This window comes from Miniopterus natalensis, chromosome 1, assembly GCF_054644295.1.
Source record: "Miniopterus natalensis isolate mMinNat1 chromosome 1, mMinNat1.hap1, whole genome shotgun sequence".
Taxonomy (NCBI): Eukaryota; Metazoa; Chordata; class Mammalia; order Chiroptera; family Miniopteridae; genus Miniopterus; species Miniopterus natalensis.
Window position 1 is genome coordinate 119292287 of NC_142081.1, and position 1153433 is coordinate 120445719.

Consider the following 1153433-nt stretch of genomic DNA (forward strand, 5'->3'; position numbering starts at 1 on the left):
ATCCTCTGTGCTCTACATATTCATTACTTCCTGTCCCCCATGATCTCTTTTTTAATTCCCTAACATATTTAACTGAATGCCTTGTATGGAAAAATAGCAATAACGGAACAACAGCAGTAACACCAATAATAATATAAATTACTTAAATATAGTTAGATATCTGCTACTTCCTACTCTAGGGTTTTATACATATGAATTCATTTAATTCATACAACAACTCAGTGAATTGGGTACTATCATTATCCTTATTTAACTGATGAAGAGACTAAGGCACAAGTTAGTTAAATAACTTGCTCAAACTCACATAGCTAATAATGCAGAGTCCAGAGCTGGATACCGTAGGTAGTCAGTAAATATATATTGAAGACAAAATGAGTTAATATTAAGTAGCTATTTAAAGAAAAACTAAACACAAAAGTCTTGGAAATTCTACATCTAACACTGATGCATTTTCCTTTGTTTTGGGGCTGTATAATTTGTGGAGACTGTAAAACTATATGTGCATTAAAGGATTTCATTCATGTCTGATGAGAAGCCCCTTAGTTTCTTTGCCCTAAGACATAAAATACTGACATATTTTACCTGTAGCAATTCTTTTGTTTTGTTGTCCTGTTTTTGAAGTTGGATTGTCCTCAAAAGATAGAAACTTCATTGTCATGCTAAACATTTCTTGTGTGTTACATGGAAACTTCCCCAATGCTCTGAATATAAATAAGCCTTACCTGCAATGCATAACAGCTGACTTTATAACTTGCATATTAATGTAATACACTAAACTGAAAGTCATTTGGAAACCTGGACCCTTTTTGCCTTCCTTGTCTTTTTCCTTCAGGCCTTCAGATTGCTTCCTGGAGTTAGAAGGGGCTTTGTGATCATGTAGTCCAACTATCCCCTTTTATAGACAAGCAAGCTGCAGTTCAGAGAAGCTGTGCCTCACCCAAGGCCACACCATAAATTAAGGGAGAACATAAATGAGAATAGGCTTGCTTAGAGATAAGACTGACATGCATGGAACAGCCAGAGTCATGATTAGAGGATAGTGTGGGCCATTACCATAAAAAAATTATATGCACCATTCTTTGTATTCAAGCAATATATAGTTAAGAGAACAATACAGGAGTATAAGGTATTACACTATAAAGCGGTCTGATAGGGTGCCTACAGGTGATAGAAGCTTAATTATATGAAACTGGAGAGGAATAAAGGTGCATTCTAGCTGTTGTACTCAGGAAAGCTGCTCATTCATTTATTCATTTGACACATTTTTATGTTCCAAGTGTTACTGTAGGCGATCTGAGCGTGGGCAACCAGTGGCAGGGTGAGTGTAGGCTACCTGGCCACTTTGGAGGGGTAAACTGTGCAGTAGTTGAGCAGAGGACACGGGTGCCCTGGGATCCAGGGGTGTCCCCTGGACTTTGACCTGCTCCGTGGATGTGCGGGCACATTGTCCAGTGTGGGGAGACAGGCTGCAGTGTTAGCACCTCCACACTTCCTGATGGCCAGTCCTGTAGCCCCCACCCATTGACCCTGATACCGTAGACAGTCAGAGAGCCCTGGGAATCTCCCCTACTGGCCAAAATGGTGCAGGGAGAGGTTCTTACAACGAAAACTCCAAAAGCTAGAAAGGTGAAAAAACGGTGCTCTAGTGAGCCAAAAGTTAGCAAGATATTGGCTAGAAAAATAGCCCTCTGCTCTGCCCTGGGCTTGAGCAGAAATGGGGGTGGTCTTTGAGATGGGAGTTTACCATTCTCCCAGGTTGAGACACCTGAATTAACCTCTTTCCTTTTTGCACCAGCACCTGTCTCACGAGTTTGGCTTTAGTTGCACAGGCAGTCGAATCTGTGTTTTGGTTACACAGTACCATAACACATGTTGGAGAGTCAGTGGTGAACAAGATCGACACACTTTGTCCTCATGGAATTTATATCGTGACTGAGATATATTTTTAACAATGCAGAAATAAATGAAGACTAGTGACAATAAAGAGAATAAGCAAAGATGATTTATTCAGAGCTGGCTATGGCAAGGGAGTCAGCTACCATCATCACTTGCATTTGGTAAAGACTCAAAGACAGGCAGAGGAGAGGAAAGCGTTATAATAAAGAAAAACAGAAATGCTTCAGATATGCATTGATTGGAATCTGTTGATATGGGGAAGCTGTAGGTGGGCTAATAAAAGTGGATACTTTATATAATTGGTTAGGGGTACATATGTGGCTTTTTCCAGGTGGGGCCCTAAATTAGAAGCAGGCTGAAAATTATGGAAGCTGTCAATTATTCATCAAGTTCTGGCCATTTAGAGCCAATTTGTTACAGGAGCTATTATTTGGCTTCCTGGAATGGTGGTTAGAGATAGTAGTCTGATTTCTTGCAAGTTTGATTTGTAGCTAATAAGTTGGTTTCCTGGGCTGTTTTCTACAGACTGTGGGTGAGAATTCTATTTTTATATATGAGCTACCACTGTCTATTTGTATATCTAGTCTCTCAACAAGAAACGAATACTCTAAATAGTATAAATAAATAGTGTAGAAGTAAAAAAAATCAGGGAAAGGAATAACGTATAGTAAAGAGGTGGGAAGGACTTCATTTTAGACAGGGTAGTTAGAAAAGTCTTCTATGAAAAAAAGTACCACTTGAGTAGAAAATTGAATTATGTGAAGAAAAAAGTCATAAGAAGTTTGGGAAGTGGAGGAGAGAGAAGAATCTGGTGGAGGAAAAAGCAAGTGTGATGGCTCAGAGATAGAAATGAGCTTGAAGTGCATGAGGGACAGCAGAAGTTCCAGGGTAGGGAATGGGCATGGAGAGTGTTGGGGACAGTGAGGATAGTTCAGAGAGAGATGTGCGCTGGAACTGAGTAGTTGGTGTTTTCCATGTCCTTTAAATCCTATTTTGAGGTCATCGAAAGTTGTTGGCAGTGGGATGAGCTAATTGCTGAAAGTCAGTTTGGCTACCTTGTGGAGAAGGGTAGGTATGCAGTCAAATGCAGAAGCAGGGAGAACAGGTAGCAAGTGGACTGTGAGTAGAGTAGAGCATTTAAGTTTAGCAGAGTATTTAAGACTTAGAGGAAATACGGAAGGGATGTGTGTGTTTTTTTGTGTTTTTTAAAAAATATATCTTTATTGATTTCAGAGAGAGGAAAGGAGAGGGGGAGAGAGAGAGATAGAAACATCAATGATGACTAAGTCATTGATTGACTGCCACCTGCACGCCCCCGACTGGGGATCGAACCGGGGCATGTGCCCTGACCGGGAATTGAACCCTGATTGCCTGGATCCTAGGGTGACGCTCAACCGCTGAGCCACGCCCGGCCGGGCCAGAAGGGATGTTTTAACGTGAAGGAATTGTGTCAGCAAATTAGGGGCAGTAAAAAGGTATTTATGACAGAATGGAGAAAAATTCAGGTTGACCTGAGATTTTGTGTTCCAGGCAAAGGGTGGCAGATAAATTGAGACTGTAATTGAAGGCAAAATTGCACAAAGTAGGTTTTGTTAATTAGGAAATAAGCATCTGTTGAGAGAATAATAGCAGTAAAACATTGATTTAGAACATTTTATTTCTTTGTGGTTTGCATAGTAGGTGAGGGAAATGGAGCTTGTTAGCAGGAACACTGGTGCTGACTGAAGTTATCGCAGTAATCTGTGTATTAGACATTACTGAAATAGTATAAACAGAAGGAATCAGGGAAGCAATGGATTTTGTTGTTTCAAAAATTCCAAAGAATAAAGAGAAAAATTCTACTGCATGGGATAGATGCAACTTCATATGTTACAAAGCATTATTGTAGCAGCAACACAGTTTTTAATTTCAGCTCTTAGAGCTGGGCCATGTGTAGTTCCAAATGATAGGAAACAGTCATAAAGCAATGAGATTTTGAATAATGCAAGAGTCTTTCAAGCAACAGTGGGCCAGAAGATATAATACCTCTGCCTAAAGCTAGGAAGGTCTAAAACTCTTCACTTCACACATTAGAAAGCCTATGGTGGGAGGCACTGTACAGAAGGCAGAGGTCAGTTTCAAAGCACATTTTGTTTTCATCCTGTCTTTTTCCACCTCTATGCATTTTAAAGCACCTGAGTTGGGACTGCAGATAAAATTTCTAGCTTTATTCCTCCCAGGCAATATTAGAATTTTCCTCTGGCATAAAACTCCTGGCAAGCATAATTTTTAAGCCTATTTATGACTTTATACATATACCTTTGCTAATATTTTAAGTTATTCCCCTAGGAAATACTACTAGAAGAGAAATGAGTGGATCACTTCTAGTTACTTTTGTTCCTAATGGCTCTTGCATTGTTCTTGAGAATGTAGGAAATTCAAGAGGTGGTGAGTCTGTATTATTCTTTTTAAATGCAAATGTGAGAAATTCAACATGAATTATAGAGGCACATCAATGTCTGACACAGAATGAAATAATAGTGATCATTTGAGTGACTACTGATTTGTACTTGGGTTTTCATACATTATCATTTTTAATTTTCAAAGTAGATCCATGAGACAGATATATAGAGGAAAGGAGGGAGGGGAGGGAAGGGAGAGAGAAAGAGGGAGAGAGAGAGAAGAGAGAGAAACATTGATGTGAGATAGAAACATTGATTGGTTGCCTCCTGTACATGCCCTGACCAGGGATTGAACCAGCAACCTAGGTATGTGCCCCAACTGGGAATTGAACCCACAATCTTTTTGGTGTACAGAACAACCCTTCAACCGTCTGAGCCACCTAGCTGGGTTTCTGAGACAGATATATATTTTTTAATCTTCACCATGGGATATGTTTATTTTATTGATTTTAGAGAGAGGAAAGGAAAGGGGAGAGAGAGAGAGAGAAACATGAATGTGAGGATGTGACAGAGAAACATCAATCAGTTGCCTCCTGCATCCACCCCAACTGGGGATTGAACCCGCAACCTGGATAAGTGCCCTGACTGGGATTCAGACCCCCGACCCTTCGGTGCATGGGATGCCACTCTAACCCACTGAGCCACCCAGCTGGCGCTATGAAAGAGATATTTTTATTCCCACATTGCAAGTGTGGAAACTGAAGCTGTGAGAGTTAGCCTAAGGCATTCAAACCTCTATATTTGACTCCAGAGACTATGCTCTTAATCTGACCATGCAGACAAACTAAATGAACTAAGCAATAACCTGAATGGGTACACGCTAGTCATTCCTGGTTAAGGGCTTCAGTGTTGACCTCCTGAAGAAGCTAGTCTCTCACCTTACAGCACTCCTCTCATCTTCTCCCTGGTCTGCTGAAACTGTTTCCCTCACAATTTGTTTCCTATCTGTTCTCTCTCCTTCCACCTTTTTTGGCATTAGCCCTAATAACTATAACTACAGTGTAGTTAGATTTCACTGCAGCATATTTAAGGTTTCATTAACTTTGCTTAGTGTAAATTCAGTAGTTACGCAGTAATGACTTTGCTGTCATCACAAAATTATATGTAGAAAAGACCCTGAAGTACTAAACATTCTTCATTGTGACCTTTACAAGACTTTCACCCCCAGACATCTTCCCCTCCCCTCTTGCCAAGCCCGAATTATCCACTCAGCAACTGCTGAGCTGTCATCTTACTTCTGACACCCTTTCCTGCCCCATGGCTAACCCAGCCTGTTTCCCAGAACCTTCTGAGAATGTGAACAGAAAAAAAATTCAAAATAATATTGGTTGGGACTTTTCCTTTCAGAAAAGATTTTCTTTATATATTTTAAGGACATATTTTTTAACTCAACTGACCTGATTGACGTTTGATGTCACTTATTTTAGCCGGTTTGAGAAAACCATGTGATCTTACAAACTTATCCCTCAGTAACAGTATAAAACAATAGTAAAATCATTTACTAGGTAATTACTCAGTACCAGACTCTAAGCAGTTTTTGTACACTAATGTCATTTACTTCTTAGAAGAAATGTATGAGATGTAATTTGGTTCTATTTTAAAAATAATGAAACTGAAGCTTAGTTTAAGTAACTTCCCAGTGTCACATACATAGAAGTGACAGAGTTCAGTTTGTAATCCAGCCTTACTTGATCCCAAAACCTGGATTCCTAACTTCTACAGAGCCCATACCTGACTAGATGAGACACCCCTTAAAACAACTACAATTTCAAACCAAAGGCATAATTCAATTATGCTTAATTTTTTTGTTATATAACCACCTCCTTAAATGCATACTAAAATTTTCTCTTTAATTAACAATGTATATTTCAAATGGGTCTTTCATTGGCTCTTCTTACTCTCAGAATACTTTTCTTTTTGTAAAAGCAAATGTGACTGCAATATCTTTTCATAAATAAAAGGAAATAAAGCATTTTACTGGGCTTAAAAGCCCATTAATTTGTGCTTCAATTATACCTTTGGAGACCACAGGGCGATGCTCAAACACATATTTATTATAGTCTGAAAGCACGAAATTATCATATTTATTTAAATTTTAAGAAAATCTTTGCCAGTGCTTTACAGTGAGTTTGTGTAAATGAAATTTTTTTCTGGACAATTTTTATTTTAAAAAATCATTTCATTGATGGTTTTTGTAAATGTCATTATTTAAAAATATATGAGCCGCTTGTTTAGCCATTTGTGCTTTTACTGTGGTTGAGCCAATTGACAAGCCAATGCTTAGCGAGTAGAGAACCCCCACACCTGTGGGTGGGTTCTTGCTATCTACCTAGTCTTAAAGATCTGAAGGGGAGCTTTAAATGAGTCCGTTGCTAGTTTCCAAAGATGATTATACAACTTTGTGTCATGTGCCAATGATGCAGTTAATGATGCAGTTAATTATGCTTCAGGTTACAAAGTCTTCAACTAAGTCTATGTCTCAGTTTTCCTGCAAGTGATATTGCCATCACTAAAATCCAATGAAATGGCCACAGTCTTGATCACTTGCTATGCCATCATTCTGAGGATGGGTTTGCATCAAAACTAATTAAGCTTTTAAAAAACCTCAAATTATGTTTGAGAGATTCAGTATGATTAACTCATGTTATTGAGTAGGTTAGATTTTTCATGGCTATAAAATATTTTTTGTATTAATATTCCATAATTTTCTGTTTTCTGTTGTTGGACATTTGTATTAACTGCAGTTAGCATTTTTTAAAAAAAATATTACTAACAAAGTTGTTTGGTTCAATATACCAATATCTGGATGCACATGTGAAAATTTTTGAGTCATATAGAATTGCTTGATGATATGATGTGCACATTTTCAACTGTGTAGAAAATTGCTTTCTAAAGTGATTGTATCAATATGCATTCCATCAGCAATGTATAAGGACCCCCAAGATTCCACATTATTGTCAAAACAATATTGCTATACTTCTTATTTTTTGCCCATTTAGTGAGTATAAAATGGTATCTTTATTTGGTGTTAATTTACATTTTTATGAGTACTGATTAAGCCCCTTTCACTGGCCTCTTATTTATTTCCTATGAAATTCCTGTATTTGTTTTTGTTTATATTTCTATTAACCTGTATCTTTTCCTAATTGATTTGCAGAAATTCTTTATATAGTTTGGATACTAATTCTTTATTGATTAAAATAATAATACAAGGATTTGCCTTATATAGATTTCTCTTAATTGGTTTTAGTAAGGTTTATAAATCTACAAATTGAGTCTTACTTTTTTGTTGGATTTAGTGCCCCCAAACCTTTATTTTTGTAGTCTGAGGAAATGTAAATTATTAAAAACATTCTGTTTGCTGGTAACAAACTAGCTTATAATATTAAAGCACTGAAGTTCTTTAGAAAAACAGAATACAAATGAAAAGTAAGAAGTGCATAATTGCTAAAGACCTCTATTGAACTTATAATTCAGAAATTATAGAATACTTCATAAATGCAACCAATATGTTTTTATGTGTGTAGGAGAATGGTTAGGAGAGAAGAAAGATTCTAAAGTTAAAATGTCTTGTTTTTATATTAACCTTTAAAAGACGGCATTTAAAAGACAGCATCATACAAACTCCATATATTTTCCAGGATCAACTGTACAAATAATGGTTTCTTTCCTTTTGCCTGTAAAAAAGAACGTATATGCTTAGATTTCTGAGTATTTAAGGTTGCAACCATAATCTGTGCCTTTAATGCTAATAAATGTTTCACCTTTATTAGCTATGGTATATTTATATAATTGGAATCATATGTTTGTCATGTATTATGTGGGTTGTTTTCTGTTGATTAATATTATGCTGATGTGATTCATCCAAAGTTTGTGACTGGCTGTAGGTAATTCATCTCATATATTCTATCATATGAATATATCACAATCTATCCTACTTTGGGGGGATATTTGGGTTGGTCCCAGGATTTTGTTATCATGAGCAATGCAGTATGAACATTTTCGTACATGTCTCTTGGTGCACATGCATATGCCGTTCTGCTGGCTGTATACCAGGAATTGAATTGCTGGGTCAGAGGAAGAGTATATGTTGAGCTTTGGTGGATATGCCGAATCATTTTTCATAGTGGCTTTATCAATTTACACTTTCCAGCTCTGTATGAGAGTTCCCATTTGTCCACATCATCAACAAAATCTGGTGATGTCAGACGTTTTAAAATTTAGCCATTCTGGGGGGTGGTTAGTGGTATTTCATGAAAGTTTTAATTTTAATGTCCCTGATGATTAATGGTGGCAAGAATGATGTTAAGTACTTTTTTGCATATTTGTCCCTCATTTGGATATTTACTTTTTAAAGTGCCTGTTGTGGTTTTCACCCATTTTTAAATTGGGTAAAAATGGCTTTCTATCTGTATTTGAGCCATTGTCTTATTGCAAAAGTGTTCTCTCCTGCTGTGACTTGGCTTTTCATTCCTCTAGGGCTGTCTTTTGCTGTAAAGATGTTCTAAATTTTAATGTAGTTCTATTAAGCAATCTTTTTCATTATAGTTAGTGCTCTTTTTGTCTTGTTTAAGAAATATTTTTACATTTTAAGGTCATGAATTTATTCTCTTTATTATTTTCTAGAAATTCTTTATGGTTTACATTTAGATCTCTAATCCACTTGAAACATTTTTGTATGTAGGGTTTTATTTTCTTTCCCAAAGGGGTATCTGCTTGCCTTGCACCAGTTATTGAAAGGACAGTCCTTTCCTCACTAATGTATAGTGCTGTCTTTGTCATTTCTCAAGTGCCTGTTTAAACGTGAGTCTGCTTTAGGGGTCATTCTTTTAATACATTAATATATTTGTGTGTCCTAGTGCCAACAGCACAGTGCTTTCATTGCTTTAAGTTGGCTTTGTGAATCCTCTCAACTAGTTTTTTCCCCCTCTAAGAGCATACTGGCTATCCCTGGGCTGTTGCTTTGATTTCAATAAGTATCAGATTTTTTTTTTTTTTTGGTGATTGCATTTGTTCTATAGATTTATTTAGGAGAAACTGACATCTTTTAATATTGAGTCTCTGCAACCTAAGTGCCTATCAGTAGATGATTGGATAAAGAGGTAGTACATAGACACCATGGAATATTATTTGGACATAAAACAGAATGAAGTCTTACCATTTGTGACAACATGTACTGACCTAGAGCAGCGATTTTCTACTCATGTGTCGTGGCACACAGGTGTGCCACAAGAATTTTTAAAACACGCAGTACTCGACTATTTGTTCACGAGCACTGACCTCTTTTCCCTTAGACTGTCAAATAGAAAAATGACAACAGCCAACACAACAATAGCCATTCGGTGTAAATGAATCAAAATTATGCCTATTTTTTGGTCAGACAGGCAAAAAATACATTTTTTGAGGAGTGCCACAGAATTTTAGTAATTAGTTTATGTGTGCCATGAGATGGAAAAGGTGGAAAATTGCTGACCTAGAGGGTATTATAATAAGTGAAATAATAAGTCAGACAGAGAAAGACTGATACCATATGATTTCACTTATATGTGGAATACGAAGAACAAAATAAACAAATCAACAAAAAGGAAACAGAGTTACAGATACAGAGAACAAACGATGGTTTCCAGATGCGAGGGATGTTTAGGGGCCTGGGTAAAAAAAGGTGAAGGGATTAAGCAGTACAAATTGGTAGTTACAAACTAGTACTGGGGATGTAAAGTACAGCACAGGGCATATAGTCAGTAATATTGCAACAACTCGGTAGAGTGCCAAGTGTGTACTAGACTCCTTGGGGAAATCACTTTGTAAATTATTTAAATGTCTAACCACTGTGCTGTACACTTGAAACTAATATAAAATAATATTGAATGTCAACTGTAATGGAAAAGTAAAAATAAATAAATAAATATTGAGTCTTCCGGTCTATGAGCACAATAACTTTTTTCATTGACTTTGGTCTTGTACAATTTCTCTTACTATTGTTTTATAGTTTTCTATGTAGATGTCATACATCCTTTGCTGGTTTTATTTATTAATTTCTAATTTTTTGTTGCTATTGCAAATGATCCTGTTATTAAAACTATCAATTGAGTTCTTTATTTTATATATTCTATTTAATTTTAAGTTATAGAATGTTCCTTTGATTCTTTTTTATAGATTCCAATTTTCTATTAAATGTCTTCATTTTTTTATCTATGCGATCCATATTTTCTTTATTTCTTTAGCATATTACAGTACTTTTAAAGTTTTTGCTGTCTATTTTGATTATCTTTGTAGTCATTTCTATTGCCTGCCCTTTCTTTTTTAAACTGGTAACATTTTCTTGCTTCTTCACAGCTGCAGCAACTTTTTATTATATGTTGAACATTCATGTAGGTTAGACACAGAAAGACTTATGGATGTTCCTGATCTTACAAACTTCTACCAAAGAGAGCTCCGTTTCTCTGAGGAGCAGACAGAGTGAGAGTCTTGTTATCTCAGCCCAGCTCAAAACTGAACTAGATTGAAGCTGAGCGTGAGCTGTAGTTATAGAGACTACCTCTGCCTCTTTATTTCTAAGATATGTCTCTCCCAAACCTCGGGCTTAGAGCCTGGATGTTCTTATTTTTCTCAGGTGTAAAACGTTGTAACAGTTTCAGTTCTATGCTTAAGAGCCAAATCTCTAGGCCCATATGCTGCATATTTTCAAATTTTGGCAAATATTGAAGGAGAAATTTGACAGTGTGCTTGGAGTAAGTTTTTATTTCCTAAGCATTGAGAAACAGAGAGTTTCAGCCTGCCAGTAGAATATTTTGAACTATGTCCCCTTATACCTTTATAGCCTCAGAATTCAGAAAATGCCCTGTGAATATATTAGCTATTGTTTTAGGTCCCTCCAGTTTTTAATTTGCCAGACTGTTTTGACTATGACTACTTAAAGCTTTCCAGTTTACATTTCCCCAGTTAGAGGCTCTGTGCTTATGCAAACCTGAAGCTTGGACAAACTAGATCTTTAGTCTACAACTGAGATTACCTCATGCTCCATGGGAAAAATAATTGGATGTTATTAGCTCCCCTGAGAAAATGTTTCCTCTTAGATACTTTTTAGAATTCTCCTTAGAATTTTATTTGTCTAACTTCTTGCTTCTACAGATTCTTAGTACTTTTAAACATATGATTTTAATAATGAATTTTTCCTAATTACTGCAGTAGCATTGGCCTGCTGTGAAATAGCTGTAAACTCGAGTTTGTTTGGATTGGTTATTACTATCTTCCCCTCTTTATTGGCTTTTTAATTATATAGCCATTTCTCTATTCTTTTAGTTGTTACCTTGGATGTTATAGAATACATTCTTATTCTTATTCTTATTGCCTAGATAATGGAAAGGTATTTCTACTATTTAATTTTGCATAGCAAACCATTACAAAACTCAATGCCCTAAACAAGTAATTATCATTTCTTGTGTTTCTGTGGTGGCTGGGCTGACTTGGGGGATTCTCACTTGGGTTTTCTTATATGGTTCTAGTCAGACAATGACTAGGACTGGAATTGTCTTAAGGCTCAACTGAGCTGGATGTTCTTGATGGCTCAGTTATGTGGTTGGCAGTTGATGCTGGTTGTTGGTTGATAGCTCAGCTGGGATTGTCAATCAATTAAGTACTTTCCCATGACCTCAATTCCTTCCATAGTAAGTAGTTTTCAAAGATGCCCTCCACACTGAATCATGTCCCCAGTATTCACAGCATTGTGTATTCCCCTGCCCTTGAATCTGAGCTGATGCTGTGACTCAATTTTTACCAGTAGAATACAGCAAAGAGAATGCCACTGACGACTAAGGCAATGTCACAAGAAGCCTTGCTACTTGCACCACGGGCTCTTGGAATGTTTATCCACGAGGTGCTTCCTCATGGAATTCAGTTAACATGATGTTCAGGCTCAAATCAGGTGGAAGACCGTGGAAAGGCACACAGGTTTACAGTCCCTCCTCCAGGGTCTTGAACTCTATTCAAGACCTGGTGCTATGAATCTTTATAAAGCCCTTCTCAGCTACTCTGTCTCTTATCTGACACTTGTGGAATTAGAAAATATTCCAGGGGGAAAATAGTTTGAAATACTGGATTCCTCTCTTGGGATATCTCTATCAAGTCTTGGCTATGCATTTTTTTCATCGCCTCATTAGCCACTTGTTGCCAATTGTGGATCTTTAATAAACTTCTCTGCAGCCTTCTAGTTTTTCTCTGCATGGAAGATTGGATTGCCACTACAGGAAGGAGAACTTCCATATATCTTTTTAACAACTTATAATATTGAACTTCTAATGAATCAAATTAGGACAATCTGAAGGCTTTTCCCCTATCTAATTTTTAGTATCATTAACCATTCAGACGAATGGATCTTTTATGTTGAGTAGAGATTGGATTCTGTGAGGATGGTGATAAAAGAAAAATTGCACTGATTTTTCCCCTTGAATTTGTTCTCAGATGCCCTTAACTTATATTTATACATTTTGATTTTGGGCTTATACTGGTAGGATGACATATTTTTAATGCCAAAATCATGTGAAGATATTTCTGAGAAAAGCAGAGGCGAAAAAGATCTATCCACATAGCCGCTTGTCTACTATGTAAGCTTTAAGTCCTTGAGGTTGTACCTTATTTCTATCTCATTGTACTTTAATACATTGCATTGGAATCATGTAGTTATGCTTCTAAGTCTTTAGTGCAAATAAAATGTCCTCAATGACAAGGACCATCTTCTGTTCCCAGCACCTAAACATGACTGTCATAGAGCCAGCACTCAATAGATGTATATTGATCCGACCTGATGGGAAGCACAAGCTCTGGTTTTGAGATCAGTTAGCTTTCTAATGATTTCTAACAATTTAGGTCCTGTAGCTTTTAGGTATAAAGAACTAAATATAAATAAGAGTGAGTTTAAATATTTTGTGCTTATTACAGACAAATCACCTAGCATTTTCTGGTATAAAACAGGGCTTTATTAATGATCACAATGGTCATTAAGTAAAAGGAAAAAATTAGCTTGTCTGGAGTGCCTCAGTGGCTCAGCACTGACCTATGATCCAGGAGATTGAGGTTCAATTCCCGGTCAGGGCACATACCTGGGTTGCGGGCTCGATCCCCAGTAGGGGATGTGCAGGAGGCAACCGATCAGTGACTCTCTCATCACTGATGTTCTCTCTCTCTCCCTCTCCCTTCCTCTCTCTGAAATCAGTAAACACATATTTAAAAAGATAATAACATTAAGTTGTCAGGAAAAAAAAGCTGTCGCTGCATTTCTTCAAAAATCCTATTCTTTTCTTTTGCTAGATCTCTTCCTTCTCTAATTTTAAAAAATTACTAATTATCATCATATACAACTGACACTGATCTTCACCTACCACTAGTGTTATAAATACAAAAGAAGGTTATATTTTGGAAGGCAAATATTTACTGATCACTTATCATTTGCCAGGCGTTGCCCTTATGATTTTATGATACACTAGTGGCCAGAAGCAGACATGGTCTCTGCTTTCATAGAAGAATCGGTAAGGTAATCACTGTACTTAACTGTATACGTGAAGTACAAATGGAAAATAAAGCCAATTAAAAAAAATAATTCAAAAATGTGGGTCCTGGTTGGATCTTAACTATCATTTCAGCAGCAAGTGAGATATTAAACAAAACTGTAAGAATAATTATGGTAATATTAATAATACCAGTAATAACATTTATCATTTATCGAGTACCTACTGTGTGTCCATCACTGTAACAGGGACTTTACAGCAGTTACTTCTTTAATTCTCACACACGCCATGAGTTTGGAACTACTACCTTATTTTTAGTGTACAGTCAAGGAAACTGATGGTCAGATAAGTTAGGGAAGCAATGGAGCCAGTCTGGGCCTATAAGACTTAAGTGGTTTGACTCTTGATACAGTACTCTGTCCTTTTGAAGAAAGAAGTGATGCCTCAAAGCAAGGGGCCACTTGAGAGATGGGTTGCTCTCTGCAGACCTTCCCTTCCAAGTGACAGTCACTACTAGGGAGTGACATTTTAATTTTAATGCCTGTTTTATACATTCCCCTCCCAATCACTGTGATTACTTTGTCCTCATGGCCATATAATAGTGAGAGTTAGCAGCTGTTTTAAAATATACTCTATTAACAGAAAATTTAAGGAATAGTAAGGCTAACAGATCAGGTAACAATTTTTTAAAACTATGTTTTTATTGATTTCAAAGAGAGGAAGGGAGAGGGAGAGAGAGATAGAAACATCAAAGATGAAAGAAAATCATCGATTGGCTGCCTCTTGCACCCCCCCTACTGGGGATCAAACCTGCAACCTGGACGTGTTCCCTGACTGGGAATCGAACCGTGACCTCCAGGTTCATGGGTTGATGCTCAACCACTGAGCAACACCAACTGGGAAGGCAAGAGTTTTTATTAAAAAGATAGTTTATTACTCAAAGTTCCTAAGAGGAGAGGGCATACCATGCCATGGTGGGGAGTAGGGTCCCATGGGAAAACATTGGTCCCGAGGTAGAGGGATGAGGGAAATTGTGAGCAAGAGTTTATATTGTCGTTTCTGTAAGAAAGAATGGGTGAGGCAGAGTAAGCAGGTTTAGGATTAGCTAGTATGAATAATTTCAGTGGGATCTGGAACATAGGGGATGTCCCTAGTGTCTGGTACCTGGCCCTGGGGTGATTAAGGCAGGTGTACAGTGGCTTGCAATATGAGAGCCCAAAAAGGAAGGTATTTGGGGGTGTGCACTCTGGGTTAGTTGGTTTATATTTGAAAAGGACACCCCCTGGGAGGAGGACTCTTTCCAAGGAGAGGGGATGCTGAGGGAGGCAGGAGGCCAAGAGAAGGGGGCTCAGGCATATTATTGGGTTGTCCGAACAAGGCATGTCCAGCTTATGTATGCAGAGCAGATGTTAAAGCATCAAGTTTACAATGCTGAAAACATGGTTAATAGCAATAGCCCAACTTACTCCCTTCTATTAAAGAAAGAATTTCATGAGGCTTAAGTTTTTCATTAGCCCTATAATTTACGTGTTTTAGTAGAATGGTGCAGAAGTTTTCTTACAGTGTCCATTCATTCTCGGGTAGTCTATAGACTCCCATCTGCAGTGGTGAAGCCCTTTGTTTGCAGAGAGAAACAGCTCATGAATGTTTGATACTCAGCAGTGAGAGTTGTTAACATGGGCAAGCATCCTCCATTATAAGGTATAAATGGAAATACCAAAGGGGAAGGTGATTAAAGCCCCAGGAAACCTTGAGGTTTGTGAGAAGAGGCTGTGATTGGACCAATACGCACCACTATTGGTAATTCCCCAGGAATAATGACTTGTGCCAGGGCCCTCAATCTTTGTCCCCATCTCTGCCTGATTAAAAAAATATATTATTATGCAGTGAAACTAGTCTCTCTTCTGAGTTCTTCCAATCTTCTTTCTGCCTCTTTCCCTGTCATTCTCTACATTCTTTAGGGTGTTGCAACCCTAACCAATACTACCACTAATAATAAAGTTTGAAAAAGAGAGAATATCTTCACTGACAAGGAAGGAAAGTAAGCTGAGTGAACAACTGGTCACAGGACATAGAAACATCCTTTTAACAGAGAATGGAAGAAAGAGAAAAATTGGAAATATGTAGTTTAAAATGAGGGACTGTCAGGTTTGTAAGAAGCAGATAGGTTGAGCCAAATAGGGTGATGTATGGATTTCAGTGTGGCATGGACATACAGTGAAAAATTGGTCTACATGTCTGTGCAGACCCAAATATTGTAGTATGTGAGCAATCAGAAGACCTTCTTGGCATGTTATGGATCCTTCCTTCTTTCCATTCTATTATTAAGTGCATGGTAAAGGTGCCATTTTTCTGGGTGACCTTGAGGAATGGGATGGAGGTCTTCTTTGGTTGTTAAAGTTCTGGCGGGACAGGTTGAATAGTGTGGACAACACATTGCAGCTGGACTCTGGAAAGCAATAGATGGCTTACCTGAAGGAAAGAATTGTCCTGAGCAGCCTTCTAGAATCCATAAAGGATTGATGAATTTATGTGAAGAATCAATTAGAGGAAGACTTTTTTCTTTTTCTGAATCAACTTTACTTTCCTGCCACTTTGATGTTCAAGGCATAGAAATGTATTTAAAAATGGAACAGTAACAGGAAAAGTATGGATTTGGTGACCGTCCACAGATATTTCTCAAAGCCTAGGCCCATTGGGCCTTGAGCGATTCTTCCTCAAACAGATTGTGCAACTGGCTTTGGGTCCTAAATGAAATGGAAGGTAGAAAGATACTAGAAAGTGAAAATAACATGTGTGATCAAATGCATAGCTTCCAACCAGTGGTTGCAGGGTTGGTTGCCAGACTGGACATTTTCTTTAGTATTCCTTGTGCACACACCATGTTACATGTATACCATGATGGTAAAATGGTTGGAAAGTACTAATCTAAGTAACTGGTTTGCAAGAATAATGCTGTTTTTTATATTCATACCTTACCTTGCCTCTTTAACATGATGACCAGATTTTTTCCTTGTTATAAGTGCACTTGCAAGAGCAAAGCATAGGTATTATTCAAAAGGAGAACCAACAAGATTTGGGGTGTGTACAAGAATGTGAATCATGCACCGGAAATGGTTTTCCCTTGGTTACGTTGTTAGTGAGGAGGTCTCTACATCAAATAAATTGGAGTTATGGAGCTCTGTTCTGCAGGTGAGCAAAGGAATAGAAAAAAAAAAAATCACCTTTCCTTAGTTCTAATATAAAATCCTCTGATTTAGATGAATGCATTTTGTAATGCTACTCTCCATATTTAGAGAGCACTAAGCTGAAAACTAAGCATTCTTTCTGGGTCAAGATGTCACCTAAGATACATAAATCAAGATTACTTTGTGTTTTACTTCTATAAATGGTGCTGAATTGCAATTTATTTACTCTTGTAAGGTTAACACAACTTTTGGCAGCATTCTTTACTCCATATTTTTATTTAAGTGACCGAAGTCCCTAAATTATTAATCATGTAAGTCAGAAATGTGGGAGTTATCTTTGACCTATGTCCCTTTTTCGTCGCTCATATTGAATTAGTCAGGTCCTTTCAATTTTCTCCCTATTATTTCTGCCTTAGTTTATAATCGGATGGATTTTTGCAACAGCACCTTTATTGGCTTCTCAAAATTTAAGCCTCCGCTTCCTCTTTGGCCCATCCTCCACATTGCTACCAGAATATTGTTCCTAAAATGCAGGTTTACTTTTATTGATGAAGACCAAGTCAAGGATTAACAAAACTCTTTTCTACATGAGACATTTATCTTTTTTTAAAAAAAATATATCTTCATTGATTTCAGAGAGAGGAAGGAAGAGGGAGAGAAGGAGACAGAAACATCAGGGAGAGAGAGAATCATTGATCGGCTGCCCCCTGCACGTCCCCTACTGGGGATCGAGCCTGCAACCCGGGTATGTGCCCTGACCGGGAATAGAACCGCAATCTCTTGGATCCTAGGTCAATGCTCAACTGCTGAGCCAAGCTGGCCAGGCATGAGACATTTATCTTGAATTAAGTGCAGCTTTCCCCCTGAAAACCAGATATTGCCCAGCTGTATTACTGGGCAATATTTCTAATGGTAAAGGGCTGTCATGGTATACTGCATCTACCCTAGCTGAATTATGAGTCAAAACCACAGCTTTGGGCTCCTTGAGTGGGTCCCTGGAAGCTATGTCTAGAGGACTCTTACAAGAGATATTGGTTTCTACGTAGGCCGTGGGCTACTAAACTGATGCGGCCCCTACACCCACCAGCAAGATCTCATTCTTTAGTGCCTGAGTGTTGGTTGGGGTGGGACAAAAGGAGACTAAGCTCTGTACTCTGTGAGGACTTGTTCTGAGGAAACAAGCTTGACACCACCTTGCTAACATGTCCATGTCCTTCTAAGTTAATTTATGCCAAGTGTAACCTATTATAGTCTTGTGGGCTTGACTGTTTAGCTAAATTCAAAGATCAACAGAGGGGACATTACAAATATACCAGTTCCTGTTTTTGCTTCCCACGTTTACTTCCAGGCACTCTCAAACTCATGTCTTATATACTGTTTTATTTGTAGTTCTTGAATGTGATATATATACTCCCTCATTGCTCAGATCTCTCTGTGTCTCCTCTCTTCCTCTTTCTTTTCCTTCCCTTTGCCTTCTTCCTATCTTTGTCTTTTTTCTCCAGAACATTATTATCCTGGTGAATGTTAGTATTTCAAGTTTCAACTAGATAAAACTCTCTGGAATGCATTCCTTGACTATCTTAGAGTAGGGATTAGATGACCTGTGGGACAGATTACTGTCTGTTTTCTCTATGACCTGATGCTACAAATGACTTTTCATTCTTTTTGAATGATTGCAATAAGAAATTTAAAGAAGAAAAACATTGAGACATTTAAACATTATATACAATTGAATTTCAGTGTTTCCAAATAAGTTTTATTGAAATGTGGCTACACTTATTTATTTATTTATTGTTTGCATTGTCTACGACTGCTTTTGAACTATAGTGGCAGAGTTGGGTCATTGTGCTAGAAGCTGTATGACTCACAAAACCTAAAATATTTACTGTCAGGAATATTTTCAGATAAACTTTGCTAGCCCCTCATTTAGAGCAACACTGTTCAACAGAAATTTCTGTAGTGATGGACATGTTTAAATTTCAGCCCTTCAGTATGGGAGCTACTAACCTCATGTGGTTATTTACATTTAAATTAATAAAAATGAAATAAAATTAAAAATTCAGTCCTTTACTCACATTAGCTGCATGTGTCTGGTCACTACCATATTATATAGAACTGGTCTAGAGATCTGGCTTTGTTGTATTGGCTAATTGCATAGCCCCCTGGACACAACTGCCTTATGGAGTTTAATACATTGTTTAATGACTTCTTATTTTTTAAAAACTTTTTTTTCTGACCTAGATAGTGAATTTTGGGGAGAAGTTTATTTTAATTTTATTTGACCTTTGATTATGAGGGCCTATTATAGTACATGGTAGATGGCAAGACCTCAATAAAAGTTTCTCTAACAGCTCCATCTGGTAGCAATGTTTTAGATACATATGGCTTATTGAGCTACTTTTTTCAGAGTTGTTATAAAGACTTTAGGAATGACCCTGGCAGGTACGGTTTAGTTGCTTGGTCCTCCTCCTGTGCACTGAAAGGTCGCCGGTTCGATTCTCGGTCCAGGCAAATGCCCAGGTTGCGGCTTTGGTCCCCATTTGGGATGTGTGTGGGAGGCAACTGATTGATGTTTCTCTTTCTCTCTGCCTCTCTCTCTAAAAGTATCAATAAAAACATTAAAAAAAAAAAAGACTTTAGACAGCCAGGCTTTGTGTTAGGCATTACCAGATTCAGTAGCTTAATTTGATTCCCACAAATCTGCAAAGTAAGTTGTTTATTGCAGTCATCATTACATAGTTGGTAAAGGACAGATTCTCTATTCTTATGTTAAGGTTTCAGTGACCCTACTTGGGAATTTTAGATTTATTAAAGGAAGATTCTTTAAACCAATTAAGTGATTCTCTAATACAAAACTTTAATGTCCAGAATAAGTGAGAAGGCATAATATTTAGGGACAGAAAAATAATCTCTGATTTTTTTGAAATCTTAGCACATGGGTTATTGTCTACCTGTGTTTCTTCCTTTCTTGTTAAATTTAAAATAAATTTTAAATTACCATTGATGTTCAGTATTAGTTTTAGGTGTACAGCACAGTGGTTAGGCATTTATATTACTTATGAAGAGATTCTCCTGATAAGCCTAGTACCCACCTGACACCATGCTTGTGTTTCTTTCTTTTTTAAAAAAATCTGTTTTTGATTTCCAAGAGAGGAAGGAAGAAGGAGAGCTGGAAACACCAATTATGAGAGAGAGTCATTGATCCCCTGCCTCCTGCACAGCCCTTACTGGGGATTGAGCCTGAAACTCGGGCATGTGCCCTGACCTCCTGGTTCTGAGCCCCGCAGGCTGGGCATGCTTGTGTTTCTTATTAGTGGATTCCAAAGGTGTTTTAATAATATAATTTTATTTATTTATATGGTGGGGGAAGGTAGCTGAGGGTTCAGGACACACTACCCCCAACTATGGCACCCTGGCATTTTGAATCTTTTACACTGAAGGAGTTTGAGAAAATAGCAGAAACTGACCTTCCTCTCTTCCTTCTCCCCTGAAACAGGTCATAAAACCCTCACGTGAGAGGTGTCCTTCCTATGCTCAGAGGAAAGGGGCAGGGGCATCCTTTTCTCGGAAGCCAAAGGGACACCTGGAAGAATCTGAACACACAGGGCTTGCTCAGTTTTCCCCAATTTACTACACATACCTCATACTCTTTTATTTATATCTTTCATGACTGTCCACTCTTCATCAAACCTCGCATACACTCTGATTGGCTCCTTCCTCTTTATTCCCTTATGAAGGCTCCCATGTCATGTACAACTTATATTCAGTAAATTTGTATGCTTTCCTTCTGTTAATCCATCTTTGTCAGTTTAATTTTCAGGCCTAGTGAGGGACTCTAAGGGGGTCAAGGAAAACTTACTTCCCCCCTACATATCACTCTAACTTATCCTTTATATTCAATTTACTACTCTCTCTGGAGGTAAATATTATAAATATTAATGTATATCCTTCTAGACTAGATATTATTTTTCAAGATATTGATCAGATTTAGTTTTTACATAATGCAGTCATTCTAAATCATTTTTCTGTGACTTGTTTTTATGACTCATTCATATATCTTTGAGATAATTACATGTTAGTACATGTCTGATTATCAGTTGGCACAGTGATGCTGTGTAACAAAAACCTCCAAAACTTAATGACTTAAGACAACAGTCATTTATTACTTCTAATCAGTCTATCATTTAATTTGTTCATTTAATTCAAGCTTATCTCATTTAGGTTTTTTCATGCATCTGCTGACAAGTGGGCTAGGAGCTGGCTGGTCCATAATAACCTGAGCTGGAAAACTTGGCTTTTCTCCATGGATCTCTCACGTCTTTCAAGAAGTTAGCTCATGTATGTTGTAATGATGGAGGCAAAGATCCAAGAGTTGATAAGAAGCATACAAGAGGTGTGCCAAGCTTCTGTTTGCATCAAATTTGACACTGTCCTATTGACCAAAGCATATCACAAGGTCAAGCCCACACTCGGTGTGGGAATATACTAATAAGGATGTCAGTACAGGGAGTTGTGAGAAACTGAGGCTATTAATGCAACCTATCACAATAGGAATGCAGCATGATTTTCGTTCTGCAGAGTAGTTTATAATATTGTTATACCAAAATTTATTAATATGACCCCCATGATGGACACTGAGGGTGCTTATAGTTTCCAGTGTTATAAACATTGCTGCAAGGAATATCTGTACACACATTTAATTTTTTAGTAGGAATATATTTCAAGAAGAGCTAGAATTTTATTTTTCATTGAAAGGAAAATAAAGTGTATATTGTAAACTAACCTTTTTATGTAAACCCAAGAAGGCTGCTTCCCTCAGTTTACTGTTCTCTGCCTTTGAAAGCAACATTTTGTGCCCATAACTTGAGATTGACTTACTATTGAATCAGGAAAGAGCAAAAAGTATGCTTCTCTCAATTTCCTTTTGTATGTCTTAGTGGTTTGAAACAGGGTCCAATAAGGAGAAACAGAAGCTAGGGAAGTGAACAGCACATAATGTCAGGTGAAACTCTATTTTGTATTTATTTTTTCTTTATAGAGTTTTGTTGATGTCATAACAACTAGGCCCTGGTGTCATTTAATGTTTTAAAAAATTAGTATATGTGGTTATTTCCTTCTGGGATCTACAAATAAAAAAATAGAATCAATTAAAAGTGACATTGAATAGCATCAAAGACTTTATCCAAAGAGAAAGTTAGTAAGCCATTCAAATTGCATTTGAATTTCTTTGGCTTATTGTTTTCATGAGAGGATGAAGCATGGAATCTCTACATATGATGAGTTCACATGCTTAAGCAACTTTCAATTATAAAATACCCTTCTGCCACTTCTGTATTGCATCTCATCTTTGAAAAGTGTGCTAAAATAAAAATAAATTTATTTCTGGAATAATAGGGAATGCATAGTGATAAATTACAAAATGATCTATTTACATGACTCAATTCTGCACAAAATATTTATAGCAGTTAGATGTGAAGAAAATTTAAGAAAACAGCTTTGTTGCAATAATGTACTTCAAGTGTTTTTTTAAAAATGACAAATTTAGTAACATTAGAAAATACCTGATAGTTGAATGTAAGTCTACCAGAGAGATTAGTACATTGCTGATAAACCGGCAAGTTTATAAACAAACGGTTATTTAGCAAAGTCTCTTAGTCCCTTTAATCCTTGGCTCTCTTATTTGTAAAATAGAATAACACTTGCTTTGTAGAATTGTTAATTGGGGCTCAACAAACAATGTATATAAAACACCTGGAACAATAAATGCTATTTAACTATTAAAAAAAAAGTGCCACTGAGACATTAACAATTCCATGTAGCTTATTGCTGTTCTGACCCTATACACGGGTTAGTGCTTAGCACACGGTAGGTGTTTAAAAAACTTTTGTTGAATAAAAGTCAAAAATTTGTTTACAACTCTCACTATACATCCCTTGTAAATGAGATTATGTGATAGCAGGAACTGGGCTGATACTTGCAACCTGGGACATCTTCTGTTTTAACTCCTCAGGGACAGTTTTGCACAGCATGAAGATTCTGCTGTGCTTCACTATTCATTTGGTGTCTAAAATGCTGGGAATAATAATTTTCTACCATTATGCACTTCCCCTTAGTCTTAGATATAAGAGTCCTTAAGGTGCAGCATAAAGATCAACCATTAGAAATGGATTTGTAAAGAGCCCAGGGCCTTGTTTGGGGTCATGTAATTGAAGTCAATTTTCCTAAATATAATGAGAGCAGCCAAGGCCTAAAAGCTGAGTTTAAAAGGAACAGATTTATGCAAGGATGAGAAATACCAAATCATTACATAAAGAAAGTAATTTTTATTTTCTCAGATTGCATTTCCTAATAAGTCAGGGTTCAATTTATTTTACGTATAAATGAATATTCACTTTTGCCCTGCCTCCTCCCTGTTCGATTGAAGTTTAGTTCAGAGAGTGAGGGGAAAAATATAGTGCCCTTGGTCTTCTTTAGAGGGGGTGATTCTATATAGTCACCAAATTCAATTAAGAATATGAAAACCTTCTCCATATTAAAAAAACACACACATTTTTATTGTCACTGACAAGAAAAAGTGTAGTCTAAAGCAAGATAACATATTAGCAGTCATTTTTTTTGTCATCCTGGAAAAATGAAAGCAGATCCTTTCATTAACGATAAATATTACCGCTAACACTATGTAAGTCAGTCTACTGTATTTGTGCTTCCAGGTAGAAAGAAACCTTGAATACTGAGAAACTCTTTTGTCCTAAAAATTTAGAAGTCTCTAAGAACAATGGCTTACCCACATTTAAGTTGGGTCTTAGAAGAAAGCTTGTAGTAATATTGCATAATGTAACCTGTATTTCTCCGAGTCACAGGAGGGTACAGGAGGTTGCAGCAGGGTCCAAATGGGATTAGATCAAAAACAATCGTCCTGTGTTTGCTGACTCTAAATTCACACCACCTGCTCACACAGAGCCCCAGCCCTGCCCCCATTAGCAAGTCCTGGGAGGTGTCTCCAGGGCAAGGCTTTCCCCATCATCTGCAGTGCTCATCTTCGCTGCTACCCAGCCCTACCCCCCTGCTGCTGGCTGTCCTGATGTTGCTGGGAGATGATCAGCCTGGCCGCTGATACTTAGTTGAGTGTGCCTTTCACTGGGAAAACTTGTGCTGAGGTGTGCCGCCTCTCTTCCCAGTGATTGCCTTTGAGGTACAGTAATGCCTAATCAGAGAAGTCGTCTGTTAAATATTTCATTTTCTTGAACAAGGTCAAATGCAAATTGTGCGTGACCAACAATTTTGAAGGAAGAAATTCAGGCTGCCCTACATTTAACCTAAAATTTTGGAGGATAAGTGGTGATGGCCATGGTAGTGGTCAGGTACAATACTGTCTGCTTATTTGTTTATAATTATTATCATTATTTTCCATTTGGGTGACATCATTACCTTTCTTTGGAAATAAAAGGCTGGATAATTTCTGTTTAGTGATAACTTTAGTGGCTTATGAAAATGTCAGAATGAAATTTATAATTTCTATAATTCTAACACAATAATACAGTTATGCAGTGCAAATTTTAAAATTTATTAAAATTATATGTATGTTATTGAATTAAGCCTTCATAACAGCACTCAAAGTAGATAATGGATCCTGTTTCTAATTAGATTTTACAAATTAAGAAACAGGCTCTTGGAGACTAACTTGCCCAAAGTGGCGTGGCTAGTAACTGGCAAAGACAAAATTTGAAGCCAGGTCATTAAATAGAAATGAATAGATTTCCTCCTTTTCTACAATGATATAATCCATTGTTTCCTTATAATTTACTCAGGCAGCCCTCTGTCATTTTATGGTTAAATGTTTTACATATGTGTGCATACAGATACACACATGTTCCATAAATTCATGTTACCATATTTGATACCCCCTCTATTTTTTCTTCTCTTTCCCCTTTTCTTCCCTTTTCCATCAAATCACCCTGACCCTCCACCTCCACCACAGGTATCCAATGCTAACATGTTCTTACTATTCTCTTCATGTTTAAATAGAAATTATAGGTATACATGGGTATGAATGTTAATTATATAATAGTATACACAGTTTTCTGCATTTTGCTTTTCTCACTTAACAATGCAGTATGAAAACTTCTCCAGACGTAAAGTTTTCATTCATTCTTTTTACTGGCTGCTTTTTATATCATGGTTGGGCATACTATAAGTTGTTCAGGATTCCTTTCACTGTGGGCACTTTAGTTTATTTGCAATTTTAGCCACTATCAGCACTTTTTTCCCCATTGACCCCTTCCACCCTACTCCCACTCCCCTCCCCAGGCCTTCACCACACTATTGTCTGTGTCCATGGGTTATGTATATATGCATATAAATTCTTTGGTTAGTCTCTCCCCACCCACCCCCCTCCTTCCCTCTGAGATTTGTCAGTCTGATCCATGCTTCCATGTCACTGAATCTATTTTATTCATTAGTTGTGTTCTTTAGACTCCACATATAAGTGAGATCATGTGATATTTAATTTTAATTGATAGCTTTGGCGAGTAATTTTGGTAGGTCCTTGCTTTTCATCACTTTGAATATTTCATGCTAATCCCTTTTGGCCTGCAAAGTTTCTGTTGAGAAATCAGCTGACAGTCTTATGGAAGCTTCCTTGTAGGTAACTGATTGCTTTACTCTTGCTGTTTTTAAGACTTTCTCTTTGTTTTTAATCTTTGGAATTTTAATTATGATGTGTCTTAAGGTGGGCCTCTTTGGGTTCCTCTTGTTTGGGACTCTCTGTACCTACTGAACTTGTATGTCTTTTTTCTTTATCCGCCTCAGGAAGTGTTTAGCCATTATTTCTTTAAATAGGTTCTCAATTCCTTGCTCTCTCTTTCTCCTTCTTGTACCCCTATCATGCGGATGTTGTTATTCTTGATGTTGTCCTAGAGGTCCCTTAAACTACCTTCATTAAATGTTTTTTCTCTTTTTGCTGCTTTGATGGGTGTTTTCTGCTACTTTGTCTTTCAAACCACTGATTCATTCCTCTGCTTCATCTAATCTGCTGTTGATTTCTTCAATGTATTTGAGTTATTTCATTTGAGTTACTGTATTCTTTCTTCCTGACTGGTTTTTTTTATATGTTTCTATATCCTTATTTATGCTGTTGAAGTTCTAAGTCCCATGAGCATTCTTATAACCATTGTTTTGAACTCTGTATCTCATAGTCTGCTTGTCTCCATTTCATTTGTTTCTTTTTCTGGAGTTTTATCTTGTGGGGTTTTTTTTTTCCATTTGAGATGTGTTTCTTTGGCTCCCCGTTTTGACTGCCTCTCTGTCTTTATTTCTATGCATTAGGTAGATCTGCTATTATCTTCCAGTCTCGGTAGGGTAGCCTTATGTGATAGGTGTCCTGTAGGCCCAGTGGCTCAGCCTCCCCGCTCATCTAAGCTGGATGCTCCGGGTGTGCCCCCATGTGGGCCCTATGTACTCTCCTGTTGAAGTTGAGATTTGATTGCTCTTAGCACCTCAGTTGCAGAAATTAACCCCCAAGCGGATTGGCTAAAAGGACCAGCTGCTACTACAGTGGAAGAGCTGCTATGCAGCAGCTGACTCCACAGAGCAGATCTCGTGTCAGCAGAGCTCTAGTGCCCACTGAGCATGCCCCTTGAATGTTGCTTGTAGAGGTAGTTGGGTAGTGCTCAGGTGTGGTCTGAAGGTGGCCATCAAGTGTGCTGGCTCTGGGGCCTCCTGGAGGCGCAGGCCAAGATCAGCTGCTGCCTGTGAACTGCCTGAAGCTACCAGACATGAGTGACAGCATGATCTTCAGATTGCTGCACCTGTGCTGGGCTTAGAGGTGCCTGAGAGAGGCCAAACTCTAAATTGAGTCCAGCTGCCAATAATTCTGGGCCTGAGGCCACTTAGCAAGAGCTATGTGGCACACCGAGGCCAGGTGCTGCTTATTTGGAGTTTGTGATCTTTTGAGAGAATTTAGGAAAGTCTGCAACATAAGCCAAGACAGGCCATTTGTATAAAAAAGCCACTGGAAGCAGATTGGGTGGGTCCATGAACTTGGTGAAACAGGGTCTCAGAAAATCAGCAGGTGGGCTGAACAGTGTTAGGTTGGTGGAGGCTCAGATATGTTGCCCACCTGCAAGCTCTGTGGGGGAAGGGCTCAGCAAAGGAGCAATGACTTTTACCAGCACTTCTGTCTGAGAGAAAGCTGTCCCTTCAGCCCTCATCCTAAAGCCAGAGAATTTGGTCCCTCCCCATATGCTCCTGGGGCCTTCAAACTGCTGCCCCAGACCTGGAGCTCAGAGTGAGTTAGTATGAGTAAGACCATGCACTGGTCCTTTAAAAGGAATGCCTGGGATTCTAGCAGCCCTCTGTCTAACTCAGCTGAAATCTCCCCTGTTTTTGACAGCAGGAAGTTAGGGGGATTTCTCTTCCCAATACTGGAATCCTGGGCTGGGGAGCCTGGTATGGGGCTGGGATTCCTTGGTCCTCAGAAAGGATCTCAGATATCTCTCTCAATTTTTAACCACCTCACGTAGATGTGAAACGAGCCTATTCCACCCCTCCTACCAGTCTCCACATGGCTTCTTCTTTATATCCTTAGATACAGGACTTCTGTTCAACTAGATTTCTGGCATTTCTCAATGATGGCTGTTTCACAGTTTAGTTGTAATTTTGGTCTTGTCATGGGAGGATGCCAGTCTGCATTTACCAACTCCACCATCTTGACTGGAAGCTGAAACACTTACATTATTTAAATACTTTAAGAATTATTGACACTTTCTCTTTTGGATGGTTTTTACATCCTTTTTCTTGCCTAATTGCTCTGGCTAGGACTTCCAGTAATATGTTGAATAAAAGCAGCAAGAGTGCGTAGCCTTGTCTTATTCTTGATCTTCGAGCAGCAATTTTCAACATTTTTCATCTCCTGACACACATAAACTAATTACTAAAATTCTACACCATGCCAAAAAAGATACTTTTTTGCTGATCTGAGAAAAAAAATAGATATAATTTTGATTCATTCACACCAAACGGCTATTGTTGTGTTGGCTGTTGCCATTTTATTATTTGACAATCTAAGGGAAAAGAGGTCAAGTGTCCCTGACTAAATAGTCAGGTATTACATGTTTTAAAAATTCTTGCACAGTGTTTAAAAATCACTGTCTTAGAGAAAAAGCATTCAGCTTGTCTGCATTGAGTATGATGATATTTGTTGTGGCTTTGTCATATATGGCATTTATTATATTGAGGTACATTTCTTCTATATCTAATTTGTTGAGAGGTTTTATCATGAAAGAATGTTGAATTTTGTCAAATGCTCTTTCTGTACCTAATGAAATGAGCATATGATTCTTATCCTTCATTCTTTTAATGTGGTGTATCATTTTATTGATTTTTGTATGTTGAACCATCTTTGCATTTCAGGGACGAATCCCATTTGATCATGGTATGTGATTCTTTTAATGTACTCTAGAATTGTGCTAGCTTTTTGTTGAGAGTTTGAAGAAAAGGGAATCTTTGTACACTTTGGGAATTGAAATAGTTATTGTCATTGTGCAAAACACTATGTTGATTTCTCAAAAAATTAAAAATAGAACTACAATATTATTTAGCAATCCCACTTCTAGGTATTTATTTGAAGGAAATGAAAACATAACATAAAAAGATGCTTGCACTCTCAAGTTCACTACAGCATTATTTACAAACACCAAAACATGGAAACATGTCTTCAAAGTTTTATTTTTCACCAATGAATTCAACTGAATCCTGAATTTATCTAGTTTTCTTAAATATTTGGCTACAACTCTCTAAGCTAATGTTTCATTTTTCACCCACCCTTTGACTTGGAATTTTTAAGAACTAAAACATTTTCCTTCCACCAGACCATTTGTCATAATTCTTGTTGTTCTAACTTTTGCTCCAATGATACTAAAATTTATGACAGAATTTGTCTCCAGGTGACAAGCCCTACTTGCTTTCAAGGAATACCACCTCCTTCTGTGCCCAGGCTCATTATCCCCGACAGAAAGCAAGCATCTCTTGGCTCTGAAGGAAAATATTGCCCCCTTTCAGCAGGAAGCAGCTGTAGAAGAGATCTTGTACCCCTTTTCTCTGTAAGAATTCAGAGCCAAGGTCTTTGAAGGGGGCAAGTGACAGACATGAGCAGAGAAAGGATGATGGATCAGGTACAGAAGGTCATCAGGGTGGAAAGCCCCAGATGCCTAGCAAAGGACAATTTTAGGGTTGGGACCATGCCCCCTAGGGTGGCCTTTCCTCCCCTAGCATATCACTGGTGATCCCCTGTCCTTTCCTCCCTAGCGATAACATCTAGGCTTCAGTTGTATTTCATCTCAGGGCCCAGAAGAACAACAAAACCACCCACAGCTGACCTCAGGACTAGCTGCATTAGATAATGACCTCCACCTGGTGCCAATCAATCAGAGGAGGCCACAACCCTGAAAGGACACATCTGAAAAGCTGCTGAGTATTATAATGAGTCCTTCCCCCTGGACTTCTCCAAAGATCTCCAACTGAAAACCCTTAGGACAGAGGACTCAGTGTGATCTCCCTCCAGGAAGCATGTGCATACTGTGCCTTTCCCTTTCCCTTTCCCTTTCCCTTTCCCTTTCCCTTTCCCTTTCCCTTTCTCTTTCCCTTTCCCTCCCTTCCCCCATCCCAGGTTCATTAGCATCAGCTTCTTCACTCCCAAGCTCCAGGGCCCCTTTCTTTGCCTTTATAACTTGTTTCCTAATCCCATTTCTTCTATAAATTGCTTCTTCTACCTCTGTGATTTACCAAATTAATGTTCTCTTATAAAAAAAGAGAACATAGATAGATAAATGGATAAAGAAATGTGATTATATATATAGAGAGAGAACAATTGTTCAGCTTTAAAAAAGAAAAAAAATACTGCCAAATGTGACAACATGGATGAACATAGAGGACATTATGCTAAGTGTAATAAGCCAGACACAGAGAGATAAATACTGCAAAAGGGTTCCTTGTTCTCCACATCCTTGCCTTTCCTTGCTATTTCTTGTCTTTTTGATAAGAACTATTTTAACAGATGTTAAGTGGTATCTCATGGTTTTGATTTGCATTTCCCTGATGATAACTGATGTTGAGTACATTTTCATGTACCTGTTGGCCATCTCTATGTATTCTTTGGAAAAATATCTATTCTAATTCTCTTTCCATCTTTTAATTGGATGTTTTTACTACTGAGTTATATGAGTTCTTTATATATTTTAATATTAACCCTTCATCAGCTGTATGATTTGCAAATATCTTCTCCCATTCAGAAAGTTGCCTTTTCATTTTATTTTTTTTTAATATTTTCAAATTTTATTTTTGTTTAAAATATTACAGATGTCCCTTTTTCTCCCCAATGACCTGTTCCACCCCGTCACATCCCCCTCCCCAGTCCCTCTCCCCACCATTGTCCTGTCCTTGGGTTGTGTATATGTGCATATAAATTCTTTGGTTACTCTCTCCCCCTCCACCCACGCACCCTCCTCCATCCCTCTGACATTCATCTGTCCCATCTATACTTCCATGTCATTGAATCTATTCTGTTCATCAATTTATTAACTTCTTTAGATGCCACGTATAAGCGAGATCATGTGATGTTTGTGTTTCTCTGCCTGGCTTATTTTACTTGGCATAATTTTCTCCAGGTCCATCCATACTGTCCCAAAGGGTATGAGACTCTTCTTCTTTACAGCTGCGTAGTACTCCATGGTGTAAATGTCTCACAGCTTTTTTATCCACTCATCTACTGATAGGCACTTGGGCTGTTTCCAGATCTTAGCTATTGTAAACTGTGCTGCTATGAACATCAGGGTACATATATTCTTTCTGATTGTTTCAGGAATCGTAGGATATATTCCTAGAAGTGGAATCACTGGGTCAAAAGGCAGCTCCATTTTTAATTTTATGAGGAACCTCCATACTGTTTTCCATAGTGGCTACACCAGTTTGCATTCCCACCAGCAGTGGACTAGGGTTCCCCTTTCTCTACACCCTCGCCAGCACATGTTGTTTGTTGACTTGTTGATGGCAGCCATTCTGACAGGTGTGAAGTGATACTTCATTGTGGTTTTAATTTGCATTTCTCTGATGATTATTGACGTTGAGCATTTTCTCATATATCTCTTGGCCATCTGTATGTCCTCTTTAGAGAAGTGTCTATTCAGGTCCTTTGCCCATTTCTTAATTGGGTTGTCAACCTCTTGCTGTAATATGAGTTCTTTGTACACTTTGGAAATTAGCCCCTTATCAGGTTCATCCTTGGCAAATATGTTTTCCCAGACCGTGGGATTCCTTTGTATTCTGAGGCTGTTTTCTTTTGCTGTGCAGAAGCTTTTTAGTTTGATGTAGTCCCATATGTTTATTTTTTCTTTTGTTTCTCTTGCCCTAGGAGATGTATCAGTGAAAAGTCCACTATGTGGGATGTCTGTGACTTTACTGCCTATGTTTTCTTCCAGGATTTTTATGGTTTTATGACTTACATTTAAGTCTTTTTTATCCATTTTGAGTTTATTTTTGTGTATGGTGAAAGTTGGTGGTCTAGTTTCATTTTTTTGCATGTAGCTGTCCGATTTTCCCAGCACCACTTATTGAAGAGACTGTCTTTACTCCATTGGATACTCTTGCCTCCTTTGTCAAATATTAACTGACCATAGTGGCGTGGGTCTATTTCTGGGGTCTGTGTCCTGTTCCATTGATCTATAAGCCTGTTGTTGTACAAATACAAGGCCGTTTTGATTACAGTGGCTTTGTAATACAGTTTGAAGTCTGGTAATGTGATCCCTCCCACTCTGTTCTTTTTTTGCAAGATGGCTGCAGCTATTTGGGGTTGTTTTTGGTTCCATATAAATTTTCAAAATGTTTGTTCTAGGTCTGTGAACTATACTGTTGGTATTTTAATAGGAATTGCATTGAATTTATAAATTGCTTTTGGTAGTATGGACATTTTAATGATATTAATTCTTCTAGTCCATGAGCATGGTATATTCTTCCACTTGTTTAAATCTTCCTCTATTTCTTTTTTCAGTGTCATGTAGTTTTCCCAGTACAGGTCTTTTACATCCTTGGTTAAGTTTATTCCTAGGTATCTTATTTTTTTAGTTGCAATGGTAAATGGTATTGCTTTTTTAGTTTCTCTCTCTGAAAGTTCATTGTTGGTGTATAAGAATGCCATTGATTTCCGGATGTTGATTTTGTATTCAGCTATCTTGCCAGATTTGTTTATCAAATCTAGTAGTACTTCGGTGGAGTCTTTAGGGTTTTCTATGTACAGTATCATGTCATCTGCAAATGATGACAGTTTTACTTCCTCTTTTCCAATTTGGATACCTTATGTTTTCTTCCTGTCTGATGGCTATGGCGAGTACTTCCAGAACTAAGCTGAATAAGAGTGGTGAAAGTGGACATCCCTGTCTTGTTCCTGTTTTTAGTGGAAATGGTTTTAGTTTTTGCCCATTGAGTATGATGTTGGCTGTAGGTCAGTCATATATGGCCTTTATTATGTTGAGGTATGATCTCTCTATTCCCACTTTGCTGAGAGTTTTTATCAGAAATGGGTGCTGGATTTTGTCAAATGCTTTTTCTGCATCTATTGATATGATCATATGATTTTTGTCCTTCATTTCGTTTATGTGATGTATCACATTTATTGATTTGCAGATGTTGTACCAGCCTTGCATCCCCAGAATAAATCCCACTTGGTCATGATGTATGATCTTTTTAATGTATTGCCGGATCCGGTTTGCTAGTATTTTAGTGAGGATTTTAGCATCCATGTTCATCAGGGATATTGGCCTATAATTTTCTTTCTTTGTAGTATCTTTATCTGGTTTTGCGATTAGGAAGATGCTGGCCTCACGAAAAGAGTTTGGGAGTTTTCCCTCCTCTTGAATTTCCTGGAATAGTTTGAATAGAATAGGTGTTAATTCTTCTTTGAATGTTTGGTAAAATTCACCTGTAAATCCATCTAGTCCAGGATTTTTGTTTGCTGGGAGTTTTTTGATTACTGCTTCAATTTCATTAGTTGTTATTGGCCTATTCAGGCTTTCTGCCTCTTCTTGATTCAGCTTTGGAAGGTTGTATGCTTCTAGGAATTTGTCCATTTCCCCATGTTGTCCAATTTGTTGGCAAATAGTTGGTCATAATATTTTCTTACAATCTTTTGTATTTCTGTTGGATCAGTTGTTATATCGCCTCTTTCATTTTTGATTTTCTTTATCTGGGTACTCTTTCTTTGTTTCTTAGTGAGTCTGGCTAAAGGCGCATCAGTCTTATTTACCTTTTCACAGAACCAGCTCTTGGTTTCATTGATTTTTGGTATTGTCTTTTTAGTATCTATGTCATTAATTTCTGTTCTGATTTTTATTATTTCCTTTCTTCTACATCCTCAGGGCTTTTCTTGCTGTTCTTGTTGTAGTTCTTTTAGTTGTTGTGTTAGATGGTTCATTAGATCTTTTTCTTGTTTCTTGAGATAGGCCTGTAACGATATGAATTTTCCTCTCAAGACTGTTTTGCCGTGTCCCATAGATTTTGGGTTGTTATCTGTTCATTTTTGTTACTTTCCATGAAGTGTTCGATTTCTTTCTTGATCTCATTCATTGTTTAAAAACATGCTATTTAGCCTCTATGTGTTTGAATATTTTTGAGTTTTTTTATAGTGGTATAGCTTAATGGCATTGTGATCCGAAAAGATGCTTGATATGATTTCAATCTTCTTACATTTGTAGAGACTTGCCTTGTGCCCTAACATGTGGTCTATTTTTGAGAATGTTCCATGTGCACTTGAGAGGAATGTGTATTCTGCTGCTTTGGGGTGAAATGTTCTATAAATGTCAATTAAATCCACTAAGTCTAGTGAGTCATTTAAGGTCTGTGTTTCCCTGTTGATTTTTTGTCTTGATGATTTGTCCAGTGCTCACAGTGGGGTGTTAAAGTCCCCCACTATGATTGTGTTGCTGTCAATCTCCCGTTTGAAGTCCCCCCAAAATTTTTCATATATTTAGGTGCTCCTCTATTGGGTGCATAAATGTTTATAAGGCTTATTTCCTCCTGTTGGATTGATCCCTTTAGTATTGAGTAGTGACCATCTTTGTCTCTGGTTATGGTCTTTGTTTTGAAGTCTGGTTTGTCAGAAACAAGAATTGCTACTCCAGCTTTCTTTTCCTTTCCATTTGCATGGAATATTTTACTCCATCTCATCACTTTTAGCCTGTGTGAGACTTTTGCTCTCAGGTGGGTCTCTTGTAGACAGCATATATTTGGATCCTGTTTTCTTTTCCATTCAGCTACCCTATGTCTTTTGATTTGACCACTTATTCTGTTTACATTTAAGGTTACTATTGATATCAACTTATTTAATGTTATTTTTCCCCTTTTTGCTGATGTACCTTTCTCTCACTATTCCTTCTTTTTCTTAAAGCAGTCCTTTTAGCATTTCTTGCAATGCTGGTTTAGTGGTACTGAATTCCTTTAGCCTTTTTTTGTCTGGGAAGCTCTTTATTTCACCTTCAGTTTTAAATGATAGCCTTGATGGATAAAGCAATCTTGGTTGCATGTTCTTGCTTTTCATTACTTGGAGAACTTCATGCCACTCCCTTCTGGCCTGAAGAGTTTCTGTTGAGAAATCAGCTGTCAGCCTTATGGGGGTTCCCTTGTAGGTCACTGCTTGTCTCTTTCTTGCAGCCCTTAATATTTTCTCTTTGTTTGACATTTGCCATTTTAATTATGATGTGTCTTGGAGTGGGTCTCTTTGGGTCCCTCTTGTTTGGAACCCTCTGTGCTTCCTGAACTTGTGTGGCTTTCTCCTTTGCCAGCCTAGGGAAGTTTCCTATCATTATTTCTTCCACCAAGTTCTCTATCCCTTGCTCTCCTGCCTCTCCCTCTGGCAATCCTATAATGCGAATGTTTTTTTGCCTCATGTTGTCCCCAAGCTCCCTTAGACTGTCCTTATGCTTTTTAAGTGTTTTTTCTTTTTGCTGTTCTGATTGTATGATTTTTTTGTACCTTGTCTTCTAAGTCACTTATTCTATCCTCTGCTTCATTGAGCCTGCTTTTAATTCCTTCCAGCACATCCTTGATATCAGTTACAGCATTCTTTATCTCTGTCTGAGTTTTGTTTGTGGTATATATCTCTTTTTTCATGTTTTCACTAAGGTCCTCGATTTTATCATCTAGTGTCTTCTTAAGTTCCTTGAACATCATAATGTTAATACTCTGAACTCCGTTTCTGATAACTTGCTTAACTCCATCTCTTCAAAGTCTTTTTCTGGTGATTTTTCCTTTTCTTTTATTTGGGGGTTGTTTCTTTGTCTCCCCATTTTGGTAGGTCTTAGTGTTTGTATGTATATATTAGATATATTTGCTGTCTTCCTGTCTTGTGGGATGAGATTTTGTCTTGTGGGTCCAGTGGAGCCCAGAGGTGGTGTGTTTTCCTTATACTTGTGAGCTCTTTGCTCTAGATGTGTCCCTCTTGTGGGTGTCCCTTTTGTGGTTTCTTTATGTTCTCCTGTTGTGTTTTGGCCTAGATTGTTGCTGATCAGTCCTTGGAGGACCCTCCTCTCAGGTTGGCTAACTGTGTTTCTGCCCCAACCTCATCATCTAAGCTGTTGTACAGGTGCTGGCAAGGTAGGACAATACACAAGTAAACTTCCAGGAAAAAAGAGGTATCCTACAAAATATGTTAATAGTACCAATGAAAACAAGCCACGTGAAAATAGAACTGGGAGAGTGAAGGGCGAACACACACACACACAAATGCTGAAAAAAAAAGAGAAAGAACAGTAACGCTTAGAGAGAGAGATTATATTCTTGTTAATATTGGTGAAAATGTAGAAAATAATAATAAACGAAAATGTAAAAAATAGAGAAGCTACTGGGAGATCACATATGCAGAGAAAAGATTCTGAAAGAAGGGCTAGCAAAAAATTAAGGAAGAGAATAGGAATAGGATAATAGTTGAAAATGAGAAAACAAAAATACAATAAAGAGAATAAGAAACTAGCAATGGAACAAAAAGACAGGAAGACAGAAGGGAGGATAACAAAACAACAAAAGAAAAGTAGAAAAAGGAAAAAGAAAAGGAAAAAAAAGTTATGCTAATGGATTGAGAGGAGAGAGATAGATATAGCCCAGGCTGGGAGGGAGTCTGGTAAAAGATTTGGTGGGAAACTATAGAGGAAAGCAGTACACCTGGTTATAATGATAAAGTCCCAGTCATTAAGCAGGGAATATCTAGAAAGTCTCGATTCGAAGCAAGGATAAAACAAAACAAAGAAAATAACCAAAACAAAACTAAAAACAAGCTAAGCAAGACAAAATTCTTTTATAAAATGTTTAAAAAAAATTTTTTTTTAATTATTATAAAATTTAAAAAAGTAGAAAAAACAAATTTTCTCCCCTTTCTCTTCTTTCTAAGGAAAACAGAGAAAAAAACAAACACACAAACAAAAAAACAAAGACAAACCCCAACCAAAACAAAACAAAAAACAGAAAAAGATAGTCAATGAGGTGTGTTTCTTCTGGGCAACTTGTGTTGTCTGAGGGTCACTGTGTGGTGATTTCCGTTCTCCTGGGAGGTACTTGTGTATCAGCCAATGTGAGGAGCTGTCTAGGTTTGGCTCTGGTATCCTTAGGTAGATGGTTGATCTGAGGCTCTCCGTGGGCCACCTCCTCTTCTCCAGAGTCTTCTGTAGAGTATTTAGGGTGCAGGGTGGCGAGTGTAGCCTAGGGTATCACTCCCCTTAGAGGTGTCACTGTCAGGCGCTCACTCTGCAGGGGTTAGTCTCTGCTCCACCCCCATCTCCTCTGTCCCTACCCTGTCCTCTGACTCTAGTTCCCCAGGCTCGGACTGTCCTGCTGTAGCTTCAGATTGACTTTAGCCTGTTGCCTTTTCTGTATGGGCCGTTTCAGCAGCCTGGGCTCAGTGGGTTCAATTAAAAACATTCTGGTGAGCCCTTTGCCTGCCCAGCCCCCAGCAGGGGTTTTCAGTGTTTCCTCCAGTTCCCAAACAATAGTACCCGAGAGTCTTAATCTTGTAAAGTCCTCCTGTGAGCTGCTCTCCCTCCCCCCTCAGGACTGTGCCCTGCGGGGGTGTCTGGGGCCTCAGTGAGTGGGACCCGCCCCTTTCCTGTTGGGGGCGGGGCTCCCGGCTGCAGGAGAGGCCCACGGGCTCCGCCCCTCCCTGCTCAGCTCTGGTTGGCTGGTGGCATCAGGCCCGCCCCTGAGACGTCTACTGTGCAGACCCCAGTCCCAGGAAGGTGGGAGCCAGTTCCGGGATCAGATGCACAAAGCAACACACAGGCAGAGAGTCCGCCCTGCAAGGTCTCGCTGTCTGTGCACCAACGCCCCCAGCGGAGGGGACCCAAAGTCAACTCCACGGAGCTCCCCCACCACTGGTCTCAGCAAAGCTGGGGCGGCTTCACGGGCCACCAGGGCTCCCCTCAGGGCTGGTCAGAGATCCCAGCTTCTCCCATCGGGAGCTCAGGGCCGGAGGGCTCCTCCCCTCCCCCCGCGCCACGCAGATTCAGCGCTTTCTGGGGCTCAACACAATGCCCCACAGGGAGGCAGAGGGTCCCCATGTGCGGCTGTTCAGCGTAGTCCTCTGGTCCCTCACCACTCGGGTGACACAGACTTTGGGACAGCCTTCCCTATGTTGGGCACCCTGAGCATTGGGCACAGGCCGCAGCCGCCACTAGAAGCTTTGTTTCCTAGGAAGGCGCCGGCCCCTCCTCCTGGACTCACCGCTTCCCGGGGTCCCTCTGTGCTGTGCGCAGGGTGCTCCTTCCCCTCTTCTCCGCCCTGGGTGTGGGATCTCCGCTTTTGGAGGCCGCACTCCCGAGGGGAGGGAGCTTTGCAGCCTCCAGGCCTCAGGGCTTGGAGCCCCCAGCACAGACTTCAGGATGACTCCCCCTTTCAATGCCCCCCTCTTACCGGACTCCGTGATGTGTCTTCAGTGCTCCCCACTCGCGCTCCGTCCACTCAGGTATGTGTCTCTGGTTTTTCCAAGCTGGCTCCGTAGGATTTTGGGAGCAAATCGAGTCCGTGGCTGGGAGCGGGGGCGCTGCTGCTGGTCACAGGGCTGCCATCTTCCCTCTCATCTTTTCGTTTTCTAATGGTTTCCTACGCTGTGCTGAAGCTTTTTAGTTCGATGTATTCCCACTTGTTTATTTTTGCTTTTGTTGCCCTTGCTTTTGGTGTGAAATAAAAAAAAAACACCATTTCCAAGTCTGATGTTAAGTAGATTGCTACCTATATTTCCTTCTAAGGGTTTCACGGTTTCAGGTTTTGCATTTAAGTCTTTATTTCATTTTAAGTAGATTTTTATGTGTGGTATAAAGTAGTGGCCCAGTTTCATTCTTTCCCATTTGGCTGTTCAGTTTTCCTAGCACCATTTATTGAAGAGACTATCCTTTTCTCATTGTGTATTCTGGGCTTCTTTGTCATAAAGTAATTGACCATTGGAAATCAGGAAGTATGATGTCTGTATGTTTGTTCCTCTTTTTCAAGATTGCTTTGACTTCTCAGGATCTTTTGTGGTCCCATACAAATTTTAGGATTTTTTATTCTATTCTGTGAAAAATGCCATTGAAATTTTGATAGAAATGTTTTTAATAACTTAAAAGTATTTTTCTTTATTCATTATATTGGGATCTTTTAGTTAATCTCTCTAAGTTTGTTGTGCCTTCTATTTCAAATTTGTTATTAAAACTATTCAGCAGAAGTTTAATTTTATATACTGTAATTTTCAGTTCTATAATTTCCATTTGGTTCACTATTATAGCTTCCAAATTTCTGATAATATTTTCCATCTCTTCATTTATTTGAAAATATTTTCCTTTATGTTTTTGAACACGTTTATCATAGCTACTCTGAAGTCACAGCTACATAAGTAACTCTAATATTTTTGGTAATCATAGAGTTGGTCTCTGTGGATCCCTTTTTCTCTTGACTGTGGGACAATTTTTGGTTTTGTTTTGATTTTTTAAAATATAAAGTAATTTTGTTCTATAATGAACTCTATGTTTCACATATTATAGGGGCTCTGGATTTTGTTGTCTTTCAATGTAGAATCTTAGCGTTTGCTTTAGCAGGCAGTTAAGTTAGCTGAACTGCAGCACCTTGCTCTGTCACCTCTCTGGTGGGCAAGCAGCTGAAATTTCCCCTTAGTTCTTGCAGCCTCCCAATATTTCTTTTCCCTCATACCCTGGAGTCTCAGCAGTTCAGGGATCAATGAAGGATTTGGGTGAAATCTATAAATGGATTTAGTTCCTCTCCTTTATAGCTCTCATTATTGGAGGTTTTTTTCTTTCAAATCTGAACTCCATCTTCTGAGTTCACAATGCACCTAGCTGCTCAGACTTGGAAGTGACCTCATGGAAAAAGCTGCATGAACATAAATTTCACCCAGTGCATTACTCTCTTGAAAGCATTTTCTTCTTAAGTTTTGAAAGTTTTGCTCACTCTCTTGTACCTCAACTTAGAATGATTGTGTTTATTCATAATTTGTCTTGAGGTTGTTATTGTTATCTATAAGGTAGTCATCTACTATGCTATTAATGGAAGAAAAATCTGTACAGATACTTCATACACTTAACTAATCACAAATTATGAAATCTGCCGTAAGGTATCTTGGGAAGGAAAAGTCAAAAAGCATTTTAGAAATCAGATTTTTTTTTTTTGGTTGAACAATCAATCAAACAATAAATATTTTCTATTTGTCACTCATCTATTTTGTATTGTGAAATAAATCAATTAAAGATACTCTAGTCTGTTACCTAACGCAATTTTTTTCTAAACACATAGTAACTACCATGTGTTTACAAGATATCAGCAAAGGCTGATCAACAAATTCATAGCAAAGCTCTGATTAGCACTTGTTTATCAATGGCTAGATTTATATGTAAACTTGAAAGGTCATTGGGCAACAAAAACATGAATAAAAAGTGTCAATGGCAACATGGACTGTGGAGATTCAGGACTAGGTGTGTGGAAAATGATAGTGCAGTGAAAGCCTGGAGGGAAGGGGGATGGAATGGGGGTTGGGGGGTGGAGGGGGTCAGTGGGGGAAAGAAAGGGGAGAGTGGTAATACTTTCAACAATAAAGATATATATAAAAAGAAACTTTGGAAACTGGCAATGCATATGGATAAAATTATTCAAAACACCTGGTTAACATGACCAGGTATTTCCTCTTTCATGTCACTGAAGCCAGTTACAGTTTGGCAACAGTGAATGACTGGGATGGGTCAAAGGTGATCTTTTGTTTTCTTTTAAATCACATTTTCTTCTTTATTTTTCTGCCAAACAGGCTGCAATTTTTATTAAATGAGTTTTATAATATGTATTTGCTTAAAAGCAAGGTAACCAGAGTTGGGAGTCATTACATATTTATTCTTACACTGAAAATACGCTTTTGTAAGATGTTGAAGAGAAGCAAAACTAGAAAATTTCAATGTTTTGTGCATAAGTGGTAAATCTGTATGGGAAATAGTCAATTATTATCATACTTAATAAGAATTTTGCATTTTTCCTTCTAAGTTGTGTCCTAAGGTGACTAAGCTTACATGTAAGATATTTTGATTAGATTAGAGAGTAAATAGCTTGGGGTAGAACTGCATCATACTCCTTTATACTCTAGTACCTGGCACATACTAAAAAGATAAGAAATGTCTGTTTGACAAATAGTGTTTTCTACTATAAACACCTTTTTAAAGAAATGAGGAATAATTTGTATCATTGGATTTTTTTATCATTTCAGTCACTTTATACGTTATTTTAATGGCATATAGTTTTACTATAAACACTTCAATCTTAGATAAATTTTCTCTTTATTGTAAAGTATAATTTGGTAAATCAAAACTTTATTCTTCAAGTAAAGTTTTGAATTTTGAAAACAATCTAAGCTCTCTTATTACAAAACTGTCACACTTCCAAAAGTTAAAATTCAAACATGGCTATGGAGACCGTTATTTAAAGGGAAAAAATAATGAGGCTCTGAGATTCTTAAGGTGATGGGTATACTATTCTGATTGTTTCTAGCCTGTAGTGGAAAAATCAATAAATTTTGCATTAAATCAATGAAGAGTGAATGCTAAGGTTATTAACACAGGGTGTCCCACCAAAAATGTATACATACTTTAACAGCTCATAGCTCAATTTTGAAAATGAAATGTTTTAATAAACAGTGCCTTTATAGTTATTCACAGTGTGTGTATACATTTTTTGGGATAATCTATATATTATTACGATAATAAACGTGGCCTTAATATTTATTAGCTAATAAAATGTCAATTGGAAAAATTTATATAATAACAGAAATCCATTACATGTTTGTATACTTCATTAGAATTTTCAAATATAACATTAACTTTCAGTGACCTACCTAAAAACAGGATGTGGCAAAAGTAGGTTTACAGTTGTGAGTATGTGAAACAAAGAGTTCCAGCACTGCAAGAAATGTTAAAGGGACTGCTGTAATAGGAAGTTGAAATAGAGAGCATGAGAAACATAGGCATAAGGAAATAAAATGGCAATAGTTAAGTGCCTATCAATAATAACCTTAAATATAAGTGGATTAAATGCTCCAAAAGGCATAGGGTAGCTGAGTGGGTGAGAAAACAAGACCCAAATATATGCTGTCTATAAGAGACCCACCTCAGAACAAAAGACTCACACAGGCTGGAAAAAACAAAAAACACAAAAAACTCCTGGAAGACTTTAAGGGAGAGATCAACAGCAATATAGTCATAATAGAAGACTTTAACACCCCACTGACATCACTGGATAGATCTTTCAGACAAAAAAATCAACAAGGAAACAGTGACTCTAAATGACACACTAGATCAGATGGATTTAACTGACATTTACAGAACATTTTACCCCAAAGCTGCAGAATATACCTTCTCCTCAAGTGCATGTGGAATATTCTCAAAGACAGACCACATGTTAGGACACAAAACAAGTCTCTACAAGTTCAAGAAGATTGAAATCATATCAAGCATCTTCTCAGACATTTACACCATGGAATACTATGCAGCTATAAAAAGGAAGGATCCTTTACCCTTTGAGACAGCATGGACGGACCTGGAGAGTATTATGCTAAGTGAAAGAAGCCAGTCAGAGAAAGACAAGTGTCACATGATCTTACTCATATATGTAATCTAATGAACAAAATAAACTGATGAACAAAATAGATCCAGAGACATAGAAGCATGGAATAGACTGAATTATTTCAGAGGGAAGGCAGGGGTGGGTGGGTGGGGAGAGATTGACTTAAGAACTTATATGCATATATTCATAACCCATGGACGCAGACAATAGTGCGGTGAAGGCCTGGGGGAGGTGCAGAGTGGAGGGCATCAATGGGGGGAAAAAGGGGACATTTGTAATACTTTCAACAATAAAGATAAATTAAAATATAAAGAGGAGTTTATTTTTGTATTATTATTACTTATTGTATTATTTTTCATGCACAACTGTAAACCTACTTTTGCCCCACCCTGCATATTGGTTTCCCCTCTTATATTTATTATAGAATTTTATTACACATAAAATCTATCTTGTTTAGATTTGAGATTTGCTTACTGCTCCTGGCAGTTATTTTGTAGTGTGTTGAAGAGCTGAGTGTTTTGCAGTTATTCTGATTGACTAGGATTTTGGTTGAAGGGGTGCTTGTCAAGGCTGATTTTAGAAAAAGAGTCCCCCATAGTGCTCACTGTCTTCACTTCACCAAATAGATGCTGGACTGTGGTTCTGACTATGAAGATGAAGTGTTTAGAATATAGCATATTGCGCAGTTGCCCTTTATTCCTGGCTTTACTCTTTTTTTGATGTCTCATTTTTCTATTCATATACATGCAGCTTCTGTGAGATAATGACAATAAGAATAATCTGGGATTGTAATGCAGTTGGTATTTTTCTACGTTCTTTCGCATACACCAGCTACTCAGCTAAACTGAAAATAAAACCAGTGAATCTATTACATATTAGTATTTTTAGTCAGCAGTGTCTAGACAGAGGGAAAAACCCCCACTCTGGGTATTTTGAGTGGAGAGGAATTCATATAGAGGCCATTATAGTAGTGCTGATGGGGCTGGAAAAGAGAGTGTGGTTCCTGTCCCTTTGCTGGAGCCCAAGATCCCATCCCCTTGGCAGATTCTGCTGTGGAGAACCCCGAAGCTGCTGGGGTAACACTTTCCTCCTTATTTGGAATTTGGGGATGGACATTTTTCTTTTAAATTTTTTTTAGAGTACATAGGTGAGTAAAAGTGAACTCTATTTAATATGTTATTGGTTGTAAAATCTAGGTAATGGGAACACTTCCATGAGTATCTGCTGGTATAACACTATGGTGGCCTGACTAGCTTTTGAGTTCTTAGAGGGAAGTTCCCTATCTTTATTCAGTGTTTTTTGTTGAATTAAATTAAGGAATTTATGTTTTGCGATTTCATAAAGTTTTGAAAAGGAAGGAAAAACTAGATGACTAAATTTTAAGAGACTTTTCATGCAATAACCTTAGAAAACAGATTTTTATACTTCTTATTTGCTTTTAAGAATTGTATGGAGAAACTGGTACAATTGATGGGATTAGAATGTGTCTGCTAGTGTAGTACTGTACTAGACATAATATACTGTCACCTGCAATTTATATTTGCATTTTTTATTAAATATTTGAATGTGAAGGTATAATGATTAATAAAATTCTAAGTTTCAGAGATTTTTTTTTGGTACTTATGGAATAAAAATTTAAAATGTATTTTTTAATTATTTGTATATAATGAAAGATTTCAAGTGTACAGAAAAGTATAGAGGGTAATATGGTGAACATCATGTCCCTACACACTTTGCTTCAGAATTTGGAAAAGATTTAAAACATAAGAATAAGGCAAAATAAGGGTACAAGTTTAGTGTATAATTACATTACATTTATGAAATCTTTACAAATTTGAGTTGATTCTTTCAAGTTAATTGTCTCCAGGAGTTAAAAATCCTATTTCTAAGTGAGATATTCTAGGAATGGTACAATTTAGTTATTTTAAATTTTTCAGAGGTTTATTAAGTATTGACTGTTCAGTCTCTTCTTTGACACTCAGTTTTGTATTAAAAACTTTCATCCCGTTTTTGGATAATTATTTCCTTATATTCCTATAGTTTATAGTATATGAGAAATGAAAAGCTATAAAAATGACTAGATCAGAATTGAAACATGTGAGCACTTTGCACATAATATTAATATAGAAGAATCAAGTATGTTTTCAGCATTGTCAAGCACATTAATGTTTCACAGAATAGTGTAGTTGAAATAAAATTATGAATCTATTATTTAAATGAGGTAAAGGATTATACGGTTCTTTATGCAGAAAATGGATTTCGTTTCTCTTTATTATCTCATTTGGTTTTAGATGAAAGATTTCAGATTGTGTAATGAGGAAACCAGTTCTTATTTTCACCAAGACTGCACAAATATAATACATGTGCTTTAGGCTTCAGTATCCTTCTAAGTAATAATCTGCTATGTGTCTTACTTTTTTGTTTGTCAAATGTGGGCAAGAGCATTGTGAAGTTTATAGTTTTGTTCTGCTCAACTTCCTGTAACAATATTAATTGAAATTATTATAGTTTTCTATAATATCAAAAGTTATAATTTTCTACTGTTTTTAATATGCTTCTTCAAAATTTTCAGTTATTGAAATTATTAGAGGTAACACCCAAAGATATTTGGGTAGCACTCAAAATATTTCTCATAAACTTACAAATTCTTTATTCATAATCAAGAGATAACATAATAAATAATATATTTAGTTCTAGGCCCCTAAAGGGCTTTTTCCTCCAATAAAATCAATTAAAAGTAAATCATTCAATGCCTATATTATAAATGACTTCGTAGACATTTAGAAAATAAAAGGGCCAGCTTTATATAAATGTCTCTTGTATTTTGTATCTACATGGAATTTACTCAAGTAAGAAAGGATTACTTAAAGCTGAAGTAGAATTACATTTTACTTATTCTGTTCTCAAATAGCCCATGTGTGTACTTCCCCCCAGTCACCCCCCCCCCCCATAAACACACACGCACATCATTTGAGCGGTGTTGTCAGCCAGCCCATACTTACACAAAGGAGAAACGGAGCAATAATAGTGGTAACGTGAAGGGGGGAAATAAAGGCCCAGCTTTATCAGACTTGTTCCTTCTGGGACTAAAAATAGCAGCGGGTTTAAAATAGTTGGGAAGAGAAGTAGAATGGCAATTTATTTAATACCATGTTAAGACAAAGATTTAACATTTATATTTGTTATAACAAAGGACATCATTTGATTCTCCATGTTTAACAAACTCTTCTGGGTCTGCATGCCAGAAGCACAGTGGCTACAGTGAAGGATTCCCTGGAGATCAAATCCATCAAATACTATTTCTTAATTGTTTGCTGCCACGCTAGGCACTCAGAAATGCAAAGTAAGATGCATCATTTAATTTTGAGAATAAGAAATTATAATGAGTTACAAAATAATGTGTATCTAGGGAGCATGGGGCAGAAATAGCTGGGAATCACGGTGTTCAGTTGCAGGTAAGGCCTGTTAGGCTAAGTGGTAGATGGAGTTCCAGAAGACGCAGCTGAAGAGAAGTCATACGTGTGGAAACAAGTGTTAGTTGTGTATGTAGGACTTGGGGAAAAGGGCCTAATGACCCCCAAGCTTTTATCATTGACTTTTAACCTAATTTAGCTGAAAAGTTCAGCTCCAGAGATAAAGGTTGAATAATGGGGCTGGGCTTGATTTACCTGCTGATAAGGGAGACAAGTTATCCGGAAAACTGATAATGAAAAATGATCCGAACCTTGGTCTTGGTAAGGCAAGGAAAAAATGTTGAATCTGCAGTGGGACTGGTGACATTTGTAAAGACATGTTTATGCAATGAGAAAACATTCACAGGTTTATAAAGGCCCCTTTTTTAATTGACGGATCCGTCTATATGCTGTAGCAAATCCTGAAGAAAACATACAAAATAGCTTAAAACCTGTGAAAAGATATTTTCTGGTTTGTTGGTGGTAGTGCTTGACAAGACAAGAGGAAAATCCACAACTCTTTCCTCCTGCTAGAAGTTAGTGAAGACCTGCTCCTTATATGTGGTGCTGTGACATTTCCCCACTGTTTCCTCTTCCTGAGCCCAGATTTTCTTTAATATAAGAGCAGAAGTAATTCTACATAACAGACCCCAGTTCTTTGTTTTCTTGTGATAAGTCTTTATTTTAAAATGACTGTAATGCAATGGATTTTATTCATTCTATATCTTGTGTACTTTTGACCCCTTTCTTTTGAAGTCACAACTAGTTATTTTACTTTTTCCTTTTGACTATGCCTGATGCAAAAAAAAAAAAAAAAATTCAAAAGCCCAAATTCAACAGTCTTAAGGTGGGGGTTGGGTAGGTGGAGGCAAATTATTTGAAGTCAACAGGAAATTTTTTGTTCCTAATGTTCCCCAATGTTCACATTTGTTAAATAGAGAACAAGTCTTAGGCAAAGAAACTCTGAGGCCATTGTTTCCACTTAAGAAGGTAGAACAACATGACTTTTAAAATGACTTTACATTTCAGTCGTCCATTAGGATATAACATGTCCTATTTAAAAGCCATACTAGCTTTTTATCAGTCTTTGCACATGAATTACTGACACCTGGCATAGTGATTTTTCTGGTGTTATTGACTCCCACTGGAAAGTGATATAGTGCCTGTTGCCATCTTTAACATCAGTGGTACCTCTCTTTATACCTGATGTATTTTCATTACCTTCTCTATTTGCTTTCTTCCTCAAACTATCTATATCTCCTTTTATTTTATTATCGAAGAAGGTAGAATCACTATGAAAAGCCAAAACCCAACAAATATACAGTACAAAATCTGTGTTTGGAAAATCATAATAGTTTTATAGCTTTTAAACTTCCTTCTGAATTGGGATTTTGGCAGTATAGATAGGTTTCAGAGTTCCCTAATATTATTGATTAAGATTACATGCTTTTGCATGTTTTTCCACTTTTGCACATTTGGAAGTGTTCACAATAATTGAGTTTAGGTGGGTGTAGTTGATATAAGAATAATTTTAAAGAGTTATATGGTATTTAATGCTTAGAATCAAATATTTTTAGGATGTATTTATATAAAATGATAAATTATTTTAAGGTAAATTTTTAGAGTTTTATACCTTTCTTAGAAATAATACAGCTCTATCTTATAGTAATTCAGAAGGTCTTCCTTTTGATGGTACAAGAAAATGTGATCAGAAAAATTATTATAGATTAATAAATTCATTGAAGAAGCCTAGAAAAAAGGTAGAAAATATATCTGCTGATAGTCACTTATCAAAAGAATACAAAGAAATGATAGGGTCATTTCCTATACAAAAAAAAATAATTTTTAAAAAATAGAGTGGGAAAGAAGATGTGGTACATATATGCAATGGAATACTACTCAGCCATAGGAAAAAATGAAATATTGCCATTTGTAACAACATAAGTGGGTCTTGAGAGTACCATGCTAAGCAGAAGAAGTCGGATGGAAGAAGTGAAGAATAGTATGATTTCACTGTAAAAGTGAAGGCAACAAATGAACAAAAAAGACAAATAAACACTCATAGACACAGATGACAGTATAGAGGTTACCAGAGGGAAAGGGGGTGGGGAGGAAGAAGTAAAGGGTAAAAAAGGTTAAATATATGGTGAAGAAAGAAGATTTGCCTGGCCAGGTGTGGCTCAGTGGTTGAGTGTTGACCTAGGATCCAGGCGATCAGGGTTTGATTCCCGGTCAGGGCACATGCCTGGGTTACGGGTTCAATCCACAGTCAGGGGCGTGCAGGAGGCAGCCGATCAATGGCTCTCTCATCATTGATGTTTCTACCTCTCTCTCCTTCTCCTTTCCTCTCTCTGAAATCAATAAAGATAGATTTGAAAAAAAAGAAAGAAGATTTGACTTTGGGTGGTAAACACACAATGTAATATACAGATGATGTATCATAGAATTAAATACCTATATAATTGAAACCTATATAATTTTATTAAGCAATGTCACTCCAATACATTTAATAAAATATTAAAAAAAATAGAATGATATATGCAACATTCAAATACTTTTGCTATTCAAAGTTATTAACATGTTTAATCAACAAATACACTAAATAATAACACATGGTTATAAATTAGAGTTACAAAGTTGTAAGATAGGGATATAGAAATAAAGCAGAAATAACAAACCAAAGGAAAGACAAATGTACACCCCCTCAAACCTTATTAACAGGCAACAGTAGCTTCAACTTATTCCTCTGTTCCCAAATCTCTATGACATGCTTTCACCCTCTCATTGCCCCCACATCTGAATAAAACATTCTTGGTCTTGGAAGTTATCTCATCCTATCAACAAAACCACTCATGGACAATTTACTTGTGAATTATCTTCCACTTGACTTGTAAGGTTGTCATTATCAATCAATTTATTAAATATTAAGTTAAGAATGAAGTTTCAAGGTCTAGCCCCCAGAGTCCCACTCCACAATTTCCCAATATATACTGACCTCCAACAGATTTTTTATGAAGGCTGCAAACTAGTTAATTTTATTTCATTCTATTTAAAAATTCTTGTAATTAATTGAACTAAGACCTAGATCTTCCTAGCCTTGAGCAAGGACTCCCATTTCTCTCTTAAGCCAGTTACCCTTTGGGTAGGGACAGAGGCAAGGGTTAAGAGATTAGATCTACAATTGAAAAGGGAGATGCAATCTGCTCTGAACTGCTCATGGCTGTACTGAAATGAAAAATGGTACAAACTTTCAGACCGAATCCTTCCCTTTAGGTATCACAAGAATAACTACCACAAGTGTGAAATGGACATTATTTGGTATACATTTAAACACATTCTACTGAGAAGTACAGTTTGATGTAAAAATCTAAAACTTAATGTGATACTTATTTAAATAATGATAAATTAAACTGGAATCTAAATAGTCTTAGGACAAGGCAATTGGGGGAAATCCTCAATTCTAGTGATGTGATCTAGTGATGTGATCTAGTGATGTGATTAGCCACATATATCTCCTGGTTTAGGAAACTTTGCGAAAACACATTGAGCAAATTTTCTTCGAAGTAATTTACTACATTTCTAACTTACCTTAAGAGCTCTATGCTTAATTTGTGAGATCCACTTCTTAGGATTTGAATTGTTATTTCTCTGATTTTTGGATATTGTTTTCTCTCCTGAGATACCTCCTTTATAAAGTATAAAATACTGAGATCAGAATTATTTGGTTTTATTTTCTAGTTTTGTGTCTGGTCCATTTCTGTCACAGGAGTCATGACTTCATTTTTATAATCTACACTGGACCAGAACACTGGATTCTGTTGGGAGTGTTTGCCCTTCATGATCCTTTGTTTTTGAGCCAAAGATACTGTGTCGGTAACTATAGGATCTGGTTAAATTTGCAAAATTTCTCAGTTGGTAGTGTTACCTGATTCTGTATCTCTTTTTTTCCTTTCCTCCCCTCCCCCGCCACACACTGTGTGCAGTGGCTATTGTATTGGAATTTGTGTGTCAAATGCCCAAACTTCAGATCCCAATGCTTTCAGGCTACTTCTGTCCCTCCCTCTCCTTCCCCCTCTTTTCCTTCCCTACTTCCACAATTATCTGTGGACCATATAACTTGTGTCAGGCTACATGCTCATGTATGGCGGGAGCAATATAGAAAACTCCCTTCCATTAAGACCTCATTATTTAATGAGAAACCTACAAATTTTTCAAAAAGCAAGTCAATGTATAGTAACAGACTGTAATTAAAGAAAAACTGTTAAGTGCTTAGAAGATAAATGACCATCTACACAGTGGTCATTTTGGGGTATTTAAATAGGCCAAGCCCCTGTGGTTCTCGGAGTCTTCACACAGGCTGTTTGATCTAGTTTCCTGCAGAACTCAGATTAAAATCTTTGTCATCCAGAACGTGAAGGCATCTGGAACAGAGAAGTCCCCACGTTGATAAGCTTTCACACTACTCTGGTTCTCCTTAGCATTTACCTGGATGGCATAGTCATTTACAGGTATAATTATGTTTAATGTCTTATTCTGCACTGTGTCCGCCTTGTTTACTGCCTAGAAACAGAACATGGTAGTTATTTGATGAATGTTTTTGGTAAAGCAGGTATATGGGCCACAGTGACGGTGTTCTTTCTCCAAGATATGCAATGAAGAGTTTCATGTGCCCTTGTGGTTGTTTCTCAGCCTTTATATTTATATACCCTTCTCCCGATACAGTCAGGTGATGTGAGGGTGGCCCCTTGAGCAAGGGCTCCAGCTTCAAGAAGGGGGACACTCGCTGCTCCCTGTAATTAAAGAAAAACTGTTAAGTGCTTAGAAGATAAATTGTGGGTGGATTTTCCCTCACCATCTACACAGTGGTCATTTTTGGGTATTTAAATAGGCCAAGCTCCTGCGGTTCTCCCCAGAGGGCACACTGATCTCTTGGCGCTGTGACAGGTTCAGAACTGGGAAGCTCCCGTTGCTTAGTTTATGACACTCACTTGGCCAGAGATTAGGGTGCATGTGTTCTTTTTTTTTTTCTTCCTTTTTTTAAGGCTACTACACATCTTAATGAATGTGAAGTGGCACCTTATTGCTCACTGTGGTGATTTTATTTTATGAATAGCTTTAACCCATAGCTGTGAAGAGGTTTACTCTGTAGCATTTAAGAGGGTGGTCTTTCCAGCCAAAGTGCCAGGGTACAGATCCCAGCTCTGAAAACCTCTAGTTCCATTCTAAGTCATATTGGGATATTTACTCAACTTTTCTGTGCCTCAGTTTATTTATATATAAATGGGGATGATAGTAACTGATCTCATAAGATAGCGGTGTAAATTAAATGAATTTATTGATATAGTCTTGGGAGTGTCTTTCTATATTTTGAGCTTTACTAGTATTTTTTGTTGTTGTTAGTCCTTTTAAAAAAAATCATTCTTGTAATTTATCTGGTATTTCTAGTTGCATGGTTATCCATGTCCCTTAACAGTATTTCAATGAAGAGCTCTTTCCTCGCCAAGCTCTGAGTCATCACCCACCCATCACCCAGTGCCAACACTATTAACATTTTGTATACTTCCCTGACAGTATATTTTTTAAAAACAAAGTTTTTATCTCCTTGGTATTTACCCAGAGGAGTTGAGAACTTATGTTCACACAAAAACCTGCACACAGTTTATAGTTGCTTTATTCATTACTGTCAAAACTTGGAAGCAACCAAGATGTCCTGTAGTAAGTGAATGGATAAATAAACCGTGGTACATCCAGACAATGGACTATTATTCAACAGTAGAAAGAAGTGGACTATCAAGCCATGAAAAGGAAACTTAAATGCACATTGCTAGGTAAGAAGGCAATCTGAGAACACTACGGATTGTATGATCTCAGCTCTACAACATTCTGGAAATGGCAAAACTACAGAGACGGTAAAAAGATCAGGCTGAGGTGCGGCATGAGTAGGTACAGAGGATTCTTAGAAAAGTGAAAATACTCTGTGTGATACTATGAAGATGGATACATAGCATTATATGCTTCTCCAAACTCACAGAATGTACAGCACCGAGTGCGAAGTATAATGTAAATTATGGACTCTGGGTGACTATGAGGTGACAGTGTAGGTTCACCAATTGTAACAAATGTCCCCTTGTGGTGGAGGTCATAGATAGTGAGGAAGGTGATAGATGTGTGTGGATGGGGGTATATGGAAAATCTCTGTACCCTCTCATCAATTTTGCTGTGAGGCTAAAACTACTAAAAAAATAAGAGTCCTTAAAAAAAAAAGAAAACAAATAAAGAAACAAAGCTACAGCTTTTATAATACAGTTGATATGTACTACACAGATAAATGGTGTTTCTAAACAACATGATTTCATAAGTTTTTGCATGTGATCGTGTGGACATTGCACATATTTTTAATTAATGCTTAATATTTTATTTGATGTATGGTTTAAAATATTTATATATAGCTCCTACTGTGTGACAGATGCTTTTCTAAGCTCTTTATGTTTCCTAGCTTTATTATTTTTTATTTAAAAAATTATATATTAAAAGTGATTTTTCGTGTCCATTTCTTTTTCTTTCTTTCTTTTAAAAAAATATGTCTTTATTGATTTCAAAGAGAAGAAGGGAGAGGGAGAGAGAGATAGAAACATCAGTGATGAGAGAGTCATTGATCAGCTGCCTCCTGCACGCCCCCTACTGGGGATGGACCCGGAAACCCAAGCATGTGCCCTGACCGGGAATCGAACCGAGATCTCCTGGATCATAGGTTGATGCTCAACCATTGAGCCATGCTGGCCCGGCTTGTGTCCATTTCTGTAATTTTTTTACTTTATTTTTATTGTTGACACTATCACTATTACAGATAATTCATGTAACTACCAACACTCTCAGGGTATAGAACAGTTTCATTTTCCTGCCAAAACCTCTCTTGTGCCACCCCTTTCCCATCAAACCTATTTCCTACCCTTCACTCCTGGCAACCATTGATCTGCTCTCTATCACTGTAGGTTTGTCTTTTTTATATCATTGTATATAAGGTACCGTACAGTACATAAATTCTTGAGACTGGTTTCTTTCCCTCACTCTAATGCCTTTGATAGTCATGCAATTTGTTGCATGTATTAATAGTTTGTTTCTTTTTAATGCTGGGTAGTATTCCATTGTATGGCTGTACCATAATTTTATTTTTCCCATTCACCAGTTGAAGTTCTTTTGGGTTATTTCAAATTTGGGTGGGGGTATTATAAATAAGTTTCTGTAAACAGTTACAGTTTTTTGCAACATAATTTTACATTTCTCCAGGAGTGGGATTGCTGGATCATATAACAACTGAATGTTTATATTATGAGAAATTACCAAACTTTTTCAGAGTATCTGTACCATTTTACATTCTCACCAGCAAAGCATCATAGTTCCAGTTGCTCTCATCCTTGCCAGCGTTTAGTATCAAATATAATTTTAGCTACTCTAATAGGTATGGAGTAGTAGCTCCTCATGATTTCAACTTGTATTTACTTAATGACTAATAAACATCAATCTGTGGTCTTATCTGCCATCTTTATAACCTCTTCACATTGCACTTTTATTAGCTCATATAATTCTCAACAATTCTATGAGGTGTGAGGTAGGTAATCTAAATATTTCCATTTTACAGATAGGGAAACTGAGACACAGGAGAAGTTAAGCAATTTGTCTGCCATCTACAGTTACACAGCTAGAAAGTGGCAGAACCAAGATTCATAGCCAGGTCCCTATAAATGGAGATTTAAGCTGTTTATAGTTATTATTCTCATTATAAATATTTCCAAGAGGGATGAAATTTTTATGTTATGAGATTATTTACTTAGAATTTTTCTTAGAGGTAAAGTTAGTGAATCAAAGAATAATAAAATGTTTTGAACGTTTTTGATAGCTGTTGTCAAGTTGTTTTTCCAAAGGACTGTGCACCTTTGTACCACTCAGCCATCTATAAGGTGACTTGCTCTGTTTTCCTCAGGTGTCCGTTTCAAGTGCCCCAGTCTAGGTAGTTTCTTATTCTGACTTTATAATCTGCTTGTACATACAATAACTATGATAAAGGGTAAACATTTTTCTCTTTTTCTTTCATGCCATTATTTTAGAATTGCTTATGAGATACTAAATAAACTCTAAATAAAAATAGGGGCTTTTTACATGATTGCATGTGTGCCATACAATCATCTATAAGTCATATTTGGAACATTTCATGAAGGAAGTCCTACTTACCTGTCAAAATGTATTTTTCCTATTGTACAAGACATAATTAAAATGTTATTAAATTAGTTTATCTTGTTGGCTAATTCTTCTTGAAATGGGGAAGATGAGAATAGAGGGAACTTCCTCTGAAAGGATGAGATTTAATTGTATCTGAGTGCCGGTTCTCAGCCACTAATCCTGAAACTCTGGGGAGCAAACCAGGAGGTGGAGCCCCCTGAGTGCTGGTCAAGGATGACTGTGTAGAGGACCATCATCTGCTGAGCAGTAGTTTCCAGGCCCAGATGACACTATATTTATTGCTTTGTAAAAACAACTGTAAGGATTTGGTCTTTAGATTCTCAAACTAATTTACTTTTTTGCTCATTTTATTAAATTACTATACATTCTTCCTCCTGGTAATGCAAAATATTTATTTTTATCAATGGGTTTGGTTAATAGGCTTTGTAAGATCCTTATGGTCCCACTCCAGCCTTTTAGGGGTTAGCTTTCCTGATAAGTGGATCCCTGTAGATTCTTAACCAATTTCATGGTTCTTCCTTGAGAATTTCCAACTTTGTGTTTTACATTTATCATGTGCTTATTGTGTACAAAGAAGTTCCAGGCTCTGTTTCTGGTTTAGAACATGTATCCCACTTCAGAAATGTATGCTATGGATATAGTATTAAATAAAATCTACTCATATGGGGAGGTCAGCTGCAAAATTATTTGTAATTTTAAAATTTTGAGAATAATTAGGGACAAAGAGGAAATGGTTATATAAACTGTTAAATCAACTTGATAGAATATGTCTTGAAGGCACTATAGCAACCTATCAACATACAATTATATGTAAGCTATTGTGTTCGCTATGAAACTATGTAAATATGATGAGACTATCTAAAGGGAGATAGAAAAAATGTGCATAATATTAGACTGGTTGCACTAAGGATAATCATGGTATATTCTTAATCATTTTTAACATTGACATGGTTATACAGATTAAACAAATGAAAGGTATCATCTGTTGATATATGGCCTTAATCCTCATGAGCTTTGTTCATAGTTTGCACTTTAATTGCAGGAATATAATACACTTGTGCATGGAAAGATAACTGATACTCTAAGGATCCATATGATATGACTTAAATAAATACCAGGGACAATACAAATTTTATTTCTAGCATTTTTCTTCCATGCTGGCATTTCTATCTCATGAGATATTGGAGAGGTGGTCAATTCAGATTCCATCAGACACAAGAAATGTATTAGATGAAGAAGAGCAACCCTGCCCTGGCCAGTGTGGCCCAGTTGGTTGAGCATTGCCCCATGCACCGAGGGGTCACTGGTTCAATCCTCGGTCAGGGCACATGCCCGGGTTGCAAGCTCAATCTCCAGTAGGAGGTGTGGAGGAGGCAGCCAATCCTTGTTTGTCTCTCATTGATGTTTCTCTCTCTCTTCTTCTCTCTTTGAAAAAGATGAAGAGCATCCCAATGCATTACTCCTTTATTTCTAGCTCAGTTAGCTCTCATCTAAAAATCCATGTAGTGCCTATGTTATAGTGAATGATTTTCCAGTTTAAGCCACATTGACTGATATTTTTACTTAGTTCTGTTTTATCATAAAAAGGAATACTTTTTGGAATAAGACATTCCATCACTAATTAAATTTTTAAAAAATTCCCTTAATTCTTGTGAAGTTTACATTTGCATAGGGAATTGGGGACATTGTAATTCAGTTCATTCTACTTCTGAGTAACCATATGTAAACTATTCTTGAGGAACTAATGTTAGAGAGGGCAAATCTTCAAGTCTGCCTCTGATGCAAAGGTTGGTATCTTATGACTATATATATGGTTTGACCAGAAGGCTAATGGATCAAGATCATAGCCTGTTCTCATGTTGCCAAGTTAGGTTTGGAAATATACTTGGAGATTGCGCCCTGCCCATGTTTTGAAGGCCTTATCAATGCTATAGATTGAATAGTGTCCCCTCTCCAAATTCCTGTGTTGAAGCCAAAATGTGATGGTGTTTAGAAATAAGGCCTTAGGGAAGGAGATAATTAGGCTTAGGTGAGTTCACAAGGGTAGGGCCCTTATGATGGGATTAGTGCCATTATAAGAATATCTCTCTTTCTCCCTCCCACCCTTCTTCCTTCCCTCCTTCAATTCCTTCCTCCCTCTCTTTTTTTCTCTCTCTCCCAAAGACATAAGGACACATGAAAAGTTGGCCATCAACAAGCCAGGAAGAGAGCCTTCACCAGAACCCAACCATGCTGGCACCCTGACCTTGGACTTGTAGCTTCCAGAGCTGTGAGGGGAAAAAAACCAAAAAACTTCCATTGTTTAAGCTACTCAGTTTACACTATTTTGTTATAGCAGCCTGAGCTCAAGCATCGCTTCCTTGCCTAAAGGTTGTGTTGCTGTTGTCGTTATCTGTGACTCATCTGAGGGGTTTCTCTGAAGCATCCCAGGGCAGCTCAATCTGCAGTCTGGAGAACACCAAGAAATTAACTAATGCTCTCTCCACCATCAGCAACTCTCGACCACTGGCGGATGGTGTCTGACTCCTGGCCTCTAAAAGATAACTGAGGGAGCGTTCTAAATCATTTGTCACCGCAGTGGTAGCTGGCTTGGTGACTGGTGCAGCTTTTTTTGGCCGCTTTCCCTTTGCTGTCATTATTCCTGCTCCCTGACGGGAATTTCCTGTGCCTCTCCAACTACTGGTACTCGAATCCTTCCTCAGGGTCTGCTCCTGCTGGAACCCAAGACATGCTGATCCTCCCCCCGCTTTTTATGTGCTGTTTTGTGGAGGTATACAGCTGGTTGCCATGGGGGAAATTTCATGAGTCTGGAAACACACACTTGCACATCATCAACTGTTGGAAAAAGATCTAAGCACAAGCTCTAATCCTGGTGGTTTAACAGTATATTTTTTCTCCCCCCTCCACAACACCCAGGCAGCACATGCATGTTTGTGTTGAGTATGTATGCATTTACGGTGAATATTTTATTGTTTTTCTGCTGGCTCACATAACAGGCTCTCTTATATAATATAATTCACCCAAACAAGGGCAGGCCTGATTCAGTCACCATGCTGTGAGGGATACTGCTTATTTAGTTGGTTTCTTCTGGGTGCTGTGCTCTTCACTACAGTTGTTCACTAAAGATGCATATAAAGTACATACTGGCTCAGTCATACTAGTTGATGGATATTCAAATACTTCTAAACTGGTTGCAAAAAGGCTGCTTTCCTGATACTTCTAAGTATCCTTTCTTCCCCTCCCTTCTCTCTCCAAGCTATCTAGACCCTCCTGACCAGTGTCTCCATCTAGATCTGACAACTGAAGGGTTGATGCAGACACACTAAATTTCAGGGCTACATATAGAACAAATCAAGAAAAAAATATATAGGTGCTCTTTAATGATAGGAATTTTAAAGACACCCTTATAATTAATTTGAATGAATGAGTCCACTCAATGAAGTAAGTTCTATTTATTTTCACTTGTTAAGTTGCTTACTTATTGTTATCAGCTAGCTAAATCGTGAAAATATATGAATGTGTGTATATATGCATGCACACTTATGTAGATCAATTTTATGTGTATGTGCATGTACTCATATGTCTAGCAGATACCTAATGTATTCATAACCAATGGGAGTCACAGTGCGGCCTTGCTCCTGTCCCACTCCTGCAGCCTCGATCCTGTACCATTACCCCTGAGCCCTCTTCTATATTGCCCTTTATGTTTGTCAACTCTTAATGCATGTGCTGGAAAGCCCAGTTTTAGTTTAACGTGTCTGGGCACCTACAGCAGAATAGTGGGGTGGCCCCACCAGGGAACACAGTGCTGATCTGAGCAAGGGGACTTCATAGGTTGCTAAGAGTCAGCTAAACACGTTTCCTTCCTTCTGATGATGTGTGAGTAAGATTCTTTCTCCTTTGTCAAAGTCCCCGGGAAGTACCTGTAGCCTGTTGTCCCAGAAGTGGGCTTCCATCCCTTATGGATTTCTGCTCTGTGCACTCGCTGATTTTTGTGCCAGCGACAGGAGTTTATAGAATTTGGAGAAAGGAAGAGGAGCTTCAGGATTGACAATAACCTGAAAAAGTTTTGTTTGGCACACAGAACTATGACATTTTTTTGTTTTGTTTTAATAGAAAATATTTCTCTTGATGTAGTGACCTCTAAGTTTTTAGTCATTAAATGCATCAAGTCCGCTATGTGTACAGTGTACTTGCAAATGAATAATTTTATCTAATTTCCCCAACATCAATATGAGTCAGGATGTTGGAAATTCTGCATCTTACATTTAAAGATGAGGACAATGAAATTCAATATTTTGTGGGCTATGTTTCACTTCACCAGTATAAATGGCCAAATTAATAATGGCAATAATAAGAACAGCTTGAATGCTGTGTAAGAAAATTGCTTTCTTGAGTCTCTGGCATAAACACAGGCTCCTCTAGCTATAGCCAAATATAAGCAATTTGTATGAAAAATGATGCTCATAGATTAATATTTTAGAAATGATTGGAAGTTTGTAAAATGTGATTTTAAAAATGGTGCTGGTAATTCAGCACGTGCTTTAGTTCCAATTACATGTTTCTGGCTGTCTTCATTTCTCTTTATTTTTACCTCTTCAACATATTACACTTTTCCTTGATATTGTGCTTCCTTTTTACTTTTGCACTGTCTTGATCAAGATCATATACCTACAGCTCTTTACTACTTGGGTTACTAGAAAGCCATCTGGTAACCAGTTCTCTTCCCCACTTGTACTTTGTTTCTACGAGGTGCAGAGAAGACATTTGGAATTCATGGGGGCGATCATAGGATGATTTCTGTATGTAGTGGCTATACTTACTCAATTTGATTGTCCTGGGGTATCTCACAGGGAGTCATATGGGCATAGAGTACATGCCTGTTGAATGAAAGCTTGAAGTAAGAGAGAACAAGACCAGTAATAGAGTTTATACCCTTCAAATAAAAGGAAAAGTACAGGAGTCACAATAATAAAATGATAGAAAAATATTCATAAAAATCTATTCTTTATAATTATTTGGTTGTGCTTAAAGATTAAGTTGTCAAAGTTAAGTTAGATTGATGTGACAAAATATGTCATTTCATATTCTATAAGCAAAATCAATACAATGTTTGCATACTTATTTAGTCTAGTCCTCAATGCACTCACAAATGAACTTCCTACTTTGTGCCATTGTGATGGGTACTATGGATACAGTGGTGAGCAGAAATAGATATGGCTTTTGTTTTCACAGTTCAAGGTCTACTGGGATATAAACAATAACTGTTTGATATTTATAGTTCTTTTGATTATAAGCCAAAGTGGAATATCAACCCAGCAGAGATACAAGTGGTAGATGTGGGTAGGAGTTTTTTTGCACATATAGCTGAAATGTGGAGGTTATTATTTATGTGTTGTTGGACCAGGGAACTGTTGCTCACCATTTCCCAGCTTTACTTTCCTCTTGGGTAGCTTATTATCAAGCAGGCTCTCTCCACACCTTAGCCAAGGTGACTCCTTGTGCTCCAGGTTTACATGGGCCTTAGCATCTATGATCTCAAAAGGAAGTAAATGTTCTTTTCTCTGTTGTGCCATCTAAGATGTTTTCATATTTGACAGGTGTTACTATGGAAGACTGTTCCGGTCTGTGGGTGGAGTAGGTGAAACTCCACCCTCATATAAACCAATTAAAATGTGTTCTACATAAAAAAAAGAGTGCTTGTGTTTCAGAAGAAGGAAGGAGCAATAATAAACAGGCAAAAATAATTATAAATTTTATACAGTATTGACTATACTATAAACACTAGTATATAAATATTATATTTCCTATAAGCAATAGTGAATATACACAAATTATTAATTTGAAGGAGTGGAATGTAATACTATAAAATAAAATAAAAAGCAGTAAAAGTAGCTCACAATAAAATGACAGTAAATATCCCTAATACCTTTAAAGCACGTATATGGATACTACAATCACCCTTTTAAGTGAGGAACCAGTAGCAGCATTCCTTTAAAAATCAGCAAAAAGCCATATATACTCTTACCATTATATATATTCACCAACTTACTGGAGATTTTGGCTATGCTGTAAGTCAAGAGAAAGAAGTTAAGGGCATAAAGATTAGAAAGGAGGAAATACAACTATGGTTAATTTTGCTTGATATAGTTGTCTAAAAATTTAAAATAATTACTGACAAATTATTATGTTATTAGATCTAAAAAAAGATTAGCAAGGTCACTGGATACAAAATTAACATAAATCAATGGCAACCTCCTATACCAGCAAAAGGCTTTTTAAGGCACCATTTATAATAGCAAAAAAAACCAAACAAACAAACTCACAACAACCCCAAACTATATAAATCTGAAAAAAGGTGAATAAGATATATAATTATAAAACTTTATTAAAGGCATTGAAGACGACTCAGTGAATGAAGAGTTGTGTCATATTCATGCTGTGGATGTCGCCACCCTGGACTGTAAAACTGGGGTAATCTATTACAATCAACAAGATAAAGGAACCCGAGTTTCTAGTTCAGATGCTGGAGCAGTCTGTGTCCAGCATTTTTTATTTATTTATTTATTTATTTATTTATTTATTTATTTATTTATTTATTTATTATTTTTTTATCATAGAAGACTAAATAATTATTCGATAGCTTGTGGGGAAATTTGTGAATTTTACATTGTATAGGCCAAAGGGGAAAAGGAGGGGAAATAACACCCAAGAAATGAATCTAATGATTTATTTAGTAGGGCTTTGCTCCCTTCTGAAGCCATTTACTCTGAAAGATGGACATTTCCTCCCTTTACAAATGCTAGAATAAGTTACATCAATGACTTGTTGATAAACATCTAACAAATGAATTTCCAAGAAAACAGCAACCATGATTTGTAGGATTTTCTGCTTTCTGAATTGTAAATCCTGCCACCATTGCCAATTTCAAGCTACCATTAAAAAAAATTTTTTTTTTAAAATATATTTTTATTGATTTCACAGAGAGAGGAAGGGAAAGGGAGAGAGAGAGATAGAAACATCAATGATGAGAGAGAGTCATTGGTCAGCTACCTCCTGCACGCCCGCTACTGGGCATGTGCCCTGACTGGGAATTGAACTGCCATCTCCTGGATCCCAGGTCCATGCTCCACCGCTGAGCCATGCCCGGCCTGGCTCAAGCTACCATTTGAACTTACGGAAGATGGATTTGGGAAGAGATGCATACCTTTGAACTCTTGTGAGCTAGTCCCAGCTCACCACTGCCTGTGTTAGCATCTGCCTGTGGTGGTAGATTGACAGATGTGAAACTTGAAAAATGCATGGGATGACCTCCCCTGATTTCTTGTCCTTAGGATACTATATCTTCAACATTGAGGTCCCTTATATAATAGAGAATATAGACAGACACTCTTATTTCAAATTTCTTGACTTCCTTACCTACACTACTGAAATCTAAAAGTAATAATTTCCTTAATAATTCCTAGATTGGATTTTTAACAGCAAACAAAGAGAAGAGTTCATTCCCCAAACAGTGAGACATGTAAAAACAGAACTTCAAGTTTAATAACTGATCAACTGCAACTCAGACAGAACCACCTAACCACTGATAACTTTAAAATGAAAGTCGGTATCCATGTTGTGTTTGATTCTTTTATCTGTTACTAGGTAGCTCACCCCTTATCCCTGTCTTAATCTCCCCTGTGGTTGCAGTTAGTGCTGGGGACTATTAGGCCAAGGTTCAGACACAAGGAACAAAGATAGAGCAACATAAATGTGAACTTTGATCTGCTGCTGCTTCTAGGTGACAGAAGTTTAGTTTCATAAGTGGCAAATGAAATGGCAACAGGTAAAAAAATGGCATGTGTCAGTAGAAGGGAGAAAGGATGAAAGAAGGCTATTAAGAAACAGTCAGGGACTATGAAGAAAATTCAAGAAAGTCTGTTAACACCCCTTCGACCAAAAGATTCTTTCTTCACTTCTCTTAAGGCTTATGTTTCAAAATATAATCTAGACTATATACGGAGTAACTATTTTAATCCTTTACGAATAATTAGTTTGGTAAAAAGAAAAGATAGGATGTTTGAAACTCTAGGTAATTTTCTTACTGAAAACTAAGATATTAAAAACATTCCCCCCCCCCCATACCTAATTAGCACAGGCAATTGGGAAATAGTTATAGTAGGTGTTAACATGGGTTTTGAGACCCAACTTAAAGGTTCTAATAGTTTGGTGACTCTTCTTATTCCTAAGATACACAGTTAAGAAAAAAACATTTTTATTATGGAGAGGGTCGAAGAACTTTAAATTTGGAACTTGGCCTCAGATTTCCAGTTTCAGGGATCTGTTTATTCCCTGTTCAGTCTGATTTAGAAGAGAGAAAGCACTGCAGAAACTCCTCACAAATAAGACTTCGATTTCAGCTCAGCTCCCAATCTCTAAGCCAGCGATTTTCAACTCGTGAGCTGCAACCACAAAAAATTTTAAAACATGCAGTACCTCACTATTTAGTAAGGGGCACTGACCTCTTTTCTCTTAAATTGTCAAATAAAAAAAATGATAACAGCCAACACAAGATAGCTGTCTGGTGTGAATAAAAATTATACCTATTTTTTTTATCAGATTAGCAAAAATATATTTTTGGCTGTGCTGCAGAATTTTAGTAATTAATTTATGTGTGCCATGAAATGGAAAAGGTTGAAAATCGCTACTGTAAATGCAATATCATGTAAATCTCATTTGGACCTCAAGCAGCCAGAAGCTGCCACTTTAGAGAAGCCTAAAAATTTCATCCAATGTCTAATTTGCCGAACGAAATGAACTTTTAATACAGCAACATAACAAATGGTACCTAAAAGGCTAGGGCAAGATGGTATGTCATGCATTAACAAATATGGTAATATACATTGTTCTAGTTTCCTCAAAATGGAATTGGAATATGAGACAATGAAAAATAAAACATGATTTGTTCAAATCTTTAAAAAATAGCAGAGAGGAATAACTAAAAGATGATTATAAAAGTTTTGAGAGAAGTAAATTTAGAGCCGATAAAATAGAGGTTTACATAATGGGTACTAAAACAAGGACATTATAAAATGTTACCAAGGATTCAAAAAAGTCATGGATAGGGGTTACAGTCAATCCCTGTCATTCACAGGTACTATATTTGCAAATTTACTGTCATACAAAAATTCATTTGTAATATCAAAATCAATACTCAGCATGATTTTGCAGACATTCGTGGACCCATGCAGACTGGCAAATATTTTGAGTCCCTTGAAGTTCATGTTCCCAATTGAGGTTGAAGAAGGTTATGGTCTACCTTCTTGTTTTAGTTCCTATTGTTTAGTCAGTAAACAAGTATCCTTTTCATGATACATTAGTGCCATGTTTTTCACTCAGTGTCACTAATCAGAGAAATGCAAAACACACACACACACACACACACACACGCACACTTGTTGGTATTGCTATTATAAAACAATCTCAAAAGACAACAAATGTTGCAAGGATGTAGAAAAATGAATATCCTGTACACTGCTGGAAATGCAAAATGGAACAGCTGTTATGGAAAATAGTAGGTTCCATATTTCTATGCTTTTTGTTGATCTGTTGTTAAAATGGCCCCCAAGCTTAGTGCTGAAGCGCTATCTAGTGTACCTAAGGGCAAGAGGCAGTGATGTGTCTTAAGGAGAAAGTATATGTTAGGTAAGCTTTATCAGGCATGAGTCCTGGTGATGTTGGCTGCTAGTTCAATGTTAAATGATCAACATTATATGTAAAAGTAACATATATAATGGAGGATCTTTAAACAGAAACACAATAGAACATGGCTATCTAATGACTGGTTGAATGAAATGTTGTGACGAGAGACCACAGGGAATCCAATCTTGAATTTTCCTTAGGAGCAGTGATTCGGTATTCATTAATTCACTGTTCACAGCGACTGGATAGAACATAACCACAAGGAATAATGAGAATTAACTGTATGCAATATGCTATGATAGAAAGCTTAGTGTGTTGAAAGATGCATCCAAAACATTTTAAGGTGATTGTTTCAGAGGAACATGTCACATGAAATCACTTGGAATCGGACACAAAAAATAGACTGAGTAGACCAGTCTGATGCAGTAGGCAAGGTCTTTCGTTTTCAAAAAAGTATTTCAAAAGAGGTGATCAGAAAAAGCTTAAAGTCTTAGTTGAATAATACTAATACATGGAAGAGGGTGTGGGTCATGAAATTAGAAAGGGCTCCAGAAATTCCTTCTTTGTCTAGAGAAGTGACAACAATTTATGGGGTACCATACATCCCCTAGATTACCACTGACTAAATGAAGATAAAGGTTTTTTCTTTTCCTGAACACTGGTCCTATGTTTTAATTACTTCATAATCTTATGAACACGCCTCATTGTAAAACTTGAATTAATATTTGTGATTACTTTTTCAAATACAATAAAAAAAATAGAGATATAATATAAAGTACTTTGATGCATTGGAAGAGAAAACTGTTGGTTAACTTTTTTTTTAAAAAAGTGGAAACATGCTCTTAAACCAGTGAGTCATTAATATTTGATCTGAAAATGAATTTACTATATACCTTTAAAGCTGACATACTGTAACATTTTTAATTTTAAGAATTAGGGCTTCAAAACACATCTGCTTGTTTGAAGAATTCTAGTTCACTAGAATATTTCATATTATTGCTATTTTATTTCATAACAAAGAACTTCATCTATGCCTTTTCAACTTAGGATAGCATGGGGAGGCCAGTTGTGCAGAGAAATTATGTTTTAGATGAAACTGAATGAAGGGGATGATTAGCCCTCTCTGGCATGGTGCTGGCATGGTGTGTAACAGTAATCAAAATCTTTCTTGACTTATGGAGCAAATTGGAAGCTATAGTTAGGGAGAAAATGAGTGAAAGAGCAGATAAGGACTTTAATAGATTGTTTTTGGTTTTGCCCTTTAGTATCCATTTGTTTTCCTCTGGGAAGAGCACTCCATTTTTTTCTGGAGAATCACATTTGTTCCTGTCTAGAAAAAAAACTCACTGTTTTTGCCTTTACACTCAATAACTTCTGGTCACCAAATGTGTGTGTTTTTTTCCTCAAACTCACCAATTTTCCAAAACCACCTGGGTGTTCTCCAATTTGATTCAGTTCTGACATTATCTACTGGGGTTACTGTCAGATCCTGCAAGTTAAGGGCTTAGTCTCAAAAGACTACCCCCACTTTCAATGCAAATTGTTAAGTCTCAGGCCATCATCCACACTTTTGACCAAATGGCTGTAAATTGGCAGCCTTGGGACCATCCAGTCTCATTATATGCTACAGTGGTTCACAGAACTCAGGGAAATACTTATAGTTCACCAGTTTATTTTAAAGGACGTAACGAAGGACACAGGTGAACAGCCAGGTAAAGGCAGTCATAGGCTGAGGTCTGAAAGGGGCTGAGCACAGGAACATCTGTACTTGTAGAGTTGGGGTGCACCTCCCTCCTGGCACATGGATTTATTTACTAACCTGGCAGCCTTCTAAATTCCATACATTTGAGATTTTTATGGAGTTTCATCAGGTAGGCATGATTAATTATTAGCTCAATTTTTTGCCCCTCTCCCCTCTCTGGCAAAGAAAAGTAGGGCTGAAAGTCTCAAGCTTCTAACTATGGCTTGATCTTTCTGGTGACTGGCCGCCATCCAAGAGCCCACTGAGCGTCACCTCATTAGAACAAAGGATACTTCTAACACCAAAGAAATTACAAGAGATTTAGGAATGCTCTGTCAGGCACTCCTATCACTCAGGAAATTACAGAGTTTTAGGAGCTCTGTGTCAGGAAACAGGATCAAAGACAAAATATTAGCAGGAACTTGGGGCAGCTATAAATTTTATATATTTATTTTTTTTAGTAGTCTTAGTATTAGTATTAGCATTATTTCACAATCCCATTCTTATTCTATGTGGTGAATCCTTACACCTTTAACCCAGTCTTGATTCCTCCCAGCACCACATTTCTTGGGGCACAGGGATTGGTTTAATGATGAACTTGGAACCAATCAGAGCCAAGGACATATCTGCTGGGACTTCGGGGTGAGTGAAGCATGTGCTTTCATTGCCTATTTGGCCCGACATCAAGAAGGAGGCATAACTGGCTTCCTTAAGAACCAATGATAAAATCTGAGAATGAATCCAGCAAGGGGGAAAGCAGAGCTGAGAGAAGGAAACTGAATTTTGTGACAGCTCTTTACACTCTGGACTCGACTTTTCAGCTTTAAAAAAAATGCTACTTTTATTCAGGCTTTTCGCTCTTACAACTAAAAATGTCTTCATAGCCACAGATATCCAACTATTGCAAGTCCCAAATTTTAAAGCTGATGAAGGAATATACCAGGAATCTTTCCTGACCTTACAGAGCTTCACCTTGGCCCTACAGAGGCTCACTAAACATAGAATATCATGAAGGAGATGCTTAAATACTACAATATTAGCTTTAACATTTTTTTCTGGTTTAAATGTCTGTTAAAGGCTGAAAATATTTTAAGTAACATACAGTACTTCTCACTGCATGCATCTTAGACTATTTTGACTAAAAATGTATATCAGATGCACTTCCATTGTGCTATTAAAAATTCTTTTCTATCTTGAAGGAAAAAATGTTGACATCTCCATTTATTAAGTTAAAATAGGATGACTGACTCAGCTATAAAAAAAGGGCAGAATTCAAATGATCATGTCTATAATATTACATTAATCGTCTCAATGGAAAGGCTCAGATACTATTGATTTTAGTTTCTAAGATGCTTTGTATAAGTTGAAGCTTGTGTACCTAAAATTTTCCAAGTACAACCATGCCCAATTGGTTTTGCTTTTTCAGGTTTCATATCTGTTAGAAGAATGTAATATATAGCATTAGAAAATCTTCCTGGTAGGGCATATACTATATAGTTGGGTTTCCAATCAAAATGATTGAATCAGTATACCTAGATCTTATTTGATAAAGTCCACAGCTGACTTGTACCTTTGAGAAACGTTTTGTAAATTTGACCTTTAATGTGGAAAAGAAAATTGTGTTTATTTGATTTTGGAATTTACCTTGTCATAAACGAGTCAGAGATTTTTCTATATAATTAGTTTTAGTACAAAATTCCTTTTCAAAAAATATAACTCTGTACATTCAGAATAAGAAAATATGTCATGTAAGTTATTTGGAGAGCATGTGGGCAAGTCGAGGAAATGGGATCTTCTTGGTATCCCAGGGAGCCATCTCCTTTTTAAAAGATCATTCGATCATGAAATTCACTGGACATTCATCAGCTTTTAAGGGTATGCTGTTGCTTAAAGTTTGGAGTGTAGAGATGAAGGTTAGTTACATTATACCAATAATAGTCTAAGAATGATGCCTAGGTGGGTCTTGGAAATAATATATTAATTCAGCAAATGTGATCTCTGGAAAATAGCTCAAAAATTAATTTAATGGTTTACTTCTGTACACATTCATACTTCAGTGGAATGAAATAAATCATATCTATGGACACATAGACTCATAGAATAAAAAACAGAAGTGGGAGATAACATAGAAATAATTTCGCTTAGCTCCTCATTTTAGAAGCTTGAAATTAAACTATTTGAAATAAAATGAGAAACTTGGAAATAACGTTAAGCATTTAAATTGTCCTCCTTACTTTCTTTTACTTAAATTTAATTTTTTAATCAAGGAAATAGCTCGAGAAATTTAAAAGTTAAATAGTACCGTGAAGATTATAATTTTCAAAATCAGTTCTCTGTCCCAGCCCTCTGATAATATTGTTAACATTATAATATTGATAACATGTCATATTCATATTGATAATATGACAAGTAAACTACATTGCATTCAATGATAATATTTGATGTACAGCCTTGTTTTCTTGGAAGATACTTGTCTTTTTGTGTTGTTTTTCACCTAGTTTTTGATAGAACTATAAAACCTCTCTCAAGATAATCAGACATACTAGGTCCCCCAACACACATCAATTTCCCCTTGGGAACATAAGTCCTAGAGATTAGAGACTTCCACCTGTGTCCTCTAAGGCAGCTGCTGCTACCTACGTCTGCTCTATAGTTGTCATCATGTATGATCCAGAAATTTTGCTGCTTTCTTGTGCAGATTAATGGTTCCTGGATTCCATGTCTTCTTTCTTCTTGGTTTTCCTCTTGCTTTTGGTAAAGCATATCTTTCATTTGCTTCTTTAGAAGGTTTGCTTCAAAACAAAGTTCCTGTGAACCTCGTTTGTTTGAAAATATCCTTATTTTCTCCTTAATGTTGCTTATGGATTGTTACATAGAATTCTAATCTAAAATTTTCACTTCATAATCTCAAAACAATAATATAATTGCTTATGTACATATGTATAAGTGTTACATATATATGTGTTCTTCTGAAGACTTGGACACTTTTATATCCATGGCGTTCTGAAAATTTTCTTCCTTTTTTTAGTTACCTCCTCATATAATTACCTTTTTTCATGGTGAGAACTTAACCAGATTTACTCTCAACTTTCAAGTATACAACACAGCATTGTTAACTGTGGTCACCATGCTGTACAATATATACTCAGAAATCATTCACTTTATAACGGGAAGTTTGTACATTTTGACGACCTCCACACCCACACCCTTCTCACCCTCACCTCAGGCCCCACCTTGGGAAAGAATTTACTCTGTTTCTATGATTTCTGGGGTTTTGTTTGTTTGTTTGTTTGTTTTAGATTCTATGTATAATTGAGATTACAGAGTGTCTGTCTTTCTCTGTCTGACATATTTCACTTAGTGTGATGCCCTCAGGTTTCATCTATATTAATGCAAACGGCAAGATTTCCCTTCTTGTGGCTGAATATTCCATTATATATATATATAAGCCATAGTTTCTTTATCTATTATTTATCTGGACACCTCAGTTGTTTCCATGTCTTGACTATTGTAAATAATGCTGTAGGTATCTTTTTGAGACAGCAATTTCATTTCTTTCAGATAAACACCCAGAAGTGGGATTGCTAGATCATTAAGTAGTTTTTTTCTTTTAAGGTTTTGAATACATCTTCCCACTCTCTCCTGGCCTGCAAAGTTACACTGAGAAACCATTGATAGTCCTATGGGGGCTCCCTTGTATAAGTCACTTTTTTCTTGCTGCTTTCAAAAAATTCTTTCTTTGACTTTGATTTTTAACAATTTAATTATAATGTGTCTCTGTGTAGTACTCTTTGGGTTCAGTTTATTTGGATTTCTTTGAGCCTCATGAGTCTAGATCTTAATTTCTCTCCCCAAATTTGGGAAATTTTTATCCATTATTTATTTAAATAAACATTGTATCATTTTCTTTCTCTTCTCCTTTCAGGATTCTATAAAGCATATATTGTTTGTTTATTTATGGTGAAGAAATTCTATAGGCTTTTTTCATTTTTCTTCATTTTGTTTTTTCTTTTGCTCTTGGACTGTATAATTTCAAATTATCTGTCTTCAAGTTAATTGAGTTTCCTTCATTTTTAAGTCTGTTGTTAAAGCTCTCTAGTGAAGTCTTTTTTATTGAATAAATTTAACATGTAATGTATAAACTTAAGGTGTACAGCATGTTATTTTGATACATTTATATATTGTAATTTGGTTGCTATTTTACCCTCTATTGAATTCTTCAGTTCAACCTTTGTATTCTTCATCTCTAGGATTTGTTGTTGATGATTTCTATTTCTTTGCTGAACTTCTCATTCTGTTCATGCATTGTTTTACTACTTTTGTTTAGTTGTCTGTCTGTGTGCTCTTATAGTTTGCTGAATTCTTTTTTTTTAATTTTTTTTTTTTTTATGACCATTCATAGATCTTTATTTCTTCAGGGTCACTCATTGGAGCTTTATTAGTTACCTTTGGTGGTGTTATGTTTAACCCAATTCTTCATGATCCTTGTATCTTTGCATTGGTATCTACACATTTGAGTAAGTGGTCTCCTCTTCCAGACTTTATAGGTTCATTTAAGCAGAGAAAGACCTTTATCATTAGCTCAACTTCTGGTACTGGATGAGTCATCTGGCAGCATTTGCAGGCAGGTGAGTCTTGTTATCAGGGTGTCTAGTTGGGTGAGGCCACTACTTACACTCTGAATTTGGGGGTGGGGGTGCTGCTAGGTGGACTCTGTGTTTGAGTGGGCCAGCTGACCAAGCTTTGTTTTCAAGTGATCCTGATGGATGGGCTCCCTAGTTGGGCAAGGCTGTGGGTTGTGCTCCACAATCACTCCTGGGTATGTTGAGCGTTAGGTTGTGCTACCTGAATGGATGTTTCCACTGGCTGGACTTCATATTCAGGCTCCACTGAACTTTATGGTTGGACTTTATGGTCAGATGGGGCCTCACACTGTTCCTTAAAGTTGTGCAAGGATACGACCTGGGCTTTGCAATCAGGTAGGCTTTTGGCTGCACTCTGCCTTTGGTCAAGGTCACTGGTGAGGCCCTCTGTTTGGGGAGGGCCTTCAGTTGTACCCCACAGTTAGGTAGGGCTGGAGACTGAGTTCAGCAATTGGACAGGGAAGTATTCTGGGCCCCATGGCTTGGTGGGATTGTTAGCTGGAATCTGCATCTGAGTGGTACCATTGCCACCATGGCAACATGTGCTCAGAATAAAGGCAACATGAGGGAGATACACAATGGACATGTAACAGAAGCAATCTTGTATTGTAAGCCATAGAGATCTTGGGATAGGTTATTACCATGATGTAACTTAATAAAAGTTGAGTGAGGCAGAGTTCTCCTGTTTTATTGACTGGAAATATGACCCTTTTAATTTTCATAGGCGTTAGTTCCTTTTTAAAAGAGGGAAGCAAGGTACATATTTTTGACTGAATTAGCACATTGTAAAGTAATTATGTTATTTTTAATGAGTTTGGTTCCAAGTAAGAGAAAATCCACTCAGCTTGTCCTAAACAGTGAGGATAGTTCACTGGTTCACATATAAGGAAAGGACAAAGGTGAAAGGGTCTTTGAATGTGGTTTGATATAGTGACTCATTCAGTTCATCAAGCACCGAATTTATCTATGTCTCTCCAATCTGCCTTTGACAGATATTTTTCCTTATTTAAGTAGTGATGCTGCCAACCATTGTCAGGGATATGGGTTTTCTTATAAACACTAAGAAGAGAGAAGGATTCTATTAATGTAATGCACCGGTTTATGGTCAACCAACAGAGCCACACCAGCCAAGGCAAGAGAAGGGCTCTTCTAGGAACTCTCTCATAGAGCAGATAAACATCTGTCTTGAAAGCCACAATAAACCTCTTGCATTTTAGTGATGGGAAGAGAGTCACTTGTACATTTCTGAACTAAGAACTATAACCTATTAACCTTAGTTTCAGACACAGATTGAACCCCTTGAGCAAGGTATGGTTAGGCTTCCCTTGAAGGCCATGGGAAATGAGTTTGCCCAAAGCAATAAATACTTACTAGATGTGCTGGATAAAATTGCAAAGAACACTTTACATTAGTGCAGCTTTTGAAATCCATCCTTGTACATGAATATGTTATGCATTGTGTCAGATGATTTGCATTTTTTATTTTTGCTGAATATTCCTGTGCATTTAGCATAACCCAAGAGAAGTAGTAACTTTAGAAGTTATGATCTGGCAAGCACACAACCCGTTTTACATGGTCACTAGATTCATCCAAACCAGTTTTGCAAATAATTATCTGACCAGTTCCCTACCACATAAACATGGTCAAATATGCCAAATCTTTTATGTGTTTCCAGATTTTATGCTGTCATGTTCTCCCTCTCCCTGCCTTTCTTTCTCCCTTCTTCCCTCCCCCATCTCTCTTTCTCACTGATATATAAATATATCTATATAATCTATTTGTATCTATCTAATCTACTTATATATTTATTACTTATTTATTTCAAAGAGTTAAATGCTTACAATATATTAAGCTTTATATGTCTGCTTTCTTTTCTTTTTAAAATAAGCACTAAATTCATCTTGTTGTTTTCTTGAAAATATCTTCAAGCTTATCAAGATTTATTTTACAGCAAATTAGATTCCTGGAAAGGCTGTTGTTCTAACATACAATCTCAAAGTGAATACTCTTTATAATTTTAATGGAACATTCTTGATTTTATCTTCTTCAGTTGAATATAGCCAAAGTAATATAAATCCTTGGGCTTGTTTTATATTAGTTTCTTGTAACTCTTAATAGGTGTTTGAAGCATAATACCAGTTTGACCAGGAAAATCTATTTAAACTTTTGATTTTTTTCTTCTTATTTAACTAATTGTCAAATAGAGATGGTCTAAAGATTTTGCTGACACACCATTTCACTTTGAATAATTTATAATCAATGTGATTTTTCTGGTTGTGTTAGGTGACTAACTGATCACTTATTTATTACATGTCTCAGTGTTTTATATTTCAAAATAGAAATTTAATAGGCATTAAATCAATTAGAATATATTTGACAATCATTGCAGATTTACTGAATGTGGAGACCTAAACTTTTTTTTTTTTTTTTTAATTCTCACCTGAGGATATTTTTTCCATTGCTTTTCAGACAGAGTGGAGGGGGAGGAGAGAGAGAGAGAGGGAAACATCAGTGTGAGAGAGACACATCGATTGGTTGCCTCCCACAGGTGCCCCAACCGGGGCCAGAGATGGAGCCTGCAATCAAGGTACATGCCCTTAGCCGGACTCCCAACTTGAGAACATTCAGTCTGAAGGCCACAAGACGCTCTAACCACTGAGCCAAACCAGCTAGGGCAAGCGTTTTTATTTTGATAAATGTGCACTGCTAAATACAACACTGAGAACTACTGAGAATCTCATTAAAATGAGAGAAAATATTAGAATGAAAATTTTCCTACTCTGTTATATAAAGTAGTCCTTTTAATGCATCCTAGATTTTGAAGTCTGTGTTTTGTAAGTGCGTGAGTGGAATACAAACCAGAAGTTCTTAGTGAAAATGCCTATGCAATATTTAAAGTAATCTGTAATTAATATTTGCATTTTAAATAAAGTGTTTGTGTTGAAGGCAGTTGCATTTAATTTTCCAATCACAATACTGTAAACTTCTTCAGTTGGTGGCTTTCCTCTTTACAACCCTTAGTTATTTCACTGTGAATCCATCAGAGAGATGCTCAGGGGAAATCAACGATGATGAAACCCAACTACAGAGCTCAGCAGCAAAGAGACAGAGGAAGGATAGCAGTTCAAGTGCTTGACTAAAAATCAAGTTTTTGAGGTATGCAGTCATATCATTTTTGGTATTAATTGGAACCAAAACCAGGGTTGCCAAAGGAGTCATTTGTCTAATGTGGGGAATAGGGTTCTTTCCCTGTTGCCTGAAATTCTGTTATATTAGAGTTTTATTCCAAGAAGAGAGAGAGGAGGGAGTATATATATCTCAAAGGTGTAATGGGAAAAGCAATTACTTTTGATCATGCAGAAGTAAATTTTAATCCCAGTAGCACCTCTGGGTTGTCTTGGACTCTCTGAAACAATTTATCTCACCAGTTTAAGATTAGGATTCACCATTGGGTAGTGAGGAGGGTAATGTAAAGTGACTTATTGTGAGCAAAATTATCAGACATCATGGCTACCACATGGTAAGGATGGGGTGAGTGCGTGGCTTCTTGCCTGCCCTCTTTCTTTACCCACCCTTTCTCTACCTTATTTTCCCCAAAATGAAGTGGGGGGGGGGTCCCAGAGATTAATGTGTAATCACTTATGTTTTAGTTGTGAACTATCTCACAGGGGGGCAACTCTTTCTGAAATTTGGAGTGAAGTGGGGATGATGTTTGATTTTTTACATGTTAGGATGTAGGCTTTTCATGTTACAAAATGGCTTTAAGAATTAGGCAAATCATTATACGCAAAATCCTAACATGCTATACAGGAAGAAGCACTCTGGACTCGGAGACACCTGCTTTCAAGAACACTGGTCCTAGCGTCTTGGTAAAACTCTTTCTTTCCTCTGAGTCTAAATTCCTCTTCTTTAAGTTGTGGTTAAAAATATGTGAGTTGATATGTGTGAATTTATGCAGCACAGAGCCTGGCACTTAGTAGGTTCTTCGCGGATTTTGCATATCGGGGCTCCATTATCACAAATAAAGTGAAGCTGGTTGAACTGTGTCAAATATTAATCCAGTAACTGTCGGCTGAAGGAATTAAAAAGTTAGCTGCGTGCAGGTCTTGCTTGGGCTGTCCTTGAGCTGCAGTTGTCACTGATAATTGCTTAACAGCTCAGTTAGCACGGTGGCAAGTTGTTGCTTTCAGACAACTTAAATATTGGGTAAGAGACTTCAAATGATTTCAGAGAATGTGTCTGAATTTCAATTAAGTCTAAAAGGTGTCTCAAGCACTTTGATGGCCTTAGGTTTAAACTTTTTTCCAAGTTTTTTGACATAACCTGCTCTATCTTTTTAAAAAAGTTGATATAGGACATAACGAATTATTTTGACAGTCAAAACACACAGTGGCAACGGTGTTACATGTGGCATCAGTCAGGAGAGCAATATGAGTTTATTGCTCTACTTAAAATCTCTAATGCTGGACATAACCACTAAATTACTTTTAAATTCAGAATGCACGGAACATGATTAGCCGTGCTTAAAAACTTAGCTACTGCCACTAACTGATATATAAATTTAACAGTGGGAACCGGGTTCAGGGATTATAGGTGAAGTGGTTAAAATATGCATATAGAAAGGGTATTAGCAATGGCTGTGAAATTAGCTTTAGCCATGATGTGGTTTGTTGGGGGGTAGGGCCATTCTTGAGACTGCAGCAGGCCTTTTTGGACAAAAAGGGGGCCACATACTAAACCTGACAAGCTCAGGGGAGGCCTGGATGGCAGCCTTGCAAACTCAGAGACTGAAAGTAAGAATGGTCTGAAAGTAAAACTTTCTAACTAAAAGGGAGTCATGGAGATTAGTCATGTCCTAGGTGGGTATCTTCCCCGACAAAGGTCAATTTTACCTTAACTGAGCCTGTCTGTTGTCTTTTTGCATCTATGATAACATACCTTTGGATTGTCTGGGTAATTTTCTTTTCCAGATCCTCAGGGTACAATCACTGCGCCAGAACAGAGACCACAGAACCCTTCATTGTTATTGTTATCCTATTAATTGTTAACTGTTAACTGTCCTGCACCCTGCAATGTAAAAGAAGTATGTGTCTATTTGTTTCACTTTTCATCCAATTCCAGAGATTTCCCCTCTTTGCTTTGTCCAGCCTCCCTAATCTATCACCAGTGGGTTTTATGTAAACCCCTTAAGTCTTCTCCTTTGATTCTGATCTAGAAAATAAATGGCAAAACTTTCATTTCCTGGATCATTTTCTCAATTCATTGAGATTTTGCTTCCTGGTCATTGTCCTCAGTTTGGCTTAGATAAACTCATAAAAAGTCTCTACAGGTTTGGGCATTTCTTATGTCGACACCTTAATACCTTCCTCTCCTCCCAGTAGCTGTTTTCAATATCTCTCATGTATAATTATACTTATGAGGATAAACCTGTGGAGACAGTTCCTTCAAACTTGTTGTGATTATGCCCATAAATTTACTGTCTGCAGTTTCCAAGACATAGTACAGATTGTTCACTTGAAGTAGATTCTCAGTCTTACTCTGATGGAATCAGCATTAGAGAGGCAGAGTTTAGGGGAATCTAATGAAACTTTTCTTATAATCTACTCCTAGTCATTAAAGTAGACCAGGGATTCTCAACCTGTAAGTGTATCAACAATTCCTGGAGGTTTTGTTAAACTAGATTCCTGGGCCTCATCTTCAGAGATGGGGGTAGGGCTTAGGAATTTGTGTTTCTGTCAAGTTTCCAGGTGGGACTAATGCTGCTAGTATTGGGATCACACTTTGAGAACCTCTGGTACAGAGGAAGTGCTTCAGGTGGGATGCTTTACTTTACAAATAATAGAACTCATGACTAAAGTGGCTTAGGCAATAAAAATTGTTATTTTGCATAATAAGAAATCCAGAAATAGAAAGTTCCTAGGTTGGCTCAGTGTCACAGGGGTCATCAGGGCCTATCCTCTTTCCACCCTTCTGTGACATCCTCAATGTTGGTTATGTCTTCCTCAAAATCAGTGGATATCACTGGATAGCTCCAAGCAGTAGGTACTGACACAGCTGCATTTGGAAACAGATAAATGGAGGGGATGAAAGATATTTTCAGTATCTACTGTGGGAACACTCTTAGCGAGCACCCCGAAATCTACGTGGCCTGCAGTCTTTCCCATTTCCACAAAAGGTAATTTCATCTTTACAGTTGTCAGGGCAATATCTGAGGTAGTCTTGATTTCAGAAATAATTCTTTAGCATAACTTGGCAGCTTTAAATTTACAAAACAGTAATGGGGATGTAAAGCATAGCATAGGAAATATAGTCGATAATACTGTAATAACTATGTATAGTGTCAGATGGATACTAGATTTATTGAGGTGATCTCTTTGTAAGTTATGTAAACATCTAATCATTATATTGTATACCTGAAACTAATAAAATATTGTATGTCAACTGTTAAAAAAAAAAGAATATGCCCCAAACTTACCATTTCTCTGTTTTCTATTATCTGGTCCTTCTCACTGCTCCCACCTTGGCTTTCTTAAATTTATTCCTAGCACAATAGCCAGAATGTTCCTATTAAAATGTAAATAAGATCTTGTCACCACTGTTTAAAACTCTTAAATGGCTTCACATCTTGTTACAATAAGAACTAAATTGTTACACTGGCCTGCTAGGTTCCTTAATGATCTACTTCCTTCCCCACCTTGCTGCCCCTAGGACATGCCAGGTATGCTGGTACTTTGGGACATGGCTTTTCCTGTTCCCTTTCATGATCTATTTCTTACTTTCTTCAGGCCTTCCTCAATGTCCCCTTCAGTGAGTCCTTTATCACTCTATTTAAAATTGCATCACTGGCCCTTATTACTCACTATTTCCCCTCCCTGTCTACTTTTCCTTTAGAGCACTTATGACCACCTGTTATACATTATCTTTTACTTATTTATTGTATATTTATTTACCATGTTATTCATTTATTTTTATCTTTCTCCACTAGAATGTGACCTCCACAACAGTAGTGATATTTGCTATTTTAATTGCTCTATCCTCAGAGCTTAGAAGAGTAACTGGTACATAGAAATCACTAAAAGATATCTGTTGAATAAATGAGTGCATTATTACACAGTCATTTAAAATTAATATCATAATAAATATCAATGATACACAAAGTAAAGACAAAAGCATAATGAACCCCTTATACCAATCACCCAGCCTCCGCAGTGATCACCTTTCCGCTCTTCTTATTTCATCTAGCTTATCTATTCCTTACTCAATATTCACTCAGTGGCCACTCAATTCTTATATTTTTTCAGGTAAAATTACATATATTGAGATGCATAAATCTTTACAATTTTTGACAAATGTATATAACTAAGGAAACCTTACCTTTATCATAACATGAAACGTATTCATCTGCCCAGAAAGTTCGCTATGTCCATTCCAAGGCAAACCACTGCCACCAATACCCACCTCCCAAACCAGGTAAGGACTGTTCCGATTTTTCTCACCTTAACTTGTTATCACCTATTCTAGAGCTTCACATATACATTGAACCACACAACAGGGACTCTTCATTTTATTTGGCTCTTTTCACTCAGAACAACATCTGTGAGAGTTATTCATGTTTTTGCATGCATTAGTAAGTGGTTCCTCTTTATGCTGAGTTAAGTAGTCCATTGTATAAATGTATGGTAATTTGTTGTTCCATTCTCACAATGGTGGACATTTGCCTCTGTTTTATAGCTCAGTAAGTGGTCTATTTAGCTAAACGTTTCATGTGCAATTGAAAAGAATTTGTTTTTTGGCTATTGTTCAAATTCTTCTATGAGCCTTTTTTTTTGACGTATGTTTTTACTGTTCTTGGATAAATGATTAGAAATGGAATTCTTAGGTCAAAGGGCTGGTGTAAGTTTAACTATATAACAAGGGCCAAACATATCTACAAAGCAGTTGTATCACTTTATATTTCCATGAGTTCTTTATGGTTCTAATTTGCATTTCCCAGATGGCAAATGATATTGTGCTTACTAGGTATTCATTTGTCAAGTGCAAGGAAGCAGGAGAGAAGCAAGGGGAGCGAGAACATGAGAACCCTGTCTTGGGGTTATAACTAGGAGTTTAACCAAGTAAGCCTTCAGGATTTCACATGCTTGCAAGTGGCTCCACCCCTTTGCCAATTATCTTTTTCCCAGGATAGACTGACAAACAAGCATCTTCCCTACGGCACCCTGACTTCATTGCACATGTGTCCATTTCCCTTTCCCCAGTGATTTGTAGGGAATGGACCGGTGGTTCCCTGGGGAGTGTAAAGTTGCAGCTTCCTGGTGAAGCTGCCCAGATGACCATGCTTATAATGTCTGGCCTTCCCTTTGCTTCTTTCCTATTATTATTAACTAGCTAGCAACAATCTCAGAATCATTTTGAATATAGTATATAATATAGGTGAAAGTTATTTACTTATTTTTTCACTTGGATATACAGTTGTCCCAGCGCTGTTTGTTGAAAATATTTTCCGTTTCCCACTGGATCACTTTGAGATCTTTGTCAAATATCAATTAACCACGTAAATGGGGTCTGTTCCTGGATCTCTGTTGTGTTTCTATACTCTATTTGCCTATTTCCATTCCAAGCCCAAACTGGTGACTATAGCTTTATAGTACATCTTTGAGACTTATGGCTTAGGATTTCCAACTTTGTTTTTCTTTTGCAATATTGTTTTGAGTGTTCTAGGTCCTTTGTATTTCCATATGGATTTTCATAAATAGCTGCTCAGTTCCTATAGAAATAGTTTGCTGGGATTATGATTGGTATTGCTTTCTGGCTCAACATACGGTCTATTTAAGTGAATGTTTGCATATATTTGAAAAGAAATATATTCTACAGTTTGAGGATATAATGTCTGTAAATGTCAAAGATCAAGTTGGTTGATAGTCTAATGGTTCTATCAATTACTGAGGAGGGCTACAAAAATATCCAGCTTTGATGTTACATTTACCTAGTTTGCCTTTTAATTTCATTAGTTTTTACTTCATGTAATTTGAAGCTTTGTATTTGGGTGCACACATTAACAAGCATTATGTCTTCATGATGTGTCAACTCTTTTTCATGATGAAGAGTCTCCTTTTATTTTTGGTAACACTTCTTGTCTGAATGTCTATTTTGTCCTACGTTACTGTCGCCACCCCAGTTTTTTATGATTAATTTTTTCATGGTTTATAGGTATCCCATGCTTTTCGAAAGTTTGCATTATGCTACCTCGCTTTTCCAAAAGACATTGGTACCTGTTTTTGCTAACTGAAAGAAATTTGAAGAGGATTTTCACTTTTATGAGTAAAGCCATCGCCATACTAACATAGGTCTTTTCATAACAATAAAGTGGTGTAACACTGACTTGGGGAAAGTGGGAGATGCTTTTTGCTTTTATCATTTAGGCTTACAAAAATTTTCATAAAAATGCTCTACTTTTGGATAGCAGGGGAAACCTTTTTTCATCCCTTTTTAAAAAATATTAATTGGGTCTTTATATTAAAGTATTGTACATCTTTTAAAGACATTATATTATAGGTCTCTGCTTTTTTATATAGGCTGACAGTCTTTGCCTTCTTGGGGGAAAGTTTAGATCATTTAAAATTAATGTAATTGTTCATGTAAAACTGAATCAGGAAGAATCAGAAAACCTGAATAGCCTAATAACAAATGATGAAATTGAAGCAGTAGTAAAAAAACTCCCAGCAAACAAAAGCCCTGGTTCAGACGGCTTCACAGGGGAGCTTTCTAATTCGTTAAGTTGTAGAATTAGATAAGTTTATTAAAATTTTTTTCTTGCTTTTTGAGGTAGTGCTATGAACTTCCCTATCAGGACTGCTTTTACTGTGTCCCATAGATTTTAGGTGGTTGTGTGTTCGTTTTTGTTTGTTTCCAGGAAGTTTACATGATCTCACTCACACGTGGAACCTAATAAACAAAATAGACTGAGGAACAAAATAGATCCAGAGACATAGAAGTATGGAACAGACTGGTGAATCTCAGTGGGAAGGCGGGGGTGGGGGAGAGGATGGGGAGAGATTAATCAAAGAACTTATATGTATATATGCATGACCCATGGACACAGACAATAGTGTGGTAAAGGCCTGGAGGGTGCAGCAGATGGGGGGTGGAGGGAATCAATGGGGGAAAAAAGGGGGACATCTGTAATACTTTCAATAAAGATAAATTTTAAAAATAAAATTAATGTAATTGTTGGTATGGTGGGATTTAAATCTACCATTTTATTAATTGTTTTCAATTAGTCTCATCTCTTTTTTTTTTTTGCTTCCCTTTTCTTTCTTTAGAGCAAACCAAATATTTCAAAAATATTTTATTTTGATGCTTATATTAACATTTTCATTCTGCTGTGAAAATCTTTTAGTGGTACTCTAGGAATTTTCATTTTCATCTTGAACTAATAAAAACTTAGAGTTAATATTGCACTAATCCATTAAAAACATAGGAATCTTTTACCAGCATAATACTATTTGCTCCTCTCTTCCTTGTGACATTGTGTTATACATTACAACTACATACATTATAACCTATATAATATATTATAATTTTTGTTTTAAACTATTATAGGACATAAATAAATTAACGTACTTTGTAATAGGTTATATTTTATATTTTTGTGATGGATTAAACATGGCCACAAATACCTATTTTTTGCTACTACTTCTATTAAAATGTAGAGTCTACTTTCTAATCCTCATGATGTGGGACTGATATTAACACTTGATCAACAAAATGCAGTGAAAATAATGTTCTTAGTCTTCCAATGCTAGCACGTAAAAAACCTTGCAGCTTCCACCTGAGTTTCTTGGGCCACTTGTAACTCAGTCACCATGCTGTGAGATGCCCAAGCCATATGGAGAAGTCTTAAGTAAGCTCCTAGCTAGCAGCCACAAAGTGAGCCATCTTAACAATCCTGCTAGTTGTGTCTTTAGATGACTCCATCCTCCACTTTCATCTGACTACAACCACATCTTGAAAGATTCCAAGTAAATATTGCCCAGAAGATCCCAGTTAACCTACAAGACCTTGAGAAAGAATAGTACATCTTTATATCAAGCACTACGTTTTGGGGGGTTTGTTAGGCTATTATAGATAATGGACTCATTCTTAATCATTTTCCCACCAATTATCACTTGGTGTCGTTTGCCTTCAGCTTGAGGAATTTTATTAGCATTTCTTATGATGCAGTTTGTTAGTGCTGACTTTTTACATTTTGTTAATAATCTGAAATGTCTCTTTCACCTTTATTTTTGAGAAATAGTTTTACTGGATATAGAATGCCAAGTTGACAGTTCTTTTTTTCTCAAAACACTTAATATTTTCCATTGTCTTTTAGCTTCTGCTGTTATTAATGGGAAGTAAGCAATAAATTTTTAAATAATTTTTGTCATGCTGTTTCAAGAATTTCTCTTTTCTTTTGACTTTAGCAGTTTGATTATGATGGGTCTGATTGTGCTTTCTTTATGTTTATCCTACTTGGGCTTGATGAGCTTCTTAAATGTATACGTTGACATCTCCTATCAAATTTGGGAAGTTGTTGGCCATTGTTTTTCCGTTTTGGCTGTTCCTATTGACATATCCTCAAGCTCAGACATTTTTTCCCACGAACATGTCCAGTCTACTAATAAGCCTATTAAAAGCATTTTTTATTTGTTACAGTGTTTTTGATCTCTAGCATTTTTTAATTCTTAGAATCTCCATCTCTCTGCTTACATTTTCTATCTGTTTTTGCGTGTTGTTTATTTTTTCCATTAGAGTCCTTAGCACATTAATCGTAATTGTTTTAAATCCACAGTTCGATAATTCTGACATTCTGGTTCTGATACTTGCTGAGTCTCTTCAAGCTATGATTGCTTGGTTTTGCCTTTTAGTATGCTTTTTAATTCTTCTCTGATAGCTAGAGATGATGTACTGAGTAAAAGGAACTTCAGCATTTAAGCTGTTAGTAATGTGGTGGTAAGGAAGGGGAAGGGGAAGCATCTTCTAGTCCTATAATTAGGTCTCAGTCATTTAGTGAGCCTGTGCCCTGGCCTGTGGACTTTATAAGTGCTTTTTAAAAAAAATCTATTTATGTATCTATATATCTATCTAACTGTTATTTTCTTCTCATAAGGCACAAAATGGCTAGAGGGGACTGGAATTTGGTATTCCCCTTCCCCAGGTTGGTTCAGCTCTGATAAAACCACAAGAAATTAGGCTCTGATAAAATAGTTTATCTTGAGGGCTGCCCCTGTTAAGAACAGAATGACCTGGCATATTTCACATGATTATTTTCCCCACCCCTACCAAAAGCACAAGGGGATTTTTCTCTCATCTTCAATGTGAGACCCTGGTAGAGCTCCTGGAGGTAAAGCTCATAAAAGTATGAGTCCTTCCCTCATGACTGGGTCTCCTTAGAGTTTTTAACTCTTATACTGTCCACATTGTGCCTTCAGCAATTTCAGAATGATTGAGGGAGGTAACAAAACTAGATTGGTGGGAGTTTAGATTTTATTCCAAGTATGATTGGAAGTCCTTGGAAGGTCAAATAAGGAGTGATTGGATCTGATTTACAATTTTAAATGATTTTTCTGACCAATTTGTGAAGACAGGAATGTGCCGTGGTGGGTAGGACAAACATAGCAGTTAGGAAGCCAGTGAGGAGGCTGTTTCAGTTGTCCAAATACATGTTGATGTGAACTGAGAATCAGTTTTGCAACTGGCCTCTATCTTGGAGCCAGCCTAGAATATTTCCAAAAGCAAATGGGAAAATTTTATGTGTTCAGTGGCCTCTGAGAGCCATAGATAATTTATTCTCCAGTCTCAGGTCCTGGAATAAATATTGCGTGCCCAAAAGCAATGGCTTTCTATTTAGCTTTATTTTCATCAACTTTGTAGTTCACCCCAAAGAATTGTCACTTCTTGAAATTATATCATATTTCCCAATTCTGTACTTCTACACATGACATTTCTTCCTGCTTGAAATATATTCCTTATACATTTAAACATTTGTTATTTAGGTTTTATTCAAATGCTACTGAGGACATTTTTTTTTTCTCACCTCTGACGCAATTATATTTTTCAAGGTGCTAGTTTATACCGCAGTTGTTCTTTTGTAATGTCAAGAACTATGAATAGTTTGAGGAGTTATCCTAATGGCATGGTAAATGAGCAATGCACAATATCATGGGTACTGGCAGAAGAAATGAACTCCTGAGTCAGAGACAAAGGACTTTCATACTTAAGCCATAACAGGCAGCATGAGCTTCATGTTTTGTTAGTTCTTCTTGCTCCCCAAGTCCCATGGGAATAACACAGAGAAGCCTAGGAGGATTCTGTGTAGTCACACCTGAGGAATGAAAAACTTAGGAAATCTGAAGATTTTATAATGGGCTGCAAATAGTCTTTTAGATGTTTCCTCTAGAGGGAGACATTATATTTTTATACTGGACAATCAACAAACCTGCTCTCTATTCTGTCTTCCAAGACTGTTCATTCTATCAACATCCTTCAAAAGATAGCCTGGAATATAAAGGCAGTTAGTGCTTCTGCTCACAAGATGAGCAAAATCATGGGAGACCAATGGAGAATTGCCTCCCAATGTCGATAGTGCAAGGATCCAGTGCCATATGTGTTATTATGGACTTAATGTGTCCCCAAAAATTCATATGTGGAAATCCTATCCCCCAATGTGATACTATTAGGAGGTGGGGTGTTTGGGAGAAAATTAAGACATGAGGTGAAGGCCTCATGAATGGGTTTAGTGCCCTTATAAAAAGAGACAGGATAGAGCTTGCTGCTTCTCTCGGCTCTCTGCCATTTGAGGGTACAGCAAGAAGATTGCCACCTGCAAACCTGAAAGAGGGTCTTCACCAAGAATCTGACCATGCTAGCACCCTGATCCCTGATTTCCAGACTGTGAGAAATAAATCTTTTGTTTATGCACCTAGTTTATGATACTTTTGTTATAGCAGCCCAAACTTACTAAGGCATATGCTTATGTTACCTATTCCTAGCCCAGTGTCTCTACACCTAGAACTCAAGAAATTTGTATTGAGTAAATGAAGTACCTGATTAATTGCCTCTTTCTACTGATTGCATCTACTCAAATCCTACTGATTAATATGTATTAATACCAACTTAGTATGTTTACTTAAAAAAACTCACTAAAATTTTATGTTTTAAGCTATAATGCTGTTAGTTCAATTCCTTTTGAGACTTCAGATTTGGGGAAAATTAATTTGGCAGATATTTACTAAAATGTTGCAAATTTAAAGGCATGAGATATACAACTGGGAGGTTTACCTTAATGAGAAGTGAGGAAATCTTGGAAGAGGCAGTCCAGGGAATCTTGCCTGGCTAAGCATGAACATATCAGCATAGGGAAGAGAATTCTTTAGCCAGACAGCGAGCAGGCACAATGGTTCCAAAAGGGAAACCCCAAATTTGCAGGTTCTCAGCCACAGCAGCCAAGGAAGCTATGATGCTTAGTCCCGCAATACTTCTAAGGGGAGCACTATTGCTGTTTTCTTCAGGGTAATTCTTCATGGTGAGAGATTGCCCATGCACTTCAGGACATCTAGCATCCCTCACTCTCAGGTCTTACATGCCAGCAAAATGATCCAGGTTCTATTCATTGTAAACATTTGTCAAAAAATATCCCACAGCCAAAACAAAACAAAACAAAACAATATGCCCTAAAGGAATGGTATTGTCCATTTTCAAGAACTGCTGGGTGAGATGTAAAGGTCTCACACTAATATAATGTGCGTCAGGGTCTAGATAAATTCCAGTGCTCTTTGGGGACAGTGACTGAAATTGTGGACACTGGCTTCCTGGAGAGAATATCTCTTTGAGGTGAACCCCACAGATATTAAGATTCTACATAGATGCCATCTTCCCCATAAAAAGATTGGATTCTCTATATCTTATTTATATTTTCTTTATCCAGCAACCTTAATTTATTTGTCTAAAATATTTGTTGAGCTGTCACTAGTGCCAGATACTGTTTTTGGTGTTGGGATAGGGCACTGGATATGAAAATACTCTGGTTTCATAGAGTTTACATTCTATTAAGAGGAGATAGTAAAGGTATGTGGTTAAAACGGGTAATTTCATATGGTATCAAATCCTTAAAGAATACTGGGCTGAGATAGTGCCATGAGGAGGGGTAAGGAGAGGTTTCCTGGGACTCAGGGCAGTTCAGGGAAGTTCTCGGAGGATAATTAAATGGAGATCTCAGGGATAAGTGGAGGTTGCACATGGGAAGAGCTGGTGGGAGTTTGTTCCAAAGGGAAGGACGAGCAAAGATGTTGAAGAGAAAAATTAGTGTATGTGTTTTATACTAACTAGTCACTGGATATTGTATCACGACATCTTTCATTATAATAGTAATGTTATCATTTCTCCTGTCCTTCTCAGGGACTTCACAGTCATTAGCTCATGTAATCCTCACAACAGCTCTATAAGGTATACATGGTCACTAATTTAGAGGCATGACAATTCTGTCTTGGAGAGATTCAGTCACTCAAAGAATTTGGATTCAAATCCAGGTCACATTATCTAGTTCTGCCTGCCTCTGACTTTTATTTGTTTTGTTTCTATTCTGCCTTCCTAGGTAAATTTTGTTTCATTTTTTAAAAAAGGTATATTAGTCAGCTTGGGCTATCATAACAAAATACCATAGACTGAGTGGCTTAGATGACAGAAACTTATGGCTGGAAGTCCAAGCTCAAGAAGGTGATAGCTGATTTGGTTACCGGTGGGAACCCTCTTCTTGGCTGACTGTCTTTTCACTGTGTCCTCACATGGTGGGGAGACAGAGAGAGCTCTGGTCTCTGTTCTTCTTCTTATAAAGGCACTAATCCCAACATGGGACCCCACCCTAATAATCTCATCTAGACCTAATGACTTCTCCAAGGACCTGCCTCCAAATACTGTCACATTGGAGGTCAGGGCTTCACCACTTGAATTTTGGAGCAATGCGTTCAGTTCGTACCAGATGGGAACTATGCATTGTATATATTGGGCACCGTCTAAAATGCTTATCAACACAGACTAAAGCAATATTAGCAGAATGAAAGCTAATTTATTTTGCATAGCTAATTCCAACTTGTGTTACAGGTTTCAGTTTAGCTGCTAGCTTTCCAGGAAGCACTGGGTTAGCTGCCTCTCCCAAATGCTTTCCTAGTATCCTACTTATACTTTAGTGCTTTCTTATCTGTTCTCCCCTACTTTGTAAGGTCCTTGAAAACCATCACCATTGTCTTCCTAATGTGGCAGTGCTGCACCTATACACAGCAGCTGAATAATTATTCAATTAAGTTGATCTAAAATCCTTGGCATCGTAAAAGCTTTCTGTACCTTAGTAAAGTGCAGATGATCTCTTTAATTTAGTTAAGAGAGTTCTGTGAACAGATGGTATGAAACCACTGTTGTTTCTTTTTTACCCCCCTTGCCTCATCACTCACCATTTATTTATCCTCTTTTCAAGTTCTTCACTTTACTCGTAACACACCTTAGGATTTAGCTGTCTGTAAAGGTTAAACAAACTGTGGCAGGGGATTTCAAAATTGATCTATATTTCTAGAATGGTAGCTGTCATTCTTTAAATGCCAAGGCTAAAACAGCGTGATGATTGTTTTGTCTGAAGGTGACCTTTAGCACCCTGAAGATATTGGCGATGGATTTTTCTGGTTCTCCTGTGAAAGATTCACAATAGCATAGCATTAAGTTCCTTGATATGCCTAAGTTAAATTAGTGAGAGGTTAAAAATATAGTCAGAGTAACAACTCTCAATCAGAAAAGGAGACCACATTATCTGACAAGCCTAAGCATATTTATCAGGATAGTGGGATAAAATATTTGAAATTATGACTATTCTGGAAAAATCTAAGGAGGTATGAGCATAGGTCTAGGTAATTTTAAGGTACGTTATTTCCACTCACAAGTTATTTGTTTCACAAAGTTCCTTGAAGATAATGAAGTTTATCTATAAATATATGTATACAAATAATATAGATATAAATCTATTTTACTATAAATGATAAAATATGTAAGGAGTACTTCATCATTATACTTTCATTTTTAATTAATTTTCTTTTTATTAATGTAATATATGCACTTAATATTAAAATGCCAAGTTCACCCTAAATACAGGGGCCTGCCACCCTAACCCTTCTCTGGCTTTAATCTCTTTCTACAAAGGCAATAACTCTCTACAGAGTTTCTTGCTGTTCTAACATTTATATCCATATTGTTATACCACAAGTAAATGTTATTTCTTGATTGCCAATTTTAGACTTTATCTGTTTCCTGTTATGATGATTGACAATGTGCCTCTCTTAGACCACTTCACTCATTTGCCACCACGCCCATCTTGGTGTAATTGTATTACAGCTTTTGTTTACACCAATAATCAGTGTTCACATTATCATTATTATGTGAGTACTGTTGTTAGTTTTCTTTCTGGTGCAACCTTTTTTTTCTGGAATTAACAGCAGCCTCATTTTTCCCCCCATTTGCTTAGTTTTTCCTTTACCCATCTCCGTTTTCCACCAAATACTCAATAGACCAATAATTTTCCAAGTATTCAAACACATCACTTAACCCACAATTTCCTCTTTTCCCCCTGGAAACCTCCTGCTGTGGCCTCAGCCCCAGCTCCTGCTGGGATTGACTGCCTTCTAGGTGAGCTGCAGGGATCCCGTCCTGGGACTTCACAGGAACTAGCCCCAATGCTAGAAAGACTATCTCTTGAATCCCATGTTTTCCTCTCTTGATTTTTTACCTTGTTATTTTAGAGCACATTTTTATTGGAGTTCCTAAGGAAAAGAACATTGATGATATATGTTTAGTAGTTATAAGTTTTGAAATATCGTTTTTTGTAAACTTAAAAGTCGATTCACAGTTCGACTGGGTTTACAATTCTCGGTTGAAAGTAATTTCCCTTCAAAATTTTAACTTTATCGATTCATTGCTTTCACATCCCCATTATAGCTGTTTGAGAAGTCCAGTGCCATTTTGATCTTTTGTATGTAATATGTTTTCCTTACTTAGATATATATCACCAAATATAATTTAATATATGCTATGTACATACATACGTAAACTTTTCATTTTGGAATGATTTTAAAATTACAAAATGTTGCAAAAATAATACATGCAAATCTTATATATTTCTCATCCAGATTTCCTGATTTCTTAAGTTATTTTCTTGATAATTTACTCCCTTTATTTTCTCTGCTCTCTCTTTCTGGAATACTTATTAGTGGGATCTTGGATGTCCTGGGTCAATGCTCAGATTTTCTTATATTTTTCTGTTTTGGGCTTTGATCTACTTTCTGGTAGATTTTCTTTGTTCTGGCTGGTACCTCCCATTCACCTAATCCACGTGGGTGACAGGACTTGGAGCCTGAATGACGTGGTCTCCAGGGCTTGGCCTCCTGGGTCACACTGCAGGGTGAAGGAAGGAGGGTGGTCTGGAGAAACAAATAGAGAATATTTAGCACTTTGCCATGTACGCTTTAAAAATGATACAATTAAAAGCTATTTGGAGAGTCTGGTGTTCTCTTTTTCCTTTTTTCTGCAAAATGCTTTTTGTTTCCATTTGGTCCAAGGCATGGGAGAGGGCTCCAGGGTGGTTAAAAGGATGCCTAGTGGTTTCAGGGAGAGGCTCAGGCAAAACCCAGATACCAGGGAGATGCAGATGGCCCCTCAAAGGCCTCTGGGCTCCAAAGGCTCCTGGTCATGCTTGAGAGTGAACCATTCGAAGAGATACTCACCCAGCCCAGCCTGGGGAGGTGAGTCAGGTGTCCCCCATCTTCTTGATGAGTTTCACCTCCTCTAGGAAGTGGCTCTGCAGGAAATCACAGAGATGAGGGTCTGTGGGGTAGAACCCTGGGCATGCAGATCCAAAAGGGCCTGGGTCAATTCTCCAAGGCCTTGGTGGCTTCCATGGCATCCTGAGTTTCACCCCACTCATTTTGGGGAGGCATCAGCACGTCCTGGAGGAGGGCACTGCTACAGTGCCGGTTTTGCATCTTTAAGAGATGCTTGGCACCTTCTGGCTTTTTCTCCCCCAACTCGAGGAAGTGGCCCACGCCCTCTAGAGTCACATCATCAGGTGGAAATAGAAGCCCAGAGGGAGGGATGTGCAGAAGGCCTGCAGAGGCAGGTTGACCAGGCGGTTGATGGCAGCCTCCACCTCGGTGGAATAATTCTGACGAATTTGGGAGCTCATGGTTGTTCAACACTAAGGAGCTGAGGTCCAAAAATGGTGTTGGCTGGTCTTGGAGGCTGAGGATGGCTGAATTGGTTCCAAAGGTGGTGACAGGAAAGGAGGTTTGACAGTGCTCTGAGGCTGGGTCTGTTCCGTCCAAACACTGTTGAAGCAAAAGATCAGATCCAGGGGGGCCCCGAGGGCACAGCCAGAGTATAGGGTTTTGTAGAGGCCAAGCTTTGATCTTCTACAGAGTCAACCTTTGGTGTGATGATGAGTGGAGGGGAAAAGATTAGAGTCAAGGCCAGGGGCCTGGCTGTGCTGGGTTAGAGATCTGAAAGTCTAAGACTTGTAAAACAGATTTTAATAAAGCCCTGAATTGTATTCCTGTAGCTTAACTCTGCTTTCCAAGCAGTCAGTTCTCGGATGGCTGGAATTCTCAGGGTTCCTGCGAGGCGCTAACTTTTACCCTCCAGCTCTCTGCTAAGTCTCTTGCAATCTCTCTATCTACTTTCCGGCTCTCAAAATGTTGCCCAAACCTCATTTCAGCTGTTATCTCCTTTCCTAATCTCTTTGTACTTTTGTATTTATATCTTTTGGTCTTTTATCTCTATTAGTTAGCTTAGAAATCAAAGTGACTATCTGCTATGTTTAACTAAAATTCTTACACATTTTCATAAACTGACTCAATAAATTCCACAAATGGACTCAGAGAGAACTGAGTAAATTAAGAAGCAGTGAATAATAGCAATTTCATCTACTAAATAGGTCTGTAAGTCTAGAAATTCTTTAATCTGAAAACTATATGTCCAATAAAAAATACTGTTTTATATTTAGCACATTTATCACTGCCTAGGGTTTTGGTCATTTTTTGGTCATTAAAAATAAGGCCAAGCAATGTGTGATATTGCTGTTTCTAATGTGGGGCCATACACCTGGCAGGGATGAACGGATATCCATCACTTCTTCTGTCTGTTCTCTGGCAAAAGTGCTCACACACTGAAACCGCAAAGCATGAGAAAGAAAGAAGGAAAGAAGGTGAATTATCCGCCCTTAAATGACTGCGAGCTGGCTGCAGCAGATGCTACCGAAAGAAATCTGCCCAAGGTCCATTTTAAACAAACATATTTATAACTCAGTCCTTTACATTTGTAATTTAACAATTGAATTATTTCCATTTAACTGGCAGCAGATGGTGTGTGATTATTGCCTTCCTGATAAAAAAGAGCCTGTCAATACTTGTTAAATATAAATTAAGCCAAGGGTTACTGCAACTGCATGAGTTTCATTAATATAGCTTATTCAGTTTGGATTTGGGGATTAAAATGCATAGAAATCTCATAATTTACCTATGCATTATGCATCTTGGCACCTCGACTTTAAAATGAAGTAGTTTGGTAGTGAATTCTTCTGGAAATATAACTTACTTTTGCTATTTTAAGTTAGAAAATAAAGTTGTTCCTGTGTAAACACAGGCGGAAGCTTGCATATTTTAAAATTGATTATGCGTGTGAAATGCTGTCCTCAAGCCCAGGGACTTTGCAACCTGTGCGCCCGCCTGCTGTCCTCTCGGGGTAAAAGGAAGGCAGCCCTCGGGACAGCGAACACCGCCTCCCTTACAGTCCAAGCAGCAGATTGCATTTAAATGCGGTTTTCCCTCTTCAGAAAGCAACCGCATTTAAAAAAATGTACTATTATCCAGCAAGTATATAAACCTGTTCAGAGGTGTTTCTGTTCCTTTCTGATGCACTGCTTTGGCTGAAACTAGAGCAGCTGCAATATCACTTGGAAGTTTTCAGGATGGAACTTCCCATGTTTGACTTAGTGGAACCCGCTGTAGTATGTAGCGCAGGAAAAACAACAAGGCGTTTTGTCTTGGACTTGAGGTGTATGTGTGTTTGTGTGTGTGCTTTATGGGAGTAGACTTTTTTGAGGGTTATTTTTATCATTGTTTTTGTGGTTCTGCCTCTCCTGCAATTCATCATCACCTTCATGATATTTTTCAGGGATATCTCTGTTTCAGGCAATGGCCCAGGGGTGGTCCCTGCTGAAGTTGCCTTTTCTTCCTCCAGGGCTCAATTGATCACGCTACCCAGTGAATCCATCACCTTCCCCTCCGTTTCTGAGAGCTCATCACTCATTTGTCTCCTGGCTGACTTAGATGCCTCTTTCTTCTCTTTAGAAAAATATGTTTTTGCCAGTGATTTTTTTAAAGAAAGCTTTTAGGAGATTTTTTTGGTGTGTATGTGTATGAATGTCATGAGGTTCTAGAATAAAATACAGATAGTTATATACAAAGATAGGAAAGGCTTCAAAATCAGATATATTTTGTTGTTTAAAGAAACTTGCCAATACAGCACTATGCAAGTCCCACAGTCTATTAGGGCTTGGGTCCCTCATCTAAAGTTGTCTGACACAAATTAGGAGATATATAAGTCAAACTGTATATAGTTTTTGTAGAAAGTCACCAATTTTACATATCAGAAATTTTATATGATGCAATGTGATATTTAAAAAAAAATTAAGTTAGAATTAACAGGACTTGATAACCTATTGTATTAGGTGCTGAGGGAGAAAGGAGTTTAATGACTGATAAGTGTTGATCTTTGGTGTTTATCTTGAATTTTAATTCATCATTAGTATCAATGTAGATAATAGCTGTCACATATAAAACTGTTTCAGACAAAATTCTATGATATGTATTTTATATATATGTGAATGATCATCTAATTCTCTATTCTTTGAGGGCAGTATTACTGTTATTCTGAATTTTTAACTAACTTGCACAGATCACATAGGTAAAAGGTGGTGAAAGCTGAGTTCTCAATCTTGCTCCCTGGCTCCAGAGTCTGTGCCGTAGGTGTCAGGTCACTCCCCAGAGGGCTTTGAATGTGTCCCTTGTGATACCATTGTCCCTAGTGCATTTACTTCCCCTCATCTCCTGTAGGACTGTCCTCATACATCTCCTTTCTCCTCGGGCCTCTTGTACTATCTGTCCTATACTCATTTTCAGCTCATCACTTTGTGTTCTACATCTCTAAGAAAATTGAGGCAATCCAAAGAGAACTCCCTTATACTCCACCTCTGTGGACACCCACCCACCTGCACCCGTGATTGTATGTACTCGGCCTCATGTCCAGTGAACATGGACCAACTGCCCTGCCACTCCTCCCCGGTGCCAGAGTACATCCCCCCTCAGCCCCTCAAGGGCAACCCTGCATTATTCGCCTTTGCCTTTCTTCTGGATTATTCTCATGAATCTACAAATATGTTGTCATTTGCTTTCTTCTTAAAAAAAGAAGCTCCTTTAATTCCACATCTACTTTTAGCTACTCTCTCACTTTCCCCCCATGATGATAAAACTCTTGAAAAATCTTACCTATAATCACTTTCCCAAATTCCTCTCCCATTTGGTCCTGACCTCCCAGTAGGCTCTTGCCTGCTGTTCTTGACAAAGTCACCAATAACCTTCGCATTGTTGCCGTACCGATCAGTTAGCTCTTTTCTTAGTTGATCTCTCAGTTGCATGTGACATTATTGATCATTGTGTCCTCTTTAGTTTCTCTTTTTCTTATCATTCCCCCTCCCTCCCTCCCTCCCTCCCTCCCTCCCTCCCTCCCTCCCTCCCTCCCTCCCTCCCTCCCTCCCTCCCTCTCTTCCTTCCTTCTTCCTATTAAGGTACAGGGTGATGCAAAAGCAGGTTTACAGTTCTTCATATGGAAAATAATACAATTAATAAAAAATAATACAAAAATAAGCTCTGTGTTTTTCATACTCACACCTATAAACTTACTTTTGCCCCACCCTGTATAGTAGACATACAATCACTTTCTTTTTTTTCCAGTTTTAATTCTAATTTTTTCCAGTTACAGTTGACAATATAATATTAATTTCAGGTGTACAGCATATTATTTCACTTATATGTGGAATCTAAAAAACAAAAATAAATGAGCAAACAAAACAGAAACAACCTCATAGAGGCAGGGAACAGACTGATGGTTGCCAGGTGGGAGGAGGGTTGGGAGGCTGCGTTAAGAGGTGAAGGGCTGAAGGAGTACAAATTGGTAGTTTCAGAACAGCCATGGCGATGTAAAGTGCAGCGCAGGGCATGCAGTCAGTTCCTTTCTTCACTTCGTTTGTGGAACTTACTCCACATGGTCCTGGCTTTCATCCTACCTCCTTGCTCCTTGCCTCTCTTCCTTGGAGCTCTGGACCCTGCCTGTATCAGATTTTCTTGGGTACATTTCAGATCCCCTTAGACTCAATTTTCTTTGGTTCTAGCTCTGCATTGCGTTCAACCCGCACACTTGCACCTTTTGTTTTTTGCCTTGTGCGTGCCTAGACTAAGTGTCTGTGTCCCCTCTCCCCTCAAAATTCATAGGTTGAAGCCTAATCCCCAAGATGATGGTATTTGGAGGTGGGGCCTTTGGGAAGTCATTAGGTCATGATAAATAAAATTCATGCTCTTATAAAAGAGACCTCAGAGAGCTCTCTGATCCCTTCTCCCATGTGAGGACGCAGAGAGAAGGTGCCATCTGTGAACCAGGAAATGGACCCTCACCAGACACCCAATCTGTGGTGCCTTCATCTTGGACGTTCCAGTCTCCTGAACAGTGAGACATCAACTTTTGTTTTTTATAAGCCGCCCAGTCCATGGTATTCTGTTAAAACAGCCCCAGTGGACTAAGACACTGTTAGAGGCTTCTCTATTAATGTCACCTGCTTGTGCCACCCATCAACAGAGTAAATAGACACAGAATCTCCAACCCAAAATAAAATTGTGGAATGTGATTGTTGTGGACAATTCTGGAATCTAATAAAAAGATATATAATATTTTTGTGCAACCCAGCAGGGGGGAAACACCACCTGGAGGTGAGATCCAGTGGATAAATCCTCTCTTCTTTTCCACTTTTTGGCTGTCCTGTTATAGCTAAATTTGCTATCCCTTCCCTGGTGCTTTAGGTTTCCTCGCTCCTTCACAATTCTAAGAATGAGAGCAAGCAAAGAATACCATTTACATATTCTGTAAAATACTCCGAACATAGCCTTAACAAAATATTATATATCTTTTTATTAGATTCCAGAATTGTCCACAACAATCACATTCCACAATTTTATTTTGGGTTGGAGATTCTGTGTCTATTTACTCTGTTAAATTATACTCACTTTATACCTTTGGATTGTTTCATAAGCAATTTCTCTGTTTCTGTAAGATACCACAGTAAATAAATGGTTGCTTTTTTTTCTTTCCTAATTTACTTTCTAGTTTCTACTTAAACAATTATAGGTATCCTGCCTTCAGATAGGTGCTATTCCAACTTCTTATTGGTGATTTGATCTTATCTTATGGTTTTTCTCCTGGTCTTGGTTGCTTTTGTTAATCATCTGCCTTACACTTATCTTTCAGTGTCTTGCTGCAAGTGTGTCTCACACATACTTTCTCACCTCCAACCCATACCATTCACATTTTATAGTCTCTGACTTTAGATTTTATTCAACTATAATTCTAAGAGCTCAGAACATATCTGGGCCTTTAAAAGGCTGAAGCAAAAGTAGTTCAAGAGAAAATAGGATGGTGAATAGAGTGAGAAATACCAGACGTGTCTTTGTTTACCACTGAGAAGCGAAAAAAGAAAAAATATTCTTCATTACTCACTTGGATATCTTTCCTTTCTCTTTCAAGCTTTGGGAGCTCCACTCTATAAAGTTTTATAATAATAACAAGCAGCCTGTCCTATGGCTTCCTCCCTCTCACTCCTACCTCGGCACTCTTGCCAAAGAACAAAGGGGAAAGGGCAAGTACAAAAGCAAATGTCAAGGAACCACGATTTAATCACAACATTTGGCATATTCCATGTCTGTTTTATTTGTCCTGCTCTGCCTTTAAGCCGACTACGCCAGCTCTTACATATGTCACATGGAGGGATAAGAGTTTTAGTCATTTGTTAGATAACAAAAGTAGCATAATCCAAGTTCCACTTTTTTTAAACATAATCACACATGGGCACACAATTGTTTTCTTTATTTATAATCATTGATCACTTGCACTGATCGCCTTAACTTCAGATGTCTATCATCATTGTGATCTTTCCAAGTTGTCTGTGCCTTACTACTTTAATTTACCTTATATATGTAGTGATTTCTAACTTCTCTCTGTAATAATTTTATTCAGTGCCGCTGTTTCCTAGCTGCCATATCACACATTAATTGCATAAAAGTTAATATAAAAAAGATCCAGAAGTTTTTCCTGAGTGTTTGGTGGCCACATCTGATCCATGTTTTTGTGGGGCAGTGCAGTTGAATGATTAGACACTTAGTCTTAAGAACAGCACTATTGCGATTTTAACCACAGCTCACCGATTACTAGTCAGGCAAACTTGGGCAACTCTCTCACTCTTAGTTTTGGAATTGCAAATAGGATTAGAAAGGTATGCATTTCATTGGATATTGTGAGGCTCTATGTGAGTGAATGACGTCAAGTCCTAAGAACAGTGCCTGACATACAATAGATGGCTGGTAAATACTAGCGTTTACTATATTTTAGGTAGCTCTATTATTCAAAATGAAAAGTCTTTTACTATAAAAATGATACATGTACATTGCTTTAAAAATCAATCTGTAAATGAAAATTAGAGAGAAAAATGTAACTTCAGAATCCAGAGATTACCACTGTCAGAATTTTACTCATTGCCTTCTACATATTTCTGTATGTACACATACATTTCCAAAATTTTATAAACTGAAATTCTACACATGGGGTCTTATATACTATTCATTGATTATATGAACATCTTTCCATGTCAGTTTTTATAGCTCTATCTAAGGGGTCAAAAAACATTTTTTGAAATGGGCCAGATAGTAAATATTTTATTTAGCCTGTGAGTCACATATAGCCCCTGGTACATAATATTCTTTGTTTTCTTTTGTTGTTGTTTGTTTTACAGCACTCTAAACATACACAAACCATTTCTTAGCATGCAGGCTGTACAAAAACAGACCATGGCTAAATTTGGCCTACAGTCCAGTTTGTCAACCCTTGATCTATGGAATGATTTTCAATAAATAAATTGTACAAAGGATCACATTTATTAAGTTTTTCCACTAACATTTTTCCCTATTTTGAGAAACTGGGATGCATTTTGTACAAAATTTTATACAAAAGTTTTTGAACAATTTTGCTCTCTCCTCAGAGAAAATTTTAGAACTGGAATTGCTGGTTACATTTTTTTGGGATACATATTGAAAATGTTATCTTTTAAGCTATGCATAAGACATTAAATTAGAAACCAGATTCTGTCATCTAAATTGTTGGGTGTTCCCCATGGCTTCTGATTATTGGAGAATGTCCTCAGAAGTCCCTCATCTAGGTCATTGCTGCAGTCAAAGCAGAGTAGAGCAACTTGCGATTACCTACCTACTTTTACTTTGGCATCACGTATGTTGAAATTACTTGGAACTTTTAAAAAATAAGAACTGAATTCTACATAACTGTAATTACATCAAACATATGTTTTTCTCAGCTAAATCTCAATAATATCAGAGGTTATCAAAAGACTAGCAGAAATCAAGATTGTTTTCTTTCTTAATAGTTCACACGCTTTCTTTGAACTAGTCTCAAATATTTTTCTGGATTGGTGTCAGATCTTAGCCTGCAGTTTGCAGGGTCCGTTGTTCATTTGTCATGAGTGCTTTTCTGTGGGGTTCCCCTGTCATGGGCTGGGGATATATTGATGAAGATCTCATCACCCCTGTTCTCAATTCTAGTGGGGAGCCGACAGGTGGGGCATTAGACTGCACTCTGAAAACTAGCATGACATTCCCACAAGCCTGGGCTTCCTTTGTGTAGCTGCCATATTCAAGAATCTACCAGCCTCAAGGCTCTTCACAGATGACTGGCTGGAATGTTTTCCCTGAGTCATCCCAATACCCTGGGAGATCCAAACTGCATGACAGGCACTAATTATGTCACTTGCATCTACCCAATGGGTGCAGAGCTAACCTTATAATGAATGGAAGTCTTAGACATGCGGATTGAGCAGAAAACTAAAAATATAGATTGATCCATTTTAATTAAATAAGCTCACAGTGATAGTGGTTCTGGAATCTAAGACCAGAGTTTAGATATTCTGTTTAAGACTTAAACAAATGGAAAAGATAAAGAAAATTAGAACATTTTGGTATGAAGAGAGCTGTTCAAAAGTCAAGTTTCAAGAAGATTTTGAAAGCATCACTATTTTAGGAAACTCTATATTCTTTTCATTTGGTTGGGTGAATTCCTGGTCTCAATAGCTGGCCGGGTTTTGTGTACAGAATGCCATTTATGTCCCTCGGTGGAGCTAAATCATTCAAAAGGTTTTGAGATTGAAAGTACTGCTGTGGGCATGTTGTTATAACTGAATATATCAGTTTTTATACCAAAGAGACAAGTGAGTCCTAGACTTCAAAGATGGGTTATGCATGAGTCTTGATGGAGATAAAGTCAGGCTTCCCTTCCTGTGATCTATTTCAGTGTTTGAGACTATATTTCATCCCTTGAAAAGAAACCTGAGGGCATAGGAATGTCTCCCTCCTGCCAGAACCCAGGTTCTCTGTACTCAGACTTTCCTTGTTGCAATGATTGACATTTATATTGTGCTTTTAAATGCATCATATAAGGTAAAGTGTAAATTTATTTTTTACTTTAAAGTATATTTATTAATCATTGGTAAATTTTAAGAAACCACACAAGTTAAGTGAAAATTATCCATAATGTATAATTTGGAGGAAATTTTGAAAGATAGAAATGAGTCTCTGATCTGCCCCCACAATACCACCTGCAGAGGTGCAGGTATTTATAGTGTCATTGATATCCTTCTAAATGAAGTATTCTTTGTATCTTCAGTGGAGTTCCAGGTACATTTTGAATGTAGATTGAATCCATTAAATATATTCCTTACAAAGTAAGTTGGTATGCAGTTCTAGAGTATTTACTGTTATTTCCATGAAGTTGGCAGAATGCTGTAGTTAGCTCTGCATGCTTCGTGCCATCCAGGGTGCTTCACAAATGGTAAATATTGAATGATCATTAAGTGGAACAATGAGGCTGTACTGGGTACTGCATATGTGATTTACGTGCAAAATGAAATATTTGAGAGAAGACTAGAGTGAGGTTCCTCTAAATTGTATAGAATATCTTTGTGAAGATTCTGTAAACTTATGCAAATTTTATTTTAAATAAGATTCCTTTTCCTAAACAGGGTTTGAGTATTGCCAAGTTTAAGGAACTTATACACCCACCAGCTTTCTTTGATATATATTTTACCTGGGAACACTCTAAAACAGAGTGTTCTCTTCCTATGTATCATTCACAGTCTGATACCAAATTAAATAAGTGAGGTAAACTCAGATAAAATCATGTTGCAGATAGCTACCTTCTCCAATTTTCCCACCTTACCGAATCCTAGCCCATATGTCAATGACCTTTTAAAATGTAGATTAGATGATGAACTGCTTCTGCAAACACCCCCTCTCCAATGGCTTTTCTTTGCTTATACACTAAAAGCAAAACTCCACATGTCGCTAGGCTCCTTCCCACCTCTCTGACCTCTCTGGCCCTTCTTCCCCTCCTTCCATGTGCTCAGCTGAGCTGACAAGCTGCCTGTTCCTCAAACATGTCACACCTTTCCTTCTATATGTCCTAGGGAACTCACATCTGTTCCTGCATCAGGGCCTTTGCACTTGCCATTCTATTTGCTTGGAATGTACTTCCTCCAGATCTTCCTATGAGTGACTTGCTATTTAAGCCTCAGCTTAAATGGCACCTTCTCAAAAGATCACCTCACCACCTACTTTCTATCATCATTTCTTGTTTTTTCTTTCTCAATAGAGTATTTGAAGTTTTTCTTCCCTCCCTCCCTCCCTCCCTCCCTCCCTCCCTCCCTCCCTCCCTCCCTCCCTCCCTCCCTTCCTTTCCTTCCTTCCCCCCTTTTCACTCCTTTATTCTATTCTCTCTTCTCTCTTCTTTCTATATTATTAACTGTTGTTGTTTTTTTTCCATTGGATGATTCCTCTATTAGAATATAAGCACACACACATGAAATGTGTCTGAATTGTTTACCATTATGTCCTTAATACTTAGAAAACTGCTTGGCAATCAATTGAAAACTAATTGATTGAGTAACTGCAGTCTTAATGTATATTTCCAACAAATCTCCTCCCTCACCCATCTGTGCGGGTAACTTGAATAAAGTTATTATGAGCAACCAAAAGAACTGAGACTAAAATAACTCCTGTGTTATTGATATTGATGTTGTGAAGAGTTTCTTATCTATGCTGCATCATTAGCAGAGTCTGGTTTTATGAGTAATCTCTCTTGTGGGAAATTGTTTCCCACAAACAGCCAGAAATCCTGACCCTTTTCAATACTGTTTGATTCAGCACATTTAAATATATTATTTTATTATTAAGCTCCATTAAATAATGCAAAATCCTTGTGGTCATTTTTGGTTATTTTTCCAAAGTGAATTAATCAGAGGGTGAATATCTGAGAGTCCAGGAGATATAGGGAAGATATTTTGATGGTGAGGTAAAGAAATTTAGGTAGCTGAGTACTGAGAGGGTGGAAGTTGAGGTGTGGCACTGCGGTGACATAAGATTATGTAACTAGGGGACAGAATGGAGGAGGGGAAAGGGGGAGAGACCGCCTTTTCAGTTCTGAGCAGGGCCGACCTTACACTTGTTCTGTCCCTGGGTGCTGTTAGAGGTGGGGGGTGTGGGGTAAGGGGTTTCTGGGAGAGAGGGAGATAAGGGGACCACAGAAACTTAGGGACTGAATTAACATTCAAACCAATTTTGCGTCTCTTCTTTCTTTTCTGCTTATTCACAGGTTGACATAAGCTATGAAATAACTTTTTCTTGGGCTTTAGCCTTGTGTGGTACACGCCCCCAACCCTGAGACCCGATGGGAGGGCTGGTGCCACCCACACCAGCTTCGGGTTGTCTGGGGAGGAGCTCAGGTCAGGAGTATTGTGTTGGTCCAAGTTGTCTCCTTTACTGGAGAGGAAAACGTCAAGATGCAAAGTGGCAATCTGACTTCTCTTTCACTCCCTTCACTTATGCAGTCAGCTTGCTATAGAGTTGTATTTTTTTTTTTTTAACTTTTTATAATTTTTATTTTTGTTTAAAGTATTACAAATGTCCCTTTTTCTCCCCAATGGCCCATTCCCCCCCGTTCCTTCCCCCTCCCCAGTCCCTCTCCCCACCATTGTCGGTGTCCTTGGGTTGTGTATATATGCACATAAATTCTTTGGTTACTCTCTCCCCCTCCACCTCCCCGAGTTGTATTTATTTTATGGCAGAAGCCCACAGCGACAAACAGCCACCCCGCCGAGGAGGACAGCAATAGAACCCGCAGCTGGGGGACCATACACGTGTGATTCCTCTAGAGCCTCTGGACGGCTTTTCTTCAAGGAGGCCTGTGACCATCGCACTATTGCCAAGTCCTGGGGGAACACAATTTGCAACAAAACATTTGCAAGTCCTAAAGGCAAAAATTATCTGTTTTCCTGTTGTTTTTATTAGCTTGGTTATAACATCTAAATGGTTCAGGAATGGCTTCTGGAAAATTCTCTGTGTTATAGTCCTGGGTTCTTGTGATCCAACCCCTTTTCCCTCTTTTCTGCAAGGTGTTAGAAAACGCTTCCCTCTTCTCTAGCTCCCAGCCCTTTATTCGTCTTGAGGGGTCCCCGCAGGTTAATCTCTTGTCCTCTGTTTCCGCATCTGCTCTGAAGGGGAATGAGTCACATTGAGGTGGTGGTGAGAGTGGTCTCAGAAAGAAGGTGGTGGGATGAGGTTTGGGGCTGGTGCAAGTATCACCTTGTGGGTAAAGGGGACACCACCCTCCTGTATGGTGTGTGGGGCAAAATAGTGCCTGGCACAAGGTGACAGTCCAGTTGCTAAAGATTTTACCAGTAGTGACCTGGGAAATGAATGCCGTCGAGGATGCTAGGATTAAGGTATTTGGGAGGTAGAAGAAAACAGCGCTTTCAAAGACAGTGGAGTGGCCGCTTACTGCTCCGTGGTCCCGGTGCCCTGCAGGGGGGTAATGAGGAACTACTTGCTGAGGTCTTCAGCAAGCAGTTCAAGGTTTAGGGAGCAATGGCATGGAAGAGTGCATGAGTGTGCCCGGGCAGGAGACTGGTGCCCGGTAGTTAGAGCTGCAGAGCTCCAGTGACATTTAAATGTTCAGGCAGGACATGCCTGCTATTCCAAGGTCAGGGCCCTGGCTGGGAAAACCTTAGACCCTGAAACTTGAGACAAAAACATCTGCATGGAGGCCCCGAAGGATTCTTGCTGAGCAGAAGGTCCCAAACCATCAGAGCTCATAGATGGTGTGGTATCTTCAAGGGATGGGGGGATGTTGATCTTCTGCATTGCTCCTCTCCACTCTGGGGCCATGGGTATGTGAGGGGATCCAGGTTGAGGGCATGGGTGGGCTGGGGTCTGCCATGAGCTGCTTTTGGCAGGTGCACTGGCTGTCCCTAGGCAAGCTGGAGGTCCCCTCCCTAAGTTGGCAGTGCTATGGTGTTGATGACAAGTGCAGCTAGCTGCTAGAATTCACGTAATGGCGGAACACACTGAATATCTATACTTTAAACACATCTGATGCGCTTTCTTCACAAAGTTTCTGAGCTGATGGGTCCTCTCTCCCAGGGTGGGCAGGACAACCAGAGTGAAGTGGTGGGCAGGCCTGTTAACACCCTTACCAGTGTGGAAATAAAGTCCACCAAAATGAGAATAAACAGAGGCTATTTACACAGAGTTTTCTATAATAAGAGTCAGCCTCTGTCACTTCCACAGAGACTCAAAGTCAGGCAGAGAAGTAGGGAAGCTTTCTAATGAACAAAAGGAAGAGCTGCGGGCATGCCCTCGTTGGACATTGTTGGCATGGCGAAGCTGGAGATAGTCCCACTAACTAAAAGCGAGGCATATTATGTGACTGGTTTGAAAGCATATTTGACTTTCTCTGGTTGATGCTGAGTTGAAGGAGAAGAGAAAAAGGAGAGAAGCTGGTGAAAACTGAGCAAGTCTCTGGACGAGATGGTAGATAATTGGAATCATTTCTTCCTTGGATCTTTGGTATTGGTCACCAATGTTATCATCTGGGCCCAGTGCTTTCAGTTTCAAAGATTATTAATTATCAATTGATTTTCCTTAATAGATATAGGCCCGGCTTGAGCCAGTTTTCATGCCTGGAACCCACTGATTGAAAGGTGACCAGGTCCATAGGAAGACGAATCACGCAGCACCGTAACAATTATAGACTATAATTATTCTCTAAGCCCTTTCCCAAGGTTCCTGTGGACATTTACTTGGGTGTCCCCTACACTGGGTGTGTTAATCCAAGTCCTTGGAGAAGTAAACACCGAGACAGAATAGTAATTTTGGAATCTGTGAGCTATCCTCAGAAATGCTCCTAAAGTTTACTCTTCAGCACTTACACAGTATTTTGAAAACAGCTGAAAGTTGATAATAAATGGAATACTTTTTGTTGTGTGTTACTGATCCTTACCTGACTTGTTCACAAGGATGGTTGCTAACTGTAGCTTCCCAAAGACACTGGTATCTAGGATGGGTTAGCTTGACTTGATTGCAGTTGAAATCCTGTTAGCATGAAAAGATTTGGCACTGTGTTTTGTGGCAAAAGTGGTAAAATTTCATCTGTGTTAATATGAGTAAGGGATATATTGGAGGTGAGGACTTGGCAGAGCAAGTCGCTGCTGTTAAAACCACGATGGTTGAGAATGAGGGATACATGGATCTTACTAGTGGCTGGGTGCAACTCTTAAAGAAAGGAAATGACAGACTTGGGCCATTAAATCTTTGGCCAAGCCACTGTCAAAAGACCAGGACATTTATGCTTCCTTAAATTAACCCTTTTTTGGGTTTGTTTGTAGACTAAGTCTATTTTTGCAATTTGTTGATTTTAGAATGTAGTTTGAATCCATAGACTCACTAAGGCTCTTATGTAAATATTGGGGCAGTGATTATGAAAGTGTGGCACCCTAAGAACTGGAAGGGGGAATGGGGAGGGTGTGGATGGCTGCAAGTAACTAATTCCTTCCCAGCACTCCACCACCACCCCAGTGCCCCTTGGTGAAAAAAGCAGTCCTTCCTCTATCTGATAAGCCTGGTCCTCCCTTGCTTGGAGATTTGCAGCCACCTCACTTGGACACATTGCCTCCCATGAGCGTGCACGCTTTCCTCATGTCTCGTTCCCACCATCCCCACTCTTTCCAGAACTATGCACAGACCTGTGAGGAGTAGACTGACCCACCAAAAGGATTACAGTTTTATGTGAAATCACATCAGTAGAAAATGGGAAATACCTATGGGGATAAAGGGGTTGGTTTAGGTAAGGAGAAACATAATTTTGCATTGGGTTGAAGATTTCTTTATTTTTAAGCGTCTAGAACAGGTTATAGCTAATTGCTCAGATCCACTGCTTGAGACTCAGTCTCTAAGGAGGCCATGTTCAATGAATTTGAGGTGCCAGTAATGAAGAGGCAGGGATTAGAGACAGGAAAATAGGAATGCTGGAGTCGATTGTTTGGTAACCAATAACAGGTGGTCACCAACAGGATTTTGGTGTGTTTTGTTTATTTATCTGCTACTCTGTGAACTGAGGCCTAGAAGACTGTAATAAAACATTTAGAAGTACTCAGGCTACCAGTATTCATACAAAATATTGTAGTGCTTCACCTATTCAGATTCCAGATGAAGTGGAGATGCTGGTATCTCAGAACAATGCTGGCCAGTAATATAACTACATTGTGAGAGGCAAGGTTAGCATGATTATTATAATATTCCCATAATAGTCAGCAAAGCCAGGCACCCCAGGGATCATCGGTGGTGGCTAATGGAGCTAGCTCTCCATAGGAATAAAAGAGGTGGGCCACTTATTAAAATCCTACACAGTTTTATTACTTATATACAGGGCTGGGCAAAAGTGGGTTTATAGTTGCGAGTACACAAAACATAGTTTATTCTCATATTATTATTTATTTGTTATATTAATTTTCCATACGAACAACTGTAAACCTACCTTTGCCCACCCCTATATATATGTATCTTTTGGGTCTGGTGCCTGAGCTATTCAGTGGTAGTGGTTCACTGGGAAATGGGAAATAGATGCTGGTTCTATGCTTATGTTAATTCCTAGATATCCAGAAAGGTGCCATGGTCCCATCATTTAGAGATATCAGGTGGAGAGGGGACAAATGGAGGTTAGGTGGTGAATGGCATTTATCTACCACTGCTCTGCTCGGTGGCTCATGGGTCTGTAAACCCATGCCGCAGATATTTTTCATGGCTGAATGAGTAACCGAAATACAGGAACTCAGTGGTAGTATTTTCATAGTGATTCCTGGTCCACGGAATGAGGGCTATTGTGGTGGTGGTTCAGGAGGTCCCCAAGGCCATGCTAGGTTTAATGATTTTCTAGGGGTACTCACAGGATTAAGTATATAATCACACTCATGGTGACGATTTATTACGGGGGAAAAATACGATCAAGGTCATAAAGGAAAATGGTCCATGGGGCAATGTATGGGGAAACCAGGGGCAGACATTCCAGAATCCTCACCCGGTGGTCGCACCGGACACACTTAATTCCAGCAACAGGTTGTGGCAACACAGGTGAAATGGTGCGAACCCACAGAGCTCTTGAGATACTCAGTGCCCGGAGTTTTACACTGGGGGTTAGTTAAGTGGGCAGCTTCTGCCTGGCCCATACCAACAACCCAGACTCCCAGAGGAAAGCAAGTGTCAGCATCAACTTCACTTCTGTTTGTCCAAATAGCTCAGGCACAGTGAGCCACTCATCACTGAGAGTGTTGGGAACCTTCCTAATATAGAAGTTCCCAGACAGCAACCAAGGGCCAGCATTGCAAGCACCCTTCTAAGGCCAGCAGTCAGTGCTGCTGTGTCACTCTTCTGCACAGGTGGGAATACACAAAAGAGCTCCACCTCCGGGGAACTGCAGGCATCGGGACGACCACTGCCGCGAACTCCTGTTACCCCTGAACGTGACCTACCCTTGTGTCCTCTGCAGGGGTGGATGGGTCTCAGAAATAATGGAGGATTATTGAAAGTATAAGCAGATCTTAACTGGGTAACAGCTACTCTTCCAGATGTAGGTTCTTTACTGAAACAAATTAGTAAAGCCCTGGATAGCTGTCAGTGTGGTAAATGTACCAATTTTCTTTATCCCCAAAGCAGAGAACGCTAGGAATATTTTGTTTTCAATGAAGAGGGACAGCAATATGCCTTCACTATCATACTTCAGAACACAGTCAGCTCAGTTGCTCTGAGTCATAATGTGGTCTGAAGCCGCCTTGATTTTCTCACATTGCACAGGGCGTCATGCTCATCCACATCAATATGACATTCTTCTGACAGGATCTGGTGAGCATGGAGTGGCAGGTTCCCTAAGTACTTTAATGAAACCCATAGGTGATAAACCCAGTGGATATGTAGGGTTCTGATGCCTTCATGGGGTTCTGGGAATGAAGATGACTCTCAAAGTGAGAGACAATTTACTGCATTTGCCCCTTCCACCTCTAAGAAAGACAGAAAATTTGGTTGGCCTATTCGAATTTTGGAAGCAAATTGTGAACCAAAGAAAACATAAGGCTGTGTGGTACCTAAAACAAGGTAAAGTTCCTGAGTTGTTAGGACTGCAGTGCCAGGATCCATGGAAGATTAGTCCTCTTGGTAAGACTGTGTCCAACTCCGTAAGAGAATCACATTGTAGGTTTCTATAATTTTGGAGGTAAGCCAGCAAATAGCTATTCTTTTGAGAAATAGTTAGCGGGCCCAGATTGAGACTAAATTCCTGACCATGAGACACCAGTGACCCTGCAACCTGAGCTGATCAAAAGAAATTGAGTAATAATATAATCCACCAAGGCATAAATCTGAGTGTGCAAACAGCACTCAGTCATCCATGGAGGCAGCCTACACAAGCCCAGAACTGAGCAGGGCCTGAAGTCTCAAGTCAATTCTAGAAACACATGGCTCATACGCTTGGGGTGTCTCTTCACAATGAATTATCATTTAGATGTGTATTTTTAAAAATTCTCTCTTTTTTAAAAATATAATTGTTTATTTTTTTGATTTTGCACTGAATGCCATTGCCATCAGAGCAAGTCACCTGTGTAACACTGTTTTTGAAAAATATTGAAACTAGTTTTTTGAACTTGTACTTTATTTCCATGTATTCTTATTGCATACAGAATTTAAAATGTATCCATTAGCTAGGGTCTGTTGTAAATAAGCTCACTCAGTCATTAATCATCTCAACAGTTTTTTATTTTGTCTCTCACCCTGAATAAACATTTAGGTCGTTACTAAGTTTAAGTTCAACTGTAATTTTTTCTCATCAGGACAAAAACTTTATTCATTATTTAGCATTTGCTACATTGCCACTCTCTTATTTGCTGACATTGTTGTTGAAAAGTTAACTGCCAGTCTAAATATTTCTTTGTAGATAATTTATTTTATTTCTCTAATTAATTTCAATAACCACTTTTTTTTTTGGAGTTCTTCAATTTAACTACGATGTATCCAGCTGAATCTTTTTACTTATCCTGCACCTTTACTTTTAGGGTTCATGATTTTCTTCATTGCTGGAAAATGCGTACTTCAAGTATTGCCTCACCCTATATTCTCTCTTATCTCCCCTATAAGTTACCTTTAGTCACACATTGGACAATATCATTCTGTGTTCCAGGATCTTAAACTATATTTCTTTCATATTTTTATACATCTGTATGTTGTATTTTGTGTAAGTTTTTCATCTCTCTTCCAATTCACTAAATTCTGTATTCATTCCCCCACCGATTTTTAAGATCTTTGTTTTCATTTCCAGTGATTACATTTTTCATGGTCACTTTTACAAAATCATGCCTAGCCTTTTCTTCCGTGTGCTAATTTTAAAATTTTAATCTTTTAGCCTGGCCGGGCGTGGCTCAGCAGTTGAGCATCGACCTAGGATCCAGGCGATCAGGGTTCGATTCCTGGTCAGGGCACATGCCCGGGTTGCGGGCTCGATCAATGACTCTGTCATCATTGATGTTTCTATCTCTCTCTCTCCCTCTCCTTTCCTCTCTCTGAAAATCAATAAAGATATATTTTTAAAAAATTTAATCTTTTAAAGATTTGATACATAATTATTCAATATCATTTAATGCCAATGTATGAAATCTTTGGGTATCTTATTGTGCCTTTGTTTATGTGATTATTTGAGCTGGCTGTGAGTCACAGAGGCTAATTGATCGCTTTCCGGTGAATTTTTCACTGTTAGCCCTTATTCAGATAATTGTATTCTATGAGAATCCTGAAGTACCTTATGAAAGGTGCTAGGAATTCTTTTTTCTTAGCAAATTCTCCCTCTGGCTTTATGCAAGGCTATCAGTTCTAATTTCTTATTTTATGTAGACCCAGCTCCTTTTATTAGTTTTCCCACTTCATCTTTCAAGATTAGACTTCTGGGTTCCTTTTATCTGTAATGTAGCTTCAGTCTTTACTCACCACTTCTTGGACTTCATACTTTCTTTCGATGATTATTTTGCATAAATTCTGGAATTTTTCTTAAAGCAATTTTTAGGATGGTCATTTAGTCATAAACTCTGCTGTGTTTTCTCTATCTTCTGCTATCTCCTTGTCAACTCTTGGGATTTGCTTTACATTTTTCAGGCTCAGGACTCTGTTATGTATTTAAAAGCCTTTTATATTCCACTCCATCCAACATTTAACTTTTTTGTAGTTTGAGAGTTGGCTTATTTTTTAAAAAGATAATATCATCCACTTGTGTGTCCAGTTTCAATAAAAGTCCCAGATTGTAAATCCTTTTAAGTCAGGGACTTTGTCTTGCTCTTCATTTCATCTCTCCTATCTTCCTGCCCCCACCTCAATGTCTAACATAGAGTAGGTGATCAATTTTTAAAAAAAGATGAAACAATGCGCTTACCTTAAGTAAGTTTGCTCTGTCAGTTTCGAATGTTTTGCCTTTTGGAATTCTCAGCCAGGGGCTCCCATTGGAAGTCATTGACAATACACAGTTGGTACTTTAGGTTTGAACTGTGTGGGACCACTCATATGCAGATTTTTTTCAATAAATATTGTAAATGTATTCTCTCTTCCTTATGATTTTCTTAATGACCTTCTATTCTCTAGCTTACTTTATTGTAAGAATACAGTATATAATACATATAACATATAAAATATATGTAATCAGTTGCTTATGTTATCAGTATGGCTTCTGGTAAAGAGTAGGCTATTAGTAGTTAAGTTTTGGGGAGTCAAAAGTTATACGTGGATTTTCAATAGCAAGGGCTGTCAGTGCCTTAACCTCTGTGTTCAAGGGTCAACTGTAATTCAATTAAACATTATATGGATCATTATTTTTTATCTTGGGTTTTCATCTTAGCTCCATCATTTAATGATCATGTGATCTTGGAAAACTGAGTAATAATTTTTAAAGTGAAAGTAGGAAACAATGCAAGAAGGAGTTTGGGGCACAATGATACAAGGTGTTTGATGACTTGGCACACTATGAAAGCACTGGAACCGTTAAGACTTTCCCTCCTTCCTTAATAAACTGGACAAGCACAGCCCTGGTTGCTATCAGTATGTTGCCCCTTTTGGTACAAGTAGAGAAAAAGTGATAAGGCAATAATCAGCTGAAAATAATTTTACCTTTTGGCAGCAAAATATAAATTTGCTTAATAAAATATTATGTGACTGAATTACTCTGATTTACTTTGGGTGCCATCATTCCAGTTCATTCTTTATCTAAATGATGAATGGCAGTTGAAACAGTGTAGGGTAATGTTATTTTTACTAGACAATAACAGTTGATAAAGGAGTTTCCCTGCTGAAACTAGGCAATAAACAACTATGACAGCAGAAAATATGTGATTTTTAAAAAATGGAAAATAGGGAATATATAAAATGTTATGGGACCTGAATTCAGAATCAGGATGTAAAATTGAAATGTTTCGGTTTGTATGCTTCCTTACTCTTTTTTTATTTCCCTTCCCTCTTCCCTGCTGAGGAAAGCCTGAAATGGGCTTGACATGATACGATCGCTTACTTTAGTGTGGGAGGATGGTGGAGTGTATTGCTAATATAACACAAAACTGCAATTCCAAAATCTAAAAGGCCTTTTAAAATAGCACACAATTTAGAAATGGAAAAGCAACATTGACCACAGAATTATATATCTATTATGTAGCAGCATTTTAAAATTTAACTTATTCATAGTGTTTATTTTCACGTGCCTATCAAAAGTTGAAATGATTATAAGCCCTTGTTAACTTCAGTCAATTAGCAGTTCCCTATTGAGCAGCGCCTATCTGCCAGGAACAATTCCTATCTGCCGGGAACTCGGCTAGTAACTGGGGATACGACAGTGAGAAGGCCTGGAGCCTGCTTCATCGTCACAGACTAGTGGAGGGATCACAGGAGTAGACAGACGGAGACCACGCCAGACCTGTGGGTGCCAGGATGAATGACAGCAGAAGGCCGTGAGGGAGCCCAGGAGTGAAATTGAACTCAGTCTGGGAAAATCAGCCAAGATACCTTACCGAAAGTCCTCTAAGCTGGGAAATGAAGGATAGTTAGTATTAACCTGATGATTGGGCTGAGAAGAGATGGGAGAGCTGGAGCCTGGCATGTTCCGAGCTCTGCCACTGAGCTAGTTTTGTAAAATTGTGACTGAGACGATAAGGGAGGGCATCATAAGCGGTGAACCTCAAAAGGTAAGCTGTGCTTGTGAGCCATGCTAAGGGGTGTGACATTTATACTGATTTCAGATGGAGTTCTGTCGGAGTGGATTTGTGCCTTGGAATGGTTGCTCTGCCTGAAGAATGGAAAATGCATTGTGGGTAAGAGAAACATCTGGTTCGGGGTGTTCCTGAGATGAGAGCTGATGGAGTCTCCAGCTCATATGTAGAAGGCACGAGACTTGATGGCTGATAGTGGAGCAGGTGAGAGTGGGCCAGGACCAGCATACAGGTTCCTGGCTTGGAAGCTGGACCAGAAGAAGGTGCCATTCATTGAACTATAACATATGGGCGTCATAGATGATCGGTTGGGAGGAGGAAAGGAAGATGGGTTTAGTTTTTGATTCAAGGAGACATGTCAATCGGGCTGTCTGTCCATGTGTTATATGAGCATGTGCAGGTGTACCCAGGAAGAAGACAAGCTATACGTTTGAGCAACATATCATATCAGGACTTCAGAGGTAAATTTATGAGATGACAATTTATAGATAATACTTAAAATTGTAAGTGTGGAGAGAAAGTCTAGGAAAAAGTGAAAAAAATGTATAACCTGAACAGAGAGGAGGACTGCTGTGGAACTATAAGGGTAACCAGCATTTAAGAGACACACAAAGAGGAGTGGCAAGGTATCACTCAATATCATTTACAAAACAGAGAAATAAGGAGAACAGATATTTCTGAAGTTGGAATAAAGTGCAGAGCAGTGAAATGCTGGATAACGGGGAATGCTCAGTGACAGGGAAAAATTATGAATTTTCCTCCCAGAGTCCTGAATGCTCATATCTTAGAACTTTATATTTTCATTGGGTCTTTTCTTTGTAGAATGTGGGAGAAATCTTACTTTTCTCAAACTTCCTTTAAATGTGCAGATGCATTCTCTGCCCATGGGCTATGGTCCCTTCCGCAGAACATTCTCCACTTGCTTCTCACAATCTCCTGAGCTGTCTTTGTCTCCTGTTATATTGCAGAAATTAAAAGAAAGCACTTGAAAAAGAACTTTAACATACCTTTAAGAAGTATAAAAGAATGGTTTGGGTAGTCATCTTCATATAACTTCTATAATTATTCAGCTCCGCAGAATTTTATTATTAGTAGGTCAGTGTACTCTGAACTTCAGCACACACTGTGCATTCTGAAGATGCATCTGAAACCACGTGTTTCACTTGTAAAAGCAAATGAAGATGAATTGAGCATAGAAGGAAGAGCGCTGTACTGGGCAGTAGGATGATTGAATTCTAGTTTCTAACACCAAGTTATTATATTTCCTCACATATGTCTCAGCATTCTTGGGCCCGAGTTATGTGATTTGTAAAATAATGATCTCCAATGTCTCTTTAACAATTAGTGTCGTATTGTTCTGAATTCATCTAAACAAGCAATGTAAGGTTTCTATTCGATAATGAAGGATAAGCATTTCATTCCCATGGAGCAATTCTAATATTTGGGACTGAAATATGTGAGTACGTTTTAGTAACCACAGTAACGTTCTAAATTACATGAATGTGATTAAATAAGCATAGGAAGCAATACAGAACATTTCTGCATCACTTAAAATTTCATTGTGATTCTGCCTCCATTTATGAGCTTGCCCCCCTTTTGTATTTTAAATCTTCTTTCAGGAGATAGCATGAACATAAAGGCTTGGATTGTTAAACATGGCATACATAGGGCAATAAACATGCATGTTTATCTAGATATAGAAACGGTGCGATTACTCAAGTTAAATATTTTCTAAAGACACTCCTGTGAAAGACTAAAGGCACTGCCTTGGGAGTCACTTGCTAGAATTGCAGACAGTTGCCATTAGTATCCAGTTATAAGAGGCAAATCTGAAAAAGAAAGAACAGAGAAGAGAAAAAGAATGTTTCCAGTTATGGACTCACCTATTACAACTGCCTGATCTCAACAGACATGCCAAGTAATGCTCTCCTGCCTAGCCAGAATGTTAGCATTCCCAAAGAATGAAGCTTTTTGTGTCCCTTGGATCGTCTGTGTCTTCCTCTCTACACTGGTTCAGCAAGGAACAGAGGCCTTTCAGTGTGGCAATGGGGTCTCAGTGCCTCCTGACAATGTGTGTGACTTCACAGATCACTGTGGGGACAAGAGCGATGAACAGCAATGTAAGTGCCATTCCTCTCTTTTCTCCAGTTTCTGTGTACGTTTCCACCAGGCGCCAATGAGCAGTCAGGGAGATTCAGCTAGATATCTGGCCCTGCATGGATTTAATTTATAAGCCTATAGTGTAAGAGAGAAACTAAAATAGTTTTTTCATTAAAGAGACAGGCCCATAAATAAAAATTACTCTAATTAAACAATATCAAATTGCAAAGATTCTAACTGGCTGGCATGTATTTTAAATTAGTTTTTACTGATTCCACGGAAAGAGTGATAGGCAGGAATGCAGCTTTTGATGTTATATTAGTAGAGCAAAATTCAAAAGATGTACATTACTGCAGATTTGAGATTCTGTGATGGAAATTATGAGCATAAGTTTGAATTCAGTATGAAAACATTTTAAATACATTCTAAATTAAATGAGTAGATTTTATTTTTGCTGATAGGTCCGCACCACCGAGTGAAATGATTACGCACTGAGCACGACTCCCTGGCTTGTGTCATTTGATTTCAGGTTGAGGAAAGAGCACAGGCTCCACAGAGTGCAGGACCATCCGCTAATTGTGTGATCTTGAACCTCCGCTTTATTACACAAGGTGATAAAGTGAAATAAACCAGCTCTCACAAGAGGGAAAATGCTCCACTGCCTACTGGTGCGATATTAATAAAAAGGAACCACTTACCACAGGGAGACATGGGTAAAGACTTGTACGTGTCTGTAGTTTTTCTGCCAATATGACATCCTGAAGGAATGACTGCTTTTCACTAATGGAACAGTGTCCTTCTTACATGTAATCAATCGCCTTTCATAGGCAACATTTTCATACAGTTAAACGGATTCATTGTTGGTTCATAGTATTATCCACTCAATTGTCTGAAGGCACTAATTCTAGTTAGAGCACTTTAGTCAAACATATTTTCTATTTTTATTCAGATATTATATTAATTAGTGTTTACAGAATTATTTTGTTCAGATAACTATATTAATTACTATTTGCAGAATTTCTTCTGCTCGAATAGGCTCTGCAGGTTCGATTGTGCTGTTGTTGGCCTTCTGTTTACAAATTCAGTTGTTACATTAAAACAAAAGAGTTTACTGAAAAATTTCTCTGTAGAAGAAAACAGCCTAATGAGTTTTGTCCCATAGTTTGGGAGAGCTAGCTTGCAGTTAGTAACTATTAAATGCAAAGCACAGGCAAAGACAAGGATTCATTAATATTTGCCCAGTTTCCCCAGGAAGGCTCCATGTGGGCGAACTGCTCTGGGGCCTGTGTGGGAAAGCCCTTGCTGGCTTCTCTGATGAGCAGCAAGGAGGAATCACACCGCTGGCTTGACAAGAAGTGCCGAGTCCCTTCCATTGTTAATCTCTATGAATCTCCGCTTAGCACGCTTGCCGTGATAACACGATGGCCCTGCTTCAGGGAAAAGGCTAACGCGAAAGACGGGGAAGCCGCGGGTGGGAAAGGTCTCGGCTGCTTGAGCGATTCTAGTAACGTGCAGCGTGGAGCAAAGCGAAGGCACGCATCTGTCAAAGAAGCAGGTTTCGTTTTAAATGTTACATTGGGAGATCACCTTTTGGCTTTTTCATTTTCATTTCTGAGACGTTTTCCCTTTGGTATTTTATTTAAAGTGTAGACCAGAACCTGTAGATAAAATTGAGAATCACTTTAAAGTGTGAGTTTCTTTTCTGTACCACACTAGGGGGGAAATATTGTCAAGGCATCATAATGGCTGAGCAGTTTCTCTCAGGAAAGCTAAATTTACAGGTGAGGTTTTTAAAGCGACTTTAATGGTGTTAAAGTGGCCACATTTTGAAAAAAATCAACCCGTGCCTCCCTTTAATGTCCAAATGATGTGGCCTTTAAGAAACAGGTTAATGGGTTGACTTTTCTTAATGAAGGTGACATAGTTGAAGTTGAATTTCAGATGCAACCGATTCTATTCATAGGTTTTTGAAAATGTTCTCACTTTACATGATGGGACTCTTTTTAAGAATACTCACGCTGTTTATTTTAGCTCAGTGCTTTTTAAGATATTAGGTTTAGAAAGACTGAATCTTCCCAATGGAATAAATTCTATTTATGCACGCTATTGAGCACTTAATATGTAGTGAGCAAGGGAAATGATTTTTAAGTGTAACAACTATTGGGTTCCAGTCCTGACAAGAATCCCTTTTTATTAGACTTTATTGATATCCTGAGCCAGGGAAATAAATGCGGTACTGGTCTGGATTTTTTAAACAAAATCACATTCCAACTGTTGCATTGTCTGCTTCCAAGCAGATTCCCTCTTCCTGGTCTTCATTCTCTTGTATGTTCATTTGTTATTTATTTTAATAGAGTCCGTACTAAGTATAGAGATAGTCTAGCTCGTCTTCTAGCATTTGCTCCAAATTTTTTGATGTACAAAGGCTTTATTCTGCTTTATTCTTTTAACAATAAAGGTAGATGTGTTACTTATATTGCTACCATTCAAATATAAATCAATCAAAATTACAAAGGGTACTGTTGATACAATGTCGAGATATATCCCATGCAATGGATCCCTACCAGTGGAGTGTTTCCAGAAAGTATATTTAAAAAATTACTTTTGCATACCTGAAGGGAGTATTAAAATTAGTTGTTATATATTCACTTTCAGAGCTAAATTTACTCTAAATTCACTGTGATTCAAAGGAGAAAATAATATTCAGTTAATCAAGTACTTTTCTCCTTACCTACATGTCATGCGTAAGAACTCTTTTATTTGTCCTACCTAGTATTTTTATAAGGAGATAGAAATCTATTTTATACCTTGGTTTGATGGAATATATCATAAAGATTTGAGGTTTTACCTATTTTCTTTTACAAACATTTTAAATTTAAGAACAAGAATTTTTTTCACTTCATATAAATCTAAATTTATATACAAAATATGTAAAAACTACCTTAGAGTTGCATTCTCAGAATCTGAGAGGTGATAGTGTTTTACCTAAGTAAAACATTATTTCTTCACTAGAATGACATAAATAGCAAGTGCCTTTAAAATAATTGGTTCATTGAAGTAGTTGAAAATAAAGCATTGATAGAGTGAAATGTGGCATTTCAATACTTATTTTGTTACATTGGATGCAAAATTTTTATGCACATTGTCATGAAACAACTAATAACAATCCTTTAAAAGTCCTATTTACCATGGCAACATATCTTAGTTTGGGCTACAATCACAAACATCATAGACTGGGTGGCTTAAACAACAATTATTTCTCACAGACCTAGGGGCTGGGAAGTCTAGGATCAGGGTGCTGGCAGAACTGATGTCTGATGCGGGCCCTTTTCCTGGTTTGCAGACAGCTGTCTTCTTGCCACGTCCTCACGTGGAAGAGAGAGGTCATCTCTAGTGTCTCTTCTTGTAAAGGCACTGGTCCGATCTTGAGGGTTTCATCCTCATGACTCAGTCACACCCCTGAGACCTCACCTCCAAATACCATCGCACTGGGGATTAGGGCTTAAACATACACATTCTGGAGGCAAACGGACATTCACACCATAACACAACAGAATTATATATGTAAGAGATCTAATAATAGATATGTACAGCTTAGTTAAAGAAAATTAGAAAATTTTCACAGACTTCAGTCTTGGCCTAAATGGGTGCTATAGTTTTGAGTCCTATGACATTTACCTTAATTTTATGTAACAATTTAAGCGCACTGAATTGGGTGCTCAATGAAAAATAGCAAAATATCTTTTTTTTTTAAATTTTTTTTATTGCATTAGGCAGACTCTTTAGACCATTTTTCTTTACTATCTCTGCAGATCTTTAGGTCTTTCCTGGTGTGTAGCCACAACTGTAGAACCATTATCACAGAGGAAGAAAGCCTTCAAGTTCTTCTAGGTCAAAAGTCTCATTTTGTAAATGAGAATGAGGAGAGACCTTAAGCCAAGAGGCTAATATGTGCTAATTAAAGGTGCCTCAAGACTCCAAGTGGGGTTCCTGTCCACCTTACGTTTGAAATATGAGTTACTCGAGGTCTTAGAAGAGTGGTTATAAAATCTGTTTTTCGTACATTGGACAACTTTAGAGGACATTATAAAATATATTAAGTTTCTAAATAAAACTGCTGCCCAGCCGGGCGTGGCTCAGCGGTTGAGCATCGACCTAGGATCCAGGCGATCGGGGTTCAATTCCCGGTCAGGGCACATGTCTGGGTTGCGGGCTCGATCAATGACTCTCTCATCATTGATGTTTCTGTCTCTCTCTCTCCCTCTCCTTTCCTCTCTCTGAAATCAATAAAGATATATTTAAAATAAATAAATATAAACAAACAAATAATAAATAAATACAACTGCCCATTAGTTACTGATGTCAGAATATGGGCATAGCTCTTTCAAATTGTTTCCTTTCAGTAACATTTGGATATGGACAGTTTTACTCATCTATACCACACTGTCAACCTAAATACTTTCAGATCTCTTATGTATGATTTGTGCCAGTTGCAGGATACTTCTGTTGAGGTGAACTGGAAGAGGAGGTACCTGTGAGAATATAAATTATTGCATAGAGTGGAATGAATGGAAAAGTGAGATAAAATGGATAGCAGTGCAGATTTTAACAAGAGAAAGATACAGCAAAACCCGAGCCCACAGAACTGCACACTGGCTTCAGTGTTTATCATGAAAGGCCTATGGGATTTGCCTAAGAATGGCTGGTGGAGGCAAAACCAGAGGAGATAGAAGATAAGACTTAGGGAGAGGGGCATCAAGAATGCTGAAATCACAAACTCAAGAAGACTTGGAGTATTTTTAACAAAGGCTGTAAACCTTTTTGTGCAAAGGAAATGAACTTACAAACTCCTTGTTATAACACTTGCCAATGGAGAGTCTGAAAATTTTCCAATGAGCAAGGGATAGCAAATGGAAATAAGACGTATCCACTTGGACTAATAATAAAATAGCTTGAATGTCTGTTTAGAGTTTTATCATTTTATTTTAGTAAAATAAACATTCACAAGGGCTTTTATTATTTTTATACCAGCTTTTTCTTTCCTCAGACAATATTTTTCTTGTAAGAGAGCTCATCTTAATCTTGCTCCAAAGGATAGGCTTCGGAAAGACCTTGAACTGGGCATTTTTTTTTTTTTGTATGTGTGCCTATTAGAGGCCTTCTGTTATTTTTGAAAACAATCTTCATAAAGTACTTTCATGTCAAATAGCACTCTCAGGAGCTCTTCCCCCTTGGCAGTGTTGGGTGCTTTGGAGGCTGCTGTGCACAGCTGTGTAACATAAATCATTTTCCTTAATAGATTTTGATGTCTAAAATTGCTTCACAGTGTGGACTATTTTTGTTCATAATGGGCAATGGAAATGTGAAAGAAAAGATGAACCACATGCAATATGGATTGTACTTTCATCTTTGACTATGTAAAAACATGAAAGCAACAACCTGGAGAAGCATTTTTGGTGCATTCTGAAAACTGGCCGGACAGTGAATCTTTCTCCCAAGAAAGAAGTTAAAACATTACTAGAATTTTATCTTGATCCATCCTGCAGGGTTTCTATTACAATTCTAACAAAAGATACCTTATAACTAACAGGGCGAACTTGATGGAGCATGTATCTTGATGATACCTTAAGAAAAGAAAGCATGTCTTTATGAAAAGATGTATCTTTCTAGAGCTACAGATAGTTTACGGAGGAGGCCCTGTAAAAGCAAAATATTAGCTCCATTAAGGCAGGAAGTTTATCAAGTTGTCCCCATTTTCTAAAAGACTGATTAGCACTGTCAATAAATTGTAGATAGACTAATGGATTACTGGTTGGCTGACTGGCTGCGAGAATAATTGGAGGAATCATCAGCTGTACTCTTTTCTTTCACCTGGAATTAGATAAGACTGCTGTCTTGCCCTAACCGCTTGCTCAGTGGTTAGAGCTTCGGCAGGCTGGCTGCAGGGTTGCAGGCTTGATCTCTAGGCCCCTGGGTGTGGGTGTGGGGGGCAACCAATCGTGTCTCTCTCACATCGATGTCTCTCTCTCTCTCTGTCTCTCCCACTCCCTTCCGCTCTCTCTAAAATATCAATGGAAAGAATATCCTTGGCTGAGGGTTAACAAAAAACAAAAAAACAAACAAAAGAAAAACTGCCCAGTCTTGCAATGCAGTTTGCTCTTGTTCTGTGATTCAAGTGTGCAAGTTGATATCATCCAAGGACATTTAGTTTGGGAGTCCTTGGATGATATCAACTTGCACACTTTGAAAATTTCAGACACTTCAATGACATCAAATGGTAAACTGTTTCTTTCACAAACGAAATGTTTTCTGAAGCCAGTATCTATATATAGATAGAACTCTTACCGAGCTTGTCATTCCATGTAACTTTTCTGTTTGTCAGTAACCATCATTTCTGCATGTGCATGTTGACGCTAAAGGCTTGACTAGGAATTCTGTGAGAAGGTTTGCATTCTGTTGTCAAAATGGTCAATTTTATGAAAGCAAGGACCTTGAATCACAGCTTTTAAATAAGTTTCCACCAAAAAATAAGAATAGAATACAATGTTCTCTATTATCCAGAAATAACTGTGACTTTCCAGTGAGTAAGCCCTGAAATGCTTGATTGGATTTGGAAGAGAAATTTTAATTATTTTGAGAGAAATTGAAAACCTATTTAGGAAAAGAAAAATGACAACAGTTCATTTATTACTGAATTAGTTTACTTGATGGAAAAGTTTGTCCATGCAAGAGATATAATTTTCTAATCAGGTCTCTGCATTCACCATTATAGAAATTACTAAAAAGCCATAAGATCTTCTGTCCAAAGTGCTACTCTGGAATAGAGAATATATGCAACATTTATAGTATTTGAGTTTATACTGCTGTGGATGGGAGTGAGTGCCTTGCCTTGTCCATACTTCTGCAGAAATTACCAGACACTTAGAAACCTTGAATCTTCAAAGGCCTCCTTTGAAGGTTACTAACCTTAAACAATGGGACAGGGAAAACATGGTTTGATAACCCTTTTTCATAGATCTCCTTTCTCAGGTGTCTCATAGATACCATCAATGGCACAACTACTGCCAAAGATGTCCTCAATAATTTGAGAATAAGGCCGATTACATGACAAGATTCCAATGTGTAATACTGGATAACTCTGGTGTGGGCTGTGGAAGTGCTGATTCCATTTGCTATAACATACTTTTGTGAGTTGGGGTTTTTTTCTGTTTCTGTCCCAATGAAAATTAATTCATTGCAAAAGATAACAAACATTTCCTGATAAAAACGAATTACTATTTTCAAATTGCTGGGCCAAATAATAGCAAACTTCAACTGAAATTTACTTTTGAGGATAATTAATTTTTACTTTCATTTACTTAGAATATTTGGATCATTTCATCCTTTGCAGGAACTGGCCTTTTTTTTTTTTTTTTTTTTTTTTTTTTTTTTTTACAGTTAATGAGAGTAAAGGAGATAATTCTTTGTGAAAATGTTTTTCTGTGTTATCTACATGAAGGAAATAGTTTTCTAAATAGTAAAATGAATTATATGTAAATTTTTGTGACTATGCAATTCATCGTTTTCCTTAAATAGAAAAACACTTAATAAACTAGGAATAGAGGGAACTACTTCAACACAGTAAAGGCTATGTCTGAAAGACCCACAGCTAACTTCTTAGTGGTGAAAGACTGAAAGCTTTTCCTCTAAAATCAGGAACAAGACAAGGGTGTCTGTCCTCTTTCATTACTTCTATCAACACGGTATTGGAAGTCCCAGCCAGAGTAATTAGGTGAGACAAAGTAATAAAAGGCATTCAAATTGGAAATGAACAAGTAAAAATATCTCTGTTCATTGAAAATGTGATCCTTAAACATAGAAAACCTTAAAAATTCTACCAAAAAACCTCCATTAGAACAAATAAGCAAATTCAGCAAAGTTGCAGGATATATAATCAACACATAAAAATTATTTGCATTTCTATACACTAACAATGAACAATCTGAAAAGGAAATTAAGAAAAACAGTTCTATTTGCAATAGCATCTAACAGAATAAAATACTTAGTAATAAACATAACCAAGGAGACGAAGACATATTTATGGAAAATTAGAAATTGTTGCTGAAAGAAATTAAGACATGAATAAATGGAAAGACATCTTTCATGTTCATGAATTGGAAGAATTAATATTGTTTACACATCAGTACAACTGAAAGCAATCTACAGATTCAATGTAATTCCTATCAAAGTCCCAAGAATGCTTTCTTGCAGAAATAATACAATCCATCATAAAATGTATATGGAATATCAAGGGGACCCAAGTAACAAAAACAATCTTGAAAAAGAACCATGTTATAATTCTCACACTCCCTGATTTCAAACTTATTACAAAGCTACAGTAATTAAAAGAGTGTGGAATTTGCATAAAGATAGATATATAGGCCAATGGAATAAAATAGAGTGCCTAAAAATAAGCTCTCTCAGATAGGGTCAAATGGTTTTCAACAAGTGCACCAAGGCTATTCAATGGAGAAAGACCAGTCTTTTCAACAAATACCATTGTAAAAATTGGATATTCACACAAAATGATTACAGTTGGATCCTTACCTTACATCATACACAAAATTAACTCAAAATGGATTGAGGACCTAAATGTAAGAGCTAATACTATACAATTCTTAGAAGAAAACATCGGGGGAAAACTTTACAATATTGGATTTGGGAATGATTTTTTAGATATGACACCAACGTCATAGGCAAAAAAAAAAAAAAAGAGGAAAACTAAATTAAACTCTAATATCATCTACCTCTCCCCTTCTAGATTTTTCCTAATTCTTATATTTTATATTGAAAGAGTGGGATTTATTGGTAGGGAAAGACTACAGCTGTGCCTCATTGAACCTTTAGGAGGAAAGTAGAAGTACATTATTAATATGGGTCCATGTGAAATAAGTGGTTTGCTTTTAATACCTTCTACCTCTCCCTTTCTAGATTTTTCCTAATTCTTATATTTTCTCTGTATTCTAAGAACTTTACATTGCGGTAATCTATCCATATCATTCTTTCCAGAATTAATCCTGAGTTCTGCACCAATTTCTCCACTATTACTGCTACTAAAACTTGATTCTATTTCCTCCCATTTTCTCAGAAGCATGCTCTAAGTTAACTATCTCTTGGGGACATAGTTTTATATATTTTTTCCTATTATGGTGTTAATGATTGACTATATGAGAGACTCTTCAGTGAATTTCAATGAGAGAATCTGGCACCATGGAAGCCAATTCAGGAGAGAATTGCAACAGAGAGAGATCCTCCTTCCTGAACTACACTGCGCCTGACCTTTGGGATCATAAAATTGAAAATGAAATGATAAGATCCACAAGTTCAAAAAGCCCAGGAACATGGAGTCTACTGATAAGTTCCCTCATACCATTCCTCGTTGTTGCTTACACTGTTCAATTGTCACAATGTAGGGATGGCTGTGGCAGCAGAAATAGACGTGGAGGCAGATGTTCAGATAGCAAGTAGTTTCAGATTTGAATGTTGACATGTGGCATATGGAATTAAAAGGTAAATCAGCCACAATTCAAGAAAAATTGTTTAAATGGTTTAAAATATATAATCCTCTCTTGGGGGAAATGAATACTTAGAAAATTTTATGATACATTTTTGAACAATCCAGCAGTTACTATAAGTTCATGATTGCCTTTTTAAAATTTTTTATTAAGAATTAGCTGAAAATATATGCTTATTAGATTCATTTTATAACAAAAAGAACCCCTGTTGAGACTAAAGGGAAAAATGTTTTATTTAGCTATTTTTCTAGTTCTACTACTTCCAGAAATCATCATCATTACTCTTGTGTATTAAAAAGAGCAAATAACATTGCAAACAGATGTCAACTAGTAATTGTACTGCAAGGTAGCTTCTTGGTATTAAAAAACGTTTGGCACCTATAGTAAATGTGTGTACATGTCATACACATAATTGCTAGAAAATGGTGATAAAAATATTTTGAATATTTTATAATCAGAAATCGATCATTGTAAAAATTGCTGGGAACTAGAGGGAACATGATACATGTTTATGCAGCTACATGCATAGCTAGTTGAACAGCATGCACACACATATACACTGTATGACTAACTAATTTGTTTTATTTTTTTGTTCAGCCAATGTCCCTGAACCACTAGGGGTCCATGAGGTAATAATTGGGATATTCTTGCTATTTCAGATATTTCAAAGGCCTGGAGATTATAAATTTAACCATGCTTTGATTCATAGACTAACCAAATTTCTTTGCTTTCGGATAGGATGACATCAATTCTGCCTGGAAATACAAATGTCCTTAGGCTGGCTGGAAACTCTGATAGGCTTCTAATTCTAGGTATTTGATAAAAATGGGACAGTGGATTCACAATTAGGCCTCAGAACGGAGCTTTAAGAGCTCATGTTCTGGGGTTCCAAAAAGACCTGGTTCCAGTCTCGACCCTAGCACTCACGAGCAGTTCTAGCTTGGGCGAGTTATTTCATGTCTCTAACACAGAGCCTACATTTTTTCATTTAAAACAGAAGAAAATGCCTGCTTCATAAGGAAGAAATAAGCTACTGCAAGTAGAATATCTAACACAGAACAAACTACCTCCATAAATTGTGGCCATTAAAATTCCTGTTATTATTACAGAATATAGCTGGGTTGTAAAATCTTTCAAAATAAGGGATCAAGAAGTAAAATTAATAAAGTAGACCATTAGTAGTAAAGCAGGTTTAGTTAATGTTGTTTAAAGGTGACATTTCTAAATCAGCTTTCAATTTTCATGTAGATGACCTCAAGAACAGGCACCAAATATATTATTATTAAATAATATTTTGTCCAAAAAATGATTAAACAAAAATTCACCCCTTGTGGGAATATAAACTGATGCAGCCACTATGGAAAACAGTATAAAGACTCCTAAAAAATTAAGAATAGAGCTACCATGTGACCCAGCAACCCCTCTTCTGGGTATCTACACCCAAAATTTGAAAACGTTTATTTATAAAGATATATGCACCCCTATGTTCACTACATCATTATTCACAGTGGTCAAGACATAGGAGCAACTGAAGTGTCCTTTGAAAGAGGATTGGATAAAGAAGTTGTGGTATATATATACAATGGAATACTACTCAGCCAGGAGAAAAGATGAAATGCTGCCCCTTGTGGCAACAAATGGATGGATTTTGAAAATATGCTAAGCAAAATAAGTCAGGGAGAAAGTGTCAAAAGCAATATGACTTCACTCATATGTGAGATATAAAATTGAAAGCAACAAATGAACAAACAAGACAACTGAACAAACGAAAACTCCTAGACACAAGCAACAGTATCATGCTCACTAGAGGGAAGGGGAGGTGAGGTGGGAAGGTAGTAAAGGATAAAAGGAATCAAATTTTGGTGACAAAAGATTTGACATAGGGTGGTAAACACACAATGCAATATACAGACGAAGTATTATAAAATTGTAACTTGAAACCTATATAATTTTTTAACCTAAATAAAAAAGTTTTTGTGACTGAGTTGCCATGCACTAACAACCAGCATATTTCCTCCTGCTATGGCTAATGCAACCAGTCAGGGCAAGAACAATCTTGTCCAAGGGAAATCTCCACAGAGGCTAAGAACACAACTCAGGGAGGGGCAATTTGCGATTGAGATAACCTTTTTTATTTTTTATTTTAGGTTGAGCATCTTTTAATATATTCAGGAATTTCTTGGATAATGGAATAAAGCCTTACTTGGGTGGTTATTGTGACTAACCAAGTATCCAAATCTTGCTTCTCCCTAGCCTCTTGGATCATTTATACCCAAAAGAAAAAAAAAAGGCAGAAAAATGCCTTTGCTCTCTCTGGTAAAAGCATTCAGAGTTTCAAGAACATTGAGATCAACAGGGAGGTGCTATGCTTAATTCCAGGCGTCCATCACAGACACTGTGGAATTCTGATATGCCTGCATGGCAGGAATATTGAGATTTTATTGAAGATGTAACCCGAAAAATAATTCCTCATATTTTACAGTGCCTATGAGTTGTAAAGTACATTATGTACATTATGTCATTAGATCCTCACAACAGTTTTTTTAGGGAGACAGGGCAGGATATCATTATTTTAATCTTACAAGTGAAGGAAAAGTTTCGCTGTGGTTAAGTGGTTTAGCAAAGGCACCCAGTCTCTTAGACAAAACCAGGATTAGGTCCTCAGCCTTCTGATCTCCAGTGGCATTCTTTCTGACTACACTGGTTTTTGGCTGTGCGGTGATTTATGAGAATGTCGTATGCAAAGAAGCTTTGCATTAATAAACGTAAATGTGAAAAATAATCCTTATGTTAATCTACATTTGTCATTTGTTGCTAAGCTTTCTTGTTTCTATTATTTTCTTATTTCTTAAGAAGGCAAATGGGTTGGGAAAGCTAATTTCTTCTTTCTCTCCTTAGGCTTGAATTACGAAAGATGTGATTTTGAGGATGGGCTCTGTAATATGACACAAGATCAGAGTCTGCAACTTGGTTGGACAAAGAGAAATGGGATGACTGGTCTATCACCTCCATTTTATGATCACAATGGTGCTGTAGCTGGTAAGTGCTTTGAGTTTCTTTCTTTCCTTCTTTTTCTTTCTTTTCTTTTTTGTCAAGTGTTTGATTATGGTAGTAGAATCTTGGCTGATATTTAGATATAAATAATTAAACCATTTTTAGGATATTTATTATTCTAAAATATCACATTGGATCCTTATCATTGAGGTCATGGGATCCCGAAGGTCTATCTAGACAATAGGGAATTTTCTGTATATTTTGACTCTTTATGGAAATTGTGAAATTTAAACATGATAATGCTACATAGATTAATTCATCAATTTATATTTTGCTTTTGGCTAGACTGATTTCAGCTCTGTCCGGTAACATTTGTTTCCTCAGGCTCACTAGAACACTCTGATGGGCTGCTGACTAGCCTTTGAAGTTGCTCCCAAGCCAGACACTTATTAATTTCTTTATTTGTTAGCTAATGAACTTCATTCATTCACCGTTTTGTATCAGGTGATTATGATATTTTAGTGAGCAAATATTGACTCCATGCCTGCCCTCATCTGATGGGCTTACATGTCATATTAAAACAGGTAATATATTGTCTGGCATAACTAATTGAACGCTGGTGATTTTTTTATAAAAGTGATGCGCCACTCAAATAAGTACAATGAGAAGTTAAATGTAAGTATGTACTTAGAGATAATTTAAAGCAAGCTAATGTTTGAGCATTAGATGTTAATTGTTAGGAAATGTTTACATATTACACATGTGGATTGGAACCCTGGCTCCATCACTCGCTAGCTGTATGATCTTGAGCAATTTACTTTTTAAAGCCTTGGTTTTCTCAATTTTACAAGGGGGAAAAATTATATTTAGTTCATAAAATAGTTGATTTAAGAGCTACATGAGATGTTATTGGTAAAATTTGTCATAAAATATCTGATATTTAAAAAAGCTGATAGTATGTTTCTGAATATTTTTGGTATTTCTGGCTTTAACTTCTATATAACTAAAATGGAGTTTGTTCTTTTGCTTGACTTTGATGTCAAAAATACTTTTCTAAAAATGAAATACTGCCATTTGTGGCAACACGGATGGATTTTGAGAATATCATGCTAAGCAAAGTAAGAGAAAAAGTCAAGAACTATATTTTTTCACTCGTGTAAAATACAAAACTGAAATCAACAAGTGAACAAAAAATACAAACACACACTCAAACACAGACAACAATTACCAGAAGGAAAGAAGGTGTGGGTGTCAGTGAAGGGTAGAGGGAGTCGGTGTATGGTGACGAAAGGTAGTCAGACTTTGCATAGTGGGCAAGTAATACAATATACAAATAATGTATCATGGAACTGACACCTGAAACCTATATAGCTTTATTAAACAATGTCACCCCAATATAGTTAATAGGAATAATATATATTAAAAATACTTTTCTAAAAACAATTGTTAGGAATAAGCCAACTTTATCACAGAAAAGGGGACCAGCTCCACAAACAAGATGAATGACTCCCTGCAATAGATAACCCTTTTATTATGGATCCAGTTATATTAGATGGTGACATTGAATCTGGTTCCCAACTTTTAGCCATTGCAATGCCTTATGAATTGCTTCATCCCTCATGTGTCTCCTTTAGAACCTTCCCATGGCTTGTTCCCTTTCCTTAGAAGATTTTCCGCAGCATACAGTTACTTAGCCTCGCCTCCTTCATGGGCAGAATACCTGATATTTTCTCTTTTTGTTGCATGAGGCTCCTCTTCTATTCACATTGCCCCCCTGCCTTGGACTTAGACAACATCAGGATCTCCATCACTGTGCTTCTCTCTTTTCTTCCCTGCTTTTCTTCCTTACCGCTTCCCCCATTGCTTATTTTTAGATAGTTTATTCAAGAGGTAAAATAGGGGCAAGTCACATCAAAACTGAGATGTCAGATGTATAGGCAGACATCATTTTATCCATACCTCTTGGTTTGATTTAAGATATCTGGAATCAGACTAAATGGGTTTGAACCTGTTAGCTGTGCAGTTTCAGTTTCCTCATCCGTAAAATGGGAAAAATAATACAAGCCTTGGGGAAAATGGAACAAACATTGCCTGGCATAATTATTGAAGTCTAGCGATATTAATAATAGTGACATCTCTTGCAACTACAATTAAATGTTAAAATATCAGTATTTCCCTAGAGATAATTTTAAATAAACAAATTTCTGCCTTTATATTTTAGCCATTTGAAATGTCTATGGAAAAATAGTCATGTTGGAATATTGTCTCTATTCAAAAATTCTCATTTCATGAGTATGAATAAATTTTTTATTAACTTATTCTTGAAATAATTTGCCAGTGCTCCAAAGAATATTTTTCATCAGGTAATCAATGCTTTGAGAAGTTTTCAGGGCTAAATTTTAAAATCTATTAGAACATTAAAAACATCCTTATGCCAATATTTGAAGTCTGTGAAAGCTCAGGGCAAAGTGATTACAATGTAGTACTGATTTTTAAGAGATAATTTTTCTTATGGGTATTTAAAATCAGGTTTAAATGGTAATATTGGAACTTTTGTTACTTTGACCAACTGTTAAATTGGAGCTGAAATCCATATATTATGAAACACACACTATTAAACAGCATCCAATCTTTTAATTTTGTTCTAGAAAGGTGTGATGATCCTGGCCTTGGACTTGAGGCTCTTTGCCTTTCTCCACAGCCACACCTACAGTGACCCATTGCTGGGCATGTTTTGGTCATGTGGGGCAGCTTTGAACGTCTCACTTATGCTGTGTTAACTCATGGCCATATTAACCTTGTTTTCCCTAGTCAGCTATAAGCAGGCTCTATGTGCACACATTTTTTATTTGTTTAGTATTTCCCCCTGACAGTTTATTATAAAAATTTTCAAGCATGGGCAAAAATTGAAAAAATTTGCTAGGAGTAGCCATATTCCCATCACTTAGGTTATATAATTCAAATAATGATATTTGTTTTATCAAATAGCTATTCATCTACCCATCCCGTTCTCCATTCATCAATCCATCATATTTGCAATGCATTCAAAGAAAGTCGCCCAATCACTTTACCCCAAATGTTAGCATGGTATCCCTAACTACGTGCAAGAGTCAGCAAACCTTGGCCTGGGTCATTTTCTGGTTTCTGTAAATAAAGTTGCTGTTTTGTTTTTTTTAACAAGCCATGCCCATTCATTCACAAATTGTCCCTGGCTGTTTTGGGGGCTGCAACCTTGGTGTTTACTGGTTGGGACAGAGACCATATGGTCCACAAAATCTAAATGATTTGGCCCTTTAAGAAAAGTTTGTCTGCTCCCACACTAGAGTTCAACATTCATTAGAGTTCTTTTTCTTTTGAGGTAAAACTTAAATTATATACAAACACCAATATTCAGTGTATACTTCAATAAATTTGGACAAATGCGTTCACCTGTGCAACCAATCCTTAGCAATATGTGAAACATTACTGTCCTGCTGAACAGTTCCCTCATGTACCCTCCTAGTCAATCCTTGCTCTTACACTTCACTCTCAGGACCATCACTATTTTGATTCCTGTGACACCCACAGATTAGTTTTGCTTGTTCTAGAACTTTGTGTAAGTGAACTCTTACAGTCTATACAATACAGTGCATACACTATTGCCTAAGGCTTTCTACACTTAGCAGAATGCTTTCGGATTCCTCCACGTTGTAGTGTGTATCTAGCTCTTTCCTTTTTATTGCTGGCTAGTATGCAATTGTATGGTTTAGTTATTCACTACCCTACTGATCGATACCTTTGTTTTTTTCCTATTTTGAGCTATTATGATAAAACTGCTATGAATATTTTATTATTATTATTATTATTATTATTATTATTATTATTGTTAATCCTCATCTGAGGATATTTTTTCCATTGATTTTTAGAGAGAGTGGGAGGGAAGGTGCAAGGGGGGGAGGGAGAGAGAGAGAAAGAGAGAGAATTTGTTGCCTTCTGCATCACCTTGACCAGAGCCAAGGATGGAATCTGCAACCCAGGTACGTGTCCTTGACCGGAAATTGAACCCACGATCCTTCAGTGCGCAGGCCGAGGCTCTGACCATTGGGCACACTGGCCAGGGCTGCCTTGTTTTGACTTCCATTCCCATAACAATATGCCCCTTTTGTTTATCTTTAAAGCCTCTGAAGTCTCCAATGCTAGGTTTTCCTTGTTTTTTAATACAAGCATTGTATTAATCACAGGGTTTTCCAAAGCCAGCCCGTCCTAAACTGCTCTATGCTGCCCTTTCTGAGGGTTGCTGGGAACCCTAATCTATTCCTTAATACTTGTCAAGCTGCATTATATAGACAGTAAATCAGATTGTTTTATTAAGGAAAAAAACAGCAGAAGACAGAAAATGGAAAGAAGAATCTTAAATTCTCACTCTCTAGATCAAGTTTTTGCAGCCTTTTTAGTCTTAACATCTTTTTATTTTGGAATCAATGAAACATTAATGTCCATTTATTCTTTTATGTGTTTATTATGTCAAAAACTTTTTATTGAGCATTTCTACTACTCCACAGTCTATTGTAGGTCTGTAGATATCATTGTGAACAAGAACACAATTCTTGTCCCCAGTGAATTTGTAATCTAGGGATAGAGGCATAAATCTAATACCCGTTCTATTCCAGAGATCTGCATTTTTTTTCTTTAAAGGGCCAAACAATAAATAATTTTGCTTTTTTAGGCCATACAGTCTACGTCCCAAGACTCCCCTCTGCCATTGTATTGTGAAAGTAGCATAGGGATTAAGCATGGCTGTGTTATAATAAAACTTTATTGATAAACCCTCAAATTTATAATTCATATAAACTTCACATGTCACAAAATACTCTTTGGAAAAATTTCAACCATTTAGACGTGTAAAAAACACTTAGCTCTTACACCATGCAAAATCAGGTGGCAGGTGTGATTTGTCTGGGGGCTGTAGTTTGCTGTCCTCCTAGTATGTTTAATAAACATTGAGTGTTTTTGCATCTGATAATAATGCAGTTTTGGTGATACATGAGTAAAGGATACAATTTCTCTAAAAACTGACAGATGAATTATAATCTTAATTTTGGTGGTCAGTGTTCATTTTTGTAGCAAAGTAGGTGAAGCCTACCTTCATGTATACCCTATATACAAAATAGTGTTATTATTGCTGTTATTTAAAAATTTATTTGAATTTTCAGTTAAGAAGGTGTTTTTTTTTTTATAGCAGTTAAGTCTGTTTTTTTACAATAAAAATACAAATAAGATTTGTGTTCATGAAGTAGAATTACAGTGTATTATTCTATTTGTCCTGTTTTAAATGTTGTAGTTAACTAATTAAAAGTAAAAAATAATTAACAATGAAAAATTTATTTTATATGTTCATGTACACATATTTACATACAGTGGTGACAATTGTTCATTTTAATTCAAAAGCATTTATTAACCCCAATGTGTAAGGCATCATGATAAATTCTGTGAATATTATAATTACTATTAAAATATTTGTTGCATATCAGGGTGTTTATGATCTCTTTGGAAAGCTTTTTTTTTTTTTTTTACACAGTGTAAGGTTTATATAGGAAGAAGGGTGGGGAAAGGGAGTTATTGACAAAAGAAAAGAAAAGATTATATTTGGGCCCAGACATCTTTTTTTGAAGGGAAGAGAAGGGTGTCAATGTAAGAAATGTCCAAATGTGTACAGAATTTTTGTAAGAGTTTATTTGAACCAAACTGAGGACATATGCCAGGGAGCAATATTTCAGAATACATTTTGCAGTTGTTTCTTTTTCTTGATCAACTTTTTAATTTTTAATTTCTTTATTCTTTTAAACCATTTAAAAATTACTATTGAAATACATTTTTATATTATTTTCAGGTATACACCCCAGTGATTAGACATTAAATAACTTACTTAGTGATCATCCCAATAAATCTCATACTTACTGGACACCATACATAGTAATTAGAATATTATTGATCATGTTCCTTATACTGTACTTTATATCCCCATGACTATTCTGTAACTACCAGTTTATACTTCTTAATGCCTTCACCTTTTTCACTCATCCCCCTAACCCTCCTCCCATCTAGCAACTGTCAAAATGTTCTCTGTATCTGTGAGTCTGTTTCTGTTTTGCTTGTTCATTTATTTTTTTTTTTCAGATTCAATTGTTGATATATGTGTATTTATTGCTATTTTTATTTATTTATATATTTTTTCTTTTTCATAAAGAAGACCCTTTGACATTTTATGTGACACTGATTTGATAGTGATGAACTCCTTTAGCTTTTTCTTGTCTGAGAAGCTCTTTATAGGTCCTTTGATTCAAAATTATAACTATACTGGGTAGCATATCTTGGTTGTAGGTCCTTGACTTTCATCACTTTGAATATTTCTTGTCAATCCCTTCCGGCCTGTAAAGTTCCTGTTGAGAAATTAGCTGCCAGTCTTATGGGAGCTCCCTTGTAGGTAACTAACACTTTTCTCTTGTTGCTTTGATGATTCTCTTTGTCTTTAACCTTTTGTATTTTAATTATGATGTGTCTTGTTGTGGGCCTCTTTGGGTTCATCTTGTTTGGAATTCTCTGTGCTTCCTGAACTTGTATGTCGATATCCTTCACCAAGTTAGAGAAGTTTTCTGTTATTATTTTTTCAAATAGGTTTTTAATTTCTTGATCTGTCTCTTTTCATCCCAGCACCCCCACGATGTGAATGTTGGTACACTTGAAATTGCCCCAGAGGCTCCATATACTATCTTCAGTTTTGGATTCTTTTTCCTTTTTCTCTTCTGGTTGGGTGTTTTTTGCTTCCTTATATTCCAAACCACTGATTTGATTCTCAGCTTCATCTACTCTACTGTTGTTTCCTTGTAAATGATCCTTCATTTCAGTTAGCTTGGGTGTGCCTGAAAGTTGGGTGGGGGAAGGCCTCAGGAATCACCAGGGAAGGGCAAACAGTGTGAGCCAGGTTGATGGAGTCAGATATGGCACCTATCTGCTGGTTCTGTGGGTGGTGGGTTCATCAAAGGAACAATGGCCTCTGCCAGCATTTCCATCTGGGAGAAAGCTGCCCCTTCAGCTCTCACCCTGATGCTGGACAAATCAGTTCCTCCTCATATGTCTCTGGTGCCGTTCAAGTTGCTGCCCCAGCATTGGAGCTCTGAGGGAGTGAGTCTTAGTAAGTCTGTGTGTGAGCCCTTTAGTAGGAACTGCCTGGGACTCCAGCAGCCCTTCGTCTGGTTTTTACAGCCCGAAGTTATGGGAACTTCTCTTCCTGGCACTAGAACCATGGTTTGGGGGGCCTGGTGTGGGGCTGGGACCCCCTCCTCCTCAGGGGGATCTCTGCAGCCTTGATATGCCTCCTGATTTGTATCTTCCACATCTGGGTATGGGACCAGCCCATTCCACTTCTCTTCCTCTCCTACCAGTCTTAATGTAGTTTCTTCTTTAATTCCCTAGTTGTAAGACTTCCATTCAGTCAGATCTCAGGAGATTCTGAATAATGGCTGTTCTGTAGTTTAGTTATAATATTGATGCAGTTGTGGGAGGGGACAAGTACCACATTTACCTATGCCACCATCTTGATGATGGCATAGGTCTTGCAGGTTTTTTAAAAATATGTTTTTATTGATTTTTAGAGAGAGAGGAAGGAATAGGGAGAGAGAGAAAGAGAGAGAGAGAGAGAGAGAGAGAGAAACATTGATGAAAAACATTGATCAGCTGCCTCTTGCATGTCCCCTACTGGGATCAAGCCCAGGCACATGCCCTGACCAGGAATCAAACCAGCAACCTTTTGGTGCATGGGACAATGCCCAAGCAACTAAGCCACAGTGGCCAGGGCTTGCAGTGTTTTTGTGCATTTGATATTAAGGAGGGGACTAAGGAAGATCTGGAAAGCATTTTTTAGAATAACACAATTACTTATAATACAGGTAGAAATTTTAAAAGTGCTATGATGTTAGTCTGAGCAAATTCCGACACTGAAAAGGAGTGGGGCATTTGAGAAAAGGCTTGAAAGCTGAATGGTATTTCAATGTACAGTGAAGTGAAAGAAAATACATTTCTAATGGAAAGGATGGCATAAGGAGCATACAGAGATACTTAGTTCTCAGGTAATTATATTGTAGTCTGCTATGATTAGAGATACTGTCTTGGGAAGTGAGGATAAGGCAGAAAGTGTATTCAGGAATGTCAAGAACTATGCTGCCCTGGTAGTTCAATTGGTTAAAATGCCATTCTGATATGCCAACGTTGTGTTTTCAATTCCCGGTCAGGGCACATACAGCAATCTACCAATGAATGCGTAAGTAAGTGGAACAACAAATTGATCTCTCCTCCTGTCTCTCTCTCTCTCTCAAAAAAAGAAAAAAAAATATTACCAAAAGGATATTGATGTTAGTCATCAGTACCATGTCTTTTCCTTCCCGCCCCCCTACCCAAACTCCTTCACAGTTGACAATTCTAATTCTGCTACTGTCCAACCAGGCAGCAGAAATGAGAGACATTGATGGATGTGGCAGTGGCTGAGGAGTTGCATAAAGAATTTCAAGGGCACACACATTTGGCACTTAATGATTCATTCTGCCTGAAGTAGAATTTTGCAGAAAGCTTTAGTTTCTTCCACAAACTCTTTGATTGTCAAGCTAGTAATATCAAGGTCCTTGATATGTGCCTGCGTGAGTGCACATTTTAAATGAGTAAGCTACATGAGTTTTTCATAATTCCTCAACAACCTCTATGCCTATTTTTGATTGTATAATATAATATGTTTATTTTCCAATTTCTTTTATTTCAGATTCAGAGAAATACATCAGTCAGGGAATCAGAGTTGACAACTTAGATATTATTTGAATTAACTGATATGACATCAATGAAATTTCTCTACATAATATAACTAGTCAAGCTGTCAAATACCTTAAAGTAAATAATAAATATTATTTATTTGACTAGAGCTAAACTATATTCTATAATTTCTTTGTAGAAATGTTTTCCTATGTACAGTTTGCTTTCCTTTTGGCAGGAATTTTATCTTTACAGGCAGATGGCTTATTTATTTGTTAAATTTTTATGGGTACATATTTTTTAAATTAATCCAGCCACAAGTGAAAAAATTCAGACTCAACAGAAATACACAAAATCAAATATTAGTATCCTGAAGTAAATACAATACAAATTTCAAGGAATCTATCTTTTGAACCATAACCATATTGTCAGTAGACTGCGATTCTGTTGAATGAAAGTGGGTGGAAAATGTTACCAATTAAAGTGACAGAGTAGGTTTCCATTCTCTGCATACCAATGTTCTCTGCCATCTGTAATTAGCAGTCACTTTGATTCAATATGTCCTACAACTGAATTTGTCAAGGAAGAACTTACAGGCGCTCAACTACTTCAGGCTTTATAGACTTTGGTTAACACCTTAAAACACAGCAAATGGAACAAGAGAACCACATTCGTGCCTACCTAATTGTGGTAGGGAAAATTTTAAAGATGTGTCCCCTCCCCCAAGATTCCCATTCCCAGGTTATTCAATCAAACACTAATCTGTGTAAGAACTTCGTATATGTAATTAAAGTTATTAATGAGGTAACCTTAAAATAGGAAGGTTATCCTGAATAGTTTGAGTGGCCCCAATGCAATCACATGGCTCCTTGGGATCTTATATATACAAGATCATGTCATTTGTAAATAGAGATAGTTTTACTTTCTGTTTCCATTCTGGATGCTTTTTATTTAGTTTCCTTGTATAACTGCCTGCCTAGAAACTCCAATGCAATGTTGAGTAGAAATGGCAGTAGCACATGTCCTTATTTTATTCCTGTTAGGAGATTATTCAATCTTTTATGTTAGTTATGATGTGAGCTGAGGGCTTTTGGTAGATGTCATTTATCAGGTAAGTATGTTGGCTTCTGTTGCTATTATGTTGAGGGTTTTTATTATGAGAGAGTGTTAGACTTTGTCAGATGTGTTTTCTGTAGCTGTCAAGATGATCAGGTGGTTTTTGGCCTTTACTTGCTCAGGTTACAGTGATTGGTTTTCAATGTTGAACCAACTTTGCATTCTCAGTATAAATTCTACGTGGTCATGGAGACTAATCCTTTTTATATCTTGCTTAATGAGGCTTTCTAGTATTTTGTTTAGAATTTTCACATTTATATTTATCATGGACATTGATTTGTCCCTTTCTTTTCTGGTGATGTGTTTGGTTTTGGAATCAAGGCAATAGAGGCCTCAGAGAATGAGTTGGGAAGTGTCCACTCCTAATTTGTGAGTGTTGGTGTTAATTCTTCTTTAAATATTTTGTAGCATTGACTAGTTATCCTTTGAGAATTTCTTGTTGAAAGCTTTTCTATTACTGATTCATTCCTTTTACTTGTTATAGTTTATTCAGATTTGTATCTATTCTTTTTTAAAACATTTTTTTAAATTTTTTATTCACAGTTGACACACAATATTATATTAGTTTCAGGTTTACCACATAATGATTGGACATCTATATAACTTATAAAGTAATTACCCCCAATAAATCCAGTACATCTGACATCATAGTTATTACAATATTATTGACTATATTCCCTATGCTATACTTTACATCCCCATGACTATTTTATAACTATCAATTTGTACTTTCTTTTTAATCCTCACCTGATGTTATGTTTTATTTATTTTTAGAGAAAGAAGAAGGGAGAGAGAGATTGATGTGAAAGAAACAATTGGTTGCCTCTGGTATGCATCCCAACTGGGGATTGAACCTCCAACCTGAGTATGTGCTCTGACTGGAAATTGAACCAGCAACCTTTTGGTGTATGGGAGGACACTCCAACTCAGTTACTTGGCCAATGCCCAATTTGTACTTCTTAATTCCTTCCCCTTTTTCACCCAGTCCCCCAACCTCCCACCCATCTGGCAACCTTCAAAATGTCCTCTGTATCTATGAGTTTCTTTCTGTTTTGTTTGTTGATTTGTTTTCTTTTTTAGATTCCACATATAAGTAAAATCATCTGGCATTTGTGTTTTTCTGCCTGACTTACTTCACTCAGCACAATGTCCTCTAGGTCTACCCATATTGTTGCTGAAAGCAAGATGCTATTCTTTTTTAAGGCTGAGGCATATTTTATTGTATATATGTACCATTTCTTCTTTATCCATTTAGCTATTGATGGACACTTAGGTTACTTTTATATCTTTGCTATTGTAAATAATGCTGTAATGAACATATAGATACATATGTCTTTTTTAATTAGTGTTTTGAGTTTCTTTGGATAAGTAATCAGAAAAAGAATTTTTTGTCTCTTGTTATAGGCTTTGATTTAAAGTCTGTTCTTTCTGTATAAATATTGCCACCTTGGCGTTTTTGTTTGGTTGCTTCCATTTTCATGAAATATCTTTTTCCATCCCTTTACTTTCAGTCTGTGTATATCTTTTGATCTGAAGTGAGTCTCTTGTAGACAGGATATGCAAGGTTCCTGTTTTGTTATCCATTCAGTCACCGTATGTCTTTTGATTGGAGCATTTAATCCATTTACACATAAAGTAATTATTGCTAGATATGTAGTTATTGACATTTTATTATTCATATATATTCTTCTTCTTTTTAAAGAAGTCCCATTAACATTTCTTGTGATACTGACTTGATGGTGATGAACTTCTTTAACTTTTTCTTGTCTGGAAAACTCTTTATCTGTTCTTTGAGTCTAAATGATAGCTTTGCTGTGTAGCATAATCTTGGTTGTAGGCACTTGCTTTCCATCACTTTAAATATTTCATGCCACTCCCTTCTGGCCTGCAAGGTTCCTGTTGAGAAGTCAGCTGACAGTCTTATGGGAGCTCCCTTGAAAAGAGAACTGCTTTTCTCTTGCTGCTTTTAAGACTCTCTCTTTGTCTTTAAGAGTTTACATTTTAATTATGATGTGTCTTGGTGTGGCCCCCTTTAGGTTCATCTTTGGGACTTTCTGGACTTCCTGGACTTGTATGTAGATTAGGGAAGTTTTTCATCATTATTTCTTCAAATAGGTTTTAATCCCTTGCTCTCTCTCTCCTCCTTCTGGTATCCTTATAATGCAAATGTTGGTATGCTTGATGTTTTCCCAGTGGCTTCTTAAAATATCCTAATTTTTTGGATACCTTTTTCTTTTTGCTGTTTTGATTGAGCATTTTCTGCTACCTTATCTTGAAATCGCTTATCCAGTCCTCTGCTTCATCTAATCTACTGTTGATTTCTTCTAATGTAGTCTTTATTTCAGCTTTTGTATACTTTATTTCCTACAGGTTCTTTTTATGGTTTCTATGTCTGTTTTTATGCAGTTGAAATTGTCACTAAGTTCCCTGAGCATCTTTATAATCATTGTCTTGAATTCTTTATCAGGGGGATTGCTTACCTTCATTTCATTTAGTTATTTTTCTAGAGATTTCTCCTGTTCTTTCACTTGGGGCATATTTCTTTGTCTTTCCATTTTGGCTGACTCTCTGTATTTGGCTCTATGTATTAGGTAGAGCTGTTACATCTCCCTGTATTGGTAGAGTGGCCTTATGTAGTAGGTATCCTGTGGGGCCCAATGGTGCAGTCTCTCTAGTCACCTGAGTTATATGCTCCAGATGTTCTCCTTGTGTGGGTTGTGTGTACTCTTCTGTTGTAGTTGAGCCTTGATTGTTCTTGGCATTTCAATGGGAGGCATTCACCCTCAGGATGATTGGTTGTGGGTTCTGGTCATGACTATAGTGGAGGAGCTGCTATGCAGGGGCAGACCCTACGAGCAAGATTCACTTTAGTAGGGCTCTGGTACCTGCTGAGTCTGTCCTTTGAGTGTGTCATTTGTAGAGGTGGTTGGATGGTTCTCTGGTATTATCTGAAGTTGACCACTGAGTTTGTTGGTTCTGGGGACTCTTTGGAGGTGCAGGCCAACGTCAGCTGCTGTGTGTGTCCTTTGTGGGGCCACCTGAGCTATAAAGTGAACTGCAGGTAGTTGCCACCTGTTTTTGGCTTGGAGGTGCCTGGGGGTGTGGGTAGCTGCAAACTGAGACTGGCTGCAACTAGTGCTGGGCGTAGGGTCACTTAGCATAAGATATGGAGTATGCTGAGGCCAGATGCTGCTTTTGGGGTTTGTCAACCTGTGAGAGATTTTAAGAAAGTCAACAGCATAAGCCAAGACAAGTCATTTGTATGGAACTATTACTGAGGGCAAAAATGTTACTGGGAACAGCTTGGGTGAACCTGCAAGTTGGCTGGGACAGGTATTAAGGAATCACCAGGGCAAGGCAAACAGTGTTAGCCAGGTTGATGGAGACTCAGATGAGATGCCTGCTTGCACCTGCAAGAGAAGGGCTCAGCAAAGGAACAATGACCTCTGCCAGCATTTTTTCCTGGGAAAAGGCTGCCCCTTTAGCTCTCACCCTGAAGCCAGAGGAATCAGTTCCTTCCTATATGTCACTGGCACCAATCAAGCTGCTGCATCAGCACTAGAGGTCACAATGAGTAGCCTGAGTAATTATGTGCAGGACTTTTAAGAGGAATACCTGGGACTCCAGCACCCCTTGATCTCACTCAGCCACAATTTCCACTGGTTTTCACAGCCAGAAATTATGGGGACTTTTCTTTCTGGCACTGGAACCCTGTGCTGGGGATCCTGGTGTGCTGCTGGGACTCCTCAATCCTCATGGGGGACCTCCATAACTGAGGTAGTCTTCCTGATTATTAACCAGGTCTCACATGTGGTGTGAGACCAGCCCATTCTGCAAATTCCCCCCTCCTACTAGTTTTAATGTGACTTCTGTATATCTTCTGTTATAGGACTTCAGATCATTCTCAGTGATGGTTGTTCTGTAGGTTAGTTGTAATTTTGAAGTAGTCATGAGAGGAGGTAATTACGGCATTTACCTACTCTGTTATCTTCACCAGAAGCCCTCTATCTCTTTTGATTAGCTTGGTCCCGAGTCAATTTTTTTAAAATTTACTGGGGTGACATTGCTTAATAAGACCTGAATCAATTTTTGTGTCTTTTGAGTAATTTTTTCATATTAAGGTTATCTGATTTGTTAGCTTGCAATAGTTGATAATTATTTTCTTATACTCCTTGCTGTTAGTTGGCTTTTCTTCTAGCTTTGTAAAGTGTAAAGTAAGATTGTAAATTTTATTTTTTTAATGAATTAATGAGGTGATATTGGTTAATAAAATTATGTAGGTTTAAGGTGTACAATTCTATAATATATCATCTGTATATTGTACTGTGTGTTCATCACCCCAAGTCAAATCTCCTTTGATCACCATTTATCCCACTTTTACCCTCTACTACCTTCCCCAACCTGCCTTTCCCTCTGATATTCACCATACCGTTGTCTGTCTATGAGGAATTTTTCTGTTGTTGTTGGTTTAATCCCTTCACCTTTTTCAACCAGTCCCCCAAATCCTCCCTTCTGATAGCTGTCAGTTTGTTCTCTGTATCTATGAGTCTGTTCCTATTTTGTTCGTGAGTTTCTTTTGTTTATTAGATTCTATGTATAAGTGAAATCATATGGTACTTGTCTTTCTCTGAATGGCTTATTTCACTTAGCATAATACTTTCCAGGTACATCCATGCTGTCACAAAAGGTAATATTTTCTTCTTTTTTTGTGGTTGAGTAGTATTCCATTTTGTATGTGTACCACAGCTTTTTTATCTACTCATCTACTGATGGGCACTTGGGATGCTTCCAGATCTTGGCTATTGTAAATAATGCTGCAATAAACATAGGGATGCATGGTGTCCCTTTTTTGATTCATGCTAAGAGCCATCATTGTTTTTGCATCATCAGTGCAAGTGTCAACATAGTAAAAAAGGCAAACAACATATTAGTATTATTGGTTATTTAGGAATGTGTTATTTAATTTCAACATATTTACCAATTTCCCATACTTCTTCCTGCTAGTAACTCAAAACACTCTATTGTGGCTGTAGAATATACTTTTAAGATTCACATTCACTTAAACGTATTGAGATTTATTTTAGGGTCTAAAATGTGGTATTTCCTGGAGAATATTCTGTGTGTACTATAGAAGCATATATATTTTACTGTTGTTGGATGGAGTGTTTTAAATATGTCTATTAGTTGTAAATGGTTTATAGTGGTTTGTTTTTAGTTTCCTTATTGATCTTCTAATTGCTCTATCCATTCTTGTAAGTGGGGTATTTAAGATTCCAACTATTATTGTTGAATTGTGTATTTTCAGTTTGATTCTATTAGCTTTTGTTTCATATATTTTGGGGCTCTGTTTTTAGGTGCATATATGTTTATAATTGTTATATTTTCTTGATGGGTTGATTCTTTTTTCATTATAAGTGTCCTTATTTGTCTCTAAAACAATTATTTTGTGTTAAAATATTTTTTCCCCCTTGGATTTCTAGCTCTCTTTTTTATTATTTATTGTATGTTATGTTTTTTATCTTTTTATTTTCTATGAGATTTCTACAAGAGACATACTTTATGAGTGGATCATATTTTTATATAATATGCCAGCCTCAAACTTTTGATTGAAGACATTATACATTTACACACAACAAAATTACAAATGAGATAGGATTTGCACCTGCTATCTGCTATATGTTTTGTTTGTCTTACGTCTTTCTTGTTTTCTTTTATTTAAATCCTCACTTGGGGATGTTTTTCATTGATTTATTTTTTAATTTTACTTTTTATTTTTTAGAGAGAAAAAAGGAGAGAGAGATAAAGAAACATCAATTGAGAGAGAAATATCAATCAGTTGCCTCCTGTATGCTCCCTGACTGGGAATCGAACTCATAAACCCTTTGGAGTACAGGACTACATTTCAACTGAGCCACCTTGCCAGGGCAATTTTTGATTTGTTTTGTGCTACATAGATATTTTCTAGTGTATCATAGTAATTCACTTTTTCCACTAAATATTTTTGAACTATTTTTTAGTGGCTGCCTTGGGGATTAAAACAATCTAGGTTGGATTAATACCATTTATTAATAGTTGCCTTTTGTGGTACTTGTCTTTCTCTGACTGGCTTATTTCACTTAGCATAATATTCTCCAGTTCCCTCCATCCTGTCCCAAAAGATAAGAGATCCTTCTTTTTTACAGCTGCATAATATTCCATGGTGTAAATGTACCATAGCTTTTTATCCGCTTAGTTCTCTAGAAGTATTTTTGTAAATTTAGGTGCTCCTATATTGGGTGCATATATGTTTATCAGAGTTATATGCTCTTGTTGGATTGATCCTTTTAGTATTATGTAATGACCTTTCTTGTCTCTCATAATGGTCTTCATTTTGAAGTTTATTTTGTCCGATGTGAATATTGTTACCCAAGCTTTTTTTTTTTCATTTCCATTTGCATGGAAAATTTTTTCCCATTCCTTCACTCTCATCCTGTGTATGTCTTTTGTAGACAGCATATATTTGGGTCATGTTTTCTTATCCATTTAGACACCCTATGTTTTTTTATTGGAGCATTTAATCCATTTACATTTAAAGTTATTATTTAAAGATACTTATCTATTGCCATTTTAATTCTTCATGCCTAGGTCTCTATTTCTACTTCTAATTACAGCAGTCCCTTTAACATTTCCTGCAATGCTGGTTTGGTGGTGATAAACTCCTTTAGCCCCCCCTTTTTTTTTTGTCTGGGAAGCTCTTTATTTCGCCACCTATCTTGAATGATAGTCTTGCTGGATGGATTAGTCTTGGTTTCAGATCCTTGTTTTGCATTACCTTGAATACTTCATGCCATTCCCTTCTGGCCTGTAAAGTTTCTGATGAGAAGTCAGCTGACAGCCTTATGGGAGCTCCTTTGTAAGACATAGATTGCTTTTCGCTTGCTGCCTTTAAGATTCTCTCTTTGTCTTGAATTCTTGACATTTTATTTATGATGTGTCCAGGCATGGGCCTCTTTGGATTCTTCTTGCTTGGAACTTTGCACCTCCTGAACTTGTGTGACGTTTTTCTTCACCAGGTTAGGGAAGTTTTCTGCCATCATTTCTTCAAACAAGTTCTCTAACCCTTGCTTACTTTCAACCTCTTCTGTCACTCCTATAATGAGAATATTGTTACATTTCATGTTGTCCCACAGCTCCCTTAAACTGTCCTGTTTTTTAATTGTTTTTTCTTTTTGGGTCTTTGATTAAGTGATAGTTTTCTACCCTGTCTTCTGATTTGCTGCTCTGACCCTCACCTTCCTTTAATCTGCTATTTATTCCTTCCAATGTATTCTTTATTTCTGCTATGTCATTCTTCATTTCTTTAATAGTTTCCATATCTTTTTTCATGCTGTTGAGCATCCTCACAATCAGTATTCTGAACTCTATATCTGATAGATTGCTTATCTCCATTTCATTTAGCTTTTTCTGGAGACTTCTATTGTTCTTTCATTTGGGGGTTGTTGGTTTTTTGTCTCCCCATTTTGGCTGCCTGTTTGGGTTTGTTTCTATGTATTCCATAGGCCTGCTACAACTCTTGGTCTTTTTGGAGGGTCTCTGGTGCTGGCCAATGTCATATGCAGTTTGTGATTGGCCTTCAGTACCCTCTTTGGAGCTATCAACACCCCTCAGCTTGGGGTCCCCTCTGCTGGGTCTGGGTACAGTTGGACAGAGTCAAGATGCACACCAAAGTCTGCTTTTCCAGAAGCAAATCAGGCAAAGACTCAAAGCACTCTGAAGTCTGCTTCTGCCTGAAGGCTGATTAATCTGATTCTCTTAATGAGCCTCAGGCTGTAGAACATCTCCAGGTAGGGTGAGAGATTTTCTAGCAGGGTGGGGCAATTGCTTCCCTGTCCCCAGGCAAAAGCAGCAAATTGCCTGTAAAAGATGTCCTCTGCAGTATGAGGGAATGACTCAGGACAGGAATCCAGAGGGGTGTCTTCTGATCTCAATCTCCAGAGCCCACAACCCTAGATTCTCCTCACATAGCTTCAGTCCACTCTGCCCTCCCTCTGCTGGAGCCCAAGGTGAGTGGCTGCACATGAAACTTTGCGGGTTAGCTCTTTAAGAGGGTGCCTGCAGTTCTAGCCTTCTCTCCCTGGCAGACAGAAACCCTGCAGCTTTACCCAGCCAGTTGTTATGTGGGCACCTTTCTCAGCTCTAGTGCTCTTGGCTGGGAAGCCCAGCCTGAGGTTTAGACCCCGGAGTCCTCAGTGGGAATCCCCAACAGCTTAGATATCCCTCTGGGCCTTCAGCTGTGGCCTGTGGGAGCTCAGTCAGTCCTCTTGCACCTCCGCACTTCCTTCCAGTCTCCATGTGGTCTCTTCTTTAGGTCTTTGCTTATGAGGGTGCTCTCCAGCTTGTCTTCAGTTGCAGTTGATTATTGAGGATCTTTTTTCTATATTTTAGTTGTAATTCCAGTTTAGTCCTAGGAGAGTGTCAGTGTTGCTTCCACTCAGTCTGCTACCAGGTTAATCTCTCCATATTAATACCAACTTAATTGCAATAGCATATGAACATATTTGTCCAATCAAGCTCCATTCTCCCCACCTTTATGCTGTTACTGCCAGAAACTATATCTTTATATATTGAGTACTTATTAATACTGAATTAGAATTTTGATTTTTATCAATCATCATAACCAACGATGATTAGTTGTTAACATTTATAATTTCTCTTTGCTGACATTCTCTATATGAATAGAGAAAAGGAGTTTGTATCTAAGACTATTATTTCTTCTCTGTTATCAGAACTGAGGCATATTTCTGTCGTAGATGAACACCTTTCCCATTCCAAAAGTTTTGACATCTTAACCTTTGTTTCAGGCCTTGGACTTTGTCATGGCGATCCATTCCCGCAGCCTGATTTTTTGGAAAATGTTCTTAAGAACTGATATTTTTTCACTGCTAAAATACTCAATTTTTTGAGTTTCTTTGAGCCAGTCTGTTACTCTGTAGCATGCAATAGGATTTATGTTTCTCCTGCTCACAATCATTCCCATTAATCACTTAGAACTTGGGAAATGGAGGAAACACAAGGTTGCCAATTAATAGTTGAAGAAAGCAAGACTGAAAATTCTACCTTCTCTTTCTTGAGGATCAAAGTTGGTGGAATTCACTACTATAGTTATTGGATTTGGCCTCAAGACTTGATTCATGGTTTTTGTTGCTTTTATATTTTATATACTTTCTTTTTTGGTCATTAATCTTGGTTATGTTGGATTTTACTCCAACAGCTACCCAGCAACTAAGAAAAAATATTTTTGAACTCCCTTTAACATAAACATTTATGATTATAAGCAAAATCATTTATGTTTCTTGTAATTTTAATATTTAACACTTTGTCACAAGTTTATTTAAAGTATGTTTTGAAGATATTCTATGCAATTGCTTTTATGGAGGTAGGGTTAAAATGGGAATTTATGTATCATATAAACAAACAATGGGTATATTAGAGATTAATAGTAGACATATGATGATGACAATGATACACGTGTGATATGATATTACTAAGCTCCTTCAAAGAGTAAGAGGGGTGTGTTGAGAGAACATTGGGTACAGTTTTTTGTTATCAGCTTCACAGTCTCTTCTTGATGGTTAGAGCCAGTAATAGGAAGGGTGTCAAATGAAGAAATGGGCATGTGGGAAAAGTTTATGCTGCCAAGGATCTGCTTCTTTTTTTTATATTTATAGAAGTGATGACTAAAGCTTTAGTCATCTATAAGATGGTATTTTTCTCTAAAGAACATCTCCATCTGCAATTAAAGAAATTCTACACTCATACTATATGGAATAAGATAAAATTGTGAGTGCATTTAAAAATATGTCTGTTATTATCACTAAGTTGGAATTAAAGGTGGAAAACAGATACTGCTATTGGGTGCATTTTGAACACTTTTTTTTTTTTTTGACAAAATACAGAATAATTTAGTGTCATAACACATAACAAATGTCATAGTTTATATTTATAAAACACCCTACTTATTTACAGAACTTATTATTTATTGCAAATTCTACTCTATTATTTATTATCATAACGCGGAAAATCTGATTTTTGACCAAACTTTTTAAATTAAATATGATTAATTTAAGTAATTTTCTTGACAAATGAAAGTAATTTTTCCTGTATATTCATGAATGCTTTTTAGTAGCTGAATATTTATAAACAATAATTTAGGGCCTGTTGAATACTATTATCATTTGCATTGCTAATAATATTATTTAAACCTAAAACAATATATTCATATGGCTCTTTATGCTTATTTAATTAATCACTTGCTTAACATTTGCTTTACCTGCTGAATATGAAGTAGGAGCAAACTAATGATAGCCCACTTGTATCACCATGATACCATATCTTCATCTAAATTATATTTATATAATAATTCCAGGGAGTGCATTCTCAGAACAATTTTCTGTTATTGCTGGGATTTCAATTATGCATCTGATTGTATCTATAAGTAATCATTAATGCCATTGCTTTCTACTTAATTAGGGTACAATTTTGGAATAAGTCTAGGGAAACAAGTTTTTAAAGTTTCATAATTTAACTATTCTTTCAATGATGTGACTATTAAATTTGATTTCCAGCTCAGCTTTAAAATACCACTGAATAACTTGGGTAGATGTATCATCATGATCATCATCAACATCATTTCTTCATTCTTTTTGACAAATAGTGGCACATCAAATAGAGTAGCAATAAATAATGGCTCCCAGATTACATACTATAACCTTGTCAAGCATTGCAGGAAACCTTTGAAAGCCCAGGAAATGTTCTACATTTATTGTATAGGCTTTTAAACAGTAACTGGCATAGTCTATACTGCAGCATACAGGACAGTATCAGGGCTCAGTAGTGTTTTCCATAATCCTGGGAAAAACTGGGACTGTTTAATTCAATTCTTTCTGGAGAAAATCACAGCAAACAATGATCTCCTTTGAATTCATCACTGAATTGCTTATTTTGGTGGGCAGACCTAAGATGATGTTTTCTCTGGATACCATCTCTGCAGAGTTATAACTTTCTACGTTATATAAGATAAATCAGGTTGCGGACTGTAGCCCATAATTGTGCTAAAGGGAATATAATCACAAGTAGTTATTTCAATGGGGAATATAATGAAGTAAAAATATCAGTCAGACCATTTTCAAAAGCAAATGGTGTGGTTAAATGTTTCATTCTTGGGAGAAAAATATATTGATCCAATGTGGATATAAGCCTGAATTACTGCCTGGTGTGTTAGCTAGGTTTTCCAGTGATTACCCTGAATCTAAATGCTGACTCCTGTTTCTAATAGCTCACTTTCTCTCATTGGCCTCCAAAGTGGACTCTCCTTCAAACTTAAGAAGCCGAGTTTTTCTCCCGACAAATAACCTGCATGCTTGTCAGGTATTTGAAAGCACACAGCATTTTCAAAACTTTTCATATTTAGGAACTTCTTTGTTATAATTGTTTGTATGTTAATTATTTTTCACAGGTTACATTTTATTACTTCTCCAGCCATGTTAGTGGCAAATTAACAGCTGGCCTTCAGACTATGTGTGGTGGGCCTGTCCAATCTTTATGGCAAAACACAGCTGGGCCCCAAAATCGGTGGGAGAGAAACATCCTCAAAATCCAGTGCTCCCAGAAATTTCAGGTATGGGTGTTATATTTTCTAACTATGTTTTTGAAGGGAAGATGATAGGATACAGATTTTAATACCAGGAGAATTAAACGTGGGATGGCTAACTGTCCCTGTTGGCAGGACTGAGTGATTTGCCAGGGCTTGCAAGAGTTGAAACCAAATAGTCCCAGGAAATTGGGTTGTCTCCTATCCCCAAAATACACGTAAAAAAGGCTTTGGATTTATGTATCAAAACTGAGGTTGAGTGAAGGAAACAAGATGGTGGTGTAGGTAATAGCTCCACCCGCCGCCTCCCGCAGCCACATCAAAATTACAACTGAAATACAGAACTACCATCACTCAGAGCCTCCTGAAATCTGGCTGAACAGAAGCCCTACAACTAGGGAGCTGATGAAGCACTGAAACCGGTAGGAGGGGGGGAGATGCGGGCGGATCCGGGCTGAATCACAGAGATGCGCCCAGGGGCCCATACCTGGTGCTGCAGTTGTAACCTGGGAGGGAATCTCGGCGGTGGGGGTTTCCGGGAGGAGTGAGGGGTCGCAACCCCACAGCAGGCCCCCAGCCTAGGGCTCCAGGGCCGGGAAGAAATGTCCCTACAGCTTTGGGCTGTGAAACCAGCGGGGACTATGGCTGAGGGTTGCGGAGGCTGTGCGAGCCCCAGCAGCTCCTCTCAAAGGGACCCCGCACGGACTCAGATGCACTCCCTCTGAGCCCCAGTGCCGGGCAGCAGCTTGAAAGGAACCTGGGACACTTGGGGAGGAACTAACCTGCCTGAAATCTGGGTGAGAGCTGGAGGGGCAGCTTTCTCCCAGGCAGAAGAGCTGGCAGAGGCCATTGCTCCTTGGAGAGTCCTCCCCGCACAGAGCTGGCAGGCAGGTGCCATGTTTGAATCGCCAGCACCTGACTCACCCCTCTGGCCCCGCCCATGATTCCCGGAGGCCCTGCCCCTCCCCACCTGCAGCTCATCCAGGCCATTTCCAGGGGCTTTTCTGTACAAGTGTCCTCTTGAGCCTCATGCTTAGGACTTTCCTAAAAATCTCTCAAACAAGCAGCAGCATGTCCCATATGGCTTGATAAGTGGTCTCAGGCCTGGCATTAGTGGCAGCCTGCATTAGCTCATAGCTTGGCCTCTCCTGGACATCTCTAAGCCAGCACAAGAAGCAGCCAACTGCGGTTTGCTGTGTAGCTCATGCTGGGTGGCCCTGGGCAAGGCACTGGCAAAGGCTGACTTTGAACCTCCTGAGAGGCCCCAGAGACAGTGCACCTGGTGGTCAGACTCGACCACACTGGGTTACAACCCTACCACATCCACAAATGACACACTCAAGGGGCACACTTGGTGAACACCAAAGCCCCACTGAAGTAAATCCTGCTCCATAGGGGTGTCTCCAGCACAGCAGCTCTTTGGCTATAGCTGCAGCTGGTCCTCACAGTTGATTGGTCTGGGGGTCAGTTCCTCCCAGTGATGCCAACAGCAACCAAGGCTCAACTACAACAGGACAGTACACACAGCCCACACAGGGGAGCACCTAGAAGGCCCATCTCAGGTGACTGGGGAGGCTGAGCCACTGGACCCTACAGGACACCTACTACACAAAGCCACTCTACAAATTCCAAGAGACATAGCAGCTCTACCTAATACATAGAAACAAACACCAGGAAGCAGGCAAAGAAACATGTCACAAAGGAAAGAACAGAAGAAATCTCTAGAAAAGGAACTAAATGAAATAGATCCAAGCAGACTAACATATACAGAGTTCAGAATAATGGTTATAAGGATGCCCAAGGGTATTAGTAAGAGTATGACAAAAATAATTGAAAAAATTGATACTACACAAACGGAAATGAAGAATAATTTACAGGGAATCAGCAGTAGAGTAGAGGATGCTGAGAATCAGATCAGCAATTTGGAACATGAAGAAACAAAAAACACCCAACCAGAAGAGCAAAAAGCAAAAAGAATCCAGAAATATGAAGATAGCATAAGCAGTTTCTGGGACAACTTCAAGAGGCCCAACATTCGTATTATTGGGGTGCCAGAAGGGGAAGAAAGAGACCAAGGAATTGAAAACCTATTTGAAAAAATAATGACAGAAAACTTCCCCTTCCTGGGGAAAGAAATCGACTTACAAGTCCAGGAAGCACAGAGGGTCCCAAACAAGAGGACCCCAAAGAGGCCCACAGCAAGACACATCATAATTAAAATGCCAAAAGTTAAAGACAAAAAGAGAAGCTTAAAAGCAGCAAGAGAAAAGCGGTTAGTTACCTACAAGGGAGCACCCATACACTGTCAGCTGATTTCTCAATCGAAACTTTGCAAGCCAGAAGGGAGTGGCAAGAAATATTCAAAGTGATGAAAAGCATGGAACTACAACCAAGACTACCAGCAAAGCTATCATTTAGAATTGAAGGTCAGTAAAGAGCTTCTCAGACAAGGAAAAGCTAAAAGAGTTCATCACCACCGGACCACCACTACAGGAAATGTTGAAGGGTCTTCTTTAACAAGAAGCTAATGAACAAAAGAATCTGATGAACTAAATAGATCCTGAGACACTGACACATGTAACAGACGATCATATTTCAGAGGGAAGAGGGAAGGAGGGTGGAGGGTGGGAAGAGATTAACCAAAGAAGTTTATGCATATATGCATAACCCATGGACACAAACAACCATGGGGTGAAGGCCTGGGTAGGGGCTGGGAGCGAGGTGGAGGGGGTCAATTGGGGGGAAAAATGGGACACCTGTAATACTTTCAACAGTCAAGATAAATTAAAAAACAAAACATAACAAAACACTGAAGTTGATATGTATTGATATATTGATATATTAATAAAATATGACCACCTAATTCTCTTAACTTCTTGAATTCCTCTCATTTTCTTTTTTATTTCTCTTACTATTCCATTGTCCTCTTTCTTTTCATTTCTATTCTTTAGAGTCACTTCCCCTTCAGACTTTTCTCATGCTTTTGAGTGAACAGGGTTGTGTTGAGTAATGAGGAAATAGACTGATTTAAATATTAATTCCAAGTGAAATGAAATAATTGTCATATTCATTTCATGGTTAAACTCGTTATACAATGCAGCCTTTATTTTCCAAAATAATTTTGATAATTAAAGCCAAAGCAAGCCTATGAAAGATAAACATATTTATGTAGTCTAATAAAACTTATGTATGCTGGAAATTATAATCTAATGATTATTACAGGGGTTCTTGAAAAAGTATTGCATATTTTAACATTCGGGACAGTCAAGCAAAATTTTCCAGTTAAAAGAGGATCTTAAAGCATTTTATTCTGAATGAATTTGCTTTTTAAACCTGATTTGTGAGACAATTTAGCCCAAGTAGGTTTCCTTTATCATTTTTATTAGAATAGTGTAATATAATCAATTTTATAATTTTGATAAGGAGTACAAAATCATCTGACACGTGGTGAATTTAGCACTTACTTAAATATAGGACTTGGATTAAATTTTAAATTCAGCTATTTTGAATGGCTAAGAGGAAAGACAGGAGAATGAGGAGTATCTCTATTATAAAAATTGATTTATCAGATATAAGAATGACATGTTTTCTTAATTGAGCTGTCATAAAATCACAGTAGTTTGGAGTTTTCAGGCTTTTGTAAGCTAAAGGGAGATTCGAAGAAAATAAAAGAAAAACACTTAGTAGATGGTTAAATGACACCTGGACAGATAGAACTTAAGTTAAGTGGTATGGCTGGAAACATAATTCTTTCCTTTTGAGCCTTTGCACTCTATTGAAATCAAATATCAGTGTGTGTTGGGAGGGTATCTTAAGGTATCAGGCATTTAAGTCCTTCTATGAATGACTGATTCATTTATTTATCAAAGACTTATTTAGGGTACTTGGGATGCTCTAGGTGGTATTTAGGGAATATTCCCAGCTCCATATTAATGGAAAAATATTTTCCCCCCCAGGTCTATTGAGGTAGAATTGACATATAACATTATGTACATTTAAGGGTACAAGGTGGTGATTTGATACACGTGTATACTGTGGAATGATTACCAAAACAAAGTTAGTTAACACATCCATCATTTCACATAATTATGGTTTTTGGGTTTTTGTTGTTGTTGTTGTGTGGTGAAGACATTTAAGATCTACTCTCTCAGCAACTTTCAAGTATATATTACAGTTTTATTAGCTATATTACCATGTCTGCATATTCGATCCCAGAACTTATTCACTGTGTAACTGGAAGTTAGTTTCCTTTGGCCAACATTTCCCTGTTTCCTTCACACCACAGCCCTTGGCAACTACCATTCTACTCTTTTTAAAAAATATATTATTTTTTTAAATTGAATTTATTGGAGTGACACTAGTTCACAAAACCATCGGCACACAGCATTGTGCACCCATTGCCCAAAGCAAAGTCTCTTTCCATCCCCACTTGCTCTACTCTTTTTTTTCTATGAGTTTGGCTTTTTTAGATTATACATATAAGTGAGATTATATAGTATTTGCCTTTCTTTGTATGACTTATTTCACGTAGTATAGTACCATCTAGGTCCATCCACATTGTTGTAAATGGTGGGATTTCCTCTTTTTTTCTGAATTATTTCTTTGAATGTATACACAACATCTTCTTTATTCACTTACCCATCCACAGACACTTGAGTTGTTTCCATGTCCTAGCTATTGTGAATATTGCTGCAGATATGGGAGTACAGATATCTCTTTGAGATAGTGATTTCATTTCATTTGAGTATATACTCAAAAGTGGGATTGCTGGATCATATAGCAGCTCTATTTTTCATTTTTTAAAGAACCTCCATACTGTTTTCCATAGTGACTGCACCAATTTACGTTCTCACCAACACTGCATAAGGGTTTCCCATTCTCCACATCCTCGCCAACACGTTCTCTCTTGTTTTTTTGATAACAGCCATTCTAACATGTGAGAAGTGTATTTCATTTTGGTTTTGATTTGCATTTTCCTAATGATCGGTGATGCTGATTACCTTTTCACGTACCTCCGGGCAATGTGTACAAATGTCTATTCAGTTCCTCTGACCATATTATTTGTTTCTTTTTCTGTTGAATTGTATGAGTTCCTGACATATTTTGGATATTAATCCCTTACTGATATATGGTTAACAAAGAGAAGATTTTTGACAGGCATGGGAATGAAACACAATGTGTTCCCTGATCTGGTGTGCAGAATGAGGACCCAGACACCAATAATGTATTTAATTTGTTGTGGATGTTCAAGTGTCATTAACTGCTAGAAGTTTCTAGTTTATTTCTTACACCTCTCTTCGTAATCTCCTGGGCCTCTCTGTCTTTTCTCTATAACAACAAAAGCAGTAATACAGAGCCAAGAGTGCTTTTGAGGGGATTGAGTCACATTGACTAGATGCTGCAGGGTGAGCCTGCTGAAGTCTCTCTGTCTGCATGCTTGTATAAATTTTAATGACTGAGATGGGAATCTTGTCTATGTACAAACTTTATGTGTTTACACATCTTTTTCAACTTTAAAACAGAATTTATAGTAAAAAAGCCTTAAACTATCTTTTTATGTAAAACTATTTTTAGGTCAGGGTCTTTACTAGTAGAGCAACAGATCTGATGTTGGGCAGAGTAAGAACCTGCTGGATTTTGTAGGTTAAACCTTTTTTAAAAAATATGTTTTTTATTGCTTTCATAGAGAGGAAGTGAGAGGGAGAGAGAGAAACATCAATGATGAGAGAGAGTCATTGATCAGCTGCCTCCTTCACACCACCTACTGGGGATGGAGCCTAAAACCCAGGGAATGTGCCCTGACTTGGAATCGAACCGTTACCTCCTGGTTCATAGGTTGACACTCAGCCACTGAGCCACACCAGCGGGGCATGTAGGGTAAATCTTCTAAAATAGCTTTCTTGTTTTTCTCAGCTGTCCATTCCCAAAGGGCACATTGTGTGGGTAGATGATAAAATATGTGTAGTAGCTAAATATAAAACTTGGAACTCCCAATTATATCATCCCAGTGCAGTTCAGCTGTATCCGAGGCAGGGGGATTATTCATCCGAGTGCTTTAAAATGCAGCAGTAGCTTCATCCAAAGCAGACACACAGGTGCAGTGTATTAATTTGTTTCCCAATATACTTTGTTGCTGATATGAAAACAGTGCTTCTACCTTATAGGCTTTGTAAAAATTAAGAAACTATAGGACTCTGTTGGGATCTTTGGCTACATCAATCTTTAAGGTTGCCGGTATGCCTTAGCTCTCTCCTGTCAGCAAGTGAGCAGATGTTGGTTTACTTCTGCTCAGCTGGACCGCAGTGCTGTGCTTGTGACAGGCCTGCCACCATCCAGTAGCTCAGTCCTGAATTGCTTTAGTGAGAGGCTTGTTTGAGGGCATTTTGTAATCAGCGTCTCCAGACAATATATGCTGCCTCATCAATTTACAAACCTCTGAGAATTATTCTGTTTTCACAGTTGCCTCTCCATGCAGCCTTTTGACAGTTTTAAAGCCATCCGTGCTTCCTTAGAAATATCTAAATAGGAGATTTTAGTCCCATCTGGACCCTGGCTTAGCATACGTTTCTAAGAAACCCGCAGGATTATGGGGACTTTATCACCTTCTTCTGTGAAGTATTGGGCCCAACCCTTAAGAAAACTGAAGCATGTTCAATCTGAGGGATACTGCTGCATAAACAAAGAATGGTGTCCCTGCGTTTAGTCAACAAGGATGGCTGCATTTCAGTAAGTTCATGAAGATGTTTAAGGAGTAATGACAGCCACGGTTTATTGAGCATTTACTATGTATAAGGCGCTGCATTTAGTCCTTTGCGTATATTATCTTTTCAACCCTTCACAGCAACTCTCTGCAGTAAAACTATAATTTACTCTGTTGTCCATGTGAAGATGAGGAGCTTCAGCGAGTGGAATAGCCTGCTAAATTCCAACCAGTGTAGAAAGTAGGACAATTTGATTTCAGATCTCAGTCACTTAGTCACTGAGCCATGATGATTTTTTTGTCATGTTAAAGCATTATAAGGATTTATCAGGTGTAGAAAAAAACTTCCAATCCCCAGATTTGGTCAAATCTGTTGCATGAGACTCATTAGATATTCTTTTGTTTGCGGTGTTGGGTGAAACAGCATTATTATGCATTGCATGGTGCGGATTAACCACAGTCGCATTTTTCAAAATTGCAGACATAAGCAATTAATTGTACTACTGTCCTAACGTGTTCATGGAAGCAAAGAATAGAACAGTCACAACATAAAAGAGAAATTTAATCCCCAATTCAAGTGAAACCTTCCTTCATTCCCCACCCCCTTTTTTGTTCTTGGCTTTATGGGTAGAAAGGAATGAATACTATATTACTAAGTGTATCACTGACAATGGTTTTCGGGTTGAATGTTTGAATTCTTAAGCTAAATGAGCAGTCAGTGACTGAATTTTAAAAAGATATGGAAGCATTTTTAATATGCTATTATTTACTTGTCATTTATTTGATATTCCATTTAGAAATGCCACAGAATTTTCAGCAGCCTCCTATTCTGAAACAATAGATTTTACTAATACAGACAAAAGATAAGTTATTCATACAAATCAATATAAATTATCTTAATTTTTAAAATTCTACTCACAAAATTTTCAAAATTACAATCTAAGACATTTTACAATTTAATTCAAAAACATTTACTATGTGAACACATGATGGGGAAAAGATTAGTCATCTTTTTATGTTTCACATGTTTACTTGGGAAATAATGTTGAATGTATACTACTACTTAAGAAAACTCTAATACAATAAATATCATTATAAGATTTTCTGTTCATGGAGTTACTACTATAATCCAAGTGGGTTCATGTCCATTAGTAACCTACTGTCAAAGCTCCATCTAAGATTTGAATCAAGTAGCTGTAGTGCTGACCCCTTTACTCCCTTCACAGGCCATTTTCTCTTAAACTGTTTGGGGTGGAAGGAGTTTGTCTCATGTTCACTCTTGGCTCAGAGCAGGTCATACCTGACTTCTGTGATATTGCCAACTTCTAAATCCATTATCTATGTTGGGATCTGCTTTGATTTTGCCACTTCTTTTACTTTTTTTATTTCTCTTACAGTTAAAATGAGGTGGATGTTTGGGGGAAAAAATATCCTTTGCCCAAATTTTGGAGAAAGCAAGGAATGACAGACATCACATTCCAAAGAAATACAACTACTATACACCAATGCAGCCTCTGATCACAGGACCCGGCTTTTAAAAATCACCATGGGTCCCACTTTCTTACGTGATTCAACCCATCCCTCTTTTCAGGATCCCAGCCAAAATCTCTAGAAAATCTTTTTGTTGCAATATATTTAGCTAGATGATCTAGTTATGCCTGATGGATCTTGTGTTTCATAGCTACAAAGACCCATTAGTAAATTTCCCCACACTTAAAGAAATAGTTCTTTCCTTAAAAAAAATGTTTCCTCTTGCTGGATCAGTGGCTCAAATGGCAACCAATTTTCACACTAACTTTTCTTCAGTTATACCAAGTTAACAATAATTTAGTTACATCAATAAATATGTTATATGTATTACAAACTCTGATGAGGAGAGGGTTGAAGATAAGAAGGTCGTTTAAATGTAATTTACTTTATTAGATCATGTGTGAAGATAGAGGATTGGAAATAGGCATAAAAAGAAGAGAGGGCTTACTCGGTCTTGACTGACTGGGCACAAAGTGGTTCCAAAGGTCAGTTTGAAGTTTTGAGCATTGAAGAGTGTCAGTCTTCTGGTACCATCACAGGATAGGAGAGGGGCTCATCTCCCCCAGTTGCTAGTGGAAGTGGGGTTCTTGGGGCACCACTGGAATAAGTATTTCTGGAGGCCCCCACAGGAAGGTGAGATATGGTAGGAAGCTTTATTTCCATGGAATTACTGGGTTTCCAAAGTCCCATTTCCCTTTGTCCAGTCATAGAAGAAATGTAGCTGGGGTTTCAGTAAAGCTAAAATCTGAGCCAGTGTCCAGTTTCCTTTCCATGTTGGAGCTGGGTCCAGTCCAGCATCAGGCTAGCTTAGCTTGTGTTTCCCACTGCAGACCATTAGTGCATTGCGTGTGGGGTCCGTGTGGCTGTGGGCCACACAGATGAAAGCAAGGAAGCAGGAGCAAAAGAGCCCGAGTCATGAGCCAGAAGCAACAAGAGAGAGAATTCATTTGTTTAGGGGATTCTGTATTCCCAGATTTTTGTGGGCTTGCAGCGGCCACGCCCATTTTGGCTAACCATCTCTGTCCCCAGGTGTGATTGACCAGCAAGTACCTTCCCTATGTCACCCTGACTTTACTGGTCATGTGTCTATCTTCCCTGTGTGGTTCCCTGGGGAGTGCAAAGTTGCAGCTTCCTGGTGAAGCTGTCCAAATGACATGCTTATAATTTCTGGCCTTCCCTTTGTTCCTTTCCTATTATTAATAACTAGCTAATTACAATGATATCAGTACCATTGTCAGAGAATGAAGGTCAGGTGACAGGTCCAGTTTGAGGGGAAAGAACACTATGAATCAGAAGTGACTTCACATCTGAGTGAAAATGCCCAGCAGGCAGTGGAGATCGAGAGGGGAGCCCAGGAAAGAAGTTGACATTTGTGATGTAAATTTGTGTTTTATCAACCTAGGTGACAGTTGAAATCCTTAGGATGAATGGGTTTGGGGAAAGAGTGTGGAGAAAATTAAAGAGCTTGATGATTAGTTAATACCTATTTTTACTTATCTTTTGTTACCATAGGGGTGTGTAAGCTCAGCTCAGCAACAACTGGGGAATGTTTATGGAAAGGCTTTCAAGAAGAATAAAATATTAATCTGTAGAGAAGAGATTTTTTTCTGTAAACACACTATTCATATAATAGCTTAAATATTTTAATAAACCTATGTTATAATAGCTAACACATTTAAATACCAACTATGTACATGTGATAACTCACTTATCCTTGTATAAGCCTTATCACATAGGTAATAACTTATTTTTGTCAGTACCCTTTTACACAGAAGAAAACTGAGATACAGATATCTTGAGTAACTTCTCCAAGGTCATACCACTATTCAGTGGTATAGCTGGGACCTGAACCCATGTAGTCTGGTTCCAAATACACACTTTAATCACTCTGCTACACTGCCCTCATATAAAACCATCACTACACAACTACCTTTGACAGGCCTTTTCCAACATGGGCCTGCTTTGTTAGTAGTCACACGGTTATTCTGTTTCATGTGAAGAAAAGATGACTTTCTTGGGCTACTTACTGGCAAGTTGCTCAGTAGGGTATGGGAATTTCTCTTCATATTTTTAACAGACTTGCAGAGAGTGTCTGGTTTGATAGGAAATGTGTCAGTGCTTGGTGTTGTGCAGAAGCAAATGCATGCAGCACAGCAAAATGCTCTGCTGGTGTTGAAAGCATGCAGACCAGTTGTTAAGCTAAAAAGCAGTGCTGACTCTTTAAAATAATAAAATGTTTATATTATAAACAAGGCCAAACAATGAACACAAATTTAATGTATCCATGAATTAGGCCTCAAATGTCGGTGGTACTTTTAGTAAGGGTGGGATAATATACTTTACCAACACACCTATTTTCTATTGATTTAAGTAATTAGAAGACTGGAAAGTAGTTTCTTTCTCAATTTCTCAGATTTATTATACCTACGTATTTTCACTTGGTGCGGACTTGGGTGACTGCACATCACAGTATCACATTCAGTCATTTAAAAAATAAGTCACTGAACAACCATTTCTGGTCAATGTCCCAAGCTATGCTTAGCCCATGGCAGAAAATGTGCAGGAGGATAGCACAAGGACATCCAAGGCAAGACTGTGAGTAAAATTTAGAAAACCAGAAGTGGAAATGGGGCAAAGTTGCAAAATGCCAAGAACCAGAGTTCACGATGGAGCCTGGGTACAAAAGCTGGTAAATACTAAATAGCATGAACACATGGGAACCAAACACAGGAGATGAATATAGGGCAGAAGCCAGGTGAATATTGTATCATTTCACAAACATGTCACCCAGCCTATGCTGGACATCTGAGATACAGAAATGACTACATTTTCCCGTCCTTGAGCGTTTATACTTTGATCTCTTTCTACTTGGAATTCTCATGGTCACCCAAGTGCTTCTAGGAAGTGACATGTTTCTTATTTGTAGGCTCTGTACTTTAAGAATTTGAGATAGTGATGTTCTTTGCTTTGTATTTTTGTTTTGTTTTGTTTTTCTCGTGTACGTTGTTTCCCCCTCCCCAGTTCTTTTAAAACTTTGCAAATCACTTTATTTCATTTCATGTAGGTTGTTTTTCAAGGTCAAATGATTTCAACTCATGAGCGGGATGAAGTCATAGCTATTGATGATATATCTTTCAGTTCAGGCTGCCTGCCTGCAAATGGTAAGAACTTTCTCTCATTTTGATCCTCACTGTGTATAATCAATTCAGTGCAATTTAAATTTTATAATGACTTTGATCCACTCTTTATTTTTGCCTGATGTTTTAGAGTGTCCTGTTTTCCATTGTGCTAACACACTGCACCACAAGGACTAGATCTATGCTAGAAGCGAATAAAGGCTGTTCTTCGCTGACTCTGATGCTATAAAGAGTTGAAGGGGATAATTTAGTTTCATACTTGAAACCTTGTAGCAATGTTTACAGTGGCTAGTTAAATCTTACCAAGAGAACTCTGTGCCTTCTAGCAGAGAAAGCTGGCCCCCACAGACTTGAAACTGAGTTCTTGCAGAGTTGATGTGATCATTCCAGTCAGAGACAGAAATGTAGAGAGAGATCAGTTATTACCTATTTTCTATTTAAGAAACAACTACATTGATAAACCACATATATCAGATCTAAAAAAATGATCCATATTGGCCCCTTAATTATATAACTGAATAATATTCAATTCCCCATTCACATAGTTATCAATAGAAAGGTTCAATGTTAAAATTTAATTTGGTAATATAGTCTAGTAATCGAAGGAAGTGGTCTTCTTATGGAGAAAGTGAGTGTTCAGATAAGGTCACACAGTGTGTTCTTTAAAGGTGAGTGTGCAGGGAGTTTTGTATTTTGTTTTTCAAACATAGCATTGAGGGATTGTCTTAACTTTTGGGAAGAAAACATGAGCAGGTGGATGAATAATGGACAGAAATGCTAAAGCATGATGGGATAGGATTGACGTTTGGATGGAGTTGCATTTTGCAAATGGTAGAATGTGAATGATGCTAAAATTATATAACATTAGATTTCCAAATGAGGCTCTTCCATCCAATTCAGGCACTATCATGATAGACTAAACCTAGGTAATCATCAGAATTACATGGAGGAGTGATTGGTTCTGGGCTTCGCTCCAGACCTGCTAGAGGGGAATCACTGAGGATGGGCCTGCGTTTTAGGTAATGTTCTCAGGACATTTTTTGTGCAGCCTGCCAATTGCAGGTTTCAGAACAGAACTGGTATTTGGGATGCCGTTCTCATGTTGGTTACTGAACTTGGCAATGACTGCCCTGGGTCAGAGTACATCTGTCTGGTATCAGAGGTTTCAGTCTCATGCAGTCCTGGCGATGATGGCAGGGAGGGGAGCATCAGAGACACTAGGCAGAGCCAATGCAGCATGTTCTGTTTATCTCCATCAGAACATCCTACTCCAGTGGAGGGGAGAGTTAGAAATGTGGTTGGATGCAAGAAAACAGAGATGTTTTCTTAGGTGACTTAAGAAAATAGAGGAGATAGACAGTTGAGGCATAGTTTCTTCAATACATAGTTTCTAACACTGTTAATGCCAAAGAATGAAGGGATTTCTTTGGTGTTCACCTAATGTTTGTCATTTGATGGTCATCAAATGACTGTTGAAGCTCTGTACATCTCACAGGACAGGAAGAAGGAAGAAATGGGAAAAGGCAATGTTTTTGGCCATGCATTCTCTAGATGATTGTCACAGACTTCCAGAACTGTGAGAAAATACATTTCTGTTATTTAAGCCACCTGTTTGAACCATCCAGTATATGGTACTTTTTGTGGCAGCCAAAGTAAACTAATATGTCTACTAATCAAGATAAATAATATTTTATGCAATATATTAGAAATCAAAATTAATGAAAAAAATCAATGATGAACAAAATATAAAATTCTTGAATAAAGACAGGATTAGTATTATTGAATTTTTCAGGCTCTAGTTTGGATTGATCAGGCACTACTGGGACCACAAAATAAACCTTAAGAATTTTAAAACAACTGGAATCATAGAAAATATATCCTTTGACCAAAATAACATTAAGCTATAAATCTGAGAAATCCACAATTATTTGGAGACTAAATTATATACATCTAAATAAACCATACTTCAAAATAGCCAAGTATTTTACACTAAAATGAAAATATAACACTAAAATTTGTGTAATACAGCTAATACAGCACTTAGAAGGAAATTAATAGGTATAAAGTTTTTATGAGGAAAGAAGAAAGATCCCAAACCCGTAATTTAACTATCCATCTAAAGCAAGAAGAAAAAGAACATGTTAAAGCTAAGTCACTTAATAATGGAATTAAAGATGGAAAAATAATAGAGAGAATTATTAAAACCAAAAGCTGATTCTCTGAAAAGGTAAATAAAATTGACAAAATTCTTGATCTGATTGATCAAGAAAAAAAGAGAGCAGACACACATTAACAATATCAGGAATGAAATAAGAGCCAACACTAAGGACTCTGCAGATATTAAAAAGATACTAAAAATGAAGGAATACCATAAATGACTCTTTGCACATAAATTCAACAGTTTATATGAAATGGACAAATTCTTTGAAAGTCGCAAACAACCAAAGCCGCCGAAGAAGAAATTCATAACCTGAATAATTTTATGTTTATTAAAGAAATAGGATTTCATAGTGAAAATCTTCTATTAAAGAGAACTCTAGGAATACATGCTTTTAGCAGAAAATTGTACCAAATATTTAGAGGAGAAATGGCACCTGTTTTACCCTTTATATTCTAGAGAATAGGAGTGAAGAGAACATGTCTCACCTTATTCTGTAAGAGTGGCTCTACCCTAATCCCAAAACCAGACAAAAATATTATAAGAAAACTAAACACCAACATTTTTATCACAAAAAAAAAATCTTTAACAAAATATTATCAAATGGATTCAAGTAATATATAAAAAAGATAATACATCACAATCATTGAGGAAATGGAAGGCTGGTTCAATGTTTGTAAAGCAATCACTGTACTTTACCATGCTGACAGACAAAAGAAAAAAAAAAGCACATAATGATCTCTATAGATGCAGAAAAGCATTTGACAACATTCAACCTACTGACATGATTAAAACTGTCATCAAAGTACAAACATATAAAAAATATATATATATAATTTTAATTGATTTCAGGGAGAGGAAGGGAAAGGGAGAGAGAGATAGAAACATCAATGATGAGTCATTGATCGGCTGCCTCCTGCACGCCCCCCACTGGGATTGAGCCCATAACCTGGGCATGTGCCTGACTGGGAATCGAACCAAGATCTCCTGGTTCATGGATCGATGCTCAACCACTGAGCCACGCCCAGCCGGGCAAAGTATGAACATCTTTAACAGGATAAAGCGCATGTGCGAAAACTCAACAGCTAACATCGTACCTGATGACGAAAGGATGGATGCTTTATCCCTAACATTGAGAACCAGGCAATGATGTCCATTCCTAACACTTCTTTACAGCAGGAAGTCCTAGCCAATGCAATAAGGCAAAACATATGAGTAAAGGCATGCAAGTGGAACAGAAGGAATAAATATATTCATATCTGCAAATAACACAATTGTCCATAATAAAATACCATAGAATTTAGTTTTTAAAAAGCTTCTGGAACTAGTAAATGAGTTTATCAGAGTAGTAGGATTCAAGGTAGGTATGAAATCAATATTATATGTCTATAGCATGGCAATGAATAATTAGAAATCAGATTTAGAAAAATGGTGCTATTTGTAATACAATCAAAATAAATTCTTACATAGGAATCTAACAGAATATATGGTGGATCATTATTCTGAAGACTTCAAAACACTGATGATTGACATCAAAGAAGATTTGACTGCATAAGTGGAATGTTGATGAATTTCCAGATCATGGCTATACTTGTTAAAACTCATAGAAGTAAATACCAAAAAGTATGAATATTACCATATGTAACTTTAAAAAAAAAATTTTAAAACTGCAACTTTTTAAAGTTGAAAAAATTCTGATGGTGAGATTGTATTACATAAATTAAATGCATTATCTTTAGAGAAAAAAACATAACTTTATTGTTTTACTATATATATATTTCTCTTTACTATTGAAATCTCAATAACTTTCTTCATAAAAGTGTCAGATAGGGGTATTTTAATGGCCTTTGAACATTTTGCAAGTTGAGCAATAAAACTAAATTCTTTTTTAATATTAATGATCTTTTAGACTATTCCACACCTTCAAACAGTATCATTATAATCACTGTCCTTCTCCAGACATAAGCATTCACTGTACATTTATTGAATAAATAGTTCTCTGTAAACTTTGCCGAAGTAGCAAGTATTAGACAAAATGAATCAAGGCTTGTGACTGTGACTAAGAATGTGCTTAATCACTGCTTCTTGAGTAACATTAATTTGTGAATAAATGCTTATTATAATTTTGATAAAGATTGCATGCTGTGGCTCATACTCAGAATATTTTTAATATTCTGTGAATGTTTTCAGGTTAGTCTGCCAGGACTTTGCCTTGGTCAAATTTATAAATGCTTCAAATATACAAATTATCTCTTAATGGGGATCTGATTGATGCATACGTTTTATCCAGTACAGTTAAACAACTAAGAACCCAGTTACTTTTTTCATCTTATTAACTTCTAGCTACACTGTACAATCTAATAACTGTTCACTGAAATCTATTACTAATTTCTAATTTAAGAAAATTGACAGAGATAGCCTAAAGCCCCTGAAGTCAAAAGTGGATGTTGCCTAAAATTTTTACTGCAGTAGCCTTGAGAATTGGACTTCCTTTTCTACCATCTGAGTCTGGCCAATTTCACATAACCTGCTGAAGCAGATACTATTTGAAGGATGTCAGGCTCTAGACATGACGCCTCATTGGTATAGAGGCCTTGAAATGCTTGGCAAAACTTCATCCTGCTGATCATGTATCATTAATGGAGAATTTAAAAAGAACAACCCAAAATAATTTTCTACAATTAGATTGTGGTGCATGTTAGAATGAAACAGAAAGTGTGTAAGGAGGGAGAGAAAATGAATGTAAATGTAAATGTAAATAATTGACATCTTTAAGTAGCTCTGAGCTCTGGGATAAAGGCACTATAATAAAAAGTGCTATCCAGGATATTAATTGAGTGACAACTTATACTTCCACGCCATTGTTTTTATGGTTGTAAATTCTAGTTTTGAAGCCCAAAGTAACAAAAGTAGTTGGCATCGGTGAAAGATATTTAATACCAATATATGCAAGCTACATTTTTAATTCCATGCAATTTATACTTGACTGTTTTGCTATTTTTGTTTGCAGTACTTTTGTAGGTTGTTTTTGTCTTGTATAAACAGTGAAAAACTAGAGATAATATAGAAAATTTAATTAAACTATAGCCAGTATTTAATTATGCGGCTCTAAGGGGGAGAAGATTTGTAGCTGTTTTATGAATCTACAGAAATTACAGTTTTGTTTCATGGTAATTGTTATTGTGCTATGTTAACTTCATTTATTGCCCACACTCCCTTAATTGCACATGCAGTTTTATTTTCAGTGGATCGTTCATTCAGGAGGCTTTGCACATTAATCATTAGTAAGCTTCCATTATGAAATGCCAGATTATGGATGTTATTCACAAATCATTTTCCTAAACAATTGCTTCAATTTTATTTCAAGTAAAAATACAACCAATTTATGTAGAGTATATGATATTTAAATTTTTCATCAAATTGCTCATAAGTTATTTATTTACCTATCCACTCATTAAATAAGTATACATTGAACACATATGTTTTACCAAGAATTTTTCTAGACACTGGGGAGACAGCAACAAACAAACAAACAAACAAACAAACAAACAAACAAACAGAGAAACAGTAATCCCTGCATTCATGGGACTTACATTTTAGTCAGAAAGAGAAAGACACTAAGCAAATAAATCATATGTATATTTTATGTCAAATGGTGATATGTGCTATGGGAAACAATAAAACAGAAAACCAAGATAAGTGCTACAGGTGAGGGTGAGGTGAAGTTTTACAGTAGCCAGGCATGGTCATGTGGAGATCACAGTTTCTGCAAAAAAGCCAAGTTGTTGAGTGAGCAAACGACGTGCATGTTGGAAGACACTGTAAATTCAGGGTTCCTGAGGGAAGAGGAAGCCTGGTTTATATGAGGATGATCATGGTAAAGACTTTTGTGTTGACTTCATGAAGGCTGGAAAGTCACAGAAGGGTTTTGAGCAGAGGAGACATGATCTGACTCCCATATTGGGACAAAGGCAGCAATAAGGAGGCAAAATAGGGAGCTAGTCTCATAATCCAGGAAGATAGTAGTTCCCTTGAACAGTAGTAGTAGAGGTGGTAGGATATAGTCAGATCCTTGATGTGTCTTCTAGATAAAGCCAAGGTACACTGATGGATGGCATATTTCAGTGAGAGTCAGAGATGACTCCAAATTTCTTGCCTGAACTAGAGGGATGAAGTTGTCATGAACTACTGTGGGAAAGAATGTGGGAGGAGATGGTTTGGGCAGAGAAAATCAGAACTTTAGTTTTGGAAGTATTTCTCTTGAGATTCTTGTTAGTTAGCCAGGTGAAGGGGCCAAGTGAGAAGCAGGATATCTATATTGGAGTCCAGTAAAAGGTCTGGGCAGAAGATATAATTTTATGAGTCCCTGGTACTTGGGAAAAGTTTTAAAGGTGTGAGACTAGGTGATGTTATTAAGATCATGACTGTAGAGGAGAGATCAAGGACTGAGCTCTGGGAGACTCTAATGTTACTTTGTGTAGCCTTGAAGAGATAAGGGAAAACCAGCAAAGGAGACTGAGAATGAACAGCTAGTAATTTAAGAGGAAAACCAGGAGAAAATTATGTACTAGAATCTAGGAAAGAAGGGGGGTGATCAACTAGGTCCAAGACTACTGATAAGCCAGGTATGTTGGGGGGGTGGATTAAATACTAGATTTAGCAATACAGAGGTCAAACTTTATATATGCAGTTCCAGCCCGGCCGGCATGGCTCAGTGGTTGAGCATCGACCTATGATCCAGGAAATCATAGTTTGATTCCCAGTCAGGCCACATGCCCAAGTTGCGGGCTCGATCCCCAGTAGGGGACATGCAAGAGGAAGCCGATCAATGCTTCTCTCATCATTGATGTTTCTATCTCTCTCTTCCTCTCTCTGAAATCAATAAAGATATTTTATACATATATGTGTGTATATATATACACACACACATATATATACACACATATATATACGTGTGTATGTATATATATATATATACATACACACGCACATATATATATGCAGTTCCAGTGGAGTAGTAGGGTAAAAAAAGAAGGAATAAAGTTCTGATACATGCTACAACATGAACGAACCTTGAAAACATTATGCTAAATGAAAGAAGTCAAACACAAAAGGCCACACATTGTATGATTCCATTTGTGTGGAATGAGCTGAGCAAATCCATGTAGACAGAAAGCAGATTAGTGATTGCTAGAGGCATGTGGGATGAGGAAGGAGAGAATGGGGGTGACTGTCAGTGGTTAGGGGTTTTATTTTGGTATGATGGAAGTGTTTTGGAATTAGCTACTGATGATGATTATAGAACATTGTGAATGTACTAAAAGTCATTGAACCGTATACTTACAAATGATTAAAATGAATTTAATGTTATATGACTCTTACCTCAATAGATTTTTGACAAAAACCTTATTGGAACAGGTTCAAGAGAAAATGGGATGGGGGAGAATTGGTGTGGGGTCAGTGAGAATATGAAAAACTTAGAAAAGTTAGTTGTAGGGGGTTGTAGGGTAAGGAGTTTTCCTTAAGATGGGTGAAATTTTGGCCACCTTGTGTACTGAAGCTTTTTCCATGAGAACATACTGGTGTAAAGGGGAGGAAGAAATTGCTGGAATGCTTTCTTAGGCAAGAGGAGATGCATTTCTTATATAAGTGAAAGGAGTGGGCTTAGAGTGGGGCATGGCTAGTTGCCCCACAGTACAGGAGGAAAGGCATGTGGACAGCTGTGTAGGGAGATTGGTGGCAGGGTTTGTGAAGTTTTTTTCTGATTTTTCCTATGAAATGTGAAGCAAGATGATTAGCTCAGATGAGGTGGCATGAAGGATGATTAGCTGAAAGGAAGAAGGAGGTAGGAATTTAAGGAGGGCATAAAGGGCTTTGAGTATTGTCTAGGAGCAGAGGGAGAGGAAAGAATATGGAAAATGTAGTATGGGGTTGCATGATGCAATGAAGTGAGTAGTCATGATACGTCATTTTCATCATCATCATCGCAGGCTCCTCTTCACTCAGGTTCTGCTGCACAGATGCAGGATGGAGTAGGTGGTGGGATTTGTGTCAGTCTGGGCCTATGCATAGTGATGCTATCAGCTAGGAATGCCTGGGGCACTCACCTGGGCCCTTACTACTTATGGCAGCCCCCACAGACACTTCCCTTCCTGGAGCCAAAGTTGTGGCTGGACCAGCTCTTGTGACGGTTCTTATTATGATTTCAAGATGTGTGTCAGCAACAACCATCAAGGAAGTTTGAAATAACAAGGTTCATTACACACAGGTCCTGGAGGGTCACCTGAGGCCACCCATTTAGGTCATGGTGGGAGAGAGAAAGAGAGGGCCAGGGTTTCTGCCTTTATTGGAATCAAAGGTGGGGGACCTAGGGCTTTGTGGGTTCACTCTTTACTGGTGAATTTATAAAATAACAGCAGGGAAGGGAAAAGCAGGGTCATTGAAACAGTCAGCTATCTAGGTCAACCAAGTCTTTCTTAAAGGGGAACTTCATGGGTTAGGGCTGTGTGGTTCTTTATCCAGTTGTGTAGCTGGCCACACATTTATTCGAGAGGGATGTTTTTGCAATGGGTGCCTCAGTAATCAAAAACTTAATGTTAGGCACTTACATGACAATCAGAACAGCTAACTATCCAGCACTTGCACTGTGTGGAGAGTTGTCCTTCCCAGTTTTTGCTCCAAGAGTATGGGGAAGCATAAGAAGAGCTAAGGATGACTGGCTGTCTAATATATGTAAGAAAGGAAAAGAGAACATGAGGAAGGCTGAAGGGAATTAATAAGATTGTAGGACCATTAGCTGGTACAAAATCATTGCAGTTTAGATACTAAAAGGAGTGAACTGGAACAATGGGGCTGAAAGTTTCGGAGTGGGCCACTCATAATTGAGATCAAGGAAGTGTTATTAGTAATGATAATACTCAGAGGAATGATGACAGAGGTTGTTCTTCATCAGTGTTCTTCACGATCACCAATAAGAAATCAAGAAATTAAGAAGCAAGGTGAAAATGAATATTGAAATGACAAAGAATGACAGTGAGACAAGGGCTAAAATGATCAAGAAGTGAGGGGCAGTGCCCCACTGTCTGTAGATGACTGAAACAGCTCGCACAGACTGCGATACTCTTTGATGTCAAGAGATTCAAAGCTTGGGTATTTAGGAAAGTGAGAGTGAGAATTATCTGGAAGTGGCTACTGGTGCAGGAAGGACACCTATCTACTTTTAAGTTCTGTGTTGGGAGGGCTGTGGGAGGAAAACAGGCACCATTTGAGAGGGCTGCAGGGAAAACAGTTCCAGGGCAGATCCAGGTTCCAGTTGAAGAGGGTGCCATATGTTACATCGGGTGCATGTACTATTATCCTTTTGATAATAGGCTCTTAGTTTTTCTGTTAGGGTAGGTTACTTGTGTGGAGATAAAAGATTTGATTCTGGCATTCACCACAGAGATCTGATTAAAATCCAGAAGGATTGGCTTGGCTTGTATATTCCCTCTCTCAGTTTCTCTCTCTCTGTAAGGGGTTTACCTAAAAGGTGATGCTGCGCTAAAGAGGAGTTGGATGGAGAATGCTTTGTAGAACATGTGTTGATGTTTCAAGAAATGCATAAGGTTCCTTAGTTGCACCTGCATCTCACTCTTGCCAATCTTTAAATTTAACAGATGAAACTTTACCATGTCAAGAAGCATTGGGTACCAAGCAGGAACTATGCCATCCAGATACAAGTCTCTGCAGATTTGACTCTACAGATGGATTAAGGTGTAAGTGATAAGTTGACATGCCCAGATTGCTGGTGTGTGGTCCATTCATAAGACTCAGATCACTAATAGGAATATCAGATACTCACTTGCCGTTTGTTGACATCTATGGAGTGTTATTAGGGTTTTAGCTGAAATGTTACTGGAAGACTGATTTATTCAACAAGTGAAAGATACTAAATATGTCAATTTGAGGTGATGTTGTTTTGTAAAATAGTTCCATTAAAGACCATCTTGGAATTATACACAATGATTCTTCTTTAAAATCTCAGTGTGATTATGAATAGTCAATGATATAAACTAACTTTTTTTCATAGAGTAGCTAAGGTCAGATATATGCTATTTGAAAAATCAAAATCAAAGCAATTGTCCAAGGAAAGATAAAAATATCATTTTTTTATGGCAATGGTTCTCATTTTGAAGGATCACGTCTGAGTCAGCTGAAGAACTTGAAAAATAGACTTGCAGGTCCACTCTAAGGTTTACTGATCCAGAATTTCCAGACACCAATTTGTGTGGGTGTGTGTTTAAGCAACACCGGCCATGGCAGTAGGCACTCTCACAGACTGTGGGAGCCCACCCAGCTCTTTCTCTCCTCTCTAGTGTGTCAGCCCTGTGGATTTGACTTCGACACGTGTGACTGGGCATCAGAAGCACCTGCTGGGCACATTTCCTGGATGCGCACAAATGCCAGAGGAGTTCCTGCGTTAGAACCAGCACCTCAGCAGGATCAAAGTAGTGATGATGAAGGTAGGAAATAGAAAATAGTATCTTTTATGTACTATTTTTAGAATTGTACTTTATTGTGACTAGTGTGCAGACAATTTGATCATGGTTCTTGGTGAACATACTGAGTATATTTTATTGAAACTATATTATGCCATAGATATTGAAAAAAATCATTTCCAACAGTGTAAAGGAAGAATTACATTAGGCTAATTAACTATTTTAATTTTGATAATTTTATTATTTTTTTTATCACCAGGAGATGATAGATTTTGTATGAACAACAAAACAATGTTTTATCAAGTCTATTAGCTCTCCTTATCACTGCAATATTGTCAAAAAGTTTCTTCCTCTTATTCTAACACTAAATTTGCTATTTCTGTGTATTTTTCTCTTTTTTAGGAGGGGTATTTTTTATGATTTAAAAAATTTATAATTTAAAATTTTGTTCCAGCAGAAACTAGTCTACTTCCATGTAGAATTTACTGTTTCTACAGTTTCGCTTTTTCCAGAGTATCATATAGTTAGAGTCATATAGTATATAGCCTTTTCAGATTGGCTCCTGATAATATGTGCTTTAGTTTTCTCCATGTCTTCCAATGGGCTTGATAGCTCATGTCTTTTTAATGCTGAGTAATATTCCAATGTCTGGATGTTCCACAGTTTATCCATTCACCTACTGAGGACATCTTGGTTGCTTTCAAGTTTAGCAGCTATGAATAAAGCTGCTCTGCACATCCATGTGCAGGTTTTTATGTGGATCTAAGCTTTCAGCTCCTTTGAATAATACCATGGAGCATGACTGCTGAATCATATGGTAAAAGCATGTTTAGTTTTGTAAAAGACGACCAAGCTGTCTTCAAAAGTGTCTGTACATACTGTGCTCCCACCAGAAATGAGTGAAATTTCTGTTGCTCCGCATCCTCTCCAGAATTGGGTGTTCTGGATTTTGGCCATTTTAAGAGGTGTGCAATGAAATCCTTATTGTTTAATTTTCATTCCCCTGATGACATATTGTATGGAGCATTTTCTTATATGCATATTTGTCATCTGTATCTCTTCTAAGGTTAGATGTCTGTTAAGATCTTTGGTTGTTAGTCCTTTAATTTTTTCCCACTGGCTGAGAAGCTTTGATTTATACATATTATATTTTTATGGCTATTTAAAATTTTTGACATATATCTTCAATATTAAATTTCTTTGACAAAACCTAAAGGGTTTCAGTATATTTGTCCCTTTCTGGAACAGAAGGAATTTGTCATAATTCAGTTACCATTTAACTCTCCCCTATTTTATTTTATTTATTTTATTTTATTTTAATTTAATTTTTTTATTTTACTTTATATTATTTCTTTCCCATCACTATTTATCCCTCCTCTCCCCCCTTCCATCTCCACTCACTCCCTTTTTAGTTCTTGAATTATATTTTAATATTTTCAAAAATATTTTTAAGTAAATATCTTTTGAATCTATTATATTTTCAACTATTACAATAATATATTTAATCACTTTCTTTGCTCACCATTGGTTCTTTTATCTTATCCTCTCCCTTTTAGTTTATTTTCCTTCTTACAAAGGTTCACTTTTTAAATTAATTGTTTTTTATTTATATAAGATTTGTGGTGGTGAACTTGCTTAGTGTTTATAAACTTCAAACATTTTCAAATTGGCCTCACACCTAAATAATAAGCCATGTGGTGTCACAGTTTTAGAATGAAAGTCTGTTTATTTCATTCCCAGCTACACGGCGACAGTCCTTTCTCCGGTACCTGCTGCAGATTTGCTCTTTCTCAATCCTTCCTCCACAATTCCCCGAGGTTTTTCGTTGCACCCTCTTCCTGGTTCAGTGACTTTGTTGTAGCATTGCTTAGCTCCCCACTACCTCACCCGAGTAATAATACTGGTTTAGGGTTTCATAGTCCATGGCAAAGCTTGGAGTTTGCACGTCCTGTCTTACAGCCCGAGGCAGTGACGGTAAGTGTGCTCCCCACCTAAGTTTATGAGCAGGCTCCGGGCCCTAGTCTTTGGCTTCACTGAGAGAGCTTGACTCCTCGCCTTCAGCTTTTGCAAAATTCAAGTTAGTCTAAATTCAAGCGGCTGCAGCCTGCTTTTTACCCTCAAGCCCCAGTTCTGTGGTTTCAGCCCTGCTCATCACTTGGCATATTTGTTCTTTCCTTACTGTTGAGGTGGCAGGTGATTGGTCTTTCCTTTCGTAAAAATGTGTTTTCTATTTATCATTTGCTTGTGTATAGATCAGAGGCAACGTATTAACTTACTGTGCTATTTTGATTAAAGTCTAACTAACATTTCTAGTAAATAGGAGTTTCATTTAATTTAAACTCATAGTTTTTAGAAGCTGCAGGAATATTTAATAACTTATAAAAATAATTTGAAAAGCATTACTTTTGAAAATTGAAATTATGAAATTATAGAAATATCTTTGTATCTCCCTATTGTCTATATTATTGAGTTAAAGAACAACCTAAATTGGTTTTAAGAATCAGATGCTATAACGACTGAGCCAAACTCGCTAGGGCTATATCAGTAGGTTTTTTATAAGACTATTGCGTGTTCATATTGGGTGCATATCAAACTTTTATTTCAGAAATAAAGGGCACATTTTGATGCATTTTAGGAAGCATATGTGGAAACAAAAACCTATTATTTGTAGCTGTAATCATTCCATACCATCATATCCTTTTAACTAAAATATTTCTGATTCAAGTCTGATTTTGAAAGCTCTAGAAATACAATAATTTTATTTAAACAGAAAGCAGCTATTTTTTCTAAATTGCTTCATTATCTTTTATTTTTCAGGTTACTACATGTGGGTAGGAGCTAACCATGCTTCTACTCTTAGCCTTTTAGACAGCAGGGCTTATCTAAACAGCTCTGTGTGTTACTGCTGGGGCAAGAGCTGCCATCTTCAATTTCATTACACTATGGAAAACAGTGTTCTGAGAGTTGGTCTATATAACAATAAGGTAAGAAGAAACTTGCATTTATTTCAAACCCATTGAATAAATGAAATTTCTATTCTTGGCAACTTCTGTTTCTACTTCTCAGCTGTATAGGCTTTAGGTATTATTTAATATGATTTTATTTAGTATGCCTTTAAAATGAAATATTAAGCAGGTGTTTTAGGAAATACTCTCATGTACAAAAGCCAGTTGAGATAATTTGCACAATACATTTCATAAAACTGTTAAAATTCATATTAAAGAAACTATAGGTCTAATAAAATAAGTTATTTGGGAATCTTTTGTTATCTCTGTATTGAAGCTCTATGATCTGTTTTGGATTTTAGATCTATATGCCATTAAAGCTATCAATATGATGGAAGCAAATTACATGTTCTGGTACCAGTAGATAGAATTTTAAAGGCTGGCAATTGCTGATTAAATACAGACAAATAAGTCATTTGAATGAAAAAAAAAAAAAAAAAAAGGCATTGTAGGCAGAGTGAATGTTGTGGTGGTAATGCTAGTGAGTAAAAACAAAAATCTAAGACTTTATTTTTTAACCTAAACTTAACTGAAAACCACTCTCTACAAGTGGGAAAATACCCGAGACACTGCAAATTTCTATTGTGAGGAACAATTTACTTATAAATAGGAACAAAGAAATCATAAGGATAAACAGCAATCATTCTAGAAATGGGGGATATTTGAAAATAATTGCAGGAATTCTGAGATTGGAAAAATGAAGACAGGAAAAGCATCCAAATTTGTTTCCTTGGGCTCAGGATCTTTTGGGTAAATCCAGTTGAAAGTTGCAAATGACATCAGCTAGATTCATTTTTTAAAAAAAGTTTATCACCTGCACTTATCAAGTGCCACTAACCATCTGTCAGTAGCATTTTCTTCTGCGGTTTGAAGTACTATCATAATTAATCCTCACGTATCAGAATGCTTATTAGCAAGATATTGGAGAATTCTAGAGGAATTCTTTTTATTTCTAGTTCTGTTACATCACCTCCCCCTTTCCCTTTTGTATCATTTTCATCATGTCCAGTCTTCTTTCTTCTTGTTTTGTTTTCCAAGACATTCACAGAGTTCCAAAGCAAAGAGTTGGATGAGTAGTCTCATTAGATGGCCTAACAAGTTTCCCTTTGTCATGAAAATGAGACACAATTTCTAGTGTTCTGTAACTCTGTTATGTATTTGTAGTAGCATATATTTTGCAGTCGTATTTGGCAGCCTAATGCCCTGGAATCTATTTGATATATTTCATTCAATTTGGTTAGGTGTGGGGTAGGTGGAGGGGCAAAAACATCTCCCTGCCCTTTCTGTAGTTCTCCAAACTTTCCAGAGACATGGGGAAAATTTTACAGAACAAACCAACCAAGGTTAAACTTACGTTGTGGCATTTATGTGTCAGCATCTTTCAGTTATTGTTACCTGTACCATGCAAACCAAGCCCAGGGAGCCTCCATTCAATTTGCAACCTTCTATAATTTCCAATTTCCTTCTTCAAAGAAGAAATTCTAGAATAATTTTGTTATGTTTATATTATAGTTCAAGATGCTTTAAAAATATATGGTTCCATGATAGTGCTTTTATATGGCAAGTAATTAACATTCAATAAATATTGAATGAGTTATCCTATATTTAAGTAGAAATTTGTACCATATATCTTCTAATCCTGGGGATTATTTTCATCTGCCCTGAACACCACTGATGGACTTTTAAAGTTTCAATATATGCAGAATGGAGTTCTGAATGACTCAAAATGAGAGATATCATTCCTCTGGTGGCTTTGGGATGCTACAAGAAAATAGTGGAACAAATTGGCTTCAGATACCACTTCATATAATAAGAACACAGTTAACAATGTTCCACTTTCCTGCATTATAACAAAAGAAGTTAATCATGGAGAACTGATCTGGTGTATTAATCAGAGCCAAAGAACTGTACATCATAGAGAGTATTATATTGACTGATGTTAGATTCGTTAGTTTACCCAGTATTTGGCAAGACAGTGGTCTATCTTTTCCGACACTCAATTTGCTATTTTTTATACATGTAACATGTTGGTCATCAATGAAAATCTGCATAAAGTACATTTAGGTCACAAGTTAATGTTTCAGCACACACTTAAGAATGTCTCAAAATCTGTCATTTACAAAATTAGCTCTTGATGGAAATTATCATTTACATCTTCCATGAATACAGTAGAGGAAAAACCCTTAAGATATGTGCAGCTAAATCAACAAATATCTAGTAAGAATGCTGCGTCAGTTTCTTTAGATTCAGAGGATATGGAACTTGAGAAATAAAAAACAGGTGAGAGGCAAGTTGTTAAATAAAAAGTTGACCCAGAGTCAGCTTATGTGTGTAACAGTTCCGCTGTGTGTCCTCTAAGTATTCTTGGGGCGAGGTCTCTGTTCATCATCTTTAAGGCAGTAATCATAGCAACAGCCTATATCCTGAGGAGAGTTTCCTTGTCAGTGAGCCAAGGATAGTGCCCAGCTTGTGGCGCTTCTACATATTTTCTAAATTCCCACTGGCAAACAGGGAGGAAACAGTTGGGGCAGGAGAGACAATACCTTAGAAAGTATCTTTCTTGTATGATACCATACATAAGGTTTTCTTGAGGGAAGGTCTTTACCACAGTACATGATTCTATCCCCACATGCAATAAAAAGTAGTTAAAAATAAAATAATAAAATAAAATAATAATAAAATAAAATAAAACCTTGAGATTGGTATGTTTGATTTTCTTCACTAGAATAGGGGAAGGATAAGCTGAGATCACAGAGATCTAGTAATAAATATTTTCTTGAAAGGTAAAATGGCATTATCAATGCTGATCTGGGGGAATAAGGAGACATTTTTAAAATTTTTATTTATTGATTAAGATAATAAAAAATTAGAACATCTTTTGAAAGGTTTTTCTGAGCTGAGGGTCTCTTTCACATTGACACCTGTTGAAAGTAACTAGATAAGAACCTGTGAGGACAGAAATAAGATAAAAGCTGATTTTGTTTAGTTGGGGTAATTATTTTTCTTTTTCATTGTTGTGTCGTGAGACAGGAAAATGTGGTAATAAAATATGGATTTTTTTACACATATCATTAACTTAGTGTTTGAAACGTCATTTAAGTTTAGAAAGAGTTCTGCTCACTTTTCAAAAAAATGTAAATGCATCCCTCCAGTAGAACAGGGGCATCAATTAGTCACTGAGAAAAAAGAGCATGATTGCTCTCATTTATTCTCATAAAATGAAAGTGAGGGGAGGTGATGAATGCAACTTGCCAACCAGTGTCACTAAAAGCATCTGTAGAGGACACGAGTGTCTTGATGCTGAATAACAGAAGTTGCAGAGGCAATAATTGGGAAAAAAATGTTGTGTCTCACCTTTTTATAACTTCAATTCACTCTGATTGATCTGGGAGCTACCAGCTGAAAGCACGTCTACCATGTATGTTTCACTGTTTCGTGGGAGTCTTAAGAGTTGATATACGTAAGTAATGAAATGAAGTACATTTTAGTAGGTTTAGGCTATTTCTGAAATATATAAGACTTGGAAATTGGAGTAGACATCAGAGGGTAAAGGAGTAAGCTGAAAATAGATTTGCTTTTACTTTAAAAATTGTGGGTATGAATTAAATAAGTGAAGCCAAGTAAGAAGATAAATGCTTACAAGAGTTTGAAAAAGCATGAGAGTTATGTGTCATTACAACTAGATATCTGTCATCTTCCAGTGTCGTTGCCTATCTCACAGTAAAAGGAGGGCACAGAGGCAGTCTCAAAGCTCAACCCAAGACATAATTATGCCACTGTTTGCATTTTCGCTATGTTGATATATGAAAAATTAATGCACCCTGTAGGTGAATATAGGGTGTCCCAAAAAATGTATACTCACACTTTGAATAATTACAAAGGCAGGGTTTATTAAAATACATTTCATTTTCAAAGTTGAGCTAGCAGCTGTTAAAGTGTGTATACATATTTTGGGGACACCCTTTATGATGAACAATCTGGTCTACCTTAATTATGAAAATGTCAAATTAATTTGACTGATAAAATCCCAAGAAAAATAGGATTACTTCAGAGCATAAACACATAGTCATGAATTATAAAGCCAATACCAGGGGCAAAATTTTGGAATACATTATAGACTTTTATTGATTGAGTGTTTTACCTCATAATGTATACTAACATAATTTTGCATACACTTTTCAACCTGTGAAATGATCATTATACAGATGCATGATATAACTTGTAGTACGTTCTATAGGTTTGGACAAATGATAATGACATATATGCACCATCATATTGTCGTACAGTGTATTTTCACTGCCCTAAACATCTTCGCTGTTCCACTTACTCATGTCCCCTCATTTCCTTATTTTCCACTAAAAAATGTTATACATCTTTTCCACCAGTACTTTAGATTTCTTAGCACTTAATATCATACAGGTAGGGTTAAACTCTATTAAAACATAATTAAGAGAGTATGTATGTAAATATGAGAGTAGAATTTGAGGAATGAGCAATGTCTTTTTCTTCTAATCATAGGAAGAAGAAATATTTTGGACATACAACACATCAACTCACAAAAAATGGGTGAAAACAGATGTGTTAATACCAGAAGGGCTGAAGACATTTAAGGTATAAAAGGGAAAAACAAGTATTTTTTTTTTTTTTATCATGTGTTATTATTAGCTGTGCAGTAGTGAATGTACCACCCATTGCTAAATTTAAATTAGGGATGTATGTTTGGGGAGAGTGATTACCTACTGCTTTTCATTCTACCTAGGCCTTCTCAGGGCAAATTTCTCCCATGGGAAGGACCCAGAGTGGGACTACTTCTGTTTAAAGCTTCCTCATGCCCATGAGCATCCCCAACACCATGCATTACAAGTAGGGAAGCAAATTCCATTATGAAGCAGATAAATAATAGGCTGGTATCGAAATGCAGTAATTCACATCTTTATAACACATGAATAACTCTACCTATACAAAGATATATCTTAAATATATATATGCTCAATGGGAAGGCTGTCTCTTAAAAAATTTACTTGGCATTTTGTTGAGATTGTGCAGAAGAATACACTTGATAATATTTTCTTAAATTTTCACATGAAATGTTTGCCTGACATTTCTTTCTTTTCTAATATTATGGCAATATCACAAAATATAGTAAGTTAGTGGGATAACATTTAAATATCTGGTATTACTATTAATCCTCATTTGAGGATATTTTTTCCATTGCTTTTCAGAGAGAGTGGAAGGAAGGGGGAGAGAGAAAAAGACAGACACACACACACACACACACACACACACACACACACACACAGATATCCATGTGAGAGAGACACATCAATCGGTTGCCTCCTGCACCCACCCCAACCAGGGGTTGAGGATTGAGCCTGAAACTTAGGTACATGCCCTAGGCCGGAATCAAACCCAGGACCCTTCAGTCTCTGGGCAGATGCTCTAACCACTAAGCCAACCCAGCAAGGGCTAAATAGCTGGTATTATTAATTGCTACTTAGAATTTTATTTTTAAAGTGCAGTACTTTATTTAAAATCCCATTCCTTTTGTGTTGTATGTAGGGTTTATAAACATATTAATACTGGAGCGTCAGTATATGTGTGGCTTATGAAATCAGTTTCACTCCTTATGTTAATGCTATATTTATACATGTTTCTAGGTGTTAAAAGAGAATTCATATGATAGTAACCTGTAATCATGAGATTTTTAGGATCCTCTTTACTGCTGAAGTTGGAATTTCTGAACCATAGCATTTTTGTAGCAATCTCAGTAAAGTTGGGGTGCATATCATAGCCTACTGAGTTAACATTTTGATACTATTTTAACTTTTCTAAGCTGGTATCTGTCTTTATAACTTCTAAAATGAGTATTAAATAATGGGAGTTTCATTCTTTTAACATAGATTGAATATTAACTTTTTTTTATTTAACTCAAAGATAAAACAAAGTAAGACATAAAGAAAATAATTTGGAAGTTATTCTAGGTTTCCAAGTGCATGTTAAATATAAGTAGATTTTCAATAGTGGCAGCTTTTTAAGACTTAAGTTTAAAAATTTAAATTTTGAGACTTAAGTGTAAATTTTTCAGTATTGGAACTTCAAACTGATATTTATGCATGATCTCTTACTGCTATGAAAATACATAGCTTTAGATCCAATAATTTTTATAAATTTTTAGTATGATACTCATTATGGGGAAAATGTACAGTAGCATACAAAGTTTCCTTAATATTAGGTGTGATTTAAATTTAATATTATTTTATAGACTAAATCATTAAATATATTTGTAAACTGGACTTGACCTTAAGTAATTATTAACACACAAATAATATTAGTTCTTTATGTTTCTGCAAAGAAGAAAATTAATTCAAAAATTTTAAGAAGGAAAAGACAAAAGAAATCAGCTTTTATTCCTGGTATCTTATTTATATGTTAACAACATCTAGTTCAGCACTGTTCAATAGAACTTTCTGTGGTAAAAAAAAATTTTCTATATCTGCACTTCCCAATATGGTAGCCACAAACTATGTCTGGCTAATTGAACACTTGAAATGGGACTAGGACCACTGAGGGACTGAATTTTAATTAATTTAAATAGAAATATCCCAAAGTAGGTAGTGGCTACCATATTAGACTGCAGATAATTAGTTATTTGCTATACAGTCAACTCTTTCTATCTCTCCTTCACTCTTGGTGTTAACTAACCATTACTCTTGGTAGAACCTTAAGGGATATTAATACTTTGACATTACTCTGGCCAGTGTGGCTCAGTTGGCTGGAGCGTCATCCTATACACCAACAAGGTGGTAGGTTCGATTCCTGGTCAGGGCACATACCTAGGTCGCAGATTTGATCCTCCGTTGGGACACGTGTGGGAGGCAACCGATTGATGTTTCTCTCTCTCTCTTCCTCTCTCTAAAATCAATTCAAAAAACAGTCATGATCAATTCCTATATAAAATACTTTGACATCTTACACTGGACTTACATATGGTTGTTTCACTTGCTAGTATTGTATGCCTTCAGAAAAAAGTGATTTGATTGGAGAAAATGAGATTTATTTCCTTTAATTTACATTTGTTTGATTATTAAAGATATTCTTGGATAAAAATTAATGGATTTTTATATTCTTTAAATTTCCTGTTCTTCTGTTGCATCCCTTACTATTTGGTGACATTTCTCTTCATGCATTCCAATATTTCTTTCAGTGGTTAAAAAAACATAGATGCATAGCTCTTGCTGTGTACATAGTGACAATACTTACTCTTTTCCTTGAATATTAAAGAAACAGAGCTACAAACATGATGACTAAGTAAAAAGTTTGCAGTCAGGGACATTCGTCTGATCATAAACATGGGTGGTTTCTCAGAAGCCTCAGTGGATCTAATGTGTCTGTCAATCTTGTGTGTGTGAGTGAGTTAAGCTTCTCAAATAAGAACTTTGTTGTCAATTTTATTTGCCTGCTCTTTAAAAGGGCATTTTCTTAATGGTTTAATCTCTATTATTATAATTAGTCTTTTTAAGAGATTATGAACTCATAAATTTTTCATTTTTCCCACTAAAGATTATTTTTGAAGGGGCTCTTATGGACCAGAAAAGTTTTATTGGGCTGGATCAGCTCTGGGTCTACGCGTGCGCACAGGCCCCATCCAGAAAGCTTTGCTCTGCAGATGAATTCACTTGTGCCAGTGGCCAGTGCATTGCCCAGGAATCAGTCTGTGACTCTCGGGAAGACTGCTCTGATAAGAGTGATGAAGACCCAGTGACTTGCTGTAAGTGAATCAATAGTTTACTTGTTAACATGCTCAAAATCATGACTGTGGTTGGATTTAAAATACTAATCTTTGTTTTAAGTGAGGTAAAGCTAATATGAAATAAGATGACTGTACATGCTCATTCTGAAGCTATCAGCACTGTTCCTTGTGGGGGTCTTTATGCTAATTTAATGTTTTGGTGGTTATTGCTAGCACTGCAAAATCTCTCTGTTCAACACATGGATAGTTGTGATTTGTGGTTAGTGGTGTGTGTGTGTGTGTTTTCATTAAAGAGAGAAATGGGTGGGAGAGGGAACTTCTTTCTAGTTTTCCCCTTGGAAACATGTATTATAGGTTGCTAACTTTTACAAATGTAGGACTTTTCCCATTCTGACCAATTATGTAGGAAGCTGTGGGGAGGGTGTAAGAGGAGAAGGGCTGCCATGGCCTTCCAGGCAGCCATAAGGTGTGTAGAAATCATGTCAGCCACAGATGGTATGTATGTCTAGGCAAAAAAGGCCCAACACCTTTCTTTCAGGCATTTTACACATGATGGTTCTCCTATGATGTAACTTAGCAACTAAGATACTGTGTCTCTGTAGAAACAATGTGTTCCAACTAAATGAATCCAATTCCTGTATCTCAAACAAACGGGTTTTAAAAAGCTATTAAAATTTGACATTTATTTTGATGCAGTGTTTTATTTTAGTGAGGTATTTTGTTGAGCAATAGAAAAACACTGCAACAAGGTAAATACTGCCTTTTTCCTAAGAAGCTCTTTGTACAATATGCTTCTGCTGGGTAAGGATTTTATTAAGAACCATGAAGAAAGATGCAGGAAATGGGCTAGGGAAGCGAGGAAGAAATACTCTGCTTATTTATCAGCAGGAATTAATTTCTCAGACACTAGCTTTTAAACGCTAGTTTTAAACAAAATAATCCACTTACCAATATGATTGCAGTGTAATTTTTGGGTGGCTCTCTTTTTTTCATTCCAAAATAAATAAATAATAACCGATGTCAGAACAATTCATTTTCTCTAAAGCGTCAAATTCCTTTCTGTGCTTTATTTCAAGTTTTTGCAATTTGACTTATTTTTTTTGCATAAGTTCACCTTTCTAATGGTTTGCATTATTATAAATTTCAATAACTGAAAATAAACATATTTCCTGACTTTTCAATTGTATATTTCGAAGCTTTGCATCTTCTCTCCCTTTTATTTTCCCCTATGCTCTTCTTTTAATTGATTTTTCTTATTCCAGTTCCACCTGGGATATAAGTAGATATTTTAACATTTGATTTGGGATATCTTTCCCCATTTCTCTTCCTATATTGAGGTTTTTTAAATTACACATCTGGCATTTTTCCAGTAGAGAATTTTTTTGATATCATTCTGCTATGTCCTTGGTATGAATGCAGGGACAGGTGTCTGTGTTCATTATCAAATAGTGTTACTTCTTAGCCTAAGTTTCCCAAATAATGTTACCTCATTTCACCAAAGAAAGCCTGGCATGTTTGCTTGATTGAGATAACTTGATATAAGGGGTAGGATATAAAAATTTAGGCATATTATATATTATAAAATATTTACATATTTTGATGCATATATCCATATATTTTTGTGTAAACATGAATATTTCATGTAAATATTTGTACAATAAATTTTCTTCTGAGGAAATTATATAGCAATTGAATTATTAGAAGTGATATCTTACACTATTTTCTGCACTATTTAATATATTTGTGCATATATACACATGCATATATGTATCATTGCATAGCAAGGCTGGCTTCTCTTTGAAATGTAAAGCCACTTTGACACATTTTACATATACTTTTATGTTTGTATTTCATCAGTTTGAATTTGTAATACACAGTGTTCTTAAAATAGAACATCCAAATTCATGAAGCATAAGAAACATGCCTTTCTATCTTCTTTTTATCCCTCTTTTGTCCTAAGAATGAATCTTTGGGACTGTGTAGCTTATATCTGCAGTTTGAATAGCACCAGGAGTACTAACCACATGCTGGAGACTTAGTAGATATTAACTTGTGAATATTGTGAGTCCACTGTACTCAGTATAGTCAGGAGAGTCAGTGTGTTTTCCCAGAGGGCACACTCATTCAGGGTTTTTCCATTACCAAGTTCCCCTACTTTTAGATACCACTTTAACAAATATAGTTGACTGAGCCTCTAGCCTAGTGCCTTTTCAACAGCAGGTGATTTTTAACGTGAAAATGGGTTTTCCTCGAGTTTTGCTGCTATAGTGTACTTGGTGGGCCAGTAGGATCAGCATTAGCATCACCTGTCTTACTAAATGCAGAACCTCAGGCCCCATCCCAGTCTTGCATTTTAATAATGTCTCAGATGATGAGACATTATTAAAATGTATGTACATTAAAGTTTGAGAACCACTGTGCCAAATAGGCTTCAGAAATAAAGAGACAGCTGGGGCAGAAAAAGGGTGGCAGATAGAAAAAAGTAGGCTTAAGAAAAGGCAAATTAGAGACCTTTCACAAAAGAAGCAAAAATCCCCAGCTCTTCACTTGCTCCCACGAGCACCGCTATACCATAAACAGATTTTTAAAAAGGTTTTATTAAGGTGTAATTGCTATACAGAAAGCCTGTATACAGTTCGCTGAGTTTGGACATGTGCATGCACCTGTGAAGACATCTCTGTCCCCTTCACCTTCAATAGCTTTCCTTGTGGCCCCCCCTTTATTTGGGAGTAAGAACACTAATGAGATCTGCCGCAAGTTGGCGGGGCGTCCCCGCGCCCGCCTGGGGCTGGGGTGCGGGACTGGGACAGGTGCCCGGCCCTGGCCCCGACTCAGTGCCCGGGACCAGGGCGCGGAGGCGCAGGGCTGGTGGCACCGGGTGGCGGCCACCCTGCGCTCCCCCGCCTCGTGCCCCGGGCTGGCAGCGGGCGGCTGCCCAGGACTTGACAGCCGCAGCCGGCGCAGCCCGGGGCCCGGTCGCGGGGGAGCCCCGCCCGGCCCGGCGCGGGGGAGGCCGCCGCAGGTCTGCGCGCAGCGCTCACGGCCCGGAGCCGGCGCCCCGCAGCTTCCCGCCCACCCGCGGCCCTCGGCGCGCTCGCCCGGCTCCCGCCCTGGGCCACCTTCTGGTTGGGCGAGCAGGGACGCGCGGCGCGGGAGGGCCGGCGGGGAAGGCGCCCCCGGGCGGCAGTCCCGGGAGGAGGCGGCCCCGTGCGGCGCGGTGAGCCCGGAGCCCCAAGAGGGGAAGGATCGGGGACAGCCCGGGGCGCGGCCTCGGACCTGCGACCCCGGGCAGCCGTCGCCGCGGGGCGACCCTGGCCCCGAGCGCCGGCCCCCACTTGTCGGAGCAGAAATGCGGCTCAGCGGCGGGGGGCGCGACAGGCCTCGGAGCGCGGTGCCCGGTGCGCGGCCGGGGCGGGGCCCCGCGGCCGGTTCGGGAACTCGCCAGCAGCCCGACAGCCTTCCCCCGCCCCGGTCCCGTCCCGGCTAGTCAGACGGGACGCTCCGCCCGTTCAAACGCTTCGCCACGCGGGCCCTAGAAGGCCCATCGCCAAGGTCTGTGCGGGAGACGCCACGGCAGAGGCCGGTCCTGGGACAGCAGTTCAGCTTCAAGTAGATCATGGAAATGATGGAAGAGGAAACCTGCCAGCGGCGCTGCTGGGCCTGTGCGAGTGGAGCAGATTAATGCGCTATTTTCTATGCCCATTTTCCATTCTTCACCTCTCTGCTCGAAGGACTCCGGGAAAGGCTGTGTTTTGACAAAGGCTTTAGATAAAAGCCTTGCAAGACTACTGAAAAAGAGAGCGCGCCATATAGCATTGCTGACAGTAGGCACCGTGCTCCACAGCAGATCTCTGCGGCCCACTCGTCCTGCATGACTAAAGCGTCACACCCGCCGAACCACCGCCCGTTTCCCTGCCCCCCAGCCCCTGGAAACCACTGTTCTACTCTCTGCTTCCATGAGTTTGAGTATTTTAGAGGCTTCCTGTATGTGCAATCATTTATTAAGTGAAATAAACCAGTCACAGAGGGACAGATACTGCAGGATGCCAAACAACAGATTTTTGATGGTGATTAATATGATCCTGTATAAAATAGAGACATTTAATAAAATACGGTATGCAATAATTTAAGATGTTTCTCATAAAATAAAAATATAACGTGTACCAAACATATCTAAAGGTACACATTAGCCAGCTGAACAATTTACATATAAATAAAACATACCTGATATTTAGACATACCACAACATGGATGAACCCTGAAGACATGCCAAGTGACAAAAGCTAATCACAAAGGGCAAATATTATATGATTCTACTTATATCAGTTCCGTAGAGGAATCACATGTATAGGAATAGAAAGCAGAATGGTAGTTGCTAGGGGTGAGGGGGAGGGAAAAATGGGGAGTTAGCGTTTAATGGGTATGGTGTTTCACTGTGGGAAGGTGAAAACGCTCTGGAGGTGCCTGACGGTGATGGCTGAACAACAGTGTCAATGTACTTAATGCCGCTGAGCTGTACACTTAAAGATGGTTAAAAGTAAATTTTATGTTATGCATATTTTACCACAATAAAATTTTGATAAAATATTTATCTAATCTTCAACCATTATATATATACATATACATATACACATACATGTATACATATATATGTATATACCATGTGTGTATGTTCCAAAAAGTATGGAAGGACATGTAGAAAATAATCTGGGAAAAAATTCTTTTACTTGTAGAGCTATTTAAAATGCTAATATAAGTTTTGACTCTTTAAAGGAAAAGCTGGTACAGTAGTCAAGTGAAAGAAGCATAAACCAAGACTCCAACTCAATGTATCTAATTTTTATTGTGATACTGTCTCTGGGTATCTTTCATATTTTTAAAAGATATTATTGAATGCTAAAATACTTCCCAAGGGCCAAGGGAAATATATGTATGTTTAGTGGAGAAAAGATTCCTGTGGTGTCTTAATAAATATTAACAAAATGTTTATGCAATATAATCATACTAAAACCTAGTATCTGCTTATTGAATGGAACATTCCCCATTCATTTCCGTGTGTACTTTTTTCCTTATGTGACAGAGAACTGGCTTACTTCTGAGCTAGAGAATTCATAAATATTTTAATTTTTATGATCCAGAAGAATTTTCCTCGGGTCCCACAATGAAATTCTTTTTCTTTGCCAATATGCTTCAGTGGTTAAATATGCAAGGGAAACCTCTGTCATAAATTTAAAATATTACTCTAAGAGATGAACTCAGTGAAATTTCACTGAAATTATGAACAATGGCATATCTCATGCTCTGATTAGAGATGGTGAAGTATCTTCCATAACCACAGAAATTTAAATGAAAGCAACCAAATAAACAAAATCATTTTTTATAATGAATACATTTTGTTTATAATATAAATTGATGATCTTTGAGATTTTATAAATATTTAGTATTTATCATACAAGGTATCATAAGGCATTTATTCATTTCCAGAATGTTTGGCCCTCCTGGTTTTCTTCATCTAGTTATATAACTTTAGGGTAAACTTTTTGAATTATATATAGGAAATATTAATGGAATGCCTTCAGCTTTGGTGACTGGAATTTGATTTATATTTTATAGTGCAGTTAAATTCTAGAATATTAGCTTTAAAAAAAGTCCTTTGAAGTGTACTGGAACAAATGCCAGTGCTAAAAACAACTGAACAATGTGCCATGATTTTTACAGAAGTGATTGTACCATTTTGCTTTTATATATATATATATGGTGATGGCTTTTAAAAATTAATTTTCATTTTTCCAAGGACAGTGGTTTTTAGTGTTCCATGGAAAGTGCAATAGCTGGCATTTTAACTGATAAAACATCCAAGCAATGAAAGAAAAATGGTTTGAATTGTTTCTTCTAAAGCCAAATTTCAATATTTCTACAACCCAAAGTTATTGTGTTTTGAAATCCTCTTTACTACTTTGTAGTTGATGACACAGGCACAGTTGTGAAGAGTCTGTGGAAGGTTTGGTGATGCTTGGATTGTGCTGCACTTTCCATTTCCACACTCAGTGATCTTATAGCCCTTTCACAACATTACCTAGCTGGGGAGTAGGATGGTTACTAGCATGATAGATTACTACAGTGGCTACCTGCAGTGAGTAAGATTGCTATTTGCATGGACTTGCTTCCTTTGTGTATTGAGATAGGATTTATTTCCCTGTTGGGACAATATTGAATTTATTGCTCAAACAGGGTCACTTGAGAGGAAAAAGGAGAGGTATTAATTATTCTAGTTCAACAGGCATTAACTGAGGCAATGCTGAGCCAACACAGATGTGTAGTCACCTTACCAATGAAGATTTTTCATGCCAGGGAAGGGTGTCTCTTAGGAATTGGGGGTATCCTTGCAGGGGGGTGGGGTAGAAAGATCTCTTAGGAATTGGGGGTATCCTTGCAGGGGTGGGGTAGAAAGGTCCCTTGACCAAGTTTATAACCAAGAATTTGGAACTTGTAAGCACATTTAAGAGGTCGAGTATATATTTTGAATTGTGCATATTTCTGCACCCTACCCACTGACTTAGAAGAGCTGGGAGGTGGCCTAGTAGGTGGCAAAGTTCTTAGAGGACCAAGAAAGTAGACCAGAGGATTTTCTGGATGTTCAGGGAGACAGTCACAGGTAGGTCATAGGTACTTAAGATTAAAACAAAAAACAGAAGGTACCCTCCTTTGAGAAATGTTCTTTTTGTTTTTGTTTTTTATCAATAGAAGTATCCTATAAACTCTTGTAGCCTCAGCTGAGGAAAGAAAAACATATCCAGAAGCAATAAATTTCCACTTAAATACGTGGGTAAATGGCCTTTCCTTGTCATATTGATTCAACATTAAGTAATGTGCACCATTTTTCATTATTATACTATAGTTAACTCACTTGTTTTTATTTTTGTGTGAAATACATTTGAGGAAGAATATAATATTTGCTTGTGAAGAAAAAATATTTTACATTATATATCCATTATATGATTATTTAAACAAGCATATCTCTGAGGTCTAAACATTTGATTTACCTGTAGAGGAAATTCAGTGGCATTGTTATTTGCATAGTGCACTTTAGTGTTTTAGAGTTGACATGTTAGTGATGAAATATCTGGTCATGAAGCCAGGCATTCTTGTTTATAGAAATTTGAAAATCCTTTGATTAAGATATAGTGAGCTTATTCGATATACTTGTCAAATGGTCATATTACTGAAAATTGAAAAAAAATGTTTAGGAGCAAGCATATAGTAATGGAGTCTTTTTAATTAAGAGACAGAGTGCCTGGTTTAGGCAGATTTCGAAGTATAAGCTTTCGCATCAGACAATTCAAAGCCTGGATATTCCATTTAGTAAAACTTACCACAGGCAAGTGACTTACTGCTAAGGTTCCATTTTTCTTTTCGGGGAGTAATTACACCTACTGTGTAGGATATGTGTGAAGACTAATCATATATGCAGCATGCCTTGCACGCACTTGGAGCTCAGTGGTAACATGTCTATTGTTATTAAAATAATAGCATTATGATCTTAGAGAAAGTGTGAAAACTAGGTGTTTTCTAAGATTTATTTTTTGCTCCTTTCTGCTATTATAAAAAATGCATCTGCATAAAGAGAAACATAGAAATATTTTAAAATTAATTGTATTAATTTATTCCCCAATCTACTATGATTCTTATTTTAGGAAATAAGCACATAACTAATTTCTCAAAAGCACAAGTCAACTTGTTAGAATTTCTAGCCTACTACCCAGCCCTCTAAAACTTATTTTTCTCTCTCTCATTTGTTGGCAAAACTAGGAAAAATGCTTAGGAAGCTTATCCCAAGTCCTGACTTACTCTAGCACTAGTTCTGTTGTGATAAATGTAGGAACTCAAAGTATTTTCAAACAGCAGAGTTCAGAATATCTAATTTACCTGAAATTCCAAAATGGTCAGCATTTTTTTTTTTTTAGAAACTGTTAAATAGCATAACAGAAAGAATGCCAAGGTGCTGAACTCAGCCTCTTTAGGTGTCCAGGATGAATTTAAATTCCCTCTGTTTCAATGAATTTTGTTTTTACTACCATCTCAGCAGGCAAATCTTGTTCATCTTGGCAGGTTATTAGTTATTCCCTGGAAAGCCGTAGCGTTTCACCTTGCATCATTAAATTCAATGGAGATGGCCAACCAGGATAAAGTGTGCCAGACTTGCAGACAGGAGAATATAGAAGGGCGATGGCTCACGTAGCACATGGAAAACCTTGTGAAGCTGGAAAAGTAAAACTATCTTGAGAATCAGAAAACGTTCATTGCAGAGTAGAACGATTATTCTGACCTTCTAAGTTGATTGGCTAGTATAGGTCAATGCGTCACTGCCTGCTCCCACTTCATGTCTCCTTACCTCTTTTCTTTTCCATGCATAACAGCCAATCATCTCCTGTGCGACTTTGAGTCTGGTTTCTGCGGCTGGGAGCCATTTCTCACAGAAGATTCACACTGGGAATTTGTGAAAGGGTTGCCCAGTGGAGAGAACCATCTTCCTGAGGCTGATCACCCAGCAAACACAAATCATGGTAAGACATTAAAAAAACAACAACTTGTCTTTCTTTCATGTTGTGGAGTGATGATACTGTATATTTTCATTTCTACCTATAGATTATGAACATGGAACTTTGGTTCGTCTTGCTTTAAACATCCCAGTCAACTTAATAGTTTGCAGTTAATTGGGTTTCTTGAAAGAAGCATTATTTTAATAATTAACATTTTGTTGCATTTTTTAAAAGGCTGGCGTGAAGGCATGGAGAGGGGGCTAAAGTTCTCTGATAATTTTTCTACTTGCCAGGAATTATGTATAGTAGGCTTGCCTTCCTTTTAGGAGCAATCCAGTTTTTGCAAAACAGAAAGAAAAATAACTTAATCTTCCTTCTGGGAGCTGAGAAAAGAGATTTAGCACTATCTATAAAATAAATCTACAAACACTTGAATGCAATTTAATCACTGGTTTCTTTGTAAAAGACAGCCTTCTTCCTCAGATATATTTCTAACCACCATTAAAATTTTTACATATTCCCTTGAAATAGAGCAACTATGACTACACATAGCATTCCAATAAATATTTGTGAAACTCCTAGGAACACAGAAGAGGTTTACTCTATTTTTTTTCTTTTGTTTTGTTTAGATGTCATTGCCCAGATACATTAGTATACCATTAAATTTAAAAAAAACACAACTGAGCTGTAGGTCCTCTTTAAGCTCATATAACCCCACTGGACATTATTTATTTGTTTCTCTTTTAAGATCTCCAAAGAAGTATTCCAAAACTAATAGTGTTACCATATTTTTAAATTATAGCCATTGGAAATTGGGGTTGGTGGGGGAGGATATTCGAGTATGGGAAGGAGACTTTGGCCATCCATCTGTTATCCAAAACTGTAAAACCAGCCCATTATTTGACAGTGAAGTAAGGTCCTAATTTTTGCTTTTGTGCCAGAGAATTTTATTTTTCGTAAGGATTTTTTTGGCAGAGTGGGTTAAACTTAAAGTTTAAAATAGAAAGGAGACTTAATTATTAGCACTATATATTCATAGGACATTTTATCCAAGCTCATGTAATTTTTTTTTTCTTTTCTTTTCTCAAATCAGTGATGGAACACATACCATATACTAGACTTAGGTGTGTGCAGATGGAGCCACAGTCCCTACCTAGAGGAGGTCAGACTCTAGTAACTGAAGTAGATAAGTAATGATTTGCAATAAGATATGATAAATGTTTTATAAGGGATGGATGGTGACTCAAGTGGATTTGAGATGCCTTACTGTAGGAGATGACTCCTGAAGTGAGCACTGAAGATAAGTGAAAAGTACCAGGAAGGCAGAAGTAAGGAATCTAGGAGAGATGGCAGAAGCAAGAAGAGAGGGCAGGGAATGTACTTTAATTAGAGGAAATGTCCTGAAAGAGGGTAGGAGATAGGTAGGTAGTTCTGGTTGAGAGATGTGCCTATTTGGACAAGGGCTTTAGACAAGATAAAACAGGAGAGGAAGTAAGGGGACTACAGAGAGTGCTTATAAATTTAAAATTTATCTGGAGGGTAATGGTGACTCAGTTAGTCATATTTTATCATGCAGGCAATCAGATTTGTTCTAAAAGTCTGTTCTTACTGAGATGAGGGTAATGGAGAGTGGGAAAGACTGGGGTTAAAAAAAAAGGACTGAAGTAACATCAATGAGAGGTGATGCAGGCCTAAACTGAGGTGTGATTCATAACGGCAGCTTCTCACACCGCGTGTGTAGTGGCCTTACCTGACATCTACCATAGCAGGGCAGTGGACACACTAGCTGCCTGGGGTTAAGTCAGGATGTTGATGCTGCACACTTTTGCTTATAACTCTGTGCTTCAGGATTTTTAGCTGGAAAGAACGGAAAATAAAAGTATCTTCCATGTAAAATTATTACAGGAATTAAATGAAATAATACCAGTTAAGGTTTTTCATCTGGTAAGAGCTCAATAAACAATAGATATCTGTTGTCCATTCTAACAGAAATACTGGAAATACCACCAGGACTATGACAACTAGAAAACACATTTATAAGTCACCTTCAGAGTCTTGCCATCTTATAATTACCTCAATTATGATTTATGCTAAAAAAGATTACAGAAGTAAGCATTTTCAGAGGGCAGATGGTGGCACTCTGACAAGAAGCAGAACACCCTTGCTCCCAGCCATGGACTGGATTTACAGTTAAAATACTGCATAGTCAGCTTGGAAAAACAAGAGAAATATACCTGAGTGGACATATTTTGAGTAAGGAGCACTGAAGAAACATCATAGAGACTGGTAAGGGGGGGTTAGAAAGGGCGAGTACTCCCTGAAGCCATTGCTGGCCTGTGAGGCCCAAGAGTGAGAAGCTGCAAAGCTCTCTTCCCTTGGGATTGTGGACTGGTACCCAAAAGCTGGGATCTCAAACCCAGAGAGGAGGAGAGGGGAAGGAGAGACCGTGCAAGGCAGGCAGAGGGAGCCAGGGCAACAGTGTGCCTGCGAGGAGGGGACCGCGCCTTCTCAGTGAAACAATGCACCTAATGGAGGCAGCTGGGACAAGAGACTTTCATCCCGGGTGTTGACCCCAGGAAAGGTTGTCCTTCAGTGTGTGGCTTCTGAATAGAAAGGGGCCAGAGGACTGCACTCAGCAGCGACTTACAGGGACCCTCTGCTTTCCTGTAAGGCATTGTGTAGAACTCCAGAAAGCATTTGAATTGTGTGGCATGGGGAAGGGGAAGAGAGCCCTCCTACCACCAGAGAGGGACTGGAGCCACCAGTGGGGCAGATTGGGACTCCAGCCGCCAGAGCTGCCAGTGGGGTGAATTGGAGGTTTTTGACTTGCTCTGAAGGCAGCCAGGATAGCATACAAGGAGCTACCCCAGCCTTACTGAGATCAGCTGTGCAGGAGACCTGTGCGGGGCTGACTTTGTGACCCTCCTGCTTGGTTCTGAGGCGCGGGAGCCCTGGGACCTCTCAGGGTGGGTTGTCTGCCTGTTAGTTGCTTTATGCGTTTTTGATAGCTGAACAGGCATCTACCTTCCTAGCTTGCATTGGGGAGACAGAGGAGTGAAAGCCAGGATTTGTGTCTGCATAGTGGAGGGTTTGAACTGAGCACCTGGTGAGATCAGCCAATCCGACTTGGGAAAGGAGGGGCAGAGCATGCCTACCTCTCTCTCAAGCTAAGAGTGCCACCCCCTACAGGAAAGGGGCTGGTTCAGCTCACTGAAGCTCCAGGTACCCCCACAGGGCACGGTCCTGAGGGGTAAGATAGAACAGCTCACAGGACGACATTAAAAGAATAAGACTCTCAGGGACTATTGTTTGGGAACTGGAGGAAAAACTTAAAGCCCCTTCTGGGGGCTGGGAAGGCAAAATGCTTACAGGACTCTTTTCTTAATCGAACCCACTGAGCCCAGGCCTATGAAACCGCCCATACAGAAAAGGCAACAGACTGAAATCAGTCTGAACCTGCAGCAGGCCAGTGTATGGGGAATGAGAATCAGAGGACAGGATAGGGACTGAAGAGCTGGCTGTGAAGCAGAGACTAAGTTCTGCACAGTGAGTGCCTGACAGGGAAACCTCTAAGTAAGGGGATCAATATCCTGAGCTACACTAGTTGGACCCTAAAGACTCTTCGGAAGACTCTGGAATAAGACCAGGCAACCACAAGGGGGAGGCAAAATAGCTGACAGGTGGAGGTGGTCCACAGAGAGTCTCAGACCAGCCAACTAAGTAAGGACACCAGAGCCAAACCTAGACAGCTCCTGACATTGGCTGGCACACAAGTACCTCCCAGGAGACCCAAAATCAGCATACAAAACAGTGAGCCTCAGACAACATAAACTGCCCAGAGAAACTCACCTGGTTAACTTTTTTATTTTTAGAAAAAAGAGGAAAAATAAAAAAATTAAAAAAAATTTTTTTAATTGTTTTTAATTTTTTAAGTTATTTTTTAGGATTTGTTTTGTCTTTTTTTAAAAATATATCTTTATTGATTTCATAGAGAGGAAAGGAGAGGGAGAGAGAGAGATAGAAACATCAATGATGAGAGAGTCATTGATCGGCTGCCTCCTGCACGTCCCCGACTGGGGATCGAGCCCGCAACCCAGGCATGTGCCCTGACTGGGAATCGAACCCCAATCACCTGGATCCTGGGTTGACATTCAACCGCTGAGCCACACCTGGCCGGGCGGATTTGTTTTGTCTTGCTTTGCTTGTGTTTTTGTTTTGTTTTGTCTTTTCTCCTATTATCAAAATTTTCTTTATATTCTCTTCTTTATTGCTGGGATATTATCATTATAACAAATCAGTTTATTGCTTTCCTCTATTTTTTTCTCTATATCTCTTATTGGCTTCCTTCCCTGCCCTTGCTTTAACTCTCACTCTCTTTTTGTTCCATTGGCATAACTTTCTTTTTGTTTCTTTTCTTTTTCTCCCGTTTTATTCTCTGTAATCCTGTCTTTTTTTCTTTGTGTTTGTCTTTTTATTTTATTTTTATTTTGCCATCATTTTCCCATTCCTACTCTCTACCCTTATTTTTTTTTTTCTCGCCCTTTATTCTTTTCAAATTCTTTGCCCTTTTATCTCCCAATAGCCTCTCTATTTTTTACTTTTCATTTTATTATTATTATTATTACTATTAGCAATAATATCCTTTTCTCTCTTTCTTTTTTTGCTTTAGCATTTGTGTTCTTACTTTACTCTCCCACTTCTGCTTTCTCTTGGGTTATTTTCATTGTGATTGTTGCGATATTTTGTAAGTTCCTCTTTGTTCCCTGGCAGTGTGGTTGTGTTTTGTTTTGCCCTGTCAGCACCTGTACAGCAGCTCACACAGTGTGGCTGTGGCTGAGCCTCACAATTAGCCAACCTGAATGGAGAGTCCTCCCATGAAAGGGTCAACAATAACCTAGACCCAATCACAACAAGAGAGCCCAAAGGACCCACAAAAGGAACAAATGTAGAGCAAATAGCTCAGAAGTATAAGGAAAACACACCTCTCGGTCTCACTGGACATACACCAAAATCCCACCTCACAAGACTAGGAGACAGCAAATATATATAATATACAGACACAAACACTAAGAGTCACTAAAATGAGACAAAGAACCTTCAAACTAAAGAAAATGAAAAATCACCAGAAAAAGACCTTGATGAGATGGAGTTAAGAAAGTTATCAGAAATAGAGTTCAGAGTAATGGTTATAAAGATGCTCAAGGACATTAATGAGAACCATAGACACTTAATGGAAAGGTCCAGGAACTTAGTGAAAGCATGAAAAAAGATATAGATATGATATATAAGAACTAGGCAGAAATGAAGAATACTATATCTGATATCAAGAATACACAGGAAGGAATTAAAAGCAGGCTCAATGAAGCAGAAGATAGAATAAGTGAATTAGAAGATAAGGTAGAAAAAAACAATCAGAACAGCAAAAAACAAACCAAAAAACACAGACTTAAAAAGCATGAGGAGAGTCTAAGGGAGCTTTGGGACAACATGAAGCAAAACAACATTTGCACAAGAAACAAGAAAAAGCTCTATTAAACCATCTAACACAACAACTAAAAGAATTAGAAAGAGAAGAGCAAAAAAAGCCCTGAAAAAGTAGAAAGAAGGAAATAATAAAGATCAGAGCAGAAATTAATGACATAGAAACTAATAAAACAAAACAAAATATCAATGAAACCAAGAGCTGATTCTTTGAAAAGATAAATAAGATTGATGAACCTTTAGCCAGACTTGCCAAAAAATGAGTAGAGAGGACCCAAATAAAATCAGAAATGAAAGAGACAATATAACAACTGACACCACAGACATACAAAGGATCACAAGAAAATACTATGAGCAACTATATGCCAACAAACTGGACAATATGGGTTAAATGGACAAATTCCTAGAAACATAGTTGTCTGAAGCTGAATCAGGAAGAATCAGAAAACCTGAATAGGCCAATAACAACTAATGAAATTGAAGCAGTAATAAAAATACACCCAGAAAACAAAAGTCCTGGACCAGATGTATTTACATGTGAGTTTTACCAAACATTCAAAAAAGCATTAACACCTATTTTCCTCAAATTATTCCAGAAAATTCAAGAGGAGGGAAAACTCCCAAGCTATTTTTATGAGGCCAGCATCATCCTAATCCCCAAACCAGATAAAGACACTACAAAGAAAGAAAATTACAGGCCAATATCCCTGATGAACATAGATGTTAAAATTCTCAACAAAATACTACAAACCGGATCTAGCAGTACATTAAAAGAATCATACACCATGACTAAGTGAGATATATTCCAGGGATGCAAGGCTGGTACAATATTCGCAAATCAATAAATGTGATACATCACATAAACAAAATGAAGGACAAAAATCATATGATCATATCAATAGATGCAGAAAAAGCATTGGACAAAATCCAGCACCCATTTCTGATAAAAACTCTCAGCAAAGTGGGAATAGAGGGACCTACTTCAACATAATAAAGGCCATATACGACAGACCTACAGCCAACATCATACTCAATGGGCAAAAACTAAAACCATTTTCCTTAAAAACAGGAACAAATCAGGGTTGTCTGCTTTTACCACTCTTATTCAACATAGTACTGGAAATCCTTGCCATAGCCATCTGACAGGAAGAAAATAATAAACTTTATCCAAATTGGAAAGGAAGTAAAACTCATTTGCAGATGACATGATACTGTACATAGAAAGCCCTAAAGGCTCCACCAAAGTACTACTAGATTTGATAAATGAATTAGGCAAGATAGTTGGATACAAAATTAACATCCGGAAAACAACAGCATGTTTATACACCAACAATGAATTCTCAGAAAGAGAAACTAAAAAAAAAAAAAAAATACCATTTACCATCATAACTGCAAAAATAAAATACCTAGGAATAAACTTAACCAAGGATATTAAATATCTGCACTCAGAAAACTACAAGATACTGAAAAAAAAAAAAAAAAATAGAGGTAGACATAAACAAGTGGAAGAATATACCATGTTCATGTATTGGAAAATGTCCATACTACCCAAAGGGGTCTATAGATTCAATGGAATTCCTATTAAAATACTAACAGCATATGTCACAGAGCTAGAACAAATATTTCAAAGATTTATATGGAACCAAAAAAGACCACAAGTAGCTGCAGCAATCTTGAGGAAGAAAAGCAAAGCTGAAGGGATCACTTTACCGGATATCAAACTATACTACAAAGCCACTGTAATCAAAACAACCTGGTATTGGTACAATAACTGTCATATGGATCAACAGAACAGAACAGAGACCCCAGAAATATACCCACGCCATTATGGTCAGTTAAATATTTGACAAAGGAGGCAAGAGCATACAATGGAGTAAAGACAGTCTCTTCAATAAATGGTGTTGGGAGAATTAGACAGGTACATGCAAAAAAATGAAACTAGATCACCAACTTACTCCATACACAGAATGAATTCAAAATGGATAAAAGACTTAAATGTAAATCACAAAACCATAAAAATCCTGGAAGAAAACAGACAGTAAAGTCACAGACATTTCACATAGTGGAATTTCCACTGATACATCTCCTAGGACAAGAGAAACAGAAGAAAAAATAAACAAATGGGATTACATCAAACTAAAAAGCTTCAGCACAGCAAAAGGAATCAGCCTCAAAATACAAAGAAACCCCACTGATTGGGAGAACATATTTGCCAAGGATGCACCTGATAAGGGGCTAATTTACAGTGTACACAAAGAACTCATACAACTCAACAAGAGGAAGACAGACAATCCAATTAAAAAAATGGGCAAAGGACCTGAATAGAGACTTCTCCAAAGTGGACATACAGATGGCCAAGAGACACATGAAAAGCTGCTCAACGTCACTAATCATCAGAGAGACGCAAATTAAAACCACAATGAGGTATCACTTCACACCTGCCAGCATGGCTACCATCAAGAAATCAACAAACAACCCATGCTGGCGAAGGTTCGGAGAAAGGGGAGCCCTAGTACACTGCTGGTGGGAATGCAGAATGGGGCAGCCACTATGGAAAACAGTATGGAGGTTCCTCAAAAAATTAAAAATGGGGCTGCCTTTTGAACCAGTGATCCTACTTAGGAATGTATCCTAAGAATCCTGAAACACTAATCAGAAAGAATATATGCACCCCTATGTTCACAGCAGCACAATTTACAATAGCTAAGATCTGGAAACAGCCCAAGTGCCCATCAGGAGATGAGTGGATAAAAAAGCTGTGGGACATTTACACCATGGAATCCTATGCAGCTATAAAGAAGGTCATACCCTTTGGGACAGTATGGGTGGACCTGTAGAATATTATGCTATGTAAAATAAGTCAGGAAGAGAAAGACAAATATCACATGATCTCACTTATATGTGGAATCTAAGACCATAATAAAGTGATGAACAAAATAGATTCACTGACATAGAAGCCTGGGGCAGACTGATGAATCTCAGAGGGAAGGGGAGGGTGGATGGGTGGGTGGGGAGAGATTAACCAAAGAATTTATATGTGTATATGTGTAAGCCATGGACAAAGACAATAGTGTGGTGGAAGCCTGGGGTGGGGTGTGGGTGAAGGGCTGGAGGGGTCAATGGGGAAAAAGGGACATCTGTAATATTTTGAACAATAAAAGAAAAATAAAACAATATAAAAGGGCCCCTTTGTTAAATATTGAAAAAACCCACTTTTGTTTTCCTATGATATAAACCATGTTGAAAAATAACAATAAACTGATAAAACTGGAGGCAGCTGTTCTAATTCAACCTGTGAGGGACAAATAAATTGTAGCCTTTCTCTTTTTAGTAAGGACAAATCAAAGAAATATCTCAGTCATTGAGTCAACACTTCTTCCCCTAAGATTGTGATTATCCAACCTTAAGATAATCACTAGTAGTCTTAAATTACCAGGAGGAGGGAAACAAACCAGTACTCAGAGGAGAAAGGAGAATGAAATGGAAGTTTCCTGGGAAATGCAGCAGAGTCAGTCTTACAGTTTCTGAAGCTAAGACTACAGACTTCCAGTTCATTTTGTTCTTAGAGCTTTGTGTTTATGGATTAGAGCTTTTAAAAAACTGTTTAATATCCAGTAGTTCCCTCATACGCACACACTCCCATATGTCGTTTTACATAAAAGATGACTGGGTTGACATGATGTAGCTAATCTTTTTTCAGTGAAGCCTTGATTTCCCTACCCTCCTTTTTGGGTTGGCTTCTACTTTCTCATTCCTAGCTATTCTGTTAAACATCCAAACAGCCTGCATACATAGTAGATATGTATAAGTCCTTTTATGATTATTTTACCAAAAATGAGATCATATTGCAACTATTGTCCTTGTCTTATTTTCTTCACTATAGATAGCTCTAAGTCATCGTCTCATGTTAAAGTATAATCTAAATGCAGTAAAATCCAACCTTTGCGGTATACAGGTCACTGAGTCTGAATAAACATATACAATTGTGTAACCATCAGAAGATATAAAATAGCTCCATTACCCCTTCCAAAATTCTGCTATGCCACTTTGTAGTCAACACCTCACTCACCTCCAGCCACTGGCGTCTGCTGGTGTGATTGCTGTGCCTATAATTTTGCCTTAGTCAGAATGTAAATGGAATCATACCGCATGTAGCTTTTTAAGTCTGGCTTCTTTCATTCGAAGAATACTGGATTTGAGATGCATCCATGTTGTTGATTGCATTAGGTAGTTCCTTTCTTTTTCACTGCTGAGCAGTCTTTCATTGTATGGATCAACCACCACTTGTTTTGATACCAGTTAAAGGACGTTTGGGCTATTTCTAAATGTTTGGTGATTATGAATATATTATAAAATTTGTGTATAGTTTTTTTGCCTGAAGATAAGTTTTCATTTGATTTGAGCGCTCTGTCCAATGCCTATGTATAATTAATTTTTTTCTCTCTGGTTGGTGAGAAAAGCCTACTATTCCTGGCTGTTTGTGGGCATCAGGATGGGCTTCAGCTGCTCCTGTGTAATGTTTCTCCCCAGCCTCCCGCAGTTTCCTCGCATTCTCGCACTGGTCAGTGCTCACCTGGGATCTGACGGGGCGTAGTGGGGACCTTTCTGCAGATCTATGGAGCTGTCTGTCTTTGTAACCCTCTCCTTCTGGCACTCTGCCTTATGAACTCCAATCACTTGGGTGTCCCCAAGTTACCAACACCATCTTTTCAACTTGATGAGACCACCGTACCTCTCCCAGTTTCCTGCTTTCTACATGGCAGCTGGGAACTGTCTAGGTGGTAATCTGGGGTAATTGTATGACTTAGCTCATTTGTTACTCTGCTCTCAGAGATCATCTAGTGATCCTGCATTCCCATTGTCCTACATTTGAAAACCATTGTTTAATTTTTTTTTTTTTTTTGATTTTTCCCCCCTGCTGGTTTTGGACAGAAGACTAAACCTGGAAGCAGAAGAAGCCTAATTCATATTGTTTGTTTTTTCATTTCTTTGAACTGGGTATGCCATTCCCCCTATTGATTGACGGTATCATAACAATGCTTTTAAAATTCATTCTTCTACATGTTTTCTTACATAGAGTATTTTTAGTACTATGTGATAGTTAACTGGGATTGAGACTTGCATATTTTCACAAAAAGATATGTACTTATATTTTAATAAATATTGATAGATTACTTCCCCTACAAATTTTAATACTTAAATTTTCACTAGCAAAATAGGAGTGAATATTTCTGTTTGCCTACTGTACATAGGCATTTTTATTCTCTTAAAATTTTTCAGCTTTTGAGTGTAAAGTAATTTCTTATAGGTGTAAAATGTGTGTTTTTTGTTTTTTTTTATATGAAACCTTTATTTGTATTTCTTAGAAAAAGGATCTTTTCAAATATGTCCAAATTCTCTATTTATATCTTCTTTAGTTTCTCTAAATAATATTGAATAGCTTTCAATGTATAAGTTTTAAAAGCCTTTTGCTAATGTTTTCCTAGGTTTTTGATATTTTTATTTCACCATTGCTGGTATTGGTATTGCTATCTCTCCATCTAAAAATATATTCTATTTATTGGAGGATTTATAGTCTTCTTCAAGGTTTTATGATGTTCTTGTAAGTTCTGTCCCTTATTAAATTTATTTCTATGTATTTTGTATTAATGTTATTGTGAAGAGAATATTTCTCATCATTTCTATATCTATACCTTATTGCTATAGTTAATAAAAATAACTTAAAAATATTTGCTTTCATTTGCCTTACCAAATTCTGTTATTAATACTTGTCATTATTCAAAAAATAGAATTCCTGGGAACTTCTACTTTTACAATTATATTATTGGCAAAACATGAGAACTCTATTTTTTTATTATGTTTACTAAATATATTATTTCCTTGACTTCTATGTTCACTAGATCTAGAAGATAATATTAGCCTAAGATAATTAATATTACCCAATATTATCTCTAATTAATAACAGAAATCTCTACTTATTTTCTCACTTTAATTAAACTAATCCTGTTGTTTGCCATATAGGATATAGTTTATTTTGGGTTTGATTATTAGTCTTTATTTAATTATTTAACTTTAATATTTTATTAAGTTTTTTTATTTGGAATGGCTTGTTTATCACAGTGTTTTCAATATTTGTTGATATAAATCTATGATTTCACTTTTTAATTTGTTGATCTATTTGGCTATGTTGACAGAACTGCTAAATTAAATAAAACCTCATTCTTGGAAAGCTCTGATTGATCAGGACATATAATAATAATAACAACAATAGTAATTATTATTTTATACTCACCCAAGGATATGTTTATTGATTTTAAAGAGAGAGAAGCATCAATGTGAGAGAGAAACATCGATCAGTTGCCTCCCATACGTACACCGACTGGGGGTTGAACCTATAACCTAGTTATGTGCCCTGACCAGGAATTGAACACACAACTTTTTTGGCGCTTGGGATGATTCTCCAACTAACTGAGCCACCTGGCCAGGGTCATATAAATATTTGATAAAGATTTCAAATGTAATTGATAACATTTTTATTAGACTTTTACATCTCTGATCATGAATGATATTGCTTGATCGTTTTTTTTAATTCTTCTGTTTTCTTCCTTTCTTAAAGATGTCTGCATGCATCCTAAAATGAGTCAGTGGGCTCTCCTTATTTTTCTAAGACTGAGATCCCTTAAATAATGTTGAAAATACTTGTTCTTTAAAAATTAAATAAAACTTTGTCTTGGGGTTGTACATTTCTAGTAGATTTTTTTTATTAACCGATTTATTCAAACCCTTTTCATCTTTGGATCTTGGAGTTTTTTGTGTTTTTATGCTCCATTCTTTATTAAGTGTTTGTTTGAAATTGCATATATTGTTTTAAATGTCTAAAGGAGTAAGATCTTTGAATATTTGTTATTTTTTAGTATTTTGATTAGACTTTTGAAAATTTTTAATGGCCTTTTACTTGAACTTGAGGATTTTAAATTTGGAATACTTTTTTAATATTATCTTTTCCCACCCTATTCTTTTATAGGTGAAACGTAGAGAATTTAATGAGCTACAAAATGCACCGCTTCCTTTAGTATTGGGTTGGAATTTGGGAAGAGTAGTCTTCACCTTTCCCAGTTAGCTTTGAGATTTAAACACCATAGAAACCAGGTTCTATTTTTCCTCACTCCAAGACGACATTGCTGACTTGCAACCATGGTTATTTTGTTATACATGTGGAGGTATCTATAAACTAATACATTTTAATACTGAAATCCTTTCATTTCTGTGCAGTCAGCATTGATTTGTATCTAGAAAAATCACCTTCTGAATGCGATATTTTCTAGTAAAAATGGTTGGCTTTCCAAGTTACCCTTCATTTTGTGATTATCAAAGGGCAGGATCAGACCTTGACATGGTCGGGGCATAGCCTTCCTTGTAAATTTTCAGTATTCAATGACAGCTCCCCCCGACAGCAGTTCAGATGTGTGATCTTTTGAGCTGCTAAGAGATGTTATCCCCCTGAACACTTGCCATGAGCACATCCACTGTAGTTAAAATCTAAAAGCAGTTATTTTGTTAACGTTCAGATTAGATCTTTAATTAAGCTTTCATCCCCACTAGCACAGACTACAGTGTCAAACACATAAGCCCCAGGAGAAACCAAACTCATCCCACAGGCTCCTTTCCTTCAGTACTTTGTGAAAAAACTTAAAAATAAAGCTCTCATGGAAATTTCTTAAGGGCATATTGAGTATCTAATTGTAAGCTTAGAAGCTTCATTTAATTTGATTTCACACTTTATGACGTGAGTTAAGCCAATAAAATATTTGTTTAGAGGATTAGTTCAAGAGCTTGTTTTTAATCAATTGGATTTTATTTTAGGTGTTTAATGTTATCCATCTGAGAGTGTTTTTGGTTATCTACAGAGCTTAATGGTAAATTGGTAAAAAATATAATTTTCTTTATTTAATTGACACTTGAATGTGTGCCAGGATAAGATACGAGGGCAAGGAACAGCTAAATGTACAAGAGTAGAACCTGTATCTATATGACTTTATGTTTGTTTTTGTAGGATCCTTTATTTATTTTCGAGCACATCAATTGCCTGGAGTGGCCAAGCTTGGAAGTCCTGTTCTTACAAAATCACTTACTGCCTCTAACCCATGTCAGGTAATTTACTATTGGAATTTCCATTGACCATTCTCTGGTTGTAAACTGTTAGGCTTGGGCTGTTCATGCTAGTAAATGTCTGCTATGTTTTACCACTGTTTTCATGATGAATCGAGAGAGCTAGATGAGTGATTTTGGCATGCAATGTCATGTCCTTCCAAAAGACCACTTGCGACATATAATTCACACCATTCTTTTTTGGGGGTGCTTCTGGGAGGTATTAAGGAATATTTCTATCATTTTATATTCTTTCACATAATTCTTTCAATAATCTAAAAGCTGTGGATACATGTTGTGAAAACTGCTTTTTATTTTGACCAATAATGTTACTTGAGTAAAATAAATTCAGTTAAGTAAATTCTTGTTGAGAGAAAGATGAAAGGATGAATATGTGCAGAAAATTTTCTGAAATTTTATTTTTCAATTAGTCCTCCTGGTGCCAGATCAACACAGACCAAGGGATTAGGATACTCTCAATTCATTTCAAATGCACAATAAAGAAAAAAGCTGAGATTTGGAGTCAGACTGACCTGGTACAAATCTCAGCTTTGCCACTTTTTTTTTTTTTAATTCTCACATGAGGACATGCTTAGAGAGAGGAAAGGAGAGACACACAGAGAGAGACAGAGAGATAGAAAGAAAAAGAGAAAGAGAGAAATAGCGATCAGTTGCCTTCCATACATGCCCCGACTGGGGATTGAACCTGCACCCCAGGGATGTGTCCTGACTGGGAATCAAACTGGCAACCTTTCGGTGCACAGGACCACGCTCAGCCCGCTGAGCCACTCCAGCCAGTCTCTGTTGCTTTTTCTTTTTTTTAAATTTTATTTTTGTTTAAAATATTACAGATGTCCCTTTTTCTCCCCAATGACCCGTTCCACCCCATTCCTTCCCCCTCCCCAGTCCCTCTCCCCACCATTGTCCGTGTCCCTGGGTTGTGCATATATGCACATAAGTTCTTTGGTTACTCTCTCTCCCTCCACCGCCCCCCTCCTCCATCCCTCTGACATTCGTCAGTCTCATCTATGCTTCCATGTCATTGAATCTGTTCTGTTCATCAGTTTAAGTTCTTTAGATTCCATGTATAAGCGAGATCACGTCACTTTTTGAATCTCAGTTCTCCCACAGGTTCAGTGCTTTCTTTGAGACTCAGGGTCTACACTGCAAACATTCGTATTAGCAAACCTTCTCCACACTGTTGTGAAGATTAAAATGTGATTAAATAAATCACCTGGCAAAGTATTTGGCACAAAATAGGTGTTCGCTAAACATTATTTCTTTTCCTTTCTATAAAACTGAAAACTAACTTAGATGTTTCTGTTCAGCTTGTCTTGTTTTAGTTCCTTTTGGGATTTTGGCCATGGCTTTAGAGCCCTTAGGATTTCAGCTCAATTTTTTTTCTTTAGTTATCAAAAAATAATGAAGAGATCAGTACCACCACACACTAAATTCATCACTTGTAAATACAGGTTACAGCACTTTTCTAATAAATAAATTAATTACATATAATTTAGAGGTATAAATATAATTATGTTTTCCGCTTGAGAGGAGTCTGAGAGTACTCAGAACTCTTAATAGGTGTTCTTCCTCCTTTTATCTCCTTTTTTTGGTTTTGCCCCCCCCGCCCCCCTGGCCTATTCCTCTGTGGGAATTAGGGTTAAAACAACTGACTGGACTTGACTTCCACTTTGCTCAGATGCACTCCACACTCTCCCACCTTTGCTTTATTTTAATTAAAACTCTGATAAATACAGTTGTTTCTCTCTTTCTTTGTTTTGTTTTGTTTTATTTTGTTTGAGAACTCCTGGAGATTTTCCTTGTGCTTTCAAGGTCATGTACCAAAGTAATTTGATCCCTATTGTTAATTACATTAGAGACACTGGATACAAAAATATAGAATGTATTAATTCTATCTCTTTTACAAAAATTTGAACACAAACCTTAAGAGCTTTATTAGAAATTTCTGAGACTCAGTGAGAAATCAGGTTTTGTTTTTCGTTTTCTTTTTAAAGATAATCTGCATTTCCCGTTGTTGCCTGCTGATACCCATTCATTTTGGTCACTGGGGTTGTGTTTCATTTTACGATTGTTTCCACTTGAGGACATTTTCTCTACTGTTACTTAAATTTGAAGCTTAGCGGTGGGAAGTTTTTAGGTGAGGACTCAGTGAAAGCAGTGGCCAGTTTAGATGCTTGACAGTTTATCTCTCAGAACCAAGTCCTCAGCCTCCCAAGGCCTCAGACACTGAATTAATGTTTGCCTTTACTTTTGGAAAAATTAGAGTGCTTCAAGAACCCGTTGTAGACTGCCAGAAGGAGTATTTGTTTTTTTACATTTTGTCTGCATCTGCTTTGATCTTAGTAATCTTTGAGTTAGAGGGAAGAATATTTGGATTACTTTATAATATTTTCCAGCTTAAGAAGTAGTATTAGACTGCTAGAGGATGTTATTTATAATCTAAGATACACATAGCTAATGTTATCTCTTAAAGGAGTGTTCTAAGAATATAATATTACTGTTTTTTATGTTTGTGGCAATGTTTGATTCTTTCATAAAAGTTACAGAACAAGGGAACAAACCAAATTCTTATCTTCTTGAGTAATCAGAAAATCCAGCTGATCTTTCTAATTGGAACACATTGACTATAGTTGTCTTCATGGATTAGGAAATGTTTTGCCTTATACCATGAGAAAGTGAGCAGCGAGATAACCGGGCACTTTTTCTGATCAAAGCCTTCATTTTGTAACATTAGATGATCTTTTTATTTACATAATCATGTCAGGCTAACACAGTGAAGAGCGTATTTTTTGAAGGACTTTCAAAGAACATGAAGCTTTCTTTTGGGTGTCCGTTTCTAACAACAGACTTGAAATTTTGTGTTATTACATTGTACTTTATGTACAATGTACAACACATGGCATCAACATGCTCACTTGTTTTTAGTTTATTCTTGTTCAAGAGGTGGATTTTAATTTAAAAGTCAAACCTTCCTTTAGTCACTGGTGTAAACTGGGCGTTTTTCTCTCTAATAGCTAGGAGATGGGACAACGTGTGGGAGCCAGAAGCCACTATTTCTTATTGGTATTGAAATGCTGTTACTCTTTTCAGTTAACTAGGAAATATCAAATGAAGGGGATTTATGTGAATTAATATTTTATGACTTATCATATTTGATTACTGTACAAAAGACATAATATCTCACTTTTAGGATTTCACAATTAAATACAGGAAGATTGGTAACATAAAGCTTCTGCTTCATATACATTTTGTATATTTAAAAAAATTCCTAAATGAAGACAGTGAATGAAGATATCAGGGCAAACATATATGAAGCAAGGATGGGTTGGCTCCAAAACAAAGTCAGTCAGGCTGGACTACACAGTAGCATCTAAGTTTTTCAGCAGCCAGTGCAGAGAAGACACATGAGTCATTGCTGAGTTCAGACTATAGAATGTAAAAAGAAAAAACAAAACAAAAATAGTTCAGAGACTTCTCCCCTGAGCTCTCACAATACCAAAATAAACATTTTTTATCTGATTCAATACAAATGTAGTGCTTACCTACTCTGCCCTGATCACAGTCCTCAATGCTGGGAAAACAACAGGCCAACCTAACCACATGCTCGCCCTAAAGTAGAGTTCAGTGAGACATCCTGACAGCAGTTCAGGGTTAATAACCCACTTATAATGACTCTCTCAATGAGTTTCAAAAGGCCATGTCTTATAATGTTCCTCAAGTAGAGTGATGAACTCACATCAAAGACAAATTAAGGAAAAAAGTGATTATTGAGTGGAGCTTGAAATGGTACAATCACAGTTTGTTCCGTGCTTGTTTTGTTTAATACAAGGATAGATATTAGAGTATGCGATGCACTCAAGAGGAATCAACAGTTATGGGGGAAGCATCGAGCAGGTATTCTCTCTATTTGTATGTGAGCAAAACACATGGAGATTATCAGTAAATGAGAAAAACAGGTTAGGCTTTACTGAGGATTCCAAACTTCCATTTAAGCTTGTTCAGGGGAGGACTATACAGGCAAAAACATAATGGTGACTAGGAGTCATAAAACTCTCTGTGGTCACAGTGAGTTGTGTGTGATAAATAATCTCTCTTCTCAGTATGGACTTATTGCCAGATGAGTTTTGAGGAGCTAACTTCTTCCCTTTTCCCCCTTCCCTCTTCCCTTCCCTCCCCTCCCCCCTCCCCTCCCCTCCCCTCCCCTCCCCTCCCCTCCCCTCCCCTCCCCTCCCCTTCCCCCTCCCCTTCCCCCTTCCCCCTTCCCCCTCCCCCTCCCCCTCCCCCTCCCCCCTCCCCCTCCCCTTCCCTTCCCCCTCCCCTTCCCTTCCCTTCCCTTCTCCCTTCCCTTCCCCCTTCCCCCTTCCCTTCCCCCTTCCCTTCCCCCTTCCCTTCCCCCTTCCCCCTTCCCCCTTCCCTTCCCCCTTCCCCCTTCCCTTCCCCCTTCCCCCTTCCCTTCCCCCTTCCCCCTTCCCTTCCCCCTTCCCCCTTCCCTTCCCCCTTCCCCCTTCCCTTCCCCCTTCCCCCTTCCCTTCCCCCTTCCCCCTTCCCTTCCCCCTTCCCCCTTCCCTTCCCTTCCCTTCCCTTCCCTTCCCTTCCCTTCCCTTCCCTTCCCTTCCCTTCCCTTCCCTTCCCTTCCCTTCCCTTCCCTTCCCTTCCCTTCCCTTCCCTTCCCTTCCCCTCTTCCCTCCCTTTCCCTCCCCTCCCCTCCCCCTCCCCTCCCCTCCTCTCCTTTCCTTTTTTTTTACTTTTTAAAATTGCTGTTTTTATTATTCTAGATCTTGAAGATATAGCAGGTGTAGCAATACCAGAGAGGGCCCAATTTAAGGGAGAGATGGCAGAGGTGGCTGACCAATGGAATAGAACTGAGAAAGGGCGAGAAGAGAAGACACGCAGCTCTGAGATAGGGAAGCAGCAGGAACAAAGACCACAGGAAAGCTGGGGAAAGAAGCAGAAAATTTGAAGAGCAGAGTTTCAATTGGAGACAGACCAAAGGCAAATGATACAGAAAACATAGAAATAAGGAAGACATCATTTTGAACTTCTAAATAATGCCCTGATATCCTTCACAGAATTAAGTATCCGAGAGCCCAGTTACTCCTTTGTAGAACTGACCACTCCTCCGGGGAACATCACAGGGCACCTTAGTGAACCAAAGAGCAAGTGGCTCCCCTGAGATCATCAGCTCTCCAGCTTAGTTAGTCACCTGTCCTCCTAACTAGTAGATAAGTCACCTGATGATAAGATGCCCTTTCATTTTGAGGTAAAATTGATGATTTGATATTTTTAAACATATAGATAATATAAAATCAGAGAATACAATGAAAGACGACAACATCATTTGAGCTTTATTTTTTTCTCTCCAATTTGCAATTAAAGGAACTGCTTTGTTGCGACGTTTTTAACTACAGGAAACTCTTGAATACAGTGATTCATGTTTTGCAGTCACACTATATGTAAAACTTGCCTTCGTGAAAACCCAAGAGAAATAAAACCAAGCCTTTAATGTGAATGTTGTATTTAACTGCTCCTTACTGAATCAGGCAGGAATCAAGAAAATAATCACCTTTAACAATGATAAGCAGTAAATAAATGTTAAATGATTGATGTAATTTTACATGCTTTGCAGCTCTGTTTAGAACTTTCTGTGTTGATGGAAATTTTCCTCTGCTACTCCCAGTATGGGAGCCACTAGCTGCATACAGCTACTGAGCACTTAAAATCTGATGAGTATAACTAAGGAAAGGATTTTAAAATTTTGTTTAATGCTAATTAATTTGTATGTAAATAGCCACACTATTTTTCTACCTTAGTCATTACATGCATTATACTTATTCATTCCTTTTCCTTCCACTCTCCCCCATAAAACTCTGAGGTCTGTAAGGACATCTAATGCCTTGTACATTTTCTGACACAGAGCAGTTTCTCTCTTCTCTCTCTCCCCCTCTTCTTCTCTCTCTCCCTCCCACCCTAAGTTTATACATATTTACTTAAACACTGATGGGAATAGTCCACCCATCCCTGCCTTCTTCTTTTCCATTCTTATTAACTGAATGCAAGCTGCCATTATAGGTTCTGTGAGGAACTCACAACAGGCATCGTCATGATTCTGAATTCATGTCTTGATGTGCTACTCCTGGTGTGCATTAGATTGAGAGCCACAAACCTTGCACGCTGGATGAGTGCCTATCTGACACCACAGCTGCATTAAAAACCTTGCACGCTGGATGAGTGCCTGTCTGACACCACAGCTGCATTGAAAACCTTGCACGCTGGATGAGTGCCTGTCTGACACCACAGCTGCATTAAAACTTTTGTTCCATGCTTTTACCCTTACCAATTTTAAATGCAAAAAGGCTATAGAAGTTTTTCTTGGTCTATAATAAATTCAAGAATGCTCCTTAAGTTTCAACAGTGCCAATTATGTTAAAATAATAAATTAAATATAAGTTCTAAGCCCTTATCCTATTGAATGTGGATACTGTTGCTTCCTACTCTTGATACACTATTAAAATAACTTCACACTGGCGATGTACTGAGTGGCAGTCTGACAGCTTGAAATTCTGATGGGGCATGCACATCTCTTGTACAACAGGTTTAAAAACTCTGTTGTGCATATTTACAAGCTTGGAACATGCTGAAATTACAGCAGGGATCTGAAATTTAATTGTAAGTGAGGAACATAAATCCTTGCTTTCCATAGAATTTAATTAAACATTTCCACTTGACTTTATATATCTGCCTACCTGTCAAGGTCTGAGTTTATGTGAACCTGGGAGTAAAATCTAAGATGAGTTTAAATGATCAGGTAGTGTCAGTATACATTGGGGGAAAAATGTGAACTACATTAGAACAGAAAATGCTTGATATTTTATAATGAACATTTTTTAAAAAGAGAATTTAATGAAATTTTATCATCTTTCATCTCCACTAAAATTGGTACCAACAGTGAAATAAACAGGTATCTTATATATATATGCATGAATATCTGCTTATGTAACAAAATAAAAGCACAGTGATAGAGGAAAAAAGCAAGAATTTAAAAGATAATTAAATTAAAATGGAATCACTTTGAATCCAAAGAGAAGGATTTTGTTTCTGTGGGGCCTCATCTCTGAATGTTCTGTTTCTCCTTGAAAAATGCAGCCTTAAGACTTTCTATGTCATAATGCAAAAGAAAAAAAAAGACTGCTGTGTGTCTGAGACTGTTTTTATGGGGTTTAGTTGACATATTTTATAGCGTGGATTATCCAACCATTGAGGGAATTAATTTTTGCCTCCCACAGTGCCCAGTACTTATTAAATTGTCAGTAAATATTGGCTGAATAAATAACTTTGATGAATTCTATGTTATAGCTACTGATAGCACCTAAAATAATCCTCTCCCTCTATTTTCTTCACTACATGGTTTACCGGTCAAACGTTTAGATTATGTCGTCTTTGATGATGAGTAGGAAGAAAAATGACCGGGCCCCTTAGCTGCCAAAAAAACAATATCTTACTTGGATTAAATTATTAATGAGTAGCATCATATGAGCTCCCAAATTCTTTGATAATGTTACAACAGAGAAGGGATTAATGATGAATATTAATTATAGTTTCCTAAGGAGAATGAATACTTGGTTTTGTAACTTTGAGAAGAAAGTGTGCCCCCCCAGATTTATAAGAGCAATAGGGAAGGCTCCTGGGAAACTTCCATGATGCTGTGTGCAAATGTGTGCCCTCAAACTTGTTTGGTAGGATTGGTAGTGTGCCGGTGCCCCATTTCTTTAGACAGCTCCACGGTGTGCATTAAATACACTAGTTGGTAAAGCCGCCTTGAGCCTTTTGTTTTGTTTTGCTTTTTTGTTCACCCTCACCTAACGATATTTTTTTCATTCATTTTTAGAGAGAATGAAAGGGAGGGAGGGGGAGAGAGAGAGGGAGAAAGAGAGAGAAAGATGTGAGACACATCCATTGGTTGCCTCCCACGCACCCTGATTGAAGTTGGAGATCAGGGATTTGACCTACAACCCAGGTATGTGACCTTGATTGGGAATGGAACCAGAGACCTTTCATTGGGAGGGCCAACGCTCTAAGTACTGAGCCACACTGGCCAGGGCTTTGAGCTTTTTCTTAAGTAGAGAATACAAAGTCTGGCAAAGGACTACTTACTATTTTCTGAGCTTTACACAAGAAAAGAGAATTATATTTCCCCCGGAGAAGATTATATTTAACACCAAATTAGTTTGGGATATTTTTAATTATGGAAAAGCTACTTGAGCCAGTTAAATGGAATATTCAAAAATATTTTTCAACAGGTGCAGTTTTGGTATCAGTTGTCTCAGCATTCACATCTCTCAGTTTTTACAAGAACATCGCTGGATGGAAATTTGCAAAAGCAAGGTGATCTAATTGGAATCTCCAAATCTCAGTGGAGACAAGCAAAAATCAATCTTTATGCAAAGGCTGGAGAATCTAGTTTGCCTTTTCAGGTAAGCACATAAGAAATCAGTAAAACTCAGTAGAAGATACCTATTTAATGCTAATCTTCTCAGACAACAATTAACACATACATCCTTTTGACATCAATAAAGCAAGCCAATCAGGGATGAGTAGAGAGGTTATCTTAACTAAGTACTCAAGAATTATCTAGAAGCATAGCAAAAGTGGAGTTAAGAATTTAATAGGATGGCACAGATTAGAGTAATTTATTAGGAAATTGTTGTTTTAAGTGTGGATGGTAGATTATTTGAGAGAGTGAAAAATACCTTACTTGGGCTGCACTCACGTTTTAATTCTATTGCCTTATTTTCTGCAGCCCATGATATTGAGGATTTTTATCAAACTTTGATGTCATTTTCTTGGTTAGTAATAAAATAAGGCAACTGTAGCTTATCAAATGAGTGCCCCAACTTCCACCTCCTGAACATGGCTCCCTTCTGGATGATGTTTGCAATGAGTTATTTTTGAAACTAGATTTAGAAACTAGGTAGACTACAGTGGAGAATGGAGTGCCTTTGGAGTCTGGTGGCCTGAGTGCTGACATCTGCTCAGCTCATTGTTTGCTAAGTGACTATGCATGTTACATCTTTGAGCTTCAAATTTCCCAGTCTGTGAAACCACAGTGGTGGTCAAAACAATACTTTAGGTGACTCTGGGTATTAAAGAGAAAGTTGCTACAATGGTGGCTGTGAAATGGGCTCTGGTTCAAATCCAGGTGTAAGATCATAAGGATGTTGCTTAATCCCTCTGCTTTTCTTCCTCTGTAAATGTGTGTGTGTGTGTGAAGGTCATTGTTAGGGTGTTAGGGGTCCCTGATAAATAACATACCTCATCTGTTCCTCATTTTTGAACCAATTGAGATAAATATAGATAAAGATAGAGAGCAGAATATTTTAGAGAAGATGACTTTAGGATCTGCAGCCATATGTTTAAAATAATCACCTCAGAATGAACAGATTCACCCAGAGAACAACCGACTCTGCCAGGGAAATACAGGACTCACACTTTGGGGGGCACCTTTTTGCCATTAACCAGGGATAATTTCAGAGTGCATGCCTCCTGCAGACAGTTTGGCTCACAGAAGGGGGCATGAATGAGAGACAAAGAGGATGAGCTGAGAACACCCAGCTGATTCTTTTAACATCACCAATCATTTAAATCTTCCTCCTCCCAGGGGAAAAGTAAAGGGTGGGTGACAGCAGTGCCACTTCAGGGAAGTCCCTGCCCGTGGGAGCAGGAGGGATAGGAAACAGCACAGACTCCAGTTAGTATTATCTCCATTACCGTTCTGTGAGGATTAAGTGACTTACACATGTCACGCACAAGGGAGAAATCTCGCATCGAGTAAACAGACCAAGTTAGCTATTATTGTTGCTGTGGTTATTACCTGGACAATGTCTGGAAATACAGACACTCAATAAATGTTAGTGCTCTTTATTTTGAGAAAGACTCTCCTATTGGCTAGAACTCTAGGCTCAATGGTTAGAGGCTTCTTCACTCTATGAAAGTCTTCAAACTCCCTTGATTCTCAATGAATATATATGTGTGTGTGTGTGTGTGTGTGTGTATATACACACATACATGATTCCACTCCCATATTTAATGGATGAAAACACCATGAATTATTTAACTCTAAATTGGAAAACATTTTATAAAGGCAGGTCATGGAATCATTTTCATGTCCATGTCCATTACATGTGACAGGGCAAACAAAATCAGGACAATTTGAAATCTTGCCTCATTTATTTATATTCCATATAAGCTTTTAAAATTAGGTTTGCTTTGAGTTATAATGAAACCATTATAATCTTTCAGAGCCTATTATTAATTGACATCAGGAAGAGAACAGAATGTTCTTTTCTACACACAAAAAACCTTCACATAAATGTTTATAGCAGCTTTATTCATAATTGTCAAAAGGTGGAAGCAACCAAGATGCCTTTGAATAGGTGAACGGATAAATAAACTGTGCTACATCCAGACAATGAAATATTATTTAACGTTAAGTACAAATGAGCTATGGAGTCATGATTCACATGGAGGAACCCTAAAATGGATATTACTAAGCAAAAGAAGCCAATGCGAAAAGGCTACATCCTGTATGATTCCAAATATATGACAACCTGGGAAAGGAAAAACTATGAAGACAATAAAAAGATCAGTGGTTGTCGGGTTGGGGAAGGCAGGTGGAGACAAGCAATGAAAAGAGGGTTTTTAGGACAGAGAAAACATTCTGATAGTATAATGATAGATGCGGGTCATATATGCATTGGTTCAAACCCATAAAACGTACAACAGTAAGAATTACCTGTAATGTAAACCATGGAGTTTGTGTGATTATATGTAACTGTAAGTTTATCAGTTGTGACAAAGGCCCCACTCTGGGGGGGGCGATAGTAATGGGGGAGACCACGCATGAGTGGGGGCAGGGGGCATGTGGAAAACTCTATACCTTCCCCTCAGTTCTTCAGTGAACCTAAACTGCTCTAAAAGTCTTAATAATAAACAAAACAAAAGCCAGAATGTCCTGTTAGTACGAGTTGAGGAATATTATGAGTTGAGACACATGCCGTTCCTGCGAAGCCTGGAGGCATCATTAACCTATCGCTATTATTGAGGACTTTCAGCATTGTGTAGTTTCCTTCTCTTTAATATTTCTTTGGGATTTTAGTTTTTCTTTTGCTCTGCTTTGCAGTGCAAATTGAGACACTTTATTATCTGGGGAATATTAACTAGTTTGTAGGTTCACCAGTGCTGTGGTAGGATTTTATAATTTGGCAGCAAGAGATTATAAAATCTTGTGATGCTTTCTAAAGCAGCCTTACTCTCCTCTCTCCTTTTATTTCCCTCCATGGGGGCCCAACACCACGTGTCGGCTACTCTCTCCCCATTTGGGGGCTCCCATTCATCACCGATCACCCTCAGCTTAACTGGGATGCCCTTCGAAGGGAGTGAATGGTCCTGGTTCTTGCTAAACCTCAGCCATGTTGAATTCATCCCTGAGAAGGAAAGGGTTTTGTCTGTTCCTTCTTTACCCTCTTACTTGGCTATAAGAAAAGTTAATTTTAGAGACAACAGGTGAGTAAAAGGAAAAACAAGAAAAATTGCATCAGATTTCACCATTAAGAAGCCCATTACAGGACCACAATCTCTAATCAGCAACTTGGAAAATTAAAATTTGGAAAGCAGTTAAGCACGTGAAAAATGAATTTAGAGGCAACACTTAACCTGACCTGAACCAAGGGAAGTATTGAGGCAGTTCATTCAGTGATGGGTTTGCCTTGCAGCGTTGCCTTTAAGCTTCCTGAGGAAATCATGTGATACATGCCATATGTTTTAGATTAATGGTCTCAATTCTGAACTATTCAAATTTCAAAACCCAGCTTTCCCCAAAGACTTTAGATAAGGTATCCTGGGCCTGTGTTAACATTCTGGTGTGAATCAGTCGAGATTTGATACACAAACACATACACAGACATAAACACAAATTACACAAATATGCAGTCACACACATATATACATACAGTATTATTTAATACAAAATAACATATATATCATTAAATATATCAAACAAATAGAAAACACAGAGTGAGGCAAATACCCATGTACTCACACCTCAGAATTAACTAATGTAAACATTTTGTTTGCTTATAATGTTAATGTTTGTTTACCTGTTAAGATGCAGCTTTGTCCTCTGTGTACCTCTTTTTATAACCATTTCTAATCCTCAGCAGGAAAAAGAAATGCTAATATTATGTTGGTTTTAATCTGATTTCTCTAAGCGTATATTTGAAAAATATGGAAGTATACATGAGGATTCTAGCTAGGCTCTACTTCATTCTTTTATCAACAACACATGGAAAAGATATTATACCTACAAATAGTTAATGTAGCTTCTAAATATTTAACTATTTCAAGTTTATCTTCTTGGAAACAGTCTTCTTGGGTACTTTAAATTTAGTGGACTGAATTGTTTAAGGGTGACCTTAGTCATTGCCTGGCCATCAGTTCAGTGTGACTAAACTCTGAACATATTTATACATCATAATCCAGCCCAATCCAAATATTGGAAAGGAGAAAGGCATCGGGCTCTATGACCTTCTGTATTCCCTCGTAGCCGTGAAATTCTAATTCGCTCTGGTCCTTTTGACGTCTCATGTAGACATCACAACAGAGAACAAACTCCTTTGATTTCCTTAGGAAATAAGCACCCTAGTCAGGTAGGGCTTTCATGGTTCCTGCAGGAGCAGGATTAGGTTTACTGTTCATTCTGTAGGAACAGCAAATTAACATCTGTTCAATATTCTCTCCATTTCTTGTACAGTTTTTACAGGAAGAATGTAAATCAAATAGTTAATAGTATTCTTTCCAATCTGTTTTAACTTAGCCTGTTTACCTGATGTGTTCAGCTTTTTACACAAACATATTCATTTAACTTACAATTTCTCCCCTAACTGCTGTTCTTAGTTTTAATATCTAAAGGTGGCACTTTATCTGAGTTACTGTCCATTGATTTCCAGTTGATCTGTTTTCTTTGAGTTTCCTATTAAAATATAACTGTGTCCTATTTTAGATTTTATTTTACAATGACCCTTCTGTGAAATTTTCTACAATGATTGATACCATGCTCACTCTTTATCAGTCAATGATATAAATCAATAACAATTTCCTGACACTATTTGAAGATCCAGTAAGATTTATAATACAGAAGAGAAAGCTGAACTGGCCTCTGTAAAGTTGCTATGTCCTTAGCCTTCTTAATCTAGGGATTCATTAAATCTGTTTTGCCAGGTCGTTTTTTGTTCTGCAGTATCTGCTGAAGACAGATTATCTCCTTATTTCATTATAGTGATGCAATATAGCATAATCATTAAGTGGCTCAGGTAACATATTTTTCTTACCAGATCCCTGACCTCCAATCAATTACTTCAACTCTCTTAAGCTTCTGTTTCCATTGCTTTAAAAGGAAGAGAAAAATAGCACTATCTTCACAGCATTAAAACAAGTGAACATGCCTGGTTTGTAGTCAGCTCTAAAGAAAAGTTAGCTCTTGCTCTTATTATTCATACCACTATCATTCAAAAGTTACTATATTCCCATTTTTCCTCTTAATATCTTTCTACTTTCTTCTTTGCCTCTTAGATTTATATTTATTGTCCTTGTTATTCTTTTTTAAAACAAGATACCAAAGAACCAAAATCTAAATATTTAGATTTAGTATTTTTCTGGAAAAGCTCCCTTCGTTTTGCAGGTGTAAAAAGTAATCACTTGATTACAAACAGCATTTACAAGTTGTGGTTCCTGAAAGCAAAAACAAGAAATGATTTTGTTCTTTCAGGGAGTAATATAATTAATTAAAACAAATTTCAACTGAGAAATAGTTTAAAAAGGGAAAGACATCTACATATAATTTGAAGTTTAAAGTTTTTAAATGGCCTTAAAAATCTTACGAAATGAGGTTTTCAACCTTCTTTCATCCATGGTTGCAACATCTCTCTGAGCAACTTCCTTCTTGCTTACTGATTATTAATTGATACTATCTTTCCCAAAGGGAGTTGCCTAGGCTTACAAATCAAAATATCTATTTGGTTAAAATAAGCAATAAGAAATAGGAATAGGCAAGATGATTTTGAAATCAGAGGAGAAGCTGCCTTAGATTATAATTTTTTATTTCATAGTCCTAAATTTAATTATTTAGAAGTTAACAAGAAAAGGTGTAGATGACTTAATACCATTTTTATTTGTTTTGGAAGTTGTTTTATGATTACATTTTAACATGACTATCTAAAAGAGTCTAGTGGTTCCCTTCAGGCAAAATGATATAACCATATTTTAAAGACCTACCCCATAGTTCCACTTCAACTCATCCTAGGGCCCACTCACTCCATTCAAAGAACAGGATCAGGTACCTCTGTAAGAGAACAGAGGTCTGCCCGACCATCCTGCATTTCCTCCAGCTTTTCTTTGAGTAGTGCAGGCCTTCAAATATGGTCATCAACAAATGCTTATCTAATGAGTCTGAAGAATTAAGCATCTACGTTTTAATTGTCTTCAACCAGAATGTATTATGATAACAAATAAAAAGAAAATTCTTTCAAAATTAAATCTTTCCAAAATAAATTATAATAACTTAATGGTGTTAAGCATAAAGTATTTCACAATTACAATGCCTGTATTTTGTTATTTAAAATCCTTTTTTAAAACCTGTTATTATTTTGTACCTCTTGCGTGAAGGCCAAATTTCTGTTGGCCAAGACTGTATAAGAAACCAGTTCTAATCAGAATTATTAAAATTATTAAAATTATACACATGTTAATATAAAGTATCAAAAATTATAAATAAAACAATAGTTACTCCTGACCACTATCACCTCCTATCATAGTCTTTATCTTGAGGTAACTATAGACACTAGTTTATTTTTACTTCTAGATCCTTTCTATTTGTGTAATATGATGTATGTTCCAAATATATCTAGAAACCTAAGCCATTATATATTTTTAGCTTAATAGTATTGTTACCGGCAATATGGGCTCTTAGTTCCTGACTGTGCAGGAAAGATTACACAATATAAGTCCAGGTGATTTTGAGAGTATGTTTATTAAAGCTGGGGATAGTGAAACAAAGGAAGGGCTTACCCTAGAAGAAGAAATACTGTATCAATAGGGGTGAGCCTAGGCGGAGCTGCCTTGGTCTTTTGGAAATGTGAGGAAGAGGTGAGCCTAGGCATGGTTGCCTTGGCTGTTTAGAAAGAAAGTCAAAGAAGTAGAAGAAGTGAGCCAACTGGGCTGCGTGGACTTAGGAAACAAGTTACCAAGGCAAAATAAGGGCCCCTGGGGAAAGAAAGCAAAGACATGCACCTTAGGAAAGAAGAGGGGAAAGGCACAGGCATGGGAGAGAATGAAAGAGAAGAGAGAGAGAACAGGGTCCTTGGCTTTAAGGGTTTTTATCTGTTTTCTGAAGGCAGGAATTTTAGGGGAGTTCTCAGGGGAGGATATCAATAGAATATTCATCGGATTTCCAGGTGTGTTCTTTCAGGGTTGTGGTCTCTACTGATTGGCTGGCAGTAGGGTAGGGGGTCACTAGTCATTGCATCTGGTCCTGATGTCAACCGTGGCGTCAACCGTGGCACTGATTCATCTGGTTCTGCTGCTTTTCTGGGCCTGGAGCTGAAACACAACTGAGGCCTAGATGTTATCTCTAGTTTGACAAAAACTCTGTCTCTGTGGTCAATAGACAGGAGACCTTGTTCCTAAGATTATTTGATGCTGATCAGAACCTTATTGCCCTGAGTGCTTAATGCTTTAAGCAGTGGTTCTGCAAGGGAGAAGGCCGCAGGTGAGTCAGATGCTGGATGGGGCCAGTTTGAGTCAGCCATCTGACTCAGTTTTTCCATTCTCCTTGCCAAGGAATTTTTCTAACTTCTTACTATCTTGCCTCAGTATCATACTCTAACTTTTTTTCTGTAATTTAATCTCTTTCTCAGAAACACATATTGAAGGTCTTTCTTTATTATCACATAGAGATAGATATTATATTTAACTGGCATAATAATCCATGGTTTATATCACCAGTTATTTATTGACTCACGTTTGAGTTCTATTCATTTATTATCAAAACCAGCATTGAAATAGACATTCCTGCCCAGACCTTCATGTGTCTGCCTATGAGTGTCTCTCCAGTGTAAAGGCTGAAAAGTAGGCTTAATTTTTGTAGTCTGTGCTATTTTTCTTTAAATTGATGCCATTGACTTGCTCTTCAATTAGGCTGCACCAATTTCTGCAATCAGTCCTTTCCATTAATTACTCAATTAATTTTTTGTTCTCTTAAAAGCCCATTCTCCTATGTACAGGAGGAAAAAGTTTTCTTTAACCCTTAGACCTCTTCAGATATGACCTGGTCTGAAAATTAAATTGACAAAGCAGAGTAACTGGGGAAAAGCATGCAAAATTGTTTAATGAAAGTTTTACGTAACACATGAGCCTTCATAAGGACATGAAGACCCAATAATGAAACAGTTAACCCTGAGTATTTTTATGTGAGTTTCCATGAATATAATAGGGCAAGGAGTATGAGGGAAGTGTAGTAATCTAGGGGACATTCAACAAGGCCTGTTCATTCAGATTCTCCTCTGTGTCCTATTGCCTTCAGAGAGAAGGATACTCCTTTCTTTCTTTCAGGTATAGGGAGGGCACCTATTATGATCTGCCTCAAGCCAGCACAGGACATTTCTCCAGTTCCTTCAGGTTGAAATATCCAGTACTCCAAGTTGTCATATTTGGGGGTAGAGTCTTGAACCCCAGAATCCTATAACACCCAGAGTTTTCCAAATATACCATACATATTCACGTGTCCCTGCTTTTGCTTGTAATGTTATTAGTTGCTCAATGTAATAAAATATTAGGCAGCAATTATAACTGAGGCTTAACGTACTACTTCTGTACCAAATCTTTTTCAACTTCTGCCTCACATTCTTGGCACAGAAATAATGAAGTACTTTTCTTAGACTCTCCTAGTAAATCATACACATCTCTGGTATAGCACTTCTGGGGTAGTTTAGTTGTTAATGTATCATATGAAGTAAATGGTAAGATCTTTGAGATCAGAGACCCTCCCTGATAAGAGGGAGACACACCTATTAGCTATGTCCTTGACTGATGGTCCCACTGTGTTTCCTTAAGACTCCAGACATAATTTCTTTCTTTCATTTTTTTTTATTAAGATGGTAGAATAACAACATAATAAAGTGAGTGATTAACAAGATGAAAAGAAATTATATCAGTCATTATTCAGAGTGTTAGAATAAATTAAACTTAAATAGATGCCTCTGAGTGCTTTAGCATATGAATATTACCAACCATTGTATAGGGTTACAGATTGTGTGCTTTACCTCACTAAGTAAATTATGTATATGTATACATAATACAATAAGTATGTAAATATTCTGATATGAAAATGAATAATTGTTTCCAATGGACCCATTACAAAGGGATTCATATCTCAATGAAATTGAGTTGTAAACCACACAGTTGATTACCCCAAAGAGCTCATTTTAAATGCATATGACTCTTAATGGCTCCAATGGGAAGACAACCCTTCAGTACTGATGAATGTTACAACTTTTAATTGAAACAAGGTTACCTAAAGTAACAAGGTTACATAAGATGGTACCAAAACAGTTATGACTATAAAATTATAATTTGAATGTTCCGGTCAAAACAATTTTGTAAAATTAGATTGGGAGATGTGACAGATGCAAATGAGCTTCTCTCTACACAAAGACATTTACTTTTATGATGTATTTTTAATAATTTGTTTTTCTATAATTATAGTTAATTTTAGAAGCTACTGTTTTATCATCAAATGCTACCATTGCTCTAGATGACATCAGTATATCACAGGGATGTGAAATTTCATATACGTCACTTCCAAGTACCAGCACAGTAAACAAAGGTAAGTTTCTTCTTCTGGTCATTGCAATTTTAAACTTTGAAATAATTCGTTCTTCTTGACATCAAAATAGAAAATACATTAGAGTCCTTCAATCATATAACTCACTAATACCTAATACTGGATGTGGTTAAATCAAATGTCCTTGAATTCAGTTGCCTCCCACATCTCCCTACCGGGGATGGAGCCCACAATCTGGGTGTGTGTCTGGATGGGAATTTGAACCCGCAACCTTTTGGTGCATGGATGATGCTCAACCAACTGAGCCACGTGCAAGAGCTATTTATTTTTATTTCTTAAATCTTTTTTTTTTTTTAAATGTTTTTATTGACTTTAGAGAGAGAAGAAGGGAGAGGGAGAGAGAGATGGAAACATCCATGAGAGAGAAACATCAACATCAATCGGCTGCCTCCTGCAGGCACCCTGCTGGGGATCAAGCCTGCAACCTGGGCATGAGCCCTGACCTGGAATCCAACTGGTGACCTCTTGGTTACTGCGTCGATGCTCAACCACTGAGCCAAACCAACCAGGCTATTTTTTTAAATTAAATTCATTGGGGTGACATTGATTATATAATAGCATTATCTAAGTTTCAAGTGTATAATTCTATCATATATCATCTGTATATTGCACTGTGTGTTCACCCCCCCAAAGTCTAGTCTTCTTCCATCTCCACATATTTGATCCACTTTACTCTTTTTAAACTCCTCCGACCTTCCTTCCCCTCTGGTAACCACCATACTGTTGTCTGTGTCTGTAAGTTTTTTGTTTGTTTATTTGTTTTATGTGTTCATTTGTTGCTTTCTGTTTTATATCCCACATATGAGTGAAATCATATGGTTCTTGTCCTCCATCTGACTCAAGATCCATCCATATTGGCACAAGTGGCAGTGTTTCATCCTTTGTCGTGGCTGAGTAGTATTCCATTGTCTATATGTACCACATCTTCTTTATCCCATCATTCACTGAATGACACTTAGGTTGTTTCCCTGTCTTGGCTATTGTGAAAAATGCTGCAATGAATATAGGGGTAGATCTATCTTTAAGAATAAATGTTTTCCAACTTTTTGGGTAGATACCCAGCAGTGGGATTGATGAGTCATATGGTAGTTCTATTATTAATTTTTTGAGGAACCTCCATTCTGTTTTTCATAGTGGCTGTACCAATTTACATTCCCACCAGCAGCACATGAGAGTTCCCTTTTCTCCACATCATTTCCAACAGTTGTTATTTCTTGTCTTATTGATAATAGCTACACTAATAGGTATGAGGGGTATCTCCTTGTGGTTTTGATTTGCATTTGCTTTATAGCTGGTGAAGCTGAGCATCCTTTCATATCTCTGTTGGCCATGCGTATGTCTTCGGAAAAGTGTCTGTTTTCGATCTTCTGCCCATTTTTAATTGGACAGTTTGGAATTTTGTTGTTGTTGAGTGTATGAGTTCTTTATATATTTTGGATATTAGCCCCTTATTGAAGGTATTGTTTGCAAATATCTTGTCCTTTTCAGTTGGTTGCTTGTTTTATTGATGGCTTTTTTTGTTGTGCAGAAGTCTTTTAATGTTATATAGCATATATATTTTTAAAAAGGCAAAAATATGATATGTCACAGTCTAGACCTTAGTCTGTCTTCCAATAATATTCTAAATTTGTGGCTAAAGTTGTCACATACAGATATTTTAATTTTTAAAATTATGAAAGAATTTTAATTATTTTATGTGTTTAAACCTTTGCGGTCGTTTGTCTACTCTCAGCCACCAAAGCTTTTTTACCGTTCCAGTAGTATGTCTGCTCTCAGCCACCACAGCAAGGAACCCTACGAATCTTAACTCTATTCATTCATGTATCAGTTCATAAATCTTGTTTATCCTTCATAATCTTGCGTGTTATGTATCACTGCTCTTTTAATGGAAATTAATTCCGACCAGTATGACACCCATGTCCAAATTTAATACGATCTCAAAGGGTTAAAGCATTTCTATAAAAATTAATTTCTATTTTAATCTTGTTTGGCACTTCAAATGAATATATAATGAAATTCATGTTTCAGAGTCACCTAGGATCTTAAAAAAATTATTGTGTTTGGAAAAGTGACTCAAGGCTAGGCAAAAAGTTAAATCTTGACCCTAAAATTCTCTGTTTAAATGCAAAACATATTTTACATAATAGATGGAGTTTGGCTAATTCTTTGACTAAATACTTTATTGAGTGTTTAAATTAAGGAAAGATCATCATAAAAATGGATTTCAAATAGTCAATAGGCATTTTTGAAAGTCAAATAGGCATTTTTGAATGTCTAACCATTATTTAAGTCCTGAAAGTGCGTTGAAACAGCATATATCCTGCCCGCAGTTGCTTTGTCATTCTAATACTGATTGATGTTTCCCTCTGGCCACTCCTACTCCTGGGTCTCAATTAATAAAGACAGTATGAAAAATGTTCCCTGAATATTGCCACACTTCATTTTTCTTTATCTGTATACATGAAAAATATTTGCATGTGGAAATCAGGCACATCATATATTCTGAAGTTATGTTTCCTCAAACAACATAGTAAGTAAGAAACTTGCATTCTTATAGGACATTAATGTACTAAACAAGGATGACATAGGAGAAACAACTGAGACCTGAACTGAGACCTGGATTTGAGAACTTTTAGTTGAAAGATCTCTACTAAATACATCTTTCATTGGAGAGATTGTATAATTCTATGTATTAAGTTCATATTGTGTTAACATGTAATTACTCAGAATGTGTGTCCTGGGCTTATAATAAACCTTTCTAAGCTCTGTGTGGATTAGTAGAAAGGCATTAAAGTTGGCATTGAAGGAAATGAATTGGAGGCAAAAGTGTGGCTGAACTTTTAAAATTATCACTAAAGTTAACCTCACCAGAAGTCTCAAAGGATTTGATCTCACTTACAGAGAATTCTTTTTGTAAATGAACTCAAAACTCACTCATGTGTGCCTCAATCCAAATACCAGCTCAGTTGGTTAAAGCATAATTCTAATTAGACCAAAATTATATGAGTTATTCCTAAAAGGCCAATGGTTTTACACAAAGAAAGAAAAACTTTCTTACTGTTTTTGCAATTTTTTTCAATAAATAATTATAGGAACTCCTGTATGGAATTTAGTATTACTACCAGAAGTTTAGGGACAGGACTGGAAGGGGAGTTAAAAAAGATGCCAAGTCCCACTGGTACTGGATTGTGTTATATTATATTTGTGGGGCAGAATGGCCAGAGATTTGCCTCGACCCTGTATTTTAATTAAAGCCTTTGAAAGCTTCAGTCAGCATTGCAAATGGCTACAACCCTTTGGAGCAATTCTTAGAATTAGCCTTATGTTTACATTGGAAGCACCAGACACATGATGGAAATAGCAATTGTACTTTGATTTGGCCTTTTATACAGCTTCTTTATCGTAAGCATATTTAAAAACTAGTGTTCACGAAACAATTATGTATTCTGTTTACCCGTTGAAGGAGAAGAGGTTGTTTTACCTTCTTCATCTCTTAATTTTAAAGGTGGATTTGTGCCATGTGAGGATGCAGGCTGTATTTCATCCAGCAAGGTCTGTGATTTTACATCTGACCGCCCAAACGGAGCAGATGAAGCCAATTGTGGTGAGTCGGCGCTTTAGTCACTTTTAGTGACTTTTCATCATTCCAGGAGTCACTTGGCTAAGATTCATGTGTACACGTTCACTCTCTGAATATAAAGTGCACACTAGTCAGGTGGGGGGTAGACGTTTAATGAGGACAGAACCGAGACCTCTCACAACTAAAATGACTTGCAGTTGAAAGCAGACCTGATTATCTTTAAAGCAATAGCAACGAATGAAGACCCCTTACTTTCAGTTTTGCTGTGTTGGAATATAAAATTTGAAATAAATGCAAGAAAGAATTCAAAAGATAAGAACAAGAGTCAATTATAAATATTCCTTTATTAGGCTCTTTTTGTGTGATAAGAATGCTTCCTCTTAGTCTAAACAGTTGCCACTCCAGTACTATGTAATGCAGAGGACTACATGATGTTTAAGTATGTTCTTTCAGACTATACTTAAGTATAGTCTTTCAGACTATAGTCCATCAATAAATAAATTGGTCTTAAAACTATAGCTCATGGCCAGTTCTATATATTTTTAAATCTTTGAGGATCTCTTTTAAGTTTCTCCTTTTTAAAGCCTTGTATCCATTCTTTCTGCATTATACCGATACTTATCTAAAGTTATCCTACTATCCCTGGAAAATTAGGGGGGTGTTTGTGGATAAGCTTTTGCAAAAGTATTTATATAACTGCTATTGAAGATACTGAGGTCAGATAAGAGAGAAGGTTATAGGAATATCACATTTTATTGATCCCCATACCTGAAATGAAAAGGTAGTTTTTAGTCAAGAAAATGGGGGGCATGGCCATATTCATGAGGCATGATGGAGCACAGAATTGGAGAGACATAGATAAGAATGATGAGAAAAGTTAAGGCCATCGATGTGTTTTGATCCATTGGCAAGGGAATCATGCTTTTATTGAGTGTTTACTCTGGACTAAAAGATTAATTTAAAAATAAAGTGTGATCATTTCCCTCAAGAAATTTAGTTTATTAAGAAAGACTTTAGCAGTGTTTAATAGTGTCTCTTTATAATTATAACTACAACAAAAGTGTAAACAAAGTGCTATCTTAACTCTAAGGAATTGGAGAATTGTATTCATGGAAGGTAAACGATTTCTCAGCAGGAATTTCTTAAAATGTTTTCTGGTTGTCTTGCAATGTCAGAAAAGTCATCTGTTGACAGGTCAGCCAGGGGTTAATAGTTCTAAGCCTGTCTCTGACATACATCAAGACTGTTACCAAATATACATGGTATAGAAATTTTATCTATATAAACGTTTTTAATAATCAAAACAAATCTAAGAAGTACACACTATTACTATCCTTTTTACAGACTTTTTTTTTTTTATCAGTTAATGTCCATTCAAGAGACAGAAACCATATGAGAAATTTGAACAGTGAAGATTTAATGTAAAGAATTATCATGTAGTAAAAAGTAGTTAACTACAAAAAAGATAAAAGAGAACAATAAAGAGGAAAGGGGGAAGAAATGTGGGAGCAGCTTTTACATCTGGGACTGAGATGGTGAATCCAAGGAAAGAATACATTTGGATAAGTCCACCCTACTTACACCCCAACACTGGGATTTAGACTTTGTTAGAGAAGGTATGACTGGGAACCATGCAATGTGGGGAAGTCTGCTGGGATGCTGTGGGCTAGATTTGGTTCACAGCTGATGGGCCAAGGGAGAAGTTATCCACTAGGATGCCTGAAAAACTCCCTGAAGGGTCTCTTTACATTTCTGGCAGGGGGAAAAATGTACCTTGGATCAAAAAATAACTTCCTTCTTCTATTATGCCTTGAGGTACTCATCCTGTGTACTCATTTGAAATGTACTGAATTGCCTTCAATTCCTGTAGGATGTTTCATGGAATTAAAAGATTGTTCTCTAGACAGGAAAAGAAGATGAAGATCACTATTTGACAATGGACCCATAACCATAGTGAACTGTACTGTAAAGCCTGATGTGTGAGCTAGTCAAAAAAGAAATGTTTATAGAGTCCAACTCCAGTATCTCAAAGCAGGGCAAAGAAGGGTACATTGGGAGCTGAGCCACACTAAATTTATAACCAGCACTCTTGCCTACTGTTGTCCAGTCAGTAATTGGTGGAATCCCATTTTCAATGCAGGCTATGTGCCTCGAGAACCCATATTCTTACGTGTTATTAGCCTTTCTGTCCTTTCAAGGTCATCATTAAATTGAGAATGATACTTGCCAGAAATGAAGAGTTGCCCCTTTTTAAATTAAATTTATTGGGGTGACAATGGTTAATATGAACATATAGGTTTCTGGTATAGGTTTCTATATTACAAGATCTGTATATTGTACTGTGTGCCCACCACCCAAAGTCATATCTTCTCCTGTCACCATATATTAGAACCCCCTTCACTCGCAAGAGTTGCCCTTATGATCAGTTTGACCAACAGGAAGTTTGAAGCCAGAGATAAAGGTTTCACTATTAGAGGTAAAATCATGCTCTTACTTAGGTCCCTAGGAAGTCAAATAATAACTTAGTAAATTCTGTATAGAAGTTTAAACAATTAATGGCCTTAAAAATAACAACAAAACTGAATCCTTTCTCTTTAGTAATTATTTCTTTAATCACATCACATTTCATAAATCTGAAATGTACTGAATTGCCTTCAATTCCTGTAGGATGTTTCATGGAATTAAAAGATTGTTTTCTGGACAGGAAAAGAAGATGAAGATCACTATTTGACAATGGACCCATAACCATAGTGAACTGAGTTAAAAATTAGCAAATGAACTTCAGTTCTCTAGAGTCTTTATTTTCATTTCTTTGCCTGCTGTTTTTGCAGAGCTAATTTTATACAGGGGATCTGTTTATTCGTAGAAATGCCAATTCTTCATTTCATTTTTATGAATCTATGCATTAAAGATTCTGGCAGTGAGTTGAAATGAGATAAAAGCACAGCAAAGAATTTAGAGGAGTAAGGGTAGGAGTCCTTTGTCTTCTTTGCAGCAAAAAGGAGAGAAGGAAATGCGTGGATTTTAAGCTGAGCATCTAACATTGAACTAACCAGCATATCAGTTTCCCCATAGAGAACTTAATTGCTTGAAAAAAACAGATGTTTTCTGTAAGCAGAAAAAGACAATACCACCCTCAGGATTTCTATTCATAAATTATAAATCCTCCTTAAAAAGAACATTAATATTCTAGAATTTTAAATATTTAATATTTTGATGCAATTTATTCTTGTTTTCTCATTTCCATGAACATTGCTAATGCAACTTGATTTCATTTTCTTTTAAATAAGAGGATTGTTGCCTACTGCAAAACAGTTATTAAACCTAGTAAGAATTAGGTTTTCTGTGCCTCTGAAATACCTTTGAACCTTTTAGAAAAAAGAAACACTAATACAAGTTTTAACCAATTTTGGTAAAAGAAATTTGAAAAAGTTATTGATTAAAAAAAAGTTTGAGATACCTGAAGGTTTTGGCATTTTGTAGAATTTTGATAACCTTGGACGATTTTGTGGTAGACAGGCAGACATGAGCAGAGCAAGGACGATAGGCCAGGTACAGAAAGTCACCAGGGAGGAAAGCCCTGGGTGCCTAGCAAAAGGCAAAGCTGGGAAAACAAGGCCCTCGCCCCAGGGTAACCTTTCCTCTATCAGCGTATTGCTGGTCATGCAGTTTAGACCCCTGACCTTTCATATCGATGGTCAGGCAGTTCAGACATGCCTCTGATCTTTCCTCCCCTGGCATTTTGCTAGTCATATGGGTTAGACCACCTTAGTGAGGAATGAACAAGGGGGCCAGAGGTTAGCCCTTAAGCATTAAGTCTCCAGGACAAGGAGTTCTGACCCACATCACATACATCAGTTGTGATTCAGCTCTGGGCCCAGAAAAGCAGCAAGGCCAGGTGGGATGATGCCATGGCTGACATCAGGACCAACATCATGGACTAATGATCCTTTACTCTTGCACTGACGGATCAGTAGGGACCAGGACCCTGAAAGGACACACCTGGAGGGCTGATAAATATGCTATTGAGATCTTCCCCTGGGACCTCCCCTGAAATTCTGGCCCTTAAAAGCCCTTAGGACTTCGAACCCAGTTGTTACTCTCTTAATGCCATTTCCCTTGTCTCTCTCTCTTTTCTAAGCTCCAAGGGTCCTTCTTTTGTCTCTATAACTTGTTTCCTAAGCCTATTTCTTCTACCCCTCACTTCTATTTCTGTGACTGTCTAAATAAATATTTTCTTACAGTTTGAGTCTTGACTCTGAATTCTTTCTTAGCCAGAACTCAGTTGCTGAATGGAGGTTTGGCCTGACTCCACCGACCTAACACCCAGTGCCATTTTTGCTGCTGCCAACAATTTACGTGAATGTTTTATATTAATTTATATTGTAATATAAAACTACAGTTATTTAGATTGCAACTTAGGTATACAGATTTTCAAGGAGCCTCCCTTCCTCCCTTCCTCCCTTCCTCCCTTCCTCCCTTCCTCCCTTCCTCCCTTCCTCCCTTCCTCCCTTCCTCCCTTCCTCCCTTCCTCCCTTCCTCCCTTCCTCCCTTCCTCCCTTCGCTTCCTCGCTTCCCCCCTTCCCCCTTCCCCCCTTCCCCCTTCCTCTCTTCTTTCCTCCCTCCCTCTTTTCTTTTATTCATTTTTGGACAGTTAAAAATACTATACACTGACTATGGTGTTAAATTAAGTGTCTCCAATATTTATTTATGGTAGCTGAAGAACTGAAGTACTTACATTAGCAGGGCAGATATAATATCTCTTAGCAGAACTTCCCTTGGCTTTCAGACCCTAATAGGGTGGGCTGCAGGGTAAAGCACTGACTTTGTTTGGGCATGGTAAAAATATATTAGGAAAGCTCATGCCAGAGTGATTTCATACTGGGTTTATGCTGTTATGTATAAAGAACTTTGGCAAATAATCTGTATGTTTTCATTTAAGAGAGTGTTTAAAATTATTTGGGTATGTGAGCTCTCAAACCCAACTTGGCATCAGTAAGAAAGTTTGGGGGCCCAAGTGGGAGACAGAGAGCAAAGTCAGTGTCCAGGTATGTCCATACAATGTCACTGTTCTAAAAAGTCCGTTTTCCCTGCACAGGTTATTTGAAATCAGTGTGCCACTGTCATCATTTTTAAGGACATCTCTTAATTTTTTTAGATTCAGATTGTTAATTTGAACTATTGCTTTAGGATAGGCACTAAAATTTAATTTTTGCTTTAAATGGTTATCTAATGACAGTGAATTTTGCCCTTTTTCGTTTTTGTTTTTGGCCAAAGGGTTATTATGTTAGTAAACAGTCATGCCAGCAAAGTAGAAGATTCCAGCTACACTGTGCTCGAAGTGCATTTAGAAATTTGCTTTCATTTCTCTCATGGTCATGAAGATACTGTTCAGAAGTTTTCATTTTTGTGAACAAATATTTCATTTCCTCAGAGACCAAAATAAGTAATACTACTTTATATAGTGTTTGCTTTAGTTTTTGAAAGTAACTTATATCTTGGGGAATTAAAACTTCATGTGTCAAATAGTATCAGTGATACATTTTGTTATGTCACATTGGATGAACAGGACATATATATATATATATGTATATATATATGTATATGTATATATATGTGTCTATGTGTGTCTATGTGGACACACATAGACACATAGACACATATATATATACATATATATATACACACACACACACACATAGACACATATATATATAATTTTGTTTTAGTCCACACTATGTAATGCAGATGGGAAAGCCAAATCTGTACTTTGTAAGGATATTTTGATGTTCTCAAACAACATTTTCTGAGCTCTATGATTTATTTCTATCTAAAAACTGTTTAGTCTGAAATACATGTACTTTTTCTAAAAATAAGTCTGAACAATTTCTTGTTTTCTATTTTTCTCTTTGCTCATGGGAAAAACCACAAAAGTCAATACTTAGTATTTGAATTCAGTAAAACCTAAGAAAAGGCAGGTCACACAGTATAGGAAAAAGGAATGTTTTATTACTTTTCTAATTTACTTTTTTCAAACTTAGATACTGGTTGTATATTTTTCCAAAATGACTGTATCTGCTAGAATCTTTAATGCATAGCTCATTAAAATGGGATGAAAAATAGCATTTCTATGACTAAACAGATCCCCAGTATAAAATTAGCTTTGCAAAAGAAGCAGGCAAAAAGTGAAAATAAAGACTCAGAGATGTGGAGTTGATTTGTTAATTTTTTAAAACTCATTTCACTGTGGTCATGGGTCCATTGCCAACATGATCTCCATCTTCTTTTCAAGTCTATAAAACAATATTTTAAGTCCTTGAAACATACTATTGTATTTTATTGCAGGTAATTCAATACATTTCAGATTTATGAAATGTAATGTGATTAAAGAAATAATGTGTGGTTAAGAATGTGGGTTCTGGAGACAGATTGCCTGGATTTAAAGCAGGGTTCCACCAGTTACAAATTAGACAACATTAGGCAAGTATGCCATTTATAAATTGATTGTGTCTCAGCTCTAAATCCATCCCCCCCCCCCCCCCCCCCCGCTTTGAGTGAGATACTGAGCTGGACTTTGTAAACATTTCTCTTTTGACTAGCTCATACAATGTTAGGTTTTGTAAGTAGGGAGCACAGGATGGATACCAGAAAGCATAGGAGAGTAAGGAGCACCTCTGTTTGGTTCCAATGTACCCTTTTTATTTTTTTGGATGCATCCTGGTGGATAATTTCTTCCTTAGTCTGCTGGCTGTAAACCAGTGTGTGTGTGTGTGTGTGTGTGTTCTAACTAGGCCTGTGTTTTTTCACGTATTTTCTGAAAAAACATATATTTGAGAAGGTATTCTTAGGTGAGATTGGACATATTTAAACTCGATTATAAAATTAAAGGCTTCTTAAAATAATGCATCTCTCTTAATTACCACAAATTACTTTTTACTTTATAAAGAAGTGAAAATAAGCTGCTGATTTCTATTTTTATATCTTATGTTCTTTTCTATAGGCCTGACTACAAGGAAAAATGTATCTCAAAATAAACCTATATTTGCTAGTGATTGAACACCTTACATTTGTATTAAATGAACATTGGTAAAAATAAGTTCTTGTGGTAAAAAAAATGTTATTTCTTCTTAGTAAACTGGATTCTCATTTTCTTTTTCATATTGTTCTGAAATTACAATCTAGACATTGTTTTCCAGTCCAAAAAACAGAAAAAGCAAACAAACCTCCCTCTCGACAGAGGTAATTGTAAAATATTGGAATGGGAAGTTGTTTCTGGTGATGGCTCATCATTTTTGTGACATAAAACCAAGAAGTGGAGAAAAACGTCCATTCATTCTCATTGATGGAGCCATTGATCACTGAGGGAAAAAGAGAAAAATATTTCTGTAGACAAGTAAAATCTGGTAAATAACCCATAATATTTTGATCAATCTTTGTTGCAGACATTTATGTTGCTGGATTGGAAAAATTCAGGGTAGTAGAGATAAAATAATAGATAAGAGAGTAGAGATTAGAAAAATAAAGGATTGTTTTTTACAGTTGACAATTCTATTGAGAATATCATCTGTGTATTTAATAAGAAAGTCTTTTTAAGATTAAATTTCAATAAATTATATTACTATTGTATCTATGGAGAGAGTGGATTTTTTCTGGGCATTACTTTGAGCACATTTGGCTTTTATTCTTCAGCAAGACCATTGTTCTTCTTTACTCTGAAATCATAAATTAGAGTCTAAGTGCCTTTCTTGGGGTGGTGTGTAAGCTCATGCTCCATCAGTCCTTCTCTTTTCTCTCCTATTTGCTACTCTTGTTCATTTTGTTTCTGTTTTCAGTTTAGCAGAGTATGTGATGAGAAGTATAAGGAGAGAAAGTGATTCTCCCCTTTTCGATTCTCCCCTTTTCAACACCAAGTTTTCGTAGAAAACAGTGTGTTGTTGGTTGCAGAACTTTACCTCTGTGGATACTGAAATTTACCTTTTCTTCCAACGTTGATATAAACCTCTCTCTTTGGAGTATAGATTTAAAGATACTTGAAAGACCATATGATAATAATATAAATACTAGCACACACTTATAAAACACTTATTTGGCATCTAACATTGTCTGAAATGTATTTATACATATTTACTAATTTATAGTTAAGAAAAGTGAGGCACAAAAAGAATGAAATTCACGGCCCTTCCTATGGTCACACAGTTTGTTCAGGATAGAGGTGAGAGTGCAAAGTGAATCTCAGGGTTGATTTTAATGTTGCCAAGTTTTCCAGGGTGATTAAATTGGTAAGATTGTCAAGTAACATAAACCTCTTCACGCCTATGGGCTTTCAGAAGAAAGGTTTTTAAAAATAACTTTAATATCTGCTAAAAGAATAATGTATAGTGTGTACAAAGCTGTTTAGTATATTTGCCCAGATGTGGAGTAGTTTACAATTTAGATGAGAAGACAGAAAATATACGTAAAATATATATCTAACAGAAAAAGCTAGTTTTGCTCCACTGCCAATAAGGAGGGTCTAGGATAGGTAAGTATAAGACTCTGAGATAAGAACCATAAAGAGGCTTAATGAAAAGTTTGGGAATAAAGACATTTCTTGGTTTGAACTGGAAATTCCATGAGGCACAGGGTTTGAATTGCAGAATTGAATTGTTGATGAAAGTTAGAGTGAGGCAACTAGCTAGAAAAGTTTTTACCTGGGGAGTTAATTTTGTACCACTGGGGTAAAGGAGTGGGTATTTGGGAGGGTATCTGGAGAGAGAGAATAATAACTTCAGGGTTAGTTAGTTCATTCATTCAGTAAATATTTAACAAGCATTATACTTGGCTCTAGAGGTGTTACAGAGCGAACAAGGCATATATGGTTCCTGAATTCATAGAAATTCCAGTATTGTGGGGGGAACTACAATACACTAGTACATACATAACTCCAAATCTGATGAGAGGTACATAAGAGTTACAGGATGGCCTGTGATAGTTATAGATTCCTTCTATGATTGGCCCTAGTATGGAGATATCAGGATTTTAAAAAATGTATATTTTTAAAATTAAGACATAATTTTTTAGAATAGTTTTACATTCACAGAAAAATTGAGTGGAAGGTACGGAAATCTCCCATATATCCCCATCCCCACTCATGCATAGCCTTCCCCATTGTCCACATGGCCCACGACAGCGGGATATTTGTTACAATTTTCAAACCTATACTGACACATTGTAATCACCCAAAGTCCTAGTTTACCTAGTTTACCTAAGGGTTCACTCTTTTTTTTTTTTTAGTTTATCTTTTTGTTGAAAGTATTAAAGATATCTCCCTTTTTTCCCCATTGATCTCCTCCATTCCACATCCCCAACCAGCCCACCCCCCCAAGCCTTCACCACACTATTATCTGTGTTCATGAGTTATGCACATATGCATATAAGTTCTTTGATTAATCTCTCTCCACCACTCCCCCACCCCCACCTTCCCACTGACATTCATCAGTCTGTTCCATGCTTCTGTGTCTCTGGATCTATTTTGTTCCGTAGTCTATTTTGTGTATCAGATTCCACATATGAGTGAGATCACATAAAACTGAATCAGGAAGAATCAGAAAAGCTCAATAGGCTAATACCAACTGATGAAATCGAAGCAGTAATAAAAACACTTCCAGCAAACAAAAGACATGGTCCAGGTGGCTTCACAGGGGAGCTTTCTAATTCTTTAAGTTGTAGGGTTAGATAGTTCACTAAAATTTTTTCTTGCCTTTTGAGGTAGGCCTATGTGCTATGAACTTCCCTCTTAGGACTACTTTCACTGTGTCCCATAGAGTTTGGGTTGTTGTGTGTTCATTTTCATTTGTTTCCAGGAAGTTTTTGATTTCTTTCTTGATCTTATTGGTAACCCATTCATTGTTTAATTACATGCTATTTAGCCTCCATGTGTTTGAATGTTTTTGAGTGTTTTTACTGTAGTTGATTTCTAATTTCATGCCATTGTGATCTGAGCTGCTTGATATGATTTCAATCTTTTTGAACTTGTAGAGACTTGTTTTGTGTCCTAACATGTGGTCTATCTTTGAGCATGACTCATGTGCACTTGAGAGGAATGTATATTCTTCAGCTTTGGGGTGAAATGTTCTGTAAATATCAATTAAATCCATCTGATCTAGTGTGCTATTTAGAGTCACTGTTTCTGTTTTGACCTTTTTTTTTTTTTTTTTTTAAATGTATCTTTATTGATTTCAGAGAGAGGAAAGGAGAGGGAGAGAGAGAAACATCAATGATGAGAGAGTCATTGATCAAGCCCGCAACCCAGGCATATGCCCTGACTGGGAATCGAACCTCGATCGCCTGGATCTTAGGTTGACGCTCAACCGCTGAGCCATGCCCAGCCGGGCATCTGTTTTGACTTTTTGTCTGGAAGATCTAACCAGTGAAGTCAGTGGGGTATTAAAGTCCACCACTATGACTGTATAGCTGCTGATCTCTTCCTTAAAGTCCTTAGGGTTATTATTGATAAGTCCTTTTTTATTGTCATTTTAATTCTTTATGCCTATGTTTCTCTATTACTTATTATTACAGCAGTGTCTTTAACATTTCTTGCAATGCTTCTACTTCTACTTCTGATTATAGCAGTCCCTTTAACCCTTCCTGCAATGCTGGTTTGGTGGTGATAAATTCCTTTAGCCTTTTTTTTTGTCTGGGAAGCTCTTTATTTCACCATCTATCTGGAATGATAGCTTTGCTGGATAGAGTATTCTTGGTTTCAGATCCTTTTTTTGCATTGCCTTGAATACTTCATGCCATTCCCTTCTGGCCTGTATTGTTTCTGATGAGAAGACAGCTGACAACCTTATGGGAACTCCTTTGTAGGTAACAGATTACTTTTTTCTTGCTGCCTTTAATATTCTTTGTCTTGAATTTTTGGCAATTTAATTATGATGTGTCTGGGCATGGACCTCTTTGGATTCTTTTTGCTTGGGACTCTCTGCACCTCCTGAACTTGTATGACTTTTTCTCCATTAAGTTAGGGAAGTTTTCTGCCATTATTTCTTCAAGCAGATTCTCTAACTCTTGCTTATTTTCAATCTCTCCTGGCACTCCTATGAGGAGAATATTGTTACGTTTCATGTTGTCCCTCAGCTCCCTTAAACTGTCCTCCTGTTTTTTAATTGTTTTTTCTTTTTGGATCTCTGATTGAGTGATTTTTTTTCTACCCTGTCTTCTGATTCACTGATCTGATCCTCAGCTTCCTCTACTCTGCTCTTTATTCCTTCCAATGTATTCTTTGTTTCTGCTATGTCATTCTTAAGTTCCTTTATAATTTCCATATCTTTTTTCATGCTGTTGAGCATCCTTACAATCACTATCGTGAACTCCATATCTGATAGATTGCTTATCTCCATTTCATTTAGCTCTTTTTCTGCAGATTTCTCTTGTTCTTTCACTGGGCCTTGTTTTTTGTCTCCACATTTTGTTTGCCTATTTGGGTTTGCTTCTATGTATAAAGTAGGCCTTCTAGGACTCTCAGTCTTTTTGGAAGGTCTTTGGTGGAGGCCAATGGCAGACACTGTTGGTGACTGGCCTTGAGTACCCTACTTGGGGCTATCAACAACCCACGGCTTGAGGTCCCCTCTGTTGTGGCTAGGTGTGTTTGGACAGGACCAAGATGCACACCAAAGTGTGCTTTTCCAAGGCCCAGGTCCAGAAGCAGACCAGGCAATGACTCAAAGCATTCTGAGGTCTGCCTCTGCTTGTAGGCTGATTAATCTGATTCTCTTAATGAGCCTCAGGCTGTAGAAACTCCAAGGGGTATGGCAAGAGATTTTCCAGCATGGTGGGGCAATTGCTTCCCCCTCAGGCAAAAACTACTTGGAAGGTAAATGTCTGCCTGTGAAAGATGTCTTCTGAAGTATGAGAGAATGACTCGGCCCAGGAATCCAGAGGGGTGCTCTCTGAGCTCTATCTCCAGAGCCCACAAGTCTAGATTCTCCTCACACAGCTCTAGTCCACTCTGCCCTCCCTCTGCTGGAGCCCAAGTTGATTGACTGCCCACAAAACTTTGTGTATTGGCTCTTTAAGAGGATGCCTGCATTTCCAGCCATCTCTCTCTGGCATACAGAAACTCCACTGCTTTTCACAGCGAGATGTTATGTGGGTACCTTTCTCAGTTCTGGTGCTCTGAGCAGGGAAGCCTAGCTTAGGGTTTAGACCCCCGAGTTCCCAGTGGGAACCCCCCATAGCTTAGCTACATCTCCAGACCTTCAGCTGCTGCCTGTGGGAGCCCAGCCTGCCCTCTCACACCTCTGTACTTTCTACCAGCCTCTATGCAGTCACCACTTTTCCTCCTTGGATATGAGGGTGCTCTCCAGCTTGTTTTCAGTTGCAGTTGGTTATTTGGGATAGTTTTTCTATATTTTAGTTGTAATTCCAGTTTGGTCCTGGGAGAGTGTCAGTGTAGCTTCCACTCAATCCGCTGTCATCTTTCAGGGTTCACTCTTGATGTACATTCTATGGGTTTGGAAAAATTTATCCATTATTATGGTATCATACAGAGTATTTTCATGGCCCTAAAAACCCTCTCTGTTCAGCTGCCTATTCATCACTACCCCCCAACCCAACCACAGACAATCACTGACCTTTTTATTGTCTCTCTAGTTTTGCCTTTTCCAGAACATCATGTCATTGAAATCATAAAGTATATAGCTTTTCCCAATTGGCTTCTTTTGCTTACTAATGTGAATTTATGGTTCCTACATGTCTTTTCATGGCTCAATAGATCATTTTTTAGAGCTGAATAATATTCCATTGTTCAATATTCCATATGAATAAAGCTTCTATGACATCCATGTGCAGATTTTTGTGTTGATATAAGTTTTCAACTGTTTTTGGATAAATACCAAGGAACACAATTGCTATATCATGTAGTAAGAGCATGTTTAGTTTTGTGAGAAACTGCCAAATTCTCTCCCAGAGTAGCTGTACCATTTTGAATTCTCATAAGTGATGACTGAGAGTTCCTGTGGATTCACATCCTCACAGCATTTGGTGTTGTCAGTGTTCTCTATTTTGACCATTCTAATAGGGTGTGGTGGTATCTTATTCTTGTTTTAATTTGTATTTCTTTGATGAAATACAAATTTAAAATATCAAACCCATATGATATGGAGCATCTTTTCACATACAGTATGTAGCCTTTTCAGACTGACTCCTTTCACTTAATAATATGCATTTAAGTTTCATCTGTGTCTTTTCATGGCTTAATAGCCTATCTTTTAACCCTGAATAATATTCCATTGTATGGATGTGCCACCATTTTATTTATCCATTCATCTACTGAGGGGCATCTTGGTTGCTTCCAAGTTTTGGCAATTATGAATTAAGCTGCTATAAACATTCAGGAACAGCTTTTTATGTGGACATAGTTTTCAGTAAGTTTGGGTAAATGTTAAGAGGCATCCTTCTATAAATTTAGAAGTCTTTTTGAGAGGTTCAAATGATCAATCCAGACTTCCCCTTTGTCAACTTTGTGTTTATTTCTTACAAATGAACCTCTGTAGGGTTCATCTGAAATCATCAGAAAAGTTCTAAGATAATGAATAGGAAATGAGACAGGGCCTGATTCTGGGTTTTATTTTTATCTCACAAGATTCCTTGTCTTCTCCATGCATTAATCTTCTTTTGCCTGAGTGAAAAAGCTCTAAAAATGACAATGATAGTGTAGGGTGATGGACCTATTTTTCATCTACCAAATATCCCCTAACATATTTTCCCCAGAGGTAACTACTGTAATTATATTTACATAACTAATTGAGGTCACAAGGGTAATTTGACATAAAATAATTAAAAGCTGCTATAGAGTCACTTGCTTTTCTACCCATAGCTATAAAATAGACATGCATAATCTTTAGAAATTCTGTGTTGGCATCCTGTTATGAATGTAACAGCCTCTAGCTCAAAGCTTGGTACACAATAATCTCTGAGTAAATGGTAACTGTAATTGTTATTGCAAATTATGGTAATTCTGATGATGACGATAATTGAGATAGTCAGTAATGATGCCCCTGAAACAGTGAAAAATCCTTGAATCTCAGTTATTAAAACACACCCAGGATATTGTATTTCTGTCAGAAAAAGATATACATAATTTTCAAAAGCTGTTCGAATGAGGTCTGTTTGATTAACAGCTAACCAGAGGTTCATCTGATTACTACATATATGATCACTTGAGGTAGGTTTTTAAATGTGTATAGAAATCTAAATATGTGGGAACAAAGTATACTATAGCATATTTGAAATTTAACAGCATAATCATCTGTTAAAATTACTATTTTTGAAGAGCCTTATATAAGAGAACTATAAAATTGTTTCTGTAGTTTCTAAATTTTACTACCATTTGAATATTCATTTACTTCCACAGCAATATCTCCCTGAATAGCAGATGATAAGATCCCCTTTCCAAGTAGCTATGGGGGTAGATATTATACAATAGCAATACTTAGTTTTCTTTCTACATTTGTATAACAAGAACTGAGTAAACAAAAATATTTGCTTCCTCAGGGATTGAAATGGCATTACATACTTTGAAACTTCTGGAATTTATGTACATTTATGGGTTATTGGTATATTACATTTTTACAAATGGAGATGGCCTTTAAAATTCTGAAGTTGACCTGGAAAATGTTATGCTAAGCGAAATAAGCCAGGCAGAGAAAGACAAATATCACATGATCTCAGTTATATGTGGAATCTAAAGAACATAATAAAGTGATGAACAGAAATGATTCAGTGACATGGAAGCATGGATCAGGCTGACGAATCTCAGAGGGAAGGTGAGGGTGGATGGGTAGGTGGGAGAGATTAACCTAAGAATTTTTATGCAAAGATGAGTAACCCATGGGCACAGACAATAGTGTGGTGAAGGCCTGGGGAGGGGGGTGGGTATGGGGTGGAAGGGGTCAATGGGGAAAAAAGACGACATCTGTAATATTTTCAACAATAAAGATAAATTTTAAAACAGCGAACTTAAATATCCTTAGCACTTATTCTTAACTTGATATATTTATCATTATTTTTCACTTCTAGTGGCACTTCATTTTGCTTCACCATAGATTTCTAAACTTTACTTGAGAAATTTGTATTCTAAAAATAGCAGTACTGTCTTCATTTTGCTGATTTCTAATTGTCTCTATATGTATATGGAAGTATCATCATCCCTTGCTTATTAAAGTTGATGCAACATTTTTAAAGTATTTATTTTTAAATGTATCCATGCATTCCCATTGACTTTCTTTTTCAGTTAAAGTTTACATTCCATATTACTTTGTATTAGTTACAGGTGTACACATAATGGTGACACAATCATAAAATTTACAAAGTACCCTCTCCCATTGACTTTTGATGAAATTTAAAAGTACCATGCTAGACATATTTTCCAGTAGGAAACTAGCCAGAAAACAAATATATTTTGGAAATCAGATATTATATAGAAACTATTACAAATAAGAAAGTATTTGTAATATTACTATTCACCTCATATTCCTCCGTGAGTAGAAGTAACATTTCCAACAATGAAAATGATTTATAATTAGGTTAAAATGCCTTTATGGTTTTAAATTTTGTAATCTCACTGAGTGATTTACTATATACTGTTATCCCCTAAACTTACTGCTTATGTCCTAAGTTCTCTCACAAGGGAAAATCTATGTAATTTATCATTATATCTTTGGATAAAAATGGCCAGTGAGCAAGGATTCCAATGTAATAATCGTTCGTGGCAGTGAGCCTCATTTTGCATTGGGATATATAGTAACAGCTGAACATCCACACTAAGCAAATTTAGATGATTCCTTTTTGGCTTATTATTATTATTTTTTTCAGTCTAATGATATTTAAGAGTTATTGTCAAGAGTTGCAGAAGGATGTTAGACTAGGAGCCAGAATATTTGGATTCCAATCCCTCTCTACAGCTCCCTGACTACATGACTTTGGTTAAGTTAAGAGCTTTCCTAAACCTCCCTTTCTTCCTTAGAATAATGATAACAACAACAACAACAACAACAACAACAATAATAATAGCACCTTCTCCTAGGGCTAATGTGAATGTTAGATCTAGATCAAGCACTCAGTGGTACAGGCACTCACTGAACATCGGCTGTAGTGCTGTACTGCTATTATTATAAACCCCCTTTCTTTCCTTTTCGCTTCTTCCTCTGCTCTTCTTCCTGGGACTTAGCTGATTTTTCTGCATATTTACCTGGAAACTGGATCAAATTATTCTGCCCTGCACAAATTAAGCAATGCATACAATGCTTTAGGAAATACTAAGTTCTATAAAAACCGGAGGTGAATGTTAATTAAATGTAATGTATCTACATTTTTCAAATACTAATTTTTTTGGAATAGCAGCTTCCATGGTTTAGTGTAAAATACTCCGTGGGGATAATTCAACCTTCCAGGTCATATAATAGAAGCAGGTAAACTAACACGAGTATCAGAATAAATTAGGCCGACCTTGGCCAACCTGTAAACAATCTGGTCGGATGCTGCTGCTTAGAATATTTGGAAAATAATTGAATTTTTAAAATTGGTAATTCTGCCATACCCATTTCTAGTATGATAAACACAACTCCAGGTTTTTTCGGATCAGAGGATACCCCCTTTCCCCCCCTCAAGTATGTTCTTTGATGTTCTTGAGCAGCCTGACAAGGTGATTTCCACTGAACTCTGCCCTTTGTGAAGCGTGTGAACGTTTTTGAGAGCCCAGCTAAAGGCAACGTTTCTGTTCTTCAGCTTCCAAATGTGACTTTGAAGCAAACAGCTGTGGTTGGTTTGAAGCAATCAGTGGGGACCATTTTGACTGGATGTGGGGCTCGAGAAGTAGCCTTTCAGCTGATTTTGAGCAACAGGCCCCGCCCCATGATCATACTCAAAATACTGCTCAAGGTAAGACATAAGCAGAGGCTCTTAGTAATTACTTCAGTTTACCTTTGGTCATGTCTGGGAAGAGAAAGAGAAACAGATAACATCCTGTGTTACCACAGCACATAGTAGGGCAGCTGAGCATTATCAGTTACACTAATGTTGTCTACATGGAATTATTCCTTTATGGATGGTGGAGATAATGGGTATAGATATATTTTTGGCTGAATAACTGAAATTACCAACTGTTTTTGTCATCATTTAGACCTTGGTATAGATCATAGTTTAATATTTATAAGGGCAAGTTTGACTAAAAATCACTTTTATTGATTTTTAATTGTTGTATGGTCTTAATTTTAGTTGGACATGGGAATTATTTAGTGTAGGGTTAAGAGAAAGATGTCTTACTTTATAATCTAATACGTTAACTTATGACTTGTTTTTGTGTACCAATAGGGCATTTCATGTTTATTCTGAAGAAAAGCAGCAGCTTGGCACAAGTTGCTAAACTCCAGAGCCCGACTATCAGCCAGACAGGAACAGGATGCACACTTTCTTTCTGGTAAATATTAAGAACAATGGTCAATTACCCTAGCAGCCCAGTGGTTGTGGGCATACACCTGCACTTAGTAGGCATTATGACTTGCCCCTGGTTTTGCTTTAAAAATCGCTATTGCGTTAGATCCACACAATTAACATTTTACTTAAGAGCTCATTATCAGTGTTTGTTGTGTTCTTTCTGAAGATGAAAGGGATTCTTTCCCTCCAGCAACAGACTGTAATTTAATTAACACTGCTTCCTCTGTTCTGGACTGAACTCCCTGAGAAATGCCCCTAGGGTCCTGAGAGTCAGAGTATGCACCTTGTAGATAAGCTTTGCAAACATGCAGCTACGGTTACCGTAAGAAATAAAAGCGCCCTTTATGATAACTAATTATTAATTATTATTACATTAAGTGAAAGAGTGTAACAGTTAAATGTGTAGTCTATCCCATAAATCATATCTATTTCTTTTGTTTACTCTTTTCCAGGTTTTATAACTATGGCCTGTCAGTTGGAGCAGCCGTGCTCCAGCTCCATGTGGAAAAATCCAATGACTCCACAGTGCTCTGGAGAGTGTTATATAACCAGGGCAACCAGTGGTCGCAGGCAACCATTCAGCTTGGGCGCCTCACTCGTCCCTTCCATTTGTCACTAGAAAAAGTCAGTCTTGGCATTTATGACGGGGTCTCAGCTATTGATGACATCAGTTTTGAAAACTGTACCCTTCCCCTCCCTGCGGAGAACTGTGAGGGGCCAGATCATTTCTGGTGTGAACACACAAAGGCTTGCATAGAAAAGCTTCAGCTGTGTGACCTGGTGGATGATTGTGGTGATCATACTGATGAGGTTGACTGTGGTAAGTATATTTTTCCTCCTCTTGCTCACTTGGTAGTGGTGATCTTACTTAAATGTACTGTTTTCTAGCCAGTCAAGCCAAAGACACTAAGCACTGTCCCAGGGTTGATCAATATTTTGTGCAATTCAATTAGTTAGTCAAGCCATCAGTATTTATTATGTAGATTTATAAACTAAATACTAGGGATACAATGTTAAATACAGCTACACAGAGTCCCTGCCTTCATGGAGCTTAAAGCTTAATTGAGGAGAGATATTATTCAAATATATAATAAATAAATATAAAATGGAAGCTTTGACAAGACTTACAAATAGGAGTGATGTTATATGACGTAATAGCGGCATTGGACTTCCTAGAGGTATTGACTTAGCTGAAATCTGAAAAATAGTAAATCCAAGCATACATGAAAAAGCCCCAGTATGTGACTGCATGGCAGATGGAAGACAGCTAATGTGTGGCTGGTGCAAGGAGAGAGGAGAGTAGGGTGCAATGGAAGGAGGGAGATGTAAAGGGAGGCCAGATTCGCGGGTCTTTTTAGTCCATATTAAGGAAGCTGTTCCTCATTTGAAGGTTTTTAAGAAGGAGGCTAATACAATAAAATTGGCATATTTGGAAATGTCACTACGGGTATGGTGTGTTATGAGTGGATTAGAGAAGACGGGATTCAGTTGACCCATTAGGAATCCATTGCAGTGGTCAGCAGGAGAGGAGTTGGCAGCTTGTCACAATGGTAAGGATGGAAATGGAGGGACTATTGGGAAAATTTGAGGAGGGACATTTGATGATGTTTTGGCTTTAGTGAGCACAGAGTAAGGTGTCAAAGATAAGTCTGAGTTTGTGGTTTAAATTACCAAAAAATGTGTATATCTGATGATTGCGTAGCTCTTGAAATTTAATAAGCTTAGCTCCAGCTAGTACCTGATGCACCTGCTCCTGAATATGAATCAGAAACTCAGAGTTGTGGTTTTATCTTTTAATTACAAAAATCTGCCAGGAAAAAGTTTGTATCTTTCCTTTTGCAGAAATAGCAACAATACTTAAAATTTAAACTATGTGTCTATTAAGTTGGGAGGCCAATTATAAACCAAAATAAAGCCATAAAATGTTAGGCACGTGGTAGGAAACATAATAGGAAATTTCCATACAAATCGCTGTAGAGAATTTTGCATATATGTAATCTTTGATATTGTCAGAAATTTCATTACACAACTAATGTGTGAGTATATGGATATAAACAAAATTGATGATTTCGACAATGGCTATTATAAGAAGTGTTGCTTGTCCTACATCTAATTTATTTTTTGCAAATTCAGAAAGTATTTTTTTAATCTTTTTCAAGCTTTCCAATTCTATTCTTTAAAAAAAGCGTTCATCTATTGTCCTGGCTGGGTGGCTCAGTTGGTTGGAGTGCTGTCTCATACACCAAAAGATTATGGGTTCAATTCCCAGTCAGGGCACATACCTAGGTTGTAGATTTGATCCCTGGTTGGGACTTATACAGAAGGCAACCAATCGATGTTTCTCTCTCTCCCTCCCTCTCTCTAAAAATCAATGAGAACATATCCTCAGGTAAGCATTAAAAAAAATCTTGATCTATTGCTAAAAATAAGCAAATTATCTTCAAACTTGTCAGTATTAACTTCATAAAATGGCATTATGGCAGTACAACTATAATATCAATATTCTTCTTGTGACTAAATATTAAGGACAGAAAATAGTGGCATTAGACTGTCCGTTGCTCATAGCTTTCCATCTAGACATATCACTTTATTACATGGAATACATTAGACATTCTAAATCCTCACTGTATTTCCTGCAGTATGTTTAGGGTCATGGTCTTTTTTAAGGGCTGAGCTACACATATTCCCTTTTGAAATGAAGACTGAGCATGTAGTCAATATGAAGACAGGCAATATACAAATCTGTTGGCATTAGGTCAAAAAACTCAGCAGCTTGACATTCTCTTGCTCTCCGGCCAAGGACTGACACCTGGAGAGCACGCCCTGGGTCCCCAGTTCCTGTCACAACTGGACTGGATTAGTCCCCAGTGAGTAAATATCAAACGGCAGAGGAGCTTTCACTTGACAGTTCCTCATTCAGTTCCCTTCATTAGGTGTAAGCTCCTGTTCTCCAGTTTTTAGGCACAGATGGTCTGTTCTTACCTGGCTGTATTTATTCACGTGCACTTTTGCTTACTGTCTGAGTATTTGTTCACTTTGATGCCAAGTACAGTTATACCAAGATGAATAAAGGACAGCTGACATTTATTTTTTAAAAGTATTGAATTGCGTAAATGAAGCTAAAATGTGGAACTAGTCATTAGTTCTAAATCCAGTCCCTTCTGCCCAAATAATGCAAATGTACGTTCTGTCTCATTTATTCTAAACTGATACTTGGTGTTGACAAAATTTTCTCATCTTGAAAAATGAATATGTTCTTAGGTTATCCTAGAGATGTAGGTAGAGCATTTCATTGATAAGGGCCTAGTGCTTTATAAGTGCTTTGAATCTTCTAGTGACTGAGGCATTAGAAGTTTAAAAGCTCCTGTTTAAAGGAGATTCAGTCCAGCCAGTAGAAAAGGTGACCACTAAGGAGACACAGCTAAGCATCAGCAAGACACACGACGTAACATTGGGTATCAATAGAGATGGGGGAGGGGTGGAATGCTAAGGGCCTGTTGGGAGGATGGGGCTTGCTAAAGGGAAGGGCAAACAGGAAGTTAATTTAATTTGGAAAATGTGAAGCTTGAAAGAGGAGTGTAGATTTAAGTTTAGGTTGAGTGAGTACACATTCACGGATTTTGAATGGAGCAGGAAAATGACAACCTGTCATTTAAGGGTGGTCATTCTGCCACAGGTATGGAAGGGACACCTGGAACTGGGGCAGGATGGAGCCCAAGAAAGGGGTTTCTCTGAGTGGGGTCTGGAAAATATCTTCTTTATAGTCATCTTGGGTACGTGTTAAAAATGTGGATTCCTGGGCTTCATCCCGAATCTAACAGAATAGTACTTGGGTAGGCTTCACCATGTAAGCAATTTTACCATGTGCCCCAAATGATTCCAAAAGACTGGCACCTGTTAGAAGATGACTCTTCTCAGCTCCGCATGTTAGAGTCACCAAGAGAGCTGATAAGATATCCTGATGATTGGCTATATCATTTGGACCATTATGTCAACATTCTTAGAGATGAATTCTGGGCTTTGGTGTTTTTGTGTGTATATATATTAATGGTCACTGGATTGGAACATTCAGCTAAGTTTAAAGTCCATTGAGCCAGAAGTTTGTTGCAGTGAGCCAGCTGTTGGGTTGTGATCATTTGCCGAGATTTGGTAATAGAAATGGAGAAGGGATGGGCATAGAGGGCATTTGGAAACAATGGCCAAAATAATTCTACTTCCAGTCCATACAATATTATTACTTGATGTATTATATAGGATTTTTCACTCTTCTTAAAACTTTACTGTTGCAATTTTTTTTTAGATTAAAATTGCTTACTTTGGCAGGAGTGACATATCAACTAGTATTCTTCATCAGAGTTGTTTTTGTCTTTAATATTCTTTTGCTGTTATTTAATGCCAATTTCAGCACCTGAACTACAATGTAACTTTGAAAATGGAATTTGTAACTGGGAACAAGATACAGAAGATGATTTCGATTGGACCAGGAACCAGGGTCCAACTTCAACACTTAATACAGGGCCAATGAAGGATCATACTTTGGGCACAGCTAAAGGACACTATCTCTACATCGAATCTTCGGAGCCACAGGTTTTCCAAAACACAGCTGCTTTGCTCAGCCCGATCCTCAGGGCCACTGGCACAGAAAGCTGCACCTTCCGCTTCCATTTCCACATGTTCGGAAAGCACATTTACAGGCTGGCCGTCTACCAGCGAGTCTGGAGTAACGCAAGGGGCAAGCTGCTGTGGCAGATATTTGGGAACCAAGGCAACAGATGGATAAAGAAACACCTGGACATTTCCAGCAGGCAGCCTTTTCAGGTATGGATAATGGGCTGCATAATGTGTATTGGAAATGCATCATAATGTTTAAGGAGTAGGAAAATTTTTAAATTTTATTTATTTTTAATATATCTTTTATTGATTTCAGAGAGAGGAAGGGAGAGGGAGAGAGACAGAAACATCAATGATGAGAGAGTCATTGATCGGCTGCCTCCCGCACGCCCCCGACTGGGGATGGAGCCCGCAACCCAGGCATGTGCCCTGACCGGGAATCGAACCCCGATCTCCTGGATCCTAGGTCAACGATCAACCGCTGAGCCACGCCCGGCTGGGCAGAAAATTTTTAAATTTAAAGCAAGTAGAACTTATCCAAGTTACTTTGATACACATTTATCATTTAATTAAGGCTGTCCCCAAGCTTGTTAAGTTGCTTTTCTCCTTGACTACTCCCAATAACGTGTGATTAAAATCTTTAAAGATGGACACATGGCATTGGAAGCAGGTGCAGGGTCCTTCGACTTTAAGTTCTTGTTCTACTAAAAACTTCTGGAGGGAAAAAAGAGTTGGGCACCATCTCTGGTATACTGAAAAAAGCTCAGACTCTTAATTGTGATATTTTGAATAGTTCATCTGAATACTTCACGTTTTATAGGGAAGCGCTGGCAATCCGGGAAGAGCGCATCTTTGTTGGAAAATCACGCAGCTGCTCTGGGCAGAGCTAAAGCTTGAGTCTAGGTCTCCTTACTCCAGGTGGAATGTTGTTTACACGAAATCTCCCCTGCCTTCTCCTAAAAGTCAAATTTACAACAAGCAAGTTCAAATACTTATGTGGCTTTCACATATGACATTTGTAAATGACTTTTACATATACTCTCTGTGTGATCTCTCAGCAATTCCCTGAAGTGAATAAGTCAGAGATCTCTTTTGTCAACTTTATAGATATGAGGAAAAAACTCAGAAAAATATGTGGCTAATTTTCAAAATATAAGAATTCTGTAAGATTGTATCTATTTTCCCCCACACTTTTTCTAGATATATTTTTAGAGGGCATTTCCAGATTTTCATGGTGTAGAAGAAAGTATAGCATAGCAACCTTTGAAGGAAAGGGATGGCATTTAGATATCATTTCTGGAGATCGCAACACTTCTTGGAATGTGTTTGGTGGCTGCAGTGCTGTTCATGTATACTAATTATAGCATTATTTACTATTTTATTACCAATAATATTCTATACTGTATTATTAAATGGTACACTGGCCTTAATGAAATCATATAGGATACTGCAGAGAAATGGTTTATATATGGACATGATATAGTATGTCAAAATCATGTTTTCTTTCCCCAAAGATATTTTCTTGGATATTTTGCATTTTAACTGGTATATTATTGTAAGTGTGGATCTGAGGGTGAGATGGTATCTAAGTCAGTGATCCTACATACTAATAATGTGGAATGTATTCCTATATGACAAGCAGTGTTCCGTTTATCCCAGGACAATACCCCAGTGTGGTGCTCTATCTAACTCTATCCTTAAAATCTCGATCTAATACAGATTACTACGCTTGCCATCCTAGATTGCTCTTGGGTTGGCATGCTCAAAAGTTTAAATCCTAGACAGTCTATTTATCTCTTCCTTTTGAAGATTTCTTATTGCTTTATCTAAGCTGGTTTATCTAACATGCTTAATAAGACTTGCTTCATTTTTTAAAAAGTTATTTATAATTTCTGAGAACTCACTGCTGATTCCTTTTTCCAGCATGCTTTTTGGATAGGAGGCACCTCTCTTTCTCCTAAGTCAGCACAAAATTTCCATGAAAAATCAATACAGCAAAACAAGTCTTTATAGAACAATCTTGGTGGAGGGGCACATTGACATGTCCACAGGGAAGGTCTGTGACCCATGTTCAATTCTGGAGGCTATTGAATGAATATAAGAGAAGAGTCACTTTGTCACATCTATTTTGAAGAAAACGTTGAATCATAGCTTTTAAAGAGGTTTCAACTCATAATACTGAGCATACTCTTGACCTTCTGAAAGGGCAATTTCTAACAAAGGAGAACACAAATGAGATTATCATATCTGGTTTTACCTACTTGTCACATTTTTACTTATACTTAAAACGAGGGTGTAGCTACGTAATGAACAAGAACCATTTTACATAAGTACCTGTTACCTGGTGTTTTCGGCTGCCTGTTTTATTGGTGATGCACCACAAATATGGTATCAGGATTATGACATTTGAATAGAATTAAAATTATTTAACATTAAAATTAGTTCAAGCAGTTCCTCACCAAGTTTTGGGAGCCAGGTATACTCTCAAACCTCCAGTGTTAAGATTTTATTACTTCATGGGGTTTCCCATCCTACCTCTGGACATACTGGCAGAAATGGTTTCTTATCCAAAATTGAAATCTCTCTCTCTTCTGCTTTTTCCCTTGGAGGACCGAGTTTCTTGGCATGTACTTGTATGGACCGTAGGCACTGATAGAAGTGCTACAGAAGCCTAGTTTGATGCAAGTCGTTAATTTTTGGGCATTACAGGAACCAGGCCTTACAATCTTCAGCTCACTTTTTTCCAACATGACTGCATTTTCTAAAATATATATTTTTAAGGATGAGGTAGGCGTGGGGAGGGGACATGTGCTTTCAAAGAAAATCTTGTTTAGCTAGGCCTTTTAGTACCATATAACTTTCTGACTCCCTCTGAAAGAACTCTGTTGTGTTAGGGTACTATCCTTGGGTATAAAGAAAAGGAGATTTTTTTCCCCGTTGAACTTTGTGGTGAAAGACTTAAAAATCTTATTCAGGATCATAATTGGCATCCTAAATGGTGCGTCGTATTTCAGTTCTCCTAGGGAAAAATGTTTCTCAAGTTATGTTGTCAATAAAACAGGGCCATATTTAATAATGTTAAGTTGAGCCCATTTTCCATTAAATTATGTACAGAAATGCTAAAAGTCGAAATTACATGTGCAGCCTCATAAAACATTTTTCTCCAGCGTGTGTATAGTTGCTAGAGTTTGCGCTGAAAAGGTCTGGGTGACTGGCTTGCAGCCTGCTAGCGGCACTTACAGGTTTGTTGCTTGCTGAACAGCACAATAAATCTTTCACAATCTTAAGTTTCTCAACACTATCTTCTTCAGCCAAATTCAAATATAGGCACAGCTCATTGTGTCCACACTTCATCCAATCCTGATACAAAGAGATGAAGTTGGTTTCCAGGCTGGAGAAAGGGTGACTAGAGAAGGGGGGAGTAAAGGTTAGGTGCTTATTACTAGAGTGTATGTAACAGCAACCAGTTTAAGTTTTAATGAATCTATTATTTAAATTCTACTTTGCTTGTTAATACTAAATTTAGTATTACAGAAGTCTGTAATACTAAATTTTCTGTAATACTAAATTTTATCTAATATTTTGACCTTCCAAAATTACAGTAACATATAATTATGGACCATTAAGCATTGGAAATATTCTTTATATACACAAGGGTAGGCAAAAGTAGGTTTACATTTGTGAGTACATGAACCAGAGTTTATTCTTGTAATATTATTTATTAATTATTGTATTATTTGTATTATAACTGTAAATCTACTTCTGCGCACCCCTGGATTATTATTAATAATAGAAATTTAATACATGTTTTATGGGTCATTGAACATTACAAAATCATAAAAAGTAATATATACTATGGTAATATTCAAATATCTCTATAATCCATGTGGGGAAAAAACAACAAAAAATGAAGGACAAAGAAAGAAAGATTAGGATTGTGGTCATGGATTTTTAAAAACTGCCAATTGGGTGTTTAAAAAAAGGGTTAGGAAATTATTAAGTGTAAACGAATGCTTTAATTCCAGTATGCCCCTCATCTCTTCATAGTTTATGCCCTGTTTTGAAACTTTGTGTAATTATGTTTCTGTTTGTTTGTTTCTTTTTTTCCCTGGTACTGCTTATACAAGCCATTTGGACCTTCTCGTAGATATTTCCAAATCACTGGACCCTGCCCTCTGGCTAGCTCTGGGAGAATGGGGTGGGAACATGTAGTGAGGGGGTTTCCATGCCTGATTTTGCAGATTTGCCACAGTGAGGCTGTCAGCCGAGGGGCTCTGAGTGGGGGTGAGGTCTCAGGTGTGGGATTTATTTGCCATTTTGGAATTCACATGGAAATGCTGGGTATGCTAACAGCTCCCTGCTGGCCTCTTCTTTATAAGGAAGATTTTAACTATACTTCTGTGAAACTACCGTATGAAGTGTATTAGATTACCCATGCTGGATTATTTTGTTAAACACTATACTTTTTTTTTTTTTTTTAAGTGTTTTTATTGATTTCAGAGAGAGGAGGGGACAGAGAGAGAGAGATAGAAACATCAATGATGAGAGAGAATCATGGATGGGCTGCCTCCTGCATGTCCTCTGCTGGGGATCAGCCTGCATGTGCCCTGACCGGGAATTGAACCTTGACCTCCTGGTTCATAGGTCAATGCTTTACCACTGAGCCACGCCAGTTGAGCAAAACTCTACTTTTAAGTAGCACCCAGATAATCTTCTTATCCAGACAGTAGCTCTATATCTGGCTGGACAAACAAAAGTAACAGTTTATTCCCTTCTGATATATTGTTTAGTCTCTAGAAATAAACTCTATGAAATGTCTTTCAAATGTGTTTTCCTCTGCTGATCCAAACTTGTTTTGATCATGTGAAACACTTCAGATTTGCCTTTTCTCCGTAATTTTTTTTTTTAACAGTATAAAACATTGAACCAAATAGTTTTGCTAGCTGATATTGATGACGCATGATTTTGGCTTTCATCTTCAGTAGAAAATCAATGTGTCACAGCATTCACTAAGAAAAAGGTATGGGACCTCTTTGTAACTCTTTGTCAGATGATTGCTTTATCTTGATTTATGCCTTTAAACATTTTCTCATTCAGCAGAAAATATTGTAACACTGTCTGTGAGAGCAAAGAGATCTATATCAATTTATCCTCTGGTGCAGCCTCCTTCCAGGATTGTTTATGGGACATAGTAACTCACAATAAATTAGAGACACATAGTTGTTGTTTTTTTTTTTTTTCTTAAACATGTCATATTGATGATTTGAGTTCATATCCAAATTTTTACATTAACATTTTTAGTAAAAATGTTTCTTCATAAGATAAAAGGGAATTGTAGGTGATTTTTATTCTAGTGCTTCCCAGAATTTCAGGGTCTAAAGAGAAATTCAATGTTCTTGGTCTTAATAGAATTGTCCTTATAGCAGAATTGCCATTTGGAACTGCTTTAGGAGCTATTCTGAAATTGTTTTCAAAACAGCATTGTGAACTATTGCCAAAGTGAAATCTGGTTATAAACTTTTGAAAACTAATTTCTTGAAATGGAATTCATGATATTATCTTCCAAGTATTTTTTTTTTTTTTTTTTTTTACCTAAACACACATTCTAGTTTGCTTTATTATGTCATTATTTATGTTGGAAACAATATTTATTGTTGCCATTTGAGCCTTTTTAGGTCTACCTCAAACTCATATAGAAAATGTTCTTTACATCTCATGATATAAAGCCAAGGGAAAAAACCAAAAATATGAATAAATGCAATTCTGAAATGTTTAAGGTTAAAGATGTTTATTGATCCTTGAGCTAGTGTCCAGGAGGGTTAAGAGTAGAGGGCGAAGATGAATAAAGGTCCTAAAAAATGATAAAAATAGAAATCAATCCACATAACCCTAAACTTACGATCTATTGTGAAATTCCATCATGTATCTTAAGCCTCAATTTATACTGAATAGCTGACAAAAATTTTCCTCCCAATTTCTGTGAGAGTTGCTGCCAATGGAAATTTTATTTACATTTGGAATGACTGAAATCTCCAGGAAATTTGGAAGGTTTATAAAAACTACTTAGGTGATTTGAAATGAGGACTATTGTAGAAAATCTGGAATGGATGTCCTTGTGTATAAGCATGTCATCACATATAGGCTGTTTCTATATTTCTTTGTCTCTAAATTCATGATTTTATTTACATATGTGTATGTGCAAATACATTACTATGATTTTTATTTGTACGTGATATTCTTTTAACTGAGTATTCTTATTGCTTCAATCACTACAGAGCAGACCTTTGCCCACAGTGTTCTTGTAATTCTATCTAAATTAAAACACAGCCAAAAGCAATCAACACCCACTATAGAACACCCAGCTCTGTCTTAGGGTAAGATTTATTTTTCTTTATCAAATGCAATGTGTAACTACTTGTTTTGACCTCCAAGACTCTATTGTTTCTCCTGTGTTGTTGTCCCTGACTTTCTAATCTTTGATTTGATTACATTTTAAGATTTTTTTTCTTGCTTCTTTCTGTTTCTCTGATATCTCTGCTCCCATAGGTAATGGCAGCATGCTCTCTAACTCTTGGCATTATTGCTGTTCAGATAGCTGCTAATGACAGAGGAGGGTGTTTCTTCTGTCATTCGACCCAAGTAAACTCTGTGCATCCTGGGACTGCAATTTGTACTGACATTACACTGACATTACAAATCTAATGTTGCACTACTAATGTTGCATAATTTATGCAATGTTATAACTTTATATCAACCTGGAACTACTATTTGGTGTAAAATGTGAGTTCATTTTATTTTACATCTTAAGTAGCTCAAATTGAAGTTGTATTTTCGGTATAATAAATTTAACTTTTCACTGTATTGTAGAGTGTATCCAAGCTTTTGAACAAAATACAATATAGACTTCAGAGTAAAACTGCTTAAGTTCAAATCTTGGCTCTGTCATTTATTAGCTGTGTAGCTTTAGGAAAAATGTAACTTCTGTGTGGCTCAGTTTTTTAATCTATAATTGGATATAATAATAGTACCTAGTTTGCATAGTTTTTGTAAAGATTATAGAAAAGATCAAGACATATAGTTCTAAAATGTTAGCAATAACAACAATAATAAATATGTAATCATCATCATAATAATAAGTATTGCTATTAAGTTGAAAAATAAAAACTGAAAGCTGTCTTTGAACTAGAATAAGCATTATAGGACAACAGAGGCCAGTATTATCCTGATACCAAAACCAGAGATGTCACAAGAGAAAAAAATGAGAGGCCAATATTTGTTATGAATTTAGATGTGAAATTACTCAAAGCAATATTAAAAAATAATAATATATTATGACCAAATGGAGTTTATCTCAGTAATGTAAGTTTGGATTAACATCTGAAAATCTTCCATATTAATGGAAGGAGGAGGCAAATTATGTGATCATCTCAATAGAGGTATAGAAAGAATTTATAAAATCTAACACTTTTATAATAAGAACTCTCAGCAAGCTAAGAATAGAAGGGAACGTTTTCAAATGGATTAAATCTGTTTACAAAAAACAACAACCTACAGCTACCATCATACTTAAGGGTGAAATGCTTACTACTCTTTATATAGGATTGGGAAGAATGCCAGGATGTTCGCTCTCCCCACTTTTAAATATTGCACTAGAGGTCCAAGCTAGTGAATGCAAAAGGGAGAAAGAAAAGAGGGAAGGGAGGGAGAGAGAAAGGAAGGGAAGGAAAAAAAAGAAAAGAGAGAACAGAAAAGAAAAGAGAAGAAAAGAAAGAGAAAGATTAGGCATATATTTTAGAAAGGAAGAAAAACACTGTATTTGTTCTCAGGTGACATGAATGTATACATAGAGAATCCTTGGGAACATCTGAAAAGTGCTAAAACTAATAAGTGGGTTTAAGCCAAGTCATAGTGTAAAAGGTCAATAAATTATATTAATTGTATTTCTATATACAATTAACAAGCAATTAGAAAATTACATTACAAACAACTCCATTTACAATAGCATTAAATATAATAAAATACTTAGGAATAAATTTAATGAAAAACTGTAGAGATCTGAAATTTATAAAACATTAATGTGTGAAATGAAAGAAAACCTAAATAAATGGAAATATATATATATATATATATATATATATATATATATATGAAATTCACACTTAAAGGCTTAAACTTATTGATGATAATTACTCCCAAATTGATCTTTCCATTCAGTGTAATCCCAAACAACCTTAAGGGCCTTTTTGGATCAATTACAAAACTGATTCTAAAATTTTTATGGAAACGCAGAAGGCTTTTTTTTAAAAAAGGAGAAGGAAATTGGATGACTTAATGTTCTAGATTTCAAGAGATATTATAAAGCTGCTTTAATAAAATAAAAAGTTTAGAAAGAGACCCACTCTTATATTGCCAGTTGTAATTCAATGGAGAAATAAGTCTCATTAAAAATGTTGCCGTTAAAACTGGATATGAAATGGAAAATAGGAACTTCAGCACTTACCTCACACTGTGCCCTCAAAGTAAATCATGATATATATCATATACATAACATAAAGGTAAAATTATAAAATTTGTTGAAGAAAACATAGGAAAACTTTTAATGAACTCAATTACTGCAGGACGTTTGGTCCTGTCCAAAATGTCCATGGAGACATTTGGTCCCTGCCAAAAGATCCTTGCCATTTGGTCCTGTCTAAAACATATATTACTAATTTTTGCTTAGAAGTTCTTAAATAACAAAAGCAAAGCAAAACATAGCAAAAGACAGAATGTTTTGACAGACTTTGAGGATCAATATATAGATTTTAATTTTCCTTTTAATTTGTGTCACCTAACAATAGATTATGTAGTTTGCTTCACTGGCCGTGAATCGGTTGTGTCCACACAGTTCCTCCTGAATAGTTTGTTGCGGATACTTGTGTATGACCCCAGTGCGCCCTCCGAACTGGAATATTCATCCCCCAGCTGCTGGGAGTGTTGGCAGGTATGCCTCCCAGCTGATTCTCTCTCTTTAGAAATTGCTCTCAAGAGAGTTGACTTGCCAGGTATGATGCCCCCCTTTGGAGACAGCTCATAATCAGAACAGTTGATGGGGGGGTACAAAAGTTCAGTATTCTTCCTGCAATTTGGGGCAACTCTGAAGGACCATCCCAGTTCCCTGATGCTTTGTTGTGACTGCATTTTAGCTCAACTGCTTCCTCCACTCAGTCCTGCTTCTTTCAGGATTTTGTGCAATTTCTTGGTTCCAAGGGAGTTGCCCGGTAGAAGTTCTGCACCCAAATCCATCTCAAACCTGTTTCATAGGGAATGTGGCCTGAGATATATTTGTTAGGTTCTGGCCCTAATGCTAATTAGTCATGGAGACCCAAAGCCAGATCATGGAGCTTTACCTCCTGTTTTCCCTTGTAGCCTCCATTTCTACCAAAGCTTCACTAGTGTAGACATAAAACAAAATTAACAACTGCAGCTAATATTTATTTAATACTTTCTATGTGCCAGGTGCTATGTTCCCTACATTATCTTTTCATAATCTCCCAAAACACTAAGAGGAGGGTTCTGCTCTTTTATGGAGAAAAATGAGGATTATTTTATAAAATGTTAACATTAGAGGAATTAGGCTGAAGGACATGAAGATAACTTGTTTTATTTTTGCATCTTTTATATAAGTCTAAAATCAGGTCAAAATAGAACATTTTAAAAGCACTGAGTAGTAGTACTAGGTTTTTAAAATTTTCAGTGTCAGTCCAGAGTTCAAGTTCTTAAATATTAACCTAAATTGCCTTTAATACAGAACTTCTCTTGGATTCCACCCAGGGCAAAGTGATACCAGTGTGTGCCTTTTTTGCACAGTTTAAAATGGGGTGTTTATCTTCTCAACAGTCACTTGAAACCTTCTGTTATGTATATACACTTTATATAAATTATCAGTCTATTATTAGGACTTTGATTATAATTACTTAAAAAACAGAGACCAATTTCTTATAATTGTCACTGTTATCAGCTAAAATCAAAAGCCCATATGCAAGCATGCAGATAAATTTCAGCGAATCTAGTGGTGACAATGCCCAAATAAATGAGTATGTGACTCTCACCTCTTGCTGCGTGCTTTTTTAGTGTTCCAAGGGTAGAACATAATGGTTACGACAGTCAGCTTGTCCCCCCCAACACTTTAGCATCTTGCTTTTAACACTTTGTCATCTTTAAGATACTTATCTTTCCTCACAGACCCATTCTTGCCATATAGAATAATCATTGTATTTGAATAAGACTGTTCAATTAAAAAAGCTTTCCAAGAAGCTTTAAAAAATATAATTGGAAACAAGTATTCTTCCTACTGGTTTTCGACATGGCGACCCTGTGTATTTCCAGCATGTGTTAAGATGAAAAATTGATTTTATATTTAGTATGAAGCATAGTGTAATGTAATGAAAAACAAGATTGTAATGAAAAATGAGAATAATTCTAAAGTCAATTTGCTTCAGTTTGAAGCATTGGATTAAAATGAATTAGCTTATATTCCATCATGTTTACAAATAATTTATCTCTTTTCAATTTACTCTCTTGGGGGGGGTATAACTTTGTTAAAGATTTTCCTGTTAGACTAACCTATTAGCTATATTAAATTATTTTAACATACCTTTATTATGTAATTTTCTTGTTTTGTTTTGATAGATACATGTTATTTACACTACTACACTGTTTGATATTTGGTGCTGTACATGTAAAGAAAATACTATTTCCCAACTTTTATCTTTAAAAGTACTAGGGAAACAACATAATAAAGTGGAAATAACATCAAGCGAGGATAGCATACCTGGATTCTAAAGTTTAAATTTTCTAGTAAGGAACCTAGTCACCTTATAGATGTTACTTAATCTCCTAATGACTAAATTCTTCATCAGAATAATGAAATGAATTGTTTCTAATTATAAAATTATACAAATTCCATTTTTTAATTCACAATTAATTGAACTCCACAATTCTTTTTGTATATTATGTCATATAAATTCTTATTAAGAAACTAAAATTTAGCTTTATCATGTCTTAACAAAAGTGTACCTTAAATTTTAGTATAAGCTATCATGAATTCTTATTTATTTTTGAGCCCCTAAATGCATTTACGATCACAGTTCATGTTTTTAATTTCCTTTCCAATAATTCACATTTTACAGGTAGTATCAACAGTCCTACTGTTATACATTGTAGAGATTGCCATTAATTCCTCTATCTTTTTTATATCAGCCCAAAGTATTGATATACTGAAGATAACGAATGAATTAATTGCCCAAAAGAAATGGAACATAAACAGCAAAATTTAATATTTGAGTATAATCTCCCCATGTAAATATTAACTTAGGCCAAAGGGAACCTTTTTACTTAAGTGCTAATTAATGTCTATTGATATATTCATTTGCTCATTGATATTAGTTCTACAATTCCCTACGCATTATGCCTCTTGGTGGGGATACAAACACAAATAGTAGATGATCATTGCCTCATGGAGCACATATTCTAAAGGGGAGAAAGTGAGACAGAGACGCAAAGGCAAATAATTACAGTGAAAAGGGAGGGACATCCGGCTCAGTACAGTGGTATCTAGGAGGGTGTTGTATGACTTACATCTTAAACTATCGGTAAGAGATAGACTTTGTTGGGGTTGGGGTCAGAAATTAAGGACACAAGGAGGTTTGTGCAAATATATACAGATGATGATATGAAGAACCACTAAGCAGCTTTGGAATTCATGACATAAAGTTTGAGCAAGGGAGAGATAGGCAAAAACCAGATTAGGGAATGTCTCAGATGTCATGGTCCAGAATGAGTGCTTTGGCCTGCAGGAGATGGGGAGCCTTTGAAGGTTTTAATCAGTTAATTGAGTCAATCAGAAGGGACTATTAGACAGACTAGTCTGTTGGCTTTGAGGAGGACATGTTGAAGCAGAGCTACCATTATCATGTGTGTGTGTATAATCAATCAAGGATAATTCAGGATTCTGGTGGGAACAATCGGAACCAACACAGTAGGAGCCATCAATTGAAATGTAGAATAGATGGGGGAAGGAAGATAGAAAAGAGAGTTTTAGGGAGAAAAATGAGTTGATTTGAGACTTTTTAAAACTTTGAGGTTTCTTTGGGACATTAAAGTGGAAATGTCCAGCCAGTGGTTGGGAAAAATAAAAAACAATCTGAAGATTAGGGCAGCAGAAGTGTAGAACGATGAGAGATTTGGGATTGGATCATGTAGGGAGAATGTTTAAAGTGTGAAGAACAAAGAGCAGATATGAGAAATAGATGTCTCTTGAAGATGGGTTTTGATCTCAGGTTTTGACCCATTGGTGCAGGTGTAATAAGACAACACCTGCCTGGCCTGAACCCCAGCTCATGGCTTAAGCAGGTGGAATATCCTGCAGGTGTCACTTCAGGAGTGGGGTATTCCTGCAGGTGCAAGCCAGGAGTCTGGGAAGGTTGATGCCCATGGGGCCACCCATGATCAGTAAAGGATGGAGCCCTGTTCTCCTTCCAAGTTGACAATTATTAGATTGTTTTATAGGATGCCTTAGAAGGTCTATTAGGTTCCAGCACAGGGATAGCCAAGTTGATAAACCATCCTTACAATGAGCCTGCCTTCCTTTCCTGTATCACTCCACCCCCCACTCTTTCTTCATGAGTGAACTCTCAAAATAAGGCCTGCTTTCAGAATTTTCTCTCACATTAGGAAAAATATTTTGGTAATCCATTTCATATCCTATTTGATAAACATATTTGATGTTCCATACCTCCAAAACCTAGAAGTTTACCTATAAAACCACCAAAACCACATAAAAAGGAAGGTTATTATGTAGAAAACTTGGCTTTACAGATGAAGATGTAATTTTCCAAAATACTTTAAAATTTTATCGTAGATATGTCTTTCTTTAGTAGAGTAAATTTAAGAGTATAACTAATAGTATATTATGTAAAATATATTTTGCATTTCAAAAGTTTAGTTAGGACTCTCTTAAAATTGAGAGGATCTATAAATATCCCTAACACATTTTTTTCCTCTCCAGTTTTAGAACTGCAGTGAATACAAAGCTCTTAAACTTTACTTTGGTAGAAAAGAAATATTGTTTCTAAAAAGTCAGCTTTAAACAGTTTTGCCTTAGTTATTCAATATTAAGTGATTTGTTAAGATAATTTTATATTTGTAAATTATTTACTTAAAAATTAAAGATTGTGAAAGGACCTCTTAATTATGTTATTGATTCTAACACTCACAACAGTTTTAATCTATACCAGGCATTTGTAAACTTCTCCTGTCAAGAGCTAGGTAGTAAATATTTTAGGCTCCACAGGATATAGGGTCATTGTTGTGGCTACTCAATAGATGCTTTGTAGTATGAAAACAACTTAGAGAATAAAATCAAATTGGTATGGCTCTGTTCCAATTAAAAACAAAACACAACCTTTCCTTTTCATAAGCTCCAGTTAAATAAAAAAACAAAAACTTTATTTACAAATTTGCTGACTAGCCACTTGTTTAGTATGACCAGCCACTATGGAGTCCACAAAGAATTACATTCTTTCAATATTGTAATGGAAGCAGAATTTTGTTGTTGTTGTTGATCTCAGAAATCATAAGTCATCCTTAGATATAATCCTTCATTATTGTTTTTTCCCTCGTGTTGCGACATTACCAATCTAAACAGAACTGTTAAATATCCCCAAGCATTATAATTTGGTTAGATTTGTTCAAATGACTGCATAATTAAACAACCAACACTAACTGGCCTTTTCTCTCTTACCATGGTGACAGAACGCATTGATTATTAAATGAAAGGTGTTTTGGGAATCGATCACCTATTTTTAGGAATATATACTAAAAATAAGCTTCAGGTAGAACCTGTCTTCTGGCACCCCAGAAGGCCAGGACTGAAAGTAAGGGTTCTCTGATGAGGCTCGAAACAAACTATGTTTTCAGAAAACTTAATAGAATAATTTGGAAAGAGGTCACTAATGCAAGGATGAAGGAGGTGCAAAGGAGTGTAAAAGTGAGGATTTGGGAAGGACAACCTTACTTCTAACGCTAAGATTTTTATGAAATCTATGGAAGTGAGTGGCCTACCCTTAAATGACGCTGGAAGAATCACTTTTAACAATCTGTATATTATGACTGTTCATTCTCTTATCTAAAAATGTATCTTAAATGACTATCTAGTTTTTTAAGAATAGTTCTTTACTCACTCACTCTTTAAAACATGCCAGATGGCATTCTCTTTTATCAGCACATCACATCAGGCTGTTCATAGTATATATGATTTACTACATTTAATCCCCCACTGACTTTTTCCTTTCCTTGCTTGCTTAGATAATTTCATGTAAAATTAATTTTGAAGAGATTAGTGAGATGTGAAGCTTTGATTTCCATGTGATTCAAAGTTAGAAGATCTCCAGGGCCAGTGCTTTTTTAAAAAAGACCACCACTTACCTGCATTTTCAGTAGAACCAGCAGATATATCAACATGCAACTCAGAAACCTTGCTGTTTTATATATATGTACTTAGATTTTAGATTTACATTGAGACTTGGTTATTGCCAAGTTCACCTGCCAGACAAAATATTCTGTGGCGTGGTCTCTAATATATATGAAAATGATGTGGCCTTGGGTGTGAGTTAAGAGCAAGAACAGCCTCCCCTGTCATGTGGACGCCTGTCTGTACGTCCTACAGGAGGACAGTGAACTGGACAATCAGGACAGGAGCAGTGAGAACTGTATTTCAACTGATTTTAAATTGCATTATGATGCCTCACAATTTCTGTCGGTGAGCTTGCAACATAGCACAAGCATGCCTTTTAAAATCTTAGGGATGAACTCCTGTCCGGTGTTGCTCAGTTGGCTGAGCATCACCCCATGTATCAAGGGGTCCCTGAGTTGATTCCACACCAGGGCACATGCCTGGGCTTCAGGCTTGATCCCCAGTGGGGTGCATTCAGGAGGCAGCCGATCAATGTTTCACTCTCACATCAATGTTTCTCTCTCTCTCCCTCTCCCTTCCTCTCTCTCTAAAAATCAATAAAAATATTTTAAAAATAAAATAAAATTCTAGCGATGAAGAGAAAATTTAAATATATTCCATACAATGTGGTGGTGGCTTCCATATCATTCTAGTTCTAATTTTGTTTCCTCTTTGGAATGTCACTGAAGGATATTCATGTTCCACACAAGCTTAAATACTGAGAGCTCACTATGAAATGCAGTGTTATTTTAAGTGTAGCATAGATAATGGTGGAGAACAGAGAAAACAAAATAGATTTTTAGGGAATAGAAATTTATAAGGAGCTCATCAAAATTAGAAGTAATTTTCTCTCTCGTCTTTAATTGGTATACAAAAGGCTACAAGACACAACCAGATACCCTCCAGAGTTTAGGAAAAAGGCAGCAAAAATTATTTTTAGCAGTAAAATAAATAAATGTGTGGGTAATGTATATTCTCTCAGTAACATGGGTAAATAAACAGAAATCTGGTTTAAGAGGCATTCATATTCTGTATTTTTTCATTTTTATTGAATTTATTGGGATGACATTGGTTAATAGAATTATCAGTTTCAGGTGTACGGTTCTATAATTCATCATCTGTATATTGTGTTGTGTGTTCACCACCCCAAGTCAAGCCTCCTCTGTCACCATCCATCCCCCCTTCACCCTCTTCTGCCTCCCCCAACCCCGTTTCCCTCTGGAGTCACCTTACTGTTGTCTGCGTCTATGAGGTTTGTTGGTTTGCTTGTTTGTTTTCTTAATCCCTTCACCTTTTTTTCGCCCCCCCCCCTTTGACAGCCATCAGTCAGTTCTATACTGTGTCTTGTCTTAGTTATCAGGCAGAATGCTTTACACGTCTAAGGCACGTGTGTGTGTGTGTGTGTGTGTGTGTGTGTGTGTGTGTAAAATATCTCAGTTATCAAGCAAAGAACTGGACTTCTTTAGGAATTCAACTTGTTCTTTTAAACACAGGAGTAGAATTAGATTAGTAGTTCTCAAATTTTCCTAATTATCAGAACCACCTGGAGTATTTTCTAAAAAATATAGATTTTCATACATTATATTAGAAGCTCTGGAAGAGAATCCTAAGAACCTTAGCTTAAAACACACATACGCACACATAAACTTGGGTGATTCTAGTGGTAAGACAAGTTTAGGAAACATTAGATTAAATGATATCTACATTAGGTTTTACAGTTATTTAATGCCTGAATTTTAAAAATACCTGGCTGTGATTTGTAAATGTTACTATTCATTCTAGCTTATCTCCAAAATAACTTCAAGGGGGCCCATATTCTCTCTTTTATTGCCTTAAAAAGACACCAACTAAATGTAGTTAATGGGAGATAGCTGAATTATAGTAGATTGTGATGTTTTATAGTCTCAATACAAGCTTTTGTTACGGGTGAAGATTGTATCTGTGTTTTTAGTTCTGTGAAATAATGCTATCCCTTTCTATCTAACCAACACCTGGCTTTATTTTCTTGCTGACACTCTCTCTAGAATATCCCACACGGCCTTCCCTCTATCTGCTCACCAAGTATGCTGCTTATCTTGTTCAGGAAGATTTCCTTTCCTAAGCACCTTAATTTGATGACCATCTGACATAGGTGTTCAGACACGTTTCCAGTTATGTTTTTATTTCATATTAATAAACTGACATTTTTGGTTTATATTCAGTTTTGGGGGAAACTGCTTGGGTCACCGAAGACCAGGTGTAAGATGACTGCAGGGAAGGGCAGACATGCAGACGCTAGATAGAGCCCGAGCCACTGGTGCTCCTTCTGCGGCAAAGGGCTGGGTGGCAAGGAGAAAACCCTGGGTGCGAAGTGATAAGAGACCTCTGGCCCCGTGCTCTAGTACTCCTTTTTTAAGAATATTTTATTGATTTCAGAGAGAGGAAGGGAGAGGGAGAGAGAGAGAGAAACATCAATGATGAGAGTCATTGATCGGCTGCCTCCTGCACGCCCCTCACTGGGGATCGAGCCCGCAACCCGGGCATGTGCCCTGACCGGGAATCGCACCCCGATCGCCTGGATCCTAGGTCAGTGCTCAACTGCCGAGCCACTCTGGCCGGGCTGACTCAGTTCTCTTAAGTGAGCTCTCCTTTGAGTCACATTGTTTGAGCTCTTGTTTGACTAACATTCTCCTGACCAGAAGCCCTCTGAGCAGAGACTTGACAGCAGAAAGTAGGGATGGAAAAGAGAAGGCAGCTTTTCCTCCTGTCAGGTGGCGCTGAGGGGGCTGTGCTTGGATATTTTCCTCAGAACTGAGTCAAAAACGGCCCTGCTGAGCCTGCAGAGAGTGAATGAGAGAAGTTCTGATCCTTGATTTTTTTGTTTTTAAAGGGAAGTGATATATTAATTTATTAGAAGTTGATATTTGATTTTTATTTTTGTTTGTACAAAAATGAAATGCTTGACAAGCTTGGGAAAAAATAAGAGAGAAAATCATCAATTAAAATAAAGGGTTGTTCCCTACCATATTGTGTAGCATAAAGATGCATTTCTTTCTTTTCTTTTTTTTATCCATTTGCTGTGGACCAACATCAGGAATCCTATTATATAAATATTTGTGGCTAGTAGTGCTGTCACCTGGTTTGATGAAAGTTTTATAAATGACTTCTGGCAAAACTTTGATCAAATCTATATCTATATCATCTATCTCTGTCTCTATCTCTAGCTTTCTCTATCTCTATCATCTCATCTATATATCTATATCTATATATCTATCTATATCTAATCTATATCTACATATGTGCAAGAAAATTGAAGTTGCTCAGCCAGCCTAGAAAATGCATCTAATCTCACAGACTCAAGATCTAGAAAATTCTTACTGCAAATGGATTGATGAATAAATGTAGAAAAGCCAAAGAGCTTTCATATAAAACAGTAGTTGGTCATACTAGCTGCCACATCTTCACAAACTGAGAAAAAAATAAACAAAAACCCTTCAGAAGTTAATGATCCCTACCACGATAAAATATTTAACACCTTCATTAAAATATGTTCTTAATATTTTTATAGTAAGAAATAATATAACAAATAATAATATCCCTTAAATATTTGAGCATAGCGATTGCAAGAACTTCCCATTCTATAAAATACTGTGCAGATTTTACTCTAGATATTTATAATTAAAATTGTCCACCTTTCCAAGCAATTAGGCAGAGTTATTTAGCTACTATGTTAAAACGTTTGTAACGTTTATGGATTTTTCTGTGTGTTGTTCTTGCAATTCTGTGGTTTAGTGAGGACTATTACATAATTTAGCCTTACCCTAAGCATGGTTGTATGAGAAATCATAGATTTTGATGAGATCGAACTTTCCAGATTGAAAGTGGTGCTTGAGAAATAGCTGAAGATTGAGGGAAGGATCTGGAAATGCAGACATCATAAATTTAGGAGTGGGAAAAGGGGCAGAGGGCAGCAAAGCCATATAAATACAGGTAGACACTGAGTTGGAATCCAGGAACAAGGCTGTGTAAGGAAGAGACACAGACAGTTGTAAAAGAAAAAAGAAACAGGATTTGTGAACAGTTTAGATGTGCAGTATGAAATACCGGGCAGATCAACATATTTTACATCTTTTGTTTACTCGATAATCTTATGCCATGTAAAACATGTGGATGATACGATATGACACCAAGAGTAACATCAGACATTTTAGTTGAAATTGCAAGTTTTATTTTCCCCTAAAGTCTGCAAGTCCTCACCTGTGCCCGTCACTGCTCTGAGTGCTGTGTGCCCAGTGTCGTGTCCCTCAGTGAGCCTCATGGAGCTTGTCCTTAAAGTCTCCTAGAGGAGGCAGACAAACACTGAGTGAGTTACACAGATACTGATATAATTAAAAATTATGAAAAGTTTGTAAAGGACAGTAGCTTCCGCTTGAGTGATCAAGGACAGCTCTGAAGAGGTAACATCTTGCACTGAGCTGAAATGGAATTTTTCACTCACAATATTCACTGTGTGGATATTATAGGATATCGAAGTGGAGCAAAGGACACATGTAGGTTATTGTTTGGATTTGAATCTGTGACCTGGTTTTTCTCGCTTTTGTTCTGGGTCAGTTTTAAGTTGCCACATAGAAGCAGGGGTAGATTTGGAGGCTCCTTTCATAAGGAGAAGGAGGGGCATGTGATCATTCTTGTAAAAAGACTTGTATTTAAATGACACACTATAGTTCCACTCATTTTCCTTTAAATATTACCTTTAATAGTGTGGAGAATAAAAATGTCTGTTGATTTAAAAAAGAATCTAAGAATTTTAGAACTATGTCTCTTAAATGAGAATTTAATTTGGGCATGTGTGAACCAATCATTTGTACAGTCATTATATTCTATTAAAATCTTATTACTTTGTGCCTTAGGTAATCATTTAAAATAATAAATACACAATTTTCTGAACTTTTTAATCAATAGTTCTAAATCTTCCTTCCTCTTCTTTCTGTAATATCGACCAGGCTATTTTCAATTAAATACTTCTTTGTAACCTCCAATCAAATAGGTTCCATAATTTTTAGGACTGGAGAACTACTTGTCCCCATTTAAATCATAGACGAGATGTAAGTGGGTTCCATGGTAGATGAGTCCCCAGAGGATGCTTTAAAATAGCATGTGAGTTTGCAGCATTTCAAGTAACAAATTAGTTACAAATTGATCAATACTTATTTCTTTTAAAATCCATTTCGGCTAGTTCCAGAGAGGCACTGTTATTTGTTGGAGGGGAAAGAAAAGTCACTCAGATATTGGCCCTTCTTGTACATCGAAAGTGATACATAAATGTAGTTGAAATAACCATGCTTTCCCATTGCATCCCTTTGAAGACCATGGAAAGCAAATCAACCTCATATGGCCTGAATACTTGAGATGAGTTTTTTATGTTTCTGTCTCTTTCACTCAAGAAGAATAACAGAAAGAATTCTAAATAAAGAAACATGAATAAAATTTTGAATGACCTTACTTTCTCCACCACATTCCTCACTCCTCGATTTAAAAAAAGTCTGATGGGAAAAAATTGTGTGGGTGGGAAAGGAGTTGGGCCAGTGGTAGGTGGGTGGCTTTCTCTGGAAGACTAACAAATTAGACTCATTCAGTTGAGAGTATTATGAAATGAAGTATTATGTAAGAGGAAAGAAGGTGAAGATGTAAACATTTCAGTTTACACATACATTAAGGCTCACGGCTCTTCCACAAATTAAATATATCAGCGATATAGCACCATTCATCTGCACTGTTGGCAGGCAATTTTTATTTTATTTTATATACTTTTTTATTTTTCCACTTTTTTTACACTTAATATCATTTTCTATTAGTTTAAGGAGACAATTCTTTATGGATTTCTTGTGTTCTTCACAGTTCAACCTCTGAGAAAAGGGTGTTTTTGAATAGCCTTTACCCTGAGATATTTGTTTATGTTCCAGACTAAGCACATTCCCTCTCTCCACCCCTCCCCTCCCCTCCCCTCCCCTCCCCTCCCCTCCCCTCCCCTCCCCTCCCCTCCCCTCCCCTCCCCTCCCCTCCCCTCCCCTCCCCTCCCCTCCCCTCCCCTCCCCTCCCCTCCCCTCCCCTCCCCTCCCCTTCCCTTCCCTTCCCTTCCCTTCCCTTCCCTTCCTCCCCCTTCCCTTCCCTGAAGATCTATTATACTAAATATTGATGTATTATGCTGAAATTTTGTATTCTTTTCCAAATACATGATGGCTAAAGTAGAAGACAAGTTGAATTAATTCCATTTTTTCTATCTTATGAGTTAATAGAGCCTATAAAACACACACACATATACACATACACACATATGACATATAAAGATAGGAAACTGAGGACAGTTTGGTAAAAATTATGATTAGATTGTGTTAAATGTATAATATGACAATAGTTTTCATGTTATTTAAAAATTTGGTCAATAATTCAGAGTTTCTTTAAAGAATGACTTCAGGTGAGCCTCTAGAGCCTTATTAATATTTGAGTCTTTAGAACTAAAAGTTTCAATGTAGTTGACAAGGCCGCTCCATCTTTATTTGAGCATGCAGCAGCCCATGAAAAAAATGTCCAAGCCAACAATAGTTCTAATGTAAATAGAATTGGCCTTTACAGACAATGCAGGTCATTTAGACAAAACTGGGATTTTCAATTGCCCTTTAAGTCGTTCAGTAAGGTACTAGTGAAATTTAGGAGTAAAATTTGACTTCCCTAGTTTTCAGGATGGCAATACCGTCTTAGGTCCAACTATGTTTATATTTGAATATCTTTTCATCTATTCTGGGAAATTACCAGAAGTGAAAGTAAATTTTCCAGAAGAGAAACACTTGATTTCCTCATTTTGTGTGTGATTATTTTCTTAGGACTAGTTTCTTAGGATACTTTGCAAAACTTTTTGCAAGACTAAATTAAATATAGGACAAAAATAGAATTAAACCTCAACATTCATAACTTTTTCTCAAGATGTGATTTGTTTTCAGGGAGGCTTTTTAATATTCAAAAAAGGCTGCAACTATATCTACAAATTGATATTTTTAGTATCTCAGCTTGAAACTATTGTTCATTATTTTTATATGCATATATGCATAACCCATGGACACTGGCAATAGTGTGGTGAAGACCCAGAGGGGGTGAATGCTGGGTGTAGGGGGGGTCAATGGGGGAAAAGAGGAGGAACACCTATAACACTTTCAGCAGTAAAGATAAATTTAAAAAAAGAGAATGCTTAACATTTGGAGGGTTTCCGGGAGTTGAAGATATTCTGGTAAACATTATGATTAAATTGTGTCTTAGAGCAAGAGCCAACTGTCCTCTGCTTTGGACTATTTCTGTGGTCCCATTGGCATTGAATGCTGATAGAAGCAATACAAAATGCTTCTCATAGAATACGAAGTAGCCTCCAATACAAATAAGCCTGTGTAGACAGTGTCTACTCAGAAATGCTGCTTACTTGTAATTTTTACAAATGACCATTTTTTTTTAACAAAAAGGAATATTTTGGAACAGTTGAGCCCACACACTTGAATGGAACTAAATATGTCTATATATCCTAAAATTATCTTACAGATATTTATATATCCAAGTGTGTTTTTTATAAACTTTGGGACAAATGAACAAACAAGAAAATCAAAGAAACAAAAAAATTATAGACACAGACAGCAGTATGGTGGTTACCAGAGGGAAGGGGTATGGGGGGGCAGTTAAGAGTAAAGGGGGTCAAGTATATGGTGACAGAAGAAGACATGACTTTGGGTGGTGAACGCATAATGCGATATACAGATGGATGTATCATGGAATTGTACACTTGAAACCTATATAATTGTATTAACCAATGTCACCCCAATAAATTTTAATTAAAAATTTAATTTTGAGATCCTGATGTAAATTTTTTCTCTTGTCGCTAATTAACTAAGATACTCATGATCAGTGCAGTCGTCAATAGTGTTTATTTTTATATATCTTAATTTTTTCCTTTCTCTTGCATCTTGTGAGCTTTCTGTTAGCATATTCTATGTGGTACTGCAGTGGGATAGATACATAACTATCCAAGAAATTTAAGGGGATTTTTGTTTGTTTTTTTGTTTTATATCTTTATTGATTTCAGAGAGTGGAAGGGAGAGAGAGAGAGAGAGACAGAAACATCAATGATGAGAGAGTCATTAATCGGCTGCCTCCTGCACGCCCCCAACTGGGGGTCAAGCCTGTAACCCCAGGCATGTGCCCTGACCGGGAATCGAACCATAGTCTCTTGGATCCTAGGTTGATGCTCAATCACTGAGCCAGGCCCTGCTGGGCAAGAAATTTCAGTTATTAATTGGTCTTTTCTTAGGACTTTTTCCTATTGTTCACTCAACTACAGTCTTATTTTTTGAAAAAGCAAAAGACATTTTTAACAGTACATTCTGCCAAATTCTTTTTATTAGAATAATTGTATGGTTTTGTACAAAGAATTCCTCCTGCATTTTTGTTTTCTCTGCCTATGGTATTTCTTTGACTCCTGCTGATGGTAAAAAGAACAGTGCGTTTTGTATTTGGAGTGATCCTTTGTAAAGCAGTGGCACACTTCCCGTATACTGCTGTTAAATGTTCCTCCAGCAACATTAGGTGAACTATACTTGCCCATTGGTTAGATGCATAAACCTTTCCCATGCTGATTAATTCCCTTCGTGACAAATTAGGGAGGAAGTCTGGCAGTTCTCAAGAAAGGCTGGAAAGTTGGAGGAAGATGTCAAGAGGTTTGAGGTCATTCATTTGACCTTTTAAAGCTTTCCTTTAACTAAGACATCAATAAATAATATATGAGACGACTCTTAATGGAAGATAGAATTTTAAAAAAATGAAATAAAATTTCAACTCCCACATGTATCATTTATGAGGAAAAAATGAAACAGAAACATATATTCATCTAGTAGTGGAAGGAGAATGTGTTTTTAAAGTTTGAGCTTGCTTCAAGTTCATTATTAAATTATAGCAGAATTCCTAGTAAGTCTGCAACATATTTGCATAAGTATTAAAATAATTCATCATGATTAATTCTATTATAGTAAACCTCACCCTTAATCACAATCTGCCATACACTGCACTGGTTTGTCAGCAGTTCATATTTTCCTAGAGTTTTGGTGGAACTGCAGCCCCTCTAACAGCACGGGTGTCATCTGAGTTCACCTTGATTAATGCGCTTTGGAAGGAGATCTAATAACAATTAGCCAGTTCCATAAAGTGCTACCGAATCAGGTTGGTGGGAGAAAAATTTTAAAGCTCTTCAATAGGTACATTCTAGCAAGTACCTCTGGTGGCAAGTTGGATTTCTCGGAGAGGAAGGGGTTTAACCTTGGAAACAGCTGAACTACTAGGGCAAAGTTGGGAAAAGGGGACAATAATTTACCTTCAAATAGTTAATGGGTCAGAAGAAAGCAGGGCAAGTCTAGAAATAACGGTTGAAAGTTATGGGGAAGTGGATATCAATCTGGGCTTCTTGGCTTCAATAGGCCCAATGAGGGGTGAAGCGTCCTGTGACTAGGAGTATTCAGGTAGAGACAAGATGCAGACTTATGAACAGTATTGCAAAATATTTTTTTAGTGATTCAGGAGAGAGTTCTCTTTAGGTAATTCTGAATTCCCTTTCAGCTATGAGATTCCATAAATTAGTTTCCTTAGTATGACAATACATTTCTTATATTTTTCTTAGATTTTGGTGGAGGCTTCAGTGGGAGATGGCTTCACGGGAGACATTGCAATTGATGATTTGTCATTTATGGACTGTATCCTCTATCCTGGTAAGAAATAATATTTCAATATATGATTATTTTCAAACCTGTTTACTTAAAAAAACCTGCCAAGGAAATCAACATTTAATTTCAACAAATATTCCAAAATACTCTCAATTCTATTATTTCAAATATATTAACCCTGGAAGAGATTAGTGTAAATCTTTGTTAGTAATTAATCTTAAATTCTTTGTAAAGATGGTAAAAAGGTTTGACTCAGTTGTGTTAATATCACATGCAAAATTTTAGGATATCATATCTGAAGTTAAACTGTAATTTCCTTATATTTGAGGGGTTTTAATAACCATATTGATTGTTTTGTAATTACATTGTTTTGGAGACTTTATTAACCTCTCAGATACCTTCAGAGATGTTTTATTCTCAGACTACACTTATATATTCCTAAGCATTGTTGTCAATAATTTTCTCTCCATGTTATAGATTTTCCATTAAAAAACTCATACATGTTTCCCAGATATATCCAGGATGGGCAAAAGTAGGTTTACAGTTGTTTGTATGGAAAATAATACAATGATTAATAAATAATAATACAAGAATAAACTGTATTTCACGTATGTACAACTGTAAACCTCTTTTTGCCCCGCTCTATATATCTCTATTCTCAACATTTTCCTTGAACTGCAGATTTATATATTACCCACCTACTCAAAATCTCAATTTAGATTTTTAATAGGAATCTCAAAGGTAACTAGGGAAACTAACCTAAAACAAACACACCCCATTGGAAACTCATTCCAGTCTGTGCTTCCTGATCCAGCAGGACTAGATATCAAGCTCTTGGAGGATGATGCTGGCAGTGAGGCAGGAGGCTCTTAAAACACATGACAAGGGAGAGCATAGTCGTTATTTTGGAGTGATCAGAGGCTGGGTATTTAAAAATCAATTGCAGTAATCCATGTAGAAAGCACTGCCAGGTGCTGAAAGCTCGAGCTCAGCCCAGGTCTGTCAGCATAGGACGTTACTGGTTAGAGGGGCACAGGGCCCTCCCCAGACACAATCAGAGGGCTGGATTCCAATTAGTTCCCTTGTAGCGACGTGACCTGGCTTTGATCTGTCACCTCATTGTCCTGGCAGGATTAATGACCATAACCACTCTGTGCAGGTGCCCACAGGACTTGGCAGAAAGCCAAGTCCCTCTCTGGAAGGCCAGCAAGAAGGAAATCAGCTCTGACTAAATTTACCCTAACTCTCAGTGTCTAAAAGTAAATACTTTTTTAAAAAAATATATCTTTATTGATTTCAGAGAGAGGAAGGGAGAGGGAGAGAGAGAGATAGAAACATCAATGATGAGAGTCATTGATCCGCTGCCTCCTACACGCCCCCCACTGGGGATCGAGCCCACAACCCCGGCATGTGCCCTGACTGGGAATAGAACCCCGATCTCCTGGGTCCTAGGTCGAGGCTCAACTGCTGAGCCGCGCCCGGCCAGGCTAAAAGTAAATTCTTGATCCCCACCTGCCCTTCAATTTTGCCATTCCTCCATGGCTCCCTATCTCAGTAAATGAGTTTATTTCTAGTTACTTATCCTTCATTAACAAATCTGGTCCGCTGCTGGCTTCAGATATATCAGGAGTTCACTCCTTCCCTTCGCTCTCACTATTCCCCCCTTGGTCCAGGCCCCCACTGGCTCTGAATAGATTATTACAATTGCTTTTTAAGTGATCGGCCTGCTTTGACCCTTGAACCATATAAACTGTCCTCAAAACAGCAGCCAGAATGATTTTTTAAACTTAGATAAGATCATGTCACCCTGTCATTAAAGTTTTCCTATGACTATCCTATGTCATTTAGAGCACAAAAAGCTGAACTTCTTCCAGTAGCTTCCAAGGAATAAATGACTGGCTCCCCTCTACATCTCTGACTTCACTTCTCACTAGAGTGCCTCTAATTGACGTCTCTCAGCTATAAGGGCTCTTAACCAATCCTTGACCACCCCCACTCTTTACACCCGCTTTTCCCTCTTCCTGGAATGTGCTTCCCCCAGATATCCACCCATCTTCCTCCTTTACTTCTTTTTAACCTCTAATCAAAGGTTTCTCCCTTAGTAAAACCTCTGAGCACTACGCAATCACAGACACACAGACACACAGACATACACAAACACAGACATAGGCACAGAGTCTCTTCCTTATTTGATATTTTCTATCTCCTCTCCCTGTTACTGTTTTACACCACATCTCCCCTCTTATAGTTAAATTTCTATCTCCCCCCCCAATAACGTGAACTGCATGAGAGCATGAACTCCACCTGTTCCCTGTCTTATCTCCAGCACCTTCAACAGTATCTGGCACATATACATGGAGCCCTCAATAAATATTTGTTGGTTAGATGGTGTATAGAGATATGTCTATATCTTCTTAAGTATTTATATACTTTTGTTATATATTTTAGTTTATTATTATTATTATTGCTAAAATATTAAATACTTCTACATTCAAGAAACTATGTCATGTATCAGTCAGTTTTTCTTGAAAGCCAAACTCAGCTACTTACAACCACAAGCATTTATTTCTTGTTCTTAAGTGTTGATTAGTATAAAAAAATAAGAGCAAAAATATATATTTTTTGTATATAGCTCTGCATATTCTATGTAGCTCTAAGCTATGTGTCTCTGTTCGTGTGTCTTATGTATCGGGATCCAAGGCTGAAGGACCAAGTCCCTATGTGACACCTTCTGTTGTCAAAGTAGAGGGTGGGAGAAAGAGAGCATACTTAAAGCTTCTACAGGGGCATGGTGTGCATCGTGCCTGCTCATGTCCACTGGTCAGAGCAAGTCATGGTGTCGAGTCTAAAAATGGGACAGGGAAGTAGTCTCCAGTGACAGGGAGCTTGGCACGGGTAGGGAATATAAAATGGGCACAGTTATGCAACCTACCACTCATATGTATCATCTCACATAACTCCATAACCTTTTAAGAGTCTAGAATAGTGCCTGGTTCATAGTTGCTGAGTAGATGTTGAATGTTGAGTAGGATTGATGGCTTTTTTAAATCTCAATTTTATGGAGCAAACTGAGGAGATACCCTGCTATGATAAAGTGGCAGAATATGAAGTCTGCTTCCTTGGACCATAATGTTAACCACTGTTATTATTATAATGCTCATTACATCTACTGACCTAGAAAAGAAAAGAATACAATTTCCATTTTACAGCTGTGAAAAATTAAACTTAAGATGCTTAAGTGACCTGGAGGAGAATATGTAATTGAGGGCAGGAATGAGATTTTCACCTTAGCTTGTCTGATGTCAGTGGCAGGGATTCTCGCAAACCTTCTCCCATTCTGAGCTTAGGGGGAATCACCGAGACCTTGACCAGAGCAGCAGAGAACAAAGAATGCAGAAAGAAACACAGGCACCATTGACACTGTTGTTCCAATTATCCTGTTAAATACATTCTGTGGCTGATGGTTCCAAGACAGAGAAAGAAGAGCTACCAGAAACAAAGGCAGAGATGTGAAATATCAGTTACAGACCATTAGTCCTGATATTCTGGTTCATGTTTCAGAAGAATGGAATTCTTAAAACCATCTGAACTGTGTGGTTTTAATGTTGGCTTCATAACAAAAGAAACTTTGGGTTGAAACCACAAACCCTGTGATAGCCATAGGTTTCATAAAGGAATTTGATATAATCTTACCATAAGATAAAAATAAAAATTAGGCTCTTAATAAAAATATTATTCTTGATGAAAAATTTTATCCGTGAGATCATGTTGGCTGAAGTGGGATCAGTGCATGTAGGTTATGTGCAGACATTGATTTGCTTTCAATACAAACTGATTGTCTCCTTGGTTAATAAAACAAATAAAAACTGAAAAACATACACACAAAATATTGACCTAATCTCCAAAGTATGGATTTCTACATTACCTATAACTTTTATTTTATACTAAAACTTAAGAAGTGATTAAAAGAAGTAGATAATTTTATTTTTACCTATTTGCTTAAAATCAACCTCTGTCTCCCTTGCCTTCTTTGTTTCTTTTAACACCATCATTGTTCTCTAGCAGCTGGGGACTGAGGACTGGAATTCCACTGTATCCTTTGACTCTCCCCTTAAACTGGCCCACTTGCAAATCTAGCTGACTCCAACTCCAAAATATTTCTCACATTTGTTCTGTTTTTTCCATTAGCTCTGCCGTGATCATGATTCAAAAGTGTTGACTCGAATAGTAGGCTTTTTAACTGCAAACTTCTATTAATTTTCCCCTGTAGTGTTTATGTCATAAACAGTTTCGTCTCACTTTGTACTAGAACATCATTATTTGCTCTTCCAGGTCAACTCTCTTATTTTCTAACTTCTGGTTGTTTCTACTTTAATTTTCAAATCCATTCCCAATTATGGGTCATATTTCTTTTGTTTCAGTACTTTGATGATGTAGATTCTTATTTAAAAACTGATCCAGGAATATTCTGGAGAAATGAGTTTTAGGCAAGATAAATTACATTTCTAGGGAAAGTGGGTAAACTTAGCCATGTAATAGAGCCCTCTTATCCTGTGCATCAGTGTATGGTGATGTTGGCCATTCCCAGAGTAGGGAGTGATGGGGTATGATGTCAAAGTTAACTAGCTTTCCCCTCACCTTGGACCAGACCTTCAGAGTGCATTACTAAGTAAGATTGTTGCCAGACATTCAGATTTAAATATCAGTATCCCAAAGGAAGTATCTGTTTCACATTATTTTCTTTCCAACACAAGAAAAGCAAAAAGTATGTTCCCTTCAGCAGAATATATACAACAGTTTACTTGCAAACATCAAGGATTATTGGTGACTTAGCTGGGTTATTTGGAAAAATAAAGCCACGACTATATTGTATCATGACACACGGCTTGCAAGTTGAAAGAAGCAATTAATTGCTTATGCATTTTTCACTTAATTTAAAATTTCAGAATTCAGTATGTATGTTAGAATTTAGTTACTAGAAGAATTAATTGATAGAAAGAATTTCACTCTTCAAGATATCTAGTGTTTTCTTTTCCTCAGGAAAGTTGTTGCTAAGTCAGTGGCATATCTTCCAACTGATGATGCCTTAAAATTGAGAAAGTATGGAAACATTTATAGGATGCTTAACAACAACTTTTATGATGCCCTTCCCTAACTGCGGAATGTCTTTTTGTTGTTGAATTGTCTGAGTTTATTGGAATTTTAGCATCCCTCCTCATTAGCCATACTATCTCACCAGTTTTATTTTTAAACACCTGTTCAAGTTTCCCTCCTTTCTACAAAGAGCTGGTTGCCTCAGTGTGAATAAAGGGCAAGGAAGAGGTGAGTGCTTTTGCCTTCACTTGTAAGATATCACCTGCAGCTTTTCACTTTATGCTAAATGATAATACTAAGCTTTTGGTGTGTCCATTATATTTGTCTCAGAACAATAAAAGGAAAGCACTTGATTTTGAGGTTCTCTTCTGTTCCATAGTTTCTAAAGGAAATATAGACTTTGAAAAAAGTTCAAAATAATTGAAAATATTTGCAGTTTAATAAAAGACTTCAAGGCAAAAATCAAGAAATTTGAGATTCAGTAATTGCAATCAACTATTCTGGTTTTAACATCTTTGGAGTAGTCTTATAAAGTGATTTGTATATACCAAGGGAGAAAATTGTCCAAAGCCAAAGGTCCATCCAACTTAGTATTGTTATTGTTTCTAGAAAATGAAAATGGAGAAATAACTAACATAACAATTTAAATTTAAAACTTTAAAATGTCAACTTTTAATGGAGGGAATTGTTAAATGCCAAAACTGAAGAAGGCTGATAAAATATTTAGATTTTAGCTTAAAAAGTGTCCAACTGATACTTGAACTTTTAGTCACTTTTAAATTAGTTCAATGTCTGTAAAAATGGAAAATACCTTCTGCTACCTGGAAAACTGCATTGGATCCATGTATCAAAGCAAAAATATTTTCAGGAAAAGCTGATTTTCTATTAGAAACAGAAGAAAGTCACTACAAATGGCTGAATTAAAGTTATTATAAATCATAGTCAGAGAATAGCTATATTTTAGTAAAACATACTCTCCCAGAAAGTAGACTTTACACAGACACTTCCGTATAATCCCACTAAGTGTGGTTGTTTCAGCCAGTGGGTATAACTCTAAGTTATGGTATTAAGTGCAATAAGAAAAAATGTTCTTCATCCTGGAGCTATACATATTTCAAACCTTTCAATCTTTCAGACTGATTATGTTTGAAGCTCAAGTAGACTTTAGATTTTTAAATTACATATTTTTCTTTACATCAGAAGCCACAGGAAAAACATGTGCATTGTCACCTAGAGATAGATAAAGAACAACTATGCATATCAGTCAAGTCATTCACACAGTTATGATATGCCTAAAGCTGGTAATAATTTATCAAGAACTAGGGGTGTTCAAATATCAATTATATTGCTTAATTACCATTGTGGGAATGACTGTAAGGAGGGTAGTCTAAAATAAAACAAGTTGGAAAGTCTGTTCTATCAGAAAGATTGTATTAATGTAGCATGAAGTATATCACATTTGTTACAAGGCAGCCACAGAGCAAGGAGTTAGAACATTGAGTCCATCTGGAGCCTGAGTCATTTACTTAAAATGACAGGGGTGCAGGTGGGTTGATTTGCCTGTGGCTTGGGGATGGAGAGAAAGATCACATCAGCCAGACTAATCCCTGCTTCTCAGTGAGTGCAGGCTTCAGGCATTTGCATTTCAGTTTTGCAATTTTGTTTCATCTGCAAAGCTTTTAGTGTTTTTTATTTGGAGATTTAACTATCACTGCTACCAACTTTAGCCTTTCTATGCAATTCTAGGCAAAATAATAATAATAATAATAATAATAATAATAATAATAATAATAATAAACAGTCTTTGCTATGTACTGAATGTTTGTGTCACCCCAATATTCATATATTGAAGCCTTAATCTCCAGTGTGATGGCATTGGGAGGTGGGGTCTCTGGGAGGTAATTAGGGTTCAGTTAGGTTATAAAAGGTGCCTCTCTCATGATGAAATTAGTGTCCTAATGAGAAGTAAAAAAGACAAGAGGTATCTGTGTGTGCTTGTGCCAAAGAAGGCTATGTGAAGACACCCTAGGAATAGAGCCCCCACCAAGAACCCAACCACGCGGGCAACCTGACCTTGCACTTCCAGCCCCTAGAACTGTGAGAAAGAGGCGACTGCTGTTTCAGCTTATCCAGTACGTGGTATCACGAAGGGTCAGGAACCTTGCAGTGCTCGCCATGCCTTATCTTCAAATGATGTCTCGTCTGCACCATGTTTCTGGGCTCTGTTTCACTCCTACATGACAGATCCCAAGGAAACAGCTACAGCTCCACATTCCCATTTCCAAAGTGTGGCTCCAGAGGAAGAAACGCTTTTCTCAGTTTGCTCTTTTTGTTACTCTCAAATCCAAATATATTGGGCTTATTTGTGTTTTAAGATGTGCTCATTCTACTGGAATAACAAAAAGTAACAAGGACAGGAAAAAATAATTTCAGAATCTTACAATTTCTTTTTTAGAGTCGTGGTCTTTTTACCGATCATTCTGGATCACGTTTGAGATGGAAAATGAATTATACCTGCTTTTTATGAGTTTCGTCTCATCAGCCTCCATTTCCCAAGACATGAGTGATGACTCATGTCCACGATTTCTTCCTAAGGGGAACTGTTTGCTACTTTACACTGAAATCGGCCCAAAGATGCAGTTAGGCTACTAGTTTTAATAAGGTGGAAGATCAGATGATCTGAAAACTATGGCACTATATATACCAAGATATGTCAAATATAACATCCATTTATTTAAATGTTAAGCTGAGCTTAGAAAAGAGAACTCCCCAGGTGAGAGAAACAAAGAGAGCATTTAAAAATAGAACAGATGGCATAAGTAGGCTGCCAGAGTTAGAGAGTAACAGAATATGGGATGGGTGAGAGGGAGGAGGAGGGAAAGGGGGGCCAGAAGGGATGTAACACCCTTGGGCTGGGGTGCCAGTGGGGTCCCCAAAGAAACAACTCAAAGTTTATCTAGAAGGACTCTTCTGAAAACTAGGTGATGGAGGAACCTTGCAGAACAATCACGCATGGTAAATTAGGGAAGCTGGCTTCCAAACTAGCCCCCCTGATCCCCAGTCTTGGAATTCATGCCCTGCTTACCACTCCCTTCTCAACTGAGTAGGATTGGCCTGCGTAAGCAGTGTCCCGCATAGCAATGCCCGTGTGTGGTTTCCAAAGGTAGGCTTCTAGTGTGTTGTCTTGGATCATTCACTCTGAGGGAAGCCAGGTACCAAGTGAAAATGATATTCAAGAAGCCCTGTGGAGAAAGTCCAAGAAATAATACTTCCTGCCAACAGCAGCACTAACTCCCTAGGCCTGTGAACAAGCCCCACTGGAAGCAGATCCTCAGGGTGTCAAGCCTTCAGAGGACTGCAGTCGTGGCTGACATTGTAAGGACACCTTGTGGGACTCTCAGTCAGCCTCACCAAGCTAAACCCCTTCTGCATTTCAGGCTCATAGAAATTGTGTGAGATACTAAGTGTTTACTAGTTTAAACTTTTAAGGTTTGTAGAAATCTGTTAATGAAAAAGAAAAGTAATAAACAAATAATTAAAAATATTAAATCCAAGCCTTAAGAAAAATAAATGACATTGTTAAAAAATAAAAACAGAAACAAAAACCCCAGAAAATTTTGGAAAAAGAAAAATCAAATTGGCCTTCTTGATATGAGAAATAAAATCAATGAAATAAAAATATCAGTGGATGAATTAAATAGCTGTAGGACAACATCAATATTGTAATTAGTCAAATGGAAAATAGCTATGAGGAAATTTCAGGGTGCAGCATATAGACATAGAGGAGGGAAATGAGAAAGGTAGATTTATTTGAAGGATAGATCATAAAAACTAATGGAATTCCAGAGAGTGACAACGACAATTGATGAGAAGCAATTTTCAAGGTATAATTGCTTAGAATTAATGTAGCAGATGGATTTAAGAATCTTAGAGGGATGATGACATTGTAACGTATAAACACGTAGAATCACTATATATTACATTTGAAACTAATATGACCAATATAAGATTATATACCAACCAAACTTAAATAAAAAATAAATTTAAAAAGAATCCTAGTGAACCTCATGCAAATATTATAATAAGAATAAATCCAGGTCTGGGCTCATGGAAATGAGTTAGTAAAACAACAAAGAAAAGAGATTATGTTAGGGAGTGGGAACAGGAGGGAGAGGTCAATAGGGGGAAAAGGGGGACATCTGTAATACTTTCAACAATAAAGAGAAATTAAAAAATAAATTAAATAAATACAGTCAGAGATTAAAATACAATTATAAAAGAACCACAATTAGACTGACTGATAGCTGACTTCACAAGAGCAAGAGTGGAGTCAGAAGACATCTGAATGTTATATTCAAAGTTCTGAGAAATTATAACTTAGTTTAGAGCAAAACAAAACAGGAATGAGGTGAAAAAAGGCTTTCAGAGAACAACATCCAAAATTAAACAAACAATGACTTTTCTGTACCAGACTATTTGGTTCTACCAAATGGACTATATAAATGTGAACATCAGAAAGAGACAAAATGAACTCAACAAGGGCAGATGGCAAACACATGGGTATACCTAGATATGCCAATGGATGTTGAGCATGGGATACAACCAGAATATACACTTCTGAGAAACATAGAAATTGGTGCAATTATTTTGGAAACAGTTTGGCGTTATCTGGTTGGCGCTGTGCGTACTCTGTGACCAAGGAGCTCCACTCCTAGATACGGCAAGAGAAATGTACAAATCAAATAAACAAAACCTCAAACTAAGTCAGTTCAAAAACCATTCATGGCTAAACATGTAATATATTCATACAGTGAAATATTATACAACAGTCAAAATAACTGAAACACACATGATCATGGATGAGTTAACACACAATGTTGGGTAAAAGATCAAGTTGCAGAAGATTAAGCACAGAATGAGTCCACTCATTTAAAATTCACATCTAAACAACAGTATATTTATTTAGAAAGGACCTACATGGCTCTGGTCGGTGTGGCTCAGTGGGCTGGAGCATCATCCTTATAACAAAAGGTTGAGGGTTTGATTCCTGGTCAGGGCACATACCTAGGTTGTGGGATCGATCCCCAGTTGGGGCACATATGGAAAGTAACCAATAGATGTTCTCTCTCATATCGATTTCTCTCTCTCTTTCCCCCCCCACCCTTTGCTCTAAAATCAATAAGCATATCTTCAGGTGAGGAATAAAAAAATAAAAAAAATAAGACCTACATGTTGCTCATGGTATCATGGTATACAATCTCCATTCTAAGTGTTTCACAATGTTAACACATTTAATCACATAATGAGTAATAAATAAGAGTTATAAAAATTGTTTAGTATCTATGCAAATGAGCTGAGTGATCATCTCTATCATAAGCTTATGCTATGGAACTGCAATGAAGGACTTTCCTCACTGCCTTGTCCACTAGTCTATAAACTATTTTATGGTAGTGATTGCATATTTGGCTTTAAATCCATTGCACTTACTATGTGCATGACATAGGGACGCTATTAACTGTTTTTATAATAATTTATTCTACAAATTAAATTTTCTAAGTTTCTTCTAAATTCTTTAATTTCAGAAACTACTTCTTTAATTGTTTAAATACTTCTAGATGAACACTTCTGGTGTGGGTCTCCTCGCAACTTGAATCTTGAATATGCAAGGATGTGTGAAACAAAGATGAGGAGACAGTAGATTTTTTGTAGCAGTGGAAGAACAAAGTCCATTTACCTGGTGGACTAGAAGGTTTAATCAGACCTGGACTCTAGTTCCTTATGCCAGCATCTGGACCTCCCTTGGTCCCTACTGATGTTCTAAGCCCTGTTCTTAGGCCTCCTATATATTCAGTGAGCTCTGAATAGTTTTTCAATAATTTTCATCTGTACCTTCACCTGTTTTTGTAATCAAAGATATCCAGAGTTATTTGCCATTGCTAAGACCAAGAACCCCAACTTATTTGCTTATATAAGGAAGTTCAGGAGATTAGCAAATACTATCAAATACTTTATTATGTTGAATGTGAAGCATCTTAGAAAAGCTTATTGTGTAAAATCTGTAAAGAAATGAAATATCTGCTGACACCTACATATTCTTTCTTATCAAGGTAATTTGCCAGTGGACCTTCCAACTCCACCAGAAACTTCAATTCCAGTAACATTACCTCCACACAACTGTACAGACAATGAATTTGTCTGCAGGTCCAATGGTCACTGTGTTGAAAAAATCCAGAAATGTGATTTTAGATATGACTGCCCTGACAAATCAGATGAGTCATTTTGTGGTAAGTAAATTCTTAATTTTTTATTAAATATAGCCATCAAGCAGATAAGAAAATACCAGTATAATCTCTAGGTAGCATGGAGTAGTGTCCTAGTTAGAAATTTTCAACCTGGCTTATAGCCATTTCTTTCTATGAATGTTAATTGTATAGAAAATTATGATAGAATAATCAGCATGCATTCTTCCATGATGCCCAAAAAGAGGTGAGTGTCTTTAAATTTATGTTTTGGATTCAAAACACTTGTTTTCATGGAATTGACTTGACTGCAGGACTATTGTACTATCTCTTTTCTATCTATCCCCCTGTTGGTCTCTATTCTACTTACACTCATGAAATAGTAATGTTTAAGGAGGAAGCATTATAAAACCCTTAAGTCAGATGAATTTGTTCCAATTCTCCCATTGCCAAAGTGCACGTATAACATGATGCCTATGTCAAATATTCAGAGTTCATAAGAAACTCATTCTAATAAAGATTGGCCCTCCAACACCTGCGTCCTGTTGAAAGATTATTTTCATTTACTGCTACCTGTCAATCCACAGATTTTCCAGAATGGGTCAGAGGAAAATTATTACTTTAAAAGTGAACTTCTCAGCCAAAGATATGGTCTGAGGAAAAAAGTTAATCTATGTCTGAATGGGCAAAGCACAAAATCAAGAGGGGTGAACACTGATATTTTCCTTTCCCTGCTCTTTATTTAGTAGCATGTGAATTTACTGTACTATAGTAGTTCTCAAGGGTCCTGATAATATTAAGAGATCAGAACATATAGATAATATGAAGTCTAGTGAAACCCTAATCTGTTGTTTTACGTCGGCCTTGTTAAGAAATTCTAGGACTTAAAAAAAATTAAAAATGGTCATATTTATTCTTTTAACCTAGAAAAAAGTCTCTTAGTGAATTAATTAATTAATTAACTAATTAATCCAAAATAAAAAACTCATAAAATCATAGCTGACTTATTCTGTGAACGAGATAGGACAGTAATTAACTCACGGGGCTAGAGATACATACTGTTCATCACAAATGGAAGATAATATAATGGAAGACCTTATGGTATTCACACTTGTTCATGGGAAGACACTAAAATCCTCTTATGATCATACATAAGTTGTGGTGTTTGTAAAATTTACACAAAATCTAATTAATCACACCTAATGAATGTCTTTTGTGCATACTGACTTTCCTCTTAGTTCAATTTAACAATTTTAGTGATGTCATTTATGGTTGAATGGAAAGTTTTGATAAGTTTTTTAAATGTCCTAAGTCAATATTTACTATTAAATTATTACTTTTAAATCACAGGGATATTTATTTACTTTGAATAAATGTGCATTGAATTATTACCATTTCATTTCTAAGTGCATTGTGTGATCTTGCCTCTTCCATCTCTTTATAAGATGAAATATGATAAATATATCTGTTACCTACAGTCTTACATTTTCTAATGTTTTTTATTGTGATAAGAATATAACATGAGATCTACCATCTTAACAATTGATTGATTGATTGATTGATTGATTGATTGTAGAGAGAGAGAGGGAGAGAGAGTGCATATTTTCATACACAACCTATGTATTTTAAAAAAATGAACTTGTAATTTTGTGTAATGTTAGAATATAGTCATTACAAAAACAGTGAAAACTTTCAAGCACAGAGGTCCAATATAAAAGTTATTGTAAACCTTATTGCTTTCAACTTAAGTAGTTCGGAATTTGGAAACACCCCTTTAAAGACTGGACTAAAGTTTAGGTTTGTTAATGTTACTGTGAAAAAAGAACAGACTCATCAGAACTTGGAGGTCATGCAAGCAATGCACGTGTTATGTTAGAAGAGGCTGTCAATGCTTAAGTTGCTGCTTTAGGAGCTAATTAAAATCTCACTACCTTATGAAAGCAGATTCTTTTTCCCAATATTTCAGTTACTATAGGTATTTTATTCAAATAAACTAGATTTCTTCAAAACTCTTCTAGTAATTATACAAATCATTTGCCTAATTATATTATGTTAAAGCTAGACTATAATTTTTAAAAAGCCCAAGAGTAAGAAAGTGTTGATGCAGATAGAAATCACCATTTATTGACACATTTATTTTGAGTTGCTGATCTTGTCTTTGTTCCATCCTATACAAGTGATGGAACTTTGCAGTTTTGAAAAAGGAAGCCTGTGTAAATGGTACCAGCCGATCCCTGAAAATTTAATTCAAGACGCAAACACATTCAGGTGGGGACTTGGTAATGGAACCAGTATTCATCATGGGGAAGAGAACCACAGGCCATCGGTGGATCATACAAAGTAAGTGACTACAGACTGTATTTTGAACATGTCTCTTAGGAACTGCTCACTAAGCGGTTCCCAAATTCCCACCCCGCCACTTTACCCTAGGCCGGTGCTATCGTAAAGATGAAGTTTAATTTAGAGTGGGAGGGCGTAAGTATATTCTTTCATATAAAATTTTAAAAAGTAGTTAAAAAGGAGCGAATGCTCTTGTGAAAGTCATAGGAACTAGAGAAAAACATAAGAAAAACAATTTGTAACATCGCCACTGATTAAAAAGCACAATTAATATGTGTTTTAAAATGATCTCTCCGTTCCTCGCCTCTTCCCCATCTCCCCCTTTCCACCCCTCCTTCACCTCCTTGCCACTTTCCCTTGTCCTCCAGTCTTTGCTCTTCAGCATCATGTATTTTGGTCTTTTCTTGGTCTTAATTCACACCTTTCCCCTATTTTGTTGTCTACAAATATATCCAATGCTCACTGTTCTACAAGATCCCGGCCTTCTTTCCTTTTAATGATTTCAAGGAAATGTTACTGAAGACAGCAAAGGAATCCCCATTTTTATCACAGAGAATCTTTTCAAAACCTTTGTGCCCCCAACTTCTCCACTGTTAAAGCTTCGTTACCCCCAGCTTCTACAGCTATTGCTTCAGAGAAAACGGAGGGCGTGCCCGCTGCCCAGCCCGCTGCCTTGTCCTCAGGAGAGCCAGGATACCTTTCGTGCACGATGATTTTTCTTTCCCTGGGCCGAATTTCTCACCCTAGTTTTCTGAGCTCTCTTTTGTTGTTGTTTTTGTTCTAGTAAAGTGGTTCCAGTTTTACCAACATTTGATTCAGCATTAGCGGTCAAGCTGCCCAAAATATATAGAGTAGCAGATATCAGTACTTTGCTTTGATCACATATGACAGTTTGACAAGTAATTTTCAAAATTTCAACATACAGATTTTTCTTGGGCTGCTTCTGATTCATAAAAAAAGCAATGGTTAATTTCAGAAACTTTCTCTGCCTCATGCAAATAAATCATGCCTCATTAATACTCTGTATTTCCATGAAGAAAGGCAGACTAGAATCTCACTTTTACGTGGTAATGTTATAGATAGAAATATGGTAACATATTATAAACTCAGTAATATTATTAATTTTTAATGTTTGTCTCTCACCCTCCCACCCCTAAGAAACTGCATGTTCCCTGAATAATCTGATTTCCCACTGTATTGCATTATTTCTAAGTGACTACTATGCAATAGGTCCCCATGATTATTTGTTGAATGAGTTAGTTGATGATTAGGATCTATATATTTATGCTTTATAATTATAAACTACAAAGCACAACATTAAACATATTTTAAATAGGAATGTTTAATAGTCAGAAAATGTTTAACAGATGTGCTTTACATGACGATTGCTACTGGCCTTAACCGGATCCAAAGTTGCCAGCCAAAAGACAACTTTGAGGTGATTTTATGAGGAGAAACTTTATCATTTGCCAGCTCGCAAGGAACTTGCTGGGGTTGCTCCCAGAGCACTGTGTCCCTGAACTTGGATTCGTCACCCTTCAGGGAAATCATGTATAAACATCACAGTGAACTTGTCATCACATGTATAGGTGGGAACATCCCTGTGCTTGCGCAGTTAGCAAACATGCCTATACATACATCGCATGTTCAAAAATGGTGGAAAATCTCCACTCCTGGGATGCGATTTTAGCATTGAGAAACATCTGTTATATCCATGATGATATAATGAGAAGAGTTCATGAGGAGGTCAGTAAGGGTCCTCAAGGCCACTTTGGCAGCCCCGGGTTGTTTGAGCCAGATTAACCCCCTGATTCTGCAAAACATCCCCCAGGTTTCCCTCAAAAGACTGGTCTGGCAATTGTCAAAATTAGGGATGAAATAGGTATGTAATAAATTTTAATTTAGTTTCAACCCTTCTGGAAACTTTTAGCAAATTACAGGAAGATCTAAGTGGGTTTACAGGATAATTTGAGCAAAGTTATGAATTCTAAATACATTTGTCTCTGCCAGGTGACCCGCGAGGTTGTAAACATATATTAGGTTACACAGTGAATCGTGGAGGAGCAGTCCCTAAGGTTACATCTCCTCTAGCCTTCCTCTCCCCTTCCCTCTAGGCTTCAAGGAAGGTTTGACATTTTTTACTTGTGGTAAGAAATAGTTCTATGCATCATATACCATATTCTATATGGCTTATAGTAAAACTCCAAGTTCCGTTTTGCAAATTTTGTTCTTTATATTTAAAGGAAAGCTATTCTAATTTAGAAAATGGTTTTCTCTCTCAGGTATCTGGCTCTTGAAATCTAAAGCCAGGTTTTAAAGACCATTGTGTCTGAATAGTTTTAAAGGCCAGTTTTACAAATAATAAAGCTTGCCCGGGTGGCATGGCCCAGACGTTGAGCATCAACCTATGATGGGGGAGATCCAGGTTTGATTCCAGGTCAGGGCACATGCCCAGGTTGCGACCCGATCCCCAGTCGGGCAGGAGGCAGCCGAAAACTGAGTCTCTCATCACTGATGTTTCTATCTCCCTCTCTCCCTCTCCCTTCCTCTCTTTGAAATAGATAAAGGTGTATTAAAACAAAACAAGACAAAACAAAAAACAAACAAAAAGGCTGTGTACCAAGTCTTTCTTGCTCTTCACATTCCATGATCCCAGTTCCCCCTAAGGCAAAGATTGCTTCTGGCACAGGTTGGTGATGGTCATTCATAAGCAAGTACAAAAGAAAACAAGTGCATGAACATATTTTAAAATATTCTCTCACTTTATACACTTAATGAAGCAATAAAAAGCCTAGAAAAGTTATGGTGGTGTAAGAATATGGAGAGAAGTTCTCATTGTGTAGTCCAGTCTTAGATAAGGTCTTACAATGTGTTTTTCATCATGAAAATGAAGTGGTAAGAGCTAAATAAAGTGCCATTCCAAGGGATATTCCACTGTTTTCTGTGTGTGCACACTTTAATGGACTAGTCTTTTTTCCTGAAGATCTAGAGTTAATTCCATACAGCTAGTTTATTCAACACTTTTATAAGACGTAGAAAAAGTCATCTCTTTTTTCTTGGGCTGGGCATCTGCAGCCATGGCCTTGGCACAGGTCTTGGTGAATGGATTCTCCCTTCACCCTGCTCAGTAGGAACGAACTAAAGGTACCTGGCATAATTTTTTTCTAGGCTTGAACTCAAGGCATATAGAAATAAATATTGCTCTCAATTATAATCCAGTGAAATAATAAAGTGCATTCAGCATAAATATATTAGTAGCAATTTGCATGTACTTTTGAGATGGAGGCTGGATGAAATTTGCATTTTCTTTAACTTATGCAGTGAAAAAGAACATTTAGTAGAAAAGTTCTTTTCTTAGTGTTTTGGAAAAAGAACCACGCTTGTAAAAATGGATTTAAAAAAAAGGAAGAAAAATGAGTCATATTATTCATTCTGCAAGAAATACTAGAGAACTTGGGAAATACATTAATCGTACTCAGCTGAGAACATTAAAAAATTATTTGCTTATCATTGAGTCAAGATATTTGAATGATCGAGCATCCAAGCTTTCTAGATAATTCCAATTGAAATGTTAAGAATATTGTAGATTTGGAAAATTGTGTAATGATTCTTCTCAGTTTGTAATTTCATGTGATCTCAGAATCTTCTACTCTGACCTCAACAGTCAATTTATTTGGCCAAGTCTATTAGCCCAGGAGATTTTATCATAGTACATAAATTGGTTCATAGCTAAGTAACATAAATTTTATGATCATTTTATCTCAGAGAAAGTGCTTTTGGCCCAATTTATTCATTTTGTGCTGCAAGAAGGCAAGGAGAGCAAAGTTCTGAGTCCTTGATCTCTAAATCCATTTTATTTCACTAAATGCTCATTTGTTGGTTAAATAAAGTTTAATATTAAGATTTATTCAGAATATGAAACACTTCCCTTGGACAACATTATGATCTCCACACTGTTTGTTCATATGGAATGATGTGTAGTAGAGCATGTGTTCATGTGCTGGGTCAGATGTTTCTAACAGTACTCAGAGAAGTCTCAGGGAAATTTCTTCAAGATGTGGATTGAGGCCCACTGAAAATTTATACATACATAAAATATATTTAAATGCAGATAAACTCAAGGAATAAAGCTGGGAATCTGTATTTTAGTATAGTTTCTAAATGGTCCTAGAACTTCATGTTTAGGGTCCTCCAGAGCAGGAAATGGGGAAGATATGGCCGAAAGACAGAAAGTAGCTTTCTTAGCCCCTAATTCCAATGTTGATGAGAGTAGATTAATTTTTCTCTAAATCTAGTGACTAAGTAAAAAAAATGTACAAAATGTTCCAGGACAAACAAAGAAAAAAAAGTCTTCTAGGTAATTGCATTTAAAAATAAAATATAATTTGTGTGCTGTAAAATAACTGTTATAACTGAGAAATAGTTTGGGAGAAAACTCTACTCTGAGTAATTCTAAAAGTAATTTCAAGGCACCCTCTACATTGCTTCGTTCATTGTATAATACCCAACATCTTTTCTCAAACCTTTTTCCTACCTGTTCTCTTCTCTAATTCCAATCAAAATGACCCCTGTCTCTGTTGGATCAAATGTACTACCAATCTCATGATTATTTGGAAAAAACAGATATTTTAAAATATTTTTGAATTTAAGACTTGATTACAGATTGTTGTTAAACTATTTGAATATGAGGCATCTCATTAAAAATACGAATTAGATGAACACAATTTTCTTAAGTATTATGCTTATTTGTAAAGTAGAGGTATTTTTTTCTTAGATTTTTCTTTTTTATGTGTAACACCTATCATTATCTTTGAGGTATAAATGAGTTATAGTACTCATTGTGGCAAATGCACCTATATTCCTATATATATTATGCATTTGTATAGTCTTGACATCATAAACTAAAAGTTACATAGATAATGCAAATCGCCTCTTTGACATAACTGTGCATATCATAATCTACCTAAGTGTTGGATATAAATGTGGATGAAAAATTCAGTAAACCTGAAAATATTTTAATGTGTTCTTCTCTGCAAGAGTAACAATTTTCAAAGCTCTAGTTCTTAGACATTAAATATCAGAATTATTGCTTTCTGAGAGACTTTTCTGGTAAGAAGGTAAGTTAATATTTTATAGGCCAATTTAGATGCATAATTTCTAAAGATTCAGTTTTATAAATCTTGAATAATGGTTAAATACCAGCCTTTAGAAACAATTTTGCTGAAATAAAAATAAAAGAGCAAACAGTCAAAATCTAAATTAACTGTTGTAATTTTCTCGTAACTGTTGTAATACCTGTGGGAAGTGGAGGTTAGGCAGTGTTGCCGCAGGACTGCTTAGAACACATAATTGTACCTCTAAAACACAAGAAAAATTGCTGTTATTTTAGGTTGTCCTTGAGTTAAGCACCTTTGCTTTATATTTGCATATATACTAATACTTTGTTTTGATTTAGTGAATTAAATCTCTTTAATTTTTATTTTATTTCAGTGTATTTTGGCTTGATAAGTAATTTAAAAAATTAACTACAGTGGCTTGAAAACATGAAAGTTAAGATAAATCAGTGCTGGAAATAATGCTTGTAAACCATACCTAAAATAACGTGCTTAAGTGGAATATTTGCTATTCAGGGTAAGGCTTTGAGAATATATTTATAATATGGTATATGATTTTATATTACCAAAAATCACTGTTTAACAATAAAATAATAACTTTCACATCATGGTTATAATTACATTCAAAAATTAAAAATTTATTTTCATTATCTAGTTTTTAAATATGCTTTTTCTGTAACTGCATTAAAATAAATATATTTGTATTCCATTTCCTACACAGAATGGTAGTTTTTTGGAAGAGCCTTTACACTGTTTTCATATGACTGTACCAAGTTACATTCCCACCAAAAGTGTACAAAGGTTTTCTTTTCTCACTTCCTCCCCAACTTTTATCTCTTACCATCTTGATAATAGCCATTCTTATAGCTGTGAGGTGTTATCTCACTGTGGTTTTGATTTTTATTTGCCTGTTGATTAGTGATATTAAACACAATTTCATGTATGTGATGGCCATTTCAGTATCTTCTTTGGAAAAATGTCTATTCAATTTCTCTGTCCATTTATTACTTAGATTATTTTTTATATTGAGTTATAGGATTTCCTTATATAGTTTGGATATTAACCCCTTTTCAAAAATATAGTCTGAAAATATTTTTTCCCTTTCTGTAGGTTGCCCTTTAATTTTGTTGATACTGTCCATTGTTGCAAAGAAAGTATTTTAATTGTTGTAGACTCACTTTATTATTTTTTATTTCGTTCCTTGTGCTTTTGGTGTCACATCCAAATAATCATTACCAAGATCAATATCAAGGATATTTGTCCCTATGTTTTCTTCTAGGAGTTTTATAGAATCAGTCCTCATGTTCGTGTCTTTAATTCATTTTGAGTTAATTTTTGTGAATCCTGGAAGACAAGGATCTGACTTCATTCTTTTGAATGTGAATATTCTTTTTTCAACACCATGTATTGAAGAGACTGTTCTTTCCCCATAGAGTATACTTGGCCCTCTTATCAAATATTAGTTGACCATATACACATGGGTTTATTTCTGAGCTCTCTACTCTGTTCCATTGACCTCTGTGTCTGTTTCTATGCCAGTACCATACAGTTTTGGTTGCTATAGCTTTGTAGTGTGGTTGGAAATCAGAAGTATGGTGCCTCCAGCTTCATTCTTCTTTCTCAAGATTGCTTTGCCTATTTGGGGTCTTTTGTTTTCTATAGAATTTTAGGATTGTTTTTCCTATTTCTGTTAATGCCTTTGGAATTTTGATAGGAGTTGCATCAAATCTGTAAGTTCCTTTGGGTAGTATGGACATTTTAACAGTACTCAGTCTTCCAGTGTGAATCCGTGTGACTATATTCACCAAACCTACCTTACTAGCTTGTGGTTACTTGGGCATTTCTCCCTTCAGGCACAATCACCTATCTCCATCTTGTGGGACTAACCCTGCCATGTTCAAGAGCCCATTTTTCTTTAACTATATGAAAACTAAGGGGAGCTAAAATAAGTATTTAGTGTTACTTTTGGCCTAAATCTTCTTTGATGCTTCTCCAACTCTTATTTTGTGCCTTGTTTTCTAAGAGTATTCCCAGCCTCTGAGCCCCTCATTTTCTTTAGGTTTGGGTTGTTCGATTTTTCTATTCAGGCCACTACAGATTGCAAAGAAATGTCCTTGATCCCAGACCTTTGGCCATCACTCTAATTCTTTCTCAAATTGGTTCTGATTTGGGAACCAAGGGGTTGATCTAAAGGCTTCAGTGTGGAGCAGGATTCAGTGCCTGTATTAGTTTGTTATGTCTACTGTAAAAAACTATCATAAAGTCGATGGCTTTAAACAACAGAAATAAACTTTCTCCCAGTTCTGGAAGCCAAAAGCCTGAAATCAGTACCACTGTGCCAAAATCAAGATACTGGCAGGGCTATTCCCCCGCTGAAGACTTAGAGGAGAATCTGTTTCTTGCCTCTTCAAGTTTCTAGTGATTATCTCATTCCTTAGTTTGTGGTTATATCAGTCTCCTGTCTGCCTTCATGGTCACATTGCCTCTTCCATCTGGGTCAAATCTCCCTCTGCCTTACTCTTATAAAAACATTTGTGAGTCTGTTTAGCATTCTTCTAGATCATTCAGGTTTATCACTAAATCTCAGATTTTCAATTTAATCGCACCTGTATAAGCTTTGCCATATAAGGTAACAGGTTTTACAAGGTTCTAGGGGTTAGAATCTGGTACCTAGGGGTCCATTATTGAGCCTACTATAGTGAACAAACCCTGGAATCAAATAATACTAGATTTACCCACATCCAGCATTCATTAGCTATGTGGACCTAGGTGATGGAGTAAACTGTCCGCATTTTAATTTCATCATCTGAAAAAATGGACATGAGTATATATGTTATTGTCAGCCACAAGTACAAAAATGCAAGCAAAACAATCATCAAAGTACATGTCTCATAATACAACTTTAAATGTGTAGTTTTTACAGTGTGGGTAAGATTGGGAAGAAATGTTGCATCAAATTGCAGAGAGCAAGAAATACTGTGCTGAGGAGTTTAATATTGGCAGTCGGAGGGGAGGACGGTTGGCACACACAGGAATCATTTCAGGTTTTTTAATACAAATGAATCAGAAGATAATAGAAGTGAATTAAAATTAAATCTGGTATATGAGTGTAGAAAAGATTGAGAAAGAAAGAAAGCTGGAAGAAAATTTGTTGAAATAGTTGAGGGGGTTTTATTGACATGAACTAGAAAGAAATAGTATCTCTGAAAAGCAAAGACCTTATATGTCTTCCCTGGACCATAAGCTCGAGGTCAACAGAGGCAATACCTTTATATTTTACCATTTATCATGAATGATTGCTTCTCTAGAGTACTGAAGAAGAATTTTCTGCTCTGTTTGTAACATACACTCACCCCAATACACTGTGAATTATTATCTGGCATAAAGAGGAAAGGGTGGGACTCTAAAAAGGAATAGAGAAATTCACAAAATTAAAGGGTGCCACTTAGAAAAGATGAAAAGTTGTCACTTTAGGAAAGAAGTAAACAACTTTTGTTTCTGAGGTTGGCATCATATCTTTGATGGTACTGAAAGATAGTGTAACAAAATATTATGTGTCTAGAAAATAACCTTACAGATCCCCCCAAAGCAATGTCATTATATTAAAGTTTAAGGGCACTGAGTATTTATATCAGAATTAAATCTTATGAAACCTTAACTAGAAATTGCTAGGGATGGTAGAGAAAGTACTTGGCTGTGATCAAGATGCCAGTAAGGAAATGATATCATTTACGCTTTAGGATGTTTGTCAAGTGAAGGGTGGGAGAGGTTGAGATGTAAATAATTTTTTTTTTTTGTTTTTACTTTAATAATATCCTTTAAGGCTCTTCTTTTCAGATATTTAGCATTAATTCTATCTTTTTTTTTTTTTTTTTGTATATATCCATCCTGGTTTATTTTCTTTCTCCTACTAGGTTATACATCTCATAGAATCCAATGGCCTGCATTTTTTTTCATGTCTTTCCTAAATTCCAGCACTAAGAAAAGTGCTTTAAAAATGTTCTGGTTTTTTTTTCCTTTTGAGATTGCTTTTTAAAGTGTCTTCCTGGTTAGCTAAATGCATCCCTTACTGTAATCTGCTTTCAAACTTCTTAATTTTATTTTAATGGAAACATTTCTCCACCTGTACTGCTTGATTTACTTTTATTTTCAATTTGACATTTTAATCTTCATTATAAACATTATTAATTTAGTTTAATGTTTTCAGTCACCAAGGATTACCATCAAAGTGAGTTTTTAAACTTCTATTTAAAAGGAATTCACTAACTTGCACTTAAACTTTTCTGTGAATTTTGAGATACTAAAATAAGTTGAACAAAATTAATAAGGTCTACATGAGGTTCAGCATAAAAGTATAGTGAGCTTTAATAGAGCAGAAAAGAAGGCGCTGTTATCTTCTACATTTGCTATCTGTTCCTTGAGTAGGCATAGAAATGTGCAAAAGGGAAGACAGCTGTTTCTTTGTGGTGTGAAGCTTTTTGTTTAAATGTGATGCTCCTATTTTGAACTTTAAGAAGATATTAATTTACAGAATGATAGGACTTTAATGCAGCTATCCAAATGCCTCTGACTTGAAAAACATAAATTATTCCTAAGAGTTTATATGATTTTCAAATTAACCATAAAGTGGGAGCAGAGGTAGTTCTTAGTAATAATGCTGTCTAGCACAGACCTTTTCTCCTAAGTGCTATTTACACTGATCTTAGAAAGTCTACATTTAGGACTCAGTCATAATGAAATTCAAAATATAGTTCCTTAATCTCGTGGGGTTTTTTTCAGTAAGGTTGCTCTTTAGAACTAATATTCTTCAAGTTCTTCCTGACATTATTATCCAAGAAGAGTAATTTTGCCTTAGGTGATAGGCACGGTGATAGGCAGTTCAGAATAAAACTGTTTTTTTAAAAGGTTTGTTTATATTTTTGTTCTGATTTAAGGACATATAATTCAAGGATGGAAGATTGTGGTCAGGGTTTTACATAATGAACATCATAGAATAAATGTTATCTTTTCATGCATGAATGGATACATATCTTTCGCTATAGTGTTTATTTTTAAGTATTTATAAAAATACATGAAATGTATTTATTTAAAAACCATGCATAGACTTGCATATAATAGGCACTAACACAAATTATGTGCTTACCAATTCATAATTTAAATGTATGAGCCAAAGAAATATATTATGTTAATTCATTTATGCTTTCTAAAAATCATTTTTTCTGGAGACTTTAGGTGATTTATTTATTAGTAGTAAAGTTTAAGTAGAATAAAAATAGAATAAGAGAATTCTTCAGAAGAAGAGATAAATGAAATGGAGATAAGCAATCTATAGGATCTCAGAGGGAAGGCAGGGGTGGGGAGAGATTAACCAAGAAACTTATATGCATGTATGTGTGACCCATGGACACAGACAATTGTGTGGTGAAAGCCTTGGACTGGGGGCAGGGAAGGTGGGCAGAAAGAAGGGGTCAATGGGGAAAAAAGAGGACATCTGTAATACTTTCAACAATAAAGATACAATTTTAAAAAATAAAAACATAAAACAACAAAAAAATTAAAACTAATCTATTTTAGCTCAATAAATAAATAAATAGAATAAAAATAAATTGTATCTATTTTTATACTTAAAACCTACCTTTAATTTGCCTATTTCAAAGAACAATACTGAAACAGTTAAGTGATTGCTGTTAATGAAAATTGAGGGAGCCCTACCGGGCGTGACTCAGCGGTTGAGCGTCGACCTGGGATCCAGGCGATCAGGGTTCGATTCCCCGTCAGGGCACATGCCCGGGTTGTGGGCTCGATCAATGGCTCTCTCATCATTGATGTTTCTATCTCTCTCTCTCCCTCTCCTTTCCTCTCTCTGAAATCAATAAAGATATATTTAAAAAAGAAAAAAAAAGAAATTGAGGGAAATGCCAAGTTTATAAGTAAATTCTGATATTTAAGTAGGTATGTGTTCTCCTGCATGTCCTCTTTGATGACACAAAACTATCGGGAGGTCGGATAGAGGAACAGTGGTGGCTTTCATATAATGAAGCATTCTAGAAGTGAAAGCAGCCCTAATGGAGTGTTTATTTTGTCATAAGCTGGGTGTGAATGCCTTTCATACATAATCATGTCAGGTCCTCCCAGTGAACTTTTGGGGGTGGTATCCTTATCCCTGTTTTACCAGTGAGCAAACCAAGGCTTAGAGATGCTGCCCTTAAGCACCCTCCTTAGTAAGCTTGAGATGCCAACTGTAAACACAGATCTCAATGCTAATGCCTGTGCTCTTTACCACTATCCTCCATCTCCCTGTGAATCTCTCTTGCTTAAAAGCCAAGCATTTGAGAGAACTGACATGATTTGACTGCAGGTTTATGTCACAGGAGATGGAGAGAGAGAAAACTGAAACTGGTACTCTATAAAGAATCCTGAAAATAAGGAAGGAAAGAGAGGTGATGCTGGTGATGGCAACTGGGAGAGAAAACAATAGCAAAGAAACGTTCATAGCCCCAAACCATTCTTGTCTTCCTTCCTTCCTTCCTTCCTTCCTTCCTTCCTTCCTTCCTTCCTTCCTTCCTTCCTTCCTTCCTTCCTTCCTTCCTTCCTTCTTTCTTTTTCTTTTTTTTTTTCCTTCCTTCCTTCTTAATGGCGAAAATCCAGATTTTGTTGATATAAGCCAATCAAGGTGAACTCATATTGTTTTGCTGAGGATCGTTTTAGTTTAGTGGCTCCCAAAGATGCATCAGAATCACCTGGGGCGCTTGTTAAGGCACAGAAATCTTAGGCTCACTCCAGAATTTCTAACTAGGTTAAGCCTGGGGAGACCTTAGAATTTACATTTTTAACAAGTTCCCAGGTGATCCTGATGCTGCCTATTTGGGAACAACACATTAAGGTCTCGTTTGTTTAGTCAAGATCTGGTTCTCAAAATTGGCAGCACATTGGAGTTACTTGGAGACATTGATAAAGGATACTGAAATCCAGGCCTGTGTGAATAGCCCTAAAGCATGAGCTCCAGGCACTATTTTTTTTTTTTTTAATATATCTTTATTGATTTCAGAGAGAGGAAAGGAGAGGGAGAAAGAGAGACAGAAACACATCAATGATGAGAGTTATTGATCAAGCCCGTAACCCGGGCATGTGCCCTGACCGGGAATCGAACCCTGATCGCCTGGATCCTAGGTCGACAATCAACCGCTGAGCTATGCCCAGCTGGGCTCCAGGCACTATTTCTTGCCCTGACTCATACAGGAGTGCCTCAGAGAAACAGTCTTTTATCTTTAGTAACTTTTACCCCTTTATCAACTTCTTGGGTATGTCTTCACATGACCGAACTTTTTTATACCTTTCCCCCAAAGGTAACTATTTCCTCTCCTAGAATCATGGTTCTTTTTATTTTACAGTTATTTGTTGTTCTGAAATGCTTTCGAGTTTGTAACTGGGCAAACTGGCGGTATGACTTTCCCAGTTAAATGTTTTCTGTGACGAACAAGCAGGCTTGGGCATGATTTTTTTTCAGTAGAGATAAATACAGATGCCTTCATCATCCTGTGGACAAATCTTTCAGGAATAATTTAAGATTATTTGGAGCTTTTATTGATTTCCCCCTTAAGATTTTAGTATTAACAAGAATTGGCTTTAAACATATGCTCAAATATAAAGACCTGGCTGATATTTGAAAAGACCCAGCATTATGATGTCACAATAAATTACAATAGGTTTATAAAGGATGCTCTTAATTATCTTATTGGTTACTCATGTATTGATTTATTGAATTGGTATATATATCAGTATTTGATAAATAGAATAACCCTTTTAAAGTGACTAAATAAATAATTAGTTAAATTATGCCTTGTTTATTCTTTATGAAGATATTTGTGAAAAATTAGTTTTTAGTCTGTTATGAGCACGTAATATAATTTTATTGAAGTATTGGTTTAGTTTTGTGTTTTCTTTGGCTCTGAATTATATTACTATTTATGCTTTTCTGTTCATAATCTATTGTCAGTGATCCTGTGGAACTTATAGAATGCATTTTTGATCTGTGCTTTATCCATGGCCCCATTTAGTGTCTCCACTTTTTTTTATCTTCTTATTATCATACATATGTATGTGTGTGTGTGTATCTTTTAGTTTATGATGTGATACTGTATCATATGTGTTTTTGTAAATAGCATTGCATTTTGAGAAGCAGTTGAGATTTAAATAATAAAAATTATTTTAAGGAAGTGCAAGCAATCTTAATGATCTCATTAGAAATGTACTAGTTCTGTGAACTTTGTTTTAATTAGACTAATTTATTATTTATTTATAATTGTTTTCATTTTTATGAAGTAATTCAATTTTCTTTATTATTATTCAGCATAAAATAATTAAAAAGAGTTCTTAAATTTCTACAATCATAAGATTATTATTTAGATATTTTATTTGTGGCATAACACCACAAGTAATGCAGTTTCTGGGATAATAAAGTTTGGGATACATTGCAGGTTTTAAAAACTGTCATCATTGCTATTTTTTTGAAATTGTCTCCATATATGTAATCAAATTTTTATGAGATTGTAGTGACTACATACACAGCTTCATAAATATACTAACTATATTCATAAGATCATTTATAGTCTCTAAGAAATGTTACTTTTGAAGGCATGTTAAATAGCAGTTTAAGAGATATTTTTGCACAAATACCATATAATTTCACTTATATCTGGGTTATAAAAAATAAATGAACATACAAAACAGAAATAAACTCACAGATATGGAGAACTAATTGATGGTTGCCAAGTGGGAGAGGGGTTGGGGTAAAAATAGGAAAGGGATTAAGATATACAAATTTCCAGTTATAAAAACATTCACAGTGATGTAAAGTTCAGAATAGGGAATATAGTTAATAATATTGTAATAATATGGTGTCAGATGGGTATTAGACTTATGGGGTTGATCTTTTCATAAGTTACATAAATGTTTAATCACTGTGCTATATACCTGAAACTAATATAATATTGTGTGTCAACTGTAATTGAAAATATGTATATTTTAAAAGAACACATTTGGTTGTTTTTTGATCAGCAGCCCCTATGTTAAATTAAAATTTAAATGGGAAAAGAGATATTTGCATAGCTGTTATAAAAAGTATTTTAAGCAAGTAACAGGAGGAGATACAAGAATTTTAAAATTTAGGAATACAGACAAGACAGATTTTAAAAAATGAGGTATCATTTAAAACAGAAAGAAGGACTATAACAAAGGTACAGTGTTATCTGGGCACCAAGTTGGGAGGTTTGATAGTGCACACAATAAAAATAAAAATATACATTATGATAAAAATAATTTTGAGCTGGCTTTAGATAGCTACACAGAAATTCACCAAGCAATGATAAAGTGGTGGTTATACCCACTGGGGAGGAATGATAAACCTTAGTTTTATAATATAAAAACTTAATCAGAGCAAGTGGTTGGCAGGGAAATATTTGGATCCCAGGTTTGGTGCCTTGGTGACTGGAAGAGTAGTAGTACCTTAAACAGAAATGAAGAGCTCTTGAGAAGGGGATGTTTTACAAAACAGCAGATAAGAAATAAAAGAAAGAAAAATTATATCTGAGGGAACATTCTATTGTATTGAGTAAAGTTGATTATCAAAAGAGTGTGTTCCCTGTGACCATTGGAAATCTCTGATGCCAAAGAAGTACTGCAATCACTCAATTATAAGAGAGGAACATGACTGTAGAGTCTGGAAGGATATCTCCTTTTAGTCTAGCAGGACTAGAAAAGGGAAAGAAGGACCCCCTTTATAATACAATAAAAAAAAAATACCCAAGAATAAATTTAACCAAGGATGTAAAAGACCTGTACTCAGAAAATTATAAGACACTGAAGAAAGAAATTGAAGAAGATGCAAATAAGTGGAAGCATATACCATGTTCATGGACAGGAAGAATTAACATCATTAAAATGTCCAGACTACCCAAAACAATCTATAGATTCAATGCAATTCCTATCAAGATACCAATAACATGTTTCACAGAACTAGAACAAATATTCCAAAAATGTAAATGGAACCACAAAAAACACCCAAAAAACCCTGAATAGCTACAGCAATCCTGAGAAAGAAAAACAAAGTTGAAGGAATCACTCTAACTGATTTCAAACTATACAACAAGGCCATAGTAACCAAAACAGCATGGTACCAACACAAAAATACACATATAGATCAATGGAACAGAATAGAAAGCCTAGAAATAAACCCATGCCTTTATGGTCAATTAATATTTGACAAAGGAGGCAAGAACATACAATGGGGTAAAGATTGTCTATTCAATAGATTGTGTTGGGAAAATTGGACAGATACATGCAAAAAAGTGAAATTAGACCACTTTCTTACACCATGCACAATAATAAACTCTCATCAAGGATATCCCATCAAGGTGAAGGTATAGGTAAATGTGGTACTCAAATCTTCCCACAACCACATCAAAAATATAACTAAACTATAGAACCATCACTCAGAACCACCTGAAATCTAGCTGAACAGAAGTCCTACAACTATGGATCTAGAGAAAAAGTCTCATCAAGACTGGTAGGAGGGGCAGAGACATGGAATGGGTTGGCCCTACACTCATGTGTGGCAGTTTAAAATCAGGAGGGATATCTTGGCTGCAGAGATCCCCTCTGAGAAACAAGGGGACCAACCCCACACCAGACTCCCCAGCCCAGGGTTCCAGTGCCAGAAAGAGAGGTCCCATAACTTCTGACTATAAAAACCAGTGGGGATTGTGGCTGAGGGAGACAGAGGGCTGCTGGAGTCCCAGGCAGATCCTCTTGAAGGGCCAGCACACAGACTGATTCAGACTCCCTCTGAGCTCCAGCATGGGGGCAGTAGCTTGAAAGGCACCAAAAACATATGGGGAGGAACTTAATTGTCTGGCATCAGGGGGAGAGTTAGGATGGCAGCTTTTTCCCAAACATATGTGCTCCTCTTCTGAGAGCCCCCCCCCTACCCTGAGCTGACAGGTGGATGCCATATCTGAGTCTCCATCAACCTGGCCCACACTGTTCACCCCACCCTGGTGATTCCCTGAGACCCTACCCTACCCAAATTGTGGGCCCATCCAAGCCTTTTCCAGTAGCTTTTCCATATAACTGGCCTCTCTTGCCTCATACTTCACACTTTCCTAAAATCTCTTAAAGCAGCATCATCTGGCCTCTGTGAACCCTCTACCTCTTGCTAAGTAGCCCCAGGCACAGAACTAGTGGCAGCCCACCTCGGTTCACAGCTTGGTTTCTTCTGTGCATCTCCAAGTCCAACACAAGTAGCAGCCATCTGCAGATCACTTTGTAGCTTGTGCTAGGTATTCTCTGTATTACATCAGTACCATCAATATTAATTTACTTGTCTAATTTTTTCATGACATTATAACCATCTCAATGGAAAGCAACATCTAGCATAGTGCTGCCCACATGGCAGGTGACTATAAGAAAAAAAATGATGAAAAGATAAGACGACAAAGCTGAAACATTTAATATTTGGACCAAAGGAGGGGAGTCCTTAAAAGATAAAGCTAAGTTGAAGACAAAGCCAAAGTAGATTGGTGATAATGATAAAATTTTGAGAATAAAATTAGGTCTTTTTTCCTAAACTTCTATTGATAGAATTTTAATGCTTTTGTAGATTATTCCCTTATATGTTATATTAATGCATATGCACAGATATAATATCTATATTAACTTTGGATATATTTTAAATGAGATGTATGAAATTTCTGGTAAAAAAAAAAAAAGACATGAAAATATTTTGATCTAGAATTTCTTTGGGGAAATCACTAAATTTAAAATGAAAATTTCTCATGTTCTCCCTAAAGTGGAGATCTAAATTTCTTGCCAGGCATTACTTTGTAGTCTCTTTTAAATTAAACACAAAGTATTCTAACTAAACACAGTCAAACTGTTAACTAGGATGTCATGAACTCATAACATCTGGGAATGCTTTTAGCAAGTTATTTAGAAAATGTAGATTTTAAAAATTGAATGGGTTTATTTATTGTATTTATTACATTATTTCAAAATTAAATTCTTAAATTCAAAAATTTAATTTTTTATCAGTAAAATTTCTAAGACATGTAAATATGAACACCCAATAATTCCAGGTAATAGAATCAGCATATTTCAAAGCCTGGTATAAAATGAAGACATGATAGACTTTTTATGAAATGGAAAGCTCTGCTGTTAAATTATCCTGGGCCAGGCCCTTTTACTGCTCATGTTGAAATCAAAAAAGAGTTTCCTTTTAACAGTACTTAACTGCTGTAGCTTGTACCATTTCCATTTCATTACTAGGACTGCCTTAGTATAGATTCCAGTTCTGACATTCTGTACTCATATTATTAGAAAAACAGACAGTTGGCTACAAAACACTGTGGTGGTGTCTGTTTACCTTTTAAAATACTTCTAACATGATCTACCATTTTTATACATTCAGAATTCAGATTGACCTTTTCATCACAGACCAGTGATACTATAAATAACCAATCACTGCTGATGAGCAAAGCTGTAGAATAGTGTAAAGGTCAAAGAATGATAATTCATGATCCTCCCTAACAAAGTATACAGGGCATTAAAATACTGATATTGAACTCTGGTGACAAGCACAGGGAAGTAATGGCACAACCTGAACCTCCTCATTTACATATGATTGCCAGGAGGTTAAGAACTGAACCGATTCATCTGATCTCTCAAGTGCATAAATCCGTGTGTCAGTTTATAGACAGGTTTAGGCATCGTAGCCGGCACTTACTGATGCTCTATTACTAATTTATTTTCTAGTTCAGTACAGAGAGGCTTTTCTTTAAAAAAAAAAAATTGGTACAAAGGTGGAAGTATTTAAAATCTCAAGGCAGCATAGCCTGTAACATCTGGAAAGGTATTTCCAGATGTGAATATTCAAATACAGGAAGCATTTAAATTTTGAGACTAGGACACGTTTTCAAACTTTGTTCAGATCCTGATAATATTGAAGCAGTAAGAATCTGCTTGGACAACCTTGACTCATTTGCATATTTGAAATTGTCATTTACACCTGACAATGTATTTTCCATTTACGTTGACTGCTTCCTTGTATACTTGTGTTACCTCCTACAGTAGCAGTTTTATACTGATTTTAGATTACGAAATAAGCAAAACTGCTTTTCAAAGGAAGGTCAGAGAAGTTGTCTCTCCATTACAGATATTCCGTTTCTGAGACAGTGATTTACTTCTGCTCTCTCCCTTCTTTCAGTCCCTATATTCCTACAGCTAAATTTATTGGCCAATAAATGGGGAAGGAGGCTTGAATATATCTGTGCTTCTCAGTCTTCTTCATGTTAGGGAACCTACAGAAAGTGATAATACTGGTAGGACACATCGGGCAAATTAGAGGGATATCAGGGTGTATTTATGTAAATTATGTTTAAGATAAAAAGTCTTAATAAATAAATGCATTCACTACAGACATGGCTGGCTAATATTGTTTCAGGATATATTAAGAATTCTCTTTTAATTTATTTTTGCCTGACGCTGAAATCAATAAAGTAATGACAATATCGTTTGGGTAACAGATTTAAATGTATTAAGCATTTTTGTGTCTTTCACCTCACTTGTATTCACAATGTGTATCCGCCTCTCTGTCTGCAGACCCTTCCCTTACGTGCTAGGTGAGCCCTGCTTCATTCTCTAGAATGAATCCTGGTGCGTTTCTTACAATTGATGAACCTACTACAATGATACATCAAAACACTCCAAATCCATATTTTACGTTGTAGCTCCCTGTTGGTGTGATACATTGAATGGGTTTGGATAAATGTATAATGACATCTATGCCGCATGTGGTCATATACAGAGCATTTTCATTGCTATAAAAGTCTTGTGCGCTTTACCTATTCATCCCTCCCCCCACCCATGACTGCTGACAACCACAGATCCTTTCACTGTCTCCGTAGGTTTTGCCTTTTCCAGAATGTCATAATTGGAATTATACAATATGTAGGCTTTTTAAATTGGCTTATTTGACTTAGTAATGTGCATTTAAGGTTCCCACAGGTCTTTTCATGGCTTGATAGCTCATTTATTTTTAGCTCTGAATAATATCACATTGTCGAATGTACTGAAGTTTATTTACCCATTCACCTGCTAAAGGATGTCTTGGTTTCTTCCAAGTTTTGGAAATTATGAATAAAGTTGCTATAAACATTCATGTGCAGGTTGTTGTGTGGATATAAATTTTCAGCTCTTTTGGGTAAATATCAAGGAGCGTAATGTCTAGATCATATGGTAAGAACATGTTTAGCTTTGTAAGAAACCACTAAACTGTCTTCCAAAACAGCTGTGGCATTTTGCATTCCCACCAGCAATGAGGGAGGCTTATTGGTCCCCCACATTCTCTCCAGAGTTTGGTGGTGGTAGTGTTCTAGTTTTTGACCCATTCTGATAGGTGTGTAGTGGTATCTCGTTGTTTGCATTTGCATTTCCCTGCTGACATATCCTTATTTGCCATTTTTATATATTCTTTGGTGAGGTATCCAGGTCTTTGGTACGTTTTTTTAATTGAGTTGAGTTATTTGATTTTTAATTGTTGGTTTTAAGGATTATTTATGTATTTTGGTTAACAGTCCTCATTAGATGTGACTGTTTTATGTAAGCTTGAGACAAATGTGTAATCTTTTGTCACTGAATGAAGTAGTCTCCAGATGTCAATTTTATGCAGTTGATTAATGATGTTGTTTTGTTCAACTGCATCCTTATTGATCTTTTGCCTGCTGAATGTGTCCATTTCTGGTAGAGGGGTGTTGAAGTTTCTAACTAAGGTAGTGAATTCATCTATTTATTTATTTGTTTTTGCCTCACATAGTTTAACACTTTGTTGTTAGGCTCATGTACATTAAGGAATGTTATGTCTTCTTCTTGTACTATTTACTTGTATAAAATTTTATAGTAACTTTATATCTGATAACTTTTTCTAATATGTTTTGAAAGCTAGGTCAGAAAATTTCTATTAGGTATTACTTATCTAGGGATTCTCACAAACAAGTCACTAGTTTTGTTTGATTCACTCACTTAACAAATATTTTTTGAGTGCTTACCATGAGGCAGACTATTATTTTTATTGGGTCAAATGTGTTAGGAATGTAGGATTTAAAAAACAAAAACAAAAAAGCAAGAACAGTATAATAGACAATTGGTTATACAACTTCCAACTCCTGAAGAGCTATTTACATTAAAAGAAATTGTGTGTGTGTGTAAATGTTATGCATTGTTTCTCAAATATATTTGACTAAGAATTCCAACCTATACCCTTCCCAACTAGCTTTTTTGTCTTCCTTTTTTCTTTTTTTGCTAGAACATCAGACCTATTTTATATACAATATGTAATGGAAAGTGAATTGTTTTAAAATCAAATATCACAATTTTGTTTTAATCTTACAGTTATTTGTTTTCCCCTGAGCATTCATTTGAGAAGAACAAAGCTAGAATATCTATTTTTCTTGGTATTTGTTTTGGATTGACATTTTGATTTAGCAACTTGGAACTGTAAATACCATTTTAACTGTTACTGTAAGTGGTTTTAGGCAGAGTCTCAAAATTTAGCATGTACCAGAATAACCTGGAGAACTTGTTAAACAGATTGCTGAGCCTCTCCCCAGAGTTTTATTCAGTATGTCTGACTGAGATAGGGCCCGAGAATTTCCATTTTAAACAAGTTTCCATGCGATGCTGGTGGTTCAGACACCACTCAGAGGAGAACTCATTATAATATAAAACATGGAGAGATGGATCAAAGTCCAGTCCTGGCTTCAACACTCATCTAGGGAATTAACACTGGCAAATTTTTAAATTTTAGTTATCTCGTCTATGAAGTAGTAATGATTATAATCCTGCTTTCTTAGGTTTGTTGTGAGTGTCCAGTGACAAACTATTATTTCAGATTCCCTAATTTAAAGGCTTACGAATTTAAAGACTGATAGAAAAACCTTCAATATTTTACTGTATACATCTCAAAACCTAGTGTTCTTTTGGCTTAAAATCTATTTTATAAAAATATACTTACATGAGTGAGGCTTTTAAAATCTTGTTTTGGAATTAGAAGATAAATAAAGATGACCAAATGTGTAATTTCTTAGACTTTTAAAATTTTCAGTTATTTTTTTAATGTTTTTCTACTTGCTTCACAAAAAACTGTACCCCAGTGAGTGTCATATAATATTGAAACAGGAACTGTGGGTGCTCCTAATTAAAATAGTTGGCTTTGGTACCTTTGTTATTGAATTTTGAGCTGGTAAACCCCCTAGGTGGCTATATAACATTTCAACAAATGTTCATTACTTCATTTTTATTTCATGAGGCTAGGAAAGAGAAATCCAAAAGAACTCTGCTAAAATTTTAAGTCCTTTTTTTAAAATTGAGATGCCTTGTGTTTGCAAAGGGGGGTTTTGGTATAAAAAAGCAGAAATTTTGGACTGCTTTTATTTAGCAACAGATGTAGGAAATATTATCAGTTGAGTTTAAATCACTTTACTAGGTGTTCTAGACTCTATAATAAATTAGTTAAAATATGTGCCTTGATGTGTTTACGATCTAGTGGGGCACATAGTTTCATATCCAATGAATTAAAATCTAATATGAAAATGCATTTAAAAAGTTATATATAAAATGCTATGAAATTTTTAGGTCAGGAAGTAAGTTTGAAGTAGGAATTTTGAGTCTAGGAATCTAAGAAGGCTTGGAAATGAGAGTATCTTTGAGATACGTTATGAAGAATAAATTAAAATAGTACAGAGGAAAGACTAAGGACAGGGTTATTAGTATGCCCAGAAGAAAGATTGGTACAAGGGAGACAGGAATAAGAAAGTACATGATGTATTTGAGTAATTGCATGAACGTATACAATGACTATAAATCTGGGTGTCTGAGTTAAGTAATATATTACAGCTGAAGCCAGATATTTGTATAGAAAGTTGTTCCTTGGATCCCGGTTAGGTGAGACTTTATCCATGGTGAGCAGACTATGGCCTGTGTGCCAATTCTGGACTGATGCCTGTTTTTGTAAATACATGATTTTCATGGAATATGCCTGTGACCATTCACTTAAACAGTCCACAGATGCTTTTAAGGACAGAATTGAATCAGCTTTCAAAGCCTAAAATATTTACTGTATGGCCTTTATAGAAAACATCCCTGACCACAGTTATACACTAATGTAGTGTGAAATGCCCACCTGTGAATTGTTAGTTACAAATACATGACTAGATAAAGAGTTTGCACTGGGATGCAAATTAATTCACTGTTTTCTTTATCAAGGAAGTCTTGCTTTGAAAAGAAGGAACTCAACACAAAACAATGTCATTTGATCTAGACAGTGCCTGTAGTGGATTATGTATGTTTTACTGATTTTTCTTATTTACCAACATACAGTTTAGCTCAAGAATCTCACTTTGAGTCAGTAAAGATGTACTGAAGATTTCTCAGCAGGATGGTAGAATCAGATGTGCATTTTAGAAACGATCAATGAGATCAAATAGAATATTATGTTTTGGTCTCCTCTATAGCATAGTACAGAGGGGTATGTGTAGGGTTTGGAGTCAAACAGAACTGGTTTCAAACCTTGGAGAGTGAGCTAGTAAGGAGATCTGACACTCAAGAAAGAATGTTTAGTTCCCCTTGATTTACATTCTAAAAACACCACTCAAGAACTTTGATTGGTCGGGATCGAGAAGCCTACTCCAGCAGTTGGTGGATCGGAAACTTTGTTCCTCATACACAGTGGGGTGCATGGGGAGGGCCAGGAAGCCATTCTGCGCGAGAAGGCTTCGCTGCCTCACTGCATATACTGGGGGGAGACTGCGGAGACCAGGGTCAGAGCTGCTATGGAACGCTGTGTTTCTGCTACTGGGGAAGCGATTCAAGCTCATGACAACTCTTAGTAAATGATATCTATCAGTTCTGTTAAAACAGCCTACAACATTGTAATGAATCAAAAGGTATATCTCGCCCAGCCGGGCGTGGCTCAGTGGTTGAGTGTGGACCTAGGATCCAGGAGATCGGGGTTCGATTCCCGGTCAGGGCACATGCCCGGGTTGGGGGCCCGATCCCCAGTTGGGGGCGTGCAGGAGGCAGCTGATCAATGACTCTTATCATTGATGTTTCTCTCTCTCTCCCTCTCCCTTCCTCACTCTGAAATCAATAAAGGTATATATATATATATATATATATATATATATATATATAAAGAAGTTATCTTTAAAAAAAAAAGTTATACTCAACGTAAAGAATAAGCTTGGAGAATTTGTCCCTCATCTAGTATATTTATAAAATCAGAGGTCCAATTGACCTAAATCAAAAATATTGCAATTTGTCCATGCAAGAGTATTTTAAATTAATTTAATTAGGGTAAATACTCAGGAGATTCTCAAATAAGGGGGCGGGGGGCAGAAATAATATTTTAATTGCTTAATTTGTGTAATGGTAAGCCTTTAGAAACCGATTACCTAGGAGGCCTAGGAGTCTGTCCCAAGGACTGTCTCAGATAGCATGGACTGTATATCAGATCTCTTTTTATAATGACTTTTTAAAATAACTTGTACATCATCACCTAGGATCTTTGCATTTGCAACACCTGAGTGTATAACACTACTTTCTTTAAACTTGTACTACTATGTGGTTTATGATGTTTTATTAGAAAAGATGTGTTTCTATAAAACATCCTACTTCATGCCTTGTATGAGAAAAGACCATTTGAAGGGTGGTTGAGAGATGCTGATATTTTATGGGCGACAGCACAGTTAGGTGTGATCATTACTGCCGAACTCACTTTAGGAGGGGAGTTGGTTTCCTTTGCAAGTACATGGTTGAATAATCTCATCCCAGACCCAGGCAAGCGTTTGTGTGATTCTTCACTTGCCCATTACGAATTGTACATACATCATGTGCCCCGAGTTAATGCATATAAGATATACGGCTGCACTGGTAACTGTGTTCACAGTGCGATATAAACACACAAATACAAATCTGTTGTTTGAAATTTTCAAATTGATCTCCGGTCCTGTCTCCCTTTTCCTTGCAGGCAAGGGAATATTTCAGGGATAGGTAATTATAAAGACTTGTTACAATATGTATTTTATATTTATTCTTGGGATTGAATTTTCTTAAATTATATTGGATTGGGAAAATTAAAAATTACTATTATTTTTATTGTATACTTTATAGGAAACCAACACAGGGACCTCCAGTTCAACCATAGACTAGATGCTTTTATGATTGCCAGAATTGTGACTTTTAGTCACTTAACTCCTCCATGGTCTCCAGATCTATTAGCTTTGTTCTGTCTTTTCTAAGGGTTGTTTGTTGTTGTTGTTTTGTGTATTTTTTTTAACCCATCCTAGAACATACTATTAACTTTTCATGTATAATTTCATCTGAATCCACAGTTCTGTCACTCCCTTCATCTTTTATTTCCACATGCATTCTATCAATTTCAAACTCACTTTTTAAATTTTCTTTATCAAGTGTTTTTGAGGGTCTCTTATGAGCCATGCACTGTATAGGAAACAAAATATACATGGTCCCAAACACAGATATAAACATTTTAATATTTTGGAATATTTTATCCAGTTCTTGCTTGCATGTATGCAGTTACATAATGTGTGTGTATAACAACACATACACATACACACATATATACTGCTGAACATGTGGGTAGTGCATGTATGTAGTAGGCCATCAATAAATATTACATTTATGAAATCTGGTACGCATGTTTTCTCCCATTCACCAGCTTTTTGATCATCATATTGGTATTTTTTTGATCATCAGAAATCCTTAATTTGAATACAGCCTCGTTTTTCAGTATTTCCCCTTATGGTTAGTAATTTTTATATATTGTTTAAAGAAACTTTCTAATTCTTACATTATAAAGATATTATTATATTATCTTAGATAAACTTCATTGTTTTACCTTCCATGGTTCCTGGTACGATCTACCTGGAATTTATTATTTTTAAATGCTGTGAAATAGATATTATTTTTTTTTTTTTATTTTCACACATGGCTACCTAATTCATTTTGTCCACACTGAAAATATTGTCCTTTCCTTCACTGCTCTGAAGAGCCAAACTTTTCATAAATCATGTGCACAAATATATGTGGATTTGTATTAAGCACTATTCTATCCATTTATTTGGCCCATTTGTCTGTCTTTACTCCAATCCCACCCTGCCTTTATTATTCTACCTTTATAATGGATCTTGATATCTGATAGAGTAAATTCTCCATATTGGCTATGCTCACTCCTTGGCATTTCTTTCTTTCTTAAAAATTAAAAATATTTAATTACAGTTGACATTCAATATTATATTAATTTCAGGTATAGAGCATAGTGGTTAGACATATAACTTATGAGGTGGTCCCCTCAATAACTCTAGTACCCACCTGATACCATAATAGTTATTCTATTTGAAGCTAAGAATCAGTTTGTCAATTTCTGCAAAAAATATCTATTAAAATTGTGCTGGATCTCAGTGAATCTATAAATCAATTAATCATTCATGTGTTTTCTTTGTTCTTGGTATCCCTGGGAATCTGGGCTATTGAGCACATGAGGAACAAAGCTGGAAGAGCTTACTCACTGAGACACAATTCAGGAAAATTAATATAAAGTTTATCACTTAAAAGTGATCTTAATTTGTATCCTCTGAGGTTTGCAGGACTCCAAACTCTTTAATAAATTAGTAGCAACTAATAACATAAACATAACCAGAAACCACAGCTACCATTTATTAAATATATAAGATATGCCAGGTACTGTGTCAGATGTTCCACTTATTTTATTTCTAATTTCTATTAAGACCATACATGGAACTATCCCATTTTTACAAATGAAGAAATGAATATCTTCTGAGAGGTTCAATAACCTACCTAAAGTTTGTCCACCTAGTAAATGATGAGGCCGGAGGCCAAACCTTGTGTGTTTTTTGCTCACAGTCATATTCACAGTGCCTTGGACAGGCAAGACTGGAAGGGTTAACTCAATAAATATGTGGTGATTGAATGAATACTCCCATCTCTGTCCATTTATTTGCTATTAATGATTCACATTTTGTTGCTCCAATTAGAGAACTTTCAAAACAAAAAAGGCATTAATAACTAGAAAGTTTAAATTCTATACTATCTAGCATCATGTTTAGGTGAGAAAGTGGTAAGAAATCTAATTAATCAAAGGAAGAGCGCCAAAATGCCCAAATTGTGAAGACTGTATCATAGAAATGTACACCTGAAAACTGTATAATCTTATTAACCAGCATCACCCCAATAAATTTTAATTTTTAAAAAAAGCTGTATGTTACCTAGGGTATCTTTAAATTTTTTTCCTTTTTTGTAAATTGATGATTAAAGCGGGGTCATAAACTCTGTACTGTATGGCAAGATTTCATTGATATCTAATTGTTTCCATAAGTATTTTCCTCTTTTATTTGGAACCAAGAAAGAAAAGACACACTAAAATGACCTAACAGCTTATTAAATTATATTTAAGTGAAACTGACCTAAATTAATAGAGAGTAAATGTGAACATGGTAGCCTTTTAAACCTATGAGTAAAACCCCAGGCCAGTTTGTATGCTGTTTTTTATGCTTTATTTATTTATATATATATTTTCTTTTATTCAGTGCTACAGGGTCTCATTTTACCCACTTGAAAATAAGCTCTATAAAGCTAATCAGATTATGGGCAGTATCGTTGTAAAAAAAACCAACCAACCAAGTTATTACAGATTAGACCTGGTGATTTCAGCCTTTACCATAATTTGCACACAATGTACCAACTGATACATGGACTCAAAATCTAAATAGAAGAAATATTTCTGCTGAAGGTTATGAGTCATCATTATGCTATAAAACATTGTTATCCTTTTAGAAAAAACCATAGAATGGTAAAATATGATCAATGACAGACTATATTTTGTGATATTTTTTTTCTTTTTATCTTATAAACACATCATACTTTCCCTAGAAATACCACAGATGGCTGGTACCTGTATGCCGATAGCTCAAATGGAAAATTTGGTGACACGGCTGACATCCTCACTCCTGTCATTTCACGCACGGGACCAAAGTGCACCCTGGTGTTCTGGACTTACATGAATGGCGCCACCGTTGGCTCTCTCCAGGTACTGCTCAGAACATTGCATTTTCTGAATTTGTTATATCAAAATTCATAATGTATAATTTAGTGTTGTTAAAATATAGTCTCCTTATAAATGAAAATGGACAGTTGTCAACACTCCTAGCTTCAAAATGGTATGACTGGAAAAATGCTTTAGCAGAATTCGACCTGAATGGCTAGTAAGATATATTTTTTTTATTATGAAATTTATGATTTTTGTCCTTATTCTGAGGTTACAGCTTCTGTGGTTACAGTTTTATACTTGAAATGTTTCATGTAGATTTCATTATAAATGTTCAGAGAACAGCACCAACAATTGTACACACTTTCATAAAAGCGAATGAGCATTCTTTCTTCATATTGTTTTTGGTGGGAGTGGTGCTCCTGCTTCAGGGCTCTTTTTCAAATTGTTTCTTGGTAAAACAACAATTTGTTTCAAACTCACAAAAGGTTGTAAGAATCTCACAGACGACAATGTACTCTTACTCAGATCTTTATTGTTTGCTCACTGTCCCAGGAGCATCTTTTATAGGAAAAAATCAGTTTAATACAGAATCACATATCACACTTGTTACTTCTTTTTAGTTTCTTTTAAACTGGAATGATTCCTTAATCTTCCCTAGAATTTTATGACACTGATGTTTTAAAAATTGTAATTCAATATTTTGTAATGTTTCTCAATTTGAATTTGTTGAATGTTAAGCTTTTTTCCCCCTGTAACATTACCAATGTTACTTCTTTTTATTGTATCCTATTGGTTAGTACATGATGTCAATCAGTCTCAGTACTTTTGTTCTCTTTGTTATCAATAAATATTTTGTGAAGGGTTATTTTGAGAGTATGTAAAACCCTGATCTCAACTTAATTTTACCCACTAGTTTTTGCCTCCTTTAGTATTTTTCGATGGAATTAATTTTACTATGATGATTGCCTGTGATTTTCCCAACTCTATTATTTTGTCTATATTTGTAGGTTGGTTTTATTTTGTACAAATCAAAAAAACAAAAAACAAAAAACCCAACATTTTCTCTCCATTTATTGAAACATTTTTAATCCATTTTTTGATGTACATCAGTGTGGACTCATGGATTCCTATTGCATTCAATTTCTTATTTATTGCTTTATTTATTTATTGTTTTTTTTAAATTATCCCAGATTTGGTCATAGGAATCCCTTTAAGCTGACTTTTAAAAAATATTTACCTTTACTGTTGAAAATACTACAGATGTCCCCTTTTTACCCCCATTAACCCTTTCCACCCCCCACCCACTCCCCACCCCAGGCCTTCGCCACACTATGTATATATGCATGTAAGTTCTTTGGTTGGGTGGGGAGAGATTAACTAAGCTGGCTTTTATGTTTCCTTGACAAACCCCTCAGTGTTTGAGTATTTCCTTTCATTATGGCCAAAAAGATATTCTAGATTCATCTTATATTTATCCAGTTCCACCCTTGGCATTAGCTTTTTCTCCATGGGGTCCTGGTTTCTTTTAGGAGACTGAGTTGTGCAGGCAAACCAGAGAGGGGTTCTGGGGTCTGAATGCACATCCTTAGGTCCTGTCTTACCATATTGGAAACGCCTTATATAATAACAGCTTGTATGTTGTCTGTTTAGATACAGCATTTACACAGAAGAAGACAACTCAGTTTTTTGAAATACCTCCGTTAATACTCAGTTTCATAGCTTATATAACATTTTCCAGGAAGCCATGTTTGAAAAAGTAGGTTCTAACATTTCAGAATTGTTTATCATGAGCAGTTTTAGGCCAGAGATATCTTGATAATAGCAGCCATAGATAAAATCTCTCCCCATGTCAAATACCACTAATTTATTTACAAAGAAGTTTATGTTTAGCATATTTTCAAGGAAATTACACTTGGCTTACCTGCTTTCTGTTTCCCCAATAAAGAGAGAGAAATAGAATGCAGATCAGCTGTTTAACTATTTCTTTCCCAGTAGCTTGATTGTAATTTTAATATTAGGTGTTCCCCCACCCCCCAATTTTATGTATGTTCCTGGCCATGTTAAATACTTATTTTTCTAAATAAATTTTTAAATAAACTATATTATTTCACAACTTCTGTTTTTATTGAAACATGATAAATTTGTAGATGGATTTTGAAAGAATTGTCTTCTTTATTACAGATGAGACTTCTTATCAAAAACAATTTAAAAGTGAACTTGTTCGTATATAAGTATGTGTACCTGTTTAGTAAACTGAAAGCATTCAAATAGTCTTGTGGATTGAGGTTGCAATTTATCATTTGTTTTACTTTGATTTAAAAAGAATATCTTTCGGCAAAACAATCAATACAATTTACTGCAAGGTTTTCATTAGAAAAATGAGAATTACTTACCTAGTATATTTTGTAGTTGAGATTAATCACCTAAACTGTGTTTTTGTTTTTTTAGATAAAATTTGTATTAGTAGATGAAAACTTATAAAACAATTTAAATTTCATACACAATAATCAAATAGTTAAAATAGTAAAATAGTAATACATATGATCCTTATTTTTGTGCATGACTGAATAACACTAAATGTTGCATTACTATGTTGCATTAACACATTTTTCATTAGCAATTTGTATATAGAGTAGTACTCATACATAGATCCACTCCTCACATTCTTTCTAGTATCCCTCAAAAATTATTTTTATTTTTTTTAAGAAATTATGTTTTCTTGACTTTGATAACATGCTAAATTTTATAGACCAAGAATTTGGTGATATTTTTTCTAGCCACATATTAGTAAGTCAAAACTTTAGAAACTCTACTACTATAAAGGCAGCTATTTGAACTTAATTTTTTTAAAAAGATAATGAAACCACTAAAAATTACTTTCATTTTAAAAAGAAAACCATCACAAACCCTTCACCTGAATAATTTTTTGATTTGTGCACATTGTATTTTGTAAAAGTATTGTTATGAAATGATTAAACTAAGTCTGTTATTTTAGAATGTGGAATTGCTCTGCTTTTCCAGAGTCCCTTCAGTTATTCTCTTGATGGCTCCCGTATTGTATCATTCTACAAGAAAAGTTGTGATAATTTGTCTGCTGGGGCTAATCTGACTTTTCCCTTAGAATGAAGATACAGCACTGATGGGAACGTAGTTTCAAGGCTGTGGGTAGGGGGATCTTACTAGCACCGCATGAGTGGGTGCCTGCTCCTATCACCCACGTGTTAAAATTGAATGAGCTCCCACTGTAATACCATCGCTGTCCCCACTGAACACAAGAAGATGAAGATCATTCTCAAAAGTGTTTTGGTTATTTTAACTTTTATTTTATTTAATTTATCTTTATTGTTGAAGGTATTACAGATGTCCCCTTTTTTCCCACATTGATCCCCTCCACCCTGCATCCAGCCCACCCCCAGGCCATCCCCATACCTATGTCTGTGTCCATGGATTATGCATGTAAACATATAAGTTCTTTAATCAATCTCTCCCACCCTCAACCCCACCCCCACTTTCCCTCTGAGATCCCTCTGAGAAAGACAAGTACCACGTGATCTCACTCATATGTGCAATGTAACAAACAAAATAAACTGATGAACAAAATAGATCCAAAGACACAGAAGCATGGAACACACTGAGAGATCAAAAGAGTGTTTTAATAATTTGTGCTTTTTTTCAACTACATGGATATTATTTAATCCATAAAATTCCAACTTTTATTGCTGTCAGATTTTTAGAAAGCTAGTGTAGGCCCTGGCCAGGTAGCTCAGTTTGTTAGAGCGTCATCCTTGTCTGCCTAGGTTGTAGGTTCGATCCCCGATTAGTGCACATACAAAATGCAATCAATGAATGCATAAATAAGTGGAACAACAAATCGGTGTTTCTCTCTCTCTCTCCTTCCACCCCTCCCTCTCTTTTTCTCTCTCTCTCCCTCTTATTCTCTAAAATCGATGACTACATTTAAAAAATTTTTTTTGTAAAGCTAACGTAGAGTTCTTAATTAAATGATGCTCAGATTCCTTCGGACTTGACTGACAGATATTCATGCTTGCTTTTATTGCACAAAGCTGTGAGATACCTTGGAGACACAGTGCTGTATAAAAAACAAAGACATCTAATGAAAAGTGTCTCAGCTTTTCTCTCGGGGACTTCATGTTGATATTAAAATTTTAAAAAATGGAAAATTCTGCATGTTTAAAATTTATCAAGACAAAATATTTCAGCACTTCCTACTTGATTTCTCTCTGCAGGTACTCAGCAAGAAAGACAATGTTACTTCTAAATTGTGGGCTCAAAGTGGACAGCAAGGTGCACAGTGGAGAAAAGTAGAAGTGTTTTTAGGCATTCAATCACAAATACAGGTTTGTAACCCAAGTACTTGGGTGATAAGGAGTTTTGATGATTTTTTCTTTAATTCTAACTTATTTTTTTTCATACAGCATTAGCCCCAATTTCTTCTTCTCATTCCACTTCTGATGTGTTGTATGAATACATATAGCATTTTCCATAGGAATTTACAATTTCAGAATGTTCTTGTTTCTCCCAATTAGACAAACATGCTCCTAAGAACATTTAATTTTCATGACAACTATCCTCCATTCCACAATGAGTCTCCCATATATAAAGAACACCTCCCTCTATTTTATAAGTATGTATATTCTAAGAGACTGGAGAAACTGCATTAATTTATTTAAAATTTGACCAAAAGTACAGATTTTTTTAAAGCAGGTTATATTGTTGAACCTTATTAAAGATAATAGATTTACTTAATTCTAAAATATTTTGGGGAGAAACAAAATTGTGCGATATATTTGCGTTTACATAGACTATACTACTATTAGCAGGACATGACCTACATATAGCTTAAAGAAAAGAACACAAATTAAAATGTTTAAAGTGAAAATAATTTTGTGCCAAGATATTTGGCATGGATTTTACTTTTTATGAATTATCAAGAAAACAAGAGCTCCATGAATGTGTGTGTATGGTTTAAAATTTTATTTTTTGGCAGAATGGGGGTTTTCTTAGAAGTTGAGGCAACTATTAGTTTTAAGCGCACAGGGCTTAATTCTATGAGTTTAGAATCACTTCTCTCTAGATAGAAGATGTAATTTCTAATTGTTACATTTCCAGTCTCCTGTATATGCAGTAGAAGCAGAAATTCTGCTGTGAATATTCAGTGACTGTCTCTACAATTATGCCTGTGTCTGATAGATCAGCCCCTCTCAACTCAAGTGGAAGCACAGGCTAGATACAGCTGTGTAAAAGCCTTGGGACAGCATTAGCCCCAATTTCTTAGAATGATAGGTGTAATAAATCCCGTGCGTGTTTGGCCTCTCACTGGAATCCAGTTTCCTCAGAGGTCATTTGTAGATAATTTAGGAAGTGAGTAGGAAATAAGTTCAACCTGAAGACGTAAATATTAGAAAGCAATTTAATGGTCTTGTACATTATGAAAATTATTATTAAAATGATTCTTGTTTAACCTCCAAGATCTTTTAACTGAGGCAAGAAGAATCCTCAGCAACAAAATGTAGAAGGTTTTATTGCTGCCAGACCTAGGCTTCCACCTGAGGGAATGAAGTCTTAACTAGTTTTGTGTAAGTAGAATATTTGTATGGTAATAGCATGTACAAAATAACAATAGAAGGGATTTAAGCAAGATGAATCATATATTATTTTAGCCTTTCTAAAATTTAATTTTGCATGTACTGAAATGTGTTGTTTAAATCTTTTTTTATGTGACCCAATCATTCTTTCAGTAAAAACTTATTAAGCACCTACTATGTGCAAGGCAAAGTACTATGGAGTGGGGTTAGAGTATGAGCTGGCATATTGCCCGGGATTCTTTTATTTCTACAATATCATTTCCTTTAGTTTCAGAAAGATGAGTGGCTCTAACCCATGAGGAAAAGTGTAAGAAATTACACTTTTTAGAAATTACATGCTGAATCAACACTGGGTAGTTTTCAGAGTTTTGTTTGTTAACCTGCTAATTTAAAGAGAATCTTTAAAATAATTTTTATAACTAGAGCAATCACATACATAACATTTACTAAGTGTTAAGTACTATTTTATGAATTTAAAAATACTTCTTTAGTTTTCACAATAACTGTGTGAGGTACATACTATTATTATCACCATTTTATAGACTAGAATACGGAAATACAGTACCTAGAAGGTAGGTAACTGCTCTAGTTATGTAACCACAAAACAGCAGAAGCAAGCTTTAAACACAGGCAGGTCATCTACAAGTCCATAATCCAACTGCTATGCAAATTTTACAAAGTCATCGACCCTGATTTTATTCTACCAGAAAAAATATATATCATAATTTCTCTTTTTTAAAAAGTTTAATCACATTTATTAATAAAGCTTATGGAATCTTAACCAACATTTTATGGAGCATTGATGATCTGATCATTTGGACATGACAGGCAACTGAGATTGTGTCTAAAGGGTAGTAGATAAACAAGTTAATGTAATATTCATTGAGTTATCTGATTTCTTTTTCACAGAGCATTTATCACGTATTTAAATGTTTAAATGTATTAAGATAATGGAGTGCCTTTTTAAGTTTGTGTATTAGTGTGTTTGTAGGGTTCAATTTACCTTATAAAAAAAGTTGTAGTCCTTATAATTTTTTCCAGTTTCACCTCTTTTTAATCACTTTCAAGCTCTTAATGAATCTTATAAATTTTATAAATTTATTTTTTTCATAGCACATTTGCTATGAAGAACAATTTTTTCCTTTTATGTAAATTTGATATAGAAATTTACATACAAATTGTGTTTTTATTTTACCTTATTTTTTATAATGGGAGGCACCTGGTTTTCAACTATTCTATCTACTCTTTTTTTTTTTAATATCTACTCATCTTAAGAGGAAAGCACCTAGCTTTTCACATAGCAGTACGGAAGCATAACATATCTAAAAAAATCTGTAATTATTTCTTTCAAGGAAAATAATTGTATAGATTTGGTCAAAAGGTGTTTGGGAGTTTGATCACAATAAATGTTTTGTGTAAAATCACTGAGATAACTGTATTTATTGTTGACTAATTTTTAATTATTCTAAATTTGCTTTAAAATATATTACTATTTCTTTATATGTCTTTATAAAGATATATATATATCTTTATTGATTTCAGAGAGAGGAAAGGAGAGGGAGAGAGAGAGAGAGAGAGAAACATCAATGACGAGAGAGTCATTGATCGGCTGCCTCCTGCAGGCCCCTGACTGGGGATCGAGCCCGCAACCCGGGCATGTGCCCTGACCGGGAATCGAACCCTGATCGCCTGGATCCTAGGTCGACGCTCAACCACAGAGCCATGCCCAAACCGGGCAATATATGAGTATTTCTTAAGCTAACACACAAACCCATATTTGGCCTGTAGAAAAACTCTGAATTAGTTTCACTTAGAAATTTGACACTAAACAATATGTGACTTTTTATGTTCTATGAAACTGTGTTCATTACCATTCCAAGCCGTGGTGATGTCACAAACTGAAGATAGCCTTTCTGAAAACTATAGTGACTCCTGTTATTTTTCATTACCTCTAATTCTGTTGGAGTCCGCATAAGTGGGAGCTCACTGCCAAACAGTGACACATGAGAATTGTGTTCATCACATACATTAATCAAAGGCAAATCGAAATGTCAGTGCCAAAGATGTGGCCAATTAAAAAATAAACTCGTGGTATTGAAGTTTGATATCTTTTTGCTTTCAAATATTTGGGGTGGATAGATCTGAGGAATGGCAAAATAGAGTAAAGGATGTGTTCGCATCTTCTTTCCCTTGGCACACTCCGTCATTGGACGGGCCTCCGGCTCGCCCGTGTGAAGAGGCTCTAAGAAGCGCACAGGGCTTGTTGGGATGTGAGAGCGGCGGAGGCGGCAGTGGTGGGCTGGTGACTCCTGACGGTTTTCTAGGCCGCCTACCCCCAAAGTCCACACAGGTTGCCACTCCCACATTCTTAGGTGTTGAGGATGGTGCAGAGCTAGGTGACCCTCCAGCTTCCTGGGTCAGTTTCATTATGGGGCATTTTTATCAGAGTCAAATCTGGTGCCCTGTATTTAGTGGTTGCTCTAAATTTTGAATTCTTAACGGGCAGGTCAACTGAAAGTGGTTTTCTTCCTCCCTCCCTCCCTCCCTCCCTCCCTCCCTTAGATTGTCTTCAGGGCCAAACGCAGTGTCAGTTACATGGGAGATGTAGCAGTGGATGACATTTCCTTTCAAGATTGTGCCCCCCTCCTCGGCCCAGACAGGAATTGCACTGCTCAAGAATTCACATGCGCTAACAAGCACTGCATCGCACAGGACAAGCTGTGTGACTTTGTGAATGACTGCGCTGATAATTCAGATGAGACTACCTTCATTTGCAGTAAGTAAAAGTGTTCTATTTCCTTACTTTTGACTTTATCTCCCACAACCTTACTCAATGAGGTGCATTAATTGCTGAAACATACAGAGTATGTATGTAGCTCAGCAGCTGAGGCCGAGTTATATGACTATTTAAATACATTACTTTTTCCTTCTCAATACTTAATTTATAACCAGAATTCACTTAAAACTAGATGATGGATTGGGGTGTGTGTGTGTGTGTGTGTGTGTGTGTGTGAAGTAATTGGAGACACATTGGAAAACGTAGAATGGAAGCAAGTATTTTCCATGTAAATGAAAGTTTTGGAAAAAAGACAAGTAAAACATCCATCGAAACCAATTCATGAAGGATTCACAAGCCTCTATGCTTTGATGCATTTCAGAGAGTTGTCATTCCTTCGTCTGAATTATGAGATGTGGTCAGTTGTTTAAAAACCAAACATCAATATCCAGACATTACATAAAATAGGCAAAGTGATCTCCTAAAGGAGGTATATCTCAGCTATGTAATATGGTTGTAGGAGATTGACTCATAATGAACAGCACCTATTAAAATATCCTTAGCTAAATGGGCCATATGTGCTCATTCGGGTAAATCTGTAAAATTGTGCAATATAGTCCAGTTGTTGCCTCATTTTAATGCATAGGAGGTGAACAGAAATCGTCAAAACGAAGGCTGACAAAGTAATCGACTCTGCTAGTAGTAATTTCTGTGCTACCGTATTACAGTTTGCTCCTTTTTATATCTTGAAACCAAACCTGGACTATCAAGAACAACTTCCGTGTAAGAAGAGCTCACATTTATATAAAACTTTTAACCTTCAAAGCCCTATCTGCGAATCTCCACAGAGGCCCTGAGGGGTAAGTGGGGCAGATACTCTTAGTGCATTCCACAGGCGAAGTCCCGAACAGCAGTGCTTAAGATTTTGTCAAAGTTCATCAAACTGGTATCCACAGAGGTGAGCCTAGAACCCAAGTACTTAAGTTTATGAACCACTCCTTTGCCCAAGCTACCGAACTATGTCTGTGTAACACTGGATCTTAACAAAAAAGTTATAGATGTTCAAATCCTATCTTTATCTTATAACTATCTGTTCCTTCAGTTGTGGACTCTTTCTTACAATATCCATTATTATCATATATGAACCGAGCAAAAATGTTTGGCTAATTTCAAATTCTGTATTAATTAATATTTATCTTTCCCTTATGAATATTTTCTGATGTAGTTATAGTTATTTTCTGCATCAAATGTTTTCACATATTTTTCATTACCATTCTCGTGTGAATGTCACACAAGCCTATTAGGTTATCAGTCAAACAGAACAGATACTATGCTTTTGTTGGTAATGTTACTAATGTATCTCTTTTCCAAGATATGATTTAATGCAGTCTTTTCAGTTCTTAAATTATCAAGTAATTTCTGGCTAAAATTTTCTTCAACTCTTTGTGTTTCGGTTCGGACATTGTGAAAATTTCTAGGATTCCTCTGTCTGTGTTTGTAAAAGGGTGCAGATTTACTAGGAGTGTCAGAAATGTATTGACATTTGCTGTCTCGGTAGTTCTTTTGTATGGGAAAAAAAGGCAAAAGTTATCATAAGCCTTTGACAGGAAGGTTGCACAAGAGGTGCCTTTTTGGTGAACTGAGTGCTGAATCACTTTAAATTTTGTGTGGGCCTGCTTGCATCACTAACGCTGGAGCAAGAAAGCTGGCAGTTCCAGTTATTATGTAGAAGGAAGAAAACCTTTTCAGCGTCCTAGAACAAATAACCAAACTAACAGAAAACTTTCAAGAAACTCTAAAAGTAACCCGCATTTTTATATTGGTTCTCATTACATGATTATGAGTTCTTTTTATATAGCATTTATTTTTATTATGTATTTAAAAATTTTAACTCTATCTCTTTCTACTGGTCTTAAGTGTTATGTTTTAATGAAAATCTACTCTGACTTCTGAGCACTGTTATTTAGCCTGTGTATACATAAACTTTGGCGCTATAATTAGACCCAGAAGAACAAGAAGAAAAAAAATTAAAATCACCATAGCAACTGATTTCAGAAGTTTGGCTGACAACCAACCAAGAATTTAGGTTTAAGTTCCATAATCTCTGAGTTTTTTGTTTTTTTGTTTGTTTGTTTGTTTGTTTTTAAAAATCTAAGTGAAGACTGAACATTTATCACAATTCTAAGAAAACCTCTTAAATATCATTAGGTATAAAAATGCCACATAGGAACAGCAGAAAGAATTTAAAAACACATCTATTTTTAAAGGCATAGACTACCTCTGATGAAGAAGAAAATAGTCCTTTATAAAGAGAAGTAACTGCTGCTTTAAGTTTCTATATATCAACATAGACCCTGAAAGCAAAATCTAGCAGAAAATTAGAATGTTATTTATTACTGTATAGTATAAATACCATGTCCAAAATATATGACATAGTCAAAGAAGAAAGTGATTTCTGTACCTGAGAACTCTACAGTCTAATTTGAACATACCTTTGTCACTGATGTATAGGCTCCTTTTGTTTATCTATATATGCTAATGAGCATATTTATTACTGATATACAATTAAGAGTATGTCAGGCATACTCAAAGTAATTTAATTCACTGTGATTAGGAAGGATGCTGGATATTTGATCAACATAATTGGTAAGTAGCCTGAACCTCATGGGCAAATGTAATATTATATTACCAACAGCAGATATCCATTCTTCTCAAGCACACACAGAACATTTAGAAAAAAGAAAGTATATCATTAAACATGGAGCAAATTTAAATAATTTCAATGGATTAAAGTAACATAGATTGTCTCTCATTAATTACACTGGAAATCAGTTATGAAAGAGAAGTTAGAAAATCACTATTGGTAAGAAAACAGACAGACACAGTTAATAATTAATGCTTCTGCCCCCCCAAAAAAATCACAATAAAATTAGAATACATTTTAAACAAATACTAATGCATAATGTATAAAATCCTGTGGAGGTTAGGTAAGTGAATAGCTAGAGAAAAATTCATAGACTAAATTTTTATATTAGAAACTAGCTAATATGGCAAACCAGTGGCACAGAGCACACATGTAAGATGGAGAGGCTTTGAAAAGACGGATAAAATTTTCAAAACCCTGTCAGGAATGATCAAGAGAAATAAAGAAGACAGAAATATCAAATTAGCTTACACATATTCACTGAGAAGTTATGTGTCAAGCAGTGTTTGTGTAATATGCGTCAGTAAGTGAACACACAGAAGCCCTGTTCCTCATACTCTTGAGTTAAACAGAAAATGTAGTCTCTGCCCCTACACACACACAAATATATATATATGTGTAAAGTAAATTATGGCTTTTATTAAAAGGTGACAATTGCTATGAGAAAATATAGAGTAAGCTAATGAAAATCATAACTAGAGAAAGGACGAATAGCAGTATTAAGGATTATAATAAGGATAGGCCTAGATGAAATATGGCCAAGCAAATTCTTTTAATTTTATTAATTTACTTTCCCATTTTATTGAGATATAATAAACATACAGCACTGTATAAGTTTCAGGCACACTGCCTAATGATTTGACTTGCCTATATTGTGAAATAATTACCACATAAGTTTAGTTTGTGGTTTCCATAGATGCTCAACTATAATTTTCCTACACACAGTTAGTTTTCAGAACTTTCTTATTTATTTATTTATTTATTTTTGAGATGACTTATTTACATTCTGACTGCCGTCTCTCACTTGTTAGAGCAGAATTCTCTCGTTTTCAAGTAAATATGATTTTGGGGGTAAGAGGGCTATCGTTTGATGCTGTGATATATATGTTACTTTTTACTCACTACAAGATTATATTATATATATTACTTTTCTACCATCTCCAGTTCAGTGCCCCATCTGAAAAGTTTTACCATGTCAGATTTGTGCTCAGTGTAGTAGAAATGAACTTAAAAGTGCAGAGTGCCCTGTGGGATGACCACCGTGCACTAGGCAGAGTACATCATCCTGGGCACTGGAAACTGCTGACCTGGGCAGCTACTTTGTTCTTAGTCAATAATCATATAAAATCTAAGCAAATAATAATAATAAAATAAATAAATAAATAAAATCTAAGCAAACATTCTGTAATTAATGCTGAATATCGAATATCTGCCATTGTCCTTCATTTATTCATTTGGTAAACACTGGGCACCTCCAATATAAGGAGCCCTGGAGCAAAAACAAAGAAAAACTGGACCTTATCTGAATAATGGTGGAGCTCCTTGTCTAGTAAATATGGTAGGTACATAAACATTCACATTAAAAATGATTAACCTAAGAACTTATATGTATATATACATAACCCATGGACACAGACAATAGTGTGGTGAAGGCCTGGGGTGGGGTGGATGCAGGGTAGAGGGTGTCAATGAGAAAAAAAAGGGACATATATAGTACTTTCAACAATAAAGATAAATTTTAAAAAAATAAAGAAAAAAATGAGAGTTAGATAAATGCAAAGCATTTTTGGAGGGGTGAAGAGGAGATAATTTAGTCATACATTTATACCAGCCCCAGCATGGGCTTTCATAAAAACGGCAACTCACCTTGAAAACTAGTGTTTTTTTCCCAATACATACTTTATTAATAGTGGACTATAAATAGCTTTTGTTTTCTTTGGCAGTTTACACTAGAAAGTAGGTCAGGTATCATGCTAATAAACCTGGAAGGACCAGCTGTGCTAAGCTTTGGGATTTCATTATTGCAGACTCTAGCTGAGTGCTTGAGGGCTCAGAAAGTTTCACTGTCTTTCCAACATTACCACACTGGTCAGGAAGCAGTGTTTTAGGTGACATGTGTTAGGATGATATTTTCCAGATTATAAAATCAGGTAGTCATCAAGGAAGACAAAATTATGCATGAGGGGCTTCCCTGGATCAATTCCTGCATTGCGAATTTTCAACATAGTTGATATTATTAATAGGATTTTTCCAAATTTCTTACCCCTAACCCTTTTTTTTTTTTTTTTTGTATAAAAACAAATATACTTTTTACAGAAAAATTGCTCTTTGAAATAGTTTGGAAATGTTTACTGGATTTTTTATTACTTCATAGAATAATGAAATATAAAAGAAATCCCTATATCACAAATTCCTAATGATGTCACCCAATAGTAATTGGCACATGGCATTAAGTTTTTGAACTTTGAATTTTGAAATAATAGTGGATTCATAGGTAGTTACAAAGATAGTACAGAGAAATCCTATGTAACCTTTATGCAGTGGTTACATCTCACATAACTACAGTATAATATCAAAATCAGGACGCTGACATTGGTTTAATATGCAGGCATGGTTCTGTGGTGTTTTGTAACATATATAAATTTCTCCAATAATCACTGCAATCAAGATATTCCATCTCCACAAAGATCTCCTTTGAACTGTTCTGTTAGAATTTTGTCTATTCCCACCATCCTTAACCTTGGGAAACCATTATTTCTTTCTTCATTTCTATAGTTTGTCAGTCGGAGAAAGTTACATAAATGTAACCATGTAGTATGTGACCTTTTGAGGCTGTTGTTTTTTCATTCATCATAATTCCCTTGTGATCTATTCAAGTTGTTTTGTGTATAAATTATTTGTTCTTTTTATTGCTGACTCTTCCTTGATTCTCTGGATGTAACACACCATAGTGCTTTTTTTCCAGAGTGGCTGTGCCACTTTATATTGTTCCTGACAGTGTAATATTTTAAAATTTGGTTTCTCTGTGTTCATTGCTAGTATATATGAATACAATTAATTTTGCATGTCAATCTTGTGTCCTTTGATCTTGCTGACTCATTTATTAATTGTCAGAGTTTCATAATATATTCCTTAGATTTTTCTGTGTAGGCAATCCAGGTCATCTGAAAATTGGGACAGTTTTCCCCTCCGATTTATATGCCTTAAAGATTTGGTAGAATTCTCCACTTTGACTACCAGAACCTGGAGATTTTCCAGTCTATTTAAAACTTTGAGATCAATTTCCTAATAGTTATAAAGCTACTCAAATTATTCTGTATTGTGTAAGCTTAGCTTTGCAATGAATAGGTCCATTTCATCTAAGTGGTGGAATTTATGCATGTGGAGTTGTGCATAGTATTCTTGTGTCATCCTTTTGAAATCCACAGGATCTATGATATTTCCTGTTTCATTTCTGCTGTAGATCATTTGTCTTTTCTCAATCTTTTACTTGATATTCATACTTATTGAAAATACCAATTAATTAAGTAAAAAGAAACAATATAGCCCTAACCCTTTTATAAATATAAACAAATTGTCAAAATATGATGTAAAGTTCAAGTCATTGAATCATGTAATCAAAGAATTATAGAGTTGCTAAGATTAATAGAAGCTAATATATGCTTTTTTGAAACAGTGATTTAAACTAAGACTTCTGTGAAGGATTTGCTTTTACTCAATTATAATTAATCATACTTTTTAAAAAAAATTTTCATTCTAGCACTTATCACATTCTATTAAAAGGTGAGAGAAATCCACTAGGAGATGTTTATTGATGAATCAACCCCAACAGATACTAAATTTCTATTGAATGGAGAAATAAATTACCAACCAATAAAGGGATGATTTCTATAACTTCCCTGAACTGGCAGACATGGAGGTGGCAATGGAAAATCGCCTAATCCCTGCTTGAAAACTTTCCTAAGAGATAATACACTGCCTCACATAAAAAGCCTTTTCAACTGTCAGTCACTTCTTGATATAATAATGTTTTATTCTAATATTGAATCAGCGTGTTTCCCTATTTGCCCAGTATGGGTTTTTGATGACAGTATTTCTTTCTACTTGTACTTCTTTATGATAAAACTTTAGGTATTAGAATCAGGTACTATTAATTCTGTATATCTTTTCACATTCCCTGTTCGCATGTTTGTAATTGTGATATCAGAATAAATATTCTTGAATCCTCTAATAGCATCTTATTAGGCTGCTGTTATCTAGTCTTTCTCTCATTGAATGGTTTCAATTCTCAGAATTTCCCCTAGCCATGGGAATTATATGTTTCAAAAATACTACAGTACTCTAATTCTAATTAGACCCTCACAGTATTCAGTGCCATTTTCTCTTTCTGCTTCCCATAACAGAGCCATAGAGCCTAAGAACTTTAGTAGTTTCATTTATATTCTTTCTATTCTTTTGTTGGTCAGGACTAAAACAAGTGAATAGGGAGATTGTTGAATAAATAATAAAGAAGGTTCCAGATGGCGGAGGTCCTATATCATATTCTTTTTTAACAATTAATTCCACTACTCACTGTGTAATAGCAAGCAAAGCACTTTAACTCTGACTTTCAGCTTTCTCATCAACCAAAAATAAGAGAAATAAGTATTATACAGAGATGTGAGACTTAAATAAAATAACATACGTAAAGAGAATGCCCAGGTTCTGACACACATTTATTTAGTACACAGTAGCCCTCTTTACTTTCAGTTTCCCATTTCCTACATGTGCTTTATTTAAAGCACATGCTCAATAAGTTTATATTGAATGAATCAGTAAGTAGAGCAGTGGGATCTTACGTTTAGGAATTTGATGGTAGGATTTTAAAAGGAATTATGTAATTTTCTTTAGAAATGTTCTTTTTTTTAAAAAATGAAAGTCATTTCATGCTTGTAAAGGTAATGATCAATGGAAAAAGTATAGCATTTAGAAAGGTAGAAACTGGTTTGATTGATGACACAGCTGCAGACAAAGGTGACCATTTTCTTACTGATGACACACCTGCTTGGCACTGGCATTAATTGTTCCATGAAGTGCCAGGAATTGGCATCTGCACAGGAGGCTATTGGCTGTTTTCTCACCTGGCACCCGTGGGAAATAGTAAAATATGAAATTGTAATTTGTCTCTCACCACAGTGATGTGAAATAAAAGAACTTATACCTGCTTGTCCTATTTTCCCCAGTGATGTTAGAATTAAATATTCTGAGGAAACATATCTTCCAAAACTTTAGTAGGTTTCAAAAGAAAAAATACGATTTACATCATAGAGATTGATGTAGCAGCATTTGTATGATTTTTGAAACCAAATGAAATCTGTTGTTTAGCAGCACACATCATTCTTTATACAAATGTCCTTTCTAGATGCTGGTCTGAATGGCAGTCTCGTCCTTGTGGGCTGCTGGGTTCTCCAACACACAGGCAGCTGAATTAGTTTTATAATTCTTAACCAAGTGAGCAGTTCACATTACAAACAAGCTGCTGAGTTGGGGTTCGGTATTATTTTAATGAGATTTACCTCCCAGTCCTCTGAAATTATACTTAGGAGAACTTTAGTATTCTCAGCTCAAGGAAGCTGAAAGAATTACAGTCTAATCTAGGAAAGAGTAAATTGCCAAAATAAGCTTCAAGTGTAATTTTAAAACTGAATTGGCCATTGGCTAGAAAACACCAGCCTGTTCATTTGGTGACAGAAATTATGACAGAAAAATTTTCTCTATCCTTGAAAATATATCAGTGTTGGCCTGACTGTTTAAAATTAGACCATTTAAAAAAGCTTATTAGTCCTGATGCTTTCTTACATTTATCAATGCTTAGTTCTTTCAAAAGCTAGAGATGATCATTTTAAACCATTCTTTATTGTTGAACAAATTCCTTGCTGGGAGGTATGCTTAAGTTCCTCTTCATCTCAGCAGTGTTATATGCTTTAAAATGGTATAGAAGCAATGGTAAAACCCATATGTTCTCATATTCTCCACTTTATTAACGACAAAGAAGATAGAGATTATTTTGCATATTTAAACATATTTATCTGATCTGTGCTGACTGTAAGAGTGTAACCATAAAGAAAAACATGGTTTTAATGCCTAGCACAATTTGGAAATGCTTAAAGAATCCTATGGAGTAGAATAGAGTTGATTCTTTGTCTAGGAATTGCCATGGCTTCAGCTAGGACAAAGCTCTATCTGCTTTTGGTCTATGCATTGGAGAGCAGGTCCCTGAGAATTTTGGTGGCAAAATCAGTCCTATTCTCATTTAGATAAGATTGCCTAAAATACATGAGCAGTTGTTCAAATGAGCTTTCTTTAACAGAAAAATCTTTATCTAATTATAGATTGACAAGTTGCAACTTGAGTTCTCAAGTATTCTTAGTTCTGGAACACCACCTCATATATAATTATGATTGTACAGATTTCCATTTTCAGTTGTAAGTTTCAAACAAAACTTAATACAGAATTACCGTTATCCAAGAATTCTAAGGAGCACATTTTATTATTTATAGTCAAATTAATCAAACATTGATTTTATGCTATATCATGCATATTTATGTCAAAATAAAGACTATAAAAAGTAGCCTAAACATAAAATTTTATAAGATATGTTCTCTCAGTTACACAATGCTTGGTTTTATGATATCTCAGCTTTCATTGTTAGCTTTATAATTTACTAAGCAGAATTATAAAAAGATATTTGTCTAATCCCAACTATCTACTTCTGTATACAAGGAGCTTGGAAGTTGTAATTCTGTCCCAAAAAATAAAAAGCTGAACAGACTGAAAAATCAGTAACTCTCCTGGGATCCATAAGAAAAGGAAGGACACAGGGCAAACTGCTGCCCCCAAGATAGGAGAGACATACAAGTGAACACAGGGAGTACCACCTTATCAGAGCAGAGACTCCAGAGCAGAAACCACTATGGGAAACAGCATCAGGGGAGGAAAACCTGACCTGTTATTGCTGAATTGCTAGAGGCTCAGTGTGGATAAGCTCGAGAGTTGAAAACTCCAGGACACCCATTTACAGGGACATCCCCACAATATTGTGAAATTTACCTCCCTGAGTTCAACCAGGTTCCATAGTAAATATTGGAGAAAATCCCCTCATGCTTCTGACAGAACACTCTGCATTGTTTTTCCTAACGAGTCTTGCCCTCAAGGGAAGCTAGTAACAAAAGCCTGACCTGATGGGGTATTATCAGAGCCTAACTGACCTGGTGGAAGGGAAATACCAATGCTATCCCCCTCTAGCCACCTTGTTCCTCCTAATGGGGAGGAAAAAAACCTGAGATGTTCACATTCCAGTGGCATAGGCCCATTAAAGACTGTGACCTAATCATTAAACTGTAGAATATTTTCCCTCTCCCCACATTAGAAGGGCCTATTTACAGTGATTCTTTTTACTCATAATATCATGCCTGGCTATCCAGAAAAAGTTACAAGGCATACTGAAAGGCAAAAAAAAAAAATTTGTTTTAAGAGACAGAGCAAACATCAGAATCAGACATGGAAGGAATGTTGTTATTATCAGATGAGGAATGTAAAACAACTATGATTAATCTGTTAAGGCTTCTAATGGATAAAATAACATGCAGGAACAGATGGGCATCATAAGTAGAGAGATGGCCATCCTACGAAAGAACCAAACAAAAATACTTTGATCGAAAGCACTGTAACAGAAATGAAGAATACTTTTGATGAGCTTATTTGTAGCCTGCATACAACTAGAAAAGATATCTGAGCTAGAAGATATAACAATTGAAGCCTCTAAAACAGAAAAACAAAAAGACCTAGAAATACACAAAAGAACACAACACAGTATCCAAGGACTTTAGAATAAACAGTGTAACATATGAATAATGTCACTATCAAAAGACAAAGGAGAAAAGGAACAGAAGAAATATTTGACACAATAACAACTGAGAATTTTCCTAAGTTAATGCCAGACACAAAACAACAGATTCAGGAAGCTCAGAGAACATGAAGCAGGATAAAGGCGCCCTTTCCCCCTAAATGCACTGCACCTAGGCACATCATTTTCAAACTAAAGACAAATCAAAGATAAGATAAAATCCTGAAAAAAGTCATTGGAAAAAAGCACCTTACCTATAGAGGAACAAAAGTAAGGATTATATCTGACTTCTCAGACACAATGAAAGCAAGAAGAGAGTGGGATGAAGTCTTTAAAGGGCTGAGGGGAAAATAAAAATTCACCAATATAGAATTTATACCCTGAAAAATTATCCTTCAAAAGTGAAGGAGAGCCCTAGCTGGTCTGGATCAGTGTTTAAAACATCAGCCTGAGGACCGGAAGGTCGCAGGTTGGATTCCCAGTCAAGGGCATGTGCCTTGGTTGCAGGCCCGATCCCTGCCCCAGTCAATGTGTCTCTCTCACATCATTGTTTCTCTCTCTCCCCCCCTTCCACTCCCTCTAAAAAAATCAATGGAAAAATATCCTCAGGTGAGGATTAAAAATAAATAAATACTAATTTTAAAAAGTGAAGGAGAAATATTTTTTCAAACAAGGAAAAAAAAGGGTATATTTTGCCACTAGAGTTACCTTGCAAGAAATGTTAAAATAAGTTTTTTAGAGTGAAGGAAAATGATATAGATCAGAAAATGATATATATCAGACCTACATAAATGAAGGTAAGGAATGAAGAAGGGATAAATGAAGATAAAATAAAAACTTTAATTTTTCTTATTCTTAATCGATTTATCAGATAACACTGTTTAAAATAAATAACAATGCATTCAAGTATGTATTCTTATATATGTTATATATGTATACATATATGTTCATGTATGCTTATATACAAGTAAAATGAATGATAACAATGGTACAAGGGGCAGGGAGGAATGAAGATTATATTGTTATTATAAGCTACTCACACTATGCACAAAGGGATATAATGCTCTTTTAAAGTAAAGTTAGATTATTTATAAGGATATAATGTAAAACTCTAGGGCAATCAGTAAAAAAGTTTAAAAAAGTATAACCAATATGCTAAGAGAGGAGAGAAAATGCAATCATATAAAATATTCAATTAAAAGCACAAAAAGCAGAAAAACTATAGAAGACAAAAATAGGAACAAAGAATGAGGGTAACAGATAGAAAATAGTAACAGTATGGTAGACACTAATCTAGTGCTCTCAGTGATCACTTTGAATATCAGTGGTCTAAATGCACCAATTAAAAAACAGAAAGTTTTAGAGTGAGTCAAAAAACAAGACTCAACTATATGTTGTCTACAAGAAATCCATTTAAAATATAAAGACATTGTATAGATTAAAATTAACAATATGGAGGAATATATACATGTTCACATTAAACAAAAGGAAGCAGGAGTAGCTATATTAATTTCAGAGAGAGCTGACATCAAAGAAGGACAGTTATCAAAGCTAAATAAGGGCATTAAATAACAATAGAGGGGTCAATTCTTCAAGAAGATATGACAGTCTATAATGTGTAAGTGCCTAACAACAGAATGTCAAGCCATGTGTGACAAAAACTAATTGACTTGCAAAGAGAATTGATGAACCCACTATCATAGTTGGGGATTTCCATACTCGATAACTCGATCAGAAGTACATAGATCCCTCAGGCAGAAATTCAATAAAGATTGAATGTGATGATTCTTTGTATTCTGGAAATGGAAGAAAAAACTTAAGCAATGTTAGCAACAAAATATTTTTAAAATACTAGAGAGACTGTTAACATTTAATTTCTACAATTTATTATAATAAATTAATTCAAGTTATTACACTTTTTACCTTACTTTTATGTTTCCCAACTTTCTCACCTCTAAAACAAGGATATATTTACAAAATAATTACAATGATTAATAACTTTTGCTTTAGGCCGCATTTCTTAAGCCAAACTGTACTGCAGAATAATAAACTTTGTAAATTCCCTACCAAGCCCTGAGAGGCAAAGATGAAGGAGAGGAGATGTAATTACATTGATCAAATAGGTGCTTGGAGGAGAATTGTGTGTAATGCTAAAACATTTTCTCATTGACTTTGAGACTGAGGACCAGATTTGTGAAGAAATAAACTTACACAAGCCATATAAATAGCTGTGTATATAAATAGCTGTGTATATTTTAGTAGCAAAGTAAAATATTCTGTTTGAATGTTGCTGTCAGGATAATATTGTAAAGTTTTGTATATTACATGATGTGGCAAGATCACTGTAATTTTGGATTGCATGCCTTAAAGTCAGCTAATTTCCTTTCTCCCATAAATTGGAAAATGTTTTCCAGGTGCCTCCAGGGGGCGCTGTGATTTTGAATTTGATCTTTGTTCCTGGGAGCAGGAGCAGGAGGATGACTTGGACTGGAACCTGAAAGCCAGCAGCATCCCTGCTGCAGGCACCGAGCCAGCTGCTGATCACACCTTGCGAAATTCGTCTGGTCATTACATCTTCATAAAGAGCTTGTTCCCTCAGCAGCCCATGAGAGCAGCCAGAATTTCAAGCCCAGTCATAAGCAGAAGAAGCCAAAACTGTAAGGTATGGAAAAAAGAAATACAAGTATTATGGTCAACTTCTGATAGAGTCAATATGGAAAATGTAATGGTCAGGACCAAGCCAAAAATATGTTTGAATTTATTCAACTTGGGGTATGTGAGGGAGAAAAAAGGGGAAGTAAGGATGAGAGGGAAGGATTGTTGGAACTGTAGGAAGGATTTAATTTGTGGTTATATTCCATAAATGCTGGAATTTTGGAAGCCAGTGGGAAATTTCATGGTTCTTACTCATGGATAATACAAAAGGAGTAAAATACCAGTTGTGTTCACTCAGGAAGTTTAGTACCTATTAGGATTATGGGAATTTTATCATCAGAAAAAAAGTAAACAACAAGAAATATATATTTAAATACGTCCAAGAATTAATATTAGAGATAGTTGGAGCTACAATAAAATATTTGAAGATGTCCTCAGGGGAAAAGAAAGACTGAATTTGGCCCTCCAAAAAGTAGACTAATTTCTATAGGTTGGAAGAAAAAATGCCTTGCCATCATCCTGTGGAAATTGGAAGAAAATGTTTATAGAGTGTTAAAAGTACAAATAAGTTTGCACGGCTCTTAGAGCCAAACAGCCTCATGAAATGACCATGTGTTTTCAGGATCCTCCATTTTCCTTTACTTATTGTTTGCTTGATTGTTTTTGCTCCGCAAAACAATTTGAGTCAGCTACATTAGGAGCTAAACTTAGCTTTACATATAATATAAATTAAGACCTCAGAGATGACTTCACAAGAATCTTGCTTTTGAGAGCATGAGAAGTAAATAATTGTGCCTTTATTTATATTTACAATGAAAGCACAGTCTTCGTAAGATCTGAACACATGTATTCAGACTGGTATGTTTCCCAAAGTCTGAGCACTGAAAGAAAAGCCAAGTACATCCAGAAAGTTGCTAGCTGACCACAGAATCAGGCTGGGAGGCAATGGCATGATTTAATTCTTCAGTGTCTTCAAATTCTAATATTCTCCTGTCCCTGTCTCCACAATAGAGAGACCTAACCCTGGGGGGGAGACGTATTAAATCAACCGCTCAAAGGCCCCCATTGTACCCGCCCCTCCTACAGAAGCTTATTCCTCTGTTTCATACTGACTAACCTTCACATCCCAGCGCTGTCACAATCTTAACACATGTTAAATCTTTGCTTATCTTAGGAGTTTTTCTGTCTGGCCTTAAGGTGATTTCATAGGTAAATTCTATAGCAATCTCATCTCTTTTATGTCTTCGGGCACATTTGATAGGAGTTATGCCATCCTGGTTTCACAGGTTTTTCTGCAAGAAAGTGAAATGTTCGGATCAGAGTTTTAGAAACATAACTCAGTCAGCAATCCAGAACAAACGTAACATATCATACAGAATCACATTAAACTTTAATTAGTCTGGCCAAAAAAAATTGAGTTTTAATTAAATATATTTTGTTTGTTTTTTCTGCCTTTCAAATTACTTGAAACTTTCTCAAAAATAAAACCCAAAGACACCGGATTTTATATATTCTGAGTACCTATAGATCTATACATCTGAAAATTACAAATAAGTTCTAGTCTTAGAGAGCAAGTCAAAAATTAAACATGAAATATATGTAAAATTCCAGTTTGACTTCTCAGCTTTTCAATTTAGACAGTTCCTCTGAAATTGTTTAACAGGTTTTTCCTTTTCATACTGGAGCAACCAAGGGTTTCATCCATCTCTGTTTTCCCTGTTCCCAGAGCTGCAGTCCCTACTGTTTTAAACATCGGTGTAAGAATAATGAAGCATGCCTAGAAGAAATGTCAAAAATTAATGATGAATGGCTTACTTCATGAATATTTATGGTATAGATTGAACACAAAGAAGTAAGGAAAGGTCATGCTGTAAATGATCGGGTCTCTCATATTTAAAAAAAAAAAAAAAAGTGCATTAGATAAGCAGAGTGACCTCCCAAATTTTCACAAAAATCCTCTGTCACTTGACCTTGTGGAATACCTTCAAACTGGAGGTTTTTCTTCCTTTTGAGAATTCGGTGGTGGGAGGGATACAGACAGAAACTGATGAGGAAAGAGATCAACCCCCTGAGTAACTAACATTTTCAGTGAAAGTGCCTCTTTAGAATTCAGTACTTAGCAGACTTTTAGTCCCTCGGGTTGCCCTGTGATAAGGCTGTGTTGGCATCATGTTCTCTGTAGAAATGGAGGTGTTTAGATGTTTGTTTGCATGACAACCTGGTGGCATCATTCAGAAAATGGCCTCAAGAAGATAGAGAAGTATTTGCTGTGATGTAAAACATCTGGCTCATGTTTCTTGTACAAATGAGAAGAGAAAACAGACCACGTCTGGGACTAGAAGGGGTCCGGGTAGACATACGCTGTGCCCAGCAGATAGTTTCTCTCATGCCTGTTGGTGCTGCCTGAGAGTCTGGCCCTGGCCCCTTTTTTTTCTCACTCTAATGAGTTATGTCACCCCGGTTTCACCAGTCCTCCCTGGACAAGGCACAGTGGCCATAGAGCTCATGTTTTCCAACATTAGTTGGTTAACAATGAGAAGAAACCTGTTTGGATCTTAGCATAATACCTGAAAGTTTCATCATCTGGGTGAGCTGAGTCGAGGCCTGTACATGGCTCGCCCATTCTTGGTGCTTTTTGAAGTACGTGCTGCACATGTTTGTTTAATCTCATTCTTTACCCTTTAAACACATCCATTTTCCTTTCTCTAGAGTGTGCTATCCATTTCTACTATTGTTTCAATAATGTCTTTCCCTGTGTGAACATCAGCCCCCATTACAGTTTTCCTTCATTCATATAAATGACAAGAAAAAAAGCTTAAAAACCTTCTGAGTTCTTACTGTTTCTAACCTGTACTGTTCTTTCTCTCAGAATTTTTTCTAATTCTCCCCTTCAATGTAACAATCACTAAAAATCTAGCCATATTTATCTTTGAAACGTTAAAGTGTTTATTAATTTTTACTCAGGGAAAAACTCCCAAAGCTGCTCTTCTAAAGCATGTTTCTAGCGTTTTGAGTAAAATTTGGATAATTGCTGTCCTGGTGGTTTTGCCTGGACGACCTTGTAGAACTGAAAATGTGTTTCAAGTGCAAGAATGTGGTGGAATAAGCAATAGAATGCTCTGCTATTTTGGAGAAAATGATTTAAGTTTCACGAGATTGAAAATGATTGCCTTTTGTCCCTGCTATTTCTTAATCATGAAAAATCCTTTTCTATAACGCCTCGCTTTTTAATCATATTTTATTTCTTTGATAGAGGATGTTAAGAGTTTATCAAGGAATCCTACATTTAGAAATCACAGAAAGTAAACTCTGCTCATTTTTTAACTAAATTTCTATTCGATCCTTGTACCGTTTTCCATATTTAGCAGCATATGATTTAAGGCTGGCCTAGCTACTCAGTGTTCGAGAAGTCACAGAGCAACAGGACATACAGGTTTAGTTTTCTTCTTGGAATCTGTTAATAAAGAAAAGGGCAATATGCTATAACTGAAGATAAAATGGAATTAATTGTACTAAATATATATATAATACTTATTCTTGGTTACAGATAATTTTTCATTATCACATGTATGGAAACGGCATTGGGGCACTCACCTTGGTCCAGGTATCAGTCTCAAACCAAACGAAGCTCCTAGTAAATTTCACAATAGAACAAGGCAACTTCTGGCAGCGGAAAGAACTAGTCCTGTCTGGCGATGAGGACTTCCGACTCCGCTTTGAAGGTAGAGTTGGGAAAGGACACCGTGGTGACATTGCGCTGGATGACATCGTGCTGACCAAGAGCTGTCTACTGTCTCCTCAGTCTGCGAAGGAAGAGCCAGCAGTGCCTCCTCCATCAGGTACAGTCTAGCTTGTGTTTGTTTGGTGTTTTTACAGGCTAGGAAGTGGGAATGAAGAAAGGAAATGAAAGGGAATAGCGTCCACCCGTAGTAATTTACTGCTTTCATAATGAAAAACATCTTTGTACTCTAAAAAATTACCTTTCAAGCCTTTTCTTATAAAATTGTCTTCCGAGTTTTCTCTAAGCTTCAGGATATTTACCTTTTCTTCAGTCCTCTGTTTTGTCAGAGTCTTCTTAGACCAATAAAATAAGGGAAGACTCCTTTGCTTGCAGTCTGATACAGAATTTAATCTTAAAAAAATATCATTTCACTCAATAAAATATATGAGCGTTGAGGGCAGAGTTATTCGATTTAGCTAGATATTACTGTGGTTATTCTGTGTACTTACTCTTTTTGGACGGACAAAAATCTAATTTGAGCAGCTGGGTTTATATATTTAAATAGTTTAGATGATCGAATATGTCCATATACTCTTTTAACTTAAAATATCTTTTGGTAATTTGTCTATAGAATTACATTTAAATTTTGAGTTGGTAGATATTCAATATAAAACATACCGTGACAATGTGGTAAGAAGTGGAAATAGCAAGCACCATGAATGCATATAATATACCAGAGGTATGAGATGAAAATAAATGCAATATATATTATTAAAATGACAAAAGAGCCAATGTTGTCAGTTGATAATATGACATATTAATATTTAAACCATGACTTTAGGGTCAAAAACAAAAGTTCTCTGGTAGTTAACTTATTTTTCTTATAATTAATGAAAACAAAAGTGGTTTAAAAAGAATTTCTTTTTTTTGCTTTGGCTTTTAAGTTGGTGTATGGAATGAGGAATGTTGCCATTTTTACCTTTACCTTCCCAATCATTTCAAAGGGTGTATTTTAAATTGGTTAAGAGATAATGTATAAGTAATTGTTTTACAGTTGGCAACTAGTTAAACCGGCCCTTTGCCTGCCATGGTTTTAGCACTATCTGGAACAGCACAGAGGAGAGCAAACAAACATTCCAAGGCTTATCCATTAACTGTATGGATAAGAATATAATGTAAACGCACTTGAGAGACTTCAGACTAATCCACTTTCTTGGGGAAAACTTTGCTTTCCAGTCCATCCTGTATGACTATTGGGATGATAGGTATATTTGCTCTGGCACAGGTCTGGTCTTTTTAATAGTAATTTTTATCCTAATAAAAAATAATCTCACAGCATCTAAGTAGTGAGGGAATAAAATTTTATGTTGAATCACTTCAAACTTTAATGAGCACCTACTAAGTGGGATGCAAGAGGAAAACACCAATCTTGTTGGAAATATTAAATTCCTAAATCTGTGGAATCTTGAATAAAGTTATTTTAAATATACTTCCAAAAGGAAAATTAAAAAGTGGTGAAAAATATATATTATTATCAAATTAAAGGCACATATTAATAATGCTAGAGTTCTTTACATATTCTTATGATACATGAGATATTATATTAAAATTCTTGAATGGAAAATAAAAGGATCTCTGTTCTTAAGAATAACTCAGAGGTAAGCAGGACAAGAAAATACCCCACATGACACTGATATTAAGTAGAATATAATTGTCAAGAGAAATATACAAAATATTATAAGGATGCAGAGAAGATCAAGAAAGCAGCCAGCTGAAGACATCTAATCTCAGACTTTTTACATGATGCCCAGAAGTTTGGAACCAAACATACTTGGAGCTCATAGGAAGGAAAGATTTTTGGTTTTGCAGGACAGGGAGGCCGAGTATGAGGCCTGTGGACCAGGTAATGAGTGTGATAGGCAGAGCACAGCGGGCAGGTCCAAGGGTGTGCGACAGAGCAGAGATGGTGTCATGCGGACCGTGGAGGTGAACTGTGTGGGGGCGATTTGGCCAAAGCAGGCACCTCGTGTAGCTGAGTATCTGAAATAAAATATTACAAAGGAAACAGGGAACTAAGCTGAATTTTAATTTGTTTTAATTTTTTTCCAAAATGAACATACATTGAAAGGTTTTATAAACCAAACAAGAAAGGAAGAAAAGAAGAAAGGGAGGGAGGGAGGGAGGGAGGGAGGAAAGGGAAGGAAGGGAGGAAGGAAGGAAGGAAGGAAGGAAGGAAGGAAGGAAGGAAGGAAGGAAGGAAGGAAGGAAGGAAGGAAGGAAGGAAAAGGGCCAAAAAGCTGATAATGTATTTATTAAAGTATGGTAACTGGTAGGAATGACTATAGTAGAAAGAGCTGCCCTCCCCCAAATCACCAAATGTCTTTATTTATGTTATTTGGAAAGTTCTGAAAATTGAGGTGGAATAATTTAATGTTTCCGTAGCGATCTCAGCTGTGGTGCCTACATTCAACCACAGCAGATGAAAAATAAACACGTATGGAGTTTACATTCCTATACCATTTGCCATACCTTAAACTTGCCTCCAGAAACAGGAAGCATATGCCTTTCTCTTGGTAAAAGTGAAAAGCTTAACTTTGTTGAGACTTGAAATGTGAAATATTTCTGAATAACTATGATTTCATCATGAGTTCACAGGATTCTGTTGGAATCTCTGATATTTTAAAGGATGGCTATATAAATATTTTTTTTGGGGGGTAACCTAAACAAATAAAATGCCAAACTGCTTACTTTGATCACCATGAAAGTTGGTGCAGACTTCACTGATATCATGGATATCCAACTGAAGGTGTAATGAGAGTCACATGTGTAAGCCACATATGTAATTTTACATTTTCTAGTAGTTATATTTAAGAAAGTAAAATTAATTTTAATAATATATTTTCATTAACTCAACATATTAAAATATTATTCAACATAAAAGCAATATAAAATATTAATATTTTCCATTCTTGATTTCACATTAAGCCTTTAAATCCAGTATGTATTTTTCCTGACAGCATACTCACTTTGGATCAGCCACATTTCCGTTGCTCAATAGCTGCTCACAGCTGATGGCCACCCTGCTGGGCAGCACAGGAGATGGAGCACTAGGCACTGTCAGGTCTGTCCTTGACAGTGGGGTTCCATTTGTCAGGGTAAAATTTGTGAATTCCCAAGAACTGCAGTTATATTCTTATTTAAAAAGAAGCACAGAAATGTACCCCAAGGCCAAATGTGAAAGCACAAATACCATGTTCTAGTGGACAAGATTCTAGTCTCAGACTCCCTTCTCACTATGGGCCGCACATCTCTGAGACTCAATTTTCTCATCTCTAAAGCAAAGAGATTATCACCTATTAGCTTCTTGGGGTCTTATGAATAAAAAGAAGTAATTGCTTATGTAGTTTGTCTAGTCTCATGGCTGGTATAAAGTAGGCCATTTATTCAATAAAATCATCTCATTTTATATTATGCTATATTTTGGGGCACCTTTATCAGTATTCCTCAGGCAATGTAGCCATCTAAGAGTAAGTTTCCATTATTTGCATTTTTATTAAAACATGTTTCTACCATTTATTTTGACAAAATTATTTTTCTTGCAGAGATCACAAGCATACAATTATTTTATATTATATTATAATCATTCAATCTTATCATTTATTGATAACCTCTCTAATTATTTTTAATAAATCATGAATAATGTGTAGATGTGTATCTTTGAAATGTTTAATAATTATTAATTTCTTACTACCGCATAAACACTTAACTAGAACTTTCACAGATTGGAGAAGGGTAAATGGCATTATGTTCCACAGGCAGTGCCCACATTTATTAAAGTTTTGGAAGTGACTCCAATTCATGCAGACTTTTCATCTATATTTGTGTCTATAGGCTAACAGCTCCCTCCAGGATAACTTAAAATAGAAAACACAAGAGGAGACAAAGCGTATATATTTATGAAGTTGCAGTTGAACTTAATCTCAGATCAGTTATTCTGATTTAGTCAAATAAGACCCAAGACTTTATTAGCAAAATTAGGATTAAATTATTGTTTCCAGAAGTTATATTTAAGAGCTTATTTATTTTTATTTTTAGGAAGGAAACTTCAATGTTTTTCCACTATTAAGTATATTGGATGATATGCACATAAGTAAGAGTGAAAAAAATGCATATCATAAAAATGCCTCTCTCTAAAATTTTTATTGAATGTATTGGGGTGACATTGGTTAATAAAATTATATAGGTTTCAAGTGTACAGTTCTACAATATGTATATTGTATTGTGCGCTCAGCACCCCAAGTTAAGTCTCCTCCCATCACCATGTATCCCCCCTATACCCTCTTCTACCTCCCCCAGCCTCCCTTTCTCTCTGGTAATCTCCAGCCTGTTGTCTGTGTCTAGGAGATTTTTGTTTTGTTTTGTTTCGTTTCCTTAATCCCTTCACCCTTTCACCCAGCCCCTAACCCCTCCCCACTAACAGCTTATTTTGATAGCAATTCTGTTAATTACTTAGTGATGATGGATAAAAGTTATCATTTAACAATTTTTAATATGAAAAATTCAACCAAGTTTCCTCTTCTAAATGTCCATATGAAAATTCAGCCACTATTACATTCTCTGTATTATTGGCAGATATTGAATAACATCTCCCAGTCTAATGAGGTCAGGGAATCAGTCCTGTGTGTGTATGTGTGTTGTGTGTGCTTTATTTCCAAATGTGAGTTATACAAGAAGAATATTTGGGAATATAACATGGTAATCAACTTTTGCTTTAAAAATATATGTAAGGCAATGAGGGCTGAATGGATTAGCTCCTCTTTAAGGTCATTCATTTCCCTGAAATATTTGGCAGTAGTTTAAAAGGCTGCTACGTGCTGATGAGAATGCTGGCAGAGCAAATCAATCAGAGTCCTGAGTTAGGGAAATCTGGCTGATTGTACTCGGCTCTGTAATTTAGTGAATCCTATACACAATGTGAATGTTTTCCAAGTAGAACACCTCTTGATTTTAATACTCAAATTCATAGAATGCATGTATCTCTTCTTACCCTGTTTTTTTTTTTTTTTTTTTTTTGGCGGGGGTAGAGCTAATAATTATATTGGAAAATATATTTACATCATCCCCAAATCAGTAGGATACTGTTTAAACAATATATTATACAGGAAAAAATCTCAAGTTTATTGTAAATACAACTGAAGACAAAAGAGGTTTTGAAAATTTTATGCAGTGGTGATAAAGAGGCTGTTCATCGTGGATGTTGCTATGGTTAGAAGCGTCACAGCAGCAAATGTACTGTGAACCGTTATTTCATTGTGCATTTGGCCTGAGTATGTTTCTCCCGTGGTTTCTATATGTACCTATGATTTTGTTTAATGTGAGCGATGAAAGCCCCTAGAAATTGAGACACTACCAGGGAAAATTGTGGAGAGGAAAACAACACAAGTGAAAAAGAGATTAGGGTGTAAGAGAAGATAAAAGCATGCAACATTTTGACCAAGGATATCTGGCTTTGAAGAAGAGGCAGATTTAAAAAAAAAATAGTTGAAGTGCCCTTAGAATATGTCATCAAAGGATTCACTGCTGAGTTTGTTTGTGTAAACATGTGATGGTGGTCTAAGGAAGATAACCAGCAAAATCAGCCTGATAGATATCACTGACTTCTAAGGCTTTGACTTTAAAAAAAAAAATGTTTTTATTGATTTCAGAGAGAGGGAAGGAGAGGGAGAGAGACAGAAACATCAATGATGAGAGAGTCATTGATCAGCCGCCTCCTGCACGCCCCCGACTGGGGATCCAGCCAGCAACCTGGGCATGTGCCCTGACCGGGAATCTAACAGTGATCTCCTGGTTCATGGGTCAGTGCTCAACCACTGAGCCACGCCGGCCGGGCTAAGGCTTTGACTTTAATGGGTATTTCTTTCTAGGTGACTGCAGGTAATATTTAAATTTTTACTGAATGCTGTGAACTATAAGTAGCTTCTAATGATAACAGATCTTCACTTTTTCTAAATCTAATCAGATCATATAAATAATAGAGATGAACTCAGACAATGAAAAATTAATATGAGGTTTATTGAGCAAAGACTTGAAGGAGGCTTGGAAATTAGCCAATGAGATATCAAAAAGCATCAAAGCATATGAAGGTGGATGCATCCCTTGGATGCTCTATGATATCTGATTAGCTAATTCCTAAGCCTCCCTCAGTTCTTTGCTTAATAAACCATATTATGTTAATTTTTCATTGTCTGTGTTTATCTCCATTGAGAACAGTAAAAACACTACATTTTAACATCTTAAATAATACGTGTTTGTGTTTTTCGTAAACTTGATCCTCACTGAAATATTTATATTATAAGCAAAGTTAGAAATTACAATATTACCCCATTATCTTGGTTATCAAGCTAAAATTAAATTATTTTTAGTGTTGAAACCCCAAAATACATTCTGATTAAATAAAAACCAAAAAAGCTATTTCAAATGGTTTAGCATAAGTGCAACAACACAGATTACATTTCTCTTGGAAGGAAAATATGATTGTGTGAAACCAAATATATTTCATGTCCCAATGAACTTAATATGTCAGAAAATTTTAGCTTTACTTGAAATGCCAATTGGCTGTACCCTACTTATATAGTAGGGGAGAGATATGCAGTTATGGAGGTTCCTCGAAAAATTAAAAATGGAGCTGCTTTTTGACCCAGTGATTCCACTTCTAGGACTATATCCTAAGACTCCTGAAACACTAATCAGAAAGAATATATGCACCCCGATGTTCATAGCAGCTCAATTTACAAGAGCTAAGACCTGGAAACAGCCCACGTGCCCATCAGTGGATGAGTGGATAAAAAGGCTCTGGGACATTTACCCCATGGTATACTACGCAGCTGTAAAGAAGAAGGATCTTGTACCCTTTGGGACACTATGGAGGGACCTGGAGAGTATTTTGCTAAGCAAAATAAGCCAGGCAGAGAAAGACAAATATCACATGACCTCACTTATATGTGGAATCTAAAGAACTTAATAAACTGATGAACAAAATAAATTCAGTGACATGGAAGCATGAATCAGATTGATGAATCTCAGAGGGAAGGTGGGGGTGGGTGGGTAGGTAGGGAGAGATTAACCTAAGAATTTTTATGTATATATGCATAACCCAAGGACACAGACAATAGTGTGGTGAAGGCCTGGGGTGGGGAGCAGGTCAGGGGTGGAAGGGGTTAATGGGGGAAAAAGGGGACATCTGTAATATTTTCAACAATAAAGATAAATTAAAAAATAAATAAAAGTAAAAAATAAAATATTTTAATTTTTAACTCTATCATTGTTCCAAGAAAGTGACTTTCAATTCAAGAATTTTTCCATCTGAGCCATTTCTTTCATTTTGGGGTAAGAATATGGAGAATTAGGATATTCATGTGCTATATTTTTAAGTGATATTTGGACTTTCCAGTGCACGTTGTTTGACTTTGAAGAAGAGGCAGTTTTTAAAAAAATAGTCTGCTTTAACAAACATATGGATAATCAAAATAAAATAATCTAATCAGAATATAATTTATAATTCCAAATGGAAGATATAGAATTTTGTGACAAAATGCGCATGATCTCTTTTTGAAATATTTTATCTCAAACAATTTTAATACAGGAAAAAGTCTTAAAATTTTAGATTCAATTTTATTTTAATTTGTTTTCACTTGTATTTCCAATCTTTCTAAGATTATTTTCTTGCTTTCTGAAATATATCTATAAGAATTTTCTCTAATGATGATCTTTAATTTCTAATCAGAATAAATGCTTTAATCTCAATATAATGTTTGAAAGACAGTTGCCCTAGATGTACAAGTTTAGCTTGGCAATTATTTTCTGTTAGATATTTTTGAGAGAGATTTTCCCACTGTCTCGGCTTCTCTTCATTGTTATGATCAAGAAATCAGCCCCTGCCCGGCCGGGCATGGCTCAGCAGTTGAGCATCAGCCTGGGATCCAGGCGATCGGGGTTCGATTCGCCCGGTCAGGGCACATGCCCGGGTTGTGGGCTCGATCAATGACTCTCTCCTCATTGATGTTTCTATCTCTCTCTCTCCCTCTCCTGTCCTCTCTCTGAAATCAATAAAGATATATTAAAAAAAAAAAAAAAAGAAAGAAATCAGCCCTTAATCTAATTGCCCTTCTTTTGTAAGTAATGTCCTTTCCCCCTCTGCTCTTTTTCTCTGGTATTCTACTAAATTATGTGAATTTGGGTAGGCTTCTTTTTTATTTATCTTGCTTGAAATTCAGTGAACTTTCTGAGTCTGGGATTGATGTGCTTTATGGATTCTGAAACATTCTAAGCAATTATGACTTTGAATATTGCTTTTCCTGCATTCAATCTTTGCTCTCCTCTGGATCCCTTATGTTTGATGTTCTCATCTTATCTTTTCTTTTCCTTTTAAAAAATAAATTATAATTTACATATAGCAGAATGTGCAGATATTCAGTACGAACTACAATGAATTTTAATAAATGTATACACCAGTGAAATCCAAGCCATAATCAAAATATGGAACATGGAACAGTGAACAATATTTGGTTGTATGGAGGGAGGGCTCTGCTCAGGAACTCTGGCCCTGGTCGGTGCACACTGGGAAAGATGTCTTTCTCCCCAAGTCACACAACTCAGTCTCTCCCCTGAGCTGGCCTGGATCTCCTTGTAAGTCCCTAAAAAGAGACTGCGGTGGGCCCAGGGTGGGCGCAGCTAGCTGACTCCTCTGCTGGGCATGAGCTCGGCTGGGCAGAGCCACAGGGAGTCAGGAGAGCGGGGTGGGTGCATCTCCCGGGCTGATGCCATATACAGGGGAGCGCTCGACCCAGAACAGATGGCATCTGTGGGAGGTGTGAGAGAGGGACTCAACACAGGGACATTGTGGCTGTTTCCCTAGCCCTCTCCCTAAACCCATAGGACCCAATGACTCTCTAAGTGAGTTCAGTGCAATCTGAACTGCCAGCCCTCGGCCAGAGCTCAGGGTAAGTGCCCATGAAAGATATTTTCTGCATCAGCAGTTTAATGGGCACTTAGGTTTCCAGCAGTCTCCAGGCTCACCCTGGTGGACAGATTCCCTGCTGATTTTCACACCCAGGTGTTATGTGGGGACTTCTTCCTGGCACTGGTGCTCCAGGCTGGGAAGCCAGGCGTGAGGGTGAGACCCCTTGCTCCTCAGGAGGGGACCTTTGTTGCTGAGATATCCCTTTGCATGTGGGTGCAGAGGCCAGAACTTTCCACATCTCCAACCTTCCTATCAGTCTGGATGTGTTCTTTTTCTGTATATCTTAGTTAGAGACTTCTGTTCAGCTAGTCTTCAGGTGGTTATTCATGTTGATTGTTCTAGAATGTAGTTGTAAGTTTGATTTGGTCCTGAAAGTTTAGTGTAAAGCCTACCTTCTCTTCTGCCATCTTGGATCTTAGTTTTTGACCATTTAAAAAAAATTATCTCCAAATTTTTATTGTTTAGTGCTATTGTTAGTAGTACTGTGTTATTTTATCTTATTTTACAAAGGTTCATTGCTAGGATGTAAAACTACAATTGTTTTTTTGATAATTTATATCTTATGGCTGTACAAAATTACATGTATAGTTCTTATAGTTACCTTTTCATAAATTCTTTGGGACTTAAAATTTTGAAATGTGTGATAAAAATAGTATTATTTATTTCCAGATTCAAGCCTTTATTTTTCTTGCTGGCTTAGATATCCAGAACAATATCAAAAATAAGTGGTGGGCAGATACATTTTGCCTGTTTCTGATTTTAGGGGGTAACATTCTGTCTTTCTCCATTAAGAATGATGTTAGCTATTTGTTTTTTAAAATTTATCTTTATTGTTGAAAGAATTGCAGATGTCCCCCTTTTTCCCCCATTGACCCCTTCTACCCTGCACTCTCCCCCAGCCCCAGGCCTTTACCACACTATTGTCTGTGTCCATGGGTTATGCATATGTGCGTGTGGAATCTAAAAAAAAAATTAAACTGATGAACAAAATAAATCCAGAGACACAGAAACATGGATTAGCTATTCATTTTTAATGTAGTCACTTTTATTAATAAAAGCATTGTTCCATAACTTTCTTTTCTTGTAAATTTTCTTATAATTACTTTGTTTCATATTATATTTATCATATGTATTTATATATTTATTTTGTCCCTAACACAGAAATTTAAGTTGCATGGAGGCAAGCATTTTAAAAATTGCTTTGTTTGCTACCTCTCACATAATTGGAGCTCAATGTGAATTATTTCCTACATTAATTAATTAGAAAAGCAAAGTGAATTCTCACAGATATGGGTATGCAGGAGATTCATGAGGCAATCAACTGGGATTGGGCCAGGAGGCACAAACTGAAGAAACAATATCTTTAAGAAAACACACAAGTGTACAATTACATCATAGATTTGACTATACTTAGAGGAGTTCATATCTTAATTATGCAGTCAAGTGAATAAAAACAGGAAATAATTAAATACAGGAAAATAATTTTATAAGAATTTAAATCTAATAAACTTAAATATATGTGGTTAAGTCAAAGATAATATTTAAATAGTTATAATAATATCAACACTGACTAAGAATTTAACCAAAAATTATAACAACTCTTGGCTCTGTGAGGGGAGAGAAATACATGTGTTGGAGAAGGGAGTTGCATAAGGCTTATGTCTTTATCCCTCATAGGACAAAGGCAATAGATCATACATAAACTTGAAAAATCATGAACTAGCTTTATAAATATCTTATTTAGACATATGTAGAAAGTGCCAGACAAACTAGAAAGAGTTAAAAATAAATTTACGCAAAGTATGGCAATAGACTTAGTGTCCAATGAGACATGGGCTATTTGAAGTAGTATTTGCCTTTTAAAATTCCACACATGTATCATTTCAGTAAATATGAACATTTTAAGTAAAATGTATTGTGATAAGAGAGGTTATGTGTAACAAATAGATACGACTGGTCTAGTTTTTAAAAAATTGTCAGATTTATCAAGACTAGGAATACCAGTCAGAACATATATTGTCATTATAGTACTCATAAACTATCTTCAGTAAGATCATAAATAGTGAAAAAATGAATATTCCTGTGAATTAAAGTCCTAGCTAAATGGTTATTTTCAAGTAGACTTCTAAAGATTAAAATTCTTAGAAAATGTGAATTTACATATTTTTTGGGGGAAAATAAGCCATTGCTAAAATTTATGCTAGTTCAATACACAGAACAGAAAGATAAAAGTTGATCTCATTTTTTTCAGAAGTCTTCCTATTTGCATTTTAGCAAATATTAAAAGAATGTCAAGGTAAAGCCTGAAGGAAAACTTTTCTGTAAAATTTTTAAGGAAATGCCCCCTTGTAAGTTCCTCACCCTTTTGTAAGTACTGTTTCTCCCCTTGACTTGCCCTTGGGTCTGTAGGCTGGGCCTTGTTCACAGCACTTTCCTAAAAACGATAAAGGTCAATTAGCCAAGTGGCTTTGACAGTTTTCACAGGGTTCATGGCTGTGACCCTGACATCAAAGTGAAACTGTAAGTCAGCATGGAAATTGAAAAGTTGGAATTTTCTATCAGTTAGATTTGCACTGAATATATAAAAATACACAATTATTAATTCAAAACAACTTGTGACTGGCCTGTTTCTCCCTCAAGTTGGATAGTACAGCAGTAATTGAACTGAATGAAATGCAGCTTTTTACTGCTCACTTAGCATAAATTATCCTTTGTATTGGGAAATTATTTGAGAAGCTATTTGGGAAGGGTCTTTAATTTTGCATCTTTATTGCTTTTCCAAAGAATGTTTGTTTAAATATATGCCAGTGTTAGCTGCTTTTTAAATGCTTTCAATGACTTAGACTGGATATATAAACACACACAACTATTTTTTAAATGCTTAGTTATTTGGCTACGTGCAAAGTACAATAAAGTGATGGTGCAGAAATCCATTTTTTTGTAATACACAGAACATTTTAATATTCTAGAAATTATACTGCATAACCTTATCAGCATACACAGCTTAGATTTCAATTTATATTAATATTATAGCCTATACAGATAAATTTAAAATTTCAATGTAATATTCTTCATGATAAATGTTTCTATTAAAGATTTAATGATCGGTATAAAGCCTAGTAGCACAAATGCTACAGGGCTTTCTGCAAACTATCATGAACCGAGTTAATGTATTTCCTGAAACTCTATGCAAAATTTTTGAGGCAGTTACATGCTTTTATTAGTATCACATCTTATTTCATAAGTGATATGAGGAAGCATTTAAATAACATACATATTTAAGTGTATATGCACCTACATATATACATACATATGCATAAATACGTACATGACCCTCAACTAAGTGTTTATGGAAACAAGATTCTTCCAATTCACTGCCCCACATTTAAATCAACCCTCCAGAGACCTCAGTCTTCATGGTCCAAGGTGGTGGTAATGAAGTGGGTGGAGAGGTAAAGAAAATGATGGGTGAAGAGGTAAAGGAAATGGTTAACAGGCCTGTGCCAGCTCTCCATTAAGGAACATTTTTGGAGGTTGCCACAGGACACTCAGGGTTACATGATATTAGCATGGAACTAGTCACATGATCACACTAAGTGTTTCTGGGAAATGGTCTCTTTTCTGGGCAGCCATGCATCCATCTAAAAACTGTAAAACAGAAACAGAGGACAGACACGGGACACGCAGTAGGACCTGCCATTTTAAGAAAATAATATATTGTGGAGTGAGAGTCACAAAGAGAAATTCATGCCCTATAGCCCATTGCCATGGTAAGATAAATAAAACATTATATTCCACAATTATTAGAACATGATTTTGTATTAATTCAAAATAATTAATTGCAAACTGGAACATATTGGTGTCAAATATGTTGATGCATAAACAAAACTATGTAAAATGTTTGGATTCAAAACAGTTGTTCAAGCACTTTAATTTTTATGCCATTTCTATATAGCTTGTTCATTAACATTTATAAAATAGAGAGAAAGCTTAGATCATTTTAAAAATAAAAAGATGGTTTGATATTTTATTGTGTTTACAAAAAATAAGGGAAAACAGATTAGTGATTTTTATATATTAAGTAAAAAACACACGAGTATATGTTTCATAAATTCAAAATGTCTTAACTAAAACACATTTCATGACCATAAGCAAGTAGCAATATGCATAGTGGCTAAGAATATGGATTTTGGAACCAAATTACCTGGATTCAGATCTCAGCTTTGCTCCTTACTAGCTGTGTCACATTGAGCAAGGTAATTTTTACCCTTTCAGCAGTTTTCTCAACTGTAAAATGGGGTTAATAACCAGATCTACCCCAGCAGTGTTGTTGTGAACCTTGAATAACATATGTAGAACACTTATAAGGGTGACTGCTAGCAATGGTAAATTCTTTATAGGTGTTAATCATAATTATTGTTTTGTTATTGTTATTGTTGCTATGAAAGTGATGAGTTACAATTTAGTATTTGACTATTGAAGAAATAGAGACAAGCTTGTTACAATGACTATACATAGTAAAGGAAAATATCAGGTATGATTTGACTGTGGTGATTCCAGCAAATAGTAGGTTATGATTTCTGAGTATTTCTGGTGTATCCAGAAATCTATAAAAAAAATAATAAACCTGAAGTGGTTAAAATTGACAATTAATTTTCTATAAATGGGTTTTTAAATACCCTGTGAACAATGATTTTCCAAGCTCTATGATACTATGATAATTGCCAACAACAAAAATCCCAGTACAAATTAATTCACTGTTTTCTCCATTTTGCCAACCTAAAAATCAACAGGGATCTCATGATAAAAGTTAACTTGATATATAGATTTTATTTATTTATTTATTTATTTATTTATTTATTTATTTATTTATTTATTTATTTTGGAGGAAGACTCCATAAAGTATGTTTTATTTTTTCAACTCAAGTGAGAAGGACTGAATTCTCAAGAATGAAATTGCCATCTGTGCTCCCCGTCCCCACCCCCCACATTTTAAATAATTATATATATAGAGAGATAAGATTTTAAATTTAAAATGATTGATACTTTCTATCCCTACCACACACTACATACTATATTAGTAAATATTAGCTATTTAGCTTTTTGAATGTACTTTTTTTTACCCTAAATTTGAGATTCTTGGAGGTTAAGCACTAGAGTTTATACTTTCCTGAAGCTATCTCTGTATTTTGAACTAGAAGCATACTGAAGTTTAAATAATATGTATTGAATTAATGGAGAAATGAATTAATTAGTTTTAATTTCTCAGAGATTTCTCCGCTATGGGTTATCAGATGCACTTTATGATGATTACAATGATGATGATGATGATGATGATGAAATGGAATCCACAGTAAAAAGTGGATTTGCTTGACTGAATGCTTTCTAAACTCCCCCTTTATCACTATCAGCAGATAATTAGCATATTCAAATAGCTGCCTTGGAAAAGGCAAAGGGTTAGAAGTGAGCCCATAGTGCTCTGGTGTAGCTGAAAGAACACAGAGCTTATCAGAGGCGTGCAGTCCAGCTCTTGCTATGCTGTGTGCCAGCTATTTGACATGGTTATATTTTCCCCCTCATTAGTGAAAACACCTTGTGTTTTTTCTCTTTTTAAATTTATAAGGTTATTTATATTGATTAATAATCAAACAAATTCCTTACATCCTAACATAAATGTTTCATTAAATTTTTGTCTTTTATACCACTGGGTTTTATTTGCAAATTTATTAAAGAACATTGTGCCCATGTTCATAAGTAATATTGATCTATAATTTTCTTGTAATATCTTTTTTTGTTTTTGGTATTAGAGTAACATTAACTTTAGAAAATTCACGTGAAAGTGCTCTCTCTTACACTATTTGATGGAAGAATGCATGTTGGATTAATAGTAGTTATTTTTTTCCTTAAAAGTATGGTAGAATATACCAGCTAAATTTTGTTCCAGACTATTTTAGTAGGGAGTCTAATTATGGTTTTTATAGCACAGATGTAGAGCTATTCACCTTTTTTTTGTTACTTCTTGAGTTGGATTTGGTAGTTTGCTTATTTGAAGAACTTTATTTCACCAAAATTGTCAAATTCATTGTTACAAACTTGTTTGTATATTTCTTTTTATGCCTATGCAACATGTAGTGATGTTGCTTCTTTCATTTGTCATATTGATAATCAATGTCTTGTTTTTATTTTTTTAATCAGTGTAAATGGAGTTTTATCAAATTTACTGATATTTTCAAAGAAATAGCTTTTCATTTCACCGATTTTTTTCACTGTTGTTTTGTCTTTCACTGATATTTCCTCTTACTCTTATTATTTTCTTCTTTTTATTTCATTTGGGTTAAATTTCCTTTTTTGTAGCTTCTTAAGGCGTAAGCTGATTTAAGGCATTTTAAACTATTTCTAAATTAAGCATTTAAAGGTATGTACCTACTTATTCTATTCAGCTGCATTCCACCAATTTTAAATATGCTGTTTTCATTTTATTTTAGTTTAAAATACATCATAATTACCCTTGTGCTTCTTCTTCAACTCATGACTTACACACAATAGTGTTGTTTGGTTTCAAATATTTGGTGAATTTTCCAGATATCTATTTGTTATTGATTTCTAACTTAATTCTGTTGTGCTAAGAGAACAAACTTGGCATGAGTTCATTCCTTTACAATTTTTATGGCCCTGCATCTGGTGCATCTTGGTGACAGTTCCATATGACCTAGAAAATAATGTGTTTTCTGCTCTTGTTTGATGTAGTCTGCTGTGACTGTGAATTAGGGCAATTTGCTTCATAATAAGCTAAAGTCTTCCATATCCTTAAACTTATTCTATCAAGGCTGGAAGAGAAGTGGTAACACAACTAAAATTGTGAATTTGCCTTTGGTTTTGCTAGTTTTGCTTTCTGTAATTAGATTCATCTATACTTAGGACTGTTATGTTTTCTTGCTTAAATGGCCTTTTATCCCCTTGAGTTTTACTTATTATTTCTAATTTCATGGGATGGAATTTAAATGTTTCCAGGGCCTATGGGAATTATAGAAATTGTTTTGCTTTTTGCCTAGATTTTATTTCTTTAAGAAATGACTTGTCTTATTTTACACATTTTTTTATCCCTCTCCCCTTTGGAAAATATACACTTTTAAAAAATATATATATATATATATATCTTTATTGATTTCAGAGAGAGGAAGGGAGAGGGAGAGAGAGAGAGAAACATCAATGATGAGAGAGTCATTGATCGGCTGCCTCCTGCACGCCCCTCACTGGGGACAGAGCCCGCAACCCGGGCATGTGCCCTGACAGGGAATCGAACTGCGATCTGCTGGATCCTAGGTCGATGCTCAACAGCTGAGCCACACCCAGCCGAGCTAGAAAATATCTACTTTTATTTAGACTTTACCCTAGAATTTTAATGTGCAGATGTAATATAATGAGGTTTAAAGTAATTTGATATCTCTATCTTCCTTAATATTACATAGAGTTTAAAATATTTTAACTCTAGTTTCCTTTCTATCTGCTTACATGTAGTTGTTTTCCAGTGCTTTATTTCTATTTTGATTTTTTACATCAAATTTTGACATTACTCTTGTCATTGTTTTCTAGCAATTTCGGTACCAATTATTTTTGCTCTGTATTTCTTCTAACATCTCAGATTTTACTTCTATGATCATTTGACCTCTTGGAAAAATATTCTTTAGCAATTCCTTAGCAGGGATCTTTTGGTGATAAACTTACAATTTTTATTTACCTGAAAATGTCTTTAATACGCCCTTATATTTGAAGGCAGTTTCATGGGCATGCAATTCTAGGCTGACAATTATTTTCTCTCAGTTTGGAACATGGTATTCCACTCTGTTTAGAATTCTGTAGTTACTGTTGAGAATTTATTATTATTACTATTTAAGAAATCTATATTTTTCTCAGTGTTTTAAAGATCTCTTTCTCTGAGTGTTCTGAAGTTTTATGAGGATGTGCTTAACACTGAATATCTTTATTTTTATTTAGCTCTTCTTTCCTTCTGGAATTTTGATTAAATACTGCTAAGCTTTTTCAAGCTATTATTTCTATCTCTTAAACTTCATTACAGATACTTTCAGATTTATATTCCTAATTCTAATTTTTATTTTAGCAATGTCTATTTTTCTACTTAGTCTTTTTATTGAATTTTAAATTCAGATTTTATAAATTTTATTTAATTTTTTTTCACCCGGACATTTTGGAAAGCATCATGTTTCCAATCTCTTTTATTGTATATATATTAGATGAATTTCTTGTATTCTGTTTTCTGTAACATCTGTTTTGAAGTCTGAGTGAGCCTGTGTCAGATGGTTGGTGATTGTTTCTGCTCATATTGGCTTACTATAGGTTTTGTGAATTTGATTGTGAACTAATGTTTGTTAAAATGTCACTTGTGTGATCTCTTTGAGGCTTAGATTATGTGTGTGTTTCTTGAAGCAAATATGATTTTGCTCCAGCCTGACATCTGGTATCAGCACAGGGACAGGTGTGGTTTCAAATATAGTTCTCAGCTTGTTCTGAAGGACTTACCAAATAATATAGATAGTCAAATATACTTACATATTATATAGCTAATTAGCAAATACTTATATAACAGATAGCTGATATCAATGAATTTTTAAGAAATTTTACTTTTACTCCCACCTAGATCAAAAACCAAACCACATAATGATATTCTATGCTGACTTTTTAAACATTTGTATTTTATTCTTCTTTTGGGGTAGAGCTCTTCTTTGCCCCAGCTTTATGTGCTTTGTCTCTTTCATAGCTCCCTGAAACTTCAAAAGTTCAAGGCTGATTCTTTTCTCCTTCACTAAAGCTTTCCAACTGGTCCTTCATGAGACCTGAGAGCATTTTGATTGAGTGAGAGCCTGTGCTGAGCCATCCATCCCCACAACTCACAAGTCAGCCAGAATGGGACTGGGTGCCTTAATCAATTGTGGCTACTGTAACAAAATACTATAAACAACAAACATTTATTTCTCATTTATCTGAAAATTGGAAGTCCCAGATCATGGTCAGGCTTTTGTAAGAGCCTTCTTCCTAATTTACAGAAAGCCATCATCTCTAGTCCAACAGGTTTCAAATTCATATAGAATAAAGTAGTGAGTCTCCAATTTGTTTAGAGAAGAATGCTGAGATGAGATTATAACTGATCATTTGTCTCCTGATTTAAGAGGTGGAATAAAATAATATTTTGATTGAGGCACAAATGACTTGAGAAATTATGTTCCATAACAAAAATCTTGTATTTTAGGGGATAATAAAACCGAGTTCTACAGCACTTAAAATGACTTTTGTAAGATTGCGCATCTAGTGAGCCATAAATCTATGACTGAATTCCAGGGCACTTGAATTTCTCTTCAATGCTAAACCACTGTTCATTCATTTCCTCTTTTAGTCATTTGTTTATTTGAAGGCATTTTAATGCATATTCTATGTTAGAGACTGTTAGATAATTAAAATAATTAATTTAAATTCAATGTGTTTAGTGAAGCAGTGGTTGTGTGGTCAGTATGCCGTGGGGCTACAAAGAATGTAGAAGCACTTTTTGAGTGGTCAGTAAAGTGTCATTGAAGAAATGACATTTGAACCGGAACTTGAAGAATGGGCAGGAGAAACGTGAGGGAGGCCATGCCACAATAGAAGAAAGGGATGCTCTGAGGTATGGATGCAGAAAGAGAACGTGTTTGGGTAATGGCAAGTCTCCCTGAGTTTGTTCTTAGGCCTAGGAATGAAGGTTTGGGTACAAGTGTGACAGGCTTTCAATGACATGTCAAAGAGTGTGAACATTTATCATCTTTGGGCTCAGTGGAGCTTTTTAACATTCGAATACAAAAAAACATTTTAGGAAGTTGAGGGTGTTGTAATTTATTTGTTAATTAGAAAAATGATAGGGGCTGACAACATGTAGGATGAATTAGAGGGAAGAAAAAAGCTAGCTAAGTATTCCAGATGAAAGATAATGAATATCTGAACTGAGGCAGTGTGACAAGATGAAGGGAAATATTTGAGAAGTGTTGAGTAGAAGTAACGCAGATAGTGGCTATTGCCAAAGGAGAATTAGCCATAATGAACCAATGCTTTCTCTTTGCCCCCTTGTAGAATTTAATGAGTACCTACTGAGGTCAGGGACACAGGGAGTTCCAGACATGTTAAGTTTTAGATATCTAAGGGACATTCAAGTGGAGAAATATGTTAAGCAGTTAGATATAGAGAGTCTGGAGTTCAGGCAAGACAAGGTCTGCAGATCTTGATTAAGAAGTCAGCTGCATATCAATGGTACTTGAAACCCTGAGTAAGAAAATGAGTTTATTTATGATAAAAGTTTAGATTAAAGAAGAGAAGTAAAGACAGGTCATCAGAGATTGGCTTTCATATGGTTAAGAATCCTTTCTCCACCCCAGAGAGATTGTTTGAGGTTTCAAAATGTTATAGGAAGTATCAAGCCATGTGATACTTCTGTTTTGCTTTATTTTAATAATCTTATATAGCCAGCAGCATCCCTTCAAACTTTCACCCTAAATTTCCATAGGTGAAACTTATTTTCTATGACTAATGGTTATACAGTTGACCATTAAACAGTGTGGGTTTGAACTGCACGTGTCCAATTATATGCAGATTTTTTATAGATATGTATAATACTATAGACGTAATTTCTCTTCTTTATGATTTTCTTAATACCATTTTTTCTCTTCTTTACTTTTTTTAAATTCTTACCCGAGAATATGTTCTTATTGATTTTTAGAGAGAGAGGAATGGAGAGAGAGAGAGAGAAAGGGAGAGAAAGGGAATGTGAGAGAGAAACATCAATCGTCTGCCTCCTGTATGCACCCTGACCGTGGATCAACCTAAAATATAGATATGTGCCCTGACTGGGAATCAAACCCACAAACTTTTGGTGTATGGGATGATGCTCCAACCAACTGAACCACCTGGCCAGGGCTCTAGTTTATTTTATTTTTTATAAGAATATAGTATATAATACATATAACATAAAATATGTGTTAATCAACTGTTTATGTTTTAGGCAAGGCTTTTGGTCAACAGTAGGCTAATCAGTAGTTTGTTTTTTGGGGAGCCAAAAGTTATAGGTGGTTTTTCAACTGCATGGGGATAGGCACTCTTACCTTCTCATTGTTTAAGGATCTTCTGTACCCTACTGCAGCATTAGTGTTTTCCAGTCAATTTGCTTACCAAGCACTAGGCCAATTCCCTCTTGCCAGAACTCCTTGCACAGCACCTCAAGGATGGTCTTACCCACACATACGGTCAGCACCCAGCAGTGTTTTCGTAAAGAGAAAGGTCATTACCTTGCCCCTTGCCTTGTGAGTTTCTTGCTTTGTGAATCCTCTAGACCTTTGAAAAAGATTATGACGAGTATCTAACATTATTCAATTCTGATTCAGCTGCCATCAAATTATCTGGCTCTCTTGCCACACCTTGCCACTCTACCCTTGTGTCTTTCATTGCCCAAGCCATGTATGATTTAGTTTACTTAAAATATCATATCAATATTGTGCAGTATATTGCACCAAGATTTTTACAACCTAACAACAACTCATTATTTCTTAATCTCCATATGTCCATGCACTGCAAAAGTGGTTTTTTATTTTGTTCCTCCACATTTTTTCCTCATAAAATTATCTATTAGTTTGGTCATGATCTCCCCAAAGCCTTCCACATCACATTTTTTGTGAAACAAACCCACATTACATGATTTCTGTTTGAGAGATGGGGATTATTCAATAGTGATGCTTACCTCATATTAGTAACGTGGGAATAATTGTATTTTATTCTTTTGCTGTCCACTGTGAATAGGCCTTTGTTATTTGCTAATAACAAAAATACACCCAGAAATTTATAATACAGTGACATAAAAAATACACCCATAAATTTATAATACAGTGGCAAAATAGAAAATATGGCAGTTATGCTATAAATAATTAAATTTATTTGTTATTATATAAATTGTTTGGTTATATAACTTGTAATATTATAATTTATTGTGTTGTAAAATACCTTCTAATACTCAAACTGGATATTATCCAGTGTTTTTCTACAGTCTTCTATTTGAAAAAAAACTAGAGAACAGAGAGTATAAGATCAAAGAAAAAAGGAAATGATTTTATCTCCACTTTTTATTTGGTTTACTTTTTCTTTATAAAATTTATTTTATTTTTATCTCAAGTACTAATTTCTGTGAAATTAGAGTTAATGAAAGAAATAATATCATATTCATATTAGGAATTGTGCCATTTTATCTTAGTAAAATATTCATAAAAATACAATATAGACTGTACCATGGCTGTGTTACTTTCATACTATTGCATTAACTATTGAACATATGTAAGTATCATTTACATTTTTCCCCCAGAAGATGAATGCACCTAGTCTAAAGTAGAGAATGCTGAGCATATTCTTGCAATAAATTTCATTTCACAGGAGTCAATTAAGTTACCAAATCTGTTGCAAGCACATTAGTCAAATGTCTTACCTCTAAGTAGCTCTCCTTATGGATATATAATATTTTTCATTTTCTATAATTTTCATGATTACCTCACTTAAAAATAAAGTTATTGCTAATGTTATGGAACAAAAAGCAATATGAGAATTCAGTGGGGGCAGGATATTTCCAATTGAGTGAAGTTTTAAACTGAATTTTGTGATATTTGTTAAGATATTATCACTATAGCTATAAAACTTGTACATATATGTATTCAGGTGTGTGTATGTACATCTTGAGAAATTTCATATAGATGATTTAATTTAAAAACACTACTCATAATGTCAAGAATTTATATATCCTTTTAAATGCCTTATGACTTTAATAATTAAGGAAAATTACAAGAGTTTCAGACATCACTGCATTTAAAAAGTCCAAATAACTTGACAGTTTTCACAATGCATTCTTTAGGCTTCTTTTCCTAAGTACCAATAAAAATAAATCAAAGTTTTGATGTTCAAAATAGGCCTGATCAACTTGTGTATATAAGACATTTGATATTATTTCACAGATTGAAGCATGAGGGTGTGCCTGTGTCTGTCTGTCAGAGAGAGAGAGAGAGAGAGAGAGAAAGGGAGTGTAAAAGGAGATTTGGCAGAAATTCAGAATAGCTGAATGGTTTTGTTCCTCACTTACTTAGTAAGGTTTATATGATGACAACCTAGGTGACATATTCTCTTATTTATCACTTTTAATTTTAACAACTTTCTAATTGTTAAAGTTTCAGTTGTCATGTTTGAATTTATATAACACAGGACTGAGGAAGTAATAGCTTGGGATTTTCACCTGCTGTTTAATTTGGATAACGGCCCTGATTCTGGCTTTATTCTCTTTATATACTTTGTGCTTTCCGTAGACCTTTCTGGTCTGCTCTGGGAGTCATACATTCAGGGAATCCTCAACCTCAGTTGACCAGAAGACTCAGGGACTAGGAGCCTCTGGTACACTCATAGGACCTAGTACATGTTATTAAATCTTTGGACAACAACTACTAATGTCAGAAATGAAAGAGGGAACATCACTACAGATCCCATGGACATTAAAAGGCTAACAAAATAATATTATGAGCAACTGCATTCCCATAAAATGATGTTACTTGAACTAGTTTCTTAAAAGACAGATCTTCCAAAATATGCACAAAAAGATGTAGACTATTTGAATCGCCTTGTATCTATTAAAGAAATTGAATCAATTATTAATAACTTTCCCAAACAGCACCAGAAACAGAAGAACTCCCTGTGAATTATGCCAGTCATTTAAATAATAAATTATACCAATTTTCTAAAATCTCTTCCAGAATGTATAAGTAGACAGAATACTTACCAACTCATTCTATGAAGCCAGCATTACCATAATATCAACAGAAAACAAACACATTACAAGAAAACTAATGATCAATATCTCTTGTGAACATAGATGTAAAAGTCTTTAACAAAATATTAGCAAATATTAGAATCCATCCATGTTTAAAAATAATTATATACCATGACCAGGTGGAATTTATTGCAGGTATACAAGGTTGGTTAAACATTCAAAAATCAAAATAATCCATTACAAAGACAGGCTAAAAAAAGAAAAAAATATTACGATATCAATAGATGCAGGAAAAAAATTGATAAAATTCAATTCATAATAAAAACTCATTCATGATAAAAACTCTCAGTAAACTGGGAATAGAACGGACCTTCCTCAGCTTGATAAAGAATATCTAAAAAATCTTATAGCTAATATCATAATTAATGATGAGAAAATGAAAGTTTTCCTGCTAAGATCAGGAGCAAGGCAAGGATGATCCCTCTCATGTCTTCTTTTCAAGATTGTCCTGGAAATCCTAACTAACACAATAAGACAAAAGCACAAAAAACAAAAAATGGTAAACAAAAGCCAAACTGTAAGTCATATTATAAGGTCTACAGAAGACCATTGAAATGTCTTAAGGAACTGTTGTCATGATGACATTTTCATCTTGGATGGATCACTCAAGCAACAGTGTGGAAACCAGATTAAAATGATCTGCAAAAATCATTACAGTCATCACACTATAATTTTCAAAAGTTAAAAACAAAACTCATGCAAATATAGAAGAAATAATGTCAAAATTATTTAACCAGTTAATTAATGAGCAATTCAGCAAGATCTTAAAATGGATTCAAACAGCATTAGAGGAACTGAATAGTCTTTTTTTATTGTTAGAAACAAATATGGTTTATGTCCTATAGGACAAAAAAACTGTAACCTTTGGAACTAGAGTCTTGTCCCTTAATAGTAAATAGCAAAGCCAAAATGGTACATTCTCCTAGAAAATAAAATAATCTTTGGATGAGTCTATTAATACCCCTATATGATATTGAAACTCCATACAATCCTCTTTTGTTTTTTATTCCAAAGTATTGGATAATTTTCCTTAACAGAATAGGCTAGAAAGTAGTTGATCATTGCCTGGTATGGTGGTAAATGATTTAAAGAGATATTTAGGTTGTAGAAGCAACTGGACATAGAAATTGGTAGAAAATAGGGTATAATCAAGATAAATCTTGAGTTTCTGGCTTAAGAAACAAAGTAGTTAGAACTGTAATTTTACTAGTAGGAAAAATAAGTAGAATTTATGTCTTTGGATATTTCACTAATTACATGTTTATAATCCAGAGAAAGGCTCTGGATTTTCCATAGTATATGGGATGAATGTTTAGTCTCTTTTCTAAACACTAGAGGAAATAGTTACTCAAAAATTTGGAAACCTAGTAGACAATTAGATTAGAGCAACTTGGGTTACATCATAAAAGATATGAAACCTCTTCAACAGAATGGTGTGAGGCCTAAAGGAGGAGAAAAAATATTACTAACTCACCTCTAACATTGCTACAAAAATTTCCCTTTACAGAAGTAGTCCTTACAAACACCCTGGTAGGTTTTAGTTTTACCGAAGACATTTTACTGAGTGTTAAATAGATTAAATGAGGTAAAAACAATTGCAAAAGTACAATTCTACTGCAAGCATAGCCTACAAAAAACCTTGGACACTACTGCCTTCATGAGGGCCATGTGTGCGCAGCTCTTTGCTGACGGGCTTGCTTTGTGTATAAGGCACATGGATGTAATAAGAAGTTGCACAGATTAAAAAGTAAAAGATTGAGCAGTTTGGTAAACATTGACCTTTAACAGATGACAGAAGTATAAACACACAAAACAATGTTTTTGTGTGGGTTATTTGACTAATGAAGGCACGCCAAGCTGAAAGCACACAAAACAATTGACTGAAGGTCAGCAATGAAAGCCACAAAAATAAACCGAAAACAGCCAGCCCTCCATACAAAACATATGCACGAGAATTTAATTATCAGACTCAAGAGAGAGCCAACTTTCATTGCTATTTTCTTTCATTTTTTACAGCGAGCTGAGCCTTTCAGTGAGGCCATTAAGTTAATATTTTGCATCCATGGAGGGCTGTGTAGCAGGATCATTCAGATGTAGTTATATACTTCAATCCCATAACAGACATGACCGATTTAAACAAAACTGTCAGAAATATTTATGTCTGAATGGAAATCAGATGCTGCAGACTAAAATAATTCTTGTTGTAATTCTCATGTGAGAAATCCAGTTTTACAATAGAAAGTTCTGCATTTTTAACCAATGTGCTCGATACTGTGCTGGAGGAACAGGAGACCTAAATCAATGTTTTTTGCAGAGACAATAGAATGTGTTCAATAGCATAAAGTTACTCTTACTGCCTCGCTCCTCTTCTCACTAAGTTCAAATAAACATAGGCATATTGTCACAATTTAAAGTTAAGAATTCCTTTGCCAGAAAGCTGTGTGTAAATATAAAAATATAGCATAATCTGAAAATGGAAAGTAAGAAAATGGGCACAGAATAATGCTGGGGCATTGATGTAAAGATGAAAATTTTGCTATAGGTGCAAAAACAAGAACTAACTCATGTCCCGAACTCCTAAAGCCATCAGTACAAAGTTGGTGAGACACAGGGAATAAAAAACAACAACAGGGCACATCATTAATATATAGTTAGGTGTTTTTTTTTTGGGGGGGGGGTCTTTACCAGAAATCATTGTGCTGAGTAGAAGTAGTTATTTCTAATTCTTGTAAGTTCATCTTATTGGGAAGTGAAGTAATTGGCACATGGGCTATATCATTTGATCTGGCCCTGCCAAGAAAACCCCAGGAGGGACTCAAAATTCAATAAATCTAGGAGCTTTTTTCATAGATAATTTTTAACTTGATAATTTTGTACGGCCCTTGAATGATGTTATAAATATCCAAAAAGCCCTTGGCAGAAAAAGGTTCCCCACTCCTGGTCTAGAGAATCTTAAGCAAAGTTATTTTACTTCTTTTAAGATGACTTCCAGTGTGTTTGTACAGTAGTTTGACATGGCATTTGTAAGATGTTGAAATTAAATAACAGTGATATTCAGTCTATTAACTATCAGGAGTACCAGAGTAACAAACCGATTTAGACAGGTATTTATTGCTAGGCCCATACAGATTTCCAGCGTTGTAGTTAAAGTGGACTCTATGGGGACCATCGTATTAATGGTAAATAAGACCCACATTAATCATAGTTTCTCGAGGAACAAAGAGGGCATATTGTATCTCAGGTAGAACGTAGCTGATCGTGCTCAATGACAAAAAGAATATACAATACTGAGAATGAAATATTCATGGGCAACTATATTTCAGACACTTCTATGCTTGACTTTGATAAAAAGAAAATAACTTTATTTCCTGGTTTTCAAAGAACTTCCAGAAGTGGTGAAAAGGCACGTCCTAAATATGAAAATAAGTAGAGAAGACTGAGGCACAAAACCGTGTAGCACTGATTAATGTGTTTTAAATTAATAAGTTTAAAAATGACAAAGGAAGACTTATTCAGGTGTTTTTGCATGCTTTCTATGATATGAATGGGAGGAAGGGGGGTAGGAGTCTGCACTAGCACTGGAAAGGGGGTCCAGGTGGCGCACCCGTAGCCGACTTGCTGGGAATTTCTCCTAGATGTACTTCAGAGAGGAACAGCTGAAGAAGACGATAGCTCATCCCATGCTTTCCACACATGAACAAAAACACCTCCTCTAAGAGATAAGTGGAAGACACAGAGAAGAAAGCTGCTAACAGCTGCTAATTCCTACAGGCAGGTGCTGGACCAGAGTAGACAATGTGGGTATAGGGGGGGCACATGTGAATGGAGACATGAGAGGCTATGCAATGGTGCTTATGATTAATTTGGACAATCATGCCAGGTTAAAATATAGGGCCACAAATAATTGCTGTTACCATGTCAAACAGGGTGTAGTGGGAGACCCAAAAACAGCAAAAATGAAACCTCTTAAGGTGACCACCTCAAAAAACAGCTCTCTCCCTTTTCCCAGTTCTCCCAGCCCTGCTCATGTCCTGCCATTAGCCAAGGCTACTGGATCATTCATTAAAAAATCAAACAGGGACCCAAGCAGTTTTTGACAGAACCTATCACAGTACCCAATCTGAATATCCTTATACTTCCTCTGGCTGTTGGGCCGAATTGCTGCTGGTTTTGAGAATGAAGGAGGCCATTGGAGGAGTGTGGGTGGCTTGTAGAAGCAGAAGAGCAGACCCTGTCTGACACCTCAGGCCTACAGTTACAAGTTAACTGGACTCTGCCAACAACCTGACTGGGCTTTCAAGATATGTTTTTCCCAAAGTCTGCAGATGAAAGCCCAGCCAGACCAAAGCCTTGATTTCAGCCTTGGGAGACCTTAAGCAGTGAACCCAGTATAGTCTTGGCCAGACTTCTAAGAACCCGAACTTTGAGATAATAAATGGATATTGTGTAAGCTGCCAAGTTTGTGAGGATCTATAACATAACAATAGAAAACTTATATGCAGTTGTAGCCAAAACACTTACTTCAAGTATACATAGAACATTCAACAAGATGCTGAACTCCAAAACTAGTCTCAATAGATTTAAATGAATGGAAGTCATACAGAGTATGTTTTCTAAGCACGATGGAATTTAATTAAGCATTAATATGATCACATATGGAATATTCCAAGCACACAAAATTAACTTACATTCTTCTAAAGAAACCAATCATCAAAGAAGAAATCATAAGGGAAATCAAAAACATTTTAAAGTGAATCGAAATGAAAATAAAGCTAATTAAAGCTAATTTTGTGATGTCAAATTATCATAATAGAGCTACTCTCATATACCACTCAATCCATTTTAAATAAGTGTTAGTTTTACCTCAGTTCTCTTAATTCCAATCTCTTCCGAAAACAAATTGTTCTGTGACTCCTTTCTGCAATTTGCTGTTGGGAGTAAGAGCACTTTCCTTTGCTGTCCTGTTAACAGCCCAGACACATTAACACTGGCGGAATACGAATGGAAGTGTCACATAAATGAATTGCTCCACTGTGACTTTATGCAGCATGGAGAGCTCTCAGGAGCTCTGTTTTGCAAACTAGCCACAGAGTAGTTTGTCTTATACACTACAGTCAGTCAGTAGGCTTCTAGATAAATACCTGGCTGAAGCTAGGCTGCCATTCATTTCCTTCTCTGAAAGAACCCTTAAATGATGGACATGTTTATAGAGGAGAAATATTTCTCTTTAGTGAGTACATAACAGAAAATAGCATTAAGCCTTATGTGCCTGGAAAACTAGGAACCATAAAACACACCAAACACCAAAACCTTAACTGCAAAATCTACCAAAATAAGGGGATTGGAAGACTGCAGTTAATGAGTGATCGGTTGTCTTTGCTGATTGAGTGAAAAGCACAGCTCTCAGAGTGGATTCCTAGGTGCCGTGAACATGAACAAGAGGCTTAGATGATGGTATATTTAAGTTGTTGTCTTATGAAGTAAATGTAGAAAGGGATGAAGGAGGTTCCTTTTGTTTTTTGTTTATTTTTCATGTTTTTTAAGGGGCGAGAAAGGTGTTGGGTTGGACTGCATGTGAGAAAAGTGTTAAAGAAGCACACCCCACATATGCAGTAATTATTTATCCTCTTGGGCAAAGGAGCAAATTCATACATTCTTAAGTTAAAATTTGTGTTAACTTTTTATCATTTACCAAAAGGCATGGCCATTAAAGCAACTTATTATTAACTAAAATATTAGGATCTTTTTTTCAAATTTGCATATGTCTATTTGTATTGGCTTTACTTTAATATCTCAATCTTTACCAACTTTATTACAATATATAGTATTAAAATCCAGAAAACTAGACTTTATCATAGCATGTATCACATGTCAGTTGGCTTCCTTTCTTATTCATTATTTCTATGAATAATTCAACCATTATTCTTTGGTTTTAACCAGTTGTTGGGAAAGACTCTCATCATCCGTACTCATGTCCTGGATGAGTGTGTCAAACTGTCCCTTGAGATTGAGCAGTTTCTGTAGCTACTCTCAAAAGCAATTAAGTAGGACAAGGTCACCATAGGGTTTATCAAATGATTGGTTTCTCCTTGGGGGAGAGGAACTGGCTTGTTTGCTGCTTGTTACAAATGAAATGGAGCCCTAGGTCTTGAGTGCCTCACATATGGCACATGTAGAGCCATCACTGTATGCCACAACGCCTCTCTACTTCTGAGATACTGACTTATAATTAGAGAAAGAGAAGGGACATCTAGGATCATGTTAGAGAGTAGACTGCAGAGCTCTTGGCTGGTGCCTCTGTGAGAGAAGTAAGTGAGAAAGGTTATATTTTTAGAGAGCAAATGGCAGCACTGAGACGATCTTACACATGACTTTGTGCTTCAGGCCACTGGGATTCGCGTGGGACAGAGTCTGCCTCACAACAAAGCTTGCTGCTATGGGTTTCTGTTTCAGTGACTCTATTATAACTAACATGGGGACACTTCTTCAAGGTCAGTGAAATTTTGTGCAATCCCATGGAGGATGCTAGCCAAAGCAGCTTCTTTCTGGCTGGATAATTTTATATAATGGCAGCCCTGATCATGAGTCCCTCACACAGAGAATGACTGGTAAGTTTTAAGATCCACTCCACCCACCCTATGCCCCAATATGGAGAGTACCACTAGATTTGTTGTTAGTAACAGGAGGCTCTGCATTGGAGGCTGTGATCATTTTGTGCTAAATTATGCTCAGGATAAAGATAGACTCTCCCCTACACTAGGCAAAGTTTGCAATTCAAGCCAATCAGGCAGTTATGCAACTGGTTGCAACAGAAGCTACTCTTATAGAATCAAATTCCTTTATAGAGAGAAATCTATCTTTACTGCAGAAATTAAGTCAAGATTGTGGCTCTTAGAACAAATTAGTCCTTCAGCTCCTCCACTATCTGACCCTGGGCCTCCATATCCCAAGGGTGGGCCTCAGGTTTTCCATCTCCAGGTTAAACAGAGGCCTTGCAACACAGTGAAAGTACTATGGGGTAGGGACAAAAAGTGATAGATACAAATGTTTATGCTCTTTGGATATCAGGTTCTCTTGAGTAGTGAGAACCAGGCATTCAACCAGCTGGAGTTGGAAATGGAGTGGAATCGAAGGGAAAATCAGTAACTGCAACTGTGGGTAAGATTGTTCAGACCCTTGTTGTCTTCCCCTGTGGATGCTGCTGACTATATAATTGGCACTGATGTTTTACCTGATTGTTCTGTGAATGCTTATCAAGCCCAACTGGGACTTAGCTGATTGTAATGACCATCTTGTAGGGAGGGCTATACTAGTAGACTTGTTGACTAGTAGATCTGTTGATTGCACTAGTCCATCTTATAGTTGCACTAATTCTCTACAGAACACCAGATAGGCTTCCCATATTATATAAAAACCAACATAGCATTCCAGAAGGAGAAAAGAAGAGCACAGATTTAATTAATGACTTCAAGATATCAGAGCTATTTTGCTTTATGGTGCAATATCTCCATATATCAACCCTGTGTGGCTACTTAAAAGTGAACTGCTGACTATAACTAAATTTTGCACAGCCCCTGTAGCCCCAGGTATTTGACACATTGTCACTGTAACTGAACAAATGTACAACTGACAGTACCTGTTATGCCATCACGGCCATTGCTAATGCCTTTGTCTTGATCGCTTTGGTACCAGATCAAGATCAATTTATCATCATCTGGTTGAGCCTCCAAAGCACAATTACTATCTCATCACAGGAGTGTTTGAACTCTCCTAAGTGCCACCAGTGGGTGGATTGAGATGTAGAAAAAACACCCTTAAGGCTAATTGGCCTTACTACTTTGATGATATAATGTTGATATCATTAAAGCCGTCCTCAGAGAATGTGACAATGGCTTTAGAGCTGATACGAACTCACTTGAAACCCCAGGAATGACTCATTAATCCTGGCGAGGTATTAGGGACCAAGCATCCAATGTTGGAAGAAAGTTCTCTATGCGTCTCTTGCATTTCTGCACATTTTGCAAAACAAGGCACTGACTGCTCTTTGGATGTTTGTATAATAAACAGCTTTGGAAGATAAAAACATTGTTTCCCTCCAAAGCAAAGCTCAGGTTTGTTAACAGCCCTGGAATGTAAAGATATATTCTCTCTCTGAAGCAAAGGGCAGGCATACTTACTGCCTATTACAGAATATTCAGGGTGCTTACACTCAGAGTTCCTCTCCTGCAATGCAACCCACTACTTGTGCTGACGCCATACACTCTTCTTTGCATCACCATGTGGATATTGAGATTCAGGGAACCAACACACACAAAAAGTGATGATGCTCAGATTACTTCTATTCCTTTGAATTATAAACTGTCCATCTTTGATCCAGGAGTCTTGTGTTTTATAATAGCATCCATAAAGACATGACAGGCTAATGTATAAGCTTTCAATTAGGGTAAAGTCGCAGACCCTTCACAATTCTTGAAACCCAAGTCAAATTCTGAGGAACAATATGGGCTGACACTCAAACATCGATCCCTGAGACAGGAAAGGAAAAGTTACTTGCCCTGTGGCCCCCACAACCAAAAAGGAAATCTAGTACCTAATTGGACTATTTGAGTTTTAGAGATAATATCTGCCTCATCTAAGGATTTTTTACAAGTTGAACAGAAAAATGTGCCAAATGTAGCTGTGGTCTTGAGAAGCACACAGTGCTAGAGGCAGTGCAACAGGTTGTCCCAGCAGCATTCCTCTAGGGGCCTGAATTCCTAAGGCCCCCTCTAAACTACAGGTACCTGTTACTGATAACTACACTGATTGGAGTCTCTGGCAAAAGGAGGCAGCTTTTGCTGGAGGTTCCCTTTAGGTACCAGACTCACTACCTCCCCAAAAGGTCTACCAATACATTCATTTTAGAAACAGATACTGGCCTGCTGTTGGAAGCTTTTGGAGACCAAATACCTTTTGCAGGATTTTCAAGTGACATTGTGCCCAAATATTACCATCTTGGTTGGGGGTCTTCTTGTATGGTTGGGGGTCTTCTAGATGGAAATGATATTTTCAAGAGAGAAAGCAGTCCGGTTCTGCAATTGTGTCTTCCTTACACAAAAAGGTCATAGGCATATCCTAAAACCTTTTACCTCCTCCATGACCAATAAAAGGGATACTTTTAACTACCTTGGGACCCCACTTCCAGCAGTTTCTCAAAGATGCTTGGACTTAGTTTATTGATGGCTTGGCCAAACTAAATGTGATCGTGTCCACTGGGTGGCAGCAGCCATCCAGACCCAATTACTATGAAAGATTCAACTCTTGCCTTAGAGCAGTAATGGAAAAACCAGTCTTTATTGTTTATTTTATGTTTCATGTATGAATGCTTTATTTACTAGGGATCTTTTAAGTTCATAGAAGGTAGAGATCAGATTAGATATTCCACATATTTCCATGCCAGGCCCTATGAAAATTGTCCCTCAGTTCAATTGTCTCTTTTGTCCCAATCAGATGCACTGAGAAAATGGATGCAGTGTTGGCTCCTGAGAGGTGCGTCTCTTTGATTCAAAGAATCTTATTAGGCTGAATGATTCCTATTAATATATACTCTCTCCAGTAATTATTCTTATACTTGGTTCTTCATTATTCTTAATATTATTGAGTCTTATGAGACCTAATGTAACCAGAAACTACTGTAGGCGTAGACTCATGGGAATAGCTTCACATGATTTTATGTCCAGCTTCAGCCCTCTAAAGCAGAGTTTCCTTGGAAATTAGGCTGGATCAGGGTAGCCTGTCTCTTGTTAATTTCCCATTATACTTTGAAAAGCGGAACTGTCTGGCAGGTGATACAGCTTTTAAGGATTCTCAATAAAGTTCACCACCAGGCTCTGAACCACAAGTAGCCATGCTATAGAGTGGAAAGAATATTGGACTTGATTTTTTTTTTTAATGAATTTTAGCCCTTTGTCTCCTCAGAGTTAAAAATATCACCTTAAGTAAGTCACTTCACCATTCTGTGTCAGGTTCCTAATGTATCAAATATCAAAGTAAAATAACTAACTAATTGAGCCCTAACTAGTCTCATTGCCTCCTGTAACTCCCAATTTTAATTCATTTTTCAGTTAAAAAAGGTTAAAATTCCTGGAACAACACTCTGACAGCACTCCTCTGCTGAAATTTACTGAATAGCTTTCCTACTCTAAAAGATAAATGTCAAACTTCTAAGATGGATATTCCACTTTGGTTCCATTTATATGCTTATTGAGTGGATACCATATATATATATACACACACATATATATATAGATTATCATATAGATATGTCCATATGTTAATATTCTAAGCTCTAGTGATGCAAAACTAAATACCATAATAAGCCTTTTGTTTTTCTTTAAGAACTTTACAGTTTAATAGGAGAGGCAGCCTTGTAAATGAATATTCAAAAAACATACTATGTGCTATATAATATTGTGATAAACACATTATTTGGACCTTCCCCCCAAATAAATGATAATTAAAATAATAATAATAGTGATAACAGCTGTCATTTGTTGAGAGTCTGCTATGTATGCTGTACCAGGGCACTGTTGGCACTTTGGATGCATTTTTATGTGTGTGTTCAATTATCTTCCTTTTATATGTGATATAACTGAATGAAAATGTGACTTACCCAAAATCACAGAAACAGAAGTGGTATTTACACTCATGTTTGCCTAATTACAATATCCGTATCCCACTATATTTGTTTCATATGATTCCCATAACAAATACCACAAATTTAATGGCTTTAAGAAAACATAAATTTATTATCTCACAGGTCTGTAAGTCAGAACTCTGACACGGGTCTCACTGAGCAAAACCCAGAGTGTCTTCGTGGGTGCATTCCTTCCTTTCCGGAGGCCTTAGGAGAGAATCTGTTTCTTTGTCCCTTCAGGTTGCTGGCAGAATTCAGTTCCTTGTGGTAGTAGGACTGCAGTAGTCAGTTCCTTGCTGGCTGTGAGCTGAGTGTCGTACCTAGCTTTTAAGAGACCACCCACATTTCTAAGCTAGTGGCCTTCCTGTTCCATCTTCAGAGCCAGTAAGAGGGGGTCAAGTCCGTCTCATAATTTGAATCTTTTCAGCCTCTTTTTCTTTTTGAAGTTTTTGTACTTCAATCGTCTGCCTGCTTTCACTTTTAAGGATTTACGTGATTAATTTATGCCCACTGGAAAATCCAGGATAATATTCCATTCCAAGATTATTACTTTTGGTTACATCTACCAAAAGTAGGTTACATCTACCAAAAGTAACCCTCCCCGTCCCCCATAAAGTAACATATTGACAGGTTCCAGATATTTGGGCAGGGACATCTTTGATATTTATCATTCAGGCTACAATAACCAGTTTCTTTTTTATCCTTTTGCCTAAACAATGAAGGATCTGATAAAGTTCAGTTAGTTGGATTTGATGTAATAGTAGCTTTTAATACAGAGGTAAAGATGTACAGGCACATCTTGTTTTACTGCGCTTCACAGATGTTATGACTTTTACAATTTGAAGGCAAAATTTCTCACCAGTAAAAAGATTATGACTGTCTTATTGCAATACTTACTTTCTTGTAGTGTGCCTCTGCCTAAAACTAAGAAGAACATGATCAAGGACTCAGGTGCGTAAAGGTCCATGTCTGTTTAGAGGAATAGAGACCTGGTGTGAATGAGAGCAGATGATGAAACAGTGACGCAAGAAAGATGGGCTGGAATTGGCTTGTGAATGTCCTTGAATGTTGTGCTCAGGGGTTTAGACTAAAGCCCACTGAAGATGGAAAGGGAGAAGTTTTGAACACAAGGCAGATGAGTATCCTATCCTATATGATCATATCTCTGCTAATTCCCTAGATGAATTTCGGAGTCAGAAAATATGGGTTTTGAGTTCTGGCTCCAGTATTGACTAGTTCATTCTCTACACAGTTGCTCTTAAAGTTTGATGAAGAATAAATATGATCATACACACCTGTGTACGTGTACATGTGCATACATGTGTGTACATTTCTGCACATGTACACACATATAAAAGCGCTTTTTAAATTATCAAGTGCTATAAAAATATTAGTTTGCTTATCAAACAAGATTGATTTAATATTTATCCACAAGCATGCTGTGAATACTGTCCCTGCTTATTTATGCAAATTTTCAATTGTGGGAAAGGCGCTTTCTATTCTCCATATTTCTTCCAGGAACCCTACCCTTCTTTTTAAGACAACTTAGTACCCAACTTCTATGTGGAGCCACCCCAGTGCTACTGGTGTCACCAATTTTTCTTAGCACTCACTACCTCATTCAGTTCTCCCACCATGTATTAAATTGCATTATTAGCAAGCCTTTACTATAACTGTATACATGGTTATTATTTATAAACTCCATTAAAGAAAGCTATAGACTTTTGATTCTTATCATTTCTTAGTTTTTCTGTTTTATCCTAGAATTTCATGCAATGTGTTAGAATGGAAAAGAACACCAACTTCAGTGTTTGATCCATTAGGGTCTAAATCCCAGATCTGCTTTTAATCCACATTGTGAGTTTGCACAAGTTAATTAATATTGCTGTAAAATCAAGATAATATTTATTATTAAATATTGTGAGAGAGATAATATGTATAAAATGTCTGGCATTGGTTGGCATCAAATTAATTTTAGCTATGAAAATGAAAGAAGTGACTATTAATGAATGTTATTTTTTTAACCAAAGCATATGTGTACCTAAATTTGTTTTGATATCAATTATTTAAGTAGTGATTCATTTTTCTCTAAAACATCTTATAAAACATTTATTTATATTTCAAAATGTCCTTGTGAGGTCAGTTTTAATAACTATTTTAAAAATGGAAAATTTTTTATACAGGAAGTTTAAAGGAACTGATTAAGGCTTACTTTAAATCACTGAAGGTCTGGGATTGACCTTAATGGGGTGACTTTAGGCGCTATGCTTAGTTAATTGTTCTGTTTCCTGCACGTAAACCTTCTCTCACTAAAAGTAGAATCCATGGTGCTACAATTAGCTGGCATTTGCATATATTCATCAAAATTATTTGGCCTCTTGATTACACAACATGCAATCGGAAAAAATATAGAGGTTGGCTTTTTTACATTGTTTATTTGCTATTTGCTTAAGTTTTTTTCTTGTATTTTTCAAAAACTTCAGGAGAAAACAATTTGTGTTTACTTTTGATTACCTTCATTACTTCAGTTCCTTCAGCCTTTGATCCATTTCTCAACCTTTCTATTCCCTTTCATTTTTATTGATATATGTATGGTTACTTATCAGTAAATTTCAAGGGAAATTCAGCATTATCCTTTACCAGAGAGAACAGTTGAATACAGCAGTATAGGCAATATTTGCCAATGCATGATATGCTGTGATAATATGTCTGATTTATAGAATTTGAAGCCCTTTATACTTCCCTCAAGCTCAGTTTTCTCATCTCTACAAAAAGGATCATTGTGTCTGCATCTCCCAGGAACTGAGATGAGGATACTCAATATAAGATAATATACGTTAATGTCCTATAAATATGAGGTATTTACATTTTAGTACAATATAAATTTCTTTCTCTTGCAAATAATAATAGAATAAAACTTAATTCTGCCTCAAGCTTCTCCCCACCTTCCACTTGAGGAAATAGCTACATCATTCAGCCAGTTTCTCATGGCAAGAACCAAAGCAACTCTTGGCCTCTTCCACTCTGATTATCCACCTTCTATCTCTTAGGGATTTCTATGGACTTTATCTTAAAAACAGTTTCTAATTTCAGCTCCTTTTCACCATCAGCCCTGCTACTATCATAATCATGGTAATAAGTCAGATTTGTGGAGTACTCACTATGTTCCAGTGAGTACTTATTTAATATTCTTAATCCCGCTAATGGCTAATCTGAACCTACTTCATAGTCTAAGGTGGATGCTGTAACAGCTTCCTAATTGGTCTCCTTTTTTGCATTCATATCACTCTATTGTCACTTCCCATGTGTCAGCCAAATATTTGTTTTTGTTTTTAATTCTCTCCCAAGGATATTTTTTCCATTGCTTTTCAGAGATACTGGAAGGGGGAGAGAGAGAGAGAAACATCGATGTGAGAGAAACACATCAATTGGTTGCCTCCCGCATGCACCCCAACCAGGGCCGGGGATCAAGCCTGCAACTGAGGCATGTGCCTTTGGCCAGAGTCGAACTTGGGACCCTTCAGTTCCTGGGCTGATGCTCTAACCACTGAGCAAACCGTCTAGGGCTAGATATTTCTTTAAGTGTTAACAATTATCCCATGATTCTAGGCACGAACTGCCTTGACTCCCCATCTCAGAGTAAAACCCAAGTCCTTACAATGGCCCTAGAGCCTGCCTGCTGGGCCCCTCAAATACCCCTCCTAGGGCAGAACTGTGCTCATTGGATGCAACCACATGGGCTTCTTGATACCCCTTCATCACTTCAAGCTCTTTCACCGTAGGGCCTTGACCTTGTGATTCCCTCAGCCTACTTTGTGTGGCTTTCTTCTTTATTTTATTCAGGCTCTCTCCTCAAATGTTATTTCCTTAGACATGCCTGCAAAGGACCACCACTCCTTCCACCCCCACTCGATTTCCTGTCACTCTCTCTGCAGTATATTCCATCACGGCCTTTCTCCACTGAAAGGGAAACAGCAGGAGGACAAGCTCAGCCGTCTTCACTGCTGCAGCCCCTGGGCCAGGGCGATGTGCCCGAGCACAGGAGATGGCTGTCAATTCTTTGATGCATACAGGGCAAAGGAGTCAGTGACCTGAGAACTCTTGTGATACTTTTAGTCTTATTGAAAGCTTGTCATGGAGTTTAATTCCCCTAGCTTTAGCTTACTTTAAAAAAGCATGTAATTTACAATGTTGAAGATTCATAGAAGAAATTTCTTTATAACGTAGTGTCGGGGAGTGCAGCTTCTTTTAAGCAAATAGTGTGACTTTATGTTACCGGTACTGATTTTTATACTTCCTTCTGCTTCCCCTTTATGATACTCTGAGAGTGATCTTCTGGCCTAATTCTTATAACTACAGAATAATTTTTGTGTTTTAAATTAGTATCTAGATTTCTCACACCATTTTCTCTTTACCCACTGATTGAGTCAATTTACCCATTTGTCCATTTTAATTCTTATTGGAAAGAAATAATATATAAAATATTAATCAAATGCTCCTATGGCAATCTCTGAAATTCTGTTTTTCTATTCTTTAACATGTGTAGCAGCTCATGATGCATGAAACTAAATGACAAAATGACTGGCCCTCTGTACAAGGGGCTGACAGGAGCCAGGTGAGCTAGTTGGTAATTCTAACCATATTGATGCCTTGATCTGCTTATCTTCACCTTTAGAAGATTCTCCAACAAATCTAGGCACAGAGCACTCAGGGTTCCCCTGCTCTTGACTGGTGCTGCCCCTTCTGTTTAAACGAGGAGTTTCAGATAGTCTCTCTCTCCTTCCTGCACAAATGTAGGAAACAGCCGTGCCTTTCCCATTCTTCAGAGAGTCGTAGGTGGGCACAGCAGCGAAAACAGGGGCACGGTGTGTGAATTTACAGCTCAGATGGACATATGAGATTACGGCTTTTAGCCTTTCCCTGGAGCATATTGGATTGGAGTGGGTTAATCAGATTCGATATTTGATAGTAGAAGACAAATTGTCCAGTCCTAGCACAACATCTTAATATCTGCTCAGCGTGCCCAGTGGTATTTACCTCATAGGGTGATTTCAATGATTATATGACATTATGCACAGCAAGTACTTACTGTAGAATTAAACATTTGATCATTCTATTATAACTATTAATAATACATTATTATTTTGTTTTGTACATGCTTGATAAGTTTTGATAAAGTTAAAAAACTACGTCAGACACATACTAGATAGGATAACCTTGGAAATTGTGCTTTAGCTTTCTTATCTTTAATTGCCACCTTTTAGAATGGAAATAACTAACATTTCTTGTAATGTTGTCATGAGGACTAGAGGTAATCTTTATAAATTGCCTAGCACAAATCACAGCATATAGGAGGTGATTAATAAATAGTAGTTACCATTACCACTAATTTTACCATTCAGTTTAAAATTGCTCTTCAGTCCTTTGAAACTTTATTTATACATATGTTAATTCATATATGTAACAATTTTACATATTCATGTATGTAATGCACACATGTGTATATGTTATGTGTGTCAATTATGTGACACACACATGTAGTGTGTGTGTTTACATACACATGTATGTGCACCCACAAATACTAAAAACAGTTTTACCCTAGTTAGATGATTTATACTTTAAGGAAAGGGAGCCCATATTCTAATTTTGTTTTAAAAGAATTTTTCTCTACTCATTGTGAATGGTATATACAAAGTCAAAAATACATACCCCAAAGCAAATTCAAACATAGTTTATCGCATACTTAGTGATTACAGTATTATTAACTATATTCCCTATGCTGAGCTTTACATCCCCATGACTGTTTTGTAACTTCCAATCTGTACTTTTCCACTTATTGATGCATTCATTGGTTGGTTCTTGTATGTGCCCTGACTGGGGATGGAACCCACAACCTTGGCATATGGGGACGACTCTCTAACCAACTGAGCTATCCAGCCAGTACGAGTCTGTTTAGTTTAGTTTGTTCATTTCTTTTTCAACATATAAGTGAAATCATAAGGTATTTGTCTTTGTCTGACTTATTTCACTAATCACAATTAATTTTAAAATAAAATACTGCACAAGTAGGAGTGGTGTTTAGGCATAAAAATCCTTCTTTTTAATTGAATTTAGCTTAGATGGTCTGTTTTATTTTTCTCTTTGAATTAAAAAATTGCCTGAGTTTTATTACACAAAATTTGTTTTAACCAGATCAGCATGGTATGCAAATGGAAATTGCTTTGTTATAGGATCAAATTATGCAAAAATAGTATTAACTTGTGGAGAACAGTATGGAGTTTCCTCAAAAAATTAAAAATGGATCTGTCTTTTGATCTAGTGATCCCACTTCTGGGAATATATCCTAAGAATCCCAAAACACCAATCAGAAAGAATATATGCACTCCTATGTTCATAGCAGTGTTATTTACAATAGCTAAGATCTGGAAACAGCTCATGTTCCCATCAGGAGATGAGTGGATAAAAAAGCTGTGGGACATTTTCATAATGGAATACTACATGGCCATTAAAAAAAAAAAAAAAAAAGGAACTTTTACCTTTTGCGACAGCATGGAGGGACCTGGAGATTATTATGCTAAGTAAAATAAGCCAGGCAGAGAAAGACAACAAATACCATATGATCTCACTTATATGTGGAATCTACTGAACAAAATAAACTGACAAACAAAGTAGAAACAGAGGCATGGATACATGGAACAGACTAATAGCTGTGAGTGGGGGGCAGAGGCTGGATGAAAGAAGTTGAAGGGATTAGCCAAGGAACAGGTATGTATAGCTCACAGACACAGACAATAGTGAGTGATGCCAGAGGGAAGGGGGACAGGGGCTGGGTAGAAGTGGGCAAAGGGAGGTGGAAATGGGGGCATATGTCATAGTGTCAACAAAATAAAAATAAAGTTAAAAATGAAGATTGGCAAATAGAAAAATGAGAGTCAGGGAAGAGGCTGAAGGCCAAGTTGAACTTTTAGGCTGTCCTGGCAAAATTCTCACTGAAGGGAAGAGTTAAGGCCCACCTAAGCACAATACCTTTGTTTAATTCAGTAAGTCTTAATGAAAACTCTGTAACTGTGTGTCCTTACTGTGTTTTCAAATACAGCTTTTCTACTTACATGACTACACACACACACACACACACACCCCACACACTGATAAAAAGTAAATTGGGACTGTGACTATAACATTCTGTCTATAGATATAATAGAGAAATCTTTGCTTAAAATATTGGAAATATATATTTTGAACAAATTAATTAGCTGCTGTCATTATCCAAAACAAAAAACAGAAACCCAGAAATGTTTGTCATTTTTGTCACAGCAAATAGGTCTGAGGTAGTTGACTCTCTTCTAACACCTTCTTCAGTCTTGGTATCTCAAAGGGTATCAATCAAAACACAGCCCTACCCCTTTTATCCTTGCGCACCAACCAAAATGCCAACCGATCTTCCAGTCAACTCTAGAAAGCTCTCACTCAGTGATAGATGCCCTCCTCCTTGTTTTATTCATTCATTTTTTGTTTACCCAGTGAATGTATAGTGAGCACTTTCTTTTATAAATATTTTTTATTTTTCAATTACAGTTAACTCACAATATTATATTAGTTTCAGATGTGCTACATAGTGATCAGACATTTTATAACTTACGAAGAAGTGATCACTCTGATAAATTTAGTTAGTGCCCACCTAACACCATACAAAGTTATTACAATATTATTATGTAAGTAAAGCCTGTTTCTCTCCCCAAATCTGTGGCCCCTACAGATTTGTGGTAGATAATCATTATGCAAATAATCAGGCAGGCAAGTACAACGCTGCATGTTACTAAAGATCTGTGAAAAGAGCTGCCTGGTAGGACCAGAGGCTATCATAGAGGGAACTGACCAATCAAGGATTCTTGTAGGAAGTGGAAATTAAAACAAAATCTGCAAGATCTTCAAAGAGACTTCTGGAGATAGGTGACCCAGCATTTGAGTAGTATCTGTGGTTGAAGGAACTACCGGAAGGCTAATAGGTTTGTGGTGGGGAGTTGAGGGAGCGCGTGGTAGGAGTTGAGGTTGGAACAAACTTTGAATTGATCCTATGTTATGCTAACAAATTTGGTCTTTACTCTAACTGTGATGGGAGGCCATTAAAGGCTCTCAGGCAAGGTGGTGATCCAAGCATCACTCTGCTTACTCTGTGGGATATGAATTTCAGGAGGACCAGAGTAGACACAGAGCAGTCATTAGGAAGCTATTTCATTGGTCAAGTAGAGGAGTGTCCCTTGAGAGAAGTGAGTGATTTAAGAGATATTTAGAAAGTAAAATGGAAGGTGTTCATGGTTGACTGAATATGGGAAATGAAGGAGAAACACAGATCAAGAATGATCACTGGGTTTCTCCTGAATTCTCTTTTATCACCATCACTTTCCCTTATTGCTCTATTTTTTGCAACTCATACTCTACTATAAATTTAGTATAGATCTTAGATAATTTCTCAAACAATTGTGTTCTTTATGTGTTCTAAACGGATATTTGGTTCTCCCTTAATTTCAACACCTCTTCCACAGGAGTGGAGAATGTTCTATCTTCCACTTCCCTTAAACCATGGTGTCCAGAAACTGTCAATATTTTTGTAACTCATTCCAGATCAGTCCTCATCCAAGGAGCATCAGCTTGTTTTGTAGTCTCCAACTTTAACTGTGCTACTTCAACCCTTTCTTTATCCTGGGATGAGGCTGTGGCATGTTCAGGCCTTTGATCTAGCATCATGTTACTACTTTTAAAGATAAGGCAAACATTAATTTAAATACACACACATAATATTACCAAAAATGAGCATAGATTAAAAGAAAAACATTTATTCCAAATTCTGCCTTTATGTTTCTATTTCGAGAGGAATCCTTAATTTCTTACATATTTTTTAAAGACATTCAATAAATATACGAGCATGTGTGTATGTTATGTTGTGTATATATTCCTCCTTCACTTTAAAAATCTTATTGTTCATATCATATGCCAAAGTAAATTTCAGATTCATTAAAAGTTTAAAATGAAAAAACAATGAAATCATATAATAATCCTACAGCATTAGAAAAAATATGGGACACTTTTATTTAATATTGGGTTGTCAAAAATTGTAAAAGGAAAGATTGACAAATTAGACTGCGTGAAAGTAGAAAATACAATTTTCTTGAAGTGATTTTGATCTTGAGATTTACCCCTAGGTCATACTTCTAGCTCCGTCTCTGTCTCATGGCAGCAGCTTCCTTCACGATGCCTTAGACAAAACCAATTCTCCTCAAATACTCAAAGCTCTGTCAAGTGCACTGACAGACAATGAAAGATTATTATATTCTACATTTCCTGGCAGCAAAAATAATTCAGTGGGCTGTCTTCATGTTATCCCTAGTAGTTGGACTTAAAATTTAGGGTATAGGGGCGATAAATGGTGATGGAAGGAGACTTGACTTGGGGTGGTGAACATACAATACAGTGTACAGAAGATGTGCTGTGGAATTGTGGAATTGTGCACCTGGATAATCTTGTTAACCAGCATCCCCACAGTAAATTCAATAAAAATAAATAAAACTTCAGAAAATGATGATTTTTAATGATTAGATCTCTACCTTACCTTTCTAAGTATAATAACCAGAAAATAAGGTATACAAATTGTTCAGAAATTTCTTCCAAGTCAGAATCATTAAGGAATATTTATTTTTGCAGGTTCCCTGGGTTTCTTGTTTGAATGCTTTTCCAATATAGAGGTAGGATTGGTTGGCACTCAGTGATGTTAGCATAACATTTTGAAATGTTAATATTAAAATGGGTAATTTAAAAATTGAGGAATAACCATTCTTCCTGGAAATACGTTCTGAATGAATTTGAGTGGTAAGTGTTGGTGTAAATTTTGTCACGCAGATCAAAGCTGCAGAAAGTCTCTTAGAGTATTTAAACTGTGGAAGATGGAGGCCTCGGGAACAGTATTTGGACAAAGTTGCACTGTCTCCAGTTGCAGGGTGAGACTAAGCATAGTAAGCACTGCCTAGAAACATATAAACAGAAAACTGCTGTTTCCTCTCTGAACTTGAGCCACAGCCGTACTGGATCCTGCACTACACTGAGCAGGCCAGTCGGAACCCTCCTAAGCCTTTCTCCCTAAAGCCTGGGGCTTCTTTTCTGCCCAGACTTCCATGTTTTTCTGTTTTTCTTAATGCAAATCACAATTTTTCTACCTATTTTTTGTTCAGTTCCTTGAGGCTACCATCATCTATCTTATGGAATTTCTTCCACTATCATCGCCTTCCACGCTAACATTAAAAGAGACTCCACGGCACTTTCCTAGTTTCAAGCTTTTGCTGCAAGTTACTAAGGAGAAAAATCAAGAGGCTTAAAAAAAATAACAAATCTGATGGTTTTTCAAATGTTTCAGGCTCTCCCAGAGCAAATGGTCTGCCATCTTTTGTTTTTTTAAATTTTTTTACCTATTACAAAGAAATTAACCAATTTCTATTCTCAGAAGGATTCGCTGCCCCTATGAACTCTCTTGCCACATAAGTAAAATTGCGAAGTGAGAAAATGAAAATCAGACACTGACATCCCGGAGATGGCCTGGTTCTATCAGATAGGCTTTGGTGTTGCTACAAGCTGGCGATTCTCCTGTTGGACATAAACAATTTCACAGAACATCAATATCAGACAAAGCCACTCGGGGACCATGATGGATCAAGATAAAAACCAGATCGCTTTGCAATTGTTCCTGAACACAGACAAAACATAAACATTGTTTCAGTGAAAAGAATGACCAACATTCCCCTATCTTGATTCATCTGAGTGAAAGCTGTTTTTAACCAATTATAACTCTAGTCTATTCTAGTTTTCCCTTTGTTAGATAAGAATTATTAAAGACACTCAATCATAGAATTAGCCCTGATTCCTGACCGTGCTCGATCTGGAACAAAACTCTATTTCCTGGGGCCTTCCCCAAAATAACCTAACCAAAGCCCTAACCCTATGATAAGCCCTTTATACACGTAATAAACCAAATTTGCTCAGCTGCAGATGTGTGACGGGTGGCCTTAGTCTGGAGGACAATGATAAGAGAGAGAAAATGGGAGCAAGACTGTGGGGTACCTGTTGCCCATTTTAAGGATTTAGCTTTTCCTCTGAGTGAGATAGGGAGCCATTGGAAGGTTTTCTTTTTTAACTTTTAAAATTTTATATTAAAAAAAATGTTGTAATAGTTTTCAATTCGCAGAAACAGTGCAAGACTTTCTTTGTCTTTTTTTTACATTGACATATTTGAAAAATGTAGGCCTTTTATTTTGTGGAATACCCCAATTTATGTTTGTTTCTCCTCATAAATTCAGTTTATGCATTTTTGGGAAAAATACTACATACTAACATCACCATTTTTTAGAAAAAAATATTTTTATTGATTTCAGAAAGAGGAAGGGAAAAGGAGAGAGAGAGAGAAACATCAATGATGAGAGAGAATCATTGATCAGTTGCCTCCTACACACACCCTACTGGGGATCGAGACTACAATCAGGCATAACATCATCATTTTTTAAAAATCGATTGATCATATGTTTGTGAGCCTATTTATAAACTCTGTACCCTGACCCACTGATTAGTCTGTCTATATATAGCAACCCCACATAGTTTTAATTATTATAGCTTTATATTAAGTATTAAAATCAGTTATTATAAGTCTGCCAACTATTAAGCTAATCTAGGTACTTTGTATTTCCAAATACATTTTAGGATCATTTTGTTATTTTTTACTAAATCCTAGTGAAATTTGGATTGGAATTATATTTTAATTATAGATAAAATTGAGTTCTGAATAATATTGAGGTTTATAATCATAAACCTTATATTTATTTAGGGTCTCTTTTTTAACCAATGTTTTATCATTGTCAATGTAAAGGCCAAGTGTATATTTTGTTAAATTTATCCCAAGAGTTTCCTGTTTTAGTATGCTATCTTAAAGGATTTTTTTTTAATTTCAGATTCCAGTTGTTTATTTCTAGAATACAAAAATGTAATTGATTTTTGTATATTGATGATATATAATCTTCCTAAACTTACTTGTTAGTAAAAATATCTTTCTGCAGATTTTGTAGAATTGTAGATGAACACATTAAGCATAGTTATGACAGCTGCTGTAGCTTCTTTGCCTGATAATCTCATCATCTCTGTAGTATCTATACTTGTTTCTATTTACTAATTTTTCTGATTATACATCACATTTTCCTGCTTCTTCGCATCCTAGTGATTTTTAATTTGATGCTAGACATTGTGAATTTTATGTTGCTGAGTGCTGAAGTTTCCCATATTCCTTTAAAAAGCATTGAACTTTGTTCTAGAGGCACTTAATTAAGTTGCTTAAAGTTCTGTTTGATCCTTTTGACGCTTGTTTTTAAGTTTTTGCTTAAAAATAGGTTTAAAACAAGTCAGGAGATTTTTTCTTCACTATTTTTCTTTAAACTTAAGGGAACATTTATTTAATCTTCTTTTCAAAGCCATTCTAGTTTAAAGACAGGTTTAGTTTAAGAGGAAAAGATGTTCAGAGAGTGAATATGTTTAGCTTTGTGGGCCATACGGTCTTCAAGTAACCTAATCATAGACAGTATGTAAACAAGTGAGCATGGCTAAGGCCCAAAAAAACATTATTTAGTTACGTAGGTGTCAGGCCAGATGTGGTCTTGACGCTGTAGTTTGCCAATCCACAGTCTAGAGTCTACTTCCTTCTAGAGTTGGTGTCATTACTAAAGTGTACCCCTTCTGGAGTCCCTACTGAATGCCCTGCTTATTTGGCAAGGGCTCTTCATGCTGACAGAAACTTAACGGTATCTGGCCCTATGTGAAGTCTGGTAATTTTTCTCTTAGGAATTGTCCTGTCTCTCTTTGTGGATTCTACCTTATAACTATGAAAATTAGAATTCAGCCAAAGACTTCAGCATATTCTCTGGATCTCTCTCTCTATAGCTCTCTTTCCATCACCACCCTGCCTTACAAATTCTAGCTGTTCCAGACTCTGTCTTCTCAACTCAGTAAAGCCTCATTGTCTGATGTGCTAACCTTTAGGAGCTACAGTCTAGAAAGTGCCTCAAGCAGAAATCTGGGATGATCATGGTCACTTTTCCCCCTTTCCCTAAGAGATCACAATCCTGTGCTTCCTGTTGCTCAATTATCTGAAAACACTTGTTTCATATATTTTGCCCAGGTTTCTACTTGTTTATGGCTGAAGGAAAACTTCATATCCTCTTCCTCTTGCTTACTGTGTATGTGCTAGGAGCAAAAGTCTTCTCATTAATCTTTTGATGATCAAATTGTCTCTAATTTGGCCAGTAAGTTCCCTTAAAAACGATCTCTTTAAACCTGTCATCACAATGTCATAACTTTTTTGATCACTTTATTATTTTCTGTATCAAGAAATAAAGAATCCTCAGGCTCATCTTGAACTCTCTTTTCCTCATCCCCAAATAGACCATTTCCCAAGAAGACCTGGTTCTCTGTAATGGGGAACAGCATTTAAATATAGTAGAGTTTGAGGCAGAGGAGTGACATTCAATTTATATTAAAATATCACCATGGTTCTTTACTGTTTAATGGACCATACAGGACAGGGGCAGGACACAGAGAACAGGAAAGAAAGCATTGCAATAATATCACACAAAATGATAGTTGTTAAAATCAAAATAGCAACAGTAGAAATGATAGATATATTCTAATGGTAAGATTGATAATTCATATAATTCATTAAAATATTATGAGTTATGAGATAAAAAGATTTATTATTATTACAGCTCCTAAGCTTGGGAAAATCCTGTTATAAGAGGATTTTCATGCACATACACACCAAGAGGGTTTAAAAAAGTCTGTTACTCCCTTTCTGGGAGATCAGGATAGCTAAGTACAAAAGTAGTTTTAGAGAGCAAGGAAAGGAAAGTGGCTTAGAGTTTTTTGGTGGTTAGGGGATGGGAACAGGGTGAGGGATCCTGTGCACAGATAGAGGCTTGTGTGGTTTGAACCTACTATTATGATAAGAACTTGGGCTTTTTAATCAGCTTTCCCAGATACGGAGCACAAGGGGAAGAGCTGTCAGCAATCAAGTCAAACATCAAAAAGTGGAATCAGGCTCTACTAGCTCCTTACAAGAGTTTTTTTCTTTTGCCTCTGAGTAATTGGAGTTATAAAGGGCAAAATTCAGAGACTGAATTTAAGCATGTTGAGTTTCAGAAGCCTCTAAGATTTGCACTGGAGGTTTGTAACTTTTACAATTTATTATTTTTTTGAGTTGCCTATTAAAATATTTTTCCATGTATTTGTTTTTATTAAATTTATTAAGGTAACGTCAGTTAATAACATAATATAAACTTCAGGCATACAACTTTATAATACGACCTCTGTATAGTCCTTTGTGTGCTCACCACTGAAAGTCCAGTCTCCTCCCATCACCGTATGTTCAATCCTCTTGACCCTCTGTGTCCTGCCTGTAACCCCCTTGCCCTCTGGTAACCTCCATTCCGTTGTCTGTATCTATCAGTGTGTTGGGGGGTTTTTTGTTCGTTTTGTTTGTTCGCTGCCTTTTGCTTTAAATTCCACATAATTTATTACTTTTTACAAAACTAAACTGCCCACATAGAGGGTCACTTCCCAATTTAAACAATATTTACTTTTGTAAAAATCAAAGTTGCACAATTTCATAAGAGCTTTAATATCAGAATCACTTAAAGATATGCACCCTCCTTGTAGGTAGCTGATTTCTTTGGACAAAACAACAGGCAAGGAAAATCATTTGGAAATAGGTGAATAATATTAGTTGATATTATCCCTTGATATTTGTCAAAAAATGTTGTGCTTTATTTTATGGGTAGAATGCATTATAGCAGTGAAACTTTATTAATGTAGAGGGCTTTCTATTCAGAATTAACGTTATGTAATATTTGAATTATTGTATTTTAAAATTATGCAGCTATTTATTTTAGAAATGTAAAACTTAATCACTTTGATTATTCTAAAATATTAGCTATATTGATTATGTAATATATTGCAATCTATAATGTGTTCCCAATTAGAAACATGCTCAAATTATTTTCTTGTTTCCTTTAAAAGAATTAGATTTTAGCTTGATTTAGTCACTTTGGAGAAAGTGTTTTCAGGACCAGTTTGTTTTTACTCCCCAAACAAATTGGATTTGACAGAATCAATACCAACGCCAACTTATATACAATTAAATGATCTAGTAATTTCTCAGGTTCTCCACAGTCCCATGAGAAATAATTCATCTCATAGTCAACACCACCACTTTTGTTCCTTGGTGGTGGTGTTTGTTGTGATAGTTGACCTGATATCACTGCTCTTCTTTTCAAGTCAGTGGATTTCAAAAATAATTCTTTAGACAGTAGACCTGGGTCCAAATTGCATCTCTGCTCTTGAAAACTCCGCAAGTCATTTAATATCTATAATCCTCATTTTTTTCATCTATAAGTGTGAGGGTTAACGTAAGTGATCTCCGTTTCTGTGTAGCTCAAAAAATGCTTTAATGTTATAATTTAGAATCAAGCTCTGTAAGTGAAACACTAAAGGTCTTTTGTCTTACCCCCAATTTGCTAAAACCAAACTGAGCATCTAAGTAAAAATCGTTTAAATCCACATTGCAAGAAAAGGAAAAATTAGCAGTTAACCCAGACGGAAAGTTTTGTTAGAGGCATAATGCACAGTTTAAATTTATTTTCAAAGGCTTTGTAATTATAGAGGTCATTTAATTAGGCAATCTTGAACACGCAGCTCAGGAACAATTTAGTGTACAAAATTGCTAGGACGCTTCAGAACACCAGTCTCCTCCCCAGTGGTTCCTACATGGCATTCCATTAATCTTCTCCTACTTCTTGCCTCTTAGTCATCTATAGTCTTCAATGTGAGACTGATTTAGGACATAAAAGCTTCTAGATAAGGTTTTGTTTTATTATTTCATGATTTTTATATTTCATTGAATTTATTGGGATGATGTTGGTTGATAAAATTATATAGGTTTCAGGTGTACAGTTCTATAATACATCAACTGTGTATTGTATTGTGTGTTCACCACCCCAAGTCAAGTCTCCTCCCATCACCATTTATCCCCACTATACCTTCTTCCACCTCCTCCCGCCCCGGTAATCCAGTTTCTTTCAATGTGTTCCCAGAAGTGGAACTGCTGGGTCAAACGGCAGTTCCATTTTTAATTTTGGGGGGGAACCTCCATACTGCTTTCCATAGTAGCTGCACCAGTCTGCATTCCCACCAGCAGTGCATGAGGGTTCCCCTTTCTCCACACCCTCGCCAACAAGTGTCCTTTGTTGATTTATTGATGGAGCCATTCTGACAGGTGTGAAGTGATATCTTATTGTGGTTTTAATTTGCATCTCTCTGATGATTAGTGACATTCAGCATCTTTTCATATGCCTCTTGGCCATCTGTATGTCCTCTTTGGAGAAATGTCTATTCAGGTCCTTTGCCCATTTTTTAATTGGAATGTTTCTTTTTTTGGTAGATAGGGTTTTATTAGCAGTAGTTTCCAGCTCCCAAAACATCTCTCGACAAATCCCTGAATCACCTCCTACCTCTAACCCACACAACCCTCAACCACCAAGCAACTTTCCCCAGGCAATGGAAACTATCATCTAGAAGTGGAATTATCAGCTCATCTGTGAGGCAGCTGGGGAAGATGGATAGGAAGACAATTTCCGATACTATTGTGTCACAGCAAATGGGAAGCTAACATCCCCAGTTGGATCTCTAAGTAACTTTTCCTACTGAAATTTTGTTACCATGGTTCTATTATAATATTGGAGCAGGATAATAATAATAATACCTTCGTGCATATTGAACTGTTTTATGATTTCACTTGTTCATTTTATTTGGCTAATATTTGCTGATCATTTACTAAGGGCCAGGCACTGTTCTAGGCGCTGGAGATATAGACAGTAGTCTTTTTAACTAGCTTAACTTCTCTATGTTTATTGTTATTTTTTCTCTTTTTAAATAAGGAAACTGAAAATTCATCAAGTCACATAACTGATAATTATCAGCATCATAGTTCAAACGCAGGTCTTTGAAAGTTTTGCTCTTTATCTTAAGCTTTGTGAAAACTTCTTTATGGTTGACCTTGATCCATAGGGAAATTGCTTCTAAAATTCAAAACAATTGGCAAATAATTTTGCATTGTGGAGAAAAATATATTGGATAATTCTGTTTTACTGGTATATTCTTGTCCTTGCTTTGAGAAAGTATCATATATAGGCTTGGCTTCTGATAAATATAGGAGTGCATGGATGCTGATGGAATGTACTTCCAAATGCCCCATAATACATGAGCTCCTAGCCCCCTAAAGATTTTGTTTCAGGTTTAAAAAATGGAAAGCCTCACTTTGGCTTTTAGACCTCATTTACATCCTTGAACATAGCGTATAAGAAGTGCTGTATTTGAGGAGACTTGGGGTACTTTACTAGATCAATAAGATGATATTTCTTTCTTTTTTTTTTTTCATTTGAATGATCCTTGTGAGTGATTTTTAGGCCAGAACCCTGGGGAGAATTAAGACAGAGAGATAGGGGTCAGGTAACGCAAACTCCTAAGAACATCTTATTTATTTATATATTAAAGTGAATCTACTTTTACTACCTTTTAACTTCACTAATGTGTTAGTAGTGTTTCCTCACCCTTTTGTTTCGTTTTGTTTTCTGTTTTTCAGGTTACTGCCCACATGGCTCTCTGGAATGTCAGAATGGCAAATGTTATAATCCAGAGCAAAGCTGTAATTTTGTAGATGACTGTGGAGATTCCACTGACGAAAATGAATGTGGGGGCTCCTGTACTTTTGAAAGAGGCTGGTGTGGCTGGCAAAACTCCCTGGCTGAAAACTTTGATTGGGTTTTGGGGGTTGGCTCTCATCAAAGCCTAAGACCTCACAAAGACCACACACTTGGAAATGAAAATGGTAGGTTGTTAGGTTGTTACAGCCACTCTAATCATTCACAGTGAGCATCGAGTTATCTTCCCTGACAGAAACTGGAGAGCCCTGCAGAGACCACTGTGGTGCCATGGCAAGTAAGTCAAACATTAAATGAGTGTATGTGACTCCTAGGTCTGCCATAGCCAAGTGCCACCGACCAGATAGTAGAAGCAACAAACATTTGTTGTCTCACAGTGTGGGAGGCTAAAATTGTGCAACCAAGCGTCAGTGGGACTGGATTTGAGGGCTAAGAGAGAGATTCATCTGTTCCATGCCTTTCTCCTGGCCTCTGGTAACCTCACAGTTCTTGGCTTGCAGATGATATGCTCTGGTGTCTTCACATTATATTGCCTCCATGCATGTCTGCTTCTGTGTCCAAATTTTCCCCTTCTATTAGGACACAGCCATATTGAATTAAGGCCCACTCTAATGATCTTATTTTAACTTGATCACTGGCAAAGACCCTATTTTCAAATAAGGTCATATTTATCGGGATGGGAGATTAGGACTTGAACATCTCTTAGGGAACACAAGTCAACCCATAACAGTGAGTAATCAAAATCTAATCTTCTGTTGATAACTGTCCGTAGATGATAACTTTTGCTGCCGTAAGGTACATTTCCTGAATGAGGCACCCTGAATCGGGCCACTCATTTGATCTTTTCAGACTCTCAAAATCCTCATCTCTCAAAAGGCAGTTGTAAAATTTGCCCTATGTGCCAAACGGGTTGTAGAGATCAAATGAGATGATGTGTGTGCAGGGAAAGGAGTGTGGAAGCTGTAGAGGTGCTGTGCAGATGTCACTGTAAGATTCATGTGTTAAAGGTGTTGGGATTGCTCCTTTTTGCAATGAAGAGCTGAGATCAAGTCTCAGACTCCCTGGTGAAGGGACATAGGGCATTGGTCAAATAAAGAAGGGGCCCTGAGTTCCTGGGTGCTACAAAGTAGAAAAAAGATGTCTAAATATTGAAATTCCACAGGCCTATGAAAAGACAAAGCTCTCCAAGTCAGCTTGACCAAGCCAGAAAAAGGAAGGTCTAAGTTCCACCCAAACACTCAGCTCTACATACATAAAATGTTTTGGATATTTGGATACACAAGTATAAAACTCAATATGTTTCCTATTGTGTTGCCTATTAAAATTCTCGGTGTTTTATTTATGCACTCTACTGATGACTGAATTTTTGAAAGCCTTATTTATATTTCGTAGGTCATCTTTGTTTTGTTTTTCAATAACTGGATAGTTTAGAGGGTCCATTAAATGATTTCTATAACTATCTTGTTGATACAATGTTGTAAATTTCCTGTCAGATGAGTTAATCTGAATACTGTGAAGTACCTTGCTAAAAGCACAGGGTTGGAAATTATTCCGTCAGTGAGTAGAGGCAAGGCTCTTAGATTTCCCTTTTGTTTTGCAGCTCAGATCATATGAAATATAATTAAAAACTCTAACCATTCATCCATTTATGGACATCTAGGTTGCTTCCATATCTTGGTTGTTGTAAATAATGTTTCAATGGGCATAGGAGTGCATATATCTTTATGAAATACTATTTTCACTTTCTTTAAACACCCAGGAGTGGAATTACTGGATCATATGGTAGTTCTATTTTTAATTTTTTGAGGAACCTCCATACCATTTTCCACAGTGGCTGCACCAATTTACATTTCCACCAACAGTGCATAAGGATTTTCTTTTCTCCAAATCCTCGCCAACACTTATTATTTCTTGTCTTTTTCATGATAGCCACCCTGACAGGTGTGAGGTGACATCTCATTGTGGTTTGATTTGCATTTCCCTGATGATTAGTGATATTGAACATCTTTTCATGTGTCTGTTGGCCATCCATATGTCAACTATATTTTAATTTAAAAACAACTCACAGATGCAAAAGCTAAAATAATTCCCTCGTTGTTATTTTTGTCCTATTTGAATCCTGTCCTTGTTCCTAGGGCACTTCTTGTATCTGGAGGCTACTCCAGTGGGCCTGCGGGGTGACAAGGCGCACCTCAAGAGTGCTGTGTGGCAGGAATCCAGCGCTGCTTGCACCATGAGCTTCTGGTATTTCATTTCTGCAAAAGCCACGGGATCCATTCAGATTCTCATTAAGGTAAGATCTTTGCTCATGATGCCTCTGAGTTTAGTGAAGTTTCCTACATGGCCAAAAAAGGTTTTAATTATAACTCTTCTAAGTGGGCCAGAGGAAGCCTCCTTTAGCTGTTACTGTGGTTCAGATGCTCTGTGGAGTTCAGTAAGCTGGGCCTATAAAGAAACTTGGAGCTCAACATCACCCCCTATGATTATAATTGAATCCCAGAGACACTTGATGTTCTCATTTGGTCTAAGACAGGTAAGTTTCTTCTTTCTACTTAGATATTTTCTTTGCTACCCTTCTTAGTAAAAGAAAGTAGAATATTTGTACATCTGAAAGAAGAATGACTATCCACTTAACTCCCATGTAAGTGATCGCTAAGGGAACTGATATTAGACATTCTGGTTCTAAGCGCACCATGCAAAATACTGCACCACTCAGGAGAGTGATCAAGGTGTGATTACTTTGAACTGCTTATTAACTGTGACACCGTAATGCATTTTCTTACTGAGGATTAATTGGATGTTTCTGTCAGGGCTTTAATTTAGTATAATAAAGTGACAGTATTCGGAGAGCAAAATAACAAGTATTGTATTAATATTAATGAGACTTGGTTCATATACCTTTACTCTTTGGCAAGTTCAAACAGAAGCAAAAAGGAGATGAGCGTGTGTGTGTGTGTGTGTGTGTGTGTGTGTGTGTGTTCATTTCAAGAATCTAGTTAGAATTTTAAGAAACTGACTTTAAAACCATGCTCTAGAGGCCACTGCTGCTTCATTGCACATGAGCTCTGCTGCAGCGCCCGAGCACTGATGGAAAATGCCTGGCCAGAATAGCAGGGCTCCTGTGTCTGCACAGTCCATGTTTTATCTGAAACCTGAGTTAGCTTTACAATTTAGGACTCTGCTATACTAATGCAGAAAAGCCAGCCTGATCAAATACATGCAACAAATATCACAGTGATTTATTCTTATATTTAAATTGGGAGACTTACTAAAACATAATGCTTACAGTTCTCACCAGGGTGTTTTACTAGTATCCGCTGAATGGGATATTTGCGTGGTGTGTGCCATGTGAAGGGTTTGGTTCAGCTCTGCACACTTTGCTTTTATTATTTGTTTCATTCATGTTTACATTTCAGCTCTCTTATATTATAGAAACACACATTCTATTACTATAAAATGCATAGTCAAGCTATTTTGAGATATGTCTTCCTAACAAGTCATGTTAATTTGCTCCTCTGGCCCAGCCGGGTGTGGCTCAGGGGTTGGGCGTCGACCTGGGATCCAGGCGATCGGGGTTCGATTTCCTGTCAGGACACATGCCCTGGTTGCGGCCTCGATCAATGACTCTCTCATCATTGATGTTTCTATCTCTCTCTCTCCCCCTCCTTTCGTCTCTCTAAAAATCAATAAAGATATATTTAAAATAAATAAATAAATTTGCTCCTCTAGTTCATTCCTAGGGACATTTAACCACATTTTTAAAAACCTATCTCCCTACCATATTAAAAAAAAACTTATTTAAGAAACGTATATCTATTCTTATTTAGTGACATTAATTTCCAAGGAGAAAACTTTTCATAATGTATATTGATTCTTTCTTCATGACTTTTAGGGGCATCATTTTGTTCTGCTAGTTAATCTGATACCTATTTTTAATCATTACATAGCACTCGTTAGGCTTCTCTGTTTGTGAAAGCAGGCTGGATTTACCCTGCTCATTAGCCTGAAAGCATCCCAGCCAGATGGCAAACACAATAGGGGTAGGGAATTGGCCTTTATTTTTTTCCTTTCTTTAGCTCTCATCTTTTAAACTGAGTGTCCCTCACAGTTCCAAAAGTTCTTCCTGCTCACTGGCTCTTCATTATAATTATTCTCTTTCAACAGATAGATTATAAACTCCTGGGAGCAAGGCCTTGAGGTGTTAGTCTCTGTGTCTCCCACCCCAGCTCTTCAGAAAAGGGACTGATGGATGAAGGGACAGAAGGAAAAGAGTGGGACCCTCCTAGAGCCCGCTGCCAAGCTCGAGGCAATCCTTGTTTGGGATGAGGGAAGGGCTGTTAGGCCTTACATGCACAGCATTAAAGTCTAATCTGAGAATTTGTAATCTAAATCTGAAATACAGACATGCAGTCAGATGCAAGAGTCACATAACCACTGAATAGAATTTAATAATAATACAGTTTTAAAGGTCAGTATTGATTACAGAACACAACTACAATAATACACGATAATAGATACATTTATCAAAAACCAATCATATACCATTTATTGAACATCAACACATACTATTTCATGTAATTCTTGGCACAACCTTCTGAGTTAAACAATGTGAGTCCCAGTTTTACTACAGCAGGGAATGAAGGAGTCTCATAGAAAGAGCATAACTGTCCAATGGCTACCTAGACAGTCAGTGACAGGCTGGGAGTTGGAATTCAGGTATATTTACATCCAAAACTTATTTGTTCATCCCTCAGAATCCACAAGTGTCTCTTACTGATAATAGTGTTTCACTCTCATAATGAGATGGAGATTTCATTTTACTGAGATCCAAATTCATTGCATAGAATTTTTTTTTTTTTAAGGAAAAGAAAATGAATAATAGTTCTTAGAATGGATATGTGTAACTCTTAAACTATTCCTATAATAAAGGAGTGAATTCAAGAAAACCCCAACAAAGAAAATCTATTGCTTTAGGAAATATTTAGTAAAGAGCAGTACTATTTTACATAATGTATATATTACACTTCTATATTTCTTGCCTTCAATGGCATGAGAACTACTTTGCCTTAAAGAGGTCAAATTGGAACAAATGTAATTTTGGTGTCTTAAAATGACTAATGAATTATAAGGAGATGGAAGAAGTATTTTGTTGAGAAATTAACCTTAATATTTTTCTTTCCTCTGAAGATTGCTTTAGTTATAAATGTAAAAAACAAACAAACAAAAAGATGAAATGAAGCAGCTAAACTTTTTCAAGAGATATAACAACTTTAAAAAATGTAATTAGTTTTATTATGAGTTTAAAGAGTTTGTCAAGTAGAAGGGCTGTTGCCTAACACTCACTACTTGGGCTGAGCCACTTTGAGAGTGGGATTCAGTGCACAGGAACTGTCTGTGATCTCTGCTTTCCACTGCCTTCCTTACTGAAAACTCAGATGGACTAGGTAGTAAGTCCAAGGTTATAAGTAACTAAATGAGCCTCGAGTTAAACTCAGGTATTATAAAAATTAAGATTAGAATGTTACTCAGTCTGTTTGACTTCTTTTTATGGAGCAAGATTGGGTGTTGATGACCTAAATTAAAATCCATGGGCCATGACTTTTTCCAAATTTAGTAATAATTCATTTTAAAAATAGTATATTTATTCTTGATGACATTGATCATTTTCACCTGCCTTTTAATTCATTTACATTCAGTATTAAATTTCTCATCCAATTTAAATATATTGCTTTTCAGATCATCTAAGATTTAAAACAAAAGATTAAGCAAGTGCTCAGGAGAAGAGTGAAAGTTCTGCAGTATAACAGTTAACTTGTTTTTATAAATATATTTAATTTTACTTATATTTCCAGTCACTTGTTTTCTGATGGGATGAATGATAAATAATATGTAGATTTAAATACACTAAAAGAATTTGGGGAGAATATTTTCATTTACCTGTGTCTGACAATCTGTTGTCATGGGTAAAAGCCTGTTTACTCATCAAGAAACAAAACACCTTTGCATCTCGTCAGCTGGCCATTTGAATAAAACACAGGAACACCTGCTACCTGAAGAGCACTATTGTGTTTTGGAACTACTCCATCTGTAATAAACTGTTATTTTAATCAAGATGACTGTGTGCTGTAGGGAATCTGAATCTATTTGACTGAAGGCATTCAGGGCTATCCACTATACCATCATGATAGAAAGCATAATATATTCAAGCCAGAGGTGGGAAAAATGATGTGTTTCAGGAGAGCCCTCCTGATTATAGCAGCCTAGTTATGCTGAAAGATCATAATTAAATTAGTTCATTGCTTTATCTTGCTTAGTGATTCAGAGAATTTTAGAGCTGGTGGGGTCCTTGAAATACGTTTAATCTAAACCATTCATTTTACAGATGAAGGAACTAAGACTATGAGGTTATATTTCTCGCCCCAGCTCACATGGTATTTTAAGAAAAAAGCTAGGATACGAATCCAATTCTTCTGACTTCTAATTTACAGCTCTTGTACTTGACTTTCTGGAAATTCTATGTAAAGATCATGTTGAATATGGAAATACAAATTTTGTTCAATAGGCAGTAGAAAATGTCAAATCAACAAACGAAAGGCCAGATTCCTTTGCCTTCTTAGCAGACTAAGTCATCTTTTACTCTCAGCCTTGACAACGATGAGCCTTAGTTGTCAACTGGCAAAAGCGAGCATTCCCCATCCTTCCTAACCGACCACCACCCCTTCCCGGGCACACACATCCTGCTCTGAGAGTCACATCTGCTGTAGCTGCTAAAACTCCGTGTGCCTACATATTAGAGTGTTTCACACAGATTTTCAGACTTAGGCATATTTTGATCTCTTCTGTTTACTGAATATATGTTGCTATTTTACTCTCATTGCTGGCATTTTCTAATTGTTTCAGATAAAAGGATTTAGAAAATATGGCTAGAGACAATACATAGAATCTGCATTGATATATAATCTGGGAAATTGCTTTTTTTAGATTGTCATGTGGATTTTGGACTATAAAGCAATGAAACTAAACTTTCAGGATCAGAATTTTGTTTGTTTGTTTTCAGACTTGTGTTAGCGCCTTAACAATTCAACCTGCCTGGTGTGAGCTATGCTGCATTGTGCTCCTTGACCAAATCAAGGGAGAAAAGTTGATCTTTGCATTTCAAGATGGAGCCATGCAAGATATCAACACACTCAGGATTTATTAAATTAGTTGCCACCAGATCATAATGCCCTGATTTATACATAACAAATGTTTTTTTTTTTTTTTTTTATCACCCTGGAGAACATGGAAATATTTGTTCCAGGCATATTTTCAACTAAGTAAGATTTTTTTAAAAAAACTTCTCGCTTCTTTCCCACATCTCTTACCTCTTTCAGATGCCTCTACTACTTCCCACTAAGACTCCTACCCAGCCAGTGCCCCTGGAGTCCCTTCTGTCATGAAGAAAAGATTTCTTTAGGATGCTAACATCTTAGTTTAATTGATCCCAGGAGTTTTTGCTTTACAAGAGAGGCATATGGTCAGCCCTTCACACCATTATTCTCCGAGGATAGCTGCTTTCACTTTGTTTTGACCCCCACTGCTGCTACATTCTTAGAGCTTCCAGGTATTGGCTGCTCCCTTCCTTCCATGCAATGCGTAAGTCTTTTACAGATATTAACTCAGTCTTCAAAGCAAATTGGCGAGGTGAATACTTTGTCCTAATTTTACAGACCAGGAAATTGAAACCCAGGTCACATAAATAGAAAGGATTAGAAGTCAATTCTTACTTCAAAATCCACACTCTTAACCATTGCTTTTTAAGTTCTACTATTTGAATTTAAATCATTCTAGTACTCAGGGGGCAGAGATATTACTGTCCATCAATGTTTTCCAGGGCTCCTAAATCATACAAGTTAGAGATTTCCATCTCAACATATTAATAAATCCATAGGCTTGTTCCACACACAGGTTACAGAGGGGACATGATCATGTTCAGCAGCTTCTGCTGTTTTATTTATTTTTCTAATTTAGCTTGTCAATATCTATTAACAGTAATTGTTTTTATTTAAGTCACTCTCCCTCATATCTAATATAATTTAAAAATTCCAAAATAATATTTAATAACTGCATTTTATGTTGGTAAGGAGAAATGAATTTAAAACAATGTAATTTGATTTTTATAAGAAGAAAACTACCTAGATGAGTCTCCTAATTAATTATATTAATTATTATTCAAGCATGAAATCTTTAAAACTATTGCAAACATCTGTTCTTTCAGAATCTTCCTCTCATATGATCAAACTTGGTCAATAACAATTTTGTCCTCTTTGAAAATTGAGACATTCTTAAATTAAAAGCAGAGTTCTTCAAGATCTGGGGCTTATCGTGTGTGTGGGTGTTTGTGTGTGTTATAGTCCTCTTTGGTGGTCTGGTTAATAGAATTAGTTCTCAGAATACTGTTATAAATGTAAAAAAATATTAGAATTATGCAGGAACAGTAAATTAATACTAATTATTAAAATATTTTTAAATCCAAAATTATGACTTAATAAATGTATGTTAAATGACAAGATCTCACAGAAGATAAAATAACTACTGTTCTTTAAAAAGAGTGATGAGGTAGCCACAGCACTTTAATATTATATGAAGTATTTGTTACTATCATTGATGAGAGAGTCACAGCTATGGCTTATTGCCTGTATTCACAATTGAAGAAAATACCAAGTTTTATTTGGAGTTAGCAAGAATAAAGACATATTTCCTCCATCTGTTGTGGGTGGGAAATAGGCTCTTTCAGGGATCGGGAGAAAAGCATTTCAAGGATCCACCTGTGGGAAATTGCGATGTGGCAAGGTGGCTTATTGGTGATGGATGCCCCTGTCCCTGGTCTTCCGATGTCCCATTTACCTCCATCACGCCATGGAAAAAGGCCAATCTTGTCTTCAGCAGGGCCCAGGCAAAAGTCAATGCCCAGAGTTTCTGCTTCATAGTCCTTGGGAGCCCAAACAGGCTGTCTCAGGCCCCACATGGCCACTAGACCCTTATAGTCGCTTGTTCCTGGGCAGGAGAGAACATGAATGAACAGGGCAAGTGTGGGTCCTGAGCAAGAATGAGAGAGAGAAAGAGAGAGAGAGAGAGAGAGAGAGCGCTCTTTGTCTTCTGGTGTTATATCCAGGACCTTGTTCAAAATAACTAATTAGCTTCCCAAGATTTTTCGGGCTTCTGTTGGGATCCACCCTCTGATGACTGACCCCTTTCCCAGGTTAGACCCACAGGCCTCTGTGGCCCAGAACCTCCCCCTGCACCATTTTTACTTTATTGTGTATGTCATTCTTTCTCCATGCTCTCCCATCCCACACACAACCCAGAACCTGAACCAGAAGGTTGAAGGAAGGGGTGTTGATCCCCTTGGAAGGTCAATGCTGCAATTTCTTGGGGTGTGAAGCTATAGCTTCCTGGTGAAACAAGCAGGCTTCTGCTTCCCAGCTAAATATGCTCAACAATGTCTGACTTTTCCTTTGCTCCCCTTCCCATCAATAACTAGCTAAGGGTGACAACACATCCATTTTACATTCCTCTTAAAAACCAAGCTTTTGAAAACCAAGGGCTCTTGAAAGTTTTTAATTTTATAAGGGTGTCTATCTTATATGTTTAGTGTCTACATTCATTTATTTATTAAGAAAAATCAATATGCCCTACCTGAATAGCAAGTTTTTTCATGAATCAACTCTAATTCCCTATGATTGAAACATAAAAACACTGAAGATTAAATAATATTCTATCTGAAGCAATTTCAGGCCATGCTAAATGTAAATGGGCTTCGGTTCTGCCACAGCAAAGAGCAATTTCAGTGGCTGAATAGCAGGCTTGCAGCCAGGTGGAGTCAGCAACTTCCAAACTGACTGCTTGTGGGTTAATATATTGAGAGATTTGTCACCCCAATTCAGGAGTGTCCTTTCAAATGCCTTAAGTAGTCACAGCTATTGACTTTTTATTTAATATAAGATCTAGGATAGGCAGAGAAGAAAAACAATATTGTAACTTGCCTAGTTTAAGATATAGTTGGCCAGTAGCTTCACATGGTTATTGTTAATTTTCCTACAGAAAATTCATAGGCACAATTGTTTTGTACAGAACTACCCTATTTAGGAATCCTGAGTGTCAATTCATTTCACTTTAACTTTTGGTCATTTCTGGTAATATTTGCATTTTAGTAGTTTTAAAGAAAGTTGTCATGGCAAACATTCTTTTTTTTTTGGTTTCATTTCATTTTTTTTAGGATATTGTCTGAAAAATCATAATAATCTTTGGCAAGTAATAGTAACTCTATTTGGAACTCCTAAATTCTCATCAATTAATTTTTGACACCTGCTCTGTTAATTTCCTGTGAGGTTTGCAACACATACTTCTACCAAAAGAGGTTAAAATTGCTTATCTGTGGACCCACTGTTTTAACTGACTCACATCTCTGACTCAGAGGCTGCTACAAGATTGGCAATCTATTTGTACTAATTCTAGATCACAGAGTTGGAGTAGAGAAAGCCTCTATAATTTACTGTCATGTGCATCATCAAATTAAATAATTAAAATCCTAATAATATTAGCAATATTATCTCCATAAAAGATGGGTATATAACACATTCTTATTTGTAATCTTTGGTGAATTTTAGTTAAAAGAAATGTTTAAAACCTATTTTTTAACAATGAAGACATAGGCTTAAATTGAGATCTTCCAGATGAGTGCAACTCTCCACATCTTCTAAAGAAGTCAAAAATATTTCTTTAATAACCTATGAATTGTGTCACCAAAACTCCTTGGCCACTTCTGCTATGATTCCAACTCTGTGGATAGCATTGCGTGAAAGGCATAAATAAAGAAAAGCTGGACAATTTAAGATACACTCTGCACTAACTTAGACTGTCTGTTGCTAACTCGGTTCCTTTAATTTCAGACAGCAACACGCCTTTGCAAATACGGAATTGCCAGCTCAATCCAACTCTTTCACTGCTTGATTCCATTCATGCATTCCAGCAAACCTGCAGTGAGCTTGTACTAAACACGCTCTCCCTGTCATGGAGTCTGTGAGCTTAGCGTAGACTTAAATGCTGCAAATGCGGCAGTATGGCAGTTGGTCTTTCTAAAATCAGAAACAGTCAGCTCCCTCCCATTAGAAACAGATTGTTCTTCAATATTTTATTGTCGTCTTTCTAAAATTATACCCTTTCTGAAAGGGTGACTTACGACTTCCTGTGCTGCATTCCAGAAACAGGGGCCTCTGAGTTTCATGGGATGGGAAGAATTGAGGGGCACTGCGTTCCTGTGCCACTGCGTCTCTGCGTCATGGCCCCGCTACACTGCGTGATGCTCTGTCTGTATAAAGCTCTGTCCGCTGATGTCTAGGGAGCTCTCCTGGCCGAGAGGACGCATCTGCCTCGTTTAAAGTCCTGCTTCTAGCGTGAAGCCTAGTGCTGGACATACAGTGGGCATTATAATTGAATGAGTAAAAGTACATGCCAACTATATAGAACAAACCATTTAATATGTTAGATATTTGACAGCTATTAAACTATTTATGGACTGAAAGTGTTTAGAGGAAACCTGATCTTGAAATTAAGAAGAATTTGGATAAATAGAGGAAAGAAGGGAGGCCATTTCAAATGAGAGAACACAGAGAGGTAGAGAAATATAAAATGCATTCATTGGATTCTGAATTTACCAGTTATCAGTTAGTAATTAAAAATATAATATTAATAAAATAATGAAGTAAGCAGTTACTTAACTCTTTATACTTTATATAATACATTTGTATATCAGATACTGTGAAGCTATTTTTGTTAGATAACTCAGCATCACTTTTATTGTTTTGTAATTTTCAGTTGTTTTTCATTGTAACTTATCTCTAGCTTTAATCTAACTTTATTTTTTTTAAGTTTCTTATCTTTATTGCTGAAAATATTACAAAATCTAACTTTATAACTACATTTATTAACTTGTATTTACCTTAAATAAATTGTAATGTTTCAAATTATAAATGCAAATTAGTGGTTTGTATAAAGACTGATAATAGCAGTCTACACAAATTTAAAAGTAATTTAAAACTGCTTTTTGAACAGCAAAAGAAAAACAATTGAAAATTAAATTGGTAAAATTATATTTAATGAGCTTAACTTTTTTTAACTTCTGCTTGATATGAGAAAATAAATTTCAACTTAGTTGCTAGATATTCATTCAGAAATTGTTGACATTATTCCCTTTTTGTCAACTGACACATGTTGAATAACTTTTGTAGAATTAAATTAAAAATATAAATTTTTTATTTAGTTCTCAAAGTCCAGGTTTTACAGAAAATCACTTAGGATCAAACATAAACAGCATTGACAAGATAATCAATGCCAATCAATAGGCACACAATGGTCAACTCTTGTGATAAGACTTAAAATTGAATAATCAATTAAGAGAAGGTTCTCCAGACTCATCTATTCTCAACATTTTGTAGCACTCATCTTGCATATATTTTATAAAATTTAAAGAACTTCACATCAGTGCTGCTCATGTGATACAAAAAAACAACTAGATTAATTAAATATTGAAGAATAAAATTTTTCTTGGCTTTAGAAGGCCACAAACCATTGGGATATCTAAGATTTTACTCCCTACGAGCCAATGTTTATGCCCCATTAAAAATGCATTTTATACTCTCCTATTTGCCTCCCTTCATCTGTGGTGTTCTGAAATCTCTTTTCTCTTCTGGGGGACATCATTGTTCATCTTTCCTAAGGGCAAGCTTTCCAACGTAACACCTTGGCTAAATTTAGTTTTTTCCTTAAAATATTTCTCATTAAGCAGAAATAACCATGATTTCCATACACATTTTTCTTCTATGCTCATATCCATGCTTTCTCATTGTACATAACTTTTTAAGATCTTTTTCTACATTCTTTTGGAACTTGTCACCTACTACCACTTTCCTGAAGGTTGGATACAAGTACAATTTACTTTTGTGTCCTCTATAATGAATGGCTTGCTGTAAACACATATTATATTTGTTAGAAAAAATGAGAAGTTCATAATATATCAAGCTTAAATATAAACAGGGAGTATAATATATAAACACATAATAAAAATAATTTACAAAGTTGAAGATTTGGGGTAGAAATTTTGAGTGGGAGCTGTATATGGAATTACATATGCAGTCTAGAAACAATTTTCATTCCACTTAAAGTCACTACTTTTGTGGTCCTAATTTCAAACCCTGTATCATGTTGTGGTTGATATTACTCTGTTAAGAATAGAAAAACAGAAATATATTAAAAGCAAACTTGGCTGAATTACTGTTCTTTTGATAAATTAGACCATCTATTTATGGATCTACTTTATGGATCAGACCATGGCTATGAAGGCTTTAACATTCAAATTTCCATGAATGACTCATTGAAGACTTTTGTTATGGGCTACAAGTACCTATAAATTTTATTTTCCACTCAAGATATGCCACTTATTATATACTACAGATGATCACTGTACATTGTTCTGTCTTCTTTTATGTTAACCTGCTGGTGGCAAGAGAGCTTACTGAATTCTTCAGTTTTATGAGTTGAAGGGCCATTATTCTGAGTGCTAGCAATTGAAGTGACATAGAGATGTGATGTTAAAAAGAAGGGTAAAAGAATATTTCCTGTGAATTCATGAATTTCCTTTCATCAACATTCATGAGCCCTAAGGATTTTAGGGGTCATATTTTTAATGAGTTATTTTGACTCGTTTTGACTTCTCTGGGGATCATTCAGCAAATACAATCTCACCAAAGTTAGAAGTTCATATGGCTCCTAAATGGTGACAGGCTGGTGAGAAGACTCTTTAGGTCAAGGAAGAGGACTTCTTTGGTGGGGCGGGGTCGCTTAAGTTATTTTTGAGAAAAGCTCTAAAAGATGAGGTAGAATATTGAAATTAATAACTTTCTTAGCTTCATTAGCATTGGAGCTAACTTTTCTTTGTAGTCAAAAGAACGTACACAAACACACAAGTACAGCTAATTGAGAAAGAGAAAATGATACTCCCAGTAAACAAGCTAAGCTTTTGCAAAGCAATTTTGTTTCTTTTGTGGTTTTTTTCTTTGAAAAAAAAATTTAACCAGAAGATAAATTAAGAAAAAAGTAGTCAAAATCAGAGGAATTTAAAAATTTTTCTGTCTACATTTGAACACTAAAATGATGGAAACATAGAAATGAACATTTTTCAATTTATTTTGTTTACCTAGATGTGGAGAGATTGTGAACAGTTTTATTTTTACAGATATATAGTTAGAGTGCACTTATGCTTTTTTATTACTATTCTATCCATGTAGTAATAAACATCATTTGAAAAAACTTATACAATACTTTTAAATGGATAGCTTAGTACTTGAATAAGGATTTTATATTTTGTGAAATGGTTAAAGGCACAGCATTGACATGTATCTACAGATATTTTTCCTAGATAATTTATCTTTAGATAAGATGTACTACCTTCTATTTCATGCTAGAATGTTTTGATATATCCTGCTTTCTTGAAAATCCCCCACTTTTTCCCTTGAAACTTTGTAGGCACGTATAAGAGCTTATTCTGTGTAACTTAGGCACTATTAAATTTCTAAGAAAATTTTATCAATGCAAACATAGAGACAAGTAAATGACAGTGCATGGTTCAAAAAGACTGACAGATTACTATAGATTCTCTTAGTTTTCCTAGATCTCTGGGGAAAAGGTAGCTCCATATTACATTTTATTTTGCACACAATAATATAAATTACTTAAATTCTCTCTCTTTTTTAATGTCTTTATTGATTTAAGAGAGAGGAAGGGGGAGGGAGAGAGAGACAAACATCAATGATAAGAGAGTCGTCACCAATCAGCTGCCTCCTGCACAACCCAGACATGTGCCCTGACCAGGAATTGAACCATGATCTCCTGGATCCTAGGTTGATGCTCAACCTCTGAGCCATGGCGGCCAGGCTTAAATTCTCTTTTAAGTCAGAACTTCAGAATAGTTCTGTTAAGTTTAATAACTTCAAAGTGAATTGCTAGAATCAGAATCATTACACAGGCACAATACCCAATTAGTCCATTTGTACTTTCTCCTATGTGGTAATTGCTCTGGAAATATATGAAATTATATGCACAAAGAAGAAAAGGCAAATTTACTAATTTTACCTTGTAATTTCCTATAATATATCCATGTGAATAGAAGGTCTACATATGTATTCAATATGGTAATTAGCATTTTATTCAGTAGGTATTCCATGCTGACACCAAAAAGCCAATGCTAAGAAAGGATTGTGAAAATAACTGATTTGAAATGAGGCATTAGTGGTCTTTTGCATCTATTAACATTACTGTAACTTTCAAAATATTTATGAGTTTGGTAAGAAATCTTTACACTCTTTCCTTGATATTTTTGATGAAGGAAGTGATAACTTGTAGAACATAGAAGGAGTTATATGAACAGAATCACCTTTTCTATGGAAATTACCATTCAACAAGGAGGACCATCTTCCTTCCCTCTTTGAAGGTCACAATTAGCTCATATTTTGAATTTTTTATTTATTTATTATCCACCACTGAGTTGTTTCTCAGGCAGCTGTTTCTTAGTGCCGTGTACTTTTACTTACCTATATGTCTGGCCCTTGGTTATTGTGTTCCAGTTGCTGCCTGGGGCTCTGAGATCCCTGGCTTGCTGCCCTGCTACAGTTTCCTTGCTGTTTCCAACAGAGGGAGAAAACCACATTTCCCTTTGAGACAATCCATTAAGGGAAAACAAAACTACCATCACAAGGCTTATGTGTATGTCACATTTTACAGAAGGCTTGTATCTGGTTAGAATTGTAGTACACAGGAGGAGAAACATAATTCATTCACGGTCTTATGCCTTTGCTTCACTTTTGACCTTCCTTTCAACCTTTCAAGGAATCAGGTGCCTTATTCTTCCAAAGCAGAATATGCTCCTGTTTCAGATAACCTGCCCAAACATAGCAATTTGGATCCATTTTCTTTCTTTCTTTCTTTCTTTCTTTCTTTCTTTCTTTCTTTCTTTCTTTCTTTCTTTCTTTCTTTCTTTCTTTCTTTCTTTCTTTCTTTTTTTCTTTCTTGCCAGAGCAATCAAAAGACATGGTGACTTATATCAGCTCATTTCCCAAAGTGTGAGGTGTTAGCTGATAGGATATCAGAGCAGGCTTCTGGTTATGGCAGAAGATCACTAGACAGATAGGCAGGTAGAGAGACTTAGATTTGAATCCCAGCTCTACCACTTATTATTCATGACCTTAGGTAAATCACTTAGCATCTATGACCTGCCCTCTCTCTGTGTTTTAAAAATGGTCATAATATGAGCTAAAATAGTTTTAGGATCATCAAATGCTGTAATAATGGGTGAGAGTGTTCTTCAGAAACTACAAAGCATTTAACAAGTTTTAGGTAATTTTTTTCTATTAATTGCTAATGAAAAGTAAGCCTAGAAAAAGGAGAAAAGTAATACTGAGGATATCTATTTATATTTGTTAAAAATAAATGTAACCATATTAGAATATGTATCATCCAAACATGGGTGATTCATCGCTATTCTAATTGGGAATTTTCATTTCGTTTCCGCTGAAGTGCCCTTGTCTTTGCTGCCAGAGCTCATTCTCTCGTTTGTTCTCACACACTGTCTGTTTGGATGGCGTGCGTGGAACTTCGTGTCTGTGCTCCCTGATAGCTGAGCCACGATGAGATTCTGTCCTGCATTAAGCTTAGAGCAGAAGCTGTTATTGTTTGCTTCCCATAACCTGGCTAAGGATGTCTGTCATTTAGGAGATAATGTTAGAAAAGCAGAATGCTGTCACAAGGTGGGTTATTCAGGACAAATAAATACCCAGGTAAAACTACGATGTTTGTTTTTAAAGTAAAGGAAGGGCATTGAGGTATGTCAGCATAATCCATTAGGAAAACATTATTCCCCTTTCTCTCACATGACAAATGTTCAAATAATCACCAGATCTCACAGATAGAGGAGCATTAACATGGCATAGTGCCGCAGATAACTTGTTTAGTAGCTCTGTCCTGGGAAAAAATACAATGCCCACACTGTTACCAGAGTGCCAGTTCTCCATAAAAGCACCTGAGATGAAGAGATAATCTAATGATTGCTATGATTTTTAGACTATTTTGTCAGATTTTCATGTATAACCCTTGTGTCCACTTTTCACCTCCAAACACACAGATAGCTTTGCCTCTGTCTTAAATGAGGAGGAGTTCTCATTCATCATTTCATGGGGATGGGAGTGGGGAAAAGTGGGTGTAGCTCTAAGAAGACAGTGAGAGATAGGAGTGGCCCCTGTGGTTATAGATATGTTCTGTATCACTGTCCAAGTTCTGGGGATAATATTTCCTGTAGTTTTACAAGATATTTCCACTGGGGGATCTGGGTAAAGGATATTACTATATTATTTCTTAAAACTGTATATGAATCTACAATTACCACAAAACAAGCAGTTTAAATATAATCATGTGTTAAATTCAAATCCTAATGGTGCTTTTGTTTCATCTCCTGCCCGGCTAAACTTCCTGTACAATTTATACAATCTGAAAGTATTTCATCTTCTTAAGTATAATGTTATATCTAGCTCTGTAGAATCAGTGCTTCCTGATTTTATTAGAAATGGATGCCATAATAATCTTAGTTTATGGTAATCCCTTCACCTTCTTTCATCTAGTTCCCAAACCTCCCTCCCCTCTGACAGCAGTCAGTCTGTTCCATGTATCCATGCCCCTGTTTCTCTTTGTTCATCAGTTTATTTTGTTCATTAGATTCCACATATAAATGAGATAATATGATATTTTTAAGCATAATAGTTGTTTGGAGTTTGTTGTAAGAAGTTTACTTTAATTTACATATTTATATTTAATTAGAACTATGTTAAAAACTTTTTTAAAAAGTATGAGTTTTTTGAGAGAACTGAATGTGCACAGGTTTTCTGATATCTTTATTTTCACACTGATCATTGTATGCAATGTATGTAAATTGCACAATACACAGCTGTATTAAAAAGTTTCTAACAGAATCTACCCTTTTAAGGAAGGGCAAGTGAGTTTGGGTTCACATAAATTACCCTTATAAATGGAATCAATCAAATCAATCAATAATTGATAAAATGGTACTAGAAAAACTCTATCAGCCAGCAAGGAAGACAAATAAAGAAGTTTGAGATCTTTCACGAGTTTTGTGTGGGGTTCAGAAGTCTCTGAAATAACTCAAAACCTCAGTTTCTTAAAGTGCTCCGGTGGGAAATACTGTCTGCATGTGGAGACACACTGAGCTAGGAAATTAGCATGAAAACGAAAGCAGGACAACTGCAATCTTTAGGCTGAACGTGAAGCCCTGTGGGACACATTCACAGCTGAAACACACAGTCTGCAATGATGAACTCACGGTGACAAATGGCAAACCAATGTAGGAAAGGGGCCACCAGGAAGCCGAGTGAGCCGCCATAAAGCCAAAGAACCATCACATCATTTTACTCCCAGGATTATATCTTGTCAGCTTTCTCCATGTAAATCCCACTTATCTTTTCAGGGAATTCCATGAGTTGTGTGTCACTGTTTCCTCTCATAATAGTGTTAACTGAGGACAATGCACTGAATAAACGAAATTATTACTATGTAGATCAAACATTTCATTTTACAGAGAAAGAAGAAAACTCATTTCTGTATGATGTATTTTAGACGATAATTTTATTCTTACATATTGAACTCATTTGATATACCTGGATTGAAATCTTTGAAAAGAAAGTAATGGTAAACACCATCTCTTTATGGTGTACTTTCCATGCAGGCACACCATATAACGCCATGGTGTGTTATAAGTCCCGTAAAAGCATATGAAATAGTTATTTACTCTATTTTACAAGTGAGGAACCAAGACTCAGAGATTTTAAATCTGTCTGACTTCATAGCTCTCAATAGCAATGAACTACAACTAAATAATTTTGAAATTTGGGGGCTATTTATAATTGTACAGTGGCATTTTGTACCAGGCCTTTAACTTTTTATCATTTTGCAACACTGCTTCAAATTTAGGACTGAGACACTGATAGATTTATGTTCTCAGAGAAAGCCCAGTAGTACTCCAATAATAGTATCCCATCTACTGTGCTTTCCCCTAAGTTTCTCTGGCCAGTTTCTTGTTTTCTATTGAATTGATTTTGAGAGATTTTCTTTATTCATGATTCTTGATGTGTGCTTTGAAAATTGTATACTAAATGTCTCTTTATTTATTGGACATAATTTAATTGGACTCCTTTCAATCATGAAAAAAATACAAAAATTTTAGAAAACATTAATTTACATCTCCAACCTTCCCCACCCATATACTGAATTATTATCCTCTCGTTTCAGCGCACAAACAGTAAGATTTTTGTTTAAATCATGTGTTTACCAATTTCTTTCCTCATCATTGTTTCTCATTCCTTCCCTCTTAGTTCAGTTTCCATCGTGGTTCGGAATTTAGTTTTTCCAGTAAAGGTCCGCTATTTTTTTTTTATTTTTAACCCACCTCCAAGGATATATTTATATTGGCTTTTTAATTTTTTAATTGTTTTTTTTTAATATTTTATTTATTTATTTTTTTAAATATATCTTTATTGATTTCAGAGAGAGGAAAGGAGATGGAGAGAGAGATGGAAACATCACTGATGAGAGTCATTGATCGGCTGCAGCCCGCAACCCGGGCCTGTGCCCCAACGGGAATCGAACCCCGACCGCCTGGATCCTAGGTCGACACTCAACCACTGAGCCACGCCCGGCTGGGCTATATTGGCTTTTTTAGAAAGAGAGGGAGGGGGAGAGAGACAGAGGAACATCCATGTGAGAGAGTCCTCAATCAGTCACCTGCTGCACACGGCCCAGGGGGCATCGAACCAGCAGCCTAGGGATGTGCCCCGGCCTCGTCGAATCTGCCACCTCTCAGTGTACCGATGATGGGCCAGCTGAGCCACGCGGCCAGGGCTAAAGGGCCGCTTTTTCTGGACCCCTCAGACTTTTAGAGGATAACACACTGCGTTCAGTAATTTAGCTTTTAGATAAATAATCTCCATGCCTTTTCCAGAAGGTTTTCCTTATGGCCACACTAGAATGTACTCCAGGGGGAAGAAAGAGCAAGTCCCATTCAGGAGAAATTTAAAACCATCCTAAAGTAATAATTAGTAAACCATTTTGTCACAAGTAGGATGAAAATTCTGCAATAACATGTTAGAGACACATCGTTAAGTAAGTGGTGTGCAAGTTGAAATTGGGAAAGAGAGGTGTAAACCACCTGTCTTCAGTTTGAGTGCTTGGAATATAAATTGCAAGTAGGAAGTGAGGGAAATCTCAAAGAGGATCAGTCTAATTTGGGGGAAGAAGATGAGGAATTGGTTTTAGGTTGTGTTTTATTGCTGATATGACAGGCAGCTTATAATTTGAATTGTGCAGCTATGGCTGGAAAGATGTTGGAGCTGGAGGTGGAAAAGTTCCATATTTTCTCTCAGGAAGGCTTTGAAGTTGGGGGAAAGGTTGTAACAATTGTTTCAGCGTGTAGGGGAAATGTAAGGAGATCGTTATGACAGTGATTGGAAATCGGTATTGTAATCAGCACTGTCTGAGTCACTTATTCCCCCAAGAATTTTATAGGCCAGCGATTTTCTGGGCAGTTGGGGGATACTTCTTGGAAATTTTATAAATGGCCTAGATTTCCACATAAACATAAAGAGAGCAGGAAGTATCTTGAATACATTGTAACTCTTTACTGCCAGCCAAACTGTCTCCTATTGGTCATAAGCAGCCCCAAATGTGTGAATGATTTATTTTCTAAATGATCACCTGTAAATCAGCTGTCTGGAACTTGTGACACATTCTTCAATAGAAACTATATTGTAAGTCATGGTCTGTTTCAAAAACTAGTGTACAAAACCCTTATTGAAACTATAATGTAGCTCTACCTCTGAAATTAAACTAATAGGTATAGAAAGCAGACTTTTCTTTCTTTTAAACATCAAAATTAAATTCATGGGACAGACAAAATAATCTTCAGTAGATATAATGGCTTTTAAATGTGTTCAATTAGAGATAACTAAACCAAATGGGAAACAGGCCCTGAGTAAAATGGGTCTTCAGATATACTTTTGGATGCTAGAAATTGAAAAATATTAATTTTATTTTGGGAATGATAAAAGAGATGGAGAGATGTGGAGACTAAAGAGAATCCATGGGCAATCTCAAATCCTTGAACACTGATTGCAGTTTTCTGTTCATTTAATTTTATTTTAGCACTATTATTTTTTTCTTTGTATTGGTATATTGCCCACACCACTGATTAGGTTCATATTATTTATTTATTTGCATTATAATTGAAGCAAATATTATTATTTGAAAAGCACCAAACTTTCCTGACTGCCTCCCCTAATTCTTCATGGTTAAAATTTCATTTTATTCTTCCTTGAATTCATTTTCTCTATCCTACTTAGTTACAGTTTTCTTATTTTCTTCTTGTTTTCTCCCTTAATGGAAGATCCTTTCTGACTCATCATTCTTCTCTTTTTTTCTTTTACATATTTGTTTGTTTTACTTTGTGTCCCTGGCTAAACCTCGGTCCCACCAGAAGGAATCTGAGCTCAGAGCCCCAGGTCTTCACACTGATGTCACTGCCCCTTTAACTGGCATGTGTCTCTCCCTAAGAAACTCAGATTCCTGGCACTTCTCAGTCCCATGTTTAAGTTCTTTTAGCTCAGAGATATAAACTAAACCGTAGGACTTAAGACATTATGGAGACTCTAGCAACCTGCTGGAAGGCATTGGTCAGGAAGCACTATGGACTCATCAAAATTACATCATACCTTTAAAACCAAAGACAGAGGATTGGAATGGGAAGAAGGCCTCCAAGTCAGGTACTGTGGGATCAAGGGTGGCTCGCCCAGTCCACTGAGCCAAACAGCTAAACTTAAAAGATGCCCAACAGGAGATGGGCAGGGTATACCTGACTTGGGTAGGGATGGTAAGTGCCTCAATAGCCACCCAGATAGGCTGCCAACCAGCTGAGCATACATACTAATAAGATAGAGCCATAAAAGGAGTTTTCTGTTTGGGCATTGATCATACCTCCAGATCAGTAGGAAATCCATATTTATTTAAATGAAGATTATTTATGTAAACTTAAAAAAAAATAGCTAATGATAGAGATTCCCCCTTCTGACGTATTAGACAAAATCAATAATTTAAATATATAATCCCTTTGATTTTTGAGAATCTGTTAGTTAAGATGATTTATATTTTTACAAATAATATATTATTACACTGTCTTCAGGCTAATTGAGTTAATTAGCATATTTAAACATGATGAATGGCAATCACAAGCCATTTCTACATGTAGACTAGACAGGAAAGGATAGTTTTTAAAAATAGGACATACACAAATTACCAGACAATTTTAATGGTTAGATATTTTGAAATTTATAAATGTGCCTTTTTAAGAAATACATCCTAGAGAATTGATCATTTCTACAGACTTCCACATGATATTTTTTCTCTAAAAAGGTCCTAAGATAGTTTTCATATTTGAGAATAACATTAGAATTCTAAATAGTAGAAAACCCTGGTTTTTAACACTGCCAATAGGAAAAGGAGTGCTCATGGTCATTACGCTCTCTGGATGATAAACCCTTTTTTTGAAATAGAGTTTTTTGTCTGTTTTGTTCACAGACAAATTCCAAGCATTAAGAATTGGGCTTGGTAGAGAGGCACTCAAATATTTATTTACTAAATAAAATGGGCTTTTAAGGAAAAATATAAGTTAGGGCAGTTTTATGGTTTGTTCCTGGGTGTAAACAAACTGTTCATATGTTTGTAGAAAAGCGCTGGTTGTGTGTCAACCAACTTGCCTAAGGGAGCAAAGCAGAAGCCACACTGTCATTTCCACAAATACCTATCAGTTATATAGACCAGCATTATTCAGCATGAGAAGCGGCTGCAGGAAGACGTCTCAGGCCTGAACCCAGTAAATACCAGCTGGTGGGGATTAGGGGCCATTATATGGGGACATCCTGATAACCACTACCAGCTTATCTTCTCTGATATAAATTGTAACCATTCTTGTTTGCTCATATATAGTCAGCATTTTCTCATTTCCAGCTGAAAAAAATTCAAACCTGTAATCCTTGCATATTGCTCTCAGCACAGTTTGGCCCCAATCGACTTTTGTACCCTTATCTCATGCTTCTCCAGTTACCATCCGTATATGTTCTGTCCTGTAATCCCTCTTCTTTTCTCCTATGCTTTCTTTTTTTAAATATGTTTTTTTAATTGATTTCAGAGAGAGGAAGTAAGAGGGAGAGAGAGATAGAGACATCAATGATGTGAGTCATCGATTGGCTGCCTCCCACATGCCCCCTGCTGGGGATCGAGTCCCAAACCCAGACATGTGCCCTGACCGGGACTCGAACCCCAATCGTCTGGATCCTAGGTCAGTGCTGAGCCACGCTGGCCGGCCTATGCTTGCTTTCTTAACGATACCCTTTCTCCTGTTCTTAGTCTCACTCTCTCAGTGCATCGTCAAATCACATGCAAATATATTTTTAAAATTCTGTATCTATCTCATGTTTTGCTTCAGTTACCATCTCTTTACTGGGCTTCCCTTCACTATAAAACTTCTTGAAAAGTTGCTCTGATTGCTTGCACTTCTCCAACTACATTCACTCGTCAACTAACCTGTATTCAACCCTCAACACTCCACCGAATCTTCTCTTGTAAAGGATATGTTTCATCCCACCAAAGCCAATTAACACTTTTCTGTGCCCAAATCATTTGTCTGATCAGCAGTATTCAATATACATGGCCATCCCCATATAGAAACACACTAATTTTTTCCTTGGCATATGGAATACTGTGCCTTCATGATATTCTTCTGACTTCTACATCTTTCCTTCTCATATCCTTTTTCTTTTCTTTTCTTTTTTCTTTTCTTTTCTTTTCTTTTTTTTAATTTTTAAATTTTATTTTTGTTTAAAATATTATAGATGTCCCTTTTTCTCCCCAAAGACCCATCCCATCCCTCTCCCCAGTCCCTCTTCCCCACCATTGTCCGTGTCCTTGGGTTGTGTATATACGCACATAAATTCTTTGGTTACTCTCTCCCCCTCCACCCACCCACCCTCCTCCATCCCTCTGACATTCCTCAGTCTCATCTATGCTTCCATGTCATTGAATCTATTCTGTCCATCAGTTTATTAAATTCTTTAGATTCCACATATAAGCTAGATCCTGTGATGTTTGTCTTTCTCTGCCTGGCCTATTTCACTCAGCATAATTTTCTCTAGGTCCATCCATAGTGTTCCAAAGGGCACGAGATTCCTTTTTCAGTTTTTCTGCCTCTGTAACATGCTTGATTACCTCAGGACGATCCTTGTCTCCTTACTTTTCTCTCATCTATCTCCTTAGAGTATCTTGTCTTTTCATGTAGCTTTAAATGCCCACTGTTTTCTCCCTTATCCCATATCAAACTGCCTAGTGAATTGGATATCTAATAAGTTTAACATGCGAATTAAATTTTGATTTGGGTGCATGCTCTAAGTTTCTTTATTTTTATAGCTTCATGTGTATGTGATTTCTTTCCCAGAGCGGTTGTAAATACTTAGAGTTTTGAAACATCAGTTTACACCTTTATATTTCTTATGATGCATAACACAGTGAGTAGGAAGTACTTAATGCTTAATACTCATTCAATTCAAATAATATAAATATGGCAGGACAAACATACGCTGTAAAATAAATGCAGTCTCAACTCTATTAAGTGGAACAAATTTACTTCTAAGTTGTTAATTAACCTTACTATAATAATTTACACAAGCAGAAATACTAAAACTTTACCTTAAATAAGCACATATAACATTTTTAAAGGGATAGAATGTACTTCAATAAATATGCTTAAATGAATAAAATATGTTTTTTCTAGACTGACCCCATTCATTTTTGTGTATGTCCTGTGTAGTTATTAAGTTCTATTTTTAGTCATTTCTTCTCCACAATGTCTACTGTAGAGATCACAATTCCAAGTGACTGTACAGGTGTGTGTGTATATATATCTTAGATATATACATATATCTAATATGATATATATTGCAATACATATCACATCGTGTGTGTGTGTGTGTGTGTGTGATGTAGTGGAAATATCATTTCCTTATCTTTCAACACATTTTTGCTGGAGTATTTACAGTGCCTTACACTAGGGATGCAGCAGGAAACACATGCACAGACCCTTGCCCTCTGAATTGATTGCTCTTAAGGCAAACAAATTCACCTAAGAAAGGTCTTGACAACTTTCTTTCTGTTCACGAACTCCTATGAATTTTATCATCACAAAGAATGCAACGTTTTTGGATAAATGTAGATCTCTGTAAATAACTGTGCTGATAAACCATCATTATATCTGTGCATAGGAAATAAGTATAATAAGCTACCTAGCTAGCTAGATAATATTGACAAATAAATAAAATGCACACCAACCCCCTCCACACACATACACATTACTTTCAAACATAAATGCCATGGTTTAGAAGATTCTAAACTGAAAAAATTAAAAAATTATATTTTTCAACCAAGTTTTACTATTTTTAGGTATGACTTTTGGAATTGAATGATACTTTTTTTAATTGACAAGGACATATCTCCTCTACATGACTCTGAAAAGAAGTTTTGGATTATGTTTAATGTATTGAATATGACCTCTCTTTTTTTTTGCAGTAATTTCTGTAATTGAAAACACATCTGTTACTCTCACTGCCCTATAGTAAATGGAAAGATACACATTATGATTCCTGTTGTCATCTCTTCCTGTCACCGTAGATGTTTCTGCTGCCTGTGTGTGTGTGTGTGTGTGTGTTATAAACCTAGCATTTGTTACACACCATGTTCCACAGACTCTGTTAATAAGAATTGTTATTTGAACCTTGGCTTTCTGATACATTCTGCTTCTAAGCACTGACATTATAATGCTGGCTTTGGAGATGTGCAAAGAAACCCACTAACTTAAATAGGAAAAAACAAGCAATCCCCAAATCAAATGAGGTCACTGTGGGACAAGACAAGGCATCTTAAAAGAGGGCATTTTTGATTCTTGGTTAGGGGCTGCAGTGAAATAAGTACAGTGCTTCACAGACGTCAAAGGCTTAGCATGACTGTGTCCCCGGTTAATTACTCCAGGGACAGAGAATATTCAAAAGCCTTACACATTGAAGAGTGTCCGGAAGAAACACATTTCATTATTGCAAATTTGACCAAATACAGCAATGATTAATTGCCATTCTGATAAATATTTCCTGCATATCCCACTCAAATTAATATGACTAAAAATATTTATGATTTTTTCCACTATCAGTGTCGGCTCGTCATGAGTCCATAAAGATTTTATAATTCATCATATCCCTCTCCAGTGTTCAAAGGCAGACTGTTATTGCCTTTTTTTTTTTAAACCACGACTGAGTCAAAACCCTTAACTTGAAAGACATGTTGAGAGTTTGGCTTAGGTACAGGGATTTCAAAGATCAGAGCCAAAGTTAGTGTCTTTGTGCCAGGATGAAGGATGGAAGGAGCACATGACTGTGCCCATCTGTAGCAAACTGCCTTTGATGATGCAACAGAAAAATAATTAAAGCACAACCAAGAACAGTGCATGCTTCCAGTAGTGAAAAAAACCCTCTGGAAGACTGATAAAGATACTGGTGCAGAAAAATAGCATTTCTTTCAGGAAGAAGTTTTGAAAAGGAAAATCTATTTCTTTAAACTGTAAAGAAGTCGTACTGCTCCTATTAGGGCTCTGTCCCATTTATATTCTTTCCTAACTTCATGTTGGCACTAATAGTATTTAATAAAACTGACTATGGAGCCCTGAGATGGAATGCAGCTATGCGTTCAATATTTTTGCAATTTTACAATCAATAAAATACCCTTATGCAAACATAATAATCAATGTATGAGAAATGAATTTCAAACAAAACAATAATAAAAGTTTTAGCGAGATAAACATCTTTTAGATGTTACTAGTGCTATACACAGAAAACAAACATAGCAATACATGGACTAAAACCAGAAGGCCTTCAATGTTTTGAGAAGCCACACAATAAAGACCTGAAGGCTTATGAGACAGCGTGCTGGAGAGAATTGAGAAATGTCAAAGATAATTATTACCCAATAATATTTGTACATAGAGTGAAAATTGCTTTCTGGATCCAGAGGTACAGATTTAGAGTGAAATTTAACAAATGAGAATTGCATTTTTATGCTCAATGAAAATATGTAGAATTCTCTGGATCTATGGTTTATTGGGACAATGTAAAATAATTACCACATTATATTATCTCTTATGCCAGGTTTCACTTTCTGTCTAGAATTCTTTCCTGAAGTTTATTTGTCTGAGTTTTCATTTTCCCTTCCTTGTGGGAAGTTATGAAGCCTCACTAATTGGAAATTTCTGTGAGAAATGCAAAGTGTGGAATAATGATGGCATTTTAATTCTTCCCTCTTGAGTTCCAAGTATGCCTCCAAGAAAAGTCATTTGGTCGGCACTCTCTCTCTGCCTCACTTCAGGGTAATCCCCTCATTAATCAGGCTCTGCTCTCACTTGCAGTGGTTATAACTAACCTCCTCCTAAGCTGGGAAGCCCCCAGTGAGCTTCCTTTGCCTGGGCTGTGCTCACTCTACACTCACGGCTGACTGGGCTGAGCTATCAGGTTGGAAGTTACTCCTTAAAATGGAAAAAGAGTGCTTATTCTGATTGGAAATGTTTTGTGAAGCCTAGTAATTGCTAGATGAAGTTCAGCCAAATCTGGCTTAGAAGATTTTATAAAGGTGTAATTGTTTATGTTACTACAACAAAGCACAGATCTGTTGTACACTCTCACCATTCTGTAGTAAAATGCAGCCCTATTTAATAAATTTTACTCTAAATCTGTTTCTTTGGGGACAGAAGTTTACCACTACTCCATTTACAAATATCAAAATAATTATTTCTACTATATTTAAGGTAGTTTATTTAACTCAAATGACCATAATTTAAGAATAATAGGCTTTAAATATGATATAAAAATGACCGAAACAAACTCCCTAGAGTGGAGTACTCTAAGCAGATGCTGCTGCTGAAATTTATACTAAATGCATGAGCCACCCTGTCTGCAAGAAGTGGCACCTAAGTGTTCAGGGGAGAATCTCAGAGTATTGGGGGGACCCCAGTGGCAGGTCGTCATGTGTATGAGACATGAGACAACTAATCCTGCTGCCAGTAATGAAGAGAGGAGAAATCAAGGGATTGAGGCCCTGGGAGGAAAGCCCCGTGTGTCTTCCCGACATGATGCCCAGAGCCTATTAACAGAGCTGAAAAGAGACTGCGTGACTGGCAGCTTTGTGTCACCTTGAAGCGCATCTGTCCGCTGTTCTTGAAGGCAGGGATGTACTAGGGTGTTTGATTTCATTCAGCACAAGGATGATTATTCTAACAATGAATATGATTTGACATACAAACAGATTGATAAATTAACAAGAATGAAATGAGAAAAATATGTCATATAAATAATTTTTGCTGGGTGTTAATCTAACAGGATGACATATAAAAATATGAATGAAATCAATCCCAGGAAAGATTGACCTAACATTAAAATAAAACAGACCAGCCCTGGCTGGTTCTGCTCAGTGGTTAGAGCTCCTGCCTGTGGATTGAAGGGTCTTGAGTACGATTTCCCGGTCAAGGGCATGTACTTTGGTTGCAGGTTCAGTCCCAGGTGGAGGGCAACTGATCTGTGTGTCTCTCATTTCGAAGTTTCTCTCTCTTGCTCTCTCTCTCCCCCTCCCTTCCAGTCTGTCTAAAAATCAATGGAAAAATGTCTTCAGGTGAGGATAAAAAATAATAATAATAAATAAAACAGACTCCCAAAATAAGAAAAGAAAAAGGAACAACAATTTGTTTAGAACATAAATTTAATTAAATGAATTGAACCAAGAGTTTGGGAACCTAGCTCATATTTCTGGAATTATGCTAGTTGTTCCTTAACAGAATCTTAACTCATTTCAGCGTAAACAAAACTAAAGAGAGAGGAGAGAGAGAGAGAGACATTACTGACTGCCCTACACAGGAACATACGTTATCATGAGATTTTCTTCTTTGCATTGAACATTCCGAAAATCAGACCTGAAGTCATTTTCAATGCTGCAGCTAGAATATAGAAATGTGTGTGCTGCTCTGGTAAAACAGATAATTCGCTGTTATCTGCTTTTATATTCAGAAATTCTTCCAATTGTGCCTGGTGTTAAGTATTAGCATTTGCTTTTACTTTTTTTTTTTTTTCCAATAAAAAATATTTCCCAATAAGAAATACTTGATACGATTGGGAGGATTTCCTAATATGCTTTGGTGGTTACACTGATATATAAAAAATTTTGCTTTTTAAAATCACATTAGTTCTTGTACTCTAAGTCTTGAAATGGCCTTTGTCCAAAAGCGATAAAATTCTGAGCTGAGTTTGCTTGGCAACAGGTTCAGCAGCCAGATTAACATCAGGTCCCAGAGAAGTCTGGTCCTCCCACTAACAAAAGGGTGGCTCTTTAAACCAATGTTAAGGGGTTCAAAGAAATAGAATAAAAAGAACATTGCAACAAAGGGAAAGAGGATAGGGTTGGAACAGGGGGACCGCTTTTCAAAAAACATCTTAAGGGTTGCCAGGAATTATTTCCGGATTAGTCTTTCTAAATATTATATATAATCACATGATTAAGAAATGATTGGGAGCATTTCCTGCTTACCTTTTCATCTGCCAGAGTGGCTTTCCAAGACAGTGGTGATCTGCCCATAACAGCCAGTAAACGTGAAGTCAACATCAGCCCTTTTCATTAGTCTTAAAAGTCAGTCATTTTCTTATTTTTAGCCTTAATGATACAGATGGGGCTGTTTACTTTGATTTTACCTCAGTTTGGTCTTCACCTGTTAGTTATGATTTCTCCCTTGTCCCTTCCTTAACTATTAGTGACTTCCCCCTGTGGAAAAAGAATGGCTTCTAGTGACTCCCAAGAAATAGTAGCATTGACTAGGTTATGACAGATATACATCCATGTGTGCGTGTATATATGCAGGATGTGTGTATACGTGTACATGTAGATGTATACACAAAATCTACCCATTGCTTTGTTCATTGGTTTGTTTATTAGAGTCTGGAAAGTGAAGAATTGGACAGAACAAATGCATTTAATGTGGAGACCTCTGTGGTCCAGGGAATTGTGGAGCAGGGCGATTGCGGGGTAACTATTTGTCCTTAGGGTCTCCTTTGGGCCCCAAGCTACCAGCACATTATTAGCCTCCTCATCAGCGCCACCAACCCAGGGCATTAATCTAATCCTTGAGAATGAAGACCTATGTTTTTTCCTTATTTTTATTTTTCTTCATCTCTCCCCAAAAACATCTCACTGGAAAGCAAATAGAATGTAGGATGAGATGGTTTAAACAATTATGATTTATATTATAGAAATATATTTTTAATTTGGTAGAGATTTTATTAATCCATGTTTGTTATGAACATATATTGGTAAAATGTTAATATTTTCTGTGTCAGACATCATGTTAGAAACTTTAAATGGTTGCTTTCCAATCTTCATAAATGTCTGCAAGGTAAATACTACAGTTTTCATTTTCCAGATGTGGAAGATGAGGTTCATAGTGGTTAAAAAATATGCTTAATTAGTAGAGACATGAATTATTTCCATTAGACTCCATTGAGCTCAAATTAAAAGTAATTATAGATGAGTCAAGTTTGGAAATAGTGAGAGAGTTTAGCTCATTTATCATTTACCGTAGAGCTGAAGAAATGGGAAGTACTTGCAAAAAGCAGCACTGTCTTCCCATCCAGGTCTCATGGAAGACATCACTAACTGGTCGGGGCATTGCCCTGCAATAAATGAGAGGAAAGCCTGGCATCTCAAATGAGTGTATGTATTTGCAGCTTTTTTACTAATGAATGTGGCTATGAGGAATGTCTGTGGCTGGTATCTAGGTCACGTCCTTGGAAGAAAGACGTGAATAAATAAATGCAATAATTACGCCTTCCACATAATATTCTTGTCCATAGTAAACTTGCCATTTAATGCTGAGTAATTAATTGACTACTCCTGGGCACGTGGGTCTCAGTGCTATTGCTGGAGGCTTTCTGGGACATGCATGGTTCTTTTATCATATTAAACCTTAATAAGCATGAATCTTATGTTTTTATATACATAATAAATTGAAAGGCTAAACCAATTGAAACTTTCATTCTTTAGTTCTTTCCCTGATATTTCAGCAGTTAAAATGTCCAGATAATAAACTACAGAGTGCTGTTATCACCTTTTTAAAAAAAAAATATTACATGCCTGGCCAATGTTGCTCAGTTGTTGAGCATCAACCCAGGAACCAAGAGGTCACAAGTTCGATTCCCGGTTAGGTGCCCGGGTTGCAGGCTCGATCCCCAGTAGGGGGCGTGCAGGAGGCAGCTGATCAATAATATTTTTCTCTCATCAATGTTTTCATCTCTCTATCCCTCTCCCTTCCTCTCTCCCTAAAAACCAATAAATAGCATATTTAAAGAAAAATATTACATCTGGCTTAGCAAGGACTTAATCCATGCTTTGCCGACAGCATCTTGTTAGTGTAGGCTCCCAGTTCCAGGTAGTGGGCAGAAACATGGGCATGAAATTCAGACAAATCTGGGTTCAGCCTCTGCTCTCCTGAATTTCTTGCTATGTGTTCTCAGCTTCAAGTTTCCTCACCAGTGAGCTTCAGTTTTCTTATTTATAAAATGGACTCACAGGTACTTTCAGGGTTGTTATTAGCATTAAACAAACTGTATCTAAGATCCCAGAATAATTACAAATATCAGTAGGTTAACATTACTGAATTTATATAGAGTATTACATCACGAAAGCTGAAAAAAGTTTCAATTCTTTTATAATTTAGCGTGTATCTTCTCTGTAGGACATATTGCACTAAGCATCTTTGATTGAGAAACACACACAAAAAAGACATGGAATGTCCCAAGAGGAAATGCATTCCAGTAAGATACGTACATATAGCACATACAGGGGTGGGCAAAAGTAGGTTTACTGTGCCATAGTGACATTTTTTTTGAGTTAATAAAGCTATTGTTATAATCATAGCCTGCATGTCTTTTTCCATAAGAACAACTATAAACCTCTGTTTGCCAACCGCTGTATAATACATTCACATACGCCAGCAGACCAAATATCCAACCACAGGCAATAATTTCTTAAAGAAAAAACATAAGGTGCTGTGGATACTTTGCCTCTCTCATCACCTGCCCAGGATCTCTGACCAGCGTCCAGTGTTCTAGGTCAACGTCCCCACCTTGTGGAGAGAATAAAGAACAGTTTGACCCAATATCACTGTTCCTTTCTACCTTCGTGTCCTCTTGGGGTGGGGAGAGAGGCTTTGGAAGCTGAAATGCAGGCGATGAGGAGGTGAGTGGATGGTCTCTCAAAGTCTTACCCAGCCTTTACTGCTTGTTCTGTGTTTGGTTAATTTTATTAAAGCCATTCCTTCTTTGAGAAGCACAAGCCTATGTTTACTTACTTACTCTTTTCCCTTCTTTCAAACTTCTACCTAAGAAACTGCTGAAAAAACACTTCTTTGTCTGAAATTGCTTTCATTCTAAATTATTTAACTCTGAAATTCTAATCTCTGAATACTTCCTTTTGTCATTCTATTTCTCAAATTACTAAACACTATTTTCTACCTCGTGGGAACACCAAGTCCTTGTTCCCCTGCTCTGCCTGTCTCCATCATGATCACCACCACCATCCCCCTTATAAGAACTACTGAATGCTCCCGTATGCCAGGTGATCTTCAAAATCGTTTAGAAATGTTATATTTTAAAATCAAAACCCTATGTATCAGACACTGCAGGCCCACAGATGGCCTTATATAAATTTAAAATCTAAAAAGCTCTGAAGATTGAAATTTTTTAAACTTGACATAGAAACCTAACACAAACTGACATGAGGCTTTTGTAGTCTTTATTTATTGCATTAAACAGAAATTGTCATATATTTTATTTCAGAAGTATATGTATATTTCATTATTTAATTGATAGTTCTAATTCACTGGGTATACACTTAAAATATCTTATGTGCACTTTAATATCTTTCTAAAATTTGAAAAATTCTGAATCAAAAAACACATTTAATTACAAAGGTTTGAAGTAAAGTACTGTGAATGAACATTGTTGTCATCTCCATTTTACAGCTAAGAAATAAGAGACCAAAATAAATTGTGACTTACCCCAAATCATACATTAGGAAGGTTCAAACAGAATCACCCTGGATCCGAAACCTGAGCTCCAAGCATGTGGCTTCTTCTGATAATTACTGTAGCCCTAAATTTTCTTAACTCTGCCCTATACATTTTACCTCCAAATTTTAAACAATCATTTTATGATTTCACATTCTTGATTCTAGCCTCCTGAGAAAGCCATGTGCTTTATATTGATCACTTCTGTTACGAATTTATAATATCCAATTTTAACTAGATCTGCAATGCAGCCCCTCAGTTTTTCCATTCATTCTAAAAGCAATGTTTACTCCCAGGAACCTCAGCCTTTGCTCCCAAACGTTACACCTTCTTGGTCACCCCTACCCTGTCCCAACTCATTTGTACATTGTGTCCATTTTTCCCTCTTTATAACTCTGGGATTAAGTCTTATGAATTCATCCTGCTCATTGTCTTCAGCTCTTTCTACTAAAGATCTGATCTTTCCAAAGCAGATCTGGTCAAGGTACTCCCTAACTTAACAATAGTCAGTGGCTTCCACTTGGCTATGGGAATGTCTTAAATCCTCAAAATGTAATGAAGGACACTTTCCGTAATGTGGCCTTGGTCTGTATATCTAGTCTTGACTCCTTAGTCCTTAGCTCATTTTCAATATTCTAACCAGATCAGACTATTCGGGGCTTCCAAAATATTAAAACACTTTCATATCCCAGTGCCTTTAATCATGTGGTTTTCTTTGCTTGGAATGTCATCTGCTTGATATACTTGGTGATATCCTGTTCAGGTTTTAAAGCCCAATTCTAATGCTACACTCTTACTGCACCCTCCTAATTTCACACAGGCCCTTCATTTCACTGCAACCTCACCAAAGTTCTATACCTCTTTTCTATAATATAGTGGAATTTGCTCACACTCAAATAATAATAGTTATGTGATGCTTTTGTTCCCATTTATTTGTGAGCCCCTTAAATCATAACTTCTTATTTTTCTTTTTGACAACCGGCTTAATTAATGGCATAAAAAGGCCTCTAATAATAACTGATTTAAATTAAAGTACAACATTCACATGAATCATATCTATTCTGATTTCATTGTCCTCCCCTGCATTAAGGACTATTACAACGTAATGGGCAAGTTAAACATGCCTTCTTTGAGTTTCTGTAGAACAGTCTTCATTTTAAGTTTTGTTTCTGTTTTTACAACATATTATCACCAAGTAGAAGGATGCCTGACTTTGACTTGATGCTCAATATAAGAGTAAGGAAGTATAAAAATAAATAAGTTCATTTTAATATGTTGAGTTTCTAATTTTTCATTGGTAAACCCTTGTTTATTCTACTTTATTTCTATCATGTGTGAATTGATGGCTACACTTACCTCTTTTGCTGTCGACTTAATTGTCCTTCTGGTATTGTCTTTTCATCTTTATGCTTATGTATTAGCTTTACAATGCTTTTACAATGTATTTTTTATTTCATTAATATATTGGAGAGTAAACGTTTGGGTGTTTTTTACTTGTTTTTTAAATACCAAACAGAATTTCCTTTTTGGTGAATCCAATGATTTATTCAAGCAAGAAAATCCTCCCATTCCTTATACATATATAATATATACTTCTTTGATTAGTAGCACCTTTATACGTTTTATTTTGTGTCTACCATTAAGTAGTATTGGTTTCCAGAGGATTTTGTATTGAAAATATTGCTTGCAATACTCTACCGAAACAGTTTTATTTATGTTTTATAAACAATGCACACCAGTGTCCCTTTCGGAAGAAAAATTTCTACAAGGATCTTAGTTTAAAATTTGCTGTTCATTTATACTGGTTTGCTGTTTGACTCACATATATTTGTTTTATTTTCTCTCTCATTTTTCTTCACTCCTGGAGGAAGACAGTGAGCTGAATTATGTCCAATAATTTTGTCATAAAATGTTGTTCCTCTGTTTGCATCGAATGGTTATCAACCCCCATGAATAGCAGTGTACCAAGGGACAGATACAATTGCTCATGACTGACAGTTTGCTCCAGACCTTCCTGCCTCCTCTTATCATTCTTCCTGTCAGGTGCTTCCTAAGGACTCCTCATTTGTATTTTTTTCCAACATTGTTCTTCTATGTTCAACCATATGAATGTCTTTCTCCTTCAGGAGCCAAATGTAGTGTGAAAGGCACTACATCAACCACTAAGTAGGAAATCACCTTGAATAGTGTAGATTGAGAATTTTAATTGGGTTAGTGAGCCTTTTCTGTATAGCAAAGACCTTGCAAGAATCCTTCTGAATGTAACTTTGTCAGAACTATCAGCTCCACAGCCTATTCTTTATTATACCTACTGCTTACTCCTTTTTGTATCACCTAAGATTTAGAACAATTGAAGTGTGTCTCAGAAAGTTATCTAGGTGAATGGAGTAACTCAGCATTTAGAGAACATGCCTTTTTGTGAGTTTTTAAATGTTTATTGCTAGTTATGCAATTTAAGCTCATTAAAATTAGTTTTAACCTATATCGAAGAAAGAACCTGAAATCTAGCCAAAGTTTTATAGGGAAGCTTTTAACCACTTTTCAGCAAATTTTAACAATTCTCTGTAATATCTTAATTCACAAGTTGAAGCTGAATATGCATTCACTGAATAAACAATTTTTTAGTGCCTACACCACGCCAAGCTTTGTTTTAGGCATGTGACATCCAGAGGAAAATAAGACAGAGAAAGTTCTCGTCCTCATGGACTTTAAATTGTGGTGGGAAGACGAACAATGAGCAATTATTGAAATAATGAAAATATAAGAAGAAAATGGAAAGTGAAAAGTAGAAGGTGCTATGACCATTGCAGTAGGATGATACTATGTGAGTGAGATTGGACCCCATGCTGAAAGTCCTGGGAAGGCTTCTGCAAGGTGATATTTAAAAATAAAATGATAACCACAAAATACTGCAATTCTGTAATTCTAGTCATTGCATTTGTGATATGGTCTTGTCTTTCTTCCCCCAAATCCCAATATTTTAAGCTTCTACAGAGTGAAAAATAAATTGAAATATTTCAGATGCTTTAAAATGAATATATTTTTGATGCTTTATAAATATATTTTCAGATTACAGTATTTATACTGCATACACATTTAGTATCAATTAAATAATGCACTTTTATTTTCTCTTCATATAAATACATATATGTAGACATGTGCAAATTACAAGTTACATTTTTAGTTATTTATTGAGCACCTTACTATATTCAAGGCACTGTGCTGGGTATTATTGATCAGATTTTACCCAGCATTAAATTCTGTTTATCTGATGAGAGAGCCAAATATTTATCAAATCATCACACTAATAAAGTTTACATAATTACAAGTAAGTTAAGTGCTATAAAGGAGAGGTACAGCGTGCTCTCAGAGTCTATGGTGAGAGGTATGGCTTGGTTGAGATCCATTAGGCTGGATGAGGCAGTGATGATTCCACTGAAACATGAGTGGAAATTAACTGCATTGAAAGGGTTGAAAAGAAAAGGAACATTTCATATGAATATGCTGAGAATGGAAAGAGCTGAGATGGGCCGTAAGAGGACTGCAAAAAAGTGGGTGTAGATGTAGCAGGAAAATAAAGAGATACCTGGTAGGAAAGGAGTTGGTCAGAGGGCCTCTGAGTCCCTTTAACATGAGATTGTGTTGTCTGCTAATTGAGAAGTAGCCACCTCCTGTCATAATATGTATATTGATTTTATAAGAACACTTGATAGAACCAAGTTGTGTTTAGTAGCGTGTCAGTCACACTGCTTATCAAACGTGCACAGTGCTCATTCAGACATGATTTACTCCACCGCTACAATAGATGTGTGCACGCAACAGTTATCCGCTAAGATAATGACCCAGCAACTCATGTTTTCCTGGTTAAATAATATTCTAATGACACATTAGTGGATGAGAGGATGGTCACAGATCAGCCATGCTGTGGCACTTCTGATGTCGAGACCCAGCAACTTGTGACCATTGACTTTGTGGTAGAGAAATTTTTTAACACTGCTAATACTTGAACATAGCTGTCAGGTATTGCTTTATTAAACATGGAAGAAAATGACCATGTGAACATAGAGGAAAACATTACCATCTATGAAGAAAGTGGAAAGGCTCAAATGAGAGTCATGCATGCGGACTTTGTGACCACTGTATAAACAGACAGGGGACCAGCAATGCATGAACTCTCGGGACCGTGTTAAGATGTGGCTCCTAATCCCAAAGGAAGATCCTTGAAGGGCTTTCACCAACTGTGATAGGGCAAAAACCTGTGTGCATGTGTGTGTAAATGCATAGATACATATATAGATCAGCTGTATGTATTTGTATGAATGAAAGAGAAAGTGAATTTTCTAATAGAATGTCAATGAGTTTGTGATTCTGTAGTTGGAAACTCTGGAAAAAAGAAAGATTGGTATGGTAAAAATGAATGTGTTTGTAAGAAATTAATTGTACAACTTCAGCTTCATTCATCTCTAATTTTTTTCATTAAACTATTTCACCTAAGTGGCCCATATTGGTAGCCTAGATTTTTAAAGAAAATTGCTAAGAAATAAATATTTTGGATTTAAAGGAGCATTATTCTAGCAAAAATGTGAAGATATTCTGTTTGTTTAAAATGATTTTACAAAATGTCCATCTAAAACAACACACATCTATACAATGATTATATTGATCTAACCCTCAAATTTATTCTCTCAGGGCAGAAAGCTTCCTGTAAACACATGAACTTAGAAATCTTACTCCAAGTATAAGAGCTACGTGCAAGATATTCCTGGGGAAGAGATTTTTATGCAATTTTAAATAGCCTATGCTTCATTTAATTCTTTTTAAAAATTCAAAATAGCATTAACTTCTATATAAACTATAAAATTTTAATGTTCTCAGTTTTAAAGAAATTTCTAGTATTTTTTAAGTGCTTAATATTTTAGATGATTTAAATAATTATATAAATTTATCTGCTAGATACAGATATTCTAAGTCCTAGCCACTCCTCTCCACTTGTTAAAAAGTATTTTAAAAATATTTTATTATAATCATGGAAGGTTTTAATACTAGTTAAATCATCCATGTGGCTTCAAATATTTAATGTTTTAGTCTTATTCAGAAGAAGACTTTACTAGGCTACTATGGCAGTGAGTAGGGCCAAACATATATTAAAGTATTTTTGTTGTTGTTTAGGTTCAAGATGATTTCTGTATGGCATTTCATCTTTTTTTATGTATTATTTATGTGCTCAATTTCTGATGAGCACTATGTTTATTTAAACATGTTTCACTTTTTTTAATTGATGAAAATTTTTTTAAAAGCAACAAAAAATTTTATGGACATACCAGACACAAAAACAAAGTTTTTCAAATTGGAATATTTGGAAGCTATGCATTCTCTATTATCTTACAAATGAGCAAAAGTCAAATAGTTATGATAGTTCTTTTTTTTTTCTGGCCTTCTCAGATTGGATTTAATAAATTCTAGATATTCACTGTAATTATACAAAATATAATTATGTAAATTACTTAGAGATATTATATAATATATATTAATATATAGATATAACTATATTATATTCTAGAGAGCAGAGTTTTTAAATTGCATCTATTAAACTTTTATTTTATAATAAGTTTTAGATTTATATAATTATTGCAAAGAAATTGCAGAGAGTTCCTGTATACCCCACACTCCAGCCTCCCCTGTTATTAATATCTTACATTAGTATGGCATGCTTGTCACAATTAATTCATCAATACTGTAGGAAAAGAGTAACTAAAGTCCATACTTTATTCGGATTCCCTCAGCTTTTTCCTAGTATCAGTTTTCTGCTGCAGTAGTCATGTCTTAGCCTCCTCTTGGTTGTGATAGTTTCTCAGGCTTTCCTTGTTTTTGATGACGGTGATGGTTTCGAGAAGCAGTGCTCAGGTATTTTGTAAAATATCCATCAGTCAGTATTTAGAACTTGACAGCAGCCTCCTTTCTTAGCTAGTCACCGGCGCCTGCCCAGGGATGCCTGTGTGTGTATCCTCTGCAGAGAGGTGGCTCTCCCGGGGTCCCCAGGGCCACCTGAGCTTCTGAGAACTGGGGAGGAACCATGCGAGCCATGAGCCCCTTTGGGAACCTGTCAGGAGGCAAGTGGCCCGGAGGCCTCAGGCCTCTTCAGCTGTAGGGGAGGGAGAGGTGAGCTCTGGGCAGCGGCCTGCAGCCCGAGGTGCCCGGAGCCCCGGGCCTGTCACGGTGGCCATCTGCAGCCAGCCCGAGGCGCTCCCCGACGGGTGTGCAGCTGAGTTTATCTGGTGCGGGAAGAAGATGGGGGATTACTTGTCCATCCTGGCTTACTTCACCTCCAGAGACCCCTTTCAGTGTGCACAATGCCAGGAGTCCCCTACCAACTGGTACTATGAGAAGGATGGGAAGCGCTCCCGCCACAAGGACTACTGGAGGAAATGTGGGGACTCCTGCCCTAGGTGCGCTCTGCTGATGGCAGGGCCCCGACGGTGGCTGGGGGGTTCAAGTACCGCCCAGAGTGCTTTGCCTGTAGGAGCTGCGAGGTGACCATCGAGGCTGGGGACACATATGCCCTGGTGCAGCTCGCCACCCTCTGCTGTGGGAAGTGCCACAGCGAGGTGGGGCTGGCACCCAGGTTTGAGAGGCTCTCCAGGACTCTGCCCAGGACTCTGCCCTACTCTGTCACAGGCGTCCCCATGCCAGCCACCGCCGAGGCAAGGGAGGCTTCTCTGGATCCGCAGAGAGCCTCCGCTCCAGCTAGGCCGCTGCTGTGCAAGCAAAAGAGGTCAGCCAGATGCACATCAGTCCCAGCAACTGCAATGCCATCCACCCGGGGACCGCATCTTGGGGATCAGTGGGACCCCATCTGCGCACTCCGGGTGGAGGAAGTAAAAGATGCGATTAGCCAGATGAGCCGGACACCTCAGCTCCTGATTGAGCACAACCCCGTCTCCCAACGCCTGGACCGGCTGCGGCTGGATGCACGGCTCTCTCCCCACATGCAGAATGCAGGGCACTCTCATGCCCTCAGCACCCTGGGCACCAAGGGGAATCTGGAAGGGACACTGAAGAGACGTTCCCTAAGGCGCAGTAACAGCATTTCCAAGTCCCCTGGTCCCAGCTCCCCAAAGGGACGCCTGCTGTTCAGCTGTGACATCAGCCGTTCAGAATCCCTCTCCTGTTCTAACAGCTACTCCAGGCAGATCTTCCAGCCCTGTGACCTGATCCACGGGGAGGTCCTCGGGAAGGGTTTCTTTGGGCAGGCCATCAGGTGACACACACAAAGCCACAGGCAAAGTGATGGTCACAAAGGAGTTAATTCGGTATGCCGAGGAAACATAGAAGACTTTTCTGACTGAGGTGGAGGTGATGCGCAGCCTGGACCACCCCAAAGTGCTCAAGTTCATCCGGGTGCTATACAAGGACAAGAAGCTGAACCTGCTGACAGTACATTGAGGGGGCACGCTGAAGGACTTTGTGCGCAGTGTGGATCCGTTACCCTGGCAGCAGAAGGTCAGGTTTGCCAAAGGCATTGCCTCTGGAATGGCCTATTTGCGCTCCATGTGCATCATCCACCGAGATGTGAAACACAACTGCCTCGTCAAGCTGGACAAGACCGTGGTGGTGGCAGACTTTGGGCTGTCACGGCTCATAGTAGAGGAGAGGAAAATTCCCCTAGTAGAGGAGGCCACCAACAAGAAATGTACCCTGTGCAAAAATGACCACAAGAAGCGCTGTACAGTGGTGGGAAACCCCTACTGATTGGCCCCCGAGATGCTGAACAGAAAGAGCTATGATGAGACTGTGGATGTCTTCTCTTTTGGGATCACTCTCTGCAAGATCATCTGGCAGGTGTATGCAGATCCTGATTGCCTGCCCAAACACTGGACTATGGCCTCAACATGAAGCTTTTCTGGGAGAAGTGTGTCCCTACAGACTGTCCCCCAGCCTTCTTCCCCCTGGCCACCATCTGCTGCAAACTGGAGCCCGAGAGCAGACTGGCATTCTCAAAACTGGAGGACTCGTTTGAGGCCCTCTCCCTGTACCTTGGGGAGCTGGGCATCTCACTGCCTGCAGAGCTGGAGGAGCTGGACCACACAGTGAGCATGGAGTACGGCCTGACGGGGTCTCGCTCCCCTAGCCCTGGCCCAGCCCCCTGCTGTGGGCAGGGCCATCCCAGCTTCCTGTGGATTGGCAGCTTGTTTAGAAGCAGAACAAGCCATCCCTACCACCTCCCCTGCACCAGGGTAATGCATCTCCACAAGTTTGGGGGCCTGGTTACTCTCTGTAAATCTAACACTCGCCTGAAAGCTGTGAAGAACACGAAAACGCCTAGTCCCTGGGCCAGGAGGAGTCTGTTGCTCATGACCACTCGGGAACACCCTTGGATTCCGGGCTCTTGCTGAGCAGGATTCCAGGGTGAACCTACCCCTGGGCTCTGAAGTCTCTGGTCCAGCTGGGGACAAGAGGACTTCACGGTAGTGTGGATGAGAGAAAGACTGGTGGCCAGGCTGCAATCCAAGGATGTGAAAGGCCAGTGGTGCTACCCTCCTTTCACTCCATGTCCCACCCTCCTCTGGGTGGGGGTCACGGGAATAGTTTTTGAAGAGTCTCTTAGTGTGTGGTGGCCAGGAGTCAGGGGAACGGCTGGTTTTGGTTCACCTCCCAGGCCACATCAATGGGAAGGGGAGTTTCCACCTCATGTTCTCAAACTGTACTGCTTGAGACTGGCTGAGAACTTCTGGGTTGGCATCCTTTCTGACTGCAATAAGTCACCCACAGGAAGAGGCTGGGGGCTGGGAAGAAAGAGGCCCTGCCCCTTAGAAAGCCCATATCCTGGCTGCTGTCACTCATACCCTGGTGGGCTTCTCAGTCAGAAACCTGAGACATTTTGCCTAGAGCTGGGTGGGTTCTGGAGAATAGCATGGCTTGTCATAGGCCCAGTGTACGAGGCTGGGGTGTGGATATCTCAGCAATCTCTTGGCCTTGAAGCAGCCACTGCTCACCCTTCACCATGCCTGGTTCAGGTACCAACTTGGGTGGGAAGAGGTGGTGGCAGAGTCCCAGAGCTTAGATGCTGGGGGAGACAGCTCCCTGAGCTGGGCCATCTGGCTTTCACTTCCCCTGCTGGCTAGCCCACCTCACTAGCTCCTGGCTGCAAGCCCTCAGAGCTACAGCCATGGGTGTTGAAAAGCCCTGGGGGCAGCCTCTACCTTGGCTCCCAGAGCTCCAGAGATTCAGCACAAATAGATTTGCCTCCTCCTAAGTGTCTGTGAGCTTGCGCCATATTTAAAAAATTGGGAATGGGTTTGGGATATTACTGCAATGTGTGGTGGTTGTATTGGGGGTGGGAGGGAGGAGGTGGGTAAGAGTGATTCAGGAGAATGGTTGCTGTTAATACTATCTTGTTCTGTCTGTTGGGTGAAATGTGAAATACTGTTGATAGACCTGATGAGTTGTGGGATTAGATGTCATCTCTGGTCATGTTATATAGACCATACTTATATGTGGAGTGTGCAAGCTTGTGTGGTTGAGCCCTGGGCTCCCAGCAGCAGCAAGGTCAGCACTGTGTGACTGGTTGTGCCTCAGCTGTCCCCAGTAAGCGTGGGAGTGGGGGGCCCAAGTTGGGCCATTAAGCAGACCAAATAAATTAAGCAGTTAACATGAAAAAAATGGAAAAATCAGTATTTAACCTTGTGTGGCTTTTTTCATGATTAGACTGGGGGTGATGTGTTTTGAGGAGTAAGACCACAGAGGTAAAATGCCATTCTTGTCAAGGGCACATACTATCAATATGTGATATCACTGTGATAGTAACCTTGATCACATGGCTTGAGGCCATGCTTGTCCTGTCTCTCTACTGGTAGGATTCTCTTTTACCCCCTTTCATATGGTAGCCTTTGGAAGACAGTTATGCTCCTCCTCCTTAAGGGTGGAGTATCTTTGGAATTCTTCTGTGTGTCAGACTCACCTATTCTCCTCATTTATTTATTCAACCATTATTTCAATATGGACTCATTGATATATATTTTATACTGTGGGTTATAATCCAGCTCTTTCGGTTGGCTCCATTGTCCCTTTGACATACCCCAACCGTAGTGGCTATTTGTTTTTTAAACACTTTCTCACTTTCTGGCGCTATAGGATGCCCCAGGCTCATGTTGTATATTTTCTAGGCTAGTCCTCAAATCAGCCATTTTCTCCACAGAGTCCTGATTCCTTTTGTGGAGGAATGGTATTATAAACCCCATGTGGGCACTATGTGTTCTCCTTGTTAATGTGACCTGTTGCTTGTAGGGTCTCTCAGTTGACAGACCTAGAATATATGTGTGTGTATACAAACCTGTGTATATACACATATTTATACATATTTCTGTATGTTACCATCTGTATCTATAGTAATCTAAATGCAAGCTTATATTGTCTTCTACTATAATCCATTCCCACATAGATGATTCTAGCTTTAGCCCTCATTTATCTGTAACCTCTTACTCCAAAGGTGAGAAATCTGGCTCTCACTATTCTCTGTACATTTAATTAATTTTTCAGTTGTAGAATACATGTATTGCGGTTTCAAGTTGTTTACCCATACTTTCATGGGAAACCACTTTACCAAGTAGAATACAGTGCTTATATGCAGTCCCTTTGCCTTTAGTCTTACAGACTCCATTCATTCCAAATTTACTTAGGTCAACACCTTTTCCTCCATCCCCTTAGCGAGATTGTTTCATACACTTGTTTTTTTTTGTTTTGTTTTTTGTTTGTTTTTTGTGTATTCTAACAACACTTTTTTTTTTTTTAATTTTTAAATTTTATTTTTGTTTAAAATATTACAGATGTCCCTTTTTCTCCCCAATGACCCATTCAACCCCTCCCCAGTCCCTCTCCCCACCATTGTCCGTGTCCTTGGGTTGTGCATATATGCATATAAATTCTTTGGTTACTCTCTCACCCTCCACCCACCCGCCCTCCTCCATCTCTCTGACATTCATCAGTCTCATCTATGCTTCCATGTCATTGAACCTATTCTGTCCATCAGTTTATTAAGTTCTTTAGATTCCACATATAAGCAAGATCATGTGATGTTTGTCTTTCTCTGCCTGGATTATTTCACTTAGCATAATATTCTCCAGGTCCATCCATACTGTCCCAAAGGGTACGAGATCCTTCTTCTTTACAGCTGCGTAGTATTCCATGATGTAAATGTCCCACAGCTTTCTTATCCACTCATCTACTGATGGGCACTTGGGCTATTTCCAGATCTTAGCTATTGTAAAGTATGCTGCTATGAACATAGGGGTACATATATTCTTTCTGATTAGAGTTTTAGGATTCGTAGGATACATTCCTAGGAGTGGAATCACTGGGTCAAAAGGCAGCTCCATTTCTAATTTTTTGAGGAACCTCCATACTGTTTTCCATAGTGGCTGTACCAGTCTGCATTCCCACCAGCAGTGGGCTAGGGCTCCCCTTTCTCCTAACCCTTGCTAGCACATGTTATTTGTCGACTTGTTGATGGCACCCATTCTGACAGGTGTGAAGTGATACCTCATTGTGGTTTTAATTTGTATCTGATGATTAGCAACGTTGAGCATTTTATCATATGTCTCTTAGCCATCTGTATGTTCTCTTTGGAGAAGTGTCTATTCAGGTCCTTTGCCTATTTCTTAATTGGGTTGTTTGTCTTCCTCTTGCTGAGTAATATGAGTTCTTTGTACACTTTGGAAATTAGCCCCTTATCGGATACATCCTTGGCAAATATGTTCTCCCAGACCGTGGGGTTCCTTTGTATTTTGAGGCTGTTTTCTTTGGCTGTGCAGAAGTTTTTTAGTTTGATGTAGTCCCATATGTTTATTTTTTCTTTTGTTTCTCTAGGAGATGTATCAGTGAAAATTCCACTACATGGGATGTCTGTGACTTTACTGCCTGTGTTTTCTTCCAGTATTTTTATGTTTCATGACTCACATTTAAGTCTTTTATCCATTTTGAGTTTATTTTTGTGTATGGTGAAAGTTGGTGGTCTAGTTTCATTTTTTTGCATATATCTGTCCAATTTTCCCAGCACACTTATTAAAGAGACTGTCTTTACTCCATTGGATACTCTTGCCTCCTTTGTCAAATATTAACTTAGCATAATGGCGTGGGTCTATTTCTGGGGTCTCTGTTCTGTTCCATTGATCTATATGCCTGTTGTTGTACCAATACCAGGCCGCTTTGATTACAGTGGCTTTGTAGTACAGTTTGAAGTCCTGTAACGTGATCCCTCCCACTCTGTTCTTTTTTCTCAAGATGGCTGTAGCTATTCCGGGTCTTTTTTGGTTCCATATAAATTTTCAAAATGTTTGTTTTAGGTCTGTGAAATATGCTGTTGGTATTTTAATAGGAATTGCATTGAATTTATAAATTGCTTTGGGTAGTATGGATATTTTAATTATATTAATTCTTCTAATCCATGAACATGGTATATTCTTCCACTTGTTTAAATCTTCCTCTATTTCTTTTTTCAATGTCACGTAGTTTTCCAAGTACAGGTGTTTTACATCCTTGGTTAAGTTTATTCCTAGGTATCTTATTTTTTTAGTTGCAATGGTAAATGGTATTGCTTTTTTAGTTTCTCTCTCTGAAAGTTCATTGTTGGTGTATAAGAATGCCATTGATTTCCGGATGTTGATTTTGTATCCAGCTACCTTGCCAGGATTAGGATGATGCTGACCTCATAAAAAGAGTTTGGGAGTTTTCCCTCCTCTTGAATTTTCTGGAATAGTTTGAATAAAATAGGTGTTAAATCTTCTTTGAATGTTTGGTAAAACTCGCCTGTAAATCCATCTGGTCCAGGACTTTTGTTTGCTGGGAGTTTTTTGATTACTGCTTCAATTTCATTAGTTGTTATCAGTCTATTCAGGTTTTCTGCCTCTTCTTGATTCAGCTTTGGAGGGTTGTATGCTTCTAGGAATTTGTCCATTTCCCCCATGTTGTCCAATTTGTTGGCATATAGTTGCTCATAATATTTTCTTACAATCTTTTGTATTTCTGTTGGGTTGGTTGTTATATCGCCTCTTTCATTTCTGATTTTATTTATTTGGGTCCTCTCTCTTTTTTCTTAGTGAGTCTGGCTAAAGGTGCATCAACCTTATTTACCTTTTCAAAGAACCAGCTCTTGGTTTCATTGATTTTTTGTATTGTTTTTTTAGTCTCTATGTCATTAATATCTGCTCTGATCTTTATTATTTCCTTCCTTCTACTTCCTCGGGGCTTTTCTTGCTGTTCTTGTTCTAGTTCATTTAGTTGTTGTGTTAGATGGTTCATTAGATCTTTTTCTTGTTTCTTGAGATAGGCCTGTTATGCTATGAATTTTCCTCTCAGGACTGCTTTTGCCTTGCCCCATAGATTTTTGGGTTGTCCATTTTCATTACTTTCCATGAAGTGTTTGATTCCTTCCTTGATCTCATTGGTAACCCATTCATTGTTTAATAAGATGCTATTTAGCCTCCATGTGTTTGAATATTTTTGAGTTTTTTTATAGTGGTTAATTTCTAGCTTCATGGCATTGTGATCCGAGAAGATGCTTGATATGATTTCAATCTTCTTATATTTGTAGAGACTTGCCTTGTGCCTTAACATGTGGTCTATTTTTGAGAATGTTCCATGTGCACTTGAGACGAATGTGTATTCTGCTGCTTTGGGATGAAATGTTCTGTAAATGTCAATTAAATCCATTAGGTCTAGTGATTCATTTAAGGTCTGCGTTTCCCTGTTAATTTTTTGTTCTTGATGATCTGTCCAATGCTGACAGTGGGCTGTTAAAGTCCCCCACTATGATTGTGTTGCTGTCAATCTCCCCTTTAAATTCCCCAAGAAATTTTTTATATATTTAGGTGCTCCTCTATTGGGTCCTTATAAATGTTTATAAGGGTTATTTCCTCCTGTTGGATTAATCCTGTTAGTAATATGTAGTGACCATCTTTGTCTCTTATTATGGTCTTTTTTTTGAAGTCTGTTTTGTCAGAAATAAGAATTGCTACTCCAGCTTTCTTTTCCTTTCCATTTGCATGGAATATTTTACTCCATTCCTTCACTTTTAGCCTGTGTGAATCTTTTGCTCTAAGGAGGGTCTCTTGTAGACAGCATATATTTGGGTCCTGTTTTCTTATGCATTCAGTTACCCTATGTCTTTTGATTGGACCATTTATTCCGTTTACACTTAAGGTTACTATTGATATCAACTTATTTAATGCCATTTTTCCCCTTTATGCTGTTGTAACTTTCTCTCACTATTCCTTCCTTTTCTTAAAGCAGTCCTTTTAGCATTTCTTGCAATGCTGGTTTGGTGGTACTGAACTCCTGTAGCCTTTTTTTTTTTGGTCTGGGAGGCTCTTTATTTCACCTTCAATTTTAAATGATAGCCTTGCTGGATAAAGCAATCTTGGTTGCATGTTCTTGCTTTTCATTACTTGGAGAACTTCATGCTACTCCCTTTTGGCCTGAAGAGTCTCTGTTGAATAATCAGCTGTCAACCTTATGGGGGTTCCCTTGTAGGTCACTGCTTGTCTCTCTCTTGCAGCCCTTAATATTTTCTCTTTGTCCTTGACATTTGCCATTTTAATTATGATGTGTCTTGGAGTGGGTCTCTTTGGGTCCCTCTTGTTTGGAACCCTCTGTGCTTCCTGAACTTGTGTGGCTTTCTCCTTCGCCAGCCTAGGGAAGTTTTCTATCATTATTTCCTCCACCAAGTTCTCTATACCTTGCTCTCTTTCCTCCCCCTCTGGCACTCCTATAATGCGAATGTTGTTTCGCCCCATGTTGTCCCAAAGCTCCCTTAGACTGTCCTCATCCTTTTTAAGTGTTTTTTTTTTTTCTTTTTGCTGCTCTGATTGTGTGATTTTCTTCTACTTTGTCTTCTAAGTCACTTATTCTATCCTCTGCTTCATTGATCCTGCTTTTAATTCCTTCCTGTGCATTCTTGATATCAGATACAGCATTCTTTATCTCTGTCTGAGTTTTGTTTATGGTATGTATCTCTTTTTTCATGTTTTCACTAAGGTCCTCGATCTTATCATCTAGAGTCTTCTTAAGTTCCTTGAACATTTTAATCACCAATACTCTGAACTCCATTTCTGATGACTTGCTTAACTTCATCTCATCAAATTCTTTTTCTGGCGATGTTTCCTTTTCTTTAATTTGGGGGTTGTTTCTTTGTCTCCCCATTTTGGTAGGTCTTAGTGTTTGTATCCTATATATTAGATAGATTTGCTGTCTCCCAGTCTTATGGGATGGGATTTTGTCCTTTGGGTCCAGTGGAACCCAAAGGTGTGTTTTCCTTATACTTCTGAGCTCTTTGCTCTAGAGGTGTCCCTCTTGTGGGTGTCCCTTTTGTGGTTTCTTTATGTTCTCCTGTTGTGGTTGGGTGTAGATTGTCATTGATCTGTCCTTGGGAGGACCCTCCTCTCAAGTTGGCTAACTGTGTCTCAGCCCCAACCTCATCATGTAAGCTGTTGTATGGGTGTTGGCAAGGCAGGACAATACACAACTAAGCTTCCAGGAAACAAAAGGTATCTTACAAAATATTTTGACAGTCACAATGAAAACAACCCACATGAAAATAGAAGTGGGAGAGTGAAGGGAGAACACACATACAAAAAAAAAAAAGTGCTTAAAAAAAAGATAAAGAAAAGTAATACTTAGAGAGAGAGTGAGATGTATATCAGTGTTAATAATGGTGAAAATTTAGAAAATAATAATAAATTAAAATGTAAAAAATTAAAGAAGCTACTGGGAGATAACTGAAGCAGAGAAAAGATTCTCAAAGAAGGGCCTGCAAAAAATTAAGGGAGAGAATAGAAATAGGATAATAGTTGAAAATGAGAAAACAGAAATGCAATAAAGAGAATAAGAGAAACTAACAATTGAACAAAAAGATAGGGAGACAGAAGGGAGGATAATAAAAGAATGAAAGAAAAGTAGAAAAAGAAAAAAAGTTATGCCAATGGACTGAGAGGAGAGAGAGAGATATAGCCCAGGCAGGGAGGGAGCCTTGTAAGAGATTTGATGGAAACTATAGAGGAAAGCAGTAAACTTGGTTATAATGATAAGTCCCAGTCGTTAAGCAGGGATATCAAGAAAGTCTTGATAGTAGAAGCAAGGATAAAACAAAACAAAGCAAATAACCAAAACAAAACTAAGAACAAGCTAAGCAAGACAAAATTCTTTTATAAAAAAAGAAAAAAATTTAGTTAAAAATTGTTTAAACTATATATATATATTATTATCAAATTTAAAAAAGAAGAAAAAACAAATTTTCTCCCCTTTCTCTTCTTCCTAAGGAAAAAAGAGAAAAAATAAACAAACACACAAACAAAAACAAACAAAAAAACAAAACAAAAAGAACCAAAACCAAAAAACAAAACAAAAAAACAAGAAAAAAAGATAGGTGAGTTTCTTCTGGGTAACTTATGTTGTCTGCAGCTCACTGTTTTGTATGCCAATTTCAGATCTCCTGGGAGGTGCTTGTGTATCAGCCAGTGTGAGAAGCCGTCTAGGTTTGACTCTGGTGTCCTTAGGTAGGTGGTTGATCTGAGGCTCTCCGTGGGCCACCTCCTTTTGTCAACTATTTTGCAACCTTGTAGTTGCCTGGTCTTGCTCCAGAGTCTTCTGTAGAGTCTTTAGGGTGCAGGGTGGCTAGTGTAGCCCAGGGTATCACCCCCTTAGAGGTGTCGCTGTCAGGCGCTCACTCTGCAGGGGTTAGTCTCTGCTCCACCCCGAGCTCCTCAGTCCCTACCTTGTCCTCTGACTCTAGTTCCCAAGGCTCTGTCCTGCTGCAGCTTCAGATTGATTTCAGCCTGTTGCCTTTTCTGTATGGGCCGTTTCAGCAGCCTGGGCTCAGTGGGTCTGATTAAAGAACATTCAGGTGAGCCCTTTGCCTGCCCAGCCCCCAGCAGGGTTTTCAGCGTTTCCTCCAGTTCCCAAACCGCAGTCCCTGAGAGTCTTATTCTTGTAAAGTCCTCCTGTGAGCTGCTCTCCCTTCCCCCTCAGGACTGTGCCCTGCGGGGGTGTCTGGGGCCTCAGTGAGCGGGACCGCCCCTTTCCTGTTGGGGGCGGTGCTCCCGGCTGCAGGAGAGGCCGGCGGGCTCCGCCCCTCCCTGCTCAGCTCTGGTTGGCTGGATGCACCAGGCCCGCCCCTCAGAACCTCTACTGGGCAGACCCCCAATCACAGCCTCTGCTGCTCTGTCAGCGAAGTGTACGCCGGGAAGGCAGGAGCCAGTTCCGCAATCAACTCACAAACGCACAAAGCAACACACAGGCAGAGAGTCCGCCCTGCAAGGTCCTGTCACCCGTGTACCAAGGCGCCCAGCAGGAGGGGACCCAAAGTCAGCTCCACGCACGCTGGTCTCAGGAAAACTGGGACAGCTTCACGCGCCACCACGGCACCCCTCAGGGCTGGTCACCGATCCCACCCTTCCGGCACCAGGAGCTCAGGGCGGGAGGGCTCCTCCCCTTCCCTGAGCCACGCAGCTCCAGTGCTTTCTGGGGCTCAACACAATGCTCCCGAGGGAGGCAGAGGGTCCCCGTGTGCGGCTGCTCAGCGCAGTCCTCTGGTCCCTGACCACTTGGGTGCCACAGGCCTTGGGACAGCCTTCCCTATGGTGGGCACCCTGAGCATTAGATGCCGGTCTCAGCCGCCATTAGAAGATTTGTTCCCTAGGAAGGCACCAGTCCCTCCGGGACTCACCGCTCCCCTGGGTCCCCCTGCCCTGTGGTGGGGTCCTCCTTCCCTTCTCGTCGCTCCAGGTGTGGGGTCCCCACTTTTGGAGGCCACACTCCTGAGGGGAGGGAGCTTTGCAGCCTCCAAGCCTCTGGGTTTGAAGCCCAGCACAGGCTTCACAGGGGGCTCCCCCTCTCTTACTGGACTATGATGCCTCTTCAGCGCTCCCCACTCGCGCTCCGTCCACTCAGGTATGTGTCTCTGGTTTTTCCAAGCTGGTCACGTAGGGTTTTGGGAGGAAATCGAGTCCATGGCTGGGAGCGGGGGCGCTGCTGCTTCTCGCAGGGCCGCCACCTTCCCTCTCTCCTCATGCACTTGTAATGCATTTAGATTACCTTGTCACAGTTCACATTCCTTCTTGGGATATTTCAGTTTTCTAAATGTGTTTTTTTTTTTTTAATTGCATACGTTAAGGTTTTTATCTGCCTTAATAGATCACAGATATTGCACCTTAAAATGGAATTACTGACTTTTGAAAAGTCTGGCAATCCTTACAAGCAATGAGGAAGACAGACATGACTACAGGAGCCCTCCTACAACCCACGCTCTTATTGATCTTTCCAGCTCCCATCTTCCCAGCCCGCAGCAGCCCCTCCCCACCCCAACGCACTGGTGTTCAAGAAAACCTATAGACTTCCCAAGTATTTCACAGTTTCTGCCTCTTTCTTTCTTTCTTTCTTTCTTTCTTTCTTTCTTTCTTTCTTTCTTTCTTTCTTTCTTTCTTTCTTTCTTTCTTCTCTCTCTTTCTCTTCTCTCTCTCTTTCTTTCTTGCATCCTTTTCTTTCTTCTCCATTTGCTGTTCTTCAAATCTGTCCTTCCCAATAGTTTCTATAGTATTTTAGGATTGATATTTGGTGAGGGAGCCACCAACTATTGCTAGTTTGCCATCCTGACAATGATTGCTTATATTATCAACAGTTAGCAAAGAATAACAGAGAAGTATCCTATTCAACATTGTAATACACATTGTAATATCTAGAAATAAATTTTGTAATAGGTGTGTAACTTATTAAAAAACTATAAAATTTTAGTCAATGGCATAAAAAGAGGCCTGGAAATAAAATGATATATCAGGGTATCGAAAGATAAATGATATCTTAGGATAAAATAATTCAACATTTAAATATTTCAACTATTCATTAAGTTATTCTAAAATTAATTTAGGAGAATGAATGCATGAAAAAATCAAAAGAGCAAAAAAATATTAAGGACGAAACTGTGACCTATTAAAATGGAACATTAAAGCTTAACTGACTCAAGTATAGAACCACCTCTCTTTAACATGTCTTTACTCTCCTTTCTGTTCAAAGAAGTTCCTTTAGCCACTTGTTTAGAGTAGGTCTACTGGAGACAAATTCTTTTATTTTTCTTGTTTAGAAAAAGTCCAGGAAGAAGTGATCTCGGGCCCTTGGGGCCTGATTTGGATGGAAATCTAAGTTCTCTGCTCACCTTTGCTGTCGGGAGTGGGTGGTCAGCCTGTAATTTTCTAGCTTGGCTGTTGTAAAATAATTATTATCGAAACATTTTCTTTCTTGCTAGACTTCCCCTTCCTTAGTCCATTGGCTAGAAAGAGCAATCTGCACCTGTTGAATTTCCATGTTGCCAGATTCTCATGTCCATTTTGGGATATGTGATACAAAGAAAATTTAGAAAATTCACCACCTGTGGTTCCTTGAGTCCTGAGATCTCTAGTTAGTCCACTTTCTCTCCACTCTTCAGAATCTATTATGTTAATATAAAACTAAATATAATGTCCAGGGGTTTTAGATATCATTATCAGAAGGAATACAGAAAATAAGCCCATTCAGATACTCCCAGAACAAAATATAGTGACTTAATAAGCATGATATTGAAGGAGGAATATAGATCAGACACTGATATGGAAACTCTAAAAACAGATTCAGAATATGATAAAGAGAAAACCAGTTGGAGAAAACAGTTGTTGAGCAGTTTGTTTTGGAATAATTGGCTAATAATTCGAGGAAAAGTTATATATTCACCTCAAACATATGAAACTGAAAATTCAAGGGCTAAACATACATTACTCTAGTAATATATATGTACAACTTGAAGTGGCTCTACCTTTTTAGTAGTTCTTATTGATGCACTTAATATAACCCAAAATGGAAAGACTGGAATAAAGTATGAAGACAAATACACTGCCAAAAGAAATAAGCAACGTATAAGATAAAAGGGTTAATATACATAATAAATGGGAATTCCATTAAAAGTTATGTGAAAAGTTAAATTATAAGAAGAGAGTTATTTCTGAACGTTTTATAATTTCAACATTTTGTATTAATGTGTGTTTTAATTATTATTAGTGTGGTTAATCATTCTTCATATATGTATTGCCTTGAATTCTTAACATTCACATGAATACAAGAGGTATATTCTTAGGAATAGCAAAGACATGAATTTGAATTGAGAGATTTTTATTTCTCAATTTAGAAAGAATTCAAATAAAAATATTAAGTAAATAACTAAAGCACCAATGTATGTGGAACAAACATTTGGGGATTAATATATAACCAGTTTTTAAAAATTTGCTTTTTTCTATTTCTGTAGTAATTTTATAGTGATTTACTTTTATCAGTCTCTGTCATTGAATTATTACCATCACAGGGTAGACACCTTTTCTTTTTACCTTTTTGTTCCTGGTGTATAACATAGTACTTGGAACTGTGTGAGCATCAGATCTTTGCTAAATAAATGAATGACTGGATGGATAAGTCAATAAATAAATAAGTCTCCATTGCACATTTGGATGAATGCTTTTATAATTTTGGGGATAAGATTTGATGCTATATACAGTGCAGAACAATAGCAAATCTACAATAACACATCACTAGGTTGATTCATGGTTGATTTTCAAAAGAATTCATCCTTGTTTTCTTTTCTTACCACATAAAATGACAACAAATATATTATTCAAATATATGTTTATTAAAAAGCCAGTTGTAAAATTGAAGAATGGTTCTCATTTTATTGATTAAAGTGATCACACAATCTTCTTTGATGATTTTTGTTGAAAACCCTTTGAGACATAGTTGTTGAGTGGCTGTATGAACTGCAGAAGCAGATTGAAAGGAAAAATTAGCAAAGTGAATTAAGTTGGTAACTTAAGGCAGACTTTATGAATATGAATATCCTGCCTGTTATATAGCTATGTGTTTGACAGACCCCTTCTACTTTCATCTTTAATTTAACTAATCATTCCTTTGATCCCAAGTCCCTAAGACAGCACTGAGAGTCAAAGACTAACCTTGAAAGAGGCTTCTCTTCTTTAGTCATCAGAAAGATATGACACTCCATTGATTAGGTGTGAATTTTTCATCCTCTTAATGCAGATTAATGTAAAGATTGTTGTTTTGGAAAAGATGTTGAAAGACCTACCTTAGTTGTTTTGCAGTTAATTTAGATGAGGTGATATGGAGTCCCACTTTCTCTCTTAACTCAGCAGAGGGAGAGACACTTGATTGATCTATCTCCCTCAGCAGAACAAGGGTCAGCCCTAAAAAAAGAAGCTGTGAATGCATAACTCCTTTGGATATCTTTTTCAAACATTTCTCTTTTTTCTTTAGTGTGTATATATATATATACACACACACACACACACACACACACACACACATATATACACACACACATGTAAATTATGTATTTCAGAGTTGTATGCTATAAATCTGTTGAAATATCTTTCTTGATTTTCTGGATGCCATTACACTAAATATTCCTCTTTATTCTACTATTTGATTACAAATTTCAGAGACAGTTTTTCTTGTGAGTTCATCATTAAAACATAGTATTGGACCCTGAGATATTAATTACTTGAAGCTGACCATAAACACAATGTAATCTATCTGCTATCTATCTATCATCTATCATCTATCTATCTATCTATCTATCTATCTATCTATCTATCTATCTATCTATTATCTATCTATCTATCTATCTATCTATCTATCTATCTATCTATCTATCTATCATCTATCTATCTATCATCTATCTATATCTATCTATCATCTATCATCTATCTCTATCTATCTATCATTTATCTATCTATCTATCTATCTATCTATCTATCTATCTATCTATCTATCTATCATCTATCTATCATCTATCTATCTATCATCTATCATCTACCTATCATCTATCTAATCTATCATCTATCTATCTATCTATCTATCTATCTATCTATCTATCTATCTATCATCATCTATCTATCATCTCTATCTATCTATCTATCTATCTATCTATCTATCTATCTATCTAATCATCATCATCTATCTATCTATCTATCATCTATCTTTCTTGTATTTATTGTCATGATTTATTAAACATCTAATGCCCAGAATAGGCTAGGCTCAAAATAGCAAAGAAAAATGTGGACAATTCAAGCCTTGTCCTTGGCTCAACTGGTTTATATTCTGTTTTGCTGTAGGCAGGTGTCCTTTTTATTTGATCATTAAGGTTATGTTATATGTCATGTCATATTATGTTACTCTGGTACTATTCATATACCATGATACTGTACTATTAGTAGACCAACCTGAGACATTCAGAGGAGATATTTACAGGAGTTTTTTAGAAAATTAATTTTCTTTTATAAATGAAGAATTTTCTATATAGATATAGTTATAGTTGGTGATCATATTATAATAGAATTTTATGTAGTCAAAATAATAGAATAATAGAATTCTTGAAATCTGTCTAAATTTAGAAATTATCACTTTCTGTCCGTGCTCAATTCACTCCACAAATCTTTTATCATATCTACCTGAGATAAGTGATTTTCCCCACTTATTCCTCCTTTCAGCTCTCTTTTCCTTTTCCTTCTTTAAGTTATTTCAGTTCTTAAAAAGAAGGTGCAATCTCAATAATTAAAGAATATGAATAGAAGAGTGGAGGAATATCCAAAACTATGAACCCAGGGTTTCTGTAAACTGTTCAGATTCCATCAGATATAAAGAATTTTGTGTACATGCCAGGGGAGGTAGATTGAACTGAGTAGGACATTTTTTTTTTTTTTTTTTTAATAATTGTGTCTCTGAGAATACCAAAACAAGTTTATTGTATCTTCTGCTAGTATTGCTTTTAGAAAACGCTTCAGTAGATTAATACGTCTGTTTTGATTATGTAATAAATATCATAGCTAATCAGAGTTCCAGTGTTTTTAAATCAAGATTTCACTGATGACATGCTTCTGTTCCAAATGATTGGGGTATTTTTAAACCTTTTTCTTTTGTGTTTAATTATTTCTCTAATGTCAACTTTTTTGCTTTCAGACAGAGAAAGGACTATCACAAGTATGGCAAGGAAGTAAGCAGAATTCTGGTGATCATTGGCAAAAGGCTGTCATTCTGCTAGGAAAACTGAGAAATTTTGAAGTTATATTTCAAGGTATCAGAACAAGGGATCTAGGAGGAGGAGCTGCAATTGATGACATTGAATTTAAAAACTGCACCACTGGTAAGTTTCTGGAAAGTGTGTCCTTTTAGAAGCACACTCATAATATAGCCTTTTTATCTTCCTTTCATGTTTACAAAGTGTCCTGCTGTTGTATATTCTATACATATATAAAAATCAATTGATAATTTCAAAATTGTTGAACCTACACTTACATGTTAAAAGGTAGTATTTTCACCATTCATCAATTGCTTAAGTAATGTCCCCCTTCCCCACCATCCCTTTTCGAACATGCAGAAGTGTTCTCCTTTGAATTATTTATTTTTCAACACAATTTAAAGTGTAGGCCTAATATTTATATACATTTATCTACTTTAAATTAAATTAAGATGAATCAGTAAAAGAGGGTTAGAAAGCTAGCAGTTGGTGAATATATGAGAAATAAGTTTAACCATGTGTAATTCAAGCAGAACTTGAGTTGCAGTCTATGCAACTCAAGGGGATTTAAGATGCTACTCTAGCAAGTGAACAGCAACTTGCAAAAGGTCGCTATTTAGCATGCTTCTAAATGTGAAGTCTAACTATACTTAGATTTTCTTACAAAGATACCTATAAAATGTCAAAAAAATTATAAATACATTTGTGCATTTTCACAACTGGCATAGTTCTTTCTGGGGAATTATCCCATCTGATTTCCAAAATAGTACTGTGTGATATATACTGCCAATGAAAGATAGGCCTTCTGTGATTTTCTACACTGAGTCACTTGGAGACAAGCCCCTGGGACTGAGAGCTAAAGTTGGATGCTATTTAATTTTATTGTTGCTCTCATATTAAAATATGACTTCATTGAAGCAGTTAAAAAATGTGACTTTAGTTTTTGGTGATGTTATAGCATCTGCTCTCTTTATGACCAGGGCTGCTTCAAAGGATTCTGCTTAGAAGTCAGTTCTTTAGTTTTATTTTGCCCATTATGTTTCCAGAAACATATTACATAAAGTTGGAATTCATGTGCCCTAGATGATCTGGAGCACAGAACTCCAGGTATCTATATCAAGCAGGAGACTGGATCTGGGCTTAGAGAAGGTTGGGAGAGGAGGCCAGACAACAGAAAGGGTGCCAGAAAATCTCAAAAGCAACTCACCATATTTTTATAGGTCTATTCAGGTTCTATAGATGTAAAACCTTTTTCAGGGTTTTGACATTAATCGCCTAACATTGGTCACATCATTTTACAGCCTTAGTGTTTTCATTTGCAGGATGACAGGATCATAATAGACCATCTCTGAGATTTTCATAAGACTATCTAGAACCTAGCATAGTTTTTATTACACCACTTTACTAAAAATATAGGGTTTGACACAGTGAGAATTCAATTTATTATTATTATTTTTTATTTTTTAAAATAAATTTATTTGGGTGACATTGGTTAATAAAGTTATATAGGTTTCAAGTGTACAATTCTACGATACATGATCTGTATATTCATTATGTGTTTACCACCCAAAGTAAAATCTTACTGTCACCCTTAATTTGGCCCCTGTTAGCTTTACAACCCTCCCTTCCCTCTGGTAACGACCATGCTGTCATCTGCGTCTGTAAATTTTTGTGTGTCTGCTTTTCTTGTCTGTTCATTTGTTGCTTTCAGTTTCATATCCGACATATGAGTGAAGGTATATAGATGGCTCCTGACATTTTCTGTCTGACTTATTTCAGAAAAGCAAAGTTTAAATTGATTAAGAGTAAAAGTGGAAGAAGGAAAAGGATATATATATATACGATATATATTTGGTGGTTATCTACTTTACCTGCAAATAAGAAAGCTGTTTGAACTTTGTATTTATTTTTTACTTTCCATTCAAAATTTACAACTCAAGTTTTTATATAATATTTAGTACATGGCCAAAACAAGCTAGATATATTCTTTTTATTTCTTTGCATTCTGTTGCTATCTTCAATTTACTCTCAAATGTATTGTATTTTTTTAAAAATAAAAATGAAACCAAAGAATAGACATATCCTTTTATCTGCTCATGGATACATTAAAAAGGACATCTCCTTTTTGGACATGTTAACAAGGAAGCAAGTAAAATTTACAGAAAAATAGGGAAAGATTATGAAATTAATATCTCTTCTTTTTAAATTCAAATTGATTTTAAAAATGGCTTGTACAAAATAATAAAATGCAACCACCATTCTCTCGAGCTGAGAAATACAAAGATAATTTATATGAAAAGGAAAGGAATATTCCATCATTGTAACTATAAATGTGTCAATTCTAAATTTAAATAGTTAATCAATTTTCAATCAGAATATTGTTTATTAAGTACAGTAATTTACCTGATTCTTATTGAGTTTACTATTAGTACTAAATAGCATTTATGTCAGTTCTGCCACAAGACCGCTGAGCAAGTCCTAGCTCACCCACTTGCTGTCTGCTCTGTGGTTTTGGGCATAACCTTCCTTTGTCTTATTTTCTCAGCTATAAAATTGAACTGACACTGCTTCCATCTCATAGAGTTCTTGCAAGGATTAAATAATTTACTTTATATAAAGTGCTTTGAAGAATGCATGAGATATAGTAAGTACTGAAAATCTGTGGGCTAAAACTAAAAATGAGCAACGACACCGAAAGACTTGACATTGTTTTAAGCACAGTGCTTTTCATATCAGTGTTTAAGATCTGGCTCTGTTCTATTCACAGCTTCTGCAAGCAATTATTGATTGTGTAGGCTGTGGAAAGCTCTGTGCGGTGCGCTATGCACAATTCCTCAGAGCAGGAGCGAAATGCACATCTTCTGCAGTGTTTTGGCTTTATTTACTTTCTATTTCCCCTTTTAATGCTGCTTCCTTGACTCTTGGCATTTCCTCTCCTTCCCCATGTGCCCCCGGCCTCCTATCTTAGATTTCCAGGACTGCTCTGTGAACAGTCTCCAAGACACTGGTAGCTCTGGTGCCTCAGGTGGGAGCCAATAATGATATAAGATGTTGTCTTTTCCGCTGAAAAATCCAGAAGTTCCAATTGAATAATGTCCAGTTTTCAGTTCAGTGATAAAGAAATAATTTAGGGAATAGAAAATGCTTCCAGAAGTCAATAAAATCTTCTAAGTAAACAGTAGCTACTCGGTCTCTCTCTCTAAATTCATACAGATCAAAACACATCATGTCTCCGAATAGTCCTAAATGTGAAAGGAAGGAAATAACTTGGGAATAAAAGAAGAGAAGCCAGTGTCATAATTTTAGATGTCTAGTACATTGTCTTCACATGTAGCCTGAAAATATATCTTCTTTATTATAACTGCTTTCACACCTTTCATCTTTTTCCCTTAAAAGCTGTATGTATGACTCCTAAGTGTCCTTTGAACAGTAATTGATCTGGAGTGAAAAATAGTGCCTTGATGATAATGATTTCCATGCAGCCTCACTCTGGATTCAAATTGAACTTAAGAGATACGGAGACAGTGATTGCTGTGTATCAAGTTCACAAATGTACACATCTATCAACAGAGCTCTGGAGAGTCTGAGTTCGAACTTACCTTCTTCATGTATTTAGATGAAAAACTGTATTTTTGCAAAACATATGAGAGTTTTAAGTGTTGCATTTAGGTCTTTCACAATTTTCTTTTGAAATAAATGTCAGAAAGAGGGGGGGAGAGATGGTAGGCAGTAGAGCAAATAATAATTTAATATCTCACCTAAATGAAATCACTAAAAGCAACTTTTATTTTTAATAAGTTATGGCTAGATAATATGTAGGTAGCACTGTATAATTTAAGAGTTCATATATGATGGAAGAACAGGAATATGGATGGATAGAAGGATGAATGGATAAAGGGACAGGTAGACAGACAAATGAGTTAGTAGAAACCGTTTATTTAAATCTTGTTATATGTATGAAAATTCAGAACAGAGCAAGTTCCTGCCTTCCTTGGGTTACATTCTGGTGGAGAGGCAGACAATAACGTAATAGGTATTACTTATGAATGAACAAGGGTGAAAGTGATGGAGAATTATTAACCTGATTAGAGTGGTCAGTAACTGTCCTTTGGAAGATCACAGTTGAGCAAAAGCTTAAATGAAATAAGAGGCAACCATGCAAACACCTCGTGGAAGAGCACTCCAAGCCTCAGAACTAGCAGGCAGATATACTGGGAGGGGAGCACCTGGATGGGTCGGAAGGAAATAAGGGCAGGGAGAAAGCGCGGCCTCATTGTGCAGAACTTAGTCATCAGAAATGCCTGCTTTGAACGAGGCAGAGGCATCTTCCCCCAGCACAGGGGTTAAGCTAGTGGACTCTGGAGTCATTCCTCCTAGGTTTAAAGCCTCACCCTGCACCTTATTTGTTGTGACCTTGGATAAATACATATCGACTGGGTGCCTAAGTTTCATTATAACAATAACAAATAGAAGCTAGCTTACAGGGGAATCGTGAGGATTTAGCAAGTTAATATGTGTCAGGAGCTTTGAACAGTAACTCTTCATGGTAATTACTCAATAAATGATAGATATGATTATAATTATCATCATTACAACAATATTTAATTTAATCCTTAGTACAACTCTGGAAAACTGAGATACCAAGAGGTTACACTAAATAATACCAGCCAGGTTGATGGCACTGAAACTTTGGGCTATGTTTAGTCATAATAGCCTAGAACACTGCTAAAATCACGAATAGCTTCGGGGTGAAAGCAGTCATACAATACCTGCCATATCTACTTTGTCAATAATTTCAAATGCTCTTGAAAGAAACAGACATATTGCTAGTATTCCTAACAGTGGAGTGTTTTAGTAACACTAATTGAAATATTTTAAAACATTGTAAATCCTGTTTTTTTTAAATTTAATGTTCAAACAAACCTCATTTTTTACAAACTGATTTTCTTTTCAGTAAGGGGAGGGGGAAAAAAGAAAATAAACCTTATGTATAAATGTTGTACAACTTGAGCCCAATCAGGTCACAGTAGTTTCTTTATGTGATTGTACATGACTGTTTTTATTCTAGGTTTTCTTCTGCAATGCACCTTTTATACCTAAAGCTAAAATTTGCCAAGAATTGTCACAGTTTGTTAAATATAATCTTTACTTAGAGCCAAGTCATATATTTAAATCAAATGTGATACCACAAAATAAACTTTATTTATTGGCTGGGTGAATGCCCAATGTTTTCTCAAGTGAAAAAAGAGACTTATTTGACATAATTACCTTGCATTTCTACAAATCTCTTTTATTGATGAACCAAAGATGTTGTCATGTTTAAAAATATCTCTCCCCCTCTGGGTAGTAGATTTTATTTATTTATTTATTTATTTATTTATTTACTCAGTAAATTGAGGTGACATTAGATAATAAGGTCACATAGGTTTCAAGTGGACATTTCTATGATACATATTCAATAATAATAAAAAGATTTATTATAATTATTATATATCCTGATTATATTTTCTCTTCCAATGACATGTCATTAATATATGGCATATTTTTCATAAACTATGCATTTATATATGACATGTCTCGCATGTCATATATGCTATATATTAATGCAAAAAATTAGTCACTGTAACTTTTCAGTCAGAGAAAGGTAACTGATTTTTATTCAGTCAGAATTTTGGATTCTTCATCAAAAGGGGAGAATGGTGAATCAGTTCATTGATTTATATACAAATACTACACAGTTTTTTAACCTATCATTGTATGTGACAGAGACATTTAGCCTTTGCAAAATACTCATTTTTTTCTCCATGTGGCTAAGACCCTTTGAGGTAGGCAGGTGGATCTATGGGAGAAAGGTGTAGGCAATGTGCTGTAAGAAGTAACGCACCACTTCAGGCTGAAGCAATTTAAGCCTGTGAACACCCCTCCAGGTGCTTCTGCTGCTGTAGGAGCGGGGACACCTCATTTTCCAGATGGTGCGTCTGCTTCTGCCTGGTTCCCTGAATTTGTAGAGAAAAGTCCCTCTGCCAAATTGTTTTAGATGTGTATATTGAGTAATAGAAAAATGTTTTTGTGCCCGGTTGGGCGTGGCTCAGCAGTTGACCTAGGATCCAGGCGATCGGGGTTCGATTCCCGGTCAGGGCACATGCCCGGGTTGTGTACTACAGCCGATCAATGACTCTCTCATCATTGATGTTTCTATCTCTCTCTCCCTCTTCTTTCCTCTCCCTGAAGTCAATAAAGATATATTTAAAATTTTTACAAAAAGGAAAAACATTTTTGAAATTTGGCTGTTCTTTCATTGTCATATAATCTAGCTGATCTTAATTAACACAACATGTTATTTCCTCTATTACACAGAGTAATATTATTTACAATTAAGGCTATTATAGACTCATATTGCATATACGTAGAGTTGTATTTGACATTGGAACATAAGAAGCAAATATATTTGTTGTCTTTAAGGACACATTATGAGGATTGTGGTTGCTTAATTAATAAGCAAAAAGAAATCACAACAAAGATATCAATCCTTTGCAGGTTTTTTTTGTGTTTTTTTTTTTTTTCAAATTAAAGATGTAAGAGAGAAATGTACTTATCTTTCAGATTCTACTATGTTAAATAAATTAAAAGAGAGCTTCTAGCATCCCTGGCTCCAGCCTTCTGGGGAAAGATGTCAGGGAAATAAAGTTGACACTAAACAAAGCTCAGAACCAAAAGACAGAGAGAATCCTTGTGACATCAATCTTCCACTTGCAGTAATTGCCTGCTATTGCCCTCACTTTGCTTTATTGAGTGAATTGATTTGAGACAGGCCTCAGGCAACAAGACTCATTGTAATGGTCAACCAGTAACATTTTCCATTAAGACTTAGCGCCTGCCCTGGAGGGTTGGGCTCAGTGGTCAGAGCAACCAGGGACTGAAGGGTCCTGGTTGGATTCCTGCCGAGGACACCACCTCGGTTGCAGGCTCCATCCGCTCCCCTGTCCAGGCACTTGCCAGAGGCAGCCAGTTGATGTCTCTCTCACATCGATGTTTCTCTCTCTCTCTCTCCCCCTTCCACTCTCTGAAAAAACAATGGAAAAAAATATCTTCAGGTGAGGATTAAAAACACTAAATAAAAGACTTAGAGCCAAGTTATTTTCTCCTTTTTATCTGGGACTAGATTCTTAATCCTGGTCCCATGCCTGTATTTTAAACAATAGGACTAGGTAAATGAGTTTCTTATTGTATCTTTAATCAGCTATTTTTAATTAAAATATCAAAACCATGGATTAATCTAATTACTTTAACCTTGTACTTAAGTTGGCCATTTATTACACACCTAGAAAATATCAGATATTACTTTATCTTTCAATAAAATTTATAAAATTAGCATTTCTATGTCAAAATGGTCTACATTTAAAGATGTAATTGTAATTATATCATAATAATAAACTGAATATTATAATTAATGTGATTATACTTAATTATAATCAAAGCACAATGACATAACTTTGTTCATTCATAATATTAAATAAAAATAATTACTTCAGCATACATTTTAGTAAGCCTCAAATAGCCGTTGACATATCCCTAATGAAGGCTGCTTGCTGTAAATATGAATATTAACATTATCTTCAGTTTATATGATTTCTAATTAGAATTTGTTTCAATTACACCAAACATTTTCACACTTAATATCTGGGTCAGCAAGATTATTGCAGAGGGCCCAGCTTGCTGTGGCTCAGTGGTTGAGCATCGACCTAGGATCCAGGAGATCGAGGTTCGATTCCCCATCAGGGCACATGTGCAGGTTGCGGGCTCCATTCCCAATGACTCTCTCATCATTGATGTTTCTGCCTGTCTGTCTCTCCTTCTCCTTTTCTTTCTCTGAAATCAATAAAGATATATTTTAAAAAAAAGATTACTGCATAGAGAATTTGTGACAATATGACATTTTAATTTTTACTGAACTATATTTTACTAATTTTTTCTTTCAAAATTAATATTAATGTTTATCAATAAGGCTTCCACTTTATACTTATGATATATATTTATTTATTTATTATTACTCAGTTGAAAGATATGCTTCTCAGTCCTGAAACAAGTATGTAAGACATATAAGCAGCAGGTGTACTTAACATGAGTAGATGTGAAACTCAAGAAATATCCCATTGGATCAAACATAAAGAAATAGGTTTCAATAAAATATACAGGTATTTATACATGCACAAATACTAAGCCAGGGCCAGAACCCAGTTTTCCTGTCTATTGCATGTAATGGAACATGCACACGCGCACATACACAGAAAGGTATATATGAGTTTCTGAAAAGCTGTTTTTTGAATAATCGCACTAGAAGATGGCTGATGGGGAAATAGGGTTTGGACAAGCCACAATGAGCAGAGGTAACTAAGTTAGAGAGTACTAATATAAATAACAGCAACCAGAATATAAATATTGGCACAGTTTAAAACATTGTAAGATCCTAAAAATAAAGAAACTTTTCAGTAAAATAGTACTTTACCTAGAAAGGGAGGGGATAGGGTGGAAGGCAAGGAATCTTGATGGAAGGGTGCTATAAAAAAGTTAAGAGCTGTTGAATTATAGAGAACAAGGAAACGTGACCAAAGTTTGGAAAAACTGTAGAACAGATACTTCTAAAAGGGAGCATGTGGAGAAACAACAAAGACCACTGGGTGGAACACAGCCTCAACAGCCCTGCATTCTGACGTGGCTGTCTGGGCTCAGCCGTTTTCCTGTTTTCATCTGCTGTGTCGTGGTGGCCCAAGACATTGCTGTAGTGGGAAAAATCATGTAGGAATCAGCATAATTTCTGTGTTGCCTTGACCTAATTCCTTCATCTATCAGTTGCATACAAACTTCATACAATGGAAGGAAATAAATATATATTGAACACCTAGTGGGTGCCAAGATCAACTAGACCTGGCACATGCATTATCCCCTTTAAGGAGGGAATGATGTTTAATACAGAACAGGCTCTTTAAGGGTATGAGCCAAATGGGAGCAAATAAATTGTCTGGGAATTTTTCTCAGAGGAGTTGGAAAATAGAGAGTTTTAAATGGAAGGGAGGGGGGGAAGAGGAGAGCCAGAGAGAGAGAGAGAGAGAGAGAGACATCAGTTGTTCCACTTATTTCCTTATTGATGCATTCATTTGGTTGATTCTTGTATGTGCCCTGACTGGGGGTGGAACCCATAACCTTGGCATACTGGGAAAATGCTCTAACCAACTAAGCTACCCTCCAGGGTCTTTTTATATTTTTATAGAAAACATCTTTTGTAATTTATTATAATAGAGGTTTTACTTATAGGTTTGTCTTTATTGCTAGACTTAAGATACACTTAGAGGTGAAATATTCTTCATATATTTTCCATCTTTACATTTTAGTGCTAATATTTAATTGTCCTTGAGCCATACATACTTCTACATCACCATATTTTGTCTAACTTTAATAATGCTTTATACTTTTGGTTGTTCCTTCTTCCCAAGTGCTTTACCAAAATAATTCACCACAAGTTTGTTTTGTTGTTTTTTCCCTTATATGTTGACATATTTTAATATTGTAATCTATTTTCTATTTTACTCTGTTGTCCACTGCATTAAGGGAACACCCTGGATTCATTTCAGTTGTTTATTTTTTAATAGTTAATTAGAATTCTTTTAATTGTCCCACTCTGGTGGAAACTAAATGTGAAATTCAATGATTATCCTGATTATCAAGGACTCTTAGGAATTCATTTGGTAGGGGGAAGCTTTCATTTTCTTTATTGCTTTAAATATAAACTTAGTCCAAAGTATTAAAATATTCTTTTAATCTGTACTAAAGCTAATTGTGTTGGTTGAGCTAATAAAAAATAAATGAAAATATTAAGAAATTAATAATTTTATTATTTAGTAATTGATTTTTTTACATTTATATGTTTCTAGATCATCTTTAATGTGAGTTATTTTATGCCTAAATGTATTTTTATGAGTTGAGTCATTGATTGAAAGTTATCTCAATAGTTATTAACTGCTGTAAGCACATTGAAATGAAGCTGAGTGGAATTCAGCCTTCTTTGGGCTTTGGATGCAATTACCCAATAAGCTGTGGAATGTGTGCAAGAAACCATGAAAACATATGCTTTGTAAGGCATAGGAAGGCCTTCAACCAGGGGTAAACCATAGCATCCATGTTTAAATGATCTGAAAAAATTAGGTTCTCTAGTTATCCAGAATCCAAGAAAGTCTATTTCCGGAAATCATTCTATTCCTTGCCTGAATTTATACCCTTTTTTTTCTCATTGATTCTGATACTAATGCTACACAGCCTACTATGACTGTGTACAGTTCAATAGCATTAAGTACATTTACACTGTTGTGTAACCATCACCAACATCCATCCAAGAACTCTTTTCATCTTGTGAAACTAAAACTCTGTATCCATTAAAATATAACTTTTTAATTTCCCCCTACCCCCAACTCCTGTCAACCACCATTTCACTTTCCATGTCTATGAATTTGACTATTCTAGATACCTAACTTAAGTGGAATCATACAGTATTTGTCCTTTTGTGATTGGCTTACTTCACTTAGCACAATATCCTCGAAGTTCATCCATGTTGTAGCATATACAAGAATTCCTTTCCTTTTTAAGGCTAAATAATATTCCATTGTATGTATAGACCACATTCTGTTTAGTCATTCATCTGCCAAAGGTGGCTTCCAGCTTTGGCTGTTGTAAATAATGCTGCTATGAACATTAATGTACAAGTATCTATTGAGTCTATGCTGTCAATTCTTTTTGGTATATGTGCCAAATTAGAATTGCTGGATCATATAATTCTATTTTTAAGTTTTTTAGAGCATTCCAATTTCTCACATCCTCATCAAAACTTTTCTGTGTGTTTTTTTCCCCTTTGGTTTGGCTTTTGGTTTTTAGTATTGTTCTTGTTTTATAGTAGCCAACCTAATGGGTGTGAGGTGGTATCTCATTTGGGTTTGATTTGCATTTTTCCAATTTGCATTAGTGATAATGAGCATCTTTTCCTGTGCATATGGACCATTTATATGTCTTCTTTGGAGAAATATCTATTCAAGTCCTTTCCCCATTTTTAATTAGGTCATTTGCGTGTTTTTGTGCTGTTGAGTTTTAAGCCAATATTTTAAAAATAGAGATGAATATGAGCAAAAGGGCCACCCTCTGCCTTGTCGTTGTGCAGCTACATCAGGAAATATAAATATATATGTAAATATAAATATATAAATATTTACAAATATACCTCACTTCTATTGTAAGTTCAAATATACTTGTGTAAAAGTGCCCAAAGTCAGTAATCTCTTCTTTGCTTGCTATAATCTCAGTAATAACATAATTTTCTTTGATCTAAGCATAGTTTTTTTGTGTTAATCTACCATAATTTTTGATACAATCTATTGAACAATGGCTTCTATCATCATATTTATTCATCCATCATAGTGATGTCATTACAGGGAATCAGTTTTCTGAGGTGTTGGAATGAACATTTAACTTGTGGCTACTAACAGTACATCAGCTACTGCCACTTTTCTAATGACCTGTGTGCTTCCCTAGCTTTCACTATGAGCAATGCTAATTTGCATCAAGCCTCCAAAGACAACTTTGATGAGAGTTTAAAAATATCACTTATTTACATTTGTACTTATATCTTCAGCTTTCTTCATTTAAAAAATAGGCTTGTTTTTAGATGAATGTGTTGGTAGTAAATAACATTGTATGATAAATGGTTTCATGCTATTTTTTACTTCAGTCTCAGAAAGCTCTCTATCTAGGTAAATCATTTTTTGAAAACAGTCAAGTAATTAAAGGTGTGAGACTTTAAGTGACCTACTGCCACAACTTGCCCATGTATATTTTTGAATGTGGAATAGAGGGAAAGAGGCAAAGCTCTGTCTTCCAGAAAATGTGGAGTGTGGTTGTGAAACGGATTATGCAAACGAGAACAGGCTGGTCATAGATACATTCGCAGGCACATCAATTTTAGGAAGCTTCATATTTGGAAATGGAGTGCTAGAAATTGATTTCCTTAAAACTATATGCTTTCATCCTTCTTGCCAAATCTTTGTGTCCTCTCTGATGTACCCTTAACTCAGCCTAAATATTGCTGATATATGATTAATTCATTTTTCTCCTTCCAGTGTGCATGCCAAGTCTGCCAAAAATTAAATTTCTAAACATATGAGATTCAGTTCTAAGTCTTCTATTGTTGTATTAGTCTGTCTTTGCCATTCCACATCATTTTATTTTAATTTATCAAAATGTTTAGATAAGTTTTGTTATCTAAAGTAGATAGTCTCTTGAATTTGATCTTTCTCAGGAGTGTCTTGATTCTTGTTAGTCTTTTGTTATTTGGTATAAATTTTAAATTCAGGTGATATTTGTTCCATTTCCACCACTTCTGAGAGGCAGGTTTATTTCTCATTTACTTTAATGCAGCAGGTGTAAGTTTATTGATTTCAGTTTTGTCTGGGAGCCTCCAGTAAATTCTGTGTCCTGGATGGGGCCTAAGCCAATGAAGTCACCTGAAGATTTCAACAGAAATTCCTTGTTGGCTGAATTTATTTCATTTCTGGCTTTAAATAGTCTTAAATTTAAAATATATTTCAATATTTTATTACACATTGTAGATATTTCCTCTCAGATGAGACTTAAAGCTCATCCTGCCCAAAATGAAAATAATAAATTATTTTCTATCCATAATATTTAAAAATGTAGAATACATTATTAACATAGAGGTGTTTTGGGGTGTTTTATAATATGTCTTTTGGAAAATTATACCATCATTTTTTGAAAGTATAGCCACTTAAAATGTATATCTTCTCCCAAGATGTCAACCCTGCTTTATTCTTTAGGACATAATGTGCTATTAGGGAAGACTTTCTTTAAAATAATTTGTACAACTTATTAAAACCTTAAATATTATGTTGAATTTGACTGAATCCAATGAGCTTCCAAATGTGTCTAATCTAAAAATATTCCAAGACTTCTACTTTTAAATATTATAACTATTTTCAAATTTCCTTAAAAGTATAAAACACACACTTTAATTACATTCTTTCATGACCATTTTGATTGGAAAGCAATATCTTAGAGGCTTTATAAAGACAGGTTTTGAATCATTACATCAGTTTTAATTTTAGCTTCAGTATTTCTCCGTTGCGTGACCTGGGACAAGTTACCTAACCACTCTAGGCCTCTTCTATACGATTGAATTATTGTGAAAATCTATTGATTTAATCCGTACAAAGTGATTAAACAAGTATCAAATCCATTTTAAGTCAGTAATTACTATTATCTATTAATACTGATCTTTTCTAACTATATTTAGGAAATAAATGATAATATAAAATATTATCAATGTTTTCTCAAAACAGTGTTTTATTGTAGAAAGAATGCTGGTGTGAGATGAATGTAAGAAGAACCAGGAATCTCAAGTTCTATAAATCAAGTTTTACCAGCTTTATATATTTTATCTTAGCTAAATATTATAATAACCCATTTTATATATAAAGAAATAAGATTCTGAGAGGGCAAGCAGTCAAGATTCAGGAAAAATATTGGAAAAACTAATATTAATAGAACATGTGCTAAGTGTCAAGTACTGGTAACTTAGCATACATTATCTCATTTAATGTTTATACAACTGTGTTATTCATATAGGGACTTTGCTATCTCCATTTGTCAGATCAGGAATCTAAGCCTAAAAAGATTAATTAATTTAAGAAAATCACACAATATGTTACAGGTTTTACTCAAGGAGATTTTATGATTTTGTAAAAGCATATTTTAAATTTTGTTTGTTGTAGCTAAGCTATTTGCTAACAAGTATAAATTACATGTAAATATTTATCCTTAGTCTCAGTTTCCATAATAACCTTCAGTCCACAGTAAACCTTTTAAATTCTGAGTTTTGAATGAAATACTATATTGAAAATATAGTGCATATTAATATTTTATACATCTTACAAATCTGAGAGAGTTCAATGGAAAGGGCCAAAGATAATATTCTATTGTGATTAGATTATTTGTGTTTATTTTATGCAGAAAAACGTAACGATCATCAGTTGACCTTGAAATTTGCACATAAATCAAAAACTATGTAACAGTGTCTTGCAGTGACCTTACTACATAAATACTAGACAAGTTGGGCTAATTAAAAAGTCTGAATCAGATTGTTCAGCATTTCAAAATCTCTTCTTCTTCATTAAAGCCCATTAATGGGATCAACATCAGAGAGGTTTGGGAGCCTTGTACTTTTAGGAAGGCTGTATATTTCCTTGAACATAGACGGGGTTGTTTTCCTTTATTACACATATCATTGATTATTATTGCAGCCCTTCTACTTCTAGATCAGGGCCAACTTAGATCAATAATAGGTGCAGTTAATAGCTATATCCTTTTAATGCTTGTACTGGAAACCAACTTTTTCAGCCTTCAATAAATCAAGGTCATTTTTTGTTAAAGATTCTGGGATGGATCAGAGAATTGAAGAAGCAATTGTGTGAGCCATGCTGGGGAAGTATAAGCTCCAAGGACCTAAGCAACAGGGGCTCGTGGAAATTTGTTCCAGTGAAGTGCCCCTCAGACACCTGTGCCCAGCAATCCTGCCATTTGTGTGTGTGTGTTGGTACAGCATTTAGTCTCAAATGGAAAAATCCTGTTGGCCTATCTTTAGTCAGTTGTCTGTCCTGAGATCAATCAGCCATGTAAGTACCACCTTTAGATTCTTGGTGATGAGCATTAGTGAGTTCTATTTGGTCTCTCCTCAGGCTACAATCCTCCCCAGCTGGCAAGGGGTCTGTCAACAGCTGAGAGGACATGCCCACTCAGAGCCCATTGTCCCTGTTCTAAATCTGGGATCTCAGGCTTCTCTGATTATGCAGATCCAAGCTGGCTTCAGAGGCTTTTGCAGGCCTCTTCCCAAATTCTGTCCCCCATGGATGAACTGCACTGCTGATGTGCATACCTTGCGCCGCAGGGGTAGCTAAGAAATGACCATGGAGATAAGGGTGGGATTGTACTACAGACTGGGTTGTTTGCTCCAGACCCTTTGCATGTTAGAGGTGTACCTTAAACCACAGCCTGAGCAATCACCTTGAACCAGGAAACACATTCATCTTGTGTTTATTTCGAACACCAGTCCGGGCTGCACGTGACAGCACGTATTTTATATCACCCTAACTGTCGACGTTTTTTATCCATATGATTTGCTCTCCCACATTAAACAGAGAAGGTTCATGACCCACTCTTGGGTACACTTGATTAATAAGTCTCTATTTCAATCCATACTTCCACACTCTCCATGTCCTTTTCCTAAGTTTTTTGCCTTATTGTTTTTATGAATTTTGTACCAAAAAATTTCAATGATTTTGTTTTCTCCAGCTATTCCCACATCTTATTTCTATAGAATCAATGCTACTTTTTGTAACTCTTGATTTCTCCATTCTAGTGGAAATATACATGCTGGAGTGGGGATGCCTATAGCTTGAGAAGTCCATAAGAGTAATTTTTAACTCTTTAGTGCCCAACAATGTTAACAGAATTTAATATTACATATTACCTCATAGGAGAAATGTGGTTTTGGAGGTTTTGGATAGCTAAAAATGATAAGCATAGATTCCTTGTTACAGCATTTTTGCACTTGCATTTATATTTAAAGAAAAACAAAAATTTCAGTGAATTAACTAAGAAAGTCTTTTCACAGATAATATTTAATATTTTATAGAATTTTAGAGAGGAAAGGCCTTAACAATCCAGAATGTTTGAATTATTTTATTTCAAGTTACTTTTGGGTTTTACAAAAACAGAAATAGAAATAAGCTTATTGACTATCAGCTTAGTGATTAATCTATCATTCCACAGTGGTTGTAAGAGAAAAAGAAATAAACAAACACAGTAATTGCTGACTTGGTTGGTAAGATATAAAAATAGTTGTTTTCAATTTGGTCAAAATGAATAACTACTTATTACATAATATATTATGTATTAATATTTTTAACCGATCAGCAAATGCTTCAGCATAAGTTCTATGCAAAAGTTACCTGAGCAGCCTTGGCCATTGTAGCCCAGTTGGCTGGAGCATCATCCCACATACCAAAAGGTAGCAGGTTCAGTTCTCAGTCAGGGCACATAACCAGTTTGTGGGCTCCATCCCTGGTCCCGAGGGTGTGTATGGGAGGCAATTGATAAATGTTTCTCTCTTACATCAATGTTTCTCTCTCTGTATTTCTCCCTCCCTCTCTCTAAAATCAATAAGAACATCCTTGGGTATTAAAAAAAAAGTTACCTGCCCAAAGAAAAAGGCAATAGTATTCAGAGACAAAAGCTAAATGAGCAATTGAATCTGCCTCCTTTGCCACGCCCTATCAGATGTATATGACATTGGTGCTTTAGTGTATAACTCTCCTCTCATATCTCACTCCAGTGGAGTGGAGATAAACCTTGAGCAAAGTGTGTATTCCCCTTTTAATATAGCAATTAAATATCTTTACTTTGCTCTAAACACGTGACATATTCCATTCATCATGGGTCTTCTTCAAGTCTGAGCTTGAATCCTGCATGTAGAAAAACATTTTTAATGATTGGGCCACTTTTAATGATGATTACAATTTTCTTGAGTAATTTTCTTCTTTCCTTACAATTTTTTGTCTCATACCAAATCTGTCTTCCTCAAAAAGTGCCTTTATTATCTTAATATTCTATATTGCCTTAGCCCACTTCTCTTTAGATTGTCTGTACTTTCTGCCTCATGTCATCCCACACCATGAGACTCCTCGCCTGTGTGGCAACCAATAAATTACATCATTAGCTGTGTTTATATGGACTATCAAATTCACAGAGTATATCACATCTCAGAAATTATCTTAACTAGTTACAATAACTACCACACAGACCATTTAGCTCTGAACAGTTTTCAGTAGTTGACAGTTTTTAAATAATTATTTTTAAAGTTTTTGTAGGAATGATTTTGCCCAATGTATTTTAAATTTGTTAAATGCAATTCTCAGAGACACATTGATTAGTTGCCTCCTGCACGCGCCCCAACTGCTGTCAGGGGATGGAACCTGCAACCCAGGTACATACCCTTGACCAGGAATCAAGCCCAAGACCCTTCAGTTCATGGGCTCTCTAACCACTGAGCCACACTGGCCAGGGCCTTTTAATTCATTTTAATTTTAAAAGTCAACTATTCTGATTGCAGTGCTAAAGTCCAGTCAGCTTTACAAATTTTAAACACAAGTCAGCAAATATTACTTTACCACCTGAAAAGAGTCTGGGCTCTGTGCTATATTTTAGGGATATAGCAATAAATATAATATAGTTACTTCCTTTAAGGATTATTCTATATTTTTTCCAAATAAGCATGTTTAGTTTTTCCATTGTACAGTCAATAAATCCAACAGAAAGTGTATCATGGTACTGTATTTTAATACCAGCTGCTATAGTTGAGACTGTTCAGGGTACCTGAGATCCTGAATGGATAAATGGACCTTGGGGGAAAAAAAAAACAGATAACTTGTGGTTTATAGGATTGGATATTTGAGCAGGAGGAGAAGTGATTTGGGACTTACTTGTTAAAAGTAAAAACTATGTAGTCAAAACACGAATTCTGGCATTCCTGTTAGGTAGCTGTGTGAACTTAGGTAATTTAAAGAAGAAAGATTATAGTACTTACACTTGGAGCTATCTTGAGAATTTAATGAGTTGGTATTTGTAATGTGTTTAAACATAATGAGACATATAGTAAATTCTCTATAAGATTTGGAGTTACCACCACCACCACCACCATCATCGTCATCATATATTCCAGTTATATTAGCGTAGGCTATTGTTATAACAAGTTGATCTAAAAATGCTATATGACTCAAGAAGCTTCTTTCTTATTTACTTTACAGTAGTTGTCAGATGAACAAATTGGTGTGGCAGCTTTTCTCATGCATTTATTCAGGGACCCAGGCAGATCTTCAACCCCGGACTTCAAGGTACACCCTAGTTAGTGATCATCACTTTCCTGTCCAACCAGGAGAGGAGCCGAGCATGCCGAGCAGTGTGTAGACATATGTACAGTCTCACCTGGAAGTGGTGCATATCGCTTCCACTCACATCCCAGGGGTTAGAACACACCCCGAGGTCCCCACCAAGTTGCAAAAGTGTCTGGCTGTGCAGTCATTACCCAGTAGCAGCTGCACACTATAGAAATTTGAGCATATCTTGTAAATCCCAGCCATCTCCACCACATGGAAGGGGAAGGAGGAGGGCATAAAAACATGAATGAAGACACAATTAGGTGAAAAAAAATGTGCATCTGTGGACCATACATAGATGGGTGCTATGAGGTTTATTGTGAGGCGAGAAGTAGGGAAAGATAAAGCATGAGGCAAAAATAAAAGACAGTGTATACATTTTTGGTCATTTTTAGTGTGTCTAATATGTTATAGAGAAATCCAAGGGAAAATGTACCATAAGTGTATAAACTCAAGAAAAGTCACAGATTGGGATGTAACTATTGGACCATCAGCCCTCAGCTGGTAGATAAAACCATGACAGTAAATATGATGCCCAAGGAAGAGCAAAGGGAAGTGAATCAGGGTCACAGTTTGCTCCGCCAGCACTTAAAGGCCTGGATTGGACCAGGGGCCAAGAGAGGAAAAATAAAGTTAAGAGATGGCAGGGTCACAAAAAGGAAGGCATTTTTGGCATATCAGATGCAGCAGTAAAATTCAGAACGGAAACGGCTGATATGTCTTTATAAAATGGTAGTTAGGAACTGGACAGATAATTGAGCATGTATTCTTTTGGTGGCATATTAGGAATTAAAAAGAGATGAGGAGTCCATGAGGACTTCTGAAACATTAAACCACTGAAAATATTTCTTCATGCATAAAAGTATGTGCTCTTTGTCAGTTATATCCGTTCTGAGTTTTGTTGTTGTTTTATTTTTTCTTATTATTTCCTCTGCCTTCTTCCTTGGCCTTCTAAAAATGTTTTCTTTGTTTTGTGTAAACCTTTAAACTAATTACTGATATATATATACATATATATATCCTAGGATTCAGCAATCTATTGTCCCTAAAGTATATGAAAAATCATAAAGAAAACTAGATACTTAAACTATGTCCAGATTTTAAAAATTAAAAATAAAAATCTGTGTTTTATATTTGAAAAGGGAGGTTGGTATTTATAATTTTATTTCAGAAAAATACAGAAATAGTTTATAAAGTCACCTTTTTCTTTAAAAACATGAAATGTTGATCTTTAGGATATTTTCCACTTAACAGGCACCTTGCCTTTGTGTATCACAAGTGGAATCAATTTTTTTTATATTTTCCCAAACTCTTGCTGTACATAAGACATGGTCCAGTAGCTCCAATAACACTTCTGATAATGTGACACAAACTGAGCTTTGCTGTCACTGAGATCACCAAGGTTACAGTTTCAGATGTGTTGCCATCAATTGTCTGATATGTTCACTGACCTTAAAATCTAGCAATTTTTCTAACAGAAGATAGATTTAAATGCTCATGGCGAATAGAAAACATGAAACACATTATTGCTATTTTCTGAATATTTGAAAATACCTGTTGTATGATATTAAATCTTCAGCAGTGTTGAGATTTCCTTTAATTTGCAAGCTTGCCCCTGATGTTTGTAGAACAAGAGAGCACTCAAGTGAAATAAGTTCATCTGTGAAGGAAGATTTGAGGTGCATGATCTTTTCCAAAATACCTATTCTTGAGCTTATTTCTCTTTTAGTATCCAAAATGTTTCTCATCCTTCAAATAAATCTGAATCTTTCATATTTCCAATATGTTGTTGAACTTTCTTCATAAGGAAGCTAAGAAGAATGGAAGAAATGAAGGAAATTCGTATAGGAACTGCTTCCTCTCAGTTGAGTGATCTGGCCTATTTTATGAATTGGCTGAATGACTGAGGTGATAGGCACTTTAAAGGCCAAGAACTGAATAAATGTATTAAATATTTATTAACATATGTATAAACTGGAGCTACTTCTTATTGTCCTTTGACAGCAAGCCATACATATCTTCAATTCTAGCACAAAATATACAACCGTAATAATGTTTTCATCAGCAGATTATAAATTCTTTGAAGGTAAGAACTATCACAATATCCACCATGGTGTCTGACATTTGCTTACTATATGTTTCTAGGATGAATAATTAAAGATTCTAAATAGATGACATCACTAGATGTAAACATATAGTATTTTGTATGAAAGGCTAATGATCAGTGTTTTCATTTAGGGATTAATATTACTTGGCTTACCTAAGGTTGCTGCTTTTATTAGAATGGCCAGTGTGGCTCAGTTGGTTGGAGCATCATCCTGTGCACTGAATGGATGCTGGGTTTGATTCCGGGTCAGAGCACATACCTAAGTTTTGGGTTCAGTCTCCCACAGGGGTGTGTACCGGAGGCAACCAATAAATGCTTCTCTCATGCACTGATATCTCCCCCCCCCCCTCCTTGTCTCTCTCTCCCTGTCTCTGCCCCCATTCCCCTCTCTTTAAAATCAGTAAAACATCCTCGGGTAAGGATTCAAAAAAAGAATGGGGATTCAGGTCATGATATTGTGCCACATATTTGGACTGCCCATTAGCAATCAGTATCTACTGCCCAGTATTACCAGCTTTAGCTAGATAAAAACTTTTACTAAGAATGATAAAACTTCTGAGACATACCTATAATAAAAACTATCCAGCGATAATTTATCAAGTTAAAACAGACAAATGACCAAAAAAATTCATATATTAACAAGTAAAAAAACACCTTGTTTATGGGAAAGTTTCCTCTTCTAACCACTACAAATACATCCTAATGTTTCTGCTGCTTCACATCACTCAGATGCTTATATATGTTTACTTTTATATGAACACAAGATAAAGAGAGTGGTATATGCTAATTTCAGATTTTTTAAAAGCAAAGATCTATATTGGACAAAATGCAAGTATAAAGTATATATTAAATAAGGAGTATTATTTGGATAAAATTGTTTTCTGGGGCTTTCTTGGGATTATTTCTAGAATTCATAGATATTAACAGATCTTAAATATTAAATTTATATTGAAAATTAGGCTATAGAAGAATTGACAAAATTATATAATAAGAGATAATTTCCACTCATTAAAAGCATAAAAAAATGTTTAAAGCACTTATTAGTACTCTAAATTGAAATTTATAGAAGCAAAAAAAATCTAGTCCCAGAACCAAAGGAAGGGAATCAAAACATAGATTACAGGTGAACACTAACTTCCCTATGGTCTAAATGACCTGAGGACTGGATTTTCTAATCCTGTATGAGAAGAGGAGATCTAGACATGACCCTTTCATGAAGCTTAGTCTTTTTAGGGAAGGCTCAGAGAAACTTGGTTGTTTGTCCAGGGGCTTGTAAAAAATGAAAGAAAGACAAAGAAATAAAAGAGGAGCTACCAGCACAAAACCAAAACCCTAAACTTGTGCCATACCACATATAGGATAGTACATGATGCGAGAATAAGAACTGCAAAACAACAAATAAATATTGAAATTTCTAGAACCACTGAAAATTCAGGGACAATGCAGAAGCCAGTGTATATTTATGCTGTAGGACCATATGCTCCTAGAGTCATAATGCAGACAAAGGAAAGCATGATAAAAGAATAGACAGCATATTAAATAAAAAGTTAATTAATATGCTGCTAAAAATACAAAGTTAAATTTACTTCTAGCCTGACCAGTGTGGCTCAGTGGTTGAGCATTGACCCAGGAACCAGGAGATCACAGCTGGATTCCCATTCAGGGCACAGGCCCAAGCTGAGGACTCGATCCCCAGTAGGGGGGCGTGCAGGAGGCAGCCGATAGATGATATTTGCAATGTTTCCCTCTCACTGATGTTTCTATCTTTCTACCCCTCTCCCTTCCTCTCTCTCTAGACATCAATAAAAACATTTCTTAAAAAATTACTTTTAGAAATGCATAAAATTTTAATTGAAAATAAAAATCAATGGAAAATTAAACAAACAGATTAGAGGCACAACTGAAGAGTAACTCATCCAATAAATGTGAGCTCACTCCCCAGAATGCAGCACAGTAAAGAGGGAAAAAAATGAAATGGACATTAAGAGACACTGAGCATAAAAATGGGTAAACCCAACACTTTTTTAATGGAAATTCCAGAAGTAGAGAACAAAGACTTGAAAAGATGATATTGAACATTTTCCATAACTGAAAAATGGCATGACTCTTCAAGTTATCATAGCATAGAAAAAATGGCAGCTCAGTAGCCAGGAGCAACCTTGTACCGGATCTTGGTTTCTAATAGCATTCTCCAACAGAAGAAACCAGCGCTCCTTGGAGAAATGGCCGATAACTGACTCTAGGACTGGGTCAGGATATATGTAAGTTAACCCTGAGCAACCTACAGGGCTAGAAAATAAGGTAGTGTCCAAAAGAAATGCCTGAGTTGATGGGGTATGTCAGAGGGACACAGGAACTGACTTAAAGAGCTTCCCCTGGCTGAAGCTGGAACAATGGGAGCAATAAAATAAGCCAAGTAGCATGAACCCTGTGGATAAAACTACTTAAATTCAAATAGAAATTGATCATCAAGGACATCTTTACCGTAAATTCCGTTTCAAAGCAGAATAAAGCCAGCTTTCAATTGATGTCACATTCAGAGTGGTGATAGTTTGTTCAAATGCATACGAATTAGTCCTGTATATGCCTCATGCTTTCGTTGGATTACATTTTCATTTCTTATGGCTCCATTATTTTTCAGGCCTTTTCTTTTTAGAATTCTTAAATATATCATGCTTTAGTTTTTTAGGTGTTTAGGACTCTGCCAACCTTTTTTTTCCTCTCTCTCTCTAAAATAAATAATTTAGTTTTTTCATATGCCATATTGCCAGCCAGATTAACTTCAGCTCTCTATTATGAGCACCAATGTTCTTTCCATTCTTATATCATTAAATATAGAATAAGTGAGATTATCTTTTATTTCTTATATTTGCCAACTTTATAAAATCTATAGAGTTAATCATTTTGACTGAATGAAGAAACTGAAACTGGCTACACACGTACAAACCATTCTCACTCAAATAATCTAACTTTTCTATTTACCATGATGTTTTTGCTACCAGCTGTCTGATAGACTATATTCTTATCTTAAAGATCTAGTTTTCTTAGAATTTTAGGCTTTATAATATTTTTTCTTAGTATAACTCACATGCCATAGAAATTTTGGCAATTGCTTGGTTTACTGCAGCTCAAAGCACTGACTTGATTTCCCTTCATGCCTTTGCTATTCTCTACTGTTAATGAAATAAGCCTCATTTAGAGACTTAGTCTAGTTTAGTCATATTTTTAAAAAACTAAAAAACATGTTATTTAGATTATGAATTAAGACATTTCCTCTGTGGAGTAATTATATGGCTCTACTGCCTATGGTATTAAAACATGAAATAAGCTCCAATGCGTAGGTTTGCATACTAAGGTCTACTTATTGCTCTGGGTAACTGTAAATTCTCACTAGTGTTTGTTAAAATTATTTGGCAAAGATTCTAAACCACTCAATGAACATGAACCTGAATCCTTCATCCTACTGATGTCCAGAGTTGAATTATTAGCTGCTGTCTGAGATGTTTTTTTTCAGTCTTCGTATTTGAATACATACAATGTTATTGGTAAATTATTTCTGCAAATTATTCAATTTCTAGCTATTGTTTGTGGGGATTGTTTAAAGACTATAAAATGCACTTTTATCAAATCTATACTTTTTTATCAAAACTCCACCTTTATCAAATGGAGTTTTACCATTTTCCTTTATGGAAATACTACCTGACCTTGAGTAACTTACCCCACCTCAGGCACACCAGCTTGAACTTACAGTATATGTATCAAAGGAATTGCTCAGCTTTATTTAATTTGTTGAATTCGATAAAAATAGTTTTACATCTTTAATGTATATCACTTTGAAGCTGTGAAGAATTATCACTAGACTTCCTAGCAGTTCAAATGATATTCAAATATGTGACTGTCTCTGAAAATCCTGTCAATTCACTTTTCTTAGTTCCCTTCAGATGAAACCATTATACCTTCAATTATTATAACCAGCATTTATTAAGCACAAACTATGCAACGGGTGCCACGTTAAGCCCAAGAGTATACGGCGAAAACTCCTGCAAAGGGACTTGGAGCCTGGAGGGACAGATAGACATGTAAACTGCTCTTATATGAGGTGCTGAGTATTTAATATAGAAACAAAAGGGGACTTCAGTGGCATGAAACAGGGAGCGTCCAGCCCGGGACTTGAATGACAGAGAACAGCAAGACGGGTAGAGAGAGGAGTTGTTTCCTTGAGTCTTGGGGTTGAGGTATCCGCCCGGAGCACAAGAGGGGGAGTCAGTGCCGGTAAAGGAAGCAGGATGAACACATGGGAAAATGAGGAACAGATGACATATTTGTGAAGCCTTCAGTTGCAGGTGCTTCTGAGAAGAGTTGCAGAAAATGAGAACGGAAAACTAAGCCAATAGCAAAAATAAAAGACTTGTAATGCCTTGATTAGAGGTTTGGGTTTATGTAGTAGCTAATGGTCATCCTTTGACTGATGAAGAGATACTTTGAAAGTACAATCTGTAGAACTTGCTGATCAATGGAGGGAGGGCTGAGAGAAGAAGAGCTGTCTAGACATCAACCTTGGACAACTATTAGAATCACTAACATATTTAATAGTGTGAAATCTAAAAATGATTAAAAGGAGTATTCAAATTTAATGAAAACATCACAAGATAATGCTTTTATTTGTTGTTTTGGTTTTTTCCCCAGTGGGAGAGATTTCTGAAGTTTGCCCAGAAGCCACTGATTTTTTGTGCCACGACAAGAAGTGCATTGCATCCCACCTTGTCTGCGACTATAAACCAGACTGCTCGGATAGGTCTGACGAAGCTCGCTGCGGTAAGCATCTTTGTTCCATGCTGCCAATTCAGCACAGCTTTTCACTTTATTTGTAGAGAAACATATTGGCATTGATAACTGAGAAGAAATGTTCTTTTCATGCACTGGAGTAGAGTTAAAATAGCCAAAACATTTTTTCTACTTCTCTATGAAAATATCCAGATGGCAGTCCTCTCATTCTTTTTACTCCTATACTGAAAACTGCAACAAATCTATAGCAAATCATGTTACGAAAATTTCCCATCAGACCATTGTATAGAACAGTGAGTGGAGTCAGAATTAAAATTGTCAGACTCTGAACTAGCAGGCTACATTTCTCCATTGATTTTCATTACTGTTTCTATTTCTTTTTATAAAAAATGTTGATTTTTATAGATCAAGCTAAAAATTAGCACTTGAAATAAATACTAGTTTAGTGACTAATTTTTCAATTACATTATACTGGAAAAAGAGGACATGATGAGCCACATTATTTATTTTTATTCAAGCTGTAATTCAAGTGATTTTTTTAAAAGTCATGTATAAAACCAAGTATGCATTTTTAAAATATGAGCATGGATCAAAATCCAAATACATTTTTTTCATATATCTTACTGGTGAGCATTCATGTGGAACCTTGATACCGTACAGGCTACCTGTTGCAGTTAGCATTTGCTGCATAACAAACTACCTCAAATTTAGTGGCCTAAACAAGTTTCATTTTACTCACAATTTTGTGGGTCAGTCATTCAAGAAGGAATCAGGTAGGCAGTTTGTCTCTGATCACATGGTTCAAACTGGTACGACTGTAACTGGGTGATCATTTCCAAGATGTCTCCATCCCTTCTGAGTCTGGCACATTGGAATTCTTTGGTTTCTCTGTCTGACTCAACAAGGAATGTCATCTTCCAGGGCAATCTCTGTGGGTTGGGCTTTTAATAACATGGTTGTCACAGGGGAGCCAGATAACTTGAATGGGATTGGCTTTTACCAAGTGAATGCTCCAAGAGCAAGTATTGCAAGGGCCTCAAGAAAATTAGCATGAGTTTTTTTGAATTAGCCTCAGAAGTTCCAGAATGTCACACCTGGCACTCCTTATTGGTCATACAAATAATAAAGTCTAGCCTAGGTTCAAAGAGAAAATGTGAACCGACTCCACCTCTCAATGGGAAAATGTCACCCCATGCACAGGGGAGGAGTCCCATGTGTCATGTTTAAATTTTTATTTTTAGCTCAGTATCAGTTTTATTCCTTAGGATCATATTGTGGGGATGCTTCTGAGTGTTCATGTTCTCTTTTTAGCATGTTATTTTTTAAATTGTGGTAAAATATAGGTAACATAAAATTTAACATTTTAAACTGTACAGTTCAGTGTCATTAAGTACATTCACACAGTTGTGCGGCCAACATCACCAGCCATCTCTAGAACATTTTATCTTGAAATATTATATTTCTATGCCCATTAAAAAATAACCCTCTATTCTCCCCAAACCTCAGCCCACAGCAACCACTATTCTACCTTTTTTTTAAAATGCATTTGACAACTCTAAGTATCTCATATAAGTGAAATCATACAGTATTTGTCTTTTTTTGTTAATGGCTCATTTCACTTGGCATAATGTTCTCAACATTCATCCCATATTTTAGTTTTAAATCAAAGTATAAAAAGAAGTGAAAATGATTTTCATTTAAAAAATGATATTATGAATACTACACTATTATATCCTTAATTTAAAATGAATTATATATTTTCTTTGTAATATATGTATTTTCAAATGAAATTTATAATACATTGAACAATACTTTCTAATGTTATTTCTAACTTCTTTTAAGTGCAACAAAAATCCATTTTTTAAATTGATTATATAGAGAGGAAGTTTCCCTTAGATTAGAGAGAGAGAGCAAGATAGAAAGAGAGAAACATCTGTGTGACAGAGAAATATCAATCGGTGACCTCCTGCACTCTCCCAGACCAGGGATCAAACCTGCAAACTGGGCATGTGCCCTGAAGGGGAATTAAACCCATTACCTTTTGGTGTACCGATGATGCTCCAACCAACTGAGGCACACTGGCCAGGGCCAAAATACATTTTTTTTTATACTGACTGTAAGGACTTGATTTCAATGGAATTCTAAAACAGTGCTTTCAAACAGTTGTAAAATCACCATTTCCCCCAGCAAAACACCAGCAAAACAATAAAAAGTGGGCCAAACTTATAAAGTTTGTAAAGGAAAAATAATTGAAATATGATGGCATCACCATATATATCCAGTGGGAAAGGAAAACTGTCACATGCGCATAGAAAAGTTACTACAGACAGTAAAAATTATCTTCCTCTGTGTAAAGATGTATGTATATTGAAAATATTTATATAAGTATTATACTCTTTCATTTATTCCTCTCCCTAGTATGGCCTAGGAACAACTTTCTAAACATTAAATATGTAAAAACAAACAAAACACTGTTTTAGGCTTCAAAAATTTACTTTGTACTATGGAAAAAAACTATGAAGAAAAATGTATTAAAATATAATGTGGTGGGTTTTTTTTCTTTTTAAAGAAGTTGTTAGTAAATGAAAGGTTTCCTGGCTAATTTTAAAGCATAACAAGTTTATCAACAATAAGGTTATCACAGCTTATCCAGAGAGTGCACATGAAAGATAGTATGTGTATGCACACCTGTGTGTACAATATAGAAATATACTTACAAATATTGGAAAGAGTTATAGGTATTTTGGTTCTTCAGATGTGAATGCTGCCTATGTTTGTTGGTTTTTTTGCTTCATTCATTTTTCCTCTCAGGCTGTCTTATATATTTTTTTCACAGTTATTTGAGGTATTGATGTAAAAACACACAGGAGGTTTGATTTTCCGAAACTGAAGTTAATTACATATTTATATCTGTTAACGGTATCCACAATTTTGATGGACAACTGCAAGAAATAGTTGAATTTATTAATATAAAAGTAATATGTTGACAAATTAAATAGTCACATTTCTTACAACCCCTTGATAGACTTTGTTCATATCCAAAAAGAACACTACACAGCACATACAAATATACAGGGGACTTATTGGTTCTATAAGTTGACTTCATTAATATTTTATATTGATGGTCCTTTAGATATATTCTCCAAAGTAAGTGATCAGGGCTAGATTCCTGAAGCCAGATAATCTATGTGCGTAATGAAATAAATTACAACATTTTCAAAATGACCTTTGGAGAAACATAGAAAGAATTGACCTTTTGGGTTATTAAACTGAAGTCTTCATTTTTACTTTGACTCTCACTTGTTGGGCAATTATTTAAATTCTCAAAGACTCACTTTCCTCACCTGTTTAGTAGATATAATAACACCCATCTTATTGAGGATTAAATGAAATCATGTAAAGAATTAATAATGTTAGCTTCTTCCATATCATTTCTACATTCTCTTCAAATTTGTGAGTCATGTCCTATTTACATGCCCTTTATACTTCTCAGAAAATAAATGCAGTTATTTCTCATGACTAAATTTTTACTGTAGGTAAAATTTACTGTAGATAACTTTTTCTTTTGCGTCTTTACCTCCTGTTGCAAAATGGTTAATAACAAGTAAGATCTATTATTTAAAAAACAATAGTTAAGTCATAGAATGTGCTCTCTTCTTTCATGAAAGAAAATTATCACCTAAACCATGTATCAGGCGCCCCTGTGTTCTCAGTTGGGGTGCTTTCTGGACATGCTGGTGGTCGCTTTCCCTCTTGCCCCTTATAGAGGCAAACATCCTTATTCAGTCATGTCACTCTTTCCCATGCTACCCAGATTCTTAAAAGTCCTTCTCAATGCAGCAAAGAAGCCATTTCACAATGAGGAGAAACGATTTAATGTTCCTGTATTATGCATTATGGTATGGCAAAATATGGTGGACATGTGGATGTAAGGAATTAAACATAATTATGAAGCTATCTCTTAAAAAATATGTTAGTGATCAATATTTACACTGACTATACAACCATATTATGCCACTGGGAAAATGCCCATTGTTTAGAAGAGTGTTAGTAATGCTCTGACTCCTTCAAGGAATCATGCTAAAGATCACAATTTAGAAAATAGTTTTTCTAAAGCAATAGCAATTTTAAAAATATAGATGATACATATTCCTCATCAAGAAATATTAAAAAGACTTCATATTATCCATCATTCAATAATTATATATGGAAACTCTTATAATATATATAATGTGGTTCACTAGTAATTACTGACCACATGGAAACATTTAGAGTAATGCAATGGTAAACAGCAAGTAAAATGACAATATAAAATAAACAAGTAATGAATTTCCAAATTAATAGTAACAACTATAATGGCTGTTGAGTGCCATAACACACATCGCACCCTGAGAACTGACATGGTCTGCAAACGGAGAGATAGCACATAAGTTGGACAATCAAGAAAGCATATGATTTGTTAGATGCAACAGAGAAGATAAAAATACTTGTAGCAGAAATTCCAACCTTAAGCAGTTTAGATAGACAGTAAGCCCTGCTAGTTGCCTTTCATTTATTTTTGTTCCTTAAAAACAGAACTCCAGTTTTATTTGGGGCAGCATTGTGACCAGCTACAAAAAATCATCATCTCCAATCTTCCTTATAGCCACCATAGACCAATGCGATATACTTGGGAATTTGGGGAGGCGTGCCTTTCAGAAAGAAAAGGCACTTTCCTCTTTCTGTTTCCTTCAATGCCTTGAATATTTGTGACCTTGAGAAGTACAGCAATAATCTTGCAACCACACATGAGCATGAGGGTGATAAGATGACAACATGGAAAGATGGGGAATGTGCGCTTCACACTGCATGGTTGAACCACAGTGCGAACCTTAAACTGACAACTTCCCCGCTTATTGTTAATTGAGACAAATTAATTCCTGTCTGTTTGAATTACTGTTATTTGGGTTTTCAGTTTCTTGGATTCAAATGCATTTTTCACTGATACAGACGATAAAAATTTATCTCAGATAGAAGTCTAAAAACAAGAAAGCTCTAGATTTTAAGTAACTTTTTTTATCATACTTTTATTATCTCTGACTGGCTTGTTTCACTTAGCATAATACTTTCTAGTTCCCTCCATGCTGTGCCAAAGGATAAAGGATCCTTCTTTTTTATAGCTGCATAGTATTCCATGGTGTAAATGTACCACAGCTTTTTTATCCACTCATCTACTGATGGGCACTTGGGCTGTTTCCAGATCTTAGCTATTGTGAATTGCACTGCTATGAACATAGGGTTGAATAAGTTCTTTGTGATTGGTGTTTTGAGTTCCTTAGGATATATTCCTAGAAGTGGGATCACTAGGTCAAATGGCAGGTCAATTTTTAATCTTTTGAGTAAACTCCATACTGCTTTCCATAGTGGCTGCACCAGTCTGCATTCCCACCAGCAGTGCACTAGGGCACCCTTTTCTCCACACCCTCGCCAACACTTGTAGTTCCTTGACTTGTTGATGGCAGCCATTCTGACAGGTGTGAAGTGACACCTCATTGTGGTTTTAATTTGCATCTCTCTGATGATTAGAGACGTTGAGCATTTTTTCATATGTCTCTTAGCTATCTGTATGTCCTCTTTGGAGAAGTGTCTATTTAGGTCTTTTGCCCATTTTTTAATTGGATTGTTTGTCTTCCTTTTGTTAAGTTGTATGAGTTCCTTATATATTTTGGATATTAACCCTTTATACCACATGATCTCACTTGTATGTGGAATGTAATAAACAAAATAAACTGATGAACAAAATGGATCCAGAGACATAGAAGCATAGAACAGACTGAGGGATCTCAGAGGGAAGGTGGGGAGGAGAGAGTGGGTGGGGAGAGATTAATCAAAGAACTTACATGTTTATAAGCATAACCCATGGACACAGACAATAGTGTGGAGAAGGCCTGGGGGTGGGATGGATGCGGGGTGGAGGGGATCAATGGGGATAAAAAGGAAACATCTGTAATATTTTCAACAATAAAGATGAAGAAACTTAAAAAAACTACACCCAGCAATATTTTAAAACAAAACAAAGCAAAAAAGATTTTTTAAATTAAAATAATATATATATACTTTTATTATCAAAAATATACATCTTTTTTATGCTCTGCCAGCTACAGATAACTGATTTTCTTATAAAGTCAGCTCCTCCCCATATAATCTCTTCAGTCCTGATTATCTCACTTTTACAATGATATCCTGAGAAAGGGCAAATAGACTTTCTTCCTTTTGACTTATTTTTAAGAAAAAAGAAAAACTTTTCCTAGGTGCCTTTTCTCCAATAAGTCCCATTGTCTAGCATTGTATCCCAAGGCTATGCCTAAACTAATTAAGAAAATTGCCCAGCTGATGTGGCTCAATGGTTGAGTATCGGCCTAGGATCCAGGAGATCGAGGTTCCATTCTGACTCAGGGCACATGCCCAGGTTGCAGGCTCAATCCCCAGTAGGGGATGTGCAGGAGGCAGCCGATCAATGACTCTCTCATCACTGATGTTTCTATCTCTCTTTCTCCCTCTCCCTTCCTCCCTGTGAAATCAATAAAAACATATTTAAAAGAGAAAAAGAAAAGAATAGCGACCATCATATCACAATTGCTGAAATAAACCATGAGTCAGCCCTGGGATGGAGAAGGGAGCTGTTTCACCCATGAAACACATATCTGAGTGAAAGAGCTTTATATCAGAAGAAAATTGTGATTCTGTCCTGAGCAAGATAGGGAAGGAATGACTGACAAATGAGCACCCAACTGCTAGAGAAAACATTTAAAAAAGTGAGAAGTAGTCTTAAACATAAAAGTTGAAAATAGTCTATTTTTATTTAAGAGATACTTTTCTGAAAAATTTGGTTGGCAGGCAGTTTTAAACATGAGACAGATTTCAGCCTAAAAACAGTTTGCATTACAGGAAAGGTTACTGTATTCAAGGCGAGATTTTGGAGAGTATCTTCAGACAGTGTGAAAACTTGAATATTTTTAGCAAGGGAAATAAAGTTAGAACGTTCTTAAAGATGATTAATGTGGTTTGTGTTTGTAAGGTTGAAGCCTACATTACAGAAAGAGACTCAATTAAATCAGGGGGCTGAACCAGTGGAACTGGAATGGGGACTCTGGAACTGCAAGGAGGGAAATGAATTAAATAAGTTTTCAAAGGGAGAAGCTATAGGTATCGGTGATAGATTGGATATACAAATGAAGAACGTAGAATCAAAGATAACTCCAAAGTTTGAATCTTTAGAAAGAGAGAGAAGATTCATGCTATGAAATTAATCAATAATCTCAAAGAGAAGAGCCCATTTGGGGAGGTGAATAATGAATTTGTTTTAGGCTTTTTGGCTTCCAGGTGATGACTGCGTGTTACAAGTGAAATGTTCAAGGGGCATTTGAAGATAGACACCTGCCTTTCATCCTGGCGGTAGATTTGTAGGCCATTTGCATAAAAGTGTGAAGGGCCATGGGACAGGATGCTTGAAGATATGTAGAGTGAGAAATTTAAGCAAATAAATACATAGCCTTTTAAATCCAGGACACCATGACCATGTCTGCAAGTTATAGGAAAGGAATTAGTAGAGAATGGGAGATTGAAGAGCATGGAAAAGTTGTGTAACTTTGAAATAAATGAGGCTGTGGGATGCTAAATGCAGTGTTGCTAAGGAGGAGAGATCATAAACAGAGATTAGCACTAGGGAGGAAAAGGGACCTAATTTGAAGTAGAGAGACTGAAATATAAGAGAATGGATCCTGATTGTATAGATTATCCTTAGAGTCAAAGATAAAGGTCATATATTGAATAAATTGGAGCTAGAGGGAAAAGGGTGGTCACAGAGAACAGAAAAGATGTAGGATAATTATTGGAGGGCCTGTGTGTCAGGGAGTTAGCTACACAGACATAGAGCAGTGCAGAACCTGCATGTGATATTATTCTGAAGAACCCGCAATGGCTGTCTTGTTTGTACATTGGCAGATTCTGCATGTTTGCAGTTGTGTTAACTAAACACCCGGAGAACTGAATCTCTCACTTTCATCCATATTGTTTGCATAATATCAACCTATCTATACCATAGGTTTGGTACTGAAAAGCATAGAGAAAGATATACAGGGCCCATAGAGAAACACATAAAAATCAATGGATTGTAAGTTATGTAGAATGAATGAAAGAAAGGTACATAATTAAAAATGATTTTACATTTGGGCATAAGATGCCGTCATGCCTGGGATGTGAAGTGCTAATACTTTATGAAAATACTCTGAGATCCAGAATATTTTCTATAAAAATATGAAAGCTATGTTTGCTATATGTTTGGTGTCCATTTTAACAGCAAGTTTTTCCTTCTGTTGAAGTTTCTATAGGCTAACATTAGTTTTATGTTAAGAAAAAGTGTTAAGCGAGAAACCACGTGAAGAAGAAATGTTAAAAATAACACAAACTTCATCTTTCTGGGGGGGAAAAAAAAGGAAAAGTCAATGACAGTCTCAGTTGATTCATGCCGATTCAGTCACCCAATAATTCATTTTTACGGTGGTTGCTCTAATACAATAACTGCTGCGCAAAACAAGAAAAAGAAAAATGAAAGCAGATATCAGGGTGTGATGATGGCACTTTTCACAGCTGACTAGCTATTATCTCAACTAGCTATTAGCACAACAACTCAGTTATTACCTAGGACTCTCTATTGTGAATAACTTAATTTTAATGAGTTATCAATCAGCACTTTTAGTAGAGAACGTCTCTCATTATTTACTGCCTAGCGCTGAGATGCTGTACGTGGGTGATTGGTGTGGTATGCAGAAAGGGTTTGTGTCCATACAGTTCACTGTTTCTCCCAAAGGCACCTTTTCTTTAGTAAATGATTTTGTCTCTCTAATGGTCTATGCTGTTCAAACACCAGAGTACACAGGACAACTGAAGATATTGATTTATTGGAACTGAGTTATCATCAGTGTTATCATAACTTTATGTTCATTGTTTATATGTAGACAGTTTTATCTTTCATCTATATGTATTATTAGTCAATCCATGTAACTCCTTAATGGATGAATGACAATATTCTTGCACTACTTCTAGACCCTGTGATAAAAAAGCTAGTGTACAGCTGATGTTATCAATGGTTGCAAATGTCCTGGTTCTATAAATTTATTTATAAAGATTTAGGATATACAGACACTAATTAAAATCACCACTAATGTAGTGTAATATCAAGTGCGATATGGATTTTCAGAACATTCCGTTAAAATTTTTGTCTCCTTAGGCCAGTACACAACCACAGCAGGAAGCTGCAGTTTTGAAACAGCTTCAGGAAACTGGACCATGGCCTGCAGTCTTACTCAAGACTCTGGAGATGACTTGGACTGGGCTATTGGCAGCAGAATTCCTGCTGAAGCACTGAGTGCAGACTCTGATCATACACCAGGTAAATCTGCTAGAGATACACAGGCCAAGTAAACAACTCCTGGAAACTGTTTTATCTATTTGAGTGAATGCTGGAGTGCATCCCTTATGTATGGGAGGGGCATGGGAGTGGGGGTGGGGAGTAAAAATCAATAGGGCGTATGAAAAGAGAGTTTGTCCTTTCTATTTAACCCGTGAATTACTGAATAGACTCAGAACTGTCATTGCTACTCCATGACTCATATTTTAAGAGACTCACAGATTTTATTTCCTCTACCCTAAATGTATCCCTTAAATCTCCAATCAGGGCAGGGACAAGTAGGGGGCAATCCAATTAATGCATGCAATAGGCAAAGGTTTATAATTAGCAATGATAAGAGTTCTCATGATGCCACAATGGCCAGTAGCCAGCCACCAATTTTATTCTAGTCCCTCTGAAGTGCCAGGACAGAGACATAAAAGGTAAGTGGTGATGGAGGAATGAGCATCTACAAAGTCTTGACAGGTTTTGCTTTGTGCCCTGTGACTTGAGATTAATGTAATCTTTAATGGTTTTACAGTTAATAGAGTTAGAGTATAAGTAGGCTTATAACTTCATTTACTTTGACCCTGAAGTCTTGCCTACTCAGTACTTTTCTTTTCTTAGGAATTAACTTTTCCTAGGAATAAAAAGTAACTATTTTTATAAAAAGTTTTCTTAGTAATAAACAACAACTTAAGAATTTTGCGATGGTTAATTTTATGTATCAACTTAGAGGAGTTATTGGATGAGGTTAATATTTTTTAATTTTTTAAAATATATATTTATTGATTTCAGAGAGAAGAAGAGAGAGAGAGAGAGAAATGTCAGTGAGAGAGTCACTGATCAGCTGCCTCCTGCACACCCTCTGCTGAGGATCAAGCCTGAAACTCGGGCATGTGACCTAACTGGGAGTCAAACAGGGATCTCCTGGAGAGTAGATTGATGGTCAACTCCTGAACCACACTAGCCAGGCAACATTTATTTTTTTTAATCCTCACCAGATGATATGTTTTTATTGATTTTTAGAGAGAGAGGAAGAGAGAGAGAGAGAAGCATCAATGTGAGAGAGAAACATCGATCAGTTGCCTCCTGTACACTCCCCAACTGGGGACTGAACCCAAAACCTAGGTATGGGCCCTGACCAGGAATTGAATCCACAAACTTTTGGTGTACGGGAAGACACTCCAACCCCTGAGCTGCCTGTCCAGGACACCATTTTCTTTTCACATTTTACATTCAACATTATTTTGTATTAGTTTCAGGTGGACAACATAGTAGTTAGACAATCATACACTCTGCAAAGTGTTCCCCCTGATATTTCCAGCATCCAATTGGCACCATACATAGTTATTACAGCATTATTGACTGTATTCCCTATGCTGTACTTTACATCCCTGACTATTTTGTAACTACCAGTCTGTAATTCTCAATCCCTTCACCTTTTCACCCAGTACCCCAACTCTCCTTCCATCTGGCAACCATCAGTCTGTTCTCTGTATCTATGATTCTGTCTCTGTTTTGTTTGTGTATATTGTTCTTTAGATTCCACATATAAGTGAAACCATATAGTATTTGTCTTTCTCTGAATGTCGTATTTTTCTTAGCATAATACCCTGTAGGTCCATCCATGTTGTTGCAATAATAAGATTTTGTTCTTTCTTATGGGCGAGTAGTATTCCGTTGTATATATGTACCACAACTATTTTATGCACTCATCTATTGATGGCAGTTAGTTTGCCTCCATAAGCAATGAACACAGGTGCATATATTCTTTCAAATTAGTGTTTTGGGTTTCTTTTGATATATACTTAAAAGTGAAACCACTGGGTGATAATGCAGTTCCATTTTTAATTTTTTGAGGAAACTCCATACAATATTCCACAGTGGCTGCGCCGATCTGCATTCCCACCAACAGTGCACGAGGGTCCCCCTTTCCCCACATCCTCGCCATCACGTGTTGTTTGTTAATGTATTGATGGCAGCCATTCTGACAGGTGTGAGGTGATATCTCATTGTGGTTTTAAGTTGCATCTCTCTGATGATTAGTGATATTGAGCATCTTTTCATATTAGCCATTTATATGTCATGAGGTTAACATTTAAATCAGTAAACTTCAAGCAGATTGCCCTCCATTATGCGGGTGGTCTTCATCTAATCAGTTGATGACTTAAATAGAACAAAACAGATGGGCAGGTCAAGCAAAAGTTAATTTCCCCAACAGGCTGCCTTTGTACTTCATCTACACCATTGACTCTCTTGTGTGTCCAGCCTGCTGGCCCACACTGCAGATCTGAGGCTTGCTGATATCCGCTTATGAGCCATTTACTTATAATAAATATCTTTATATGCATTCTATTAGTTCTGCTTTTCTAGAGAAACCTAACAAATAAAATGTTACTCAGAAGGATAAAAGCATAGGCACAATGAGAAAGAACAAGTTTAAAAGGAATTAAAATAACTTTTTATAGAAAAAGTATATGAGGTTGGCCCAGCCATTTTATGGCTAGTGAGAAGAAAACAAGTTTTATTTATATTTCAGGCCGAGTGAAAATGATATGATGCTTAGTTATAACATGTGTGCCCATTCGTATTTAAAGTTGTTCCCTAATTCATTCTCATATTGAATATTCTTATTTCTTTTGACCTGCCAAGTTGTATTTTCTCTTCCTTTTACCAAGTTATTTTTTTCTCCTTAAAAAACATGAAGTTAGTATACACCAGGTTATATGTTAAAAGAACAGAAAAGAGAGTCAAGACACTGAGGTCAGTAATTAAGAGCATTTAATATATAACAATGTTAATTCAATGAAAAAAAAGATGTATTATTTAATACAGTGCTGGTACATCTGGTTATTCACCTGGAAAGAAACGAAATTAAACCCATTTTTCTTCTGTATATTTTATATACAGAAATATAGTCAAGATTGATTAAGGACTTACATGTAACAAATAATAACAATAAAATTCTTGCAAGAAAGCAGTGGGTAAAACAATGTGCATTTTAAAGGCAGGATCTAATTTCCAAATGTTCAGAAGCTATAAAAGAAAAGATGTACGTATTTCATTATGTGAAGTTGTAACTGTGTTCTAAAACTTCCATAAACAAAATCAACAGGCACATAATAGGTTAGAAAATTTTCTTTACAGATTATAAATAAGATTATATAAATAACTTTTACAAACTTACTAGAAACGACAATTTTAACAACCAGAAAAGTTTTGCATACCAATTCATAGACAAATTCATATAATCAACAAATATATCAAATGATGCTCAAGTTCACAAGTCATCAGAAAAATGAAGATTAAATAATAAAAAGACAGGAAAAGGTTTTCAAAGCCACCTATAAATGGCTGAGGGAAGGAGTAGGGAGGGGAACAGGAGAAAGATACTTGTACATGGTTATGGGAAATTTTCCATTTTGGAAAGTATTCTGGCCATATAGAAGAAAAAAAAGAAAAAAGAAAAAAGACCAACAGAGAAGCTCATGCGTATAGGGATATTTACTTCCGCATTATTTGTAGTTGAAAAAAAAGGGAAATAAAATGAATGCCCATTATTCATACACTTATTTATTTGTTCCTTTGCTGCTTTATTGGTTTATTGAGGCCCAGGCATTGTTGTGGGTCCTGGGAACACATTAGTGAGTAAAACAGGTAAAAATTGCTGTGGAAGTGGAGTTCACGTTTTACGAGGAGAGACAAAGTAATGAACAAACTTAGTAAGTAAATAGATGATCTGGACCGTTAGAAGGTGAGAGAAATGGAATAAGTAGGACTGAGAAGGCCAAAGGATGGGTGCGCGCATTGCATTTGATGGGGAAAGGGGTAGGGGGGGAGAGCAGTTTAAATGGGTTGGTCAAAGTAGGCTGCATTGAGAAAATGCCATTTGAGAAAAGACTTGAAAGAGGTGAAGGAGTGAGCCATGTGGACACCCAAGGAAAGTGACAGAGTGACAGCAGAGTGACAGCCAGCACCAAATGCCCTAAGATCATAGTATGCCTGGTCAGTGTCTCAACCTAGGCTCAACAATGAATATATATTTAGATGTATTGATGGTTTGGGTCATCGAAGTAACTGTTGTGGGGCCGTCCTGTGCAGTGTAGGAATTTGGCAGCATCCCTGATCTCTGCCACTACTTGCAGTAGCACTTCTCTCCTAGTCTTGACAACTTAAAATGTCTTTAGAAATTGCCAACTATTCCCTGGGGGCCAAAATCACCACCTTTCCAGCCCCCACTTCAGTTGAGAACCTGGAGGAACAACCTGGAGGCCAGTGTCACATGTTAAACACAGCATGCAACATCATGCAGTCACTAAAACAGTTTCATGTATGCATTTGATGTGTAGGGATTTCCAAAAGATATTATTAAAGGAGTGAAGGAATATGCAAAATGATTGTATAGTATGATCCAGTTTTTCTAAAGCAAAGTGACTAACACCCTTTATTTGTGCATATGAATAAATATGTAGGTAGGTATTTCTATACATAACTATATGAGCATGGATGAAAGGACAATAAAAGATACATATGTATTTATGAACATGGATTACTACTTGGATGGTAGTAGGGTTGGAGTAAAGGGGAGGGGGATATATCCCAAAATAAAGAGAAAACAAGTCAAAACAGAAATTGCACCTCATAAGAAAATCAAATACATGTGATGGTAGAACATCTATGTGTTTGTGGAATTGTGGTGAATATATTTAAATTTGACCATTTAAAAAGCCTGAACTACTACTTTTCATTTTTTAAATATATTTTTTCAATATTTATTTCCTCAATTTTACATTACTAAGGATTATATCTTTTTCTAAAAGTTTTAAAGTATAATTAAGCAGAAAAAAAGAAAAGCTTGTCTAGTAATCCCAGTAGAGAGATACAACCATCTATAAGCTTTGCATTTAGTAATTTGGAAAATACAGTGTAAATAAGTTTTTATGTTATGGAATATTTTTATATACTTTTAATTATAGCATAGTATTTTAATTTTGGATATGTCATAATTTATAAAATTATCTAATGTTAAAGTTAAATTATTTTCTAACATTTGCTATAATAAATATCAACAATGAATATATATTTAGATGTATATTTGTTGTTGTGACATTTCTTATAGTTGTGATATAAATATCACAACAATGGCCCTGGCCTGTGTTGCTCAGTCCTTAGAGCCTGAGCACAGAAGGGTCACGGGTTCGAGTTCCAGTCAAAGGCACATACCTAGGTGACAGGTTCAATCCCGGGCCCTGGTTGGGGCGTGTGCAGGAGGCACCAATTGATGTATCGATGTGTGTGTCTCACATCAATGTTTCTCTCTTTCTCTCTCCTCTCCCTACTCTCTCGACCCACTTCCTCCTCCCTCCCTTCCACTCTCTCTGAAAATCAATGGAAAAGATATCCTTGGGTGAAAATTCACAAAACAAACAAACAACAACAACAAAATATTGTAACAATGAATATACATTTTCTTAACTTTTATGATTATTCCTAGGGATAAGTATATGTTTCTTTACTTAAGAAGTTATGAGAAATAAACAAATTTTTACTTTTGCTACTAAGATCCAGACAGTGATATCTAGATGCAAATGCCTGTGAATTTTTTTTTTAATTTTCCAATTATAGTTGACACCTGGTATCATATTTAGTTTCAGGTATACAGCATAGTTTGTACTTTACAAAGTGATCCTCCCAATACGTTTAGTACTCACCTCACACCATACATAGTTATTACAATATTATTGACTCTATTTTCTATGTGGTATTTTACATCCCCATCACTGTTTTGTGCTTCTCAGTCCCTTCACCTTTTCTTACCTACCCCCAGTTCCTCCCACCTGGCAATCATCAGTTTGTTCTCTGTATCTGAATTTTTGGTTCATTTTCTTTGTGTGAGTTCTTTAGATAACATTGATAGCGTTTGCAGCATGTTTTTTAAATCTTAAGACAGTATTTGAAAATTAAAGAGCAAGTCTGCTAGTCTATTATTAATGATACAAAAAGTATTTAGGTTCAGTGTAGGAAAAGATAAAAGTATAACCAATGGACATGAGAAGGTTTCATACATGTTCAAAAAGATAGACATAGTGATCCATTGATAGCTTTTAATGGAACAATTAAGGACTATTAATGGTACTATTTATTTTTTTAAACTTTCATAGGTTATGTGAGTTCATTAAAGACCACATAAAAGTTTTGGCCTGGTTATTTATGCAATATTGTACACAAGTAAAGTTTTCCAGAGCTAAAGAGAAGTAATCATTCTGAAGAATAGTTTATTATCCTCCCTGTTAATTACTACTTGATACAGTATATTTTTACAAAGTGTTCCCTTCAAAGCAACTTGATTATATCATCCTGATACACTAACATGGCTCACTGAACTTGTTTAGGCATCTCTGAGACAATAGGCTGCTAAATAAATTGTAAGGACATTAATTAATTTTGACCCTCTGGGAAAAACAAAATTCTTTCTGAGAAGGCCAAGAGATTCAAAGAGCTTACAGCCTGTTTCTAAGCATCACAGCATTACTGTTAATTAAAACTGATCTTTTCACTTATTGTTACCACGATGAAGAATTAGATACATAAGGAGGACATTTGCAATGCCCATTGCAAGCCTAGTTATGAGTCTTGTTGGAGCCATTCCTGAAGCTGAAAAGAGAAACTACAAACATTTATCCACTCTGTAGTGTGTACATGAATAGTGTTTAGATTTAGTATATAGGGGATTTAATGGGAAGAGTGACATTTGTTTGTCATGAACTAAAGGTATAATGTACATGACTGCTGTCTCTGTTTTCCCTTCCTCCATAACTTCCTTTTATTTTAATGGTATAATTGACCATCTCCACAATTAGACTATAAACTCTAGGAGTCACATTTTTTGCTATTTTTATAATCACTCCAGCATTTTATTTTATTTTTATTTTTATTTTTTTTAAATATATCTTTATTGATTTCAGGGAGAGGAAAAGAGAGGGAGAGAGAGACAGAAACATCAATGATGAGAGAGTCATTGATCAAGCCCACAACCCGGGCATGTGCCCTGACAGGGAATCGAACCCCGATCGCCTGGATCCTAGGTCGACGCTCAACCGCTGAGCCACACCCGGCTGGGCTCAGCATTTTAGATTAAATAGCACTTGGTACATATTTGTGTAGGTCTCACGTTATTTAGATCTATCTCCTGTATTTTTAAACAGCAGTGTATTTTGAATTAATTAATGCAACAAGCATTTCTTGAATGCCTATTAAATACCACACACAATGTATTGGAACTGAGGGTATGAATTAACTAGTGTTTGTCAAGTGACCGGAATGGAATATGCTGCTTGATACAACCCACATGCTTACTATTGTGCAAGTCTATATTCACAGCTCAAGGTCAGACAATGCCCCAGTCTTCCTGATGCTAATGCTCTAATGCTCTAATGCATTAATAGCAGTTTAAAACATAAAGTGCTCAACAAATATAACTTGATCCGTTGTAGACGGAGCCCTGCAGGCTAGGCAGATGATAATTGCCCTTCCTGTTGGGCAGACTGTACAGACATTATTTCTACATTGTACATGAGGAAAAAGCTAAAGGACTTCTTTAAGCCTGAACCTCTGGTGAAAGAAGCTTAATCCAAGCCCTTCTTCAGGACATCACCGTAGCATGCGCTGTCCGTATTTACAGCTCTGCCTAAATCTTCATATTTCGGTCCAGACTTATATGACCATCTCACCCTGATCTCTGGTATTTGGCACCTGGAGATTCCCATAATCATTTGCTGACCTAATTGGAGCTAGGTCAGCGATACAGAGTTAGATATAGAAAAGTCAAATGATACTGAGACATATCAAAAAATACGATGCCTTCGCCAAGTGGCTCAGTTGGTTAGAGTGTCATCCCTCCACCAAAGGACGTGGTTCGATTCCCAGTCAGGGCACATACCTAGGTTTCCCGTTCACTCCCACTCGAGGTGCCTATGAGAGGCAATGGATTGCTGTTTCTCACATCAATGCTTGCCTCTCTTTCTCTCTTCCTCTTTTTCTAAAATCAATGAAGACATGTCCTCAGGTGAGGATTTATTATTTATTTATTTATTTTTAATTCTCACCCGAGGATACTTTTTCTATTGCTTTTCAGAGAGAGTGAGAGAGAATGAAACACCCACACATCGATTGGTTGCCTCCTACAAGCACCCCAACCAGGGCCTGGGACAAGCCTGCAACTGAGGTACATGCCCTTGGTAGGAATTGCACCCAGGACCCTTCAGTCCACGGGGCCACGCTCTAACCACTAAGAAAAACGGCTAGGGCCTCAGGTGAGGTTTTAAAAAGTATATATGATTTGTAAATCTTTCATTTGTCTTACTTGGTTCTTAAATAATACATTGGAATTTATTATGATACCAGTTCAGAGCAGATTTCTGCTTAATACATGTTTTTTAGACACTTCAAAGGGAGTTAATTACTGATGTAGTATTACTACTACTAATGAGATTAAAGTCTGAGAAAAATATGAAAGGAAAACAACTATGATTTGTATTATGCTTCAGTGACCACGTTGAAAAATACAGGGTGGGACAAAGGTAGGTTTACAGTTATTTGTATGGAACTACTGAGCCGCTGAAATGTGGCTGGGCCAAACTGAGATGTGCTAAAGTAAAATGGAAAATAAGTGTAAAATACATACTAGATTTTGAAGATGTAATACAAATTAACAAAGAAACCCATAAGAGATATCTCATTAATAAGTTGTACATTGATTATATGTTGAAATTAAATCATTAAGGATACATTAGGTTAAATAAAATACATTACTATAAATCAACCTATTTCTTTTCACTTTTTTAAATGCTTCTACTAAGAAGTCTAAAGCTACATATGTGGCTCACAGTATGTTTTGATTAAACAGCCCTATTCTGTATTTCACTGGAGACATGGGGAAGGCTTTCTTATTTATCAAGGGAATAAAACACTTGACTTGACTGAAGAAATACTGGAGTGTCCATCTCTGCATATCTTTAAAGATGGGCCGTCTCTTCATGCTGAATTCATACACTTGCAGTTAGGGACTGCAAAGATGATCTAGCTAACCTCCACTCTATTTTAAGGGAAAGATACTTTAAAAAAAGGCATATAAAAAGCAAAGTGGTGTAATTATAATCTAATCTGATATGTTATCTTCATAATAGCATACTATGTATATTACATCTTCATAGTTAAATAATATGAAGCCTTCTTATATCAAAGTTATTTTTGAATTATTAATATTAATATAATTATATAATTATTATTAATTTCTGAATTAGTCCTCAAATAATTGTCAAAGAGAAGAACCAATGTCATTAAGTCCATATTTACTTTATCTTGTACATGTCTTTCTTTTTCTAATATATAGCTAAAATTGAAGTTAATACTTTGTTTCTTTTATGAAATTAGAGTCTCTGACCTGTTGGACAATATTTAGGATTGTGTAAAAACATCCTTATGAAGGCAGGGATGTTATCACACATCCCTAATTATCTCCATAATTAAATATGTGAATCGTTTATATATATATTTATATATATATATATAAATTTTGTATTAATCCTTATAAGATCTGCATTTTCAGGTGACAGCCTTAAAAGTTTTTCATATGTACTATAATGTGATAATTCTGTTTGGCAGACTGATGCTTTCTTTAATAAAATGTTTAGTTGTTTCACTTACAGAGAATCATATCCTGAAGTTTCTTGAATAGGAAGGTCCTTGCCTTACCACATTACTGGGTTGAAGTTTAGTGGCAATCACTGCATCATGGTTCTCACACATCACCACCTCCACTTTCACCAGAATTTTGACCATCAGCATGATGGCCCCCCTGCCACCTGGGTCATTACTGGTCATTTAAGTTGATTTGCTTTGGATGCTTTGCTTTAGCAATAAATTAAACAGCGTTATCCCCATAGTCTGAACTGGTAGGATGTGGGATTTCATTTTGTAACAATGTATGAATTTATCTCAGGCTATTTTAAAAGCTTTACCTGTTTTCCTTAATTTTTAAAGCTGCTTATTTATTTGTCTTGCTCTAAATGGATGCTTAGCATAACTACAAAATGTTTATGTACTTATTCTAATTTCCTGTCATTGCCAATATTTCTTTTGATTATGCTGAAGTTATGCAAGATAGCATGTATTTGCATTATGAATATTAGTATTTTCTCTGGTCCTCCCCTCTTGTCATCAAATATCAATGTGACTATACATACTACCATTCCCTGAGTGCCGATCACCACGTACCTGGCTTTATTCAAGCTTTTTCCTCTAATCCTCATATTTACCTTGAGGCTTTTTCAGAAGAGGAAACTGATACACAGAGAGAGTAAATAATTTCCCCCCAGCCATTCAGAAGGCACTTGAATCTATCATTGGGACCCATGTCTCTCCAAAGCAAAAGCCCATACTAGTATCGATCAATCTCTACAGCTCAATATGACATTCTCAACACTTCTTGAAATATATCAATTTGATGATCGTACAAATAATGAATAATTGGTAGTTTCTCTTCTAAAACACACAAGCGTTGGAAGTGATAGTTTTGCTATATTAAATGGGTGGCATTTTGTCAATATCAAAGGGCTCAAAACAAACAAGTATGTTTGTTCTACATTTCTTATTGACTCTAGTTGCCATTTTCTTACCGCAGCTCAGTGTCATTTCTGCAATTCTTTGTCTTGTGTTACATTTTAGAAACACAAATTTTCTACTCCAAGTACATAGCAATGCCAAGGAATAGAACTAGGAAGATTTTGGCTGATAAGTCTCAGAATTTGTCTTGCAGATTTAGTTTTCTCACTGCAAAGAGGCAACAAATGATGTGAATCATTTGTTTACCTATTAGAATAAACACAGTTCTCTTCATGAAATCAGAGTGAGTGTTTAGACCATTGGCATTCTGTTTTCCATTGGTATTCAGTTTTCTCTGAGACAGAGAGTTTACTTTAGTGATGATTAGGCAGCAAGAACAAGCCCAGATCATCTATAACTCTTCTGGTTCTTCAACAGTTCTCATGATCAGACAGTGATTTCAATATTGTTACAAAAAAGCATTCTGGGCTCAGACCATGAACCCCTTCCGATCATATACATGTGCCCTATGAATCAGTACCCCATCCAATTCATAGCAAATGTTTCTGCCTCTGGGGAGAAACATAATCTTAATTCCTGTTTTTCTTTCCTTCGTCTTGGTTTATTTAACTACGTACTAGGACCCAGATGATGTTTTCTTTTTACGAAATGCCAAAGGGTATCATCTGTGAGACACAGTATTCAGAGAAAAGCATGTGAATGAACCAATTCTTTTAGAATCCTGGAGGACAAGATTAAACTCTGAATAAGTAATCTGAAATTCTTTTAGGTTAATTATTTCATCTTTCTGCAAGTAACTAAGCATCATAGTTTCTCGAAAAGGAATTTGCTAAATGCATATTTATTTGCAGACTTTCTTTTTCAGTAAAATAATGAACCATTAAACATATCTCTTTCTACCTTCTCAAACCTGCCTCTTTGTATTTCCTCTTTTTTTTGTTGTTAAAGGATCCTGGCACCACTTCTCTATCACTACAGCATATGTTTTGACTTCAAGCATCACAATTCTCAATTTCCTTGGAGGAGAAAAAAAAGAAAGAAAATGAAATATCTAAAGCTAACTTCTCTTTCATTCTGAATATTGTTGTTTTTCATGATTATATCCTAAAATACTATTTCCCGCACATTGTTTGTATCTTTTGCCTCACTACACACACCTTCTTTGGTTCTCTACACTCTGCCTTCTGCAAAAATATTACTTCATCAGCGAATAATTATTGGTCACCCACTGTTGGTCACTGGTCTAGACCTTGTACTGATCCTTGTTTACCAAATAGAGCCCTAACCCTCATAGAGCTTATATTCCAGCTCTCTCTTATTGATTCCATAATCATAATCACCTGACTCTTTTTATGATGCATTTGATACTATAGACCAATCCACACCCTCCTGAAACTTTAATCTTTGTTTTCACTGCAGCAGACTGTGCTCTTTTTTTTTTTTCTAATGCCATATCTATCATTGAAGCTATTTCTTTCTCCTTCTAAATCCTAAATGTGAGCCCTACCCAATACTCTGAGTTTACTTTTTTTAATCTCTTCCTGTATTTTTGTTTGTGCAGATTTTTATTCTTTCCTTGCTCAAAAATGTGCTAATTCTTGCATGTATTTAGTAATTATTTCCACATTCTAGTCTCACATTTTTAAGTGCCAGCTGGGTAATTTCGAGTATCTCCCAGTCACATATCCAAACTCAAACTTATCTTCCTTTCAGGAAGAGTCTCCCCACTCTGCCCTCATCCTTGTATTTGTTACTGACAATATCACTGTTAACACTTAATTTTCTCTCAGTTTCAAATTCTGTCAGCTCTTCATTCTCAACTTACATGTTTTCCTTTTTCCCTGTTTTGCATTTCCACTTCTGTCATCTTAATTCGTCATTGGGCTATTGCAGATGTCAAAGAAACATCCCCAATGCACATATTCTCCTATACCAGCCACTCTTCACGTAGGTGCAGGATTAATATTCCTGATAGGGCTAGAATATGAGCTCTATGAAAGTTGGGACTGTATTTGGTAAAAGAGGATCACTACACCAGGGACCAACAGTGGATGACCAATAACATAAGAACTAAAATCAGAAATGCAATTGCATTTCTGATTTTAGTTCTTATGTTGTTCTGTTGCAGACTCTGATCTTGCTCCTCAAAGATGCTTTGGGCCTTAGAAACGTCAACGTTAGGTCACATTGTTTTAGCATGACTTGTAATTTTTTCTTGGTAGTGGACACAATGCACTGGGTAAAAGGAACTTCGGTAAACAGTTAAGTTTTTATCTTGCCTGAGTAAGGTTGTGTTTACTGTTTGCTCTAAGTGTCAAAAGGTAACATTTCCTCTAGCAGCCTTGCTTTTGTCCCCCTTGTCTGATTTTTGTTCCCCTAGAGACTTAAATAAGGTCTGAGAGATAAAGTCCTTTCAGTTCTACTTCCTTGCTAATGTCCAGGAGCCTTATGGATGGGGTGGTGAGGTGGAAATGTGTTAGATGATAAAGTCAGGGGAAGGGAAGCATCTGCAATCCTGTGACTTTAGCAAGCCTTTTGCTGTGCCCTTCACAAGTGCTTCTCAATTCTCCTGCCCCCTTACCTGGGAAAGGATGTCTATCTAGACCTGGCTAAGAAAAATAGACATCCTTCAGAATGGCTACTTTCCCATCTCCCTGAAGAAAGCAGAGAGGATTTTTCTCCAGTTGTCACTGAGAAGTTGTTAGGGCTTCTGGAGGCAAAACTTTGAGAGTTCCCCTAAGATTTGTCCCCCTGGAATTCCCATATCTCCAGCTTGTCCACACTGAGCCCCCAGCTTGTTAATTCAGCTGACATGCTCCTCACCCAGCATGGGCTCCATGGGCGCCTCCTGCTCCCCAGGTTCCGCTCCACTAAACTGCATCTGCCCACCTGTCTCGCCAGTTTGGGGGAGGCGGTTTGTTCTGTAACCTCTACTTTAATGTCTGATGGATCTAAGAAGAGTTTTTGAGTTTTAGTTAGTTCAGCTTTTTGTTCTTGTGTCGAAGATGAGACTGATGCCTTTCAAGCTCCATACATGCTGGACTAGAAACCAGACATCGCCCACATTGTAATTTTTTTTAGAATGATCATTGTCACTCTAAACTGATTTCTTTGCCTGCTACCATCTCCACTATTTCCTTCAATGTAATGATATAATGACATATATTTTATAAAGTATTTCCTCAATCACCAAATGTAAGCCATCTTTTAATTGTTAAACAATATAGCAGTTAGGATTTACATCAATAGTTGGTATTACAGCTTCATAATAATCTCAATGAGCTGTGTTATTTATTATTATTATTATTCCCCATATGATAGATGATGAATATGAGACATAGTGGGGATTTAATGATTTTTTCCAAAGTCAAAGACAAGTATCGAAGTTTGAATTTGAACCCAGATAGTCTGATCTAGAGCTTGTCTTCTCAATAGTACATGTTGATAACTTTTATCCTTAGATTCTTCGGGTTATGTTTCATATTTTCCAAGCCATGATTTGCTTATCTCCCTAACATCCAAATGAAAAACATGCTGCTTTCTATGTAGTAGTAGTTATTCAATCAATAACTTGTTATTGATAGCCTTTTACTACTGCTAAAATAATCTTTATTATCTATTCTCTATGTTTCTTAGGAGAACAGCACTAATTTGCAACTGTGTTCTAAGCACTTTACATATAGCGTGTCATTTAATTTTTACCACAATTCCATGAAGCTAAAATATCTACTATAATTATAGTCCTAGAGAATTTAAATAGGTTTCCCAAGGTCACATACCTAGTAAGGGGTAGAGTAAAGATATGAACTGAAACCCACAGCTCCAGCGCCTGCAGGCTTAACTAATAGGCAATCATGCCCACGGTTTCTGCTCATTACATATTCATTAAAACAAATATTCTTCTGCTATTTGCTTTCCACATTCTTCCAGTTTAAATGGACCTCAAATCTAAACGAAGTCAAAGCTCTTGCTATTTATCACTTACCTAAAGAAAAAGGTTTATAATTTATTAGCTCTTTTCTTCCTACATGGCTAGGAAACAAGTTTTCTTTTTAATCTCAATTTGGCAAATGAAATGAAATCTCAGAGATGCTTTTAAGTCAATGCATGTTTCCAAAGGCATTTGGAAGGAAAGTTACACATAAAGAGGTTCTTCTGGGTTCTTCTAATATGAGAATTAAGAGGTTTGGAATTCTTTGCCTCTACTTAGACTTATAGGAGGTGCCAAACAATTCCATCCATATATAACCATCATGTGACTGAGATGTACTTGCTGCTGAGCAATTAGAAGCTTTCAAAATAAGATGCATCTACCCTGTGTTGGTAGGTCACAGTCCGAAGCTTCATTTTTATATCAGATTGATGCATAGTGAGGGGAAGAAATTAAGGCATCAAATCTGATAATAGTAAATAGTGTTAAAATGAGACATTCTGCTGAAAACTGGTTTTTAATAGATAATAATTACTCTCAAAAGAGAATAATGCCTGAAAAATAAACTGTTGGGAAAGACAGAAATAGAGAAATGCCTAATCCATTCATTATACAGCCCTTCAAAAAGCTCAAAAAAGTGATGTAATGACAGACATTTCTATCAAACACCATGAGAGAGTGTCATTTGACTTCAGCGGCACCGACTGTTGCTGCCATTTTGGCAGCTGTGAGGAAACATCTGTTCTCTCTCTGAGCACGCTCACACTTCACGGCCTTTAAAACTTTGAGGCACAAATAGCCAGCACCTTGAAAATAGGGCACGGGGTGGGAAATGAAAGTGCAAAAAGAGATTGAGGGCATTTCCACTGATGGTCATTAAGCACCTTCATTTTAGAGCAACTGACAGGCAGAAATGACGGGGTGTGGAGCCAAGCTTTAGCCAGCCTGACGCTGAGGAAGAAAGGAGTTTGCTATTTTGAAAGAGAGGCACATTGCACTGCATTTTTAAAAAGCCATTAGGCAGGTTTATTTTATGAGCAAGAGGAAAAAAAGGACTAAAATGGCCTACAATTTAAAGCAAGGAGTGAATTCAGATCACTTGAAGTGGGAAATTGTCTTTTATGATTTGACCCCAGTGCAAGGGAGTGGGATTCTGCTGAGGGCACGGGAGCTGTAAAAATACTGCTTTCTTTTAAAAGTATTAACTGTCTTTTTAAAAAAGAAATGTCCAACTTATTACCTTGCAGCATGATAATTCAAGGGAACATTTCAAAAACTCAAGATTGTAGCTAATAATATCTAAAAGACAAATTAGAATCTTCTCTCTCTGCCAACACCAAAATGAAACCAGTTCTGTGAAGCATGGGGATGGGTTGGGAATGTGGCCCGTACCCTTGGATATTTCAATGTCAAGTAACACAGTACACTTTGATGCAAATTTACACTATTGGACAGTAAGTAGAGGCCAGTTTTCAAAAATGTATGCAATTCTTTAAAGAGTTTCTAAGGTAAAAATGGAGTGTTAACGAGAAACTTCTATTAGTGCCTGATTTTGACTTAGATGTGAAATATAAGTTCTGTATCTTAAGAATATTAAAAACTTATAATCATAAAACCTATACAAGCAAAACTAAAGTATTAAACTGAAAGTGTACAGAAAATATCAGAAGAAAGAGAATGTGGGGAGAGAAAAAACTCAGGCATATTTAATGAATGCCCACATTCAGGTGTACTACATTTAGTAGTATTTAATTAATGTATCATAGATTTTACAAACTTAACTGAATGCATAAGATCTAATATATGAAAGTTAAGTAACTTTTAAAATGGCCAATAGAAAGCTGTAAAACAGTCCAAAATCAAACCAACAAAAAAATTGTGCCTGAATGTTGTTGATCATTCCAGTCACATATAAAGTGAACTGGTTTAATGATTTACCATTACATTTTAAACATGCCTTGGCAATTGAGACTTTTAAGCTTTATTATCTCCTTTAAAACATTCTGAACTTTGTGTGGGATGCTAGAGTGACCTTCTCTAAGGATTTTGCTAGGTATATAAATAGGTAATTCTCAATGAAGCAAGTGAAATTTTATAAATGTTTGAAAGTGGATCTAGTCTGAACTTGTTAGATACAGAATGAGTCTATTTCTGAAAATATAATCCATTGTAAGGTTTTATAAATTTGTGATACAGTACATAGTTCCTGGATAATTCATATATATATCTATTAATACTTTCAAAAGGTTAAGCAGCGTTTCTGGTTTTTGTGTTTAGGTGTAGGATTTTATAAGACCAAAGTTAAATAAGCAAATTAGAGGGGGTTAGGTGGGTTATATTTTGAAAACTCACCCAGAGTCCCCTAACTAATAATTGGAATTGCTAGCTTTTATTGATATAGATATGCTTCAGTGAAATTATGGGTTATTATTATACATAGTGGATTATATATATTTTAAAATTAAATTTCATCATATAGTCTTAAAATGAAAATATTAGATTATCCTACATTCCTCACAATATCATATCTTTGCTAAACTTGTTTTTAGTAGTTGCTATAATAAAAGTAAATACTGGGGAAAATAAATATGAAATAGGAAATTTGGAATAGGAAGTGAAGAAGTTTAATCCATTTCAAGATTTGAGAAACTGGTCAGTGTTTAATAGTCTTACTCTCCAGTAGAAAGTAACTGTGGCTATTTACATACAAAATAAATTTGCCAACAAATTGAACAATCTGGGAGAAATGGACAAATTGCTAGAAACATACAGTCTTCCATGACTGAGTCAAGAAGAAACAAAATGTCTGAATAGACCGATAACTACTAACTAAATAGAATCAGTAATTTAAAAACTCCCCGCCAAAAAAAGTCTTGAATTAGATGGCTTCACAGGTGAATTTTACCAAACATTCAAAGTACAATTAACAACTAACCTCAAACTACTCCAAAAAATTCAAGAGGAACCAAGGCTTCCAAGCTTATTTTACAAGGCCAGCTTTACTCTGATTTCAAAACCAGACAAAGACATTACAAAAAAAGAAAATTAGCCCTGGCCAGTATGGCTCAGTTGGTTGAGCATCCCCTGTACCGAAAGGTTGTCAGTTCAACTCCTGGTCTGGTCACATGCCCAGGTTGTGACCCTGGTCAGGGTGCATGAGGGAGGCAGACAATTGATGTTTCTCTCTTTCTCTCCCTTTTCCTTCCTCTCTCACTAAAAATCAATAAAAATATATTTTTTTTAAAAAAAGGAAAAGAAAATTATAGGCCAATATCCCTGATGAACATAGATGTAAAAATCCTCAACAAAATATTAGCAAACCTAATTCAGCAATATGTTAAAAATATCAAACACCATGATCAGGTGGGACTTATTCCCAGGATGCAAGGTTGGATTAGTACAGAAAAATCAATTAATGTGATACACCACATAAACCAAATGAATGATAAAAATCACATCATCATAACAATAGATACAGGAAAGCATTTGACAAAATCCAGCACCTATTTATAATAAAAATGCTCAGCAAAGTGGGAATGGCAGGAACATACCTCAACATAATAAAGTCCATATATGACAAATGCACAGTTTACATCAGAGTCAACAAGGAAAAATGAAGTGTTTTACTTAAAATCAGGAACAAGACAAGGTTGTTCACTTTCATCACTTTTAGTATTGCAAATCCTAACCCTAACAATTCAGCAAGAAAAAATAAAGGCATTTAAATTGGAATGGAAGAAAAAAAATTGTCATTATTTGCATATGACATGATACTATATAGAGAGAATTCTAAAGATTCCACCAAAAAAATTTATTAGAACTGATAAGTGAGTTCAGTAAAGTAACAGAATATAAAAATAATTCAGAATTCAGTTGGATTTTAATACACCAATAATGAACTATCAGAAAGAGAAATTAAGAAAACAATGCCATTTACAATTGCATCAAAAACACACACCCTAGGAATAAATTTAACCAAGGAGATAAAATAACTAACTGTACTCAGAAAATTATAACACATTTCAGAAAGAAATTGAAGAAGATACAAATAAATGTAAGACTATCTTCTGCTCATGAATAAGAAGAATTACAGCATCATTAAAATGTTTATAATATCCAAAGCAATTCAATCTAATCCCTATTAAAATACCAATGGCATTTTTCACAGAACTGGAACAAATAATCCTAAAATTTATATGGAACCTCAAAAGACCCTGAGTAGCCAAAGCAATCTTGAAAAAGAGCAAAGTTGCAGGTAGCACAATACCTGATATCAAACTACACTACAAGGCTACACTAATCAAAACAGTATGGTAGTGGCATAAAAACAGACACTTACATCAATGGAACAGAATAAAGAACCCAGAAATAAACCTACACCTATATGGTCAATTAATCTATGACAAGGAAGGCAAGAATATACAGTGAGAAAAAGATAGTCTCTTCAAAAATTGGTGTTGGAAAAACTGGACAGATACATGAAAATAAGCCGCCTTCTTACACCATACACAAGAATAAACTCTAAATGGATTAAAGACTTAAATGTTACACTCGATACCGTAAAAAAACATAGGCAGTAATATCTCGGCCATTTATTGTAGCAATATTTTTCTAATACATCTCCTAGGGCAAGGGAAACAAAAGGAAAAATAAACAAATGGGACTACATCAAACTAAAAAGGTTTTGCACAGCAGAGGAAACCATCAACAAAATGGAAAGTCAACCTATTTAATGGTGGAAGGTATTTGCCAACTATACATTCAATAAAAGGTTAATATCCAAAATTTATAAAGAACTCAGACAACTTAACATAAAAAAAAGAACCACTCCAGTTAAGAAATGAGCAAAGGACCTGAATAGATATTTCTCCAGATGGAACATATAGAATGCCAAAAGACATATGAAAGGATGCGTAATGTCACGAATCATCAGAGAAGTGCAAATTAAAACCACAATGAGATATCACCTCACACTTAGCAGAATGACTATCATCAATCAACAAACAAGTGTTGGTGAGAGTGTGGAGAAAAGGGAACTCTTGTGCACTGTTGCAGCCACCATGGAAAAGAGTATGGAGTTTCCTCAAAAAATTTAAAAAGCACTACATTATGATCCAGCAGTTCCACTTCTGGGTATTTATCTGAAAAAATCCAAAACACGAATTTGAAAAGATATACGCATCCCTGTGTTTATTGCAGCATTGTTTACAATAACCTTGATATGGAACCAACCCAAGTGTCCATCAATAGATGATTAAATAAAGACAATGTGCTCCATATACACAATGTAATATTATTCAGCCATAAAAAAGAATGAAATTTTACCATTTGCAACAGCACGGATGACCCTAGAAGGTATTACGCTAAATGAAATAAGTCAGACAGAAAGAAGCAAATACCATATGATTTCAGTTGTGTGTGGACTCTAGAAACTAAAATAAATGAACAAACAAAACAGAAACTGACTCATAGAGAACAAACTGATGGTTGCCAGATGGGAAGAGTGTTGGGGGACTGGATGTAAAAGGTGACAGGATTAAGTACAAATTGGCGGTTACAGAATAGATGCGGTGATATAAAGTACAGCATAGGGAATATAGTCAATAATATTGTAATAACTGTGTATGGTGCCAGGAGGGTACAAGACTTATGGGAAGGGTCACTTCATGAATTATATAAATGTCTAACCACTATGTATGCCTGAAACTAATATAATATTTAATGTTATCTGTAATTGAAATAAATTATCGGAAAAAAGAATACATTTTTTTCTATTTGTGTGTATTAGTTTCTTAGGTGCCTGCAATAGTATTAAAATATTAATGCATATTAAGTTGTTTGCACTTAAGTTTTTAATAAACAAAACTAAAATAGTGCCTCCCACGTGGGCTTCCATGAAAATATTACAGAGACACTAAGGACACTGTGACCTGAGTTACATTAGGAACCTAAAGGCAACGGGGAAGAATGGAGACCTTGGACTAAACTCAGGTCGCAGTACAAACTTAAAAGTTACCTTTTAAAGACAAACATATATGATGAAAGTTATTCCAAAGTGACATCTGAACTAATGTATTTTAATGTGTTTATGCAGTTAGGGGAATAAACTTACAGAAATACAAGGCTTTAAATCAGAATTCCCAACTTTGTAAAACAGATTAAATTTGTGTCAATGAACACAATTACTTTCTTTCCTACTGCTCTAGATATTTGACCTTTAACCTCAAGTTAGTGCTAAAGCATGAAAAAACCATACATTTAAAGTCTGAGTTAAACATGATCTGCTTTTGAGACAGAAGTATATTGGTTTTCATTATATATGGCATACTATTTGAATTGAGCTACAAAACATAAAATATTTCAATACAAATATACTTAACATTAATTTATCATATTTAGAACTAGATTAGGGCTGTTTATTCACATCCGGTATATAGGGTGACCCCAAAATGTATACACACACTTTGAATAATTATAAAGGCAGTGTTTATTAAAATACACTTCATTTTCAAAATTGAGCTATCGGCTGTTAAAGTGTATACACATTTTTGGGGGACACCCTGTAGAATGAATAGATTCCATACTTTCAATTAAGTCTTGGCTATATAAGGAAAGTTATTATAGCTAATTGGGTTGTACCATGTTTTCCTTATTAAGAGTGATATTTTAAAGTTTGCTCCTTAAAGTGTAGTTTAAATGCACAGTCCACTGATGCAGTGGAGAAACTTCTCAAGTTGTTTCTACTAGTGCTCTTTATATTGAGGAAAATCTTGCTGTAATCACTTACATGTCATGTTCCTTAGTTATTTTTCATGATGCAGATTTTTTTAAAAAATTTCCAGACTATAAATTTTCTAAGTGAAGAGAAATATTTTCAGTAAGTGCTATTGGACTTGTTCAACTGTATAGAAGGCAATAAGATGAAGGAAAACTTAGATATACATATTGAATCAAAGATACTATGGATTTAAAGAATGCACTTTTAAAAGAAATGAGCTGCAGATCTTAGTAGGTCTGACACACGGAGTTTAGGTGTATCTAGGTCATGCATGCCACATATATGTCTTTATTTTCCAAATATGAAAACAAACAAGGACATCCTTGCAAAGAAATGTAAAAGAAAACTTTTTCCTGGCTGAATTAAAATATTGTGTATAATTTTCCTAATCTGATATTTGCTAAACACACAATGTATTTCATAAGACAATGAAGACAGAGACAGTCCACTGATGCAGTGGAGAAACTTCTCAAGTTGTTTCTACTAGTGCTCTTTATATTGAGGAAAATCTTGCTGTAATCACTTACATGTCATGTTCCTTAGTTATTTTTCATGACGCAGATTTTTAAAAAAAATTTCCAGACTATAAATTTTCTAAGTGAAGAGAAATATTTTCAGTAAGTGCTATTTTTAAAAACTTCCAGTTTCAGTGTCTAGCAGTTAAGGGGCTTATAAGCCATCATTCCCAACCTCTTAACTAATTGTGTTTAAGTGTGTGTGTGTGTGTTTGGGGAAAAATGAAATGAGTACATGGTGTCAATATATTCTGCTTCATGCTATGAAATAAATCATTTCACTAAAAAATGTTATATTTATCTATTTCAAGGTAATGGACAACACTTTCTGTATGTCAATTCATCTGGTCCCAAAGGACACACTGCAAGAGTCACCACTTCCCAATACTTCCCAGCCAGCCTTGGAATGTGCACTCTTCGGTTCTGGTTCTACATGATCGATCCCAGGAGTATGGGAGTATTAAAGGTACTAAAGAAAGACAGATTTGTGTTTCACTAAAATCTTCATAGTACGTCTTTAAACATATTTCCCGTTTTATAGTCTTATAAAAAATTTTCTTTCTTATAATCTTTAGTTTGGATATATTAGTGCCATGTTTTACTACATTCTTTAGGACAGGGATTTTCAACAGATATGTTGCAATTCTAAGGATTGTCTTTAGTTATGACATGGGGACATTTGTGGAGAGATCATTCCTTATAAGGGGTCTGAGAACTTAAGGTTTGTGCATGCATTTTCTAAAGTAACTGAGACCGAAAGTCCAACTAATGTTATCTGGAACTGTGGAGAGGAAGAATCTCTTATTTTTAAATATTAGAGATTTTAAAAGAATAAAATGAATAATAATGTGCTCTGGTGGTGCAGGTGTGGATAAATAATTATTCTTACCCATTGCTATCAATATTAAATTATGAAGAGCCCTTTGGCAATTAACAGCTTCCTAATTTGTATATTATTTACCAAAACATTCCATATGTAGAAATAGAAGAAAATAAAGTTAGACATGCATGATGTTTTATTTATAAAGATTTTTATCTCACAATCATTTAAAATAGTAAATATTTAAAACCATCTGAATGTCAAATGTTAGGAATTTGTGAAATGCTGTACATTCACTTTTACTATTAAACATTATGCAAAAAATAATTATGTGAATTAATAATTAGTGATAAAGAGAATGATTCTGTTTCATTAATAACTAAAGCCAATATTAAGATGTGTTACAGAATTCCATTTAACCTCTATCTAATTTTGAGTGTATTACTGTGTGTGTATGTGTGTGTGTGTGTGTGTGTATATATATATATATATATATATCTTAATCTATATAAATATCTACATATATATCTATATATGTGAAAATAAATATATGGAAACATACACATAAAATGGTTAATTATCTCTAGATGGTGGAAACATTTTTTTCATTATTTTTCTTATTTATTTTATAACTTTCTACATTAAATATGTATTACCTTTCTAATAAAAAATATGTATATCTAAAGGGTCTTTATCATTGAAACTGTCGAGAGACACTGAGCTAGGGCGTGCCATAGACAGATGACTTCTTGAGTTAATAAAGGGCAGATGTGGTTCTGGAGCACATGGTAGAGTATAATTGTGCTAATCTGAAACTACTTACAGTGATTTCATAGATCCTTTAGAAAGGATATGGCAAAGAAAATACATAAGGTGAGGTTTCATAGTAGAGGATTTATGAGGCAATAAAAATAGCACAGCATTACTACAAGAGATTTAAAATTGTAGATTGTGGTAGTGTGCTTTCTTGCCAGCACAAATTTTATAAGGCTATATTAAGTACTATGTATTCCCTGTCCTTCTGTGCTCCATTCTGTGTCCCAGAGAACTACACTCCCCAGGCTCCTTTGCCCTCTGCCTTCCTGGGTAAGTTTGGCCGATTAAAGGCACTGGCCAAGACCTACAGGCAGGAAGAGGAGACCTCTCTTTTGGCTGAGTTTCTAACTGCATCTCATCTGTAACTCAATTTCCCACAGATGGGCTCTGGGTTCTTGGTTCTAATTCCTACCAAGTACACCTTCCAGCAACTCAGTTTTGGTGACTACTTCCCTTCGACCCTCTAGTTTTAGGGGTGGAAACATCTTCCTGTGCATACTAATCTATTGTCTCATAAATTCCATGGTGGTTTCTCATCTCTTCAATAAATTTTGTAAACAATTCCCTATATTAAATTTCCTCTATTTTTGAAATATGTTAGAGTAGTTTCTATTTTCTAGTTTGTCCCTGTCTGATATTTGTGCCCACTGGAAAGAAAACACAAATCTGTTTAAGATATTAACTCATAAAACAATGAAAAATTTTGAGTCAGCACCAGTCATTTTAAATTTGTCCTTCATACATTAACTTATTAAAAACTACCCTCTAGTAGGGGAAGACAGAAAACAAAATTTAAAAACCCACAAATATGAAAACTTCAATTTGTGACACAATACCCTGAAGCAAATAAAACAGTTCTTGGTAATGAATAATTACTTAGGGTCTGCTGAGAGTGTTATTTTATACTGAATGGTAAGGAATCCTCTCTGAGAATGATACTGTTTGAATTTAGATTTGAAAAACAAGAAGCAGCCAGCCTTATGAGTATCTGGAGTAAGAATGCTCTAGGCAGAGGGAGCAAGCTAATGAAAAAGTGCAAAGGTGGAAGGAATTTGAGGGCCAGTACAGCTGGAACAAAATGAGAAAGAGAGAGAGAGACCAAACAGGCAGGGGCCAGCTCATGTAGGGCCTTGTAAGGAAGGTCAGAAGATACCATTTCATTCTTAAGAACCATGCAAAGTCGTTGGAGAGTGTCTTGATCAGCTTGGGCTGCTATAACAAATTAGCATGGACTAGGTGGCTTAAACAACAGAAATTTACATCTCACAGTACTGAGGACTGAAAAGTCCAAGATCAAGGTACCCACCCATTCCGTTTCTGTTATGGACCCTCTTCCTCTTTTGCAGATGCCTGCCTTCTCTCTCTGTGTTCGCCAGGCCAAGAGAGATCATGTCTCTTGGGTCTCTCTTTATAACTACCCTAATCCCATTCATGGGGTCTTTACCTTCATGACCTAATTACCTCCCAAGGGCCCCACCTCCAAAAACTAAAATATTGGGTATTAGGGCTTCACCATATAAAGTTGGGGATACAGACACAAACATTCAATCCATAGCAGAGAGTGCTAAATTGTGGAGTAATATAACCTTACTTGAAAATTTAAAACATCTATCTGGTTGCTGTATGGAAAAGGGATGGGTGCTGGTGGGCAGGAGGAGGGCAGAAGTGGAAATGAAACAGGGAGACAAGTTAGATGATTTCTAGGAGTTTGGGCAGAGAAGTTAGGGCTTGGTCTGAAGTGGAGAAACTGCAAAGTGATTTCTACATGATGAGTGAGACTTAGATCTTCACTGGCACGTTGAGCTTATTTTCTACATAAAGCATGCTTTAATTTCATTAGCATATTAATGAAGAGCATCATATAAAGCTAACAGTTAAAGAAGACTTGTACAGTTGACAAGATCAAAGTGAAATTCAGTTATGATCTTTCTATGGCTTTTTGGGATAAAAAGCCAAACACTTCCGATTTCTCCCAGCCTGCAAAGTACAGTGTTGCGTAAGGAAAGCAAATGTTTTATAACTGGGAAGCTTAATGGTAAATGAATAATACTCAGAATAATAAAATGTTCATACAGGCATCAATATCCTTTATTCAAAGGCTCAGAAAATTATAGAACAAGGCTAATACACACTTTATTTTCTAGGTCAGTTTCTTTCTGTCTTTCAATTACCCACTTACATATAAAATTAAAAGCACTCCTTATAATGGTGCTGGCTGCTTTCTTATCCACATGCCAACAGAGCCCTAAGTGAGCCAAATTAATTTCCCATGAGATTATTAGTTCCTGTAGCTTAGCTTGTTTCGATATTTAATGCTAACTCATGTGAGTAACTCAATGTCCTATGGAAGGAGGTAAAGTTTGACACAGGACAAAAGCATTTCTGTAAAAATAACTAATGTCCTTTAATTACTCCAGGTACATTTTTTAAAGATGCAAATAGGAAGGTAGGCAATTTTAATAACTAATACTTCTATAATATTTTTTTTAATTTATAGAAATTTCTATTTCAGGGGGAAAAACTGTGTTCACTGATAACAGGGAAATCATATACCTACATGGGGTTTTTGTACCTATTTTCCATATTCAGAACAGTTACTCTGCTGTGTTGAAATGGAGTTAGGAGTTTTTAGACCTAAATGATTTCTGCTAAAACCTGTGGAATTTAGTGTGTAACTGTTCCATTCGGGAAGTCATTACTTTTGTGGTCAGGTGCTTGTGAGATTTGTTTTATTTTGTTTTGTTTTGTTTTACTTTGTTTTGTTTTAGTGTGATGTTAGGAAGATAGTAAGAGCAGAGAAAAGATAGCAGAGAATAGTATCAGCTGGTTACTATATGCCCTGCACTGTTTAAAGTGGTTTACATAAATCGATTGGTCTAATCTTCATATCATTCAATGAGGAAAGGACTAACATTATGTACATGTTAACAGATGAGAGTAGTAAGATAGAGGAAGCTTCAGGAGATTGGACAAAGTCATAGAGGTAGGAGGTGACAGGCCTGGGTATCCCTAGAGCCACTGGCCCCAGTCTGTGTTTCACTGCCTCTCAGAAGTAGATGGTTATTTTTATGGCACATTTTATTTTCTTTATTTTTATTATCCAAAATCATCCTGTATTTTCTACCAACAGTTATTGAAACCTAGTTCTCTGAAAGGTACTCTGTATATTATGCATTCTACATATGGTAGTTTTCAGAATAATTTAAGTTTGAATTGAACATTTTACCAAAAAAAAAAGGTATAATGGTAATTTCAACAGTGAGATATGGCCCCAAATATGTAGTATGTGTGATGTGGAGAGTAGGGTGCTATAGGCATTTGTTTTACGTCTAATTGCCTATGTGACATACCATTTAAACTTTTTGTTCTGCTTCTTTTAATGATTAACTATTGAATGAGCAGTTCAAGGTTAAGAGGCACCAAGACTACATCTTCTTTGTAAAACTGATTAAGGCCTCCTCTGGTCAGTTTTGGACCTCTCAAGTTTGTCATTAGACTTACTGATGTCCTATTAGAAGAGACAGGCCTTTCAGGGGGCCGCCTTCTGTATGCTAATGCAGGAGGAAATTCTATTTATTCCCTGTGATACTCCCAGACTTCTAAGCTTCGGAATGAGAAGATTGGCAGAGGAGGAAGAGTCTCACCTCATTCAGCCTTGTTTCTTAAATGCACAATGAGCGTGGGCCTGCTGGGGAATGGTGCAGAGTCACGCTGCACTAGCAATGGCCAGGGACTCTAAGGTACCCTAGAGGGGATATGTGATACACCTATCAGCACCTACCTTCACCACCCATATATAATCATAAGATCATGATGAATAATTGAATAATGAATCAATGAGGTGTGGTGAATAAACAGTTCCTAGTAATAGAGGAAATCAATTTTAGATTTATATTCCCTTAACTTACCATTTGGGGCAGTGAAGAATAGCTCACAAAACAATAACCTCTGCTAAAAAGTTGCCGAAAAGGCTCTGGCTATTACCATGAGGTGTTACCACATAGATGAGGATCTGGCCCCTTTTGTAATGATTGCTTGTGCAGCATATGTTCCTCCAGGCATATGTTGAGTAAAAATGAAAACTGATTTTAAAAAAAGTTAAGTTTCAAAAGTGAAAAAGTATTGAAAATGTTTAAGTTACATTTATAAAAATATGTATTAAAAATTAAATAGGTACTCATTTCTACTGCATATCCTTAAGGCGATTTACACATCTGGTTATCTTGTTTTATTCTTTCTTTGTATTATTAATGCTTAATTTTAAATGCATTTTTATGATGCTGTTTGTTATGAGAGTAGTTGTGAGGCACGATCAGTTTTCCATCTATAATTTATTCTTTTTAAAAGTATATTTTTACTGATGTTCCAGACTAACCGTGTCTCTTTCATTCCTGTTTATGCTGAAGTTCATGGTCATTGTTTTCACAAGTGGTAGCATACTGCTTATCAAGGGCAGCTTTTGAAAATAATAGTACATTGTGTTTAAGAGAGGAAACAATAGTACGCACAGTATCCCCAGGCATAAATGGTAGAGATATGTGTAGGAGTCCTTGAGCATACTTAGCAAATTTCTGCCCTCTAAACAGACTTTCAGAAGATCTAAGTTATGCTCTAAATTGAGCATTTTATATATTTTAAGGAGAAATATAGAAAGCAGTGTACTGGGACAATAGTTAACATGTCACGCACACTGGTGCATTGCAGTCATCTGTACGATGTAACATAAGTGACATGCAATAAAAACAGTTGAAATGAACCAAAGTATTTTTGTGATTTCCTCCCTTTTTGAGAATAGATTCAAAGTTTTTTCCATATAATATCAGTGTACCATAGTTTAACCTGATAGGTCCTATTAAATAGAAGAGAAAGGTAAGGTTGCATCTCCTGTGCCAGGCATTTTGCTGGCAGATTGCATGACAGACAGGACCCTGTGGCGGGCTTCGCCTTGGAGAGTGTGCCAAACACACAACCGTCATCTGTCACAAAGCAAGAATCAAGGGCTTCTGCTAACAGCTCAGCAAAGGTGGGTGTGTAGATCTCGCCAGCTGCCAGCAAAGAGATGCTTTGATAGTGCAGGTAAAGCAAATATGCTGAGATGTGCTGTGTATCTCCTATTGTGGAAAATAGGAAAATAAACCTTAGGATGGTAAAAAAAAAAAAAAAAAAAAAAATACTACTATGAGTTGCTATTAAATTATAAAATAAATGGGAGGGAAGGCTCCACATGAACTGTAAGGCTGACATTCAAGAGAAGGAACTAATCTAATTTGACCTTCAAAACAGACTTTTCCTTTAGAATATAATAAAAGCCCAAAAAGAAAAGTGACCTCATTGCTGCTAAAAGTTAAAATCATGTCACAGTTTTAAGACACAGACATGGGAATTTGCCAAAGAAGGTATTTCTTGCACCTGCCGACAAATGGACCAGGCGCAAAGTCACCTTGAGAAAGAACCAAAACTCAGCTTTACTTAGAAATCTGGGTTCCAAACTGATGTGATAGCTCCAAAAAAAGAAAAAGAAAAAAAAAAATGCCATGTTTAGTTAAAGCAACTTTTCTTTTACATTCTTATTTCATGAAATCTCTTAATCTATTTTCCTTATCGATTCTGGCTTTAAGGCTTTGTTGGGGAAGTGCTTTCCTGTCATAAAAATATTCTTATTTATTTTAGTTTTATACAATTTTGATTTCCATATTTAACTAATTAGTCCGCTTATAATTCATTTTGTGTATGGTGAGACGTTAGAAACTTATAACTTTTGCTATTTGCAAGCCAGTTTCTCCACCGCCATTAATTCAGTACTGTGTCCACCCCACGTTTATTTAGCATGCTTTCGTTATGATACATTAAATTCATATATGCATTTGTAAATTTTCTACAGGTGTATGGAAGAAAGATTTCTTCTTAGTTGGATACAAAACTAGATAGAGGCATAGAAAGATGATAGAAGGTGTTTTAAATTCCTCCAGTATAATTATAAAGTCTCAGTTTGTCTTTTTGTTTTGATCAGTCTCAGCCCTTTATAGTTCAAAGCTATTCTTGAATGCATAAAGATTCAAGACAGTTATATCTGCTTGGGGAATTAAAATTTTATCAATATTAAATATCCCTCTTTTTACATTCCCTGAAATATTTTTTCCTATTAATAATAACATGGCTTTTCTTACCATTTTAAAAATAATTTCCTTAATATCTTACCCATCTCTTTATTTTTATTATTCCATAATAATTGGCTTTAATTATGTCAGTTTATAACATATGGCTGGGTTACCTTTTTCCTGTAATATGAGCTTCTGTTCTTTTATAGATAAATTTAGTGTTATGAATTATTGCTTCATCCAAATGGAGACATATTTCTGTATGTTTTCTGTGTCTTTTTTCTTGTTTCATTACTTTTCCCTTTATATGTCTTTAGTTGGGTTGATTGGATATCCTTTGTTCTTGCTTATCGCCAGTATTTATAAATTTAATTGCTGTGTTTCTTTTTCTGAAGTGGACACTTAATTTTTAATAAATCCATTAAAGATACTTATCCACTATTACTGAAAGTTAATTGCATACTTCCAACCTACCCACTCCTCAGAGAAATGAAGACCTTTGGCAAGATTTTATTGACCTGGCTTATCCTCTAAACAGCTCTATGACTTATTAAAATTGGCTGGAACATAAGATTCAGAGTGTAAATAATTCATCTACTCTCTTGGCAATCACATTCTTCGAAATGCCTCACTAATATATGATTATCAAGTAAAACTTTTAGTTATCTTTGCTCTCTAGTCTATCAATTCCTATGCAATCACTATATTGAATTCTTTTTGTTTGGTGTATATATTAGTTAGCTAGGGCTGCCATAACAAAATACCATAGACTGAGTAGCTTAAAAAACAAAAGTTTATTTTCTCACAGTTCTGAATGCTGCTTGTCCAAAATCAACATGTCAACAGGTTTGATTTCTTCTGAGTTTTCTTTCTTTGGCTTAGAGATGGTAGCCTCCTCAGCAAGCCCTCATGTGCATTTTCCTCTGTAGGCGCTCTTATGAGAACACCAGCAAAATTGGAGTGGAGCCCAGCTTATTGGCCTCATTTTAATTTAATCACCTCTTTATAGACCTTGTCTTTAAATACAGTCACATTTTAAAGTACTGGGGTGTAGGGTTCAACATATGAACTCATGGGGCAGGCACCTTCAGTCCATAATAACATGTTTTTCACACTTCAGAAATAGTTTATACATGGGTGGTAAGCTTTTTGAGTTCCTGATTGATTGAAGAAAACCTATTATGTACCCACCTTGGAAAGACAGTTTGATTGGGTATGAACTTCAGGGTTCAAAATTATTTGTCCTTAAGTTATTGCAGGCATCGTTGCATTGTATTCTAATACCCATGTTCTGTCTGCCTTACAGAAGACAGATGTCTGTCTTATTATTTCTCCTCCAGGGTTTTTACATGCCCTACTTTTCTCTTTGAAAGTATGTAAATATACATTTTTATTCCTGGAGTTCATAAAGTCTCCTGGAAATTTGATGGACCCTTGTCAGTTGTCACCACCAGGAGGTTTTCACCTGTAAGTTATTTGATGATCTCCTTCTGTAAAAGTCTTTCTGACAGATATGTAAACCTCTGGGTCTGTCCTTGCTATTCTCTAACATGTTCTCAGAGTTTTTATCTCGCATCTTCCTGGCACTGTAGTCTAATCTCTTGGTTCAGTCTTCCAGTTCACTCTCTGGAATTTAACCTGTATTGATTCAGCTGTTCAGTTCATCTCTGGGGGGTTTATTTTAGCAACTATATCCTGAACTCTGAATGCTTCTTTTTCTTATTATCCTGTTTGAGAGAAATAATGGGCACCTAAATCCCTCAAGGGAATTACTTATATTTCTTTATTTATTGTCCCATTTATTCTATTAACAATCTTCCTCAAGGTATTCGACTAGCATTCTGTTCAATGGAATGTCTCTCTTAGAATTTTCCTCACTTGCTTGATTACTTCCTATTGGTCTTGCATTGCTATGTGTGGATAAGTCTAAATTGAATAATATTACTATATATATTCCATTGCCTCTGACCAAGTAGGAAGTTTCATTTCCCTAAAAGTATATACTCTTTCTGAGTCAAGATCTCTGGTTTTACATTGCTCTGGTATAAAGGAGGAACTGAATTTCTAGTGGGCTTGAGTTTGTGATGTAATGGTAGCTTGTTTATTTGTTGAGAGAGGTATGAGCACTTCCTGGCAGTCACAAGGGATGCCTTCTCATTCCTCTGGTCCCAGTGCCCACGCATGGAAACTCATGTGTCAGCTCTCCCACAGCAACAATATTTACCCAGGCTGTGTGTTCTAGGTCTGAATGCTAGATCAGCAACTCCTCCCACAAGGCATCCACCTGACTTTTTATAGAGATGAATTACTGGCCGATGACACATGCACAGCCCCTTTTTTATGCTTTCCACCTTTTTTAGTCACTCCAGGATTCTGCTGGGAACAGTCATTTTTGGTTGGTCTTTTTTTCACCTGTAGGTATTTGCAAGCTTCTCAGTTTTGTTTACATATCTGCATCAGTTTCCATTTGGTCTAAAACTTTCAAAAAATTCTTAACGTTGTATGTTGGTAGCTATGCCCTTGATTTTCCAGTGCTTCAGTCGACTTATTTCAGTATGTTTCCTGTCTTTGCAGTGGAATATTCTTGAGGAGTATAGGTAAACATATGTTTTCATTCAGCCATCAGAACCAGAAATCATTTTTGCAAATATTTACAATTTCGCAGAACGTGCTAAAACCAAAGTAAATCAACTCACTATTCCATTTTTTTCTATTGCTGTTTTGCCATCTAATTTTTTTCTTTTTGAGGGTATTTTGAAGGTGGTCTGTGCAGTGATATCATTAGCTGGGAGGAAAAAACCTGTAAGTGTCAGGCTGATACTGAATGCTACACAGGCCACTCTGCTGGTACGAAACATTTGGTTGGTGCTTTATTTCCGATTACTTCTAAATAGCCTGGCTCTTTCGAAGACTGTGAGGTCAGTGTTGTAGAGCTAAATACAAGTCAATCATTTCAATCTCCACATGCACAGTAGCTATAGTTTTCCTCAGCTCTTCCTCCTCTGATTCAGCCAGTGATATTTACTGCAAGTCGAGTGACATTCAGAGAGGCAATCAACTAAAATACAGGAAACCTTTGTCCTAGACCCAGCTTTCTAAGTTTCTAATGACTGGAAACTTTGAAGAGTTCTAAAGCTCTCTGGTCTCATTCCCCTTATTTAAAGGACTCTGACAAAACTTTTGTAAAAAAAAAAAAAAAAAAAGGAAAAAAGAAAGGAAAAAAAACAACCTGAAATTGCTCCCTGAAATTATTTTTTTAATCCCACAAAAATGTCAGCTCCTCATGATGAAATTATCCACTTATTAACATGACTAATCCTACTATATTAACTCTATTATTATTATTATTATTAAATTTATCGTGGGGACAATGGTTAATATGAACATATAGCTTTCAGGTGTGGGTTTCTATGTTACAAGATCTATATATTGCACTGTGTGCCCTCCACCCAAAGTCCTATCTTCTCCTGTCACCTTATATCAGGACCCTCTTGACCCACCCCCTTCGCTCTGGCAACCACCACACTGCTGTTTGTGTCAATGACTTTCAGTTTTATGTCCCACATATGAGCGAAATCATATGGTTCTTAGCTTTGCCTGACTGACTTATTTCACTTAGCATAATATTCTCAAGGTCTGTCCCTGTTGTTGCAAAGGGCAGTATTTCACCCTTTCTTTTGGCTGAGTAGCATTCCACTGGGTACATGTACCGCATCTTCTTTACCAGTCCTCTCTCCCAGGACACTTCAGTTGTTCCCATATAATGGAAGCACATGAATAATAATGATGTGTACTTAGTGTTGGTACTTACTTTATATGCATTATATTTATTTAAAACTAATAATAGACCTATCAGGTAAGTATTAATATGTCTTCCATTTAATAGAGGATAAATCAAGCTTTACAAAGATTAAATAATTTAGGCTAAGGTATCCAATTAGTATTGGCAGAGCCAGGATTAGAATCTGGGCCCTAGCCCCAGTGTAAGTTCAGCCTTCTTAATGCTAGGTTGGTTAAACCCTGAAGGAAAATTTCTGTATTTAAGATATGATAGAAATGACCAGAAATGCCTCACTGTACCACAAATCATCACCAGCCAACTTTGGATAGTTCTTTGTAGTTAGGATACAGATTTTATGTGAATGAACTCATTGACGATGAAAAAGAGTGATCTATTTCTTCAGTCTTTAAAGATAGAGCTACATGTATTTTGTTCTTTAATTCATATCCTGATTGTCCTAAGTATATATATGTAAAGTTATATGTTTGTACATATATATATGTGTGTATATGTATACTGTATATATATTTATATATACGAATGTATACCAGATACATAGAAAATTACCCATATCCATTCTTACCTATGGTGAATTTCTCATTTTAAGATAACACAGCTTACTTATAACTAATTGACCTGCAAACCAAGAAAGTTGAAGTGATGTTTTAGTGTGAACAACTAATTATTTGTAAACATAGTAAATAGAGCATTATTCGCTCTCACTGCAGTTCCTAAATGATTCTGATTTTTATAAGTACATACGTTGCTTTATCAAATAAAATAATAAATTCCTAAGGTAGAAATTGCACAATGAGAAACATGAGCTTCCACTTCTGCTTTCATTATTGACTCGTTAGTCAATTATTCCTTCTAGTCTTCTATAATGTCTGTGACTGGAGGTCTCCAAGATCCTTTAAAAGTACTGAAGCTCTTAAAATTTTAACTGGTCCATTATTTCATTCTTTTGCAAAGGTTTACTGAGCATCTATTATGTATCTGGCAGTGTTCTAAGCAGTTGGGACACATAATTACACAAAACAGACACACTGCCTGCCTTCATAGAATGGAGGAAGGAGACAGTAAGCAGGAAATGTGATAAATGAGTAAGGTGGGTAGTTTTTTTAAAGACAACAAGAAAAACAAAAGAAAAATAAACAAATGGGACTACATCAAACTAAAAAAATTTTGCAGAGCAAAGGAAATAATCAATAAACCAAAAAGACAACTCACCGAATGGGAGAACATATTTACCAATAATACAGCTGATAAGCAGTTCATATCTGTACTTTATAAAGAACTTATACAACAACTCAACACCAAAAGCACACATAAAACAATCTAATTAAAAAATGGGCAAAGGACCTGAATAGACACTTCTCCAAAGAGGGCATACAAATGGCCAAGAGACATATGAAAAGATGCTCAACATCACTAATCATAAATGAAAACCACAATGAGATATCACCTCACACCTGTCAGAATGGCTGCCATCAATAGATCAATGAATGATAAGTGATGGGAAAAATGTGGAGAAAAGAGAACCTTCATGCACCGCTGGTGGGAATGCAGACTGGTGCAGCCACTAGGAAAACAGTATGGAGGCTCCTCAAAAAATTAAAAATGAAACTGTGTTATCAAGTGATTCCACTTTTGAGTATTTAACAAAAGAAACACAAACACTAATTTGAAAGAATATATGCACCCTTATGTTCATTGCAGCATTATTTGGAAGCAATAGGCAAGATTTGGAAGCAGCCCATCAGTAGATGAGTGGATAAAAAAGCTGTGGGACATTTACACCAAGGAATACTATTCAACCATTAAAAAGAAGAAAATCCTACCTTTTGTGACAGCATAGATGGACCTGGAAAGTATTATGCTACGCGAATAAGCCAGTCAGAAAAAGACAAGTACCATGTGATTTCACTTATGTGTGGAATCTAAGAATTTAATGAACAAAACAAACAAACAAAACAGAAACAGACTCAGGGATACAGAAAGCAGACCGGCATGTCAGAAGGGAGGGGGTTTGGAGGGCTTGGTGGGAAAGGTGAAGGGATTAAGCAAAAAAACACACAAACCACAAAATTTTAAAAAAGTTTTTTAAAAATTGACACAGACAACAGTTTGGTGATTATCAGAGGGAAAGGAGTTTGGGGAGGTAGAAGAGGCTAAGGGAGGTATAAATGATGCCAGAAGGAGACTTGACTCGGGGTGGTGAGCACACAATACAATATACAGATGATGTATTATAGAATTATCCACTTGAAACCTATAAATTTTATTAAGCAATGTCATCCCAATAAATTCAATAAAAATTTGTAACAAAATAAAGCAGAATGAGAGGACTGTTGGAGCTGGGTATGGGTTCATTTTCAAAACCACAGTCAGAGTGGGTTGTGAAGAATACAAACTCTGAACAAACACTTGAAGGAGGTGAGGGAGTGAGCCATGCAAACTTGAACTGCAGGTGGGAGAACATTTCAGACAGAGAGAAGAAATAGTGCAAAGCCCCAAATCCTGAGTGTCCCTGGTATTTAAGAGCACTGGCAAGGGAGCCTTGTGACTGGGCACAGGGAGGGAGACAGTAATAAGACAGAGGAGAGGGGCAGGGCAGACCAGCCTTGAAGAAACTTTTATACCATCGTAAGGTTCTTCTTATCAACTGTGCTTTGGGGCCCAGTTCTAGAAAATTGTGATTATTAACTGAGTTCTTGAGTGCCTCCTTTGATGCCTTAATGTACCTGGTACTTTGATCCTTCTTGCCTCTGATCAGGCAAAGTTGCTAAGTCTCTGGAGAGGGAGCTGGGGAAAGCAGTTGACATTGGCAGAATTAGAGGTGATGTACCATCTGACTTTTTTAAATATCTAAAATTAGAAAGCATGATGGAAAGAGGGAAGGGAGGAGAGAGTGAGTAAATGTGTTTAGAGAACCAAGTGACCATTTGAATAATTGTTTAAATTGGCATTGGGATGGATGAGACATTTGTGATTTTCCAACTAATTAAGCAATTGAGTGAATCAAAGCAAATGAGGAAAATTCCATACCCGCTCTGTACTTGTATATTTTTCCTTGCTTTTTAACTAATAGACTTTATCTTTAGCAGTTTTAGATTTACAGGAAAAGTCAGCAGCATGCACAGACAGTTCCCATATATCCCCTTACATTTCCCTCCCCCACGTTTCCACCACTGTTAACATCTTGCCTTATTGTGGTACATTTGTTGCAGTTGATGAGCCAATGTTAATGCTTTACGATTAATTAAAGTCCCTAGTTTACATTGGGGTTCACCCTTTCTGTTGTACATTCCATGAATTTTCACAAATGTATAATGGCATATTTCCAGAGTACTATACCGAATAGTTCCACTGCCCTAAAATTCCCCTGTGCTCAACCTATTCATCCCTCCCTACCTCCCCATACCCAAAGATATATATTTTTAATTGATTTTAGAGAGAAAGGAAGGGGGAGAGAGAGAGAGAGAAAGAGAGAAACATCGATGGGAGAGAAAAACATCAATCAGTTGCTTCCCATATGTACCCTTACCAGGAATTGAGCCCTCAGCCTAGGTATGTGCCCTGACCAGGGATCAAACCTACAACCTTTTAGTGTATGGGACTATGCTCCAACCTCCTGATCCACCTGGCCAGGGCAACCACTGATCTTTTTTATGTCATTTATAGTTTTGCCTTTCCCAGAAATGCATATAGTTACAATCATACTTGAAATTGAATCTGTTTTACCATATTGGTGCGGCAGGCAAGGGGACGGAGGTTGCCCTGGTCACAGGGGCCCTGAGCTGTGCCCCACCCAGGTACCTGGTCCCTGACCAGATTCCCCACAGTGCTGAAACTAACCCCATACCATCCAGAGTGCCTCCAAGAACCCTGACCCTCTGTCCCTCCATCCCTAGACCAACCATTCCCTAACCCCAGAAATACCACCTGCCAAATATCTCAGCCTGTTGGTGAGGGACAGGAAAAGGAGAGGAGACCCTACAAGAACGGAGGCCTCTGCCAGTCCACTTTATCCCCCAGGTCCCCAAGACAGAGCTGGATCTGAAGCCCAGACACGGAGGCTAAGGCAAGGCCTGGGCCTGGGCCTCTTACCCACTTGACTTTGTTCCTCTCTCCCTCTGCTTGCCTATCTGGGTCACTCCTTTCGGTCTGTTGGTCTATTCCTGAGAAACTCATCACTTCAAGTCCTGGCAAACTCCCAGACTGCCCCATACTATTATCCATAAACTGATCTCTTTCTAAAAAAGAAAGCAATACCCCAAGGTCAGCTAGATTGTATCCTATGTTATCCTCTAGAAATTTTATAGTTTATAGCCTTTTCAGATTGGCTTCTTTCACTTAGAAAAATACACTTAAGTTTCTCCATCTTTATTTTGGCTTGCTGGCTCATTTGTCGTTCATCACTGAATGAGATTCCAGTGTGTGGATGTAGCAAATTGTGTTTGTCCATTACCCTACTGAAGAACCTCTTGGTTGCTTCCAAGTTTTGGCCTTGTAAGTAAAGTTGCTATAGACATTCACATGCAGGTAATATAAGTTTTCAACTCCTTTGGATAAATACCAAAGAGCACAATTGCTAGATCATATGGTAAGAGTATACTTAGTTTTGTAAGAAACTGCAAAATTGTTTTCTCAACTCTGTACCCGTTTGTATTCCCACCAGTAATGATAGAGTTCTTGCTGCTCCTCTTGAGCATATGATGTTTTCAGTATTTGAATTCTAGACTTTCTCATAGGTGTTTTAATTTGCATTTCCCTGATGACATATGATGTTGAGTATTTAATTGTATGCTTATTTTCCATCCGTATCACTTCTTTACTAAGGTTCTGTTCAGATCTTTTGGGCATTTTTAAATTGGGTAATTTGTTTTCTTATTTTTGAGCTTTAAAAGTTCTTATTTGTTTTGGATTACAACACTCTATGAGATATGTGTTTTAAAATATTTTCTACAGTCTTGTATCTGGAACCAAGTTTTTACTGCCTGCTACTATGAAAGCCGAACTTATGCTGGTGAAAAAGGAAAGATGTTTATTCAAGTGCCAGTCACCTGAGAAGATGGGGACTCTTGTCTGAAAAGCCCATCTCAATACTGCAGTGCAGGCAGAGGCTCTTATACGGAGGAGTAGGGAAAGCAGAACAAAGAAATCAAGGGGTGGGCGGTTGAAAAGCTCTCTATGTGCAGGCCAGCACAGTCCATCCCAATAAGGACCTAGAAACTGGTTAAGTGATGGTTTGTTGTGTGTCATACTGGTGTTTGTCATCCTGGTTCTACATTGTCCTGGGTCTGCAGTTGGAAGTCAGCATTTCCCCTAGAACTGGAATGAACTGGAATGACTGATGGTCAGAGTCTATATCTTCCGAAGTTAGTTCCTAGGATTCTTATATAAGTATGCTGTTTATCTACAAGCTACATATTAGTCAGAGTCAGCATTTACAGAAACAAAATCAAAAGAATGGTGAGGTGGATTACAATTCTCCACTGTTACAGTTTCCAAATTGTCTCTTCATTTTCAAATTAGTGTCTTTCACAGAGCAGAAGTTTTTAATTTCAATGAAATCCAATTTACCAATTTTTAAATTCATGGCTCATGATTTTGGTTTTGTATATAAAAAATCATTGGGAAAACGTGATTACCAAGGTTTTCTCCTACAGTACCTTCTAGAAGCTTTATAGTTTTGTGATTTAATTTTACGTCTATAAACCATTTTGAATTAATTTTGATGAAATTTGGAAGCTTTGTGTTTAGAATCATTTTTTGCATGTGGATGTCTAGTTGTTCCAGTACCATCTGTTGAAAAAAACTAACCTTCCTCAATTAATTGTCTTTTTTCCTTTGTTAAATACCATTTAACTGTATTTATGTGGTCTGTCCAGGCTCTGTATTCAGTCCCATGGATAAATTTGTCTGTTTTCACCAGCACCACACTGTGTTTATTAGTGAAACTTTTACATAATGTCCTGCAGTCAGGTAGTGTCAGTTCTCTGTTCTTATCATTCAATAGTATGTTGGTTATTCTGAGTCTTTTGCTTTACCATATAAACTTCACAATGAGTTTGTCAATAGCCTCAAAATAGCTTGTTGTGATTTTGACTGGAATTAAATGAAATCTTTACATCAAGTTGGGAAGAACTTACATCTTGACAATATTGAGTCTTCCTCATGGAATATCATCCATTTATTTGAATCTTTCCTTTTTCCCCCCATCAGTTTTGTAATGGTCTTCATATAGATCTTGTACTTTTTGGTTACATTTATATACATATTTCTTTTTTCAGTGCTAATATAAATTATACTATTTTTAATTTTAAATCCAATTGTTCATTGTTGGAATACAAGAAAATAATTGACTTTTGTGTATTAACCTCGTGCCTTGCAACCTTGCTATAAATTGTTTATTAATTTCAGGAGTTGTTGATTCTTTGGATTTTCTATGTAGATAATCATGTCACTTGCAAGCAAAGGCATTTTTACTTCTTCACAATCAGTATAATTTTTATTTCCTTTTCTTCTTTTATTGCATTAGCTAGGATTTCCAGTACAATGCTGAATAAAAACAGTGAGAGCAGACATCCTTGCTTGTTCCTGATCTTAGCAGAAAAGTATCTTTTTTCCCAACATAAAAATGAGGTTAACTGTAAGTTCTTTGTAGATGTTCTTTATCAAGTTGAGGAAGCTCCCTTCCTATTCCAAATTTCCAAATAGTTGTTATCATGATGGGTTTTGGATTTTGCCATAGGCTTTTTATGTATCTATATAATTATATAATTTTTTCTACAGCTTGCTGATATGACAGATTCCGTTAATCAATTTTATAATATTTACCAACCTAACATATCTTGGATAAATCCCTTCTGGTTGTATATAATTGTTTTCATACATTGTTGGATTCAGTTTGCTAATATTTTAAAGATTTTGGCATCTATGTTCATGGGAGATATTGATGTGTAGTTTACCTTTCTGATTATGCCTTTGTCTGCAGTTGATATTAGAGAAAAGCTGCCCTCACAGAATGAATTTGAAAAGGTTCCCTCTGCTTCTATTTTATGGTTATGATGTGGAGAATTGATATAATTTATTTCTTAAATGTTTATTAGAATTCACCAGTGAACCCATTGGGCCTGATTCTTTCTTTTTGGAAGGTTACTAATAATTGATTCATTTCTTTAATAAATATAGTCTTATTTAGATTCTCTAATTCTTCTTGTCTGAGTTTTGGTAAATGTGACTTTCAAGGAATTGGTAGTTTCATCTAGATTATCCAATTTGTGGGCCAAGAGTTGTTAATAATGGTCCTTATTATTCTTTCAGGAGATTAATCATGATGGTTTCCCTTTCATTTCTAATATTATATTAGTGTCTTCTCTCTTTTTCCCTTGGGTAACCTGGTTAGAAGTTTAGCAATTTCTCTTTCCAAAGAAACAGCTTAGCTTATTGATTTTAGATCTTTCTTACTTTTTACTATATGCATGTAATTCTATAAAACTTCTCTATAAGGACTGCCCCACAAGTTTTGATAAGATTTATTTTCATTTTCATTTAGTTTGAAATACTTTCGGTTTTCTTGTGACTTCTTTACCCGTGTGTTATTGAGAAATATGTTGTATACTCTCCAAGCAGCTGGAAGTTTTCCAGCTATCTTCCTGTTATTGTTTCTCATTAAATTATATTGTAATCTGAGAGCATATGTTGTATGATTTCCATTCTTTTAAATTTGCTACAGCCTCATTTATGACCCAGGATGTTGTCAATCTTGAGTATTTCCTGGGAGTTTGGAAAGAAGGGCTATTCTGCTGTTGCTGGGTGAAGTAGTCTATAGATGTGAATTAGATCCAGTTGATGGATGCTATTAAGTTCAGCTACTAATTTGTTGCCTCCTGATCTGTCAATTACTGATTGATAAAGAGATATTGAAGTCTCCAACTGCATGAGTAGATTCATCTATTTCTCCTGAAGTCCTACCAGTTTTTACCTCATCTGATGCTGCTGTTAGATGCATACACATTTAGGAGTGTTATGTCATCTTACAGGACTGAAGACTTTCTCATTATGTGATATCCTTTTGTCTCTAATAATTTTCCTGTTCTTGAAGTCTACTTGCTCAAAATTAATATAGCTTTTCCAGCTTTCTTTTCATCAATATTACCATGGTATATCTTTCCCTATCCCTTTACTTTTAATCTATTTATGTCTTTATATATAACTTGAGTTTCTTAGAGAAAATATATAGTTGTGTCTTGTTTTTTAATCCAGTCTAACAATCTCTGTCTTTTAAATGATGTAGTTACAAAACACAATTAAAGTGATTATTGGTAGTTGCATTAAAATGTAGCATATGTGTTATTGTTTTATATTTATTGACCTTTTTCTCTTTTTTTGTCCCTACTCATTTTTGCCTTGTTTTTTTAAAAAAATAAATATATACGTGTGTGTGTTTATTGATTTCAGAGAGAGGAAGGGAGAGGGAGAGAGAGATAGAAATATCAGTGATGAGAGAGTCACTGATTGACTGCCTCCTTCATGCCCCCTGCTGGGGATTGAGCCTGCAACCTGGGCATGTGCCCTGACAGGGAGTTGAACCGAGATCATAGGTCGGTGCTCAACCACTGAGCCACACCATCCAGCGGCCTTGTTTTAATTGAGCATTTTATATGATTTATTTTTCCCCCTCTTAGCATATCAATAATATTTATTTTAATCTTAATTTATTGTTAGCTCATGACTTTGCAATATGCACTCATAAATAATCCAAGTCCCCTTTCAAATGACACTATACCCCTTCATGGGTAGTATAAGTACCTTATAACACAGTATTCTCAGTTCCTCCCTTCCGTTTCTTATAACATGCGGCCTGCCATTCATTTCACTTACCCATAAGCTTAAAATTACTGAATAAATTCTTGCTATTATTCTTTTGAATAAACTGTTATTTATTAGAATAATTAAAATAAGTAAAAGATTTCATTTACTATCATCTATTCCTTCTCTAACACTCTTCTTTATGCAGATCTGATTTTCTGACTGCTGTAACTTTCCTTCTTTCTGAAGAACTTCTTTTAACTTTACTTTCAAGGTAGGTCCACTGGTAAAAAAATCTTCAATTTTCGTTTGTCTGAGGAAATCTTTATTTTTCTTTTATTTTGCTGGATAATTTTGCTGGATACATACTTCCAGGTTGAAGGGTTTTGGTTTTTCTTTTTCCTTTCAGCACTTTCAATATTTCATTTCACTGTTTTCTTGTTTTCATGGTTTCTGAGAAGAAGTCTGATGTAATTCTTATCATTGATCCTCTATAAGTAAAGAGTTTTATTCCTCTGGTTTCCTATCTACACCTAGGCATAGAATATTCAAACTGGTTCTCTGCAGTAAATACAAGTCTGATATTTATCCTGCTTGGTGTTCTCAGATCTTCCAGGATCTGTGGTTTATTGTCTATTATTAATTTTAGAAAAGTATCATTCATTATCACTTTAAATATTTTTTCTGTTCTTTCTTCTGCTGCTGCTATTCACAATAGGTATGTGACAACTTCGGTAACTATCCCACAGTGTTTGCATATTCTGCTTCATTTTTTCAGTCTTTTTTTTTCCTTTTGTATTTCAAATTAAGTTTCTGTGGACATATTTTTAAGATCATCGATTCTTTCCTCTACTGTGTCCAATCTATTGATATGCCCATTAAAGGCATGCTTCATTTCTGTTAGAGTGTTTTATTGTTTATAGCATTTTATTTTGATTCTTTCTTAGAGTTTACAACTGTCTGTTAATGTTATCAATCCATTCTTGCAAATTTTCCACTTTTACCATTACAGCTCTTAGCTTATTAGTCATACTTATATTAAATTCCCTGTCTGATGATCTCAATATTTCTGCCATATCTAAATCTGGTTCTGATATTTGCTCCATCTCTTCAAACAGTATTTTTTTTTTTTTTGTATTTTACTATGCCTTGTAATTTTTTGACAGCCTGACATGAAGTATTGGAGTAGAAGCAATTAGGCCTTTAGTGTGAGGTTTTGTTTATCTGGCTAGAGATTAGGCCGGGTCTACTCTTTGTTGTAACTATAGATATCAGGGCCCATATTTTCCCCTATTGTCTTTGGGTTTCCAGAAATATTTCTTCCAAAATAAGATCTGCCATTTCTGTTCCTTCAGTTGCATTTCTGTTATTACACAGAAGCTCTGCTTATGTGTTGGTCAGCTGTGGGATAAGGGAAACCTTTCCATAGGCTATGATTAGGTCCGTCTTTTATTGAATCTTTTAGTGACCCTGGGCTGTATCCTTCACAATTGCCTCTTATGTTTTGTTTTTTTTGGTGTTTTGTTTTTGTTTTCCTTCTCCTTAGGTAAGACAGAAAGGCTAAGGGTGGTTGGAATTGCTTATTTCCCTTCCCCCAAACGGAAAACTATCAGAGGCTGGAGTTGGGTATTTTTCTTTCTCCAATTTGTTAAGCTCTGATAAACTCCAGTAAATCAAGCTCTCTTTTTCATTCATTCATTCATTCATTCATTCATTCATTCATTTATTTATTTTGATTTATCTTTATTGTTGAAAGTATTACAGATGTCCTCCTTTCTCCCATTGACTCCCTCCACCCCGCCCCCCACCCCCCAGGCCTTCACCACACTATTGTCTCTGTCTATGGGTTATGCGTATATGCATATAAATTCTTAGGTTAATTCCTTCCTCCCACCCCCCACTCGCCCCCACCCCCACTTTTCCTCTGAGATCCCTCAGTCTATTCCATGCTTCTATGTCTCTGAATCTATTTTATTCATCAGTTTATTTTGTTCATTAACTTCCACATATGAATGAAGCTGTCTTTAAACAATTTGGCTTGAGGGCAGGTCTGGCTAAGAAGAATACAGTGCTGGGTATATTTCAAAATGCTTTCTTTTCCCCTTTTCCTACCAAAAGTTTGAGGGGATTTTTCTCTGTTTTTCAATGTGAGAACCTTGCAGGGCTCCTAGTGGTCAAATTCACATAAGTATGGGATTCCCCCCAAGAACGTTTTACTTTCGCCAGGTCAGCATGGCTCAGCAGTTGAGCATTGACCTAGGATCCAGGAGATCGAGGCTCAATTCCCCGTCAGGGCACATGCCTGGACTGCAGGCTGGATCCCCTGTAGGGGGCGTGCTGAAGGCAGCCGATCAATGACTCTCTCATCATTGATGTTCCTGTCTCTCTCACTCCCTCTCCCTTCCTCTCTCTGAAATCAATAAAGACACATTTTTTTAAAAAATGTTTAACTTTCAAACTTGTCCACAGTGAGCCTCCAGAAATTGATCAATTATAGTTCAGGTTTTTCTTAACCCAATACTGGTTCCTACAGGAGTTTCTATCCTGGGCTTCTGTTCTGGTAAGTTGTGACTCTCAGTATCCACTCATATCTCTTCAGTTTTGGGGGCAGTGGTCATAATTGCTCAGTGATCTCAATTGGTCTGATAGACCTAAGAAAAGTTGTTGATTTTCAGTTTTTTTCTTATCATGAGGGCCAGAATAATGGTTTCCAGGGTCCTTACATGCCTTACTGGAGACTGGAAGTCTGTGCTGTACACATGTAATGAATTGTTTAATCTCTCCATCTCTAATTTTAAATGTGTAGAGAACAATCAATAGTCTTACCATACATCCACACATGTAGTGAGGTTCATGTAAAATAATATGTGTGAATGTGCTAAATTTTCATTAATGTGAGCAACATTGTTAATATATATGTCCTTTACTAAATGAGTTTAAAGCCTCTAACCTCTTCTTTTTGAGGGAAATTTCCATGTTCATTACTTTTGATTTTTTCTGTCTTCTTATATAAAATTTGATTGTTTTCTAATGAAACTATGAGAATCTATGCACTGCTAGGGATTAGCATAGCTCAATTCATTGCTTTGCCCTATCAGTGATGATTAAAGAACAGATGCCTAGCAGAAGAGATGAGAGTACATGTGGCCAAGTTCCTTCTTGTTGATGCATTTCATATAATAATTTAATGAGCTAAATACATACGAAAGTGGATGAGTGTTTCTGATATCTAGAAATGTCCATTCAGAAACTCTAAGTTACCTACTCTAAGTTTCCACCAGTGGCGTGCCTTCAATGTTGCAAGCACCTGGAGATTCTTAATAGCCACATAGAAGAACTTCAGCAAAAGCTACTAATCAAGATTATTCAATTCTTTACCTGGACAATCTAGATACATGAGTATTATTGAAATAGCTGGTCTCTAATATCTATAATTTTCTGAATTTTATCATTAACAATCATATTTTCTATTACCTCTTTATACCTGTTTTTGGGGTTTTTTTGTTTTTTATTTTTTATTTTATTTTTTGAAACTTTATTGTATATTTATTTATTTTTTATTGTTTTAATGTTTCTTTATTCTTTTTGTTGAGACCATTACAGATGCCCCCCTTTTAACCCCACTGATCCCCTCCACCCCACATCTATCCCACCTTTAGGCCCTCCCCACACCAATGTCCAAGTCCATGGGCTAGGCCCATAAACATACAAGTTCCCTGATTAATCTCTCCCCACCCAGACCCCCATCCCCACCTTCCCTCTGAGGTCCCTCAATTTGTTCCAAGCTTCTGTGTTACTGGATCCACTTTGTTCATCAGTTTATTTTGTTTATTATATTCCACATATAAGTGAGATCATTTGGTACTTGTCCTTCTCTGACTGGCTTATTTTACTTAGCATAGTACTCTCTAGTTCCCTCCATACTGTGCCACAGGCAAAAAGGACCTTCCTCTTCACAGCTGCATAGTATTCCATGGTGTAAATGTGCCACAGCTTTTTATCCATTCATCTACTGATGGGCACTTGGGCTGTTTCCAAATCTTAGCTATTGTGAATTGTGCTGCTATGAGCATAGGGGTGCATAAGTTCTTTGCTATTGGTGTTTGAAGTTCCTTGGGATATATTCCTAGAAGTGGGATCACTAGGTCAAATGGCAGGTCAATTTTTAATCTTTTGAGGAAACTCCATACTGCTTTCCATAGTGGCTGCACCAGTCTGCATTCCCACCAGCAGTGTACTAGGGTGTCCTTGTCTCCACACCTTCACCAGCACTTGTAGTTTGTTGACTTGTTGATGGAGCCATTCTGACAGGTGTGAAGTGACACTTCATTGTGGTTTTAATTTGCATCTCTCTGATGATTAGCAATGTTGAGCATTTTTTCATATGTCTCTTAGCTATCTGTATGTCCTCTTTGGAGAAGTGTATATTTATGTCCATTGCCCATTTTTTAATTGGATTGTTTGTCTTCCTTTTGTTAAGTGGTATGAGTTCCTTACATATTTTGTATATTAACCCTTTTTCTGATATGTCATTTGCAAATATGTTCTCCCATACAGTGAGCTCCCTTTTTGTTTTGTTGATGGTTTCCTTTGTTGTACAGAAGCTTTTTATTTTGATGCAGTCCCATTTGTTTATTTTCTCCTTTGTTTCTCTTGCCCTAGGAGATGTATCAGCAAACATATTGCTATGACACATGTCTGAGATTTTACTGCCTATGTTTTCCTCTAGGATTTTTATGGTTTCATGCCTTACATTTAAGTCTTTTATTGATTTTGAATTTACTTTTGTGTATGGTGCAAGTTGTTGGTCCAGTTTTATTTTTTTGCATGTATCTGTCCAATTTTTCCAACATCATTTATTGAAAAGACTGTCTTTACTCCACTGTATGTTCTTGCCTCCTTTGTCAAATATTAATTGACCATAATGGCATGGGTCAATTTCTGGGTTCTCTGTTTTGTTCCACTGATCAATATGTCTGTTCTTGTGCCAGTAGCAAGCTGTTTTGATTTCAGTGGCTTCATAGTGTAACTTGATATCTGTATTGTGATCCCCCCAACTTTGTTCTTCTTTCTCAACATTGCCGTGGCTATTTGGGGTGTTTTTGGTTCCATATAAATTTTTGAAGTGTTTTTTCTATTTCTGTGAAATATGCTGTTGGTATTTTAATAGGGATTGCATTGAATTTATAGATTGCTTTGGGTAATATGGACATTTTAATGATATTAATTCTTCTAATCCATGAACATGGTATATTTTTCCATTTGTTTATATCTTCCTCTATTTCTTTTTTCAGTGTCCTGTAGTTTTCTGAGTAAAGGTCTCTTACATCTTTGGTTAAGTTTATTCCTAGGTATCTTATTTTTTTAGTTGCAATGGTAAATGGGATTGTTTTTTTAGTTTTTGTTTCTGAGAGTTCATTATTGGTGTATAAAAATGCCATCGATTTCTGGGTGTTAATATTATATCCTGCTACCTTGCTGAATTCATTTATTAAATCTAGTAGTTTTCTGGTGGAGTCTTTAGGATTCTCTGTGTACAATATCATGTCATCTGCAAATAATGACAGGCCAATAAATATAGACCGATAACTGCTTATGAAGTTGAAACAGTAATCAAAGGGCTCCCAGCACACAAAAGCCCTGGCCAGGATGGCTTTACAGGGGACTTTTACCAAACATCCAAAGAAGAATTAACACCTATCCTCCTCAAACTATTTCAAAAACTCCAAGAGGAAGGAACACTTACAAACTCTTTTTACAAGGCCAGCATTAGCCTAATTCCAAAACCAGATAAAGATACTACAAAGAAAGAGAATTACAGGACAATATCCCTGATGAACATAGATGCTAAAATCCTCGACAAAATATTGGCAAATTGGATCCAACAATATATTAAAAAGAACATACACCATGACCAAGTGGATTTATTCCAGGGATGCAAGGCTGGTACAATATTCACAAATCAATAAATGTGTTACATCATATAAACAAATTGAAAGATAAAAATCACATGATCATATCAATAGATGCAGAAAAAAACGATAAATTCCAATGCCCATTTTTGATAAAAACTCTCAGCAAAGTGAGAATAGAGGGGTCCTACCTCAACATAATAAAGGCCATATATGACAAACCTACAGCCAACATCATACTCAATGGGAAAAAATTAAAACCATTTCCCCTAAGAACAGGAACAAGACCAGGATATCCACTTTCACTACTGTTTTTCAACATAGTACTGGAAATCCTAGACACAACTATTAGAGCAGACGAAAACATAAAAGGCATCCAAATACGAAAGGGGTAAACAAAACTGTCATTATACCTGTTTTTGAATGTTTTTATCCAAACATATGTTCATTTAAGTGCTGAGGAGTTGCTTCCTCAAAAATTTAACTTAAACTTAATAGGATAATATGTATTTTGGTAACATTTTATTCTATCTATATTTTTTTGATTTAGCAACTTTTCCTCAAATTTTCCCTGCCATAAAGTATGAGCAGTTCCTTTGAGTATATCATCCTTGCATATAATATAAATATATTAAAACATGTAAACTTCATTTTATATATTCTTTGAACCTATATTATTTTATTAAAAATTCACAATAAACAAGTATTTTGTAATATATAATTTTGACTATTACTCTATTAATGAGTATTTGTTCAACCAAAATTTAAAATTTCAAAAACAGAAGTAGCCAAATTATTCATCTAGCAGTTGATTTTTAGAAAACTGCTTCAAACAATAAGTTATTGTTGCAGGATAAATTGTCTTCCAGTAATGTGTATAATAAAATATGAAATTAGAAACAAATAAAATTATAATTAATTACTTTTCAAGGATATTCGCCATTTTGCTTTTTCAAATAGATGTTTAAAAATTTGGTTTTTTAAAAAAAAAACAAAATACCTTTTCCTGAAAGTTATCTCTGTCACACACACACATACACAAGCATATAACTAGTAAAGACAATGAATTTTATTTCTATTGAAAGATAAGACATACATACTATAATTTTAGCCTTGGTGAGTTTCTCTTTGACCATCATTATGATGAAGGGACCATCTTAAATGACCCTCCTAATTTTTCCATTGTCCATTGTGACTGCAGAAACACTTGACATCACATACAGTTGTTCAATTTAATACATTGGTGGTATTATAAATACACGTTACCATTGAAACATACCATGATCTTGTCAGTTTCATTGCAATTACATAGTTAGTGAAGTGCAGCAGAATTTATTTGAACTATACTAGGGTGAAAAAATGAGATAAGATAGGTTGACATCTATTGGAGAGTTAATGCTCATGATGGGGTGTATGGGGAGCAGTCAGGGAATGTCATGTGAGGTTTTGGGAAGTAGAGTAAAAGGACAATGAAAGAAAATGAAATTTGGCAAGAGCATGCAGGATTGATTGAAGCTTTAAAACTCCGAAAGCAGAGAATAAAATGAAGCGTAAACAGAATAGATACACTCACACATAGCATCTAGGGAACTGATATCTATAAACATTCAGTAAGAAAGAATATAAAAAAATGTCATTTGAGCTTTACCTTTTCTGTTGTTTAAATACAGATTTTTTTTTTTTTTTTTAAGAGAGAACTATAAATGACAGTTTTTCGTCGGTGGTTTTTTGTGGGTTTTTTTTGGAATGTTTTTACTGTTTTAAAAAATGATCAGAACTTGGCACAGTGGTTGGTTTCAAAGCTAACTTATTTCTATTTCTTTTTTGTTGTTGTTGAATCTGTTAGTCCTTGAACTTTAAAACATCCTGAATATTCACATTAATTAATTCAGGAAGATTTTCTGTCAAAATGTTAAATATTTTCTGTACATTACTTTGGTTTCTAAAATTACTTCTCATGGTCATTTACAGTGAAGATTTTTTTTTTTTTTCTCCAGTGATACAACCTTAGTCAAACATGGGTGATGTTCTTTAGCAATGAGAATTCTAGTTGTATACCACCTCCAGCTCTTCAGGTGCTTTAAAAGTTATAGTGTTTACCATGTTCAATTTGATACACGGAAACTAACATGACAAAACCAAAGGTCTAATTAATGACAGAAAATATAACATCCATAGGTTCACTTTATCAGCACGGTATGCACATATAGAAAATATTATAGTCAAGGTACTGAGCTGTCACATTGCTGAGCTCCATTCTTTCATTAGCAACCTGGATGCCCATGAAAAGCAGAGTCAGGATTCAATTGCAGGCAGTCTGGCTCCAAGTTTGTCCTTTGAATCACTAAGCTATGGCTTTGAGATGATGGATTTATCATGTGGCCAATTAAAAGAAAGGACTAATCATATTTTAATATGCAGCAGCTGACAGGGTACATTATACAGAAATGAAATTAGTCCCCACATGTCAAAAACCTGAAACCATCAAGTCAGTGTAGAGTACTCTCCATGCCTCCTTTGTTCTTAAACATCATAGAAACAAGCAAAAACAATTCGAAAGTGGTTTCCATTCACATTGAGAAGATTCGACTGCCTTGGGTAAAAGATGCCCAAGTATTCTTCTAATATCCAAACCAAAAAGAGTGTTTTTTTCTCTAATATCCAAACCAAAAAGAGTGTTTTTCCCCCCACCCATTATTAGGTGTATACCATTGAGGAATCTGGACTAAACATCCCAGTGTGGTCAGTGATTGGCAATAAAAGACCTGGTTGGATATATGGATATGTACATCTCTCCAGTAACAGTCCATTTAAGGTGGCATTTGAAGCTGATTTGAGTGGAAACGAACACATCTTTATTGCCCTGGATGACATCTCCTTCACCCCAGAATGTGTATATGGAGGTAAGTGATTCCTGCAGAAAATAGGATATACAGGTATTGTTTTTAATATCTAAATACAGAAGAATTGGGAATTTCTGAGGAATTTCCAGGTTCAGTCCTAGTCATATATTGAAGAAAGAGCAGTCTGTATTGTAGGAGGTAAAGATTTTCTGCCCATGACACCTCACTATGATATTTTCATGTCATCTGGGCAACAAAATAACTTTGACTAAAGTTCATTTGAAAACATGGAAGAAATTTGGTTTCATTAATAAAGCTTTATTGTCACTTTCTTTCCTAAGCTTTGCAGTAACTGCACAAGGTAAAAGTCCCTATGGGTCATATATATTCCAGACTGTCTTTTCCATCCATATTAACTTTGTTGTTGTTTTTTTCATTTCTAATCTAAATTTTTTATTTATTTTAATATATATATATATACTTGTTGTTGATAGTATTACAGATGTCCCCTATTTCCCCCCTTTACCCCAATCTACCCAGCCCCTACCTACCCCACCGCCGGCCTTCACCACACTACTGCCTGTGTCTATCAGCTCTTAGTAGTTGAATGAATAAAAAAGCCATGGAATACTATGCAGCTGTACAAAAGGAGGATCCCTTACCCTTTGAGACAGCATGGAGGGACCTGGAGAGTATTATGCTCAGTGAAATAAGCCAGTCACAGAAAGACAAATATCACATGATCTCATTTATTTGTGGAATCAAATGAACAAAATGAATTGGCCAACAAAATAAGCCCTGAGACATGGAGGCACGGGGCAGACTGACATATCTCAGGGATGTGGGGGTGAGCGAGGGGACAAGAAGACATATTAACTTTTGCCCTTCTCTAGGCTTCTCCCCTTCTCCTGTTTCTACTCTACAATCTAAAATTTTTATTCCATTTCATAAAGAAAACAAAAGTCCTGTCACTAACTCCTTTTTTTTATCCTTTTAATTGAAATCTGAATTTCTGCTGCTTAAGATGTCTCTACTTAAGTGGTTATTTATTCTTTTAAAAATTTAGTGTTCAACATCTCAATGCTCAGCAATAGGGTTATTGTCTCTCTCTTGCTCCATGCTTCTTCCCAGATTTTGTTGTTCTAGCCACACATCTGGGTTCTTATCCTTTTCGTAATTTTTCTTTGGATCCTAAATCCCGGGCAGTCCCAACTTCCAGGCAATTCAGGCTGTGTAAAATACAGACCTTCAGTTCTAGTCACCTTCATAAATATTTTTCCTCATTAACAACCTCTCATAGTTGCATTCGGGACCTTATAATACCCTCTGAACATTTAGGATTAAAACTTTCATCTAATCCTTATGTTCTCTACTTCTTGATTACTCCTCCTAATCCTGTTTTTCAATATAATTAACAAGAAAAATAGAATTCTAGATTTTCAATGCTTCATGCTTTTTTTCATAAAACACCCTCTTTATACTTTTTCCTAAAAATCCCAGATATAATGATCTAACACCTCAATTCCATTCTAAATCAGCACTTTGAATTCTATTATGTTCTATTTTTTTTTTTTCATTTTAACAAAAATTTGGATCCTAATTAGGTGCCAGGAACTCTGCTAACTACATTGCAAGTATTTATCAGCCATCCCTGTAGAATAGACAAGTATCCAGCTCATGTTTGGTCATAATGACTTTATCAATGTTTAAAATTGAGTTACTATACAAAATACCATTTGTATTTTCCAAACTGTTGATGGTAATGCTCATTGGCATGACTAGGAATTTTGGTTTATCACTTTAGTTGGGCCTTCAAGCATCCCAGACACATGAGTTTCCCATTCCCTGGCACTGTTTTCTACAACAATTCTCTAAACCTCCAACTTCTCCCTTGAAATTTCTTCATTCCATCTATGTTTTGAATACAATATAGAGCCCTTTTGTAACAATCACCCTTAATTTTCTCTTTTCACCTCCAAATATACCTGTATCTACAACCAAACTTTTTTTGTTACTATTTGTCTCAGGAAAAAACCCTCCATTTTTCCAAGAGTAAATGTCTCTTCTTGGTCATTTCTGTTCTCAGCTTCTCCCATCCAAGTCTTCTCTGTCCTATATCCTATATCTTTAGTTTCTTTTCTTTCACTGATCATTCTTAGCTCTTGACATACACACACACACACACATTGATGCGCACACACACACGTATATGCATACACATACATATATATATATATATATACACACATATATATATAATTTCCTACTAATTTTGAGCTCCTCAAGAGCAACCAGGAGCAAGAGGAGCTTGTCTATTTCATCTCCAGAGCTTAACACAAGATCTAAGACATTTAGAATACAATTTAGTGAGACTTGAGATGAGTCACATGATTGCTGCTAGGTCCACAGGTAGGTACATGATTGGCAAGCCTGTTACCAGGGATATGGGCGGGCATAGTTCCTGCTGGATCTGCAGGTGGATGAGACTGCCTCCAGGACCATAGTCTAGCAGGGCCAGAGCCATATCATGGTATCACTTCTGGGTCTGTAATCAAGTCTGCAGATGGCAGAGCTATTACCAGGGGTGTACACATGTGTGGCCCCCACTGTATCCTGGGTAGGTCCCAGGGCATGCCTCCATGCCTGTTATAGAGCAGGGCTGTAGCTGGATCACTGGGCTGCTTCCAGATCCACTGCCTTGTCCAAGATCAACAGTTCTGTTACTGGGCGTGCTGGTGGATATGGCTCTCGCAGGTCCTTGGGTGGGCAAGTCTGCCTTCTGACCATGGTAGAGCAGGACTAAAGACAGGTGACAAGGCTGCCTCCAGAACCAGTTAGGTTGAGGTTAGCTGGCCTGTTACTAGGGGCACAGACAGGCATGTCTCTTGCTGGTTCTGTGTGAGCAGGATTTTCCCTGCACCATGGCAGAGCAGGGCTGGAACTGAATCATAGGACAGCTCCAGAGTCCACAGCCAGGACTGATGTCGACAGTCCTGCTTCCCAGGGGCACAAACCTGTGTTGCTGGTCCCTGCTTGGCAGGAATGACTCTAGACTACTGTAGAAGGGGTGGTCTAGAACTGGTGCCAGGTCTCAGAACTGCTTCCAGATCCACAGTTGAATCCAAGGCCACTGGGACTATTCCTGAGAACACCCATAGGGATGGCTCCTTCCACATCTCTTGGAAGATGGAGCTGGTATAAAACTTCAGCTAAGCAGCGCTGTACTGTATCCACTGAGGGACAGAGCTACTTTTGGTTTGTAACCAGGACTGCATTCACGAGCCTGCCACCAGGGCACGGGCCTGCATTCCAAAGTGGCTCTCCTGGCCTTGGGCTTTACAGGGGTTTCATAACCTCCTACTTGGATTTTAAAGTTCCATCAAAGACACTTTGCCCATGGATGATTGCCAGACTATTTTTTTGTGGGAAAGGGGTGGGGGATGTGAGCTAGAGACCCCCTATTCAACCATCATTCTGATGTCACGCTCCTCATAAAGAATTTTTAAAGGCTTTCAAGAAGGAAAAATATATATACATGCCTCAGTAACCTTGGATAAAAATAATCTTTAGCCCTGGCCCATGTGGTTCAGTTGGTTGGAGTGTTATTCCTTACACCAAAAGGTCAAGGGTTCAATTCCTGGTTAGGGCGCATATCCAGGTTGCGAGTACCATCCGCAGTCGGGCCACATGTGGGAGGCAACTGATGGATGTTTCACTCTCACATCGATGTCTCTCTCTCCCCCTTCCTTTCTCTCTAAAATTAATAAAAGCATGTCCTCGGGTGAGGTTCAAAAAGAAATGATCTTCAACCGTTAGTACTTAGACAGGAAAACTTCATTTTCTAGTAATGCTGCATAAAAGAAGCATTACTTTCATATAAAATTCAAATCAATCAAATTTTAATAAATTTTTCTCCAAAATTTCTAATTCTGTTGAAATGGGACACAGTTTTCCAGGGAAACATATTTTGCAAAAAAATACAAAAATTCTGATAGTACAGGATCTGCTACAATGAATGTTCACTGAACAAAGCAAGAGAAAGAAGTTTAAATAGATTTTTCCAGTATTCATATATGTGTGTTCTTCATTCAGCCCTCAGAGGCGAATCCACCTATACCATCAAAACTGCTTGCCATTTCCATCTTTCCTAGTGTAGATTCAAATGAACTAAGGTAGCTAAATTAACTTAGATAATATTTATCAGATCTTATAATAAGACACCTGATTTTTACATTTAGCATACCAGCTTTTTTCTCATGTCCAGATTAACATCGTAAGATTAAAAACAGCTCTCAACTTCATTTCAACCTCGTATTGGGATTTTCATATTTTAACTCTCCTCCTCTTTCCACTCCCAAAATATACATTTTTCTATAACACAAAGGAACATAGAACTATAGCATTTGTCACCACAAGTTACCTGTAGTTTTCTTTCCATTTAGAAGATTGCCCTATAACAGTAGCCCCTTTACCACCCTAAAGAATCTTCGATTTCTGCATTATTGCTTCTCCATTGTCCCTTTAATTACTTTCAGTTTCCCAGGATGTTTTCTAAATGGAGGCATTCTCAATGCAATAAAACATCTCCATCAATTCTGAATCAGCAGGGAAATGTATTTCTTTTCACAGGATCTATTTTCTTTAGCCATGTGAGTTTCCAAGGGTAGAAGATGTTTGCTGAGTTTTTCCTATAGTTTGAAGCAAAGAGGGTCACATTTATCACCACTATACATAAACATTTTACAGAGCTGGTAGGATACTACTGCTTTTAAAACTATAGAAAGTGTTTCAAAGTATTGGAAACAACAATGGGAGAGAAATTATAGGATGCTTGAATTATAGGATGATACGTTTCTACATAATGTCATCAGGAGTTTAATAAATGGGCAAATACCAGTAGACTCAGCTGGAGGGAAGTGACAGGAAGGAAGCAGATTATCTCAGCTCCGAGTTTGCTGGTGTCCTGGGTTGAATAGTGTGCTCCCAAAATACATGTCCTTCCCTGAACCTTACAATGGGACCTTATTTGGAAATAAGGTCTTTGCAGATATAATTAAGATGTAAGTTAGGATGAGGTCACACTGGAGTAAAGTTGGCCTTATTACAGTATGACCGGTGTCCTTATAAGAAGACGAGAAGGGACAAACAAGCACACAGGAGGAATGCCATGTGATGAAGGGGACAGAGGTTGTCTATACCTCTGTGAGTCCAGGGATGACACGAATTGCCTGCAAAACTGGAAGCTAAAAGAAAGGAATGGATTCTTCTGGGTTCTCATGTAGAGCCTTCAGAGAGAGCATAGCTGTGCCAACAGCTTGAATTCAGACTTCTGGCCTGCAGAACTGTGAGAGAATACATTTCTGCTGCTTGAAGCACCCAGTTTGAGGTACTTCTTTACAGAAGCCTTAGGAAACTAATACAAGTGGCAACATTGAGGTCTACTTTACAATCAAGAACTGGGTTCAAAACCTTCATTAAACCCCCTACTGCCCATTTGACCTGATATTTGTCATCCATGAAATGATTATTTTCAAGATTTAGGCAATGTGCCTTGTCTAAAAGAGTTTCATTAACTATTTCAGGCAATTAAATAACCATTTAGAAAAGCCTAACAATAATTCTTAAGTAATCTAAGACATCTCATCTTACACCCAGTAACGGTCCTAACTGAGAAGTGCTAAGTCTGATGCTCCATTACAGAATACACAGTAAATAACAATATGTGCTGCCGTGTGTTTAAAAGCTGAGAAGTCTTTTTGTTGAATTGAAAGAAAATAGGTCTTCAGGGAGGGATGCAAATTCCAAAGGAAAGAAATACTATCCTAGGGCACCTTTTTAAAAAATCTTAACTTGGTAAATGCAAAATGATAGCAACTAGCAAAGTGCCAAACAAAATAAAGAATAATATTCATTAGGAATTCGAGGGGAATGAGCAGCCACAAGTTCTCCTTCTTCATATCATCACTATTAAAGGACAGTTGTTCTTGCCTCATTCTTGGATAGAGATTCTTATTCTGTTTCACGTCTCTGGACTTGAACAGCAAGTGTTACTAGGGAACATTTCCAGGACAGGGGTATTCTCTTGAACACAGATTATTTAGAGGTTCAGATGTTTGTCTGTTTTCATCACCATCATCATTTATATCATCTTCGGTGATGTATCCTACAAGCCTAGAAGCGTTTCTGTTATATAGTAGAGATTCAATAAATGTACTTTGAATAGAGAAATAAATATGTTAAATGGATAGAGGAATAATTAGAAGTTGTTGCCAACTGAATTTATATGGTACCTCTCCTTACTGCCATCAATGAACTCTCTTTTCAGTCTTGTTCTCAAACCCTTGCTTGGAGAGAGAGACACAGAGAGAGAGAGAGAGCGATTAGTGAATTGTCCAACAGATTCTGTGACTGTATTGAATGCTAAAAAGATGACAACTGGACTAAACTTTTGGAGGCATGAGTCTAAATTATGACTGTGCCACAAAATATTTGTATGATTTTAAGAAAATTATTTTACTCCTAGACCATGTTTTGTCATCAATGAAATGAAATAGATAACCCTTAAGTCTCTTCCAACTCTGCCTTTTTCTGATTGTATGGACTGGATTTGTTGGAAAAGATCAAGACAGCAGAAGGGAAGCAGAGAATGACACAGAAAGGGCCAGAGTCCAGAGAGAAGGAGCGGGAAGATGAAGGGGGCCTACGGGGTAGGGCTGACAGATACAGCAGGGCTGTCATTGCAGTTAGATGCAGAAGACTTCTCAGTACTTGGTGTGTGTGTAAACTTGAGTGGCCAGCCTTTCATTGAACCAATGAATGTTGAGCATGTGTGCTGTCTAGATTGAGATTAGAAGGACAGATATGAATACAATTGTATCACCAGCTCTCCCGGAGTTCACAGTCTAAGGAGATCTTGGGATAATGATGCATACCTGGAAGCTTAAAGTGGTAAAAAATGTATTTGAAACTCTCTCAGCTCTAAGGCCTGTGTTCTAAGATGATTCCATTTGACTTGGTGGCATCATCAAATACACAGAAGTAATTTCTTGAGACATCCTTGAATATCCGTGAGAAATAGCAGTTTGCTGGTAATCTTGCTCTCATTTTTCTTTTTGTAAAGAGCCCTCCCTGATTTGTAGCATTTGCCTATTTTGTGGGTGCAAATATTCCTAGCATGGTTGATTTCAGGTGTCCTGTGTGACATCCCTGGAGGTGAGGTTGGGAAGAGATGCACACGGTTGGTACCATGGGCTGCCGCACACAGGGTCAGGGAGTGAGCCTCCGGGGCAGTGGTGCTACCTCCCTCCCAGCCAGACGGACGACTGAAAACTGAGGCTATGGTTCAGGACAAAGGGTGGGCACATTTACTTTGCACTGTGAATGAAGAACATAGCGAATGAAACTCATTCCATAATAAGGATATCTGTATCCTTTGTATGAGTTGATAAAAACTCCCAAGAAACCTCTTGGTTATGCATAACCATAAAACATGTCATTAAATTGTCAGTGCTTTTCTAACTTTTTCTAAATATCCACTTTAAAATCAGTTGTTTTTTTACTCCTTTATTTCCTTACGACATATCTCAGGCTACAAATTCTATAGTGTTTGCCTTCTTTTCCCCCACTCAGTTTCATTTTACTGCTCACACTCTAGTTCAAGGCCTTCTTTTTTTTTCTTTAATATGTTTTTTATTGATTTCAGAGAGAGGAAGGGAGAGAGGGAGAGATAGAAACATCAATGATGAGAGAGTCATTGACCTGCTGCCTCCTGCACACCCCCTACTGGGAATTGAGCCCGAATCCCAGGCCTGTGCCCTGACCGGGAATCGAACTGTGACCTCCTGGATCCTAGGTCGATGCTCAACCACTGAGCGCTGCAGGCCATGCAAGGCCTTCTTATTACTCATCAGAATCTCTGTAATGGCTACATAACTGTTTTATCTAATTTACTGACATCCATCTTATACAAGTACCAAATTAATCTCCTAGCCCCTATTATAGTGCCAGTTCCAGAAAAGTAAGCCTCGTATCTTCCTTATGCGCCTCAATAACAAAAACAATCTCTTTACAGTAAGCAACAAAATCTGGTTTAGGACAATTTAAGAAGAAAATAAATTTATTGAAAGGATACCAGATAACTCCAAGTATGAAATGTAAAACTGAGAATCTAAAAGAGAAAAGGGAGTGGAAAACAACTAAAATTGACTAAAACAGAGAGTAAAACTGGCTAATTCCATTGCCTTTAAGTAATTGTTTTGGAAGCTGGGGCATCTGCTTCCTTGCCATCACTCTTAATAACCCCTATCCATCCCTGTGTCACTCCCTCAAAATTAAAAGAGCTTCTTGGAAGTGCACCACAGACCAAGCCCAAGTCATGTGTCTATATGTCGGTGCCCTTAGCTACTCTTTCATATCTAATTTCCACACCATCCTTCTCTGGATGAGGCCATGCTCTGTCTTTTTAAATCATAATCAAGCCTGAATATTCTGCAACATATGAACCAAATTTTATGAAGCTGACCAGCAACAGTAAATTCTCTGTATATATCCTAACAGCTAAAGAGGAAATAAAAGAGAAACTAGTCAAAATCTACAAATTCATACAAGTTATAGAAAAGAAGAAAAATGCTTAGAAGCTCCCAGTTGCCTACCAAATGGGTTTCTTATTCTCTAATACAACTCCTGCCCTGTCTATATGTCTCTGCAAAATGATCCCTTAAAATAGCACCTCTTACCTCTCTCCAGCCATGCCCCATACTCTTCTCTCTCTGACTTTAGTCTTACTGCTTCCTGGCTGGGAACGCCCTGCCCTTTACCTCCTCTGTATAAAGCCTTTTCTACTTTTGAGGGCAGAGCAGAAGCCTTTTCCTTCATGAATTTATCTTTAAGCCTCCCCACAGGAAGCCAAACTCTGTTCTAGATCTGACTGAGCCTTAAGTTGCAGCTCTCCTATAATAAGCCTTACGTGGTATTTTGTGATATGCGTAGTATAGCTTGTTTCCTGACGTTTTAGTTTCTCTATCTACATTGAAAAATCCCCATTGTCATTATTTTGTTTGTTTTTTAGATTTTAGTGAGAATGAGAAGTCTTTAGCTTTTAAGGTGATTAAGAAAAAATATAAATTTCAAGTCAGCATATGACATAGAGTAGATATCCATTTTATGTCTGAAGTTATAGCAATTATAGATAAATTTTTAAAATGTGGTTTTAATGCATGGGTCATTTTTATAATTTTTATTCAGTTCATGATTCATGGACCTAATTTTTAAGTGAATAGTGATGAATGTACAAAAAGCTGAAGGAAAGTGATTATTAGTCAATTCTAATTCACTTATTAGCTTATAGAATATTATTAGGTCTTAAATCTAGTATCATGGGTCATGAGGTCCTCACAGTTTAACTCCTGGAAGGAATATTAGATTTAAAAGGAGGGCAATAACAAGAACCAGAAAATGGTATTAAAAGCTAGTACCAAGTAGGCTTATGGGAGCAAGAAGCTTGCCTGTTATACAATGAAATGGTTCATACTTGGTTTCCTGCTGAGCATCAGGCTGGAAGGAATTTTGTTGAATTAAGGAGAAAAAATCCAAATGACAACCATGAAAAAATCAGTCTCAGTGTGAACCCTTTTCTATTAGCCTGTATTTGGCAAGTGCCGTATAGTGAACCTGAACTTGAAGACAAACCACAAATCACTGTCCCAACACTCTGTCTTAAAGGTGAATGCTTTCATGTGAACAATGGTATTTTTCACACATATCAATATATGTATTTATGTACATACAGTATGTAAATATACATGTACAGCATACTTGAATATGCATGCAATATAATGTATATACGAAATAAAACATTGTATGGTGATTTAGTAATTTCCCTACTGTATGGAAACAAAAACCAATTCCTAAATTCCTAGTCATTTTTAAAAATATCATAACCTTTACTAACTTTTTTTCACTCAAATACACAGCAGTCCAAATGTTTTAGCAGGCCAACTATGTCTACGAGATTCCGGGTGCTATTCTGAGCCAAGGTCAATCTGGCGATGTTTTGTTCTTGAGCTATTAGAGTCTACTTTTATTATGGGTTTTCTGAATCCCTGAAACACATGTGTTGTTATCTGGAAAACATCTAGACTTTCTGAAAACAAGTTTGTGTGTTTTTAACCTAAGAAATAGAATAAGAAAGTGACATTGCCTTACTAAAAATCTGTTTAAGAAAATATTTTTTCAGTTGAAAAACAAATGACTTCAACAGAATGACCAGTTTTTCTGATAGCATCTTATTGGCATATGAGAACATTTTACCCAGAAAAGACTGGTTACTCTTTGGGAAAATAGTTGGAAATGGGAAAATAGAAAACAAACAAACAAAAAATCGCTTGGCTTACCGAAAGTAATGGGTTTACATGTATGAGTTATCTTCACTAATATAAACTTTCTTAAAATATGAAACCTGAGGCTAGAGAAATAACCAGATTTGGGTAAAAAAAGGGGGTCCAAAAGAATGACAGGCACATGGCTGCGTCCTTCCTGCAGGACAAGTAGATTATTGATCACGTAAGAGGTCAGTCCAGGTAGTCTTGCTTTTGGACACTTCTGCTCTTACTGACTGTAATGTAATTACTGAAAGGTTCGCTTGGCGGGCCTCCTGTAGTGTTCCATGTGGGGCAAGACAGCCCAGCACACTCTGAAATAATCACTTTTACTTATTCTATTAGAAAGGCAGGAATTAGTCTTAAAAACGATGTGGTTTTAAAAATAGTTATACATTCATATGTAGCACTCCAAACTTTAAGTTAAGCTACTCATTCATATTCCTCAAAAGTAATATTAAGTTAAACATAGAAACATGTGCTCCTGTCTTTAGTGGCAATGCCCTGTTAACTGGAAGTCATGGTACCATAGCCACTTTCTGTGTTTGGTAGGATCATAGAGATAGTCAGGACATTACAGCTGAGAGGTAGGACTGCAGTGGACTCCTGAGTGGTCTTCTCTTTTGCTCACCTCAGTAAGTCACTTGTCTCTCCTTTGAGCTTCCCGAGGCATGTAAAACAGGTGTTCCCAAAGTACGCAGAAACTGTGCAATATTCCCTCGCAGTCAGATTTCCTTTAACTTATATATTTATGGTGTGTGATGGAAAGATAGCTTCCCGCTCTCGATTCTCAAGCCTTCTACACAAAGACAAAGACCTAAGAAGTGATGGGTGCCTAAATACCCACTCATCATTTCTGTAAGGAAAAGCCTTTCCACTCGCGGGGTTGGCATGCCATTCTCTTTCCTGGCCCCGTCCCAGCCAGCGGAGAGTATAACCCTGCCACATCTGGAACAGTCATTATTTTCTCTGCAGTTTCGCAGGGAGAAAATACATGAGGCCAAGTCAGGTGTCAGGTCATTGAATACCAACAGGACAGTGATATTTAATCCTCTAGGAACAGTGGACTTAAACCTATAAGACACTGAAGAACCATTTTTGAGCAGAATTCTACCTTCGGGAATTGTATACTATAAGCAATATGGAGCATGAATTAAAAGGGAACTCTATTTCATAATATTGTCCTTAAAGTTAGAGATCAAGAGTTCAGCATTTAGGGAATTCTTTGACTATTAAATAAAGTTGCAGTTAATAAGTAATAGAGCTATCAGTGAACAATAGCATTATATTAGACCAAGCACATAACCTGGTCCAACGTTGCATATAATAGAGGCCACAACAGTAAAAATATGTCAGATGAAGAACTCTAGCACCATCTGGAAATGATAAAATGGGAATGAGTATGAAACCCACTAGGGTCTCTCTGGGTTCCAGGGCTCATGACAAGAAAGAAATGACCAGCAACCTAACATTTCATATGTTTCTCCGTTCGCATAAGTTTTAGATTATTTTGGGTTATGTGAAGGCAGAAAATTCTTCATTTATACAATTTCAGTCACTTGTAGTGAAATCACTATTTTTAGTTAAGAAGGAATTCTCTATAATCATGGCAAATATTGATGTTGAGTAAAAATGATAACTCTTTGGAGGCCTCTTAGTGCCTTCTCTGTCTTCAGCTCTGATTTTCCCTGGTATGGAAAATATTTTCTTGATTTTCTTTGAGTCTGCAATCTCTGTGTGTGCTGAGGGGGAAAAAGACCTCTGATAATAAGGTATTCACCCCTCCACCATAGTCTCATGTTTTCTCTCCCCCGTGTTGCCCAACATCACTGCCCAACCTCTCCAGTGATAGAAGACTTTCTATCACCAGTGAACACTGTTTAAAATAAAGTATGTGTATGTGCACATGCATGTGTGCATATGCAGAGATGCATACACACAAAATTTGCACACGTGCACATATATACATACATGTGTAAGTGCCTGTATGTATATCTACATACATTTTGAATCTGTTAGCTCTCTCCTATAGTTATTGTAGCTTTTTAGCCTTGGCTAGCTCTAGCTATTCACTTTGAAAATAATTATCACTTTCTCTTTGGCTTTTGTTCTCAGAAGCTTAACAGCTTCTGTATTGGATTCAACTTCCAGGAACTTTTAAATTTCCTTCGCTTAGTCTCTTCTGTCAGGCTTTTAACTCTTCTCTTTCGCATAGCCTTTCAGACGAGCTTAAAAAGCCCTCCCGACTCATATACTCCACATGTTCCCGCACTTCTCTGTATGTTCCAGACCCTTCTGTTGTTTTCAGTCCAAACAGAGGTCACATACCATCATCGTTCTAGGAATATTTAAACTAGCAGATACTGAAATTAAATAAGAAGATCAAAACGATTCTCTTAGGACTCCACCTTACAGATAACATTTTTTAAATTAAAAAATAAATGAATATGTTTTTACTTTATAAAGAAACTTAAGAAAAGATAAATATAAAATTATAATTCAAAATAACTTCAAACCAGGAATTCTTAGGAATTGCACTTAAAAATCATAATATTTTCCTTCATAGTTTTTTGTGATATTTTTCCATTTTGTGAATAAAATAACGCACCAGAGACAAACAATTACCAGCTTATAACTGATGTATTTTACAATGAGCATTTTACCATTTGTGTCATTGAGTATGGCAATATTTGGCAAGAGCTTATTTCCTCCTCTTTAAAAGTATTTTTCCTTTCAACACAGGCAATCCATTTTGCTTTCACTAAACATATTAATCATAAAGATAAAAATCCATCAGATTATCCTTGGGCAATTTAGGCTTTTATTGGATTTATATGAAATTCATGAGAACTTTTCATTGTATTTCACTGTAAATTATCAGTACAAAGAAATTTTCATGGCTCTAAGAAAGATGTTTCAGCTGCTGCCCAAACTAAATGAACAATGAAATTCAACATTCTGTAAGAGAACAAAGAAATAACCATAATGTCAGAAATTGTAACTTGCTGTGTAGCACAAAATGAAGTACAGTGTGGTAATCAGAGGAATTTCTTGGTTACAGGAAATGTAAAAGTTACTTAATAATGCCAGTTCCTACACCCTTTTGTCTCAGGTGGTTTTTTTCTGAAATATTTTCTTTTTCTCTCTCCTAACATTTATTATAAAACAAAAAGGCAGATTTATTTTTACACATTTATATATAGCCTTGCTTACAAAAGTCCTTTATGTGAAATCTCATAAAACAATTGGTAAAAACCCATAACATCTATGTAAGTGAATGATTTTTGTTACTAAATTATAGATTTATATTAAAATATATTAGAAAGTTATTTTTAAAGAGCTCTGTAGTTTCTATTTTTCGGATCTATCCTATTTTGTAGTTTATTAAATCAGTGGATACAGTCAGTCAGTGCATTCTTTCTTTTTTTTTGGTCACTTTATATTAATTAATCATAGAAAGCAAAACTCTTTTAACCATTGATTTATATTCGTCAATTTAAGAAGTATTTATTGAACACATGCCTCAAGCCATTAACTCGGTTGGGCATTAAGATGTCACTTTATTCTCAAAGGGAGTTTAACATTTTTCCAGCCCTAACTTGGAATGTCCAGACACAATGTGAAATCACACCTCTAGAATGTTAAAGGCCAGGTAAAGATGCTGTGGCCATGACACAACCGACATTTCTTGATGGAACTAGCATAGCTTTGATTGTGAGATTTTCTTCAGAATCATTGTTCTCAAAACTGTCTTGCAAAACAAACCCCCTGTACTCTAAATCAGCATTTCTTAACCTGTTTTCTGTTGAAACACATGAGAGCTAATGCTTATGTGCTTGTCATGTGACTTGTGCAATATAGGCAAGAGAACGATGACTTTAAACAACTTTTAGGTGATAGCTATAAATCCACATCTTTATTTTGCACCGGAGAAGCACATTTGGGGAGATACTAGGGAGTCAGCATAATTTTATTGTTGGTACAGCCTTGAAGTAGCTCCAGTGTGCAAAGAGTAAATCAGTTGCAGACTACAACATGAGACACTTTATTGGTGATCTCCACACACTTGAGACTTGTGGTCCATTTGAGAAACATTCCCCAAATCTGATGTAATAATTTAAAGTGTGTGTGTGTGTGTGTGTGTGCGCACATGTACTAAGCTTTCAGAACAGTCTTCTTCTTGCCCCAGCATCAGGTCTACACAATACCCTTAATCAGATATAGTCAGAGCCATTTTGAGTTAACAATAAAAAACACTTTTAAGTTAAATAATGAATTATGTTGTTAAATGAATCTGCATTTTCTTGGGGTATCTTTCTGCCCTTCTCTCTCTCCTGCGGTCATGGTCACCAAGGCTTCCTAACTCTTCTCTTCCTCTTTGGTAGTCTTTGGTATCATATGAAAATGATGCTCTCAGCACTGAATGTGCTATTTCACTTTGCTGGCCCGATGTAGGTGTTAGTTTTGTGCTGTGCTCTCCCACAGAGTAACACTCTCATGTAATGAACAACATGTATTTCCAAGGCAACTAACTAGGGTTAGGACTGATCTGGCACCATTTGCTTGTGGATTCACTGGCCTTGCGTGTCAGTGGGTGTGGTAAGAAATGGACCAATGTGCTTGACCAATCCATACTACGTTTTAGTAAAGTAGTATGTATTTTAAATGTTGGATTTTAAAAGGAGTTTAAAGAAACTAGAACATAGAAATTACAAAAAGAAAAGCAGTAAACACTCAGTACAGGCTAGAATATACGTTCTGAGGAATATTGGTTATATATACTTTATATATATGTTAAATATACTCTATTTTTTAAGAGAAGTTTTTGCTTTAAAGCAAAATTAAGTGGAAATTACAGAGTTCAAGTATACCCATCTCCCTCCACACCCACAACCTCCCTCATGATCAGCATCCCCCACCAGAACTGTACATTTATTACACTGGATGAACCAACATCGACACATCACTATCATGCAAAGCCCCTAGTTGACATTAGGCTTCACTCTTGGTGTTGTAATTTCTATGACTTTGACAAATGTGTAATGGCATGTCTAATCTGTTCAGACTTCTAAACAGAATATTATAGAATGGGTGGTTTACAAACAATAAACACTCATTTTTCACAATTTTGGAGGCTTGGAAGTCCAAGATCAAGCTGCCAACAGATCTGATGTCCAGGAAAAAACTGCTTCCTCATAGACAGTGCCTTCTTGCTGTGTCCTCACAAGGTAGAAGGCGCAAGGGAGCTGCCTCCAGCCACTTTTACGAGGCCACTAATAGGGTCATGAGGGCTCTGTGACCCAGTCACTTCCCAAGGGACCATCTCCAAATATCATGACCTTGGGGATTAGATTTCAGCACATGAAATATGGGGAGACACAAGCATTCAGTCTATTGCATGGCATGTATCCACCATTACAATGTCATACAGAATGGCACTACTCTAAAAATCCCCTGTGCTCTGTGTACTCAACTATTCCTGCCCCTCAGCTCCTGGCAACCATTGATCATTTTATTCTTTCCACAGTTTTGCCTTTTCCAGAATATCATATAGATGGAATCAGACAATGTGTAGCCTTTTCAGATTGACTTTTTTCACTTAGTAATATACATTGAAGGTAGTGCTAAGATTTTTCAGCTTAAAACAGAGAACAATTAAAACTGTACATTTTTTACAAGATTGTATGAAAAGACATTACCTATAATAATTAGGTAAATCCATGTGCAACATTAAAATATAAATACATTGATACTAAAATTTTAGGAAAAGTTCAGGAAAATTTCTTAACTTCTCAAAGAGAGACTATAGCAGGATACTTTCAATTCAAAAGATAAACACAGTACACTTTCCATAAGCAAGCAATTTATTTGAAATGAGGACTGGAGGAAGCTTTTATATTAAAAATAATCTATATGCAGAATTTTCATTAGATAAAACAAGAGACTTAAAAGAACTGTCGAGCCTACAGAGAAGGGCTTCCGGCTAAGAGTCTCCATAGACTCCCACAGGGGTGCACATTCATATTCCTCTTGCACAGAAATACTTCACTGGAAAATTTGAGAAGTGATTCAGGGGAGATTTAATTTTTAAGACAAGGTACATTTTGATGGTTGGATGTACCTTTGATCGGGTTCCTAGGGATGTGGACTCTGAGGCAAAGATTCCCATGTAGAAGGTTTATTGGAAATTCTCTCAGGAACAAGCCCTGTGAAGTGAAGGAAGCAGGACTGGTCAGTGGGGGGACTGAGCTGTGAGGCAGGTGCAATAGGGGCCGCAGTGGATGGGGAACTCTGGAGCTGTGCTGGCCCTCATAGATGTCCCACATCGAGACATAGGGGTTGGGTCATCTTATCCACAATTAACCAGTCAATGAATGGAGCTGTTCCTGTGAGGTGGTGTACTCATTTATTTTCAATTTTTAAAAAATTTTTATTTATTTTTAAAAATATGTCTTTATTGATTTTAGACAGAAGGAGAGTGAGAGAGAGAGATAGAAACACCAATGATGAGAGAGTCATTGATCAGCTGCCTCCTGCACGCCCTCCCACTGGGGACAGAGCCCGTAACCCGGTCATGTGCCCTGACCAGGAATCGAACCTCTATCTCCTGGATCGTTGGTCGATGCTCAACCACTGAGCCACTTCGGCCCAGCAAGGCGGCGCACTTTTAGAGGGAAATTCCTGGAGCTGAACTCAGCTGTGAGTTGTCATCTGGTAATTTCCCGACTGTTGAGGGAATGAACACCTTAATCTTGTTGGAAGACTGAATCCATTATAGTCAGTACAAGACAGAATGCTTTAGAGAGAGCACAAGCTCCTCAGCTTTTTTGTAAAGAAGGGCCTAGAATAAGTGAGTTGTGAGCACCTTCTTATATAAATGGCTCTGAAATTTGATGACATTGCTACCTCAAAATAAAAGAGAGAATTTTGTTTTTTCATATCTAATGTTAGGAAAAAATATAAAGGAGCACACACACACACATTTGAAATAGAGTGAGAAACATAGGAATTTGTGTTTGTCTTGGAATAGAGAAAATTAGTTCCCTCTTTTTTTTTTTTGTTCCTTTTTTTCCCTCTTTTCAGAAAAGGTCTTAACTTAGCTAAGAAATAGGAATGTAGTTACTAAAGTTCATTCTAGATTTTCAGCACATGCAAAAAGTTTATTCAACTTTTTTAACCTTTGGTGAGTTCATAAAGATAAATGTTCAGTGCATAAAATATTTTAAAACATAAAAGTAAGGATGTCTACTCTTTCTTAAATGTGAGATTAATCTAACAAAAAGAATAAAGACAAACTATTTATCTGGTCATGGTTAAATATAAAAATTATGTATATATGAAGTCCAATTTACTTTCTAAGTTTGAATTTAGAATGTTGACATTGAAACACTGCAATTTTATATGCTTCAATGATCTTAGATAGTTAGGTAAGAACATGGTACTAATGTCTCAAAGTTTTTACTCCTCCCCTGATTAAATATGTTGGTTTCCAAGAACAGGCTCCCTAAGACACTGCATGGATCTCAGATACACAGAGTTAGATCAGAGAGTTGGAGTGTAAATGCACTCTGAATATATCACCACTACTGAGTGAGTGGAGAGGGAGAGGAACTTTCATATTTCATTTTTAAAATGAATTCACATCACCTTTATATATAAAACAAATCATTCTCATAGAATTTATAAATAAAAAGTTTAAAAAGTCAAGAACCCAAAATAAACTGTTTCTGAACTGATCCCCACTACTATTTTTTTCACTTAATATACTGATGAGCCCATCAACAACTGTCATAGAGACAATATGAAGAACAGTTCCACTAATATCCCAGCAAATTGATGCAGCCCTGTATATTTATTTACTTATTTATTTATTCATTTATTTTAAGCATGTCTTTATTGATTTCAGAAAGAGGAAGGGAGAGAGGGAGAGAGAGAGATAGAAACATCAATGATGAGAGTCATTGATCGGCTGCCTCCTGCATGCCCCGACTAAGGATCGAGCCCACAACCCGGGCATGTGCCCTGACAGGGAATCGAAATGTGATCACCTAGAGCATAGGTCAATGCTCAACTGCTGAGCTATGTTGACTGGGCTGTATTTTTAGTTCCACTAATGTTCCAGAAAATAAGTACAGTGCTGTATATTCACATGTGTGAATATACAAGAGTCTGCTAATGCTTTAAGTTTTGACTTCAAGTTGACTTAAACCTTTGCTGCTGAATAGTTTCACATGATAAAAGTTTATCAACTGGCACTGAACTTTTGGGCACTCAAATTTTATAGACCTCAGTATCCTCATCTGTAAAAATGGTTGGGTTTGAACCACATTATCCTAAAAATTCCTGCTAGTGCAGTATCCTGGCTTAAACTATGATTTCACCTGCACTTTAAATATGGCAGCACATGGCCCTTGAGTTGAACTCAAGACCCAAGGCCAAAGTGCACTGCAACAAAACCAATGCAGACCTCTGCTTTTGTGACTCAACACTGACCATGTAGTAGGAGCCAAATTTCCCACATAGAGGCTACTGAGAGACAGTTAATAAACTCTATACTGATATAATAAAAATTGCCTTAAATTCTAAAATTATTAGTGCAGTTTTTGAAAGAACCTAACTTACTGTGTAAAAGTATATTTACTCTCAAGGAAAATCTGATTTACTAATCAAATTTCAAGATCATGAATCAAAATTTTTCCTTTAATTTGAAAGTAAAATTCCCATTTTTATGACAGTGATGCTCCTTATAAGAATGTTCTTGCCCTGGCGGAGTAGCTCGGTGGTTGAGCGTCAACCTAAGATCCAGGAGATCTCGGTTTGATTCCATCAGGGCACATGCCAGGGTTGTGGGCTTGCAGTAGGGGGCGTGCAGGAGGCAGCCGATCAATGCCTCTCTCTCATCACTGATGTTTCTGTCTCTCTCTCTCTCCCTCCCTTCCTCTCTCTGAAATCAATCAATAAATAAATAAATAAGAATATATATATAAAGAATGTTCTTTCTGAGATTAAGATAAGACATTTTCTCTAATCATGTTTGTATGTTTTACAGAGTTCATAGTATTCCTAATTGGAAATTAACTTAGTAATTATCAAAATGTTTCATGTTTATCCAAAAATAAATATATCTTACAATGTTTCATCACTAGACAGAGACATAACTTTCCTAATGCCAAAAATGACTTGACATGCTCTTTTTTCAGGTCCTGTCACAACACAGCCACCACCTTGTGAAGCTGATCAGTTTTCTTGTGTCTACACACTCCAGTGTATCCCTCTCTCAGGGAAATGTAATGGACAGGAGGATTGCACAGATGGATCGGATGAAATGGATTGTTCTCTCAGCCCCCCTCCACAGCTCTGTGGTATAACGGAGTTCCAGTGCTCTACCCTGGAGTGTATCCCATCCCTCCTGCTATGCGATGGAGTGCCTGACTGCCACTCTAATGAAGATGAATCCAGCTGCTGTGAGTCATTTCACTAACTTAGTGTGCCAGGGAAGAAATGCTGTTTGGAAATGATCAAGAGAGCTTGACAGATAAAACAAAATTTTCTAGAATCCTACCATGGCCGTATCATCAATAACATAGTTGTTTGTGTTGTGTTTCTAAACAAAGCATGTAGCCCTTGCTTGGCATTTCTAGAAGCATTCTGTTTGTGCAGTCACCCTAATCTCTGTTAAACTTATCTGATTTCCTTTCTTACTTACATCTGAGTCATTCCTATGGGGATGGTCTTATGTATTGGTTATCTTTTTAACATGTTTGTGGAAATTGATTGAAGACAGGTAATTATCATTTCTTCCCACTATAAATGTTCATGAAGATGATCACACAATGTGCTATGGAAAAATATTTATTTTAGTGAATATATATAGGTAGAGGCTGGACCTGGACAACTTCCAGGTTGTCCTGGAAGTTACCCAATGACATGGGTAAATATCATGTCATTAAGGATTCCTGTAAATGCTAAGGATATAGGCTTGAATCTCATCTTTGTCACTAGCTGTGCAGCCTTGGGTAAGTTATTTGAGTCAGGCTCATCAAACATATAATACCTACCTTATAGGGCTGTGAGGATTTGAGAGAATACATGTAAAACCCCCAGCCCTTTTATTTAGCACCTCTATTTTTATTATAATTAGCCTATGTCAGATAGGAAAGGAAGAGTTTTAGTTAAGTAATTACACAAAACTTTAAGGCGAGCACATAATTGTGGTGGGATCCAAGCACCATTAATATTTTACTTAATTATTTGTTTATTTGCTTGGTGTTATATTAAACTCTATTTGTGTCAAGGGCTGCAGTTATAGGGCTTCATAAACCATATGTTAATGACCACAATTTTTTAAAAAATAGTAAAAGGCTATTTGGAACATAACCATAAGGGGTGAACATTGACAGAAATATAAGGCAATATCAGTGCCCTGTTTAGTGTAGGCATCTGGAATTATGGTAACTATTGGAAAGGGAGTAAAGATGAACAAAGGAAAAGGGAGACAGCTTTTAAATGTTTTAAAGGCTTCAGCCTTAACTGTAAAATAAAAAAAATTAAAAAGCTTTCAGTCTTAAATCAGTGAACTACTTTTCCTGGCTTACACTTAGAGATTGGTTTTCTATCTCCCTGTTATTAAATACAAGTATATTCTTTCTGTAATAAAGGCAGCTTGTCAAATCTTATAATATTTTCTTAGAGGCAGGGTAAACAAATGGAAATGAATAAAGAAGAAAAAGCCTGCTTAATTACTTAGCCCTGTTCCCATCAGGGCTTTCGTGTTATTTGGCCAATAGAAATCATGTTAAGTTCAATATAGTCATGTGATATTTAACTTTAAATAACAATGCTATTTAAAGAGAAGCTTAAGGAAGTACCGTATCTTTGTAGTTTTAGACATTTGTTGGAAATTGGTGTTTGATGAGGTAGCAATATATGAAATTCTGCTCCTGAAGGGAAATAAGTCCACATTAGGAATAGACTGCTATCATGAGAGAATTGCCTCTGTTCATCTCTAAGATATTTAAGAGTTCTGACTCTGTAGGGTAAGTTGTGTGAAAACGAACATGCTAGAGCAAAATTACAGAATAAAAGCATCCAGTGATGGCTATTTACCAAAAAATTGAAGGTATAATCATGGCTTTTTCTGGGCTGCTTATCTGCTGTTTTAGAATGACATTTTGCAAACTCACATTCATTCATTCATTTGTTCACAAACTTTCAATAGGAACACAATTTATGCCACATATTGTATTGGGCATTGATGATACAGGTGGATATGGCATTGTACCAGCTCAGCTCATAGATACATTATATGTTACTGAAGGAGATTGGTGAGTGATCGTTGGGAATTCCATGTGACAGGTTCTGGGACAGAGATAGACACAGGGTTATTGAATACATAGGTCACCCTCTGACTGTGGCGGTAGGGCGTCTGTAAACTTTAAAAAGAGCCAAATTTGGAAAGACAGGTAGTCATTAGGAAAACAGAGATGCTTACTTCCAGTGAAGAATGTTCCAAGAATAGTGAAAAGGTTCTTTGAAGCATATTTCATATAACTAGAGTAGTTCATGGAGAGACATGTAGAAATAAGTCTGAGAGTCAGGTGGGGACTGGATCTTGAGGAGACCTCCCTGTCATGCAGGGCTAAGCAGCCCTGTAGGTGGTACATGGAATGGATTGGAGCAAGGAAGGAGGGCTGCTTAGGAGATATTGTAATCTAAATACAAAGGGATTGATTAAATAATGGTGTGAGGTAAAGACAGGAATAGATTTCAGAGACATTCAGGTAAAGAGGAAGAGAAAGTACTCAAGAACAGTTTCCAAGTTTCTGATCTGGGCAACGAGACGGCGAATCTGCTGTTTCCTGAGCGAGGGAAAATAGGAAGAAGAGGACCTGTTAGGGTAGGACCGGGGCTTCATTTCTAAACATGTTGCATGTGTGGCTTCTGTGGCACAAGATCTATAAAGATACATGGCCGTCAGCATATGATGGTTAAAACTGTGGTGGAGGTGAGATAATAATGAATAAAAAGAAGGTGGCAGACAGAATCCTAAAAGACAGTTAAGAAAGCCAAACATTGGAGGGCACCAAGATGTGGTCATAGACACCTCAGAGCAACAAAAGGAGACTGATAAACTTAAAGGTGGAATGCGTTATCAGACAGTGGTCAGAGGTTGGAATGTTTTGGAAAGATTAGGCTTAAAAAAATATAGGTTGGGAGAAGCAAAAGGTAGTTTCTGGTGCTCTTAGGGAGAGAACTTGCTGTGGAATTGAGGGAGGAACTCTGAAGTCAGTCTTTTGCAGAGAAAATGGGAAATGGCACAGAGAAATCAATTATAGGCAACTGTTTCAATAAGCTGACATTTACTGGGATGTAGGTCAAAACAAGAGGTTTCTTTGGTTTGTTTGTTTTGAGAGGCTTGCACGTGTTTAAATGTTGTAGGGATTGGATTCTGAGATGTTTACAGTTTTAAGCAGGAAAATCAATAACAATTGATATTTGAAGGCCTCTGTTGTTGCAAAATAAATGCTGTAGTGGTCAGAATGTTTAAACAAAATCTGTGATGAGTTCAACATTTAGAAATAGTTTGTATTTAATATTGTTTTTCCATTGGAAACATGTTGTTTTAATGAACCGAAGTGACACTTATTTTACCAAAAATATCCCTTTTCCCTTAAGAAATGAAGAAAAAACAAGTATAGTTTAGTTATGTGGGAAAATAACACAAAACTAGGAACATTCTTCACACTGACAGCAACGTGTTTACCAAGAAGATTTCATGAGATATCATATAATCAATATTCTGTCAAGAAATAGACAGCACATTGATACTGTAGAATATGAGAATATTTTAATAAAGGGCTTATTTACAAGGGATATAGTACACATAGGGAAACCAAATAGGATAGGCAGAATAGGGCTTTTATCACCAATAGACCAGAGCGCGTAAGAGGAGGAAACAGTTGTATGAACCAGGAATCAAAGAGGTTCATTTACGAAAAGTTGTGGTGTTTGGTTAAAGGGTGATCTCACAGCCTGTTCCCTTGTATTAATCTCCTGCTGGTGCTACCTATTTGCCAAACCTTAACAAAAGCCAAACCTAATCAAAATCCAAAGGGCAAAGATGCTTGTTAATGTGTCCATATAGTTTAATATCCCAGGGCCTAGAGCAGGTAAGGGAGGTAGAGAATTGCTCAGTGAGGCAAAGGAGGCCATCCATCAGTGATAGACAGCTGTGAGGAACAGGGAAGTGGATAATTTACCTACTTTGTGACTTTGATTTATCCCACTAGTAGTTGATACCTCCCTTGAAGTTGATTGAGCACCACTTACTGAACACTTGGAATGGGTCATGCTCCCAAGATTTGTAGATCAACGCTTTTTATCAGTATTGTTATTATCAACATTTAAATATGTTACTTATGATCTTAACGTCCTATGGTGCTTCTCAATAATAGTGTAAAGATCATCTTCTGCACGTGACATCTCCCCTTCTTAGAAAAGTGTTCCTTAGTTTATTCAACATTAAAATGATGCTGTGAAGTCTACTTTATAGAGGTATTGGAGAGTTAAGTGAATTAATATGCTAAAGTGCATAATACACGCATATTAAATTATTATTATCCTTTTCCCATTAAATTATTTTTATAGTTTTATTTAAAATTATTTAAACTGCCAAGATATTTCAGTAAGAGTAGTGGCTGGACTTAATTCCAGGTTATAGTAAATATCCTCCCTGCTTTGTGATAGGTTCATTTGGGCCTTGAAGGGCTGTAGCCTTCATGCTCATGGCCCGAAGACCATGGTTATTCTGCTGTTAGAAATGCTGATCAGCTGAACACTACTTTTTATTTTAATACTGAATAGGTTCACATCCATAGTCATACATGCTTTATTTGGGGTTGATTTTTTATGCAGCAATTATAATCTACAACAGGAATTTTGCTTTAGGGAAGTAACTCCAATGAAACATTCATAAATTGTTTATCTTTAATGTATCATCTACCTGAGTACCTGAGTGAATGAGCTAAAAGCCACACGATGCTCTGTGTTACTTAGCGCACTTATGTAAGAAAGAAGATCGACCTCTAGGATGGTGACAGATTGAAATAAGCATTTTTATAGACATTAAAACATAATGTTTGAAAGTGAATGTGGCAGAAGTAGATATTGTCAAGGGAAACGTGAAAATCTTAGTTTCCTATAAATTTCATATATATGCCTAACCCATAGACATAGACAACAATGTGGTGATAGCCAGAGGGAAGGGGAGGTGGGGCCAAGGGGAGTTGGACAGAGTACGGGAGGGGATGAGGACATTGCAATAATGTCAACAATAAAAATAAAGTAAAAAATAATACATTTTATATATAGCTTATTTGGACTAATTTTGGAATTTTTCTTTGTTGTATATGTATTAATAACAGAAGAGAAAAAGAGAGTAATGGTTTAATTCATTGTCCTGTATCTGGCAAAATGTCCTTTGATGTATATGTGTCAATAAATATTAATTGCATTCAATTAATATTTGCCACCTACATTTAAAAGGAAATTGATAAACACCCATTCACTTTGATGTTACACTATTTAAAATGCTCCAGAACTATGATTTTAGTTTTCAGTTTCATAAAGTAAAAGGTCAATTTTACTGTCTAAACTGAAAACTTACTATAAAAAGAAAAAAGAAAAACTTTTTATAAATTAAAACTTTTTTTTATATAGATATATTTTTATGTTTTTTTAATGCTCTTTGGGCCATAATTGAGAATTTATACCACTAATAGGTTACAGATTTTTATTGTATAGTCAACTTAAAAATAAGCTATCAGAACAAGACAGGGATGTCCACTTTCACCACTCTTATTCAATATAGTACTGCAGGTCCTTGCCACAGCCATCAGACAGGAAGAAAACATAAAAGGTTTCCAAATTGGAAAAGAGGAAATAAAGTGTCAGCCCCTTGAAATACAAAAAAAATGATAATAAAATATGTATATATTTTATACATATACACATGTGGATATAGAGATGCATTCATAATACATGCTATTTTACAAGCATCTCTTCATCTTATGAGTTCGAAATTATGCTATTTTCTAGTTTACTTGGTGCGCAATGTGACTTATCCTGTCAATGTATACCCTAAAATCTTTTAACCCTTTGGAGAAGCTTAAAGATTATCTTTTTTCTTGGGACCTTAGAAATCTGGTTTCAACCTTGTTTTGTAAGTTTCTCTGCACCACCTTCTTACACAAGTTCCCCGGTCAAAGGCAAACTGCTTTACTCACAGTTTCAATATCAAATTTTTTGATTCTCAGTCAGTCTATAGATTTATTCCCACTGTGCTAAATGGCTTTTCTCTGGAAACATTAAAATTTAAAGCACATCTCAAGACTACTCTTACTTTCAGCCTTTACAGACCTTCCTACACTAAAGAAATCTCTTGCTTTTAAAATGCTTATCTACTCCAATGCTTTGCCAACTAATTCTGGCCTTATGGCATTTCTTTTAGTATTATTTTGAACTGTTGATCACTTTAGCATTGTTATCTTGCTTTTGTTGCTTTATATGTCCTGATTTCTATTTTTAAAAATGCCTCCCCTGTGTCCTTCAGTTGAAGTGCTAAGCACAGTGTCTTACATGTAGTGACAGCTTAATAATATTTATTGGTGTTGAATGGATGTTCAAGCACTTCAGGAAGGACTGCTGAGTGAAGAGCGTCACTTTAATTGTTCAGAACCAGCATTTTAATAATGGAAATACATACTCCTAAAAACATCATTTTTTATATCCAACTTGAAAGTAAATTTTGATAGGCAATTCTAAAATTAAACTGCCGGTATCCTATGATAACTAAATAAACAATTCCTTCCAGCCCATAAATATGTTTAAAGAAAAATATATTTGTGAAATAACTGACAAAATATGTGCAAGAACCATACATGGGGATTTCTATTCTTGAGGCTTCTAAACTGTCCATTTAGCTTAAGAAGTTTGAACTAAATTGTCTTAATTCTAATAGAAGTTACTTCCCAAATCAATCCTTTTTAAATTTTTATCATTAGGTTTGGATTAAAATGTTCAAATAGGATATTGTATATGATACCATTAAGTTTATTGAAGAAAAGCAGAGCTGTTCTCATTGAACTTGGTTAAGCCCCAGAAAGCCCTGGTTGTTCACTGCCGTCTTCCACATTATATGACTCAGATGAACAGGGGTGCAGAAACAGTGTAGACCAATATCATTATTATTTATTGCTTTCTAAACCTATCTAGTATTTTTGAGAAGATGGTGCAGTGGGTTCATGCTTTGACACTTTCCCTCTATTCCAAACACATAGCAATGCTAGATAGAAGAGCTATCACATAAAAAGGCTTGGAGACATTAAACATTGGTTTGGTGCAAAATGGAGGTAGAACCAGTGAAAACAGAGATCAGGCCTGAAACCCAGATCTGCTGATTTCCAGGTTTTCAAGTCATCAGGAGAATAGAGGTACATGATGGCAGCCTGGAATGAAATGTTCTGTTTCAGCCCTAACTCGTAAAAGGAGTCTACAGCATAGTCTGCTGCTTTAGCGGAAGCCAGAATCTTAAAGAGACTAGCAAACAAGAGGGAGGAACACCAGCAATACAGTTTAAGGCCTAAGGGAGCATCCAAGGGAAGCCCAGTACATTGCAGGACTAGATTGCCATTGAACTGGCTGTACCCTTGACAGGCATCAATGAACACATTTTTCCGAAACAATCAGCCTTATGAGTAAGACTTATGCTTGTTTCTTGATGTCAGGCTAACAAGAGACTCTGGGATTTGTAAAATACCTATATCACGCACTAACACAATGCTATAAAGTCATACAGTCCTAGTACGTGGAGCTGCAGTGACCGACATCATCACCCAGATCTAACAGGTGCTTTGCCCCCACTCATGACTAATAACTCAGTTGGAAAATGAACATTCAAGGGAGCAACAGTACCTATCAGTTCAACTGCACATAATATCAGAGACATTAGGGGAGCAACAGAGATCTTCCCTGATATAAATTTGCCTCTAGTCTAAAATTAATTCGGACCACATAGTACACATGATGTGTTTTATACATTCATAATGCGGAACTGAGAAATGACTCCATCAATACACTTCTCTTTGAAGAAATTTTTAATTTATTAGATTTAATATATAATTTAAATATAGGACTAGAAAAATGAGGGATGATACAATACACTATTATTTCATTGGAAAAAATTCTTTTAAGAAAAAGATGATGATGGTTGTTCTTTCCCCAGCCAACATCCGCTGTTCTGATGGAGCTTTGATGTGCACGTCCTCTAACAGCTGCGTCCCAGTTCACCAGCGCTGTGATGGTTTTGCCAACTGCATGGACTTCCAACTTGACGAGTCCAGTTGCTCAGGTATTCCTTTACAATATAAGACAGTAACTTAATCTGCAGACCATAATAACAGTAAAACTTGAAATTCAAATAACAGAAAGCAGGGAATAATTGCATTTCTATTATTGGTTTGGGGGCAGGAAGAATGTTGACATTTAAATATTACAAATATAGCCCTGGCCTGTGTGGCTGAGTTAGTTGGGTGTTGCCCCATGAACCAAGAGTTCACCAGTTCGATTCCCAGTTGGACACATGCCCAGCGTATGCTCCATCCGCAGTAGGGGGGTGCAGGAGGCAGCCCATAGATGTATTGTTCTCACATCGACATTTCTCTCTCTCTTTCTCTCTCTCTCTCTTTCCCCTTCCTCTTTCTCTCCCTTCTTCTCTCTCTCTAAAAGTCAATTTAAGAAATCTTAAAAAATAATAAATATTACAAATATATAATATAATGAACTTGTTTATTCTATATAAATGTTTTAAAATAAAAAATCAAATACTTAATTTTAACTTGCTATAATTTAAGGTTATTAGTATTTAATAATCTGATGCAAATTGCTTGGTTTATATAATAGACGAATTTTTGTAGCCCATTGTTAACACCCATCCTGAGTAACTGAAACATTTATAAGAGTTGATATTGTGTATTTGTGGTTATGCTTTAGTCAAAACTGCTTAAAATGCTCTAATTTTTGTAGCCCATTGTTAACACCCATCCTGAGTAACTGAAATTTTATTTCATACAGGAGATATATAAAATAACAGGTCATTAGGGGGCAATTTAAATCTGTCACAACTAAAAAATAATATAAATTGGTGATAAAAGGTGTATTCAATCATATTTTCTAAATAAATTGCAGACATTTTATATCAAAACTATATTCTTTTATCTTTGTAAGACTATATTCTTTGTATCTTTCAAGAAAGAAGGATATTATAAGTGACAACAATTATAATCCAATCATAGTGTATGAAATGTTTTTTTGCACTGCTGAAAAGGAATATTCACACGACACTAAATTTTACGAATATGAAAGAAAATTAAGATGTGAAAAAAATCTAGCCTCATAAAATAGGCAAAGATAAATGTTCTTTGGCATTATTTCTCTACTATGCCTTCACATACATCCAATTAGACACCAAAAGTAAATCCTCTTGCTCTCTTTTCAGATAGTCAGGAAGATATTAATAAGGCAGTTCCATTCTTGGAAACTATTAAGACATAGCACTTATGTCCAATACTCAAATTTATTTACATAAAGGTGAGCTTTTCTTTAGGATAATTTTATATGAGAACAAATATAATATAATATGCTATAGTTGATTGTCTGCTTTAAATGTCCTACCTTTAAAAATATGTTCAGAAAAGCAGAAGACCTGCCATTCATACTAAGTGACACAGATTCTGTAGGTAATAATAGAGGATACAGTTTTGTTGCCCCATCTATTTTAATCACTCACCAATTCATTTATAGTTCATTTAAACATATAGGTCATATTGCCACAGCTTTTGGGTTAAAGTAAAATAAAGAACTAGTGAAACCATTTTCAGAAATAAAATCCATATTATGTGTTCTCTATATTTTATTTGCTTTTCAGTTTGTCAATCAAACATAATAAAGTCAAGGCTTCTGTTTTTAAGAATACCTCTGATGCTAATCCACGCTAAGATGTGTCAGTGCCCATTACACCTTCCTGTTTCTTTCAAGCATCATATTCCTTTAAGGCCAAGCATTTCATGGACTTTTATGAGCCCAGTCCTTACAGCATCCAATAATTCTCCCAGTGGTCACCCAACAGGTGGTGAGCAGCTGGTGTCCCTTCACCTGGAGGTTTAAGTCATTAACAAGAACATCAAGCTCAGGCAATGTATGGATGTTGCAGGTTAAGTATTTCCATTGAGCCTTGTTCCCAACTTTCACTAGAAAGACATATTATTTTCAAGTTTGGCTGCTTATGCAACAGGAAATCATTGAACAGAATTTGTCCATCTTAATTTAAGTTGAAAGTCCTTTTCCAGTCATTTGCAGTAGTAGAGGTTAATAAAGCTTATGCAGTGGTGATACTATAATTATGATAATCAGCTATTTGAAAGTGAATTAAGAAAAGGCACTAAAATATAAATTTATAGGATGGAATATTATGAATATAATTTAATATATGAATAATAATGATAATAATATAGCTAAATAACATTTCAGAAGGTTTTTGAAAACCAAACAAAAATTTCTTATGCAAGTCCTGTGGAGCTATTTCCAATTTCTTAGCAGCAGTTAATCTTTTTTGCAGTCCCTGTGCTGGGATTTCAAGAGACAGAGAGCAATCGCTGCCAACTGGGAACCTGGTTTGCTGTCCAAGCTTCCTGGTGGACTTTTAGAATCCAGACAGCTCCTGAAACTCCTCTGCTGTTTGTTGTGTATATGGGTATTTAATCCATGGCAATGCACAAATACCGTATGATTCAAAGGGTTCATGATCCCATAACATCACGAACTGCAAGGGGTTATAGAAATTCTGAGCTGAATAGCAAATCATTCAACATTTCTAAATTGACAGGCTTTGGAGTGAGAGCACCAGAACTTAGTTCAATATCTGCTGCTTCCTTGCTGTTAATTTGAGCATTATATTATGAGCCAGTTTCCCCCTCTGTAAGAAAGGATAAGTATGGGATGTACCACATCATATCATGAGAATTAAATGAGGTAACACTGGTAAAACTCTTAGGACAGATTATGACATAGAGCAGATCTGCAGTAAATGGCAGTGGTGCTGGTGCCCATGACAGAAGGGGGGGGGGGGGGGGAGATAGATGAGAAGTTGGAGAGTGCAGTGGTAATGAAAATTAGATTTCATGGCAAGTTCAAAGAACACCCCCAAAGGGAAGGATGGATGGGAACAATTATTTTTAAATCTATGCATACCATTGACTAGTTTAGAGATGTTAAAAATAAATTTAATTTATCCTTCAACAGCCCTATAAAGGAGGTGATATAATCCTCACTTTATTTTATTTTTTAAAAAATATATCTTTATTGATTTCAGAGAGAGGAAAGGAGAGGGAGAGAGAAACATCAATGATGAGAGTCATTGATCGAGCCCGCAACCCGGGCATGTGCCCTGACCGGGAATCGAACCTCGATCGCCTGGATCCTAGGTCGACGCTCAACCGCTGAGCCACGCCCGGCCGGGCATAATCCTCACTTTAAACATGAAGAACCTTATACCTAAAGTTCCTAGCCCAAAGTCGCACAACTTATTAAGTGAGTAGGTACCATGGAGGGAAAATCAGGACTCACATGATTATGTCTTCCCAGCAATCCACCCCATCATAGCTGGCACTTCCTTAGTCTCTATACACACTGAGAGAAACAACAGCAACAACAAAGATAGGTACCTAGTTGCAAATTATTTACATTTAAGCTTAAAAGTTAGCTGTGTTTTTACATTGATCACTTGTCCAGTTTATAGGTGTTCCTACTTTTCCAAAGTGATGCACCTCAGGGGGCCCGAACTTGAATTTTTCAAAGAATGATCTTTCTACAAAGTCAGCCATGAATTGCACTGACCTCCAGACACATGGTCATAATAACCAATGCAAATGGGTACAAGGCAGTGATATATCAATGCGGCTAAAAAGCACGGGAGCCTGTGCTAATTCTCAAATCAACCCTATAAATTTCTAGTTCCAATCTAGTGAACTACCTACTTCTCTACTGGAGATATATTTAGTCTCTTCATCACTAACTAGTCATATTCATTCTCCTTCTCCATTTCATCTACCATCTTCTTTAAATTGTTTTGAGTAAATTAAAGATGAAAATACTGTGCACTGTGCCTTTCCATTTCATGAATAAAGAACCTGGCTCGAAGGCAGAAATTTAAAAGAACTCATTAGAGCTAATCTGCAAATCTTCTTTCCTCCAAAATACCTGGATTCACTTCTCGTTCTGACCAATGCCGCTCTTCTTTCCTCGGTGCTCCATTATTCAGCTCAAGAAAGTACATACCAAAAGCTGGCCTCTGTGCCACTCACTGCAATCAAAGTAATAATTAATGACCCCAGGAAAAAATGTGCATCTGTGTGCATTTTCATACTTTACAGCATCTGGTGTTTTACTAAAAAAACCCCTCTTATTTAAGAAAGACTAAAATTATACTTAAGACCAAAAATAACCGTAAAATGTTTTATCAAACAAGGATTGTATCTATTTATGCTTTGTCATATTTTTAATCAAACCAGCTAATTCCTTGTTTATGAAGGAAATGTCACATCTGCTCTGTTTGGTTGAGCCTGCCTCCTGGTGCCTGAGGAGTAAAATTCTTAATTCTTCAGCACCTTGTTCCCTACTGTGATTAGTTCAATAGGGGGGAGTAAGGGTAGGCAAGGTGGGGAATATGCCCTTGGAAAAGCAAATCACATTTCCTAATCCAGGGGAGAAGAGAGTTGTCTTTTCTGGTCCACTTTTCTAGGGCTCAAGAAGAGAATGAACACATCCCAGGCAGCAGGGCCAGTGGATAAATTTGGGGCTACAAAGTAGCCTAGGAGACTTATTGTGCTTTTAGCAACTACAAAGCAATGTATTCTCAGTGATTAGATTTAATGCAGTGACTAACAGTGATATGACCATCTTCTTGCTAATAATATTTATAATTAACTGTGGTTTTCTCTGATGCTTCTTTTTAGAGTGTCCAATAGCTTATTGCAGAAATGGTGGGACTTGTGTAGTGGACAAAACTGGTCCTATATGTCGGTAAGTAGCATTGTCTATATTTTTTAACATTAATGGCAGTTGGCTTACTTATTTTTCTTGAAGCTGATATAATACAGCATCAATGAATATGTGGTTATTAAGGTAAAATTAGTGGATAATGGCATTATTTGTGTGTATCTGTCTGAATAAAAGAAAGGAAAATGTGAGTGCCTTTTAGAAAAATATCAATTATTTAACATGGTTTTATGCCTTTCAGAATTTTATATTATGTGGATATATAGTTTTTAGAATACTCATTACTCCTTTTTAATATTTATATTAGGTTATAAAAATTTTTTATGGGGGTATCCTATTTCAGGTTAACTCAGTGTCTGTTTCTCTTTTTATTTTTAATTTTATATTTCTTTTTTTCTAACAACAAAGGATAAAATTAATTCATAAATAAGACTTATTTCTGGTTTATGCAGTGGATGTTTATGAATAGCTAAAGTTAAAGGACAGATAAGGAATACCTTTGCATATTTAAAATATTTTTTAAAGAAAAATAAATTTAAAAAGCCTTGTGATTTCTTTGGGGAATTTTTTACATTGTTTATCAAAGATTGCTTGATTTTTTTTCTCTCATCCTTTAGAGAACTGTGCAAAAGTTTCATAAATTCCAAAGGAAATGATGCATATTCTATTATATTTGCATCTATGACTTTTTAATCTAGCAGAACAATGGACATATTACTTTGCTTATTAAAGAAATGATTGCAGGTTGAGACTCAAGTCATAGGAAACATGTAAAAGTATCTAGAAAATACTGACTAATCGTTGCTTAAGTCCTTATATCCCTCTGATAAACACTCATATTTTAGGAAATTATTTTTGTCCCTTAAAAAAGCAAAAACTTCTATTAATTAAAACAACAGCAACAAAAATTTATGATGAAATATATTTAGACACAGTTTTAGCATTTTTGAAACAATTATTAAAAGGTTTCTCAAAGTGTTTTATCTCTCAAATTCATTACATAATATATTTCACATCTCAACAAAATTATACTTTTCCTGTATCAGTTTTCATAGAAATTAATTTGTCATACTATAACATGATGGAGGGGTGAGATGCATAATATTAATTTCTAAAACCTCCTGAAAGAAACTGAGAATGGTGTCATAAATAATATATATTGAATGCCAGATGAGTGAATGCTATTTTATTTTATTTTTGAAATTTATCTTTGTTGTTGAAAATATTACAAATGCCCGCTTTTTTCCCCATTGCCCCTTCCATCCTGCACCCACCCCCCTCCCCAGGCCTTCCCCACACTGTCGTCTGTGCCCATGGGTTACGCATATATACATATAAACTCTTTGCTTAATTCCTCCCCACCCCCACCCCCCTCTGAGATTCCTCAGTCTGTTCCATACTTCTGAGTCACTGGATCTATTTTGTTCATCAGTTTATTATGTTCTTTAGATTCCACATATGCGTGAGATCATGTGACATTTGTGAATAATGTTATTTAGTATCAACTGTTTACAGTAGGAAGTTTGAAGTTTTGTGCTCTCTAACCCTTGAGGACAAGAAGACTCCCACACTGAGGCTAGTCTCAGCTGAGCAAGCAGAGTTGCAGATTCTTGGCAACATCCTCATGTACTTAACTAAACTTCAAAAACTGAAATCCAAGTGGTGATGTCTGAAACTTGTTTCACTCAAATAAGAAAACTCTGACATGAAAGATGTGAGAGAAGGATTGAGGGCGGGATGGACTAAAGAAAGGAAATCAATGCAGCAAATGTAGAAGGCAATTTACTAACTGGAAAATCCATCAAATATTTTTATATATTAATTTTGATTGTAAATAATATTTTTCAAATAACCTAAATAATTATAATTACCACTGATAATAACAGATCTTTGCAATTAGTGCTATCTACAACATAGGTGTGAAAAAGGACTTGAAAATGTTTTACATTGTAATATGGTATTTACAATTGTGAACTACAATTAATATACATATATATATATATATATATATATATATATAATTGAAGTAATTTTTTTTAAAATACCATAATGTAACAGACAAAAAGTAGAAATTCCAATATCCAAATCCCACTCAATAGTAGTATGGCCCATATTTACTAGGAGATATTTTTCCCATTTACAAACACATGTGCACATACAAGCACACACTGTTTCTTACAGAAATGTGAATTACATGAATCTCCTTTGTGCCTTGGTTTTTTTCTCTCTTTATGAAATACCATGCTGTTCTTCTACATTTCTACATCCACCACTTACTGGCTTTGTAGTTTGGGGGAAGTCCTTAACCTGCCTGACTTTCAGTTTCTTCTTCAGTAAAATGGAGAAAACACCACCACCTACCTCATCCTTTAGGCATGAGACTTACAGGGGCTCACATATGTAAAACACTCTGCACAGTGCCTGACACATACAAGATATTATAGGAATGGTAGCCATCAGTATTATTGTATCATTCTTTTTTATGCTCTATAGTATACATAATTTAATGTATGAGTTTTTCATCATTGAATTAACCTCATTTATCCTACTAATGGTTGTTTAGTTCTTAAATATTTGCTTTCACAAAAAATCTTGCAGTGTTCACCCTTTAATTTATCCTTGCACAATTCTTTATTTTAAGCATAGCATGTTTTACTGAAATGCCAAATAATCATGTAAATTATTTCTAATTGCACTTAGTGTCACATTTACTCCCAGGTAAATTTAGTGTCCAATTCATTTGTCACATACAGGTATTCATTTTTGGATTTAAGAGTATTATTTTTAATCCTTACCTGAGAATATCTTTATTGAATTTTAGAGAAAGAGGAAGGGAAAAAGAGAAACACTGATAGGTTGCCTCCCATACAAACCCGAAATCTAGGTATGTGCCCAGACTGGGAATCAAACTTGCAACCTTTTGGTGCATGGGATGACTCTCCAATCAACTGAGCCACACTGGCCAGGGCTAGAATATACAGTTTTTGAGTAACAAAAGGGCACTGTGGAAAGGTGTTGGTTTCATGTTAGGCTCTACTCTCTCATTACCAGGTAGTAATTCATTGTCTTTGTCACCAAAAGAAGTAAGAACAGCAGATCAAAGCTCACTTTTCATCCAGGTCATTGCGATTATAAGATTTTGCTTGTTTCCTGAGGAGGCCTAACCCCAAAACCTTTGGATTTCCTCTTGAGATCTAAGATATCTTGAGAAAGGACCTTCAGGTTTTACCAGTAATCTCAGAAAAAAGAGACTTGATAAGAAAGTCATTTGGGTTCCGGGGAATTTATAATTATCCACAAGAGTAAAAACTGCCAGGCTAACCATGTTTTTCTCATGTGTTTACCTGAGCAGCACCAATGCCTTGACAGGTTTGTTTCACGGCTGAGGAAACAGAGCATGAGCCAGAAGAGGGGAATTATCCCTTAGCTAAAGACGCTTGATTAATATGTTATTTTGATACATCAGTGTATTTGTTAGAAAAAATAGACTGAGCTATGAAATACAAATTGCAATTAAATATGCAGGACAGAAAAGAATTTACAAGAAAGAAAAGAAAATCAAGTCAGCAGGGCTAAAAGAGAGAAAGAGGAAACAGCATGAAATTAAAATACATATAGAATTATATATGTTATTTCCTTATATCCATGGAACAGTTGACAATGTAGTCAGGTATTTGACTAAAAAGAAAAACCTCATAAAATCAGATGTTTTTGCTCAGCCAATTTATCTACCTGTAATCTAATAAAACAAGAAATGAAAAAATATAGAGTGATGACAAAGAAAAAAAAAACTTTAGGAAATTTTAAATATCATTTCTAGGTAGCTCTTATATTAGAAAGCCACTTTAACCTGGAATTAAGGAGGCAATAAAAATGGTAATTTCTCACTTCTGACCTTCTCAAGGTGGCAGTATTTGAGGGAGGGTCATTTTCTTTCTGCCTGGCTTCTGGGGTATCCCTGGCCACCTTTTCACTCTCCTTTACTGTTTTTCTCTCTCTCCCCTGACATTCAAATGTTGTAGTGCTCCAGTCCTCAGTGTTTATAATTCTCTTTTCTGCCCCACCTTACTACAGGATCCCATCTAAGCTTGGGTTGATTTATAAACTTTGAATACAGTTTATCAGCAGCCCAAATCTATGCACTGAAATTTGCATTCTTAAATTCAATTGCTAATAAAACCCTGAATTTCCTTCAGATTTTATTTCTATATCTAATAGGCATCGCGAATTTATCATGTCCAAAAAGACCTGTCGCCTACATAGGGTACATTTCTCTTTTTCCTAACTTTGCACACACTGTTCCTTCTGCCTTGAGTTTTCTTTGTCTACTTTATTTGCCCAAAGAATGCCTTTTAATCTTTTAGATCCCATATGAATGACATTTTCTCTGAGAAGCCCTTCCCAGACCGACCAGAGAGAATGGCTCATTTTTTCTTCTGGGTTCCTCTATGCTCCTGTCACCTTGTTATTTTACAAGTATTAGTTTTATTTAAAACTACCTCAATTTTTTAAAAGTTTTATGAAAACCTGCCCTGTCTAACCTACTAAGAATTAACATTTCCAATAAACTGTATTCTTTGTGACTATCAAAATTTGTTTTGCCCAATTTTTACTAGTTTTATTTGTAAAGGTAACTTTGATAATTATGGAAATTGAAAATTTAAAAATAAATTGTTATTTTATTGCAGAATGACATAATTCAAGGCTTTAAAGTATAAAATAAATTAGGATAGAAATCTTTTGGAAAGGAAAATCAAAATATTGGTTTAAGGAATAAAAGGAACAATGAATATTTCTAACTGCTAAAGACAAACAACTTGACCTACTTTTTGTAGGAAGATGATGTGTATTCAGTCACCTAGTATTTACATTTCAGTGTCTACATTTAAAACATATAAGAGTTTTATTTGCAGTAGCCTGGAGAGTATATCCTTTGCAATTGCTTAATGTTAAAATTTTAATTTTGAGTTAATATTAAAGTAACTACAAAGTTTTTCAAAAAGTCTTTTGGAGAATGTGTGGACAAAAATTTTGAAGACAATTGCCTTAGAAAATAAAGGTCATGTTTGCCCAGCTGGCGTGGCTCAATGGTTGAGCATCGACCTATGATCTAGAAGATTTCTGTTTGATTCCCAGTCAGGGCACATGCCTGGGTTTTGGGCTCGATCCCCAGTGAGGGGACATGCAGGAGGCAGCCGATCAATGACTCCCTCAACATTGATGTTTCTGTCTTTCTCCCTCTCCCTTCCTCTCTCTGAATCAATAAAATATATTTTTAAAAAAGGTCATGTTTTCCATACCTTTCATGACTAGTACTTAATATATACCTGACCTTATAAGATCTATGTAAATAATATACTGAATAAAGAATGAATACAAATTGGAAGTCCTAAAATTTTGAGGAAAAGTATCAGTACTTTTAAATATGTTCTTAAATGTATTGAGATATGAATAAATTACCTCACCATAAACTACCCATCACAAGGAACTATTGGGCACTTTCTATGTAGGCAGCAAGAAGCATATTGAGTGAGCATATGATGTGTTCACTATACTGAAAAATAACTGCTCTACAGTTTGTAGGACAGACTAGCTACCAAAAAATTAAAATAAATAAAACATATTTTCATCCATTAAAGAAACTCAAGGTTACTACAATCACAAAAGAGAGTACTCTCAAACTGGAATCCTGTAATCTACCTCAAATCCCCAACCTTGGGCTTGAAATGAAGAGATAAGCAGTTTCCATTTATACAAATCCACTGTTTAAAATAAAACTTAGCTTATGAGCATTCTACTTCCACCCACCAAACAAACAAAGAAACGTGAAGCAAAAAAAAAAAAAATACTCCAAGACGCTAACTCCAAACTCATTTAAATATTGTTAGAAAAACATTTAGGAATAAGGAAGAAACAAAAACCCTTAACTGAGAAATTCAAAGTCTGAATACAAATAGACAACAGAACAGTAAGAATTAAATAAGAATTGATTTGAAGCAGGAAAGCTATAAGACAAAAACGAAAGACAAAATTACAATTCTCCCAAGGGAAAATGGAGTTTAATTAAATTTGTTAAGAAATTTTGAACAAAGGTGAGAAAATAACCAAGGGAATCAAAATGAGAGAAAGTAAAAAGAGTCAAAGTTGAAGTAGAAGATAAAGAACATGTGTATAATTGGAGTCTCTAAAGAGAAAAGCATAACAATGGAATATGGAATATAACTAATGCTTAAAACTATAATCCAAGAAAACATTTTGTCCAACGAAAAGATGTAAATTTATATAATAAAATAACAAATAGTTATCAAGAAAACCTGATGCAAAACTGGCAATTCCAAGACATATCCTAGTAAAGATATTAGACTTTCAAATAAAAAATATTCTCATGGCTTCTACGGAAAAGGGCCAAATAATAGGGGAAAGGGATGCGTCTAGCATTAGATATCTGAGCAAAGAAACAGGGAAACCTATTGTGATTGTCTCCAGATTTAAAAATGGCTGACAACATTCAATATTCATTCCTGATTATTTTTTTAAAAGCACTAAGGAAAATATGAATTGGTATCTATTTAATATTTCCTTAACATAATAAAATACACATTTTTATTTCTAAATTCAGCATCTTAATAGTGAATCACAAAAGGGATTTTTATTATGACCACTATTTTCATTGACAATTAATATTGTATCATGTGGGAGATAGTAGGCAATACAATTTGACATACACCCCCCCCCCAAAAAAAACATAAGAATTTGAAAAGAAGTTATCATGATAGTATACTTGGAAAACCCTAGAGAATTTAGCATAAAAATTAACTCAGTTCAGTAAGTAAGGTTGGAGGATATAAAATTACCATTCAGAAATAGTCTATACACAAACAAAACTGGAGGAGAAAATGGAAAAGAATATGCTATTCATAATAAAAACAAACAGATAAAAAACTTAGGAATAAATTTAATACAATAAAAGCAACCTATATGATAAAAAACAATCCTGAAAGACTTGATCAGGTTGAAGGAGAATTCCTTTTCTGGATAGCTGACTCAACATCATAAGGATTTGAGTTCACCCTAGGTTAACCTATAATTTTAACAGAGTCCCCTAAAAAACCCCACAAACTTTTTGTGTGGGTAAACAAATTTATCTTAAAGTTCATACGGAAAAATAATCATGGAACTAGCTAGTTAAATACTGAAAAAGGCAAACTCTGAAGGGGCCTGAGTAGCCCTACTAGTATAAATAGAATAAAGGCCTTCTTAACAAAGCAATATCATGCTGCCCTTCAAGAGTCAATATAGACTGTTCAGAACAGTGGAATAGAATAGACAGTCTAGAAATATTTCCAAGTGCACACAAAAATTGAATAAATAATAAATATAGCATCTCAAATCACTAGGCAAAACTGGACTTTTTAAAAAGGAGTGTTGGGGTAACTAGTTAGGTATTTGGGGGGGGGGAGATAAAATTTTATCTGTGCCTCATACTGTACACACGCAAAAATAAAATTCAGGTGGACCAGAATTCAAAGTAAAAACATACACATATTAGAGAAATACATAGTGAATTTCTCTAAAATCTGGATGCATGAAAATGCCTTTTTTCCCCCAATGACTTAAGTTCAAATGCAATCAAAGACACTACGAAGAAATTTAGATACATAAAATTTAGTTAAAATAATCTTTTCCTGGCACAAAAATACCATAAGCAATATCAAAAAACAAATGACAATCTGAGAGAAAATGCTCACATAGCTCAGAAGAAAACAAATATCCCTAATACTTAAAGGACTGTTTTAAAATATGGGGACAGCCCAAACATTATATCAAAAACTGGGCAATGATTGATTTCAAAATTTAAAAAATGATGCTTAAACATATGAAAACTATTCAATTTCATAAGAGAAGGCAAATTAAAACCATATTAAGATGCTACTCCCACCTCTCCAATGAGTAGCATATTCTATTTGCAAGAATGTGAAGGAACAAGCAATTTGATAGTGGAAATGCAAATTGGTATCATTCCTATGGAGGTGAATTTGTCGATATTTAACTAACCTACATATTCACTTGATTTTTGACCTAACAATTTCACTTCTAGAAATTTTACTGTTGGTATAACTCCAACATTATGACAATACATGTCCACGGAGTTACTCACTGTAACATTTTTATAATTTTAAAATATTGGAAACAACCTAAACACCCACATATAGGAGAGTGGTTGAATAAACTAGGTTACATCCACAACAGAGTACAAGTGGAACGTGGAACAGTTAAGAAGTGTCCCTCAGGCCATACGTAGGAAAGTTGTCATCTGGAGCAGGCTAAAAAAATTGAAAAAATGTTAGTCACTGGAAGTATTCTGTAGCTTTTCCTTCATTTGACTCAAATGTTAAAAATCTGAAGAGTATATTATTACCAATAATTACGTGTCAGGCAACTCTTAAATATATGACATACCTTTAGCCTTTACATAAACCTACAGGTGAAGTTAAGTAATTTTCCCAGAAATAAAGAGCAAGAAAGTTGTGGAATTCAGATTCAAACCTAAGTCCTTTGACCAGGGTCTATACTCATAGGTGATCAACTATTGCAGTATGTGGCCTCTTTGGAGATTTGAGTAAGTGGCTCATGATTCTGTGATTGCAAAATTCTATGAGCATATTTGAATCAAATGCCTGAAGAAATTCTAGAGCTAAGCTTTCATTGCACCTGGGTGCTTGCTGCTATTTAACACACTGTGCACTTTTATTCCTATGAGTGTTCATATTGTTCCATTTGCCCATTTTATACTTTTCCACCTTGAATAACCTGAAAAATCCCAGATTCGTCTTTCATGTCCCAATTTGTGTAGAACCTCCTCTCTAGAACTTTCTGGGAACCCTCATGCCTACAAATTCCATCCTCTATGCAGCGTACAAAGAGGACAGGGATATGACTCTAAAAACAGGTAAACCTGACTTTGGGTATGAACTCCATCCGCACTTACTAACTCCATGACTTTGAGAAAATCATCTAACCTTTTTCTAAGGGAGAGTAGGGAAATGGCCATCACTCAGAAAAGCACTCTCTGCCATAATGGAGCTATGAATTGAACTGACTTCTGTATTGCTGAAATGTATAATTCATAATTGTTTTGTTTACTAAAGAACATTTTTAAAATGTTACATCTAAGTGGGAAGCATTAGTAATGTGTTTGCCAGTTTCTTTTTAACATTATGGAAATCATCTCCATAGCAACCAAAAATAGTTCTTTCCTGGGTGGAACGCAGAACAAATCATTACAATTTAAGATCATGGCCTCTGTTTTTCAAACATAGTACTCACAGCAAAAAGCTAAAGAATATATTCATAATAACACTTGAAATTTTCATAACTGAAAATCATTTCAAAGTTTTAAAAAATCAATTTAAAAGGGAGGGCATTTAACTATCTTTTATGTAGTAAGGTTGAGAGGCCATATAGGTGTATTTTTTTCAAATCCAACACATGGAAGGGACAATTTTATGGGAAAATATGAATTACCAAAATTGACCCAGGAAAGAGAGATTAAGGTTGAGCAGATTGAATGGCATAGTAGAAATTTTTTGAAAAGTCAAATATATAGTCCCTCCCTTCCAAAATATTTAAATGTGGTATCTCTTTAAGAAACTGAAAGCATTTTCCCTTAAAGCCAAATTAAAAGGAAAGGTCTGCTAGCACTAGGATTATTATATTTGCTAGAGATGTTTCAGCCAAAGGATCAAGCAAAAGGAGAAAGAAGCAGCACTGATATTGTCGCAGATATTCACAGCTTGGAAATTCAAGCAAGTTAACTGTGACATTATTAGAATGATAACAAGAGTTCAGCATGGTAGATGGATACAAGATAAATATGCAAGACTAGATACGTTTCCTTTTTACCAGTAACACAGTCATTGAAGAAGATAATTGGAAAAGAGCTCTATTCCGAAACAGCAGCAATTATTATAACATAAATAGGCCTACACTTAACAGAAAATTTTAAGGCCCAGAGAAAGAAAACGAAAAAGCTCAAATGAAGGGGAGGACACTCAAAGACCTGATTAGATGGATAAGAAAATAATTGACGAACTTACTTTCTAGAAGCAGCAACATTCAACAGTGTACAAATGATAATTAACCAAAGAACATTTTTAGTGTTTTAGATTTTTGTCTGTTTTTTGAAAAAGACCAATGGATTTTAATGTTCACCTAGAAAAATAAATATAATATTTAATGACAAAAATTAAGGATTGGTATTTGCTCTACTTGGTATTGGAGCTTGCTCTAATGTCATGGTAATAAATATTGTGGAGCTGGAGATAAACAAATAGTCTATTGGAACAGAATAAAAAGCCTACAATTAAGTTAATGTAACTATGTAAAATTAGTGTTAAATAGGTGGTATTTCAAGGTGATGAGAGTGGATAGGTTGGATTATGTAATCATTGTTATTAGAAAACTTGTTAGCCATTTATTTAAAATATAAATTATTGACACTGTACATGAGGAATTGATTCCAGATTTATAAACAGAAAACATATATAAAATTTTTGAGAGAAAATATAGAATAAGGGAATATTTAAAAATATTGCAGTACAGATGTCATTTATAAGTTTATTAGCAGCCAGAAAAGAAAATTGAAATGTTGACCTTAAACAGAACTAATAGTGCACTATGGTGAAAAACACCATAAACATTTTAAAAAGCACAATAACAGGCCACAAAAAAAGATATTCGGTATATACTACAGACAAGGATTAGCTAGAATACTTACATAGTGTCCCCTCGAAGCAATAAAATTTATAGAATAGATAACTAGACAACCGTTATTCATGGAACAAGGAATATAAATGGTCAACACACTTGAAAAAACTTCAACCCATATTAATAAATAAGTGCAAAATAAATCTTTGAAATTCCAGTCTCACCTGTCAAACTGAGAAAAGCAGTTTAGTAATAAACATTAATTATAAAGATGTAGAAACTCTGGCCCTTTTATTTATAGGTTATGGGAATATAATTAGGCTACTGGCATATTAACAAGAAAGATACGGATAAATGTATTGGTTTGGGTATTTTGCAGTACTGTTATAAAAAAACTTAAAAGTTCAAAATAGTGTAATGGAATATTACATAACAATTTTTTAAATGGAAAATATAAATCTTGACATAGAAAAGTATTTATAATGTTTGGTGAAAAGTGAAAATTCCAAGATAATATGCATGTGTCAGGGGAGAAAGCATGTAAATGTGTATGTGTGAAAAACGAAAACAAGTCAAGCCGTGTGCACCTCAAAGTATCAGGACTTGTCAAGTGACCTCTGCAGAGGGAAACTGGCTTCGGGGAAAAGCGCAATTTCATATTTTCACTTTGCATTTTTATCTTAACAAGTACTGCTTTTGTAACTTAGAAATGCATTTTTAAAAAAGAGATCTTAATAAGAGAATATTTTTTTAAAAAACACACAAGAACATCTCTTACAGTAAAAGGCAGAGCCAACTGGCTGCTGTTAACAGTGGCTCGAGATGAATGTGCCTGGCCCTCGGTTTTCTTCGCCCGTTGTCAGAAAGCATTACACACTTTCTGCCCCATGTAGAGCCAAACAAGCCAGACGGACCAGGAACGTGATTGCACATGAAGCAAACGGCCTCTCTCACCAAGGCCTCCCTCCCCGCCTCACTCCCAAAGCTGGCTTTTTCTCCCATCGCATGTGCCAAAAGAGTTATGAAAATGAAAAGCACAGTGATCCCTAATTTGCCTTCTCTGCCCCTTTCCCAGAAAGAAAGCCACGTGAGGTGTTTGTACACTTGACTGTTAAATTGGTTTTAGCCTTGCCATGCCAGCCGTAAGCTTTCACAGCGGAAAGCGGCATTGCTTTGACAATTTGATGCAAGTGCCTCTTGAGTGACCTGTTGACTCATCCAGGGAGGGCATTCTCCAAGGAAGGACATGGCCCAGATTCCCTTCACTGGTCATTGCTGACAGGGATTTGTGATCCAGATATTTTCCGAAGTCCCTGGTATGACCTGACTGTTAAGTAGATAGTTCTCTCCTCCTGGAAGAAAAGTGGTGGGTTATTTCTGGGGCTGTATCTAATGCCAAAGGCCTTGCTTTAAAAGAGAGAGGAAGAGATAGCTGTCTATATTATAAGGATCGGGAACGTGTAAAAGGCCGCTTTTTCATCCACCCTAAAAAAGCTTCAAAGGAAAATGTTCCCTCTTAATCGACACAGTTTTTACTTTATCAGTTTTCCTAGCATGTGCACAGCTGAGCTTTAATGGAGTGGCGGTTGGTTGGAAATGACATCTTTTCTTTCTTGGCTATGTGTGATGTGTGTGTATGTGTCCAAAGCACCCGGGTGAATGTGAGAGAGAGATACAGCCTAGTGGAGGCGCTCAGAGACCTGAGCTTCAAAGAATGCTGACAAAAAGTCATTCCTCAGACTGAATTTTACAATTTCCCAAGCCAGGCTCCCTAGTGGCCCTGGCACTGCTGGCCATCCAGCTCTGCCTTGATCCTACATAGCTTTTCTTCCTGCTCAGCCAGCATGAGTTTAACTATGTCACAGTAGAATCTTTTGTGCTGTTGCTAGGTGGCTGAACTCTGCCTTACAGAAGCAAAATCTAGCAAATGAGGTAGAACTTTTTGAACTTATCCCCTTACTAGTGAAATGTTGACAGATCTAAGTAGTTAAATGCATTTCAATTTTGAAACCCCTGTGGGATTTTTCTAATCCTCTGACAGCCCTAGTTTATGTTTGCCATTGCCTTAATCTGCTGTCCATAGTAACTCTGAGATATAGGGCATCGTTTGTATTCCTCCTAAGAGGACAGTTATTTTCTTTATTTTCATCAGGAGGAAGAAACAGGTAATGGCAATTGTTTATGTCTCCAAGATTAAAATTTAATTATGACTATCCATTATCAGTAGCTGGAGTTTTGTATAATCTATAAGTCTATAGGTCTATATTATCCTTCTGTTTGCTATGTGTTAAAAGATAAAGAATTGTGAGAATCATATGAAAACTGTAACACACAATACAGAAAAAAATTTTCCAGAAATTATGACAGTGTTGAGAGAACTCCTACTTGCCTTTTCATTCTCTATGTGTGGGCAATGAGTGAGCACACAAACTTGTTAAATCAAATACCACATGAGGAGCAGCAAGAAAAAGGACAGAGGGGAGAGAACATGCATTTTGATATTGCGTATAGAAAAATGCATCCCTTTGAATTTATTGCCTGGGAGGCAGAATAAAAACATGTGAGATCACCTCACAGCAAATCTTTCTGTTTCAGTGGCTCCACCATCTAACAATATACAGAATTCTCATTCTAGAATGAGAATATTTTCCGATAATTATATTTTTTATATCGTAAATAAAACTGAAAACATTATTTACTTGTTAGAGTGTCAGAATGAGAGTGCATTTAGTTTGACAAAAACCTTCAAAATAGGAAACAGGTTTTACATATATCATTCTTTTCTATTTTGTTGGAATTAAAAATGATATAAGAATTTTCTTTATAGCAATGTAAATTATAAAGTATTGTCCTTTCCTATTGGTCCTAGTTTTTATAATGTTGAGAGAATATAAGTTATATACATAAAAAGGTATATACTGATAAATTATATATAATATATTATTTTTATATTATACTGTTACTAGGATAAATCACCCTACTGAACAAATATATATCCATATGGATGAGTATTTTGCCTATGTTTCTTTATTTTTATAGCAAAACATCACAATATATAAAAATTAATCATTCATTGAATATTAAGTATATGAAATACTGTGAGGTGCAAGGGAAAGAAGACTGAATATGAAATTAGAAGAGCTGCCTTGACAACACTTAATAATTGTACATCAGAATCAGTCAGGGACCCAACAGAAAAGATCATTTACCCCAGATGGCTAAAATAACAAAACTTGTAAGAATACTTACATTAGTGAAGGTATAGGCAAGGTTAAAGGAACGACAAGTGATATTGGGGCTCAAGGTACTAGTGACAGTAGAGAGTGTAAATTGAAGGTACAAGGAGTGGATCATGGATCACCAGCTGCTGGGGAGAGCTGGAACTGTGGAAAGGGCCTCACAGCAGGAGCAACAGTTGTTGAAGGATACACAGACTACCCCGGTAGAGAAGCTAGAGGAAGCAGGCAAAACATACCCAAATTATCTCTCCTCTCACCCTCCAAACTCCAGCTCCCACTGGCTAAACCCAATAGAAAGCCAACAGGGGAACGTAGAGAAGAGTGCAATCCATAGAGGTCTTTTCCCCAGGATACAGAATAGGGCATAGAAGGGAGTCTGGGCCAGCAGAGTGACCTTGATAAATCTCCTTACCTCTCTCTATGTTAGGATATGTATCAATTAGAAAGCCTTCCAGCTTCTAGTAGCAGAAATCTGGCTATAGTGACTTAAAAACCTAAGGAAAAATCATTTTTCTTATAATAAAAGTTCTAGAGATAAATGATTATTGGAGTCATTTCACTTGTTCAAGAAAAGCTGTGCTTCTCCTGACATATTCTGGGCCTGGTACTCCATCAGAACCTTTTTCCAGGCAATTCAAAATATATAGGGTTGATGGGAAAAAGAGACTTGACCAGAAGTGCCACCTAACAATTTTAAAATATACCTCAATTTCCTAAGAAATATACCATGACAAGATATTCAGTGGAAGTTTAGATTAAGAAGTAAAGATTAATAAAATTAGATTATCAGCTTATAAGAAATCGTGATTTTAGACACCTTGTGTAACATTGAAGCTATGAGAAGTGTTGAGAGGTGAATAAAGGAGTAGACTTATAATGATGCCTTGGCCATGCAGAGCCCTGCCCCATCACTAAAAGAAAGCAGTGAAGTGGACTGCAAAGAGACCTCTCAGGGAGCATGCGTATGTTCCCTACAGCTGTAAAGCTCATAGGACTGGTGTGTGTCATGTGTGAGATATCTAAAGGTGGCTGGCAGTGGCTGTTGGCCTATAATGGCAGGGCAGAATGAAATAGTGGCGGGGGCATTGGGAAACAACTGTATGCCTCCCCCTTAGAAGTACGTCAAAAGTATACAAAGTCTAAAGATGGAATGTCCTACTCATATTAATCATGTCCTCCTGGTGGTTCATAAAAGGTTTATGTAGGGTGGTTTTGCCAGAAGTTGAGGGGACCCCAGAGCAAAAGGACTCTAAAACAGCCTTCTGAAAAATCTACAGATTCTATAAACATTTGGTAGGCTCAGAGAACATAAGCACAATTCAAATAAGATTGCTCTTTGTCAGCTTTCCCCTTTCCTTCCCCAGACTGATGCCAGGTGGACCAGAAACAGTTGGTAAAGGGAGGAGGTGAAGGGAGGGGAAAAAAGCCAACTCACCTACCCTCAAAAGGTCATCAGACCTCCTAAAGCTGGACCCTACAAAAGGAAGGAAGGAAGCACAACTTTAAGTTTGGGGTTTTGATTATCACATAAGATTGAACATTTAGATCACCAAAATGAGACTGAATTTTTTCACTTCAACGACCATTACGTATTGATTTGCCTAAAGCGAGCGGGAAAGAAATTAGGCCACATGGAATTTTTATTTATATGTAGCAGATTTAAAGACCATGGAAGACAAAAATCTATTTTATTTTTATTATACTAAAATTTTATGCTCGTGTAATATACAGGTTTAATCGTTTTTCAGCCGGACATTTTTCAGGGTTCTTTCTGTAAGGAAGAAGGAGAGAATGGATATAGACTAGGTGCCCAGAAGTCTCTTCCATAGAACTCATCTGCAAATTGAACAGGATGAACTAGACCACGGTCCTCAAATAAGACAACACTACTATGAAAATGCTAAAAAAAGCAAGCTATAAAAGTTTAGTAAGAAAAGTTTGATTCCAGAGACCTTTTTGGCTAGCACCAAATAAAAAGGGTAAAATTGGCTGCACATTTGACTGTTGTAGGAGAATCAATACCAGAATTCCTTCTAGTTTGATGGAAGAATGAATGAAATGAGGTATGCAAGCAAGATTCTGCAGTCATGAAATTAGGATGAAAACAATTGCAATTGTGGCTTTTATATGCACCCTTTATAAAGCGGAATGCCTACAAAGCAAGGACCAAGACTGCCTTACAACTATTACCTTGACCCAGCTACCCACAGGAGTAAGAACTATCTATTTGAGATCCTGGCAGTTCATGGCAGTATCATGGCAGTACAGGAGCCTTGAAACAATAAAATGCTTGACTGGAGAATGGAGAACAACCTAAGAAAAATAACCTAAAACCACTACATAGGAGAATCATGAGAGAGAACTCCAACTTAACGTAAGCTCACAAAATAAAGCTCTATGGCATAAGAAAACCTAATAAGGAAGGCAGTAAACAAAATCACAATTGGGAAATATAGTCCGGGGAAAATAAAAAGGAAAAAGAAGCAATTTAAACTAAGTTCAAAATTGGTATGTTAAAGAATTGGATTTTATTTTAAATTTCCAAGACTATGATTCAAGAAAACTTAAACTGAAAACTCATCATGAAAAGTTTAAATAAAGTCAGATTTTAAGTTGAACGCAGTTGAAAAGAGAATTAATAAATTGGAAGATATTGTTAAGAAACTAACTCAGAATATAACATAAAGACAAAAAGATTTTAAAGTATGAAAGAATAGCTATGATATATGAAGGGTAGATTGATGAACTTTAATATATGCCACTATAATTTCTAGAACAGAGAAAATAAATATTTAAAGAGTAATATTTAAAGAATATAGTGGCTGAGAATATTTCTGATTTGAATAAAACCATGACTTCAAATTTAGCATGTAAAGTGTTATACATACAGGGGTGCACAAAATGAGCCAAAAAATAAGGACCTTGATGTGTCATAGAAAAACTGCAGGATATCAGGGAAAACAGAATATTTTAAAAGCATTCAGAGAAAAGACACAAGTATTTATGAAGTTTTAGAAACTTAAACTGACATTGGAATTCTCCCAAGACTTTAGGTATCAGATGACAACAGAGTTTGGAAAATGCTGAGGGAACATAATTGTTGCACTAGAATTTCTTACTCTGGTAAACTATTTAAAATAAGGTGTGAGGGACGGTGAAAAAAAGACATGGCCAGTCATACAGAGTTTAGGAATGTTTACTAGCCATAGATTTTCCAATAAAGGAAGTAATTCCTTGGTAATTACTTAAGCAAAAAGTTTATCCCAGAGAGGGAAAATGAGGATGAATAAAACAATGGTGACTAAAGAAACTATTCTATAAATTTACTGACTATTAACTCTAAAAACAATACCTACTTTTAAATTTATTTCCAAAAGTCAGAACTAAAATCTGGAAAGGAGTAATATTGAAAAGAAGAAAGAGAGTTCAGAGGGTAGTTATATGTGCTAAATTCTCTTCACATTTCAGAAGATAAACATTCCAAAGTACTTTAGGATTTGTTTGAGAAATATTACGAATATATTTCTCATTGTGGTAAAGTTTCATAACAAAATTTATCATTTTAACCATTTTTAAGTGTAGAGTTAAGTAGTATATTCACATTGTGTGCAACCATCACCATCATCCATTTCCAGAACACTTTTTATCATATAACAGACCAAAGAATTCTGGAAAAAAGGCAAAAGTTTTAGTCCTAATAAATCAACAAAGGGAGCTCTGGTTGGTGTGGTTCAGTTGGTTGAGCACCGTCCCATGCACCAACAGGTCCGGGTTCAATGCCCACTTGATCCCCAGCAGTGGGGTGCAGGAGGCAGCAATCAATGTTTCTCCTCTCTCACATCAATGTTCCTCACTCTCTCCTCCATTCCTCTCTCTCTAAAAACAATAAAAACATTAAAGAAAGAAAAAAAAGAATGCATAAGTAAATATTTAAAGTTAAAAGGGAGTGAATAAGGTCACATGACAAAGGACACTTTTTTTTTCTTTTTGGTTTCCCTCCATGGACTATGAAAACATGTCAAGTTTGTTAAAGGCACAGGACAAAATAAATAGGCGTGGAGAAGAAAATAGAGAAACTTCTTGGAGCAACTGAAATTAATCATGCATGTTATGGCACACTGTCAGACTAAAAGTAAAAAGTGATTCTGCATTAAGGGAGTAGCAGAAAATTAATTTTGGAAAATGATTTTAGAACTTAATAGTTAATTGAATATAGAGAGTGATGACAAGAAAGAAGAAAAAAGAAAGATTACCCTAAGCCTTTATAATAACTTGGAAAATGGTGGTATCACAAGGAGGAACTTGAATGTCTGGAAGAGGAGTTGTTTTCAAGAGAAGAGACCTACTATTCTATTAAACTATCCAGAAAGTGTATTTCCAGCTACTTCAGGAATGTGTCAAGCAATCCTTCACCAGAGCTAGGGTTTGTTTGCAATTATTATGGCTTTCCCCCCCCAGCCTTTGCTCTCAGATTCCAATGAAGTCACCTCCCACAAAAGACTGTGGAAGCTGAGTGTTTGGCAAGGCTCCTAGTGAAGGAAGCCCAGACTCAAATCATAAGAGACATATCAGCAAACAGTTTAACTTCCTTTTGGTCATGTGGGTAACCAGAGTAACAGGAAGGCTAGGTGTGTTTTTTTTCTTTTTAATTGAAACCTCATGAAAACTAAATTCTTAAATTTTGCTTTATATAAGGAAAAAAAAAAAAAAAAAGGAAGAGCTAAGAACTTCATTAAGACATACAACTAAACAGAAAGTAAAAGTTAGGACATAAAAGTAAGGAATGGTCCAGGAGCTCAAATATAGAGACAGATCTAGATTATATAAAACGTGCAACATTTTCTCCTTCAAAAAAATTATAGCAAAGAAAAAAATTTAGTCTTAATACTGTGCTTGCATTTCAGAAAAGGCATCCATTGCACCACCAAGTAGGGTTCAACTGTATACACAGATGGATGAAATGCATACTTATTTGTCTCTAGAACAATGTCAGCGTATATTTGCATGTTCTTCTCTAACTGGTCTTGATTAGGAACATGGCTGAAATGAAGGAGCTCAAATCCAACAGGAGCATGTAATTGATCCCTGCAAGTGTCCTGTAATATAGCTGTTGTGCACCACACATGGAGGTTCTCAACCGCTTTAAAGGAACTCTTCCCCAGCTCACACAATACATCTCGGGAAATATGCAAAATAATAATAATAACAACACTCTAAAATCAGAGTTTGACTCTCCACAGTATCCCTAAAGGAGCCCTTCAGTCTCAGAGTTCTGTTCCTTCTGTGCACAAGAAGGTCAGTGTACACCTCGAGTCTTCCATCATAAAATCCATGTGGGAAATGACAGACACAAATTATTTTATTGGCAGATGGAATTAAATAGGAGAGTATGAATGTATAACAATTGAATATTAGTAGTTCTTCTGATCATATTTGTAATATATATGCCTCTGGTCAGAAGCTAACAGCTGTATCATTTTTAGAATACAGATAATTTGAATGTTTTTAACTCAACAAGACAGAGTTGGAGTCACCAGTAACTAAACCTCAGAGTTGCCTTCCGCTAAAGAGTCAGTGTGTGGCTTTATGTCTGTATGTCACATAAATCAGAATATATGAGATTTTTTTCAAGCAATAGTAGAAATGAAGACTATTTCCACAACAAAGCTGGGCATATTAAATTGAAATGAGTTCAAGTCACCTTCCTCCCTCCCAACACATACTATGCAGTGAGTGACTCAGCATTGAACATGACATTCACGGGGGGGGGGGGGGGGGGTCTGCTTCCTTATGTTCTCCTGGGCTGCTATTCCCTGCAGTCCCCTTGTAGTATCCAAGAGTGTCTTTAATCCTAAAAAAGCAGAAGGAGGAAGAAAAGACAGTATGTTTTAATATTTTGAAGTAAATAAATGTCTACAGGGTCTTTCAGACAGTGCAGTTGAAGTTGAACACTGAACATTTTATGAATGTTCCTTTCTGCCCTAACTCTATTCTGCATCAAATATTTTATAGACTCGTAGCTCTAGACTTGGAAAACATGATATCCAATAGCATCTAATTCTAATTGGCTTCTCTCTGGATTGCTGTTAACCTGTGGTAAAAACATCCCTTTCATTTCATTTCTTGAACTTACCTAGTTTCCTCCTTTCCCCTCTCGATGCAATTTAGTAATAACTGCAACCGTGATATTAGACAGCAAAAGAGATGAGGTGTGAAAATTATATAATAAATTTTTGTTTTTCAAATGAAAAGAGAAAAAGAACAAAGAAGGAATTGTTCAAATAATGATGTTTTGTCTTTTAAAAAAATTGGTGCTACATGTTTTTAATTTTGTTTTCAAATCCAACTAGAAATCATCTAAGAATTGCTTTCTACCCGTATTATCATCATCTTAATGTCATCTGCGTTTATTTACATTGGACATTCATTTTTACTAATGGTCCTGTGGAAGAAAAAATTAGGCTTAAATAAGGGGAAAAGGCTAAAATTATCAGATTTAAACATCCCAAAGGTATGTTTATCACATATTTATCAGGTTTAAAATCCAAGAGATATTTGTCATGTGGTATAGGCTCTATACTGCAGGTGGAGAATGTTTTTAGATAATAGTATATAAAGTATAATGAATCTGATAAACAGAAAGCAATAATATGTGACATTCTAAAATTAACATTCGAAATCAATTGTTAGATAAAATGGTTAAAGTGAATTATGAGTAACACTGAAATATTATAAGAACACTATGCATATCAGAGTACTAAGCAATAATTACATGTATATTCATTGCCTGTTGATCGTTAAGCAAAGGCTTTACATGCCAAATAAAAATGTGCATTCTGAAATACAGGAAAAAAACCTTAATAAAAGAGTATGGTTATTACAAGCAAAAGACATCATCTTGAGGCAGATTAATAATTTGATTTTACTTATTTAACAAAATGTTTCCAATACAACATTATGCTTTGTTTAGAACTTTTTTTGTGTGGTGCTCTAGTTCTCCATTACAGATTATAGAATCCAACAAACAAATTATGGAAAAAGTTAGACCTTCAAGGATTAATAGAAACCATTTGTTACATTCTTGAAATGAAAAGCCTTTATTACAGAGAATGAGTGTTATAGCTATGTTCCACTATTCATAATCTAATGTGAGTTTGCCTCTTATGCAAGCTCGTTAGTTGATTTTTAGTGCCTGGAACAAGCAGCCTAAATTTAATTACAAGTGTATTTTACAAAATATTTCCCAACTACTAGCCATGATTTTCCCAGAGTTAAATTGTAAATTCAAAACTCATATATGTGAAATGACACAAGTTGTGTTACAATCCATACATCTAAAACCCGTTCTTTTATTATTGGTAATAGCAAGTAAGCTCATAATAGTAGGAACTGGAAATTATCTTTGAGTGAAATAAAAATTAATGCATAGTTTGTTTCAAAATTAAAACTAATCTTAGTAATTTACAGCATATTTTTAAAAATATATATTCTAATGACATAATTCAAACTCAACTGCAAACTAAATTTATCAAAACTTTACAACATACTTTGTTTTTATATGTTTTTATTTTTTAATTGATTTTAGAGAGAGGAAGGGAGAGGGAGAGAGAAACATCAATGATGAGAGAGTCGGTTGGCTGGCGCCTGCACACCCCCTACTGGGGATTAAGCCCACAACCTTGGCATATGCCCTGACCAGGAGTCAAACCGTGGCCTCTTGGTTCATAGGTTGATGCTCAACCACTGAGTCACACTGGCTGGGTCAACATACTTTGTTTTTAAGGGAAATGTCAGCCCAACAATTTTTGTTTGTTTATGCATCTCCCTATTTCGGCTTGAGTCATTGTGGAAATAGAATAACGGAGTATTCCAGAAAATCTATTCAACTGTCGTTGTGGTTAATCTTATCACTCTTCTGTGAGGGTGTATTGGACTCTGTGATCTCCAGAGTTTGCAATATGGATAAATTTTTAACTGTACCTTGTGCCCTTGCTTTCGAAATCCGTTTACCAATACAAAAATTGCTTGTGAAATGCTAACTGAACCAACCAAAATATTGTTTCTTAATTTAGAACTCAGCCTACCTGCATGGTTGACCCTCTTACATGGTTACTTCCAATTCCCCAGTGAAAGTGGAAGATAAAGAAAGGTCAAATAAACAATATAAAAACAAGCTAGCAATGTACTGAACAGATGGTGGGGGGATCAAAATAATCAGCACTGTACGTATATATATAATCCAACTGGACAAACCTATTTCTAAGGCTTGGAGCAATGCTCTGAATAATTTAGAAAGTTCTAAGAACCAAAAACACCCACACAACCTGCATAGAAATCCTCAGGTTCAATTTGGGTAACATTCTTATGAGGCTTTTAAAAGTTGAAGTCCTAGAGCAGATAACTCAAGTTGAAGAGTCTAGAATGAATCAAAGATTGCTCTCAACCATGTATTACTATAGAGAGTATGGGGTTGTAAGGCTAGAAGGGGCCGTGAGAGAACATGTTTCTGACAGGCTCTAGGGAGTGGTCTCAGGTAGACTCATGCAAACAAAGGCATTACCATGGGCTCCAGAAAACTCTCTCTTCTGCAGACTCTCATTGCGTTTGATTCATATTATGACCTGCAGGTGTAGTAATATTGTAATTAGTTTGAACATAGTTGCCTTATCTTCCTCTTGTGGATAATGCCAAGTCCAGTTTGCCCTTGCATTTTTTTTTTTTTAATGTACATTCTCTTTGCTGTAGGGGGAAAATATACATAACAACATGTATGTGAAATATTGGTAATCTGAGTAAAATAAAAATTGCTCTAAGTTAACATGAATAAGACTTTGCATATTAGTTATTCAGTTAGCCAGAATTGTACTTGATTAAACTGTCCAATCACATTAATTCTGACAATTGAGGGGGCAAAGTCAGCACCCATTCTTCTAATTTTAGCCCCTGACTCCACTAGCAGATCAAGTTAAATGCTTGACATTAGGATATTTTAGAAAGAGGCTTATTTATTAATATGCAGTGTCAACATCAGAAATACTGCACATTCTGTCCCCTCCTCCAGCATATATTCTTTGTACCTCACCCCCATATCTGTTCACCCTCTTTCCCACACCCCTCGGCTGGCATGCTGACCTTCCTAGACTGCATCAACAGGCTCCCTTGCCCTTTGACTTCTAACTGAATTCAGTCAGTGGGATGCACTGGTAGAGATCAGAGGGTAGAAGGAGAATGAGGGCATTTTTCCCTGGCCCCCTCCTTCTTGGGCCACTGCAGTCTCGCTGCATCCTAAGACATAGCTTCTGACAGGGAGCCCTCCTCCGCTGCTAGTATATTTTTGAACTGAGGAAAGCTCTCTCCTTTTGCTCCTTGAACTTCCTACTGTTACTTGTCTGGTATACTGCTCATTCCTTGTTGCTTTGCCTAAACCTTGCCTTCACTTTTTAAAAAATCCCTTTAATAAACCCTCCTCGAGAAACCAAATTGATTATGTCATCTGGGTTTTGTTTTGTTTTTGTGTGTTTTTTTTGACAGAACCCTCATTGAACACTTTCCCTCCAAACTCTTTTTTGTTTTTGTTTTGTTAAATATATCTTTATTGATTTCAGAGAGAGGAAAGGAGAGGGAGAGAGAGAGATAGAAACATCAATGATGAGAGAGTCATTGATCGAGCCCGCAACCCAGGCATGTGCTCTGACCAGGAATCGAACCCCGATCACCTGGATCCCAGGTCGACGCTCAACTGCTGAGCCACGCCCGGCCAGGCTCCCTCCAAACTCTTGATTTTAAGGAAGAAGACTCAAAAGTGGTGCTCTATGGGCTCTTAGATCCCCTAAGTGCAGGAACCAGGGATCCTGAGGGGGTGCCACCTTCCTGAACTCATTTAGATACCTGATCTGGTAAAGACACTTGACATCATTGTTCATTTGAAAGTCAATGAAGTTTGTATCAAGGCTCAGAAGCTGCTCACAACTGCTCTATCAGTCGGCTTTCTTGAAAGGCACTTATGCCTCCATATGCTTTGTTTGTGAGCATCAGAGATAGACAAGAAGAAGCAGTTTATTCAATTGGATTATGTGCAGTGATGGGGGGGCACTTAAGCTTATGTAGATATCTGACTCTGTGCTTACCAGCAAGGCAGCATCTGATTCTAATCATCTTAAAGATTAACATTTTCCAAGGAGATCATATCTCATGACATGATCCCATGATGAGACCAAACAGTTACATTAACAGTATATCATCTAATAATATAAATGATCATTATTTTTAATACTGTGGGTCAGGTACAACTGTCTCATTTAATTTTAAGGGAAAAAATCCATTCAGTGTTGTTTTTAGGCAATGAACCTGACTGAGGATCAAACAATTTAGTATCTTTACCAAAGTCACACATCTAATAAGCAGCACAGTTGGAATACAAACCAAATCCGTTGGACTATAAATAATATTCTCATAAATAGTAACCCTCATAATTAGCCTCTTGGTGCATATGTGAAAAAGCTATAATTCATAAAGCTATTCGTTGTAAAAGATCCTATAAAAAATAGTTATATTTTTATAGTAGTCTATAAACAATGACCTGGTACTGATTAGAACTAGGGATACAGTATGTATCAATTCTAATCGAAGGACGTATCAGATAATTTTTCTCATTTTTTCATGTTTAGTGGTGTCATTATATCTTGTAAAATTTTAGACAATCTCTGAATTCAGTATATAAGAAATGAGAAGGAATCCAATTATTTTCTTAATTTCTAAATGTACTTTAAACAACAGTGTATCTTTTTTCCTACAAAAACAAATTCTGTTTTTTCTTCATTTGCATTTTCTTTGTTGACAAAAGGCAAGGTTTGTAGCTCATGTAAATAAGAAAAAAACAAATTGTGCTGTGTGAACTACGGATCCAGTTTCCTCCCCATCCCCCATTTTCTTTTCTTTTTAAAACATGACACTGTTTTTCCTTTTGTTTATTTTCTCTGAGACATATCCAAAGGTTAGCATTTCCTTTTTCAGCAGTTCATTAGGGAGGGTATGGCATGTGGCTGCTGGCTGGAATTGTTAATAGGAAAACTCATTCCACTGTCTCATCTACTACATTGTTTCCAACTTTTGGTTAACCAATGACCCAAAATGTTTGTAAAGTATAAAATAGTTTAGGTTAAAGTAGGTTTTAAAGCTTCCTCTCTTAGTTTCTCCATTATAGGGCTGAGCGGTATTTATGGCTGTGTTCCTGGCACTCAGGACAATGTTTGGTTCATGGGTACTTTAAAAAAAAAAGAAAGCAAATAATAATACATTTTTAATGAAGTAGTTTTATGTGTTGAATGAGATAACCTATTCACAGGCTTTCACTCCTCCTGGTTCAGGAGTAAAAGGTACAGAAATACTCATTGCTTTGTTTTTTTAAGAAACAAAATGTGCTGGATATATATTTATCCCTTAACAGAAGAGTTACAACAGCTGTTCTGAGCACTGAGTGACAAACGACCTATGAGAGATGATTGAGCTGGATGAGATTTGAAAAATGTCCTCAAGTGACCAAGAAATATTCCTCAAGCTTTTTTCACCAAAAGAGCACTAGAAGCAGAAAGACACAAAGGAATATCACTAGAAAGTTTTAGGGGTGCTACTTGATGCCGTTCACTGCAAGTGTGACAGGTTCTGATAGTCCCCTGCCTTACTTTTTAGAAGTTAGCAAAATCTGCAATGTACTCCATGTCATATCTGCATTTCTCTGTATAGAATAATATTTTCCAAAATCATTTTAGTATAATTGATGCCCCCAAATTGGATACATTTCTATCATGCTTTGCATATTCTGTTGCATACCACTTTTATGCCAACCCATTCAAATAAAACCAACCTAAAGGAGTTTCATATAAACATTATGCTATCAGAAAAACGTGAAAAGAAAAACCAATTGACAAATAAAATCAACAGAACCTTAAGAACCTGTTAAATAATATGATAAATGAAATGGTTTTACATATTTATAATAAGAGCCCAAGATGAAGATAATGAGAATTGACCATATAAATAGTTAAGAACATAAGTTTAAAAAATTACGTAATTTAGTGAAAACCATCAACTTATAGATTCAACAAACTCCAACCAAGCAAGATAAAATATGAAGATAACCATATCCAAACATATCATAGTAAAATTGCTAAAAAAGAAATTTAAAGAGAAAAGAAAAAGTTTTAAAGATGCTGGAAAAAAAACACCTCATTATGTACAAAGAAGTAGCAATACATGTGAAGGCTGACTTCCTGTCAGTGGCAACAGAAGCAAATAGGCCAAGGACCAAAATCCAAAGGGATGAAAGAAAAAGAAACCCTTTATAAAATTATTCAAAGCAAAAGTGAAATACAATACATTTTTAGATAACTAACCCCCCAAATTTGTCACTAGAAACCATGAACCATAAGAAATGCAAAAGAATATCACTCAGGCTAAAGAGAAATGCTGTCATTATCGGGGTGTCCTACATATCCCCACCTGCTGATGGTGAAAGTGGGTTTCTTGTGATGTCATGAGACAAGGAATTTTCTGACACTTGCATGTGAGAATGAGTGATATTTATTTGCATGAAATTAAGCCCCTGAGTTTCCAAGGTACTATCTCCCTCAGTCTGGCAAAAAAATTGTCCCATTTTGTCTTCAGTAGAGCTAGGATTAGAGCCAGTGTCCAGGGTTTCCACTCCATGTTTACATAAGCCAGGCCAGCATCTGGCTAGCTTAGCCTGTGTTCCCAACTGCCGTCCACTGCGTGTAGGGACCACATGGGCCATGTGGCTTCTAGGGCCACATGACTATGGAGGGAACATGGGTAAGAGCAAGGAAGCAGGAGCAAAGCCAGAGGAACAAGAGAGAGAGAATTCCTTTGTCTGGGAATTTTAACTTTCCAAGACTTTGTGAGCTTGCAGTGACTCCACCCCTTCTAGCCAACTGTCTTTTTTCCAGGTGAGACTGATAGGCAAGTACCTTCCCTATGTCACCCTGACTTTACTGTATATATGTCCATATCCCCCTTTATTGGACCCCTTCCCCCAGTGATTTGCAGCGAAAGGACAGGCCGTTCTGTGGGGGTGTATAAAGTTGCAGCTTCCTGGTGAAGCTGCCCAGATGACCATGCTTAAAGCTGGCCTCCCTTTTGATTTCTTATTATTATTAATATTAATAACTGGCTAGTTAAAATGGTAACAATATGAGATGGAAACGTGAGGATATAGGGGGAAAATAAAAGCATCAAGAATGGTAAAAGTAATAAATATTAAAGACAGTGTTTTGTTTTGTTTTTTCTTGTTTTTCCTTAAAAGACAGCTGATGGTTTAACATTGTAAGGTAGAAAATAAGGAATATGAAATGTGTGTGAAGTAACAGAAAAAAAGCAAAAAGGACCAGGTGAGGTGGGTAACCAGACTTATATTGTTGTGAGTTATTATATTTGTGAAATGGGAAGCAGAAACTTTAAGTGGGAAGAAGTGGGAAGTCTCCCTAATTAGAAACTGATAATTTAAGGATGCATAATTATAGCCCTAGAGCAACAATTAAAAGTTTTAAAAGGTATAGCTAAGAAATTAGTAGAAGAACTAAAATGGACTTCCAAGAAATATTCAATTAACAAAGAATTCAAAAGCAAGAATGAAGCCTTAGAGAATCAAAATGATATACTATATAGACACTAAGGATGAGAAAGCTGTTATGGTTCTGTTAACATCAGATAAAAGTAGACTTAAAAACAAAAAGAACTATAAGAAATAAAGAGGGAAATTTATAATGATAAAAGGGGCAATTAACTAACAGTAGACCTATTGATCTAAATATGTATACAACTAATATCAGAGCTTCAGAATTCGTGAAGCAAAGAGTGGCTAAACTCAAAGGGAGAAAATAGGCAAATTCACAATCATAATTGAAGATTTTAAATGTCACTTACCTAGTCAACAATAGAACAAATAGACTAATATTTAGTAAGTTCGAACATTATCCAAACAACGCTATCAACCACCTTAACCTAAATGATATTTCTGGACCACTACACCAAACAACTGCAGCACACACATTTGGAACCCATGCTTAGTTAAAAAATGTGTGATGGACTATGTCATAACAAATGAAATATTGAACAGACTGAAAAATCAATTATTTTTGGAGCCATAAGAGAGGGGAGGACACAGGGCACACTGCTGTTCCCAAGATTGGAGCGACAGACAGGTGAACACAAAAGTCACAGCTTCCCAGAGCAGAGGCTCATGATCAGAAACCATTACAGGAATCAGCGCCAGGATAGGAAAACATGGACTTTGCTTTGACAAATTGCTGGAGTCTCAGCGTGGACAAGCCAAGAGTTGAAAACCCCACAGGGATGCAGTCATTGGTGGTCCCCCCAATATTGTGAGATTTACCTCCAAGGAGCTCAATAAGGTTCCTACAGTAAATAGAGAAAAATCCCCTCGTGCTTCCAGCATGGGGAGGGGGAAAGGGAACTATTTTGAAATACTTTAGAGCTCTGTTCTTCCTAAGAAGGCCTGCCCTCAAGAGAAACTAGTTAACCAGAACCTAACTGACCTGAAAGGGAAGAAAATACCCTACTCCACTCCTTTCTAGACATCCTGTCCCACCTGAGAAAAAAAACACAAAAAAAACCCCAAAAACTCTCTGAGGAATGCCTGTGAAGTTCCCAGCCAGAAGTGTAGGCTCAGTAAAAAACTGAGACCTAATCGCAGAGCTATAAAATGCTTCCACCCCCTCTCCACACACACCTCCCCACCACATTACTAAAGGCCTAGTTTCTGTTTCCCAGTGTGTCATGTCTGGCTACCAAGAAAAAAATTACGAGGCATACTAAAAGGTAAAAACAAGAACAATTTAAGAGAGAGTGCAAGCATCAGAACCAGTCATTACGGGGATATTACCTCTCTCACAGTGTTTGAACTTGAGAAAGACATTAGTTTTGAAAAATCAATTAAATATTTTAGATGATTGTTATATATAATAAAAACACTATCACATCTGTTAGCATTAATTAACATTTCAAGTTCACATATCTTTATTAGTTATTGTTATTAAATGTGATCATGGTACTATTTACATTTTAAACATGCTGCAGAACTAAAGTATTGTTTAGCATATTTTTAGAAGAATAAAAGAGAAACTAAAGCAATATAGAAATATTGAAATGGATGAAGTGGATATTATTGAATAGTCTCTTTAAACCATCAAATGGGTAATAGAAAAATTTGAGTTGATTTGCAAACAAGCAGCTTTTAAACTGTTTTTAAGAGGAATTGGCTTATGGACTTTATTTCATCATGACTTACTTACTTTTAAACTTGTGCCAAGTGCCCTGGCCAGTGTGGCTCAGTTGGTTGAACGTCGACCCATGTACCAAGATGTCACTAGTTCATTTCCCAGTCAGGGCACATGCCCGGGTTGTGGGTTCAGTCCCCTGTCAGGGGCACACAGGAGACAGCTGATCAGTGTTTCTCTCTCTCATCAATGTTTTTCTCTCTCTCCACCTCCCTTTCTCTCTAAAATTAATTTTAAAAAACATTAAAAATAAATAAAATTGTGCCAAGTACAGTGCTTATTGCTAGAAATATGACAATGAATGGTAAAGTCCAACAAAGTTCTTATCCTCAAGGTGGACTTATTGTGGAGATAGACAAATTTATGTTTGTGATACATGGTTGTAAGGTCAATAAAATTACATTACAGGCTCAATTAACATCTCTGTAATAGCTTTTTAGCATTTCTTAATGTTCCAGATTTCGAATTAATTCATACGCATCTCTTAAATCAGCTGAACCTCTATAAACTGCCTCCTAGATCTTCCATTAGGTTCAGCCTGCAGCAACACTTCCTACTGAGAGTGAGAACTGGTGTCAGTTCACCCTGACAGTCCACACTGACCATTGAGAGACATTACTGAGAGTTAGAGAATACTTTGGGTGTTGTTTCTAAGTGCACCGGGTAGTCAGTAGAAAGCCAATCTCCCCATCCTCTCTAGACCTATTGTTCCTATCAAAGGATAGTCTCTGTTCTCGACTCAAATACAATATGTTATATCAATAATGGAATATTTTCCAAAATACTATTTCTCTTCTTTTTTTATGTTAAAAAATGTAAATTAAATGGTAACAAGTCCAAAGAATTTAGGTGGTGTTTTAGTTACAGTAATTTTTTACTTAACTGCCATGGTTAGGAAATTGATGTGGGTTTTTTAATTAAATTTATTGAGGTGACATTGGTTAATAAAATTATATAGGTTTTTTCCTGGCTGGGTAGCTCAGTTGGTTAAAGTATCATCGCAATATACCAAGGTTGCGGGTTCAATCCCTATTCAGGTCACATACAAGATGCAACCAATGAATGCATAATTAGGTGGAACAACACATAGATGTCTCTCTCTCTCTCTCTCTTTACCCCTCTCTCTCTCTCTCTAAATATCAATAAATAAAATTTTTTAAAAAGAAATTTAAAATTATATAGGTTTCAAGTGTACAATTCTGATACATCATCTGTATATTGCATTGTGTGTTTACTACCCAAAGTCAAATCTCCTTATGTCATTATGTACTTGGCCCCTGCATTGGTGTAATGATATCTCAGAGAGAATTCCTAGAATCCCAGAGAACCTCAACCACAGTTGCCTGAACTGTCAAATGGTGAAGAGCCCAGTAAGACAGGCATGGAAAATGTCTATTTATGAACAACTAGAATACCATCAGCAAATTTAATTAGAGCAGCCTCAGTGAATTGGGAAGGTATATGGGATACACAGATATGGCAAGTGTTTCAAAAATAAAACTAATTGGGTAACTATTAGAAGCTAGTGGTGTTTCTTAAAAATTAAAAATTTCTTCCAGTTTAAAAATGAGAAGAATCTTCTAGATTGTTAGCAAGAATAAAACTAAACAATTACTAAATATTTTTTTCAGATCAAAGTTACTTTTTTATAGGTTTAAAAAGCAAATCAATCAAAGAAACAAAAAGGTAGCAGAAAGGAATTATTGTGAGAGAGTTTAAAGCTAATTTTCCCTCTTTTATTCAAGTTTCCTTTTATTCATTTCTAATACTTTCTTTGTGCTTTTAGCGAACATTGTTCTTCTTTACTTCTATGCCGATAATTCAAAGGCAACTTCTGAATGGTCTATCTGAATTTCAGAACAGTATCTTAGTGATTTTTGGGTGGTGATCCCTTTTAATATAGTTTTTCTATTAGTAATAAAAACTTTTGAGTTATGCAGCATTGTCTTTGGCTCCTAATTGTCATTACAAATGTGTATCTAAATTTATGCAAGATGAAGATCTGTTGTCTAAAGACTAGCCAGTCCATTTTGCTGTGACACTCTTTGGATACTCTACAAATTATGGACATCGTTCCTTAAACTCTTGTGAGTCCTAATTCACTAAAGCACCAACTAACCATAAGGATAAACATGACTCCTTTTTTACCATTGTAGTTGTCAAACTTAGTCCATGGTGGAGTTAATTAACTAATTAACTTAATAGTGGAACAAGATAGTAGAAGTATAAATACTTCTATAGATTATAGAAAGGAACCTTACATACCATTTTCTCTTTTCTCTTTTTTGAAACCTTAATGGAGAGATGATTTAAGCACTCCTTTGCTGCAGAGTAGTGATCTTAGATCCCAACAGTCACCCAGATAGCTAAATCGAAGTGCAACTATGATCATATGTTAACAGTTTAATTAAGCTCTTTGTTAACAGTGAGCAGGGTTATCATTGATATACTGAGTGTCTTCTTCCTGACATGCACAGCATTAAAAATAGGCAGCCATAGGCTTGATAGCATAATATTGTCTCCTGTGGGAGCAGATGAATTTGTGATTTTCTTGAAATGACAAAATGATTGATCACCTTCCATATGCACTGCCATCCACTGGGCAGGAGTAATACTTCCCCTGGCAGGCTCCCTCCTCTGGAAACAAACAATTTTGATGGATAAAAGACTAAACCAAGATTAAGAAAAGGAAAAGAAAAAATTGTATAAAAAATGTAGGTTTTTTTATACATCTTATTAACAAAATGTGTAGCATAACACATTTCACCAAACACAGTCATCATTCAAGCCTTGAAGTGAAGGCCTGTTTAATTTTATCAATGCTCTCTTGATTTATAAGTTAAGCATCAGTGAAAACAGATGTAAAGGAGGTCTTTGGTTGTGGCAAATGGCCATTATCCATATTTCTACAGAGATGGGCCCAAAAGGGGAGTCATATTAAATAGCGCAGTTTCCTGTTCTCACTCTATTTTAGAAAGGAAACTTTTGCTGTAATAAATAGCTGCATTTATTTTCTTTCACTTACTCCCAATTGTAAACAGATAACTCTCAGTTGAATCTAAAATTCACTGTTCTTAAAGTAAAAAGAGGGTAGGGAACAAAGTTCCCCAAAGAAACTACCTTTGTTGGATACAGTAGAAGAGAAAATGAAAGAGCATGAAAATTGAAGCTGAAAATATCCACACACAGAGGGGAAATCAGGAAGTGAGTACCAGGAGATTAGGCAAGAAAGAAATGTAAAAGATAGACACAGTAGTGTGTGTGTGCTGGGGTGGAGTTCTTCAATATTTATGGCCTGTTTCAGCTTCCTGCCCTACCTGCACATAGACGTCTTACAAAGAATTGAGATGTTTGGATTCAGTAGAGAGTAACAAATTCGCCTAGATTTATTTGTATTATTTAGCACTCTGGGCCTGACTTTCTTCAGTGTAACTATTGATGATGCGAAGATACTCTTGATATCAAAGAAACTGGAGATCCAAGAAGTCATGTAAATTTATACAAATAAGACAATAGTATTATCCAAAATTGTTCCCATTATTATAGCTGAGATAAAATGATTGCTATGTGAGACATATCTACCAATAAGACATACCCATGGATGGAAAAAAAGTACCAATAGAATAAAGACAATTTTTTAAAGATAGTGACTCTGGTTGGAAACCTATTACATTTCTGCTTTACCTTCTCACAGTTCCCACCTAAAGGGCCACACACTTACCTTAATTGTGTATGATCTTATTTTGAGACAGTAGAATGTCATGATTAAGTGTATAGAATTCGGGATTCAGGATGTCTGAGTTGATTTCCTGTTCCTGATGCTATCTAGCTGGATGAGCTTGGGCAAGTTGATTACACTCTTTTCACTATTCTCATATGTAAATTATGCATTGTAACAGAACCTGCCTCACAATGTGGGTGTGAAGATTAAATGGGCTAGTATCAGCTAAACACCTAAGACAGTGCGAAGTACATAGTCAGTGGTCAATTCTTATAGCTATTATAACTATTTTGGTGGATTGGCCCTAAGAAAAAGGTCTAAGATTTCACAGAGCTCATAAAAAATAGAATATCTGTTGTCTTGAACCAAATAAATTAGACCTAATACATTTTGAAGTGTCTAAGGGTTTGGGGTAATATTTATGTTTAATTATGCTAATCATTTATAATCTCGTATTTTAAAAATATCAATAAAAAATCAATTATCTTAGAAAGCTTTGTTCGATATTGTTCATGATAGCCGTTATATTGTTCTTGTAATTAATGTTTTGTGAGAACAATAATCAGACATATTTACCTAAACTTTCCAATTCATTAATTCTATAAATAAAAGTTTTCCTTATTAAATATAATTTAAAATAGTATAGTAAGGGCCAGTTACTCCTTGCTGAATTGCCATCATTCATTCTTTTATTATTACTTTTACTGTTGTGATCCAGGAAATCCTGGCAATATTTCTTACAGTGAACTTTATCTTTTCTGTCTGACCCAAACTAGCCTTCAGCCTTATGCATTTGTTTATATGTAGCCTCCATGTAATTTTATAAAAACTTCCCAAATAGATATATAATTGGCATTCTAGGAAATGTTTCTAAGCCATAAGCTTGCTTTGTGAGCACCATGATGATTTTATAGCAACAACAATTCATTCATTAGGGTTGTCCGTCAGACTGCCCAACACTGCTCTTGACCTTGTCTTCGTGAACCTTTTCCTTTGGGACTCTTCCCTTTATGACTTCCTCAGTCTCTTTCACTCAGCTTGTTTTCTCACTTTGCAAACAAACACCCTATTCTATTTTGAGCTATCTCTCCAGATGTGTTTTTTTAGTTTATGATATCTAAGAGGATAGTTTCTGGGAATAAATATATTATACCAATACAGACATGGATCAAATAATGTTGGCCCAAACGGTTAGTGATGATTTTACATACCTATTTCCTTCCTTCACCAAATTTCTCCATTTGTAGATTAAACTTGCTACCCTCATTCTCTCTCAGCTGTTTCATTTCGTTTACCCCTTATACCTTGGGGTGCTGTTGTCCCAGTTGTTCAACCACCCTCTGTCTTCTAATCCAATCCTTTTCTCTTTGACCTCCTCCAGCTTTTGCTTTGTTGACTGATTTGGGCTTTATAGTAACTGGATATTTATTTTTCATTGAATTAATTCCTTTCTCCCATATCCTAACAATGTATATACTCCCATACAATCCTTGGGCCTTTGCTTTTCTCTTTCTTAAGAGTGTAAAGTTCAGAGTGGCTTCCCAGAAGAACCCAGTGAAAGCGTATTCTAGTGTCCACAACAGGACCTCTGTATCTGGTGGTCTGTCAAACTTAACTAAGGAGGAGCCCTGCCTAGGCACCAAGAAATGACTGCAAGAACAGGAAGAATAGTTGTTTTTATATATATATTTTTTACATTAGAAATAAAGGAATTAAGAAAGATACATAAATTCTTATAGATTGTCCATATACACATTCAGTAACTGGTTAAGTATAACACTGATTTCAAAATATGCAAGTTAGAAATTATTAAAAAGCTTCATGATCCTCTCATTAAGAGCTTAGGTGACACTTCTTGTCTTCTATTATTGCTTGTGAGACTACCATAAACACTGATTTCTCTGTCTCTAAAAAGGGCTGAGGATGTTTGCCTTGGCTGCTTCATGGGGTTGTTCTGAGAACTGAATAAAATAATGTACATAGAAGTTCTTTGAAAATTCTGTTATATAAATATAGGCATCAAGTAGATGGTAAGTTTTGAAAGAGAAGAGGCTGTTATACATTTCAGCATCTGCTCTACCTCTCTCATGGTATTCAGCTAATATTTGTTGATTAAGCTCACACTAATATTGTACTATATTTTAATGCTGAGGCATAGTATAGGAAGTGATATGTTTTAGAAAAGATCAACATAGATTTGAGAATCACATGCACAATCAAAATAATAGTGCAACCTTATATTGTATGTGGTCAGTTTTCAAGGATCTTTTACATACACTACTGATATTCTTGGCTGTTCACAGCAAAACCTGGGAGTACAAACCTCCCTGACACTGACTCCTGAGAGGTGGGAGTATTATGAACCACAGTGAGTGTTAGAAGAGGTCACTGAAATTTTCTTCTCTTTGTCCATTTTCAAACAAAGGACAATTAAAACACACTGAAATTTTCTTCTCTTTGTCCATTTTCAAACAAAGGACAATTAAAACACACAACAGTTTGGAAGATTAGAGAGATTTAATATTGAAGGTCAAGAGTCACAGGCCCTGCTGGAGATATTCAGTCATAAGCTGCGTCATTTCTACCCAGTTAATTCACATCTCTGATCTTCAATTTCCTTTTATGGAAATGAGAATGGGCAACAGCTTGGACCAGAAGAGCAATAAGAACCTTTCAGTGTAAATTTCTAACACTTTCTACTGTTTACCCACCATGGAACTTGGCACGGCCTCTGATTTCATACCACTTCTTTTTCAGTGTAATGTTGGCCACAGCTGAGAAACACTCAAGGTCTCTCTTGTGGTTTACCTCTGAAAGTCATCATATGGCTCACTGATTTTGTTAGCGAGGTGCCATTAAAAACAATCATGACTTTTTTTTAAGAATAAATGAAAAATCAATTGAGCCAAATGTTTACTTTGGGAGACAAATAGTTTGATATCTTGTGTTTTAATTGGCAAAGTAGAAAACTGCCTGTTTGCCAAACTGACCATAAAAATGACTCATCTGTGTATTTTCCTACTATTTGCTCTTTTGCCATCGGTGTTATTTTAGGACAGGAAGCTCTTTTCTATCTAGTTCAGTCTTTTGGATGGTATTTACCCTGCTAGTCTTTTGAATAACTTTTGATCAATATGTCAGTGGTTTTAGCCTTTATATACCTAATAATTAACACTGTGCACTGCACATATTAGGAGCTCAATAACATATTTGTTTAAGATTATAACTAATATTCATAAAATGCTTAATATGTACCATGTACAATAAGCACTTTGACATATATTGAGTTAAGCCCTAAGAGGCAGGTATTACTATATTTATGTATTTTACAGAACAAGAAACTGAAGCACAAAGAGATTAAGTAATTATCTTTATCTTCTACACACTGGATGGGATTCTCAAGTTTATTCACTTCATCAATAAACTGTTTTTTGAAATGTCTATTTCTGTATTCATTATCTCTAAAACATATTTTGATTTTCATTTTTAACTCTTGATTTAACCTTGTGCATGATCTTTCTTACCTTACTCCTCTTGGTAGTCATGTTGTTTTCTTCCCTCTTCACTTCACTGCTGCTCTGCTTCAGGAAAGCCCCTCTTACAGCAGGCCATCCTCTGGATCCTTAGGATAATGTTCCTTTCAACTTTTCCTAACATATTTTTAAGGTGACATATTTATTTTTTCTTGGGGTATGAGGTCAGTAAACAGTATATAAGATGTCGAAGTCCCTGCTCTACTTCTGCCTGGGAGACTTAAAGTTTGTCTCAAGTCAAATGGTGACACTCCCCCATTTTCAGCTCCATGCCAAGGTGCTGTGGTGGAGAATCTCCTATTCCCTCTAATGGGCCTTGGATTCCTGGGACTGATGAGTAATGGATACTGAATTGCATAAGATACAATGCACAACCAGAACTGCTCTGAGGACGTTTCCCTACTTCATTTCCCCCTTCAGTAACCTTAGTTGTGTAGGGATTATTTTATATAACATAATGTGCCCCAGTCAATATCTTTGGGTCATGTTGCTTTGTGGGGGGACTTCCCCTCCCCCCACTGCCCACCCCTCCCACTGCCACCCCCCAGTGAAAAGACAGAGAGATAAAGTACTTGGCAGTAACAAAATGCCTCCTTGTTGTCTGCTAGTTTGGGTGTTTGTCTTAATCTGCCTCATTTGTTTTCTGAAGAAATTTATCCAGTCTCTGGCAATAGGTAGAATATCAGTCTTGGTTCTGGGTTTCTGAGTTTTCTTCTTTCTCTTGGTCATCAGAGATATCCATACAAGAAGTTATAAACCCTCAACACAGTGTAATTCAAAGCGTGTATATTGAATGCCCATGAAGTGTCATTTTCCCAGGCTGCAGATAAAGCAGTGAACAAGACACATTACTGCTGCCTTCATGGACCTTAGAGGTTAGGAGTGAAAACACACTCTTAAGAAGCTATTATCTATGCATGATGAGTGCATGAAAATGGAAGAACAGGATAGTAGGCCTATTTACAGCAGCCAGGTATCCTTTTGAAATGCCCACATTATTTAATAAGCTACTTCCATCTTTCTCCATGTGAAAAAAAACAAAACTGAGGCTATCATTCAAAATAGATGGTGAAATAAAGAGCTTTCCAGACAAAAAAAGTCTAAAGATATTTATCACCACCAAACCAGCATTGCAAAAGTAAGAAGTTGAAATAGAGGGAAAGAGAAACATAGGTATAAAGAAATAAAATGACAATAGATAACTACCTATCAGTAATAACCTTAAATATAAATGGATTAAATGCTCCAATCAAAGGACATAGGGTAGCTGAACAGAAAAGAAAACAAGACCCAAATATATGCTGTCTACAAGAGACCCACCTCAGAACAAAAGACTCACATAGGCTGGGAGAAAAAACACAAAAAAACAACTTCTAGAGGACTCTAAAGGAGAGATTGACAGGAATACAGTCATAGTAGGAGACTTTAACACCCCACTTTACTGGATAGATCTTCTAGACAAAAAATCAACAAGGAAACAGTGACTCTAAATGACACACTAGATCAGATGGATTTAATTGACATTTACAGAACATTTCACCCTAAAGCTGCAGAATATGCATTCTCCTCTAGTGCACATGGGACATTCTCAAAGATAGACCGCATGTTAGGACACAAAACAAGTCTCTACAAGTTCAAGAAGATTGAAATCATATCAAGCATCTTCTCGGACATTTATACCATGGAATACTATGCAGCTGTAAAAACGAAGGATCCTTTACCCTTTGAGAGAGCATGGTGGGACCTGGAGAGTATTATGCTAAGCGAAATAAGCCAGTCAGAGAAAGACAAGTGTCACATGATCTCCCTCATATGTGGAATCTAATAAACAAAATAGACCAATGAACAAAATAGATCCAGAGACATAGAAGCATGGAACAGGCTGAGGAACCTCAGAAGGAACACAAGGGTAAGTGGGTGGGTGGGGAGAGATCAACCTAAGAACTTATATGTATAACCCATGGACACAGACAATAGTGAGGTGAAGGCCTGGTCAAAGAGGTGCAGAGTAGAGAGGACTCAATGCAGGGAAAACAGGGACATTTATAATACTTTCAACAATAAAGATCAATTTAAAAAAACAAAAACAAAACTGTTTGGTTTTGTTTTTCTTTAGTATGCTTTGCTTTTGAGAGCCGACAGCTATTATAATCACTTGAAAGCTTTGAATATTTTCTCTCATACACATCCAATCAAAACAGCATGCTATCGAAATAGTGACATTAATTCTAGAGGGTTTTCTTACTTCATTACATTTTCATAAAAAAGAAACCTAATTGGCTACAGTGATCATAATTCTTTAAAGAACTCTTTTACAACTGGACTTTCTTGTTAAACTCTTGTTTTGTTGGAAGAGGTGGTAGAATGTTCTTTGTTTCCATGCAAGAGGAGGTGGTAGATGACACTTTAGTTTGTCTATGTCATCATTCCTAACACACTTAAGAATTTTCTTTGATAGAAAGGAAAACAAATGACAGATTACTATTAATTACAATGTAATTACAGAAAGCAAACCAAGGAAAACAAACTTACTTGCTATTTTGAGAAACTGGTGTATTTATTAAGCACATGGCTTGCACCAAAACAAACAAAATATTGGGTGCTTCAGAGAGAAAATGTGATGTTTTGAATTAACATTCCAAAATACAAATGGGTTCGTGTAACATCTATTCCTTCATTCTTTCTCTTTTAACTTCATGAATCAAAAAAAAATTAGCACCTATTAATACAATCACAGACTTCTTTAATATGAAATAGTGTAATTAGTACATACTGTTCTAAGTCCTAGAGACAAAAAATAAATTAATTGGACAAGGCTATCATATATTTTTGCTATTGATTAGGTGCTACTCAATGCCGGCACTATATTGAATTTATAATTGAATACCTGCGGATTAAGTAATTATTTGAAGCAAAGTGCATGCAGCAAAATGGAAATTAAAGGACCTTGAAGATGAAAGTGTTAATTGAGTCTCTCCCTAACCTACTCTTTGCAGGAGAGTCATAAGGCACACCATGGACATTTCAGAGTAGCAGCTTGCAGGAGCAAAAAAGCAGAGAGAAATAATCATTTAAATCATCACTTGTTATTAAACAAAATCAAACATTACTGTTGAGTTTATATAGTATCATTCTTTTTAAAGAATTCAAAATACTTTCCCAGTCTTGAAACAATTATATATTGGTAGCATTTATGAAACTCAAAGAGTATGTATACTGTGGATATTTGCAGACAAATGTATTGAGAGTTTAAATGATTTACTCAAGGTCATCATCCAGTTTTATTTTCAACTGCTGGTGTTTAACACTATTTTGTGCATTTCTATACTTAGTAAAACATGATTCCAGGTTGTGGTTCATCAATAAGGCTTTGCCTGTCACCCAAGTCACCTCCACCACAAAAGCAGTCAGGGTAAAGAAAACTCTGGATGACAGCCCTTAATTGGCAGATGAGGGGGTTTAGGAGGTAACTAGGTTGCTCTAGAAAAAGTCAAGGTGAAAACTCTCAGGAGAAGAGGCCTTTATTCATGTACCATGGGATGCTAGCCCACAGAAGAGGAGTGTGATCCTGGCTGGGCTGCATGAGCCCCAGAGCAGGACTTTTAATGGGATCTCAGAAGAGAGAGCAGAACCCAGGTTCCAGAGTAAGGATTTTATTCAGCCCCCACAGGGCTCCTTCAACCCTAAGAGAGATACACTCTCTTAAACTCTCAATATGAGAAAAAGGTGAACTGCTTTTAAACCAGCTGAAAAGAATTCACCCTTTAGGATGGGGAAATGACACTGTTTCTCCATGGGATTGATCTGGACAGCAGGTCCATGTGGTTAAAAGGTTTCTGTTCTGCTGGGCCACCAGTTTTACGCATAGAAGGTGCAGGCTTTTATTGAGGACACCTATGGGTGTTTACGGGATGTGGCCTTTTCCACTGCTAGGCAGACATATGCAAGAGGCAAGGAAGACACAAACACACAAAGCAACAGGGCTCCTCCATGGCTGAGGCCCTAGCCAGTCTGCCTGAGAAAACGTGGTGGCTGGTTGAATTTGCCTGCTTCTTCAATTATTAATTTCATGATTAATTAGATCTAATGTAATTTTTGTTTTATATTGCTTTATGACAGTGGTTCCAAATGCTGTCCAATTATCAGAAAGACACACCTCACTTCAGCGAATCTCAGTTGAAGCCAGGAGATATCCATCACTCTTTTTTATTGTCTTTTTTTAGAAAAAATAGCTTTTTTAGTGATGCTGGGGATGAGTCCAGCTTGGAAATCATTGGCTTAAAATGTTCATTCAGTTTTAGAGTAATATTGTCATGTCCTTTTTGTATCTCAGATCAAACTGATTTATTAATTTGAAGGTTTCATACAGTAATGTTTCCTTAATAAAGTAAGCCTATATCTAAGTTTAAAAAAATGTATAATACATGGTATTGTGATATATTTTTAATGATATTTGTGGTTTCTTTCTTATAAAAAATAATATTTTAATATATTTATTATTAAAACATTTTAAATTCAGAAGTGCATCAAAGAGAAAACCTCAGAGAAAAATCAAAATTAATATGTTAATGTATCTTTACTTTTAAAATTAAGATTATATGGTCTGTGTACTATCTGAATGCTTTTTGTACTTTCCATTTTATTATAAACATTTTTTTCATTAAAAAATTACTTTTAAATAATATTAATTATTCACATATCATTGAGCATTTATATTTAATCCAAAGACCATAACTAAGAGTCTTGGTAGAGCCCAGCCTGCTTGGCTCAGCAGTTAATTCCCAGTCAGGGCACATGCCCGGGTTGCGGGCTCGATCCCCAGCATGTGGCGTGCAGGAGGCAGCCGATCAATGACTCTCTCGTCATTGATGTTTCTCTCTCTCTCCCCCTTTCCCTGCCTCCCTCTCTCTGAAATTAATAAAGACATATTAAAAAAAAGAAAGAAAAAAAAAGAGTCTTGGTAGATAAATGGGCACCTATTTAGGATTGATTATATTAATTTCCTTCCCCCCGCAAGACATAATATCATCGTATACTACTGAATGAAGCAGCTGCCCTGATTGTAACAAAATTTAGACTGTTTTGTGCCTTAGCTTAAACTTTCACTTTTCTACATTTTTCTTTCTCAGACATCTATTATGACCAAGTAGTTTCAAGACTATTTTAAAAATATATATTTGCTAAGCTAAATCAATCCCTAAGCTCTCTCCATTTTCCCAGACTCTTTCCTTCTGTCCTCTGATCTGCAGATGTGTGATCAACAGACTTTTCCATAGCCCTAGCATCGTCTAGAATGATTTTTTTTTTTCTTTACCTCTTTGCAGAAAAAGAACACAGCCTGTCCCTTTGGTCCTGTGCCTTCTGGCTATACCGTTTGCTACTCCTCACTGCTCCTGGCATCTGACTTCCCACATGTATTGATTTTGGCTTTCAGCTGTATTCCACTAACTAAATTTCCACTTGGGTAATCATTCTTAGTGACCTAAGCATCTCAGAGTGTTCTTCAACAATGCTCTTGGTCTTTTCCATTCTCGGACTTCTCCCCAATTAGCTCTTCTTCTACTCTTGCAGATCTATTCATCCTTATGGTCACTTTCTGGGCATTGCCACCACTCCAGCTACATTATTTAGATTTCAAATATCACTCTTTCTGACTCGAGTGGCCCGTACTTCCAGACAATGTAATCTCTATCCAGTATAGTCACTGCAATATTCTCTGTTCTTATTCAGTCTCCCAAATTGTTGACCTCAAACTATTTTTTTTTATCCATCATCATCTTCCTCATGTCTTTACTTCCATTCTTACAGAGATGAAGTTCCATGTTTTATTATGAAACATATTATTTTGGCAATATTGTCAACTCCCTTTTCACGTTTTTCCCTGTATCATATGTATTGGGACACACTTCACTTCTGAATGAACTCAACTACCTATCCTTTCTATGAACTGCACCAGAACAACTAAATGCATATGAAAAAATTATAAAAGCTGGTAGGTTGAGTATATGCATTTACCCAATCTCCTTTCCAGACCCACCAAATATCAACAACAGGAAATAAAAGCCATGTAAATTTACAAGGGTATTTCAATGAAGAATAGACAACGAATAAGAGAAGGTGATAACATTTTAGAAGATAAGATGTAGGTGGAGGATGGCTTATCTGAGTGCAAAAGCTGAAATCTAAGCATCTGAGAAAGGGACTTCTGAAGAGGGACAGTGCGTTTGCTCTACAGACACTAGATGGCCCAATAGTTAGAGGCACTGAGTACCCCAGTGGCAGACTGGAACCCTCAGTTGGAAAAACAATTTGTTGAAAGCCTGTAAGGAGGTCTTAGATATCCAACACCCAACTATGCCCACCCACTCAGATCTATTCTTTGGAGAAATTGTGCCAAAGACTCGGACACAAGAAGACCAGGTTGAACAGAGGGTAGCCACGATGTATTGCTTGAATAATTACTTGATTTCATGTTTAATCGTGGAGACCCCATTTTTCTTGTTTCTTCCAGGTTCCCAGAACACCGGCATTTAATCTTATATCTTCCCCTTGTGAAATTCCACTCCAACACAAATTGAAATCTCTCTCAATGGGGAGATCGAATGACACCAGTACAAAGACCTGCACATTCTATAATAGGGCAGCAGCAAGAAAATAAACCTTGTTGCCTTGAAATGTAGACTGTCAGTCAACTTGTTCAGCCCATGTCAGAAACCCAGTTATAATCTTTATAGAGCTTCACTCTTAAACATACTTAGAAAGATAAGAATGAGCCGATGCAGAAGGAAGCCACTAATATGAAAAACAGATAAAACTAATAAAGTGACAGGTTCCAATGGAAAAGTAGAGCTCAGATGAAACAGAAACACTGTGGAGAGCTGAAGAAAAGTGTTTAATTATAGTTAATGTGCTCAGAAAGTTATGAAACAACTATGAAAAAGAAATCATTATAGAAAAAAAGAACTTTACGAAATTTAAAATATAACACTTAAATTGTTTAAACATTAATAAAAATATTGGAGTATAAAATCAGAGCATTCTCCCAAAAATAGAATATAAAGACAAAGTATGCAATAAAAATAAGAAAATTTAAGGACCAAGTTAGGAGGTTCAATATCCAAATAATAAGAATTCCAGAAAGAAAGAACAGAATAAATAGAGCAGGGAAAGAATTGTCAGAAGAAGTAATGCAGAAAACTTGCCTAGATTGATGAAGTGTCAGGTACAGTGAATGAAAAAAACATACAATGGACCTCCATGGGGAAATTTCAGAAAACCTGGGATGACGACACTATCTGTGAATGTAACAGTTCACTTACAAAAAATGAGGACTATAAGCAGAGAAGTACTTGGAACTACGGTATAATGGAGACATCTAGCAGCTAGAAGGGAATGGAGATATCTAGAAGGTAATAAATCTTCTGGTTTATTAGATTACATGATTTTCAAACCTGAGTTCTAAAGCCAACCAAACTAAACATTTATTTTGAGTGTAGTAATGTCAAACAAAAGATCTCAAAAATTTAACATCCTATGCACATCGTGCCCATCAAAATGACAGAGGAAACTGAGGAACAGCATGACATGGGATCCAGGAAACAGGGATGACACTGAAGAGAAGCCCTAGAGATTCTCAGAGAATAGGTCTACAGAGCAAGCAGTCCAGGTTGGCCCAAAGAAACAGGAGACCTGAGGCGTCCCCAAAAGAAGACAGAATCTACCTAATATTTTAATCAGGTGAAAATTGTATTGAGAAGATGTTGGAGAGTTTAAGAATTGGCCACAAAACCTAGAAAACATAGCAAATCAAAGCAAATTGGATAATTCACTCTAGGGGAAAAAAGAGCCAAAAAATGTAAATACATCATTAATCTTTGTATACTATGGGCTTAGCAGTGAACTGCAATATTTATGTAATAATAATATCACAAACACTGCATACTGATTTAATTATATTGAGTGGTAGAGGGAGGCCTCTAAGAGGCAGTAAGTAAGGAGTTTCTGTTTATATAATGCAGTGAAAATTTTAGCATAACAATGAAACAGACAAATAAAAACACACCACATTGTATATTATTAATAAAAATAGTTCACACTAAAACAGTTAAGGAAGCACCAAGTTCTCATCTTCGGAGCTTAAGCACAACTATAGGCATGCAATACTTTATAAAAATATAGATATAGCAAAAATCCCCCTATTGACAAACACACACACACACATACAATTTATGACCTCAAATGGGCACTCAGCACTGTGAAAATGCGGTTGCATGTGTCCAGTTTAAGTGATTTCCGAGTCAAAATTACTCCAATTTATGTCTCCTCCTCTCTGCCTCACGTCCCCCACCCACAGTACCATCACTGCCAACTTTAAAAGATTCATCATCAGAGAACTCCCAAGTCATTCCAGCAACAACTAACCCATTCTCACGCACCATATCTTCTCTCGGGAAAGACCCTGTTCCCCCATGGGCTTTGGAACCCATTCCTTCTCCTCTTGCCGAGAATTTTTCTGATGTCACCCTTCTCTCTTTATCAGATACTAGCTTTTTCTCGTCTACTGAATGAACATGCTCTTGTAGCTATTCCCTTAAAAAAAACAACCACCACAACTCCCACTTGTTCCCACTGTCTGTTTCTGCTCCCTACAAATTTATCTTCTCATTTTGTGATAAGACTTTCCAAAAGAAAGTCTCCAATTTGCACTGAAAGTCTTCTATTGGCACTGATTCCACCATAAATAGGACGACATATATTTGTTTATTGTCTCTATCCATGCCTCCCTTTCTTACACTACATGAGGTCAGACCTTCGTCTTTTTTTGTGGCTATAGCACACTTAAGACCTAGCACCTGACCCTCAATAAAAGTATTTAAACAAATGAATCAAATATAAGATCTTATTTCAAAAAGAACTCAATGATTTATTTAAAAAGATGTTCTAGGTTTAATATATGGTACACAATGTAGAACATACAGTGTGACAATTGGTTTTTTTAATCTATGCTTTAAAAAAACCTTTGAAATATGTGATGTGAAGAAAATGGAAATATGTGTTTCATGATTTTGCATCAATCTGATTTTATATTACATATAACTATAACTATAAATATAAATATAAAAATAGCTAAATATTTAGTAACATAATAAACAAAACCAGCATGTGCTACATGTCAGTCCTCATTGCCTAAAAATCTGAATTTCAGTGCATATTTATTTCCTTGCAAATGTGTTAAAGTGCTCAGAAATAATTAAAACTATATATATATATTCAATTTAGCAGGCAATGTTTTTGCTCTATATTTGAGGTGTGATAAAAACATCTAGTATTAGGATTTATTATAATAGAAACTGCTAAAACCTAAGGAGCAGATAAAGCAACATGTCTGATAAAGAAGCCTTGATATCACTGGCTGGATCTTGCCTTTTTTTTCTCCCCAATTTCTCTCTTCCCCTATGCACCTATATTATCCCGGGACAGGTGGTTAATGACCCATTGTTCTTAAAATTTATGAGATTTTTACAACATGAAATAGCCCCTAACAGAGCCATTTTTCTTCTATTGCTGGCCACACCACCCTTTTCTTATCCCAGAGCTTCCTCCTCTGTGCCAACTGCAGCCCATCACCCAAAGCGCCACCATCACTGGGTGTTACACATTAAGGACCAGCATTCTTCATTTTGTCCAAGGGTTTAAATTCACGTAACCTAACAATAGAGATATGGAAATTATATGAACAATGGAAACACATACACACATACATATATATATTAATAAGTACTACTGTCTGCTATTTAGACTCCCTAATAGAAAATGCTTTCCTGAATTTTACCTTGGGGTTTTTGCACATCTTTGAGTGAAATCGAGCTACGATTCTCTGATTGTACTCTAGTTTATTTATGTAGAAGAGATATATGACTTTATGAAACAAATTGGTTTACTTTAATCATTTTACATATTAAGAAGAATATATATATATAACCTGTGAATTATGTATTCCTTAAATATTTGAGAGAAGTCACCAGTAAACAGATCTAGGCCAGGAAATGTATTAGGGGGTTATTTGTTAGTAACAAGGTATTTTTCATTGTTATCACCCATTTTATATGTTTAGAAGAGTTTATATAACTTGAGGGTTATTTATTCATTAAGAATTGGAGAAAAGTCATCAGTACAGTGATTCAGAAGTAGAAACATTCTAGCATGGAATCTGTTTATAATTTAGAACAGTAGGTTTTCTACCGTAGTTTTCCTTCTATCCCACAAGGCTTTCTGCTCCTTATACAGATTGATTTGCCTTTTCCTTGTGGATTATGATACATACTGAGTGAATAGGCCATTTTTACTAAATCCTACAGCACAATGTAACACTCTTGTATTCAGTGTGCTGGTAATTTATTTAGGACTTTGGTATCTATAAGTGACATTGTTCCAGGGTTTCTTCTAGTACAAAATATTTTTTGAGATTTGGTTATCAGGCCAACATTAGCTCCCTGAAGTAAATTGGGTAGCTTTTTTTATTTTTTGAAATGCCAAGTTTAACATGAGAATTATTTTTTCTTGAAAATTTGAAAAACCAAAACAGCAACATAGCCTAGTCTTGAAGCACTTTTTAAAACCTTTTTCAGCCACAATGAGGTATCACTTCACACCTGTCAGAATGGCTGCCATCAACAAATCAACAAATGACTTGTGCTGGCGAGGGTGTGGAGAAAGGGGAATCCTGGTACACTGCTGGTGGGAATGCAGACTGGTGCAGCCACTATGGAAAACAGTAGGGAGGCTCCTCAAATAATTAAACAGGGAGCTGCCTTTTGACCCAGTGATTCCACTTCCAGGAATATATCCTAAGACTCCTGAAACACTAATCAGAAAGAATATATGTACCCTGATGTTCATAGCAGCACAGTTCACAAGAGCTAAGATCTGGAAACAGCCCAAGTGCCCATCATTAGATGAGCAGATAAAAAAGCTGTGGGGCATTTATACCATGGAATACTATGCAGCTGTAAAGAAGAAGAATCTTGTACCCTTAGGAACAGTATGGATGGACCTGGAGAAAATTATGCTAAGTGAAATAGGCCAGGCAGAGAAAGACAAACATCACATCATCTCACTTATATGTGGAATCTAAAGAACTTAATAAACTGATGAACAGAGTAGATTCAATGACATGGAAGCATAGATCAGACTGACGAATGTCAGAGGGATGGAGGAGGGGGAGTGGGTGGAGGGGGAGAGAGTAACTAAAGAATTTATGTGCATATATGCACAACCCAAGGACATGGACAATGGTGGGGAGAGGGACTGGGGAGGGGGATGGGACGGGGTGGAACGGGTCATTGGGGAGAAAAAGGGACATCTGTAATATTTTAAACAAAAATAAAATTTAAAAAATAATAATAAAAAGGGCTAAAAAGGCAAAAATAAAATAAATTTAAAAAATAAAACCATTTTCTATATTAACCTGTTATGGAACTACTCTGATTTTCTAGTGCTTATATTAACTTTATAATTTATATTACCATTGCAATAGCATTTCATTGAGGTTTTCACATTTCTGTTCATATAGTTTAATATGTATTTGTTGTATATGCACATAATATATAAGTATATTTATTCTGCATACATTATAGGCAATGTATATATACATTTACAAATTAACATTTATACTTAAAACATTTAAATATACATACATATATAAAATATATGCATGTGTATGCATGTGTGCATAAAATGTGAGTAGTAACAAATGCAGTGAAGAAAAACAAGATGAGCAGGCTGCTAGGCAGAAATGAGGAAGCAATGCTCACAGTGGGGTGTTTAGATGGACTTGTTGACTAAGGCCTCTCTGAGAGGGTATGATTTGAGCCAAGGTCACAATTCCATGAAAGGGAAAACTATTCCAAGGTTTGGGCAAACTGCTTAGTGTCAGAAAAGTATAAAACATAAAGTCACTGAGACAAGACAAGCTTAGAGTGTTTAGGGACAAGCATTGCTGCGCTGGAAGGGAGGGAGGTGGGATGGCCTAATGGACTGTGCTGCCCCGAGAACAAGGCCTGGTGACTACTAGGTGCCCAATAATTACTGACAGAACAAGGAGTGTGGAGTTTAGAAATTTTTCTCAGTTTGATGGAAAATCATTAGAAAATTCCTTGTTTTGTGCTGAGCAAGTAAAGGGCCCTGTTACTTCACTAAAGTTCAAAGTAGACTGTAGGATTCTCAGCCCTGTAAGTGCTGTGGTCAGTGGAAGATCCTTAGAGAGCTCAGCATGCTCACATGTTTATTTTCATGTGTATTTTAATGTGAAATAAAGAAAACATCAATAAGGTCTTGCTGGAATGAAGAGGTCAGAACCTATGAAAATTTTGTCATCCATCCCATGATAACAGAAGAAAAATGTCAAAAACTGACTTGTGGCTGGCACTATACACCACAGTAAAAAGTGTCATGCCTTTACCTTTATCTTAACACAACACTAGTTTCTATGAACTCTCACCCATTTTCAGTCATCCAATTTGTGAATTATTTTATTTCCTTGCAATTTATTTATTTTTTTTTGCAAATCCAGGGAAGTATCACTTCATAAAGGCTGAAAAACGTCAGAAAAGGAAAACTTAAAACATTAGCTTTAGGAATTGTTTTTTTCCTATTTTATCTTCACATCAGTTATAACACCACACCAACCAGTTTGAAGGAAAGAAAAACCAAAGAACACTCATATCTGTTTTATTTTTCCTCTGAAGTGAGAGTAGAAACAGTTCTTTCTTTCTATGGTACTGTAATAATTTGAAATAATGTATGAATATGCTTCCTTCCTCCTCTTGACTAACAATTCAAGTGGAAATTGCAATAAAAGCCACAAGTATATGTGATTTGCATCTTCAAATGATCATCCCCTAAAAGCAGAATCTGGTAATAAATACACTACTTTTGTGAGGCAGTGGAATGTAGTATTTCACAGATCGTGATATGATACAATAACAAGAACACAGCTGAGCAGTTCTAAGAACCTGAATTTCCCACTGACAAAGCCATTGTTCTCTGAGTTTCCATTTGCCCTCTGTAGCCTGGGAAAATAACACAACCTCTAAGGGATACTCTAACGCAGTGAGTTGTTCTCAAAGTGTGGGGCCCCCACAGTCAGTGTCACCCGAGAACTTGTTAAAAATGAAATTCTGAGGTCACCCCATGTTACAGGATAGCAGAGGTCCTCATCCCCACCAGTTGCTCTTGGGGGTGGAATTCTTGCAGTACCCCAAGAAAAAGAATTTTGCTGAGACTCTCGGAGGAGGATGAGATATGATAGAAAGTTTATTTCCATAAAATTAAATCCATGAGTGTCCAAAGTCTCAATTCCCTTTGTCTTGCCATAGAAGAAGTGTAGCTGTGGCTTTAGTAGAGCTAAAATCAGAGCTAGTGTCCAGAGTTTCCTTTCCATGTCTGCACAGTCCAATCCAGCATCAGGCTAGCTTAATTTGTGTACCTCACTGCAGTCCATCAGTCCATTGCATGTGGGGTCTGGAGGTCCACATGGCTATGGAGAAAACACTGGTGAATGCAAGGAAACCAGGGGCCAGCCACGAGCACGAGAAAGAGAACTCCTTTGTTTAAGAGTTTATGTATTCCCAAATTTGCATGTGCTTACAGTGGCCATGCCCATTCTGGTCAATAATCTATGTCCCTAGATTTGACTGAGAGGCAAGTACCTTTTCTATGTCACCCCGACTTTACTGGGCATGCATCTATCTTTCCTTTGTTGGGTCCCTTCCCCCAACGTTTTGCAGGGAATAGGCCGTTGGTTCCCTGGGGAGTGCAAAGTTGCAGCTTCCTGGTGAAGCTGCCCAAATGTCTGGCCTTCTCCCTTTGGTTCTTTCCTATTACTGTATTACTTACTAGCTAATTCCAATGGTATCAGTCCCCCTTTAGAGAACATAAGCCTTGTAATCTTACAAGGGTAAATGGATGAAGATCTCCATTTTCTTGTAATTGCTTTTGGCTGAAGACAGCTAATTGTGTTAGAGTCCAATATCCAAAATTGGGCATTGTGATTTTTATTGGCATGTGATTTTTCTTCCTATGATAATTCTCATTTTCTAAGAGACTGTATTAAGTCCAGTTTTAGTTTGGCCTGAGTATTTGCATAAACAGAACAAGAATAGCAACTGGTCAAATAGATCACACCGGTTCTCTCAAATTTGCTTTGCTGGCATCTTTCACAAGGAATCTTAAAATTGAGCTATAGTCAGCCCCTTGGGGCAGAGAAGTCACGCCACAGTTTCCATCAGCTTTGTCTGCAATACTTGTAGGTTTGTGTCATTTCCTCAAGTTCTCAAACCCCAAAATGTCTTGAGGTTTCTTTCTTGCCATCTTTCAGCAAAGCAATTTTTGTTGCTTATTTGGAAAGACTCCTATGAACCATTTGACCAAGTAAAGTATCAAGCCACTTCGGCTATGGCTTCAATTGGCTTTGGAAGCCAATCTCAATTCCTTAAAGCATTCTGGTGGCATCCAGAGTCCAGGTATGTCTCTCTTAGACATGGCATTTTAGCCAAAGTCTTGGTTAATAAGACCACATAATTTGAAACTGTTCTTATTGAATTTATGCAAAGAAATGGATTGCCATGCTGTAGTCATTAAGAATTGTCAAACTCTAGCCCAGCCGGGTGTGGCTCAGTGGTTGAGCATTGACCTAGGATTCAGGAGACCCTGGTTCAATTCCTGATCAGGGCACATGCCCGGGTTGTGGGCTCAGTCCCCAGTTTGGGGCGTGCAGGAGGCAGCCGATCAGTGATGAATCTCTCAACATTGATGTTTCTCTCTCTCTCCGTCTCCTTTCCTCTCTCTGAAATCAATAAAGATATATTTAAAAAAATAAAAGAATTGCCAAACTCTGGAGGGATTATGTAGGGAGGAAAGGCTAAAAGAAAGCAATTAACATTTTCAAGATTGGCAAATATATTCTATAACTTTTAAAAATATAGGCTTTTTTACTGGCAAACATTTATACTTTAAGAAACATATTTCCATGGAGACAGGAATCATATAGTAAAGCTCATTGATTTAGCAAATCATAGGTGAATTACGTTAAAATGATTGACTCAGATAGCTTAGGCTCAGATAAGATTTATTTTTTAATATTTGCATTTCAATAGATGGCTCAGATAAGAGTTCTTGGAGAACAGGTATTAGCACTTTAAAGGCAGACAGTCCTTTCCTTGAAAAACCCAGAATAAAATTTCTTGCCAGAGTAGGCACTCTTGAAGCACTGTGAGTGGAGATTGCATTATTTATTCACTTCCAGGAAAAAAATCTTAAAAAACAAAATTTTGTCCTTTTGAGAGGGAGACGTGTTTGCTGAGAGAGGCATGGATGTCTTCTATGGTCCTTAACTTTCTGTCACAGACCAGAATCTGTAGTGGCCTATGACACCTTAGCCACTGTGGTGTCCCATGACCACCCTACCTGAGCTGGCTAGGGGATTTGCATTCACCCACAGTACAAAATCTCTTCCCATTCCTGGGACAGTGACTCTTCCCCAAATAGTAATACAGTTGTCCAGGTGTGGCACCTTTAACTCCACACTTGAGATTCTGATGGCCTTGGACCTTATGGGAGGCTTTTTACTCTTCGTTGTCTTGGATTGAAACATTCTGGTTTTTTAAACTAGTTTCCAATAGCTGGGCTAGTGATCTGCTGTCTCTCATATTCCTAACAGCCTGGGGCCCTTAAGAGGCTTGCAGCATGAGGCAGCTTCTTCTAAGAGACAGGAGAGTATCCCTGTTAATCTGCCAAGACAGAGATTTAACACCTGGGAACTGAGGTTAAATTCTGTTTGTAGTCAATTTCCAAGGTTAGGTAACAAAAATTTTTCATTTCTTTGTGCATCTGTACATTTGAGGCTTTTCACTATTAGTTACACCTGTGAATGAAATATTAATGACACCTAGTAATGTCTGCATGAGCCGAATTGCACAGGAGTAGTGTTTGCATAAATCAAAATACACAGCAGCCCTAGCTGATTCGCTCAGTGGTTAGAGCATTGGCCCATGGACTGCAGGGTTCTGGGTTCGATTCTAGTCAAGGGCATGTACCTTGGTTGCAGGCTTGATATCCAGCACCTGGTCATGGTGCGTGTGAGAGGCAGCCAGTCAATGTGTCTCTCTCATATTAATGTCTCTCTCTCTCTCTCTCTCTCTCTCTCTCCCCCCCCTCCCTCCCTCCCTCCCTCCCTCCCTCACACTCTCTCTGGAAAGCATTGGTGAGCAGTTCCTCTGACTGGCTGCCACTGTTGTTCTTAGAGCTGCTTAGGGGTTACAATTTATAACTTCCAGTCTATAGTAACATGCCTGCCGGAGAGGTGCTCTCTGATGGTTGTAGTTTCTGCCCCGCAGTAATGAGCAGGGGAGAGGGTGGGATGAGGCAGGTAGCAGTCCCCAGCTTGCCAGGGGCAGGGCCCTGGCAGCAGCTTGTCTGGGTGGCTGTTCTCTGCATTCAGACTTTCTCTGCTGCTCCCTCCCCCCCTGGTGGCCAGGCCACTAGACCCATGAGGTCTTAGGGGTGCTTTGAAGAACTTTCAGGGTGGAGGGGGGTAGGAGGTGGAACTCTGGGTCGCTGCATGGCATAGCAGCTCCAACTGGTAGCACCCTCGCACCCCATTCCCCCTTATCACCATGGGTGTATAGTCAGGGCAGACGCTGAGGGGTGACAGGAGGCCAAGGGAAGCAAGGGCTGTGGGGGCCCTTGGCTTGGAGCCTCCTGGGCTGCTTGTTATGCCTCAAGCGCCTGGCTAGGGGCATGAGGTTGCTGGCCCGTCCCTGGGCTTATGCACGCTGAGAGTACTTGGGGTTTAGCATGCCAGGAATAAATTTCAAGGCAGTAGTGAGTGCATGCTGGCTCCCGGTGTTCTGAGTTCCCCTGGTTCTCATCTGCATATTGCCCTGCAGGGGCCATAGCCCTGGTGCCCAGCCAGCAAGAAAAGGGTGTTCCCAAGCTTCAGTCTGAGTCACCTGGGATGGGAACTGAGAGAAGATAAATCATAGAAACGCAGGCAAAATGCAGAGAGAGAGGTGGGGAGAGATGAGTTTTGTAAATGAGGAAGAGAATTTGGGTGCTAGGCACAAACTCTGTGACAATATTGGGGTTGTGAATTTTCTCAACATCTTTAGGAGCCTGTTGTGGCTTTGGTACTGGGAGCAGGGTGCTGCTTTCTCCTGGATTTGCCTCTAAAGCTGCTGAAGCAATGTAGGGCATAGGGACGGAGATAGAAATCAGACAAGCACCAATACAGGAGACAAGTGAGAAATTAATTATAAAATCCCAGGCTAGGGAGAGAGGTTTCTCATCACAGTACAGGCCAGGTTTTTTTCCATTCTGAATGCAGGCCAGATGCAGGCGGAATGGCAGGTTTGAAGGCTGTGGGCACACTTTTGCAGGGAAGTAGCAGAGAAGGGGTGCTTTCCAAGCTTTCCATAAGTCAATTCTCCCGGTAACTCCATCTGGGTCACCATCTGTTACCAGATAGGAGGATAGGAAAGGTCCTATTCCCCACCAGTTGCCCATGCGGGGGGGGAATTCTTTCAATATTCCAAGAAAAAGACTTTTCTGAGACTCTCACAAAAGGATGAGATATGATAAAAAGCTTTATTTCCATGAAATTAAATCCCTGGTTTCCAAATTCTCAATTTCCTTTGACCTGCCACAGAAGAAGTGTAGCTGGGGCTTTAGTAAAGCTAAAATCAGAACCAGTGTCCAGAGTTTCCATTCCATGTCTGCACAGTCCAATTAAGCAACAGGCTAGCTTAATTTGTGTACCCCACTGCAGTCCACCAGTTCATTGCATGTGGGGTCTGGAGGTCCACATGGCTATGGGTAAAACTCAGGTGAGTGCAAGGAAACCAAGAGTCAGCCAAGAGCATGAGAGAGAGAATTCCTTTGTTTAGGAGATTATGTATTCCCAAATTTTCATGTGTTTGCAGTGGCCACATCCATTCTGGTTGTCCAGGTTTGACTGACAGTCAAGTACCTTCCCTATGTCACCCCAACTTTACTGGGTATGCATCTATTTTTTCTTTGTTGGGTCCCTTCCCCCAGTGTTTTGCAGGAAATGAACTAGTGGTTCCCTGGGGAGTACAAAGTTGCCTGGGCCCCTGGTGAAGCTGCCCAAATGATATGCCTATAATATCTGGCCTTCTCCTTTCCTGTTATAGATAACTACTAGCTAACTACAACAATATCTTCCAGACATACTGAATCAGAACCTCTGGGGATGGGGCCAGCAATCTGTACAAACTTCCAGGTGATTCTGAGGCATACTAAAGTTGTAAATGAGTGCTACAATGATTAAATGAAATAATATAAGTACAAAATAAAAGTGCTTCAATAACTGTAACAAATTATCCATATATTAACTATAATTATCATGATGATAGTGAATATTTTCAGTAAATCTCTATGAGCAGGATTGTGGTAATTGGAGTAAAGGTGAGTATAATAGTATAATAGTTGTTACCTTCTGAAAATTAGTTGTTACCTTAGAAAGATTTATAAGGAAAAGGACAATTAAAGTAAAGCGTGCCAAGTGTTATCATCAGAATTTACAGGATACCATGAGGCCCAAGTTGGTATATTAAGTCAGGCAGGGCACAAAGGAGGGCCTCCCAGGGTAAATGTTATTTGGTCTGTGTCTTTAAGGATAAGTATAAGTTAACCAGATGGATGAGACGTGAAACCATCTCCCAGCCGATGAGAATTGATGTCCTGGAAAAACCTAGAAGTGCAAAAGAGTACATCTCCCAGGTGAAGGGCTTCCAAGAAGAATAAAGAGTTTATTAGCAAAGGGAGAATTGAGATCAACCGGGCTGTGCCATCATGAGGCCATATCAGAAAATAGCCTCTGTGTAAAGCCACTTCTGGACAGGACTGTGAGAGCTGTGAGAAAGTGGTAAAGGGTTTGAATCAGAGAAGTTAATGATGTCACATAGTCTGGAGGCAGGCAATCCAGAGAGGAGCCTATTACAGTACTAGAGATAATTCGGAAGTAAATTGATGGAACTTTGGTGACCGAGATGATGAAATGGAGGAATGGATGTGGGAATTTAGAAATTGCTTCTAACCTATACATCTTTTTAAAAAAAATTTCTCATCTCTTTCTGGTGCTCGGAGTGCTGCATTTCAAAATAGGATTAAGATTCCCTTTAGTTCCATAATTGTTAGGAAAAATGCAATCAAGTATGTTCTCCCCATTATCCTGAGTCAGTGAAAAGTATTGGATTAAGTCACCTAATTTACATTTATAATCTCTTCTAAATTTGAATATGCAAATATCAACATTTTAATGAAATAACCATGCCTCTGCATTAGCACGTAATTTGTCCTTTTATTACTTTAGCTCTATTTGAATAGTTGAAGTAGTTTAAAAAAAAACAAAACAAAAACAAACAAAAAAAACAGAGTAAACTTTCTGCCTGTTCCCACCCAATTAACCCATGAACCCATGCTCAGAAAATGTGTGGCTCTTCCTTTTTCCTGGCAATGAGACACAGGAATTAGGGCCAACAAACAAATGACAATAAGGATGGGAGGAGCTTTTGTTCCAGGTGTTAGGGAATAATGAATGGGTGTTACCAAGTGCACTCAGAAATAAGTTATTTCATAACCCCTCTGTTATAATGTACTAACAGAAGACCTGTTAGAATTTAGGAAAGATTAGAGTGTTGGCTCCAGCTGAGAGCATCTAATTATATTGTATTTCTCCCTTTCTCCTGTTTGTGTTAAGAAAACAGACTCATGCATGGATGGTGTGGGACGTTTATCTTTCTCTTTCAGGTGGGCTCTCCCTAATACTTCTAAATTTTACGAAATATGTTGGAGTTAATTAGTCAAGGAGGAAATTAGTCTAAGCAAATTAATCACTCGTACTCAATGTGGAATTTCGGTGCTTTGTGGCTCAGAGATTATTTAGTGGCTTCTCCAGCTTTGTTTTCTGTTAAGCGAATTCACCCGTGACAATAAGGATGGCTTGTTAAGGGCTCACCTCAATTGTCCAACTCCCTTCCTGCTGGCACAGGCTCAGCATGTAGCCCTGAAAACACGGCCTGAGCTGATGCTTTCATACTAAGTTGAGAAAGCACTTCCCTCGCCCCTCTTGGAGTACATATTTCTGATGCATAGAAACCCAAGGGGTAGGGGAGAGGCATGTACATTGCAGGCGCTCAGCATATTCAACAACTGCTTTTTCTTCCCCTACCTCTACAAATAGGTCAAGACCTCCAGGCATATTCATAGATTTATTTTTATTTATTTTTATTTTATTATTTCCATCACCATTTCTCCCCTCTATGCCCTCTTCCACCTGCACTCACTTCTCCTCACCCCCCTCAGTCACCACATGAAAGCAGAAGCTGTGGCAATGGCTTTGGGCTGCTTCCTAAGTCTTAAACAAGGCCCAGGAGAGGATGGGAGCAGGGCGGTTGTCAGATGCCAGTTCCCGGGAGGGACCATCTTTTAGGGCATAAGGTCAACACGAAACAGTCATGACCTTGATTTCTACCAAAAAGCAGAAGACTGAGTATGGAACAGCTTGGCATAGATAACACTTCCCAGCCTGCAGGGGACTTTCATACTCATTCAATTCTGATACACATGTGAGGGGAGTTGTAATTGTTACTGCTCATAATAGGAAACTGAAGTCATTTGACGCTCCCGTAGCTAGAAAGTGACAAAGTTTAGCCTCAAAACCAGGCACCCTGACCCTATCACTTACTCTTTTTAGCACCACATCTGCCTCCTCTGCAATTAGAGGTGTTTCCAGGGTAAAGCTTAATGTGATAAATGGACATTTTCAGGCCATTAAGACCAGAAATTTCTCCTGGTGAAGCTCTCCTAACACAAAAATTGTAAAATTAACTACCGTCATAAACAACTATATTCCTACTTTGGGAAGATATGGGAAACAAAACCATGCAGTGAACAGAGCACTGATCAGCTGAGGAGACAGAGAGACATCGTTTAAAATCTCGCTCAGAATGAACCCCAGGGTGACTTACTGCTCAGCCGCTCACTCCGTGACTTTATTTCTTCAACTCTGAAATGGGAAATCACTCCTATTCTCTAACATTATTGTATTACAAATAATATACTAAAGCATTTAGAATATTGTTGAGCACATAGCAGGTTTTCAATTGTAATTCCTATTGGGCTTTATACATTGTAGTTTCCTGAAGCATGGAATGTAAATGCAGAATGATACTGGCTCCTATAAACAGAAATGATACTCATGAATTTAATAATCACAACACGTTGTCATACAAATACTGAATGAAAAGAAAAACAAGTCTACTGCTGTAATGCTAAGTTATAAATCTAATCTAAAATATATTCAAAATGCATGCTGCTTCTGAAGGGATTTTCCTTCTACATCCTTAAAAATTGCAATATTAGAGTAAGTATGGCTGAAAAAATATAGTGTAAAAGAGAACTGGGAAATCTAGAGGTTAATTTGAGATCCCAATAACAGCTTACATTTGAATATGTTTCTCTTGATCTCATCAATTATAAATGATTCCTATATTCTTGGATGACCAATTTGTCTGAAACATTGTTTTATAATACATATGTGTATATATATATATATATATATCTCTACACTTCATTCTTTGGAATAAATATAATTTAATATATCACCTGTTCAGTAAATGTACAGTTGAGATTGCACATTTTTCACTTTCTCAGTCTGTAGAGATAATTATTCTTTCTTCCATCCTCTCCTTTAACACTTCTTTTAAATCTTTTTTATATTTCATATATTTTATTCTCTACTTTGTATCTCAGTTATTTGTATAAGGTGTTTTTGTATTTCCCTTTAAGTTTATACTCCTACAAATTTTCAAACAGTTCTTGTCCACCCTTTATGTACCTAGTAGAATTATCTTGTACATAATAGACATTCAATAAATATTTTATGAATAAGGAATCATTGATTTAATGAGGAGAGCTCAGGGATCCAATTGGAAGAGTAGAAAAACTAAAGGAGTGTGTGTGTGTGTGTGTGTTCTCATAACAGAAGAGTCAACTGAAGCGGCTCAAATGATGAAATAATGTACTGACTCGTGTAACTAGAGTCTACATGCAGAACAGCCTTGGAACATGAGCCGACGGAGAAGTTTGCAGTGCCGTCGGGCTGTTTCTCCATTTCCCAATGATTTCATAGGCTCTGTTTCATCCTCAGGCTGGGTTTTGTAGCAAGGGGGCTGCCTGAGCTTACAAGGTTCCATGTTTCCTTTCTACATCCGAGTTGGAGAGAGTATGTCTCCTGTACAAGTATCTATCAAAATGTACCCTGTGGTAACAGAATTCTTATTGGACAAACTGACGTCCACATTTCTTTATGAACCATCAGCCCCTGTTGATTAGAAATGCCATATATTGATAGATAAGATCTTGAGACAAAACACTATGCCTAGGAGAACCAGACAGCCCTCGAGGTCAGGTTGGAGTTCAATCCCAGTCAAATTATAGCCATGCTTACAATCTGGTGGAGGGAAGGGAAGGAGCAGCCATGGTTAAATAAATTGGAGGGAGTCATTCACAATATGCACTATAATTAGGTAGTAGCTGAACTTCCATAGGCAGAAAAAAGGCTTATTTTATACTCACTAGGTACATGAAATAAAGGACAAAACACACAGCCCCATATTAGCTCAAAATAAATGTTTTTCTTTATATGCATTTTGCTTATGGGAGCTGTCTGGAAAAAAAGTGATTTTCTTATTTCTGTCAAGTTTAACAGTTAATTTTATTGGTTAAACTGATTCTAATAACTCACTATGGAAATATAAGAACTCCAAAATAATTCCATCACATCTAACATTTTCTTTCTTCTGGACATTAAAACAAACAAACACAAAAAAAAAACAAGCATTCTAATTTAGGTTGAGGTCCCTTAGTGTTAGCACAGGTATTATACAATGCTTATGGCCTTCATGTCAACTTTTGGATTATACTAAAGGGTAAAACTCAATTGTATTCAACCTTGTTTAGTCATAAAATAGCTAAGAGATTACCTATAAAGGGCTATTCTAGTCCTTAATTAATTGTCACGCAAATGAGGTGAGTCTCATTGTCCCATTCTTTTAGGTAAGTTGTTCTTGGCATCAGACAGTTATGCAGCGCTCCCCACGCCCACCCCATTCTAACAACCATCCAGCTCCTCATAGCTCTGCCTAGGAAGCCCCACCACGGCTGGTCTTCCCTGGTTGGCATCCCCCTGGCCAAAGCCCACCGAAATCTTCCCAGTATCTCATCCATCTCCCTGTTTCAGTGGGATCGAGGGACCCAACTGCCACAATTACTTTGAGCACTGAATTATCCATAGAAGAGGTTGAGTATGACAAAGTTAAAATGTACGTTCAATATTCTTCCTGCTTCTTTTTGCAACCCAGCAAACGTTTCTCCTTAGTGGAGAGGGGTGAAGAGAAGAAAAAAAGCAACAACAAAAGGATTAAACGAAGAAATGTATATATGATGTGTTAATTCCTGAAAAGTGAATGTCTGTAGGGGTTGTTTGTATAGGCGCTGACCTTAAGGGTGTCCATGGGGCATTGCTGAAAGTAAAAGCCAGTTTGTTACAGGGAGATGCAGATGCTTCCGTTACAGTGAACACACACAACCCACACACAGAGGCACACATGCACGTGTGTGAGTGAGTGTGTGTGTTATATGAGAGGGTAAAAGGAGTGGAAAGAGATATTCTTGGCTGTTTATATTAGTTACATCAGGAAGGTGGAATTGTATATGGAGAGGAAGGGTTGTGTTTTAACATACACTAGTGCATAATTTCACTTATTACTTTAAGCATGTATTATTTTTAACCTGATAAACATCAAATAGGAAGGATGTGATGGTTTGGGAATCATGTTAGAGTGGAGATTACAATTTTTACTTCAAGGAACAATTTGTTGTTATTGACTAGAATTTTTTTTAAATATGTCTTTACTGATTTCAAAGAGAGGAAGGGGGAGAGAGAGATAAAAACATCAATGATGAGTGAGCCGTTGATCAGCTGCCTCCTGCATGCCCCCCACTAGGGTTAGAGCCCCAAACCCGGGCATGTGCCCTGATTGGGAATTGAACCCTGATCTACTGGATCCTAGGTCGATGTTCAACCGATGAGCCATGCCAGCCAGGCTAGAATTTTTTGAATCATAGATAATACTATACAATTTTTAAATTTCAGTCATTTCTATTCATATGTCAAAATTAATTATTATCTCTTAACATTCACAGGTAAGCCCTCTTGAAAACATATATAAAAAATACTTGGTTTAAATATGGCAGACTCATGCACAAAATATACTTACGTGGAAGCTTTTAGGGGTAGGATGCACAAAATATACTTAAGTGGAAGCTTTTAGGGGTAGTTTCCTCTAAAATAATCAACTCCTTTAAAGGATTTTGTATTATAAATATCTAAGTCAAAATTTCATTCATACTTCTTAAATTCAAAATTTCCTTGGCCAAAAGTGACAAAAATTCAGCACATTTTGTAACTAATTTTGGCCCTTAAAGAGCCAAAGTCCTTTCTATTACTTTTCCTTAATTTCCTTTCTAATTTAAGGAATTCCTTAAATTCCTTTCTATTACTTTTTTCATGTTAGTTGATATATAAGTACATATACATATATAAATATATAGACAAATGAAGATCGAAGATAGATAGATAGCACTCATACTGTTTCTCCACCTGGTTTGGATTTTTGCCATTAATTTTTTAACTGGTATTTTAAGATGTTTTCAACTGACATTTACCTTAATAGGCACATTCAGATAGCTACAATATACCTAAAGTGGAGATTAGTACAATCCTGAAGCCAGTGAAGTGGCATTTTTCAAAGTCTGAAGGTGCCCAATTAACCCAAAAGGAAAAACTGTCCCCTGTCTCTAGGCCACACCAGTTAGTGCACCTGTGAAAGACTGATGTATAAAGTCACACTATCCATTGAGGACTGACAAGAACTATAGCCTAAGGGTTGTGAGAATAAAAAATAGTATTAATGTATGCATGTTAAATAATACTACATGTTTTACAAGGACACTAATATGAAAGAACATACTTTAAGCACTTTAAAATGAATGACAATTAAGGAAGAAAGAAATTGAAGTACAGAATGAGAATAAAAGAGATAAATAAATTAAACAAATAAATGAAAGAAAAATAGATAAATGAGAAACTCGAAAAAACTTCAGTCTTCAACAATTCTAATTTATTGTAATTCTAATTTGAGAGACATCAAAGCAATCAAGTCGTCTTAAATTTCTACCTTTTAAAGAATATCTACTAAGGAAAGAAGGCATTCTTATGGACCTCCTTGAATCTCTAAGCTTTTTACATTTATAAAAGCTACCGCTTTGTGAAGAAATTGCCATTGATCATTCAAATTTTCAAATTCAAAAGAGATTGAGAGAAACTATAACAAATGCATGCTGAAGAAGCATTGTTCTGACACCCAGCTTCCAAGCAGGCAGATTCAAAAGCTAGTTTGTAGTCCTATTTTGTAGCAGGCACCGTGAACCTGGCAGGAAATTCAACTAAGCCCTTCTTCATTTGTATCCTGTTGTTTCTGGTAAACAAGAATGTGTGTGCAAGCTTTCCCACCCCTGTGCAAATGCTTGCTACCAGAAATGACCGGACACACTCACCACTTAGAAATAAACCTTCTCTCTCTTTGAGGCACAAACTAGTCTCCGTTTCTGAACTATCTGAAGACCATGCTTATCAAAGAAGATGCTCCCCATGCTGCTTTTCATCATGTGTGTCCCTAAGGAAAGCAGAGGCAATGAAATTCTAGTAGCATCCTGAACACATCTCATGAGATTACTAACCTGACTCCAAATCCATGAACTCCAAGGATCATCTGCGCTTAATGAAAAACAAATATGTTCTGTAATTTATACTCATGTTATTCTATAATTTGAATCTTCTCTATCAGTATCTGAAATAGCTTAAACCCACTCACTCTGGAAAAATGTGCCAGCTTTTAGATTTGAGACAAATAATGAGGAATGAACTATGGACACTGGTGAAGAGCAAAGTTAATTTTTGAAAACAAAAAAGGAAGCCTGTGAAGACCAAGTTCCCGCCTTACAAAGTCAAGAAGAAGACAAATCATGAAAAGCATCATCTTACACAATAGTGTGAAAGTAATAAAATGGAATTTTGTTTTGGCTTTGATTTAACATTTTTGGTTTCTTATCAAAGTTACCTGCACTCCAGGTACCTCCTTGTTTATTGACATTCAGCATTTTATTCCTTGACGATACGGGATAAAATATGTTTCTACTACTTTCTTTTTTTTTTAACTGTCATCTTTTATCTCATTTCCAGATGTGGACAAGGATGGTCAGGAAATCGATGCCACATCAAAGGCAACCATTCTACTGCAGATTTTACGTACTCTCAGAACAGTAGGTGACATTGTGATTAAACAAATCACTTGGTTTTTGAGAATCTAATACTTTTGACGGCATGTGTATCTTTCTCATTGGTTTGAAATTCTAGATATATGGACTCTCCTGGGTATTGGATTAGCTTTCCTGATGGCTCATATGACAGTCACAGTCTTGTGTTTCCTTGCGAACAGAAAAGTGCCAGCAAGGTAAGTGATGACTTTGACTGCTGAATAAAATATACTGTGGCAGAACAATTTCCTGAAACATTTCATTTGCTATATTTTCCTTTCACTCTATTTTACATACAAGTAGCTTTAATGCTTGCATACTTTATGGATTTCTTTCTCTTACTCTTTTTTTTTTTTTTTAATTGACTTTTTAGATTATGTTAGAGGCATTTTTAATCACAACAAAAAGGAGAACATGGCATTCTCCACAGATTAAAAAGATAGGAGGGGCTAGGTATCCCACTTTCTGGTAGTGCCCAGGGAAGGCAGCAGAACTGCAAAATAGATACTTTCTTGGCCTGCAGGTAGGCTGAACTCGAGGCACCAGCTTTCCAGGCCAAGACCCCCATGTCCTAAGCAATGCACAGAGCAGAGGCCAAGAGCTGCTGCACCTGGAGGAACTTTGCAGGCTGGGCTCGGGCATGTCTCAGGAGACCTGCAGTGCTGGTCAAAATACTAGGAGCTCCCTACCTAATACACATCTTCCCATCACCTGTATGGGATACAGTTCACCCCAATGAGGAAAGTGAATCACTTTTCCATGCACTGAACAAGATAAAGGCTTGGGATAAGATTTAATAAAAGCTTAAGATATTGAAGAAACACATCATGTCTTGCATGCCGAGTTTGTGGTTAGAGATTTAGATCGGCTGCAACACTGATGTGTCACAGAGCACAGGATAACTGTATTGTCCTTGGTGTCAATTGGTATGTGCCAAGTCTTGATGAATTCTCATATATCCAGCCTGGCATCTTGTTAAGTAGCAGACACCAAACTCAATATCATCAATTAAAGCAAAATTATTCTAGAATTATGGTGATCATTAGAAAAAAACACCTGACATTTTTAATCCATTACTATCAAGAAGATCTTGCTTATCTATTAATTATGTAGTTATTTATTATGTGCCTAAAATATGTCAGTGTGGATACAAACATGAATGAGAAGCAGTGTGGACCTAAAGGAGTTTGTAATCTAATAGGAAAAACAGACCCAAAGCTATTAAGTGAAACACTGGTTCTGTGCTAGAATGTACACTTGTATTAGTTAGGGTTCTGCAAAGAAAGGGGCAGTAGCTACTCAGCTAGCTAGCTAGACATATTATTGTTTCTGTCTTCATATGTACATAAATATCTTTAAATATCTTATATAATACATAACACATTATCATTTATTATATAAATATTATATCAATATATTGTATTAAAATATATAATATAGTATATAGTAATATAATATATTAAAATATCTTAAGAGTAACATGTATTAATGTATTTATATGTAAATAATAAGCTACATTATCATTTAATATAGTATATAATATTAATTATACAAATTATACTTATTGGGGTATTAATTAAATAATCATTACTTTAATTACATTAGCAATATAATTAATATAGTATATTGAGTTAGAGAAAGATTTATTTTAAGGAATTGGCACATGCAATTGAAGCTGGCAAGCTTGAAGGTTGTTGAGCAGGCTGGCACCTTGCAAATTCAAGTAAGAGTTGAGGCTTGAGTCCAAAATCTTCCAGGCATGCCCTCAGGCCTGAAACACAGGTAGGGTCTCCCTGTTGCAGCCTTGAGGCAGAAGTCCTTCTTATTTGGGAAACCTCAGTCTTTGTTGTTAAAGCCTTTAAGTGATTGAATGAGACCCACCCACATTATGGAAGGTAATCTGCTTTACTTAAAGTTGGATGATTGTAAATGTTAATCACACCTAAAAATACTTTTACAGAAACATCTAGACTAGTGTTTGAGCAAAGAACTGAACACCGTAGTCTAGCCAAGTTGACACATAAAATTAATCATCACAATATGTGAACAAGTTGTCATATTAACACAACCAACGAGAGTACTTAGGGAGAACCCTAAATTTCACACCTTTTCCAGATTCGAGTTGGCCAACTCATGCCATTGAATCTTTCAAGAAACCTCTCAGGCAGATGTTGGTGGCACTATGCCACCTGCTGACAGAGCCCGCACTCCTTTCCCTCATTCCCATCATTCTTCTTCGATATCACACTTCCAACTTCCTCATCACTCCTCACCTTCTTTCTTTGCCAAACTCTATTTCTGTTCTCTCTTTCCCTGTTTCTTTGTTCATCTTCTCCTTTTTTCTTTTCTTATCCCCACCTTAGGCTATTTTTTCCATTGATTTTTAGAGAGAGCAGAAGGGTGGGAGAGTGAGAGAGAGAGAGAGAAACATTGATGTGAGAGAGACACATCGATTACTTGCTGCAACAGGGGCCAGAGATCAAACCTGCAACCCAGGTATGTGTCCTTGACCAGGAATCGAACCAGCGACCCTTCCATGCACTGGCTGATGCTCTAACCACTGAGAACACCAGTCAGGCCTGTTCATCTCCTCTTAATCTGTCTTCTGTCTCTCTGACAGTTTGTGTTTTTTTTAATTCTTAGTCTCTTCTTCTTAACCTTTATTGATGGTCTCCAGCGCTTGCCTCTATACTTGATTCCCTTCCACTCTACCTGTTATTCTCCATGTAAGATGTCATTCATTTCCAAGGTTTCAAATGCCATCTGTACATTAATGGGCTTCAAATAATCTCTCTTTCTTACTGAAGTTCTGTTCCATCCTCCAGCTTCATATTATCCTTTCAATTATTTGCTATCTTTACCTTTGAGATCCCCAAATAAAGGGTAACTTCATTATTTGAGATAGAAAGCTTAGATATAGCTGCTTTTATCATCTTACCTGAACACACCAGGACTCTAGTCTTACAATAATAACCCCTCTTACACAAGATACGCAAAAAAATTGAGTAGAATTGGCTACATTCTACAAATATAAGGCTCCCATTACCACGCATTTTAAAATATGTGGTTGTTGTGGTTTTTTTTAATTGATTTCAGAGAAAGGAAGGGAGAGGGAGAGAGAGATAGAAACATCAATGAGAGAGTCATTTGATTGGCTGCCTCCTGCACACCCCCTCAAGAGGACTGAGCCCACAACCTGGGCATGTACCCTGACTGGGAATCCAACCTGATCTCTTGGTTCATAGGGCAACGCTCAACCGCTGAGCCACACTGGCCAGGCCCACTACCACACATTTAAAGAACTGACAAAGATTACCAGTGATTGGAGTCAGACACAACTCACTGAGTCTTGCTAATGGAAGCAGAACCATCTATATGTCCATCAACCAATCTTTCAGTTCCACGGTCTATACAAGGAGTGGACTGGAAAGAAAAGAGAAGAAATCCTTCAAGTCATTGTCTTTGGAGTAGTGCAGTGTTTGTAATGACACGTTTTACCTCTTTCCCAGTGAAGAAGGGAGGAAGATACCACCACCAACACTACTCAAAGCAACATGATGGAAGAGCCCCAAGAGCATCAATAATTAAGACTGGTGATGCCTAGAAGAAAAGATGAAAATTCTACAAAATCTGATTCCTGTGCTGCATCAGAGTGCAGTGTAGAGAAAAAGTTCTTAAGAGTACTTGACATATGTACTCTCTGCAAACAGACATAAAGACAAGTTTTGGTCCACTGTCTGAAAGCGAGTGGCCCTGGGAGCATCCTCTACTATCTAGTCTTAAAAGGACTGTGGTATAATGTACCTGGAAACAGTAGAAGAGTGGAGGAGGGTGTTATACTGTATTGTAGTTGTGCACAACCCTCCAAATGTATAGGAGAGAATCTAGAGTTTTCTTTCTCAGTCCATGTGAAGAAGCATAGAGAACAGAGATAAACTGTGGGGTTGTTCAAACAGCGGCCAGGTTAAGTGAGGTGATGCCACTCTTGAAAAGGACTTAGGGGAAAGACTGAGCTAAATGTTGACACAGCTGCCTTTCTTTTTAAAGGTATTCAGTAATAGAAGGGGCCCAGATAAAGTTGACTCACACACATACACACCCACACATGAAATCCATATGCTATTACCATGGAGGCCATGACAAGAGAAAAGTGAGAACTACCCATTGTGCAATGGCGGGCACCTTCCAGCCAATGACAGGAGGCTACTTAGTAAGAAGATTCCAGCCTTGCATTTCCCCCTCATGTCTGTGTCCCCACAATAGAGCAAAGCCTTGAAAAATGGCGGGGTGGGGGTGGGGGAGGGAGCTACTTGAAAGCCAGATCATGACCTTCACTGTCTTTCTGATTCCAAGCAGCAGCCATGGTCAGATCTCAAGTCTGAAATGGGGAAAGGGTAGGCAACAAATAGAAGTTAAAGTCTGGTATTACTCAGTAACTTTAAAGTGGATTGGACTACTTTTAAACATTAAAAACTAATTTTTAATCATTACAAGGGACAATAATGTTATGAAATTTGCCGAAATATGTGTGGACTAGATCAAGATGGAAGGATGGTTGATAAATCAGGGTAGAAAAATGGTGACTGCAAATCAGTTACTGAAATCTTAGATCTTTACTCCTCATAGTGGCGGGTGAAGTCTAAGGCTTGAGATCCGAGCCAGTATCTCCGTCTCTGACACACTGATTCACCCCCTCACCCCCTTCCCTCTCCCTAGCACCTTACCTTCTGATTTCCCAAATCTCAAACGAAAATGTTTTATTCTCTATTACTAGCCCCCCAAAAATATTACCCAAGACTGTGCTCTCAGACGTTAGTGATCTCCTGAATCATTCATTGTTCGTGTTGCCCCGGAGGCCACAGGAATGAGGTTCCCACAAGTGGGACTGAAGAGAGAGGAACTCCCTCTTGGGAACCAGACTGGCCTCAGCCCCAGCATGAGGCAGATGACAACCATGACTACTGCCATTCATAATACCGGGGTCTACAGAATGGAGGGTGCTTATCTGAGGCCTTGGAGACTATTTGAGGGTACATGACACAAATAGTTTCAAGCAAGTCATTTTGTAGATGCCCAAATTTCATGTATTTTCTTCTAGGTTGAGACAGGTTCATCTGGCCTGATGCTTCTCCTTTCTCATTTACTCATTCACTCATGTCCTCTTCTTTACCCACATCCATCCTGATTCTTACCAAAATAAATAACCTGTGGGAGAAGAGCAGGGGAATACACCCTGGGGGCCAAATAGAGAGATAATCTGAGACAGAAGCCCTCCAAAAAAGAGTAAAAGAAGGTATTTGAGAAAAGCAATATTGAAACGTGAGCAGAAGGTAAATATTTGCCAAATTTCTCCTCCCTCCCTCTCTCTCTCTTGCCTCCTCCCTTCCTTCTCTCTCCTTTCCCACTTAGGTTTTGAAATCACTGTCTACTGATATGATTGGTCTGGGACACATTTTAACATATCTATTAGACTTGAAAAGTGATATCAGCCTTTTCTGTCAAAATTATTTTGGAGAAAATGCAAGTGGCAATGGTCAAAGACCACTGAACCAAGTTTACTTTTCCACCTTTCCCACCCTTCACACCTGATCCTTGGGGAAAGTCTCACCATTCCCCCAAAGCACATGGCTTTCTGTACCCTCTGCCTGGCAGAGCTATCCAACCTCATATATTTTTGATGCCAGGCAAAAATTTCCTGGCATCCCTTCAAGGTTAGTCACTGAGCTGTCAGAACATTGTCATCAAGAAGACAGTTACAGCACTATTATGCAGTGTTATTACTTAACTATTTCCATATTAGCCTGTCCTCATCTTTATATCTCCAGTAGCTAACTATTGTATGCATAATTGATACACAATACATGACTATTGAAGACTAGCTATACTTTATTGAGTATTATCAATACTTCTGAGCATCATCAAAATCATTGTTTATGTCTACTAATTACATTTGAGTAAAAATGTTGCACATTAAATGTCTTTAAAAGTTTTTTGCATGAAATAATTTAAGCCATAAAGCAAGCTAGAATGCTTGGCCAAGAGATGGATAAGTGAAACAACAGTGAGTCCCCTTGAAAATAATATCAAAACTTTGAGATACACAGGAATTAATGTAAGCAGGAAATTCATCACCCTCTCTAAATAAGCTTTAACCTGAAGATTTTTCATTAGGTTTTGTAAAAAGAATCTGTAGCATAAGAGCCCCTTCAGTGACTTGAAAGAAACATTTTTTATTAATTTGTTTAAAAACATGGGATGGAGAACTGTGTGCTCAGACAGTGCTAAGCACAGCAACAAGCTTCTTAATGTTATTTTTAGCGATCTGGTTTCCTGGATTTTATTGTACATTCTGTGACCTTCTGTTAGCTACTTGCCAATGAGGCCACTTTGATTGCAGGTAAAGAAACTAACTCAAGCTGGCTTAATCAAAATAAAGAATTCCGTATAAAAATGCTCATGTCTCCCAGAGTTCAAGGGTAGCAATGAAAGAGGCCAGGCCTCAGAAAGGCTTGGACCCAGTGGAATTCTTCATCTGCCTCTCATTTCCACTTCTTTTTGCTTCTCTGCTTGGTGATTTTCTCTGAAGACATAGTTGCTCTACTCACTGTTTATGTAACAAAGTGGTGTCACCCAGAGGATGGATGCTAGCTTCTCATTAGGTCTTAAAATGTGGGGAGAGACTTTTTATCCCCATAGAGTATTCTAAAAAAGCCACATCTGATTCACCCACTTGTGTCAGGATCACATTTCTGGCCAAACCTGTAATGGGTGAGATAGGAGGTGAGATCAATAATACAAACATGGCTGTAGGGACCCCATATCAAGGCACTGTAGTGGTGGGAATGGGCCACAAAAGGGGTTATTCTGAAAATTCTCTGAAAGGCATCCACTACACCTGTCCCTGTGGTCCATACTCCATCAGATTTTCTTTCTGTCATGGTACTATTGAGGAAGCAACAAACACGACAGCCTTCTAGGGTTGCTTATAATAATAGAAAGTAGATCTGATAATCAAAATCTATACCTAGATCAAAATTAAAGGATACAAATAAATAAGGGACTATTCTTTTCTTACTAGCAGCCACATAATACCCACTGCTTTCCTAGTTTAGACTATGTCATCTTTTTTTAATTAAATTTAGTGGGGTAACATTGGTTAATAAGATTATAAAGGTTCCAAATATATATGTATATGATACATGATCTGTATATTGCATTGAGTGCCCAACACCCAAAGTCAAACCTCCTTCCATCACCATATACTTGACCCCCTCTATTCTCCTCTACCCCCCCACCCTCCTTTCCCTCTGGTAGCCACCATAATGTTGTCTGTGTCTACGAGTTTCACATATGAATGAAACATATGGTGGTTCTTAGCTTTTTCTGACTGACATATTTTGTTTGGCATGATATTCTCAAGGTCCATTCATGTTGTTGCAAATGGCAGTATTTCATCTTTTCTTATGACTGAGTAGTATTCCATTGTATATATGTACCACATCTTCTTTATCCAGTCCTCTATCGAAGGACACTTGGGTTGTTTCCGTGTCTTGGCCGCTGTGAATAGTGCTGGAATGAACATAGGGGTGTATATATCTTTGCAAATAAATATTTTCAAAATTTTAAGGTAGATACCCAGAAGTGGGGTTACTGGGTCATATGGTAACTCTAGTCTTAATTTTTTGAGTAGTCTCCATACTGTTTTCCATAGTGGCTATACCTGTTTACATTCCTACCAGCAGTGAATGAGGGTGACCTTTTCTCCACAACCTCTCCAACACTTATTACTTATTGTGTTGACAGTAGCCATTCTAACAGGTGTGAGGTAGTATCTCATTGTAGTTTTGTGTGGCACTTGCGTAATAGCTACTGAAGTTGAACATCTTTTCATATATCTGTTGGCCATTTGTATGTCTTTCTGGGAGAAGTTACACTATATCATCTCTGCCTGGGGGGAAATAGTGAATAAATAGCTGCATTGTCGCACTTTACTCCTGAAGGTGGATTTAATAACTACACTAACAAAACTTTAAAAAGCAAACATTTTAGTTAGTTTTTCTGATAAATAAGATACATCTGTGTGAGGAGTTTTTGGAAAAGTTTAGATCAGGAAATTTTCTAAATAATTCTATAAGATTGTAAGTAAGTGTGTGTAACAGTAGAAAGATTGCTGAATGCAGCCTTGGGAATGCCTCATGATTCAATTTCACAAACATTCATGAAGACCTCCTACGTGCTAGTCTTGAGAGACCTCAAAGATATATAAGATGATATCCCTGCTTTCTGACTCAGACTCAATTTCAATGTATGTTAGACTGTGATGAGTGTTATGGTAGAAATGTAAACCAAAATACTTTGGGGGTAAAATGGAAGGAGGGAGTGATCAAACGAATAATGTTTAAAAAATATTTCTGATAAGAAACAGAGGCAATTAGAATTTCAAAAGCTGGACATGCTTCCTTATATAACCCCATTGGAGATGCAGATGTTCTTGTTGTTTGAGATTCATGAATGAGTGGCCCTGACCTCTGAATAAAATATCTATCTCTATAACATAATCTCTCTACCAGAGCTTTCCCCACTGCTAACACCTTGCATAATAAATAATGTGGAGCTTTAGAGGCAGAAGTTTAGCTGCTCATGTAGTTTAGGATCCCTGGAGAGGCCTAACCTGGGCCCAGCAATGAATATTTATCCTTAGCAAAAATCATAACCTTCTTTCTCTATGCCTCAAGGCATTCAGCTGTTTTTGCAGCTAGAGTATCACCAGTGAGCCTGTCCCTGTCCCTGAAATGAATACTTAAGCAAACTGGAATTCCACTAGCGACAGTGACCACGGTGGTCTCATAATGCTGGCAAACTTTTGGTTCTGTCTGCATGTGTGTCTGCCCACAAAAAGTGCAACTGTTAAGATCCGTGAGCCTAACTCTCCAGTCTCAGTCCCTTGTGAGATATGTAGCGGCCATGCTCTGCTAATACTGCTAAGCATTTACTTTGAGCAAGAAAAGGGAAATTAAGGAGAGGAATTGGAAATCTTCCCCTTAAAAATGGGATCAGACCTCCGGTGATGATTCCTCCTCCTCTGTTTTAAAGAGAAGCAATAGAGCCTGTTCCCTGATACTTTTCCCTTAATCCCCACCTTTGTTTTCTTGCCCGGAAATGGTAGGAAAGGCCCATAAGAGAGGACTCAAAGGAAAAAGAGTACTTGTCCCAAGCTGATCACATTTCTGCTCCTCTCATATGAGCCCTACTTCCTACCCTGTGGCCAGGGATTTCATAAAAGTCCTAGTAGTTCCTCTTATTCCGAGTGGAATGAGTGGTGCACAGGGCAGGTCTTGATCTATTACATGGAGGTGACATATTCCAGGGAGCCAGCATCCGGATGGATGGGTGAAGATTGCTGCGAAGGGGAGGTAGCATTTGTCCTGAGAGTTGAAGGATGAAGAAACCAGGCAGAGCTGAGGAAGGGGGGGTTAAGAAAATAAAAAAGAAAATGTAGAAAATCAGGGTTTCAAAAATGCCCCACATAGCTATAGAAAATGGGAAGTGAAATAGTAAATTACACTTAGAACAGAATGTTTTGGAGAAGTGGTTAAAGAATTTTGAATGTCTACTAAGGAGATTTCAATTCATTAAAAAAAAAAAAATAGGGCTGGGTTGGCTATCTTCTGTCTGTCCTCAGATCCACTCCCTGCCTTCCTCAACCAAACAGGATGGAACAGTGTAGAAGGTAAATCTGGAGACTTGGCCTTTTGGGATTGCATTAAAAAGCTCCCTTGTCATCTGAGGTTATGTTATGTTTGGCCAAATTGGGTACATTGAGGCAGGAAAGAGAAGGGGCTGCTTAGGCCTAACCCTGGAGCCTTCCTGCGGCGGCGCTCCAGCTGGCTGCTAGAAACGACGGGGCCGCCAGGAGCCCCTGTGCTTTGGGCAGCTGCCTTCTGCCACACGTCCCCTTTTTCCCCCTTCCCACCTGGGTGGGGACAGACCTGATAGCACTGGTCCTGCTCCTGCACCATCTCCTGTTGTTTCTCTACATTCTGGCCATAGCTTTGCAAACTGCCACTTTATCAAACTCTCCTCGAGTTTTCCAACTTGAGTATTTCAGCTATTTCCTGCTAGGGTCTTAGCTGAGACAAGCCAAGAAAGGCTTTTAAGCAGAAGAATGACAAGATCGGGCTCTTCATTCAAACAAAGAATGAAGAGCGTGAGAATAGATTAAGGAAGGTTAAGAAGAGCTTGGCAGCCTAGAGGACATACGCTTGTTCAAGAGGTTTAGATGAGAGATGAGAACCTGAAACTGAATTGACTTCATATAGGAGGCGAGAAAAATGCAAGTGTCAAAGTTGATTCAAGGCTATCATTCTTAAGCGACTGCATGGGTGATAATGCCACCACCAGAGATTCAAAACCCAGGAAGAAAGATAGGTTTGGTTTGGACAATAGGGAAGAAAATTACTTTAATATTTCACATTTTCTTATGTATAAAATGAGGAAATTTAATTCAATACATTTTCCCAAATTTCTATCATTTATAGGCCACCTCACAATTTAGGACTTGACTATGTGTTATGTTTACTATTACTTTTATTTATCTTTAAATAGACTACATATTTTACTTAGCTTTCTCTTAAGAAATAATATTCATGAAATCATGGGTTTAATGTGCCATTAACATATTTTATTATATCTTTAATATAAAATGTAACTATGAAATTAAAATGTTTGTGTTGCCTACATTAGTTTCTTATAACCATTGTTTCACCTACTACATAATGAGAAATTATAATTAAATCATTTTAAAGTTATCTCCAAGCTCCAAAACGGCATGATTCAAATGGAATATTGAGCTTGGTTCTTTGGGCCCTGAGTTATAATGTAGGCTGCATTCAGCTATTAGGGTGCCTTTAATCTGAGTAGTGTCCTACCTTTATCTTCACATTACGATTCCCTGGGACAGTTAATGCTTATTTTGAAAAGTAAAAAAGTACCTAACTTGTAATTCAATATAAGACCAAACACTTGGCAAATCTATGTGTATCGTGGTCTTGACCACACACTGACTGATGGCTGAAAACAGCAATGTCTGGGACTCCGCTGTAATTCTATTCCCTGACAACTCCCTGGAAAGCAGGGACAGCATTGTTTGTTTATCTTGCATCTTGCCTAACACATGGTGTGCGTTTCATAAATAACATGTAGGGCAGATGAAAAATCAGATGGCTGGGGTTTGTAGATTTGCAATAATACATCAAAGTCTTGGAATTCAGGCTCTACGTGCTGATCATGCTCAAGCCTTAAATGAGTAATGCAAGCTGCCGCCTTTCCAGAATAAAAAAGCCAAAGGAAGGGAAAACAAACTTCCAGAAATGCTGGGCTCACTTCTTCCTTCACCGTAAAAATAAAACAAAAAGGTAAGACCCAATCAAAGGCTACCCACAAAAGTGGTGTCCTCTGCAAATCTTCCCAGGGCACTTTGGGGGAGAAGTAACCATTCCTGCCTGTGAGCCTCCAAAGCACTCAGTTCTCAGCTTGTTTTCCACTCATCACAGTCACTCCCATAACAGATTCTGAGCCTCTCGATGGCAGAATCCTTGTCCTATTCATATTTATATCCCTGAGTTCTCAACTAGTAGTGAGGAATTCATCTCAGTAAATATTTGTTAAGTTGAATTCCTCAGCGTATCTACAGGAAGATGTTGGAGCCCAAATGAACAGTTTGTATTCCAAAGCAGCCTTGTACTTGGCCTTAAGGCTCCAGAATTTATTCATATTAGAATCCTCACAGATAACTCTAAAAGTTGAGCTATCGGTATTGGGTATTCTTGAAGAATTTCCAGCCAATTGACTGAAACTCATTCCATTCTGTGAAAGCTGAGAGCAAGTCAAGGAGCACGAAATGATGCTACACGTATGACCCCTGGCAGGCTGATTATTGGGGTTCATGATGGACTAAAAGTCAGTCCATGATCAGAAGCTTAAATATTAGAATATTAACGAAGGACATTAGAGATGACCAAAATCTGCAAATATAAGTGTTCAAATTCTATGAAAGATACTTAGCATCAAAAAACCTGGGCATTTCAGGGAGGCGGGAAATTGAATTTAGTTAAAAGGGTAACTGTGTTCACCTTCCCCCAAATTGTCCTCATACCAGGGCATTTAATTTAGATGTACACATATATGACAGATTTTGCTCTGAGACTTCTGAAAACATTGTTTGGCATCTGTCAACCTATTGCAATTACCAATTTTACTTATAAAATTATTGTTCCTCTCATCCTATTTTCTTAGGGAAGTCATCTCCAAATGAGTGAATAGATGAAGTCTTTTCAAGAAAATAGCATTCATATTTATCAATGAAACAAAAGTAGAAATTTTATATGGGTTTCAAAATGACTCGTTATTTTTACTAAATATCTGGTTGTTTTTGAAATAACTTATTCCCTGATTATTTAAGGAATGTATTATTTAACTAAACAAAATTAGTTTACGTGCAATGTGTCAGGAATACGAGTCTTCACTTTATCTGGTTTGGACATCTGTGTTGTTTCAAAGCTATTGTCATTGGATAGAAACTCCAAATAGTTGTAAGAAATGAAATCTGTGTAACAAATTTAAAGAGCACTTTACTGCATAACAGCCCCATGTTCTAACTATTTGATCTGAAGATAGCCATGTTTCCATTATGAAACAGGCGACTGCTGGGCAGAGATAGTCCCCAGGTCAGGATTCAAGGCACTTTCCTATAAATCCGACATAGCAAAAAGATAGCACTTCAGGCCATGATGTATTTCTTTGTTGCATTTGTTTCCTTGTATCCAACCATCAGAGCAGGTCAAAGTGTTGCAGAAAAATCAGAGTTGCTCCTCGAAAGAGGTCACCTGTTTAAATGAGGAAGGACAAGAAGGCGGTGGAGATAGGTGAATGTGTATTGTTAGTGAAGCATATAACTCGACTGTGGCAAGCAGCAAATACAGTCAGCAGCTTTGACTGGAGAATCAGAATTCTAAATATTCTTTATCATGTTACTAAAGGATGGGAGCAGCTTCATAATTTTTCTTCAGTAACTGCTTTGCTATGCTCCTGATAGACTCCTTTCTGCTTTCAAATCATATTTCACTCAATTTTTCTTTAAAAGCATCCTCAGGGACACTCTTACAAGATCAACACTATGTTTACCGTGTCAGAATTTCTAGCTCACTAAGAATCAAAGGACAGATTAACAGCAGAACTTAAATGAACAGCTTATTTTCATCTTTCTAAAAAACCACAGGCACACATAAGTCAGAAACTGTTAGTGCTTCATTTATGTATTTGTTGGCAAACATTTATTAAGCGCCTATTATGCACTCGGTACTGTATCAGGGGCTGGGCATATAGAAAATGAATAATACTTTACACTCTCGTAGAGAAGGCACATAGAAAAGCAAATAATACCAGTTCTTCAACAAGCATATCTTAACGAGCACACACAGCTACTTCCTACAGAGCACCAGAGAAACAGGGGTCAAGGCCAGGCCGGCTGCCTTTGCTTCGGAGCTGAAAATAACGCCCTGGCGAAGCTGAAGAAGGCCTTTAGTGAGGGGGAAGAGCATCTGAGACTCAGAAGCACTTGTGCAAAGCCACAAGTTGTGGCAGAAAAAGACATGGTTAGTGCGAGTAAAACACAGGTCAGGTAAGAGAAAAGGAGGGAAATATACTGGGAATCAACAGGGAAAGGTCATTTTTTCAAAATCTACATAAAAAGCTAACTGTGTGCTCGCTCGCTTATAATTTGTCTTGCTGTTTTAAAAATAATGTTTTAAAAACGACAAGACAATAGCATTTTATTCCTTTTATTAAGTATTATAAACTGCACTTATTCATAGATCCGAGAGAGGTTTAGCTACAAGTGTTAAATTCAAACTAGGCCCCATTTAGAGGAATCTGTGAATATTTGAGAGTCATATTAAAGCAAGTTCGTTTTTCTGGACAGGTTCTCGTATTGTGTTGTCAACTTTAAAATCACTTAACAAGGTTTAGAAAGCAGCAAGTCGCTCGGTGATTGCTAGGGGAAATCAGGAAGCCTGATGATTAACTTCACACCGCAGTCTATTTCAATCAGACAGATTATGTGTCTAAGAGAATCCAATGAGGAAATTAGAGTGAGTTTTCATGTAGAGCAATTTACATGAAAAAACATTTCATTCTGATCAGAGGATATAGTACTGGGCCCTTTCCAACAATGGGGCTTTGAGGTATCACATTCATAAGGAGAAAGGAAGAAAAAAGAGTATTTTCCGAAGAGGTAGCAAAAACTTGTTGAAGGAAAGAAGTCAGCCAAGCAAATGAGTATTTACTCATGTGGACACCCCGTGTTTATAGAAAGGGGCCGTTCAAGCTATTTGCGGTGAAAGATCAGTGCTGTTTTGGTTTGTCATTTTCAATCCATCACATGCCAGTGCTTTTTGTAAGTATTATTGGGAAAATGAAACTAAAAGATATAAAATACAAGTCCAATTTTTTTAATTCTTACCCTAAACAGACATAAATTCACCCTGTCAAATTGCTACAAATGTTTCTAAACGCTGCTTCTCCATTTCTGTATTTCTCTCATCGTGTGAGAAGAAACAAACCATAAATAAGTGACACTCCGAGTGAGTGGCTCTGCCGTGGAGTCCATGACACATACTTGGGACTCAGTAGGAATGTTTCCTGAAGAAATTGTAAAAATAGGACTTTAGCTCTGCCCAGAGGAAGTTAACATTGGGGTGGGAGAGACGTGAATGTAAATAAATAAATGCAACTACGTCCATTTACTAGACAGATTCTTACCTAAGGTTTTCAATTTTGAATTGTCAAAAAGACTTCACAATGAAGCAAGTTGCTAGGTGACTGCTACTGCAGATCACAAAGACTGATCGTTAACGTCAACAGGACAATCGCTTTCAACAAAGAGATTATGTGTCTAAGAGAATTTAACAAGGCAATCGCAGTGAGTTTTCACACAGAGCCATTTACATGGGAAAACATTTCATTCCATGCACTGTATATGTCCTGAGAGTAAAATGTATGGTGCATAGTGGAGTGGAAAGAAGAGAAGTGGCCTGGCCAGTGTGGCTCAGCAGCTGAGCATTGACCTAGGATCCAGGTGATCGGGGTTCGATTCCCGGTCAGGGCACATGCCCGGGTTGTGGGCTCGATCCCCAGTGGGGGGCGTGCAGGAGGCAGCCCACCAATGACTCTCTCATCATTGATCTTTCTATCTCTCTCTCTCCCTCTCCCTCTCTCTGAAATCAATAAAGATATATTTAAAAAAATAAAAAATTTAAAAAAAGAAGAGAAGTGCTTTATCTGGCTCAAGAGCTGGAGTTATGGAAAAGCATGTCCCATCCCAAATCTGTACGTAGTGTAGCAAGACTGCAGGTGGACTTTGAGAAGAAATATTAAAAGAGGGGACTCAGGAAAGATGGGAAAGGCGAAGATCATGAGGGATGTGGATCTCCTCTTTCAGGCAAGTGATTTATAAGGAGCTGGGGCAGGTGCAGGGGAAGAGCTCATTCAGAGGCAATAATACCTCGTGACCTTTTCCCAATTGTGAGACCCCTACACTGAGATTCTGATACACAACCTCATGAAGGGAATTTGGAATATACAAGGAAGTGCTAGAAGAGAATTTAAAATTACATTTAATGTCATCACTCAAATATACATACTGTTGCCATTTTGATGTATCTTTTTTCCAAATTTTTAGCATTGTGCATACTATATACACACACACATTATTCTTATCTTGAAATCGGAATTGTCTATGAAATATTTCTCCTTATTTCCCCATGTTGATCATTCTCACATTTTTTTGTTTTCAAGATACCTTTAAAAATTATTGGCATCCCCAAAGAGCTTTTTTAAAATATTGTCATAACTCTAAAAGGTTATCATATTAAAAATTAAAACTAAGAAGTACTTAAAATTATATTTGTCAATTTATTTTTAAAATAATAAATCTACATGGTAACAAACATAACAGCTAGGCAAATATAATATTTCATATATAAAAAGGTATTATATAAATATAGGTAAAATATAATAACATTTTATGAAAAATGACCTTTACCCACCTTAGGATTTTGCAGTCAGAGAAAAGAAAACAAAGTATTTTCAGAAAAGGTAGCTGGCAAAAATTTATACTTAAAAAAGTATACCTTAACTGGAAAAATGAGTAGTGACTGATATTTGAACACCCAGTGCTCAGTAGAACAGAGATACTCAAATTTAAATGAAATTTTAGTGAAGGCTGATACTAAATAATCATATCTACTTTAGCATTACAACCTTTGCTACATTATTTTCACTAAAGTATAATAAAGAAAATTTAACTTCACACAGATATATCTTTTGCAAAGAGAGGTATATTTGCATAGATTTTCAGGTAAGCATGGATGTTTTTACACTACACTAAGCTTGACATTGTGGTTGTTTCTTAAAGTGTAGTTGTAATGTGGAATCTGAAATTATATCAATAAAATTTTGTACTGTTACATTAGACATTCATTGGTCTATCTTTCACTTTGAATGGATTATTTACTTGTGTGTGATTTTGTACCACTGTGCATTTTCCATTCCGAAAATACTGGTTTGGTGAATGATGCAGCTTGTCAAGTTTTGAAACGTTTTATTATATAATATAACAAAAATATCGGACAAGTCTTTAAAGTTTGGAAAGCTGTTGTGCTCATTGTGAACAACATAAGCTTTTTTGAAATTCTAATTTTTGTTAGAAGTACAAATTTGGTTACTGGCCAGAGATATTGTGATGTGTTTTAGTTGATGTTCATCAGCCTTGTTCCATTCATTGTTAAGAAAAGGTCTGCCAGATTCCCTAGTCTGAATAACCAGAGTTTGTCTGTAAGTCATTCTTTCAAGTAAAAATGTTCCATGGAAAAAATGGTTAGTTTAGCAAGCAACTCAATTTTATAGTGCTTTCCTACATGACAACATGCACTTCAATATAGCACAAAAGTGTTTTATACATGCTTCCAAGAATATTTAAAATACTTGCTCTGAAGATTTAAGATTTAATATAATTAATAACTTTTTCTGCTTCCTCAAGGTCATTTTGAAGGTGACACTGACTTCTTAAAAATTTTACTGCAAGTACATGATGGTGAAGAGTATAATGAATGTATAATTAATTCAGTAGCAATATCTTTTTCAAAATTTTTTTGTTAATTCTCACACTAGGATATTTTTTCCATTGAGTTTTAGTAAGAGTGGAAGGGAAGGAGAGGGAGAGGGAGAGAAACATCAATGTGAGAGAGACACATCGATTGGTTGCCTCTGCATATGCCCAGCCTGGAGCAGGGGACAAGACCTGCAACCCAGGTACCCGCCCTTGGCTGGCAATCACACCCACAATCCTTCCCTGCACGGACCTAGGCTCTAACCACTGAGTAACACTGGTTAGAGTGTAGCGATGTTTTGATTTCTGCTAAGGGACTGTCTGTTTTTTATTTTAATTTTTTATTATTTTTAAAAATGTGTCCCACCTATACCCTCTTCCATCTCCACCAACTTCCCCTTGCCCTCCTGCCACCCCTGCAATCACCACTGTTGCCTGCGTCAGTGATCTACCTCCCCAGCCCACCTCCCTTGACAGCTGTCACCCTGCTCTCTCTGTCTATGAGTCTGTCTCTATTTTGCTTAGTTCAGTTTGTTCATTAGATTCCACATATAAGTGAAATCATATGGTACTTGTTTTTTCTCTGACTGGCTTATCTCATTCAGCATAATGTGTTCCAGGTCCATCCATGTTCTTACAAAGGGTAAAATTTCCTTTTTTTTTTTTTTTTTTATGCCTGAGTAGTATTCCATTGTGTAGATGTTCCACAGCTGTCTTATCCACTCATCTACTGATGGGCACTTCCACAGTTTCCAAATCTTAGCTATTTTAAATAATGCCGCAATAAACATAAGGGTACATATATTCTTTTGAATTAGTGTTCTGGATTTCTTTGGATAAACTCCCAGAAGTGGAATCACTGGGTCAGAAGTAGTTTCATTTTTAATTTTTTGAGGTAACTCCATACTGCTTTCTACAGTGGCTACACCAAACTGCAGTTTTTACCCACCACAGAACTTGCACCAGTAATGCAAATACCAACACAGTGAAAAAATGTGTGATAATAAAATGAATTGATCTAGTTTGCCCTTTGAATGAACCTTTACCCGTGGTTCTTATTATGAAAACAGTTTTGAATGTTATAGCCCCTGGAGATGTCTTATGACTTCCAGCCGTCCACAGACCACACTTTTTGAGAAATCCTACCCTTATACCACTAAAACATTACTCGAAAGGGCTCACTATGCTCTCTCAAATACATCTCATCATTTGACTATTTTCTTGTTTTTACACATTTAGGTTTCATGACTAAGGTTTCATTACTATTAGTCATTTGTGATGAGCCTCTTTCTGTATAAATCTTTGTCTTCCTCTCTAATTGTTTCCTAAAGATTGGCTCCTAGTAATTTCACTAGGTCAAGAAATCATTTCCAAGTGTGCAATCACGTGTATTTCCAAAGGACTCTCCCGCTCTGCATCTGGTTCACGTTAGGTGGTTGTGAGTGTGCTAACACCGCCCTCAGAGGAGGGGTGCCCAGTGGAGACTGCACTCCCCTTGGCAGCGTGGGGTCTCCTTCAGGTTAAGCTACAGGAACCTGGGTCAGCTTTATTCATACTAATTGCATCCACATTCCTGGCATGTTCCCATTTAAGCACTCTGCCACAGCAAGATCGCATTAAGCAGTGACAGGTTTTGTGGTCAGCGATATTTATTTCCTGCCTTAAAAGAGTAGGAGGGAAATACAGCAGCTGCTGTAACATGTGAATGAGTTTAGCGAAATTTGGTGTCCTGGTTGTTTGGTTTTGTGACCCTGGATGATTAATCCTTTCCTCTCCCTTTTGTGGCATTTCTGGTTATGTTTGCAAACCCAATTCTTTCTGAACTTTTTCACCCAAACACTTGGTTCAGCTTGTTCCTTAAGGGCTTGGAAATGAAAACCTGAGCTCATAGACATTCCCTTCTGGTTTTTGTTTTTGTTTTTTTCAAATTGGCTTGCTTCTTTCCTATTTTTTTTATATTGTTTGTTTTCATTCTTTTTTTAAACAAGTCATCATCTTGCCAGAAGTAGAGACCATTTTATAGCTAATCCTCTGCGTTTACTACTTAGCATGACTCCTTCCCTTTTTTCTTTAGCAGTAGTAAGATAATATGTAGTATTTTACAGGCATATACATTCAATGAGAAAAGGTTGACTAATAGACTCAATTTATTCTTTCTTCTATTGCCTCATGATTTCATGCAGTTTATTCCACCTATAGATTCTTATGACAGATTTAATGTGCCAACTCTGATTATGCAGTGTAGTTACATATTGTGGTCTTGGTGACTTTTATGATAAACACAAACATGGATATGCCCCCCAAATCAAATTCTCCAAAGCCTTTCTGTGTTTCAAGGGCTCTATAAAATTCATTCCCCTTCTTGCTATCACCTCCTCCTAGATAGTTCTTACTAAGCACATGTTGGCTTAGTTTCAGTCTGATATTTTGAAAAATATGAGTGAACAACCTAGTTAAGCCCATTAGTACTTTTCCTAAAATAATGTTTTGGGGCCTTGTTACTTTCTTTGCCTAGATTACAGTAACAGGATGCACTCAAAATAAGTTAAGTCTTGCCTGGGTGGGCGTGGCTTAGCGGTTGAATGTCAACCTAAGATCCAGGAGATGGGGGTTCAGTTCCCGGTCAGGGCACATACCCGGGCTGCGGACTCGATCCCCAGTCTGGGGTGTGCAGGAGGCAGCCGATCAATGACGACTGTCTCATCACTGATGTTTCTATCTCTCGATTTCTCTCCCTCTCCCTTCCTCTCTCTGAAATCAATAAAGATATATTTAAAAATAAGTAAATAAATAAGTTAAGTCTTCTCTTCTGAGTTGTAGATACGCTTCTAAGCACCTGGTTTATTTCTTTTTGAAACTTATTGCCCTGCTTAAATTTGAATTCATGAATCGTAAAGGCAAATTTTTAATAAAAAACACACTTAATAAATATATAGACTCTCAGGACACGTATTTTGTATACTATCCATCTTCTTACCTCTGGTTCTATTCTATTTCACAGTTCTGAGTCCCTTTCTCCAACTTCCTATCTCCTTTTTATTTGTTTTACAGTCTTCTATAGTGCTTTTTTTTTGCAAACTGCCATAAATCTGTCCTTATTTTAAAAAGAACAAAATATTGTCTAAATTTTAACATTTGTGGTAACTCTCCTTAAAATCAGTCTAATCAAACAGACTAAAATCTGGATTGGAAATGATCAGAGACCAGGTGTAAAATAAAACTTGTCTAAGGTTCTGAAAAAAGAAATGTGATGCTATGTGTGAATTACATGCCACTGACAATTACATAGGAAACATGGTACACAAATCTCTTCCTATCACTGCAAGGTCAAAATGAACAACCAACCAACCAACCAACCAAATAAAAACCCTCATTTTCCTAGGCTCTAAAATCAGGAAACAAAAAGGAAAAAAAGCGTCACTTATTAATTTTTATGATGAGAAAGAGAAAAAAAACTATGAGTACCTTGGTTAAGAAACATTAAAAATAGATACAAGTAAAAGTGGAAACCCAGAAATATTTTATCTTTATTAGGATTTTGAAATATGTTTTCCTTTTATCTGAAAGATTAACACACTCAAAAGGGCTTCATACAAAGTCTTAGAACTAGAAACATTTGGAAAAAACCTAACCAAAGAGTTTATGTATTATGTAGAGCTTCTATGTCTCCCCGGCTAGGCAGAGTGGCCTAATGTAGTAGGTGTCCTGTGGGGTCCAGTTCACCCGAACTGAGCACTCCTGGTGTACCCCCTGCCCATGTGAGCTGTGTACACCCTTCTGTTGTAGTTGAGCCTTGATTGTTATTGTCATGGAAATGGGAGGGATCTATTCCCAGGCTGATTGGCTTCAAGGACTGGTTGTGATCATTTAGAACTGAAGTATATATAGAGCTTCCCAGATAAGGAGAAGCTAAAGGAGTTCATCACCACCAAACAAGTATTACATGAAATGTTAAAGGGTCTTCTTTAAGGAGGAAGAGGAGGAGGGGGAGGAGGAGGAGGAGGAGGAGGAGGAGGAGGAGGAGGAGGAGGAGGAGGAGGAGAAGAAGAAGAAGAAGAAGAAGAAGAAGAAGAAGAAGAAGAGGAAGAGGAAGAGGAAGAGGAAGAGGAAGAGGAAGAAGAGGAAGAGGAAGAGGAAGAGGAAGAGGAAGAGGAAGAAGAAGAAGAAGAAGAAGAAGAAGAAGAAGAAGAAGAAGAAGAAGAAGGGGAAGAAGAAAAATATAAACAAAAATGACAGTAAATACATATCAACAAATGAATCTAAAAAATCACAAAATAAACGAAGAAGCAGAACAGAAACAGACTCATAGATACAGAGAACATTTTGATGGTTGCCAGATGGGAGGGGAGGTGGGGAGATGGGTGAAAAGGGTGAAGGGATTAAGAAATACAAATTGGTTGTTACTGAATGGTCTTGGGGATGTAAAGTATAGTATAGGGAATAGAGTCAACAGTATTCTGATAAATATATATGGTGTTTGATGGGTACTAGATTTATCTGGATGATCACTTAGTAAGTTATATGTCTAATCACTGGGATGTACTCCTGAAACTAATATAATATAGTATGTCAACTGTAATTGAAAAATAATAAAATGATTTAAATTTTTTAAAAGTTTAAAATGATAGGTGGAAATAGGGAGAGTAGAATTGACATTTACTTTTCTGAGATACCCTACATTCACCATTAATCAGGCTAAGCAAAATCTAATATAATCGACATGACTCTCAGAATAAATGAATTCCATTTCCACCCGTGAAGTTGTTGTATTTCATAATTTAGTTGGATCCTTATTTTTGAAAAATATGTCACATGTACTTTCATGGTTAGAAAACATTTTCCTCAATAGTAACAAATCAAATACTTCATAGCCTAAAATTTATTTCAAGACTTGATATTTATACATGGACATTTCATGCCTCCCATTTTTTGGAGATACATATACTATATGAGGAACACAGACCTTTAGTTTTCAAATATTATAAAATGAGTTATTTGTACCAAATTTATTTTTCTCCAAAAATATGACATTTTTAGTTTCTATGTAACAGAAAGGGATAGAAGGGCTATTCCTATTCTATTAGATTCTGCTCATCTTCAGGGAAGCCCCCAAGCTACTCCTCTGGCTGGCACTTAACTGGCTGAAAATAGAATGGAAAGAGGTAGCGGGCAGAAGTAGGCTCCTGGCCCACTTAAAGTCTTGTGCTTAAGTGAAATAGAAAGCTGAATGCAAATGTGGCTCCATAATAACAATAGCGAAAAATGAATATCTTCTCTCTCTGGATACTGATGAAGTATATTGTTGGGAGTGGGCATGAGGGAACAGGGTAGAGAGTAGGTTAGTGAATCCTGTTCTATCATTAAGCCTTCAGATTATTCATTCATGAAATTACTCTTTCTTTAAACATTCCGTTGATTCCTACTGCACTGGGTACTTCACTAGGTGCAGAGATAGAAGAGAAAACTTGACAAAATCCTTGTAGGGTCTAGTGGGGAAGGAATCTCAGTTGCCTCACCTGTTAAAAAGCCATTAACGAGACGGTTACAAAGGTCCTTGCTAGCCTTAAATTAATAGATCTGTTTTTAAAAAAATTAATAAGTACTGCAGTGGTTATTATTACTAATTTTGACACTTCATTCTTTTTCTGTATGCTAATGTCACTTCATAAATCCCAGGCTTTCGGGCCACGTTTAAAATCAGTTGAAAAGAAGATATAAGTGACAAAAGGAGGAAAGAATAAGAAAGGAAAGTAAAGAGAATAGTACTCACCTATTCATGGGCATCTGCTTGTGGTAGGCATTTTATAGACATGTAATTTCGTCTGAGAGACAGAAATCCCATAGCCACCACCCTCCAAAAGAAGTTCTAGAGACAGGAACTGTATGTTGATCAACCTTGTAAGTCCAGAACCTAATGCAGTGTTTAGTCCAGAGTACATGTTCTAGAAATGTCAAATAAATTTAAATATGAAAGATGGTAAATAATATAATGAACATTCTGTCATTCTACCCCTTAAGGAGTGAGTCACTACATTGTAGAGCATCATTTTCCTTAACTCAGGATGATCATTTTTTTGGAACTTAGAATATTCTTTAATGTTTAGAAACAAGATGTAGAAATCATTTTATTGGTGGAAGCATGAGAGCAATTTCTTTCACACACAGATACCAAGCAAATATCTTTTGGGAAATTAATGATCATATTTAGCCCTTCAAGTCACCTTGATATCTGCATTATAATTACCTCAATTTCAGATAGTGTAATAAGAAAACTTAACTAGAGCAGTTAGAAAGGAAAAAGAAATAAAAGGAATCCAAATTGGAAATGGCCTGACTGTGTATATGTAGAAAATTCCAAAGAATCTATAAGAAAGTTACCAGAGCTAATAAGTGAATTCAGCAAAGTTGTAAGATATATGATGAACACATAAAAATCAGTTGTCCTCTTGAATACAAGCAATGAAAAATCAGAAAAAGAAATTAAGAAAGTAATCATATATGACAGTAGAATCTAAAAGAATATAATAAATTTAACTAGGGAGGTGAAATATTTCTATGCTTAAAATTACAATGTGTTACTAGAAGAAATTAAAGAAAACCTAAATAAATGAAAGGCAGTTCAGGTTTATGGATTGGAAGACTTAATATTGTCAAGCTGTCAATACTATCCAAAGTAATTGATAGGTACAACACATCCCCTATTAAAACTCCAATTGCCTTTTTGGCAGAAATGAAAAACTTATCCTCAAATTCATACGGAAGAGCAAGGACATTAAGGAGCCAAAACAATCTTGATAAAGGACAAAGTTGGAGAACTTACAATTCTTGATTTGAAAACTTACCCTAAAGCTACAGCAAACTAAACAGTGAGGTATGAGCATATAAGTGGACTAGATCAATGGACTAGAATTGATAATTCAACTACAAACCCATACATCTATGACCAATTGATTTTTGACAAGGGTACCAAGTGCATTCAATAGGAAAAGAACAGACTCTTGAACAGATAGTGCTGGGACAACTGGATTTTCACATGCAAAAGAATGAAGGTGACCCCCTACCACATAACATACACAAAAATTAATTCAAAATGGGCGAAAGATATAAATATAAGAGCTAAAATCATAAAACATTAAGAAGAAAGCATATGAGTAAATCTACATGACCTGGGATTTGGCACTGCATTCTTAGACATGACACCCAAAGCACAAGAACAAAAGAAAAACAATTAAATTGGACTTCATCAAAAACTCATGCATGAAAGGACGTTATCAAGAAAGTGAAAGGATAAACTACAAAGAGGGAGAAAATATCTCAAATTGTATATCTAATAAGAGTTTAATATCCAGAATACATAAAAACTCCTACAACTCAACAACAAAGAGGCCAACAACCCAATTAAAAAATAAGCAGACATTTCTTCAAAGAAGATTTACAAATGGCCAATACTAATGTCATTAGGGCAAATGCAAATCAAAACTACAATTCAATACCACTTCACACCTATTAGGACAGCAATAATAATAATAACAAAACAAAAGTAATAAGCATGGGGATGTGGAGAAATAGAAAACCTCATAAAATATTGGTGGAAATGTAAAATGATGCCACTGCTGTGGAAAACTGTTTGGTTCTTTCTCAAAAAGCTTAAATAGAATTACCATATGACCCAGCAATTCTACTCTTAATTATACAAGCAAAGGAATTGCAGTGGGGACTCAGATAATTACATGCCAATGTCCATAGCAGGTTATTCACAAGAGCCAAAAGGTGGAAACGACTCAAGAGTTCACCATCAGATGACTGAATAAACAAAACGTAGCATGTGAATACAGTGGAATATTATTCAGCCGTAAAAATGACTGAAGTTGCTGTACATGCTATAACATGAACTTGGAAAGCTAAGTGAAATAAGCCAGACACAAAATGATGAATATTGTATGATTCCACTCATATGAAGTATCTAGAACGGACAAATTCAAAGAGACAGAAAATAAACTAGAGTTTACTGGAGCTGGAGGAAGGGGAAAACGTGGAGTTGCTGTTTAATGGCTACAGAGTTGCTTTTTGTGGTGAGGAAAACATTTTGGAAATAGGTAGGGTTGCACAACACTGAATGTAATGAATGCCACTAATTGTACATTTAAAAACGATTAAAATGGCATGGCACACTTTAGGTTATTTTACCACAGTTCTAAAAATTAATAACTAATTAAATTAATATCAATATTACTTGTAAAACTTGAATTATATAAGCAAATTGTACGGTGTGTGAATCATAATTCAGTAAGGCTGTTAAAATACAGGGGTGGGCAAAAGTAGGCTTACAGTTGTTCATATGGAAAATAATACAATAATTAATAAATAATAATACAAGGTTAAACTCTGTGTTTCGTGTACTCAGAACTGGAAACCTACTTTTGCCCACCCCTGCATATAAAAATAAAATAAACGTTTACCTCAAAGTCGTATTTACTGTATTGAACACAGATGAGTTTTTGTTTGATTCTTTTTGTTTTTCTTCGTTGGCATTTGCAGTAATTTCAGATATCTATTATAAACCCTTCCATGTTTTTAATTAACATTAAAATACTTTGTTAGTTAATAAGCCATGAAGTGAATTCCTTTAGAGGTATAAATATGCTGACTACACTTCAATTGGGAATTCTCATCAGAATTACCCTAGTTCTGAGCTGACATTTCTCTCCTTAACCCACTCAGAATCCCAGTTATGCAGTGTCTGCATGTATGGGATATAGCAGGAGCTTAATAATAACTTAACTGGCTACATAAATTATGGGTGGAAAAACTGTTGTGATCCTGCAGGGTTTTTTCCCTCTGCGCCAAATGTCTAAGTCAGTTCCTTGCTGATTCCTAGAGGTGGCTAGATCCTTTGAAACCCGAGCTCTTTCCAGATCATCTGCCTATCCACAAAGTAAGTTAAATGTAGCATTTTTTAGCCTAATGCAGACTTACCATTGCACCACATACAGTGTTAGAACCAGCAGAAAACTCCATAATCAAACATTTTGTTTTCCTCATATAAGGATTCATCATGTTAAGGAAAATTGTTTATGTTTGAAAATCAAACTTATAAAATTGATGAAGGTAGAAAATTATACCACAGAACTTGAAATGGTAAATGTATGGAGTTCACACTAGAAATGCACTTAATGAAAGTATTTATGGTTTGCGGGTGATATTTTCCCTCATAAATTGGAAAGGCACTAAGAATTAATCCTAATCATTCAGAGGTTTCCAGTATTGGAGACATCTTTTGATCTGGAAAAAATAAAAGTTTGAGATTGCTAATTAAGATAATTTGAAGTAGGAAGGCTTAACCATTGCTCACCTTCCTCTATTCATACTGTGACCCATTCTTCTTTATTACAATTCTACATCCTTAGCCTTCAGCAGCTCTTTTCCTTCTTTGTAGTCACCAGATCCCCAAAGCATGGCCACCTACATTTGTTTTTTTCATTTATAGAAAATTGCTTAAGACAAAATCCTTTCAGAAGAAAAATAGATTCAGTAGCTGAATTAAGAGAGCTGGAAAACTGATCAATTTACCTGACTTCAGCCTGCTAATCTTGGTCTAGGTCATCTGGGGTCCCAGCAGTCCAAAGCCAAAAACAATCACCTCATATCAAGATCTTCTGTGTTGCTTGTGCCCCGCTTCTACCCAGTTGGCTGCCAAGCCTGTCCCTCAGCTCCTGGTTGCCTGCCCGGCCTTTGGACCATCTGTCCTGTCTAGTCCTATGGTTTGGGTTTCCTCCCGCTTCCTGATTTCATGCCTGATTCTGGCCAAGGTTAATTTTTCTGAGCTGTTGGTAACGGTGGCTCTCCCCTCCTTACCTACTTCCTAATTTTCATTCTGTGTTGATTCTCCCCACCTCCATGTCAGTCTCTCCTGTACCAGCTTTTGCTTTGACATTTTTACATATTTCAAAACTTCCCTTTTCTACTAAGTCTCAATTTATTTTGTTTAAAGTAATGTCATTATTATTTTTTTACCTTTATTGTTAAGAGAATTACAGATGTCCCCCAATTTTTCCCCATTACCCTCATCCACCCAGTTCCCGCCCCACCCCAGGCCTTCACCACCCTACTTTGAGAGCAGCCCCACTCATGCCCTAACTATACCATTTACTGAGCTTGCTACTCTGAGAATTTCTCATTGATTAGCCTTGGAGGCGAAAAGGCAAGCAATCGAACACAACTTGTTTGGTTTAATTGGAACAACTCATAAGTATCTAATTAATGATACTTGCCTCATCATTTAAGAGTATTCTATGATTTTTTTTTTTTTTTTCAAAATATAACCCACAAAAAGGCTGCTATTGCCCTCTTCAACAATAACCAAAACGTAGACTCAGTGAGGTGAACCGGTGAGGCTATTGAATACTTAAGTCAATTGCACAGACACAGTGGAGTTCAGGAAGCTTCGAAGACACTGACTCTACGGGGAGAATGTATCACCAGCCAAACACAATTACCCAGATTATGCTGTTGGGCTCACTTTTCAGAAGAGGACCATGTGGTTGGTTTAGCAGATGAAATAAGAGGCCATACCTGTGACGATCTATTTTCAAAAAGCAAATCAACAGGAGCTTCCTCTTTACTATCTCTTCTTTTAGGATTGAAAGGTATATTATTGAGAAATGTATTGTCATTATACTCTGATTAGGCAAAAGTATTCATGGATATATTTTTCCTCAGTTGTCCTCAAGACATTGGCAATCATTCTGGAATTGGTCTTCCATTCTCCATTATGTGTATGTGTATGTGTATGTGTATGTGTATGTGTATGTGTATGTGTATGTGTATGTGTATGTGTGTATGTGTATGTGTGAATGCATGTAATGTGATCCTTCCTCTGACTTTAACATGGTGTATTTGGTTATCTGGTTATATATTTTTCTGTTCTTGTGGTGGGTATTTTTTCTTTATCAGTTGTGAGCAACTATTCCAGGCTAGTTGTCTTGTGATAAGCCTATTGATTCTTAAGTAAGTAAAGTATAAAAAGAAAATGATGATTTAGGTGTGCAGTACATCTGAGTAAATTATGTAGAATTAGACCAATATGTGAGATGACCAAGGACATGTCTCTTTGTGATTCACAAAAGGAAACATTAACATAAAGAACTTTCAAAAACACCCATATTTAAATTTTCTGTTTAAAATATTAAAGACTCTGATGCCATAAATCCTTAAGACAGACGTTGTCGTGGAAAATAGTCCTTGGGATTTGAGGGCTTGGCACTGTTGAAGTCTCAAGAACTTCAAGGTGGCCTTCCTTATAACTAGTTCAGTTTTACATTATATTTCTCTTTCTAATATTGTACCCCTTATATTATTGGAGTAATATTTTAAGAAATCAATTTTAAGGTCAACTTATGCCATTTTTGTTTTTGCCTGGGTTTATTTGGATCTAAATATTCAAAAGATAAATAACACTTGCTTTCAAGAATGTAGATGCTTTGATGTCAGGCAAAAAGTCTTTACTTATGGTAATACATTCATAAAAATAAATACAGTGGCTAGACAATGTGTCTCTCAAAGATTTCTGCTAGACAATAACTTAAAATATATCATGGTATATTTCAATGCTTATTCTTTTTTTTTCTTTCTTTTTTTTGGGGGGCCCTGTGTATTTTAAGAAAAATGAAAGGAAGTGTTAATTGTGCATTTGTTAATCCAGTCTATGGGAGTTGGAGCAACCCAGAGAAATCAGAGGTAAGAGGTATTGGTGAACTGTATTGTTTCAGAAGCAGAAACACACACACACACAGTGTTGTTTGAACATGTTTTACTAAAAGGAATATTTTTGTGGAGTTATTTATTATTCCATTTGAGGGTGGAAAGGAATTTCAGTGTCCCTAAATGTGTTGTGAAAATTTTCCATTGCAGGATAGTTTCACTCTGCTTGTGAAATCAGTCCACTGTTAAATGGCTTTGTGGTCACTATTCATACTCAGAGAACTGACAAATTTGGAAAATACCCGTTTAACCCACAGAGTGTTAGTCAGCTACTCACAGTAACTACTCATTGGCTGTTCTTCATATTTTATTGTCAAAGACAAAACAGAGGATAGCACCCTGTGCTCTCTCTCATTGTAGGTGTGGGCAGTGAGGGCCTTAACCTGAAAATTCTGAAGATAAAAAGAGAAATAAATGCATTACATCTTTCTGGGCCCATTTTAGGCCTACTCCCTACTAGCATAAGAAGTAGGCTACAGAGAAAATGGCAAATAAAATTTCTCTCACCCTTTTCTTAAGTGGGTAATATGGGCATTTACTTGGGTATAAAATGGGGTTAGCCAAGACACAGGGCTTCCTATCTATGAAAGCTTCCTCGTATCTGATTTTAGAAATGTTATATGAAACTTAATCTCTTGTCAAAGTGAGCATATAAAAGTTTTAATTTTCTTCTCATTTTTTCTTGAAACAGTTTGTTAACTGTTATAGAAGATGGTAGCAAAGGTGTTTCTTTTAGTTTTGAGGTTTGGAGTCTAACACAACCCTTGAATTTTTTCTGTTTCCATCAATAACGATGTCATATTCTCTTTTAGTATTGTTTTGGTAGGGTTGACAACAAGAGGTAAGATATTTCCCAGAGCACAGAGAGAATTAACTTGGGTGACTTGTGAAGTCAATCAAGACATCGAATAAAAGTGAAATGTACTCCTACTTAATGGGTAATAAATAAAATGCATATTTAAGAAACCAAATGTATCTTTTTGACAAAGTAGGAAGGTATAATATAAACCTATTTTCATTTTTACTAAAGAAAATAAATTTTATTCTTTTTATCTTTAGCTTAATTTGGCTTTTAGTATCTGACGGATACAAATCATACAGGAATTAAAATGTAATGTTTTAAATTTGGCATTTTTAATTTAATATCATATCAACTTGCAAAAATTAAATATATGCTAGGAAGGTGCTATGCACCCTTTACTCTCCATTGAGAAGGTGGCTTCTCTAGTGCTCAGGAAGAAGTCCGTATCAAAGACCCACTTTTCAAGGTGCTTTCAAGATGCTTTCGACTGCGTGTACCCATGTTAGCGCGATTGACGACTCCAGGAAACCTTGGAAGAAATTTCTTTTTATTTTCTATTCTAATAAATTTTTTTTTTCTCTTTCACATTCCTTTTTCTTTCCATTAAAAATGGCTAGAGAAGAAATCCTATAATTGCTTTTGACCTTTGTTGCTATTTTGATTTCCATTGTTTCAGAAACAAATGCCTTTGTAGTAATTAAACTAAATGCTCCACTGACATTATAATAGAGAAATATACTTCTCCAAAATACTATTCTAAACACACAGAGAAAATTCTCATAGTCTGATATGGAAATTGAGATAATTGTATAATGAACCACTATCCTCAGCCAAATTCAGCAATTGTCAACCCATGGTCATTCTAGCTTCACTTCTACTGCCACCCATTTCCTCCACCCACCACAGTGGTGGTGGCATTTTTTCAAATAGGCTTCTTTTCTTTAGAGCAGTTTTAGGTTCGCAGCAAAATTGAGCACATGGCACAGAGAGCTCCCATGTATTCCCTGCCCCCACACGTGCACAGCGCCCTCCACTCTCATCCCACACCAGCGTGCGACACTCTTACAGTTGATGAACCTACATTAAGGTGTCATTATCACCCAGATTCCATAGTTTACAGTAAGGTTCACTTTTGGTGTCAGCCAGAGTGTTTTTAAGCAAATCCCAAATATCATTTCATTTTACCTGTAAAGACTTCAGTTGTACATTTAAAGGGTAAGGACGTTTTAAAAATATAACCACAGTATCTCACCTAAACATTTAACAGTAATTCCTCGATACCATCAAATATTCAGTCAGTGTTCAACCAACCCCAATTATCTCATGAATAAGTAAGGGAATTTATATTTGTTGTTGTTGCTATATTTTTAAAAAAATCAAAGTTAACATAAGATATATGTATCCAAATTGGTGGACATTCCTCTTTAAGCCTCTTTTAATCACTAGGTTCCATTTTCTCACTCTTATATTTTCCTTGCAATTTACTTGTTAAAGAAATCAGGTTGTCCTATAGAATGTCCCAAATTTTAGATTATCTAATATCCTCTGCTAAATAAAATTCTCCCAACTGAAAGCTGTTGGCTGTTTCTTTTATTTTTATTTTTTTAACATGTCTATAATCAACACAGCAGGCTCAGAGAAAAGAGCACCATAAAAAGTAGTAGTCAAGGTCCTGCCAGCTGCATTCTCCCATCTCCCCGAGGTGAGGTTGAGACGGTGGCTCCTGTGCACAGAAGACAGGCACTTGTGGAGACTGAGCTTGTGCCGGAGGTTCAGGCAGTGTAGACGGGGGGTGCTGGAGGAAGAATTGGGAATGCTCCAGTTATTGCTCCAGTGGAAATTCATTAAAAAGCTGCTGTGTTCTTCATGATATGTAAAGAAGTCTCTTATTTTAATGCCTAAAATCCTAATCTTTTCAATGTGTTTTTCCTTAGAGTTCTATGTCCTTTGCAAATCCGTTATATGGCACAACACCGGGAAGCCTTCACACCGTATCTGATCTCCTCAAACAGCACCGCCAAGATCAAGTAGCACCTACTACCTGTAGTATATAGAAAATTGCAATCTGTCAAATCTTATAGAAACTCATGCATTAGTAAGATTAAAAGGGATTCAGAATATTACTGTAATCATTACCTTTAAGAATAAAGATTCTTACTGAAATATATTGAATGTTTTTTCATGGAATCTGAATCAGAACCTTGTCATCATTGTGTATATGAATATTTTAATAAAATGTCCTACTTAAATTTCTTGTTTTTCTTTGATTTTACCATGGTTATTTCTTAAAATAATGAATCAAATTGTTTCAGATCCTGAATAATAGAAGTTTTAAAATGCTTATTTACATGCCATAAAGCTTGGAAAAAAAGTGAACTGTCTTAGTATAGAAACTATCAGGAAGGGAAAAATCAGAGTAATCCTAATCAATGCAACTATGAGTAAAATTTATTTCTGAATTTTGGGGAAAAATTCAGTGATAAAGTATTATCCTGAACTTACTTTCATTTGAATAGTCATATAACACATTTTGCAAATAATTATGTTATATATTTAAACTAATACAATGCTATATGTCAGTTACATCTCAATAAAACTAGAAAAATATAATTCTTCACTATAAAAAATAATTTGTATGATTGAATGCTAAGAAATTTGAAAATCTGGATAAAAATGAATGACTTTCTAGGGAAATGCCACAAAAATTGATTCACAGTATGACAGAAAATATGGAGAAATCAAAAAGCACAGATGGTTTCAAAGAAAATGATTTCAAATCTTCCAGGAAAATATTCCTATGCTATTGAAACCGTTTCAAATCATCATTCCTTTTTAGAGTATAAAATATGCATCATATTGCTAACAAAACTAGAAGATGAAAATGACAAAAAAATATAATTTTGACTCATTTTTCTTATAAAAATTGATTCAAAAATCCCAGATTAAATTTTACCAACTCGCAGACAGACCAAGTTCTCTCTGATGGGAATTTGCATCTTGAGCAAAGATACTTGAGAATGGAAGGTGGTTGGACTGAAGGTAATAGGAGCTGAGACATCTGATAAAAATGCCCAGAAAGATGGTAACCTTACTCCTGCTATCACAATATTCAACACAACTCTCCATTGAAACCATTCGCATGTTCCAGTTGTTCTGCTTTTTCTTTAATTTTGTGAGCTCCCTGGTATATTTCCAATATATCCTTTTGTTTTGCTTACGTTGGTCAGGGTCAGTCTCTAACAACCAAAGAAAACCAACTGAAGCATAAACTGGGGCTTGTCTTAGAGGGTGCCGCCATAACAAAAAGATCTTAGATTTGTGGCTTACACAACAGAAATTTATTTCTTACAGTCTGGAGCTGCAATGTCCGGGATCAAGATGCCAGCAATGCCAGCAATGCTCTTGTTACCTCTTCCTTGTGGGAGGGGAAAGAGCTGGGGAAGTAAGGGCTCTGGTGTGTCTTTTGATAACGGCACTAATCCCATAGTGTGGAGCCCACCCTCTTAACCTTATCTAAAGCTAGTTATTTTCTAAATGCCCATTTCCAAATACCATCACATTATGGTTAGGACTTCAACTCTTGAATTTTGGAGAATACAAACATTTCAGCTCTTAACAGAGCTGTTAAATGGTACCTGCAATGGTTTCTTGTGACATTATTAGTTTATAAATAACAATGAATATGGGGATATATTAAAAATATTAAGAATTGGCTGAAAATATAACAGAAAATGATGAAAATTTCAAGTCCTAATTTAGAAAATAACTTGTGATTGTCGACCAAGAATGGATTAGGAAATTCATCCATTCAATTGGCTGATAATTCCTAAACTCTTATTTACAGGAAGATTTTACATATTGTCCATTATTATGGATTAATTATATCAATTGAAAGTTAAGTTCTTAAAAATCACTAAAGTAGTATAAAATTATCATTATTTTTATAAAACACGGTATGAGAACAGATTGTTAGAGCAAGATGGGTAAAAGCAACAGTCATTAGAAACTTTTAATAATAAAAGCTCCTAGAAGGTTAATTAACACTGAGTTAGTCAAGTTATTACAACTGCTTTTAAAATAAAGCATGAAGAGTCACAATAAATATTTACTTGCCAAATCTTAACAGATTTGATCTAGTATAATACAATGCCACTTAATTTTGACTTTCCTAATAAACATTCTGTGATGAAAATTTGGAGATATGTTATTCCTCAGAAATCAGTTTACAGTGCTTTAGTTTTGTTTCAGATGCAAATGTGTAAGGTTTTGAACTGTATTAAACTTGGAAACAAAATAAGTAAAATAAAGCTCTCAATATTATTCATTATTAACCTGCACATGGCAACAATTTTCAAGAAATGGAGGTTATGTAATGCCAAATTAAAGCAGGCTTTTGATAGAACACGATATTAAAATTATATTAATTTCAAGAATGATAATAATTTATGTCAGTGTGCCCACAAATTAGTAATGATTTTCCAGGTGTAGTAGCAGGAAATATATTCGTTTAAATGACACTGATTCTGACTAGGTAGTAAGGAGCACAATCAAGCCCATGTGTAATTCTATCCAACGTCTATACACAGGTATCACATTATAAGAAAGGAAATGCCCTTGTGTCTAGACAGTGTGCAATTCAACAAAGAGCTTTGTAGTGATGGTGAAAACAAACTCTTGATACAAGTTGAGGGCTCTCCACCAGGAACAATATACCTATGGACACAGATGTAGATACAGGCATAGGTGTAGAGGAAGATGTGGATATATAGGTTGGTAAATAGATAGATAGGTAGGTCATAGATCCAGAGAGAGGGACAAAGATCATATCATCCTAGTTGGGATCAACTCGAGATTGAGGCCCAAATCCTTTCTTTTGATCCCCTCTCTTCAGTCTATCTAAACTGAATCAAGACAGCTTTACCATGGCCATCATAAGAGAAGCCACCTCTCCATACCTGCCCCAGTGAGCCATGGCAGGAAGTGCTCCTAGTGGTAAAATTCTTTGGTCACCTCCTCTATGGCTGCAAAGTTCTAGGATTTAAGGAGGTCTGCTGCTCAAGAAGGACCCATTGTGACAGTCTCAAGTCAGATCTTTTTCCTATAGGTAAAAACTATTAAAGATATATGGAGAAGCTTAAGAGCAATTTCTCAAAAGATTTTTTTTCTTTTAATCTAAAATTGGCTGTTTTACATTCCTAATAATGTATATATTAAAAAATTTATGTTTTGGTAGTGCCTATAAGGCTACAAAAATTGCCCCCATTTTTAATAAATTTGTATAAATCTTCCTACAAAATTAACCCCTTGGAAATTTTTTTTTTTTAAATATATCTTTATTGACTTCAGAGAGAGGGAGAGAGAGAGAGAGAGAGAGAGAGAGAGAAACATCAATGATGAGAAAGTCATTGATCGGCTGCCTAGCCCACAACCCGGGCATGTGCCCTGACCAGAGATCTAACCTCCATTGCCTGGATCCTAGGTCAATGCTCAACCACTGAGCCATGCCCGGCTGGGCCCCCTTGGAAATTTTTAATAGAAAAAGACCTTAGAAATTCACTTTCTGAGAGTATTTGATGAAGTACACTATAATCAGATATTTTGTATTATAAATTTAAATAGAATAATATGTTTAACATTTTATTTAAAATTATAAATGTTAGCAGAAGAAAACGGTGCAAAGAAACTAGTGCTCTAAGAATGGAAACAAGACAAATTATGCATGTACCAAGTAGGATTTTCATGATTTCTGAAAGCGAATTTCAAGATTCTCAAGAGCACTAACGCTTTGCTCTTAATGGGTACCCATTTGGCAGATCCCATTTGCAGTTCCCTGAAGCATTTGCATTTCTCCACACTTAAGGGGTTTGCCAGACATAAATATGAAAATAAACAATTTCTAATTCAAAGGACTGCCAATTCAGCCCTTGGTATTATACATTTCAATGCTGGATCATTTACTATTGCAACAGTAATTAAAAATAATTCTTTGAAATTGAATTACTTATTTGATGTGCCTTACATTAACTGCAGAACCACCTACTGCACTAAAAATGCACGTCCAAAAGAGGGAGGATATCTTTCCCAGGAAAGCCTGCCACAGATTGATTATTTCTATCTGATGTTACAGAAAAAGCTTCCACAATAGGCACATATCAATGCTGCACAATTCAGCTGGTCCTTCTATGATGGATGCATAATAGATACTTTTGTGGCTGTTCCAAACATTCATGTTCCTCTTCGTCACCCTCTCATACCATAACTCCAAAGACAATGAGCACTTTGCTGCTTTGGAAAAGCTTTGATCTCCTGCAGCATCTAGAGGCAGAACTGAAAAGAAAGAAAGGGAGATGGACAGAAATTTCAGAAAGCAAGCCCAGTCGCTGCTCATTCCCATGCAGAGCATAAAACCATCACCAAGCCAAAGATGAGAATGAATGTAGTTTAATTAATGCAAGAAAAATGGTCAGCGTTTGATGTATTTCTATCAATTATATTAGAGCCACAAGTAAAATTTGGAAGTTCTAGAAAATCTTACATCAGGATGAAAAGTTCAACTCTTTAATATTTTATTGGAATTGAATGTGTTTTATGACAACTGAAAAGATAAATATTCTATTCTCCTTATATTTTTTTGGATCCAAAATGTCAGTGTAAGAATGACGTAAAGAGTATAATAAATAAACACTTTTCTTCCTTCCCATTTAAAGTCCTTGTTATCGCCTGCGGCTCTTCATACTGTCTGTAGATTGTCAATGGTGTATTTGAAACACGATGTCCTGGAAGGTGGTGCTATAATGCAAGATTATTATTTTTGCTACCATAGAAAGGAATGGAAAGTAGAATCCCTCAGTTTATTGCTTGCTGTTTAAAACAAAATGCTATTAAGCTTTCAGTACTATGTTTGAGCCTGGCTGGTTGTGGCTCAGCGGTTGAGCATCGACCCAGGATCCAGGCGATCGGGGTTCGATTCCCAGTCGGGGCACATGCCCGGGTTGTGGGCTGCAGCCGATCAATGACTCTCTCATCATTGATGTTTCTATCTCTCCCTCTCCTTTCCTCTCTCTGAAATCAATAAAGATACATTTTTTTAAAAAATACTATGTTTGCTAGTGCTCAGGGTATCTATAGTAGAACAAAATATTGTCCACATTGCCCACTAGATTCTTTACCATATCAATAGTAATTATTTTATATTTGAATTTGTAGAGAGACTACAGCATCAAAAAGATAAGTTTACTGATTTTAGGGTTAAAGACTTACATTAAAATTATTTGTATTTTCAATTTATAACAAATGTTTTATAACAAGAGAACATCGTCATTATTAATTAATGTTTTTTTTAAAAAAAATAGCACTTTTTATTCTAGAGATTTCCCGTATTACATAGGCAAGTTGTTTTACAATTTCTCAGCAGTTATTGTAGAGTTTAGAATATACATCAACTTATCACAACTTCAAATATCATTTCATGCATAGTGTAAGAACCTTCTTTTTTCTTCCTCTTAATTCTACATGCTGTTTTTGTCATACATTTTAACATCTATACATGTCAAAATTAAAAAATCCATTGTTACTACTTCTGCATTGTCTTTTAAAGCAATTAAAATTGTGAAAAACATCTGCTATAATTTAGCATTATTTTTACCCTTTCCACTACACTATTTATCTAGGTTGGTCTTAGTTTCTATCACATTTGTCTAAATAACATCCTTTAACATTTTTTTTTTAGCACAGACCTTATGGTAATAAATCCTCTCAGCTTTTGTTTGCCTAAAAAAGTCTTTATTTTGCATTTATTCTTTAAGGATATTGTTGCTGAGTATCAAAGTCTGTGTTGAAAGATTTTTCTATAATTGCTTTAAAGGATTTCACTCAATTTTCTTCTGGGCTGTATAGTTTCTAATATCAAGTCTGGTGGAATAATTGCCTTTTTTCATCTCTATGTAATGTCTTTGTATTTTCTGATTTCTTTCCAGATTTTTCTTTTTATTACTGAATTTTAGTAGTTTGACTATAGTAAGTGGTTTGGATAATTTATCCTGCTTCAGGTTATTTGGGATTCATGGATCTGTGGCTTTTTTTTTTTCTTCTTCATAAATTTCAAAAATATTTCTGGCTATTACATCTCCATATTCTTATTGTCTCATTCTTTCTCTCTCCTTTTGAGACTAAAATTTTATGTCTGTTAGACCATTTGATACAGTCCTGAAGGTCTTGGGTGCTCTGTTTTCTGTTTGGGGTTATTTTTCCCTCCCATGGCTTTTTTTTTTTTTTTTTTTAATGTATCTTTATTGATTTCAGAGAGAGGAAGGGAGAGGGAGAGAGAAAGATAGAAACATCAATGATGAGAGAGACATTGATCGGCTGCCTCCTGCACACCCCGAACTGGGAATCAAGCCCACAACCCGGGCATGTGCCCTGACCGGGAATCGAACCCTGATCGCCTGGATCCCAGGTCGACGCTCAACCGCTGAGCCACGCCCGGCCAGGCCCTCCCATGGCTTTTATCTTTGAGTTTCTGTTTGAATAGTTTTCACTGGCTTCCCTGCAAATTTAGTTATATTTTTCTCAGCAGCACTTTGTCTGCTGATGAGCCCATTGGAAGAATACACCATTTCTGATATTGTTTCATTTTAATGTTCTCATTTAACATTTAAAAAATCGTTTTTTTCCTGCCTGCTCATACATGTTGCCACTTTTTCCACAAGACCTTCATTAATTATATCTATTATAAATTCTCCATCAGATCATTTGAACATCTGGGTCATTTGAAATTGGGTCTTTTGATTAATGTACCTCTTGATTACTGATTGGCTTTTCATGCTTTTTTATCTGGTAATGTTTTATCAAATGCTGGATATTATATGCAGAATAGCAGAGACTGAGGTAAATAGTATTTATTGTGAAAATGATCATACCTCTTCTTTTGTCTTCCTTCTAGTGTGTGTGTGTGGGGGGGTATTCCAATCGGGAGATTGCCTTGTTTTGGGGTTGTTGCTGCTCTCATAACCTCCTCTTTGCCAGTGACCTCAAATATCCATAGTTTGTTATTGCTACCTTGCTCTTAGAGCGAGGCCTGAGGAGCCACAGCTTTCTGTTTTTCCAGTATTCCTGCTCCACCCTCATGTTCAGCCATACAGGAATGATTTACAAATATTTTCTGCCATTCCAGGGATTGCCTTTTCACCTTCTAAATGGTTTCCTTAGAATCATACATGTTTTTAATTTTGGTGATTTCAGTTTATTATTTCTAGTTTTGTTGCTGCTGTTTTTTCTGTCATATTTAATGATCCCTTGCCAAATTCAAGGTCATGAAGACTTACCTCTGTTTTCCTCTAAGAGTTTTGTAGGTTTAGATCTTACATTTAGGCTTTTTTACTATTTTGTATAAATTATTGTATTTGGTGTGAGAAAGGGGACCAAGGCTTGCCTTTCTTTCTTTCTTTCTTTCTTTCTTTCTTTCTTTCTTTCTTTCTTTCTTTCTTTCTTTCTTTCTTTCTTTCTTTCTTTCTTTCTTTCTTTCTTTCTTTCTTTCTCTCTCTCTCTCTCTCTCTCTCTCTCTCTCTCTTTCTTTCTTTCTTTCTTTTTCTTTCTTTTTCTTTCTTCTTTCTTTCTCTCTCTCTCTCTTTCTTTCTTTTCTCTCTCTCTCTCTCTTTCTTTCATTTTTATTGATTTCAGAGAGAGGAAGGGAGAGGGAGAGGGAGAGAGAGAGAGATAGAAACATCAATGATGAGAGTCACTGATCAACTGCCTCCTGCACAGTCCCTACTGGGGATCGAGCCAGAAACTTGGGTATGTGCCCTGACCCAGAATCGAACCGTGACCTCCTGGTTCATAGGTCAATGCTCAACCACTGTGCCATGCTGGCTGGGCCAAAGTCATTTTTTTGCAGGTGGATATCTAGTTGTCTCAGACATTTTTATTGAAAAGATACTTGTTTTCCCATTGAATGGCTTTGGTACCTTTGTTAAAAAGCAGTTGACCACAGATGTGCAGATCTGTATCTGGACTTTGAATTCTATCCCTTTGATCTATATGTCTATCATGGACCAGTACTACACTTTCTTTGTTGCTCAAGCTTTGTAGTAAATTTTCAAATAAGGAAGTGTGAGTATTCTAGATTTGTTATTTATTTTTCCAAAAAAAATTGGCTAGCCTGAGTGCCTTAAAACTCCATAGGAATTTTAGAATCAGTTTGTTAAATTCAATAAAGAAGTCAACTGGGATTTTGATGGGCATTCTGTTGCATCTGTATATCAGTTTGAAGAATATTGTCATTTTAAAGATATTAAGTACTTTGATCTACGATCATGGAATTTCTCCAATTACTACATCTTCTTTAATTTCTTTCACCATTGCTTTGCTTTGTAGGTAATCTTTTATTGCCTAATTTTTCCCCCAAGCGTATTTCATAGTTTCCTGTTTCTTTGCATGTCTCAGAAATTTTTGTTGTTGGAAACAGGGCAATTTATATAATATTTTGAAGTAACTCTGAGCACTTGTTAATAACAAGTGCTTGTTAACAAGCACTCTGGGGCTTGTTATTATTATTATTTGCTTGTTTATTTGTGTAGTGACCAACTGGATTGCTTTAGTGAGGTCTATTCCCATCCCCTACCCCTGACCTTCAGTGTCAGCTTCTGATGTTGTTCCTCAGGATGGTACAATTCTGGGTATGTCCGGTCACCCTGGGATGACAGTGGTTCTGGTAGGAGTGTCTTCATAGCTTTTCCCTGACCACCTCCAGCTGTTAAACTCTAGTAATTACCAGCTGATTGCTCTATTGTTTTTAATAATGCCTTGGCCATAAATTGTTCTACAAGCTAATCCAATCAAATGTGATTCCTTTGAAGGAACAGTTTTTCAGACAACTGTTTGATTTTTGTTCTGATGTCAGGAGAACTCCCCACAGCTGTATTATTCACTAGTTCTTTCCTTCAAAGCAGCTGACCTATCCTTTATCCTGTAGCTTGAATTTCCTCCCAACTGCCTTCATCACAACCTCCATTATTCTTGGGAGTGCCTATAGGCTGGGATTTCTTCACTCTATTGTAAATGAAATCCGTTTCTTTGCGCAAAATTTGTAGTTATGTTTTTGCTTTGTGCTTGTTTCTCTTTCCAGGCGAAAATCTCTGAGCCAGTGTTCTGGAGTCAGGGGCGGGGACAGTAGCAATCTTCTGTGAATGGACCCCTGGGCAGGAACCCAGTGCTTGAGAGGTGGAGGCAGGATGCCGGGGTCCCCTTGGCTTGCTTCTCCTAGCATGGAGCCACCACCTCACCAACTGGGCCAGAGGGATCAGGGAGCCGGTATTCCAGCATCCTGCAGCAAAGGTAGAATTTCTGTTTCCTAAGCGAAGGCTGCACAGAAGCAGGGAGCCCCAGCCTCTCAATTGCATTTACCCAGGATTTATCCTCGGTAACAGGTAGCTGGGCAGCAGAAATGGGACATGCCGATGCCCTACTCCTCCTGGGCATAAAGCGCTCCCTGTGGGATCAGAGGGGAGGGAGGCCCTGTGTTCCTGGAGGCAGGAGTGTGGAATAGAGCCTCTGTCCCACAGAACTAGGAGAGGCCAGGGAGGGGCAGTCTTGATTCAAATACTAGACTCCCACACTCATGACTAAATTTTTAGAGAAGTTCTTGCATAGACTTTTTTTTTTTTTTCATTTGCTATTTGCCCTTGGGTCTGTTTTCAGAGGTTTTAAATGTTGATGTGGCTTTTTAAAAATATAGTTTTCACCAGTGTCACTGGGGAACAAGGCAGGATAGCTGTTCACGTTGTCATTTGGAAGTCTATCACCTGATTTCCTCTTCTCTGACTGTATGGGGGCTACTTTTCTCTCTTGCATTTTGTCAAGTTCAAACAGTTGTGTCCCCTTGGTCCTTTGAGAGACAACTAAGGAATTTAGTCCACTTGCTTTATCTTGTGGCCTCAGCTCTCTAATAAGCTAAAAAAAAAAAAAAAAAATCAAAATTTTGTAGGTTGTCTGGCTTTTATTAATTGTTAGGTTGGGAGTGACATATTCTTGATTTTCTACATCTTAAACTATAATTTGTTTTTATTTTTCATATTAAGTAGTAACTGTCTAACTCTCCATCTACATTGTAGATGATAAAAATGATAATATGTGGAGGCAGAATGTAAGAAAAGAAAACAACAAAATTCTCCTGAGTTTTCTATATCTAAATAATATTACTGAGTACAAATATACTCAGACATTATTGAAATAAACCATTTTAGCTTTTGATCATCCTTTGAATTTCCAGTGTATTCAGAAATAAACTATTAATTCAATCATTTATTTAGCAAAATTTACCGCATGCTTCTATATATGATGCTTTATGTTGTAGTTGAAAAGTTGTAGAGGAACAAATCTTGAGTGTTAGCTTCTAGGAGATGTTAGTCTGCTAGAAGAAACACACATATGGACAGAGCACTAAAGAAAGACTTAATAAAGGAACTAGTATAATTAAGTCTGAAGAATAAATGAGAGATTTTAAGGCAAGAAATTCTGGGAAAATCCAGTGAGGTAAAAGCCAAAACAAAAGCATGGAAGTAGAAAAACTCTGGATAATTTTTAGAAGAGTTTTATTAATGAATGTGAGGCAGGAAATATAAGATAATGGAGGGAGGAAATGGGACCAGAAACATAAGTCAAGGCATATTAATAAACAACATTGTGTCTTGATAAGAAAGTTGGATTCTAGCCTAGATTGACTGGAAAACCCATAGTAGTTATTTTAGCAAGGAAGTGGCAGGACCACACATATTTTATTATTATTTTAGGAAAATAGCTCTGTTTTCAATGTGATAGATGGTTTCTAGATATGGACAAATGATGGCAGGGAGGCCAATGTAAAGGCTGCCATCGAGACCAAGAGTTATTTGATTTGGGCTAGAAACATAGCCGTGGAGATAGAAAGGTTTTTGAGACTCACTTTTATGGTATAATTGGCATACTAATTAATGGCTACAGTGGGTTAGGGAAAAGAAGGAATCTAAAAAGATATTAGGTTTCTGGCTTAAGAAACTAAGTAGAGATTGATATAATTAACTAAGTTAAGGATGCAAGACAGAGAAACTGATCTGGGAAGAGACTTAGTGAGGTTAGATTTAAACATGTTAAACTTAAATAACCTAGATATCCAGTGAAGATTCTAATCTAATAAACAGTAGGCCACGTGGGTTGCTGCTCCAGACCAATGTGAAGGTGAAAATTAAACATTTACATCCTGCTTTTCTTAAACAAGATATTTTAATTTCATTTTTTAAATGCAGATCATATTAACCACCTCGCAGAGTTTTTAGTGGGCAAATAGATGGGATGTACACAGTGCCTCAATAAATGACAGCTCCATTTCTGTTTATTTTTGGTTATTTGAGTTAACAGAAATTAACTCGACCAGAGAGATCATGTACTATATTTGAAGTTACATCCAAAGAAGTTCTTCAAGGTACATTTTTTGTGGGTTAACAAAATACTTCAACTTCAGGTCAAGTGTGATACTTTGGGTGGCAGAACAGGAAAAAATCTAAATAGAGTGTGAGATTTGTGCAGTTTTACACTTTTCAGAGTAACCTCCCAGGTATCATTTTATCAAATCCATGAAGTCATCCTTTTAAGCAGCTATTATCATCCCAATTTTATAAGACTCATGACTTGCCTGCCAATGGTTCACAAAGTAGAGCCATAGCACTGACCTTGCAAGTCTGGCGTCTGACTCCTAGCATGCAGCTCTGTCAGAGCAAATCTGCCACTCAGGGGGCTCACCATGCACCCTCTCACTCGGGAAGTTCCACTAGACCTCACTACAACAGCTCTAGGGAATTCTGCCTTTGAAAGGCAGCCCTGGGGCACAATCTTTTTGATCTTGAAAGCACTTCAATAGTTTATCATCCCCATTAAAAAAAATCACCTCCAAGAGCGAGACAAAGGTTCAAAACCTACAACCAAATTAAGGTGTTAAGTGCACAATTCAATTAAATAATTTACAGGAATAGGTGTTATTGATTTTTTCAGAGTTCATGTTGAAATTCTGATACTATTATGATATTAAACCAATAAAAATTTTTAAAGGTTTCTGTTATCTCTAAAAATTCAGCCACATATATTCAGTGTTCTCTTCATCAATAGTCACCCCTATAGAAAAACACATACATGTTAGCTCTATGCCAACATGATCAAGTTTGAAATGAAGCAAAAAAAAAAAATGCTATATACTTTTTTTTTTTTACCTTTTTATCTCTTCAACACTAAAAGTTTTTTCTTGGGTTTAAAAGATAGGAATTCTTTTTTTATGAAGTTGAAACGTACAAACAGTATTTGGTTACCAAGTCCATGATAGAACATTTCTTGAAAACATACTCCCCTAGTGGCAGGCACCGTCCTGTGAACAGTTTCACCATCTGTAAAATGGAGCTTACATTTTACGTGACTTAATGTGGCATTTGGCAGTTTCCTGTCTTTCGGGGACTTCAAAGCATTCCCAAAGTGACACTTTTGTTATTATAATAACAATTGCTCCTCAAGCTAGTTTCTATTTCACTCTCATCTTCCATGAGATAATATCCCATGACACAGGATAATTGGAACTTAATTCTGTTCAGGCCCATAACTGCTCCAGTCCATGGAAAATAACATCAATAGATCTGGAATTCATCTAAAAGGTATAATTAAACATTAAATGATCCAGTTTATGCTGGACATCTGCAGCATATCACTGTAATTAATCAAGAATGGGTAAGTGTGAAATATTAGGCATGAGCATAAGCGCGCTCTGTCTCTATTTTGTTTCCTTTCCACTAAAAGAGAGAAGAAAAAACCCAAAAAACATTCTGGAAGTATGAATAATTTGTGAAAGGGTTTATATGAAAGAAAATCTTAAATCGTAAGAGTTTTTATATAAATAACCCTCAAGAGATTTGAGTCTTGGTCAAACCTTCATTGATAGGCCCCAAATAGAAGGAATAAAGAGAGAAACAACCCTTGTGATGATCCAGAGAAGAAATAGAAAAAGAGACTGGAGGAGAGAGGCACTTTGGGGGCATGTGAGACTGGCCATCATTCTTTGAGGAAAAAGTAAATAATCTGATTCTAATATTCTGTAACTAAGTCCTAGTTAAAACTGTAAGGTGTGCAAATATCCAAAGAAAGCACCTCAATATAAGGTCCAGCATTATGTGCATGTTATAAGCATACATAGGCCTCAAAACAAGTAGAATTTCTGATGCTCTCACATCTGCACAGAAAAGGAATTTAACTCAGTAAACAAGTGTGAGGCACACATTACCTGCTAGTTAGAAACCTAGCATTAGGGAGATAGGAACTCTGGTCCCTGCCCTTGATTAACTAAGTCCAGGCGGTACCTTAAAGCACACCAGCCAGCCAGCTAAGGCGCAAAAGCTAGAAGGAACTGTTGCAATAGTCACATGGGCACATATTTATCGAGACTCAGAGAAATAAGAGCTTCCCGCTTTAGCCAGGTGGAAGCAGAAAGGCAGGGTAATCAACAGCCTCTCAGAGGATGTGGCACTGAGCTGGCATCTGAGAGATGAACAGCTGTTTCCACGTAGACCTGGGAAGAGGTCCTTCGTAAGCTCTAAAACTCTCTCAAGTGCTTAATGTTACATCACACACGTTTAAAATGTGCCCATGCCAGGTATTAAATTATACTCTATGATTTATACACAATCGTAGGAGTTGGATTGCATTCGACAAGAAGCTATAATGTTGCCTACATTGTGTAGACAGTGAGTTAAATGTTTATCTATTCAATTTTGTGATTTTTTCCCCCGGTATTTAGTAGGACAGACTTTCTAGAGGTGGAAGGCATGATAGCAGCCCAAACCCAGTGCTTTCTATCTAGAATTTTTTAAAATCTAGCAACAGAAAGGCAAAAGTTCTTAAAATGTCTTCTTTACTAGAAAAGCGATATATAATATGAAGATGAGGACCCCTCCCTTCTTTAAAGAAACGCTGAAAGATAACTTTTTTAAAAGTAGAAAACACTTGAAAAATATTTATTTTCTTTGTCAATTATCAAGTGCAAAAATCACTGAGTGATGTATGGAGGCTCTTGACTTTCAACAAGTTATTTTTATGGCCCAGCAAAGGCTCCTTTTGCTCATTTGGGTGGTTTTTTGAAACACGGTGAAACTTATATAAAGTCTAGGGTGCCAGGAAAGCCAGCCTGCGGAGGAGTGCGAGAAGCTTGAGAAATGTCCCAGTCGATGGGGCGCCCTCCACAGGCATTTGGCCCTGGCTGCTGGCCCAGAAGGAAATCAGTAAACCTCAGAATGGGACCAGGGTGCCTGCCCCATCCCAAGTTCAGGGCCATGTCCATCTGTCTTTCTCCTGTACAACAGTGTGCAAAAATATCTGAAAAATATCTCCACACAGGATCGCAGAGTGAGTTCTGCTTGGCAGGCTTTGGCCTACGAAGCCTTGGGCAGTGCAGGAGGGTCAGGCAGTCCCCCTGCTCGCCCTGCCTTCACTCAGCGTATCCTGCACCACCCTCCTCAGGAGACAAACCATCTCTTCCTCCCTCTCCGCAGTGTTGCCTTTGGCATCAGCTGTTGAATTATGGCCTCATGCACCAACATTGATAAACATCAGAAAAACACTATTAAGCCAAACAAAGCAAGAGGCAGAAAAACGTAAAGAGGATGAATTTATTTAAATATAGATTAAAGCTTGCTGTGCTGAACAGAAGCTTGTTTGGGGTGGCAATTTTGATGAAACTGTAAAGAAAGTGAAGATAATAGCATATTAATGATGGAGTTAACTCCGAGCCGGGAAAAGAAAGAGATGTATTATAAGGGGCATGGAGGAGACTCTGGTAGGTGTTCATTTCATCATGATTGTTTTCATACATTACTAATACTTAATAAATATCACTGCATCGACTCAGTGTTTAAGAAAAAAATTTAAACAGTGATTGGCAGATTACCAGGGGTAGCTCTACACTTTTATTTTCCTCTTGTCCCCATGGTCCCTCTTTCCTCTCTTCACTGTCTACCCTTTGGGATTCTCCTTAGTTTCTTGTAGGTTATCTGTACATTTAAGAAGGTGTTTGGTATACTTTGTCCAGCATTGTTATGTTTTCTTTTGGGAGGCTTTCCAAGATATGTATTTTTCCACATTGCAGGAAACTAAAGCTTTCCCATTCCTTTCTTTTATTTCTCTCCAATCGAGGCTCCCCTCCCTACCCCCATCCCATTTAAACTGTTCTTGTTCAGAAATAAAATGTTTTCCATGCTAGTCAATCTTAACAGACACTTATTTTTTGTACTCAATTCAATTCAATTTTCTACTCAATATGTTCAATGCATTTGACAGCTCCCTGTAACTTGGCATATTTTCCTTTCTTTGCTGCTATGAAACCACAATCTTTGAATTCCCTTACTACCTCCCTTCCTCAGTTTCATTCTCTGGTTCCTCTTCTTGTGCTGATACCTAAATATTGAGGGTCCCAGGGCTCAGTGCTGGGCCCTTTTCTTTTTTCTACCTACCCTTTCTTCTTTACTCAATCTTATAAAATCTCATGGCTTAACTCTCTTAATAACTCCCAAATTTTCATATTCAACCCTAATCTCCTATTTCAGAACCAGATTTCTATATCCAATTGCTTACTTGAGACTCCCATTTGGGTGTCTAATAGGCATCTCAAATTACCACTTCAAAACCTAGTTCTTGATATTCAGTCTTCTCCTGAAGCCAGCCAGTATCATTGGAGATTCAATTCAGCTGCAAGTAACGAAAATATAAAAAAATAGTGGCTTGAAAATAGAAATTGTATTTTTCTCTTATATAAAAGAGGCCTGAAGTTCAGCACTCAGAGCTGCTATGGAGGCTCCTTGGTCATCAGGGTATTTTTACGTTTCTGATTTACCGTCTTAGCAGGTGCTTCCATCTTCTGATCGCTTCAGTATCCACGGTGGTCTTGGCATGCCACCCGTCGCATCCAGTTGCATGAAGGGGGACAGAGGGTAAAAGGCTGAAAAGGGCCTATCACTGTTCTTGAAACAACCTTTCCAGAAACCTCACAGAATATTTCCAATTATATGTTATTGGCCAGGACTCAGCCAATGGGCACATACCTAGCTTCAAGTAAGGAAACGCAAAAAAAAAAAAAGAAAAGAAAATGAATTTTAACTGGATCTGTTTCCATCTTTAATAAGATATGAACTCTGTTAACAAGAAAGGAGAGAACTGATGCTGTGTGTTGAGTAGAGGTCTGTTCCTCTTCCATAGCATTTCCCCTCTAATCCTTGACAGCTCAGTAAACAGAATTCTTGTCCACCCAGGGATTTAAATTAAAATCCTAGGGTCGTTCTTGATTCCTCCCCACATCCAATCTATCAGCAAGTCCTCTTAGTCCTATTTCCAGAATACATCTTGAATCTATCATCTTCTCTCCTCTGCTCTGCTGACCCTTTAATATGTAAAAGCTGTAGTCATCACTCAGGTATATATATTGTTTCAGTGGCTTCCTACAGGGTCTTTTTCTCTTTTTTCTAGTTTTGTTGTTGTTGCTGTTAATCCTTACCAGAGGATATTTTTTCCATTGATTTTTAGAGAGAGTGGAAGAGAGGAAAGGAGGGAGAAAAAGAGAGAGAGAGAGAGAAACATCGATTAGTTGCTTCCCATAGGTGCCCAGACTGCGGTTGGGGATTGAACCTGCAACCCAGATACATGCCCTTGACCAGAAAATGAACCCACAACCCTTCAGTGCCCGGGCCGACACTTTAACCACTGAGCCACACCTGCCAGGGCTCTTTTGTCTAGTTTTATCTCCCATTACCCTTATAGCAGCCAGTGTGGTTTGGTTTGTTTTTCCCTGCTGGTTGGGTTTTTTGTTTGTTTGTTTGTTTGTTTGGTTGGTTGGTTAATAAAACCATATCAACTCCCAACCTAAAAGCTTTCAGTAGCTTGATATTGTATATAAAGTAGAAACTCAGCTTCTTAACAGTGGCCTGCACAAGCATCTACATAAACTACTCTCGCCCTTGTTCGCCTTTTCCAGCCACGGAAGCTTCCTACACATCAGGTTCTCTCCACTCTAGGACCTTTGTGCCAGAGCACACTCCTTGCAAATGTTTTCGGTTTGTTTTGTTTGTAGCGTGTCCCCACCACTGGAACACAGGCTCCAAGAAGACAGGGGCTTGTTGGTACGCTTCGCCCAGCCCTGGAGCAGGAGGTAGTGCTCAGTATTGGTGAATGAACAGAGGCGTTTCTTGTTTGTGAAGCTATGAGAAATTGTTATTTCTAATTATGGCTTCCACTATATTCTAAATATTCCAAATATTCTATAACAAAAATGGATTGCTTTGGAAAGGTTAATTTAATCATTTTAGTTAGATGAATTAAATAATTTGTAGTGTATAATTATTAAGTCTGAAGTTAATTAATTAGTTAAAATCCACTAATATTTTGCAACAGCACTTATAATATGTAAGATATGGGCTCACAATGCTGGGTGGTGAACAAATGAGGCACATTATAACCCCAAGGAGCTTTAATTCAGAAATGGGAACTAAGAAATAAGTATAGCTCTCTGTATTCTAACCCAAACTTTGGTAAGTACTAAGAAAAATACATACATTAGATGTGAGCACTGCCCTATAATCCCCCTCCTCCTGCAACTAGTGTACTGTGCTGTGTAAGCTTGGCCGCCTGTGCAGCGTTATGTAGACAAATTCAAGTCGCCTCTTGTTCTTACAGCAAAAAGTTTCTTCTGTCCTGATTCACATTTTTGTCATTATTGACTCCAAAAACAAATCTAAACAGAAATCTAACAAAACAAACAATTAAAGATATTCCAATTAAAAAGTGATGGAGTTGAGAACAATATTTTCATTATAATCCCCAATACAGTGTTTTCTCAATGTTATAGTAAAATAAACTAAATACTTAAAATGTACTCAGCCAGAATTAGGTTTTATAAAGGATATAGGAAAAACTTTAGGTGCTTAGATTTCTCAAGAAGTAACTGAAAGCTTTCAGTGGCTTGATATTGTAAATAAAAGGTAGAGGACTCATCAAAGTGAATTTAAAATAGCGCCGTAACATTACTAAATTTTTCAGTGCTTAGTATGATATTAGTTTGGGGTCTTATAAATAAACAGCTTTCAATATCATGAAGCATTTATTCTTCAAGATAAACTAAGGCTATTAAATGTTTCCTCTTTTAATTCACTTATCTTGAGAGCCCTTTAGTGGCCTTAAAGTTTCTCTGCTTTGAAAAACCTTCAAATAATGGTGTCCTTCCCTGAGGCTGTTGTTTAATAAAAAGGCAGATTAACCAGCAAATATCCAGCATGCGGCTCACTTTCTCTGAAGTAAGCTAAGTAGCATCCCTAAGTCAGGCCAAGTGCCAAAAAGGAACTTTCCAAATACCTGGACAGGGTGGCAGGTGCTCTAGAAACTTGAGCCAAGGATCCAAAAGGTAGATAATTACAGGCAGTTTCTGTTTATTTCTATCTTCCAGAGAAGTTTCATTTTTAAAAATTATGCGTCGGTGTCCCTAAACAACCTTTATGATTCTGAATTCACATCTTTATAATCAGCTGACAAATATTTCAAGCCCTCACTTAAAGAAACTTTTCCCAGGCTATAGTTCAATTTAAGAAACATCACTTGTATATACACCAGTTTTGTAAGTACAGCTGGTCCCTGACTTGCCATGGTTCCATTTAGAATTTTTCAACTTTATGAGGCTATGAAAATGATAGGCATTCAATAGAAATGGTCTAGGCTAAGCTGGGATATTTGGTGGGTTAGGTATATTAAATGCATTTTCTACTTACAATATTTTCAACTTACAATGGGTTTTTCAGGATGTAACCCGACTGTAAGTCAAGGAGCATCTGTATTTTATTATCATATTACATCTTCTTCTTTTCCCTTTATGAAAAATATGAAAACTGGAAAACAAAACATGCTGAGCCAGCTGGCAAGGAGTATGACTCTTATAAACCTAATACATTTTAGATAACAGTAGAAAATGTTTAAAGTTTTAAAAAATCATGTTGTCACCAGATTCTCATTAGATTTAAGGAAGTCAACTATGTATTTGATTGTCAAATTAAAACAACAACAACAAAAAAACACATTTAAGAATATATGTATATGGAATGCTGGAATTTTATCATTGAGGATTAGGTTTATCAAAAAAGAGGTGGCTTTTTTCCTTTTAAACTCTCTGGGAAGAGAAACTCCTCCTATATTTCATTATTGTTTGGCTACTGTACACGAGTCTTTCACACACATTTCCAGAAATGCATTAAATATGAAAGTAGACCCACAAATGGAGGCATCTGGTAGCCAGTTGGTGGTGGTGTTCGCACTCTTTACTAAAAGCACCCCTTCCCTGCATTTCTCTCTTTCTTTTGCTTTTCTTCCATCACCTTTATTGTTCCTCTGGGCATTTTTTCTGCTTATACATTAGGCCTGCTAGTGACACCTAAAGGTACCCACGGGCATTGCACCCCTTAAGATAGAGCTACAGTGGGTTAACCTCTACTGAGAATTTTAAATATTTGGAACTTTTGGAACCTATATGCTTTTTTTTTCACTTATTTTAGAATGCTGCAGAGAATTTGAGGAGCATGTTAATCTTAGACATGCTTGACTGTAGCACAATATGGCATAGAGGAAAATGCTTATATGTTCTGGCACTGGGTTAATAATTTGACTCTGATCAGCTGCGTAACCTTGAGCTAGTTACTTATCCACTTAGAAAGTCAGTTCCCCCTTTATAAAAAAAGAAAAAAAGAAAAGAAAGTCAGTTTCCTCATTTACAAATGTGTTGCAAAACACTAATGACTTGATACTGTGAAGATTAGACATATATACAAAGCATCTGGTGTGTGCCAGACATTCAATAAATGGTATTGTCATGATGCTAATTGCATTGATTAATTTTTCCATTATATTGGAGTCCATTACTGTTATGTTTAAAACACATATACAGTTTAATGAAATTAAAGGTTCTCCCTTCAAAAAAAATCTTAAAAGTTAAAAGCAAAATTGACGGCCTCGTCATATTTTTGTTTGATTTTTAAGAAAGTGATAATCAATTTTTAAATGTTCAATACATTTGAGATTCAGTAACAAATAATAAAATAACTAAGACAGTGAATAAGTTAATTGTTAAAGCAAACCTCTTTCGTAAAATTAAGACAATGAAGATGTTTATTTATTTTCTTCTAACAGAAATGCCAAAATGGTACTGAATCACAACTGCCCTCATCTCTTAACAAAACAAGAAAATTTCCCAGAAAGAGTGGAATTTAAAAAAAACGTTGTCCGGAAATGAAGCAAAAATCAGTATTGAATGCCTGTTTCTTTCAATGTCTGTTTCTTTCAGTATTGAATGTCTGTTTCTTACTGATCTTGCTCTGTAAAGACGTTTATACTCCAGGGAGCACACAAGGTAGCCATTAAAACTAAGACAACCCAGCAGCCAAGGGAAGGGTGTGAATCATTCTGTTTCTTTCATATACTTATTACTTTCTTTAACATGTTTCCTTTTCTCCTCCCTAAGTTGTATTTTCCTCCTCTCTCCTGGATAATGACTTCTCAACATCTCAAAACACTTCTCTCTACTTTCCTTTCTACCCCCCTTCATGATTCTTTTCATTTGTAATCTATTGATTCTACACTGTAAGATACAAGGACAGTGTGAGAATGTGCTGAGCTCAGTAACAACATGAAACAGGTAAAACAGGAGCCCTGAAAAGAAAATCACGAACATGAGAACTGTTGGTCTTTTAAATAGTAGTGGACATGCAGAGGAGAGGCTCCCTTCAGCGTTAGGGCTCCTCCCATGAAGGTGATGGGTTAGGTCTTCAATAATGGATAAGATAAGAAGTGAGGAGTTAGCTGTGCAGGGTGGGACACGGTTTACTCTTGTATTTTTATTTATTTATTTATTTATTTATTATTTATTTATTATATAATTTTCCATATGAACAACTTATCCCCCCACCCTGTACATTTTTGGCATTTTTGGTAAATTTAATGTCACAAGTAAATAAACAGAGGCAAAAAACAAAACAAAACAAAATACAGGTTTTGACACAAAGAACAAGCAATGAAGTTTCAGGCCTACTGAATGAACGAGGAGCCTAGAAAGGTGGGCAGCGCTGAGGTTAGCTTTGAATGAGTGTCGGGTGAGCCCCAGGGAAGAGAAGATTTGCACAATCCTCTGAGAAATTCCTCTGGCCACAGGGTGTAGAGGAAGGATCAAGGGCAGAAGAGCAGTTTACTAATAACTGTAAACAATCCAGGCTGGAGATTTTAAGTCCCTGGAGTATAAAATTTGTAAAGTGGAGAACAGTGTTAGTGACGGAATGAAAAGAAGAGGAAGGGGAAAATATCAGATCAGAAACACAAAAACTCCTCAGACTAGGGGGCCCTGGAGAATGAAATTGGCCTTATTAGAAACAGGGAAGTCAGAAGGAGAAGCTTAGGGATGGGAAAGGAAGACGTTAAGAGCAGTGAGAAAGATGCTGAGATAGCCATAGAATAGCCAGGTGGAACTGTAGATCTTGGGAGAGTTACGGTACAAAGAATATACAAACTTATGTTTTCCTGTGTGGTGAACGTGAACTTCATAGTTAGAGTCAGTACGGTTTTCTTCATTGTGGAAATCACAATAAAGATGAGAGTGAGGCAAGAAATAGGTAGGAGCATAGATCTCCCTCTTCAAAAATCATTAAGAGTCAACATCGGTTAGGACATTCTTCACCTAACATTAGAGTTAGGATTTGTGGATACCTCTTAGAATATCTGTATTCCCCACACAGGAAAAAAGAGTCATTTGGGTTGTCCTTAAAATGAGGACAGCTTGAAATTGGCACTCAATAAATATTTGTTGAGTGGGTGCTTGTTCATGATTTTTTAAAGGTCTAATTATAGATCTAGGGAGAGAAAAAGAAATTTCATGGACCCTAATTTTTTATTGTTGACACTATTACAGATATTGCCCATTTCTTCCCTCTCTGCCCACCTCCACCCTGCCCCTGCCCTCCCTCCCTGGCCTTCACCACGCTCTTGTCTGTGTCCATGGGCTATGCTTATATTTTTTTGGCTAATCTCTTCACCTTCTTTTGTCCAGTCCCCCATGGACTCCTATCTTTTATCATTGTGGTAAAGTATATATAAAATAAAAGCTACTATTTTCACCATTTTAGAATGTTTAATTCAGTGGCAGTAATTACATTCCCAGTGTTGCACAGAACACTTTCATCACCCCAAGCAAAACTCTGTACCTGCTACTAATTCGTATGCCCCCTCCTCCCAGACCCTGGTAACCTATAATCTGCATTCTGTGTCTATAGATCTCAACAGAATCATACAATCACATAATAGAGTGGTGTTTTTTACTTTAATGTGGTAAAACACATAGCATGAGATCTGCCCTCTTAACAAATTTTAAGTGTGCAGTAGATTATTCTCGACTTTAGGTGCAATGTTGTACAGCTGAACTCTAGAGTTTATTAATCTCACTTAACTGAAACTTTATCCTTATAGATTAATAATTCCTCATTTCTCCCTTTAATACTGGTTTCGATTTTGCAAATTTGGCTATTTTGCATACCTCATATAAGAGAAATCATGTAATACTTGTCTTATGTGTCTCATGGCCCCCTATTTTCTAAGGAAATGTAATATGGAAACGGGGAGCGCATTTTAGTTACACTTAAACTGAAAATGCTTATCCAAGCACTCACTATCTCCAATAGAAAATATTGTGTCTCTAGTTTCTTTAGCATTTACAACATGCTTTTATATTATTTCATTTTTACAACCTTACTGTGAGGTAGGGCAAGAATTATTATCTGCATATCAGAGATACAGTGTTGCTCATAGGTACTGGGTGGCTTGCTCCAGAACACATAACTAATAAATTACACTTAGGTTTCAGGTATTTTGACTGAAACTAGAAACATAATAAAACAAACAAACAAAGAGTCACTAATAGTCATTTAGTGGTATTAATGATTGGGCTAAATATATGTAAATTTTAACATTTCTGTCTTTAATCATGTTACAATTTCCATGTAAAGCTATAAAATATTTCTAAGTAAAAAAATAAAAATTATCTGAACTCATCAGGTAATGCCTTAATGACTCATGTTATTAAGTTGGGAGTATAATCAGAAATTATCTATATGTGAATGTACTAAAACTGTAGTTGATGGAATGAGCCAGAATTTATCAACATTTCTAAAATATAGAAGCCTTCGCAAATCTTATTTTTAAAAAGTTCTTCAAAGAATGAAAAATTGTTAATATTGCCACAGAGCAAAAATACTTAAAATAATGAATGCCTTTTGAAATATCAAGTGTTTGATGACTATTTGAAGAGAAATTGGGACTTATATATACTTTCTACAAAATGTGAAGGGAAGAGTCTTGGGAAAGTTTTAAATGACCAAGAAGACATGGTTGGTTATAGTACCCACGTAGTTGAATTTCTTCAAATTTTGTTTTTTAATAAGTCTTTAAAACATAGTATTTTTAACACTTACACCTGATAGTTTTGATAAAATGTGCTTTGTAATAGAAAAAAGTAAAGTTGAGTGGAATAGTACATTAAATTCTTTGGTCTTTGTTACTCTCCTCTGTGGGAAGCCTGATGGCTGAGATGAGAAAGTTGAAACTGGATGTCAGCCATGTGGTGTGTTCTGGCCCTGCTCTCTCTGGTTTTATAAACAGTGGAGAATGGTGCGGCATCAATGTGTTTCTTCTAAAACTTAAGAGTACCTGACACAGAAAGGAAATGGAAAGTATAAATCAGCAAGATTAAAACTTTTGCTTAGGAACAACTGATTTCCCTGCTTTGCTTAATTTCTAAGACAGCTCTCTGTGTTTCATCCAGGAAAACAAGTGGGAAACTCCCAGCCTGTAGTCACCTGATAACTGTCAGGAGTCCATGTAACATTCTGAAGGATGGGTTTCAGACAGAGGTTTAGACTTACGCAGTTTAAAAATGATAGTCAATAAGAAAACAACTTTTGAGAAAGGCTAATTTGCTTTGTAGTCAATTCTACGTGAATAGGTGCATATTTCTTATACGTGCATGTGTAAAATGATATAATGTTTAAAGAGACATTTTCATTCCCCACTGGATTATTCGATGACCCTTACTGAGATTGCCACTGTCTTTGATGTTTCTCAGGGCACCTACAGTTAACTATGTGCATCTGAATTAATCTCCAAAACATCAGTAAAACAGTACCCTGTAATTGGGACAAAAGCATAGGAGTGGTAAGGGTGGGGTTGCTATGTAAGGAAAGCAAGGTTAATTAATATTAACCAGTCTTACGACTTCTCGTCTAGTGCTTTCTTCTATCTCAGTCACCTGGGGACTTGGGTGGAGAGGATTTGGGCAGACAGGAGAACTTGAAGTTCCAACAGAGGAGAAACTGTCGTTTATGGATGTGTCCTCCTTACCTAAGATGGAACCTGGCATATAATAGGACCTCATTCATGTGCTTGACAGCTATTTATTGAGTGCTTACTACGTGCCAGGCACTATTCAAGGAAATGCAAACATATCATTGGAAGCTAACATATAGCATTTATTGTCCTTCGGAATTTATATTTCAGCAGGGGAGGGCAAATAATAAACCTAATAACTAAAGCATTTAGAACACTGAAAGGCGATGTGCTATGGAAAAATAACAAAGCTGGGCGAGAGGATTGGGAGCACAGAAATGATGGAGCGGTTGAGATTGTAAATAATGTGGCTGGGGTAGGCCTCAGTGAGGTGAAATGTGAACAAAGACTTGAAGACATGGGTGTGTGAGCCACATAAATATTTGGAGAAGAGTTTTCTAGGCACAAGGAACCTCAAGTGAGCTGGGAACAAGGCTCATCAACAGTAAGGGGCCAGTAAAGCTGGCGCAGAACACAAGTGAAGGAGGTTTGTTGAAATAGGTCACATTGGAGGGTGCACATGATGTAGGGCTGTGGAGGCCCCCCAAAGGGTTGAGCTTTACTCTGAGTGAGATGTGTCTAAGGTTTTCAACAGGAGAAACACAATCTAATTTATGTTTTAAACAGATCACTCTGACTGCTCGGCTGAAAATATATGGGGGCAGGAGAAAAGCAGGGAGGCCTATGAGGAGACTTGGAATTAATCAGGCAAGAGATGACAGGGCTCAGATCAGGCTGTGAAAGCAGTGAGAAGTTCGCTTATCCACCTATTCATTTTACAAATCACAATCGAGGGATTTTTTGGTCAGACACTGTTCTAAATACTTTATTCACATGCCCTTATTTGCTTATACAATGTGGTAGGAGAAATAATGTCCCCCCCCCCCCCCCCCAAAGATGTCCACATCCTAGTCTCCAGAGCCTGTGAATATATTACTTTACACGGTAGAAGGGATTTGGCAGCTGTTATTAATCTAAGCATCTGGAGATGGGGAAATACCACTGGCTTGATTCTGGTAGGCACAGTGTAATCACAAGGGTCTTTTAACAGAGAGGCAGGAGGGTCAGAGTCAGTGGTAGGAGATGTGAGGATAGAGGCAAGAGTTTGGAGTGATGCGAGGAGGAAAGGGTCAAGAGCCAGTGAATGCCGTGGCCTCCTAAAGCTGAAGGCAAGAAGGGTCCTCCCAGAAGGAGCACGGCCCTACCAACACCTTGGTTTTTCCCAGTGAGACCCATCTTAGACCCCTGACCTCCAGAACTTTAAGGTAATCAATTTGTGTTGTTGTAAGCCACTGGAGCCAATGGAGCAGTTGAGATTGTAAATGAGGTGGCTGGGGTAGGCCTCAGTGAGGTGAAATGTGAACAAAGACTTGAAGACATGGGTAACGCTGGTAATTTCTTACAGCAGCAATAGAAAACTAACACAGAAACAAGATTTCCAAATAAATGCATAAGAATCATATGATTCTACTCTAATTTCCTTAACCATTCCTACATTGTTCAAGTTTTAGATTGTTTCCTTTTTTTTTCCTTAATATATACAATGCCGAGAAGACTGTCCTTATGAATAAATCTTGGCACACACGTCTGATAATTTTCTTAGGTTTGTAAATGGAATAACTGCTATAATAATTGATGTTTATACTTTAAAATACAGAGAAAGTACAGAGAATTACACAACAAACACTATTTTCACACTCCAAGGTTAACTTTTATTAACCCTAGATTTTTATATAATAAATAAAATATAAATGGTAGAGATTAAGCATCCTTTAATTTCCTTACCCACTCGGCTTCCCTACTCCCATCTCTTCCAAGACATAGACTGACGAATACAGCGGGTTCAAATGGGTGAGACATCTTTGCACATTGGCTGTGCTAATCTTCTCTGTGCTGTTCCAACTTTAGTATAGTGCATATTGACAAAGCAAGCACCAGGGATTTTTTCTAGTCTTAGGAAAAACTTGAAGAAACATAGCCAACGTCATAAATTCTAACTTGCTTATGACAATGATATGTTTAGACTAAAAAATATGAGTGTTCTTGGAAAGTAAAGGGCAAATATGAGCATTAAGAGAAAGAAGAAAAAGACAGAAAAAGCTTAAAATAAATAATGAACTGATCGTAGCTACTTTTTTCTAGATGTGCATTTCATCTGTTCTTTTTATCTCACATTCAGAGTATTAATGTAAGTTGAAAATATGAAATCTTCAAATTATGCACTTACAAGCCATTACTACTTTTGTGACAGTTCCCAAAATAGATTGGCCTATGTTCTGAACTGGGAAGAAAAGGGTGTTGTTTCCTTTACTGTAATTCTACTGTTTTATTGGGGTGTCACACAGGCTATTTTACAGTCTAGTTTGAGAATAGATCCCTTTGTCAAGCTTGGTCATAATTTTGGAAAACCCTCTACTTAAGAAGAACACAACTCAGTTATGAGGATGAAGATTCATTCCTATTACAGGATATCAAAACTAGAATTTTGACAATGCACTCACCAAATGAAAATGTCTAAAATACAAGATTTTCTCAAGATCTGTAATTTTAAAATAGAATTACAAATTATATATATGACACTTTAGTTTGTATTGAAACAATCATTTTGATTCATTTAGAAGATTGCTCTTTTTACTCTGGTCTATCTAAATATTCTAACACAAAATTTTAGATACTGTAGTTTATGTAAGAACCACAAAATGCAAATTATTACTATTGAAAAGGCACACCTTTTGAATTAATTCCTGTAAAATATCTTTAAAAAGCAAAAGCTCATAATGCTAAAAACTAGTATTTCTGTAGTACTTCAAACACAAGATATTTTATTTCTTAAATTTCACAAAAAAAACACTATTATGTACTATCTTTTCATATAAAGCTACAAACAACATGGTTTATTTATTAGTTTGAATGATAAGATTTTTTTAAAGACTGGAAATGAATAATTAAATATTATAGATGTCTGTCTGTATATCACATTATACACACAATGAGAGATTGTATCTGTATTTAAAGGGCTTGTCTTTTTCCTAGATAGAAATTATATCCCTTTTTTAAAAAAAGTATGAATAATGAGATGCCCCATATAGATATTTTTGACTTATTTTGATTAATGGAACAAGTAGGGAGAAAAGTTCCTACAAATGTCTCTAAAAAGCACAATAAGTTTCACTATTGTTTTAGAATCAGAAGGATTTAAGTGCTGACTGACAATAACTCATAACCAAGGAGGAGCTATTTAATGAGATGGGCTTGTCCTAAATTTGACTATTACTTTCCAAATTCTGAATTACAGCACCTCATTACATAAATGGATTTAATCATAGAGGAATGTGCTTTATATTTAATTTTTAATTTATGCTTACTTTCTAATCTGAGTAATAAGACTGAATGCAGAAATTTAGTTGTTAGAGAAGGTTATTTAAAAAAATATCATGTATTATTTTATAGAGGTAACTCCCTGTTTCTTTTAAGCTCTCTATAATTTACCATGAAAAAAATGAGAGTAAAAAATGCATTTAAACACACATGTATAATGAAAAGGATCTTTACTGTCATGGCTTTACTCTGGGAAAATGTTTTCCAAATGTGATGTTAGGCTGACTTGCATCACTTAATCACTTAAAGAGCTGTTAAAAAATTAGTTTCCCAAGTTTCACCCCAACTCAGACTCATTGACTCAGACTCCTCAGGCAGGGGCATGGATCAGAAATATGCATTCAAGGCGAGCACACTTGGTGATACTGATGGAGACAGTTCAAGGAGTGATTTCAAGTTGTGCTTTATGGGCTGATGTCACATCTTTCTAAGGTTTGTTTTATAGAGCTTCGGTAAAGTCACTTTAATATAATGCCAGATGTGTATCTATCATATATTTCATGAGGCTTATATTTGAACTGATTATTTATAACTTGTTGAACTGATTATGATTTTGGCAATAATTATGGATTTTTAAATATCACTAAGTTAGTCCAATTCCTGCTTTGATACTAGGCCAGTCGAAAACTACTCAGATGTTGACTGGTGCACACTTGAGTGACAACCTTGGATTAAGCATTATGCCACACTGACATTATTTTCTGTGTTATTTCATGTCCTCCTTAATAAACATAAAATCACAATCCTTTCTCATGAGGATTCTGATATGACCCCTGCCAGCATGTGCCAGCTGTGCCCCAGCCCCAGTTAAGGATCATAATCTTGTTTGCATCCCTATTAACTCAGGTGGTATTTTTTGTCGTTTGTATTTTAAAACGTAGATTTTCTTTGTTTTCCAAATACAAAAGAATAGCCATTTTTTGGTCTGTCTACACAGCCTTCTTTCCCCCCAAATACTCCCTAGCCCTGCAAAAAGTACCAACATGCTCATCCTATTGAGAATCACATTTATACAAAATACTATCATGCTTACGGTAAAAATTTAAATATCGATTCAAGTTGCCATTATTAGTCTTGGACACAGTTTTGCAGTTTTCACGACTGACTCCATTGTCACGTGGTCGGTGGATGGTGTTAGGACTCTGGGATATCACTTGGAATGGAGCTGTAACTCCATGGCTGTCTTATGATGATGTCTTCTCTGTACGTATCTCTGTCCTTTATCTGGAATCATTCTTTGGTGCTGTCTCCTGAAATTCACTCTCTTGTACACTACTCATATGTCAATTCTGGTCATCCATTTGCTAATATGCATCTCTATTTAGACCGTGCTCCATCCTCATAGCTTTTCAAACATCTTCTGAGTCTTTAAAACACTACTGCCTGAATTTTATCTTTCAACACACTTTCCTGTACTCCAGCATGGAATTCCTTTGTTCCTCCTATCTACAAGCACCCTCTATCTCCATGTTTAGATACTGCCAAGAAAACTATTGGGTAGGCCCTCCCTACTGTAATGCAAACATTTCTTGTCTGGACCTTGGTCTTGGTTAGGTAAGTTCAAAAATTAATCCTCAGTCCCTAAACGTATATCTTGTTCCTTTCCATGCCTCACAAAAGGAAAAATTTAAATGATCCTCTGAGGATTAATACAAAACACTTCATACTTCATAAAAAAGGGAAAGTGAGTAGCTAATGATCATCTAAATCCAATGCATTAGAAAACTCTTATCCCTAGGTGTCACAGGATTTAGGAATTGTAGAATATTTGCAAGTTCTATAGTGACAATTGGGGTAAGATTTCTATTTGGGGGAGCTGCCTATTTTATTGATGGTCCCAAATAGGTATGGAAATCTAAATTTTCAAAACTTAAGTTATATTTACTGATGAAAAGATTTAAAGCATGAAGGTTAAGAAATAAAAAAAGGAACTGAAACTAAAGTGAAAATTAAAATGCTATTAGAGGCAGGCCAGTGCTGCATAGTAGCTGAGCGTTACCCCATGAACCAAAAGGTCCCTGGTTCGATTCCCGGTCAGGACACATGCCCAGGTTTCGGGCTGGATCCCCAGTGAGGGGCATGCAGGAGGCAGCTGATCAATGCCTCTCTCATCATGGATGTCTCTATTTCTCTCAAATCAATAAAAAACCATATTTAAAAAAAATAAAATGCTATTAGAAAATTTACTATAAGAAAGTTATTGAAATATTTTCAAAGTGACATATCAGGAAGCGAAAGTAGTAAATAGTCAAAACCAGTGAGGCAGTACCGAAATCCAATAAGGAGAAAAATCTTCTTAAAAATGATGGATGATTTAATCAGGACAACTAGAATTTAATCAAAAGAAGAGAATACACATAGGTAGTAAAATATGTCAGACCAGATTTTGTGCAGCTAGAAAAAATATGGGTTATTGGATTCTTTAATAATAAATGGAATACTCTAAGTATTAAAAGAAACTAGCAGACTTTTCCAGTTATGTGCAAAAGACATTCATTAACAATAGCACATTAAAATTCATTAAATATTTTGATGCTGTAAGAGATTCTAAAGCTTTTGTTTGCCTTTTATTAAACAAATGATACTGTGATTTCTTTGTCATTTCAAGTAGGTCATAGAATACCCGAGTTTGAATGTTCCTTCATTTTTAGCAGAATTTCAATAAAAATTGCATATTTCAATGAATCGGTCAGAATTAAATAACACTGATGATCTATAACAAAAGTACAATGGCAACAAACTTCTATATATTTGAAAGTACCTTACTCTGATAAAGTCAACAAGAATCTGTAGGGAAGCTCAAAGTGGGCAAGAATATATTACTTGAAGATTACTTTGGTTACTCTCATGGTTTATAGTCATAGGATTACTTCTTAGATCAATAAAATATTATCCCATATGTTTCTGTGAAATATCCTTTACCCCTTTCTGTCTCTGGTTAATTAATAGGATAGTTTTAGGTATGCACTCAATATAGAATAGTATTGATTTTTCCTTTGACAATTTCCCCCCCAGAAATAAATACAATTTCAGTATTATTATGAACTAAAAAGGTATTTTAGACTGTCCTGGCAACTTATTATGATATTAACATACCTCGTAACACATATGACGATATATTTTCTATAGGAATATTTGTTTTAGTTTAAAATTTTTAAATAACAGACTTGGGCCATTGGAACACAATGTCTTCTAAGCAGGATTTTGCATCTTTCCCTCTTGAAAGGTGTCAGCTAGATCTACCTGGTTTTAAAACACTGTGAAAAGAGTCTTATATAGAACTTGACCGTACCATCTCCATCGACGTTCTTTGAAAGCTATTTTAAACTTTTTTCCAATTAAAACAGGGATTGTCCATTAGATTACTCTGAAAGAATGTCCTACATATTTGTCTACTAATCTTCTTTCAGTGTAATAGGATTTGTCTAATATTTATTTAACAGAACAAGAAGGAACAGAAATAGTCTTTAACTTTAGAAATATTAGTTCAGATCTTCTGAAGATCACATGTGAAGAGAATATGACCTACAAAATTGTGGGTTTATCTTTTCTTTCTGACCAAAAAAAAAAAAAAAAAAAAAAAATAGGCGTAGTTAAGAATCTTAGGGATGGCTGTGGCTGACAGACAGCCTGTTTATATGAGCGTATAGAGAAACTCACTGGAGCCATGGAGTTGAGTTTCAGTTGACTGAGAGCACAGCTGAAAGTTTCACCACACCCTTTCTTGACTTCTCAAGCCTTTGCATCACACTGCATGAGCAATTCTGCCTCTTGCATTTGTTGATTTTAATTCTCCACATCCCAGGAGAGGTTTGGCCTTCATTCCTTAATAAACGTTGCTGTAGTTATGATAACCTATGAACATTTCTCAACTTCAACTAGTGTAGATTTGTAACTGTGTTCATAATAATTGTCCTTCCTAGCAATAGTATAATGTTTATAATAAATCAGCTCCATGGTATTTTCTTATTGTGGAATAAAAGAAAAGACAAACTAGAAATAGAACTATAATCTCTAATAAGATAAAAATTGCAGTAATATTTAAAGAAGCAAAGCAGACTTCAGGGAGGAACCTGAAGTTTGCCAGGGAAATTCTGAAACTAGTGACAAAAAGGCCTAGGTTAGAATAAAGGATGGAACCAGACTAACTGGATACAAACAAAGCAAAACATCCTTATTGCAAAATCAGTGCCATAAAGGACATATTATCAAGTATTCATTAAGACTTTTGGTGTGTGTTGTCTTATGATTCTTAATGTTGAGAATAATTATAGATTTTTACACAGAGTATGTTAACATGAAACAAAAATCAGATGTTAAACATGAAACAAACAAAAGAAACAAAAACAGGAAAACATTAAATTTCAGCCAGCAATCAGTACTGTGTTCATATCCAGGTAAACAGATAACAAAGTTAGTTTTACCTACATACTAGCTGTTTAAATGTGGTGGCATGTGTCCCAAGGGATTTATATATATTGTGATTTTCACTTGCTGAATCAAATCAAAACCACAAAATATCTCATACTTGTTAGAATTGCTATTATCAAAAAGGTAAGTGACAACAACAAATGGTGGTGAAGATGTGGGATAAAGGGAACCCTTGTTCATTGCTGATGGGATTGTAAATTGGTGCGGCCACGACGGAAAACAGCACGGAGGTCTTCAAAAAAATTAAAAATGATCCAGCAATCTCACATCTAGGTATATATCCAGCAGAAATGAAGTCACTATCTCAAAGAGTTATCTGCACCCCCCATGTTCACTGCAGCTATATTTACAATAGCCAAGACATAGAAACAACCTAAATGTCCATCTACAGATGAGTGGATAAAACAAAATGTGATATAATGTATTAAAAAATGAACAAATATTACCTATCCACAAAAAAAGTAGTAAATCCTGCCATTTTTAACAACATGGATAAAGCTTGAGGGCATTATGGTAAGTGAAATGTCAAAGAATGGCAAATAATGTATGAAGTCACTTGTATATGGAATCTAAAACAGATGTAATTCATAGAAAATGAAAGTATATTGCATATTACCAGGGACTGAGGGTGGGGGATACGAAGAGATATTGGTCAATGGGTACAAACATCCAATTTAAGAGTAATACATTTTGGGGATCTGTGTATGCAATTTGGCTATAGCTAACAATACTATATAGTATATTAAAGTTGCTAATAGAGTAGATCTTAAATATTCTCGCCATAACAATGACAAAATGATAATTATGTGAGGTGAAGGGTATGCAAATTAACCTTATTTTGTTAAACATTTCTCAGTATATACTTGTATCAAATGATCATGTCGAATATCTTAAAGTTACATAATGTTATATGTCAATTATATCTCAATAAAGTTGGAAAAATATCTAAAAATCAATATCCTAACTTTTCACCTTAATAAATTAAAAAAAGAAAACAAGATAAATCTAAAGCAAGCAGAATGAAATAATAAAGATTAGAGGGAAATAAATGCAATGGAGAATTGCAAAAACAATAGAAAAAGTGAGCAAAACCAAAAGATGGTTCTTTGAATGATCAAAATTGAAAAACCTTTAGCTCGGTTGCTCAAGAATAAAAAAGACTCAAGTTAGTAATATCAGGAGTGAAAGAGTGGACATTACTGTTATCATTGGAATCAGCTAGTTAATACTAATAAATACAAAAAGCACAGGGAAGTCAGATATTTTAAGTATGGTCACCTGGGAAGCTTCACCAGGAAGCTACAGCTTCACACAGCATTGTCCCTCCAGGGGGTTAACACCCCTCACATCCCCCATTCAGTGGCACTAGATTATTGGGGGGAGATTGGCACATGCACAGTAAAGTCAAAATGATGCAGGAGAGGTGCCTGCCTGTTGGTCTAGCCTGGGGAACAATAGATTGGCTAGGAGCTGGACACCAACAAAAGCACAGGATACCTTAGAAAGTTAATTGGTTAGTTTGAATATGGTCCTGGTTAAAATTCCAAAGGGTTCCCTTCCCTCTCTCTTTCTCTCTTGTTCTTAGTTGTTCTGTGAACCACACTCGCCCTGAGCACTCGCCTGTTCTTGCTCCATAGCCCTGTGGCCTTTAGCAGCTACATGGCCCATGGCCATATGGACTCCACATGCAGGATGCTGGACTGGAATGTACTTTAATATGGAGCAGAAATTATGGGCCCCAGCCTTTATTCTGGCCCTTCTAAAGACAAGGTTGGACTTCTTCCGTGGCGAGATGAACAGAGATGGGAACTTGGAGGGGAATCCCCTTAATTTTACATCATCAATAAGCTTTCCATGAAGCCCCATCCTCCTGTGGGGGCCTCAGGATGTTCATTTCCTCACAGCACCCCAAGAACTCCACTTCCACTGATGACATTACTACCAACCTTACAGAAATAAAAAAAAAATGATTATAAGGGAATATTATGAACAACAGTGTGCCAACAAATTAGATAACAAATAGACAAGTTCTGAGAGGGATATGAAACAGTCTCAGAAAGAAGTAGAATATCTGAACAGACTAGTAACAAGTAAAAACACTGAGCATAATGCCTATCCTGTTAGCCAAGTTTCAATTTAGGACAGGCCCTTGGAAACACAGCAATGTGAATGTTGTGGGATGAAATGGGTAATTGTACTTATCTTTATAAAGATAATACTGCATTTGGAATATTTAAAAACCTCTCCAAAAATTAGTATAAAGGTTGGTATAAAGTTGGTATAAAGATAAAGGTTGCAAACAGGTTTGAAATCTGTATAGACATTAGCTCAGGTGCTAGTATCTGCCTAAAGTTTTACGTTGTTGAGAGTGATTCTGAGATACGATCTTAAGATCTTAAAGGAGGGAATGTTCTGTGAATTCCACATATTTGTCATGGACAAAGAACTAAAGTGGTACTGATAGCATTGTAATTAGTTAGTTATTAATAAAAAGAAAGAAGCAAAGGGGAGGCCAGACATTACAAGCATGGTCATTCGGGCAACTTCACTAGGAGGCTGCAACTTTATATTCCTGGGAGAGCCACTGGTGCATTCCCTGCACATCACTGGGGGAAGGGACTGGGCAAAGGGGAGATGGGTGCATGCAGTGAAGTGTCAGTGATGTAGGGAAGGTGCTTGCTGTCAGTCAAACCTGGGAACAGAAATCATTGGCCAGAAGGGGTGGGAGCCTCTCTCTGCAAGCCATGAAAACTTGGGAATACATACTCCCCCAGACAAAGGAATCTTTCTCTTGGCTCTTGTGTGGCTCTCTTGCATTCTCCCATGTTCCCTCCATAGCCAGGTGGCCCTGAGGACCCCACATGCAATGGACTGCAGCTGGGAAAACTAAGCAAGCTTGATGCTGGATTGGACTGTGCCCCAACATGGAGTAGAAACTCTGGACACTGGCTTTGATCTTAGCCCTGCTGAAAATGAAATGGGACTTTTCCTTAGTGGAAAAAGGGAACGGGGCCTTGGAAACTCAGGGGTTTGATTCTGCAGAAATAAAGCTTTCTGCAATACCTTATCCTCCTGTGAGAGTCTCAGAAAATTCATTTTTCTCCTAACATCACAAGAAGCCCACTTCCACCTGCAACAAAACGGGGAGCTACCCATTGATAACAGTACTCTTTTGTGTTTCCTGATTCATTTCTTCATTGAGAGGTTAGCTAAAATTTAACCAGTTGGTTAACAAACAAACAGCCCCTCAAAAACAAAATAGCAATTCAGTTCTTATAATTATAGTAAAATAGAAACAGACCTCACTTGTAACTTTTTTCACAAGTCAGATGGAAGATGAAACTTTTTCCACAAAGAAATCTTAATTTCTCTCCATGAAGTTGAAATAGACAATTCTGTGGTAAAATGTGTATGGCAAACTCACATCATTTAGGCCACAAGGTAGGTTTACCCTACTTTTAATTAGCTGGGATTATTTGAGTAATCAACTCCATTTCACTCTGAACATATTGTCTTAAATACATTTTAATTATTGGTTGTTTGTTAGGATGTACAGAAAAAAAAAAATATATATATATATATATTTTTTTTTTTACAAAAAAATTATTGGTTGGCATTTAAGGCAAAATATCAAAGTCCAAGTTTATGATGATGTTTCTTTTCTTTCTTATCATGATTGATTTTTGCTTACCTTCATCTTCTTTCATACTTATTTTCTTTGAGGTCAGCTCTTCAGAATAAGATTCAGATACAAGTAAAAGGAAATAATTGAACAGCACCAGTGAGACAGATAAAACACACAAAATCCTCTCCAGACTCACTCTGAATTGCTACTTGGTTCCTTTGCAATTTGTGGCACCAAATTTTCACTAAAGGTGTATAGTTTCAATCAGGAAGGCAACGCATTGCTGACAACAACCAACAAAAAGAAACACTGATAATATGCACACATAATAATAAAGGAAAACAGAAAGAAAACGGTACCAGGTAGAGGTGGGGACTTGTTTCTTCTCAGAGAAACAAGAAACACCCATTTTTCTACTGTGAAAGTAAATGACACCTGCTGGGCTCTCCATAATTTTGCATATAATGAGAATTGGAGTTGCACAAAATGCAGTTTTAGGAAGGTTTCCAAATAGATTCATGCCCTAGTGACCTCACTAAAGAGACAGACAGAAAAAAAATCAACATCAATTAAATGACATGCAAATTTTGACATGAACTTAATGTTAAATAGATAATGTCTAGGTACTCTAATTATATGTAATGTTACACAAAAGTTAAAAATTCTTGGTTGAGTAGAAATAAAAGAGTCAGGTTTCCTATGTATACTGAGGGGGAAGAAATGAACCTGCTGGGAGAACAAGGATCTTGACATAATAAAGTATGTATGCATGGCATGTCTCACTCTCTATATATTTACATATAATTCTGAAGAAATATGTTTATTCTGAAATAGCAAATTGAATATTGACTTGGAGAAAACATGTTACACTTCCTGTTTTCCTCTCACCAACTAAGTGACAATGAGAGAGCCATTCTTGAGGCATCAAATTAGCAGAGTAGTTTGATTATCCGGATCCACTTCCAGTGGGTATTGTGACAAAATTAAAGTACTTATTGATGGCCTCGATAAACTCCTCAGAGCATGGAACAGGGTGGACAAACAGAGACTAACAGGACCTTTTGCACTTGGAACACTGAACCAGATCTCCACTTGATCTAGGAGGACTCTCTCTCCTCTCCTCTCTCTGTCGCTCAACATAAAGTCCTGTATTTTGTGCCAGGCACTGATCTCAATTCAAGTCTGCAGTAGTAATGCATCTAATCCAATACAACATATATAAAGGCGTTACTACAATTTTCCCCATTTGATGGCTGAGGAACTGAGGCACCATGTAATTAAGGAAACTGCTCCAAGTCATATAGCTATTTCGTGGGGTAGATGGCATTCCAGCCCAGCCTGGCTGTAGAATCTATACTTTTAACCAATATGCTTTGCTTTCTTTCTTTGGATTTATCCTGTTAAAATGAGGTTAACTGCAAAATAAGATGTTAAGCTAATAAATAGGGGTGGAAAGGGTTAATGCTAAAGCACTTCCGCGAGCTGAAAAAAATAAGAAAATAAAAACAAACTAGCTGGAGGCTGCGGGTTAGAGCCCCCGCAGGCTGTTGAATGGGTCTCCTGTTTCTTTAAACTCTGCCTTTCGCTCGGGCTGCCACTTTACAAAGCAGCTGTGGCCGCGGGACCACGCCGCCGCGCTCCCGCCTCCACCCGCCCCTGGGTCTGGGGTCCGCGGGGGCTTCCCGGGGTCACCACCCACACCCGCTCCGCTTCGCTTTCCTCACACTCCAACCACCGCCACACGCGCCCCCGGGGGACCGGGGAACTGCCATTAACCCCTTAGCGGCCGGGAGGAAGCCCTCGGGCGGGCCGCGTCCCCCGCGGAGGGGCGCGCAGGCGACCCGGGGCCAGGTGGGTGCGGGCGCGGCCGGCGCGAGGGCGCGCGGGTTTCGGGGATGGCGCCCCGGCGGCTCGGAGGTGCCGCCCGCCGCTCCCCTCCCGGCTCGCCGCTCTCGCCGCCTCTCCCTGCGCGCCGGGCCCGGGCTACGCTCTCACTCCCCCTCGCCTCGCTCCCCGGGTTTAATCTCTCCGCGACTCGTCCGCCAGCGCCGGGGAAAGTGCAGCCATTGGACAGGTCGGTGCGAGCTGCGGGTTCGGGGAGGAAGGTGGGAGAAGGCTGGAGGAGCGAGGGGGAGGGAAGAGGGAGGAGGGGGAGGGTGCAGCGGCCGGTCTGGCAAATTGCGAGCTGCCTTTCCTCCCCAAAGTGTGGAGCAGGAGCGCGGGGGAGCGCGGCGGCGGCGGCGCCTCCTCCGCCACCAAACTCCGGGCTTCGGCTGGGCTTGGGGCCACCTCCTCCTTAGCCAGGAGGAACCCTCTCCCAATACGTTTCAGCCTAATTTTTTTTTTCTACCCATTTATCTCTTCTTGTCCCCCCGCCCCCGCTTTTTTTTTTTTTTGGAACAGTTTCCCCCCACCCCTGACTTCGGACCTCAGACCGCTGCAGCGCGAGCCTCCCCAGGGCTCGGCTCCTCGGGGCTGTCCATCCCTCGGCGGCGAGAAAGGACGCGCGCCCGGCGTCGGGCGGAGGAAAGAAGAAAAACTTGTCGGAGGGGTTTCGCCGGTCTTTGGTAACCCCCTTTCCGCAAACCCAAAGCTCCCGCGGCGGCCAGCCCGAGACTGGGGAAAGTTCCTTCCGACCCGACAGCCCTCTTGGATTCGGAGGCGGCACCCGCGCCGGCTGTGGAATTAGGTCTGTTTTGAGCCCGGCGGAGCGCATCGCGGGGCGCCGAGGCACCCGGGCGGCGCTGCCCGCGCCGAAGCGAGAGTTTGCGAGCCCCGGCTGCGAGCGGGCTCTCCTCCCCGCCGCTGTGGTTTTGCGTCCGGGGTGAGGGCTGCGAGTGTTGTGGCAACTTGCGAAGAGAGACGCGGAGGTCCAGCGAGGACTGCGCGCGCCCCCGGTCCTCCCTTCCTCTTCCTGGCTGCGGGGTTGAAATCCCGGCGAGATCCACCAGGGCCTCCCCGTGCCGCGGAGACCTGTCCGCCGCGCGAAGCGCCGCCGTCCCCATCCCCACCGTGAGCCGGGCGCCTGGAAGGACTGGCGAGTCGGAGGCGGGAGGTCGCGGCGGCGGCATGGCGAGGTTCCCGAGGGCCGACCTGGCCGCCGCAGGAGTTGTATTACTTTGCCACTTTCTACTGGACCGGTTTCAGTTCGCCGGAGGGGAGCCTGGACACCAAATCAGCGGTAAGATGCGCTTTCCCTTGTTGATTGTGTGGGCAGCTGGGGACCTCTCTGGCCACCCCCATTCTTACCCCCCCATCTGTCTGCCCTTGGGAAAGTTACTGCAGTTGCTTTTCGGGTAAACTTGGGCTTCCCAAGTGGGGTGGACACGGTTGGCTAGCGAAGGATGGAGGGGACTGTGGGCTTTCTTGAGGATTCGGGCTTGCCTCACCTGAGCGCCAGGGGGTGGTACTGACTCCCCCAAGTCGCTCCTAGAGGGCTCTGGTAAGGAGCGAACCTTCTGTGGCCACCTCGCCCAAGATGTGGCATCCCCGGGCTGTCTCATCTCGGGCTCCTCCTCCTCGCCTGCTGCTGGGAGAGGCTGAGCGCGCGCGCGAGGGGGACAGTGGGTGGAGGACTCGATGGCAGCCGGGACTGCAGGGCTCCTGGGAGCTGGAGAAAATCACCCGTGGCTGCACCTTTCTCCTCGAGGCGGTCCCCGCCTCGGGCCGAGCTGGTGGTGCTGGAAGCGGGGCGGAGTAGGTGTGGCGGGGCGCCGAGGGGCCTCGGAGGTGGCAGAGGTGGGACGGGCGCGCCTGGAGGCCACCCCCTGGCCCCATTGTCCTCCGCCCGCCGGCTTTGCAGACAGGCCCGGACGCGCCGGGGCTGCTCCGAGCGCCCCGTCACTGCCCCCGCGCGCAGCCCCGGCCTCCGCGACTTCCCAGGGGCAGCGCCTCCTGCTCCGGCGGCTGCGCGGGTCAGGTGCGCGCCCAGCCCAGCACGAGCCGCGCCCCCCCAGCCCCGAGCCGCGCCGCCCCCCCCTCCCCCGGGCCGGGCAGAGCCGGGGCTGCGGCCCCCGGTCCGCCCTCGCTGGCGCCTCCCGGGCCCCTGCCCACTGTCCCCCCCCTTCTACCCCTCAGAAAGAAAGTGAAGAAACGGGCAGAGAGACACCTTGGCAGAAATTTGTGAACTCGGGTGGACTTGGAGAGGAGGTGAAATGAGAAAGGAAGAAAAACAAAGCGAGACACCTGGGGGGAGAGGGGGGACGTTTCAGTTTAGGGTGATAAAGTTTTGATTTGTTTTTATTCTGAGGGCCGGGGGCCGGGGGGGGGGGGGGAGTGATTCCTCAGAAAGTACACAAGTGTCCGAAAATGTCAGACAAGAAAGTGGCCGCTGGAGGAGGCTAGGGAGGGCACCTGGGGGTCCCAGGTTTGCTGAAGCTTGAAGGAGCTCCTTGAATGAAATTTTACTAGCTGAACCCTAGAAGAAAGCCCAAACCCTGTCTGCCCCAGGGGTAAATCCTTAGGGAATGCACAGATTCATGATGGGGGGGTGGTGCTTGTATTGGGGGAGCAGGGAGACATGACCACACTCTTAAAACTGAATAAAACGCAGACCTGCTGGATATTGATTTGTCTTTGTCACATGTAATTGTCTCCATACAGACGCAGGGCGCTCTTGACTAGGTATTATTTGGATCAGTAGATCATGCCTTCGGTTTGTTTCTCTGATACATTCCATTGGTTAAAGAAAAAATAAGACTTACCCCTCCGGGAAGCAATGCATTTATTTTAAAAGGTTCGACAGTAATTCTCACGGGCAGATTCGTGGACTAAATACATGCCTTTAAACGTGTAAGCAATTTAATTCATCTCAAAGGAGGTCAGAGTGGTGTGTGCCAAAATGCATCCCAAGTTCCTTATTTGAAAACTTCTTTGGCACTGGGAATAAATAATGCATTTACAGTAAAAAATAAAAGTCAGCAAATGTTTATTTTCTTCTGAATGTTTTCATTAGTAATGTAATGCTGAGGAAAGAATATATACAATAACTTTACTAGTCTAAGTTCTTAAATTGAAGATGAAATTCATTTCACTCTAAAATTGGTCATATAATTAAAAGCCTTTTCTTTGGGAAATATAAAGTGCTCACATTGTTTGTTCAACACAAATGTGCAGGTATTGTAACCAGCCCAATATTTTCTGGTGGAAAACTACTCTAGGAACCCATATATTTATAGGATTGAGTAAAAGAGGAATAGTTTTAAATTTTTTGACAAATTTATTTGGGGGTTTATTATAAAATGAAGTAGCTTCTTTTCTGGATATCAGTCTACATATAGTTTTGTGAAATAATCCTGGAATTAAATAGTTAGCCTACTGAATATGTAAAATACAGCAATGAAATAGGAGAAAAATAGTTTCCTTTGTAAAATAGTCTAGCTAAAAGTTCAACAGAGTAAATAAAATAGTCCAACAATATTGAAACTTGGAATATAGCAACCAGGATTTTTATTACAGACATTTTGGCACGGAGGTGGGGTGGGGGGTGCAGGGATGGTGGGTGGAGGGGGGTCGGATCTGATTTCATAACGGATAATTTATTATGCATTACTTTAGCAATGCTGCAGTTGATTTTATTGCCACCAGAGGGCAGAAAAACTGCTATTTTCTATTTCCATTTCCCCCCAAATCTCTGATTAATGATCCTTAATATTTTGTTTTTACTATGTGCAATATTTTTCAGTATTTCAGCTTTTATAAACGAGTGGCAGTTTACTATAATGAGAGTTTGTTATCTTTTTTGTTTTCACTGAAATTAACTAAATATTAATTCATTCAGCCTCCTAACGTAAAAAGACCTACACATTGAATACATTCTCATGTTATAATTAGTGCAGTGGAAAAAACAAATATCCTCTTTTGCTTTATTGCTGCAGGTTATTAAAATATTACTGTGGGATTCCCAAAGATATAGCCTTAAAATACCTCTCTTTTTAAAAGTTCATTGTTATTAATTTAATTTTAGGGTTGAATATACTTTATGCACATCTGAAAAGCATTTTCTCAGACTAAATAGCATATCTCGATACCTATACTTAGAGAAAAATAAGCTTATGATTTTAAATTTTATAAATCTCAAGTCATCTATTATAATACATTCATTTTTATATACTATACTGATTAAAAACAGTTTAGTAACAGTGTCAAAGGAGAAAGATGTATTCATGCCTTGAGAAATTCTAAACTTTAAGTGAGGGAAAGAAAGGCCTAAAATATATAGTTAGATTTTGATCTGATTATTTCTCTTCAATGTGACTTAATGCAACAAGGAAATTCTATTACCACCATATATAGAGAGCAAAACTAGTTTAGGACCCAAAGGAATTTTAACTTTGAAAATTTTCTAATATTGTTATGTTCTAGGGACAAGCAGTTATTTTAGCAGCTTATTTATGTTTATTTTAGTTGTTTCTCCAGTTGGATATTTTTCTATTATTTGTCTGCTTTCATTGCAATTACAAAACTTAGTTCCAAACATTACTAATTTGTGGAATTCGTTATGAAAGTATCTCTGTTGAGACATATTGTCACTAGTATACATTTTCAAACTGCAAAAGACATGGGTCAGATAATCAACAAGTGACAGCCATTACTTGTGACTGCATACAAAAATTTTTTAAATCAAATGAGAGAGTCTTTTTCCTTTAGAGAATAGATACAAGTTGAAGCCTGGGGTTGGGCAAGTTTAGACTGTGACATCAGTGTGATCGAGAACATTTATGTCAGAGATAAGGCTTTAGTTCATGGGTGTCTGCACAGAGAATTTGAATTCTTATAGTTAGGGCAGTTTGTGCACTTGCAAAGTCTGATCTTTAGAAACAGGTTCTTATCCCGGAGAATATGCTTAAGTAAAGATAATAGAACATACTCATTTGCTCTAAACAGGTTTCTTCTCTGAAAGAATCATACTTCATATTTTTTATGCAGAGATATAGATAATAGGGATTCATTTCAATTGGTTTTGTCTCAGTTTTTTGCTTTCTAAAAGATATCGTCTGTGGTAGACACAGTATTTTTATAAAGATGACTGAACTGATCAACAACTGTGATCATGAGACCTAAAATCTTGAGCCATTTCCTTTAAATACTGTCTCTTCACTGTGGCCTTCAAGCCCATGTGGTCTCAAACTATTTTCCCACCTCTCTCTCCTTTGTTTTTTTTAACACTCTAACCAAATGTGGCTCCTTGATGTTCCCTGAGTATGTATCACGTGTTGCTATCTCTTTACCATTCCTTGAGGTCACGATCTATGGAATTCATTTCTGAATCTCCTGCGGCATCTACCACGTAGGCGTGCAATAAACAACTGTTGAACTGAGTGGAATTATGGTTTAAGCTGGATGGACTGTTGACTTGAATGTCACCTCGGGAGACGTTTTCCTACCCTTTACTCTATCACTTCAATAAGTGGAAATGAATCTGTAGACAGGCTTCATAGAATAAAGTGCGAGGATAGGACACAGAGGTCTGCCCAACTGTTAGAATGCATCTGGTGGATGATACTTACACTCACCTTTCTATAAATATATAGAACTTTCAAAAAGTTTTATTTTACCATCCTATTATACTTCTGGTTTCTGACTGAATTTTCTCTCATGTTCTTAATCCAATACCTTAAAGTACAGCGTGTGCATGTATATGAAAATGTACATGATATGCATACAAATATATCAGTGCTAGTCTAGTTTCAGTGGAGATGAACACTTAAATAATTTTAGTTCCTTGTGAGATAACTTTTGAACTGAACTGGGCCTAGGGCTCATGCCATTAACCTATACAGAAGGAGGCTGTAAAAACATAGTCTCATAAAACGTGTTTTGGGACTGTGATGGGCCGTGGTGGGCGGTGTGGTGCAATGCATAGCACAGGGTCTGCTCCCTGAGTGGCAGAGAGAGGGCGGGAGGGAGAGAAAGAGGGAGGGAGAGGACAGGGGGAGGGGGGAGGGAATCTTGTGTCTTAATAACAGAAATAACAGATATAGTTGTTCTTTTTGATAGGTTTGTTTGTGTCTTCTGGACATTAAGAATAGTGACCAGATGCATTACTTTTTAAATTTTGGTTTCTTGAAAGCTCAGAGCACAGTTAGTGGCCCATCTCTAGCGAGTATGCAAACCTTCTGGCCTACATTTTGTGTACTAGCTTCCCTGGGTTTTCATCTGATCTTTCCTTTTCACATTTATCTTTTCCCAGCTCTTCTCACTGAAAATCTTGTCTTGTATTTATACAAGAGATGGGAAATTAGTAAGATGCATTTACGGTATTTAGCAATGGGAAATAAGTAAATAAAAGGTAATGGCTATAATATATAAAGTTATATATTACTAAGTTGCTCTTTGGCTTTCTTTTAATCTGACTAATTTCAGTCCTTTGCCTTTTTTCTGAGCACATTTTCTCAAAGCTTTAATTATCTCTTTGCAGTGCTGCCCTCTGAGAGGTCTTTTTTCTTCACTAAGGTTCACACAGGATGTTTTCCCTCAGCAGCCCCAGACAATGATGCTGTTCATCTGAGGAAGTTTCTGCAGAATGACAGACTAAGTAGAGATGCTTTTGTTAAGACCATTTCTCCCACTATTTACTAAGTCACGTATTGCCTGGCCAAATTAACAGAATGATATCTGAGGGGAGAATAGAATAGAAAATATTCTACGTCATGTTGTAGCCAGACTTGGTACCCATTTTATATTCTTTGGTTTGTTTTCATTTTGCCCTTCAGTTAAAAAGGGGGTAAGATATGGAATGATGGTCCAGATTTGGGTATTTAAATAAAATTAGAAGTCTTGTCAGGCACCTGTTTGGAATTAGTATAGCCTATTAAAGATTGCAGATCTGAACATGGGGTCAGAAACTCTGTGACCTTCCTTGAAATCCAGGCTTTTACTACTTTTCTCCAGAGGCCATCCAAAGGGATCTAAGCTCTAGCAGCATTTTCCCCTGCAAATTAAAATCAGCTGACTTCACTGTTTCTGCTTCAGGCCTTATAGTAGAGAGTGGCCTGCGATTTTGTCAAGAGAGGACCATAAAAGCCAGGATGCAGAAAGATTTCCATTTGAATTTTCTGGACTCATACATTAGTTCCTCCCTCATCTCTACCTATTATTTTTCATTCCTTAATTGGAAAATTTTCCTAGAATCTATGTTGCTTAAGATCTCATCCTGCAGATAAGGCGCTTAGCTCACTGAGGCTTGGAGAATAGAGAGAAAACATGAAGAATTTGCCCAGTAGGTAAACTTCATAAAAATCAAACATTTAAATGTGAATTTTTGACATATTCTTTGCAGTGTTCAATGATAGAAGTCTAAATAAAACTAATATGTTTTCTTTACCCCTGAAGCTTGGTAAGTACCCCCTGGTTTATTTAGATTAGGATAATATATTCTTTGGTCCAGTTGGAATGTGGAACATTCAACATGCAATGATGTTTTTGTGTAGTCGTAGTTCCCACTTTTTCCTCTCCGAAACCATAATTTGACATCCAATAAAATATTTACTTCCCTAAACCCTAAAAGGGGAGTAAGATAGGCAGAATTTGTAATTTTAGACTATGAGATTCACAAACAATGATTTTCAAGATGTGAAATAGTCTTGAAGGTGTATTTCAGGTATAGCTCATGCTGAATCTATTATATATATTTGCTTAATTCTCTCTAGGATACAAACTTGAGCTGTAACTACCACTGACCCAATTAAATTGATTTTTTGACTGGTGTATATTTTTTTCATTTGGTCAAAAGAGCCACTAACCTTACTGCAGGCAGAGCTGGGAGCAAGTCCAATGTTGTATCTGACTTCTTTCAGCTGTCCCTTCTTTTTTTGCTATCCATTTACTTCCATATATTGAGAAAGGTCTATGCACATATTACATTAATATAATCTGCATTCAGAAATACTCATGAAAAGTGAGTGTGAGATGGTTTTGAGTATACCGAATCATATTCCCAGTGCATATGGGTTCTGAACCCATATGTCCTGAACTTTTGATTAAAATATAATTAGCCTCTTAATTATTTTGCTAGTCTATACTTTTATGTTTAAAATTGGTTAAAGTGTACTACATATGCATGATTACTTCAGGAATTATATTATTTGATAGTAACTATTTTAATTCTATTTAGTATTTGTTTAGGTGGTGGGAATATACACCTTTGAATATATTTTGGTAATTTAGCATTTTAGTAGACAGTGAACTTATTTTTAATCTTATGTTACTAGCTGCTAATTTATATGATATTCTGGATCTAGTTTTAGGATTTTAATTGCAAGTCACAATTTGCCTTATTCCAAGAAACAAAAACTGAACTAAAAGACATATCATTGTGTATTTGCATTTTTGTTCTTTGATTCTTGTTTGGAGTGGGAATACAAAGAGTCGTTTGAGTTTTTTGTCACACAACAAAAGTTTAAAGAATATTTTAACCTCTCTCTGAAAACCCTGAATACCCTGTAAAAATAAAGTTAACTTGTAAGGGTAAAAAAAAATCCGTTTTAAAACGATTTTAGTTTGATTGAAAGCATTCGTGCTATATTACAGAGATATCACTTGATGTTTTATTTCATATGCTCCTTTAACATCATAGGATATTACATATCTTATATAATGTGTGTGTATATCTGTTTTGATTCATAATCTGGATTTAAAAATTTTACATATTTTTAAAATGTTTATTTCTTTTAATCAAATTAAATGATTTTTATGGAAGCTTTTTATTTGACTGGAAGTATGTATAAAATTATTTCCTGTGTCAGAATATTGTGGTAACATCTGTTAATTTGCCAAGATTAGTAAAATACTGATGAGTATGTTACAAAACAGTTTTGGTTGGGGCTGAGCTGTGTAATATCCACACCACTTGCTGTTTTGTGCACGTGCATTACCTGTGCTTGTGTGGATCCCACTTTTTCCACATTGATTTACCCCACAATTGATTTATTCAGCCTTCCATCAATGAACATTAGTACTATTTTGCACACTGGCATGATGCTGATCCTTGCATATGTTTCTTCAGGTGCAGGAGTTACTCAGCTTGTATTTAGAGGTGGAATTCATAAGTTATTGGGCTTGTGAATGTTCTATAAAAGATAATTCCTGGGATAAGCCCTGCTAGTTCTTCCAAGATTAAATACTACAAAGATAAAGGGGGCAGGTTTAAAACCCTGATTCATCGCTTTACAGACATGACAGTATTAATTCCTTTGCTTCATAGTGAGTCTTTACATCTGGTGGGGCCAACCCACCCTCCTTGCACTTGATCTTCAAGAAGCGTCGTGGTTATTCTAGAAAGCTCATTGCTTTTCCATATCTATTTAAGAATAAACTTTGCAGATTTCCCTAAAAATTCTGTTGGACTTTCGATTGAAGTCACATTAAATCTCAGGGTCATTTGGTAAAGATTTCACTTTCCTAAACAACTTGGAAACAATATAAATTTTTTCTACAATAGAACAAGTTACCACAGCGCTTCCTAACACATTGTTAACAGTGGCTATTTGACAGTGACCTTTTTCCGTTGAAACATGTCCCCAGATTGGGGGTTAGTGATATTTTCCTGATCACATCATGAAACTAACCATCCATCTTATTGTTTCTTAAGAAATACAGGGAGAGATCATTGGTTAATTAAAATGCACGACTCAACTAAGGGAAGGAATGGTAATTCCTAACTTCTTAGAAACTACCACAAATGCGGGGTGGGTCCCAGGCAGATATCACATGGAAATGGTGACATTTTTAGTGTCCCTTGACTAGCATAGCAGTTCCAGCAAGACTTTAAGTGTGCTGCTTTATGAGAGGCAGCCTGGTGAGAATGGCAGAATACCCTGGACTTAGGATTCTTCTTAATGTTTAGCTAGTTAATATCAATTCCATGGGAGACTTACCTTAAAGAGAGTACACTACGAATTGCTACCATTTAAAGATGATAGATTTATGATTTTATTTAGACTGCAGGCATTTCGAAATTAGTGGTTTATAATTTGCTTGATTTGAAAATCCTAACTTCATGTCCATCTCAGCACAGCTTATCACTGGCTATTGCACTGAACTCAGGCATACTGATCTGGATATTTTAAAATCAGGAGTAAATGGACAAGCTGGACAAGTCTGTTTTATTTCTTTATTATTTAGTCTTCGTTATCTTTTTAACATCTGTTGTTCATTTCAGATATTTTTAAAAACAAGCACAATTCAAAGTCATTCTGCAGATGATAGTCTTGTTGTCTGGACATTGCAAAACAGCTTTATGTGGGATGCCAAATTTGTGCAATCTCCGTTTCATCAAGCTGTTTTAGAAGAGAGATTTGTAAAATAGGCACAGCCAACAAGCAGATGATTTTTCCAAAACCAAGCCCCAAGTATAAGATGTTTGACTTTAGACAGCTTTTCTCCACTCCCCACTTCCCTTATCCTGGCTCTGGAAGGCTTCATCCTTTCTAACCTAGTTTATTTCAGTAGCTTCCCACCTTGCCTCCAAAACTGTCCTGCTGGAATCCATTCCTCATTCCACAGCCTGAAAGATCTTTCTCAGATGCAAGCAGGAGTCTTATTCCTACTGCTCCTGGTTTACCTCTGCAAGTTCAAATTCATCACCTCATCTCTCCTGCTCTCCCAGGTTTCCCGTACACTTTCCCCCTTCTGAACCTGCAGATGCCATTCACTCTTCTTGGAGCAACCTTTCCTCTTTTTTTTTCTTTTTTTTTGGCTATTTGTCCTTTAGGTCAAAGCTTCAACTTGATTTTTGGCATATCGAATCATTTCTTAGTGTTTCTCTGCCAGCTCCAAGTCTGAGTGAGTGCCTCGCCAGAGTGCACTCTACACATACTTAATAGATCACTTATCATCAATAGTGTAATTAGCCTAATCTGCCCTAGGTTAGAGGCCATATGTGACTGATCATCATGGCAGCACTAGCTCCAAGTAGAGGAAACCCTCTTTGAAAATTCGTTGAATGAAGCAGTCTTGGTGGTGGTCTACTTGCATGATGGTTCTGTATTTGATCAGATTTGTTTGTGCCTTCTTTCTACATATTTCTTAGGGCAGAATTGCAAATCATAAGTTCTTTAGCATGATTCAGATTCACATATCAATAATGAAAATATATAAACAAGCAGACTGACTTCAGAGTGAGGGAATTTGTCATATGCTTGTGTGAAGAATTCATTTAGAAATGATGGTTTAGGAATAATGAAGTCATTTTCTAGGCTACAAAGAACAGAGAAAGGGATACTTTAATGACATAATGCAGCAACTTGAATCATCTGATAAAATATTAAAATTGCTTAATTTCTAGGGAGAATTTCATAGTTAATTAACTATTAGTTTAATTAATGAATTAAAATTGGTTAACTCACTGGAGAGAATTCCATAGTTAAAAAGAATATATGGATAAACAATCAATGAAATAGGAATTAGAGATAGAATCATGAAGTTTGTGTAAACAGATTTCTAGGTATCTCAAAGCTAAAGATGCACCCTGGGAAATACGCCCTAAGATTAGATATTTGAAAGATTTCCAGATACAAAGCATTGGGCATCCTTTTAAACATTTTTTTTTTTCAATATAAGTCTAAAAGATCTCAGTACTGCACTCAGTGATGTGAGCTGACCCTTTTCAAAGTCTTAAATGTGATCCACTTGCTAAAGTTCACATCAGTTTTGGTCAGCATCCTTTCTGACCAAACAGCTGGCATTTGCTCTTCTCCAGGCACATTTTTTTCTCACCTTTGACTATCTTTATTGCTTTTCTTGAAACATTCTCCATAGTTTTCCTATATTCCATACTAATTTTATGGTGTGAACCTCTGGTGTTTTTATCTGACCACCTTCTTCTGGTAATAGCACGTTTTCATCATTTGTGTATGTCCTGCCTTGGACTCTGTGCTTTCTCCTGGGCCTGTTATCATAGTGTGAGGCTTCCCCAGACAGTTCAACTTGTGTCGCATAGGTGGCTACTCATAATAACCCTTTGTCTTGGACCTCCGTCCAGTTAATACTTCCCTAAATGTTACATACATATTCTAGAAGAGAAAGGGGTTTTATTTAATTTTTTTAAAGTTTTTCTAGGAGTTTGCTGCATTAGGAATATGTAAATCTAAAGCCATCTCTAGGCAGTCTTAGATTTCCCAATAGCATAAACCAGAAAATCCCAGTTTTCATTTGAAATTTGTTACCTGCCACTATAAAGTCTTGGTAAGCACATGAAAGCTTTAATTATATTGCAATTTGAATAGTTTTTTGACTGAGGATGATTCCCCCCACTAAATTGTAAGCTCTGTGAGGGTAGGATTCATGTTTGTCTTATTTCCCTCTTTTTGTTTTCTTGGAGCTTTTTATAGTGCTTGGTATATAGAAAATACTCAGTAAATAATTGTTAAAAGAATTTTCTGCGTAAGTTCATTGGTGGAATGCCATCTTAGTGACCATTAACATAACTCAAATTTCAGACATCAGGTGACATTCATCAGATGAGTCAAAAGTTTTGACTGTAATAGACTCTTCCTTGTTGGTTTTCTGAAGTAATTTTCTTTCTCCTCATTTTATACATTAATTTTTTTACCTGGGTCATATTTTTATAATAAGACATAACTCTCCATACATAGTAGGTTTTCAATTTAAATTTTGTTGACTTGCTTATTGAATGAAGACCCACAAAGGTCTATTTTACTTATAATAAAGGCACTGACTCATTTTTCTATCCATTAATCTATTCAATAAGTAATCAATAGTTTAAAAAATAGGTGAACTAAATTGATGTCCTTATTTTAAGTAAAATAATAGATAGAGAACAGACTGACAGCTGTCAGAGAGGAAGAATGTTGTGGGACTGGGTGAAAATGGTGAAGGGATTAAGCAAAAAAAAAATTCATAGACACAAGACAAGAGTATGGTGATTGCCAGAGGGAAGGGGGGATAGGGGGAGGTAGAAGAGGGTATAGCGGGGATAAATGGTGATGGAAGGAGACTTGATTTGAGGTGGTGAACACACAATACAATATACAGATGACATAGAATTGTACACCTAAAACCTATATAATTTTATTAACCAATGTCACCCCAATAAATTTAATAAAAAAAGAGGGAAAAAAGAGAAGTAAAATAGGCTCTTGTAGGTTAATTGAAAACTTAGCTTTTATCTCATATTCTTTATATGTAAATTGGGGACTAACATATGCTACACATTTATGTGTGATGTGTGCTTAAAATATATGTCATTTTCATGATATGATTTGAAATCCATATATAAAGTTCAGCTCATCTAATTTTCATATTAGTTCAGCTGTTCATCCCACATGGTAAGTTCAGTTGAAAGATATTTTTATTCATCAATTTTATTTCAGAATTCACTGTTTTAGATGAAAAAAAAACCCCCAAAACACTAATTCTAATAAATGTAAGGAATGTAATCTACAGGGGAACACGAGCATGGCCATAGCATGAGTCTAGTGGTAGCGTGAGTATAACGCAGGGACAAACCAATGCCTGTGGGAGCAGCAGAGCCAGGGGAGGGCCCCACAGGGAAGGGTGGGGGCAGGCTCTCTAGGGGAGACAGGATCAGACTGCCTTGCGGTTTTAAAGGATGCTTCTGATGGTGTACAGGCTTGGGTCCAAATCTTGGCTCTGCCATTTACTAGTTGGGTGACCTTGCACAAAAATTTTTAATCCCTCAAACCTCGTTTCTTTATCCCTAATACGGGAATACAGTTATTTATCTGCCCCATATTAATAACTGTAGTAAAAATTCCCTGTTCTCTGAAGTTTTGGTAGGGTTGCCATGGGAATATAAGGAAGCGTGGAAGGGGTAAGTTGAGGGAAGAAAATAAGCACGAATAAAAAAGTAGGGCAGAGCGAGGCAAGGAGTTCTATGCAGAGCAGCGAGCAGTCTGACAGGCTCTCGTTAATAATTTTTAAATGTTAATTACTGAGGTATCCATGTTTCAAACTGCCAGAGATTAAACCATATCATTTTTGGTTTGGCAATCATGTTCAGTGGTACTGTTGCAGGTCCAGGAAAAATTAAGGCCGGTTAATGCTTCTGACGGTCATGTGAACATTCAGATGGTTTGCAGACTGCACCTCCAGCAGGCTTGGACTTGCATGACTAGGTAGTGGAATGCAAAGCGTTGTTCTTTTCCAGAATCCTCCCCCTCACTCAGCCATAGCCTAGGGCAAGACTTGGATTTGAAGAACATTGTTCCAATAGAACATGCATGAAAAGAACACTCAAAAAATTTACTTTTAACAGACCCATGTTGTGTACAATGAGACAGAGCTCCCAGAAACAGTGTTCTTATCTCTGCCTGAGCTGAGAACACAAAACAAAATTCTGCTGTGTCGTCTACTTTGAAGCAAGAAAGTAATTCTTTGACCTTATTAATACACTTGCTTCTGAGAGTGAATAAACTGCCTGAAGAGGTTACACAATTCACCTGGGTGACAAGTTAACTTTCTTGGATGATAGTGCTGTTTATAAAGTGATCCCAAATGCTGCCTGTGTTTTAGTGAATTTATCTGAAAAGGTAAGCACTATAAGTGTAAAAGCAAGGCAGCTAGTTCTAAGATTTCATCAGTGAATGAAAGAAAAGAAATGTCAAAATAAGAAATAAAAAAGTCTAAAACTCCAGAGGTTCCTGAGCATTTCACATTTAGCATTTTTCCAGAGCTATATGGAGGCCTTTGTTGAAGCCAACCCTACATTATATATATATAATGGGCACTGGAGGTGGGTGCGTTCATGGTGTTATTTGAGGGTGACGGAACAACTGTTCCGAGACTAAGAAAGGTCTCATCTACCATAGACAGATGTTGAACTCTCTCTGAAGGTGATAGCTGGCCAGTGACACATATTTGTCAGCTGAATGACACTCGGGTCTCTTAGAAAGGTCCCTCTAGTATTGGTATGGAGAGCTGATAGGAAGGGGCAGACCTGGAGATACAGCAGAGTTAGGAACTACTAAATTAATGAGAATGAAAAGTGATGAAGGCTTCCAATAAGGGAGAAAGTCAAAGATAGTTCCCAAGATCCCTGGTGCTTTAGGGAATAGAAAGCTTTAGACTTGTTGAGATGCTAATGGGACAACCCCATAGAAATATCAACTCTACCAGGTGGTCTCAGATCAGATCAAGATGTTGAATCAGTGTTTAGATAGTAAGGGAAACCAGCCAAGAGCATGAATAGATAACTGAGGGTCAAGATCAGCCCTGGAGAAATGGTTTGGGAAGGGTGAAGGGAGGAGGGCATGAGGGAGAATGAAGGGGAGCCACCTGGAGGGAGGGAGGTCTGTAGGAGGAAAACAGATCATGAGAATTGATGAGGAGAGTCATCTGGGAAGTTAGTAAGAGTGTTTTGGGTGGAGGAATGGGGGCTGGCTGTGTCAGTTTTCAGTAGGATAGGCCATGAAGGTGAGAAGAGAAAGTAGTGACACCAATGAAACTACAGTCTTTAAAAAAGCATAGCTGAGAAAGAAGTGGGAAAGGAAGCAACCACAGAGGATCATAGGGGCAAGAGGTTTTTCTAGAGCAGGAGATTTAAGTCTGCCTGTGGGTATGGGGAAAGCAGCCAGTAGAACCACAGGCAGATTGAGAATATAACTAAGATATAAATACATTAAACTATGTTAGAATTGTCTTTGGGAAGATGATCACAGCTCTCCCAAAATGCAACCTGATTTGAGGAACCTTTTATTATATCATATGTAAGAAAATTGCTGTGACACCTAATAAAAATTTAATTAGGGCTTAGATGAAATCACATTTGTGAAATCACATTTATGAACCATTAAATCCATGAAATCTCTCAAATAAAATAAAGTTTGTTGGAAAGAAAATTTTATCTTAAGAAGTAGCAGCAGGAAAAATGAATGTTTCATTTCTTTTATCATTTAAGTCTAGGCTACAAAATGGGTATAACATGATAAATAATAGCTGCATTAGAAAAAAAGTATAAAATAATTTGCTTAGTTTCAGGCATTTTTAAATTTTAAACCAATATCACACCTTGAAAGAGAAGGGAGTTGTCATTGTTCTTTTACCAACAGGGAGACCAGGAATTGAAATAATAAACTGAGGAAAAAGTGTTTTTATTTCACCATATTTAATTTTTATGACTGATTTCAAGATGAGTTTTTATAGTGATTAAAACAATGCCTGGCACTTAGTAGGTCTCAATAAATATTTGTGACCTATGAGTTTTTTAACCATTATTTGCATTTAAGCAATGGAAGTAAGGATCAAATATTTTTTTCATAAAATCATTGGAACTCTCTTCTCACTGATAAACTCTTTTGAAAGAGGTATTTCTTTCCTCCCAGTATTGCCTTCAAGGTGAATTAGAGTTTCATAAACAGTTTCTTTATAAAATTGTTAAGGCTTTAAAAGGACTGATTGTTATCTTCTGTAACATGCTACCCAGCAAGACATTCCTGACCAGCTTGAAGTTAAAAAAAAAAAAAGGTACCAGCCTTATGTAAGTTTGAAATTAAAAATGAGAACAAAAGTTAACATTAACAAACCCTTCTTATCTATAGGTTATCTTTCAGGGTAGATTACAAATTTGTTTCTCTTAGTAATTGAAAGATTGCTCCATGCCCTCAGTGTGTGTGTGTGTGTGTGTGTGTGTGGGAAGGTAATGAATGAGTGGGGTGGAGGAGGTACAAGGTGAAAAATGACACGGCTTAGGTCAAGTTCTGATGATTTAATGGTGTTTATGGATGTACCATAAGGTAGTTACTTAATTTGTGTTTTTGTAAATGATCTGTCCTATTTTAACTTTCCAGTGCATTTCAGAGACCAAAACAACAAAATGCAAAATTAATGACTTTTGTTTTATAAGACATGCAGAAATGCTAATATTGAATATAAATGTGCATCCATGTACAGTGATCGTTCAGCATGGAACTGAATTTGTTAGGTCATTTATCATTGTTTGCCTGTGTAAAATGCTTTGTCATATGCTTTCCTGAGAATCAGAAACATAGGCCTCTCCTTCTTGTTTTATATTTAGTTTATTTCTTATGCACTTAAGACACTTAATATTTAACCTGACAGAATATTAATGAAAAGTCACTGTGATAAAGCCACGAGTCTTTCAATTGCTTGCATTTTGGTGAAACAAAAAATAATAAAATAGTTATAATTTAGTGAGTTTATATAACTTTCTCTTAGTAAAATTTCCAGGCTCTAAATGTTCAGATGTCTAGAGTAGGTTATGCAATGCTTTATGTGTAAAACAATGAAAACAGCATGAATTTTTGATATTGTACATATTATTCATAATGTATTATACATATTATCTTCAACCCTGTAGGTAAAATGAAGAGGCCAGTACAAACTTACATGGCACTTTAAACTCTACAAAGCATTTTACCATTTAATGCCTTATTTAAACTTCATACCAATCCATTGACTTTTCCCCCATCTTTTAATTGTGATAAAATACACATAACATAAAATATACCATCTTAACCATTTTTAAGCATACAGGTCAGTGGTATCAAATACATTCATAATGTGCAACCATCACCACCATTCGTCTGTCCCTTATAACTCTTTTCATCTTGTTAAATTGAAACTCTGTACCATTAAACAATAAATTCCTATTTCCCACTTTCCCCAGCGCCTGGCAAACACCATTGTACTTTCTGTCTCTATGATTTTGACTACTCTAAGTCTCTCATATAAGTGGAATTATACAGCATTGTATTTGCCTTTTTGTGACTGGCTTATTTCACTTAGCCTGATGTCCTCAGGGTGCATTCCTGTTGTAACCCATGTCAGAATTTCCATTTTTGTTAAGGCTGAATAATGCTCTGTTGCCTGCATAGACCACATTTTGCTTGTCATTCATGCACCAATGGACTCTTGAGTGGCTTCCATGTTTTAGCTATTGTGAATAATGTTCCCATGAACATTGACTTTTACCCATAAGGCAAAAGAAACTCTAGGAGATAAAGAGACTTCTCTGAGATGACACAGATAGTGAGAAGAGGTAATGACTCCAGAATTCAAATTTGGTCTTCTTTCTGCTATGCCACAGACAATTATGTAGTGAACTTTCTCTAACCTTTCCAGTTATTTGTATATATGTGTGTCCTTGAGCATAATCAAGAAATTCTAATTTTGTAAATTTCATTTATACTTAGTTGAACTGTATCTAATTTATGCTGTATAAGTATTATAAAACCAGTAGCTTGTACCATTTACTTCAAAATCTTCTATTTGGGAATATGGATATTTTTGTCTCCAAGAAGCCTTTTTAAATAAAGGTGTTTATTTATGACACCAATTTAGATTATTATTCTTTAAGGACATTTACTGTCTTTGGGTTGGTTTTCAATAAAAATCAACCGGTAAAATGTATTGATTTTTCATGCACATGTTTTACTTTATAAATTTAGTGCTTTCCTTCAGTGACTTCATGTCTAGGATAGATAGCAAAAAGCAGATGGCTATAGAAAATATAAAATCCTTCAATTACTCTAAGAGGTATTTTGATGACTCCTGATGTTGAAAGTTTAAGCTACAGCTCCTCAGAATCAATGCTGAAGATCACTGCTCTCTGCCTTTAGCTTAGAAGCCAGGTAGAGAGGCCTAGACTCAGCTCATGTTGGCTGTAAAGATCCGGCCTGTGCTTGATTCCCAGTCCATGAATTTTTAATTTTGTGATTTGGGGAGGTTGCTTCATCCTCAGTTCTTTGGTTTTCTCATCTGTCAAATCACAATGACATCTGTTCACCTCACAAGACATTTGTGAGGATTAAAACGAAAATATGGAAAATCCTTAGAACTCCATCTGGGGCATAGAGAGTGAACACTAATGATAGATACGACGGCCATTCAACAAATATTCATGTATATTGATGTAGTCTTCCAAATTTACACTTTGAACATGTGTCTGTTTACTTTCCTGTCACAAGTGAAGGTTAAATATGTATTAGCATTTTATGATAACAGAGGTTGAATCTGTATTAATTTACTAAAAATAGCCATTTAGATCATCTTCAAAAAAATCTAAAATTTCATAAAGTTTGAGTAGGTTAGGCAGTAGAGGTTTCTTTTTATAGAAGAATGACTCTTGATATAGAGGAATAATGGAAAACAAAGCCAGGAGGTTTGTATGACTTTCAGAGGTCACAGGATGGGTTTTAGTGGCAGGCTCAGACCTAGAATGCTCTTTCCGTTATAGAATTATTAAGTTAAACCCAGCATTGTAACTTACCGAGTTCACAGTACCAAGATACAGTGCCCTGAGTGGTTAGCGTTGATAATGTAGAAACACATTATTAACAAATTGTACTTCATTATGCCTTGAGCAACAATATACACATTTTATTCTTTGCTATTTCATAAAGGACCTTCACATTTCTATGGCATCATGGAAATTATTGAAAACAAATCTTTATAAGTGGAGAGTAAGAGCTGGCCTATTCTCATTACTTTAGGATATAATGCATGTATAATATTCCATGGTGGAATAGAATTTAGTGAGGGGCATATATAATTGGTATATAATTTCATTTTTATTTTGGAGAAACCTTAGATATTACTGATTAGATATATGCTATTCATGTCATTGCTATTATCAAAGGACTGATTATGACAAAGAAACAAATGTCAGAAAGCAATTACACTAATAACAACATGATTACTGCCACCAATTTAATTCTCAAAACCTGCCTAGAATCCTTATGAAGCAAATAATTTTCCACAGCCGTGAAGAATAGGCACTGATCTCTTTCCCATACCCATCACAATTTAAAAGCAAAAGTGCATTCAAACATTTTTTTATTAGATCTACCTTATAACAGCAGCTTTCAAATCCTTCTCTAAATTTTAGACCTCTTTCAAATTAATTTAATTACTTTTCAAAGCTTACTTTCCTGGATAGAGGCGTCAGGTATTTGTGTTTATTTGAACATGATCATCCTTGAAATGTGTGCATTAGGATAGAAAATAAGTCCATGCTCATTCTCTTTCTTTTCTAGCTGACGTAAGCTACTCAGTGTCTCTTTTGGTTTTCTACCTATTCTCACTAAATTACAGTGTTTAATCATAATATTTTTTGCTTCCCCTTATTTTTCCAAGTCATAAATGTAATCCCTGTTAATTATAGATATTTTAGAAAATACAAAGCAGTATACAGAAGAATCTTGTCCATTGCCCATTGGTTATAAATTTTAGAATTTGATGTTTCTTTCTTTTTTGTTTATCTATCTATCTATCTATCTATCTATCTATCTATCTATCTATCTATCTATCTATCTATCTATCATCTATCTATCTATCTATCTATCTATCATCATCTATCTATCATCTATCTATCATCTATCTATCATCTATCTATCTATCTATCTATCTATCTATCTATCTATCTATCTATCTATCATCTATCATCTATCTCTATCATCTATCTATCTATCATCTATCTATCTATCTATCTATCTATCTATCTATCTATCTATCTATCATCTATCTATCATCTATCTATCTATCTATCATCTATCTATCTATCTATCATCTATCTATCTATCATCTATCTATCATCTATCTATCTATCATCTATCTATCATCTATCTATCTATCATCTATCTATCATCTATCTATCTATCATCTATCTATCATCTATCTATCATCTACCTACCTACCTACCTACCTACCTACCTACCTACCTACCTACCTATCATCTATCATCTCTATCATCTGTCATCTATATATCTATTTATCACTTATCATCTATCATCTACCATCTATCATCTATCATCTATCTATCATCTATTTCTCTGTCATCTATCATCTATCTATATCATCTCTCTACCTACCTTCCCACCTACCTACCTATTATTTACCTATCAATCATTTTTCTTCCAGCTATTCTGGCTCCACCACTTCCTGTGATGTCAGTCAGTGACGCCTCTGTGCCTTACTTTCCTTATTTATAAGATAAGTGTAGTAACCACCCTTACCTCATAGGGTAACTTTGAGTATTAAGTGGGCTAATTCATGTAAAGCAATTAGCAGAATGCCTGACACACAGTAAACTCTCAATAAAAGCTAATGATTTGTATTCAACATTTTTTATTTACATCTTAATCTGCCTGTACTACTATAGTAATGTTTAAGCTATAAAAGAAAAACAAAACAGAAATTAAAGGGAACAAAGCACCCAATGGATGGCTTGCCCTGCCCCAGGTTGGACACCACTGGGGGGAGGGAGTTGGAAATTTGCAAGGAGAATAAGTGATAGTATTTACAGATATATTTGTGCGACTATATTTATTTTTACCGTTTGGGGTAGGACTCTGAACTTATTTTAAAAACTTGGTACTCTCTGAGTCTTATCTGTGTTTTTTTTACTGAATGAAGATATGATTAAAGGGCATCTTATGATGTTTTAATTTATAATAATCACACAGGTTCAAATTCTGGGATTAATTTTTAGGGTTCAGCTCAACATTCATTTTCCACTCCTGCCGCTTCATAAAATGTTTCCTGACAGTTGCTTCCTGATTTCTCCTCATTCTGCTCACTGGAACTTTGACCATTGAGCTGCCCTTTTTGCAGATGTGTATGTCACAGCATCAGGAACGTCTTTAGTAACACTGATGCAGGCTTCAGCTCAAAAGAACCGAAACTAAAGCCTAGAGATAAGCTGCAAAGCCCAGCTTGCAAGAAGCTCGTCTTCTGCTTGGGCAAGTTGAATTTGAAGGCAGCTAAATATGTTACAAATTTTAAAGAAGGCCATAGGTGGAAAGTTGTGGATAGGCTTCTCCTCACATTTGGGCTAATGAACATCTTCCTCACTGTTCTGCATTCCCCATAACATAGGCCATAAAGAAGGCCCTTTCTTTGCTGCATGAGGGCCTTTTATTCTCTGATATGATGTTTATATTATCTGACATAATAGAAATAAATATAGTAGAAGTCGTTTATAAAAGCAGGGCAGAACTGATATAGAAGTATATTGCAGAACTGATATAGAAGTATATTAGTAGAGGGAATTTCCTCAAATAGCTTGACTTTAAAAAATGTTTTTATTGTATATGTGCTCCACCTTAGTAATGCTTTTCACTTATGTCCCTTTTTTAAATAAAACTTACTCAACTCCTAATGCCTATGCAATTATGTATTATTTCTGCCATTGTTTGTGGGTTTTAATTTCCCACCAACATTGCATTAAATTATATTTAGCAAAATTAGCTTATTTATGCATATTGTTTGATAATAAAATGTTCATGGGCAAGCATGGTTTTCTTTCCTGCCTTTTAAAGGACAGCAAATGCATTTGAGCATTTGAGTAATGATTTTTGAATGTTCTGTGTTTTTTTATTTTTCACAATTTAAAGCTAATATATTAATTTGATAGTTGTTCAATACTTTATTCTCATCTTCTGTATTTGCAAATTTTTTCTGGATTTCCAAAGAGTCAACTACTGTTTTTGTCCTGCATATCTCCATAATAACTTCATTTATGGGCACCACTGGGAAATTTTATTAAGATATTTTCTAGCGAAGAAGCTTATCAGGGAGAGAAAATGTTAGAAAACAAAAGAGGTGGGAAACGTGGGCAAGAATATATTTAAAGAATCGGTAAGACAGAATACAGTTGTACATGTAGAAGACAGTGGTCTCATCAGTTGCCTCAGTTCCTCTCTAGTCTTTTATGACATGAATGCGGAAAACAAAAGCATGATTTGTTTAGCAATAAGTCTGATCCTCAGTGATGAAACTAGGTTAACATCATAGCTTATTTCGTAAATTTGTTCTTGAACCATGTTTTCCATTCCCATGGATAGAGAATTCCAATCAGAATTACTAACAAGAAAATGCTGATTTAAACTGCATTTTCATGGGTGCTAACTGAAATCTATGAATGACTGGTTAGAATTATAGCTACTAACTGGCTTTAACTCTGTCAAATGATTAACCCACTAACTACTAACACTCACAACTAGAGTAGGATCTTGCTTCCCCAAGGGACTCTGGATTTTGTCATGCGATTTGGTCATTTATTAATCCAAAGAGTTCTGGACACTGGAACTAGGGATATAAGCCCAGTTTTGTTTTCTTTTTTCCTGTATAGTCACAATCTAATTTTGTACTCGAAAAGGTCTCACTTTGGTTTATTCTGGTGATTGCTGGCACATAACGCAAGTTCTTTCTTAGCAAGATAACTGGCCCCCAGTGGGGTTCCCGTGGTGAGCCTTCCACTCTTGATGTGTGGGGCAGGGCAGGTGACTTCAGTGCTCCACACGTCCCCTGTGGGTGGCAGAAGGCCATTGCTCCAGCCTGAATGTCTCACCAGGTGTGTAGCCACAGAGCTTTTACAGGGGCTCCAACAGATTGCAGTCAACCTGTAGGATTTACTTTTTGCTCTGCCTTCGAAGAGGCAATGATGGTGACTTCTTGTCAGATGAAATGTTAAAACAAGCTGTGGAGAGTAGGGACGATTTATCGTAAGCAGGAGGTAAAGTGTAATTCTAAGCCTGTGCCAAGAGAAGAGCAGGTGTTTGCTGGAACCCGTGGGAGCTTTTCTCCTGCCTGTCAATCACAGCAAAGCCCTGCACTAAACAGTTCTTCTTAGGAACACCATCCATGGCAAGGGTGGCCAGGTCAGTAGGGCTTTATCTATGGAGCCTATTGATTTAAATCCTTTAAGTCAATCATCTTATTATCAAAATATCCTGACTACACCAAAATCTTACCAAGCTGCACTAGATGTTATGAATCAGACCTCTCGAGTCTTGCTTGGTACCTCCATGTGTAGTCATGGCAACCACCCTAAGAAGTAAATATAAACCTGATGCTTGGGCCAAAGGTGAGTAATTTGGATCAGAGTAGTGGCAGGAAAGCTATTTTGGGGGAAGGAGGAAATGAAAGGGGAAAAAAAACATTAATGATATTTCTTCTTTATTTCCTGATGGCTCTATATTTTTACCATAGAAGATGAGAGAGAAAAGGAGAAATGTGGGCTTTATGAAGTGATTGAATCTAGAAACAGGGGAAAAAAATTAAGTCTTACAGATGGGTTATGAATCAGTTTCTTCTTGAGGCTTTTAGTTTTTGAAAGCACAGTGTTAGTGATATGATATATTCATCTTTATGTATAATAGTTATCTTCTCTTTATAGAAATAAACCTTAACTATAAATACATTTTTATCCATTAAAATATAGTTGAGGTGTTGGGTTGGGTCTCTAATAAGCCCCGAGTGTCAGACTTCCTTTGTCTCTCCAGAATTTGATGGAGGGTCTCACATCAGTTATTCCTCATGGAGCCAGTGGCAAGACATACAATGCAGGGAAGAGGGAAGAAGAGGGAAATGTCTCAGAGGCCAAGACCCCTAGGCACATAATTAACTTAGTGACGGGTAGCCATTTGAGAAATGTGACAGGCCTCCCCCCAAAAAGAATTTATTGATTGTTTTCACCCATTCTAGTTCAAGTCCTTACTGAAAATAATGTATCTTATAGCTTTGTACACCATCTATTTGAATGTACGTACTTTCTATGTTTGGCCTGAAGTAGAAAAGTCCAGATTATTTCAAATAGTAGATTTTCATGTGTGGCAAAAAAATATTCTGAGTAACCATATAAATAAGTGGAATGCACTCCCTGGAAATTAACGAGGAACCACGTTGGTGTCCCTGCAGGCCTATAGAGCACATTTGGGCAATTGCTGATGGAAGTCATTTTCTCTGGTGGGAAGCTCCTGCCTGGCTGTAAGTCTTAGCTCAGTGGTTCTCTGAGTGAGGAGCATCAGCATCAGTTGGGAATTTATTAGACCCGCAGAGTTCAGTTCCACCCCAGATCTACTGAGTGAAATGTTGGGGTGGGACCCAGGAATCTGTGATTTAACAAGCACCCAAGGTAATTTGGACACACACTGAAGTTTAAGAATCATGGCCTAAACTGATCTTTTCTTTCAAACCCCGTATTCTCATTTCCTCAAATTCCCAAACTCAGTTTACTTCAGCCCAGTGCTTAATGGAGCTGGCATTTATTGTACTCTAAGTGGTATCACAGGAGGTGCCAAGTGATGTACATTAATTAGTATGTTCTTGGAACAACCCGATAACATAGGTTCTATAATTAGCTACATTTTATTTTATTAAAAAATTTTTTTAAACATACAGCGTGTATTTATTTACAGTTTGCAAGGCCTTTTCACACATATGATCTCATTCAATCTTCACAACAACCCTCCGAGGTAGGTGGTTTCATTGTTCCTTCTTGTTTTAGAATCCAGGGGACAAAGATGGTGTGGTTTCTTTGTTTGCACAGTTGAATGAGTGGTAGAGTTTAGAAAGTTTTGCTTAGTTTGAAAAACAGGGCAACCCAAAATTAGTCAGAAAGGCCCACAACAAAGCAATTGAATGCATATGTACCTTGAAAGAGGAAATGGGAAATTCAGGTCTTCAGGCTCTAAGTTCACTTGACCACACAATCCCCCATTCCCTGGGAATGAACTTCTGCCAGATAAAACTTTTCTCAACAGCAGTAGCTAAAGCTTGTACAAAGTTAAGTAGAGAACGGAGGCATTTATCCTACCAATTCAGACCAAGAGCAACAAAATACTGGCTTTCTTCACGAAGATGTAGGAAAAAGCTAACACTTTTCCTTAGGATGGAAGCTGCAGTCCCACTTCTGCATCCTATGGATTGTCAAATGCCCTGACCACATGAGCTAACATTCTGGTCAGTGCTGCCACTAAACCTGTAGAGGACCCAGTGTCATCCTTCACAGCAGCCACTGCTAATCTGGACCCCCGTTTTACAAAGGAGGTTATAAATCTCTGTTTAGGCATGAAAAGCGATCAGTAATGTTCAATTGTATTAGTGTTCGGATGTTTTAAATTTACTGTTAATTCTATCTCTGTTAAAGAAAAAAATATGAAAACTTAGTTATAATCCCCATCCCACAACTTGTAGAGGCCCTGGCACGTACTTACAGTTAGCTTCATTCTAAAGATGGGTGATGGATGCTTCTAGTGGTACGCTTTCCCAAGGTCAGACGATTAGTAAATAGCAGGGGCTGGGGCCCAGACTGTTTAACTCCTAAATCTGTATACCGAAGCACAGAACTATGCCTCCGGTGCCCAGAAAATACTGCCTACCTTCTCCTTTAATCCAGGCCTTTGGCTGCTTTTAAAATCAAATTTGAGATGCACCTACTGCTAGAAGTGTTCCCTGATATACCCTGTGGAATGGATCATTTCTTTTCTATGTTTATGTTTTTCTTCTGTTCATCTGTCAGTCTAATTTTCAGACCCAACCAGGGACCCTAAGAGGGTCGAGGAAAACTTTGTCTTCCCTTTATCTCCCTCCACAGTTTATACCCATTTTCTACCAGAACTAAACTTTTACTCTTTGTCAATGTCGTCTGTTACCTCAAAACTGCCCATTAAATGTTAATCTATTATACAAGCCACAATAGACTATCTTGGGTAAAAAGAGGTTAAGAGTGTGTATACCACGTGTGTGGGATACACTGTACATGTCTTGGTAAATATTGTTTCTGGTCTTATTTAAGGGTAGGTACTAATTTTAGAGATGTATCCTTAGAAATACTGAAGACTTAATTTTTAAAATATAAGTATGTGTATATAAATACCAGGGTGTTCTGGTCTTATTTTATTTTTTATTTTTCATTTCCAATTACAGTTTACATTCAGTATTATTCTGTATTAATTTCAGATGTATAGTATGGTGTTCAGAAAATCATGTACTTTACAGAGTGGTCTCCTTGATATTTCAAGTACCCACCTGGCCCTATACATAGTTATTACGATATTATTGACTCTGTCCCCTAAACTGTAATCTACATCTCTGTCACTATTTTGTGACTACCAATTTGAACTTCTTACTCCCTTCTCCTTTTTCACTCAGCCTTCCAATATCCCTTCCCTTTGTCAACTGTCAATCTGTTCTGTGTATCTAAGAGCCTGTTTCTATTTTGTTTGTTTATTTTGTTTTTTAGATTCCACATATAAGTAAATCATATGTTATTTGCCTTTTCCTATCTGACTTATTTCACTTAGAATAATGCCATCTAGTTCAATCCATGCTATTGCAAAAGGTAAGATTTCATTCTTTTTTCATGGCTGAATAGTATTCCATGGTGTAAATGTACCACAGCTTTTTTATTCACTCTTCTATTACTGGGCGCTTGGCTTGCTTCCATATCTTGGCTATTGTAAATGATGTTGCAATGGATATAGAATAGGGGTGTATATATTCTTTCAAATTAGTGTTTTAGATAATTTTTTAGGCATTATCTGCCCACAGTTTTTATTATTGTCTTTTGTTCCTGCAGATAGGTGGTTTTGCACCTTTTGCATGCCTCCTACATGGAATCCTCCAAATGAAATGCAAATTCTTCCAGGAGAGGAATCCTGTCTTTTATTGTTGACCTCTCTCAGTTTCCCAGCAAGGTTCTGTACATGGTAGGTGTCTAAGCAAAGACCGTTGAATAACAAGGCTGCTTAGAAAATCTCTTTTTAATCCTTGAGTAAAATGTTAGGTATCATGGGGGAGGGGCCACCTTGGAGGGAAATGGCTAAAAGAAATTAGAAATGCTTATTAAAAGTACCAAAAGTTGAGTCAATTGCTATTTTTAACTTGGATTTCCAAATGTCTTCAGTGCAGACTAAGAGGAATTTCAAGTGTTTTCATGAAGTACCCACCAGGTTTGCTGTAGTTCTTCCTTTCACTATTGCACCCTCAAGTTGTTGTTTTGGGCTGCACTTGGATTTAATGAAATAATTCTGCTTACCTCAAATGGTTTTGAATGAGAAGATGCCACATTTTTTAAATGAACTCATCTTTGCCCCATGAAAAGCTTTCAGAAAAGGCAGTTTCATTTCATTGCTGTAGTTTTAAGTAATACTACAAAACTTCTAAACTTTAAGAGGGAATTAAGATTTTATCTTATGAAAAAGGAATCCCTACTAGTGCCTTATTAATCTCTGTTGTCACATATATTTGTGAAGTGTTTCGTTCTTTTTTATCCTTAGATACCCATGCATTTATTTAAATAAAGTGATTTGTGCAATTTATAACCAATAGATTTGCAACCCATGCACACATATTTATAGTATTTTAAATGAAAAGTAGCATATTTATTACCAAAAAAAACCCCAAGTTTACCATAGATAAGGAAAATTACACAATAAAGTAAACCAAATGCATTTTTCTTTCCAGTGTGGTGAACTTACTGATATATATTATAAATTAATTTACATGTATTTATAAACAGGTATGCTCTCTCTTTCCTTTCTCTCACACACACACAGTTGTCAAGGTTATCAATGAAAACCTAATTCTACAAAATGAAATTGGATATGTTACATGTTCTTTGTGTTATCTTCTTCCATTGGGCAGGATAAATAAATGTAAACTAAAATATGCACTTACTAGTAGGAGAAAATAAGTTCCCTAGAGGGAAGTCTGCTTTGCCTGTGCATGGGCATTGGGGACAGTCAGGCTAGGACAGTCTTTGGGGGTATCAAATGTAGTTCTCTAAGTTACATCCACTGGCTCCCTAAGTTATTTTAGAGTAATTTGACAGTCCTAGGCAGTCGTCAGGAATTGCCACCCCACTTCATCAATTTTCATCAATATATTTTGCAGCCTCTAAAGAGAGCTAGGAGGATAGGATTATGTTTTGTGCTAACCTCACCACCTATCTTTACTGAAAATAATTTCTTTCCTTGGCAGTTTTTTTTTTTTTTTTCACTGTGTAGTTAACTTAGAAACATCCCTTATCTTATGTCGAAAAAAGGACATCCAGCTTAAAAAGAGTCTTATACGAGTTTATTTGAATCAAAATGACATTTGCCGGGAAGCAAAAATCTCAACAAATTGAGAAGTGCTCCAGAGAATGGCCATTTTGCAGCTTGCTTTATACATTACAATCAAAGTAGGAGACATAAGAGGGGTTACATGAAATCCACTGGTGATAGGTTAGGGGGCAGGAGAAAGCAAAGTGGGGAAATCTCCGGGATTGGATAAAGTAAAACGGAGAAACACATACTCCTTTTGCATTGGTGGGTGCTGGAGAGTTAACAGTGAACATCTACAGCACATAGAGATGGTATTTGGGCAACTGGATAACCATGGAGGATTCTGTGGTCTCTGCTCTGATGGGAGATTGCACCCTGATGGCCTGGGAAAGGTTACTCTGACATCCAAAGGTATGTTACTGTAGATGCAAAAAGACAATAGACCGGCTCGCTTAAGGTAAATATTAACCTTTGTCATAGAAGGTACAGGCCTAGGACATGGCTACCCACCATGACCCTCTTTTAATTAGGAATTTTTATGTTTAGACCATCCTGTGCAGTTACTTTCGGTCTCTGAGTTTGTATGGCCTGTCATAGAGGCCTCCCCTGACCCTTGTCAGGTTTAGTATGTGGCCCCCTCTCCTTTTTTTAAATGTATCTTTATTGATTGCAGACAGAGGAAGGGAGAGGGAGAGAGAGATGGAAACATCAATGATGAGAGAGTCATTGATCGGCTGCCTCCTGCACGCCGCCAACTGGGGATGGAGCCTCCAACCCTGCTTGTGCCCTGATGGGGAATCGAACCTTGATCTCCTGGATCCTAGGTCGATGCTCAACATCTGAGCCATGCCCAGCTGGGCTGTGGCCCCTTTTGTGTACACAGTTACCTAGAAGAAAACTGCACCTGCCTAGCTGACAGATTTTTTTAGACATACACATGCTTTTTGGAAAAAGAAAAATTATATATTATTCCCCCACAGTAATTTGAGTACATAATACTAATTCTTCCTTTAGTAAAAGTCTCCCTACTTTAAAATTTTCTGTGAGAAGTCAGCTGAGTTGTTTATAGATGCTGTATCCTAAAACTTTTTAATCTTTACTTTTTTATGGGTCTTATAATCAAAAGGCAAAATACAAATCAAATTTGCTTAAAAGATTATTATCTCATGGATGTTTAATCATGAAAGACTCCTTTAATCGGTTTCTATGGGACCACAATTTACACACCCCATACTGAGAAGTTGATTTTAAAGCAAATCTGCGTTTGAATTACTATATGTTAAATTCTTAATAAGAACTACCAAAATGTGCATTTTAAGTCAGATATACTGCTGTTTAGGAAAGACATGGATTTCAGTATATTTTCAAGGAACTAATAAGCAGCAAATCATGGCTTGCTCAAAATTCTCAAATGACAAGTGAAGACCCTAGAGCTAAATGAAATGGATTCTGTCCTGAAACTCACAGAGCTTTGCTGTTGCGTCAGGAGGAGGGGTCTCTTATTCAACAAAGCATTCAGATACATAACCCCAGAAGAGTCAAACAATGAGACCTACTTCTTGCTTTTGAAAGTATTTGAAAATAAAGGATTTTACAATAAATGGACAAAGAGAGACATAAACAAAATATTTTATGACACCAGTAAGAGTTATAAATAACGGTATTTTCACAGTGCTATGTTTTGGGACATGGTGGGGAGCAGTTATTCCTGCCAAGGATGGTCATATTCCAGACAAACAACTGGTTTTCTTCTGCTTCCTTGTCATCATTCTTAAGAATAATGTAAGGCCTTTCCCATAGTAATAGCTCAACACATAGTTGCCCAATAGACCTGAATTAAAGCATTTATAATTTTTGGATTTTTTTTTTTAAGGAATAGACACACAAAATTGGTACTTGGTGACAAAGGTTCCACCTCCTGCAACCCGGACTTCCTAATGTGTTTTGGTGCCCCCATTGTGTCTTTCTTCAGCTACCACTTGTGATTGTGAGAAGCGGTCTTTGATGGAGCTTCTGACCAAGAGAAAGAGCTGAAATATCCCACATTTTTATTCAGCACTTTTCCCTTATTCGTGAAGAAGCCCAGTTAGTCAGACATGGGTAACATCTCAGATGGTGACTGGGAGCAATGAACTAAGGGTGGTTTAGTGAAGAATTATACTGGTACTTAAACTCAGGTAAAGAGGAAGCATTAAACCAGGCTATGAAAAGGTAATGTAGAGTCTTGCTTCTCAAAGTGTGGCCCATGAACTAGCAGCATCCGCTTTACTTGGGAGCTTTTGTGAAATCTCTCCAGATCCACTGACCAGAATCTGCGTTGTGGAAAGATTCTCACGTGGTTCCCTGGCACATTAAACTTTGAGAAGTGCTTGTTTCGATAAGCTAAAAGGAGGCTAAATCATTGAGAAAGGAGAAATACAAGTGGATTCTAGAAGCTAAAGTTTTTTGCCTGTGGTGATAGTTACCTTTCATAGCCCATCTAAAGTTAGTTGACTATAGAAAGTATAACATGCAAGTGATGGATGATGAAGTCATCAAAACACATTTTCAGTAAAATGGACAATATTTTCACTTTGTACCCTCCAGGTGATGGAAATCCGAATTTTTATAAGGCAATTTGATATTTTGTCTAGTCTATAGAATAGTACATATCACAAGACCCTTCTGAGTTCAGAAAATTAACATGAATCAATTAAGCAAAATAACCTGACTATTAAAAATATTTTTGATCTCTTTTTGTTGTTGTGATGGTTTCTAACTCAGTCACCTTCTCAGGCTGGCACAATCAAATAAGCAATAGGGTGAGGATGAAAATACTTTCTATTAATTTTACAGATGTGAGCTAATCAGAATAATTTGAATCTTGGACACAGTTCAAGAAAGCCAGTTATTTAACTGCTCTGAGATGTGTTCTTTTAAGTGCTGAGTAAGGGCTACAGATACAGAAAATACATAAAATGGAAGCTACAGTTTTAAAGGCTAAAGAAATGGACCAAGGTAGCCAACGTGGAGCCATTTGTTACCCGAACCTGCAGAGCTTAAAGTGAGCAGTGCCTTGTTTTTGTTCTTAGATTACGTGTCACAATTCATTAGAAGCAACACTGCTTACCTTACCTATATTGTTTCATACATAAGAACTGCAGAGAGTGCGGACACTGTGTAATTAGATTTTACCCCTTTACTGTCACAGTGTTACTCTCCTCCTGTTTTCCTTTCTTTTGCGCTTTTCACTTGCTCTTTTTAGTTTCTGTCTTAGCTCGGGGTCTCCAAGACACTGGACTTGAGGCAACTTTTGGTTATTGCTTTTCTGGGAGGTGTGCAATCCCTGAAAAGCAAGAGTGAGAGCAAAGGGTAAATAAGGAGTGAAGGCAGGCAGGCAAATAAAGGGTGATACTGAACTGGCCAGTTTCACAGGAAAACACAGCTGGGTGCTTGGTTTCACAAGCTGTCTCCCAAAAGGTTGTATAAAGCTACTACATCTTGGACCAGATTTTTATTCGGATTAATTTTTTCTGGCTTCTCCCATCTTGTCTCTCTGGTCAAAACGTAACCCCAAAGGGCTTTGACTCCTCTGCACTTTGTCCCTCTGGGCAGCCTCTGCAGAACTCAGCATCTCCTTGAGTCTGCTTAGGTCAGACTGTGCACTGGAGGTGTGGTGACTCCTGCATGTTAGGTGCAGAGGAATCCAAACTGGACCCTGACCCTGGGCCTCCAGGAAGGCCCAGTCCATCTGTGACCATAGGCAATAGCTGGGTGCTTTACACCACTGGACTGGCAGGAACCATGGGCCAGATTCAGGGTGCTTTAGACCACTGCTCTGGCCTGAATCCAGACAAGTGGCTGAGACCTGGGAGGCAAGTGCAAAGTGCACTGAGCACATCGGGAACATCACATAAATTGGGTCCAGTACAGTCTCTGCATAACTGACTAAAGTAATAGCAGCTTCAAAGAAAATACCTATTTATCTTTCCACAACAATGAAACCCACCCAAAACACAGTGGCCAAAAGGCTTAGATAGTTTGTTTTTAATATAAATCAGTGGCTGTCCAGTCAGGGTGATTGTGCCCCCCAAGGCATTTATGCAATGCCATAGAGACATTTTGAGTTGTCTAGCTGGTAGAGGCCAGGGATGCTGCTGAATATCCTAGAATATCCAGAACCACTCATCCACAAAAAGTTATATGGCCCAAAATGTATTGGTTGAGAAATGTTAATATAGGCAACGATTCTAGTGTTTTAAGTACAGGATTAATTTAATATTTTGTTAAATAATTGAAATAGACAAACCTCAGTTCCTGTGCCTTGAGCACTGGCTGGGAATTTGAGCCTCCCAAGAGCTTCAGGGCCTTTGAGTACAGTCTGTGCCCTAGGCGAGAGGGGCCGCAGGAGCTCCAGAGGGTGTTGCTGGAGAGTGCCAGGGACAAATTTCAGTCATTTAGGAAGATATTCTTTGCCAACTCTGAACAGCGGGCAGAGGTTAAGCTTTGATGTTTCTTTCTTCCTTCTCTGTTGTGCATTTTTATGACCACTCCGTATGAGACAAATAATTTGGACTGAATCTTTAGGTCTCTATAGTTCTGATAGTCTCTGGAGTAAATATACATCTGTGAGCCTAACCATTTATAACAGCTTTCTACTGTTAAACAGTTTTTAACATATGTACCATTGGAATACTATCCATGATGCATAAATTGGGGCCTTAGTTAGAATCAGTCTAACTAATTTAAATATTTAAAATTGTTTTTATATATCACAACTTGAAGAGTCTCCCACAGTGATTAAAATCACTTTTATTATTACTATTAATAGAGGCAACTATAATGGAGATAAAATAGAAACTATGTAAGGGCAGGGATCTTTGTTTTATTTAAGGATGTGCCCAATGAGCCTAACTTGTGCCTGGTTCATATAGTAAATATTTGTTCAATGTAATTTCCATCTAGTAGTAGAAATGACAATATTTATGGGAGGAATATACAAGTACATAAGTAATTAAAATTCAAATACCATTTTTTTCTTTCTGTTCAAGTTAATATAACAGACCCACCAGGCCCGTTAAATTGTGGTGTCATTTCAAATGATTATCAACTATTAGCCTTTGAAGTTCTTGAAACGGATGTTCTTTACTTTTTTCTCTTTAGATACTTATATTTATGGAATCAAACACACCTGGATCTGAGTCCTGGATTTGCCTCTTACAGCTATGTAACTTTAGGAAACTTACCTGGACTTTCTGTGCCTTAGTTTTCTATTTTGTAAAACACGCAGTATTAAATGAATTGATATAATGGCCTTAATTTAGGGTCTGTTACAAACGAAGTGCTCAAAGATGTTAGCTACTGTTAGTATTATGTGCTGTTGGAAAACTGGGTATGTCAGGTTTTACTATTTGAAAATATCGTGTACCATACTACTGCAGCACAGTCCTTTTTTGTGAACTGTTTTTTCACAACTATTTCATGTGCTTTGTTGATTTTTTTTTCTTTAGTGGAAATCCCTTAAACCACACTTTTTTTAGGCTCTTTAGACTTTAGCATGAGAACATTATACTAAAAAATATACGTTAGTCCATCACTGTAAGCTCAGTGAGAGCTGGAGCTCTGTGCAGAGTTGGAACAGTCATCTTATCTCTTTCCCTGCTCATCTCTCCTGCCCTGACAGCTTAATTCTGGCTTCTCACTTGCTTTGTCTACTTTCCTCCAAAAATGAACCATTTCCAGGCACGAATGAAAGGGAAAATCAAAGCAAGTTGTACTTAAATTTGACAGTTTTGAAATTTTTTTATTTTCCATTACATTTTATCTCACTATTATTCTTTAATATCTTGTTTAATTGCACCCTTCAGGATATATTACACCCTGTGATAAGAATAAAGAAAACAATAGTTGCTGAAATTACTTTCTTATTGAAAATCATCAGGAAAAAAAGACATGTACAAAATAACTAGGACTGCAAACTGAATTTTTCCTGAGGCCAACATTTTTTTTTTAACAAGAAACAAACAATAATAGTCATAATTTACTGATCATTTTACTATGTGTGAGACATTAGGGCATGAACTTGACATGGATTCTTTCATTAAACTCTCACAACACGCTCTTAATTACGTAATGTACAATCGAGGGAACTAAAGCATCCAACAATTAAGTTACTTACCTAAAGTCTGACAACTAACAAGTTACAGAGCTGGAAAGATCCTAACTAGAATAGGGAGTCATTTTATTTGCTGTTTCAGTTTTACAGTTTAACTAAAACTGTATAGTTATATTTCCATGACGGAAAACAAAGATTGACTAGATAGATCTAAATCAATCTTTGTCTCTCTCCTTGAAATCTATAAATCTACCCACTTCTTAAAACCTGTATCAACATTAAAATTACAGACTGCCCAAAATCAATTTAAGGGATCAGATAACTTAAGTGCTGCATTATGTACATTATGTTTGGGCACTTTTTTGACTAAGAATAATTCATTTACTTAAATATTCTTCTTGACGTTTTAGAAGCTATCTGGAAATGATACAGAAGGATAATATTTTTTTTTTTTTAGTGTTTAATAGAGAATTATCTTCTCTAGTGGTGATTGTCTGAAGGGTTCATTTTCAGGCCATTATTTTTCTCATTTGGAAAGATTTCATCCCTGGCTAGAGACTTTGAAGAAACATGTTACACCATGACTCAGGCTTCAGACCGGAAAACAACAAAGACATTAGAGATGATGTACTTTAAATATATGCCTGTTCTCCATTCCTTTCAGTGGTCGGGCAGGCTTAGGTTCTTCAGTATTTTTATGTAGGCCAAACAACACCCACAGGAATAGAGGGACAGAAATAGTGTTTACCTAATTAGTAATGGATTAACGAATCCATGGCCAGTGGGGTCATTATTTAAAATCACATTTTTTCTCCAAAATTCAGAGTTGGGATATTTTAAATATATTTGTTGGGAGGGGTCAGCTGTTGGGTACATTTCTCAATTGGACTTGCTTGTTGTTTGACTTACTAAAACATGGCTGGGAAATCATAAATTACTGCCCTTTCTGCCTTTATTACTCATGCCTTGGGAGCACCATCCAGACAGGCCAACCACCTGGCCTCTTGGAAGAATAGATGCAGAGATGTAGTAAGGCTAGAAGTAAGGATAGAAGATATGAATGGCAAGAACAGATTAGAGCTGCTCATTTGGGGGAGCAAACTTTCAAGCAGAAAGCCCCCTAGTGGAGGGCTCTGGTGTCCCAAATTATCTTCCTTTGCCACTCACTTCCCTTGGTACTTCATCTGACAGGAACCTACACTATGTAGGTCATCTGCTGTCTTCCACGCCTAAGGGTAGACCATGTGCTCCTTTTTCAAAGTGAAATTTACAGTGCTTGATGGAGTTTCAACCCCAAAGTAGATTCTAAATAGATATTTGTTGAACAGATGAAGGAATGAATTCTCGAAATCACTCTCATTTTTATGTTAGGATTGTAGTTACATTGCACCAGATTTGACATTTATTTAAATTAGCAACCACTACTTAGTAACATTATAAATATCTTTGGTAAGGTTACATGCTTTCAGGTTAATAGGAATGAATTCATTTAGATTGCTCTCATCTTACCACCTAATTGGAATTAGCTGCACTGAAGAAATGTGAATTTAAGTTAATGGTGAAGGGTACAGGGGAGAACTTGGGAAGAAGGAAAGTGCGTAGCCTGGGGAGAGAATGTACTTTGGATTGTAGAGTGGTCCACTGGGCGAGGGGGCCAAAAAGACATCACAATGGCAACACAAGCCATTAGGGGGAAGAGAGAATGGTAAAGGGAATTATGAAGGATGCTGAAGAGAAACTGCAAATATACCCAAGAGTTGGCATAAAATGCTCTGTATCTTTCTCTTTCTTTTATTGCTAAAATTTTTCTTATTCCCAAGATTCATATTTCTGACCATAACATTAGTATTATATTTCAGACATATTATGTGTCAAATAAGTTGTAGCAGGTTGACCTAGAGAGCTATCACCATTTGTTATAGTCTTTCTGTGGGGAAAATGCAGAGGAAAGCATTTCAGATTTTTAAAGAATCTTAGAAATCTCCAACTCAATGGATTTGTAATGTATTTTAGATTTAGAAACATTTTTTTTTTTTAAGAAAGTAAATCTTACTCAGAGGTGAAATGTGTCATACGGATAAAAGTTGGAATGGCCACCCTACGAACTCAGCACTCCTTCTCTCTCTTTGCCCCAGCATGGTTTGGCCTCTACTGAAAGCTGGTCTTTGCAGTCAGTCTGTCTGCAGTCACTGATCTAACATTTATGTTTGTTTACTGGTGAAGGAAATCTAGTGACATTTGGAAACTTGACAAAACAAGTTAAGAGCAGACCAAGTCTAGCCACCAATGCAGTGTGCTTGCCACACACTCAGATTCTTTGCAGTAAGAACACCGTGCACAGTGTTAACATAGTGTTCAGCACAGAAAAGACAATAAATAAATGTTGTGGAATAGTGAAAAAGTGAATGAATGAGCACTAGTTAGAGATTAAAAGGGTATCTAAGTATGCGGTGGTCTGGCTCTTTCTGAAAATAGGTGCCTTTGCTTGTGGAATAAACCAATGGAGAACTTATCACAAGTGCTACTTTCTCATTTTCTGGGGACATCTTTCTAGTCTAGATCTCTCTTTCCAATGGAGAAACAAACTTTCATGAAGGTAAGGAGTATACCTGCTTTGTTCACCATTAATTCCTCCTATGCCAGGGCCTGGGACAAACCAGATGCTCAATACCTATTTGTTGAATACAGTGTTTACTTGATCCCTCCATCTGTATGACTTAACTGAGCAGTTAATGTGCTTGAAATTAACTCATTTCCTTCAGTGTTTTGAATATTTAAAGGTTAAAGGCATCAATATGTACATATTCTTTAATGCCAAAATAAATCTGAAAGTCAGTTTTGTCTAATCTTTACTTTCCTCCTAAACCCAAATGATTGTCAGCCCGGCCAGCATTGCCCAGTGGTTGAGCTTTGACCTATGATTCAAGAGAGCTCGGTTCGATTCCCATTCAGGGCACATGCCTAGGTTGTGGGCTCGATCCCCAGTTGGGGGCGTGCAGGAGGCAGCCGATCAATGACTCTCATCATTGATGTTTCTATTCCCCTCCCCTTCTTCTCTCTGAAATCAGTAAAGATATATTAAAAAAAAAAAAAGATTGTCAGAGCTTGATAATTTTGCCTTCTCGATATATCTTAAATTTGTCTTTTTTTGTTGGGGGGGTTGCCCAAGATGCTTCCTAAGTGTGGGACCTTTGCAATTCATTCTTGGAGGTGTTTTTTTTTTACGATGTCTCCTTGTTTCCTTACTCTTCTTGCCTGATTGATCTTCCCAAAAGTGAAATCTCACTTTGCCACCTCCTTGCTTTAAACTTTAATGTCTCCCTCACTCCAATGAGAGTGTCTAACCCCCTTAGTGAGCACAGTATTCAAGTAACCTTTTCAGCCTAACTCCTGACACTTCATTCTCAGCTTCCCTTAAATTACCTGCCTCTGCTTAATGCACTATCCTCTCTCATATATTTCCCCTGTTGTCTATGGTGCCCTTTTGCCCCTCTTTTCTGCTTTGCAATTTCTTGCTTGTCATTTAAGCTTCATTCAAATCTCCATTGTTTTATTTGTGTGTTTTTTTTTTTTTACCTTTCCTGCAGCTCTCCTTTATCCCCAGCTCCACCTCAGTTAGAATTGGAGCACATCTTTCACATCGTTTAGAACCCTTCTGAATTCTAAGATAATTGGCTCCGTGCTAATATCTCCATTGGACTATGAACTTAATGGCAGAGACTCTTCCTTACTTACCCAGAAGCTACATCAAAACTCTGGTCTTTCACACAGAGAAGTTTCATTTGTGCATTGTTCACATTGATTAGGAAGCGGCATTTATTTCACACTCGTAGGGAAATGCTAGCCCATTTTCTTCAACTCTAAGTATAGGAGATATACTAAATGATGTTGTTTAAAGACACTCAGCTCTAATATGGGAGATGATACTCAATATGTTCCAAATATCTACTTATTTGTAGAACTTATAGTGGCAAGATGTTATTAATGGTTATAATAATTAATACATAGCATAACTTTTAAAAAAAAAATATCTTTATTGATTTCAGAGAGAGGAAGGGAGAGAGACAGAAACATCAATGATAGAGAGTCACTGATCAGCTGCCTCCTGCACGCCCACGACTGGGGATCGAGCCCGCAACCCGGGCATGTGCCCTGACTGGGAATCGAACCCCGATCACTTGGATCCTAGGTTGACACTCAACCGCTGAGCCATGCCCGGCTGGGCAAGCATAACTTGACTTAAGGAAATTCAAGCTAAAGTTTTACAATTCAACTAGTTTTAACTAATTGCTTTAGTTATTTCTCTACAAAGCTAATGGGATATTCTTTTGATGAGTATTTGCATGGTATTTATCTAGTATTTAATATATACTAATTAAACATACAAATATAGAATATGTATAAATTGATATTTGTATTTAAATATAATTATTTAGCATAGTAATGTGTAGTATTTATCTAGTGTCCAACTCAGATGTAGTACTTTTGTGTGAATTACGAGTACATATTTTATTACATTTTTACACACATATTGTGTAAGTAATCCCATTCAGTTCCGAAGAAAAGATTTTATGCAGCCAATATTTGTTGAGTCATATTTACTAAATGTTTACTGGTTTCCGGGGACGGGAAACTCAGTAGTTAACTAAAAAGTTGCAGTAAAGATAGCCAAGTGTTGCAATAAAGATAGTAATTGAATTATAGGAGAGCAGAGAGGGTTCTTTTCTCTTTATTTTGTCTTTCTTAAGTTTCAAAACATGAGTCCTGAATGAGAAAGTTTGCTTGCTTTATGTATCGCTATTAAAGGCACTTACACTACCTGTACTACCCAGCACCCACCCTACATTTTTCTTTTCTTTTTACCGTTGAGCTTCCCAGTCAGCGAAAGTGGAAGCAAATGGGCAGCGTCTGTTCCCACCCTGCCAGGAGTTAGCCAAGCTCCTTAGAGTTACTGTAGGTTTGCATCCCTTTTCTTTTCATTACCATTAGTCCTGGGGCCCTGATCCTTTAGAATCTAGATCCTTTAGAACCTTAGATCCTTTAGAATCTAGATCCTTTAGAATGTTGAAGTGAGAAATGTGAGCTCTATTTAAATCTGCTGTGAGGAATGGTAGAAGTAGGTTGTGAAGAGCCTGTTTTTCATGTAGAAGTAGGTTGTGAAGAGCCTGTTTTTCATGAACTCTCCTCTGATTCAAGTGATGTCAAGACAGTAACAAATGGGAGCCTTTCTTCTGCATTTTTGTTTTAGAGGGTATGAGGATATGATTTTGATTTTTAAGATCTGAAAATGAAGCCACCTTGCTCATATTTGAGTGTTCATGTCATTCTTTCATTTTTAGTGTCATCTGAGATGCTAAGGATGTGAATGTTGTGCTGTTATGTTTTGGACCCTCTTTTCCCTCCAAGTTTTGTTTAGATGAGTCTTAGATCTTGCGTAGATGTTTGTGAAAAAGTTGTATTGACAGAGACATCTGTGTAGATCTTAGTTCAAAACAATATTCAGTTCTGGGAATTTTGTTCAGAAACAGCTGCCAGCTGACATTACATTGTAAAAGTATTTGTAGGACTGGTATACTGCATGCAGTGTTTTGCATTTGCCTCTTATGAACTGACAGCTGGGCTGCTTAGAAATTATATTTACTGTTTTGAGGGGCAGCATATCAGGCAGGATATCCTAAGATACAGATGAGCACCACTGCCCCACCTCAAGCAGCCCTGGGGGAGAGTTAGTATTTATGTAGCAATTCCTTGTATGTAAGGTTTTTCGTTTTTCTTTTTTTATATATAGATAACTTCAAGACTGGGACTTTTGTTTTTGCTTTTTTCTTCAAAGTATGAATGAGTTAATGATTCAGTACTTGAATGGAGCAAGAAATATATCCCAGGTTTAATTCAATATCATTTTTTATAAGTTGTTATTATTTCTTTCTGCAAAGGATTGTTGTTTCAATATTTTTAAGAGAGTAGAGTCCTAAGATTTTTTAATATTAATATAGGGTTCTATGTTAATCATTAATAAGCACTTTTAAATTTTGGTTCAAGATAATAGATTATATGTTGTTGAATGAGAGAGAAAGCAAAAACTGGAAGGTGTAGACCAAACATACTTTAAAAAACATTTTTTTAATATCAGAGGAAAGACTGTTGGGCTTACTAAATATATGATTTAAATATGATAATTTATGAAATACATGGTGGATCTCTGACCAATTCAAACTAATTATCCATGAATTATATAATATATAGTTTCTTAGGAGAGGGAGGGACTAACATGAATGACTTGAAGCAAAATGCCATTTGTAATAAATTTGGACAGATTTTCACAATGATGAATAAGATGCGGATACTTCAAAGAAAACAGTTAAGTGAATCGGACAAACAAGTAAACAACAGATCTCAGAGTAAGAAAAGAGCTCAGGAAGGAATTTGCATCAGGCTGTAGTCGCATGTGAGCAACACCTAATGCAAGGCTGAAGGGTAAGTCAAGAGGGGCTTCCTGGAGAAGGCAGCTCCTCATTGCAAAGGGCAAGTGAGAGTTGGGAAAGCGAGGAGGAGAGGCGCTCCTGGCCGGGATGGTCCACGTAGTTAATACCCAGAGGAGCAGGGAGGATGCTGCCTTAGGAAAAGACCACGCAGTTCCAGGTGGTCAGAGGAGAGTGCAGGAGAGGAAATAGAGAGGTGGCACTAATTCTTCGTAGATGTTTTACCAACAAAAGAATAGTTTTTATATTGTCTCTCGATATTTTATTCCTCATTGAGGATAGAAAAGGGAGGAAAGTTGACCTAGTTGTGTAGGATTATGTATTCTCAGAAAGCTGGGACACCTCTGGAAGTCTCAGGGCTCTTCACCTGTGGTCAGAGTTAAACCTGCACAATCAAAAGTGTCCTCTCCTGGGCACTCCGTGCTATAGGGAACTTGGTTACACTTCGGGATAAAATCTTTTGCTTTCTTTTTGAGCAAGAATTCCTAAGGCTGATGGAAAAACGTGGCTCTTCTTTATGCTTGCGAAATGTATTTTTCTATTTCCCAGTGGTAGGACTGAGCTGTGCTTCACTTTGCAAATTTAGAAAAGCTTTTACATCCATTTAAGGCCCTGCCTTCTCATTATTGGAATGAATTTACCAAAAGATATCCTCTTTGGTTTGGAGTTTTTAAGGCTTTCTTACATCATTATCATTTGCTTTGCTAATTGCCTGCCATTTATTATTCTAAAATACAGTGGGGAGGAAAATGACCTCTAAAATAACTTCACATACCTGAATATTCCTGTGGGAGTTTTAATGGAAGATTGTTACTCTCTGATTCATCCTTGGTCACCTCAAGGAAGCTCTGTAAAGGATTGAAACTTTAAAAAATGGAACATTTAGGAAGAACAAACCATTATGGCAGCAGCAGAGCAGGTTCTCAGAGTTGCTTTGCACCCTACTTCTCTCAGGAAATACACAGCCTTCAGGTCCAGCTGTCACACCTATGATCAACACCACACGTCGGTGCCCTCCCACCCTCCCTCCTCTGTCCCCATCCTGCTCTACTGGTTGCTTATTTGTACTTCATTGCCAGTGAGAAAAGGAATCACTGGAATACACACATTGTGAAAATCATCTCCTGAGCTTTGTAGGTTTCTTGGCTCTTTGGGTGATTAAAATACAAAGAAATGAGGTGAAATTTCCTGGATGAAACAGGGTGAAAGATAGTCATTGATGCAGCCTCTGGCCATTCTGAAATGTGGGACTAGTAACCAGGGTAGAGGTAGAATTTCATCTAGGAAAACCCCAAGGGACAAAGAATGTAACTAGTATCTATAAATCTGTCTTTGAAAAACCAAAAGGAGTGTCCGTATGAAATTTGATTGATTATTGCCAATATCAGTAAATAGGATGCTGATAAAATCTGTAAACATCAGTTTTAAAAACTAATAGAAGGTCTCAACTAGGCTTAAGGTTGCCATCTAAATTTGCTACATTTAGACATTAAAACTGTTGTTTAGGGTTTTAGAACCTGTTCAAGTATAATTGGTGGTTTTATATATAAATTTGAAAATCTTATTTTTAAATTGTCTTCATGCGCATAAAATAAAGGGGATGCATGATCCTGAGGATTTCCTCTGAGTATGGACACATTCTCCACAATAAATACCAATGTCTTGCAGACACTGTGCCCGATCTGCATTTAATGCAATCTACCCACTGCTGACTATAAAATGTGCTTCAAAAGAAAGTTTAAAGCTACACTATTAAAAGAAAATAGACAATCATTATTATTTTATTCATATGTAGTTAAGTAATTGCCTAGTTAGAAGGTGAAAGCTACTGCTAATGTAAATTCTGTTGATTTATGGAAAAGCATCCCTTTTGCTTAATGAAACGACTTTGTTATCCTTGAAATAATTTTGTAGTGTTTTTATTTATTTTTTCAGCCCACATTTTTTTTTTTACCTTGACACTTTTTTCTCCTTTTAATATTATTTTAAATCAAAGCATTGTGTAGGAATCACCGGTATGAAGCATATTTGTGGTTAATTCAAAAATTTGAATGAGAAACTGCAAATCTTAGGTTAAAATATGAAATATATTTCTGTTTAAAATTTTTTTCCTGTTGACATTTGATTATACCCTGTTACTTTTTAATTAAACATATGCTAGCACCATCTGCCCTATCCTACAGATGACTGGAAATAGATTAGAATAGTTAACATAGGTGTTTGAATGAGAGAACTCAGGGTTCGAGATTTCGACAAGCTCCTTTCTGCCTTTAATAACTGTGAACAAGTTCATTTAATTTCCCTAAACCTATGTTCTCATTTGTTCAACGTACTCTATCATGGAATTATTGAAAGGATTAAATAAGAATAAACATAATATGGTTAGTTATTACTACATTACTTTTAAATTTTAATGTTAAGTTTAAATGTCCAATTAATTAGTGTTTCATTAACATTCAATTGAGTAGTGTTTATTTATACTTAATTATCTGTAATGTTTAATTTTATTTAATGTAATAGCAGTACATTGCAGTATATTTCAGAGCATCCTAATTATTAGAAACATATCTATATTTTTGTTCAGAAACCTAGTGACAATATATTTTGAAATTTATAGTGGAGGAATATGCAATAATGCAATAGTCATCAAAATATTTAATGAGCCATCATGAGCAGACCATTTGGTGTTAGGTTGTGTAAATTTAATGAGATACTATGGAATCTGACTAAAGTACAGAAACAATAGACAAGATTAGAAATGCACTTCATAAGGAAAAGATTGAAAGTACTAGCGTACTTCAGCAAAATGGAAAGTGGAAAACATGGGATCTGTTATTTACCTCAAAATATGATTGAAGGTGATAAATTAACTGAAATATTGTACATAAAGTGCTTAGGTCATTTCCTGGCATTAACAAGTATTAAATGAAGATTAGTTACAGTTATTACTACCACTACCACTATTTCAGCTTCTACATTTATTATTGTTAAGCTGTTAGCTCGCCAGACTGGTTTGGTGTTAGGCTCAGGTGAGGAGGGAAACGTCTGTCATGTATCACTTATTTACTGCTTACCGGGCACTAGAATCTCTGTTCAATGTTTTTTATGCATTATCTCATGTAATATACACAGCAGCCCTGTGAGGTAGGTTCTATTATTGTCTCTTGTTTGAAAGAACAGAGATTTAAGTTTGAATTGCCCAAGATTAGAGCTGGGGTTTGAATGCAGGCAGCCTTGCTACTAACCACCATTAGGATCTGATTTAATGCTTTCTCACAGTGAGTGATTTGAAATGAGACAGTAGGCAGGTGGAGATCTCTTGGAAGCTGGAACATCATAGTATTTAATATCCAAAAAAAAGGGAAGGGAGGGAGGGAAAGGAAGGGAAGGAAAGACGGCAAAGCAAGCAATCACAACATCACCATTTTTCTTTTTAAAGAATAGGAACTTATTAAGAAGATAGTTCACATATATGGCAAAAGGATTCTTGAAGAGGTCATTCTTTTAACCACATTATGTTGACATAGGGACATACCATAGCCTGAAACCCTCCGTTATTGGACAAATAAAAAGATAATCAAAAACAGAAGACAGATAATAGCATTGTGTCAATGTCAAATTGTATACCAAGTGAAATTTTTAAAAAATTTATCCTTTTTTTAGACTCTTTGAACTAAAATTCCGTGTTCAAATATAATTTTATCATAGAGGACAGTCTTGACATTTCCCATTTAATTTTGCATGCTGCACAATTAAGTGGATCCCAGGATCCATTTCTTGCTCTGCTTTCCCCATGGCACTTTTTTCCTAGCATACCATATAACTGACTCTGTATTATTTATCCTATGTCACCTGCTTTTGGTGTAAGCCCTATGAGTGCTGGGATTTCTGTTTTATTCACTCCTGTGTCTCCAGAGCCTGGACACATGCCTAACACATATTAGACATTTAATAAATATTTGTTGAATGAATATTTAAGGATAACTAAGCTGAAATGCTTGTCTAGAGCATGGGTGAGTTATTTTCCTTCAGGCGGAACTGGTGAGTTATTTTTCTTGAGGAAATCAGGAATTTGAGAAGCAGTATCTGGGACCATTAGCCTTAAAATAGTCCAGAAAGTGAATGAAGACATCTGCGAGGGCAACTCAGATGAAGTAGGGGAAAAATTGCAGAATGTAGTCAAAGCAACTTCATCCCTGAGGTGAAGTTCAGGCCCACAGTGGAGATTGCCCAGATGTGAAGAAAACACTGAAAGCAGGTTTAGGGAAGCCACAAAAATATCACTAACCCCTACAGTGATGGCAGCCCTATTAGAGGATGTAATAGGTCAGAGGAACATGTTAATCTGGCAGGAATGAAAATCGAGACCTGGAATTTGTGGCCTTCTAAAGAGAATCAGTCCAGCAGAGCTTGTGTCAGTCTGTAGTCCTTTTGTCCTAAGAAGATCCTGTGCCTATATATGTGTTTTTGCAGTTTTGCCTTGAATGCCTAGTAAAGTTCCCTGAAACATTTCACAGTTGGCTTAGCTCAACTAAGAAAACTGTCTTGGCCACACTTAGACAGATGTGGTTTGGAATGCTCCAGAGGAAGGGGCACGGCAGCTGTTGAGTTGGGAAACCGGATGGAGTAAGGGGATGCTGGGAAGACAGTTAGAGTCAAGGTAGGGGTCGTGGGGTTGGGTAACTGTTTGTGATCTCTGTCCAGGGCATTCTCCAGCAAGGAGGGTCCATGGTCATGGGACGTAGATTTTCTCTGGGGCAAGTCAGCCCAAGTGTAAAGGATTTCGCTTTGTTGCTCCCTCAGAAATGCTTTTAAAGTTTCTCTGGGTCTACTTGCAGGTCACCAGTATTGGGAAAGAGTCTGGGACTGTTTTGTTAATTCCCCCTTTCCACATGTGTAATCTTTATGCTGATTCAAATGATTGCACAAACTCCTCACAGAACATTTTGGCTGTTTATATGATACAAAGAATTGTTTTGACTAAAAACCTCCTAATACAGCAAAAGGGTCGGTACTGGTTCAAAACAAGGGTGTTCATGCAGTGTTTCTATCACGTGTGCCAAAGTCACCATATTTCAAGTGCTAACGCTTGCCCGCAGAGTTACCAGAGTTCTTTGCTCCAGTGATTTAGGGCAGGGTGAGTCTGGGGAAGTGCTGGAAACAAGGAAGGGCTGTTCTGTGGAAGGTTGCTGAGTCTGTGGTTATCCCATGGCACGCCTAGCAGAGCAGTGTGTTTGTCTTTGCTCTGTAGAAGGTCACTCTAGACTTGGAGGTATGTGGACCTAACCCTGCTTCCACTAGTGGAGACTCACTTATTTTATGTTTCCAAAGTACGATCTTTTGTACAATGGACTAATGGGTGACTTACAGTGGTTCTAGAATGGAACAAAAACATTTATAAAAAATCTCATAATATAAACAATATATAGAATGTACCCTTATAGCATTATAAGGAATTCCATTTCATTTATTTGGTATCACAAAGGTCTATTCCCATTGCAGAGTGGGAGTAGGTGGTTATGTGGGGACCATTGGGGTATTGAGTACCACCTAAAATGGTCTGGAGTCAAAAAGTTTTGAGAGTCAATTCTTGGAACTGGTATTTCAGTTCTTATGAGGACATATCATAAAAGATATGTCAGGCTTTTTAAAATTATGAATCCAGGTTTCCAAATTCTTAAAATTTCAGACCTGCCTGTGGGTAGTCAAAGAAAAGATAGAGAAGGAGAGAGACATTCCAGCAAGTGGAGCACAATGTATAAAACTTTACTTACTGAAGGTAGCTCCCAATAAACAGCTGACTAGCAGAGTTGAACATGTTATGATTGCAGTTGATTAACTCTGCTTATTCCTGCCAGTGAAATCAGTATGAAGAGTAATACAACTAATGGATTTGGAGAATGAGTGCTGGGAAATAGCATCAAATTGAAAGCACATAAAGTTTGCTCTATGTAGAACCAATTTATATTAGGCAAGCATACACGTTTCTTTTTAACCACTTAATCTTCTCTTACTGGTTAGTATGGAGGAAGGCAACTCACCTTTTGAGAAACATAAGGAGTCTTAAGCATTCAATAGGGACACATCAATCACGGTCTCTTTCCTACCCAATTTGTTTCCTCAACCTCAGACAGTCATTGACTCTTCTTTAAAAAGTTATTTTTCAATTACAGTTGACATCCAATATTAGTTTCAGGTGCACAACATAGTAATTAGACATTTATATACTTTATAAAGTGCTCACCCCAATAAGTCTAGTACTCACCTGGCACCATGTACATAACTGTGTATAGTGGAGTCATTCACTCTTGAATCTGTTCAAAATAAAAAAATAAAACCTTTGCGACATGTAGAAACTGCAGATGTAGACTCCTTGCCCTAAGGGAACTGTAGGCCTAAGGGAGGGTTAAGTAAAACACAGCACTTAGAATACAGGGTGCAAAGTGCCAAGTGCTAGAGAAGAGGAACATATTGCTAAAAGGGGCAGAGAGTCAGATGCAGAAAAGGGAGTTTTCTTTCTGGGAGCTGGGAAAAGATGACAAGGCTCCTTGAAAGAAATTTCATTTGAATTGGGCATGGAGGGATCCATGTGATGTTAGTAGGCACAGTGGAAGGCAGAAAGGATTACAAGGCTAGAAAAGCAGAATGCTTGTCTAGGGCAGCTAGGGGAAAGTTGCCTCTCCTGGGATTGAGGTAAGGGGGAGGCTGGGAATATTCATTGTCAGCTGCTCTTTGAGGTCCTTGACCAAGGATAAGGAATTTTAACTTTTTTATGATCAGGGAGAACAGCTGTCAGAAATGTGGAGGGAATCCCCTCATGGGGTAGTTGATTAGTCTCAATAATTTCTCTGATGCCTTCTAATAGTATCATAGAAGAGTCAATCATATAATTGTAATGGAACATTCTAGACTGAAAGTCCAACAATTAAGTCGTCAAGCCAGAGCAGTTCCCAGCCCTCTGTATTATACTTAGCCTTGCTGTGCTGCTTTGGGTTTCAACATGGAAATGGTACAAAAGCCAGAATTTTATGCCATTTTAGTTTTTCCATTAACTTTAGAAAATGTGGCAGTGATAGAAAATAAATAGAAAAGAAATTCTGAACCTAGTCAATGTCTCTTTTGCAGTTTTACTTATTAATTGTGCTATAAAAATAAATAATTGAAAGTTGCATGTGACAACATGGAGAAAAAAGAATATTTTTTTTCAGAAAAAAATAATCAGAGACTAAAAAATGAAAAAGAGATAATGTTAGTTTTTAGAAGTATTTTTAAATGGTGAAGTTAAATAACCAAGTTAAGTTTAACAAACTTGGTAAGTAACAGTCAAAGGTAGTAAAATGCCAAAAATTTGTCAAGGAAATGAGTAAGTACACTAGAAATCAAGGTACTGTATGGTTTTTGTGTGCACATGTGTGTGGGTGCACAAACTAATCAATGTTCAGTTTCTTTCCAGAATGCTGAGCTGAGTGCAAATAGGATTTAGAGTTCTTTCAGTATATTTGTGTTCTACAGTGCAGGTGGAAATACAAGTTAAAAGTGATTATTCCAGCTTTTCTAAAACATCAACAGCAAAATTTTTGTTTTCTTCAACTGTATGATTTTCTTTCAAGTTAAATAAAAATAGAGTCTGAGAATCAGAGAAGTGAGAGATTTTGTCATCTTTCTCTAATTCAAAGTCATATAAAATATGGGACATGTTAGTTCTGAGAGAAAAGCTCAGTGTGTTCATTTTCTTGATATATACAAAAGCATTCAATGCAAATTTACTCCTAAATTTTTGTGACCTTTTGCCTTGGGAAAAAACAAACAAAGAAAAACCTTAGCAGCATTTGCCTGTAGCATTTTTTTTTTCTCAAACCAACTCCACAAAATTGGAAAATAGTCAGTGGAGGTGATTATGAGTCCAAACACTGGTCCATAATTTATTCTTCCCAATTTCCTATTATCGAGTCCTATTTGCACCATGGTCTGGGAGTGCACTAAAATAACTAGAAGGGAAAAACATAGGTTAAGAGGGAGGATTACAGGTTAAGAGGGAGGATTACAGGCTAAGAGGTCCTTTTCCATTTATGGCAAAATGAGAGTTTTTCTAACTTGGGAAGATTATTTTAAAGGCAGCAAGAAAAACTTATACTTCAAGATTTGTAAATCTCTGTAGAAATTAAATATCTTTCCCAGCTTGACTGTAGTGCAGTGTATACAAAACTTTGATTTCTGGCTTCTCAACCAACACTGGGCTGTAGGTATACTTTTCTCTACAAAGGAAAAGATTGTACACCCACCACCCAAAGTCATACAGACTTTGTATCATAGAAATATACACTTGAAACCTATATGATCTTATTAACCAATGTCACCCCAGTAAATTTGATAAAAAATAAAAAAATAATAAAAGGAAAATATTTTTAAACCAATTCTTTAAGAGGAAGTAAAGCATCACAAAATCTGAATAGCTATGACAGAATAGCTCCTTGTGTCTGGTTATAGCAAACATGTCACATTTTACCATTTCATTTCAGTGTTTCTTAGATTCTTAATTATGACACTATCTCTTGGCAGACAAAAGCATTTCTGCTTCTGACAACTGTTAACTGTTGTTAGGTTAAATTCAGATATTTCATCAGTGATATTACATTGAAGGTACTTTTAAAAAATCTCATATGAAATCACATATGATCTTTTGATAATAAAATGAATATTAATCATAGTTACCCAAATTGAAAGAAACCCAGAAAACAGGTGATCCTACATAAAATGTCAATAACGTCAAGGATGTAAAGATGAACTCAACAAGTTGTTTGAGTCCCATTGAATGATCATTGAATTCTGTGGAGATAAAATGACACAGTGATATTCTGACTAAAACTGTTGTATGGATGGAGTGGGGGAGAGAGACATGGATAGTAAATGACTTCTCCAATGCATGCATGCAGTCAGTAGCAGAATGGACTAGACTAACACTTCCTGAGTCACCATTATTTCTATTACACTTACTCTATTCTCCATTGCTTCCAGTTGCATAATTTTTAGTTGGACACATAGCTACCTAGATAGCGGTGATTTTTTAATCCCCACCCATACATCTAGGTATAGTCACACGACTAGGTTTTTGCCAGTTATTGAGCAGAAATGAGGTTTGCGATATCTGAATAATTGCTTAGAGAATATTGCTTCCCCTCTGAGTGGGCTGGAATGGAGATCTGGTAACCCAGCATGTACCCGCAATTCAAGGTTCACACCCTAGTGCAGCACTAAAGTGGAAGGGAGCCCTGTCACTGGATGGACTCATGAAGCAAAGCCACTCACTTACACTTGACTGCTCCCTGTCTCTGGAGAGATATATAAACCCTTAACTCGACTGAGTCACTACTTCTGGGCTGTAAGTGCTTAGCCTACTCCCTAACTATGGTTACAATGGTTAAAGTATATTCTATAAAGCTTTGATATGTTTTTCTTCTTCCTTGACGTGCAACATGGGTTAGCATCAATGGAAGAATATGCCCTACCTAACATATTGCCTGCAAATATTTTGGGGGGGAGGAGCTTAATGCACCTTCAGGTAGCATTGCTGCAGCAGATCCTCCCCAAGTCGACCTTGCTTTTTTGGGAAGATACACTGGAGAAAGGAATAACAAAGGCATTTAGAGTGGGATTGAGCAAGAAGGAATTTGTCAAGTCATTAAAAATAAGTTAAAATTACTGCTTTAGGAGTTATAAATTTTGTATTTTATAGAATGATGACTATAACATATGTTGATATAAACATATCACATGGGCATCACATGTACTTTTCATTAAACTCTTGAAATTTTTTTATATCTCATAGGAAACCAGAAGACAAAGTATATTATTTTCCCACTTAAAAAATATACTTGTGATATTTAACTTTACAAATGCTCTTTTCTACCTCATATTTAAAAAAGTATGTGTTCTTTGAAAAGAGCATAAACATTGGAAAAACTTGGAGAACTGTACATGGCATTGGTAAATGCTGTCTAGAGTTAAATTTAAGTAGAATACCTTTTCTAGGAATGATAGAATTGCCAAATAAATTTTTGGATAATTATAGTGCTCAATTATAGGCCAATATCTTTAATATAAAATGTGCTCATTGGAATTTGGATAACTTAACCTGTCAGTGAGCTATCCTTACCCCCAATAGCTAATTCTAAAATGGCTTAAAGTCTTTTTGATTTATTAACTATACTGCATAGTTTTTATAGCTCAACTTGTTTTCATTGCCAAATCAAATTATTTTGTCTTTTTTTCTGTTAATATTTTTCAGCTTCAAATTACCCTGTCACCTCCCACTGTTAGAGAGGATATATAAAAATCAACTCTGGCTTTCTCTGGGTGTCATGCTATTTTGAAATGGCTCTCATTAGGCATTTTGACTTTCAGAATTGACAGCAAACTTGAATGACAGCACGGGGAAGCTAAAACAAACGTAGACGATGTTTCCTTTTTATTTTAGTGTCTAATCTTAAATTTCCTTAGTTTTTTTTGATGCCATGGCCTTAGGCATGCTGCCTGCTCTAAAGTGAGTGAGCTATTCTTACCTCTGCCAGTAGTATTAGCCAGTTAATCACTGCTGAATCTGGGGATTCAAATTCCTTAGGTACTTGTTATGAAAAATAATAAAATTCCTTCATTTAGGGATTACAGCAACGAGAGGACAGCTAAGTAGAAATCTGAGAATTACAGCTTGTAGAAGAATGTGATTAAGAACAAAATGCAAAGCGCAAGTCTGCTTACACTTGAAATACTTAGCCTCATGTTAGCAGTGATGACATATCAAGTGCTGTGTGAGGATCATAGTGCGGGCTCATAGGGTGCACTCAGTCAGGGTTTGCTGATTGTCAAATTCATATCCATCTAGAATATTTAGATGGATATTTAGCAGTTTTGTATAAATGTCTGCAATCAGTGAGTTTCATATCTCTATGTGTGACTATATATCAAATTATTCTATTATTATTAAATTTTAAATACGCATTGTGTGTATTAGGCAGAGGACTATTTTGGAATCCTCTATAAGATAAAGCATTCAGGACATATCTTCTTTCAGCTTCTTCCTCCTAAACTTTCGTTATTCTCTTTCTAGACCCAGCCAACTCATACAACATTTTTACTTTAATGCTTATCCTTATTTGATGATGTTGTTGTTACTCCTGGAATTCTTCAATTTCTGCTTCTTTAAAAACTGCTTAAAATACTATAGAAATCAACAAAACTGATTTTTAAAAATAGCCATATATTTATAGTTTTTAGGAGTTTACAAAACACTTTTCTATCACTTATGTCATTTTAATTCTAATAACACTGTAATGAGATCCAGAACATTATATTTATACAAGAGTAACTTAAAATGAACTTGTGCTCAAATGAGCCTTGAACTTGCCTAAGTCTTTGGGTAAAGTGGGTGTTTTCTTTCGCTATCCTACATACCTCCCATTTTTCCTCCCTCTGAATTTATGTGTAAGATATCAATCTAGTTTAAGAATGGAGTCTTTCACTTTCACTTTCTCCCCCAATGTCTCCTTTATATGGTGAGTCTTTTAACTGTTAATGCTGAGGTGCATTACAAAAATAATTTTACTGAATTAGTGACTATGAGGCAGCTTTACAATTTAATGTGAAATACCTACTAGATGTACTGATTGACATTAACTATTGGTGCCAGATCACAGAATTTTTAATGGAATATTTTACTTTTGACAACTTGTTTTAACATCCCATTCATAAAGTCTTACAGGGCTGCTCTGAATTGCTTGAAAGAGCAGATGTGACAACAAAAATCTTAAAGATTTGTTACATTATTGATATAACAAAAAAAGGTTAAGGAATGTTGGTAGTTGGTTAGAGTGCTAAATAAAATTGTTAATAAATTTCTCAATTATTGAAACTTCCAGTAAGTTCAGATAACTTTGCCAGTTTCATGTTATAGAAGGCATTGTAATTATTAGCAGTTTTAAGTTATTGTGTCACTACATTTCATATATTTTATGTATCTTATGCATAACCCATATTTAAATATTTGCATTCTACAAATTCTCAATGTCTTTCTCGTTGGACTAAAAGAATGTCTAGCTTAACTTAATATTCCAGGTGCTTCTTCATGCAGTCATCTTAGGCTGTCAGATATCTATTTTCGCACGGTTTTGACTGCTGGTTTCAGCTCAAGTTCATGTATTAAAATTTGACATGTTTCAGTCAAAATTGATATTGAGTGCCTACTAAGTGCCTAGTTAAGTGACTAGTGGACTTTTGATGGAGTCCTCATTTTGGAACCCTAGCTCATATTGAAACAATTTAAATGTTTATAATAGTGTTTGGGATAACGCTAATTCAGAGTGGCTTGTTTTTCCTCATTAGATCTTAAAACTTTCATTTGCATTTATTTCTGCTACAACTTCACACAAAAAATATCAATTCATTGTTCTACAGTAGGAATGTTACCCTGAATACAGTAATAAAACTAAGGGATCATGGTTTCCATCCACTAATTAAGGAAAACAAGAAGCCCAGACATCAATATCAGGAGGCCAACAAAATGTTTAGGCTCATTAGTAATGGCAAAACAGAGGAAGAAGAGGTTAGTCAGGCTTTGGAGAAATCAGATGATCAACGAGCAGATCCAGGACTTACACCTAGTTCTGTTTCACTCTAAAGTCAGGCAGTTCTTTTTCAATGCTGCTGTCCTGCTTCCATAAGTAGGTGTCACGAAGCAGTGTGGCAGAGCTAAATCAAGGAGTCAAATGTGATAGTGTGGAAGGTTTACAAGGACAAATATTAAATTCTGCACTTGAATTCAAGAAACAACTGTGAACAACAAATGGATGAGATATGGATAAACAGTGGCACATGTCAAAAAGATTTGTTTAGTATAAGTTCAATGTTAGTCAACATCCTGACAAGGTCAGCCAAGATTACACCTTGACCAGCATTGAAAGAAGCACAAAACTGAGAACAAATAAGACGAGAGCCCTGTTTTATATTGGTTGCCTGTGTTTGAGTCTTGTTTCTTTGTTAATTTACACTTCAAGGGAACTTAAATATATTTAGGAAAAAAGCAAAGGAAAGTTAAGACTGTATGCTTATAAGGAATGATGAAAAAAATGGAAGGTATTTAGTAGGCTATGAGAAAACCTTGTTGGACATGATAGATGCCATCAAACTTGACTTTCTTTTTTTTTTTAAATTAAATTTATTGGGGTGATATTGGTTAATAAGATCATATAGGTTTCAAGTGTACATTTCTATGATGCATGATCTGTATATTGTACTGTGTGCCCACCACCCAAAGTCAGATCTTCGTCTGTTACCATATATTTGGCCCCATTTACCCTTTGCTCCCTCCTACCCCCTTCCCTCTTGTAACCGCCACACTGTTGTCTGTGTCTATGAGTTTTAGTTTTATATCCCACATATGAATGAAGTCATATGGTTCTGAGCTTTTCCTGACTTATTTTGCTTAATATTCTCGAGGTTCATCCATGTTGTCACAAATGGCAATATTTCATCTTATGGCTGAGTGGTATTCCATTGTATATATGTACCACATAGTCTTTATCCAATCATCTATCAAAGACACTTTGGTTGTCTCCAAGGTTTGGCCACCGTGAATAATGCTGCAGTAAACATACAGGTGCATATATCGTTGCAAAAAAATGTTTTTGAGTTTTTTGGGTAGATGCCCAGAAGAGGGATTGCTGGGTCATATTGGAACTCTATTCTTAATTTTTTCACAAACTGCCATACTGTTTTCCATAGCGGTTGTACCAGACTATATTCCCACCAACAGTGAATTAGGGTTCCTTTGTCTCCACAACCTCTCCATCACTTGTTATTACCTGCCTTGTTGATAATAGCTATTCTAATAGGTGTGAGGTGGTATCTCATTATAGTTTTGATTTGCATTTCTCTAATACCTTGTGAAGTTGAGCATCTTTTCATTTATCTTTTTTTGATATTCTTGTTCATATATTGATGTATTTTGTTCAGATTTAAAATCAATAGCGTAAAAATCAAAACTGAAAATTATCATTACTATTCCTATTTTACTTTTGTGTAATTTACATCTCACGAGATTATATAATGGTTACTTCAAAGGGTTGATCAGTCACAGAAGGGAGAAAAAATGCTGAGAACTCATTTACGGCTCCTATTTTTTTTCTGGAATATTGCAATAGTTTAGATAATGTTTCCCAAGATCTGTATTTTGGCTTCTCTTTTTCTGCAATTAAAAAAAATCAGACTTGAAAACAATCATAGGGATCAAGAGAAGATAGTATGTTAGTGTTGCAGAAGCTATTTTTATTTAGATTAGTGATGCTCAGATGTTCCTGTTCTGTTTTAGGAGCTCTTGAAACTTTTAAAAATTACTGAGGGTCCTAGAAATTTTATTGTGAATTATCTCTTTCAATATTTACTATATTAATTAAAAATGAATTAAAATATTTACCTAATAATTTATTTTAAAATAACAAACTTAGTACATGTTTACATGTGGTATTTTTATCAAAAAATACTGTATTGATGAAAAATACTATTTGTGTGAAAACAAAAACTTAGAGGAGTAGCAATGTGTTTTCCATTTTTTGGAAATACAATAGTCAGCTTAACAGCAGATGTTTAGGTTTACACATCACATGACCTCTGGAAAATTCCACTGTAGACTCCATAGGGAATTAGGGTGAAAACAACAAAAAATGTCTCAGTTTTATCATGAAAATAGTTTTGACCTCACGCCCCCTTGAAAGGGTCTCAGAAACGCCTATGGGTCCCAGAGCACACTACTTTGAAAAGCACTAATTTAGATATTAGGTTTGTATTTTTAAATATTTTTTATTGTGTTTCTTTTTTTAAAATGTATTTTTATTGTTGAAAGAATTACAGATGTCCCCTTTTTTCCCCATTGACCCCTTCTACCCCCCACCCCCTGCCCTAGGACTTCGCCACACTATTGTCTGTGTCCTTGGGTTATGCATTTAGGCATGTAAGTTCTTTGGTTAATCTCTCCCCACCCCTACCCCCACCTTCCCTCTGAGATTCAGATAATATGTTGTATATAATCTGGATCATTGACATTCAGTGAAACTCTTCTCATTAGAGCACCTAGTGATTGAAAACTAGAAAATAATTATGTGAATAAAAGATTGTCTCAAAAATGAGGAGACCCAATAAAAAGTGAGTGTGTATACACATGTTCACATATATGTTCTATACAGGTAGAATATAAATGTGTTCCCTGTCAATCAATCAAGAATGAGGTAATAGAGACCAATAAAAAATGTCAGTGGTATCAAAGATAGTATTTGCCTCTTGAATGTAAAAGTGTTAAAACTTATTCAGGCCATTTAACACAGAACTAAAAGTAAAATAGATTATTGCTTGAAACAGGATGAAAAGCTTTTTATCATTACATAGATGACATTGGCAGGATGTAAGTCATTTAATGATGACATTAGTGCTGAGCCAGCCAAAAGAAGGAAGAAACCAAGATTTTGAATTACTTCTGCACAGGCTACATTCTGTCGTGTGTACCTGTTTAACTGCAGCTTGCGGTTTAGTCTTGTGGAGAAACTCGCATTATGGCTGTGCTTCTGACAGTGCAGGTGCTTTGGTGTCCCCTGGAGAAAGTCTTAACGGATTTGCTATAATTAAAGCATTCATCTTTCCTTTCATATCTTTATTTTCCCTTACTTTTTTAATGAACTAGAAGAATGAGTTGTTAGCTTGGCCGAGAGAATGATAAGAAAGTATTGTTTAGTAAATGTTAATTGAACTGAATTGACCGAAGGTGATGTGAATTTTTCTTGCTGAGATTCTGGGAGTATCAAAATTATTAAGAAACTCTTCACCTGCATGTAGGATTTGGCATAAATTACAGATTTTTTTTTTCAAGCCAGATCCTTTTTCTCCTGGTTATCGATCTTCAGTAAATAGTTGGGCAGCCTTTAAAATAATGATTAAAAAAATGACCAGGCCCAGGCCGGTTTTCTCAGTGGTTAGAGCGTTGGCCTGCCGACCAAAGGGTTGCAAGTTTGATTCCTCGGTTGCAGGTTTGAAGCCCGCCCCGGTCAGGGCAGCCAATCAATGTGAAGTGCCTCTCTCACATCGATGTTTCTCTCTCTCTCTTCCTCCTCCCTTCTTTCCACTCTCTCTAAAAATCACTGGAAAAAACATCCTCAGGTGAGAATTAAAAAAAAAAGAGAGCCCAGCCGGTGTGGCTCAGTGGTTGAGTGTGGACCCATGAATTCCAAGTCCAATTCCCAATTCAGTTCCCAGTCAGGGCACAGGCCTGGGTTGCTGGCTCGAACCCCAGTGGGAGGCGTGCAGAAGGCAGCCAGTCGATGACGTTTCTTTCTACCCCTCTCCCTTCCTCTCTCTCTCAAATTCAATAAAAACATAATTTAAAATTATGACCAGGAGCGGATTTCCTACAGCAGGGAGCAGTGGACTGAGGTGAGTTAGACGTATCATTAGACTGGTATCTAAGGCACTGTTGAGGAGGAGGTAGCCTGAGGAGACAGAGAAGAGCAGGCCAGGCGACACTGTTGGAACTACAGCAGGGCAGTCGGACACCCCAGCAGCCCCCATCAGAGAAGCTCAGTGCAGACTGGGGGCCATATTATATGAGGCAGAGGGAGTGGGGCACAGAGAGGGTTGGGCAGAGCATACTTGCACAGGTCCAGGGGGCCAGGAGGCTGGCATCTGAGAAGTGTGTCAGATGATGGGGTTTGGGGAAGGACTGGCCCTGCCTGGGGGAGATGGGAAGGGGTAATAAAATCCATGAAAAGCTCAGTTGCTAAGAGTGCCATCAAAGAGGGAGACCTGGTGTAAACCAGGCACGATGCTGTTTCACCTGAAGTGCAGAGCAAGAATGGCGAGCGTGGATGGTGCCAGCCAGCATTCTTTGCGAGCTATCTGCAAAGGAATTTCAGCTCTTATGCATGCTGATTAAATACTTTAGAGTAATTTGATATAAATCTTACTTTCAAGCTTAGCCTGTGACTTGATCTTCCATGCTGCAGAGGTTAGTAGAAAAAAAAATGCCATCTACCTCTGGGAGACATTTTTATAATATGATAGGGCTCAGTTTTTGACTCACTGCTTCTTTGGAAGGATGGTTCAGTGCTAGCGTTCGTCTTCCTCCTACTCTATGACTTAAAACTCTTTATAAAATGCTTAAGGACCATTTGACATTTTTTGGAATTGGTACACCCTTCCATTTTGGGTATATTCTTTAAATTTATATGAAGACAAGCTCTGTCGATTCTTTTCCTTGCCAGTTATTTTTATTTCTCTTAATGGCACTTCTGCTTTTAATCATGCGCAGAGAGGCATGCATTAACTCATTCAAGCCTCTCGGGCTCCTCAAAATATAGGGATGTGTGATTCACTAAATGATTCATTAATTGTTTTCAAACCACAAGGGTCTCATTTAATAACTTGCTTGAGCCTGCAATTAAATAGTGTCCTAGTGCCCTCAAAATGGAGCCTCATTTAATGACTCAGGCACTCTTGAAAAGGAAAATTACGTGATCACAACTGTGCCAGGGTTATAAAGTGAACTGAGGTGCTTTTGTTGGTTGGTATCTTTTCCTTTCTTTGTGGCCTCCCCAATGTCTTGCTGAGACACCAATGTATATATACAAATATATATTGTCAGTAAACCCTTGTAATTTTGCAATTTCAAGACTAATGTTTCTTGGCCTTAATTTTAGACATCTACAGGCAGGAAAATAATAGACTAACATAGATCTAATACCTTGTGCTCTAAGATGGGCTCCATAATAGTGTCAGCAGGTAGCCCATATAATTAAAATGAGTGTTGACTATGTATAGGCACTGGCTTATGCCTTTATCTCAATTTTCTCACTGAGCTCTCACAAAAATACTATGGATTGTAGTTTTCATTTTAGCCTGGATTTTATAGATGAAGCAATTGAGGCTTAGAGTTGTCCCAGGCAGAGCAAGTGGTAGAACTGGAATCCTAACAGAGCCTGTAGTCATTCCATTTCCACATTTCAGGGACCCTCTGCCATTCATTCATAGTTCCTTCATTCATTCCTCCCTTAGTCATTAATGCGAAAGTGAAGGGCAGGGAGTCATATATATATAAATCTTGGGTTAGCTCTGGTTTCCTCTAATTCCTTTAAACCTTATAGTCATGATGGAGACCTGTTTTTTCAGTCAAGAATTGCTAAGTTCCACTTTTAAAACTCAACTATACATAAGCAAATAACACACATTTATGTAATACTGTTTAGTCTTCTTGTGCTTGTAACATATAGTTATGTGCATGTGTATACAACTAGTATAAGTATTTCCGTTTTGCTGATAATCTCCAACATATATATGTCCTTCTTATGGAAGTCTAAAATACAGGAAGCCACCTGGAGGTATTTTGCTCTATGCAATTCGTTTTTCTCTCTCTTCTGCTTTACTTTGGAATTCCTTTCTTTCTGACTTTTCCACTTTTTTTTTTTTTTTGCAGCTCTAGGGTCCAACCTCTATTCTCATTTCTTTCTCAACATTCTTCCATGCATTCTTCTTATGCCATTCTCTACACATCTTTAATTATTTCTCAAATTCTTTTCTGTCTCCCAGCCACCAGAAACTATAACTACTCAGCTAAAGGACTTAGAATATAACACAACGTGCCCTGTTCTCCTTTAAAAAAATATTGGGCTATTAGTATTTACATTTTCTTTATACTAATGCAAAAATGCAATATTATAGTGTTTTTGTGTCACTCTAGGTGGATAAAAGCACATGATTTCTTGGCTTTCAGTTGTTCTTGTCTTGACTTAAAGTTATACTCACACTTCTTTTTTACCTCCTTTCCCTCTTTTCCTTTTCTCCTGTTTCCCATTCAGTCTTCCGTAATTACCATTCACATTTGTTAAATTGCCCTACAGGCTTTTGAATGGCTTAGCCACAGAGTCTAACCTGGGGATTATTATTTCCTGCGCTGTTCTCCCTGCTCCTCAAGTCCCCGCTGCAGGTGCTGTCAAATGGAAGCCACTGGGTCTCCACTCTGCCTCTTGCTTAAAAGCTCTCCGCATCTTCCCTACAAAGAAATTAGGCCAGATTTTAGACCCGCTGCCTTTGGGAGGGTAGTCACCTCTGAGGTGATTGTAAAGCTAGGCATGATTAAGGAAACCTCTCTTTTGATTCTAGACTAATTCCTGTGAACTGTTATAACTTATTTTTGAAGTAAAACTCAGGTCTAATAACACAAAGAATTGGTTTTACCTTTAAGGTCTGAACAAAGTAAGCACCAAATGATATTACATGTGAAATTTCTTCTTTGATTTAAAGAATTGGATTTTCACTTTCACAGAAACAAAGAAGGTAGCTTCATTCTCTTAATGAATTTGCTTGTTTCTGGGATAGAAAATGACTCATGTGAAAAGACCAGGAATTTTAGAAATACCGAATGTTAATACAGTACAAAGAAATTTCAGGTTACATTAATATTTACTACACAAGAGTCATATGCATCTCATACTTAGTAGGTACTTGATCAGGAGTATGGTGAGGTTATATGCTAAAGTTGTCCAAAGTCAAACAATAAATTGAGTTGGAATTCAAACCTGGACAGTCTGGTTCCCAAGTTTGCTGTTACCTCCACTATGTACACTGTCATCCCAGTGCAGGTAAAGAAGAGGCTTGCTCTTGACATTGCATGCCCAGTCTTTGTGAACGTAATTCTGCTCAAGAAAATTTCTGATGTAAACTTACAACTATTTTTGAAGTAAAACAAGTTGTATTCAATTTTTGAATCAAAATTGGCTCTAATGATATTCATATATATATATATATATGAATATTGAGTCACTCATATATAGGAATATTGATTGCTATGATTTCATAAATCAGGCTAGTTCCAGTACTTAATCTTTGGCCCTAAAAGCTCAATCCTATGGTACAAATTTGATTTAAAAGAAAGATAGCTTCTAGAAATAAGTGAGCCTTCTTACACTTTGAAATTCCTTTCACTCTTTCCCCCAAACTGTCTCCACATTTGATGGTCACTTCAAACAACAATAAGTTTTAATGTTCTCTGATGTGTCTACATAGCAGTAAGTATCAGTATGAATTTGTATATCTCTAAATAAAGCCCTTGGTGTACAGAACAAACTGAGACCCAAGCCAGACAGCAAGAGACATTCTTTCTTACTGTTGCCTTAGTTGGAAACCCTTTCCCACTGCTATGGTTCACCACTGTCATCACAAAGAGTAGGTTCATCCAAGGCAGGCCAGTTCTGTAACTATTTAGAGATTTAGGTTTATTTTACCTTATATCTTTAGGGTTTGGCCCCAGCTTTTATCAATGAGGGTAATAATCCTTCATTGATTAAATATGATTACATATGTCAAGGGGGCTGACATATGTAATCATATATCACTAATCAGCTTATGGAGCCAATCAGGGGACTCCGAAGTGTGGGGAATTGATTTGGTTGAGGACCTACAATGGTTTCAGCTATGAGTCCAGTGTGTTTGTGATAAATAATTTTGCGTATGTATCCATATAAAAATGTTGTTATGCTGAATCTTAAGTCCCTCTGCATATTTTCAAGGCGGAATATATATCAGAAGTGTCTAATATTTGTGATGTTTGTTGTAGGAAGCATTAAGTATCATTGGGAGAAAGAAAAGTACCATATTTATTATTGTATGAGTTGAAATAGTTGATGACTTATAGTTATCTGTGGGGTACTTAATTTGTATGTAGTGAATGCCTATACATGCATTTTTTAAAGAATGATTGTTTTTTTTTTGTTTTTTGTTTTTTAATATGTCTTTCTTCACTTCAGAGAGGAAGGGAGAGGCAGAGAGAGAGATGGGAACATCAGTGATGAGAGAGTCACTGATCAGCTGCCTCCTACATGCCTCCCACTGGGGATCAAGCCTGAAACCTGGGCATGCGCCCTGACTAGGAATTGAACCATGATCTCCTGGTTCATAAGCCAATGCTCAACCACTGAGCCGTACAGGCTGGGCTATCCATGCATTTTTATAATGTTCATACTCAAAGTCCTAAATGCCTTGAGAAGGACTGGACTTCTAATATAAATTACTTGAGGGAAGCGTTTCTTTATTTAAGAATGGTCATGAACTCCACTTGATGACTCTCAGGCTTGTTTTGAGTTGTGTGGAAGTGCTGTGCAAAAAGTGTCTATGCTCAACACAGTAATGGCTTCCTTTGCAGAGAAACAGCCCTTCTGAAATTAAGGGCAATGAGTTAGAAGTTTATATAATAAACAGTTGAAAATAATCTTTCAGACAAAACCAACTGTAAGTGAAAGTTTATAGTTATTAAAACAATCCCCCAAGGCCTTTTTACTTTCTCATTAGCATGTCACAAGAACAGATGTCAGCTCAGCTCTGATCAACTAATTATACAGCCCTTCTCAGAAATGTTTTCTTTCTGGAAGACTCTTAAGTGAACTTTGAAGAAGAAACCTGAATATCATGAATAAGATTTAGTAAATAGCTTGAATGTCTGGTCCCAGGTCAACCATGCTAACAGCTCAACTCCTTTGAACCCACTCCAGTGCCCAGTGGCTCGACCTGGTGGGTTTCCATTCCGGAAAGAGGGATAAAGTCAGAGAACCCCCTGGTCCCAAGAGACCAGAGGGAGTCAAAGCGCAGTTTTCAGAAGGAGAACGTAGCCTGGGCACAGCTCCACAGGGTGGGGGTGCAGCAGGAACCAGGACTGTGAGAAGCTGGGGGAAGAAAAAGGTATGTCTTAATGAGAATTCTCAAGTATCCCTGATATGTCCAAGCTCTGAGGAATCCTGTCAAGCCAAAGGACTGGTACTTTCAATTTTATAGCACAATCCTAGGAAGTTAATTTGTTCCCTAAACTTTTCCATAACATAGTGTGAAATTCTCCTATATGCAATAGTCCCATGAATCAGAGATTTATTTGAATTAACCACTTTCCAGCTTCTACAATTCTTATGTTCCTTAGAGGGCTAAGTGAGTAGGTGGGTGAGGCATTTATTCATCCATATCTCCTTGTAGATATGCTTAATTGTATTACTTTTCTTAACAACTAGGATAAATCATGAGCCAGGGGAATCACTATTGTTTTTAGGACAATGAGAGATATCCTTCCTTAGATGAATGTAAGACTTGTCTTGTTTAGAGATCCTCTTTATCCCAGGATGAAATGGTAATATTATAGCTTGTCCCAAAAATGTATACAGACGCTTTGAATAATTATAAAGGCAGTGTTTATTAAAGTACATTTCATTTTCAAAATTGAGCTATCAGCTGTTAAAGTTTGTATTTCTTTATGTCTTGTCTCTTCCATGATTCTCTACTTTAAATTTATCAAGAAAATATATAAATATATGCTTCTTATTGTATTTAAAATTTTAACATATTTATTTTTGAAAATATGTATAGAAGGAGACTTTTTAAGAGGTCATCCAGCCCATCACTGAGTACAGAGAACGGGGAAGACAATTCACACTCCACATGAATAAGTTTAGATCTCAAACTTAGCAACTGTGATTCTGGGTCTGCATATGTGACTATTTTTCTTCCTCACTTAAGAATTTTACTATTAAATTATTAGGGATCTGAAAATATTAAAAGAGGTCTTGATCTTCATTTACACATGGCTTTCAAGCACAACTGGTAGGGAATTAACAACAAAAATTAACTTTAATTAACCACAACAACTAAAGCTCGCTAGTTTAGTCTGGTAGAAAATTAACAGCAGCAACAAAAACTGATTTCAGTGTAGGGAGCAGCAGTACAATTGGCTTGTAAACCAGGGGTCCCTTTCCTCTGCCTCTGTGTTCCTGACTCTTGCCTGGGGCAGCAGAGAAAGAGGAAGCCTATTCCTCAGTGGAGGCTGAGAACTGTCCCCCAGTCAGACCACTGCCATCATCAAACCCCAGAGGATGTGTTCACTGCCCCCCGCCACCTCTGACCTAGAACAGTTCCTTGCACACAGCAGGTATTTAATAAATAAATATTACATTAAAGCCTGAGTGTTTGAGACAAACAAATATGTATTTAGACCTGCAGTGGTGTAGCCACTGTGCTAGATTCTGGGTACAAAGTTCTTGCCCCTGGGAGTTTTAGTCTCTTTTTCAGCACCTTGTCTGTGCTAAAAAACAGAAAGAAAGAAAACTCAAAAGATCCCTCATTAATCACATGCGAATTCACTCCAGCTTTGCAAAAAGGAAGTGAACTTGGATTATTTTCTTTGTCTCCTTCCACTCTTCTTTCCCTTGCTCACTTGCTTTTCCTATTCATCTCGCAGAATCACCGCCCCCCAGTCTCCTCCCATACTTCTCAGACCACTTGTCTCCCTAAAGTTTGCTCTTAAAGTTGTTTTTCATAACTTTTGCACCATGGTTGTGGAAAATTGGCACACTGCACTGTTAAATTAAATACTTACAGGCTAAGAGTAAGTTAACAGAATGTCTAATTTCTTTTCCAATCAGATAGTTTATGTAGATCAAACAACCCACCTGCCCTCCATCTGCTGCTAAAGCTGGTGAAGTCCTGGTAGTTAAACATGCTGGCCTGTGAAGTACCAACTGCTGCTTAATTAAAACATTATTTTACAAACTTAATGCAGATTTTGATTGCATATATTGTATGAGATAAATGCTCATGAGCCATAGCAAGTAGCCTCAAAAGTACCCTGTAAGGCCAGGTCACTACAGTCACCATAGACAAAGGAGCAATACCTTGCTAGTCATTGTAGATAATTAAAATATATTTGGTCTAAAAGTATTACTAAACTCTTATTGGGGAAAAAAGTCAAATTTTTACAATTTGCCAAAAATTGAAATTAAATGCGTAAAGATGGTAGGATGACAGGTTAACATTATGTAAGAACACAACGTTTGTTAAGTATTTTAGATTTCTTCAAAACCTGCATTTGTGATATTGAATATGTTAATAAAATTACAGTATTTTTATTACAATCTCTGGCTCATCTGTTCTGATTTTATTTTAATTTCCAATCTTTATATTTCTTGGGCCAAGAACTTCTGATTATTCGACTTTTTGTCATATTCTCTTAGGTTGAGCATGATTTTATTCAGCCTTCTACATACATCCCGGTGGGGAAAACATATAGACATAAACATATGAAATATGTCACGCTTCATAGATTTTTCAGTTCAGACTACAATAAAGTTGTTTTCCCATATCCCACTAAAAGGAACTTTAGTGATTGTTTCCAAGGGCACATAGAAATGAGATTTCACTTGCTGACTTCTTTACTTAAGTATTTATATCATTTCACAAGGAGCTTGAAAAGCATACAATGAGATTGACGTACAGTAGATGCAAATGAAATTTGAGAAAATATGAAGAACAAAAGATGAAGTTGGGGCTAGGAGATGTATGGTGGGAAGTGTACTTTGCAGTGATAATATATGAGCTACATATTTCTAAACAATCATTCAGTGGAGCTGAGATTTTGTTTCTGATCTTCCTGATGACTCAAGCAAAACGGGAAAATAGCAGTTATATGAATTACACTGTCTGTTTGGAAAATGCATGCTGTTTCTTTAAAAGAAAGAACACTTTTTCTTAGCCTTGGGTAAGGAAAAAGAAGTTATGTGCTATATTTTTAAGAAGAGGCTTACTGGATAAAATTCTCTGCAACATACATATAGTTTTGAAATAATGAGTGCCCCAGGGCTTCCTATGTTATGGTCTCTCAGTGTGAGCAAAGGGCATATGCCATTAGGAAAAGGATTTTAAAAATTAAGTAAATAAGTAACTATTCTAGATTTGAGGTAACGTCTTTGAAATCTACAAACCAGCTTTTGGGAAAATAGACCCTTGCAAATCGCCACTCTAGCTGGTGTCATGTGGAACAGAAACATCTGTCAGGAATAATGGCCAGTCTTCTTGTCTTTTTTTATTATTCCTTCTCAAATTTATTGAGATGTAATTGATATACAACATTGTGTAAGTTTAAGGTGTATACGAAATGTTGGTGTCATACACATATATTGCAAAATGATTATCACCATAGCATTAGCTAACACTGCCATCAAGTCACATAGTTACCATTATATATTCTATCAGCTATATCGTACAGAATTATTAACAATACTGTATATACCATGCTGTACATTAGATCCACAGAACTTACTAGTCTTCTAACTGGAAGTTAGACCAACATTGTCCCATTTCACCCATGCCCAGCTCCTGGTAACCACCATTCAACATTCTGTTTCTATGAGTTCAGACTTTTTAGATTTATAAGTAATGTCATTCAGTATTTGTCTTTCTGTTTGACTTATTTCGTTTAGCATAATGCCCTCAAGTTCCATCTATATTGTTAGAAATGTCAGGATTTCCTCTTTTGCTCATGGGTGAATAACATTTTATTATATACATATATAAAATATACATTTTATTAAATATCATATATTATATTTTATATACATATATATCATATCTTCTTACCCATTCTTCTATGTATGGACAGTTAGGTTGTTTCCACATCTTGGCTCTTATGAAAAAATGCTGCAGTGAACATAGGAGTGCAGATATGTCTTAAATCCTGATTTCAGTTCCTTTAGATATATCCCCAGAAGGAAGCTGCTGGATAATATGCAGTTCTATTTCTAATTTTTAAATTACCCTGCATACTATATCTCATAGTGGCTGCACCAATTTACATTCACACCAAAAATGCACAGGAGTTTTCTTCACATTCTCTCCGACATTTGTTATCTCCTGCTTTATGATGATGGCCATTTGACAGATATGGAGCAAAATAAAGCAGGGGTAGGGACTAATGTATGTGTGTACGTGCACATGTTCACCAGTGTGTGTATTTTAAAATGTAAGTTTTATTATTATTCGAATATAGTGAGGCCAACAGATTAGGAGACAGTTTCAGTTGAAAAGATAATTTGATATAAGAGAAGGGGGCACAGTAGGCCACACAGGGCTCCACAGGGAAGTGCAAGGTCCAGCCAAGAGGCAGAGAAAGTGAGGGGAAAATATGAGGAAGAGCCTTTATTGCAGTTTCCATGGGAAGGAAACGGCAAGTCAGGGAAAATGGGTTTAGGATTGGCTAGTTTGCATAATTTTGAGCGCTAAAAGGTATAGGGGCTGTCCCTAGTGATCTGGTAGGTGGCTCCAGGTTGATTAAGGCAGGTGCATAGTACACTGAGTGTGACAGACAGAGAAGGTGGTTGGGGGGTGTTGGTTGGATAACAGATGGAAGGTGTGTTCTTAGGAGAGTGATTTACTGTCTCTCTGCAAACCTTGGGAGGGGCAGCCCCTCTAATGTCATCAAGGCTCCAGATGTCAAAGCATCAAAAACACAGAAAATAAAAGACATGCTTAAGACATGTATGTATGCGTGTGTTGCTGCTCTTTTAAATAGGGTGGTCAGAGAAGATTCCAAACATAAAATGCCATTAGGCCAAGATCCAAAGTTGACTAGAGCATGAGCCATGTAGTTGTCTGGGCTCCAGGGAGACAGAGCAGTAAATGCAAATGTCCTGAGTGCTTTAAGGGAACAGTCTGGATCCCTGTGTGGCTGGAGCAGAGTCAGCGAATGGAGAAGTCTGAGATGACATGTGAGATCTCGGGCTAAGGAGGAGATGACATAGGCCTAGTGGGCACTGTAAGGACTTTGGCATTCACTCTGGGTAGGGTGGGCCCACTGTCATGTTTTGAGCAGAGAAGAGACATGATCTAGTTTACACGTTAGTGGGATTATCTGGCTGCCGTGTTGAGAATAAACTATGGGGAAAGTTGGCAGCAGGGGGCAAAGTTAAGGGGCAATTGCAATAATCTAGGCATGAGATGTGGCATCTTGGCCCAACTGGTTCCAGTGAAGGTTGTGAAAATTGGTCAGATTCTGGATCTGTTTTGAAGATAGAGCCAAAATTTTTTTCTGAAGATAAGATGAAGTATGAGAGGTAGGAGCCAGGGAAGAAGCAGGCTACAATTAACCTATTGTGCACTTTTATAAGAGTAATCCTCCCAGAAAATTTATCCCAACATAATGTGTTTTATGCTTAAAAATTTTTACGGATCAGTTGTTAAAATTCTGCAATAAAATATGTATGTAACTTGAAATATAGCAGTTTAAAAGCTCTCTGTGACTGTAACCCTAAATATGATTAGAATTATCATTGTAATTGTTAGAATTCACTAATTGATCAAAATGTTATAACTATATTCTATATTTTGATGAACAGTTATTAGACGTAAAAAAGCAAAATACTATTGAAATTGCATCTAAAGAGGTGTTAGGGGCCTTGACTAAAGGAGCTCTTCTAACACAGGTATTTTGAAATGTCCTTTGTTTGATGGTTAGGAGGGTTTAACATGCCTAAGAAATGTACCAGAGTAAAGGGTGCTCTTAAGGAGATTAGTTATAAGACAGTGACTATGGAAGTTTAGGATCAAGATAGCAAGCATTTGTGTACCCTCAGGAGTGCACAAAACCCAATTTGAAGAACATCAATATAGAGTAACTACTAGTTACCCGGCAATGTATCTTACATATATTCTCTCATTTATTCCTCACAACAGACTTGAAGACTCCATCAGGATATTAACCATAGGCCTTTCCACATTTCCAGGGAATGTGGAAAGGGTGTCTTCCAAAGAGAGGACACTGTAAGCTCTATTCCTACAATGGGGAAGATAGTCTTACCCTTCTTTTCTGATCATTGCTGTATTAAGATCATCTAATTTTTATTTTTTTTTTAGTTTTGATTACTAAACAATTTTTAATTACAATTTTACCACTAAGTAAAGTTCTCTTCAAGAAAAGAATACACTAGCAAAATGATCTTTATGAGTGTTTGTTAGGGTGTGTAGTGAAGATATTAGCATTCTGGTTTGTATGGCAACGCCTCGTGAATTTGCATAGTGTGGGTTACTGCTCAGTAACTCAGTTTCTATGGATGAAAACTGAAGCTTTGGAACAATGAAGAAGGTGACCAGTCTCACAAAGGTGAGAATTCCTGAACTGAGATCTCAGGAATGTCAGTAACTATTGTGTGGTAGGGTGTTACACACACACACACATGATTATGAAGCAAATCTCATTTCTTTGTTTAGATTCATGTTCATCAAGTTCAAACTAGTCTTTAGTTATGGTTCATAGAAAAACTAGAGTTTATCCCAGAGTCCTACCACCTCAGCAATATATTATCCAAACACAAATTGGCAAGAAGAAAGAGATTAATAAAGCTTGTAGAAGCTGGCATGTATTTTACTAAAGTCACAAATCAAACTTGACAACAGTTTGGCAAAAGATTAGAGGAATGACCAGATGGCCACAGCAGAATAGAACATGACTAACACATCTATTTACTGATTTATTCTCTCTTAATGATTTGATTACTCATTCATTCTTTCATTCATTTCTGTGTTCAGTTATTCATTCATAAGTAAACACTTCTGGGGTCAAGTAGTATTCAGTGTAATAGAGATATCAAGAAGTATAAACCATCAGCTCTACTTTGGGAAGCTTGCTTTTTAATGGCTGGAGGGATAGACAGGTATAAGCCGTTACCAAAATGATGATGATGATGATGACGATGACAACACCTCTTTCTATAAGACTTACTATAGGCTAGGCTCTGTCCTAAGAGCCCCTAAAGCTCAAAGGCTCTAAATGCTATAAAATGCCTATGTTCAATGTATTGCTAGTGGGCTCATTAGGATGTCATATGATGATGCCATTTGTCGTTAGGACAATGGAACTCTAACCCCACCTTTTAAAGAAAATATTTAGTGAGGGACATGAAATCAGGGTTTGTGTTGTGTTAAGCAGCCGCACACACTTACAGGCCTGAGTGGTACAGTGATGTTTCAGCCTTTGTAGGCCCCACTGTGGAATGGCCACATCTTTGACAGCCAACAACCCTAGGGTCAAGGACATCAGAGAATTAGTAAACTATATGTTTATGTGTGTATTTGTCTTCATGTTTGATGGATTTGTACTTGTAAACTTCCTTCATCTTTGGAAATTAATTATATGTTGTCCAGGGAGTGAAGAGGCTGATGATGATGATGATGATGATAAAAAAACATTTATATGTCAGGTAGTATGAATGTCCTGCCTTTTTCCAAGCCCATTTAGGGTTATCTTATTTAATTTTCACAATACAATGAAGTAGATGCTACTTGATGTCCACTGTCTCAGAGCTGGAAAATGAGTCTGATTGTGAGGTTATGGATCTAGGGACTTCATCTAAACAAAAAAGGACCAGGTCTTCCTGGCAGAGTGCTGATAACCACCCTTTACCCTTCCATCACCTGAAAGGTTGAGAGTGATCACTTTTCAAATTGCCACTTGTTTTTTTCATTGGAAGGAGTGCTTGCTTTTGGGAGAGGTGCAGGCCAGCAGACAGCAGATTCTAGCTTCTGTATTTACACACTGCCGTCATCTAATAACCTAATACATCCTACTTCACGCTTCATCTCCCCTCAAACACTTGGCCCTTCTCTGGGGTGTGGGCTCCTCTCCAGGAAATTGGCTGCAGGTATAGCCTGGTGTTAATCTTCATCAATCCAGGACCATAGTATATGAGGTCGTGTGTGCAGAATATCTAACATGCTCGCTTAAAAACAAAATAAAAAACATGACTCAGTGAGCTTTTTGATCATTTTGATATACTAGTAAAAATTTTAAAGATTTAAAGATTAAATATTTAAAGATTACCTTTCTACATATATTTCATCTGTACACATTTTAAGATAGGCATTCTCAATATCATTTTTATTTACCTTAAATACTTGATGCTTCTTTAACTCTGAACATTTTTAAATTTGCTCTGGCATAATTTTAAATAAGCTGTTTTTAGCTGTCTCATTGAAATTCTCTAAGGTTATTTTTTTGCCTACAAAGTTTTCCACATATCTTATTGTCTGTTTGAGTCAATTCGCTTTTCACAGTGAAAAACTTTAATGTCAGCCTCAGTAAAGTCTTTAGTGAAGTTCATTAAGGAACAAAGGTATTTTATCAGTAAGATATAGTACAATATATTTGGGATTACAGATCACTATTTAAAGTCATTTCATGCAAATATAGATAGTGAATAGATAGATATGTAATGTTCTGGAGCGCATGTTCTGTGTAAGCAAGTTCTGTTCTCTGGCTTTGAAATTTCTGTGTGGTGCATCTCAAAATACTTCCCTGCAGCTATTTCCTTTTTAAAAATTGTCTCCACTTTATCTTAGTTTATTACTTGTGTCATTTTCCCCAGACTTAGTTTATTTTTCTCAAACTAATTCCACATGTTACTTTCAATCACTGCATCTCAGGACTTTGGATGAATGGCCCTGAAGCTCTTTCTTCTGCATTCTGCTAGGATTTCAGACTGAGTGTACGGAGAGCCAGGCGAGCTGAAATGGGGGAGGCATTGTCTTAGTTTTGCCTGCTCTACCATAAACCAGCTGAGACCTAAACACACACAAAGACTTGTTTTATTCTTTGTCTGTAAGCTCGTCTTGAAATCAAGTTAATCAGATGTGCTGAAATGAATCTGGGTTTTCTCCCTTTGAACTTTCTGGAAAATTGTCTAACCTTATCATAGCTGGAATCTTGCTATATTATGAAGAGAATGGGAGCTTGGGAGGTGAATGAAACATTATTTATCAAATATTTTTCATGTATGTGAGCAAAGAGCTAATTCTTACCCTAATTACCTTATAATACGTATGACTTTGATATATCATTTCTTCAGAGTCAGATTCAGTGGCCATGGCCAAAGGGAGTACTGATATTAGTAATGTCTGTTGTTAACACATATTGATAACTTCTGTTTTCTTTGCTCCTCTTAAAGGTCTATATTTTACTTATTTTTAGAACGCTCATATTTAACAATATGATTAATTTGGAAAGCTGTCACAAATTGTTTTAAAAGTTAGTTGTATGTAAAGTTTAAGGATATAAAAATAGAGACATGATAGCAGTTAACTAGATAATAAGAACTGGAGCTTTGTTTACCTGGAGCTGTTCCCTAAGGCAGTTTAATTATCTAAAAGGCAGCTTTAAAAACTTTTCTTAGGCTTTGCCCTGAGAGAACCTGACCTTTAATACGCTCTGATATCCGAGGTCTCACAGCTTTCAAAGTATGGGAATATTTTCAAATAAAGTGACACACAGTGAGTTGAGTTTCTATTAAAAAAAGCAAAAACACCTATGAACATCAGTTTTATTCCTACTAATAAATTGACAACTTTAAAGTTATGGTTAGGTTACTTGAGATTTTATATTTTGATTCATTTATTATGAATTATCATTTGGAAACTTATTTGTTAACTAAGTCATTTTCTAAAATTATGTTAAAATTTAATTAGTGTAAAAATTCCTTTGTTTCACTGTATTCTTTCTATCAGTGATGATGGGTGAAAATAATAGTACCTGCTGATTCAGACCCTGTGCTATCATCAGTCAAGAGCAAATGGTAGTTTACCTTTAGGGCAGTAACATTCATTTTTTTCTCTCTTTTTCTTTTTTGTTTAAATCTTTTCTAGTGTCTTTTGGAATACTAAATTTTGTCTTGGACCATTTAGTCAGAAAATAGAAAAGTTAATTTCAAACTAAAATTTTTATTTTAATTCTACCCAAATTATATGAGTCAGAGTAGTTAAACACATGCACACACAGAGAGGTGAGAATTATGCTCAAAAAGAAAATATAAGATATTCCATTATCCACCAAAAAGGAAGACCCAGCATATACTTAGAAACTAGAAATAAAAATAGAGAAAAAGAAAATAAAAGAAAGAAAAAGGAAGGAAGAAAAAAAAATCAAATGAGATTACTTGAATAATTATTTTCTGTTCTTTGTTTTTGCAATTCTTTGTTTTATGAAATATTAAATAATAATTTCATGGTATAACTGATCTCTCTCATTCCTCACCTTTCCTTCCTATTTTGTCTGAAATGAAGCAGCAGGTAAAAACATGTGAGGATCTGGATTCTACTCCATTACCATCTTCCATCGATCGATTCACCCATCATTACACAATGGGCTCTAAAGTTAATTTGAATCTATATTTCTAAGCTCTTTATTAATTTACCAGTATATATATTTTTTCCCTTGAAAGAACTCACTTACAGCAGAAGATTATGGTCTGCAAATAATGCTCATGGCCACTCATGAGAAAGAAATGATATGTAAAGAATTAAAAAGTTGAGGTTCCTTTGAGGATTTCTTGTGTCCATTTTTAGCTTTCAGGCCAAAGTATTTATTTATTAGGGTAGGGGAGGGACAAACAAATACAAAACAAGAGCTTGGCACGTTGACGTAACAGCCTCATTTATGTCTTTGAACGACTTTATGGTGTAGACATTATCAGTCTTTTTTTTTTCAGGCCGGAACATTGAAGCTTAGAGAAACTTAACAGAAAACTGAATCCCGAGGTCAACAGTATCAAGTGCAATAGCCAGAGTCCTTCCCTGTGTCTTTGTGACTTGTAACCAAGCATATACTCTTATATTTTGACACTTTTATTATTATTCAGTGTTCTTTTTTTGCTTCTAGTAATTTTCTTTAGTCTGAAGTCTATTTTAGATGATATTACACCATGTTTTTAATTGGTATTTTCATAGTCCATCTTTATTTTTATCCTACCTATGTCATTATATTAGAAATGAGTTTCTCGTAGACACCATATCATTGGGCCATTTTTAATCCACTTTGCCAGTTTCTGTCCTTTGATTGGTCTATTTGGAGCACTTACTCTAAAGTCTGACATTTCAGTCTGACATCTTGTTTTCTTTGAGTTTTGCACCTCTGCCTCCTTTTTTCTGCTTTCCTATGGGTTACGTGAACATCTGTTTGGGTTCTGTTTTGCTTTATCTATAGTGTTTTTTAGCATATCTTTTGGTATTTTTTTTTTTTTAGTGGTTACTCTAAGAATTTTACAGTATATCTGAAACTTAGTCACAATCTAATATCAGTATTTTGTCACTTCAAGTGAACTGTAGGACCTTTACCCCCTTGTCCTTCTGCCCCCCTCATTTTATAATTTAGTTGTTATATTGAGAACCACATTAGAAAATAATATAATTTTGCTTTCAACCATTTAAAATAATTTAAAAAACTCCAGAGAACATGTGTGGTGAATTCTTTTACCCCTATATTTACCTGTTCTGCTGTGCTCTCTTGATTCTGATGTCCCCAGTTTTCTTCTGTTGTAATTTCCTCTGTTTGAAGAGCTCCTCTCAACAATTCTTTAATGCAGGTCATTGAGATGTTCTTGCATCGCAAGGGCCCTGGAAAGTCTGCCTTCTGTGCTCCACCTTTCAGAGTCTTCTGCTGCTGGCTTCATTTATTTTATCTAGGGTTTTAGGTGTAATAAGGGAGAGATGTGCTTAGTCCATGATTCCAGAACCAGAAGTCTTCCCTATACTTGTTTTAGCGCAGCATGCTAAAATAAAAAATAGAGGCTGTAGCCTCAGCAACGGATAGGATTATAGCACTCATTTTCCCCTCTACTGCAGGCAGAGTCTAGGGTCCAACAGCCAGCTGGTCCTTAAGTGTTCACTCCTCTCATCCCCTGAAAAGCACAAAGCACATCCAATTTGTAAATGCTCTGTTGGTAAGAACGTGAGCTGTATCCAAGTAGATAAAATGTTGAGGGGGAAATTATGCTTTCTTTTTAGAATACATATGGATGGTTGAGAAATCAAAGTTGGGGAAATACTCAAGTAAATATTGCAATAGTAACAGTAGCTAACAATTATTTACAGGCATTCTGCTGAACTAACTATATTAAATCTTAGAGTGGTCTCTGAAATGACTATTCATATGATCTCCATAGACTTGGAAATTGAGGCTGAGAGGGAAAGCTCAGAGCTACATGGTGTTTGTAGAGCTGCAACGAGCTCAAACTTTCCCGCAAACATCAGTGAGTTAGAAATATGTGAAGTACCTGACATACATTCATTGCTCAAAAATGGGAGTTATAGTCATAATTATTATTCTTTTGTAGTTTAAATTATCACTTGATCTAAGTATATTCCTATTTTCCTATTTTCTAGCAGCAAAGCTCAAGAACAAAATCCCTTGTGTATGCAGAACACAAGACATTTTTCTCGCAACAGTGGTTAATTATAGCCTTTCGGTCATTCAAAAACAGAGATTTGGCAACAATAAAAGTATTGCCAAAAGAGTCTGAAGCCCTTTCCTTTTATAAAAGGCTGTTGACCGAATTTCATCATTAAGTTAGAAAGCTGGTCTCGATTCTTCTCAAAAAAGTGTGGAATTTGTTCAGTCCTGGTTGACTTAATTCTGAACCCTGCTTTGTATGACTTGGAGTAGCACAGGGGCTTTGGTTCCAGCAGTGCCTGTGAGAAAGAGCCTTTCACAGAGCCAGCTGACCTGCTCTGGCCACAGAAACAGCAGGACCTGGGGGTCACATGCCTCTGTAATAGAATTAGGATATTTTATGTCCTTGGTGGGCTGCAGTTGGGTCTGAGCTCTGGCAGGCCTCCTTGCCAACTAACGTGTCTTTTCACGGTACTTCAGATCCATTCTGAGGCTGATCATCAGAAACGTAGCAGAAACATGGGTCATGCTTCATCTTCATCAAGTTCTATGAATCCTCTGTGAATTTTGGACATGAATCCTCCCAAATGATGTTCTAGTTCTGTAAAATGTCTGATTCAGTAAAGCCCCAATCCTTTTAGCAATGAAACTTGAATGCAGTTTCTAGTTGTTAAATGCACATGTTCAGTCTGAATTTCAATCACTGTCCTTTTAAGTGGAGGCTGTTTGTGTTCGCTCCCATCAGGAAGAAAGGGAATCAGACAGTTCGGGTCTCTTAGAGACCTTAAATTCTCCAAAGGCTCTGCTCTGTGTCAACAGCTGAGTAAACTTTTTAAGGGGCATTTAAAACCTACTCATCTGAACGCATTACCACAAAATAAATTAAGTGCTTATATTCTGCCGCAACTTCCTCTGAATGAGAAACCTGGATGACAACGAAAATGCACAATCCTGATCAGTTTTTCCCTCAGATTAAAGCAGGGAACCGGATTTGCAAAGTTCACAGCACACACTCCTGGTGGATATGCAAAGTGGAGCACACCATATTTCTCTTTGGGCTTGAGCGAACTCGTGACATATTTCCACCCTGTCTTTGCAGGTGCCCCACCGCTAGCCAGCCCTTTTGCATTTTGTACTGTGTTCTTTCTTACCTTCCCTTTCAGCCAGTGGTTAATTTGTTTATGGCAGCTCTACAGATACTTTTTTTTTTGCAAGAAATGTTAAGCAGGTCGATCCTGAGTTTCGGTGTGCTGCACTAGGCAATGCCACTTTCATTAGTCCATTGTATAGGAGAGGAGGTTAGGCTGTGAGATCAAGAGGGCTGTGCTTTTTGACATACAGCTGGTTCTTGGCAGAGCCAGAAAGTCCCACCCTGGTCTCTTAGAATAGAATGTAATTAACCTGAGTTGCAGTAGTTGAGAAATAGCTTTGCAGAGGAGGTGGGGCTGCCGATCAGCCTAAGTGATGAAAGGCACATGAGTAGGTAGAGTTCAAGTCCCCATAGTCTCTCTAGTCAGAATCTGTGACAGGAAGGCTGTGAAGAGGATGAGAAACATAGATGGGCTTGGAGGACCATGAACATACTGGTATTTTCTAATGTCAAGTACGTTAAACACAAGCTGAGCAAACTGATGCAGTTATTTTTGAATTAAAGGAAACTCTGAGCTAATATGTGTTTAAAAACAACAAAAATTAGAGGTTTACTTTGGCCTGAGTAGGGTTGAAAGGGCTGAAAATTGTGGGAAAGGGTACACTGAAGAAAAGTAATAAATTAACGTAGGCATCATTGCTTCTCTGTACTCTAATATCGACACTGCCAGTGGGTATTGTAAGTATGGAGTCAATTGAGCATGATAGGCTTTTCTGACCCGAAACAGCAGATACAGCTTTCTTAAAGGGCATCTGTAAGGATGAGTTCCTTTTCAATAGCAGGTAACAGACTGCTAAGAGCTTCTAAATCTTGAAGTAGTTATTGTATCATGTGTTGGTGGGTGTGGAGCTGCAGGACATCTAAGCATCGTTAAGTGAAGTGTAAACGTGCATTACTGGATCTGAGTGTCCTTGGAGTATGTCGAACAGGAAACAATCTGGACAGTTACTAAACACATTGCATATAATAGTACAGACTGTGTGCAGTACAGCGGTGATCAGATCAACTTAAACAGTACATTTGTAAATATAGACTATTTACTGCATTGCTGTAGATATAAATTACAGAGAATGTAAAGAGAAGGTCTCATTTTTTGTAAGTGGCTTCTGGTTATTCCTAATAGTGCGTTGTTTGAACACTACTTTTCAATCAATGCAATATGCAAAATTCTTATCCAAGAAATTAAAATTATAGAAGGAAAAAACAGTGAAATTACTAGCTCTCTGTAGCTGGAGAATAGTCCCTCCTCTTAAATACTCTGTTGCTAAGTATCTGATTTGTCCTTAGGTTTAGGGGTAACAGGAAGATTTTGTATTGGTTCTGGTATGATTTTTATAGTACCTTTAGTAATTATGGTTCTTCCTTAGAGAGCTTATAATTTTAAATCAGCGTTAACTATAGCAACTGCAACAAAGCAGTGGAGTTCAGTGAAAGTAGCCAGGACTGAGAGTGTGAAGGGCTGTGTCATATTTCCAGTTCTGTCAACAATGTTATGGGTGATTCACTTAAAAATTCTGGGATTGAAATTCTTTATTTAGAATTGTTTTTCTGATTGTAACATTAAGATAGTAAGTAGGCTAGATAAATTTTAAGCCCATTCTATTTTGTGATTTCTCTGGTCTTATCAATAATAATATAGAATCAAGTGTTGCTTAGTGTGGGCAGGTCAATCAGCCATTATTATAAAGCAAATGCAAAGTGTGACTCTTAAATGAGTATAAAAAATCCACCTTTTAGACACTTCAGCTTTAACTGCTATTGCATGTGCATTTACAGTGTCCTGCTGGTTTTTATTTGCACAATAACCTTTTTAAAAAGGAACATTATCTTGCATGTAGGAGCTTGCTTAAAGGAGAATAGCTTGCTGGCAGAGAATACTCTAAGCTGCCAATCTTTTTGGGAGCCTGCTGTAAAAACATCTGCAGCTTGGAAGAATTGGAGACAAGACGGCTAATAACAATGACTATAATTAATAGTTAATTGTTTGAAGGAAAGCAGTTAACAAATTGAGCTGACACTTAATCTACCCAATTAAAAAACAAGAAGCAAAAATAATTCAGAAAAAGAAGCAATGTATATTGTATCAGTGGTAGTTTCTTATGGAGATAGTTGCTTTTACATGTTTTTTTTTTTTTTTAATATGCCTGTAGTTAATAGTGGTGATTCGGGCCCATAAGAACTGGTTTATTTTACCTTTCTCTTCTGCCTTTTATTACTACAACTTGCACGTTAGCTGTTGTGTGTTCACACAGGACCTGGTAGCATATTCTATACACTACATTTTAATAGTGACATCAAACTGCAGATGGGCAACTAGGGTGGCCCATGATCAGTGGATTGTAAAAAGTAGCAATGTTTAGTCTGCATAGGAAGAGAGTAGACAAAGGCATGCTAACCAACTTCCAGTGTTTGAAAGTCTGTGTTTTAGTCAGAGATGTATTGTATTATGTAGTTCTCGAAATTTGATTTAGGACCAGTGTATTAAAAGGAGAAAATAAATCGCCACTTTTACCCACCCTCCAATCACATACTCAAATAATTTATAACAGTGACATTCCCACATAACAGTAACTAACTGGGACTGAGAGTTGCTGCCACTTTACCACTTTAGATGCTGTCTTAGTCAGTTTGGGCTGCTTTAAGAAAAAAATACAACATATACTGGTGGCCTAACTAACAAATATTTATTTATCACAGTTTTGGAGGCTGGGAGGTCCACGATCAAGGTGCTGGCAGATTCAGTGTCTGCTGAGGGCCTGCTCCCTGGTTTCATATATGGCCATCTTCTGTGTCCCCATAGGATGGAAAGAGAGCTAACTAGCTCTCTGGCCTCCTGCTATAAGGGCACTAATCCCATTTGTAAGGGCTTCACCCCCATGATTTATTTACCTCCCAAAGGTAGAATTTCCAAATACTATCTCATTGGGATTAAGGTTTCAACATATGAATTTGGGGGGAACACAAACATTCTGTCCATAACAGACAGGACAAGTATCTCACGTTCCCTCCACTCTTTGTCTTTTTCCAACATTGAGTCCCAGCGCCTATATCTTGGTTTTATTACACATGGCATCTGCACTTGTCAGTCACTGTAGGCATTTGAGTTTTGTCTGCTGACCTCGGAGGTTTCTTCTGGTACCCAGCATTATGAGGCTTAATGGTTCACAATGACTGGCTATTTTCTATTCAATTTTATTCTGTTTAAGTGAGCATTCTACTCAATTAACTTCAATTCGTATAATTTTTTAAAAAACTGAACTTTTGCGGGTTTTATAATTTGAAAAGTATAATTTGTGATATAGCCCTTTACAGTAATTTTTATGAATTAAAATTGAGAAAATGGGTTCATGCTACATGAGTAAAATGCAGTGAATCAAGTACAGAGTGTAACTATTTTGTAGATGTTTTGGAGAGGCAGTTTTGCCTCTGTTTACCATTGTCCTCATAACTAAATGCTGAGAACCTTCTGGATAGCTATGACACCGATCTAGGGATTTAGAGAGTATCCCAAGAAGACATGATTGTTGCTTTCATAGAGCATATATTCTGAAATGGTTACTTGACTTAGACAATGTATCATATATAACCAGACAAAACCAAAGCATAACATATTAATTTTAGCTCCGTTTTCCCCTGCTGAAGTCTCTATTTGTGCTTCTTATTTTCCTCTCTCCTTTAACGCTGTGGCTCTAGCTTAATGGGGTCAACAGAGAGAGATAGGATTGCTGTGCAACAGTTGTGTGGTCTGTGCTCTGCACAGAGGCACAAACCAAGGGAGGTGAGGGCTGAAACCCAGCCTGCATTCCGCACGCCAAGGCCAAGGCCAAGGCCAAGGCCAAGGCCAGCCCAGCCCAAGCCAACCGCAGCGCCCAGGAGCCAGTCAGGACTACTGTGTCTGTCCCACCCAGAGGACACCTGATTCTAATTTACAGGAAGGTACTCTCCAGGCTCGCAGAGGCCCTGGGGCTAGACTTGTGCCCCTGCCCACCCACTGTGAATTGAGGGAAAGTTTGCCAGTGTGGTTAAAACTTACCATAACTTACCCTTTACGGGGCTGCTCCTTGAGGGTAAGGTTATGTGTGTGGTGGAGTGGAGAGGTAATTAGACACACATTGGTGGTAACTGTTTGCTTGATGTTTTTTCAAGCCCTGATCTTGGGGATCAGGAAGAAAGAGCTGTTGCCAGTGGTGAGGCTTCCCTCTACAGCCAGTATTCAGGTGGACTTAAGAGTATGTACTCACTTTGAATAGGTCCTACTGCATCTACTTTATGGTTTAATTGTGTGGGCTGGGCCTTACTCAAGAGGTGGGAATAAACAATTGACACTTCGGAGAGCACATCTGAGACTTAACTTAGTGATCTGAATGGCAAAATATAGCTCAGTGATTCTAAATCTAAAACATGTTTTTAAAGCTCATGAAATTGGTCTAAAGTGCCAGAAATTCTCATTTTGGATTGGCTTCTAGGCAATGAAAGTTTAGACACTGACTCATCGAACTATTTCCTTATTAACAGACGTGGTACCAAACATTTTTGAGGGTTGTAAAAATAACTCAGCTGTTGTTCAAAGCCTTTGAGTTTCTCAAATACAGAACTCTCTTAACCTCTTCATTTCAAGACTTGGGAATTCAGAGGAAATCTGATCACTGTATTCGTAAATGTTTCTGTTGTGTTTTTATCCTTAACTCATCCAAATGTTATTTGGCCAGGGATGCTTATATTAGAGAAATCTTTTGAGTCATTTTATAATCTGTTTAGTGATTTATTTTTTAGAGCAGGAAGTTGCAGATTGCCAGCATTAAACAGAAAGTATGTAGAAGCTTTATTTAGAAAGAATGTGGTTTTATGAATTATGTGAGCAGATTTATTTCACTGACAATCCACCCTCAAATATCACATGACAGTTGAAATTTATCTTAAGGTCAGAAAAATCTCGCCTAATTAGAACAATGTGCATCCAAATTAATTTAACAAAATATAAATACATTCATATTGAATGCAATAAAAGAGAAGAGTTAAGATTCCAATAAGAGTAAAAGTCAATTAAAGCATTTATATAATCTCTCTGCATTGCAATAATGTTATTGAGAGCTTGGCATCATCATACATATTTATTAAACTGAATAATTTTCATTTGATATAGGCAGAAGAAGTGTTTTAACCAAGTGTTGCACTGAGGCAAGTAAAGATAAATTTAAAAAAAAATTGATGACAGTCAATAGAACTCAAGGGTAAAAAGGGTTGAACAAGCTTTATCTTTGCTTTCACCTGAAAAGATTGATTGCATTTTTCCCCCTAGCAAAAACTGATACATGAATGCTGCTCTATGATTGTATAAAGCTGATGATCTTCAACTTATCCCTACCACTGTTAATTATCTATTTCCCTCAAATTTCAGGTATAGTCTGGCCCTGCCCATATGTCTCAGTGGTTGACCCATGAGCCAAGAGGTCATCAATTCCCAGTCAGGGCAGTTTCTCTCTCTCTTGCTCTCCCTCTCAGTCTCTCTAAAATAAAATTTTTAAAAAATTCATGTATAGAGTAGCAATGATTTCGATATCACTGATCAATGGAGGTCCCTAATTCCTTATCAGGATTATATAATATTGGTCAATAATGCTCTGATCTCTTTATAGGAGAAAACATTGAAACAAAAATGGAAAATGATTTCCCAGAGTAGTAAAGTGATTAGTGTGGTTCCAAAGAGGACTTTTGGCTTTTGATCTCTAGACCTTTATTTAACCTTTAAGCCGTCTGTGGAAATCATATGGAGGAGATCTGTAAAGGTGATAGAAATCTGAGTCCAAGTTTCTTTTTCTCTGCCAAGGAATAGATTTTGGTAAACTTCTTGACAGTTCAGTTTCTACATTTATAGCGTAGGTATTGGTGGCCTGTGAGTTCACTTGCAATACAGGTATGAAGAGTTAGTGCTAGTAAAACCCACTGCTCTTTCCAGATGGCAGAGGTGGTTTCCTCCTGCCCATTTTACTACCATCTATAGATACCATAAGGCTTGTTCCATAGGACGATGACACTGTATTTCTTATCTATTATCTTTCTGTGCCTTTTTGTGAAGTTGACAGGAAATTGGTTCAAAATCAGGATAAAGTTAAAGGTCTGCAAACTGCTTCTGTATTGAATATAAATCTGTGGACCTGCTGTAGACACAGCACAGTTAGCGCACTTAACTTCCAGCCGTGACACCAGTGAGCTGTATTTAACATCAAAGCTCCAGAGGAGGTCACCCAGGTCCTGCAGGAAAGTCTGTCAAACTTATTGCAGCTCAGCTGGAACCATCAGGAAGCTAAAGGGGTGGAGGCTGAAGTCACCTCTGCACATCAGTGAATTTATAACCTGGTGGTACATGACAGCTTTCAAACAATTCTGTTCTGAGTGGGCCCTATCAGGGCAGTCTGATAGATATAATATCAGACTGGCAAAATAGTAAGGAAGTTGCTGTGATTATTTATTTCCATATATTCAATGAGGGAAGGGCATGTAAAGGCTTTGGTCTGTTTTGTTGTTATTTTTAAGCAATTGGTGTGTGCATCAGCATATTTGAAAGTAAGGATAATATCTGAATATTTAATCATGGAGTTTTGTGCAAAACTATTTTGTGCTTTGCAGGGATTTTTTTATCACTTGGAGTGAGAGACTGCAAGGAGGACTAGTTGAAGTCACAGACTTTTCTGTTCAGGTCTGCCCATTGCAAAGTAGGTCTTCATCAGCCTCTGTGGACTGCCTTTAGCTGAGGAATAACATTCATTGAACTGGAGTTGCCTGCTGTTTTCCACACAGTGAAATGAGGGAGCACACAGCCTGAGGAGTGGCTCAGTGACTGTTTTGTGCTAGAGTTTATCAGCTAAACAGTAAGCTCATTATGCCTGATGGCTGAAATTAGAGAGTTCCCACATATAGACATTTAAGACATCCACATGGGTCCATTTAGGAGATCCAGTGATCTGTAACATCAGGGAGGTAAAGTCGGCATTTCCCCTTATTTTTCAATATAGGGCAAATATGAGTAAAAATAGAAATTTTAGAGATCAAAAGAGGTGACCTAATGCAGTTCTTTCTGGCAGGTTTATACTAGAAGTGAATTTAGGAAAGCAGAATTGCCAGTTACTCACATAACAGTCTCCATAGATTATGTATCTGTGACTTTATACAAATCCCATGGTAGCAAAAATAAAAGCAAGAGAAATAATGATTTTTATTCATGCTCAGCCAAGGATCCAGTTGAGATTACATCCCCATTTGAATGGACAGTGTCCCCATTCCAGTTTAGTTTTATGGGAGTGACAATTCTGCACTGAGTAGGTGGCAGCAAATGAAAAAATAATGTGTATAGTTGCCTTTTTAACTGTAATTTAGTTTGCAAAGAGGAAACAGCCACATGCAGGTATTGTATTATCGGAAAATCGCCTAAAGGAGTAAAAGAGAAGGGTTGTCTGCTGAAGAGAGGCATCAGCAGGCAGAAATCTCCAAGATTGAGCACTGTGTTTATCTTGGCTGGGAAACATAATAGGCAATTATCAGAAGGACTGATGGAACCACTTTCTCAAGAATCTGAGCTGGGGGCAAAATAGACAAATGTAGAATTTCTACCCATGTCATACTGTTGCTGTTATGTAGTGGGAGATGCATTAGTAGTGTGAGTGGAATCTGAATGTCAGCCTTGCTTAACGTATGTCTTTCCCCATTCCCAACACTGCCTTTGAGCACTGCGGCCTGTGGAAGACCTTCCTCCAGAATGAGAGCATGTATTGTGTGGAGTTGTCCAGAGTTACTGAAATGAGACACGTCACGAAGCATATCAGTGAGACAGCATGATTATTTGAAGATCTATCAATACCAATGAGAAGAGCCCTTGACATTTTGATGGCTGCGCCATCTATTAAGAGAGACTGGAAAAGTGTACAGGTCGCTCCTGACCTAAACAGTTTTCCTGCAATTTGAATAATGATTGTTGTCCCAACTCTTTCCATCTCTTCCCTCATCTTCATTTCTGTTGCTTGAGCCCCAGGTACATCAGCTTTTTGTCTCTCTGCCCTTATCCATCTGCTCCCCAATTTACCATGAAGCTGATGTTCCCAACAAAATTAACTCACATTCACTCATTCAGCAGTCATTCAGTTTGTTTTGAGTGCTTAACACATTCTAGGAGCTGTGCTAGAATTCTGAGAATAAAAAAGACTGAAGAAAAGATAAACCTCACCTTGAGAAAGTAATTTACACCCTGAAACTATCACTAAACTGTAGTAAAACATGATTGGCTATGAACCACATGCATTGGGAATGAAGTGGGGGTAGGGGTGGGCTGACACCACCTGAAAGAGCAGAGAAGGCTTCCCAGAGGGAGCTGATATTTTTTTTACTGGGCTTTCAAAGAATGAGATGGTATTTATCTTATGAAGGAAGAATAACAGGCAATTCAGGTGAAGAGACAAATTTACAATAGCAGGGAATCTGCTTAATGTACCTTAGTGTAACTAAGTCTTGTAAAGAAATAGCTTATTATAATACAATCTATGCTTATTACAAAATTTAGAAAATAGATAAGTAATTAGAAGAAAATAAAGAGCACTCATATTCCATTAACAGTGTGGGGCCCTGGCTGGTGTGGCCTAGTGATTAGAGAGTCGACTCGCACACCAAAGGGTCTCAGGTTCGATTCCTGGTCAAGAGCATGTACCTGGGTTGCTGGTTTGATCCCAGCCTCTGTCAGGGCGCATGCAGGGGGCAACCAATCAATGTGTCTCTCTCACATCGATGTTTAGTTTCTCTCTCTCTCTCTCTCTCGCCCACTCTCTTCCACTCTAAAAAGCAATGGAAAAAATATCCTTGGGTGAGGATTGATAAAAAAAAAAAAAGTATGGGGACCCTTGGGGGATTGTGCTATGATGTATGTAGTGTGTCAGAACTCCTGGCCACACTTGGGTGAGGCTTGGTTTAGTTGACCTTGCTTCCAGAGGGAGAGAGGACAGCATTCTGCGGTTTGGTGGATTTTATTGTAGAGAGGACTCTTGGCCTGTCCCCCATCCTAGAGTGAGCCACCTTTGGTGGTCAGAGGGGGAAATGAAGGCTTTTTAACCTATAACCAAGGACCCACTTCTTAGAGGGTAACAGTTTTCTACCAGAAAACTCTTAACAAGGGTCTAGAGCCCTTCACTTATACCCAGTCCTCAGATTTCTATCTTGAAGGTTTAGCCATAAGCCTTCACTGGTTCCAGAATTGCCTTCTGTACACAGAATAACTTGGTTCTGTTCAGTCATGTGAAAAGTTAAGTAGGCAGTCAAAGGTATATATTTGCTTGTAGAAATTTGTTCTCACCTTTTAACAACGGATTAACAATTTTTTAAACAGTGAACTTTATAAAAACAGGTTCTCAAATTCCCCTAAACTTATTTTCATCTGAGTTGGAGACTGTACACAAATATGTAATTGAGACAGTTTTTCTTCTCTTGGGCAGAATCAGAGCATAAGCAGTGGCTAACATAAGCTCTATAGGTCAGGAATTTTAAAATAAGACCAATATTCTTTTCCATCTCAGCACTCTGAAACATAACGCTGATTACCAGAAACTGCCTGGTGGTTACATGTCCTGAGAAAAGGGAAGAGAGACTCATTTCTCTTGCAATTTTGTGTTAGTGTCTCCCAGACTCATTCCATTCTCTGAGCTTGTTCATGTCTAGTTGCTGAAAATCACTTGATTGATAGAACTGTTTTAGCAACTGGGTAATGGGGTAGTTGTCTGCTTAAAGACTCCAGAAGAAAAAGTTCTCCTGTGTCCTGGAGGATGGGTCCTTTGGACATCTGTTAGTGGTCACAAAAGAAATCCTCATTTCTTCCTATTTTTACCCCTAGGACTTCATTTCCTAGCACATTTTGTTGTTGTTGTTGTTCTTTATTTTCTTTCTTTCTTCTTCTTATTATTTGGTTAATTATAACCTCCGCAAATTCTCTTAATGTTGTTTAAATATATGAGTTATTAAACTCTTTCTAGGCCCAAGTTCTAAAATTTCATTTTGGGAGATTATTTCATTAAGAAGTTGACTGAAATCAGTTTTAAAAATAAGGATGAGATATCTCAGTTGAAAATAGTAGAACTTCAGGAGCAAACATTTACTGATTTATAGAAGGATAGAACCTTTGTTTTCTTACAAAAAACAGCTGGGATGTGTTTTCCACTCAAGCCATCTGCAAACCACTAATACGGTCTTTAGCTCTGTGATCTTACCATAATTCGTGGTTGCCAAGGGGAATGAATATTTGCTGACCTAAAAGATATGTTGACTCGTATCAATGAAATGCAATGAAGCTGATATTTGTACTCCGAAGTTTTTTATTGGACCTGTTCCAAATACACAGTAAGCTCTATGATAAGCAGAACTGTACACTGATTTTGTAAAATGTGTCTGCTACATTTGGGAAGATTGGAAAGCTAGGGAGAACAGAGGTGTTTTAGAAAGAAAAGTAAGAGGTGGTCCTTGTGTTTGCTGAAAAATGGGATATGTAGCGACAAGTGTTACCTTCTGCACGTGGCAAAAACCGTGGGAAGGCAACCTTGCTTGGTTCAGATGACCTTGTTTGTGTTGACTAAGAGAACAAATGCAGTGAAGGAAGAGGGTGTCGGTTGAACCCCGGCTCTTCAGGAGCCATGAGGATGAGCCAGCTTGGCACATTCCTCTCCTTTGGCACCCACCTTCCCTTTCACTCCCATCTCTGAATGTTGTGGGCAGCCTCTGAATTGCCGAGGCGCAGGCTGTGAGCCAAGCTGGTTTTAATGACGGTCCTTAAGCTTCAGCCTCACAACTATTTTACAGGCGCACACTGCTCAATTCACAGTTAATACGTAATTTAAAAGGTGTATGTAAATCATGTAAAAATGTGTCTTAAATGATCTTCAGTGGGCTCACCACTCATTAAAGAAACCAACAGCAAACATTTTTTTGAAAGGGGAGGAATATCTGTATTATGGCAGTAACTATCAGTACCTCCTAGGTTTGGCCTTGTATGGATTGAATAGATTTGGAGTAGGGTGGGGTAGGTTATATTTTCAGGCTGTTATCTTCTGCAGAGGTCCAGATTGAGTTTGACCAGCTCACTTACCAATTTTGTTGCTGCGTGCCCCACAGGAGGGTCAGAGGACTTGGCAGGAGGAGAAGGCAGATTGTTCACTGTACTTTCTTTTCCTGCCATGCAGGGGGCTCCTTCAGGCTTTCCTGCAAACTCCCTAGTTCTGTGAATGAACATAAATAAAATTACTGGAGCTTTAAGGATGACAAATTTGGGACTAAATATGGTTAAATTTCAAGACAGGAAATACCTTCTAATTTGGAAAATTTTGGTGCATGTGCGTGCATTAAAGTTAAAGAATGAAATCTACTAAGAAACTGACCTGCCTGAGGAACTTACATGGCTGTGCAAACAGATTTTTAATTCTGTGCATCATAGGCTGTTAAATAAGCTATGAGTCCCAGTGGATCTCGAGTCAACACCCCTTTCTGCTTCATTGCACCATGGTGACATAGCTTTTGCTATTTTGGTAAAAAAATTTTTTTTTTAAATTGATAAGTAACAGATACCAGCTCAATTGCTGGTGTTATTCTTACTTTTGATTTATTTGTTTTCCAGGTTCTTCCAAAGGATCTTTTTTTTTTCTTCTCTCTCTTCTCACTCCCTCAATTTTTGTTTTTTCCCAGTATATATGCACCTTTTCTGATCTTAAACTTATCTTACCTTCTAGCCTTTTTTTTCTATACCAATGACAAGCAATCACCCAACTGGAGTTACTAGGGTGGCTCTTCTGACAAGTTCCAAATCTCTTTTAACAAATGTTAAAATAAACACACATTTTCAGATTTGTTTTCATCTTTCTTCATTTATTTTTGGTTTAATGAACTAAATGGCATTTTGTGATTTCCTTTTATTTTTGAGTTCCTGCTTTAGGATTTTTCCTTTGCGCACAGTGAGACACCTACCACGTATTTTCAATTGGAGAGCAAAACAGAGCTTTCCACATGAAATGACTTTTAAGTAAATTCTAATCTTTTGATAGATTACCCTCATATCTCATACTGGAGGTTTTAGTTGCAAAGCCCAAAGTCAGAATGTTATGAGAATAAAAAATACATTCTTTCTGAACATTTTTGAATAACTAGTTTGGTTTCTAGACTGTTTCTTCAGGGGCTCTCAGAGTTTGTGTAAGAATATTGACCTTAAACAAATTGACAGCCAGAGATTTCTCCAACAAAATGGGTTTATTCGGGAACAACAAAGAATTGCAATTTGAGACATGCGGTCTAATGGCAAACCACTTGCAAGTCTAGAGAAACAAAGGGGAGGAATGGCCTTTTATGGACTTGAGAGGGGCTGTTGTAAAGGAAGGGTCCATGGGAGGAAACTGAAAATTATTAGTATAGTGACTTTTCATTGACTGAGGTTTTGCAGTCTCCCATTGGCTGAGCTGATACTGGGCAAGGAGGAATCTGTTCTTTCTCCAGCTGAATGAAGTCTTAATCACTCCCTGTCAAGGATACAAGGGATGCCTCTTTCTGTTGGGGTCAGTAGTGTGCATTGAGTTACACTTATGTAACGTCTGTCCTAGCTTCCTGACTCTATTTTAAATGAAGTTTCTGTTTATTAATTTTTATAAGAATCACTTAACCATCTATCATTTTGGGATCTTAATCCACCCCGAAAATGTTCTCTGCTCCTTTTGTGATTTACTTACTAAAGTGAAGTAGGCTCTTTCAATGGCTTCTTTATTTAAAAATATCTCTCATGTATGTGGGGGGAGTTGGTTGACTCTTAGAGCCAATAGTATTTCAGCATCGGTGCTGGCCCCACTCATGCCCTAGGACTGTCTCTTTTCCAGAAAGAGGAAATATATTTCTATTGAAGATTTAGTAGAAAAGTAAAAAAGTCATGGTTATGCTCAACAAATCATTGACTTTTTGTATGTGAGGACTTTTACTCACTTCTCATCTTTTACACACTTTGTGTGGTCTGGGCCCGCCTCGAAGTTCATGGTTGGTAGAAGCTGACAGTGGGAACCTCATGCCCTCTGACAAAAGTGACGGCCTCCTCACATCTTCACCAGTCCCCTGTGCTCCTGTGTATTAGCACTAGGGCACAGGCTGGCCAGCTGCAAGAGCCAGAGCATATACTGGCCTGACAGCTGACAGGTGGTGTGAGCCTGGAGCTAGAGGAGTATCTTCTCCAATCTGGAAAATTGCCAGGCTGGGACCTGGCACATGGAGTTGCCCAAGGCAGTATGAGCTCCAGCTCCTCTTATTTCATTTCAGAAACGTAGACGCAGAGCGTTTGTCGAAGGAGAGGCATGTGTTTAGGAATCACACCTGGGAGCTCAGGCTTGGCAGTGGCTGCCTCCTCTTTGGCTCCAGTGCACATACCTTGGCTGTTGCCAAGCATCTTTTTGTCTTAGCCCAGTCACCTCCTAGAATGTTAAAATTGATATGATTGACCTGCCTCCCTTTTTTTTGAGTCCTGTACATGAGAATCACAGCAGTGAAGAGTCACCTCCCCAAGGAAGTGCAGTGAGCCCATAAAGAGCCTGGTCATACAGGACGTTCAAAGGAGTTAGTATTTTGAAAGCACGTTTTAAAATAGTGGGGTTATAAGCATAAACACTCTGCCAGAGTGGTAAAGATGGGAAAAGACTAGTAAACCCATCAGAAGGAGAGTTTTGACAAGAATTGCACTCAATATACAATGACTTCGTAATTTATATACATGTTTAATCACTATGCCGAACACCTGAAACTAATATACTATTGAATGTCAACTGCAATTGAAGAATTAATAAAATTTTAAAAGGAATCACACCCAATAAATAGATCCTGTTACCGCTATTATTTTTGCATATCTGTAGAATTCATCAGCATTTATTGTAAATCAATCAGACAAATATGTCTTAGTTCTATTCTGATATAAACAATGGAAAAGTTTAAGTCACTGATGAACAGAATTTTTAAATTCGTTCTTGAAACATCTTGATTTTTTAAACAAAATTTTTATATATTGAAATATAATTTGCATATAGAAAACTGCACAATTCCTAATTGTAAACATGATATATTTTCACTGGGTAATCAGCATCCTGATAAAGAAACAATATTCTCAGTGCCTCAGAAGTTTCATGTGCTCTTCTCTGGTCATTTCCCCACCTCACCTCCCTCAGGGTCTCCACTACCCTTACTTCTAATAGCATAGATTGGTTTTGCTTATTTTACACTTTATATTGGAGTTGACATATCTTTTTTTGTAAAAGATCAGATATTTCAGTGTCAGTAAATATTTTAGTCTTTGGGGGTATTAGAATCTCTGTTGCAACTATTCAACTCTGTCATTGCAGTTCAAAAGTAGCTACAGACAATTCATAAACACAGGGGCATGACTGTGTTTCAATAAAGCTTTATTTATGCAAACAGATGCTGGCTAGATTTGGCCCAAGGCCACAGTTCGCTGACCTTTGCTTAAAATAATGCCTGAAAATATGTTTGTGAGATCCATTCAGTAGTGCGTGGGATCTGGCTCACACTGGCTAATGAAGATTGTGCATATCTCCTCCCAGCTCTGCATTCAATGACTTCTTGTTGGTAGCTTGAAATTGTCCATGGTGGAGTATTACATTATGGAAATTTGGCAAATGCTACAAATCATGCTTCTTTCTTCCCTTATTTTCTTTGGAATGTAACTGAACTGGGTCTTAGTGGCAGTTCACTTGATGTCTCCTAGCCTCTGTTTCTTCATTTGTAATGGGGACATGGAAACATCCAGAGATAACATCTATGTCATGAACTTAGCAGGGTGGCTGCTACTTAAGTATTCCATTCTAATACAGTGCTCATGTTCTAGAATATTCCAGATATTAGCAAATATCGAGAGCTCATCTTAATACTTTTTACCTTTTGATTTTGGAACTATTATATTCTTACTGACTTTGAAAATGTCTTCAACATTTTCTCCCTACTTTCCAATTATGTTAGACTTTTACACTCACTCTCAACTTTTCATACCTAGTATTATCCTAATGTCCTCTGGCCCTCTACACCTTTAGTCTATCTTCTAAAACTGTCATCAAGATGATCTTTTCCAAAGTGTGACATTTACCTGCCTTTGGGTCAAGTTAATGGTTCTCAATGCCCAGAAATTAAACATCCTCCCCTTTAGCAAGTCATGTATGGTCCTAATCCCACATCTTCATTATCATCTCCAGACCTTCCTCCTGCTCTGCCCAGCCCTCAGAACATACCAGAGCCTTTGGTCATGCTGACGCCTCTACACAGCATCTCCCCGTGTCAGCTCTACGTAAACTGTTTTGAGTGATAGATACCCCCTCACTCTTCACTCTTCTCTACTCTTTGCCTGCAGCTTCACCCACAGCAGAAGAAATTGTTCCCTCATCTATGTCCCCAGTTATTTGAGTCTAACATTCATTCTAAAACATATCACATTAAAATCAGTTTATATATCTGTCTCTCCTGTTGAAGTCATAAATGCCATGAGGACAGAGACTGTATTTTTTATACTAATATTATGCCACCATGACTCTACTTGGGATACCAATAAATTGCTGGAATGCAATCCAGAAAAAACGGGAACAAAAAGAAGGTAATGAGAGTTTATTGCCACAGTCCCCAAAAAAGACCTGCCATTTCTGGGCAAGCTCATCTAAATAGAATTTCTGTCTGCATAAAGGCTCCTGGTCAAAATGGCATATAAGAGGCAATAACCAGTCCTTGGTAGCTGTTGCATCTCCAGAACACCTTTGAAAGAGCTTTTAACCCACTTTTGTGGTATGGTATTGGCCTTGTGGGCCACCACTTGTAGTTATGACTTTCGACACAGCATAACCAGTAGCTAACACATTTTCCTTCAGCCTTGGATGCCTTTTGCATTTGACTTCTCACTGGTTATAAAAACTCAAATTTCCTATTTGCATAGTGTCATTACTAGCCTTTCTGATTTGGAAATTCCCACACCTATATCTATAACGTCAACATATATTATGTATAGTACATGCTGCTTATCTTATTTTGCCATATGTCAGTAGCACCGTGGGGAAGCTTGGTGCTCTACTTCAAGCAAAAGCATTAAGTAGTCCCCAGGGCAGGAATTTGATCTCTCACAAGCAGGAGTTTCAGTTCCCTGGTACTAAAGGAAGCTAAAGTTGGAAAGATAGTGACACTAAGTTGTGGATGGCCTTGAAAGAAAACTTCAGAGATGGGTTGCCACTGCTGGGTAAGTACAAGAAGTAACTGAAAGTTGACTATCAAGGGAGTGTTGTAAGAGTTAGCTCATGGGAAAATCAAACTGGCAGTTGTATCCAGAATAAATCTGAGTAGGAAGAAATAGAATCCAAACGTCCTGGGAGAAGCCTGTTGCAATAGTCCTGACAGGAATACACACTTTGAATAATTATTAATTCCAATAAGTTAAATCTGAAAAGAAACATCATTTGAGCTATCAGAAAAAAGTGTGTATAGATTTTTTGGGGGACACCCTGTATATTTGAGCAGATTTACTGTAGGAACTGGTTTACCTGGTTGTGGAGGGCCAGAAATCCCATGACCAGTGCTCTGCAAACTGGAGAACCAGGAAAACCAGTGATGTAATTCAGCCCAAGTCTGAAGGCCTGACTAGGCCATCAGGCTAGGAGCTCTGATGTCCAAGGGCAGGGGGAGATTAGACATCTAACTCAAGAAGAGAAAGAGGGGTTTTCCCCTTCCTTTGCCTTTTTGTTATATTTGGACCCTCAGTGGATTGGATGATGTCCATCCACCCACGTTGGGGAGGGCAATCATCTTCACTCAGTCCAATGATTCGAATGCTAATCTCTTACAGAAACACCCTCACAGACACATTAAGAAATATTGTTTTATCAGCTATCTGGGCAGCCTTTAGCCCAGTCAAAGTGATACATGTAATTAACCATCTCAGATGGGAAACAAGAGAATGGAAATGAAAAATATAAATGAGACTTTTCTGAACTTCACAGCTAGTTGCATGTAGGTGAAGGAAAAATACTCTTGGAATCAAAAAGTGGAATCAAAAAAGATTTCAAAGTTTTATACTCTAGTGGCTCAGAAAGTTCAAATGCACTAAAGATAAGTACAAGATTAGAAAGATGCAAATCTGTCAAATAATACAGATTAACCAATTAGCACATTTGAGTGTCCTCTCTAGGGTATCTGTGTTTGAAACTTTATAAATCAATGAGTTGAAACAGCCATTTCTCAACTGAGATGAAATAAGACTTTAACAGTGTTGAGCAACATTGGCAGTGACCTGGACTGGGGAGAAAGATTACCTCCCTCCAGAAATGAAGGACCATCTAGAGAAAATGTTACCATAACAGAAGAAATTCAGAGTTATATCTGTTAATAAAGGGCAACCCCAGGTCAGAGTTTTCTCAATGATAGTTACATTTCATCTGATTAGCATTTGGGGACATGGTTTTTCCAGGCTGGAAAATATATATGCTGTATATAAAACAACTTCAGGAATTATCTATTGACACTTTCGATCTTCCATTTCCTACATATATGTCAGATTTTATACTCATGAAAGCTCATGAAAAGTCAGGTTTAAAAGGGCTGAAAATTTTTTCCCCTCCATTTTTTTTTTCCTTTGGAAAAATGTCACAAGATGATACATGGGAAGGAGAGAGCAATGCAATAGCTGGAAAAAACCTAGTATTTATAGGGTTCTACTGAACCATTCTGTTGGGTAAAAGGTGACAAATGTGGCATAAATCGCAGAAAATTTGGGTGTTTTGAGCTATGAGAAGGAAATTCTCTTTTTCCAAGTACTAAAATTTGAAAGATACTTATTTGGAGTTGAGATGCCAAGGCAATGAGAAAATTATATTGGCAGGTTGACATTTTATATAATACGTATATTTATACATATATATTCAAGCTGGTTTCTTTAATAAATTCACATTTTAATAATTTTCAATAATTGAAAAGAATTTATGTGAAACCGTCATGTAAAAGAATCTCAGAGCAGAGGGTTTTATCATTAAATTAATTCATATCCTAGAAACCGAAAGTTAAAAAATAACATGGCCTAATGTCATACTAATACTACATTCTGGGAGGTTTTACTTCATCTAAAATAAAGTGAGGAACTTTGAACATTATAAGATAATTTGTACTAAGATGCCTAGAATTTGAAAATACATGTTCTAGTAAAATTTTTTAAAATGCTAGGTCATGAGTTTTAAATGCACACTAATACTCAAAAGATATAGAGAATTAAATCACTTGCATGACTTAGCCCTTTAAAATTAATCTGAATTTTGGCCTTAACTAATTGTATAGTAATAGAATAAGTATTTTTTTTATTTGAATATTTTAAGACAGGTAATTCCCTCATTGTATACATTTCTTTGCTTATAAAAACGTATTGTGAAGAAAAAGAAGATCCCAATGTTTTTTGAATTTTCAACCATTTTGAAAGTAGCTGTCTGAAAATAATTGCATTTTCATAAGTTTTAAATTCTCTTCAGTCTATAGATATGAACTTTCAGGTCTTACTAGTATTTAAACATGGATAGAAGAAGGGAAGAGCACTTGTGTTGGTTGGTTTCTTCCTTTTTGTGTCTCTTTTTTAATAATTGCCCTCTTAAGAGTTGAGAAATTAAATTGGTTCTCAAGGTTATTTGGCTTTTTTTTTTTTTTAATTCTATGATTAGCTCTTCTGTGTTTCATCATTTATAGAGACAGGATAATAATATCTGTAGCCAAGATTTATGAAGTACCTGGAGTCTTTTGTTTGAAATATAGACAAAATAAATCATTGTTGTCCGCTTGAATAATAAGAAATAAAAAATACATGCCAATCACCTATTACTCTTAAAGCTTAATAAAAGAATTTGAGACATTTGGTACTTCTGAGATTTAACAAGAACTTATGACACACAGAAGCAAAATAAAATATTTTATAGGAAAGAATTCTGACAGAAAAGTTGTTAACAATTCTTCAAATTCTCCTACTTGTAAATGATGACTATTTCTGACCTGAGATATATCTAGGATGCAGGGTATGTTTAACACATAAAAAATTATCCTGTTGTGGGTTTAGGGGCTGGTATCACACTACAAAATAGAGTATTGATATGACTTACTTTTAGACCTAAAGAATTCCAGAGCAAGAAAAGGTCAGTTCTCTAATTTTATAGATCAGTAGACCAATAAAAGCAAAAATCAAACAGGATTTATTTGGTCAAATTAACAGAGCTGTGCAGTAGTAGAGCAGGGCTTTTTATCTTTAGTAGAATCCCTTTGCCCCTGCTTTATTTTATTTCAAGAATAAATGCTACTGATTCCTAGATAAGTGAACTTCTGAAAATATTTCCCAGAGAAATATGTTTCAAAGTAAGTAGATTTATAAAAGCAGCACTAAATGTGCCTGGTCTGTATTTTAACTTTGTAGAGAAAATATGTTCCTATCAAGGTATTACCTCTGTGCTCTAATGGTCGACCAAGTGTCTGCCCCTGAACCCAGCGGTGGGCACAGATCAGACAGTTTGTCCAGGCTGGGCCTCTGTCTCTACCGCACAGTACAGCGTGGGCCCTGAAGGGAAGTGGGCCAATCAGAGCCATTCCCCCTGGAATTAATAGAAAGTTAATTTCTTACTATTACTGCAATTTTCAGCCTTCTTCATCTCATGGCACACATAAACTAGTTACTGAAATTCTGCAGAACACCAAAAATATATTTTTGCCCATCTGACAAAAAAAAAAAAGGTATAATTTTGATTGATTTACAAAAAAATATTATAATAATTACCTACCCTTTTTGCTCCAAAGTGACTTTTTAAAAAACTGGGTGCCTATACTTGTATATAAGAATTTCTGCTACCAAGAATTAACCAAACAGACGCAACCTTATTATGCACCATGACCAATAAGATGCAGCTCTATTATATGACTTATATATTTATCATTTATTTGTTAAGACAGGGCATTCACACCTGACAGCTATTGTTGTGTTGGCTGTTGTCATTTTTTTTTTTAACAGGTATTGCTTGTTTTAAAATATTCTTGCGGCACATGGTTGTATATCGTTGTATTGTTGGACTGTTCCAATGAACACAGGTGCCATTGGTGGCATTGTGTGACTCTTAGAACAGAGGAAACTGCTCTGTACACAGCAAGTAAATAATGGGCAGAGAATATTGCTAGAGACTTACTGGCTCCCCAGTTCTGGGTTCTAGTCATTCCTGAGAACCAACTGTATTGGGTTATATATAGCACACTGCTGATTCTTTATTAGAAATTCCTTTTTTATAACATTTTCTTAAGCCAGCTCAAATGGGAGTCTTATTTGAAACTAAACATAGCCTAACCCATGCTTATCCATTTAAACATCTTTATAGAAGAAAGAGTGCTTTTATGACTATGAAGATCACAGAACTTTTTCTTTCATTCACAGAAATTCACAGAGCAACCTGGGGTTCACCTTCCTTATTTTTCTTTCTTCTTTCTTTTTTCTTTTTTCCCCTGACTCCATACCTTTAGATTCCACCAAGGTTTATCGAGTTCCCATTGTGTTCCATGTGTTATATGCCACATAGTTCTTCTTATCTCATTTCAACCAAGTATATTATTTTTATCTTTTATAAGATGAGGTACACCTGTTCTTTAACCAGGCCTCTTCTGTTGTATTTGTTTCCAGGCTTTTCAATTTAGAAAAATAAGAACTTTGCTTTTAGAGTAGTTTTCTAAGTGATTGAAGAGTTAGACACAAAAAGCAGAAGGCCCTGGTGTTATTTATCTTGAACTAAGGGGAAGATTTGATAACTAACTATCCCTAGTTGCTATTCGGTAAAGATGGTAGTAATTTTGCAACCATTCCCTATCTTTTCCAAGGCCAGAGAAAGAATAAGTGGACTTAAACTGAAATATTAGAAATGTTCTTGTGAAGATATGCTGTTGAGAAGCAAAGACTGTCCAGATGGTAAAAGCTGTTGACTCTCATGTGATGTGCCGAGTAGACTTGTACAACACCTTCCAAGGCGCCTTAAAAAGAAGGACATTCATCTGTCTGTTTGTTGTAGTTGTTTCCCCTAAGACAGGGATGGGGGATCTTTTTTCTGCTAAGGGCCATTTGGATATTTATAACATCATTTGCGAACCATATGAAATTATCAACTTAAAAATTAGTTATGAAATAAGCTCTTAGATTTATTGAATTTCGAGTCCTGCCTGCAGTTAACTTGGCAGGGCCAGACCAAATGATTCTGTGGGCCATATATGCCTGTAGGCCGAATGTTCCCCACCCCTGCCCTAAGAATTCTGAGTACTATCTTATGCAGGTTGCATTAAATGATTCCATAAATTTCCCTTATGATAACCAAATTCTGTAGTTTTTATGCACTGCTTTACATGACTCAAAACATTTCTCATTACACCTAATCGGATTCTCAAAAAATATGAAGAAAAGTCTAATCTACTTGTTTTTCAGGTCCAGTTTAACGTATATAATTTCATCCTCGGTTAACTAAATATTAATTTAAATATTTATTGGGGAAAGGTCAAGGCAACCAGTGCCTATTTGTAATAATAAGGAGGTGTATATTTTGAATAACTACATCTCCAGTTCACTCAAAATCAGCATTTTAGCCATCAATTATAATCTCTCCACCTTTCAAAAGCCTCTTTTTCAGGCTATTACTTACAGAAGTTATAATGATTTAGAGTTGGGCTTCCTAGTAGAGTTGCTAAAAATCAGAGTATAGCTCAACAACTCTCAGAAAGAGGAGGCAGTTGCGGCCAAAGTATGCAGTCTCTCCACAATGATATATTTAGCCCCAGAATATTCCAGATTCAGCCCTGCTTTGCTGCTTGCTCATTTAATGGAGCATTTTTTCTTGCTTACAGGTGTTTTGAGCAATAGGATCTTTTTCAATATAAGCCTGCATATTTCACTAATGGTTGCTAAATTTAAGCATTTCCCTAGTGTTCTGTCCAATCTACTTTAGATCTTAGATGAATATTCTAAGCCTCTAATGCTAAGGAGTTCTCTGCCTTTGCCATGTTTCTCTCATAAACAAGATGACAGAGAGCTCACTTCTTCCCTCTTGCAGGGCAAGAAGTTTTTCAGTGGAAAGCCATAATACAAGCTCTGTTGTATAGAGTGGTTGAGTGAGTAAGCATTGCCATATGCTACTCGCATGGTTTTAGTTTACTGGTCAAGATCTATTAAAGCACAAAATTGCTGTGCTTGGTAAAATACTAGACCAAACAGAGTTCCCTGTGTCACTGGGCTTTCTTCCTGCTATTTGCTGAATATCCCCCCTTCTTCCTGCTATAGCACCAGCCACTGAAGAAATTCTTCAAGTAGCAAACACTTTGTCTTGTTCTTTTAGAGCTGTTCAATCCAATCAGCCCATCCTAAGAAAATGAGTTATGGCAGTGACTTGTTTACGTGAAAAACAGGTAGTAATAAAGGTGATTTGTGTTTCTTTTGGTAGGAGATAGACTTTTGCTCTGCATTGTTCATTAGGATGATCATTTGCCACATTTAATAGAATTCAGTCTTTGCACCATTACAATGGCTGGATACAACCACTTTCCTCTAAAAACTTGTGGGCTCTTTTTACCTTTCTGGTAGCTGTTTTGCAGAAGTAGCTACAAAGTAAATTTGGTAGTAATTTGGAGGATTTTAGGTTATAATTATGAGATAAATATATACAACGTTCTCATAAACCTGAAATCAGTTTGATACTCTTTCCAGTAAATGTAGAATTTCTTTTACTTATTCCAGTTAGAATTTCTTTAGAACGATTTTTTTGTAGCCTGCTGGTAATAAATGTTTTTTAGAGAAATAGAGAAATGATGCTATTATTCCACCGAGAAGCCATCACATCCAATTGTTTTATGCATTTTGAGGAGATGGGAATAAAGTCCAGATTAAGAATCTGATTTTTCTCCGTCAGACATGAAAACCTTCAAAATCTATATTACTTCATATGGTTACACCAGCTATTTTACATTTGAAACATTTATTTCTTTACCTCTTCTGTGGTTGGTAACTCTTGATTTAAAAAAAATACCTATACCCTGGCTAGTGAGGCTCAGTCGGTCGGACATTGTCCCAAACACCAAAAGGTTGCCGTTTCGATCCCCAGTCAGGGCCCATGTGTGGGTGGTGGGCTTGATCCCCAGAAGGGGGATGCGGGAGGCAGCCAATCGATGTTTGGCTGTCACGTTGATGTTTCTCTCCCTCCCTCTCCCTTCCTCTCTCTCTCGAACTCAATTTAAAAATATTTAAAATAATAAATAAATAAATGAAATACTTATGTTCAGGCTGTTGGATGTTGTAGTGAACTTCATATAAATATTGCTATTCAGACACACGAATAGCTGTGATCTGGTTCACGCTTTTAAGGCTTCCTCTGCTGACTTACTAACTTGACTCTGAGCCTCACTGTTGAGGAGCCTGTCATTTTGTCAGTGTCCCACGTGGCCAACAGGAGAACGTGGTGAAACTATAAAATCTTGCTGTGCCAGTAGCCGACCGAAGCCATGCAGTCGTGTTGGCGATTTAGGCATTCCCCCCATTCTGTAAACCTCCCATTTTTTGGAAGTGGATGCCACGTTGGCAACACTCACGGGCCATCAGCATTTCCAAGGCCATGCTGGCCTGGGTTCCATTCTCTTGGCCTTGGTCTTTCATCTTTTCCTCTGATGCAACTGGAGGATGGCTTCTAGCCTGTGGTACTAGTGAAACGCTTGGCTACACGCAGTTTGTTATGTGACCTGAATTGTCTTCGGGTTCATCTGACCTGCAAAGGCCTCCACAGTGTTTCCCTGTCGTCTTGCCCAGCCTCCAGAAGGACACTCATATGCTTAGAGTAAATTCAATTGCCTCTTTATAGAGGTGAATTAACTGTCTCGGGGAATGAGAAAAGCCCGTATCTGACCCAACAAACTGCCTTCAGTCAACGTGAAAGCCTCCAATTCATCCCAATCAGATAGGAGAGATTTATATTATGTTGTACCCTGTTGAGTTGAAAAAGGTTTCCAGAGGACTGGAAATGTATTTTCACACCAGTTTCCAAATCCCTTGTTATAATTTTGGACAAGACCATGTAAGAGAACAGTCATTCAAATTGGAACTAATACCGTTTGCCCTCACATTCACTCCCCCCTTTGATTAACGATAAGATTGGCTCAGGCAGAATGCTTTCAATTACGAAAGGACCGTCGGCATCATCATGAATTGGTTGTGGCAATTAGAGAATTTTCTCAAGGCAGCTCGGCCGAATCTGCTGATTCCTAACTGAATTCCTTGCTTCCAATCACCATGCCCTTTGATTCTATACACCACTGCCTGAGCAAGTTAACTTTTAAAATAATAATGCAAGGGAAGGGGGGAAGCTTGTCGCTTACATAAAAAAATGAATTCATTAGTAGTCAATGCCCTCCATAACCCTTCTTTCTAGCTACAACTTCTGCTCTGTCCCTTTGCTCCAGCCAAATTTAATATCCTGTTTGCAGTGGGCAGAATTAGGCCACTCCCAAGAGGTCCACATCTTGTTCCCCAGAACCAGTGACTATCTCACATTGTTAGGGAGAAGTAAATTTACAGGAGGAATTAAGTTTGCTAATCAGCAGCCTTGAGATGGCAAGATTATCCTGGATTAATTGGCTGTGCTCAGTGTAATCTCAAGGGCCTTTATAAGTGAGGGAGGGAGGCAGGAGAGTGGGAGGCGAGAGAGATTTGGAGATGCTAGCTAGACAGCTGGCTTTGAAGATGAAGATGAGGGTCATGAGCCAAGGAATGCGAGTGACCTCTAGACGTTGGAAAGAGCAAAGAAAAGAATTATCTCTTAGAGTATCCAGAAGGAATGCAGCCCTGTGGAAACCTCAATTTTAGCCCTTTTGAAACCCCTTTTGAGCTCTGACCTCCCAAATGTATGCTGATAAATTTGTGTTGTTTCAGCCACTAAATTTTTGGTAATTTGTTACAGCAGCAGTAAGAAACTAGTTATGCAAACACTCTGAACTCAGGCTATCAGGCTTGAATCTTGACCTTTGCACCAGCTCTGTGTCCCTGGGCAATTATCTTGGTTATCTAAGGCTTGGCTTTCTTTTCCTACTCACTAATGCTTCAGATAACTAGATATGTGCTTTCTCCAAAAATATCATGTGCTTTACTGCTGCCGTGCTTTGCTAATGTTATACCCATATTCTTGAAAAAAAATTACCTATCCTATTGAATCCTACACTAATGTTTTCACTTCCTCAGAAATATCTCTGATCTCCTCAGGGTAACTTTGTCTCTCTTTTTCTGGGGGGAGTGGTGTGACTCAAACGTCTTGCTTTTTATCAAGTTAAAACTTTTGCTGTAGTTAGTTGTATTTGCTTTATGATCACTCTTAATATTAGAAACCCTTGAAAAGATGGGCACATTTTGTTCATACTTGCATCTCCCATCTCCTCAGGCTCTAGAAAAGTACATTGCTTATCCTAGGTGTCCCTAAGCTTTGTGGGATCATTGAATTGAACTCTTGGCACGCGTCTTATGAAATTAAGGGCCTAATAAGGTATTTCATGTAAGAGATTGCACTGCCTATTTTGATAACTATATGAGAGCATGTCCCCAGTGGGCACATAAAAATGGTGAAGGAGGAAATGGTTAAATAAGCTAATTTAAGGACTTCCTATTAAGTGAATTTTTAAGGTCACAGCTGGTATTTCTTCATAAAATTAGTACCCAAAGGTATCCTTCACTGTGTGATAGGTAGTGAAGGGTTTAAATGTTCAGCATTATTATTATCAGGGCCTAGAATAAGGGTAAACATTAGCAAGATATATTCTCTTATTGCCCCAGTCCTTTCCTGACCACCTTTGTGAGATTCCAGTGAAGGGAAAATGGAAAAAATAAACAAGGGTCTTAAAAGCAAGCAAGTGGAAGACGGCATTGCAGGCTGTCTGTCTCTGTCTCAAGAGTGTTGGATAGAATTCAATGTCCCCAGTTACCAATGGTTTTGATATTTCATTCCACTTCAGACTCTGTGACCAACCATTGCTAGTTCCACTTTCCCATTCATGGCAGGTAGTTTCCTCTGTAAGTTATGCTTGATAGTTTCAGTGGAAAACTCTGGTTGGGATCAGAAGAATTCTGTTGTTGTGTGGTAGTTAAACTAATGCTCCGAGAACTAGACAAAGACAGACATGAATGTAGAATCCAGCTTTGTCACTTAGGACTTTTTGTGGTTTTAAGCCATGCTTAACCTCTCCAAGCTTCTCTTTTCTTATATAAAGATGTTGATGATAAAATAATTTATCTTAAAACATGGTGGTTATCATTTCATAAATTCTGTTGCCTATATCTTTAGTATTTTTTAAAGAAAAAAGCATTGCATTATTATTAATAAATTAGAATATACATACACTATATATTTATGTTATGAAGCTGTTTGTAATGTATAGAATATATGCTCTTATGTTCATTCTTGAAGAACCTGAATTTGCACAGGAGCATTCTACTTGTCAAAATACCAGTTCTTTGAGTGTTTGAAGGCTAGCTGAAAATGTGACCTTAAGTAGTCAAGTGAGAAAAGATTCTGATATGCAGAAATGAAAAAAATTAACAGCTCTTCTGACACAATCATTTTTCCAGTGCTTTTCAGAGCAGAGGTATCTGAATATCTTTTGGGAGTACATGAGGTTAGAGGCAGAGACAAACTAAAACAATTAATAGGAACAGTAGAGGGTAAGTCAGAGGTGGACCTTTCACCTCAACTGAACTGTGGTAAATGAGATTAACATTTCAAAGTACTATTCGCAGGATAAAATAATGGGAATGGTGCTTATATTAGTCTGTAAAAAGAATCTTCATTTTGTGATGTATACTGGCTTACTGTGTGACTAATAGAAAATGACAATTCAGTGATATTAAAGATTCTTCTGTAAGTGGATTTATACACACATTGGACTACTAAATAGAGACTTTATAATACATTATATTTTCTACAGTTTAGAATGCATATTAAGTGAAAGAGTAGTTTGCATATCTATATGTGTGTGTCCTGTTGGCCATGTTCTAATGATATTGAAAGAACATTGAGTCATAGAGGACACATTAGTAATTTTAACCATGTTTGATAGGTAGAAACACTATTTATATCCCAGCATTTGGTGACTAAAGTGAATAATTGAAGGAGAAACTTTTTAAAGTTATATTTCTTCCCTCCCTCCCTCCCTCCCTCCCTCCCTCCCTCCCTCCCTCCCTCCCTCCCTCCCTCCCTCCCTCCCTCCCTCCTTCTCTCCCTCCCCCCCTTTCTTCCTTCCCTTTTTTGCTAACAAATACTTGTTGAAAACCTCACATATGCTAAGCACAGGGGAAATATAGTGATCAAACAGGCAACAATTCTTACCCTCCTTCAGTTTACCTTGTAGGATAATAAAGCAGACAAAAGACAGATAATAAATAAGACAAATAAGAAAATAAATAGTATGTTAGAGAATGATCTGTCCTAAGAGTCAGGTGAGGAATAGGTAAAGCTGGCAAGAGAAATATGCCCTTGAGCAGAGCTTGGAAACTTCAATTACATGGCTAAGGAAAGTGATTTTGAAAGACTTGCAGAAGGCTCGGGTATGTGGGGAAATGCCTTCCAGGATGAGGGGATGGTAAATATAAAAGCTCCAAGGAGTGAAGTGGGCCCAGCCTGTTCAAGATCCTGCCAGAAGCCAGTGTGGCAGGAGCAGAATGAATGAGGAACACGGCGTCAGGAGTACCAAGGAGAGACTGGTGTCAGGTCTTATCAGTCAAGTCCTAGAGTCAAGACTGTGCAGTAAGGCTTTCACTGAGTGGGCCTGGAGCCTTTGGAGGAATTTGAGCAGAGGAATGACAGAAATGACTATTCTTTTTTTCGCCCCCCCACCCCCCCAGGTCATTTTGATAGTGTATCAAAAATAGATTGAGAGCCAAAGATTAAAGCAAGGAAACGAGTTAGAAGGCTTACTGCTGAAATTTCGAATTTAAGTTTAAAGATAAGAAAAAAACCACTGAGTTTAACTAAAACATTGTTAAAAGGCCAAGGTCAGATGTCTAACACCTTCTGTCTAGATATTAGTAATATCTTGAATTTACCTTCTTACACCCAGGTAACTCTACAATCCTATGCCTCCCTGTGTACGAGTTTGACCTGAACTGATGGAATTTAACTCTGTGTGTTTGGTCTTCACTTACTAAGATAACTTCAAACCGGAAAATTGAGTGTAGCACCATTGTGACATTTTTATTATGAATCTGGAAAACCAAATGGCATATCCCCTAAAGTTAACAAATATGTACTTTAGAAAATAATTGAAAACATCACATAAGTATAAGATGTTGTTGTAGCCTAAACACAGTATAAGTTCTATTAGAATAGCACACACCAGCAGTTCTTAAAAAATTTTACTATATCCAGACTATAAAATGATTGTTTCAATACTGAATATAGATGAATGTATACTGAATATACATGGATACTGAAGATGTACTGAATATGTGAGCGTAAACCTAACTTTGGTAGTTTTAGCTAAACAGACTTGACCTGCTTTAGCACATTAGCTTATAGAATAATTCAGTGACTTGGATGTGTATTCACAATTACTTGGATTCATTTACCCGGCTGAGTGTGGCTCAGCAGTTGAGCGTTGACCTAGGATCCAAGAGATCGGGGTTCAATTCCCGGTCAGGGCACATGCCCGGGTTGTGGGCTCGATCCCCAGTGGGGGGCGTGCAGGAGGCAGCCGATCAATGACTCTCTCATCATTGATGTTTCTCTCTCTCTCTCCCTCTCCCTTCCTCTCTCTGAAATCAATAAAGATATATTTAAAAAAAACAAAACAAAACCACCCCACAGTGTAAAGTTTAGTATAGGGGATATAGTCAGTAATATTGTAATCACCATGTATGGTGTCAGGTGGGTACTAAACTTATCTGAGGGATGACTTTGTAAATTATATAAATGTATAACCATAATGCTATATATCCAAAACTAATATAATATTGAATGTCAACTTTTAATTGAAAAAATAATAATAAATTTTTGCAAAAGAACAAAACACAAAAGTCTGTAACCAGTAACTTTGAAAAATGCTTTCTAGAGCAGTAGTATTAGTGCTTGGCTTATATGAGATTATCTATAAATATTTGTTGAATGAATGATTCTTTAACAAGACCTCTGACTTTTACAGCAAAATAGTAATCTTTAACTGCATACTACTCCTGTTTTAAAAGAAGCTTTCATGATTTCTCATAAAGTTATGAACTTGCAATGGTCATCTCTTGTTGTTTAGATATAAGGACTTAGTCTGCTGAATTTTCTGATGCATGGTAATTGAGGTACGATTCAACTTTACCCTGCACATGGGCTTTTTAGAGGCCACAACTCTGCCACAAATGTAGAAATTACCCATATCGGCTCATTTTAGTCAGTATGAGTGGTAATTTATGCTCCTTCTATGCTCTACTAGTGTTAAACTGAAATGAAAAAGAAACAAAAACAATTTCTTAGTTGTTCATCCAATTCAGAAAACTTTGGAGTTAGTACTGAAAGTTCATCTAACATTTTAGTTCTTTGGGTTTTGTCTCCATTAAAATACCCCTAATGGAAGAGGAGATTGAATACGACTGAGGGAGTTGAGCTCATACACTTAAGAAGTCCAAGTATATACATGACCTTCAAATTTTCTTTGAAGATTGATATATTATTTTAAAATACATGTGATTTTAGGCCTTGGCTGTGTAGCTCCGTTGGTTAGAGAGTCACCCCAATACTCCGAGGTTGAGGGTTTGATCCCAGGTCAGGGCACATACAGAGTCAACCAATGAATGCATTAATAGGTGGGATAAGTTGATGTTTCTTTCTCTCTCTCTCCCTCTCTCTCAAGTCAATAAAAAAAAAATTTAAAAATGCATGTGATTTTAGATTTTAGCTAATATTATTTTGATTAAAAATCTATTTTTTCCCCCATCTTTGATTGAAAAATCATACCGTAGGTTTCTCTTACGGCTTTAAGTAACGTTGGCCTCATAGTCACATCTCTGCCAAAGATTATAGCTCCATTTGTTTGATACTCTCTTTACTTAAAATTGCAGATGGTAATTCAAACAGAAAAATTTTTGAGTCACACATGGACATATCTAAAATCCCGAGTGTCCAGAAGATCTCTCTTGGCCTGTTTAGGTATTTAACAGCAGCTGTTGTTTGGACCATAAAAAGAGTTATTTATTAAGTCAGCCTTTTCACCAGCTGAGTGGCTGCTAATTTTCCAGGAAATGACACTGATTTCTTGTGACCATTATAAGTAATGATAATCATCCACCTAAATTCATTTAACTTTAATTGAATAAATACAGTATGGATTCTCCCACAGGATCTCAAAACCAAACCAAAACTTGTTCAGCTAAAATTGAACGATCTTTGGCTGTATGAAACTAATAGAAGTTGAAATGCAGGAAATTCCATTTAGCGGTCGAAACCTCCAGAGGATTCCAGACTTAATCAGAGAGTGCCTCCATGTTTGGTTCAGAGAATATAGAGGAAAATGTTGAATATATGACTTTCTGCTGTGATTGCTTGGGATGGAGGAACCTCTTCAGTGTGTACATATTAGAGAAGCAGCAATCTTGAAGATATATTGAGCTGTAAGTAAATTCTATAGAAGGATTGACTAATTGTCACTTGCTTCAGATTTCCCAGGAGGGGAAATTAAGCCGAGACATGAGGGCAAATTGTAAACAGGTTGCCTCATTCTTGTCTAGCCTGATAGGACTGAGCGAAGGAAATATATTTTACATTAAAAAAAAATCTTTATACTTGATTTTATGTGTGTATCTCAGAATTCTGTAGTTTCTGTACATTTGTTAGAATCAAGAATTCCAGATATTATAGCTGTCATTGTTTGACTTTATTTATACAACCAGTTGATTTTGCAGTGTTGATTTCCTATAGTATTTGGGTAAGAGCAGGTTGTTTTAATAGGAATTATTCTTAAGAAGGTGATGTGTTGAATGAATTATTCAGTAAACCAATTTAGCATATATTTATCGAGCATCTACTATATGCCAGGCACATAGTACTAGGCATTTGAGATCCAGCAGTGGAAAAGACTCGCCAGAGCTTATGCAAGGAGGATGAGAGTAGGCGTAGTTGATGCCAGAGTCAGTGACCTTGGAGGTCAATGCTAAGCCACTGAGAAATGTACAGGGTGAGTGGAAGTGAGATACTAACAGTGTCAGGTTTACTTTTATAAACATTTAGATTGCTGTGTAGAAAACGAATTTTCAGGAGATAGCCCCAAGAACTGAGTAACCATTGAGATTGTTTTGGAAGCTCAGGAGAGGGATGGTAGTGACTTGGACAAGGAAAATGTTGAATATATCCTGCTGTGATTGCATAGATGTAAGGAGCTTCTTTGGTGTGTACATATTAGAGAAGCAGCAATCTTGGAGATATATCGAGCTGTAAGTAAATTCTGTAGAATGAATTTGTAGAATTTCCTGTGGGGTGGGGAGGGAGAAAAGTGGAGCTGTTTGAGGTTATATTTTGGAGGTAGAACCAATAGAACTTGCTGAAACATTCGATGTGTGTGCAGTGTGTGTGAGTGTGCGAGTCCATGCAGCCTGGGTTGTTAAGGGTAAAGGATATGTAGAGAAATGAAGGATGAGGCAGCAGAAAAATCAAGAATAACTTCTATTTTTTGGTGTGAAAAATAAAACAGAGAGCAGGTTTATCAAAAATACTAGTCTTGTTTACAATTCAAACTTATAGCGGGTTGAAAAGTATTTACGTGGAAAGATTGAGAGGGAAAATATACTTCAGATTTCAGTTTCAGACCCGTCAGTCTTGCATCTTTCTTGAACACTAAAATTTTTGTTCTTAAAAGAGTTTATAAACACCACGCTTTGAGTGATCTCCAGGAATGATTTTAATTTTTTCATTATAAATCATAAATGATATAGAAAGGAGGGAAAGCAGCCTATTTTTTCTTTTAAATATGCCAGTGAATGTACCGTCTTGTTGACGAAATAATGTTCTTCTAAGCCTTGGTTATTGTCTTAATTTCAAAGTCCAGAAAAGAAAATGATAGCAGATAACTTTGGGAAGCATGGGGCGCGGGGGGTGATGGAAGCATGCATTTAAATCATGTTAAAAGCTTGACTTGAGGCTTTAGTTTATAGCAAGTGATGTAAATCCAGCTGGATCTGATGAAAAATAGACAGGATAGGTAGACATTGGAATAGGCAGAGATTATGAGAATAATAATAGATTTTAAAAAGCATAATTGACTTAGTTAAGCAAAATATCTGGGTTTATCTTTTAGAGCATTTTCTTTGAAGGTAGTTAATAAAAAGTACACCAAGCCTTGCATATTGACTGACTTTCTGTCAGCTTACTTAATGCTATTTCCTGAGGACAAAATTTGGTACATGCTTATCCTTTATTTTCCTTACCAACAGTTTGAATGAAAATGTCCTCTCAACTAATCTTTAGCAAAAGGCCGCTAAAATAATTGTAAATGCTCTTGGGGGAGAAAACCCAGAAACGAGCATCTACCATACATCTATTCAGATGTTTCGTATTGTTATCAGTGGAAGTGGGGTGTCTACTTTAAGAAGTGGCTTCTTAAAATATCTTGAGAAAAAGCATTTTCTAAGACTCACACGGGAAGACAGTGATTTTTATTTGTGTGGAATTATATCCTTGGTTTTAAAAGTCCCATTTCCCTTAAACCAGTCCTGGAAGAGGTGCAGCTGAGGGTTCAGCAGTGCGGGAAGCAAAGCCAGTGGAGCTGGGTCCGGCACAGCATCAGGCTAGTTCCAGTCCATCAGTCCATTGTGGGGGGTCCACAGGGCTCTGAGCCATGTGGGCAAATGCAGGGGAGTGGGCCCCCTGCAACAAGAGAGCCGAGAGCTGGCAGCCCAGCACACAAGAGAGAGAACCAAGAGAGAGAACTCCTTTGTTTAGGAGCTTAAGTATCTCAAATCATCTGACCCTTGCAGTGGCCACTCCTACTCTGGCCCATGAGCTATTCTCAGGTGTGAATGACAGACAAGTCCCTTTCCTATTTCACCCAGACTTTTCTAGGCATGCATCTAAATTGCAGCTTTCTGGCAAAGCTGCACAAATGGCATGCCTATAAAATTTGGCCTTCTCCCTTGCTTTTTTCCAGTTATTAATAACTGGCTTTATTACAAATGCTGTCAATATTTGCAGAATGGAACAATTTTTAATTTGTAACTGATGTCTGATTTTTGACAATTCATTTGTATTCTATATTCTTTATCTAGAACCTTGTTAGAACAAAAACATGGTATGAGCTCTAATTCAATTTTCACAATAGAACTTCATTTACATGGATTTATTTTCAACTGAATTTAAATAAATTAGCGTAGAATGACTGGAAAACTATTTACTGGGGATTCTGTTAGAATTTTTGATTTCTATAACTTAACATGCTGTTTAATACAGATTTCTCTCAAGAAAAGAAATGGACATTATGAAGTTGTTTCAAACTATTTATATTAAATAGGATATAAGTTTGAAAAACATGTTTCTGTCACAATTTAAGAGGTCAGAAAACCCTCAGGATTCCTTTTGGTTTCCCTAAGGGATAGGTCACTTAAGTTCTGCCTCACCTGGCTGTCCTGCCCTTCCTGCCAACTCTGCCTTATATACTTTCCCTAAAGCAAGTGTGTGATTACATTATTATTCAAAAACCTAGAACTCTTTGTTGCCAACTAAGTCAGGCCTAGATGGAGCTATAGGTGTGCTTTCTCTGTATTAATCTTTTATAAGTGCCTCTCATTCTGCCTTCCTTGATTTTGTATCAGACTGAAGTACTCTTCCAAAAAAAAAAACAACCTCCCACCCCAACTCAGGAAATCCACGAATCCTACCCATCCACTTGCTTCCTCCTATCATTGGTATTCAGGGTTAAAGAGAGAAAAAAACATGGGATTTTAAGGGTTACAGACTGTGGTCTGAGGGCTGCCTTCAGGTTGAGTGAAACATGAATTTTTTCAGCTGTACTTTCTTCACCTGCTAAAGGTAATAATTAAATCACTACACTAATAACATATGATTAAACTCTGTAAAATGTATAGATAAAATCTGTCAAACCATAGGCAATGTCTGGTATACAGTGGATGCTGCTTAATAAAAATCAGTTACCTTATTCTTTTAAAAGAATTGTTCCATCTGTTTTCTCTTACTGTGCTGGAAATAATCTCTCCTCCTCTGAGCTGTCATAGCATTCATTTAAACTTTGTTTATATTCGTACATTTCTCAACTATTACACTTATTAGGCATGTCATCTCTACTGGCTGTAAATTCCTTGAAACTATAAATGTCTTACTTGTTTCTGTAATCTTCACAGACCAAAACCAAAGCTCTTTTACATGAAAATTAGTGTTTATTGACTGGAAGATAAGTGAATGATAACTGCTGCCCTCGGGGGGGCTTTGAGCCCTTAAAGAAATTTTTTTAGAAAGAATGCAAAATATCTCATTAATCATTTTTATATTGATTACATGTTAAAATGATAACATTTTGAATATATTCTGGGTCTAATAAGTTATATTATTAAAATTAATTTACCCCTTTTATTTTCTCTTTAAATGTATCTTTAAAAAATTTTATAGTTGCATATATGGCTCACATTTTATTTCTATTGCGCAAACCAATTCACTGGAGAATACTAATTGATGAATGGTAATAGACATAGCTAGTTTATTAGCTAGATTAATAAGTAAATGGATGGACAAATGTACAGATAGACAAAAAGAGAGTTGGAAAAAAAGATCAATGAAGACACATATTGTGTCTGTCTCATACACTTATGTGTCCTCTGCATCTAGCACATTCTGTGTTAATTATGCATTATGTCCTACATACTAGGATTGCCTAAAAATTTTATTGGTTTAGTCCTAGTTTATAAAACTATCTCTGTAGTATCTGCGACTAAATTCTACCTTACATCCTTATCTTGTTTTCACATTTTTCCCCAACTTAAGATATTTAAAAAAAAGAAAAAAAATGCAAAAAACAGTGACCACATTAGAGAATGTCAGAGATGTTCTTTTCATTCACTTCTTATTTGCATGCATTAAGCATGTGATTGAAAGATTTTGCTAATGGAACATTTATTTTATATTTTAAGGTCTCGTTTTAATGCCTTTACTCTGACAAATCTTTATTTTTCATTCTTTCAAAGAATAAAAAAATACTCTGGTGGCAAAAGCATAGAATAATTTCTTATTTTCATTTTAAAGAATCAATTTGGTGATTAGAGCAGCCCATTTAATAACCACATTACTACTTACTCTATCATGATGTGTGTTTTTTCTTTAATAGCTTAGCCTTTTACAGGCAGGCTAAATCTTTGTCATTCAAATGTACATAGAATTCCAGAATTTTACTCTTTTTGGTTATCTTTAGAAGGCAGAAAAAGATTGCAGTTATTTTCTAATTGGATATGTGTGTGTTTTTTGTTATAATATTTCCATTAGCATGTTTGAATACCAGTAAATTATTATTTGAACTCTAGAAAGATCCATTTAACTATTTTATAAAAAAGATACCTTCTCAGATGTGACTCTTATAATAAAAAGGTTTTCCTGGGGTAGAGTTATTTTATTCCCTTTTCTTTCCTTTTGTTTTAATGTGTTTCCTCCTTTGTGGCTTCCTGAGATGGAAGCTCAGATCACTGATTTTCCACTCTACTTTTTTCTAAATAAGTATATAAAGCTATTCATTTCCCTCAAAAGACTGTGTTAACTGCCTTTCATCCATTTTGGCATTCTGTTTGCAGTATCATACAGTTTAAAATAGTTCAGATTCCCCTTGTGATTTCTTCTTATGCCTATATTATACTTGATTTCTAAATTAATTCCACTGTAGTCAAACAATATATACTGTATGATTTATTTTTCTGAAAAACGTAAAACTTGTTCTATAGCCAGCATATAGTATATCTTGTTGAATAGCCCATGTGCCTGTGAGTAGGATATATATTCTGCAGTTTCTAATTGTAGGTTTCTTTAAATGTCAATTAAATTAAGTTGGTTATAAAGGTTTTAACATCTTCAATAACATTGCTTATGTCTACTTGTTCTAGAAAGTTTAAAGTTTATTTTTTTGATGCATATACATGCAGGATTGTTTTGTCTTCTTGATGAATTGGCCGTATTGTCATAAAGCAGTGTCCCTGTTTATTTCTGATTATACCCCAAGTCCTGAAGTCAGTTTTGTCTGACAGTGAAATAGGTATGCCAAGTTAGTGTTTGTATAGTGTATCTTTATTCACCCTTTTACTTTTCAACTATCTGTAGCTTTATATATAGAGTGTGTTTCCTGTGGGCATCATATAATAGACTCTTGCTTTTTAAAAAAATCCAATTTAACAGTCTACCTTTTAATTTGGAAGTTAGTATATTTAAATTTAATGTAATTATTGATAGGGTTGCCTTACGTGTAATTTCTTATAATTGTCCCATCTGCTCTATATTCCCATTTATCTCCTTTCTGCCTTCTTTTGCATTAACTTTTTAAAAAATATTTTTCTATACTCTGTTGGCTTTTTAGCTATTCATCTTTATTTATTCTTGTTCTATGTATAAATAAATATTTATTCTTGTTCTATTGGATTGCAGTATGCACTTAAAACTTATCAAAAACTAGTAGAATTATTTGAATGAATATTATATCACCTTATGTATAAATAAACTACAGTAATATACTTTTATTTACCTCTCTTTCCATTCTTTGTGACATTTCTGTTATAAAACCCATAATATTATTTTGGTTTAGGTATGAGTTGTCTTTTAAAGAAATTAAGCAAGAAGAAATACATATTTTTTAATTCACTCACATTTTTATCATTTCGCACATCCTTCTAATTTTTCTTTACTCTCTGTAGATGTGTCACACCTATCTAGTGTCATTTTGCAGATCAACTTGTATCAGTTTCTCTCCGCTTTCATTTACCTGAAAATATCTTTATTTGGCTTTCATTTTTTTTAAAAAACAATCTGTTCTTTATGTATAGTGTTCTGATTGAGCATTTTCGTTGATATATTTCCCCCTTTTCATCAAAGAGGCTGCTTCATTATCTTCCCAGTTTTATTGTTTCTGATGGTGTCGGTCACCATTCTTATCACTGCTCCCATGTCAGTAAGGTGCTTGTTTTGTTCTGGCAGCTTTGAAGCTTTGTTTTTAATATTTGATATTCCACAATTTAACTATCATGCCTAGATGTGGGTTTCTTTGTATTTGGGGAGAGACAGTGATACTCTTCTCACCTTCCAGCCGCAGAACAAGTAACTTCAGAAAGAGAGTCAAGACATAGGGAAAAGCTCTCCCATCACCACCACTTTCCACTGACACCGGCAGCTGTTCACTGAGCACCCACTCTCTGCCCCCGCCTGCTCTTGGTGCCTGGAATAAGTGCACAGGCTGGAGGTTTGGGAAAACAGGCAACAAATAACAAACATGACGAGTAAAGCTGTCTATAAACTGCAAATAAATAAGGAAATATGTGCTTTAGAAAAACGGGCGAGGGATAGCAGGATGCGGGGTCTGGGGAGGGCCGCAGTGGGGACGGGGCCGGGTTGCAGTCTTATATAAAGAGTGCTTGAGCCTGGCCTTATTCAAAGGTTGGCATTTAGGTTTCATCTGAAAGAAAGGGCAGAAGCTTGACCTGTGGTTATTGAGAGACTGAGCATTCCAGGCAAAGGGAGCATCTTTACTGCCCAAATCTACAGCACCCACTACACTTTTGCAGTTTATTTACCATTTCTTATTGTTTATTCGCAGAGTGTATTCAATTTTTGTTGTGAGTCAGTTACTATGCTAGGTGGTGAAAGTCAAATACGAGGAAGACAGAGTTCCTGCTTTCAAGTTTATGGTTAATTCAAGACCCTTTAGGGTCCAAAGAGATAGTGATTGTGTGTAGGATCTTAGAATAAGACAATGGAGAGGTCAAACAAGCACTGCGTACCCCACACAAAGGCATTTAAACTCATCTCATTGAAACACTATCGACAAACAAAATGCAGCTGTAATTCTAATGCTTCCAGCTGGCTGCCAGCTTGTAACCCTTTCAAGAAATGAGCACATCAAAATCTAGGTGCAGTAGAACACAAGTGTGTGATAGAGGGGTCTGAATGCAAAGGGGGAACAGTGGATTCTGATGAAGGGAGTTGGGAAAGGCTTGCTGGGGTGTGGGGTGCATGGCCCCAAATGCACAGAGATGACTTTCTGCTATTCCTAACAGGATTCACTACATTCGCTTGTGCTTAAAATTGATTGGTGGTTGGTTGAACTGTTTTCTGGTAATTAAATTAAATTAGGTAATGGCAGCTCCTAGGTTTCTTCTCAAAGGACTTGCTATATCTTTCATAAATTATCAAAAACAAAGCACATCAAAGTAAAACTTTACTTTGCATAGTTCCCTCTTATTTCCTATGTTATATGCCATTAGGCCTTCCTAGTTTGAATATACTTCACTTCAAGTATCCTTCAACCATTTTCCGTTTGACTTTTCCATTTTCTCTCATCAGTAATGAACACTTTTCTGCTGTGGCGATGACCCCTCTCTAGTGAAGCCAAGTCACATTGCTGTGAAAGGGTGAAACATAACATTCTCCCTTCTTTCTTTACACTTGTCCAGAAGATAAATGGACTATGTAGGTCTCCTGGGTTGTCTTTCAAACCCATAATTTTATTCTGAACGTATTTTAATAATATAACTCACAGTTGACACAAGGGGAACATGTACATTTAAAAAATGCTCAAAGTCCAGTGACTCTACAGTCATGAATATGAAGAAATAATTACAATCAAATATCTAATAACAGCAGCTCTTAAATTGTGTGTGTGCTACAAGTGGTGACACTTCAGAGTAGTGGCAAAATTCTCTCATGTAGAACATTTTGAGGCTATCTAGAGTAACATATTATTTCATTAGTGTTCATATTTTTGTCATGAGCTTGCATAATTACCCCCATGTTATAGTGCAGATAGTGAAAACAAGAAATATTAGCAACTAAGAGGTGCTACTGGGCATAATTCTTTTTAAGTAAAGAACCATTTTAGATATCTACCCTATGGACCCGTGCATAATTTGTAAAATGTCAGCAAGAATGTCTCTTCTTATAGGGAAACTCAATTTATGAAATTTCAACAATTGAAATTTTACCAGTTATGGAAAAGATATGCACGCTTTATATGAAAAACAGAGCTTGAGTTCATAAGCAAACCAAAACCAATTTAGTTCTATCTCTAATTCTAGTCTTCCAACTAAGACTGTGTGGAGATTAATTTTAGAGCTGAGAGGACACTACTGATGGGTGTTACATTGTAAAAGCAATATTGATCTCTATTTTTTGTGGACTATAGAAATGGGAAATGCTCCTAATAAGAACATGTGAAATATAGAAGGTTTAATACATACAAATACAGATACTTAGTTTTTGATATCCAGAGGTAGCCACTTTTAATATTTTCATACTCATATTTCCAGATAGCTTTTCAATCCTACATACATTTAGATTATATGAATATAGTTTCATAGAAAATGGCATAAATCGTGTAAGGTTTTGAATCAATAATGTTAGAAATATCTTCATTCTATGTTGCAACATGGAATTATCACTTTTAAGGAAGCATAGAGTTGCATGAAATTATTGTATCATAATATGTAACCGGGCCCCTAATATGGACGTGCATATGGTCTTGCTGGATCAAGGGTATACACAAATATTAATACATGTTACCAAACTGTCTTCACAAAAGTTGTACCAGTTTACATTCTGTGTTCATATTCCTTAGCAATACAATATGATTTTTGAAATGAAAGTTACTGAGACAGTAAGATTTATATTTTAGAGTTTGAGTTCTGTGCAGTATTGGTTCCTGTTCTGTATATTAGGTGATACCAGAAAGGCCAGCAAATACACATACTCTTTTCTGATTTTCACCTCCAGGTGATTAAATACTTAGACTATTCCTTTGAGATTGATTGATTTATATCAGCATATTCTTGTAAGTTCAGCTCTTAACTAGAAGTCTAACTCGTTTTCCATTATATCTGATATCTTCTTGGGGTAACACATTCTTTAATGAAAATTATTGTTTCTATGCATATTTCTGGTATTTCATAAAGAAGAGCTCTTCATGGGTTAACCATCCATTTCTTTAGCATCTCAGGATAAAATGAGTTTTATGGTAATAAGGGTCCTGTTAGACATGACTTTCGAAGACAGACTCGAATGACCAATCTCAGGGTTTTTTTCACATTTATCCTATGCTATTGTGCAGAATGAGTGTTTGAAACCTCCCTGAACCAAGATAAAGCTCTTGATCACTCACTTTGTTCTTGATTCAAAAAGTAATAAAGCCTACAGACCTAAAATAAATCATTAAAACTTATTAACTATACTGTCCTTTAACATCTAAATACATAAATCAGAACTGGAAAACTGACAGCTTCTTTGGCTGTTCAGCAAGGTTCCTGATAAAACCAGTGTCTCTGTATCTAGATTTCCTCTCTTTCTAAATTTAATTGAAATTGTATGTGAAGTAGTATCACCAGAGCATGTAGGATTTAGTCCCTCTTCTTCAGGGCTGTGATATCTATAGCCCAATACTTGAAGTTCGTTTCACAACTGCCTTTTTGTTGTTCAGAATTAGTCTGCGGAGAGAGTGGTGTGTGTGTGTGTGTGTGTGTGTGTGTGTGTGTGTGTGTGTGTGTGTGTGTTAATTAGGTATAAAGAGAGAATAGATCATCTCAAAAATTGTTTTTAACTCTAGACCAGATAAGCATCATGTCAGTTTTTTGTTATTGTTGTTGCTTTCTGTCAGATTAAGCTCCAAACTGTCTTAGACCTTGTTTCCAGGGAAGTAGACAAAGCAGTTTTCCAAGTTGTCAAGACTTATCATGTTGTGGTGAACAGAGGAAATTTTGAGTCCTAAGCAGCTGCTGTGCAGAGCATTGAATCAGTGATTGTGGCCTGTTGCAGACAGGCTTCTGATGAGAAGCAGAAATGGGAAGAAATGAACCTAAATTTGGACCTTAGCTGTCACTGAACGCTCATTTTACCAGTGAAGAAATTAATCCTAAAATATTCTGTATATTAGATGATACTGGAAAGGTCAGTAATTACCCAGGATTACCATCTCTTCCCTAAAAACCATTCAGCTATCTATCTGATGAACCCTTATTTTCTTACAAAATTATAGCATGATTTTAAGAGTAGGGATAATAAAGGTAACTTGGAATGATAATGTTGGTGTTTCTGAGGAACACATTTCTAATAAAAAAGGCAAATGAAGTCAAAGCCTTTGCTATTAGAAATAATTGAATGGAACTTTAGCTTTTGATGAAAAGCTACTAAAAATGATTTATCACTGAAAGAAAAACAACTAGCATTAGAGTGATATCTTTATAGCTGTAAGTTTATTTGCTTCCTTTCTTAGCAAGAATCTTGTCCAGGTTTTCATTAAATTTATGGTTACTGTGAGTTGAGAGTTCATGTCTTAATTTAAAAATCTTGAAATACCCTGTACCCTTAATATTTATTTAAATTAAGTTGAGAAATCTTAATATCTGAAATATACCTTAATGTAGAGTGAATCACAAAGACCTTATTTAAATCAATCCTTCTAAGCCTGTCACCCATGTATCTCTTATAGAATCCACTCTGAGAGGTGCCAGATTTCTTTAGAAGTAGAACAATCAGTAAACCAAATAGAACCTTAGGGACCCAAATATCTTGAAGATCTAGGGAGAGTTTTTGTTCAGTACCTTCTCCACCAGTTCTATGACCTATAGAAATGCAGAGCTATTGCCAGGATTTCTGAAAATTTCTAGAACATTTTCTGTGCCTCTAGCTTTTGTAGTTCTGTTTTATGCATATTTTCTCTGTACCGAGCTATGTGGCATAGATGTGAAAATCAGGACCATCCTTGAAACCCCACAAAGACCATTTACACAGAGCACAGTGATTTACTACTACTTAGGGAGGGTGAATTTTGGAGAAGGGCTTTATATAGCAGAAACAAACACTGGCAAAATGGATCAGAGGCCATCTGTGTTGTTGTATCTTTTGGGCACTCCAACTCCATAGTATTTGTGGGAGTGGAGCCTCATGCACTTGCTAAGGTTTTTCTTTTTCCTCCCCATCTTATCCTCTCATCTCTTATATTTGTCTCTTCTCTATGAAGGTGGAATGCTTCTCTCCTGATACTCTGAAGTTGGATGATACCCAGCTCCTATGAACTTGCGCTCAGACCATCAAACATTTAAGATATTTTCCAAGCAAAGATAGTTCCTTTCCATCTGTTGGCCAAGGAATTGTGGTGCCAGATTACACATTCCCCACCCCCAATCTCATTACAGTAAAAATTTTATATTAAACGATGTCAGCCACACAAAGGATCTATTCGCACAGGCCTTGAACAAATTATTACTCCTCAACTGCCATTTGCATAATCATTTGGAATACAAATCATCAATGTACGTAGCTCACTGGCTCTCAAGACTGAAGACTATAAAACTGATGAAGGCTTAAGTGTTCTAGTTATTTTAGTGCCTTAGAAAGCAGAGCAACAGTAAGTTACTTATCTTGAGCTGTGATATCTCATCTTAAATTGCACATCTGTATTGCCAGGCAGTTCTGGAAGCTGCTGGTTATGACTCTACAGCATGGCTTTGTGTTAGAATGTACTTAGCTCTTGTAAGCAGGATACTTCCTGTTTGGATTTACAACAAAATTGCGCAGTGTTTATGGATAGTACCTCTGAATTTTCTTGTACACCAATGAGCGATCTCAAATTGAGTGATTACTTTGTTGGATTTATGGAGGCAGAAGTGTATACTGTGCAAATTCATTATTTTCAAGGTCTAAATATGAGCTATTAATGCACTGAGTGTATCCACAGGGATCATAGCCGTGCAAAAAATGGGCTAGTGGTGAATTGATGTTCAATGTTAGAGCACAGTTGGATTGCTATGGAGCTTTAAGCGCATTTGAATATGTCTAACTTAAAAACCTCTTGTTTTTAGCATTCTGTTAAGTTTCTGATGCATGTGCCACATTAATGAAACCTTGTGAAAGAAGAAATGTTAGCAAAATCACATATACTTTAGAAGTGGCAGAAATTTCACTGAGCACAAAAGCAAGTTCAGCAGGAATCCTTGTCCTGACATGATCAGTTCTGGAATTCATGAGATGAGCCAGGTTATGGAAGATTCAAAGCCAACTCTGTCAATGTGGGTGTCATCCAAATGAGCCAAATGGCACTGACATACAGTCAACGTGCAGAGAGGTTTGGGTGGCACATTAAACAGAGAGGTCTTGGAGGAATGTTTTCTCTGGGAAGCATTTCAGTGACCTATGGAAGAAGTCAATTTGATTGGCCTCATCAGGGTATGCCTTGATTTCTGGATCGGAGCTGAATTGCTTTGCACTGGTGATGTCTTTACCATGCTAGAGAGCCCCTCAAAATGATGTATCATTCACTTGCTGAGAAGCAGTTGCCTATAAATTTAGAAATTCCATTGTCTGGTTTGGCAATTGCTGTAAATTGAATAGAGAACTTGCTCTTATGATCCTTCCTTCTGAACCCCTTTGCTAGGCAATTTATACTGACCACACCGTCCTTTTTGTGTGTATATGAGGTTCCTTTTTGTGACTAGATACTTATTTGTATGTTTAAATGTGGAAAGAAATGAATCACATTGTTTTTTTCTGCCACAGAGCTGAAATTTAGAAAACATTTTGTACTGGAAATACTTGTTTCAGAAAGTGGAATCGTGTTGGATTTAGAGCATGCAGGTGTTTTTGTGTCTGACCATTTTCCCCTGGAGAGCTTATAGTGAAAAGGAATAGATTCTGGTTCACTTGATTGAAATGGGACTCCATCTGCAATAGTAACATGATGAAATGTGGTCAAAATCGATTTTGAAGCTGGACCCCAAACTGAATTGCATTCAAGGCAATGAAGCCTCCGGATTTCGTATGTGCTCAGTTAGTACTGTTTCTGTAACTGATAAAGACAGCAAAGGGGGGCAGTTCGTTCAGGAAATATTTACTGACTCTGACTATGGGCCAGATACTGTGGAAGATACTGATACAGCTGTAACCAGGATAGATGCCCGCACATGTGCCATGTGTCACTCCACCTTTGGCTGAATTAGCATTTACTCCAATTTGTCTTTTACCACTGAAATCAGTGGTTCTCGAACTTGATAGAGATCACCATCACCTGCAGAGCTTTTCAAATCTGAGATCACTGGACTCCACCCCCAGTCTTGTTTCTAAAGCTTTTTATTTAATTAATTTATTTTTCCAACTTTTTTATGGGATATAATTGACAAATAAGATTATAAGATATTGTACAATGTGATGACTTGATATATGTATACATTAGAAAATGGTTCCCCCATTGAGTTAATTAACACATCCATCACCTTCATATTAACATGTGGGTTTTTTTGGTGAGAACATTTATGTTCTACTCTATTAGCAGATTTCAGTTATACAATACAGTATTATCATTGATAGTCTGATTCAGTAGTCCTAAGGTGAGCCCTAGGAATTTGCATTTCAGTAGGTGTTTAGGTGATGCTGTTAGTTTGAAACCACACTTCTACAACTACGGGGTGGGCCTAACTGGTGTTGCCCAGTGGTTGACCATTGACAGATGCACCAGGAGGTCACTGGTTCAATTCCCAGCCAGGACACATCTCTGGGTTTCGGGCTTGATCCCTGGTGAGGGCTGTGCAGGAGGCAGCCAGTCGATGTTCTCTCTCATTGATGTTTCTATCTCTCTCTTCCTCTCCCTTCCTCTCTTTCTAAGAAATCAACAAAAACATATTTTAAAAAAGAAACTGCAGGGTGGGGGCAAAAGTAGGTTTACAGTTGTGAGTGCATGAAACACAGTTATTCTTGTGTTTTTATGTATTAATTATTGTATTATTTTCCATATGAAAAACAATAAACCTACTTTTGCCCCACCCTGTACTGCTCTAAATAAAAATCAGAAACTGCTTAAATGTGAGTGATAATAGGTGTTTTAGTATTAAACAATAGCCCACTTAATTCACTGAGTAAATGCCATAGCAGGAATCACTGTTCCAGTAAACTTTAGAAAGTGTGTTATATTTTTGTGTGCCCAAGTCACTGTGAAAGTAAAATAAAACACTTCTAAATTTTTAATTCTGCTTTATACTCTAACTTTTTAAAATTAAATTTTATTTTTAATTGCAGCTTACATTCAGTATGATAATATATCTAACTTTTAAAGATCTTGCCAAATTGGGCAGTTTTTGATAAAGAGATTAAAAATATTTTTTGGTGAATGAAAGGAGTGTGAGCTATAGATTATGAACTACAGGTTTAAATATTGAGAAGTGTAGCATTTACTCTATACTTGATTCTGATCTACTGTTAATGTCATTTGATTATGATTTATTCATATTTTAGGGAGACCATTTTGACTTTTCTCACTTTTACTGAAGTATTTGTAGCCATATTTACCTATGAACTGTTTATAAATTTTTCTGTCCTGATTACTTAATAGATTGGGTTTCAGAGCCCCCCCTTTCTCTGCGAGACCCCTTTGTCCTCTGTACTCTGTGCTGGTAACTCATCTTCTATAGCAGGCTTACAGTATTTCAGAAATAAACTCTAGAGTATTCCCCAGCACATCCTTTCCCCCTGAAATCAGAAGTAACATACCCCTCAAGGCAGGCTCTGATCACTTTTCATTACTGTCATTTTCTCCTGACATTTGAGGTTCTTGAACCAAGGACACAGATCTTGGGGACATGACCAGAAATGTGTGAAGAGCCCTTTTGATAATCACTGATTAGAGCCAATCTTCTGTTTCTCTAGGTTTTAGGTTTTTTTCTGAAAGTCAGAAAATGAGTTTGTTCTCTGGTTCTTTGGGAAGGTAGCAGTGGTTTTGTGCCTTCTACGAACAGTGACTCTGAAAGTAGGCATGTGTAAGTGCAAACACTGTCAATTCATTATTGAGTGATATGCAAAGACTACAGCAACTAGGAAAGCTTTACTGCCAAAGTAATATCAGTCAGATCAATGTTGTGCTGGTAAATGTTTAACAACCGGCTCTCTGAGGAAAGAAAACAGCCTTGGTTTGTAGCATTGGCCAGTTTCCTTGGTGCTAGTACTCCCAACATGACCAATTTCCAGTGGCCACCTAGACATCATTGAAAAATAGAGTTGGCAAGAGATGCACACAGTTGATTTCTGAGAGCCGGCTTCAGTGCACCACAAGAGGCTTACAGCTTTATTGTTTGTTTGCTTCCAGGTGAATGAGTATAGCAAGAAGGAAGAGAATTCTCAGATTTTCAGTATCCATCCTTTATATGAGCAAAAAGAAGTGTCAGGGTTGGGCCTTTTTCAAACTACTTAGCTTCTCACATCTACGCAATGTATTAATTCCTTCTCCATCTTTCAATCCGGTAGAAATAACTCAGAAATTCGGCCGAAGCAATATACCAGAAGCAGTTAGAACTCATCGATCATGATGAAAGGGAAAATAAAAGCCTAGCACCCCAGCAGTATCTTTGTAGTGATGCCTGTGAGCTGTGGGTTCTGTGCTAGGCAACTCCCCCGGCACAGGGTCACAGGCCATTATCAAAGCACTTGTCAGCCTACATGGTGTCATTTGTTTGCATGTCTCTCTGCCCCTCTAGACCATGACCTCCTTGAGGGCAGGCACTTTTTTTCATTATCTTTAAGCCTTAGCATAGTGTTTGGTTAAAGGAACTAGGAATGGTTTTTGTGCCTCTACAGAAGACCACTCTGAGGGGCCATCCCAGCTCCAGCTGCCCCTGTAATCAACCCAGGCCTAGGTTGTAACTGTAATACAATCAAAATTTCCCTCTGCTTAATCTCGCTTTCCTCACTCCTTAATAAGTGCTGTTCTCAAGAGAATGCTACAACACATCTCCTGGGTGCAGATCTCCAGTTCAGAGACAGTATTTAATATGGGAGATTTTGAATATTGCATACTGAAAAATTTGGAAATTTGGCATTTTTCTACAATAGTGCATGCACTTCAGAGCAATATTAAATAATTGGCATTTATTTTTTAAAATAAGAGCATCATTTTGCCTGAGGGCTCTCTTAAACTAGATTCTTTAACTTCCTAAAAATTTCTCTGCACTGTGAATTAAAATAACTTGGTTTCCCTGACTCGGTGGCTCAGTTGGTTTGAGCACTGTCCTGTACACCAAAAGGTTGCAGGTTTGATTCCTGCTCAGGGCACATACCTAGGTTGCAGGTTTCACCCCCAGTTGGGGCTCATATGGGAGGCAGCTGATTGATGTTTCTCTCACATCAATGCCTCTCTCTCTCTTTTTTTTTCTCTCTCTCCCTCCCTCCCTCCTTTCCTCTCTGTAAAAACATATCCTCAGGTGAGGATTAAAAATAATAATAATAAAAAAAATAACCTGACTTAGCTGTGATCAGTGCAACAGTTTCGAGAGTGAAGCTCTCTGAGGAGTTCTACCACAGCCATAAAGTCTCCCAAATTCGGTAAAGTTGGTATGGACTGGTGGCCAACTTGATTTTTGCACTTTCACTGAAAATGTATGTATGTGCTTTTTGTCTTATGTCATCAGGCATATTGAACTTACCTTTTTGTCATCTTACTTACTTAGGACAACACCTGGGATTCCTTAGCACAAGCAATTCCCACATGTCCTGTGTTAGCTAATGGCCAAAAGAACATGACAGCTGTGTCTTGAAGTGTCTTGAATAAGAAAGTCATGTCTGTGGTACCAGCAAATCCCCTGGCTTAGGGAAAGCAGAGACAGGGCGGAGGCCTATCATTGCATGGGCTTGGACAGATCCTCAAGAGCATAGAGTTCTCAGCAAAATATTTTTTTGTTACATAATTAAAGTGGCTAAATGTACGATTCTCAGAATTCAGGATGGTTAACTTCAGAATCTTCCGTATGCCCCAGAACAGCTATTATTAACACTGGGCTTGCATGCCCTAGTTTTAGAATGAAGCTCCTGTTTCATTATCCCAGCAGTCCTCAAATGGATTTACAATGCCGTTCGTACTAATAAGATTCCATTCTGAATTCCAGAAAGTACTTCTTGTAGAATAGGACAGTTAAATAGGACAAATAAACCTTGAATAACTTTTCTGAATTGGGGAAAACTATTTTAAGATGATCATGGTTACAAGTTAGAGAAACATATAGCTATAGAACAGCAGATACTAAAAACAGCACAAACATTAAACCAGAGCTAAGTTATAAACCAGCACATTCTCTCTCTATATACTTTGGGTTACATTTTTTAATGGTTCCACTGTAAATCAGGGAATGAAATGTCAGTAATGTTCAGCACACTCATTTTTACCTTTCTGGTAAAGGAACAGAAGAAATAATCAGACTTGTTTTGTTTTATGTTTAGATATTATATCTACACTCAAATGGGAAAAATAGGAGCTCATTTTATCCCAGCCTTTTGTCTCATGAGCTTAGCATATAGTTTTGCATCTTACTATTAGTCAACTCCCCCATTGCCATCTCTTTTCTTTTTTTAAAAAAAATATATATCTTTATTGATTTCAGAGAGAGGAAGGGAGAGAAAGATAGAAACATCAATGATGAGAGAGTCATTGATCGGCTGCCTCCTGCACCCCCCCCCCACTGGGGATCGAGCCTGAAACTTGGGCATGTGCCCTGGCTGGGTATCGAACCGCTATCTCCTTGATCCTAGGTCGATGCTCAACCACTGAGCCACGCCCGGCCGGGCCCCTCTGTCTTTTTAAAGGGTTCAGCACCCGTGTTCAGCCACACTGGGCCTGAGACTTTTTCAATCATGCCAAGGCCCATAATTAGTGAGCAGACTCCCCAGAGAAGAGAACAATTGTGTTAACATTTTGGCAGGATGGCATGCGGAGACAAGGGTAAATGTTGGGGGAAATGGCTCTGAGGACTTAACCATGGACTGTGGCAGCTGGTCTTGGGGTAGCTCTATCCACAGCCACATTTTGGATCTCTGAATTGCCAATCATGACTTAAATCCCAAACTGTCTTCATCAATGCTAACAGATGGCAACCTCGCGGCAAGACTTGTTTTACGGCGCAGGTTTTATATGCATTTGGAGCAGCTAACCTTATGTAAAATGTGACCATAATGACGCTATCATATTCCTTACCTCTAAAGGGCAAAAATTCACTTTTTACATACGTGTTTTAGTACAATTCATAGAACACCACCTTTTCTATTAACTGCTTCATTCTAAATTTTGTTGAGGTAACAAAATCACAAATGGGTTTGTTGAGCAAAAGGTAGTCAGCAACTTAGGGAACCAATATGAGTTCATCAAGGCTCCCAGGTTGGGCTGGATTTTCAAAAGATATGTCCAGAAGATGGAAAGATGGCCATAGTATCAAACACAAGTGAAAAGAAAGGATATTAACTGAATTATCTGGATGAACTCATTAAAATACAGACATCTGAAAAGAAATAACTAAATGAACAAAATGGGCTCAGAACACTATTATTTAATTACTTGAGCTTAGACCCAGGAATACCACTTAATTTATTTCCTGCTTCATTCTTTCTTGTTAAGAAGTACCATGTTCAGCCCCACTGGAGGGCTCGGTTGGTTGGAGTGTCGTCTCATACACCAAAACGTTTGCAGGTTTGATCCCCTGTAGGAGTGTGTATGGGAGGCAACTGGTTGATAGTTTCTCTCTCTCTCTCTCTCTCTCTCTCTCTCTCTCTCTCTCTCTCCCTCTCTCCGCTTCCCTCTCTCTCTAAAACCAATAAAAACATATCCTCAGATAAGAATAAAAAAAACACCATGTTCAAATTAGAAAAGGTAAAGTAAGAATATTAAAAAGAAACAACCATAATGATAATAGTAAACATATTAAGAAGAAATAAAATATGTGGAAAAATGTTAAAAGCATACCTAACTGTTTAAAATTAGTTCAAGATTCCAGACACAGCATTGATATTTCAGCACACTGAAAATAATTGCAAATACCGCCTCCCTCATGTGTGCCTAGAATCTTGAACTAATTTTAAATTTGTTAGTTGGTACAACTTTGGTGGTACAAGTTAAAGAGAAGGAAGACCTTTGCTTTCTTGTTTCAGAGGGGAAAAACAAAAACCAGAGAGTCAACAAATGGAGTGTAATGCATTAAAAGCTGGTAGACCATGTGTTAGACTTTACTTATAGGCTTTATTTAGTTTCCAGAAAAACTCACAGGCTGCATCCCAGTTAGGACTGTGATTTGGTATTGTGTTTATTTTCAGAGAAAGGTTTTACACTGGCGTTGATGGAACACATTTGATTTATATCAACTAAAACAATGAAGAAAAGGGAACAAATAGTATGTGAATTAGCCAAAAGAGCTTGGAATATTTAGCCCAGAAAAGAAACCAACTGAGGAGAAAGGTAGTTATTTCAAATATTTGAAAGGCTGTCATATGGGTGATGGTCTGGACTTTCTTCATGTCGCCACTCCAGTGGGCAGAAGAGCAATCGGCAAGTTGAAGTTATGAATAGATAGATCTCCACTCATTGTAAGGAAGGGTTCTAGGTAAGACTGATTGCTAGCTATTTAAAGGGGAAATGGACTGCTCTGTGAGATAGTAATCGGGTTCAAATGGAAGGTGAAGTTTATGGTGGAAGGAATTCCTGCAATACATGAGATATTAAATATGATGACATCGCATCTACTTTGCTTGTAAAGTTCTATGTTTGGTTTAGAGGAGAGTGTCACTTCTGACATGATCAACAACTATTGTATATAGGGTTGTAACATTTGAATAGTGCAGCTCACTGGGGGCATTTTTTTCATATATTATAAATAGCGGCAGTATGTAGGGGGAAATCTAAAATAAAATATATTTGGGTAACGTAGATGGTAACCTGTAAAAACTATTGATTAAATATCAACATCATTGCAACATATGGCACAGCCCATTGTTAGACCAGTAAGCTTTGTAAGGGAGAGACTGCCAATCCAAAAATTGAAAACAGGTGGCAAAAGTTCCCTGGGGCACTTGGCATCTGTAAGTAATCAGTTACTGTAAAAGCCCTGGTCAGACACAAATTAGCTTCATTGCTGATGACATTTTTAATAGCTGAAGGACCTCACAGCTTTATTTAATTAGAATTGTAATACTGTATATGCATGTAAGCTGATCACCTTTGACAAGTGTTTGGTTCTCTCCTGCTTCGTTAGCCTAAGTTGCAGTGTATTAGACATTTTATTTCCGTAATGCAGAAATATACATTATTTCTGTAATGTGTAATAAACACATGATGGAGACAGGATGCAGTGTCTACAATGCTCCAGTGTTCCTCTGCTGCATTTTCTCTGGTTCCTCCATTCATCCGTAACCAACCCTTAAGGAGAAATCAAATACATCTGTACTTGGTTTCTGTTCAGTGGAAATTAAATCCCACAAAAACCAAGCCGTGGTTTGAACTGAAAATGCTCATTTAAAAAATATGTTACTAGCCTTTCTGACATTATATTCCACTGCCCTCTTGCCCCTCCCCAGTGGATATGGAAGTGAATTAAAATTTATTCATAGGGGAACTAATAGATAAGAGATGGATAAAGACTTCAATTGCTAACATTGTCCAAAATCATTACTTTCCAAATCTGGTCTTGTACTTCAAAGCTTCTTTGGGAAATGTGGTGGGGAGTGAGAATTTTGTGTAAAGGCCAGACTATTCAGTTTGGAGAGAAATGAATAGCTGGGCTCCTTTAAACATGTCCTGGGAACATTTCTATAGATTCCTGTATGCCATTGACCAACATTTCAGTTAATATGATAAGATAATTTTTCTTCCTATTATACTCTGAGTAATTTGTCAGAAAAGCATTTGCTTTGTTGAAATGATAGTTACTGTATTTATCACAGTTGAGACTGGCTGTAAAACAGGATACTTATAAATATAAGAGAAAACAGCGTGATTTAAAATACACTGTTTTGACCCTGGGTGGTGTGGCTCAGTTGGCTGAGCATTGTCCCATGCACCGAGAGGTCACCTGCTCAATTCCTGGTAAGGGCACATGTCCCCGTTGCCGGCTCTGTCTTGCTAAGGGCATGCAGAGGCAGCCGACTGATGTTTCTCTCTCATCCCTCTCCCTTCCTCTCTCTCTAAAATCAATAAAAATATATTTAAAATAAAATAAAGTAAATAAAATACCCTGTTTTGAAAAAGTAAATACTATGTGAAGTCAAAGGACATGTACTGTGTGTGATCCAGAGATCTATTTCCTTGTACTTTTCCTGTTTTCTCCATAGTGATATGGAGAACTGTAAGACAGAAGTCTGCTGCATATGGTGGCTAAGTTTTTAATTTAAAAAAAAAAAAGTAGTAGTAAATGGAGTGGGTAGGATTCAAATCTTGTTCCCAGAGGTGTGCATCACCTGCCTCTGCCCTAGCCTCCCCCACTCCAGGAGAAACTGTATCTTCACACATTGCCTTTTTCTTACTAGGCATTCATCTGTTATCTAAAATGAAGAAAGCTTTTTGCATTATTGGCTTTGGTCAAGTCTTTGGCTTGTATTTTATTAATTTATTTAGGTAATGAATGGCTGATATATGGTTTGGGACCAACTTTCTGCTCATGACAGCCCTCCTACCTTTTATACATCAACTGTCTACCTAATCTGAGGCCTGGTTCTTGTTAAAATTTGGGAACATTAAGTCACTTGGCAGATTACAGTGACCTTTCCAAGACAGTTCACATGAGGAAAATAGAACCAAGAAATAAAAAATAGACAGCGAATGCCTTTGTGTTATGCGTAACTGTAATGTGACCGTAGACCTCCTGTTTATAATGAAGTTGGGGTCTCTCGCACAGTCCTTCAGATTTCATAGCAGTGGCTGACGGTGAGGCCTCCCCCACATCTAATGAAGACATCACCTTGACGTGCCCTCTTTACTGAGAAGACGGTTTGGGCCTTTTTCCGTTGGTTACATTGCATAGACATAAAGACATATTTTAGACCCTCTTGACTATGAGATTCTCCAATCCTGTTGTGCGCCTCTGCAGGGTTTCCCCAGTGGTTCAGGAAGGGGTGTCTGGGAAATAAGATGCAACTTCCAAGTGCCTTCAAGCGAACAAGCCTGTGGTCCCCTTGGTGCCCCCGAGCAGTGCTGAAGGAGCCCTGAGGAATCTACATGAAACATGTCCTATTGTGGGATTGTCGCTCTGAGCGCCACTCCACCAGCACGGAAGGATATGTCAGAGGTTGACTTGGACCTGGAAAGTATAAAATCCCTTGGGTGTGTTGGGAGTAAACCACGCAGCTGTTCCCAGGGTCTTCAAGTCCTTCACTACTTTCTTTCAGCCTTAGTAAGATTTTTCAACTTAAATGATTAAAACAAAACAAAACAGATTAATTTACAGTGTAGTCAATTTATAATTGTTTTATAGATTTTAATACACAGATTAATTGTTCTTTTTTGTATTCTGCTGCTTACCATTTATTTCTGTTTTCAAGAAGCTATTAATATGCTAATAACACACGATGAATGAGTTAAGAGATAAAAATTATTGGCTATAACAAAGTTATAACCTATATATTTGGGTGCATCATGTAAGCACAGTTCTCTCTTATCATAAATAAATGAGCAGTTCTATAGGCTAGCTAATGGTTCAACTTTGATAATCAAAGGACGGAAATGAAGGATCTGTTTTCTCCGAGGCAGGAGAGGCAAGTTGCATAACCTAGTGAATCAGCAGCCTGCTTGAGGGGCTGAAGGTGAAGGTAGATATTGGTGTGTTCAAAAGTCTAGGCCGAAGGAAAATGAACAGCCCTTGGGCAAAAGAAATAGATTTGGACTTTCCTACGTTCACCAGTTTATGAGGTAATTATGTGTCATCCTAGACTTCTGCTTGGCATGTGTTTTTCTCCTTCATCTCTCAGCAAGCATTTATTAAGCTCCCTTTAATGCAGCAGTATGTCTGATGTGGGATACTAGGGAGAAAAGATGGGATTACCTGTGATGTAAGTGAGCATATCTTATTGTGACTATACAGAGAAAGGTCTTGTGAATGTGAAATCAAGCAGAGGATCATGACCTGGGGCTTAGGGAACAGCACAGACATTCTAGGAACAGGGAGTGGCATGAGCCAGGCATAAATGTAAGAAGGTCCTAGGATCACTTGGGGGGTGGGAGAGTGGTTCATTTTAGCTCTAAGGTTTGAAGGGTGGGTTGGGACGTCATCATTTGGAATGGCCTGAGTATCAAGATGAATAGATCCAGGCTTTATCCTGTGGATAAATTAGAGCCAGTGGAAGTTTTTGATCAGGTCCTCTGACTCTGTCTCAAGATCTGCCTGGCAGAAGTGAGCAAGATAGACTGGGGTGAAAAGAGAATGGATACAGAGTTATGCCATTAGGATATGGAAAAGGTACAACAAAAGCCTGAACTATTGATGTTAAAGTTGAAATAAAAAGGAAACGGCACCCTTGATCAGTTGGAGGAAATAATTTCCTGATTTAATTTGAATGCTGAGCTAATTAATAACCTCTAGGTGCTTTTTCTGCACCGATGAAACAAAGTCATTTAAAACATCCCTACTCCCATCTACCTGGAATGGATAGTCAGGGTTAAGAAAAATATTGAAAATGGTAGAGAAAAAGGAAAGACCTCTAAGATTTTAACTTTTCTATGATCAGGGCAATGCAAGAACTATCATTTTATAGGTAAAAATGTAGATCAAATTTAATTTTGAATTTTAACTATTTCCTTTTTAAGAAACTATGCCTATGATTAATGTCTACATTTTTGTTGGAAATTTGGATGCACCACATTTGTTCCATCAGTGGCAAAATTTTGTCATTTGCAATTTATGTAGATATTTTCACTGTCGAACATCCTTCAGGATTTGAGGATTCACATGATTCTTTCTCTCTAGGGGGAACACAGTGCATTATTATTATATTGCCAATACAATAATTACCTTAATATAAAGGGATTTCATAGGCAAAGAAGGATATTACTTAAGGATACTTTGACCTTTCAAGTTCTAATTAGAAATTTCTAATTTTTACTTAGAACCTAAAATTAGTAAGTAGGAATATATGACAAAATTGCTTTGGTGGCTCCTGTGGAGTCAAAGGACATAGGTTTCAAGTTTACCTTTAGAGAAACACCAATTTTGTTGGTACAGAATAAAGTTAGAATAATGGAATTTTCCTTGCAATGATGAATTACCAGTCTGTGAGGAAGTGGTTAGGGAATGGTAGCCCATCATCTAGAAAGCCCCAGGAACAACCATTAATAAGCACTCTTTGGTTGAATACCTATCATTACGGAGGCTGAACTCCCTGGGAGAATGCCATTCTGCCTCCATCCAAGATGCAGAACAGTCAGTAAGATAATGAATGAAAGAGTATTAAAAAAAACTGTCAAAAACAGACTGAAGACGTTTTCATTTGGAATAAAGAAAAAAATAACCAAAATGAGAACATTTTATTTTTAGGGGAGTTTTTTAGGTAAAGCTGCAGAATAACTATTTGTAGTTACTTTCATTAACTTGTAGAAACAAGATATGTGACTTGCTATGTATAAAGTTTAAATATTAAAGTGTATATTTGATATTTTATAATACTTTATATGTAATATTTTTAAAATATTTTAATTTTTTAAAACCTAAAAAGGAGGAAAGCAAGATTGATAGAGGGCACCAATAGCTTGCCTTCTGAAGTTGTTTTTGAAAAGTCAGAGCATAGTTCACAATGTCCGGATTATGGAACTGGTCCTTTAAGTGGAGTTTCTTATGTCACATTTCCATCAGGAAGTAGGTATGTCGCCAATTTCCCATGTAGTTCCACAATCCTCAACAAAATGAACTTATTGCTGGATCTTCATTACACCACAAGATGTAAATTGTTAGTTACCCAACCAGCCAGTGGTTTCTGTGGCTCCCCAAGGGCTGTCAGCCAGTCTGTGGGCTGGAAAGTTGGCGACAAAGCAACGTTGACATGGGAAGCATGAAGTCGCTTAAAGGCCATCGTTCACATGCTGATAGCGGTCGGACCCTTGGCACTGAGAGAGAAGGGGGAAAAAAATGCTCTCGATGCTTTCAGTGCCAGTAAATGAAGTCAAGAGTCAGACTGCATGTGGGCAGAAAAACTTTCACAAGGAATGTAGGAAAGAAACCGATGAATGTACAATTAGGAGACTTAATTTCCGAATCTTATGGGCTTCTCATTAGCTGTAAATGTCATATTAATGTCTCTTAGCAACTTGCAGACTCCATGGGGACAGACACCGGGTCTAGCTTTGCTCATTACACCCTGGAGAACCTAGTCGGTACTCAATAGATTTTTGTTAAATGAATGAGTGAACAATTATCTTAACTTTTATGACTGTGATTATGTTTAATAACATAATTATGCTAGTTTAAAGAATGAAACAATGAAATGCTCTGGTCCTGATTCTTAAAGGCTACTTGTTGGGGGACCTGGACAAGGTTATAATTCTGAGTCTTTCAGGTTCTTCGTCATTAAAAGGAGTAAGTAGACTAACTCACTGTTATTCTTTATATTTTCATAAAAAAGTAATGTGAGCAGATTGTTTAAAGACTTGAAAAACCATCATCAGCCCACATCCACAGCCCTGTCATTTCTCACTTTAAGGAAGCAGCTGTTTTAAGTTTCTGTGGATATTTATCCACGTATATCTAAATAGTATGCTTATAGCGCTAGCTCTGGTTTATCCATTTTAATAACTATCTCTTAAGTAGAGTGGAAGATGAGATTTTAACCCTTTAAATTAACTTCACCCCCTCATGACACACTATTCCTCCAGCTTCTCAATATTAACATTATTGGGACTATGAGCACTTTTTAGAGCGAGGTCATATATTTCTATTCCCTTATCTCTCTTTTGAGTAGGATGTCGTGTTTTATGAATTCTTCATCTTACTTTCCTTGATTTACTGTCTGATTTGATACAGTATATCCTCCAGTGGTTTCTGGAAAAAAATGCTTGCGGGGGGGGGTAGCTTTTTGAGACTCTACATATCTTCAGGGTTGTACTCTCATGCAAAATTGGTTGCATATGGACTTTTGAGTTGGAATTCAGCTCCCTCACAATGTTGAATGCATTATTTTTTGCCTTCTAGTTTCCTGTGATGTTGTTGGGAAGTCCTCAGTCATCTTCACCTTCTGGTCTACGATCTGCTCTCTCTCTCACCTTTTTTGCTTGTCATAGTACAGTGTTCCAAAATGTCAAGGTGATGTGCCCAGATGTGGGTACATTCACTTGCATTTCAGGGAACCCCGTGGGTTCTATCAGTCTGGAAACTCCTCAGTTCTGAGAAATTTCCTTGACTGATTTCTTTAATATTTTTCTGCTCTTCATTTTATCTGTTCTTTGTTCTAGGGTTCCTGTTATTGAGATGTGGGGCCTTCTTCCCTCACTGTTTTAAAAATTTTGTTTCCCCTTATTTTTTCATCTTTTTAAAATTTTGCTCCTTTTTTTCCGCTCACTATTCTCTCATAAACCTTCTTTTATTCCTAATATCAAACTTCAAATTTCTGAGCTCTATTTTCTACCTGCTTTGAAAAAATAAAATATATATATATTTTTTACCAATGAAATATAATTTTTGATCATTCTGAGGATATTAACGATAGTGTTCATCTCATTGCTTAATGTCTGTTCCCTTTAAATTGCTTTTATCTGTTTGGTTTCATTCTTTTATATAGAGTCATTTCTCAGACATCTCAAAATCTTCGGCTGTTTTCTCATATTATAGAGTGGGATGCCAAAAAAGCTAGTTGGCGTTTACTCTAGGCTGATCTGGCTGGCCCTTCTTGTTGAGAAATCCCACAAATCTGTCTCTGTCAGGCTTTTGTTTTGGTCAGAGTCTAGAACTTGCTACTAAAAACATGGGCCATGACCAACATCACCTGTAAATTTGTTAGGTTTAGAGCCTCTCTGGCTTTCACTACAAAACTACTGCTTAGAATTTACTCCAAGACCCCTTGTAGAACAATTTCCCTTCATCTGCTTGGAGTGCCTAAGCCTGGGCGTCAACATTCTAGGAGGCCGGGGGGGAGGGGGCAGAGGGCAGGTATTTCCACATTCAGATTATAACCTTTTAACTAATCTTCTGCTTACAGGGCAGTGTCCCTACTTTCACCATTGCCTGAATCCTAGTTAATTCAAGCTGCCATAACGAAATACCATAGACTGGTGACTTCGACATCGAACATTTACTTCTCACAGGCCTGGATGAATCTTGCGGGGATTGGGGGACACAGATATTCAGCCCACAGCACCTGGTGTCCCCTCTGTTTTACCCTGACTAAATAATAAGCCTCCAGCTTTTTGCTAAGGTGAGCAGATCATCGGGTGGTCTAGCTGCTGCTTAATCCCCCTCAATTTTCTGTCCCCACTTCCTGATGTAAGTGGTAGATCCAATTTCTGAGCAAATCAGACTTCTATTTTTCTGACAGCTAAAATTTTGTAGTTCTTCCTTTCTCTTTCATTTTACTTGTGTTGTTGTGTGTGTGTGTGTGTGTGTGTGAGTGAGTGTTTGGTTTATGCCACATAAAGATCCCCACACTTTGATTTTAATGGGCTTTATAGTAAGAGCAGAAGCAAAGGTGAAGGTGTAATTCACCATCTTTAACCACAAGTAGAATACTCTTTAAAGTTCCTCTGACTCTCAAATTTTGTTTCAATTTCTCTCTTATCTGTATAGACTAAATATGTCTATTTTTTCATTTACTTGGTTTTTTATAGTTTATCCCACTATTTTAAAATTCTGAGCTCTTTTATTTATACTTGTTTCATATGAACAGCAAAAAGCCCTGTGTTAAAAAGGATTTATTTGTGTAGAAATCTTCCTCTAAATATATACATATATTTAATTTTTGTATCTCCAGAAGGAAGTTTTAGTGCTCAAGTTTAATTGCAACCTAGTATTGAGCTCAAAGTAAATTAGCACCAGCAGAATTGAGTGTTACTTCAGGGTGGGAGGGTTTCAGAGCCACAGCAACATTTAGGTATTTTATCTTTAGCTTTACCCTTTAGCAATTACTTGACATTTGAACAAGGATTCATAGTGCTGTCAATCAATCATAATTTCATATAAAAGTTAGCATTTTAAAAATCTTGATTACAATTGGACCTGCTATTGGGGCATTAGTAATATAAATTGGAGGCTTGGGAGACAAGTGAATTATCACAATAGCAGGTTATTGATCATTCTGCAAAGTATCAATTACAAGATAAGTTTTCATAATTATTGGTTTTTATATCTGTGGAAATGACTGAACAAGAACATGGTAATATTACAAGCATGTTCACATATGTATGTGTGTGAGTAGTAATGTACACATGCTGGTAGAACAGGAACCACATGGAATGCTTCTTGACAAAAGTTCTCCAGGCTCTCAGTCTTCCAGGTTGGAGCACTTTAATACAGAAATGAATATGAGTGGACTTTCAGTCTTTAATACTTGGTTTAAACAAACCTTCCTGAACTTTATTTGCTACAGAGAGTTCTAGCAGGAGAGATCAGGGACTCCTTTCTTTTAGCAAACTGTCCCAGATCCTGGAAGAATCTTTGCACAACCTAATAGGTTGGGGTGAGGTTTCACAGAATAACACATTCAGACTGGTGAGTGTCAATTTTATTTCTCAGTGGTGGATAATTCTGCATGGGTCTTTTGCTATTTACAGCCAAATCATTGTTACATGGTTATCTGCCTATCTAAACACAAAAATTTGAAATTATGTAAAAGGTAAAGTAATGGATTCTTTCAAATTAATATGACATTGATTTTAAGAACCCACTGCAGAATGAGAGCAAAGTTGCTCTTCAGACCTTTCTGGAGGTGAAATCCAAGCCTTGATTCATTACAGAACCTGCCTGTAATAATCAACCATCCATAAATTCCTGACCCTCCTTCTCTTTGAGCTGGGTCATGTAGGTGAGATAATGCATGTGAAAGCATCTGCAGCCTTTTGATAAAGAGCAAAACAGGAGTCTCAAATGCTGTTACCTTTAGTTCAAAGTTCACGGTCTGCTCAATTCCTGCCTCTGCAGAGTGTGCCACAGTTTCACTTTTTGATAAAAATGACAAGGACTTTTCCCCAACAGAGTAAATGCACTCATTTTTCTAAAACTGGACTTTTGTAAAATCTTAAAATCAAAGGGATCCTCTGAGGTAGTATTTCAGATTCTCTTTCCTTGAGGAAGAAATAACAACACTTCACATGACTAATTTTAATCCTGGAGTCTCGGAATGGTCATTTGTAGCTGATTTGCGATAGATACACTCAGAACCGTCACTCCATTCTTTTAGCCATTTGTAAGGCTAATATTGCAGTATTTTGATTCAATCATCTTTACAGTCATTTTCTTCTTGAGTATGTTAGGCTCCTGTGCTTATTTTAGCTCTAGGACAGACAGCTCATTGCAGCACAGTAGAGTAATACAAGCATAATACTTGTCTGATTTTCTTTCTTCAGTGAGAGCAAACTTAATCTGTATGCTTTTATACAGGATTGACAATACATTACTTACATCATTTAAAAATAAAAACCATAGTCACTAGCGAAATTATTTTTATGGACAGCAGCAAGACGTTTTTAATAGACATGAGTGTTTAGAGCATTTTTAGGATCACAGAAAAATTGATAGGAAGGTGCAAAGATTTTGCATATACCCTGCCCCCACACATGCACAACCCTAGTGGTAGATTTGTTACAATCCATGAAGCTCCACTGACATGTCATTACCATCCAAATCCCATAGTGTGTGTTAGGATTCACTCCTGGTGTTGTACATTCTATGGCCTTTAACAAATGTATAAATGACATGCATCCCTCCTTATAGTATCAAACAGAGTAGTTTCATTGCCTAAAAATCCCCTGTGCTCCACCTGTGTCTCCCTTCCCATCCCCTAGCCCTTGCCAACCACTGCTCTTTTTATTGTCTTCATAGTTCTGCCTTTTCCAGGATGTCAAATAACTGGATTCATGCAGTATGTTGCCTCTTTCAGACTGGCTTCTTTCACTTAGTAATATGCATTTAAAGTTTCTCCACATCTACTCAGGGCTGGATGGCTTACTTCTTTTTAGCACTGAATAATATTACATTGTCTGGACACACCACAAGTTATGTATTCATTCAGCTACTCAAGGACTTCTTGGTTTTGGCGGTTGGTTGAGATGCCTATTAAGCATCTAGTAGGCAAGTTTTTACATGAAAAAAAATAAAACAACCTGCGATAAAAATCAGCCTTTTTCTTAGTGTTGGTGGAATCAAAAGAGAGGATTCAAGAAAATAAACTGTGTAACCTCTGTCTACACTGATGTCATTCATATTGCTGAGGTGCATTGAATCATTATGCAGTATCATTATCGGTAATAGTATTATCAATATTATTGAACAAAGGACTGCAGATCTGCAAAGTTTATCTCTATGAACAGTGAGTTTGCTAAAATTTAAATGTATTATTATAAAAAGTTCATATCAGCACATACTTTTTAATTCTATTTATATGTGATTTAATATTTTTTTCTTGGGGATCAAAGCACTAAGATGTGCACCTGAAACCAATAGGACATTGTGTGTCAATTATATTCCAATAAAAGAATTTTAAAATAAAATTATTTATATCCTGTCTAGTTATATACTCCTCTTATAAGCAGTGTAGCTCTTCCCTGAGAGCATCACTTGATACTTGTACCACTAGTAGATTCCATAACAATCTGGCCTGCAGTGGGGAATGGCTGAATTCTGTTCCTCTTTCTAAATGAATCTACCAAACTGGGAAAGAAGACATGCTGTTTATCTTGTGAAACAAAAAGAGAGGGAAGACACAGTTTTCTTTACTTCCCTACATGTGCCTGCACATTGATATGTGTGGCTTTCTAATATTCTTGATTGCAGTTTGGCTTTTGAGGACAAGTGGCTAATTGACGTTTTTGGTGGTCAAAGTTGAGTGGAGGAATTGGCCCCTGGACTTGAACAATATCCTGCAGAGGAGACGAAGGAATTAAGTGCTTCTGGTGTAATAGCTAACCTTACTCGATCATTTTAGACCATCCCAAGGACAGCTAACACCCACTGAGAGTAGAATACTTACACACTTCATTTCCTTCTGCTTCCCACTCCTATATAAGTTCTCCTTTTATTCCTAGTGTATTCTGAAGGCCCAGGTTTACTCTAGCTCTCGTAGAGCCTCCCTGCTCAAATATGGTCCACGGACCAGCAGCAGAATCCCAAGCCCCACTTTGGACTTGCTGAGTCAAGATCTGCATTGTAATGAATCCCTCTACCTTCCCCTGGGTCAATCCAGTACCTCTTTGAGCAGTGAAAGTCTTTGGTTTCCCTGAGTACCTTGTTTATCTATCAGTTCAACAATTAACCCCAATATTAACAATATAAAAGGCAGTCATCAACCGTAGAATAAGTCAGTATAAATTTTTCATTGTGAAGGGGTCCAGCAATTTGCCATAACACTGGATATTCCTATGGCTTGTCAGGCAAGAAAGAACAGAAAGCACTACTTTGAGATTCATATATCCATCTCCAAATGGTTATGATTCAAGTTCCCGAAAACATTTAGGTCCCCATTGACCCTAATTGCCACTGTATACCCTTATCTCAAGGCTCATCATTACTGGTTGTTACGTATATGGACACCACAGTAAAACGTCTGGTGTTGAAATGGGGGTACTAGTGGAAGGAATGGTTGGCATGGGAGTGAACAGGAGAATGACCTTGAACAGCCCAGTTAACCTTAGTTTGGGAGCAGAAACTGAACCTGACTTCTGAAGACCCAGGTTCAGGTGTCAGCCAGCCTGTGACTGGCAGTGGAACTTCAATCCAGGAGCCATGCTCACTTGCAAATGAATTTCTTCACTTATAAAACTAGCACAATGATAGCACCTTACATAACTCAAGGGTTACTGTGAAAAATAAAGTAGGTAATAGGTTAGAAAGTACTTTTCAACATGGCATATGCAGATGAGCAAAGACAAGGCTCCAAGTGTTTGAACAAGTCTTCTCCATTGCAGAATAAAATCAGAGCTCATATCCACAAACCACTTTATATTTTCCTTCATATCTCCCATATAACTTTAAAAGGTGCCACCAAAGTACAAACATATGACCTTTAATTCCAGAGACACAGAAGAAATATATTTCTTGAGTGTTTTACTGACAGCAGTGTTTTTCCAAGTACAATTCTCTGACTACCTGCCTCAGAATCCCATTATCTTTGTGAAGGGAGTGGGTGTGAGGAATGCCCAGGACCGCTATGTGCACTGATGCATTCTAAAGTGTGAGAAGCTAGTTGGGTTGTTTTTACTGTTAATTTTAAGAAAAATGTAGAAGTTTTATTGAAGTTCAACTTGTAGGCCTTTTGGTTTATAATTATAACAGCTACCCTTCATTTCTCCTTTCATATTTATTCTGGTAAAAGGAAAGTGTACATCTGCCTATTTTTTTCCTGAGATGCTGTTCACTCATTCATTCCACAAAAATTTATTGAGTACCTACTAAAATTATGAAGGTCCATTTCCTGTCCCAGAAACCAACTTTATTGCTGTTTGCATTCCTATGTTAATTAGGTAATAGAAAATGACCATACATTGAAAATGATCTTTGGTTAGAATTCTGGTAGAAATACAAATTTCTACACTTAAGGACAATAAACCACCCTCAGTTTTGAAGTGTTTCCTCCCTCCTCTTGTTTTCTTATTTTAATTTAAGCCAGAATTGCTTTTTTCTCTAACTATTGGAATATTAAACGAAGAGATATGAGGACAGGACAAATCAGGTTATTTTCCTTCTCCATGCCATATCTTGATGCATTGAATTTAAATGCATATTCTACTATAGTGGGGATTATTGGAGTGGGTTATAATGGAGATTTTTTCCCCCCTGTTTTCACTTACAGAAGTTGCTAATGATGTTACATGTGTTAAGTTCAGTCAAATATTTCATGTCTTATTAAACACATGAAATGGAAAATTAACGATCCTAGACATTTAAATTGTTAGTTATCTCTCTGTCAGCCTGATTGCTTGTTTTTTCTTCTCGCATTCCACTCTTTATGCTAACTAATAGCTCATGGTAATTCTTCAACCTCTCATTGAGTGAACATGTTAGTCTTTCCATATGATAGTTGAATGTCTTCATGAAAAAATTATTCCCTTTTTTACTTTTATCAGTGGAGCCTAAGGTAATGCAAACCATGCTATATTCTTACAAACTGCTCTGCAGAGAACAGTGGAGGTGCTCTTTTGATGCCAGATCATGCTCTTTCCTGCGTAAAACCTTCCAATGGCTTTTTGATTCTCTTAGAATAAAATCCAACTTCCTTACACACTGCAGGGTCCTGTGTGATGTGCTTCCTGCTCACTCCCCAGCCTCCTCTCAGGCACCTGCCCAGGCTTCCTCTGCTCCTTCCACTTCCCCCGTGGATTGTTCATTCTTGCCTGTGCCCGTGTTCTGGCTGCTTTTCTGCATATCTCTTCTACACACTGGGGAGCCTTTAGAAAGCTTGAAACTGGCAAGTAACATGATCTAATTTATGAATAAATGAATGAATGAATTTACAATTACTTGAGCAGAAAGTATTTTATTTCCTTAAACAAGAACTTAGATAGGCATTTTGCAAAGCACCTTGAAATGTTTTAAATGTCTACTATTCTGAAATATATTATGGGCTGATATGAGATCTTTCTAATTGTACCCACAATGAGTTTAAACACGGTAAAGTTCGGATTAGCATTCTCTGAGCAGACCTGAATCTAAGCTTAGAACTGGAAATTTACATATAAATAGAAAATTAAATAAGTTTTCTAAACAGGTATTTTTAAAAATCCCATAACAGGTTAGCAAATTTAAGGTTTATACAAACACAGAATATTTTTTGACTTAATTTTAATTAAACTTCACGAAGTATTTGATTAATAAGTGAGAAAGGAAGAAAGCATTCTCTAGGCATTCTAAATAGCATTGAAGGAGATTGATGGCTTAAAAGAAAATGACCCCAGACAGCCTGTCTGTTACTCAGCCAAGTGACTCATAACAAAAGACAGGTTAAAACCCTTCGCTATAAAGCAGTGTGTTGTGAGATTCCAGACATTATGTAAAGTTAAAGGGAGGGCAAGCTGATGTGTTTTCCTCTCTTTATTCACGTGCCATTCTTTATTATAAGCAATGCACTTGGAAGTTGGTCTCAGAGCGTTTTGCTTTCCCTGTGGGGAAATGTGAAAGTAAATGATGTGTGTTAATTTACTCTAGAAGAGCTGCAGGAGAGTTACGTCTGAGTGGGAATGGACTTGTAGTCAAGTTCTGATTTCTGTGCATGGACATCGGAACTGCTCACGGCCAGTTATCACCAATTTTTGAAGCAGGAAGTAGTTAAGGGTGAAAAAAAAAAAATTATATATATATATATATAAATTGATATATCACTTTCTCAATTTTCTCTTTTCAAGTGCCATAATTTTTAACTTTATATTAATTGAACTGTAGATGGAATGAAGCCATTACCCAGGTTTCAGTATGGAGTGAAAGGACAATTAAGGTTAATACTATTTGGTTTGAGAGCATAGAAAGCTGTCCCCAGACCCAGACATGGGGGAAGTCACAGCAGGTGACACCTTCATATAAAAACCACATGTCAGTCTGGCTGGTGTTGCTCAGTGGTTGAGCATTGACCTGTGATGGAGGAGATCACGGTTCCATTCCGGGTCAGGGCACATGCCAGGGTTGCTGGCTCTGTCCCCAGCAGGGGGCATGCAGGAGGCAGCCGATCAATGACTCTCTCTTATCATTGATGTTTCTCTCTCTCCCTCTCCCTTCCTCTCTTTGAAATCAATAAAGACATATTTTAAAAACAAAACAAAACACATGTCAGACCAGCTGCTTATCTTCTAAGGGGATCTCTCAACTTTAGCCAACTCCCAAAATTATTTTTATGCAAGTTTGTGGTCATTCTTTTAGACACTTATAACTAAAGCCTCTTAACTTTCCTCTTTTCTTTTCCTAGGTTGTCAAAAGTCTTGTCTGACTTTTCAGTGTAATACGTATCCTATCTCTGGTATCATTTTTTTACTCCAATTTAATACCCTTAGTACCTTAGTTCCTTCCTTTTGGTATCCAGGGTGTCAAGACTACCCATTGGATTTAAATTGATTGAAATGAAACTATTAAAATACATGTGTCATCTTTCTTTACCTTTTATCTCTGAGTTTTGATGTTTTTGTTTTTATTTTTATTTATTTTAATTTTTTGTTAACAGAAATTAGGAGGAAGAGTTCAGAATTGTAACTTTCATGTTATATTCTGTTCCTTTTCTCCTGCTCCATTTTGTTGAAAATTTAGACTTGTATCACCAAGCAAACACACTTTTTCCCCTTGTGGCCTTTATTAATGATGAATAAATTTAGTGCTTTCATCCTTGGTTTGGAACCAGATTTATCATTTACATAACTGTAATTGTTGGGGTTATCTGACATACAAGTCTACCCTCCTTTGTTGGAATTTTGAAGACTCAGTGTATTTGAAAGGCTTTGAAAATCTAACCTATAAGTAGGGAAATGCAGAATTTGAAAGTACCTGATATGTGTAGCTTCCAGGAAAGATGAGGCCTTTCCAATAATTTATAATTATTTCCAACAATTTATAATTTATATCCAATAATTTGAACCCTCACCTTGATTAACCAACTCCCTTTTTTTAAATGAATTTTGTTCATTCATTCATCAAATATAAATGCTTACTATGTACTAGATCCTATTCTATGGAGTTAAAGTATAAAGAGTATGATGATGTATAAAATATAGCCTTTTAAGGTAAAAATATAATTATATGAAGAATTGGAATATATAGACAAGCAATTGGCCTATTTTTGGGGGGGGGCTCAGCTATTTATGTGATAAATATATATTCAACTTTACCATTTTAACCATTTTTAATCATATAATTCAGTGCAAGTAAGCACAATTCATAATTTTGCATCAGCCCCACCTATCAACAGATATTTTCATCACCCCAAAAGGAGACTGTGCTTATCGAAGAAGAATTCTCATGATTGCCTTCTTCCACTTGGCACCGACCTCCACTCTGCTCTCTGTCTCTATGACTTTGACTACCTAGGTACCTCATTTAAGTGGAATCATACAATATGTGTCCTTTTGTGTCTGGTTTACTTCACTTAGCATAGTGTCTTCAAAGTTTATCCATATCGTAGTATGTATCATATTTTTTATGGATGAATAATATTCCATTATATATACACCACATTTTGTTTATCCCTTTAAATATTTGTTTATTCAACAAATATCCACTTGCGTGTTCATCTGTTTATCCACATTTGCATTGTTTCTGCCTTTTAGCTAATGTGAATAATACCGCTATGAACATTGGTGTTAAAGTATATGTTTGAGTGGGGAGTTACTTTTTATTTGAAAATAAATTTGAATTTAAGAAAAGATGCAAGGATAACACAAATAACCCTTACCTATCTTTTAACCAGACTCGAAATGTTAACATTTTGTCCAATGTGTTTTATCATCTGTGCAATCATGCATACTTTTTTCATTGGCTATTTGTAAATTATACAAATCAAGTCTAATCTTTCCTCTCAAAATCAGATATTCCTCATATTACTATTACTGACAGTACTTGAGAATTGACTGAAGGTAATACTTAGAGTTATGTCTGAAGTATAAAAAGTGAATATTTACTTCACAGTGGATTTTTAGAACTAGCATAATTTAACTCATACCACATAGCTATTAAAAAAATAAATATTTAAGCCCGGCCAGCATGGCTCGGCAGTTGAGCATTGACCTAGGATCCAGGAGATCGTGGTTAGATTCCCAGTCAGGGCACATGCCCGGGTTGCAGGCTCCATTCCCGGTAGGGGACTTGAAGGTGGCAACTGATCAATGACTCTCTCATCATTGACGTTTCCATCTCTCTCTCTCCCTCTCTCTTCTTCTCTCTGAAATCAATAAAGATATATTTTTTAAAAAATAAATATTTAATATATGGCATCATCTCCAAATTGTATAATTTGGCAAGGATAAAATATGTTAATATTCTTACTGTTCAGTTCTAAAGTTAAACATTGTATTGTTTTCATTGTTATTTTTTTGATTCAGTATTTTTAACCTTTTTGATAAGAACTCAGATGTTTATATTGACAAATTTTCACATTAGTTTTAGTTTATCAATGCCATGTTTAGATGCCTGCCAACATAAAACCAATTTATTATGCTTTCCTCTGACTGAGAATGACTAAACAAACAACTAAACCCTAGAAGAAGGTGCTTAACAGAATGTACAATTTTTCAGAGATAAGCACATGTTTGTGGAGTATGGTTTGAAACTTACCATTCAGAGGGTTGTATGCTGTCATTTTATCTCATTGGCTAATGTAGATGATCATATGCATCAAAGAAAATATTTGATATATACTTTAATAAGGACTTTGCTTGTTAAACAAAAATCCCTGCATTAGGGACACGTAGGTGAGAAAATTCCTCCAGAAGACCCAATAGGCTGGTCCGATGTAACTGGCACAATCATCAGACAAAGGTGGATGATTCTTTTACCGCAGTAGGAGAGACCACCCATAAAATATCTTAGACGGGTTCCTCTGACCGGCAGAAGCAGTTCCCCCACTTTTATGGAGCATGTTTCCCAGTGACATATGCTGAAATAGAGCTGGGGACAGCCATGTTTGTTGAGTTTATATGCAAAGAAAAATCTTTCATCTTTCCTTAAAAGTCAGAACTGTGCAAAAGCTACTGACCAGCGTAATACTCTCATGTGCTGGGAAAAATTGTGTCAGTTTCAATAAAGTTGTTTCTGACAGATTCCTATAATAAATGATTTGCTGAATAGTGTTTATAAATGAGTTTTTACTAAACCAAACAGTTCTTTAAATTAAAAGAATAGATGCCCTTTTCCCATGGAAAGGATTTGAATAAGATATAACCAAAATGGAAATAGCATCGAAATGCTTACTCATTAGCAATCAAAACTGTAAATTATAATAGTGAGATTTCATCTAACAAATAGGCAGACACATTTTTTTGAAATACATCATTTTAAATGATTGATGAAAATATTGGATACCGTGTCCAGTGTCCTACCAGTGAGTGTGTAAACTGATACAGTATGCGATCGGGTACAGATCACTCTTTTAGAATTTGTTTCTGAAAAAAATTGAGATGCTTACAAAAATTTAGCCTCTAGAATCAACCGAAAAGTTCAACAATTGAGAATTAGTTAGATTGTGGTAGGCACTAACTATTTGTAAATATAGTGTATAGTCAATAACATTTATATTGTGGTGCTGAAATAAGCAAGTTATACAGGTGCATGTATGTACACATGCACATGCACACACATATACTTTTTGGTACACAGACATCTGCAGACATGCAGAGAAATATCCATAAAGTACATTCATTTAGGTGATAACTCTGTCCCTTGCATCTGGGAAAAAATAATAAGTATTTTTAATTTTCTCCTATTTAAAAAAAATGTTTTAATTATTAAAGTTCTGATATTAGAAGAAAAATAATGTTTTAATTAATATTTGTAAATCTCTTCAGGTTATTTACTGTATAATATGAGTAATAATTTTTTTAAATAAAATGGGGAGATGCTTACTTACTATAAGGAAACTATAAAATCCATCACTTATGAGTTTTATGAACTAGAACAAGATTTCTTACCATGTTCTTCAGATATTGAGTATTTGTGAAAAAAAGGAATGGCTTCCTGTCTTATTATTATCCTGAGCATTAATAAATATACAAAATAAAAGTTTTGGCAATACCCTGGCAAGTAGTTTTTGACCAATAGTAAAATTCTTAGGGTTTAAATTATTTTATGAATTTCAGATATTTTTTGTGATCATGTACTAAAAGTAGGCACACCCACAGAAGGGAAGCTTTTGTGATATATATACATATATATATATATATACTGTAATAAGTACTTAAAGCAGAGACTTTTCCTGTATATCTGAAATGTGTTTGTATGAGTAAAAAACTATTTACAAAAAAGTAATCAGCTAGTAAATACTCAAATTAGGAATAAAGAGAGAATGAAGCAATTGGATTTGAAAAGTTCCGGAGCGCTACTAATCTGTAAGTGGATGGAATGTCACTTTGGATTTCCATCTCACTTTGGTGTCTTAATCCTTCCTTACCTGATAGTTTGTATATTTTAGGAATAACACAGGAATTGAAATCTAATTTTAGCACAGTTTTTTCTGTCTTAATTTCTTTTTTCAATGTAATTTTGTTGATTGTGGTTTATTTATAATGTTAGTTCAGTGTGTAATCAGCATAAATAAATGCAATCATGCAACTTAATTGGGACTGTTATTTAGTAAGGTAATGACAAAATTCAGAGACATTCATGACATTTTTAAATTTTTTGAGAACTTTATTTTAAAACTGTCATTTGAATGGAGTTTAGTTAATCAAATTTAAGTATTTTCCTTTTTGAAGAAAGTGAAAAAAATCTTGTTAAATTCACTGGATTAAAATATAATATTAAAAGTATAATATAGTTTGTAAAATACCAAAAAATTTTAACTATATTTAAATGACGTTTCACTTTCTATTTCTCATAATTTTTCCAGTTTTTGGCTTGAAGTTACTTATTCTTGTGAAAAAGGCTATTTAGAATATGATTTGTATGGTGTGTTTTTTAAACTCAAAATCATAGGCTTACATCAAGAAATGTATTTTCTCTATGTCAGGATCTTTCACCTCTAATACTTGCTTGCGTTAGCCATAAGGAGAACTGGGTAAGTGGGTAATTTATGCAAGTAATCAGCTAGTAAATACTCAAATACACTTTGGAGCAAATACACTTTGTATAAAATTTTCCATATTTAAGTATAAAGAATCATATGCTTTCTGCTGTAACTAACATTATTTATGAATCCTCGATTCACAATACCTTTGCTATTCAGAAGCATAAGTCTTTCTGGTGATTTTTTTCATAGAATTTACTGTAAAGATTTTTGGGAAATATTAAAACTAAGGAGTTTTGCCTATTGCTTTGTGGTTCTGAGGTTGTTTGAATATATGTTTCATTAAATATTTGAATCAAATATGAGAAATAGAATAACTTCGGGAGAATTACTTTCTCTTACTATGGTAATCTCGATGAACATTTTAAAGGACTTTAAAGTAATCATATTTTAACACTTAACTTATATTTCATGGAACTCATATTTAAAAAAAGAGGTGAGAAAAGTATAGGACATTGCACAAAAATTGGCAGGCTTGCTTCTAAATTTTGTGAAGAAATAACCCAACATATCTAAGTATTCAAGTCTAAGAATTAAGAGGAGAGAAATAAAATTGTCTTAAGGAAGAGATGCCATGATGGAAAATGCCAGGTCACTGTCCCAGCTATGTCATGACATATCCCAGGGAAGCAGACAGACTGGACAGCCTGCGCAGTTTTGGGGAACTTTTATTAGAATAACCAAAAGCAGCACAAAGATGGATAAATGACACCTCTCCTGGCCAAGCTCATGGTAGTTTGTAGAAGAATGGCATTTAACCAATAATTACACAGCAGTAGAGCAATAGGTTTGAGTAAAGTTCTATGAGATCACATAAAAAAACTCTGCCTAACCCTGGCTGGTGTGGCTCAGTTGGTTGAGCCTCTCCAGAGGTCACTGGTTTGATTCCTGGTCAGATGCCCAGGTTGCAGGCTCAGGTCCTAGTAGGGGGTCGTGCAGGAAGCAGCCAATCAATGTTGCTCGCTCATCTATGTTTTTTTCTCTCCCTCTCTCTTCCTCTCTCTCTAAAAAATATCAATAAAAACATATTTTACAAGAATGAAAGAAAAAATCACACCTCTGCCTAGGAAAATGTATCTTGGTGATCATGAAGCCTCGCCAAGTCGAAATATTTGAGCTTGACCATCAAAAAGTAGAGATTTAGGACTTTTTTTCTCTCACTATAGAAGCAGCACATTATAGAAAATGTATAAAATAAAGTTATGCCAAAAGAGCAAACCAAAACCCAGCTGCTGCCATCTTGCATAATGCAGAGAAAAGTACTGTTAATACTATACTGTATTTCTTTCTGTCTTTTTTTGTATGTAGTCCTATATGTGTATGTGTATATGCCTATATACAAAATGTATATGCATATATATTTTTACTCAATTCAAAAACTATATACGTTTTTTATACTTTTCCATAAGTCTTTTTACACATTTAAGAATATTTCCACAGTATGAAATCCTAGAAGACTTTAGTACAGATTGTAAAATTTTCCATAGAAAATTTTGACTAAAATTATGATCCCACTACCAATATTAGATAATACAATACTTGCTTCAGAAAAAATCCTATCAAATACTGACAAGTACAATTTTACTATAAATTTCTGTGAATCTAGTAGAGAAAATAATTGTATTTTATTTCTTTGACTTCTTATAATGTTAAACATTTTATATATTTATTAGTATTTATATTTTCTTTGAATTATTTATGGCACTTGCTGTGAGTTTTCTATGGCATTTGTCATTTTTTGAAATTGAGGACTAATTAAATTTATTGGTATATTTATTGGGGTATATAGGTATATATATTATACTATATGTGACTGACATTTCATAGGTCAAAAATTAAATAGATATACATGATAAAATATAACATGCTATTGATGTTATTCTGAGTGAACTTTTAAATTCATATAAAACTGAATATACAATTTTATTTTTCTGCTTAACATTCTTTAATGGTTTTCTATTGTGCTTGTGTGTTTTATGTAATGACTGAGTCTCTAAGTAGAGCATTTTAAGACGATATTTTGTTTATCTTGTATTTTCAACACTAGTACACAGAAGGAAGTTCATAAATGTAGATTTTGTAGTGGTATTTTTCACTTTTATTCAGGAATGATATTTAATATGTAAGAACTAATATTATTTGGTCAGTTATAATGGTCACAGACCAGACCATAGGGCTGAGCCCAGGTCTAGATGCCTCAGCCCAGGTATTTATTACTTAGTTGTTGGATTATGTGGAAGGCATTGCCCATCCCTTTGTAGGGAGGTGGGGAGTTAAGGTGCAGTTAAGTTCAGGTTGAACTTTAGAATCACTTAGTCACATTTCAGAAAAGTATTGCTGGTTTTGATTCTAAGAATAGAATCAAATCTTCCATTTACTAAAGTTATCTTATAATAAAGAAACATAGTCCCAGAAGGTTGAGGACTTGCCCGACATTACACAGTTATAACTTTAGAAACATAATTTTTAAAAAAATAAACAATAGAGCTAATTTTGTGATGAGGAAATTGAAGTTGTTATTGACCTCTTGTCCAAGTCCACACGTATCTCTAGAGGACATTTAGCTTATAGAAATTTGGGGCTATTTCGATAATGGTATGATTTATGTGATTTAAATTTATAAAACATAATCTGATGGAAATACATGTGTTGGTCGTCGTCTGTGGCCATTGGCTAAGTCAGCTTGAGTTCAGCATTGGGCTGTTATAGATTCTGCCTCCACAGACTGAATATGGCCTGATGACAATATGCAATGCGATCAGACATCTGGCAGCCATAATTTAATTGAAGGCCCTCAGTGATTTGGGCCCTAGGCATTTGGACGTCATCTTTGACACTGGGCACCATTATAACAAGCGATTCCATCTGGTCTGTTCTGGCTCAGAGGACTCAAATTTTCCTTAGAGAGGCTATTGGCCATGACTGGTCCTTGTTTACAGAATTTTCCATCTCCCCTGGCTGGGACTTACCTTTTTGTGCAAAGCCCTTATTCTAAAATCAGCCATTCCCAATACATGAAACAAGGGTAGTTTAGGATGGGTAATGATAAATAGAAGTGTTAAAGTGTTTTACCAAATAAGTTTTAGTGTTTTATTGTGCTATGGAGACTCTAAACTCTCATAGTATGTGAATTTTCACAAGATAAAAAGAAAACTTGAAAATGAATATAGAATATGTAGTATGTGATCCAGAATAGCCCAAAATATGTTAAGATAATGTAGCTAGCTAGTTGATGACAGACTTTTAGAGCTGGGAGGGACTGTAAAGGCTGTAAAGCTGCCCTCTCTCATTGTACAGATAGCAGGAAGTCATGTGCCTCAAAATTCCAGGTAGGTTCTGGGTACATCATACAGTGTGTTCTACAGAAAATCCCGGGCATCTTATTAAAAGATAGATTCTTAGATTTAATTAAATGCTATCTTCTCTGTTTATTAATTATTTGTAGAGAAGGCTCATGTGAAAATGAGTTTATTCTTCAAATCTGACAGCTTTATCTGAAAAATCAGTGTATGATTTGAGTCCTTTGACAGTTGTCCTTTTTATTATGAAACAGGAAGTTATATCAAAGTAAATCAAGTGAAATCTACTTGAAGGAATTTATTTTAATTTCTCCTAAGCAGTTAATAGAAAATTCTCAATTAACATGGGGATTAATTATTTATTTTAAAGTACTTAACAACCTTTCAAGATATAATAAAAGTATAATCAATATTGATGTGCCATTACTTCCTGCTATGTTTTTACATTAACATTGTTTCATTTACTTCATTGGTACAGTCAACTTGATGGGATATTGCATTGCTTATTTGCTTTCAAATGTTAGATTATTTACATATTTTTGCTGTTTTTAATAGCCAATTTTGTCTAATTTATTTATTTTTTCTTTTAGATTGTTTCTTTTTGTCATATCAGTAGGCTTTTAACAGATTGCTAAATTGTACCCCTGAAAGATTAATCAGAGGTGGATTAGATAATAGTTAAGACTAAGCCTCTGGATAAGGCTCTGGTTACTTTCCTAGTCTATTCCTTACCCTCTCATATGCATAAATGTCCTCATATGTAAAATGGGCTAATAATAAAACATGCCACATACACTAATGTATGCAAATGTTTAGAACAGTGCCTGGAATTTAATTAATCCTAAGTGAAGATTAGTTATTTTTATTATTATTAACCCATATTAAAAGTAATGTGTAAAACTTCCATTAACTTATACAGTTTTATTCTATTCTATTCTATTCTATTCTATTTATTTATTTATTTATTTATTTATTTATTTATTTATTTATTTTTTACTATATCTTTATTGATTTCAGAGAGAGGAAAGGAGAGGGAGAGAGATAGAAACATCAGTGATGACAGAGTCATCGATCGGCTGCAGCCCGCAACCCGGGCATGTGCTCTGACTGGGAATCGAACCCTGATCGCCTGGATCCTAGGTCGATGCTCAACCACTGAGCCACGCCCGGCTGGGCTATTCTATTTATTTTTAACACTTTAATAAATATGTAGCAGTACTTTAAAATTGCCTTAAACTTTATTAGTGATTGCTTATAGGGCTGAGCATGTTTTCCATAGGATAATTTGTCATTCTTATATGTATAATTAAAATGTCTGTTTATTATTTTATGTAATAGTAAAATTAGAAAAATTATTAAACTTTAGAAGTGTAAATTGATTCTATGCACATTTTGGAGCATTTGATTAGATTTTCCCATTCTGTTTAATTTTTTGTACCTTTTTTTACATTGCCTAATGTTCCTTAGAAAAATACCCTACAGTGACCAGAACCCTACAATGACTCAGAAGTCAGAGAAGGGGACACGTGGAGAAGGTGGGGTGCGGGCGCTTACATCCTGGCCTCAGGCCTTTCTGGTTCTAATGCTTTCCTGCCTCATACACTGCGCTTTTATGCTTTAAACTTCTTGAGTAATTCTCATTTATTTTCTACTTTTAACTTAAAATTGTCCTTGTTCCATCTCCCCCATAGCTTCTCAGTTTCACTGGGCCATGCCCGCATTCTTCAAAGACGTGTTGTATTTCTTACTGAGTCCATTAGCGGAAAAGGGCCGAGATGATGAACTGCAACCCTAAGTGTTGCTGAACATCACTCAACTGGCCAGCGGCTATTTTGGAATCAAACTCATATAAGATAAATAGGAGCTGTTATAGATTTATTTTCCCACAGTTTTCTCCTCCTTCCACCCTGCTACCTGACTATTCGTAAATATGGTTAAAATCTTAAGAAGTTGGAGAAGAAATTGCATACATAACTTTTAAGACACTATGTCAAATAAGTAGCAGCCTGGCCCATCACTCACTCATTCTTTAGTATTCAGAAAACTTTAAATAGTTATTATAATATGTCAGTGTCGATGCTTGTACTAGTGGGACAAAAAATATAAGTAAGATAGAGTCCCTGTTTAAAACATCTCTGCATCAGGCAGGCATCTTCAAGGCCAGGTTTCGGGATATGCTACGAGGACTCATAAGACTCAGCATATAGTTGTGCCCACAGCTATGATTTATTACAGGAAAAAAAAAAAATAAAGCTAAATCTGCTGAGGGAAAGGCACTTGTGGAGAACCAGGGCAAGTTGCCAAAAGCCCTCTTCAGCAGGAGCACACAGGATGTTTAATTTTTCCAGCAACAGGCTGTGACAACACATGTGAAATAGTACTGTCAACCGGGAAGGATCATTAGAAACTCAGTGCCCAAGGTTTCTAATGGGAGCTGTTCCCATAACTGCCTCTGTCTAGCGTGTCCCAAAATTCCAGACTCCCAGAAGGAAGGCAGGTGTTCAGCGTAAACCATATTGTTTGCCCAAAAGGTTTAGCCACAGTGAACCACTCTTACCTGTTAGGGAATGGTAGGAAACCGCCCTAAGTCTAATTTCTCAGCCACCAGCCAAGGGCCTTGCAGACACAATTTTCTGCATAATCTCACATTCAAGTGAGGTAGACAGAAGAGTGTTTAAAAAGTTAGCTAAGTCTGACGGGGCGTGGCTCAATGGTTGAGCATCGAGCTAGGATCCAGGAGATCACAGTTTGATACCCGGTCAGGGCACATGCCCAGGGGTCAGGACACATGCCCGGGTTGCAGACTTGATCCCCAGTCGGGGGCGTGCAGGAAGCAGCCGATCAATGATGACTCTCTCGTCATTGATGTTTCTATCTCTCTCTCCCTCTCCCTTCCTCTCTCTGAAATTAATAAAGATTAAAAAAAAAAAAAAAAGGCAAGATGAGTTGGGTCATTGGGGAGAAAAAGGGACATCTGTAATATTTTGAAGAAGAAAAAAGAGGTATTGGATTATAGAAGAAAAGTCTATTAGCTCTGCCTGGGTGAGTCAAGGGAAGATTCATTTAACAAGGCAATTATTGAGCTGGATCTTGAAGAAACTGCAAGATTTCCTAAAATCTGAGGTGAGGAAAGGCTCTTCTCCATGCAAAAGTAACTATTCACAGCAGTAAAGAGATTACTGAGAAATGCCATGTGGTGGGAGCACAGGGCCTGGTGGGGAAGCCGAGACAAGGGAGAGTGTTTGGAACGAGGGCATAAAGTGGTTTATAGTTTTGTGAGTGGTAAGGAGCCATTAGAGGTTTTAATCAGAAGAAAGAAGTGAATAAATTTGAAAAGTATATCAGGTAACAGATGGAAACAAAATTGGACAGGAAGAGTTTGAAAATGGTAAGACCAGTTTGGAGGCAAAAGATGGTGATGGCATGACCTAAGACAGATGTGATGGGACCAGAACATGGAGCAGTAGTCCTCAATTGCAGAGGCACAAAGAATTACATGGGGAGCTTAAAAAGATTATGATGCCTAAGTCCCACTGAAGCCCTTTAATATCTCTCAACAAAACATTCTGTATGCTTTCTCATCAGAAGCTCTCTCACTCTAATGCTGTCAGCCAAACCTCAGAATCCACTGACTGCGAAGTCAGTTCATTATTGGACATAATCATTTGCATAAAATTTCCTCCTCACTTTGACAATAAATTGAGATGCAAAGCCATATGGCAGTCCACCTTAGCCAAATAATTTTATCTATTCTCAGATGAATCTAGCCAGTAAATCTGTTTGCAGTGAAAAATCTTAATGTTTCTGCAGAGTATTCAAAGGGGTGATTTTGTTCACTTGTGAAGTGCAGACCAAAGTGCTTATCAAAAGGTGCAGTCTCGATGGATCCTAATTACATAAGATGCACACCAATTTATGTAGTTACTTCTTGGTGGTTCCATGCATATTGTGCATATGATTTATACCCAAGACTCAAGAAATGGGTTTAAAGATGTTTTAACCCATAACTATTATAATAATTAAATGAAAGGTATTTAAATAAAATCATTTGGATAGCACTTGCATATGAACATATCCAGCCCAGCACAGCTTTTTCCCCCCATTTTTTTATATTATTTTACCTAGTTTCATTTTATTATAGTATTTGATGGCACAAAAGAGACTTGCAAGCTTTGCCAAAAATGACAGGGCGATATACATGAGTTTCTTCTTTTATTCTCATTAGCTAGACATTATTGTGTTTCATAGTGATGTTCTATCTGAAATATAATGAAGTACCTTCTTCAGCAATAGTTTATCAGCTATTTTAGTTGAATAAAGTATTTCAAGAACGTGTTAAGATCAACTTATATGTTACATACACAAAAATATGTCTTTAAGCTTTCTCTCTTTATATCCACAGGGGAGTCATTAGATACATTTAACGTTTCCTTGAGCTATGTGATTAACAACTGTAGTAAAATATGTTGGAGAAAATTATCTTCGGAGGTTTTCCATTGGTAGTTTAATTAACATACAGTGGACAGAAAACAAACAATCTGTTCAAACAGACGATTCAAAGATCCCTCCTGTTGCTTTTGTTTTCCCAGCAGCTGGGAAGGGAAACGTTATATCACGTATATCCTTTCATCTTGCTTCTAAATGATTTGCTTTGGTGGTGATTTAAAATACTTGTATGAGTTTGAAACCTCGTGAAGTGTATAGGAATAATTCACAGAGGAGGTGATGAGGCTCCCTGGTTTGGCCAGCTTTCTTCACTCTTTATTTCTGTAAAACATCCTTTTTTTTTTTTTTTTTTACGTGTTTTATCTTCTTTAAAAATGATTCTGAAATGAGATCAAAATCTAAGCCAGTTTTACACATCAGCCTTGATGGGCCACGTGCTCCTGAGGAATGAACACAGGAATGTGGAGACTGGGCCTCGCTTATCCTTGACATTGCCAGACAGAAAGAATTAGATCTAAAGTAGCAACCAAAAGAAAATCCACGGAGACCAGGCCCTAAAACTCACACATTTTCTCATTAGAAAACCTTCAGGTCCTTCTTTAGATTTTGTTTACTCTTTGTAAATACAATTACAGCCAGCCAGCGATCCACTTTGGTTAATTTACAAAGCTTAAGGTGGCAGATTTTAGAAGGGGCAAGCCCATCCGCGACGGAGACAAACCAATCGGTGATGCGGCAGTGAAGCAAAAGAGAAAAAAAATATAAATCACCGCTAAAAATGAAACAGCAGCACACCCAAACTCTACAGCTATCCTGAGACTGACCCTTGTGAGCGTTTGTTCTTGTTTCATAGGGGAGGCCTACCTTTCTGTTCAATTTACCTTCCCCAGAAATCCTGCTAATAAATTTGAATGGTCACTGCAAAAACAGGAGTTTGCCACATTAATGAAACATCCCAATCTCCAACGTAAATGGTGTTAAAAAATAAAGTTTGGCATTTAAAAAATGTTAAGTTCACCTGAGCCATAGTCCGTTCCAAGGGGACAGCACCAAACCAGAGGGGTTAGGAGCACTCCAAGGATAAGAAGGAACTAGGGGAGAGATTTTTGTGGACAAGAGGTAGAAGCAAAGTAAGAAAACAATTCGATTGGCTGTAGCTTAAGCATTTGCTTAACTCAGAAAAGCAGAGGTGACTGTGACTGTTCTTAGGTTTTGATTTCTTAACCTTGAGGTGTTTACAGGCTTAGGTTCGCGTTTGCTTCCTAGGTAGGCTGCTAAGGTATTAGTAACCACCTCAGTCTAATGGCCTCCTTGTTTAATTAACTTAACAGTGGGGAATATGAACTTTATTGTTCCTAAGTTTTGGTGCTCCCTTTTATTTCTTCTCTTGGGTAAGAAAGCAGAGAGAAAATGAGAAAGGGGGATTCAAGGAAGGTGAGAATAGAATTCCTCTGCAGAGTGCTCCTCCAGTGTGTTATTTCATCTACTCCCTGCCCTGGGCCAGGACCTCAGGAGTTAGTGTGACATTACTAGCCTAACAGGCATCATGGAAAATACTATATTTTGTCTTGTGCTATAAACATCTGAAAAGATAGTAGTCAAATGAATATTCATCAATTAATATCCAACAATAATGCTAATTTAAAAGAAACCCAGAGTTGCTTTGAAAGTCTTTTTTGAAGATTTTAATAAAGTCTAAGTCTTCGAAGATTTCAGTGTATTTCCCCTAATTTACAATATAGAGGAAAAAACTTTCTGGTTCAAGCCTTTCCTTTTGTGTGATTTTTTTTTAAAAAAAACACATTTTTTTATATCTAGGACAATTTAAGCCGTGAACTGCATTACATTTGCTACATTTCTTATCTAGATTGACAATCAAACAAGGATCCTGTATAGATTTTCAATTGTTCCTCCATGACTATTTACATTCAGATAGCTCCCCTGCCCCACCGCAGTGCAAGGCAAATGCATAACTCTAAAGTTAGCCTAAAAGTAGTGCTAGGAGGTCCTAATTTGGTTATTGTAAAACTTTTATTGCTTGCTTTCATTGTAAGATGCCTCATATATTTTTGGTAATGAAGCAGAATATATAAATAAAGCAAATAAAACTGCTATGTAGCTTTGTCTTGAATCATAGATCTTACACATCCTCAGGAAATGCTGTCTGCTGCAGGTAAGACATTTTCATTCCCATTTAAAATATAGGGTAACTGAAGCACAGGGAGTTTTGTGAATTATGCTAGGCTTCATACCCAGCAAAACTAGAATAAAAATTCTACCCAAGGTCTCCTGAATCCTTGTACAGTATTTCTTTTATTACATAATTCTGCCTGGTCCCATCATTCTTGCTTCAAAGAGACTATCAACAATTCATTCACCCATTCATTCATTCATTCATTCATTCATTCATTCATTCAACAAACATTTACTGAGCATTGTTCAAACGTTTCCTGCCCTGGCCCTGTGGCTCAGTTGTCTGGAGCATTGTCCTGTGCACCAAAGGGTTTTGGATTCAGTTTCCAGTCACGGCACATACCCAGGTTGCTGCGGGTTCGATCCCTGGTCTGAGTGCATACTGGAGACAACCGATGGATGTTTCTCTTTCACATCTGTTTCTGTATCTCTCTCTCTCCCTTCCTCTCTCTCTAAAATCAATAAAAGCATATCCTCAGGTGATGATTAAAAAAAATAAAAGAAACATTTCCTGTATTGGAGGGTGGGCGGGAACCATGATAAACACTTTATGTACATGAGTTTTTTTCAAACTTGCAATAATTCTATGAACTGAACACAGTGCTACGTTTTTGTGGCTTTTCTGGAGTTCTTGGCCATTTCCACCTCTGTGGTTCTTTTAAATCTTATCATTCTATGAACCCATGGAAAGGTCTAGATTGCTGACACTGTGGTAGTGTTTCTAAGCTGTATCCACTAAGGCATCAGGCAGTGGGAGATCTTTTAAGTTCACGATGAACCCAAAGAATAAATAGTTGCTCTGTCAAGAAGAATCATCACCTTTTTCTAGTTGAAAGGGAGATATTTTAGACTATTTGCCTGTGATGAGTGGTGGTAGCCTTACCTTACTTTTTAGAGTTCTGAATAGCTGATTCAATGTATTATAAGCCACATTAAATACATTTTGGTTTCTTGCGATGTTCTTGTATTGAGGGGAAAGTCCCAGCTATGATTAAATCACTACTCTCTTAAGCTATTTTGAACCTAGATCCTGCCAGTTACAAAGGCTGTCATTTCATATTTGTTGGTGATAGTTGTGTAGAAGAGGGCTGTTCTTCTTAGTCAGAAACTGAATTTCTCACGCTTGTGGTACACCTTCCCCTGCTGACCTACAGAAATGAAAGACTAGGAGTAATGATTAAATCTAATTTTCCCTCCTTTAATGGCAGGATGAACTGGGTCAGCAAGGCCAGTACCTGCAGATGGCTTTAAAATACCTTTGTGATCTCCTTGCCTTCCCAGCCATTTCTCTAAGTGCCTATCACTGGCAAGTTTCTGAAGTAACAACAGCACAAGTGAAGAGCATTGTGATGTGTCCTGAGAGTGTTGCTTATTAAATGTGTTAGGCAGTCAACCAAGTCTGACTTGTGAGCTACAAGGCAGGTTAGCACATTTACAGGAAGATCATTCTGTGTATTATTTAACCCATTCAAACTCATTGTTGTCTCTCTGCTGTTCAGCATAACTCATGTGAAATGAGTATTAGCCCACAGATTAATAATGTCTGACTTCTATTTTCAAATGGACTGAGAATCACTTGCTTTTCATTCCTTTGGATTGTAGCTTGTTTTCTCAGAACAACTGGGGAATGTTTTTGAAGTGTGTGTGGAAGGTGGGGAGGGAAAGGAATAAAAATGCATTGCTTTAGGGCTGCACATCTGTTTTAGAGACTCTGCTGGGTCCGTACATTAGCCATTGTCACGACTTAGGATGTGCCCTAAACTTCCGTTCTACTCAGAGATGTACCAGCTCAAAATACTACAATTAAACAGATTTCACTGGTTTGAGCTCGTTTTCTATTTTCATGACTAGCAGAATTTTTTTCCTACTCAAGTTGAGAGCGTGTGTGTGATTTGTAGCAAGTAGTAATTCATTAATTTATTTATTTTGAAACAGATTGGCAAAATCAAGTTGCTCAGGCCTTTCCACAAACAGAAGAGGAGATAGAAGTAGACACACATACGTTCAGCCACCGGTGGAAAAGGAACACGGATTCCCTCAAGGCTGTGGACACTAACCGAGCAAGCATGGGCCAGGACTCCCCAGAGCCCCGAGGCTTCACAGACCTGCTGCTGGACGATGGGCAGGACAACACCACCCAGATTGAGGTAAATCATCTGGAAAATTGAATGGATGAATGAATATATTTCTTGTAAGGCACCCAATCCCCCCCACCCCCCCCCCACCCCATATATATCCTCTCCTTTCGGCTCAGTCTAGAACTTTCAGACTTTTTGTTTGGTAAGGATCAATTTAATTCATTAATAAATAATTTATTAATATTCAGAAATTCAATAATAAGTACTTATAATTATATTAAATAAATAAATAGCTAAACCATTTAATCACCCACAAATTCACTTACTCGTGAAACAGACAAACACGAGGCTTGGTGTGGTGAAGACATGGAAGGGACACAAAGACAAAGACAATACAGGGCCTGCCTGCAGGGAATTTGCTGTGTAAGAGGGTCTACACGCCATTCAAGTCCTCCTATGCTATGCGTATATACAAAAATACATACAGGCGGTAGGTAGCATGGCAGGCGTGGAGGGGGGAGTGATTGTCTGCTTGGGATTAGGGAGGCGGGCTGTGGTCAAAGAGGTGGATTCCGGGAGTGGGCATTTAGGCAGGGTCTTGGCAGAACGAGAGGAGCCAGGTTGGTAACATGTCAGTGGTAAGAGAGAAAAAGCCTGCAGAGTGAATGACATCTGCAGTGACTGAGTCGTAGAACAGCATGGCACCTGGGTTACCAACTGTCCTGGATTGCTTAGGACTGGGGGTCTCCTGGCGTGTAGGATTCTGACTGCTAAAAATGGGGCAGCTCTGGGCAAACTGGGATGGCTGCTCACTCTCTGACTGTAATTCTTTTTTTAATTTTTTAATTTACTTTTTAAAAATATATCTTTATTGATTTCAGAGAGAGGAAGGGAGAGGGAGAGGGAGAGATAGAAACATCAATGATGAGAGAGTCATTGATCGGCTGCCTCCTGCACGGCCCCGACTGGGGATGGAGCCCGCAACCCGGGCATGTGCTCTGACTGGGAATCGAACCTCGATCTCCTGGATCCTAGGTCAACGCTCAACTGCTGAGCCACACCCGGCCAGGCTGTAAGTAATTCTTTGTTATGGGTGGGGCCATGAGGTGGAAGGGGAAGGGGTTGGAGATGGGTTTGGTGAGTCTGGAAGTTTGCTGAGGGCATATTTTAGGTAGATTTTAGAATTATCCAGAGGCCTCAAGGATGGTATTACACTGCTTAAGTTTTCATAGTCTTTAACATTGCAAATCATAAAATATGATCTTGTTAGTACACTAAATATAACAGAAACAAACAGGTAAATCTTACAGAGATAAGTAAAAAGCATCCAAATGAGAACAGAAGCTGTTTTATTCAGTTTGCCAGAGCAAGGGAATCAACCTCCATCACTAGCCTTTGGTGGAGACTCAAAAACAGTCAGGGAGTGGGAAAGGTTTTCAGTTAAAAAAAGGTCTTATTGGTGGTGGTTGGCCTGTAGAAGCTAAAGGTGGGCTATGTGAAAACAGAGCATCTCGTGTGATGGGTTGGAGGAGCATGTGTGGTTCTCTGTGGTTGGTCCTGAGTTGGACGCAGGGACAAAAAAACAGGGAAGCTGACAGTTATTAATCAAGTCCTGCCCATTGTGGGCCAGTTGCTGCCAAAATTATGTTCTGACTCCCTGGACTTCTTGCTCTCCAGGTTGGGGTCAGAGTTCTATTGTCATCCATGGTATGGCCCTTATCCATTTACATATTTTCCTTCAATCTGAAGTTTTAATTTCTACTTTCTCCCAGGTGACAAGCTTAATACTTTTTAAGAACCAGGCCCCATTCTTTTTATTGCTATGAAGGATTCACTATTTAGGAAAAAACTCAACTTCATGAAACATACTACACAGTTCTGCAAATAGTATCAAAGCACCATTTGTTGCCTCATTAGTGAGAAGACTCTTCAGAAGATCTGAAGCTCAGGCCAGTGGGATTCTGTGTATGTGAGAAGCCCAGCAATTGTCAAAACCCCTCTCCATCTCCTTAATGTGTATGTGACTGTGGTGGCCCCGGGCTGCCTCAGCCGGGCCCCTTAACAGGCAACAGAGGATGTGCCAGGAGCAGAAGGCACACAGTATCTCTAAGAGACTATTCTGACTCCTGCAGTGTGCCCGCTATTTTGGCAACTATGTTGTTATAGCAACTCAGAGTAGGCAACATTATTCTTCCCTGAGAAGCCCTTCAGCTAGGGTGCAATATAAAGAGAGCTGAACTGAAGCAGAGGTGTTTACTCTCTGCACAGAGCTGTACCCACTGAGATTGAAAGGGGGGCACAGATTCCTAGAACTCTGTGATCTCCATGCCGGATGCTGAATTTCCCTAATCACTGTAAAACAGAAAGTCCCTTTGCTCATGAATGTATTAACACTCCTCAAAACACAATCCCAGTCGTTATTATAGCTGTGATTTTCTTATTCAGCCAATTTTTTCTTTTTCTTCCTTAACAGAGGGAGACCACATAAAATCAGTGATTTTGAATCGTTAAAAAGAAAATGGTGCAAGAAGCTCTTTGCTGGGTACTCATGTGGTGCTCAGATCTGCCAGGTGTTGTATGGATATGGTTTTCCTTGGTCTTTGTATCAGCCTAGAGAGATTTGCACCCCCAGGTTCACTGAGTAATCTCAGTGACTTTTACATGAGGGTAATTTCGGATTTAGGTTTAGTTGTTGCTGTTTTTAATGTTTTTATTGATTTTAGAGAGAGGAAGGGAGAGGGAGAAAGAGAGAGAAACATTGATGTAAGAGAGAAACATTGGTCAGCTGCCCCCTGCATTCCCCCTACTAGGGATCGATGAGCCCACAACCCAAGCAATCGGGAATCGAACTGCGATCTCCTGGATCCTAGGTGGATGCTCAACCGCTGAGCCGTGCTCGGCCAGGCCAAGGTTTAGTATTTTTAATGACTCCCATTAATAAGTAAAGAAGCTGGTATTCAAGCTCAGGCCTGCCCAGCCCCTAGGGTTTTTAGCTTTTCTTCTTGACTTGGCTTCGTCTGATATAGAAGGAAAAGTAAATGGCACTTTGATTATGTAAGGATTTTGGACAGTGGCAGCACCCAGATATCAATATGAAAATAGCTTTGGGGTTTCAGTCTGACTGGACTGAAGCTAGATGTGCACAGCAAGAGGACTGCCTTTATTTTGAGTTTATTTTGATGGTGTTTGGGGGATTGATGAAGATTATTGGGGATCTAAAGTCCCATAGTCATTTCTTGGCACCATCACTAACTCTGGAAACAAAAAACTACATCTGAAACTTTTCTGCGAAGTTTATTTATCCTGGCCCTTGAAATAGTATATTTGAACACTGGTGCATCTGTTTTTGAGGGAAATACTTTTGTTGGATTGAGGTAAACAGAAATAAAAAAGAAAGGAACCAAATGGTTATAGAGTGACTACTCTGTGCTAGGCACTGGGACGACATCTTTCTTGTCTTTTAGGAATAAGCACTTTGCTTTATATTGCTAATTACAAGCAACGAGCATGAAAGACTATCTGTGCTTTTTGCTTTACATGCTTCCACAGTCGATGCCAGGAATCAGAATTATTTTGCCTGAGAGCTCTGGCTGTAGTAGTAGTTCTTAAAATAGTTTGTATCCCAGTGAGACTAAAACCACCCAGAAGGTATTCCTGTGCATGTCCTCACTTCTGCCATGTCTAGACTTTATATCCTACTAAACAAAAACAAAAGACAATAGCATATTTCCTATTTTGGCACAAATTCATTATGAAACAAGGACTGTTATTCTCTTAAATTGGTGACAGTATTTTTTCTGGCTCTGCAAGAGAAAAGATAATGGAGTGATTGTAGAAGCTGGTATTCCAGCTAAAGAATTCTTCCAGTTGAAGTTTGTCATTGTTGCCATTGTTTTCTTTTTTTAATATTTTTCCCATGAAGATATAAAGACGTTTTGAAATTAGTTGTGCTTCCTGTTGAGCAAGCAGGGTCTCAATAGTAAGCAAATGGCACTGTTGGTCTGAATGTTGATTTATGTGAGTCTTTCCTCTTATATTTTCTCTGGTCATGTAGACATGTAACTACTTAGCCAAGTAAGGAGAACAGTGCCATCTTCTGATTTGTAGGCATTAAGAGTGAGGTGTCGCAAAGCAATCACTCCTGTGCTACTTTTTCCTATTACTTTGGGAATATAAGGGCTTCCAGGACTTTTAGGGAAAGTAGAATTCCATTCACAACTTGGCCTCACTTGAGGAGCCTTCAGTGAGCCCCATGACCCCAGGGACACACGCATGGGTGACCAGTGCACGTATTGTCACCTCGCTGCTGGCTGCCCTTCCATTTTCTGGCACAGAGAACTCATAGCATCAGAGGTGCCATAATAGAACCGAGCGAGCCTGAGCGGTCAGTGTTTGGTGAGAATTACTGATTTTTATAAAGCTCAGTTTTATTACTTATTTCTTTGTAATGGTGTTGGTAACCATGGTAATGGAGTTTAATATTTCCTCTCTTGGAACGATGAAAGTGTTTCTGAACAGGACTATCAAGTATGATTTTCCCCCTTGATTGAAGAGCACCTGGATGACTTGAAGAAGGAAGATTTACCAATAGGGCTTATGGATCATATAAATGTAGCTTTAAGATCCAAACTGACTCAGAAATTGTGAGCTTGGCCAGTCCCCTCAGGTGATGCAGATGCGCCTAGGCCACACTTTGAGTTACAAGGAGTTGGAGCACCAAGTAGATTTAGCTAGTGGTTTTGGGGATATAAATGTTCTGAAAAACCTTAGATTAAGTTGAGTTGCTTACCAGCAACATGCCTGTTGGATTTCTCATTCTGGTACCAAATAGGAAACTTCCGGCATATCCAGCAATTCTTGTATCATCTATGTTTCTCTTATCTGAGGAAAGTGCAATTGAGAGTGATCACCAAATATGTGTGATAAATGTAGCTAAAAACTAGAGAGCAACCATTTTTCTCTTAAATGCATAGGGAAAAGCTCCCTTTGATCTCCTGTTGTGGTCTTTATTGTCCGTGTGTCTGCATCTTATTTTTACAACTTGCATAATATGTTCCTCTAGAAGGTTAGCAATTGCTAATGGCTGCACACATAGTTATTGTGTGTGTTCTAATATTTTATTGCACTTCCTAACTAGGTAATGTATTTGAAAGGAAAGAAGTCACTGTCAAATGCTTAATCTAAAAAAGTTTGTGGTTGCTTTGATGATTATTTTATAAAGAAAAGTCAAATTCAGTAATGTCCCATGTGGGCAGAATGTCCCTGGTATGACTTTGCAGTATAGAGAATACATCAGAATATCCTCAGATTATGAAAATCCTACTGCTTTTGCGTCTCAGAGATCTAACAGCAACAATAATGAATAAAATTGTAAGGCAGTAATAAAGCATATCATCCCATTTTACAGAAAGAGACTAAGGAAGCTTGCGGAATACTGCTGTGCTGATTGTTTGTAGGCCACTCTTCTGCTTAGTGGTCTCATAGAAGAAAATACACACGGGAAGAGTGTGATCATGCACATTTGTTACATTTTTTTAAAGGAAAAAAGTACTACCTGATACTGAACAGCTCTGTTACTATATTATGAATGTGAAAAGTAGATTTTTTAACGAAACATTTCCATTTTAGGGGACGTTAAACTCACAGAGGCTTTAATATGTGGTTGCAGAACCCGAAAGCTGTGCAAAGGGAATTCTAAGATTAGTCCTGAAAAAGCACACTTATTTTACTCAAGAGTGAATTGAAATTTCCCAAATGTGTGTTGGTGTCTGATTGGTTTCCACAAAAGATGAGAAAGAAAGCACACGAGGGCATGTGAACCAAGTCATGAAGAAATAGTTGGAAGGTAGCCTCGTGTCAGGTATTTCTAGACAGCAAGTACACACAGAAGAGACGTTACACTGCCTTTTATACTATGTGTCTTAGTCCCTTCTGGCTGTTATAACAAAAATGCCATACACGAGGTGGCTTAGACAGCAGACACTTATTTCTCACAGTTCTGCAAGCTGAGAAATCCAAGATGAGGGTGCTGGGTGATCTGGTGTCTGGTGAGAGCCTGCTTCCTGTGTCCTCACATGGCTGAAAGGGCTAGAAAGTTCTCTGGGTCTCTTTCATAAGGTCACTAATCCCATTTATGAGGGCTCCACCTTCATGATCTAATCACCTCCCACAGGTTCAACTTTCTAATATGCTCCTATTAGTGGTTAGGGTTTCAATGCAGGAATTTGGGGGGACACAAGCATTCAGTTCATAACACTATGTTAAGGTGATTTGGATTCAATAGGAAGGTGCTTGGAAGCCACTAAAAGAATTTAAATAGGAGCAGGTAAGATCGCATTGATGCTCCTAAAATATCGCTATGGGGGGCTGAGAGGGGATTGGATCAGACAGCCCACTTCTAGGGGTGAAAAGGTGAGTTAACTTTAGATGAGAGTTGTTGTGGAGTGACATGAGATAGTAGTTAGGGAAAAGGCAGTGGATGAGCATAGGAATTTGAGAAAGATTTAGATTTCTAATTATTAACTTATATTAATTGCCATGACCAAAGTCTTGCCCAACCTTCTGGTGCTTGTTGGACTCTGAGAGTTAATTACAGATCCTTGTTATTGCCTTTTCCTGCTGGGTGACCGGCCACAATTTTGACAGTCCCCATTTCATGTGGGTTGGGAACTGGCCTTATGTCTTCAACTCTGCATTGCCAGAGCTTATATGTGAACTGACAAAAAAATCTATTTTAATGTCTTCTGTTTTGGTAATTGGCAAACTCAAGTAATTTTAAACTTCTGACTTAATCCCATTCATTTTCTTATAGAATATTGATGAGGACTTTTAGTTTTCAAAGAAGAAAATGCACTGAAAATAGTCAAGGGGACAGAACTGATGTGCAATTATTGCTCACCCTCTAAAAAGATAATGAGGATTAAAATAGAATGTCATATATCTTGCCCGGTTATAGATTATTCTTAGCTTGACATGTCAGGTCTTTATTGAAACAAAAATGGAAGAAGATTCATAACTGTCCTTCAGAGTTACATAGAGAATAACTGCATTATCTCTATGATGCTTCCCTGTGAGCTAATTAAGTTAACATATAGTTACGGCATGGAAATAGTTTTCAAAATGATGTATACAGGGTGTAAAATTATTAAGTGTGTTAGTCCTATAATTTATTTGCAGAACAAGAATTATGTCTCAGAGTGAATAATATAATTGAATTCTCCATGTACAAAGAGAAATATTATATTTAACCTCCCCCACCAGGACCCTGAGATTAATTATGAGAATATTTGCACTGAGTTTTTCCTACCTCAGTTTCTTAGCCATTCATGAGAACCCCACTATCCCTGCCTCTCTTGCATTAACAGTGACAGTGATAGGGAACTTCTAATGTAGGAAACACCAGCTAACTATTAATCCTTCAAATTTCTATTCTGTCATCTTGCAATCTCATTTTTCTTCTTTGCCCAGACTAACTTTCAACAGGACATTTAAAATACACTTTTATGAAAATTATTTTCAATAAAAAAATTATAGTGCATGCTCAGCTGGTGTGGCTTAGCGGTTGAGCATCGACCTATGAACCAGGAGGTCACAGTTCAATTCCTGGTCAAGGCACATGCCCGGGTTTCGGACTCGATCCCCAGTAGGGGGCGTGCAGGAGGCAGCCCATCAGTGTCTCTCTGTCATCATTGATGTTTCTATCCCTCTCTCTCTCCTTTCCTCTCTCTGAAATCAATAAAAACATACTTTTTTAAAGAATTATAGTACAGCCCGGCTGGGCGTGGCTCAGCAGTTGAGCATCAACCTAGGATCCAGGCGATCGGGGTTCGATTCCTGGTCAGGGCACATACCCGGTTGCGGGCTCGATCAATGACTCTCTCATTATTGATGTTTCTATCTCTCTCTCCCTCTCCTTTCCTCTCTCTGAAATCAATAAAGAGATATTTAAAATAATAAATAAATAAATAATAAATAAAATAAAGAATTATAGTACAGACCAATGCCATAGGTCTAAATCTTTAATCGGTTTTAAAAACTCATGCTGAACAAAAACAGATTAATGATTTGATAATCCAGATGTGTGCAGCCTTTATACACTGAGCAAAGGGTTCAGGGTGGAGAGCAAGTGACCATTAAGTGAGGGCTGGAACTCAGGAGTAGAAAAGCCAGCAGATGCTTAGTCCCCTGTTCTCCTGACAGCCATGGAGAGGTGGCCCACAGTGGGATATTACTGCAGGGAGGGAGGTGTCCCGTTTGCTTTTCCTCTTTATTGGACAAGCATGAGCAGGGCATGGTGCAGGAGAATTAAATGCTCAAGGATGAAGCTCCAAGCAGTCCAGGCTTACCTGCCAGCAGTTTCAGAAGCACTGGAAAATGTCATCTACCAGTACCTGGGTTGGGGTTACCAGGTCCCATGCAATGTTGAGTTCAAGATCAGCCCATAGAACATAACCTATTATGGGGGCAGAAATATAATTTTCTTCTTGTGTTTAAAAGTTCTTCTGGCTTGACTAATAATAACATGAAACAGATTAACAGAAATAATTGGTCAAATTTATTCTTATGTACAGGGGTGTCATGAGAATGTGAGACCCAGGACAGATTGGGCAGTTAAGGGTTTATATGCCATCTTGAGCTAAGGAGAAGGAGTGGATAGTGGTTTGGGACCTCAAAGGAACGGGAAGACAATTCACATGGAGATGAAAACACAAATGTTTGGTAAAAAAAGTGTCTGCTGGACCATCTTAAACAATAGGACACAGAGAAGACTTTGATCAAAGGGACCTTGCTAGGTTCCTCCCTATCGCACTTAGCTTATATTAAACTATAGTTATCTGTGATGAAATCTTCTTTTCTGGAGCAGGTGTTCTATCTAAATTCCTTTTAGGCAGTTAAGAGGAAGGAAGGACAGAGGTTGTCTTTGAGTCTTTTGTTTCTTGAAAATAACCAGATTAAAATAACACTGTCCCAAAAGGAATATTTTGGGGTGGCAAACTTCCCTTCCCTTCACTATCTTCTCAACTGTATGGTTTCTGGGTTGCAAAGAGAGAGCTTCTGGGGTCATTCACTAGACAGTCCCAATCCATATTAATGCATTATGTTTTAAAGACTAGTTTTTTTTCTGCGGCTTTTTTTTTTAAAGAACTAGAAATGGGGTAATGTTGCTCAAAGACTAAATAGGCCTGAGTGGAAGTAGGCATGCTAATAGTATGTTTTTTATTACTACATCTGGAGGAATATTAAGGCTACTACTTACTCCCGTGAAGATCTGTAGTATCATAGTATCATGAGTCTGCCAGCCCCTATGACATGAGCTTACGTAATTTTTAGAAATACTAATACCAATTTGGTACCCTAAATCACACCAAATCTTTGCCTTATTTTATCTAACAAATTAATGAGCACTCTACAATTTAGCACCAATTCACTGAAAAAAAATAAGGAAGCCCGGACAGTGTGGCTCAGTGGTTGAGCGTTGTCCCATGTACCAAGATGTCACATGCCCAGCTTGCGGGCTTGATCCCCAGTAGGGGGCATGCAGGACGCAGCTAATCAATGTTTCTCATCAATGTTTCTATATCTCCCTTTCCTCTCTCTAAAAATCAATAAAAACATACATAAAAAAGGAAAAAATAAGGAATATAGGCCTGTGATAATCAATGATGTTCTGCAATTTTATGTGATACTCAGAATCTTCTATGGACCTTTGTCAAAGGCATCTCAAGTGTCTTTGCCAAATGTTATGACTTAGATGGAAAGACTATTAGGTGTACACAAAAGTGGGCAGCTACAAACAGAAGACATTTTAAATTTTCTAATTATTTAAACTTAATATATGAAAATTTGTATTTCTGTTTTAAGCAATGATATATAGTAATATACTTTGCTGAGTGTGCAGGCAACTTCTGCTGCACCTTGTTTTTCCGAAGCAATTTTAAGGTAGATAAGGGCCTCTTTAAAACAAAGCATGCACATGTGCATTCATAGTCTTTGCTTTTACATTTGTCATAAACAAATTTCTAATATGTTTTGCACTATTAAGAAAGGCTTCAAATGTCCGAAGGTCCTTTTAAGAATGGAAGAATGGGTGCTAACATTCAGAATGAAAAGAAACTGCCTTGATTTTCTTTTTGTGTGTGTATCCCTAAAAGCAAACGATTTTGTTCATGACCCAGCAATGCACAGATATCTGAGTCTGTCTAGAATCAAGAGAAGAATTAAACTTTACAACCCTTGAGAACAGTTGTTTTGAACTATTTTCTATATAGCATTTCAAGCCTGAGCTATTATTCCAAACTATTGAAATAATAGTTTGGAATCCATGGCACTGAATTGAGTGAATGAATTAAACACTGCTAATATTATTTCTCTTTTAGAAGTAATTTCTAGCTCTTTTGTAAGCTTCATATATTTACGCTATTGTAGCTTAAAGAACAAAACTACAGAACATACTAACATTCATCTTGTAGACAATACCTCTCAAACAATCATGTATCTATTCATATTATTTTGCATTCACAATGTTGATCCCACTTGGGGCCAAAGGAATTCAGAAGAAAAGCTTGCAAATCAGATTTCTATCTGTTTGAATTAGAATTTTCATTTAGCTACAGCACCTTTTATTAAGAAAGTCTTTTAGGTACTTCTAAAACTAAAATTATTTCGTCTTATGACAGGATTTCTAACAAAAAATAATGCTTCCTAAACATTAGGGTTTCATAAATTCTAGTCTGGAAAATTTTATAATTTTCAAAGATGAGTTTAATGATTTCTAATTCTCAGACTTCTTTCTCTAAGAAAATTCTGGGTTATAGTCCAGTTTTCTTAGGTTACAATGCTTTGCACAGTGTTCATATTTGAGTGCAACACTTTATATTATTTTGTCATTTAAGACTAGTGTAAAGTAAAAGATCATTTAAAATTTCATGTTTTGAAAATGTTTGCAAGCAACACTAAGAAATCTTCGAAAGGAACGTAAAACAGTTCATCTGTCCACTGTAAATAGTAATATGGAAGGATCTGTTATCTTAATGAGCGGGCATAAACAGTCACTTTCTCTTGCCTAAATACCAATTGAACAAAGAACTACTTTTCATCTTTCTCTATTCCTTGAATAATCAGATATTGCTTTATTATTTTTACAAGTCAATGGGGTTAGTTTTTACCAGAAAAGAAGAGTGTCATATTCAAATGGTAATAATGTAATTCAGAGAGTAAGAAGATAGCTTTTTGAATAAATATAAAAATGTGCTAGATCAAAATAATAAGTATCCATTAGAAGTTTTTCTCTTATTACCAATTGGACCCAGTGATAGTAAAATTATCTTTTAAAGGTAAACTAACATTTTAGATAGCTCTTTGTATGTAATAATTTTTGTCATAAGCCTAAACAAATAAAATAATCAGTACATTCAAAAGTCTCCCTTTTTCCCTCCTGCTGACATCTCGTATCCTATGTGAATCTGTTCACAGCAGAAGACATTGGTTAGCAGCTACAGTTCAGTTACTTATTGGTCCACAAAGATCTTAAGTGGAAACCAAAATCACTTTTGCCATGCTGGTCAAAACATTATTTTCCCTCAATGACTAGCTTTGCTAAGGTCTGAGCAGATTTAAAATGTATTTGACATGCTTTGTTTAGGCAGTTTTGTTGCTGAACAATCATAGCTGCCACTTCAAGGATTTAAAAAATTTTTTGCTTCGTAAATCTGTATTTCTTACTTTGTTGTTAAAAAGAGAATGTGATATGTTCTGTATATAAAGTCGTTTGCATAAAAGGACCAAAAAACCCCAAAACTTCTGCATTTTTATCTACTTAGGAAAATTTTTAAACATTTTCAAAGGAAACTATATACGTATGTATATATTTTTTTAGTTGCTGATCACTTGTGAATGCAAATGACAGTAAATGCTAAATGACTATGGGACTGTTCTTCCTGATTTTCTACTGACTTCTTCACTGTTAGTAATAAAGAATCTAGGAAGAGGAAATGATTTCCCGCTTTGCAACAGTGCCTGAAACAAAGCAAGGAGTGAGTCAGCCTGGAAGCAGAATCTGGGACCAACATTAATTATCTTTGTTCCTCTCTACTCTGGCACTAGCAGTGCTTTCTACCAGTGATCTTCCTGCTCAAGGGCCACCATATCAATGTAGCATTGTTTTCCTCTGGGCTGCAGAAGCAAAATTAAAACCGAAGAGCTTGGCATTGCAGGTAGTGGTTCTAAAAATCCTTATGTGTAGGCAGAGTTGCTAAATACTAGAGGGGTTTTTTGTTGATGTTGGATGTGTTTTTTTAAAGCCTGGAAATAGAATTTTAGTGACTTGTAAATGTGTGTTGGTGTGTGTATCTGTGTTTTGCATGTATGTATGTGCACGCACACACCTGTGTGCATCATTCCTGATCATAATAAATAAGAATTGCCTCTGGGGGGGAAAATAAATGGAGGCTTGGAGAGCCCCTTCTACCAGACATCTAGTTTACACTTGAATTAGGGCTCTTCTCTCCCTGCGCAATACAACCAGCATGTTTTATGTTGTTGTTTTTCATGAGGACAGCAATTAAAAGTATACAGCTACATGGAGCACTGACTAACACTCCCTTTTACTTCAGTGAGTGCCTTAAGCTTTAATTACATTCTTCAGATTATGGCTCTGGAAGATGAAGAGACACAATGAAAGGAATCACAGCATAATGGACATTTTATTTTATTATTTTTTAAATATATCTTTATTGATTTCAGAGAGAGGAAGGGAGAGAGAGAGAGATAGAAACATCCATGATGAGAGAGTCATTGATCAGCTGCCTCATGCCGATCAATGACCTTGGCTGGGGATCGAGCCCACAACCTGGGCGTGTGCCCTGATTGGGAATTGAACCCCAATCTCCTGGATCCTAGGTCGATGCTCAACCGCTGAGCCATGCCCAGCTGGGCTGGACATTTTAAATAATGGAAATCAGAAATTATGAAAACTGGAAAGGAGATACGACGGTGGACTCATGCCAGTGGGGCAGCTCCAATGAGGTTCTCCAGTTCCCTCTTCCTTCATGTGCCCCTTTCCACATGTGCGCACACACCCCTGTGAGGCTTGCTCACTGTGGTCCCTCTTTTTTCTTCATGGCAAATTTCTCCTCTCAACCGAGTATTTCTCTTGACTAGAAACTCACATATTACTAACAATGTGTGTACTCCGAAACCATTCTGCATGTCCCCATTACTGCAACCCCAAGGGAAAGGTATAAAGTAGACTCTCTCCTAGAATAAGTGAGAGGGCCTCTCTATTTAAAACATGGTTTGGCAATAAAACTCTGTGGATGTTGCTCCAAACCACAGAACTATGAAATGATCAGACTATTTCAGAAGACCCGATGTAGGGAAATCTAACTCTGATCACAACTTCCCAGAGGGATGAAACAAGGTCAGATATTTTGTTGATATTCATAAAACATCCATTGATTTGAAGCAAATATTATTGGACGCAGGGAGGATAGTATTTTACTGATGGTTTGACATAAACCCCAGAAAGAATAGAGAGACTTTATTTCCTTTTTGACCAAGAAAACCAAGACCTACTTGTGATTGGACTGTAAGTAAAATAGAATGTGACAAGAATTAGATTACCAACGAAAGCCTGATATTTGTGTTGGCCATTTCCACATTAAAATGAGTAGTGAAGGGGGTTATGCGAGAGGGTGTCCGCTGGGATTCTCTGTACAACAGTAAGTTTGTTTCCATCCTCACATGATCTGGGTACCATTTTCTTCTGCAAAAGACAAGATGAAGGATGAGAGAGAGTGAGCTGATTGCAGAGGTGCTGAGAGTGTTCCTACCGTGCCATGGTGTGGACACCTTTACCTCGGGCACAGGAACAGTGGTCCAGCCTCTGTGCCTGTCTGGAAACCACGCTGTGTGCCCTGGAGTCCCCCATCTACTTGTGCTGATCGAAGCTCATGCTACCTGCACACATTTTCCCCCCACCCCCCTAAACTGTATTTTTTAATTTTTTTATTTATATCTTTATTGATTTCAGAGAGAGGAAAGGAGAGGGAGAGAGAGAAACAGAAACATCAATGATGACAGAGTCATTGATCGAGCCCGCAACCCGGGCATGTGCCCCGACCGGGAATCGAACCCCGATCGCCTGGATCCCAGGTCGACGCTCAACCGCTGAGCCACGCTCGGCCAGGCCTAAATTGTATTTTTGAAGAATTACAGATTCGAGTCTGTCCACATACAAAATAGTAGTAAGAGGCGGCAGCCGCATCAGCACTGTCACTCCTTGCAGCGTTTCTGGGGCAGAGCAAAGTGAAGCCTCCAGCAGTTTGCAAAGGTGAGGGCGCACTTGCAAGACAAGTATCCCCTGGCTTCAGCAAGCTGCTGCATCTTCTGCTCTTGCTCCGGTCATTTTGCTTCTACTGTGCCTGTTTCTATCCACTTTGCTGCTTTTCTGTCTACTTCCCATTTCAGGCAACCACAGGCCGAAATGCTGCAAAAGCACACATGCCTGGAGACAGAGATGGAGAACAGAGAAGCACCTTCATCATTTCTGTTCATGCCAGTGATGACAGAAAGCCTGAAGCCACTGCTGTGAATCTTAAACTACCTGCCCTGAGTGCTAACTGGGCTCTGTCAGTTGACAGCAGGCATCATAATACTTTTAGATAGGCAGGGCCATTGGGCATTTAGGTAGAAAACCAGGGAACGAGGCTCAGGAAGACACTGGGGCCTTCCAGGCTTTTGCACCCACTTACTCCTTAGTGAATTATCCACTGCCCCAGGCTCCCTTTAATAGAGTAATCCAAGTCTTAAGCTCCCATTGGGAATCAGGTGAGACCTGGTTCCAAGTTCCCCTGGATATCATCAATCTGGAATTTCTCTTCCCATTTTTTTGATGGATTATATATCTGTCTACTTCTAACATGAAGTAATTGAATTCCATTTTTTAAAACGGCTATGTTAACCACTGTTTCTGATTGATTACTCCCTTTCATTTCAGAGAATTCCATATAGTAGATTAGGTTTCCACTCTCTGAATTACTAGCACATTCCAAATTTGTTTTCCTGAGATTTCACTAAAATTGCCTTGTTTGGGTTCTACATGTTTTGAAGCTCTTCAGTCTCAGATTTAAAGACAATCATTGGATTGATACTCAGAGTGGGTTTTTTTTTGAGGGGGGATTGAGCTTTTAGGGTCATGCTGGTAACAGTCGGGTGTTAAAAAGAGACAGAAACACCTGTGACATGATTTATTGCTAGGGAATTTCTTCCAGGATATAAGAAAATCACGGGGCAGGGGACTGTGGCAGACAGAGGAGAACGCCAAGCCCCATGAGGTAGCTGCTGCCCAGCTTCAGCAGACTGGGGCCATGGGGGATCATGGGCATAGAGTACCAAACCTAGTTTCTCAAGAGATATACACTTAAGTGTTGGCTCTTTATTCATTTGTTTTTCCTTAATTGCATGTGGACCAACACAGTGATGGCAAAATAAAATATGTCCACAGGCCCATCTACACAATGGACTACCAGATGCTATTGTTGGAATGTACTAAACAGATGACTAATCATCTTACTTGATAGAAATTTACTAAGCTATCCAGTTCCCAGGTCCTGGGAGGCACCTCACTGTTGCCTTCCTGTGTACCCCAGAGGCAGCATTATGTGTATAAAGATGAATTCAATCAAATGCAATCTGATTCTTGGACATATATTCCAGACGACTTCTGCCCTGCTTTTCTCCTATACTTACAGTGTAGGTCGACTTCTTCCTAATGCTTCCCTTGAAAACATGTTATCGAAAACAAAAAGTGGAAGATGGTTTTAGAGGTCTCACTTTAACTGGCTATTTTGAAGGAAGCTTCCAAGATTATTTTCTTGTTCCTCTGACATAGTGTAGTGCATGAAATTGCACTTATGAGAAACCTTCTGCTTGGTTGTGATTGATTTAATATCCCAACATTTCCAGAGTATTTAGACATAATGAGAATAAAGTTTGCATATTCTATTCATTACATATAAATATTGCAATTTAAACAATGAGATTTCTTCAAGCAATCATCTTTTTTTTTGAAAGACTGAAACATTGTAGACTTACCAGCAGAAAAATTTTAGAAAGTCAAAGCAGGTAAATTTTAGAAGCACTGGCAAAAAGTTCAGCTTTTAATAAGACAGAAGTGTGGTCTGGTCTGGTCTATAACCAACTTACTAAAAAAATAAAAAACAAAAACAAATTAAACTGTGTCATCATACGATCACTGTGTATTCAATGGGATTCAGTATATATAAAATAGTCATAAGCATTTCTAATTTGCATATCAACTTGGAGGGGAAAAAGATTGAAACTCAACCAAATAACTATTTCAGGGGAAAACTCTTCATCTGAGACTTTGCATTCTTTTCAATTTTATAGCAGTTTCTACAGATATAAGCCATACCATCCACAGAGCGTCTTCTTTAGAGGTGTATTGAAGCAGCTGGGTTCAGCCTAGATTATTGGCAGAGCCAGGATACGGACCCACATGCCTGTCTCTGGCTCCCGATGCCAAATGGCCATTTTCCGGGCACCACCACACTGTAACTCTTTCTCTTGATGCCTGGTAACTGACACCTGGTGCTATGAACTGAACAGTGTCACTCCCAAATCCATATGTTGAAGCCCTAACCCCCCAATGTGATTATATTTGAAGATAGGGCTTTTAGGAAGTAATTAAGGTTAAATGAGTTCATAAGGGTGGGGCCCTAAGCTGATAGGATTGAAGGCCTTATAAGAAGAGGAATAGAGAGGGAGACCTTTTACTCCATGTGTGCAATATTGAAGAAAGGCCATGTGAGGACACAGTGAAAAGGTTCCTGTTTGCAACCCAGGAAAAGGGTTCTCAGCAGAACCTGATCATTCTGGCACCCACTTTCAGACTTCCAGGCTCCAGAACTGTGAGAAAATAAATTTCTGTTGTGTAAGCCACTCAGTCTAAGGTATTTTCGCCCAAGTAGGCTAAGATACCTGGTACATGTAAAGAGATTCTGTATTACATGTCATTTTCTGAAATGGGTCCTTATGACGTTTCCAACATTTGAACACCTAACCTTCCAATCTGAATTTGGTCACACTGGTTAATGATGTTCCTCCTTCTATTCAATTATGTGACTGGCTGCATGACTGTGACAGCCTCATATTGTATCTTTTTGCCCATTTCCTCATAGTGCAATTACCAGTGAACTCGTGATAGCTTTTATCTTGAAGAAAAGTAGCTGCTTCAATTGACCAGACTAAAATTTCTTTCCTAATTCATATGAACTCTGTTTGTGGCTTTGGAGAGATTGCTTAACTTCTTTTTTGTATGAATCCCTCTATTCATGGTTGATTCTTTGTAAACAATATTTCCTTAATGATCTGACAACTTTGGCTATAGAATTTTGGAAACCGCATTGTTTAGCTAAATCCTTCACATCTACCACATTTTGTGTGTTGACAGAATCACTCACAGCTGCATACAGCCTTCAATGGACATTAATGCCTGGTGAGAAAATTAAATAGCAGTTAACACTGTTTTTCTTCTTGAACCCAGATAACTCTGTTTAGCCTGAAATATTGTTGCATAAGGTAAAATAGTGTCCTTAGAGCTCTGACCCAAATAAATGAGTACAAGGTAGAAATGGAATGTAGAAAGAAAAGATGGTGGAGAAGACAAAAATAAATAAATCTAGAGCTTTTTTGAAAAGTCAGATAGATCTCAGGTTTTTTCCTATCTGAATAGCAAATTGTTTATTTAGTTACCAAATACTTCAGGGAGTATTTTTAAATATAGCTAAACTGAACATAGTTTAAATACAGTTAAAGATAGTTAGATAATCTGATACATTATAAAATGCTTTTTAAAATTCAAATACATGAATCTTAGCTGTAACATCCCCAACAGCCTTTGCTCAGTGTCTTCTAGTGGGAATTTCAGCCTGTTTAAAAGAGGACATTTTTGCCTTTGACACCATAATTTTTTAAAATGTCTTCTCATCTTTAGCCAAATATTTTATCCCCAAACCATTCATCCAGGAATCCTTATTCTGACTCTGAGCACAGGAAGGCCAGTTCCTCTTTGTTGTTCAGTGAACTATTCACCATTCATTTTTCACATGAACTGAACTACAGACCTTCACTTAGGTCTTTCTCCCTAGCTGCATTTTAGTTATTTCATTTATTATTAAAATGCTGAACTCACAATTGTACTCAGCAAGAATTCATCATTGAACCATTGGAACTAGTAGCTAACAAGCTACTGTCCCTCAACTTACAATTGGGTAAATAGTAGAAATTTATTTATAAACTGACAATTAGGAATTCATAATACATTTTTTCACAAGATAAGACAATAGGACCCCTCAGTTTTGTTCATCCATTTATTCATTTATTCATTCCACAAATATTTAATTGCGCCAATTGCTAGTATTTTTTAGTAAATAAAGGAGAAATGAAACATGCCTTCTTGGAGCTTGCAGTCTGGTAGGCTGGACAGACATAAAGTAAATAAATCAATCTAGAATCATAAATACGAAGGAACAAAGTGAGTGCAGAGATAAGGGTTGGTACCTGGGATGCGAAGGGTCTTCTAAAGTAAGAGAGTTGTGGAAGGCATCTCCAAAGAGGTGAAATTTATGTGGAAACATTAATGGGGGAGGGTGGGGAATGTAACAGTCTAGGTAGGGAAAGCAGCATTTTGAGAAGGGGGTAAGCTGGGAGGAGTAGATTTATTCCAGGAGCTGAAGGAAGGCCAAGGTGGGTGAGAATGGCACGAGAAGAGACCGGAGAGTTAGGCTATAGTCCGAGCCTAGAGGCCTTTAGAAGCCACATAAGGGAGTTTGCATTTCTTTGGGAACTAATGTACTCCCCAGGCATTGTTGGTCCTATGCACAGCTTGGTCTCCAGAGGACCCTCAGAATCCGCTCTCTGGATTAAGGATTAGAAGATCAGAAACGTGAACAAACACCACCACCACTCCCTTGCTTGAAGATTCACTGTGGCTCTCCATGCGGCACAACAGCGCACCAGCCATTCACAGGCAGCCAGAATGGCCTTAGGAGCTCTTTAGAGCTGGATACCGTGAAGAAGAAATGTGAAGCACATGGAAATACGTATTTGCTGGATTCATTATCATCATTTTCAGGGGAAAGGAGAGTTTAACTTTGACATGGAAACCTCACAACTTTCCTAGAGACCTTGTGAATAAAATATGCTTTGTCAGCGCATGAGAAATTCTCTAGGCTCTAACTCAGCAATTTTATGGTCAATACTTTTGATTCTTTAAAGGTGTTCTAATCTACCTCAAAAGGAGAAGGCATAAAACACTGTGGCAGTGACCTCTGAAGTCTGAGTATCATCATAAAACCAAAATTGAAAAAAAAAGCAATATTTTCATTTGAAAAGTAATGACATTTAAATATATATTATCTACAATCCCTATTGTTTCTGAAAATGAAAGCAATGAAAAGAAATAGAACATGATATTAGAGTAAATGATAGGTGAGTTACTAGATGTATCTTATTAAAAAAATACTAAAGTTATCCTTTTTTTCTTTTTCCACATTTTACTCGTTGGGAATCACTGTATTCTGGATCCTTTATCATGGCTCTAAAATATTTTCCTATATCATAAATGCCTTGATAAGTATGCTAATAAGAAGTTATTTTTAGGTAGCCACTTTCCAGAATTCCTTCATTGAAAATATTAACCTGAGAATGATTTTATTGCTTAATAAGCTACTGTGAGGGAAATGACCACTTTTCGTGTTCAAGGCAATCTGTTTTGCTTCCTTGGCTTTGAAAATTATGTCTCTTACTCCTCTACATGTTTTGCAAACCACTGTTGGCATTATTTTTGCAATAAAGACCTCTAGATCATGATGAGTTACAGGGAGGGGCAAAAGTAGATTTACAGTTGTGAGTACGTGAAACACAGTTTATTCTTGTATTATTTTCCATACAAACAACTGTAAACCTATTTTTGCCTCACCTTGTATATAAAATACCTGCTACCTCAGGGAACCAAATATGTATTGGATTTGGGAAAGTCTGTTTTACATATTAGACTGATTATTTATAAATTATCAAGTCAAAATTGCCCAGTGCAAAGACCCAGATTGGACTTTGGCTTTTACAGTAGTTGTAATGGAATACTGATGAACTGTGTGTACATGCCTCTTCTCACTCGTCTGATTCCAGGGAATATTTACTACCCGCTTTCTTCTGGAGTGAATGTTGGAATTTTATTCCTAATTCTGTTCCCCACAATCTCTGCCCTCTCCACCTTTATTCCCTGGGTAATAATGTTCCTTCCAAAGCAAAATCCAAGGATAACTGACATGAGTTTTCTTTACTTTTCTCCTCAGGTTGTTTTGTGTGCTTTTTAATTCCTCACCCCAGGATAATTTTTCCATTGATTTTTTTTTTTTTTTTTTTTTACTGAGAGTGGAGGGGAGGGAGAAGGGGGGGGGAGAGAGAGAGAAACATCCATGTGAGAGAAACACATTGATTGGTTGCCTCCCACAGTCTCCCAGACTGGGGCTGGGCATCGAGCCTGCAACCGAGGTGCGTGCCCTTGACAGGAAATCAAATCCTCGGCCCTTCGGTCCGTGGGCTGATGCTCTAACCACTGTGCCAAACTGGCCGGGGCCCAGGTTGTCTTTTTAATGTTTTCACCATCAAGTAATATTCTGAATTGTATCTATAAATTAGCTGAATTCATTTTATTAACTAATGACCATTCTAAGCAACTTTTACTCACATTGTAAGTTTGGGAAGAAAACCACTTAGATATCAAAGCAGAGACAGAGTAAATCCATGAACAAATGGAAATTATCTGCTTATACAAGTATTTGAATACATATAGCATTCTAATGGGAGATCAGTAAATTAAGAGTTTCTGTCCTGGTTTCTTGAGAAATTTTCATTTGAAATATACAAGTAAATCAAATTAACTCTAACCTTATACTAAGTGCTGTTTATAATTACTATTGTACTTGGGGTAGTCACATTCAACTTACCACTGTTTAATTCTTTGCACTGTATGTTTATGAAAAGCCTGATGATTATATATATGTAGACTGACTAATGATCTTTAAAATTGTGTTAGTATCTCATAATACGGCATATCTGTTGCACTCTTGAGGGTGCTCTACCTTGAAACTTGTCTCAAAGCTAGTATACCTGGGGGGGAGGGGCACATAAATGTTACGTCAGATTAATGCAGCAAAAATCATGATATGAGGATTCCAAATTTATGCTATTTGGGACATGTAAGATGCAACTTATGAAACACTCAGAAAATATCTCAGAAATTCTCTAGATCTTACACCCAGTAAGGAAAACAAATGTGGACTCAGCCCTCTTTATTGAGATCAATTTCAGCAGGGTCACAACTCTAAGAGTCACCATTTCAAACACAAATAGATTGTTTATTACTACTACAGTTCTCTGGAATATAAACCTTGCTGCATGTAGTTTGGAAAGTAGTAAACTCAACATTTAAAAACATGAAATTCTTAAATTTTGATAATCTCTCTAAGCATAAGTTGAATTTTTTTATTTCTTACATCTTGGTTTGGACATGATCATGTAGATATAGAACATGTTCAAATTGGAAATTTCAGCTAGTAGGTGATATATTCTCTTAGTCAGTGTTTTCTAGACATTTATGCACAATTGGGGTCACAGTCTGTACCCCAAACCAGATTCTGATTTAATTGGTCTGCATATGATCTGGGCTTTGAATTTTTTAAAAAATAGCCAAGTAATTTTATTGTGCAGATAAAGGCTTTCCTTAGCTCATGGGTTTGTCCCACCTTGCACATTAATTCAAGTTCAGAGAGTAAGGTAGAAATACAGGTGTTATCTCAATATGGGAGGTCTTTTAATTATATCTAGTTATTCCCAAGTCCTTGTTTCTGTGACTCTTCGTATGCACTGTATTTGGAAACCAATGATATTTATTTCCGATATGTGTTTTGTAGCATTTAAAATGATATGTACTCTACGTTCTGCTTTATATTAACTGACACCAGTTACTCTGAACTGTCACACTGTCCAGTTGTCCTGACTAAATGCCCCAGGGTCATTTTTAGTGCTCTTTAGCCTTTCTCACAAAAGTCTCTTTCCCTGTTGTTTTCCCTGTTAGCTACCTATTTGGAGCTGTTATGATTTTATTCTTGACTTTTGCAATAACTTTAAATTAACGTCTGATTTTCATCTCCCCCGTCTTTAGTCCATCCTATTTTCTAGATTGTTCCTTCTGAGTTCACACTTAATCCATTAGGGTCTGTGCAGTCTAAATTCTACATATCTAACTGTACTCGCTTCCCATGGCTCCTCTGCATAGGCCTGTTGTTCTGCTGGTTGCCGATGGAAATGGGTTCTTGCGGTGTGGCAAGGAAAGCATCTTGGGGACCCGTGCATAGGAAGACGAGGTCTAGCGGTCAGACTCACTGAAGCTGGAACACACACAAAGGACTGTCCCCAGGTGCCTGGAGCCTGTGTCATCCCCGCCAGGCGGTTCAGCTCCATCCTGCGGTGGGAAAGGTCCAGCCTTGTTTTCATCAAACCTAGACGAAGGACCAGGGTCTAGAAAGGCTGTGCCACTGGCCCCGCATGGGCAGGGCATAGTTCAGTCCAGTGCCTGCCAAAGCCGATGGGCAGGGCATAGTTCAGTCCAGTGCCTGCCAAAGCCGAGTCCAGCTCGGCCTCTAGCCCCACGCGGCCGGCTCAGGCTCCGCTCCTGGCTGCGCTCGCCCGGGCCCGCGCCTGGAGCTGTGCTCGCTGCACACCCAGCGGACATGCTGGAGCTTCTGCACATGCCAGCACACGCATGCTATCGACAGACGCCTTTGTTCAGCTTTGGTTATAGTATCTCAGGCTTGGGAAGGAAGGTGCCCGCTGTCTTTCAAATTAACCAACCTCCTTCCCAAGCCTTCGCTGGCCTGCGCTGAGCGGTTCCCCTTCCACGGTGGCCACCTTAGCTCCTACTGCGCATGCGTCGGAGTGGAAGCCCCTCCCCCCACCGCGCCTGCTCGGCTTCTACCGCGCATGCGCCCAGCGTCGGCCGGGGGGGCCCCCCCCTCCCCCCGGCGCTGGTGTCTCTCCCTCCGGAGTCACAGCAGGTGGCGGGTAACCAGCCCTTCCCCCCACTTTGAGGATTAGGTCCCACGGGTGGAGGGCGCGCTGGTCTCCGGAGCGTGTGGACGTGCAGCTTCCACGCTCGTTAGGCTTAGCCAGTTTGGCTCCCTGGCTATGAGGCTTAGTGTCTAGTTGCCTTTGCCCCCTTCCCTTATTAACCGTGCTAGCATGGTTCCTGCAGCCTTCCTGGCTTTTTCCTCCTCTCCCCCTATGCTCAGACCAGTCTTTCTCTGTAGTTCCAAGTCGCTTTCCAATGCCCACGTTAAATACCGTGACTCTGTGAACCCGCCGTCCCTGATTTAAGTCACTAAAACTGAAGGACATTTTTCTCCTTGGAAGGCTTATGGAAGTGACTGTGTTACCTGACACTGGTTTAGAATAGAGATGTCTGAGTACCTGTTTATCTCACTCTGTTGCAGGTTTCAGGAGAGCAAGGACTGTATTGTAAATTATCTTTTGCCCTTCTCAGCACTAAGCTCAAGGCCTTCCACATGCATAATCAACGGATCATAAATACTTGTTAGCTTGAATGAGTGACACTTAAAAGAAATGGTTGTAAATAAACAGGCCATTTTATAGCATCTTCCTGCATTAGTCTGTGGTCTCTTGAAAATTTAACCTCCATATATTTTTTTTCTTGAGATCTTTCCAAGCTAGTTCCTAGGAAAGGGGGATACTAATAACACTCATTTTCCCCTGTATGATTTTTGTAAGAAAGAAGCAAAAAAGGAAAACATACCTCTCAGTCTGCACTGAAATAAAATCTTTTCTAGCTATCTTGTAATTTTATTGCAGGATATGAATGCCGGCTTTATAGATCTGAGACTCCTTCTGCAAGGTCAGCAGAACCATGTTACAAAAATATTTGTTTGAATCTGGCATTGGTAATTTTAGAACAATGCTGCTCTACTCTTACTCTCTTGGATTGTATCACCTTGTGAATAAGCCCAATCTAGCCTTCTTGAGAAGGGGATGGCACATGGAGATAGAAACCCTAAACGTGTCACCAACACCGTGTGGAACTCCGAACCCCCAGCTAACACGTGAACTGGCTGCAAACCAGCAGTGACCCAGCTGACACTGTAGGACAGTGGCAATGCTCAGCTGAACCCAGGCCACCTCAACAGAATCCTCACAGTTGTTTCAAGCCACCAAGATCTTGGGTTGTTTGTATATGATCTCCTACTTCTTCCTTAGTGTTAAAAAGAATGCACCATGGCCCTGGCCAGTGTCGCTTGGTTGGTTGGAACATCCTCCTGTACACCAGAAGGCCTCGGGTTTGATTCCCCATCAGGGAACATACCTAGGTTGCGGGTTCGATCCCCAGTTGGGGTACACACAGGAAGCAACCAATGTTTCTCTTTCTTTCTCTCTCCCTTCTTCTCTCTCTCAAATCAATAAAACCTTAAAAAATTAAAAAAGGAATCCACCAGGTTGACATCTCTTCTAGGAGGTAATAAAGCCAAAGAAAATAGCTTTGAGAAATGTGAAGAAGCTCTAACATCAATAAATAAGTACTGAATGTCTGTTATGTAGCAGACAGTGTCTAATCCCTAGAACATAGCAGTGAACCCAAGAAAGAGAGGGAGAGATACTTTAAATGGGGGTAGGGGAGTGATACATTTTTTTAAAAGTCTGGTGATAAAAAATGTTGTAAAGGAAATTGAAGCAGACTAAGAATTAAAGCATGGTGGAATAGGGGAGGATCATTCCAGATGCATAAAACAGCAGGCGCACAGTGTGATGGTGGGGCACATTGGTGTATTAATGGGCAAGCAAGAAAGCCAATATGGTTGGTGAGGTTGAAGAGATGGCTGTGTCATGCACAGTGTTTATGAGGACTCTGGGTTTTATAGTGTGATGGGAAGTCTTATTTGAGGTAGAGAGTGATGTGATCAGATTTCTGCTTAGGATTACTTTTAAAAGGATTACTCCACTCTGAGGAAAGTAAAGTGAAGAAAACCAAGAGGAGAAGCAGCGAGATCCATGAGGAAGCTATTACAGAAAACCTGATAAGTAGCCTCATGGAAACAATTTGACCAAATGTAATTTGTTTGAGGTCCTAAAAATTTTAATACCTAAAAGATATTATATAACTGGAAAGAACACAGAAGAATTTATACAGAACTGTTTTTATATTGCTGGGATTTAAGTGATGTCATGTAACATACTCTAAAGAGCTTTAGATTCTTTGTAATCATTGAGTTGTTGCTAGGATTAAATGCGTAATGTATATTATGTGTCAAGATGAGAACTTGGAATATTATATGCATTTATAAGTGATAGTTAAACTTATATACCAGTTCACATAAATATGTGTTTAATTAACTCTTTACTTAGTTTTAAAGTAAAAGATTCAAAATAAAGACCAACCACTAAAAATCCAATGGTAGATGGTAGGGACAGAGCACATGAATTCAATATGGTGAGAATGTTTGAACTTTCATTCTCTGATACTTGAGGAGAATTCATAGTTCAACACATGTTTGTACCATAAAAATATAGAATATCTGATACTGTTTTTGTGTTATCTACAATATTTATGTCAACAAAACAAAAGTAGTATCTAATAACACTTTATAGTTTCCAACATATATTCACATGTTTACCTCAAGGGCCTATCCCCAGTATTGTGATGTGACTCTCTTTATTCTAATTCTCATTTCATAGTTTTGAAAATAGAGGTTTAGAAAGTTAACTTTATTCACAAAATGTTACCTAGAAATGTAAATTAGTATTAGATTCTGATTCTAAGTGTAAGTGATGTCAAACCTCTTTGGGCAAAATTTTATTCACAGCTTGTCTATTGCTTATTAATCACTGACAGACTCAGGGGTCAAATTTTGAGGACATGAGAAGTTATAAGAAAAGAAAAAAATGACAGAAGAAAAATTTCATTCTTTGACATTAAAGGAATGGAAACAATATGAAAAAACTCTGACTAATTAAAAGTATATTAACTTTTCACTTGAGAGACCAGATTGGGTAGTTTTGGGATAGTAACAGTTACCTTAGAAATGAGAATGCTGGCCAAGTGGTTACCAGTTGGTAGGAGGAAACCATCCAACTTTTTAAAAAATGTTGGTTATGTGAAAATTCTCAACTGAGTTATAATTTTCAAAAGTTGTTTCTGAGTTAATGTTTTCCATAACCTTTTGAAATTATAAAGAGTAGTCATTTCTCATTTTTTTCCTAAGAAATAGGCCAAGTCAGAGAGCTCTGTGGATTTTCCAAAAGTCTTCCTATATTAGAAAGCTTGAATGGCAGTTTTGATTAGTACTAGAAAATGACATGAACTTTCAAAGCTAATAAATCTAGGACTTCTTTACTAATCCAAACTTAATAAAGAAACTATCTGTATGTGATATGGACTGAATCGTGTTCTCCCAAAATTCACGTTAAAGCCCTTGGAGGTAGGGCCTTTAGGAAGTAATTAAGATTAATTGAGGTCATAAAGGTGGAGCCCTAATCCAATGTGATTAGTGTCCTTATAAGAGGAGGGCAAGACACCAGAGAACTTTCTCTCTCCACCATGTGAAGACACCTCAAGAAGGTGGCCACCTGTAAGCCAGGAAGAGAGCTCTCACCCAAAACCAAATCAGCCAGAACCTTGATCTTAGACTTCCCAGCCTCCAGAACTGTGAGAAATAACTAACTAAGAGAGTATGTATATAGTACCCAAGCTTTAACCCCATTATGGATGCTAAGCCTAGAACAAAAATGTTTATCTTTTTAAATTTTGATGGTCTTTTTTCATTATTGGACCGTTTGAGTCCGCCCACACAATTGTTATTTCTTTTCAGTTGATTGGAAAAATGCACCATAATAAGAATTATATAGAAACTCAATGACACTGTAAAATTATCACACATTTACCCATCACAATGTACAACTACTATTGTGCATTTGAAAAATAGTGCATGTGTGTGCAAGTTCCATGATTTTTAGAGTTTATATGGATAGCACATAGTGTTCTCAGGCATTCTTGCACCCCTTGCAATAAGTCTGTGAAATTTTACTCCAATCTTGAGGCCAATTTATAATTTGTTAGCAATGATGATTAAGTACATATTAATATGGTACTTTAGTGTACCTGTACTATAACTAGCTATCTGTACTGGCTATTCAAACTGCACACTTTTTTTTTTTTTTTTTTAAATATATCTTTATTGATTTCAGAGAGAGGAAGAGAGAAGGAGAGAGAGAGAGATAGAAACATCAATAATGAGAGAATCATTGATCGGCTGCCTCCTGCACGCTCCCTACTGGGGACTGAGCCCTCAACTTGGACATGTACCCTATCCAAAAATTGAACCATGATCTCCTGGGTCCTAGGTTGATGCTCAACCGCTGAGCTATGCCTGGCAGGGCAACTGCTCGCTTTTATTTCTTGCGGTGAGTATCACTTAAACAAACCAAAGACTCTTCTATCCTGTGCTTAGCAATTGCTTTTTATTTGTTTTGTGGCTTTAGGATGTCAGAACCTTAGTTGAAATGCAATTTAAGATACAACCTAATTCAACTTCTTCCTATACAAAGTCCAGAATTTGCAATGAAGCAGAAACTGCATGTCAACACAAATCTCCTTTGAGCTACATTATCTTAATGCCAATTTTGTGGCTTTTAATAGAAATTTCATATATATATATACACATTTTTTTTAACTTTTCCAATTACACATTTTTTCAATTGAAAACTTTTTCAATTACAGATTTTTGGAACCTTGAAAGATCCCTTGTAAGTTGGCAATGCACCTCTTTAGTGACCATTGTTTGGGGATGACTTGCTTGTATTTATAAAAGGTAACTGAGATGTTAATAATTCACTCAAAACTGCTTCAGAATTTCTCTCTGACCTTTTCTTTCTCACCACTCTAAGCCTGGGAATAGTCTCCTAGGCTCATTCTGGCAAAGGTTAAAGGTTTCTCCCAGGGGCAGATAAAAGCATACTACATCCAGTTGGAAAATAGGTTCTGCTTCATTTAATAAATGTATCACACAAACACATACCATCCCATCTCAAAATGCCTGGAGATCTAGGCAGTCACTTAACTGAATTGTAGAGTCTTGATTTTTGTTATTATTTTGAAAAGCCACAAATAAGTGTGCTGTGCCTCTTTGGCCACACAGTTTACCTCTCTGCACAGCATGAGAGACTATATCCTCTGTGAGAGATTGTTACTGGAAAAATGAAAACTTTTATAATGGATATATTTCTGGAATCCCAAATTTTATGTGTTGCTCAGTAATCTGATCTCACAATAAACTCTTTCTCTCTCTCTCGCACACACGCTTGTGCATGCATACACACATACACTCAACTAATCTTACATTTTTGAAGGTCACTTACTTAAATTCTTGTGAAGAGTTAATAAAATAAATCCTGCCTCGTAAGACCCATAGGCAGCTATAGGGGGACAGACCAGTGTGCAAGTAGGTCAAGTAAGTAGACATTCTTAGAGAAACGACAAGTGTGTGTGTAAAAAGTGATCATAAGGAGAACTGGTGCAAAAATCTGATATAATCAACAAGACAGAAATTGATTTTAAATTTTCGATAAATTGAATTATATTTCATGTAATTGTTCTTAGTATCTGAGACGGTATTGCTGTGGTACTTGCTGATGTATACTGAAGGCTATTTGAAGGTAATATGTAATTGTTCCTGTGGTGCTGATGGATTCGTTTGATAACCCTTGATATTCTGTTCATAGGCTTTTCAGTTGCATTTAAATACATTGTCTGATTTGCTTCATTGGAAATCCAGTGAAAGAAAGCTAAACGCTATCCTTCCCTTTTGATTAATAGAGACACTCATGTAACCTAAGTATCTGCCCTCCCCGCATTCCCTGTAAGCCACCTTCTTCTTATGTAGTTGGGAAAGGTGAGGGCTCCCACCTCTTTCCATTTCATTTCATCCACCCCATGTCTCATGACACCCTCGAGGCTCCCAGCCCCGCTGAGAACCACCACTCATTCTGCCGGACTGCTCCTGCAGGTCCTGAACTGAAATACGATTTTATATGATTTTACCTCTGGCAGAAGAGGAATTATGTGCACAGGCAAGTTCACACTTTCAATCCACTGAAATGAACTGAATGTGTAATTGACTTCACTAAAGTGACGGAACTTATATGATGAACCCTGAGAGATTTGAGACCTGAAACCACAGCACTTTCCCCTTTCTGCCAGCCCTACCCTGCCTGCCATCCTTCTACCCACAACTTTGTCAGGCCATAGCTATGTCTGGAGCCTACTGCTTCTTGGTGAGATCCTTGAAAACATGTCCTAAAAATAAGCCAGCAAGTTAGACTAGGATAACAGCAAAAAAGAAAACCTGAGCAACTCGTTAAGAGTCTCTCGTATAATTAGACTGGTAGACGTTGCCAAGACCTAGCAATGATATTGAGTAATTCTCCAGTATTACCTCCCATATAGTCTATCAAATGTTCCTCACTAAAAATTGGTTTTATCTTATACACATGAAACATGATTTCTGCATAAATGAGTGAACAAAGAAGAGGTAACTTGTTGATGTGTCAATAAAATGCTTATAACATAAAAGTGTTTTATAAAGATTCAAACTCTAATCTCTTGCTCAAAATTTAGTAGAAATGAATACTTTCATATATTTTTGTTAATGCGATTTCATTTACAGTAAGTAGTGGAAAAGATTGCATTCTACATCAGTTAGGTCATTGAAGCCAGTATTTTAAAGAAATGGTTTAATGGAAATTTATATACCAGCTATTATACAGAGCAACTTTAAGTTATTGATCTTAAAGCTCTACATTAAGTATCAGTATCTGATTTATAATATGACAGGGAGCCTTCTTTAAGCACTTTTTAAAGTACTTATTATAGAAATTCTATATTAACTGTGTATAACATTATGGCCTTGTGTCTTCTGAAATATGTTGGTGGTTTGATTCCAAGAATCAACAACTGATACTTTTCAGCATCTTCACATATTTTTAATGCTTTATGTGAAGAAAAAAAAGGAAGGGATTATGCGTAATGTATGTTATAAAAAATAATACAGATTAAGGGTAAAAGTAATCTCCCCAAATCCCTCCCACCCCCTAGAAATAACCAATCAGTATAGGCCAGATATCTTTGAGACACATCTATCTATAATCAGTCTATCTATCTATCTATCTATCTATCTATCTATCTATCTATCTATCTATCTATCTATCTAATCTATCATCTATCATCTATCTATCATCTATCTATCTATCTATCTATCTATCTATCTATCTATCTATCTATCTATCTATCTATCTAATCTATCATCTATCATCTATCTATCATCTATCTATCTATCTATCTATCTATCTATCTATCTATCTATCTATCTATCTATCTATCTATCATCTATCATCTATCTATCTATCATCTATCTATCATCTATCTATCTATCTATCTATCTATCTATCTATCTATCTATCTATCTATCTATCTATCTATCTATCATCTATCTATCATCTATCTATCTATCTATCTATCTATCTATCTATCTATCTATCTATCATCTATCTATCATCTATCATCATCTGTCATCTATCTATCTACCATCTATCATCTATATCTATCTATCTGTAAATCAGAAAGATAGATAGAAGACTAAAGGCGGATATAATTCTATAACATTGGGTTGCACTACGAATATTATACATGAGGAAAATAATGAATTTAACTATGTACCTTCTGGCCTTTGGTAGCATCCATGCCCTCTGCAGGCCACTAGTTTCAGACATTTGCCTTCAAAGGTTCTCTTAAAATTAAAAATTTGAGTTTCTTACTTTTAACACTAGACTTCTATAGTACAGATTTATCTGTTGGTTACCTGCTGTGAAACATGGTAATTGACTTAGACTATTATTTTTATTTATTTTTGCGGTTGATATTTACATTGCAATTTATAACCATAATAACTGAAATGTCCTGTTCCTCTGAACATACTTTCTGTGGAGTCAGCGCTCCCATCTAATGCTGACGACAGCCTCTCCTTTCCTGAGACCATGTCTGATTCACCTCTTGATTCATTTGGTTGTATAATTAGTTATTACATTTTTAAGAAAGTCTCATTTATAGTACATTCCCTCTGCATTTGTATATATTAGAAATATATTTGTTACCTTTATACTTAAATTACACCTTGGTAGGGTAAAAATTCTTGAGTCACACTTCCTTCTCTCAGATTGGGTGGACATTATTTCCCCTGGATATAAGGAGGAAGTGTCAGACTCTCCCAAGATTTTTTCCTCCTTAGAGAACTTGATTTGTCCTTCTAGATACTTACAGACTTCTTTAAAAAAAAAAAAAAAAAATCAGTGAGAAATCTCACTAGGAAATTTCTTAGTGCTCAAAATCCAATTATAAATTTTCTTGGGACAGGTGTACAGGTTCAGATCTTTATCTCAGAAGAATTGTTCTTAAATTTTTTTAAAAATGTATAAATATATATATTTAAGAAAAAATGATATAGTTTCTATATTTTCCTATAATTTATGTAATTGTCTATCTTAGACATGTATTTCATTTTCTTTTCCGTTTCGTCTTGTGTATACCTCTCAAGGCTGTTTCTGTGTCCTGACTAGTAACTTTGTCATGTTTGTTCTCCTCTTGTTACTACTGAGTTTGTCTCCGTAAGTTTTTTCCTGACTCTTCTTTTTATTTTGTTTTTTCATGTCCTTTGGTTTCTCATATTAACAGGACTTTTTTATATCACAAAGAACTATTTTAACTCTTTGTTTCTGAGGGGTTTAATATACGCAGGTAATACTTTAAAATAGCTTTACCTTTAATTGCACTATATAGTTCTTGTGAAATGATTTATATAAGAAATTATTTATATATCTGGTATATATGAATACCTGGCAGAACAGTTGAAATTATAATCTTTTTTTATTATGGAACTGTCTTTGTGAGGTAACCAATTGATCCAGTGCTAAACAACTTTACCTAAGAACTTTGATCATGTTTTATGTATCTATATATTTCAAATGACTAGCACAGTGATGTTCATACAGTATATTCTTGATGTTTTTTAGTACTTAATGAAGTGAATTTGGAGTTCAAATGCTATTACTACATAAGGTAATGCAAGGCATTCATAAAAATTATCCATCATAAAATCACCTTAACCCCCCTGATAGAAAAGAAGGCAGTGCTTGGCGTAGGAATGTGTAATTGCATGTTGCAGAAAGGTTAGGCTACAGATATGATGCCTTTTCCTCTGTGTTTTTGGTCTATGTCCTCTGTTTATGGCTGCTCATTTCTGGGCATATTTGAGAAAAATGGACTTACAGGGTTTATAGCTACCTACTGTGCCATCTACTTTCAGTAACAGTTGGTTTCCTAAATGAATTGGCAACTAGGCTTATCTCAGTAGTGTTTTGTTTTATTTTCTATGGTGTTAGAAATGGTTTGCTTCCGAGAGAAAAAAAAATTTTTGTGCCTGAAGTGGCTTTTGACAACTCTTAGGTACCATTACTCCTATAAAGGACAAGATGCAGTCTGTTTAATTTAATAGTGCTAGATTGTCACATTTTTAAGACAGCTATTTTATGGCATTCCTGAATAACTGAGACCAATGCTTCTCCCTGGAATTTAATAACTCATGTCTCTAAATTCCTGGGTAAAAATAGTCTTCCTCTTTGAATAAAAGTTGCCATGGCAATGGGCAATTGGTCTATGGAAGTTGAACAGCAAGCTGTAGTCTTTAGCTTTTCAGTGTTTTCAAAGATGTGATATGTGTGATATTGTTTGGGGCAACTCAGATTTAAGTAAAAATAAAGATGTATTTTGCCCAGCTGGCGTGGCTCAGCGGTTGAGTCTTGGCCAATGATCCAGGAGATCATGGTTCAGTTCCTGGTCAGGGCACATGCCCGGGCTGTGGACTCGATCCTCAGTCAGGGGCTTGCAGGAGGCAGCTGATCAATGACTCTCTCATCATTGATGTTTCTCTCTGTCTCCCTCCCTCTCCCTTTCTTTCTCTGAAATCAATAAAGATATATTAAAAAAAATAAATAAAGGTGTATTTTCACATATCCATATCAGTGATTTTAATTAGGCAATGTGTATATTTTTGCAGATAATCCATTATTTAAGCATAATAATATTCTTTATGTTAACTTCAAGACTATGTCTTTGTTAATTACAGAGATTTAGGGGTGAAAGGAAATATCAAAGTCATTTAAAATATGTTGATTGATGTTGATTGCAATGATTATACTGAAGTCTATAGTGAAAGTCTGCAATTTTGAAGAGAATATCTGTTTGGTAATTATATGGGGATTTGGCAGCACCATAGAATCTGTTGCATAATTCACCTGAAGATTACATCTTTGACCTTAATATTGCTGAACTCTATAATAATTCTAGCAATAGGGAAAAATTAAAATTCTTATTTAAACTCATTGACAATTTTCTTCAAAACCAATGAATCTTCAAAATTAAATGAATCATTGTCGTTTATTATTCAGACTTGATGATTTCTGCCAGGTTAGATTTAAGTTTTCATTTCTGCTCTGATTAGCTGGAATACCCAGAATTGAATGTTATTGAAATCTATAAATCTCTGTATTAGTTTGCCTGATTCAGTGTTGCTTAAATTGAGTCTCCTTTGGTTGCAAGTTAGAGAAACTTGTTTGTCAGTTATGATTCTTTTGGTTGATAATTACCCAACTAAACATGTTTTAACAATAAAATAAGTTTAATGGTTTATCTAGGTGAACATACCCAAGTGTAGGTCACATTTATATGTGCTTGATCAGGGATCTGGCATTTTCTTTGCAGTGATTGTTGTTGTTATCTATGTTTGCTGGGTCTTCAGGCAGGGTTTCCTCATGGCCGCAAAAGTGGGCGGTAGTTCCAAGTCTCACACCTATACATTTCAACAATCAGAATAAGGAAAATTATCTCCTTTAAACTCCTAGATGTCTCACTAATTGGTCTCTCTTACCCTGGTTGTGTGCTCATGATACCCACCAGCCCTTGTGGCCGTTGGAGTGACATGTGCAGAATGGCATGTGCCCAATGGCAAGGAGGGATCCCACCTCAGATGTTTCCAGTGGTGACAACAGGGAGGACTTGAACACCTGTTGGCTACGCAATCAAAATGCTTGTTACCCCCCCAAAACCCACACAATCAATGTCTTAATCTTTTGGAAGAGACTGCTGGAATCCCTAAGACATCGAATCTCTCCTGGGCTGCATAGAATCTTATTTCTGCTTCTTTTTTCTCCTTTCTCTGTGTAAATTTTTTATCTTTCATTACACATAATTTATATGTTATCAAAGTTTAATTGGAGCTTTACTTGGGAACTTTTTTTTTAATCTTAATGTTAACATGTAATCACTGTTCTCAATATTTACATTTAGGGTCATATTTTCTCCTTTAGTCATGCAGCAAAATCTATTTAGAATATTCCTTTCCTTTATGTAGTGACTTTTCTACATATATCTAGCCTGATGGCTTGTGAAGAGATACCTGGGATTCTTGTTTTGACAGAATTTCAAGAATAATTGTACTTTATTAAATTAGCACAACTAATAAATGCATTAGACAAAATTCACATCTCAAACATTATTATTCAAATCATGGACCCTCTATTCAGTAATCATTGTTCTTACGTATACCTCAATGTTTTAAAATATATTCTATCTAGCGGACTCTTCAAATTGATATGCACAATTATATCTCATGGTCAAAAAACGTATTTGCAATTTGAATTAGTCAAGAATCATTTGATTCTCTGTGTGTTCCCCTGCAAAATTGCCTTTTAAAACATTTAAACCTCTTAGTTGAGTGAGAGACATGAAAAATAAGGTTCCGTGACAGACGCCATGGTGATATCAGTAACAAGAATCAAATAAAAGTAGAATTTAGTAACCCAAATTATAGAGAAAAAAAGTGTATTATCTCCATTTCTAAGATCTTTAACTGAAAGCAGGTGCTATTGTAACCCTAGCTTTAAAGAAGAGAAGTTTGAATGTGTTGTAGCTCAGTAGTAATTATAGTTCAGGTTTTCAGTAAATGGTGCCAAAAGTGACATTTCCTTTGGTCAGCAATTAGAGAGATCCTTAAAATTACTGTAGTAGAAAGACTATTGTACACAGTGTACCTTTTCTTCTAAGTTTTGTTTATTTAGCAATTTCTTTTTAAGAGGCTTATTAATTTTACATTCTTTTAAATCTAATTCACATCCATTAGAGATTATTTAACTCCTTGGGCTCTTTTGAAGAATACTAACATTTCTAACTTCATAGTAACATTTTGTGTTTTTATTTTAAGAATTTTAGGGACAATGTCTGTTCTTTTGTTTTGAGGACTCTTTTTTTCTTTTTAATGGATCTCTTTCTATAACTCTATAAATTATATGAGTTGGATATATAGTGACTTAAATGCTTCTTTTCTCCCCAGCTCTATTGAGATGCAATTGACGTGTAATATTGTGTAAGTTTAGCATATACAATATGTTGATTTGGTACATTAATACATTGCAGAATGATTACCACCATAGCATTAGCTAACACTGACATCCTATCACATAATTACCAGTTCTTTGTTCTGGGGAGAACATTTAAAATCTACTCTCTTAGCAACTTTCAAGTATATAATATAGCATTAGCTATAGTCACCATGCTGTACAGGAGATCCCCAGAACTTACTCATTTTATAACTGGAAGTTTGTACCCTTTGACCAACATCTCCCCATTTCCCCAAAACCCCAGCCCCTGGTAAACCACTGTTCTACCCTGTGTCTAGGGGTTCAGCTTTTTTAGATTGCATGTATAAGACATGCAGTGCTCGTTGCTCTCTGGTTATCTCACTTACCATAATGCGCTCAAGGTCCATCTCTGCTCTGTTCTTGATGTGATTTTTCTCTGTTATTACAGGAGGACACAGATCACAATTACTATATCTCTCGGATATATGGTCCGTCTGATTCTGCCAGCCGGGATTTATGGGTGAACATAGACCAAATGGAAAAAGACCAAGTGAAGATCCATGGAATACTTTCCAACACGCATCGGCAAGCTGCAGTAAGTGCTTTGACATTTGGAATTTCATTTTTCCTGCTGTGAAGAAAAAATTGTTTTAATTGGCATGTCAACATTTTTTGTTGTGATCACTTTTCAAATATATTTAGTTCTCAAGCTGCAATTTAGATTAATAATTGCATATATTATAGAAAATGAAAAATAATTATTTTTGAGAAGCCACCATTAATTAAACTATTAATTACTTAAATAAATTAACAGTTTCCCTAATGAGAGGATGAGTTGCGTATTCAAAGTTGAGATAGATCTTGGATGATTTTCAGTTTTGTTGTAATCCATGAGTTTAGAAAACTTTTTTTTTAAATTACATTAACTTGGTATCTTCCATTTTGCATGGGTTTCTTGCTCTTGGTCTGGGAAAGATTTAACCAGAAACATTTACCATTCAGATAACACATATAGACGAAGTTATGGATCTAAGTGAAGAAGTTTGATATAAAGGAAAAAAATTAAACCTAGAAGGGTCCAAACATATTTTAAGCCTGAGTTCATTATTTACCCACTATGGTGTCTTAAAAGAATATAACTATTCTGAGGCACAGTTTCCACATCTGTATGGTAGGGATGGAAGGTGAAATTATATAGGCCTCACCTTACATGGCCAGTGATACCTTGTTCTACCCATTAGACTGAATGCTTGCACAGATTAGCTTTTTGGTCTTCACAACAGTCCTATGATTTCAATATTATTACTCTCCAGGCATTGCAGATGAGAGAACGGAGTCTTGGAAAAATAAGTAACCTACCTAAGAGTTTCTCACTAGTAAGTGATGAAATTAGGATGCTATCCTAGGCAGTCAAGTGCACACTCAAAGTGTGTGTGTAAAATTCTTCACACTTAGTTCTCAGCACTTTTTGATAATCACTTTCTGATAAGTGCCTGATTTAACATTTTAGAATTTATTTAGTTTTGCTATCATAGACAACAGCGGCAATCTTACCATTGATGAGGTGATGTCTTTTTCAGTTTAGTATGATTTACAGTGAAATCAAAACAACTTCAACTTTTCAAGTACTCTGCCATTATTGATATAAACACTCAATGACTTAAGTGACTCAGAGAGGCATGGGTTTGATAAATGTAAAATATCAAAACTTTTGGCCACAGCCTTTATTGTATATATGTAGACTTTCCTATTTCAGGAGGTCAACTTCTAACAGTTAAAATGGAAATTAATTATAATTCACTATGATGATTTATTCAATTTTCAATGTAGAGCACATGTTTTCTGAGGCAGAGAAGTAAAGTAGCAGCTCAGTTGGTTAGAGCATCATCCGTACATCTAAAGGTTGTGGGTTCTATCCCCAGTCCAGGCATGTTTCTCTCTCCCTCTTTCCCTTTCCTCTCTTTCTAAAATCAATAAAAAAACATATCCTCGGGTAAGGATCAAAAACAAAAACAAAAAAACAAAAACCACAAAGTAGCTGTTACAGGGTGAAAGATGCTACTGGTGAGATGACGAGGCCTCGCTTCTTGTCTTCTTAAGGGAAAGATTTCAACCAAGAGAAGTGTAGACAAGAAAGCAAGAATTTATTGACCAGGGCAAAAATGTACTTAGAACAATGAAACAAGGAAGGGCATAGAAGAAGCAGTAGGAGAGCCCAGGCTGGGCTGCTTGGAGGGCAGGGGACATGTGCCTATGAGGGAAGGAGGGGGCAGCGAATGGCACGGGCCTGCTCCCTGGAGGGAGAGCGCCCTGGGACCTTCATTTTCAGGGATTTTAAAAGCTGGGTGCCTAGGGGAGGCCTTAGTGGCGGATCAATGGAATATTTATCAGCTTTATGCTCATGTACCAAAATGAGATTTATTCTCTTCATTTGTCTGTCCTTGGGTGTGGTTGGCAAATGGCATTCATTGGATTTCTGTTACCTGTCTCCCCCATTCCGGTGATTTAAGCTGCTTACCCTCTGGCTGGGGAGAAGTGCAAACCATTTACTCTTAAGTGTCCTTGGTTTAGGGGACAGGATTTGCTAGGTGGTTGTGAACTGCCTTAGTTTCCTTATTCCCTGTTCCACTTGCCCTGGGATTTTCCTAGCTTCTACTATTTTGTAACAATTGGATTCACGTTTCACATGCCGGAACACACTGATTTCTCTTTCCATTTATAATGTAATACGTATTCGTTAGTGTTTGCATGACACATGTATACTGTAATTCGATTACATGTTCTTTCAAACCCCTTCATTGTCCTTTTTGGTTTAAATAACATTTTTAAAAAATCATCATTGGAAAAAGAACGCAGATGTTAAAACCTACCTTTACTTTGACAATTTAAAGGAAGGATTTTATATTCCTAGATAAAGAAAGTTGAAAAACTTGCATTAAGTCCCTACTATATGGCAAGCAATGAGCCAGGCACTTTATATTCAGTTACTGGTACTTACTTGTTTTGGGTGGTTGTTGGTTTTTTTCCTTTATTGAAAGTCGCACCGTTGTCAGGTTGCAGATCTAGAAGTTTCTGACTACAAACCTAGGAACCAGTTCATATGTGTTCCTGTCCCTCTGTGTGGACCTTTAAATTTCATAATTTTGAGATTTTCTTCTATACTTCTATATCATATATTTTCATTCATTGCTGGGCACAAAATGTGATTCAGTAGCCTGTCAAATTAGAATTATTTTGCATTCTGAAACTACAGTTTATGAGATTTTACTTCACAACTTGATACCACTCTCTGGTGGAAGGAGTCCGGGGTTAGAGAAGTTACAAAACATTGGCTCCAAAACTTTTTTCTTCAGATTCTGGCCTCTCTTCATTTCACTTTTATAACCTGTCTTCCTTGACTACCCTTCACTTTTAATTTGAGACTATAAATGAAATAGATATGAAAATATCATATAAAAATGAGATTGTAAAGGCATTGTTATTTGAGAGTCCTAAATCTTTGTAACAAAAACATAATTACACCAAAATAAAAGTTAATTTCTAAATACTCTCTAAGAGTCTAGGTAGATAGACATTAATATTTATGTTATATATCCATACACTTTTTTTTTGGCCAAGAAATTGTCAGTGTGCTCTTTGCCAGACATAAGCACACCCTGAGCTTAAAAAATTTTATCTTTCTCTGTGTTGGTAAAAAGATTGATTATATAAGAAGCCCCAACAAAATGAAATGCAGGTCTTAAATACCTGTCTTAATGCAAGTAAGGTTTTGGATGAAACTTATAGTTTTTGATATGATGGTTGTTTTAAATTTTCATAATAGGACTATTTTTGGCATAGATCCTCAGACTACTTGAATATAAGCAGAAAGCTTAATTGAAAAAATTAAGTTTGCTGCAGTTTATTTTCTTTATTCAGGAAAATAGCATCATTTCAACTAGCATTGCTATCAGTCTTACATTTGCATAATGTTGATGTTGGGAGAGCTAAATTTGGATGCCAGTGGTGATTTTAGTCTGTTGTTTGCTCATATTGCACAATTTCATTTTTTTCTGTGCATTAGAAAATCTGCCGATAAGTGCTTATTTCTTTAAATGATTAACTCGAAAGGCAATTTAATTTGTTGTCTCCATTAGGCTATTATCTAGACCACACATTTCTGTCAGTGTTCAGTTCACAGTGTCTAACAAGTTGCTTTTTTATTTTTGTTTTGGTTGGATGAATAAAATTGCTGCTTTTTTCTCTTTTGAATTGTTTCGTTTCAAGTAAGACATCCACAGTTCATCAACTTGGCCTTAGTTGCCTTCGTTCAAGGGATTTTCCTCTAGTTTAATAACAAATTGAGATGAATTGTGTCTGTACATGTCTTTCTAGGTTGATTTTGGTTTAATTAATTCATTTTACTCTTACTCTTGGAGTTAAGTCACCTACCAATTTTGAGAATAATTTTCTCTCTACTGAAGAAAGTATTACTTGAGGGCCTTTGTTCCATTCAACAAACTAACATGAGATCAGAGAAACTGACTTCTGTTGTATGTGTGCCAGGGAAATGAGCTGATGCACCTGCCTCAAAGCCAGGAAATACATGGAAAGAGCTATTCTTTTTTCCACTGATGGCATTAACAACACAGATTAAACACTTGTTAGGCTTAGGCCCATGTAATTGCTGAGTTCAATAAACTCCTTTTGCTTATTTAATTATATAAATAGATATATATTACTAATCATCTAAGCTACCCTTGATACCCTTTCTGAATCTAAGGACCAGATTTTAGACATTGCAGGCCCTTTGGAGATTCTTGAAGATAATATATCAGCCTTATGAAGCCCACAGTGATCAATTCTTATGCATATAACAAGCCTTAGTTTTCCAAAGCAAGAACATACTTTCCTCTTTTTTAAAAAAAAATTTTATATGTTTTATTGGTTTTAGAGAGAGAAAGGGAGAGGGAGAGAGAGATAGAAACATCAATGATGAGAGAGTCATTGATGGGCTGCCTCCTGCACGCCCCCGACTGGGGATCGAGCCCGATACAGGAGCATGTGCCTGACCTGGAATCGAATCGCGATCTGGATCATAGGTCGAGGCTTAACCACTGAGCCACGCTAGCCAGGGACTTTCCCCTTTTTTAAAAATCATACTTGAATTCATCATATTTCAGTTCAGTTTCATCTTAATTCTCATATTGTGTGTTTAGTGGGAGATGGGCATCACTTTATGTAAAATTCGCGTAGATAAATTAGGAGGTAATTTTATACATTCTCTGTCGCCAGTGAGGGCTATAAAATAATTCTAGATAGGTAACTACCTACTCAGCTTTTTAAAGTCACATGTGAGGTGAGTACTTGAGGTTTCTGTGAAACCTTCTTAGAAGATTTCACATTAGCCTTTCATTATCATAAAGCTGCTAAAATGGGACCCCACAGCCATGTCTCAGCTGGAATAAATCAGTCCATTTATTCCTGTCTTTCATCCAAGATTCTCTTCTCCAGCCAGTTTTTATTCTTTTCTGAGATCTCTCCATGAACCCATGAAGACTCACCAGTGGTTAATTTTAGATAACATACAAGTACAAAACATTGTCATCCTGAAGCCATTCAGTGATTCAGCTTACACATGACTCTTGTAAAAGAAAACTTCGCAAAATGTAAGTGAAACATAATATTCCTTAAGAGTGACTACAACTAAAAGCAAATAGGTTTAATTCTTGTGAAATATCTTAAATTATAGAAGATAAAAGACAAGACATTTTGGGATGAAGATTTCCTTGACAAGTTAGTATTTTCATATCTTTTAAAAAATATTTAAATAGCTGTTTTCAATATCTTTTATTTTTGATTCTTTCTTCTTACCAAATTATAACCTGTATCTTAACTTGTAGATGATTACTCTAGCACAGCGATTTTCAGCCTTTTTTATCTCATGGCACACATGAACTAATTACCAAAATTCTACAGCACATCAAAATATATGTTATATTTTTTGCCGATCTGGCAAAAAAAAATAGGTATAATTTTGATTCATTCCCACTGGATGGCTTTTGTGTTGGCTGTTGTCATTTTTTTTATTTTACAATATAAGGGAAAAGAAGTCAGGGCCTCTGACTAAATAGTCAGATATTGCATGTTTTAAAAATTCTGGTGGCACGCCAGTGTGCTTCTTTTGGTACACCTGTTGAAAATTGCTGTCCTAGGGAAATAGTCAACATGTCACATGTTTTGTTTATAAATTGGCTTCCCACCAGAACTTCTGTTGTGCCTGAGTCCAGTCTCAGAAAGTGGGTGTCTCTTAGCTTCACTAAGTTGCTGTTAAAATGCCATCAGGACTGGAAGTGAAACTCCTTTAAGCTACTCTCAATTAAGATATATCACTAGGAATTTTTTATCATGCAGCAGCTATCTGAGCAGAAATACCAACTAAGATTCACTCTTGATAAATAGACCAAGGTTAGCACCTAAGTCCTGCTCCAAGAAAGGTTAACCTGTAGATATGCTAGGGTGTCAGAAGGGAGCAGCTTTCAGGAACTGTGTTGAGAGGCATCAATTTCCTTAGCTTTTGGAAAATCCAGGAGTTGGCAAATATGACCAAATGTTAAATATTGGTGATCTGCATAAAATATATAGAGGACTCTCTATTATTTTTGTAACTCTTTTAAATTTAAAAATATTTCCAAATACAAAATTAAGAAAAAGACAAGTTAGTAAAAGAGTATGAAGGATTAACATTGAACTTGGCCCGATTTCCATTTCAATCTGTAATCAAATTTTGAATTATTTGTCACTCTTCTCATGCACTTTGCCTTTATTGAATTTCAAGTCATGCAGATCTGTTGGGCAGCTTGGTAATAGTGTTTCAACAGGTGGACTTAGAAACAGGCTGCCTGGATTTGAGTCCCACCCCCCACGCCCTACTTTGCCAGCCATTGGCTGGGTGACTTTGAACATGTTATTTACTCTGTTAATCACTTTCCTCGTCTGTAAAATGGGAATGATCACAGTATCAACCTTTTAAGGTTGACATTAGCATTAAACGATTTAACATTTGTACAGTGCTTGATTCAGTGGCTGGCACAATGTTGTAGATGTCCGTTCCATTGATACTAACAATCATCATGCAAATATTTAACTTTAAAACAGTCACTTTTCACTGATAGGAAAGAAGGGAGGACAGATTCTAATCAACTAAGGCAAAGGAGGGACTTTTCCAACTGTGAAGGATAAACTAATGGTAGTATTTTTCCTGCCTACCCTGTTTGAGGATCACTAGTCAAGGAAGTAACAGGAGTGTCTTTGCCCTCAGGTGTGCTAGGGCTGCAACGAGCTTTAGCAAATTATTGCTCTAAAGATGCTTGGCAAGCAAGTACTGCTATGCTTCAGTTCCTGAAATGGAAAATTTCAGGACATGTAAGTGCTACCAGGCAAAGTGAGGTGATGTTATCCAGAATCAAATGTATTTATCCTTTTAATCTATTTCACGCTTGTCCAAGTCCTTATAGCAGTTGTTTTAGAGTTCCAAAAACCACATATGTGACATCAAGTCTTGCCATTCAAAGTGGGGTCTGTGGAAAGGATCAGCAGCCTTGGGGAGAGCATATTAGAAACAAAGAATTTCAGCGCCTTTGCACCAGACCTCCAAACTCGGAATCTATATTTTAACCAGGACTCTAATTGTTTCCTGTGCACACTCTGGCTTGAGAAGCCTGCCGGTATCCACTGCCTTGATTCTAGAGCAGGATGGAAAACCCAGAAGTGGCTTCTTCTAGTTCTCTCCCTCCCCGACCTACCCTCCAGGGGCGGCTTTATAAAATCCTGTTGCACTTTCCCTGTGCCCTTGAACTGACTGTTGCTCTGCGCCCTGGCTGAATGGAAAGTAGTTCTGTAACTAATCTGAATATATCTCAGAATGTGCAAGTACAGGCACTCGACTAAGCCAGGTGTTTGCTGGGAACCATGCAATGTGAGAGGCCAGCACACATGGTGCTAGTTCACTTACTCTGTTACACATGAGCAAACATCAGGTAACTGCAAAATGTTTACACGTTGCTTTCTTATTTATGAATAGTCCCATGCAGAGTGTCACTCAATATGCAGGGTTAATGAAGTTCTCAGTTCTGTTATGAAAAAAGCGCTGAAGCAGTTAGAATTCCTAACTCAGAAAATCAATTCAATTGATGGGCTTTATTTCTAAAAGACTGAGTAGCCAGTCCCTAGTCCATATATTTGCATATTGATTAACCAATTTTCATGAACATTTTGATCTTTTAATTAGCTTTCCAGTGTTTTCAGTCACTGGATCAGTGACCCATGTCCCTGTTCTCTCCTCCCAGGGTATGAGAGTTGGTTAAAGTCCCATCTTATAAAAATCCTAGATGATGAAAGCATTGTGAATTATTCTGCCCACTGCAGCTATTTTTTTTTCTGAAATACACTTAGCTCATTTTTGTACTAGAAGCAGGATCTTATTTTAGGGTCTATCAAAAGATGTTTACATTGGGGTTCACATGTATATGCCTATCCATGGTCCATTTTCTCTCTTTAATAGCTGCTTGTTGTGGAAAACTGTCAATTAAATGTTTATCTATATCTATACCTAAAAACATACATGCGTATATACTTATATTTATATTCCTCTGCTGTCCTTCAGTTTATAATACTTTTAGAAATGAATTGGTTTCGGTTAAATAGATGAATAACCCAGTGAAGTGCAGTTACCATTGAGAACTGTAAAAAGAAAAAGTGTTCTGGAAGTTTAGAACATAGGCCCCTGGATCTATCCTTGGAAGGTAAGAAATGGAAGCATCTGATCCCCAGTGTGAAAAATGAAAGTGGTTTAGGCTGTGCCCATCACCTGGTAGGAAGGAACCTGCTGTGTTGCCACCAGGCCTCCATGGGGTGTAGCTCACTGTGGCTCCACCCAGCATAGTGCTCTGTTAGTCCAGTCCCTGTCATTCGTGCATTTCATCTGAGAAGACTGTTCTGTACCTTTTTCAGATTTTGTCTTTTTTTATTTTGGCCTCATGCATTGCTATTACATTTTAAAGAAAATTGTTACTTCTAGTGAGAACAAAAACATGAATGGCTGACAATATTAAGGGTTCCAGGTAGAAAACACAGTTGTGGAAAGTCCGAGGACGTGTAGGAGAAGAATTACCTAGTACAAAGGAAGGGAGATAGAATGATGCAGTGGTTAAGACAGCTTTTTGGACTCAAACCTATGTGGATCGAAATCCTGGATCCACTACTCATTGTGGTGTGAATTTACTATTTGCCCCTTTTTTAAGTTTTTAAAAAATAATTTCAGGCTTATAAAAAAACTTGCAAGGATTACAAGAGTTCCCATGTAGCTTTTACCCAGCTTTCCCAAATATTAACACCTTACATACTCATGGTACAATGATCAATACCAAGAAATTAACTCTAGTATACTCTTAACTAATCTCTAGACCTTATTCATATTTTGTTAATTGTCGTTTTTTTTCTGATCCAGAATCCAGCCTAGGACCCACACTGCCTTTATTTGCCTAATCTCCTAGTCTCCTCCAATCTATGACAGTTCCTCGGTCTCTCTTTGTCTTTCATTAACTAGACATTTTTGAAGAGCATCGGCCAGTTATTTTCATATGGTTCCCAGATTCGGGGTGTGTGTCTTCAAACCTTTGTTTCTTCATGAAGAAATACAGGTCTCTGTTTTTCGGCAAGAATACCACAGCAATGGTATTTTGTTCCTTGTGCTTCCCCTCAGGAGATACAGGATGTCAGTATGTCTTGTCACTGGGGGTGTTATCTTTCATCATCTGCTTAAAGTGACATCTGCCAGATTTGGTTTCTTCGCTGTAAAGTCACTGTTGTTCCTTTCATAGTTATCAAGTATCTTTTTGCAAGGTATTTTGCAGTTATACAAATATCCTGTTTCTCATCACAGTTTCACCTTATTTTAGCATTCCTACTTGCTAAAAACAAATAAAATACTTGGCATAATGTCTGATACATTAATTGCTAATTTCATTCTCCTAACATTGGTAAACACAGTAGTTCTAACTATTTCAATATAATACAATGAGAGCTCCATAACATTGCTCAGAAACATAATGTCGAATTGTGATATGATTCTATTAGAGAAGTAATTTGCCTGCATGAGTATTATAGACAACATATACCAAATCATTTTCAGCTATTTATTAGGAATCAAATAGTTGCTATTTTTTCATTTAGGAAACTTGTTTTAAGGAACTGTTGCTGTGCTAAACACCTTCATGTACATGATATGATATTAGCCATCACTGACCCAGTGTTTACGAAGGTCCCGGTGTCATTTGATAATTTGATCTTTATAATAACCTTTAAAGAAGTGTCTTGACTTTACAGATGAGCAAACTGTGGCTTAAAGGAGTTAAATGACTTAACAAAATCACACAGCTTCTACGTACCAAAGTGGAGGTGTAACTTCAAGTCTCTCTGACTTCAAAACATGCTAGAGCATTCAAAAATTAGGACAGAACCATTTAAAATTTAAAAATAATTCTCCATCTAGTGCCATTGAAAGAAGATTGTGAAATGTATGTCTTACAGTTAGTAAAGGAGCAAGGCTGCAGCGATCTATTTGAAGCACTAATAGGTGAGTGTGTTCTATGTATACCTTATTCCATTTCAAGAAAGTCAGTCAATTGTCTTTTGCATTCTGGAAGGGTATACCGCATCCCAATTAAGAAATTAAATTTATTAAGAGTTATTTATTTTAAAAGCTATCTAGTAAGTAATGATTATTAAATCATTTATATTTATTAGAGATTTAAATCTTACTGGAAATAAGATTATTTGTTGAGGTAGTTCAGATAAAGCCAGTACCACTAGAACTAGCCACTTAAGTAAAACAAAATGTAATTTTTCTCAAGTTTTGCAAGTCCTCTCAAAGTTAATACCTGGCATAAATAAATAAACTGAAAATATTTTGACTCAAGGTTTATTTGACCTATTTTTTGAAAAAAATAACACAAATCTCCCTTTGCTACTATTACTACTACTAATAATATCTCACCTATTAGAAAACTTCAAGATAAACAAAACTTATTTGAATTATTAAAAATGGAATGTTAAAATGCATGCATAGAAATTGATTAATCCATTAATTTATTTTTCAATAAATGAATAGTCTTATATTTCTTAGACCCTTTGCTATCATGAATTCATGACATCAGCAATTATTAAAGTTTAGTTACTACCAGTTTTCTTTCCACATGCTGCTTTCAGCAGGATTTGCCTTATAAAGATGACATAAGGATGTGGGAGAACCAGAAACATGGTTTTATTTCTGTAAATAAGAAGCTGTCTTAAAACAAAAAGCAGTCTTCATTAATGACATTAAAAAATGGTTTTGAGAATTAGAAAAGTGCCTACTCCAGATTCTTAATTCTATGAAGCAGTTTCTGTCTTCAAGGTTTTACTGGCACTGACTAATTAATTTATCTTTGCAATACTGTTACCAGACAGGGACCGGCCCAGAGCAGGCCTACCTCAGGCTGGCCTGTAGTGTGTGGGTTCTTGATTTCGTGTACAAAAGATTTCACAATATGAGCCCAGATGGGTGTGAGAGTATATTTATTAACACTGGTGACAGTGAAATAAAGGAAGAAATTAGGGTAGAAAAAACAACAGGAGAGAGCCTAGAGCCCGTGCTCTGCTTTGGCTCCCTAGAAATGTTATAGGAAAGAAGTGAGCCAAGGGAGGTCAGAGAAAAAGGGAGCCTTGGAGACAACCAGGGAGTGAGCAGGTCGAGCTGCCGCTGCCCACTACTCCCCTGGTTGCAAGTATGCTGGCGACCCTTAGAAATGAAAAGCACATGCCCCAGAAGGGACATGGGCGTGCTCTAGAGGGAGCCTGCACTGAGTCTTTGTCTTAAGGGCTTTTTATTCCCCTCTCCCCCTCCCTTTTTTTTTCTGCAGGTGAGAATCTTAGGGAAGGGTTTCAGTAGAACATTCATCAACTTTCCAGGTGTATTTTTAATATGCTGGTGCATCAGAATAAGTGTATAGGGGAGTTTTGGATTATTATTTGGTCTGTTTTACTTTTATCTTAGTTCTGTCTGGCTTTAGTGGGGTTTTTGTTATTTGTTCCCCAATTTCATCTGAGTCTAGCTGCCACTAATGGCATTGATTGGGTCTTTGTTCTCTGTTTTCCCAGGCCAGGGAGATTTAAGCTCTGTATTCTCTGGTTAGGGAGGAGGGTATTAAGCGTTTGCTCTCGAGTGTCCTTGGTTGGGGAAGATAAGGTCTTGCGATTCATAAGCTGGCTGCAAGCTGCCCAAACTGTTTGGCCGTGTTTAGTTTTCTTGTCTCAGTTTCCCCATCCCACTTGCCCAGGGATTCCTAAATTCTTACTATCCTGCCACAATACAACTGAGAAATAGGCAAACAAGTTAAATTGGAATAGTGCGTATGTAGCATTAAAATTCTTATGTTATTAAAAAAGAATTAAAAGAGATAGTAATTAGTGAGAAAACAAAAAGCAATAAGCATAAGAAAAATATGTAAAAGAGGCAATAAGAGGTGTGGATGCACTTAAAAATCCAGGAGTATGACCCTGATTGAGTCTGAGAGTCTGTTCCCAGGAGTAATTTCCCTTGCTCGACATTTGGTCCTGTCCAAAATGTCTGCAAAACGTTCACGGAGATATTTGGTCCATGCTAACAGGTCCTTGATATTTGGTCCTGTCCAACACATCCGTGGACATATTTGATCCACACCAACCCATCTGCCTAACCCCTTGTGCCATTACTAGCTAGGCTGCCTAGGCAAGAAAGGTTATTACGCCAATACCGTGACACACTATTATTGGACCAATAAAACATGATAGTATATTTTATGAATTAACCCTGTAAACCAGAAGTATAAATAAACATATGGGCTGTATGAACCCAGGGACATTTTCTAAGCTTGGACACCTTGGACAGGGTCAAATATCAAGGACCTCTTGGCATGGACCAAATATCTCCACGGACATTCTCGACAGGACCTAATGTCTGCTAATTATAATTTCCTGGGGCATGTTGTGGGGAGAGGATGATGTGGGTTTCAGGGTCACAGTCATTTATTGGCTGTACTTGCCATACATTTACACTAGACCACCTGCAATCTATGAATCTGCTTCGCCAAACACTTCAAAGGGTGTTTCATAAATTTATCTTTCTCCATATAAGAATACTTATATGGATACTTTTTTGCTTGTCTAAAAGCTGTCATACCTCTACTCCTTTCCACAGAGCGTAAGGAAGTAGTAAATTCAGTTGATTGTATTTAGGTCACTCATGCTCTTGAAAATTTCACTTCTGAACTTTTATTTGGTATTTTGCCCAGTTTCTTAATTAATTTATTGTATCTTCACATGACAATTTTCCTGAATGCTTTTCCCTTTCACATTAGGTATTTCCTAAAGGATGAGATCCAATATAAGATCATGTTCAAGGTATAATAATTACACCATAGTCTCAATATTTTATATCTCTTTATTTATAATGGCTTTTTTGTGACAATGTCCAGGATTCTATTAGTCTTTTTGGTTGCAGAAGAGCCTTGTGGTGCATATATAATTTAGGGTCATTTTTATTTTTATTATGTAGTTAAGGGAACCCTAACTAATGAGTAACACAGCAGATCTTCTCAGACCTTAGCCAAAGTAACTCTTGCTCCTGTATTCGCCATCTCAGTTGGTATCAGTGAGGTGCGCTAGTCACTCATCTAGAAGCCTGTCCTTTATTCTCCACTGCCCTCCTTCAGTCCCAACCCTGTGTCCAATTAATCACAATGTCCTTCCAGTTTTACTTTCTACATATATTTTGACCCATCCTTCCTGCTCCCATACCTTTGGGTCTCAGCTAGCTGACTTCTGTAGTTCCTTTAAAGAGTCAGTCTCAGTGCCATCTCCTCTAGGTTAGGTGTCCCCTCCTGGTTCTTACTCTGCCCCTGCCTGTTCCTATCGCTTATCCTTCTGTGATCCTGTCCTGTACCACTTCATGAACTTCTTGAAGGAGGGAACTCGATGGAACTTATTTACTGTTTTTTCTTTAGTCCCTGATTTAGTGCCTGGTATGCTTAAGGTGTTGAATAATTGATTGTTGACTACATGAATGAATGAATAAAATTTCCTTCAGCTACCTCAATGCCTGTTTTATATGCCATACTAAGACAGAGTCATCATCCAATTATCCGAATGTAATTATGTTGACTGTATAATCATTTAGCTTCAAAGCACTTCATGAACTTCTAGTAGTGTTTGTTTTTGTTTATGTTTTAGTATTTTTTGGTTTTTTGTGTTTGTGTGTGTTTTAAAGAAGGCTAATAATAATTTTCAAAACCTTGCCTTTAAGTGTGACTTTTCTTATCACTTTGTTTTAAGTATGTAAGTAATTAAGCACATTGCCTTCACTATCAGTCAAATCCGGATTCAAATTCTAGTTTCCCACTTGGACCATACTTAACTACTCCTTTGCTAAGTAAGTTTTACTTTGAGTAAGTTATAATATGAACTTTATGCAGCTGTTTTATGTATGCATGTGTATGTAGAGAATGCTAGGTGAGATATAGTAGGAAGACATAACTTGAGTCAAGAAGTCAAGGTATGACTCTCCGAGGATGTGACACTTAGCTGTCCCTGTTGATGCTTTGCCCCATATCCCTCTGCCTCCTGAGTTCACCTAAAACTGTGGGGGACAGTTTCTACTACTAGCAACTTTCCAGCTCATGTGCTACATCTCTTTTTTGTGGCTGAGGGTACAAACAAGTGTAGTCTGGGGAAGGAGGGGAGTTAAAATCCCCCAGGAGCAACCTTCAATCAGTAGAGAATGGGAGGTGATTGATGGATAATGTCCCGATCCTGACCTCCAATGAAGTGATTCGAAGGCATGTTTTCCCTGCTATTTCTGAGTCTCCAAGGAGAGACCTGGCTACAGCGGTAACACACGGAATAATGTACCTATTACTAGTTTCTCTTATCTCACGTTTCCCACTTTTTTTAGCAAATGCTTCCTAAGATCACCTTCCAAAAAGCTATCTGCCCCTAAGTCCTTATGTCAGGGTTGGTATTTGAGGTGACCCAAGTTAAGCCAAAGCTTAAAGAATGTGGAAGCTATAACTGACCAAGGTAAACTGATCGCTTACACGAGGGAGGGAGAGGGGCATTTTAGTCATTGATGTTGCTCTTTGAATTTTCTTTGAGAACTTATTTGCTTTTTTAAAAAGTCTTTAACTTATGCATTTGCATATGTCAGTCTTATTCTAAAACTATTGAAGTATTTGTGATGGTTGAGAAACTCATGTTGTATTTCTCTGGTTCAGTCTTGGTGGTGACTGATAAGAGATTATTACTGGTTATATGTTTAAACCAAATTCCTGGGTAGAAGTGAGAAAGCCAAAAGGCTGCACATTTTATCAATTTGCTCATCAACATGGAAATAAATTAGAATGATGAAAAACAATATACTGTAGCAAGTGCCTTTATAAAATTATTTCTGACATCTTCTTTGAGATACATAATTTTGCTATTGAAGCTTTTATTTTAGAGTTATTAGTAGCCACTCATTTCAGTTAGTGTAGTGAAAATGGATTTTATTATTCCCATTAGTCAGCAAAAAATAAAAATGAGAATAAACCCCTTCTGAAGATGCAACTTTCATTAAAAAGGAAAGAAAACCTAATTGAAAGTCACTGTAAATTTTGAATGATTAATTTCATGCCAAATAAGTTATTAGAAGTCTCTGATGGATAAAAAAGCAGTCATTTGCAAAATTGGAAGGCGCTAAATCCAATCTAGATATACTTCTCTATTTTTTTTTTTAATTTCTGCATTGGGAGAGATAATATAGAAACTGTTGAATTTTAACACAATAGCCTTTTGCTATAGATAGCTTGTAATGCTGTTAGGCTCTAAACCAACTAATTAATTTCCCTCTGGATTCTTTTATTTCAGTGGATAATTTTTGTTATAATTCACTATTTTCTTGTGTTTTTTTCCTAATAATACATCTGGTTCATATTATCTTAAGCATACAAAAAAATCTAGGGTTTTTTGTTTCTTTTTTTGGCTTTGTTGTGCTGTATTTTGTTTTTGTTATTATATATTTATTGTATATGATATAGTATGTGTATTCATTATACATAAAATGTGATATATAAATAAAACATATAATAATAAATTACATATATATGCATATATAATTTAAGTTTCAGGCCTCTTTAGAAAACAGGGGGTCAAAATTTATAAACTTTCTTCCTAAGTCTTCCCCAATTTTTTTTTTTAATCCTCACCTGAGGATATTTTTTCCATTGCCTTTTCAGAGAGAGTGGAAGGGAGAAAGCGAGAGAAACATCGATGTGAAAGAAACACATCCACTGGTTGCCTCCTGCATGTGCCCTGACCAGGGCCAAGCCTGCAAACGAGGTACATGCCCTTGGCCCGAGTCGAACCCAGGACCCTTCAGTCCACGGGCCGACACTATAACTACTGAGCAAACCAGCCAGGGCCCCCAAATTTTCTTTATACAAAGGAAAAGTAGCTCTTCAGTAACCAGCATTTTCTGTTCTTTGTGTTTTTAAAAGTGGACATAATATGCTGAACCTGGAGAGTTCATTGCATCTAAAAGTTAAAAATATCTGCAGGTCTAGATCTATACATGCAAGATACCTTATTCCATAAAACTGTCGTTCATTATGAGATGAACAGAAAACAAATTGAAAACATAATTGTGTAAAAGAAAATCGTGTTTTTTTTTTAAATTTTTATTTATTTTTAAAATATATCTTTATTGATTTCAAAGAGAGGAGGGAAGAAGGAGGGGGAGAGAGAGAGAGAGAGAGAGAGAGAGAGAAATATCAACGATGAGAGAGTCACTGATCGGCTGCCTCCTGAATGCCCCCAACTGGGGATTGAGCCCACAACCCGGGCATGTGCCCTGACCGAGAATCGAACCTTGATCTCCTGGATAGGACCTAGGGGTCAATGCTCAACTGCTGAACCACACCCAGCTGGGCAAATCTTTTTATTTTTATTCAGTATAACTTGAGAGATAAGGAGTACTCTTTTGGAGAAGACTAATCAAACTAAAAAGGACCCCCAAGTAAATTGCTCATCATGATGACTGATTTGCAGTGGACATATAAAAGGCAATGGTGATGTTAGAGGGAATAGCTTGCTTTAGACTTGAAACTTCAGATTCCCTTTGTAAGCAAAGAACAGACCAACAGACTGTAACAGCCCAACTTTATTCTTTTCACACACTTCAAACATGTAATTACCAGAAAAAAAAATCCTTTATTATCTTCTAGGATTCTGGTTTTAAAAGTCAACTACAATAATAGTGTGTAAAGTAGAAGCATCAATTTTTTAAGGGGAAGGCTTTTCATACTGCATTTACTATTATGTGCATTATTGATTTTCTTTTCTGGTGTTGTTCCTTGCAGAGAGTGAATCTGTCTTTCGATTTTCCATTTTATGGCCATTTTCTACGTGAAATCACTGTGGCAACTGGGGGTAAGTGGTTTTCTACCCATTCACCCTAAATAATCTACAGTATTACTGCGGTTATTATTTTTAATTCACTCCATATTTCAAGAGAGACATTTATTGGGAAAACCATTGTCTTCTATCAGAAAGTCACAGGTATAAATAAAACCTAAGAATGACTAGTATAGCTTTTGGAAAAACTTTTCAGCAGAAAAAAATGTAGTTATAATAATTTTCAACTTAGATTCACCACCTCTACTTTTCTCCTGAGTTTTAATTTGTTTTTGATAGTATGGTAAAACTCCATGAATGGGACTGAAGTAGAAAGAAAATGTGCTTAAGGAAACTGTTGAGGCATTTTTATTTTCTTTTAATGTATATAGTTGATAGGTAGATGTAAATATATATACACACAACCACATGTATATTAGCTTTAATTATTTGTGTCTTTCCTTTAATGTCACCTGTGTTGACTGACAATTCATTTAAGGGGTCTGTTTTTTAATCCATGCTTGAGGATATGTTTTCACTGATTGCAGAGAGAGAGGAAGGGGGAGAAAGAGAGAAACATTGATCCGTTGCCTCCTTGATCAAGGATCGAACCCACAGCCTAGGTATGTGCCCTGATCAGGAACTGAACCCACAACTTTTCGGTGTATAGGATGATGCTCCAACCAACTGAACAACCCAGCCAGGGCATCTGACAATTCATTTGAGAGCTTTAAAAATAAACGCTGAAATTCAGTTTGAATACTTTTAGTTTTATTTTTCTCCATAGATTTGGAGAATCATTTAGAGATTAGCAATACCCTAGAAAGGCAATTACCAGTCTTTATAGTACATCACAGAAGTCAGAAATATTTTAATCTTTGAGTGGTGCTGGCAGAGGTAAGCAAAATGCCAAGGACTAATATGGGGGGATAGAGAAATTGAAGAATGAGAGAAAAACATAAAAATGGAAGAGTAGCAGTTAAAAGAAATCCTTAGATGTGATGAAAAGACTGCAGAGCATGCAGGACTAAAGCACCACAGACCAGAGTCCTTCTCTGTCCCAGCGTTTTGTTATTGCTCTTCTGGATGGTGTGGAAACCATGTTGATTGCTCTTCTCATATTTTAATATAATACTCAGGAGATATGTAGGATTCCGAAAATGAAATGTAATCAGAAATGCCAATGATCAAATACATGTTTTGAGCACCCCCTCTGAGCAATGGCAAATGCAGCTAGTCTGCCTTAGGAATGTATGCCTAGTGGACTATCAGACAAGGTGAAGCTGACTATGGAGGTTCCTTAGAAAATACACATGATGAAATACAGGTTCCCAGGGGTGATAAAGCTCAAACATCTGTGAGAATTCTTTAAGACTTTGTAGAAAAAAATATTGTTTAAGGTATTCCTTGAAGGCTGTCACAATTGGGATGGTTGTGTAGGGAAAGAATGGATTCCAGGGAGGAATGGGTGGCATATATTTGTGATGGTAAGTAATCGAGTGTAAGTGAAACTGGAGGTATGCTTACCAAAAGTGTGACATATTAAGATGAAAAAAGTAGGTTGGGACAATTTATATAATGTCTCAAGGATCATTTTGAGTCATTAGGCCTTAATTAGGTAAGTAATCAACTTTAGATAAATCTAGACACTTGTATAATGCCCTAAAGCAGCGATTTTCAACATTTTTCAGCTCACGGCACACATAAACTAATTACTAAAATTCTGTGGCACACCAAAAAATATATTTTTTGCCTATCTGATTTTCAAAAATGGTATAATTTTGATTAATTCACACCAAACAGTTATTATTTATTGGCTGTTATCGTTTTTTTATTTTTCTTTGGCAATCTAAGGGAAAAGAGGTCAGTGCCCCTGGCTAAACAGTCAGGTATCGCATGTTTTAAAAATTCTTGCGGCACACCAGTGTGCCGTGGCACACCGATTGAAAACCGCTGCCTTAAAATATAAAATACTACTGAAGTTAGTACATATGATTGAAAGAACATTGCAATAGTTTGTGTGACAAATATTGAGAGTTTTGATGATGCTGTCGCTTCAAACCAAGGGAGAAAATGATCCTATGAACAAAAAATTACAAACTCAAGCAGAAGAGCTAGTTTTAGGGAAAAACTAAAGTTCTAAAACTATTAAATTTTGTGGAAAAAGAAGGACTATACATAAATAAAAATTACACAAAGACTGTCTTTTTGAGCTCACCATGTATTTCTGTGCTAGTATAGTGCCAGCCATTTAATAGGCGTTTAATTAATGTGTTGAAAGATTGAATGAAAAGGGGAAAGGCAAAATTAAAAGATTGCCGCTATAAACCACGAATTACATCATGCTGTTTCACATCTTTAAAGTATGCTTGGGCAAGGCTAAAATAAAGTTAAATTAAATTAAAACTACGATTAACTATTATTTTATAATATGGACATTAGTCATGTTTTCTGACATTTAAGTTTCTAGTGTTCCACTGAATTTTAAAGTGAATGAGTAATCACATTTGTTCAAAATGTATACACATGGTGATAAAAATATGAATAGTTAGCAGTTTCAATTTCTTAAATTGTTTTATTTTTAAAACACATGTCAATGATTCAGCCAATATCAAGAAAGATTTTCCTTAGCTGAGTTGGTAGGAAACAGATGGCTGTATCATCTTCCTTTGAAAAGATCCTCAAAATAGGTGAAAAATCTGTTGTCTTCAATAATCTTTATCTTCAATGAAGAAAATTCTAGTGTAAAGAAACTTTTTTTTTTCTCTACTTAAATGTGGTACTATGGAACTTGCATGTATAAATTCATACCCTCTTTAGAGAAGCATAAGCAAGATACTTTAGACACTGAGCTGGCTTTCTTCAGAATGAAACCAGAATCTCTGCTTTTGGCTAAATACATATCTTGTTTGCACTTTCATTGATGATTCATTCAATCAGTCAATATTGATTGAGCCCCTACTATGTGAAAGGCATAGTACTCGATACTTCAGTGTATGTAGAGAAGAAAAAAGTGTGGTTTCTGTTTAGGAGCTTAGAATCTAAGAAGAGAGGGGGCATATGACTAAGCAATAAGAGAAGGCCAACTTTCAGTGCTGAAGGAGCAGAAGGTTGGATCAATCAAGTACGGCTTTGTAAAAGAGCTAACATTAAACTGGCCTCAATGGAATCTTAGTAGGCAAAGAGGCAGGTAGAAAAGAAGTGGATAAGGAAGGGACATTTCAAACAAGGGGATGCTGAGCTATGTGATAGTGCTGAGCTCATAGTGAACACATTTGAAGTTCCATCAAGTAAATGTGTTTATTTTGAATGGAGAATTAGAGTGAGAGTCTACTGAAGGGAAGATGGGAAGAATAGTATGAAGTACTTTGAACATTAGAAATTTGGATGATATACAGCAAGCACTGGATTTCTTTGAGGGAGAAGAAAAACAGATATGGCCTACTCTTGGCCATGGAGAGAAAGGTAAAGTATGGGGGTGAAGACAAAGAGAACAATTAGCACCAGGTTTTTCAATACTTCTGTGCAGGTTAGCGTACCTGAACTGGGATGTGTGCACTGGAGAAGGAGAGAAGGAACCAGTGAAAGACGCACCATTTGAGCTGTTTAATCACTGTGGTTGCAAAGATTTCCAGCCAAAAAGATCCATTAGGACTCAGTGAATAAAAGCTAAGAGCACTTAAAAGAGGACTTGTGAACCAAAGAGTTTTGATGGATCTCTTCTGTGATTGACTAGGTATTGTAAGCAGATAGACCTGACCAACAAAGGTTTATCACCTTATAAATCTTAAAAAACTTGTTACTGTGAAAGACTTGTAAGAAAAATAGAAACCACAGTCAGATTAAATAACGTTTACTGCAAGATATTCCAAATAGATTAGGGACTAGGATTTTTAAGTAGGAACACATAGGTTTCTATGAAACTGAAATGAATAGATAAATTCTCTTGATTATGTCTACAAATTCTTCTTGAACTTTTTTCAACATTGGATTTGGTGGAAAGTAAAATGTTAAAATGGATATTTTAAACTACAATGCCCTTCATTTCTACTTTATTGTTTTCCTGTTGCCCATGTCTCCCTTAAAATATTTCCTCTCTCTTTCTCTCCTCTCCCTCCCTCCCTCCCTCCCTCCCTCCCTCCCTCCCTCCCTCCCTCCCTCCCCTTTCTTTCCATAGACACAAATTTATTTAAAACTGAAATGAACTTGAAGATAATGTCTTGTGTTATTGCTAGGATTAACACCATTTCAAAACAAAGTAGTTAAAAAATGCAAATATATATGTAATTTACTGTGACCTATCTTTGCATGTTTTTTATTATGAATAAACAAATTTTCAGTTAAAATGTAAATAAAAAATAAGTATTTGGTCATTTATTCATAAACTACAAAGATGAATCTTTGCTTATTTCCCACTTTAATTTTGTTTCAAAAGCTTCAATCATCCACACAGTAATGCACAAAATGAATTGGAAGTACCATCTCATTTTCTGGTTCACTGGTAGCATAATATGAATGCATTAATTTATCTTTCCATTTAAAAAATACTTTAGAATATAAATATTTCAAGCATTAAAAAAGATAGTCCTCTGCATTTTATAACAGTATTTTCATTAATGGCATCAATAATTTGTATTGTTTGCATATCACATTGCCTTTTATTTTCTTTCTATACAGGTACTTTAATGGGTTCTATTTTATTATTAGGCTGCTAAGGTGATCTTTTAAATGCTTCAAAAAGTAGATTTATGTTTAAAGATTTGATTTTTAATCCCTGCAACCATCACTAGTAATAACATTTTATATGAGTCTATCATAGGTATAGATAACTATGATGAGGAAGAAGGGTGGGGTGGAGGGTAAATGCTGCTTTAGATAATAGGGAAGAGAAGAGGTGAAGCCATCCAGATAATTCTGGCACCAAAATTTCAGTGTGCAAACAGATGCTGATTCATAATTTAAATAGTGGTGGAATTGCAGGCAGTTGTACAGGAAATTAGGAATTAAAAATGACATGAATTAAAAAGATAAGATGAACATATATTGTTTATATTGATTGTAAAAAGAATTTGCCCTCCCTGTCTTTCTACACAAATTCCTAGTGGAGATTTAATAAGAAAACCATTTAGAATTAGATCTATTTTATTTTGTTTTGCCACTTGGTAATTAATAAAATATAAAATGTTCATTAAGTAATCAATTTTTAATATCTGAAAACTTAATATATGACAAAAAAACATCAAACAGGAAAAAGTAAAATATAAACCTCCCTTCTTCCCCTGCCTTCTGGTTCTCTAGCACCCCTCCCAAGAAAAAAACAACCAGTACTCTTTGACTTGCATTTTTTTAAATTCAAATTTGGACTAATTTTCTATAACTGGTCAAAATCATTTGTTTTTTTCTCCTTTAAATTCCCAATAAGAGAAGTTAAAAAGTAGTGCATATTATCTTGATTGGGTTTTCAGGAAGTATATTATCAAATACTTCAGCTTCTTTTGCTGTTTAAACTTTCAAATAGTCATATTTTAATTTGAGTTCCAAATAATATTCCATGCTTTTTAGAGGGACTTGATTAAATAATCGTTATAAAAGGCTTTTAAGAGCAGTAGACCAATTACTCACGATGACCAATTTATAAATATCAATCTCCATCGACTTTCAAGTAAATAACCTCATGTGACAACTTGTCGCATCCATTAACTTTCTGAATGTAGTGAAAAAGTGAATGGAATTATTTTGTCTTTTTTATTATTATCAGCACAGAGCAGAGATCATGGGTATCTGGAGATCTGACGCATGAAGGAAAGGTACTGAAGGGATACATGCTGGACAAAAGTCAATCCGTTCCAATTTGCTTCACTAATTTCAAGTAACAAACTCAGGTCTCAAGGGCTCCTGGACAGAGGAATAAATTGTGCGGTGTCTGCTATGTGGAATCTAAATGATTCTCTGGGATTTACCTCTGAACACCTGCCAGTTCGTCTGAGCCGTCCTCCTTGATAATTTACTCTAGTGTCTAGTGTCCAGCAGTAGATTCAGTGGATTCGCCAACATTACTACGTTTCTTTTTCTGGGGGCTTTATGAATTGCATGTTTACAAGCCCTTTTGTTTCTACAGCGTATCAGCAGGGCATATTTCATTAGTACTGGCTTTTGTGGATGAGAATGAAGTGTGATTCAAGATTAGAGCACAGGAGACCCAGGGAGGGGCTGCCCGGAGCTAGAGCTGAGTCAGTAGCATCAACAAGAAAAATACCAGAGGCAGAAGTATGTGTAGGACGGAGGACACTTAGTAGAAAAACAAGAGAGAGAGAGGACTGTTGCTACGAGGTACATAAGTCATGACTGGGGACAGGGATGGGGGCAGGTTGATCAGCGGAGATGAGGGTCTACATAAAAAGTAGGGGTTTTTTTGTTTGGTTTTTTTCTCAGGCTCACCCTATGCCATTGTCACAGCAGCCACAGAGGAATCTACTTGTCAGCAGCCTTTGGACATTCACTTAGGAACATTTGCCTCAGGAAAGCACCCTTTATACTCTTGCGGATCCAGGCTTTATTTGGAACATTGGCAACAAGCATTTTTTTGCTTGCGTTCTTCCTTAGTCACTGCATCCATAATTCAGATAAATAACAATATTACACAGATGCTCAAATACATCACCCAGTTGAATAGGAAGGGAGCCTCGGTGACTCTGTTTAATTAATAAAGTAACAACATACAGCAGATGCTCTGCCACTGTTCAGTCCTGGAAGAGAAAGGGGGAAAATCGCTAAGCAATGCAGCGCTGGCCGTGGACCCTGGCCATTTAAGAAAAGAGTTCAAAAGAGCTCCCTCAATTCCTGCTGAAGCCAGCATCTGAAATTCATTTTCTTGGAGCAGCACTCTGGCATCTAGGTTAAGATGAATGCACTATAGATTCAGAATGTATGGATTCATAAGTCAAGCCAGTCATAGCTGTGTGATCTTTAGCAAATTACTTAAACTCTCTTGTCTCAGTTTCCCAGTCTGTAATATAGAACAATAAAGGTACCTTGATCATAGGGATTTTTGTCAAATAATATATGCCGTTACCTATTTCATACAAAAGGCTACAGAAATACATATTTATTATTATTACACATAAGTGTTCTCTTTTATTCCTTTCAAAATACATTCTCTGTAAAGCTGGGCCTACTTGTTAGTTTATCTGTTGTTTTCTTCAATGGCATTATCCACAGCACAGGAGATGTTTAGGGACTTAACTCACCATCACCCCTAACTGCTCCCATTAAAGGCTGGCTTACCCGTTCATGACTGGGAGGTATGGTAGCCTGTAGAGGACTTGGGGTGTCCTCTTGACTAGCATGGGGTATATAGATCTGTCATATCTAAGTGCAGTGCAGATATCCACTAAAGACCACCCAGTGTGACATTCTGTGAATATATTACTGTCTGAAAGTTCTACAGAAGTTAGCAATTTTGTAACACATGGCAGAAGAATTTTGCAGTGTTTCTCTAATTGCGCTATGAGTGGTCATAACTGGGTGCCAGGCATCAGTATAATCAGCAGACTACACGTATCATTTGCTTTTATTCTATCCTTTGTATAACAAGAGTATTAAGAACAAGTCACCAAAAGCATGAAGTTAATTATGACTAAAATGATAGGGCTAGAAGATGGATCTTCTCCCAGTGGCACCCAGGCTGACTCATAAACTTGAGAATCACTTAATTGCTAATAATCCAACGTGAGAATATATTAAAAACCCACCCTGAATGCAAATTAATTATTTGCTTAGTTGTATTTATGTGTGATGTTTTACCTTAGAATTAGGAGGCAGATAGCCTTATGTGTACTTATTATTTCAATTCTACCTTCATTCTTGGGATTTTTTCCTCTTTTTTAAGATATATATCACAGAAAACCAGTAGGTACAATGTCAAAACAGCTCAAAATTATGTTCTCAGTTCAACTGATAAGCTCTGGAGCTGAAACACAATGTTAAAAAAATAGGTCTAAACATTTTGTTGACTGTTTCTAATGGGGTTATGGTGGGTTTAGATGACCTTGCTGATCTGACTAGCCTCAAGACTACAAAGAGATTTTCATTTAATTTGCTTGAAGTATCATTCAAATGAAAAATTTCTGAAGGCAAAAAAGAAGGGGAGAATGCCTTTAATTGGTTTATTATCAATTTTCACAGCTACTTTAAAAACAAAACATCCTTTTAGTTAATAGTTTGTAGAGAAAATCCACAACACTTGTAGACTAATCCAGAAAAAAAGAAAATTAAAAGAATTTAGAACAATTAAATTTTGTAAAACAAATGTGTGAGAGTGAAAACTTTCATTTTTTAAGTTGTAGTAAAATATACATAGCAAAAAATTTACCACTTACAGATTTACCATTTATGAAATTTTGGTCACTGAGCTCAGCTCTGAATCAATTTTTCCTTCGATAAGTGATAATCTCTATAGTTAATTTATCAGTCATTCTGAGTAACTGAGACACCCTGCAGAAGCTGGGTGAATGGCTCTTCTCAGTGAAGGCACAGAGTCAGGGACTGGTGCAGGTCAGAAGCCATGAGTTCCTGACCACAGGATTCCTCAAAAAGGACAGTTACACAGGACAGCAGACAGCTGTTGGCCACCTTCAGTAGACACACTGTTGGACAGATGGAAAAACTGGGCTAATGGGATAGCTCAAAAATACCTCATTCTAGTATTTGGCCAGGAACATGTAGCATGAAGAATTTCAGGACCAGCTACTGAAGCTGTAAGCGTTGGTAGAGGGTAAGGATTGCATTAGCCCTGTGTCTGTAAAACTCTCTCAAGAAATCTGTGGCTTTTTAATATTGTCCAAATGGTCTCTTTATTTAGTGTATTCCTTGTCCACTAAGTAAGTGTTCTGCATACATACAGAATATACAAATTACTTGCTTTTTCTATGTACATATAAATGACACACTTCTCTGATCAAGGACAAAACGTGTATTTATTTTTCCTCTAGAGGCAATGAGTTGTTGGTACAATGGTTGGTCCTACAGCATTTCTCCTGCAGCTTGGCACCGTTAGTGCCAGGCTCTCACCTACTGGGGGAGAGGGGGAAGCTGCTATTCAATTCTGTTTCAAAAATCTTATTTTTCAACGTTTCATGCTTAGCAGGTGGCTGCCACTGAAGTGATAAAACGTTAGAATGAATAACAGATTCTGCCTCAGAATTTCCCGAAATATTTTCTTTAAATGTGGAGATCTGGGCCCTGCACCAGACCTACTTACACTGACTGATCTAGAATTTCTATTGGGGGTGAGGGAGCAAGGACTCAATGACCTAGTTAAAAGATGAAGGCAAGGGAGGGATGATCCTAGTAAGGGCCTTTAAGGTGAGTTTGCATAGCATGCACATTGTTTTTGCCTAGGATCCGTTCCATTTCAATAAAAATTGCAAAATTTTCCAATGATTCAAGTTTCAAAATGAATGCAAGATTTGTACTTTTATTTAATTATTTTTATTTTATTCAGGGACACATGGGAAAGTTGATGTGGATAGTGGAGATTAAAAGCCCCAGCTACCTCTAGGCACCACCACTCCCTATTCAATTAGAATTTCTGGCAACAAGATTCAAGAATCTGATCTTCAGAAATTCCTCAGGTTATGCTTGCTAAGGGGACACAACACATTTTAAGGAACAGAGCGCCTTTATGTAACATCTGGTCAGTGGAAGCTCTGCAGTAAAAACGAACTTAAAAAAATCTTTCTACTTACACATGTTACACATGGAGAAAGCAATTAGAGATTTTAGGCAGAAATTCAGCTACAGCTGCCTATAAACCGTAAAAGAAAAAAAAGTCACTACTCATCCCTAGACAGCTGATCTAATTACTTTCTTGTAATAGTTTGCTTGACGGGTCAAGATTTAGACTGCATGCACCAGATTGTTCTTACAAGGCTCAGTGTCACCTCAGGTTCAGGTCTGTCTTTCAGAGTTTTTCACTGGGGACGTGTATTTGTTTCCATTTTGTTGTGGTTTGGCAGACAGATTGTGCCTGAGGTCTTTCATTAATTTTCCCCCAAATCTATGCTTCATGCTCTAATATGGCTTATCCCCCCCTACCCTGATCTTTTTTATGTTTTTTTAAAGATTACTCTTTTTAAATTTCTTTATTAAATGTATTGGTTAATAAAAGTATATAGACTTCAAGTGTACAATTCTATGATACATGATCTCTACATTGCATTGTGTGTTTACCACCCAAAGCCAAATCTCCTTCCATCACCATATATTTGCCCCTCTTTGCCCTTTACTACCTCTCTCTCCTACCCACCCTCTTCCCTTTGCTCATCACCATACTCTTGTCTGCATCTTTGAGTTTTTGTTTGTTTTTGTTTGTTCATTTGTAGTTTTCAATTTTATATCCCACATATGAGTGAAATCATATGGTTCTTGACTTTTTCCGCCTGACTTATTTCACTTAGCATGATATTCTCAAGATTCATCCATGTTGTCACAAATGGCAGTATATCATCTTTTTTATGGCTGAGTAGTATTCCATTATTTATTCATAAAGGTATATATATACCGCTGTGTTCATTGCAGCATTATTTGCAGTAGTCAAGACATGAAAACAACCACAATGTGTTTTTTAAGGGAGTCTGCATATGTTTGCTAGTATTTCTCCAATGCACACCATAGTTTGAGAGTCTCCTCTCAGCTTGTTTGAAATGCCAGATTTGGGGTAGCCTCTTCAAATGAACATTACAAGCATATGCTACGTGAACAAGATCTGAAAAAGGCATAAAAGACGTTTTCATTTTACCCTTCAAGAACAGGATTTAACAAGACAGTATCTGTCACAACCACCTCATTCAAATAATCCATTCTTGAAATGAACCCATTTGTAGTAACTCCTTGAAAACTCTAGCCTGCAGCATTCTACCACAGCTAACTTCAGAGAAGTGATGTAAATGGTAGCCTGAGTAACTGCTGTGTCACTTAAACTTGGCTTATATTAAAAGCAATGTCTTTCCTAAAATTAAAGCCTTCTGCCCAGCTGACGTGGCTCAGCAGTTGAGCATTGACCTGTGAGCCAGGAGATGGAGGTTCGATTCCCAGTCAGGGCACATGCCCGGGTTGCGGGCTCGATCCCCAGTGGCGACGTGCAGGAGGCAGCCGATCAATGACTCATCATTGATGTTTCTCTCTCTCTCTCTCTCCCCCCCTCGTCTTTCCTCTCTCTGAAATCAGTAAAGATATATTAAAAAATTAAACTCTTCTATATGAGAGCCTTTTGTATTCTAAATGTAAGACAAAGGATGTATAAAAATGCTTTTTTAAAAAAAAATTTTAAAGGATAAAGAATAAGTTCACAACTATGAAGGAGCTTTCTTGTGTCCCCAATCTGGGAAAGACAGGAATAAGAACAAAAATGTCAAAAATACCATTATGGAGGCCTTAATTTTATGATACCAATCTATTTTAGGTTATTAGTTCAAATGCACGTGGCCCATCATTTCCTGTGGGGATCAAACTTGCTTCCTCTTTTTGCACAAGGGCCAGCACAGACCCTAGCATTTTATTTTATTTTTTATTTTTAAATATATCTTTATTGATTTCAGAGAGAGGGAAGGAGAGGGAGAGAGAGAGATAGAAACATCAATGATGAGAGAGTCATTGATCGAGCCCGCAACCCGGGCATGTGCCCTGACTGGGAATCAAACCCCGATCGCCTGGATCCCAGGTCCACGCTCAACCGCTGAGCCACACCCGGCTGGGCAGACCCCAGCATTTTAAATGGGAACCACATATTAGGTTTGTCGACGCCACCCTTAACTCTCATGTTTTGTCTTGAAGATGAGATCTTCATGTGTGCTGTTCAACTAGAAGATATTGAGAATCTATCTGTAACTCAGAGAAACTTTCGACGCCACCCTTAACTCTCATGTTTTGTCTTGAAGATGAGATCTTCATGTGTGCTGTTCAACTAGAAGATATTGAGAATCTATCTGTAACTCAGAGAAACTTAAGATAATTTATTAACGCTAAACACTTAAGATGAAAATGCGTGGCTTACTGAATAACTTAAAAATAATTCAAGTTGTGTTGTTCATTTTCGTATAACAAAGTACAATTCATTATGTTCATTCCATTTGCCTTACACGAAGAGTAGCTTCAACTAATAAATATCAGTGTTGTCCAGTGAGATATTTGTTTGTTGAGCTCCATATGTAAAATCCTGAGTGATCTTATAGCCCTTGGGACCTTCTAACCATGAGTGACTTTTCTTCCTCCAGTAGATGAAGTTTAAGCATTTGGACCTTGACATTTGGCAGTTGGACACACTATCCCTAATGAAGAGATAACTTTGTAGCAATGAAAAAATAATTGCTTAATCTAATGAAGTAGATAATTTAAAACCAGGGGCAATGTTTGCAGTTTGTTTTAAAAGAAAAACAAATAGGCTACATTTAGGAGTAGCATTTCTGTTAGTGGACTATAGCTTTCATATCGTGCATTTACTTCATTAAAATCTTTTTATTAATGATTCCCCTGCTACTTCTGACATATCCCAGAAACTTCCCAGTGTTTTAATCAAGTGTGTATTGGTTATGGCATTTGGTCACACCACCTGCTTGTGCCTTAACTCAAATGCTAATGAAATGCATTTTAGCCTGTACAGAATGAAAGAAATGAATATATAAATTCTTATAGTATAGGCTTTATAAATCTCTATACCTTTTTTCCATGAAATCAAAATATCTAAACAGCAATGGGTCAAAAAGTGAAAATTTAAATACTTTATGGCACTAGGGACCGAGGTGGCCTGGAGGTGTTTCAAATCTACTTTAACTCTATTTCTGACAAGTGGTCCCTAAGTGTAGATTAAGGATTTCCCCTAATTCTCCACTTTCTCTGCCAATGCTTGCTTTACATAGCTGAAGGAGTGAAATGATTCCAATATGTATTAAATTAATTTTTAGGGGGGAATCCAAAGGCAAATGGGAACTTATAGCACTGCATTTAAGAAGAAGCAGAATTATGAGTGAATCAGATATTTTTCTGGGCTGAAGAGAAGTATTGAGGTTTAGCACTTTGGTGAGCATGTCATAGTACTAGAGTCTGTTATGTACAAGGAACAGTGCTAGGCACTATTGATAAAAAGGCATGGTCTCTGTTCCCAAGAGAGACAGAGATATATAGCATTCCTGTACAGGTGTACTATGGTGTACCTGTGGTAGACCTTTCATATCTACCTGCAGATAGACAACAGTGTATTGGTTAAAGGTGCAAACTGTTGAGTAAAATGGCCTTGGTTGCAACCTTGCCTCTGCAGTTAATAGTTTTGTGCCTTCCTTTCCTTAATTCTCTTATATGTAAATAAGGTATTTCAATAACAGCTACCATACAAATTGTTGTGAGAATTAAGTGCTGCAATATATATATAATGTGCTGCAATATATATAATGTGCATAGGATTATTGTATATATATATTATAGCATTTAATGCTAAATGCTCAGCAAATTCTAAACGCTCAGTAAAGATTAATTACTTTTTATATTTGCTAAATAATATGTATATTCCACAATCTAAGAATATTACTGCAGCATATAATTTCCCCCCCAAAATTATATTTGACCTTGTTTAAAGAGAATAGCTGCTGGATTCTGGGACATAAGCTGAACTCACAACTAGTTGTGAGACTCATTCCAGCATGTCCTCCCACAGTGGGTAATTCAATGAGTACTTAGGCAAAACCATAAAGAATATATGTCATGGACCTTCAGAATAACTCACAGTAGGCAAAAGAGGAAATGTTACATTAGTTAAATTCAAAGGTCTGCTCCTAAATTTAAACACACACACACGCACACCATACGTTTTAAATATATTACCAAAGGCTTTGGAAACCCAGATTTTTAAGGAACAAAAAACAAAGCCAGCAGCAGTTAATTTCCACTGCATGCCTCGCGAATGGTTTTAGGGAATACGCAGCATTTGATGTGAAGCAACACTGGGATTTGGGCAGGTTGAGACACTGGGGAAGGGGTTTCAGGCAGAGGAAGTAGAAGTACAGGTCAGCTGTTTACAGCCATGTGGAGAGTGGCGAGGGGTCCAGTGACTTGTGCAGGAGGCAGATGGAGATATTTGCTAAGAGACTAGATCAGGTAGCTAGATTAGAGGCATTATGTGTAAGTGCTTGAAAGAGAAGGTTGAACTCAATTTAGTAACAAGTAAGGTGAGTCATTGAAGGTTTTAGGAATGGAAAGGGGGGCCCTGGCTGAAAAGCAGAGCAGCTATGACATCCTAATCCTCTGTTGTCATTTCAGATTTTGTTAGTAAATCTAAGAATGATATCAGTTTGGCCTTTCCCTTTATTTTCTATGGGAAATAGTTCCTGTTACTAGATTTTGGTGTCTGGGTCTTTCAAAAATAACGTGGTACTCCCCCAGAATACAGTTGGACTTTTTTTCCTGTTCATTTTTTGATTCTACTGCTCTCTTCCAAAAAAGTGGTATAGGATTGGTATACCATTTCCATCTGTGGGCACCAGGCACCCAGCACTTAGGTCAGCTGGCTTACCCAGTGGTGAAGGTTCAGCTTCATTTGTGGTGAACCAGCCTCCCTGACACTCAACTGTGCCAGAGGCAATGGTACTACGCAAGCCTCACGGTTTACCAGGGTGTGCAAGTCAAGGGAACTTGGGCTTTCCCCTGTTCTTTACCCAAATGAAAAAAAGTCTTGAAGAAAAACCCACAAAACACAATAGATATAGAACCCAATGCTGATTTTCCTCTTTTCCAAGTCAAGATGGAACCCATGTAAAAATAAAAGGTGGGACTCTCCCTATGCGTCAGAGTGCTGTTTACCCTGTGTTTCTTATTTCAGCTAACGATTACTCTCTTGTGGGCTCTGTTCCACTCTTAATTCACTACCATGTGTAAGAGATCTGTCAGTGACCTATCATCTCTTTCAATCCCCTCCTTTCTGGTCTTCAGACCTGTCTTGGCCCAATTTAGGTCCCCTTGTTTTGGAAGCAGACAATAGGGCTAAGCAAGAAGTAGCCCTGGTGATGAGCAGAGTGAATGAATTCGATGAAGGAAAACTATGGAGGGAGATGGGTTGTGTAGTTCTACTTCCGTGCCCTGGAGCCACGTAGTGCATATATTGAACCTTGCTTTGCCATTTGCGTGTGAAGGTAATGTCTGAGATACAGTTAATACCTTAAATTGAGTTATTTGTTGGCAAGAAAAAACAAAGTCAGAGGAAGTCCTGAAATTCTGAAATAGTAGATTTCCTTGTGGATAATATATGTGACTATTTCATAAATATTGTATATATGCTGCACATTGGAAACGAAGTGGCTTTGGTGCAAACGATCATTACTTTACTATTTTATTGAAAGCCCCAGAAGATAATTCCTCCACAGAACATATCCTAAAAGGTAACATTTTGCCACATGTTAATATTAGTTTAAAAACCATTCTTTTAAAGTATATTAAGAGTATCATGAGCATGTTGTCCTATTTGTGAAATTTCTAATATTAAGGATATTTTCCTAGAATATCTAATCAAATGTTGAATGCGTAAAACTTTAGCCATGGTATCCTGAAGTAATAGATAACAAATCATTTTACTACCTGGGTAAAATATAACCTTGGGTGAATATAACCTTGTGGACTTGATTGCTGCCGGCTGCCCCATGATTGAAGACATGGACATGCAGGTATCTCCAGTCTAGAACTCTCTGAGGATTCAGACAATGCTGCATTCAACACCCTCTCCCGCGCTTCCCGCCGCAGTGCACTCCTCCCGCTTGGTCTTAGCTTCCATGGACCAAGCCCCACCCACCACTACTTTGCTCAGACCTGAAATCTTGCTGCCATTCTTGACTTCTCTCTTCTTACCAACCCTTGTAATTACCAACCATCTAATAATTGCCGAGTCTTGAACAACTGCACTGTGGAATCTTTCCCACACGGTGTCTTCATGTCTTCGCCTTTACTCTCCCTCGTGGATAACTCAGGTAGCCCCCTAAGTGATTGTGGTTCCTCTAATCTTGCCCCTCCAGACGTTTCTCCGTATGACAAAATTATCTTTTTAAGGCAGGGCGTGTCTTTTCTGCTGCATCCTTCCATGAAATGACAGCTGTTAATATCCCCAACTTTATATCTTATGGAACACCCCTCCTGTACTGAGTTTAAGCCATTTGAAAACCTCTGGGTTCCGCATCCTGGCCCCCTTGGGTCTGGCCTTTCTACCTGGTCCTCTCAGGTTCCTTGTCTGCAGTATCCCTGCAGGTCCTTCAGGTCTCAGCCTGGTGTGTCTCCTCATAGAAAACTTCCGTAGCCCCAAGGCTGGGCCATCTGTTGCTCCGTCGTGCCCCCCGGACCTGTCCTTGATCCTGCTGTGGAGCATCTACTGTCTGTTGCAGCCCCCTGCCTGCTGTCTCCTCCGCTTACCCCCAAGCCTCCCAGGGTATGGATGTTAGCCCAGCACCTGGGCCAGTACCTGAGATTGTGACTGCGTTACTGAGACAGGTAAATCTAGGGGTAAGACAGGTCGTTTGGTTCAGCTGCCTTTTATAGAACAGCTTCATGAATAAAAGGAAATTGCCATAAGATTTATTCTGGTTTTCTTGTTCCCATTTTTTATATTAGACTATAATTTAAGAGAATGTACGAAAATATCAATAAATTATAGGTTGTGAGTCTATAAGTGTTTGAGTATATGTCTCTTTTCTAATAATTTGTGTAGGCAAATTTGATTTTCATTGAGGATTCATCACCCTTGCAAAGCTGCTTATGAGCTTTGGTCCCCTCACTACTGACGCTCACACTCATGAAGGTAGCAGTCTTTGGCTGCCAACACATGATCTCCCAAGTGCAAGAGTATTTATTGCTCAATTAGGGAAGTAAGTATTAATTAAAAAAACACACATTTATCTCAAAAATTGGTTATTACAAAACAAAATCTTTAAGACACAGGAAAATGGCTAAAAACAAACAAACAAAAAACTTTGCTTTCAAATTCAGGTGAAACCATATTGTAAGTACTGGCTCATTCCGCTTGCTTTTCACATTATCTGGAAACTATAAATGGCTGTAACAGAAATTTATAATCCGTTATATATGGAAACATTATGGCTATTCATAGAGAATACATGGAGAAAACCCAGGAACAGAGCAAATAATTACAGAATATTTTTTAGCTATTAAATCAGTGACACCTTCATGTGTCCATGAAATAACCATTGGATTTTTAGCTGAAGCAAAAGAACATAATATGTGCACTGATGAAAACAATTTTGATATAGATTAAAGTATTGGAGATAATCATCCTTAGCATTAGGTTGTTCCAATTACTATACACAGAAGTTTTCAGAATTATTTCTTTAATTCTGGGATAGCCTAAGATACAGACAACAAGCAGTTCTCTCAAGGATACACAGAGAGGTTCAGCTAAGATAAAAACTCACATGGGTTTGATTTTTTGGTCTAGTCTTAGACCAGAGTCTTTATTTCATTTCTGTCAAGGATTGTGTCCTACCTAAAGTGATTCCTGGATGAAATTCTTACTGAAAGTGATAGAGGGCTTGGGCAGCCTTACAACCGAGATTTCTTATCTGCCCCCATCAAAGTCAAGTAGCATGGATTCTGTAGGAAGTTGCAGAGGCTGTGATGTTATTTATAGCGGTCATTATGATCTCAAGCTTTTCCTTCCCTTCCCCTCCCTTCTCTTTCTTTTCCATCTGAGAAAGGGATATTTTTGTTACTATCATGCCAGGGTAACAACAGGATACTATGTGTGAAGTTTTATTCATTAGCTATTTAATTAGATATTCTAGGGGGGCAAAAACCTTAATGTTAGAAATCTGTAAAAATGTGATGCCATACTCATAATACTCCTAATATATTTTTAAAAGGATGCTTTTTCAACTTATATTAGCAAGTGGTGAACCTTTATCTTTTAAGATATATTGTGTGGGGGAATTATTTTCTGGCATCTTCAATGAAATAGGGAAGTAAATGATGGTTTATGTCAAAGCCATTCTGTATTCAATGTGCAACACGTGCACAATGTTTATGGAATAGTCACAGATGATTATGCACAAGAAAAATCTACAACTTCAGAAGTCCAGGGACTTTCTCTAACTTTGTTTTTACTTCTCTAGTAAATCACATTTATTCAAGAAGCATTTGCTACATATCAGCTCCAAGTAGCATCTAGGTGCTGTGATGATGAGAGAAGGTACCATCTCTCTAGAACAACACTGTGCAATATAACCATGTAGTCCATGGGTATAAACATATATGTAATTTAATTTTTTTAGTAATATCAAAAGTTAAAAAAACGAAATTAATTTAAGAATATAGTTATTTAACCAAATATATCCAATATATTAGCCTTTCAACATGTAACTAAAGCCGTCAATAATATGTTTGTTCTTTTTACCTCAGTCTTCAATACCCCATGTGTATTTTATGCATAAATCTTATCTCACTTCAGACTAGCCACATTTCATGTGCTCAGAAGTCACAGCTCATCCTATCGTATTGGACACTGTGGGTATAGAGGCTCAGAATTTACTAGATGCAATAGGTTCAGTGGGATTCACATGTTTCTAGAGGTATTTACAAAGGGTATGGAAACACAAAGGAGCTATTAGCTCACTTGGATAAAGGGGAAAGTGATCCATAAAATCTGTTTTAAAGGAGCAGATCTGTGAACTATCCAGAAAAAGGAGCTGGAGCATACCAGGAACAGGAAGGGGAACAATCAGGCATAAGTGGGTATCTTCCAGATTTCAAGCAACTTGGTGATTATTAGAGTGTTAAATGAAGAGGCGGCAGTGATGAAAGATGTGAGCCAAACTGGTTAAAGATAGCGTTACTAAACAACCCTCTGTGTTCTACTGAGAGTAGGGATGTTATCTGGCACTCGGTCTAATGCCCCTGGATTGTTCTAAGCAGAGGAGTTTTGAGATGTGATTCAGGTGTTGCATGGATAATCCTGGTGGCTGTGTAGAGGGATCGGAACAGGGTGACGCTTCAAGCAGGGCAGAGGTAAGAGGTTCCTGTTTTGGCCAAAGGGATGTTTGTGAAGATTAGTTGACTCATAAAAAAGGGTGCATGGTCAAATAAGTTTGTATAATAATTGGATTCAATACAAATACATTTATCTCTTCTAGTATTTTTCAATCTCTATGATGCTAATGTTTATTGAAATTCACTAGGGATGTATGGTTTGCAGTTTTTTCCAATTAATTTTTCAGTTGGACTTTTGTTTTCCAGGACTATCTTGCAGAGCAAGTATTTTCTGGAATACTTGGCAAGTGCTGATTTAGGAAAAGTCTTAGCTAGAATAAAAGGAGGACACTGTTTTAAATTTCAAAGAACTTTCCAGCCTGTTTCTTGTCCTAATTAAGATCTTACTTGTGAGCAACAAATCCTTTCATGTACATTTCAGTTTGAGTAAATGACTTTTACATATGTCTCTTCCTTTCTTTTCTTTCTTTTTTTTTTTTTTTTTGGTCTGTTTTGTTTGTTTTTGACCAAGCTTAGAGAAATGAATTTAGAGCCTTACAGATAAAATCTCTCCATGAAAAGAAATAATGTTATAGGGAAATATTGGGGTAAAAAAGAAGTCAAAAAAAAGAAAAGAAATGAGAAGAGAAGGCAGGGGTGGGGGAGGAATACAGAAGGGGAAAGAGAGGGGAGGGGATGGGGTGGGGGAGTTCTGGGGAAGGAACAGAAAAGGAGAGAAATAAAAAGAAAGGAAAGGGAGAGAGTCCCTGTATTTAGATAGCTGGCAGGAGCAAAGAGCAAATGGAGAAACCTGAGTGAGGGGACGGGGGGGGGGGGGGGGGGTCCTAGACTTTAAGGGAGGGGGATAGTTTCATGGCAAAGGGAGTGGCCAGCAGAGCCCGATGTAAAAGGGAATCAAGCAGGAGCAATATTCATGCCATGAAGACTCCAGCTTACATCCTATAAGAATTATTTAACTAAAGTTTAAGTACCTATTTCATATGTTTGATTACTGAGATTTTTTTCTAATCTTGAAACTTAAAAGTTCATGAATATTTATAAATATATATATTAGGGAATGGAATAAAGAAAAAGTGTTAATTGATGAATATATAATCATTAAAAGTATTTGACAAACAATGTGCTCTCCTAATGGTAGAATCTGAATATTTGTTTTATACTTGAAACAAAGCAAAATTAATTCCCTTCTTAGGTTTATCTGAATGAGATTTTTAGAAGAATTCTTCAGGTTTTCCATTTGGTTTTCAGACCTATCCAGTCCTTTCATTTCTGTCTGTTAATCTGCAGATTGCTCTCTTGTTGAGCCTTAGGAATAGAGTTCTGATGGGGCCACTGAGACAGATCAGTGCTTCAGATTGATCCAGGGGCATTTGTCTCCTGTGAATAAGTAATTTAGAGTTGAGAGCATATTTCACACAGCCAAAGTTAAGTGACATCTTATTTCACCAAGAAATAGGTCATTTGAATCAGGAGACACTGAGGGTGTGCTTAAGGTAATTGCATGGCGCAGGTGGTCTTCACAGTTAGTGCTGACTTTGATGAAAAAGAGATCACAGTCTGAAAATAGCCGTGTCATGATGAGTTCTAGAGGGAAAAAAGGAAAAATTTAATAATTGGCTTTGAAGTGAATACCAATGTTTTGTCACCCCTCGGTTATTTTCGATGGCAGATTAGAGATGCTGTTAGTGTTTTAACCTCGCTTCTGTAGGAAAATTGAGAGTAGTGCCCTTTTTCCATTTATTTAATTTATTCCTTAAAAACTTGTCCCAATTATATCTTTTGGCTTTAGCATGATTCTATTTGTTTTTACTTATAAATTTATTTTTCTGAACTTAAGTTCATGACTGAATAGAAAATAAAATGCCCACTGTAAAGCCAGCACCCAGAAATCATCATTGTTGGCATTTTGTAGCAAGTTCTTCTGCCCACATGAAAGGGACTTTGAAATGCTCACTGTTTTAGAAATTGCTCCTTTTGGTCTAATTTTGTTTTGACCATTTTCTCATGTCATCAATATTAATTTGTAAAACTAATATCAGCATGGTGGTCCATCATCTTGATAAACTATAATTAAATAACTTTTACTGAAATTGCATTTAAAATTAAGAATTGAACATATAAGTACTTTTATTTCCAATCTATTTCCCTCAAAAGACCCTCAAAAGAGTATTTCAAGGCTTGTTTTTCATTATATTTTATTTAGTGTTTCTTTGTTCAGCAATAAGATATAAAATGATAGTCTGTGAGCAGCAAAACAAAAACTGTGCGGAGCTGTTTGAGAGAGGACCTGAGACATAAAAAAATGTTTTCACAGTCTTGCCTCTCACAGAGATCTGATGAGAAAGTTCTGGAAAGATAAAGTCTAGTTAGGGTTGACTAAGGGGGCGATTATGTTGCTAAGGTGTTTCTCTTCATTAAGTTTGATAGGAATCATATCAGTTGTTTTCCTATTATGTTTTACCTAACCTTTTCCATTATAATATGTTTTAATCAAGACGGCATTTGTAGAACAGGTAACACAGCATCGTTGTGATATAATAAGCCTTAAAATATAAAATCTACATGTAATGTTGATACAAAAGAAAAAGAAAATATTTCTCATATCATCTGTTCAGAAAATAACTTAACTGAAAACACTAGTCTAACAGGTTATTCTCTCCTTTCTTGTCACTGGGAATAAGTATATCATAGGGGCACAGCGAGTAAGAGAATCTCATTCTAGCAAATGCTGACTACCCATGGAAATATTCCCAATTGTGGAAAACCCTGAGTAGGAGGGGAGGAAAGTGTTGAAGGATTTCTGGTTAAACCAGTGATTCACACAGAGAAAATCTGATAGTGTTGTTTCTCACTGAGACCAAGACACCAAATGCTTAGTCTGCCTGTAGGAGTTCGTAATAAAGTTTTTATAAATTTGTAAGTCCACTTGTGTTTCCATTTGTAATTTTATATACATATGTGGGTGGTGTGGCAGTGAAAGAAACAGCAGGTTTCCATAGCAACAATAATAGAAAATCCGTAACATGGAGGTGATGTGATATAAACAATTTCTCCTTCCACGGTAGAGGGTGGCAGTGCAGTAAACACTGTGCGGTTATCAGCCAAGTGCAGACATGTTGTGTAATTCAGAGGACACTTATTTAATTCAGAGTTGACTGTAACTCAGTTGCACAGGATGTGTTATTTCTATTCTTCTTCTCCCGCCCACCTAGTGTGTAATTTAAGGTGAAATTTCCTTGGCCTGCGGAGTAATTTATAACAGCTTAGCCATACGGGTGACAGAAAAGGGGAGAGGGGAGTTTTTTGGTTAGTTAAGTAACTTGGCCAATAATTTGGTGCATTTTATATTTTGATTTGCGGTTTAATCTGTTGATCTCAAAAATATTCATCACTGTTAGACAGGGCCAGGTACAGAAAACTGGGTACAGGAATTCACCGGGTCAGAAAGCCCCGGATGCCTAGCAAGGGGCAAAACTGGGAAAATAAGAACCGTGTCCCCAGGGTAACCTATGCTCTCCCAGCATATTGCTGGTCTTACGGTTTAGAATCCCTATTTCCTCCCTAAAGATAACTGATGAACAAAATACATCCAGAGACACAGAGGCATGGAACAGACTGACAAATCTCAGAGGGAAGGCGGGGGTGGGTGGGTGGGAGAGATTAACCAAAGAACTTATATGCATATATGCATAACCCATGGACACAGACAATAGTGTGGTGAAGGCCTGGGGTGGGGGGATGTAGGGTAGAAGGGGTCAATGGGAAAAGAAAGGGGACATCTGTAATACTTTCAACAATAAAGATAAATTAAAAATATGTATAACCAAAATCTTATTCAAAATAAATAAATTAAATAAATGAAGATAACATCTAGGCCTCAGTTGTATTTCAGCTCCATGCCCAGGAAAGTAGTAAAACCAGAAAAGTGATGCCTCAGGACCAGCTACCCTGACTAATGATCCCCTTCCCTGGCACTGACCAATCAGTGAGACCACCCTAAAAGAGCACAGCGGGAAAGCTGATGAATTTTCTGTTGAGACCCTCCCCTGAGACCTCCCCTAAGATTTCCACCTGCAAGAAAGAGATAAAAACGCTCAGGACAAAGGACCCAGTGTGCTCTCCCCACCAGGGGAGCACACCAGCACCATCTCCTTCCCGCTTCTTCCCTTCCAAGGGACCGCATGAGACTTGCAACCCGGGGAGCAATGGGCAGTGGCAGCTCATCCCGGGCTTACCCCCTGAACTTGTCTCCAGGGCCCCTTCTCTCTCTGACTTCTCAGTGAGCCGAAGCAGCCCAGCCTAGGTTCTCCTGTTGCTGCTTCCATGTTCTTCCTTGTCTCACTGTCCCAGGTATATTTTTGCTGCCATCATGGACCCAATACCCTTTGACTCAGTGCTGTGTAACCCTTCCCTTTAGATATCCCCACTCCCATCTCCTTTTCCTTAAATAAATTTAATTTTTCTTTATTCACCATCTGAGATGGCTATTTAGCCTGCCTGCTCACCACCAACCTTAACCTTTCAATCACCATGTGAAGTACATCATAGAAAATACAGTCAATAATACCGTGATAGCTATATGTAGTGTTACATGGATGCTAGACTTATTGGGGGATTACTTCATATATTATTATATAAATGTCTAACCACTATGCTGTACACCTGAAACTAATATAATATTGAATGTCAACTATAATTGAAAAAAATAAAAAATATATATATTCATCACCAGAACACCATTTTGCTGGGCACTTCTCTAAACTGATATAAAAATTGCATGTTAACTATCGGCAGAGCAAATTATATCCACTCAAGCTAAAAGAAAAGTATCTAAAGTTGTTATTGTATTGGCAATTAAGTGGTGATCACCATATTAAGTGGTAAACTCCCCTCACTTGCTAGCTTAGTAATTCATTTTGAACTTCAAGGCATTTATTTGCCAGAAGCTGCAAATTACTTATTTTTAAAAAACGTTTTCTGCAGAATGAGGAAAACAAGTTGCAAGAAAAAATTGTGAGACAATGTATTAATGGCATATGGTTTGGTGACACAGTGACTTCTAAAAATGGCGTGTAGGGACCGTATAACATGTGTAAGGATTTGGGAGGCTGAGGAGTGTTTGTCTACTTGTCCACACTCTGCCAAAGCACGTGGGCGGCTCTCAGTTCCGTGAAGACAGGATCAGAAACTTTAATTCAGAGTCAAAAAGGAAAAATGGAATTATAAGCTTAAGTGAAACAAACCCCTGCCAACCTTCGTCAGCTGTTTTATTCCTTAGATTAAAGTCCTGGGGAATCTACTGTCAGGATTAATCCTTTCCTTCCCAGCCTCCTGAATGTTCCCACTTCCCTCTCTTCAGCTTTCATACACTTCTTATCTCTCAAATCGTGAAAATTTTTGTTTCACTCAGTTTCTTTCTTTAGTTACTATGCTATCTCTCCTTTCATTCTACTAAGAAAAATGTCTTTGAGTGATGCCTTCATTGAAAAGTCCTTAAGGTCCTCACTCTGCCTTGTAGGTTGTCATTGCTAAAGCTGAACTGCTGAAGCAGTGCCCCGCGACACCTGCCAACCCATGGGCCCTTGACCAACCTGCACTCTCCTGTGTATAGAATTATGCTCTGCTGGTTATCTCTTCTGCATGGAGCACTTTCTTCCGCTGAATCCTACTAAATATCTTGGTTTTTGTTTGTTTGTTGTACCAACCTTTCTAAGAGACCCTTCTCTGTCTCGTGTTAGTGACTGCCCCTCCTTGGTGCTGTGTGCATAAGCATGCCCCAAGATGTGACTGAGCTTCTCAGCTTTCAGTTTATAGTTCAAAAGCATTTGGTCCCCCACTACCCAAATCTGCACCCTACATTCCATGTTGTTATTCCACCGAAATATCATCCAACATATAGTTATTATGGATAACTCAGTGCTTCCTAAAGTGTAGTACATTTGGGCACTTATCACCTCTCTGGGAGTGACCGAACACTCTTCCCAACTTTGCTATTTCTCTTGGTAGCACAGCCCTTATCCCGAGATATGGTCATTATTGTCCCTACTATCCTTTAACCCATAAATTGAACCACTTTTATTTTTATTAAATGGGCTGTACATCTGTGCTGTTCCATTGCCATCAAGAGAAGTTTTCTGGATATATTTTTAAGAGAATTTTTGCTGATGAATTAGTAAGGGGCCTGAGAAAAAGAGAAAAGTCAAGGGTGATCTTGAAGATTCTGGCTTATGCAACTGAGTGATGTAGGACCCTGGGGAACAGGATTAGGGGAGATTCCATTTTAAGCATGTTAAGTTTGAGATTCCTGCAAAGCATTCAAATGGAGATATTAAATAAGCAGTTACGATTTCTGAGTTCAGAGTTCAGAGAAGTAGGGGTTGGTGATATAAATTTAGGAGCAATCAGTTCTTAAAACCACAGGATGGGTTGAGAGTACAGGTTGAGTGTAGGTAGTCAAAAGAAGAGGTCTTAGACCCAGCCCTGGATCACACCAATATTATAAAGCAAGATGGAAGGAGCATGCTTTGAAAGAGACTGAGAAACAGCAATTAACAAGGTGGGAAGAAAACCAAGAGGGTATTTTCATCGAAGATACTCAAGAAGAAGATACTCAGCTATGTGGAATGCTTCTGGAATTGGGGCCAGGTTATCCATTACCTACAGGTGGCATAGCGCCTAAGACCCATGAGACTCATAGGGGCCCACAAAAATGTTTTAACTTTCATTTCTTTTAAAATCAGAAGAAAAAATGAATATAAGAACAATGACTATATAATAATGAATTCAGCCTGAATTATATTAGTCTTTGTAACAATGCAATCATAAATAATAATTTTTAATATTTTTTATGAAAGAAAGGGCCCTGGGAGGTCTTAGTGTGGCCCTGCTGAGCGTTCAATAGGCAGCGTGTGTCACTCCTTGTCTTGATAAGAACAGCTTTGGAGAAGACCTGGGAACAGAAACCTGATAGGTGTGGATTCAGGAAAGAGTTGGAAAGAAAATTGATTGTGGAGACAGGAGACAGAATTTTAAACAAACTGGTAAAAGAATTTTGTATGGGGGGTGGGGGGAGGAATAGGATCATATCTCATTTGAAGAGATATGCAGCCAAAGAAAGTTTTTGTTTTATATTAAGTGATGTGGAGGCAGAAGAGGAGAGAGTGAGTGTATGTGTGCATGAGTGTGCCTGGGAAACTAGGAACACAACTCTTTTAGGAGATATAATTGAAGGAGCAGAGCCCTTCAGGGCAGAAGGGCGTGGGATGGTCCCTGTGGGAGGAGTTGGCCTTTGATAGGAGCTTCTTCCTGATGTTTCTGCTTCCACAGTGAAATAAAAGGTCAAGTCATCAGCTGGGAGTGAGGAGGTCTGAGAACCTGTGGGAGATTTGAGGAGGGGACAAAATATGCAATAGTTACTTTTATATTGAGAGAATGGATATCTAAGGAAATGTAGTAGGATTAGTGAGGGAGAGAGAATGTTAGAGAACTGAAAATGTTAACAACAGTAGTTATCTCTAGATAGTAGAACCAATTTTTAATTTTGATTTTCATAATTTTTATTTTCAGAGTTTTTACATTAAAGTACTTTTGCTGCTTTAAAAGCTATTAAAATAATAATAGATTAAAAAAAACCCACAGCCTTCCTACCCTTTGTTTCTTGACTTGGCTCCTGTTTTCTATAGGAATTTTTCCTGGACCAACTCCAGCTCCTTGTTACAATTTTCCTAAGACTTAATCTCCAGTGTATGATGGTATCCTGTCATATATATTGTTATTTTAATTGCTTTTTGTATGAATATATTGCTTTCCTAATGAATTTACTGACTCTTTATTGCCAAAAACTAAGTCCCGCATAGGTTTTATGCATCAGTGTTCACAAATGTCTTAGATGTCCACCTTCTTTGTTGATATGTGGGTTTTCTCTCGCCTCCTCTTTTTTACTTTGGCAGAGCCTGCTCTGTCCTTGCAGGCCATGAAATCCTCAACCTATCCTTAATCAGATTCTGCTTCATCTCCCTTCTTCCAAATGCATCTCAGTTTTGTTGAGACCAGAAGGTCTATACTTGTAGAACAGAACCTGGGGAGTGTGAACAAGGAGGTGGGAGAGCTCTGCCACCACCGTGCTCCCACTCTCATTCCTCCCCTTCTTTCCCACAGCGCTCCTGAGCTGTCCCAGTGATGTGTGGGTCATAGGAAGGACATGGGACTTCATCTTCTGTGTCAAAAATCAATTCTCAGTTCTGAACACAATGAGCGATAAGTTGCTTCAGAGCTCAAAGAGAGAACGCAGACACATCTTCAGGGGAAACCAAACTATGAGAGAGGCTGTCTAAGAAAGATGATAATTCTTTAGAGAGAAAGTTCTTTAGCAGGAATGATGAGAGTAAAGGCCATGTGATGTTTGTTCTCTCTCCACGTGGACTCTGCCCGGAGAGGTCTGAGGGGAAGGCTGTAAAGTAGCCTGCAATGGGAGCAAGGACAAAGGGCAGACGTGATAGGTGGCAACAGTGAACATTGTCCCCATTGTTTAGTAGATGGCAGGAAAGAGCCCAGCTTGAGTTATCTTGTCAATGCCCTCACCAGCTGGGACAAGGTGAATTCAGCAGAGTGTCTGTGTGCTTACCGCTGAGGGCGAGTTGTGGGGAGGTAAGTGGCTGGGGGTGTCGCCCTGAGAGTGCATCACTGGGGACAGAAGGGCAGTGTTAGAGAGCCCCAGGGAAGGGGGTGGCAGTGTCTGAGAATCCGTAAGTTCACCTCATGGATTTTATATCTGCCATGCCATCATTCTTGTCTAACACTCAAGAGAGAGCTCCAAGGAGAACTAGCTAATTTTTAAAATGGCCTTTCCTTTCATTTTATTGACTTCTTCCTTCTGTTGATCATAAAGGAGTCAAGGAGCCAGAAGGAGGTGGAGTAAAAGGACAGGCCACCTCTGCTTCAGGTCCTAGAGCCCTAGGGTCAGTCTAGGCCCATAGGAGTGGGGATTACCTTTACACTGGCTTTAAACCAGGAGAGGCAGAAATCTTATTTTCCTAATTCTGCACTCCAATACCTAAAAAATATTGCAACTCATTAAAACCTGAGATGATATGGCATGTTCCTTAGATGTCATCAAGGGCAAGGGAAGCATTTGAAGACTGTGGTGGGAAACAAAATAAATCTGTATCCTCTGGGGTCAGCCTGTTTATTCAGCTGGTGAACAGTGAAAACAATAGTGATGGTGAGAGTAACATTAATGATCATAGTGGCTGTAGTAACGGTGGTGATTGACACCATTCATAGAGTGCTGACTGGGTGCCAGTCATTATATCAGGGACTTCAGATGTATTACCTCTGATCTTTACTGCAAACCAGCAATGTAGTTGTTCTGTCTCCAATAAGCATAGAAGGAAACTGAGTCTCGTGGAGGTGAATAAATAGGGTCGCCACAAGCAGGCAATAGGAAAACTGGAGGAAGGAGGCATAGTGAAACTGGAAGAAGAAGGGAAAGCATTTTCAGAAGTCGCCTCTCTCTTCCTGCAATCTTGCCAACCTTCTTGCTGTCCTACGAGCTTCCAGGTCCTGACGATTCCTGGCTCAGGGCGGCGCTCCACCGCCTGACCTTTGGGATTAAGGTGATCTTGATGTTCCACTTTGGCCTCCCACCGCTTTTATTGGTATATAGCGAAACAATATTTGTTTCCATACTGTTGCTACTTCATTCTGTTCCAGAAATGTTACACATGCGAGAAATATTTATGCCACATACATCAATATCCTGTTTTAGACAGGCCTGCAGACATAACAGGGTGGGGCAAAAGTAAGTTTACAGTTCTTATGGAAAATAATACAATAATTAATAAATGGTAATACAAGAATAAATTCTGTGATTCACATACTCACAACTGTAAACCTACTTTTGTCCAACCCTGTATAATGTCATTTCCATAGGAAAACCTATTCATCATACCAGGTAAAATGATTCACTAGTAGCCTCAACACTGTCAACCTCAAATGAGTATTAGGATAAACGTGATTATCTACATTCATGCTCAGAAGTAATGAAATATTAAAAATCACATATTTGTTCTTCTTTAGCTTCAGAATGTATTGTGCAGTTTAGTTCATATTTCTCTAAGCAACAGGCAGGGAAGGGTGAGGGGAGCTAAAGTGGCAGGAAAAAGCCAGTCTGTGATAATTCATAAAGTAGATTATCGCGAACAGAGACATGACTACAGTCTTTTTCCCCCTTTCTCTATATGGCATCCCTGAGAAGCCAGGAGGTAAGGAACATGAGTATATATGTTCACCAGTAAAGCCGAACAACCATACCTCCCAACAGCTCATCCTTTATCTGCCCAGTGGGCCTGCTGTCGCCATGGCTGGGCTCTTGCTAATCATGGTTAAGAATCTTGGGAGGAGGAGAGCTGAGCCCTGTGAGGTTATGGCATTCAGAGCATCCTGACCTGCTCTTTACTGATATGACCTGGAACATCATTTATTTAATCTCTACAGATTGATTTGCTCATTTAAAAATTAAACTATTAAATTATACAGTTGATAAACCCTGGGAAATACGATTATTTAAAAGGCAGTGTTGGTCTTGAGGAGTTTAAAATATTCATTAATTCCACAAACATTTATTGAGTGCTTGTTTTGTGTCAGACATTATACTTGACAGCAGGGCACAGAATAATTAAGGCATAATCCCTGCCTTTAGGAGTCAGAAAGTTAATGCTCAGAAATTAGGCGGGCGACTCGCTTCCATGGTAGTAGGAACTTCCTTCAGTTTTATTTCTTGCAAAATTCATCTGTCAGTTGAAGGCTCCACTTACATACAAGCTTGACATCTGGCCACGGAAGGTAGAAGGCCTCCGAGTCAACAGGGTAATTGCTATCATGAAACTTGTTGATTTCCTTCCAATGGGAGGCAGAAATCAGAGTGAGAACTTATTAGATGACCCTGTGAATGACCCATGTCGGGGACCAGACCACACAGGCTGGTCCAGGCCATGATTTTGGACTCTGTTGTCATGGGGAGGCCGTGGAGAGGGCCAAGCATTGCAGTGGAGCCCCTCATAACTGGATAGATGTTTGGACGGTAACTGGCTGGCACACTGGCATCACGAGGGCCTCCCTACCCGTGGCCACAGTGCTAGAGTTTGCACTGTAATGTCCCTCAAAATGCTCCTTGGCTAATTGTCCTCTCTGCCCCGCTTTACCAAGCCACTTGCTGGCAATGTGGAGGTGGATTTTGCATGGGGAAGGTGTGGGTTGTGGTTCGATAGAGGTGGAGAGACAACTTGGAAGCTTCACCTTGGCTGTGCTTTGATCTTTCATTTTCTCAGTGTCGTTCATAACCAGTTTCCTCAGTCTGGAACTCTCCCCCATCAACCCATCCTTAATTTCTGAGCATCCTTCAACTCTTAGCCTTTCAGGGCACTCACCTAGCCACCCTCTGGTAAATACTATATACTTTAGGCTGAGTGTATATGCTGTTTACTATATTCTACATACTGTATGTCATATATTATATACTATATGTGTACTATATGCTGTGCACTATATACTGTATAATGTGTATTTTATTTATAGCACAACATTTATCACCATTCCTTAGCATATATTAATGTTTCTGGTTATTTGTTTAAATACCTTTTTTCCCTAATAAAAAAATTTACAAGGTTTGAAATGACGACTCTGTTGTTTCCCATTATATACCTAGTGCCTCCATAAATATTTCTCAGGGTTTGAATAATGAACTTCTGGAAGAGGTTAATTTTGATATTTCTGAAGGGAAGGTATATGGATTGATAAAAATTGAGGAAGGAAATAGCTTGGACAGAACCATAAGGGGAGAAGGAAGCATCTAACAAGTGACATCTAAATTCCTGTTTTGCTTTCCATTTTAATCAGTTATAAGATTAAATGAGCCTCTCTCTGAAGCACTGTGTTGAGAATAGTGTTTGCAGTGGCCTTCCTTCACTGTCACAGGCAGGGTTCTTAACCAGCTCCAGAGGGTTATTATGCAAAGGTGACTTTCAGAATCTTTCTGATGAGCAGATGACAATGCAGAAAGGGTTATTCTGTTTATGGTATTTTGAGTAGTGTATCGAGTTTAGAGTATTTTGGCTTTTGCTGTTTGGATTCATAACTTCAGAATAAAAATTATTTCAAGATATTTATCTCTTAGAAATAGAGATGCAGATATTTATCTAAATGAAAACAATTTCACAAATGAATATGAACAGAAGGAAAATTCTTTCAGATTAATCTTTGTCCTATGCTTTATATACTATTCCAGATACAAGTTAAATACTTTGCAATTCTCCCTATCAGACTTCTTGGATTCCTACTCTCTGCTGATATATCTTTCTCAGACTTTGAAATATTTAAAATAAATATTCAATACATCCTTAGAAATGCACTGAAGAAAAATTCCACCTTCCGTTTGCTTCATCTATGTGCTCAAAGAAATTGATTCAGAATCTCGTGTCATAATCAAAGGGAGGGCATAATTCAGAGAACAGACAAATATTTTTAGGACAGAAGCTGATTGTTAAACAAGATGCTTTGGTCCATCCCTCTAAAATGGGAGGATTATATCTTGTTACCAATAAACATCGAATGGAAAATGGGTCAGCCTAACAGGTCAACCTTAACAGTGACTGTTTTTGGATCCTGCCCTGCTCTTGCCACTCTACTGTGGTGTTTCTCACATTGTGTCTGCAACTTAAAAAATGTTGGGTCACTGCTCAAATAAGTTTAGGGATTGCCACATACCAAATTCCCCTCTTGGAAATGAACATTAGATTAAAAACTCTAAGGCATCCTGTAAGGCTTAGGAAATGTTATCTTAAACTGCACTAGTAAAGCATTTGGGGGGAAAAAAAATCAAGGCATGGAGAACAGATATAATACCTGCTCTATGTTTCTACCGTCTTCTCTCTAATTCTCTGTGCACAGTAGATATTAAATAGATACTATGCAAGAGAGAAGAGAAAGATATTAGTAGCAATTGAGGAGAAAATCTGTTCATTGTAAGTCAGGTAAAATCATGCAATGACAAAAAAGGACTTATACCAGTTCAGTATTTGAAAAGGATGGGTATAGGCTATTGTCAATATTAAAATTGAAGAAAAATTTCATCATTACCATTTTATAATAGAGGTTATGTCATTTGGTATCTTTAGCAATTAACATTTATAACTAACTGCTAATCTTTTAACTTTTAGAATATTTCAAGTATGTGACTTATTCTAATTTTTTATTTCTTTATTTTTATTAAATCACTTTGTTGAGGTATTATTGACATACAAACTTCTGTAGATATTTAATGTATACAACTTGATGAGTTTGGAGATAAGTATTTATACCTGAAACCATCACCATAATCAAGGCTATAAATAAATTCATCACTGCCCAAAGTTTTCTGTAACCTTGTTGATTGCTTGATTGATTTTTCTTTTGTGGTAAGAGCCCTTAATATAAGATATACCCTCCTAACAAAAATTTAAGTGTACAATACAGTATTTTAAACTATAATGCCCTATTTTGTACATTAACTCTCCAGAACCCTTGCTTTTTGGTTTGTTTGCTTGTTTGTTTAAGCTATTTATTGATTTATAGAGAGAGAAAGGGAGAGAGAAAGAGAAACATCTATCCGTTGCCCCCCCTAAGCACACTTACTAGGGATTGAACCCACCCAGCCAGGGCTTTTTGATCTACTTGATGGATATTAAGTTCGTTAAATGCAAAGTTCAGATCGCAGGTGGATTTTTTTTTTAAGTTGAGGGTTTTTTAAGATTTTGTAATGCAGTCAAGAGAAAGTAACATGGATTGAGGATTTCTTTTTTTTATGTTTTTATTGATTTTAGAAAGAGAGGAAGGGAGAGAGAGAGAAACGTCAATGTAAGAGAGAAACATTGCTCAGCTGCCTCCTGCACGCCCCCTACTGGGGATCGAACCTTCAACCTGGGCAGGTGCCCTGACCAGGAATTGAACAGGCAACCTTTTGGTGCATGAGATGAAGCCCAGCCAATTGAGCCACATCAACCAGGGCAAGGATTTTTTGTGTTTGTTTATGTATAAAATAAGGGTTGAAAAAATGAGATCAACAAATGTGTTGATCATTTTTTTTAAGCAGAAAAAGAAAAACTTGAACCTTTCCTAATCCTGGGACAATAAATTGCCTAGTTAAAAAAAATAAAAATGAGAAGGAATCCCATCCATTATGATTTGAAATGCTAACCTATACCTCAGGGAGGTTACAATATTTGCATTTCTTTGTGAAATAGGATATTACATTTCCCCAAATTTCTGCTTACACCAGTTAATATTGGAATGTGTTTTTAGCCTTCTGTTTCGAGGATGTGTTTAGCAATAGCTATTGAGTTTTGGGCATTGTCACAACAAAATATGTCATCATTTTTGTAATGCATTATTTTTATAAGGTACCACGTTGCTGCCACCAATGAGAATTACTGTCATATAGTGTTTTAGATGTTTCCATACAAATTGGCAACTTGAGCATATTAAATATTATTACCTCTTGAGTAAAACAGCAGCTTCTCTCTGAGGCTGATAGATTATATTTCCAATGATATACTGAAAGCATTAAAAATTCATTATACCAGAGTCATTCTTCTTCTAGGATGTTCTGACCCAGTATTTGTAAGCTCAGCTCTAAAGAATTAGATTAGTAAGATTATTTTGTCTGGGAATACATTTGCTTGTCTATAGGTTTCTCTTTTTAGTGATTGTAATCAGTAGTTTTCTATTTGAAAATAGTCTTTCTGATATCTTCTTTCAGATGGGAAATAATTATAAAATCATTTAAGTGGAGAATATTTCAATGTATTTTTAAAATACAATATAATTATGAAATGATCCATAAAGTAATACATTTTTGGAATTGGAGAGAACCTTAACTACTCAATGTAGTTCCAAAACATGGAAAGTAACTTCCAAGAAGGCAGGACGCTCTCCGTCTTTTCAGTGCTGTATCAGCCTCCAAAGCAACATTTGGACTGAGTCTGCTTTTGGATTGATAAATGGAGGAATAAATGAAATATGGAAAGCACAGTTTCATTTTCCAAGCATTCACAGGGATGTAGTAAATGATGAGCCTGAACCTTTTTCTCTTTAAAGGAAGATTAATATGTTTAGCAAAAGAAACAAGATATATATGCCAATAACTATTCTTTATGCCACCATGAGAAAGTTGAAAAATGACATGAAAGTTCAAGGGAACACCACGCCTGCCTGGTAGGGATGGAGATTGCTCGGGAAGAAGTGTGGAAGATAAAGCTGGAGGAGCAGGTGCGATTTTGACAGGTGTAGTATATGCAAGAGAAGGGCTGTCCAGGAAGGGGAAGTGGGAATGAGAGCATACAAAAAGGAACTGAAAAATTATGAAGGGTAGACGACCTGGCCTTGCCTTCCCTGGGGAGGAAACTGGATAGACCTATTACTATTGGGTCACCACCGAGGGCTGTACATGACAGGCCATGCTGCTTAGAACTGTTTTAGTATTACCTTTCATCAAAAATTAGTTCTTCTGATCTTTATCATAAGCAGTAACGGGGAATGGCCTGATCAGAAATGTTTTGTTCATTTTCCTCAGTGGTAGCATTTATGGTGTAAGACCCCACCTCTTTAGACTTCCGTGACACCGTTTTTCCTGGCTCATTACCTCCCCTCCCAAACCTTGGTTCTTGTTTCATCAGTCTTTCCAGTTTTGTTGGATCTACATATTAAGGTTGTCTTTGTTTTGTTTTTCCTTTTTAACTAGCTGTGCTCCTCCCCGCCCCCCGAGACTCTGTGTGACCCATCCCTTCCTTTCCTTACTCACTGCCAACAGTTAGATTCCCTGTCACCTCACACCTGGATTATTCCAATCACTTCTGGCTCCTCACTGGGCTCCTTGTTTATTGGCACTCCCTCACCAGGGAGTATAATTGTACCAAACGAAACCGAAACGCGGTTTTATTACTCTCCTGCTTAGTTTCTCAGTAGGAATCAGCCAGCATTTGTAGAGAACCTGTTATGTGCTACACAGAAGGGGTTACAATGACCGTGCATTCCCCACTCTGCAGGAATGTCCCATTTAGTGTGGGTGATAGACTTGTAAACCTAAGTTTTGCACAGTGGAAAAACTAATAAAATGCCTTAAAATGTCTTTTATCATTTTCTAATACTTTCACATAAGCTTATTTATTTTAACCTTGGTGGTAAATTCCTCATGCCACTTAAAAATAGATTTATTACTCTATTTACTTAAAGTGAATTATTTATTTTACCTATACTAGCAACTAATGTTATGATGTTTTATAATTTGAAAGATAAGTATATTTTTAATTCAGTTTAGATTTTTGAAAAAAATTGTGTTGGGATCCAGAGAAATATTTCGTTTGAACCGTAGATGTTCTCTAAGTAAAATGTACACATTTATAAACTAACATTTGGTTTAGTTTAGTTCAAAATCAAAACCGAAAATGTCAATGTGAAATGTTTGTTTTGTCAATAAACCTTTTAAAGAATCACTCTGTAATCATTGCAGGAAAGACATATTTACTTCATGTTAAAACCAGCTAAGAATAACCAAATTATTGGTGTTATCAGCTAAAATTGACTGTTAAAACTATGAGATGTTTACGTAAGCCCGTGGTAACCACAAAGAAAATACCTATAGAAGGCGCATAAAAGAAAAAGAGGAATCAAAGCATATCATTACCAAAAAAAAAAAATCAATGAAATACAAAGGAAAACATTAAGAGAGGAAAATAGGAATAAAGGAGCTACAAGACAGATGGAAAACAAGCAATAAAGTCACAGTAGTAAGTCCTTCCCCTCTCAGTAATTACTTTAAATGTAAGTGGAGCAACCTCCTTCATCAGAAGACTTACTACTGAATGGATTAAAAAACAAAACACAACAGGATTCAACTATCTGCTGGCTGTGAGAAATTCACTTTGGATTTAAAGACACATGTAGGCTCAAAATGAAGGGATACTCCATGCAAATGGTGACCAAAAGAGAACAGAGTGGCTATACTTATATCACACAAGGCAGAATTCTGATACAAGTATTGCCTATCACAAGAGACAAAGAATTCTAAATAATGATAAAAGAATCAATTCATCAGGAAGACATAATAATTTTAAATATATGTGTACCCAACATTAAAGTCCATAAATATGTAAATCAAACAAAGACAAGCTGAAGGGAAAGTTAGACAGGGAGAAATCATAACAGGGAACTTCAGTATTCCTCTTCAATAATGGATACAACATCCAGACAGAAAATCAATAACGAAATAGCAGACATGAATAACTATACAGATCAAAAGAACCTAACAGACATATGCAGAATATTCCATCCAACAGCCCCAGAATACACATCCTCTTCAAGTCCACATGGAACATTCTTCAGTATAGATTATATGTTAGGCCACAAAACAAGTCTGAAATCATATCAAGCACTGAAATCATATCAGGCACCTTTTCTGACTACACTGGTATGAAACTAGAAAATTAATAGCTAAAGGAAAACTAGAAAATATACACATACATGGAGATTAAACAACACACTCCTGACCATCCAGTGAGTCAAAGAAGTGTTCTTACCAAAATTATAACAAACAAAACAAAAAAAAGCATGAATGATCACATTTGGGGGAGGTGGGAGGGGTAAACTTTGCATGAGATCCCAGAGTGCCAATCTTATGGTTATTCTTTCTTATAACAAAATCAATTTTCCCAGAGGACAGTTATTTTGAGAAACATTTGATGTCCACAAAGTTCACAGATTCTAATGTACACCTTCAAATATTTTCTAACACTCTTTCACAACATTTTTATTATCACTTGAATTTACTTCACAGGCTCTCGCTGAGTCTTTCAGTTACAGAACAGAATGGAGATACTAACTTAAATTGTTCACTTATAAAAATAAAAAGATTCAGATTTCCTTTTAATCTTTGCTCTGTGCCCAGCCTCACTTTGGATTTAAATTGCTCCTCTCCTCATTGTATGGTCTTGATTACTCTTTTCCTCAAAAAGGAATCCTCCTCTGCATCTCAACTCCATGTTTATCTCCCATTATTACCCTCTGCTTCAGTGGGAGAATATTCAGGGGGGATCTTGAGTGACCTTTTTAATTACTCTTTTATTGAGTCTTTCATATTTGTTTATCTGAAATAGGTTGGGAACCTTAGAACAAGACTTCTGCCAGAGTGTACTTATAACATTTCTACAGTTGTGTTTTATAGATTTTCAAGTATAATATTTTTTTGGCTTTGTTTTTATTTAAAGTTCTGTCAATACTTATACTCCCTTAGTTTATTCCAAAGCGAGGTCTACATCACAGTTGGAAAGAAAATCTTCATCATGGAACATATTTGCTATATCTCCCTATATAGTATTTGTGAACTACTCATATTGCAGACAAATACGTTGTCAGCGGGGAAATAAGTGCATTTGTCATATAAAGGCTCTACGTAAGGTTTAGATCACAGAAGACAACACATCAGAATGGAATGTGACCCTTAAAGTGATTTTTTTTAGTTTGTCCAAGAGTAGTTTATCTATGTGTGACCTTGCATCCTCACCTTATCTGGGGTAGAAATACATATCCATATTTATGGTGAAATTATCCAATGGTCCCTCCCTTTTGTAGGTCTTGCAATGGTGCTTATCCATAGAAAGAATATGATTATTGCCAGATCCCCAGGGGTCCTGAGGGCTTAATGCAAAAGCAACCGACTCAACAGGGAACCTTTAGTGATGGAAAACCACCATATGACCCCTTTCATTGTCCTACCTATGAGTGACAGAAATTGGAATAGATTGTTTGCATATTTTTATTCTGAAACTAGCCTATAGATCGAGATTTAGTTTTTGCTCCACAAGTTTCTTCGTTTTAGTAAATGGCACCATCATCTTCCATTTGACTCCCTCCTCAGCTCCTCGCCCTATATCTAATGACCCATCTGGGCAGATTCTACAGTGGTCCCTCGGTTTTCCAATGCAATCCTTTCTGGAAGGCCATTCAAGTTCTGAAACGTTCAAAAACCAAGGGATCCACAGCCGACAGCTGGGCCTCAGGATCTTGCCCTCAGCTGAAGCCACGGGGCATGTTCGACTTCCGAGGCGTGTTCGGAAACCGAAGCATTTCCTTCTGGGTTCACGGCATTAGTAAATCGAAATGTTCATCAACAGAGATGTTTGGAAAACCGAGGTGCCACTGTACTTCTAAAAAACGCTTTGATGTGTCTACTTCTGTCTACCTCATTCCTAGCTTTAAGACCATTCCGCCTTTCCATGGATTGTTGAAATGGTGAGCTGTTCACCCTATTTCAAGTAAGATTCCTCCTTACTCATTGTCTATACTCTGCCTGAATAAATTATAAGTAATTTTAAATACATCAGCTGTATTTAAAAAATACACACTATGAAAACCACCTTTGTACCCAATACCCGTATTCAGGCTGTGAGGCAAAAATAGACCCAGTTGAATTGTGCCATGTACCCATTCTCTATTCTTGTGCTTGGGAAATAAGCACTCTCCTGAATGTGGTATTTATCAGAATGCTCCTTCAGTAAAGCAAGTCTGGAATATTAAGTCTCTGCTTCAGCACTTCCATGTGTTCCCCTTATCTTTGAAAAAAAAAAAAATCCCCAAACCTTTGCCTGGCTGCTTGGCCTCCCCCAGCCTCCCCCTGGCTGTTGCTCCCCAGGCTCATCCCATGCCATTCTGTGAAGCCCAGAGAATGCCCTTCCTCCTCCTCTAGCCTCATGCCTGGTGCTGTCGCTCGGACACACTGAGCACTCAATAGCTGCTTGCAAATTGGATGAGTGCATGAATGACGGTCAGGCACTGTTGAGACACAAACATGAAAAAGTTACAATCACTGTCCTCTGTAGTCGGTAACCAGTAATAAGAGGTGGAAACAGGCCAGGGGGTGGATGTGAAACTAAACAACTGTAACTCCGTGTGACAAGATTTATAATAGAAGTCTGGAGGGGCATAGGGATGGCACACTGACAGGTGTAATCAGACCTTCGGGGTTGGAGTGGATAAAAGGAGGCTTCACTGAAGAGGAGATGTTTCCTTTGACGCTTGAAAGGCCAGTAGGATTTTGCAGGACACAGAAGGAGGAAAGTGTGTTCCAGGCAGAAAAAGCAGCCGGGAGGAGGTGAAGCGCAGGGCTCATGAGGAGGAGAGGTCGGAGACTTTGGTGAAGAGCCAGGCAGTGAGTGACCAGACCAGGGAGGGCTTTCTACCTCTGCAGCAGCATTTGGAAATTCAGCCACTCTCATTCCTGAAACCAACTTATTACTTATATGCCAGACACTGTGCCAAGCCGAGTAAATTGACCCACCTACCCTTAAAAGCTTATCTAATGAGGTAAAACAAATCCATGATGCAATTTTTTTTTATCATTTTCTCTTCAAATATTGGTGTCCCTGGAATGGCTAGAGTCTAATAAAATCACAGTTTTGTATGATGTCTTGTATATTATAAAGTCACTGGGCAGCAGCCATAAACCAGAGGGGCCCCCGTGTCGCTCCCACACCCCTAACCAGCCCTTGCACTGCAGTTGTGCCGTGGCACTGTCCTCAGAGACCTCCAGCATTGCAGAACCAGCAGAGGGTGGTTCTGGCCACCCGAGGGGCCGCAGTGAGCCATAAGCACAAGATTTCAGCCTCCACTTTTTGCAGAATGGTAAGAGTTTAGTAGGGGACCTGCTCTGACTCTCTCCCAAGGTCAGCTGTGAGTAGATGCTCACCTGGGTGATTTCAGCCCCTTGTGTGTAATGACTGCGGAGACCCATTTCTTAACATAAAGTCGGTCAGCTTCCTCAGTAACACGTACATACTCCTGAGGGGATAACATGGTAAACATTACAGCCATTCACACCATAGTACATAGCACCCACCAATTTTTTTCCCCCCTGAGAGACGTTTTAAACAGGAAAGGAGAGAGCTAAGTGTCATTAAATACCTGGGTACGGTATTTAGTGTATGAAGAAGGAAATGTTGACGTCTGAACAATTAACTATTAATTTTGTCTGTCTCCCCATGCCTCCTATATCTCAAATTTGTGGAAGGGTTAAGACATTATTAATTTTTATTTAATGGGGTATTACTTTTTATTTATAGGGGCATTACTGGTTCAGTGCAGGCCTGCCCTAGTTTTACTGAGCTTTGGGGATTCTACCTGCAGCCACCTGGACTACTCCACTCAGGCACGGACAGGAACTGCAGATGAATGTACCGGGCAAGACTGCCTTTCAGCATGGTGAACCTTTTCATTCTGTGCCTTAGCAGACATAAAGTGAAAGAAAAGAAAAGAAATTTGTACCATCAGCTCTGATTGGTCTGAACCGGTCCCACAGAAGTGCACGTGAGAAGCAGGCTGTTGCTGCTCTTGCACAAAAGCTAACCTATTAGAAAAGCAGGTTACCAATTACAGTGTAGTTCTCATGCCTTTTTGCAGGGCCCTTGGAGAGGGCCTCTTTTCAACCTAAGAAGATGAGAGCTTTGCCCCCTGAGCCTTTTGACATATATAAAGGTAAAGGTGTTGAAAAAATAAATGTAAGAATTTCCTGTTTTCCCTGGGAGGCAACAAAAACCGCTGCAGCTGCACTTGGAAGGTCTTTTTCCACCGGTGGTAGCCGCGAACCCAGGAGGGGTGCAGCCTTCTTCACTCCCAGGGGCTGTCCCAGAGGCTGGTTCTATTGCCTGCCTTTTGTTTGCTATATGCCCCGTTCTCCTATTCCCAGTAAGTATTGTTCTAGTCAAAGGCACAATAAATTGAGAAGTAAATGAGTCACTTTTGCAAATGGCATTTCCTACTGCTTTGCTCTGGTTGGATAATAAGATGCGGCAATGGATATGGAAAAGTAGCATCTCTAATGAAATAGCAAGAGAAGGAAAGTGTTCAGATATCTACGGGTTGATGGCTTGAGAGAAATTTACCTATTTCTAAGGTGTGTATGAATTTCCTATAAGAAGAAATTGAAAGGAGAAATCATCAAAATTGTCATTCTTTGGCAGTGACATTCCGTCTAAATATTTTGCAGTTTTATTTCAGTCTAATAAAATATCTTTATGGTAATTGTTTTGATTAGATTCTGAATTGTATTTCTTTCATGTTCTATAGATTTCAATTTACCATTTAGATATATATTTTTAAAAGAGTTTATTGTTTCTGCATTAAAACAATGCACAATAGATACTTACTAAAAAAGAAATAAAACATAATGGTTGGAAAGAAAACATATTCTCATTATTTTTAAATGATGTGATTGTCAAAATATGAGAAGGCCCCTCCCTCCCGACACACACAAAAATGTAGATTATTAGAATTCATTGGAGAGTTGAGCAAGATTGCTGAATATAAAATCAATGTACAAAGCCAGTTGCATTTCTGAATGCCACCACAAACTGCAGCAAAATATAATGGAACGTAAAGTTCTTCATAATAATAGCTACAGAGAAGACTACCTAAATTGGAGTTAATCTAAAAATGATATAAAAGGCATTTTTGAGAAAATTACTTTTAAAACGATGAAAGATATCTAATGCCTAAATGAGTAAAGTTATCTACCATCTTCATGGGTGAGGTGACCCCAAATCCAAAGGAGTTCCCTCGTGAACTGACACAATGTCAGTGCAATTTCGGTCAAAATCTAACATGATTATTTTATTTCTGCATGTATGTGTGTGTGGAAAACACAGATAAGTGATGGTCTCTTCATTTACCAGATCTGAACACACAGAAATAAAACATTGTAGCATCCACACAGGAATAAACAAACTGACCAGTGCATCAAAACAGAGACTATAAGAGGAGTCACACAGATTTAGGAAAATTAAACTTATGATTAAGTTGATATTGCAGGTTAGTGAGGATAGAATGAAATCTTCAAAAAGTTATATTGGGTTATTTCTCTAGAAAAAAAAAAGCACCAATTGACCCATATTTTATACTCTTCAAAAATAATGTTAGGTGGAAGTTTAAAAAACATGTAAGGTAAATTTATAAAATATTTAGAGAACATATGTATAACATCAGAGTACGGAAGAATATCTCCATAATTTCAGAGTTAGGAGCACTGTAAGAATGCACAGAAAGCACAAACCATAAGTAGTATCCAGAATTTTTTTTTTTTTTTTTAAAAGCAAGGAAATGAATCCTAGAAATCAATCAAAAAAAGGCAAGAAATTTTCAGGTACTTCACAGAAAAGAAAACTTTAATGGCAAGTGAGCTTCTGAGAAAAATATTGAATTTCATTATTACTCAACCTTACAGCAATGTAAATTAATCAATGTAATTGAGTAATTTTAATTGAGTAATGTAAATTAGTGCCACAATGCAATATAGTTTTACAACTACCAGATTAGCAAAAGGTAAAAAGTGTGATGATATAAAATTTTAATAGCTATACGAAGCAATGCAGATATGTGTATAGTAATGGTAGATGTGTTGCTTGGTGTAACTGCTTTGAAAAACAATTCCCCAATATCTGGTGAAGTTTCACATTTGCATGCCGTATAAGCTAGCCATACAGCTTCTGGGTTTATGTGTTACAAAATCGTGTACCAGGTCATATGTGCAACTGCTTAAGAGCACAAAATTGAGACGATACAAATGTCCTCAAGAGTCTAATGGATAAATTAATTGTGGTGGTTTAGTCATATAGTGGAATATGATACAGCCATGAAAAATGATACACAGCTACTTGCACAATGGGGATGATTCTCTCGGGAATGTAGATTTACAAAAAAATAAAGACTTGTAGAGAATACTTACAAGTCAGTTATTCTGAAGTCTAAACATATGCAAAGCTAATTATTTAGGGATGCAGATATATTGTGGAAAAACTATAAAGAAAAGGAAGGAAATGTTAAACAAAATTTATAACAATGTTAGCCCTCAGGAGGGAAACAGTACATTTTAAAGGTCAAATTTGTAGTTTATTATATATTTTTTAGTCTGGTTGGTAGATAAGCTGGTAGATAAACTAGTAGATAAATCCATGGGTGCTCAATGATTTCTTACTCTTTTGCATAAGCACATATTCTATGCATATAATATGAATTTATCTTTTTAACATTTATTTTTAAAACAGTTAAAATACACAGTCACATATATAAACAAATCAAAATTGGTTGAACATCACAAAATATCTGTATTTGAATGTGTGTGAATGTTTGAATATGTATTTAAGAATTTTAGAATCTAAATAGTATTTGCTAAAACTTCCAAGGTCAGGGAAATATGCTGTCTCTGAATTCTGATCAAAATCTACATTTTCAGTCAAAATTTTCCACAGTAGGATTATAGGACGTAGAATCTTTAACATTTGAATTAGGATCTAATTTGTGAGATAAATGATTCCAAATGCTACTCTTTTGGGTCACAACGACCATATCCCAAATGAATACAAGTAATTCTATGTACTAACTGTACTGGAAGAACATGTATTCTAATCAATCCTCCCCTGAGTCAGAGGTGGTCCTGAATAAACTTGACTTTTTGTTTGTTTATTTTTTCATTTATATGTTTGTTTGTTTTCTTTTAGTGTGAGGGAAAGAGTTGGGAGAGGAATATAAGGCTTGGATGTGGAAAGAAAGTCTTAGAGCTGCTTTCAACCTCTCCCTGCTCTCAGTAATTATAGTGCTCTAAAACAGAGTGGATACATGTTATGTAAGAAAACATATCTGTGAAAATAAATGCATTTTTGAAAAATTCAGTGTAGGTGTTATTAATCAAAATATTGATGGGTCTGTGCATCTGGGTCAACAGAATGGTAAAGCTGTGCCTAAAATGCTTTCAGAGGAAGTAAGATGGATTTTATTGTGCTTCTGATTCTAAGACTCTCGATGTGTATTGTGTATTAATTTACATAATCTATGAGCTCCTATATATATATAGAAAGAGATTATAGATATATAGATATATAGAGATAGAGATAGTATATAGATGTATAGATATATGTTTGTATACATTTGTGTGTATATATAGCACACACATATATGTATATCCAAACAAAGTCAAATATATACTTCTTTTATTCTTTTCTCAAATAGAGCAGATTTTTCTTTCAGCATCTAATGTTTTGAGTGGTCAAATTGTAGGGCATGTTGAAAGTACAAAGTACAAAGTGTAATATGAATATACAGTTGGGTCAGTGCTTTTTTGTTACAGTTGTTTTGTCTCTCACTGAACGCTCATCACCCTAAGGGTCCAGACTGATAGAACATCTGAGGAAATATAGTTATGATCACAGTTTTGAGGTTGTAAAAAGGCACGTGTCTCAGGGAAGCTGGAAATATCAGAGAAATCTGAGCCTGACCGTATTTCCAGGGCAAAGATCAAGGGCAGACAGGGGAGGAATCAGTGCAGCTGCAGAGGGAGCCTCTGCAGAGCTGGGACTTGGAAAGGGTGTCAGGCCATGCAGATGCTGGAAATATATGCGCTGAATGTGGCGTTGCAGTTACGTTTGTACAGTCCTTTTCACTGGTTCATGTTCACAACAGTGCTGTTTAGCATCGTATCTATCTATCTAAGCAGTATATATACGGCATTCGACTAGATTTATAAGTTAAATGGTAAGGCATTGAAACCCAAAGTATCTGAGACAACAATTGGGTTACTTTAGTTATGCCGGAGAAAAGGGGAAGCAGCAGGCCCTTGACTGGGGAGTGATGGTGCAGAGCTCTCCTCCTGCCTTTTAGCTTCTTTCCTGCCTAGATGAATGGTATTTCTCTTGCACTGAAAAGGGAGGGACAATGAAGGGATTGTCAGTACATTCAAGACGTTTCATGACCCTGCTTGGAAGGATTCTGGTAAAACCTAGGCATGAGACTTCCATGTCTCCTAGAAATGCTTAAACAGTGATGGAAAACAAAGTAATGTCCCTGGAAGAATGGAGGTGGGAAAGTGTAGTTATAATTTCAGAAATGTCGAATAAAATTTGTTGTATAAACTAGAGACTGGATAAACTACATTTCTGGACAGAAATCCAAATGAGCTAGTCTCCTGCTTTACTTTAAATATACCCGATTTTTAAAGTAAGACATACAACACTACAGATTATTCGGTAAGCACAGTAAGGTGTGAAGATGTAGGGGCTCCTGAAGGTGGCCTCTCTTTACATTTGGCCATCCTTCCCCTGGGGCTCTTTCCGGATATTTAAAAAATGGATTTCAATGATAGTTTTTAAGTCCTTAGAAAAGGAAGGGACAGTTTTCACTTTTCCCCATTGTAGACCCACCAGGCCAGGGGAGGTGGGGAAGGGTATGGGAGGGGCTGGGAAGGGATGGCAATGGAGTTGGAAGACAGAACAAGGAATGAGCTCCTTTCTCTAGAGGAAGACAGAGGCTGGGTGGAAGCCCAGCGGATAGTTTTGCACTGTCCTGGGTAGTTCCCGAGGAGATTATTTGGGTCCTTCCTAGGAAATGGGAGGAATTCCACGGGAGCTGATATTTATAAGTCAGGAAGCCACGTAGTTGCCTTCTAGAAAGCCTGCCCACAGAAAGCAGGGTCCAAAATGGAATTCAGAAGAGAAGTTTGGGAAACATGGGGCAGCATACCTGAAAATCAAGACCTCAGGTACCGAGGCTGCCACATGCGAGTCTAGAATTTGACAACAGGATCCCTGAATCCTCAGTCTAGGAGAATAAAAAATTTAAAACAACCCTCCCTGTCTCTCCCGTGTAGGAGTAAGGCTTTTGAATAATTACCGGGATCTGCCTGAATAGAGGGGATGAACTTGATTTTCAAGTAAAAATGAGAAGCCATGTAGTTCATGCACTACACAACTCCAGGGGGCGCCACTCGCTGCCTGCAGTGTGAACGGGAGCATCTGTGGAAATCCTAGAGAGTCAGAGCATTTAGAAAGGAGGGAGGAGGGGAACTGTTGACAGCGACTACTAGGAGTTAACATGAGTTAAGAACAAGTTACAGTGATTTATATGACAAACAGGATGGAGAAGACAAGTACTATAGGCTACAGTTCTGTTAACAGTTCAAAATGAAGATGAAAGAAGTTATAGAGTTTAGTCTCTCTTTCCTCGTATACACAATTCTGGCTCCTGCCTTTTCTCTCTGGGGTTAGAGAGAGGCACTGTACATAGCCAACATTTATATATTGGTAATTTCATGAATGTAATTTCAGCCAATAACCAAGTGTAACCTGTTGCTTTTTCCCCCAGAGGATGACTTTGTTGTAATTTGTAATTAAGGCAATGGAATAAAGGAGCCTATGAGATGGGATATATATGTATTAGCGTATATATATTTACAGTATTTCATTATATAAAATAGATTTGATATATTTTACTTTGACAGCTGGTAGGAATTATAAAGGGAAAATACTTGGTGATTGACAGTTTTATAGAATGCTTCCTAGGAGCCAGTGGTTAGTGAGCTCACAGGAACTTCAGCAATTGTTTTTCTTCTCTAACCATCTAGGTTGCTTTTGCAAACCAGTATCCTCCCAGTGAACTGTGTGGTCTACTAGCAACAATTGTATCCAGAGGAAGCCTGTTAGGTGAACCCTGTCATTGTATAGTTGTAGCTGGCAGACAGTTACATTACCAGATAACTTACCACAATTTTTAATTTTCAAGTTAGCAATTGCTGCCACATATGGCTTTGTTTAAAAGGCTGACAGAGTTACAAGCATTTGTCTGGAATGGGGTAGTCTATAGCATGTGGGAATATATTGTGATTCATAAAATGCATTTCTGCAGAGTACAACTTGAATTATATTCAGACTTCATTTGTTGCTTTAATCAATTTGTCCACTGCAAATACTGAGCAATTGATAAAACAATAATCACAAACAACACCCAGTTAAATAGCTCAAATCTTCATGAATAGAAATGAAACAGATCATATAAAAGGTTAATGAGGGATCAGTATGAAAAATCTATTTTCTAAATCCTTGTGGATGAAAGACCATAAATTTCAGATCTATTTAATTAATGTGTAGGGGTCATAGTGCACGTCATGAAGGCAGATCAGTGGCATACACCACTGTCATTTGCTCACTAAGAACAGCACTTAACTATAAATGTTCGGTGCCTTACAGGCATACCCATCAGCTCCAACCTTTCCTCTAGGATCAAAAATACCAACTGAACTATGTTGAAGCAGAATATTTTATGTAGCTCTTTACACATTAAAGTTTCACAGGCAATTATAGCAGCTTCATGCTTCCTTTATTACTCTGACACTTCCAATTAAATGAAACAGCCCTTTGCAACAAATAGGAGGTTAATATTTTTACAAGGTGCTTATTCCACCAGAATGTAAGGAAAGGAATAGCAAACGAAGAACTTGGACATGAAGGCTTTTTATTACCTTGCAGTTAGGTCAGTGGTGTGCCTTAACCAAACTGAAATTACGCAAAGAAACACATATCATACCAGTTGGGTCTCAGGCATGATTTTGAAGTCATATGGACATCTTAGTGCAAGTCTAATTAACTAGTATACATTAGACAGAGAAAACTTCCAGGAGGAAAAATTAGAGAGAATTTGATGGATTGGTTGCTTTCAGCAAATTTTTATTTTAAGCACTCTTTTCAAGTGCTTTTCACATATCAACTCATTCAACCATCACAACAACTCAATGACATTGATACCAATACTCCTGCATTTAACAGATTAGGGAACTGAGGCACAGAGAGGTCGAGAACCTAGTCACATGGCTAGGAAATAACTTGTTTGCACCATTACATAAATTCTCTAATTATATGTCATTCATCAATTTCACAGTCACTTGGTAGATTGCAATAGGGGAATCTAATTTCAACCTGTTTATGCAACTTGCCAATTAAAAGAAAATGATGAAGTAATACAATAAAAGGAGCAGGATTTAGGGTGAGTCCACCTTTGCTCTGAGGTATAGGTGTTGGAATTTTCACACAGAGAGAAGGTCTTTTCTTCCTCATACTCCTTGTTTAAGTATGAAATCAGCGAGGGAGAGCATATAGTTCTGGAAACATAATGAATTCTAAAATATATTGTAAAGCAGTGATAAAATTTGGAATTAGAAACCAAATCTAGCTATTTGACTTTGAGCAAATTACCCGGCTTTATTACATGCCTCACTTAATAAAGGGAAATAATAATAATAATAATAATAATGTTTTCAAAGTTATTGTAAAGATACAGTGAAGAGAATACATGAAAATAATGTAATTGGTAAAGGCCAATATAGATATTTGTTAATTTCACTATTATCATAATAGTATTTGTGGTTAATAAATACATGAGTGTAGTTAATATATAATGAGTGAGGAGGGTTTATTCATGTCAGGGCTTACAATGATACAATCCTCAAATCACTTGAAAAGGTTTACAGATTTAAAATTAGATTATTCAAGTGACTAAAGACCTACAGAAAGCAGCCCAAGGAGAGCCTTCCGGGAGCAAGAGCAAAGCTGTTGATTACAGCTGGACTCAAGGCTTAACCCTACGTTTACTAGTGAAGGCCAAAGAGAAGCTCAGTGTGTCAGCTGTCATTTGAAATCCAAAAAAGCAAAATGCATTTGCTTTTCTTATTTGAATCTTTCAAATGGAGATATCTCTCTGGGTACCACATTATCTGCATAATAACCACTTTTCTACAAAACTTATGACTAGATACATAAATGAGTGCTATTTAAACTAGAAGCATAGAGTGAGCAAAGAAGACATTGTGTGATTAGCCCTTCAAATGATAACTACCAAGTCTGAAAAGAACAATAAAAATATTTTGCCTATATTACCTCCAAATGTGAAAAACCAAAAGGAATGAACTTCTTTTTTTTGTACGACTGGACATGCCCAAGACAGCTAAAGAAAAGAGGTAAATGTAAATAATGCTGCGATGAACATAGGGGTGCATATATTCTTTCAAATTCATGTTTTGGGTTTCTTCGGATATATACCCAGAAGTGGATTCACTGAGTCACAAGGAAGTAGTTCCATTTTTAATTTTTTTAGGAAACTCCCCGCTATGTATGGCGCCAGGTGGGTACCTGAAATATCAGGTTATCTAACCACTATGCTGCACAACCGAAACTAATACAAATAATATTGAATGTAAACTGTAACTGAAAAGTAAAATTTGAAAGAAAAGAGGTAAATGTCTAAATGAGTCACTGTGGGGGCCTTTGAAGCATCTGAAAAGATTTATTGCTTTAGGGTCTCCAAATTTGCATCACTGGTTCCTATCAACACCCAGTTACACTGCCCACTCTCGGCACCTGTAAGGTTTCTCTCCACTCAGTGATTAGCCACTGCTGAAGTGACATTTTAAAAATCTGGGGATAAAAAGAGCTAAGCACTGTAGAGCCCATCAATGCAGTCAAGCATTTTACTTCTTGGTCACTAAGAGCTAACCTAACATATTGAGGGAAGTAGGTTTCAATATGGCCTAGGAGCACAAACAAGTATTCTCCAAATTAGCAGAATTAAATTCATGTTGTGGAGCGGTGGGGTACTTGCCTTCTTGGGTAGTTTCTCACATTATTCTTGGTGGCGGTGGGAGTGATGGTGGTAGCAGGCTAACAGTGGTGGCAGATGTGCTAGTAGTTAGAGCCGTTGTTTCTTGTTAACAGCCGGTGCCCCACCTGTAGGAGTCATAGTAGCAGTGATCGTAATTTATTTTAATTTTACAGTAATAGAAGAATCAAGGATTGTGATTATTGCTTTTCCGTGGTAATAAATCCTTTTATATTTTTACTTTGTTCTTTGGGAACAACTTGAGACTTCACCTTCGATATTTGGGAAATTGTCATTCTGGAAAATCTTTTCCTGATGAAAGGAAGCAGCAACTAATGATTCCCATTAGTTGCTGGGAAAACTAGGTTATAGAGGGTAGAGGATAACTTTTAGCCAAATCTGTGTAGGAACATTCATTGACAAATATATATGATTTTAAATATTAACATTAAGATTTAAGTATCTGAAATCATCTATGGTTGTGCATTTTGCAATCCCTTTTCTACAAATTGCTGATGCTTTTCTTAGAGTTGTTTTGGAGAATGAATTTTCTATCGATTTAAAATTACCTTACTGCCTTGAGTTACTGCCTTCTTTATTCTTTAAAAAAAGCAAAGTTTCTTCTGTTAGTACCCAGAGAACATAGAGTAGAGAAATAGCTATCCAGAGCTACTGTCCCTGAAAGAAGATTTGCAGAGTATAATTTAATTTGTCCTTAAACTATCAGACTTACAGAATTTTTCTATCCATTTCAATGGTGAAATTATAAAGCCATGTTGGTGAGGATCAGAGAAAAAACAAATCATAGACCCGGAAAAAATAGTTACTCTTCATCTCTATAATTTTAAGGATGTGATATTGGGCTTTGAGCTTCAAGAGTGTCTCTGAAAATCTACAGGAAAATAAAATAAAGCAATGACTGCATCACTTTATATAATATCTTTTAGTACATTTGAGCTATGTAAAATTGCAGATGTACAAAATTCTGCTTAAGGCATAGGAAATTTATTTTGAAAGCTATTGCTCATCAAATGAGAAACGACATAATCAACGATTAAAACACATGCTAAAGATTTTACTAGTTAAAATATATTTTTATGGTAAATAGTTAGAATTCAAATATGCCTTTGATGAAAAATAAAAAAGAGGTAAAGGAAAGAAGACACTGCTGGGAATACAAATTAATTTCAAAGTAAGTAATTACAGATTTAATTCTCCAATAACTCACCCAGAAATTCCAGTTGAGAATTTGAAACAATAAAGACCATAATATGCCAGTGAAAGCTTTATTTACATCATAAGTGAGGTGACAAAAGTTTGAACACTTCTAGAAGTTTAAATCCTACCCAGTTTCGTGTTTTTGAAATCTTGCTTGTTTTACCAATTATTGTGAAAATAGAAACATGATCGATAAGAGCGCCAGATATCTAGTTAACTTCTGACTGCCTAAACATTGCACCTGCATTTTCACAAATCATTTGCTTTGGATTTTATTTTGTAATTGTGTGTGTGCATGTGTGTGTGTGCGTGCTCCCACATGTATGTGCCTATTTGCATATATGTTCTTAATTGTGCATTTCTTAGATTAATATTAAAGTGAGTTATCATAACTCCCTGAGCTGACTCTCCTTTTAGACCTAAAGACTTGGAGACAAGAAACTAGTACAGGATTAACAATTTGCCATGGATAATCCACAAAGTAAATAAATCCAGTGTGAATAATTAAAAGTGGGTAAGGGTGTAACATAGGAGCTGTTGAAATTTAATTCAAGAGCAAGTTCTCCATAGTAAATTCCCTCTCAGTATCCAGCTGCTAGGATAGGCTCGCACTGATCAGCAGAGAGACATCTGTGTATTATCAACGCTTTTATCATCTTACCTAAAGATTACATATAATCATCTTTTTGAAGGGGTGCTAACATTATAAACACTTGAGTAATCTGAGAAATGTGCAAGTTTTTCCATGGGTGTTTAGCCTCCTTTCAACTTTGGGAAAAAAGGTCTGAAGCATTTTCTCCATTTCAGCAATGGAGAAAGATATAAAAATATTTATGAATGCATGCTTGTGTAGCTTCTGAAATGTCCTAAGGTGAGATTGCAGTTTAAGAAAATGAAATTAAACATCATGAAAATACATTCATTTGTAGAAAGGACTTGCAAGTTTGGCTAGTGCTAAAATAACAAGGGATTCATAATGGCAAATTGAATGCTGGAATTACTGATAGTTATACTAGTCCTTTCGGCCTAATAACCTCTCCAGGTAACAGTCACTTTATCCATAGTGACAGTTGTTCAGAACATAGATTTCTGATTTGGCAGTCTGCAGGGCGCTACCATATCCCACGCAAATTTGTTACTTAATCCAGACCCAACTATTGTTGAGCAGACATTAAGACATTAATTTTGTTCTTTTTTTTAAGCTGCTATTGTATTTTATTTTCAAAATAGACTGTAACTGAGTTGGGGGTAATTAAAATTTTATCTGGGCTTTTTCTTAACATATTTTCTACTTTTCTAATTATAGGTTTCATATACACTGGAGAAGTTGTACATCGAATGCTGACAGCCACACAGTATATAGCACCTTTGATGGCAAATTTTGATCCCAGTGTCTCCAGAAATTCAACAGTCAGATATTTTGATAATGGTATGTATTGGTTAGCCTATTTTTTACTTTTAAACAGTGATAATCAGATTTAAAATATTTTTTTAAATTGAATTTTAGAGAGAGAGGAAGGGAGAGAGAGAAACATCAATGAGAGAGAAACATGGATCGGTTGCCTCGTGCACCCCCCCTACTGGGGATCAAGCCAACAGCCGGAGCATGTGCCCTGACCTGGGATCAATCCAGCGACTTCTTGGTGCATGGGTCGATGTTCAACTACTGAGCAACACCAGCCGGGCAATCATCAGATTTATATTAATAGTTTTGTAACTTGAGGTGTTTTGTTTTGTTTTGTTTTTGGTAGACTTATTTTTAAACTGCTTGGTGCAAATGGCTTAAGATGACAAATGTTATACTGTAACAGTTAATATGTGGAGTAAATATATAGACAAATGCTACTCAATTTATTCATTCATTTTGCTTGTTCAATAAATGTGTATTAAGACCTATTAGGTACTATAATAAATGTGTCTTACTAAACAACACCTCAAACCAAGCAAATACATTTGATGCTATTTTCAGTAAGTCCTTGCTATTAGAAAAACTAAATGAGGATAATTTTTTCTGATTCTCAAGTAGAGGCAAGTGGTATAATACACTGATACTAAATTTTCAAAACTTACGAACTTTATATACCATAAGATGAACACACCTTTAAAGTATATAGGGTAGTGAATAGTTAAAATATATGTAAGAAAATTTAGTTTTTCAGCCCTGGCCAGTGTGGCTCAACTGTTTGAAGGTTGTCCCAAGCACCAAAAGGCTGCAGGTTCGATTCTCGGTCAGGGCACATACCCGGGTTGTAGGACGAGGGCAAGAGGCAGCAGATCAATGTTCCTCTCTCACATCGATGTTTCTGTCTCTCATCCCTCTCTCTTCTTCTCTCTCTAAAATCAAGAAAAATGTATTTTTTTAAAAAGAAAATCTAGTTTTCCTGACTTTAAAATATGAAATAGAGCCTATTAAGGTTTTTAATGTATACTGACAACAATTTATCCCTACTATTTCTTTTCAGAATATATAAAATAGTCAAAGAAAACCTATACTGTCATGAAATGCTATTCAAATCTAAGTAAAAATTTAAGGTCCTGAAGACAGAAATGAATTTTCATGTCAACATCTTATTGAAGGCTCTAACTATTAGAGAAAATAGGAAAGGAAGAGTTTGCTTGGAAAGGTAATAAAAGATAAAAGTACAAACTTCCAGTTTTAATATAAGTCGTGGGCATGTAATTCACAGCATAGGGAATAGAGTCAGTAATACTGTAATAATTATGTATGACGAGGTATGGTTACTAGACCTGTTGTGGTGATCACTTTGTAAGGTATGTAAATGTTGAATCACTTTGCCATATACCTGAAGTAACATAATACAGTACATCAACTATAATTAAAAATAAGTTCAAATTCATTCATTCATTCATTCATTTTTTAAAAGACAGAAAATTCCATACACTCTGTCACATAAAGATAGTATTTATTTGTCCAAATTAAAAATGTTATCCTTTAAAATAATACAAGTATTTGTCATAAACAAAGCTGTTTCTACACTTCTGTTAGTGATCAAGGAAGATATTCACTAGTGGGTAGTACAGATGCAGTTGTTTGGGGCAAATGTGATCATTTTGCTAAAAGCCATCTTCTGACCAGCATGATGAAGCCTTTTATAGGTCAAATTAGCAAAGGCAGAAGGGAACTAAACATAGTTAGAAATACACTTTGAGAACCGCATTTCCAACAATTTGAATAACAACAAAGTGTGTTCCAATATTAAGTAACTCTGAATGTTAGCTGTAATAATAATTTCCCCCTATTGTTTTAAGAATTGTTATATGCTTTCCCTCTTTGAAAATGTAATGAGGTGCTAAAGCTGAAGAATGTACAAGTAGATTGTAGATATACTTGAGGCAGAACTATAAACAGAAAATTATCTGAAGCTTATTTCATGACCTACCAGACAGAATCACCAGGAAATGTTGATGAAAGTTGATTATTTCCCAAGCTCTGTCACATACTAGGTGCACCTGAGGATATTCACTCTTGGGCATAGGATTCTGATGACCAAGTTTTTATATCATTAGCATCAAAGTCATAAAGCATGTTAAATAAGTCTCTCCATCCATACACTTTCTCATACACCATGTACCTAGGCAGCTCTTAATATTTAGATTTTACTTTTATTTGAATGAGTTTTTAAAATTAATGTATGCTGCTCCAACTGAACACTAATTCTTTGAAACAAGGACTGTGACTAGAAGAAATCATTTTACCTAAGTACCTGGCACAGGAACTCATAAGCAGTAAGTCTTTTAAAATTATTCAGTTGATGAATAAATGAAAAAAATTAAATATGTAAGACTTTTTTAATTCTGAGAATTGTAAAAGTAGTAGTACTCAAGAATTAATATATTTTATTTTATTGAAATATCTTCTGTGTAATGACCAATGGCAATATTGAGTTCCTACAATATGACAATGAAAGCTGAGTAATTGCTTGTGTTTTGGTAAATGAATGAACCACTTTTGACTATTATATGCTCTTTACAAAGTCCTTTTATACAATAGCAACTTACTGAAATATTTGCAGTGTTTATTGGTTAGGATCATTGAAAGAATGCTTAAGAATGGGAAACTTAATATTGTAGGAAGGGAAAACTTTTCCAGAGGAGTCAGCAGCAGTTTAGAAAAATTCTAAGATAGTATTTCTGTAAGTTTTAAAATCACTAGATTTTAAAAATGAGACAATGCTTCTAAATGTTATAGGTAGCCTAGATGACTACAGAAGTTTAAGTGAGTCACTGAATATTAATGCAGTAAAATAGAAAAGTTATAAAAATAAACTCTTTACTAGAAAAATAATTTTAATAGCAAATTATGAAGCACAATTCATACTCTTGATACATTTAAAAGCTCTACATATTTATATCCTCCACAACATTTTATGTTTTTGATATAATTTACACATTTTTATATTGTGTATCCATTGACAAATTATTTTAGTTATAGTTACTTTTAATACTTTTGTCTTTAACCTTTACACTAGCGTTATATGTGATTCACCCACCATCATCACAATATTGGAGTATTCTGAATTTGACTATATTTTTACCTTTACCATTCAATTTTACAGTTTCATATAATTTCCTCTTACTAATTAGCATGGTTATATTTCAACTTGAAGAACTCCCTTTAACATTTCCTATGAGGTTGGTCTAGTGGTGATGAACTCCTTCAACTTCTGTTTGTCTGGAAAACTGTTTCTCCTTCAATTCTGAGAATTGTAAAACTAACAGTATTCAAGAATTAATATATTTTACTTTATTGAAATATCTTCTCTGTAAAGACCAAGAAAAATATGACAATTGAGCACTCAGTATGACAATGAAAGCTGAGTAATTGCTTGTGTTTCAGTAAATAAATGAACCATAGAGTTCTCTTGGTTGCCCTTTGAATATTTCATCCCACTCTCTCTAGCCTGCAAGGTTTCTAATGAAAAATCCATTGATAGTCTTATGTGGATTCCCTTGTAAGGAACAGATTGCTTTCCCTTGCTGCTTTTAAGATTCTTTCTTCATCTTCAAATTCTGATAAATTAATTATAATGTCTCCATGAGTCTCTTTTGATTCATCTTGTTTGGCATTTGGGGCTTCCTGGATCTGGATATCTGTTTTTGTCCCCAGGTTAGGGAAATTTTCAGCGACTATTTCTTTGAATAAGATTTCTGCCCCTTTCTCCTTTATCATCCTGAGATCCCTATAATGTAAATATTGGTCCACTTGTGGTTTCCTATATGTCCCTTAACCTGTCATCACTCTTTTCATTCTTTTTTTCTTTTTGCTCCTCGATTGAATGAATTCCACTGCCCTGTTTTCAAGAGCATTGATCCTGTCTTCTACTTAATCTAGCCTGCCATTGAACCCCTCTATTAAAATTTTCTGGTCAGTTATTGTATACTTCAAATCTATGATTTCTATTTAGTAGTTTTTAACACTTTTTTCTCTCTTTGTTGAAATTCTCACTTTGCTCATGCATTGCTCTTCTGATCTCAGTGAGCATGTTTAAGACTTACTTAAAACTCATTTGGGTAAATAATTTACCTCCATTTCATTAAGATCTGTCTCTGGAGGTCTTGTTCTTTTATTTGAAACATACTCCCTTGTTTATTCATTTTTCTTGACTCTGTGTTGGTTTCTGCACATTAGATAAAATGGCCACCTCTTGACTAAGCTGGGGTCCCACAGGCAGCAGCTGAAGTTCCAGAGGGATATCTAAGAGAACTTTGGGGTCTAAATCCTAAGCTGGGCTTCCCAGCCCAGAGCACTACAAGTAAAAAGGTGTCCACATAACATCTGGCTGTGAAAAGTAGCAGGATTTCTGTCTGTCAGAGAGAGACAGCTGGAAATGCAGGCAGCCTCTTAAAGGACCAACACACAAAGTTTTGGGATCCAGCAGAGGGAAGGCAAAGTGGACTAGAGCTGTGTGAGGAGAATCCAGAAGTGCTGGCTTAGGGGATAGAGCTAAGTCTGGATTCCTGTGCTGAGTCATTCCCTCATACAGCAGAGAATATCTTTCTCAGGGAGACATTTACTTTCCTAGCAGCTTTTGCATGGGGTGTGGGGGGGAAGCAATTGCCCTACCATGCTGGAAAATCTCTCGCCCCACCCTTTGGAGTTTCTACAGCCTGAGGCTCATTAAGAGGCTAAATAACAATCAGCCTCCAGGTGCTTTGATTCTTTGCCTGATTTGCTTCAGGACCCAAGGCTTGGAAAAGCAGTTCTAGGTGTGCATTATCTTGGTCCTGTCTAAACACACCCAGCCTCAGCAGAGGGAATCACAAGCTATGGAGCACAAAAAGCTTCAAATAGGGTACTCAAAGCCAATCACAAACAGTGTCTCTGACACTGGCCTACACCAGAGGCCATCCAAAAGACTGGAAGTCCTAGCAGATCTACATAATACATAGAAACAAATTCAAAAAGGCAATCAAAATGAGGAGACAAAAAACAATCTCTAAATGAAAGAACAAAAGAATTCTCTAGAAGAAGAGCTAAATGAAATGGAGATAAGCAATCTATCTGATATAGAGTTCATAATACTGATCATAAGGATGCTAAACAGCATGAGAAAAGAAATGGAAACTATGAAGGATATTAAGAATGAAATAGAGAAAAAAAAACATTGGAAGGAAGGAATAGACAGCAAGTAGGGGAAGCTGAGGATTGGATCAGAGAATTAGAAGACAGGGTAGAAAAAATCAAGTCAGAGAACAAAAAGACAAGACAATTAAAAAACAAGAGGACTGCCTAAGGGAGCTGCGAAACAACGTGAAATGTAACAATATTTGCATCATAAGAGTTCCAGAAAATGTAGAGAGTAAGCAAGGGTTACCGAACCTGTTTGAAGAAATAATAGCAGAAAACTTCCCTAATCTGGTGAAGGAAAAACTCACACACGTTCAAGTTCAGGAGGCAGGGAGAAAAGCAATCTGTTACCTACAAAAGTGCTCCCATGCTGCTGTCAGCTGGCTTCTTATCAGAAACTATAAGCCAGAAGGGAATGGCATGAAGTATTCAAGGTAATGCAAAACAAGAATCTGAACCCAAGACCACTCTTTCCAGCAAGGCTTTCTTTCAAGGTAAATGGTGAAATAAAGAGCATTCCAGACAAAAAAAGGCTAAAGGAGTTTACCACCACCAAACCAGCATTGCAAGAAATGTTAAAGGGACTGCTGTATTAAGAAGTTGAAATGGAGATAATGAGAAACATAGGCATAAAGAAATAAAATGGCAATAAATAACTACCTACCAATAATAACCGTAAATATAAATGAATTAAATGCTCCAATAAAAAGACATAGGGTAGCTGAATGGATAAGAAAACAAGACCCAGATATATACTGTCTACAAGAGACTCACCTCAGAACAAAAGACTCGCATGGGCTGAAAAAACCCCCCACAAACTTCTGGAGGACTTTAAAGGAGAGATCAACAGCAACACAGTCATAGTAGAGGACTTGAAAGCCCCACTGACTTTATTGGGTAGATCTTCCAGACAAGAAATCAACAAGGAAACAGTGACTCTAAGTGACACACTAGATCAGATGGATTTAATTGACATTTACAGAACATTTCACCCCAAAGCCTGTAGAATATGCATTCTCGTCAAGTACACATGGAACATTCTCAAAGATATACCACATGGTAGAACACAAAACAAGTCTCTACAAGTTCAAGACAATTGAAACCATATCAAGCATCTTCTCAGACATTTACACCATAGAATACTATGCAGCTGTAAATAAGAATCCCTTACCCTATGAGACAGCATGGTGGGACCTGGAGAGTATTATGCTAAGAGAAATAAGCCAGTCAGACAAAGGCAAGTATCACCTGATCTTACTCATATGTGTAATCTAATGAATAAAATAAACTGATGATCACAATAGATCTAGAGATATAGAAACATGGAACAGAATAATGAATATCAGAGGGAAGGCAGGGGTAGGTGGGTGGGTAGGGAGACATTAACCTAAGAACTTATGTGCATATATGCATAGCCCATGGACACAGACAATAGTGTGGTGAAGGCCTGGAGAGGAGTAGAGGATGGATGGGATCAATGGGGGAAAAAGAGGAACATTTGTAATATTTTCAACAATAAATACAATTTTTTTTTAAAAAAGCCACCACTTCCAGTCTTGTCAGAGTGGTCTTGTATAGGAGATAAATGTCATCAATCAGCCAGGCAGAAGCTCCTACTTGTCTTCAAACCCTTGTGATTGTCCAAGACATCATCTTTGTTCTCAGTAATTGTTCTAAGACCCATTAGTGTCCTAAAGGGGAAGACCATGGTCAGCATCTAGGTGCAGGCTGGTTTGTTGCTGGACCCTCAGGCAGCAGCTAGGGGAGTATGCAGCCAAACCTCATCTAGGGAGAAACTGGGGGACAGGCATTTTTGCCTGCTCCCTCTGCACTGGGTCTGGGAATTTAATCATGGGAGTGCTATTGCACCCATTTTGAAACTTTTTCTTTGTTTGCTATAGTCTCTAATTTGTAAATGCAAGCCCTGTTGACTATCAGAGCAAGGTGGTTTAGGTGCCCAAACTTCAATGGCAGCCATAAAATTTGGGGCTCTACGTGTATATTGGCAACTTGGTTTTGTTGCTGGAGTCAGCTAGTGGGAGAAAGTGGAGCAAGTGTCCACCAACTCTTTCTGGATGTGGACTGCATAGCATTCAGCACCTAGGTGAATACTAATTAGATGCTGGACCCTCACACAGTAGCTTATAAAATATGCAGTCACAGCCCTTAAAAGAAAAAAAAAGATGGGCATTTTACCTGCTCTCTCTCTGCTGAATCCTGGGGGGATAGCCATGGCAAGTGCACAAGGACAAACTTCTTTGTCTGCTACAGGCCCGTGGAACTCATGCGTGCAAATCCCATTGTCTGTCACAACTGGGCAATCTGGGGACCTGTCCCTCAGGTGGTGCCACAAAAACTGGGTGCCAGACTTGTGTGTAAGCTTCTTCCAGGGAGATGCTAGTGACCTTGTTTTATTGTTGGAGTAAGCCAAAGGGAGGAGGCAGGGGAAGTGCCCACTGGCCCTTTTGGGCTCTAGAGAGGATCATGGTCAACACTTAGATATGTGCAGCTTCAATGTCGATATTTTTTCAGTCCCCCAATGCATAACAGTCACTCAGCTGGTTTCTGGATTTCTCTTAGAGGAAATTGCTTTGTGTGTAGCTATACATTTAGTGTGTCCATGGGAGGAGGGAAGTCAGGAGCCTCCTCTGTTGCCATCTTTGTCAATAGCTCTTAGCATTAAGTTATGCTCAAAAGCACAGTAAAGACACTGTTCTGTTCTGCATGGTCATCTGGTCCAGGGGTTAACTAGGGAACAGTCAGATGGAAGAAATGCATTGAGTGAGGTATGTGGGAAGGGGTGTGGAGTTTCCATGCGCTCTCTGGGCACCACTCTCCCAGTACCTAGACATGCTCACTAACCCAGAAGCTCTCTGTCATACAAAGAAGCTGTCTGTCATGGGCTCCTGATTTTTTTTTTTTTCTTTTTAAATCAGATATTTACGTACTTGGAAGACAGGTTTTGCTCTTTTAGTTCTGTGAGTGTCATTTTCTGTATAACATTTTTTTGGCAACATGATTTTTTAACCAAACAGAAAAATCCAGTACTTAGAGCTAAACAAAAGTGTTTGCTGTTCATTTGTTTTCTTTAAAAAAAAAAAAGGAGGGGGCGGCAATGTCAGTTAAAACAAATATATGAATTCTCAGTTGTGGCTATTAAACCGTGTTTCAGTTTATATCTCATGTTAATGGTTTTATGGTAAACACTGGTAGATTGACTAATTAGAACATGATATATAGCACTGACGATTTTTCTCAGTGTACTTCAAGGAGGCTTCAGAAATCGCAGCCTGGGGCCCTTTAAGCTACCTTGCAGCCTCCTTGAAACACAACAAAGACAGACATGCAGGCTTTGTGAATCAAAGAAGAATATTTCCATTCATGTTAAAAGAAGTTCTTCATCATGGAAGAGTATAATTCTAACTATGGAAGAGACATTTTTAGGTCTTTTATAAGCGATTCTAGCTTTCCTGAGTGTGTTCCTCTCTCTCAGCATTTTGTTAATGTATTTGAAATTCATTCAGATCACTTGGGCTGCGTTTTGAAAGTGGCTCATGGAAATTTAAGCAGACAGTATCCATTAACGTTAATTGACTTCCTAAGGCAAAATCCCCTCATACTGGGCTCAGTATTAACCACAGTATGAGGTTGGATTTTCCCAAATATTTAGAGAATACTCAATTCTTTCACAATATTCCAAATGCTATTTTTTAAAACTGGAAAATATTTATTTTATTCTTCTCTCTTACTCTCACCATTGTTTTAACAGCAGATATTATGGTCTTTTACCCTTAAGTTCCATTACAGTCAAAGAATAAAGTGTTGACATTTTACTTAAAGAGATACAGTGAATATTTTAAATAATTCAACAATGAAAATAAATCAGTATTTCTTAGCAAGCTGCAGTCATGCTGAAGTTTTAGTCTTACAGGTAATGAACAAAATCCAAGTTGTGGAATAATACTCAGAAACTGAACTCAATTTAGATATCATAAGTGTCTTCAGCATCATCTCCAATATCATCAAACTGGATTTCATCATCCGCTCCAGGACCAAATGGATCTGTTTAGTTGGTTTTAGCATGTTCTGAAGCTCACTACATGCCAGATGCTATTTCAATAACAGAATTCCAATGAATCATATAAAATTTAAGTAGCACAACTACTGAGTTTGAAGGCTAGATTTATGTTTATGTGAAGGCTCCCGCCAGAATTGATTGATATGTTTATCTCATCGTATTTCTTTTGTTCTGATGGGGTTTCTAGGCACAGCACTTGTTGTCCAGTGGGACCACGTACATCTCCAGGATAATTACAACCTGGGAAGCTTCACATTCCAGGCAACCCTTCTCATAGATGGACGCATCATCTTTGGATACAAAGAAGTAAGTAATGTATTGAAGATTTCTTTCACCCTTGACTTTGACTTCTATCTATTCTTTCCTTCAAATGTCAAGAAAGAGACACTGTATAGTCATGAACCTCAAATCATTTCCTCACCTCATGGTTTGTTTTCCTTAATAAAAAAATATATATATGTTTTTAATCTACTGGATAGCACTGATTGTTAATTCTTTGGCTTTTTTTGTTGTATTATATCATTGGCATTATGATCCATGAATTTTATAAAATTATTGAATAATTATATTTTAGTGATATAATAAAATAACTCTAAGAAAAAATATTTTCAATTTGGAATACAATAGTTCGTATATATTTGTTTGTTTTTGCCTTGTCAATTTCTGTCACTTTTTTTGTTCTATCTCCACCAGTATCCGTAAACATGAAAACACGTATGGCTCAATGACCCCAATATAGAAAGCGTTCCAGAACCGCCTTTTGCCAATGGTTATTGTAAGCTGACAGGGAAGATTAATTAGAGATCTAAGTGACAGAAAGAACAAAGGAATGTAAACTTATGATTTGTTTCATTTTACCAAATTGACAAAGTAAACAGTGGAAACTTACTAAATTGTAGCCTTAAATTTAAGGAATGTCTAAATTAGAATAATAGCATGTTTGGTTTAAAACTTTATTGACAATGTAATTAAGGTCTATTAGACAACCTAAACTTTTGGGGAAGAAAACAAAGACTGTAAGAATAAAGTTCCAGGAACAACAGATGTGGTGTTTTAGGCAGTCAGTATACAGGAGAGAATTTAGGACAATGTGGATTGACATGGGCATTATTAACCCATGGATTGATGGGTATTTATAATGATACAGGCTCAATATCCTATTTTCAATTAAAGGTTATTTTCCATTAGGAAAGGAATCCCTGGCTATTAAGAGAGTGTTGACAATTTTAAAAGGATTCACTTTGGTCAAGTCTTATGAAATTTATATTTTCTATAAAGTGGAGAATAGTCGTATTTCAATTAAATAAGCCAACTTTTGGAAATTTCATAACTGGGCTAGATGTTTCTACTCCTTGGAAGAATACTTGCACGTGGAATTAATCATTTGCATGGGGCAATAATATAAATAGATTATAGTATAGGGTTTGTTCGTCTTGGTGCTTCTTTATCCAGAGCTTTGTTTTGATAGCATAACCCACCATATTCTTATCTCACTCCCTGGAAACTGAGGAAATATCACTCCAAGGGACTTACTCAAGTTTTTGTTATAATCTGGTGTGCTGCTGGGACTGCAGAGCGATGTTATGAAATGTGAGTTTTCAACAGTTTTAACCAACAGTGGTAAAGTTTCTGGAAAGATGCAGGGTCAGTAAGTCTAGAGTCTTAAACCTCACTAACTGTATGTAGCCTTTGTCAAAACAAAGGTTTTTGTTCTTACTGTGGTCTCTCTCTCTAGTCTTTATTATCAAAACTGCCATCTTCATTTACACTGTTCTCAGTGGGTACCTGGCACTTCCTATTCCCTCTTTACAGTGGATTTAGTATTTTTAAATGTTTATTTTATTCAAAGACAAAAAAATTTATGGTTTTTCTGTTTTGGCATAGGGAATATTAAGCTAATAGGCAATGTTAACACTTTTTTGATACATTCAGACTATTTTCCAGTTGAACATCAGTCCTTCAGCACTCAGAGTTCTAAATAAATCACTACATTACTGTCTGACTCCCTGTTTTTTCTCTCCTGGTTAGAAAGTAGTTTCTTATTTCCTGTTCTACCTCTTTTTCCCCCTTTCAGTTGTCATGCATTTTATTTTGCAGAGGCAAATTTCTGTTTGTAAAATTTGCCACAATGAAAGTACTGTGCATTTGGAGTGAGAGCTAGATGTTCTTGGCACTTTTAGAAAAATATATTTATGATCATGATAGTATAAACTAGTTGTTCACATAATGTACGATCTTTGACAGAATGTGTCACATACATTGTAGTTTTCAGTTCTTCAGCAATACCCTATATTCTTAATGTTCTTAGCCTTCACAAAGGCAGGGGCACATAGGTGTTTAATAAATGTGCCTGGATTAATTATGGAATTAGATCGTGCACAATTAGCTTTATTTTGTAGCTAAGGGCACTGAGTCAGAAAGGTTAAATGACATCTTGAGGTTGCAGAGCTAGTTGAGGGCAAATCCAGGACTAAAGGCCTTAATTTGGTGACCCCAAGAGACCTCAACAGTTTTTCCCCAAGGCAATTATGTGTAACAATTCACAAGTATATCTTTCATTTGCTTTTTCAATAAATATTTGTTAATATTTGGTATTTAATAATCTTTGTATCTGATTCTAATATATTACACAATTTTAATCCCACAAAATCAGAAGTCTTCCCATTTAAATTCCAGAGCTAACAAAATCATGAGAATATACAAATACAAAAAGTATAATTTTGTGTTCCTGTCCAAGTTAAACTTACAAAACCAAAATTATAGATAGGGAGTAATTGCACTTCTTTCTGCAATAATTTACTTCTGGCTGGTAATGCCAGCTTTGTTTTATTTTATTATATTTTATGTAAAAAATTTTGATTTATGCATAAACTACCAATAAAGAATGGTTAAACTGTTGAGTAAAATTAGTAATGCATTAAAAAAAATTTATTGAAACAAATTTTATTTTATTACTCTCAAACGATTTATTCCAGTAGCTAATTGTTTCCCTTAGTAACTCTGGGTATACCCACAGTAACCATTCCAATGATCTCCAGTTCTGTCATGTTTTATATATTGTCCTTTCTCCAACATAAGTTTTACAGTGCAAACTAGATAATCACCAATAAATTCGAAAATACATCTGCACTTCTTGTAACAATCTTGCTTGTAATGGAATTGAGATAGGAAAATACTCCTGCTTTCTAAAATGAGTGGTTGGATATTTGTTCGTAGCATCCAGTGTCCCTTCATCGAAGTCCCAGTGTGCTCCTGACCATACTGGTGAGAGAAATAATGGAGGCACAGATTCCTTTACATAACTCTCTCTCCTGGGGTTGTAGCTCTGTATTATTCAACCAAATACATGAAATTCTGTTTTAAGTTATAGACCTTTGTTGTTACACAGCTGCTTATTTTAGTTAACTTCAAAATTATAGTTTACTTAGAATGAACCCAAAGCCAAAAAAACTTATCATCTTTTTAAAATGTCCTCTCAAAAAATCAACTCTTTACTTTAATGCACTTTTTAATTTCAGGCAATCCATTTATTTCTTTTGCATAAATTTACCTCGTGAAATTAACCATCTTGTCATCTGTTTCCTTAAATATATTAATAACAGTTCTTTTTTAAGTTGTGGCTAATAACTAATCTAATATCTAGATTTCTTATGGGTCTGTTTCTGTCATGTGTTTTTGTTTGTTTCTCTGTAGGTTTTTATTCATGACTCGTGTCTCCCTGCCTTAGGTAATTTTTGATCAAATGCTGGGCATTGTTTACAAAAGACTAAAGAGATACTGTGAAATTGTAGATGATGTTTTCTTCCTCCAGAGAGGGTTTAGTATTTTTTGTTTGGCAGTGGATGGAACAGATTAAGACTGTGCAGTGCTAAGCTCATTCAGAGTTGAGCATCAGTGCTTGTAGAGACTGGCCTATTTCTGATTAGCCCCAACTCTTAGAGTTTAGTCCTTCAGGACTCTCCACTTAATGCCTGGGTACTTACAATGGACCTTTGGCCTTAGCGGCCCTGAACTCTTGTATTTTCTTCAACTCCATGAGACTGCCCGAAGTTCTGTTCAGCTTCTCAGTCTCTAAACCTGGCTTATGAATTGTCAAATGTTTTGTTGGAAAGGTGATGTTGGGTTCAATTTATAATTTCCTTTCTCTGAAATGGTGGCTTTTCAAGTCCTTGCTCTTTGTTTTTTTGTCTGTTTTGTTTTTTTATATATCTTTATTGATTTCAGAGAGAGGAAGGGAGAGAGAGAGAGAGAAACATCAATGATGCAAGAGTTGTAATTGATCGACTGCCTCCTGCATGCCCCTGACTAGGGATCGAACCCACAACCCAGGCATATGCCCTGACTGAGAATTGAACCGCGATCTTCTGGATCCTAGGTTGATGCTCAAATGCTGACCCATGCCCAGCTGGGCTAGTCCTTGCTCTTTGATAGGCACCTGATGCCTTCAACAGATGCTTTTCCCATGTTATTAATCTTTCCTGCTTGGTCTCTGTAGTAGAAATAGTCGTATACAAGTTTGTCTGCCGTAACCAGAAGTCCTATTCACTTTTAATAACAGCCTCCAAATTTGATAAATCTGGCATTTATTGAGCTCTTCATATATACCAGGTAGTTAAGTGCTTAAAATTTATGTCATATAATTCTCACAGAAACCAAGAGGTAGTTACTTTTATAACTTACAGAACAGGGACCTGAAACACCCAGAGAGGTTAAGTAACTTTCCCAAAATTATGAAACAAAGATTCCTTTGAGGGAGTATAACCCCAGAGCACATAGGACTAACCAGTGTACCATACTGCCTCCCGAAAAACTTCCTTTTGAAGAAATGACTGAACTGCTTCATTGATATCATCAGCAGTCTTTCCTGGTTAGTTATTATTTCTTTATTGTTGAGAGTATTACAGATGTCCCTCCTTTTTTCTCTCCATTATCACTTCCACCCTATTGTCTGTGTCCTCAGCAACTTGAGAGCATGGGGTGAGAATGGTTTGCCTTCCACAATATTTATCTTATTTATTTTATGAAATTTATAAGAGGAAAAAAAGTTGTACATAGGTAAAAAAAATAATAAAAGCATGCATTCTTTCTTAGGTAAATAGAGTTTGGAAAATTGAATTCCCATTATTCTGTTAATAACTATCTATGTCTCTGGAACCCAGATTCTTTATGTTATTTTAAGTTGTCATTGAATAGTGATGACTGCTTGATTACAAGAAATATAGACCTGAAAATTTTCATCCATTCATTTAACAAGGACACTACCTATTCAATTTTCCCCCAAAAAAACATTAGAAATATGAAATCAAATTTATTATAGTCCTTGATGCTGTCTATCTTAGTATACCCTCATAATTTATAAGTTATATTTTCTCTGCCTTGTTTCATCTCCTATTATATTTTTAATTCATTGTTATTTTAGATACAAACTAGAGAAGAATATGGTTCATTTTCTATCTTTTCCAAATTTGGTATTTTTTCCCCCACCCCATGGGAAGAACAGGGTGGTCATCGGTTTCAGACAATGCAATTTAAAAAATGTTATGTAATCTTTCTATGTGGTGACTGTGGGAAATCAGATAATATAGTCCCCACCTGCGAGCCTATTCTATGCATTTTCTTGGTTGAATAGCTTACTGTCTCCTTCAGCAGCAAATTTTAGAGGTTGGTTCCATGGAACTTTATTGTTTATTAGGTAAAATCACTTTTTAATTATTCTACCATTTAAGTATTTAAACCTAATGTTCCTTAGTGTAACATTTACTGTTTCTATGGAAGAATGCATAGTTAATAAATGAACATTGCCAATTCGTTGTAGTTTTAAATAGCATCCTTAATGCAGTTTTTGAAGACTACTTCTCTTATTTAAACTGTAACGACCCTTCATTCGTGGTAAACACCTTGAAAGTATAAAAAGGTGAACACTTGCTGAGCCTGTAAAATTTATGGAAAAATATAATTCAAAGGAGTAAGAGAAAGCCAAAAAGACCTGAACAGTGAAACAATTGCCATAAGATATGAAGTAGTTTACCTTCTGTCTGTTGCTGTAAGTCTGAGAACGTTTGCATATGTTAATATAATATATATGCATCCAAGAAACGTTATAGTTCTGCAAGTAGAAATATATATCTATTTATATTTACATATATATTTTATTTAAATTAAATCTATTTAGTAAATGTATAATACAAGATTGAGAAAACCCAGAAGACATAAAACGCTGATTATTAACTCTCGAGAAATAATTTTAAGGAACATGTAGACACAGATGATTTTATATCATAGCACATCCCTGTATTTTAAATACATAAAGTATAAAATCGTATCTATATGACTTTACTTAGGCTCTAATTCATTAAGATGTATTTTATTTTTTCGTTATTTCACACGTAAAGTTCCAAATGTTTTCATTTCTTTTTCCTTTCCATATTGTAAAAAAATGACAAATTTGGCCCTTTTATCTTTATAATATTTCAATAGCAAATGCTGTCGGGGGGGGGGGGGAGCCAGGTAGAGGAATCAATAACCTAGAAAAAATAATTCCAGAGCTAGAATATTTGTCGTAATGCGGGCCCTGCCACTATCTTGTTATATTGCCCTTGGGCAAAGCACTTGCTCCCTCTGGGTGCACTGTCTCCTCCCTGCCTCCCTCTGTTTACCCTGAGGTGTCACTGAGAGGTCTGTCTCCCAAGGTGCTCTTGCCCAGATCAGGCCACACGCAGTCTTCCTGTTCTGATGCTTCATGACCGAAGAGCTGCTTTATTCCTGAGGTAAAGACCTCTACATTTGTGTCCCCCCAGGCCCACGGTGCAGAGATTCCTAGTTCCCTTTCTTTTCTCTTAGTGTTTTCTTCCCAAGCCAAGTTTAGACAAGCTCCCTTTTCGAGCTAACATTTCAGATAAAGTGCCTGCCACAGTTCTCACTCTCCAGCAGAGTTGCACTGGCCTCCTCAGGCGTGGCACCTGCCTCGCTGTCATCTGTATATGAAGCTCCAGCTCAAGTTTGTCACTTCTGTGGTGGGCAACCTTTAGGTCAGAGGTCACACTGGTGTGTTTATAAAATGGATATGTTGCCAACATTTAAATATTTGAAGGTTTCAAATAAATATATAGATTTGCATTTTTCCCTGAGAAATCAGAAGCCTTGAATCACTGGTTACTCAGGGTGTGCTCCCACCAGTTTCTCCCTCACCAACTTCTTCTTTCTTATGCCAGGCCAGCACTAGCTTCTGTAGAGATTAATTTTGAAATTCCTCTTTTAAGGTAGGGCTGTCTTTACTTATCAACTTTGTGCTATTACTTATCTCCTGTAGATTTTCTGTAGTGAGTGATTGTGGAGATGGGGCAGGAGGGATGTTAAGAATGAATCTCAGCATAGGGCTCTCCTTTGCTTTCATGCCATCAAGTGCATTACTCAATACCTGGCCCGTGAAAGAGTTCAGTGATCGTGAACTAAAAATGGATTAAAATAATTGTGTGAAATGTTAATGACATACAGTAAAGCAAATGGATTTTTATATTGTCAAATTTAATCAGAAGCCTTTCTAGTCAAATGTAGCTTTTAGACAACTAAGCGCTAACACTCTGGACTTTATGTGTTGTTTTGATAATAATAAAAGAGAGTGTGGCCCTAGCCGATTTGGCTTAGTGGTTGGAGCGTTGGCCCATAGACTGAAGGGTCTCAGGTTCGATTCCAACCAGGGGCACATACCTCAGTTGCAGGCTCAATCCCTGGCGCTGGTCAGGGCACGTGCAGGAGGCAACCAGTCGATGTGTCTCTCTCACATCGATGTTTCTCTCTCTCCTCTCCCCCTGTCACTCTCTCTGAAAAGCAATGGAAAGAATATCCTCGGGTGAAGATTAACAAAAAAAAACGAGAGAGAGCATGACTTTGTAAAGTTGGATACCCTACTGAGTAATGCAGAAGCCAGATCAGACATTTAAGGAAGGTAGGAGGTTAAGGGTTGAATGCAGGTGAGAAAGGGTAAAACAGTAAGCTTTGGGTTAAAACATATATATATGAATGTATGTCTATGGCAATTAGACACCATACTGCTGATCAGCGAGTGAAGAAAAAGAGTGAGTGGACAAAAGTGAGCTTAGAGTAATTCTTTTCTGGTAGGCATATGATTCGTACTTTGGCGCACATGCTATACAATCAAACACTTGCTGAGATGCTGTTCTGCTCATTAGAGAGCTAGCTGGGTCCATAATGGAAACAAATGAATGTTTTGGCGAGGTCTGCAGGGCAGAACAGACAGGAAAATAAAACCCCATTACCTCTGGCTGAAGCAGCTCGCTGTTGCCTCCCTGTTTTAGAGACAGATGTGAAAGTTCTCATTTTAGGAATTGCGTTGGGCCCTTGTTTCCTGGTGAATGATACCACAGTGTAGGAAAAGGAGAAGCTCTTGACTCTGAATCTTCCTCCAAAAGACTCCTAGTATCCCTCGTGCCTTAATGCTGTCTAGTTACTGCAACTCTTTTCTGCATCTATGTTTAATTTGTTTCACTAATATCATTTACAGAAAAACTTATGCTTATTTAAATAATAAATGTGTCTATGTCTTATTAAGTGGGATAAAAATCAACATAACGTAAAAACAAAGTTTATAAATGCTGTGTAAGCCAAAATGCAGGCATATTTTAACTGGCATTAATGCTTCTTTTCTGTGTCTATCCTGTGGATGAATGTGGTTGTAAAACTCATGCTCAGAAATTTATGATTCACTACAAATCATACAGAGGCCGAGTAAAAATTTAGCTTTGCCTTAATCATAAAAGGCAACTATTATAGGTATATGAAAATAATGAAGCTACATTTATTTTTTTACAAAAGCTTATGTAGTTAAGAGTGTATAATTTCACATTGTTTCCTAACATCCCCAGGAACTAACTTAAGGGACATACGTTTTCCAGATAAATATAAATTTGTAGAAAGGATAAAAAATTGCTTCTCATAAGCAGAGTTTTTAGAGTTTTCGAACTTGGCCTTCATCCTTGGCCACGGCTTCTCTGGCGGTGTACTTTAAATCCCTGTACACTCACAGTTCTCCAAAGAATAGGTGATTGTGACAATATGGCAGACCCCTTCTAGTGCGAATTTTGTTCAATATCAGAGAATTTATTTATACACACTCATGCAATTGCTCTGTTGATATTAATCAAAAGGCAGCTCATTTTAAATGTGGTTTTAACAGAATTCCTGGTTCATCTTAGCGGCCTGTAATAGGCTGGCCTGCAAACCTGCGGACTGGTCTGACTGGCTCACAGTGCTGCTGACACAGCTCAGCTACCTGGCTGCAGGGAGTGAATGAGTGATCCTTTCTCAGCAAAACCCCATGCCTTTGATATTTGGAAGTAAAAAGATTACAGTCTAAGAAGGCAGAGTGGAAATGATATGACAATATCAGGTGGAGACAGGCAGACATGTTTCTGAAAGAAATCTATGAGAAAGCCTGGAGTTATTTATCTCTTCCTCATTAATCTTTTATGACATTAGACATTTAATTCAATTGATGAAAGCGGTTTTTGCAAAACCTGATATGTAATTATTTTGTAAAAGGCCTGGGTGGCTTCTAGGAAAATATGGGGAATCGAAAGCTTCTTACTCATTTTAATATTTAATCAGGATAAAATACCACAGTTTTAGAAAGCCTAGGCTCTTATTCATGAACTCTATAAAATTTTAAAGAAAAGCTTTTGAAGGCAGGGATCTTGCCATAATGCTATCTTCCCTTTCCAACCCTCTCCTGCTAGTCTTCTCCGTCTCAGAGAGGTTCAGCACTCCTCGGAGCTGCACGGGTTCTTCCCCGCACACCCAGAGCCCCCATTCTCATGGCCTGCAGGGTGAATAAACCTAGTGCACATGTGGCCGTCCTGATGAAAAGCGTGACTCCAGTTTTCCCACTAGTAAGACCAGAAGTCTTGGTGGCACTGTTGACTCTACCCTTTCTCTCACTGTCCTTATTAAATTTGTGGCATGTCCTCATAGCAATACCTTCACAATTCATCCAGAATTCATCTTCCTGTTCTATTTCACCTCCCACACTTACACCCTAGTGCAGTCCAAGCAACCCATCTCTTTCCTGGACACCTGGGATGCTGTCCTAACTCTTTTTCTATTTCCCTTTGGCCCTACACTCTTGATCTCACAGCAGCCAGTGGGATCTTTTTCACATGGAAAGGTATGTCCTTCCTCTGTTCAAATCCCTCTAAAATCTTCCCCATATGGCCTGGAATAAAACCTCAAGTCTTTGCCAAAGCTTGCAGGGAATACATGCTCCCCATGACTTGCCACCACCACCTCCCACCTTCTTTGACACCTTTATTTGCTCCTGCTCCAATGATCACCTTTGAATTCCTTAAAGACAGCAAAAGCAATTCAGTCAAGGCCGCATAACACACCACCCCAAAATGTAGTGATTTAAAACAACTGCATTTCCTCTTTCTCACAAGATACCTATGGATCAACTCAGTGTTGCCACTAATCTGGGTTGGACTCTGCTGATCTCAACAGGGCTCACGCACGTGTCAGGTGGATGGGCACAGGGCTGGCTGGTGGAGGGTGATCTCTGTTGGAACGAGAGTCAGTCACCACGTGTCTCTCGTAGACCTTCAGCAGACCGGCAGGGGACATTCTCGTGGCAGTGGCAGGGGACCGAGAAAGGAGGTGGAAATGTGCAAGCCCTTTTTCGAGGTTCCTTTTTGCTTTGCATTTGTCATTATCTTTCGCTGTACAGAGCCCTGAGTGAGAGTGGAAGGCGACAACCAAGAGAAAGGCAGACAGTGTGGCTACAGGAGGCCACTGATGGAGCCCAGCACTGCAGTCAGTCCACCGCAGGCAAAAAGCACCAGAGGAGAGTGTTTGATTTCAAGATAAAATATAAAAAAGGCAGTGAAAGGAAGGAAAGAGGTGGAAAAACCGAGATCAAATGAAAGATGCTAGGTCAGGGAAAAGCTAAGGGAGAGTGATAGAAAAAGCAGAATGGAAGACTAAAGAGATGGGAAAGCTGCTGTGCGAGGAGCTGTGCAGCAGCCAAGACGTGCGACCTGAAGAACAAACTCTGTGAATATGATGAATATAATATTTGTAATAACATAATAGGATTTTTCAATTGGCAGCAATAAAAACTCACATTCTGCTTTGAGTTTGGGGGGGAAAAAGACTTGATTTGGGGTGGTGAACAGACAATACAGTATACAGATGATGCATTATAGAAATGTACACCTGAAACCTATGTAATTTTATTAACCAATGCTACCCCAATACATTCAATTAAAAATAAATAATAATAAAGAGAAAGTGATTTGAAAAGAAAGAATGGAAGGAAGGAAGACAGGGAGGGAGGGATGGGGGGGGATGAGAGAGGAAATAATTATCACAGAATTATCTGGTAAAATACTTCACACCTGGCAGAGGAAACCTGCAGTCATAGATGTTGGGGAGTGAAAGCAAGTGACAAATGCCAGTAGCAAAGCTTTTATACTTACTTCTAGACAGGCATCTATTAATAATACTACTGTTTAAAAAAGAATTATGACTTTGTCTTGTTAGGATATACAAAATATAACCTGAATTGGGACTTTTTTCCTATACTTTCTCTATCCTTTTGTCTTTTCATCTTTAACTCTAAGTCTGTCTTAAATATAATTACATTTACATTAGTACTCCTCCACATGGAATATAAAACTGAGGAACAGTATAATGCCCCTTAAGAAAAGGGATTTATATATTGATACTGAATATAACTTAGTAAATAACTAAATAAAGTAATCAGAGTTTCATTTAGTAAATGAACTCTTAGGAACAGAAATTGTGGTTTTGTTTTGTTTGTTTTATTTTTGTTGTTCGAATATCAGAATAATTTTTAATGCTGGTTAAGAACTGGACATACTGATGTAAAATTGGCATATAACATTGTTTGAGAGAGGACTAATTTAGTACAGAAAGGGAAAATGTCATCTTCCATATATGTGTTTCAAGATAATTTCAGAAACATTAACATTTCCTCTTAATTGGTCAATTTCAACAAAATAAACCTTTTAAATTTTATGATGTCATGGGCAAAAAGAAGTAGAACAGCTCTTATTATATCTTCTCTCCAATTTATTTTTTCCCTTATTGCTATGCAGTTTTTTAAGGTTTATGCAACAGTATCTGATCTAATATTTTCTTTAATGAATTACTCACAGATGGCCCACAACCTATTTATCCTACTTAAAGATTTTTTGGTGCATTTATTTTTCTCTTTTTGTCTCTTGTCCCTTTATTTATTGAAGATGGTTTCATTCCCATTTTTATTTCTATAAAAATGATAATAAAGATAGTAACTCTTCTAAGTCTAGAAAAAAAAAAGACTTCAATAGTTTTCTCATTCATAACTTCTGTATTATGTTTTGTGTATTCTCACTGTGTCCTAATTTTTTAGACTGTAAATATTAGGAATGTCTGTCTTATTCAGATTTGAGTTCCAGTGAGGTTCAAATTTAGGAAGTGTGCCCTTGAGATGACCCATAGTAATTCATGTTCTTCATATGAGTTTCAACCAGAATGGTAAAGTTCCACATCCTTTAACAATATCCAAATATCACTGTGTAGTAATCAACAATAATATTGTTAAATACGTATTTAGCATTGCATTTATTTGTCTTCTCTAGGTTTTATATCTATAAGGCCACTTGTAAACAAGGGTTTTTTTAAAAAACTGTGAAAATAAATCTATAATTAAGTCCTTTAGGAAAACAGGGCAAGAAGAATTTCTATCCTTGAAAGCATAGCCAGCGCTAAAGGCATTTATGGTGCACCTATATGTGTGACAAGTTTGCATTGTCCAGCATCCATTAGATTCCCTGAGAATCTATTGTTTTCATCAAGTAGACCACTGTAGGACCCGAACTCTCTTGTCACTTTAACCCATCAATTAGCACTAAATGGATGTGATTTTAGATACCGTATGTATTTCTTCCCTAATATTCATCATTCTCTCTCTAGTTCTTCATCTCCATCACCTGATTTTATCCATTAAACAAGATGAAATGAATATCTAACATATAGCAATCTGCCTTTTCTTTTTCAGATTCCTGTCTTGGTCACACAGATAAGTTCCACCAATCACCCAGTGAAAGTGGGGCTGTCTGACGCCTTTGTCGTTGTCCACAGGATTCAACAAATTCCCAGTATGTAGAAGAAGGGTAATTGCAAAGCCTGAGGCTGCTGTGGGGGTAAATGTAAAGGAAATGATCTGGGCAGATGTTAACTCTTTGAACAACAGAATCACTTAGATAAGTGCTGCTTGTTAGTTATATTGTTTGTTTTATAACTTTTACTGAGGTTTTCTCTCTCTGTTACTCTTGAACTAATCATTTAGGTAAAGTAAAATTAAATAGCCAAAGCAAGTGTGTGTATTTTGGATTCTTTGGGATGGTTAGTTTGGTTGTGCAGGCATATTTCTTTTCTTAATAAGAAGAACATAAAAGAGAGACAGATTATTTGACTAATAGGTGTAGGACTTTTTTGTTTGTTTAGTTTAAATACTTTTATCAGCAAACAAGAAGCTCTGTGCCAATTTATGTTTAACATGTTTATATAAAACAGCTTGAGAGTCTAAAGGAAGGTGAAAGAAAAAGTATAAATTTAGGTAAATAAAATTGTTGATGGAATTATACCTACTAGAGATGATACGTATTTTCTCTTTTAAATTGGTTTTGCCTATCTAGTCTATTTTGCATTTAGTAGAATAAAAACATATATGCTATTTTGGGCAGCTGTTCATCATATTAGAAATTCAAAATGTAAGTGCTGTTTGTAGGAGCCTGATCACATAACTAGCTATGGCTTGAAAGCTTGTTTTTTAAACATCCTCTGTTTCAAGACTAGTCCTCAGGGATGCTTGGGTATGTTCATACTAAAAGTAGTTGTCTGTTCACTCATGTCCTAGACGTGCTTATATAAAACAAGAGGTGATAATACAGTTCATCTCAAGATTAGGTCATTTTTTCCCCTTTTGTTCAAAGTTCCTTCCCTTTTATTTTATAATAGCTATAGACTATCACATGCATCTACGCTGTTTGGTCTTGACTTGAGCTAAGTCTCTTTAATTATGCCGTATCTCACATATACAAAGTAAGTGGCGTGGAATTCGGTTTTCCACAGCAGTGGATTGGCTGGAAACATGGGGTTTATTTGACGACTGCGGTTAGAGTGCCATTCCTGTGTGGCAGCTCTGCGTGGGGAGGAGCATGCGGCGAGGCAGTTTCTCGTGTGAGTGCAGAGCTCGTAGGAGGTGGTGTTCAAAGGAACTGTCAAGTCAAGGCAGATTTTCCAGAAACAACATTGTACTGCGAACAAAGCAAGCATGTACTAGTACATGTAGGCAACAGGCAGGCATTGGAACAGTTCTCTTAACTAAGAAGCTAGCCCTGGAAAGCCAGCCCTGACTCCTCTTGGAGGAGAAATGCTCTCACATTCCTTCTTCCAGAGGGGCTAAGTCATGCACAGCCTGGCAGTTATTACACAAGGAAAAGGAAGCGCTCGTTTTAGTTTATTTGTGGTTTCTTTTCACCCCAGAAAGAATTTTTTATTTGCAGCTTCCTCAGAAGGCATCTTAGTCCACACGAATGTTCTGATCTATTATTTTTTAGAGAAAAAGACCTTCCAAAGTACAAAAGAATTTTTTTACAGTTTTAATACCTTAAATATTCAAATTTGTGTGAAACTTAGATATGATAAAATTGTACTTAAATAAATTATTAAATTGTCCCCAAATTCCTTGTTATATTGTAATAGGGTAACCATTATGTTTTGGGGGAATATATCCTTTCCAAATACAAATGTTATTAAATAAATTGGCAAAATTCATGAATTTCGAGAACAGATTATGTCTAAAGTTTGGGACTCAGCATTTATCTGAAAAACTCACTCAAGCTTTGAGTTCAGAGAAAAGCTTCTCTCGCAAGCTGATCTTGGAGCAACATTCACATTTTGTTGACTTCACTGAGAAAATTAGCCAGAAAAAGAATGAAAGTTCTGAGTTTCTAATCCACTTATACCTGCAGCTAGATGGGACCGTATTTCAGTAAAAATACGGGAATAGATGTGCTCTACTTAAAAATCTTTTGAGAAACATAAAAAACTTAAATCTCCTTTGAAATCTGTTCCCACATTTATAAAGTGTAACAGTGTCTGTTACACGAGCTTCTGTATAAGGGGAGAGATACGGTTGCATTGTAGTCTCAGATTAAAAAAAAATAAATAGCGTACTTATCTCCACCAGAGATTAGGCTAACCCAAGATTAGCATAATACAAGTTATGCAAGTATTATTTTTCCTGAGAAAATAATTCCTAGAGATCTGTTTATTCAGAGTTTAGATAAATATTTAAGTCCTTTTCAAAATTCTGTTCCCTTACTTAGCAGCCTTGTTATTGGGAGTCATCCTCAAAGGGAATTGAAATTGTTCATCTCTATTACCCCTTTTTCTTCTCTGAGTGAATTTAGGGAAAAACTGGTCATTATCCTAAGTAATAGGCGGTTTCATTTCTTCTGTGTTCCATGGTGCATTACATAGGACCTGGTTCTCATAAGATCCATTTTCTGTTCTTTTACTCATTTTGGTCACATGGGGTATAGAGCATAGATCCTTGGCTTAATCTAGCCATGGCAACATGGGAACGCGAGCTACAACCTTGAGACAGTTTTTTCCCAGTGGGACCACAGTTGTTATACCATTTTAATCAGATTTGGTGAAGGTTTGGTAAAGCATTCACAAATCTATAAGGCAATAATTTATTTATTATGAAGATTTTTCCCCCACACCTTTGTCCTAACATCAAGCTTCCAAATGATAAATGATTTCAATGTAACTTCCAAGCATAATTTATTAAGGTAGCCGTTATCTTTCCAAAGAGGTCAGGTGATCTGATAGTTTAAAATATCAAAGGGAATTCAGGCATTGTTAGTAAATTAGTAAGGAGTTCTGAGGTTACAAGGGAAATTCCTTTGCTCCTTTAAAAAAATGAAAAATGTCTATGGTGAAATTAACCCTTATATTTAAAAAATAAAATAAAAGATAAAATTTCATTAAAAGTCCAGAAAACATAAGGAACATTGTCAGTGTGGATACTGGTCATGAAACCTTAAGCATTTCATTTAATTTCTATAACATTCTTTAGATACAAAATGAAATGTGTAAACAGCATGCAGTACCTGGCACAAAGTAAGCACTATATTTGTACTTATACCTGTTGACATTCATCATAATCAACATTATTACTCTAAAAAGACAGTGATGCTAAGATGACCACACCCAGGCCAAGGGCTCCTTGAGTGGGTCCACAGGGGATTTCCACTAAAAAGCACCTGAACTCCCTCTCAGTGAAACTCATTCTTTCTATGACACCTTTTGTTTTTTTGCCTTGTTGTCTGTCTGTGTGTACACATCTCTGCATTACCTTGTTTTTCATAAACTGTTCTGTAGAACTTTAGAGAGAAAGAACCACAGAGATCAGCTGATTGGTTATCCACAGGTACAGATATGAAAAACAGGTCTACGTGCAATGACATTGGTTATTCCTCACAAATATGTGAGTGTAAAAACATACTTGTGATTTTAAGCATGGTGCATGTTAAATTCAGAGGAATTTGTAAAATAAAACACAAAGAAGAAATTTTAAATTGCTTATAAATCTGCTACTGCAAAAGATAACCATCAATGCTCCTGCATATCTGCACCCATCTTCTGTTTATAGTACACACACACATTAAGAAAACTGGCACTGTGCTATAAATGTTTTTGCTAACTGTGATTCTCGTTATTCATACAACCCTTTTTTTTTTTTCTGCACTGCTAAGTCCCTGTCTAAAATGTGGTCATTAATAGCTGCAACAAATTCCTTTCTTTCATAATTTATGTAATCTGTCTCAGCACTGGTTTCCCATGTAGGTTGTTTTTTGTATTAATTACCAGTAAAACAGTGCTGGACATCCATGTTTTTAAATTTTTACACATATATGCTTCTTAAAAATGAATACGTAACTCCACCAAAAATCCATTAGAAACAATAAACAAATACACTAAGATTGCAGGATACAAAATCAATGTACAAAAATCCACTGCTTTCCTATATACTAACAACAAAACTCAACCAAGTAATTCATTTTGCAATTGCAACCAAAAGAATAAAATACTTAGGAATAAACTTAACAAAAGGTGTGAAAGATCTATATACAGAAAATTACAAAGCATTATTAAAAGAGATTGAAAAATACATAACAAAATGGAAAGATACTTCACATTCTTCATGTATTGGAAGAATCAACATAGTTAAAATGGCCATATTACCCAAAGCAATATACAGATTTAATGCAATGTCATCAAAATCCCAATGTCATTTTTTAAAGAAACAGAACAAAAAAATCATCACATTTAAATGGAACCACAAAAAACCCCTAATAGCCAAAGCACTCCTAAGAAAAAAGAGTGAAGCCAGAGGTACCACACTATCTGACTTCAAATTATACTACAGAACTATGATAAAACAGCATGCATTGGCAGAAAAACAAACACAAAGATCAATGGAAAAGAACTGAGAGCCCAGAAATAAAACCACATGTATGTAGGCAAATAATTTTTGACAAAGGAGCCAGAAACACAATGGAGAAAAAATAATCTCTTCAACAAATGGTGCTGAGATCCTTGAAAAGCCACATGTAAAAGAATGAGACTAGATTACATTTTGTCCTCATGTACAAAAAATTAATTCAAAATGGATCAAAGACCTAAATATAAGATCTGAAACGATAAATTACATAGAAGAAAATAGTACTAAGCTTATAGACCTTGGTTGTAGAGAACATTTTATGAATTTGACCCCAAAGGCAAGGGAAGTAAAAGCAAAAATAAATGAATGGGATGATATCAAGCTAAAGGACTTCTGCACAGCAAAAAAAACTGACAAGAAAACAAAAAGACAACCAACCTGATATTTTCAAGCAACAGCTCCCCCAAGGGGTTAATATCCAATTATATAAAGAACTCATAAAGCTCAACACCAAACAACAAACAATCCTATTAAAAAATGGTCAGAGGACCTGACCAGACACATCTCCCAAGAAGACATACGAACAGCCAACAGATACATGAAAAGATGGTCAACTTGACTAGCTATTAGGGAAATGCACATCAAACTACAATGATACCAGCTCACAATATCAGAATGGCTGTTATCAACAGGACAGTTAGTAACAAGTGTTGGAGAGAAAAGGGAACCCTCATTCACTGCTGGAGGGAATGTAAACCCATACAGCCACTATGGAAAACAGTATGGTGGTTTCTCAAAAATTGAAGAATAGAGTTACTGCATGACCCAGCAATCCCTCTTCTGGGTAAATACCTGAAATACTCAAAGAAAATATATTCTCAAAGATATATGCCCCCCTATGTTCATTATGAACAGTAGCCAAGACATGGAGACCAAAGTGTCCTTCGATAGAGGACTGGATAAAGATGATGTGGTACATACATACTATGGAATATACTCGGCCATAAGAAAAGACAAAATACTGCCATTTTCAACAGTATGGATGGACCTTGAGAATATTGTGCTAAGTTAAATAAGTTAGAAAAAATTAAGAACCATATGATTTCACTTATATGTAGGATATAAAACTGAAACTCACGGGCCCAGACAACAGTGTGGTGGTTACCAGGGGGAAGGGGGTGGCTGGTGGTGGAGAGGGGTGGAGGGGGCCTAATACATGGAGACGAAAGATGGTTTGACTTTGGGTGTTGGGCACCCAGTGCAATAAACAAATATGTATCATAGAAATGTACACTTGAAGCTTATATGATCTTATTAACCAGTGTCACCGAAATTTAATTTTAAAAAGAGTATATAGCGATTGAATGTCAATGGTTTTTTATGTACTTTGACAAATTGCTTTCTATAAATATTGTATTAATTTACTCCCTGACCAGGATTATATTAGAGCCCATTTCCTTAAATGCTATATCAGACACGGTTATAATTTTTAAACTTTGCAAATTTGCTAAGCAGAACATGATATTTCATTGTTTCTCTACTATTCCTTTGATTACTGGAAAGTTTTAACATTGTCATATATTCATAGAGCATGTGCATCTTCCATAATTTTTATTAAACAGCACTATTAACTACTTTCTCAGCCTTTGCTCATGTTCCTTCAGTTCCTTTTACACAGCGTGCAGTGTGCGGAGGTCTTCCTGGATAAATGTGCAGTTCTCGCTAGTACCGTTCATACCTGTTTGTTTCTCTGTCTTCCGATGTAACCTTTTGAATTTCAATCTTAATCTCTTAGGAACTGACCTTCCCCATCATCAGGCCTCACTTTTTCTTCACCCTCTGAACTTAATGAGCATCAGATTTTTAGCAAGAAACTGAGAAAATCCACTCATACCTTTGTGGTTCTTTGAATTGGAAACCTAAGGTTATATCATTTTAGTAATGTGAAAGTTACTTTAGTACACAGATGCACAATCCTTGTACTACACCAATCCGGAAAGCAGCTAACCTAATTTGAAATGGTTCTACTACAATCCCTCACTACTCCATTTTATTCCTCTCACCAGCAGTACATTATCTGGATCTTTCTTAAACATTAATCCCTTTCTCACCAGCATCTGCTATTTTATTCATTTTATTTATCTTTATTGTTGAAAAATTACACATATCCCCCTTTCCCCCCCACTACCCCCTTAATACCCCCCACACCCAGGCCTTCTCCACACTGTAGTCTGTGTCTATGAGTTATGCACTTATGCGTATAAGTTTTTTGGTTAATCTCTCCCAACCAACCCACCCACCCCCGCTTTCCCACCATCAGTCTGTTCTATGCTTCTATGTCTCCAAATCTGTTTTATTCATCAGTTTATTTTGTTCATTAGATTCTACACAGGAGTGAGATCATGTGGTACTTGTTTTTCTTTGAATGGCTTATTTCTCTTAGGATAATACTCTCCATGTCCCTCTACGTTGTCCCAAAGGGTAAGAGATCCTTCTTCTTTATAGCTGCATAGTATTCCATGGTGTAAGTGCCTCACAGCTTTTCTATCCACTCATTTTGGGCTGTTTCCAGATCCTAGCTATTGTAAATTGTGCTGCTATGAATATAGGAGTGCATATATTCTTTATGATTGTTGTTTCGGGTTTCGTAGGATATAGTCCTAGAAATGGGATCACCGGGTCAAATGACCCAGTTTCATATTTAATTATTTGAGGAAATTCCATAGTTTTCCATAGTGGCTGCGCCAGTCTGCATTCCCACCAGCAGTGCACTAGGGCGCCCTTTTCTCCACACCCTCACCAGCACTTGTTGTTTATTGATTTGTTGATGGCAGATATTCTGACAGGTGTGAATTGATACATCATTGCCCTTTTAATTTGTATCTCTCAGATGATTAGTGACTTTGAGCATTTTTTCCTGTCTCTTGGCCATCTGTATGTCCACTTTGGAGAAGTGTCTATTGAGGTCCTTAGCCCATTTTTTTAACCGGATTGTTTGCCTTCCTTTGTGAAGTCATATGAGTTCCTTATATATTTTGGATATTTTGATGTTTATTTTGCTGTGCAGCAGTAATTTATTTTGATGTAGTCTTATTTTTTTTATTTTCCCCTTTGTTTCCCTTGCCCCAGGAGATTATCAACAAACATATTGCCATGAGAAATGTCTGAGATTTTGCTGCCTATGGTTTCTTCTAGGCTTTATATGGTTTCACAACTTACATTTAAGTCTTTCATCCAATTTGAATTTATTCTTGTGTATGGTATAAATGGGTGGTCTACTTTCATCTTTTTGCATGTACCTGTCTAATTTTCCCAGCACCACTTATTGAAGAAACTGTCTTTACTCCATTGTATGCTCTTGCCTCCTTTGTCAAATATTAACTGAGCATCATGGCTTGGGTTGATTTCTCGGTTCTCTGTTCTGTTCCACTGATCTATATGTCTGTTCTTGTGCCGATACCAGCCTGTTTTGATTACAGTGGCTTCATAGTATTTTGATCCACCAACTTTGTTCTTCTTTCTCAAGACCGCTGCAACACTACTGGGTCTTTTTTGGTTCCACGTAAGTTCTGGCAGTATTTGTTCTAGATCTATGAAATATGTCATTGGTATTTTAATAGGGATTGTATTGAATCTATAGGTTGCTTTGGGTAGTATGGACATTTTAATGATGTGGATTATTCCAATCCATGAACATGATATATTCTTCAACCTGTTTATATCTTGCTCTATCTCTTTTCAACACCCTGTAGTTTTCCAAATATAAGCCTTTTACTTTCTTGGTTAAGCGTATTCCTAAGTATCTTAATTTTTGTGTTGCAGTGGTAAATGGGATTGTTTCTTTAGTTTCTCTTTCTGAGAATTCATTATTGGTGTGTAAATATGCCATTGATGTCTGGGTGTTAATTTTGTATTTTGCTACATTGCTGAATGGTGGAGTCCATTCTGCTACATTTTGGTGGAGTCTTTTTGTGCAATATCATGTCATCTGTGAATAATGGCAGTTTTACTTCCTCCTTTCCAATTTGAATGCCTTTTATGCTTTCTTCTTATCTGATCACTGTGGCTAGGACTTCCAGTACTATGTTGAATAAGAGTGGTGAAAGTGAACATCCCTGTCTTGTTCCTGTTCTTAGGGGAAATTATTTTAGTTTCTGCCTATTGAGTATGATGTTGGCTGTAAGCTTGTCATATATGGCCTTTATTATGATGAGGTATGATCCCTCTAGTCCCACGTTGCTGAGCATTTTTATCAAAACTGAGTGCTAGATTTTTTTTAAATGATTTTTCTGTGTCTATTGATATGATTATGTGATTTTTGCCTTCCAATTTGTTTATGTGATGTATCACACTTATTGATTTGAGAATATTGTACCAGCCTTGCATCCCTGGGATAAAGGGTTTAGACCCCAGAGTTCTCAGTGAGAAGCCCCCACAGCTGAGATATCCCTGTGGAACTTCAGTTGCTGCCTGGGAGATCCCCACCAACCCTCTCGCACCTCCACCCTTCCCACCAGTCTCTCTCCACCTTACATCTTTGCTTATAAGGGTTCTGTTCTGCTAGTCTTCAGTTGATTATTCAGGATGGCTTTACTATATTTTAGTTGTAATTCCAATTTGGTCCTGGGAGAATGTCAGTGTACATTCCATTTAATCCACTGCCATCTTCAAATTGATGGGGTCTATTTTAAATTTTTTGACACTCTTCATGCTACTATGTGCTTTTTCTTTGTTGGTTATTATTTTTCCCAGCTCAATAAGAAACATTAGCATTTTTTAAACTGACACTGACAACTAATTTGCAAAGCAAACATACTTTTTAAATATTTAGAGGCTCAGTGAACTCTTTGAGTAACACTATATACAGTTTGCCATGCATGGGCTCTATGTAAGGTTACAAACCAGCAGTTTTCCAAAGAACATGACCAAAATTATATTTACAGACTGGAAAAAAAAATTCATCAAAACAAAAATATAGATTTCCTTTTTACCATGTAAAATGTCTTAAGCTTTCATTCCCAAAAATACAAAAATAATAAAAATAATAGCATAGACCAGTAAGTACAGTTAAGTAGAACCTTCTATGCTGATGAAATCATCTAAACTGAACTGTCCAGTGTGGTCTCACTATGTGGCTGCTGTGTCCTTTTTTTTTTAAAACAATATGTCAATGACAATTTCCTAGTTTTGATATTTTGTTTACCTTTTTCTTTTTCTTTTTTTGTTAATTTATTTTTATTGTTGAAAGTGTTACAGATGTCTTCCTTTTTCCCCACTGATCCCCTCCACCGCCAGGCCTTCCCCATACCAATGTGTGTCCATAGGTTATGCACATAAGCATATAAGTTCTTTGATTAATCTCGCCCCACCCACTCTCTCGCCCCTGCTTTCCCTTTGAGATTTATCAGTCTGTTCCATGCTTCTATGTCTCTGGATCTATTTTATTCAACAGTTTGTTTTGTTCATTAAATTCCACATATGACTGAGAACATGTGGTATTTGTCTTTCTCTGACTGGCTTATTTCACTTAGCATAAGTTCCATCCATGCAGTTCCATCCATGCTGTCCCTAAGGATAAGAGACCCTTTTTTATAGCTGCCTAGTATTCCATGGTGTAAATGTAACACTGCTTTTTTATCCACTCATCTACTGATGGACAGTTGAGCTGTTTCTGGATCTTAGCTATTATAAATTGCATTTCAGTGAACGTAGGGGTGCATAAGTTCTTTGTGATTGGTGTTTCAGGTTTCTTAGGATATATTCCTAGAAGTGGGATCACTGGGTCAAATGGCAGTTGAATTTTTAATTTTTTGAGGAACCTCCATACTGTTTTCCATAGTGGCTGCACCAGTCTGCATTCCCACCAGCAGTGTACCAGGGTGCCCTTTTCTCCACACCCTCGCCAGCACTTGTTTGATATGTTGATGGCAGCCATTATGACAGGTGTGAGGTGATAGCTCATTTTCCTTTTAATTTGCATCTCTCTGATGATTAGTGACTTCGAGCATTTTTTCATGTCTCTTGGCCATCTGTACGTCTTCTTTGGAGAAGTGTCTATTCAGGTCGTTTGCCCATTTTTAATTGGATTGTTTGTCTTCCTTTCGTTAAGTTGTATGAGTTCCTTATATATTTTGGATGTTAACCCTTTATCAGATGTGTCATTGGCAAATATGTTCTTCCATCCAGTGGGCTCCCTTTTCGTTTTGTTGATGGTTTCTTTTGCTGTGCAGAAGATTTTATTTTGATGCAGTCCCATTTGTTTATTTTCTCCTTTGTTTCTCTTGCCCTAGGAGATGTATTGGCAAACGTATTGCTATGAGAGATGTCTGATATTTTGCTGCCTCCGTTTTCTTCTAGGATTTTTATGGTTTCTTGCCTTATGTTTAAGTCTTTTATCGATTTTGAGTTTTTTATGCATGGGGTAAGTTGGTGATCTAAGTGTTTTCCTAAGTATCTTAATTTTTTTGCATGTACCTGCCCAATTTTTCCATCACCACTTTTTAAAAGACTGTCTTTACTCCATTGTATGTTCTTGCCTCCTTTGTCAAATGTTAATTGAGCATAATGGCCTGGGCCAATTTCTGGGTTCTCTGTTCTATTCCACTGATATATATGTCTGTTTTTGTGCCAGTACCAGGCTGTTTTGATTTCAGTGGCTTCATAGTGTAACTTGATATCTGGTATTGTGATCCCACAAACTTTGTTATTCCTTCTCAAGATCATCATAGCTATTCAGAATCTTTTTGGTTCCATATAAATTTTCAAAGTGTCTGTTCTAGATCTGTGAAATATGCCCTTGGTATTTTAATAGGGATTGCATTGAATTTATAGATTGCTTTGGGTAGTATGAACATTTTAATGATGTGAATTCTTCCAAACCATGAACATGGTAAATTCTAACACTTGTTTATATCTTCCTCTATCTCTTTTTGCAACATTCTGTCGTTTTCTGAGTACAAGTCTTTTACCCCCTTCGTTAGGTGTTTTCCTAAGTATCTTAATTTTTTTGTTGCAGTGGTAAATGGGAGTTTTTTTTAGTTTCTCTTTTTGAGAGTACCTTATCAGTGTATAAAAATGCCATCGGTTTCTGGGTGTTAATTTTGTATCTTGATAGATGCTCAAACTCATTAATTAAATCTAGTAGTTTTTTTGGTGGAGTCTTTAGGATTTTCTATGTACAATATCATGTTGTCTGTGGATAATGACAGTTTTACTTCCTCCTTTCCAATTTGGATGTCTTTTATGTTTTCTTCTTGTCTGATCTCTGTGGCTAGAATTTGCAGTACTATGTTGAATAAGAGTGGTGAAAGTGGACATCCCTGTCTTGTTCCAGTTCTTAGGGGAAATTATTTTAGTTTTTGCGTATTGAGTATGATGTTGGCTGTACGCTTGTCATATATGGCCTTTATTATGGTGAGGTATAATCTCTCTACTTAGTCCCACTTTGCTGAAAGTTTTTATCAAAAATAGGTGTTGGAATTTATTGAATGCTTTTCTGCATCTATAGATATGATCATGTGATTTTGTCTTTCAATTTGTTTATGTGATGTATCATGTTTATGGATTTGTGATTACTGTACCAGAATTGCATCCCTGGAATAAATCCCTCTTAGTCATGGTGTATGATCTTTTTAACATATTGCTGGATCCAATTTTCTGATATTTTTTTGAGGATTTTAGCATCTATGTTCATCAGGGATATTGGCCTGTAATTCTCTCTCTTTGTAGTGTCTTTATCTGGTTTTGGAATTAGGCTAATTCTGGCCTCGTGAAGAGAGTTTGGAAGTGTTCCTTCCTCTTGAATTTTTTGAAATAGTTTTAGGAGGATGGATGTTAGTTCTTTGAATGTTTGGTAAAACTCCCCTGTGAAGCCATCCAAGCCAGGGCTTTTGTGTGCTCGGAACCCTTTGATTACTGCTTCAATTTCATCAGCTGTTATCGGCCTATTCAGGTTTTCTGACTCTTCCTGATTGAGTTTTGGAAGGTTGTATTTTTCTAGGAATTTTTCCATTTCATCCAGGTTGTCCAGCTTGGTGGTATATAGTTGTTCATAGTATTTTCTTACAATCCTTTGTATTTCTGTTGGGTCAGTTGTTATTTCACCTCTTTCATTTCTGATTTTGTTTATTTGGGCCCTCTCTCTTTGTTTCTTGACAAGTCTGGCTAGAGGTTCATCAGTCTTCTTTATCTTTTCAAAGAACCAGCTCTTGCTTTCATTGATCTTTTGTATTGTTTCTTTAGTCTCTATGTCATTTATTTCTGCTCTGATCTTTATTATTTCTTTCCTTCTACTTTGAGCTTTTCTTGTTGTTCTCCAAGTTTTTAAGTTGTATGGTTAGAGAATCTATTAGAAGTTTTTCTTGTTTTTTGAGGTAGGCTTGTAGTATGATGAACTTCCCTCTCAGGACTGCTTTCATTGTTTCCCACAGATTTGGAGTTGTTGTGTGTTCATTTTTGTTTCCAGGACGTTTTTTATTTCTTTCTTGATCTCTTTGGTAACGCGTTCATTATATAAAAACATGCATTTTAGCCTCCATGTGTTTGAATGTTTTTGAGTGTTTTTATTGTAGTTGATTTATAATTTCATGTCACTATGGTCTGAGAAGATGCTCGATATGATTTGCTAATATTTAGTTTAGGATTTTAGCCTCTGTGTTCATCAGGTATATTGGACTGTAATTCTCTTTCTTTGTAGTGTCGTTATCTGGTTTTAGAATTCAGACAATGCTGGTCTCATAAAAAGAGCTTGGAACTGTTCCTTCTTGGATTTTTTGGAATAGTTTGAGGAGAATAGGTGTTCTTCTTTGAATGTTTGGTAAAACTTCCCTCTGCAGCCATCTGGGCCAGGGCTTTTGTGTGCTCGGAGCCCTTTGATTAATGCTTCAACTTCATCAGCTGGTATTGGCCCATTCAGGTTCTCTGACTATTCCTGATTGAATTTTGGAATATTGTATTTTTCTGGGAATTTGTCCATTTCATCCAGGTTGTCCAGCTTGGTGGCGTATAGTTGTTCATATTTTCTTATAGTCCTTAGTATTTCTGTTGGGTCTGTTGTTATTTAAACTCTATCGTTTTTTATTTTATTTGGATCCTCTCTCTTTCTTGGGGAGTCTGGCTAAAGGTTCATCAATCTTGTTTATCTTTTCGTAGAATTAGCTCTTGGTTTCATTGATCTTTTGTATTTGTATTTTTTTAGTCTCTATGTCATTTATATCTGCTCTGATCTTTATTATTTCCTTCCTTCTACTTTGGGCTTTTCTTGTTGTCTCTTTCTAAGTCTTTAAATTGTAGGGTTAGAGAGTCTATTAGAAGTTTTTCTTGCTTTTTGAGGTAGGCCTGTAGTACTGTGGACTTCCCCTTCAGGGCTGCTTTCATTTTGTCCCATAGATTTGGGGTTGCAGTGAGTTCGTTTTCATTTATTTCCAGGAAGTTTTTATTTTCTTTCTTGATCTCTTTGGTAACCCATTCATTGTTTAAAAACATGCTATTTAGCCTCCATGTGTTTGAATGTTTTTTAGTGTTTTTAATGTAATTCATTTCTAATTGCATGCCATTGTGGTCCGAGAGAGTGCTTGATATGATTTCAATCTCCTTGAACTTGTAGAGACTTGTTTTGTGTCCTAATATGTGGTCTATCTTTGAGAATATCCCCTGTGCTCTTGAGAAGAATATATATTCTGCAGCTTTGGGGTGGAATGTTCTGTAAATGTCAGTTAAATCCATCTGTTCTAGTGAGTCATTTAGGGTCACTGTTTGCTCTTTGCTTTTTTTGTCTGGGAGACCTACCCAGTGAAGTCAGTGGGGTGTTAAAGTCCCCTACTATGACTGTATTGGTGTTAATCTCTCCCTTACAGTCTTCCAGAAGTTTTTTTAAAAGTGTAGCTGCTCTTATATTGGGTTCATATAAGGTTATCAGGGTTATTTCCCCTTGTTGAATTGATCCCTTTAGTATTATGTAGTGACCTTTCTTGTCTCTCGTTACGGTCTTCATTTTGAAGTCTATTTTGTCTGATATGAGTATTGCTACCCCAGATTTTTTTTTCATTTCCATTTGGATGGAAATTTTTTTTCCATCCTGTCACTCTCATCCTGTGTCAGTCTCTTGTAGACAGCATGTATTTGGGTCATGTTTACTTATTCACTCAGCCACACAATGTCTTTTTATTGGAGCATTTAATCCATTTACATTTAAGGTTATCATTGATAGATACTTACCTACTGCCATTTTAATTTTTTATGCCTATGTTTCTCTCTCTGTTTCTACTTCTAATTACAGCAGTCCCTTAACATTTCCTGCAATGCTGGTTTGGTGGTAATAAACTCCTTTAGACTTTTTTTTCCTGGGAAGTTCTTTATTTCACCATTTACCTTGAATTATAGCCCCACTGGGCAAAGTAGTCTTGGTTTCAGATACTTGTTTTGCATTACCTTGAATACATCATGTCATTCCCTTCTGGTCTGTAGAGTTTCTGATGAGAAGTCACCTGAGAGCCTTATAGGAGCTCCTTTGTAGGGAACAGCTTGCTTTTCTCTTGCTGCCTTTAATATTCTCTCTTTGTCTTGAAATTTTGACATTTTAATTATAATGTGTCTGGGCATGGGCCTCTTTGGATTCTTCTTGCTTGGGACTCTCTGTGCTTCCTGAACTTGTGTGAGTTTTTCCTTGACCAGGTTAGGGAATTTTTCTGTCATTATTTCTTCAAACAGGTTCTTGCTTATTTTCAACCTCTTCTGGCACTCCTATGATACAAATATTGTTATGTTTTTTGTTGCTCCCACAGTTCCCTTAGACTGTCCTGTTTTTTTATTGTTTTTTTCCTTTTGGATCTCTGATTGATTTTTTTTCTACCCTTCTAATTTGCTGATCTGATCCTCAGTATCCTCTAATCTGCTGTTAATCATTCCAACGTATTCTTTATTTTTGCTATGTCATGCTTAATTTCTGACTGGCCATTTTTCATAGCTTCCATCTCTTTTTTCATGCTGTTGAGCATCCTTAAAATCAGTATTCTGAACTCTATATCTAATAGACTGTTTATCTCCATTTCATTTAGCTCTTTTTCTGGAGATTTCTCTTATTCTTTCATTTGGGGTTGGTTTTTTTGTCTCCCCATTTTGGCTGCCTATTTGAGTTTGTTTCTATGTGTTAGGTAGGCCTGCTAGGTCTCTCAGTTTTTTTGGAAAGTCTCTGTTGCAGGCCAATTTCAGAAGCTGTTTGTGACTGGCCTTGAGTACCCTGTTTGGAACTATCAACAACCCACAGTTTGAGGTCCCCTTTGTTGGGGCTGGGTGTGGTTGGACAGGACCAAGATGCACACCACATTCTGCTTTTGCAGGGCCTGAGTCCAGAAGCAGATCAGGCAGAGACTCAAAGCACTCTGAGGTCTGCCTCTGCCTGCAGGCTGATTAATCTGGTTCTCTTAATGAGCCTCAGGCTGTAGAAACTCCAAGGGGTAGGGCAAGAGGTTTTCCAGCAGGGTGGGGCTTTTGTTTCCCTCTCCCTGTGCCAGGCAAAAGCAGCAAAATGTCTGCTTGTGAAAGATGTCCTGTGCAGTATGGGAGAATGACTCAGCACAGGAATCCAGAAGGATGGCCTCTGAGCTCTATCTCTAGAGCCCACAACCTTAGATTCTCCTCACATAGCTCCAGTCCACTCTGCCCTCCCTCTGTTGTTGCCCAAGGTGAGTGGCTGCACGAGAAACTTTGTGCATTGGTCCTTTAAGACGGCGCCTGCATTTCTAGCCATCCAAACAGAAACCCAGCTGCTTTTCACAGCCAGATATTATGTGGCACTTTTCTCAGTTCTTATGCTCTGGGCTAGGAAGTCCAGCTTGGGGTTAGGCCCCAGAGTTCTCAGTGGGAACCCCTCACAGCTGAGATATCCCTCTGGATCTTTAGCTGCTGCCTGTGGGAGCCCAGTCAGCCCTCTTGTGCCTCTGCACTTCCTACCAGTCTACGTGAGGTCTCCACTTTTCCTCCTTGGTTAGAAGGGTGCTCTCCAGCTCGTGTTCAGTTGCAATTGAGTTTTTAGGATGATATTTCTATATTTTAGTTGTAATTCCGGTTTGTCCCGGGAGTGTGTCAGTTTAACTTCTACTCAGTCCACTGCTGTAATCTCTCCCACTTCTCTTTTCTTGAAATGAGGGTAGTGAGACAGGGGAATTGAATTTTAATTAGGTTTAATTAATTCATGTAAATTTAAAGAGGTACATGTGACTAGTAGCTACATTGGGCAGGGTATCAATAAACCATACACACATATTTAAATAAAATATTACATTTCAAATATAATGTTTACATAAACATAATTTTAACATCTTTGCCTTTTAAAAGGTCTTTGAATTTTGGATATGATTAAATAATACATTTTAAAATAAAAACATGTATTATATCTGATTTTCTCCATGGAAAACAATTTGTAGTTTTGATACGGTGGTTATAATATTTTAGCAATTATAAAAATTAAAAAAAAAAGGTTGACAAACTGCAGAAGAAATCAACAATCTCGAAAAAACTTGAAAATTTTTTTCTTTCACAGTATTTTATATAAACCAATAAAAACTCTTTCAAAAGAACTGAGCTTCAGTTATCATTTTCTGAGTTATCATAACCTTTTCTTTCATTTAAGGACAGGTCAGTCTATAAAACCTTCAGTGAATTGTGTCACCTTACCCTCCCTCTTCTCAAATGAAAAGCACTTGAAAATTATTCATTTTACAGAAGATCAAATTGCCTTTCTTTACAGTGCAGCTTCATTAGATGCTTTTGTCCTCAAGCGTGCAGATCACTCAAAACTAAATAAAAAGGAAAAAGATAGATAGCATGACATTTGGCCCATCAAATATTCTCTTATAAAACTCTTCCAAGATAGAAAGAATTATACAAAGTGATATTTTATTGTTTTAATGGATACATTTCTAATATATCCTATTTGATTGACCCTGACTTGATTTTTAAAAAGAGATAAAAGTTTGAAAATTTTCTGGATGTTGGAAATTGCTGAGCAATTTTAACATATTTGAGATTTTTTAAAGAATTTCTATGAACAGAAAAGAATTCCTTCAGGAATTTATGGTTAAATTGTATCCTGTTATTTCTATTCATTCATTCATTGACTTTTACTCTATACCAGTCTCACATAAAGTAAATTTTAACCAGTTTATAGATAATTCCCTCAATTAATAGTATTTATTTCTAATATAAAATCCTAAAAGTCACAGAAAGGAGTTTAATACATTATTAAAAATTCAAGAAATTTCAACATTAATTTATTCGATAAATATCTAGTGGGTACCTATTAGCTAGGATTTATTGGTCTAAAAAGAGAAACTCAGCTTAATGTTCTTTTAATTTTATTCAAAATAGTGAACTTAAAGCTCAACTTTGCAAAACTATACTCTGTGATAACCTAAAGAAGGTATAGGAAAGCAACCAAAACAGTTCTCAAAATTAATCTAAACTGATTTTTTCTGCAAGTTGTTATTTGCTATTTTTGTTTTAAATTATGGCCTCAGAGATGTTCCACTTCTCCCTTTCTTATTGGCCTTCAACTTTATGTCTTACTTTTTCCCTATTACATAATGATTACTTCTGTTTTAACTTATACTTCCCTATAACACAGAGAATATTTCTATTTTTAACTACTACTGGTTGCCTGCATTTATAAACATGTCCACATGTCCATTTTTCCAATTGCATTTTGCTATAGGAAATTTAGTTTCTTAAAAACCTAGAGTTATCTTCTCATTTAAGTGCCAAGCTTCTAAGTGATTTAGCACCAAAAGCTTTTCAAAAAATTGATTTTAAAATAAAGAAATTTTACTGTATTTCACCTAATTTTATTTAATAAAGTTTCAATTTTCATTTCTCGAAGGAAAAAAACTTAATAGCATTGCAAATGTACGTTACAAAATCTCTCCATAAGTCTCAGAGCAGAGGGCTGTGTCCCCCTGGTGGGAGCTCCGTGTTGGGAGGAAGAGCCCTTGAGCCAATGGGAGCCGTGACGTTAGCCGGGCCTGTGGTCCGCACATCGCACCAACCCACTATGACAATGCACTGACCGCTTACTGTCCTGACTCTTCTTGGGCAAGGCGGTTACTGCAGGAGTTCAGGAAATGCATCTTGTTTAATCTATTAGTAACTATATGTGGGAGGAGGTCAGAAGTGATGATTGTTTTTAAAATTTCTGATTTTCTTTACACATGCTCATGAAGTGAGGGATTGATGAGAGGAACAGCTAAGAGGTTCAGATGAGCACTTCATAGTCACCTAAATTTTATGTCGCCTTATCTAATGCCGAATTACATTGCTATCTAATAGGATTAGAACTACAGAGGAAATACTTTTTTTTGAAGTTTGAGGCAAAAGCATCTTCTATTTGTAGATGCTTTATTTAACAACAACTAGAGAATTCTGTTAATGCATTGCATTTTTGTGTGAAAAGCTTTTAACTGCTGTAACAGTGCACTTCTTTTCTCAAGAGCCTAGTTTTTGTCCTGAGTAAGCTGGGGATGAAATTGTAATCATGCAGTATATGCTATTTACATTAAAAAGTGTTCAGTAAATGGTACTGTGTGGTAGACTCAATTGGAACTAGAAAAGAAAATAAATAACCATTTGGGCCAATCATTAAGCATTGGCAACACAAAAATAAGGAAATGTTAGCAAATCATTTACAGGACAATATGAGCTATTAAAATATTTATATAAATATAAGAATCCGCTAATTTAAGAAACTACTCATACATTTTCCTTGTGAATGCTGGCTTTCAAGACAGGCTAATAAACTAGATCATGGCTAATCACGCCACAGTGTACTCATTAAACTGTTATTTCGGCTAGAGTGAATATTGACTGCAGAGAATTCCTGGTGTTTCCATGTGATCACTCTGTTTCTCTTGCAGATATTGTTCAGAATTTCTAAAAATGCAATTCGGCAGTTACACTTTGAATCATATGACCCGAAGATTTTGATTACTGAACTTTATTCTCTGTTAGTCTGCTCAGAGATTTATTTTCTTTTTTCAATTTTAAAAGCTCCTCCTAATGGGCATTATAGTTGATCTTGGTACTTTAAAGTTGTAAGAAGACAGTGGAAGCTGTATTACCACTAGTATGACTGACCGTTTGGTACAACATTATTTTGTCTGACTTTCTAAACAAGACACATGGGTTAAATACATTTCTGGAATCAAATGAAAGCTTCTAGTATTGGCAGGAGCCACTAGTAAATATATTTCTAATTATTTGTCGTTGACAGTGGTATCTCTGAAATGCAACAGAAATGACCATTTGGAAGCTGTCGGTATTTGGGCAGGTCATCAAATAAAAATTATTTTCATTAATTTTGGCTTTGTTAAATTAATCTCCTCCCCATAGTTGGAGGTATCTAAGCAGGTGATAGAACTAACATAGCAAAAATAGGTCACTCTTTCCCTTTACCCCATATACATGGTCAATAATTAACTCCTCCAGGCTTTGTAGTCATTATGTTATTAGTTTGAGCTCTTTGAAGTGTAATATGAAATGAAAAGAAAACTAGTATTTTAAGTACTGTATCTACTAATATGACAGATGCCATGTGAACTTTAGTATAAAGAATCAAAACCTCCATCTCAGTGGCAAAGCCATATCGTTTACTTATTGCTGAGAAGTAAATTGTTTTTAGCACAATACAAGGCAAAGCAGTATATAGGACCGAGCCCTATTTAGACAAAGGCAGAAACTGAGTAATCCTTTTACATGCCTTAAAGTTAAAAAAAAAAAGACATGTTTCATGTGCCTTGTGAAACGTGACCAAATACCATGAAGTCGGCATTTTCTCTCATGTTCGATAAATTTTACACTTTGAAAAATATATATGCATCTTTTACTCACACCAAAAAGAAATTAATTGGATTAGGCTCCTAAACAGTGTTTTCCAATCTGATAAACCTGTGGATATATTCCGTGAATGGCTCTAGAATCACTGCTAGCCTCAAAAGAGTTCATTTTGGGCCCGCCCTCTCCTTCCTCTCCTGGAGTAGAATTTCATGGTGAACAATCAGAAGTGGGTGGAAGGATCTGAGGGAAAGAAAGTAGAGATACATGTAAGTAGATGTTTGGCTTCCCTCCTGGATGTATACGTGTCCACATTTGCTAAACATTTGTACTAAAAGCCAGCTGTCTATCTTCTGAGTCTCCACATTATTTCTGCTCTGTGTCCTAAAGGTGATCATTGTTGGGTCTGTTGACTAATCAAAATTGAACTCTCCCTAAGATAAGATGGAAGACAAACTCCTAGAAGTCCAATTTTAGGGCCTTAGTGTGATATCATTGAGGTTACATTTACAGAATTTAGACCATTGTATGTGGCATATAACCAGTATGACCTATGGATGCCATATTGAAGGGAGACTATAATTATATCTGACACTTACTGAGCACATGCAATGTGAAAGGAATTGTTTTAAGTCATTTCCATTTATTATCTCACTTTAATTCTCAAAACAGCCCAATGATGTGGGTACTATTTTATAGATGGAGAAACTGAGGCACAGAGAGGCTCACAAAGAAGCCCAGTGTCATACAGATAGCAAGTATAAACACTGGGATTTGAGCCAGACACACTGTTTAAGAGCCTGTACTATTAACTACTATGACATATTCACAAGATTGGATACCGTGATGTTTTAAAAATGACTTGTAGCATGCCAAGTAATTCCTAACAGATATGACAATATTCAGAAAGCGCATTTCTGTAATTTCAAGCATTCCAAAAGTTAAGTAACGCACTGATAACATTAGCTTTCCATTGAAACTTACCTAGCTCAGGCAGGCATATTAGTATAAGGCTCAGGTCTTTTATATTTTAAATATATTTTATCAATAGTCTTGTTTCATAAAATATATTTGCGTCTATTTATCTGATTTTTAATTATTAAAGTTCTTGTCAAATCTCCTCAGGGACACTGCTGTATATACTGATCAATTATTTTAAATTCCTGCATGCAATCTAAGTGCTAATTATTAGCCTTCCTTAGATTTGATACTGTATATTTAATAAATAGCAGTATTGATTTTTTAATGACTTAAGTTCTATTTTTACTTTTATTAAAGAAATTTATTCTAAACCTTTGAAATAATCAGATTCTTATTTTGGCAAAAACCAACTTAGGTTAGGCTGTGAAAATATTTTAATTGTTATCTATTCCTCAAGGACTTACTTTAGCATTAGTTTCAGTCAAATGGTAGCTGTTATCTTACTTCCTTGACTTCATATGTCAAACTCTTTCAAAAGAAATAAATCTATCAAGAAGTCCTATGTAAACTCCGGGTGACAATGGGTTGGAGCCCTGCTATCAAAGTGAGATATCTGAGACCCTAATCATCATTTTCAACTTCATTGATAAAAGGACTTCTGGGTACATGGTCATATGATTTTCAGGGTTTTCTTAAATAATCAGTCTCTCCAGAGGGATTGCTGTTTTAAATCTTTATTTTTAAACCTGCTCCAGGTGAAAGTGTATAATTCTATGTTCATTATTAAAACACTTGTTTTTTAGGTAAAGAAAGGTGGAAAGTTGATTTTCCCCCCATTTTTGTTTTTACAGATGTTCGAAGAAGAACAATTTATGAATACCACCGAGTAGAGTTACAAATGTCAAAAATTACGAATATTTCAGCTGTGGAGATGACCCCATTACCTAGTAAGTTAACATCTGAGCGTAAGTAGGTGGAAAGATGCTTTGCGAGTTTGATGATCTGATCCGTTTACCAATAATTAAAACATGGTGCTTGGCACAGACGGGCATCTTCACCTTGCATGTGTGGGGGATGGATGCTTTGATGTTATTTTGATTGAGGCATCCTTGCTGTTGTTTTCTCTATCTTCCCAATCAGTCTTGCTGACTCTGTTCTCTCCTGTTTCCTAGCATGTCTCCAGTTCAATGGTTGTGGCCCCTGTGTATCCTCTCAGATTGGCTTCAACTGCAGTTGGTGTAGTAAACTTCAAAGGTAAACGAGAATACTACAAGAAATTGAATTTTAAAAAGACTTGCTGCCCCTACTCTTCCGTTACATTTCAAATGTGCCAGGCATGTTGCTTATCAAGTGTATATGTATACAAAAATGCCATGACAAAATGCAAAAAAAAAAAAAAAGCCTCACAAGGGGGAATTTTCGTTTTTTCATTTGTCTGGTTGCTCAAAATTGACATACATTTATAATCTCTACGGGGTTTGAGGTAGATAATGATTGCTGTCGACGAGTGTTTAAATTGATGCTTTTGGTCCACATGCTGCAGAAAGCATGGCATTAGATATCTTTACTCTAACAAGGAGAATTTAGTCTTAATCACATGAACATTTTTAGAAGATCCTGTAAATATCTCAAAGGTTACTAGCCAAGGTGGGACCTGCAGGCTGAGGGAGAGGAATAGAGGGACACTAGCTGTCCTTAGACAATAGAACGCGCAGCTTTGGTTTGTGTTGTAACTAACTGACTTTGAAACTTAAGTGGCCTCGCTTGTCAAAGAGGGTGATGATTTTCATGAGGGGTAAAGAGGATTTTTCAGTCCTTAGAGCTTAGAGGATTCTGAATGATGATTTGTTAGAAATCCAGAGTGCAGACCTTTAAGCGTGTTTTGGTATTTACTCAACCGTCTGCGTATCAGTTATGTTTCAAGCACTGGGAAAGCATCAGTGAGTAATTTGGATGTGGCCCCTGCCCCCGTGGAGCTTACAGTCTACCTGAGAATAAGCCCCCCTCTCACCTTCAGGGTGTGTGATAAGTCTGCTCCTTCCTGCAGGCGGAGAATCGCATCTTCAGGCCCTTAGTCAGTGCCTGTGGCCTCAGAGCTTTCTGTTGTAAGCAGTCGGTGCCTTCCAATCTTGCTGCACATTTGCTGTAATGATAGAGGCACATTCAGGAATATTTTTGAAGTTATTGAGGATAAAGACTAGAATGCCAGTTCCCTGATAACAAGCTTTAGGAAACATGTTTAACTTGCTAACTTTGGGGCAACCACTCCGTTACTCTGGATAGAACAGTATTATATATTATAATTTATGTTTTGTTTTCAATTTATCATGCTGTTCCGATAATTTCCTTTGGGCAATGAATTTAAAATAATGAAAAAGCAAGCAGGCAATTAGCATTCTTAAAAGTAGATTTTAACTGGCTGTATCTCCAGAGTGGAAGAACTGCTATAAAGTCAAGGGTGTGCCGTTATTTATATTCATAGTTTGGTGACATTTCACAAAAATTACATGCATGTTAGAAATTATTCAAAATCTGCTTAGATAATGAGCAAAGTGCATCTAAAGAGATGGCATTTTAATATGTATGGTTAAGTAATGCTGAGCTCAGACATGAAAAACGCCCTGAAGAATGAAGCAGAGGCTCTGGTTTGGGGTGTGTATCTAATTCACATTCCAGTTTAGTAATCAGCTCCTCCGAGGAGTCTCCCTGAAGCACGAGTTTGTGTGAGGTCGCCAACCCCTGTGTTTCCCTGGTGTCTGGACACACCTTCCTCATTAGTATTTAGCACAGGGCAGTTGTTCTTTCATCAGTCTCCTTTGCTGGTTCTGGGTTTATTAAGTGTGATTTGCCCTTTTATCTATAGCACCTAAGAATGTACCTGGTGCTGCAGAAAAATAGATGAATGAGTGAAGAATGAATGAATGGTGATTAGGTTCCAGATGAAGAAGTCATAATTAGGTTTGTCTGGGACCACAGGGCTTCCCAGGACAAGGGACTTGCCATACTGAAACCAGGAAAGTTGAGGGAAAACCAGGTCGAGGTTGCCACCCAGCCAGAGTACTGTTATGACCATTCTCGCCTGAAGTAATGTTTTGGTAATTGAAGGTTTGGGGCATTAATCTATAAACCTACATTCTACTAACCATTTCATTATGGTTTTTATAGATCTCATTGGTGGATATATATGTTTAAAGTTCCAAACAAGCATTTTTGGCAATAAAAAGACATCCACAAATTGGAAACTGCTTTATTCTGTTAATACTTTCACTGAATTGAGAGATCTCTTTGCCAGTCATTGTGCCAAGGAATTTTCAAATATATTTAACTATGCAATAGTTTTGCAGTGGAGGAAACTGAAGCTAAGTTATTTGTGCAGGGTCTCATTGCTCTTAAATGTTAAGTTTAGAACTGAAGTTTAATCCGTGTGACTCCCCTGCCTGGGGTTTTGACACCTCACCTGTTCTGCCCCGCACCTGCCAGGCTTCAGGTGCAGGTTAACCTTCATCACTGCCTGAAAAATAGTAGTCATACTGCTAAAAAATAAATATTTTTATAATTGATATTGCAAGAAAGTGATAAACGTTTTTATAGGCATAAAAAAGAATGCAGAAAAGACTCAACTAAAACATAGGACTATTGTATATTATTGAAAGCATAGTTTTTTATATGATTAATAGAAAAAAGAAAGGTGGTGATGCATATGAATGAGGAAGGGATTCATCAAATAATACTACTAAAAAAATATGAGTTTTCTGCATGTTACCATTTGATGTTTTGTTGAATACCAAACCCTGGTTTAAAATCTTGGATTTATTTTTAATTCTTCAGCAACCCAGTTATATACAAATCAAAACCTGCCTAATTAATTTGTTAACTATGGCTCATTGCACCTTTGTTTAACTTAATTTCCCACTGCATTTTATTAATTTCTCCTTAGACCTGTGAGCTTCAAAACTTGGCTTTTGCTGCCTGCAAGCATTTCCCCAGACTTTAGAGCTTTTATTAACAAATTCATAAAAACAAGAGAAGTCTTATCCTTAGCAGCACAAAAGGGGCCTCACAGATTTTTCTTTCACCCTTCTTACATTCTCCTTTGTTCTCATTTATCCCTGAATAATAAACAGTTGGCAGTGATTATTGAAACTCTCAAGGTGGGCTTGCTCTAAGAAGATAAGTTTAATTGGTTTGTTTATTTCCTTTAATTCTCATTTTTCACGGAGCAAAAACTAACATAGAATGTTTGTAATGGCTTACCCAAAGTCTAAAGGAATTTGGGCCGTATTACAGATCCATGATCGAACGTGTTTACCCAAAATAGATGGCCCACTGCTTCTAGGTAAGAGTATTTTTACTTATTCACTGCAAATTGAGAGGAGCTGAATCAACCACTTTCTATTATACCTTATATTTTCACTCATTTAACAAAAAAAATGTTCGTGTCTCTGTGTTCAAGTTAAATCCTAGATTGGAGATTCAGTGGTGAGCAAATTACTTCCCTCATAGAGCTTACAGTTGTAGTGTAGGGAGATAGATTTTAAGTAAATAGATATGCAGAAAATAGACTTGGTAAGGATGAGTGTTATGGCAAAAAAGTAAGCAGGGCAATGTAATGGAAAATATAGAAGAATTGATAAGTATAACAAGAGTTTGTTGGTATCATGCTAAGCAACCTTGACTTTTTGAAGAGACCTTGGTTTCATCAGCCATCATTCTGCAAAAGTTTATTTTTAAATTGAAAATATATTTTGGTTCTTAAAATATTCGTTCACTCATTCATTGACTTAAAAAGTTACTGAATGCTTTTCACACTAGTCTAAACACTGAGGTAGTTACAATAACCAGATTTTAATCAGCACCAAAGCTCACATAGAGCTTAATTTAGCTTATTAAGCTGGAAAAAAAAATATTAATAATTACACAAAAGTGTTAGTCAATGATAAGTGATCTATTGAATTTAAAAGAGCCAGTAGTTGCTCTGGACTGGGTGGCTAGGAAAAGCTTCTTGGAGGAAGTGACGATTAAACTTAGATGTGAATGATGGGGAACCAGCTACACCAAGGAGGAGGCAGAGTGTTTCCAAGGGACTGGCAAGTGCAGTGGTCCTACAGGGGTTCAGGCTTGATCTGAGAAGGAAGGAAAAAGGTGCAGTGAGTTGGGAGGATTAAGGGTTGAGCATGAAGGGTGAATGGTAGCAGATGAAATTAGAAGGTAGCAAAGTATCAAAATCTAGATGGTTTTGTAAGCCAGCAAGGGTTTTATTATCAGGATGATAGGAAGTTTTTAGATTGTAGAAGAACTTAAGGGGAGCGGTGATGTGATTTCATTGTATTTTAAAAATGCAACTCTGGATGCTCCAGGGAAAATTATTGTATTTTTGTTGTGGTTTGTTTGTTTGTTGGAGGGTCATGTGTGTGTGCTCTTGGGTTTTTTCCTGGGTTTGGGTTTTTTGGTGGTGGTGTTTTTGTTTTGTTTTGTTTTGTTTTGTTTGTTTTCGTGGGAGTTAAGAATGAAAAGGAAAAGAAGAATAAAAACTGTGCACTAGTCTACAGGAGGCATGATAGCAGCTTAGACAAGGATGATACTTCTGAGGAATCTGGAGAGATGAATTAATATGAGGTATATTTTGGAAGGAGAGAAGTTACTTACTAATGGATTAGAAGTGAAGGGAAAGGAGAAGGTAAGAATTAAGGATACTCCCTAGATTTTTGTTTGAGCAATTTGGTAGATACTGGCACACGTTTTTTGAGCCTAGGTAATATGGCAGAAGAAATAGAGACTAGGGCAGGGAGAAATAAAGAGTTTGGTTAGGGACAGGCTCAGTTTGAGATGCCTATGAGACTTCAAGTGGAAGTGAAGTAGGTGGGGATAGATAAGCCCCAAATTCCAGGAACAGTTTATGTCTAGAGGTTCAGATAGGAGAGTCATTATACTGAGAGTGTTTAAATTTATGAGACTAAATGAGATCAGCCATGAAGAGAGTGTAAATTGAAAATAAAAGAGATTCCAGGAAAGAGCCAGTGGCATGGCTTAATGAGGATGGTGCTGACCTTCTATTACATACGTGATGTTTCTATAGACAGAGACTGCCTCTGAAAAGATACATATGAGAATGATAACAGTTTTTGTCTCTGGGGAAACTATAGTGAGCAGGAACAGTCACGAGAATGAGTATTACTTTTCAGGAAGTATACTTTCATATGATTTGAATTTTTGCCACATGGAGTAGAAGACAAAAGGAAACATCAACCAGGAGAAATAAGAGAACATAAGTTCTTCAAAGGGTAGAGATGGAGTCTTACTCGTTTTAGTGTTTTCCACAGCACCTAACACAGTGCCTGCGCTAAGACAGGAATCCAGCATATGCAACCTGGTCTGGATTATACAGATAATTGAGACTAGAAATTTCTATTTTCCTGAGAATTCTAATTACTCACTTTGGCTGTTTCTGTCCATTGGCTTTGTCAGTGTCAACCAAATTGCTATAGAAAAAAAACAAGCTAATGCCTGGCATCAAAGGTCAACATTTATAATTAGACATGTTGAACACTGAGGAGCTAGACTCTTGGTGCCTTACTTTTAAAGAAGTTTCCACCTTAGCTCCAATCAAAGTCATAGACTGGTACTGATAAAACTTGGGGAATAAATATATTCTATGATTCTACCTATCAAAGGAATAAATAGAATTGGCAACCCACTACTAATGGTAAAGACCTCTATTTACAGAAGAGTCATGTAGCATGTTTACTTTAGAGGGAATATGGGAGGAAGGAGAGATGTTCCCAAACAACTGCTGTATACTTTTTCAAACTATTTTTTCTATTGCATTTCCCTGAGCCACCATCACACTTACTGTTTTCTGGTGAATGAATTGGACTTCTGTGCTGTAACAAAAAGAGAAATAGAAAGTATCACATGTAATATACTTTTAAAAGTTTGAAAATCTGTAAGTCAGAAATACTGGCTAATAATTCATTAATGATATAAAATGTATCATAAACCTAAATTAATTAACAATAAAAAACCATTTTATATAGCCACAGTTTTTAAAAATAGAGTGTGTACATATTATTGTATGCTTATTTAACTTACAGAAATTAAACTCCCTAAATTTGGGAGGAGAGGGAAATGGAGAGAGAAAATTTAAATAGTGCAGCTGATCCCACCTTTCCCCAATCAGTAATTTTTTGCTCCTGAAAAACACCAATGGGATTTGAATACACTTTCCTCCCTTGGTCCTGTTCCTGTGTACCCCTTAACATTTGGCACACTTGCAGCATTGAGCTTGACTCCAGTGTTTAAAGACACAGTGGGTGTTTTTCATATCACATGGTCTTAAAAGCAAGCCAACAGCTTCATCTAGGATCATCCCCAAACCCCCCAGTCTATTCTGGCAATGGAGGAAGAACTACTTGTAGGTTTTTTTGTTGTTTTTTGTTTTTATCACATCCCTTTCCCTTGAGGCAAGCTTTGTCTAGGTGAGGTTGGGTAGGTACAATGGAGAGGAAGTTGTAAGTAGAATGTGAAATGACAAGTTCAAAAGTGCTTGACCAAGATGTCAAGTGATCTTCTTACATGTCCTTAAAGGCTCTGCCTTTGAGGGAGAGCTAATTGGCCTCGCAAAGCTGAGAGCAGTTGGGAGAACGAACTAGTTTTATTAAAAGACAGAGTGTCAAGCTCCCGAGAGGGCTGTACTAAGGGAATTTCAAGCATGTTTTGACTCAGTATGATTTCTACCTACTTACTCATCTCAATATCTAACCCTCAAGTAAGGTGCACCTCCGCTGTAATCCTCAGAGGGCCATGGAAAGCACTCTGTTGGTCTGATTTAGCTGTTAGTCTTAATTTAGTCTCAAGATTTTAAGATGGAAAGGAGAGAATCAAAAACCCACAACTGTTGAATGATTGGTCATATATACTCTGGGAATATATGACCAAGGCTGACTTTTTTTTTTAATTCTCACCCGAGGATATTTTTTCCATTGCTTTTCAGAGAGAGTGGTAGGGAGAGAGAGAGAGAAACATCAACATGAGAGAGACACATTGACTGGCTGCCTCCCTTGCGGGATCCAACCAAGGCTGAAATTTTTGAAATTAAGGTAAATCAGTAGTTAGAGCTAGTATAATTGCACTTGCTTAAATACACCTTTTGTATCTGGATAAAGCCATAGTCTTTCTATAACCCTTTGACATCATATTTGAAGCTACATGTACATTACACATTTACATGATCCTTTTATATAAGGAATCCCATTGGCTTTAATAATAAGATGTGAAGTCCAGACCTAATAATCAAATAAAAGCCATTTAGGAAACCTAGGAGCCCTGATCCAGAACTAATTACAACCTTAGTCTTATTTCAGTGGATTGGGCTGAAATAAAGTTCTGCTTGGAAATTTCAGATGAACATTTAGAACTCATCACACTTTAAAAATTTTAAATGAACTTTTATTGATCTGTGTTCCAGTATGCTGACCTTTTTTTTCAAATTGAAATCACCTCCATCTACTTATCAGAATTACTGATTAATAATATTTTGATAACCAAAAATCTTCAGGATATAAATTGAATGTCAGTTTTAAGTGCAAAATCCAAAGCTACTTATAACTCTAACAAAATCTATTTCTGTGTCTTTGATAAAAAAGTATGTCCTGATAAAATATTAGGTCCAACAAAATTAGGTCATGGAAGAAAAGTAAATTGAAATGACTTGTTGTCGAGCTGCTTAGTCTTGAAAGACAGGAAGAAGAGAGTGAATTACAGTCATTTCTGATTGAAGGCATCATAGAAACATTAAGTCTTAATTATATACACTCAGCAACAATGGATAAATTGCCCTTAGGTCTGAAACTGGTGATTATGTCAGCCCAAGTCTAAACAAAATGAGATTCTCTCTCTTTAGTGTATTTTTATTAAGTGTATTGGGTTTTCTGCATCAAGGAGTACTAGGCAGCAAAGGTCCAGGAGCAGCCCAGAACTGAGGAAGCCCAGAGTTGCATTATTCAAAAGAAGTCAGCCATGGCCAGGTGGCTCAGTTGGTTGAAGTGTCTTCCGGTACACCAAAAGGTTGTGGTGATTCACGGCCAGGACACGTATCTAGGTTGCGTGCAGGTTTGATCCCTGGTTGGGGCACATATGGGGACACAACCAGTCGATGTTTCTCTCTCTCTCACTCTTTCTGTCTGCCTTTCTCTCTCTCCCTCCCTCTTTCTCTTGAATCAATAAAAACATATCCTCAGGTGAGGGTTAAATTAAATTTTTTTTTTTTTAAAAAGTCAAAGTTTCCAAAATTTATACTAGAGAGGAGGCCATGTTTTATTGTCTGAGGTGGAATAGACTGGATGTCTGAAGACACAGTGGCACAGCCAAAAATTTACTGACTAATCTTGTACCAACCAATTAAAGCTCTTTGACTCCATATCCTGAAATGTGAAATACTTGTCATGTAAATATATTTGATTTTTAAAAACTTGAAATCTGAGTGGCCCCGAGTTTTGTAGTCCTCTAATATTAGTACAGATAAGAATTGCCACAGGAGCTTGTTAAAATGCAGGTTTCTCTGCAGCTCACCAAGAGATTCAAATTCAGGAGATCCAGAATGGAGCCCAGAAATTTAACTTTTTAGTAAACTTCTTCAGGGGATCCTGTGATCTGAGAAGAGCACAGAGGAAATAAATGCTAAGCTTGTGCATATGGGCTAAGAGTCCTATAGGCTTGCAATAGTTATGCCAAAGTTGTATGGAAAAACTTATTCTTAATTTGGAATAGAGAGATATTATTATGGGGGGAAAAAATCTAAAGTAAAAAATGTTGTTAAAATCTATTTGAAGTTAATGAAATAGGCCTTAATAAAAGAAAGCAAGAAGGTTTTGTATTTATAATAAATAAATCAGAAGATTTAGGACATTATTTGGTAGTCAAAATCATTGGAATATCTTTGATTTCTGAATTTTTATTAAATGACTGCTAAGTGGAAATACATTGTTCTTAAGGGACTAGTTGCTTGTAGAAATACCATACAGCCACGGTAATTGCTTTTGACATGCCATGCTTATAAGAGGTGAATTAAAATTGAAATGTTTTAGTGCAAGATCCTTTATAATCCTTTCAAATTTAAATAATCTTAGCATTTCTATTAATTAGCTTGTCCTGAAATGTAGCATAAACAAATGGTCTTTTCAGAACACAAAATTAAAGTCTTTTTCTCTTCCTTTGGCATATTCCAAGCCTAGCTTTAACGAAAGTATACTGATTCTTTTTCTGTGAATGAATTATAACAGTACAATCAAGTATGATATTATTTTATTTATCCATTACATGGAAGCATTTTGAAAGACATTTCAACATAGAGAATACTTTTGAAAAGATACATAAGTTACTAGTAACAAGGGCTCACCTTTGGGGAACTGCAGTGAATTGGAAATTGGCATAGAGAGAGAACATTTCTTCATATTCCCTTTTGTAGAGATTGAATTTTCACCACATGCACAGCACGTACACTTAATCTATCAATAAACAGTCATTTTTAAGAGAAAGAAAGATATATGTTAATGTGTATTAGGAAACTATGAGTACTCTTTCAGAAAATTTTACAGTTAAAGAACGTTAGAAAATAATCAGTGCTGAAAGTATAGGTGACATCTCTTTCTTCTGGAAAGATGGCATTTAATTTACTAGCTTTTTGGAGATAAAGCGCATGTAATTCTTTTCTTTTTTTAAGAAAATGGCATTGCATCCTAGACGGTATGGCTCAACTGGTTGAGCATCACCCTGTGCACTGAAGGGTCACTGGTTCGTTTCCAGATCAGGGCACATGCCAGGTTTCTGCTTAGGTCCCAGTCCAGGTGCAATTGATGTTTCTCTCTCTCCCCCTCTCCCTCTCCCTTTCTCACTCTCTAAAATCAATAAAAATGTATTTTTAAAAATAAATAAATGATGGTATTGAACCGTGTGTTTTTATCTATCTATCTGCCTGTCTATCTTTATCTATCTATTTTACATTTTGATTTGTTTCCTTTTGGCCACTGACCATCTGCAAGTCTGTAAGGATGGCTGTAAATTCAGAATAGGAGCCAGTGTTCTTTCTTCCAAACTAAACTACAGGTGCGTGAGCCAAGTGTCCTGATAAACAAGTCCCACCTGAAATATCAAAGCATTCGTTTAAGTAGCCTGATTTTCCAGGCAGTGAGTGCTGTGCTTGCCTTCCACCTGAACACCATTTGGCAAAGTAGAGATAAAATCTATAGACTTATTTAGCGTCACATCATTTTATAGCTGATATTTCAAGGTTATCCAAGTGATTGTAAAGTTTTGCTTAAGTGTTAATCAGCTCTGGTAGGCCCATTTTATATAGTTATAATTTAGAAAACCAAAATATTCAACAAATACAATCTAACAAACATATCTAAGTATATAAAAATGAAGCATTTTAGTGCTATATTACATATTCTGTTCCCTTAGCTTGCTTGCACTAATAGTGGGTTCCCTTGGAAATAATTAAAAGTTAATTGTCCAAGAATGAAATTGAATTTGTTCAATATTAAATAAAGGAGATCCTAAATTATTATGGGGGGAAAAATGTGATCCTTAAAGGATAAGAAAATAAAAATTTAGTTGGGGTCTATAAAAAACAATGATATGAGTATTAAGTATTCAGAGAACCTTAGATTATCAGTCTTATACTGAAAAAGATTGACATTATTATAAAAGAGAACATTTAATAAAAGTAGTTTATAGTTTAATTATTTACTTTAGAAAGACATTCAAAATATAATCTGTTCATACTTAAGACAGCTTTTTAAATACTTATGTAAGAAAAAAATTAAAATGTCATTGGGATAGTTTTTGATTTTTTTGCTTTCTGCTAAAATCTATTTCTAAGAAAAGTTGAAATATGACTATTTCACATTTTTTAAATGTATCTTTATTGTTCAAGTATTACGTATGTCCCCTTTTTTCATGCTTTGACCCCTTCCACTCTCACCCCCCCCTCCACCCAGGCCTACTACACTGTTGTCTGGGTTATGCATATATGCATATAAGTTCTTTAATAAATCTCTTCCTACTCGTCCTTCCCCTCTGACATTCCTCAGTCTGTTCCATGCTTCCATGTCTCTGGATCTGTTTTGTTCATCAGTTTATTTTATTTATTTCAGTGAGATCATGTGATACTTGTCTATCTCTGACTGACTTTTTTCACTTAGCGTCATACTCTCCAGATCCACCCATGCTGACTTAAAGGGTAAGGATCCTTCTTTTTCACAGCTGCATAGTATTCCATAGTGTAAATGTCCCACAGTATTTTTATCCACTCATCTATTGATGGGCACTTGGGCTGTTTCCAGATCTTAGCTATTGTAAATTGTGCTGCTATGAACATAGGGGTGCATAAGTTCTTTCTAATTGGTGTTTCAGGTTTCTTAGGATATAGTCCTAGAAGTAGGATCAGTGAGTCAAATGGCAGTTTCATATTTAATTTTTTGAGGAAACTCCACACTGTTTTCCATAGTGACTGCACCTGTCTGCATTCCTACCAGCACTGTACAGGGTTCCTTTTCTTCCACATCCTCACCAGCACATGTTGTTTGGTGATTTATTGATGGAGCCATTCTGACTGACAGGTGTGAAGTGATACCTCTTTGTGGTTTTAATTTGCATCTCTCTGATGATTTGTGACTTTGAGCATTTTTCCATTTCTCTTGGCCATTTATATGTCCTCTTTGGAGACGTGTCTATTTAGGTCCTTGGCCCATTTTTTAAATGGATTGCTTGTCTTCCTTTTGTTGAGTTGTATGAGTACTTTATATATTTTGGAAATTAACCCTTTATCAGATATTTCATTGGCAAGTATGTTCTCCCATACAGTGGGTTCCCTTTACATTTTGATGCTGGTTTCGTTTGCTGTGCAGAAGCTTTTTATTTTGATGTAGTCCCACTTCTTTATTTTTCCTTTGTTTCTCTTACACTAGGCGAAGTATCAGTGAAAATTATGCTACGTGAGATGTCTGAGATTTGGCTGCTTATGTTTTCTTCTAGGATTTTTATGGTTTCAGGTCTTACATTTAAGTCTTTTATCCATTTTAAGTTTATTCTTGTGTATGGTGTAGGTGGGCGGTCTAATTTCATTTTTTTGCATGTACCTGTCCAATATTCCCAACACCATTTATTAAAAAGACTGTCTTTACTCCACTGTATGTTCTTGCCTCCTTTCTCAAATATTAATTGAGCATAATGGCTTGCATCAATTTCTGGGTTCTCTGTTCTGTTCCATTGGTCTATATACCTGTCCTTGTGCCAGTACCAGGCTGTTTTGTTTACAGTGGCTTTGTAGTATAACTTGATATCCAGTATTGTTATAGCTCCAACTTTGTTCTTCTTTCTCAAGATTGCTAGGGCTATTCGGGGTCAATTTTGATTTCATATAAATTTTTGGAGTATTTATTCTAGATCTGTGAGATAAGACATTGGTATTTTAACAAGGATAGTATTGAATCTGTAGATTGCTTTGGATAGTATTGACAATTTAATAATGTCAATTCTACCAGTCCATGAACATGGTATATTCTTCCACTTGTTCATATCTTCCTTTATCTCTTTTTGAATGTCCTGTAGTTTTCTGAGTACAGGCCTTACCTCCTTAGTTAAGTTTATTAAATCTAATAGTTTATTGGTGGAGTCTTTAGGATTCTTTACGTACAGTATCTTGTCATCTTCAAAAAATGACAGTTTTACTTCCTCCTTTCCAATTTGGATGTCTGTTATTTTTTTTCTTCTCTGATCACTGTGGCTGGGACTTCTAGTACTATGTTGAATAAGAGTGGTGAAAGCAGACAACCCAGTCTCATTCCTGTCCTTAAGGGAAATAGTATTCTTATGTATCTTAATTTTTTTGTTGCAATGATAAATGGGATTGTTTCTTTAGTTTCTCTTTCTGAGACTTCATTATTAGTGTATAAAAATGCCATCAGCCCGGCCGGGCATGGCTCAGCGGTTGAGTGTCGACCTAGGATCCAGGCGATTGGGGTTCGATTCCCTGGCCAGGGCACATGCCCCGGCTGTGGGCTTGATCAATGACTCTCTCATCATTCATGTTTCTATCTCTCTCTCTCCCTCTCCTTTCCTCTCTCTGAAATCAATAAAGATATATTTTTTAAAAAAAGTGCCATCAATTTCTGGGTGTTAATTTTGTATACTGTTACCTTGCCGAATTCATTCATTAAATCTGATAGTTTATTGGTGGAGTCTTTAGGATTTTTTACGTACAGTATCTTGTCATCTGCAAATAATGACAGTTTTACTTCCTCCTTTCCAATTTGGATGTCTGTTATTTTTTTTCTTCTCTGATCACTGTGGCTGGGACTTCTAGTACTATGTTGAATAAGAGTGGTGAAAGCAGACAACCCAGTCTCATTCCTGTCCTTAAGGGAAATAGTTTTAGTTTTTGCCCATTGAGTATGATGTTGGCTGTAGGTTTGTCATATATGGCCTTTATTATGTTGAGGTATGATCTCTCTATTCCCACTTTGCTGAGAGTTTTTATCAAAAATGGGTATTGTATTTAATCAGATGCTTTTTCTGCATCTATTGATATGATTATGTGATTTTTGTCTTTCAATTTGTTTATGTGATGTATCACTTTTATCAATTTGCGAATATTGTACCAGCCTTGCAGCCTTGTAATAAGTCTTACTTGATCATGGTGTATGATCTTTTTAATATATTGCTGGATCTGATTTGCTAATATTTTGTTTAGGATTTTAGCATCTGTGTTCATCAGGGATATTGGATTGTTATTCTCTTTCTTTGTAGTGTCTTTATCTGGTTTTGGAAGTAGGACAATGCTGGTCTCATAAAAGGAGCTTGGAAGTGTTCCTTCCTCTTGGATTTTTTGGAATAGCCTTAGGAGGATAGGTGTTACTTCTCCTTTGAACGCTTTGTAAATCTCCGCTGTGAAGCCATTAGAAACAGGGTTTTTGTTTGCTGGGAGTCTTTTTATTACTGCTTCAGTTTCATCAGTTGTTATCAACCTTTGGGTTTTCTGATTCTTCCTGATTCAGTTTTGGAATATTAAATTTGTCTAGTAATTTGTCCATTTCATCCATGTTGTCCAGCTTGTTGGCATATAGTTTTTCATAGTATTTTTTTTTACAATCCTTTGTATTTCTGTGGTATCAGTTACTTCAACTTTTTTGTTTCTCATTTTATTTATTTGGATCCTCTCTCTTTGTTTCTTGATGACTCTGGCTAAAGGTTCATCAATATTGTTTATTTTTTCAAAGAACCAGCTCTTGGTTTCATTGATCTTTTGTATTGTTTTTTTAAATGTCTATGTCATTTATTTCAACTCTGATCTTTATTATTTCCTTCCTTCTATTTATTCTGGGTTTTTCTTGTTGTTATCTTTCTAAGTCTTTAAGTTGTAGTGTTAGATAGTTAATTAAAAGTCTTTTTCTTGTTTTTACAGTAGGCCTCTAGTGTACTGAACTTCCCTCTCAGGACTGCTTTCACTGTGTCCCATAGATTTGGGGTTGTTGTGTGTTCATTTTCATTTGTTTCCAGGAAGTTTTTCATTTCTTTCTTGATCTCTTCAGTAACCCATTCATTGTTTAGTAATATGATATTTATCCTCCATGTGTTTGAATGTTTTTTAGTGTTTTTATTGTAGTTGATTTCTAATTTTATGACATTCTGATCCAAAAAGATGCTTGATATGATTTCAATCTTCTTGAACTTGTAAAGACTTGTTTTTTGTCCTAATATGTGGTTTATCTTTGAGAATGTCCCCTGTGCACTTGAGAAGAATGTATATTCTGCAGCTTTGGGGTGAAATGTTCTGTAAATATCATTTAAATCCATCTGATCTAATATGTCACTTAAAGTCACTGTTTCCGTGTTGATATTTTGTCTAGAAGATCTATCCAGTGATATCAGTATGGTGCTAAAATCCCCTACTATGACCATATTGCTTTCAATCTCTCCCTTAAAACCCTTCAGAAGTTTTTTATACATTTAAGGGCTCCTCTGTTGGTGCATATATTTACCATGATTATATTCTCTTACAGTATTTACTCCTTTAGTATTATGTACTGACCTTTATTATCTCTTGTTATGGCTTTCATTTTGAAGTCTATTTTGTCAGATATAAGTATTGCTACCTCAGCTCTTTTTTTCATTTTCATTTGCATGGAAATTTTTTTTCCATCTCTTCACTTCATCCTGTGTGAATCTTTTGTTCTGAGGTGGGTTTCTTGTAGACAGCACATATTTGGGACTTGTTTTCTTATCCATTCAGCTACCTTATGTTCTTTGATTAGAGCATTTAACCCATTTACATTTAAGGTTATTATTGATAGGTGCTTATCTCTTGCCATTTTTATTCTTTATACCTTTGTTTCTCTCTCTTTCTTTATTTCTTCTTTTTATTACAATAGTCCCTTTAACATTTTTTACAATCGTGGTTTGGTGGTGATAAACTTGTTTAGCTGTTTTGTTTTGTTTTGTTGTTCTTCTTTTGTCTGGGAAACTCTATATTTTACCTTCAATGTCGAATGATAGCCTTGCTGGATGGAGTAGTCTTAGTTTCAGATCCTTGCTTTTCATTTTCTTGAATATTTCATGCCATTCCCTTCTGGCTGTAGAGTTTCTGATGAGAAATCAGCTGACAGCCTTATGGAAGTTTTTTTGCAGTTAACAAGTTGCATATCTCTTGCTGCTTTTAAGAATCTCTCTCTTTAATTTTTGACATTTAAATTATCATGTGTCTGGGACTGGACCTCTTTGGGTTCTCCTTGCTTGGGAACTCTCTGTGGTTTCCTGGACTTTTGTGACATTTTCCTTCACCAGCTTAGGGAAGTTTTCTGCCATTTTTTCTTCAAACGGTTTCTCTATCCTTTGCTCTCTTTCTTCTCCTTTTAGTACTCCTATGATGCTGCTATTGTTACGTTACATTTTGTCCACAGCTCCCTTAAACTGTCCTGCTTTTTGCTTTTACGTTTTGGTTCTTTGAGTGATTTTTTTCTACCCTGCCTTCTAAGTCACTGATCTAATCCTTGGCTTCCTCTAATCTGTTTATTCCTTCCAATGTATTCTTTATTTCTGCTATGTTAGTCTTCATTTTTCAACTGGTTGTTTTTTATGGTGTTTATATCTTTGTTTATGCTATTGAGCATTCTTATAATCATTATTCTGAACTCTATATATGATAAACTGCATAACTGCATTTCATTTAGCTCTTCTGGAGAATTCTCTTGTTCTTTCATTTGGAACTTGTTTTTTTGTCCCCCCATTTTGGCTGCCTATTTGAGTTTGTTCCTATGTATTAGGTAGATCTGCTGTGTCTCCCAGTCATTTTGGAGTGTCTGGTGCAGGCCAAAGTCAGACACTGTTTGTGACTGGCCCTGCGTACCGAGTGTGGAGCTATTAGTGATGCACTGCTTGTGTCTTATTCTTTTGGGACTGAGTTCATTTGTATAGGACCAAGATGCACACCAAAGTCTGCCTTTTCAAAGCTCAGGCCCAGAAGCAGATCAGGGAAAGACTCAACGCACCCGGAATTCCACTTCTCCCTGCAGGCTGATTAATCTGTGTCTCTTAGTGAACCTCGGGCTGTAGGCCACAGCAAGGCCTAAACTCCACAGGGTGGGGTGAAAGTTTAATGGGTGGAGAAGTTGCTTCTGCCCACCCTCAGGGAAAAGCTGCCTGGCTGGCAAAGGTCTGCCTGAGAAAGATGTCCTCTGCAGTATGGGGGAATGACTCAGCACAGGACTCCAGATGGCTGCCCTCTGAGTTCTATCTCCAGAGCCTGCAACTCTAGATTCTCCTCAACCGCTCTATTCTACTCTGCTCTCTCTTTGCCGGAGCCCCAGGTGAGTGGCTGCACGCAAAATATTGTGTGTTGGCCCTGTAAGAGGATGCCTGCTGCTCCAGCCATGTCTCCCTGGCAGACAGAAATCCCACTGCTGCTTTTCACAGCCAGATATTATATGAGTACCTTTCTCAGTTCTGGTGCTCTGGGTGGGAAAACCAGCTTGAGGTTTAGACCCCAGAGCTCTCAGTGGGAACCCCCACACCTGAGATATCCCTCTTGACCTTCAGCTGTTGCCTGTGGGAGCCCAGCCAGCCCTCTTGTGCCTCCACACTTCCTACCAGTCCCTATGTGGTCTCCACTTTAGGTCTTTGGTTATAAGTGTTCTCTCCAGCTAATTTCAGTTGTTTATTCAGGATGATTTTTCTGTATTTTATTTGTAATTCCAGTTTGGTCCTGAGAGAATGTCAGTATAACTTCCACTTAATCTGCTGCCATCTTGGAATCCTCCTCATATTTCTTAACATGAGCATACTACTTAAGATTTTTGTGGAATTTTCTAAACATTAAGGAGTTTATTTTCTGACAAGTCCTGAGTCAAAGGCCTGGCCAGTTTTGAAGGAAACTTTATGATAGGAATTTTCATTGGTGAAAAAGTTCAGGAAATAAAGTAATTTAGCAATGCAAGTAATAATCCTGTTATTTCTTTTGTTTTAAGAACAACTTGCTGTCTTTTTATATAACTTTAGGGCCATCTAACCAAGCTGCTGTACATTTTTAGGGAAAACAAAGAAGGTATTTCAGGATAAAAATAAGATTTATTGTTTGAATGAAGATTAGCATGCAAATTATCCTTTTCTGGGATATTATAAAAGGGATTGGCAGAATCTGGATTCGTGAGACTCATTTATTTCTCCTTCCTAGAGAGCCACATTGTCTTTCACTTCAGCTCTTGAATTTTCCCTTCAGTGATAATTCATATGATAATCCATGAATATGACCTTACCTCCAACAGTTTCTAATGATAGGCTTTCCTAATAATACACAGATTTTATATTCCTAAAATAATGTCTTTTGATGACCACAGAAGATCTCTGTATTGACCTGTGCCCTGATCAGAATTAATCTCTCTCTCCTCTGCACTCTGCTAGCACACAGGTGTATTTTATGCTTGCCCAGATTTCCTGCTGCTGCTGCTGCTAAGTTGCATGAGCTTTGAAAGAAAGGACGGGGGACTTGTTTTAAGAGTAAGAATGCCTCGCATATGGAGATACTTAAAATAATCATAATAGCTACCTTTTATGTGCCAGGCATCACACAAAATCCTTTACTCCCACTCAAGTCTTTTAATTCTATTATCTCATTCAGTCCTTGCAATTACATTAAGAGGCAGGTGTTAGGATCCCTGTTTTATAGATTAAGTAAATGAGAATTAGGAAGGTTGTGAAGAGGAGCCAAGGTCATGAAACTAGTAAGTGTTGGAGCCAGAATTTAAAATAAATTGGTTTTGAACTATGGATGGGTAGAGAGATGACAAAAAAATTAAATGGTAGGGTTGAAAATTCTCCATTAGCCTTCTATGCCTAGTCTTAGCACTTATAGCTTGACAAGGTTATGCATCTATGCTGGACAAGCTATCGGTCCATCAGGAAAAGGAAAGAGGCCCCTCCCCTGCCTACTAAAACAGTTTTTTATTGGTTTATTTACATTAACAGCCATTCAAAACTTATTTGAATTGTTTGTTGTAAATAAACATATATATATAAAGTTTCCTTCAGCAATAATTAAAGTTTTATTTATGTAAAGTGCATGATTGGCAATATGGTGTCTTCTTGAAAAATAAAGACCATGAATTGGAGAAAGTAATGAAAATAGCACATAGATAGGATTCTTACGGCAGAAAAAATTAAATGACATGCAGCAAAAGTGGTATACCAAGGAATTTTTATTTTGTATAGGTCCTTTATCAGTCACTTTACTCTGTGTGATTTTCTACTCATGTACCTGAAGATGGATCATAAACAGACATCTGAATGCATACCCCTCAGCCCTATGCACCCAGTTTATGAGAAGAGAGCAATTCTTGAGTAATAGACATAAAATACTTCTGAAAACACTGAAGTTTCAGGGTGCAGGCATAAACCTAGACTATCTAAAAGAACAAGTGAACAAGCATACATACGTGGTAGGTGATAAATACATAGGAAAACTTGACTGAAAAAGCTTACTGACGTTGATCGCAGAATTTGTGAATAGAAATGTCTGTGAATTGTGAGAATCAGACTCATCCTCTGAATGCCATGACCAATAAGTCAGGCCCAGAGTCCCATTTCTTTCTCTCTCCAAAGTGTAGTGCTTTGCCTCATAAGTGATATGGTCAGCCTTCCTAACAGCATTCTGGGAAACCCAGTCATTTGTCTGCGTTTGTGTATCCAGAACGTAAGGCAGTGCTAGAATTTCTAGGCTCGTTTAATCATTCTCCATAATGGAATTCCTGCAACAGACACCGTATGGCCCACAACCTGTAATATTTACTATCTGGTCTTTCACAGGAAATGTTTTCCAGGTAAAATGAAAACATAACAAATATGTTGACTAGTGGAAAAAAGTAAAATACGTTTTCACAATAAAGGCTCTTAGAAGAAAATATTGACTATTTTTGAGAGGTTTCAGGAAGCAAATAGTGACACTGGAATAAATGAGAGAATTTTAATGAACATCACCTAAGGAAACATTAAGCAATAAATGATCAAGCCATAGTGATATAATAGTGTTTGAAAAGGAATAATAAAAAAAATGAATGTTGAATTGATGGGTCTTGTGAGCTGAAAGAATGACATGGAAATTCAGGTCTACATATCCATTATACATATGCTTATATCTCTTTTGCTATAAATATTTTTCTATCGGGCTAAAGGGATGTGCTCTGAGACACTAAGCCAGCTTCATTAAAAGCAAATCTGAAGGAAAAAAACTACATATCCAAGAATGTTAACATAAGGTGACACTAACTGTATTTTATGAAGCAGAAAATTACTTCATATCCAAATTCTTAAAATCCTTCTTTTTTGCTGCCTTTAGTAAGGTATAGAACATTTGTACACATAAGCTGCATAAAACTCTAATAGAATTAGCATTTAGTGATTTGATATTTTATATTCCTGACAAATCTGATATAGAATAAAGCAAGGAAATAAGAAAGCAGAACACTGTTTTATGTCTAGAATCATTCTTTAAGTGGAATGAATTGACTAAAACATTGTTAGTGATCTGGATCCATCAGCGTCTGAGCCTGGTGCATTAGAAACAGACCCTTCCAAGTGAGCTCACAGATTTATAATGTAGAGAAAATAACAAACATTTAAAAAGAAAGCAAACCTTTATACATACTAAACTTATACATATTATTTTTTAAACATTGATATTACAGCTTAGACTTTAAGAGGCGAATTTTACTCATATATGTTTATTTCAAAATTCTCATAATGCACTTTTTTAAATATTAAGGAAATCATTTTGTATAACAGTGAAGCAAATAAGTCCTGGAAGTGTTTCCACTGAAATCAATTTGCTTCTCCTTGGAATAATCACTCTTGATACATTAAAAGATAAAGCTGAACTTACCTTAAGCTGAAGCTATGGAATGGAGAAACATTAGTTCTTTGATCAAAGTAAGTTGATTAAGATAGAATGATGATTTACAAGTTTGAATGATCAACTTAAGCAAATATGGACCATCACACCTGTATAAAAAGGTATTGTAATTTAACCTGGATCTTAGAACCTATCTCACAAACATAATATCTCTTGAAAGATATTGACGTGCATTATCAAAAATAATTAAGCAAATACCTTTTGAGAGACAATGTTCTGCTGGTCATTTTATGAGTCACTTAGGCACTATTATCTGGCATTATAATGCCTTAAATTGTGTTTTCTGGGGACAGAGAAGAAAAAGTTTGTTTTCTTAGAGTGCTCTGCCACTGCTATCATATTTCAAATGAGCTCATAGTATTCGTCTGAAGGATTTAATTACACTGTAAAATATAATAACTAGCCTAGATGAATTAATCAAGTGAGGTGTACAAATGACTTAATAAAATGCTTTTCTTTTTGTTTTTTTCCTAAACAGGAGAGACATTTTTGATACATGAAAGGTCAAATACAAAGCAGGTAGAGTTAGATCCCCTTGGGTACAGTGTGTGGTGGGGGATTCACACGCAGCCAAGTTCTCTCTCCCACTCCTTCCTCACCCTCCTACTTCCTCTTCACCCACAACAGCAGGCACTGAGGCCTCTGCAAAACTAAACCCTGAGCTCCGGACAGAGCTTGAAAACCTGTTAATGCAAGTTTTCCTAGTTAAATAACACTAATCTTCTTAATCCACCCATTCTTTCTGCAGATTGTTTGCTAGGACCCAAATCCAGTGTGATTGGAAACACTTTGTCTCTTAAGCAATGATAGACAGAGACCTTTATTTGTCTGGAACATCTTACCAGTTACTCTTCCTGAAGAGATGGGGTCAAATGTCATGGTCCTTTGTATTCCTGTAGAGTCTTTTCCTAAATGTTTATGGGTCAAAATAGGAATAAGAAAATTTCATGATAGGGTGCTCTGAGAAACTAGAAATGCCACCTCTATTCCTTTCTTTGTAAATCTCAATATCCCAGAAAATTCTGAAACTTTTTATAGTAAAAAAATAAATTAGGATAAAGACCTTTCTTTGATGAGACAATCCTCTCATCAAAGGGATTTCTTGTTGCTTGCCACAGCCCAGCTTTGCTGTCTTGGCAGGCCAGAGGTGAGTTGATTCATGCATTGTTGATCCTGAGGAAAACAGACAGCTCTGAGAGCCCAGGCATCATGAATCGGAGCACTGTGGAAGGAAAAGTTATTGGTAAAAGGGTAGCACTTTACAGAGGCACAGCACACTTCAACCCCCAAGACTGTTCTATTTCCCAAGCCAACAACAAAGTAAAAGTCACTGTTCTTTCTGTCCATTTTTATGCCCTTAAAGGAAGGTGCCTTTTAAGCATAACATTTAGTATGAAGTCAAGAAATTTTAAGAGAGGGAGTCAAAAATTGGAATCCTGGCATTTCCAGTAGTTTTATTTGTGACTGAGTGTTGGTTTCAATGGCTCACAGTCATGGGGAGAAATCTTTCCCTTGTCTTTTTTCTTTCTTGTCCCGAAAGGACTCTCACTTCCGTTCTACCAGGAAAGCAAAGTTGAATGCTTGGCAAGGAGTTTTTAGATTCTGAAATAATTCATTTATTAAAAAGAGAAAAATTCTCCTTTTTGTTTTATAAGCCTAACTTTTGTGGTTAAAGAAGCTTGGTCAGGACTTGGAGGATGTTATATAGGTTTTCAGTTATTTATCAGGTTACAATGTCTTTTGTTTTCAATGAGCACTTTTCAACGTGGGCTAGACATTATGGATAGTAAAATATATGAAATAGCTTCCATTTACTGAGCACTTAGTGTGTAAGTCATCTAAATTATCTCATTTAATCCTCATTAAAACTCAGCAAAGATGGATTAAGATGGATTTTACAGTCTCCGTTTTACAGAACCTGAATCTGCAATATAACTTCCTTAGATTCCACCCACTAATCTGCAGTAATGACTTGCCATGGGCCACAGTTGATAGCAGAGTCAAGAACAAAACCCAATTTTATGTGCACAGTTCTAAAGCTCATGTTCTTTCCACTAAATAATATGGTTTTAAGTTTTTGCAGTAGTCTAATGGGGATAATTGTGAGAAATATTGCCTGGTTGGGGTAAGAATTATATAACTGAAGGTCATTAAACATATGTCCATTATTACATGCTTGAACCCAGTCAATAACCTCCACTCCTTTCTCTTTCTTTTTCCCATTATACTCATATTCAGTGAGACAGATTTTGGGGAGGTGGGGCAGTGCTTCAGTAACATCTTGAAAATTATTAATCAAGTTATTAAGCCGAGGCTCAATACTCCATTGCTTTTAGTGCTTGAATTCAGAGGAGTCAAGTGTGGCCAAGTAGAGTTCTCTTTTCTAATGCAATGCAATGTACTGTTCCGAAATTCTTTAGAATGTGTTAGTTCCCTACCCAGAGACAGGACTCCAAAAGTTCCACTTATAATTAGATGGAGAAACAGTATTGTTTTTTAAATGGAATATTTGTTTTATAAACATATATTCTAAAAGCTACAAAAAATGATTAATTTTCCTCTTAGAAATTACCAATAAATATAATCTTGCTTTTCTAAGATAAAAAAAATATGCAGCTTCTTATTCTTGTATATATAATTTGAAGAAACAAAAGAAAACTTTTTAATTGTAATCACCATCTCCCTCAGTTACCATACCTCAGGCTCAGAGTATCATTTATCTTCTTTGAAGAGCTATGGTGTTTCTAAAGGAGTTGAAAATCTTTCATAAATAAGGAGCCAAATCATCAAAACATGTTTTAGGCTAGATTCTGACTAGCTGACAAAGCCAAGTTTGAGATCAATCAATGAAGAAATATTTTCTTCATAATGTTGACAGCAATTTGATTTTAAATGTTAATAGCCCTTGGTAAACTGAAGACTTCATATTCAGTTTTAACCGTGTAACTTTTATTAGATAATAAATGTTCTGTTCTCAAGTTGGGTGCTATAATTTTCACTGAAGCTTTCACTTGGGAGATGGATGATTCATTCTCTCTGAAGACACCTCTTCCGGGGCACAGCTTGGGTTAAGTCTCATTGAAGATATGAGTGGGATGTTTTTAATATAGATATAAAACAGGTACTCAAGTGTCTGGGTAGACTCAACATCAGGAGGAGACATTCTTAGGAAGAAAAATTCTAGGATGAAAAGTCAATTACAAAAATCATTTTTCTTATTGAAGATATGTTTTAGTGAAAGATAAGGGGAGTAAAAACCAAAAAATAACAAGAATATCTTTTTTGTTACTTGGGAGGAAAGAGGAACAAGATGTGAATTTTTTAATAAGATAAAAGAATTGGTACTATTATGCTTTTGAGCACATAACAGGAAACCCTAGATTCTAGAAATCTAGAAGAAAGATTAAGCTTTTACTTTATAAAACCCACCACTCTGCCAGATACCATATGTGTAAATCACAAGGTTCTGGATATCAGATGTCAAATGATTCAACCCCAGTTTCCACCTGAAACTCATCTTCAAAGCAGACTTTCCACATTATGCAGGCAACCGTTCTTATTGGCATTGGATTATGATTCTGAGCTACAGGTAACATCAAGAGCTTTCATTAAAAGAAAATACATTATGCAAACATAATATGCATATCTTTGCATATTATAATGATGTAAAGTGTCATAATTTATTCTCCAATATTATCTCCATAATAGGTTATATAGATTCACCAAATACTCCCAGAGTGGTTTGGGCACAAAGATTCTGAAAACTTTAAGCTCAAGTTTCTTGATTTTAGGAAAAATCTTTTTAGAAATGAAATCACTTATCTCATGCCTGAGGCCAATTAGAAACAATAAGTATGCTCCATACAGGAAATGAGATAGGATTTTTTACTACTTTTTTAATTGAGATTAATGATTATAATCAAAATTTTAAATTTCATGACCTACCTTTCCAATTAAAAATTTTTAAACAAAGTAAAATTGCTGTATCTTATAGCTTCATATTATGTATTTTATCTTATTATAAAATGCTATTAGTTATAATCATAGTTGTTTTTTATTATACTTCTCATCTAAAATACTTTTGCTTTTTTTAAAAGCATCTTTCCATTTCTTTGATGCTGGAGGATCATTTTTCACACTTTTGCAGACTGTGGCAAGAAAATTTACTAAATTGTGCAATTGATTTTTCCATTAAGTTGCACACTATGATAAATACACCTAAGGCTGCAAGGACCACTTAAATCAACAGACACCTTGATGAGGTATTTGTCCTAAAGTTTTCAGAATTTTACAGATCTTTATTTTTAGATAACAATGTAGAACAAAGTTCAACAAACCATAGCAATGGACCAAGTTTGACACACTTCCTGTTTTTTGTAAATACACTTTTATTGGAACACAGCCACAGGAATTTCTTCCTGCGTTTGTTTGTGGCTGCTTTTGAGGTACGGTGGCAGAAGTGACTACTTAGGACAGAAACTATACAGCCTGCAAAGCCTAAAAGACTTAATCTGGTCCTTTGCAGAAAACATTTTCTGACTCCTGATCTAGAAACTAACTGCTCACTGAGACTTAAGGTTCTGTGAAGTTTCTTTCCTAACTTCTCTTTTGTAGATGTTTCTTCTCACTGGTGAAATGATACATGCTCAATTGTGCAGTAAGACACACTTCATTTTTAATCTTTATGTATTGCTTATGTATAGATTTTAACATTCGCTCTATTTCCTTCACCTGAATATATTACCCTTATAAAAGAAATCATTTCTGAAACCCTTTCTACAAAACTGAGATAAATTAGAGATTTGATGAGATTTACACTTTAATTTCTTGACTGGATAGATGCTGCAAGCTATTGTTTGTTTTCTAGGCTGCCTCATTTAATGTGATTCACTTAACAGGGTCCCTGGGGCTTTGAAATCAACATCCCATGGAAATTGAAGGGAGAGCAGTACAATTAATTTGAAGTATAGCTCTCTACCCATTTGTTTTGGAATTAGGTAACAGAGAGAAGAAGGAAATAACTTCTTCCAAAAAACATTGGAAACATACTAAAAGTTCCGATATGAAGTAAATAAACGTATAAAGTTAAATATGTATTACATAAACATATTTAAATCAGTTTTTGAGAAATCTTTACAAAACCATGTAATCTCTGCCTTATTTATAAATATTGAATAAAGACTCTCACCATTTTTGAGAGCAACTTGGATTTTCTGTCATAAGAGCCTATAATGCTAATTCCCAAAGATGATGATAAAGAACACTTCACATTAATATGGTACACAATTAATCCCTAAACATTTTCCAAAATACTGGTAATATAATGAACATCTCACTGATTCATTTTCAACAACTGTCGACCTTACCACATTCCTACTACAAAGTCATTACTGAGGTATGAAGAACAGCTGATGCTTACTAAGTGTTGACTGTGTACTAAGCTCTAACTTCAGTCCTTACATAACCTCTCCCACCGCATTTTACAAATGAGGAAACAAGCTTAAAGATGAAAAATCACTTGCCTATGATTACGTACTTACTTTGTGCCCAAAGCCAAATCCAACTCAAGCAATTTGATGCCACGTCGTCCATTTGAACTATGTTCTCCTGGAAGTCTCATTAAGAGAAGCTCGAGCACAACCAAGGGTCTCATAATAATAGGAGCTAGCGCTGGCCATTGGGTTGATATTGGTGGGCACTGAGGAGGGGTTGCCAGCCCTTCTGGGTGGGAAGGGAGTAGATGCCTTTCGGAGTAGATAGGCTTGAGTTCAGTTGGGTTTGCTAATTAGAAACAAGGAAGGTATTCTAGACACAAGTAACTGCATGTTCAAAGGCAGAGACTAAAAGAGCACAGCACGTTCAGCGAGGGGCTCTAAGGGGTATAAGAACAGGTGGGGGGGATGGGCAGGAGAGTGGGAAGGGGCCTGCCATATGGACACGGCATACAGGATGTCAGTGGTCTCCAGATTTCAGTGTGGTGAGAATCACCTGGGGTGACTGTTTACGATGAAAGTTGCTGAACCCATATTTTCAGAGAATCTTTCTTATACAGCTAGGCCCAGGAATGTACGGTTCAACGGGAATACTAGATGATTATAATGTAGAAGAGCCTCTTTACTAACTGTCAGAAATGTCTAGAAATCAATATGCCAGAGCATGATATGGTTAACGTCTCTGTGTTTTAGGAAAAACAGCACAGCAGCTCAGTGGAGAAGGGAAGTTGATCTCAAAAGTGATTTGTGGTTTATTTTGAATTCAGAAATAACATAACGGTGGTTTTTCTTAATAATTTATTACATACACACACTTTTTGTTTATAATTGCTTTCGGGTGCTATTTAGGTTACTAGGGAAATGCTAAAAAAAGCAGCATTTAGTTGTGTTAATTTTTAAGGCACTGAAAGCTACAGAATGCATGAGCTTCTCAAACCAAATTTTATTTGTGTTTGCATTGTCAGTCCTAACTACCCTAGCAATTAGTAAACAGCAGATCAATTAATAGAGAGACAATTGTGAGTAAATGAATGAATTGCTTAGTTGGATCATGTATTTTCAGTAGAACCTAATTTCACACAATATAACTGGGGGACCATTTAATAAATCAAGCAAAATGCAGTGCTTCTGTACTTGACCCTGGGATTGATTTAACCATTTAGGGACTGATTACTTAAGATAAAATTTCAGTTGACCTATAAATTTAAGATTTACTAGTGTCTTGTTATAAGGTAAAACGTCTTATTTCCCACTGGCTTTGAATACATCTGCAATACAGTATGTGAAAACAAACTGAATTTTAGAAATTATCTATTCTATTTAATTATTTGTGGTCAGGTGGATCCCCAAAATATGTTTACTGTAGAAAATGAATATCCCCATCTTGCAAAAGACAGTGTCAGTATGTACATTTTTCAATATTTAAACAAACCTGAAAGGTAAAAAGAGCAAGAGGAAACAACCATCTAACTCATCTGGAATTAAATAGACTCTAAATGTTAGATTTTCTTTGGGGAACCAGAGATGGCCTTGACCAACTGGGGAGTCTCAGAGTTAGCGTGCCAGATCACACACTGATGTTTATTCCACACTTATGCTCGTTCAACACAGATGGTAGGCATAAAATAGCTGAGCTCTAATGAATCATGTCTGGGCAGAATGATAGATATGGTCTTTTTTTGTTGACAGCAGAGTTGTTTTCACATTCCACTTGAATTAAATTATGCTCATTCATGCCATAGTACATAATCTCTGGCAAAGATCCTTAGAAAAAGTCATCATGTGGCTTCACTGCAAAACAAGTGGGGGGAAAAAGTAGTTCTATAAGCCCTATAAGAAAACTTAAGACAAAAGTTGAACAGCCTTCATTAATTTTTTTAAATATATAAAATATATCCTTAGGTTAACATTTATTAATATGGATTCATATATATTATATGTAAATTTATATAGAGATATTAAAATTCAGGAGCAATGTAAATCTTTCATTTTAATAGACTGACTAAATACTTTGAATCTCTAATATGAAAATGAAATCATGTGTCAGACATACTAGGTATGATCATACATGACACTGGCCATAACTTTAAAAATGTTCACAATCAAGTTTGGTAAATAAGCACGTGATATTTTATATAAAGGAGAAAAGTTAAATATTAAAGTAAGAAGTGATCAACAGCAGTTATGAAGCTCTATCAGAATGGGGCCTGGGGAGTAACTTCTGTGGCTTAAAAAATTCCAACTACATGTATGACATTCTGGAAAAGGCAAAAAACTATGGAGACAGTAAGAAGAGCAATAGGAGGAGGGAGGTCTGAATAGGCAGAGCACAGTGGATCTTTAGAGCAGTAAAGCTATTCTGTGAGGTACTACAATGGTGGATATGTGTAATTACACATTTGTCAAACCCATAGCATGTAAATCACCAAGCGTGAACCCCAATGTAAACTCTGCACTTTGGACGATAATGATGTGTTGATGTAGGTTCATCAGTTGTGAAAAATGTACCACTGTGGTGTGGGATGTTGACAGTGGGGAAGGCTGTTTTATTCGTTTTTGCTGTAAACATAAAATTGTTCTAAAAAGAAAGTTTATTTTTTAAGTTTAATTAAAAAAATCAATAGACTGTAGCTAGAGGGCAGAAAATTATTCCAGTCAAGGAAGAGAGAAAGAGTGAATAAAATCTTATTGGCCCAGTGCTTACCAAATTAGACTTTTTAGATATGAAACAATCATAGTGTTGTTAGGGGTCCCCAAGAACACACTCAGGTTGAATGATTCATTAGAAAGACTCACAGAATTCAGAAAAGCTTTTATGCCCAAGGTTGCCATTTACTACAGCAAAAGGATAGAGATTGAAATTAGCGAAGGTGAAAGGCACATAGAGCACAGTCCAGGGGAGAGAAGCCTCCAGTTGTTCTCTTCCAGTGGAGTCGTACAGACGACAATATTCCCCCAGCAACAATCTGTGAACAGACACAGCATGTACTGCCAACAAGGAAACTCATCCAAGTCTTGTGTCCAGGGTTTTTATTGAGGGTCAGTCACGTAGGTAGGAGATTCTCTGTGACTAACCTTATCTCTTGTCTCCAGCCCTCACAGAGTTCAGGCTGATACCGCATGGCCCAGGGCTCCAGGTGTATAAAACAGATATTCACCATAAATCATAGTGTTAGCTAAAACTATCCTGCATTTATCCAGCAGGATATTCCAAGGGCTTTATCTCCTGGGAGCCGGATGAGGGTCAGTTATTTCTTTGGAATGCGTGGTTTTGAACACCCCAGACTTGCTGAGTTAACCCTTTCCTATACTGTAGAGTTTGTATGATTGTGGGTCTTAAATTTAAAACCTTAAGAAAAACAAATAAAATGATCAGAAATCCTGAAAAATGATACCTGTTAAACATATTATCTATATCCATTTGTTTGAATGATGAGAAAGGAAATAAAGAAAACCAATGTCATAGAACAACAGTTGGTCTTCCCTTTGGGTAGGGATCCCAGTGTCCTGCATAGTAAAATGGGCCTCAGTGGAGTCTTTTGTGGCCGTGTTTGATCCTAATCGCATGATCACGTGGGAACGAGTTGTTACACAGAACAGTCAATTCTTCATGGCTGCTCTAATCAATAAGTCTGTAGAAGAAAGCTGATGTTGTGCTAAACTGAAAACCTGAGAATAAACTACTTACCAATCTTTTCCTTTCCATTTCTGCCCCTCACTCTGAACCTTACTTCCTTTTCTGAACTGCAACATGGTCTTCTCTGAAGATGTTCCAGTGGATTTGACCGCCATCGCCAGGACTGGGTGGACAGTGGATGCCCTGAAGAGGTACACATGTGCTTTATTATGACAAGATTTGGGGGGCCAAGCTGTCATATATGGCTGCTATAACTTAATGAAAATGGTATCTAATTTGATAAAAGGAGACAGCAGTTATTGAGTCCTCAACATGTGCCAGATTTGGGGGTTAAGTCTTTGCATATATTTCTCAATTTATTCTCATACCCATCCTGTGAGGTAGGAGCTGTCATTGTCCCCCTAATACCAAGAGGAGAAGAGGGAGAGGTGAGGGGAAATGGTGGGAAGGGATGCAGTGAGGATATCCAGAGTTGAGTATGTGGCTAGGGAATAAAGGAACCAGGATTTGAGTTTCAATGAGCAAAGGGTAGTTCTCTTAAACACTTGTTTCTTTTCTAAGATCTAGTAAGTCATGTTTTATATTTTTCACTCAAATTATGAAACCAATAGTATAGAGGGAAAGATTGATTGCAGCAAATTGGACTGATACAAATTAGAAATGATATAACATGGAAACAGTAACTCCCAGGCAAACGTGATAGAGACAATGATGCAATGAAATGACTCATACGAATGTGCACAGTTGCAGAGGCAATACAAACCTGTTTAACAGTTTTCCAGTGAATTGCGTATACATTGTCATCTCACGGTCACATAAAGATATTCTGTAAAGTTCACAAAGAAAAGTATGTTTCTTCTACCTTTGTTAAGTTTTAGGGTATGAATTTTGAATAAAAACAATGAACAGTTACACAGTTTTTCTCATTCAGTAAAGAAAATCTTGTCAAAGTGCTATTTAAAAAATTAGAAATCAGTAGTTACTAGATTCTTTTTTAAGTTTTTATTTATGGTGTCTCATAAATATCTTAAAAATACATCTTTGAGAATACTCTTGAACGTTAATGAACTTTTGGCATTCATGTAAGTCATTACAGTGATATTTACTAATCCATCTACTTCACTTCACATACTTAACAACATGGTTATAAAAGAAAATATATTGATAGAGTCATAGCTGTGTTGTTAGGTAGATGTTTCTTTTATATAATCACAGTTACCTCGATTATCTATATTTGCGTAAAATCAAGGGTGTAATTCAAACATCTTAATTTTCTTGGTTCAGTGTGGATTCACCATGATCCACAGGAGACAGAGAAGAAGCCATCATATTATATGCCCTCCTAAATATATTTATGGGGAATTTACCATGTTCTGTGGCCTGTGCTAAGCACTACAATTACAAAGATTTTAAAAAGAATTACTGTTTACTCCCAATGAGCTCAGAATCTAGTACATTCTGTACTATGTAGTGTTTCCATTTTATTCTGAAATTAAATTATCCACATCATTAGCTTTGTGGTAAGCAATTCTACACTTATTTTATAGGTAAGTAAACAAGGTCACAAACTCTAGTCTATTTTCCATGCCTAAAACCATCTTGTGAGATGAGTTTATTCAGTAAGTGCAAATCCTCAAATCCTCATATGAACACATACTATGTACTGTTCTAAGCACCAATAATGTGAAAGTGTAGGAAGTGTGTGCATCAGGGTAGATATTCCACTGAACAAAGGACTGCACTTAGAGAATGACAAGGGCAAAAGGTCTTGCTAGTAGGTATGATAAGGTTTGCTTGAGGAGGTGATATTTAAGATGATACCTGAAGGGTAACTGAAGTTCTAAGAAGAGGAATAGCAAGAGATGACATTGGTGAGGTAAGCAGGGACCAAGATGTGACAAGTTGGAGGAGTTTGGACTGTACCTTGGGTAAGAAAAAGCTACCTGAAGGGTTTCAATTAAGTGGATGATTTGATTCAAATGACTTTTTAAAGAATCACCCTGGCTGTGGGCAAATAATGGATTATAGTGAAAGAGGCCAGTAAGTTGTGTTTAGCTACATATAACCGAGGCCAGAGATGCTGCGGATTGGGACTAGCCAACGGGAAGGTGGTGGTGACCACAGCGGTGGGTGGGGCTGTGAGAGGATCCTTAGGGAGCTGGTTGACTGGGAATGAAAACTATGAAAGTGCTGTGAATTTTTTTTCTTTAAAAATTTTTTAAACTTTTTCATAATTTTTCTGTAGTTCTGAAACAATAAAAAAAAAGAACATCCATGATTGTACTACCCAATTTAATAACCAGAACTGCTGATGACTATGAAGCTGGCTCTTTGCTTCTGCTTCACTGCACCCTTGCCTCTCCCTCTAATTGTTCTCAACACTTATCCATGGTGGTGCCTGTGGTGGTGGTTTATTTATTTCCAAAGCTATATATTCCATGGTGTGAATATCCTGTTCATTTATTTATCAAATATTTACTGCGTTCCCCTGACAGGCGCTTTTTAGGTCCTGGGGTGTATTAGTAAAACGATTGGACAACAAAACAAAACCATCAAACCCTGCCGTCCTTGACCCATATTCATAAATATATATATACACACACACACATATATATATGTTCATATACATGTATATATGTATATCTTTTTTTTTTAGAATCTCAACATTTTATTTTACTTATTTTATTTTATTTTTATTGTTGACACTATTACAGATGTCCCTGACCCCACCCCTGCCCCCCTTTGCCCACCTCCGCCCAGACCCTGCCCTCCTCTCCCTCTGGCCCTTAATTACCACATTGTTGTCTGTGTCCCTGGGCTATGCATATATGTTCTTGGCTAGATCCATGTTGTTACAGTCATATTTTCTTCACTCAGTCTTTCGTTTATGGGCATTATTTTCAGATTTTTTCTGTTACAAAAAGATTGTATGATTGCCTCCTGAATTAAATGTACAAGAATGTCTCGTACATTCCTTAAAGTGGAATTACTACATGTCAGTTAGGTGTATGTTCAACTCTGAAAGTTAATATCAAATCGCTTCCAATTTGCAAACTTACACTACTGGACAGTACTGGAACTCCAAGTTCTCATTATTTCATGATCCTGAAAAGCATGGTTTTGTCGTATTTCTTCATTTCTGCAAATCTAATGTGTGTAAAATGGTATCTTATTGGGAATTTGATTTACATCTCACCAATTGTTAATTAAATTGATTGTACTTAGCTTTTTGGCTTCTGTTTCTCCTGTCTTTCCTCTTCTGTGAGATGCCTGTTCATATCTTTTTCTCATTTTTTAATTGAGTAGTTATCTTCTCTTTCTATTTATAACACTAACATTCATTGATTATTTGTAACAGACATAATAAATCTGAGAGATAGCCACCTTACAAAACTCTTTTGTTAATTTAAAAAATATCTCAAGGTACTTAGTGGTTCTCTTTAATCATATCACCTATAAGTGATGACAGCTTTGCTTCTTACTTTCTGTTCCTAATATCATTTTATTTATTTTTGCTGTATTATTGTCCTAGCTAGTATCTCCACTTGTATATATTTTCCTCCAGATTTTGGGTTATCTTTTTAATGTCTCTAAGATTTTACTTATTTACCATTTATTCATAATTTGATGTACAAATTAATCAATCTTTTATTTTATGGTTAGTTTTATGTGTATGTATATCTTGTTTAAAATGACTTTTTCTGCCAAACTTCATAAGGTTATTTTCATATATTTTCTTCTGAATGTTTTGAAACTTTCTTTCACATTAAAATCCTTATTCATTGGGGAACAAAGGGACATCTGTAATATTTTAAACACAAATTAACAAAAATAAAAAATAAAAAATTTTAAATCTTTATTCCATTTGGAATTGCTTTCTATGTATAATATAGAAATTTAGTTTTGCAGGGATTTTTCTCCCTTATGGGTAATTTCAAGCAGCTCTTATTGAATAGTTCTTTCTTTTGGCAATTTCGTTCAAAGCCACCTCTTTCTTATATAGTTTCCACACAGAGAGGGAGTTGGGTTTTGGGATCGCCTCCTCTAACACTCAATTTGTCAATACCCTAACCAGTGTCATACTGTCTTAATTATTATCATTTTATGATTAATTTTGCTATCCATAGGACGAGTCTCCTTTTTCTTCAGAAGTGCTTTGACTGTTTGGGGCTTTTGTTCTTCATATAAATTTTAGACTCAACTTGTCAAAATCTGCAATCCATCAATCTAATTAAAGTATTTGTTGTAATTACATTGAATTGTGAGTTATAATGCATTTCCAAATTATGGACATTTTAAAACTTTATTGTCTTCTTATTGACTTCTAACCTAATTAAATTGTTGTTAGGGAGCATATTCTATATAATACTGATTCTTTAAAATTGGTTGGAACTTTTGTATGGAATAGCACATGGATAATTTGAACGAATGGTGTACATGTGCTCAAAAATGTATTTTGTAATCGATTGGGTGTCAAGTTTGATAAATGTACAATTCAATTTGACCTTTTCCATTCTCTTTCTCACCTTCTGAGTTCTTTGGAGTTAGGCTTGACCTTCTCATCGCTTCCTTGTATCTTTTGTGTCTCTAGTGTATTCTCCATCTTATTTCTCTAAGCTGTGTCCCGGGAAAATTCTTCAGACCTATTTGCTAGATTATTAATTCTCCCTTCATCTTGTTTCCTCTGCTATTTAATCTGTTCATTGGGATAGTTATTTTAACAAGTATATTTTTATTCCTAAAATTTAAATTTGACACTTTATTAGATCTGCCAAATCATTTTTATAGTCTATGTTACTAGTTCATTTTTAAATTTTACCTTTCATTTAAGTATTTCATATATAATTTTTAAATATGTCATATTGGATGACCCCAGGGTCTAAAGTTTTTGGTAGTCTAAATACGTCATTCATTGTTTTTACTCTTTGTGGAAGTACTATTTTTCTTTTCGTATTTCTTCTTGTTCCCTTTAATTAGAAATGCATATTTATGTTGCCCTTATTCCATGGGAATTCCTGTGACCTGCATAGGTTATGCTTTACACCAAAGAGGGTTGATGATGGCAACCTGAGGGTTTTAGAAGACACCATATGTAACTGCCTTCATAGGAGGAAGAGAGGTTTAGCTTTACCTCCCCCACCTAGCGCTGGCACAGGCTTGAACTCCTTGGAGCAATGTTGATTTCTGACATTTCTACCCTCAAAACAAGCCCTAATTTTTACTTAATGTATTCTGCCCCTGCTGTCCATATGGCATTGTTTTGCGGGGGAGACAATAGAAAGGCATCCTTGGAGATTTTTTTTTTTACTTCCTGCAAACCCTAGTCATGCTTTAAAATTCATGTTTTATCCAGAATCTGTTTGTATTGCAGCCTACTTGCATTTGCAATCTTTAGTCTATCTTTACTGCCATAGGCAAACCAAGTCCAAAAGTTTACCTTAAATTTAGGGGTTTTGATGATACTGTTTTGTTGTTGTTGTTTTGAAATAAAAATACGGGAGGAGACTAGTATGTGGCAAGTCCCATTATAAACTTACTGAGTTTGAGATATCTATGACATCCATGTGCATATGTTAAGTCAGCAGATAAATATTTGGATTTAAAGTCCAAGAGAGAAATGTGGACTAGAGATACAGATTTATGAATAATCAACATAAAGATGTTAATTGAAATCCAGGGTGTGGAGGAGATGGCTAGTGAGAATGCATACAGTGAAAAGATGGATCAGGAAAGATCCATAAAACCCACCAACAGTTAAGGGATAGACAGGATTAAAGGAAACTGAGGAGTTTTTAGAGAGGCATTAGAAAATTGATGAGCATGTGTGTCACAGAACCCAAGATTAGAAAGTAGACATCTGTACCACATGCTGATGAGATATCAGCAGTATATACCATGGAAGGTTTAGTAAATAAGGAGATATTTAGAAACATTGGTATGATAAATATCAATTAAGGTGGACTGGGTAAAAACAAAATTTTCATAAATGGGGAAAGTGAGAATCTAAGAACAATACTTGAGAAGGTGGGCTGAGTTGGGGCAGTGTGGAGATTGAGAGAGTAGCTATAAATCATGGATCCCATCTATTAGAACAGAAGGAAAGAAGAATAGGTTAGTAAAGATTCAAGGAAGAATGCTGATTTGTAAAGAAAATTGAAGAATTCTTGATGATGGCTCTTTTATTTAGAAAATAAGAAATGAGCCCATGGGATAAAATTGATAGAGGCATTATGGGATTAGAGTTTTTAAGTAGAGTGAAAAGGGTTTGAAATTGGTACTTAGGGTAATGGGAGAGGGGGTTAGTAAGGCCGGTGTTTCCAAGCAGCCTAGAAGGCCCTGCTGAGGATGCAGGAGGTAAGTTTACAGAGCTCCCTGTGAGGGGCTCTGTGGTTTTCCAACTGTGCCTGGCTTTGGAGCAGGCAGGGAAAAGGTAGATTTTTTTTTTTTTTTCTATATTCAGTATTGGTGATTTTCTGAGGTGATATGGAAAGAAGAATAGGGTAAAGATGCATATTATTCAAAAGAGAAGTTGATGTGATAGCAGGAAAAAAGACATTAAACAAGAAAATAATTGCTCTTGGGCTTTCTATATAGTCACAGGATAAGAAGAATTTCAGTGAACAGGTACATGGATAGGCTAAAAATAGAAAACCTGGAGTTTTTATTTCAGAAGTAAAGTATTTCCAACTACAGATAAAGTCCAGGATATGGAGATGATAACAAAAGTGGAGTTAGGAGGGAAATCATGAGATCTGTGGGGATAAGAAGATGCAGGAACTAAAGTTAGAAAAATTGAAGGGGTCTCTGGAATGTTAAAGCAGAGAATAAACCTGTGTCATATCCAATCAGTGAAAAGGAAGCCATCTCAGGAACTCTCTCTAAGCAGTAGTACAGTGCATTGTACTTCACTAGTGACAAGAAACGTTTAAGAAAAGTATTTATATTTAATAATAAATTCAAATGTGGAAGGAGTGCCTTCCATGTCAGAATAGCTATTGTCTACTCAAGGCCCATCAGAGGGATAGAGTTCTTTGAAGCACAAAGTGTTGGGAGAAACACCAAATGCCAAACCATGAAAGTTTGAATGTTGAAGATTGTTACTGGTGAAGGTTATAGGATTTATTTTTATGGGCTATAGGTGAAAAATATGACATGCACCTTTCCCTGGTGTCTCAGTACAGCTCTGCTAAGGAAAAGATAGGCTAAGTGATTACATGAGCGCTGTTCAACCCTTTGCTTGGGTGGTTTCAGTATTTCACAAAGGGACACAAAATTTTATATACCCATTCAGTCTGTGGGGGATTATTCTTAAAACAATAAAGTAGTATGGAGCAGTTACCAAACTTTTAGAATTTATCTTTGTCAGTTTGATATGGAGGGAATGCATTCTTTCTTCACATACCTAAGCATGTTTTAAATCTTATCTTTAGGCACATGTTTTTCTTCTTGTATGAACCTTTCCCTTTTGACATCATGTCTTTTACAAATATACTGATATAAAATTTAGAGCAAGATAAACACTAATATTAGGTTATCGGAAGAAAGTGATGAAATCCAAATATCTAAAGATGGAAATGCTTTGTTACATCCAATTTTTTTTCTCATTTATTGTTACATACTTTGTAAATTAGCAAAATCTCTAAATATAGTCCTGTACAAAAATGTATCCCTCATGTTGATTTAAGAGTCTTTTGTGCTTTACAGACCAACTTCTTCGATGTAATTTTAAATAATATATGATCACTCTTAAATTGTTTTCCCATCTGTTTCTCTTATTAGTCAAAAGAGAAGATGTGTGAGAATACAGAGCCAGTGGAAAGTTCTTCTCAGACCACCACAACCATGCGAGCCACCACCACACAGTTCAGGGTCCTAACGACCACCAGAAGAGCAGCGACATCCCAGCTGCCCACCAGCCTGCCCACAGAAGGTGTCCTGGAGATATTTTTGCTTTGTTTTTTTCCTGAAGGAGAGAAAATTCATGGTGTTGACATGTAACTCTGATAGTTCTGTAGAGGGAAAGGTTTTTTTGTTGTTTTGTTTTATTCTGTTTTGTTTTAGCAAACTGTATTTCTAAAGGGGAAAGCCAAAATTATGATGGAATAATAAGGTGCTGGGATTCTCTTACTGTACTGTGCCTTTCAATATTACCTACTATTCCTCCCTAGAAAAGAAATAGAGACTTCCTTTTATATTGCTAAACTTTGCAGTAACTGAATTAAACATTTTAGTCACAGGATAGAAAGGCAAGATTTATATAAAATGTTCATCAATTTTGGATTCTGAACAATAGATAATTCTGTTCATATGCAATTCTCATATTTGCCTGAATATAATCAATAATATGTTGGACCATAACTTACAGAAGGGCACTATATACGTCCCAGAAATTATCCTTGAAAACATTTCCTTGGCCAGGGAAGAGAAACATACCAGAGTCCATTAATGCATGGGTACAACTCATTGGGGGAAGAGGAATATTAGCCAAAGTTTGTTAATATTCTGAATGGTGCCACTGAAGAGAAATGTGAGACTAGTTGGCCAAGAGTAAGTTTTTTGGGGGGAAAGGGGGTCTCACTTCTTTAGTGTACTAAACTTTGCTTTCATTTGAATAAGGAATTATTCAAGCCTTTGCTTTTCCTGACATTTACTTGGATATTAAAAGTTAACTGGAATAAAGTGATAGTGAGGTAGAGGACAGGTGTTAAATATATTTTATTTAAATATTTAAAACTGAAGTTATATTTTAATCCATATGGTTTGGTTTGTTATATAGCCTGTGAAAATATTTGTGCAATTGGCTTACCCTGTGAAATATTCTTGCAATTTGAATCCTACCCTTTAGACCGAAACATAACAACTGAAATAAAGAAGTATACTTACATTTTGTCCATGAAAGACAAGATTTTTTTCATGTGATGTTGGATATGTTTATTGACAATGAATAAGCATTTAACTTTTGAAGTTAAATTTGTAAATATTAGCAAATCTTCACTATTCCAATTAATTTGAAATTTTCTTGATCTTAATTTTTTAAGTGAATGAGGAAGGTCATACTATACAGTCTAGTTACAATAACTCATTTTTGAAAATTAAAAATAAATATATTTTAAGTTACAATTATAACAGTGTACTTTTCACACAGATCTTAAGAATCATATAATACTTTACTAAAGTCTTGATCTCAAGAAGAGATTTTAATGCTACATCATGTAAGCGAGGACTTGCTGTCATTGAACTAGAAATTGACTCACTAAAGTGTTAAAATCTATTCATGTTATTTTAAGATATTACTGGACAATTACCGCTCATGAGATTTATGGATTTTTAACTTTTTCTCTGTTGTAATAACTTTGAATTTCTCTTTCAGATGATACCAAGATAGCACTACATCTAAAGGATAATGGAGGTAGGAATGGACACTTTTTCTTTTATACATATTTTTAGATCCAAATCCATTCCATTTCTTTGAATGTGAGAAAGGACTTTTGGGCTTCTAAATAGTGAGGTTACCTAGCACTTTCTGTTGGTATTTAACAGGAGACGAGTTCAGTGGTTTGGCTTGAAAAGTAAAATGGTTTCAAGAATAGAAGGAAACTCTAATCCACATAATTGCCTAGAACACCGCCCTGACAGCAATCAGCAATGGAAATTGTACGTGCCGAGCTTCATTGTTTAGTGCAGGGAGTACTGGGGTAATGGCGAAGATTAAGCTCGAGAAGATTAAGGCTAATACGCCCCACATATGTTCGTATTCTTTGTTGCTCTATTTCTCGATTTAATTGTGTATGTGATTTTCTACACAGGACAGGTATTAAGTTCGATTGTGGGTTTTTTTTCTTTCACTAAGTTGAATATTCAGTATCCTTTATAAATAATATTAAGAAATAGAGCAATGTGGAAATATTTTTTGCTAGGCACTTTTACCTTTTATCTGGAGCAAGGGACAAAAATTAAATATGCAAAAGAACATTTAGTTAGAGCATGCTTAAAGCGTTTCTAAGCCAATTTAGAAATATCTAAAACGGTACTTGAAGATATGAGGAAGAAGGCTTGTTTTACCCAAAGAAGGCTGTGAAAATATTGACAAAAATTTTTTAAATAGTTCTTTTCCTATTAAATTATGTTAGCTCATTGTGTTTCTCTATCATAGCATGCTGGATCTTGATAAAAGAGATTTTTTTTTTTATTAGTAGCTGTTTATTCAGCTCAGGAAGAGGGTCTCCTCCTTTTCTTAGCAGCATCTGTTGCGTAAATGCGGGCCTGCTGGGACAGTGATCTAGTCTGTTTCATTTTTGCAGCCTCGGGTGATTTTGTGAGTATGTCAGAATTGTTAGGATAAGTCTAGGTTAAGTAACAAACATCTCTAAGTTCCTTATATCTGTCTTTAGATTTCATATCAGTTTATCTGCAAAAGAAACTGCTTAGCTTCTTTATATCTGTCGTTATTACATCAGTTGTCCGTTGTCTTGCTTCTGTATCATAGTGCTGTTTCATTTATTTTTTACTCATTACTATATCAATGGAGTAAATGGATAGCTTTACAGATGATCATTTCCAAAATAAACACTATCTAGAAATCAATTAAAATCTTTGTTTAGGGACCTTGGCATTCTCTCATTTCAGGATTTTTCAAAGCGGGATGTGTCAGGGCTACCTCATTTGAGGAAGAGGTATAGTATGAGATGAATGACATGGAGTAGAGTTCCCAAGAGGCTTCTGTTGTATTTGTAACATTTAATTCTTAATATGGGTAGTGGAGAGATGCATTGTTGGTTATATTATTCTCTGTGCATTGTTGGTTATATTATTCTCTGTGCTCTTTAGTTTTTAATAAAGTATTCTATAGTGCTACCAGAAAAAAACAAAAGATTCCGGTGGTTAAATGGGTGTGAGGTACTCTGGGTGAGACTAAAATGGAAGTGTTTTTGGCTGGAGAACCATTCAGAGCTTGTAATGTCCATTTGCTCATTCCTTCATGTGTCCCTGCTGACTGCCTGCTAGTGGCAAGGCATCGGTGCCGGCTTGGGGCTGTGGCAGTGAGCAAAGCTCGGACCAGCCCCTTGCCTTCAGAGAGCACGTATTCTAACGAGACAATGAGATGGTGATAACGATGGAGTAGCTAGCATTTCTCATTTGGTCTTAACATCTTTTTATAAGTAGTATCTCATAGACTTACTGTTTTGTTGAGTAAGCATTGGGAAATAGGTTTCTAGAATATTGCCATTTATTCCAAGGACAATCCTTAGTGTTGTTTAAAGCAGCAAAGAATCATAAAACTGGAGATCTTAATTCAGGGCATTAGAACTACCTTATGATGCTGAGAAATCAAGTTAAGTAAATGCTAAGATTTAAATGGAGGACTTTTTTCTTCTTTGTTATACTGGAAAAGTTGACTGTTGGATTTTCAGATGATACTTAGATCATTGACATGCAGCAGATATCCATCAGAATTTTAAAATAGCACTATAAGAGTTCAGATATGTCTATACACTGGAACTCTCCTCATCTCTAGGGTGGTTTTATTTATAAAGTACTTTTCCTAAAAGTACAGCTAGAGCAGACTAACCTGATCAGTATTAAGATAAATGTTCCTTCAAACAAGTATTTAATGAAAATTACACATTACGTGTTATAACACCATCAGGATAGCATGCCATCATTGCTTTTTATGTTATGAAATATGGAGATGCAGGAAGAGTTGCCAGTTTAAATCTTTTACTAGTTAATTAAACGTTGAAAAAAAAGAGTTCAGAATTGTCATCTCCATCACCTTCCAGCCTAACATTTTGAAAAATTTAGCTAATAATAAAAAGATGTCTAATTTAAATGTTTTCTCACATTTATTGAGAATTTTTAAATGAGAGCTAATAATTTTTTTGTAAATTGCTATATGTTGTTGCAAAGAAGCTTAGCACCTTCTATTTTTTTATTATGAATTTTTTGTATTTGCCTTTATTGTTGAAAATATTACAGATGTCCCTTTTTCCCCCCATTGACCCCTCCCTATTTCCATCCCCTTCCCAGGCCTTTACCACACTATTTCTTGATTTAATTTTCTGATTTAACCAAAGAACATATATAGGCATAACCCATAAACACAGACAACAGTGTGGTGATGGCCAGAGGGAAAGGGGGGGCTGGGTGGAGGTGGGCAAGAGTGGGGGGAAATGGGGACATTTGTAATAGTGTCAACAATAAAAACAAAGAAAAAAATGTATTTTAATTTAGAGGTCTGTACTTTTCTGGAAAAGGGGACATTTTCAAAGTAGTCAGTATGGAGCTAGAAACCAATGACTGTCTTTACATATATCTTCCTTTAGATGTTGAATTGGTTACCTTGGCTCTGAGTCTCCCTGGGACATTTCTATGGGTTAAAGTAGTTGATTTTCTTAGTGGAATCCATAGCTGTTGTGATTATACATTCACTTTCCTCCTAGGAGATTTCCTTTCATCTTTGATATCAAAGCATAAAATACCTCTGAGCAGCTGGACACCTAAAGCACACAACAGGGTTTCTCATTGACAGGACCCAAACTGAGTTACAGTCGGCTAAATCTGTCCTGATGAATCTTCAGTTGTGCGTTGTGTTTCCTGCTACCTTTAGATTAGGTCTAGGTAGAACCTCTGGAAGTTTGGGGCTAGTTGTTTGAAAAGTTTTATTTTAGCCTTCAGGGTTGAGTGGAAATTCTAAGCTCTACAGATAATTTGAAGAAAAGAACATGAAAAATAAAATGTGAACAAAGAGAATGATACCTAATGAATACAGGTTCTTTAGTAACATACAGTATTAATTGACTATTGTAAATGTCTGAATAGCAAAACTCAGAAGAGCCAATTTAAATCTAACGGTATATGTCCGGCTGAAATATTACTGGTTGCATATTTATAGTATTAAGTTTAGACTAATACGTAAGTCAAATCAGTTAGTATGCCTTTTCCTTATTATTATTTTTTTTAAATACATCTTTATTGATTTCAGAGAGAGGAAGGGAGAGGGAGAGAGAGAAACATCAATGATGAGAGACATTGATCGGCTGCCTCCTGCACGCCCCCGACTGGGGATCGAGCCCGCAACCCGGGCATGTGCCCTGACCGGGAATCGAACCCCGATCGCCTGGATCCTAGATCTACGCTCAACCGCTGAGCCACGCCGGCCGGGCCCCTTATTTATGTAAAACAGAAGAGAAGGAGAAGGAAAGAGAGGAGGTGATGAGAAGGGGAAGGAAGAAAAAAATAAAAAGAAGCAGCAAAATAAGTATTTATTGAGTGTTTACAGTGTTCCAGTCGCCATTCTAAATGCTGTACTTATGTTACCTCACTTAATTGACATCATACCCCTGTGAGTCGGTCCTATTTTTATTTTTATTTTCATTTTATAACTGAGGAAATGGAGGCACAGAAAGGGTGGGTTACCTGGCGGGGGTGTGGCCGAGCTGGGCCGTGAACCTTTAGCCTCGGTGCAGGTTTCAGGTCCTTGACAACCTCACGGCCTTGCTGCTCCCTTGCAGCGCAGGTCTCTTAGGACACATTTCACAGAGAAGTGACTCTGTAAGGCGTTTTATGCACTCCTTTTATATTCTTTTTTCTTTTCAGTAACAACTGATTATACTTATAAGAGCTTGAAAAGGAAATTCCCTTTGCACATGTAATTATGCATTCGTTTCCTTTCATCCTTTCTGTGGAACTCACACCACCTTGGTCCTCCTGGGGAATGGAGCAGTGATTGTATCCCTGGCATGTGGCCCCCGAACTCCACGGCCACTCTGTAGTTTATGTTCAAAACCTTATTAAAGTTCTTTCAGCCTACTGGGTTTCTCTAGAAATGCAAGCTGAATTCACCATTAAAGGGCACCTTGGATGTATTCTTTGAATATATATATTACAAGCACTGAAAATCACATCTTCTTGTTATATAAATGTATATAATGGTTATAAGCATTTAAAACCAAATTTTGTTATTTAAATTAACCACTGTGCTGTACACCTGGAACTAATATCATATTGAAGGTCAACTATAATTGGAAAGAAAACGGTAAAAGAAAAACACACACATCTTTGGATTTTCAGATCTGGGCAAAACCTTATTAGAAAACCTCATTTTTAAAGAATGATCTAGCTATATATTTTAGCAGGTACAGCTATTAAATGCATTTTTTTTGGCATTTGATTCGGTTACTGTCAAATGTAAATGTCTTCAAAGTGCAAAGTCCACAAAATTATATCCAGGACTAAAGATTTTTGCACCCTAAATCAATGTTGAGCTCTTTTAATTGAAAAGTAAAATCTCCAACCAGATTCAGTTCAATTTAGCAGATTGAATTGTGCCATTCCACTCTACTGCAGATGTTAAAATGATTTCAAGCTCTACAACCCAGTGAGTTGATTTTATTATTTAAAATTTTTTGGCTGAGATTTATCCAAGTACCAAAAACTGCATTCTCTCTTAGTTCTTCCAAGGGTTCCTCCCTTTGATAAAGTTAATTTTTTAAAAAATTGACTATAAGTTCTTCATTGCTAATAATATTTAAATAATATCAGCACTCCAGGCAGCTGTATTATACAGGTGTTGTTGTATTTGTCATTTCTTCTTATTTCTAGGAATTTTACTAAACCTGGATTCTGAAAGACTGCATTCTTTAATCATAACATGGTGTCTCCATCAAAGAGATGCTGAAATAGCTACATTAAAGCAGTTTGCAGAACATGATTAAGTTAATTCAGAGGTACAAACCTGCAGAGTGATTTCAAAGAGCTAATACAGATACGCTTTGAATGAACTACTGTGCGAAGGCTGGTCTAATTTTTGTTTCTGTTGTGTTTAGTTTCTTATTTCTGAAGATATCATAAGACTTTTTATCTGAAAAGAAAATGTTAGAACATTATTCTGACTTTTTCACTGGAATACTTCTAAGGTTATATTTTTATTACCTAGTCTGTAGTGACAGATCAAGTGTCTAGTGTTTCATTTATCATTCAGTCGAATTATTTTTTTAGTTTAATACATAAATCATCAAAGTAACATATCCTTCATTTCTTCCCCTACCTTCCCTTGCTGTGTTTTTCATCTACTTCTTTGCACAGGTCACAGTCTTGTAAGCAAAGGAAAGCTGTTGTTTCCTTTTGACAGCTTATTGACTATCTATTGCTTTCAGTTTCTGAAAACTTAACTATGTTGGCATTTGGTTTTATCTTTTGCTTTGTCTGGCTACTTCTCATGATAGCACTAACTCTATTCTAATTATGTATATTCCATACTTCAGAATGTTATTTTGAATATCCCCAAGGATTCAGGACTTCTCTCCTAAAATTTTATCCAGAATAGTGGTTCTCAATTTTTTCTGCACATTGGAATCATCTGGTGATTCTCATCTAATTTTATTATTACAGCTTATAAAAACCCCAGCACTCAGACTGTCTCCAGACCAGCTAAACTGAACCCCTGGAGCTGGGATCCAGGCATCAATATTTTTAAAGCCCCAGGTGATTCCCATGGAAAGTTGAGTTGTGAGCTAATGGCCTGATGCAATGCTTCAGAAATATTATGAGCATCGGAATCATTGGAAGAAGAGGGAGTCTTGTTAAAATGCATTTTCTGCTTTAGTAGTTCTGGTGTGGAGCCTACCCTTGTGCTGCGTTTCTAACACGCTCTCGGATAACACAGACACCACCAGTTCACAGACCACACTCTGAGTATCAAGAATTGAATGAACTTGATTTCTTTCTGCCAGAGTCCCTAAAATAAGAATGACATATCTTACTCTGAGTCCACCCATTGGTCCTTACCTATACCTCATGACTCCCCTAAAACAAAATATGAATCAGTGGCAGCAAGAAATTACCTCTGTCTACCTGTAAAGACTGCAGCTTGCTCAGCAAAGACAGGGGTCACCAAAGCATTGCTTATTGTATCTTGTGAGTAATTTTAATAAAATATGTGAAAATTAGTACATTTTAGCTGTTGCAATTGTCTATTTTGGTAAAGAGAGTTACGTTTTCTGTATTTTGTTGAACCATATGAAATTGCTGATTCTTTTTTTTATCATTTTTGACCTGCAGAGATTGCAGTTTCATTGTCCAATGCAAAAGTTTAAACTTTGTTATCCAACATAGGAAAAGATAAAGAAAAATCACATTGAAATACACTTTTCCTCTTCATGTTGATTTATAGAGTTTACGTGCTGATAGAACATAGAACAAAATAATGTAGCAGAGGCTCTCAAGAAATAAACACATGGCTTCCAAGAAGTAGCTCTAAATACACTTTCCATTTGCCATCAGCAAAATGTTTTACTACATCCCTCTGTCTCAGCAATACTTTATTTCCTTTCTGTGCTCATGTCCTGTATAATCTTCTATCTACCCTCTTCTTGTCAGAACCTGGGCTTGGGACTCTGCTAAAGGAAACTTCCATATACCATGAAATTTTGGAATCTGAGATTTATCAGGGGCCCCATGAGCAGTTTTTATGTTACCCAAAATTTCTTGAGCACCTTCCCAGGGTAATAAACATATGTAAAGTTATTACTATATATTGTTTTAAATATGAAATGTTTGTAGTGATCAAGGTTAACTGCCTTGTGCTACTAAAATAAGATGTATGTCACTAGAAAATTAAATTAACTTTGACATTGATTTGATTTGACTTGATTTGCTTAATTCAAGAAACATTTCTTAAACTACTACACACCAGGCCTATTGAGAGGCAAAAGGCTTGGTGCCTGCCCTGAGAAAGCAGGCGATCTAGTGGGCTGAGATAGAGAAGTAAGTCAACAATTAAGTATGGGTGTGAAAAGTAGACTTAGAAAACCTAGGAGGACAGAGAAGACGCTTCTAAACAAAACTGGAATTAATGGGAAAGCTTCCCACAGGAGGTGATGCTGGATTCAAGTTTGGAAGCATGGGTAGGATTTCTGTAAAAAGGGGTGGAAGAATGACATTTCAGCAAAGACAGAGGTTCAATAGCAAGAAACATCAAAACCTCATTGTAACTCTCAAGATTTGCCATATTTTTTTTGGCTAGGAGACAGATATACACAGGGAGTGATGGGTGGTGATATTGAAAGATAAGTAGGGCTTCTGAACTCGTAGTCTTTTCTGCCGGGCAAGGGCATTTAAACTTTATCCTGAAGGCATTGGTAGCCACTGACACCATTTAGACAGGGAGTGCCATGAAAAGTTTAACATGTTTAGTAGGTCATTCTTGAGGGACTTGGGGAAACAGATGGCAAAGGAGTAAGACTAAAGCCAAAAAACTAGTTAGATGATTATACTTGCAGTTCATAGGAGAAATGGTGAGGGACCAAACTAAAGTAGCGGCTCACAAAGGGAATAAAAAGGAGAGAGTGGACATCAGGATTCTATTTAATGAAGTGGAAGCTACGTAACTAATGTCTGATGGGATATGTGATTAATGCGATAGGAAAGTGACTAAAGATGGCTCCCAGGACTTGGGTTGGGTTTTCTGGGTAGATTTTGGTGCAGTTTCATAGGGAATCCACACAGGGGAACAGGTTTTGGAGGAAGGCAGTGAATTTAAATTGAAAATATTCACTTTGAAAAGTCTCTGGGACATCCAAATGAAGATGTCCAGTAGGCATTTTCCTATGCAAATCTAAAAATCACTTGAGAAATACAAGCAAAATATATGAATTTAGCGTCATCAGCATGTAAATGATAGTTGTTATGAGAGTGAACGAGGTCACGGAAGAATAGTATAAAAACGAGAAGAGCAGAGGACTAAAGGGGGGACACAAGATTCGAGGTTTTGTGAAAAAAATGTAAAAAAGAATCAAAGAGGCAGCAAGAAAACCAGAAAGTTTGGTGTCACAGAAGCCAAAGGAGAATAAAACCTCTGGGAGGGCGTGGTGGACAACATCAACGCCTCAGAAAGGTCAAACAAAAAACAAACAAACAAACAAACACCATTAGGTTAAGTAATATGTTGACATTTGTTGACCTTGACTGAACAGTTCTACAATCCACAGTTGCACAATCCCTAGACAGAATTTGGGAAGTCTGTGGGCAAGAAGGAAATTGAAGTCAACAAGGACCAGCAGCTCCTTTTTCAAGAAGCTTGGTGAAAAGGGAAGGGGAGATTTCTGTGGCCGGTGTTGTTTTACTTCTGGAGCAGATTTACACGTTATAAGTGTTGAGGAGAAAGAACACATGAAGACGAAAGGGTTAAAAGATGAGTGAGAGTGAAGGGGTACATGGGCAAGCGGCGGGCAGTCAGCGTGGACGAGGGGATCGGCGAGGGAGAAGCCCAGGGAGCTTCAGGTGAGCTTGCCTTTTCTCAGTGTAGGCGGAGGCAAAGTAATATGGTAAGAATGAGTGCGAGAGATCAGAGTATAGTGTCTAGGAGTTGAGAGAATCCATAAAACATTTCCAAGGAAAATGGAAGAGGAAGCTGCTTAGCAGTGTCTAAAGGGCGTGCCAGTGTGTACTTGGGGCCCACTGACCTTGGTGGCATCCTCAAGGTTGTACAGCTTCAACACTGAACTTTTTCACTTGCTCTTGAATTGCCAGTGCTTATTGTTCATGGAATATGCTGATCCAGTGTAAGAAAAAATAGCGGAACTATAGATAGTGAGAAAAAATATGCTATTTTTAAAAAGTCATAAAGCTTTAAAGAGAGTTGTTTGACCTGTTAGATGGTAAATTACATCTTTTTCAACATCTAGGTTTTCAATGTTTCTGTTCCATTAAGACTAATGTTTGCCTTAGTTTTATTTTACAGTCCTCAAATAACACCATGCCAGATTTAAAATGTATCTTGGGTTAATAATTTAACACTAATTCATAACACTGATGTGAGCTCCTGTGACACAATGTTATTTCAGTTGCAGTAATTAATTAACAACAAACATGTTGGATAAAATTTCAATCGTAAGTGATTTTAACACAGGTAAACATCATGCTCAGCAGACATTAAAGAAAAAATACAAAAATGTAGAGCTAAATTTAAATGTAATTCTAAGAAATATTTATTTAACCTAAGGAAGGCAAAGATGGAGTAAAGATGGGCCACATAATGGATGGACACAAAGAAAACAAATAGCGAAATGGTAGACTCAAATCCAGCTATATCGATAATTATATTAATTGTAAAAAGATTAAACACTCCAGTTAAAAGCATAGATTATCACTGACTTTTAAAAAGCAAGATCCAGTTATATACCATGTATAAGAAATGAACATGAAACATAAAGACATAATGACATAAAATACTTTAAGGTAAAATGATCAAAAAATATATGAAAACCTAACCATACAGTGACTATATAAATACAGACTACATAGACTTAAGGTCAAAGAATGTTAACAGAGGTAAAGAGGAAAGTATTAAAATGATAACAGGGTCAGTTCACCAGGAAGACATTATAATATTTAAAAATTAGGCAAAAAATATTAAAAATTAGAAAGTATATAGATTTAAATGACACTATCAACCTCTTTGTTCTGGTTGATATTTATAGAAAACTGTTCCTATCAACTATAGAATATAGGTTTTTTTCAAGTATACATTAAATGGTCACCAAAATAGACCACATGCTGAATCATAAAGATATCTTAAATTTCAAAATATTGAAAATCTATAGACTATATTCTCTGTCTACAAAAGAATTAAACAAGTATCAGTAACAATATGATATCTAGAAAAATCTTAAATTTGTGAAAAAAACACTTCTAAGTAATATAGGGATCAAAGAAGAAATAAGGAAAATTAGCAAATCTTGCAGTTGAATGCTAATGGGTACAACATAGCAAAATCTGTGGATGCTACTAAAAAGTACTAAGGAAGAAATTTATAGTTCTAAACGCTTATATGAGAAAAAAGATTTAAAATTAATGACCCAAGCCTTCAATTTAAAACATTTAAGAAAATGAGCTTTAAGCCCAAAATAAGTACAAGGAAGGAAACAAGATGAGTAGAAAAAAAATGAAATAGAAATGAGACAAACAAAAGAGAATATTAACACAGTCAAGAGTTGGTTCTTTGAAAGGTTTAATAAATTTAATAGCCCCTAAGAAGACTGTTCAAATAATTGATAAATTACTTCATCAAAATTAAAAAGTTTTGTTCATCAAATGCTCTGTTAAAAGGGGACATCTATAATATTTTCAACAATGAAGATAAATTTAAAATAATAGCAATAATACTGTATGTCAACTGTAACTGAAAAATAACGATTTTATCAAAATAAAATATCAAAAAAAGATAATTTTTTTAAAAAAAAAAGCTCTGTTATAAAAACAAAAAGGTAGGTCACATACAGGAAAAAAATACTTACAATATACATATTTCAAATACAAAGGACTTGTATCCAGAAAATATCAGAACTCTTGAAAATTAATAATAAAAAGATAACCAACCAAAACCTCCATGAGATACAATTTCATATCCATGATAGTGGCTAAAACTAAAAAGACATTACACTAATATTGAGGATATAATACACTGGAAAACTGGCAGTTTCTTAAAAAATTAAACATGTACCTTCCTTTTCAGCCATAAATTTTAATTCTATGAATTTATCCAAGAGAAAAATATCCACAAAAATATTGTACAAGAATATTCATAGCTACTGTATTCATAATTACCAATCCTGAAAACAGTCCACATTGTTCGCAATAAATTATACAAATTGAGCATATTCACACAGCGGACTCATTATTCATTAGAAAAAACAAATGACTGACCCATGCAGCGACACAGATACATTTTTAAAAACATGCATGACAGAGTACATGTAGTATAATTCAATTTATATGAAATTCCGCATAGGCAAAATTAATCTACAATAGTAGAAATCAGCACAGCCGTCGCCCCTGGTGGGTGGGGGAGGGAATGGTAAGGGTTGACCGGAAACGGGAAAAGGGAATTTTCTTGGGGCCTGCAAATGTTCTGTATCTTGATTCGGCTAATGGTTACTTTGGTGTTTACAGCTATAAAAATTTGGGGGGATATTCACTTAAGATCTGTGTATTTCAAGGATGCAAATTGTACCTCAGTAAAAAAGGGGGAGGGAGACAAATTTTGATGTGCTTCTTATAAACTAGATACAGTTTTTGAAAATTCTTACATGTAAATTTTTTCAAGCTTCCTGAAATTCTCAGCTGCGGAAAGGAAAAAGGCATATCCTTCGCAAACCACCTTCTCTAACTACTGGGCATAAAATTTAACACCTCTGATTATTTGATTCATCTTTTGCTTTAAATTATTCTTTAAACCTCCCTGCATAGGTGCTAATAATGATAAAATTATTTAGTAATATTGGGCTGTTACTATGTACCTACCACCATTTATCTCATTTAATCCTTTAAGCACCCTATGAAGAAAGGACTATTATCATCCCATTTTACACAGAAAGTGTTAGAATCATAGGAATTTAAGTCATTTGTCTGGGGTCACATAGTTCCTAAGGGACCTAACAGGGCTATACCACCAGATGCTCTTGTGTCAGAGCATGCGCTGTGCTCCCCTTGCCACCCTGTCCTGCAGGGAGGGTTGCTCCACATGTTACACAGTCAACTATGTAGCTATTTGTCTGCCATTCTCCCCCTTTAAAGCCATCCGGGATCTCAGCAAACACAGCAGCACCAATTGCCAAATCAGAGTCTCAATGAGCCTAATGGCTCCTCTAATCCCCCCCCAAGGTTTTAAGAGCAAAGCCATTCCAAATGCAAAACTCCTGGGAGCCCTGCATGCCCTTAAGTGGGGCCATTTGACAAAGTTGATTTGATGGAAAAGGTTAGGCTGAGACCAGTGCTCACCTCCTAATCATACTCGATCACATGCAACGTATGGAACTTCATGTCTCAGGAAACCTGATATTCTAGGCCCCACGAGGCAGACAATTGTGTTAAACAGAATTTTAGAGTATCTTTCTTCCCAAGCAGGCTAGTTTATTCTATCCCTGTTAGAGTCATTATCTGAGCCATGTTTTGCCAGTATTGATGCTAAGCTGTGAAATATAAATAGCCTGCAAAACTGGTTCTCAGCTGTTTCAATATTTTCTTTCTACCCTTGATATATTTTATTAGTTCCGGTGATACAAACTAAAATGAAATTCTAGGCTCTACCCATTTTTTTCCAGTTTCTGATTGTCTCCTTGAGATACAGAGCACATACACGTGGTCCTGCCCATTTACCCTCCTGGGGATTGTATACATCAAACCACAGCAAATAACGAAAGGAGTTTATGGTTGTTAAGAACATCAAGCACTAAGGTTTCAACCCTGAGGCACACACTAGCCAGATTGATATCTCCATCAACTAAATTAACCCATGCTTTCTTAGGAAGCGCAAAGGTTTTCATTAATTTTGAACATAAACTCCCTTGCCAGAGAAATTGGTTTAATATTTGACAGTTTTCAAAAGAAGCTGCTTATGGATAATCACTGAAAGGTCAATTTATTTACATAGCCTACTGACACCCTGAGCCCTGGCAGCTGGACTTATGTTTTTCAGATTTGGGCTGCAGGTTCACTTCCAACTTCCCAGTTACTACTGAGCTCTGCAGATACAGAGATAATCCCATAAGGACCTTGGTGGCCTGTTTTCCTAGGGAGTGGGTACATGGAGCAGGTGCACGAGATAGATCTTGACCTTCCTACTGAAAAGCAGTGAGGTGTCCTTGCCTCCACCCAACATGCACTTAAACTTTAGTGAGAGAATGAATCCCATTTCCATGAATAATTTCAAGAAAGCCTCATACTGACCTAGGAGGTACTAAGGTTCCGTATTAGCTGAGCGGTTGGACACACATCTATCTTTCCATTGATAGGAGCAGGACAAAGAGGATTCTTCCTCCATGTTCAGAAAACCTGATGGATTCGACAAGAAAGTAAACATTCCCTATAAATGGACTGCTTTAACAGAAGTCACTCTGTTCTGTACCCTTAAATCTTGAAAGTATTTTTCCAACCTTATTTTTGGAATTCCATAATCACTGTGAATATGCTCATTAGGAAACTCTAAAATTTTTCTGTAATTTAAAACCCTAATTTCTTAACCACTGCAAGGGCTTGGCATGGAATTAAAAGAGAAATTATTTCCACAAAACCCTTTCGTTTAATATTTTGACAGAGAATTGGGCATTAAGATCTTTTCTATCGATTATTAAACATGAAGATATTATTTTTTTCAAAAATAATTTTTGAATGTAGTTTTAAATATAGAAACAACACAACTTGGTATAAAACGCTGATGTTAGGAAAACTTAAAAGTTAGGTCTTGTAAAGAGCTTGGTTGCTGAAAATATTGGAGGCATAGATAGGTTATTTTTAAAATGTAGTAGATACACACAAGAAATGAAAAACGATAACGGGTTATTCCAGAGATTTATTTTCGGTCTTGTGTAGCTATAAATACTGTGGCCCCTGCTCTCAGGTGCTCAGAAGTACACATGCCCGGGGGCCCCGATCGCAGAGTGAGACCAGAGGCAGGCTGGGTGGTGACTGCTCTCCAAACTCCCTCATTTTGCTGGAATCAAGCATTTCTTTAATATGATTTCATGGAATTTTATTTAGCGTCATTTTTCTAAGATAAAAAGCAATGGATTATTGTTTAAAAAGGTTGTCATACCCTAAGCTCTTTTAGCCTAGAGTGTTTTATGTTTCCCTGAATGAAATGTCACAGTTGCCCTGTAGTAGCAGAGGCTGCGAAAGAGAATCGGGCCGGCTGCGCCTGCCAGATACTGTTCTCACCATACATGATGCACTTAGTGTGTCTTGTGCACTCGCTTTAATATCTTTTCACAGCACTTACCCAGATCCCTCGTGGAGATGTCGTAACGTGAATTATGAGTGTGTTGTCGCAGTGAAACAGACTGGATTAGGTACAGCTTGTATAATATTTCAAGGTACCCTACTATCTGTATAATATTGATAGATTGATAAGCATCCAAAAAAGTAGTAATCCCATGGTTAAGAAAATGAAAGAACTAAGAGCATTATGAAAAACAGGAGAATAGCCCTGGCCGGTGTGGCTCAGTGGATTAGAGTGTTGTCCTGTGCACAGGACATTGCCAGTCGTGGCTCATACCCAGGTTGCAGAATCGATCCTCGGTCGGAGCCCATACAGGAGGCAACTGATCGATATTTCTCTCTCACATTGATGAGATTGATTTTTCTCTCCCTCTCTCTCTTTCTCTCCCCCTCTTCCTCCCTCTCTAGAATTAGTGAAAAATATATTCTCTGGTGAGGATTAAAAATAATAATAATAAATGAGAGAATACATAAGACACCAGGAGAAACACTGAATGGTCATGGCTGTAGAAAAGTTAAAAGAGCTAAGAGGAAAAATATATGAGCTACAAAATGAGATCAGTTACAAGGGAAACTCCAAAAGGAAAGTCAATTTAGTGAAAAATTTTATCATTTGATTTTCTTCCATTACATGCTTTAGCTTATAAACGGGTTAGATAATATTCCACAGGGAAAGCCGTGTGTCTGTGTGTGTTTTGAAGCCAAAAATGGAACACTAACATTTTAAGCATTTATAGTTTAACTTTATTTATCTTTAAAAAAGAACATTTTGACATTATTATCTGTATAAGATTTATGAATTTTGAACAAGTTTTTGCAAGACTTTGTCCAAAGCCTCTTGGTCCCCCAAAGGACATTAATACATTGTGGAATTTATGGGCTGTAGTGGTTTTTTTTAAAGCCAAGGGAAGAATTTGTTCTAAAGTGAATAAAATTTCAGACAAGGAGTATTTGTATTTTAGTTTTACTGTATTTCTGGACTTAAATTATTGGCAAGATTTAATAGTGGGTACAAATCATTTGAGCAATGTATTAAAATCATTCTAACATATCGAAGAATTGTGTTTGCAATACAGAATATCGATACTACATGCTGTAAACCCTGAAAAAAATATACGTCGGTCATAGAAAAATCAAGGAGAGGCAGAGGTTTAAAATTAAATGTTACACTTTGAAGAAACATGTCAAACTTTCTTCTTTCCTTCCTCCTATCTTCTTTCTTCTACTTTTTTGCCCCACCTTACCTCTTATCAATAAGTCACAAACTTTTCTTGAAACGCAGCAAATTAAACACATTTATGTGAGGTCTTAAATATTATCTAATCTGTACTCGGTGCTTTTCAAACTGTTGTTTTTGCTATCTTGGTAACTAAAACGACCCCCACATAGCTGATGGCTTTGATAGATTTGACAATTCTCACAGTCCTCTCTGTGTCTAATATTGATCTGCATTTTCTAAAGCACTAAAAAACTAGAAACTCATAAGTCTCATCAGATGAGAGCATATTATCTTTCATACTATTGAATTTCTGTGCATGATTTATGGGTTTTTTTTTTATGTTTTAAATGTCTTCAACAATTACAAAGAAGGCCTTGATTTGATAGACTTTTCAAATATATTTATATTTGAATAATTATATTTATATTTATTTTTGTGGCTTTGAGGCTCCATTTTATGGTGTCTTGTTGTCACTTATCATTAATTCCTTTTATTTGAATATGCAATGTGAAGTTAAAAAGGCTAAAGATTTTAATTGTCCTGTGTGTGAGGATAGTTGTTTGGCTTTTGTTTGCTTTTGAACATAAGTGGAAGATATTTCTAAGAGTAGAATAAAAGTTTGGGTCTTCAGATTAGATCCCTCCTGACCTTTTTGAATATTCTCCCAGTTTCTAATAGACTGGGACAAGCTTAAGAAGTTTGTACTTGAAGCAGGTTCAAAATTTTCTTTGACCTACTTCTCTGCTGATTTCCAAGAGAAATCAGTCAAGCCACAGGAATGAATGACAATTTCCAAAGCTGACTTCTTTGTTTATTGTCTTTTCTGAAGGAATCAATTTATTTGAGCAATCTGCCTTTGAGGAGACTAAACTAAATTTCAATTATGGAAATTACTAGCACTTTCATACACTTTTAATATTTCGATCTTGCGTTTGAGTGCTTGTCATTTTTAACACAGGATATCATGCATTCTGTTTGCAGGTACCCATAACTGTAGAAGCCTGTACCATTTAATTGAGCAGTAATATTAAACCAGAAACCAAATAGTAAAATAATTTAAAGTCAAAGTACATTAATGGAGTGAGCACTTCACCTCCTTTAATAAGCCATCATAATACTTTGTAGAGAAAGCTGCCAGAATAGAGCTGCAGAAAACTTGCTTAAATAATATGAAAATAGAAAACTATGTTCTCCAGAAATATGTGTGCAGTGTTGGCCACTCCACTCAGATGATTTCTCTGAAGCCTGTGAAAAGAGCACGGGCTTGTGCCACAAATTACTCCTGTAAGATTTTGAAATTAAACTTGCTCCATTTCTCCTTAAGTGGTTTACTCTAATTATGACATCATAAGTTCATGTGCACACTAGTAGATCCCTAAATATTTATTTTGTCTACCGGTTAGTAATATTTTGAGATTTTATGAAACTGTTTATTTTATTCAAATCATCATCATCCAAAAATGTTATAACTAAACCATTATTAGAAATACAGATAAATTATAATTGTGATAGTAAACATTTATGTATAAATAAATGGAGTGAGATTTCAAGGTGTAAATCCAGTTATAATTTTTTATACTAAAGATTGGTAACCTATGTCCTACAAGTCAAAGAAAATTTTACTGACAAGGGCTTTTATTGAATAAAACATGTCCACTGCTTTCTTTTTCCTTCCTGGGAAAGGATGTCTGTTGCCTGCTGCCTCCGGTTCCCTGATCCACTTGGGAAGGTGGTAGCCTGAGGCCACCTCACAACGCCTGTCCTTCCCTTCCTTGTTCTGCGCACACAAAAGAAGAGGGGCTGAACTTTACAACTACTAATTTCAGAAACAGAACTGGCTACTATTTGGGGGGTTTTGTGGTTCTTGTTTAATTTGTTTTTCAATTACAGTTGAGATTCAATATTATATTAGTTTCAGATGTATAACATCATGATTAAACATTTATGTACTTTATGAAGTGATCACCTTGATAAGTCTAATACCCATATGACACCATACATAGTTATTACAGTATTATTGATTATACTTCCTATGTTCAACTTTACATCCCTGTGACTATTTTTATAACTGGCAATTTATACTTCTTAATCCATTTCACTTTTTTACTCATCCCCTAACCCCCCTCCCATCTGGCAACCATCAATTTGTTCTCTGTATCTATGAGTATGTTTTTATTTCATAAACTGGATGATGTTTGCTTGGGTGGGTGGGTGGATGGATGGATGGATGGATGGATGGATGGATGGATGGATGGATGGATGGATGGATGGATAATAGGAAAGAGGGAGAAATGGAGGAAAGGAAGGATGAATGATTAGATGAATGGATGGGTGGATAAATAGATGGAATTACAAATGGGATTTGAAGAAACATTCAAGACTTCCCTTCTTGACTGAAGTAAATATTTTTGCCATATTTTCTTCAAAGCAATATTTTAAATTAACATGAAAGTAATGTGTCATATTCTTTCGAAAACAAAAAGACAGCCAAGTGCACAAAGTGAAATAATACAAGCATGCTTAATGAAATTAAACCATTAAAAGTAACAATGTTAAGGGGGAAAAAACCAGTTTATGTGGTGTCATGAACCTGACAGTATAATACTGTATTCCATAAGTTTCAGTATGTTGTATTTTTGTTTTTATTCATCTCTTACGTATTTTCTAATTTCCTTTGTAATTTCTTCTTTGATCTGCTGGTTATTTAAAAATGTGTTGTTTAATCTCCATAAATTTGTGAATTTCCACTTTTACTTCTATTACGGACTTCAAACTATCCCATTGTGGTTAGAAAAGATTCTTTACATCTCCACCTAAGCCCCTTTGGTTGTTGATGTTACAGAATCACATCTTTATGAATTCTGCATTCAAAAAACTTATATTAATGATTTTTTAAAATGCACTGACCTCTTAAAGCATATTTTAAAAATTAGAGTTACAAACTAAAGTTGCAATAGTAGTAGACTTTTGACTAATAATTTTTTTTGTTTTTTAACAAAATGTATTAGTGATAATGTTGAAAACAAAAAGTAGAGTTACAAACTGTTGTTTTAATAATACTCACTTTTATAATTTTCCCATGTATTTCCCTTCATTGAGATTTTTATTTTTTATATGGCTTTCAGTTGTCTTTTATTTCACCCTGCAGGATTCTCTTGAGCATTTCCTACAGAGCAGATCTAGTGGTAACCACCTCCCTCAGCTTTAGTTTATGGAGGAATATCTTAATTTCTCACTTATAAAGAACAGTTTGCCAAATATTGGATTCTTGGTTGACAGCTTCATCTTTTTTTTTTTTTTTTTTTTTAACATTTCATATATATTGGCCCACTGTCTTCTGTCCTCCAGAGTTTCTGTTGAGAAGTCTACAAATAATTTTATTGAGGTTCACCTATTTGTGATGAGTCACATCTCTCTTACTGCTTTCAAGGTTATCATTTTGTCATTGAAAGTTTGATTATAATTTTTCTTGGTATAGGTCTCCTTGATTTCATCCAACTTGAAATTCCTTGAGAGGATCTTGGATATTTATATGAATGTCTTTCGTCAAATTTAGAAAGTTTTCAATGATTATTTCTTCAAATGTACTCTTTCTCTTTTCTTTCTGGGACTCCCATGATGCATATAATAGTCCACCTGATGGTCTTCCACAGTCCCTTAGACTCAGGTTCACTTTACTTTGATGTTTTCTTTCTGTTCCTCAGACTGCATAAGTTTTGATGTCATATCTTCAAGTTTGCTGATTCTTCTGTCCGCTCAAATCATCCTTTTAATCCCTTTGGTGATTTTTTAAATTTTATGATTTATTTCATTACTGTGCTTTTCAGCTCCATAATTTCTTCTTTATTTTTTTAGGTTTTCTATCTCTTCATTTATATTTCCATGTTGTCCCCACATTGCTTTTGTTTGTTTTTTTAGTTTCTCTCCATCTTCCTTTAACTCTTTAAGCATCCTTAACATAGCTGTTTTAATGTCTTTGTCTAGTATACCTGCTACAAGTCTATTTTAGGGACAGTTTTTGTTGATTCTTTTCCCTTTTAATGAGCCATACTTTTCTGTGAATTTTGTTCAAAACTGCACATTTGACCCCAGAGTTTGCTGGGTTTGGTTATTGTTTTTTGCTTGTTTGTTTATTGTTGTAGGCTGTCTTTGTATTAAGGTTTAACTTGAAGTGTAAACTTAAGATCCCCTCAAGTCTCTCCTGAGCCTTTTCCAGGGCAAGCACTGTCACTTTTAAGTTACCCCCATACCCACAGTTGTTCTGAGTGTTCTACTTGTTAATATCTGGATCCCAAAAGGGGAAAAACGAGAAAAGTAAAGAAGGGAGCAATAAGAAGGGTGCTGGCTCTTTTTTAAAAATATTTTTTAAAGATTTTAAATTGATTTTTAGAAAGAGGAAGGGAGTGGGGGGGACATAAAGAAAGAAGAACATTGATTAGCTGCCTCCTGCACACCCTCTTCTGGGAATCGAGCCCACAACCTGGGTATGTGCCCTGACCGGGAATTGAACCAGCAACCTTTCCAACCAACTCAGCTACACAGGCCAGGGCAAAAGGGTGCTGGATTTTTAAATCCCTTGGAAGTCAGTCAACCAAAGGGGGAGAGACTTGCAGTCATGGGAGAGGTGCAACAACAATGGCTGCCTGTCTTCCTCTCTGCACCTCTGTGATCAGAAGCATCAATCAGTGATCAGGACACATGCACAGATGCCTGTCACATGGCTGATGGGTGAAGGATAGGTAGCTACTACTGTAATAAAAGCTGAAGTTGACTGAAATGAACCACAATTTATAGTCTAAGCCTTCCCTGGGAAGTTGCAAGCCTTTAATAGAGTCCAGAGTTCCAAAAATGTTATTTTAGACCAGCAATTTTCAACCTTCATGGTTGAAATTTTCAAATTTCATGGCACACATAAACTGATTACTAAAATTTTGTGGCACACCAAAAAATGTTATTTTTTGCCGATCTGACAAAAACTATATGTATAATTTTGATTCATTCACACTAGATGACTATTGTGTTAGCTGTGATCATTTTTTTAAGTTAACAATCTAAGGAAAAAGAAGTCAGGTAGTGTATGTTTTAAAAAAAATTATTGCACCAGTGTGCCTGCCATGGCACAGCATTTGAAAATCACTGTCTTAGATTTTGCCAATGCAATTGTTGTCTTGGTGGGGAGACAGATTCCTGATACTTTACTGCCATCTTCTCAGAGTTCTCTCTGTAAATAAATTTTATATATTGAATTACTCTAAATTTTCCATTCTTTCACTAATGACTTTCTATAAGGTAGGAGAAAGCTTTAGAATTTTATCTTTATTTGATTTGAGAAAGATTACTGAGCACCAATTAAAGATCTCAAGCAGAGTAAACAAACAATAGCAACACTATTTAAAGGAAGGATGGGAAAATTTGGGAAGTCATGTTCCTTTACTTTATCTAGAATTCTGTTATTTCATATTGGCCACACTTTCTGATAGGCAGTCATGTTTGGTTTTTTATTTACAAAACAATTTAAATAAAACAAATGAATCAGTGCTTATTAAATGAGGTTTAGTAGACCAAAAAAATGTTTAAAACATAGAGGCAAAGGGTGAAAATAACAAAGACATAAATTGGTAATGAAATCATTAGGAATCACTGTTCTAAAACTTCTATGAGTCTTAATGAATTTTCTATTTCAAAAATACCAATTGTATTTTGCACTGAGATACAATTACCTGCTGCACATAATTTAAGAAGATCTCTAAATGTCTGAGTAGTCATAAAAGATTACAGAATATTAGAACAAGATAAGACTTTATAGATTACTTTTATTTGGTTGATTGACTTTAAGTTGGAAAGTTATTACTTTAGAAATTCAGAAACACCTTTCTAAAATTGAGTATTACGGTGGAAAGCATCTCAGTAAAAATTAGAGAAAATTGTATTGGTTTCTGGCATGGTGGAATATTTTTATATGCTGTGTGTTCCCTTTAGATAGTGATAAACCTACTTGAGGATCATTTAGCTTCCATCTGTTATACTTTTAAAGAGCATTGCCATTTAAAACAGATTTTGAAAAATTACCTTTTGAACTCATGCAGACTTTCTGAAAATGCCTGTGTAGCCCACCAAAAGAAGTCTAATACTCTTTAACTTAAAATTTCCAAAGGAAAATGAGAGAGGAGCTTTCAAAAGTGATCAATTTTTCCATAGGTAAAAGGGCCAGTTGTTTAATGAGTAAAATCAAAGTTTAGTTTATATGTAGAGGTTTAGATTTTCTACAGTACTTTTAGAATAAAGGCTATTGGTCTTGCTTATTGAACGATAAATTAAAACACAATTATAAATATATTGTTAATCATTAATAATATGGATTTTTTATTCCCAAAAGAAATAACACCTAACTTCTAAAACAGGTGGTATGGAAAAGAAAAAATTGCTCAGGAAGTAAAAAAGATCCAACAGTATTTAAAATATAAGGATCCCTTCTAATGAAAATGCAGACTTGACAGTGCACACTTGAATGTTCTGACAGCTGTGTTGTTCTCTCAGCTTCTACAGATGACAGTGCGGCCGAGAAGAAAGGGGGGGCCCTGCACGCTGGCCTCATTGTTGGGATTCTCATCCTGGTCCTCGTTATAGCTGCAGCCATTCTCGTGACAGTCTACATGTATCACCATCCAACGTCAGCAGCCAGCATCTTCTTTATTGAGGTAAGTTTCAAATATTACAAACTAAAAAGCATGCTAATTGACAAACTCTTTCCATTTGCCAGTGTCACCTATATTTAATATTTAGCACATTATTTCTCCGTTTTGCAGTTGGGGGCTGGCTGGTTTCACACACACACACGCACACACATACACACATTGATAGATTGCTTTCATGTGATGAGTTCAGTTACCTCATCTCAGGAGCTTTTAAAGAAATAACCTATCTTGCCTTTTACTGATCTAAAGGAAAATAGAAACCATATTTTTTGTCCTTTTATACCAAATATGTTAACCAGCTGCTCTCCTGATTCTAGAAGGAAGTACAGCATATGCTGGAGGCTAAAGAACTTTACTTAAATCAATTAATCAATAGATACTAATTCAGCACCAGCTGGATGCAGATTATTATATGGTGAGCCTAGCAAAATGCTCACAAACCTATTTAGGAAAAATAATAGCTTTCACTATTAAAAAAAACAGATATAACAATACAATAATAGTATGGACCATCACCACTTTGTGTAATGTGTGTATATTTATACTTTTACACACACACACACACACACACTCTCATACAAATACAAAAAAAGCCCCGTGCTGAATCAGTGTGTGTTTCCATGTACAGAATGTAGAGGTGGAGCCAGTGCCCTGGAGCAATCAGGTGAAGGACCTGGGTCTGTGTATAAAGGGCCAGAGCCAAACCCTGGTGACCAGAGGCCTGAACTGGGAAGCCTGGAGGTCACAGTATAAAGCCAGGGTGACCAAGTCACCTTCTCTCCCCAGATGATTTGGCTTCCTGGGCCCCCTCTATGTGCAGCTTTCATTCCAACATCTTATTGGGTCACTGATTTTCCAACACCAAATAAATACTAGAGCAATAAAGGAAATCTTTCCCTTTGGAGTTTCAAACATGTAAAGTTTAAATATTTTCCAATTCATTGATTGATAAACAGAAAGATTGCTTAGAATTTTGTTCACTTGTTGAGTAAGAAATTATCATGCCTTTTATTTATTTTTTAAGTTTATCTTTATTATTGAAAATATTACATATGTCTCCTTTAGTACAAAGTTAAAATTATCTTTGTCACCTTTAAAAAGGAGAGGTGAATGAAAGTCAATTAAGTAATTGCTTGGAAACCCTATATGGCTCTCTACTCTCTGTAGAATCAAGTGCAGCTTCTTAAGGTCGGCATTCAAGGTCTTGGAAAACTGGATCTTGTCCATCTTGTCGGTCTTTATCCCATGGCTCCCCAACTTGAAGTTGGCACTGCCATCAAGTTTCACTCTTTGCTCTTCTCCACGCACACCCCAAGTTTTCCATGCTATGAAGGCATTGCTTACTCTGCTTTCTCCACCAAGAAAGACCCCCAATTCTACCTCAGTCCTTGTGTTCAAGATCCTAACAGCCTTCAATGCCATGCATCCTGTAAGCTTCCCTGGACCATCTCTCTTTCTGGACAGCTCAACATAATATTAATTTCTCCTCTGAGATTCCATCCATTGTAATGTAATCATATCTTTCTCCTGCATTTACCTTTCTGTTCTGCATTAAAGTTAAATATGCACATGATTTATTATACCCTACAGATTTTTAAGCTCTGTAGGATTTGGAGTAAATCACTTTAAGTTTCTTTCCAATAAGAGGTATCCCATTGGTATTTTGTAGGGATAAAAGATAATAAATATACTAGAACATGTCAAGATTCCACTAAAATTTTACGTATGACGTATTCTAGAAATGGCATCTTGTTTAATATCATAAGAATGGAGAAGTTATCAGGCGCTGCGCTAAGCTGGAAAGCTGTTAAGTGTTGTTAATGTGCTGGCTTTTCAAGGAAGAAAGTAGAAAGCTTCCCCGAGGTCATGAAAGCGTGCCGCAAAGAGCTGACAAGAAACACGCTGTAAAGCTTCAGCAAGTAGCCAGACAGCAGGCTGCCTCTGTAACCCCTCAGATGTTTAAGCCTTTTAATAGGCTGTGCAGTTTACTTTTGACATCGTGAAAAAGAAGATACTGTGAAATATCTGATGTTGATGGTATTAGTGGGAAATTGCACAGCTCAAAAGGCCTACTTCACACCCGTTCACAGCAGCCCTGGGTGAATACAAAATAAGACTGTAGAATAGTGAAAGTATTTGGGGGGTATTTGCCTTTTTAAATCAGTCTTACTGTTTTATAATCAGAGCCTATATGTCCGGTGTTTGTGTGAATATGTACACATACATGTATTTATAGACTGTTGGGAGCTAGAAGGAATCCTAAAGATAATTTGGTTCCCTTCCCTCATAACACAAAGGGAGAGACCAAGGCTCAGAGTGGTGGAAGACCTCCAAGGTCAGAGAGCCATAGTTCTAAGAACTCTTCTCTTTCCACACTCAAGTGAGGCAGAATCATTCTGCAGGTTCCAGCTTCTCTCCTCTTGGCCTTTTTCCTTCCAACTAAGTCAATTATCAGTTTCTACTTAAATCACTACCTCTCTGAGGGCCTGCTGTCTTCGTGCAGTTCACAGTGGCTGCCCGGCAGATGATTTTTGAAGGTGATAATTATAACTTTACTATTATTAACGCTGACCCATGTTTGCAAAACAAAATACAGATCCATGATGACTGCATAGTGAAATACCAGATCTATGAATTCGAAGGCTTTGAATTACCAATTAAATTGGAGTTATTGCCGCATAAAGAGATGGAATTTACCAATATCCTGTAAATTGCTTTTTTATTCCATATCATGAGCTAAATTTTAAATGAAGTTGATGCACTTTTTTGCTTTATGAAAGTAATACCTGTTCGTTATAGAAAATTTGCAGAAATGTAAAAGGAAGGAAAAGGAGTCATTTATAGTCTCAACATGCAGAAACAATCACTCTTACTGTTTTAATTTATTTTCTTCTGGAGTTCTTATATGCGTAATTTGATATTTGCCCATCTCATATAATTGTGATTTCACTGAAATGCAAATTGACATTCTCTTCTTATCAAATAAAATTTTCCTGTTTTACTAAGTCTTTGTAAATATCATTTTAGTGGCTGTATACTATTTCATTCAACATTCATTCAGTAACTTTATATTGATTGCCTTCTATGCTAAGTGGCAATTCAGAAAGCACTGAGGGCTTCACATGGCCTGTAACTCAAAAAGAACCTTATTTCAGCCAATTTAGGACTGCATATTAGTTTCCTGTTGCTGCTATAACAAATTACCAAAAACCTAGCAGCTTGAAGCATCACACAATTATCTTACAGCTCTGGAAATCAGAAGTCTGAAATTAGTCTCACTGGGCCAAGCCAAGGTGTCAGCAGGGCTGATTTCTTCTAAAGGCTTCAGGCCCCGGCTGCCGTTTTCAGCTGCTGGAGGCGGCATGCATTCCTTGGCTCCTGGCCCCTTTCCATCATTCCAGCCTCTGCTCCTGTCGTCACATTTTTTACTGCTAACTCTGAGCCCCCGCCTTCTTCTTGTGAAGCCCCTTGTGATTACCTTGGGCCCACATGGACAATCCAGGGTAATCTCCCCATCCTGAGGTCCTTAATCTAAACACATCTACAAGGTCTGTTTTGCCATATAAAGTATCACTGACAGATTTTGGCAATTCTGACATGGACATTTTGGGGGGCCATTATTTTGCCTACCACAGACTGCATGAAATGCAATAGGCATCACACACTACCCGTTAAACTATGACCCCCCCTTGACCATAAGAGACATCCCAGTTTCAGTGATACTGAAGAGTGACTCAATGTGTATCTCATGTGTTTCACAATGAAATTCAGACTTCTTTGAGCACTTGTAGGAATTAGCTCCTGTGCTAGACACTGTGTAAACTGTGACAAAATTTAATGGCTTTGCATTATAATGATCATGCATATAGCAGAGTTCATGCAACCAATTTAGTACTGTGGACCACTGGGACTCTTCTCATTTTTTGCTATTATAATTAGCCCCATTATGAATATAATAATGGTAACAGTGAACATTTATTAAATTCTCTAATGGAAGTGATTTATGCTTATTACCTCATTTAATTGTCACAAGACTTTATGAGGCACTAAGATTATCTCCCTGTCATAAATGAGGAAACTGAGGCACGGGATTTAAATAACTTGCTCAGCATCAAGCAGTTAGTCAGTGGTGGAGTTGGGATTTGAGCCGAGGTTCTCTGGAGACCATATCCTTAACCATTAGGCAATGCTGCCTCGCAGTGTATAGAAATACAGGAAGATGTATATCTATGGGCAGACATTGTGTGCTGAGAATAGATTCCCAAAAATAGAATCAAAGGAAATAAAGAGTTTAAAGGTACTTAGTATTGCCAAAATCATTGCCCAAAAACGTATACCAATTTACATCGCTTCTGTTGTTATTGTTTGTTTATAGTGATGATAAAGACAGTGGCTATTATTTATGTTTTGTTCTTGCAGAGAATATACACCAATTATTATAGATTTTGTGGATACAAACGCTCTTCCTCATATGAAGTGTTTACATGGCCTGTAGCTTTTAAACTTCTTGTTTGTAGGAAGGAAATAGGATGAAGTGGGAATTAAAATCTAATTTGAATTACATTGTTATGTGGAGTTCTAAGTAAATGTGACTAAATGCAATGAAATGACTAAAATCAAAAGTAGATGAGAATGACGAGGTCTTGATAATAAAGCAAATCATCACCCGCTATATTTTATAATTAAACAATAATTGGATTAACTATTTCCATTCCATGTGCTCATGGAATGAGGATCAGGTAGAAGAGTTCCATTTTCCTAAGAAATTCAGTCCTTATCTGGCATTATAGTCTGTTTTCATGAACTTATCTTCTGTATTCTTCCATTGTCCTCTTAGATCTTACATTGAGCATTTTCTTTGACTTTTTACTAAATGGCTTTCACTTTATGTTTACCTGTGTGGCTTTTCTCAGTAATTTCATTAAAAGACATTTGATTTTGACCAAAATTCATCCTGTTATTCAAGGGTGACTAGCATGCTTTAAAATCTTTTTTTAATTTAAGTTTATTATCTTGAAACAAAATAGAAAGCACATTCAAATAAGCATGCGTCCGTTAATTTTTTAATAGATTTTGATGACACTACTCTGTCTTTAATATTTTGTAAGAATTAAATATGCCTTAGGTTCTACATTATATTTTATGAACATTTCTAGACACAAATTCTGTGATTTATAATACATTTTAGTGTTACATGAATATGGGTTATAGAGATAAATGTTTCCACTGTTGAATGCTATCACATAATTCTAAGATTTTTAGATAATATACATGAAACATAATCTAATTTAAGGTAAAGAAAATAATATTATAAAGTGGTACTCATATAAAAAAAATCCCATGGAAGGATTCTATGTGAGCTATAAACAAAATAATTTAGACTAGCAAAATTAATAAAAGAATTCATTTTGAACACTGCCCTTGATTTTTCTTAGTATTTTAAACAATAGCTGGTATTTAAACATTTATGTGCAGATTTTATTGTTCTATATTAATATAAAAGAAGAAATGTGTAAGACCCTAATGATCAAAATGATCGATACCTTGAAAAATAGATGCTATGAGTAAAACATTGGAGGGTTTTGGTTTGGTTTTTTTCAATAACAGAATAATGCTACAGAATAGTTCTGGAAATACCCTCAGAGATAAAGGAATCAGTATTAACAACTCATTTAAAGATAGAGAAAAAGGCAAAAATGATAGGAACTGTGCCCCTCATGTCTGAGGAAGACACTAAGATTTCAACGGCAATGGAGTTTTCCTTTAAATAGATTATCATTCTTACCTGAGGATTGGAGAAAATACAGGCTATGGAGCTCTGCTGTGAGCGTGGGAGCCACTACCCCAGGTAGCTATTCAGCATTTGAGATGTAGCCTCAAATGAGACCCATGTAAAATACATGTCAGATTTCAAAGTTTGAGTACAAAAAGAGAATGTATAATATCCCATTAAATTCTATATTAAATACATGTTGAAATGAAAATAACTTGGGTATATTGGTTTAAACAAAATATATTATTAAAATAAATTTCATTGACTTTTACATATCGCTACTAGACACACAAAATTATGTATGTGACTCACACTTTATTTCTATCAGATAATGGTAAGGAAACCTTCCAGAGGAGAGAGGATTAGAAAGAAACTCTGATTTGCTTCATATTTTTTGAAAGTGGAAAACCAAGTGATTTTCAGCACAGAGAAGAGGGGATTAGAAGCTTGAGGAAGGAGGTGGCTGACAAGCTATCTGATATGTTGACCAATTATTCATTCAATTCATTCATTCGTTCAGATTTGTTGAGCTCCTATTATGTACCAGGTACCCAAGGTACAGAGGTCAATAAAAAATGGACAGGAGGTGAAGACAGATAATAAATATATCAATCTAAGTATGGATTTCAAGTTGATTGTTTCATTTTACAAAAGAAGCAGTCTTCATAAAATGCTTGAAAGAAATGTTATCTTTCTTGAGCAGTAAGATATTATTAGTCAAATAATATCTAGATTTTATAGCATCTAGAACTGTGCAATGACTGGGGTGCAGGAGATGCTCTACCCCAGTGGATATAAGAGTCTCTGATGATATTTGTGCGTAAAGTTGCAATTTGGTAATAAGAGAGATTATTATCACTATCATTATTTTTCTCATCATTTAGGACTTTTTATAGAGCTCTGGATATATATTTGTAAAAAACAGTGAAATAAAAATGAGTATTCTCCAAAACAGTTAATTTTCCTAAAGGACCAAATAGTCTTACCATTCTTAAATTGTGTGTACCAATTTGAATTAGAAATTGCACAGTGATTTTCACAATAAAACCTAGACATAAATGTCTGAATACCAGGGATTGTTCATATTGTGCTTTAAAATTTCTATTATTGTCAGGGGACCAAAAATATCTGCCTTTGGTGTAAGTGCCCAGTATTTTCTATCAGCAAAATCATAGGCTGTCAAAACAAAAAGAAACCTCAGCATTTGTGCATCCCGCGGATTCCTCAACTTCTCTTGAATAAATGAATTCCCCAAGTATCTACCACAGATACATTTCCTTGGAGTTTTGTGTTTTATCTTAAAAACCTGTGTGAGTTTTGCATTATACTTTCTGATATAGACACACTTGTTTGATGTAAAAAAAAAAAAAAAAAAAAAAAAGATTCTTCCCAGTCTTTTTTGTTTGTTTTTAATTTATTTTATTTTGTTAATTTATCTTTATTGTTGAAAGTATTGCAGATTTCCCCCCACTGACCCCCTGTACCCTGCTCCCCCCCCTCCCCAGGCCTTCCCCGCACTGTGGTCTGCCCGTGGCTGTGCATGCATGCGTGTCAGTCCATTGGCTAACCTCTTCCTGCCCCCCCCACCCGTTCCCTCGGAAATATGTCAGTCCGTCGCATGCTTCAGTGTCTCTGGATCTTTTCTGTTCGTCAGTTTAGCCAGTCTTCTACCAAAGTTAACATTCTGAAAGATAATTCTTACCTCTTCTGTAACGTAGTGCATCCCCTGCACCCCAGTCATTGCATAGTTCTAGATGCTATAAATCTAGATAAATTCACACCAGCAATTGGAAATCCTGGAACCTAAGTGGAAAGTGTCCTTTCTACACCTTTGTTGGAGGCCATTTCAGTGAAGAATTAGAAATCCAGGATGGCACAAAAAATTCGCTTGTGTCATGTGACGCCTAGTTTCATAGCTGAGACTTGAACTCGGAATACCTTATCCTGGGCCTCCAGGCCGTTCTGCTACAGCAACAACGTGGCAACAGTCTTTTGAGCAGCGTACATACAACTCAAGGGATTCCCCATCCCAATAAATATTTGTAGAGAACAAGGACCCGTGGAAAATATGATTTAAGAAAGACAGGCAGCTGTGGCCCTCAACTTTTCCTGGCAATCAGTTGTCCTGCCAGGAGAGAAGCCAGAACAAGTCAGGCAAGGATTTAAAGGCTGCTGCTGAGAGAGAAAAAAAAAAGTATTTACTAAAAGTGCTGTGCAGCTGCTACATGAATAGCACTTGGGCGTCAGGAAGACATGATCCATTGCCTAACCTATATAGTAAATACAGAAATCATTTCCTAGACCTATGAATCTTTTTTTTTTCCCTTGAGGTCACATGTTTTTTTATGAGTTTTGCCCTTAATGTATTCCTTAATCTTATTTCAGTCGTAAAGAAAACTCAAGGAAAAATTGATTTGTTAAAACAAAATATTTTTATTTCTTAAAGGAGGCAAAAGATGGCATTCACTTTTGATGAACTGCTACAAGGAAGGAAAGATTAGGCTAAACCTTACTGAAATAGTTTGACGCCCTCATTAAAGAAGCTGTTTTATTAGCTGGCAGCTTTCCAGAAACATAGTAAAATATAGGAGAAAATGGGCAAAACTGGTTTGCGCTTTTTTTTTTTTTTAAGACACTGTTTGGATTTTTATGGTTTTCTTTTCTCACTTTCTATTCTAAGATGCTGGAATTTTATTCATGTACATCATGGAATGTTTTTGAGACATCAGTTCAAGTTCATGGTGATTCATATATATATATATATATATATATATATATATATATATATATATATATATATATATGATTTCTTTTATAAAAGTCATCTTGTGGATAACATTTTAATTTAAATTCCTAAAACTAAAATATTGTTTTTAATTTAATAAAATGTTTTCTTCCGTTCATTGGGAGCAACTATTAAAACTACTAAATAAAATATTTAATACTTCACTGAGTTCTCTGCTCTAATTCCTTCTTAATTACTAGTCCCTAACTTACCATTTTTAATTGTGCATAAAGCCATGAAGTAAATGAGATATATTATATTTTACATATACGTGAAATATCTATAGGGAAGCTAATAGGTGAAAGAACCATATGAATAAATATATAAAGACCTGCAGAACTGTAATTCAGTTAAGCATTTGTAAGTACATGATAAATGTTTTAAGTATTCAGATCCTTTCCTCTGTTACCTCTTAAAAAGGAGATTACCCCACTTACAGTACCAACTGTTGAGTAATTTCTTCCTTGTGTCTTTGGTAACTATTCTTTGTTAAAATAAACACTTACGTCTCCTTGTTTGTGGAGACAGAGAATAGAACTTTAAGTTTAGCAATAATTATTGCTTCACAATAATAACAAATGTATTCAATTATAAGATTATTTTTCCCACTAATTCCATATACTATAATTTTTTTCTGGCAGAAATACAAAACAACTAACAATAAGTTGATTATTATGACATGCTTTGGTTTATAAATAATATTAAAGTGATATGTGATTATTAGAGGATTAAAATTTTGGATTTGAGTTCAGCAGGTTAAAAAAATTCATAATCTAGGGAATAAAAATGTAAGGAACTGTATTTTAAATGACAGAAGTAATCATGCTCTTTGTAATTCCATTAGAAGAGATTAGCCAAGGGTACTTTTAATTTGCAAATGGATTAGATTAGTTTGCTCTATTTTCTTGAGGTGATGACTGTATAGAAACTTTCTTAATATAAACAAAATAATTTTGATTCAAAATTAAAACCCCTTTTTATATTATATAGTAAGTCAGAATTATTAGTTTTATTGCTACCTTCTCTACTTTCAGCTAATTACAACATTTATATTTTAATGAAAAAGCCATTCATCTGTTTCATCTATTCAAAAAAAGAACAACAAAACATTTTATGAACACTGACTCTGTGCCAAGTGTTTTCTTTGTTAAAGACTTTGAAAGAGAAATTATATTTGTTTTGTTAAAAAGAGAAAACTTTTTCTTCTATATAAAGAAAAATCTGTGAGAGTTTTTCAAAACCTTAGTGCAAGGCAAAGTTCTAGGGTTCAAGTAAGGGATGATCTCCTCTTAATTGTATCATATTTTTTCTCTTATATTTCAATTTACGTCACATGTTATTTCTTCTTTAGTTTTTCAAATTTTCCTTGCTGTTGACCTTGAAATATCTGTGATTCAGTAGCTTGTAATTGTACTTGAATCTTGAATATGTACAAGTTTAATTTGGCAGAAATTTGATGTAGAGTGAGGATAGGTAAGCAACATTGAATTTTAGTGAGAAAAGTAATCTCAAAATGTATAACGTAGTATGTGACTGTCAAGTTAAAACTCTCATGTTTCCTGAAGGAGTAGGAAGGCATCTCACCAAAGTGGTAGGGTGCATTCTTAACTCCATGCTTGTAGGGAAACATGGTCAACCTGAAATGTGTTCAGAGGAGAGTTATTGGGAGTATGAAGGACCTCTGTCCATGCAAGAAATGGATGAAGGAAAGGAAAGATCTAGCAGAGATGAGTATAAACGGAGTAGCAAACTAGCTCCTCACCAGTGTTGACAGGCTGTTGGATGATCAAGTATCTGACTTGTTCTGGATGGATCTGAGGGATGGACATGAGGTTCTCTGGGGAGAAGCTATGAAGACACAGATATGGGCTCAATAAAAAGCTTCTCTGATGATCAGAGGTACCCAGAGGTGGCACTTGGGCTCTGGAGTGAAGAGCTCTTCGTCCCCACTGGAAATTAAGCTTTCAAGAAGTCCCTTATCAGGAACTACACAGAGCATATTTATGCATTATATAAGAAGTTGAGCTAGAATGAATGAATTTAAGGTTCATTCTGTCCCTGTAAGTCTAGGATATTCTGGTTCCCTCTCCCAAAGTTGAAAGATACAGAAATAACAAAGTAAACTAGAAGGCATGATTGTACAGGCTTGCAGTTTTTGAAGACATCTCATTTTTGAGTGAAAAAGTGAAACACATACCCAAGCATCAAGGAAGACTATAGTGTTCCTCTCCAGAGAATATAATTATTTATGAGGTAATAATCTGAGGTTGCGGGGAGTACCAACTCTGCACATTTTAAGGAAATTCATAGTATTGGCTAATGCCTTAGATTTCATGTTCATGTCTCTGAATGGCAGGAAAGACTTGAGTTTGCTTTTAGTAAGTCTGCATAAAAACAAAAGAATTGATAAGGAAAGTAACTGATTGAAAAGTGTCCTGAACAAGTCCTTCCCAAAAGGGGCTACAGAAGAAAGCAACATAGAAGAAAATAACAGCGTCAGGATAAAAAGTGCTGTTTGTTGCTCTTCCCATGGGCCTCTCCACAAATGAACTTCTTAAATTTTACCAAGAGGAGAAATTGCCAGTTAAATACATATGCTTTCTTTAAATAGGTAGGAGAAGCAAAGCATAATTGGCATTTTCCACTTAGAAATAAAGTCCTCTGTGTTTTGCTATCTTCATCTTTTCCTCTCTTTCTCCTAAGATTTAAACTATTTAAACTATTCTGCTCCCTCAAAATCACTTCTGCTACCGTTTCCTTCTTTTACACTCTGCCAAGCAGCCTTAGGGAATTTTTAAATAATATGCATTCAAAAAAATTTTCTGAAATTTAAGCTGGCATTGTTTCTATTTTATTTCTATTTTATTTAGCTCTGTGATCCTTATTGTCTTTATATTCTCACTGCTGATGGGCAACGTGCTTTTTTCTTCTCAGTTGAAATCTCTTGCGGTGATAAGCGGTGCAGTTGAGTCACATTAAAAAGAGATGCAAATTTGTCTTCTTGACAGAACAGTGTGTACATCCCCAATCTCAATCTGGAGGAGCTAAGAGGAGAGTTTCAACTAGTTAGCTTTTCTCCATGAGTCTCCACTTAAGGGAATAAATCATTACCTCTGATGGACCTCCAGATCTGCCTTGCCTTGCTGCCTTTATGAGCCTGTGACATGTATTCATTCATTCATCTTAGCACAGAGAATAACAATTGCCTATATTTTTTTTCAGTGAAAAGTGGGTATAATAATAAAGTATTCTCAGTAATATTTTCATTCAAATCAATTTGGTAAAAGATTTTATAGTAATAAGTGATATGATTTAATAGTAAATGCAAAAATAATGCTTTAAATATCCAAAGCGAGCACCAGTGGAAGATTCTGGGAAGCTGGTAGTGAAGCTGGTAGGGAAGCATACATTTTTACCTTCCAAACATCCAGATGAAAACAGAACAACTGGATATCAAAATAAAAAACCTATGGAAAACATTTACACAAAACTGTATGATAACGTGTGTCCAAATATAGATATAAACCCTCAAGTACAGCAGGTAATACCAAAGCACCCCAAGACCTGAATGTTATCAGCGTCTGTGTGAGGAAGCAAAAGGAAGCTACAAGGTGTCCTGCAGGCCTGAAAACAGAACCACAAAATCGCCACGCGGCAAGGGCTGGAACATAAAGCAGGCTAGTGAGAGAACAGGAGCTGAACGTGGGAAGGGCATGAGCCAGCCCCAGACCCAGTGGGTGCAGGGTTCCTATGTGAGAATTCCTGAAGGGGCTTGCGCAGTGTAGCCCAAGGGATTCTCCCAACTGACCTGCCAGGGCCCCTGCCGCGCTAATACCCACACTCGGAAAATACCCTGGGGGTGGAATCAATATTGAGCAGGATAGAACCGATAGAGTAGGCCAGAGGAAAAAAGAGTGTTCAAACACAGGTTGGGAAGAGAGACAGAATCAGGAAATATCAAATTTTTTTAATATATAGCTTAGGGCAAAAGTAGGTTTACAGTTGCATGTATGGAAAACACAACAACTAATAAATAAAAATGCAAGAATAAACTCTGTGTTTCATGTACTCACAACTGTAAACCTGCTTCTGCCCCACTCTGGATTTGGGGAACATCAGAAGAGGGAACTGTGAAACTACCAAATGTTCAGAGAAACTAAAGTCACATGGAAAAAAGCAAAATGATATTTTGGACGTGAGGTTCTATGCAAAATACTGTAACTTAAAGAGCATAAAGAGCAAAATAATATCCCTTCAGACAATGAAAGTATATCAGATAGACATGCTTAAAAAAAAAACAACAAAATTAATGAAAACTAGGGCATGATTTTAAAACTAGCTAAAAAGCATTAAGAAAATGAAGCCAAATATTTAAAAACCCAAATCAGCATTAGATAAACTAAAAAATGTGGTGAGCATCCTTAAGAATTAGAAAAAGTAGAAAAAAAATCATTTATCAACGAGGGAAAAACTAGAATTATAGAACAGCAAACAAGCACAATCCTTAATGCCTTAGGAGAAATAGAAAGTTAAAAAGAACGTCTCCAAAATTGAAAAGAACTGAAGGCGACAATAAAGATTTGGAAGATAATGACAAATAGTTAAGATTTTCAAAGAAGACCCAGCATGTGGATCTTCTCCAAGGTCAGGATTCCCTAAGAAAGAAAACCAAAGCAGCAGAAGAAAAAAAGTAATACCACAAACTCTAATTTCTTAAAGTTCCTGAAAGAAAGCAACCAAGATTAAGGCTTTCTTTTTAAAAAGAAAGAAAATAATTTCTTTGTGTATTTAGATAAATAGGACATTTGACTTGTAAGGGAATATGAATTAGATGATCACCAAGTTTTTGACAGCAATTTTTTTGCCAGAAGAAAATGCAGTAGCTATACTAAAGGAAAGAAACTGTAACCTAAGGTTTTATATCCAACAAAGCCGACCTGTAAATATAAACAGTACAGTAAACTAGCATCAGCATGCAAGAACTCTGGCAATATTGCTCTCAATGAGCCCTTCCTGAGAAATCTATTAGAGAAGAGCTTCAGGGAAACAAAATGACAAGAGAGGTGGCAAATAAGACTGGTGGACTCAGTCAGCTTTCTGATGCCACTCAAAACACGTTTATATGCTTTTCCCATAGGAATTCCCTTTATGCATTTGAAGGTGGCTATTGTTGTAACAGACATTGTTCAGCTTGTTTCACCTGGCAACAAACATTTTGGAAGTGCTTGGAAAATGTTTACAATATTTTTCCTATATTTGACTCCATTTATGTTTCTTAAATGCAGTTGCTAACATACAACTAATATAATGTTATATCTCAATTATACCACACATAAAAATTTAAAAAGTAAATGCAATTGCTAATTTATACATGCACATTATAATTTATACATGCACATTATAATTATATATTATATGTTATGTATTTACTATATGTTACATGTTATATATAATACATTATATATTAATGTGCATAATTTATAGATGCACATTCTAAGCTGCCATTGGGCACACACACTCCCTAGGGAACAGAGAAGCCGAGATGAGAGAAGCCTGATCCAGGCAGGGTAGGAGGTTGCCTGCCTATAAGGACAGTTGTCTTGGACTATTATGTGAGCAAGAAATGAAGTTTGTTTATTAATGCACTGAGAAGTTAAGAAAAGATGGATTATTACTAGATAAAATAGTTATCATCTATCTAATGGATGTAAAGCCACGTAAGAAATTCATTACAATAATGAAAACTCAGAGAAAGTCATTGAGCTGGGTGTCTTTGGCAAACAACGTAATTGCACTAGAGTTTGTTAAGGAAGAAAGGTATGTGACAGAGACCAGATGGACTAACCATTGAGGATGTTGAGCATAGCCAAATCCAAGGAAAGATTAGGTTATAAATATATTGATAGTGGCAAATCCAAGTGTAAAAGCAGTGAAATTGTGTGAAAAACACTATAATTACAGAAAGTTATAAAGCAAAGATACTGTTTATTAAAAGCACTATGGAGTACAGAAAAGGGAAGGCAGAAATAGGTGCATATTTTAAACTAAACAATTGTCATGTTTTTAGATTTAAGTTTTTATTTACCAACTATCAAATCTACTTAGCAGAATATATTTACGGTAATTGGAAAATTTAGATAATGCCTTTTTTTAAATGGAATGATTTATGCTAACCAGAGATTGTGAAATTCAAAATGTTTTTCTATTAACTCTGGTTAAGAGGTGGAACTGACTAATCGGTTCTTTCAAGGAACTGACTTTAAGACAAAATCAGGAAAGCTTTACTCATTGTGAGTATTATTTCATTGTACTTCTTGGTGAACTTCGATAGCTGTGGGAGCTTCTGGGGACAGCATATCTGTCTCATTCATTGTTTTTATCCCCAAGGAGAAGCACAGTGCTAGTAAATATTTGCTGAATAAATAGTCTCGTCTAAAATTACCCAACTGAAACTTCAATAAACAGAATAACGGAATGATAGATAGTTGAAGGTAGCAGAAACGTTAAGGAAAAATGAAATGCCATGGTTCACAACAGTTTTAAAATTTTGTTATTGTCGACACTATTGCAGATTTACCCCACTGCCCTCCCTTGGCCTACCTTGAATTGTATGTCTCACCTAAGTAGAAATTAAACTCTGTTTTCCTGAAAAAAACATTTGTATGCTTGACAACATAAACAACCCCTTAAATTGCAGCATTCATGTTACAGGGTTTGATGCACTCAGACTTTTTTTTAATCAAATCTTCCTGTAATCGAGTCAGTCACAGTATATTTTAAATGCATAAAATTAATGTCATTGAATAAATATTGCCTTTTTAAAAATATTGGCATGTATTTATCAATTATTAAGGCTGCCTGGATGTTGTAGGTTCATGCTAAATAGAGAACCAATGTTTGTCTACTTTCTCATTTTATACATGAGAACATGATCGGCAAGACATGGAAAGTCCACCTTAATGCCTGACGGTAACTGAACCAAGAACCAAGAAAATACAATAGAAAGAGTGCGGTGCAGAGAAGGCAGACCTTGTTTAAATTCTAGTTTAACTTACTAACTTTGTGACTTCTGATCAATTCCTTAATCTCTCTATGTAACCCAACCAGGGATTGAAACCAAATTTGCTGACTCCCAAGCGGCCTTAATCCGCACAAAGTTAAAAGCAATCTTTTTAAAAATAGTCATTAGTTTCAGCCAAATATTGTATAAATACCAAGATTTATTGGAGGTATTTATTTATTTTCCATCACTGTACTTTTTTCTTAAGCAAATGTTGGGGAGTTATCCAAATGCTAAGAGGAAGAGAGCGAGAGCAAGTAATGTAAATAATTCATAAACTGTGGTTCAGCCCCTGGATATAAAACCACCAATTGTGCAATAAAACTGACGTTTTTATAGGTTCTAATTGGTATATCTCAGACACCTTGCCTTTTTATTTCTTTATTTCATCTTTAAAATATTGTAAACATTGGAGTTCTTTCCAGGACTATAATGTGGCTCACATAATGGCATCAGAATGGCTATCATACTTCTTTATCACAGGAAAAACGTCTTACACTGTCAACTGCACTTCTGTGGTAATTACATGAATCTTTGTAAAGGGCAGAAATGAACATTGCTGGAGGCCCTAAGGAATGATTAAGCACTGATATTTGTCAGTTATAATGTTGTATGAAAACATAACTATCAATGCATCTGTACTACCTCTATAGATTCTCCTATTGCACATATTCCTTAACTTTTATTTTCCTACTATGCTAATGCTATGTAGTTCCCCTTCTCAGGATCACTTTTTTACTTTTAACCTTCAAATTGATTTGAAAAGAGATAGTATGTATCCAAAATTCCAAAATAAGTAGATCAAGGTTCTCAAATTTTAAAAAGGTGTATCTATTTTAAAGAGAGCGGAAGGGTAGGGGAGAGAGAAACATTGATCTGTTGCCTCTGGTAAGCCCCTAACCAGGGATCGAACCCCAACCTAGGTATGTTCTCTGACCTTGAATCTAACCCACAACCTGTTGATGTGCAGGAATATGCTCCACTCGAGCCACCCACCCAGGGCATGAATATCCATTTTTTTAATGTAGCACCTTAAATAGGTAAAAAGTTCGCATTCTGCCTTTTAAATTTTTTCTAACACTTTTTATTTCGTTTTAACATAGACAAATTAAACACATGTCATGAAATACCAGTCCAGTGTGCTAGGTCTGCATTTGCCTTTGTTTGATTGATAAGCATCACTCTAACTCTTCAAATGGATAGTGTCCACTCTTGATTTTGATGGCATAAATCATTTTATTGGGTATGTCCTGACCTTGGATTAAAGCACACAGCCTTTTAGGGCAGAAAGTGGCTGACTACCATTGTTAAGTCATGGCTAAATAGAGCTTAATTTGCCAGCTTTTGTTTGACCTTACTAAGAAACACATTGATGTTCAGATACAAATAACTTTATGAGAACAACCTCTTGAGGAACACAGCCAGTCTTATTGTGCCGAGTAGCACTAACTCACATTAGACTTTTATTAGAACATTTATGGCCAGAGCAGCATTATCTTGTCTTTTAACCAAGCCTCTGAGCAACAGCAAACTGGCCTGTATTCACATTCATTGCACATTACTTTTCCTCAGATTAAATTGCCTACCTAATAGCAAATTATTATTCTATTCTAGTAGAAAATAAGCATTTGTGGCAATGTGGTTCAAAAAATCAAGAGATACTGCCAAATGCAGTGTCAACATGATATTATGAACTAAGGCTGATGCTAAAGAAGACTGGAGATTTCTCAGCTTGTATCATGGGAAATCAATTACAACTAAAGCTCCTGTTTATGCAGTGTAATTTGGGAGACATGTTACTATCACAGAGGGGTATAACTAGACTAAATATAATCCCAGTTTGCCTAGACTGTTTCAGTTTATATCTGTTGTCTGATATAATTGTTAATAGTTCTCCCATTTACTACAAAAAAAAAGTCATATGGTCACTGTATTTGTGATCATATTTCCCAGTTTATTATATATGTGGACATAGAGAACATAAAAACTTTAAAGATCAAATAGCCACATATGAATTCAATAATAATAAAACAAACATCAAAGGTATAATCAATGCTGAATAAAGAAGGCAGTTGAATACCATAAAATTCTTAGGGAAGACAGAGAGATTGATCAGGGGAATTTCATTTAAGAGAGAGCATTTGAGCATTCTTGAAAGAGTGCTATGCTGTGTCTAGGCAAAGAGGAAGAGGAGATAACATTTCACACGGGAGAGAGGTATATGATTTTACAAAAGCATTGTCAAGAAAGGGCAAGATGAATCGACTTACTCAACTATATGTTAGTATCTGTGGACAGGTACTGGGAATGGCTTTAACGTAGATGGAGGTAAGATGTGACAGGCTTTGAAGAATTAACCACAAAATCTGGGATTTATTCTATAGGCAGGGGGAACCAATGATGTAATAAAGAGATAGAATTTGAAAATGCAAAGGGGCTGGAGAAAGCTAGAAGAGTAAAAGGACACTTGAGCAGTTAGAAGGCTGTGTCAGTAATCCATGTGTGAGGTGATAGCTGAGAGCTGAACTGAGGTATCCAGAGAAGGAACAGAATGGGCTGATTCAGGAGCCACGTGAATGAAGAAGACAGAACTTAGCAATTTTCATTTGCATGAAGCGTTGTGTCTGAAAGTGCTTACAATAAATCATCTTTACTTTTCACCTACTTCCCAATGAAGGTTTGTAAATGTAGGTGTTGTTATATCCCTGTCCCACAGATCAGTAGCTGAGATTCCAAGAAATTAAACAGTTTCGGAAAGTTCTGTAGATAACTGGCAGTCAAGGCGTGGAGGAAAGAAGGAAAGAAAATTCCAAAGTATCACATCTTCAACTGGGAAATTAAAGTTTCCAGAAATTGAATTAGAAATCTCAGAAGGCAGAGTTAGTTTAGGAATGAAAATGAGAGGTGGATTTTAAGCAGGTTTGGTTTGAGCTGATGGTCAGATCACATTTGGATCTCTCAAAAAAAGCACTGAGGAAAAGGAAGGGATTAATGTGAGAAAATAAAGTTACAATAGTAGAAACTGAAGCTCAAGAAAATAAAAAAGAATGCTAGGGGCAGAGAGAGATTAGAGTGTTTGTAGCTAACCCATAGAACGTGTTAACATTTAGTGTTCAGAGACCAGGAAAGGAGACATGTTGGAGAGGGAACACTGAATAGATGAGATGCGAGAGAACAGGCCATCACAGAAAGCCAGCAAAAGGGATCGAGTCAAGAATGAAGAGCAGAAAGCAGTGCAGTGCTCTAGAGGAGTCGCAGAGTAAGAGAGAAAAGGTACCGGGAAATGTCCGAGACAACACAGGGGAGTGAAAAGTGACTTCTAATCTATCAGTGAAATCCGGGAAGCCTTCTTGGAAATCATGTGAAATGGATAGCGTTTGGATAGGCAAACGGGATGAAGTGACATTCCAGGTGAGGGGGACACACAGGCAAAGGCTCAGGGTGGGACACCGAGATATAGACATGGAACCAGGAGAAAAATGGTTTGACAGTGGTTCTCAGCCCTCACTGTGCATCTGACCCACCTGAAGACTTTTTTAAAAATACGCCTGCATAGTCCACAGCCGAGATCCTGAGTCAGTTGGCTGAGATGGGCCTCAACATAAGGACTTTTCTTTTGTTTTAACATCTCCCGAGGGTGATGTTATTTTTAGCCAGGTCTGAGAACCTGCAGGAAAGAAAAACTGAAAGAAAATGATGGACACTCCATATTTGAAATGTAGGATTAAAAGATGTTTCTTCCCATATTAAAGAATGTGTACTTAATTTAGCAGTTCATGGAGAACCACTGAATTTTTGTTTTAAGACTATTTTAGCTTTTAGAAAATCACATGAATAATATGATGGTTTTGTTACTACTAGTTTATAGCTGTTCTTTACTTGCTTCGGGACAATTCTCATCTCAGACATGTGCCAACTCGGGTACGTTAACTGATTCTTCAGGGTCATACACAGGGCAGTTCTGGAATGAAGGCAACATACCAAAGGCGAGTGGTAATTGGGGCTGAAGAAGAAGACAGACAGTAAGGCCACTTCCACATGAAGACGAGCTGCCACTTTCCAATGGGCAGAAAATGTGCAGAAGAACACCTGGGATTTCTTCACACAGGAGTTTGTTCTTGGCGTTCATGGCCACACTGGAAGACAGACAAGTCCATTTCAGTTATTCTTTTTACGGAAAAAGTGAACTACAACTCATGAAGCGAAGACACACAACCATAAGCCGAAGTAGTTTATTTTAATTAAACTGCAAGTTTGCCTGGCCAAGGCCCCAAAACATTGTGTTTCCCTATTGATAAGGTTGTCAAACAAAATACAGGACACCAAATAAATTCGAATTTCAAGTTAAAAAAATGAGTAATTTTTTTAGTATAAGTGTGACCTATGAAGTATAGTTTTTTTAAAATTACTCAGTTTACCTGAAATTCAAATGTAACTAACATTCTGTATTTTGCTAAATCTGGCAACCCAGACATGTCACGTGTTAAGACTGAAATAATAGTCAACACAAAATGAGAATAATTGGTATTTAGAGATATAAAAAAGAAGAAACTCCCTTTTCATGAACAGACTTGATCCAAGCTAAACACGAAAAGGCTAACCCAGCTGTACGACTTTTGTTCTGTTTCCATGAAGGTCCACGGGAGGCATAAGGAAAGTCAGAGTTCAATACTGTTTCTTCCACTCACTTTTAAAGATTGTCCCTCTCTGCTGAGACCTTAGACAGCCATCACCCTTGCTGTTCAAAGTGTGTAGTGTGAACCGCAGCAGCAGCAGGGGACCTTGTTTGAAATGCAGAGTCCCACCCTCCCCGCAGACCTAATGAATCAGCACGTGCCTTTTAACAAGATCCCTTGTGATTTGTACCCACAGTCAAGCTTGAGAAACACAGATTTAGTTCTGTAGTTTCCAAAAACATGCTCTAAGATGGAATAGGATCCCCAGGCTCCCTCAAGGCTCAGGGAGAGTGTGTAAGCAGGGGTCCCTCCCTCACAATGGAGGGAGACCTACTCTGTGCAATCCTGTTTAGGTTGCAAAGTAGGATTGCATTGGAACAAAGGGTCTGTGACAAACATTTTTTCAATTTAAAAAGAAAAGAAGTTGAAAAACAATAATGCGGTTTACTTCATTTTCCAAATGGGGAAACTGAGTAACAAAGAAAACATGTGGCCCTGCCTAAGCCCTGTGCTGGGAACTGACAGATGCTGTGTGAGTCTCCCGATCCCAGCTTCTTGCTCCTACCCCACTGTTCATTGGAGAAAGCAGCACAAAACACCGTAAATGTCCAGCCAACTGCTTGTCCAGTGCCATCATGCGCCACAGGCGTCTTCCAAGTGGGCCTTGAATTTCAAAATTGGTCCCTTTTCTTTCGCACTCATGCCTAGTAACTTCCTTTCAAAACTCACCTAACCCAACTAAAAGGACATTGCGCTTTGCTGTCTGAGCTTGAAGAGAAGTCTCCAGCAGCAGCTTTGTGTACACTGCTCACTGAGGCTACCCTGCAGGTTTGTTTATGGATATTTCAGCTCATTATCTTACCACAGACCATTGAGGCAGATCTGGATGGCTGTTCCATTCATAGCGCTGAAGGAGCAATTAGGGAGACTACCTGACTGTGCAGCCCACCCCAGCTGACCTACCAATGTGAACACGGACTTCTGAATGTGATTAATCACAGAAATAATTCTTGGACATGAAATTAGAGATCACCCAGGCATTATACCCATTCATGGTTTAAGGCATTACTTCCTGAATTTCTGTAATGAACTACACTACATTCTGATTTGGATTTTTCAATTTCAGCATACTCTGCTCTGTTAGAACGTGATCCTGTTTCCCCTGTCAGTTTCTGTGGTAATGTGAATTAGCTCTTCTAAAAAGAAGGCAGATTTGGACATGTCTAAGCTTTGAGAAAGACATAGAAGTGCCGGATTGTGACCACAACACTCTTTGGCAGAGCTAGACACCAGGTTTCTAGCCCCCTTTGTCCGCTGGACAGATGCCTCACATTATACCATCAACATTAAAGATTTTCCTGTGAGAACCAACTATTCAGTCATTCCCTCACGGTCAGAGAACTGCCCCCATGATTTTCACTTATAAGGAAAGCTTTGAACACCTGAAGATCAACATAGAAAAGCAATTTCAGTTAAGACTATAAATTTCTCTTAAATTTAGAAATCCCAAATGTTCGTGGAGAGGCAGGAGGGACAATGATCTGAAGAGCTACCATACAGAGGAATTTTTAAATCACGATTTTTTTCCACAAAGTTAAAAATTATCTCAGGCAAGCAGGCATAAGGATCTTATGAGTTTAGAGGACAAACCCTTAGATAATGTTTTACAAGGGAAGAAACAAAGGCCCAGAAAAATCAGGTGATTTAAGATTGTATAATTGATTTGTGTGATAAGTGAAAGTATTCTAGAAAGAAAGCAGAATTTTGGTAAAGTTATTACTCTTTGTTTGGTATCTTTAGGGCTAAAATGGAGATATCTAGGAAATGTAAAAGAATGTAAAATCAGACCAAATTTTTAAAACCCCAGTTGTATGATATTTGTTAGAGTTCATTATGAATTTTAAGATATTATTATCCTAAAGGTCTTTTCTTTTAACCTAGGCAAAACAGCAGGAGTAAGTATAAATTTTTCAGTTTTGCAAAATAAAACAGTAACGTTGAATAATTTTGTAGCTGGAATATACCTGTTCTATTTTGTTCAACTTTAGAGTGTTTATTTGAAACCTATATCAAATTTTGCCTCCTCATATTTTCCTCACCTTTCCAATCTACATTGAAAATCCCTTTCCCCTGAAATGGAATTTATCTCCCATCAGAACCAGAAACTATGTTCCATACCTTTCTTTGGTTGTATGTCCTTCAACACAACATGTAGCACCACACTAGACATTTCTGGTGTTGCACATAATCTGTGCATTCTCTTTGCCCCAATAATTCCACTTCTGAGAGCTTATAAAAGGAACAAATGAGAAATATATTCATCAGGTGAGCAGCAGAGATATTCATTGTAACATTATTTGTCAAAAAATTTGGAAAACTACCTCAGATATCAAGTCAACTATATAAATCATGATTTAGTTACACATTATATACTCTACAGACATTTAAAATAATTTTGTAGAGGGATAGTTCATGGATTTTTTAGTGTGTACTTAAATGGAAAAAAAGGAGCACTTAAAACAGTCTGTACACCCCTGGCCAGTGTGGTTCATTTGGTTAAGCGTCGTCCCATGCACCTAAAGGTCGCTGGTTCATCCCCCAGTCAGGTGCTTACCGATTGATGCTTCTCTCTCACATCGATATTTCTCTCTCTTTCTCCCCCACCCTCGCTTCCCCTTTCTCTAAAAATCAATGAAAACATATTTTTAAAAAAAACAAAACAACAGTATGTGCACTGATTTAATGTCTCTAGAAATGCATATAAGTGGTAGACACTTTTAGTTGAAGCAAATTATGTCTGAGTAGCAGGATCTTTAGTAATTTTAAATGTTGTTGGGGTATGTCTGTGGTTTTTTTCTGTAACAAATAGTTAAAAAAAAAAGTCAAGAGAAAAATTTTAAGGCTATGTAATTAATTCAGAAAATAAAAGTTAGTATTATGTTAACAGAGGAAGCTTCACTGTCCAAAATTTTTGCACTTTATTTTGAGGACTTCTGTGATGAGCTCGCAAAGTATGCGGTAAACATTGACATTAATCCCACAATCTTTTCACCTAAGACAGAGAATAATTAACTCAGTGTCTCTGGCTTATTAACAGAATACTGAAGTTGTTGATAACGTTATATTTTTAAGACTGAAATAAAAATAGAACCATGTTCACAAATTTCACATGAGCTATATACAGACCACTGAATTTTAAGAATGACGTTCTAGGGTGGGGAGAATTAACTTTGAAAGTAGATAGATCTCATTTTAAATCTTGGCTGGCTCTGCCATTGCTAGCTTTACAAGTTTGAGCAAAATGTAGATGATTGAGTTGTGCATATCAAATGAGATCATATATGTAAGTCACCTAGTACAAAGCATGAACTGCTGTTAGGAGCTTAACAAAATATAACTTTCACAGGCGTCATTCTCCTCATCTGGGTCGGACACTAGCGCTAGTTCACAGGGTTGTACTTCCCGGCTGGAGTCATAGGCCGGGTGGGCCTTGGAAAGGCGGGGATTCAGAGCAAAGACTTGGTTGTGTTGCTTGACTCCAGGCAGGACTAGGGCAGCTGTGACTTCAGAAGCCTATCTGTGAAGCCACAGGAACCAGAGTAGGGTTATAAATAGTGAGTACAGTGGCAGAGAGGTGTTTTCCCGCAAACAGGAGTGACCACGAGCTTCAGGTCCATCTGCCTAGAGATGCTTTCTATATTTCCATTGATGATGATTTTTAGTCCAGCAAAGACACACTATTTTGCTACCTAACTCTCTCTTAGCTTTAATGTTCTTTTGGAAAATAGGATAATTCAGTTCCACTTACCTCATGGGACTTAATCAGCTAACATATAAAGCATTCTGACCACATAATGTTACATGGACAGCACATAATATTATTAGAAGACAGAATGTAATTACTTGATTGCCATTTTTCCAGAAAGTAGAGCTAACCCCCATTCCTACCTGATGTGAAAATTATTCTATAGCCATTAATCATTGACATTGGAATGTAACTGACAAATCTAGAAAGCTGCCAAATGCAGCTGATAACGAACTACACTGATAACTAACATTTTTCACATTAAAATTCTTTAGATAGAAATAAACTCCTTTCAATATGTGTTATCTTATTTAATCTAAAATTGCAGACACTCGAATAAATGGGTAATAGTTTCTAGTGTCATTGTGACCATGAAATGCATTTTAGTGTTTCCTGTGCTGTAACAGTAATTTATTTCTATTTGTAAGTCACTGGAGGTTTGTTTGATGGATGGAGTGCTGGGGAGACATGCACTCTTTTGTCAATATGAATAACCTGTATTTTAGGACTAATGTCTATATGGGCAATTATTTAGTTCATAGGTTCAGGATGGTTCATGGCCCCTGATGCTGGATTCAGTTTTCAGGGCATGACATCTGTTAATTTTCAAGCACATAATGTCATATATATGAAGTCTTAGCTTAATAAATAATTTCTTAAGATATTAAGTAGTTCCCCCCTTAGTTTATTTGCTAGAAAATCTGGCACCTAATCTTAAGGACTCTTTAAGTAGTCTGCAGAATTTTATGGCCCTGTGTTTTGAGTGAATTCATAAATAAAATGAAGTAATGCCATTATTGACTTCTGGAGAAGAGAAAGTGTCAGCGGCTACATATTAAGAAGACTTGTTTTTTACTGCAGTTCATTTTTGCCTAGTTATTTTTGGGTATTGATAGGATCTTTTAGATATAAATATGCATAAGGCATAAAGCTTACCTTTGAGAAGCTCTCAATCCTGTGGAGGCAGGTATGGCAAATGCCTGTCACCTAAGAGTTGCTGATGGCACCATAGTGGAAATTCAGGCATGGGGCTTTGTGGTGGTCATAAGAGATAATATCACATGCTACTAAATTTAATTCAGAAGTTAATCTAAACTATTTGACAAATATATTTTTCTTCTGATGCGGTCATCACCCTGGTGTTCATTCTTTTTTCATTTTCTCTTGTAGAGACGCCCAAGCAGATGGCCTGCGATGAAGTTTCGAAGAGGTTCTGGCCATCCTGCTTACGCTGAAGTTGAACCAGTGGGAGAGAAGGAAGGTTTCATTGTATCAGAGCAGTGCTAAGATTTCTCGGACAGAACAGCACCAGTGCTGGCTTACAGGTGTTAAGACTAAAATTTTGCCTATACTGTTAAGACAAACAAACAAACACACACACAGAAGAGCCCTAAGCAGCTGTAGCCTGAAGGGAATAAGATTTTTGGACAAGCCCAGCCCAGGAAGGGTAAAAGAAAAACTAAAATGTATACAAGATACCACTTACCACTGAACATAGAATTCCCTAGTGGGATGGCATCTATAGTTCACCCAGAACACCTCCTGTGGACTTATCAGAATTACGACAAGATTACAGTGCCATTGGCTTAGGTGCAGGGTTGCAAAGGGATCGAGAACAAACATACTAATAACAAAGCTTTAGTTCACAAGGGATCTACACCTTTGGTTCAAATATTCTCCTCTGATGTCTCAAAGATAACTGTGTTCCAAAGCCTGAACCCTTCCACCCAAAAGAGCAATGATGAATGTGGCGATTGCTGAGAAAAATAGCTCATGCAGGAACAAAAACAAACACAAAATGAGAGATTTTCTATCTTTTCTTCAGATGTGTGGCCAAAGAATTGTGTTTTTCTGGTCTAGATCTACCTGTTGCAACAAGTTCATGACTTTGTAGGATGGATCTTTTCCCTGCGCAGGAGGTTTGGCCTGTGCTCCCCCCTTCCTTGTTAATGAATGCCCTTTCTATGAGCTGTGACAGAATCGCCAGGCTCTTAGCTAAGGATCAGGAAAGAGGCCGTAGCACTTGAGGCTTTCCATTCTCGCTCCTCAGAACAAAACTTCTGATTTGTTTTACGAAGAGTTGCCTCCATTTCCCAACTGTGAAGTCCTATGAAGCCACAGTTGCTCTTGGCTGAAGGAAACAAAAGGATGACTAGTTCCTTGATCATGTTTTGAAACAAAAATGTTACGGGATTCTAAGTATATGGGTATTTTTTTTTACTTTTTGCCATTTAAGTACTAAAGGCCCATTTCATTGTCGATTCCTTTCTAAGAAGCCATTCAAGTCAGCATATCCCTGGTGATAAAAAAAAAAAAAGAAAGAACCCTGCTGAATCATACAGTAATTTTCTTTAAAGCACATAGTAGTTACATAAATATATATAAATATATTTTTGTTTATAACTAACACAAGGCAGGCTCTTGTGACTCTAAGAGTGCATTTTTGTCATCAAGACAAAACAAATGCAAGGTGCATTACTGCATACTTCCATAGAGTTGTAAAATAATCCTTAATATTAGAATATTTTTATGTCACTTAGCAAAAGTGGTTCAATTGGCTGCAGTGCCGATCATTGTCCTGCCTTTTCGAGCCACCCTTTCACTCACATCAACCCCCTCCCTCCCTGGCCAGACGAACAGATGCCAAAAGCTCCTTAAATGGAGCTGTCATTTGCCCGGTAATGAAAATCCAGGTTTTTAAATTCCCCCCTGAACGAAGATAGAAAAGGCATCCCTCTGAGGAGGAGAGTGATTAATATATATACTGAGCTCCTAAAGTTTAGAATTCAGGTACTGTGTGTACAGTTTCATCACCATCTTCACCCATGAGACTTGCATCCTGCGCCAAGAAGCTGTTGGGTTTCGTGGGGCACAGTGTCTACCGTTTGCAGATTCGGGTGTCAAGAAGCAGAGGTCTCTCAAACAGCACTTTACTAACAGCTTAACATCTCGTACACAGTGTCTGCACTGAATGACATCAGTTCACTAACAGTGTCATATTTATCTGCACAACTGTCTGATGTAAACTAGTGCCATTTTCCATCACATGTATTTCGCTGTATATTTTTAAGTACCTGATGAGGGTGGTAATTTTCTCCTAACCTACTTAGGTAATAATCACATACAAAATTGACAATTAAGGTGATTGAAGGATGTGATGACAATCTCTCTGCCGTAGCTTCGTTCGGTTTATATGAAATAGCCCAACTTGTTTCTTGTGGAGTAGGGTTTGATCAGCTAGCGATAACCAAATGACTTGCCAATGTAACTGGTGCAACTGGTATTCTACAAAGACATAACGGACACATAGACGATTCCTTTTAGGATAAGATGATGCTTCTTTCACTAGCTTTTGTGGTAGGTGTGGCTTCTAATATAGCAGTTGATTGACAGTTATATAAATCCTGCCTATATATCCAACTTCTTACACAATTCTTTGAAATAGTAATGTTATCTTTATACTCTCCCATCTTCCATTTTTGATTCAAAAGAATTGGCATTTTTGTAGAAAAACGTAAAACCCTCTGAATTGTTCAGTGAACTAAAGTACCAAGTAATAAATACAACTTTTTGGAAGGCAAGAGGCTGCCAAAGTGTGGGAAAGCTTCCTAACAGAACTACAAGTGCAAGGCGGTGAGAAGTTGCTGTTTATATGAATCTTTTGGTGGTAAGGGGAAAGGCTGGCTGAATCCCTTTTTTCATGAAACTTTCATTCTATTTTATATGTCTCTGTTTTGTTCTTGGTGCCTATTTATTGAAAAAGAAGAGCAAACATACACACAGTTTCTGAATTCAAAATAGCTGCTGATGCTTTGAACCGCACTTGTATTATGTATTAGAAAGGGTGCACCTGTACATTGCTTAATAAACTATGAACATAGACAATAACAAGTTTAAAAATTAAAAATAGCAAAGGAGCACATGCAAACTTCCAGAGAAATCAGGTAAATGGTGCTATACAGGAAGTTAGGTATTTCGTCTTAGTTATTTGTAAAAATAATATTCAATGATTAGATAAAGGTATTAAAAGTCAAGAAAAACATCTTAAGCCAACCATATAGCAGTGACCACAATGTTGGTTTGTTTATGAAAGGTTTGGACTTCCAAATATACTAACAAATAGAAAACTAAAGATACACAATAGCCCACAATTAACCCCCAGTTATCATTTTAGTTTGAGATACCTAGAGCATTTGCTAATCTGTCACATGTAGCTTCTAGAGCTAGGGTGTCCAATATTTTGTTCCCTAGCTAAATGTGGTTATTAAATGTAAGTTAATTAACATTATATAAACATTTGGTTCTTCAGTCACAGCCACATTCAAGTGCTCACTAGCCACTTGGCTTGTCGCTACCATATTGGACAACACAGAACATCCCCATCATCACAGAAATTTTTATCATGTGGTGGGTGCTATAGAGGTATTCCCTTTCTATCCCCCCCTTTGAAGAAAAAGGAGGAAAGAGAGAATATTTAGTAGTTCTTGGCTATATCTGAGCATTTTGATCTTAGAGAAGCATGATGGAGTAATGAGAAAAACTCACAACCCAGCTGACCCAGCTTTGAGTCTCCATTATGTTCTTTTGGCAAAATCACTTTAACCTTCGTGAGTCACAAGTTGCAATTTGAGAAAATAAAAATACTTTTATCCTGTCTTCCTTGCAAGATTATTATTATGCAGATTGACTAAATGTACAGATGTACAGGCTTTTAAAACCTGACATCAATGCCACCCGAATAAAGCACAGCTTTGGTCCAGTACCGGTGCACAAGTGCATTCAAAGGAAGAAAAGTTCATCAGCCCACAGAGCATTCGAAGACAATTTCAGATCTATACATTTCTTGAGAAAATGCCAAAGGAGAATACCACACAGCAAAATTACTTAAGATTCTTTATCCCCATCTCAATATTTTCTCTTACTATTTCCTCTGCATAACATCTCTCCCAACTGTCTGTCCTCTCCCACCCCAAAATCCCTCTCCCACCCCAAAATCTTCATTCTTCAACTGACTCAGTTCTTTATTATGTAGAGTCATTTAGCATCTCTAATTTCTGATTTTCCAATTTATTCTTCACAGCAAAGGGAGGCCCAGGAGCTGACCAGCAGGCATCTCTTTAGAAGGAAACACCTCTAACACAAGTAACTTTTAAGTATTTCTTTTATCCCTGTAACACAAATGTAAGGGGCTGTCACATTAAAATATAAACATATGGAACTTAATTTAAATTGTAAAAATTTGCAAATGAAGACTGTATAAAAGTAATAAAATTAATTTAAATTATGCTAACATGCAGATAATATATATTCTTGGATTAGTATAATTTATTAAGTTTTTGGCAACATAAAAAATCGTATGTTATTTTCACATCCTGAAGAAGGGTAGATTTGGTGATGCCCATAGGGTCTCCTGTATGTTTGAGAAAAAGTTTTGCTAGAAGCCATGCCGTGGTTCAAGACACTTCTTCTATTCCATGCTAAGAAATGAATATTTAAGTAAAATTAACTGAAAAAGAGATCCTGCTGCTGTGGCTTCTTCCTCCTGTGAAACATTTGCTTTGTATTTCTTCAGACATTTTCAGATATTTTATTACAATGTGCTTTCCTAATTTCAAAGGATTGCTCTTGCTTTTCCCCTCCTATCCCTTGACATCACATCTGTATGCCAGAATCCTAGGAGGTCATCTAATTCAACTTTTTCATTTCCCAGGTCAGAAAATTGAGGCCCGGAGAGAAAAGTAATTTTCCCATTGTCAGAACTAGGTGTTGAACTTGAAATTCCTGTCAGGTTATTTTTGTTGCGATTCTCCTTGCCTACACCCCTTTGTCAGCATGGGAGGCCAACTAAGCAGCTCAGAAGGGTCCTCTAAAAATTAGCTTTCTTTGCCGCATGAGTGCCTGCTCTGTCCTTTAGAACAGGGGGCCGATCTTCCTCTGTCATGTTGCTGTCTTAAAAATGGTGCCATTTTAATAACAACCTGTGATCTCAAGTTCTAGCTATTACAGGGTCTTTATTTGGTTTCTCATGTTCCTTCCCCTCCACGCCAACCTGTGACTAAGTTAATACTATTTCTCCTTTGCCATTTAAATATTTTCTGCCTTTGTTTTACTTCTTCCCCGTTGTTCCTGAAAATGAATGATATTCATAGCAGATTTCCTTACCATTTATATAATCCTAATTTTTATTTGCTTTTTAAACTGTCTGAACTTTTTGCCCTAAGAAGGTGTTTTTTTGAGCAAATATTATGAGGTCTGTGGCATTACCTATTACATATATACTCATATTACATTGTGTTTACGAAGCACTTTATGTTTTAAAGAGCACTTTCATTCATTCCTTTACTTGTTTATTCATTCAACCATTCAATCAACTTAAATATTTACTGAACATCTTGTGGTATATAGTAATAAATACAAATAGTGATCATTGTAGTATGGTAAAATCCTCAAACACAATCTGGCAAGTAAGTATGATCAATATTATTACTCTATCCAATTTCCAGTTCCAATTTCCTATTCCACTTAGATAAGGAACTATCAAGTATTTGCCTGAAGGATGTTTGCGAAATATGGTACGTCATTGCACGCACATCTGTGCAGTTTGCTCTGTTTCAAATGATCCTTTAGTTTCATTAATGAGAAGAGCTATTCATCCAAAGTCATCCCAGACCCAGGAGGATTATCCAGGCCACCTGAATTCTTTCTGACTAAACATAATAGTTCACTTTCTTGCACCAGTATTTCTGTTGCGCTTTCTCAAATTATCATCATATCTTTAAGATATTCCAGAAGCTCCAGTGTATCAAAGAGGCATTTGCACTTTAGGTGTGTGTGGCTGTTTGTCATTTATTAGACTGCCTCAGGCATTCTCAGTCTCAGCACTATTGACAATTTGGGACCCAATACTCTTTGTTGGGGTGTGGGGGTGGAAGTCATCCCGAGCATTGTAGGTTGTTTGGAAGTTTCCAGGGCTTCTATTGACTATATGCCAGGAGTGCTCGCTCTCTCTCGCTCTCTCCCTCTCTCCTTTTCTCTCTGTCATACACACACACACACACACACACACACACACACACACACACACACACACTCCAGTTGTGACAATTAATGTCCTCTGGGGTGGGATTGGGAAATCTGCTAGATTAGCTCTTGTGCAAAATATATCAGGAGAAAGAAAGGAAATTTTCTCTTTCCCCTCTCACATTTTTATCATAGGTTTTTATTTACAGTAAGACTTGGAATCATAAACTCTTTGCCTTAGAAAGGATTGTCAAGTATCACTAAATCAGCCACAATCCAACATCATCCTTATCTATTTCTCCAACTCTTGGTTTTACAAACTTTTTGAGAGAAGATGGGAAGATTGGTTATCCCTGGAAGCTCGGAGATTGACTTTTTGGTAGCTAGAGATAAGGCTGTTTGGCAGTAGGTTTACTGCTGTAACAGCTGCTGTGGTGATATTTTCTTCACTTTGTGGATTTGGTGTCACAAAACTACAGTATCTCAGAGACTCTGCTTTGAGGGGTTTTCTTTTGGTCACTTCACACCTCTACAAATCTTTTTACTTCATCTTTGCCTTCAAAATGTGCAGAGAAGTTGAAGTTTGGTGTTTCGAATTTTAAGTCTATCTGGATGAGCTTTCTCTTTCTCATTTTAAAAAACCCACGTATTTGATTGTCCCAAGTAATTGAAAATTGGAAACTTCAGATCAAGCCAAAGTTCCTACTAATTTGATGTGCCTTATGTCAGTTTTCCTGTAGGGTCAGTGATTTCCTGTGTACAACTCTGAATCCCATCCATTTATACTTGTGTCTGTTCTGCACCAATTAAAATACTTGGTGAAACTATACAAAGACAGCCTCTTAATAATCCCACAAATGACAACAAACCCCCAACTCGAATATCAGGTCTCCCTTTATTCCTTTGCTAAAACACCAACCTAGACTTTGAAAACATTTGTAATTATTGACTACAAGTTGCTAGTATGGACACACAATTGAAAGCCTTGATTACAGAGTCTAAGGGTATAGAAAATTGACAAGCACAACCAGAGTGAGCTCTCCCAAGACAGTCACGGAGTCAGAAAACCATAACCCAGGAGACCCTCAAGTATGTATATAAGTTTCTACTCTGCTGCCGTCATATCAGACAATATGGTGTTACCTAACGTTTTGATTAAGTGGATCTTCATTTTCAACTGAAATTGTAACACAATTGCCTAATTATTGCCTCACATAACTTTTAAACCATTTAGTGCCCACTGTTCTCACAATGATTACTGCAAAGAAGATGGTAATTATGAGAATAAATTTACATAATTTCTGGAATCAATTCTCCATAGAAGTTGATGAAATACATTATCATTGGCTTCTCAATGTTAATACTTGTTAATTTCCAGATCACTGTCTGCACTGAAAGATTTATGTTACTTTAAATCCAGAATAAAAGGCTGGAAAAAATAATGCCAATCATATACTGGTACTCATCTTTTTCTGATTTCTAAATATTTTATTAATATTTGAGAATTGCTAAAAAAAAATTCTCCTAATGAAATACAGTAAAAAAAATTTGACATGGCAGATAGTGACATGTTGATTTTTTAAACATAGTCTCTCTTTTCCCAAGCATTACAAAAAAGTATATATTTATATCACTTATTCATCATGCAGCTAAAAACCTTTTGTGCCTATGGAATAGATACATAGCATGAAACTAATTTTAAAAGCTTGCTATGTGGAGAGAGATATAAACATAGGAGTGGGTGGATGGGGATAATTCAAAGAAAAAATAGATCTCAAAATATGCTATCAAGCAGAGTTTTCAACTTCTTCAGTGCAATGTGCAAATAAATATTCAATTAGGATCAGCTCAAACTAGGTCATTCAGATACTGTAGCACAGATCCTGCAAGTAATGCTAGAAACGTGACATACAGAAAGTAAAGGATGCCCCAATTAATCTAAAACTCAGCCACCATCGCCTGTGCCTCTCCTATGGCACCAAGTCGAAATTGCTGAGGCCTTTGCTGTAGGGAATTGGGTTATTTACAGTCAGGAATGACCAAAAAGAGACTTTCATTTATCTTCCTGTGACTTAAAAGGCATGTTCTTTGGTTCCCTTATACCAGAGACTATGAAGGGGCCAACCACACACATGCAATAAAATACAATAAAAACAGAAGTAATTTTTTCTGAGGAAAAGATAAGAAAGGGCACTTTCAACTATGGACCCATAGCTGGATCTCTATGAAGTCTGACCATCTCAGGACCCAGATTCAAGGACTATTGTAGTCAAGCCTAAGTGACCATTTTAAAGGCGTTTAAACAAAAAACATACTCAGATTGTCGTCTCTGTAGCAGGGCGATAAATTCTCCAATTAAGTGTCCTCCAACAGGCTACTCTGCAAATACCATTACGTGAAATCAGAGCTTCCCTTGCTAAGAAATGTTAAAATCATTTAGACACGGGCATTTTGCATATATTATAACTAAATCTCGGGGCCCTAGCTGAGAGCGGAAAGGCTTTTCAAAGGTTGGTCAAAACAAATCTTTCACTTGCCTCATTTGAGGCATTTGGATAGTGCCTGGGAAGTACATTATTTTCAGGGGGGAAAAAGAAAGCCTTTTTTGCGTGCCAGCTGGGATCATGGGAACTCCCAATGCCAGGAATTTACTACTGTTTCTGGTAATTCTGCTTGTAGTAATTTGAAATGTTGAAGTGTAAAAGGAAAAGTTGGGCACCCAAGGGGCTGTCTGTGTTTTATGCCAGTTGCACCAGCACACAGAATATTTGTAAATGCATTTCGAAGTGGGTATAATTGTGCCCTTTGTCCGAATCACAAAGCCCACTGTGGTGCTGCTGAGAGAGAACTCTGCGGGGAAATGTGACCCTCAAACCCAGTCGGCCTCAAACAAGAGGAAAGGCTGTGTGGTGAGCAGAGCACGGTGCAAGTCTGCTTCTCAGTTTTCCAAAGCCCCGTCCCTCAAGTCAAGGACAATGTTTTTCAGGTGAAGGTGAATTTTTCGGAGGTTTTCCAAAACTTCATTTACTACAGGGCTTGGAAAACTGAGCATTTTGAATTGACTCCAGTCGTCTGGGCGTCATTTTTGTTTCCTTTGCCATGGTAATGAGACATTCCAAGGCTGCATTCTTTCATGAGAAAATAATGTATGCATATTCCACAGTGACCTCATGCTTGATGTATCTGAACCTGCAAATGTAAAAATGATTGTATCTGAATTTGCACTAATGGTGTCTGATAGCAGAAGTGTGATCTTTATTGAAATCCACTGTTTAAATTCAGTAATTCAGATGCTATATACTTCTGCAAGCTTCTTATTTTCACTGTAAGAATAATTATCTAAGTTTGAATGTATTTCCTTACAGTTCATTAATTAGCCATCTCTCTTTTACCTAAAGATCCCTATGATTGCAATAATTCATTAAAGTTTTCTTCACACAGCTTCTTAAATCAAGTTTTTCTATAATTCTTCTGGTTCTGCTTACAGTACATGGGAAATCTTCTTTTTTCCTAGTAAATAATTTTGTAAGAAAGCCAGTGTTATCTCTCAACTGCCATAGTGACATAATTCATCTGTAAAGGCCGGGAAGCGGGTGGTGACCAAATGTTACCTGTGTTCTCTCAATTGGATGCTATCTTCAGAATTAAATCATGTTTTGTTTTGTTTTTTTCCGTTTCAGTTGAAGTCAACAAATTTGGGATTTTAGAAAGGGGAGAAGGGAACAATTTGTGTAATACTGCTGTTCATATTTAACTACATATTAAAAACAATAAATGATCATTTGTTTTAATTTCTTAAATATGTTTAGCCTTGTCTTTTAACATACTTTTGTTTCCTTTCCACCTTTAGTTTTAGAAACATTTTACCTGTTGTGGAAGAAAATCAGTGAAGTGTCCAGAGCTACAGGCTAATGACACAGCAGAAAATCCTTTTTCTTCTAAACCTGTCCTAGTGTGGGGACTGATACCAACTAAAATGAACTGTGAAAAATGAAGGACCTAGAGTAGCATAGAAACAACGGTGTGGAGACTTGGTCCCTGCCCACAACCCACAGAGCTCAAGTGTTGAATTCTTCTAGATCAGAGAGGGGGGTTTTAGCTGCCAGTTTAAGTCCTAGAACTGGAATAAGTCAGGGCGTTTCAGTTCAGCTTTTGCCTCTGTCACTAGTCTTGGTTTATGAGGCCCAATGACTTTCCAAATGAGTTACTGAAGTTTCTCAACTCTTCCGTCCCCTTTCCCAAACTGGAAATGATTGTACCTCTCTCTCAGGGGCTTTTGGATGTGTGCCTCAGCTAATTTATGTAGAATGTCTGAAGTGAGATGTTACGAACTCCAAATGTTCTTTCCCTGTTTCCTCATCCACCGCTCTTGGACTATCTTTTTAACAACACCAAATACGCACAAGCCTGAACCCAGGGCCAGGAAGCAGGTGCAGAAAGCTGGCAGGAATTCCAGTCAAAGGAGAGCAATTGCTCTGTGCAAACTAAATTCTGATTTTTCAAACCTTACCTCTGGGTGGATCTTTCAGACTGTATTGATTATACTTTGATATCATTGAGTAAATTCAGAACTGCAATTTTAAATGGCGTGACTTGTCTTTATGATGCCAAAAGAGAAAAATTACTGATGCAAGTCATACAGCTTCCCCTAACAATAGAAAAACATTAAGGGCAGTGCATTTAAAAACCATTAATGTGTACCATTTCTATAAATAATGCAGTGCAAATGTTAAAGAAAAATGCTAATGATAATCATGCAACTTTTATATTAGCTGTATGTATACCTCCTATGAATCTGGAGACCACGTCTTCTCCTTGTTGGTCCTTTATTTCAGAATCAGAGCCTTCTGACAGGTAGTTGGAAGTGTTTTTCCCCCTCAATTTATTTTAACAAACATATATTACATGTCTAACCTGTGATATGCAATCTTCTTGACTCCAAGGCTACATAAACAAAAAAGCAAGGTCCCTGCTTTCAGTTAGCCTACAAGGATAGAGGGGGAGACAAACATTTAGACAAATATGCCAAATAATGTATTATAGGTCCCAGGATAGAAATATTTATATGGTACCATGAAGTCACAGAGAAGGGAAATGTTCATTCAGCATGGAAAGGGCCAGGAGAGTTCCCACAGAGCAAGTGATATTTGAACTTGGTCTTGACAGGTGAGTAGAATTTTACCAAGGATAAAACAGACATTAGGACAGAGTAGCTGTGACCAAAAAGTCTGGCTGTGAAAGAGGGAGCAAGGAGAGGATGGCTGAAGAGTAGGACGAGGCCAGAGAGCCCTGATGACATTCAGAGTCTATCTTCAAAGCAGTAGATGCAATTGAAAGTTTCTAAGCAGAGGGACCATATAATCCAAACTATTTTAGAAACTTCACCCAGGTCACATCAGAGAAATGGCAATGTAAGAGATTCTCTTGGTCTTTCCTGTTGAAGTTTCAGCAGTATGAACAGCTGTACCTCAACAAAGTATTCCCAGCTCAATGCACAAGCAAGCCTGAGAGATCCGCGCACTGAAACATCTGAAGGTGGCCAAGTGGGCTCAGAAAAGGGGAGGCGAGAAGGGAGAAGGGCTCAGATGAGCCATGGACACAGCCCTGCAGCTGGGAACTCAGGGCAGAGTGTAGCCAGGAGAGGGGAGGGATCCAGTGGTGGCTGGTGCTCCGTCAGCTGGTAGGAGCAAAGAGATTTGATGGTATTCCCGCAGGAGTGAATAGTATAAACTGCAGCTTAGCCCAGAGACCAGGGAAGGGGACAGGATGGTGTGTGACCGTGGTTGTCAGGCAGTTGGCATTCCAGGCAGAGAAACAAAGCCACAGAGCCCTGACACCTCGTAGCCTCCCAGAGCTCACCTTCCTTCACACTTGGTGGTGGGTTTAAGGGCACATTATCTGCAAACCTGAGAACTGGTACTACAGAATCACTTTCTTTCCTGAGCAAAGAGTGCACTCTGTGGCCAGTCCCAGGGTCAGCACTCTGGGGAGACACTGCAGAGGTCTGAGATTGCCATTAGAGGGAGGGCAAAACAGCAAAGAAGCGAGTCGGTTCCCCCAGCCTATTCCACCCCCATGCATCACCGCTACATTGATGGCAGCTTCTGGCTGCAGCACTGGGATTTCACCAAGCTAAAAAAAAAACAAAACCCCATGTGATTCAGTGCCACCCACTGGAAAATATGAGATGTCTTTGTATTAATGTGCTAGAGAAATGCAACTCATACACAGATGCCTAGACAGAGAAGGAGCCCATCAAATACCATGAATGACCAACGTAGTGAGGTGGCTCAGAAAGAAAATGAAAAATCTCCAGAAAACAAACTCAAAGACATGGAAATATGTGATACAAATGATAAAGAATTCAAGATTGCAGTTCTGAAAAAACTCAACAAGATGTGAGAAAATAGACAGGTAATTTACTACACCCAGAAAACAAATCAATGAACAAAATGAGTACTTTACCAAAAAGATTGAAACTTTAAAAAAGAACCAAACAGGAATTCTGTGGATGAAAAATTCAATAAAAGAAGTCAAGAATGAACTAGCAAGCATAGAAAAGACAGCGGACAAGATGGAGAAAAGGATTAGTGATATCTAAGATAGAAATCTAAAAATGATGCTGAGGGAAAAAGAGAGAGACTTGAGCATAAAAAAATAAATAACTCTACAAGAACTATCTGACTCCATCAGAAAGAGCAATATAAGAATAATAGACTGAATCATGAAGAATTGGAAAGTCGAAACAGACAGATTAACATTGACAAAATTGAAACAATCATAAAAAAATCTCCCCAAAAATAAAAGTCCAGGACCAGATAGCTTCACTAGTGAATTTTACCAAAGAGTCAAAGAAGATTTGATACCTATCTTTCTCAAATTCTTCCAAAAAATTTGAAGAAGAGGCAATACTCCCTAATACTCCCTAACACATTTTATGAGGCCAACATAACCCTGACACCAAAACCTGGCAAGGAAAACACAAAAAAATACAGACAAATATCTCTGAGGAATACAGATGCAAAAATCCTAACAAAGTACTAGCAAATCAAATACAACAATACATCAAAAAAAATTATACTCCATGATCAAATGGGGTCCATTCCAGGGCATAGGGATGGTTCAACATATGCAAATCAACCAATGCAATACACCCTATTAACAAAACAAAGAATGAAAAACCATATGACCCTATCAATAGATGTGTAAAAAGCATTTTAAGATAGAACATCCATTTATAATTAAAACACTCAATAAAATGGGTATAGATGGAAACTACCTCAACATAATAAAGGCCATATATGACAAACTCTCAGCTAATAGCATACTCAATGGTGAAAATCTGAAAGCTTTTCCTCTGAAATCAGGAACAAGACAAGGATGCCCACTCTCATTAACAGTTCTGGAACTCCTAGCCAGAGCAATCAGGCAAGACAAAGAAATAAAAGGCACCCAAACTGGGAAAGAAGAAGTATAAGTGTAATTTTTTGCAAATGACATGATTCTGTATATAGAAAACCTTAAAGACTCCACCAAAAAACTATTAGAAACAATAAACAATATAGTAAAGTTGCAGGATGAAAAATCAATGGACAAAAATCCACTGCTTTCCTGTATACTAACAATGAAGCTTCAGAAATAAAAAAATTCCTTTTGCAATTGCAACCAAAAGAATAAACTACCTAGGAATAAACTTAACAAAGGGTATGAAGGACTTATATACTGAAAACTACAAAGCATTATTAAAAGAGATTGAAAAAGGCACAATGAAATGGAAAGATATTCCGTGTTCATGGATTGGAAGAACCAACATAGTTAAAATGCCCATGTTACCCAAAGCAATATATAGATTTAATGTAATGCCATCAAAATCCCAATGTTATTTTTGAAGAAATAGAACAAAAAGTATCAGATTTGTATGGACCCACATAAGACCCCAAATAACCAAAGCAATCCTGAGAAAAAATAACAAATCCGGAAGTATTACACTACCTGACTCCAAATTATACTACAGTGCCATGATAATCAAAACAGCATGGTATTGGCAGAAAAACAGACACACAGATCAATGGAACGGAATTGAGAGCTCAGAAATAAAACCACATGTATATGGGCAAATAATTTTTAACAAAGGAGCCAAAAACACACAGTTGAGAAAAGAAAGCCTCTTCAATAAATGGTACTGGGAAAATTGGAAAGTCACATGCAAAAGAATGAAACTGGATTACAATTTGTTCTCATGTACAAAAATTATTTCAGAATGGATCAAAGACCTAAATATATGATCTGAAACAATAAATTGCATAGAAGAAAACAGAGGCATTAAACTTATGGACCTTGGTTGTAGAGAACATTTTATGAATTTGACCTCAAAAGCAAGGGAAGTGAAGGTAAAAGTAAATGAATGGGACGATATTAAACTAAAAATCTTCTGCACAGCAAAAGAAATGACAAAATGAAAAGACAACTAACAGAATGGGAGATGATATTTGCAAACAACAGCTCCAACAAGGGGTTAATATTCAAAAAATATAAAATATAAAAAACTCACCACAAAACAAACACACAATCCAATTAACAGGTGGACAGAGGAACTGAACAGACACCTCTTCCAAGAAGACATACAAACAGCCATCATGTATGTCTATGTAAAGACATACATCATATATGTAAAGATGCTCAACTTCACTAGCTATTAGGGAAATGCACATCAAAACTACAATGATACCACCTCACACCTGTAAAATAGCTATTATCAATAAGACAGGTACTAGCAACTGTTGGAGAGGTTGTCAAGAAAAAGGAGTTCTCATTCACTGCTGGTAGGAATGTAAACTAGTACAGCCACTATGGAAAACAGTGTGACGGTTCATCAAAAAATGAATAATAGAGTTACCATATGAACCCCTCAAGCCTTCTTTTGGGTATCTACCTGAAAAACTTAAAATTTATCTGCAAAGTGTTATTCACCTCTGTTCACTGCAGCATTATTCAGGGTGGCCAAGGCATGAAGACAACTGAAGGGTCCTTTGACAGAGGACTGGATAAAGGTGATGTACTACATATATACTATGGAGTATACTCAGCCATAAGGAAAAATGAAATACTGCCATTTGCAACAACATGGATGGACCTTGAGAATATTATGCTAAGTGAATAAGTCAGTCAGAAAAAGCCAAGAACCATATGATTACACTTATACAGAGATATAAAACTGAAACTCATAGACACAGACAACCGTATGGTGGTTACCAGAAGGAAGGGGGTGGGCAGTGGCAAGGGGGCCAAATATATGGTGATGGAAGATGGTTTGAATTTGGGTGTGTGTGGCACACAGAGCAATATACAGATCGTGTATCATAGAAATAAATGTATACTTGAAACTTATATGATCCTATTAACCAATGTCACCCTAATAAATTTATTTTTTTCAAAAAGCAAGATCACCCAGTAAGCAAAGTAATGGGTAAACTGTAGGGGAGAAAGCTGGTAGACCCTTCTGTAGACAACTGCTCAAGTCTGGTGACTGCTCCGTAACTACTATTTTTCTTAGTTCTTAGATCTTCACCTCCACATTTCCAGATCTCAGGCCTCTACTAATAAAACTCAAGCCCATCAGCATGTGTAATACACACTTCCTTTTAGAAAATGATGTATTCCTTTTCCCCCAAAGTAACAGCTCAGCCGAATTTTTAAATTTCTATGTGAAATCAGCTAACCCTGCCAAGGTGTACCCGTCTGTACAACAGACACTCTCTTTTTCATTGTCTAAAAATCCCAGGGCAACCCAGACAATCAAGACCCCAAAGTAGAGGTTAACTTTCCTCCTCGATGAGAACAAAACAGGATAATGACACATATCAGTTTCCTCTGGTCAATATAAACTTAATAATTAAATTATTTGAGGTTTCAATTGAAGGTGCTGTCCCTGAAGTAACTGATCCTAAGATTTTTTTTGTCTATTAGTTCCTATAAGGTTAGTAGCTAAACTGCTGAGTTGTCCTTGGAATTAATGAGTTAGTAAGTGCTTGTGGTGATCACAAAGCTCAGCAAATCTGAGTTAAAGAAAGGAACTGGAAAGATCAAATGGTTTTACTTTCAGAGGGGAGCCAGAGTCAGATGAAGCCTACACCAGGCCTACTGTCAAATGTTATTGAAGGGCAGAACCAGATCTCAGATCCACTGTGGAGACAGGGAATGTCGAGATTGACAAAAACTAACGACAAAGCCTCAGAGATGTGAAGCAGTCCATGGTGAGAAGATTTTGATGCAAACTGCCTCTGGATAACTTGAGAATAGATTGAAGTTTTGCAGACCTCTCCAAGGAAGCACCTAAACATGATTTAGTCAACAGAGAAGCTATTCAGATGTCAGTCGTGAAGCCGGTTGGTTCTCATAAACCTGCTCGGCTTTTAAAGATCATGGCCGTGCAGTCCAAGTGCACCCTCATTATGAGGGCCTGCCCTGGAGATGTAAGGGGCTTGTAGAGAAACTGAACCTAACATCCGTCTCCTGTATGCCTCCCATTTACAGGTAGCTGGATTTCATACCTGCACCCCACTACCCTGGGGTGAAGCGTAAACACAGGCAGGGCAGATGAGAGTGAAGGAAAGATAGGATTGTCAACAAGAAAAGGAAACTACTGCTTTAGCTGACGCTGATTCCCTGCTGCAGGCAGTGGGCATGTTAAGAAATGTCATCTACACCTGTGCTGCTTCAACTCTCAATGCAGGGCAATTATCATTTTCAAACATTTCAAAAATGTGTCAAAAAGAGAAAATCAATGAGAGTCCCTTAGAGCCTGCAACTCTAGGCCATGTAGGAACCCCAACCTCCACCTAGGGACTGGCTTATTATTTTCTGATTCCCATCACTTTGAAGACGCACAGGAATGTACTTGGCCACCCAGAGTAAGTACACTTCATAAATGCCAAGATCTCTTGATAAATGTTAATTGACCCCCTTTTAATGTACATGCCTCTTAACAGCTGCAACAAACTTTACTTGGAACTTTTGAACTTCTACCAGATATTCTCCTGACAATTTTTTTCAGTGAACTTTACAAACATCTGGGGGTTGCAGAATAACATTGGGCTCTTTTTCGCCCGATTTCTTGGTACAATTGCAATTTAGATTTCCTTCCAAGAGGATTTATTGTGGCGTGAGCCTTGATAGAATGTGAAGGAAATTTCTCCAACTGCACTTTGGCTGTTAGCCTAGAGGATGAGATGCATAAATTATTCTAAATGCCATAGGACCTTGCATTTTATTTCCTTCTAGAATGCTTTAAATCTGTGTCAGAATGCCTTGAAGTGAGATACTGAACAAGCAGGAGTACAACTCAAGAAGCAGAATTAGGGACTTGCAAAAAAAATGAAACATCCCTTTCGGTAAAACGCTGTCATTTGGAATTTAATTAGATGTCATTCTTTTGAGGAAATGTGTTATTTGAACAAGACCAGAGATCTCGGCGTGTTAAGCAGTAGTCCGGCAAATAAGAAAGAAGCACTGCTATTAGCAAGAAAAGTGAAAAGCAGGGCTGCTGTATCACAGAAGACTCCAGGGTGTCCACCTGGAACACAATAAAGAAGGGGGGGGGGAGTCATGTGGCTTTTCTATTGTTTTATCTGTGCCTTGATATGAAGCGTTATTGAGGCTCTGGGGTGGGAGTTCCTTTCCTTCACATAGATTGCCGCAGTCAGTTTGATTTCCTGACATAAGATCACAACCGAGAGCTGACCGGGCTGGTAATCAGGGCTCAGAGAGAGGGAGGGGACCATTTAGTTCCCCCTAAAACAGGATGGAAGGCCAAGTGGTGATTGCTCTCGCCCTTCTGATAAATGTCCAACCAGGGTCCCCTTATCATCAAGAGCTTCCTCAGGGGCATCTGCTCTCAAGTTTACATGTCAGTTTCCTGAGATAAGTTTTCTCTCTGCCGATAACATGAAATATTAGGCCATCTGACACCTACCGATGTAGCAATCAAGGAGATGAGCTCTGTGACATGTTGCAACTGACCTCTCAGAGTCTGGGTTTCTTTATCGATAAAATGAGGATTGAGATAGTAGTTTCCCTAGGATTATTGTGACACATAAATGACCTAAATTACTTAGTGTTGCATCATGCCAAACACCCCATAAAAGTTAGTTATGCCATCACAATTGTTTATGAAAGATGCATTGATTTTGGTAGCAAAAAATGCTGTCTTGGTCCTTAAGAAGACAAATTTAAGGCAAAAAAGCAGAGAGGAGCAATGAACTAAAAGAACAAAGGTTGGGAAATAAACAGTTCAAACTAGAATTGCCCAGGAGGAAAGCTACTTTCCTTAGAGGCGTCCATCTTACTCGCTCTCACTGCAAGTCTCATTTCCCTCTACTGTCTTTGTCAGTCTATTCTTTATCCATTTGGAGAGATTTATCAGAGTGAAAAGGAGGTTTAAACCTCAGTAATACAAAATCAAAAATTAGCTCTGGCCGGGTAGCTTGATTGGGTGGAGTGTCACCCTGTACACCAAAAGGTTGTGGTTTTGATTCCTGGTGGGGGCTTACGCCTGGGTAGGGGTTTGATACATGGTCAAGGTTCCTATGGGAGGCAGCCAGTGGATGTTTCTCACATCGATGTTTCTCTTTCCTTTCCTCTCTCTCTAAAATCAATAAAAACGTATCTTTGGGTGAGGATTAATAATAATAATAATAATAAATAAATAAATAAATAAATTCCAAAACACAACAAGAAATCTGCAGTAAGAACATTTGGTTATAGAATTTAAAGAGCCCCCCCCCCCACACACACACATAGTTGACCCTGAACAACGCAGGGTCAGTCGAAAATTCGCATATAACTTTTAACTCACCAAAAACATAACTACTAATAGCCTACTGTTGACCAGAAGCCTTATCAATGACCAGAGTCCAATAAGAGAAGTAGTTGAAGTGTGGATTTAATCCTTAATTGACTGCTTGAGAAGGGAAACAGACCAGCCTCTCCAGGGCCTCAAAACTGGATCAAGATGGCATTACAAGAAAACCATATTACAGCGAAACAGTGAAGATATTGAGAATTGGTCAGATTATGGCTATATTTGGAGGAGCCAATAAGGCCTGCTAAGATATGGGGTGTGACAGAAAGAGGGCTGAAGTCCAGGTTTGGGGCTTGAGTCTGGAAAAATGGAGTTGCCGTTAACAAACCTGAGCAAGACTGAGAAAAGAACAGGTTTTTAAGAAAACATTAGAAGCTCAGTGTAGAATATCTCATATTTGAAATGTCATTTTATTTTATTTTTACAAGACATCTAAGTGAAGATGTTGAACAGATAATGGATTTATGGATCTGAAGTTCAAGAGAGATGTCTGGATTAGAGATATAAATTTGGAGGTGCCTGACATAAATATGGTATTTAAGGCCATAAGACCAATGAGATCATCCAAGAAATGAATGAAAAAAAAAAAAAAAATGTAGCCTAATGACTGTCTCTGGGGCTTTCCAACATGAAGAAGTTGGGTTGCTGAGGAGGAACAAACAGCGGAGGAGACTGAGAAGAAGCCAGTGGACAGAAGGAAAAGCAGTGAAGTAAAGTCTAAGGGGCCCAGTGAGCAAAGTGTTTTGAGGACACAGAAATGTTCAAAATCACTGGCAATCAAACTCACATATCAAAATGACAGTAAGATACCATTTTTTACTATTAGATTAAGAAGTAAAAGAAATCCTTCATGTCAAGAATACAGTGAAGTAGTTATATCATTTTATACCATAATTGGGAAAATAATTGTGTTGAAATTTCTGGTATTACAGCCCAGAAAAATAATGATTCCAAAGTATATTTAATGACACATGAAAGTCGTGATACCGCATTAATTGAGGAAAACAAGAAAAAGTCTTTTATTGTAATAATAAGACTAATAATTTCCTACTGTGTCCAAGGCACTGTGCTAATAATTTATATACATTGTCTCTAATTCTATAAAGTAGGCATTAAGAGAAAGCAGAGGCTCAAAAATTAATAGACTGGACCATATTTTATTTGATTATATTACTACACTTTAGAACTGATGACAGCATAGGAATAAAATGATAACCAAAAAAGAACCAGCCCCTGCCCTGGTGGAGTGGATACTCTAAATGTGGGGAGCAGCTATTAAATACATTAATTTTTAAAATACAAATATATATATCATATATATATGAGCAAATATATATATCATGATATATATATGAACAAAATTGTGATAAGAGCTATGAAGTAAAAGTACAAAGTTATAAATCAGCATTTAATGGGATTACAGCCAAATCTGGAAGTTAGAAAAGAAATGGGCCCCTAATTCTTTAAGAATTCTATCAACTCCTCTCAAACATTAGATATGCACACACTGATATCTCATTTTCTGTATCAGAGATTAGCCAATGCTAAATGGCCTTGAAAAATAATGAGACTATTGATTCCATTTGTGATTCAAGCAATAGTGGAAGGGAATAAAGAAAAGAATAACTATGTCTTTCACCTTCTCCAAAGATCTAGATTTATTCTAAGGTGAAAAATCAGTTTAAAAGTCCTTCCTCCAAATTCTTGGGTCTCTCAATTTAAAGACTTTAAAAAAATCAGTAGTGGAATTTTTTTGACATGTTACCATATAGTTGACCTTTAAAATACCTCGCTGAAATATTACTCGGCAATAAAAAAGAATGAAATCTTACCATTTGTGACAATATGGATGGGCCTAGAGGGTATTGTGCTAAGTGAAAGAAGTGAGACAGAGAAAGACAAGTACCATATGATTTCACTTATTGTGGAATCTAAAAACCAAAATAAACTAACAAAACAGAAGGAGACTCATAGATACAGAGATGAGGCTGATGGTTGCAACGGGGAGGGGGGTTAGGGCACTGGGTAAAAGAGGTTGAAGGGACTAAGAAGCACAAATTGGTAGTTACAGAATAGTCATGGGGCGGTAGATAAGCATTGGAAATATGGACAATAATATGGTGATAACTATGTGTGGTGCCAATTGGGGTGCTGAAAATATCGAGAGGAACTCTATGTAAATTATATGATTGTCTAACCACTAAGCTATACACCCAAAACCAATATACATTAAAAAAAAATCTGACTATTTTTAATTATTGTTAAAATGATAATATTAACTTTGCTTACATTCCTAAATTATATAAAATGGTCTCCATTTGCAAAATATGCATTTTTAGACACTTGTAGTTTTTTAACCAATTCTATGCACTTATCATAGGTGCTTTTTAAGTGATCTTATATATACTGTCTTTTTAATGTCCCATATTACATCTTGTTACTGAAATAAAATGCATTATAAGACACCCACACAAATAATAAAGACAGAAAAAAATCTCACTCTGAAACTCACAGGCAAGAGTCTACACTAAGTGCCCTCAAGCAGCAGGCCCAGCTCAGCACGCCTCAACCTGAGCTCTGTGGGACTCAAGAGCTACTTTGTGCTTCTTACCTGCTCACTTAAGTGTACTGTAAACATTGCCTGTGACATTCTTGTCCTGGAGATTCAGTCTGCAGTGGCTTAGTAAATGTTATCTCCATGTTCCCCACCCTCCAATGAGTTCTCTTCACAATCTAGCTGAAGCTTAACCCTCTTTCCCCAGCACACTGACTTCCTCACTATTTCCTCCCACAGGCCCACCATGCTCCATACTCGGGCTCCGAGTCTTTCCACGGCGTTCACTGTCCCATCTGCTCCTCTCTCCATCCCTCCTTGCAGCCAGGTCTCTGCTCAAATGTCATTTTCTCACAGCTGCCTTCCCTGACTAGCCCATATATAGAATCTTCTCCCTTCTCTCTCTAATCCTCAGCACCGGTTGTCTTCATAGCACTTACGGCTACCTGTTCTATATTATTTGTTTATTGTTGGTCTCCCCAGGTGAATGGAAGAGGCATGAGGGGAGGGAATCATTTTCCTCTCTGCTCAGTGCTTACCAGAGTGCCCAGCAATAGGAGGTGTTCAATATACAGCAGTACCTCGGTTTTCAAATGTAATCCTTTCCAGAAGACCGTTCGAGTTATGAAAAGTTCGACGACCACGGCATCAACAGCCACAGCTGGGCCTCAGGATATTGTACTCAGCAGAATCCACGTGGCACGTTGGACTTCTGAGGCATGTTCGGAAACCGAAGCATTTCCTTCTGGGTTTACAGCGTTTGTAAACCAAAATGTTCGTCAATGGAGACGCTGGAAAACCGGGGTACCACCATATATCTTAAATGGATGACTGAATGAACGAATGAATGAATGAATGAATGAATGAATGAATGAATGATTGTACTGCTTGGCTTTCAGGGAGCAAGCTGCTATCTGCTGCTGTGATGTCACCTTGGTCCTGACAGAAAGGTCATTTGGCATGTCCCCTGGGTAGAGGCCATAGGAGGAGCTGATCAAGGGAAGGGTGGTGTCATGGGAGGGAGCGGTTCTGTGGACCAGGATCTCAGCCCTGAGAACACCCAGTGTCTCTCATGATGGCCTTTTCTTTTGATACATGGTCTAGGGTCTAGTTAGATTTTTCCAGCTGCTAACAGTTCTGAGACTGTTGTGCTTGGGGGATGACCTGCTTTTTCCTGGATGCCCATGCAGTCATTTACCCTGGGCTCCTGGCTCGGACAAGCTCCGAGTCTCCACTCTCTTACCTACTACCCAGCCAAGGGAAATGTCTTTCTAGACTGGTGAAAAGTTTCCTAGTGTTTCTGGCCAAATTCAGTGGCTATCTGCTATCAGGAATTCTGTCTTTTTTATCTCAGTCTGAAAATCCTCTAAATGCCCCTAGTGCTCAGGCTCTGGAAGACAGAATTGGAAAGGGAAGTATTTTACTTCTTTATTTTTCTGCTCTGCTATACACCCATGATGTAAAGCAATGAGCGGAGAGCAGAACCTTGTTCAGTAGGGGAAAAGCAGAGGCAAGACAGAGAGATGAAAAAGAAAAAATAGACAAATTAACAAAACATGCCTACATTTATTACTAGCTTGGTAATAAATTATAGCCAGAAAATAATTACTTGGCGCATGGCCATGTGCTTCCAAAGAAAGGGGGGAATGAGTCTCTTTTAACTAAATAAGTGTGTGAACACCAAGTTTGGTATCAAATATCAAAGTCTTGTGGTTCTGTATAACTTTCTTATAAAAACATTTTCTTGGAGTTATACAGCTTTATGGCAAATGTGCCTCTATTAATTCTTGACAAACTAGCATTGGAAAGTATTTAAAAAAACAAAAAACAAAAAACAAACTTCCAAAAAATGGAACATTCTGCTTTATTTTTTTACTATTCTCTTAGGAATACCTTAAAAGCTGATAGGATAGCTTCAGCTGTAGTTGGATAAAAATTACAATTGAATCCAATCACATTTAGAGAACACCCTATTTCATCTTACATAAAAAAGAACAAGAAAACCTCTCTTTGAATTATTTTAGTTTTCAAGAGACATATCAATGATGCAGAGTGAAACATATATTTAGCGCATGTATTTAGGGATATTTGGAGACTTATTTGCTCACCATCATTAGCAACCACATTTAAATTAAGTAGAAGACACAAAACACAAATTAGTTATAAAAATCATTTATTTGCTTAGAGGTAGATGATGGCTTTATTGTCATTTAGGTCTGAAGGGGTAACAAAGACAAGAGGCCCTGAGGATTTTTCCATTTTCCCACCTCTATGTTCAGCCTCGGTTATCTTAAATCAACCAAACGCAGTGTTTCAGGGATGCCTTCATATTTTACAGCTGCCCAGGCAGCTATAAAAGAACAGTTCACTAAATTTAAATTGTATGTGCATTTTTCTTTAACTTTCTGAAGAATTTGATGAGTATAGGATGCTTATTTCTAAATTTTGACTTTATTTTGTCTTATGCTTTGGTTTAAAATCCCCAACTCCAGGTAGAAAGGTGGCTTCTGGAACAATCGGCCTTGCTTTGTCAGGGAGTAGGAGGGTTTTGGAGGAAACAAACCTGATGTGACTGAGTAGGGCCTGAGCAGGGAGATGGATAATCCCTGGAGAAGGTCGGAACCCTGGGCTCTATATTAATGCCAACACCTTCAGCTCAACGGTGGGCTTCGCTCTTTTGGAAATGATTTGTGATCCAATTTGAGATTGTTGTTTATGATCCCAACACCTAGTTTATTTCATTCTGGCTGATGGCATAAATAGTTGTGTCTGATGGATGGGAAAATCCAGCAGCTAGGAGGAGCTACCCAGCTAGTGGATATCATACAGACTTTATTAATCAAACACAAGGACAGTCCATCATTTTCAGGTCAAAGCTTTGCTCATGTCCTGATGACCTATCACTGTTGAGAGCAAAACTCCAGCACTAATATCTGGCATAGAGCAGCCGTTCAACAAAAATCAATTTCTTTCCTCTATTGAGATCCATGAATTTGTGAATTAAGCATAAAATTAGTCTCATAGAAGTTCTTCAAGAACGTGGATTCTACGGCCAAATGAGTATAGGGAATTACAGAATCAGAGAAAGTGCACAGATGAGTCAGGCTCCCACTTGGAGCTTCAAACTGCCTATTAGTATGTGCAAGGGGCTCAAAGCAGAGTCCAGGAACCAGAGTATCAGCTCTTCCTTTCTTAGCTGTGAGACCTTAAGCTATATACTTAACTTCTCTGTTTTCTTATTGCTAAAATGAGGATACCTTCTACCTTGTAAGATTCATATGTTAGTATTTATAAAGCACTTACAACAGTGTCTGGCACAGAATAAGCCCTAACTATTTATTAAATCATAATTATTGAATTAATAATTCAATGACTTTTTGAAAGAGTCTTTAAAAATAATTTAATCTAGAGTTTCCCAGGCTTTCTTTGACCATGGAGACCCTTGTCTCCACCCAACTCCACTCCACTCTTTTTTTTTTTTTCCACAATAGTTTTTCTTGGGAAACCTATGCATCAAAATATTCTTTAGAAAATCTGCTGCAGGGGGAAGTTAACTGAATCCACTCTCTTAACAAAGGATTCAAAAGAAAAAGTTTAAAAGGGGTCACCAGTGGGCATTTTGATCATAATTCTAAAAGCCTCAGAAATCGAAAGAGAAAGTTTCAGAATATGCCAAATGGAAAGAGTTCCTCGTTAATGAACTGCGCGCAATGCTGTTGATTTTCACCTTGTGTTCTGCCAAGGAGAATCATATTTACAGCATTCAATAGGTGCACCTGTCTGGCTTGTTTAGATGCTACTTCTCAATCCTAATAACTGCTGAGAAGTAAATATTTTGGCTCACCCCCATTTTATAGATATAAATTTTAGAGAATCAGAGTTTTTAAGTTTCTTGCCAAAGGTCACACAGCTAGAAAGCAGCAGGGCCAGGGATACAGATCCAAGATTTCAGATCCCAAGACCTGCACTCGGGAGGTTATTCGGCACCTTTGACATGCAAATTCTGCTCCCCTAGCTCTCTCCTTCCTCTTGGGGGAATTGGGAATTCCAAACCCAAAGTTTCCTGCTACAATCAGCTGCTTTTGTAAATGGTTCCCCAAGAGGTTGAGCTTGTTCCTCTGGGACAACCATATAGGGGAACTCACTTTAGATGCAATATAGCTCCAGCAGCAAAGGCCTTGGGAAATGCTGGATTTTCTGTTTAATTATCTGTGACTGTTTAACTCTCTGTAGCCTCAGGCTTGGCTGACTACCCAGAAAACCAAAATGCTGCCCAAAGATAAACTTCATGCCCCCAGGAAGGAGGCTAATGAATGTATAGAGTGTGATAACTGCCTGATGTTACCTGTTAATTTAAGAATGCGTTGTCCTTTCAGGTGGTCTGCATGACTACCCACCCTATGGTTTTACTATTAACTCCCTATAAAAAGGGATCCTGTCCTGGGAGGGGTGTGGATTCTTCCCTACAGGCCACCACTGGCAGCAGCTGCTTTCTCCTATAAGTAAGTTTCTCCTATTAAAGCTCTTATGAATCTGAATAAAGCTCTGTGTCAGTTCTTCAGAATCAATCCTGAATTTAGATTTTTGGGACTTTCCCCCAACAATGATATATAGCTATCATCATCCCCAATCATAGACAAAACTCTGAAACATTAAACAACTAAGCAGAACACATAATCTTACCCTTCATCTTTTCTCTTCTCTTACTGGGTTTTCACACACCCACTAAATGGAGGAGAGAGGCCCCAACCTCAGTGTTCTCCTTTCTGCAGTGTCTCCCCGCTACTTCCAGAACTTTGTGAATTTCACTTAAATCTGCTTTTGCTGCTCTTCTCAAACGCCGACTTTTCCCAAATACCACTGGTCAGTTTGCTTTCTTTGTCTATTAATGCGGAGATACTTTGCAGAGGTCTCAACCACCAGCATGCGTGTCTGTTTTGTTTCCTGTGGCTGACCGCGCAGGCACGTGTTGAGGCTGAGTGACACCCAGCTTCGGGGGCAGCATCTTGCTTCACTTTTGCACCATCTGGGCACCACAACACTCAAGGAATATTCTAAATGGGCCTTTTGGAAAAAGAACAAAGATTTTTGTAGCTGTTATTGTTGACAGCCACTCAGTACAATGTTTTTAAACTAGTGAAAATCAACCCAACTAGGAATATTTTCTCTTCTGCATGGCAAATATAACAGATGGATTGATTTTTTTATTTTTTGTTTTTTGAAAAAACCAGGATATTCCCAGATCTCAGAGAAAAATGTCCCTTCTAAATGAAAATCTATAATATGTATCTATGTAAGTGCACAATCAAGTTTTTAATTTCCAATCTGTTGACATTAAATGAAAATATATAATATATTTATGTATTTAAATACACAATGAAGTTTTTTATTTACAACCAGTTGAGATTAAACATATGTACCTTGCCCATATTATCTCGATGTCAATATCAGAATTATCAAAGAAAAAACAGACTTAGAAATGGTTAAAGCAGTGAAAGTAGATTTTATTCAGGACTATTGCAATAGGGGAGAGGATTCTCAGTACAGAACCAGGCTCAATTCTGAATGTTGCAGAGGTAAGGGGGAATTTATAACCGGGGGGGGGGGGGTCAGGGGACAGAGAACTAAAAGGAAATACCAAGAGTAGGGCTGTTCTGGCTAAACCGAGCTAAGGGGATCTTCACCAAAGACAGGCAGGGGTATGGTGGAGGGTGAGGACCTGGATTAGACATTGAGGGCAGTAAGAAATGCAGGATGAACAACTCTTCCTAAAGTGACTTAGCAGGGTTCTTGATAAAACTGGATTTCACAAGGAAGTGCACAGACCTGGGGCTTAGGAAAAGGTATGGAGCCTAACTAAAGTTTAGTCCAGCAAGGATTCTTTGTCAATATTATTCCTGGGTTTTTGGACAATATCATTCTGTTCAACTGCCAGTGCATATGTATGTGCCTGTACGTAGATGCCACACACAAAAATCATACGTACACAACCACTTCTATTAAATGAGATTTAGTTTAACAACTTTAGAGAGATCTGCACAGGCTTGAAGAGAGCACCATTGTCCACCAACAGTCAGGAGGAGAGGTCGTAGCAGACGAGATCTCTGGGCCTCAAATCATCATGACCTGAACTTCAGGAAGAAACACCACCCAATGTGCTTGCTATTGGGCATGTAGTTGCTATTTAGAGACACTTGATGATAATTAAAGTAATATATATGCCACACATCAGATCAATGGTATCAGTATCCTATTCAGAGGCCTTGCAAACCCAAGGCAGGGATTAGCAGGAGTTTGAGCAGCGGGTTCTGACTCCTTCCCTTTTAGGCTTACATTTACCACTTCCTCAAGTACCAGGATCCTCACTCGGGTCCGAGATTCTTGCTGCCATCACACTCTACCATTGGGAATGCACTGCCCCTCTGCGGAAACCCATGCTCTTCTCCGAGCATGTTCTTTAGAACTCTTAGGTCAGAATCCTGGAGCAAACTTGCTGAAATGTAGATTCCTGGGTCCCACCTCAGATTTATTGAATCTCAAAACCTATAGGGAGTCCTGGGATCTAGATGTTCAAAAGACCATTTATAAACAAAAATTACAGAACCACAAGTATTTAACAAAAATACAATGAGAAAATGAAATTGAAAATAGAAAAGAATGAGGTTTTTAGATACGGTATCCATATAATTAATACTTTTAAGAATGAAAGGAGGCACAATTGCTTGTAGATATTTTTCACACCCCTAACCTTTCATTTTCACTTGTTCTCTTCCAATTCCCCCATTGAAGCAAATGGCAGGGTCTATGGCACATTTGGCTGGCACACCAAGTGGTCATCGTGGGTGGCAACACTGAGAGCTTCTTGCAGGGCCACCCGAGACTGTGCTGTCTCTAAGCACAGTTGGTGTTATCAGCAAGTCCTGGGCATGCTCTCCTTGAAAGTAACCTTATATCTGGAAGGAGTCCGGGAAAGGGAGACAAGTCATCATCAGTGGTTGTCTTTTAAATTATATCACATTATCCCAGACAGATGCTAAACCAGACAAGATGCTAGGTCAACAGGGTCAAATGAGGGCTGTCCCAAGCATACTGGGACTTATGGACACCTTATCTGTAGAGCATCTATTTTAGGCAATACAGGAGTCCCTCCTTATCTGTGGTTTTACTTCCTGCAGTTTCAGTTATCCGAGTAACCTGTGGTGTGAAAATATTAAATGGAAAATTCCAGAAATAAAATATTCATAAGTGTTAAATTGCACGTACTTCTGAATATCTTCGTGAAATCTCATGTTGACCTGCACCATCCCTCCCAGCATATGAATCATTCCTTTGTCCAGCATCTCCAGACCATAGACACTCCCTGACCTTAGTCACTTAGCCACCCGGTGTTATGAGATTTACTGTTGCAGGATTGCTGTGCTAGTGTTCAAGTCATCCTTATTTTACTTCCAATTACCCCAAAACACAAGGATAGTGATGCTGGAAATTTGAATACATTCCAGAGAGGAGCCACAACATGCTTCCTTTAAGTGAAAAGGTATGTATAGGGCACACATAGGGTTGGGTACTATCTGCCATTTCAGGCATCCACTGGGTGTCTTGGAAAGCATCCCCCATAAATGAAGAGACTGCTGTATTAACCAAAGATAATATTTAACTTGATTTGGTTGCCATAGCTTATGTAGCACCCTAAACGGTCCTTTTCTTTGTCTTCCTAAATCACTTGTTTTGGTTCTTGAGCACTGCCCCTTTCACCTCTACTTCAGACTTTCTCTAAAGGAGAAATCCAGACAATAGACTCATTCATTCGTTTCTTTGTTCATTCATTCTTGTGAAAAACAGTTATGGATGGCCTACCACAGCCAGAACCTGCTGATGACCCATCAGTGGTGGGGCAGATTACACTTCCTGACCTTATGGAGGTAGGAAGATAAACATTAGGGAGTTACACACATAGGTGCATTTGTATGAGTAAGCACTGAAAGGTGCTATGAAGAAAGTGGATGTGATAAAAATGGAAAGAGCAGTCTGAATGGGCTGGCCGCAGTGGGGCAGAGAAAGGGAAATGAAAGCAGCCTGCTCCAGAAGGAGGAAGTAATTGTCTCACCAAGTATTCCTGTTGGAAGAGGAAATAGTTACTTGACGTTACATGGATCCTTTCCTATCTGTTGGCCACCATCCCACCCTGGGCAGAGGCGATCCGCTCAGAGTTTGGCCCTGACGTAAAGGAAGCCTGGAATATAGATTGGGCATGAAGGGAACCAGCAGCCTATGGCAGGAGTGGCCAAGAAACCCAGGACCATTAGAGAGGAAGGGTTAATGGTACACATCCTAGAGATTTGAATGTTGTTCCTTTGTTCACCAGCTGTGGGACCTCAGGTGAATTACTAAAACGTAACAGTTTCCTCATCCATAAAATGAAGATAATAATAGTTCTTACCTGGTGGGTTTTTGCAAGAATAAAATGTGTTAACGTGCACAGAACAATGCCTGCACAAAACAATGCCTAGCACGTAGTAGGTGCTCAATAACTAATTTTAAAAGTATGTATTCTACCCATATATTACTTTTTAAAGTATATACTATAAAAAAGTATTGAAGGGATTCAGAACATGCTACTCCAAAATAGTGTCACTTTGGCATATTGCTTATTTTGAGTGGAAGGCGTTTGAGAAACTGCAGATGCAGGAAGGGCTCTCTGTCTTCTTTTCTATCTAAAAAGCCAGGTCATAAGGTTTCCCCTGAGAAATGTGCCCTCCCTGTACCTGGAAGAGAAAAACGTTCTTGCCACAGGAGACTGTGAGTCAATACCTCAATGCATCTGTATGAACAAATTTATGAAAATAGTTCATACCTTCCTTTAGTTTCCCCATATCTTTCCTAGTCACTTTCACAAGACAATTTATTGCCCCAACCCCTACTCACATCCTTACAATTTATTGTTCATCATTTAAGGGGATATGAAACGTTTGGGCCTAAAAGACGTCTTTGGGTCTTCATTTTCCTTATAAATATTCCTGTGTGCACGTGAAAATATTAAATAAAACATATACTTTTATTAATTTGTCTTATGTTAATTCTCAGGCTCTTTCACAGAGCCTCAGAAGGTATAACTTTTTCCTCCCCTACAGTGTGTGTGTGTGTGTGCGTGTATATGTGTGTGTATGCATACATATGTGTATATGTGTGTGTGTATATGTGTGTGTGTATATATGTGTGTGTGTATATACACACACATGAAAATATTGAGTAAAACATATGCTTTTCTCTTATTAATTTGTCTTATGTTAATTCTCAGGCTCTTCCACAGACCTCAGAGGGCATAAGTTTTTCCTTCCCTACAGTGTGTGTGCGTGTGTGTGTGTATGTGTGTGTATGTATATATGTGTATATGTATATATGTGTGTGTATATATATGTATGTGTGCATGTGTATATATATATATATACACATGCACACATATATATATATTACATATATATAATACAGTACATATATATAGGAAAACATTAGAAAACAAAACTCTGTACCGGTTAGTGAAAAACCAACTCAATCAGAGGTCCTTACTTAATTATGTTGAATATGAGAAAAATATAGCAAGAATGAGACAGTAGAGTAGCACAGAAGCCAAGACACACACGGAGAGAGAACAGTAATTAAAAGCCATGGGTCAGCAGAAGCCACAAGGCATGGAAAGGGAGAGTAGCTCTCAATGGCAGCAGAGGCTGATACGATAAAGACCTAAGAACCAGATGAGTAGCTCTGGTGGCATACTAATGTTACTGCTTAATTCTGAAAATTGTTTCAGTTTTTCATGACACTTATGTGACTGGACTCCCATGTGTTGACAACATGCTCAGTCACCCCTCAGGATGACAAAGTGGCTCTCAACAGCTCTAGGCTTGCCTTCCACACCTTCAAGGCACATGGAAAACTGTATGTGGTTCTGAAAGGGACCTGTGACCATCCCTGAGCTAACAACTGTGCTGGGAGAAGGGAGTATTCTGATGAGCCAGGCATGAGTCACTTGCACATTCCTGCAGCTAAGGCTGATACCAATGATTGTTTAACCACATGGACTGAGATTAATGGTAGAGTGGTTCCCCAAAGGAAAAAGTGGACACTGGCAACAAAAACAATAGTCTCTCCTGTAGTTGAGAGGTATCAAGAACACCCAGACAGAGTTGCTCTTGTTGAAATAAATGGAAGGAGCACAATCTGCCATTCTGATCGGCAGGTGGAACAGCTGAGCCCCTTCTTCGTCGCCTCTCAGAGGCGTAATTCAGGGGAGAGGCTGGACCACTGTCTCTGCAGATCCCCCTACTCACTCCTACCACCAAGAGCAAACTCACTCTTTAGGGTGCTGCCTTAGCTGTAAAGGTTTGCTTTAGAGGCTTCTGCCAAAGTCCTTGGATAAAGTATTATGTAGAAAAAATGTGGCGTTATATACTAATAGATATATTTCATGGTGGACAAATCTGGCCCAGTATCAATTTTCATCATTTCTGAAAGTCCTGGTGAATGTATATAATCAGGGAACTCGTATCATCATTTCAAAAACCCTTCATAAAGTTAAACAGCTTTAAACTTCCTATCATCAAGGAGCATGACTTTCACTTTATGGCTCAAGGCTCTGAGTGGAAATACAGGATAAGGTCCTGTGGAAAATCTTTCCTGTTTTATGAGTCGAGTGTCTTCGCTATTTAGGAGCAAATGCGGGCAGAATTCAAATACTCAGAATCAGAGAATTAGAGTACAGAATGCCCGGTGGAAATGCTTTTAAAGGAATAAATGAAATAAAGATATGTTGGAAAATACTTTCTCACAATACTCTCATCCTCTGTTAGCTCCAGCATTTTAAGGAAGCAAAAATCCGTATTATCTAGATTTCAGATTCAATGGAGAATCCATCACTTCCAACTTTTCCACCCATTCTAAGTTTTGGAAAGGTAGAAAGTAGCCACAATCATTTATATACCCACATCCAAACACGCAGACATTGTACTTTAGAACTTGCGTCTCTTGGCTCAAAAACGTAGCATGATGTCTGTCGAAATTTAGGAATCTACTCACTGGATTAACAGTACAAGCAGGGCTCTTCATTTCCTCTCTATCACCAAATCAGGGACCATGATAATAAAAGTTCTGTGTTTTGGTCCTTTGGATAGCACAGGCTGAGGTGCAATATCGATTGTTATCTCCACAGCAAGAATGATTCTGCGTTCCCAACTAAGGACGGATCTTTAAATTCTAAGATGAGGAAAGGAAAATTCCACACACCGCGCACACCTCCAGGTCTCCCCTTCTATTCCCCTGCTGGGTTTATTCTTTCTACACACTTTTCGCCAGCTGCCAAACTCTTCAATTTCAGCATTTACTGTTATCTACCAGCTTCTTATTATTTTTTAATTTTAGAGTCCCATTCTCTTTCCTTTCTCTAACTGAAATAACACTCACATTGCATTTTCGCCTCTAGGCTGCGTCTGTCACATGTGTCTAGTTACAGGGTTTCTTTTATCCTGTGTCTCATCGATTGCTCTTCAATTTCTGTTTCCTGAGGAAACAGCACATCAGTATCAATGTCCACCCCTTCAGCTCTTCTTGCAAGTTCCAGAAAGTAGCCTTCAGAGCATATGACTACCGTAATGAAAATCTTAGTGTCTTAGACTGGAAAAAAAAAGCTTCCTTAGGAATAAATAAGCATTTTTCTTTTTCTGACTTCTAAACTTTAAACTTAAAAGGACTATTAAATGCTAAGACTTGCCTTAAGGGGTTTTGCTAAAATCCCTTCCCTAAAAAGGTAACCACAAACTGCATAGGTGCATAAGAATGTCTGCATGGAGTAGATAGGTGCTCCCACTAAAGACATCAAAAGGTGGACACACTGAAGCCTTAAGACTGGTGTCTGCAGAATGGTGAAGACAACATGGTAAAGCAAAGTTTAAATACGCTGGAGTTATTTATGAAGATAACACATAAAATCTCACACAAGTATGTGCTCAATCTGTCAACTGAGGTCAGTGGGGACAAATGTTGTCAGACAAATTGCAAATTTAAAAGTACGAAAAAGAAGGATCTCTTACCCTTTGCGACAACATAGATGGACCTGGAGAGTATTATGCTGAGTGAAATAAGCCAGATACCACATGATCTCACTCATATGTGGAATCCAATGAACAAAGTAAACAAACAAAATAGAAACAGACTCATAGAGAACAGACTTAAGGTGAAGGCATCAAGCAAACACACACACACAAAAACCTATAAACAGAGACAAAAGTATGGTGATTACCAGAGGAAAAAGGGTGTGGGGGAGGTAGAAGAGGGTATGGGGGGATAAATGGTGATGGAAGGAGACTTTACTTGAGGTGGCAAACACACAATACAGATGACAAATTATAGAATTGTATTCCTGAAACCTATATAATTTTATTAACCAATGTCACCCCAATACATTCAATAAAAAAGGTTTTTTTAAAAGTACAAAAAGACATAGAGACTAGAGCAACTCATGCGCACTTAAACCTAGCAGTGACCACTTACTCTTAATTAAAGTCAATGAAAGTTACCTACCTGTACATTCTTCCACGTGGTCTAAGCATATGCAGCAGGTATGAATGAAGAGCTGGTCCCCTTTGTTTCCACAAATAGTAGCATAGTTTACAAACAGTAGTAAGTACATAAAAAATGAAATAAAAGCATAAAGATTGAAAAAAATGACATTTCCTCTATGCTTTGGGAAATAATTTCAAAGAACTCTAAGTAAACATTCCTCATCTTTTCTATCCATTTCAGAAGCTTACTTTCTCTTCATGTTATTGCCTCCTCAGGATCCCTCAGCATGTCCTTCTGCCATCTCCTCCCCCGTTCCTTCCTCAGTACCCTTGGTCTGACATCTGGCTCCAGGATACTCGGTGGGTTCCCAGCCCCAGTACTGCTAACCTTTCTCACTGGGTCCTTTTGTCCAGGTATCCTCTCCCTGGAGGCGCCTCCATTTACTTCTCGGGTGCTCTCCCTGCTCATCTCTCCTTCTTTCGCTGGCTCCATGTCCTCGGCTCCTTTCCCGCATCCCTCGTCTTACACAACTCACAGATTATTTCCTTCTGAAGTTGCAGCCAGTCCATTAGCTTCAAGAGGGAAAAGAAAAGGACACCCACATTTCTATTCAAGCTTATTCTCTCTCTCAGGCTCCAGTCCACCTCTCCTCCACCTGCGTCCCTGGAAGATGCCGTTAGCTCCCTTTTCCTCCTAAGCCGTTTTCCTCTGTGCATGTCCTCACTTCTGAGAGGGGCACCCAAATCCACAAAATGATTCATGTTAACCTCTTATGGTTCTTGCCTTCACTCTCATCTTGATTTGTTTTCATCAGCACCTTCTTTAGTTTATCCTATGTTCAACCTACTGCAATATTCTCTGATTGGCTCTGGTGCTTACAGTCTCTGAATTCAACTGAGCCAACAGTCTTATGCTACATGCTAGAGACTCAGAGCAGACTGAGGCATGACACCTGCTCTGAAGAAGCTTTCAGTGGCGGGTGGCAGGGTGGGGGTGCAGGTGGGGGTGGGGGATAAGTAATGTTAAAATGTTCTGGACAATTTTAAAACATAACAACAAGGTGAAAAAGATGCATAAAGTCTAGAAATCTAAGTCACACTCAGGCTCAAGCAAGGTCTCCAGGGAAGATGAACTTGGAAGGGAGTTTTAAATGACAAGTATGAGATGAATAAAAAGAGAAATGAGAAGAACTGGTATAGTTAAAGCTTAGAAGCTGTGAGCATCTTTAGATGGTCCGCATGGCTGCATCATGATGGAGAGGAGGCTAGAGAGGGAGCTGTGAGAGTTTCAGAAAGAAGAGCTGCATACTCAGGAGGGTCAAGTGTACAGTTTAACACGGGACTATAACTGTGTGAGAGGGATGGTGCTGCAGCGATGTCTAACAAAGGCGGGAAGCCCTTAACCTACTGAAGGAGCAAAGGACAAGGGCGGTGTGACTGGAGCCCAGGGAGAGCGGTCAGAGTTGCTGTATGCAGAGGAATGCCACCATATCCAGGCTGGGAGTGGGCGGCAGTGGGACAGTGAGGTTGAGGAATAAAGAAGTCAACCGCTCTCTCACATCCTGCCACCTGAGCTCCTGCCAGTGCTTCTCAATGAACATAACCAACCAAAACCTGCAGAGCAAGGGAGCCTAAAGCCCCAAAAGGCCAGCCTTTCTGAACACAGAGTGTGGGGGGAGGAGGGAAGGGGTTTGAGGTGTAGGTGGGGCACAAGCGCAGGTATTTCTGGGTAAGCAACTCTGTAGTTTGCAACTCGAGCTTCTTTGGGCATTGTGATTTGTAATGATCTCTGCTTAAAAATCTTTATGGGACCCTTTTTTAATGCTTTAACATCTTTAACCTATTCAAGATTAATTGCTAAACCAAATCATATAACTATCATAAATTTCACTTCAATAATTTTTAAATTTACCTCAAGAACATGTTTGAATTTATGAGACAACTCAAAACTAATATATCTATTTCTTTAAGATTATATCAATTTTGCCAACAATCGTTTCTAATTTTTATTATATCGCTAGGCTTAAACAAATTTTAATTTTGTTGTATTACAATAGAAATCTGCACTAAACACTTTCCTTTTTTGACATCTGTCCCAAGCCATCTACTTTCCTCTATGGCATGAAGTAAATGCAAGTGGGGAGCAAAATCACACCTAAGCGAGAAGAGTAGTCTCATTTGATAAATGGAGTCAATGTGAACAGAATTCAATCTATTTGACAAATGGGCCTAATTTAACTAGTGTCCTGTGTCTGGTGGATTTCTCCCCTTAGTAAGAACATTAGCGCTGCAGGGGTTTTTGCATCAGTATGTAGGGAAGAATCTAGAAGGTGACTGCTGGCCTTTCAGTCAAAATTTCCCCAAGATTTCAATGAATAATGAAATACCACATTTTGTCTAACAAATTGACAGATATATTAAATATCATCACTGTGACATTTCAGGGATTTGTAGGACTAAGGGGAGGGAAGAGAGGGTCATGAGATGGGTTATATACTGAAGGATCAGAATGGCCTCAGGTGCCTCAACAACTACCCTAGAAGATAGAAGAGAATGGAAAATTACCTTAAAAATGAAGAAATGATTTACAATCTAGAATTCCATTTCTAGGTAAATAACAAATCAAGCATAAAGGTAGACTAGACTTTTTCAGACATGTCATTTCTCAAAACAATGTATTCCTATGGACCCTTTTCCAGGCTTTTGGAAGGTTCCTCCAGAATGAGAAAGTGGAAAAAAAGGAGGGAGGGAGGGAGAGAGAGAAAAGGGGGGAAATAATTCCCCTGAGAATGTTGAAGAAAAACTGTACAGAAGGGTAAGGGCACATCCCATGAAGATTGGGTATTGACATGCTGTATTGCTTTAAAGTGGCCTATTCCACTTTATCTTAAGATACTAAGCATAGAAACTTATCTTAGGTACGTTCATTCATGTCTGTGACATCTCATCTGTTTCAAGTACAGCATGTAGGTAAGTAAGATGTAATGCTTGTCAAGACCAATGAGTTTATTTTGTGCTAAAATGCATAATTTAATAAGTTCCTTTATTAAGGGTGACTTATAAAGCAGGCATTTATTCAGTGATGTACTGTTTCTGTGTTTTCTCCACCATTTAAAGTCATTGGATGTGTGGGCTTGTACTTTGTAGGGAAGCTTAAAAGGTTGTCAGGAATTAGAGATGAAGGGAAGTTGAGTTTTTATTGACACCCAGGCATGTTGGACACAGGCTGAAATACAGAAGGCAACTGGATCTAAATGAACTGAGATTGGCTGCAAAGTCAGTCAAAGAAACTTTCTACCTGTGTGTCTTGTGCGCTTACCGTATTTGAATCTCAGTGTCCCATCCTGTAAAATTGGAGCCCCTCTGTAGGTTGTTTTCTGTCTCGAATAAAACAATGAAAATGAAATATATGTATTTTTGTAAATTGGGATATACTACAGAAAGGTGAGGTCCTGCTGAGGTGAGGCTCAGTATAGCACTTCAGTTCTCTTACCGATGGACAGGTAGGCATGTTTCTCTGGGTCCCTGGTTGATAGCAATGCCAAACAGGCATGTCATAATATAGAGGTTCAACTGTTTTTGCAATCATCCATGGAATTAAAAAGAAATAGCACTGTGTGGGGTGCCATCCAGATTGTGCTTTTGGGACCCAGGCACTCACTCCCCCAACTGCTTGCAAATGTTGGCTGTTGGTAGCTCTCAGAGCTGAGTTCCTCTCTGGGAACTGCCACATCAGCAGGAGACTGCCTTCCCTGAAGCAGCCTTCTTACAAAAGGTACACCCGCTGGCCCTCCACCCCCATTGAGGATAATTTTGAAGAGCCTTCCCATTTGAGCGATTAGCTAAGGCTGCTTGTGCAATGGCATCACAGTTCATGCTCTCCCCTTGACCCATCCTGCTTCTCCCATCTCCTTAGGGCTTGTTACCAGGTGCACTGCTTAAAAAATTCTCCTGCCTTCAAAGCTCCATTTCAAGAATTGATGTGTTTTAAAAGCTTTCCAAGTAATTCGGATAGTTATGAGTGCTATAAATGGAAGTTTAACCTCTCCAAGCCTGAGTTCATCTGGTAAATTGGAATAATAACTCCCTTAGAGAGTTTTTGTTATAAGAGATTTATAATATGATAATGCAGTGTCTGCAACATTGCACATATGCCGTTAAGTTGGTTGTAGTCATGTTATAGTCAATCAAGAAAAACAAAGGTTACAATTCAGTGTGGTTGGGCCTTAGGTAGATGTACTCTAATTAGATCTTCAGGCAAATGCAATAATAAAAGCAATAATAACATTTAATTCTAGGAAGATGTAGGAGTAATTTTTTTGAGTATTTTAAATAGTAAACCAGAGATCTTGGGATCTTGGGAAAACAATTACATAAACTGAAGGATTTATGTGATACTTACTATAGAGACATTTCTCTAGGAAAAGGACACACACACGCATGCCAAATTTATTGTTGAATGTTGCTGGGAAGATGCTGGCTGAAGTCTAATGCTAGCTAATGTGATAGGACAATTTATTTGCTGACCATTGGTTCAAATCAGAGTGATAATTAAAAGATCAAAAATAGTAACTAGAGTAAAGTAGAGCCTTTGGGGAGAATTAACATTTGTTATTATGGAGGATTTCTTAAATTGCTGTTATTTTATAGGAAATGGAGACCAGCTTTCTCACCTCAAGAAGGAGAAAGCTATCTAAATCTCTTGAATTTAGTTGGGAAATGGGAGTTGTGTGGGGAGGCACACAACTATTATAATTTTTCATTTTCTTGTTCATGCATTTAGAAGGAAACACAGATGATGGTAATATTACCTTTTATATATAAAAAAATTAATCAAAGGAAGCTGTTTAATTATACACACAGACACACACACACACAAAATCTGCATCTTAGGTAGGATCAGCTGGAGCAGGATACTGTCAGGATTAACAGAGTATAATTATCCACCTTGTCACTCAGCAATCCAGATTAGTTAAAAGATTTAAATTGCTTAATTCAGATGTTTTTCCCTAAAGCTTTTATAATGATCATCTGACTTTGATCAGAGAAGAACTCAGGAATCAAAGTTAGATTGTTTGCACTAAGCTTTGTCGCAAATTTACAAAGAAAATCAGATAAACTAGTTGTATTTACTAGTTGCAAATCAGCATCCCAGATCTTTGCAATTTCTGGCTGCAAAATAAGATCACACTTATTTCTTTTGTAACTTTTTAACAATTGTAAAATATTTCAGGCATTTAGGGCAAGTAATATAGAGGCTAAATAAAGGTTCTTGCACATCACACTTTATTTTATAAATTATTGATAGTTTATCACATTTATGTCAGATTATTTTAAGCAATGAAATATGATGAGGTATTTTAAAGCCCTCACTATATCCCACTATAATTCCATTTTCTATCTTCCCTCTCTGGAGGATACTGTTATCCTGCATTTGTAAATATAAAGTTTTTAAGCTTTATCTAACTTTATATGTGTACATTTAAAACATTCATTTACCTGCTATATAGTGTTCCATTATATGATAGACAACAACATATTTATCTATAATTCTGTCTTCGGTCATCTAGCCTATTTCTAATTTTTCTCTATTACAAATATCCACCATGCCATGAGGGAGGCTTTCTTGTCTACCATACAAATGGAATGGCTGGGCTCCAGGGACCAAACACTTTCAAATTTACTCAGTCTTTCTAATTTGCTCTTAACAGTGGTTTAACAATGTTGACATTCTCTAGCACTGTGTAAGAATTTCCAACCCCCACAATCTAATCCTCACGTGTTATGATTTTTAAAATTGGTCAGTCTGATGGTTATAAAATTCTCCTTCCTTCCATTCTGAGAATCAGAGCTAAAGGTCTCTTTTTTGTGCATGAATTTTAGGATTTTGAAATTTTTGCATTTCTGGCATATGTCACATAAACAGAAGCAAAAGTCATGTCTCCTTTCTTTTCAATTTCATCATTAACTCCATAATAATTTTTTTAACAAATGCCAGATTTGCCAGGTGCAAGGAGTTCAAGTCTTGGTTCCATCAATTATTAGCTGTGTTGCCTTGGGCAAGTCACTCAACTTCTCTTTGCCACATTTTCTTTCATTATAAAATGTGACCTTCATAATGTTTGGTCCCCTCTCTACAACATTCTGCCTGTCATGGGTCTATCTGTGGTGTTATTCTCTTAGACTTTTTATTTCCAGTTTTATTGCAATATAATTGACATCTAACAGTATATTAGTTTAACATGTACAACATAATGATTTATGTCTATATTGCAAAATGACCGCCACACTAGGTTTAGTTAACATCCATCACCTCACCGTTACATATATTTTTCCTGTGATGAAAGCTTTCAAGATCTATACCCTTAGCAACTTCATAATTAATTTAAATGGACTGTGGCTTGAATTACAGGTTTGCAAAAATAGATGCTCAAGTCCCAGTGCCTCGGCCTGAAAGGTTTTCTCTCTTCGCAGATGCAGGGGCTTCAAGAAAGAAGAAAGGTGGCCGCGCCACCTGAGCTAAATAATGTCTCAGAAATGCTCCAGAATTCCAATTTCAAAAAAAAAAAACACTATCCCAGGGCCATGTGATCTGAAGGGGGAGCTTGGAATCCTAGCTCACATCCTTAGATGTCTGATGGTTATAATCTCAGAAACCTTCCATGGAGACACAGGGGCATTTTTTGAGCGAGAAGCTGGGAAGTGTTGGAGGTCTAGGAACTGACTCTGTCATTCAGGTGACTTAGGTTCACATTCTAGTTTTGCCATGCGCGTGCTTTTACCAACGCCCTTTGAGATCTAGTGTCCTTGTCTGTATAATAATATATTTACCATGAAAATAATGTTTTATTTTAGTCTGGTAATAATATTTACTTCATAGGCTTATTGAAAAGTTTCAATAAAATAATGCGCTTAAGCCCCTTGGCATAGATCCAAATATTTTATAGGACCTATTGCCACCTCTGTTGATAGTATATTTTTTGTAATTACTGTTGGCACATTCTTCATACCCAGAATGTTTGTCTTGTTCTTGTTGTCTCGTCGGTGTCAAGTTTAAGGACATAAATAGGCACTCAGAAATTTTGTTATTAATAATTGAGGTAGTACTTTAGAAATATTAATCTAGTGGAGTCACACATGAGAAATCAAAACAAAGAAGGATGAACCAGGGAGACTGGCTAAGAAATCATTACAATAAAAGGAAATTTGATGGAAATGTGTGACTAGAAAATGACGGTAAAGGATACCTAGGGATCAAAGACTTTTAACATTAGTCTCTGAGGAATCGCTATAGAAAGGGATCTTAAGTTTAATTAATTTTTGGTGTTCTTTCCCTTTTGTAGCCTCTGTTAAATGGTCATTAGCTGAGGTAACCTGACTTTTGCCTGATCTTTGAAGCCTGAGGGACCCTGAGTAAGACAGGAGCTCAGAAGTGAGTGTGTGCATGTGTGTGTGTGCGTGTGTGCATGTGTGCGTGTGTGCGTGCGTGTGTGTGCGTGTGTGCGTGTGTGCATGTGTGCGTGCGTGTGTGTGCGCGTGTACCTGAGGCCAAGTCATTAACCTGCAGAAGATTTGGGCAGAAGCCACTCAGGCCCAATTGCTTCTTCTGAAGATAATATGCTCTCAGGTCTTTTCCTTTGGGTATATTTACTTCAAGGATATTTTAAATTACTCATTAAGAACTGACTGTGCTCTTGCCAACAGAACAGTGTGGGGAAGCACAGTCGCTGAAGTCAGCAGCCAAATGGCACCTTCTCTGCGTTTGTTTTGCTGGCCATACTCCATCCCTTCCCCCGCCCACTTGAAAAGCTGCTAATTGAATTGATGTCCTTCTACAGTATTTTGTTTTTCGGGGTTGTCTCTTCTAAATTTTGTTTCAATGTCTCCAGTCTGTGATAAAACCTTAACCATCCCAGGAAGCCCCAGACAAGCCACGTGGGAGCCAGACTTCCCAGGACTGGTGGGGAATGGGACTTCCTGCACAAGCATGTAACAGTTGTCACGCATGTTGCCTTGGGTTTTGTTCCCAAGTCTCCTCAGAGATGACAGACTTGTTTGGGGTGCAGTCGGTGGCCCAGGAAATAAACAAAGAAAGCCACGTGGCCCAAAAACCCGTTAAACTGGGAAGCCTTTAATGCGGCCTGAGCTGTGTGTGCCCCCGAGAGCTGCTCTGGGCCCCAAGGAGGAGAGAGGCTGAATTAACTTTAACTGCTTCGGAGTGCAGTCATTACTGCCAGCCTCTGCCTCACATCTTATTGCTACTGTCAGTCCCACTCCCTATTCTTGAATATATTCTCTATTGAGACTACCTACCACTGAAAATTAAGCACAAATTCTGTTTTCCACTCATGCTCACTACTGACATTCAGGTCCTAAAATAGAATCACTACTATTTAAAAGAACCCTCTCATTCCCAAGGTATTCCCTGATGTTGCCAGGAATAAAGGCTTGCATCGCCTGTCACTCAGTGCCAGTCATACTTTATTGAACAAAGTTACTCAGCACCTAATGCATTCTCTTCAGTGTACCCAGCCCTGTAGGTCATAAAAAGATGCTTAAGATTTGGCAGCACCCTCAAGGACCTTGCAAAACTTAACTTCCATGAAATGGGGGATGATTTAGTGCTAAGCTGTGTGAAGTGACTGTAAGCTCAAAATGTGCTTGGAGAAGGAAAATTCTATGTTGATCTGAAAGGGTCTCAGAGGCTTCACCAATAAGAAGCAGCTTAAGATCTCTCTGTAGTGCCTAAGAACACAATTATTTTAGAGCAAAAGGAAACAAAACAAAAAAGAAGAAATAGGAGCTTAAGGATGGGTCAGCACTGAATAGCCTGAAAGACAAAGGAAGGGCAAAGGCATAGAAGTGAATATAAGAATTAAGTTTATTATAAAGATAGTAAAAAAAAAAAAAAAAAAAGAATGAAAGAAGAAAGAAAGAAAGAAAGAAAGAAAGAAAGAAAGAAAGAAAGAAAGAAAGAAAGAAAGAAGGAAGGAAGGAAGGAAGGAAGGAAGGAAGGAAGGAAGGAAGGAAGGAAAGAAAGAAAGAAAGAAATCTGGTACATATTAGACCAATGAGGAAGTAAGGGAGCCTTCTGCCTACTACAGAACCAGAAATACAATTATAAAACTCTTAACCCAATAATGCACTGTAATCCAATTATGAAGTTAGTAACCTTAAAATACCACCAGCGCCAAAGCCACCAAAAGTAAAGATGGGGCTCAAAGCAAAGATCTCTGTCAAATTTCTAAAGCCATCAAAATAAGCTAACTGCTGTAAGCGAAGTTACAGAGGGCACTGAGTACTATTGCAGAGTTTCTTTTGTATTGCCCAGGGTACCTGGATACTGAACCAACAAGAGGAAAAATGGTTAAGTAATGTTTCTAAAACATTATTATCATCAAACCATGTTTCTGTCATTAAATTAGGAGTTTCTTAAGGTCAGAGACTATATCTTATAAATTTTCCATTTTCTGGTCAGACTCAAAAAAGATGGCAAGAAGTGATCTGTTGTTGATGACGGTGACTGAAGATGATAAATGGCAAAGACTGTTGACTCTGCTGTCCCCTTCCTTCCTGCCAGCTATAATTTCTCTTCACATAAACAGTTAGTAGCCTCTGCCCCACCCACCTTCCTTCTCAAAGTTAAATCAAGAAGAAAAACATAGGTCAATATTACTCATTTGTTTTATGTTTCAGGGACAATTTCCTATAACTTGTCCCTTTTTCTATTTACTCGCTTAGGATGCTCTCTTAAAGCAAGAAAACATCCTCTCTTCTTCTGACATCAACTATCTTGGAATGGCTTCTGACAACACTAGACCAAATGACTCCCCCTAAATGGTTACTGAATCTACCTTCATTCATTCATTTCTTCATTCATTTTACCTATTGAACATCTACCACAAGCCAGATACTGTTCTTGAAACTGGGGATACAACATGGAATAAAGCCCAAGTCCTTGTTCTCACGGAGTTTCCACTTCAGACAACAAATAAATAACCAATAAATACGTATTATGGCAGGTAATAATAGTCTTATTGAGTAAAATAAAACAGTGCAAGTGAGTTTGTGAGCTCAAAATGAATGTGGGCTATTTTGTGCATGGTGAATGAGGGTCTTATTGATATGGTGATATTTAAACAGAAACCTAAATAAACTGAGGGACAGAGCCCTGTTAACAATCTGGAAAAAGAACATTCCAGGAAGACAGAAGAGTAAGTGCAAAGGCCCTGAGGCAGAAGTATGTTCCACTTGTTTGAGGAAGAGCAAAGAAGCCAGTAGGCCCAGAATGGTGAAAGTGAATGAGAGAGTAGGAGCAAATGAAATCAGAGAGGAAGCTGAAGGCTACCATGAGAGGACATTAGACTATGACAAGAAGGACAGAAGTAGGCCGACCAGTTCACAAGTTATTGCATTAAGTCAGGCAAAAGACGAGAATGGCTTCCAGGGATAAGGAACCTTCTTTCTGCCAAGGGACTTTTGGATATTTATAACATCATTCGCAGGCCATACAAAATTATCAACTTAAAAATTAGCTATGAAAAAAGCTCCTAGATTTATTAAATTTCGAGTCCCACCTGCAGTTGCCTTGGCAGGGCCAGACCAAATGATTTACAGCCAGAGGGTCAGACATTCCCTATCCCTGATCCATGGTGATATGATCCATGGTCATATTCGACACTTATTCTGAAGATGGATACAATAAAATTAGCTGAGAGATTGGAAATGGGATGAAAGAGGGAAAATAAGCCATCAAAGATTCCTCCAAGATTGTTGACTTGAGTAGCTGGAATAATGAAGCTACTCTTTACAGAGATGGGGAAGATTAAAAAAAAAAAACAGGTTTAAAAGGTGAAATAGGCCCGGCCGGGCATGGCTCAGCAGTTGAGTGTCGACCTAGGATCCAGGAGATGGGGTTTGATTCCCGGTCAGGGCACATACCCGGGTTGCGGGCTCGATCAATGACTCTCTCGTCATTGATGTTTCTCTCTCTCTCTCCCCTTCTCCTTTCCTCCCTCTGAAATCAATAAAGATATATTTAATAAATAAATAAATAAATAAATAAATAAATAAATAAATAAATAAATAAAAGGTGAAATAAGACAAGTTCAGAAGTTTAATTTTGGACATGTTAAGCTTCTTATGTCTATTAGATATCCAAGCAGAGTCATCAAGTAAGCAGTAGGATGAACCAGAACCAGTCTGGAGTTCAGGAAAGAGTTTTGGCCTGGAGATAAAAATTTGGGAATTATCAGCATGCGAATGTCACTTAAAGACCTTTGGCAGAATGAGATCCCCCAGAGAGAAATTACAAATAGAGAAAGAAGGGGAGCAGACAGAGCCCTGGGAAACTGATGTGTAAAGATTGTGGAGAGGAGGAGAGACCAGGAAAGGAAAGCAACAGTCCCATCCAAAAGCAGCAGAACACAGTCACATAGCCAGCACTGGTCCTTTGCAAGTTTGCAATTCAGGCCAGCACACATGGCCAGTTTCTTGATCAGGGTAGTAGCTGCTCCCTGAGAATGATCTTGCAGAGCTCTGCCTGGGCTCTGCTCTCTAAGTCATCAGCCCTGCCCTCCGAGCCCTCCTTCTTCCGTAAGAAATAACCCAGAGTGCAGCTGAGCGCTTTTCCAAGTCTGCTTTCTTCTATGGCAGGTTGAGGGCCCAAACACCTCTTTATATTTTTGGTACTATTTGTCCCTTTCATTTTTAGCTGACACGATTTCTTTTTTAAAATTGTATGTTTCCAATTTATAAATTTATAATCAATTCCATTACACAATAGCCACACCTCCATTTCTTTCCAGGACAGACCCTCAGTGCCATGGGTGATTGGTGGGACTGTTGTGGAACATTGTTCCAACACCTGAAAGCTCTGTTATTTAACCTAGAGCATCTACGGCTCCTAAACACGAGCCTCTGATTCTTAGAAATCCCAGTAGACACACCCTTAAATCTTTCTGCAGTCTTCATGAAGGATCTTTTTTTTTTTTAATATATCTTTATTGATTTCAGAGAGAGGAAGAAAGAGGGGGAGAGAGAGATAGAAACATCAATGATGAGAGAGTCGTCATTGATCAGCTGCCTCCTGCATGCCCCCGACTGGGGATGGAGCCCGCAACCCTGGCATGTGCCCTGACCTGGAAATGAACTGCGATCTCTTGGATCCTAGGTCAATGCGCAACCTCTGAGCTATGCCTGGCCCGGAATAATGAAGGGCCTTAAAACCACATTCTTGAGACCTTTGCCTTGAGACCATGTTTTCCCGGTGGAGCCCTGGATTTGGTCTTGGCCCTAAAGCTATTTCTTACTTTGAGAATTTTTTCCTGGATGAAAGTGGAAATGAGAGACAGTTTATTTTTGAAGCCAGAAAGTCCTGGCTCCTTTATAGTTCTTCTAAACTCAGGTTGAAATTTAACAAGATTTTTTTTAAAAGTTCATGTCTCTCTTCTTGTATTTTATCATATGTGGATTAAAAACAAACAAACAAACAAACAAACAAACATCTAGTTTGCTCGTTTGACATTCTATTTGGAAATCTTCTTACCCAGATCCACAAGTTCATAAGACACATGATCTGCTTTCCACATTCTGTAAGGGAGAGTTTTGCTATATACTTCCCACCACTACATAATAAAGGTCCTCTCTTCTGCAGCATGTTCCTCACTGTCCTTTGAATCTTCACCAGTTGTGTCATTGAGTCACTTTGAGCTCTCACCTGCTACCTGGTCCTAAAGCTGATGCTACATGTTTTGGTATTGGGCTATAGCACCATCCTACTTCCAGATACACTGCAAGTGTTCAGAGAGAATATGGGAGCTGTCAAAAACTTCACAACATCACTCTGATCAAGCTGGCCCAGATTCAAAGGTAGGGCACATGGGCACTACCTCTTGATGGAAGTAATATCAAGTAAACTAGAGGCATCTTTTATCTACCACAGATGGGGAAGCATGAAGGGGAGGCTTGTTTGAAGATGACAGTTCAATTTGGTACATTGAATTTGAGACAGACAAGTTAATATTTCAAATAGGCATGCGGATATTACTCTGGACCCGCAAAAGGAAATCTGAGCTTAGGTGATAAATCTGGGAGCTAGGAAAATGAATACTATTACCTGCAAAGAGAGTGTGGAGCAAGAAGAGAAGCTTGAGGCTAATGCTTAAGAAATTCCAATTCAGGCAGTGCAGCAGCTGGCAGTGTAGACAGAAGAAGAGTGTTCGGAGCCCGGGCGGGCGTGGCTCAGCGGTTAAGGGTCGACCTGGGATCCAGGCGATCAGGGTTCGATTCCCCGTCAGGGCACATGCCCGGGTTGCGGGCTGCAGCCGATCGATGACTCACTCATCATTGATGTTTCTATCTCTCTCTCGCTCTCTTTTCCTCTCTCTGAAATCAATAAAGATATATTTAAAAAAAAAAAAAAGAAGAGTGTTCCGAAAGGCAGGAAGAAAACCAGGCCAGGGCAGGGCTATGGAAGTCAAAGACAAGAGCAGATAAGAAGGAAAGAGTGGTCAGATGACAGGCGTGCTCTTCCCCATGGGGCTATCTGCCAGTTTGATCAAATGGACCACACTGTAGAACAAATCAAAAGAATATACTTTTCTTGCAGTTAAAATTGCCAACATGGTTTTTTCCAGACTATAAAATCTGTTTTTGGAAAAGTAAGAAAATATTTAAACAATGTGACGTTTTAGGGGGGAAAAATTAAAAACCCAATAACCCTGACAGTCATGACACTTAAAGTCTGAGCAGAGTATGTTCCTAATGAGAACAATATGCAGGCAGAAGGAAAGGAGCGTAAGACCACCGTGTGCCTGCAAACTGCCCTTGTACACAAGCGTCTGAAGTTTTATCTGCTTGTTTTTAAAGATAAAGAGAGTCTTCCCGGGAAAATTAATAACCAAGGTATGATATTTCTTTACACAAAGTATAAATCAAGTAAGAATACTGTTGACGAGTAGAGATTTCCGTTTGAAACCATGGCCATGAAGCTGGGTGTTGTGATAGATGCCCTCCCGGGTGGTGTTCCCAGCCAAGCACCAGCTGGCTTACATTGATTGGAAGTGAGCACTGCAATTTGCTTAAACTATTTTTCCATCCAAGTGTGCCATATTCACCCTCAGTCTAGCTCCTGCCCACTCTAATGTTGGGGTCTTGTGTCACCTCCTTTCTGGCCCTCTGTCTCCTTCAATGGACAACATGCATGGACAGAAAACAAGAACACCTAGAATCTTTGTACACTGAGAGGTCCTGGAACCCTCCCTATGGGTGGATCTCCCAGCTGTAGAAAGAAATTATAGTGCGTGGCAGGCACTGCTTCATCAGCATCCTTGGGGTCGTGCGGTTGATCTTTTGTGGGGAGATAGCTATAAAACCACTTTTATATAGGTGTTTCCAAATTTCTGAAGCTCTGGAGGAAATGCCATCAAAATCTTCCAAGTTTAATAGAAAAAGCCAACTCAATGCTTGGCTGGCATATCTATGAAGGCAGATTTCCCCTCTCCCAGGTTGGTCCCCTCTGAAATGCCCCAAGGAGAATCATAAAGTCCTGCCAGAGATGAAGTATAAAAATGCAGAGAAGCAGGCTGAAAGGAAAAATATTCAGAAAGAGGTAAAATGTAAAAGACTTCAGGAAGGCACTGGGAAATAGTACAAGTTTTTACAGAAGATTGATTTGAATTTTGGAAAAGTCTTGTAACTGCCCAGAGTTCATGCAAATCCAAGTTCTGGATGTTTTTGAGGTCTGCCCTATCAATCGTAATATGTAATAGAAAGAGCTAATTATCTTAGAACTGTGCAGCTGCATGCAAACTTCAGATTAATATCAGAGTTCAAAGACAGCAGCAGATGTGTAAAGCAGAAACAATGCCAGATACATACTTTGGAGCATTAAGAAATATTTGGTTTGATGAAAGGGTCTTGTTCAATAATAATTTTCCATCTCTCAACCATGGCGATGGGATTAATATACATGAGCCTGTCAACTAGGTTGCTGTTTTTCATTGTGTTTGTTATTTTCCATTTGGGGCTTAATAGACAGGAAATTGTCATTTTTTTCAGAGCCTGTGTAGATTTTGGAAACTTAAAATGGAAGACACTCAGAAAAACAAATCCAGAAAAGGTGGTTTTGCTATTGTCAATTGCAATTTGTTATTCTGCATTAAGCAGAACTAAGGATAATAGCACACAATTCAATTTGCTGAAATTTGTCTCTTAATTTGTTAGCTAAATGATTGAGGTTTGGACATAAATTTTAAGACAGTAAGTGTTTGTCGACATAGTGCTTTAAACAATCTTTTTTCATGGCCAGCCCCGATCTTGGGGGCCTGGAAAAGCCCAAAGACAAAGATGCCAAATACCCAGTGTGAGTCAGAATGAAACCTAGCTTTGTGACATCGGCATGTCTTTAGTGACACCCAGCCTTTTGTCAGAAGAGTAGCCAAACTTTTCATTTGGAAATGGGCTAGTAAAAACTGTCCACAGCCAAAACGACTGAGAGAAAATACATCAAAGTGTAAACAGTCATCACTGGTATGTGTGACGGCTGCATGTGGCTCTAGATCATTCTCCAACTTCTCTTTCTAAATTTTCTACAATGGGGATGGAATGGTGTTAAAATGAGATGAAATTAAATATTTTTAAATGTTCTAATTAGATGTAACCTTGCATCTAATAAGACTCCAGTTCCTTTATAAAGTGAACACATTAGCTTAATAAATAGTTTAATTTGTAAATGAATTTTTGAATACTCTAGTAGCCCTGGAAATGTTTATTTATTAATAGACAACAGGGAACCCTATAGCCCCCTGATCTCCCATATTTGTGGGGTATGAGTTTTCTTTATTTTCATATGCCAATCAATTATAGAATGTTTTTCTTTATCTCATACATTGAAAACAGGGTCCAGGGTTAGTGACTTATTTTCCCTAATATGAATTGCCTGCAGCTACCTCTTGGCACGTTCTGGTTGCCTCACTGAGACTTACCAAATTGTGGGGTAATGAATTATGTAGGTGTAGATCCAGGACCGTGATCAGGGCTGAGGCAAGGCTGGTCCTTCTGGACTCAGTCTAACCCAGACATTATCTGGTAGAGTGAGCACTGGAGATTTGAACTGGTGGAGGAAACATGGGAGAAGGGCAGCTGGTAAAAAGTCTAGTTTGGAAAATAACATCCATCATGAACAGCAAAAGTGAGGGAAGAAGACAGGTCTTTAGCAACTCTGCAACCAAAGGCCAAAAAGATTGGCAAAATTTTGGACCATCGTCCCAGCCTGAAGGATGGTGTGGCAACAGAGGTTCAATGCCTAGAAGCATGGCCACGGCCTCAACAGTGCTGAGAACAGTGTGTGGTAGTCAAGCCATCTGCCGTATTTTGAGCCCTTACTCTATGCCAGGTGCTTCGCATTTTTTATCTCATTTAGTACCCACAACTCTACAGCGGGTGCTATCACCCAATTTTTTGAGGGGAACTAGCTCAGGGTAGTAAGGTAACTTGCTCAAGATCACACAAGTAGTAAATGACAGAGCTGGAGTCCGAACTCAGGTCTGTGTGACTTCAAAGCCATTGGTCGTCAGTGTGAGGATGCGTTGCCTCTTAACGTCTGTTTCAAAGAGTAAGGTAGGTCTAGCTCTGCGGCTTCAAGGCATCTTCATGTGGATCCTCACGCCAGCACTGTGATGTAGTTGGAGAAGACATCACTTCTATCCTATACGCAGGAGCACAGAGAACAGAGGTCCAGGGCCTCCCCTAAGGCCACAGACCTAGAATCAGTGGAGATGGGAGCCTGCGATTCCTGCCTTTCCTTTTTTCCTTTTAATCTATAACACGTTGCCTGCAATTTCTCATTTCATCGGCAAAATGTCTTTGTGTGGCTGGGAAAACTGTGTATTTTCTACCACCTTTACAGGAAGACTAATGATGCATGAGAGACACACTCAGGATGCTAATAATCCTGCCAGAACATGAGATTAACCTCTCCCACTAAAAGGACAAAACATGCAAACTTTGGTCACCTATAAGAGTTAGATTTGTACCATATGCTGTGTATAGATTTCATTAGTTACTTCGTCTATGGATTTTCTGTGAAAATCTTGAGCCTATATTTTATAAGCAACAAAGGCCCGGTAGAAGCCCGTGATGAATTCCTTTTCAGCTTTAAGTACAACCATCGAGATGACAGAAGCTCTCTACAATGATGTCACTGCAACCTATTTTTCTACCTGGTTGAACCAAGTACTTTTTGACTGAAAATCCTCTCCTTCAGACCTGCTTTGAAGGAAGAAAAAGAATAGGATGGGTTAAAGTTCTACGGTGATCAGCTATAGCCACAATAATGCTGGAAACCAACCTCTCCAAAAGCAAGTGACTTAGAGCAACGTGCTTTTATTCCCATGTTTATACATCTGCGGGTTGGCCGTGGTTCCGAAGATCCAGACTAGACTTGGCTGGGCAGCTCTGCTTCAGGGGATAAGGTATTATATGCCCTGTAACACCAAACCCAGAGCTGAACCTAGGCCTGCGGGAAATACCAAAACAGCGACCTATGCATAGCAGGTAGAAAAAAATTAATGAATAAAATATTGCCAACTTGGAACCCTATTTCCAAACTGGTTAGGATGAGAGAACAAAAATGAATGTTAGTGATTTTTTTTCCATGTTGAAATACTCTGCTGTGATTATGTTTTATTTTGCGTAATGAAGGGATAGTGACTACTCTAGGGTCTAAGTGTACACTTGCATGTTTCAAATATCAGCATTCATAATTTATGATCATCTGATTTACACTACTTCATTTAAGTAGACAGAAAATGCTCTTCATTAAAAATAAATTCCTAACACATGAAAGTTTTATCTTCTCTATTTTCATGTTCAGTTCTTAATGGTCATTGGCTAAGTTTACTGCAATGTCAATTTTGAAAATCCTGATACATTTTTATGTCTTTTTACTAAACTCTGAATACATATCCCATATCTGGGAATAATATGACATGAATCAAACACTGAAATACAAATGAAGCCATTTCAGATGTCTAACAAGAAAATATGGAAATCCAAACACCCTGGAATATCTAAATAAATTATAATTCACATTTGCTCCAGGTTCAAAATCCTTGCTTGCTGGCTTGAGCTGACGTTGTTCCAAGCCCCGCCTTGGACTGTCTACCATTCACATACTAGGCCTGCAGTGTGTTTATTTTGACCCCTTTAGGTCCACAGTTGTGGTAGGAGCACTATTCCAATTTTACCCCCCGAGACAATGTTTCCTTTTGTACTTTCTTAGTTTATCCATCACAGACCATGGGCATGCAACTCCAGGCCTTGTCATGTAGCCTGATTTACAGGAAGGTATTGACTGCCCTGGGTTTAGCCATCCCAGTAAGGTCTGTGTTTGTTGGGAGGGGGACTCTAAGAGCAGTGACTTCATCACAGAGACTGGCCAAGAAAGGAGTCAGTTGTTGGTTTTAATCACCAGCTTCAATCAGAGAATATTTTTATCAGTGTATATATGAGGGTTATATATACTATCTTATTTGAAAATGGAGTTCCCCCATCCTTGAATTCCTTTTTCAAAGCACTACCTTATTTCTAGCACAGAAAATAGGAGGCAATGACAACATTCCCTGAAACACTTTTTATTGAGTCCTATAAAAGCTCACTTTCTAGACCTGTCTGTGTACATCTACTCACATTTTTAACTCTACCTGTACTTATCAAAGGAGGGTGCTCAGTGGTATGTCTGCAGTCATTAAATTTGTGTCTCCCACTAGTCAAATTAGTTAATTGCAAACATTTTGTATGAGGCAGACTGGTTATTGGGGAGATCACAGCATTTCATCTTGCATCAGTTCTGCCCATAGGCTCTCTTTTCATTCATCTGTGTACTTTTCTTAAGCACCAAGAGAACAGCATGGCCTCTAGTGGTCACAGGCGTCTCACACAGCTATAGGGAAAGATTCTATGAATGTATTATTATTATTATTTTTTAAATTTAACAATACTTTATTTGAAATAAATACAGAATTTTAAAATCAGCTAATGTGTCTAGTTTAAATGTGAGCATTATAAACATTTTTGGAAATATATGCAATATTTACAAGAATGGTGGATATATTTATTTTAACCTAATACTAAACTGCTGGCAGAGTACAAAGGTACAGCTAGAGCCAAATCTGTGACTGGGTATAGAGATAATGTTGAAGCTGGTGGTGCACTAGGGACTACTACTGTGGCTGGTGTCATCATTGGAGTCTAATCCTCTATAGCAGAGCATGCATAAACATGGTTGAGCATCTCAGCAATTTGATTGAGTCAGACAACACCCTGTGTGAATACCTTGTCTTGAATCATAGATATGTAAGTCATAAAATAAATTGAGTTGTGTCTCATTGGTCATATTGCATAATAAGGTTATATCTGATTAGCTTATTCTTGGTACCAGAAATCCTTATATACAAGTATAGGCACCTGATTTTTTAGTCACTTTGGAGCAAAAATGGTAGATAATTACTATCATAATTATTATTAATTTGTAAACCAATCAAAATTATACCCATTTTGTCAGATTGGCAAGAATATAATGTATTTTTGGTGTGCTGCAGAATTTTAGTAATTAGTTTATGTGTGCCATCAGATGAAAAAGACTGAAAATCGCTGGATTAGAAGAATACATGATAAGATATAATGAACCTTCAACTTGCTGTTAAGATGGCAGCATAAGTAAATGGGGTACTCACCTCTTTTCACATCAAAATTACAACTAAACTACAGAACAACCATCATTCAGAAACACATGAAATGGAACTGAATAGAAGTCCTACAACTAAGATTTAGAAAGGAAGACATATTGAGACTAGCATATAGGGTGGAGGTGTGGAATGGTATAGTCCCACACCCATGTGTGGTGGATAAAAATTGGAAGTGTTATCTTGGCTACAGAGGTCCCCCCTGAGGAGCAAGGGACCACAGCCCACATCAGACCCCCCAGCCCAGGGATCCAGTGCCAGGAAAAGAAATTCCAATAACTTCTAACTGTAAAAACGAGTGGGGATTGAGGCTGAGGGAAACTGAGGCTGCTAGAGTCCCAGGCAGTTCCTCTAAAAGGACTTGTGCATGGACTTATTTGGACTCACTCCCTCTGAGCTGTAGCACTGGAGCAGCAGCTTGAAAGGCACCAGGGACATATAGGGAGGAACTGAATTGTCCAGCATCAGGGCAAAAACTGGGGGGTAGGTATCTCCAAGGCAAAAGTACTGGCAGAGGCCATTGTTCCTTTGATGAACCCTTCCCTAACAGAGCTGACAGGCAGATGCTATATCACCTGAGACTCCAGCAACCTGGCTCACACTGTTTACCCCACCCTGGTGATTCCCTGAGGCCCTGCCCCACCCAACTTTTGAGCCCACCCAAACTGTTTTCAGGGATTTTACCATAAGAATAGCCTGTCCTGGCTCAAGCTTCAGATTTTCCTAAAATCTCTCAAACAAAAAGCATCTGGCCTCAGTGAGACCTCCTGTACTTTTCTCTAAGTGGCCCCAAGTCCAGCACTACCAGCAGCAAGCCTTGCTTTACAGCTTGGCCTTCCTTGCCTGGGCACCTCCAAGCCCAGTACAAGTAGCAGCCATCTGCAGATCACTTTGTACATCATGTTGGTAGCTCTGGGAAGAGCACAGTTGGTGGCTAACCTTGGCCCGCACCTCCCTGGAGGGCCCAGAGCCAGTGCACCAAGTGGACCACATCAAAGCACCACCACCCAACCACCTCCATAAGTGACACACCCAAAGGGTGGACTCAGCGGACACCAGTGCCCTGTTGAAGTAAGTCCTGCTCTGTGGGATAAGCTCCCGCACAGCTGATCCTCCGTGGTAGTTGGAGGTCTGTGGTCAGTGGTTGCAACTAGTTCTTGCAGCTGATCAGCCTGAAGTTAAATCCCTCCCATTGATGTGCCAACAGCAATCAAAGCTCAACTACAAGAGGAGGGTGTACATAGCCCACATTGGGGGTACACACATTGAATACATAGTTTGGGTAATCTGAGAGGCTGTGCCACTGGACCATGCAGAACACCTGCTACATTAGGCCACTCTTACAAGCCTGGGAAATGTAACAGCTCTACCTAATACATAGAAATTAACACAGGGAAGCTGCCAAAATGAGGAGACAAAGAAACATGTCCTGAATGAAATAAAAGAACAAAACTCCAGAAAAAGAACTAAACAAAATGGAGACAAGCAACCTACTAGATGCAGAGTTCAAAACACTGTTTATAAGGATGCTCAGTGAACTTAGGGAGAATTTCATGAGCATAAAAAAGGACATGGAAACCATGAAAATGAAATGGAAGATACACTAACTGAAATTAAGAATAATTTATAGGGAATCAACAGTGGAGTAGATGAAGCCAAGAACCAAATTACTGATTTGGAATATAAGCAAGCAAAAAACACCTAATCAGAACAGCAAAAAGAAAAAAATGAATCCAAAAAATTAAACACTGTGTAAGGAGCCTCTGGTACTACTTCAAGCTTATCAACATCTGCATCATGGGGGTTCCAGAAGGAGAAAGGAGAGAACAAGAAATTGAAAGCTTATTTGAAAAAATAATGACAGAAAACTTCCCTAAATTGGTGAAGTAAATAAACATACAAGTCCAGGGAAGTACAGAGAGCCCCAAACAAGATAAACCCAAAAAGCAAGGTAAACCCACAGCAAGACACATCATAATTAAAAAACCAAAAAAGAAAAAGAAAGGTTAAAGACAAAAACAGAGACTTAAAAGCAACAAGAGAAAAGCAATTTGTTACCTACAAAGGGGCTCCCAAAAGACTGTCAGCTGATTTCTCAACAGAAACTTTGCAGGCCAGAGGGACTGGCAAGAAATATTCAAAGTGTTGAAAAGCAAGGACCTACAACCAAGATTATTTTATAAAGTAAAGCTGCCATTTAGAAATGAAAGACAGATAAAGAACTTCCCAGATAAGAAAAAGCTAAAGGATTTTATCACCACTAAAACAATATTATAATAATGTTAAAGGATCTTCCTTAAGAAGAAGAAAGAAAAAAATTTAAAAATATGAACAATAAAATGGCAATAAATGCATATCTATCAACGATTGAATTTAAAAAACAAAATAAATGAACAAGCAGAACAGAAACAGATTCATAGATACAGAGAATGTTTTGACGGTTGCCAGATAGGAGAGGGGCTAGGGGGGATCAGTGAAAAAGGTGAAGGGATTAAGAAATGAAAAGTGGTTGTTACAGAAAAGTCATGGGGATGTAAAGTACAGCATAGGGAATATACACAATAGTATTCTAATAAGTATGTATGGTTTCAGATGAGATTTATCAAGATGATCACTTAATACGTTATATAATGTCTAATGACTGGGTTGTACACCTGAAATTAATATAACAGTGTATGTCAACTGGAATTGAAAAAGTTTAATAAATACAAATAAACAGATACAGTGAACTTTCATTTGCCATATTAAATTATGTCATATTTTCTTATAAGAAAATAATTATATTCTTCCTGCTGGCAGGTCACAAATAGGGTATTTGTTTTGTTTTTTTTCAATTACAGTTTATATTCAATATTATTTTGTATTACTTTCAAGTGTATAGCATAGTGGTTAGACAATCATATACTTTACAAAGTGTTCCCCCTGATATTTCCAGTACTCACTAGGCACCATACATAGTTATTACAATATTATTGACTATATTCCCTATGCTGTACTTTACATCCTCATGACTATTTTGTGACTGTCAATTTGTACTTCTTAATCCCTTGACCTTTTTAACTTCTCATGGGAAATTTTATGGTCTGCTTTTAGATAGAAAAGAACCTTTCCTTCATCTGCAGTTTCTCAAGTGCCTTCCGTTCAAAATAATCAATGCCAAAGCAGCATGTTGTGGGGTGGCATGTTCTGCATCCCTTCAAGGGAAAGGAAGGGATAGAGGCATGACCAATAGGACCTGATGCTTGACTAGATTGAGAAGATGAAGGAGAGGGGAGTGCCTTGGCAGATTCACAGTTTGAAGGGATGTAAAGAATGGTAGGGTCATGTGTATGAGTGTGTATGTGTGTGGTGTGTGTGTGTGTGTGTGTGTGTGTGTGTGTGTGAGAGAGAGACAGACAGAGAGACAGAGACAGAGACAGAGACAGAGACAGAGACAGAGACAGAGACAGAGACAGAATGGAGAGCGTATGTGCCTGAGGAGAGCTGGATACGCTGAGTTGAAGCGACAACTGCACTGCCCAGCTAGGAGAAACATCTTGCATATGATGCTATCTTGAGGATGTTTGTGCTGAAGAGTTTGGTTCAGAGGATAACTGCATACAGATATTTCACTAAACTGAAGAACTTATAGAAGAGAGTTTTCAGTTGGAGAAGAAAAATATTAACCTATGGCCTTTACTAATAAATTAAAAATACAGCAGTAAAAATAATTCCATTCTCTCACAGTTTCCCAAATTGATACTGATCTTTCTGATTCAAAATTTGCACGCCCTATCAGTGATTTCTAACCTTACTAAAAATTCTGAAACATGAATATATAGATCAATGTTTTGACCTCATTATTTACCACCATCTTCAGATGTTGAAGGCAATAATTCAACAAATAAACATGATTAATGTTTAAGCCAGGCAGACCACCAAGGGCAGTGTAGCTATACAATAAGTGCACAGGTTTCATACTATCATTTACTATAAAAAAAAGGGGTTTTCATAAGATGTAAACCTTTGCAGCATGACCTACCCCGTACAAAAGAAAAATTGGTTTGGCTTTTGTAACTGAATAGTGAAGTGTGCAGAAATTGGGCCAAATAGTTGCAAAGTGTCAGCACTGTGAAAACAGTTCTGCAGCTTTTTCCAACGGTGTTGCCTTCGAGTCATCTGGGATGCACAGTGTTGTAGCATTTGGGTACGTTTTTACTTGGATGTGTTGCGGATTCTTCAAAAAATTAACAGATAGTCAGCAACTACAGAGCCAGCTATTAAATTGCTCCAAATTTTATTGCTGAAATGTTGACCCTTCTGTGAATGTGCCAGAAGCAATGATGAGACTGCAGGTTGAAATCAATCTGCCAAGTCCCACCTCATTAGGCTCCCATCTGATTTTAGCATATTGGCCCCGAGCTCTGCAGCCCGCCTCTGTCCAACACAGGAAGCCCTCCTGACACTTGGCGATAGGCGGTGGGAGCCATATTGAGAAAGCCAGGAATCTGACCAGATGGTAGCTCTCTCTTGGACTTCTTCAGAGATTTATTTTCTCTATGAAGCAGGCTAAATTGGGCAAGTCCTCTAAGCACATGGCCTTTTTTGTATTTTCATTATGAGGAAGCCTGGGCTAGTCTTTTGGCAGCTGAGGATTTGGCAGGCTGGCAATCTTGGCAAAGCCATGCAGCTCACAGACTCAGAGGCCCTTCAGACTACAAAGCAATTCTTGCAGTTTGCAAAGTTCCTAGATGGGGGGGGGGGGGGAATGAAATGATCCATCGCAGGCACCTAAAGACATTCTGGAAATATGACCAGCTCTGCCAAGAGAGAGAGTGAGACAGAATGTATTTAATAAGTCTTTCCAATAGAAACCTTGTTTTGAAACTTTTAAAGTACATTAATGATGATTGGAATTATAGAACACCATTTGTGTATTGATTTCCACATATTTCCCAGAATCAGCCTAGACTCTATGGGTTTTTTTAGTGAGAGTAGAAACTTTTCTTGTCATTTTTATAGTTATTATTATTTCCGTATTTTCTTTTAAGGAAAGGATAACAAAGGCAATAAAAGGGTATATGCTTTGATTCTCCAATCTTTAAATACTCAGAAACCTAAGCATATACATTCTTTTTTACAGGCAAAAGGAAAGAAACCATTATTTGTACAGTTGATCCTGGAAAATATATGGAGTTTGTATGAAGCTGTCTTTTAAATGCCTTCTTTTAAAGGTTACTTGGCTTTTTAAAGCAACTTTATGAGATATAACTCATATACCTTACAATTTACTCATTTAAAGTGTACAATCAAGGTTTTTATTATATTAAATTATTAATTTTTTAATTATAGTAAGACATATACAACATAATTTGCCATTTTGACTATTTTAAAATTTACAATTTCAAGGGCATTAATTACATTCACAATGCTGTGCAACCATCACTACTGTTTCCAAAATATTTCATCACCCTGCACAGAAACTCTATAATCACTAAGCAAAAACTCCACATTCCTTCCTATTACAAGGCCCTGATAATTTCTAATCTATTTTCTATCTCTATGAATTCACCTAGTCTAGATATTTCATGTAAGTGGAAATCATATAATATTTGCTCACTTGTTTGTGGCTTATTTCACTTACATAATGTTTTCCAGGTACGTCCATGTTGTAGGATGTGTTGAGATTTCATTCCTGTTTATGGCTGAATAATATTCCATTGTATATACACATTACATTTGTTTATCCATTCATCTAGTGATGGACACCTGGGTTTTTCCTCCTTGTTGGCTATTGTGTTCAACTGCCCTTTGCCAATAGAATGACATTTCAAAGAGAGAATGTGTGCCCAGGTGCACATTGCACCCAGCAGCACATACATTATGAATACCTTGCAATTGTAAATGCTCTAAGAAAAGGCATCCCAAAATAAGCCTCCCAGTGCCCAGCATCAGTAAAGATTGGTTAGAAAAAAATGCATATATAAAAAATAAAGAGCAGGATCATGGAACACTTTCTCAAACATAATCTATTTGGGAAAAGTAATGTAGTTCCCCTAAGCATAAATCATGCCTGACTAATAGAATAGACTTCTGTGAGGTGATAAATATTTATATAGAAAAACAGACACTGAGTATATGATTTGTTTAAACTTTCAAAATGTCTTGGAGAAAGTTTTACACCAAGGCTGTATATTTTAATTAAATCACCATGGACTTGGAAATAGGAGCAAACTGTTCTACCATTATAAAAAATTGAAATTTAATTCAATAAATATTTGTGCTTAGTTAAAAACTATGGGAAATACAAAGTAACGCATATTCCCCCAAATCAACAACCCAATGAGAAGGGAAGCACAAAAAATAATGTAAAATGTGTAAGGAATAAAAGATCACACTTTTGCAAGAAAAAAAATCTAAACAATGGAATTCCTTAGAGAATCAGATCAAAATCAAGTCTTATTTTAAGTATATTTTAAGTGTTGGAGAGCATAGAAGATGAAATTGACAAGTTTATATACATCAATAAATTCTTCCAGGAAGAATAAACATAGATAAGTTCATACTTTGTTATTAAACAACAACTCCAAAAGTGACTAATACATTCCAAAAGAGCATTAAAAAAGCCAATAAACTAATCATACAATACAAATACATCCATAACAATAGATTTTACCTATCACTTATGCTCCATTAAATATGACCCAGGATAAGTGGCTAAATATGTTTATCTCACACCAAAATTATTATATTGGGCACATGATTAAGAAAAAAAAGGCAATGATATAAGACAATAATAAGATGACTATTTGGGAATAAGCCAGAAAATATCTCCTTACTTAGTCATAATCTTAGGACAATCATAATTACTCCTGGAATTAGATGCTTAAAATTATGGACTTAGAGGATTTATAGAATCTTGTAGGCTCACAAGGTCCATTTCATTGAAAACATCAACTTTATAAGATAATAAAAATCTCACTACTAAAAGCATCAGGAAAAAAATTTTTAAAAATCAAAATCTCTAGGTTCACATTTTATGAAAAATTTGAAGAATCCTTTGGTATGAACTGTTGAAACATTTTTGTTAAAATGCATTTAAAAAAATTCATGTGAAAAATCAGCAAAACACATTAATAAATGATCAGAAACAATTGTTTAGCTTTTAACAAATGTTATCTTCAGTGCCAACAACTTGCAACTTATCAGTGGGTGGTAAATTCTGAGATATCTCATCATAGAAATAATACTATAAAATAATGTGAAAACATCATTAAACTAAAAGAGACTTTAAAATGTGTCAGAATACTGAAAAAAAGTTCAAACTTTTAAAGTTACTATACATACTAAACATTGATCTAAATTTACCATGGAGCTTATTACACACCAAACTCTCCCTCTTTTTTCTGCTCACTAATGAAAATTTAGTAGATCTATTTGTGATGATATAGATAAGATATAATTGACCTGTAAAGGTCCAGAGAAGACAAGTAAAACAGTAAGAGTTGCAGAGACGTGTCCATGAAGACAAATGAAAACATTTAAAACCATAGTTGGAAAAGTAAAGACGGGGTGAGGCTAATTTTTTATGTTAAAAATTGTAAAAGGTGAAGGTAAGGGAGAACAAGAGCTAGTTCATCAGATCCTGGGACACTAAAGCAAGAGTGAAATTTTTCAATCTTTAGGGAGGAAAGTTGAAGATTAATATTAGGGATATAACTTTTTATAGGGCAATGTGAACTAGTGCTCTAGAGTCTAAACATGAAGAGGAAAATAAACAATTTAAATAAACTAAAAAATTAACTAGTTCATAATATAAGGACAATTAGTAGATGGTAGGATTTTCCTTACCTTTATAGGGAATGCCCATGTAGTCAAACACAGGTATCTTCCAGGAACACATTTCCTGGCCCCCATACCGTAGAGATCCGTACTGAACATGGACAACACTCCCAATCCACTCCTCTGATTCTTATGCTCTTACATTTAAGGCGAGCTCCAGAGGTGAGACCTCAGTGAAGACTAATAAGAAATTAAGCAGATTGTATATTCTTAAAGGGCAGGGACTGCTTTCTCTCCTCGAGAGCCTAGCACCACGTTTGATGCTGAGTGACAGGAAGCTTTCAAACTACTTTATCCTTAATAATCAACTTTAAGAGAAGAGATAAAGGAATATAGGCATTTTAGAGAAAAAATGAGGAGAAGATTCTGAAACTGATATGATTACAAATAACCTAGTTATTAATAACAGGAAAGGAACAAAGGGAAGATAGACCCATGCCCAATAAAGCTGGGGTAATACCAGGAGGGTATTTCCTGTCAGTCACACTTGGGAACAGGGCATTGGTCAGAATGGGCATGGACACTGCAAATGCGAGGAGTTTCTAGATATTTAATGCCCTAAGCAAAGGAGTTCACTCTTGGTTGACTGTGGGTGCTCCTGCTCCTGCTCCCTGCATTTGCCGTGTGGATCCCCACACACAGTGGACTCATAGACTGTAACTAGCCTAATGGCCTACTGGACCCGGCTGCAACATGGAATGCAGATTCTGGACACTGGTTTTGCTTTTAGCTCTACTGAATCTCCAGCTAAACTCCTCCTAGGACTGGATTAAGGGAAATGGGACTTTAGAAGCACAGAGATGTAATTCCACGCAACTAAAAAATCACTCATCCTCCCATCCGAGTCCTAGAAAATTCAGAAAATTCTTTTTCTTGAGATAGCAAAGGACTCCACTCGCAGCACTCATTGGGGAAAGGGATACCTCAGCTTTCCGGATAACAAAACTAACCAGCTTCTGCAAAAACATATATGTATAATTATCACACTCTTAAAGTTGCTGGAAAAGGAAGTAATTTTTTCAAGAGCCTCTTTTTTGGGGCGGAAATACATTAAATAAATCTTATAATTTATATTTATCATTAAAGTATCATTATCATGATTTTTATATGTCTTTCATAATTTTCTTTGCATGTGAAATGAGTTGGATGGTAGATCTCACCATTTCTAAGTTCATCTTTTCTCAAAATTAAAGCTGAATCCAAGTTGAAGAAATGTGGTTTCAGTAAAAACAGGCTGATTTGTAGGGATCGTTGTCTTTGGCAAAAACATATCAGTTCCTACGTAGTTTGGAACAGGAGTAGCCTGATTTCACGAAATTTCCAATAACTGCATCTAAAACAGGGAAAATAAGCCAGGACTTTATCAGGACAATAAACAAATTAGATCAGTAAAATGGAGATAATTCCTTACTTTATTAGGAAGTCACCTTTAATTCTAAAATGTTCCAGCTGGAGTTACAACAATAAACAGACAACTCCAGCAATTTAGTGATAAAATAATGGCAGACTTAATTCGATTCAGAAAAGACTGCCCTTTCTCTGCTCAGAAACAGAGGCACTAGGCACTTCCAATTGTATAACTGGGATGTTCTTTCCTCCGGTGGAAAAAAATTTAAAAGTAAAATCAATGTCTCTCTTCTCTAGGTACCACTTTCAAGGTCTGGAAATGATGCCTTGGTTAAGAATGCTGAATAGGCTTTAGTGGAAGTGTTTTATCAAAAAGCACCACCACAGGATCCTTGTTCAGTAGCTTAACACCTGGATCACACAGCAGCACTGTTTGCTCACAGGCCAAAGGCCCAAGGGTTGGGAGACCTACAACACAGGCAAGCAGCCCCATTTCTCCCTTTGCCTGCCACACACAGTAATTGATATGTAGATTGTATGTCACCTGGAGAGTTCTGTAAGGAAGTTATGGACCTAGTTAAGGCTGTATCCGTAGCAGACCAAAATCTTGATGAAATGTATTATTTTAAAATCGATCCCCAGGATATTTTATGTCTAGTACTGAGTACCTCTGCCTGACCTCAGAAACTTTCTCTTTTTTCATCTGGAGGTCCTGGCATTGGGCAAACCAACACACGTCTTAACTTGCACTTGCTTCTGAGAATGCTTCTTGTGTGAGATCAAACTTTTCTATTTTCTTTTGCAAATGGGTTCAGATGAACTGGTTTGATTTCACTAACAAATTGTGGCTTTCATTATTTTTTTAAACTGCTTATTTTTAACCCTACACAAAATCCATGATTTGATTTCATTTTTTTGTTTGTTTGTCTTCTGTTAATCCTCAATCCAGGATATGTTCTCCATTGATTGTTAGAGAGAGTGTAAGGGAGGGAGTAGGGGGACTGAGAGAAAGATCCATCAATGTGGGAAGGACACATCAATTGGATGCCTCCCCTCCGATGAGGGCTGGGGATGGAACCTGCAACCCAGGTACCTGTCGTTGACCAGGAATCAAACCTGAGACACTTTGGTGCATGGGCCAATGCTTTAACCACTGAGCAATACTGGCCAGGACCTGAATTTTGATCTTCTGAGTCAGGAAGTTGATTAAGCCAGAGCTTCTGAAAATGTATGTACATACAAACAACCTGAAGACATTGGGGAAAAGTCAATTCTGATTCAGTAGGTCTGGTGTGGGCCTCAAGATTCTATTTCTGGCCCGGCCAGCATGGCTCAGTGGTTGAGCATCAACCTAGGATCCAGGAGATCAAGGTTCGATTCCTGGTCAGGGCACGTGCCTGGGTTTCGGGCTCGATCCTCCTCAGCAGGGGGGTGTGCAGGAGGCAATCGATTAATGATTCTCTCATCATTGATGTTTCTATCTCTCTCTCCCTCTCCTTTCCTCTCTCTGAAATCAATAAAGACATATTTAAAAAAAATTCTTTATTTCTGACAATCTCCCAGGATATGCTGATGATGG

At 36.9% G+C, this 1153433-nt stretch overlaps 2 protein-coding genes, 1 non-coding gene and 2 pseudogenes across 5 annotated transcripts; 3 read left to right on the forward strand and 2 right to left on the reverse strand.

Moving 5' to 3' along the window:
* Positions 1 to 88631: 88631 nt before the first annotated feature.
* LOC107537290 (ferritin light chain pseudogene) lies at positions 88632 to 89157 on the reverse strand (annotated as a pseudogene).
* A 22747-nt stretch (positions 89158 to 111904) lies between these two features.
* Positions 111905 to 655631, forward strand: MALRD1 (MAM and LDL receptor class A domain containing 1). Its single transcript, XM_087815868.1, is given in 41 exon segments — positions 111905 to 112082; positions 124515 to 124655; positions 145816 to 145907; positions 145996 to 146157; positions 157425 to 157521; positions 167311 to 167409; positions 168010 to 168156; positions 170950 to 171116; positions 175656 to 175748; positions 178698 to 178905; positions 187305 to 187451; positions 200962 to 201059; positions 209375 to 209548; positions 218889 to 219009; positions 222533 to 222631; positions 239375 to 239527; positions 239960 to 240065; positions 240535 to 240902; positions 244488 to 244900; positions 268873 to 268960; positions 280117 to 280293; positions 282426 to 282588; positions 309720 to 309876; positions 314085 to 314195; positions 318006 to 318219; positions 331223 to 331470; positions 335011 to 335302; positions 386483 to 386728; positions 388697 to 388854; positions 442933 to 443116; positions 467828 to 467956; positions 477195 to 477356; positions 499515 to 499669; positions 528149 to 528350; positions 547867 to 548130; positions 555948 to 556073; positions 560734 to 560800; positions 623671 to 623750; positions 623845 to 623941; positions 655405 to 655560; positions 655562 to 655631. Coding segments are annotated over 41 exon segments (6609 nt in total).
* On the forward strand, positions 426187 to 428291 carry LOC107537287 (LIM domain kinase 2 pseudogene; annotated as a pseudogene).
* A 26115-nt stretch (positions 655632 to 681746) lies between the features above and the next one.
* LOC148094374 (U6 spliceosomal RNA) lies at positions 681747 to 681848 on the reverse strand. Its single transcript, XR_015716372.1, has one exon. It is a non-coding gene; the product is annotated as a U6 spliceosomal RNA (small nuclear RNA).
* An 11514-nt stretch (positions 681849 to 693362) lies between these two features.
* PLXDC2 (plexin domain containing 2) lies at positions 693363 to 1095008 on the forward strand. 3 transcript variants are annotated; one of them, XM_087825356.1, is made up of 15 exons: positions 693363 to 693426; positions 693756 to 694533; positions 852680 to 852891; positions 888881 to 889027; positions 905880 to 905949; positions 957953 to 958075; positions 967501 to 967619; positions 980386 to 980485; positions 1002438 to 1002533; positions 1002759 to 1002840; positions 1032300 to 1032360; positions 1039949 to 1040099; positions 1041540 to 1041578; positions 1063698 to 1063858; positions 1089125 to 1092608. In XM_087825356.1, exons 2-15 carry the CDS (start codon positions 694422 to 694424, stop codon positions 1089239 to 1089241), a joined length of 1590 nt encoding a protein of 529 aa, XP_087681482.1. In that variant the 5' UTR covers positions 693363 to 693426; positions 693756 to 694421; the 3' UTR covers positions 1089242 to 1092608. The 3 variants fall into 3 exon arrangements, with proteins under 3 accessions (XP_087681482.1, XP_016080194.2, XP_016080195.2); XM_016224708.2 differs by lacking the exon at positions 693363 to 693426 and adding an exon at positions 1093035 to 1095008 and having other exon boundaries at positions 693741 to 694533; positions 1089125 to 1089279; XM_016224709.2 differs by lacking the exons at positions 693363 to 693426; positions 1063698 to 1063858; positions 1089125 to 1092608 and adding an exon at positions 1047560 to 1048686 and having other exon boundaries at positions 693741 to 694533.
* Positions 1095009 to 1153433: the final 58425 nt, after the last annotated feature.

What these genes read in the sequence shown, in the direction of transcription:
- PLXDC2 (XM_087825356.1), top strand. Translation starts at nt 694,422, where the DNA reads ATGGCGAGGTTCCCGAGGGCCGACCTGGCCGCCGCAGGAGTTGTATTA. An exon ending in ACAACACCACCCAGATTGAG is followed by an intron (nt 852,892 to 888,880) that starts GTAAATCATCTG and finishes CTGTTATTACAG; the next exon opens with GAGGACACAGATCACAATTA. An exon ending in ACATCTAAAGGATAATGGAG is followed by an intron (nt 1,041,579 to 1,063,697) that starts GTAGGAATGGAC and finishes TTGTTCTCTCAG; the next exon opens with CTTCTACAGATGACAGTGCG.